The sequence below is a fragment of the Microtus oregoni genome, unplaced genomic scaffold, assembly GCF_018167655.1.
Source record: "Microtus oregoni isolate MIOR12 unplaced genomic scaffold, Mior012 000001F_ref0000356, whole genome shotgun sequence".
In the NCBI taxonomy this organism is placed as follows: Eukaryota; Metazoa; Chordata; class Mammalia; order Rodentia; family Cricetidae; genus Microtus; species Microtus oregoni.
Window position 1 is genome coordinate 55,735,073 of NW_024543060.1, and position 1,064,384 is coordinate 56,799,456.

Here is a 1,064,384-nt window from a genome sequence, read left to right on the forward strand (position 1 = left end):
TTTATATAAGCCATTGACACTTGGAAACTTTCAGTATATACTCCAAATAATTCTATCTCAAAGATCTCATTTGTCAAATGGTCATAAATCTAAAGCAATCACAGAAAACCACCACTGGATACAATGCAGAGATCACTAAATCCTGGTGAGGCCAGTCCTGAAGAATATATCCACAGTTCCTACATCTATGGCTCAGGAAACATCACAGAAGATGGATGGAATGATGTTGGGAAGCAGCCCAAACAAAAAACACTTCTCTTCAGGGTAGATGTGTGAAAAAAAACCACAAAAACATATGCACCACCAGACAGTATTGGGAGGGAGTTTCAGGGATTATTTAGATATCGAAATCACCCGTGTTTATTTTTCAAACAGCTTCTATAGAAACATAAACTGGGGGAGAAGGTAACAAAAGGCCTCATTAACATTCTGTTGCCTAGGTAGTGGAAGTGATTCAAGTCACGTCTTATTTATGTCCACTTGGTCAGGTAGGCTGAAAACACCTCTTCCTCAGGTGACCTCATAGGTGCAATGGAAGGAGCAGAATTACATTAGCACATGCTGGCACCTCAGGATGGTGCAGAGTTTGCTTTTCTTCAAAAGATCCTGGCGACCACCTCCTGTGTGGAAGTTGTAAATTGCACCTGTAAGCCTCTCTGATCCTCTGACTGGCAGACAATGTAGGATATGGGCCTGCATTTCTTGCCTCAGACAGAGCCCAGGAAACCTGCTGTGAAACACCCCTCCCCCCTTAGAAATGGCTTCCTAAACAAGGCAAGAGCAATGGTGATATCAATTGGTGATGTGTTAATATGGAATGGGGAAAAAACTTGGGATCTCACCTCTACACAAACAACTACAGGCAACCAATGATTGCTGAGAGAGGGGGAATTAGCCTCTTCCTTATTGGTTGTAAAACAAAGTGATCAGCCTTGAGACCATGTAGACACACAGACAACAAAAATGAAGTTAGAAAGTTGTATTTACATGTATACTTGTATGCACACTCATCCTTACACACATATGTACATATGTATCTAAGTAAGTATGTATATATGTAGTAAGCAGAGTCAAAGAAAAGCTATTGACTATAGAGTGCTGGGGAGCATGGGAAAATGAAGGGAGGGCAACTGGGTGGGACTGGAGGGAGGAAAGAGAGGAGCAAATATGATAAAATTCTATTTCAATTAAAAACAGGCCAAACTATTTCTTGAGGGGAGAAACTTGCTTGTGGTGATTAAGACTTAGCCATTGGATGCCTTTTCCTAGCCTGCTGTCTCGGACACTCTGACTTTTCACACTTTCTGGAAAGGAGCTATCAGAAGCTACTTTCCAAAAAGGACTCAATCTCATGAACAAGAGTCATTTTCATGTTAGCAAGGATTAGTACTTTCACCTAAAAGAATAAAATTAAATAATGTTTTCGGCAAGCAGAGAGACTATTAATATTATAATAATTGATTAAGGTCCTCTTGAAATTCCGACTGTATAGAGTCTGGCGTTTGTTAATTGAATATTTTTTTAATGTGTGATTTTGACAGGCAAGATGCAAATAGATGGCCCATCAACCTGTCTTCATCTTGAGTTCAGGACCAGAAAGAAATGTCTAGGGAACTCTCATTACTTACTTCTGGCTTTCCATTAAGCTTTTCTCTAAAATCTTTGTATGTAATTTTGGCATATATCATGCCCAAGTTTTCCATTTTTAATCCTTTACTTCCACAGAAGCTTCATTGCTTACAGTATTTCACTTTGATGAAAGCAAATTTACCTAATAAAAACTACTCTTTGGGCTTTAAATAAGAACTTTTTTCAGCTTAACACTGTGTAGGAAGATAGTCTCTAGGGACACTTTGAATTGGTCAGGTGTATCTCCCAATTTCCCATGTTTCATGGCTTTCAAACAGAAATTCTACATCTGTGTTGGCAAGCCATGATACTTCATAGGTTAGATATATGAAATGCATTTGACATGATGTGTGCAATTTATGATGGGTGTATCAGACATAATTCTATGATACATTGAGGAACACTGGGAATCCGTCTTAGGAAGCTGGTATGTTTCAGTGGGCAGACTTAGTAGACCAGACAGCCATGTTAAAGCAATTTATTTCCATGTAACTGGTCACACAGAGAGACATGGGTGTTGTCTAGTTTCTATATCCCCTTCAAGTCCTTCAATTATTTGTTCAACTTCTTAGCATTGCCTCAATATTTTAGCATGCATATGTTTTTCTAAGTAGAAGAGAAAAGCAAGTATCTGTGGAATGAAAATGTCACTTTTTTTCCATTTTCTTCTCTAGAATTTGAAGCCACTGCAGCAAGGGCTTACTGTTGGATTGCAGCACAATTAATAAAAACCCGAAGACAGAAATTGGGGTTCAACCTGAAGGTCAGAAAAGCAAAACAGCCAGCCACTGCCTCTTACCTCTACTTTAGTCAAAAATGGCGATCCTGTCTCCAGGAATTTCAGAATGAGATTGTGTCTGAGAGCTGTCTCCTCCTGTTGTATACTCCTCTCTAGTGCTGAGATTAAAGGCATGCACCACTACAGCCTGTTTTCTTTGCGAACTAGAGTGGCTACTGGGATTAAAGATGTATGTCACCACTGCCTGTTCTGAAAGGCTGATCAGTGTGGCTGTTTTACTTTCTAAACTTCGGACAAACTTATTTATTAAAATACAAATGAAATATTGCTACATTGAATAGTAGAGAAAAGTACAGGGATGATAAAAATAACTCCTTCTCCCATTTGGGGGAATTTCACACAAGAAGCAGTTGTGTGGCAGAGACTCCACTAGAATTTCTCAGCCCTAAGGACATGTGTAAATTTTGGACCTATTAAGCGAACTCATTCATAACTCATGTGTATATAATTTGATAGATCTGTCAAACAATGCTTGCCCGGTCATGGATTTATGTGCACAGATGACAGATACATAATTACTTAAAAGAGGGAACTGTGCTGGGAATTTTATAATCTCACATGCTTGGCAAACGAAATTAAAGTCTGAATGGGCAATGTCAAGAAAAGTTGTGCAGATCACAAAAGACTGAAATATTGCTAATCAATTGTACTGTAAATTCATTTACCTATACGACAGAGTTGTTCTTGGACCTAGAAAACTCTTCTTCAACGTTTCCCTAGAACTAATTTTGTCCTCTTCCTTCGCTTGTTTCTAAATCTCTCCCATGGCATCCAAATTCAAGTGGCCGCCAGCTACTCTCTTATTCTCACCAATTTGTTTCCATTTAGGGTCAGTCTTCTTGGCAACAATGAAATTTTATGTGATTGGGGAATTAAAAGGGAATCTTACCTTGAAACTAGAGCCTCGCAGAGTCTGTAGGTGAAAGGGTCTTAGTAGGTAGATCCTGGTGACAGAGTCACAGGGCGAGCTGCTCCTGCCAGCAATCATCAAGCAGCTAACTATTCCCAATTTGCTCAAGGTCCTGTAGCTCAGACGGTCTAAGAAACAGAAAGTAAAGCTGCCGTGGTCGACACCACCCATAACCCCAGCTCGACAGAGGCAGAAGCCGGAGAACAACGGATCCACAGGTAGCCTGGATCATGCAGCATGATTTCATCGCAAAAGCTAGGCGCCATGCAGTTGGTTTACAGAGGTGTAGTTTGAGAGCATCTGGAGAAACCGCCGGTCTCAGGGATTCTCCACCCCTCCCGCTGCTCTTTTCAGCCCTACAGTCCCTTGGGATACCCTGCCCTGTGCCTTATAGGCCCAAGAAGCACACGGTAGGAACCATGGCCTCTGAACATCTCACCACCCCACCGCTTGGTAACTTAAAAAACCGCCTTCACCGACCTAACTTGATCCGTGTAATAGGGATGTGGAGTAAGTTTAAATTTATCTTTCTGATTATATACCCAGAATAGAAACTTTAAAAATTCTAAAACAAAAGAAAATCCATAAGCCTATCTGCCTCTCTGTCAGAGTTGTCATATTTTCATATATTGGTGTGTTTCTTTCAGCCTGTTTTGCTCTACATTTTCCCCTTTCCTTAAAATAGATAATATTTATGCATTTGCTGTTATGATTTTATTCTATAATATTCTATATTATAGAAAACATTTACGTAAATTATTTTAAAGAGTAGATAATAGTCTCTAATATGAATAAGCCACTATCAATAGTTATAGCAGAAGTTCAGGTGTGCTATTTCTTTAGTTTGTATTAATTTATTCTACCACCCGTGGTCTATAAAAATTTAAATTTTTTTTTACTTATTTATTTGCCAGAGACAAACTCTCATTACATATCCCTGGCTCATCTTGAACTCACAGAAACCCTCCTGCCTCTGACAGTCAAGATAGGCAACTTCTTCCTGACTCTCACACACCTGTCAGATGTAAGAGGCCCTGAGACCTGAGCACAATAGACACCGTGATGGGAGGAGCATTCAGGCCTCGCTCCCAGCATGCAGGCAGCACCACGATCTAGCCCATCAAAGCCCGTGGTTGTGGGGAAAGCCTGAACAGTACTAACTAACCTTGCTTTTTGGCTCCTGTGCTCCTCTTCTGGCTAGCTGTTCTTGCGAATTGAGGTGTGGCATGCCAAGATGTGGTTTTTGTGCTTAAACGTTCACCCTGAGAAAGGCTTGGACTGTACTCGGGTTCTGAACACGCAGTGTAGTTGCTGGCAGGGACATAAAGACTTTCTATTGGCTAAAGCCCACATCCAAGTGGTCTTCTCCAGTGGATACCTCACAACACACACAACTCTGTAAATTGACACACAAATAGGAGCGATATAATCTTTTTTATTATTTCTTTTATTTTTGGGATTACAATATAATTACAGCATTCCTCCTTCCCTTCCGTTACTCCAAACCCTCTCGTATATCCCTCTTTACTCTCATCCAGATTCCTTCCCACTGATTGTCCTTATATGCATATATATATTTGCATGTGTATTCTAAAGTATAACCTGCCCAGTCCATAGAATGTTACTTGAATACATGTTCTCAGGGCTGACCATTTGTTATTGAGTGAAGAATTGCTGCGCTATTTCCTGTGCCACAATGCTCAGCAAAATTTTCATTTTAGTGCAACTTTGATGTTGTGATTATACTAGTTGCAGTGTTTGTTCTAATTTAACGGACAAAATGCTTTGCTTTGGCTCATGTTTGATTTTGCTAAGGAAATCAACCTTTTTAGAACACATTTGTTTGCTCTGCATGCTAATATGTTTGCTCACTTATGCAGGGCATCTTTGGGCTTCATCTATTTCCAAGAAGGGTTCACAGTTGAAATTCTCTGTGTTACTATTAACCACATAGAACGGATACTGTATACTCTTTTTCAAGTTAATTCTATTGCATGCACTTGATTTATGGCATTTCTGAAATACAGATTTCAGTTTTAAGATGAAAATGCTGCCACCTTCTCATTTATGACTTCTTCCATCAATTTCAAGCTTAAAAGTCCCCTGCGTTTAGAAGAAAAGATTAGAGAAATATTGATTAACACTTTCTATTCTTTGAAAAAGTTGTGTTAAGACAGCCGGTCAATAAGGGTAACTGGAAGGGACTAGAGGGAGGAAAGTGGGGGGAAGGGGCAGTGATGTAATGGTATTTCATTTAAAAACATATACAACAAATCAAAATTGATGCCATATTCAGAAACTCAGGTTATGCTATGGTTCAAGGGATAGGAGCACATGCTGTGCCATCTGATGGCCTGAGCTCGGTTCCTGAAAGTCACTGACTTCTGAAAGCTGTTCTTTGTCCCTCAGAGTGAGTCACGATACATGCAGCCTCACATATAAGCATCACACACACACACACACACACACACACACCATTAAAATTTTAAAAATAACTAAATATGTACATTTCATTTTGCTTTTCTGAAAATTTATTTTGGTATGCGGCATTGTCTAGGCTGAACTTACTTTGATATTCTTTTAAATTGTCAAGCAATTGTATATTTGTTTAATCATCTTTTCCTGCTAATTGATTTTGCCTACTTTTATAATAAGTTTATACATATGCTTTTAGCTTAATATTAAAACACAACCACTACAAACCAGGATGTGGTGGCACATGCCTTTAATCCCAGTACTCAAAGAGACAGGTGGATCTCTGTAAAACTTTGAAGCCAGCCTGGTCTACAGAGCAAGTTCCAGGCCAACCCAGGCTGTACAGAGAGACCCTGTCTTAAAAACAATCAAACAGACAGACCCCAAAAAAACCTACTACAATGATGAAAGACTCAATGAAGTGTTGAGTATATGTTCTATTTTTAATTAACTTTACTATGATATAATTTGCATATGATTATAATATACCCTTTTAAATTTTAAAATTTACAGTGAGGCCAAAGCCAGGCTTATTTACATAGTGAGTTCCAGGATAGTCAGGGCCATACAAAGAAACCCTGTCTCAAAAACAAACAAACAAAAATTGACATATGCATAAATCTAGCTAATAAAAACAGAGCCATCCAAATAGATCCAACCAAGACAAACATCTCACACTCTGAAATTCTTTCTTGAGCCCCATCTCGGACAATCCCATGCGTATCCTTTATTTCTTCTTCTTCCTCCTCTGCTTCCTCTCTCTTCCTTCATTCTTTCCTCTTTCTTTCTTCTTTACTTCCTCTTCTTCCTCCTCTACTTCCTCTTTCTTTTTTATTCTCTACTTCCTCTACTTCCTCTTTTATTTCCTCCTCTACATCCTCTTCTATTTCCTCTTTATTTCCTCATCTTCCTCCTTTACTTCCTCCTCTACTTCCTCTTTCTTTCTTTTTTCTTTCTTTACTTCCTCTTCTTCCTCTTCTACTTCCTCTTCTTTACTTCCTCTTCTTCCTTTACATCCTCCTCTATTTCCTCTTCTTCCTGCTCTACTTCCTCTTCTTCCTCCTTTCCTTCTTCCTCAATTTCCTCTTCTTCCTTCTCTTCCTCTTTTACTTCCTCTTCTACTTCCTCCTCTCCTTCTTCCTCCTCTCCTTCCTCTTTTACTTCCTCCTCCTCTTCCTCTTCCACTTCCTCTTCTACCTCCTCCTCTATTTCCTCTTCTTCCTCCTTTACTTCCTCCTCTCCTACTTTCTCTTTTACCTCCTCTTCTTCTCCTCTTTTACTTCCTCCTCTTCCTCCTTTTTATTATGTATAAAATATCCTGTCTGCATGTATGCCTGCAGGCCATAAGAGGGCACCAGACCCCCATTACAGATGGTTGTGAGCAATCATGTAGGTAGCTGGGAATTGAACTCAGGACCTTTGGAAGAGCAGGCAATGCTCTTAACCTCTGAGCCATCTCTCCAGCCCTTTGCTTTGCAATCAAGTCAGGGTTTCTCTGTGTAGCTTTGGAGCCTGTCCTTGAACTTTCTCTTCCTCTGTAGATCAGGCTGGCCTCGAACTCACAGATATCCACCGTCCTCTGCTTTCTGCATGCTGAGATTAAGGGCCTGTGCCACCACCACCCAGCTGAGACTTTTGAAAATTGAGATTCCCCCCTCTTTAGTTTGTTAACATAAAACACGGAGCACGGTTGCCCGAGCATGGTTGCCTTAAGCTGACCTTCTCCAGAATCTTTCTGTCTAGACTTCCCAAGTGCTAGGATTAGCAGCACAGGGCACCATATTCAGTGAGCTGGGAATAATTCTAAGACTTTAAGAACAGGGACTGAGGTGAACAAATGGGGCTGCTCTTCCTCTGCTTCTGATATTCTTTAAGACAAGGGTTACTGTGTAGCAGAGACTAGCCTGGAGCTCACTATATACCCCAGGCTGGCCTGGAACTCTTGATCCTTCTGCCTCAGGCTCCTGAGTTCTGGGATTACACACACTTTGCCCTGGCTTTCTTATATTTTCCACTCCTTTCCCAGAATGCTTTTCCTCCTATGACCAGTAGATGCACCCCTAATTCATAAAACAAGAAAACAAAACATGCTAGATTTGTCAGGGGACAGGGACCATCTCTGATTTACTGGCCTCATTCAGACACATTGCTCTCCTTAACGAGTATTTATTTATTTATAATGCATTTGACACAAACAATATTCCAAATGCCTAAAATGACCAAGAAAAGTAAGGTGCCTGACCAGGCCTAGTGGCTCCAGCCTGTGTGTGATCGCAGCGGCTCAGAAAGCTTAGGATAGAAAGTTCAGAACCAACCTGAGATGTGAACAATAGTGGTACACACCTTTTCTCCCAGCATTCAGGAAGCAGAGGCAGGCAGATCTCTGTGAGTTTAAGAACAGCCTGATCTATTGAGTGAGTTCCAGGACAGTCAGGGCTATAGAGAGACACTGTCTCAAATAAATCAATAAGCCAGGCCTACATATAGAGACCCTGTCTCAAAGAGACCCTGTCTCAAAGAAGCAAATAAATAAAAGGAATCAACCTGCTCAGTTTAGACCTTGTCTCAAAATAAAATTGGAAAGGGGGAAAACGTGGGATTTGAAGATGCTACAGCTCAAGGCTAAGTGCTTCCCTGGCACACGCAAAGTCGCGGGTTCAGTCTTCAGAAGACACAGAGGGAGAAGGCACCTGTCTTCATCTAAGCTCGCATTCCAGTGGGGAAGACAGAGGATGCTCCCAGGGCAGCTCCAGCTGTGCTACACACACACACACACACACACACACACACACACACGCACGCACGCACGCACGCGCACACACACACACACATGCACACATGCATACACATACACACTCACATGCACACACAGAGTACTGGGGATTGAACTGGAGTCTTGCACAAGCTAGAAAGACGCTCTACCACTGAGCTAAACTCCTAAACCTTTCGATACGTTTTTTTTTTTTAATTTTAAAATATTTTGAATGTTTTTTTCACAGAACAAGGTTTGATTTTTATTATCTTAAAAAGTTTAATATTAGTTGGGCAGTAGTGGCACACGCCTTAAATACCAGCACTCAGGAGGCAGAAGTAGAATCTCAGGAAGATCTCTGTGAGATCGCGGCTAGCCTGGTCTACAGAGTGAGTTCCAGGACAGCCAAAACTTCAGAGAGAAACCCTGTCTTGAAAAAAACAAACAAAAAAGCATAATATTTACTTAGTTTTCTGACCTGTATTTGTGCCTTCAACAATGGTTTTCTGCTCCTCAATAAGGAACACTCACTAGATCCTGTCATGAACACATTTACCACAAGCAGAATCACCCTATACCCTGCTAGCGTTGTTGTTTTAGGAAATGTCATGAGGACTTTAGGTCTCAGAGCACAAACTCCTCAAAGTCTGCTTGGACACACACCACATATGGATTTTGGTGCCTTCCCAAGCTTCTTGGAATAAAGATCAACAATTCTGTTACCAGGAGTTCCAGATAGCCATTTTCATTAGCCTGTATTTTAGAGAGACCTATAATGGCATGTCAAATGCTGGGCTGTTGTGAGCATCTCCAAACATTGCTATTGGCGTAGGAATGGCCCTTTTCACACTTTAAAATTTTTTAAGACAGAGTGTGGATAAGTTATGCAGGCTGGCCTTTGCCCCAGAGGTCAGAGCCTAGAGTGAAAAACCTAATGAAGATCTGGGGGATTTGGCATGTAACCTGTTACCTTTACATGTGGGACTAACCTGTAATAAGAGGAAGCCTCTCATGGGTCCTACTTTAACCCTGGGCACGAATTCATTAGAACCTGAGGATAATGGGTCTTTGTAAATCTCATGTGGGGACTGTGAGTGGAAAAGTTGATCCCAATTGCCCAATAACTCTTGCTGGGGGGGGGGGAGTGATAGCAGCGCTCTTCTTTTACATTCTTATGATTTAATTTTTTTTGAGACACTCCTACTTCAGCCTCCCAAATACCTAAGGTTACACGAAGGCCTGGGCCACCATGGCCAGCCGTGAAAACACTTATATATTCTGGGGAATCTAGTATAGGGCCTGCCATGGTAGTAGAGAGTAAAGATTGTTTTAGTGAAGGAAAAGTTAATGTGGAGCTTAAAAATTAAATCATGCCAGGAGGTGGTGGCGCACGCCTTTAGACCCAGCACTCGGGAGGCAGAGGCAGGTGGATCTCCGTGAGTTCAAGACCAGCCTGGTCTACAAAGTGAGCTCCAGGACAGGCTCCTATGCTACACAGAGAAACCCTGTCTCAAAAAAATAAATAAATAAATAAATAAATAAATAAATAAATAAATCCCAGCTGGGTGACGTGTGCCAGCAAAGGTCATGGGGTTCTCACTGACATCCCCAGCCCTGGGACGCTGGTTCTGCCATGCAATTCCTTTTGCTATCCTCACTCTGTTATTTCTTTACACCTGTGTGCGACTCTTTCTTGAGTGGCCTCTTGTGTTACCGGCTCAGAGAAGTCAGCAGTCCAGCCTGTGGGAACTGGAGCCCCCTTCTCCTTCTCCAGCCCTTACTGCCTTGCTTCAGATCACCTCTGGTATCCCGACAGGCTGCAGGCTGGGGTTGCAGTCCTGCAACCCAAAGGACCGCTACCTTCCCAGGTACATTTGAGTTACAGCCAGAGTCTGAGGGCTCTGAACAAGAAAACAGGGGTCCCAGACTGAGAAGCTAAGGAAAGGAGGCTCCTCTCTGGTCCCCTCTCCTTTCAGATGATAAGAAGAACCAGGAGGAAACCCGACTAAACTGGAGGGACAATTTTTTCAGAACCCAATAGTAGGCCGAGCAGGTTAGGAACTTTCCACCTATCTCTCCTATGTCTACCTCCCAGATCGGTCCAGAGTTGACAGCCCTGGTGGTCCTGGGGAAGGAAGAGCCTCCTGTCTGGGGCCTCAAGGGGTGCTGGGTCACACAATGATCCCCTTATTGGCCTTTTTGAGCCCCAAAGGGGAAGTGGAGTTGTCTCAGTATCTGGCAGGATGGAGGGAACTACTCAGGTGAGTGGTCTCCCTCCCAAAAGCCGTCTTCCAAATGATTGTTTGCTTTTTGTCAAGTCATCTCCACCTTTCTACCACCAAACAGGTTCCTAACCCCACTTGGCTCTGTTTTCGCCTTTGTAACCAGTGAGGCCTTCGTCAATGTGAACACCCTCGAGGCTTGCGTGCCCGGCCCAGATGCTTTGCACTAAGCGTGGCTGGCTACTATGGCGACGTGGGAACGGCAAGCCGGACTACTGGAGCTACCAGGGCCTCGGGTTCTCGGGTTCTTGAATGCTGCTTTCGCTACACTGTGCGCACTGTGCTGGTCCCAGCTCTGCCTCCACAGAGTGGCGACAGGGACGCTCAGAGGTCCCTCCGGTCGCGGGCGTGCAATGCAGGGACGCCTAAAGCACCCCGCTGGCCGAGCACCTCCCATGGATCATCCTCCTGGCCACCCTCCTGGCCATCATCGCCCTCTGGAGTCGCGGGCGCTTGCTCCAGCTGGCATGTCCCGGAACCGCGGAACCAGAGAGGCGGACGTGCAGGTGGCCCTGGCTGGGGCGCCTGAGTACTGGAGGACGTCTACAACCGAACCCAGAGCCTGCTGACCTGCCAAGGCCTGCTCCAGCTGGCTTGATGACCGTGGTGTAAGCGGGCTGACCAGAAAGGTGGTGTTGTGGGTAGGGATCTACCCACCAAGGACTGGGTGGCAGCAGGGTAGAGGATGTGGTGTGATCTGAGACCCTCACATCCTCAGCCTCAGGAAGCTGCAAGGAGCAAAGAGGAATAAAGAATTCTTTAGTAGCTGTTGACATAGGGCGTTATGTATGATGAACTGACCTGATGGAGGAGGGAAATGATGTCTATGTGTTACTTTCATTGGTTAATAAAGAAACTGCCTTGGCCCTTTGATAGGACAGAAAATTAGGTAGGCGGAGTAAACAGAACAGAATGCTGGGAGAAAGAAGCAGAGTCAGGCAGCCGCTATGGAGCCAACCGCCAGGTCAGACATGCTGAATCTTTCCCGGTAATCCACCACCTCGTGGAGCTACACAGATTATTAGAAATGGGTTAATCAAGATGTGAGAGTTAGCCAATAAGAGGCTGAAACTAATGGGTCAGGCAGTGTTTAAATGAATACAATTTGTATGCTGTTATTTCTGGTGTAAAGTTAACCATGCGGGAGCCGGGTGGAACGAAAAGCAGGCCTGCTCGCCTCCTCACCTCACTGACCGTAGCTTAAGTGGGGAAGCTGCGCCACCCCTGTTCTCTGCATCTGAACGACTCATTCCCCAGAGCCCATTTCAGCGACTCCCATGGCTTCAGTTGCCAGCCACACGCCAAGTCTCCAGTCCAGACCTGTCCTCTGAGCTCCACACAATAAAGGCAAACACAACACATCACACCTGAGTTCCACTCTGCCTCTGCTGGAAGTCCATCTCCCTTTGTGTTCTGTCTCCAACCTACAGCCTGTGCATCACGCCTCTCACCAAACAGGCACTCGGCTCCACACAGTGTTTATCAAAGGTCTCCTTGGTCCACACTCCCATACTAGTGAACAAGAAAGGGTTAACCATTTCATATACTAACTCCGGAATTGTACCTCAGATCTGCTTTTTTTTTTTTTTTTTATTGTCTTTGAGACAGGGTTTCTCTGTAGCTTTGGAGTCTGTCCTGGAACTAGCTCTTGTAGACCAGGCTAGCCTCAAACTCACAAGTTCACAAGCAACTCGAATCTCACGAGGCATCAACTATCTCATTTGGATAGTTGTGTTATAAATACACCATTCAGTGTCAATGTCATGATAGTCATGAATTGTCACCAAAGAGGGTCTGAGCTTACATATTGTTCTATGGTCTTTCACCAAATGAAATCTTTAGGCCACAGACTACAATAAAGTGTGGTCACATAATCAGGATTTTGGTGTGGGAGAATTGTCTGTATTCTGTCAATCATGTTATAAATAAATGCTGATTGGCTGGGCAGGAAATATAGGCAGGAAAACCAGACAGGAAGTAGAAATGATGTAATAAGAACAGGAGAATTCTGGGAAAGAGGAAGTTGATTCCTCCCATTCCTGCCCAGACCACTGAAGCAGCAGGATGTGATCTGCCTCACTGAAAAAGGTACTGAGCCACATGGCTAACATAGATCAGAAAAATGGGTTAATCAAGATGTGAGAGTTAGCAAGTGAGAGGCTAGAGCTAATGGGCCAATCAGCTTACAATTTATGGAGACCTATGTGTGATTTTCTTTGGGGCTAAACAGTTGTGGGGTACTGGGTGGGACAAAAACCCCAACAACAAGCAGGCCCCTGTTCGTGTTACAGTTTTTTTGCCTAGAATTTTAGATATACCATGTAATCAAGCATAAACATAATTTTGTTTTTGTTTAAAAACGACATCCATTTTTATTTTCCATACAGTTTCCTGGTTCCTTGCTCATTGTTAAATGTGCCTCCTTACTTCTATGTTATAAATATACTTATTTCCACCTCACTCAGGATAGTGTTTTCTATTTCCATCCATTTGTATGCAAAATTCAAGAAGTCCTTGTTTTTTACTGCTGAGTAATACTCTAATATGTATATATTCCATACTTTCTTCATCCATTCTTCCGTTGAAGGGCATCTAGGTTGTTTCCAGGTTCTGGCTATTACAAACAATGCTGCCATGAACATAGTTGAGCATATACTTTTGTTGTATGATAGGGCCTCTCTTGGGTATATTCCCAAGAGTGGTATTGCTGGATCCAGGGGTAGGTTGATCCCGATTTTCCTGAGAAACCGAAACACTGCTTTCCAGAGTGGTTGCACAAGTTTGCATTCCCACCAGCAATGGGTGAGTGTACCCCTTTCTCCACAACCTCTCCAGCAAAGGCTATCATTGGTGTTTTTTTATTTTAGCCATTCTGACAGGTGTAAGGTGGTATCTTAAAGTTGTCTTGATTTGCATTTCCCTGATCGCTAAGGAAGTTGAGCATGACCTTAAGTATCTTTTGGCCATTTGAACTTCTTCTGTTGAGAATTCTCTGTTCAGCTCAGTGCCCCATTTTATAATTGGGTTGATTAGCCTGGAAACAACCTAGATGCCCTTCAACGGAAGAATGGATGAAGAAAGTATGGAATATATACATATTAGAGTATTACTCAGCAGTAAAAAACAAGGACTTCTTGAATTTTGCATACAAATGGATGGAAATAGAAAACACTATCCTGAGTGAGGTAAGCCAGACCCAAAAAGAGGAACATGGGATGTACTCACTCATATTTGGTTTCTAGCCATAAATAAAGGACATTGAGCTTATAATTCATGTTCCTAGAGAAGCTAAATAAGGTGAATCCAAAGACAAACACATAGGCATCCTCAGGAATATTAACCTTCATCAGGCGATGAAAGGAGACAGAGACAGAGACCCACACGGGAGCACCGGACAGAAATCTCAAGGTCCAAATCAGGAGCAGAAGGAGACGGAGCACGAGCAAGGAACTCAGGACCACAAGGGGTGCACCCACACACTAAGACAATGGGGATGTTCTATTGGGATCTCACCAAGGCCAGCTGGCCTAGGTCTGAAAAAGCATGGGATAAATCCGGACTAGCTGAACATAGCAAACAATGAGGAATACTGAGAATTGCAGTGGGTTTTTGATCCTACTGCACGTACTGGCTTTGTGGGAGCCTAGGCAGTTTGGATGCTCACCTTATGAGACCTGGATAGAGGTGGGCAGTCCTTGGGCTTCCCACAGGTCAGGGAACCCTGATTGCTCTTCGAGCAGATGAGGGAGGGGGACTTGATCGGGGGAGGGGGAGGGAAATGGGAAGCGGTTGTGGGGACGAGGCAGAAATCCTTAATAAATAAATAAATTTAAAAAAATAAATATACTTATTTCCTAAGTTCATCTAATGTTCTTTAGCTCTGTTTATTTTTGCTGTGCTGAAGGCTGAAGCCAGGGTTTGGCACACGCTAGGTAAATGCCCCACCACTGACCTGTACTCCCAGACTGTGACCTTCCTTTACGTGTGTCTGTGTGACTCCCAATGGCCTCACCATCGCAGCATCCCTGACTCTGGGATATGAGCACACTTGTCTTCTCTTCAGAACTTTGCAGCTGTGAATCCATTTCTCTTAGGAAATTTGTTTATTGCTGATAGAAATCTATAAATTTACTTTTGTTTTTGTTAGGAGGTGTTTCTCTTTATCATGATACTTTGCCATTTTACTGCAATGCAACCGACGTGTATTTTAATGTGTATTTATTAGTACAATTAATTTAGTCTGAGAACTTCTTTCTTTGTTAAACTTTCATGATTTCATCTGTTTATTGAATTTGTATTAACTCTATTATTAAATAAGATTTCAAGTATTTAAAATGTTACACACCAAAGTTAAACAGTCCCAAAGTCTGTACAAATCAAACAACTTCTACGTCATTAGAATAAGCATTGAGAATCAAAGCTGAGAGACCCTATCTCCCCTGAATTTCATAATCTATTTTAAATGTAATAAGGTAGAAAAAGTGCAATGTCCTGCATTGTCAAGCAATGGAACTATGTAGCTCTGAGGATGGGAAATACAGAGTGGGTGACCTTCAGTGAAGGAGAAGGCAGCTTTCAAAAGAAACATTTGCCATTTCAAAAGTCATGGCCAGGTGAAAGACTTTTAAATTATTCTCTTACTTTTGGATCCTCTCAGGTAGACTGGTAATGGTGATAGCTGTTGCCATAGAAACCTGTAAGTCGATGTAGAGTTTTCCAAATCATGAGGTATTTACATTGTCAATAACAAAGCTCAGAGGAACAAGCTTTCAGTATTAGTTATTTTGAAAAATTTGACATTTTCTGATATCCTTTCTTGGGCATTGTTCCCCAAATGATTTTTATTTGCATTTGCTTCAATTTACCGAGAGAATCTTAAATAGCTGAATAATTCCCAGATGCACATTCGTTTAAAAAAATCACATAGGAATATGTTAAAAAAAAAAAAACAATCCTTGAGATTGATCAGACCCTGTAAGCAACAAGTCCCACTCTGTCCCCAAACCCACCCACTTCCCCATGACATCAGAGGGACTCTGAAGCACAGACTATGACTGAACAGAGTGGACCAAGAGGTTAGTGATCAGCCACCCAGCTGGGTACCCCACTCTCTAGGCCCTTGGTGGGGGAGTGGAAAACTATGGTCCCCTCCTGCACCTGCCTCAGCTTCACTAGCCAGTCAGCAGGCAAGCTTCCTGCAGGTAGGTTGCCCCAACTACCCTCATTTATTGGGCCTTGTAAAGCTACAAGTCCCACTCCACCCCCAAACCCATCCATCCTCTGCCACCTCAGAGGAACTCTGAAGCACAGACTGTGACTGAACAGAGTGGACCAAGGGAAAAATAAATTCATTGGTCAAAGAAAATGTTAAATCCAACAAATTTTGAACACAAAGCATTCAGAAAATCTGGGACATCATGAAAAGACCAAACCTAAGAATGATAGGGATAGAAGGAGAAGAACTCCAGATAAAAGGCACAGAAAGTATATTCAATAAAATCATAGAAAATAACTTTCCCAACCTAAAGAAGGATGTGCCTATGGAGGCACAAGAAGCTTCCAGAACAGCAAATAGACTGGACCAAAAAAAGTCTCTTCACCATATAATGATCAAAACACAAACATATAGAATAAAGAAAGAATATGAAGAGCTGCAAAGGGAAAAGTCCAAGTTAACATATAAAAACAGACCTATCAGAATTATACTCGACATCTCAATGGAAATCCAGAAGCCAGAAGGTTCTGGTCAGATGTGCTTCAGATACTAAGAGACTATGGATACAATTCCAGACTACTATACCCAACAAAGCTTTCAATCACTATCGATGGAGAATATATTCTTTGACAAAACCAGATTTAAACAATATCTATTCACAAACCCAGCCTTACAGAAAGTATAGAAGGAAAACTCCAACCCATGGAAGCTAGCTGAATCTACAAAAACAAGGGCAACAGATAACATCACAACAGCAAACCCCAAAGAAGGGAAACACATAAGCACTACCTGCAAAAAAATAACAGGAATTAACAATCATTGTTCATTAAAATCTCTTAATATCAATGGATTCAATTCACCTATAAAAAGCCACAGGCTAAGAGAAAGGATATGAAAGCACGATCCATCCTTCTACTGTATACAAAAAAACACACCTCAATCTCAAAGACAAACATTACCTCAGAGTGAACGGGTGGGAAAAGATTTTCCAATCAAATGAACTTAAGAAACAAGTGGGTGTAGCTATCATAATATCTATCAAAATAGACTTCAAAGTAAAATCAATCAGAAGAGATGGAGAAGGACACTTCATATTCATTATAGGAACAATCCATCAAGATGAAGTCTCAATCCTGAACATCTATGCCCCAAATACAAGAACACCCACATATGTAACAGAAACATTACTAAAGCTTAAATCCTACATTAAACCCCACACGGTAATAATAGGAGACTTTAATACCCCACTCTCCCCAATGGACAGATCAACCAGATAGAAACTTAACAGAGAAATAAGAGAACTAACAGATATCATGGCACAAATGGACTTAACAGACACCTATAGAACATTTCACCCAAACACAAAAGAACATACCTTCTTCTTAGACTTCATGGAACCTTCTCTAAAACGGAGCACATACTCAGTAGCAAAGCAAACCTCAACAGATAGAAAAAAAATTGACATAACCTCCTGTATCTTATTGGATTACCATGGTTTAAAGTTAGAATTCAACAACAGCACTAATAGCAGAAAACCTACAAACTCATAGAAATTGAACAGTGCTCAATTACATCACCCCTGGGTCAAGGAAGAAATAAAGAAAGAAATTAAAAACTTCCCAAAATTTAACAAAAATGAAGACACACAGTACTCAAACCTATGGGACATTATGAGAGCAGTCCTAAGAGGAAAGCTCATAGCACTAAGTGCCCACATAAAAAAAGGTGTAGAAATCTCACTCTAGTGACTTTACAGCACACCTGAAAGCTCTATAACAAAAAGAAGCAGACTCACCAAGAGGAGTAGATGACAGGAAGTAATCAAATTGAGGGCTGAAATCAATAAAATAGAAACAAAGAATACAAAGAATCAATGAAACAAAGAGAAGGTTCTTTGAGAAAATCAACTAGATAGACAAACCCTTATCCAAACTAATCAAAAGGCAGAGAGAGAACATCCAAATTAACAAAATCAGAAATGAAAAGGGGACAACATGACAACAAACACTGAGGATAGCCAGAGAATCATTAGTCATACTAAGAAAACCTGTACTCCACAAAATTGGAAAATGTAAAAGAAGTGGAGAATTATATGGATAGGTTCCACATACCAAAATTAAATCAAGACCAAATAAACAATTTGAATAGACCTATAACCTGCAAGGAAATAGAAGCTGTCATCAAAAGCCTCCTAAACAAAAAAAGTCAAGGTTTCAGTACAGAATTCTACCAGAACGTCAAAGAAGAGCTAATACCTATACTTATCAAATTGTTCCACATAATAGAAACAGAAGTAATGTTTCCAAACTCTTTATGAAGCTATAGTTACCCTGATACCGAAACCACTCAAAGACTCAACCAAGACAGAGACCACTATCACCCATGAACATAGATGCAAAAATACTCAATAAAATACTGGCAAACCAAATCTAAGAACACATCAAAAAAAATTCATCCACCATGATCAAGTCAGCTTCATCCCAGAGATGCAGGGATAGTTCAACATATGAAAACTATCAATGTAATCCGCTATGTAAATAAACAGAAAGAAAAAAATCTTATGATCATCTCATTAGATGCTGAAAAAGCATTTGACAAAATCTAACACCCCTTCAGGATATAGGTCTTAGAGATATCACGGATACAAGGAACATATCTAAACATAATAAAAGTAATATGCAGCAAGCTGAAGACAACATCAAATTAAATGGAGAGAAACTCAAAGCAATTTCACTAAAATCAGGAACAAGACAAGGCTGTCCACTCTCTCCATATCTATTCAACATAGTTCTTGAAGTTCTGGCCAGAGCAATAAAACAACAAAAGGAGATCAACGGGATACAAATTGGAAAGGAAGAAGTCAAACTTTTGCTATTTGCAGATGATATGATAGTATACATAAGGGACCCTCAAAAAATTCTACCAGGGAACTTTTACAGATGATAAATACTTTCAATAATGTGGCATGATACAAGATCAACTAAAAAAATTAGCAACCCTCCTATATACAAATGATAAAGAAGTTGAGAAAGAAATCAGGGAAATATCACCCCTCACAGTAGCCACAAATAACATAACATATCTTGGGCTAACACTAACCAAAGAAGTGAAAGACCTGTTCAGCAAGAACTTTAAGTCTTTGAAGAAAGAAATTGAAGAAGATATCAGAAAATGGAAAGATATCCCATGCTCTTGGATAGGTTGGATCAATATAATAAAAATGGCAATCCTACCAAAAGCAATCTACAGATTCAATGCAATCCCCATCAAAATCCAAACACAAGTCTTCACAGACATGGAAAGAAGAATACTCAAATTCATAGGGAAAAAGAAAAAACCCAGGATAGCCAAAATAATCCTATACAATAAAGGAACTTCTGGAGGCACCACGATCCCTGACATCAAGCTCTATTACAGAGCTACAGTAATGAAAATACTTGATATTGGCCATAAAACAGACAGATGGACCAAAGGAATTGAATTGAAGACCTGGATATTAATCCATACACATATTAACATCTGATTTTTGATAAGATAAAGTTATACAATGGGGGAAAAGTATCTTGAACAAATGGTGCTGACATAACTGGGTGTCAGCATTAAGAAGAATGCAAATAGATCCATATCTATCACTATGCACAAAACTCAAGCCCCAGTGGATTAAAGATGTTAATATAAATCCAGCCACACTGAACCTGATAGAAGAAAAAGTGGGAAGTAACCTTCAATGCATGGGCACAGCAGACCACTTCCTAAATATAACCCCAGTATCACAGACACTGAGAGAAACAATAAATAAATGGGACCTCCTGAAACTGAGAAGCTTCTATAAATCAAAGGACACAGTTAATAAGACAAAGGGCAGTCTATTGAACGGGAAAAGATCTTCACCAACCCCGCATCAGATAGAGGACTGATATCCAAAATATATAAAGAACTCAAGAAACTAGACATCAAAATACCACAAGATCCAACTTAAAAATGGGGTACAGATCTAAACAGAGAATTCTCAACAGAAGAGTTTCAAGTGACTGAAAGACACTTAAGGAAATGTTCAACATCCTTAGCCATCAGGGAAATGCAAAGTAAAACAAATCTGAGATACTATCTTAGACCAGTCAGAATGTCTAAGACCAAAACCACTTTTGATAGCTTATGCTGGAGAGTATGTGGAGTAAGGGGAGCACTTCTTCATTGTTGGTGGGAGTGCAAACTTATACAACCACTTTGGAAATCAGTATGGCAGTTCCTCAGAAAATTGGGAACCAACCTACCCCAAGACCCAGCAATACCACTCTTGGGCATGTGCCCAAAGGATCCTCAATCACACTTTAAAGACATTTGCTCAACTATGTTCATAGCAGCATTATTCATGAAAGCCAGAACCTAGAAACAACCTAAATGTCCGTCATCTGAAAAATGGATAAAGAAAATGTGTACATTTACACTGTGGAATAGTACTCAGTCGTTAAAACAATGACATCTTGAATTTTGCTCACAGATGGATGGAACTAGAAAAAAAAACATCCTAAGTGAGGTAACCCAGACCCAGAAAGATGAGCAAGGTATGTACTCATTCATAAGTAGATACTAACTGTAAAGCAAATGATAATGATCCTATATAGTCCATGGCCCCAAAGAAGCTAGGTAACAAGGAGAACACTAAGAGAACCTTGAGAAGGGGAAATAGACAAGATCTCCTGAGAAAATTTGGAGCATGGGGGTGGGAGGAAAGAAGGGAGGGCAGAATGGAAAGAAGAGAGGGGAGGGGAGGAGCGAAGAGAACTTGAGGGAATAGAATGGTTGAGATAGGGAAGGACAAAGAAGGAGAGCAAGGAAAGAGATATCTGGATTGAGGGAACCATTATGGAGCTAGCAAGAAACCTGACACTAGAGAAATCCCCAGGAATCCATAAGGAACCCAGCTAAGAGAGGGTGTCTGAATTGGCCTTGTGTTGGTGGGGGGGGGGGGGGCGGGGGGGAGAGGTCGCTTGTTGGTTCCCTGCCTGCTAGGGTTCCTCCCTCCAACACAGAGGTCCTGAGTTCAATTCCCAACAACCACAAGGTGGCTCACAACCATCTGTAGTGAGATATGGCGCCCTCTTCTGGCCTGCAGGTGTACATGCAGACAGAACACTGTATACATAATAAATAAATCTTTAAAATAGAAGGAAAGAAAAAAGAAATCATATATATAATCATGAAATCACTGTCCAAAAGACCACGTAGGCATATACAGCTGTAGTGCTAATTGAAGTTCACTTTTGTATGAGTGTACATATGTGTTTATGTGTGTGAACATACATGTAGTGCCTGTCAATATCTGTGAGGATGCTTGTGGGTGTCAGAGGTTGAGTCAGGGCATCTTCCTCAATCATTCTCCACTTCAGCTTTTTTGTTTGGTTTGTTGGTTTTTGTTTGTGTTTTGAGACTAAGTCTCACTGAATCTGGAACTCTCTGGTTCTGCTAGAATAACTGATCAGCAAGTCCCAGAGATTCCCCCATCTCTGCCTCTCATGCAATGAAAATGACACGTGTGTCTGGTTATTTACATGGGTGTTAGAGAATAACCCCAAGTCCTGTGTTTCTGCAGCAAACACTCTGCCTGTGTCACATCCCCTCCCCTAAAGTTATTTGTTACTGTGCTGCTTTCCACATGATGACTTTCTGTTCTATGCGGGAGCTCAACAGGAAGAAAACTACAACCATAGCGATTGCTTGCCTCCTCCCACCTGACAACCCACCAAGCTTGTCCATTGTGTTAGGACAGGAAATGATCACATTCTCTAGGATACTTCAGAAGTTGCCTTGCTCTGGAAGCTAAGAAAGGCTTGCCACCAATTGTGTGACCTTGGGAAGGACATAGAAAAGGATCTTGGGTTTATACTTTACTGCATGGCCTTTGTCATTCTATCAGGATTATCTTTCCGGGACACATTGCTAGAACTTTGAATGGGTTGCTCAATGGAGTCTAATATAGTGATTTAATTCAGATATCACTTGAAAACTAACTGGAATAAAAACCAAGTAGTAAGTCATCCTTTTATCTGCTAAGAATGATTCTATTTTTAGGGGGTTTGATTTGTTGCCTACAGGGATAAATACATTTAGCTAGGGCTGAAGGTGTTACTCAGTGGTAGAAAACTTGGCTAACGTGTGTGGAAGCATGGCTTTGGGCTCCAATTCAGCACTGTTTTAAAAATTAACTAAAATAACACACCAGTCTAAAACATCAGTTCTCAACTTGTGGGTTGCAGCCCCCAAAGGGGCTGGCTGCATATCAGATACTTACATCATGAATAATAACAGTAGCAAAATTACTGTTATGAAATAGCAGCAAAAGTAATTTTATGGTTGGGGTCACCACAACATGAGGAACTGCGTTAAAGGATTGCAGTGTTAGAAGGTTGAGACCCACTGCATAAATGACTTTTTTATACTTATGCACATGTGTCTGTTTGTGGTTCTGTACACTGCCACTTGTGTGGGTGCCTGCAGAGGCCAGAAAATGTTTTGAATCCTCTGGGACTGTCACCTAACATAAGTTCTGGGAAGTGAGAAGCCAGCACTCTTAACTTCTGAGCCATCTCTCCATTATCACTCACCAATTCCCTCATCAATCTTATGTCTGAAGCTATTACTCATTTTAGAACCAAAGATAGAGAAGGTCTAAGTGTTAAAAGCCTTGTTTCTGTTTACTATTGACTTCCTTCAGGTGTTAAGTCAGTCACCTAAAGCCTCCTAGGGATGAAAGAAGGAAGGAAGGAAGGAAGGAAGGAAGGAAGGAAGGAAGGAAGGAAGGAAGATGGAGGGAGGAAGAGTAAGAAGAAGCAAGAGAATATTGACTTCTGGCATGTATTTTACACTCTTGGTACCCCCTGCCTTCCCCTAACCCACTCATTCTCCTTCTCAGAAGTCTCCCTACTTTTTCTTTCATGTTACATGTATTCTATTGAAATTTATAATCCCCCATCCCCTCTGTAAGATCTTTTTGCCCTTTCAAGGATGGATTTTTATTTCTTTGTTTGTTTTTAAAAGCTATTTTTTCTCGTTTTACATACCAATCTCAGTTCCTACTCTCTCCCCTCCTCCTGCTTCCTGCAGCTTCCCTCCCATCCCACCCCTGATCCACTCCTCAGAGAGTGCAAGACTTCCCACAGGAAGTCAACAAAGTCTAGCACATTGCTCTGAGAAAGGACCAAGGCGCTTCCCACTAAATATAGGCTGAGCAAGGTATCCCTGCAAAGAGAATTTTGCTACTGATATTACTCATAATGTAAATATCTGATATGCAGCCAGCCCCTTTGGGGGCTGCAATCCACAAGTTGAGAACTGATGTTTTAGACTGGTGTGTTATTTTAGTTAATTTTTAAAACAGTGCTGAATTGGAGCCCAAAGCCATGCTTCCACACACGTTAGCCAAGTTTTCTACCACTGAGTAACACCTTCAGCCCTAGCTAAATGTATTTATCCCTGTAGGCAACAAATCAAACCCCCTAAAAATAGAATCATTCTTAGCAGATAAAAGGATGACTTACTACTTGGTTTTTATTCCAGTTAGTTTTCAAGTGATATCTGAATTAAATCACTATATTAGACTCCATTGAGCAACCCATTCAAAGTTCTAGCAATGTGTCCCGGAAAGATAATCCTGATAGAATGACAAAGGCCATGCAGTAAAGTATAAACCCAAGATCCTTTTCTATGTCCTTCCCAAGGTCACACAATTGGTGGCAAGCCTTTCTTAGCTTCCAGAGCAAGGCAACTTCTGAAGTATCCTAGAGAATGTGATCATTTCCTGTCCTAATACAATGGACAAGCTTGGTGGGTTGTCAGGTGGGAGGAGGCAAGCAATCGCTATGGTTGTAGTTTTCTTCCTGTTGAGCTCCCGCATAGAACAGGAAGTCCAAGTTTCATCATGTGGAAAGCAGCACAGTAACAAATAACTTTAGGGGAGGGGATGTGACACAGGCAGAGTGTTTGCTGCAGAAACACAGGACTTGGGGTTAATCTCTAACACCCATGTAAATAACCAGACACACGTGTCATTTCATTGCATGAGAGGCAGAGATGGGGGAATCTCTGGGACTTGCTGATCAGTTATTCTAGCAGAACCAGAGAGTTCCAGATTCAGTGAGACTTAGTCTCAAAACACAAACAAACAAATGGAAACCCACAAACCAAACAAAAAAGCTGAAGTGGAGAATGATTGAGGAAGATGCCCTGACTCAACCTCTGACACCCACAAGCATCCTCGCAGATATTGACAGGCACTACATGCATGTTCACACACATAAACACATATGTACACTCATACAAAAGTGAACTTTAGTTAACTCTACAGCTGTATATGCCTACGTATTTTTTGGACAGTGATCTCATGATCATATATATGTGTTCTTTCTTCTTTTTTTTTATTTTAAAGATTTATTTATTATGTATACAGTGTTCTGTCTGCATGTACACCTGCAGGCCAGAAGAGGGTGCCAGATCTCACTACAGATGGTTGTGAGCCACCTTGTGGTTGTTGGGAATTAACTCAGGACCTCTGGAAGAGCAGTCTCTTAACCGCTGAGCCATCTCTCCAGCCCCTAATCATATATGATTTCTATAGTTAGCGAAACAGGAAACAAAGGTTGGGAATTATTTTGAACATTATTTCTGACAAGGTTAGGTAAAAAAAAAAAATCTATGATCACAGTCAAAATTACTATTTCCACAGGATCTTTTGTGGTAGCAATGCAACCCATCCAATATGGGTGATACAGAAGGCCAGGCTTGCTGTAGGTAAAGGCTGTGGTCCTATGGTCCCCTGCGGATGTTCTCTTGTGGCTAAGATTTCATTGCTTAAAAGGTATCAACATGGTTTTAAAACATTTCACATTACACCAGAAAGATTTTATTTTATCGCCGTGGTCACCTGATGTGTCAGGGGCACAGTAAGAAAGCAAAGACGTCCAGAATATTTCATGAGTGATGATTTAGAGAAGGGACACATTTGAGGGAATTAACAAAATCAGCACGCTGGTTGCTCCAGGCTGAATTTTCTTGCTGGTGGGACTAAATGAAAATCAGAAACCAAAGCTTTCAGGTCCAATTCACGCTGACAACGTAAAAAGCCTGCCAGGATGAAGGGCTGAGTCACTCCTGATGCCAGCTACAGCTGTGTTTTTCATATTTATGATACATTTCTTGATTCCAGTGCTAAAAAATCACTCCTCTGCTGGAGCTGTATTCTTAGCTCTTCTCCATCTCTCTTCCTTTCTCTGCTTCATTCCAAGGAACTGATTGCTAGGTGGTTAGAGCATCTTCATGTCACAAGAGGTTCAGAAATGTCCTAATCTAGCCTGATGTCAATGTTCTGAGGTAAAATATTCTGAGGAGGACTCAATCGATGAGTAGCTATTCTTCTACCTCATGAAGACATCAAGCACAAATGACCTGAGAAGAGAACTTAGAACAATTATGAATGTGGGAAAATCTATAACATTAAAGGATAGGTTTAGTGGCTGTCAGTGGGAGAGTTGATTCAACCACTATGTATGGCGTGGGAGGTACAGGAGTTTACAGATTAAATGTTTAGTGTGTCCCAAAGGCATAGTGCTGCAAGTGCCAGCTAAATCACGAGAGTCATGGCGTCCATGACTGGGGGAAAAGATTCAGCTCTTCTGCACAGCACTCTTATGCTGTCTTCATCAACATCTGTAGTTCTAAGAAGCAGACATTCACATAGTAACTGTTCCTGGCTAGGGTCTTGGTCATCTGTATGACACATGTAATTTTTATGAAGTGTTCTGTCCCTCAGCATCTCTCTCAATAATTTTTATTATTAAGTATTCATGGAAAAAAAATGAACATTGACTTATGAAAAGGTCTAGTAATGAGTAATGAAAAGATAAGCCCATGAAAATCCAACCACAGATTGGAACTGCTTCATGACCTAAGGTTTACTGGGACGCAATTCTGGTGAAAGCCAAGGGAATATCTTACTTAGACTTCCCAGTATGACTCCAGGTCTCATGGAGGCAACGTGTGTTATTCACGTGTTAACAGTCTGAAAATCAAATGGGAAGTCCAAAAAGAGATATTATAAGCACAGAGTTTGAGTAGCAAAACTTCCACTTTTCCCATGCGTGGGAGACACTGACTTGATCTGTATCTTGCTGGACAATTTGTACATGAAATATTTGCCAACACCCCTGGGCTTCTGTTAGAAGACACTGTCCGTGGCTTGTGTTACCACAGAGGGTCATAGGAGCCATGCATGTTAAAACCAGAGGGCCATGTTGAGCCCACTCTATCCCTCACTGGCCTTGGGATACCTGTCCCTTGCTAGACACCACAGCAGGAGAGCTAACCCTGCCTCCCATGGGAGAGAAGCCTTTCACCCCCTGCACTCCAGAGAAATGGCTCCACCCCCACCACTGGTATGGGAAAGTTGGCCTCACGGCATGAGCCCAGGAAAGCTGGTTCTGTCCCTCACCTGAGGGGGCAGTCCCAGGGGTCCAAGCCAATCAGCTCAGCTACCACCTAGACCCACATCCTGGACCTTGGTTTGGCCCACCCTAGTCTCTACCGCATCTATGACCTGCTGGAGTGTGTGGAGGGACTAGTCCCATGGAACAATAACTGTAGGATCCCCATGACTCGAGGCAAGTGCAGGATATCAGAGAGGAGTTTCAGTGAGGACCCAGTGATGACTTTGGACCAGACTCACTGCAATGAACATTTTGCTGATGGGGATGACTGGACAAATGGGTGTACCGCATGGTACACCACAGCTCCCAGCACCACTAGGATGAACAAAGAGGTGTTGGAAAGATGGAGGAACAAGGTGGAATAGTTCTTTGTTTGTTTTGTTTTTTAATGTTTTGGGGAGGCATGCTGCAGGGGTGAGGGGGGAGAATATGGAGGGATTGGGATAATGTGAAATTACCAAAGAATAAAGAATTGTGTTTTAAAATATTCTCTAGATTACATCAAAAAAGAAAAAAGTAAAGAAAGGAAAAGAAAAGGAAAAAAAAAGAAGATGCCGAGTTTTGTGACATATTTCTACACATGGAGAATTTTTCTTGAGAGGAATTCACTTTAGTTTTTTTTTCAATTATCAATATTGAGTGAATTTTTATTATGTTTCCAAAGTTTCATTGAGAAATACTAGAAAGACCAAAAAATTATGGAATAATTCTATTCCAAAATGAAAACAGTATGTAATTCTGATAGTTCCCACGTAGAATTTTTTTGGTTTATTTTTTATTTTTTATTTTTTTATTTTTTTTAATTAAGAAAAAAAATTTCAGCCTCCTCCCAGCCTCCCACTCCTCCCCCTCCCCCGACTCTTTTCCCCCTCCCCCCACTCCTCTCTCCCTCCCTCTCAAGTCTGAAGAGCAGTCAGGGTTCCCTGCCCTGTGGAAAGTCCAAAGTTCTCCCCCCTCCATCCTGGTCTAGGAAGGTGAACATCCAAACTGGCTAGGCTCCCACAAAGCCAGAACATGAAGTAGGATCAAAACCCAGTGCCATTGTCCTTGGCTTCTCATCAGCCCTCATTGTCCGCCATATTCAGAGAGTCCGGTTTTATCCCCTGCTTTTTCAGTCACAGTCCAGCTGGCCTTGGTGAGCTCCCAATAGATCAGCCCCACTGTCTCCGTGGGTGGGTGCACCCCTTTTTAAAAATTTTCTTACTAGTTCATAAAGAATTGTTCCATTGCAGCATTTCAGACAAATGTTTGTCGTGTTTCTTTCTGCCTCTTCTGTGTTCCCCCACCCCAATGTCCTCCTGTCAGCTTTCACTCACATGTGACTGTTGCCTCCCTGCTTCTCCATACTTTTTTTCTTCCTCATGGAAGCCTATCAATATACATTCTCACGACCCATTATTTAAGTACATCAAACATTAGAAGTTAAAATTTGCATAGGAGAGAGAAATGTGATTTTTGTCTGAGCCTAGGTCACCTCACTGTGAGGCCAACAGAGAGGAGAATACAGGAAGAGGGTCAAGTTTGAAGAAAAGAAGGTAATGGATGTGTAAGTGGATATGTCAAGCAGGTCCTTTAAACTGAAGTCCTACTTCTACCATTTTATGGTTGGGGATCAGCACAACATGAGGAACTGTATTAAAGGGTCTCAGCATTAGAAGATTGAGAACCACTGCTCCATTGCTCAGAATTCAGCTTCTTAGTCCCATCAAACCTGTGTGTACTGGGTTTTACTGTTCCCATTCTGCAGACAGAGAAGTAGAGGCTTAATGAAACCCAACTTTTTAAAACCAAGTTACTAGAATGCCTCTTCCCTTTGTTATTATTCATACTTAAAAACAAAAAAAAATGTTGTTGAAGTGTTGCCAAGGTTCTCACCCAGCCTCCCTGACAGTTTTCTCATATCTCTTCATTTGAGCACTGTTCTGTGTGCTTAGGTGAGGTCTTTGCATGTCATGCTTCTCTGAAAGAAAGTGAACTTCAGAATTCTTTACCTGCAGATGCTCTAAGCAATTAGGATAATTATTATCATTGCCACTACCATTATCACCGGTAATATCACACTGTCAAGTTTACTCAGACACCTATAAAACATCAAGAAAAGTACTCACCAGACAACTTTAAGAAAAAATGATCTTACAAGCAAAAGTACGTCTATGTGTCACAATCTCCACGGTTCAGAAAGGCATATGTTTATTCCTCGAGCATTCCCCTGTCTCTTGTGTATACTGGCATTCCAGTTTCAGTGAGCAGCAGTGAGGTCTCCCATGCACCAAAAGAGCTGAAAGTTAAAGGATACACTCCCTTTTAAAGAGACAGTTTTGAGGAATAAAATGAACCCTAAGATATAAATTACTGTGATGATTCAATTAGGATAGAAAGGACAGAGAAAAGATGTCAATTTATGTCTGAAGAATTAGCAGGTGTCAGACCTCAGAAAGGGCGGATGAGAAAGAAGCACAGATGACCATCATGTGCCTCTTCACGCCTTAGAATGTTTCCTGCACTCAAATCCATCTCCCCACCCCTGTGAAAAGAGAAGGCAGCGTGTTCTTTAATTCTGAAATGATAGATACAGTTTTCTTTAGACGCTTGTCTCTCGCTTCCAGCTCTAGATCTATTATGCAGTTCCTCACTTGTTGACACATAGTTCATCATGTTTATCTTTATTAATGGTTTTAAATTATAAATGTCTGAGCCCGAGATCTAGCTGCCTTGCTTACTACAGCAGAACGCAATTGGTACATAGTCTTCTAAACAAATAACAAACACCATCTGAAGTGGCTTGTGAAAATTAGGAGTGTTTGCCCCTTGGTTGCCTCTCTAGGGTCTAGATGGAATGCTGTCATTAAAATCTCCTTGGAATAAGGATGCTGGCTACAAAAAAAAAACAAGGAAAGAGGAAGAAGAAAGAGGCTACGAAAGATCCCAGATGGTTTGACAAGTGCTGCCGTGACCCAGATTCATTCTGAGTAGGAGACACAGGATTTTTAAAATTATTTTAATCTTTGAGCTGACAAGAGATGGATGGACTTTGTCTACAGAAACTATCTTCTGTTCCTAGGATCTTGGATGCTGATATTTTGTATATTACTTATGAATAGTGAACAGTTTTGTTTATTCCTTTGACTTTCTTTTTCCTGGTGATCAATGCAATTTTTTTTTTCATCTGAATGTCCCTGAATGAAAGTCACTTGAATATGGCAAGAAATGAGTTTTTGAGTAGAATGTATTAAAATAGTGTTTCTACAGTCTTAAAAGCCTAGTGACACCTTAGTGGAAGAGCAGCCTTAGATTTCTGACAAACCCCTGGGTTTGTATCTGTCTGACATGGTCAGAGGAACTAAGGTACCAACACAGTCACTTCAAAGTGAACGGTTTGATAAGAGTGAGGAGGAAGAAGATGCCATGAGTTTGCTAAAACACAAAGTAATGGTCCTAAAATAACCTGTAAGGAAAAGCCACATAGTGGCCTTGATTTGAAATATCCTAGCAACCTGTTCTTCATTTCCTTTCTCCTTTCTCCTTCATTCATTCTGCTTTTTAGGCTGGTAACTTTTAGGTTAGTCTTGTATTAATTAGTATCAGAATTAACCTTTGTTGAAAGAGGTAAATGGTTTAAAGTCATTCAATGAAATGTCAGAGTGCAAACATTCATAAATTTAAAATTAATCCATTGCCATTTGGTACATTTTAGATGATAGGTGTATAAATGCTCTTGACTTAATAACCTTAATGTAAATAAAGCCTATTTCAAAGAATGAAGAGCAGGAGGTATGCATTTAGGGATTCATATCAAATATAATACCTGACCATTTCTCAAATTTCAGTTTTATTTTAAATTAGAAATTAAGTTATTGACTATTTCATAGACCAAGATTGTAGCTTAATTAATACACTCAGGAAAAGAACAGGAGCTTATATAATTGACTGAAACATCAATTAGTAGCACTTAATTTAGCACAGAATGTGGAGATCAAATTATATGGTGAATCTGAAATGCAGGCATGAGGATAAATGACATGTGACAAGGAACATAATTGGCTAAGGCTCACAGTATTTTTGATCACAAAACAGAAAAAAAATAAGAGATGAGAAAAGATAAAAATCCAGAAGGTCATTTGAATCATCTACAGAATACAATTACTTTGGAAAGGAATATTGTATTTAACACACTGGAAGAGAAATTCATGGCTTGAACATCTGCGGGTTATTCCTAGAAGATTCCAAGAATTTATTAGTATTCATGATATCTGAAAACCCAGAGATTAATTCCATGAAATTATTACAAAGAGAAAACTTGTGGTTTTACTCTGTCAGTGAATGAAAAATAAGTGTTCAGCTGGATCGCTTTAGGATGTCCCACAAACTGAACGAGACATAGCCTTCTCTCTCCATATCCTTAGACTGTTCCAGCCCCAGTCTCTACCTCTGTATAGAGAAAATACAAGTGTAGGGGTGATCTACAGTGGTGCTTCCCAGCCTATGGTGTCATAACCCCTCTGGGGGATCAAAGGACCCTTTCACAAGGGTTGCCTGAGACCATGCTGAATATCAGATATATACATTATAATTCAAAACAGTGGCAACATTACATGAAGCAGCAACAAAACTATTTTATGGTTGGAGGTGGCCACAGCATGAGGAACTGCATCAAACGGTCACAACATTAGGATGGTTGAGAACACTGGTCTACATTAGGATGTTGAGAACATTGGTCTATTAGGATGGTTGAGAACACTGGTCTACATTAGGAGGGTTGAGAACACTGGTCTATTAGGAGGCTTGAGAGCACTGGTCTACATTAGGAGGGTCAAGAACACTGGTCTACATTAGGATGTTGAGAACACTGGTCTACATTAGGATGGTTGAAAACACTGGTCTACATTAGGATGTTGAGAACACTGGTCTACATTAGGAGGGTTGAGAACACTGGTCTATTAGGAGGGTTGAGAACACTGGTCTACATTAGGATGTTGAGAACACTGGTCTACATTAGGATGTTGAGAACACTGGTCTACATTAGGATGTTGAGAACACTGGTCTATTCGGATGGTTGAGAACACTGGTCTACATTAGGATGTTGAGAACACTGGTCTACATTAGGATGTTGAGAACACTGGTCTATTCGGATGGTTGAGAACACTGGTCTACGTTAGGATGTTGAGAACACTGGTCTACATTAGGATGTTGAGAACACTGGTCTACATTAGGATGTTGAGAACACTGGTCTACATTAGGATGTTGAGAACACTGGTCTACATTAGGAGGGTTGAGAACACTGGTCTATTAGGATGTTGAGAACACTGGTCTACATTAGGATGTTGAGAACACTGGTCTACATTAGGATGTTGAGAACACTGGTCTACATTAGGAGGGTTGAGAACACTGGTCTATTAGGATGGTTGAGAACACTGGTCTATTAGGATGTTGAGAACACTGGTCTACATTAGGATGGTTGAGAACACTGGTCTACATTAGGATGGTTGAGAACACTGGTCTATTAGGAGGGTTGAGAACACTGGTCTATTAGGATGGTTGAGAACACTGGTCTACATTAGGATGTTGAGAACACTGGTCTACATTAGGATGTTGAGAACACTGGTCTACATTAGGATGTTGAGAACACTGGTCTACATTAGGATGGTTGAGAACACTGGTCTACATTAGAATATTGAGAACACTGGTCTATTAGGATGTTGAGAACACTGGTCTATTAGGATGTTGAGAACACTGGTCTACATTAGGATGTTGAGAACACTGGTCTACATTAGGATGTTGAGAACACTGGTCTATTAGGAGGGTTGAGAACACTGGTCTTCAGTCCCCACCCATTAGAGCAGACACACTATTTTCTTCATAGGATTGAAGCTGCAGTCAGATCAAATCCTTGACTTTTACCATGAGTCTTAAAGATGGAATTATTTCCATGCTACCTACTCTCCAATAAAGGAAAGAGCTTAAATTATCGAACCAATTCCATTTAAACTTCACAGCCCAATGAGAAGGAGAGTTCCTGAATGAAAGGTTCCACACTTCCCTCGGTCAGCAGTGAATAAACCAGGAAAGGCGGGGCACCTGACTGTTCGTGGTCCTGACTCCCTATGCTCCACAATCTCATCCTCTTGCTGTCTTCTCCATGTTTCCCTTCTAAATATCAACCATCTTCATTTTAGAGGCCTTCAGAATGCTGAGAACTCCTACCTGCTGTTTCAGAATACCCGAAGACCTTTGCATAGACAACCATGTTATAGGAAATCGGATAGGAGGGAACCTAGACCCCAACACTTGATTTAAGAGAATGTGATGTGTTGAGAACCTTGGAGAAATTTAGGATAATTCTTTTTTCTCATAAGGATATAGTAATTTACTTCCACTCTAAATTTATTTGTCAAATTCATCTTCTTGGTTATAAAAAACATCCATGACTTATTATTGCTGAACCCCAGACTTTAAGCATTATTAGTTATGAGGCAGGACAAGACGTGTGTGGAAACAACATCTATGTAAAACCTTTATAGCAATAGCATGGCCAGTACTTATCACAGTATGCTCGGAATCTATAATAAATCCTGACAAAAGGCAAGCTCAGTGAAACTTAGCATAATTTAAAGACTACCTAAATGGCTTGGTTTATTTTTAAAATAAAGCACAGAGGAAATGTAAGAACAATGTCCAGTTATATAAGAACATCCAATTATCCAAAGGAAATTAATATCTATCATTTATAAATTTTATATATTTATTCATTTATGAATTTTATACGTTTATTTGAGACAGGGTATCCTATAGCCCATGATGACCTTGAACTCAACTATGTAGCTGAGGCTAACTTAAAAATGATTAATTAATTAATTAATTGATTTTTTTTAAATTTAAAGAGTCAGGTTTAGTGATGACATTTATTCTTCAAACAAATCCGCTTTCTCTTATTTATCTCTCCCCTTTCCACAGTCCTTCCCATATCTGTGCTCTTCTAAGACTAGTAGCTTGGTCATCCTGCTTCCACCTCCCTAGTGCTGGGATTACAAACCCAAAGTGCCACACTTGCCTTTATAAGTCTTCTTTTGAAGTAATAAATCCTCAAAACCTCTGATAGTCATGTAATAAATATGATGATTCATGATCAGACCTTATTTTTTAATTCTGAAGATTTACATTATTATTAAAATATTATAAATCATGGAGCTGATTTTCCAAAACCATTTTTAAGAATGCAGTAAATTGAATCTTAAATAATGCACCTTCTGACCTGCTTAGTATTCAAAACCCAAAGCTGAAATTCTGCCACCCACTCTGCAGCCTATTGATTTGAGAACTACAGCTGCAGAAATTAAACTGTATTGTTAGCACAGAGCTTTCAGCTGAGGAAGCAATTTGAGATTGGTTTCTTCCCTAGCCCAGAGGAGTAGTAAGTAAATATGCGCCTGGAAGTGTCTTGGGCAGATTATTACCCAAAGTGGTGTGTGCAGCTTTGCAAGACGCAGCTCCAAGGAACCAAAAGTTCCTTAGGTGAGGCTCCTTCCTACCTAATGGGTAAAGGTTATCATGAAACCAAGTGCACAGTTATCCCCAGAGCCCCAGGAGTGCATCCAAGATAGACTACTTTTTGATGTCTAAGATACTTTCTTATTTGGTGCTCTAGACAAAGGCTGTATGGCAATGCAATGGCCACAGTCCCTGTCCCCAATGAGCACCTGATCCAAAAGGAAGACAGAAACAGGCATCAAAGTAACATGGGATGTATGTGAGATTTTCATGGTGTGTGATGAAAAGCCTCCCCCCATGTCTATGTGTGTAGCAGGGGTTGTTTTAGGAAGGGGGAAGGCATCCCAAAGGAAATCAAGTAGCGATTGATGAGAACAAGATTTTTGCTTTATTTTTTTAATAGTAGGTTCAATTTCCTGGTTCAAGAAATAGCTCCTATTCTCTAAAAATAATAAAATAATTTTCCTCCTGCTGGCATAAACACTATCTGAAGTGGCGGAAATAATAACCCATCATTTTATAGACATTCTGAAAGATGAGAGGAAAGATGATGAATAGAAGAATAACATATGGAGCTATGAAGTTTTAGTGAAAATATCAGTCAAGAAATCACCTATTTTGATTTCAGATCTATAGACAAATATTTTGGAATGTCTTGGAAATAAAAACAATGTATTTTCATGAATTCTTTATTTTCTCTAGAATATTATGCCTTTCAAAGTTATACTTTGAAATAGGAAGAAGAAAAACTATAGAAATTTGTCTCAGAAATCAATAAAACCTGACTTAGTTTGATAGTGTGCCTATTTAAGCTTACATCTGAATTCAATCGGACTTGGTTTCTTCATAGAGGAAACCATAGCAGCTATTCTAAACAAAGATAAATTTCTACCCCAAACTCCTCAAGCTAGGAAGCTACCCACTGTGATGCTTTTTTTTTTGCTATGAAGAGATGGTGCTGAGGGTTTTGAGTGGATCTATTTGTAAAAACATTTCTATCAATTGAGTGTGATAAATGAGAAAAGCCAGAGTGTGATGTGCACTGTATCTGTGTAACACTAAGTGACTATCTACAACTTTATCATGTACTCAAAAGAAAGGAAAAGCCAATGTGGATGATTCAAGTAGGTTTGAGAAGATGTGGAAGCAACTCTGAACATTGGGAATGGGAGAAAGGAAAGACACTGCTGTCACAAGCTGGAAACAACACTGTGAAGGGCAGTGACACTCAGGTGCATCTCCGTGGCCTAAACAACAAACCAAACCTCCAAAGATGAAGTTTTCAGAAACACTTGCCTGTAGTTCTGTGTACCCACCCTCCAGTCACCACGACAAAAGAATGGCTGCTCTGTAAATATCATTGGCTTCCAGTCATGTGACTTTAGTCATGATGATAGTCTTGCATCATTTCATGACATCTCCATGCCAACCTGATGCTAGGCTCTATCAGCTTCTCTCATGGAATAGAAATCATGGGGTGTGACATTATTTTACCTATTTGTAAACAAGCAAATATATGAATTGTGATTTGCTTTCCATTTTCTTATGCTTCACTGTGAAATAATATACTTTCCCAATAAACCTTATTTTACCAAGGAGCAAGCTGAAGACCAGGACTGAGAGTTCAAGTCATCATCCTGCATGAGACATTTAACTTATTTGAAGTCTTTTTATCCACAGTAAGAATATGTCTATTTCAAATGGCTATTATGAAAATGAATTATTAGAAGTGATATTACTCAAAATGATGTTTTCTAGCTCCATACATTTGCCTGCAAAATTCAAGATGTCGTTATTCTTTACTGCTGTGTAGTACTCCATTGTGTAAATGTACCACATTTTCCTTATCCATTTTTTGGTTGAGGGACATTTAGATTGTCTCCAGGTTCTGGCTATGACAAATGATGCTGCTATGAACATAATTGAGCACATGTCCTTGTTACCACAATGAGTGAGCATTCTTTGGATATATACTCAAAAGTGGTATTGTTGGGTCTTGAGGAAGATTGTTTCTTAATTTTCTGAGAAATCACCATACTGACATCCAAAGGGGCTGTACCAGCTTGCATTCCCACCAGCAAATCAGGATGTTCATTTTATCCCATAACCTATCCAGCATAAGTTGTCCTCAGTGTTTTTGAACCCAGACCCAGAAAAATAATATCACATATACTCACTCATAAGTGGTTTTTAAACATAAATCAAACCAGCCTACAAATCATAATCCCAGAGAACCTAGACAACAATGAGGACCCTAAAAGAGACATACATAGATCTAATCTACATGGGAAGTGGAAAACACAAGATCTCCTAAGTAAATTGGGAGCATGGGGACCTTGGGAGAGAGTTGAAGGAGAGGGAATGGGCAGGGAAAGGAGCAGAGAAAAACGTAGAGCTCAATAATAATCAATACAATTTAAAAAAAGAAGTGATAGCCGGGCGGTGGTGGCACACGCCTTTAATCCCAGCACTCGGGAGGCAGAGGCAGGCAGATCTCTGTGAGTTTGAGACCAGCCTGGTCTACAAGAGCTAGTTCCAGGACAGGCTCCAAAGCCACAGAGAAACCCTGTCTCGAAAAACCAAAAAAAAAAAAAAAAAAAAAAAAGAAGTGATATTAAATTCCTTGGCATGGAACAGATACTCTATGAAGGCTAACTATGCATAATCCTCCCTAAATCAGCCTACACTGAAGCTGTGGACTAAGATCTGTTGGGGGGATATTAGGTGTAAATATCTTGATAGTGGTGCTGGGATGCTGAAGATGGGGACAATGGTCACTATGATGATCATCTTGGAGGGTAAATTGTAATTGTATGTCCCACCCCTACCCACCAAGGATCCATTCATCTGGTGAGATGTCATGTCTTTGAGTGGCACCAGCTTAACAACAGCTCCACTGAGGAGTATTCATCACAGAATTGGAGTCAAGCATACTTTCAGACCTGTTGTCCAGCAGAGGAAGTTTGGCTGTGACTTTGAGATGAGCCATGTGCTCACTCTGGGCTTATACATCAAAACTTGAAGTTGCCAATGACCAGCTATGAGAGTATAAAAGTTAACAATACATGGTAGGAAAAGACTTCAGAGATAAAAAGAGCAGTATCCTGAAGACATACCTCTGGTCCATGTTGAAACCAATATGATCCTGCACCCCCAATCAACAGGAGTAGCCTCGAAAACTACCCCCACATTCCCAGAATTGGATTACGAATTTTGTCTTTGTTTAGAGTGTTGGTTATAGAAAATGGTCAGGGAAAAGAGCTAAACAAAGGAGATTAGATATAGGATTCTTGTTTTGAAAAGAAAAAAAAAGGGGGGGAATGTTGCTGAATAATGCTCTTGTACACTGTAAAGATTTGTCATTCGTATTGGTTTGATAAAACATTGATTGACCAGTAGTCAAGGAGGAATTATAGGCAAGGAGATCAGACTAGAAGAATTCTGGGAAGAAGAAAGGCAGAGACACAGTACCAAGCCAGAAGCAGAAAAAGCAAGATGAGAATGCAGTACTGAGAAAAAGTACCAAGTCACAGGGCTAAACATAGATAAAAAGTATGAGCTAATTTAAGTTGTAAGAGGTAGTTAATAATACACCTGAACAATAGGTCAAACCGTTTATAATTAATATAAGCCTCTGTGTGTTTATTCGGAACTGAATGGCTCTGGGATCAGGCAGGACAGAAACTTAAACCTATATAATTCTATGAGTTTGTTTCCTTGTTTTTTTGTGTGTGAGACCTAATAAGTTGTTTCTGGGTATGATCTATTCAGCTCCTTTCTTGTTTTGAGTCTGTTTGAGTTAGGCTACACGGCACTTGAAATCCCCAGATAACTGAGTGACTTTTCTTTAAAGACGACTTTTGAGAAAAGAATCTACTGCTCATCTCCTCACTTAATTGTCTTCACAGAACCAAGAGCTCCACAAAAATTTCAGGAAAACAGATACAGCTGAAAATGAACACAGAGCCCCCTTGATGCTGCATGTGTCTATGGTTCATACGTATAACATGTCTGGTCATCTCTGGCTTGTCTTTCTAGGTAAGTCATTCAGTAATCAAAAGCCATAATTTAGGGGTTTTATCCATATGTTTTCCCACTATACTTTTTGGTAGAATCAGTAAAAGTCAACTCATAAGTAGAATACTGTCAGATCCATTTTTTCTTTTATAAATGGTAGTGATAAATGAATCTATATATTTATATAAAAGGCTACAGAAAAAAGGGAAGACCCAGGGCCTGATCCATCTCAATGCATACAGAAGAAGAATCCAAGGTTAGGGAGAATGAGTTGTATTGGACATAGGTTAGACATTTGTGTTACATAACAAGCACAGGAAAACCTGACTGGTCCAGTATTCAAAAACTCCTGTGTGTCCCAAGGGCATAGGCAAGGCAACTCATTGCTCTGTCTGCTTGTATTTCTCTTGAGTATGCAGTTAGTGACTGGTGTGTCAGACCCAGAAAAGGAAGAAATATGGATGCTCAGAAAGCAGTGCAAGTGGATAAGTGGTAGATTGGAGAAGATAAGGGATGCTAGATCAGCAGGACTGCAATGAGATACATACAATGGCAGTCATGAACAGGGGTTCTCAGCCTTCCTAGTGCTGGGACTCTTTAATACAGTTCATCATATTGTGGTGATCCCCAACCTTAAAATTATTTCATTGCTTCTTCATAACTGTAATTTTGTTACTGTTATAAATCACAATGTAAATCTCATCTATGGAAATGGTCTTAGTGACCCTTGTGAAAGGGTCATTTGACTCCCCCCCCCCCAAGGAATCATGATCAACCAGGGGTTGAGAACCACTGGTGTCGAAGCTGTAACTCTCAAACCTACCCGGGCTTCACTCACAAAAACATCCATCTAGCAAGACTCATCCCAGTACAAGCACATAGGATTGTGTTCAGTCCTGATTCCCAGTACTCTTCACTGTAGGGTCTTAGGGAAGCGTCTTTCTGAGAAGAGACCTATAGTTGGACTTTGAAAAGAGGAAGCTCTTTCCAATTGTGATTTCTAAGCCATGATCTTGCCACCACCTCAAAGGAAGGATGAGAAATTTGTTTTTAGTTGAGCATTTTCTGGCCCTGACAATATAAGGATTCTGCTATTACAGAGATGGGTAAGAGTATATTGGCTAGTCAACTAGAAAGCAGATGTCAGGGACACAGAATCTGAGGCTCAAGCACTACCAGAATGGTGCTTAGGACTTAGTCATGTAACTTCAAGTACTTTACTCAGGGCTTCAGAGGGTCAGTTCCCTCAAATATAAGATGGCACTAAGATTAGACACTGATAGCTCACTAGCTCTTATATACTCTCATTCATTTTTGTAATAACACAAACCTTGTATTATCAATGCCAGAAAATGTTCAGCTAAAAATAAATTTCCTACCCTTCCTTTGAGATATGAGAGTGGAGTTCAGAAATCACAGATAGGAGCGGTGCCCTCTACATTTCAGCTTCTTCTTTCTCCTCTCACCTGAATTGTAAGTGTGATGGCTGGAGCTATTCTGCTCATTCTGCAACCATAAATGATCAAGAATCCAATGAACAGAGAAGTTTGGACATCTGCTACCATGGATTTGTTTGTTTGGTTTTGGTTTATTCGTTACAGGGTTTCTCTGTGTAGCCCTGGCTGTCCTGGAACTCATTCTCTAGAGCAGGCTAGCTTTGAACTCAGAGATTCACCTGCCTCTGCCTCCCTGCCAAGTGCTTGGATTAAAGGAGTCTATCACCACTGCCTGGCTGGGACTGACTGATTACCTTCCAGCTACTTTTAATATAAGAAGAACACTTGTACTGCTCAATTCATATTTTCCATTTCCTTTATCAGCAATCAATACGATTGTTACTTTTAAAAATTGGCATGTACATCAAATATTCATATGTATGTCTTATGATCCTTTTTATACTATTCATAAGATTTAATCATAAACACACACAAGTACAGATGAAAATACTCACATTTACCTATTCCCATATAGTTGACAAATGTTTTTATATCACATACTCCATATATAAATATTTAAATTGTTTTATCCTGGCTTTCTGCCTTGCTTCTCTATTGATATCAGACCTGGTCATCCTGTGTGTAGACTGCCTGCTCTGTGCTAACTCCTAATGACTTCATGCTTCTCACTGTCCTCAGCTTGTCTACCCACATCCATTCAACTTCCAATGTTCATCAAATTTCTTTAGTCTGTGGTAACTTCTCCCATCTTGGTGCTTTGTAATTCTTACTAACCGAAGCTGACAACTATCTACTTCCCTATCTGGCACTGAATAATTTCCTTCATAACCGGCATTCTGCTGTTCGATATGTGGAAATTTTATCATTTGTAAACTTAGTCATTGCTTTCTTGAGATACTTGGAACATAGTTAAGGAAGATCCAAATGGGATCGTAGTTTGCAAGACTGTCTTAGTTAGGGTTTCTATTGCTGTGAAGAGACACCATGACCACAGAAACTCTTATGAAGAAAAAATATTTAATTGGGGTGGCTTATAGTTCAGAGGTTTAGTCCATCATCATCATGGCAGTACATGGTGGTGTGCTGGATTGAAACACTTGGCATGGCTTAAGTATATATGAGATCTCAAAGCTCACCCCCAACAGTGACATACTTCCTCCAACAAGGTCCTGTGTACCCCCAAAAAGCCACACCTCCTAATAGTGCCACTCCCTGTGAGCTAATGGGAGCCAGTTACATCCACACTACCACAAAGATAAATGGGAGCATGCTCAGACTCAGCACAGCTCAGACTTTCATTTCCCATCTCCATGGCGTGTGACACAGAACAGGATGTAGAAAGAAAGCCTAACAAATGGATTTCTTTTTCTTATGGAATTGAGAACTGTTTTTGCTTTGATTAGGTCAGGACACTGGAATAGAAAGTCCAACAGATATTTAATCTAGAGTTTCATCACACTAAAAGTCCCTGCCTGGTGAACCTGATGTACTGGGACAAAAAAAAAAATCCAACTGGAAAGAACACATAGCTAGGCCAGGGATGCAATGGAAAAACACAAGGCTGGACAAGAACCATTTCCAAGTTCTCTGTCTCTTTCACTGACCATAGAATCTGTTCAATTTCATCTACGAAACTCTGTTTCGATGGCAGTGAGTTTCTTTCTATCTCTGAAAAGCAGAGGTTGAGCCGGCATCTCAGAAACTTACATGTGCATATTTCAATTTTTTTTTAGAATATCTGGCACACAATGACCATTTCTACAGATCACTTGTCTAGAAAGAGGTATTTCATGTTAAGTTGGAGATTAAGTGCAACGTTTGATTTACTCTTAGGTATTCTATTTCTTTTTATTCCTTAAAGTAGAACTTTTCATTTAAGTGTGAGTTGAGGTTATATATGTAGCTCAGGGATAAAATTCTTGCCTAAGTATGTGCAATGTACCAGGTCCAATCACCAGACTTACAGTAGCAAAACATGTGGGTTGAAAATCACAATAAAATGCAGTGATTGGCCTTGAAATTTGAATGCACAAAGATAAAATAAAGAGAGAATGTATTTATACCTTTGAATAGTGAAGGAAGTTGCTAATAAATTAAAATGCGATTGTTAAAATTCAATGAATATTTTAGGTTATATAAAGTTGGTTGTTAATAGAAGTGTAATGTCCAAAGTAATTTTATTACTATACAATGAATGTATATTTGTAATAGAAAAAATCTAGAAACTATACATGAAGAAAGGAAAAGAAAAAAGAGTTTAAAAATCTTGCAAGTCTACCCTCTTAAAGAGAAGAACAATTGTTGACATCTGGGGTTATAACCACTAAAGTGTACACATTGCTCACAGGATGAGTTGGATCCTTCCTGTTTACTTAGGATTCAGTTGAAGTAGAGGGTGCAAAATCCTTCACGTTTTCTACTCTTACACCAGAGCAGGCTTCATCCTTCAAGCTTGCTTGGAGTTACCATGTCAGCATCCTATGCCAGCACTGCCTTGTCCTCTACTGCTGCCCAGGAGATAAAAGGGAAAGACTAAAAAGAGCCTACATGTCAGGAAGATTCTATTTGGCTCCTTTCTCTACCATGTGGGTAAACAAAGGAGGTGACTTTCTCTATCATGAAGCCCATTAACTGTACTCCAAAACAAGTATTCCAACTACTAGAGATATCTATAAAGGTGGATGCCTGAATCCTATTCTCCAGTTGGTTCTAGTTCAGGGTCAAACTCCATATGTACAACCTGTATAGGAATATACCTTCTACTGGGTAAGAGGACTTCTCAGAAGACACATGTGAGTAGAAAGTATTTATGTGTTTTGTAGAGGTGGAAAACAGAGGCCAACCTACCCTTAGAACCTGTGATTCCCAAGAGTGATACATTTAAAAATTCCATCTGAATACAGCAGAGTAAAAGCAGAAGAAATCCACATGCAATAAGCAAATAAAAAGTGAGATTACCATCAGATACATTTACAAACAACTCAAGAATACATCAGGCCAGATGATGGGAAAATGAGTTGGAGGCACTGAAAGAGATAACACTCTGCACATAATAAAATGGTTTTTGGGAACAAAGGCAGAAAAGAGATGTGTTTTGTCATAAACAAAACAATAGTCACACTAAGTGTGCAAACTGGAGCTCCTCAAAGAAAACTCTGCAAGGTATTAGAGTAAAGGGGAAGACCCTCAGAGGGAAGGTCTGATGTAAGAGATAAGTGAAGATCAAGGAAGTGGTAAATGTGGTGCTCATTTACTTATTGAATGCTATAAACAAGAGCATAATGTTTAAGGGGATTGAATAAAAATATAGCAGTACAATGTATGGAAAAAGAGACAATGAGAATCACATGGGGGCCAAGAGAATTGATGTCTTGGTGTTTAACAGCAAAGGAAAAATTTTAAACTTGAAAGCATTTATGCTGGTCTAACTTGGCGTTAATAACTAAATTAATAGAAATAGTAAATAAGTGTATGATATTATAGGACAGAGATGAAGTAAAATTAAACAATGTAGAAAGAAAAGGCAGGCAGGATACATTCAGAAATATTAAGGTCAGCGCAATATGGTAGTGTATACCTTTAATCCTAGAACTTGAGAGACTGAAGCAGGAGGATTGCTATGAGTTCAAGGCCAGCCTGTGCTAAAGAGTGCAACCAATAAGAGAAAGAATAATGTTTAAATATAAATATAAAGATACCAATAAATATAAAAACGGGCAAAGGTGGCCTAGAATATTCTAAAGCTACTTGCAGTTTACTAGGGATATAGCCCAAACATAAGCTTGTTGAATGGTTAAAAATGAGTGGGTAAATGATATCCTGCCAAAGCTGGTATCATGAGATAATATGAGACAGACTGGAATTCAAACAAAGAAGCAATACTTAAAATTAAGATGATATTTTAGCAGAAGTACAGCTATTTCAAAGGTGTGTAAAATGATAATGGTGTATTAAAATTCATGAGTCAAACCTGATACATCTAAACAGAAAATATAGATAAGACTCATGGTAGAAATGTTGTATCATTCTTCTTTTGTTCTTTTATTTGATGAGGAAATGAGAGGTGAGCATAGAGATAAATCTGAACAATACGATGATTTTATTTGGCCTTAGGAATGGCCATATTTAGAACACAGCATCAACAGCTGCTGAATATATGCTAGGAAAGTTTATAAAATGGATTATTGAATTTCCAAGTTTAAAAGAATTCAGATAGCATAGTATGTATTTTCTGACCACTTTGCCAGCCAGATTGAAATGAACACTAAGAATCAGAAACTACCCATATGTGTTTAAAAGTTTCTGAATGGCTGTTGCTGTTGTGATTAGTGAGGAAAGCATAATGGAAATTAGAAAATATCCTGACCTGGGTAATAAAAATATTTTATATCAACAAATGTGAAAAGTAGCAAAGGCAGTACTGAAACAGAAATTTGTAACTTAAATTGACATAATAGATGAGCAAAGCATCTGAAAAATATTTCATTTTTTATTGTTTTTATTGAGATATATTGACATTTTTCTTCACTCCCCTCCCTTACTTCCCCGCCCCTTCTACCCTCTCCCATGACCCCATGCTCCCAATTTACTCAGGAGATCTTGTCTTTCTCTCCTTCCTATTTAGATGCATGTATGACTTTCTTAGGGTTCACTTTGTTGTCTAGGTTGTCTGGGGTTGTGGACTGTAGGTTGGTTTTTCTTTGCTTTATGTCTAGAAGTCACTTATGAGTGAGTAAACATTATATTTGTCTTTCTGTGTCTGGGTTACCTCATTCAATATCAATATGGTTTGCAAATTTCAAGATGTCATTTTTTTTAACCACTGTGTAGTACTCCATTGTGTCCAAATGGATCAAAGACCTCAACATAAAACCAACCATATTGAACCCCATAAAAGAGAAAGTGGGAAATACACTTGAAAGCACTAACATAGGAGATTGCTTCCTAAATATAACCACAGTAGCACAGACGCTGAGAGCAACAATTAATAACTGGGACCTCCTGAAACTAAGAAACTTCTCTAAAGCAAAAGATATGGTCAACAAGACAAAACAGCAACCTACAGAATGGGAAAAGATCCTTACCAACCCCACATCAGACAGAGGACTCATCTCCAAAATATACAAAGAATTCAAGAAACTTGACATCAAAAGAACAAATAATCCATTTTAAAAAATGGAGTATAGACCTAAAAAGAGAACTCTTAACAGATGAATTTCAGATGGCTGAAAGACACTTAAGGAAATGCTCAACATCCTTAACCATCAGAGAAATGCAAATCAAAACAACTCTGAGATTCCATTCCTGTCACAATGGCCACAATCAAAAACACTGATGGCAACTTATGCTGGAGAGGTTGTGGGAAAAAGGGAACACTTCTGCATTGCTGATGGGAGTGAAAACTCGTACAACCACTTTGAAAATAAGAATGGCAATTTCTCAGAAAATTAGGAAACAACCTACTTCAAGAACCAGCAATACCACTGTTGGGTATATACCCAAAGGAAGCTCATTCATACCACAAAGACATGTGCTCAACTATGTTCATAGCAGCATTATTCATAATAGCCAGAACCTGGAAACAACCTTGATGCCCATCAACTGAAGAATGGATAAAGAAAATGTGGTACAAGAAATTTCATTTTAAAAAGATTAAAATACTCTCCAAAGGAAAAAAAATGCAACAATAGGTTGAGCAGCAGAATGCAGCTAAAGAGGTGGCTCAGTGGTTAGGAGCTTGCATTGCTCCTGCAAAGGACTTGAGTTCGGCTTCCATCACCCATGTGGGATGGTTTATAACCATATGTAACTCCAGTTGCAGAGGTTCCAATGTCCCCATCTGGCCTCTATGAGCACCTGCACTCATGTGCACATAACCACAGACAGACACACATGCACGCATATTATTTTCAAAATAGTAGAGATGTATGAGATTATGAATAAGCACACAGTAGAGAGGCACAGCAAAGTCAACATTATTTTCTGGAAAGAATTGTTTAATTATAAAACCATCAAAAATAGTGAAGAATGTGCTATTAATTGGTATTACGAATAAAAAGCTGAGAGGCATAGAGAAGTCTGAGATGGCTAAACAATAAATTGGATTTAATATAGAACTCTATACCAAAGTTAATAAATTTTCAGTAAAAATAGAATTCACCAAAAACAGACTTCACAAGAGATGAGAAATGCTCTCTATTCTATTACTATCAAATAAATTCAACCTATAATCAAAATTTCCCCCAAAAGTAAAATCTGTCAGGACCAGATTATTTCATTAATAGGTTCTATCAAACACATAAGGGAAAAAGTTCAGTCTTATAAAAAGCCATAAGTGAGACTATTTCCCACATTGCTTATGAAGCCAGTAAAACCCCGATACTGGAATATAAAAAGCTAAGAAAAATTACAAACCAATTTAATTCATGAATATGTATGCAGAACTCCTAAATATTATCGAATGAAATCAAGAAATATCTAAAAATTCATTGTTTAACCTCTTCAAAGAACATAAAATGTTCTTAATAAGTTTAACATCTTTTCATAATAGAGATTCATAATAGCTTAAAAACAAAGGTAGTCTGTTAATCAAATGAGAGATTCATAAGCATCCACTTCATGAATTACACTGGATCAGATCTTTACAAGCCCAGCTTTGATATTAGCCACAAGGCAAAGAGACTTGCTACCACTCCACTTCATCGTGGTTGCTGTGAAGGTTTTCATCATAACAATATAAAAATAATTAGAACATGCTAATTTCCAAAGATATTATTTCTAGACACATAAACAATAATAAACAATCTATCCATAATTTTTTTTTGGATTTTTCGAGACAGGGTTTTTCCATAGCTTTTGGTTCCTGTCCTGGAACTAGCTCATGTAGACCAGGCTGGCCTCGAACTCACAGAGATCCGCCTGCCTCTGCCACCACCGCCCGGCTATCCATAAATTTTTAAGATCAGTGATACTGGTCACTAGATTTTCTATGTAGAACACAAAAACTGAATTATAGTTTACATATAAGCCATAAAAGGACCAGCATTAAGAATGAGAACTAAGTGCCAGGTTGTGGTGGTGGCGTATGCCTTTAATTCCAGCCCTCAGGCAGATCTCCCTGAGATTGAGGCCAGTTTGGTATACAGAGTAAGTTCCAGGACAGTCAGAGCTACACAGAGAAATGCTGTCTCAAAAGCAACAACAACAACAACAACAAAACAAACAAAAAGAATGAGGAATTAAGTCTTTAATTTTCAAGCATCTAGAATAAACACAACTAAAGAGACTTATAAATACACCCAAAGGGAAAAATTGTAATATTTTAAGAAGGGACATTGGGGAAGCCCTGAGTTGCATAACTACCCACGATCACACCCTGAATAGCATAACTACCCATGATCAGAACCCTGAATAGCATAAGTACCCTTGATCACACCCTGAATAGCATGACTACCCATGATCACACCCTTAGTAGCATAACTACCCACGATCACACCCTGAAAGAACTTGGTGTATACAGGAAATTTTATGAGCTGCTGTAAAATGTATATGACATACAAAGGTAAAAGTCCTCACACATAACAGATGATAACAAGGAAGAGGTGCTATCGGCGAGCAGAACACACAGAAGGCCCTGGGAAGGTAGGAGGGTCCACAGACCAGCGGACTAGAGCAGACGCAAGGCAGGTGCGAGTGAGCATCCATGCTTAACTTACAGTAAATGGTGCTGTGAATTGGTGGGCATAGGCGACATATTCAATACATGATGAGATGAGCCAATGAGCTACAAAGAATTGAGTTTCCACAGCACTCATAAAGTAGAAGGTCTATAGGTTAGAGTACATTTTAAAGAACAAACGTAAGAGAGGATCTTCGTGGTGTTTGGAAAGACAAAGATTTAAAGATTTATTTAACTGTATGTAAATACCAAAGCCATAAAGGCAAATAATTTTAATGTATGTTAAAATTATGAAATTATTTTTAAAGATTTAAAAAATTAAGTTTATTTATTAGAGTATTTATTTCTGTGTGTGTGCACATACATGATGTGTGTATGTGTGTGTGTGTGTGCTTATGTTCTTCAGTGTGAGTACAGAAGTATGTGTGACAGACAGTTTCTCTGGTTGTCTCCCACTATGTATGATAAGTTAGCCAACCCTTAAACTTCAGGGAAGTCATCTGTCTGTATCTATCATCTGCAATGAGGGGTGCTGGAATTGCACATGCACACTACTGAATTAATAAATGAAATCTGTTTTGGGGGGGATGGGATCTGCAAATCCATACTCACATCCTTACACTTGCACAGAAGCACATCACCCCCTATGTCTCCCTGGCCTCCTCGGGTCTGATTTTTAAGGGCAGGAATCTCCCCCATGAGGAGGCCAATCTAAATTCATGACCTAACCACCTCCTCAAAGCCAACTCTTCATCTCGTCACCTTGAGAATCAGAATTTCAGCATATAAATTATGGACAGACACAACCAGTCTGTCCATGACAGAAGACTACTCTTAATTCTTGCTGTGAATTCATAAAACCCATAACTACTTGGGACTGTCACTGCCTTAGTAATGTGGTATCTACAATTCAGAGTGAACTCAGATGGGCAGGGAAACCACGAGTTTTCGGTTTTGTCAGAATAAAACAGATTTCTATGCATACAGGTCCCTCCCATTCCCTAGCAAACCGGAGCATGTAACTTGCTAACCAAGAGAAGAATCTTCACAGAACAAAGATCGATAAACCCAAGACAGGAGCAGGGATTAGAAACCAGAATATATGCCAAAGAAAATTCCCTGACACTAAACTTTGCTTGTTCTGTGTGTTTCTTTGGTCCTGGCAAAGTTCTCCCTTTTTCTGGCTCAGTCATTCTTTCGCCTCCACAGCATTCTCCAAACAGCTCCAACTCATGGCTTTGAAATGAAGGTGAATATGAGAAAGAAAGCTAAATTAGAAACAATTAGGGGAGTGTGCTTCTTCCCAGGGCTCCCCCCAAAGCCTAGGCCATTCTACCTCAATCACAGGCAAGATCATTACCACTAAAATGGATGCTGCATCAACTGGCTGAACAGTATAGATTTAGATAATTACATTTTTTAAAGTAACCCCACGAATTGATTACAGCTTTGTTCAAAATATCCAAAAGCATTAAAACGTGTCCCACGCTATTCCACTAATGTAAATACACTGAAGTTATCAAAAGGCTGGCACTGCAAGTCCAAGTCTATTCCTTGCTACTGCCTAGCCAAGTCTGATTTGTTTTTGTGTACTTCTGCGATCATTACTGTCCTGCTGTATAATTGAACTGGCTCATATTAACACCAAGCCTCCTCAAAATGAATTCTCCATCAGGGAGCAGACACACAGTCATAACAATTAGCTGTGTCCACATCTCTTTGGTGACTTTTCCTGTAGGATATTTAACTTGTTTTTGACTAGAATGCCATCTCTATAGCTCTTATTAAATTCTCATTTTCAGTCCCTTCCCATCCTTTCATCTTAGGTATCAAGAATAAAAGTCCAGTTTTTGGAAGGGATGAGCTAGCATACGGTGGCCTTTCTCTTTATGATTGTCTCAAATCTTTGATCTCTGTCGTTCTTTCATTTGGGGCTTTTTTATATAAAACTGTCATTGACCTTGGAAGCGCCAGCTGTCCTCTTGAAATATGAGGCTGGTAATGATGACACACAGCATTGATAATAACAAATGGTGCTTCATATTTCAGCTGAGCTGGGTTTTTATGTTCTGCTTTTAGACTCAATGTATTCAATATGGATAGGAAATATTAAAATGTAATTCAACTGGCTGATCTCGCAATACTCCCCTTATATATTTTTTCCTTGCTACTAAGCAAGATATCTGAAATTGAAACCTTTATCAAGTCTGAGCATGACTCAAGTTAGTGCTGGCATTAGGGTTAGGTGACTCTTTCAAGAGATAGATTTCTATCTAGGACGGAGAGATTTTTTACTTTGACCCTCAGCCCTGCCACAAACAGGCTGTAAAGTAAACACACTAACTTAAATTCTTTCATAGTTTTGGATGAAAATCTAGCCAACTCGGAGATTCACAAATAAGAACTCAAAGAGTAAACAACATAAAAGGAATAAGGCTTTAGCAAAGTTATCTTCACACTTTAAAAGAAGATAATTTTCCATGGAGTTTTGAACCACTGGCCTTTGCTCGGCTTTCATCTTGTAAGTGCCCCTTTCCCTTTTCCTGCGGTCATGAGTAGATGCTGGTCAAAGACACGCAAACCTCAGCTTGACAGCAAGAATAGGGCTTTCTTTTGATTGCCAAGTGTGGCAGCTGCAGCTAATAACAGGGCGCTGTGCATTTCAGAGTTTGTAATGGTTAATTTTCAAATGTTCCCACCACAGAAATTAGATGAGCATTTGAGGCGTAGCTATGGAAAGTTGATCTAATTAGCTCACTTCATATTAAAGAATTTACAGCATCCCTTTGTGCTTCACAAATATATATATATATATATATATATATATATATATATATTTGTCAATATATAATAAAAGAAAACAGTTTTAAACAGGAATGTTTATCATACCTTGGCAAGAATCTGGCCAAGATTCTTTAAAGACTTTAAAGAGAAATTGCAAATGTTTCGTTTTTCCTTTCCGTCTTTTATATAGAAGCCTTTGAAATGCCATTGGCACTCTACTAATGTGTGAAAAACCTTTTGTTTTAAGGTATAATTTTAAAATTCATTTAAACTCATTGACTTAGAGCTTTGTAGAAGACTCCCAGCTAGGTCCATTTCATATCTCTGCTTCACAACCATCCACTGTGTCAATGATGTCATTTTTGGGGCCCTCTGGGTGGGATTCATGGAGCTAATTTTACCCTTCAGCAAGGTTCAGTTAGAAGCCAAAACAGAACCCGCGCAGCTTTGGTCATAATGAAGGGAGGGAGGGGTCAGAACCTTGCGCCCGCAGGATCACGTTCTGCATTAACAGCTTTGTGTGCATCTCACCTGCGGGGGCTGACTGCTGATGCTGGATTGTTACACAATTTTATGTTCCAGGAGTGAGTGGATCACACATTTTTCTCTAACAGACCACTTCCTGAGTCTCCTCTTGTGTCTCTAATTAGAAACAAGACCCAGATCCCAGCACAACAGTATGGCCAGAGACCATATGGTGTTGGGCTGTATATTGCTGCTTATAATCATATGGACCCCCCACTATTTACCGGCTAGTTATTCTGACTGCAGAGCTTGTGAGCGTGAAAAGAGAATCAATGAGAGGCCAAAATAAGGAGGGTATCAAATACTTATTGGGGAATTCTCCCGAAGAACAAAGTAGAGAGCCACTGTGGTCCTCTATGGATACTGGAAGCTGCGATCAGATCTCCGACCACCACCCAAGAGCATGAGAGTCCTCCTCTCTTTTAAAAGCAATCATGTCTGTAGGCAGAAAACCATGCCCCTAAGTCCAATACCCCCAGAAGCCTTGGCTGAACTAATTTCCACAATAAGAGCTCTGTCAGGAAATCTGGTTCCCAGTTAGATTGTACTTACTTTGAGGGGCGTATGCCTGAGTTTACAGAATATAGCTTGAACAAACTGGTTCTATATGGTCTGCAGAGCAAGACTGAAGTACAAAGATTGGTTCCACTAGAATTGTTCACAAAGATTTGGGGTTTAGGGTGGATGGTGGTGGTGATGATGATGGTGGTGGTGATGGTTATGATAGTGATGATGGTGGTGGTGATGGTTGTGATAGTGATGATGGTGGTGGTGGTGGTAGTGATGGTTGTGATTGTTTTGATAATTATGATAGTAATGGTGGTGGTGGTGGTGATGATGATGACGATGGTGGTGGTGATGGTTGTGATGGTGATGATGGTGGTGGTGATGTTTGTGATGGTGGTGGTGATGTTTGTGATGGTGATGACGGAGGTAGTGGTGATGGTGATTATGGTGGTAGTGATGATGGTGGTGGTGATGGTTGTGATTGCGATGGTGATGATGATAATGATGGTGGTGAGGATGGTGATGATGCTAGTGATGATGGTGATGATTTTAGTGGCAGAGGTGGTGATAATAATGGTGGTGGTGATGGTTGTGATGGTGATGATGATGATGATGATGATGATGATGATGATGGTGGTGGTGGTGGTGGTGGTGGTGGTGGTGGTGGTGAAGTGTTTCCACTCTGGAAATTCTTGAAGTCAGTTTGCAAATAAAAGAACAGACTTCTTAACATGCCTATGAACCTAAAGAAAAAGTTGATGAACCAATGGAACATGAAGTGATAAACAGATGTGTCTGCATAGCATCAAATATTGAGAATAAAGGAGTTTGTTCTGATGACAATAATCTTTAACTTAGTCTGAAGGTACAGTGTGGCAGAAATGTATATTTTAGGAATCAGTTCAGAAACACTTTTACCAAGCAACCTCGCTGAAACCATAAAAGATGGTGTGGCTTCTTCGAAAGAATTTGCACAATCTTTTATTAGAATGGAATGTGTCTGTTCAAAAACTTCTTATGAAGAGAGCAGTATCTTTGTGGCACTAAGAACAATGGCTCCAAATAGAAAAAATCAATAAGAAACTTTTATGAGAATTTCAAGTAATGAAAATGACTTTATTTCTAGAAATAAGAACAAAATTGAGGATCAAAGAAGTCACTGTAAAGAACAAGACTTGGGATTGAAGCCGGCCTTATGATATGGATGCAGGAGAACTCCATAGAGCCCTCCAAGGACAGATGGGAGCACTGTCCACAGAGTCATCAGTGTTTGTTTCCTCAGGAACAGCTAAGCTACACGTGACTACCTCATCTAAGGTCACCACCGATGTGGAACCCACATCTAGTGACTGACAAAAGGAGCTGTGGCACTTGGTCACATCATTCTTAGTTGGGCAAGCAAAGGCTGTGCTTAAGCTGTATCCCAGAGCAGAGCTCATCTTTTCTTGTTCAGATCTTCTCTTTCTTCGTTGCCACATATAGGGATTTAAGAGGGTGTCCTCATAGATATTCAGCACAGTAACTCACTTTCAGAATCTGAGCTACAACAATGGGGTGCTTGAGATCAGGCTCTGGAAACTTCAGCTTCTAATGATGATATCTTGGTTAAGGAAAATATGTTTTCCCCACCATTCTCTGTATGTGTGTAATGTGCAATTAAGACTATGCATCACTGTGACTGTGCTGTCTCTGGCTGTGTCTCTTGGGGGTAAAGGTTGTTTCTAGATGAGATTGATATATAATAGCTAGGCTGAATAAAATAGATAGTGGTCTTCTTAGCATGTGGAGGAGACATAGTAGTGGAAGGCCATGCAACCAGACAAAAGTCTATGTAGAAACAAAATGATGTTGATCATCCTGAAAGAAGGGTACAATTGTCTGCCAGCCTGAGAGTGAATTGGGACTTTGGCTTTCTTCCTGAACTTGGACTTGAAACATTTCTTCCCAGGTCTCAAACCTATTCAGGACCTTGAACAGGCATTATACTGTGAGTTCCTCTGGCTCTCAAGTCTTTAGACTGGACTTAAGCAGTTGGCTCTCCAGTGTCTCCAGCCTCCTAAGTAACCCTGCAGAACCTGGAACCAGAGACATTTAAATTTCCACTGCCATAGGAAATTATTCTTCATATTTTAAAAAGTCCATCAAATACTCACAGAGAGATACCCTACACTACTGACTCTACTTTTGTTTTGGAAATCCTACGCTACAGAGAATCCTACCTTAGAGAACCATGGAAGAGGGGCATTATAAAGCAAGTGGAAAAGAGAAGTCACCACCCAGAGATTCCTGAACAGGCCTGTAATCAGCAACAGAAAGCTCATAGTGCAGGACCAAGTCTGTGAATCACTTACCATGGCTCTGAACAGGCTTCTCTTTTCCATGTGTATATGAGCCTTGCTTGCTAAGTTTCCTGTGGAGGTTAAAGAGGTCCCTTCATCAACATGTCCAGCCTGTGCACTGTGTTCATTCACCTGTATGTCATGCCTTTTAGCTTGCTGAGTTGCTGATAAGTCTTCCCAATCAGGAAAGGCCCCTCCTCATCAGCACTGAGAGCAACTTGATAGTGAGCACTGTCCCCTCTATTCTACTACATCAGTTTCTCCCTTAAAAATGTCACCTCATTGCCACAGGATTAGTGCCTCAGTTGCTCCAAAGGCTAATTAGGATGCTTTCTCCAGAGATATTCCGGTTGAGACACTAAAGTTCCAAGCTTTGTCCTGTCGTCGGAAATAAAATTCATATACTGTTTAATGAAACTCCAAATAAGAAAAATCAGAATAAATAAAATGTGTGTTTGCTCCTCCTGGGTCTTTTTGAGTTAGCGCACACAAGCAATGACAAGGTGACCGTTCACAGAAATGGCTCCACAAATAGAGATGACGTCAACGAGCAACAGCCTGAAGAGGAAAAAAAGGACCTTTTCTCTCTGAAGACCCCATCACATCCCGTGTTCGCCTCACAGACACATCACACGATGTTACAGCATTCTCCAAGAAAACTGTGGCTGAAAGGGAAAACAGGAAGTGATGGAAGAGCTGAGAGGGAAATCCTTCTCCTTTTACCGAGTCAGTGAAACAGATGGAGAAAGGATTGCTGAAGAGAACTTCTCAATGTGAAATTTTTATTTAGCTCTTTGTTCCTGTGAATCCGAAATCCTCGTGTGACTGTTCTCGCCATTGATGGAGAAATGAATAATCAGCTCAGACCGTGAAGCCCTCGTTTATGTTTGTGGTGCTGATGATGACAGCAGATAGCAAATCATTTTTATGGGAGGATTTGTGTGTGTGTCAGGCATTTTTCTAACTGAATAAGAAAATGTGGCCTTCCTTACATTTGCTTACACAGTAGAGCTCCTGCCAATGCTTTTCCAGTGTTCAACTTAGGATGGTTAATAGAGTAAGCATCTGGGCTGATTTGTTTGTATGTCTGTGTTTATCTGACTTCTCTGTCAGGGTGTGAACTGTCTCTGCAGGCTCACGTGTAAACACTTGACCTTCAGCCGGTGGTGTTGTTTGGGGAGGTAGCAGAGCCAGGGGGAGGTGAAGCTCAGCTGGAGGAAGTTGTGGGAAAGTGTGGCTTATTATGGGTTATAGCCAGGCTGAGAGTTCTGCTTGTTTGTGTTTTTTAAGTTTTTAATTTTTTGAATTAAAGTACGAGTAGTGTTTTATATGACATTTCCCTGTGTAGTTTGTTCTTGTTTACCCTCTTGTCCCATTCCCTCCCTCATCTCTTTGTCCTCTGCCTGTTATTCTCTTTCATCCTCTTTAAATCTTTCTTCTCCTTTCATGCCACATGTATTGTATTCTATCTCCATAAAATTTCCTCCCCCAATAGTGCTTTTTCTAGCATCATGATCGATCCCCATTTACTCAGTATATGTATACACATATAATTATACACATAAATACACAACTATAATATACATACATACATACATACATTCCTGCCACATTGCTGAAGTTCATCAGTCATGGGTCCTCACTGCCAAACTGTCCATTACAATTATAATACAAATCTTTCTCCCCATTGGATGCTTTGGTTAGCTGATTTGACCCAATGATGAGAGAAGTAACTAATTAGGGGAAGTAACTAATTAGGGAGCCTTCAGATAAAACTGGTGGGTTGGGGGTAATAGGGTAAAGGGCCATACTATTATGCCTATCTTTTAGGGCATCTACTGGAGAATAAAACTATTATTGCTCAGGAAAGTCTAGGCAGTGGGTTACATATGCCTGTACCTCTGGGGGACCTTCTGACCTGCTGGTTGCCTCAGTTCAATTCAATGAACAATTATCTGTACTTGTAGATAGAGACATCATGAACAGAAAGAAGACACAGACAACAGAGTTTGCTTTGAAGAAACTTGTAGTCTGTTTTGAGACACCTCACAGATGTGTGAGACACTGTGCGGTCCCAGTTAGGATGTCCTTAAATATCCTCATCCTTTGGGCATTCTGGGAAAGGGGACAGCAGCTAGTACTGATGAAAGAAGGAGAGATCACAGTGACAACAAGGCTTGATGAAAACCAAGGATGGTGAGTGGTAGGATGGTATTTTTGTATGCCTGAGCAGGGGAAGCTCCTTGCAGGGGTCCTGTGTATTCCAACCTAGAATTTACCCTTTCTGTGAGGCCTCAAAACTATCCTAGAAAACTTCAAAGACATCACATCTTGTAATCCCAACACTTGGAAAGTCAAGGCAAGGAGACTGTGAATCTAAGACTAGCCTCAAAATTTCATAAATTCATAGCAAAGGCATAAAAGCTTTCTATTACATGGCAACAAGCTAAGGAAATTTTTTATAAAGATGGCCTACTTGCTCTTTCTATAACCAAACACCACTACCTGCAAGGAATAACCCAAAGGGTACTCAAAGGAATGAAATCTGGCAGATGGATGTTTTCCACTTTACAGAATTCGAAATATTAAAATATGTACACCATACCATTGACACTTATTCAGGTTTTCAATGGGCAAACGCCTTGAGCTCAGAATAGGTGGCTTTATAATAACACATTTATTAGAAGTTATGGCCATCATGGGTAATCCTGCACAAATAAAGACAGATAATGGTCCAGTGTGTGTCTCTAAGAAAATGGAACAGGTTTTTGCTTTTTATAATATAAAGCATATTACAGGTACACCACACAATCCTACAGGTAAGGCAGTTATAAAAAGATCAAATTGAACTATAAAAGATATGTTAAATGAACAGAAAGGGATGAAAAATACCCCTGAAAATAGATTATATAATGCTTTATTAGCCTTGAATTTTTATGATGCTAATGAGAAAGGGACAACAGCAGCAGAGAGACACTAGATAATAGAAAAGACTTCTAAATTAAATCACCCAGTGTATTTCAAGGATTGTTGACCTCAGAATGGAAGCCAGGAGATGTGCTATGTTGGGAAAGAGGTTTTTCTATTGTTTCTACACAAGATGAAAAGCTATGGATACCTTCAAAATGAGTAAAGATTTTTATTTGAAAAGGAGAAACTTCTAGAAGAGAAACAATACCTCATCCACAGAGCTAACAATTATACAGGTGGTAAGAAAACCTCATAAGGGTTGGGACAGGGTTCTGTTCTTGTCAGTGCAGGAAAATACTCATCTTCAAAATGTCAAGATACCCTGCATGTTTGGATGCCTAAAGAGAAAAAGATAACTATCCGGAAACTACCAAACAAAAAGGAATGTGAGGACAGGTCACCTGCAAGGTAAAATTTTACTCCCTCCCTCCCTCTCGTCCTCCCCCCCCCCTCTCTCTCTCTCTCTCTCTCTCTCTCTCTATATATATATATATATATATATATATATATATATATATATATATATAATTTTCCAGTAGAGTTATAAACTCACTTAAAAATCAAAGCTGGCTTTGGAGTTAGGCAATGGCTATCCATCTCTAAATCCAAACATGTTATTAAAAGAAAAATTCAGAGTTTCTTTTTTTTGTTTATTTTTATTTATACAATATTCTGTCTGTGTGTATGTCTGCAGGCCAGAAGAGGGCACCAGACCTCATTACAGATGGTTGTGAGCCACCATGTGGTTGCTGGGAATTGAACTCAGGACCTTTGGAAGAGTAGGCAATGCTCTTAACCACTGAGCCATCTCTCCAACCCCCAGAGTTTCTGTCTCATATCAGGAACCATCTGGTATGGGACAGAAAAAAGAAAGATTTTAGGAAAAATTTTGCCTTTCTCCATACCTATTTTGTCTATATTATATCTTTTGCTGAATATATGTCTATATAAATAATGTTTTAGTTTTCCACAGTGAACAATAGATTTTCCTGCAGTAATCTTTGAAGTTTCCAGGAAGAAGATCGGGCCCCACAACAATGACTCTGCCTGGTTGATATGACATCATGATGCTGATAGCACTGCTATCAGACTGGTTTTGGGTGCCAGCTGCTCAAGATGGTTTCAACTTGGTTAGCTGAAATGGTCCACCTTCTTACAATGTTCTGGCCAGAATTCCGTTGACAGAGGTTTTCTGTCCTGTCCAGTCCCGCAGCCATTTAGTCCCAAAGAAACACACAGAAGTCTACATAAATCATAACTGATTGGCTTATTCGCTGGGCTTCTTATTAACTCTTAAATTCTTCATTAACCCATAATTCTTGTCTGTGTCAGCCACATGGCTTGGTACCTTTTATCAGTGAGACATTCTCATCCTGCTTCCTCTGCATCTGGGTGATGACTACAGACTAAACCTTCCCTCTTTCCAGAATTCTCCTGTCCTGGTCACCCCACCTATACTTTCTGCCTGGCTACTGGCCAATCAGCATTTTATTAAACCAGTACAACTGACAAGCCTTACAAAGTATAAGACCATTATCTCACAGCAAAACTCCAAATAAGAAGTTCAGAAAACCCTATCAACTACTCAGAGACTATTTGCAATTATACCAGACAGTAATCTTAAAACTTAACCATCATTTTAGTTTTACAGGATCCCATAAAAAACAACATCACCCCATGACAGCTGGAGGAATTTTAGAAGTTGGCAGCCATTCTCCCAACAAAGTCTGTCCTGGGGGTTAGGGATACAATTTAGGGGTTGATTTTTATTGGGATAGGGTTGGGTTGGAAATCATGTAGGCTCAGAGATCTCTTTTAAAAAAGGGAAATTGAATGAGATAATAGGTAGATTAATGTAATCTTACACTAATAATAATAGTGAATAATAGAGTGAATATTTGTGAGCTATTATTTATAGATAATTTACATTGGTATAAATTCTTATACATTGATACAAATTCCAATTGTATTTGTTATATTAAATATGCTCCTATTTCTGTTTACAATATTTCTACACTTATGCAAAGTTATTTTGTCAGATTGTATGCATGCATGCTTCTACCTCTGTTTAAGACATTTTGTATATTGATACAATTTTAGGATATATTTATCATATTGCATTATACATTTCTGCCTCTGATCAAGATACTTATATATTGTTTACATTTTGAGATCATTGTCCTTATTTGCTGCACAGTTGTTTAAAGATTGTTTAATATTCTAATATAAAATCTAAGTCTTTAAGTTATACAGGTATTAAGTGTTATAGGTCAATAGTCATCCATGTTTGTCATACTTATAGTTAAACTAATCAGGTTCTTTAGATACATAGAGATTGTATTTTGCATAGATAGGTAATCTTCAACTACTTCAAATATCTGTAGAACATGACATTTAAATAACTTAGAGTTCTGTTGACATGAGACACGAATGCTCCTGGCAGAACCAATCTATTCCCGAGAGAATGTTGAGCAATGAAGACACTCTATTGGAGCTTACTATCTTCTTTGCAAAACTGGCCTTTGGGCAAAGAGCTGTTCCTGCCTTAACCACTGACAAAATTCACAGTGTCTGGACTGAACATGTAGGATAAAAGTATCTTCTGCTGAGAACTCTAACTCTTTAAAATATGGGGTCTCAAATCATGAAAAACAAGTACTGACACAGCAGGTACTGTCGTCAGCAAAGTCATTACAATGTTACAAGAGCATTATTAGTTATTTCTCAAATCTAAAGGAAAATTATAAATCCATATTAGCCTTCTGTGTTGAAATAGCCTGCTAATATTTTATTAGTAAATATTTTATCTATAATTTTGTAATATATATTTGAGGAGATCTATAATACACACAGTCACTGGTCTTTTTACAAAGATGTTTTTAATTTTGTGCACACACATGTGGCTGTATGTGGGCATGCACAAATGCATGTGTCAGATTCCCTGAAGCTGTTGGAGATGGTTGGCCACCTATGGTGGGTGCTGCAAATCGAGCTCTTTTACAAGACCAATATGCCTTCTTAACCACTGAGCCATCTTACCAGCCCCCACTGTCACTTCTTTTTTAAGGCTTTATGACATTTCTCATTGGTTTTGCAGTCATGATGTTGTGCAGTAGAAATTCATTTATTTATCTTCTTTTGTTTGTTTTTCAAAACAGGGTTTCGCTGGATAGCCCTGCCTGCCCTAGATCTCCCTTTGTAGACTAGGCTGGGCTCGAACTCACAGAGATCCACCTGCCTCTCTGCCTCCCGAGTGCTGGGATTAAAGGTGAGTGTCACTACTACCCAGGCATTTATTTATCTTTTAGCCAACATTCATTTAACCATGTTGCCGAAGAACAAACACACTATTTGTTCTGTAAAACATGCTGATAGTGGTTGATGACGCTTACTGCCCAAAGAGCCTTAGCTCTTCATTATGCCCTCAGATGCATCAGATCAGTGGAACTGTTTGCTTAGCAAGAACCAGGTAGGGTGTCTCCCAGACTCTCATACAAGAGTCCTTGTTAACACGGTTACACACTCCAAATATTATAAAACTAATAAAATATAGAAGAAAATGAGCCACTTTATGAAAAAGATGAAATGGTTTAGAAATTACTAATAAAACCAAGCTACTAGAAAATGCTGAGCTAGGTAGAGGTGACACTATTGCAGAGAAGGAGAAGGAGAAAGATTGAGCACAGACACTGTAGAAAGTGGACAGGAATCCGCATTTAGCTCAATGGCAAATGCCACGAGAACCTCCACTTGAAACAACTTGAAACTGAGTGTGATTTATACTCAAGCAGAGGGCTCATCCTTTAGCAACTCTACATGAAATTACAGGTAAATTAAAGTACATTTGTTTTTGTTGAATAGGGAGATTTAATTATAGCATTTGTGTACCCTGCTTTATCTCCCAGTTCTCCTTTGTTTTATTTCTATTACTGAACACCCAGTCCCAGTTATAAAAAGAAAGTCTAGTGTGTGATTACTAATTTACAAGTCTCTGTATGTTCTGAAACAAGCTAACGAAGCCAGAGGCCAGAGTTGGAGACTGAAGATCAGGATATCAGTGTGCTATAGTGTGATAATGGCCCCCATTGGTTCAACTGTTTGAACATTTGATTCCTAGCTGGCAAATTGTTTAGGAAGCCTTAGGAGACACAACCTTGTGGGAGGAGGCATGTCCCTGGGAGTGGCTTCATATTAGGCCCAATCTTACTCTCTGCCTCCATCTTGGGAATCAGATGTGAGCTCCCAGCTACTGCTTGTGCATCTGCCTGTTTCTGTGCTCCTTGTCACAATGGTCATGGGCTCACCCTCTGAAGTTGCCTTGGGCATGGTGTTCCTTCACAGCAACAGAACAGTGACTAAGATAAGAACCCTAGAGCTTGGGGTCGGGGAGTACAACTTTTTAACATCTTGAACTAGAAAAGGTTACTTTTTTCTCCTTTTGTGTGTTTGTGTGGGTGATATGCATGTAAGTGTGTGTGTGTGTGTGTGTGTGAGTGTGTGTGTGTGTGTGGTGTGTTGGTGTGCATGTGTGCAGTGTGCTTGTGGGAGCATGAAAGTTGATGCCCGGAGTCTTTCTCGATAGCTCTTCCTTGTTTTTCTTTTGAGGCAGGGTCTCTTAATCAAACAGAGCCTGCAGATACCACTGGCTGCAGTAGTCTGCTTGTTCCAGGGATGCTCATGTCTGCCATCCAAGGCTGAAACTACAGACGAACCTTCACACACCACTAGGCGTTTCTACGGGTTCTGGAAATTTTTACTCCTGTCTTCTTATATGGAAAGCTCTTGACCACTGAGGCATTTCCCTAACCCTAGAAAAGGTTCTCAATAATTTTTTTTTATCAAGTAAAGCCTCCTATGGCCATACATTGGATAATCTTAAATCATTGAGAAAACTGAGGAGATTTCTTTCAATTCAGAATCATGTAGTGTTATCACTAAGTATCCATGACGATGATGTCCTTATCCTCCTCATTTTGCTCATCAAGGTTTCACTCAAAATATTTCTTCTTTCAAAGACTGGGACTGTTGAACTCTTGAGAGTGATGCTCGCTCAAGGAGCTATTTTAACTTGAATAATGTGCATTCTTCCTCTAAAGGGAAGGACCATTTCACAATGGGCCCCCTTTCTGTGTGTTCTATTACCCCATTCTATTCTAATACAAGATGAATAAGCACATTTTTCCCGTAAATTAAAAAGAAATATGTGCTCGCAGTTCTTATCAAACTACAAAGCCAAAGCAATTTCCAAATTAAACACCAGCAGAAAGGCAAAACCATTAAAATTCAAATTAACAGCATTAATTAAATGTAATGCATGATATTGTTTTACAGGGACTCTCTTGCTGACGTCGGGTTTAATACATAAGGATACAGCCTCATGTCAGGGTCTATATATCATCCATTTGTGTAGCTTGACTTTTACAACAAAAGTTGTGTGTTTGTTTCAGCATTTCATTTCCTAGCTCAAGAAATAGTTTTGCAATAAAATCAAGACTAAATGAATAATGACCCTAAAATAATTCCATGAAGCTCTACCTATGAATTGTTTCAAGTTTAACATCGCATCATTTAAAAGGTCTGAATAGAGTTACTTAATATGACTATTAAAGCAACAAATGCTTCATATTGACTGCTAATCAGTTACTCATGCTTGGAGTCTAAGCAACACAGCAACTTGGAGAAGAAACATACTAGGTGTCATAGTAGGCCTCTTTCTGTGTTTTTACTTCTGCTTGCCAGAGTCAGTACAGTCCTCGTCATGACCGGTTCCTCCTCCACACTTCTCTCAAGATGCTGAAACTGCTACACCGCCATTTGGTACAAACAAGGTCATAGGTATAAACACATTCTTAGGTGTTAGCATCGCAAGGCATTGATTAATCTATTAGCAGGTCATAATCTTGATAAGCTAAAATGTTACATCTTTTTAAAGTTTATTAGTAATTTTTAAAAAAATATACCATAAAGTTAAAATCTTCGCCTAAATCAGAGTCTCTGCAGAACATTCCTAGGTCTGTCCAAAGCTCTGTTCATTCATTTCTAAAATTTAGTAAATTTAGTGAAGAGAAGGAGATGAATGAAATTTTTAAAAGATTTGGGGTATTTAAAAATTCTCTAGACTAAATGATCAATTTACAATAATTTTTAATTAAACAAACAAACCCCCAAGCAGCACCAAAAATCAGGGGCCTGGAGAGATGGCTCAGTAGTTAAGAACACTGGCTGCTCTTTCAGGGGACCTGGGGTTAATTTCTAGCAACCATGTAGTGGGTCTTGTTGGCAATTCCAGTTCCAGGGCATACAACACCCTCTTCTTGCCTCCAAGGACACACAACTGGTGCTGGGCAGAGCCCTGGATCCACATCTGCCTTCCCTTCAGACTGAAAACACCTCATCAGTGGGGCTTGCCTTATGCTCATTCTCTTCCGCCTTACACAGTTGAAGGCACACAGTAGCAATGAAAAAAAAATGCCATGAAAGTCTTGCTGAGTTGGAAAGAACTGTAAAAAGCCTGCAGGCTGGAATTTGGTGACTTTTAGACTAGAGATTAGGAGGTAAATATTTGCATCTCTAGCAAGAATTTCTACTGCCCTGAAGACAAGAACACAGCAATACCCTTTATTGAGCTTCACTGTCAAACTTGGGCCTTTCTGATTCTAGAGGCAAAACTGTGAAGTGGCTTGATAGGTTCTTTAATTCAGGCAAGTTATAAACTTGAATAGGCTTTTTAGGAAATAAGTCCACACAAGGGGCATTGCACTGGAGATGACCAACTGTCCTTAAAAATCTTAATCCCATTGCAGAAGAAAGTGTCTTGGGAAACAGCATCATGGTTGCTTAGCCATGGACTACATTTCTTACTCCACATTGCAGCTGAGTCATGAGGATAATGGGATTAGTCTGTGGGGCCTTTGGAGCTCAGTGCTCTGGTCCTCCTCCATTGTCTGTCTCTCTGTTCTCCTGTGCAGACTTATAGTTAATAGTTAGTGATCGTAAGGTTTTTCTATAAAAATCCAGACAAATAATTTAGGCTTTATAGATTATGATAGGTCTGTTACACTATTCCTGTTGAATTAGTTATTGCCATAGGACACATGTACCCATATACATGCATACCACACACAGACACACACACACACACACACACACACACACACACACACATTGCTGTGGAATAATCCTCTGGCACACTATAAAGATTTATCCCTCTGAATTGGTTCAATAAAAATCTGATTGGCTAGTATCCAGGCAGGAAGTATGGGGGGGGCCACCAAACTGAGAATTCTGGGAAGAGGAGGGGTGGAGTTAGAGAGCCACCTGCAAATGCAGAGAAGCAAGATGTGACTGCTGTACTGAGAAAAGACCCCAAACCACATGGTTAAACATGGATAAGAGTTATGGGTTAATTCAAGTGTCAGAGTTAGCTAGTAATAAGCTTGAGCCAAGCATTTATAAATAATATTAAGTTTCAGTGTGTTTATTTGGGAGTAGCTGGTGGGACAGAAACTTCCGTTTACACAAATGATGTCCAGAGTGTGTTGCATGAGTAAGTCCAAAGCCAGTTGAGTTGGCAATTAAGCATAACCATTTTTTAAATTCCTACTATTGGACAGAATTTTCAGATGAGCTGTGGAGCCAGGGAAAGGAGTCCCCACGAGATGGTTCTCCCTCTTTTGTTTGTGCAGCTCTGCACTGCCCAACGAGAGGTTCTGGTGTTGGCTCTCATAATGCTCCCTTCTTACCTTGCGACAGTAAGATGATTTAGTGAGCAGGCAATAATGGGAACAATGATGCCACCTTGGCAGATCTCAGGAAGGAACAAGTGACTTCTAGTTCAAACCAATTCTGAGCCAAGATATAGGGTAAGGAAAATGTATTTGTATCTGCTCATGAGAGGAGAGGAAAAACAATGTCGTGTAGAATGAACTAGGAAGACAAAGCACAAGGGCCCATCTCCTCAGCGATGCTCTACGTATGCCTCTGTGAGTGATTAGCCTCTGGGCTGCAACCTTCCCCCTGCTCTCTGAGCGTGTGCATCTGGATTCTCCTCACTGAGGTAGCAAAAACTGAAAAGAATTTCCACAACACTGCCATTTTATTGCAAACCCAGACCACACAGAAATAAATGGACATGACATTGTTTCAGTAAGATTTTATTTTCAGGAATAGTCACCAGGCCAAACTTGGCCTACAGACTATGTTAGCCAAACTTTATCCTGGAGGGTGATGGAGTCACTGATTGAAAGGCTCCAAGTCTCTGTGTTTCTCCAGGAAACAATAAGCCTACTTTAGCCAGGTACTCACATGAGAAATGAATTCCAATATCACTAAATTAATACTTAATTTTTAAAAAAGCATTATTTGTTGTAGTATGTAGTATCATTCTATCCAAACACACACACACACACACACACACACACACACACACACACACACAGTAAGTGAGAATGTGATACAAATCAGCAACAGAACAGAACTTACATATATGATATTAACAGGGGCAGATGGATAAATAGTAAGCATTGAGGAGAAATTTAAAGATGGGATAATGGATACAAAATATAGCAAAATCATAATTTGCCACAGCTCAGAAAGGTGAAGCGCTCAGTGAGTCTGTAGCTCTTTCTGTGGAAGGACAGGGGGAAGGGAGGCTGGAAAAAAACAAAATCCGTATTGCTTCCAATTGCTTGGTGACTTCATTTAGCAAGACATTGCAAGAAAGTGATGAGTTCAGGCAAAGACAGTCTGCTTAGGCAAAAAAAAAGGAGGGGGTAAGACACTGGAAATAGTCCAGAGAGGCGGGGCTTGCCAGTACTGAGGAATGCATCTGGATCCTAAATAAAAGAAAAGAAAACCAAAAACTGAAGCAGTCCTTGAGTGTCCACGAACAGCTTCCAGGCAAATAAAGTGACTCAGGCCTACAACAAAGACATGCACATGGACATGGCTCTCTCACCTCGGATGGTGGCCTTAGTGGATCTCAAACTGAGCAGGACATTGGAAAGAAAGTGATAAAACCTCTGGTCTGGAGAGCTGTGTCCAGGAAAGAAGTTGGGTTTGTTTTCATATGGACCAGTCTGCAAGCAAATAGATCAAATCCCACTAAGTTTCTGAGGTCTCCATGTTGCCAAGAAGAGATGTTATCTCACCCCCTGTAAAGAGCTTTATCTACATCTGCCCATGGGTTTATCACTACTATGTATGATGGAGACTTGGCACGGTGACGTTTGAGAAGGTATGCCATCCCATCTTCCGTACACTTCAGCAGCCACTCCATGGCTCTGCTAAGTCAGCTCAGGAGTGGGAGTTAATCTTTCGTGTGACCCCAGAACAGAGAAACCACCAAAAGAAACTACTGTCAACCCTCAACCGATATTTAGTAAGAACAGAAAATGAACTTCTCTTGTGGTAAACCATTGAGACTTGGGGGCTGCTTATTAGGTAGCAAAGTGAACAATAGCTGACTAAAGTGAAGAAACTGTATCTCTGATCCCAAACCCACGATTGAATATCTTTTATTTTTTAATGCCAGGCTTTATATGAATAAGAAGAGGGTTGTAGGGACTGGACAGAGCCCAAAGATTACAGTGCACAAAGAAGATCCCAAAAGACTTTCTGGAAGAAAGAACCCTATGTGAACATAGGACTTCCTCCTGAAGGCAAATGCAGGGTCTAAGTAAGGAACTCCGACGATCCCCCAAGAGCCAGTTTTGTAAGTGCTGCCCTAGTAGAATTTCACACTATTGTGGTCCTCTGCTGCGTGCTTCCTGCTGTCTCATCATCTCAATAAGGCTCTTGTCGAGTGCATCCTGTCTTGTTCAGTACTCCACTTTTTATCTTTCAGTGTGCTGTTGCTAGACCAAAAGAAGAGCCTACAGACGTGGCAAACAGGACAATACCTCCACCAGATACGGTGATGTTTGAGTTTGTTGCATAAAGTGATTATTACTTCTACTTGGTCCTCTCAAGCATCTGTCCTCAGTCTATGATTCTCGACCATTTTGGGGAGGGTCGAATGACACTTTCACAGGGGTCACCTAAGGCTGTTAAAAATGTCAGATATTTACATCATGATTCACAACAATAATAAAATCGCAGTTATGAAGTAGCAATGAAATTTTATGGTGGGGGTGACCACAGCGTGAGGAACTCTATTTAAGGGTTGCAGTGTCAGGGAGCTGAGAACAGCTGCTCAGGAGGAAGCTAAGTTTACCGTGGGTGGAAAAAGAGATGGAGCAGATACTTCGAGCCAGAGTGCAGACAAAGGACTTTGGGAGCTCAGTCCAGTGCTCCAGTGTGGGTCTCTGCCTCTGTTTCCATCTGTTGTTGGACGAAAGTTCTATGGTGATATTTAGTATATTCATCAATCTGACTACAGGGCAAGTCAAGATCAGGTCCCATATCCTCTATTGGTTAGCTGGCGTTATCCTTCTGGATTCCTGGGAATTTCTCTAGAGCCAGGTTTTTGCTAACTCTATAATGGCTCCCTCAATCAAGATATCTCTTTCCTTGCTCTCATCTCTGTCCTTCTTCCATCTTGACTATCCCATTCCCTCAAGTTCTCCTCACCCCTCCCCTTCTCCCCTCCTCTTCTCCTTCTACCCTTCTTTCTCTCCCAACCCCCTTGATCCCAATTTTGTCAGGTGATCTTGACAATTTCCAATTCCCAGGTGGGTCTGTATATGTTTTTCTTTGGGTTCATCTTATTACTTAGCTTCTCTAGGATAGTGAATAATAGGCTCGATGTCTTTTGTTTATAGCTAGTATCCACTTATGAGTGAGTATATACCATATTCATTTTTTTGGGTCTAGGTTACCTCACTCAGGATAGTGTTTCCTAATTCCATCCATTTGCATGCAAAATTCAGATGTCATTTTTTTTTTGACCACTGAGCAGTACTCTAATGTGTAAAAGTGCCACATTTTCTTTATCCATTCTTCTGTTGAGGGGCATCTAGGTTGTTTCCAGGTTCTGGCTATTACAAATAATGCTGCTATGAGCATAGTTGAACAAATGCCTTTGTAGTATGATTGAGCACCGTTTGGGTATATGCACAAGATTGGATCCTGAAGTAGGTTGATTGACAGTTTTCTGAGAAACGGCCATACTGATTTCCAAAGTGGTTGTACAAGTTTGCATTTCCACCAGCAATGGATGAGTTTTCCCCTTACTCCACATCCTCTCCAGCATAAGCTATCATTGGTGTTTTTTATCTTAGCCATTCTGACAGGTGTAAGATGGTGGTACAGACACTGAGAGCAACAATAAATAAATGGGACCTCCTGAAACTGAGAAGCTTATGTAAAGCCAAGAACACAATCAACAAGACAAAAAGGCAGCCTACTGAATGGGAAAAGATCTTCACCAACCCCACATCAAACAAAGGACTGATCTCCAAAATATATAAAGAACTCAAGAAACTATACATCAGAATAGAAAATAATCCAGTTCAAAAATGGGGTACACAGCTAAATAGAGAATTCTCAACAGAAGAATCTCAAGTGACCAAGAGACACTTAATGAAATGTTCAACATCCTTAGCCATCAGGGAAATGCAAATCAAAACAACTCTGCATGAAGGTTCTTAAGACATCAGAAATTTGTGTCTTCTGATGGTTATGACCCACAAGTTGAGAAATACTCATGTAGATGATTAATATAAAGGCTTAGAGAATGATGGGACAAATGGTAAGAAGTATAGTTGCTGGTCAAGAACCTTGGTTTGAATTTATACATGAGTGAGGAAAAAAATCTAACTTTTAGTGTATTTAAATCACTTTTCATTTTAGCATGTAGGGAGGCATGAGATGAGAAAAGGGTTTGCAGTGTAGCTCAGGTTGACCTTGAATTGACAGTCCCCCAAGTTTAGGCTCCTGAGTACAGCAATTGAAGTAAGCATTCACACACTCAATAATTTTCCATTTCTTAAAGTTTATTTTATCTTTTCTATTACTAGCCTAACTAATGCAAAAATATATAGTCACTACACACACACACACACACACACACACACACACACAGTCATCCTAAGCTTCTTTTTTTTTTGAGTTTTCCAGGAAGATAACTTCTTTCCTCCTTTCTTTATTAATTTTTAATGAGCTCTACATTTTTCTCTGCTCCCTTCCTTGCCAAACCCTTCCCCTTCAATCCTTCCCCAAGATCCCCATGCTCCCAATTTTCTCAGGAGATCTTGTCTTTTTCTACTTTCTACTTCCCATGTAGATTAGATCTATGTAAATCTCTCTTAGCGTCCTCATTGTTGTCTAAGTTCTCTGGGATTGTGGTTTGTAGGCTGGTTTTCTTTGATTTATGTTTAAGAACCACCTATAAGTGAGTACATATGATAATTGTCTTTCTGTGTCTGGGTTACCTCACTCAAAATAATGTTTTCTAGCTCCATTAATTTTCTTGAAAAATTCAAGATGTCATTATTTTTTCTGCTGTGTAGTACTCCATTGTGTAAATGTACCACATTTTCCTTATCCATTCTTCAGTACAGGGCATTTAGGTTGTTTCCAGGTTCTGGCTATGGCAATCAAAGCTGATATGAACATAGTTGAGCACATGTTCTTGTGGCACGATTGAGCATCCTTTGGATATATACCCAAAAGTGGTATTACTGGGTCTTAAGGAAGGTTGTCTCCTAATTTTCTGTGAAATCACCACACTGATATCCAAAGGGGTTGTACCAGCTTGCATTCCCACCAGCAATGCAGAAATGTTCCCTTTTCCCCACAACCTCTCCAGCATAAGTTGCCATCAGTGTTTTTGATCTTGGCCATTCTTACAGGTGTAAGATGGAATCTTAGAGTTGTTTTGATTTGCATTTCTCTGATGACTAATGATGTTGAACATTTTCTTAAGTGTCTTTCAGCCATTTTAGATTCCTCTGTTGAGAGTTCTCTGTTTAGGTCTGTACTCCACTATTTTTATTGGATTATTTGTTCTTTTGATGACCAATTTCCTGAGTTCTTTGTATATTTTGGAGATCAGACCTCTGCCTCATGTGGGGTTAGTGAAGATCTTTTCCCATTTTGTAGGCTGTCATTATGTCTTGTTGACCTTGTTCTTTGCTTTACAGAAGCTTTTCAGTTTCAGGAGGTCCCATTTATTAATTGTTTCTCTTAATGTCTGTGCTACTGGGGTTTTATTTAGGAAGTGGTTCCCTGTGCCAATGCGTTCAAGTGTACTTCCCACTTTCTCTTCTATAAGGTTCAGTGTGGCTGGCTTTATGTTGAGGTCTTTGATCCATTTGAACTTGGGTTTTGTGCATGGCAATAGATATGAATCTATTTCCATTCTTCTACATGTTGATATCCAGTTACGCCAGCACCACTTGTTAAATATGTTTTTTTCTCCATTTGATATTTTTTGCTTCTTTGTCAAAAATCACACTCTAAGCTTCTATGTGGCTGAGAGGATGAAATGAGCTAAGGCATTATGCAATCTAGGCACATAATTCTCAATGAATGTACAGCCACTCTGTTTCTCAGGGTAATAGCTAAACATCCTTTTCTTTTCTGTGACTTTACTTCTGCTTGCCTTTATGCCACGCATATGTTTAGGGAATTTTCTTCATTCTGTCCTCTTTACAGGGATCCTAGCTCCTCAAGCAAAAATGCACTAAAAGCTTATGAAATTGGCTGTGGCTCTTTCCTTTGGAATCCCTCCTAAACAGAGCCCGGCATTCTCCTTCTCATACACAAATCTTTACTGTCATCTCCCTTTGCAGCTTCCTTCGGGCACTCCCCAGACCCGTTCTTGAGTGTTACTTTCTTCTCTGACTTTTCGTGCTGGGTATGCGTTGCATGTCTTGAATGCAGTGGCCTTTGCCCTCCGTCACTGTGTTCCTCCTCTCTAGTCCTGACCAATGTTGTCGTCTCCCTCCCTAAGTCCACTTTGAGTCCCTTGGGGGAAAGGGGACTTTTGTGTTTCAGTTGATTCAATCTCAGCTCTTCCTACCACCAGGAAAAGAATGTTATTTTAATCAGCGACATTATGCAGCGTCATGAATCATGTCACTTTTCATGGAATTGGGAATGCACGCTAAACCCGGTGCCACTACTGCATACATGAGTAACCATTGTCCATTAAGATGCACACTGGGTGTCCTGTCAAGACATCAGGGACTAATAGAGGCCTCTAGTCCTTGTCGTCAGCCTTTTCTAACTTGAATCTCTACCTGCCAGGCAAGGATTTTGGTTGGGTTGTCCTTAGCTTCTGGAGCAAGAAGGGCTTGCACTGCTGGTAAGTCACTGATGACTCAAGTCCTCCACATCACCCTCCTTACCTGAAAATTTCTCCACAAGTCCCATGTAGGCCTTCTTTAAGACTCTGTTTCACCTAGTCTTCATTCATCCAAACCTCTCTAAGTTTGTAGCCTGGAGGCCGAGCACCTAGTCTTTGGTGGTGAGACCCAGTGATCAGCCGAACTCACCTGACTTGCAGCTGAGTGCCAGGAAGGTGGACATTCTCTCTCTTCGGGTAAAGCCGAGGTCATCTGCAAGTTCAACGGCATTCGTTGTGTCCATTCAAGCCCTCCACCGACTCTCAGAAGGACCTTGCACTCCGTCACAACTACTACGTTCTACCCTCACAGCCATTTAAACTGATGGGAGGCCCTTAGCAACCCCTCCCGTGAGCCAGTTCTGCGACACGCGGTACTTAACAAAGTCAGACTTAACAGAGATTCTGTAACTTGATGAGGCACAAAGGATGAAAAATGATGACAGCCATACAGAAACACTTCATCCAGTTTGGAGACTTACTCATGTCTCTCTGATCCAGTATCGCTGTTATATTTTAATGAGTCATAAATGGGCCGTCCCATGACTTTCTAAATGATAAGATCATCTTATACTTATGACCTCCAATGAATTTAGCTGATAAGGCTATTTGCCATAGTGCCACCTCCTGGCCAAATATGAAAGTGTGAGTTGAGAAGGTAAACGTTAGGGAAATAAGGATCCTCATGTTTTGCCTAAACTAGAGGATCCAATGGCAGCAAAGCAAGGGCTTACAGTTTCGCTAGGGAAGTATGTCACAAAATCAGGAGCTCTGAATTATCCTAGACATGTTCTGATTGCGTGTTGTTTCTCAGATTTTATAGCCAGTTACTTTCTCTTTGTCTAATCTAATGGTTCTTAAAAGTGCATTCCTCAGACCAACTGGATTATCCAGAAATTCATTAAAAATTAATAAAAATCTGCTGTTTCATATGCCGGAAATTATAAACTTTTAATAGTAATTTTATCAATTCTAATCAACAATTAATTGTATTTTCTAGATTTTATTTAACTCTATATAACCCGATAGCCCCTTAGAAACAAAGGGATTTTTTGGAACAAAGATTTTGATATTTCTCCCCACTTATTAATCATATCAATGATATCAGAATCACACTTACAGCTGCAGAGATGGCACAGCAGTCAAGAGCACTGGCTGCTCCCCCAGAAGACCTGGGTTCAATTCCCAGTACCCATGTACTGGTTCATAATCACGCACATGTAATTTCAGTTTCAGAGGATCCAATGCCCTTTTCTGACCTCTTTGGGCACAAAGCATGCACATGGTGCCAACACAGACATACATGTAGGCAAAACACTCACTCATAAATTAAAATAAATAAATTTAATACAGAATCACATTTCCAGACCTAATCACTGTGTTAATGATCATGTTAGTCAACCATAAACAACCTCCTTAAAAAGGAATGTGCTGATCTGATTGATGGACAATGTATAACGCTTGCCTCTGACAAAGAATTGGTTTTAATAGAAAACTCTATGAGTTCAACTTTTCTTGGATTCCTACTATGATATCATGCCAGAGAGTCAAGCTTCCACAAGACCAGTATGGAAACATTCGCCATTCCATCTCAGGAAAGCTCTGCCTTTCTATTAAAGGTTCTGTTAAGCTGTGTGTGTATTAATCCCTATGGTTGTATGTTAGTTTTAGTATAGCATTGAAATTGAAATGCATTTGGCCTTTGTCATGTCTCCACCTCCTCTCTCGTGTCTTCTCTAAACCTCTCTGACCTTTCAACTTTCCCGACCTGCGATCCAGAGGCTGAGGAGCAGGTCAGTCACTCTTGCTTACGTGCTCTGTCGTTCTGTCTAAACCTCTCCTTATGGAAGTCTCATGTTCAGAACAGAACACGGACTTCACGGACTTCAAAATGTGCCTTCCTTTTAAAGATGAATATAAAGCATCCCAGGCAAATGATACGCAGGGAGAGCATCACTAGGCTGAAATAACACACGTGTGTTTCTATAATCATCTGCATCGTCTGCCTGACACCCCCGAGAAGCAGTCTCTGAGGGATGCATGCAATGATAATTACTGTTTGACATTCTACTGTATTTTATGTTATCAAAGATGAGTCTTAACCTTTATGCTGCCCCTGCTTTCTCGAGGTGGGAACTGTCTTTGTTGTTCTGAGAAACCTTTATGAGGAGATTTGGTCTAAGAAATAGTTCTGCCTTGTTGTCCAGCTCTTCACTGGATGGCATTTATTATGTATTATGTTCAACTTCATTCTTACTATTACCTTTGAAGACACTTGAGAGCTGACCCCTGCCAAGTGGAGATTATTGGCCTCCATATTCTTATGTGATCCCTTCGTATAAATTTGAAGCTGTGCTTAAAATCTCCACAAGTACCTACTAGGCAGGTAACGAAATATGCTCATGTTGTGTCTTCCTTTCAGAATGTTTGAGTCCTGAGATCAATAATCACTTCCCAATACCTCAGGTGATGCTTACTCCTTTGGTATTCTGCGTTTCCCTCAAGAGAATTAAATTTCCCCCATATCTCTGTGATCCTGGAAATCTACTAATAGGTTAATGTCTGAGCTGTATCTGGCAGTTATAAATGTGAATATCCCCAAAGTGACTTCACACATAGCACAACGTCTGTGTCAAAGCTAGACAGAAAGAACTGAGTTTTCCCAGTATCATGGACTGTTGATTCTACAAAAATATCAGGTGCTTTAAAGGATTTGATCAATAAAATAAATATATAGGAAGGTCATATGAATCTCAATATTGTTGAGATTCAACACTATGGCTTCAAGGGTGTTCTGGGAGTATACTTTAGAAGCAAATGTTCTCAATTTTCTGATGCTTAAAATGGACCCATCAATGAAATAATGTTTGCTTTCTGTATTGTTGTACCAGAAATGAAACTGATTCCAAAAGATTTCTCCCCATAGATTAAAAAAAATAATTTTAGTATTCCTCCCCAATGGAGTCTATCTTCATTAGAGAGAAGCCAATGATAAATCACTTTTGGCAAGTTATACAAAAATGAAAGGAGATAGATATAAATTATACCCTTCAGAAAGATTATATCTGAACCTTCAGTATCAAATATCCTGGAAAATGTACAAATCTCTATAGACCTCCAAATGGAATACTAATCAAGTGAATTATATAGCTTCAGTTCTACTAATGAAATTGTGCCCTTTATTTGTCAAAAGGAGAAGCCTGTGAAATATAATAAAACATTCCTGGAAAAACCGATTAAATTACCAAGAACTCAAAACTCAAAGAAAGTTGTAGTTCAATCATCATTACTTTTCTAGATCTTATAAAAAATTTAAAATATAGAAAATAATTAATCAACTATTGTGAAAATCAACAAATGATGTTCACACTTTGATATTTTTGTTGTAATTTCAAATTTTCTCTTCCTTCCCAGAGACATCTCATACATTGGTGATTTGGAAATATGATATAAAACCATACACTTGTGTTTTTATATTCAATACATTTATGTGATTTTTTGTTTGACCATGATGGCTACTTTTTTCAGTTTTTTATTAATCCCTATCTTTTAATAGATTTTTATTGAGCTCTACGTTTTTCTCTGCTCGCCTCCCTGCCTCTCCCCTCCCCCTTTAAGCCTCCCCCAAAAGTTCATACATTCCCAATTTACTCAGGAGATCTTGTCTTTTTCTACTTCCCATGTAGATTAGATCTATGTAAATCTCTCTTAGCGTCCTCATTGTTGTCTAAATTCTCTGGGATTGTGGTTTGTAGGCTGGTTTTCTTTTCTATATGTTTAAAAATCACTTATGAGTGAGTACATATGATAATTGTCTTTCTGTGTCTGGGTTACCTCACTCAAAATAATGTTTTCTAGCTCAATTAATTTTTCTGAAAAATTCAAGGTGTCATTATTTTTTTCTGCTGTGTAGTACTCCATTGTGTAAATGTACCACATTTTCCTTATCCATTCTTCAGTACAGGGGCATTTAGGTTGTTTCCAGGTACTGGCTATGGCAATCACAGCTGCTATGAACATAGTTGAGCACATGTTCTTGTGGCATGATTGAGTATCCTTTGGCTTTATACCCAAAAGTGGTATTCCTGAGTCTTGAGGAAGGTTGTCTCCCACTTATCTGTGAAATCACCACAGTGACATACAAAGGGGCTGTACCAGCTTGCACTCCCACCAGCAATGCAGAAGTGTTGCCTTTACCCCACAACCTCTTCAGTGTAAGCTGTCATCAGTGTTTTTGATCTTGGCTATTCTTACAGGTGTAAGATGAAATCTCAGAGTTGTTTTGATTTGTATTCTCTGATGGCTAAGGATGTTGAGCATTTCCTTAAGTGTCTTTCAGCCATTTGAAATTCCTCTATTGAGAGTTCTCTGTTCAGGTCTATACCCCATTTTTTTATTGGATTATTTGTTCTTTTGATGACTAATTTCTTGAGTTCTTTGTATATTTTGGAGATCAGACCTCTGTCTGATGTGGGGTTAGTGAAGATCTTTTCCCATTCTGTAGGGTTATATTTTGTCTTGTTGACAGTGTTCTTTACTTTACAGAAGCTTTTCAGTTTCAGGAGGTCCCTTTATTAATTATTTCTCTTAGTGTCTGTGCTACTGGGGTTATATTTAGAAAGTCCTTCCCTGTGCCAATGCATTCAAGTGTACTTCCCACTTTCTCTTCTATAAGGTTCAGTGTGGCTGGCTTTATGTTGAGGTCTTTGATCTATTTGAACTTGAGTTTTATGCATGGTGATAGATATGAGTCTATTTCCATTCTTCTACATGTTGATATCCAATTATGCCAGCACCATTTGTTAAATATGCTTTCTTTTTTCCATTTGATATTTTTTGCTTCTTTGTCAAAAGTCAGGTGTTTGAAGGAGTGTGGATTAATATCCAGGTTTTCTATTTTGTTCCAATTGTCCTCCTGTCTGTTCTTATGACAATACCAGGCTGCCTTCCATGCTGTACCTCTGTAGTAGAGTTCGAAGTCAGGAATTGTGATGCCTCCAGAAGTTCTTTTACTGTACAGGATTGTTTTGACTATCCTGAGTTTTTTTTTTTTCTTTTCCATATGAAGTTGAGGTCTTTCAAGGTCTGGGAAGAATTATGCTGGGATTTTGCTGGGCATTGTATTGAATCTGTAGATCGCTTTTGGTAAAATTGCCATTTTTACTATGTTAATTCTAACCTATCCAAGAACATGGGAGATCTTTCCACTTTCTGGTGTCTTCTTCAATTTCTTTCTTCAAAGATTTAAAGTTTTTGTCATACAAGTCTTCTACTTGTTTTGTTAGAGTTACTCAAAGATATTTTCTGTTATTTGTTGCTATTGTGAAGGGTGTTGTTTCTCTGATTTCTTCCCCAGCCCTTTTATCATCTGTGTGCAGGAGGGCTATTGATTTCTTTTGAGTTAATCTTGTATCCTGCTACATTACTGAAAGTGTTTATGAGTTGTAGAAGTTCTTTGATAGAATTTTTGGAACCGCTTATGTAAACTATCATATCATCAGCAAACAGTGAGAGTATGACTTCTTCTTTTTTGATTTGTATCCTCTTGATCTCCTTTTGGTGTCTTATTGCTCTAGCTAGGACCTCAAGAACTATTTTAAATAGATATGGAGAGAGTGGACAACCTTGTCTTGGTCTTGATTTCAGTGGAATCACTGGGAGTTTCTCTCCATTTACTTTGATGTTGGCTGTTGGCTTGCTGTATGTTGCCTTTATTATGTTTAGGTATGTTTCTTGTATCCCTGCTCTCTTCAAGACTTTTATCATGAAGGGATATTGTATTGAGTCAAAAAGCTTTTTGATGATCATGTAGTGTTTATTTTTCTGTTTGTTTATATGGTGGAATTCACTGACAGATTTTCGTATGTTGAACCATCCCTGCAACTGTGGGATGAAGCTGACTTGACCATGGTGGATGACGGTTCTGATGTGTTCTTGGATTCAATTTGCCAGTATTTTATTTAATATTTTTGCATCAGTGTTCATAAGTAAGATTGGTCTGTAATTCTCTTTCTTAGTAATGTATTTGTGTGGTTTGGGTATCAGAGTAATTGCAGCCTCATAAAAAGAGTTTGGCAATGTTACTTCTGTTTCTATTGTGGGGAATAATTTGAGAAGTATTGATATTAGTTCTTCTTTGAATATCTTGTAGAATTCTGAGCTGAAACCATCTGGTTCTGGGCTTTTTTGGTTGGGAGACTTTTGGTTACTGTTTATGTTTCTTCATCAGTTATATGTCTGTTTAATTTGCTTATCTGGTCTTGATTTAATTTTGGTAAGTGAGATATATCTAGAAAGTGTTCCATTTCCTTTAAGTATTCCAATTTTGCGGAGTACAGGTTTTCAAAATATGACCTGATGATTCTCTGTATTTCCTCCATGTCTGTTGTTTTGTCCCTGTTTTCATTTCTGATTTTGTTAATTTGAATATTCTCTCGCTGCCTTTGGTTGATTTGGATAAAGGTTTGTCTATTTTGTTGATTTTCTCAAAGAACCAACTCTTTTTCTCATTGATTCTTTGTTTCTATTTTGTTGATTTCAGCTTTCAATTTGATTATTTCCTGCCATCTAGTTCTGTTAGGTGTTTGCTTCTTTTTGTTATAAAGTTTTCAAATGTTCTGTTAAGTCACTAGTGTAGGATTTTTCCAGCTTCTTTATGTAGGCATTAAGCACTATGAACTTTCCCTTAACACTGTTTTCATTGTGTCCCATAAATTTGGGTATGTTGTGTGGTCAATTTCATTGAATTTTATGAAGTCTTTAATTTCAGCCTTTATTTCTTCCTTGACCCATTGATGATTCAGGTGAGAATTGTTTAATTTCCATGTGTTTGTGGGCTTTCTGGAATTAGTATTGCTGTTGACATCTAGTCTTAAACCATAGTGATCTGCTAAGGTACATTGGATTATTCCAATTTTTTGTATTTGTTGAGATTTGTTTTGTTACCAAGTATGTGGTCAATTTTTGAGAAGGTTCCATGAGGTGTTGAGAAGACGGTATATTTTTTCTGTTTGGATAGAATATTCTATAGATGTCTGTTAAGTTCATTTGAGTCATAACATCTGTTAGTTCCCTTATTTCTCTGTTCATTTTTTTGTCTGATTGACCTATCCAGTGGTGAGAGGAGAGGGTTGAAGTTTCCTACTATTAATGTGTGGAGTTTAATGTATGATTTAAGCTTTAGAAGTGTTTTTTTTACACTTTTTATGAGGGTGCCCTTGTATTTGGGGCATAAATGTTAAGTATTGAGATTTCCTTTTGATGGATTTTTCCTATGACTCATATAAAATAACCTTCTTTGTCTCTTTTGATTTATTTTAGCTTGAAGTCTATTTTGTTAGATAGGATAGCTACACCTGGTTGTTTCTCAGGTCCATTTGACTGGAATATTTTTTCCCAACCCTTTACTCTGAGATGATGTCTGTCTTTGTGGTTGAGATGTGTTTCTTACATGCAGAAGAATGATGGATTGTTTTTGTATCCAATCTGTTAGCCTGTGCCTTTTTATAGGTAAGTTGAGTACATTTATATTAAGGGATATTAATGACCAGTGATTGCTATCTGCTGTTAATTTAGCTGTCATTGTTGGTGATGTTTAATTTGTGCCTTTTCCCCTTTTTTGGGACTTGCTGCTATGAGACCATTAATGGTTGGTGGTTTGTTTTGTTTTTGTTTTTGTGTTTTTGTTTTTTGCTTTTTTTTTTTTTGGTGTACCCAACTTCCTTAGGTTGAAGTTTTTCTATTAGTATTTTGTGTAGGGCTGGATTTGTGGCTAGGTATTTGTGAAATCTAGTTTTGTTATGGAATATCTTGTTTTATCCTTCTATAGTGATTGAAAGTTTTGCTGGGTATAGTCTGGGCTGGCATCCATGGTCTCTTAATGTCTGCATAACATTTGACCATGACCTTCTGGCTTTCATTATCTCCAATGAGAAATCAGGTATAATTTTTTTTTTAATTTATTTATTTATTAAAGATTTATGTCTCTTCCCCACCACTGCTTCCCATTTCCCTCCTCTTCCCCCAATCAATTCCCCCTCCCTTGTCAGCCCAAAGAGCAATCAGGGTTCCCTGACCTGTGGGAAGTCCAAGGACCACCCACCTCCGTCCAGGTCTAGTAAGGTGAGCATACAAACTGCCTAGGCTCCCACAAAGCCAGTATGTGCAGTAGGATCAAAAACCCATTGCCATTGATCTTGGGTTCTCAGTAGTCCTCATTGTCTGCTATGTTCAGCGAGTCCGGTTTTATCCCAGGCTTTTTCAGACCCAGGCCAGGAACAGAAGAAGGAGAAGAGTCACAGCTCAAAGGCCCAGAAAGTATAATTCTGATAGGTCTACCTTTATATGTTACTTGGCATTTTTCCTTTGCAGCTCTTAATATTCTTCCTTTACTCTGTATGTTGTGTTTTGATTATTATGTGGTGAGGGGACTATTTTTTGGATCCAGTCTATTTGGTGTTCTGTACACTTCTTGTATCTTCATAGGTATATCTCTTTTTAGGTTGGGAAAGTTTTCTTCTATGATTTTGTTAAATCTATTTTCTGTGCTTTTGAGTTGAACTTCTCCTTTTTCTATACCTATTATTCTTAGATTTGGCCTTTTCATGGTGTCCCATATTTCTTGGATATTTTGTGTTAAGCTTTTGTTAGATTTAATGTTTTCTTTAACTGATGAGTCTATTTCCTCTATTGTATCTTCAGCGCTTGAGACTCTCTCTTCAATCTCTTGTATTCTGCTGTTCATGCTTGCATTTGTGGTTCGTGATCATTTTCTCATGATTTCTGTTTCTGTAATTTCCTTGACTTGTGTTTTTTATTGACTCTATTTCAGTTTTCAAGTCTTGAATCATTACTTTCATATGTTTTGTTTCTTTTTCTTGGTTTTCTTTAATGGATTTGCTGATGTCTTCCAACTTTTTGTTTGTCTTTTCCTCCATTTCTTTGAGGGAATTTCTTATTTCCTCTTTAAGAGTTTCAAACATTGTCTGAAGTTATATTTTAGGTCAATTTCTTCTGCTTCATCTATATTTGGTTGTTCAGGTCTTGCTGTTGTAGGGTTTTTAGGTTTTACTGGTGTATTGCTCTTTGTGGTGTAGTATGTGATCTTACCTTTTCTATTCATCTTTTCCTCTAATATGTGTGGTTGGGGCTGTTTGAGATTTTGTTGAATCTAGGTGCCAGTGAATCCAAAGCTCAGGTGGTTGTTCCTCATGGTACAGTCAGTGTCAAGCTCTAGTTGGTCATTCCTGTTCCTGGAGGTAGCTCAGTGCTCCTGTGCTTTGCTCCACTCCCTTGGAGTTTGCTATCTCAGGCCTACTTTGGCCTAGGTTACTGGCTTTACCTGTTTCTGTAAATCCTGATCTGGATCCATTCCTACAGAGGTTCCTGGCTTGGGGTTGGTCCTGCAAAGGTCTCTGGCTCTGGTATCTGGCCTCAGAGTTCCCAGGCTCAGATGTGCCCAGAACTGCAGAGGACCTGGCTCAGGCTTACTCCCTCAGAGGTCCAAGATTCATGCCAATTCCCTTTGATGTCCCAGACCTGGACCCACAGAGGTCCTGGCTCAGCCCTATTCCCTCTGAGGTCCCAGACCCACCCCTGGCCCCACAAAGATCTCTGGATCTTGTCTATTCCCTTGGAGGTCCCAGATTCATACCCAGATTGGCAGAGGTCCTGGCTCAGGCCTAGTTCCTCAGAGGTCCTAGACTCAGGCCCCTGATGGTTAATTTTTGATGTCAACTCACCTGAGAACGCATCATTTGGGGTATGTCTATAAGGGCTTTTTCACAGATGATTAGCATGTAAGCCTGAATAGACTAGCTGAGGAAGACTCACCCTGAGTGTGGGCAAGAACCACTCAACTATTTGGATCCCTGTAGAGAACAAAGACAGAACCCCATTGGTTTTTCCACTTCCAGCCTCCATTCTTGGAAGCTGGGATGTTATTCTCTTTCCTTACATGTCCATCACTCACATTTTCCCATTTTTTAAAATTCTTTTTTATTATGTTTTATATAAGTATGGCAGTTGCATGCCAAGGTGAGAGAACAATTTGCAGAAGAGTTCTCATCTTCCACTCTGTGGGAATCAAGGATGAAGCTCAGGTTGTCGAGCTTGGTAGCAGCACCCACCAAGCTGTCTCACTAGCCTTCATTTATGGGTTCTTAATACACACAAATGAAGCCTTCTCTAAGCTCTCAAGTTTTTGTCTTTGGTTCAATAACTATGCCACCAGCTTCTTTAGTTCTGAGGACTTTGAACTTGGATACTACTCACACATCAGGGATCCCACCCTGCATGTGTCCTGTTGTTTGTTTTCACAGTTACTTCCCCAGGAAATTTCCTCTTCTATAATTGTATAGACTTGTGATTCTCTGAAGAATTCTCACATTTCTGAAGTCAACTTTTTTATCATAGTATTATTGAGGATAAACATAGAAATATGTATCTCTATCATTATTTTTCATTGGCATGTATTGTTTTGTTTAATGACATAATTTACTGGGTTAGTGATGGATAAGTAGGTCATTTTCTATGGCATGATGATGATATGGAGTTTTTAATGCTTCCACAGTTACTGTCCTTTCTGTTCATCTTGTGAGTGTTTGCTGGAGTTTCTTTAGAAACATACTGTATTGGCTATTATACCAGCTGCAAGAGATATTGTCTCTCTATGTCCCTTTTAGCATGTGGTATGGTATTGCCACTGTGGCTACCATTCACCATTCTTTTTAGCTATTTATCACTTTGCTACATATTGGAAAACTTTCCAATTGAGTCCTTATCTCTCCTTTCAACACCATATTCTCTCTGTACCTTAGGCTCTGCCAATGCAATCATGAATAAAAGGCAGTGGCCATAACAGAAGCAGGTGCTTCTTGGAACCCATTCTTGTTGGAAGTAGAGATTTCCATTTCACAAAATCTCAGAGACAAGAAGGTCTCAAACCAGGCCAGATTTTGGGCATTTGTGGTGTTTTGCTGGTGTTAAATGGTGTGACTTTGGGTATGGCATCTTGTCCTTCTATAGACTGCAAGGTTTTTGATGGCTGAGTGAGGCTCCAAGAAGGTGCACTTTACAAATAAGGCTGCTTGGTGATAGTCTAAATCATTGTCATTTCACAAACTAGCCATGCGACATGCAACCTTGGGCAAATTTACCATTCAGAGCCTCTTCTTCCTCTACTACATGTAAAAAATTAGCTGCATCTACCCTGTAGCTTTGAGAATGGTAAGTGGAACAAATACCCATGGTACATTTGGAACTGTACCTAACACAAGCAGAAAGCATTAGCTGTGATGATTGATTCCCTGCATACTCTTTCCTTACCTGTGGTTGGCATCTACAGACCCCAACTTCAGAACCTTGTCTAATCTTCTGGGTGTTTTCACTCCTTCTAATCTGAGGAATGTGGAATGAATCTTACAGTTTATAGAGCAAATTTCCTGCTACAATTGCATCTAAGCACTCACTCATGGGTGGTTCACGGTTTGTGTTCTCTGATTTTTTGATAGTAGCCTTTGGACATTTTCCATTGGGTTTCTTTTCTTTTGGTTGCCAAATGGTATGCGGTCTTCATGTTCTCTCGATATTCAACCTGTCTTTACTTTACATGTTGAAAATACCTTCTCTCAGTCTGTCGTTCTTCTTTATTTATGGTTTTTTATCACATTGAAGGCTCAGATTGGGATGTGATGCATTTTATTCAGCTATTCTTTTATCAGTTAGGCATTCTGTGCCCTGCTGAGATTTTCAACTCTTCCCACAATCATAAATACACTATCCTATTTTTTCCCCATAAGAGGCTTAATGTATTTTTTTCAGATTGCACTGTCTATATTATCCTGTCTGAGCCATGAGGTTTATGAGTAAATTAGGAAAACATTTACAGCAGTAGTGGTTTTCCATTATTTCCAACTACTATCTTATTAACAATGTGTGCAAAGGGTTTATCTCTTCAGAAACTGAAGATCCAATTTGCCAAGACACAGGAAGCACGAGGCAGGGCATCAGCAAAGACTGGTGACACAGTTGCTAATTCTGACCCAGAGGTCTGACCAGCATAGCTAGAAGATATGCTACCTTGCCTTTGTAAAGCCTTTTCCAACCTCATACAAACATGCCCCGCCTACATCTGGACCATAGCAATCTAAGCAAGGGTTAGTGACTGAGGAGGTCATACTTACTAAGATTAAGGAACAGCGTAAGAAAATCTTCTGGCGCTCAGAGATGCCAGCCGTCTTGGTCCAGCCTGACTCACAGCCAGAGCCATGATGGCTTTCCAGTCACCGCATCAATGCACCCGGCTGAAACTCAAAACGGATTGTGTCAGTTTAAATTAGCCACTTCCAAAGGGCCCTCCATATCTGTTGTGGCTCAGAGCAGATGTCTGGTCTTGCAGATTTTTTTTTCTATCTCTCAAATGAAAATGACCATCTTCATTTGCTTTTCTATCTCTCCCTGAGGAGCCTATAAAATGTCGGACTTCCTGCATATACTGTATAAATATTCATTTACTTAAAACTAGGTTGCTTTTCCTTGAAATTGAAATTGTTGGGGTACCAAGGTGCAGTTAGAAAGGCATGGCTGAGTCCCTTGGAGACCTCTGTAATTACTTGGTGTCAGTCTGGCTTGCACTTGAAGTCTTACCAGGAGATATTTGAGATTTATGAGCTAAGGCTTTGATTCTGTAACTCTACAGCTGTGAGAAGCTTCTGGGATGCTGAAGATTCTGAGCCTCATTTTCTTAGATTTTTATTCAGTAGCCCTGGAGGGACGCCCAGGACTGAGCATTTGTGTATAGGAGAAAGGCCTGTTAATCTTCCTTTGAGAAACTGTGAGCTATGGTACTGCATCTCCAGGAACATTCTACCTCAATGATCTACACACCCGGGAGCAGACTAGCGATTGATACACGAGTGGGAATCAATTGTCAGGTTTGCTAGTAATCTGACATCTTTGGAAGAGAGAAATTTGGGGGAAAGTCTTTTGTTGAAAGAAGGCAGGGGTAGAGACATCTTTAGATATGTTTACGTGTGCTTTGCCTGGAAAGGAGAAGCTTCTGTGGGTCAGCAAGTTTGTCTCCCAAGAACAGGTGGGGCCCATGACAGGATTCCTTGCTGGTCCACCATGCCAGTTGGCGTCCACCCTACCCACCTGTGCTTTGGAGCATAGCTTGCAAGGTCCTTAGACTCTGTTTGTCTGCTTTCTCTTCCCAGCTATTCCACAGACTTTAAATGGGTACATTAATATATGTAAGTTATAAGGTAAAGGTGAATTGATTTTTTAAGTATAGCATAGACATCAAAAGACAGTACACTTTCAAAAAAACTTTGATATCAAAAATAAAACAAAAAGAAACTGTATAATATAATAAATATATAATATAGGAGAGTCTAAGAGATATGGGAAGATGGACAAGGTGGTGCATGTCTCTAACCCCAGCAGCTAGGAGGTTGAGGCAAAAGAATTATAAGTCTGAGGCCAGCTAGGGCTTCCCAGAGAATTCCAAACTGTCCTGGACAATGTAACAAGACTGTCTTTTAAAATGCAAGAGTAAGGCAGAACACTTATGATTCATGCAATTCCACTCCTGTGCAGAGGAAAAAGAAGGGCTGTGGCAAAGCGGTGCTTAGAGAAATAATGCTGTGGAATCTCTGGAGTGGCTAAGAAACAAAAATCCAAGAGCAGAAGAAGCCTAGAGACAAACACATAATCTACACATATAGCATAGCCATAAAGTAAGGTTACCTAGTAGCCCATTCATAATCAAACTACAATAACAAAGGTTAAAATTAGTTAAAAGGGAATGCTGTATTGTGTCTTCATGTGTTCTTTTGTCCTTTGGATGGATTTGGGGCATTGTTTTAGAAGTTAAGGAAGGGAGAACCAAAAGCATTGAGAGAGGCAGGATATAGCGTTGGTATTCTACTGGTAGCTGATGGCAGACTGTTGGAATCGGGGCGAGACGCTGGAGCTGAATGTCAATGCAGTTCGAAGTGCCAGTTTGGGGATGTTGGGATGTCTCCTGCCAGCACAACTCTCAGCCTCATGAACCTCGAAGGCATATGCTTATCCTACTCTACTTTACTAACCCTATTGGAGTGTGGATTTGCGCATTGAACCAGTCATAGAGGTTTCTGGTAAAGGAGTAGGGGAACACAAGTCAGAGGGATGTTACATGAAACATACCAATAGAACGAGGAACTTCCTTGGCCACAGAACCGGGCTCGCCAAAGATCGACTTCCAAGTCTGTCATTGCCTGGTTGTGTTGCCTCTGGAACTTTCCAAGCCTTGTTCCTCTAGCATGTAATAATAGCTATTACATTCACAATACCACTGTCTTGTAGTATCCTTAAAGTACATATTAATTGTGTCTACTTATACACATGAACATATATATCACCCTTGCACATTGGATGGTCTGCGGTACTTGTTTGCCTCTGACTTGAAAGTGAGGGGATTCAAATTCCCGGTCCTCATTTCCTATTGATACATCCCAAAGACAGGATGCTTTCATGTCCTATGCCAGAGTTAGTAAAAGTCATCATTGTTTTACCAGGAGGGACTTACCACTGGTTGGTTATGGTTCATATCACTCTTCAGAGGTATGACCTTTATTTAAGTAATTCAAAACCGACAGCCTTCACTACAGAACATTGTTTCATAGGAAAATTTTAGAATTGGACATATATAATAGAAGAGCTGCTTCTTAAAATTCTTTCCAAGGATTCTTTTTCTTGTAAAATTAAAAAAAAGTAAAACACCAAAACATGCAATTAAATTAGATAAAATCACTGGCCAGGGTGGCACACGCCTTTAATCCCAGCACTCCGGAGGCAGAAACCGGTGGCTCTCTATGAGTTCAAGGCCGGCCTGGTCTACATAGTAAGTGCCAGGATAGTCAGGGCTACGTAGGAAAACCACAACAAACAAACAAACAAGACAAAACAACAAACAACAAAAAAAACCCAAACCAAAACAACAAAGCCAGTAGAAAGAAAGAAAAAGAAAATAGATTAACTTCTTGAATTTTAATAAACATAAGATACCTTGATCACCGCTCAGGACTCTTTCAGTGTGTTGCATAAATATTCAATTACCTGTGACTTTTACTTACAAAACCACATTTAAGGAATAATCATTTTTCCTGTTCAGCAGAAATTAAAATTCACTGCTCATGATAGTTGGATTTTATTCGCTATAAATAATTTTCAGGTGTTTCTTTCAGAGTTCTGAATATTTTGGCATACATTTCCCGCTTCCTTGTAAGGGAAGTCAAACCTGAAGGAGTTTCTCTTTAGTCTTATTATAAACACAGTTCAAAGACACACCAGGTGGAATTATCCCTGTGACATTTTCCGTGTTAAATGCAATCACTCTCCTATGAATATGTTGCTATATTTGGAAATTTATTTCCCGTCATGCAAATTTCTTTTCCTATATTTCTGTTAATAGGGTTGTCAGAAGATTAAAATATCATTCAAGGTAAAAAAAAATATAAGAGAATCTTTTGTATTTCCTGGGTTTAGGGAACCAGTGAATCCAGAAGCTCACCCAAAAAATTATTGTTTTCAAATTTCCTTGGTCTACATTAGTTCTTAAACTATACTGTGTGTGGCTGCCTGCAGTTTTGTTGTGCCGTCTGTGACAGTGTTTACTGTGGTGAATGACACATTGGGAAATGCAGTGTTTGTCTAGCTGGGTGACGTTTCCCGTTCCAGGCTGAAGGAATGATACCCATCACGTTTTCTTGTGATCAATATGGAAGATTCCACTGTAATCCACGATCCCACGGACACATTGGCCAGGTGACGTTTAATAGTGACTCTCTTCCTTGGGAAGGTTCCAAACACTCTATGCAGCTAGGAGAAGTGATGAACAAACCTGCAATCACAGCATGGGCTCCTGAAATGCTGTGTGTCCTGAAGTGAAATTGCCAAGGCTTAATAACACAAAGCGATGCTTCCTGCTGTTCAGAGGAAGAAAGGAAGAAAGAAAAGGCTGAGTCACACCTCCAGGCAGATGAACAAGAAACCCATGTATTTCAGCAATGTATCCAAAATTTCTGGACGACCTTAGACTATGATTCAAGTTTGTGCCTTTGTTGTTCAATTAAAATAACACACACTTGAGATGGCAGAATACAAAGCCTATATAAGTAGGAGGATTTACCTGGGACATGAAAGCTGAGATGTATATTTAGAGTCCACAGTTAGATGGGCAAAGCAAAATAGAAAAAAATTTATTCACATGCTGGAGAAAAAACAATAATCTGGGTATTTGAGAACAAACTTACTAGCTAAATGGGTTTATTCCTTCCATTAGTTCCAAAGAGAAAATAGTCATTCACTGTACCTAAAATTCCAGTCTGATCCAATTACTGTGAGGGACAAATTCTAACAGCAACCCACAGTGACCTCAGCCTCCTGGTGTCTTCACCTCTATAGAGACTCCTCTTTCTCATTTGTTCCTCACCGATAGAACATGGCAGGGATAATGGATGCTATTCCCATTAGGAGTGATGTTTCCTAGACTCTGCGTTTACTGGGAGATACAGATTGGTCCTCATGAAGTTGGCAGCACTTGTGGTCTGAGCATGCAGCAAGGAGAGAGAGGCAGAATCCCAGGATACAGCCAGCTTCAAGGACTTTACTCTGGCATCTGTCATCCATCAGGGAACACCCTGGGGCCGTCTGTCATCCAGCAATGCTAAAAATGAATGCAGTCAACAACCCGGATGACCCGAGGGACAGATTTGGGTCTAGGAAGGATGCCAGGTGAGGACGTTGCTGATACCATCTTCATCACGCCTTCTAAGACTCCGAGAGGAAATCCTAGAGAAAATGTACTCTAAGACACGTCGACTGTGAGATAAATGCGCATTGGTTTAAGCCTGTCAGTTTGTGTTAACTTATTATATAGCTATAGAAAGTCAAGACACCCGTAGAAAGGGCAAAAATAAAACACAAAACAAAAAAAGTGTTGTCAAGGATGAGGAGCAATTGTGGTGTCCATGCACTTCTAGATTGGAAACCGGAAATTCAGTTATTTCAGAAGACCATTTGGCAACATCACCAAAATTTGAGTCCTATATCTATCTTCTGTGATTCAAACATTTAGTTCCAAAATTATGATGAAAATAAATGAGTGAGAGTTGGAGAGATGGCTCGGTCGCTGGGAGTATTTCTACTCCACAGAACCCAAGTTCAGTTCTTGGCACTGATATTAGGAGATTCCGAACTATCTGACCTTCAGCTGCAGTGACACCGGCACCCTCTGGACTCCACCATCGCTCCTAAACCATACCAGACACTCATGCATGCAAACATGGCAGACACTCATACACACACACACAGACACTCAGACACACACGGCAAACACATAGATACACAGCAGACACTCATATAAACACACACACATACATACACACATGGCAGACATTCATACAAACATGCATGCATACACATGAACAGAAATTAGGGTTTGGAGACCTGCCTTCACCTCTTGCAGAGGACCTGATTTCGATTCCTAGCACCCATGTAGATGGTCCACAAGCACCTTCAACTCCACTTCTAGGGCATCCAACACTCTCTTCTGGCCTCTGCCGACATCTGCTCTCACATGCACAGACCTCCACAGAGACAAATGTGATGACCCATAATTAAAAACGAAACCAATCTTAGCATTATAAAACTCAAACAAATACAAATAAATATGATAGCTGAATAAATATACCAAAAAAATCAAGAATGTTGCTAGTCAAACTATTTGGAATAAACACAAACCTTAACAACTGTCAGTCAGTGACATGACATGATCTTAGACTTTCAAACCATAAGAATTGTGGGAAATTAATTTCCATTATTCATGTGTTGCCATTATATAGTACTTTTGTTTGAGCAATGCAAAGAAATTTGTGAAACACATACATGTACACACACACACACACACACACACTTATGCATATCTGGGAGGGAGAAGGTATCATTAACCGAATAGCTTCCTGGCACTGATGTTGCTTCACTGCCTCTCCCAAGTGGTGTGGATCCTTAACCCTGCCCTTTGCAGAGGCAGCCAGGTCTGCCTGCTCCGCACACATCTACTTAGAAAGTAGTTAATGGAGCACTTTCACCATCATTATCTCTTTGGATACTCAGAACAACCTTCTGGTAGAGCCAGGGGCTGTCATTATCCATTTATGGAGGAGGAAGCTAAAACCTTGAAGTTAAGTGAGCATTTCATGGTCTCTAAGAATGCCGAGAATCCCAAAGCTCATGTGGTTTTCCTTCTCCCTGTTCATTCAGGACACTGGCCTTTAGGTGCAGCTGGGCTCTGCTTTCGGGATGGGTAGTAGAGGGTGGTGGGACTATTCAGCTCTCAGCTTGCGCCACAACAGTGCATGTCATGTGTGAGTACTGAGCTGAGTCATCATTGGAAAATAGAAACACATGATTGCATCCAAAATAACATGGTAAGCAAATAACACTGGGAAATCCATCATTTTGAACATTTCGACTCTGAAACTTAGGAAAATATGGCATAAATGCAAATGCATGAAGACTGCACTTTTATAAAATCTCATCATAAATATTTCATGTTTAATTGTTTGTAAACTTAAGAGAGCACTGTGGGAGGTTGGAGAGATGGCTCAGAGGTTAAGAGCACTTGAACGTTTTTCCAGAGGTCCCAAGTTCAAATCCCATCAACCACATGGTGGCTCACAAACATCTAAAAAGAGATCTGAATCCTTCTTCTGATGCACATGAAGACAGAGCACTCGTATACATGAATAAATAAATGTGTGTGTGTTTGGGTGAGAGAGAGACAGAGAGAGAGAGACAGACACACAGAGAGGAAATACTAAGAGATGCTAGCAATGAGACTGTTGCCTTCATGAGATAGGCAGGCAGTAATATTAGTCACAGTGTCTTTACAGAGAGTGCACCCATCTATCACATCTCTACATAGTCATGTTTTATATTTGCGTTTAGCTGTAGCCTGGCCTGTATATGAAATTGTATACAGGAATAGGAACCCTCCCTGGAGAAATGTTGGCTACCTTGGAATATCTGGACAAAGGGTCAAACACCTGATGGCAGAACATCAGGCAAAGGAGCAAGCAGCATGCCTGAAGAAAGGGTTTTCCGAGCTGTCTCCATTTGTTTGAGGAAGACAGTGAGTGCCTGGGTCAGCACAAGTCAGTGCATGGAACCGCTACACATGAGGTCAAATTGCCGAGCCAGGCTATGAGGATCGCATTGGGACGCGAAATAGATATGGGCTGCCAAGACAATAATCTTCCTCTGTTGCAGTGGACCAAGTGCATCAGTATGCAGCCAAGTGATGCCAATTATTGATACAGGTCTCTTCCCCCAGCAATCTCTAATCCACTTGGAAATCATGTTTCAATCCAAGCCTCCCACTTTCTTTGCCCGTTGGAAAAGGCGATTACATTCTGCAGAGGGAACCTCACTTTTCCTGGAAGAATGGAGCGTGAGAGACAGTAATCAAGAGGGAGAGAGGGAACACCGGTGTGACAGATGATGGAGAATTAAATCATGCTGCCAACTTGCTGGGAGGCTGGGGAGAGCACTTTACCTGTTTTGATATCTGTTTTGACAACTGTAAAATGAAGGCTTAGACAAGATAATCTTGCCAGTCCCTTCCTGCTCTAAAGAGAAATTGTTTATCTGTAGCTCTAAAATTGATTTTTAAAATATTTCTTTTGCTATTTTAAACAATCTCTGCCATATTGTTATAAAGCATACTGGTTGCATATTAACTCTAGTCCTGGATGTGAATAACTCTTATTTTTTTTTAATGATTTCTTTCCATTAGTTCGTGTTCCCATTAACTTTGACTGTTAATTTGCAGCCCTTCATTTGCACATGATAAAGGGAGGACCAGGTCCAACTGACACCAGCATTTGGAGTGACCCATTTAATTAAGGGGGAATGCGTGTGTGTATTTTGTTCGCTAACACAGCATCACTCACGAAGATTCTACCCTTCTTTCCTTCCTTCCTTCCTTCCTTCCGTCCTTCCTTCCTTCCTTCTTTTTTTTGTATTTTTGGAAATTACAACATTTCTCCCTCTGCTTTCTTCCCTTCACTCTTTCCCACATGCCCTCTCTCTGCTCTCCTTCAAATCCATGACCTCATTTTCCACTAGTTGCATACGTGCTTATACAAATAGATTCTTAAATATGACCTGTTCCACCCGGATGGTGCTACTTGCATGTTTCCAGGACTTTTCGGCAGAGAACAATTGGTGTTATATTCTCTGGAGAAGACTAGGTCTCCATTCCCACTTTTCTCGGGTGTCTATTGTTCTTTGTGCAGCACCGAGGCCTCACAGGCTCTTCCCTCTCCACTTTGGTAGGTCTGCTGGTGTCATCCTCATTCAGCTCTTGTTTGTTTAGTAATGTTGATAAGGGTTTATGGGCATGGCTTCTGACTTGATGAGGAGACACAATCTCACAGCAAACTCCTTGACTCTCCAACTCTTAGAATCTTTCCACCCCCTCTTCTTCAATGTTCCCTGAGCCTTACATATTGGGTTCTTTTGTAGATGTATCCATTAGGACTGGGCTCCATGACGCTGAAGTTTGATTGGTTGTGGATTTCTGCAGTGGTCTTTTTATGCTGCAAAGAGAAATTTCCTTGGAAATTATTAAGTTATTAGAAGAGAATCTATAACTAGTGATTGACCAAACCACCATAATCCCTAACAACAATCTATAAGCATTTGTCCTTATGCCCACAGAAAAAGTGTACAGCCCGCCACCTTTCTTTAAATATCTAAGCAACATTACAAGGTATCTATTTTCATAATCTTCTCTTCTATAAAATTCTCTAAATCAGCATTACATTGACAATTTAGTGAGTCCCAGAGTGGGAAATTAACATGAAAAAAGGTTCTCTGGTAAGTCTTGATCTATTTGGAACTTCAATTTTTCTTTATCAATATCTAATCTGTATTTATGTACTGGCCATCAATCTCTATCACAAAAAATATACAGTAAAATACTTTAAGTTAGATCTAATAACATCCTTTATTCATTTCATAAGATCCAATTATTTCTGGCCATTTACCTTTTAATCACATGCTTTGGTCCAAGTAAGTTTTTAACGTGTTCCACTTTTTATTTTTGCTTCTTTACATTAGTTCTTTATTATTTTACTTAGGCAGAAGGCATCAGGTAGGTAATTCATGAATAAAAATACAAATTTGCACCAAATATGAGAATCCCTGGTTCATTTCAATGGCTATCAAGCCATCAGCTCCATTAGAGAAATGGATGCACATTTACCTTTAAGAGTGTAGTTGAGTGGCAGTTCTATGCCTGAAGACAGAAAGATCTTGCAATAGGAAACAATTTTGCCAGAAGGAAACACTTGACCTATACCTATGTCTCTGCCCTGTCACACAACTGATCTTAAGAAACTAATCAGTGAAAAAAAAAGAAATTAATCAGTGGCATATACAAGGCTCTATGTAAAATATACATACCATGAAATTGTTAATAATTAACATTAAAGCAATTATATATTATAAGGAATTATAAATTAGATTAAATTCCTATGGTATATTTATTTAACAGACTGTTATAAATCTATCAAGTTTAAAACAATATAGAAATGATGGAAGAAACATTCAGAACTTAATAAAACATGTATTTTTAACCATGTTTTTCTACTCTGATCCAGTTTTACAAATATATACATTACTAGTTTAATTATCTATGCATACATCATCTTGGACTAGACACTTGAGACGTGTGTTAGTCATAGCTTCGACAGCATGCAATGCTGTTTGCCTCTTTCACCTGTCTCTTTTTTCTCTCCCTCCTTTTAAAGGTAGATCTTAGTTAACACAGAGATCCACTGTTTTTCCAAGCCAATGCTGAAGTCAGTCATGACTGTTTTCGTAGAGGTCTCTTCCTTCACTCCCTCCTTCCTCCTGTCATTTCATTTTCTTGTCTGACATTTCTTTCCCCCTCCCCGCATGCTAGACATTGTGAATTCACCTTGTTGGAAGCTGGATATTTTTGTATACTTATAATAATTTTCTGAGCCTTATAGGATACAGCTAAGATGCTTGGGAAAATTTTGGCAATTTGGGTCTTGTCTTTTGAAATGTCTTAGGTAGCTGCAAAGCCACGGTTTGGGCCCAGCTATTCCTTGTGCAAACACACCCTCCTGAATGCTCTGTCCTTGATCTACATAAGGATTCCCATTCTGGCTGGTGAGATGCCACCATCCCAGCCAAGTGCACGTCAGTCTCTAGTCCTTTTGAATGTTTCTTCAGCGTCAGGGAAGTTGTGCATGAACGTGTGCTGGTCTATACTCTGCAGAATATTTGGAGGAGAAATCACTGCAGACATGCCCAGTTCAATCTCTGGACTGATCTCTCCTCCTCTGGAACTTGGCTTTTAGGAACACTGTAGGTTTTAATGAGGATTCTCCCAAATCCTCACCTATGATTCCCTATTCCATGTTTGATATGTTTTCCCTTGAACTACATTTTGGAAATTCTCTCCAGGCAGTAGCCAGTGGGTAACTGTAACTATAGCAGTCTCCATCTGTTTTTCATGGATCACCATCTTTAGCTCTCTGTGGTTCAATATTTAAAATGCTTTTTTTTCCATGTATTTGTCCACTTTTTGGGTTCTTTTACAGAAAAGAACAGTTCTGCATTTTTCACTCCATTCTTTCAGCTTTGTAGTATAATTTTTTTTATTTTCAATTATCTGTAGTGAGAGGGTTGCTTGTTCATTTCCCGGCTACTCAGCCCCAAAATAATCACACAGAAACTATATTATTTTAATCACTGCTTGGCCCTTTAGCTCTAGTTGCTTATTTGTTAACTCTTACATCTTAATTTAGCCCATCTCCATTAATCTGTGCATCACCATGAGGTCGTGGCCTACCAGCAAATTTTCAGCATGTCTGTCTCTGGCAGTGACCCCATGGCTTCTCAATTGACTCTGCCTTCTTTCTCCATGCATTCAGTTTAGTTTTCCCTGCCTACCTAAGTTCTGCCCTATCAATAGGCCATGACAGTTTCTTTATTCACCAATGGTATTCACAGCATACAGAGGGGAATCCCACATCACCTCCCCTTTTCTGTTTAAATAATAAGGAAGATTTTAACTTTAACACAGAAAAACTACATACAACAAAACAGGTATCAAGCAAGAAGTACAGTTATAATATTTATATCTATTTTATCTTTTATCATAACTAAGGAAAATTACATTATTACTATCTATTCTTCAACTCCATCGAAGACTCCAGAAGGATATGACATTACTTAAGAAAAGAGGAAGTGCATTGCAAGCAACTTCCAAAACTCTAGAATTGACAGAAACATCTCGCTGCCTGGACAATCACCCACATTCTTCTGTACCATTAGGACATCCATCTTCGCCTACAGGCCCATAGTATCCAGCAGACTTTTCCACAAAGCAGTAAACTTCAAAGACAGTTCCGCCTATATTGGCAGTTTGTCAGTCACCTTCTGTGTCCTGCAGAATGTCTTGCAGACTCTTTCAGGAAGCAGAAACCCTGAAGGATGGTCTCACCTTTAGGCAAGTTCAGCAGTCATTCTTCTGTGGGTCCTGCGTGTTCACACAGCATACCATCAAGCAGTCCAGGCAAGAGCAGTTTCTTGCCCAAATAGCTAACAAACTCCATGAGGAGCCTCTTTGATGCCTATCTTTCTCTTTAAGTGGATTGGTATTGCCAGGAGCAGATGTGTCTCACTGACATGAAAAGTTCTAACTTCTTAAGACATTTAAATACCATATTCTGTAGGTCTTGAAGAATACCTATCTAATTGAAATATATCTCTATACATAGAGATAGAAAATCTAACTAAGATGACCACAAGCTTGACTGTTATTGATGATTATCTATTAATCTATGTTTCTTAATTATATATTACAATTTAAATGAGTTGAACAAACACAATACCTTAATCATGATCAGAAATACAAAATTGAAAATTGACCTTAAATTTATATCAGTAAACCAATATCCATATCAATGCAAATTTCTATAGCATATCCCCATTTAAATGTAAACAAACATTTATAAACAATTATTTAGGGATATGGGCATAGTTCTCTCCAAACTGTTTTCTGCTGTTTATTGAGTAAAGTAATTTTGAGGGGTATTCAAGGCGACTTTTCAGGGGATCTTGGTCCATCAAACCACATTAGTCTGGGAGGATTCCACAGATTCTCATCCTTTGTGGAAACAAAAGAAGAACCTCTTTTCCACCCACGAAAATGCCACTATCAAACCATGCTTAGCTCTGTTCTTTAGTGTCTCAGATTCCTTTTTAAGCTTTCTCAGGTTTTACATGGATTTAGTGCCCCACATTGGTGCACCAATTTGTGGTAGAGAATTGTTTCAGTTCTACAAATAAATTTCTCCATATTCACATTGATTATTTTAGAAATTTCCTCACCTTTAACAAAGCTTTCTGTAAATGTTCAGCTAGTGTCTATCATAAGCTCATTATAGTATTAGGATTATACTCTAAACTAGTTCTAATATGGTTTCTAGTATTTTTTTCAGATCTTTACTATCCTGTGGTTTTCCTTTACTGGGTCACGCAGTCTTGTAGTTAGGCAGGGCCGTGCGACTGTCTCCAATGGATGGGTAATGAATGGAACCGACATGCTTTACTTTGGGTTCAGAGCTTCAAAGAAAGCGTGAATTCCTCATTCACTTTCTTGGTGTTACAGAGTAGTCCCAATGCAAGTTGAGACAGCAGTATCAAGCAAGTATGGACATTCCATTAACCAGAATCCTGGGGAGACTTTTCTCAAACTGCATTCAATACTTAGAGCAAGAATTAGTGTGTTATATAAAATCATCAAGATCTTGGCGCTAGTTTGTTAACATAGTTAACCCTGTCTATCATGACTAACACTCTGAAATAAGTACAGCTTTTCTTTCCTTTTCAAAAAGTATATTCTCTTGACACCTAAATTGTATTGGTAGAATTTAAAAGCATCATCACTGCTTGATAATAACTAATAACTTTAGAACCTCTCCAAAATAATTTTGGGAAAAGAAAATAATGTTATTATAGAAAATAATGAGAACACTCTATGTTAAAATACATGGGATGCTTCAAGATCTGTATGCAGAGGGTTATTACTATCTGATTGAATTCAGTACAAGAAAAAGCACCGAGACCAAATCAAGCTTATTGCAAATGTAATTTTATGTTAAGAAATCTACTAACACAAAATATCCACATTGAAAGGTTAAAGAATGATAACAACCTTCACGAATGCTAAAAGGCATTTTGATCTGATTTAAGATAAAAATAACATCCTAACAAATGTGACCAGGCAGGCACTTGCTCAAAGTTACAACGTGAACTAAGTACCAATTTCAGTAATGGCTGAACACAGCCTTCTCATTTCAAGCAGTGGAAAGACAAAGGCATTTGTGCTGGCTCCTTGTAATGCCAGCCCAACATTAGCTGCTGTCATCTGAAAAGAGGGAAACTCATTTAAGAAAATGCCCCCAGACTGACCTGTGGGCAAGAGTGTGGGTCATTTTTTTATATATGGGCTTAGCTACTGACCAATGAGGATGGGCACAGCTCACACCTGAGCAGGACCACTCCTGAACAGGTGGTCCTGAGCTGTATATGAATGAAGGCTGAGGAGGCCATGGGGGAATAACCAGTACGTAGTGTTTTTCCATGGCTTCTGCTTCAGTTCCTGCCTCCAGGTTCCTGCCTTGAATTATTGCCCTGACTTCTCTTCATGACTGACTATGATCAAACATGCAAACTGAAAGAAACACTTTTCTCCCCATGTTGCTTTGGGTCATGGTCTTTTATTACAGCAATAGAAACCCTAAAGACATCCTTCATTATCCCTCCTATTAATCACTATTCTCCAGGTTTTTTTGCTATATATGTTTGACATACATATGTGTATGTACTCATGTGTGTAAAGACATGTGTGTGTGAAGCCAACAGATTGACATCTGGTGTCATCTTCAGTTATTCACCATATTAATTTTTATTAATTTTGTTATTTGATAATCTCATACAGGCAAAGAATGCATTCTGAATATTTTCTCATTCTTAGATCCCTCCATCACCATTACTGATTCGCCTTAATCCCTACCAGTTTCTTTCTCAGATGCTTAGCTTTTGGGTTTGTTTTGTTAGACATTTAGCTGAAGTTGGGCCACCTGAGTATTAGAACTATCCATTAGAGCCTAAAGATGTCATCAGTGGGTTCGCAGTTGAAGGCAATAATTTTCTCATCCCTGAATCTATCCATAGCAATAGTTCAGCAATGGAGGGGCACTGAGTTACTGCTTCACCCATGCCTGGCTATTGATAGGCCCATTCTAGTGCAAGATCCAGTGTAGCCACCCTCAGCCTTTATGCTATTGTGAAATCATGACTTAAATGGCTGTGTCTTCCCCAGAATATTATGCAACCTTTCTCCCTATCACTGAGTTCTTATGTTCTTCATCCCTTCTTCAGCAGTGTTCACCGAGCAATAGTGGTGATGGTATAAATGTCTTATTTAAGGCTGAATATTCACGTGCCAGTTATTCTCAGCACTGTGCGTGCCCATGTGTCTCTGTATTGATCACCACTCACTGGAAAGAGACTTCTCTGATTGAGGATGAGTAGCATGTGACTATGGGTATAAACAGAAATGTTTATAGGCAGGTTGGTGCTATATCTATTTGGCTAAACCTATTCATGTAGTAATATGAGCGGCGGGGCTGCGTCCCCAGCACCCCGGCCGCCTGCTAGCTTATGCCCCGAAATAATTACACAGTCACTGTATTCTTTTAAATACTGCTTAGCCCATTAGCTCTAGCCCTTACTGGCTAATTCTGATATCCTGATCAACCCATCTCTAATAAACCATGTAGCACCGGTCTTACCAGGAAAGATTCAGCATGTCTGACCTGGCAGCTTGCTTCATCGCGTGCGTCTGCCCAGGAGAGGGGAGCATGGCGTCTCTGAGCTCACTTCCTCTTCCTCCCAGCATTCTGTTCTGCTTACTCCACCCACCTATGTTCTAACCTATCAGAGCCAAGCAGTTTCTTTATTTAACTAACCAATGACCTTCCTCCATCATATTCATTTGTTCTATCCCCTGCTCCTCCCTAATTACACCTTTTGATCCCCTGGATCCCGTCTCTCTACTTTCGTTCATATTACCTATGCTCTGCTATTCCCTTCCCTTGAAGCACCTCCCTCTTGTCTTAGTCAGGGTTTCTATTGCTGTGAAGAGGCACCATGAGCACAGCAACTCTCATAAAGAAAGCATTTAGGTAGGCTGGTTTTTAGTTTCAGAGGTTTATCCATTATCCTCATGGCAGAACATGGTGGCATGCAGGCAGACATGGTGCTGGAGAAGGAGCTGAGAGTCCACATCTTGGTCTGCAGATAACAGGAAGTGAACTGTGTCACCAGGCATAGCTTAAGTATAAGAGGCCTCAAAGCTCACCCCCACAGTGGCACACTTTTTTCAACAAAGCCAATAGTGCCTCTCCATATGGTGGCATTTCCTCTCAAATTTCCACACTCCCCCCAATGGGCTCTTTATACTTCTCTACAGGTACTCCAAGTTGAATACAAAATTAGAGATATAAGGCTAGTATTCATATGTAAAGGAAAACGTGTGGTGTTTGTTTTGTGACCCCCACTTAATATAGTTCTATTTAGTTACAAATTTCATAATTTCATTTTTAGTTCCACATAGATAAAACTTTATTGTATAAATGCACTATATTTCATTTCCAATAATCAGTTCTTGGCTATTTCCACTTATTCCAGTTCCTAGATTTTGTGACTGGAGCAGCAATGAGTATAGATGAACAAGCATCTTTAGAATAGAGCAGGATAGAGGACTCGTTCGTTATATGTCCAGGAGGAGAATAGTTGAGACGTTGAGTGACACCCACAGTAATGTCCTGAGTACCCGAGCCATCTTGCACTCTCACCTACAGGGGACGCAGTTCCTCGTTCCTCGCATTCTCACTTGCATCTGTTGTCATTTAATTTCTCTGTTCTGCTGAAAAAGTTATTTTTGGACAAGGTCTCACTGTAGCTCTGACTGTCCTGGAACTTGCTGTATAAACCTTGCTGTCCTCAGACGCACAGAGATCCACCTGCTGCTGTTTCGGGAGTACTGGGGTTAAAGACATACACCATCACGTCCCACACACCTAATTATTGATGGTAGCCGTTCTTACTGGAGTGAGATAGAGCCTCAGAGTAGGTTCCATTTACATCTATCTGGTGGCTAATGGGGTCAAACAATGCTTAAAATGTTTATTGGCAGGTTTTATTTCTCCTTTCGGGGATTCTCTGTTCAGATACACGGCAGTTATTGAGGAATCTTATGGAAACTGAAATGGTAATACAGTGTGTGATTTAATATTGCCCATCACGTTCTAGAACAGCACCTGAAATCTAGCGTGGTCATTTGTTCAGCACATGGGTAGTTACCCCGGCTCCAAGAATTTGCATCTTAGCAATTATTTAATCACTTAATTTAAATCAGTATTTCCTACCTCACTAAGTTTATAACTGTGATCATAATAAAAATAAAACTTATTCTTCCTCATTCTACCACCACCTCAGTCTTTTGTTTTGTTTTATTTTTTTATTGTTTTATACCTCATTCTTTATTATACCTCAACATATCTGCTTTCCCTCGGATATTATTTGGTGTTCAAGAAAATTCTGTTCCAAAAATAGTCACAGCATTTTTTTTTAAATCTTGTATGTTCATCAAGAACCTTCACACACCCTAATATATATATGTATATTATATTTTATATATTATTATATATAATATAATATTATATAATATATATATTTACAGCCTATTTAGTCTGTTCCCTTACTCTTTAAGAAGGGTACACTCTTGGACTCTTCAGTCACTAAAATACAGAAGAGGTGATCTTAAGTGACTTTCAAGGCTATTGAGCAACCTTTGAGGAAGCCTTAACCAACCAACACAGAGACTAGATGTAGAGGCAAACTATGAGCAGAGGATAGAGAAAAAAGGACTATCCAGTACGAAGAGAGGAGAATATGAAAAACTCACACACATACGAAGCCATACATCTGGGTCTCCTAGCAGAAAGCACTCCCTCTTCCTTTCTCCCAGGTCAGATCCCACTGAAACATAACTACGGTCTACTCTGGAGCAACCACTGTGATGGAGCCTCAGAATTCCACACTGCTGGGGAAAATCCTCAGCTCCTGAGAGCTGCAGCCCACTGTGCATAACACGAGCAAAGCATTGGAGACTCTTTTACAAGGTCTCTGCAGCATTCTCTACCCAACAATGGTAAAGGAGCTGGGCAGTGGGAGGCAGAGACAGGTGGACCTCTGAGTTTGAGGCCAATTTGGTCTACAGAGTGAGTTCTAGGACAGCCAGGTCTACACAGAGAAATTCTGTCTGGTGGAAGAATTAACAAAGTTAAAAGACACAACTCTTTTTTCTAAGCGCTTGATGAAGAGTGAATTTGGAGATGAGAAGCAATAAATTGATTGCTTTCACAGATGGTGATAAAACAGTATGACATGATATTAAAATATTTCAAAACTCTATTATTGAAAACAACTAGAAAGCAGCACAAGACTGACAGTGGAAAAGACTAATAGAAAAATGTGTGTGTGTGTGTGTGTGTGAGTGTGTGTGTGTGTGAGTGTGTGTGTGTGTGTGTGTGTGTGATGGACTCAAACATGGATGCATGTATAAGCACAAAATTTAGCAGATGAAAACATAGCATTTAAAATAATTGGTCCAATAGGTTGTTGCTTTGAAAGGACATTCACACAAAGTCAGAGACTTATTTCATACTATATATTAAAGTCAAGCATAGATGTACTGAAAAATGGGAAATTTTCCAAAGCTACAGAAAAACAAGAACAAAACAAAAAATATAAAAATTTCAATAGCTTAGGCTTCTTGTGAGTATCACAGCCCCCATGTCCTCACAGCGCCCAGTGCCAATCCACTTACCGGCGTCCATGGTAACAAGCAAGGCTCTGATGAGAAGAGTCCTTCTCTGATTTTCTCCAAGGACCGAAATCTGGAAATCAAGGCCTCTACCACTTGTGGGTTTCAACAAAACATTGTCAGGTGGATGGAAAACAAGAAAGGCATTGACCTTATTGTTTTAGAGAGTTATTCTGGGGAGGATGCAGGATAACGGGAAAGCAGGCTACAGAGCTGCATAGCACCGCAAGGCGCGGGGGGGGGGGGGGGGGGGCTGGAGGTTTGCCATAATGCTAAATGCATCATAAAAATGTGTAGTGAGAACTCAAAGAGTTCCAAGGAAATACACCAGGAGTGACTATGTCTTCTTCAAGCAATCATAATCGACTAAGATATCTGGAAGCAGCATGGGGAGAGTGATAGAATACATTTTGATAAATTCCTGCAATAAGAGAAAGCCTATGACTGACATAGTAGCTAAGAACACAGACTCTGATTACATTTAAATCTGTGTCTTCCATTTCTCCCCTTTCCAGGCTCGAGCAAATCCGAAGTGGTGGTTCTCAACCTATGGGTTGTGACCCCCTTGGGGGTCAAATGACTTTATCACAGGAATCTAAGACCATCACAAAGCATAGACATTTACATTATGATTCACAGCAGAAGCAAAATTACAGTTATGAAGTAGCAATGAAATTATTTTATGGTTGGGGGGTCTCAGAATTAGGAAGGGTGAGAGCCACCATCCTAAGAGAACATAGTAATTGCCTGAAGTGTTAGCATGATGTGGCGATGGCGCACTGAATAAGCAGTATCTGGCACACAGCGCTGATGAAAATTAACTATCAGTATTTTCTCTTAATAGAGTATCGTGTAAACCTTGACAGTTCATATAATAAAATGAGAACGTGCTTATGATGTATGGTCAATGGAAGAGGGGTATAAAATTTTATGAGATAAATAAAGAAGAGAATCATAACACACACATAAAAACCAGGACGAGGTTCACCAACATGGTATTAGTGTTATCTCTTGATTATTTTCTGAATGAACAGCTATTTTGAGATTTTTTTAAATATTATATATGAAAACACAATCATGGCTGAAAATGTGCTCTACTTTCTCCTTGAACATCTATTATGCTCAGCCTTGACATAAATAAAATATTATACATCAGTTTATTCTACTAAAGTTACATTCTCCATAGCTTCTCGAAGGGTCTTTTTCTCTTCACCCATTTCCTTGCCTCTTGTGAAGAATGTCCTTCTAGGTATGGCTGATTCAGAGCTAGTCTCACACGGTGTTTGATTAGTTCTGCAACCCTGATAGGACTGAAGGTTAAAGATCTAACAACTTAAATTGATTTATTAATATTCAGAAGGCATTTGTCTTTTATTAGAAATTATAATTTGACATTCATTGCATGTCTTAAGTATTCGCCGCTCTCATCACTAAAGAACAATATTAAATGATAATGATGGTCAAATGGTGGAATATGATGCCAAGAGCAAAGAAGATGATCAACAAATTCCCAATCAGATAGAGCTGAGAGAGATGTAAGCGTTGTCTTCACTCATTTTCCCCAGCAAGTTGGGCTTTAGTGGGAAACTTAATGCTGGTCTTTCCTTGGGTCCCTATTTAGGGTGAGTACACAATTGTTCATGTTTCTGGAGAAATAGCATTGCACGCACAACACTGGGAAATTTATTTTTAGTTGCACAATAATGTGCTTGGCTAAAACTCAGAATTCTGCTACTAAATGAGAACAGAGAGACGCTATCTGGACACGACTACCAAAAACATCTCTGCCTTTCATGGGCACGTTGACTCACTCTGCTGTCTCCCGTTCCTCCTTCTCCTCTTCCAATTCCAGTGGAGTTGAAATTTCACGGCCTTGTTTCGACAGAAATCCATGGTTATCATTGTTGGGTAAGGGTATTGGACTGAAGCAGCACCCATCTTGACTCAAACTTACAAAGACATCCAGGAATTGGAAGCTTCACCCATTTTATTCCTCAAACCTGTCTTCTGAATGTGATGTCAAAACAATATACTTACTTCTTACAAAACCTCTCGAAGCCATCATCTCATTCCTTCTGTTTACATGGTAACTACCTTCACAGGGACCTCAACACAAGTCACTTGGAGCTAATACTGTCCAGGCTCAACCTGGACACATCCTTAAAAATAATCCAGTGAAAAGAATCTTCCTAAAGAATCACACGAAGCTGTAATACGTGCATCCCTCGGCTAGACATCTGGGGAGCTGGGCTGTATTCTCACTCTGCTTTACTCAGATCATGTAGCCTTCTGAAGACCAAACGCTCCTCTGGTTTTAACATAATAAAGTTCCTCGTGCAGAGGAGATGAGAGGAGTATACCTGGTAGCTTTCTCTTATTCCTTTAAATCTCACAGTCAGTCACTTAAAAGCTAAGCACAGGTACCAGTGGCTTGGATCCAGGTAAGTCACCACACTACCCAGCACCTGGTACAGTTAAGGGAAAGACATGCTTGGATTCGGTTGTTAAGGTGTTCTATTCTTCTTGGCACTCAATGCTTCTAAATCAAGATCCTCAAATGAGAGACCACCAGTAGCCGCCCAATGTCCATCGAGTCGGTCATTTATTTAATAAATATATTGAATGCTCACAGTAGCCACAGCCTTTCTTATTATTTTTTTTGTGTATGTGTATCTGCATGAGCGCATGACATGTGTGTGTAGGTGTCTAAGAGACTAGAGGAAAGTGTTGGAGTCCCTGGAGCCAAAGTTGCGAGCAATTATGAGAACTCATATCCTTTACAAGAGTATTACTACTATTACAAGAGTATTACTATTCTTGTAACCATGAGCCACCACTCCAGCTCTTACACCAGAGCTTTTGAGGGGTGATTGGTGAGGAAAGTGTACATGACTGACCAAGTTCCTTCTCTTAGAAAATTTGAAAATAATGGGGAAATCATCAGATGTAAGAAGGACTATATAGACCATATAGACTATAAGAACTGGTGTAGAGTGTTTACTAAAAAGTGTTTAACCCAGTCTAAGAAGATCAAAGAAGCCCGATAGAAGAATTGGAGGGCAAACCTTTTCTCTCATATCTTCCAAATTCATCCTCCACCTATGGTGTTTTCTGAGTTTGGGATTTTGGTTTGTGCTTTCTACTCCTCCTGTTCAAATTACTCTTCAAACAGTGTGTCCTCACTTCTGTGTTGAATCCACTCTTTGATGTGACAAAATACCTATCTTCTTCAAATGACAAACAATATCTGGAACCCTCGTGTCCTTCCTATTGCTGGATCATGTATGCTTCAACTAATTTCAGTGACCAGGAAGCTTTGTTTTCTATTCTACCCACAAAATTTGGAGCCGTATTTATCCTGACTAATGTGACTCCTTCATATTGCTGTGGTACAACACTATGACTATGATGGCCTGTAAAAGAAAGCATTTAATTTGGCTTTAATTTTAATTTCAGAGGGTTGGAGTCTATGATGGTGGAGCAAAGGAACAGCTGGGAGTTCACATCTTGATCCACAACCATGAGGCAGAGAGACACTAGGAATGATATAAGTCTTTTGACACCTCAAAGCCCACCCCTAGTGACACATCTTCTCCAACAGGGCACACTGGGGGCCAAGTATGCAAACATGTGAGCCTGCGGGGACATTCTCATCAATCCACAGCCTTCTTCAAAGTGACTCATCTGCTGCCTCTAGATTTCAAGCAAGTACTCCATGGGAATCCATTTGGTGATGTTTGAAACCTATGGCGATAGAAATGGATGTTACAGGGTTTGAAACATATCCCAGGAATACCACAGAGGTCCTTTGCTGTAAAGTTAAGCATGGGTGCATAAGTAGATTGAGACCACCTGTGCCCATCACACACTTGTGCTACACACCATCATCATGAGTGACAAGTTGAACCAAGTGCTTCCAGCCCTACTTCAACAAGTCCTTCCACCTGGAAACTGGCTCCATCAGTCAGTCAGTGAGCCAGCCAGTCAGCCACTGTGAAGTCCTTCCCAGCATTTCCATCAGTCCTATTTTAGCTATTGCTTGATATTCTTCCAATGGTATGGTGTAATCCTTTCTGAAAATAGCTTGAGATACAAATTGACACTTGAAGGATTACATAGGACAGTTGTTGAATTTTTTTTTTTTGAGCTCAGATTCTGTCAGCCATTGTGACCTGTCACAAGTCACTTGTCCACCCACACTTGCCTTCCCATTATGAACCGGAAATTGATAGCTACAGGGAAGGATGGGGCTGAAAGTGTGACTGTGAGATCCTACATGTGTCTTGAAAAGCTTGTTCTGTGATTGAAATTCATTACTACTGATATCAATCAGCCTCTTTTCCTGATACATTATTCATTTCAGTTAATTAATATAATTAGTAGATCTCAACAATTTTTTCTTCCACAATGAATAGAGCACCTCTTTTGTCTGTTCTTTTTTTTTATTATTGGCATTTAGTCTGCTATTTACAAAAATCAACATACATACTTCACTCATGGGAGAAAAAGCAGTGCATTGATTATTATTAGTCACCAAATAGATTCCTTTACTTTTAGGTTCACCGCCTCCCACCCAGTAATTTCTATTGTCTGCCACATTTGAGTACAATGCTTGTTGAGAATTGTTCTTACCCATTTCTGCTGATGGAAAGCCGGAAGTCTAAAGTCAGCATTTGATCATCATTTTCACGCCACACACAATCATTTATTCACACAGGATCAACCTCCGTGATAAATTGAAAAAAAATCCATTCGGTACAAACCTTACATACAGACAATCTGAGGTGGTCTCATATTTCAACTTGGAATGAGTACCAGACTTTAGCTCAGAGAAAAGTGTGAGCCATCACACAACAAAACTCAGAGCCTTCTTTGAATGCTCTCTTGCCTTCTCTTTTTGTGTTTCCCTAGGAGTCTCATGTTGTCATGGATCCCCACTTTTTCTCAGCTCTGCCTTCCACTTGTTTTTTCTGTATTCCCATGAAGGATCACCTATCCCTATTAGACTCAGTGCCCTAGAATTGCAGAGCTGGAAAGCATGGTGAACTCATTGGGTTATAAACCATGCTTTGGTCTGACTGCAACATTTGTCAGAGCTGTTTTCCCATCTCTGCTTGAAATCTTCAAAAGTCAGAAATTCATAACCCTCAGAAATAATCAGTATCCTTAATCTTTTGATTGAATTGATTCAAGTTGTTCTATATTTAATAAAAACCTGTTAACTGTTCTTTCCCACCTTTATTCGCTCATTTATTGAGGATGAGAAATTAGAAAGACTATTTAAGAATCATGGTAAGGGTTTCCAAAGACAGGAGGATAAGTGTATGGAGAAGCATGAAAGCCGAGCTAGAGGTTTTCAGGGGCAGATAACTTTACCCCTCTGCTATGGTCGGAATGTTAACCCATAAGAAATCTTTACCTGTAGAGTGAGGGTCCCGGGAGGTGGGCTAGTGGGGAAAGTGAGCAGATCTTGAGACCTTGACTTCAGAGTTAGGATTAATGACCTTCTTAAGGAGGCCCTGCGGAGTCTTTTTAAATCCCTTTTACCATGGTAGGACTCAGCAAAAGGGAAGCATCTATGAATCAGGAAATGTGCCTTCAACAGACATCACATTTGCTGGCACCTTAATCTTGTGTCAGCTTCCAGAAATCTAAAAAACAAGTTGCTGCAGTTTATACTCCACATAGTCTGTGGGGTTTTGTTATAGTAACTCAAATGAACAAGGTCACTTGATTGTCTGTCTAGCTCTTTTCTTTCTTAGAGAATTATTCAGTGTTTGCTACCAATGCACTCGTCCATGCCGTATACTATAAACATGACCACTTATTATCACTTACTATCTGTAGCTGCCCATTCCTTTCGATCACGCTAGGTGATGCCACCCCAGTGTTGTCCTCCGTCTCTGCCTGGCTCCTGGTACCATCCCCTTTCCCCTCCTTTCATGAACAATGGAAAGGACTCCTAGTTCCTTCAGGTGCACAGTGCACACCAGTTACCTGTGGCTTTGTTTAGAATAGAGACCTTTGAAGTACTATATCCCTGTTTTTTGTTTTTTTCTTTCCCTGGAAATTTTATTTATCTTTATTTTATCTGTATTGATATATTGTCTGATAGCATCTGCATACAACCTGAAGAGGCCAGACAGGGCATCAGATCCCCTGGAACCAGAGACACAAGTGGTCGTGAGCTGCCATGTGGGTGCTGGGACCTGAACCTGGGTCCTCTGGAAGATCAGTCAGTGCTCTTCACCACATACCCACTTCTCTAACCTCTTCTTTTTCTTTTTTAACAAAGCGAGTGGCTTAAGGGTTGGGAAGCACAGAGCTAGCTAAAGCACCCACTCTGCCCAGTCCCCTGTAGACAAGTTCCCACTCTTGCCCTTCATTAAGACTCCGACACCAAAAAGCACTAGCGAAGTCCACACCTGACAAACAGCCCCTCCTTGGTGGCAATTCCTCCTTCCAATTCCCCCTCTTGTTTTCTGAAACCACCACCACCCTTTGTTGACTTCCCCCCTTGCCTCTGCCTGCTCTCTCGCTGTCCCTTCCTCTGGACTTTCATTTGTCCTCACCGTGTGTAAAACAGCTTTCCAGGCATCCGTCCTCATCCTTTTTCATATGCTCCCCAACTGCTCTCAACCATGGTCCAACTCTATCCCTCTGGCTGCAGTGTTCTGTCAGCTCCATTTCAAGCTTCCTGCTACTCACAGCAATAATCTATGTCAACATCTTTAAAATAAAACTCTCCTCACAGTGTCATCCACCCCTAAACTCTTTCTTTATTTTGGAAGCCAGCAAACTATCAGTGAGAAGTTTTTAATTCTAACATGAAAGTCAATCAGTTTGAACAGTAAGCAAAATTGCGTTATTTTATAGAATGAGCGTTTGGGAAATAGTCCAGCCCCTTGATTAGTCAGTTCAGAAGGCAAAGGGTATCAAGCAGGATCGCGGCTTCTTTCTCCTTATGCTTCTTGTTATTTTTAGTCAATGGCTTGAACCGCATGCTAGCGGCTAGGCATCTATGCAAGTACCAGGGACCACAGTGTCCTTCTAGAACAAGGTAGGGGCTGTTTCTTTCCCTGGGTCTCTTCTCATCCACAGAGTAAAGCTTCCCCTGAGCTTCCTCCTCTCAGCCATTGACTGGAATTGTATCACATGTACTTTCCAAAATCACATCCTAGAAAATGGAAGGCCCACTGTGCCAAGTCTGACTGCCTCGCAACACGGAGTTGCCTCAACAAAGGCGTGGGTCTGAGTAGAGTCAGGGTTCTGCTAAAAGAAGAGACAGTTGATTTGATGATAATTAGATTTGATTAGTATGTATAAAGCTCCGAATCAAATTCAAATGTGTAGAGAAATCCAGAGGCAGACAAGCCAGTGGAGCAGGTACGAGCTCCGGGAAGAAAAGAGGAAGCCATGTTCACGCCAAGCTCTCTGTCCCTCGCCTTCCCTACCACAGTCCCACCTGACCATTGCAGCTGAATTCTAGGCAGCAGCATTAGAAAGCAGGACCAAGGATGTAAACCCTGCCTCTCTTTACATCTTTAAAAATCTTTATTGCTTTCCATTTCGTTAGTTTATTAATTGGCATGCAAAGGAACACGGTTTGTTATGGAGTTTCTGTATATGCTTTTTGTTCTAGGTGTCTCCCCCAGGCCCCTTGCCCTGTCCCCCAGTCCCCTTGCCCTGTCCCCCTGCCTGCCATTTGCTGGTCTCCTTACTCTCTCAAGTATCCCCACTTCCTGCTTTCCTGTCACATATATTCTACAGTTACTTTCCCGCACACTAATCCACCATTCCCCTCCCATGCCCCTTTCTGGTTTTATTATCTGTTTGCACACTGACACGCAGCACCATGCTGTAGGGTCTGCACATAAGAGAAAACATTTGGCTTAGCTCCCGCATAATGACCTGAGTTCTTTCCATTTTCCTGCAAATGTCATGATTTCATTCCTCTTTATGGCTAAATAAAATTCTATTGTGCATACGAACCACATGTTTTTCTAGCTATCTGTGGGTGGCTGTCTAGGATATTTCTATTTCTTTTCTATTGTGGATAGTGAGGCAGTGAACATCACATGCAGATTTCACTGTAGAATTTTGGCTTAGTGTTGTTTGGGTCTGTAAGCAGAAGTGACCTAGCTGGGCCATGCGGAAGCCCCACTTTTAGTTCTGTGTGCTGGCTAGTTTCATGTCAGCTTGACACAAGCTAAAGTCATCTGAAAGAACGGAACCTCAGTTGAGAAAATGCCTTCATAAGATCAGGCTCTAGACAAGCCTTAATTAGCAATTGATGGGAGTGGGCCCAGCCCATTGTGGGTGGTGCCATTCCTGGGCTGGTTGTCCTGGATTCTACAAGAAGGTAGACTGAGCAAGCCATGAGGAGCAAGTCAGTAAAGACCACTCCTCCATGGCATCTGCATGAGCTCCTGCCTCCAAGTCCTGCCCTGTTTGAGTTCCTGTACTGACTTCCTTCAACAATGAACTATAATGCAGAAGTGAACTCCAACTAAGCCCTCTCCTCCTCAGTTTATTTTGGTCATGGTGTTTCACCACAGCAATAGTAACCAAACTAAGACATGCTGTGAGAAATCTTCACACTTCACACTGATTTCCACCAGTTCACACAGCACCAGCACTGAGTAGGGGCTCCTCCCTTCCCACATCCTTCCCAACGTTTAATACTTTCTTAATATCTCAGCAAGATTTCTGCTCATATTACAAAAAGGCTGGTCAGTGTCATTTCCAGTGTACTCGGAGCTTTGTTACCTGGGGAAAACACTGTTGGGTGGCAATAAGACAATGTGCTCTGTGGCAGTAAGGTCAGCTAATAGGGTCTTCACCATCACGATGACCATGCCCCCAAGCCTTCAAGTCAGCAACCAGTGATCTAAAGTTGTTTTCTCGTATCAGTTAGCATATTCAATAGGACATGGAACCTTTATTATCAGTCTGAGAAACACTTAGCCAACCTGCCAGCTACTCCTGCCATTGGCCAGCTCTAATGCTGCCTGGCTACCGTATGAGCTCTGCTTCTGCTCCCTCATCTCCGCACACATCACATTCAACCCCGTCTCCACATAACCCTTTCGAAAGCACGACTTTGATCTAGAGGTACAACAGCAGCAGCATACAATTAACCTGCTAGGCATGACAATCAAAAGGCTTGGTACGCTGACCTCCAGCAACCTCTCACCACCCCATACGAACTAGCCACTCGGACCAAATCCTTTCAGGCATACCCATGCAACTCTGAATTTCGTGATTTCTGCTTTGATAACATATTGCCAGATGCTGTTAACATTTCTCTTTGTTACAAAAGCTGCCCGATGCCTTCAGCCAACGATTATTTCATTGTATTTTCCTAAATTGGGTCTACTCTGAGATACACATGGCTTATCCCACTATGATTTCCTTTCTGTCATTTGGTTGTATGGTCCAACAAACAGGTTGAACTTGTGATAGTTAACTAAAGAGAGGTGGGTTACATTACTGGTCAGACCTTAAGGAAGGAAGGAGAAATAACTCATGGACTTAAGAATGCAGGTACTCAGTAAGCTCAAGGTTATCTCCAAAGTGATCATGGAAAACCCAAATAGTAGAAACAATTTAGTAACTAGGGATTGGTACATGAGATGCACCATGAACACTACTGCAGAGATGCTGACCCAATCACCTTCATTTAAGTTGGAAGATGTGTGAACTGTGCCCACAGCATGGCTCTTGGAGTTGAAAAAAAAGTAGTCAGAGCATATTGCTGTAAATATGCTGTTTATATAGCAAAAACACACAGGCTTAATTAGTGTTTTCACTGCTAAGACTGTGTACTATGCCTTTGTACTTCAGGCAGAAAGAGGTTCATTTATTTCTTTACTTTTTTTTTTTTTTTGAGTCAGAGCCACTTGTGGCCTGTTTTGGCTAGAACTCACTATGCAGCTGAGGCTGCCATTAAACTGATCCCAGTGCCTGCCCTGCCCACGTGCTGGGGTTGTTACAGGTGTGTGCTACACCTGACTTGATTTATCACAAAGATCGTCAGGCTTATGGGCCCCGCCCATGTAGGGCCCTCTTCGGGTTCATGCACCGTGACTGTGGATGTAGTTGAAAACCAATTTAAACATGAACTGTGCTGCTGGCAGGAAATCCCGAGAGCCGAGCAGAACACCAAGGAGCTTCCTGGGCGTGAACCTCCTGTAAGAGGTGTTTCCAGTTTGCGTTGTTTGTTTGTTTGTTTTGTTCATTCACACTGGAACTGTCTCTGTCTTTCCTGGATGTTCATTCATACTTCAGTCTTTTGAAAACCACAAAGTATTTTATAAAATGTCATTCAGTTTAAGTCCATCTGGTGTTTCCTCGTGGCTAACCTCAGCTACTCAGTTTTGAGTAGGATTCTAGAGGTAGTGTTGTGCTCATTCTATCTATGTGTGGCTCTAATTCCAGTTCAGCACTATCGAGCACTATACTGTTCCTTTCAGTTGTCTCCTTGCCCTACCATAATTCTGTGCTGAGACAACTGGGGCCTTGACTACCAAAACTTCAGTTTATCTACTCATTGGACCATTTTGCCCTTTATGTAACCAGTCTTCATTCTCTGCCACCACACCCGGCCCCTTGTCTATGTGTACTTGGTGTGGGAGGTCCTTCAGTCTATGTGTTGCTTTTATTGGTTAATGAATAAAGAACTGCTTTGAGCCTATGGCAGGGAAGAACAGAACTAGGTGGGAAAAACTAACTGGAATGCTGGGAGAAAGAAGGTGGAATCAGAGAGAAGCTATGGAACTGCCAGACTCAGACATGCCAAAACTTCAACTGGTAAGCTACAGCCACGTGGCCATACTCAGATTAATAGAAATGGGCTAAATTAAGATGTAAGAGTTAGCCAATACGAAATTAGAGCTAATGGGTCAAGCAGTGATTTAATTTGGGTCTAAGCTAGCTGGGCGGCTGGGAACCAACAAGTTCCCTTCTTCCAACATGTACTGAGCCATGTATTGACTTTTTTCTTGCCTTCCTTGCTCTTTGATACCAGATTCTGGGCAACCATTAACATGTTCCATCTTACCTCATACTCAGACTGCTTTTTTCTAGTCTATTCTCTCACTTCATGGCCAGTCTTGCCAGATTTCTTAGTCTTGACAATCCACACATAGTCATGTCTCCATGGTCCCTTCTACACCATGTCTACCCCAAGTCTACCCCATGATAGGAAGTTGCTTTTAACCTCCTAGATACTATTCTTGCTTGTCCTAACGACTTGACTAGGGACTAATTTGTACAGGAAATATGGAGAGAGGAAGGAAGATACAAAAGGAGGGACTTTTCAGTTTTATATAATAAGATCACCTGCATTCCCATAAATGTATAAAGATAAGATGACTGTAACCATGAGAACATTTAAGGATGCTGTGTCTTTACTGTAGCTCTCTGTCACAAGTCATCTTGTGCTGAGTGGCAATGTAGTGGTCATAACCACTTTAGGGATATAGCTAAGAAGTTGAGTTAGAGTTATATTTGCTTTAGATAGAGGGGGACATATTATATTATATTATATTATATTATATAAGACACCTAGCTATATTTTGCAAAAAGGGAGGCACTCGAGTGCCTGTCCTTGCCTATGTGAAACAGATCTTCTTTGTTACACCTGTTCCTACACATTTGCCGCCAAGGTTGTGACAACCAGCTGTTTAAAGGACAACGGCAAAGGTCTTATTATCACGATTATTAATTAGCTTGCAGAATGCACTGTGTGCTTATTCTATGATGCTGATGGGGGAAAAGTTAGCCCCACTGCTCTTGAGGCTGCTTTGATATTTTGTAAGTTATGTTTTCCTCTCCTATTTCGGATATTTAAATACACATAGCAACTTGGATTTTGTTTTGTCTTGATGTTGCGATCTTGCCTGTCTACTTACACAACATAGGTGCAAAGAAGATGTAGAGGGGTTATCCACACATTGAGCTAAAAAAAATCACACCTATGTGTATCCAATCACGTATAACCATTGTAGTAGAACAAATGAGAAATATAGATTTCTGATTTGAATACATAAAAGTTTTCTCCTTTTATTATATTTAAGTCTGATTATTAAAGAAAGATAAGGTATTCATATCAAATGAAACATGCTAACAAGATGGCTAAGTGGGTAAACATGCTTGCTACGAAGTCTGACAGGCTGGGTTTGTCATAGAAGAATAGAAACTGCATCAAAGGATAGAACCAACTCACCTTGGTTGTCCTGTGACCTCTATACATACACCATGGCACACACATAGAAACACACATACACGCACACTATATCTATATATGTGAGATATATTTATATATATAAATAAAATAGGAAACATAAGACAAAGTTAGTTGATTATAAAATATGTAAAAGTTATTCTAGCAATAAAAAGTAAAACTTCATTCATAAGAGAACATAAGTGTTTAATACAATTAATAGAAAACATTTGGGTATTGTTTGATGATACAATTGATAGAGAAGAGTGAAGTATGTGTGTTAAGGAAAAATTAGATTTCCTGCTGATTTGACAAAATAACCGACATTAAGGAGGATTAATTAAAACCTATGATATGCCACTGTAATGAAAACATTAATGACAGCAGGCTAATGATATAATTAATTCAGAGAGAATTGAAGGTAATCCTCCGCTTTAAAAAAAGCACTTGAACTACAATAAAATGTTACCACTCATCCATGAAAGGCGGCTGGTGAGACAGTTCCCAGATTTGTTGTATTCTCCTAAAATTTTGCACACCACTGCTAACGATGAACTGTGACATTAGAATATATTTTTCTAAATTGGCAGTAATAAAAGTAAAAATTTACCCAACCTAGCTATTGACGCATGAAGAGGCTATGAATTAATATCTCCTTCATAAATATTTGGGGACTGGGATTATAGAATTCTGTTAGGTAGCTAGTAAATGCAGTATCTAGTTATATACTGACATACAACTAATTGTGCTGGTTAATGGAGTGCCATTCCATTTCCCTGGAAGTGTGTGTGTGTGTGTGTGTGTGTGTGTGTGTGTCTTATTTGTAATAAGGTACAGAGGTGGTCACATTCCACGTTGTCCCCCATTGGACACAGGTCCATGAAGTCAGACAGTGTTGTGAGGGTGGGATTTGGTAAACCCAGGTGTCCTGGTGGATTTATGGAAGAGCTGTAATGTTACACAATGGTGTGGAGCTGCAGGACACACAGCTGTCAGTAACCAGAGACAGCATGGTGCTTTCTTTGTTCCCGCCTTGCTTAGATTTCCAGGTCTTTTCCTGACCCGCTTTGTCTCTGTAATTCAACACTTACAGCAGATGCCTGTTAGTGGGAAACACTTGGCATTTTCTAAAGCTGTTGCTAAGGTGTGGAGAGAAAGGAGGCTCCGCCGTGTGCTCAGGGGGAGTCTAACTTGTCTTTGTATTGTACATGAAGGAATGGAATCCTTTTGATGAGAATTTTCTTTCATTTCCTGTTCTTATAACCATCCATTAGTTCCCTTTCCCTCACACAGGTAATATGACGCGTTCTGATTCCTCTCTGATGTTCAGCATCCTTGCTCCATTTCTGTTTGAACTCTCTTGAACTATTTACCCACACGCACATGTGAGCGCCTGCCTGCTGTAATCTCCTCTTTTCTTGTCATTGGTTCACATCCAGGCCTAATGCACAAATCCATCCCTGTCTTAATGCTGGCCTTTGATTCACATTGTCTCCTAGGCTGGCACTGTCATCATGGCCACGACTCAGCCGCCCAGCCCCATCTGCAGAATTATCTGGGACCTCCCGCATGCCTGAGCAACAGGCTCATGACATTACGAATGTGATGTACCTTTGTTCACATGCAGTGACTTCGTTACTGCCTGCTGCGTACACTAAGTATTCATTCAGGCGCTGACATGTTCAGTAAGTCATAACCAAGTACTTCCTGCATATTAACTACTTTTAAGACATTGTGGAGACAAAACGCACTGTAACGCTCTTGGTCCATCGAAAGTTCTTTCTATCGTCTTAGAGTCATGGAAATAAAGGAGCATTGAATAGTATCCACTGTCTATTGTCCATCAAGAGTAGTGTCTGTAATTCTAGAGTAATGAAAACTTAGGGGCATTGGACAATTTCCCCCTTCCAATGCTACTCATGGATCAGATGGTATGGTCAAATGATCTCAAAGCATCATTAAAGGTTTGTGGGACAGAGGGTTGGATGATGCAAATTTCCTAGAATTTTCTCTAATTAGAAATACACATTTTTCCTTGGAAGAAATAAAAAGGCCAGAGTAACCAAGGAACCCCACCAGCAAGAAAAGTGGCACCTATGCCATAACCCTGAGTTCTGAGTTCCTGGAGAGGCCAGGCCAACAGAGGCAGCAGTACATCCCTGTTCTTTGCCATTTCTGACCAGCTCTAGGCACAGGTCCAGAGCTGGCAGAAATAGCTGCAAGTACTTGAAAGTGACCTTAACAGAGAAATGAGACAGAAAAGCAGGGACGACAGACCCCAGCTTTAGAGAATCGGCCTTGCTGACAAAACACACAAAGGAGGAGACCAAAGGTTGAGCGGCAGCCACTGCTCCCTGACTCCTGAGGATTTCCTTCAGCAAACAGACCTTTGAAATCAGCTCTGGGCTGCTTCAGGAAGAACCAAATATTTGTCCCTGGATTCAGAAGGAAACCAAAGGGTTTTAAGATCGAACACAAGAGGGTGACAGAAAGGATGCAGATGACTGTTCTGGGCACAATTAGGAACTACTGACCTCTCTGACTTCTTGTGTTTCCTAGAACCACAGACCACGTCTTTCCTGTTACCCTGTAGTAAGGGGGACAGCTGTTAGTATGTGGAAACGTAGGCACAACGCTATGAGTGCTTCCATATGCCTGGTCCCTTGCTGGACTTAACTTCGCCCATCCTTTTTATGGTTCTTTACAGTGAGTGTTGTGATTCCGATTATATAGTCGAGAATCCAAATTGAGAGAAGAGATCCGTGCTTTCTGCAGGACCCCATGAGTAAAACTCGTGTTTCAAGCTGACTCACTCAGTGAGGCTGCTTCAAGCTCTACCTCCTTGGAGCTCTGCTTGTACAAAACAGATTTTGAAGCAATCAGGTGCCTGTTTCCCTCTACACGGTGCCCAGGAGACACCAGCATGGGCACTTAAAGTTTTCATAGCTATTACTTACTTTGTCATCTCCGGGGGAAGCTATGGGATGTGAACTGGACTCCAGAGACTTGCTGGAAGTACCACTCAATGACCTTGCCCACTTGAGATAATTCTCTTTTTTATGTTGTGTGTGTTGGGGGTGGGGCCTGTCTGTGTACACATAGAGTTATATCTGGCCTGCAGCTAGAAGGGCTGCAGCAGAGGGGTTGGGGTTTTATTTTGTTACAGGTAGAAACAGAAATATATTTATATCCAATGCTTTTATTGTATCATGTCTTGCAAGACGCCTGCCCAGGTTGACGTGAGTATGTTGCTCATTATAACAACGAAGCTGTAAGGCGCTCTTATTGTGAGTTGTACTCCTTGACGGATGCTGTCCCTCCCTAGCTGGCTTAAGCAGCAGAAGAAAGGCGTCTTCCAGTGTTGCTGGCATCTGCTCTGACTCCTGTGGGGACCCCACAAGCATTATCACTTGTGCGAGAGGAATGGGAGGACAGTGGAGGAGAGCTGGGCTTTCTGAATTAAAGGTACATTCATCAGAACCTGTGTTTCCCAGGCCACAGCAGCCTTGGGAGACTTAGGGAGCTGGGATGTGGCAGAATCAAGAGATTCAACGAAAGGATCCCTGTCAGTCTCGCCCCATGAACTCTGGGAAGTTCCAGTCTCCCCAACTCCTCCCCACCCCAGGTTCCTAGAGTAGTGAAGGGAATCCCCAGAAGGGGTCTCTACTGGACCTGTCTTTCCACCTGCAGGGGGCAACTTCTCTCCCCCTTTCTGGAGATACTTACTATGGTGTCATAGTGCCATGACACCATAGAACCAGAAGACCATGGCCATAGCACTTTTGGGGATCCCAGGTGTCTGATCTTGGTTGCTGTTGTTTTGTGCAGTGCCAACTGCCTTTAGGCTGAGCTGAGGGATGTAGCCAATATTTCATCTCTGTTTCAGGCCACAGAGCAATGCTGTCTTCTCTGTGTCTCACCGCCTGGATTTAGCTTTTTATCAGATGCTCTCTCTGGGTAGTTGGCCCTGGGCTCTGGATGCAACTAAAGCCAGAGATGAGTAATATGACCTTGGAACTTCACTAACCTCAGGGCTGCCTTTGTCCTGGCTGTGACTCATTACTCTTGAACTGAGTGTGCACAGCTCCACCTACTTTGTCTAAATCCCTTCCCATGAAACCATTGGTCCCTCTTGTGTGGGGAGCAGGTGAATTCCTGAGTGAATGTGTATTGGTGACATGGGCACAGCCATGTCAAGGACCCCACCACACCTTCCTGTGGTTGAAGCACAAGTGTTAACAAATGATAGACCAGTGTGTGCAAATGCTAGTGACCACAGCTTCCTCCTCCTGAGTGTCTTCAGCTTGAGACTGCTTGCCTGCAGAGAGACCCCACCAAGACTAGCCAGAACTTTTTTCCTATGCTGTACATAAAAATTGGGTTGAGGTTCCTTCCAGGTTGTTTTTCAATGGGTGGGTCCCCATCAGGGTGCACACGGTTTACCTGATCCCAGCTTTTACATACCAATGTTTGTCTGTCTGTCCTTTCTTCATTTCATCTTCACCCCAGCCAGGTTCCCAGGACCAAACTGTGCCAGATGTGGTCCTCTGACATGGTGCGAACATGCATCAGAATTTACAGAGGCCTCCCAGATGTGTTTTTCTGATGTGGTGTGAACATGTATCAGGATTTGCAGAGGCCTCCCAGATGCTAGATGTCACCCTAGAGCCCTGCTACATGTCAGCTGCCATTGGTCATTTGAAACAGTGAGGTTTAATATGTGTCTGAGCATACCTGCTGTTTGCTCGGTAGTCACACCCTGCTCTCACCATCCACATCTGTGTCACAGGTAGCTTTGTAGTCTTCAGGTTTTTTCATAGATTGCTTTTGGAAAGCTATTTCATTCCTCAATATTTATTTTTAAAGTATTTATTTGTTTATTTTTTAATACATTTTACTATATAAAAACCCTTCAAATTAATTTAAAAAAAATCATCCGCCACAATTAACAAAACCCAAAGTATATGCAATTTAATGAACTTCTATACAGTTAGAATGGCCAATTTAATTTTAATTGCCAACTAAAATACTTTAAATTATTCAAGTAACTAACTCTTGCTATTAAGCTATTGGACAGGATTACCTAGTTTAAGCTAAGTGCCATTTCATTCTATTTATTAGAAGATAGCTAGAGAATTGTAGAGAGACCTGGCTACCAGCCAGGATGGAACAATACATTTCAAGACTCACTTCAACTTTGAAACAAACTCGATTACAGTTTCTAAGCTGAGGATTTCCCAAAGGTTTACCCAAAGGCACTGGTGTTATTCTCATCGTGGTCACAATGGAAATTTGAGGTGACATAAATACTTTCAAATGTGTTTGCAAGTCACATTAGGAACACTACAAGAGTGTCAACACGGATTTCAGTCGCTACGCGCTCTATCCTTTACAGTCCTCCAAAGAAGGGAAGAGAGAAGAAGACATGTTCAGAATTGTATTTCATTACTGTTTACTTGATTTTTAGTTTGGGGCACTTTAAGCAGTCCACTTCAATTTGTGAGACATTTAAATCAAATAGCTAGAATCTTGAATGCATAATCTTCATTGTTATAATGTGGCTAATCTTGGGTAAGCTTGTAATATGTTGCTTAGACAAAGAAAGCATAATCTTCTTATTTCTTATCCCAAGGAAAAGAGTCTGCATGCGTAATCAGAAAAATCCTGGCTAATAACTAACTCGAGGTCAATTTGCTTCGTGATGGCATGAACTTACCTCACACTCGCTCGCTGTCTCCAGCAGTTCTTTTTCCTCTTAATTTGGGATCTTGAAGTAAGTGTACAGAAATGAGCTGTCTTGCACAAGCTTTTTCTGTAGTTTAACTTAATTTGGACTGAAATGGACCTAGAGGAAATCATCCAGGCAGCTCCCTGTTGTTTAATGGACAGACCCATTTCAATAGCGAGAAAGCATCTTTACTCAGCACCTTAGCCTGCAGAAGCTTTCCCTGGCATCAGAACACAGGTCTCTACAAGGGAGATGACCATGGAGAGAAGCAGACACAACATGCTGAAGGCGCACTGACGGCGCACCCAGCAGGCACATGGGTGATTCAATGCTTCTTGCTGGAGAGTAGCCTTTCATCAAATAATCATTAAAATAATTTTAAAACTCAACAGTGTTTGCTTGGGGGAAGAAATAGATGTTAAAATAAAGCTTATTGCTACTGCTGTCGGTGACCACCTCCCAAGGTGTGGGACGAGAGAGGAATCTGTCATGACCTAAGTCTACCTCAGCTCCTCGGTGAGCCTCTTGTTGTCTCCCCGACAATGAAGTCAACTATTTTTTCTGCTGCCCATCCAAAGCATGCCAGGCCTGTGTCAAATGTAAACCTGTCTAGATGAATCTTCAGAGACAAGCCTTGCTGATACTCACCAGCACCTTCCAGAGGAGTTTTCAAGGCTCACTTTGACCCTCCGTCTTTTGTTCTCAGGCTGACTTTAGGGCACTAACCCCACTGAGACTTAAATAAATAAACTTAAATAAACCGGACGGGTTTATATTTTAAAACCTTGGTTGCTAGCTGGCAGTGCTATACTTGGAGATTCTAGAAACTTTAGGAGATTGGGCCTAGCTGGACAGCCCTACAGGGAGCTTATCCTTGCCCCTTCCTGCTAGTGTCTCTGCTTCCTGTCCACCGTGATATGAACAGCTTCTGCCACTCACCTTCTTCAACCAGGGCAATGAAGCACACGGAGTCAAACGATGAGCAGAGTCCTCTGAAACCACATGCCAAACGAACCCTTCCCCACTTAGGTTGTTCCTGACTAGCTCTTTGCAAGAGCAAAGAACATCCAACTCCATCTCTGAGAATTTACTACCCCAGTAAGCTGCCATTGCCAGTGACCTCCATGCTAAGCGTCTTCATTCCTAGCAACAAGAAAACAAAACAAAAGCAAACATGACTTCTCATCTCCTTTCCCTGTGTGCTTCTTGATTTAAAATATAAGATTAACTTGGAGGACAGGAGAAAGAATGGAATATGTTGTTGTCCAGAATCCCTCTTAGCTGAGCCTTGGCTGGATACCCCTGAGAACCTGAACCTGTGTGTGCGGGGTACACACAGTGTATCCTGCATGTTTCTGCTCAGTTTCATCTAACCAGAACCTGGCTTCAAAGCTCTGGTGCAAGGTTTTGTTGCTGCCTTCACTGGAAGGTTTGCTATAACCTTGGGATTCAAAAAGGAAGTGCAACTTGTTAACGCCGCCCTAGTTTTTACCTGGTTCTCCTTTTCTCTTTTCTTGTGGCGAAGTCTCTTTGTCACTCTCTCAATTATTCAAACAGATCTGATTATTTAACATATGCATTATTTGTTGCCTATTTCTGTCTGAGTATCCAGAGATGTGTCTGAAATATAAGAACCATGACTGGCTACCTAAGGGTTTAGCACACATGTGTTGAATGAGTCCTCAAGCTTTCTGCATGGAATCCCCTGAGCATAAATTATTTGAGGGGTTGGTACTTAAGCAAGTCTCACATCCATGCTGAAGTCTGTCTTCACTGTCATTAATGAAACTTCTAGAAGTTGTTCATCAGTTATTAGACCTACACAAAGAGAGGTACAATGTCTAAAACAATTGACCATTTGACAGTCGTCCAAATCCCATTACTGCAAATAAATTCAGAATAGAAATTTGTATGATGGAAGTGTCTAAATCTAGTCAGTGTCCCATTTATTTTAAATTAGGCTCTTATCTACAAAATCCTATTACAGCAAAGTGATTTAAACAGATTTTCATGTCTTCTCTTTAATGTGACTTAACCTGTATGTCAAGAAGATTTCTATTAAATATTTTGATGAGAAATCTGCATTTTTTTTCTTTTTTTAGATCATAAGAGTCATTTGAGTTGAGCGGTGGTGGCACACACCTTTAATCCCAGCATTCAGGAAGCAGAGGCAGACAGATCTCTGTGAGTTCGAGGCCAGCCTGGTTTACAGAGTGAGTTCCAGGACACCTAGGACTACATAGAAAAACCCTGTCTCAAAACAAGAATAAGAAAAAGAGTTGTGTTTAAAAAATAGCAAATTTCATAATCTCTTTATTATCAGTGTCTCAACTATGACTTTATCTTCTTAAAGTGGCTTCCACGGTGATGGAGACAAGGACTTAGGTTTTCCTACATTTACCCTCAGGTGCCCTCCAAGGGCAAAACTCCCACACTTGAATAGACTCGGAATGTTGTTTAAACACCAGCCTATGGTTTTCCTCACCATAGTTGAAGCCTCAGACACTTGCTTCCTTCAGAGATAATACAGTGAATTTGATGAGAATGAACATTAGAAAATCAAAGAAGTTTCTTTTCAGTGCTGTGGGTGGTGGGTTTTTTGTTTGTTGTTAAATTAAAATTCTAATGTCTTGTTTTTAAGGTTTTGAATGCTGTGAGGAGACACCATGACCAGAAGGAACTTGGGAAGGGAAGGGGCTATTTAGTTTACTTTTCCATAGCACACAGTTCATCACTGAACGAAGTCAGACAGGAACTCAAACAGGGCAGGAACCTTGGGGCAGGCGCTGATGCAGAGGCCATGAATGGGAGCTGCTTACTGACTTGCTCCATCTGCTTTCTTATAGGACCCCAACCACCAACCCAGGGATGGCACCACCCATGATGGGCTGGACACTTCCCTATCAATTGCTAAATAGGAAAACACTGCACGGGTTTGCTTTCCTAATCGTACAGATAGTTTTTGTGGGCTTGTTTTTGTTTTGTTTATTGAGAGTTTTGTTTTTGTTTTTTTCCCCCTCTTAAATGACTTTAGCTTGTGTCAAGTTGACATAAAACTGGCCAGGACATTTAGTTTGTCCTATTTTGTTTACAATGAGTCATTGTGATTTGTAAAAACTGACTTAAAACATAAAAGGGTGGAGATTGTATTTTCCAGTACATAGTCTAAGCAGGTTTTCAAATAGTTCTGGAATCTGTTGGAATCCTGGGCCTACCTCTCCCTACTTGAACTTCCTCTGGCATGTTTTATAACGATTCCAAGACTTTTCACTCACGCAACAAGGCTGTTGGTATTCAATGTACAGTATCACTAGGGGTGCAACCTGAGACAGTGGCTCGCTGTACAAGCAACAATTCCCACTCCCCATGGCCTATACATGCTGATGTAGACTCCACTGTAAGCCTTAACGATATCAGGGTGCTACTTTTCCTTATGTATCAAATGTATTTCTTTTGGAATTTTCAAAAAAAATTACAAAGCTCAAACTCTTTTAATCATGTTTGGTCCATTATTCTTATTGGAAAACATTAGTAGAAACAGTGTCATGCAGGATATATTCATATATAAAAATATCCAAGTTACTAAATCTTTGTTGTAAGGCCTGAGCTTTGTCTGGGAACCTAGAAATCATCCTGACATTCTGGGGACTTAAAGATCGCTCTTGATCGTTGTTAGGTGATGTGTGTAATAGTTTCGAGCTGCTATTGGTTAAATTGCAGCCCTCAGAAAATGTTAAATCCCAATGTCCAGGACTTGTGAATGTGACTTTATTGTGAATTAGTGTCTTTGTAGAGAGAGAATTAAGTTAGGATGCAGCCATCAGGGTAGACTGCACTTCAGTACCACTGGGTTCTTATGAAAAGGGATCAATTTAGACACAGATACACATATGCATATGCCATGTGCAGGAGAAGGCAGGAGGTACAGGACTGTTATATCTACCTGACAAGGAATGGCCAAGGTGGTCAAAATGATCAGAAGCTTGAAGACCAACATGGAATGGAGCTCGCTCCCAGCTTGAGAAGGGAACAAATTTCTGGCACCTTGATCTGGGCCTTTGAGCCTCCTGTGGCTTAAGCCCCTGGTTGAGCTTTGTTCTGCAGCTCTAGCAAACAAGGGCAGCTCACCCACCACGAGGGACGAGGGCGAGGTGCTCAGGGAGGAGCAGGCAGCCTGTAAGCGGTTCCTGGTGTTCTCCTTCCGTTCATCATGTTCTCAGGTGCCCGGTCTTGCGAGGGTCCCAGAGTTCAAACATGTTCATCTCACAGCATGAAGAAACAAAATGCCCAGGAGGAGAGAGACAGAGAAGGAGGGGGATGTGTAGGGGCCTGAGGAGAGGGAGGGAAAGAGGGACCAGCAAAGTGGCTGAAAAGGTGAGGAGAAGGGGGTGGCAGCAGCCGTGGGGTGACTGTCAAGAGGTTTCAAGTTCTTGCTCCTCCTCCACACAGCACCAGGAGTCTTCCCATCTCAGAAAAATAATCGTTTTCTCTTTACCGCAAGGAAGGAAGTTTTAAGCATCCATCCTCCCTGCTGAGTGGCATGGATCTGGTGGCAGTTAAGTGATTGCTACAGTTGGCCCCTCTGGCCACCTTTAGCCTGCAAAGCACCAGCTGGGGTTGAAGGAGAATTCATCATTTCCCACTTCCCCACCCTACAGCAAACCCTATTCAGGCCCTTTCCTGGCTAATGAGGCCCACAGAGCCACCAGCTGTCAGTGCTTAGCCTTGAATCAACGGAGCAGCAGCAGGTAGCACCCATCTGCCGCCTGCACGCACAGTGCACAGTGTGGGATCACTAGGAAGTGTAGTTACCAGTGGTGGCCATTAGTTGACTAAGCACAATGCTAAGCATTTTGTGTACACACGTCTAAACATTATGAGTGCTTGTGGTGTGTGTGTGTGTGTGTGTGTGTGTGTGTGTGTGTGTGAGCTGAGCACTGTGTATGAAGGTCAGAGGATAACTTTTCTGAGTTGGTTCTCCCTTCCCACATTGGATCTGAGGATTGAAATCAGGTCTTCAGGCTTGTGTGGCAAGTGCTTCACCCACTGGCTCATCTTGACAGCCTTGTGAACACTATTTAACAGGCATTGATTCAATATTAGGTAAGAGCCTACTGTGTACAAGTCACCCACTTGGGTACTAAGGACAGAGTGGACACAGCAGACACAAGCCCTCCTTATTGTAGACACTGTGGCTTACCAGCCATTCCACAAGTCTCCAGTTTGGAGTGCAGAAAATTTCACCTTCTCAGTAACTCATACAGATTAGAGTTGCAAGCAACACATTTATGGCCAAGAATATAAGTTTTCTTACTAGAATCTGACAGAAATGGCAATTTCAATCCCTTCTCTTTCTTCCAGCCATGACTTAGATGGAGTAACTAGAGTTGTCACAGTAATCTTAAAACCCTCAGTTAAAGACCGAGTGACATGAATGAGTTCCTAAGGCACTTTGAGCAATCAGCTCTTTAGAGATGACAGCGATTCTGTACTGGCACAATCACTGCAACTCAGGTTCTCCAGTACTTGTAAGTAAATTACAAGATGGAGACAGCTTTCTCCATATGATGATGGTGGTGGAGGTGATGATGATGGTGATGATGGTGATGATGGTGATGATGGTGGTGGTGGTGGTGGTGGTGATGATGATGATGGTGGTGGTGGTGGTGGTGATGATGGTGATGATGGTGATGATGATGATGGAGATGATGATGATGGTGGTGGTGGTGGAGATGTTGATGGTGACGATGATGGTGATGATGATGATGATGGTGATGATGATGATGATGATGGTGGTGGAGATGATGGTGATGAGGATGGTGATGATGGTGGTGGTGGTGGTGGAGATGATGATGGTGATGATGATTGTGGAGGTAATAATGACGATGATAGTGGTGGTGATGATGGTGATGATGATGATGGTGAAGAGGATGGTGATGGTGATGAGGATGGTGATGATGATGGTGATGATGATAACGACATCTAAAGACAGACACAGCCAGTTTATCTCACCTTACTCATTTAGTTGGGACTGTGACAAGTGATGTTGAAGTATAGGTGCTAACAGCTGGTGTAACCTGCATATCTCATGCTAAAGTTCATGCCATCTGCAGAAAGATGTGGGCATAATCCATACTCGATCACTTCCAAGTTGTATGCCTTTCTAAACCTTACCTCCATAAACTGTTAAACAGGCAATAAAATGTTATTTTTCACAGGTTTTCCACAAAGCTTCATTGATGAAATGCATGTTAATATGTTTCTAAATTCCTGGTTATAACAAATGTTTGGTGGTAACCATTATTAATTTGTAACTATATTATATATCACATACAGATATTTTAAAAAGGAAATTAATTCATGTATCTTGAAAATTCCATACACAGGTACTGTATTTACAACATTTCTATCCCTTCTTCACCCCCTCCAATTCCTTGCATGCTCCCCCTCTCAAATTAATGGCCTCGGGGGCTGAAGAGATGGCTCAGAGTATAAGACCACTGGCTGATCTTCCAGAGGTCCCAAGTTCAATTCCCAGCAACCACATGGTGGCTCACAGTCATCTGTAATGAGACCTGGTGCCTTCCTTGCCAGAAGTACATTGTATGCTAAAAAATAAATCTTTAAAAAAAATCATGGCCTCTTCTTTAATCCTTTTTACATATAAACACATAATGTGTTCAGTGAGCATTGCTTCTGTGTATATGTTCTTATGGATGACCTCAGGACTGAATAACCTTAACCTGCCAGCAGACTCACACATGGAGAAGCCCAATTCTTCTCCTATGAACAGCCATTAATTGCCTGTAATTCTTCATCTAGGGGTAGGGCCTGTGAGATGACCTCCATCCACCCTGGCGTGTCAACTACTGTTGTCACTGTGCAGGTCTTGTTTTAAGGACCATATCTTTGAGATTTCGTGCATGCAGCTTGGTTGTCAAAGCGGCACATCATATATAGAAGACACCATCACACCACAGACATCCTGGTCCTCTTGTTCCTGCAGTCGTTCTGCCCCTTCATCCATGATGTTCTCTGAGCCCTAGGCATGGATAGGGCTGAGCTGTAGATATATCAGCTGGGGTTAGGCAACCCATGGTTCTCTGCATTTTGACCTCTTGTGGATTTCTGTAACCGTTTCCCTCTGCTGTTAGAAGAAACTTCTTTAATGACGGTTGAGAGCTGCACTTCCCTGTGAGTATAACATTAAGTATTCAGGGTTCAGTTAGAGATTATGAAGGTTTGGAAACGTGGAAGTAATGCATTCTCCTCTAAGGTTCATGACCTCGCAAGCCACAAATAGTTGGCTAGATTTATAATACTATGCATGAGTTCTTGCCTATTAAGTAGGCCTTAAATCAAAATATACAACTCTTGGCTACTCCCAAGATGTAAGTGCCACTGTCTCATTAATTCTTTGTTTGTGAGTGGTTGTCTATTGAAGATAGCATCTGGGTTGGAGATGTGGACTTGTGTCCACTTCCACTCAGTTCTGGAACACCATCTGTTGTAGACCCGCGTGGACCCTGTGCATGCTGCCACAGTCTCTGTAAGTTTATACGTGTATTGATCTTGCTGTATTTAAAAGGCATTGTTTCCTTGGTGTCCTCCACGCCTCCCCCCCCCCCCATGGCTCTTACAATCTTTCTGCCTACTCTTCACAAAGTTCCCTGAGCCCTGAGGGGATGAACTTGATGGAGACATCCCATTAGAATCTAGTGTTCTAAGGTCTCTTCCTCTCAGCACATTGTCTGGCTATTAGTCTCTATATTTTGATGTGGAAGTATCATATATCAATCTGTTGATTTCATTGGTTAAGTAATAAAGAAACTGCTTGGCTGGCCCTCATAGGTTAAAACATAGGTAGGTAGAGTAAACAGAACAGAAGGCTGGGAGAAAGAAACTGAGTCGAGGAGTCGCCATGATTCTCCCACTCCAGACAGCCGCAGGTTAAGATCATTCCTGGTAAGCCAGCTCGTGGGCTACAGCAGATTATTAGAAATGGGCTAGTTCAGGTGCGAGAGCTAGCCTAGAAGACGCTAGATAGAAATGGGCCAAGCGGTGTTTAAAAGAATACAGTTTCTGTGTAATTATTTCGGGTAAAGCTAGCCGGGTAGCGGGACACAGTCCCACGTGGGCGGCCAGGTGCCGGGGACGCAGCCCCGCTGCCCTTATTTCAACAATATTTGTTCCCACCTTCTTCAGGAAGAAACATCTCTGATGATGGCTGGGCAAGGCGCTGATCTGCGAGTATTACAGAATGTCCTTAGGAGTCATTTTAGGGCTGTGTTCCTTTAGCAGAACAGTAGTATTTGGTTTTCATCTAGGTCCCTGTCTATCTAGTCTTAGGTTCTTGGCCACTCAAGAAGCATCAGTGAGAGGTTTTATATCTTGGAATGGGCCTTAAACCCAATCAGATATTGGTTGGTTACTTCCACAAGTTTGTGCCTCTATTGTCTTACATCTTACAGGCGGATCATCAGTGTAGATTGAAGAACTTGTAGCTGGTTTGGTGTTTAGCTTTCTCCTTGTGTAGCATGCAGAGTACCTTCCAGCACCATTAACTCTGGTCTGTAGGGATGAGGGCTCTAGAAGGGCACCAGCTCAACTTCTCTATGCTCAATCAACTGTGCAGATGTTATCTTCAGCTGATGAGCCTTACTCAGGCATGCTTCTTAAAGTCACACTACCTTGTTACAAGTCTTGGTGAATCCCCTCCCCAGAGTGTGTAAACTTGTAAATATGATAGCATATCTTCCCTACAGTTATACTACCAAAGAGAGAGTTTCCGTGGTAGGCCTTCTATAACTAAATGAGCCCTTTCAAAGCAGAGCGTTGTCTGCAGGGAAGAAAGCCAGAGATGTATCAAGAAGTAGCAGGCATGGTATCAAGTGCCTCCAAATCCACATGAACTAGAACTAAAAACAGCTACTGAAAACTGAATAGTCACTGGCTCACAGTAAACAGGAAAGTGGGGACTTCACCCTACTCTTCAGCAACACAGGAAACACTGTGTCTCAGACATGTAGGTTTGGGAAACCCTAACCTCACCTGAGCTAGCAGTCCCAGCTAACCCTCTCAGTGCCTGTGTGGAGACTTCTGAGGGGAGATCCTGTCTGAACTGGCTCTGCTAAATACATGATAATAAGCTTATAGTTTACCCCTCAGCATGTTGTAATTTGATGTATAGGTATAGAAAATAAAAATAATTTAAAAGACCATATTATACAAAATGATGTTTCTCATAATAGGCTACATATATGTTTTCTTTGGTTAATCCAAAAATGCAAAATTAGAGAAGTATCCAAGGCATGGGAATACATGCCCCTCTGTCATTACAGTCCTGAGGGAAGCAGGGCAGGCTCAAAAGTTCCAGGTGAGTTGAGTTTCCAAATGTTCTTAAACAATCAGGTGATCACTTTTGACTCATTTTGTTATCAAGGTCATCCCTAAGGGAACTCTTTTCATCTTACCTGAACTCACTCATGAGTGGTGTGTGTGTGTGTGTGTGTGTGTGTGAGAGAGAGAGAGAGAGAGAGAGACAGACAGACAGACAGACAGACAGACAGACAGAAGATAGAGACATAAAAAGACAGAGAGAGACAAAGACAGAGCAGGTCTGGCACATCTATTTCATGTTCAGAACGGACCGAGGAGCTGTGGTTGCCTCCTGCATGCACAACCTGATTGTGAAGTTTGGCCTCATGCTCATTTCTGATCCCCAGAGTCAGAGAGGGATTCTCCACCTCACTGTTGCTGTGCAACCCCGAGGAAGAGGAGAATTAATTTGGTCAACAATTAGTCATTTCTACCTCAAAGATGATAAACTAGTAATCACTGTGATGCACCGCCAAATTGCTCTCCAGCCTTACTTTCCTGCTGGTACTTCGTTTTGATGATTCCAGAGGAGGCAAAATGTCATTGCACAGGAGAGACCTCACAGTTCGGCAATGCCGATTCGCTCCTTCACGAGGCGATGCTCAGCTCTTCCTGGAGTGGAGGCACTAAGGACTATCATGCTTACTTTAATCACTGCAATTCATAATCAAATACACTCTCCCAACTGCTTTGTAAACAGGTACAAATGTATTCCTATCCACAGGTTTTCTCTACCCACTGTCCTCACCTGTGCCATGGTCCTGGGGGATGGCAGAGGATGGAAAGATAGAATGAAGTGCCCTCCCCAAAACAGCCAGGACTTTCCTCATCCCTCATCTTTTCTCCTTCAGAGGATTACCGGAGGAGGTGTGGTTCAGAATCTTTGCGAGTTTTGCTTGAGGATGTGACAAGGCCCAAACTTCAAATCCAGGAAAGGAGGAGAGCTCCAGGTGGTTGCAGAGGGGTCTGGGAATAGCAGGCAGGCCCAACACATTTTGTTTACCAGAACTCAGGCCACTGGGTAGGCAGATGCCTTCAGGCACCCAGGTACATGATAGTTCATAAGGGCTGCCCCAGCTGGACACAGAAACATGCTCCGTAGCACACAGGAAAGACACACAGGCCGATTGGCGAAAGTGAAGGCCTGTGATTTCAAGGTCATGTTTATACAGAAGCACACAACACAAAAGCGACTCTACTAGAAATAGCTGTATAACAGATGACATCACTGTTTACATTTGCCTTCTCTGGACTTCCAGTGATAGCCATTTGTGCTGAGTCAGAGCCCTGTCCCCCAACCCCAGAGTGACAGGGAATGACTGAACTAACTTTGACATGGGGGCCTGCAAGAGGCTCCCCAAAGCATTTCCTGGTGGCAAAGGGTTACTTTGTTGGTCCCTTGTTGATCTGCATTCACTGGTTCCAGCATTAAATACAGCATTAGCGGTGTTTGCCCATGCCAAATATTCAATCCAGCTCCATGTTGTCTAAACATAAACTGACCCTCTATTCCCAACAAATTCACACGGGAGCAAGAAAGGCCAGAGAGACCTCTTCAATCTCTTTGAAGAGTACGTTAACCCAAATGCCCCTTTGTAACCAGGCATGGTGGTGCATGCTCAGGCAGGTGGATCTCTGTGAGTTCAAGGTCAGCCGGGTATACAGAGTTACACAACAGCCAGAGCAACATAGAAACAAAACAAGACAAAAAAAAAAAAGCCCTATTAGTGAGGTTTCCCTGAAGAATTCAAAAAGGGTTTTTGTAGAGATGCAGACAGTGTAAATTAATGGTTGGTTGAATAGCCACTTCGTAAATGCTTACTTGCATCGGTGGCAATATTTTTGCAAGATTATTCCTTGTTAGGGAAAGGGAAGTTTATTCTCAAGTTTACAGAACCCCACCACTGAACAGTATTGATTGCTGTGTTCCTTTCCTCTAAAACCGGAGCTTGTCTCCAAAGGCATTTTCCAAAACATGTATTTTGCTAACTGTAGCAACTCTGTGTGTCATTTCCTTCAGAAAATTTATTTCTAAAGTGGTATTTTGGTCTGAGCTCTGTGATGGTGAGACCATCAGGACATGGGAGGAAAGTCTGCCTTCTAATAGGGTTTCTATTGAGTACCAAAGTCCTGGGCGTCTAAGAGCACAGGACTCGGAACATCTTTTCAAATGATAAGCTCCTTCTCTCGCTCTGTTCTATACCCCCATGGCAAGAAGCAATGTTTAGGACACCGTTTGTTTTTTTTTCCCCCAAGAAATATTTTTTCTTCCAAGAATCTCCCACAAGCAGCAGAATCCATTTTGTTTTCACCTAAGCCACCCCAGTTAAGGGTCCACTTTCCCTTTTGCCAAGGTCAATCTAGGCCAATGGAAAGGTTGGTTTTTGTAACTTCTAACTGGGGTGCTATGGTGCAAGCAGGGAATCTATGACCCTGTGTTACTTAGGGAGTGGTGAACCTATTGGTCAGGAACCCAGGAAGTTCGAAGGATCCAGCAGGATAAGAAAGAAAAGAGGGCCACAGACACCTCCTTTCTGCCCTCTTTGCACCTCTCATTTCCAAGGGCAAGAGATGGACCCGTGCTTCATTAGGAGAAGAAATTACCGCTAGTCCAGAACACCAACAAACCAGATGTGCCGCATACATGGGGAGACCAAATAAAATTCTGAAAACATCTAATCAGGAATCTCTAGAGGACTAGAACCAAGAAGAGAGACAGGGAGAGAGAGACAGGGAGAGAGAGAGAGAGAGAGAGAGAGAGAGAGAGAGAGAGAGAGCGCAGGCACATATGTATGTATATCAGACTTACCAACTTGACGTTTACAGAGACTGACTTAGTAGACTGGCTTACGTGAGCTGAAGCTGAGTGGTCCCCCACAATACCTGTCTGTAGGCCATATATCCAGGACGACCAGTAGTTTCACAATTCAAGAATCTAGGAGCTTCAGAACAAAGGAGAATAGTGATGTAGCCCCAGTCCTAGACTGAAGACTATCTCTCTTGGTTTGCTGCTGGGTATCAATTGTGGAAGGCTGGAGAGGTCGGAGCCCATGAGTGATGGCAGCAATGATAGTCACACACCTGTTCAGGAGGCAATCAAGTGTTCATGCTTTGACTATCTTCTCCTGTCTACATTTCTTTCACCCAGGCCCTCAGCCTATTGGATCTGGGACAGGTCTTTTCCCCTTGCTACCACCCCTCAGCTGCATGCTGCTCATCTCACAGACACACCCAGAAGTGGGTTTCACTTACCTGCTGGGAATCCTTAATGCCATCATGATGACCATTGAAATCAGCCATCACTAGTGGGTACTTACCAGGACTTCAAAAGAGTCTTCCTCTTTCCCAGTGGGGCTTGTGATTTCATCCAGACATCCGATATATTGAGAAGACAGGACTTACTAAAAACCAAACAACCCAGCTCTCTCTGAAGTCCATGGGGCTCTTTTTGCCATCAGAGCTTGCTTGCATCGTTATCTAGGGTCTTGTCCAATAGCTCATGGAAGCTCTACAGTTGGGCCTTGACTGTACCATGTGGGCCTTCACTCATTCCCTGGTTCCTCACAGCAGCTATAAGAGCCAAGTTCTACTTCATGCTCATTTTACGAATGGGGCTTAGAAGGGTTGCAGTGCTCAAGTTTATCCAGTGGCAAGTGATGGAAACCACCGCTCTGGTCCTAGACAATCTGCCTCCTTAGCCTGGGTGCTAAACCAACCATTATATTGGCTCCATGGCTTTTAGGGAATTTAAGTGACCAAGAAGCAGAAATGATGAAACTAAGACTATTTCTCCACTCTTTCTCAGCTCGGAGTCCTGCTGTTTGGGGGAGCCCTTGGGCTGCAGGCTCCAGGCAGACCTTTCTGCCTGCTCCTCTGTGCCTGTGGTTCCCCTACAGCAGTTCCTGAGAAATCAACCTTGCTCCAAGGTCACACTCAGGACTTAAAGCCTTTAATTTCCTGCAAGTTGACATTTTACTGTTTCATAGTTCCTAAGCCTCCTACGGCTTTTAAAAGAGCGATTTCAGATACCCACTCCCCACAGCTCCAAGAACAATTCATTTCAATCTTGGGACATTGCCCAGAATTCAGAAAAACTAGCACGAGGCTTTCAGCTTTGCTTTTCATTTTGTTGACAGGCATCAACTACTAGGTAAGAGGTGGAAAACTTAATATTCCAGGTGATATTTTTATCAGGTGTTTTGTCCAGATAACAGATAATTTTCTTTATTCATATGAATGTTTTGGGGTCATGTAAACAGTGGGAAAATATGATGCATGGATTTTATATTTAAATATTTAAATAATGCTGGAACAAACCCTGTCTAATCATAATAAAAACAGTTTATTAGGGCTGGAGAGATGGCTCAGTGGTTAAGAGCATTGCCTGCTATTCCAAAGGTCCTGAGTTCAATTCCCAGCAACCACATGGTGGCTCACAACCATCTATAATGAGGTCGGGTGCCCTCTTCTGGCCTGAAGGCATATATTGTATACTAAATAAATAAATATTTGAAAAAAAAAAAAAAAAAACAGTTTATTAAATCTAAAATAATTTTGATGAGCCTAGGAAAAAAATTAATTTTGTTTTTTACCAGAGAATGGCTTCAAAACATTAGTGTTAGAAAAGAATCTATAATAGTCTTTTGGTAACCCAAAGTATTTGTAAATTGATTTTCAAAGATAGAAGAAATAGCTTTAGCAACCTAGTTTGAAATGAGCAAAATTACAGCATTGACTGTTGACCAGACATGGTCATGGGGAAGGTATATAAGTGGTTGCTGAGCTGGATATATATTTTCCATAATTGCTTAAATTCCAATATCATTATTCATTACTAACATTTTTAGTTAGTTGAAATTCATCAAAAAAGGAGTTTGAAACTAAATTTAATCCTGAATAAGTAGTCTGACAAAAATTATTGAAGTGATGCTTTTTAAAACTAAGCACAGATGTGAGATGGCTCAGTGGTAAGAACCCTTGACACTCTTCAGAAGATAAGAATTCAGCTCCCGGTCCCCACATCAGGTGGGTCACAAGCACCCACGACTCAGGATCCAGAGGATCTGATAGCTTTTGAGGGACAGACCCACACAAATACAGCTGTATATGCATAATATTAAATACAAATAAATAGCATCTCATGGCTCAAAATCAGCAACACGCCTAGAGAGTCTTCTAGGAAAAAAAGTAAATCTGCTTGTATAGCAGCAACTTGAATACTTTATTTTCAAATTTAATTTCCTTTAAAATGATTGTACAAAAGTTCTGGCCATCTCAAACACACTGTTATTATGGGATGTGATGTCGGAATGGAGGAGATCACGTTTTGTGAGCAATGTTCTTATTTTCAGAAATAGTATTAAAAGGCAGAAAAACCTTTATAATAGATAAGCAAGCTCCCTTTGTGTGGTGGTTTGAATATTTAAATGTAGTCACCAGGGAGTGGAACTGTTTGGGATAATTAGGAGGTGTGTTCTTATTGGAGGAGGTGTGTCCCCAGGGGTGGGCTTTGAGGTTAAAAAGTTTATACCAGGCCCAGTCTCTCTCTCTCTCTCTCTCTCTCTCTCTCTCTCTCTCTCTCTCTCTTTCCCTTTCTCTGTCCCTCTCTCTGTCTCCCTTTCTATCTCCCTCTTCTCTCTCCCCCTCTCTCAATCTCTGTCTCTCTCTGTCTCTCTTCCCTCTCTCTCTCCCTTCAGATTAGGATGGAAAGCTCCCCGTTACTGCTCCAGAACTGTGCCTATCCACATCCCACAGTGATGATGACGGACTAATCCTCCCAGACTGTAAACAAGCTCCCAGTTAAATGCTTTCTTTTCCAAGAGTTGCCTTTGTCGCAGTGTCTCTGCACAGCACTGGAACACTAAGGTACTTTGCACTCTGTCCCATTCTCCCATAATGTACAGCTATCTGCACAAACTAAATCTCGCTTAGTCTGAGCCAGCCCTCAAACTGAGCTGCTTCTTCATGGACTGTATTGCTGAGCAAAACAAACCCCGGACACATTACACTGGTCCCTAATCCTCTGTAATTTTCCATTTCATTGGAAAAGTTCCCTGAGCTATTCCTGACACAATTCTCCAGATAATTGTTTTAGAATGATGTCCTTGCTCCAGCCCAGAAGAAAGAAGTTCTTTTGATATGTGTAGTCTAAGCTACTAGAATCTTGGGAGTGTGATGCCTAATCTGCTGGTAAAGAACAGAGAAACAAGTGTCTTTTGAACCGTATATTCTTATCAGAAAACTCAGAACAGCCCCACATTTCAGCCACGACTGGAAGGGTTTGCTACAAGGAAGAGCCTGGAATGGTTCTGTAAAAATTTGACTCATATAATTTTATAAAAACTGCTCTTCCTCACTCAAGTTCAGACAGGTGCATGACTCAACTTTCATTTGTGACATGCCATTAAAAACAAATATAAAACCTTCTATCCTGCAACTACCTGGCTTTAATGGACTTCAGAAGCTCAGTGGCCAAAATTAATTTTTGTTTTTGTTTTGAAGGAGCAGGTGCTTCAAGTTCCTCTAATATTATGTTGTCACAGTTCTTTTTCAGTTCCATTTTTGTAACAATAAGTGCAGGTAGATAATTCTTGTTTTGCAAATGACAAGACAAACACTCTAAAAGAATGGGTACTCTGCCCAGAGCCGGCAAACTGGGAAGAAATGGACCTAGGTGAATTGCCCCATGGTCCAGGCTTTCAATTGGCTCTGCTTTCTTCCTCCTTTTATATGTGGTTGGCTCTTCTCTCTCTTCTCTAAAGCTTCCCAAGCAAGGGATTAGCATTTGAGGTAGGCTTGGGAGGAGGAGAGCCATGACAAGAACATCTCTAAGCAGATAGATAGAAGTGTTTGGTAAAGTATCTCTTAACGCTCATCAACAGGAGACAGAGTGCACAGTGAAAAAGCTGAGTGAGAACTCAAACCAGCATTCAAATTCCATCTCCACATGAGAACTTGGAGTCCCCTGCCTATGCCCATGTGATTACATATGGGATGTGACTCCAACCAAGCCACATATCATCAGGTCCCAGACTTCACTAAATCCACTGTCGCTTTCTCCTCCCAAGTGTGGACCCTATACTGCAAAGCATGCTGGGTATCAGTGGCTGTTGCCAGATATTTGTTTACACTGTAAAGATGGTTTTCTGCCTAAGGTATCGTCTGATCGGTTTAATAAACAGTTAAATGACCAATAGCTAAGCAGGAGAGATAGGCGGGGCTTCTAGATAGAGGAAACTCTGGATGAATCTAGGCATGCAAGAGATGCCATCAAGATGGTGGGACTAGTTGGACACACAGAATGGGACAGAGGTGAGAGTCACAGGGTAGAATGTAGATTAATGAAAACATGGGTTAATTTAAGCTATAAGAACTAGCTAAAAACAAGCTAAAGGCCAACCTTTAATAATTAATAAGAAGTCTCCATGTCATTATTTGGGAGTTGGCTGGCAGGACAGAAAAAGACTCAATACCTCTCTTCTAGTCCTGTCAAACTCAGGGAGTTTTTGCAGTAGTTTCTCTCTTTGCAAGCTACTGGCCCCATCCTGTGACTTTGGTCAGGACTAGAACTGCACTTGCCTTGTCCTGATCTCCCAACATGCACTGCACATTGCTAGCCTCTTCTCAGGCCTATAGCCCTGCCCTGCAGCAGCAGATTGTGCCCCACCTGCCTGCAGTCCAAGGAGGGAGCCACCAGCACGTGGCGTGACTAGGAATTCCCAGCTCACGTCAGTGGTCTTGCTGGACTCCTGTGGGTGTCATTCAAATCCCTTAGTACGCCTAGATTGACACAGTGGGGCCTTCAGCCTGGATCACTGTATTCCTCACAAGACACCTTGGGACCCCCTAAAACTAGCAGTAGACGCATCCCTTCCCTTCTTTATTGACGAACTGTCTGCATTCTGACAGGCAGTATCCTGTTTTCTGAAGTATGAGGAGTATGAAGGCCTTGTTTGGGGGAATATGAGGGACTTACTTTGGGGAGTATGAAGGGACTTGTTTTGGGGAGAATGAGGCACTTGTTTTGGGGAGTATGAGGGACTTGTTTTGGGGAGTATGAGGGACCTGTTTTTGGGAGTATGAGGGACCTGTTTTTGGGAGTATGAGGGGACCTGTTTTTGGGAGTATGAGGGGACCTGTTTTTGGGAGTATGAGGGGACCTGTTTTGGGGAGTATGAGGGGACCTGTTTTTGGGAGTATGAGGGGACCTGTTTTTGGGAGTATGAGGGGACTTGTTTTGGGGAGTATGAAGGGACTTATTTTGGGGAGTATGAGCGACTTGTTTTGGGGAGAATGAGGGACTTGTTTTGGGGAGTATGAGCGACTTGTTTGGGGGAATATGAGGGACTTACTTTGGGGAGTATGAAGGGACTTATTTTGGGGAGTATGAGCGACTTGTTTTGGGGAGAATGAGGGACTTGTTTTGGGGAGTATGAGCGACTTGTTTTTGGGAGTATGGGGGGACCTATTTTTGCGAGTGTGAGGGGACTTGTTTTGGGGAGTATGAGGGGACTTGTTTTGGGGAGTATGAGAGGCTTGTTTTGGGGGAGTATGAGGGACTTATTTTGGGGAGTATGAGGGACTTGTTTTGGGGAGTATGAAGAGGATATGTTGACTGCATCACTTAGTCTTATAGAAAAAATTCTAATTTTGTTGAATTGAATACAGTTTTAGAACCAACTTTTCTTTTGACTTTAGTGTTTTTATCACATCTGGCAAGAAATGTATGAGTTACTGCATCCTCAAAAACATTTTATGTTGAAAATTTTTAAGCATATAAAATATATAAAGAGTCACATAGTGAATGACCATATATGGCTGGTATTATGGCTCAGGGGGTAAAGAAAAAGATTAAACCCCCAAAACCCATGTAAACGCTGGACATGGCCCAGTGCTTGTAACCCCAGTGCCACGGGTAGACAGGCAGATCCTGGAAGTTCATTGGCCAAACAACCTAACCAAAATCGCACACTTTAAGTTAAACTTCCCCATCTAAACAGAAAAATATGGAGACCAAGAAAACAGGACACCTGATATCCTCCTTTGGACTGCCATGGGGGCAGACACACATGGGCACACGCACCCCACACATGTGTAAGCATACCATAAAAATAAAAGCAATACATGAATAAAAACAAACTGCCAAGGTGCCTCCTTGATGTCACCCAATCAGTATCTCCCGTGGTCTGCACGCCACCCAATCAGTATCTCCCGTGGTCTGCACACCACCCAATCCGTATCTCCCGTGGTCTGCACGCCACCCAATCAGTATCTCCTGTGGTCTGCACACCACCCAATCCGTATCCTGTGGTCTGCACACCACCCAATCAGTAACTCTTGTGGTCTGCACACCACCCAATCCGTATCCTGTGGTCTGCACGCCACCCAATCCGTATCCTGTGGTCTGTACACCACCCAATCAGTATCTCCCTTGGTCTGCACACCACCCAATCCGTATCCTGTGGTCTGCACACCACCCAATCCGTATCTCCCGTGGTCTGCACACCACCCAATCCGTATCCTGTGGTCTGCACACCACCCAATCCGTATCCTGTGATCTGCATGCTCCTCACATCAGTCCTAGCTTTCTCACACCTTTTCATGGGTATTTTCAACGTGTGTTTAAGAGAAGGGTAACTTTAAAATAACTGTAATAAAATTGTTGTACCTAGAAAAGAATAGTTCAACATTCTCAAGTACTCAGCCTTCAGCGTCCTCTGATTGCTTCCTCTGTTCCACTAAGGAGCCAGAACACGCATGCTCCCCAAGTCGATCCTCATAGATGTGGCCCATTTTCTTCTTTTCCATTTAAAAATAATATTTAAATTTTGTTTAGGTGTTATGTGTGTTTTTTACATGGATTTCTGTTGCCTGCAGGGTTTGCAAAAAGAAGGTGTAAGATGCCCTGGAACTAGGGTTATAGGTGATTGTGAGCCGCTTGACAGGGGGCTAGGAGCCAAACTCGGGTCCTCTGGAAGAGCAGCAGGCCTTCATTACCACTGAGAACTCTTTCCATTCCTCTTTTTCCTTTGTTTTTCTTCAAATGAGGCCAGCGGTTCACTCTCTAGGATCCCCCCACATTCTGAGTTTTTCTGATTGTCTTTCTGTGATGATCTTTGTTTCTTCTACTTTCTTTAAAATTCATAGTTAAATCAAGAGGCTTTGACAAGGATCATTCAATTTTTATAAGAATATTTCACAGTATTTTATGTTTTCCTTTGCATTTATGAGACAGCATAGAACTTATGGTCATTTGCTCTTTTCTGGTGTTTGATTTCATCTGTGAGTTCTAGGTCATCTTCTACATCTACTCCTTAGAAAGTTCCCCATTAATTTTTACCCCTAACGGCTTATTAACAGTTATTACTCAGACTTTTTTTTTCCAATTTCATTAGTGATAGTTGAATTTTATTAAGCCTTCTGCATTTTTGACTACAACTCATTTCAACACACACACACACACACACACACACACTCACACGCACACACACTCCAGTAAATAAGTAAGTAAATAAACATTTGTTTTTGAACTCCTCGGTGATTCTGTGATATATGCCTATGGTCAAAAGCATGGTAAATGCTTGGTCTGTGACTTTTTGCCACCAGCTTCCTAAAATGACTAATGAGAATGTGAGAGTCTGTATGGGAATGTGTGTTGTTATTGTTGTTGTTGGTGGTGGTGGTGTGGGTTTTCTGATTATTTTATTTTTGTTGTTGCTGTTTTTTGGTGTTTTGAGGTAGAATGTTGTTTCAAACTCATGGAAATCTTTCTGAACTGTTCCTCTTAGTACTTGGATTCCAGGCATGTGCCATCATGTCTGGCTCAAGTATTTTAAATATCATTATAAACTCATGTATCTTAACACCTTTAATTCGTTTCTTCATGTTGAATGCTAATGCTTCTCTATAGATATCATCCTTCAGTTTTTAAGTTTCGATATGTAAACACAGACAGCAGAAAGACAAACTCCACATGCTAACTTAAATCAGGAATAATCTTAAAGGCGGTTGGTTGTTGTGGAATATTATTTTTAAGATGTATTACATTCATTTACGCTGTGGAACATCTGTGTTAATAAAGCAAAGATGTGCTGTATCCTTCTCTGTTGCATTTGTTTAACTCTTGAAGCTGTCACTGTGCCTGTCTAAAACCTGATTGGTCTAATAAAGAGCTGAATGGCCAATAATGAGGCAGGAGCGAGGGTAGACAGGGCTGGCAGGCAGAGAGAATAAATAGGAGGAGAAATCTGGGAAGATAAAAAGGAGTGAGATAACAAGGGGAGGAGAATGCTAGGCCCAGCCACCCAGCCACCCAGCCACCCAGCCACCCAGCCACCCAGCCACCCAGCCACCTAGTCACACACTCAGCCATGGAGCAAAAGTGAAAATAAGGTATACAGAAGTAAGAGAAAGGTAAAAGCCCAGAGGCAAAAGATAGGTGAGATAATTTACTAGAAACAAGCCAAGATAAGGCTGGGCATTTATAAGACTCTGTGTATGATTCATAAAAAGCCAAAGGAACAAAGAGTAAAATCGACAGCAACAGTTGGTAGAAATGTAATTAAGAAACAAAAACAGTCAAGAGGTGTCTGGATGTGACGGTTCAGCGTGTGCAGAGCTTGGGGAAGGCTTGGGGTCCATCTTCAACCTCAAACACAGTCATCAGCAGCAGCAAACACCGGCAAACCACAAATAGAGAGGAAGCACAGATGAGAGAGAAGCCAAGGAGAGCTAGTGAGTGAAGGACAGACCGCAGGGGCAGATGTGAGGCAGCCACAGCCAGGGCCCTTTAACTGGAAATAGGGGCAAGATGGGAGTCAGAGACGAAGGACTGAAAGAAAGACTATGAGGTAGGAAGCCCAACAGCGAGTCTGGAGGGGAAGCTTTGGAGTTAGGAGTTCCACCACAGTGAACTAACGTAAATGAAGACACTGGGCATGGCTACGAGGCCCAGGTCTTTACAGTATGTGTGGTAAGAGGCACTCATTCTTGCTGCTTTAAGCTTCTCGGCCATGGATCTCCTTCAGAGGTGTTCCCAGAACAAGAGGGGAGTAAGAATGGGGGGAAGGACAGTGCAGGGTCACAAGGAAAAAAATCCTATGAGGTTTCGTAGGGCCTGTATTATCCCTGCAGATGGCCGTTACTCATGTAAATATTCCTATAGTCTTAAGCGGCTATCACAGTAAGTATTGCTCAACTATTATTATAAAGGCATTTCCAACCATTCATTTTAAGGTAAGGCTTAATAAAAGTAGAGGTTATAGAGTAGAAAAGAGCTTAAAGGTCATAGAGTTATCATTTTAAATGAAAATATTAAGTCAAAATTCTCATTCTACTAAAAAAAAAAAGTGAGTTAAGATGAACAAATTCAACATAGGCCAGGAAGTTCCTCTGCCTTCTGGGCACATAAAAAGTATGAATGAGTTTTAGTAATAAAATGTAACAAGAAAAACAAACATAAGACATGGCCATTATAGACTTTCCTTGTAAGAGGCCTTCCTCATGTTTGGGGAAACTGGAGATTGTCTACCATCTTTCCTTGTGGAGCACAAGTACAGAATTCAATAATTACTTCCTGCCCAAAATTTGTTTCGTGTGTGTGTGTGTGTGTGTGTGTGTGTACAACTGCACACACTAATGCAGAGGCAAGGTGGAAAGCCTTGACTATTGCTTGTTGTTCAGGAATGATCCACATTTTGCTGTGCTTCCTGGCCAGCATTAGCCCAAGATTCAGCACTGTGGTTACAAGACCATGTTACCCTGCTTGGCTTTTTAATGTGGGTTTGGGGGTCACTAAACTTGGTCCTCAAGATTAGAAGGGAAATTCTTTAAAGACTGGGCCATTTCTCAACCCTATTTATTCTTAAGGGTTCCTTGCCCTTGTGGTAGGTTGATGATAAAACTAAAATCTTATGTAGTCAGTGGTGGGTTTACATGGATCAGATGATACGGCTTGCCTTGTGTGTTGAAAGTTTAAGTCAAAAACCTTAAACAGTACCAAGTTTCAAAATCTGAATGTCTAGTTTTGTTGTTTTTTTTTCTCCCCGAGACAGGGTTTCTTTGTAGCTTTGGAGCCTGTCCTAGCTGTTGTAGACCAGGCTGGCCTCAAACTCACAGAGATCCACCTGCCTCTGTCTCCCGAGTGCTGGGATTAAAGGCATACACCTGGCTTGTTGTTCTTATTTTAATGTAAACAATATTTTTAAATGGAATGACATGCCTCAATAGCTGATAATTCTGAAGTCATTTTCACACCAGCCTAGTGATATTGAGACAGAATCTCATGTAGCCCAGGCTGGACATTATGTAGCCTAGGATGCTGAACTTCTATTTCTGACCCTCCTGCCTCTACCTTCCACAAGCACGGTACCACCACACTCAGGTTTATCCAGCCCTTTGACTCAAACGCAGGGCTTTGGGCCTGCTAGGCATCCCTCTGTCTAACTGAGCACATCCGTAGCTGTATAGTCACACAAGATATGAGTGCAAAAACAGTAACGGTGGGGGGCTGGGGAGATGGCTCAGAGGTTTAGAGCATTGCCTGCTCTTCCAGGGGTCCTGAGTTCAATTCCCAGCAACCACATGGTGGCTCACAACCATCTGTAATGGGGTAGGGTGCCCTCTTCTGGCCTGCGGGCATACATTGCCTGCGGACAGAATATTGTATACATAATAAATAAATAAATATTTAAAAAAAAAACAGTAACGGTGGGATACCTTCAGTCAAGTTTGCAAACATTTTACAACTACTAGCATGCCTCTGAAATCTTGAGTTACTCTGTAGCCACATGCCCCCTTTCTTTTGTAACCCTTTTTTTTGTCCTGGTAAAGGGGTCATGGAAACACTAACTGATCTGATTTAGACAAAGAGTTTCTAATTGTTTGAATGACCATCTCTCCTGCTTTTTGTGGCAGGAAGACAAATACACAAAAGAATAGAATAAGGTGCTAATGGTGGCGGATAGGATAAGGTACTAATGGTGATGGTAGTTGTGTGTGTGTGTGTTTGAGTGTGTATGTCCCCTGAAAGGCTGCTTTAACCAAAGATAAGGTTAACCATTCCAAAGAGAGAAACTGCTTCCTCACAGATCAGCGCTATGCCCATTTTTGTCCTCTTACAGCACACTTCCTGAAAGAATTAAAGTTGGACTTACTACTGTTCACGGCAAAAGTAAAACTGGCATTTAGATCATGATCGGTGAGAAAGCTCAATGTACAAACTTCTGAACCATGAAACAAATAGCTCCCAGGTGGCCCGTCCTAGAGGCGGCCAGTTCTAACTTTCCGGTTGAAAGAAAAGGAATTGTTCCCCCATGGAAGCAGACTATGTGAGCATATGCGTGTTGTTTCCTTCTGCCCTCTCACCTTAGGGTAGGCTAGTCAAGATGATTCCCAGGTAGCAGTCACCCCTAGGGGACTCCATCCCCTAAGTTTGGCTTTGTTGTTGGGTGTTTTTGGTGTAGCATTGTGTGGTTTGAGGGTTGCATAAGGAAGAGAGGTGGAGAAAATGTTTCCATTGTCCACTTTACAGGGGTGGAACAAGGCACTGGCGTAATCACTTTCTCCAATATGGCTGCGCTTGCTGGTCCCTGGCCAGCAATGAGTGTTTACTAATGCACACAGCATGCACGTATGTTCAGTCCTTGCAGGCTGGACTGCTGCACTGTGAGCGCAGGTCTTTAGGTGACCCACCAGAAAGAAGAAATCAGCTCAGTCAGTGAAGAGCTTGTCTTGCAAGACTGAGGAACCGAGTCTGTCCTCCAAATCCCCGCATGAATAAAGTCAAGCATGGGGTGTGTGCTTCCAGTCCCTGTGCTGTGGAAGGAGACAGATGGATCTCTGGGCCTCTCTAGCCAGCTGGGCTAGCCTAACTGGCAAACCCAAGGCCCGTGAGAGGCAATTTCCAAAAACAAGGTGGATAGAGTCCGAGGATTACACACAAAGTTGACCTCTGCCCTCTACACCCGTGTGTGTATGTGTGTGTGTGTGTGTGTGTGTGTGTGTGAGAGAGAGAGAGAGAGAGAGAGAGAGAGAGAGAGAGAGAAGAGAGACCAAGAGAACAAAAGGGCTTGGTAGCAGGCAGTGTAATGAGTATGGAAGATAAAAACAGCACAATGCCTTCTACTTCAGCTGCTGCTGACATCGTATTGCTGTCTCCGCATTGGTCACCCCGTACATATTTTGATGTTTTGGAAGCCTGAAGACCATGCTACATGACTGTGCTACATGTGACTTCCTAATAATCTGCTTCCAGACTTGTGCTTCTAAGTCAACACTGCGGTGTTGCCTGTACTGCCGAAGATTGCATATGCTTGTTAGCCTGGCCTCTCCAACCGTGGGAAATGTTACTTGAGGGGAAGTACTAGGACTTACATATTTCCTTTGTTCATAAAGTACACATGCCAGTACTAGATACCTCTAGACACACACACACACATATATGTTTATACATGTACATATATACATATATATTAATCAGAGTTTGTTGAGAACTTTGAATGGCAGCTGTCTGTATAATTATGATATAATAAATCTCTCATGTCACAGAAGTAGATTCTAATAAAACAATATTGTACTCTGACAAACTGATGTCACCTGACTTATGGAGTACTTATTATGTATTACTGCTATGAGCAGTTAGTGCTCCTCCCTTATCTTCCAGACAGGAAAACAGATTCAACAAGGAGGCCTGAGTTTGCAGAAAGACAGTGTGGCCTCAAATACAGTTCCATTTGGTTCCATGCTTCATTTGCTTCTCCATATTTAATGTGAGCCCTCGGTACCTACGTTTATTCTTGTGCGTGCTGCGGACGGTGGTGCTGTGGCAGGGATCCAGCACAGAGGGGCAGTGACGTGGCTGTCCTCTGTTCCTGGTCCCTTAGGCTCATTGGCTCCCCACGAGGGCTGTCCTCTCTTCCTGGTCCCTTAGGCTCACTGGCTCTCCACGAGGGCTGTCCTCTCTTCCTGGTCCTTTGGGTTCATTGGCTCTCCATGAGGGCTGTCCTCTCTTCCTGGTCCTTAGGCTCACTGGCTCTCCACGAGGGCTGAAGTAGCCTCTGCCTTTGTCACAGGCATCTAAACTGTCTTAGAGTGATGCCAGAGCAAATCCAGAAAGAGTGGTTGCTGATTTTCAGAGGGATCTGGCTATTAATAAATACCACTAATTCCTATGAAATGACATAGTTAGGCAGCCTACTGTTACCTCTGTCAGAATCAAATCAAGCTTCAACGTTGTACATTGAAGCCACAAAGCACAATGTGGCTAACATTTTCTTCCTTCCACAGCAGACTCTGAATGTCATCTAAAATGCATCTGAAGGCTGGAGAGAGAGCTCTGCGGACAGAGGGGACTGCTGCGAAGCCTGATGACCCAAGTTCAAGTTCCAGAACTCACACAGTAAATCCTCCACACATACCATGCCACATACATGCTTATACAATGCAATAATAAAAATACATATAATTTAATTTTATAAAAATATATGGTTAAATGTTAGTTGCATGAAGGACCTGCAGAAAACAGGTGAGTTTCTGGAGTTCCTTTTCATGATAGTTGTGTCTTTCTGTTTCCTGGCTCGGAGCCTTCCATTACGCCACTATGTATCTGTTTTCTTAATAACTCTCTCTTTTTCACACTGTCTCTCCAATCTCCTGGCCATTCTTATCTGAAAACTGGTTGCTGGTTGGTGAAGTGAAATTTCTGATTACATCCAGGCTGATGCTAAGAAGTGAATGAATTACATACCTCAGGGCATTAAGACATAATGCAGGCTTCCTGAAGACCAGGCCTTGAACCAAAATAAGTCTTGTGTGTGGGTGTGTGTCTGTCTGTCTTGTCTCTGTCTCCCCACCCCTCCCTTGGATGAAAAAATGTCATCTCTGAAATAGAACACAGAGCAGTACCACATTGGTCTTACATTCTGGAGGATTAACTGTTAAAATAAATAATAAAAGTATAAAAATAAAAATATTGCTCAGAAAGATGGCTGCTAGGTACTGATGTCAGGAATGAGCAGATAAAAGAAAACAAAACACGATGATAAATCTGATTCAGTCCTCTTCTTTAACTAAGTTTTACCCCTTTAAAGAATGTATGCTTTAGGCTGGGTGTGGTGGCACACGCCTTTAATCCCAGGACTCAAGAGGCAGAGGCAGGCGGATCTCTGTGAGTTCGAGGTCAACCTGGTCTACAGAATGAGTTCCAAGACAGCAGAGCTGCTACACAGAGAAATAAAATAAAATAAAATAAAGCCTTAGCACATCTTTTGAAAGGGGCTTTTAAATTCCCTTCTTTTGATGTCTTAATAAATCTGTAGCTGTAATACTTTTGCTTTAGTAGATATAGATTAATACATTATATTCTTATGAGCAACCACCAGAACAGTAAAAACTGCTAGTCTTCCATTTCAACTGAAACCTTTCCTCTGAACAAGATGTTAGAACATGTTCTGAGATGTCTATCAGGGGAACACATAATAGGATAAACTGACTGTGGGAGAAGGCGGGAATTAGTCATTCGGAGGTTGGTGGTGCAAAGCCAAGGGAAGGCCTCCATACCAGGCTGACAAGCATAAGATATACTGGCATCCTGCCTCCTTCTGGGTGTGCACTGATTTCATAATGAATTCGTGAATTTTCTCCTGACTTGGATAATAAAGCTACCAAAAATCAAAAATTAATTTTGAAATAAAATACAATTTATGAAGGAGATTTAAAACTTCTCTATTCAAAGTATAGTCTTTTGACATTCTTAATTTCCCAACAGAGAAAACAATGGTCAGCTTGATTAGATAAAAGATAAAAAAGTGTGTGAGGAATATTCTGAAGACGAGCCTCTCCACCGTGGCAAATAATTCTAATCAGACCAAATTAGACCGAATAAAAGATGGCCATGTTTACTGCAGCACTCTTGGGGGGCCAGGAGAGCATGGGGGGCGACTACCCAAAACCCAGAGACCACGTGATCCTTTTTTGGGCAGCAGCCTAAATAGCCTGTGGGAGTGGTCCTGGCCCTCCCTGGGGAGGGGTCAGCACCTGGCAGGCTTTCCCAGAGGTGGAGTCTGGATCAAGGCCACTCCCAGGGGGAGGGGGCTTCCAAAGATGGATGCCAGGTGTTACTCAAGGACTCCACATGGCAGATATCTAATGTTAACCTGTAGAGCCTTCCTTGCTCCCCAATGACTAGAAAAATACCCCCTCTACCGTCAACTTGTTTTAGACAAACGTCTAATTTGTAGATGTAATGATAACTGAGATAACCAATCTGCTACACGCAAGGATAGTTAATGTGCTCCTGAATGCAGAGGCTCGTCCTAGCCACCTTCAGTCCTGGGGCTGCATGGACCGTAAGGGCGGGGGCTATGTAAGAGGATGGTGTCCTGGAAGTGATCTTACCTACCCAATAGAGAAAAGGGTCAGTCTACAGCTGGGGGCTGGGGTTGGAAAAACTAAAATTCAACTTTTCCTTTGGGATAGACATGACAGAAATGAACAGCGGCAGAAGTGGCTACCCTTAAAATTCCCAGCCCATCTGTTATTTAGAAAATACTAGATAAGATCATGTTCTTGCAGGGTTACTAGTGGTTATTGTTAAGTATTTTTCCTTAGGAAACTTCTCTGCTGATGCAAATAATCCCAAGCAGACCAGATCAGACTGAACTCAAAGACACCCAGGTTTGATGGATAGCAACGCTCCTGGTGGACCCCAGGAAAACATGGAGAGGGAAAGACCATGGAAAACTGGGATACCACGTGTTCATTCTCTGGGGGACAGTTTTAAATAGTCTGTGGGAGTGGTCTTGACCCTTCCTGGGGAGGGGTCACTGTTTGGTGAGCTTTCTTGTAGGTGGAGTTTGGACTGAGGCAACTCGCAGAGGAGGGAGCTTTGAAATGGAACTTTCTGCCCAACATTCCAAAAATGAATGCCAGGGGGCTGGGGTGAAGCCTTTAAGCAAATATTTAAAATGAGGAAAAGACTCAATCAGAGAGAATATATGGAGAAGAGAAAATGAAAACAAAGTTACAAGATGATCTTCTCTGTGACCACAGTGTTACCTAGTCTAAGATTGGGATAAAGCTTGGAAGTCCTGGTAGCACTAGCTAGCCCCAACTCATTGCTTATTATTTGTATAAGGCTCCATGATTTTCTCCATAATATATGTATATATATATGTATAATATATATAAGCCCAATATAGAATATTTAAGTGTTTTTTGAGGGGGGACGACTGCCATGTGGCAATTTCAACCTTTTTGTTTCAAAATATTCAGCCCTACTGGATCATTTCTGGTCTTTTAGATTATGTCCTCATTTTTTTTTTTAATTCTCAATAAGGAATACATTCTAATGTGCAGCGGCTCATTTCTCAGGCCTCATTATTTTGTTCTCACAGCGAGCATCACAATGAAACAACTGACTAAGGACTTCTGAATCCAAGTAAATATAGAAGCTGTATGTAAAGATGCCCGTCAAAGCCGGAGAACAGAGGACGATGTCTGAGCTGTTGTGGAGGCTCTTCCATCTGAAGGGCCACTTTCTTTGTGCATCAGACAACACATTGATTCTAGCACACGTCAATTCTCAATTTTCCATAAACCATAAAAACTTTAATGACTTTCCCAAGTGAGAGACAATCAATTAATTTCCACAGCAGTTCAACTCTGTCAAAATCAGACTACTATTTTAATAAAATCTCAGACGCTTAGTTTCCACACACTAGCAGTTTAATGCCAAAATAAAAAAAGGTCTTTCTCTTACCACTACATGCAAAGCTAAAATATAGACCAATTAAAAAGGGAGTCCAAGTGTTTTAACCTTTACTATAGACACTAAATTGCAAGCCACTTGAAAGGACATTTTTTCCCCCTTAGGGTTCAACCTAATGCTGAGACCACAGCAGTTCTCAACATAATTTCTCAAATCTTCTCAAAGTTCAGAAACATCAGCTATTACCTCCCCAACACTAACTAAGAGCTGAGGTTTGAATAGCAAGAAAAAAGCCTTTCTATCCCCACACTTCAACATACACAGAGAAACACCCTACACACACACACACACACACACACACACACACACACACACACACGGAGAGAGGGAGAGAGAGAGAGATTTAACATCTTTACCTAAAATTCTCTCTGCCAATTCCATGTCTTTGAGATGTTTGTTCAAAGTAAAAATCCCCAGAAGGAAACAGAAGATAGAAAACCCAGCATCTGCTTCACTAGGGACCCACAGGCCTTAGCGTGCATTTTGTCATGCTAATTGATTTTCTTTAGAAAGTAGAGACATTTCCAGTGGAGCAAGTACAGGTCAGGGAAGGTGGGGTGGGGGGGAGGTGGAAAGGCCTGTGTCTTGAAAAGACCCTGTGGTAGCCTGGGTGCGGTGGAGGTGGAGGGGGCGGGGACGGTGGAGGTGGAGGGGGCGGGGAGAGGTGTAGAAAAGAGGCTGAGGAGACTTTGAATTTGAAAAGGCTACAGGCAGCTTCAAAGAGAGTTTTATTTCAGGCTGTTCTGAATATGACTAAGACCAAAACACTGGATAATTGGGATGTTGAGCTGAGGTAAAAATAGAAGTAAATTGCAGGTAGATGCGTAGGCTACTGTAAGACCCTTAAGTTGATGCGTAGGCTACTGTAAGACCCTTAAGTTGATGCGTAGGGGACTGTAAGTTCCCTTAAGTGAATGCGGACTGCACTTGTTGAAGCAGAAGTGTAGGTAGGACTCTTGCTTGATAAAATCTTGGTGAAAACTTGATGGGAAAAAACTTGGTGAAAACCCCACGTTTGGACCTCACACAGGACCTGTTTAAGGCTTTTGCTCTGTTTCTGATATAGTTTTGGATGTTCTGCTCTGGCTTTTCATGTGGTGATATTAGAAGAGCTGACTAATAGCTGGGAGGAAGGGATGGTGGAAACTCTTCTGTCTGTTGATGAGGTTTTTCTCCCGGGACTAGATCAGTCGCGATCCTCAGGAAGAGCACTTTCAATCTCAGGCACACTTGCCACTTGTCCTGCTTTTCTGTCCTGTTTCAAGGCAGCTGATGATAATTACATTGTTTTAGTGCCTATCTACTGTTTCTTACAATTTTGAATCACTGCATTGTCTGCCTGTTAATGAGTTACAGGCCTTTGTTTTGTGGCAAAGGTCTTTCCTTGGCCCCCACAGAGCTGCATGGGACAACACCCCATTAGCTTCTGCGGCGGGCTGAGGACAGCTTCCCTCCCCCAGAGCAGGTTTCCAGTTCCTCCAGGAAGCTGACCTACCTCCACCTCCTGGTGTCTAGACTCGCTTTTGCCATTCTGAAGTACATGCTGTCCTATTATACTGCCTTTATTCCCAGCGGTATCTAAAGATCAGGTGACTGTGTGGGTGGGCAGATGGAAAGACTGCTCATCATTCAGGACATAAATAAAAATCAGGAGGCAACCGAGTCACCAAGTGCAAGAAAGCTAATCATGTCATAAATCTTCTAAGTTATTTTCCATTTACATAACTGGTAGCAAGCATCACTTGTGGTGCTTAAATAATGTAAATACAAATTCGGAGTGACTCCCGCCATGGATCTTAATGAAACATCGTATATAATAACTGCGGAATAAAAAGGCTCATTGAACAGATTTGAAGAAGTCAAAGAGAATATAGATAAATGCTCACACATGCATAATACATATGTGTCAAGCACTTTGCATTCGTTGCTGAGTCTGAACTTCGTGGACTGTAATAATAAATAAGTTTACAAGTTCCTAAGGGATTAAAGAAAACTTCTTTTGCTACATTAGACATAAACTGGATCTGAGGTTTGTGTTCCTGGTGATTTCAATAGATTGGCTGGTCAGGACCCCACAACGTGTGGAAATGAATGGAGCCTAGCGATACGTTAAAGGAGAAGCGTGTTTGTCTTCACAAAGCTTTGTTGGTACTCTGCTGAGACGCCCTGCACTCACGATGTTCTCTGTCTCATTCCAGATGTTCAGTCACTGTTACTTTGAAGCTGGAAATTGGACATTATTGGGTCTTTTGACACAACCGGAGAGGAAAACCCTGGAAGAGCCCAGCTTTGTCAATGGCCATGCTGACAAAAACAAGAGTTTGACTGGCTACCCCACTTCTACTCCAAGCCTTCTTACTGCAAAGTCGCAGATAGACACATCCATTCCAGAGTGGCTTTCCAACATCTCAAGTCATTTGTTCTCGCTACTTAAAAAAAAAAACTCACTAAAATCCTCCTTTAAACAAGATAGAGTTATGAGTTCCACTGTCTGCCTAAAGGACTGGGCAGCCCTGTGTCACCTCGTCACACTGCAGCCGTCGGAAGAGGGGTGTGCACGTTCTGTTTGTGGTACTGCTGGGGTCAGCACACTTACTGTGTGGCCAGCCACAAAAACTGCACATTGTTAGGGATACAGTGTTGCTCTCGGCAACGACAGAGCAGTTAGTGTTTTGTGTCCTTATTCCTCTGTGTTTTATATTGTTTTTGTTCAGAACTGGAGACTGAACCTAGCATCTCTGGGGTGCCAGGTGAGTGCTCTGCCACTGAGCTACACCCTGTTCCTTACTGTTATGTCACAGTTTTCTCCATTTGCTTGTCTAATGAAGACAGTTCGGTGAGTTATGCAGGTCCTAGCCTCAGACATCTCTGATTTCCCGAGTCTCTTGAGAGCATCATTCTCTCTGATGTTAGATTTTAACTTCTTCTTCTTCCTAGCTCTAGGAGCAATAGGACATGGTACACACATGCCCACAAACACGTGCTCAAACACACACATACTTGTAGTTATCAGAGTACCCCACCTAGGTTTGTGCAAACACCCTCTGATACTTACACACACACAAAAAAAATCAGCTCATGATTCTTTTCTCAAAACAAATTTTCATCATTAAGCAAGTGCTTTTTAAGAAAAATTAAATTTTTTTAAAAAAATGTTTGAAAAGAGAATAATAAAACAGACAGACAATGCCAATAGCAAGGAAGAACATATTGAGGTGTTTCATGACCCCTTTAGAAGCATTTTCTTTCACATTTTGCTTCTGATTAAGCTAAGAAATTGTCTATATTGACAAACACTGTTGTTTTATGCTTCTTAGGAAGAATATGCTTGGTGATGCGCAGCTGTAATCCTACAACTGGGAGGCTGAAACAGGAGGGTTGTGTGTGGGAAGCCAGCCTAGACTATGGTGCAGAAGAATTGTCTGTATTCTGTCAATCATGTTTTAAATAAACGCTGGTTGGCCAGACAGGAAGTAGAGGCAGGTCAACCAGACAGGAAGTAGAGGTGGGCGATGAGAATGGGAGAATTCTGGAAAGGAGGAAGCCCATTCCTCCTCAGTCCTCCCCAGACACCAAAGAAGCAAGATGTGACCTACCCCGCTGAGAAAGGTACCAAGCCATGTGGCTAATATAGATAAGAATAATGGGTTGATATAAGTTATAAGAGTTAGCATTAGAAGCCTGAGCTAATGGGCCAATCAATTTATAATCTTATGGAGTGATTTTTCTTTGGGGCTTGCTGGCTGTGGGGGACTGGGCGGGACAGAAACCCCAATGATCCCGGCCCTCATGTTACAGACTACATAAAGAGTTTCAGGCTAGTCTCACTGTCCTTGCTACCTAGTAAAGCCTTGTCTCAAAAACCAGTGCTTGACAGGATGCCTCAGCCAGTAAAAGGCACTGGATACACAAAGATGGCAGCCAGAATTTATTCCGCTGAATCCATGGAAAGGGAGAAGAAGAGAACTGGCTCTTGCAAGTTGTCCCCTGTCATGCAGACAACTGTGCACAAACAAACAGTACCACGCACGCACACAATGCACACATTTAAGAATTCAAAAGAAAGACCACAAACCCCTCCTTTAAACACAGATTCTGTCCGATAACTTTCACTTACATAAGTACAATATAAATGAGACAAGCCAGCTAGGCATTCCTGAAACTTTTCCACATCCACGTTCATGACTCACTGAACAATTCAGACTTCTTGAAGGTTGTGGTTTTGCATTAACTATCTTCTCCCGGCTCTTGAAGCCGTGTCTTGCTCTTCCCTGTAGAACTTGTCCTCCGGCTGATGCCTCCCACCCACAAGTCTTCCTACGGAAACACCTACAATGATAATGTAGACTCATGACTCTCCCTGACTCCAGAGAAGTAAAGATGGTTAAAACTAAGCATCCTGAAATCTAGGAAGCCTATATGTAACCTCTTTGCTCAATTATGTATTATAAGAATTGATAGTTGTCCTTTAAATTGATGATATTTAAGGTTTATACAAGATTCAGTTAATGTATGCAAACAATTCCATGTTAAGGGACATTCTGAACCATCTGCAGCTTCTTGCCATGAAATAAAACTCTTGGCCTTATCTTTGACTGATTTTTGGGAACTACTTCCAACTATAGCCGAAGTGGGCAAAACATGGAGTCAGCAGACTGTATTTGCTGTCAGGTTGTTTCCCCAAGTGGTCACGTCAGTGTGGGCATGACTGTGCTCCAAGGGCTTCTGTGCAGTTGTCCTTCCTACTAAAGAAAATCGTTTACAGATTAGACCGTACCGCTCACTCAGTATTTCCCTCTTATTTCTCCCGCTCTTCTTGTTTGTCCCCTGCAAATGTTGTGTTTTTTCTGGCCTCGCTCTCTGAGTTTCCATCAAGCCTCTGTCAGTCTACACTGGCTGCAGCTGCTGCCGTGGGTCTCTCTGGAGTTAGTGCCCACAGTCACTTCTTCGTTCTACTTTTTCAGACACTCAAGGGACTAAACCTACATCCATTATTAGTAACCCTCTGCCCCATGCCAGGAAGGTAAGGATCACCTATTTAATATTCTGATGAAATGTTTATTTATGGCTAGTCTTCTAGTCCACTAGCAGCGTGTGCTCCTGCCAGTCACTGCTGCAATCACCACCCTTGTGACGCAGTTACTGCTCTCCATTTGGGCTAAAAGCATTCTCTTAGAAATATTGTTAGGCACAGGGTTGTGGTGGTGCTCACCTTTAATCCCAGTACTCAGTAGGCAGAGGCTGGCAGATCTCTGAGTTCAAGGACAATCTGGTCTGTTGAGTGAGTTCCAGGACAGCCAGGGCTACACAGAGAAACCTATTTTGAGAAAAAAAAAAAGAGGCTTTTAATTTTAGGAACAAATGAGATTTTTGTCACAAGTACATTTATGAGCTGTGTCATCCTGATCACATGGCAGGTTTATGTAGGAAAGAGACTATTCTTAAAATTTACCCTCTTAGCAAGCAGCCATTGAGCGCACACAACTCATAAGGTGCAATGACTGATATCAGGGACAATCCCATCAGCTCAAAGAACACTTCTGACACAGTATTAATAATAATGACAATGTATATATGTATCTATGTATCAGAGCCAGCTCTAAATGTTTGCATGTAATCATTTATTTAATTGGCTCAAGGAAGACATGACATGGGGCCAGCATTACTCCCGTTTACAGACAAGGAAACTAAGGTCGATGGGAACACAGGATCTCGGTGGGTTTGAATCTAGGCCACTTCAGAACTCAGCTTTACAGACACACACCTCTGTATAGTGGTCAGATCATATCGACATAAACCAGAAGATACAGTAGTGGAGGTCTTGGGGAAACGAGGAAAATCAGGACCTAAAGATAAGGTAGAATACGTTGGATAGAAATGAAAGTGGGTGCTTCAAGGTGGGCTGGAAGATAAGAGCCCAGCATTCCTGAGTTTAAATTCTGGATCTAGCACATATTTGTGGTAAAACAATTTCTCTTTGCCTCAGGCACTCAAACTATTTTAGTTCTAATGAGCGTGTGTACAGAAACACTTAGGTTTAAGGAATGGAAGCCATGTGGGATGGCTTAAAGGGGCTTCAGGGGCAGCTGAAGGAAGGAGGAAAAGAGGGAGGGGAGGAAGTACAGACACACACATACAAAGAGCAACTGTGGCTATGGGCACACGGAGCTGTCAGGACTCGGCGTTGATGAAGAGTAAGGGTGAGCAGGGAGACCGCCAGGTGTTTGACTTCAGGGAAAGCAAGGTTGGCAGTGGTGCCCACAAGGAGGAAGCGAGTCGAGAGCAGGCTGGCGGGGTTATCCAAGTAACAGGCAATGAAAGGCACGGATCAGGGCAATGTCAAGAGAAGGGAGAGAGATTCAAAAGTCACTCCAAAAGTAAATTTGGAAGAATTTGTTAACCAATGGGGGATTTGGGATTGAGTCAAAGTGTTCTTTCCTTTTCTGCCCCAGGGCCAGCAGCCATGTAACTGCAAGTTGGAGATGGCTTAGATGTGAATCAGAATCAAAACCTTGGCTGTCAGCAGGATAGGTGACTTTGTGAAAAGTTTTGAGTGGAAGAGGGGGACGGACGGAGTGTTTGGGTGTCAGTATTCCAAAGGCTCTATGAGGCAGGTAAAGTTCTTTGCCATGAACCACCTCTTTCAAGTCAAAGCCAGAGTTATACACAATGGAGTCTTCTTCCCACGCTTATCAGGGATGTTTATACTCTCTCTGAACTACATATTCTTCTGAGAACATGATGAAAGCTGTGAATTTTTTATTGTTATTATTATTTAGTATGGCTATGATCATTAACACACACTTTTGCATTCATTTGTAGGAACGTTTTGTATTTTTGGCAGCCCTCTAATGTACTCTGAATGGCTTCTTTTATTAATCAAATTATTAATATTTCCAAGCCACAATTAAATACCTCTCAGGGACTGAACTAAGCATCTGATCTGTATTAGTACATTTCATTCTTCCACAACATGGCCATGTTGACTTTCCATTACAGACACAGAAGAATACAGTGTTCAACTTGGGAAGGTTCACAGAGCTAGAATGTGGTAGAACCAGAACCTGAACATAGGTCTTTATGTTAGTATTCTCCTGAGACAAAGAGATTGATTTAGAGGAATTGGCTCTTCACTATACATGTTGATGAGCTTCAGGCAGGGCAGAATGCACCAATGAGCTGGAGACCCAGGAGACGTGATGACACATTTTCAGTATGAGAACCAGACAGTTAAGCATAGTTCCGCTCTGGGCAACAGGTTTGGTACCCAGGCAAAGGTGACTTCAGCTCCTGTTTACACACAGGAAGAAGCACCGGGGTTCTATTCCAGGATAGTCGGTGGGAAGCGAGCTGTTTTCACAGAGAGGTTAGCTTTTTGTGCCAGCTACACCTTCAACTGACTGGGTAGGGTCTACTCATGCTGGGGAAAACAGTCTGCCTTATCCTCTTCAGTACCTGAAAAGTTTGCTTCTCCCGAAAACCATCCTACCAGAGACATCCAAAGTACTGTTTTTATTTTTATTGATGTGTATTAATTGTACGAAATAATGGATTGCATCATTATAGCTTTAAACATACATATAGCAGGATCAAACTCACCCCCATTTCTCTCTCCTATGCTCTGCTTCTTCTTTCTTAGTCATTCTTCCACTGTCTGGCAGTTATCTCTTCCTCTAGACTCCACATTGAGAGAACACACAGGACACTTACCTGAGTCTGGATCATTTCACTCAACATGATATTCAGTTCTATCGCCAAAATGATGTGATGGGATTTCCATTTCCTCCCTTCTTTCCTATCTATCTATCATCTATCTATCTATCTATCTATCTATCTATCTATCTATCTATCTATCTATCTATCATCTATCTATCTACCTATCATCTATCTATCATGTATCCATCTATCTTTTATCTATCTATCTATCTATCTATCTATCTATCTATCTATCTATTATCTATCTATCTATCTATCTATCTATCTATCTATCTATCTATCTATTTATCTATCTATCTACCATCTACCGGTCTATCTATTTGTGGTCATTTGAATAGGAACAGCCCCCATAAACTCATGTGTTTTAATGCTTGGCCCATAGCTATTAGGAAACGAGGCCTTATTAGAGTAGATGTGACCTTGTTAAGGAATAGCATATCACTGATATGCTCAAGCTATGCCCAGTGTGGCACATGGTGTCCTTCTGCTGCCTGTGGATCAAGATGTAGAATTCTCAGCTCCTTCTCCAGCACCATGTCTGCCTGCATGCCACCATGTACCACCATAATGGACTAAACCTCCGAAAGCATTAGCCAGTCCCAATTAAACATTTTCCTTTATAAAAGTTGCACAGTGTTTCTTCACAGCAGTAAAACCCTGAGACAGAAGTTGGTACCAGGGACTGGGGTATTGCTGTGATAGGAGAGATCATGCTTTTGTTTAGAGGGTGTGGACTTTGGATTAGAAAAGCGCTGGATGCTTTAAGTGGGGCTTAATGAGTCATCCTAGCAGGAGCATGGAAGACAGAGCTGCTTAGGGCGTTTTGCACTGTGGGGGCCTGGCTCGAGGTTTCAGAGGAGAGAGATATATGTATATGGCCTAGGGAGTGTTCTTGCTGTATTTTGGCAAAGAATGTGGCTACTTTTTGCCCTTGTCTGAAAACTCTGTCTAAAGCTAAAATGAAGAAATTTGGATTAATTCTGCTGGCAGATGAAATCTCAAAACAGCCTAGTGTTGACTCTGTTACGAGGTTATTAGCGGTCACTCTCATGAAGATGTATAAATGAAAAGGAGAAAGATGAGCAAGGAAAAATGAAAAATGTACAGACTGAGGAGAAAGGGGGCACCACTGGGAAGTGAAATGAGGCTAAATCCTGTGTTCAAGGAAATAAAGAGATTAGTGTAAAGCCTGACATTAAAAGGAACAAAGAAAGTGGTGACCTCAGGGCAAGATCCCATCCAACCAAGCTTCCAGCTTGTGGAAAGGAATTAAAAAACAGACTAGGTCCCGACATGGGACTGCACACCTTTAATCCCCAACACTCAAAAAGCAGAGGCAGGCGGATCTCTGGGTTTGACACCAGCCTGGTCTATAGAGTGTCCAGGACAGCCAGGCTTAGGCAGCAAAGAAAACTATCAAAAGCATAAAGCTAATGAAGAGGTAACTGAACAAGAGGGGCTGTATTCCAGCCCTAGCAAGTGGCAGAACTTGGTAACTTTGGTGACATGGTTTTGACTTCAGAGTCATGGATTGAATAAAGGGGTTATGGAATCTTTTTCCATGACTAAGCAAAGCTGCTGAGGCCTGGCATATGTCAGGAGTGTCCCGATTTTTGTCTCTATGGTACCTTTCCTTGGATATTTGTCTATCAAAATCGAAATTTTCCATTTTGATATTAATAATGTTTAAGTTCTCTAAAGTGAACAATACATTTTCCTATAGTAATCTCTAAAGTCTCAAGAAAGAAGATGGGGCCCCACAACAATGGTTAAACCTGGTTCATACAATGCCATTGAGCCAATAAACACCACTCAAAGATGAGTTTTTACCTACAGACTGCTCAAGATATTCCAACTTAGCTTAGCTAGCTCCTTAAACACTTTGGCCAGAACTTCTAATAAGAACTTCAAAACAAAACAAAACAAGAACAACAACAAACTCCCAAACAAAAACCCTAACTCAGAGACTGTTTACCATCGTACCAGACAATAGTCTTGAGACTTAAACAATGTTTTGGTTTGTACAGGATCCCATATAAATACCATTGCTCCCATGACAGCTGGAAGTAATTCTAGATTACAACACTCCCTCTCCCATCAGAATTCTCCTCAGGGTTAGGGATAATAGTCATCTGTTAAGGGTTGATTATGAGTTGTATAGGATTGGAGGTGAAAAATGAAGTAGACTCAGAAATCTCTTTAGGAAAGCAAAAAAGAGGGATGGGATAATGGATAGATTAGTGTATCTACTTGTAAACTATTAGTTATAGATAATTTACATTGGTATAGATTCTTGTAGATACATACATAAAACTGTCCTTATATTTCTATCTAAGACAATTTTTATATTGATTTAAATTCAAATTATATTTGTTATATTGTGTATGTTCCTATTTCTGCTTACAATAATTGTGTACATATGCAAAGTTTTTTGTCATATTGTATGGATGCATGCTTCTACCTTTCTTTAAGATATTTTTTATATTGATACAATTATAGGATATATATTATATCATACTATACATATCAATCTCTGATCAAGATACACACACATATACATATATTTTTATGTTTCAAGATTATTGTCCTCATTTGCTGCACATCTGTTTAAGGATTGTTTATTTTTATAATGTGAAGCCTTGGTCTTTGAGCTATATAGGTATTAAGAATTATAGGTCAATAGTCAGCCATGTTTGTCATACTTATAGTTAGGCTAGTCAGGTTCTCTAGATGCACAGAGATGTATACCACATAGATTGGTAATCTTCAAAGAACTATAGAATATGGCATTTAAATAACTCAGGATTCTGTTGATGTGAGACATGATTTTTCCTGGCAGCAATGATTTACATCCAAGAGAATATTAGGCACCAAAGACATTCCACTTGGAGCTTGTTTTCTCCTTTGCAAAACTGATCTTTGGGCAAAGAACTGCTCTTACCTTGACTACTGACATCATACATGCTGTCCAAAATGAACAAGCATAATACAAGGAAAAATAACTGCTAAACCTTGCCAGGACAGGGTAGGATAGTCTTTCAAATGTTCCTGTTTCTGAAAGTGGTCTGTCAGATACTCTAGGCCTAGCCAAAGTTGTTTGCTCCGATGTTGAAAAGGGGACTTTGGGTAATTATTCAGGTAGTCAGCTGTCTCTGTCATTTCTTGCACCTTTTGGAAGTTGCTTCCTTGCATTTACTTCTTACTCAGGTAATAGTTTCCTTCTCAGGTCTTTGATGGGGTTGAAGACTAGATAGTCATAGCTACTTTCCTCTTATAACTTAGCTAAAACATTTTAATATAAGACTTAGACTATTCAGTATGGGACAACTATTGGAATAATCTCTGTAATTTGCTTATTATCCTAGACTGGGCATTTAGCATGTGTTTCTTGTTGATGTCGTTCATGCATGTTGGTTGTAATTCTATTTTTGTGTACGTTTTTGCCTTTTCTGTCTCCTGGACAATACCTGATCTTTGTTCTTATTGTATATGGTTTCATATTAAGTTTAGAACCCTTTTATTTAGACTACAGGGGGAAGTATTAAGGGAATTCATTCAGCCAATAGCCTTTTGGGTATAGGCCCATTAGGGTGTGGTCTGAGGTACTACCTGTGGACTGCAGAGGGAAGTATGTGCTCCCTTGGGTGGTGGTCGGAGCTCTGTTTGCAGCATCCAGTGCCCACAGAGCCGAGGACCATGGCTCTCTACTCTTATTGTGAGTTCTCCCCCAAATAAGTATTTGTTATCCATTCTTCTGGGCTCTCATGGGCTACAGCCATGAGTACTAATGAGGATTTGAGAAAGGAAAGGACACTTAGATGCTGATCGTGGGCATGTGAATTGGTCTGGGTTAATTTTTCTAAAGGTCTGGGTGCCTGGTGGTCCAGTCAGGTTGACACAATATTAACCTAATTTGACTGGAACTTCTGTGTTCCCTTCTGTCATTTTACAGCACACTCTGACTTTTAAAAAGTGAGTATTATTTTGGCTTTTGGAAGTTTTTTTTTCCTCTGTTACAGTCTCATAACTCAAGATTTTTAAATAGAAATCAACACGGGCTTATTCTGTTTGTTTTCTGCTGTCTTGTCTACTTTTTTTTCCCACAAGAAGACAAACTACCGAAGAAGTGTCTTTCATTTCAAATGTTCAAAGAGGACTTTCGGGTAGAAGTGAGTTAGCGACATCTAAAAGAATGCATGGTGCTCATGAGGAGGAGAGATGGGCATTGAAGGAGTTTTCAGAGCAAGCAAGGGCTGCCTTTCTGTAGGACACACGAGATTTCCAGGTTCGCTTAATATGCTGTAGGTATCTGTGAGAAGGGTCAGTGCACAGTTTAAAAAAATACATAGTGGATGATTCTAGGCTTTGGAGCAAATCCAAAATGACAGCTGGGATTTTACCTCTCTTAGGAAGAACTCCTTGAACCCCCGAAACCATATTCATACTGTCCTTAGAGTGAAGGCTGCATGAGCAAGAGACTGACTGGAAGGCTCTGGTGTCAGAATACGGGGAGATGAGAGAGACACAAATGTTCTCAGTTCTTTCAAACACCAAGAGCTCGTTATTTATTGCCACATGTTTGAAGACTGTGATCGAACAATACAATTAAAGCTTTCAGTTTACAGAATTCTTTTCTTTTCTTTCTTTTGAGACAGGGTTTCTCTGTGTAACCCTGGCTGTCCCAGAACTCACTCTGTAGACCAGGCTGGTCTTGTACTCAGAGATCTGCCTGCCTCTGCCTCCCATGTACTGGGATGGGCTACCATCACTCAGCCCAGAATATTTCTCTTGCCAGGTAAAGGAGTCACTAGAAATGAGAGAACATGCCTTTTGCCTTTTTCTTTTTTCTTTTTTTTTTGGTTTTTCGAGACAGGGTTTCTCTGTGGTTTTGGAGCCTGTCCTGGAACTAGCTCTTGTAGACCAGGCTGGTCTCGAACTCACAGAGATCCGCCTGCCTCTGCCTCCCGAGTGCTGGGATTAAAGGCGTGCACCACCACCGCCCGGCTGCCTTTTTCTTTTTATTTAGAAAACTAAAAAATGGAGAGCAAGGAAAGTCACCTTTAGGAATATGTACTATAGTCTGTGTAATTTGGTTAAGGTAAATCAAATTCACTTTGAATTCTGCAAACTCAGACACTATCACCAAACTAGGTACTCAGAAGAATTTATATTCAAAGAAATTCCACAGCTTTGAGGTCTTGTCTAGAAACAATGGCTATAGCTATAGCTACATTCTCTCATTTTTTTATTTTTGAAATTACAATTTAATTAAAACATTTCTCTCTTCCCTTTCCTTCCCCCTCCAAACTCATATATATATATATATATATATATATATATATATATATCCCTCCATCCCCACTTTTTCAAATTCATAGTCTTTTTTGACTAATTGTAACTGCCCATTCTTTTTTATTAATTAATTAATTCTCACTCTGATCACAGTTTCGCCCTCTTTCCCTCTTTCCCCCCAAGTTTCTTACTCCACCTCTCCTCTAACTCCTCAACTCTACAACCCCCCTTTCTCTTCAGAAAGGGGCAGGCCTCCCAGGAACATCAGCTAGCTGTGGTTCTCAAGCTGCAGTGAGACTAGCCACCTCCGCTCCTCTTAAGCCTGGACTAGGCAATCCAGTCTGAGGAAAGGGTCCCCAAAGCAGGTAACACAGTCATTGACTAATAGGAGTTCCTACAAAGATGACCAAGCTACACAACTGTCACATATGGGCGTAGGGCCTAGGTCAGACCCACGCAGGCTCCCTGGTTGTCATTTCAGTCTCCGTGAGCCCCTGTGAGCACAGGTTATATTGTTGAATATGTGAAGATGTGTTACATTTGTTTCACCTGGCCTGTCTAAGTTCTGATAAAAACTGAGTGGCCAATAGGTAGGCAGTAGAGGGATAGGTGGGGCTGCTGGGCAAAGAGAATAAGTAGGAGGAGAAATCTAGGCACAAGGGAAAGAGAAGGACATGCCCAAGGAGAAGCCAGGTGTTTGCTAGCCAGCTAGACATGAGAAGTAAGAAAGCAGAACATACAGAAAGAAAGAAAGGTTAAAAAAAAAAAGCCCCACGCCGGGCGATGGTGGCGCATGCCTTTAATCCCAGCACTCGGGAGGCAGAGACAGGTGGATCTCTGTGAGTTCGAGACCAGCCTGGTCTACAGAGCTAGTTCCAGGACAGGCTCCAAAGCCACAGAGAAACCCTGTCTCGAAAAAAAAAAAAAAGCCCCAGGCAAAACGTAGAAAAAGAGAAACATTAAAATAAGAGCTAAGACAAGACTGAGCATCCCTAACTCATAAGTCTCCCTGTCATGATTTTTGGTAGTTTGTTGGTGACCCAAAAGAAAAGGCATGCTACAAAGTTAGATTCTGGGTTTTCTTGTGGTGTCCTTTACTTTCCTGGCTCCTACAATCCTTCCTCCCCTTCTTCCACAGGATTCCCAGAGCTCCGCCTAGCATTTGGCTGTAGGTCTCTGCATCGGTTTCCATCACTGTGGGGTGAAGCTTCTCTGATGACAATTGGTACTGTCCAGTATTTAAAGGGCGTTAACCTGTTAAGCTTAGTAAGAAAAACAGTTTTATACCCACCCAGCTGTTTGTTTTCTAGTCATTTTTCTTTTCCTTTTACTAAAGAGCAAGGCAATGCTACAATTTTCTTGAATAGGCTTTGCGTTACATTCTTTTGACTGTGAGACCACTTGGAACAATGAAAAAGAAGACTCAATTTAAATGATCTAGTTCTGTTTTCTAACACTTTTTGTCAAGTGAATAATATAATGAGAAGGATTCATGAAGACACTCTTTCCCTACAAGAAACGCCAGGGGTAGACCAGAGAGGGCAAATACCACCACCATAACCACCACTGAACTTATTTCCTTTGCCACTAGAGGTACAAAGAGGAAAGAAAGTTGTACCTAATCCTGATAAAGCTGAGGGCTTAGTTGATGATGGCCTTATCTGTAAAGACAATGCAAGATGTTTGATATTAGTGAACAGATATTTAATTAATAAAAAGCCTGAGGTGGGGGAGCTATGACTGGATGGGTTTATCTCTTGCAGCTGTATAACTCACAAGATAATAACTGACCCTAATCCCAAAGATGTGCTAATTTGAATCACTACTAAAATAAATTTTTTTCTTGTATGCCTAGCTTTTCTCAAAGAGTCCAACACCTAGTGGGACTTTTGTCAGCATTAAAATATAGCCAATAGGTATGCGTTAGAACTCTGTCAACCCCAAGCTGTAACTTACATGGTGGGACAGTCATACTAGTAAGGTTGCGATAAAACCTATGCGTGGGGGTCAATTCATTTAGATGTTCATGGGTTAGTCCCCCAGAATCGCACTTGTTAGAATAATTACCCACAAGTAAATATTACATAAAATGTTGCAGTGGTTTTTATCTTGTTTGTGTGTGTGTGTGTGTGTGTGTGTGTGTGTGTGGTTGGAAGCTGAGTGCGTGCCTGTACCCACAGCCAGTCTGGCCATCACTGGATGGCTTTTGTTCTTTCTCGGAAACTAATGACACATTCTTTTCTTTACACTCAGTTGGAGAACTAAACTCCAAAACAAACTTAGATCAAGACCAAAGTTATCCTAAGACTCCTGATGATGGGCCATTTAAAAGTGACAAATGTACCATTCTGTTTTCTAGACTTTGCCAAGAGTCTGACAAAGAAGGCCTGAGCAAGCTCAGGATTTCTGAGGAGGAGCTCCCGCGATGTGGAGACTCTATTTCTACTTACCCCTTCGATCCTCGGTGCTGAAGCTCTGGCCCTGAATACTTCCTTTCCTTAGGAGAGAAAATCACTGTTTTTTTGGCCACTGGGCAGTTCTGCAATGACAGCCAACCACTCATGCAAGGAGCAACTGCAGGTGCAAGCATTGCCTGCCTGATAAGCCTGCTTAGGAGGCGGCAGGAGAGACCTTATCGCTTAGTGTTGTGTGATTGTTATTTCTCTGGCAGTGTTATTATGCTTCCAAAAGAGGAGAGAGGGGAAGTTGGCATGAGCCAATGCCCTCATTTAAGGAGGGGAACCACAGTTCCTTCAGAGGCCAAAATAAAACGTAGAGGAGACCCCCCAACCCCACCCCAAACCAAACGCCATAGGTGCAGTCGCTGGAGCTCCAGATTCTTTGGGACATATCAAATAGGAGGTGGGGGCATGGTCGTTTTCCAGTCAGAGACCCAGACTTGAGGAGGTGGATGCCATCCCTGTGCAAGATGTACCTCTCCTGGCACCACTGAAACCCAGAGGAAGAGCCCACATGCTTGGGCAGAATTCTCCAAGCTCCAATACAAAGCCATCTCCCTCTCTCCTTTATTCATTTCCACTGGTTTTACTGCGAGCCTATGACAAGAGGAAGAAACTAATCATAAAACCTGATCATAAAATCCGTGCTATACTTGAAGACAGCTATTAAATATTCACTCAGCAAAGGTCTGCTTGCATCCTTGAAAACAAAAGGGACTCCCCACTCCCACCGTCCCCACCCCTGGGACCAGCGCTGACCATCCCGAAAGTTGTCACTGCCCTATGTTGAAGACGAAGTTAGCGAATCCGGAGCTGCGAGTCTCAACTTGGGGGAGGGGGCGACAGGCAGGGCGGGGTGCGGTGGGGAGCGGCGAGAAGGAGGGACTTGAGGGAAGGACACTGCCCCCTGCTTCATCGAGGTCATCGCCGAAACCGCCTGAGCGGCCGGTCGGGCTTGGGGCGGGAGGCCCGGGAGGGGCGGGCAAGGGCTCCGCAGCCGCGGCGGGGTGCCAGGCTCCGTACCTGGCGGGCCGGGCGAGCCTCTCAGGCCGGCGGCCGGGGCGTGGAGGGTGTGAGCGCGCGCGCCCCTCCGTGCTCGCCCAGCCTCGCGCGCGTCTCGGGGGAGAGGCTCCGGCGACAGGCGCCCCGGGAGCCCGCAGCTCGGTCCCGCCCGCCCTGAGGAGCTTTGTGCGGCCGCGGCGGCTCCGAGTCCCACCTGCTGGCGGCGGAGGGACGAGGAAGGGGAAGAAGGAGGCGAGGAGGAGGAGCGGAGCGAGGCGGCGCCAGCCCTGAGCTCCCGCCGGCGCCCACCTCCGGGGGCTCGGAGGTCCTGCACCGGCCTGCTCGGGTCCCCCGGCCTCGCGGCCACACCGCGCCACCGCGGCTGCAGACACCCCCCCCTCCCGCCCCTCCCGCTCTGCCCGCGTATCGCGCGGCCGGGCCCGGCCGCCAGCCACCGCCACTGCCACCCCGGGGAGCTCCGGCGACTTGGAGGCGAGCAGCGGGGCGCTCGGCGTCGCCTCCATGTGTCGGGGAGTCGCCTCGGCGCCCCAGCCCCGCTGAGCAGCCCCGGGCGTGTTGCGACCGGCCGGAGGGCGTGAGCCAGGAGGCGCGGCGAGCCCCGCAGCCGGCGACCAGAGAGCGAGCGAGTGAGCGAGCGAACCCCGGAGCAAGCTCAGGGAGCAGACACCATGCCGGGCTGGAAGAAGAACATCCCCATCTGCTTGCAGGCGGAGGAGCAGGAGAGAGGTGAGCCTCGCGGCCGAGCCTGGCGGCCGAGTCGGGCGCCCCGGGTGCCTCCCGGTCCCCCAGCTTCTAGAGACCTGTCCCCGGGCCGGCAAGAGAGGGGCGCCGAGCCCTCGGCGGGGGGGGGGGGGGCGCTCCCGACCAGGTGGCACCTTGCGAATTCCGAGAAGGGATTTTGGGGTCTTGGGGGGAAGCCGAGGGGGGCAGGGAAACGGTGCTGCAGCAAGCAACTTTTTGCTTGGGGAAAGATTTTTTTTTTCTTTTCCTGGCGAGGACCTAGAGAAACTCCAGCAGCTCCCGGTCCCGCTCGCACGTGGAACCCGGGCTCCTGTCTGTGCGGTGGGCGCTTCAGGTGCGGGGGATGGGGGAGAATCTTGCAGTGTTTTAAGTGACTTTTCAAACTTTCCTACTCCTGCCGCGGCCGCCTTTGAGATGTCCCCGCCTCTGGCTGGGCTACGGTGGTGCTGCCAAGCCCTAAGTTGCTGGAGATTCTTAAAGGAGGAGGAAAACGAGGAAAAGGGGGAAGAGTGTGGGGGTGGAAAGGGGGCGCTGCCATAGGTCACTGGAGGGGGAAGGGAGACGGAGAGGGCTGTCCGCAGGCCAAGGGGTCTGGGACTGGTAGTGACTGCCTAGGAAATGAGTTATGCCCCAGCGCAGTCCCGGCTTTCTTGTTAATACCGCAGGACTGCGGGCTTTTCATAATTACCGTCTATTTTTTTTTTGTAAGAAATGGCACTCGGTGCCAGGTGCTTTGCAGACCTTTTATGCTTCGGCCTGACAAGTGTACCGGGCACGTTGCTTTGAAGTGACTCGCGGAGAGGAAAGTTGAAGGCCTTTTGCACCTAAATGCTTGGCTCTGTTGTCATTTTGTGGTGTTTGGTTTGTGCAGTGTTTGGCCAGGAGTTCAGCTCTGTAACCTGGATATGATGTTCTCTGTGTGCACCAAAATTTCCTACAAGGCCCCATGGGGCTGTGGGGTGTGCAGATCCAGAGGGCTTCCTGGCTGTCAAGGTCCACCAGGGTTTATAGTCTCCTGTTTCTTCTGCTCCAGCCTGCCCTGGCTTGTTCAAGGAAGATGCTTTAGAAGCGAGTGGCTTTTGGGATGCAGGGTCTTCCTGAGTGTGCCCACCAGCTGGTGCTGGAGGTTAAATGGTGCTGCGTGGGTGGGTGGCAAGGAAGCAGGAAGCCAGTCTGCTGTGCAGAAAAGGCAGGGTTTGTTTGTTTGTTTTTTCAAAAGATCTTGATTCTGCAGCGTGGGGAGCTGGTATGGACTGTGGCTGGGTTACTGGTCATGCCGAGAAAGTTTCAGACTCTTGAAATAATGCTTGCAGTGGAAGAACCAATGTACAATTTCCAGTTTTTCTCTAGGTGGCACAGCGTGTCTTCGGTTGATAGCCTGTTTAATGACTCAGGGAATTTGTCCCTTTGAAAAGCACTTCCTTAGATTTGGGACCATGTATTTACCCCTCCCCAATGGTACCCTTGCTTCAGAAATACATCTGTCTTTGCTTAACCAAATTTATCACCAGGTAAAAGCACTGAAAGAAAGCATTGTGTCAGGCACACACTGTCTGTCCTATCAGCTGCACGCCGCAACGCACCTGATGTTAAGAGCATCCGTTTGATTAAAAAAGAAAAATCACAGCGCTGCCCTCAGGTTTTATCAGAATGCTGAAGTGGGTATTTTTTTTTTGATTGTAACAAAATGTGCTTGTATGTCTTTTAGAAATATATGGTAACTTTGAAAGCTGATCACCTAATCTGTTTGGCTGAGATAAGACCGGAATTCCTCCAGTACAAAAAAATCTGGATCAGAGAAATTGGACTGTCTTAGCTCCTCCAACAGGAGAAAACAGGGAATGTGTGTAACTTTGGTGCTGCCCCCCTTTAATGATTCTTATTCCTTGCATATAAAATATTTTTCTAATGTGTGTGTGTGTATATATGGTTGTATCCTTTGAGATCCTTCCTGCCTTATTGAGAATGTACAAATGTGTTTGTTCTTTAAATACTGCATACAACCTAGAATTTGTGTATAGGAATGTGTTGTGTATATGTAAATGAGTCAAGATGCTTACATGACTTTCTGTCAGAGGACATTGCTTGAGCTTGGCTTACACCTTTTGCAAAATTTTATTATAAAGTATCGAGTAGTTGATGTTTTCTGTTTGTATTTGAATAACATTGCCTAGAGTTCCCCCTACCCCTGAGATTTTAAGTAATTCAAATAGTACTGAATTAGGTACCTTTGAAATATACACAGAAGGATTAAACTGACAGAAAAGTATGAACATGGCAGGCGTACATTTTTAACATTGTCTGACGGTACAATCAACCGAAAGGCCAGTTTCTAGTATCTTATATTAAATCCTAAGGGGGGGAGCTGTGCTTGCTGCCTTTTCCAGACTGCGCTAGTAAAACTTTGTTCAGTGTATGTTTTATTTAGTTAAATCTTTTTTGCATTTGATTGTAGCCCAACTTTATATGAGATGCTACCTTCCTCAAGTTCTAGATCTCAGCATTTAAGATGCTAATCTCAGTTCACGGATGGATGGGAGGAACTGGGGAGATGGCTTAGTCAGCATCCTTGCAAGCATGAGGATCCAAGTTCCAATCCCCAAAACCCGTGTTACAAAAGCCAGGTGTACCAGTGCCTTCGGTGCTAGTGTGGAGGAGGTGGATTACTAGGGCTTGCAAGGTAGCCAGGCCAGCTGAGCTGGTGAACTCTGGGTTCAGTTAGAAACACTGTCTCAGAAATAAGGCAGAGGAGCAATTGAGGAATGACGATGCATCAACACACAAAAATTTAGGGGGTATACGTTTATGGCATTATCACATGCTAGAACGATTTGGTTAATCTATGTAATTTTTGTGTCGTACCGACATTCATAGCTGGGGTTTGCCTTGAAGGCCCCTGTCAAGACAATATTGAATGAGCTATTGCAATCGCATGCAGGGTTGAGCAGAGAAACTGCACCGTATCGGTTGCTGCGGTTCGTGCAGTCACCTAGATGACATGTGAAGACTCACCCATGTGGGGTGACATACTATTAAAATTCAGAACACATTTCTCTGTCCTCCCTCCCCTCCCCCATTTTCTGCTTGAGCTGCTAAACCCAATCCATTTAGAAGCCATCAGATAGACTTTCGGGTAAATGTTTTAGGTGAGGAAGAAAGAGTATGATGTTCTCTTTAATATCCCTTCCAATCAAATTTAATTAAGCAGTTTATTGGTTGTTTCACATCTGCTTCTGAGCTGTTCCTTTGCAATAGGGATGTCGTTGCTGAGAGGAACCCCAGCACACTGGGATAGGTGCCTCTGTAATTAACAGTGCCGTTCTTGTGCCTTGTGGCTTTCCTCTGATTGGGAGGCTTTGGGTAGTGGCTGCTTATCATAGTTGAGCAATGCGTAGTGAGCACTCAAGACCAAATGTGCTGCTCAGGAAGACGGACATCTTTCTATTGTAAATGTGCCACTTCCTAGTTTACTTTGCAGCAATGAAACAATACTAATTGGCATTTTCTTTAGATTTGAAATTTAGTCTTAATGGAATGTTTAAGTGTCATCCTCTTCTAAAGATGCTCTAACTGCATTTACATGGCCGTCTATGCTTGCCAGTTTTCATACCCCTTCATTCCTTTGCCATTTTAATTTTTTTTTATTGTAGGTTTTGGAGGTCTATACATGAACTTGAGAATGTCCCTTAGCATTTCAGTTACAGAAGTTACTGCTTAGAGTTTTTGTGTGAATTTTAGCAAATGAGAGATGTGGATGCTTTTATGTGTTATATGCTTTTATAAAGCATTGATGAGAAAGGTGGGGGAGGGTTAAAGAGTGTGCCCTTACCACACCCTTGGTCTATTTTATTTTTATGTCACACGGAGACCTGGTGACATCACACTATGCTCTGTGTAATAAAATGCCAGCTTGACATTTGAGTTTTGACTGGTGAGCTTTGTGTGGGAGAGGGAAGAAAGTAAAGAGATCTAGAGTCCACGATGTGTTAGACACCGCATGCTGCACAGGGGTGGCTTTGTGGAAGTCTGTGGTTCCAGGAAGGTAGGTACAATTGTCATATGAAGACGTTGTGGCCCAGAATCAACACAGTTGCTTCCAGTTACAAAGTCAATCCCCTGAATACTAATTTTCTAAAAGAGATAATTAAAAAAGAAGTTAAGTTACAATTCCTTAGAGAAACTTTGTAGCATTTTATTAGCACAGTATAACATCTTGCACCATTCCTCTCAAAAAACACTGCCCGCAAATCTCTCGCTGTGAACTCATGAGGTAGTTTTTATAAGTTACATACATGGGAAAGCACTTGTCAGGGTTAATGGTGTGCTTTCTGTACACTGACTTTGGAAGGTAGACATAGTACCTTCAGTAGTAAAGATGGCAGTATGAATGCATGTGTTTATTTCTTCTTGTTACCTTTATTTATTTTGTATACGGGGTGGATATCTTGCCATAGCCTGGGTATGGCAATCAGAGGACAACCAGTGGGAGCCAGTTCTTTCTTAGCATAGGAACATCAAGCATCAAACTCAGATGGCCAGGATTGGTGTGCTGAGACACCTCCCAAGCCCTATTTATTTAATTTTTGATACAGTTTCTCCATGTGATCCAGGTCGCCCTGGAGCTCTCTACCATGCTTCAGCCCCCAAGTGCTAGGATTTACATGTGTGCACCACCACACTTGGCTCAACATGTTTCTCAGAATTATTTGACAAGCTTAAAGTAGCTCATTTAGGTGAATAGTTTTTTCACTAAGGTTTTGACACTATTACAGTTTTCCTTGTCTTCGGAGTGTATTAGCCATGAAGGCAAGAATTAAGGAAAACAAGGTGTTGTTTTTCTGTTGTGAGCTGGTAAATGACTGCATTGTAGTGGCCATTGTGCCCTTGCTTTGTTGCCAAATGCAATATGTAATTAAAGCCATATATCTGAACTCTTAGCCTGGCTACCAGTGGCCAAACAAAAGGATCTCCTGGGGTCATGCTTTCTTCTGCAGCAACCTGATTGGCTTCTTATACAGAGAAAAGGTAGTATCAATTCATACCAGTGAAGGAAATTGAGAACTGAATCCCATGGAATTTAATATTGTTGTGCTAAGTGCTCTACAGTGGCAGACAGTTTAGGGCATTTGAAAATTATTTGTTTTCCTCTAACTTGCGAGAGTAGTTAGTAATACCAAATATAAGAGCAGCAGCAATCGAAATCCGCCTGTCCAGCTGCCATTAACTCTGAAAGGCCGAGCCGATTCTGGGCCCCAGTCTCACCAAACTTACACTTTCTGAAATGCTGGCATTTCTTAAGTGTGAACATGGGAAACCTGTTGATGCAGGGTCCTCTGTGAAGACGCCCTGAGTGATGGAAGTGCTGTTAGCTTTACAGGAAGGTGAATGCTGTCTTAATATATCTAGCAATTAAAATGGATCAGATTTAATGTCCCACCATCCTTCATTTCAGCAATGTTTAACCTGAAGGCATCCAGTGAGGACTGAGGAGAAGGTGTGACTCATGTCCTTGGTCGAGTCCCTGACTTCAGCACCCTGGTAGACAGCAAGGAATTTGAAAAGAAGTGGCATCAAAGTGCAAACCCACTGTGACAAGTGGTGTCTCTCTTATGTAATAATGAAATGACACTAGCAAAAGTAATAGTTCCACGTTGTATGTCACTTCCATCCAGGTTCACTAATGGTGACTTTCACTATTTGTATGTGTCTTGAAGTAGAAGGTCCATAAACTTAGCCCCTTAGGTTGCCTAGATGGTGAGATGATATGATTTTTTTTTTTTAAATTCTTTACAAACATCATAAGCTGGCAGAGGGGAGTAGATGCAGTGTTTTGTTGGAAGCTCCAATGAAGCAGCGCTTTCCCAGGTTAGGTTCTTTGATGTTGCCTAATCTGATTCTTTCATGAAAAACTCAGTGGAGAAACAAGCTCAGGATCATGCTCCATTCACCTGCAGAAGTAGACCATGCTCCATTCCCTGCAGAAGTAGACCATATATCATTCCCCTGCAGAAGTAGACCATGCATCATTACCCTGCAGAAGTAGACCATGCTCCATCCCCTGCAGAAGTAGACCACACTCCATCCCCTGTAGAAGTAGACCATGCTCCATCCCCTGTAGAAGTAGACCACGCTCCATCCCCTGCAGAAGTAGACCATATCTCATTCCCCTGCAGAAATAGACCATGCATTATTGCCCTGCAGAAGTAGACCATGCTCCATCCCCTGCAGAAGTAGACCATGCTCCATCCCCTGCAGAAGTAGACCACGCTCCATCAGCCTGCAGAAGTAGACCACGCTCTATCCCCTGCAGAAGCTTCTTGGGCACTAGCTGCCATGATGGATGTGGAAATGAGAAAATCATGTTTTTTATTTTGTTTTGTTTTGTTTGAGATTATTAAGTACAGTTGTGGATCCCGGGGCGTGACGTCCGGGGTATGACCTATGGCCACAGCCATCTCTTTTTGCCCCTGTGCATGCTGGTGCCAAGGAAGATTAAGGGAGAGAGACTGTGCTGGACCAGAGAAGGAAGATGCTATGAGGACAGAAGCCAGTGGAGGTGGCAGGAAGGGAGGGTAGGACAACTTGAAAGGAGGAAGAGGCTTCAGAAGATTGGGAGGGGATGGGAGGTTCGGTGTGTTTCTGAGCATCCTTGAACAGGAGATCCCGGGGACTGCTAGGGAATTCTCAAGGGACTGAAGTGTAGCTAGGGGCCATGTGTGTGGAGAAGAGAGTAGGAGTTTCCTCCCACAGTGGCAGAGGGGAGCAGGAGACTGGAAAAGGCAAGATGTAGGATTTCCTGTGCCAGGAGAAAGTTCAGACTGTTCATCTGATATGTGGAGTTGTCCAAGAATGAATGATTAGATTCTATTCATCTCTTAGAAAGGTTACCCGGAGAACACAGAGGGAAACTGTGAAGGGGAAGGGTCTTAGAAGAGTCAGAGGAATGAGCAGGCTGCTGCCTTGATTTGGTGATCTTTCTCTCTGTCTCTCCACTCCCTCTCTCCCTCCTCTCTCTTTCTCTCCATCCCCCCTTTCTCTGTCCCTCTCCATATCACTCCTCTCTTTCTCTCCAACCTCCTTTCCTCCTTCTCTCTAACCCCCTCCGTCTGTCTCTCTGTCCCCCCCCCCCCCCGCCCTCCCTGTCTGAGACAAGGTCTCTCTATGAAGCTCTAACTGCCTTCAACCCTGTCTCTATCAGGGACCCAGTGTTCTTTCCTGGTAGACTTAATGAAGCCTGGTCCAAGACAATGAAGGACCACCAATGTAGCTGTTTACCAGTCTGCGTATAGTATACCAGGGATTGCCATTTTCGCTCCTTTTATTATATAAAATTCACATACTATCTGATCATCAATGAAAAATAGCTACCGTTCTGTATGCGTGTCTTAAAACTAACTTGAGATTTAGGTGACTTTGTGCCACTGAGAGAAAAGGCCGATAGCAGAATATTTTACCGAAGTCCCATCCTTCCCGGTAGCACTAGCTGCTATGACTGTTACACTCGGAAAATACCTGATGGATCTAGGAGTAGCTCTAGCTTACTGCTTACTCTGGACTCAGGGTCAATAGCCAGGAGTGGTTATTTTTCAGCATTGTCCTGGGCAGACAGCCCCTGGTACCTCTGATTTTTCTTGTCTGTAAAGTAAGGGCACTTGGCATGTTTACGGCTGGGGTACCGTCCAGAGGTGAATGACTGGATATCATGTGGTGGGAAGTTGGCAAAGACTCAGGCTCTTGATGGACATTTGCATATTAGTAGACCATCTTGAAATAGGGGTATTATTTGAGTTACCTTTGTCTCATAAAACATAATAAAAAGAAAAATTTCATTAAAAAAGTTAACTATTAGCCTTCCAGTGAGGCCAAGTAGTGGTGGCACTTGCCTTTAATCTCAGTACTCAGGACTCACAGGGAGGTGAAACTCTGTGAGCTCAAGAGCTCAAGGTCAGTCTGGTCTACAAAGTGATTTCCAGGGTAGCTAGAGCTACACAGAGAAACCCTAGCTGGAAAAACAAATAAAAAACAAGCAAAAATTTCCCTCTTGAGCCTTATAACCGTGGTGGCAGCATCAGAGAACGGTGCGTGTCTGACAACTTATGCAGCCCGTGCATCTAAGATGCAGTACATGTGTTGGTGTTTAATTCTCCGACTGTGGCATCCGTGGCTGCAGGGGAGAGTCCAGCTCAAATGCCGAGAGCACGCTGCTTCCTTCCACTGATTCCAGTTCTGTCTAATATGGTCCCTGGCCTCAGTCCCCTCTCCTATCACCATCGAATTGAAACCATGCTCGTAATGTTTCTAAGCAAGGAAAAAGTTTTTGCAGATCTCTGCTGCTACTGCCTTCTTTTTTTTATGATGCTGTTTAAACATATACAATATAAAACAAGGCCCAGACTCCTGGTGCTTACGGCATTGTGACTACAGAGTCAAGAAGATAGCACAAATACTACACTTTGAAATTGGTCACATCAAAAGGAGCAACATCCGCTACACGCACTTCGATATTTGGCTGAGACTAAATTCCCTCTGCAATGCAAATGCCACCCTTGTTATTGCAGAAAGTAATGTCACTGCTTTTTATTTTATCTGCCTGAGTCTGTGACACACTGCCTTTTTTGGTCGTAAACACATCATTTATGTAGAATGTCCTCGGTGGCGATCCTAAATATAACACCCAAATTTAACTTCGAGATTGGTGTCACATTGGGACTGCACGCTCCTGTTGTCCTTTTTGATCTACCTTTGTCCTTCTTAAACGGTCTGTGGTGAGGGACTATTTTAGTCAGCCAAGGCTGGTTGAACTGTTGTCAAACAGCGCAGTGAATTGTGGGGCAAGTCACCCGCTGGGCTGGCCTGTCCCTGTCTCTTCCCCATTTGGTGAGATGTGTCCACCAATCACAGATCAGCATGAGATCATTTCACATGGCAGCAGGAATCTCTTCAGCAGTCCCCACTTCCACCTACTTATCTAAGCAGGAGCAGGTAACACGTACCCTGCCCACAGACCACACTTAAAATAAGACTCTGTTACAGCACCTGTGCACAGTGGAGATCCTGAGATCAGTGGCATTAGGAGGAGCCTGCATAAAATGTACACACTATTCTGAAGGTAAAAAAATGAAACAGTTTCGGCAACTGTTTTTGCCTCATCTGTAAGCCCTGTTGCTGTTGAAAACGGGATCCGAACCCGTCAATCAAGAGCACACCAGTCCTGCTTACAAACTCTCCTCTAGTTTCCCTCATTCCTCAGTGCTGTCTCTCTCTCTCTGTCCCAAGATGGTACCCGTGTGAAGGGGACAGCTCAGTGTCCTGTGATACTGGGAGAAGGGCACTTCATCCCTCCGCTGTGTGACCCTCACTGTGTCCGACGCTCTGATGTTGGCATGCTGGGAACCTGGGCATTGTGCCCTGGTATCTACTGAGTTGAGTCTCTTCCCTCTTATTCTTTGGATGTCACCCTGCAGCTGATTTGCTCTTCCTGGACCTCATCATTGTGTCTGCTTGGGAGATCTGCTAGTCTGTGACCTTCCACAGGCCTTCCTGCATACCTTTCCTGTCAGCATTTCTGTCTCCCTCTGGGGAGCCAGGAATCACTGTTTAGAGGTGACTAGAGCCCATCTATGCCTGAGCTGCTTTCTATAAATGTCACCGCTCTTTCAGCCCATTGCCACATTGGATAGTGCACGTGTCCAATAGGAGGCCTGCATGCTAGATGGTGGTGTCTTTGGCCAGCACTCTCTAATGTGCTCAGATTCATGCAGGAAGCTTTTAGGAATTATAACATCTGATCTACCAGGTCCCACCTTTTCTTTCTTTCCTGCCGGAAGTCTGGAGTGAGCTAAGTGACTTGAAAACTTCAACTGGAGGAGACAGGGAGCAAAATGAAGGAATGGTGGAAGGAAAGAAATTCCTGTTTCTGTGAAGAGCCAACAGAAATAGAGAAAATAGACCAGCAGCCCAGAGATGACGTAGCCTGGAGCTGGCAAATGGTCCCATCAGTACATGTTGCTGGCCAACCTTGCACACCGCCCTTTCCTGGTTGTTCAGCTAGAAATCTGCCCTCTGTATTTCTCCAGCAGACATAGGCATAGAAGTACAGGACATGATTCACCCCAGAGTTAGCACTGTGGGACTCCTAATAAAGACCGATATTTTGTTCTGAGGTAAGAGTCTCACTCTGTAGTCTAGACTATCCAGAAACTTGCAGTAATCCTCCTGCCTTAGCCTCCCAAGTGTTGGTCTTACAGATAAAAACCACCATACTTGATTTGATAGCAATGCTGTTTATAAAAGGCTCCCCTTAAATTGCAAATGAAGACTTAAAGAATAAGTCACCAGATATCCTCCAGATTTCTTCTGTATGGGTTTAAAGAATCAACCAACCAACCAATTAATCAATCAATCAATCAACCAATCATCATCATCATCATCATCATCATCATCATCATCATCTTTTTCTTCTTCCTCTTTTTCCTCTTCCTCTTCTTCTTCCTCTTCCCCTTCCTTTTCTTCCCCCTCTACTTCCTCCTCCTTTCCTTCTCTCCCTCCCTCCTTTTTGCCTTCCTTCCCTCCTTCACCTTGCTCCCTTTCTCCTTCCTTCTCCTACTTCTTAGACTATTCAAGGGCTATTGTCTTTGATTTCCCTAGTTTTTGAATACAGAATATTAGCAGGCCATATGAAAACCTTGTACACAGTTTGACAGGATAATTTCGGTGTTTTTTTGGTTCAGTTCATCATTTAAACAAAATATAAAGAATGTGGTTTTTACCTATTGGTTCACTTTAAAATGGCAACAAACTATAAAAAAAATAATGTAGGTAAAAACTTTACACAGTGACATGGCAGATGCTTATTCTGTGTTGAACCTGTGAATTCTTTCCCTCTTGCTATCTCATGATGTCTAGTGTTTATATCTTACTGATGTTCACAAATTCCACCTGGAAAGATTGAGAGGAATGCATGGCTTGCCTCAAGAAGACAAAATTAGTTACAGGAATTTCTACCTTGTCCTTTTCAGAAGCTTCAGGATTATTAACTAAAAGAGTGGCATTCGGAATTGGGTTTTTCAGCAGATTTAAGTGTTTTGTTTTCAATGTATAATTTTCCAGTATGGGAGCCCATTTTCATCAAATGGAACTCTCGAACAAGGCAATATAAATTTAGCTTCTTTGTCAGTGTTTCACTTTCCTTCTGTCAATTGAGCTATGAGAGGGAATGCACGAAGCTAGAATCAGACACCCGTAGGGCTGCTGCTGCCGGGAACGAATCGCTGGCTTTGCCAGCGAGCTTGTATGTGGCTGTACAGAGGAGAGCCCTGCCATAAAAGTGTAACATGTTCTCCCCCACCCACAGCCATGTGGAGTCAGTGGCTGCACTGACTCAAACTCTGTCCTAGTAATAATCCTACTGAAAAAAGAAGAAGAGGGGGCAGTGGATTAGTTTGATCAGGGTGCTCTAACAACATGCCATGGCTGGTAGACTGGGTAAGTAGAAATGGATTACTCTACAGATCGTGAGGCTGAGTTTATTATAAATGGAAGCAATGGAGAGGGGAGGGGTGGAGGGGAAGGGAGGGACTGACTCTGATTTAAGACTCAGTCTCTTGTGTGTCTTCTTAGGAGGACATTGATCCTATCAGATCAGCATCCCACTCTTAAAACTCCGATTAGCCTTAATTCCCTTCTTAGAGACTGCATCCCGAATAAAGCCACACTAAAGGGTTAAGCATGTGTGTGGATTTTGAGTGAATACAGATACTCAGAGAGCAATGAGCAGGAACAGAAGATTAGTCAGTGGTTTTTATTATGTTTCTGTAAATTTTATCTCTCAATGTCTGCAAGCTACTACTAATTTTGAACAAAAGTATCTGGTTTTAAAAATGTGACCTCTGTTCTCTTTTTTTTTCATGCTTGTGTGATGTGTGTGTGTGGGGGGGAGGGTGTGTGTGAATGTGTGCATGTGTGTGTTCATATGTGTGTGGATATACTTGTGTGTGTGGGGGGAGAGTGTGTGTGAATGTGTGCATGTGTGTGTTCGTATGTGTGTGGATATACTTGTGTGTGTGTGGGGAGAGTGTGTGTGAATGTGTGCATGTGTGTGTTCGTATGTGTGTGGATATACTTGTGTGTGTGGATATACTTGTGTGTGTGGATATACTTGTGTGGGGGCACACACGCATGTGTGTGGAGTCCAAGGCTATGTGTTAGTCTTCCTCCGTCTCTGCTGTATTTGCTGAAGGAAGGCCTTTCAGTTGAACTTGGTTAGTCTCGCTAGCTAGGGATCCCTTCTCTGCCTGCCTCGCTGGGATTAGGGCTCTGGCTTTCACACGTGCTTTGTGGTTACAAGTATTTTAGTCCCCAAGTCATCTCCCTAACTCTGGCTTCTCATATTTTTTTTATTGATTTTTTTTTCTCATTGTGCACCTATCCCCCTCCATTTAGATATGTTAGACTTATGTCTGCTTTAATCAATAGTGTTCAAGGATTGATGATCTGTGACCCCCGTGGTCAGGATGCAGAAGTTGGTGGGGCTTCCCCTTGTTATCTGGACCTCATGGAGCCGCCATGCTGGGAGGAATCCCTTTTGCATGGGCAGGTTGCATTCTCTCCAGGTGGCAGTTCTGGATTCTGGTCTTCTGAGGCCAGGTATTAGGCCAGGTGTCAGTGAGTCTTTAGAGGGATTAGGATCCCTGGTTGTTGAGTCACCTCAGGTATTGATCTTCATATGGAGGTTCTGTGATGTGGGATTCACCTTCATATGCTATGAATATATTTTACTACCATTGGTTAATAAAGAAGCTACATTGGTTTATGGCAGGGTAGAATATAGGTAGGCAGGAAAATTAAATTGAATGCAGGGAGAAAGAGTGCAGAGTCAGGGAGATGCTATGTAGCCAAAGGAGATGCCAGAACCTTACCGGTAAGTCATAGCCTCGTGGCAATACAAAGATTAATAGAAATGGTTTAATTTAAGATATACAAGAGCTAGCTAGAAATATACCTGAGCCATTGGCCAAACAGTGTTGTGATTAATATAGTTTCTGTGTGATTATTCAGGTCTGAGAGGCTGGGAAACAAAAATACAGTCTCTGACTAGAGTTCTGGACATTGGGGACTAGCCATTTTTGCAGCCATCTCTCTTTAGCCCTGACCTATATAACCTCTGAGCTCTGGAAGATGGCAGTTCCATTTTGGTGAGATTTGTTGTGTAGAAGGGATATTAGAGCTGATATTGGGGAGCCCCTATCTGGGAACTCTATTTCTAGCAGTAAGCTCATGCAAATATAATTTAAGTGTCGCTTAGGTTGAGTAGTATGTAGATGGTAGAAATGCAGCCTTCTCTCTTATGCTTCCTTGCAGGCTGAGAAGTTTAAGATCAAAGTCAGATTTGGTGAGGATTGTTTCATGCTTCCGAGGTGGCAATTATTGCTGTGTCCACATACGACTGCACATAGGAAGGCAGAAAGCACTGGGGTGATCACTCCAAACCCCTTCATAATAGGACTAATCCACTCATGACAGCAGAGTCCTTGTGATTTAATTATTTGCCAGGGGTCCATATCTTAATAATGTCATACTGGGTGAGTGTTGGAGAGATGTTCCTATCCCTGTCCACATGCAGTTCCGACATATGAGTGTTGGAGAGATGTTCCTATCCCTGTCCACATGCAGTTCCGACATATGAGTGTTGGAGAGATGTTCCTATCCCTGTCCACATGCAGTTCCGACATATGAATGTTGGGGAGATGTTCACATCTCTGCCCACAGGCAGCGGCTGCTCAGCTCCTTCACTGTCCTGAACAGAATCCTCTGAACCCCAGCCTCCTTGGTGTCTTGCTCTAATGGAAACAGTGCTCTCCACTCAGGCTCCGTCTTTCTCCTCCATGGTTTCTCAGTCATGTCTCATTGCCCTTCTTCTTACAGCCACCCTGTAGGTAAGTTACTCATGTCTGTAGCCACATCCTGGGTTGTTAGTTCTCAGAGGCAGCCCTGTAGTCTCAGAATGTCTTTCTAGATGCCTTTTAGAAGGTGTGAGGCCAAAGCACTTCCAGATGAGCATCGACACTGTTGCCTTTGCTTGTGTGTTGTGCATGAGTGTATACTATGGATTATAGGGACGTATGGCATATAGGGACACTTTTATTCTGGCAGCAAGAAGAGTTGTACATATAGATGCTTGCATGTCAGATGTTTCTATTTTAATAATTTCCATCATGCCAAATATTTACAATTGAGATTATCAAAAATTTGTCTGCGTGGGTTCTTAGTGCTTTAGAGTCGTCTGTGTAGAGTGTGAAAACTGATATCCTAGAGCTGGTCATTGTCCAGAGCTCTACTCTCTCATCTTGTTTTCAGCTATCCTGTTCTCAGTAAGTACCAGTCTTTCTTATCTCGACTCCTGTCCTCTTCCAATCCTGTAGAACCTCAAATCCACAGCCCTCCCCCCACCACGTACTTCACTGCAATCACTGCTTCTGTGTGCAGCTCTGATGTGTTTCCACAGGAGCAGGACGATGAGCTAGCCTGCTAATGTTTCTCATGCGTTTGTGGGCTGCACACACTCACGTTTATCAGTAATGGAAACTGAGGGCAGGGTTGTGTTGTTTTCTTTTTTGTATTAGTTTTGTTACTGTGGAATTTTCATCATTCAGAACAGTTCTTAGTAAGTCCATAGAATATACTCAGCAAACATCTGTCCAATGAGATAAATTATAAAGTCCCAGAGATAAGAGGCAGGGTTCCAGCTCCTCATTCAAAAAAGGAAAGGTCTAAGGTAGTGACATGTTGAGGATATTTGGAGAGGTGAGAAGCAACTTGGATCTTCCTAAGGCCATTAGAGCAATAGAATGTGTCCAGTGGTATCACGAAGGGAAGAGAAGGATCTTCAGATGCCAGGGCGAGCACGCTCGCAGGGATGCTTCCATTATTCCACAATGTGCATTTGAACTCTTAAGCATCTTGATTCCAGTGGAAGATAACCAGGACCGATTTTGGTACTCTATCATTCTTACTTTCTGTGCTAGTTAGTTTGGATTGTCAATTTGACCTGACATAGAATCATCAGGAATTATCTAGATCAATTGGGCCCGTGGCTGTGCCTGTGGGGAGATTGTCTTGATTGTTAATTATTGTAAAGACCTCGGCTAAGTGCATGCGACATCACTTCATGGCTGGGAACTGTGTAAGAGCGAGGAAAGCTAGTGACTCGAGCAAGCAGGCAGCACGGAGCCATTGCTTGCTCTCTGCCCTTGACTGGGGATGGGATGGGGCTCGCTGCTTGAGTTCAGGCTTTGCCTTCCTCCCAATAACGGACTGTAACCTGGAGCAGTAAGCCAAATGAACCCTGTCTTCTAGAAGTTACCTTTTCCAGCATATTTTACCGCAGCAATAGAATGAATGAAACTGCAACCCACCTTCCACATTCGAGGAAGAATTGGGAAGCTAAATAAACCCTACACCAACATCTCCTTTGCCCAACTGGGAGGGGCAGATGAGCAGGGGGTATCTTATTCACCGTTGTTGAACCACACATTGGTCTTTAGAAAATGCCCCTTGATGATGAAAGCAGCAAAGACTTCCTGCTAAAATGTACCTCTGTTAGCGGTGCGGCTGATGGGAGAAGTGCTCAGCAGGTGAAGGCTTCCTCTTGACGTTTACTCTGAGACAGGATTACTGTGTCAGTGATGGTGTCGCAGTCTCCGGATTTACGTCTCTGCTGCGCACCTCTCACAGTGCAGGGCACAGCATGGATGCTTAGCCTTTGCTACGTGAATAGAAAATGAGATAAAATGAGCGGGCATTATGCAAAGTGGTGGCGGGAAAGGAACAGGCTTCATCTTCTTCCCATGCATGGAGAGAAAACAATGTAAAGTCAAGGGTACAGCATATATGGGGAACATTACCAATAAACTATATTATCTAATTGATTTAGGGGAAAATATTTGTTGTTATTACTCATAGGACTTGAAAACTAGGCCGAAAGCAAGAGGGTTTTAAAAGTGGAGCTAAAGTAGTTTACACATTTCTTCAACTCTACTGTTTGTGTTTCATTCTTGCATCTTAGAAGTAGCTACAGGCATTATCTCTCTAACAGCCTCCTCTGGCGCGGAGGTTGGTTTCACCAGTGTATAATAACATGCCAGGAAAATGAAGATTAGTGTAGTTTGTGCTGTTTTTTTCTAAGCCAATTCAACATGCTCTATTCACTCTGGAATGAAATAGAAATGGCCTTTAATTGAATAATTTATTGTGCTGTTTGTTTGTTTTTTGAACATCAAACACAAGAAATAAGTATTTAATCAACTTCTTTGCTTAAAGCATAGTTATAGAGAAACCTATTAGAGTATCTGTAAAATGATCTATATGTAATATATTTATACAGCATCTATGTAGTTTAGAATGTTTCATAGCATTGTCCTTCATTTGAAGGCTGTAGTTCATATGTTTATACATTCTTAGCCACACCATTTTTCTATTTAGATACAGTTGATTACATGGTGGATAATCTCAAATTTCTGTGTAATCATAAATCTTACTTAGATTAAGGTGTCAGCTTAATTGGATAGCTTTTTTCTCCAGCAGAGCATATCTCTAACAAGGTTTCCCAGGCTCCCAGCACACGTATGCTGTCGTTTGTTTTGGGTGCATATTAGTGTTCCTTTACTGTCTGAGGTCCTTCATCATGTTTTCTCAGTTCCCTGTCCCCTTTCTTTCCAAGTTCCATGGTATCTGCTTGTTTTTTCCTTCAGCTCCCTGCAATCGGTTCGCTGCCTATTCCAAGCCCAGCAGGTCACAGGCTTTCTTCCTACACTTGTTGACTTATTAATCTAATAACCTTCTACATCCCTTCCCTGCAGATCCTCACCGAGGCTGTCTCCTGGGGCAATCACATGCCTTTCATGGATTCTTCCTCATGCCACCGGTCAGTTAGGTTTAGATTGCACTGCAGCGGATGAGGACATATCCCCTGAGCAAATTTTTACTTTCCATTATGGGGAGGAAACTTGGCTCTACCGCAGGACAAAGACTCCGGCTTTTATCATGGACTTGGGTTTGAATACTAACTCCGTGGCCTTGGGCAACCCTTTGATCTTTCAAGTTCTTCTTGCACAGATGACTTGTAGGAGTGCACACCTCCATCTTTAGAGTAAAAACACCTGCCCGTGGTTGGCCCTCAGCAAAGGCAGGGAACTCTGGAAGAGTGGAAGTAGACGTAGGTTGCACTGCAGCGGATGAGGACATATCCCCTGAGCAAACTACATACAGTTGTGGACTAGGTAGCCCAGTATTGCGGATGGTGCAATGACCTGAAGACGACTGTTCGCTCACGCTAGTATCTCATCAGGAATGAGGGAGATGCTCCCCAAACTCTCTTGCTAAAGTAGACATTTGACAATGAAGGAACCATTCGTTAAGAGCAACTAATAGAATGATTATGAAGGTAACTCAGACACTTACCTAAGTTACTTTGCATGAAGCTTGAGGGCCCTCCACACTGTAGAGTAATGCACACGTGAACAAAAGGGCTGCTTTTACATGCTCTGCGTATCCTGCTGCTGCTAAATGGCTCAGCCTGACACCAAGGTCTCCATTCAGTTTTCCAGTTCTCTGTTACTCCTGTCACTGGGATGGAGCGAAAGCTGCAGGGGGCTTTCCATTGGTAGTAAAGCAAGACAATAAAGGTGCCGAATGAGCACTAGAGGGCCCGCAAAGATGCGAAGATTGGGATCTTATTTCAACATTTCAATTAATGTTTCCAGATAAAAACAACACGAGGCAAAAACCAATCTAGGAAACAGGAAGTCTGGCACAGCTGCTGTCTGAGCTGAGGTCTGGGAGAGCCCTTTTGCCTGTTCAGATTCCCTGGGCTACCGATATCATTCATTATTTATAGTCTTTAGCAACTTCATTGCTCCCTGAACCACTGATAGTAAAGTCTGTGTCTCCGACCTCACTGTGATCCATGGCTAGCTCGTCTGAGCTGAGTCTCTGAGCATGAAGAAATAGGGATGCTTGCCTGGGAGCCCTGGGTTTTCTCCTGAGGTCAGAGTTGACCACCTTGCCCAGGGATGCTTGCCTGGGAGCCCTGAATTTGCTCCCGAGGTCAGAGTTGACCACCTTGCCCAGAGGACACTCAGTCACAATCACAGCCAGGTTAAGGAGCCTGCTGCCGGTCCATGGGAGTTCTTCACGTCATTGAAATCGTTGGAATCATGGTACGAGTTAGTTCTTTTTACCACAGCATGCCGACGTTTAGTGGGATGTTTAAACATCCTGAGGCAGAGGGCTTTGCCAAGCACCTAGTCATAAACTAGTGTCCAATGAGCAAGGCTTCAAGACAGCAGGTGATCACCATCCGCAGGGTCCCAGGTGCTGTGTGCTGTCTCAGCTTTTGGTGTTTGGCGTTGGTGCCAAGTCATGACGTTGTACCAACAGGCTGTGCTCGCCCTTCCACTTACTGTTCCCGGCCCATCATTTTCCAACTTTTTGCCCCTACCACCCTCAGCCCAAGCCCTCTCAATATGCATGAATGTTTCCTACCTGCTTCTTGACCCCCTCCAGACGTTGGAATTTCTTCTGTACCTTAAATGCAAACCTTGTCCAGTCAGTATTTGTCCTGGAAGCCAGAATGCGGACTTATTTTTGTTTTATTTATTTATTTATCTTCCTATGATTGACACCTTTTCTAGTTCCCCACTATCTGTCTGAGCACCCCAGTCAAGCTCTGTCCCTAGCTTCCATTCTGTTGTCTGTGAAAACTGGCACCACCGAGCTCTGGCAAGCAGGTGTTTTGGGGAAAGATAAAGTCACTTTGGGCAGCTAATTTCATCACAAATCTTCTTCGCAGCTGAAACATCCTGCTCCAGCATGCAGCTCCGAAGATGCTTGGAGAAACACCGCCAAGTACAGCGGTAGATGGTGGGATCTGGGTGTCGAAAAGCAATAGTAAGAGCACGCGTCGATCCTCTTCACCCAGAGCGCCAGTTCTGCAGAAGGGTTGATTCTGAGCCTTCTCAGTGATTCCTCTGTGTTCCCGTGATGCCAATCCAATCAACATCTTGATTCTCTGCTCTGAAGCCCTGTGCCTGTCCTGACAGCGCCGTTTTCTCTAATTGAGCAAACTCAGCAGTTATTGAGGGCCAACTATGCACCCTCTGCTGTGGTATTTGCCAGAAAGAAATCAGCCAGCGCTGACCTTGAGAAGTCTACTACACTGTACAGTGAACATTTTATAACGTTGGGACTACATGAAGCCAATTATCATTTCTTCCCATCTTAGGCCTAAAACATATCTAACAGGGATTTATTCTCTTTCCACTCCAAATAGTAAAAGGACCCCTACAGGTAAAGAAGGAAGGCGTGAGTACATTCTGAAAAGGCATGTGTGTGACAGAAAATAGCATAAGTTACATGAAAATTTAATAGTCTTATATGTTGACACTTGCCATAAACAGAATTAAAAGGCAAATGGTTAACTAGAAGGAATATAAAAGACAAAAATTCAATATCTCGTATAAAACAAGCACATAGTAGCACTTATTAAGTCATTGGCCAATGAAGGAATGAATGAATGAAATAAAAGGAATAAGGAATTCAGTCTCACCAGTAGAATAAAATAAAAAGATGCGAACCTGTAACACATGGCACATCACACCCAGGTATACACACACACACACACGCACACACACACACACACACACACACCATAAAAATAATAAGCACAGTAACTTTTTACCTTAATGGAAAATACTTTTAAAGACTCTGTCGTCATCATTTTATTAATAATTGATATTAATTCATTTAATTTAAACAATCCTTCATCTGCAGTTGATATTGTTGCCTTCAGTTCGTCCATAAGCACAGGACTTCAAGAAGCAGAATCATCAAGGATGCTGGAGGTTAGATCTGGTCCCATCCTTGTCTGGCTACACCATCCATTCCCTTACCCACCATAGTATCCTTCTGTGTTCAAAGTGTCCTGGAGGAGATTTGATGATACGGGATGAAGCTGAAGAACACAGTAGTATCTTCATACATTACATTCCACTTGTGGTCTTCCAAACATAGCATGTACACAGAGCATTGATGTGTGCTGGGGGAGGGCAGTACATAAAGTCTGAGAATTTGGCTGGCCCTTTTCTCTTTTCCAGGTTCCCTACCACTGAACTGAACTATTCTCTTCCTCTCTCCTTAACCTGCACTTTCTCACGATCCTTCAGTGTGTATGTATGTGTACACATATATGCATGGACATGAATATACATGTGCACACATATAAATGCATGCATCATATAGTGCTGTAAGTAACATTTGAAATATTATCAAACTTGGGCCGAGGAAGTGGCTCAGTGAGTAAGGTGCTTGCGGAGGACATGAGTTTGGATCCCTAGAAATTGTAAAATCTGGGCCTGGTGACATGTATCTGTCACTCTAGTGTTGGGGTGGGAGCAAAGAAAGGGGATATCCAGATTTTGGTGGCTGTCCATTCAAAAGTTGGTGAGACCCTGTCTCACATCATGAATTAGAGACCATTGAGGAAGACAAATGATGTTGGTCTCTGGGCTCCACAGACAGCTGCAAACACGCAGCGGCATTCAGCCATGAATACACTTGACCATGCACACACACATATACACAGACACATACAGACATACACACCAGCCACACATAAATACACAGAGACACACAGACATACACACCACACACATATACATACACACAGACACAGACACATCCACACACAGACACACACACATGCAGAGACACACAAAGATACAGACACACACATATACACACAGAGAGAGACATACATAGACACATACACACAGAACACCCCCCAAAGAGATACAGACATACACACACATATACATAGAGAAAGACATACACAGACACATACACACAGACACACACCCACACATAGACACACACACTTAGAGACATACATATATACCTTAAACATACATGCTATGCACAGAAAATATTATTAGTGTTATCAGTTTTGTATATGTGAACATAGCACATGTTTTATAGAGAGAGTGCAGAGTAGTTGAGTGACAGGGCCAGAAAACAGGACATCTGAATACTTAGTGCATATTTAGAATTGTGCTCAACATTAGTATTTAAAGATTCAGATAACAATTTCTTGTTTATGTGTGATTAGAGAGATTTTTATTTATGCATCTGATTTTCCTTTCCCTTTTTTAAAATGTGTATTGGTGTTTCACCTACATGTATGTCTGTATGAGGGCATGGGATTGTCTGTAACAGGAGCAACAGACAGTTGTGAGCTGCCATGTGAGTGCTGGGAATTGAACCTGGGTTCTCTAGAAAAGCACCCAGCGATCTTAACTGCTCAGCCATGTCTCTAGTCCTTCATGTAGGTTTTTTTTTCTTTTTTCTTTTTAAAGACTTCCCAGTGTTGTGGAATGTGTGCTGAAATAGGCACTCCATAGGTCCTGCTTTGGTAGAAGTAGTTGGATGGTAGGTGTTAAGAGTCTTAGAGTCATGTATATTAATGTTGGTCAAATAATTCACCTTCTAGAATTTGATCCTCTATAAATAATTCTATATCCCGGTAAAGGTTTATCCTCCAAAATATATAGGATTGCCTGTGATTGTGGAGAGTTGAACATAATCTAAGCATCCAGTGTTCCTGTCATAATCAATGATGCAATAAATTGCCTGTTGATGAATTAGCCAACAAATAGACAGAGCGCCTGGGCCACCAGGTGTTGTTTCAGGTGCTATGGAGATGGCAATGAACAGTCTCTCCCACAAGGGTAATCTTTTAAAAGATGACTGCAAAATAAAATATTTTCAATAACAGAGTATTAAATCATATATATATATATATATATATATATATATATATATATATATATTGATTTCAATAGCCTGAAAATTAGAGGGGTTGGGGAGTGGCTAAGGTACAGTCCGGAAGACCTGATTTTGGATTCCTAGTGGCCATTGAAGGTGTAGCATGATGGCACTCGGTGGTCATCCTAGTGCTTGGGGAGTGGAGCTGGGCACCACCAGCCAGTGAGTCCAGCCTAATCCGTGAGTTCACACTTAAGGAGAGAGATGCTCTTTGACAGAGAGCAACTGAGGAAGACGTTATGCCACATGCATGTGCGCACACACACCTGCATGTACAGATGCAGTCACATGCATGTGCGCACACACACCTGCATGTACAGATGCAGTCACATGCATGTGCGCACACACACCTGCATGTACAGATGCAGTCACATGCATGTGCGCACACACACCTGCAGTCACACTCATGTCACACGGACACAGGGACATTGAGTGAAGTGAGTGAGACAGAAGAGCTGGCAGGAAGCGCCTGGAAATATCCTGGTGCAATTACATCGTGGGTTATCTTTTAAAAAATATCTTTGCTGTGTTTCCTAATTTTTGTTACCAAAAAATATGTGGCTCTTTTGGTTAGAAAAATAAACATAAAATGTAATTTCCATTGCTTATCGAGTGTTTACAGCATTCTCTTTATGTAGGGAAATCTTATGTCCGAGCCATACAGAAAGTTTAGCAGCTCAATTTAGAATACCAGGATTTGGGATTTTATCATGCTCCTAAAATGTCTTTGGTTTTACTGATATGTTTAAGGCTTTTAAGATGTTGCTTTCATTAAAAACTCCTGTAGTAAATGGTAATTGTATATCGAACAGATAAAAACTTACATCCAACAGATCAAAAAGTCCAACAATGCCAGTTTGGTTAGGCAAATGCACAATTAATAGCCTATTAATTCTTTAGGCTTTTTTTTTTCATTCCACGAAGAGTGCAGTAATATAATTAATTGTAAAAATGGCTGTTGAAGATAATGGGGTTCCCCCTTCCTCTTTTAAAGTAAGATGAGTGAATTTAAATTTCTACCAAAGCATGATTTCCCACAGCGAGAGATCCCACTACTGCCATTCTATGTAAGCTTTAATTATATTACACACTTACGTGCAAATTTATTTTGTGTAATTGAGTCATGTTTTGATGTGTGGATAGTACTTTCAAGTTTAGAAATTGTTTCTACATGCTGTGCTTGAAAATTGAATCAAAATGAAAAAAATTTTTTTTAGATAGTATAATATCATAAAAGATTTGGGTAACACTTTGAAATGTTCACCATAGGTCAGAAATCCTGTTTTGCTTGTATCAGGAGTGGTTATGGACTATGTGATTGTACTTAAAATCCAAGCTAAAAATGATTACAGTTAATATGAAATTGTCACTGAGAGTCAAGTCAGCCCGAGAAATTCTGGGATGCCAGGGAATCACAAGTGCCAGATTCTCCATTGGTTGTGAGGAGAGTCGCTCTTCATGTGAAATTCCTATAAGGGATCCTTGAGTTTTCCAGAGTCTGGTTACAGACAGGGAAATGCTGAGCAGGAGAATCCATTGGCTTTCCTCTGCCCCTGCCTTAGGGACTGGAGGAGAGCTCTTTGTGGGCAGTGCGCAGGTCACAGGAGAATCCATTGGCTTTCCTTTGCCCCTGCCCCAGAGACTGAAGTTGAGCTCTTTGTGGGCAGTGCGCATGTCACATGAAGGGGGCTCAGGATGCTCCATTTGTTGTTTTCTCCAGAAACAAAGGAAGATGTTTGCGCGCTCACCCAAGTGATGTAAAGATGTTTCAGAAAAGGCATTTTCATCTCTTCCCTGTACTTTTGATATCAGGAGTGCGCCCACAAATCAGGTTTGCTGTACGCATCTCAGGTTCTTGTTGCCTTTTGTGGAGTCTTCCACTTCCAAACCAGCCAGCGAAATGCACACCTCCCTCTCTATTGCTGTGAGCCTGATCGTTTTCAGGCCATTACTGACAACACTGTCTGTGGTCTCCAGCACAGCATCTGCCCTGCCCTTCTGCCGCCATAGAGAGGGAACACCTCTGTGCTTCATCTTCCTCTTCATGGAGCAGCCAGTTGTGAGCTGGTACTCGGGATTCTTTTCTGACTTCACAATTCCAGCAGGTCTCCCACTGGCTGATCTTTACTGCCCACGTTGTGACGGTGTGCAAAAACTTCCTCTTACCTCATGGTCTCATGGGAATTGCGTCCTGTGACACGCTGTCAAGATGGAAGACCACCTCAGCAGAAAACATCTTTCTCAAATAACACCGCGTTTCCCGCTAGCTTCTTTGGGTTCTGGAGAGCAGTTAGGATTTTCTTACTTCTTTAGAGTTCTGCTTGCTTCCATATAGGATTTTTGTTCTCCACCTGTTTCCTTATCTCTACCCCAGTCCCGCCTCATCCCGGCCCCGCCTCTATCCCTGTCTCTCTTCTTTGAACGGGAATCCACAGCATTCTGTTTGCTGTTAAATTAGTTACTTAAACAACAACAGAAAGATAAGATATCATGCCGATCCTTCCGGATGTGTTTACAAGATAATGGCAACTTTTCCTACGCCACATGACTATCTCTTCTCTGTGCTGAGCTGTGTGTTTTATTTTCTTGGGTGCCATTAAGGCAGGGTTGGGGGAGGACAGACTGAAGATGGCTCGTGCCGTTGAAACCATGGCTTTGCCATTAGCTGTGTGACCAAAGGGAAGCCTTGGAGGCTCCTGTTCCTCTGCTCACTAGTGTTAATCTGAGCTGGACCGGGGTGAGCATCTTTACATCTGTGCTGTCGTCCAGCTCAGTCTCCCCCTCAGGACTGAGGAATTCATTGGACGAGCTAAGGAAACCTACTCAGGCCATGCATTTTGATCTGTGATTCTTTGGGCTGCTCTTTTTATACCACCTTGAAGCAGAGTCGTTACATCACCTGACTTGGATTAAAATCTGATTAGTTTCTAAAGCAGAAACATTGTGACAGTCACTGCCGGAGAATCACAAGAAACTGGTGTCAGTCTGAGCACCGCATTTGCAGAATGCGATAAAGAGCAATTGTGATACGGAAAACACCCTGGGACGCAACAGGAACTTTACAGTGATTATGACTATGGCAACAGTTGTGAGATTTTCCCAGCAGACTTTTTCAGTCCAAAGATTTATCAAATGAACGTATAGCCACTTAGAAAATCTGTAAGAAGTTTGTTTTTAAAATCAATCCTATATTCTATCAAATGTAAAATTGGGCAAGAAAATGGTTGAATAACGCTTCCCCGGGGACTAATACAGGATCAATAAGTGGCAAATCCGAGCAGCTTAATTCCTGATTTGCTCTTTGTACATACAAATCCCAGTTCTCTCAGGATGGAGCAATTTGCATGTGAAATTTAGGGAAAGCTCTTTGGATTAGTCCCTTAGGTGAATGTAGCATGCCTTCCTTCTGCAAAGACATTTAGCTGGGAGAAGAGATGCCCTGAACACACACACCACTGTCTCCCAGGAAGGAAGTGACGGGGAGCTCCTGGGAGGAACTGGAAGCATCATTAGCTTTTTCCCCAGCACTGGTGCGTTTTCCTAGTTCCTTCTGAGTTGAACACTCAGAATTAATAGGCAGATCTCTCAGGATTAAAACACGCTGTGCTCTTATGAGGGGTTCCTTCAGGGTCAGCCTTGCCCGTGGGTGGAGTGGGCCCTAAGTGATTTATTTCCATTCAGAGGCTGAGAAATGCCTTCTAATTCATCCCCAATCACTTCTTTAACTACTCATTGAAATCTCGCATTAGAGAGTCTTTTTTTATTCTACTTTTTTAAAGTCAGTTTTATCTTCCACATATTTTCTCACGTATCTCAGGCAGTATTGTGTTTAGTGACATGTGGTCATGTGAAGGGACTTAACAGGAATGGGCCAGGGAGTGTAGAAGCCATGCTGAGCGAGCATTATGAGCTTTTGGTTTGGTTTGGTTTTTTGAGACAGGATTTCTTTGTGCAGCAGTCCTGGCTGTCCTGGAACTCTCTGTGTAGACTGGCTGGCCTTGAACTCACAGAGATGTGCCTGCCTCTGCCTCCCGAGTGCCTGGATGAAGGGCGTGCACCACCACACCTGGCACATTGTGAGGCTTTTGGGATGGCTTTAAAACCATTGATAAGGAAGAACGGCTTATGGTGCAGAAGGCAGTGGCTCATTGGTGAGAATGGGGCCTGTAAAGGGTGAGATGGGTGGCTGGAAACACAGTGTCACTGTGAGCTTGTGTTCTGGGCCAAGTTTGCTTTCAGGGTCTTGGAGCAACTGGAAGCAATGTTCTTGCTTCATACCCAGAGTCTGTTAGCTGTGAGAGCGTGGGCTCTGATTCTTGTTTTCTGAGAAGTTGTTGTGGAGCTGGACAGTTACAGCGTTAGTGAAACTGGGAGGATTTTCTGTTTTCCCCCAGGTACCCACAGGAGAGTACAGGGCTTTTCCTCTTCGCAGCAGACTCCAGAGCTGAATCCTATAGAATAGAGATGAGCACTTGATCTGCGGCGCTTACGAGGATGCCGGGCGGAGGGGAGACACACGCTCTACCATTTCAGGAATGGTTGTGGACCTGTTCCAGTGACTGGAGCCACTCACACCTGCAGAGCCAGCCTTGGCAGCTGCCCCGAAATGGCTCGCACCTGCCAGCAGGCATTTACCCACATGGCCAGGCCATTTAAAGGTGGGGCAGCAGGCAGATGGCATTGCCCTGGGATCCTCTGTCATTCCAAATTGTGCTGTCATGTGAACAAGTCTTTCTGTCGCCTGTGAGGACCTTCTCTGCCTCCTTCCATGTAGCTTTTATGAGAGGGGCCCTCAGTCCAGTCTTTGTTTTCTGCTGGACCCGGACTGTTACTCCTTTTGGCTCCTGCTAGAGTCTAAACTCTCACACTGCAGTCTCTCCCCATTCCTGTGGCACAGGTGCCCTCCTTTCTTCCTGAGTCGTGGTCACAACATACCCTTCCCCATGAGACCCGTCCCTTTGGTCTCCAGTCCTGGCCTTTAGCCACGTGGAACCATCTTTCTGGTGACTAAAGGACAGGTATTTAAGGCCAAGTGGCAGGTAAGAGACAGGACATTCAGGACACATACCTTTCAAGAGATGGCCAAGTAAAGAACATGCCTGGCAGAGAAATATGGATATTTATATCCTCGGAGTTGAAACAGAATAAAATCACCAGGTTTGCAGATCACCTTGACCTTCTGCTCAAGTGAAATATGAAAAGAGACTGTGGACAGCTTCATACTTCAGAGACATGCCTTTTCTTTATTACTGCACACAGAAAGATGGGTTTTGTTTTAGGATGGTAAGCACTTGAAAAATCCGGGAGGTACCGGGTGTGGTGTGGCATACTTACAATCCCAGTGTTTATGAGCTAGAGGCCAGGTTTGGCCACATAGGAAGTTCAAGGCAAGCATTGTCTATACGAGACTGTCTCAAAAATAAATAAATAAATAAATAGCAGCAAAATGTCCCTACAAGTACCTTAAACCTTCTCCTCCTTCAAAGTAAAAACAGCCAGACAGTAGGCAGTAATCCTGTGGCCATGGCTACTGTGGGTTTTGCTATAAATCTACAAGCATTGCGTACATCTCCCACAGTTTGCATTCTAATATATACACAAGATAATAATTCATCTGAAAGTTGTAAGTCTTCATTTTTTATGTTTTTTTTAGATGAAAAAATGGAAAAATTAAAATACTCAGTGGGAATGGCTTGAGGTGTTATTTTGATGTTTTCATGTACATGTTTGTGTGACATACAGACCACATTGGGGTCTGCAGAGGATCTCATTTCTTTTGATCTAAGAAGGGCAAGAAGAATGATGGTTTTCTTCCTATGTAAGAATGTAATATATACTTGAATAATGATGATTACCAAAATAAAATAATAACATACTGTATACAGTTCTCCTGAGTAACAAACTCAATAGGGTGTGTGTGAATGAAAGGGAGAGAGAGTTGTGAAATATTTAGCTAGGCAAAGATGTGCTCCATTTTTGTATGCCGTGGAATATTGCTTTAGCTGTGTAAAGATGTGTTGCTTTTGTTTATGCTGCATTTGTTTAGTGATGTAAGGATGTGTGTTTATGTTAAGATGGGTTCCATCTTGCCTGTCCAAGGTACTTGATTGGTCTAATAAAGAGCTGAGCAGTCAGTAACTAAGCAGGGAGAAAGGATGGGCAGGACTGACAGGCAGAGAGAATAAACAGGAAGAAAAATCTGGGCTCAAAAGAAGAAGAGAAAACGAGGGACACATTTAGAGCAGGAAGCCAGGCAGCCTCCAACCCAGCAGCCAGCAGCCAGCAGCCTCCAGCTAGTAGACACAAACACTGTACTTAAGACACACAGAAGGAAAAAAAGTAAAAAGCCCTGAAGCAAAAGGTAGATACAAAGAAACAGGTCAATTTCAGTTAAAAGAGCTATCCAGAAGCATACTTAAGCTAGGCTGTACATTCATAACTAATATTAACTCTCCATGTCATGATTTGGGAGCTTGTTGGTGGCACAAAAGCCTGGTACAAGGGGGTAGATGAGGATTGTGGATGCTTGGTGGCTTGTGGACCTGAAAATCTTGAGGTGTAGGGTAGCAAAGTGGATATTTGGAAAGAGCTTCAGCGTGGGAGTAGAAATCTTTCTTATTTGGGGTGCGTGTGTTTATCTATGTTTGATCGAAACCTTCAACTCTATGAGAACTTTACCCAAATCTGTCAGTCTCAGCCAAAATCCTACACTCACTGAAATACCCAGAGAAATGTTTGACCAAGCTTTTTGTGTACTGTCGCTTAGCACTGTTGCTACCCTGAGAATAACCTGAGAATATTCTGAGGGCCAGGCCCCTACCAAGCTCCCCTGAAGGAGCTTGTATGTGTCAAGTTGGTCTGTCTATTCCACTCAAGGAAGCTCTTGGGAGGAAGTGGATGACTTCAACAGGCCACTCAGGTAGCAAATACTAGAGCTGGGGCTCAGATGTCTTTTCCTTCCTTCCTTCCTTCCTTCCTTCCTTCCTTCCTTCCTTCCTTCCTTCCTTCCCCTCTCTCCCTCTCTCCCCTTTTCCACTCTCTGGTTTTGTTAGTTGCTGAAATTGTGACTGTTTCCATGAGAGCCACTGAAGGGGGTTCGTGGGGGAGAACTGTCCAGCAAGGCTCAGCAGCTTATTGGAAAGGTCACGGATGGACTAAGCCCTCGGTGGACTTTAGTCACCTCTCACCCACCTGTGAGTCAGTGGGTCACGCGGGAACAGGGGCAACGGCTGTGGATGCCATTAAAATGGGTGGATTGTAAGTCAGCCTGCATGCCAGCACCTGAGCCCCTGGCTCCGCTGTGAGGACAGTGTGGAAGGAAAGCTTTGGAGCTCTGTTAGAGAACGCCACTGTGCAGAACTCACCAATTCCTCTCGGTGCTTCAGATAAACTGACTGCCTTTCATCCTGCTGGACACAGATTTTTTTATTATTATTTTATATGCTGGGAATGGAAGAGTCACCTTTTAGAATCTGTTTTTGTAGCCATTCCTGGTATTATTTGACATGTTAAAAAAATCAAAAGGAATGGTTTCCTTTTGTCTAAATTTGTTTCTCAGATGTCTGAAGGTAAGCATGGTATTTAAAGTATAGCAAGTCCAATGGCATGTTCACCACATGTGATCCGAATTGCTTCAAACAGTAAAAAAAAGTATATATAAATACTCTGACCTAAATAAAATACAATATTCATGTGATTCTTGGTTTTCAATAAGATTATTTATAACTTTAAGTGTTCAGGATCTCTGTTTTTTTCCATCTTAATACTGTTTTGTGAATCAGTGTTGTGTGTGTGTTATAGTTTGTGGCTGTTTCTTGTGGCATATTTGTAGGGTGTGAGGATGAGGCCCAGTCATGTTGCACATAGTTAAGTTTTGCTGGGCTCTTCAGAGCATGTGTATTGATTGGCAGGGAATTCAGAGTCATGCTACATTAGAGTATCGATTGATCATAATTTTAAAGGTCAATGTTGGATCATCTAAGATAAAATGTGCATTTGTGGCAATTGAGCTAATTCCAAAAAGGAAGAGGCCTTTGTGATCATGTAGACTCTGCCTTTACAAGGTGGAATGACCAGAAGCCTGAGGCAAATTCCTGGGATTTTATCCTCTAGCTTTCCCCCTCCATCATATACTGAGGTCAAATGCTCTGGTTGAAAAAATGTGTTGAGTAAGCTTGTAATTATGTGTACATCATTTTGTTGTTGTTGTTGTTTTTTGAGACAGACTCTCTGGATCACGAACTCAAAGGCCCTTAGATTTTATACCCAAAGAAATCCTTCTGGTGTGCCATGTTTTTAACTGCTCTGGGATCTGATGTCTTATATTAATAATATCTCAAAATTTTAAATAGCAGGCAAGCAAATATTTCCTACTTAAAGAAAATACAACTGAAATTGATTTTGAGAGAGAGAGAATGAAAATTCATTATAAGGATTCTGGGTCATCTCATGAACTCTAAAGGAGAGAGTGGGTGGATCTGGGTGGAACCAGTCCTTTCTACACATCCTTGTTTCTGCTTCTCTTGTGTCTTTGATCAGTTTCTTCCCTGTTGTCTTTTAATGGCTTATTGAAAACCCTTCAGTGACAAGGGCGAAAGCTGCAACTCTCGCTAGCTAGTTCTTCATGGACAGAGCTCAGGACTGGATAGGCAGACAATCGGGAAGAAGAGGCCAGCGTACGCTCTATTCATGAGTTGGTGTTTGCTGTCAACCTATGCGTTTGCAGTTGAAGAGTAGCTTTTGACAGTTTCCCTGGACTCAGGTTAGTATATAGTTTATCATAGTTCTAATGGTGACAAATCCCTCCTCAGTACAAAGATTAAGTAGAAACCTGTTTTAAGCTGTTGATGACATAATGGTTAGCAATGCAGACCAATCGGCGGCAGTCAAAGCTAGTGCTTCATGGATTTCCTGAAACACAGCACGAAGTAAAGTTGAACCTGAGCGTTTGGTTGATCCAGCCTACAAAATCCAGTCATACTTTTAGTGCTTTACAACCTAGAATTACTTACTCTTAAATTTAAATAGATGGCAAATTCTCATTTAACTCTCCACGCTGGAAATACAATTCATTTTCTTTAAATCTGTTTTTGCTTCAATATGATGATCTTCCTAACTTCCTTTTGTCAAAATGGTATACATCCAAGAACCTATACAATCATTTTCTTTCTGTAGCAATGCGCATAGAGAATGCGTGTGTCAAATAATGTTACTCAGGCACTGAGAGGACTTGCTTCTGACCCAAAGGGAAGACATAGTAGCTTGGCATAAGTTCAGAATTTGTCTATTTCACTCCTAGACCATCAGGAGGCCTTTCAACATTGCTAGAGAGTTCTCAGACCCCACAGGCTGGCACACTTGTCAGAGATTCCACAGGGGTTTCCCAGCCTCCAGGAATAGATGCAGCGTCGACTCAAGGTGTTAATGTCTTTGGATTTGTATTTTTATAAATTGGAAGAAGTACACTGGAGCCAGAGATCCTCGGGGGCAGCTTGGGACTTTTGGGGAGCAGTCAAGTCTTGGGAACAGGAAGTGAAGTGGATCCCAGATGAGCTGATTTAGTGTTCTGTAGGATCTAGGGAGCCCCGGGAAGAGGGGTGGATCCCAGATGAGCTGATTTAGTGATCTGTAGGATCCATGGAGCTACAGGAAGAGGAGTGGATCCCAGATGAGCTGATTTAGTGATCTATAGGATCTAGGGAGCTACAGGAAGAGGAGTGGATCCCAGATGAGCTGATTTAGTGATCTGTAGGATCTAGGGAGCTACAGGAAGAGGGGTTTAGAGGGCAAAGTAGATGTAAGTGATTTAGTGGCGATGCCCCATGGGAGTGCTGTGAAATTACAAAAGGGGTGTATCTATATTTCCCATTATTGTGATCGTCTCAGCATAGTAGGCAGAGTAGGAAAACGTCCTAACCGCCTCAGGCTGGCTGCTCTCATGAAGTAAGCAGTATGGTAAAATGCAAAGCTGGCTGCTAAGTGTTTTATTTTATATTTACTTTGAGTCCAGGCTAATAAATCTTAAGCAGGTGACAAGCTTACTCCACTTTCTGGTCCCACTGGTGCAATGGGAGTGTTGACCTTTGTCTTGCACGGCTCTAAATGACTCATGAAAATTTCAGGTGGTCTGAAGTCATATTTGCACAAAATGCCTCCAGTGTGTATCACAATTCTTATCTTTCTATTTATTATCAGTTGGAGGAGAACTGGACGATGTTTTGATGCTGCAGACACAGCTCTTTTTCTGTACTCTCAAAACATGTAGTCTGATGGGAAGGAAGGACATCATACATACATTCCCAATGCATATGTGTAGGTAATTCACCGAAATGAAGATGAGGCACGGTGAGAAGGGAAGAGGACGCGCTGTCTGGATGATGCCGCAAGAGAAGTTAATATCCAGTTTCCAAGTCTGTCCGTTGTTTTTCCGATGTTTTTGATGCCCCGTTGGCAGCCTCACGCCACTGCTAACCTCTCCTCTCTGTGGGATCTCATATTCCAGAAAACACAGCACGAGCACTTATTTAAATGCCTAATCATTGGCAGAAATGCAGCTGTGTTCATTATTGTCAATTCTGATTTGTATGATGTTCCCATCCAAACATACCTCAGGGTACATTTGCACATCTAATTACAGCATTAAAACTAATAATAGCCTGATAAAGCTTTGCTCAGACAAATGTCTAAGCAAACAGCTGGCTGTTTCATTGTGTCCTGAAGGACAGGCAGTTTGAGACTGTTCTCTAACTGGAGGGCCTGAATTCCAAACTGCAAACCCACCCCCACAAGCTTCCCACTGAGGGGAGGCACAGGCAGGAAGTGTCTAATTCAAAGGGTTTTTGAATAAATGAAACTGCAAAACTCAAGATTTAGAGGACTGCATGGAGGGAAAAACTGTGTGTGTGTGTGTGTGTGTGTGTGTGTGTGTGTGTGTGTGTGTGTACCACATGTATGCGTGCACAGGAACCCCCCGGCAATTGTGCCTGCACTTCTTTCTCGCCCAGAGGTAAACTAACTCAATTCACATTGCAACAAAATGCAGCAGGATATTGCTACAAGGTATCATTAAATTGCCAGTCTTTCTACCAGGTTCAGAAAATTGATATACAAAATTTCCAAAGATAAAGAATACTGTTACCTTTTCATTGTTATCACATGGAAAATGGTGGCTCATTCTAATTGTTAGAAGGTTTCTATGATGCTTTTTATTAAGAAAGAACACTTTTTTTTTTTTTAAAGTTGGTGTCTCTGTTATCCATGGCAGGAAGGATGTGTTATTTAGGAGATAGATACCCTCTTCTTTACCACGTTCCCCTTCAGTTCAGGAAACAGGCTGTAATGCTAACCAAGCAGTTAAGGAATAACAATATTTAACATGTGGAAGTTCTTGTGGCATGAACCCTATGGAAGACTTTATCCAGCTTTAGGTGGACTGAAGCTAATGAGCTCTTTGATTCACATCATAATGAAAAATGTAGACTTGTAGAAAAACGTGTTAATTCTGAGAATTGTCTCTTATTGAAATGTGTGAGAGAATACACACACATACACTCACACATGGGCACGTGCACACGTACATGTACTAACAATATTTTCTTTAAAGACCTTCAGTAGCTACATAAATTTTCACCAATATTGAGAATTAAGTATCATACCCCTAAGGTGTAAGAATGGACTAAATAAATCTTCATTTCCTTCCCAGGCGCCACCCCTTTCAGACTGAATTCATGCAGCGCACAGTATTTTTACATAGATGAATTCATTTAAAGTAATTCTCGCAAAATGTGGCTATAATGTTAGATGTGAAAGCCATAGCTGAAAAGTGAGTATTGTACAGCAGAGGGAGGAGGACAAAGGATCGGGACTCATAGAACTTGAGTTCAGGCTTCGCTTGAAATGAGCGCAGAATCGTAGGGTAACTTCTAAGTGTGCCTAGATTTCAGTTTCTTCATTTGTAAAGTCCAAGTGGAGAATGTTACTCTCTTCCTCCATAATGCATGGCCCCAGGGAAATGTGAATGAAATCAATATTTAATGAAGAAGGCTTTGCTTCTCTGTACACCAAGGAAGCTCTTACTGAAGGATGGGTAGATGTGTATGGTCCTGCGGTGGAGATGTGGGCTGAAGGCAAAGCATGTCTGCAGGACATGGTGACTCAACGCCTGGGCTAGAATTCTCTGCTAACCTTTACTTGAAATTTCTTCTTTCCTAAGATCTCCTCTCTAATCCCAGTTCTCTTATAATCATCTGCTTTGAAGTTTTCTGAGTTCATCTGATGTTGAACTTTGCTATATTTGATTATAGGCACGAATAATTATGGAGCAAGAAGAAAGGATTTTTTTTTGTGCCTCTAAAAATGAGCTTTCAGACTAGTGAGAACTGTCTAGATCCTAAAGATTTGAACAAGGGGCTACTAGCACCTGCAGGAAAGACATTGAAATGTGATTAGTGCTGTCTGCCTAAAATACACTCTGGATTTCAAAGACTAATAAAAAAAGAGCCGAAAGTATTTCACTAGTAAATTTTCCTATTGATTACTTGTTGAGATGGTATTTTAAGTATGTGGAGTTAAATAAAAAATATGTTAAAATAGCTTAGTATTTTAACTTTTATGTTATTTTTTCTTTTGAAATGGTCTCGTGATCTTGCCTAGGCTGGCTTCAAGTTCTTGAGCTCAGCGTGAGAAATTGGGATTTGAGGTCTATACCTCCTTGCATGACTTGTTTCTTAATTCATCTAGAAGTATATGTGATGAGCAGCATGTATAACGGTTGAGAGCAGTCGCTGTGCCTGGTGGGTAGTGGCTGCAGACAAGGTTGTAAATTCTGAAATGCATAAGGCATCATTTCCCCAGTTTCCCAGTATAGATGATATAGAAAGGAGGCATAGAAAAATTAGGAAGTAGAGCGTTATCCCATAGCATTAGAATGCTTTCCTGAGACAAGGTACCAAGTCATGTGGCTAAATTTAGATAAGAATTATGGGTTAACTCAATATGTAAGAGCTAGTTAATAATAAGCCTGAGCTAGTAGGCCAAACAATTTATAATTAATATAAGCCTCTGTGTGTTTCTTTGGTACTAAATAACTGAGAGACGATGTGGGACAGAAACTTTAATCTACACAGTTGGAAACTTTTTACTTTTTGCTTTCTGGCCTTTCTTGCACAGGCTTCAGGCTTGCTGTTAAGGACCACAAGGCTCTGTGTGCTTCCCAGTAAGGACTGGATCAACAGGCATTTCCATCTCAACCTGAGGTCTACTTTTCTGTAGAGTGTTACAGAAAACAACTTACTTTCTTGTGGTGATAATCTTGTAATTGGTGACAATTTTTATTTCTCTACAAAAATCCTGTTTCTGATGTTTTAGGGGAACCTACGATAATAGGCAAGGAAAGAGTTTTATTCTTTCTATTACTTTTTATTGAGACTAGATTAAAGGTGGGAAGTTATTCACATTTGCAGGAGACACAGAGTAGAAGAGCACTGGTGCCCTTGCCAGAAGCAGCAATAGCATGGGCTTCGTTCAGTGCATCTGGTGCGGATCAGCGACTGCTCCTGAGGACCTTGTATTCTAGAGTAGGTGGAAACAGTCAAAGCAACGTCATGTGGGTGTCCAGGTGTTAGTTTGGTGATAGGAAATGCACTGCACTAACTTTAGATTCATTGCTTGGTCTTGATTAAATTTTAAGGAAACCCATTTAATATTTAAGCCGAAGATTCCATGTTTATAAAGTGAGGTTACTGCTGAATCTCATTGCTAACTTCACGGTGATTAAGTCTCCGGTGTTAACTTAGTGGTGGCAATAAGTAATAATTATTAAAATCCTATAACAAATGTTCTCCACAAATGCTGCTAATTAATTAATTTAAAAGCTGATTTTAAAGCGCTGGCATGGGAGAAGGTATAAAATACAGTTTTTAGGGACTATGGAAGCACGGCTCAGGGATTTCTCTGAGTGCTCCTTCCTGTTTGCTTTTGGGATATGTGACCCTCTTCAACCACTGACTTTCAAAACACTGTTTGGGCAAAATGGGAAGGGGCTCATAGCATTCAAGCTTATTAATAACATTTACTAATGAACCAGGAGAAATGAAATTATGAGAGTTCTTAAAAAGTTCATTATAGCTGGACGGTGGTGGCGCACACCTTTAATCCCAGCACTTGGGAGGCAGAGGCAGGTGGATCTCTGTGAGTTCAAGGGAAGCCTAGTCTACAAGAGTTAGTTCCAGGACAGGCTCCAAAGTACAGAGAAACCATCTTGAAAACCCAAACCAACCAACCAACCAACCAAACAAACAAACAAACAAACAAAAAAGTATATCTACAGGCAGTACTAACTGTATGTTCCTGCAAAGTAACAGGGCTGTAGATGGTATCTCCATTGCCAGAAATTATCTTGAATGTCCTATTTATATAAACACTGAAAAGTTATATAATTGCAAATAAAACATTCTGGTCTGGAGCCATGGCTCAATGGTTAAGGCTACTTATGTTCTTCCAGAGGAACCCAGTTTGGATTGCAGTGAGTACCTCACAACTTCCTACAACTCCAGCCACTGGAGAACCTGGTGCCCTCTTTTGACCTCCTGAGCCACTTTCAGACATGTGGTATATATCCACAGAGAGAGACACACAGACATAAAAAATACCAAGTAAACATGTAACCCAAAATACACCTATCAAGTGACAACACTAGACATTGCCTGTCTTTTCTATTTACATATGATTCTATTCATGTATAGTACTTTCATTTTAAATTTGAATGTTCAGATGGGGTTCTGTTGTTGCTTTGTTGTTGTTGTTGATGGTGGTGGTGGTGGTGGTGTGTGTGTGTGTGCGTGTGTGTGCACGCTCACACATGCCCACACCATACATGGTAGAACTCTGCCCTAGGGTTGTTGTTTTGGTGTGTGCCCACACCATACATGGTAGAAGTCTGCCCGATGGTTGTTGTTTTGGTGTGTGTCCCTGTCTGCTCGCCCACCCTGGACATGATAGAGCTCTGCCACTGAGGCCCTAGTGTTCAGTTTAACAAGTTAATACTTGAACTGTTTGGTCATGGTTCTCTGTCAGTTTTAGCAGAGTGGCTGATGGAAAGTAGAAACATCACCACCTCACAGCTGGAGTGAGGACACAGTCCCTGTGGTTGGAAGTGAAAATTTGTTCTGTGAATCACAACCCAAGGACTTCCTCAGGTGTCTTCCCTTCAGATTGTAGTGAGTTCAGGAAATAAGGGGTGACCAGAGAGATGGAGCATTTGGAGGCCAGATACACTCTTTACATCACTATAAATAGTAAAAGAGGCCACGCCCAAGTGGGCAGGTAACTTAAACGCTACTGACAGTAGGAATTCCTACAGCACCTCCCCCTTTTATTTAAATTAAAAGAGTGCTAAGCCTAATACAAAACATATACAATAAAAACAAATATATCAAGCAAGAAACGTGATAAATGTTTCAATAATTATCCTATCCTAATGAGTTTAAGTCTTGTATAATAAATAACTTGGCCAAGTCATGAAAGGAAAGTATCTAAAACTATTTAGTCTTCAACCCTATTGAAGATCCGAGAAGGGAAATCATATTACTTGAGGAAGCAGGGAGCGCAATCAAGCAGCTTCCAAAATGAGCAAAGTATAACAGAGACAACTGGCTACGTGAGCAATCACCCAGTCCCATTTGCAACATTGTAGCAAACAACTTTGGCTAAGCCCTAGAGCAACTGACAGACAATTCTCAGAGGCAAGAAAATTTTCAAAACTGTCTTACCCTGTCTAGGTAAGATTTGACAGTCTTTTTTCTTGTATCCTGCTTGTCCTGTCCAGACATTGTGCATTTTGTCAGTGGTTAATGCAGGGCAGTTCCTTGCCCAAAGACTAGTTTTGCCAAAAAAGAACACAAGCTCCAAGTGGAGTGTCTTCACTGCTCAACATTCTCTTGGGAATAGATCAGTGCTGCCAGGAGCATCCGTGTCTCATGTCAACAGAACCCTAAGTTATTTAAATGCCATGTTCTACAGCTCTTTGAAGTGGTTGAAGATTACCTATCTATGAAGAATACAATCTCTGTGTATCTAAAGAACCCGATTAGTCTAACTATAAGTATGACAAACATAGATGACTATTGATTTATAATTAGAATATTATACAATAAACAGCTGTGCAACAAATGAGGACAATGACCAAAAAATGTAAACAATGTATAAGTATCTTGATCAAAGGTCGAAATGTACATTGCAATATGATAAATCTATCCTAAAATTGTATCAATATACAAAAATGTTTTAAGCAAGGTAGAAACATTTATGCAAATAATAATCCAAAGTAACTTTGCCTAGTTATACAAATATTGTAGATGAAAATAGGAACATATTCAATTTACTTAAATTTGTATCAACATATAAGAATCTATACCAATGTAAATTGCCTATAAATAATAGCTTACAAGTATTCACTCTATTATTCACTATTATTATTAGTGTGAGTAAGCTCACACTCTATTATCCCATCCAATTTTCACCCTTTTTTTTCAAAGAGATCTCTGTGCCTAAAAAATTTCTCCTCAACCCCCAACCTTATACCAATTATAATCAACCCCTAAATGATGTCCCTAGATCTGAAGACAAACTTGGTTGGGAGAGGTGAGGTCATCTTCTAGAATTACTTCCAGCTGTCTTGGGGGCAATATTCTTTCTATGGGATCCTGTGAAAGTAAATGATGGTTAATTTTCAAGATTACTGTCTGGTATAATTGTAAATAGTTTTTGAGTATTGGTAGGATTTTTCAGAAGTCCTTATTTGGAGTTCTGGCTAGAATGTCATTAAAAAGTGCACCATTTTAGCTAACCAAGTTGGAACCATCTTGAGCAGGTGGTACCCCAAACAGATCTTATAGTAGCGCTATCAGCATCATGATGTCATATCAACCAGGTGGAGATGTTGTTGTGGGGCCCCATCTTCCTGGAAACTTTAAAGATTACTGCAGGAAAATTCATTGTTCATTGTGGAAAACTTAAACATTATTTATATAGACATATACAGACATATATATTCAATGAAAGGTCCAATAGAGACAAAAATAGGTATGAAGAACAGTAAATTTTTTTTCGAAACTTCTTTTTTCTTTCTGTCCCATATGACATGAGACAGAAATTCTGAATTTTTATTTTAACAACATGCTTGGATTTAGAGAAGAACAGAGCCAGTGTTCAACTTCAAAGCCAGCTTTGATTTTCAGGTGAATCATGATTAATATTTTAGTTTATGTTTTTGAGATTCTCAAATGACATGTCCTCATAAGTTATAATTCTCTTTGCTTGAAGATCCTATCTGGATTATTGTATTTTCCTCTTTAGGCATATAGATGTCCAGGGTCTCTTGACCTTTTGAAGATGAATATTTTTCTGCAAAGACAAGAACAGAAACCTGCTCCAACCCTAATGAGTTTTCTTACCACCTGTATGGTTGTTACCATTGTGGATGAGCTGTCATTTCTCCTTGTCAAGAGGTTTCTCCTTTTCAAACCAAATCTTTATTAATTTTGATGGTATCCACAGTTTTTCCTCTCCTGTGGAGACAAGAGCAAAACCCCTTCCCCAATGTAGCACATTTCCTGGTTTCCATTGTGAGGTTAACACATCCTTGAAATATACTGGTGATTTAATTCAGAAGACTTTTCTATTATCCAATGTCTCTCTTCTGCTGTTGTCCCTTTCTCATTATCATTAAGAGAATTCAACCTTAATAAAACATTATGTAATCTATTTCTGGGGGTATTTTATACCCCTTTTTGTTTGTTTAACATATCCTTTATAGCCTGATTTGATCTTTCTATAACTGCCTGATCTGTAGGATAGTGTGGTATACCTGTAATATGTTTAATATTATAATAAGCAAAAAAACTGTTTCATTTTTTTAGACACATATGCAGGATCATTATCTGTCTTTATTTGTTCAGGTATACCCATGATGGCCATGACTTCTAATAAATGTTTGATTACTGAATTAGCCTTTTCTGAACTTAAAGCAGTTGTTCACTGAAAACCTGAATAAGTGTTAATGGTGTGATGTATATTTTTTAATTTTCCAAATTCTGCAAAGTGGAATACATCCATCTGCTAGATTTCATTTCTTTGAGTACCCTTTGGGTTTTTCCCTGCAGGTTGTGGTGTTTGGTTATAGAAGGAGCAAGTAGAGCATCTCTTTATAATCTCCTTAGCTTGTTGCCTTGTAATAGAAACTCTTCCTTTAAACCTTTGCTATTGACATGATGTTTCTTATGAAATTCTGAGGCCTGCAACACACTTACAATCAACAGTCAATCAATTTCTTCATCACCTTGTGCTAGAGGACCTTGCAGACCTGTATGGGATTGGATGCATGTTATGTTATTGGAGCATCATGTACAATTTGGGGAAGATTCAAAGAAGTTCTCTTTATAAGGTTAAGACTTTTGCTTTTGGGCAGGGTTGGGAGACTTTCTGGGCTGTGGACTGGTTAGGCCCTCAGGCTTTCTACCCAGTAGGTGTGGAGTCCGAATCTATGTGGGGTGTCAGATGAAGAAGGATGCTTACTAGATATCCCACACTAGCTCAGAATTGAGAATAATAGAGGGTTATTTATTTAGGCATAGATTCACAAGTCACAATTCTCTGCTGGAACGGAGAACAGCAATCAAATCCTGCAGCCAGAAAAGAGGCTGGAAGCAAGTTTTACATTGCCATAAATAGTACAAGAGACCACGCCCAAGTGGGTGGGTAATTTACAGAATACTGTTGGTAGGAATTCCTTCAGCACACAGCAGATAGAAATCTTTGGTAAACATTGAAGGTATAGATGGATGACAGGAAGGATAGGTTGATGAATGGCAATACTTGGATTTCCACAGTTGTATAGGGAGCCGTTGAAGTCATGGAGGGCATTTACAGTGGTGGCCCAGCTTTGTAGGCTGCTCTTGGTGTGTCAGCCACACCAGAAGCTCTGGTTCTTTTTTGTCTCACAGTCCCCTGGGTGTTTTTTATGAGCAGTCTTTGCCTCTGTCCTCTGCCTGTCCCTCATCTGGCTATTTTCACCACCATGCAGAGTTGGCTGTGTCTCTGAGAATGCTTTGAATGGGAATCCACCAGAAACTCTGCCAGAGAGCATCTCAGGACCTGTTAGTATCATTTTATCAGGAAACAAAATATCAGCAGAACTCTGTAGTTGAAGGGAAAGAGCCCACCATTCTCCAAGGCGTCTCAGCAGTTGTTTTCCCTGTGTAATACTTTTCTGCATGGTGGTCATATAAAATCCTTTACTCTGCATTCAGCAACACCCGCGGGGCTCTGGCATGTGTGCTGCTGTGGCCAGGTAAGCTGAGGAAAGACAGCATGGTGACAAAAACTCATGGGGCAGCTTCGGTGGAGATAAGAACTGGCATCAATCATGTCAGATGTCTAGTATTGTTCTGAGGGTCCAGAACAAATTTTAAATCATTTATCCTTAATGATAGGGTAGTTCTCTGAAGGAAATATTTGAACTTCATTTAGAAAACCTTTGTAGAGAAGTGAACAGAAAATGTAATACTTTGACAGACCAAATGGTAAGAAGAAAACAAATGAGACAAAAAAAATATTCTCCAAACAAAAGAAATTGGGTGAAAACGTAAATCACGAGAATGGTAGGAAATTATAGTGGCCTCTATGGTCTGTGGGTGGTGGACTAGACATGGATCTTGTTTCTTTTTTTTATCTTTTCCAGCATTTTAAAATAGGACATTTGAAAACCATTGTTCTTTTAATAAAGAGTATACAGTTGACAGGAACACCTAACATTCTCAATGAGTAATCATTATTCTGGGAAAATTAAGTTGCATTAGAAACAGTGTCTAGGGAGTCATCAGGATTTGAGGCAAAAAGTAAACCTGGTCATTAGGAAAATAGAAGAGAGGGTGTGCACTGCTCTATTGTGAAGCGTTGTGACTGTACTTTGGGTTCTTCAGGTGGGACACAAGACAAAACTAAATAAACTCAGGCCAAACCAAACCAAATTCAAACAGCCAAACCACAGAATCTCTAAAGACAAAACAAAGTCAAACAACCCTCCCCCTGGTGTGGGAGAATTGTCTGTATTCTGTTAATCATGTTTTAAATAAACACTGATTGGCCAGGCAGGAAATATAGGCAGGAAAACCAGATAGGAAGTAGAAGTGATGCAATGAGAACAGGAGAATTCTGAAAAGGAGGAAGTTGATTACTCCCAGTCCTGTGCAGACCACCTAGGAAGCAAGATGTGAGCTGCCCTGCTGAAATAGGTACCGAACCATGTGGCTAGCATAGATAAGAACAATGGGTTAATATAAGTTATAAGAGCTAATATGTAGCCAGAGCTAACGGGCCAATCAGCTTTATAACTTATAGAGATCTCTGTGTGATTTTCTTTGGGGATAAACAGCTATGGGGAACCGGGAGGGACAGAAAACCCCAACAAACAAGCCAGCCCTCATGTTACAGCCCCCCTAAAAGAAACAACATGAGACTACACTAAAAGAAGGGGAAAATCATACCAGGGGAAAAACATGCACTGGTTAAGAATATTTTGGAAATTGGTTCTGGAGAGGTGGTTCAGTGGGTAAGAGCATTTGCTGCTGTTGCAGAGGCTTGGCTTTCACATCCTAGCATCCACGTGGTTACTCAATAACTGTCTGTAGTTCTAGGTGACCTGATGACTCTTGGCCTCTGGGGAAACATACATACCTATAAAAATATCTATAAAAGGATCTTTTGGAAATTTAGATGAAAGTACATTATTACATAAGGTCATTAAGGGATGGTTTATAAGCCAAGTGGTGCTGGTGGTGCACAGCTTTAATCCCAGAATTCAGGAGGCAAGGGCAGATGAATCTCTGAGTTTGAAGCCAGCCTGGTCTACAGAGCGAGTTCCAGCACAACCAGGGCTACACAGAGAAACCCTGTCTTGAAAAACCAACCAACCAAGTATAAATAATAGTTAATTATTTATGCATGTAATTTTAGCAAATGATATACTTCTCATTGAATGTGTGTAATTGCTTGGATCTATTCTGCTGATTTTTCCCCATCTGGGGGAAACCCACACCATGACCCTGGGTACCACCTGTTGGCAGGTGTGGAACCTGCAGGAGAAACTAAAGGTAAAGGTACTTGAGAGCCCCCAGCACTCACTGGCTTTAAACCCCTACTATTCCTTCTTTCTTGTTTTTATGGAACTACAACATGAAATCATAAATGTGGAAAATGTAAAATTTTTTATTTTCTTAGTTTTTTAAAATAATAGTTTCTGTTTTGTGAATTGTTGTTTTAGTTCCCTCAGGGTGTGAGATGTTAGAAGAGGGTATCTCATGTTTCATTAGAGCCAGTAGACATGGTCTTAAAGATGTTGGCATGGGTTCTCTATCACACAGGCTGATGTTCTGTGTCTTTTTCAATCACTCGCCACCTTAGTTTTTGGAATCATGGAGACCTCGCTGAGTTTAATAGATTCATTGCCCAGCAACCCCCAGGGATCTTCCTGTGTGTATTCTCCAGGGCTAGAACTACAGAGGTGCGCTAGTGATGCAGAATGCGTCAAATGGGGGGAATGTGAGTCAAGTAATTCCCAGCTAACTCTGAATAGGGTATTTTAAGGGTTTTCTTTATTAAAAGGGAACTCACAGATCCCAGTGAGGAAATAAGAATGGGGTCTGACATGCAGGTGTGGCTCTTGGAGACCAAGTAGGATGGGACGGTGGCTTTTTGGTAGCCAAAGTCACACCCAACCTGGTCCAGCCTCTTAAAGGCCATTGGCTAAGGGAGGTTCCCCATCACCGTAGATACTATTTTAATGTTAGCACTGGGGATGAAACTCGTCTTCATGTTTATTCGGTAAGCGCTTTACCAAGCCATTTCCCCAGCTCCATGAGTTCTTTAAATTGTAATAAATTTATGAACACATTCTGTGGTGGAACTACTGACATCAGGAGAAATTGTGAAAAATCTATTATTGCAGAAAAAAGTCTTTTGCTTCAAGTGCACGTGTATTAGTCATTTTCTGTCGGTGGATTCCTTCAGCACCGCTTCCTCCCCATCAGTATAGATGAGCCCCCAGTCCTTCACATGCCATCATGGTGATGCTCATTCTGTGCCGCCCCTCTCAGGAGTAATGGGAGAAAAATAAGGAGGAGAGGGAAGCATTATTAGCTTTCATCAATTCTGACTATTTGCCCAAAAACCGTCCCTGAGTGAGGACTGAAGCGGAGAGATAGCTATGGAACATTGGACTCTGGCTGGAAGGTGGCGGCTTTGATAGTGGAAAGGGCAAGGAAACTGGAGAGGGAATTATAATCCCTGTGGAGAAAAGAACAATAGCAGAGGAAAGCTAAGAAGGGACCTGGCCTTGAACGAAAGGTTACTGGTGCTTAGAATGACAAGCATCTACCATACCTCAGATGTCTATTACTCAGTCCCCAGTTAGTAGCTCTGTTTGGGAAGGTTTTGGAACCTGATGGAAGAAGTACGTCACAGAAGTGGGTTTGCTTTGAGGGTTTATGGCTTTCCGCCACTTCCTGTTCTTTCTCTTATCTTCCTGTGTGTGGATGCAAATGTGATCATCCCCACCATTTTCACTACCATACCTGTCTTGATGGATTCCCTTCCTCTTGAACCATACGCTAGAATAAAACAACAGGAAATTAGCATGGGGGTGTGGTGTGGGTGCTGGAACTGAACCTGCTGAGACGTCTCTCCAGCCCCATCAGTTCTGTGTTTTAAACTGTAGTTGTTCTTTATGTCAATAATGCTTCACAATATTAAAACAAGTTTAGTTCATAAGTACAGGATGACTGTCATTGGCGTAAAATGCTATTTTCTAGTGAATGTTTGTTGCTCAGTTAACATTTTCAGTTTAAGTTGATAATTTCCGGAAGTAAGTTTTTTGTTTTGTTTTGTTTCTTTTTCTTTTCACTTTAAATGTTACATGTGGTTCAAAACTCTGAGGCAAACATTGAAGACTCCAGTTTTGTGGGCAGTGTGAGGAAACACAGCGAGACTGATGGTTGAGTTGGGACTTGCTCTGTTCAAACACCACGGTGTGTCTAGTCCTCCCATGTGTGGACGTAGAAAACGGTTTCCTATCTTCATCTTCAAGTCTGTATTAAATACCGACTTTGGGTTTCATCATTGAAGTTTTCACCAAAGAGAGAATGGCATTCTGTAAGAATTCATATTTGGATGCTCAGATCTATGAGTTGTGAAACGGTGAGGAACCATTAGAGAGAGGACAGACAAGTCCCTTCTGCAGAAATAATAGTACTTTCTCACTTCAGCTCCCTGCAATAGTTTCCATATACCTGCGACATCATCATGAACAACCTGCCTTCATTGTAATAATTACATGCAAAGGATTCCAGGAGAAGTGGCTTCTGCATTCATTCTTCTCCTGAGCCTGTTGGCCTGAGACCAGATTTGAAAGTTAGTAAATGTCATTTCTGGCCTAGTCACCCTCGCTTGAAATTACAGCACAACCTCTGGGCATAGGGACATTAGCATTTTTTATATATTTATTTTTTTTACAAGTTACTTCTCTCCGCGTGAAGAGTTTCCTTCCATGATTCACGAGGAGCAGAGGAACTGAGGGTTCTTTCTGGAAAGCCTTTGCGTTCCACTGCTCTCGTTCCTGGCATCTCTCAGTGCCTGTTTTACAGGGCGTCTGTCTCTAACCTGTTTCCTTTCTTCTCTCTGTTTATCCTCCTGCCAGCTCTGTGTAACCAGAGCCAGCTAAGGGCAGGAGCAGCTGTCCGTGGGGCCCCCGGTCTGCCTGCTGGAGTGAGAAGGATGCGTCTGTGTTTATATATGGTCCTCACTCAGCCCTCCTTGGTTGCACTGTGTGGTTTCTAAGCAGATTCTCTCTCTCTCTCTCTCTCTCTCTCTCTCTCTCTCTCTCTCTCTCTGTGTGTGTGTGTGTGTGTGTGTGTCTGTGTGTGTGTGTGTGTGTGTGTGTGTGTGTGTACGTACACACATGCTGTGCCAGCTCAGGGTAAGATTATGAATTGCCTTTTATACCTAACCGACCATTTGTGAAGCCATTCCTCTGTCCCTATGCGTGCTTCCTCCGCCACCTTCTCTGATGGAGCCCAGGTTCTTGCCCATGTTAGGCCCTTACCCACTGAACGGCACTAAGCCCCACCCTCAGACGACTCCATTGTTGCACTTTCTTGTCTTCTGTTCTTTTTATCACACCTGCTCTGAGAGGGGGGAAATGTTACAAGCTCCAATAAATGTGAATTTAAGTTAAGTTCCCCATGAATTGTACATTTTATCCTCAGTCTCGTGAGCAGGGGTGGGGGAGTTTTTCTCTCTTTGGATAGGTTTCAGGTTCTGGAAAGAGTTTTTGGAGAAGGGATACACACTTGGTATTCTGAGACCATTGTGTGCAGTAATGGAGTTAGCCTGCCCCTGTGATTCCCACAGACCTTTTAGGAGGTCTCTGGGCCACAGTTTAAACCACCTGCTTCTAGTTGCCTCTGAAGTATAAATATCCTACCTGGATGTAGCAGCATTCACTTATAGAAGCCGTTCTCAACCTGTGGGTCGCGAACCCTTGGGGGAGGGCACGTATTAGATATTTACATGATGCTTCGGAGCAGTAGCAAAATTACAGTCATGAAGGAGCAGTGAAAGTAATTTTATGGCTGGAGGTCAGCACCACAGCGTGAGGAACTGTGTTAGAGGGTCACAGTTAGGAAGGCTGAGAACCACTGACTTAGTGAAAGGAGAGTCGGTGGCAACCAGCTTTGCCCATTATCTGCCTTGTTTAACTTGCTATGCTGGTGCCTCTCTGGCTGTTATAGCTCCCTCCATTCATAGTCTCTGCTTAGATCTCCACACATCAAAATGTGCCTCAGCCACCCAACCCTGTGTACCGCCATCATGACAAGGCCGATCATGGAATTCTTCATACACGTGGGGACCCTTGGACAGTTAAAGAGGCTGCGGAAGGAAAACGGGCGCAAACGGGTTGTCCCTGGCAAGTGAGGGTGCCCAGTAGCTAGCTGTTTCTAACGGTCCTCTGCCATCTCTGCTCACCAGTCTTCTTTCCCTTCTGATGAATTTGTTCAAATCTCTGTACATTTAAATGTTCCTGGTATTTTGAGTGAGAATAAGTTGTCAATGTCAACGTTGTCTTACATTCTGAAGTCCAACAAAGCAAACGCACTCGCTCGCCTATTTGTCCTTTCCAGAGCATTTGGCATAGTCAACCGTGACGGGAGTGGAAGAGAAAAAAACAGGGATACCAACTCTGATATGCCATTCTAAATACCTTTGAGAATTGATGGCTGCCACCCCACCTAACACCTAGTCGGCGTCTCTTTCTGTAAGAAGCCCCTATAGAGTCTTGGACATGCGTCTTTGCATCTAGGTATCTCAGTTTCTTCCTTTCAAACATGAGGAAAATTGAGCTGGCTGCTGGCTCCGCGAGTAACACACTTGCTACATGCACACGCGAGTCTGAGTGTGCCTTCCAGCACCCACATCAAAAAGCCAGGTGTGGCTGAGTGCCTCTCCCGGCACCACCGGAGAGAGGCAGACAGAAGGCTCCCAGGGACGTGCAGTCCTGATAATCCGGCTGATTTGTAAGGTGTAGTGTAGGTGAGAGACTCTTCAGGGAATCAGGTGGAAACCAGTTGAGGGAAAGGCCCGATGTTGGTTTCTGGCCCCACAGACACTCGCACACGCGCACATATACACCACATACATTTACTGCCTTTCTGTTTCTTGAGTAAAACACCCTGACCATGACAACTTAGGAAATTATTTATTTGGTCTGGCAGTTCCAGAGGTTTAGAGTTATTAATGGCAGGGCTGAGACAGCAGACATGAACCCTTAAACTTTCAAAGTTCACCCCCATGTTGTAATAGGATCGGCCGGCCGCTGGCACGGCTAGCTTTATACCCGAAATAATTACATGGAAACTGTATTCTTTTAAACACTGCCCAGCCCATTAGTTTCAGCCTCTTATTGGCTAGCTCTTACATATTGATCTAACCCATTTCTAATATTCTGTGTAGCACTACGAGCTGGCTTACCAGGAAAGATCTTAACCTGCGGCTGTGTCGGGTGGGAGAATCATGGCGACTGCCTGACTTGGCTTCTTTCTCCCAACATTCTGTTCTGTCTACTCCACCTACCTAATTTTCTGTCCTACCAGGCCAAGCAGTTTTCTTTATTAATTAACCAATGAAAGCAACAGATAGACAAATGACCCACCTCCATCACCCCCAGTGACATACTTCCTCCAGGAAGGGCACACTTCCCAAAACAACCTCACTAACTAGAGACTGAGTATTCAAATGACTGAGACCACGGGAACCCTCTCATTCAAACACTACTACCCCTCACCCCAGGATCTGACACAAGCTGATGGGGAACCTTTCACTTAGGGATATTTGTGAGGCCAAAGGAAACAATGTGTACAAAACCACTTTGGAATATTATATGTGGCAGTTCCTCTGTAGATACAGGCAACAGTATCTTTTCAATGTATTTGTTATTTAAAAAAGACAGCAATTGTGTGTTCAGGGGACTTTCTTCGGCTGTTTGGAGTTTAGATTTTAATTCTCTTTCCCTACCATTCTTAATTTGACTTAAGTTAAAGTGGTCAAGAGAGGGCTCAAGAGTAACCAGGACATATGCTCTGTGACCAAGTCACTTAGTATCTCTCTGAATTTGTTTCCTCATCTGCCAAGTGAGGCCACACCTGTAATCTGTCCTAAGGCATAGAGTAGGACTTAGGTTAAATGTCTATGAAAAACCCTTCTGGAGTAAGCAAAGAGGGTCATGAATCCAGGGTATGGCTTCAGAATACTTTCTTTTTCTTTGACCTTGTGGTCGGTATTTTATTATTCATTCCTTCATTCTTTTGAATATATATACACACATATAATATATACACATACATATATATGTATATGCATATTCTTGTGCTAGTATATAAGTACTATTATTTTTTTGGAGTTATTGTAACAGATATTCCAACTTGTTTTGTATATATCAATGCTTGAAATTCTGAAATGTTTGGTTTCTTTCTATCTTCACAAAAAGCTATTCCAACTCAATTTCTTATGTTTATACAAGTTATGAAGCCAGACAATGTTGTCCTTCGAGTCCCTGAGGATAGCATCATCCGAACAACTGCATCTGTTGGAGTATAAATGCTATGAAGGTCCTTAGACATGCAACCCTTTTAGTTCAGTAAAATGCTTTTGTGTCCTGAAATCCTTGCTCTAGGCATCCGATTGCTCAGTGGAAGCTGATGTAATTGGTGGTGCCTTGGGTGGGTATTCATAAAGGCGCCATTTCTACCTCAGGCTCTATTCTAATGCAACTTGGCTGGTACCTGTTGGTGAAAGTAACGCTGTCTCAGAATCTCCTCTTCCCCAGCTGTTGTGTTGTCAACAGCTGTGAGATGTGTCCTGTGCCTCCATCCTGGAGAAACTGAAGGGAAATTGCTTCCGGCCCAGGAGCCTTGATACAGGATTGTAGGCACTCAGGATTCTCCCCAAGGCTGTTTCCTTCTAGTGTAACTTTGGCCCTCTGATGTTGTAGACAATCCACACATTCTCTTCTGTCTTTTGATTTCACATGCCCAACATGGAATTTCTGTCAAAATTGCTTTTAGAGTACTTCAGCAGAGCTCTGAGGACTCCCCGAATCAGAACTCACCAGCTCGAGGAGGAGTGAAGAGGCCAGTCTTGTTTCTGTAAACAGGATTTATTACAGGGCAGCTCTACAGCTTTGTGTTTTATTCTGCTCAGAGTCAAGAGCACACCCCTTGGGGACAGTGAAATATGCCCCGGCCCATTTCTCCTGAGCACATGTTTGTATTTCAGCATGAAAGAGCCCCCTTAGCTCGCTAAGAATTTATATAGCGAAGGCTGCAATTTCTCAAGTCCCTTGTAAAGTCATTACGGTTGATACGACCTCTGGGTAATGAACATCCTGAAGTGTTCTGTGTAGGTCTAATTGCTGCCCTGCATGTATGCTGTTTTCCTAGCTTTTTATTGATGTCCTGTAGAATCAGATTTGCAGCCTTCAAAAATGCCGTTTTCCTTACACAATAGAGATGCTTTTAATTATCTGTGACTTTAAGCATTGGGAATGGGGAGCTTTTTCAATTTCAATTTAAATTTAAATGCATAGTGTGTGTGTATGCTCACGTGTGTATGCCCATGTGTGCATGCCTGTCTATGTAGAGGTCTGCGTTTGATGTCTGATGTCTTCCTCAGTTACTCTCCACCTCATCTTTTGTTGGTACAAAGGTTCTTTCACTGATTCTGGAGCTTTCCTGTCAGCTAGACCGACTGCTCAGCAAGGTTTGTGGATCTGCCATCTCCATTCCTTCATCCTGTGCTCCAGGTTAGGGTTACAGACATGTGCAACCATCCCAGCCTTTTGGTGTTGGTCCTTGGGATGCAGACTCCACTCCTCATGCCTGTGTTCCTGGCACTTTGTGATCATGTCATTTTCCAAGGTCCTGGTTTTTTGCTTGTCTTTAATTTTATTTTAACTTACGTACTTGATTACTTAACACCTAAAGATTTAAATATTCTAGAATACTTTTTAGAATAGATTCATTACTTTAACACATTTTATGTGAAAGACACTAAATTTCCTACTATTCTGTTGACTGAGTCCTTACCCTCACGAAGCTTTTCCCAAGCCGGTATCCACTGAATGGCTGTTGGCTTCTGTTACCAAAGTATGTGGTTGACTAAATTCTGCATGTGACAGTCGATACTGACTGTCAGCTTGACAGGATCTAGACTCACACAGGAGACAAACTAATCACGTCTATGAGAGGGTCTTTCGGATAGGTTACCTTTGGTGTGCATAAGAGGGCTTGTTTGATGATGACGCAGGCGGCGCCATTCCCTAGGCTTGGGCCCTGACTTATATACAAAGGAGGAAGTTAGCTGACCCCCAGGAGAGCGTTTGTCTGTCTCTTCTCCAGTTCCTGTCACTTTTACAGGCCTACCATGACGGAGCGAACCTTTATACTGTAAGCCAGACTACCCTTTCCTCCTTAAATGGTTTTTGTGAGGGCGATTGTCATGGCAACAGGAAAGGTACTGTAATAGTGAGTGAACAAAATTAAGCAATATTCTTTATTTTTTTGCTTCCAAGGAATACTGTATCATGTCAAAGATTTAATTCCACAAGGAATTATAGAATTTATTTTTCCCCGAACACAATTGACCGGAGAATTCCATATGTATTCGTGCCACTAGCGGTCATTCCTTGAGTCAGTTGTTCTCAACCTTCCCAGTGCTGTGACCCTTCATACAGTTCCTTATCTTGTGGTGACCCCCAATCACAAAATTATTTTCATTGCTACTTCATAATTTTGCTACAGTTGTGGATGTAATTTTGCTACAGTTGTGAATCATTTTATAAATATCTAGTACATGACTTCCCCCCAAGGGTTGCGACCCGCAGGTTGAGAATTGGCTGCTTCCCCATGGTGTCCTCTAGCCCCATCACTGTGTGTGGGCATGTGTTTGATGGGGCATCGTCCTTGAGATGATCTTTCAGGGCTGCTTCCCCATGGTGTCCTCTAGCCCCATCACTGTGTGTGGGTGTGTTTGGTGGGGCTTTGGCTTCTGTAGAAATTTAGGGACTGTCTTTGTGGGAAAAGGCTTCTGCTGGCATTATTCATGTGTTGAGGTTGGTACCCGGAACCCACAGATGGAAGAAGAAAGCCAATTCTCCCAACTTATCCCTTAACATCAACACATGCAGTGTCATGCCTTGTCCACATAGAGAAATAAACACGACCCCCATTTCTGTTCACACCTTATATGTGTCAAATATTAGTGTAAGTTAACATGTTTCACTTGACGTTGTGAATGTTTTCACTTCTAAGTGACGAGAACCCCCAACTTACCTTACATCAGTTATCATGGAACAACTGAGACCATTTTAGTTCTCAAACCAGAACACGCTTAGAAGGGAAAGGGAGTTTGATTAATAGGTGCACCTGTATATATATATGTGTGTGTGTGTGTGTGTGTGTGTGTGTATTAACTGTGTACTAGTGTGTGTATGTAGACTGTGTACCTGTGTGTGTGTGTGTATATATATATATATGTATATATAAACTGTGCTCCTGTATGCATATATATGTGTGTATCATGCGTATATGCACCTGTATATGTATATGCGTATATATACACGTATATAAGTAAACTGACTCTCCAAGGCAAACATAGGTTACATGGCTAGCATAAATCTACAAACAAGCTGTCTTAATCTGTTGAACATTTTATATGGTAACTGGAAAGCGCCGAGAAATCTGTGGCTTCTGATGAGGTCTAGTCAAGGCTCTGGCTTCGTTCTTGTGGATCCATGAATTGGTTTACCCTTCTGTAGTTCTGTGTGACAACATTAAGCTCGAGTAGCCTTTTTGTATTGCATCCTACTACCTGTGTTGTGTAGTTTCTCGTCTTTAGAAACCCAGAGAAGAGATGATTGGGCAGTTTCTGAACCAATCTCCAAGGCATAACTGGCTTGACTTCCAAGTCCTTACTGGCCTGGGCATGTTGCATAGTTAGTGTGCAAGAAAGGTTGGGTTGTCGTGTTATTACCATGGCTGCCCAAGACTATCCTTGTAAGTCGCAATTCCACCCAGACGGAATGGTTGTTCCATCTGGAGGATTAATGTGTCTGTCAACCTTATTGTGTAATAGATCGCCCATCTTCTTTGTTTCTAAGCTCTGGCGTGGCAAGCATCGATCCATGGTTATTAGAATTCCCTGTAAAATAATACGTGCTCAGGACTTCTTCTAACAAGTGTTCTTGAATACTTGGTTTGTCATATCTGCTAGAGTTGCTTAAGAGTAGTTTTGCTTTTTTTTTTTTTTTTTTTTTTCTAATTCTCAGTTGTGTTCTTGACCATGGGAGACAAATAATCGAGCAGTCCATGAATGGAGTAATGAAGAAGGATTAGGCCAATAAATTTGTTCTGGCTAGTTTTAGCTGTCAACTCTTCAGAGCTGAGAGACTTCAGAGAAGAGAATCTAATAAGGCTTTGTCTTCAAGTTGCTCCCTGGGGTTGTCTGAAGGGGATTGTGTTGATTGTTAACTGATGTAGGAAAATGGAGCCCACTGTGGGTAGTGCCATTTCATGGGGTGGACCCTGAACTCTAAAGGAGTGAAAAACGCTAGCTGAGAGCGAGGAAGCAAGGACACATTTATTCTCTTTTTGTTCTTGACTTTAGATGTGGTATTATCAAGCAAAATTATGCTCCCCAAAGTTGCCTTTGGTCAAGATATTATTTTATTTTTATTTAGGTATAAATGCGTGTGATTTTGTGCTTGTGAACATAAACGCAGGTACCCACAAAGGCCAGAAGAGGGCACATTTGGGACCCACTGGAGCTGGAGTTCAGGTGGTTGTGAACTATGTACTGTAGGTGCTGGGAATTGTACCCTCAGGCCCTTTGCAAGAGCAGAATGTGCTTTTAACCACAGTGCACCTTTCTCCTGCCCCCTAGTCACAGTATTTTACCATAGCAACAGAAATGAAGCTAGTATAAAGTTGCCGAGAAAATATTAAGTCATTCCTAATCCTATTGGTTTTGATTATTTTGTTAAACAAGTAAAGTATGTTCATTATTAAAATTTAGAAAAGCTGATAAGCAGCTTGAAGGTAGTAATGAGTCCTTGTAATCCACGGCTCTGATTGTATAACCAGATTAGTTTTGACCTTTTGAAAAAACAAACTGACCTGTTTATTGTATAAGCATTTATGTGTGGTAAAGGAACTGCCTTTGAAAACCAGACAGAGCAGGATTTTTTAAAAAAGACTTATTTATTTATTTCTGTTTATGAGTGCTGTATTTTCATAGATACCTAAGGTTAGAAGAGGACAGCAGATCCCATGTAGATGGTTGGGAGCCACCATGTGGCTGCTGGGAATTGAACTTGGGACCTCTGGAAGAGCAGCAGGGCCACCAAGCCATCTCACCAGCCCAACAGAGCAGTGTTTATTTTGTCTGGTACCTATTTCCTGTCTCCCAACAAAGGATGCCCAAATTACATGATTTAATACTTTATAATATTACCAGACCAATACTTCATCTGCTTGCTTTCCTTCTTTAAAAATACAGATCAAAAATAATAGTTATATTATATATATATTACATTTATTATATTTAGTGTGGGTGAAATGCAAATAGTTTTAAAAAATGATTATTTTGCAGGGTACACAGCTCAGTGCTTACTCAGCAAGGGTAAAGCCATGAGTTCAAGTCCTCCTAGTAATGAATACACCAGGCATAGTGGTGCACAGATGTAATCCCAGTATTTCAGAAGGATCAGAAGTTCAAAGTCATTCTTTATGACAGAGGAAACTTCAGGACAGCCTGGAGTACAAGACACTATTTCAAAACAAGCCAAAACGTACCTCCCCCCAATAATATCCCAAACACCCAAATAAAACAAAAGATTCTTCCCTGAAAGTTCCCGAAAACTGACTTTTTAAAGACAAGTATTTCTTCATCATTCTATTAGACTAATAAAGAATTTGATGCAAATTAGTTTTTGAGGGGTTTATCTTTTAATCCTAACCACAAGGATAAAGGAGAGGAAAACCTTTTCCTTCTCCTGAGGTTCAGTAGTTGAGTGTATGACATAAACTGACAGTAGGCAGATTAATAGGAGAAAGATTTATAAATTTATTTTGAACATGGAGACATCACATGAAAGAAAAGTGAATCCCCCAAATCCCAGTAAAGACCCAAAGTCTATTCACCTTGTTGCTGGGGGAGTGTAGCCAGTTTGGAGGAGAGCAAATGATTTGGGCAATAGATGAACGACCACCAGAATCGCTTGATGTCCACGTCAGTCTGCCTGTGGTGCTGTTCTCCAGACTGCAGGGCACTCGACAACCGAGTTCCTTTTAGAGACTGTTTCTACACAGGGAATGCAGCGGGGGGGGGGGGGGGGGGGCGCTCTTTGCATTCTGCTGGTGGCCACGTGCCTGCCCTCTGACTTGAGAGTGTCATATTTTGTGCTGTCATTTCTGGAAGTCTTTTGCAGGAACCTGCTAGGAATTTGATTTTGTGCTTGGATGCTGCACTTCACAGGGAGGGCGTGTTTAGGGGGAGCTGTGGCTTTGTGATAAGAGAACAATCGCAGTCCTATGTGGATCCTAATCTCTGAACTCAGCCTCTTTATCTGCAAAATGAACATAATGATGTCTAAGTGGGAGGAGCTTTCCAAAATTAAATGAATCATGTCATATAAAACTCTTATCTTAGGGGAGGACTTGGTGACTACACCACTGCCCTGAATGGGTGGGCACTAGGTGGACTTACACTGTGAAAAGGGGAGGCTCCCAGTGCAGCCCCAGCTCAGTCAGAAGCTGTTCGGGAGTCCTCCCGGAAGACGGCCCTTTCACATGTCAGTAAGTAGTCCAGTAGGGACTCTGGGATCAGCAGGTAGCCTGTGCATCATTTGGTCAGTTAAGTCTTAATAACAGCATGCAGTTTTATTTAGAATTTACAAAATGAATTCCCTTCTGTTAATTTATCTCAGATGTGAGGGCATGTTAAAGCTTTAGGAAGGTCGTTCTTATCATGAACACAAATGTTTTAAAATTTGTACTTACTACATGGAGAAATGCAGGCAAGGAATTTTATTCTGATGGACTTTCTTCAGACCACATCAACTCGATGGCTGTTTATGTAGAATACCCAGCATGTCCAAGCAACAGATACGGAGCTAAGGATAAATAAACCATGTCTGTGCCTGTCTGGAAATTCCTGTCTAGTGTGGAAATGTACAGAGTCCATGCCTTAACTCAAACCCTGCCCACCACCCGCTTTTGTAAATAAAGTTTTATTCGGGCCTAGCCAGACTCACTTGCTATTTGCTGTGTCAGCTAAACTGAGTAGTTGGAACAGAAACTGGATATTCTACAAAGGCTGACATATTTACTTTTCTGCTCCTGGACTGGCTAATTTCATGTGTCAACTTGACACAAGCTAGAGTCATCAAGAGGAAATGCCTCCATGACATCCCGCTGTAAGGCATTTTCTCAATTAGTGATCAGTGAGGAAGGGCCCAGCCCATGGGGGGTGGTGTCATCCCTGGGCTGGTGGTCCTGGGTTCTATAAGAAAGCAGGCTGAGTAACCAGGGGAAGCAAGTCAGTAAGCAGAACCTCTCCATGGCCTCTGCATCAGGTTCTGCCTCCAGATTCCAACCCTGTTTGGCTTCCAGTTCTGACTCCTTCAATGATGGACTATAATCTGGAAATGTAAGCTAAATAAACCCTTTCCTCCTCAACTTGCTGTTTGGTCATGGTGTTTCATCCCAGCAATAGTGATCCTAACTAAGATGGTCTTTTCACAGAAAACCTTTTCCGATCCCTGGTCTTGTGGATGCGGTCAGTATTAAATTCTTGAGTACATTAATAAAAACTTCAGTTCAATTTTTTTATTGCTCCATGAAAGAATAACACAGATAACGTAAGTTAGACTGGGCAGCAAGTAAGTAACATACAATGTGTCTCTTCAAGTACAAAGAAGTAACATACAATGTGTCTCTTCAACTACAAAGAAGGCACTAGAAGACTCCTCCGAGGATGCCGAGGATGCGAGAAGCAAGCAGACAGAGGGACAGTGTGCATCAAGTTGCCCAGAAGCCTAATCAGGAGGAAAATGCATAGTTTCAGACTCAGAGTAGAGGCCAGGCCAGTGAGCCCAACTATCAACAGCGTGAGTACTCAGGTGACTTGATTGACATGGCCACATAGAAGTGGAAGAAAGACATTGCTTTTGCTGTTTGTTGAGCCACGTGCTTCCAAGTGTGTGGGTGCCGAGAGGAAACCTTTCAGAGCAACTCCCAGGCAGCTACTGTAAGCCATGAGTTAAAAGCAGTTGCCTTTTGTGAAGTGGAGCATCCTGGGGGAGGAGCAGCATATGAGTATCAGTGATGCAAGATTTGGGATGTTGGTCTTGAAACACAAATAAGATATCAAAGTAAAAATAGCAAGAGGAGAGTTGACTGGGCCAGTCGGAGGAAGGGCTCATTTGAAGTCGTCAGCATTTACAGCTCTCTGAAGCTGGGTTGGTCAGTGAGATTGCTTATGGTCCTCAGATGAAAGTATTAGGTTGGAGGCTGTGGGCTCAGAAGTTGGTACTCTGTATGGAAGAGGAGGTGAGAATTCTATGGAGTCTGAGAAGGAGCAGCCAGAACAGGAAGAATCTAGAGAAACAGTGTTTCTGTGTTTAGGGGAGAATGTTCTGTTGAGGCCAGATTTCATATGGTCCATGATGCTGCACTCTGAAGCATAGACGTGTACACTAGTATAGAAATCCATGTACAGGGGTAACCTGAGCAAAACCAGATTCACCAAGTAGTCAGGGCAGATACTAGATTAATATACCATGGCAGGGCCATGTGTGTGTGTATGTGTATACTTATTTTAATAATATATATATTTAAAAAGTATATTTTTTTCCTAAGACACTTGCCTGTGAAGGATGGGAGAGAGGAGAGAACATGGAGGAAACTTCTTTTAGATGTTTGAATGGCATTTGGGAGACAAGAGCTGAAGGATAATGGAGCCTCTTGGAACACTTAGAGTGGAAGGGAAGGATCGTGAGCCACGTGGAAGTGCTGGTTTCTATAGGGCACAAATGTTGTGTTTGTTTGTTTGCTTTTGTAATAAGAAGGTGAATCATCAAGAGGATCATTGCTGCTGCAGGTAGGCTTGCCCCTAGGCTCTCAGGAGGAAAGCTGAAGGAATGTCCAACAGGGGGATGGGAGGAGGTTCTGTGTTCTCTGTGGAGTAAAAAACAAGGTAAATCTGTGATTTGATTTGATTTTTGTTTTTGTCTTGCTTTTAAGAGAACATGTACAGATTAGTCAAGGCAAATCCTCCACTCTCTCACCAATCTTTAGCTCTAGATAGTGCTTTTCTATTCTCTACAGCTAGAACCATTCCAAGAATTGATGTGTTCAGAAGGTCATCGGCTAGCTGGAATACACATGGGGACAGTGTCCTGCTTGAGAAGTTGTATGAAGTCACACCACAAGAAACCCTCTGGAGAGGGGCAGCCTTCAAGAGACTATATGGAAGTTGGGAGGTGAATTTGTATGAAGTCACACCACAAGAAACCCTCTGGAGAGGGGCAGCCTTCAAGAGACTATATGGAAACTGGGAGGTGAAGTTGTATGAAGTCACACCACAAGAAACCCTCTGGAGAGGGACAGCCTTCAAGAGACTATATGGAAACTGGGAGGTGGGAGAGAAGAGTGATTGGGCCATTGCGGCTGTGGTCAGAAGGTGGCCGGGGGACTGTGAGCATCAACAGATAAAGCTATGAGCCACACCGGTACATTTGATCTCAGTATTCTCCCAGAGGGGAGTGGTCACTAGGAGCTAACATGACTCAGCTGTTGTTGGGATGACAGGCTCCAGAACTGGAGTCTGAGGCTCTATTGTTCCTCGTGTGTTGTGGAAAATTATTTTAAGGTGTGTTACGTTTGTTTATACTGTGGAACGTTTGTTTAATGATGTAAAGAATGTGGTGTTTTGGTTTATGCTCCATTTGTTTAACTCGGCGAAGCTATGATTCTTTGCCTGTCTAAAATGCCCGATGTTCTAATAAAGAGCTGAACGGCCAATAGTGAGAGAGAAAGGATAGGTGGGTCTGGCAGGCAAAGAGTATAAATAGAAGGAGAAATGTGGAAGACAAGAAAGGAGTAAGAGAGAACAAGGAGAGGAGGATACCAGGGGCCCATGACCCATCTACACAGCAAGCCACAGAGAAAAAGGTAAAGAAAGGTATATAGAAATAGAGAAAGATAAAAGCCCAGAGGCAAAAGAGATGGGATAATTTCAGGAAAGCTGGCTGGCAACAAGATAAGCTAAGACTGGGCATTCGTAGTATAAGCTTCCTTGTGTATTTACTTGGAATCTGGGTGGTGGGCCCCCCAAAAGACTAAAGACAGAAAGCCAAAGGAGTAAAAGAAAAACAACTACACTCATGCCTGCACCTGGCTCTTACTTAGCCACCATGAAGTAAGCCCAAGACCCTGGCCCATTCTTACAACGGTTTTGCTCCTGCCTGATCACCTTGCTGTTTTTTTTCTCATATCTGATTTTGAAACTACTTGACATTCTTGTCACCGTCCCCATGTGTATTCCAGCTAGCCGATGACCTTCTGAACACATCAATTCTTGGAATAGTTCTAGCTGTAGAGAATAGAAAAGCACTATTATGTTTTCTTGTGTTTTATGTTTTTGCTTTAGGTATTATTCTTTGTAAATGCAACTTTAGATTGCTTTAGTTCTAGGGGAAAACTGTAATACTGTTGACTCATATTTAGCTTGAAGGCAGCTCAAACACCAAGGTCTTCCCCCCCCCCCTTTTTTTTTTTGAACACAATAGCTTTTAGGTCAAATATTACACTTGTGTGTTCAAGTTTTTTGAACATAGTTTGAAGAATTAAATTGAATCTGATACACTTTGAATTGTTTACCTAAATTTTGTTGTTGTAGCTTCCTATCATTGACAGGCATCATAACTGTATCTTTACCCTCACCGTCTATATCACTATTAAAGAAACAGATTGAGAAGGAGAGACTGAGGACAATCAGTGGCCTGGCAATTGAAACCCTGTTTAGATTGAAACACAACTTAAACCTCATCTTCAGTAGTAACTCCCGAGAATGTAGTATTGGCAGCCATGCCTCTCTGTTTTAGTAAAAGTTCAATGTAGAGATGTTATCTGACAGTAAAACAGAATGCATTGGGCATCCTAGGAACTGCTCAAGTGTTGTCCATATCGTGACCTCTGTGATGTTTAACTTAATAATCTCCCCCGTCAAAATCTTCAGCAACTAGATAAACAGTGTCAAATACATGTTTGTGGAAGAGCCTAGAAGACAAGCCTCCAGGCAGAGCTCGGAGGGATTACGTAGCTGAGCATAGTTTAAGTTGGAAGACCCACCTTAACTGAATGGCATGTTCTCCATCTGTCTGTCTCTGTCTCCTTCTCTGTCTCCGTCTCTCTGTCTGTCTCTGTTTCTCTCTTTGTCTCTATCGCTCTGTGTCTCCCTGTCTCTGTGTTTGCATATGTGTGTGTATTTACTAGATACACACACTCATGCTTGTGCACACGCATGGAGGCTGCAGTTCAATGTGTACTTATTAGGTGCACATGGACACACATGTGTGCACACACGTGGAGATAGGGGGTAATGCTAGCTTTCTTTCCTCAGAAACCCTCCATGTCTTAATTTTTTATGTATATGGCTGTTTTGTTTGTGTGTTTTGTCCACGCATGTCTGGAGACCCGGAAATTCTCCTGAATCTGAAGTTACAGATGGTTATGAGCTAGCTCATGGGTGACAAGAATTGAGCTAAAGCCCTCTGGAAGAACAGCTATGGCTCTAAACGCCTGGTCCATCTCTGCAGCCCTGCCTTTTATTTTTTCCTAAGTTCATCAGTTCATCATCCAAGAGCCTCAAAGACTCGCCTTTCCCCTCTCCAAGCCCCTCCCGCTGCTCAGCCTGGAGCTACACCTCGTCCAGATTTTCACGTGGGTTCTGGTGGCCCAACTCAAGTCCTCATGCTTTAGCGGTAGACGCGTTCTTTATTAGGCCCTCCTCGCTTATCCTTATATGCTGATTCAGAGAGAGGAAAGGGTTTTCCTGGTGGTGCTCTAATAAAATCACCATAAATATGGGGAGTTGAATAACAGAAACACACTCTTCTGGAGATTTAGTGTTTAGAATTCAGAAGTCACGCAGGCCACGGTACCCAGGAGGACCCCAATTAGGACTCTTCCTTGCTGCTTCTGATCCGAGTAGCTGTCTTGGCACACCGGGCTTAAGGCTGCATGCTTCTGGTCTTCACATCAACTTCTCTCCGCTCTGTGGAGTCTCTCTCTGAAGGTCTCTTAGAAGGACACTTGGAATGGCACATGGGGCTCACCAAATGATCCTGGGTAGTTGCCACCTCTCCTTATCCCTAACTTGAGCTGACATTGTAGCTCAGTGGTCCTTCACTTACCCAGAAAAGGCAAAGCCCTGGGATCCATCCCAGTACTGAAAAGTAGTAGTAATGACCGTCTAACTGACTTACACACGTGTGTGAAATCCCTTTTGTCCAAATACTATAACATTCTGAAATTACGGTCCTTAACACTTGGTCACTTTGGGTGGCCCTCCTTCAACCTACCACGATAATACCCATACTAAGTGAAGACACTTTAGTCCACCAAAAAGCACCTGCCAGTGGCTTGCTCTATTTTATTTGCATAATAAAGAAGCTACCGTCGTGGTGAACAGACCCCAGTCATGACAGATTTCCTTAGCACTTTGTAGCTCAAAGATTCAAAAGCCTTAATCTGGAAAAATCACCTAGACAGCAAGGCTAATGCAATGCAATTAGGAAATTATTCAGAGAGCAAACCATCCTTCTCAGAACTTAGAGGTCGTCTTAGAAGGTAATGAATGAGATGAAGGTTTATCATCACAAGACCAAACACATGGCCAGGGTGAGAAGGAGAGCACAATATGTTGCAATAAAAACCACTCTTTGCCTTGGTTAAAGACAAGGGTGGCAAATATTTCATGGGACAGCATGGGGAAAACATGAGTTGAACACTGAACATCACAGAGAGCAAAACAAACGATAAATATCTGGTTTTATTGATTAATTAATTGTATTTCACTATACTTGGTTACTTATGCAATTTTCATATAAGCATGCTTGACAATATTCCCCTCCCATAAGCCACTGCTCTCTCCTTTCCCACTCCTCAACCTCTCCATTGGTTCCTTCTATCCTAGACGGTTCCCTTCTGTCTTGACATCGTCTGGACAGATATGATCTTATGCAGCTATACATAATCTGAGACCCACAATGAGAAGAACTATGCATGTGTTCTTCTGACCATGGCTTAAAAATTCACATGATATGGTTATCTCCACTCATAGCCATTTTCCTGTAATGGCTATAACTTATGAGCTTAAAGGGGAAAAATAGAGGAGGAGCAGATTTGGGAAATGAGATTTGGTTTTGACAAGATTAAGTGACATGGAGTATATGACTAATCTGGTAAGGCTTTACCTAAAGTCCAGGACTGGTGAGTTGGCTCAGCAATTAAGAGCATTTGCTGATCTTGCAGAGGACCCAGGTTAGGGTCCCAGTACTTCATGGTGGTTCATAGCCATCTGTAACTCCAGAGGACCCAACACCCTCTTCTGGCCTCTGCAGGCACCAGGTATATGTACGGTGCACATACATGCATACAGGCGAAAACAGTCATACACATTCAATAAAGCTTTTTTTTTAATTACCTAAAAATCAAGCTCAAATGATAGGGAACAAGATAAAGATCTGAAATATGCATGTAATAGACAGGCATTGAATACATTATCAAAGGAACAAAGGCAGTGGAGAGAAACTGCTTGCCTACCAGACCTGGAGGTCTGCATTAAAGGCTGCACACTGACCCCTGCTCCACTAACATAAATAAACAAAATATGAGCTGGTGTCCTTGCTGTGGACAGGGGACATGGAAGCATCAGTTACGCGAAATAAGAGATGGGAGTTTTCTTCTCATCGTAAAGGAAGTTGCCAGGGCAACTTGCTGGCCTCTCCCTTCGAAAATGTCTCTATGGAAAACAAAGGAAAACGTTACAGAAACTGATTTTCTCCACCGTCAGCTGCATCTATATCTAATCTAAATTTGGATCATTCAAAAAGAATAATCATGTGGTAACACTTTTAGATACAGACAGAATGTTGATTCAAGGTAGGCAGCACTAAAGTGCAGAAATACAAAGACCAGAAGGCTACAAAGACCATCTTCTCTGTGCATCACGTTAAGCGCTTGTGTTAAGTTCTTCAATCTTCACAAATGTCTAATGAGAAAAATACTATTGTCATGAAAAATTTCAATATTAGGAAATGGAGTCAAGATTCCCAGATGAGAAGTAACAAAAGGAAGGTGATTGCGTTCCATGAACTCCCATGCATTGCTCCTGCTGAAGACAGCACCTACCATGCAGAGGATGCACATTTCCTGTTGGGCACTGCTAAAAGCGTCTCACTCAGAGGAAGATCCCCACAGTCTTCATGGGAGGGAGATATTGTGACTAAACCTATCTAAGGAGAGCATCGCAAATAAAGATTAAGTTGTCTGTAGTCACACATATTAGTTGAGTGTAGTTCAGCATTTTCCCACAGCAAGGCATACTCAAACAACCAAACCAAACATAAAGACAATAAATCCCAGATATAACGCTCTCTAATCAGATACAAAAAGGGAGGCATCGAATCTGCCCATTGGAAGATGGCTACTGGAAACTTTCATCTCCCATGACTTTCATGCATTCTTCATGCCTATTCTATAGCCTACAAATGGCAAGCATTAAGTAGTGCTATAATTAAGACTATGAAGTGTTCCTCCAAAAGTTCTCGGGACCAACTTTGAGGACGTTTTTGAAATTTTGTGAGGTACTCTTCTAACGAGGCTAGGTAGGTTATGGGGCACATTCATTTAAAGGTCAAGCCTGATCCCTAGTACCGTCCTTGTTCCTTCCTTCTATCCACAAAAGAAGCTTCTAGAACTCACGCTTCTAGAACCAGTATGGCCTTGTGCAAAAGCACATATGCCAAGCCACCACAGACTGAAACCTCTGAAACCATTAGACATAAAGTTTTTCTTTCTCATTTATTTCAGGAATGGTCACAATGTATTACCATCACTTTAAGTGTATTTAATAGAGAAAACAGCCAATTCTCTAAGGTAAATGGAGAAATTACTAGAAAAGGCCATTTTTAAAATATGCCTGGGGAACATTGCCGAAGAGGCGGTGCAAAGATTATAAGAGACAGAGGTTTGGAGAATTTCCTATGAAGATGTTGTCTTCTAGTAATGTCAGAAGCTACATGCATAAAAACACGAGAGAACAAGGACTATGATAATGGCATGTTAAAGTGGACAGGGGGACTCTCATGAGGACTCAGTCCTACACAAAGAACTAAAGGCAACTAAGGAAAGCTGAGATCGGGAGAGGTGGTTTCCCCAGGGAAGACCACGCCAACTTAGAATTCAAAACCAAATGGCCAGCCCTGAAAACATATGTACACCAGCATATGTACCACACAGACTGAGCAGGTTATCTTGAAGAATGCATATGTATATGCTTGTACATATATGCATATACGTATGTACATGTAACAACAATCAATGAAAAAGAGACCATGAATCTGAAAGAGAGCAAGGAGGAGCATACAGGACAGTCTGGAGGGGGAAAGGGGAGAAATGATATCATTATAATCTCAAAAATAAAAAAAAATAGAAAATAATAGAAAAGAGTAATAATAAAATTAAAATTAAAATTATAAAAAAGTAAAAATATATGAGCACCAAAAGCTAAGGCCAACTCAGTTCCCCAAAGCTGCCCCAGTCCAGTCAAACGGGCACTGACATAGAGCAGGACGGGCGTTTCGGCTGTTAGGACTTTCCGGTTTGTTTCTAAAAGCTGCTAACTGGATAAACACAAAGAGAAGCTAGAGTAGCTCACAGAGGAAGAAACACAATGTGTAATTTGGCCCAACTCAGAAATAAGCAATAAAAAATTTGTGTGTGTATTCTTTTTGTCTTTCCCACATGGAACTTCTTAAAGATGATCAGTTTTCTAGATTTAAAGAAAAAGTGAACACAGGCACTTCTTGTGAATTCATAGCTGGAATCAAGGTCAAACCAAGCACGGCACACCTCCAGCTTCCTCTGAAGTTGAAATGGGAAACCCAGGTCTTACAGAAGAGCGAGTGGTGAGTGAGTGAGCAAGAGGGTGCAAGATACCTTAGTCAGCCCAGTGTTGTACACAGACACAATCCCAGGCGCTTGGGAGGCAGAAGCAGATGGATCTCTGAGTTCCAGGACAACCAGGGATACACAAAAAAACAGAAAGAAAGAAAGAAAGAAAGAAAGAAAGAAAGAAAGAGGGAGGGGAGGGGAGAGGGAGGGAAGAGAGGGAGGAATGAAGGAAAGAAGGAAGGGAGTCAGGGAGGGAGGAAGAAAGGAAGGAAAGAAGGAAGGAAGGAAGAAAGGAAGGAAGAAAAAAGAAAGAAATGTCTTAAATTAGGATGATCTTCCTTACACACATATATGTGCACACACACATTACACATGCACATACATAATACACATACAAGCATACACACATATTCATTCTATACCAATGTTCAACACAATTTCTGCCAAAGTTCAGGACAACAAGATTAGAACAGGTGAACTGAAAGAATCCATCCAGATTTATTCACCAAAGTGGGATTCCCAAATGTGTTACCAGCATCCTAGCATAACTCTCAATAATCCACAATTGTAGACCTTTACAGTTTTGAACTTGAAATCTCTTCCTTAAATTTTGGTGTTCCATTGCATTTACTTTCTGACAGAAGGCAATGCAAACAGGCTCCACCTCCTGCCAAAAGCAGGGCAAAGAAAATCAGAAGGATGGGCTGAAGTGATGAGGTATTCAGAATGCAATCTGTAATTACTTTAATGACTACAGACTGCTTAGAAGTTCATTACAGAGATGCATTTACTACCAGTCCCTTGTTCCTCATCCCTATTGTCAGTCTTCCAGTGTCTTTCCCACCACCAGCCCTGCCACAACAAGAAAATTAGAGACATAACAGGATCACAGTTTGGCCATGTGTGTCAAAGACAGCATTTTCTCGCAGAGTCAGTGGGTGCTTTTGATATCTTTGCTACCAACTCATGGGAATTTAACTGCTGCCAACAGTCATTAAATTTTACAAACAGCTGTGTTCTGGGCCTACAGCATGCATCAACATCTCAGAAATAATATTGTCTATATAAGGATAAATTTAACAAAAAAATTGAAATCATAGCATATTCAGCTGAGGAAAATGAAATAGGAACCCACAGAGTTTTTGCAGAAATAACTCATGAATAAAACATCTGCATAGTATGCTGTTCTAAAGAATCAATCATAATAAAGGTTTCCATGACACAGGATAATATGCATGTATTTAAACTTTTCTTTCTGAGAAATGACTCAACACCATCAAACCCTTCCATATTCAGTGAAAAGTTACTGCCAGTCTCAAAGCTGACAGCTCCCCATGCCTTTGCCTATGTGTGGTAAAGGAACAAAAATAAAGGACATTGCCACTTTACATACAATCTTACACATCAAAAAGAAGAAAAAAACTGAGATCTGCAGAAGCAGCCATCACTTTTTGCCATAAACAAAAACGTGTGTGCAAACACTAGTCTGAAGTCCATTGGCCATATGTGTGTGTGTATATTAGTCTGAAGTCCGTTAGCCATATGTGTGTGTGTATATACTAGTCTGGAGTCCATTGGCCATATGTGTGTGTGTATACTAGTCTGGAGTCCGTTGGCCATATGTGTTTGTGTATACTAGTCTGGAGTCCGTTGGACATACGTGTGTGTGTATACTAGTCTAAAGTCCGTTGAATGTGTGTGTGTATACTAGTCTGAAGTCCATTGGCCATACTGTTCAGAGTCAACAATTTTGAAGACTACCAAGTCTGCGAGTTCATTTTCACATAAGCCTACTCAACACATCATTATTTACTTTCTGCTTAGGAAATTGACTTTGGCTTAATATGCAATAAAAACACATCAAATTAGAGTTGATAAGACAGCAATTGGGCAGTGCAGTTACAAACCCAGACTTCCATGTGAAATAACCCAACAAGTAAAACTGTTACCTTCATCATTATTTTCGTTTTAAAAGACTCCATACTCTTGTGTTCCCAGATTGAATTAGCTATGAATTGTTTCCTTAAGAATTGTGGAAAATGTAATTTATTTGGTATTGTTTATCTAATTGCTGAAGATCTTGACATAGGGGATTATTTCCCTTTCTCTTTGAGAGTAATTAGCTGCTGGCTTCACTTGATTGGCTAACTACCTGGAGGAAGATGTTTATCTTTCAATTAACTTTGACAGAGGGCACACATGCATCTCACCAAAAGCTGTGCTTCCTTCCTCAGTGATGTGAGAGGCAACGACGCTGGGAGCCAGTGCCTACTCCTGTTACTGCGGATTGGAATCTATGCCACAAAGAGCAGACTTCCTCCCACGGCCACTCAGAAAGTGGTCTTGTGTGAAGAAGTGACTCAGGCTGGGTTCTAGCTGGTCCTAAAATCTGTCCTGTTTATAGAGTCAAAGACTGACACAGGAATTAGTGCTGCGGACATCCTCCATGGATCCTGAACGTCAGTGCCACAACACACATGATCTGTTGATCCTCAGGGGAGAGAGACAGAGGTTCCAGGGAATGCTACTCATTGAAGACCGGACATTTCAAAAGAGCACCTAGCACAAAGCTATCTGTGTGACAGGGAAACGACCCTCTTTGAAAACGGGCCACACTTTCCATCCAGGCTAAGGGCCTCTAGCTCAGGAAGAGATCAAGAGTGACGTTACTTTTCCTGCTGCTGCGATAAAAATGCCCCAACAAAAGCAATTTAAGGAAGAAAGCATTCACTTTGGCTGACAAGGGTATGGTACTCTATGGTGGGACGTCATAATGGAAAGAGCTTCCTGTGTTGCAGGAAGTCAGGGAGCAAAGGATCTTAAATGCCTGTACTTGGCTGAATTTCTCCTGTTTATTCACTGGGACCAAGTGAAGACAGAGACAGACAGACAGAGAGATGGAGACAGAGACGAAGACAGAGACAGAGAGATGGAGACAGAGACGAAGACAAAGACAGACAGAGAGATGGAGACACAGAAGGAGACAGAGAGACAGACAGAGAGATGGAGACAGAGAAACTGAGACGGATATAGGGAGAGACGGAGACAGGGAAAGGCGGAGACAGAAAGGCAGAGACAGAGAAATGAGGTGAAGCTGAAATGATGATCGTTGTCATTGGTTTATAGAATTAACAACATAAGCTGCATACTTGAAAAGTTAGTTGCATAAGAATCAATATAAGCAATGCAATGCAGTGTTTGAACCTTAGCCTGCCTTTCTTTGGTCCTAAGTTGGTACTTGAGATGTGAAGCTGATTAAGCCAATGGATGCGGGGTGGGCCAGGGAGCAGAAGTTGCAGGTAGAACAAGGATGAGATGATGGGGAAGTGCCTGGAGAGAGGGGTTGACATGAGATTCTTGGGCTCTAAGTTGCATGTGGACCCTTGCAGATCCTTCCTTCATTGGTGTGCTATGCAGAGGCAACTGATACCTGCTGTTCTCAGTTCAGAGAGACCCCAGCACTGATGGGAACAGAAGGGCAAAGTGGTGACTCACTCATCTCTTCCTTGCATTTTCTTCCTTGAGGGAGAAAGCCAACTTTGCCCTCATTAATTCTCCTGGTGGTTGAGGGGATTTTCACTTAGAAAAAACAAACTCTAGCATTGAATATTAGAAGAGAGGAAAAAAACACTAGAGAAGCAAAGCCTCATAGAGGAGAGAATCCCAGCCCCAGGGAGCTCACCTGGGGTATGGTTGGTTGCCCTAAGCTCTAAGTCATGACCATCAGAACCGGGAATAGAACAGAGTCCATCCACATCCACATATCTCGAATCACAACCCATTAATTATGTGTGGCTTTTTGTAATAAAAGATCATGATTAGTTTTGTTCCTCTGAACATGCTAGAACTTTGTTTTACTGTGTGGAATGAATGCTTTCTAGCGCCTAGAATAGCAGCCTTTGTGAGGTATTGAGGCGATTGGATACGGATATGAGGCAAGCAGCGCTCCCCATTCCCGCGAGCTCAGAGGCTGAGGTGCAGCGCTCCCCTAGCGTTTTTCTCCCGTCAGCCAGTCGTTTGCAGCCGCGTCTCATCTGTATTCTTTAATATTTAGGTCAGTGAATTTCAACTTGAAGACTTGTTGATTTAAGTGGCTTTGCTTCGGGTAGACTCCATTTTTGACAGATTGTACAATTCACAAACGCTATGTTTTGAGCAGGAAAAAAGTCGTTGTGTTTCAATTCTTTTGAGTGAGGAGAATTGACTGCATCTATCATGGTTCTAATAATAGCGGAGGTGCTGCATGTGTTCCGTTGAGTCTGAATCCAATGCTGTTCATTTGCTATGCAGGACTTCCAGTGTTCTACGCCTCACACGACTCTCTTGATTTATCACCTAGGATGTGCTTTCCTCAGGATATTTTTTCTTTATCTGTATACATAAATACCGTGCTGTATTGGAGTCAGCTTTATTTTACAACGAGGCAAACATATTCATCTGTCCAGCGTTGGCAGTGTACAGTGGCTAGCACTGATAATGGAAGCTTGGGTCTGGTAGGTGCGATATGCTTTATCGTCTCCTGATACATCTACACATAAGAGCAGGGGACCAGAGTGGCTGATGGTGTGGATGTGTGCAAAGTTGGCATGGCAGAATCACAAGCTCCAAGGTTTCTGTGTGTACAGCAGGTGCAGATGAGACAGTAGCCAGTGTGTGGTGGTTGGGGACCTGGAGGGAACGCACACATGCTGAGTGTTGGTAGCAGCAGCAGCTGCTCAGCCTCAGGTTCTTGTTCCCACACAGGAATGTATGTAGGTGGCAGTCAGGTGGTCACGTGTTCCAGAGACTGACCGGAGAATGATTTCAGGTAATAATCTGATTATTTAGTGTGTGTAATTAATTGAAACACAAATTAAAAGGCTACAAAAGATTCCAGTGTTTAAGTCAAATAATAATAATAATGCAGGCTTGTGGGTCTCCCAGGAGACATCGCCTTGCTTTGGTCGCCTTCTTTTTGGTGACTGTTCACATATATTTATGTCCCAATTCAGTTTACTCCTGGAGCCTGTGGAAGACAGTTTGGAACGTTCACAAGCTCCCAGAATAATTTATGTGGGAAACCCTAGCCGAAGGTTCTTTGAAGGCAAAGAGCTAAGCAAAGTCTAGAGATAATCAGAAGTCATTTCAAAGAGCCCAGGAGAAAGAGAGCTGGTGTAAGGACGTGGAGAGAAGGGGAGGTGAGATTAGCCAGGAAGCATTTCACAAATGCAAAGGCTGAGGCAGCCTGGAATCAGTGACTATGTAGTGTAGTGACTGTGGTCCAGGAACATGAGAAGCCCGATGTCTGTTCCGGATGCCAGAGGAAATGCAGGGCACGGCTATGGATGTAGTTCATTTGGTAGAGTGACTACCCAGCATGGAGGAAGCCCTGCATTGGATCCTCCACACCATATAAACTACAACTCTTCTGTCTTCAATCCTAGGATCTGAGAGCCGGAAACAAGAGGATTAGAAGTTCAATATCACCCTCCTGGGCTAGAGAGATGGCTCAGCAGTTAAGAGTGTTTCCAGAGGACCCAAGTTCAGATTCTGGCATAGGTGTTGAGTGGCTCACAGCTGCCTGTAAGGATACTTCCAAGGGATCCATTGCCTTCTTCTGGGCCCTGTAGGTATCCCCACACATGTGACATACATATGTGCATGTATGTGTGTCCACACACCAATAAAAACAAATCTTAGTACAAAGATCACCCTTCCCTACATAGGGAGTTTTAGGCTAGCCTTGGATATAATCAAGGATAAAATCCTGAATGGGGCAACCTTATACTAAAACCTTACTCACTGTTTATATAAAATTCAAAGAAAAGCAAACATCCTATGTTTGAGTTTTCTAAATCTGACAACCACAGACCATGAGACTGGGCAAGATTCATTCCAAACCCAGAATATTCATAATTTGCAAGTCAGAGAGAAAAAAGATATAGTGAATTCTTCCAACTGCAGTTGGATTGTCAAAGGTTGACATCATCTCTTGACCTATCTTAAGTTACCCATGTTCTTCATGAGCAATGGTACAGGTGGGGAAGTGGTCCAGGCTAGATGGTGTGCAGAGCTAATATGAAATGTCACTGGAAAAATGTAGTTCAGATGTCTATAATTGGCTGAAGGCTCACTGAAGGACTAGATGGCATATTTAAGGTTGCTCTTGTGGCTGGCAGAAATGTCTTCACGAAACATTTTAAGCAGACATTTAGCAGACATGCATTAGTGGAAAATGGTTATGTGAATGATGGCTACAGTATGTCTATTTGTCTCGGAATCAAATAAAGATGGAGAAAACATGACTAACTCCTAATAGTGTGTGTCCATAGAATTGTGATATTTTAATTTTGTATGGTACTGCCCTGGTGTTTGGCACTTTATTATTTGTGGTATTGTTTGTGCTTTTTATAGTTACCTAATTTATTTATAACACACAGAACTGAAAGACAAAAAGCACCACAGGATAGAATTACCTTCCTCAGAAGGTTCCAGACTGGCTCAATGTGGCAGTAAACTTGGGAGAGATAAAAGAAATAAAGCCATGAACAAGTGCTGTCCTGTGGCTTGCCTTTTTGTTCGTTGGAACATAGATTTTGAAATGAACAAAAGAAAGATGTCTTTGAGCTTCCGAATCCACAAGGACTTTATGGGAAACGAGGGAAGAAGAAACTTTGGGGGCTTTACAATGAGAAAAAGCTATGGGTGGAAGAAGCCAGACTCACATGTGCAGAGGAGTGGGTTCTCAGTACAGCACTGTGAGCATCTGGTTCAGATGTGTCTCTCTGAGTGCACACCAGGGCACATCTTCCCTTCACTTTTTCCTATTCTTCTGTTTACTGTCTCTCATGTAAGGGATCGTTTACCTTTTACCTCTTAGCTTTCCCTCTTTTCCTTCATATCTGTGTTGATGAGACAGTTCTAGGCTGTATAATTTCAGTGTTCTCTGTCATTACCTGTATGATATTTAGTTGGTTTCAGTATTCACTTTCTTAATCTTAAAGTGGGTGTTCTTTTGAGAATTTTATGCCAAGGGTATAGTATGTTTTGATCAAATCTCACCTCCAGTCCCTACCCTCCAACTCTTTCAACTCCTTCCCCAACTCTATCCCTCTCACAATTTTATGTACTTCATCATTTCAAACCTCTGAGTTCGGTTGTTGCACGGGTAGAGAGCCATCCACCTGACCATAGGCAACCTACCTAGGGCTGCAGCCATGAAGAAAATGCTCCCTCCCTCAGTGACCATCAACTGCCAATAGCTCCTCACCATGGGGTTGGGTTTCTTGAGTCCTTCCCCAGCATAAATTGAAATTTGAACTGGCTTGATCAGTTCAAGGTCTGTGTATTTGACCTTAGCACTTGTGAGCTCTTGTGTATGCAATGGGGCTCTCGTTTTCAGAAAACACTTTTACAGCAGGTCTACCAATCTCTGTCTCTGATCATCTTCCTTCCGCCCCCTCTGTGGTGATCCCTCTGTTTGGGGGAGAGAGAGTGTGGTGTGGATGCCCCATTAAGGGCTGATCATTTCAAGCTATGTCTTTGTTTTGCTTCTTAGTAGCCTGGTCAAACCTTACTTGAATAAAGAAACAAAAAATGTCTGTGAATGCCTGTTATATGGAGAAACTGTATCAAGTAGTGGCTGAAAGCCGGCCTGGCTCCTTGGTTGGGTGTCCTTGGGAAAGAGGTAACTTTCTTTTGTCTTGTTTTTGAAACTTTAAAATAACATATTAAAATTGAATTCCTATGAAAATTGACCAAGACAATCCAAAATTCAAATTACTGTAGATAAATCATTACCATTACTACTGTTACTTATTACATTCAGGGTGTGTGTTTATACACCGTCTGTACCTTCTTGGGACTGTTTTCCTCTACAATTCTGCTATGAAGAAAAGCCCTCATGTGACAGATACTGATGACAGGAAACGTGGGCGCCTTTGTGTGAGTGTCCTCAAACAGTACCGAAGATCAGCAGCCTGAAGAAGAGCCGTGAAATTGGGGTCAGAGCTTAAGGATATGAAATATCCCCACCTTTTTGAAAAAAATGCATTGCAACATGTTTTGTTACTTTTGTGGACTTGACCCGGAAGAGGGGAGGTGCTGATGTTACTAGGACAGAAGAGCTAATGGCAGCAGCGGGCACTTGGGCATGAACAGAGGATCCCCTTCCACATGAGGGAGCTGGTCTTTGTCAGAATGTGGAACCTTTCCTTTGTAAAGGGAGGAGATATCCTGAGGCGGTGGGAGTGGTTCCTAGCGTGTTGTTTTATTTTCCCTTTGAAGAATAAGAGAGTGTCTTATTATAATAATAATGTCTTTAGGATTAGGAGAGAGGCGGGGATAGCTGGGGGCCGGGGATACTAGCTTGAAGGTTTGAGTAGAGAAATGGTTGTGTGAAATGAACTTGTCAGGGATCAGCAGTGGGATTCCAGGCAATTCGTAGCGCCTCTTTGGGATTTGTGGTCATGAATTTAAAATGAGACTAGTCATCTGAGTTGCATGCCCAAAGTAGCCCTTCCCCAAAAGGTACATTGGTGTATACTTCCTGTGATGTGTGCATAACTGAAATATATTCTCACTTTAAAATCAAAAATTCCAAGTTGCCTATGTAATTACCTAGTAATTCTTATTAAGCCGTATGTGCTGGTGTATACCTGTAAATACTTGTGATATTGAGGCAGGGGAAATGAAACCTTCCTCCCTACGGAAAGACAATGACCCCAACCCACAAACTACGTTGAAGACTTCATGCTTTAACCTTTTCTGCAGAATCCTGGAAGAATTAAAAGGTCTGTTTCTTTGTTCTGCACAGTGGCCAGTGGCTACCTGTGGGTTTTGAACTCTGGAAGCATAGCTAGCCCCTCCAAGAAGCTGAAAGTTTCATTTGATTTGCTTTCTTTGTTTAAAGCGCCACATATGGCTAGTAGCTATTGTTTTGTGTAACACTCTGTAGTCACTGCCCTGTTGCTTCATGACATTTGTTCCTGGAGAGAAGAATCCAAACCTCCTATTTTGTTGTTAGAAATTTGAAATTTTGCAAATTGTGGGAATGACTACGAGATTTGTTTTTAGAGAGAACTTGTTGATCACTTGGCAGTCTCTAGGGTTTGGGGAGGCTTCTGCCAGTATGGCTGTGTTTTGGAAGTTTCGTTATTAATAAAATCATTTAGAAGCTATGCCATGGGTTTGGAGCTCCATCCCAGAGACTGTCAATTATGTGGTCTTTGAAAAAATACCCTTCTGTCTTGAAGGATTATTTACTCCAAGATTGCAATACTCTGTCACTAGAGGACCCACTCTTTCCCTTAAGTGCTTGGTTCATTTGTCATTTCATCTTTACAGATGTCTGCTACTTGTCGGCCGTCGGAGCTTCACCGTGGCTGCCTCTCTTCAGTCTGTGTTTCTGTTTCTGGGCGTCTTTTTCACATTTGTTCTTCATCCCTGCTCTGTTTTCTGCACTGTGAAAGTATTCTGTGTTGCTCTGGCACAGAGTTCATTTTTCACCTTGGCTTTTTCTTTTCTTCTGCCTGTTCTCATTTGGTAGAGACAATATGTTCTGGAATCTTGGCAGCTTCGGCAAAGATCCCCATGCTGCATGGCTCATGCCCTGTTGTCAGACAAGTCTAGGAAAGGATTGGTTTAGAACTCCAGGGCAATGCCCCTTTGAGTTCCAGCTTTGTGTGGGAATTCGTCTTTGAAATTCTTCTCTATAGACAGATCACTACATCCAGTGTTGCACAGTAAGGGGTCACTGTTTTTTGTGACCATTGTTCTATCCCCGATTTGCCAAGTGTCTCATCTTAGGTTCAGTGGGAGGGTGTTTGATGAACCATTGCCACAATTCCTGAAACTTGACAGGTTAGTACCTTCTTCCTTTTATATGAGGTTGCAGCGGATCCTGCTGGTGAGGTAGAACACATTTGCTTAGGTTGGAATGAGGTGTGGGGGATGGTAGGCAGGTTGTTGGTAAAGTTTCACCCCTGTTCTTAAATACTGTCATGAAAATGGAAACTGTGTGGGTAGTGTAGTGTGTGTGTGTGTGTGTGTGTGTGTGTGTGTGCGCGTGTGTGTGTGCTGTTTGGTGTTCTACCATCCTTTTGTTGTCTTTTAGAATGTGTGTGTGTGTGTGTGTGTGTGTTGTTTGGTGTTCTACCATCCTTTTGTTGTCTTTTAGAATGTGTGTGTGTGTGTGTGTGTGTGTGTGCGCGTGTGTGCGTGTGTGTGCTGTTTGGTGTTCTACCATCCTTTTGTTGTCTTTTAGAATGAGTAAGTCTCTTTCTGCTGGGCACAAGTTCCTGTTTCCTCTATGCGCTGCTGTCCCCGTTGTCAGGGAGTAAGGGTGTTTGTCTGGCTTGATTGTTTTGTTTTCTTTCTGTGACAGGGGGAGTGGGGTGAAGACTGGTGATGTGGGTGTCTTAGGAGAGCGAGCTGACCTTCAGATTTCAAAGCCTCCTTCCCATACTCTGTTTTGGTTTTATTTCTTTCTTCTCAAAATGTGTGTTTCAGAGCTTTGATCTACATTTCTAACAATTTTACTGAAGTAAAATTCTCCTATCCCACACTTTGCTTCTTTTGGAACACATCACTTAAATGTACTCTTTTAAAAAGGTCCCATGCAGTGGCTTTTAGTACATTCAGAATTCTGTAGTGATTAATCCCAACTCATTTTTGTATGTGTTGGCGTATTTGGTCGGTATGATAAATAACCAGACCCGCTAAAGAACAACAGATATAATTTAATAATTGAAAAAGGGGGGAACTCACGTCGGAAATCCAAAATGGTCCGGCAAGCACTGTGTAGAGAGAGCACGCACCTATCTACCCTGATTTTTCTACCTGGGCTCCAGGCGGCCATACCCTAACCAGATGTGATTGGTTGAGCTTCCTCATAACATTTTTGAGGGACATTTTTATTGATACACCAACAGAAACCATATAGATAAAATTCCAAGCATATGATATCCTTGGGAACTGCTAATCAGCTCTATTTATGGATTTTCTTGCTGGAGCCATTTTACATACATGTATTTGATCAATAAATGGTCATTCATGACTTGGCTTCTTTTGCTTAGCATGTTTTTGAGGTTCATCTACACCGTTAATTGTATCAGCCCTTCATTTTTATTGGCAAAAAGGATTCCATGATGTGGATATGGTTTGTTGTGCTTATTCATTATTCAGTTGGTGGACATTTGGGTTTTCTTCTACTCTTTGGTAATGAATAATGCTGGAATGGTCCTTTCTGGTTTTTCTTAGACAGGCTTTCGTTTCTCTTGAGTGTAATTTAGGAATGAAATTGCTGGATCATATAGTAACTCTGTGGTTAAAGATTTGAACAAATGCCAGAATGTTTTACAAAGCCAGCACTGCTGTTTTCTGTCCTCCCTTGCATGTGTGCATCCTGGTATATCTAACACATAAGCACCTGTCTTTGCGATCTACCGTTCGTGTAGAGATCAGTTGGTATCTCATTGCAGCTTTGATATTAATTTTCTTGACAGTGGATGATGGTGAGCATCCCTTTGTGGACTTTCTATGAAGAACTCCTGCTCAAATCATTTGCCTATTTTCACTTTTAGTGGTCAGTCTATCATTGAATTAAAGTATTAGTTTTTTATTTGAATACTAGTCCCTAAGACATATAATTTTAATTTTTTATTGTATAGGTGGTTGATTTTCATTTACTGATACGTTAAGGTTCCTTTTCTAGAATATTTACTCCATCCCATTAAGCTGTGTGCCTACCTTTAAGTTAGAGTTGTATTGACTTGATTATTGTGATTTTGGAATAAAAGTTTTATTTCTCTAAGTTTGTTCAGTTAAAATGACCATTTTGAGTCCCTTTAATTTCAATGAAAAATTTAAGATCAGCTTAAAACATAGAGCTGAGGTTTTGACGGAGAGTGTACAAGCACTGTTAGCTGAAAAATTGTTGTAGTTATAATGGTTTTAAGTCATCTGATTTATGAATATGGTTTATCTTTCCATTTATGTAAGTTGTCTTTCATTTCAACAATGTTTTGTAGTATTCAATAGTCAGTTTTGTGTATTTTTTCTTAAAATTATTCCTATGTAATTTTTCCTTTTCAAAGCCATCATAAATTTAATTATAGAGGAACATGGGATGTACTCACTCATATTTGGTTTCTAGCCATAAATAAAGGACATTGAGCTTATAATTCATGTTCCTAGAGAAGCTAAATAAGAAGGTGAATCCAAAGACAAACACATAGGCATCCTCAGGAATATTAACCTTCATCAGGCGATGAAAGGAGACAGAGACAGAGACCCACACGGGAGCACCGGACAGAAATCTCAAGGTCCAAATCAGGAGCAGAAGGAGACGGAGCACGAGCAAGGAACTCAGGACCACGAGGGGTGCACCCACACACTAAGACAATGGGGATGTTCTATTGGGATCTCACCAAGGCCAGCTGGCCTAGGTCTGAAAAAACATGGGATAAATCCGGACTAGCTGAACATAGCGGACAATGAGGAATACTGAGAATTCAAGAACAATTGCAGTGGGTTTTTGATCCTACTGCACGTACTGGCTTTGTGGGAGCCTAGGCAGTTTGGATGCTCACCTTACGAGACCTGGATAGAGGTGGGCAGTCCTTGGGCTTCCCACAGGTCAGGGAATTATATTTAATAAAAATGTATACATGAGTTGATTTATGAGTATTTATATTACACCTTGTCACTTTGTTGAGCTCATTAATTTATTTGAATATTTCTTATTATTTATTTACTTACTTACTTATTTATTTATTAAAGATTTCTGCCTCCTCCCTGCCACCGCCTCCCATTTCCCTCCCCCTCCCCCAGTCAAGTCCTCCTCCCTCGTCAGCCTGAAGAGCAATCAGGGTTCCCTGCCCTGTGGGAAGTCCAAGGACCACCCACCTCCATCCAGGTCTAGTAAGGTGAGCATCCAAACTGCCTAGGCTCCCACAAAGCCAGTATGTGCAGTAGGATCAAAACCCAGTGTCCTTGTTCTTGAGTTCTCAGTAGTCCTCATTGTTTGCTATGTTCAGTGAGTCTGGTTTTATCCCATGCTTTTTCAGACCCAGGCCAGCTGGCCTTGGTGAGTTCCCGATAGAACATCCCCATTGTCTCAGTGTGTGGGTGCACCCTTCGCGGTCCTGAGTTCCTTGCTTGTGCTCTCTCTCCTTCTGCTCCTGATTTGGACCTTGGGATTTCAGTCCAGTGCTCCAATGTGAGTCTCTGTCTCTGTCTCCTTTCATCACCTGATGAAGGTTAATATTCAGGAGGATGCCTATATGTTTTTCTTTGGGTTCACCTTCTTATTTAGCTTCTCTAAGATCACGAATTATAGGCTCAATGTCCTTTATTTATGGCTAGAAACCGATTATGAGTGAGTACATCCCATGTTCCTCTTTTTGGGTCTGGCTTACCTCACTCAGGATAGTGTTTTCTATTTCCGTCCATTTGCATGCAAAATTCAAGAAGTTATTGTTTTTTTACTGCTGAGCAGTACTCTAATATGTATATATTCCATACTTTCTTCATCCATTCTTACATTGAAAGGTATCCAGGTTGTTTCCAGGTTCTGGCTATTACAAACAATGCTGCTATGAACATAGTTGAGCATATACTTTGTTGTATGATAGGGCATCTCTTGGGTATATTCCCAAGAGTGGTATTGCTGGGTCCAGGGGTAGGTTGATCCCGAATTCCTGAGAAACCGCCACACTGCTTTCCAAAGTGGTTGCACAAGTTTGCATTCCCACCAGCAATGGATGAGTGTACCCCTTTCTCCACACCCTCTCCAGGAAAGGCTATCATTGGTGTTTTTTATTTTAGCCATTCTGACAGGTGTAAGATGTTATCTTAAAGTTGTCTTGATTTGCATTTCCCTGATTGCTAAGGAAGTTGAGCATGACCTTACACAAACCTGGAGAAGACAATAATCAACTTTATATGGAAAAACAAAAAACCCAGGATAGCCAAAACAATCTTATACAATAAAGGATCATCTGGAGGCATTACCATCCCTGACTTCAAACTCTATTACAGAGCTACAGTATTGAAAACAGCTTGGTATTGGCATAAAAACAGAGAAGTCAACCAATGGAATCAAATAGAAGACCCGGACTTTAACCCACAAACCTACGAACACCTGATTTTCAATAAAGGAGCTAAATGTATACAATGGAAAAAAGCATCTTCAACAAATTGTGCTGGCGTAACTGGATGTCAATCTGTAGAAGAATGAAAATAGATCCATATCTATCACTGTGCACAAAACTCAAGTCCAAATGGATTAAAGACCTCAATATCAGTCTGAACACACTGAACCTGATAGAAGAGAAAGTGGGAAGTACTCTACAACACATGGGCACAGGAGACTACTTCCTACGTATAACCCCAGCATCACAGACATTAAGGGCATCGTTGAATAAATGGGACCTCCTGAGACTGAGAAGCTTCTGTAAAGCAAAGGACACTGTCACTAAGACAAAAAGGCAACCCACTGACTGGGAGAAGATCTTCACCAACCCCGCAACTGACAAAGGTCTGATCTCCAAAATATATAAAGAACTCAAGAAACTAGACTGTAACAGGCTAATCAACCCAATTATAAAATGGGACACTGAGCTGAACAGAGAATTCTCAACAGAAGAAGTTCAAATGGCCAAAAGACACTTAAGGTCATTTGAATATTTCTTTAAAACAGATCTCAGGATTTTTAATATATAAGATTATCCCATCTGCCAATATGGCACTTTTATTTATATACACACCTTTTACTTCTGGTCTATGTGCCTTTTATTTCTTTATGCTGCTTGTTCTGGTTGAACCCTATAGTACATAGAACTAGGGAGGGTGGGGACCCTATAGTACATAGAAGTAGGGAAATGGGGGACCCTATAGTACATAGAACTAGGGAGAGTGGGGACTCTATAGTATCTAGAACTGGAGAAATGGGGGACCCAATAGTACATAGAACTGGGGAGATTGGGGGAACCTATAGTACATAGAACTGGGGAGATTGGAGGAACCTATAGTACATAGAACTGGGGAGATTGGGGGAACCTATAGTACATAGAACTGGGGATATTGGATAACTATGTTACATAGTACTGGGGAGATTGGGGGAACCTGTAGTACACAGAACTGGGGAGAGTGGGGACCCTATAGTACGCAGAACTAGGGAGAGTGGGGAAACCTATAGTACGCAGAACTAGGGAGAGTGGGGGAACCTATAGTACATAAAACTAGGGAGATTGGGGAACCTATAGTACATAGAACTAGGGAGAGTGGGGGAACCTATAGTACATAGAACTGGGGAGATTGGATATCCTATGTTACATAGAACTGGGGAGAGTGGGGAACCCTATAGTACACAGAACTGGGGAGAGTGGGGGAATCTATAGTACACAGAACTGGAGAGAGTGGGGGACCCTATAGTACATAGGACTAGGGAGATTGGGGAAACCTATAGTACATAGAACTGGAGAGAGTGGGGGACGCCATTGTCATCTCCTCATCTCTTAGAGATAGAACACAAGTCTCACAATTATGGAGCTTCTTCATAGATGTGCTTTTTTTGATTGATAAATTTTGTATTCCAACTTTAATTAATTTGTTAACCATGAAAGGTGTTTCATATATATGTTTTTTGAAACAGTCTTGGCTGTCCTGGAACTCACTCTACAGACCAGGCTGGCCTTGAACTCACAGAGATCCACCTGCCTCTGTCTCCCAAGTGCTGGGTTTAAAGCTGTGTGCCCCCGCAGCCCCAGCTAGATGTTTCATATTGTTAAATGTCACTCTGTTTCTGTTAATATTATCACATGTGATTTAGTCCATTGTTCTATTGATATGGTAGATTAGATTCATTGACTTTCAGATATTGAATCAACCTTGCATTCCTGGGATAAATATCACTTGATTGTTACGTATACTTTTTTAAAATGTATATTTTTAGAACAACTTCAGTTTGAGATTTTTGCTCGTATTTCTTTAAGAAATAAGAGCCTATAGATTTTTGATAACAATTTCTGCTGTTTTTTTAAGTTGTCTGATTCTCATATTGTCTCCATACTGGCCTCAAAGAGAGAACTCCTAAATGCTCTGGCTTTGAATAATTTCTGTGCATTTACATTAGTTTCCCCCAAAAAATACTGATCCAATTTCTTGTTTGGGGAGTTCTATTCATATTTTATTCCTTATCGAACTGGCTTTGATAGTTTGTATTTGTGTCAGTTAAGTTTTGTCAACTTGACACCACCCAGACTCAGCTAGGAAGAAGGAGCCTCAACTGACAGCTCTGTCACGCTGACCTGTGGGTGTGTCTGCGGGTTCACTTTCTTGATTAATGATTGATGTGAGAGGGCCACATCCACTGTGGGCAGTGCCACTCCTGAGCAGGTAGTCCTGAGTTGTGAAAGGAAGTAGGATTCTCAAGCCATGGAATCAGGCAAGATTATAATCCTTTTAATTTCTATCCAGCTGATGGTAGCATCTCTTCATTCAGTGTTGAGCTTAGCAAACTTGAGTCCTCTCTTTTGTACCCACTTGGTCAGCCATTAAAAATTTATTTTGCAGACATTTTCAGAGATCTAGTTTTCTTGTTTTCTTGATTGTTTTATTTCTGTTCTAATCATTATCATTTTCCTTCTGCTTGCTAGAGATACTTTCTTTTTTCAGCATCTTACATGAGAGGGTAGCTCATTGCCTCAGTGTTTCCATGCGATGGATCTTTCTAGCTAGAAACTTTCCTGCAAGCACTACTTTTGCTGCATCTCATCAAATCCCCTGTGTTTGTTTTCCATTTGCATGCATGTTAGTGTTTATTGGTATTTTTGTGATGCCTTCTTTAATGCATTTTTATTTGGAAATACGTTTTAAAATGTCTGCATATCTGTCAAGTGTCTTGATTTCTTTTTGCTACTGATTTCAATTTTTATTTCATTCTTCTCATAAAACAGACTCTGTATACCATCAGTTCCTTGGTGTGTGTGTGTGTGTGTGTGTATGTGTGTGTAGCTTATTTGATGGCTTACCATTGGGTCTATTTAAGGAATGAGTCACGAGTGCTTGAGAAGGATGTACTTTGATTGCTATGTGTTGGAGTGCTCTGTGTGTTAGGCTTTGGTTTGTAACAAATGTCTAACCTTAAATTTTTGTTGACTAACAACAGATTTACCAAGATATTTAATCTGTACTTGTTGTTATTTTCAGTTATCTAAAAGAGCCGACTTCATTGTCCTGAGAACTGATATTCATCCAAAGGCAAAGGAATTAAATTATATTAATAACAAAGCAAGGGGGTGGGGAGATGGCTCAGTAGATAAAGTGTATCCCGTGTATGTGTAAGGAGTTTGCATTCCTAGCAGGGATGGTGGCTGCTTATATTTCCAGAATTTAGAGACTGGAGACGGGGGTCTCTGGGGCAAGCTGGCTAGGCAGACTACTAGCCAAGTTGGAGAGCTCAGGCTCAGCAAGAGACTCCATCTTAATAAATCAAGAGGAGAATGCTTGAGAAAGACATAGGATGTCAAATTGATGTATGCATATATATATATATATATACATACATACATACACACACATACCTATGTTATGAAATATACATGCATACCACATACACACACACATGCATGCACATGCAGAAGAGCAAAACAACATAAAAATTCTTAATAAGCTTTAATGTCATTTTCCTAGGATGTGGGTCTTGCATGTCTAGTGTAAGGTGTGGGTGTCAAACACAACCTGATTACTCATGTTCTTATACCGAGTTGTATTCAACTCAGTAGAACTACTGGCCCCCAGAGACCCATAGAGAACACAAAGAACAAGCTCACAGACTTAAAGAGCTCCACGGATCCCTGTGAATCTGAATCATCCTTTATATTCCTACATCCCTGGTTGTCCATGTTAGCTGTGGAATGCCCTTGAAGAGGACAGAATTCAAGACCCAGTGACTGCAGACTATGGCTGTATCTCCACACTTGTAAATTTGAAGACAGAAGTATTTCAACCGTTCTTTGAAATGTGTATTCTTTAAATTCAGTTTTGGGTGGTGTTTGGAGACATCCCATTTTGTCAAAGCATGATCTTATTCATGAAACTGCTGGAATCGAGGCCAACATCTCCCACTAGTGTTGTTAACTGGGATCCAAATTGAGATGGTCTCTGGCTGAATACACCCTGGAGAACTCAAGAATTGTTCTGTTTGAGAAATAGCATGGTTCTCATCCACACAGTTGCTATGGATTAAATTATGCTTATACCACTAAGTGTATTTTGGGGTGGGTTGAATTTTTTTCTGTGCTGCATTAGATCACCGTTAAATATCTAGCTGGCTTTATTCCAGTGCCATTATTATGAATCATTTAGCTTTTACAAAACTTGTGAGTGCCTTTTCCATTGTTGAAGAAGTTGTTTTGTCCAATATATTTTCCTGGTGCTCTTGGTGCTCTTTCACTTAGAAATGGTGATTATATGCTGACATGAATAAACTCCTTATGAGTAATTTTTTATTTTACTTTTGCTCTTCAAACTAATTTATATAACCACTTGATTTTTTTATTCATCTATTCATTTTACGTCCTGGCCACAGCCTCTACCCTGCATCCTCTCCTCCCAGTCCTTCTCTCACATCTCCCCTTCCAACCCTTACAATCCCCTCCTCGTCTGTCTCCATCCAGGAAAGGAGAGGTCTCCTATGAGTGTCAATAAAACACGACTTAGCAAGTTTCAGTAAGACTGAACACTTCCCAATGTCGTAAAGCTGGGCAAGGAACCCCAGTATGAGTAGTAGGAGCCTTACAGCCAGTAAAGGAGTCTGAGACAGCCCCTGTTCCCACTGTTGGGAGTCTGAGCAAGCTAAGTGGCTGTCACATATATGCAGAGTGCCTAGGTCAGTCTCACGCAGGCTCCCTGGTTGTGGGTTCAGTCTCTGTGAGCCCACTTTAGTTGATTGTGTGAGCCTTCCCAATAACCACTTGATTTGATAAGCACTCAGCTATATGAGCAAAATATTTCTTTCTTCCCCACTCTGTGTGACAGAATGTATTATTTTACCTAATTTGCAAAAGAAGTCACGTCCCTAATCATCACTAATTGATCATTTCCATTATAGACTTTCTGTAGAGTCTACATAACTTGAGTTGAAATCTGATTACTCATTAGGATAGTTTGTCTTTAAGAAACCCCATCTCGAGGACTGTTTTATGTTATATTTAGACATACTTGTGTAGTAGAACGGATAGATATAATGATTTTCACTCTCGGTTTAATTACATTAGTGAGCGATCTTGATTGAGCAAGCGTGCAGTTTCCCTGAGCTCTGGTGGGCACCATGTGAGGGAGGAACAGGGCAGCCATCTGTGGGCAGTCATGAGTGTTACGGATCCTCATGGCTGTGAAGCACCTAGTAGGTGCCTTATCCACAGACCAGTTCCCAGTAGCACCAGCTTTCACATTTCCTCCCGTTCTTTCCCAGTGGTAGATGAGCTCGGTGTTTTCCTTTATGAGGGCAGTAATCAAACATTCTGCCCAGCTCCATGCCCATCCTTGAGATGATCTCTTTAAATATTAGTTTTATATGAATTACATCTGTAATTACATTCTTCAAACCTGACTTAAGCCTAGAATGTAGTCGGAACTTTTTCTCCCCAACAACTTTGATTTTCTTTCCCAAGTACAACAACAACAAAAGTTTCCTACTTCCCTAAATTTACAACTTTTAAACACTGTAGGCAGTCATTAGTTTTACCCTTGTTATGACATTGCCTATTAAGGAGTTATATTTGATATGGTGCTAGTCAAGAATAGGAATACTACAGGGATTCTAAAACTAGCATTATTATTTACCTGAATTCTCTGAAATCATAAAAATAAATACAACCACGCAGTTGTAGATTGTTCTCCCTGGGACTTTACACTTGCTTTTTAATCACATATCCCTGCTTTGTCTCTGCAGCAGTCAATAGAACTGATCATATCCATTCCTTCAGTATAACTCAAGCTCCATTACAGGTCTGGGTGCTGCCAGCCTTGTCGTGTTTGAGCCGGAGATTTCCTTTCCCACCAACAACTAATATCATCCATTAGTTTCTTTCTTACGCAGCGGCAGTGTTTACTGGGCTTCCAAAGCCAGTTTGGAGCTTAGCTTTGGAATGTTGTAAATTAATCTGACCATATTTGGCTTTGCACATGGCATCTAAGAATGAGACAAAGGTTTTGTTTAATGATGATTAATAGCCTGTTTGGCTGTATTCATCTGAGGAACTGAAGGTAATTTTGTCATCAGGCCACTTTTGTAAGTGCACAAACAGATGGGTCTTGCTCCAGACCCTGGAGGCAAACAGACCAGATACCCTTTAATTGCTTGGGGAAGAAGATGTGCGCAGGCATGTCTCCCTCCAAAGGACACTCTGACTGTCACTGTGACAACTCCCAGGTTTGCTGCTTCCGATGAGACAGAAGTTCCTTGCATTTGTTCAGTCGCATCTTTCTGGACTGGACTGCGGCTCTTTACCTCGAGGAAGAACAGAAAAGGAATATCAGTGAATAGATGCAGGTACACTGAAGCTGTACAGATCTGTGTGCAGATTCACTCAGAGACAGAAATGTTAGAATATGTTTAGAAATTGCTAGGCCCTCTGGTAATGACAGCTTTGAAGCCAAAAGTTGGTGATTCACAGCATCTCCTATGGCCTCTTCTCTCTCTTGTAATCTGTTTATGGGACAAATAATGCCTTTCTTAGTGATTGGTTGTCAAGCTGGGACTTTGAGTTGGTCCATAGCAAGCACATACATGTGTTAGTTAAGGTACCGTTTAGTTTCTAGAGAGATGTGTGTAATATTAGCCACGATTACTCCTCCTCCTCCATCCTTCAAGGTCTTCAATTTAGCCATGCTAGCCAGTCTCATGAAGGCAGCACTTTCTACTGCAAGGCAAGGAAGTCAGAGTCTCCTGACCCAGAGTATATTAAGAAGCACTTACCTTCTTATCTCTCTTGAATAAAACAAACCATAAATTCTCTGGGTCTGGAACAATAATCTAAAGATTCCCGAAACACTGATCTAAACTCAAACAGATATTATTAAAAAATACAGATTTGGAAACATCAGCGAAGTGACGCAGCACCTTGCGTATAGTGAGAGATTTTAAATATTTACTTATTGATTAGTCTAAGAAGTAAGCAGCACCATTCAATTGCAAGAAAGAACTAACTTTCTACATTATTTTGCACCATTGAGAAAGATTACTGTTTGGAGTTTTTTCTTAATTACTTATTGATTTGGCGACTTTGTAATTGGAAGACGCTAGTTCATTTTTCTACTCCTGACCTCTGGTTTTATGAATGAGGAGACAGAAACTCTAGGACTTAAGTGACTGGACCATAGAAAGCAGGTTAATGAGTGAAGTGAGGCTAGAAGTCCAGGGCGATGCAGGGCATAAGGAGTTCATCCCTGGCTCTCCCGGGCTATTCCCATCAGCGTTATTGAGTGGGTATTGAAAACAAGGTGGTGGGCAGGACCCATAGAGAGAAGGGGTCTTTGCAAGAAATGTTTTCTTACAGGAAAAAAAGAATTCCCATGAAGGACAGACATGGTCTGTGTTAGTTTTTAGTGGGCCCGTGAGGCTGAGAGTGAAACGGTTATCTTCGGTGATGACTTTGGGACTTAGGATCCTCTTAGTGAGACATCAGTTCAACAAGCTGTGGAACAGTCCAGGCTGTAGGTCATGTCTGTTTCCAGAAGGGGAGGAACTGGACAATGAGCCATCAAGTTGGTATGGGCAGATATTTTTCGGGCGGCTGTGTTCCTTCACTTATGTGGTGGAGACCCAGGTCTGCACTTGAGTTCTCCTCTTGCCAAGAGCTGGCTGCAGGAGAGTGGATGCCTTGACAAGAAGGCTGAGTTCTAGAGAAGGGGCCTCTGAGAAGAGCGAGGCTGGACCCTTAATGCTTCACTGTTTTGTCTTGAAGATTTTTCACACTTTCCGGTATTGCTCATCTGCCTCTGCAATGACTCCTCGCAGACACAAACTCTTCTAAGTGGTAGAGCTATGGGAGAGAATAAGAACTCGTCTGCATGCTGCCTTCGTTCTCATGGGAAGGAATTAAATTATATCTCTTTTTTCTCACCTGCTGCTTTGATATACTGATTTGTTCATCCTTACGTCCCACTCATCTAGAAACATCCAGGAATTCAGCTCCATTATTTTGTGCTTCACCTTCTCCAACCTATGTTAAGCTTTTCTCTACGCCAAGATGGTCCCTGTAATCCCTTGAGTTATTTATTTGCCCAGTAGATCCTAAGTGGCTGGAACTCCTATGTAGTCTTTTTGTATTTCTGTAACTTTGAGTTTCATGGACTTCCCGTTTGTTATTTCGAATGCCTTCAGACAGTTTTCACCCACGATTATTCTTCGCAACACCACTATATCAATTTCTGGGGCTTTGGGGCTAAATCCAGAGGGAGTATAGGAGCCAAGATTTGCATTTGGGTGAAGTAACGTCTAAGATGTAGGTCAGCTAGGGAAAGGGCATTTCAGCTGGGAGCAGTGCCCCCAGGTGAGGAGGGCAATGGGGAGAAGAGCATACAGACATTTACAAAGATGGCCTGGATTTTCGACATGGGCGCTACTGAGTGCTTGTCATCAGAGGGAAATCAATGCTGTTGCTGGCTATTGAGCGGAGGCACAGGGGCTACTGTGATGAAGTTGTTTTCTAGGGCCCTCAGAGAACGATCCACAAATGACATGCCATCTTGGTGAAGTGAAACAAGATTTTGATTTACGGTGCTTTTTTTAGGGAGAGATGAAATGTCTCACAGGTAGTAGGTGTTACTGGAAATGACATTTTATCTTTGAAAGCCCGAATGGCAGTGCTCATCTTTCCCCTTTAACATGCTGATGGAAAACTCTAATCTTTAACAACACCAGCCCCTGTTTCCCTGACTATTCCCATTAGAAGGGTGATTTGGCCTCACATTTGATTCCTAGGAGGTTGAAATTGAATCAGATACAATGACATTATAAATCACTGAATTGAATTGAATCCTATAATAGAAGAAATTTATATAGTGTGTATTTTATTCTTAAAATAACTCACAAGATAGTTAATTATAGTAGGATATGGTTGACATTTAATTTTATTATTTGTTGTGTTAGGTCTATCTTTCTTAGATGTTGTAATGCCCTCATTGTCTTGTTGTGATGCCGTAGAGTCGCCTGCTTCAGTGGATTTCATATCCCAGCACATTCTCTCTAGAACACCTACATCCTTTCCTCTTCGAATCTGGGTTACCTGACAAGGACCTGAAGTGATGCATTTGAGTTCAGAAGCGAAGTCACAGAATTGTCATGTGCTTCCACCTTATTCTTTTGGGATGTTTGCTCTTGGAAACCATCCAGCTACCTGTGAGTAAACATGGAGGTATATTGGCTTGCTGCCCAAACAAGGTCCTACCTGACAGCGAACATTAACTCATGAGGTGCAGATGGCCTGCAGGCACAGGGTGAGTCCACCTTCAGCTTCTCAGCCACCCCAGCTGATAACATGTGTTCCAGAGAGCAGCCCTCTTCTGACTGAAGATTCATTACTGAACAAAAGAGTTATCCTTTCAAGTCTTTGAGTTTGGGATCATTCATTTCACAGCAGAAGGCAATGAGAGTAAGTTGCTAGCATATGTTAACATACATCTGCCTTATGATCATGTTTAAAGAGGAGCTACATAGTTAGTTTATCCACACCAAAGGATGAGATCTTGACTCGCACAGCTAAGTCAAAGCCATGAATGAGTCCCACTTGTTGGATATTAGCATCTATGTACATTTGGTGGTGTGGTTTTGAGTGAGACTGTATACAACTCTGTCATACATTAGCTGGTGGACAAGTTACTTATTCCTATCATCCATAGAATGGGGGTAGTATAGATACCCTTAATCTAGAATTTCGGAAGGTCAAATGACTTAGTACATGTAAAATTCATAGGACAATACTTGGTACAAAGCAAGCAGGGAATGGAGGATGGATATTGTTAGTAGTAGCAATATCAATGATTGGTCATGAGTAAAAGAACTCAAATCTGATTATGATTATTCTGTAGTTTTCTGTATATTCTTGCAAACAATGAACCGTGGTGTGGCCAAGCCATGCAGTGTATTCTCATCCTGATCTCAGGTGTCAACAAAGTGACGTGTTCTGATGACAGTCATTAACCTGCAGGGACATGGAGATAATTTTGCTCTAGACTTGATCCTCCTAACATTTTTGCAGCTGTGAGGATGTCTGCGTTTTGTTGAAGGCTCTTTATAAATACGACTTCCTCTTTGCTTCTGAATTCCAATTTTTGAGTAGAGAGCAGAGGCTTAATTTATCTGTGCACTTCTAAGTATGGCTTCCTTTCTTGAGTTTTTGCAAATGGCTTTTTGTGGTCACATAATGTATCTCTAGCCGGAACATCTTCATCTGTGTTGTCTTTGCTGTAAGTGCTATCTTCTGTGTCTTGTGAAGATAGAAGAAGGCTTTAAATCTCCTTGGTGGGAAGAGGTACTTCCTGCCTGGAGTCTGGTTTGAAAGTAGATACACAGTTGTGCAGAATAGATACCCTAATACTTCCTGTGCGAAGTGCTAAGTGCATGCTCAGTAACAGCACCCCAGAGCCTGTGCAGTCCCTCATAGTTTACAGATGCTACCAGCTGATGCAGTGCGGGCATTGCATTCATCTTGCTATTAATGGGCTTATATTTAGATTTCCAGAATTGTCTTGAAAACACACAATTCCTTCAAATTGACATTGCATAGGGAAATCTTTCAAACATTTATTATATTGCTGAGTCATAAGTTAATTCTTACAAAAAATGTACCTTTCTTTTGTCTGTGTGCACGTGTATGCCTGTTCTTTTGTCTACAAGTGCACCTGCGCTTGTATGTATGTATGTATGTGTGTATGAGTGAGGAAGCCAGAGGACAACCTCATTTCTCAAGTGTTGTCTCCCTTGTTTTTTTGAGACAGGGTCTTGTGCTGGCCTTAAGCTTGCCAATTAATCTAGGCTAGCTGGCCAGTAACTACGAGGGACCGGCATGTCTCTGCCTCTCAAGTGTGAACCACCATGCCCAGCTTTTTTTTTTGTGTGTGTGTGTGTGTGGGTACTGGGTTTAAACTGAAGTCATCATGATTGTGTGACAAGCACCTTACCAACTAAGGACCTCTCTAATCCTCACAAACCTTATTCTTTCAGTATTTCAGTTTAGTATACAAAGTGATGGGTTCTTCATGACACTTCCATACATATGTGCCATTGCCCTTTGTCCTCATGTGTTCTTCTTCAAAGCCCTCTCCTATTCTCTACATGGTTCCTTTCCTTCTTCCAGAGAATCCTCTTCTGCTTCTATAAACGGAGACTGTTCATTTCCCAGCCACCCAGACCCAAATAATAACAAAGCAACTATATTAATTACAACACTCTTTGGCCAATAGCTTAGTCATGTTTTTTTAAAAGTAACTCTTACATCTTAAGTTAACCCATAATTCTCATCTGTGTTAGCCACATGTCTTGGTACCTTTTATCTTCAAGGCATTCTCATCTTGCTTCCTCCTCATCTGGGTGACGACTGCAGACTGAGCCTTTCCTCCTCCCAGAATGAATGTGATAAAGTATTCCCACGCTTGCTTCCACGCCACGTGTATTCCCTTTGCCCTCCTTACTGCTTCTCTTAGTCTTACTCTTCTCAAAATATTCTTTCTACTTCTAGTTTCATGACTCTCTAATATATATGTATATTCATATGAGAGAACACATAAGGAGTTTGTTTCTCTTAATTAGAGATTTGTTTATGAAAAATATTGCTGAAGTTCCATTCATAGTCAGTGATATCACTTTATCTTGCCATTTCAACTCAGTGCTTTGGGTTCTTGAGGAAAAACTAACAATGAAGCTTTATGTTTACATTGCGCATTTTGGATATCGATTTCAGAAGAACATAAGCTTCACATCTTTGTTTGAGGAGGAAGCTGATGCACGCCTTTCACTTTGTAGAGAAACCTGAAGCTCCATACAAAGCTGGAAAGGGACTGACTTAAGTTGCAATTGGCTATAATTACAGGATCAATGATGTTTTGTGGAAAGAATAGCATTAAAGTATCATGAAAGTGATTGGTGTTCCAGTGGGAGCTCCATGGCCACATGGGGGCTCAGGTTTGGGCCAGCTATACCTTTAGGCACGACTTCTATGTTCCAGGAGAGAAGAAGGAGAAGGGAGAAGGAGCAACAGCTCACAACAGATGTATTTTATCCTTTAAAATCAAGAAAACAGTGTCTTTCGGCCGCCCTGTTTATTGGACTTCTCACTGTTAATAAGTCACATGACATCTAACAATAAAGCTTATCTTAGCTATCTACTGCTGTGTAACAAATTACCCTACGATGACACCTAACTCCCAACATGCCTGTGTGTCAGTAACCCAGTGACAGCTTTGCTGGTCCCTTTGTTCCCAGGTTCTCATAAAGGGTGACCAAAGTGCAGACAGGCATGGGATTGCAGTTCCACCTGCAAAGTGGAGAGGAATACACCCTCACTCACAGGATGGCTGCATTCAGTGCCGGTTGGGTTGGTAATGTGTCTTTAGTTAACTCGCAGACTCCTGATTAGAGTTTTTCTGTTCCTTCTCATGAAGCCTCCTGTGGGGGCATGTCACGACATCATACTCAGCTTGTCTTAGAACAAATAAGAGTAAAAGAAGCAGAGGAAACACAGTGGCCACAATCTTTTAATTTTGTTGTTGTTACTGTGATAAAGGAGTTGTATGGGACAGGGTCTTACTCTCTGGCCTAGGCTGACCTCAGACTTATGATTCTCCTACTGCAGCCTCTCAAGTACAGGTATTTTAGGTGTGAGCCACTATGCAATGTTTCACAGTTTGTTTTTGTTTTATTTTGAAAGTGACACCATTACACTCTTCCTTGATTCTGCTTTTATGCATAACAGGAGGTCTAGCCTGTGCTCCGTGGGAGTGGCTGTATAGGCCATGGGCACGCAGAAGGTAGGATCTTTAAGGGCCATCTTACAAGTTTTCTACCACATGAAGGAAGACAAATCCTCTAAGCACATGTTACTGACACACAAAGCCCTGAAAGAGAGGACAGTGGATGATGTGACGTGTGCAGTCAGCTATTGCTCGTACAGAATGAAGAAAAGCACCGAGTGTGAAGATGATAGGAAGCAGGGTTGGAGGCTAGATGCACCACCTCCTCAATGACTTGACTGACATCTTTGACCCTCTGTTCTTTCAACAAAGTCACAAAGTTATTGTCTGAACCGCAGGAGAAGAGGGAGCATAAAGGCCTGTATTGTGAGCTCTCTGTCTATTACTATATAGTGGAGCTGAAACTCGAGTCCGGTTCCAGAACAAAATGGCAGATTTTCCTTAACACAGCATAATACAGCCCTAACGTAGAAATTCTGAGACCCATTTTAGAAGCCCAACATCTAGATAACTGGCTTTCTTTATAAGTGACCACCATTTTGAAAGGCATCTCCACAACCACCTCGGCAAAGGTCAAGCAGCCGGGCACAGCACAGAGCTATGCAGCTAGGGTATTAGAACACCTGTGCCGACACAGCCATCCGATGCTAGGCTGTTAGAACACCTGTGCCGACACAGCCATCCGATGCTAGGCTGTTAGAACACCTGTGCCGACACAGCCATCCGATGCTAGGCTGTTAGAACACCTGTGCCAACACAGCCATCCGATGCTAGGCTGTTAGAACACCTGTGCCGACACAGCCATCCGATGCTAGGCTGTTAGAACACCTGTGCCGACACAGCCATCCGATGCTAGGCTGTTAGAACACCTGTGCCAACACAGCCATCTGATTCCTTTGGCTTTGAAAACCTGTTGCTCTTTAAGTGGAGGCCTTATATTTTAGGTCTGTCTTTGGGTTACATAAAGATATGTTAGGATCGTGCTACAAAGGAACAATTAGATTTTTTCCCTTCATTTTTACATTTTTACTTTAAGTATAAATTACAATTTTGTATTAGACATGAGCTGAAGTTTCTTAGATGAAATTCCTTTACATATCTTTGAGTAGATTGGATATTGTTTCTAGAGTCCCACCTATATTACGATCATCATTCATGTATCTGTCCTATCTTCATTCAACATATTTGATTTGAACACCTGCTTGGCCAAGGCGCCAAGGAAGTTGCTATCCAGAGATGCAGAGTGGACGTGAAAGAGGTAATTCTGGGAACAGCAGTAACTCAACCTGGGGAGGGGGTCGTTTCCTGTAAGTGTTACTGGAAACACTGGTTGCTAAGGGGGATTAGAGAGGAGGGGACCACTTCAAGCTCGTAAATTAGGAAAAAAGTCACTCTAGAGCAGCTTCTGAATACCGATTAGGCAATTAAGCATTTGAAGGGAAAGTTTGCTGACTTTGTCGCCCTCCCTGCTCAAGTGTGAGTTTGACACTGTTGTATGTGATCATTCAATAGAAGGCCTTTTAAATCAGAATGCTTAATCCACCTGCCCTAGGAAATAGGAAACACCACCCTGGAACATAGGACTCAGCCCTGCTGAATGTGGGTCTTTTATAGCCACACACAATAATCGGACCAGTGTCTAAAATGGAAGATCCATCAGGTGAAGGCAGAAGGCACTGAGTAGGAACAGGACAAACAGCAGCGTCAAGGTGCGAGGGTGTCTCTGTCACAGCTCTTGCGTGGTTCGGAAGAAACTGGTCTGAGACTGTCTGCTGTTGTTTTCGGGTGAGCAGGCATCCTCTTGTTTTGTTTCTGTGTTTACAAGGATGCTGATTTCACAGCTGTAAGAAAGAAATGAGGTAATATGTAGGGCTCCTTGGAGAGGAGCCTGGTGCATAGTAAACACTCCGTGTGTTTTAGCTCTTACAGTTGTTTGAAGTGTGATGCATTCTCAAGATGCCAGTCTCTTACATTTAGATAGGAGTGAAGAACAAAAAGCTTTTGGAAAGGCAGATTGATGAATTGCTTATTGTCTTTTCCCGAATAATGGAGAACTTAAGAAATTCAGCAAACTGTACTAGATTAGCCTCTTCTGATCCTGCAATGTGAATGAAGTCTTATGAACGAAAGTGTATCAAGGAAGCCATTCTAGTTCTCTATTCTCTGTACAGTTATCACAGTGTGCCCCTGTTCCCCTGGGCTGCCACAGCGAACCAGGAAAGACCTGGATGTTGCAAGACAATGGGAAGTTCTTGGTTCTCAGTGCCAGAGGCAGAGGTTCCAAGTCAAGGAGGTAGTAATCTGTCCTCCCCGTTTCTCCCTAGCTTTTGGTGTTGCTCATACTCTGTATCCTTGGCTGACAGCATCCCCACTTCTTCTTCAGTTATCATCATTCTTTTATGTCTAAAATTTCCAATAGTGTCTGTATCTCACAAAGGATAGCAGCCATATTGGATTAGGGCATGCACTCTTGCCGCCATCTGAATTGGTTACCATAATAATGCCTTCATCTTAATTTGACTACCGTAAAGACCTTATTTCCTGATAAGGCCATATTCCCATTGTATGTGTGTGTGTGTAAGTGTGTGTGTGTGTGTGTGTGTGTGTGTGCGCGCGCGGCGCGTGCATGTTTTTGAGTATGTGCATGTGTATGTATATATATATGAGAAATAATTCACCATTAAATGCTGTCTCTTAACACTGAGGAGGCTTAAGACTCCAGGAGAGACTAGCCGATGCTTTGATGAGTATGTGGGGACGGGGGCAGAAGTGCTCTGAGTAACTTTTGAGTAGTTTCTAGTGTGGCTGACCTGGCTGCTGAGTCATTTTTATCCCTGGTTCTATTAATGAATTTCAGGTCAAAGGCAGTTTAGAATTTATTATTGTCCTGGGGCCGAGCCATGTATTTTCTTTTTGATTCCTTGGGAGAACTCAGTGGGCTCAGTAAATCACATAACCTGGGGAGAAGTCCAGATGATGAAAAGCTGCTGATGCAGCTTAGCCAGAATGCTGCTGAGGGCAGACAGCCTGGTCCTCACTAGCTTCTAGAGCTGACGCTGTGTCATGGTCCACAACTCTGCCATTTGTCTCTGTGGATCCTGAAAGCAGCAGATAAGACTTCCAAAGGCTTAGCTGCCTGTAATTTAAGAATGAACTTGGTTAGAAGTCAGATCAAGCAAAGAAAATGGAAATGTCATTGCACAAAAGAAAAATGAACAAACTGGTGGAAATGTAGTATTTTAAAATAATGCTTTGTATCCCCTCACTCTCTGGTTATTTTAGTTTGGTTTTTGTCTTAGTTTCTGAAGCCAATGCTTCTTTTTGGCTGTAATCTAGTAATGGCTAGTTTTTGAGAGGGAGTAAAGAAGAAGCCAACTTTCCTAAGTCTGAAAGAAATGCCAAAGCTCTTGCATGAAACACTGTCTGTCTCCTATATGGAGGTACTCCTTCTTGGGAAACAGGGCCATTTGAGGCATTGCTAAGAGTTTCAGGATAGAGAGTTGGGGCCCGAGAGAGTGGTCCTGTCCAATAAAACTAGATGGCATGGGCTAGGGAGGTGGCTCAGTGGATGAAGTACTCTTTGCACATGTGTGAGTGCCTGAGTTTGGATCCCACGCAATCATGTTGATCTTAGACATGCATGGTGGCCTACCTGCAGTCTCACTGCCTGGGAGCAGAGAGGGGTGTTTCAGGATAAGCTGGCTAGCTATAAGCTGAGCTGGATGCTCTGATATTACGCAAGAGAACCTGTCTCAATATATAAGGTGGAGGGTGGTCAAGAACCTCAGATGACTTCATCTGTGCCAACCTGTGGTCTTCTTGTGCATGTGTAATCACACATGTGTGCCACATATATATATGCAAAGAAAAAACCTAGATAAAGCGACTGTATACTTATATTTTGATAGATATGCATTATAATTTATATACTTTATATATTACAGTTTGTAATTCTAGTTGTTCCCGGCTTAAATGGTGTTTTAAATTTAAATGTTGAAGAGTTACAACATGGAGTTCATCATCACTATTATTTTATTAGTGTAATGGATGGTAGTTACGTTTTTATTAAAAAGTCGTCCTACCAGTGGTGCTGTCTGAATCAGTGTGTTAACTCACATTGATCCGGTTTCTTGATTTGGACTGAAAGTTTAAACTTCGGGGCTTTATGGAAAGAAGAGCCCAGTTCTGGAACTAATCAGAGCAATGGAGGGAAGGTCTACTTTACTAATCTGTTGTAGGTGCTATTATTCTCATAGACAGCAACCAAAATATAAAACAAGGAAGCCAGATACAGTGAGAATATATACTGTGATTCCTATTCATGTATGGTTAAAAATGGGCAAAGCTCAGGGGCTGGAGAGATGGTTCAGCAGTTAGGAGCACTGGTTGCTCTTCCAGAGGACTACGGTTCGATTTCCAGAACGCAGATGGTAACTTATTCACAACCACCTGTAATTCCAGTTTCAGGGGATCTGATGCTCTCTTCTGGCCTCCTCCGGCACCAAAGACATATGTGATGTACAGGACATACATCCAACCAGGACGCCCATACATATTATACACACACACACACACACACACACACACACACGCATACATACACATATGTATATAACATCCATACACACACATATATACACACAAGCATACATACACACATATGTATATAACACCCCCCCCCCCCCCACACACACACACAGAGCAAAGCTAGCCTACAGTGTTAAAAGGTGGATGTGATTGATATACTGTGTGCAGAGATCCTGATTTGGGAGAAGACATGCTGGGACTCTGATAAGTTCACAATCTGGGAACTGATGATTTCAATATGTTTGTTCATCTTAATGAAATTTTTCAAGCTATAGACATATAATCTGTATCCTTTTTGCAACTTTTATATTAAAAAAATTAAAAGCCACTGTTAGTAGAGTTTAATAGGGACTTACATATTTTCTTAGGATAATCTTATCCTGAAAAATTTGGTTTTTTTACAGTTATTGATGTATGTTATTAAATTTATCTTGATGTTATATAAGGCAGATTTGGGAATATATCCACACACATAAAATTAAGAAAATTATTTATGCGAAATTGCTAAATGTTTCCCTGGGACCTTGCATTGATGTTCCCTATAATGAATAACTACTTTTGTTTCTAAAATTATATTTTCAGCTATATAAATGTATTCCAAAGCCCTCTTGGGGGCAGGATTAGCTGTAATTTATATTCATTTAGAATAAAGAGCTTGTTTATCAGATTTCCTCATTCCTTGGCAGTTAATATTATGTTTATAAGTTTTAGGAATCTGAGACCTGGACAAAAGAAAAATAAGAAAGGAGGGTGTTGTGTAGAGTCTTAGGTGGGGTATGTGGCAATGGGTACTGATACAACATCAAAAGCAGGGTGAAGGAATGCTGTTCGGGCCACACACCTCACTCTTACATTGGCCACCTGTGTTGAATTCCAGTTGATGGAATGGATTTAGACTGTTGAATAATTATTAGAGGATATAAAGAATTTAGATTTTGTTCCAGATTTCACCTATTTAAATTGCCTTTGCCTGAGTGCTTCCTGAGGAATGTAATGAGATAGATTTAATATGTTATGTTTTCTCCCAGCAAGAACTTACTCTCTGGTTGAATAACCAAGTCATTTGTAGGTAAAATATTTAAATGAAAATATATGTGTAAGATCATTGGAGATGTGTGCAAAAGTCATACTCATTGAATGAGAATGTCCTAGCATAAATTTTGCTCTAGTGTCTCTCAAGGGTCATTGGAGTAGTCTGTTACTGGTCTCTGATTTGCTTTTAAACAGAATGTGTGTGTTTGGTTTATTAGCACTTTTGGTATTAACTGATGTTGGTCTGCCGAACTTGACCTATGTACATTTGTTTGCTTGTCAGTCCTGAAGCTCCACCTTTCTGTGGGAAACAGTGAATGAACTGGGATAAACTATCTACAAAGAAAGTTATTAGCAGGGTGGTGGTGGCACACACCTTTAATCCCAGCACTTGGGAGGCAGAGGCAAGTGCATCTCTGTGAGTTCCAGGACAGCCAGAGCCATTACAAAGACAAACTATCTCTTGAAAAAAATAAAAAGAAAGAAAATAAATTTAATTTGCCATATATATATATATATATATATATATATATATATATACATACATACACACACGTGTGGTACTAGTAGTAATCACAGATTACTGTCAGACTGACCCAATCAAGAATCACTGCTGATAATCACTGTTGCTAAAGCTTTATGGGTACCAGCTGATTGATATAATCTTGCCAGTGGCAACTTAAGCAGCTGGGTTGTGATTTAAAGCATCCTACTCCATAGCCAGAGACCACTATAGAATCAGTGAGTCCTAAGTTCTTTAAAGGAAGGAGTGGAATGCCAAAGTTAAGACTTAAGTTTGAACGTGATGAATTTGAATGAGAAAAACATCACATTTCTTTGCAAGTTGGTAACTAGAACAAAGATCAGAAACTCATCAAGTGCAAGCACAAGACAGCCGGACTCCAGGGCCAGGCCAGGCACAGCTGCGCTCTGATGGCCCCACAGACTATTCATGTCTGTCTGTCCTTTCATCACAAAAGACCAAAGCCTGTTTGTAGTTTGACTCTGCTACAAATGCCCTGATCTAAATCTCGATGGTTGCTCATGGGTTACTGGGGTAGTCTCTGCCTTGCTCTTGTTTATGAACAGGTAGTGGGAGTCCTGTGAAGTAATTTATTTCTTCTGTTAACCTGGTTACCACTGAATTGCCTTTCCATTTCACAGTGATTTTATATTGTTTACTACAAAGAGAGAGGAAAGACAACTAAGTCCTCTGGCAGGGCCGATGGATGGATCTTTATTCTCCTTTTGTCCCTCTGAGTTCTTTGCCTTCATGTTTGTCTGCGCACCATGTACATGACTGGTGCCCACAAAAGTCAGAAGAGAGCATCAATCCCCCAGGAACTGGAGTTACAGATGGTTGCAAGACTTCATGTGGGTGCTGGGAACCAAACCGTTGTCCTCTGCATGAACAAGTGCTCTTCATCTCTGAGCCATCTCTTCACCCCCATTTCCCACTGTATTTCGAGTCTTCTGTGCCCAAGATGGCCCCCATCTCTGTGGAGAAGAGGATAACCGTGACTTCGGGTCCTCTTACCTCCATGCCCTAAGTGCTAAGATTACGGGTATGTGTCCCTGCATGCAGTTTATGCAGTGTTGGATTGAGTCCAAGGCTTCTCGGACACTAGGCAAGCACTCTAGTTGAATTAGATTCCTTCCTCTTTCTAATGTTAATGGTTAGGTGTATAAGACTTGAAAATTCATGAGCAGTCATGTGGTGCTCGCCGCTCTGCTGCAGATTGGTTGCCTTCCTCTTTGTGTGTTGATAGCATCAGACATGTGTTCAACATGGGTGAGCCTTCTTTCAGCTTCACTCTTGATGGTATCTGGATCTCTGTATATAACTTTACGCATCTGTTGATTGGAAGACTCTTTCTTTTGCAGGCTAACTCTTGTTACTCTGTACATTTTAAATATCCTTTCTCCTCCATTACCCACACACTACTGGTGCCAGTTTGGCAAGAGGCATTTTCACTGTGACATAACCCTTGACCCAGCAGGGTAAGCTGGAATCATGGGCAGCAGAAACATCCCTGAAAATGTCTGCTCTGGAATAAGTATCAATAATTATTGTTGAAAATGATCTCAAAGTCAACAGATAAAAGGCACTAAACCAAAATAAAATGTCAGCCTCAGGTCAGTTTGTGCTATCAGATTTCACAGATGCCTGTGCCTGCTTTATTGCTGCTCAGTGTAAGGGCAGCTGGGCTAAGGGAGAGTTGAGGAAGATAGAAACTGCAGTCACAAAGGATGCAGTTCAAGATCTTATTTCCATAAATTTAGCACAGACATATGGTCACTGAATACATGTTGAAAATCTGTGTCACATCTTTGGAGAGACTTTGGGCAAACTGTGGTCTCTGAAGCTGAATTGTTATCAGGCCTTTAACCCATGTGTGTGGCCAGCAACTGTGTCTGAAGAGTTCGTCCTAGGAAAAGTGTGTCATAATGGCAGTGTCAGAAACACCCAAGTACTCCTGTCTGCAGACCCCTGCTAAGACTCCATGTTGACATTTTTAATGAGTGTATTGGTTGCTTTGATAAGTGGTTATCTTTCTGCTTTTAAAATGCTGTTGAAAGTGGCCTTGGGTACATGCCTGAAACCCCAGCTCTTAGTGATGACCGGAAGGAGTCACCATTAGCTCAAGGCCACCCTCGGCTACATTGTAATAAAAAAAATCCAAAATGCTAGTGAATAATGTTAGTCTTAAAATAATAATTATAATTTAGACAAGTAAAAACCATGGCCATTTTTACCTTTTCAGTTCTCTTTTATGAATATGTTTATTAAATTTCTGCACCAACTTACTGAATGCTATGTAGATCTTCAAATCTTCTCTTCATGAATTTTGCATTCTTGGTGCAGGACACATGAAACAAGTCAACAAATAAAATATAGTCATGAGGTCTATAGCATTTTAGATATGAATGTTCAGGGACATGGGGTGAAAAGGTGAGAAAGTCTGAGCTTGGAAGCGGGATTGAGCCTTTAGATGGGTCTCCTAGGGAGAAGGTAGCATTGACCTGAAGGAATTTGCGACAGCACTGTTGCAGTGTAGAGACGTGAGCTTTCCTTTTTATGAGTTTGGAAGCACCTGGGCTATGTCATGGATGTTGAGAGTCGTGCTAACATGACCTGACTTATAGTTTAAAAGTCTCCCTCTGGCTATTGGGTTGAAAAAGGAAGAACATGACTTGGAATAAGGAGATGGGACAATGGTGGTTTCGTCCTTTAGAACTGGGAAAATCAAAATAAATGTTTTGAAATTTATCCAGAAAGAACTGTTGTAAGAAACTAGGTTGAAAAGTTGCATCCTCCATTCCTTTGTCTTTTTGTTGTTACATAAAGTAACTTTGTAGGTTTGAGTAACTATGTCAAGATGAAATGTTCTTTCTTGAGTGTGTGTGTGTGTGTGTGTGTGTGTGTGTGTGTGTGAGAGAGAGAGAGAGAGAGAGAGAGAGAGAGAGAGAGAGAGAGAGAGAGAGAGAGATTTGATGTGAATGTTTAATGTTGAAAAGGAGAAAGAAATGGATGGAATAGGAACAGATTAAAGTGTTATAAAACTCTGGAATTTAGAAGACTCAAGCATTCAATATTCAATATGCCTAAGGGTCTTCTCTTGCAATTTTAATGCTTGAATCACATTAAGATGTATTAGGAGAAGCCACAACTATCAAACAGCTTTTTACCCGATGTGTGTACTCTTGGAAAAGGCAATATCATACCTGCAAATTCGTTTTCATGTAGGGTTATACCTGGTCCTTTGTTGAATGACATTGGGATGAATTGCCAGTTCAGGTAACAGAATTATCCTTCCTGGAGTTCTTTAAAGATTGGATAAAATGGTGCTGGCCATGCTGAGATGTTTTGATTTAGGCCAGTGGAGGTCAGATTACTTGACCCTACCATGCATTCTCTGATTTAGTAAGGCGAATTCATTCAGTGTTCTTTAAAGTCTATTCTTCTCTATGGAGCAGCAGGGTCTGAACCAGGGGAGTAGACATGGCAAGAACAAAAGGAAGTGTCCCCAAGTGCACTTCCCTTCTCCTCCTCCTTTTTCTTTTCTTTTTAGTTGTCATGTCAAAAGAGAAAATAATTTAAGGGGAGCAAAAAAATATCTACCTTGAGCCCTTAAATAATCTACACAGCATATTTTTATTTACTTTCGCTGTACAGCTGTTGTGCAGGCATATAGACATACACATAGATAGAAAAAATTTCAAGCGTGGTTACCCTGGAAGGAATTTAACTACGTGATATACAGGATATGCAAAATTAAGTTATTATGTCTGTAGAAAAAGAATGGCTATGTTTTAGAAGAAAACTGAGGCAACGTGTGTGTGTGTTTGAGAGAGAGAGAGAGAGAGAGAGAGAGAGAGAGAGAATACATAAGCAGTATTGAGGAAGCCTGAGCCGGCTGTGTGTGTGTGTGTGCGTGTGTGTGTGTGTGTGTGTGTGTGTTTGTGTGTGTGTATGTTTGTGTGTTTGAAAATGTATAGGCAGTATTGAGGAAGCCTGAGCTGGCTATGGGGTTGTCAGGTCTGCTTTCATCTCAGCGTTTCGTTTGCCCTGGGACATTTCAGAGCTCACTTTAATGCTGGCATTGTGCCTCATTTCCTTTTATCTTCCTTTCTCACCCCAGCCTCCATTTAGGGGGTCAGGAATTCTTTTGAGGATCTGAATGAAGCCCTGAAAGCTTTTCCCTCAAAGCTATGTGTGCACGCACAGAATATTTGCATAAAAGTTCAGGGGGGGGGGTCCTCATGTTTTCAGTAATCCATCTGGGGAGCCTCATCTGAGTGTGAGTGAATGAGGGTATGTTAGTGACAATATGTGACTCCAAAAGAAGCCATGGGAGCAATAATTAGAGTATGTGTGTGTCGGGGGGGGGGGGGGTGTTTGTGTGTGTGGGGCTGTGATCAGCAGGTAAAAAGCACAGCTTGATGGACAGACAGACCAGAGGAGTTTCTGTATGGAAAGAGTTAGTTGCTTTGGATTGTTTCAGAGGTGATAGTCCTACACTATAGCCACTGGCCACATGCTGTTCCGTAGTTAATGAATTCAGTTCCCTATTCACGGGAAGAGGTCTTCAAGCACTGAGTGACAGAGTGTGCTAATGACTTGTGAATTAGACAGCAAAAATATATGTCATCCTTGTTAGACAGGTTTTTTTGAGCAGAGTTACTCTAAAATTGGGCCTTTAAGTGGAGTGAATTATGTAAAGTCAGACTTTGTCTCACTGTGGCCAGAAGCACTGACTGTATCACGTTTAGCCACCTCATGCCTGTTCTGTTGAACTGGCTGCCTCACAGCATAGAGAGCCTCCTGTCATTTGGAGGACTCACGCAGAGATGATTCCTACCTATTCTAAATGATGTAGAAATTCTGCAAAGAGCAGTAGGGCATTTATGTGGGAGGACCACTCTGCAGTCAATGTTTCTTTTGATAACAAAGAGGACACAGACCCACAGCTACACACTTTTATCCTAGTACCCTCAAGTCGTTAGTAGAAAAGGCGAGATGTCCTTACAAAGCCCACTTCAGTGGTGTTGCCTTGAATGTTTTCACAATAATGAGTTTTTTGAGGTTCTTGTTGTACAGCATTTCTGATTGTGCTTTAACCCCCCACCCCGCCCCGCTCCCATTGTTTGTGAAGAGACACCATGACCAAGGTAACTCTTACGAAAGAAAACATTTAACTGGGGGCTGGCATTCAGTTTTAGAGGGTTAGCCCATTATCTTCATGACAGGAAGCATGGTGGCATCTAGGCAGGCACTGGACTTGTAGCTGAGAGATGCATCCTGATCCACAGGCAGAGAGAGAAAGGGTGTGTGCGTGCGCGCGCGTCTGGACCTGGTACAAGTGTTTGAAACCTCAAAGCCCACCCTCAGTGACACACTTCCTTCAACAAAGCCACACCTCCTCCAATAAGGCCACACGTCCTGCTCCCCTGGTGACTAAGCATTCAAAAGTTTGCACCTATGCATGGGCAGGTGCTGTAATTCAAACCGCCACACCCACATTCTCCATTGTTCTACAGTAGAAGCTAAGCTGCAGCTCAGCTGGCATTCTCGTCTCTAAGTCTTCACTGTTTCTGAACTCTATCAAAGCGGAATTTCTTTACTACCTTCTTTCTGACTTCTACCCAAGTCCCAGGATATTCAGGATATTCCGGTTGCTCAAGTCCCTTACCATGAAGTGCTCAAATATATACGCCCTTTAACATCAGTACATTTTTGCCTTGTCTCTTAGGAGTGTCTTGAATGCCAAGATTCCTGTTTTTGTGCATATATTCCTTTTCTGGCTTCCTCATCAGAACATAAAAGTTGTGTGAGGCAGAGCCCACCACCGCCTCCTCTGTCACCGTATTCCTACTGTGCAGATTATGTTCTCCAACCATAGTAGATACCTAGTAAAGTAATTATTGCCTGAGTGCATGGAACCGTTTTCTTCAGTGTGCCCAGTATTATGCTGAGCTGGCAAAGGGTTCTTAGCATTGCTGTAGGCAAACATGTACATGTCTATAAAAGTAAGCATTAAAAAATGAATAGGAAGAAACAACGATGGTTTAATGGGAAAGAATGCTTGCTCGCTACCAAGCCCGAACCTGAGTTGGATCTTTTGGTCTCACATACTTGAAGAAGAGAACTGATACCTGTAGGTTGTCCTCTGACCCCCCCATGCATGGCATGAACCCATCCTTGCAAAATTAATGAATATGAAATTAATGCAATTAATTATTAATGTATAATAAGTGTGTAAGTTTCCCCACCATATAAAGAATTTAGAAGTGACCACTTCTGTCCTAGTAATAGGAGAAGTTTAACAAACAGAAATAGGCGACTTTCTTAGACTCTTTAGTGATCCCTGAGCAGTACCTCGCCGTATAAATCTTGGGAGAAAGGTAAATTCAGGCAGAGCTAAGTTTCCTTCTGTGCAGCAGGAAGAGTGAGAGCCTGGAGGGACTGTGCGCTAAGGTTAGACTGAGAAGTTGTTGGGCACGGAAGACTGGGCGGTGTGGGTGGTGGTGACTCACTCTCACCTGAACCAACCTCCAAGACCATGAGACTGTCACAGAGAAAACCCAGAGAAGATCATGCTGGCTCAGGAAGGGGAAAGGAAAAATAACCACTGTGGCATCCTCGCCATAAGGCTTTCAACAAGGGCCTCCAAGAGAAATAGCTCGCCCAGAATCCCATCCCTCTTGAAGACACATTTCTCTACCCAAGGCCTCTAGATTTTCTTTACTACTAACAAGGAGATACTCCATTCTTTCTAGCCCTGTGACGTGGCTCCTGTGCCACTGGGAGGATTACAGCTGCAAGCGTTGTCGGGTGCAGAAAATGTACCAAGAGGGGGAGAAGGGATACTAGAGGAGCTTGAAAGCTCTGACATCTCCATCTACAGCAGACATTAAACAGCTTGACGCTAGCCAGATTACCACAACCCCTCCCACTGAAGAACGTTTACTTAGGTTCCCATTATCCAAGACATCTTCTATAACTCTCGTTTTTAAAAAAGTAACAAGTCATGCTACAAGGCAAGGGAAAGCAATCTAGAAAAGGCAAAAGGATGAAGCTTTGGAGCAGACTGGGGTCTGATAGAGAACGTGGAATCTCCAAATGATGCCTTCCGGCCACTGTGGTTCACTGTGAAGGGCTCTATCAGCAAAACTAGACAATATGCATGAACAGATGGGCAAAGTAAGAAAAGAGGGAAGCATCCAAGAAGAAATTTAAAAGAGAAATGGGTAGAAATCCTGTGTCTACAGCCAGGAATGAAAACATGGTGGAGGGGTCACCCTGGGGGACTGCACTGGCTGAGCAAGGGCTCACTGAGCTTTCTGATGGAAACTGGAAACCCTGACCTGAAGTTCAAGGATTCAGGGTTATAGGGGAAAACACACTGCTCAAGGTTTGTGATGCAGTATCAATAGGCAAAGCATACATAGAATTAAAGATCAGAAGGAAAAAACAGTGAAAGAATGAGTGGTATAGAAGAAATATTTGTAGTAATGATGATTTATTTTTCCCAAACATCAGGAAATCCAGAGAACACCAAGAGAGATAAAAATAACAAGCTGTTCCCATAGATAAGCAATGTCCATGTCCTAGGGAGCAGAGAGGACGTTCAGAAAGAAGTTATGAGTTGGGCTAACCTATACAAGAAAAGGAATGGGAGCTACAGTGGGCATCCTGTGCGAAACCGTGCACGTGCTGTGCATGATTTAAAGTGTGAGAAGAGAAACGCAGAGCAAACTTCCTGTTCATATCCAGGGAAATCAACTTTCAAAAGTGAAGGGGAAACCGACACTTTCTCTGGCAAACAAAGCCGAAGGGTTCATGCCCAGCACATTTGCCGTGCACAAAACGCTGGACTAAGTTTTTTTGTAGCAAAGGAAAATGATTTAGTAAACTCGGAATCTTGGGTCTGTGTGAACAAATAAAGTGTGGGTGAGAAAAAGAGAAAGAAATTCAAGTAAAGTGAAATCCTTTGTTTTTTCCCCATTACTTGTGTAAATAAACTGACTTAAAGGAAAAATTGTAAGACTGTATCATATAATCACAACATATGAGTAATAAAATAAATGACAACAATGTCATAGGAAGAGCAGAGAAATAAATCATACTCAGCTGTGTAATTCTTGAACTGCACATGAACTGGAATTCTGTTCTTTGGAGCTGAACTTGAATTAGTTTAAATTGCACATTGCAAATCCTTATAGAACTACTAAAAATTATGAGTATAATTGATATGTGTACAGAGTCTGTGAAATGGCTGTGTAATGCAAAATGCGCAACGTAAAATGAGACAAAATGGCAGGGGGCACACAAATAATGCAATAAATAGAAAATTTGCCAGCATGATAGGTATTAATCCAACTATGTAAATGATTACTTTAAACATAATTGATTTAAATATACAAGTCAACTAACTAAAATATAGCATTGGACTAATTTAAAAAAATTATTTGATTCTAAATCTTCATGTCTTAAAGAATAGGGAAGGACGCATATGCATTAACAACAGTGCTTTAAAAAGCAAAATTCACCGTCTTGATGTCAATTTCAGCCAAAGTAGATTTCACCCCCAGGGAAAAAGAGGGACATTTGATTATGATAAAGAAGTTAGCTGTCCAAGAAAGAATAGCAATATGCATACCCCAGAACATGTGAGGTGAAGACTGAAGGCCAGGAGAAATACATCAGAAATCAACATCTGTTGTCTAGGAAGGAGTAGATCAATTGAGCGGAAAATCAGAAGCACACAGTTGAGAAGATAGCGCTATCAGTTCGCTTGATCTAATCAACAATTGTAGAACACTCCAGCAACAGCAGAATCATTCTTCTCAAGCTTTGTGTGGACATTAGCCAGCAGTAAACAAACTGATCCATAGAATTTCCTTTATCAAATTTAAAAGACTAATATCATATAAAAACATACTCAGGTGATAATGGCCTAAAACTAGAAGTTGCAGTAGAAAGAGATTTGGAAAGCTCTCAAATATGTGGGTATTAAATGGTACTCTTCTAAGTAAAAATAAAGAATTAGAAGTTATAAGATCAATCAAAGTATTTGAATGAAAGAAAATTCCATAAAATGGTGGGATATAGGTATAGCAGGGATGAGAAGAACCTACATTATTCAATGTATGCATTCAAAGAGGAAAGAATGAAGCAAGCAGATGCCTTTCAATGTGCAGCTGGATTGGTGCACTGTGTGAAGCATCCATATAGTCCCACGACCTTGGAGGAGAGGCACCAGCCCTTGCATCTAAATAACTGATGTATCTTCTTCGCCCTCAGGCCCGAGGATTGCGATTTTTCCATTCCCTAGTCTAGATTGCATATAATGGCTTTGTTCCAAACAGTATAGGATAATAACGGAGAAGGAAATAACTTTACCGTAGTTACTCAAAGGAGTCAGTAGTTACAGACATACCTCAGAGGATAAAGGTTGACATCAGTGACAGTGTGATATCATGCATAATGTGATAAGCATCAGTCATTGCGTCCATGGTCTTGCTGCCTCAAACATACAGTCCCTGTTTCATCATGCAAAGCAATGCCAATCTTTCCTCCCCCTTCCATGATGATCCTGGGCCTTGCCAAGGACAAGGGCTTGTCCCTTGTCTGGCAACAGGTTCTTGCCAGATGCCGCTTTTAGTATGAGTGTCTTCTTGTGGGTGAGACGTAGTCAATGTAAAACTATCCCATTTAGAACTGAACTCCAAAGTTTTTTTTTCTTTGAACCCTGACCAGTTTTGAGGCTCTGTGTTATTTGCTCTCTATTACAAAACAAAGCTTCTCTGATGAATTTGGAGATGCAATAATCAGTGATAAAGAGAAGTCATTGAGAGTCCGTTTATTACTAAGTCTATTTAGCAGAGGAACATTAGTAGGTTCTCCTCTAGGGCTTTTCCCTTGTCTAGCAACAAGTTCTTGCAGGATGCCGCTTTCAGGTATGAGTGTCTTCTTGTGAGTGAGACCGTAGTCAAGCCGCGAGTGGAGTGGTTGTTATTCCATGGCACTGGCGCACACATGCGAACTCACGCCTGACAGAAGTCCTGCATGAGAACCACCACTCCTCTACTGGTAATTCCTAGCTGCTGTGGCAGGGAGACTTTGTTTGCTTTAAGGGGGTGACCACATCCCCACATTCCGGGTAACGGCTCCATACCTCTCAGTATATAGACATCGTGGGTGAACTCCATGGGTTTATAAAACTAATGAAAATAAAACTTGGTGGGAACACAACAGGGAGGTGGATCTAAGAGAGGCTTGTGTGAGTATGATCAAAATACAATGTAGGAAATGCTCATAGATAAAAGTAATTTTTAAAATTAAAACCAAAACCAACCAGCTAACCAAACATACATAAAACCCAAACAGAGCTCAGGTGAGGGGCATTCTGCAAGTCTGAGTTTTCTGTAGAATTCTCAGTATCATCAAATCGGGGAATTTTAAGAAATAGGTACAGATAAGCATGAGAAGCAGAACAATAACCACGTAGCTGGGAACTAGAGCAGGAAACAGAAGTGAAAATTCAGACAGTCTGAATAAAGGTCCCGCTGTGGATATAGGTCAGCTGGTAGAATGCTTGCATAGTATCCCTAAGCCCTAGACTTGATATCGAGTACTGCAGAAAACTGTAGCTTGTATTCTTGTACTCACAACGCGATAAAGGCAGGAGGATCAGGAGTTCAAAGCCAGCATCAGCTATTAATGAGTTTGGGGCTGATGCGGGCTACATGAGACCCTAGCCCAAAATAGAACACAACACCCAAAACACAACAGAAACATCTGACTAAGATACAGATGTTGTTCAATAAAAATGTATCAGCATTAGTCCACTGATTTGGGATGATAACAAGAGGGAATCTGAATGGATTCTTGAAACTCACTGTATTTGTAATTTTTCTTCACATCTGTAACTCTTTTAAAATATATTTTGTTTAAAAATTAATGCAGGTATACTTCTACATTTTTTCACTTGTAGAAATATTTCCATGCCAACTGTCCCAGTTTCAAATTTTCTGCTAAATAAAGCTTTTGGTATGTGTGACATCTAGTTTGTTTCTGGAATATAGCAATTCTTTTTAATTTTTTTCCTTCTAGAAACATTTGTCACAACAAAATGTCAAAATTCTATGTCTCCCATATATTTTCAATGCCTATATTATCCATTATCATTTTACAATGCTCTTTAAAGATTAAATATGTAGAGCCATAAATGGGCAATAAAGCAGGGCCACGCCTTCCACTCTCTCTTCATTTTATCATCATGTATGAGCAACCATTATGGCGTAAGTGTCATCTTGAAACCAGACTGGCAGAAGCTGCAGAGCTGCCAACCAAACTCTGGGGAGATCTGTTATTCAGAAGTCTTCCTGGTTCATTCATGCATTAAGAGAACAAGCCTTGCCCATTTCTCCTCTTGACAGAGGAGCGTGTTGCCATGGAGCTGTTAGGGGATGTGAAGACACTATTGAAGGGCAACAAGAATGAGAAAGGAAGAGTATTTAGGTCTCACATGGAATTAGGGCATGGATTCTCGAAATGATCCTTCAAAATCAGCTAGCCTCATTGCACACCTAATATTTATACATTACCATGATTTGAATATGGTTTGTGTCACGTACAGGTCCATTGTGATTGCCATCTTGGGCTGTACTGTGGCATTATTGGGGGCAAGGTGTATGAATGCAGGACATCTGAGAGGTGGAGAGGCTTTTCTGTGTGACCCTGTGGTAGTTTTTTCAGATCGTTGTTGTGACCAAGAATGGCCTGGCCATTTCCTTTCTCTGCTGTTGGGACGCGCTCTCTTGCTTCTTCCACCCACATTTTCTGCATGTGTGTGTTCATGAACAGTGGAGCACTAGAGTGACATTCTTGATACAGTCTACATGGAAACAAACAACAACCACAGAAACTTTATTTAGCTAATGTTATTGAAGGTTCAGTCCCATTGGCTTGGCCTTAAGCAACAGTGGTCTTTGGCAGTTCATCTGGTGAGAACAAGTCTCTCCACCTCTCGGGTGTCCCGCATTCCTACCTCTCCCAAAAGTAAGTGCTCTGGTTTTGAGAAAGTCCAGCATTAGTACGGTATAGTTGCCATAACAAAATACCACGTGCTTCTCAGTTTTTAACAGAAATGTCTTATTACTGTTTCAGAGGCTGCAAAATCTAAGACCAATGTATTAGCAGATATGGTTTCACTCCTTCCCTTGGAAAGACTCCCTGCCCTTTCCAATACTTTGTCCTGCCACAATACTTTCTCTGATGTGCATCTCTGGTGGGTCTCTGTACATACGTACACAGCTCCTCCTCAGGGAAGGGTATCAGACAGTTTGATTAAGGAATGATTGAAATACTGCGACTTAGCGTTAGCACCCTTTCGAAGGCTTCCCTTTTACAAATATAGACACATTGTTGCATTCTATATGGTATATGCTAACATTTATATTAATGAATGATATGTTTATAATAAATAATATATACACACACACACACACACACATATATATATATATATATATATATGTATAAATAGTTGGTTTTTGGTTTGGGACTGTAGAGGCATTTTTATTTTTTCAACATCATAGATTCACTCTGGAAAAGTACCTGCGAGAAATTCCCAGGAATCCACAAGGATGACCCCAGCTACGGCTCTAAGCAACAGTGGAGAGGTGGCCTAAACTGGCCTTCCCCTGTAATCAGATTGATGACTACCTTAATTATCATCATAGAACCTTCATCCAGCAACTGATGGAAGCAGACACAGAGATCCACAGCGAAGCACTGGGCTGAGCCACCAGAGACCCGTCTAAGAGCAGGAGGAGCGATAATATGAGCAAAGGGGTCAAGACCATGATGGGGATACCCACAGAGACAGCTGAGCTGAGCTAGTGAGAGCTCACTGACTCTGGGCTGATAGCAGGGAAACCTGCATAGGACCAAACTAGGTCCACTGAATGTGGGGGACAGCTGTGAGGCTTGGGCAGCCTGTGGGGCCTCTGGCAGTGGGACCACGGTCTATTCCTAGTCCTGCCATAAAGTGAAGTGTCAGACTTTGTTGACTCCCCATGGGAAGTCATGCCCTTTCTGAGGAATGGATGGGGGGGTGGGGCGGGAAAAGGGAAAAGCATGGGAATGGGATAGTTATAAAACGAGAAAAGATTCTATTAAAAATTTCTTAATAAAATAGAAAAGTGTATGCTCAGTTATAGCATACTTCTTTATCATCAGTTTGTGCTGGAGGCTGGATAAAATGGACATGAAGACCTCAGTAGATAATGAACAGTAAATAACTTTTGTCTATTACTATACTTACGAAAAATTTATTTACTATAGATCCTGGCTGCAGTTCCCCCTCCCTCTTTTCCTCCAAGCCCCTCCCCTACCCCCAGTCTATTTTTGCTGTTTTTAACTGTGTGCAGGTGTGTGTATGTTTCTGTGTGGGTAAGTACCTGTGAGTGCAGGCGCTCATGGGGGCCAGAGGCATTCGATCCCCTGGAGCTGGGGTAGTTCATGGCTGTGAGCCGCCCGGTACCTTCTGCAAAAGCTGTATGTTCTCTTAGTCACTGAGACATCTCTCCAGCCCCTATTATATTGCTCAGTTATTGTCTTTAACCTTTAGTACTTAAGCCTGATTATAAATTTTGCTTGTGAAGTTCCCAGCTGAGCACATTAGTGTATGTGGTTCCCAAGATCCACCGCGGGTTTCTGTGGGTGGGGCCTGTTCAGTGAGACAGAGCGCTCCTTTAGGGTATGTTTGTGATAATTGTGGATGATGATTAAAATACACAGTAAAATTTAATTAATGTTAAATTATCAGTCTACCTGCTGATTATAAGTTGTAAACCGCATGATGGGAACTTTAAAACAGCCATCTAATAAAAATAGAAACTGCCGGGTAAACCACTTGTGATTGGCTGGCTCTTCATTATGTTCATATTTTCCTGCTTTCTCCTTCCTAAGGTGGAGGTCTGTGTCAGTGCCCGAGTGCCTAGAAGTCCTGGACACAGAGACACTTACATGTGTTTGCACTTTTATCTATCGCTTTCTTTAATCTAGTGGTTCTCAGCCCTCCTAATGCCAGGGCCTTTAATACAGTTCCCCATGTTGTGGTGACCTCACAGTCGTAAAATTATTTCCTTGGTACTTCATAACTGTAATTTTGCTTCTGTTATGAGTTGTAAATATATGATATGTGAGAGATCTAATATGCAACTCCCAAAAGGGTTACAACCCATAGGTTGAGAACCACTGCGTTAGTCCATATCTTGCTGGGGCAGATTTTTATGGGAGCTCCCTGTCTGTTCTCTGCAAAGAGACTGCTTTCTGTCTTTAATATACTCCTCAGCATAAATGGCCGTGTTTCACCGTAAGCAAGGCTTGCTCCAAAGGCCTCATGCTTGGACGCTCTGTACTGCTCCCCAGAGACTCTTTCCCATCAGAGAAGTCCTCTCCATTTGACCCACTTTTCCTCTTAATTCTTTCCCTCTTTGAAGTCCAGTGTGGAAGTTCTTTTGCATAAAGTTGTTGGCGATAATACATTAATCCTGTTACTAGGCTTCTGTACGTTTCAAAAACTTGCCTCTCCTGAGCACTTCCTTTTATAATGGAAGGGAATAGATTGTTGCCTTTCTAAGTTTAAAGCTGCCAGCTTGGGCTGTTTCCAACCAGCACTGTTATAGCTGTCGCAGAAATATAGATGTTTTAATATTCTAGATGAAAAAATACCATGTAATTATAAATATGTAACTGGAACATATGTGTTTGTATATGTGCGTATGTATATGTGTATATATTATCACGTGGGTGAGCCTAGCCTCAGGGTAAGCTCCCAGGCAGGACTATCCTATTTATGGGTGACCTTTATGATTCAAAATTTGATTCTCCACACTACCAGGCTATGTTACTGTAAGGAAATAAATAAATTTATAGGGTAATCCCACATATAAATGCATCTTCTGAAATACATTAGAGTAATTTGAAAAATGGAGCTACAGCCATTCATTTCTTCTTTCCTCATGAATTGTTAATCAGTTACTGGTTTTCTGATGCCAGGCAGTAGTGGTAGTTTCTTAGCTTTTTGCCGTGAATAGAGTAGAATGTGGTGTCTGTTTCCTTGTAGCTTGGTATTCATTGAGGGAGCAGACGTTAGACAAATGCCCGTGCAAATATCCATCAATACTGGGTAAGCAAATGAGGTTTGCAAAAGTGGGACATGAAGATGCTCCTAAGAAAAAGGAAGCCATATCCGTCAGCGAATAAGTCACCTGGGAGGCTGAGGCAACAGGACTGCAAGTTCAAGGCCAGCCTGGGCTACATAGCGAGACCTTGTCCACAACAAAACAAAAAAGCGTAAATGATGGAAAAGCTAAACCAAAGAGGAAAGGAAGATGGAAGAGGAATGTGTAGTTCGCACTTCTCAAATTCCCGAGTCTTCTGAACCAAAGGACTTCTCCAGTTTGGGCTGAGCTTTCTTTGCTGTCCTCACTGGTAAAGGATTTCCAAGTCACCCCAGCTTTTATAGTTTACTCTTCACCGCTTCCTGGGGCATTGTCTCTGGAATTTCACACACAGTGTTCCAAGTGCACTCTAAATGATCATTTGGCGTGCTTTACATTCACAAGCAGGGCTTGCTCTTTTCACAGAAACTCGTCTATTCTTTTCCCTACACGCAATTCCTGATTTAGGAACCCCTACTCCCTCAGTCAGTCTCCAGCTCCCTCTCAGGGGTCAACCGCTGAGAAACTAGGAAGGTGACTGTGTCAGGAGTTAGTAAGGGATGATACAGTTCCCTCCTGGAGTCTGTAAATGGTTGCTTATTCTGTGTCCTGTTTTAAAACAGCAGAGGTTACCAAACACGTGAGGGGGCATTTTGAAAAGCCGATTTTGGTTGGTTGGAATTAGCTCTTGGGCACATTGAATGCCAGACATGGGCAGTATCAGCACCAGTGTACTGCTGTACAAACTGCCTTTGGTATTGAGATGGTCTGTAATTCTGTGACTGGTATTTCTCACCATCCATTCCTGACCCAACCGTGATTTTCAGGTGGTTTACCAGTTGTCTCATTTCATCACTTCCTGTACCCAGCTTCTGTACATTGCAGGACTCATGATTGGGACATAAGTACCTTTTGGTACGGGGCTCTGAGTTGTGTGTTGTGGGCTGTTTGGGGGTATCTCTTGCCACTGTTTGCTACATGACCTTATTTGTGGCAACCAAAAATGTCTCCAGACATTGTCAGATGTCCCCCACGAGGCCACATAACTCCCTCAACTCTGAGAATCACTGTTTTATACTCTGACCCTAAGCAATGCTGTCCTCTCTCAAGAATCCAGCTGTGACCTACTTGCTAATCATGCTCATCCCAGAGCCTCTGGTCAGCCCTGGTTTTTGAGCTGTGGTGGGGTGGTTTTTGGATGTTTCAAAGAGTCTTAAAACCCAAAGTGCAAATGTTAGGGTTCTTACCCGGCAACAGCTCCAGAGTCTCGGCCACACTATGAGCCCCAGACACTCTCTCATCTCCTTCGCTCTCAGTTTCTGGTGTTTTTTTGGAGTGCTAATGATCTTGTATTCCAGCTCCACCCCAGGGCCGTTCTCTTCTCTTTGTGTTTGAAGATGCTGCTCTCATGGTCCGCATCACCAGTGCGCCTGCGCACTGGACAACAGGAAGTTTGACTTCCCTTCGATTCATTCTCTGCCCAACTCAGAGGGTCTTGTGATACAATACGTTTCAAAAGTTACTAACATGCACACGCAGCTGCTTTCCGGCTAGGGACTCAGTCAGAGAGAAGACTATGTGGCCCGTGTGGCTGAGCTTGGATTGCTGCCCCACTTCTTTCCTGACCGTGCCATGTATCTTGTAACCCCCAGGTGTCTGAGCTACCGCTCCACCTACCCGCCTCGCTGTTCCCTGCTGCTGGGGATGGATGGATGGATGTGTTTGCTTCTTGGAGTCAGGAAATTAAACACGACAACACTAATATCCACACACATCTTTTTCTCATGTTTCCCAGTTTCGTAGAAATACAAAAGTGGAAAAAGAAATAAGTTAGAGACTGAATTATCTGTATATATATATGTTTGTATATATGAAATTGCTTTGAAAAATATTTTCTATTTATCAATCTTTAATTTTTTTTACAATATAGCAATATGCTTGAAAAACTGCTCTGGTAAGGAAATACACTGCATGATAAAGATTCAGAGGCAGATAATTTGTGGCTACTAAGCTAGAGACGTGTGTGAGTCATAAATTAAATCTGACAAATCTGTCATAAGACATAACTTTTAATAGAAGCATAATATATGCTTTCATGACTATGTCAGAATCAATAATACATCATCAGTTCTTTTTTAGATTGGCTCATACAATGTAAGGAATGTGAAAATAAATGTATTTTAGCACAAGAACAGAGTAGTAAAATATAAATATGGTATAAGTTTAGGTAAAAATAAATAATTTAAGTTTTAGAGTATGGAATTTGGAAATTTATTATTTAAAAAGAAACAGACCAAATAAGTCAAATTAGAGAAAATAATAGAATATAATCTCTATTAAGAATTCATATCAAGCCGGGCGGTGGTGGCGCACGCCTTTAATCCCAGCACTCGGGAGGAAGAGGCAGGCGGATCTCTTTGAGTTCGAGGCCAGCTTGGACTACAAGAGCTAGTTCCAGGACAGGAACCAAAAGCTACAGAGAAACCCTGTCTCGAAAAATAAAAAAAAAAGAATTCATATCATATATTTCATATGTATATTTCATATACATTCTCCTAATTTTTTTAAAAGTGTACTGTGGAGTTTCCTGGTGAGGCAATATATTTTAAGATGAGAATTCATCGGGTGAACACATTTCAGACACAATTCAAAACGCCATGTGAACCAATACCAACTGCAAAGACCAGTTTATGCAGTACATAGGAGGTCATGCTTATAAATAGATATAGTAGGACAGACCCGATGATAGAGAGCTTGTGAGGCGGTGGGCATGTGTCCTCTGTGAGCAGGTTCTGGAAACTTCTTTCATAACATGTATGAAAAGCCTTGAACTCATGATTCCTATTCTAAGGATTAACCCAGGGTGGTCACCTTGAGTGGGGTGATTCTGCATCAGAAGATTTATCCCAGTGTTCTGTATCCTGTCAAAGCTTGGAGACAGGGTTGGTGTCTGCCAGTGAGTGGGTTTTCCACGGTCCATGCAAAGGATATGCACAGTGAAGTAGACAGTTATAAAGGTGATCATTTAGGCTACTTATTCGCACAGAGAAAATGTTTTATCAAGTCAAATGCCTAGGACAGACCGAGGTTCCAAATCCTGGTCCTCACTATCCTTTAGTCAAATGCCTAGGACAGAATGGGGTTCCAGATTCTGGGACCTCATATTATCCATCAACAAAAGGGACAAGCTTGGAGGAATAACTAACTGATTCTCAGGCTAGTTAACAAAGATACAACATGCCTCAAAGTAAGAAGTATTAAAAAACACCCACATTCTAAACTCACAATAATGTCTCTTTCTATTCAAAGCAACCTAGGTCCCAATGCCCAAACTGGGACACCCTGAATATCAAAATAACATTAGATTTTTTTTAGGTAGCAAATAGTATGATTCTTACAGCCTTTTCAGATAACCTTACTGTTATTTATCCTTCTTGTCCTTACGTATTTATCACCCTTCACTTCCCTATTTAAAACCCCTACTACTCTTAACCTATTACTCTCCTCTCAATTGCTCCCCAACCCTCCTTCCTTAGCTGAAGTCCCTTTGACCTTGAGTGGTTTCAGGAGTTACTCTAGAACATGTACTCATATCTGAAGATTTGAAGTCAAGACTTTCTGATGACAGAATTCGTAACGTTTGTATTTCTGAGTCTGGGTTATCCATCTCACTTATTTTAAATGAAATTTTCTCATTTAGGTTGACAGTGCACTCTCCAAGAGCCAAAAGTACACACAAAACTTTGAATACCACACATGAGAATCCTTTTATTTTGTTGTTGTTGTTTAGAGTTGTGCAAGAGATTATTAAAACATTACAGATTATTGCTATTGTTTGAATACACACATATATCAATAGTCCTTATCCATCATCAAGGAAATAGATCTTTGCAACAGATGGAGACTCTCACAGAAAACGACAACCGGTTAAAATGCAGGTATATTTAAGCCAGTCTCTATAGATACATCCACAAAATAACTCTCATACCTAAGGCTCAGGAAATAATATAATTGTGGGGATGGAAAGATTGAAAAGCCGTAGGATCCGGAATTGTGATGAGACTGTATCTCCTAATAAAGAAAAAAACTAAATGCAAAATAAAATCTCACTAATATGACTTCCTAAACATAAACTGAACAAGAACAACAATACATATGCTTAAATGGATAGATAAAAACCTACAAGGCCTCAGTCCTATGTAAAGAACTACAGGAATTCTAGAAGCAGAAGAAATGGTCTTTCCCTAGGGAAAAGCACATCAATTGATTATCAAACACCAAATGATTAGCCCTGAAAAAAAAATACATCCACTAACCAGACTGAGAAGACTATATTTATGAATATATGTAAATGCACATATGTATGTAACAATCATTAATGAAAAAAGCTATGAATTTGTAAAAGAGCAAGGAGGTATATATGGGAAGTTTGGTGAAAGTAAAGGACAACATAAATATTGTAATTATATTAAATGCTTTGGGGATTTTACACAGTTCATCATATCATACTGATGGCAAATTCTCCACTTCTCCACATAGGACATCTGAGTCATCTTTATGTAAAATGCTGTCTGATGTGAAAAGCCATAAATTCATTTAAAAATGTAGTTCTGTCTTTAAGAGGGATTTCAAGTTCCCTATACTTTTACTGAAACAAATAAATACCCACCACAAATAGGAATTACTTTTACATGAACATTTGCTGATTTTTTTAATAGTTTTAAGTTATTGAATTTATTTGTATTTGTTTAGTTATTGGAACTGTACTTGCATTCTTGCATTTCAATTACTGCTTTCAAATTGTGCAAAAAAATGGTGCATGTAAGAATATGTGCTCATGTGTGTGCTATGTTGATAAACAACATAAATGCAAAGAAAACTCAGAAAACAAATAACATTATATTATAATACAATCCACAAAACAAACACTGCTTACTATATGTTAATATTAAAACGTACCAAATGATTGAACAAAAGACTATAGTTGAATTTTCTATGCATAAAAATTCCAAATAAATTTTTCTTGTCTTTAGATTTTCAAAGACTACCTTTGATTTATTTCCTGAGTGTACAAATGTGTATGTGCATGCTACAGTGTGCGTGTGGAAACCGGAGATTGTCTGGTTGGAGGAGGTTCTCTCCTGTGTCTGTTCCAAGGATTGAATTCAGGTCTTCAGGCTCATCAGCAAGTGCTGTTGAGCCATCCCACCAACCTCCAAATGATTTATACAGCTGCTCTACCTCAGAGGGATAGATTTTCGCTTACAATCCACTTGTAATGGTAACTTTTGAAAGTGTAAGGTATGGAAAGACATAATTCTGTAAACTCTAGTGGCTGTGGGAAGAGAACACTGGGTTAAAACTAAGAAATGTGAATAAAATATAGATTTTAATTAACAATAATGTATCATAAGTCATTTAGTTTTACTTGTTACAAGTCTTAGATTTAGGTATTACCGTTTTTGCTTTCTCTGGGGTCCATGAAGAGAGAGCATCCATCCATCCTAGGCCTTCTCCTTGGGCCATTATCTTGATGTCATTTCCCTTTCAATGTATTTGTGACCAAATTTACTGTTTTTTTTTTAACATAAAAAAACGGTGGTTGTATTGGATCAAGTAACACCAATAACCTCATTTGAACTTCCTTAGTAATCCTATAATAAATATGGTAACAATCTGATGTACTAGGGATTCCACTTCAGCATGGGAATTTTCCAAGACAAAGTTTATCCCAGACCATCGGGTTTCATTATTAGAGAAAGAAACTGTAAATAAGTAACAGAGAAAAACCAGAAAGACACCCTGTGAACTTGGACTTAGTTTATTAAGTGCAAAGAGACATAAAGCATATATGCATATCAACATGTATGCCAAAGTTACATAGGTCTGCTCACTGAGAGAGCCCAAAACAGTGACATCTGTAGTTATAAAATAGTTTCTAAGTACCATTCTTTAACAGGAGAAATAGTGTGCTTTTTAGATTGAGGGGAAAGTACAAAGAGTTTAAGAAATTAACCATCAAAAGAACAAATAATTTTTATTAAAAATGGGGTACAGACTTAAAAAAAGAACTCTCAACAGATGAATTTAAAATGATTGAAAGACACTTAAGGAAATGCTCAACATCCTTAGACATCAGAGAAATGCAAATCAAAACAACTCTGAGATTCCATTTTATACCTGTAAAAATGGCCAAGATCAAAAACTCTGATGACAACTTATGCTGGAATGGATGTGTGGTAAAGGGAACACTTCTGCATTGCTGGTGGGAGTGCAAGCTGGTACAGCCCCTTTGGATGTCAGTGTGGTCATTTTTCAGGAAATTAGGAAACAACCTTCCTCAAGACCCATACCACTTTGGAGTATATATCCAAAGGATGCTCAATCGTACCACAAAGACATGTGCTCAACTATGTTCATAGTAGCATTGCTTGTCATAACCAGAAGCTGAAAAAAAACAAATGTCCCTCAACTGAAGAATGGATAAGGAAACTGTGGTATATTTGCATAATAGAGTACTATACAAAAGAAAAAAAGACATTTTGAAATTTGCAGGCAAATGGATGGATCTAGAAAACACTGAGTGAGGTAACTCAGACCCAGAAAGCCAAATATCACATGTGCTCACTCATTAGTGGCTTTTAGACATAAAGCAAAGAAAACCAGCCTACAGTTCACAATCCCAGAGAACCTAGACAACAAAGAGGACCCTAAGAGAGACATACATGGATCTAATCTACATGGGAAGTAGAAAAAGACAAGATCTCCTGAGTAAATTGGGAGCATGGGGACCATGGGAGAGGGTAGGCAGGGAGGGGAGAAAAAGAGAGGGGAGTGGAAAAAATATATTGTTCAATAAAACAATTAAAAAATAAACAAAAAAGAGTAAAAGGGGTATTATAAGGAAGTAAATATATTCTGTATGGTTTCAAAATGGCTAATATGTGCAATACACAATGAGCCAAACATAGATTTTAAAACCCCAGTAGTGAGCCCTTGTTTATTTTATTTTATTTTTTGTTGTTGTTGTTGTTTTTTTTTATTGAGAAAAGGAGAAAAGAAAAAAAAAACAAGTTTCCACCTGCTCCCAGCCTCCCATTTCCCTCCCCCTCCTCCCACCCTACGCCCCCTTCTCCCACCCTTCTCCCCCTCCCCCCACTCCTTTCCCCCTCCCTCTCCAGTCCAAAGAGCAGTCAGGGTTTTCTGCCCTATGGTAAGACCTAGGACCTCCCACCTCCGTCCATATCTAGGAAGGTGAACATCCAAACTGGCTAGGCTCCCACATAGCCAGCACATTACGTAGGATCAAACCCCCGTGCCATTGTCCTTTGCGTCTCATCAGCCCTCATTGTTCGCCATGTTCAGAGAGTCCAGTTTTATCCCATGCTTTTTCAGTCACAGTCCAGCTGGCCTTGATGAGCTCCCAGTAGATCAGCTCCACTGTCTCAGTGGGTGGGTGCATCCCTCGTGGTCCCGACTTCTTTGCTCATGTTCTCCCTCCTTCTGCTCCTCATTGGGACCTTGGGAGCTCAGTCCAGTGCTCCAGTGTGGGTCTCTGTCTCTATCTCCATCCATCATCAGATGAAGGTTCTATGATGATATGCAAGATATTCGTCAGTATTGCTCTAGGATAGGGTCATTTCAGGTTCCCTCTCCTCAACTGCCCGAGGAACTAACTGGGGACCTCAACTTGGGCACCTGGGAGCCCCTCTAGGGTCAGGTCTCTTGCCAACCCTAAAGTGAGCCCTTGTTTAAAAAAAATAAAAGAGTGAGTTGGGAGAAAGGTAGGATCAGCCAGGGAGCGAGCTTGTAGAGGCAGTCTATGTACATAGCTAGAAAGCATCTCCCTACTTCTGATCTCTCCTTCTGATCTATTCAGCAATGAATCAGTGGGGTGACTCTAACATGCCCAGGAATGCTGCTTGTACGCCGGCAGGTGGAACCCATTTCTCTTTGTCTTCAGTGTGGGTTCCGAGGGAAAGAAAGATTGGGAACTTTACAGTCGAGAAATCTAATGGTTACCACTTCACCTTCTGCTCAAGCTTGAGGCCACAGCCACTGACAGCAAGTACCTCATGTAATAATGTGAAAGATTGTTTCTCCTCATTATTTATTAACCCTGTCCACTGATGAAAATGAACTCCAAACCCAAGAATACCCTCTGAAAACATCCAGCTAGTTCCTTCAAAAGTGTTTTAAAGTCAGTACATAACCTTCATATAGGGTCATGTTTCTATTGTTTAATTGAAGGATACGTGAAAATATATAGATGATGTTGTTAATTCTCAAAAGGCGAAGTACTTGGTTCAGACTGGCACATGGGTTTGGAGACAGCTCCCTAAACCAGTAGGTCTCTGGATAACAAAGTGGGCAGGACAGCCACTGCATGGCCCCCTAAGCCCTTAGCTTTCTGGGTATCAATGTGGGAGGGACAGCCACTGCATGGCCTGGGATCTTCGTAGAGATACAAATTCCTGAAGTTGCACCTCAGTTTTATCAATGAGAGACTTTGGTGACAGAGTGTAGCCATGTCTCCCAAAGCTCTCCAGCCCCCTTTCCTCCAAATCATGGGCTTCGTGTGTGTGTGTGTGTGTGTGGTGTGTGTGTGTGTGTGTGTGTGTGTGTGTGAGAGAGAGAGAGAGAGAGAGAGAGAGAGAGAGAGAGAGAGAGAGAGCAGGTGGGTGGGGTGTGTCCATGTGCAAACGTGAGGCTCAGCAGCTGTACTATGGCGAACCACTGAGCTCCAGATATTCACCTGTCTCTCTACTTCTCTCCCTGCCTAGCTTAGGAGTTACAGATGACTACCGCTACTACAGATTTGTGCGTGGGTGCTGGAGGTCCCAACTCATGTCTTTATGCTAGCATGCAAGGCACTTTAGCAACTCAGTCATCCCCCCAGCCCTCAAACCCTAGCATTTGTATTTCTAAAATGCAAAGAATAGCAATATGACCCTTAGATGGTGTTATATGTCAGCAACCCAAACCAATGTGTCAGCAAATGGTACCAGTCAAAACCAGATAGTTCCACCAGCTGCCTGAGATACTTTCTCCACCAATCACCTTACTTTCAGTAATAATGTATCAGCCAGACCTTCTTGGACCTCCTCTTACACTTTAAATGGCTTGCCACCGGGAACTCCATTTCTCTGCCTCCAGCTGTATTCATCTCCTAATAAGCTTGGTTTTATATATTTACTGTGTGCACTTTAAATGCCAGTTTCCCCTGTTCAGTTGCAATTACTCAAGGAAAGGGGATTTTATTATTTACTGCTGAGTCCAAATTCAAAAATCCATGCTTGGCACAGACAGTTGTGTGAAACATGTTTGTTTGTTTTTTTTTTTTTAAACAAAGAACTGTTGATAGTACTGCCTAATAAGAGTGGGCTACAAGGTCTATGCTATGGGCAGTTTAGGAGTTGGGCATATCTAATAAGAGGGAGCTACAAGGTCTATGCTATGGGCAGTTTAGGAGTTGGGCATATCTAATTTGACGTAGGAGCTTCCATAATTGGGCTGCACAGTCTAATTATGTCCACAGCCACCCAGCCCTGCCTTGGCTGAAGCAAGAAAGGGCCACATCCTAGCTGCCTCCTGTGCTCAGCATTTTCCTCGGAGCTTCGTTCTAAAAGGGAGATTCCTGGAGACATTTCATCCCCAGAAGTCTTTGTAGCATCAAAGAACTTGAAATGTGTTTTTTCTGTGCCTTTGTACCACACTGAGTTTGTTTCCTCAAATATCGCTGAACTCTGCAGCCACCTTTCAGTGCTGAGCATAGCAGTTACAGGCTGCAAAATTGTTCTTAGCAGAAGGACACCCGAGGAGGTGTCATAAAGAAAAAAAATCTGAGGGCAAGGATGAGGCAGAAAGAACTTAGCTGAGCAAGTGGGTTCACAGACAGCAGCTAACCAAGTGGAGAAGTGTGACAGGCCAAGCCTGCGTGAGTTTCAGGGTCCTGAGCGTCAGTGGCATAAATGGGAACTTAGTATGGGGGACTTCGGCGGATTCCACAGTGGCAAGGGAGGTAGGCCGGGGCCATGTTTTTAAACAGTTGGGGGGTTGTGAAGAGCTCTTGTGGTCTGCTGAGCTGGGGCTCTGAGTGTGGACTTTTACTGCAGAAGTGAAGTGTAGTCAGGCCAAACCCTCATCTAAACTACATGTGGTGCGACATGGAGTGAGTGTGCGTGTGTGTGTATGTACGCATGGTGTGTGTGTGTGCATGTGTGAATGTGCGTGTGTGCGTGTGGTGTGTGTGTGCATGTGTGAATGTGCGTGTGTGCGTGTGGTGTGTGTGTGCATGTGTGAATGTGCGTGTGTGCGTGTGGTGTGTGTGTGCATGTGTGAATGTGCGTGTGTGCGTGTGGTGTGTGTGTGTTTGAGTGTGTGAGTGTGCATGTGTGAGTGTGCGTGCATGAGTGTGCATGCATGTGTGTGTATGTGTACGTGGTGTGCGTATGCATGTGTGTATGTGTGTGAGTATGTGTGCATTGTGTGTGTGGGCGTGTATTTTGTGCAGCTTTTAGCATCTGATCAGGGTTATCCAGTCTGCTTGGCCTTGTCTATTCTTATTCTTGCTTATTCTTTTTTCCCATAATTATATGGCTGCCTCCTTAGTCTGTTATCTTTGGTGACGCTGGAATTTTTTTTTTTTTTGAGACAAGGTTGTTCTGTAGCTTTGGTGCCTGTCCTGGAACTAGCTCTTGTAGACCAGGCTAACCTCGAACTCACAGAGATCCACCTGCCTCTGCCTCCCGAGTGCTGGGATTAAAGGCGTGAGCCACTACTGCGGGCTGGAATATCTTCTTAAGCAACCACTGGCAGTTGAGAGTATTGCTACGGTTCAGATATAGTGCCCACAGTTTGGTCACATTTTTTAAAAAATATTATGTATATGTATGCTCTATCAACTTTATGCCAGAAGAGTGTATCAGATCCCATTATAGATGGTTGTGAGTCACATGTTGTTGCTGGGAACTGAACTCAGGACCTCTGAAAGAGCAGGCAGTGTTCTTAACCACGGAGCCATCTCTCTAAAATTTCTTAAGGCCTCGCCTCTTTATTATTTTACTGAGCAACATTAAAATTTCAAAAATTTCTTGGTTTCTCAGGATAAACACTGAACAATGTGATCAATGCTAAAATCCAGCAATGCCAAACACCTCTATACTATTATCTTAAAATCAAGATATGGACATTGCTAGATAGGACATTCAGAAGGTTACTGAGGGGGCAGGCATCATAGTCCTTATGGGGGTGTGTTCTGAGCATGGTACAGGACACAGTGCTGCAATGATGTCAGTGGCTGGTGTTGTCTTCACCAGCTTCATCCTCCTGCCTCCCCAGATTATCCATACCCCTATTACTCAATGGTCTTTCCACCATAGCTGCACTTGAGTCTAGTTTTCCTCTCAAGAGGATTATATATCATGATCACACCTGTGGCTTCTCCCCAACAGAAAGCATACAATAATAACAATGACAAAACAAGTCATTGACTGCTTGACTATTTCGCATTTTTTTATTTTTAGATGAAAAGGCATTATTAAGAGTATAAAAAGCCATTCTTCACTTGTTGCTGGCAGACTAGTTTCTTTGGAGAGGTGGCATCATTTCTGTGCTCTGAAAATCAGCTCCTGTGTAGTAGTGCCTTCTGATTTGTGCTGTGGCTCTGCTCAACCAGCTTTGAAATCTGAATCTCTGTGGTGCAGTCAAGCGATACGGAGTATTTATAAAAGTCCTCCTGCCCCTGCAATCAGAAACGTGAAGAACTTCGCAAGTGGGCACAACACAGATGAGCTGGAAGTGGCATCTGTTTCCTCATCAGAATCACGCTCCTTTCAGAACGCTGAGGCCCGGATCACGTATACCATTTAGTAACTCCTTCATCCAGCCACAGATGGAGAAGGTTTTTAATAAGATGTCAAATCAGATGGAATTGTGCCATGAAAAATATTGAGTGTCTTGTCACAGAAATTTCAGCACTATTGAGATAAAGCTTTTGCTTTTTATTAAAAAGGAAGGTAAATGTTCAACTGCTGTTCATATTTTTAATTTCAGTCCCATTTTACTATAGCCAAGAGCAGATCATATAACCAGTCACGGAACAACATGAACCAATTGTGGTGTTTGCTCCTTCCTTGTGAAAATGGATTGCAGTTCACCCTCTTTCTGGATTTCCTTAATAGGACATCTGTAGATAATTTTACATTATAATTTCTTTTCATATTCTTGAGTTTTGAAATATAGCACACTAGACAAACTTTGTGCTTTGATGATATAACAGTTCTCTTTAGATTTTGCTCTTATTAGCGTACACTATACATAGTGGTTGGTTTCTTAAAGACATTTCCATTCACGTGTGTCGAGCACCGGACAGATTCACCTCCCTTCGTCTTCTTTCCCCTTTCTCCCCCACTCTTCCCAAAAGAGTCCTCATATTTGCTGGAATCACTTTCTTGATCCTCAGGGTCAGGGTTGCTCCCTGCCTCCTTCCTGCATGATGATGCTCCCTGCTGACTGCTGTCTCAGGACGTCTGTACCACAACCCACCACCTTGCCTGGGATTCTTCTCGTCACACCATTTAGCTGCTAGGTCTCACCCTTAATATTTCAGTTTAAAATGTCAGTTTCTCAGGGAGCTTAACACTAATGATATACTGTTAAGATGAACAAAATACTGTACATATATGATCTATAGTATATATTGTATATTGGCTATAGATATATATTCCATACCAATTAAATCCACAGATACAGAATCCACAAATATACAAACCTGACTATATAAAATACCTTATAATTCAAAACCCTTTGTTTTATGCAAAATAGTTAAAATATGGCTTTAAAATTATTATATATATTATGTATATATATATATATCCTGAGAAAAATGATTTTTCAAAGATATATGTCCTGCTCTCAAAGTATCTTATGCAAATACCCCCACTTACCCCCAAAATCAAATTCATTCTGACACAGCTGTTGATATGCCTCACACGAGTACTTATTCTTGTTAGTGTTTCCTAGACAGTGAGCTCCATGATGGTAAGGATCATGATGTCACTGTCTGACACAGTAACTGTCTAAAGTAGAGCTGGACACAGAAGTCACCACAGTAGCTATGCTGAGTATTTTTATGTTGACTCTTGTGGCCCTTTCTTTGTTTCTTTATTTCTTTTTTTCTATCTAAAACAAGTTACAATAAGTACTGGAAGTTTTGGATTGAAGAAGACAAACGGGAATCAGAAAAACTCTGAGGAAGGAGCAGGTGTGTAACTGTGATCAGTGTACAGGGTTAACTTTGTAGAAATACCGTAACAAGCAAACATTATCAGTATGCCTGAGCAGGCATGCGTGTGCCCATGGGGCAGCCAGGGTGTCAGGGGTCTGGTTCTAGTGCTCTCTGCCTATTCCACTGAAACAACATTTCTCACTGAAACTGAATTGACTCTTTGGCTAGGCTGGATGGCAAGCAAGTTCCTATGTCTCTGCTAACCCAAGAGTGGGGGTTCCAGGTCCTGGTGGCTGCGGATGCTAAGGAATCCAAGTGCCATGCTGTTACCAGTGAGCCCCTCACCGCCCCAGAGCTGACTTTCTGAGGGTGTATGAAACACTAGTCAGGGGCATGTCATTGTTACAGAAATGGGTGATGAACATGGATGCATTTTTCTGCCCACCCCTTGGAATGAGAGAGAGAAGTTGTCAGTAAGATAAATAGTAAGAAAAATCATTATTTTTGAAAACGTCTTAAAAGTACAAAACACCCATCTTGCAATTTTTTTTTTAGCTTCTTGTGTCTATTAGTTTGGGGGCTGAGATGCTCTATCATAGCTGTAGACTTCATTCACATCAGGTCAGATAGCTAGCAGTGGTAATTGTACACACTCCTCATTTGGCTCCTCAGCCTAACCCCTCCGGGAAACATTGTAGACTTTGCACATCTCCCCATCAGAAGAACACATTATCCTTGTTCTTTCCCTTTCCCCCTTTGTAGAAAACTCTTCAGACTCTTCCCTAGGAACCCGATACACATACATTAATGCACATTATGTTTTTCTAATAGTTTTTTTGCAATTATTTAGAAAATAGCCATCCACAGTTCTGTCTTTACATTATTTTCATAACTAGCCCAAGATCCTTTTAACAAATATTTTCAAACAAAATTAAGTAATTGCTTTTTAATCAAAGTAGTTAAATTAGATTTAATTTTGTGAGTAAAGTTGGAAATAACAGCATTGGTATCATGGGTCCTGTGCTCTTCTCCCTGTGGCTCAACTATGTGCTTTTAGCTGCAAGCGTCTTCAGTAATCTATAATTGAAATTCTTTACTATTAGTTTAGATGGAAGTGAAAGTGGATCGCAAACAAAATTCTCCAGTTCCAGGTGTCTGTGGTTGAAAGTTTGCATTTGTCCTGGATGCAAAGGGAAGCAGAGAGATCTGTAGAAGGCCTGCCTCATCTGTGTCCTCTGATTTTATCCACCCAGGAACCCTGGGAGACCAAACTTAGAGCCCCCTTTGGAGTTCTCCATTTTCCAGGCCGAGGCTGTGCACCCCATGCTCCTCGATCACTGGACTTGCCCTTTGCTCTCTGTACCCTGCCTCACAGCCTTCCGTCTGCTCTTATGTCTGTCCCTGTCCTTTGTGACACATTTGCATCGTCATTAATTCATTTCAGAGCCCCTCTTGTACATCACTATCCTTTGGACTCAGATCGAACAGTAAATGTCCAGGCCAACAGTTCTAAAGTGTGGTCACGTTGCCACTCATTTAGTTAAATGCAGAGAACAAATAGTTATCTGACAGCTTCATGCTTGAGAAGCAGAATAAAAAAAAATTGAGGATGCATCTTAAAGTCCCTGCTCCAGAAGGATATTGAATAGCAAAGTGTTGGAACAGTTCTAATACATAAAAACATAGATACTTTAATAATTCTTTTGATGTTTAATCCCAGCAGTCAACAGGCAGAGGCAAGTGGAACTCTGAGTTCGAGACTAGCCTGGTCTCCAGAGCAAGTTCCAATACAACCAGGGCTACACAGAGAAGCCCTGCATCGAACTCCCCTCAATTAATAATAATAAAAACAACAACAGTAACAATTCTTTTGATATAAACATTAATTATACCCCAGATTTGGGAATAAACATCTAACTTTGGGTTTAAACATTTATGATATTGTATCCTGTATTTCCGATGCAAATGTATCCTGCCACCCTGAGTGAGCAGGTGAGCCCATAAAGTTGTCTGACCTACCGAGAGTTCTACGTGTTCAGAGATGGCTGCGTAAGGACTAAAGGCTTGAGAGGAGGTGGGGTACACTGAAAAGTATATTAATCCCTACAATTACTTCGGGATTTCAGTTTACAGAGCCCGCCCCTGTGAGTTTGCTTTGTGCCTTAGGCCCTATTATTGATGAGTTTGTTATGTTACCACAGAGAAATCTTGCCCAGGGGAAGATGCAAATAGGGACTGCATCTTTGACAATAGTGGGGTGGAAGCAGCCACGTAATCAGAGCATCAGTCATTTTTATGCCCCGAGCCACCCATCTGTCACCTGCTCAGGGGAGTTAAAGAATTGTCACATCTCAAAGCTGTGCGAACACTGTCTCGTCCGTTTTCATCTCGTGCAAACTTCTCCCTCTCTGCGTATTCTTTCCCACTCGCATTCAGGAGCAATCAGCAACAATGGCAATGATTAGGGGGAGACCGCGGGCTGGGAAATGAGCACCATCTTTTAAATGTTCCCCATCTCTGTCCTCACAGCTACTGTAATGACAGGGTCTGGGAGGAATGATTAATATGCAGACCACAGCAGCTCTCACTCCGATCTTACAGGAAAGAGAAGTAGAATCTGTGGGAACAGCATGATTCATCACCGTGTGTGGGCCGGAGGGGACAGGTGAGAATATCTGCTCCCTACACCCTCAGCTCCAGTCACTGTTTGAGCAACAGCACTGAGATGCGCTTCCTACCCTTTTTAGACTTCTGTTAAAGCATTACATCTTAAAGGGACGCAGTACTTGGGGATGCTGGGCATACAGGGCCCACGCTTGTAGTACAGATGCTGAAATCTATTGTCAACGGAAGTCTTGGATGTACGGTCCACCGGCCTGTGTCTGTCTCAGCTTTCCAACTCTTTCTGACGCTGACCAACATGTGAGAGCAACTGCATCAGAGCATATAAGAGTAATACATGCATGGTGTCCAGCCTGGGAAGTCATGGTGATACATTTAGGTTAATTGTTCTTTAGAATTGATGTTCATCAATTTAGAGAAAGTAGTTTTAGTAGGATAATAGTATTAATTGCTACAATTACTTCCAGAGTTTTTCCTGTCGTGTGTGTGTGTGTGTGTGTGTGTGTGTATGTGTGTGTGTGTGTGTGTGTGTGTGTATGTGTGTGGAGGTCACAGGGCTACCTCGGGTAACTTTCCTTATGGTTCCTTGGGACAACCTTGAGTATAAGAAAAACTGAGGCAATGTTTCTCAATGGTCTGGAGCTCACCAATTATCCTAGACTGGCCAGCCACTGAGCCCCAGGAACTTCCTGTCTCTGCCTCCCTAGTGCCGGGATGCACCACCACACCTTGTATTCTTGCTTTCTGGGAATGGAATGAATACGTTACTGTCTGAGCTGTCATCCCAGCCTTTGTCCATGTTTTTCAGGAAAGTCTATCACCTCATGCTTCCTATTGGAATTGAGTTACAAACGTTGGCCAGAAACTATTTTATAAGGTAGGCGTGCAGAATACTCAGTTCTGTAGGTAAGAGTAATTACTCTAAATGTACTTGGTTATTGTGGGAGCTGGGGAGCCAATGGAGAGGAACAAGCAAACAATGAAGCCTAGGAAAAGAGGCCTGATATTTGAGACCGAAAGAAACATCTTTTAAGGAAAGATTAAGCTGACTGTGTAGTAATCTTGTAGTCTTCTTTTAAAGTCCGCTGAGGGTAAAGCTGTAATGGCCTTAGCAGGAAGAATGGGGCGCATAGTGAGGGGTGGAAGTTGCTTCACTCTGGGGTTTAGCAGACTGGAGGCTTGGGGTGTCAAGTGGTTGGTGCTGGCATTTGTCTTCCCTGTTAATGATCACAGCTAGATGAATGTGTTTTTAGTGAAAGTTGTTGTCTTGTGAAAACCGACTGTGTTTAATCTTAGAAGCCCACATGCATTGCCTTTCAAAGTTCTGTTGACAGAAGGGTAGAAGGGTCCTGGAAGAAGCTCCTGTGAGATTCCTGGGCCCAGTAGTACTGTGGAAACGTGGTATCCTTTCTCTTTCAGGCCTTTGAGTTACTTCCTCCCTGTCTTGTAAGCTGGTCTGACCGAGGACTTGCTCTCACACAGCAGAGTTCTCTGTTCCTGCTCTGGGAGTCCCACTTCCCTCGTGCCTGGGAGTGACAGCATGGGCACTCTGTTATCCAAGTGCCTGTCAAAACCAGAACTGCTCCAACTCAAGCCCATCAGGAACCCCTTCATCAGCTTGAAGTTCTAGCTGCACATCACATTTACATAACAGGAAATTACACCGAAGATAGATTTTATAGTTGCCTCAGGGTTAGGTCATGCTGTACAAATGGAGATAAACCAAGTCGTCATGATTCATGGACTTGAAGAATGGAAGAGCAGAGAGGACCTCGGGTTTTTGAGTCCCATTTCTAACAGACCAAGAGCTGGGCAGGTAAATGTGTTGACCCTGCTGGAGTGAGTGCCCTTCTCTGGTGCCCTGGGCCTCTTGCTTTTCTTGCTGTTAAAAATACTAAGAAAGGTAAGGGAGAAATCAGAGCCGTTCGTCTCTACAGCTTTCCAGGGACCTCCATGGCAGCGCAGTCCGTTCTGTCTACCCTGTAACACCTGCAAGCTGCAGTTAGTCATTATTTGAGTATTAAAGAGATCAGAAGTTATAATCTTCAACTTGGGTCAAAAGTGACTTCTGAATGTACCTAAGAGAATACTAAGTTGAAATCTGCTGTTTTCTTCTATTGGATACAGCAGAAACCATAAAATAATAGTGAGTCAAAGATACTGAATCAAACTCCCAGTAATGCAGTCAATGTTTAATAATACAAGTTGTGTATAATCACAAACCTTGTCTTATTATTTAATAAAAACCAACAAAGCAGCCAAAGTGCTTCTAAATGTTCTGCAAGGTTAAAAATAAAGAGTAGTCTGGTGCCATGTGCTCCCAAGTAGGATGATCTGCCGTGGACTTGCTGTGACATTACTTCCACTGAAGTAGGATGATCTGCCGTGGACTTGCTGTGACCTTACTTCCACTGAAGTAGGATGATCTGCCGTGGACTTGCTGTGACTTTACTTCCACTGAAGTAGGATGATCTGCCGTGGACTTGCTGTGACCTTACTTCTACTGAAGTAGGATGATCTGCCGTGGACTTGCTGTGACCTTACTTCTACTGAAGTAGGATGATCTGCCGTGGACTTGCTGTGACCTTACTTCTACTGAAGTAGGATGATCTGCCGTGGACTTGCTGTGACCTTACTTCTACTGAAGTAGAATGATCTGCCGTGGACTTGCTGTGTCTTAACTTCCACTGAAGTAGGATGATCTATCATGGACTTGCTGTGTGTGACCTTACTTCCACTGAAGTAGAATGATCTGCCGTGGACTTGCTGTGTCTTAACTTCCACTGAAGTAGGATGATCTTCCGTGGACTTGCTGTGATCTTACTTCCACTGAGGAGTTTTTAACAGATGCGCCCTGCCTTTCTTTCCTTTGTTTTTATTTTAAATTGAAGCAACTTCACAGGAAAGAACAAGCTCTCCAGCCAGTCTTCCAAGAGTAGGTAGGGCCTGCCTCGGGTCCTCCAAGTGACATAGTACATTGGTGGTCAGTAAAGATGTGATGTCTGATTGGATGAATACTGGTTTTGAGTATAAAAGGTGAAGAGATCTGATAACTTCTTTGGCCCTTACATCCATGGATTATAAGTAATCTACTGATTGTGTTAGATACCTCAGAATGATTAATAATTCAGAATGCTCATGTCTTTGTGACTGGTTGCCATTTCGTTTTATGTCTTTTAAGTTACCTATATATTTATGATTTTGTTTTAGATACCACTGGGATGGTATGAAATGAAAATCAAAAAGTAATACTAGGTAACGAGAAGGAAGAAATGGGGAAGGATTTCCAGACATATTCCCTTGCTGCTGTCCCAAACAGCACTTACTTCATGGAAAAACCACATTGGAGCTGAAGCAGACAGAGAGCAGCTTTTAAGGGACCAGCTCTTTTGTAGGAGAGGTTGAGTTTGAAGGAAGATTTGAAGGAAGATTTAGATTCCTGTAAAGAAGACGTTTTAGTAATGGCAGCAGTGACCTTATAAAAGGGGTGAATCATTGGGCCATTAAGTGGAGACCAAATAGCCACATCATGCATGCTACTGAAAAGACTCCGGAGTGTGCTCCAGGCGAGCTCCAAAGAACTGCCTGAGGTGCTTCAGCAGCAGGAGCTCATGTTTTCTTTGAATACGTCCATTTAGCTGTTAACCAACATACAAAATATAAAAAATACACAAACTGCTGGAGAAACATGTGATGTTCACAGGTGTTCTGTAACGTATGACTTAAGCGATTTCTTTACGGTAAGAACTTTCAAAGTGTAACCTTCTAGTTGTTAAAGACACTAGTTCTGCTGTTTCCGTTTATGTAGAAGTGCATCAGAACTTTCCACTCTGGTGTGACTGCCACCTCTGTATCCTTGGTCAGTGTTTCCTCCTGTCATCCTCCTGCTTGCTCCAGCCGCTCTTCCTATGCTTGGTTTATTTCACTTAGCATAGTGATTTCCAGTTTTATCCTTTTCACAAATGACAGAATTTTAGAGAGTGTGTGTGTATGATCCCGTGTGTGTGCTATCCCTAACCCTAACCCCTAACCCTAACTAGAATTCAGTTTCAGTGTGTGTGTATACTAACTATAATCATAACCCTAACTCTAACCCTAACAGGATCTCTCTGTGTGTGTGTGTGTCTGTGTGTCTGTCTGTGTGTGTGTGTACACCACATTCTCTTTATTCCTTCATTATGCAATCCATCCCAGAATTCTTCAGTGTGTTTCCATTTCCTGGCTGCTATGAGGAGTGGCCCAATGATGGAATGATGGTGGGACTGCGTGTGTCTCTCTAAACTGTGTTCGTTTACTTTGGCTCTGTGTGTAAGAGGAGGATTGCTGGATCATATGGTAGTTTTATTATAACTTTGTAGAAGCCTCCATCCTGCTTTTGTCGTAGCTTTATTTATAGCCCTTTCGCCAATATTAAGGGTTGGTTCTCCCTTCTTCACACCCTCCCTGGTACATGCCATCTTCCGTCTTCTGATGGAGACCTTGTTGCATGTGAGGAAGCCAATTGGTTGGAGTTTCAGGGCAAGCTTGGTCAAATAGAGGGAAAGAGCCTATACAATCATTCTCCTAAGAACATCTTGGACCATAAATTCACATAAAATACTAAGTTGTCCTGAATAGATTCTTTGAAATCCAATGAACTATATTGTGTGGTCTTGTTAACATATGCTTCTCGGCCCTTTTCCCCAATACATTCTTTATTTTAATAAAATACACTCCATTTAGGAACTTTTTGGTAAATATTTATATCTTCTTAAATAAAACAGACCAATAACAACGTTGGAAAATTTGAAAAAATAAAAATTTTAATCGATATCTCACTTTGTTCCATAGAAGATATTTTTTTTTCTGATAAAGACAAAATATCATGTAAAGATCTTAGAACATACTAGTCTACTAGAATTTAGCTTGTTGGGACTTAGTGGGTGACACCTTTTCTCATGCCAATAGTCACAGCGGCATCAGTAAAACTTTCTATCACTTGTTTCTTAGCGCTATAGAAATGATTAAGTATGAGATGAGATCATGGAGGGTCTGTAGGCTGGCGTAATCTAGTCACTGTTAGAGGAGGGAGGAGGCAGGCAGCCAAAGTCATGTGGTGTAGCAGAGGGGTTTAGGATAAAGAGGAGGGTCCGAGGGTGTCTGTTACCGAGCAATATTTACCTAGCCCTGGAATTCTCACTCACTTTTGATAATACTAAACACGTGCAGCCTGTTGCCTACATTTTCTTGCTGATTAAATTGAAGATCTAAGAATCTGATTCACAATGCCATAATTAGCGATGAAAGTTAGATTTGGATTTAGATGCCTTCAATTCTAATGCCTTATGTTTCTTTCTGTCCAGGGCCTTTCTGACTAGGAGGAACACAAGACAGTTCATTCTCAGCTCAAACCTTTATGTGTGTGTGTCCACTTTACACAGATGCAAGTCATCATCATTATCTTCACTTTTGCTAGGTGCCTTCAAAAGAAAGAACCTCAAAGTCATATGCTAATAATTTTCTTTTAAATATAAACTAATCATCTTTATATTATTAAAAAGAAGACAAAAATCTAAAATGAATAAAAGTCAAATAAAACTCAGAAAATATGTGAAATATTAGTCTCTTCTTTAGGTCTCCCCCAAATAATTTTAAAAGAATCAAGAGAATGAATGATATATTATTCTCCTTTGTAATCATGTGGAATCTTAAATATAGTGAAAACAGGTACTGTGTGCCGCTTGCTTTATATAAATACATCTAAAATAATAAGAGATTATTATTTTATTATTATTAGTGTTATTAGTGTTATTAGTGTTATTATTTTTCTTATGGTGCTAGGCATGAATCCGCAGAACTTTGTACACACTCATGTGACACTGCCCCCACTGACCTGCATCCCCATAACCTGATATTTGTTAAGTTTTGGATGGCCCATTTTTGTAGTTGAAATGGGTGGGGGACAGCTAGCTAGTTGCCTAGATTTGCAAGCTTTTATTTTACTTGATTCTTACAAACATTTTCCCTCGAAAACATTTCTTAGTTAGGGTTTCTATTGATGTAATAAAACACAATGTTCAAAATCAATTATGGAGAAAGGAGTTTATTTGGTTTATAGTTCCAATCATAGTGCACCTTCAAAGCATGCCAGGGCAGGAACTCAAGGCGGGAACTGAAGCAGAAGCCACAAAGGAATGCTGCTTCCTGGTTCTCTCCCTGTGGCTTTCTCAGCTGGCGTTCTTATACCATCTAAGACCACCTGCCTATTGGTGGTAATACCTACAGTGTGCTGGGCCTGCCTATGTAAACCATTAATCAAGAAAATTCACTACAAAGCCTGGCATGGTGGTGCACACCTCTAATTCCAACACTCCAGAGGCAGAGGCAGGCAGATTTTTGAGTTCAAGGCTAGCCTTGTCTACTTACTAAGTTTCATGACAGCCAAAGATATGTAGAGAGACCCACGGGCAAGTCAGGTCTCATGGAGACAGTGAGAGGTCCTCTTCCCGAATGACTCTAGCTTATTACCCAACATAATGTGTTTTCTTAGACTAAAAGCTCTTCGGTGAGAGAATGACCCTTTTTGTAAGAAGAACCAAAAGTGTACTGTATAGACTATTTTCTTAGCACAAGCCCCAGCTGGAATGTAGCATACCACGCTGTCAAGTGTGTAGGCTTCACCTGAAGCTGTGACCTCCAAACTTAGTATATTTGAAGATATGTATTGGACTGTATCTACGTTTACAGAATCACCTCTCTCACTGAGACTAATGAGGGCAGCCATTGTAGATCTCCAGTGCCTAGGAAACATGACGTTTCCCATAGATGCTTGGGGATCACTGTATCGTCATTGGACAGTTCTTTCATTCGCCCTCCTCCTACGAAAATGTAGTCAGTTTTAACTGATTTAATGGCTCTTAGCTTTTAAGCTGGCGTGGAGTAGAGAAACTGCAGAGTGGTTACTTTTCCTGCTAATGGATCCTATCAACTGTTTTTCAGTGTGTTTTTACCTCTTTCCTGATGTCAAAACCATTTTTTTCTTAGCTATTATTTCTCTGAGGGGAACACCTTTTTTCGTTGTCCTTCTCCTGAGGGCTGGAATCAAATGGGCAGAAATCTTTATACATTCACAGTTTTTCTGTATGAATACAACTCACAGAGATGCTATGATAGCATCCATGTGTCATTTAAATAGTCTGCTGACCACATGGACAAGTAAATAGAAACACATGAGATAAAATTTAATTATACGATCTGTTTAGCGTAACGCATCCAAAATTAAATGGCCATTTCAAAGTGTAATTAATATAAAACTATTAACGAGCTGGGAAATGCTATTTGTCCGCCATCTTTGATATCCAGGATGCTTCTTAGACATTCATAGCACAGCTGATCTCAAAATGGCCAGTTTTCAGGGACTTAATTTTCTTTATGTTCTGGGGTTTCTGTACAGGTCAGGGTCAGTTCTTTCAAACCATTGTTTCTCTGCAATTTCCCAACATTTCTGAGATTTGTTTTGTAGGACTTATTTCCTGTAATCTTTGCTATGACAGCCAGGGTAACTTTTCCCTTTTCTGAATGAGTGTAACACTTGCTACTAGACATTGCCATCTCCTGTCTTGTCGTTGAGAATTCTAGCATCAATGGTCTTTCTCTTGTATCTTTTCACTTCTTACTAACACCTTCATCCTTCCATCTTTGCCATCCTCAACACTCTACCGGTTCTTCATCTGGCTACAATCCCTGGCATTCTGTTACCTGTCTCTTTAACCTTTCTTCGGCTTCTCTTTTGAATTTTGGGGTAATCATTTTTTTTTAGAGTTGTTACAGAAAATGTCATGTAGATTTCTTTTTTTTTTTGTTTTGTTTTGTTTTGTTTTTCGAGACAGGGTTTCTCTGTGGTTTTGGAGCCTGTCCTGGAACTAGCTCCTGTAGACCAGGCTGGCCTCGAACTCACAGAGATCCGCCTGCCTCTGCCTCCCGAGTGCTGGGATTAAAGGCGTGCGCCACCACCGCCCGGCAATGTAGATTTCTTTTTTATGTATGTATGTATGTATGTATGTATGTATGTATTTATTAAAGATTTCTGCCTCCTCCCCACCACCGCCTCCCATTTCCCTCCCCCTCCCCTGATCAAATCCCCCTCCCTTGTCAGCCCAAAGAGCAATCAGGTTCCCTGCCCTGTGGGAAGTCCAAGGACCACCCACCTCCATCCAGGTCTAGTAAGGTGAGCATCCAAACTGCCTAGGCTCCCACAAAGCCAGTATGTGCAGTAGGATCAAAACCCAGTGCCCTTGTTCTTGAGTTCTCAGTAGTCCTCATTGTCAGCTGTGTTCAGTGAGTCTGGTTTTATCCCATGCTTTTTCAGACCCAGGCCAGCTGGCCTTGGTGAGTTCCCGATAGAACATCCCCATTGTCTCAGTGTGTGGGTGCACCCCTCATGGCCCTTAGTTCCTTGCTCGTGCTCTCTCTCCTTCTGCTCCTGATTTAGACCTTGGGATTTCAGTCCGGTGCTCCAATGTGGGTCTCCGTCTCTATCTCCTTTCATTGCCTGATGAAGGTTAATATTCAGGAGGATGCCTATATGTTTTTCTTTGGGTTCACCTTCTTATTTAGCTTCTCTAGAATCATGAATTATAGGCTCAATGTCCTTAATTTATGGCTCTTAACAAAGCTTCAAAGCCTACCAGATTTCAGGAAAACAAATCACCGATCCATATACCTAGTTTAGTAAAAACTTCTCATTTATTTATCATGTGCCTCTCTAAATGCTGAAGGTAAGCCGTTGGCTAAGAGCCATCACTTTCTGTCTTCAGGATGTTAGCGTCCTATTGGAGAATTCAAAGAAGATGGCCACATGTAAGGGATGGGGGTTGATATTAAATCAGAAAGCAAGTCTAGGCCAATGGAGATCAACAAAAAATGAGTTTTTCCTCTTACAAAACTTAGAGGAAATTAGTAGGTCCACTGAGGGAAGGGTGTCTTAGGTAGAACAACAACAGTGGCCGGGCTTTTATAGTTGTCTTCTTGCCATTGCTAATAAAGGAAGCCAGAAAAGCTTATGTCTAGATCAGTGCCTCTCACCCTTCCTAATGCTGGGACTCTTTAATACAGCCCCTCACGTCATGGTAAACCCCAACCATAAAATTATTTTGTTGCTACTTCATAACTGTAATTTTGCTACTTTATGAATCATAATGTAAATATCTGATATGCAGGATATCTGATGTGAAAGTGTCATTTGACCCCCCCCCCCCCCAGAGGGGTCAGGACCCAGAGGGTGGGAAGCATACTGCGAACTATGGTAGCCGTATGAAGACAGGACATAGCAGGAGCTACAGGGCAATGGTAAGAGAACGGACACTCTGTTGTGTTGCTTGTTTTAGATTGTATGTATAAAACGACAGGTTTGGCTCCAGTTACAATTTGAATGTGAAGTGGCCTTCACAGGCTCACATGTTTGAATACGGTCCTCAGCTGATTCGAGAACATCATGGAAGTTTTAAGAGGTGGAGACTTGATAAAGGAAGTGGGTGGCTAGGAACAGGCCTTGAGGCGTCGTTATATAATTCAGCCACCATTCCTGTTTGCTCTTGGCTTTCTGAAGACAGATATAATGTGGCCTGGTAGCCTTCTGTTTCAGCTGCCACGTCCTCTCTGACTGATGCCCTGTCTTCCTCATCATGATTGCCTGCATTCCTCTGTACATGAAAGCTACAGTAAACATTTTCTGCCTTCAGCTGCTTTTGTCAGGTAGAGCAGAGGGAAAGTAACTGACGGTAGTGCTAGACACATATTTCGCGGCTCCAGACCTGCCGTGTTTTATTCATGCCGAACGGACACGTGCTCTGCCGTCGGGGCATTGTAATGATCCACTACAGCCCTGCTGAGGGCCGCCCCTCCTCTCAGGGTTAGCACAGATTCCAGAAGTGAACTGAAGAGTTCCCAACAACCCCATCTCATGTCCTCAGGTCAGCGGTGTTCTCAACTGATTATGAGTTTGAAAGTTCTCCCACCTTACAGGTCTGGTTTCATGAGAATGTCTCACAAATCTTGGGAAAGCACCATGTCTGTTACATTCTTACCACATGGCTGTAAACAAGAGCCAATCAACGAAGATCTACATAGAGCCAAGTCTAGAAGTGCTTGAGTATCTAGAACTTCCAAGTGCTCCACTGGAATCGTGACATGTTACCCTCTAGACACACCAGCGTGTTCACTTCCATGGCAAGGACCTCCCAGGACCTCAGTGGCCAATGTTCAGAAGAACTATGGGGTCTCTATTATTCAAACGTGTTTGAGTTAGCTGTATCCTTGATCTCAGTCCATATCCCTTCTTCTGTCCCCAGAAGTCAGTGGATATCTCTTGGTTCAAAGTCCCTTCTAATTGCATAGTTTGTCTTCCTGGCTCAGTTAGATATGAAAACAAAGTAGTACCCACTGGGAATTCTTCCATAAGCAAAAAATTATGTGTGGTCTGAGATCTTAACACAAATAAAAAAATACTTTTATCTCTTGGGAAACACCAAAGATTTAACTTTTGGAACCTGGGACAAAGACAAGACCCATTATTTATGCAACAGAGAAATTTCCAAACTGTCTGCCTTATGATTTTTATTATGAGACAGCTGGTTCAGAACAGGAAAGTAACAACTAATTGAGGCCAAACCTCCTGACTATTTAGAGAGTTCCCACATTCAGAGTTCAAGTTCACGCCTTTTCTAAAGGGGCAGCTGTTTAGGATATAAATGAGTGATAAATTAAATGAATAATTAACTCATCTTTTTACTGAACCCTTTTCTGGAGGGCATGGCACTGTAGATAGACTTAAATTGCTCAGGATAATGTTGATGTCACCCACTCCCTTGCTTGAGGGCTTTGCCAATTCCCCTTTCATTACCTCATAGATGAAGGAAGGTCTTAGCTAATGAAGTTCTTTCTGGTGTCTCCTGGGCAGAGGGTAAATCTCACAACACATATTTGCTCAGTTGCTTACTGTGTCTTCTCCGTCTTCTTCCATGATCCCTGTAGGATTTTTCAAGTTTAAACAAGCACTTACTTGTGTTTGATAACTTGTTACAACAAGGAGATAAATAAATAGCATTAAAAATTGTTGAAAAATGAAGTATTGTGCTAAGCAATATTTTTATGGTTTGAAGAGCTTGGTAATTTCTTAAGTTTCTGTCACTTGCCGTTTTTTGTTATGATTTATTGAGTTGTGTCGTGAAATTCTTTCAAGTGTTTGTTCTTCAGATATTTCTGAGTGTTTTTCACATTAAGGGAACTGTATAAGACCATCTTAACAAAATTGGCCAGGATTTCATCTCTCCTTTCAGATGGAGAAATAGATCTGGGAAGTTTAATCAATGTGGTTCTTTGTTAGGCAATGTGGGAACACCGAGAAAGGGAAAGGTTAATGACTGCTTAGGCATACAGATCCAAGGGTGAGGGCAAGTTCTGGGGAGGCAGCATCATCCGAAGTCAGTGTCAAAGGTAACGTGTCTGAACAGAATATGGACAAAGACAGTTCTGGGCTGTGTGTGAAACAGGAGCAGGGACTGTGGGGAAGAGTGGGAACTCTGCAGCATGCCTTGGCCACATGGTGAAAGCAATTCTATGCAATTGTGATCTGTGAAATGTGACCCTCCCCTCCAAAAGTAAGGAGTGAGCCTCATAGTGAATGCTACATTAGTAGACCTTGGAGATCTCTTACAACAGGTCAAGGGCAAGAAAAAGATGACATTTGAAACAAGGTGCATAAAAACATGAATTCTGAGAGGGTATTTTTCTCTCTACCTGCAAGATAACAGTGTATCATTCAAAGAAAAACCTGTTATAGATAAAACCATCAATGGCTCACAGATTACTAAATGATTCAGTTTTGTGTTGCATTTTTACATCATCAAAGTTAGTGACTGTGGATGGCAGACGCTGTTAGAATAGTTAAGGAGGAAAGCAGGTATCGCTTGCCTTGTGTGTGCACGTGGTAGATATATGTGCCTGTGTGCACGTGGCTGATATATGTGCCTGTGTGCATGTGGTAGATATATGTGCCTGTGTGCATGTGGTAGATATATGTGCCTTGTGTTCACGTGGTAGATATATGTGCCTGTGTGCACGTGGTAGATATATGTGCCTGTGTGCACGTGGCTGATATATGTGCCTGTGTGCACGTGGTAGATATATGTGCCTGTGTGCTCGTGGCTGATATATGTGCCTGTGTGCACGTGGTAGATATATGTGCCTTGTGTGCACGTGGCTGATATATGTGCCTGTGTGCACGTGGTAGATATATGTGCCTGTGTGCACGTGGCTGATATATGTGCCTTGTGTGCACGTGGTAGATATATGTGCCTGTGTGCACGTGGTAGATATATGTGCCTGTGTGCATGTGGCTGATATATGTGCCTGTGTGCATGTGGCTGATATATGTGCCTGTGTTCACGTGGTAGATATATGTGCCTTGTGTGCACGTGGTAGATACATGGGTGAGAGGGCAAAGGTTTATGTGCATCATAAGAGGGGTGGAGAGCCCCCTTTCTTCTTGTAATTCATTGTTGTGCCCCCAGACCCAAGATCAGTGGCTGGTATAGGGTTCTTCCTCAATTATTTTTTGCTGAGTGATATAGCTAAGGTGTTCGTTCTTGTTAAAGTGTTTTGAGGATGAAGTTCAATGTCAGATAAGATGCATTCAGTAGGGAAGACACATTTGAAAATCAACAAAATCCTCATTTCATTTTACTTCCCTGAGACCAGAGTTATGTTTACAAAAAAGTGTCCACAGTGGTTTCCATACAAGATGGAATTTATTTTTAGTTTAATTATGCAGAGGTGACCTCATCGTTTATTTTGATTTCTCTAGAGAATCAATGTGTTGATGATCCTGAACTCCCGTGTGGGTCCTCTGGGAAGAGGGGCAATACTTAGCCATGTGTGTGGATTGCCAGAAAACATGAAAAAGTGTTATCAGCCTCATTTCCACTGCCAACAGTATTTCAGAGAAGGATTAGATCCCTTTACCAGAAGTTAGTTTGCTCTAGAATCTTATGCTCAGCCACTCAGTTCAGTATCCAGGAGAAAATCTGATCCTACACTAAAAGATACCACCTTTAGGAAAGATGGCCACTGAAAGTGGAAGTGCCTGGCTGTTGGGATTCTTTCATCCCAAGTTCATTATCAGAAAGCCTCACTGGTAACCAGTGGCAAATGCACTCATGTTGTTTCCTATGCAAAATCTCTATCCTGCTGTTCCAGTTATTGTCTGAGAGCATAAGCCAAGTATCAGTGCCCAGTGCCTCGGCGCTCTGCCTGGCTTCGTCCCTCTTAAGAATTAGTTGAGGCTATTGGTGAATGCTTTTGCTGATTTCTTTTCAGTACAGGAATGGGTTCTTTGAGTAGTAGAGTTTCCAGTTTACCACCTTTCCCAGACAATTGGAAAATAAAACAATAAAACCCTTAGGGAATGATGGATGGTGGGATAGTGGGTAATGTCTGTTGTGATGCCTGCATAGGTGGAATGTTCGTGGACTTTTAAAATGACCAACTGTGTGTTCTTGGTCCCATTTCCTTTAGCAAATTTTGGCTAGTAGCCTTATCTGTATAGTTGCTATACTGTGGTTAGCAAAGTAGGCCTTTTCTGCCTTTGGCTTATAGAATAAAGAAGGAATATTTAATCACATCTCATTACCTATAAATACATCTATATGTTTACCACTCCTGATAATTTTACTTCCTTTCTGAATCCTTCATGTTCAGTGAGTGTTAAGTTAGTCAAATATCTGTCTTTGGCAAAATATTCATAATTAACAATTCAGAGGAAAAATGGACTGTTTCAGCTCATGATTTTAGAGATTTGGGACACTGGTAAGTCCCAAATGACCTAACTGCGCCTACTGAGGTGCCATCCACTTTCCACAGGGGCTACTGACTTTATATATAATCCTCTAGGCGACATTTATAATTTTTAAATAACAAGAAGGGCATTGTTTTAGCCACCAAACCATACAAACAGACTGTTTTATTTTGAGAGAAGAAGCCTTTAGAATATGGCATAGACAATATATGGTATTATATAACAATTTAATAAATGTTTGAGAGATCCAAAGCTTCTTGGTAGTCATTTATCCATGTTAAGGAAGAAATATTTGGATACAGTGTTGGAAAATGCCAATGCAATAAATTTCTTCTTTGTTACTTTTTATTTCCAGGATTCATATATTGAGGTTTGAACTCAAGGAGTCACATCCCTCTGTTTAAAAGAGGATTCACACAGTCGCCATCCTTCCTAAACATGCAATCACGTTCCCAGACTTAACAGGAATAATTATACTTGTGGTTTTGCTTAGGAATTTAAATAGTGCTTGTAGATTTTCATGGGTCTTCTGTTTAATGGGTGCCTGCTCTCAATTTCTCACCATATTTCTCTGTCAGTCTAGGGCCATTTTGTCTTTGTTCTACTCATACTCAATCACCTGCCAGAAGGATTCTTCGTTATCCTCCTTTGACAATTCTAAGAGTCTTGGCGGCCTCCTGATCTTGCAGATTTAATTTATTAATTTTTTTTCTGATGAAATCATGGACATTGAATAACACCACCTCTGTGTTCAGCCCACCTTCTGCCTCGGGTCACCTTATGAGGCAGTGTCTTTCTAGCTCTGGTGCTCCCTCTGTTCTCTCTTCCTCTGGTTCTCATGGTTGTCAGTGTTTAATGTTTGGTTCTTGGTCTCTTGCTTTTCCCTTTTCCCTTTGCTTCCTGTGAAGATGCTTTGCCTCTGTTCTTTGACTTTTCACGTCCATATGAACCAACAAATCCAGACAAGAACTCGCAGAGTGCAGTGAGGGACCTGAGGAGGAATGCACTGTCGTGCCTGTACAACAATCAGGGTCTAGATGCATTGTTTGGTAGGGAACATTTCATTTGTGAAATGAAAGGTCTAGATGTGGGAGAATGACTCTGAGGATGGGATAAAGTTGAGGACAAGATCGCACCATCTTACATTAGACCAGAATCTAGGGGTTAAAGTAAAGTTGCTATACCAACTTTTCCTTGCTTTAAGTTTAGAATTCAACCTGTTGTTCTAGTAGCTCTCTGAATCCTCTTTTTGGTCAACACATGAGATCAGGTAGGGCTTCAGTGCCTTTGATTGGAACTGAGTGGAGAAAAAAATAACCCTCTAAATCTAGGGTTCATAAAAAGGTCAGGGAAGGAAGCATGAAGGTTAAAGACCATTGGGGGAGGGGAGAGTATTTCACAAGTCTGTCCTCATAGAGTGTGCTTTCAAATACCTTATGCATTCTAAGTGAGCAAAATGAGCACAAAAGGAAGCAAAGTCCCAATGAATGAGCAAACGACTAAAGGAAAAGATTCATGAAGTAGAGCAAGGACCTGGGTGACAAGGAAAGCTCAGGAAATGGTGAAATAATGACAAGCATTGCCTTGGAATGGGATGGACATAATAGAAACACAGTGAGTGGAATTTTAAAGAAAATGTTTTCTCCATCACCAGGGGAAAGGGCACTGGGATGAGAAGGCAGGAGAGGAGCGGGATGGGATGGCTGCTCACCTGTGTCTGGATCTGGAGTACAGGCACAGGTGAGTCAAGTTTGTGCTTCTGACATCCTCACAAGCTAGTCAGCGGCCAGCTCAGGATGCTGAGTTCACTTTCTAGCACCGTGGTGGATATTTTACACAGTGAACTTAAGGGGAAAGATTCAGTTTGTCTCACACAAAGATTTCCATCACTAGTGGCTTGGCTCTGTTGCTTTGGGCTCTGGTGGCATAAAACAGGTTGAAGTAGAGGTGACTCACCTCAGAGTGTCCAGGAAGTGAAAGAGGGAAGGGCTGGGGCAGTGCTGCAGTATCAAAGCTTCCAAAGACATGTCTTCCGGTCAAGCTCTACTTTTCCTCATGCCCTTGAACACATATATGCATCTGTCTGTCTTTCTGTCTGTCTGTCATCTTTGTGTGTGTGTCTGTCTGTGTGTCTGTGTATAGAGGTAAAAGGATAAACTCTTGTGTTACTCCTTGACTACTTTCTGCTTGTTTCTTTGAGACAGGTTCTCTCAGTAGCTTGGAACTTGCCAAGTAATCTAGGAAAATCCCTGGGGTCCACCTGTCTCGACTTTCTCCATCAAACTCCGGTGATCGTTTATAACGGGAAGCACCAAACTGAGCTGTCTCCTTAGCCCTTTCTTAAGACAAGGACCCCAGTTGCCATTGGTAGCCGTTTCCTTGTGACAAAGAGAAGTATATCTATCTTGAGGAAAACTGAGACACAGAAGAATGGAATGCTAAGGAGATGTGCTGAACACTAATCTCCCCTCTCCTCTCTCTCTCCTCTCCCTCCCCCCCCCCAAAAACTGCCGTTTAGTATTTTTCAGAAATTTTACAAGTACTTTTTTTTTAAAGTTAATTCTTTGAATTGAAAAAGTTATGTTGAATTGAAAGCAACATGGGACATCTACTTTCGATAATTCATTCACAGAGAGAGGTAGAACTAAGCACCAAGTGACGCAGGAATGAAGAGCCATTAGAAGAATCATGGGCCCCAGACACGTGGCTCCGGGTGGAGTTTGCCCAGTTAGTTCTTTGAAAACTTTTCCTCGGAAATTCACATGGGAAGTGCTCTCATGAATGTGGCAATACTGCCTGAAGTAGCTTATCAAAAGCATGAAATATCTAGGCATTTGACTTTTTAATCTTAAAAAATGCAAAAGAATTTTACATTCTAAGGCAAAATATTTAAACATAAATTTTCCAAACTATTTTCCTAAGTTCACTTGTCTATTTATCCTGTGTCTCTGGGTTGACCTCCCTGGCATATTTCTGTGTATCCCCAGGGACAGATGGTATGTTTACTCGAGTGTAAGCATACAGCATAAACCATTAGCCTCATGTCACAGATCAGAGAACTGAAGCCCGGTGGGGTAAATAAGTCAGCCAATATTCTGAAGATAGTACTGGGAATTCTGAGAACAGGCAAAGTATATTCTAACCCCAACGATTAGTACTCCCTCCAAATGATTCTTGTCATCTTTGTATAGGAATCAGAAGAGCCAGGAGTAGAAATTCAGCTATAACTGTAATCAAATATCTGAGAGTATGATCATTGATTGAACAGTATCAGCTGCAGGGCCGTGGTGTCTCACATTCCTCTCCCTTCTAGAAAGTTCCTTTCTTCCTAGACATAAGATCCAAAATTGGGAATTCAAACACAGAAAGTATTTAAATACATTTCTCAGGCAATAAATGAATATCTTCCATTACTCCCTCTGTCTTTCCCCAAGCTCCTCCTGTCTTTTGTCCTCCACATTTGCCTCATCGAATCATCCCCACTTGCTGCTATGTGGTTCTCATATCCTGTAGGTGCCAGCTTTGAAGCTGTTCCCCAGCATGCAGTCCTATTGGGATGGAATGAAAAGCTCTATAAAACTGGGGACCCTCCCCCAAACTCCTTTGTTCACTCTATACCTCAATTGACTAATCAGACTAACTCATTGCCTGGCACAATACTTAATACACCAAAATATTTATTAAAATACCGTTTCTGAGAGGTAAAGTCATCAGTGACTTTTAATGAAATGAGCCATGCATGAGAGTAGTTTTGAATACTTGGACAGTTTTATAAGGTAAGAAGGCTGAGCAAGTAAATTAATATCTTCGCACCTAAAAGCAGCAAGCAGCTAATAAAAAGCTGATGTCAGAAGAACTGTATGAGATTTTGATAGACTATGACAGGTTGAAGTGGTGTCTACGTCTTAGAAGCCTTTTTTTATCCTATGAGAATATTTAGCACAGCGCCTAACGTGTAGCACACATTCAATAAACAACTGATGAATGAATGAATAGCGAGCTCCCTAATTAGATTTGGAGGATAGTATGATTAGATTAAATAGTTTATGTCCCACTGTGCATACGTTCATTACTTTTTTCTTTGCGTTTAGTGGTGTGATTTGTGATAATATTAGTGCTTTGTTATTTTAATGGAAAGCGATATTTCTTATGGGGAAATGTACCCCGGTGAAATGTGCCTTGATTCAGCATTGCATGCCAAACAAAAGCCAGCATCTTTGGAGGACGCAGACATCGAGATTGTACTTAGCACGGTTGCTCCTGGCCTCTGAAAGGAAATAGCTTCAAGGCTTACTCACCAAATACACAAATCGACAATTAAAGTCAAATGGAATTGTCTAGCGAACTGCTGAAGGACCTGAAAGCCATCTAACCTGACAGTCTTCTTTTGTAGATGGGAGAACACAAACCTAGAGAAGCAGGGCCATGCTCAGTGGGTTCAGTGTGGGAACTGGTAGAGGTAGAACTGGAAGCCTGGTTCTTCTCCTTAATTTCATTTTTCAGTTCTTCAACCATGTGCAGGAATCAAGAGTAGGTAAGAGCAACAGACTTAATTTGAAAGTTGAATTTTAGATCAACAACTGGCTTCCTGCTATGGCGGTCACATAAACCTTAAATAGACCTTTGTGTCACTAGTGCACAATGTAGAAAAAGAAAAACAATAAATTAACAATCTTCTTAAAAGGTAGGAACATTATTACGTGTGAAAAACTAAAACCACGGGGCTGTAGTAATGACTCAGTGGTTAAGAGCATTTGCGGATCTTACAGAGGACCTGTGCTCAGTTTCTAGCACCCAACATGGCAGCTCACAGTCTCATGTAACTCCAGTTCCAGGGGATCTGACACCTTCTTCTAGCCTCCACAAGTACCACAAATGCATTTGGTGTGCATGGAAACATTTAGCTAACTCCTAGACATAAAAGTCAACAATGTAAAAAATAACAGCAGCTATTTTCCCAGGAACTGACAGCATTATCTGCACAACACCGAGCATATTTTTTTAAATATTTATTTATTATGTATACAATATTCTGTCTGTGTGTATGTCTGCAAGCCAGAAGAGGGCACCAGACCTCATTAGAGATGGTTGTGAGCCACCATGTGGTTGCTGGGAATTGAACTCAAGACCTTTGGAAGAGCAGGCAATGCTCTTAACCACTGAGCCATCTCTCCAGCCCCAGGGATAACTTCTGAAGTCCTCTGATGGATAATAACTTAGCCAACTCCTCTACCAATGCTGCCTAGCTCTACCTTCCTGTGCTGAGAAATATCTATCAACTCACCTCTTTAAACTGCTATGTCTGTTAATCCTGTGTCACTATGGCTAGTGGACTTTGCCTATATATTAATTTTCAGTTTCACACTATTGATATTGTTTATAAGTTTTTGGTAATGTTTTAATTATCATATATGTCATTTGAATTGTTGTCATATGATTTCAACAAAAGAAACTGAATATAGTTTTGTGTGTGTGTGACCAATGTAATCTAAGTTCTTGCTATAGCATACTTCTCATAGGCCATACATTCTGGAGCATTGTTTTTTTTTCAATATACTTACTGCTTTCAAAGTGTGCAGAGTTTACACACTTCTTGGCAACTTGCCCAGCTACACTTCATTGATAGTTCCACATTCAATTGCACTGGTAGGCATGAGTGTGAATGTGTGGATCTTTGGTTAATCATTTAAAATAAAACATCCGCCTTTGTTATAGATGGCAATTAACAAATTCATTTGCCATTGCTTTTTAAGTGCTTTTCCAGCTCTCATGTATTTGTTTATTTATTACCATTTAAAACTCGTTCCTGGGAACGGTATTTCCCCAAGTGCTCAAAATTGTTAGAAGAGCTACATTATTGCTTTTAAAATGAAGTGTCACATGTAACATTTATATTTTGAGAGAGAGGGTGTTGTGATATGAGCAGCGGGCTGTGTCCCTGGCACCCTGCTGCCCGCACGGCTAGCTTTATACCCGAAATAATTATACAGAAACTGTATTTTTTTAAACACTGTCTGGCCCATTAGTTCCAGCCTCTTATTGGCTAGCTCTTACATATTGATCTAACCCATTTTTAATAATCTGTGTAGCCCACGAGGTAGCTTACCAGGGAAGATCTTAACCTGTGGCTGTGTTGGGTGGGAGTATCATGGTGACTCCTGACTTGGATTTTTTTCCTCAGCATTCTGTTTTGTTTACTCTACCCATCTAAGAGTTGGCCTATCAAATGGGCCTAGGCAGTTTCTTTATTAATTAACCAATGAAAGCAACAGATTAGAAAGAAATCACTCCCACATCATTTCCCCCTTTTCTGTTTAAACAAAAAAGAAAGGCTTTAACTTTAACATAGTAAGATTACATATAACAAAACAGTTATCAAGTAAGAATTACAGTTACAATATTTATATCTATTTTATCTTTTATCATAACTAAGGAAAACTATAATTATCTATCCATTCTTCAACTCCATCAAAGACTCCAGAAGGATATCATATTACTTAAGTAAACAAGAAATAAGAAACTTCAAACTCTAGAAATGACAGAGACATCTCGCTGCCTGGACAGTCACCCAAAGTTCCTCTGTACCGTTGGGGCATCCATTATCAGCCTACAGGCCCATAGTATCCAGTAGACATTTCCAATAAGCAGGAAATTCCAAAGACAGTTTAGTCATTTTCTGCTGTGTCCTGCAGAATGTCTCATAGACTCTTTCATAGGTCAGGAACCCCTAAAGACCATCTCACCTTTAGGCAAGTTCAGTAGTCCTCTCTCTGCGGGTTTTCTGTGTCCAGTTTATGCATCAGTCCTGCAAGAGCAGTTTCTTGCCCAAATGGCTATCAAACTCCATAAGGAGCCTCTTCGATGCCCATCTTCCTCTTGAAGTAGCTGGTGCTGCCAGGAGCAGACGTGTCTCATTGCCATGAAAAACCCTAAGTTATTAAAATATTAAATGCCATATTCTGCAGTCTTTGAAAGATATGAAGAATGCCTATCTAATTAAAATATACCTAAAAAATCTAACATGACTACAAGCCTATTATCTATGATTATCCATTAACAATCTATATTTCCTAATTATACATTACATTTTTAAATGAACTACATAATCACAATACCTTAATCAAGATCAGAAATACATATACATATAACAAAATTGACCTTAAAATCCATACCAATGCAAATTATTCATATCTATATCAAGAGGGTCTTCTTTTTATCTGGCTTCGCTTATGATCTAAATGCCATTTGTTCTGTGCGCCCCTTACTGAGCCAGTCCAGTACAAGATACTGTTAAAATCACCACATCTTGTGTGCCACACGTTCTGGAATTCTGCTATTCTGTGTTGTTGCTCATGGATAAGACAAAGTGAGTTCAGGGGATGTGATTGCCTCTTTGAGCTGAGAGTGTGACTCTTGAGAAGTTCCACAAGAGTATCTTGTCCTCCTTACCTATGAATAGGTATACATACACACACACACACACACACACACACACACACACACACACACACTTCCCTAGTGATGTTTCAGATTTTTAAGTAGAATTGGTTAAACTTAATTCATTCAGCAAATGTTTGCTATGTGTCTGTTCTGTGGCAGGTGCTCTACACTGTGACTATTGTGACAGATACATTGCAGGCTTCATCCTTTCTATGTCTCAAGCATCCCGCTAACATATGACAAAAAAATTTTCTTAATTAGTCCTTTCAAAATCCCACGAAGCCTGTAGTTAAGAAGACACCTAAGGCAGGATGGGGTAGAAAGAATGGCCAATCTTGAAGATAGACAGACTCAATTAACACTAGACTGACTGAGCAGGGTATGTGTGTGTGCGTGTGCGTGTGCGTGTGTGTGTGTGTGTGTGTGTGCAACAAAGGAAAAGAAGCATTGTGTGAGAGAGGAAACCAGGTGGGAAATACATGGAGGGACTGGAAGGAGAAAGGGGAGGTGGGAATGATGTAATTGTATTTTAAAGGAATCTTCTGCTCAAAGTTGGGTCAGTGGAAGTTGGTGCACAGTCCAGATGGAACTCTTGATGAAGGCACTTAACTTGGGAGCTGAGAGACCCTGCCAGGCATCTGCAGTGAATCAGCTGGTGTGTGGACTGTAAAATAGTGAATATCAAATGGTTGAATATACAACATTGCAGGAGGAGAAAAGTTTTCAAAGAAGTCAAAAAGAATAACTATTTGTGTAACATGTAATTAGGACCACATGCTAGGGAACTGATACTAGTAGCTCAAAATAGAGGTTCCTGTTTGTCTCGTGCTAAAGGAATCATGAAGTAAGTGGGAAGGGATTGCATGCAATATATCCAGTCATCCTTGGCCCAATCTGTTTCTGCCTTCTTGGTCAACTCCTTTTAGGCCACCTTTTCCATCCTTAATGCTACTTCAAAATCAAAAGATAGCCATTGCAGTTCTGGCCAGCATGCCTGCCATCCACACAGCTCAAGAGAGAAAAGAAGAAAAGCCCAAGGGCTGCCCAAAGCTGAGTCAGCTCACGTTGAGTCGGCTCAGGTCAAAGCTCTTACCATGTGTGCCCAAGTCGTTTTGGATACTGCTCAATACAGGGGAATTTGGAAATCCTGTCGCAATGATTAGTTGACATGTCTATTTATAGCTCAATCATATTGCCACCTCGCACACTAGAGGCCAACTTCAAAAGAAAACTGGACAGGGAATAAGCAGTCGTAATGGCAGTTACTTTTTTTGTGAAATGTTTTTCTTCACACACCTTCTGTGGAGCATCCAACATTTGGAAATGGGTGAAAATCCAACAAAAAAGAATTTGTTTCCTGTCTTTATCCCTCAGTGTACAATGGGAACAGCTGCTGGCGTTGCCCCCTCAGAGATGACCTGAGAGTTTGGGATGTGACTTTAGGGGAAGTCACATGACTCAGCTTTTTTGTGTTTCTGGGGAAAGTTTTACCCCAGGAAAGATGATTCGGCATTATGGATGTGTTCTACAAGCAGAAAAACCATAAACATCAATGAGAGTGTCCACGGCTGATTGCTTGGTATATTTGTTAATTGATTTTCTTCATTCTTTCCCAATGTGAACTTTACAGCTGCTGGTTCTTCTTATAGGAACTTGCTTTCTAAGCGAAATATAAACCATAAACAATGAAGTACGATAAATAGTAATAATTCTCGTGGAAACAGTGGTCTTGTCTTCTTACTATTTTTTCCTGGGGAACAGAAGGGCAGTGAAGAGATTAGCCGGGCCCCTGAGGTGCTTTGTCATTATAAAAAAAGCTAAAGGTGTCTCAGTCCTCAAGGTCATGAGAAAGAGGTACATTTGGGATAAAGGTCAGCACCCTTCACTCTATAGACAAGACTCTCCAGTCGCTTCTGTGCTTCCTGATGGACATTCTGACTTCTCTCGTAGCTTTGAGAAGCACCAGATAGAAACAACCTCCCTGTTGTGACGGGTCCTAGCTGTTTACTTGTTGGTATTGATGTCCTATCCAAGGTACCAGTGGGCGAACTGGTTCAGTGAGTGGTGGGCACCCCATGATGGGCCTTTGCCCTAGCCTGGCTTCCCAAGGACACAGAGTGGGCACTGGGGAGAAGGTTGGTTCCCCTGAGAACTAGAAGTGGAGACCAAACTCATGTTATCTGTGTTTCAATACCCAGGCAGCCTCAGAAGAGCCAGTGGGTTTTTTTTTTTTCTCTGTTTTGGTTTGATAGTATAGAGGAGTCAGGAAACAGGAAGCTAAAGAGATTCCCCAGATGTAACATTTTATGTGGACACAGGTAGGATTTATGGGAAATGAGTTTCTTTGCTGTTTTTTATTTTCTTTTTCTGTTTCCCAGAATGACACAGCTGGTTGGAGGTTACCCTAGTGTTTTCTTTTCTCGTATTAACAGTTCTCTGAGCTGAAAGGATTTGAGGTTGTCCATTATTCCCTCTGGGTAGGAAATAATGTGTCATGACAGCTAACTGAGACTCACAGATCACATGCCTTTAGTGGTAACATCAGGGCTCCTCATTTTCCATTAGTGTGACGTTAGCTTCTTGTCATCGGGATGGCCATATCCGCAGTGCCATCCCAACTGAGAAGGAGTGGCAGGGTGGCCTGTTATAATTTTGTGGGAGTAGTCACATGAATCCTTTCTTTTCTGTGATCTTATGACCGAGTCACATTTTTGGCATCCCTTTCATGTGTGTAGGATAGGACATGGTGAGGAGGTAGAGTGTCTTCTCCCTAACATCCGGGGAGTCCTTACAGCACAGTAGTGGTCCTCACTGATCCCGATAGAGGCATTTATGTTGTCAGAAGCCCTAAGATTAAAGCTCAGGTAACTAAAGGATGGAGAAGATGCTGCTGATTAGAGAGACCGCCTTCCTCAAGAGTCTACCGTTCTCTAGGAAAACTTTCACAAGTGAAGACTTGATCAAGGCCATTTATGTCTAGTAATACTTACGTATACTTCTATAAACTTTGAGCCTAGGTTCATAAAAATATTGATCAATGGTATCCAAAATATTTGGAAACAATTTCTTTTTAAAAGTTTTCTTCAGAGGGCACAAAGTTAGGTGGGTGAGGAATGGGAGAGCTGGGGAAGGAGTGAGTGTGGGAGGTGTTTCATCCAGACCACAAAGCTCTCTTGAATCCTTAGTTTCCTTCTGTTGCTCCCCTGGTTATGTTTGTCACATGGGCAGCTCTTCTGAAAACCCCACTGTGCAGTGGGACTGTTCTTTGGAAGTTGCCATGCATCCTGTCCTCGTGTTTGTGTGTGTGTGTGTGTGTGTGTATGCCGTGCATCCTGTCCTCGTGACATTAGCTTCATGTCAGAGAGAGAGAGAGAGAGAGAGAGAGAGAGAGAGAGAGAGACAGACAAACGGAAGACAGTGTATTCCCAAGAAAACAAGTATGGGTGTAATCAAATGATTGTCATTTTAGTCAAGGTGATGGGATCAGCAGAGGAGAATGATATAATAACTTAGTGCTTGTTTCAGGATAGCTAGATGGGAAAATTTCAAATGATCTCACCACTAAAAGGATAGCTTTTGAGGTGAGGGATATGACAGTCACCCCGATTTCATCACTGTACATTGTATAATTCCTCTCCAGGGAAGAAGTTGAGTGCACACATGTGGGAAGTTAGTGAGCCCCTGACACTCTGTGTCAACTTACATGGAAGAGATCACTGCTCAGCAATGTCGGAGAGCTGAGGATTTTATAGTTAATACAGATTAATCGACATCTGGAAGTTTTTATATTTTTACTTTCCTTGCCTCATTCTAAAACTGAAACTTTTATCAATTACATAATAATTATACATATGTATGGGATATGTGTGATTTCCATGTATGCACACCAATATATAATGAACAAGTTAGAATAAATGTTATGTCCTTCACCTCAAAATCTGTTTCTGAGTTAGGGTTATTCAAGTTTTTCTCCTGTCTATTTTGAAATATTCAATAAATTGTCGCCTGTAGTCACTCTTCTGCGCTATAGAAGGCCAGGCCTTACTTGTAACTGTAACTTCATGCATTAGCCAACATGTTCTTATTTCCCTTCCTCCTCCCTAGCTATGAGAACATCTTTTGTAGCAGCTTCATATTGCAAAATTGTAATCTTCATAATCTTGATATTTTATGATTCACGTACTTGACTTATAGTTGCTAAAAATGAATTTATTGACAATCTATTCTTTACATCAATGTTCTTGATGTAATTGAAAAATTTCATCTCCATTAGATTTATATTTTGGATAATTGTTTTTTAAAAATATTTCTTGTTAATTTGTATTATAAAACATACATTATATTCAATATATATATTGGGGTTCCTCTCTAGAAATGCTAGAAACTTAAGGTTAAAAAATTATTAAATGATTTATATATGGATTCAAAAACTTTAATTATTTTGTATCTACAATTCATTTTTTCAGTGTTTACTTTTATCCCATGTAAGTGTCTAGGATCAGTAAACAGTACAATGCATTTTTTTGACATACCTGGCAAAAGAGAAATCTCATCTTAAGAATTTTTTCCGTCATTTTAACCATTGGGCATGTTTTTAGGACATTTTGTTAATTGCTTTATCCCTTTGCAGATAGGCCTGAGCTGTATACGGAGCTAGTTGACCTTGGACCTGGCATCACGCTAATAGGCATCATTCCTCCATGGCCCCTTCTTCAGTTCCTGATGCTAGGTTCCTGCTTTGCCTTCCTGTCCCGATGTCCCACCAAGAGTAAGAGAAGGTGAACCTTTTCCTCCCCAGGTACTTGCTCATGGTGTTTATCACAGCTGCCCAGAACAATGGCTGGCGTTCTGGTTTCTCTTGTTGAGTGGATAAACAAGGTGACGATCTGGAGGTAACAGTCGGTACCCGGCCACATTCTTGTTTCATCCCTTCACGGTGTCCTTGGGATGCCTCCCCTTACATCATTAGGAAGGAGACAGCAGTCTTACATAAGCTAAAGGAAGGGAGGATGATGTCATGACAGGTGTAAGCAAGCCTCCGGGTAGTCTAGGGGGGAAAATGGGGGAGGGCGGTTACATGAAAGAGGGCAGATGTTCTGATTATTAGTAACTCATCATTCTCTGTACACAAAATATCCCCAAGGAAGAGAAGGGCAGTTCTGAGGCTAGGAGCATTCGGATTCCCCAAAGGAAGGCAATAAGATCTTTGCTCTGTTCTGAACTCACATGGCAGCTGCCAGCTGCTCCCCGACTTGCAGGTGCACCCTTTCCCACCTCTGCCTCCAGGAAGGAATGTCCGTGCAGGTGCAGTCTAAAATTCTGGCTCTTCCTGCCCTGGTTGCCTGCTGGTTTGGGGCTGTGGTGGCACAACCTGGTCTCCTGGTTCTCATATCCATGGATTTAAGTGCTGGTACTCAAGGGTCTGTTTTCCTGGCTCTCCAGATACCAAGTCCCCTTGAAGGTCTTTGAACCTGTTAGCTTCCACATATGTAAGCAAATTTCCTGCAAGTCACTTTCACCCCATGCTGTGTGTGTTTGTGTACACTCAAATCCTGTTATTTCTCTGGAGAACCCCAATTAATATTGTTGGATTAAATAGTTTTGGTTTGGAGAAATAGAGAGAAGCATGATGGAGCGTCACTGTTTTGGAAATTGCGAGCACAAGAGGGAACGTACAAATGAGTTCACTTGTCAGCTTTAGTGCTTTTTAGGAGATCTGATTTAGGAAGAATGATTCTTTCAACAGAGGAGGCAGATAATATTTTTCAAGCGTTTCAGGGCATTCTTTAAAATGTCTTGTGATTAAAATTAATGTGGTAATTTCCTCCTCTGGCACATTTTAGGTGTTAGAGGAACAATGATTAAAGTGAAGAGGTACACATAGTATACAACAAAACCGTTCTTACCTTCTTATCAGTTAATGCCATATTAGTTTTAATATGGAAATACACTTAAACACAAACTCACTGTGACTGTGCATTGTGACATCCTTTACCTTAGACAGTTCAGGTTGGACCCCCTGTAGTTCTTGGCTCGCATGTCTTCTTGGGTGCAGGAAAATGCCTTGGCAGTGTTTGAAACCTACTCCTTTCTCCTGCCATGTTGGATGGGCTGCATTTGGAGTAAATGTATTAAGAAGGCCTAGGGAATCCTGACGATTGGTTGTGTTGTTTTGGTTATTGACAGGATGTGAACACATCCTACATCATGGCTGTTTTGGTACAATCAGAGAAGGGAAAGCAGAGGCAAAATATGAGATAAGGGACTTTTAACACACTTTCGATATGTGGCGTGAAGTTTCAGACCACACAGTAGGGCATTAGTCATAAGTTAGTCTTTGTGACAAAGCACTTCAGCCAAACAACTGAATAAAAGAGAGAGGGACAGAGGTGTCTGTGCTCATGGCTTCAGAGGTTTCTGTCCCTCAGGGTGGGGACAAACCATCCGGAGGACAGCAGTTCACATCTCCAGCCAGGAAGGAGTCGGGGACCAGGTATTACCCTCAAAGTTCACCCCTGCGTGATCTGCTTTCTCCAGTTAGGCTGCACATCCCAGAAACTTGAGTGAGACCAGCTCTCCAAACTTGCAACACCATAAGAAATTAAATTCTTCACATGTGTTGTACGAAAACATTTAGATTAAAAGAAAAAGCATACCAAGCAGACCTACTAGGAGAGAGCCTTTCATTCCTTGGCACTGGGACACTAGGGGGCTTTTGGTTTTCTTTTCTACTAGGAATTTTAGCTCCTGAATCTTTCTGTTTTTCCTATGTTTCTCTTAACATGAAGCAAAAGCCAATATTCTTTTTGAATTCTTTGAGAATCCTGTTGGGATGCGAGAATTCATGAGCTAATAGTAAGAACATTTTACTTTTTCAAAGCACATGTTTTAAGTTTTTAAATTTTTTTTATAACTTATCATTCTTTCTTTTTTTCTTGAGAAGATAGTGTATCAGTCTCCCCTTCCCTTTCCTCTCTCTAACCCCCATAAACCCCTTCTGGCTCTCTTTCCAGTCCATGACCCCTTTTCATCAGGCATTGTTAACTGCATGTATATGTCCATACGTGTATGTCCTCACTAGAGCCTGCCTGACACACTGTCCAACACCACCAGAGTGAGTCAGAAAGGGAAGGGAGACAGCAGATAAAGAAACTGTTGTCTGCACCGGATCACCACTTCCCAGGGGGCCTCAGTCGAACATGCTGAAACCCAATTCAGTGTAAACTGTGTGTGGGTGGAGAGAGAACACAGGGTCTCTCTCAGGGTTCCTAGTAGCAGTCTAGCCTGGGAGGAAGGATATACAGGTACCTCTTGCTCTCTGTAGGGACTACAACCTGTAGAATCAAGGGGGACAAGACATAGTCGAATTTTGAATTAAAAACATTCATAATCTTTGCTTTCAACGTGGTTTCGTATAAACTCCTCTCATGTTCACGCAGATGTGGGCATTCCCAGGACTCACAAACTGTACAACATGTCCTTTGGTGTGTGTAAGATGCTGTAGTCGCCAGCCAACTCCTCAGAGGTCTGTAACTTGTCTGTGCTGGTTTCCACAGGAAGTGTGTGTGTGTGTGTTTTCCATTCACTGTGGCTAACTGAATATCTGGCCCATACTCAGAGCCCATCAGACTCGTTCAGAGAGTAGCAGCAAGCATTCCTGAAGAACCAGGCTTGAGTTCTTGGCAACTTATTTTTCAGCATAGATGGATGGGCCCCACCCTAGTTCCTCCTACTTAGTGCCTTCCCCTGTGAACCCAGTGCGTGCAGAAGCCCCACGGTTGGAGCTCTGTCCCATCTTCTGCCTGGCGGAAGTTCTCAGTGACTAATGACGGATGGCTGTATCCATTCTGTCGTGCTGTCTGGATCCCACCCACACCGAGTGACTGCTGCGAAAGCCTAATGCCAAAGTGTCCTTTGTCAAATCCACTAGTCTCCAACACTAGCTGCCTGCCTGTGACGACAACTCCAGCTTCATCTCCAGATGGGTTTGTCTGCGAAGCCGTTCGATTTCCCAACCACCACCCCAGGGTGTATGGACATGATGCCTCTCTGACTCATGGACTTTCTTGCTAATAGGCATTTGCTAGATAAGTAGACATTTGCCAAAAAGAACATGATGGCATTTCCCTCACTTAGTGACTTTACTGATTTCACTAATAAAAACTTTTCACAGATCAGATTCTGGTCTGCTGGGGTTCCTATTGGACTCTACATCCAATATGGATTTTATTTACTTTCAAGAGTCCTTTCAGGTTCCTTTAGAGTCAGGTAAGTAGGAAGCAAAATGGGTCTGCCCAGTGGATGATTTCTGACTCATGAAGTACCTGCCCTGGTGCCCATCCGCGGCGTTAGCCTAGTCTTCATTCGCTTTCCCATTAGGTTCCCACTGTGTCTCCATTTTTGTTCCTCTGCTGCAACGGTGTGCACAGACTCTTCACTCAGGTCTCAGGTTCGTGTATTAAAAACCTCCCATGCTCTTTGAAATGCAAGCTTTTTACCAAAGGAAGTCCTGGACCAAAAACTCGTCTAGTTAAGGACAATTTTCTTGTCTCCTGCAACCTGTTGTCATACAGTTCTGTGGTATGCTTAATATCCTAAAAAAGTCCAAGAATTCCTAGTAATTTAATTTTTCTTCTAATCCAGAGTAGACTGAAGCCTATACCCATTTGCTTATGGTAGGTGTCATTTTATAGAAGAAAGGAGGGAGTATTGACTCTAATACACGAAGAATGGCCAGACCACTCTGGTTATTACTGATTATTTATTACACAAATACAAGCTTTAGTGATCGACAAGCCTGTTAATATTTATATTGAAGTCATGATTAGCGCAACAAAGCAGAAAAAATAATACATGTCAAATTTGCAATGTGGATTACAAGCCTCTAAATTCTATGAACTACAGTTCATAGAAATAATAGAATATCATATTTTTATATTCTTCAGTAGTGTATAGCTTTAGTCATTTAACTTCACCCATGGAATAGCGTCTAGAAAAGGGACTAACATAAAAACTGTTTGGAATTATAGTAACCAAGTACACAGACACATATGTCTCAAGTAAATTGCAAAACTGAAGGTCTTTGTATTTATCACCTCATAGCCCTACCTGGACAAAGCACTAGCATACATGCCCATAGAAACATTTCTGTGATATACTAATTTTGTCACAATTGGACTTTATAAAAAAATAGCCTAGAGTTTTGGAACTATGAGAGTCTCATCTGTGGAAGATGCCACACAGAAAATGCATCATGGGTATGGACACCTTGAGCCAATGGAACAAATGCCTGACCAAGAGGCTTTGAAGGCCTCACCCTAGCTGTTAACAAACAGCATCTTCAAGGGCTTGTCTTATTCCTGAGGCCAGTATTACAATGTTAGTGATTGTTTTTTTTCTGACAGTGCCTTGATGTAAATCTCTAAGATTGAATCAAAAGCAATGGGCCTCTCAGAATGCACTATTTCTGCAGTTAGAAAAGTGACTGAATCTAGAGAAAAAAAACATTCCTCCAAATAAATCATTGATCCTTGGGTAAACAGGAACAACAATTAGACTATTTCATCGGATGATGATTAGAATTCAAGGATGTAACATGGGTGTACCATGACGTATAGTGTGATAAGCTGCCCTCTTAGCATTGTTGAATTCCTCTGTCCAGCAACGAAAAGGAACTGTCTACTAGCAGACTAGTTTTCAATATCAAATGCTATAAATAAAAATAAACATTTGCATACCCTTTCATTCGACTTTATCTTTATTAAACTCTTGTATTTATAGCTTGAATGACCTCCTGATATATCTGAATAGGAAACATTCCTCTTTTGGATGAACACAGTGAATTTTCCTGATGCTGTTGCTCTTATTATTTTATCTCAATGAGCAGCTTAATATGAAGCCAGAGACACAGAGACATTGTTGCTTTCTTACTAACACACACATTGCTCACCACTGATGGGCAACAGCCTCCTGCTTCATCCGGGTGCTGGAAACATATTGTAGATGAATTTTCTCTGGAAGTTCTTTGAACAGTGAACATTGCTGAAAACAGCTTTTCAGGGATGTCAAACTTGTCTGTTGTTCGAGGAGGTGATACCTGTTCCAAAAGAAGCTGAGGTTGTGTCCGTTTTAGCAATCTTTCCAAATCTGTTGCCTAGGATGCTCCATGGATTGGGGGCATTGTGGTTAGGCAAGCTTATTGCACATTCCCTCCCAAAAACTAACATACAAAGTCATGTTGTGTTAGCTATCCTAAAGCTCTGAGAAGTTTTAGAGTAAAGCAATATGTGGGGAGTCAGTTTCCTCAGAAAAGTGTTCTGGAGCTTTGGATGAGAAGCTCCTTCAGCTGTGGAGTGGGTCAGAAGCTGATTGTGGAGCCAGTGTGGAGCTCTGCTGCTGCTGTAATTGACATACACGGTCATCTTCTACCTCAGTTTTCAGCACACACACAATGGAGTGCTAATCCTGTATTGCTGTGTTTGGTGTGGGCATTTCTTTCTTCAGACATGAACAGAAGGTCCCTGTATTAGCCAGCTTGCTTGTAAGTGTGAGAGGAACTTCCTACAGAGACAGCTGAGGTGAGGATAAAGACAATAGTAGACCCGTGTTTCCTGCTCTTTTAAACTGTGCTCAGAAACTAGTGGCCGTGGAACTTCGGTGTGTTCTGTCATCTTTAGGGTATCCCCCACTGAGGCACTCACACTGCACGGCATTTGTGGCATTTTCTAGTATCTTATTGGATGTCTCAGCAATTTCCAACCTTGTTAGGATTGTTGTTCAGTTTTCTGCTGCAGGCTTTATTAAAGACCTGATATTGTTAAGTGCCCACTGTTTACATTTCTTTGATTAATAACATGTGATAAACTTGGTTCAGAACTTAGTAGCGAAATGTTTGCTTTTTCTGAAAGAACACAGGTATTTTATCTTATCAGATAAATAAAATAAAATTAAGTGTTCCTCCATTTTTTTTCATTCCTATCTTGGCTGCCAGTAAAACCAAAGTCAAATTTAATATACATTATAGTATATTAAATATACTTTTGCAAATGTTTAAAGAAACAGACTTGTATATTATTTCAAATCTCTTTAAAGCAGGTGGTACTTAAATTTTAATGTTAAAACTGAAGCACACTCCTTATGAAAAGCCTGTGTTCAGAATATTCACCTTCAAACACTTTAACTGATATATTTTCCTTGAAATAAAATTATATGCATGTTAAATTTCATACTGGGCTTTAGAGCTTTTTCAATCTATTCTATTGGTGAATTCTCTTGTATAGAAATCACAATGAAAAATACTCAAATATTTTATAAAAATTTGATGTGCAAAGAATTCTGGAACATTACTGAGGAAAGACAGTTTTCTAAAAATTGTAGTAATTTAAAAACAAAGCAGGTAGTAGATATGAAATGTAGAAATGCAGATGACATTAGTTTTTAACAAATACATTAATTTCTTTCTAAAGTACAGAAAGAAGAGCACAGTTACCTGCTGCCTGCCTCTGACCGTGTGCGGGAACTGGTAGCATGTAGTGTATAGTGTTCACTTCCGTCTTGCTCAGTGCACTGAATTTGTATGTTGTTAATGAGGACGAACACACAGAGCCTGCCATGTATTAGGATTCAACATCAGTAAGCCATTTTATGGATGGCTGTTTATGTTTTTACCTCTTGCGCTGACTTCTACAATTTTCAAATACCACTTATGAGGAAAAATAAGCCTCAATGGTCTGTGGTCACCTTTCTTGTGTCTCTCTTCAGATATATACTTTTGATTCCTTGAGAGCTGTAGGACTGTTGTTATAATTATAGCCAGTAACGTTTTCATGTAGAAGGACCATTTCTTCAGGCCTCCTTTCTTCATAAATTGTTGTTCATCATGCACCTGCTATAAAGGGAGGCAGTGTTTCTGGGGACGAGAACATTTAAAGAAGAAAATGATGACTGAATTAAATTAAAGTCTTAACTAATTTAGTAGAAAAGGTTAATGGATTCACTCTCCACACTCTCAGGAGCAAAGCTCAAGCTGATGGACAGGAAGCACAATGACATGGATTTTAACCCTAAAACATTTGATAATTAGATATGTTAAAAATAGAAGCTACTTTTAATTCCAGCGCTTGGGAGACAGAGGCAGGTGGATCTCTGAGTTTGAAGCCAGCTACCTACATAGCCAGTTCCAGGGCAGAGAGGGCTGCATAGGGAGCCAACAACCTTGTAGACTGTCCAGATCTGTCAATCTTGGGTCTGGAATCCAACTGGGACTGGGAGGGAATGAAGAAAGAACAGGGACCCTGGAAAAAGGACAGAAATATGCGCAGAAAAGCTGGAATCAGGTGAGCTGTACTCACTCTGATGGAGCCACCCCCGTCACTGGTGGAACTGCACCCACCCAGAACCCCAGTGTGTTTATTACAAACACCAGAAGGGGAGGGGCTAGCTAGTCTCTTAGGCAAGGGGTTTCAGGCTGTAACTATCTGGGAGGAGGAAGCTGCATTGCTAGTTTTTCTGCATACTGCTTGACCAGAGGGAAGGCCTGCTTGGCAGTACCCATGCCAAGCAATACACATGCACTCAGAACTATATTCAGGATTTCAGTCATCCCTACAATTCATGTCCCACCTGTAGCCCATGGGTTACATTGCTCTAGGGTGTCTATAAATGCCATCCAACGTATTTGCAGACAAGGTCATGTCACAGTGGGAAAAGGTTGGACACCTTGCTGGATGCTAGGTGAGGAGTTCTTTACTAAGAAACTGTGGCTTCTAGATGTGCAAACCTGTAAGACTTTCCTCCCGGATGCAGCCACTGGCACTATGGCTTCTACTTTTTGTCTGTTTCCCCATCTCAGGAAGAGCTCGAGAATCTTGTCTCTCCCATTGCGCTGTGTGATGCTTATTAAATGTTCATGAGACAGTGACTCCACCAGTGACTGCACTTTAAATAGGGTTTGATGTCCAGGGGAAGAAAAACTAACAAAAGAAACTCTAGTTACCTGGTATCTTAGGGCCTGAGACCTGCACCTGTCCTTCACACATCTCTAGGGACTTAGAGAGACATTTGTAGAATCACTCGGTTCCAAAGCTGAGTCTGGAAGACTTCTTTAGGTGGCCATTTTTTTAAAAACTATTGTGCTGTTTTTTTGAGAGAGAGTCTTGCTATGCCATTGGGATGAGTGGGTTGAAATCAAAATGTCCTTGGCTGACCTTCCTTAGTGTTGGGATTCAAAGGTGCACACACCTGTGACTCTCACTTTGTGATTTCTAGTGTTTTGTCACCCACCCATATCTAGTTTGTTGTCCTTCTTCCTCTCCCTTCTCTTTTCCCCACTTTCCCTTAAGATCTTTTCTGAGGCTCAGAGCCAGAGGGTACATACACTTGAACTTGTATGACCCTCAGATCCTCAGTTTCACTGGATCCTACAGCTGGAAATCAAGATGTCAGACACCTTCCTTGGTCTCGACTAAACAGTTTTAGTACAGTGGTAATATTATCATTTCAGAGCTCTGGCGTCTTCCCCTCACTGTGGACAACAGGAGAACTTTGTAGGCCTGTGACGTATTTCCTGATTCCTAAATACGAAAATGCATTTCCTAGACCCCAGGAGCACAAGCAAAGAGAAAACTTAACCATGACGATGTAAATAAATGTGCACGTGTCCCTCAATTCTTAATATTCATCTTCTGTCATTCGGCAGGAGAGCATAAGGCTTGGGGGTGATGCTGGTGAGGGTTTTCTGTCAACAAACAGACCAGAAGAGGGAATAAAATGGGGGAAAGGAAAGGAGAGATTTGGGAGAGTTATACTTCATGCTATGCCTGGAATTGTGTGTGCTACTCCTGTGTGTTCCTAGTTGATAGCCATCACAAATTCATTTGCTAAAAGACTTCATTAAACGTATTGACCAGATATGTTTTTCTCTGATGTGAGTTGGGATATTTTTGAATATTGTTCGTTTATGAAAGATTTTTAAATTGTGTTTCCTGTGGACTTTATAGTTTGTTGAAATAGTAGGCAATGTTTTGTTACCCTCAGTCAGTAGCTAGTGATAACATTTTAGATATGTTATAAGAGAAACCTTTTGGTTAAAGGAAATGGTGTTTTAGATCCATGAGAAGAGAATAGTCTGAGGAGAGGGAGGGAAGGAACAAACAAAGTGATGGGTCTATCATTTTAATCCTGTCCCTGCACACCATCTACACCTCTGAGTAGCGTCCGTGTGTGTGCATGGGAGAATGAACGAAGTCGTTTATTACCCACGCTAAGTCTTAACTCGATAAAGGCAGCCAAGAACTAGAAAAGTAAGTGTGAACCTGACTTTGACCCTAGCAATAAGGTTAGGAAAGAAAATCAGCTTCACGGTGACCTTGTAAGCTGATAAAACATCCTGGTAGAAACAGGATTTATATTGGAATATTTTTTTTTTTCAGAATCAAAATGCTTATGGGTCTGGTACAGGTAAGTAAACTGTTTGAAGCATCCTCAGTTTAGGATGCAATCCGAGGTGCCCATTGTCTCCTCTTTGTAGTTGTCTGTGATGAACACCATGGCTTATCTACTATCTCAGGAAGCCCGTAGGAGCACAGGCCATTTCTGCACTTATTTAAGACTGCATTCCTAATACCTAACATTCTTCAAACCACTACGAAAGGATGTTGGATTAGTGAGCTATAAATAGGGGAAATAGGCTACTCCCACCCCAGTCAAATTCAGTTGTCATCTTTCTGTTGAGCGCTCCTATCCATCAAAATATGCTGTATTCTTAGGGCATGCTTCTATGCTGACTGCTTAGTATCTGACTAACAGGAATGACAAGGTCATGATAGACAAGGATGGATGAAAATAAAGAGAGTGATAACTAAGTGTGGTGTAGATTCTGAGTCAGTCCAGACCAGAGAGTAAGTAAGTACGTGAGCACCACTAAGAGCCCGGTGTCCAGGTCGGCTTCTTAGCTTGGATGATGTTGTATGTGATATTGAAATGCTTAGTGGAGCCATTGTGTACAATTTCCTGAAACTTTCCTCAGCACTGGACAGTTTTTCAAAACAAAAGAACAAAAGGAAAAGTCGATACTGAGAATATGTCTGAAGGTTTAGATTCTGAGCCCCTAATAACGTCAGCCTAGTAGGTGTTCAGTAAGCACCAGGTTCTTTTGCCCCTGCTTGCTCCCAGTTTGACTCTTTGCAGGCTGTGTTGTCCCCTTTCTCTTCCTGCTACACCTAGCAACAGCCTTTTTCCTCATGGGGACACCTGCTCCCAGAGCGGGTGTGCTGTGGAGGCCAGCGCTTTCCTGCAGGCAGAGTGGGTGCTGTGCTCGTGTTGTGTGCTGGGAATTTGCTTTCTTCTGGATTGAGAGTAGAGTTTAAAAAAAAAAATAAAACTGAGAAAAGTCATCTAAAATGGAGATGTCATCTGCCTGCCTTGGTTACGCATGGTATATATGTCGAGTTTGAATTTATTTTTTTTTTATTGAAGTGTAACTCCCAGGATATTCTAGTTATATTTCCAATTGAACATCTTTGTCAGTTTTTTAATATACATGAGTACAGCCTACATTTTGTATACTAAGCACTGGCCACATTTTCGTTAATGGTATCTTATCTCAGTTTTGTGTACAGAAAATGTCCCGCTAAAAAATTTTAAACATAAATGGATGTCATTGTCCTAGTGCACAGTGATAGAAATCTAAAATACCCTAACTTTTATTAGGGAAACATATAAAAAATAAAATTTAAGAAACCTTTGTAAATGTCCATCAGCATTTCCAAGATGATTTTCAACTTAATCTTTTTAAATGACTATATCATGATTCGTATAATTAATAATTAATAAGAAGTAAGACCTTCTTAACAGTCAGACATTCGAGGAAGACTTTCTGAAGTCAAATCTTTCAGAGAAATTGAGGGTCTGTCTCGTTATTCTTCTGTCTGTCATGAATAGAATCATTGCTGGTACTTTCTATCAAAACAGGAAGTTTTTATCCCATCTCAGTTACAATTGAACTGTCATTTGGTCTACTGTTGTGGTTCCCAACCCTCCTAAAGATGCAATCTTTTATCCAATTCCTCATGTGTGGAACCACAGAATTATTTTCTTTCTACTTTATAGTTGTAATTTTGCTACTGTTACAAATAATAATGTAAATATCTGATATGCATGATTTCTAATATTCGACCCCTCCAAGGGGTCGCGACCCACAGGTTAAGAACCACTGGTCTAGTGGAACAGCAGAGGAAAGGGAGTCTCAGCAAATAAAAGCCCCTTTTGCCTGCTTTGTCTGGGTCTCTGAATACTTCCCTACAGCATTTCTGTTCCACAGAGCTTCCTCGCTGTGCACTTCTGTGGCATCTACTCACACCTCCAGAACACGAACGTGCACACATGGAAATGCAGACCTTATTGTAGAGATATCGGAGCCTGGGTTTTACAGTGGAAGAGGAGGAAGGAAGCATCTTGCTAAGCTTTGTCTTCTTAGTATAAAATTCAGATGACTGCATAAAGGAATTTAAACTGCACTCAAGAAAGAAAAGGAAACCAAGAGGACCCACTTCTTTTATTGGGAATGTCTGTTGAGTACCCGAAAGGAGCACTTATACAAGGCCAGTGAGGGTATCAGCTCAGAAACACTGGTGTAGCTAAGATCTCTCTTCTTCTTCTTCTTCTTCTTCTTCTTCTTCTTCTTCTTCTTCTTCTTCTTCTTCTTCTTCTTCTTCTTCTTCTCCTCCTCCTCCTCCTTCTCCTCCTTCTCCTCCTTCTCCTCCTTCTCCTCCTTCTTCTTTCTTCTTCTTCCTTTTTTAAAGGCAGAGTCTTACTATGTAGCTCTGGTTAGCCTAGAACTTAATATGTAGATCAAGCTAGTCTTGAATTCTTTGAGTTCTTTGTCTCTTGAGTCCCGGGATTTTAGGCATGCGCCATGCCCAGCCATGGACTCTTTTCTTGAGCACACCTCAGAACTGGTCTATATTCTAAGCTGTCTTTTGCTTTATTTTTCAAATAGTGAACAAAAGCAAGTGAACATTTTTCAAGGTCTCTACATTTGAAGGGAGATGGAAACATGCACAGAGAACTGTATATGTCAGAATTCCTAAGAAACTAATCTTTAAACATAATCTTAGACTATAAACTCTGAACATTTCATATATGCTCCTTCCTTTTATTATTTTAATTCATAATTGAACAAGTCATCACCCAGCTATCAGACCAAGGAATTTCTGTCAGTGATGCTTGCTCCTCATCTTGACGCATCAATATTTTCATGACTTCCATCTTGACATGAAATTTTATGAAACAGCAACAAAAATGAGGTGAAAGGCAATAAGTAAGCATTCCTTCTTCAATACAGTCTCTCTCTCTCTCTCTCTCTCTCTCTCTCTCTCTCTCTAAATTTAAATGTTGGTCAGAGAACGGGACATCTCTGTACCAGGTAGTGTCATAAAATATGCATTCAGTAATTAATGTGCAAAAGTCTGGTTATTCTAGGTTGCAGATGTTTCCACTAAGATTATGTTACAGTGCCCTCTAGCCTATACAGCAGAAAGAAGCGTTTCCCTCCCTCCCTCTGCTGATTATCCGTTATATAGTATTTGTTATGTTACCCATCTAAAGGGTGATAATATCGCCTGAGTATTTCCTCCGTGTTCTTTTTTTTTTTAGATGTGCTGCTTCCTTAGTCAGTGTGGTTTGGCAGGAGAAAAAATACCCAGTCTTCCTATGTTCAGCAGATGTTGAAACGTTGCACTGCTAAGTCTGAGGCCCTGGCAAACAGGAGCTCGGTTTTCCATTTTTCTCCCCATAGCCCCTTTAAAAGCTGAAGTTCATAAACCCGCCCTGGACTGTGGCAAGAAGGTAGGTACCCTTACTGCTAGGTAGTTATCAGTCCCTGACTATTACCTACCTCACTGTCATCACCGTCACCGTCTCTCTCCCCTCTTCTGTGTGTGTGTGTGTGTGTGTGTGTAAATGTATGTATGTGTGACGGGGTGTGTGCAGGAGAGCATTGCCACCGTGTGAGTGTGGAGGCCAAGGGCAACTGTTGGGGGTCAGGTCTTTCCTTCTGCCTGTAAGTGGGTTCGAGGGTCAGAGTTGCACCGCAGGTGCCTTTCTTTATCCACTGCTCTACCTTGCCTGCCTTCATTTCAGAGCATTTTGAGAAAGAAAGAAAAAACCTGTAGATATAAGCCTTTTGCCCATGTTAATTTAAACTGAACAAAGATGTTTAAAAAGTAAAATCAAACACTCGGTAGGCAGAGGCAGGTGGATCTCTCTGAGTTCAAGGCCAGCGTGGTCTACATGAGCTAGTTCCAGGATGGCCGGGACTGTTAAACAGAGAAACCCTGTATCAAAAAACAAACAAACAAAAAACCCATAAAATCAATAATTCCTGGATTCCTTCTCCTGCTACTTGATATCAGTGATTTCCTTCATCTTGTCTTCTTTTTATAGAGAAATCTTTAAAAATGAAAAAACCTAGCACCACAGATTTCATTAAACAAGACCTATATTGTATTTCATCAGAGTTAAAAAATAAATTTATTTGTTTGTTTATTTGGTGGGGGTGGGTGGGCGTACATGCATGTGTAGAGGTTAGAAGACAACTTGCAGGAGTTCCGTCTCTCCTTCATCATGTGGGTCCTGGAGATGGAATTTTGGTCACCAGGCTTGGCAGCAAGCTCCTTTCCCCTCTGGTCTTTCTAGTCATCCCCCGAATGTTGATATGTTTATTGTGTGTTTTTAAAACAATACTAAAGCATATTTTATCCTGTTGTGTTACTAAATAACCTGAGACTTTGTCACAAAGATCGTTCCCCTTGAATACTGAGAGCGTTTAATGTGGGGGGAAAGAGTCCCAGAGACACCGAAGCACATAGCTTACCGTAGAAGAATGTAGCGTGACGCACGTGTGCTTAGCCATAAAGTGCCGCAATGAATAATTAAAGCAGAACTCGGGCGTCACAATAAATGATAACTGTGGATTGTGGTGCTGCACTCTGAAGTTTTTCACGGTTTCTTGCTTGTTGATTTGTATAACATAATAATCAGCGAAGAATCCCCCAGCTATTAAATGCAAATTAAAAATTAGTATTTAAGAGAATATCTCGTGCTTATTTTGGAATCTGCCCGATTATTTCATTCCATATCATTCTCTTATTCTTACTGTAAGAAACGACTGTCTTGTGTTTGAAGATGCACAGCCAAGAACTCCATGGTCTGAAAAGTAAAATTTAGTTTTTGTACCTGACTCCAGACGGTTCAGGAACTGCGGGCTGGCACGCCAGACCTGGCCAAGTCCACGAACCAAGCCACACATAACTAGTCCTGCAAATGGCACTTGAAAGACATTAGGAAACCTTGATATAATGAATAATAATGAATACCTTAAGGGGATTGACCCCAAGTTCCTGAGGAACATGTGCTTTACCAAGAATTACAAGAAAAGTCTAAAGAAGATGCAAGCAAATATGAAGGTGATTTGTGGACATGCAGGGGCCAGCAAGGCCTTGGGGAGGCTAAGGCAGTTAAGTCCAAGATGCCACAGGGCCCCAGCCAGAACTTTCATTGCTCACCCCGAGCTTGGGAAGGAGTTTCAAAGATCCATTACCAACAGTTGCAAGCTCTGCCAACGAAAGCCGATTCGGATGATGGCTGTGGCCACAGTTCCAGCTCAAGGCCCCCTTAAAAGGCTTCTGTCTGCCAATGTGAGGACAGATGGACTGGCGTGACATACCTACATATCATTTGCAGGTGGTCAGAGTCCCATGCTCTTTTCACAAATAAGTGAGTTAAAATATATCAAAAAGAAAAATTAATATTTCCTACTACTTTTTCACATCGATGTGAACCTTCCCCTATCCTGAGCCATTGAAGGAAGGGGTATTTCAAATAGAACCTGTGTGCTTATAGCTAAATAATTTAACAGGATTAACAAGAATGTACGTTTAAGGGGATATGATTTCTAAATTAGTTTGCTGGAAGACTGTCCACATCAATGAAGAAGATTCAAGGTCACATGATTTCTCCCTGGATCTCTCTTGCAGTGTTTCAAAATGGCCTTATACATTATACATGTATATGCATGTGTGTGTGAGTGAGTGTGTATGCACTATACATGTATATGCATATATGTGTGTGAGGGTTATAGTCCAGACAACTTGACATTGGGTTTCTGACTTGCTTTCTCTTTCTCTTTTTTCAGGACAGGGTCTCTTAGAGACCTGGAGCTTCTCAGTCTGGCTAGGCTAGCTTCCTGTGCTAGTGCCAGTGGTCCCCAGGTTTCTACCACCTACTCCCTCCCCAGTGGCCTGGTGTTTTACATGGCTCTGGGCATTGTGACCAATCTATGTAAAACACTGGAACTTATATTTAAAAGCATGACTTTATGAGATAGAAGTATCAGGAAAGAGGGGAGAGTCTGACATTTGTACCCGGGAAGTGCCGGGAGCTCCATGTGTTGTGGCAGCTTTGTTCTTAGGAAGCACTTCCCAGTTTTGTAGTTCTTTCTCCCGGTACCCTTGCTCAGTGACTCTTACATCCTAGATTCCCTACTACAAATTTCTGCCTTAAAGATCACCTTTTTGTGTACACACACACACACACACACACACTCACATACATACACACAGGATCATCATTTGTTGCTGTTGAATACATCTCTGGAAAGGTAGTGGTCTCAAAAAACTGCGGTATGTTTGAACTTTGACAGACCATCAGTTCATGTTGGAAGATGAATCAGGGAGGAAACAGGACCAGGTCTGTCTTCATCCTATGGCCCTATCTCTTGCCAGAAGCTACACCCAGTATAATCTCACCAACACTGGCTGCATAAACATGAGCTGAAGTAGACACACTGACATGTAAGGGGAAAACCCATAAGGCCTCAGCCCTATTCAAAGAGCTACAGGCAACTAAAGAGCCTTGAGAGCAGGAGAAATCATCTCCCACGGGGAAGAGCACGTAAACTGAGTGTCTGATACCAAATAGCAGCACTGAAAACGTACACACAAGTAACACTATGCAGACTAAGTAGGCTGTTATTCATGTATTTAGGAATATATATGTTTATACATAAATGTGTGACACAGTGAATGAAAAACAAGTCCGTGTATTTCAAAAAAGAGCAAGAAAAGGAGAAGATAGAAATGATGTAATTTTATTAATATCTCAAATATATATATATATATATATATATATATATATATATATATACCGTATCTCAAATGCCTGCTAGTATGGCTTTGCAGGAAGAAGACATTTAGATTCTGTCTCCTGTCGTGTTAGGGTCTCAGGCAGCACGCATGACTCACATGTGTATACTGAGGGTCTCCCTGCTGACCAGTGTGTCACACACATAGTTTTGTGATGCTGTCCCTTCTGCCAGTGAGTGACAAGTCTGGGGCCAGATTCTGCTTTCACTTTTCCTCTGTGTGTTTCTTAATAGAATTGTTTTGAGCCTCACCCCCAACCATCAGAAATTCCAGACATTTGCTAGTGGCATTCTTCCTTCCGTGGAACTGACTAACCCTCTAATGGATGGTTTTTGTTTTGAAGACGAAGCACTGCATCTCAGCTCAGAGAGCTCGAATAGCCTCCTCTGATGTGAGAAAGTCATTTCGCTCCTATAATTGAGATTCCTTTCATCTTAAACTTGGAAAGAATCTAGAAGATTTGTGCAGCTGATTTACATATCCTGGCCCATTTTCATCCTTGCCCCTACTCGGAGAGTGGAGGATTAGGGATTAGTGAGGTGCTCCATTCTTGCTTTCAAGCACACAGCATTTCCCAGCCAAGCTCAAGAATATTTTCTCCTAGATTTAGCATGGAGACTGCTACTTACCTACCCAATAGTCATTCTCCTCTACACAGAGTAACTTGAGTTTTGGCCAACTGGCTGCATGCCTACATGAACACTTGTATTTCCTGGCTCCCTTGGGTAGTCAATGAGATCAAGCCCAAGCCCTTGGGTGCTGACTCAGCAGTGAGGCAGACTTTCTGACCGTTTCCCCTCTCCTCTAAATTTTGCTGAAAATAAAGTATTCAGTCTTGCACCTTTGGCCCTCAGGATGGAAGCCAGTACAGAGATAGTGTCTGAGATGCCTGATGGCTTTGTGGCTGCTGGTGCAATGCCTAATTTTGTTTTCATTTCGGTAAGGACTAAGTGTTCGTCCCAGATATGGGAGGAGGAAGACCATCGACCCAAATCATCATGGCCAAATTAATTCAAGTAAATGATTAATTAAAACAAGCTTTTTTTAAATGGCTACCTCTCCCTAAGGCTGAGTTTGAGAGGTCAGCATTGGATGTGAGGAAGACAGGACTTGATAGCTTAGGGGTTTCGCAATGAGGGATGTGGTGGGCAGAGTAGACGGGGTTACAGGAGCAGAGCATAGGCATAATAAGTTAGTCCTCCTGAAAGACGAGATAGCAAGGTGGGCATAACCAGGCAGTCACACAGCAGGTACTCCTAGCAAGGCAACCATAGGTGGTCATAGAACTTTTTGAAAACAAAGGTAGGGTTGCAAGATGATTTTAAACAACCTTTTTGAAATAAAAACATTCCTGCCATTCCTGGAATAGGCAGAACGAAACCATTTGTAGTTAAAATGCAGCCCGATCCTTGGAAGACAGAGGTTTAATCAGAAACAGAAGAGAGCCTACTTTGTCTTCACTAGAAGATGGCTAAAATGGAGGCAGGCTGCTTCTTCTCTGAGGCATACAAATAACATCAAGTTTCCCACAGTTCTCGTAGTTGGGAAGTCAAAGATAAAGAGGGCGGCATATTTGCTGTCTGTTTCATGATTGTGGTTTTCTTCCTCTTTCTTCATATAACAGAGAAAGCCAGCCAGCTTTTTCAGGCTTTCTTAGAAGGGCACTAATCCCATACATAAGGGCCACACCCATGACCCAATCCTTTCCCGAAGACCCCATGTATCAGGAATTGGGAGGTAGCAATGCCTACACCTGCACCTCCTTTTTCTTTATGCCACGTTACCTTGTGAGAAAGTCACACGCATGCTAAATCGCATTGTTCTGTCTTTCCCAAGTACGATGAGGATTCTGGGTATCGAAACTTTACATAAACTTTCCTGCCCAGCCACCAAGTCCCTCTGAGCACATCCCGTCACCCCTCCAGGCGATCGTGCGGCGGATATGCTCATGGAGAGTAATTTCAGGAGGAGGCTAGAAGTGTTGTCATTAAACACAGTACATTGGGCACAAGCTGGGCTAGGAAAGAGTGTCATAAAGGAGAAATTTGTAACGATAATGTGTTGTAAGTCGATAATGGATATTCTAACAAGATAAAGCTAATTATCATATTTTTAAAACTGCTGCCTTTCTCTGTTGTGTGTGTGATGTGATGTGTGTGTGTGAATGATGTATGATGTGTGTGTCGTGTGATATATGTGTGGTGTGTGTGTGTTTATTCTCTTTGTGTGTGTACATTTGAACCTGTAGGGGATTATCTCAGCTTTACTTGACAGCTTTTCTATAGTAAAAGGAGTTGTCTGTGATATTCTGAGAGTAACATCTCGAGTTTGGAAGTGGGCCAGAGAAGAGCAAATGCAGTTTTCAGTAGCTCAGAAAAGCAGGCCTTCAACAAAAGGTTACAGCTGTTGATGGCTTTCGCCTGGAGTGGGAGTGATTTAGTAACTCTAAAGAGCTGTGTTAAGGAGAACACTGATAAGCGTTCCTTTCCCACACAGTGGACATAAAGGAATTGTTTAAGTTGGAAGCAGGAGGTACTTAGATGCCATGTTGCAAAGCATTTCTTGAAAATAAATCGTGTTAAGGAGAATTGTCACCAGCCTTGCCCAGTTCCTGGGGCGTGTTGGAAGCCCAAGTCTCATGCACACAACAGGCTGTGAACTAACAGGGAAACAAGACTGTCAGGTCTCACCTCAGCGTGAACACAAGGGCTCCAAACATTCAGCTACCCCTGAAGACTCTTGGAGGCTGAGAGTGTTTGGATAAGGACTGAGGTGATCCAGCTGGTAGGTGACACTTTCACCTTAGCTTCTGGACAATGGTTTGGTTGACATCTTATACAGTCCACAGGCTCCACAGTGTATCATGCCCAGAATTGATCCTTGCTTGTTTAACAGGGATTTGGCTTTTTTTCTTTTTCGCTTTGTTCGTCCAATGTTGAACCATTGGCTAAATGCATTAGCATTCCTAACATTTTCAAATTAAATTTCTTTTATTTTTCTCACACATAGTTATTAATATATTAAAACCACAACTTTACATGCATGTATAGGTGTTGGTATTGAGAGATATATCTGTCCTGACTTACTGTGCCACAGAGGAAGGTGTCATGTAATTGAAGCAATCACCAGAGGAACAACTCAGTGACCCGGGAGCATTTTCCAGGGGAGCTGATGCCATAAGAGGCCCTGATAACCTCGTCAGTGTTTAGCTTTTTTTTTATTGTTTTTATTGAGCTTACATTTTTCTCTGCTCCCCTCCCTGCCTCTCCCCTCCCCTTCTACCTTTTCCTATGGTCCACATGCTCCCAAATTACTCAGGAGATCTTGTCTTTTTCTACTTCCTATGTAGATTAGATCCATGTCCTCTTTGTTGTCTAGGTTTTCTGGAATTGTGATTTGTAGGCTGTTTTTTTTTTTTGCCTTATGTCTAAAAGTCACTTATGAGTGAGTACATGTTATATTTGTCTTTCTGAATCTGAGTTACCTCACTCAATATGATGTTTTCTAGATCCATGCATTTGCCTGCAAATTCAAGATGTCATTATTTTTTCCACTGTGTAATATTCCATTGTGTAAATGTACCACATTTTCTTTAGCCTTTTATTTTATTTGTTATTACAAATAATGCTTCTAAAAATACAGTTGATCACATGTCCTTGTTACCGCAAGCATCCTTTGCATATATACCCAGGGATTTGACTTTTGCAGTAAAATGGAGCCTACTATTTTGTGGCAGGTAATTATTATTCCTTTGTTTTACAGAGCTAAACAGTGTGTGTATGTTCATTCTTGCAAAGTGATATATAAAAGGTCTTTTGACATCAAGATCAAGACAAATAAAATATTTTCAATTACAAAAAAAAGAGGACCCTCTAGTTGAAGCTCTGTACTTCTGGAACATGGATTTTTTTTTTCCTGTTTTGCTATGTTTCTGTTCATATTACCAGGTTTGTTGGTGAAAACCCTTACGGTTGCAAACCTTCATCTGATCACTTTGATCTGCCCGTCACCGGCCTTGGCCATGTACCCATGTGTTTAAATACAGGTTATGAATTATCTGTGTACCAGCCCTGTCTCTAAACTCTGTATCATCATTTCCGGGCCATTTTACTTACCTGTGCGGTGGACAAGCTAGAACAGCTGTTAAATTAGTGTCTGTTTCCTGCATTGCCAGAGGCCAATGAGGAGGGGTCAGAAACCCGAGGAACTGTGGCCTTCACCCTCATCGCTATGGCCGACTCCAAGAGTCGCCAACTGGGATCATTCCCTTACTGGTCTGTGGCTGTCATGGCAGGACTTCTGAAGCTGTTTGAGTTCTCATGCAGCTTTGCAGCTGACAGAGCATGGCCACATGCCAACACGCCTTGAATACCAGGGCCAGTCCCAGTGCCCCGTGTATAGTGATTCCTGTCATCTTCCCACTAGGCCCGTGTAGGAGATACAGGGACCACGGCTAGGACCGCACAGTAGGCAGGTGGCTGAGCTGGCTTTGGAGCAGGTCAGTCAGCGGCAGAGTCTGCTTGTGCTACGATGTGCAGCGCTGCCTCTCTCTGCATTGCTGCAGGACTGGAGGAAGAGCGTCTCCAGCGCCTCTTTCTGCATTGCTGCAGGACTGGAGGAAGAGCTTCTCCAGCGCCTCTCTCTGCATTGCTGCAGGACTGGAGGAAGAGCATCTCCAGTGCCTCTCTCTGCATTGCTGCAGGACTGGAGGAAGAGCATCTCCAGCACCTCTCTCTGCATTGCTGCAGGACTGGAGGAAGAGCATCTAGAATATACCATGACAGATTCTAATTGCTTGTTCTTTTGTTGTGGGAATGATTTTGAAATCCTGGAACCATAAAACTGTCACACTATTTTCTTAATCCTTATTTGGTGACATTTAACTTCAAATAGAGAATTTATTACGGTGGTTACCTTGGAACTCTCCTGAGTTGCAAAACAGCTTCTTGACTTCTTATTCTGTCAGTGGGAGCTTTTTTTTTTTTTTTTCAGCCGCGTTGTAACCTCCCATTCGTGTCCTGCTAATGTTAACTCCCAACTCTCCTTCCCTATGAGAGGGGGTTTCTGCTCACATGGAATGTACCCCAACAGTGGCAGCTCAGAGAGCCACAAAGCACTGATGTATGCCCTCCGCTCTATACCACTGTGCTAGGGAAGGCAGGGCCACCAAAGATGCTATTTATTTCTTCCTAGCTATCTCAGAGGTAGTTCCCATATGGGCAGTTCTGTCTCGAGTTCTTTGGCCCCATATTGTCCTTTTCCTGTCTCCATCCCAACTTCCCAGCAGGTTACCTGTCAAGAAGTTTTTAATTATAATTACTTAATTATAGACGTAATTTAAATTATAAATAGTTTTATTGCACGAGTGACATAGCGGGACAGTTAGCAAGCACAGCCTTAAACCAAGTGACGATTTCTCTTTCTGTGTGTCCCCCAATCATTCATCTACAAGGATGTGTTCTCAGGACATCTCTTGTGGGATGCTCCAGTTCTTGTTATATTTTAAATTCGGGCATTCTTATCTTTTATCCAGATTTGTCTAGATGGCAATTCACCACATTTATGACTTTGTCATAATTTGTCTGACTTTGTCAATGGATTCAGGAAAGTCTTCTTGAATGAAACGATCTTTTATGCTTTCATATAATAGTAGAATTGTCAGTGACCTGAGGTCTCAACCTCCTCTCAACCCGTGTCTCCTCTCTTCACCTTTGTTTAAATCCTGAAATTAAAAGAGAGAGAGAGTGAATGAGCAAGAGAGAGAGAGAGAGATTCATCCTCAATGCTGAAGTATTTGACTCATCCTTTTGAAGTAGCCCTATTCGGTTTGAGTTTTAAGTACATTTATTTGCTAGACTGGGCTAGCAACACATGCCTGTTAATATTATAATTAAAACACATGATAAAGGGACTCAGAGGACTATAAAGTGGGTATGACTTCCTGATTCCTGGTTTATACACACTGATGGGAAGGAAAGGCAGTCACATGCTCGTTAACTGCAGATTTGAGACTTCCCTTCCCTTTGGGGACAAATCCTGAATGAAGCAATGATTGGTAATCAGACCCCATTTTTACTTTCTACTTCAGCTCACAATGAGCGTGAGACATGCAGAGCTCAGGCAGAGACAGGAGAGGGAAGGCTGAGGCCACAGGAGCCCATGATGACTGACTACAGCGAGAGGACGGACAAGTGCAGCCCTGCCACCCGCTGCTTGAACAGTCCTCAGCAAAGTTCACCACACACACACTCACCATTCGATCCAACAACCACACTCCTGGGTGTGTTACCTACAGGTGTGAACCTTATATTTTCACAAAACCTCATATATTATTGCTTATAGCCGCTGCTTCTGTAATAATTAAACATTGGATACAATGCAGATTGTCCCTCAATGCTCCGTGAGTGCATGAGAAGACAGTTTGTTGAAACAGTTGGATTCTAGCAAATGAATTGGTACTGGGGTCTTCTGAGAAAACACAGAAGGGAAAGTCAGGGCCATCAGAACCTCATCAGAGGAACCTGTCCCTTTATAGCGGAATACAGAGGATGGCAGTAAAAGCTAAGCCCATGGCCAACATATCTGTCTTAGAAGGGTTCTAGCTACTTACTCAGGATATCTGGGAAGGAAATAAAAATTTATTTCAGCATAGTAACTAGGAAAAGGTAAAGCTATTCTAACACCTACAGGATGCCTACTGCTTGGCTCTTACAGGCTCTCACTGAATATTTATTAAGTTCCCGGGTCTGTGCCTGAGAGGCAGCCGAGTCTTCTGATATAACTCTTGATGTCTTGACTGTCTCAGAACTCTATCAGGCTTCAACCCATGAGGCACAGAGAAGGCGAAGATGGGAGGACCAGTGAGCAGGACCAGCGAGCACAAGACACTCTCCTGTACACACTGTGAGTTATGGAAGAGTAAGGTTCCCTCCTGTGTGTAGACGACAGAACGAGTGCTGTGTCCACCCTTGCAATGTGAAAGTAACAGGTGGCTCACATTTCAAACCCATGGATTTTCTTGAACTCACTGATACATTGGTTTATACATTATTACTTATAGCAGCTGTATTTGTGACAACCAAACCCTGGAAACTATTGAGATCTCCATCTGTACTCTGTGGCTGAATGAGAGGACAATATTTGATGTGTTAACACAGATGGATATTGCTCAAGAATAAAAGTGGATTTTGTTATTTGTAAAACAGTTGTATCCTGACTGTCGTCGTGATAGCTACCCATATCTCCTTGTGTGATGTATGTATGGCTATACACTAAAATTATACCTTAAATGGGTATCTGGATAAAAAATAAAGTCCCAATTCTAATAATAATCTTACATTACTGCTGATTGGCCTGCGCCAGAGTCATTTCTCTTGTTTGTCCATGAAATAGGATTATGAAGAGTGCTTCATTGTTGGGAATTGTGAGGGCATGTAGAATTCCTCTGCACTGTTTTTTATAACTTTCTTGTGAGTCTAAAATTAATCTTCAATGTCACATTCCTTTAAGAAGGAAACCCTCTTTAGCAGGTATATAGACTTCACAGTAAAGGGTCCAGGGGGAACAGAGCCTTCCTAATGCTTTAACAGTGGGGACCCCAACCATAAAATTACTTTCGTTGCTACTTCAGAACTAATTTTACCACTGTTGTGAATCATAATGTGAGTATCTGTGTTTTGCAATGTTCTTTAATGACCCTGTGAAGGGGTCGCCACCCACAGGCTGAGACCCACTGAGTTAGGAGCTGCTGCTTCTGGCCCTTCTAGGCTCTCATGAACCAGTTGCAGAGTAGCCGAACTCTCCTGACCACTACCGCCCTGTCACCATCCCTGCGTCCAGCCTTGTACCTGGTGTCCACCTTGGTATCTCTTTCAACCACCATGACTCAAGCAAGTTGGCACCATTCACTGGTAAGGCCAAGGCTTTCCCTGTGGCTTCAGGGTCTGTGACTCCACTCTCTGGGCCCACGAGGAAGGAGGCGGTCACTCACTCAGTGTAGTTTGAGCTGGAATTTCTCATGGTTTCGTAGTGAAGCATTCCATGCCTTCTCTTTCTACTCCTGGTTTCTTCTCGGGAAACACTACTGACTGCTCTCAGGAAGCTGCTTCTTCCTTGGCCATCGTCATCACGTGGAATATCTGCAGGAGTGTCCCTCATCAGTCCGCTGGATCTGGCCCGTTTTCGTGTGGAGGAGGGGGAAACCTGAGTGTGAAAGCATTTTCCCTTCAGTGGGTTCCATCTATGGCACTCACGCTCCCCTTCTTTCAGGAATATGCGTGCTCAATGACGTGCAACAGAGCGTCAGGCAGAGGCTCACTCTCCCGGCTTCTGTCCTCAGTGATGTGGAATCATCTCTCTGCTCAACTCCACACCTCGGCAGCCATATCTTCAGTCTCCTTCCTAACATCAGCACCTCAGTCCATCCTCCACATCCTCCTGGCTCGAAGCAGATCCCTTCTGGGGACTTTTGGCTGCAGGCAGGCTGCAGACTGTCTGCTGTCTTCCTGCTGGAAGCATTTGTTGATGATTCTGTGGCTACTCAGATGTAAAGGCTTTTCCATCTCTGCTGGGTCCCTGATACAGAAATTTACATTAAGCTCTTGAGTGGTTCTGGCCCACTGAGTCACAGCTGCAGCCTGCTTCTTAGTAAGGCTATGCAAAGCCTTGTATGAATTCTGAATCACCATTGGCATTATCTCAGGAAAATGGTAGGGACTTTGCTAGTCACTTTCCAGAGATAGACTAAGACCTTCATGAAACAAGAAGAAAAGCTTTCACTCACTCTAAGAGTTTTTATTTTCATTTCAACAAATTCTTTATCAGCAGGCATATGCATTCTAAGCACTTTAGAGCAATCAGAAAATTGCTATTAGCAAACCAATTACAGAATTTTAGAGCAACATTACAATATAGCAGCACTTTGTCTGTTTCTCTTTTCCTTGAAAATTCATGCTTTCCTGTGCTCTTCTTCAAGTCTGGGAAACACATCACAGAGCGTCCACTGGTGATCCTGACCAAGAAGGGCATCCAGTGGCATCCATTAGAAAAGATTCAGTTGTTTCTGTTTCCCTGTCACATCCCCCCCCCCCCCATAGCATTTATCTTTAGTCATATAATTCCCTTGTCACATCGAAAGGTGGTCAATCCATTAATATGTGTAATAAACTCATTTGTATTCTAGCTACTGTCATCTTAAAAATTTGCATTTATTAAACGCTTCTCTGTCTTTTTTCCCGTTCTAATTTTACATTCCCAAGTGCTCACGCTCACAGACAGAGCCGAGCACAGCATTGAGTTGTAGGTGCATTACCTCTGAAGGCTGTGTCTTCTTTGTTTCTCACTCAGGCTAACAAGAAGGTTCTACTGCAGAGTGACAGTCACTTAAATATAGTTATTTATTTTATACTCTTTTTATGATATGTAAGTGCACTAGTATGTGCCTAGTGCCCATAGAGATCCCAGGCACTGGGTTTAATGATGGTCGTTAGCCTTCATATGGGTGTTGGGAGGAACAGAACCAACTCTGCAAGAGCATTAAGTGCTCTTTTTTTTTATTGAGAAAAAAAAATTTCCGCCTCCTCCCAGCCTCTCACTCCTCCCCCCCTTCCCCCACTCCTCTCCCTGTCCCCCCCACTCCTCTCCCCCTCCCCCACTCCTCTCCCCCTCCCTCTCAAGTCTGAAGAGCAGTCAGGGTTCCCTGCCCTGTGGAAAGTCCAAAGTCCTCCCCCCTCCGTCCTGGTCTAGGAAGGTGAACATCCAAACTGGCTAGGCTCCCACAAAGCCAGAACATGTAGTAGGATCAAAACCCAGTGCCATTGTCCTTGGCTTCTCAGCAGCCCTCATTGTCCGCCATATTCAGAGAGTCCGGTTTTATCCCCTGCTTTTTCAGTCACAGTCCAGCTGGCCTTGGTGAGCTCCCAATAGATCAGCCCCACTGTCTCCGTCGGTGGGTGCACCCCTCTTGGTCCTGACTTCCTTGCTCATCTTCTCCCTCCTTCTGTTCCTCAATGGGACTTTGGGAGCTCAGTCCAGTGCTCCAGTGTGGGTCTCTTTCTCTATCTCCATCCATCGCCAGATGAAGGTTCTATGGTGATATGCAAAATATTCATCAGTCTGGCTATAGGATAGGATCATTTCAGGTTCCCTATCTTCAGCTGCCCCAGGAACTAACTGGGGACCTCGCCTTGGGCACCTGGAAGCCCCTCTAGGTCCAAGTCTCTTCCCAACCCTAAGATGGCTCCCTTAATTAAGATATGTGCTTCCCTGCTCCCCTATCCAACCTTCCTTTATCCCAATCATCCCGTTGCCCCAAGTTCTCCCCATCCTACCCTTCTCACTTTTCTCTCCCCATCTCCCCTTACCCCCCTCCCACCCACCCTTAAGATCCCGATTTTTTGCCTGGCAATCTTGTCTACTTCCCCTACCCAGGATAGAACCTGGAAACAACCTAGATGTCCTTCAATGGAAGAATGGATAAAGAAAGTGTGGAATATATACACATTAGAGTACTACTCAGCGGTAAAAAGCAATGACTTCTCAAATTTTGCATGCAAATGGATGGAAATAGAAAATACTATCTTAAGTGAGGTAACCCAGACCCAAAAAGATGAACATGGGATGTACTCACTCATAATTGGTTTCTAGCCATAAATAAAGGTCAGTAAGTCTATAATTTGATATCCCAAAGAAGCTAAATAAGAAGGTGAACCCAAAGAAAAACATATAGCATTAAGTGCTCTTAACTGCTGAGCCATTCCTCCAGCCCCTGTATTCACGTTTACTGTGTTCATCTTCGCCTATATTCATAGCCTGATTGTTGACATAGACAGCTGCCTAAGTTCTATAAAACTTTAAGGTGTCAAAGTTTAATTTTATATTCAACAAAATCAAGACTTAGTTCTCAAATTTATCACTGTAAGATCAAATACATTTGTGCTTTGGAAGCTGGGTGCAATGGCACATGCCTATATCCCCAGCACTTGGGAGGTTGAGGCAGGGAGATCATGAGTTTAAAGACAGCCTGGGTTACACAGTGCAACACTGTCTTACAAACAAAAAGTAGAAAAAAATGGTTACCAGAAGTTGAATTTTTATTTTATTACATTATTCATGAGCACTATAAGATCTCTGAGATGGAGCTTACTTATCTATAAAATTTACTTTAATAAATCTACAGTTTATATATGTCAAAATGTTATATGTTGTGTATAATTGCTGTTCAGCAAGTAACAATTATTTTATTGATATTAATGAAATCCCAAATTCAATGACATGAAATATGAGGAATTATATAACACAGGATGAGGTTTGAATTATACATTTAAGCCTTAACAATTAAGAAAGTAGAATAAATTCTAAAATTAAGAAAATAATTATTTATCTTCCTTTAAAATTAGATTGGCATTTAGTTCTGTTTGCTTTGATCAGAAGCAAAGGATGTATTTTAGGTTATTTTGGTTGTTTAGAGTTTATAGACTTCCTATAGCATTATATATTACACAGACACACATATGCACACACATATATACAGCATGTAGTAGTATGTAATGTTGGATCAAATTCTGTAAGTCAGTGAATCCATGAGAAAAGAACATTTGTGCTCCACTCAACCATACACAAGCAGCTAGACAGAGAAAAGTATAACAAGATGGGGCAGAGTCTAAAACTGGACTGGTTCTCAATCTTACTAATGTTTCAACCTTTTATACAATTCCACATGTGTGGTGTCCCTGCCTCCTATAAAACTATTTTCATTGCTCCTTCATAACTATAATACTTTTACTGTTATGATCATAATGTAAACATCTGTGCTTTCTGATGGTCTTAGGTGGCCCTGTGAAAGGGATGCTCTGCCCCGTCAAAGGGCTCGTGATCCAGAAGCTGAGAACCAATACTTTAGACAACTCACATAGCTTCTTACAGCTTTGATTCCTTTTCTAATTGTCAGTATTTTCTAGAGTTACTTCTTTGATATTATGATTACAGAAGACTCTAGTCTTTCTTTATTCAAATGTGAAGTTCGAGTGTTGCTAGGGTACTCATCCTCAAATCACAACGTATTTACTTTGTTTTATTTGATTGAGATTGTTGATTTGTTTAAGTGTGGTTTGTGAAACTTGATGAAAGCCACTAGGCTTTTCTGGAAAACACATCACGAGCTCTTAGCAAAATAACCTGACACTTTTCGCGTCGCTAGTTCTTTAGCCCGAGTCCACAATTCTTATCAGACATAGGGTTTTAAAACCATCAGTTCTCAGCTCCCACCTTGTCCAGTTGAATTAACCACCAGGGTGAGAACTTGGCCTCTGTGTTTGTTGAAAAGCTCTTGGACCCTCGATGGTTTTTATGTACACAGCAGACTATGGACTGTTAATTTGGGTCTCTGCTTATCTAAATTAAATTAACTTTTAATTACAGTAGCATTTTTTTTTCTTCTCTAGTGGAGTGGGACATCTGGGAATAAATACCTTTCTTTGGTGAAGCAAAATAATTTTACATGCAACTACCTTTGTTTCCTCTACTCACGCGAGTTGAAAGTTTACGAAGAAAAATGTAAACATGACAATGTCTTTTGTTTCTGAAGAATTTTTATCTTCCAGTTGTCATTCATGAAATAAAACAAGGCAACCACACTAACAAAGCATAGCCATACTTTTCAGATTACTTAGAAAACAAATAAATTGGGGTCTGGAAAGATGGCTCAGCAGGGTTGAGTGCATGTTTTCATTGCAGAAGACCTGAGCTTGGTTCCTATTGTCCACAGTGGGCAACTCACAACCAACTGGAACTCCAGCTCTAGGGGAATTCATTACCCTCTTCTGGCCTCCTTGGGCACATGCACACATAAGCTCACACCTCCTCCTCCTCCTCCTCCATATAATACCTAATTAAAAATAAACGCTTAAGATATTTGATGAAGGTAATCTGTAGAAAAAACAGAGCTGAAAAATATTTATGGGTTTCCACTCTGTCATTAAAAATGATGCTGGCACTTGGCGTGAATAGACTCCATTGTGCTTATTCATGTTTAAGGGGGCAGGAGAGGTATCAAAGCTCCTGGTGCTGGAGTCACAGGTGACTCATCCAAAGTGGAATCTGGGAATCAAAACCCTTGAGCCAGCGCTGTGGTTCCATCTGAGGGTTCTAAATGCCATGGGGGCATGAAGCTCATTCAGTCTTGAAAGTGGCCCGTATCTTCATTTTGCCCATTAACACATTAAAGAATGGTGAGAAATTTTACTTTATAAATGCTTTATAGGTATTAAAATTAGTCGTAATGATTTCAATTGTGAGCTTTTTTTTTCCCTCAAAATTGTATGCTTCAGCAGACTCGGCTATTTCTAAACAGTGCTAAAGTTTGAAACACAGACTTTCATTAAACCATGTCTCACTCCTAAGGCAGAGCCAGAAGGCAGCTCTTCAAACAATTGAATCTACTATGCTGACTTAGTTAATAAAGCCAGAAAAGCAAAGGATAAGATCAAGTAGTTCATGCACCACAATTTTAATTGCTTTGCTTTCTCAATTCCCCAAGTTTCAAGATTTGAAATTCATTTAATATCTGGAGAGTGATCCTGGGAGATAGTGATGCCCTGTGCCAAGAACACAGAAATACTTCAAGTTTAGTTCTTGCTTGGGTGGGATATCGTGTAAAAAGCCCCGGACTTTTTGAGACTGAACATGCTATGAACAGGCATGGGTGGTGGTAGTGATGATAACAGTAATTACGTTATATAATTATAAGAAAAGCAGCTTCTTCATAGTATCTTTACCATGAACAAAGAGAGCATCTGTCAATGTGCTTTCTGCTCAAAGATGATGTGTCGTTGGCTGCTTTGGTTCTTATTCTTACTTGATTATTACTGCCGCTACTATTATTTTCCTTCTTATTGTTGCCCATAAGTGAAAGTGGTTTCATGTGTGCAGAGCAGATGGGAAACAGATGAAGGAAGGATGCAGATAGCAGCCAAGCTCAGGGACCTGCCTGGGGTTTTAAACAAGGTGGTTTATATCTGAGAACCTGGGTGTATTTTCTCCAGGGAAACCTCTTAGTTAGATTTGTTCTCAAGAAAGGAAGTGTGACTGCAAAAGGAGAAAAAATGAAGAAAGTGAAGGATTATTTTATTAGTTTCATTATTAGCGTTAGGAATTAGCACACATTGAAAACCCAAAACCATCCCAGGACTTAGCTCCTTTTTCATCTACTATTTCAAACACACACAATTTCATTTATAAAATCAGCTATTTGGGGCTAAGGGAGATGGCTCGAAGAGTGAAATGTTTTCCACAGAAGTTCAATGTTAGGAAATGATCTTTTTGTACACCACGAAGATGAGTCTTTGCCAAGCTCCTTCTGATTGGATTACTAAAGAGTTAATGGCCAATAGTTAGGCAGGAAGAAGTTAGGTGGCATTTACAGACAGGGAAAAAGAAAGTGAGGGCAGAGTCAAGGGGAGTTTCCCTCCAGAAGCAGAAGCAGGAGATGACCACGCCATACTGAGCAGAGGTACTGCCATGTGGTGTAGAGAATAGATAAGAAATATGGGGTTAATTTAAGATGTAAGAGCTAGTTAGTAACAAGCCCAAGATATTGACTGAACATTTATTTATAATATTATTTATAATATTATTTATAATAATTATACATCTATGTTTGGTTGTTTTGGAGCCACCTGGCAGGACAGAGCCCTGACCCATGGTTCCCATGAAAAACTCCATGCACACCACAAGGATCTAAACTTGATCCTCAGAATACATATTAAAGAAGAAAAGAAAAAAAGTCCTGTTGTGATCAAGCGCTCCTATAATTCCAGCACTAGGGAGTCATCGAAGGGCAAATTCTTGGGGCTTGCTACTTAGCCAGTATAGATCATGAGTGAGCTCCAGGTTCAATGAGAGACCTTACCTTAAAAAATAATGTGGAAAACAACTGAAGAAGTCACCCAGTACTAACCTCTGGCACACACACACAGACACAGACACACACACACACAGACACACACACACACAGACATACACACACACAGAGACACACAGACACACACACAGACACACACACAGACACATACACACACAGACACACAGACACACACACAGACACACACACAGACACACAGACACACACACAGACACACACAGACACACACACACAGACACACACACACAGACACACACACAGACACACACACAGACACACACACACACAGACACACACAGACACACACACACAGACACACACACACAGACACACACACAGACACACAGACAGACACACACAGACACACACACAGACACACACACACAGACACACACACACACAAAGGTGCAATGCACAACAGAAAAGGTTCCGTTCATTTTGTATAATTTACAGTGAACATTTTTACCTTTAAGGCCTCTAGTATATAAGATTTGATGGTAATCTTTCCAACATAATTCCATATCAAAGTTTGTATTCAATCGTGAGAACCCCAGCTTGCTTTACCTTTGTGTGCCTTCGCTTCGTTTGAAAGAATTCATGCTCAAATCATAATAACATTGCCTTATGCTTGTACAAGCTAAATATTTGCCTACAGGAGGTAACAAATTCTAAACCTCATAAGCAAAAATTACTATTCCCAATATGTGCCTCATTATGTTTCAGAACTCCCAGTCTTCAGGAATCATGCTCTGAGTCGATGGCCATGTGCTCCCGTTCCCATGGGAAGACCTGTGCGTTGCTTCTGTCCCTAAGTCTTCAGAATCTAGTTGTCAGATGATGAGTCCTGGGGAATCATGGCAAAAGGGTTTAAACTTGGGTTTTGTTCCATCTCAGCTGTATGACCCTCTGTGAGTGCCTCTATTCTGATGAGCCTCCGTCTTCTTCACAGGTCAGGACTGCAGCGTTCATGTTGTGTGGACTGAATAGAGTGAAGTGTGATATCAGGGGTATAAATAGTTCTCTGTGCATTTTATGTTCCTTCCTCCAGCATTCCCCAGTGTCCTGTCTGCATCTTCCACAAATTCTTAGAGGTGAAGATGGCCTGGTCTTAAGGACGGAGGGATAACTGTTTGGTCTGCATCAAATCTCAATCCTAATAGCCTTGATGATGTTAAAAAAAAAAAAAAAGATGGGGCCAGTTTTATCTGTAGATTGGGCATTAACTACTGTCTTAGGGTTTTTGTTGCTGTGGAGAGACACCGTGACCTTGGCAACTCTTATAACAGAAAACATTTAGTTGGGGTGGCAGCTCACAGTTTCAGAGGTTAGTCAATTATCGTCATGACAAGCAGAGCAGTGTGCAGGCAGACGTGGTGCTGAAGATGGAGCTGAGAGTTCTGTTTTGAACAGCAGGCAGCAGAAGGAGTCTGTGTACCACATACTGAGCTTACCTTGAGCATAGAGCCCTCAAAGCCTGCGCCCCTAGTGACACACTTCCTCCAACAAAGCCACACCTCCTAATAGTGCCCCTCCCTATGGGAGCCATTTTCTTTCACACCACCACATCTACACTGTAGAATTTTTTTCTGAGTCACATATAATAACTTTATTTTTATTATATGGACATTATATAGTTCTTGAATATGGGTCTCTCTTCTCCTCATAATTTTGCCCATTCAAGGTAAAAAAAAAAGTTCTTGCTCAATCACCCCTTTTGTTTGTGGACAACCTCTAAGAGCCCCTCCTTTCTCAGTGGCAGGGCTGTTTGGGAAGGCCCGGGAGAGTAGTATGTGAGGTATACTGACTGTCTTCCACCTTTTCCTGCTCCCTCTGAGGCCTCGCCTCTGCCAGGCCTGTGAGGGCCAGTTTCTGCCATTGCTGTATCTACTACTTAAATGATCATGATTTGATTTTGGTCAAGTTCCTTCTCTGGGGACCTTGTCTTGCTGCTCTTCTGAATATGTCTCTGAATCTCTCTGAAGAGTCCAACATGCCTCCAAGCCATTCCTGACATGGTTCAATTCAGAACACTGGTTACAGATTCTTTATCTCTGAGAGCACTCTGAATGGTATCTCCCTCAGAGAGGCCACAAATAGTGCTTCCCTCCTTCCTGCTCTGATTATATACAAGGGAACACTGTGGGTGTGCAGAGAAGGAGGAGGAGCAAGCCCTTTGGGGTCAAAAATCTGTATCTGTCATTTCCACTGTTCCCCTACCTTCCTGAAGGAGTGGCCTAGAATATGACTAAGTTCTCTTGAAGAAATGAACATAAGCCCCACTTTGGGAGACTTTAGTCCCTTAAAGGGCCCATGACCCTCCATGGAGTTTTGATCTCAGTGGCCAGGCCAACGGTGGAATTTTATATTCATTGTTAAGGCTAATGTTGACACTTGAAACATATTTTTGGAGTGCTCACCTCTTCTGAAGTGCCCAGTGGTTCTCAAACTGTGAGTTGTGGCCTCTTTGGCAAACCTATATCTCCAAAAATATTTACATTCTGATTCATAACAGTATTAAAATTATAGCTATGAAGTTGCAACAAAAATAATTTTATTGTTGGGGGTCACCACAACTTGAGGAACTATATTAAAGGGTTGCAGCATTAGAAAGATTAATGGTGATTGGGCCCAAGATACACACACATTGTCTTTCTTTTCCTTGCTTGGACTCCTTCAGGTAATGATACCTCAGTTTCAAACAGCAGAGGCCGTTGAGAGACAACAGGATTAGGATGAGGGTGGGGGCACTCAGAACGCATTGTACACAGGTGTGAAATAGCCAAAGAACAAAATTCATAGAAATTTACGAATAAAAAAGGCTTGCCAAAAACGGCATGTATGTCGATACATTTCGAAATATTTTATGCCTGCGCAATTATTTATTTATTGCTGTTTTACCGTCTACATTTGTTTGTGTGCTTTCCTTTTTGTCCACTAGTTCCTGGGTTATTCACAAGGAAGGTCTGATAGTCTAGACCAGGCTTTAGCTATGTGAAACTGGCAACTTCTGGCACATAATAGTCTTTTAGGCAGCATAGGCATGCAAAGAATCTTGTTACTGTTTAGCTTTCGTTCCTTTCTGCTTCCAGGCTTACTCCTCTAACAAATACTGTCTTTATCCTAAGAAGGTTCTGTGGAGCAGTTGTCTCATTTTCTAGTCTTCTGTGCCAGTTATTAGATATCCATGACATACTACTTCCTACCTGATATAGATGCTCATGGTACACTTCCCGAGATTCCTAGCAGCCGGAAGAAGCCAACTTCTCACAAGCTCCCTGTCCTTGTGGCTGACTGGAGTCTTGATGCTGCAGTGAGGTATGTGGCTCTGTTAGCAAGAAGTTCTAGATGCTGTTGCTTAAATTATTGACGGGCGGCACAGGTGAAGCCTGCCGACCCTTGTCCTGCCTCCTCATTTCCTTGCTTGCGTGAAACAAAAGCATCCACTCATACTTGGTTTGAGTTGAAAACTTGATCATTTGTTCCTGGACTGTGTCAGGGAATTAGTGCTCAGTAGTTGTACATTTTCTGTTCATATATATATATATATATATATATATATATATATATATATATATACGCTCGTACGTGTATATATACACGTCAACAGTAGTATAGAAAATGTCTCTGGACACTGTGCCAGCAATCATGCCAGCCAGTTTGTAGAGTCTGTCTCATTTAGCTGTCCCAGTCCTGTGAACTACACACCCATTTTGCAGATGGAATAGTAGGAAATTATAAAAGCTGAGCAAATTAAAAAAAAAAAAACAAGAGTGCCAAGTAATTGTTTGACCTCTTCTCTACCATGGATATTTTATCTAAACTGGGATGTCCCTGGGAGTAGATGAGATGTTGATGTCCTTTTTCACTGGATCATAGCTGTAAGCTGGGCTTTTCCTGTGAAAATAGTACTGTGTGTTCACCCTCATTGTAAACCCTCTCAGTGGAAACTTTCAATGGCAGTAATACCACTGAGACCCTGGTCCTTCCCAAGACCCAGACCCGAAGGCTGGAAAGCCCTCATCTCTAAGCCAGAGCCAGTGTTCACAAGAAGAAATGATAGGCATAGATACTGACACCACATTCTGTACCTGGATGTCTGGGCCCCAAATGCCCTCTTCTTAAATGGTGGTGTCGGTTGATCTGGTCATGCACTTACTGAATTTGTCTTAAGTTGGATGTTTTTGTGGCTACTGCAACATGAAGACTAGAAAAGAAACCAGAATTCCTTTGTAGTGTGAGGACCAAAGGCAGCCATTAAAGAAGCGGATGGACAGAGCTATAAAGAGACCGGAGTTTGTAGATGTGACAGACTGTGACTCTTGGGACCTGCAACATGATGGGTGTTTGTGAGGAGAACCGCCGTGAAGGGCAGGCAGCAGGAGGGCCGGATAAACGTTAGTCAGCAATCCCAAGTGTCCAGGCGAGAGCTGACCATGGCGGTGGTGCTGAGCACGAGGAGGAATAAATAGTGAGGGAGAATGGGCTTGACCCCATGGGTGATGGAATGTAAGGGATAAGAGAGAATGGCCGTGTCTCTCAGGTTCTGTTCCTCTCTCTGATTCTCTTCCTCTTTCTATACTGTAGGAAAAGTGTTTCTTTAGGGACAAACCTCACAGAGAATTCTAGACCACGGGTCTGATGCTTTGTCCATGAAAATTAAGTAACCCTCCTGACCCACTGGACTTGAGAAAGGGGCTCTTGGAATTGAAAAGCAAACTATGAAACAAGTTGGAATTATCAGGTTCAGTGTAGACTATCTTCCAACGAAGGGTGATGGTGGCGATGATACAGCAGCTAGGGCTTTATTTGTAACATCATGGGATACTGGCAGCTTTCAACACGACAGATTTATTGGCCAATTTAATTCTCATAGTAATCTCATTTTGTCCCTAAGAAAATTGAGACATACAGAAGTAGTTAGGCAGAGATCCAAGGTCACAGCTATGCAATCAAATAGAATGGGCTTTTGTCCAGGTCTCTTGGTTTCCCTTACCTCTTTTTTCCCCCATCCTATGACACTCTTGTCAGATTCCATAGATGATATAGCCAGTAGCCGGTGGGCAGGTTTTCCTGAGGTTAACTTGCAAGCTTGTTGCTTGCGTCTGCATTCCTGTCTGCTAAGCCAAATTTCCTTCTAATTTATGACTCCCACTGTATTGGTTCAGATGTTCTAATGCCTGTGCCAATAGAAGAATGATCTTCTAAATGAGGGCAGACTCTGTTTACACGCGGGGAGGGGGAGGCAGATACAAGGACAAGAATGGTTTGGGACCTCTGTTGGAGGTTTAGTGCCAAGTATACCCTGTTCTTTCTGCTATGGATGTTTGTTGGCCACCTATGCAGGAGAGAAGAAGGTGTGTCCAGCCGGTCCTCCCTACAGTAAAGACCAGAGAATGCTGAGTTAACAGAACAAAGGCTGGCTTTCAATTCCATTGGAAAGTCCTAGTCTGTGTTTAGGTGGACCCATTGTTTGGAGGCAGAGCACCCAGGCAAGCATGTGGCACAGCAAGGCCACTCATCTCATGTTAGGCATGTAAAACAGAGGAAGAAATCCAGGTTCAACTCCCCACTTCAGAGAGTGCAGCCTCAATGGCATGAAGAACCATTATAAGCCTCCACCTCTTAAAGCGTCTGTGGCCTCTTCCCAGAACACCTGTCTTGGGAAAGAAACTGGCACCTGTCTGACTAACAGAGTGAGGGAAAGAGCTTGCTTTCCTTTTTGGCTGGGATCCGGGCATCTTCTTGGGTCTCTTATGATGAGATATCTCAGTTAATATCACTACTGCACTCATTAAGAAAATACGGTGTGACCGTGTTATTAAAGCTGTGTTCTTATGTGTCTTTGTACCTGTCAGACCACCCGTTGAGGGTTCAGGTGTTTCTACTCGCTGAATCCAAGGGCTCCTAGGTAGATAATGTTGTTCAGAGTTTTCAAGCTGCTTGGCCACTCACAGCCCTGTGATTTACTGCCCTCTTCCATGTGGTGATGCTTGCACGGTTCATTCCTGCCACCCTCAGATGCCTCCACAGAGACCTCCCTCTGCAGACTGTAAAGCTCAAGGGTGCATACGATGAATGAGACGAGGAAGGGGTTTCAGAAAAGCAGAAAGGGTTCTGTTCCCACCAGCTCTCGGGAAGGACACAGCACAACGGGTTAAGCAGAGCTCTTAACGTTATGAAAGTCACAATTATATATGCATGTAATTTTTAGCACAGAGATTTATTAATTTGCATTCAGATCATTAGAGCCAATTAGCAGCTGCAGCTTCTGCAATTGGGCTCACAGCCCTTTTCCCTTCCTTGTCAAATCTTCAGGGCCCTGCTGAAAGATGACCTCTGCTTTGTGACAAGAGGAAGCGCTGCTCTCACTGTCCCCCTCCCCACTGCCATACACAGCCTTGTGTGCTTTCTTCTTTCTCTCCCCTGCTGTAGTGCCTCTCCCTGTAAATTAACTTTTCCATTCATTAAATAGTCTGTCCACATCCATTTCTGCAGGAATGGACACACAAAAAGATAATAAAAAAAAGTAACCCCTTTAGTTCTCTTTTCCTCCCTTACCTGAGTGAGATACCCACGCTCCAAAGTAAAACAAAAGAAATTCTGTCCCCGGTGAGCACCCATGGGGAAAACTAGCGTTCCCTTGCATATTTCAATTCTTCCCTGGAAGGGTCATTCATAGAGATTGCATGCTGGATTAAAATGAGAAACATTTGCAAGGGTCAGGTTGATAAAGGTTTACCTGTGCCACAGTACAGGGTTCTCATCGGTGTCCTGTCTTTGTGAGTTCACTTGGCGAGCTTGTGGTTCCTCCTCATTTTCCGTACATGTTGTCATGTGCCCACTGATTGTTTTCTGTAGCCGGGGTTTCCTTCTTTTGTTTTTACTTTGTTCCAGTTCCAGGATAAATGCTCTGAGTTGAAAGCAACATAATCTGGGAAATGTAATACCAGGTGTTGAATCCTTATATTTCATTTTAAAAATAGACAAAAGATCCATATCTCCTGTGGTTCCCTTCATCCCCTGGCTGAGCTTTCAATGTCTCTGATTCCATACTCAAGTGGAGACAGGATGGGGGGACCCAACTGTGATGCTGCCCCATGAGAGTGTTGAAGAATGCAAGGCACCTAACCTTCCTCATCAGTTTTGTCAAGATATTTCTTCCTTGTTCCCTAATAATCTCATGGTTACTGAATTAACCAGAGCTATTTCTTACTGTCTGTATCCTATAGCTTTGCCCATCTTTGTCTCCTTTTCTTCAGCAGGCTTTATCATATACAATCCTCAGCAACAGGAGTTCTCAGATTCATTTTCTCTCTTCCACGAGCAGTCAAGTCTCTCCTGATTATAGTTGTCCCTAAATCCCTACTTTCTTTGCAGACCAGAGCACCTCTATTACTGTTCTTTCTGAGTTTGTTTTTTTATCATAAACTGCTTTGTTTTAAACTGTGTGTTCTTTCTACTCTAGTATCTAGCTGGTCTCATTTCTTCTTTTCTTCTCCATATCTTAAAAACTTGCATTTATTCCAGTGGCTCCTGGTATAAAGATCATGACCAATGTCTTTCCTGAGTGCTCCAATCTTTGCTTAGTTGGCTTTCTTTTCCCTACTCTACAGTTGGTTCTGAAGTGTGGGGCTTACATGTGGCTCATGTAGCCTCTAGGTATCCCTAACGAGTAGCATTAATCAGTTTTTCTTTCCCAGGCCTGTAAACCCACTTCTATTCTCTTATACTGATGGTAAAGTAATGCCCGACAATAAGCTTCAGGAAATGTATACTTAAGAGTTGAACCATTAAAATAAAAGTGTGTGAGTGAGCAGATCTCAGAACTGGTCCAGTTCACTCCATTCCCCTGACCTTGAATTTGTTACTTTTGTTTTTTCTTTCACAGTTCTAGTTTTTCAGCTCAGATGTTTGCTTCTTACTCCTAGAGATGCACTGGTGGTTTGAAATAATGGAACTCGTTTTGAGCACAGTATTTTGAGTCTTGCTGCCTAGGTGGGGAGCCTCTTTGGCATGGATTAATAGCTGTGTAGTGTTCACAGATTAGTAACAAAAGTGCTGCACCTTCTTCATAGAAATATTTAGCAATGCTGCCTTTAATGGTTTGTAGTAAATTTGACTAACAATATAATAAACATATATGGATTTTAAAAATCCATTTAACACCTTGACTAAAATACAAAGTAACAATAAGGCAGCCCATACTGAAGCCTTTACATATAGTTATATGTGGTATACAAAATTATATATATTACATAAGTAATATATAAAGATGTGTGTATGTACACATGTATATATCTTTTTATCTCTGTCTCTGTCAATCCATCCATCCATCTTCATATGTCATTATTAGTATATAGAAGGCTCAGCATGATTCTCCCTGAAGATACAAGGGAAGAATTAAGGTACTTGCCTGTGTACAATGAAATTACCATGGATGGGACAACCATGAATGATGTTGGAAGCAAATGTATTATTTTTCCAACTCGTACATTACACATGATGTCCCATAAATACATATGAACTTTCATTCATAGGCAAGACTGAAAATTAAAATAGCAGGAAGCATTTTTTTTTTGATACTACATATTAGAAAGTAGTTACTATCTAGGCTGAATGCTGGTGGAGTGCTTGGGAACTCACGCTGAGCACGGGCCACAGGAGACCCACCATACTGAGCTGCTGTCATTGTGATCCCACCCCTCTTGAATGTCTATGCTCCTTCCTGTGCGTGGAGGCCCAGTGTGGACCTCGGTTCCAGTCATACCACCTCTTTGACGGATTTGAAGATCAGAAAAGTTGCACTTCCTTGAGATTAGTTCATGTTCATTAGGCTCGTGAGTGCTTGACGACTTTTCTGTCTGGCGCCACACTGGGCATCAGACCCACTGTCAAAAAACGCTACATATGAGGACCCCGAGACAGTGTGTAATTGGACTACCTGGGGTTGACCTGCCGCTTCCTAGGCGTTGGCAAACAGTTTGTGCTAGTTGATATTTTTTAGCCTCAGTTTCTTCACCAGTAAACCACAGATCATAATAAAATCTAATTTATACTTTTGGATTAAAGATTAAATTAAAGCAGTATAATATAAAGCAAGCTTTGATTACAAGCCAGCAGTGATAGAATAAAGGAAGCTTTGAACACGTGTTAGCAATGATGATGATGTTGGCAATGATAGTCCTGGCAGCAACAGAGAATTATATGGCTTGTAAAAACTTTCTTTTCTAATATAATGCAACTAGAAATGTTTCCTTAAGCTGCTAGTTTGCCTACTCCCTCCTCCGCTCCTTCCCTTTTGCACCCGGGTTAATCCTTATTATCGTTCTTACAGATTTAACTGCTCATTCTCCACATGTTAGTTAATAGTAAAATTTACGTCTTCTCACAGTTGAAATCTTTTCCCCATTGATTCACTGAAGATTTGTATATGTGACTTTAAATGAAGTTATACTAATAAAGTCATTTTACATTGGTAGAGAATAAATATCTAAGTTTTATTGCACTACTATTTTTGAATGAAATACTTCCTCTCCCTTTTGCAGAGGCTGTATTCCAAGAACTTAGCTGCTGTAATGGTTTCTTTACTAGCACACAAATTCTATATTAATCTCTCAGCAGTTTTCTGAGTTAAGTGCATTTTTATGCTTGGCAGGATTAGGATAGTCTAGGAAAATTAGTTTTCTTTTCTTATTGCTTTTCCTGTTTAATTTGTAACCAGCTGAAGCTCCAGCACCACAATATGACGGATGATTGATCCTAGTAAAATGGCAAAGGGAAGAGATAATTGGCAGGCTTTGGTTAAGCAGTGAAGGCTTCCAGTACCTTTCAAAAGCTTCAGAGAAAGCCTTGTAATTAAACATACATACAAGCAAACTTCTGTATGCGTGTGGAATTTAATTACTGACTAAGTGGCAGCAATGCCAAGGTTTCATTTTGATGGTGGGTGTGCAGTGTTAGTGAGGGAGCTTGGGGAACAGTTGAGCCCTTGCCACCCCATCAGCACTTGAGCCAAGAAGAAATTCTTATAGTTCTAAAACCACACCTGGGTCGCTCGAAACAGACATCAATGCTGCTTGGTACTGCAGGCATTCCTGAAAACTTAACCCACATTGATGTATTTTGGTAGTAAGAAGTATGTTTGTTTTTTTTTTTTTTATGATGACAGCATAGCGTGAGAATTATTTCCTAAAGATGCTAAAATCAGTTTTTATGACCATTTGGATACTACCCATGTTATTTATAGGAAAAGACTGGCCAAGTCTCTGAAATAATGAATTAGGCAGATAGAAAGAATTCTACTTCATCATTCAATCACTCACTGGAGTCCTCTGCGAGAGCATATTGAGTATCGTCAAATGCACCATCTGACTGACCTTGCCGGGGTTAACATTTGTGACATCCAGACAAGGTATTTCTGCCAGAGATATAACATGAAGGTCATGCCATTCTAATGGAACATAAACCACCAGTAACTTAAAACTCTAAAAACTTAGCTGGTCTAAAAGGATCAGCATTGACACGAGCCAGACATCCATGAATACTATGTATTATTGTATACATGTATATAATGTATATGCATAGATTATTTAAATTAGACATTTGTTGAATAGCATTTATATAAACAATCTGAGCTAGGGATTAATGGGTAAGAACCGCCTTTGGCCTGAAGGGAAAATGCACATTTCATTAAGAAAGGTGTCTCTGTTATCTTCTGTAAGGACTGGTGCTTTCAGAGGAAAACATTTCAGGTGTTAAATCAACGAGCAAAATGTTTAAACTTACCAATGAATGACTGATTCCTGTCTCAAAATGGGTTAATTGCTACCAGATCACATATTGAAGAGGAGAAATGTCCTTCAAGAATCTTATAGCTTGTTTTTGCTTCAAAAGGAATCGGGGATGATTTCAGGGCGTCTTTCGGGAGAGGTGTTATAATGCGAAGTAATGTCATCGGATTTTTCACAGGAACCAGCCGCAGTGTGCAGTGATGTGCTCAGGAAGGATGGTATAAATTACCGTGCCATTATCAACATCATCTTCCATCCATAAAACTAGAGGAAATACAGGAGCATCATAAAAATCCTGCTCTCAAGGGGGTTTTATAATCATGACAGTGCTCTGAAGGCAAACACAGGCTTTGTAAAGAGCCTGTGAACTATTTTGCAGAGAAATCATAGAACTCAGAGACAAGCTGGCAAAATCATTGATAGGGCAAATGATATTATAATGATGAGGCATTATTATCGACTACACAATAATGCCGGAGTAGAGCCATTCTCTGCGGGAGCAATATTTATTGAAGAAAAACATTGCAAATTTAGAATAGACAACTGCCATAAATAGGCATCCCCACTCTCCTCTCCCCCACACCCCCTCTCTTACACACACACACACACACACACACATACACACACACACACACACACACACACACACACACACACACACCTCACATATATGTGCCTGGCTCCCTTATGTTATTAGATACAGTGCTGTGACTTCCTGGAATGTTATCAGTTTAAACGTATGTGGAAGAAAGACAAATCAATGCTGGCTAGTTAAGCAGAAAAGGATTTCATTAAGAAAGGATTCTGGGCTGACCACAGAATTTTTAGGAGCCCTGGAACCTGTGCCTTTCAGGATGGTTGAGTCTAAGCTTGCAGTTACCATCATGCACCAGAACTAGCCTGATAAGGAAGCTGCACCAGACTGGAAACCCTTATGCTACCTGCTCCTGGTTCTTGGATGCCTCTGCTGACACCATTGCCAGCAAGATGGGCTCCTCCCAAATCTTGCCTTGGCAGGATGCTGATTTCCAAACTAGAGAATCAGTAACCTGTGGCTGATTGGGAACACCTTGCCCAGGTGCCCTTTTTCCAATTGCAAAGGACTCTGGAAGGTAGAGTTTTCTGGATTCTGCCCTTATTGAGCTTGCTTTATAAGGCTGAAGTTTTTCCAAATATGAAAGGTTCTGGGTAGCTTAAAAACATAACATAACAAGGTGGGATTCATTAAGAGAAAGCCAATGTCTTGGCATAGGATGATCTTGACCAAAAATGATAATGGTGGTAGTAGATATGGTAGCGATGGTTCCAGCATTAACTAAGTGCTTATTATGTGCTAACATATGTCATAGTTTTTTTATTTTTTTAAGTATTTTTAATAGTCAAGTGTTCTGAGATTTCGATCCAACCGTCAATTTTATTGGGGCAGCTTGGCTCAATGGGTGTGGTCTTCTCTGGGAGTACGTGACCAGAATGCCCCGAATAAAAGGCCAGGGTGGGGCAAAGGACCCTCTCTTGGACTACAGAGGGCTCACTGTCAGTGGCAGTGGTGACCTTCCCCAGACCTCCCTGATCACTCTTGGGAATGAGAGGATCAGCAGCTGAAGCAGCAGCAGGGTTGCAGCCCCGTTCTGTACTGTGAGTGTTCTTTATCTTCTGCACCTGTTTAATTAACCTGACTTAATCACAGAGATCCATCCCTCTTTAGTCCTGTGAACAATGTCGTTATCTTTTTCATGAAAAAAACTGAAGCCCCAATTGTCCACACAGCTATGGAGTGGCTGTGCTGGAATTTACGTGAAGGTCTCCTGACACCGGGTCTCCTTTATCATTGTTGGAGAATCTTCTACATTTCTTGGTGATGCTTTTCCCCAGTCTCTCAGGGTGTCAGACGTGCATGATTCTCGTGTGTTAATGAAGAAAAAGGAAAGATAAACGTGGAGAAAATGATCACAGTGCAGGAAAACTGCAACAGTGTCCTACCCTTCAGAAGGTCAAGCTGTAGGTCCGGTGCTGATGCAAAGTCAGGAGCAACTTCCCAACCTGTTGTCTTGTTTAATCTTATCTCAGTGCTGAGACAATGGCCATGAATACCTTCATTTTGCACATAAAAATAGCCGCAAAAGGGTTATGTTTTATAGTCAAGGCCACACGGACCATAAACAGTAAAAGCTTTGAGAGCAAATCCCATATTCTCAAGCACTCCTGCCAAGATTTCCAGCAAAAGGCAATAGTTCAGCCTAGTAGGACAGAACTCCAAAGCCAAGTCTGCCAGAATGAATGCTATGCAGTCTTTGGAAAAGGGCTGCTTCCTTCTGAAGTGTGGCCTGGATCCCACCCTGCCTGCTGCTTGTTCTGCACCCTAGAGCCCATGTTACCTAAGCGTTCATGTTCTCCATGGTCTTTCCAAACCAGTCTCCATGTCCTTAATTTTCATGTCCACGGCTACATTTAGCCAACTTCACGGGAGCTGCACTTTCTACACCGAGATGAGGTGCATTTGGTAAAACTCAGACTTTAGGGGGGGGGGACAATTAAAAATTAGAGCTAAATGCAGTAACTTATACTCTTTCCAACATTTTAGAACTCTTACACTGTATCAAACTACATAACCTATAGTGAGGGCACCTAGCTGTCAAAGAGATTCAAATATTTTTTTAAAGAGACTTGTGTCTGTGCATGACTTTGTCAGATATTCTTAGACCTTTTGTCCCTTAATTCACAGCCCGAGATGGAATCAAATGAATGTCTTTGCCTCTGTCCAGCAATCCCCATAATTTCTTTAAAAATGCTCGTCTCTACCCTCAGTTTTAGAATTTGGCATATTCGTGCTTATTCGTACTAATTCTCTCATGGAATGTTTACTTTGGTTTTAGGCTTATCAGCTTTGATCTCCAACTGCAGGAATTTAGAATTTCTTTAAAGCGGTGGGTCTCAAATCAGATGATCTTACCCCAAGCAGGGAACATTTGGCAGTGTCTGGAGAGACAAACAGAAGGGTTCTGCTGGCATCTAGTGGGAGGAAGCCACAATGAGGCCGTGCACTCTGCAATGCAGCAGGCAGTCTTCACCTGCAATGGGATTGTAGCTGGCACACAGCGGCAGGTCGAGACCGACACTTCAGGTGTGTCTCTGGATGCTTCCTTGTGCCGTGTGCCTGTCATCAGACACATTTGCAGAATCTGAATTTGGTGCAACTGAAAAATAATGCCTTTTGCCTTTCTGAGCTCTGCCTGCCAAAGCTCAAAAGTCTTAAGCCCGTAGATCCAGGAAATACTGCACTTACCCTCCTTCTTTACAAACACTAAGAGCTGCTGGACAGGGTATCGCACGCCTTTAATCCCAGCACTCCGGCGGCAGGGCCAGCAGATCTCTGAGTTTGAGGCCAGCCTGGTCTATAGAGTGAATTCCAGGACCTCTATTGCTACACAGAGAAACCCTGTCCCATAAAACAAAACAAAACAAATACTCCGAGCCCCTGGTTCTGGATGGTTCTTTTGTATTTTATGGGTGTGTAAGTATCTTCAACAACGTACACCTATCTCTTGATTCCACTTCCCCTCATCGTCCTTATCATTTATATTCATCGATGGATATTTTCTTAGCCATGATCTGGAATAGTTTATGACCAGCCACAGGGTTTATATTCTCAAAGATGGTAAATTAAGGGCAACTGCAGTGAAGACCTTGTTACCGCCTTCATTTGGAGAAACGAAATACTCGTCTTCGCTTTTTGTTGATAGCTTTGAACATGCTTTCTTCCCTTGTGGAAATATTTTCCCAATCACTAGGTAATTAATCCTGCAAGGTGTTTTCACAAGTTCCCTTGGCCACAAACTGATTCCAGTCTCTTGAAGAACTGCAGTCCATCACCGAAGTGGTATTGTCCCCAACAGAGACTACAACTGTCTTTCTGCCCAGCTGTGGTGCTTGCTTGTATGGTCAGGGGTTGGTAAAAGCCAAGCGCTGTTGGATTGCTACTAAGTATGGCTCATTATGCCAGGCTGCCAGCGAATACATGTGCAAAACAAATTCCCCTTGCTAAGCAGCCAAGATCTGCTCAGAGGCGGTGTGAGATGCACATAAAGAACCTCAGTGGGCAGTTAGGAGAGGCTTCCACCAGAGCCAGGGTTTTGATGCGGCTGGAGCATCACATTTGCAGAGCCCCCCCCCCCCCCCAAACTGTCCATGGAAGCTCACATTACTAAACCAGACCTATCAGGCCCATGCTCATTGTTAGACAAGCCGGTTACCTTCCAGGTGCCATGCCTGTGGAGAACTTGATAAACCAGTTAGTTGTCCCTGCTGGCCCATGTTTCACCGTCTTCATCTGAAGTTCTTGTGTGTATGATTTCAGTCAGACACAGACGTTAGTTTTTCTTGACATTGATTTCATCTCTCTATTTTAAATGTGATCTTAGATTTCAGATTTCCCTCCTAATTGCTACCGTAAGAATGCAAATAAAACCTTATATTTAGTTTCTCTCGATTTTGCAACTTCTTAGGGTTAGATGACCACTTTCTCTTCCTTCCTCCCTGAGTGATTCTGCTACCTTTGCTATTGGTGGGGTTGTAGGATAGAAATATTCTAGACTTTAGGGTCAAAAATACATGAATTTGAATGAAATTTATGACTTTTTTTCTCCTTTGATAGTCTTTTTAACTTTATGGAATTTTTATTTTCTTGTTCGTATAAACAGAATAGTAATATCCACATTTGGGAAAGTGGGGTAGTGTCTTTGTTAGGATCCCTATTGCATGACCTAAAGAAGACTGGAAAGGTGTGGAGGTTTGAATGTCATTGGCCCCCATAATCTCAGAGGGAGTCTCACTATTAGGAGGTGTGGCCTTGTCGGAGGAGGTGTGGCTTTGTTGGAGGAAGTGTGTCACTATGGAGGTGGGCTTTGAGGTCTCATATGCTCAAGCCACACCCAGTGTCTCAGATCACTTTCTGTTGCCTGTGGGTCAAGATGTAGGTCTCTCAGACCCTTCGCCAGCACCATGTCTTCCCTCACACCATGTCCCACCATAATGACTAAACCTCTGAAAATGTAACCCCAATTAAATGTTTTTTCTTTAAAAGAGTTGCCATGGGCACAGTGTCTCTTCACAACAATAGAAACACTACGACAGGGGGTGGGGGGTTTGCATTTCCATGTAATAAACAGTCTATCACTGAGGAGCAGGGCAGGAACCTAAGGTTGAGGGAAGGGTGCTGCCTACTGACTTGATTTATTTTTATAAATATATAGCACCCAGGACCATCAGCCCAAGAGTATCACCAGCAACAATGGACTGCGCCCTCTTGCATCATGGCCAAAGGCTTGCATACAGCCTTGTCTTATGGAGGCTCTTTCTCACTCCATGTGTCTTCCCCTCAGATGAGTGTAGTTTCTGTCAAGCTGACATAAATTCTAGCCAGCATGGATGGTCCCAGTGTTTCTTCTCCCTCCTAATTTATCTCCGTGGCTCAGGAACCTGCCTGGCTCTTCCATTTCAGCGGGCGGCTTCACAGTTACCATTGGCCCCTCTCCTTTCCTTCATTTCCTGGTTTTCTGACCTGTAACAGCATACATTTCTGCTCATCTCTGTTAAGGTATGCTTCATGTAAACATTTAACCAGCCCCATAGTTTATCATTTATCTTTGCCTAAATTCAAATAAATCCCAGGTTGGATTTTTATCCGTCTTTTTTGCATTCTGTTCAACAGAGATGATGCAGATCGCATTGTCATTCCTTCCCCTCCTCAACTCCTGTGCTTATGTTTACATATAGGGATACAGGAAAAAGGACCATCTTCTTCCTTATGTATGAAGATGGAAATTCAGTATGGCTTGATGCCAAACTATTTTCTGCATGTGTACTTACAGAAGGTTGTCTGATTAGGTCTGACTTATCTTCATGAGCATTCATTGAGAACCTGTTACACGTGAAGCCATATATTAAGTGCCTTAGCAGTCACTAACTTATGGTGGGTGCTACAAGAAGTTATGTAATAATAATCAAGCGTTTCCTTGAAACAATATGTGGATTTATGGTGGGTTTCATTTTAATCAAAATATCCTGTCTAAAAGGAATATGCCTTTTTTTTAAATAGATAGCACTATTGACCATAATTTTTCTAAGTACGTGGTTTAGTAATTTAATTGGTATATAAAATGTAGACATATATGCATAAGATATAAATGATAAAGTGACACTGTGTGTGCAGCAGCCAGTTTGAGAAGCAGACCCCAGACATTTGAAAGCCCCCATGTGTCCCTTCCCTGTGCAGTGTCCTTCCTTGCATAGAGACGACAGCTAATGGGTCAAATTTCATGTATTTAGAACATCTACAATGAGTGTAATGACACTAAGTCAGAATTCCCTGCTTTCCTGGCATGGCGTCACTTCAGTCAAGAGTTGACCGTTTGGGCCAAGGGAGGACAGATTTTAGCCATCTGTTTTTTCCCCACAATGAAATGATTGCCATTTTATTTAAAAATCATTTTGGGGTGATGGTTTCTCTTATTTCTTATCGATTTCAGATCAGTTGTTTACAGTCCCTTCTGTCCGTTTCATTCTGATCCGCGTGCCGGCACGAGAGCAGTCAGGTTGAAAAGACTCGTGGAAGCCCCAGGTCCAGAAGTGGCTCAGAAAAACCTGGCAAAGGGATCTTTACTTCCCTGTTCTCTTGTTGCTTTATACAAACGTCTCAGAACAAGTCATGCAATTTATTTAAGTTTCCTTTCTTGAAAAAGGGAGACCAGTATTTTTTAAAAAGATTAAAATTAGAGAGAATTTTAATTAGGAAGGTTAGGTTTGAGGAAAAAACAAACAGGCAAATTGCTGAAGGAAGATGAACATCTTGGCACTCAGAAAGGTGAGCATCTGGGGACTCAGGAAGATGAATAATCAGGAACCCAGGAAGATGAACAGCAGACTCAGGAAGATGAACTCCCAGGAACCAAGGAAGACAAACACCTAAAAACTCAGGAAGATGAACATCCGGGACCTCAGGAAGATGAGCACCCAGGAACTCAGGAAGATGAACACCTAGGAACCAAGGAAGACAAACACCTAGGAACTAAGAAAGATGAGCGCCCAGGGAACTCAGAAAGATGAGCATGGTGATGTGTAGAACTTTGCTTTAAGACTTAAGGGCCTGGACAGTTGGCTTGGCAGTTAAGAGAGATGCATACAGCAGGCAAGAGTGAGTTGCTCTTACAGAGGACTTGAACTTGGCTCCTATGTTCGGGCAGCTTACAAACACTGTGACTCCAGCTCCAGGGCATTCAATAGCTCTGGCTTCTTGGGCTTCTGCATTCATGTGCACATAGCGCACACACAGACTCACACAATGCACATCATTAAAAATAAATCACTTTAAAAAACTTTCCCTGTTAGAGAAAAAGATTATTGTCTCACATTCAGAGTACAGCAAGGAGAAGGGGAGCCACATTATGATGGATGGATGGATGGATGGATGGATGGATGGATGGATGAATGGATGGATGGGCTGATGAATGGATGGAAGAATGAATGCATGGATGAATGGGTAGGTTGATGGATGGATAGATGCATACATGGATGCATGCATGGATGGATGCATGGGTGGATGGATGCATAAGTGGATGTATGTATGCATTTATGGATGGGTAGGTTGATGGATGGATGGATGGATGGATGGATATAATTAAATAGTGTGCTATTGGCTTGCAAAAACTGTGTGTGAGATTAAGGCTTTCCTTTTGCAGAAAAAAAAACGCCTTTATGTCTATAAAAAATTAGAGCAAGATTTACAGAGTCCATCTTATTATCTTCCTACTTTAATGATATTTTGTTTTTCCTTATAAAGGAGAAAGTTAAAATTTGAGAAAAAATAGCATTTTATTTTTGGAAACTGTTTCTTCTCTTATTAGAATTTTGTTTAGATAAATCTCAATTCAGTGTGAAGCTATACACATTCCAGAACGTATCTTCAACACTGTCTGTCGGTGAGGTGAAAACAGAGTTAGGAACAATGTAAGCTTTTCATACTGGGCTAGGAGCACCCGACTTCCAACATGTGTTTTGGAGGTAAGACAGTGAAGGCCAAATTTGCAACTGGCTGCTGGGTCTGTAACATTTAGTTTCCTAATCCAGATGTTTAATTATTCTCTTACTCATTGAACACAGCAGATCATTACTTTTAATTGGAAAATTAACTGTAGGTCTGGGATAGCTACACTCAATACGGTTTCTTGGCCACTAACTCTTTAAGGGAGCGTTTAAATTTTTTGCACTCTAGGTCAAATTGCATTGCAGTCAATTTTGTTAGGAAAGAGCTCTCCATTGCTATATGACGGTAACAGTTCCAGCAAACAAACTGAGAAGGTGAAGGGTTATACCACTGATCAAAGATTAAAACTACCAAAGTTTTTGAAGCAGAAATAGTTTTATGAATTTTATACAGAGTAACAAGGAACTTGATAAAGACTGGCACTTTCCAAAACACTGAAGATGGGCCTTGAGAAATCACTGTATGAAGTCAGTTCTTGTGACTGAAAACTGTTGTCAGTGGCGCTCAAAAGCATTTATGATCAGGTGAACATAGTAAGCGTAATGATTTGGAGAGCAGTATCTGGTGTGTAGGAGTTTATAGACTGCAGAGATAGTTTGTGCACGCACGTGTGCGTGAACACACCTCTCTCTCTTGCTCTCTCTCTCTCTCTCTCTCTCTCTCTCTCTCTCCCATATGCTATTCTGTGATTGGGTTGGTGATACAAGGGAACCGGGCTGGTATTGCAGGAGGTGTCTGCTGTCTCTAACAACTGCGGGGTGATTCTGGTAAATGGATGAGAATTTATCCAGTGTCAGAGGTTGTGTCTCTACAGAGGAGAGCAGAGAACACAGACATTTACCACCCTCCCTGTCCATCTTCAGGCTTCCGTAGTTAGCACTTGCATCCTCTTCCTGCTGCTGCTGCTGCACGTGGCCCCTTAGCGGTCCCTCATGCTCCCATGCACTTATCCTCTCCTCCTATGCAGCTGCCTTTTCATCTGCATCCCTGCCAGGAACGCGGTCCTCGGGGTCACTGCTTCCTCCACGCCGCTGTCAGGTGTCATCTCATCAACAGTGGTTGCCCTGGCGACTTAGATACACACCAACTTCTCCCCCTTATCCTTACTTTTTTTTTCCTTCTTATAAATTATTAATTTGTGATATTTACTGATTGGTTGTCTCACCTTTCTAGAAATCAGCTTGCCAGAACAGGGACTTGATTATCTTCAACTCTGATATTAGCACCCAGAATGGTGCATGATTTATAATCAATTTTCATGAATGTTTGCTTAGTGAATGCACATGGGAACGGGTGATAGGCATGGAGGCTCAAACACGAGAAGGAGATTAAAGAACGCCAGCTTGATTTTGTTAGAAAATTAATGAGAAGAATAAAGTCAGCTTCAGTTTGTTTGGCTCAAGTGGGTAGGACCATAGTTTAGTTTGGGGTTTGAGTAAATAGAATAAAATCATCCTCCTCTTCCCAGACCTGCTCAGGTAGACTCTCGGACCCAGCACCCTTGTCCAGCCACACTCCCCCCCCCCTTGTTCCCATGAGGCTTTTCTGTCTTGCCACTCATTCTGCATTTTAATCTTCAGCATTAATGTGTTGTAAGAATTAGCTCAGAAACTTCTGCTTGAGCTCTTGTGAACTGCAGCGCCTGGGTCTTCTTAGGGCGGTGCTTCTCCCCCTGTGGGTCGTGACCCCTGGGACCAAAAGACCCTTTCACAGGGGTCACCCAAGACCTTCAGAGAACATGCATACTTACTTACATTATGATTCATAACAGTAGCAAAATTATCGTCATGAAGTAGCAACACAAATAATTTTATGGTTGGGGGTCACTACAACATGGGGGGCTCTATTAAAGGCATTAGGAAGGTTGAGAACCACTGTCTGCAGGATGCGGAATGTCGGCAGGATGCGGAATGTCGGCAGGATGCAGAATGTCGGCAGGATGCGCAACGGCAAGGCCACACTGCCCTATCCAGTCCTATCTATGCAGCCTGGATTGTAGAATCTCCTTCACCACAGATAAAGCTTCAGCCTCCCTCAGCTCTTGGAATTTTTAAAAAGAGAAACCTTTCTTTCCCGGGAGGGCAAGGCCTAGAGAAGGAGGGGACTTGACACTCTGAGAGAAAGGTCATTTTTCCCAGACCACTGAGAGATCCCACAAGCCCTGGGGCCTCCCCTTCCTTCTTCCCCTCCCCCTTGTTCAGCTGCCATTTCCTTCCACATGGCTTTCCTGTCACTTTGTTGGCCCATACGTATTCCCACTCATGAAAGTGTGGGAGCCAGTTGCTCCTTTTGGAGTAAGCCACTATAGCTTACATAATTAATACACCCCAGAAAGCTGTTTAAATTAATTATGAACTTGGCCCCCAAGATGGAATCCCTACAAGGAAGTGCTTAAGGTGTTTTCAGACTCTGGAAGTCCCAGGGTCTTTTTCCCCCTCACCATTAGGATGTTGCAGTCCATGGCAATGCACTTAATACCCCTCTAAAGTACCTGTAAGATACATTATTGATCCATGTGTTCTTCCTGCCTTCCACTCCTGGATCTCAGGATGTCTCTGCACAGCCCCTCTGCGGCCATAGCTGGGAATGCTGGCAAGGCCCTGAGCTCTTCCATGGCAAGCGGCTGGGAAGGCCTTGGTGACTTATCTTCCCCTCACTTTCTAGTCCCAGTCATTGCTAAGGACCACATCTGCTTAACTTCCCTAGAAATTGAAGGCTGTTTAAGACCTGAAGGAATCACGCTTGGAACTGGATGGAGTGCTGTTTAGGGAAACCAATGAATCATTTCAGAATCTTGCCGTGGCCAGGGTACCCCAGTGGCTTTGTCCCGCGACACCAGCGAGGAGGACGTACATACACCTGTTTCTCTCCCATTTACTGTTCTTGTTACCTGGGATGAAAAATTTTGACCAGTTTTGTGATTCAGAGAGAATTTATGTTTACAAATGAACAGGATGAGGTATTTACACGTTCTGTTTGTTTATTGTTCAATCGTTTGTGTAGGTTTTGTATAAAATAGAATGCCCTGATATTTTATTAATGAAGACACGTGAAAGCTCACTTCATCCACAGAATATTTTCTTTTTTGAAGCAGAAACAGCTCTTTGTTCTTTCTTGTCTTGTGGGACCTCAGCCTCGAGTCCTGAGCCAAAGTGCTTATCTGTGTAAAATGATTCTACTTTCTTAGGCAAGAGAGAATGCAAGCCATAAAAAGTTTCCTTTTTCCAAACAGCCCATTAAACGACCCTCAAGCCTTAGTGTGTGAAAAATCTGAAAAGCTGCAGAAATTTTCCTATTTTATTTCCCAGAGGGCATCTAGTGGTTTCCTCTGCACAGCAGCAGCTGGCCAGCAGGTGGCGGTGCCGGGTCACCAGATGGCAGATTTCTTTTGGATCTGTAGCTGGCTGCATTTCTTGCATGCACATTCTATAAAATTAATTTTTAAAGTTAGCCTATAAGTGAATGGGTTTCGTTATGGCATTTTTGTATCGCTGTGTCATTATTTTGTTCTGATTTACTAATTCTGCCATGCGTGTTAACGAACTGCTAATATCACAGTGGAGGAACTGAGGCTTCTTTTGGAGACATGAAGCATTTCTCTTGGTGGTTTGTCCATCTGCATGATATGCCAGAATGTCATTATGTATTATTACCATCCTAGAAGTATAGCGGGGTAATGATGGCTCCTTAAGGACCCTTTTATTTTTGTGCCTATTAGTCCTATTAGTGGTAGAGCTCGCTTAATAGCCCGTCGTAATAACACAAAACATATTAGCAAAACATCTCCACACGAGCTTTCTCATGAGCACCCCTGCCCTGTATGTTTATGCTGAGGAAAGAACATGGGTAGGCACTGTACGAAGTTACCCAAAACCAGCCAAACCACTCACCAATGCCGCTTTATGTAAGATTGCAATGACACTAGGTTACTCAGTGTCTTGGGACCCACTCCAGACTCTACTTATCAGGACATGCACTGTAATAACTGTCAGCAGCCACCTTTTTGGGGTGACTTCTGCCGTGGTCCTTCCATGGTGGGTTCGTACATTCCAGCATAGGGGTGTGAGGATCAGAAATGTTAGGTAGGAAACACAGAGATTTAAAAAAAAACAAAAACAAGAACAAGGCAGTACTGGGGGAGGGGGCAACTCAGTGAATATTAAATGCCAAATTTCTGAGTTCTGAGTTTGCTTCTGTTTAATTTCCCATACACTCTTCTATCCCGATACAAAAGGGGGGAAGAAGGCACAAGGCTGCTTCAACATGATACGGAGGACAGCCAGAACAGTTACTTGCTCCCATACATGAGACATCAAGCCATTAATTCCTGAGAAAAGCATTTGGTGTCTGGGGCAGTGAAAACATCCTAGATCAAGTATCCTACTGGCAGCCACTCCCTAAGTCAAACCTCCCATTTCAAAAGAAGATGCAGAAATATGCATGAATCCCCTGACCTTTGGTCGGGGGGGGGGGGGGAGGGAGCTACCTCTGTGGGCTGTCTTAATGTCCAAAATACCAGGCTTTTTTCAAAGTTGTCAACAACTTTGAAAGAACAAAACATGCACTCAAACTCTCTGATCTTCAGACAAGGTGGAATACGCTCAGGCTGTTGTTCCCACAAGTAAGATTCTCATGTGATTAATGCACATATGGACCTAAGGATCAGTGGTCAGAAATCAGCTTTCCTTCTTCAATTTCAGGCAGATTTTGAGAGCCTAGGATAGGTCAAGCAGTGTGCCCACCTATGTCTTGGGTTACAAAGATATAAAAATGAGAACACCACCTGTCAGGGTGCTTAGAGGCAGGGGGGAGGGGAGGGCAGCATAGATTTGGCAAGGCAGGTGCAGACAGAGGGGTCACACCCAAGGGCATATGTGTGCTCTGATGCATTGTGCAAAACCACCCGGAAGACAAAGCCCTACACACTCATTTACATTACCACAAGGGATGATGTCATACTTCAACACACCTGTGTCAGCCTTCTGGGCCTAAGCTTGTCATATGTGGTCTCCAAGAAACTGGGGCTCTCCCATGATCTGTCCTCAGAAATGCTGGTGCAGCCCTTTATTTCTCCAAGGAAAGTTTTCTGAGGTTTTGTTTCTATTGTATTGTTGTTTATAGTTCACAGAGTGTGTGTGTCTGGAAGCAGGACAGACCTAGCATTGAAGTTTGGATAAGTGACTCAGAATCAGAGATGTGCATAGTGGCCAGAAACGAGCATGCTTCTGGTGCGAATAAAGGGTCCTGCGCCAGTGCTATAATAATTAAATTACCTGTGCGTCAGTCACGGCATAGAATAGTGCTGGGAATATTCAGTCCTTTAAACTTTGTTTTGCTATTTCCAGGCAATTTGATGTGTTTAGTATTCTAGAATATTTTAAAAATGGCTTTCCTTCCAGTGAAAGTTCCAGCATAGATGGAAGAGGAGCTCATAAAACCCCCCTTCTGGCGATCAGTGTTGGCTCCTGAAAGCTGCTGGCTAGAGTTAGTTTTCTTCAGGGAAGTGGGCGCTAGTGGATAGTCCTGTACCCATGGAAAACAGACATGGGCATAACTCATTAACATAGGGTCATCTCAGTTTTAAATAGTTGAACCCTTACAACAAAACTTCCCTATTGTCAGAAACAAAGGAGACATGCAAATTTCAAAACCAATGGATCTTTTTTTTCTACAGTTTCCTCCATTCCAGTACAAACATCCCTCATACCTAACCCCTAAGACCACAGACTCATCTTTTATTCTTAATCCTTTGGATTAATAATACTCCTTTGTAGAGTACAGAATTTTCTTTATATAAAAAGAAGCAGAGGTGGAAATAGAGGTTCCATGGCTTGTGTTTAGCCTTGAAGCACTTTCAGGAATGAACCTGTGACCATTTCATTTTATACTCATATTTCCCCACTGGAGAACGAAATGCTTTCCAGAATAACAGTAAACAGAAAGCCAGTATCTCCATTAGTGGGCAGCTTTAGTAGCTACAGTCTTCATGAGATCCTCCATACCCTCACCACCAACAAATAAAGCCAGGAAAACCCAAGTCAGTCTGAGGAGCTGGTATTTTAAAGAACAGTTTTGGAGTACTTCATATAGTAGATTCATTTCCATCTTGGTGTGTCTTAGAGTTAGGAAACACACGGGGATGAAGAGGAGCGATGAGAATGCAGGGCACCATGGAGTCGGCCTGGCTTGTTTAGATAAGAAGAACACAGGGACCATTTTGAAAACTAGAGCGACAGTGCTCTCCTCTGTACAGCAGCCCCCTACTAACTGCATCATTTAACTTCACGGAACATCCATCCCTTCAACATACTGAATCTCTTCATAATGCTAGGAGCAAAGAAAAAAAATGCATGGCCCACCCCTCTCCCGAGAGTTTCCAAAGAGACCTGGTGCTCCAGCACGACTGAGATCCGCGGAGCCTCATGAAGGAATCCTCCTGTCTTCCTTCCACACTGATGTCCCTTCTCCCCGGGGGAACTACTGACCCTAGCACGCTTTGCGTACCCCAAAACTTTAGGGCCAGCTCAAGACTCAGGTCTTCACCAGCTGACCTCTGCTCTTCTGCTCTCTGTGATGGGCGCCTCTTCTCGTATTGCTCTGTGTTGAATTTATATGACGGTATGTTCCATGGCCACCTCAGGGCCAAATGAACTCCTTTAAGTCAGGAGCCATGTTGTGTTTACTAGTAAACCTTTATTGTCTAGTTCTTGGATGGAAAGCCAAGGCATACAGCACTTCACTGTTCATTTCTGTATCTGAGTCAGATATTCACATCAGTCCTGCGCTATTTCTGTCCAAAACTAACCATGACCCCCACGGTGCTTCTGAACACGATATTTCAGACAACTTGGGACAAATGCATCATGATTTAAACATTCCTTTCAAATCCTGGCTGCCGCTGCTCAGGAAAACACCTGTGGCCTTTATGGTTTTTAACCTGAGAATGATTTTCATTTATACCATTGAGTGAAAATCACATTAAAATCCATATTTTAGACTAACTTTGGTTTTTTTCTATTGGAATTGATTTTTAAAACTGTAAAGTTTCCTAACACTTTAACACTGAATTTCTATCTTGTTTGCTGTATGGCCTTTTATTATTTTGGGAAAAAGTGATTTTTAAATAACTCACAAGATGTTAAATCTTTTGTCTGCTTGAGGGTATCAGGGGCCTACATGAAGAGAATAAAATATTTAGCGATTCACACACTCACTGGGACAATGGGTAGCTCATGAAACTAGTTTGCCCCCAAACCCACTCTGAGGAATGAGGCTATAGCAAGTTTCAGGTAATTTCGTTCATGCCTCCAGCATACTGTTCTTCATATATTTCTGGTTGGTTATTAACACTGGAGAGCAATGAGGAAAACGGTCTTTTCTTTTTGCTCTTAGAATGATGAGATAATCTACATGACATCTCCCAATTAGCGACATGTAGAAATGACAGCTTTCTCTAATTTCTTGTAAATGCATTGACCTATGAATGCTAATATAGTATTAATTATGTTTTACACTTCTGAAGCAAAGAAGACATGAATCAAATGGCTTGGATTCATGAGCCTCAAGTCCGACATTCACAAACTCCATAAAAGTTTGTGCATTCTCTTCATGAGTTGCAGTTTTCTCACCTGTGGGCTGGGAATATGGTGTGCACCCCTGCAGCAGGGTTACAGACACAGAACAAATGCTCAATAAATTATCCATACATGGATTCTCTCTTGCTTAGTTTTCTGCCTTTTGCCTGTCAACACACAGAGAGTAAAATGATTTATCATTGTTTTTTCATCCTAAGAGAGACAGGCTTTTAAATAATTTTGTGACTGAGAAAATGACCTACATTTTAGTGTCTATTTTTTAAGGTCATTGTGTGTAAGCTTAAACATATTCATTGACAAGAAGCAATTCTATTCATGGTTGTTAAATTCTATCCTATACAATTGAACAACAGATAAGTAAATTGGCTGCAACCCGCTCCTGGTGACAAGGTCTTTACACATTAATTTGTTGATTTTTTGTTATGACCAGACATGTTAGTGTTGTTGGTTTAAGAGTTAATGGGAGGTGTATGGTTCACTTGAGGGTTTACCTTGGGTTGATGATTTGCAGACGTGAGAGAAAGATCGTTAAATATTTCATCTTTCCGTGGATGCGTTGTTAGAGCTGTTGAGGGAAGCACGGATTCTTTGAAATGGAGTTGACATTTGCAAAGACATTAAAACTTGTGTGTAGCAGCTTTAATTATTACTTAAAAGCAGAGTTATTAAATTCATCCTGTCAGCCACTTGAGCTTTTGATTATGTAAGGAGGAGAAAACTGATAAATTTCAAAAATGAAGTTCAGTCAAACAGTTTGCACTGTCAGGCACTCTGTAATTCATTTGGGGGACGACTTCTACATTTGTTCCAGGAACAAAGCCAAATATTGGATGTGTCACTTGCAGCTGACAGGTAGGAACAAAGGGGGAAAATCGTGCCCAACGTGAGAAAGACTCAAAGATGTTTACAGAACTTGGAGCATCTTCAAAGTCCCCAAGCTCCTCAGCAACCAAGAGATCCTGAACCTCCTTTTCCTGTCCTTCCTATGAAGAATCCTCTTGTGCTGGCTTGGGAACTCTCCTAGTCAAAACACCCCCACCCCGCCACCACACACACACACACACACACACAGTGCAGGAGATGTGAACTCTAAGCTGAGGGTATCCTGGTGTCCTTCACGGTCCCTGCTATCTAGGGAAGCTGTGATGAGAAGTGGTGTCTGAGAGGGTTAAGGTGTGTTAGTCTGGCGTGGCCTGTTTTCTCACGTTTACACTGGCAGTAGATGGAGATCGGCCTGTGTTAGGTTTGCAAGTCTATTCTCCCAAGGCAAATATACTGATAGTACTAATGATTTGCAATATTTAACAGTAAAACTGTTTTACTTGCAGTGACTCCAGGCTTTGAATTATAAATGGAATCTTTTTATAACTTTGGGCATTAGGAGAAATTCATGGGAATTGGCCCAGATTGCTCATTAATAATGCAACAAGTAAACATTTCTAAATAATTAGAGTTGATATCTCTATTTAATTGGCATTTGAAAAATAAGTTCCATTTATCAAAATATACATCTATCAAACTTATATTAATTTATACTGCTGCAAAGTAATTCAGTATCTTTTGAGGATGTAATATCATATATGTCACACATATATTGTGTGTATGATCATTTTTGTTCTTGTTTGGAGTAATTTATAAGGTCACCTAAACATTAGCATATTAAGAGATTATTCTTTAATATAGTTTGTTGTAAATGGCATTTTATTTCATTGACATCAGATTTAAAAATTTTAACTTTGTGTGTGTGTATGTGTCTGTGTGTGTGTGTCTGTGTGTGTGTGTGTGTGTGTCTGTGTGTAATGTGTATGAGTCCATGCCACACTGTACATGTGGAGGCAGAAGGACAACTTCATAGAGTTTACTCTCCCCTTCCATTTTGGGATTAGAATTGAACTGAGGTCCCTGGGCTTCCACAAGTGCTTTTATCATGGAACCAGCTCACTAATCCAGGTTTAACATTTTGAGAAGGCTAACTAGGTACCCCAGGCAAACCTTGGCCTCTTTCCTGATTTAAGCCAACCATACATACTTTTGTAAAGGTGATGAATTTCCCTTGGGGGTAATATCTTGGGTACAGCTAATGCGAAATATGATTCCCATGACCTAGTATTTCTGAGTAGTTTCTAGCTGGTTTTATTGAAACTTCAAATAAGCAAAATACGATTGAAATTTTCATTTGAAAAAAGTTGTTCCATCTATTTATATATTGTCAATGTAATGAACAACAGAGAAAGTTTACAGTAAGGAAGAAAATCCATAGAAAGGAACAGCATTTCAGAGATAGAGAAGCCAGAACCCAAGACCCCGGGAGCCATAAGCTATCAGAGATAAGGGTGTTTTATGAAGCTTTTGTCTTGAGAAATATGGACTCCAGAGTAGAAAGGGAAACTTCTTACATCAGCCTGTTTCACACATGAAGACGTCTGAGTGAAGCCGGCTAATCCCAGGTCAATAAATGGCTCCTGTCCTGGTTCACGCATCATCTTGTAATTTCTATAACATTGTCTTCACTTTCCTGAAAGTCCTCAGTGTTAAAGTGTCACAAATCAGGCATGAGGCTTGCACAGTGATGACTTGGTTAGTTGTCTACAGTATTCAAACTCCCCAAAATTCCAAGTGTAATTATAACAATCGTCCATTTGGCTTGGGACTGCTGAGATGGGGATGTCAGCTGCTTTCATGAAAACACCCGCTTCCCTGCACTGGCCTTTTGTTAAGCACTTAATGAAGTTCCTGCTTTTAGAGGACAGCATCCTGTTTCTCCTTCCAGATGTCTGAGTAGGCACTGAAGAACTTATGAGGGAGTTGTTCTTTCAACACTGAAGCCCTTTAAAGGGAAAAGCTAATGCTTGTGACTAATTTATCTCATGGACTCTTTTCCTGAATTTCCCTGGGTTTCAGCTTGCCCTTCATTCTTAAAAGAAAGAGAAGCCATTGAGATGGAGAGGAGAGGGAGGGGAGGGGAGGGGAGAGGACACTGATACAGAGCTTATTGTCTGAGGGACTCACCTCACAATGCAGTGAGGCAGGAACAAATAAGCAAATCCACGGCTCCTCTCAGGCATCAGGCTGGCCATCTTCCCTATGTTAGTAAATGCTAAGTAAATCAAGACCCAAAACTGTTAAATATGCAAGGGAGAAGAATTGCAAATTAAATAAGCCCAAAGGGGAAGATATCATTATCAGAAGAGAAGTTACATTTATTTCTTATTAATAAGAAGAGCATATCATCTATGTATAATAGGAATATTTATGTTAGGCAAGTATATTATATAGGTATATTTAGATATTCTATATATTGACATGTGTCAGATACTTATTTGGAAATGAATGTATTTTAAAGGTGTATTTTGAATTTCTCGGTATGTGGTCTGGGTCTTAAGAGTTTGGTTCTGGAGGCAGCATTGTTCAGTGTCAGGTTCTTGTTGGCTCCTGTAAACTAGTATAGCGCATGAATCCCAGTTGGTAGAACTATTTGGGAAGGATTGGGGCTGTGGCATTGTTGAAGGAGATGTGTCACTGATTCTTGGTTTCAAAAGCCTATCCTATTTCCCATTAGCTCTCTCTGCCTTGTGCTTGTGGATCAGATATGAGCTCTCCACTCCTGCTCCAGTGATAGGCTTGCCTGGTCATGAACTCTAACCCTCTACAACCTTCTACAACTGTGAGCCCCCATATCAAATCCTTTCTTGTGTAAGGTGACTTGCTTATGTGTTTCATCAAAGCAATAGAATAGTAACTAAGCCAAGACGAATTGTGCCTTCTTCACAGAATGGATTGGATTCGAGAGAAACGAGGCATGAAAGCCATGGATAGGATGGATTAGGAAGATCCAGAAGCTGAAAATGTAAAGCTGTTTGTGGAGATGGTTTGTCCAGCGAAATCCCCTGGTGTAGACTTGAAACCGAGAAAGCCAATGCAGCTTCCTCAGCACGAACTGTGGGAATTGATGGAGTCGGCAATGGGGCTGGAATTCTGGGAGCTGGACTCTGTCCTCTATGGTTACTTTAAAACTTCAGAGGTAGTTGATAGTGAAGATGGAGTACCAGTTGGATGTATCCAACATGCCAATGGAAAATTGTTGATAACAAAGGGCAATGGTTCAATTGTTTATTTAGACTTCAAAGGTTTGGTTAGATACACTGAAATGATGGGAAGTTGTTTGGTTAATTCTTTGCTCTGACCAGATGATATTTCATCCAGAAAGTCTCCTGTGACCCTTCGCTTCTGATTAATTTTTCCTCGTGTGCCATCACGGTACCTCCTACACTTCTGTGGACACTGCCACGCTGCGGGGAAATCACTGGAGGCTTGTTTATCCCCTGTACTGCGAATGCCTACAGACTACGCCACTTTCCGCCCTTGCTGCTCACTGTTACACCCTGTGGCCAGGGCCCAGTCTGCCAGTGCCCAGTGCCTACCCAGCCGCTGACTCTCTGGCTGGCTGCAATGGTGGATTCGTGGTTTATAAAAGAACTTTGTTTTCAACGTGGCTTCATGTGTCTTTGCACAAGGCCTCATTAATATTGACTTAATATGACGCTGGCGTACTGGCTTTTGAAAGTCATATGTGGTGCGATTCATATCACTTATGACTGTTTTTCCTTCTAGCGACATAAATCAAAGTTTCCAGGTTAATGAGTAAAAATTGTGGTAAATCTGAGTTCAGGTAAACTCCCTTTGCTGCCCGTTAAACAGATGCCTCTAAAACAATGATAATTCATCAAAGAAGGAATTAAAATGTTTTAATAGTCTACTTCTGGAATTTAAATGTCATAGGATAAATTCTTCTCGATGCTGATCTTTAGCATGCCGTCAGTGAGAGTTTGGAGGGGTGAATGGGTCTGCTGTGTGTGCTGGCATACTCTAAAGTAAAACAGGGCTGAGTGGCTTTAGCTCTGGGAACACAGTTTATTAATAAAACATTTTCATTATAAGACTCAATAATCAAATTAAGTTGTCAATAAATTGAAATAAATTCAACTACTTTATGTCAGCCTTCACAATGATGCAGATAAGTATTATAATGGATAGCAACATTAAGTAAAGCAAGTAGTATTCTATACTTTGCCACATAAATTAAATCATGTGACAAACTGCTACCAGATGCTCATGAGGGTTCTTGCAACTGCTGTTTTCTCCATAGCAAGCACCTCTTCCTGAAAGGAGAAAACAAAAAGGAATCCCAACAGTGGTGGTGTGTGCCTTCAATTCCAGCACTCAGGAAGCAGAGACAGAGGTGGATCTGTGAGACTTTATCTCAAAAAGAAAAAAATCTATCCATCTACTATCTCTCTATCATCTATGTTATTAATATGTATGTTGCATTGTGTGTGTGTGTGTGTGTGTGTGTGTGAGAGAGAGAGAGAGAGAGAGAGAGAGAGAGAGAGAACTAAGGCATGTGGAATGAGGAAGTAAGGAACAGTGCAGGTTGAGTAGTAAGGAGCTAGGTTATTCAGGGTTTTCTAGAGCAGGTTTGGAGACTTTATTATCTCTCTGTTAAGGAAACAGGAACTCCCCAATGGGTTTCAGATGTGGGTCAAGGCATTAGACTCAACCTGTGGGTCTCAACCCCTCTGAGGATGAAATACCAGATATCCTGCATATCAGATATTTACATTATGACTTACAGCAGTAGCAAAATTACAGTTATAAATCAGCAATGAAGCCATTGTATGCTTGGGGTCACTGAAGAACGAGGAACTATATAGTAAAGGGTCCCAGCGGTAGGAAGGTTGAGAACCACTGTGTTGGAGGCAGAAGGGAGTAGCTGCTGGTGAACCTTTGGGAGGCAGCTGATATCACCAGCCAAACTGGAGTAGGGACCATAGTTTTTAAAATATTATCTTGACTCAAGTTTGCATACTTGGATAGAGCTGCCCCAGCCCTTTGGAGCGTGGCTGATGACAGTCACACTGCCATCCTTCTCCCTCTTGTTCTTACAGTGTGGACCACTATCCACCAACCCAGTCCTACCCAGTAATGATAAGAAAATAGCACAAACGGCCCCAAATTCATGGGGTCATTCAAAGTAGCCAATCCTAAGCCTCCTTCATTCCTTCCTGTGGAAAGCATAGTCATGACTCTTGGCCCGTGGTTCTTGGATCTTGCCTACTGGGTTCTTTCCTCTACTACCTCTGAAGGAGTCTAATGATTCTTCACGTGGTCCTATCTCGTGAAACAGAGCCCTTCTCTTGGTTTCCATGGGAATAAACCCTGATCTACGAAAAGTGCCTGTTTATTCACACAAGGGAGTGAATTTGGATGTGTACACATACTTGTGATATCAGCACCATGGCCAAGGTAATAAACATGCCCATCACCAGTAAGACAAATTGTTTTTCCAATGATGGTCACCCGCTGATCTGTTGGCAATATCATGTCTAAATAATTTAATCACCAGAGAGAAGATGCTTCTGAAGGCCCTTCATAGGAAATACTTCTCACAGGGGGGCAGGCGAAGCTTTTCCTTCATGTGAGATAAGTAGTGAACAGACTTGAAAGAAAATGACACACATGGGGAGTGGCACTATTAGGAGGTGTGGCTTTGTTGGGGTGGGCGTGGCCTTGATGCAGGAAATGTGTTACTGTGGGGCGGGCACTGAGGTCTTACCTGCTCAAGCCAGGCCTCCTGTGGCGGTCTCCCTTGCTGCCTGTAGATCCAGATGTAGAACCTTAGCTGCCTCCTCAGCACCATGTTTGCCTGCGTGCTGCCATGCTTCCCGCCATGACAATAGTGGACTAACCCTCTGAACTGTAAGCTAGCCACAAATAAATGTTTTCCTTTACAAGACTTGCTGTAGTCATGGTGTCTCTTCAAAGCAATAGAAACCCTAAATAAGGCAACATCCATTGGCCGTGGGTGCTGCGTATTTTCTTGATGAAGAGTCAAGTTTTAAGAGAAGCTTACCAGCTAACAAGGTAGAGGGTGAGAGTAAGCAGGAGCAGGCTCCATTCAGCTGGCTTCCCACGCCACTGGTTCTAGCAGGACTGCGAGGGCCCAATCAGGTGTCAGTAGTCCTCTGGGCACCTCATTAACAGAGCTTAAGAGAGTCCCTCTTGTTCAGACTTTCCTGTCATCTAAAGTAGATTCTCCTGCAGAACAAAGAGTCTTTCCAGCCTAGTGATTAGACTCAGTGAGAACAGAGGGTTTTAATGTTTGAGGCCTCCAAGAAGATTAACCAAATAGTATTATGTTAATTTTAATTCAGCCAGCTACTGAAGATTTTTCGTAAGTATATCATGAGCTCAAATCACACAACCTAGTCCCCTGTCCTATGGAATCAGAATTTTGTTGGAATGGCTAAACCTATAGAATGATTTAAAACGAGAAAATCAGAGCCCAGACATTAAGGTCAGGAAGTATATATGGTGGGGTGACCCTGGATTTATCCTTTGACACTTTTGCTTGTGTTACGTCTTTCTTCCTTTTTAATTGGAAAAAAAAAACATGCCATCTTAACCATCTTAAAATGTTCTTCTATTCAGCACCTAATCTGTTCAGCTCTCTTTATATAATGGAAGCTCATTCCTCATTAAACAAGCCCCACATCCCTGCCTCCCTTCCCAGTTCCTCTGATTTCTGTCTATGAGTTTCCTTGATCTGAACCTCCTGTGTGAATGGCCTCATGTAGAAATTCATCTTCTGAACTATGACATGTCTTGTTTCAGAAACATATATATCTATCAGCCGTGTGCTCACTGACACTAGAACACACACTCCCAGCATGGGCAAGCAGAGAGACAAGAAAAGAAGGGAGGAGCGGAGAAGCAGCATCAGTCTGTCTTAGGGAGCAATTGCCACTAGAGTTCTACACCACACAGAGAGCATCCATGGTGAGCTCGCTCTTTAACTGACAGTTTTCATTCCTTTTGGCTTCCCACCCCTCCTGGAAGATTTCTTTCATATTCCTAAGAACTCTTCTCTACCACAGTTTACAGTTAGAAATACAGATACACAGTAAAATTTTGAGTTTCAAAAAAGCTAACCATTTTTAAAGGAAGTAAATCTCAGACAGTGTTTGGGAGCCGCTTATATTAAACCAATAACTCTTGTATGAAATTCTAATTGTAATTAGTGTCCTGGACTCACATGGAAGCTTTTTTTTTAATTTTGAAAAGTATGTCTTCTATATTTCATCCATGCCTTTTCTTTTGTTTAAAGAAAACTGTGATTAGATTGGCTGTGTTCAGTGGTTTCTTGCTGTGCTTACTCACAAGGTGGAGGACAGCCTGAGATACATAGAGACCCTGTCTCAAAACAAAACAACAACAAAAAAGACATTGTAAAACTTACAGGGAAATGGAGAGAAGTCAAACAGATTATACTGAGGTGGCCCAGGCTCAGAAATACAAACGCTGAATGACTTTTCTCTGAGGTGGAACATAGCCTCTAAATGTTACTTATATTTATTAATTCTGGGACGATTGCATATGGGGCCACGGAACCAGAAGGGAGCCCAAGAGAGGGAAGCAAAGGCTTTGGGGTGTGATAGAGATTTGGGATTTGAAAGTGGAAAAGGTGATACCAGGGATGAAAGGGTTTAATGGGAGCAGCTCATCAGGGAGGGGGCTGGGCGTGAGGGGAGAGGCAACTAAAGCTAAATATATTTTTTTAATATCATAAAAAAAGAAAACCACGACTGAATGGGTTTTTGTTTTGTTTTTTCAGAAATGCATGTGTAGGTGTTTGTGTTTGTGGTCTCATGTTCTCAGGTGTTGTTGGGGTTTCTGTCCTGCCCGGTTACCACAATCCTTAAGTCCCAAAGAAATCACACAGAGGTCTATATTCCTTATAAACTGATTGACCCATTAGTTCAGGCTTCTTAGTAACTCTTATAACTTATATTAGCCTATTATTCTTGTCTGTGTTAGCCACGTACCTCTGTACCTTATTCAGCAAGGCAGTCACATCTTGCTTCTTCTGTGGCTGGGTCAGGACTGTAGACTAGGACTTCCTTCTTCCGAGAATTACCTGTTCTCTCTTGACCCGCCTCTACTTCCTGTCTGGTTGTCCCGCCTATACTTCCTTCCTGGCTACTGGCCAATCAGCATTTATTTAAAATATAATTGGCAGACTACAGACCATTGTCCCACACTCGGGAGTGAAGGACAAGAGGGTGCCGAGATCCTGAACCTCTTCTGCCGGTCACCCCCACCCCTGGGTCTAATTCAAGGCTCAAGGATCTTGTTCCAGCCAGGCTGCTCTTTGGTACCAGCTCAGTAGCTTTCATTCTAAACCAACTTTAGCAGTCCAAGAAATCTTAGGCATCTCCGAGTTAATGCTGTGCCCTGGTATGAGTTGAATTCATTTTACAAGGTGAATAATAACATTACTGGCAAGAAAAATGTCAACCAATCAGATAGGAAAAATTTTACATATGGCTCATTAACAGTACAGCCCTTCCTGCCATTGCTGAGGGCGGCGTGCCTTCCCTGATCCTGTCTAGGTCATTAACCCCACCTCTCACATCAGGCCTTGGTTATGCCTCCAGATTAACCTTCGATGCTGCACTTGCACACTCTTGCTAGGAATAAATGCCACCACCCCAAATTTGAAGCTAATTATTGCTCCTAAATAAGAACACCCTTCATCCCTTTCTATTGGAAATGATGACTTTAGAGATTGAGAGTCCTTCATGTTTGCTTCAGTGGGCAATCAATATCAACAGCCTTTTATTATCATTGCTGCTGTTATTATTTTAAATGCCCTGATAGTAAAAATTTTCATTTCACTAGAGACTGAGGGGCCTTTAGCCTCTGTGCTGGGGTAACTACAACCTGAGCTATTTATGGGCTTGAATGGGAAAGAGCGTGCAAGATCAAAACCTGCAAATAAAAAAAATGTCTAAATTAATTTGTCATTTCGGTCATAGACTAAGTTGTGTGAGTTTTTCAGTCCTCCGAATTACATTTCTCACCTGCTGATGGACGTTCTTGGCCACACAGAAATGGTTTGTAATGTAGAAAGGAGAGAGTGGATTGGGACAGAGGGACAATGGGTGGGACTCCGCTTGGCTCTCTGTTAATCTGAAGCACTTGGTGTGGAGAGTTCCTTACATTGACTAAACGCAGGTCAGACACTGAACTTGTCCCCTCCTGCTGTCTAGCCAGAGGAGATGCGCTCTCTCATGAATAAGCCCCTCTGCAGGCCTTTGTCGCTATCCTCTCAAGATGCCATCATTCTATGACTTCCTTTTTCCTCTGAAGCCCGTGTGTTCCCTCTGGGGCTACCTCCCTTCATTTCTCCTCCGCTGCTGAATCTAGCGGTTAATTAAGTTGAGCACTTCAGGTGGTTTCTTGCTTGTTCATCTCCTTTTCATACATATATTCATAGACTGAGGCATTACTGTGTAGATGCTGTTGTATATTTAAAATAAATTCACAGATGAGTATTACGTGCAATTAAGTTGAAGAATTATTTCTTTGAAAACCTTCATCTCACGGAACTGAATCTATGACAGGTTTTGACCTCATACCCAGACAAAACCCAGGGTCTATGTGCAACTCGCAGCCTTGCTCCTGACAGCCCCATTAGGGCCACTGATTTGACAGTTTTGCCTGGCCAACAATCCCCAGTGTCCGTTACCCAGGAACAGCAAATGGGCTGATTCCTGTATTTCAGCAAATGGAAGTTCTACTTTTTTCTAAGTTTCTTTCTGTAATGTTCCCCTAGATACGAGTCAGTTGAGGATTAAATCCAAATGAGTGTCATTTCCTTTCTCGGCAATAGTCATATTACAGTAATTCTCATTATGGCAACAGGCTCTGAGTGCCTCTTCGCTGTGCACTGTAAACCATTCCGATCTGCAGTAGAGCTCTCTCCGTGTTTTTGACTGAGGCATTGATTGCTTCTGCCTCCACTGGCACGCCCTTTAAAATGCTCGCTCTCTGCTAAGTTTAAAATTGGCTTTATGCATTTGGGATGGCCCTTCTCTCTGACCCCAGTATTGTACCCTGGCAGTTCTGTGATCCTTAAGCTTCGTTTGGTCAACCTGTTTTCTTCAGCAGCTTCTCTGTGGCTAACCTTGTGTTTTCTCATTAGCCCAGTCCTCACTGTTACCAGACCAGAATCACCTGTCTTGTTCACCTGTTTTTATCAATCCAAATCAAAGAAACCCCACTTCCTTATCTGGGGAGGCTCTACCCATGTCCTGCCCTCAGCTGTCACTTCACCCCATTCCTTTACCCCAAGCATTCCCAATCAAATTCCTTGGCTCTATTGTGTCTGTGTTGATTTGTTTCTGTGCTTGAGTGGATGCCGGTCTCTGCCTCAGGCAGGATGCTTGTCTAATCAGACTTGTGTGTCTTCTGTGACCTCTCAAGGCAGTCAGAGTCCTGTCTCATTAGTGCAACGCTGATGTCTCAGCCTCGTCCATCTGCTAACTCTTTTACCCATTACCCATAAGTCTTTGTACTCAGAATCATCTGAAGCATTTCAAACGTTTTTAGAATGGGTGCTATGTGCTCGCCTAGCAAGCATGAAGCCCTGACTTCGAGCTCTAGTACTGCATAAAACCAGGCATGGTAGCCAATGCCATATCCCAGCTTGCACCACTGAGAGGGACACAGGGAGATCAAAAAGCTCACAGCCATCCTAAGTTACTTAGGTAGTTTGAGGGTGGGATACATAAAAACCTGTCTGAAAGAAAAGGGAGGGGCATGCTCTAACCAGCATAGAAGTGTAACACATATTCCATCCAAGTCTGGGGCCAGATGTTTCCAGGTTCTAGGCCTTTTAGTCAAAGAAATAAAAATAAGGGAGAATTCTTTTGAATTCAAAAGCAGTAAGGTAGTTTTATGTGGCTAGGTATGGTACACAGTCAAGAGGGCTACACTGTCAGTACTGACTGTGGGCACACATGCAAGAGGGCTACACTGTCAGTACTGACTGTGGGCACACATTCAAGAGGGATACACTGTCAGTACTGACTGTGGGCACACATTCAAGAGGGATACACTGTCAGTACTGACTGTGGGTCAGGGGAGCGAAGATTCTCAAGGACCATGGTCATTGTTGGGGCTTCTTCTTGTGGAGTCTGAGAAAAGGGGATCTGGTTTCCAAGGGGCATAGTTTGGGTGTTCCTCCACTTTGATTGTTAGATTAGGTCATTCGTACCTACCATGCATGCCCAATTATTCATAGAGGTAAAATAGAAAATCGGGAATTTGGTCAAGAGTGGAGATGATTCCAAACTCAGCCTATGACAGCAGTCATGATTTAGACAGAAGCATTTGTTTTCTCCTCTCCTTCCATTTGACAGAAAAACTTTGAGGAGAAATAAGCAAAGTGGATGCAACCTGGTGTTTTTTTTGTTTGTTTGTTTGGTTTTTTTTTTGTTGTTTTGTTTTGTTTTTTTTTTGTTCTTTTTGGGGGGGAGATCAGCCTGATTCTTTGACGGCCCAGCTAGCTTGCTGCGAACACTACGTTTTCTCCCCTTCAAATAAAGGAATCATCAGTCATGCTCTGGGTGGGACAACCTGCTGCCAGCTTGCAAATGAGGCCGATTACCAACATTCCTCATCTCAAGCCTGTGAACTTGAGCAGCACGGAAGGAGGCCCAGAGCACCCTGCTGCTGGCCATCAATCTGCCTTATTAATGGAGGTCGTCATGTCAATGCCAGTCTCTCATCTTCCTAATGCATGGCCTCTCCCTATCCCATTGTTTACAGGTTAAAAGGTGTGTGCGCTTAAAACAGAGATTCATGAGCAGGAAAAAAATGCCCTTGTATTTTCTTTCTAAATTTAGTGATATCGATTTGAGGGGAAGCAGTGCTGGTGTCTGTGCGTGGGGGCAGCTAGGGGTTCTCCTAATGGCATTTCTGTTCCCAGAGCCGCAGCCTGGTTAAAAGATGTGTAGAAGTGCATGCTAATGTAATTGCCACTATGTCACTGCTTGAAAGGTCCCATTAACTAGTAGCAGACTCATATAAAAGGGCTGTAGATAAAGGCACAGGAAGTGTGGGAGCCGGAGGAGGCCTGTGGAGACAGGTACCTTCTGTGCTAGGAGAAGGTTGTGGATTTTCTCCACCTTGATTCCTGCTAAGCGCAGAAATGATGAGCTATGGGTGGCATTGCTAACTGCAGGGATGCACTACTGTTGCTTTTGAGACGTCACGTCGGTCTTGAGACATACCAGGACAGTGGAAGGATCTTGTCATATTTGGTCTTCTATTAGGTCCTTAGCTCCCATTTATCAATATAAAACAGAAGACCCTGTACTCATGACTGTGGGTCTATCCAAGACCGTCATTCAATCAATTATTACAGGAAATCATGTGGTCTCTTCTTCTGGAGGCACCTGAATCTGAGGACGATAGTTTCAGGATGGACCTGGACTCAGCGTGATGATTAAAATGACCTGATATGTTCTAAGTCTCAAATGATTCGGTGTCAGTAAGTGACTGAGAGGCCCCACTATGAACTGAGAAGTCCCTGGTCTCCATTCACAACTTACCTTACCCACTATGAGCTCAGAAGTCCCTGGTCTCCATTCACAACTTACCTTCCCCACTGTGATCTCAGAAGTCCCTGGTCTCCATTCACAACTTACCTTCCCCACTATGAGCTCAGAAGTCCCTGGTCTTCATTCACAACTTATCTTCCCCTCTGTGATCTCAGAAGTCCCTGGTCTCATTCACAACTTACCTTACCCACTATGAGCTCAGAAGTCCCTGGTCTCCATTCACAACTTACCTTCCCCACTGTGATCTCAGAAGTCCCTGGTCTCCATTCACAACTTACCTTCCCCACTATGAGCTCAGAAGTCCCTGGTCTTCATTCACAACTTATCTTCCCCTCTGTGATCTCAGAAGTCCCTGGTCTCAGGCTGGGCAGTGGTGGCGCACACCTTTAATCCCAGCACTTGGGAGGCAGAGGCAGGCGGATCTCTGTGAGTTCGAGACCAGCCTGGTCTACAAGAGCTAGTTCCAGGACAGGCTCCAAAACCACAGAGAAACCCTGTCTCGAAAAACCAAAAAAAAAAAAAAAAAAAAAAGAAAAAGAAGTCTCTGGTCTCATTCACAACTTACCTTCCCTACTGTGATCTCAGAAGTCCCTGGTCTCCATTCACAACTTACCTTCCCCAGAGTGATCTCAGAAGTCCCTGGTCTTTATTCACAACTTATCTTCCCCACTGTGATCTCAGAAGTCCCTGGTCTCCATTCACAATTTACCTTCCCTACTATGAGCTCAGAAGTCCCTGGTCTCCATTCACAACTTACCTCTGTAACGTTCTAAACTTTCTCTGAATATGAGTCTGCCTAGACCAAGGGTTCATGAAGGCTGAGGAAAGTCTCCCAGTTCTAGTTTCTCCGAGCAATCACGGCTGGAAGCACACATGGGTTTTCCTTGTTTTAGCAGCCTGGTATGAGCAACCTGCTCGTGATCACTGCAGCCCGCCGATAGGGACTGTTATCCTGTTTATAGTACACGAGGAACCACAGCTTCAAGTGCTTCTCTAACTTGGCAAGTGAGGAAACTTTAAATTTTAAAACATGCTCCTCCTAATGGCCTTGTGTACCTCCTTGTGTCCAACCTTAAAAGCGCACGTGCATCTTAGAGGCAATTGGTTAGATCTTAGCAATGTGACCACATCAAAGTCCTTTCCTCCCTGTCTCTCTCTGTGTCTATGTCTCTGTCTCTCTCTGGTTTTAAATCTGCAAATGGAAGGCAGAAATGTAGCTGGCGGGGTCACACAAAAACAGATACTCATTAGCTGTCCTAATTTTGAAACGTACCCGGGAAACTTGATAGGGTCAACTTGTGGCATTTTGAGACTTGGAGTGACGGTATCAGCTCATCCTCCCTCTTGACATTCTGGAGAGAAATTGCCAATGTAAGGTGTTTTGGGGTCCTTGAAAACATCAATATCATTAACATAATGCTAGCATGAAGAAACCAGTTGATCCGATCAACCCTGTTGGAAAAGCAGGGAAATTTGACCTTGCAGAGATAACACAGCAGCTTACTGTGCATGTCTGGACTTGTCTATGTGGCTGACTCCCGGCTAGTTTGGTAGCAAAGAGACTCAGAAGTACTTCTTGTGGAGGGAAAGTTTTGCATGTTTCTGAGGTTCCTGACTAGGGTCCTTGGGTTGGGAGTGGAGAGCAGGTAGGGAAGCGAGCAGGCTAGACTGTTCTCTTAAACACCCTGGGTGAGAATATGACCACTGTTACAATTTCCAGTCAAACTTGAAGCAAGGTTTAATTAAATATTGGCGAGGATGATGGACTCTGGCCAGGGCCATGCCTCAAGCACAGCTGGAGGATCACGAGTTCGAGGCCAGCTTGGGCTACACAGTCAGTTGTGATGGCGCACCTCAGTAGGACTTGCTGAAGGAGGCAGGAGCTGGAGAGATGGCTCAGTGGTTAAGAGCACTGACTGCTCTTCCAGAGGTCCAGTTGGGCCAAGCAACCACTGCAGGGAAGTGCAGACATGGCTTCCATCTTATATCAACAACAGCCTCCAGCACCTCAGGAAGTGCCTGTCCTTAGACAAGGCCTTATGGGTTGGAGGCATTTTCTTTTATGGATCTCTTAGTCACAGTAATGAAAACTTAGAACTTTGGCTTTCATAATTCACTCCCATACCACCCTCTTTATACAAACAAAACTGCTTTGATTTCTTATATGAGAGACTGAAATAGAGAATTCGGTTTTGAAGACAAGTTTAGAAATGACAATGGAGAAAATATGCTTTGGTTTATTTATATAGACCATGAACAACGTAATTTAAATAGTCCCTTAACATGAGTACCAGTAACCGGGGACTGAAATACAAGATGAGGAGGAGGAAGGACCCCCAGATGGAACAGGTAGAAAGGGGCCTAGCTCTGGACTCTGGAGAGCGGCACCTGGCTTTGAATCCTAGAGTTGTCAACGAGTGACTGTGTTGTGTTTTTTAGAACACTATTTTAGCTCTCCATGTGCTTCATTCATAAAACAGCGTGATAGTTTCAGTTTCCCACTCCTGCCGCAACTGTACTAAAAGCATAGTGGAGAAACAACATGACTTGCCTGCCCTTCAGGTCTAGTGGTCCAAAGTCTGAAATAGATTTTATCCATTTCAACAACCAAAGGCAAGACCTTGCTCCCTCTATAGCTCCTGGAGAGACCTTGCCCTGCTCAGCCCCCATCTACATTCCTTGTTGTGAGGCACCTCCTCTATCACTGGTCCAGGAAGAGTGTTCTCATGTTTTCTTGCCTCTGATAGTTCCTTAATGACATCTTCTCGCTTTGACCCTCCTGCTCTCTTCATATAATAGACCTTTGAAGGGGTCCATCTGGATCATCCACGGTAATCTTCCTGATTTCTAGGTCCTGGCTCAAGCACAGTTCTTTCTGTCATGTGAAGCAGCATATCTTCACAGACATCCTATATTCATAGGTTTCACCTCAGGGTATCTATGTAGGTTGCTACAGAGGCTAAAATGTTATATAACACAATTAAAATGAAATCTGGCATAATATTCACTAAATATCTGTAATTATAATTGTAGCTGAGTTTGACATTGGCAATAGGATATCCCAATTCCAGCCTGTGGTACGTGTGCAGAATGGGTCAGATACATGGGAAATGGGCCCGTGTGCCTCTGGACCAAAAACTGCCTCTCTGGGGTCCATTTTCTGCATCTTTTAGGTAAATACATTGTGTCCCTTGTTGTAGCAATGATGATTGGGAGGTTTGGCAAGTGTCTTCCTCTGGAAATCTGACATGTTAAGCATGACAGAATCCTAAGGACTTCAGGAACATTTTGCTTTCAAATGCCTTAAGCTGATGTCAATTGTGGTGTTATCTGTTTGCTTCTCGTTAAGGTTGTAGGGTCAAACGGCTTGGAAATAAGGATGCTGGATGAACTCCTTAGCCCTAATAAGTTAGGAATATCACTAGAAAGGTAAGGACCAGACTTGTATGTATCAGTTTCCTGGGACCGTAACACATCACTACAAACTGGGTGACTTGGACATTATATTTAATCTCTTTTGTCCCCAAGTAATACAAATATAAAAATACAAATCAGTTCGAGTTGAAATCAAAGTGTCAGCTGGACCATGTCTTCCTGAGGCCCATTAGGGAGATTCTGGTCCTGGATCCCCCTCAGAGCTTTTGGTAGTGGTTGGCATCCCTCGACTTGTGGCCTGTCTGCCTCCAGATACATTTCCTCCTTGTCGTCTGTCTCAGAACCCTGTCTCTCTCATGAGTAGCCCTTAGGACCCAGCTGCATAACCCGGGGTGTGTGCCTCCTCCCAGACCCTTTGCTTCAGCAGACTGAATCGTAGGAGATGATCTTCATCCTCATGCTATATATAGTAACACCCCTAGTTCTGAAGATTAAAAACAGGTGAATGTACCTTGACGCGGGGTGGGGTGGGGACGTTTTCAGCTCGTCAGGAAGATGGGGAAGTGGGTGGTGCCTTTAAGAGACAACCAAGACCTTCTGTTAGCAGCTGGTTTATCAGAGCATCTCTGGTTTTCTTTGAATGCTTCTCTGAATACAAGTATTTATGAGGCATTGTTGGAGCAACCCCAAACAAAAATAACAATGATTGACATACCTTCCCTTTATGAGGGAATTTCAACATCCCACAAAGACCTGTGTACTGAAGGCTTGGATACCACTCTGGTGTGCTAGATTGGTGTGTGTGTGTGGGGGGGGGGGTGACAGCTTGATGAGGTGTGACTCATTGGAAGGAAGTCAGGTTTTTGGGGTGTGCCTTCATAGAAGGTATAAAGACCCAGCACCCTCCTCTCTGTCTTTGCTTCCCACCTGCCTAAGAGAGGCAACTTCATTTTATCCCTCATTTGCCTCCGTGCCGTTCGCTCCTTCACAGGCCCAAAGCCATGTGGCCAAGTGGTGTCAGATTGAAATCTGAAGCTAAAATAAATCCTGTCCATTTAAGTTGATTCTCTCAAGTCTTTGATCATTGTAATGAAAGCTGACTAATACAGGTTTCCATTACTAGCAAATTAAACGGAAAACACATCTGAAAACAACTGAAACCTCTAAGTAAAAGACAAGATAGCAGGGAGATCTTCAAAGGGGTGCTAGGCAGAGCTATGGTGGTGGCAGAGTGCCTCTCGGGGGTGCTAGTCAGAGCAGTGGTCAAGGCAGTGTGCCTCTCAGGGCCTCTGCAGCTGGGCACAGGGCTGTGCACCAAACTCGAAATCCACACCATACCTGGTACGTGCTAGGGCAGCCTCTACCACCAAGAAACACTTGAACCATTTTGTATTTTTATTTTTGAGACAGGGTCTCAGTAAGTTCCCAATTTGGCCTTGAACCGACTCTGTAGCCCGGGCTGCCCCATGTTCCTTCTGCTTTATCTCCCGAGAAGCTGAGACTCCAGACTTGAGTCACCAGGTTTAGGTAGATGTTGGGGAATATTATTTTAACTGGGCAATGATGTGTTACATTTGTTCATGCTGCAGAATATTACTTTAGCTGCATAAAGGTGTGCTACTTTTGTTTACACTGAGTTTCTTTAATGTTTCAAGGTTGTGTGTTTAATTATGTAAAGATATGTTACATCTATTTCATCTTGCCTGTCTAAAGTACCTGATTGGTCTAATAAAGAGCTAAATGGCCAATAGCTAGGCAGGAAAAAAGATAGGTGGGGCTGGCAGGGAGAGAGAATAAATAGAAGGAGAAATGTGGGCTTGAGAAGGAGAAGAACAAGAGAAGAGAGGAACGAGAGAAGGAAGAGAAGGGAATGAGGGAGAAGCCCAGGGCCAGAAGTCAACCAGGCTTTGAAACAATAAGGAAGTAAGAAAAGGTAAAAAGCCACAAGGCCAAAGGTAGATAAAGAGAAACAGGTTAATTTAAGTTAAAAGTACTAGCCAGAAACGCTATTAGCCAGGTCAAGCATTCATAACTAATAATAAGTCTCTATGTCATGAATTGAGAGCTGCTTGGTGGCCTAAAAGAAAAAGCCTGGCATAGGTTGACTCTTTTATTTCTACTTATGTAAAATGAGATAATAGCTCTGGATGTGCTCTGAAAATGTAAAAGCCACAGAGACCTGAGTGGTATGTATTAATCATGCAATTTAACTCCTGCTTATTAGTTGGGCAGGAAATAAGTAAGTGGTTTGCTCTGAAATTTTGCAGGGGAAGTCCATGTCAAGAATGCAGGCCTCACGTCTACCTGCTGGGTCTTCTATGCACAGCCTTGCGTGAGCCGTGCTCTGTCATTGGGCAACCCCTGTGAGCCATGCACTGTCATTGGGCAGCCCCTGTGAGCCATGCACTGTCATTGGGCAGCCCTGTGAGCCATGCAATGTCATTGGGCCGCCCCTGTGAGCCATGCACTGTCATTGGGCAGCCCTGTGAGCCATGCACTGTCATTGGGCAGCCCCTGTAAGTCATGCACTGTCAGTCACGTCAGCATTGCTCTGCCATTCTTTCCTGTCTCCTTCCACCCTCACAACTACTTACAGAATATACTGAAGCACACAGAAAAAAGTAATGTTTATGAATTTTAAACTAAAATGAGCCAATTGCCTCAACACAAAGCCGGAAGAGTATGTTACCTTGGGGACTATCAGGAACACGGGTCCCAGTTTGAGTCAAGCACAAGATGTGGCAGCAATGTCTTGTGATGGTGCCTGGAGTGTTTCTCAGTGAAATCCCTGGGGTGCAACAATGCCATGCTTTCTTCTCAGCAGCTTCCAACTGCTCACCAAGCCTTGCGGACACCCAGATTCTGTGCTGGCTGAATAATGAGGGCATGTTATATGAGAAGGAAAATACCTGCACTTGGCATGCCTGACTTCCACGATAATTTTAAAAGGATACATCAAAAGGGCCCATGTTTGTTATTGAGGATGAAACAAGGAGAATTTAGAGTGTCGATTTTTTTTCAGGCCTTTCAACTAAATAAGATCATTCTTTTCACTAATAATAGATCTGCTGGAAGTTAAGTGTTGCAGGCAGTTAGTAAGGTGGTCTGTATTCATCCTGCCTTCTTGTAATGTTGCCTTGCTGAGGGCTTCTTCCCTCTGTGTGGACAGGACTTGTACCTGCCTTCCAGCCAACAGGTCAGGATCCCTGCAACTACATGCATGCAGCTGTGTAGCAACCGTGTTCCTGAGGCCTCATCTCCATCTCTTTCTCCTTTGCTGGTGTTGAGGCATGCATACAAACCAAGGTAGCCTCCAGCTGACAGCCAACACAAACTGAAGCTTCCAGTACTTCTTCCACAAACTGGATTCTGCTTGCATCCTCAGCCTAGAAGCAGACCTCAGCTGGGCTACTGAGAAGAACTCAGCTTCTTTGCTTGCATCCTCAGCCTAGAAGCAGACCTCAGCTGGGCTACTGAGAAGAACTCAGCTTCTTAGCTTGCATTCATGTGAGCGTCTGAGCAGAAAACCCCACAAGCGTCACCAAAATCCCGACCCACAGGGACTGGAAGATAAGAACTGTGTGTTCTTGTGCTTCTAAGTTTGGATAATGTTGTTAAGTAACAGCAGAGTCTAATACAAGGTCTTTTAATTTTCCTCTACCCGTAAGGACTTGTCTTAATGGAGAAAGGTAAATCATCGACGCCATAGGTATTCAAAAAACTGCTCGTCATTTTGTGCTGCCTTATATGTATTTAGGGTAGATATTGTTTCTATATTAATTTCCTTTACACTCTCTTTCATGCATTTTCCAGAAACAGAGGGCTATTGAGATGACAAAGCCGGTAAAAGAATTTTCCTGACTTCAATCTCAGGAACCTTCATGAAGGGATAAGGAGAAGACCCCTCCACAAAGTTTCCTCTGACCTCCGCACACTTGTAAAAGCATATGTGTTCTGCATGCATACATAATACACACACATGTGTATATATGCACACACAGAGACTTAAATAAACAAAGATAAAATTTAACAGCAAGCGCAAAATATACCCCATGAATATTTTGAAAGAGTAGAGTAATGGTCATGTCACAAGAGTTCTCTGATAAATTAGTGACAAACAAAAACTTGTTATACTAAGAGAACAGTTCCCTGATGAAATTGGGTGTTCTTCTTACATGTAAACCTTATTTTACTGGTTGTTTGTGTGTTGATATGTGTGTGTCTCCAAGCATGTGATAGTCAGAGAATGACTTTGTGGGATCAGTTCTCTCCTTCCACCTTTATGAGTCTTCCAGGAGTTGAACTTGGACCTTGAGGCCTACGGGGTAAGCACCCTTTCACACTGGCTGTCTTGCTGGCATGAACTGTGTATTTTAAAAATGAATCCCATAAACATGATACCTGGGTTTTAGCTCTACTCATCTCTGTCAGCCTTGTTTGACTGGTCTCCTCTATAGGGAAAAGAAGTGAAAATATTCTCATTTCACTCCTGGGCAAGGCAGGATAGTTTGAAATGGAAATGTTGTGAGATTTGCTGAGTTTTATGAGACTGATGAAGAGATGTGGACAAACCGCTCAACTCTAAAGATAGATTCAGGCTAGTTAGACATTGCAGATGAAAATCAAGCAAGGATAGTGATATAGACACATAAAAAGAATCAGACTTCAGCATCGAGTGATTAAAGCAGGCCTTGAGGACATCAAAAAGCTCTTGGAAACTGTCACAGAAATGTTTTAGACTGGGCCACTCAAGACAAATATGAACAAAGGAGGTTAAAATGTACACTTTTGGTATCAGAGTAACTGTAGCTTCATAAAAGGAATTTGGCAATGCCTCTTCTGTTTCTATATTGTGAAATACATTAAGGAGTATATAGGTATTAGGTCTTCTTGGAAGTTCTGGTAGAATTCCGCATTGAAACCATCTGGTCCTGGGCTTTTTTTGGTAGGGAGGTTTTTGATAACCGCTTCTAATTCTTTGTGACTTACAGGTCTATTTAGATTGTTCACCTGGTCCTGGTTTAACTTTGGTATATGGTATTTATCTAAAAAAGTGTCCATTTCCTTTACATTTTCCAGTTTTGTGGCATATAGGCTTTTGTAGTAAGATCTAATGATTCTCTGAATTTTCTCTGTGTCTGTGGTTATGTCCCCCTTTTCATTTCTGATCTTATTAATTTGCAAATTCTCTCTCTGCCATTTGATAAGTTTGGATAGGGGTTTGTCAATCTTGTTGATTCTCTCCAGGAACCAGCTTTTTGTTTCATTGATTCTTTGGATTGTTTTCTGTGTTTCTATTTTGTTGATTTCAGCCCTCAGTTTGATTATTTCCAGTCTTCTACTCCTCCTAGGTGAGTCTGCTTCTTTTTTTTCTAGAGCTTTCAGATGGGCTGTTAAGTCTCCAATGTGAGCTTTCTCTGTTTTCTTTAAGTGGGCACTTCGTGCTATGAACTTTCCTCTTAGGACTGCTTTCATAGTGTCCCATAAGTTTGAGTATGTTGTTTCTTTATTTTCATTGAATTCCAGGAAGACTTTAATTTCTTTCTTTATTTCTTCCTTAATCCAGGTATGGTTCAGTAGTTGACTGTTCAGTTTCCATGAATTTGTAGGCTTTCTGGGGGTAGCATTGTTGTTGAATTCTAACTTTAATCCATGATGATCTGATAAGACACAGGTGGTTACTAATATTTTTTTGTAACTGTGGAAGTTTGCTTTGTTGCTGACTATGTGGTCGATTTTCGAGAAGGTTCCATGAGCTGCAGAGAAGAAGGTATATTCTTTCCTATTTGGGTGGAATGTTCTATAGATGTCTGTTAAGTCCATTTGCTTCATTACCTCCATTAATTCTCTTATTTCTCTGTTAGGTTTCTGTCTGATTGACCTGTCCATTGGTGAGAGAGGAGTGTTGAAGTCTCCTACTATTAGTGTGTGCGGTTTGATGGCTGCCTTGAGTTGAGACTTCATCCTGATGAACTGTTCCTGTTATGAGTATAAAATGCCCCTCTCCATCTCTTCTGATTGATTTAAGTTTGAAGTCAACTTTGTTAGAAATTAGTATGGCCACACCTGCTTGTTTCTTAGGTCTATTTGCTTGATAAGCCTTTTCCCAGCCCTTTACTCTGAGTAGGTGCCTGTCTTTGTGGTTGAGGTGTGTTTCTTGTAAACAGCAGAATGTTGGATCCTGTTTTCTTATCCAATCTCTTAGCCTGTGCCTTTTTATAGGTGAGTTGAGTCCATTGACGTTAAGTGATATTAATGACCAGTGGTTGTTAACTCCAGTCACTTTTTTAGTCGTAGAGTTTGTGTGTTTCCCTTCTTTGAGTTGTGTGACGAATATCTTGCATATCACCATAGAACCTTCATCTGATGATGGATGGAGATAGAGACAGAGACCCACATTGGAGCACTGGACTGAGCACCCAAGGTCCCAATGAGGAGCAGAAGGAGGGAGAACATGAGCAAAGAAGTCAGGACCACGAGGGGTGCACCCACCCACTGAGACAGTGGAGCTGATCTATTGGGAGCTCACCAAGGCCAGCTGGACTGTGACTGAAAAAGCATGGGATAAAACCGGACTCTCTGAACATGGCGAACAATGAGGGCTGATGAGAAGCCAAGGACAATGTCACGGGGTTTTGATCCTACTTAATGTGCTGGCTTTGTGAGAGCCTAGCCAGTTTGGATGTTCACCTTCCTAGATATGGACGGAGCGGGGAGGACCTAGGACTTCCCACAGGGCAGGGAACCCTGACTGCTCTTTGGACTGGAGAGGGAGGGGGAGAGGAGTGGGGAGAGGGGAAGAAGGGTGGGAGGAGGGGGAGGGAAATGGGAGGCTGGGAGGAGGCGGAAACTTGTTTTTTTTTCCTTTTCTCAATAAAAAAAAATGTACAATTTTTGTATGCAGCTCCAAAAATTAAAAATAATGCCCTTTCTTCTAAAGAATAAAATCAGTGCTTCTATCTTCTCGTTCATTTTTCTTCAGACCTCTTGTCTGCTTCTATACTACAGTATGGCTTGCAACTTCTGTTATAAGGGGGTTTTTCTGTGCTTCCCAAAGAGACTAAACATCGTGATTTAAGCCTAAACATGTGTTGCTCATCGCTGGCTATACTGAAGGAGAAAGGTGGCAACCACTCCTGCCTCTTAGGCAGAAGGCCATCAACTCGGTAGAGAGGGAGCTGTGTGGGCCCCGTGACCTGTGTGGCAACTTGCGATGCTGAATTCCCATGAAATCCTCTGGCCTGTGTCTATTCACAGACAGCCCTGAAAAGCCCAGTGGTATTCAGTATCTGTGAAACATCTTTCAAAGAATGGCTGACCAAATGCTGCAGCCATGGCAGAGCTGTCTTACCTAAATCTAAGCTGTAACAACACCTGTTTGCCCCTCAAGCACTGTGCCGTATTCATGTTGGGGTATACGGTGGTGGTGGATTGTTGCTATTGTGTCTGAATTTCTTGGTTGGATTAAAACGCCTTATTCTAAATCTCTTGGGTTTAAGGACCTTTCTTTACCTATTTTTTTTCAAATCCCAGCCTACTCGAGGAACCTTTGTAATGGTTACATTTTATCATTCCTAATTCTACTAACATTTGAAACTGAACAAGCTTGTTCAGAGAATGGAATGTTATGTCCTTATGACAGTTGATGCGTGTTTCTGTGTGCAGTCCTGAGAAGGACAGAGCCATTAGCAGAGTGAGCACTGGTGGCACCGGGGATCATCAAACTCGATGTGTGACAGCATGAAGGTGGCATTAGATGCTCTGTCTTGCATATGGTCTAGTAGATAAGAATTTCAGTTCAAGTATGGCAGAAAGAGCGTGCATTGTATGTGTGGGTGTCTGGGATGAGAATGGGAGGGAGGATCGAAAATATTGCAGGTAATGTGTGTGTAAATACTACATTCCCCAAACTGCTTTTTTTAAATTTCTCTAATTTAAAAAATTAATAAAGGTAGCAAATCATTTACATTGTACGTATATGGGACATCTTAGGCACTGGAGTATAAGTACACTAAAAACTGATGAGAAAACAACATTAATAGAGGTATCATTTTCTTAAAACTAATACTTTGGCAAGAGAAGATTTAAATAACCATTGATCGATCCGTTTTGTCGTGAAAATGTTAATGTACAAATCACTTGGCTTGATATTTTGGGGATAATTTAGCCACATAGCAATCAAAAGATTTCCAAATTCAAGGAATTTTAATTTCCCAAAACAAATACAAGGGCAGCAACTTGAGAACCATTATCAACTTGTACCAATGAACACATAATTATATAAAAAAAAAAACAAAAGAAAGGAAAACCCTTTCCAGTACTCTTAATACCCTAGGAAATGTTGATATGGTTTTAGTAGATATAAGAACATATAGTGAAATACATATAGCATTGTAGCCCTTCCAAACACACAAGGCAATGTACTGTTCAATCCCTTCATTTATGAACAGAGAAGTCTTCAGGTTGGATGAGGTGAGCAAGGCTCTGCAGCTTGCAGGCTCTGCTGGCAGGAATCTCAGACCTTCTTCAGCAAGAGACCAAGTTCTGCATGACTGGCTTTGGCTTTCTAGACGGAATGATAAGTTTGTCTTTGCACCCTTGACAGATGTGCTGAGAAAGTGTAGTTTTATTGGCCTTGAAATACAAGGTGAAAAATAAGAACTCACAAGAACATGGCTACGTTCCATTAGCTAGTCCACTTCTGTGCGAGTCATGGTATGGCCTCCAGGCTTTGTAGACCACATTTGGCTCTTTTGTGTCTCTCTAATCTATCTACAAAAATCCCATTGTGTGGCACTTTCTGAATTTCACGTAAAATAAACCAAAATGAGACACATAAATTGGATTACTATATTCAGACACACTTGTCACTTGCCTCTCTCCCTCCCGTCTATTTTGCTCCGAAGTAAGAGATGATTATCATCAGGTGTGTGGATTGAAGTGATTGGCCAAGGGTCTGGTGTTCAAGGCTCCTAAATCACGACCTGATTACATCAGCTCCACTGTTCTATCGGTGGATTAAAGCAACCCAGGGTGTGCTCGTCCTGGTGATGGAGTTCTAAATCTCACAGTCAGCCCTGCAGCTTCCCAGTGAGCCATTTCCTTCTACCAGACAAGGGAGAAAGAGAGTTACTGATGGTCACAGCGGTTCATTCATTTTCCGAAGCCAGAGGAATGAGAATGTGTGTGCCAGAGAGTGTGTTCTAATTACCGTTGCCTCAGTATCTCTAGGGAAACTAGTGTTGCAAAAAACTAAAGTATCATTTTGACAAAATTGTGTTGTTGGTTTTGTTTGTTTTGTCTTTGCAGGTTGGAAGTTGTTTGACTTTTACTCAGCCTAACCCACGAAATTCCAAATAGAATGTAAAGGAATTACTTTCAGATTTTATGTTAGAATACCATATGCTAGGGAAAACTGCCACATCTGCATATGCCCTCCCTGGTGGATCTGCATTGAGTGCTCATGGCATCTGTAAAATTATAGCAGATATTGTGAACTTAATCATCTAAAGCGTTCTGTGTATCTGCTGAGATGTAATCTTTTCTCTCATTTCACTGTCCTAATGATATTACACAGACAAGGTTTCCCTAGCTCTCCTGGAACTGGCTTTTGTAAACCATGCTGGCCTCAAACTCACAGAGGTCCACCAGCCTCTACCCCCTGAATGCTGGAATTAAAGATATATGCCACTATACCTGGCTCCCAAAACAAAATTTCTCAGTCAATTTTATTTCCTTTTATAAGATCTATAAAAGATCTTCTGTCCCTGCTAGAGAAAGATCAGGCTGAATCTGTTTTCTTTAATGTGGTTTATAGTTCAGGTCAGATGTAGAATAACAGCAGACTTCCACAAAGTTTGCATATTCCTTTGCATCTGTAAATGCACATCCTCCTTCACTGACAGCATCCTTCAGAGAATCGAGGCACCTGCTAGGACTGATGGGGCTACAGTGACATGCCATCTCACCTGAAGTTCAGTTGGTTTACTTGAGAGGGAGCTCACTCTTACTGTTTTCTCTAAACTTTGGTAAATACGTTATGTCAAGTGCCTGTTATTATGGTATTATTCAAAATACTACCACCTCCCTAAAAAATAACAAAAATCCCAGTGCCACCACCCTTTTAGCTCCCTTCTTGCCAACCTCTGGCAATGCCTAATCCTCTTACTGTCTGTGGAATAAATGGTATGCAGTGGGAATCAGGCAGCATGTAGCCTTTCCAGAGTGGTTTCCGTGACTTGCACAGGCATTTTGGTTTTACGTCTCACAATGATTGATTTCTTCAAACGTGCACTGTAATTCATTCCATCCATGTAGATGTACCACAAGTTATCCTCCTCTCTACCAATGGGCATCTTGGTTGCTTACAAGTTTTTCTGATTATGCATGAAGCTGATATAAGCGGCCAGCTGTGCAGGTTCTTGTGGCGGATGTAAGTTTTCAACTTCTTTGAGCATGTCCAAGGAGAATGATTGTGAGATCAAATAGTAAAGATATGTTTAGTTCTATAAGAAATTTGAAGCATCGTTCTAAGTAGCTGTACCCTTTTCTATTTAACCAGCCACAAGCGAGACCCCCCCTCACTGTGCCTTCTCATTGGTGCTTGACATTGTCGGTTGTTTGGAAGGCACTCATGGTATCTTGTTACGTTGTCCTGAATTCCTGTCATGCCGAGCATCTTTGCATGTGTGTGTTCGCTGTCTCTAGATTCTTCCTTGCTGATTTATATATTCAGGGGTTTTACATCTATCTCAAACATCAAGTTGCACATTTTCTGACTCTTGACTTTTTCAAGCTCTTTTGCATGTTTTATATAATAGCCTGTGATTGTGTGTTTTGCATGTCTTCATCCTGTGCGTGGATTATCTTTTCACAGCATATAGCATATTTTCAGTGAAGTTCAGATTATCAGTTTTGTTTTCATGGGCTGCTCCTCACATGTTATATATAAATGTCATCATCATGAAGTCATCTAGATTTTCTTATGCCATCTTTGCTTCGTAGCTTTGCACTTTTCCTTTGCATTCTGCATTTATGTATATGATCTATTTCAAGTCAATGTTTATCAAAGGTATAAAGTCTATATCTGGCTTTAGATTCCTTTTGGGCAGTGTTGTCTGTGTGTATCATGTATATCATGGGCTTCTATTTTATGCCCATATGTATGTTCGGACATGAATAATTGCACATTCACACATGAGCCAGAGAAATAGATGGGTGTCCTGGTTTATCACTCACCACCTTATTTCCTTGAGAACAGGGTGTCTCGTGGAACCGCAAGCCAATTAGCCGCAGGGATCCTTCTGTCTCCCTCCTCCACAAGGCTGGGGTTACAGACATATGTAAACACACTCAACTTTTTACATGGATTCTGGGGCTTCCAACTCAGGGTTTGGTCTAACTTGTTTCTCAAACTCTCACATAAAATTCTGTTTTTCTGAGAAAAGAAATCTTTATGGAATTATCTTTTCCATTATTGCTTTAACTGGACATGATTTTGAAGGTTTTTCAGATTTCACTGGTTAGTATATCACAAACCTTTCAGTTTTCTACTATGAAACAGAAAGATTGACAGCCCTAATTGTGAAATTAAACAGTAAAAATAATGTTTAATAAGCAAAACTGGTTGACCAAGTCTTTTTGTTTGTTTTTGCTTTGTTTTGAGACAGGATTTCTCTGTGAATAGCTCTGGCTGTCCTGGAACTTACTCTGTAGACCAGACTGGCCTTGAACTCACAGAGATCCTCCAGTATCTCCCTCTCAAGAGCTGGGATTAAAGGCATGTGTCACCACTGCCCAACTAAGGTTGCTTTTTTTTTTCCTAAATATTTCTAGGATCCTTTAAGATATTCAAGTCTTTATTGACAAAGTTCTTGTGTGTTATCTTTCAGAAATATTTATGGATATAGGATTAAAACAAGGCAATTATCTACAATATGTAACAAACTTGTCTATTATAGATGATTCTCTATTAATCTATGTTTCTTAATTATACATTTCTTTTAAAATGAGTTACACAAACACAGTATCTTAATCAAGAACAGAAATATATATATATAATTGATCTTTAGTTTATATCAACAAACAAAGATCTATACCAATGCAAATCTCTAGCATATCTCTCTTTAAATGTAAACAATCATTTAGGGAATTTGGGCATAGTTCTCTCCAAACTGCTTCCTGGTTTTTGTTGGGTGTAGTAATTTTTTGACGGGTGTTCAAGGCGACATTTTAGGGGGTCTTAGTCCATCAAACCACATTAGTCTGGAAGAAATCCACTGATTCTCATCTCCTGTGGAAACAGAAGAACTGCTTTTCCAAAGCAACATATCCTTAGACTCAAATTTTGAATCCTTAGACTCCTTTAATCTATGGCTGTCTGTACTCCGCCTCTTTAAAGTCTTTGTTTTATTTTTTAACAATTTATTTCTTCTTATATCTCTCTATATTATTTTTCTTTTCTTTCCCAAGCCTACATACATTTATCCGACACTGTGACCCATTTAGAGATCTTTTATGTCTGAATTTGTCTTTATTACATATCTGTGATTATCTTTTGACTAGGAACACATTTTTTAATGCTAAGTGGGCATGGCTAAGACCAACTCCACAATCTTGCCTGTTGCTCCATGCAGTCCAACCAACATGCAGAGACATTTTTGCTGCTTCTGAGAGCCATGCACATTGCCCCATTTTCAGGCACACAGAGGGTCTGTGTTGTCAAGTTGTAGCTCTCTACTCACAAAAACCCATTTAAATGCTCCATAGCTGGACCTTGTCATGGCTCATACTGGTAGTATAGCCCAGGAAGCTGCCATTTCAAAATGGTGCAGCTTTTTTACTGAATCAGGAAAACCACTCTTAAAGGAGCTACAGCTTGCTGCCAGCAAACAAAGCCCATTAGGGAAAAAAATGCAGCTAGGCTTTGTTTTTTAGTATCTTTCCAAGTACTCTCAGGTTTTACGTGGATTTAGTCAACCATGTTGGAGCACCAGTTTGTTGTGTGGGGGGCACTTGGCCACTTGTTCATTTCCTGGTTGCCCAGAATCCCAAAATAACAGCACAGAAGTATTAATTAAATTACTGCTTGGCCCATTAGCTCTAGCTTCTTATTAGCTAACCCTTACATCTTAATTTAACCCATTTCTAGTAATTTGTGTGTCACCACGAGGCTGTGGCTTACCAGGTAAAGTTCCAGCCTCTGTCTCTGGTGGAGCAACATGGCTTCTCTCTGACTCTGCCTACTTTCTCCCAGCATTCAGTTTAGTTTTCCCTGCCTAGCTCTGTTCTTCCATATTACAGGCCCCAAATAGCTTCATTATTAACCAATGTTATAAACAGCATACAGAAGGGAAATCCCATATTAATTATCCCTCCAATTATTCAAGCCCAAAACCAATAGGCAACTCTTTTTTCCTTTCTGACTCAGAGCCCTTTTTCTAATCTTGCCCATTTCCCCACCATTATTAAGAATGACTTATTGTATTAAATGCAAAGTATTGGTGCTTCCCTCCTTAAAACGCCAGAGAGTGTTCTATGGGCCTCTTGCTAATGTAGAACATTGTCCCCAGTCTGTAGAGTTCAGGTTGAGGCACTCCTGACTGTCACTGTAGCTTCTTACATTACACTGTAGTGACTTTCTTCCTGTCCCTGGCCCAGTGCCAGGCTCTTGGTCTTTCTTGTGCGTTCCTGTTGGGTGTGCTGCTTAGTCTTCTGTGTGGCTGAATGTTTTTGTCTTGTTTACCTTCAGCTGAAATTCTTTTTCCTCTTGGAAAGCCTTCCCAGATGTCCCACTGTCAGATTCTGTCATCATCATCTTGTGGACCACTTCCAGAACCATGGGTTGTGCTTCCCAATATGTATGTACCCCTTAATCAGGTATGTGACACCCAAGGGCAGGGAGGTCTGTCCTCTGCACACAACTCTGTCTTCTTTGCTGGAACAGTGCCTGGCATCCCTGACAAATGGTGTACACTTGTCCAGTGAATGAATCTGGTTGAACACACATTGTTCATGGCTCATGGAAGCATACTATTTAATTCTACAGGGGTCTTCTTAAAACGTGTGTCAAACACCAAAATGAGCTAGCAGGGCTCTAAAATAGGACACATTGTAACGGTCAGTGAGAGCATGCGTGGATCAAGGATCTAACACATCAGAGGTACTAAACATACTTTATAGAGTGAATAGTGAACCCTGAAAGCCATAGACATTACAAAAGCCCCATTTCAGTTAATGGATTTAAACCCCTAACTTGTAAATACAGCCACCATCAAGAAGGATGGTTTAGTGTTTCTCACCGTCTCCAGTTGCACACCCACTGTGTAATAAATATTGATTTGCAATACGTGTGAGGAGCAATTAAGCAGGTGAACAAGGAAGCAGCCAAATAGACGAGGCAGCTGAAGTTCAATAGAAAGTGAGAGGAGAAGCAGGAACCCTGTTCATTTCAGATAGAGAACTTCTAACAAGAAGTTCTGAAAATGTCGATGTCACGGGAGAGATCTGATAACAAACAAAGCAAGTGTTGCTGTTAACAGGACTAGGTTAGGGGTTTAAGAACTGGTTACAAGAGAATAAGTCCAAAAAGATGAAGAAACACCTAGAAGAAACTAAAAAATATAATTATGCTAGTCTTTACAACCCCTAAAACACATCAGACTACAGGAAAATATTTTAAGTTATGAAATGTTTCTGTAGTCAAATAAATCAATTACAAAATATTTTTTGAAATTTCATACTTTGGTAAAAACAGCCACCCCCAAAACAAATAATAAATAAATTGTGCTATTTCAAGGTAGATTTTTTTTTTTCCTGCTCTCTAAGTGATTTAGAAAGACAAGTTGTGGAGAGGAAGGGGGCGTGGAGAAGTGGGGACAGAGAGCATGTATGGACATTAGACAATTTTTAGATCTACTATATGGGTCTTAAATGCCCCTTGTGAAGTTTCACAAGTACCTTAAAAGACTCCATAGCCAACAGTACGTTTTCATCACTTGAAAGCATCTTGTATGAACACAATACCATCTTGTAGCTGCAAGAGATGTTCTAGTCTAAATCTTTCTCCTAATACATTTTATACCTTCAGTGGGGAAAAATCTGTGAATTTCCACACATAGAATCTTTTTAAAGCTCTTACCATGTTAAGATAGTACGTTAAACAAGGCAAATTTGAAAATTATTTTTAAACATTCATTTTCTCTCTCTCTTGTGCTTATTTCATATCTAGGCAGTAAATAAAAATATTAGCTAATTCTATAAAGTGGGGGATACAAAAGAAAAGTGATGCTTAAAAACTGAAAGAATAGCCTCAAAGTCATGTGAGACCTTTGAAGCCTAAAATAGTCAGAACCTCAGAATGACTGCCTGACATTTCATTTTGCAAGAAGTCTAAACAGCCATAATAAATCTACAAATACAGACATACCACAGTTAAATTTCATTTCACGCTCAGTAAGCAAACAGTTTCAGACGCTAAGCACTGTCCTGCACTGTCTTTTTCACTAAAATCTTGTTGGCAGTGGAGGGTTGACCTTGAAATACCTCACAGATGGATGAATTAGCTTAGTTCGTCCACTTTGATTTACCGACCAGAAAACTTGCTTCACATTACTGTTTAGGTTCCGAGTCCTCATTATTTAATAAACAACCCCAACAGTAAGTGATTGGATGGGATCCGATTAGCTATTCATTTAGGAATGACTCGGAAAAGCCTTTTGAAAATAAGGGTTCTTTTCTTTTTGTTTGCTTGTTCATCTTTCCCCCATGTACTGGCTTGTCATAGTGCTGAACAGGGTATAGTATGTATAGGGTTTGCCAGTACGTTAGAGACAGTAGCCCACGATGCAAACAGTACTGGTTAGGTTTAAAAACAATGTTTACAAACCAGAAATGAGGTTTGTGTTCAGCTCAGCTCTCACATCTCCATATGATAAATGTGTTTGTTAGACAAAATTTGTTCCTAATTATTTTAGTTCAAGAGTCTAACATGGTTATAGAGGCACATTGTCATACTGTTTGCAGCTTTGATACACAAAGACCATACAGACATTTATTCTGGTGTTCATTTTGTCACCATCTTATTTACTATTTGATGCAGGGAGTGGTTTTTGATCGCATCTTAAGTTAAAAATAATACTATAAGTGATTGCAAAGATAGAACTTCGTCTTCTATTGTCATCAGACCCTTAAATGCATTTATTCAATATTGCTAAAGATATTTAAATAGAACATTATTAAGGTGTTTTATGTTAAAATTATGTATGCATGAGACACATAATCTATGGATTTCATTTAGCAAAGAGCATGAGATAAATCTCTTCCACTATAAAGCTTGTTACAGTGCTGAGAACGCCATGTCATCACTCCTGAAGATGGCGTACTTCCTCCCTCCTGCACTGCCCTCTCCAGGGTGGCGCGGTGTCTGTCCTGGGGTCCCGGAACTGTGGTACTTCCTCCCTCCTGCGCTGCCCTCTCCAGGGTGGCGCGGTGTCTGTCCTGGGGTCCCAGGACTGTGGTACTTCCTCCCTCCCACTCGGCCCTCTCCAGGGTGGCACAGTGTCTGTCCTGGGGGTCTGTAGTTCTTGACCTTTCACGCAGATACCTCAGCATCTCAAAGGACTAGATTTTTTAGCATGTTAAATATTTGTCAGATAGACTGTGTGTTCCGTAATACCTCTCAGAAGATACCATAACCATCATTTAACGTAAATGTGCAAGGAAGAGTATCATTTAATAAGCAATCTAGGAGATTTTGTAGGTTAAAGACTAAATCTTAATAGTTGGCCTACTCTTTTAATAAAAGCAGATGGGGAACCTAATTCAGAAGAATATAGAAACCATACAAGCGCTTTATAGTCAATTGCCTACTTCCCAGGAGGAAAATAACGAGCGCTTCTCTCTCTCTCTCTCTCTCTCTCTCTCTCTGTGTGTGTGTGTGTGTGTGTGTGTGTGTGTGGTGTGTGTCTGTGTGCCTGTGTATGTTAATATGTATTAGCTATCCTTGGTTGAAGTACATTTTGTTGAATAATTCAAGCTATCTTGTTTTCTCATGAGAACACCTTTTCTTTTTTTGTCTTAGGAATTTAATACTATGCTTTAGTGACCCTTAGCTCCACTAAAGCTCACTTGTGCAATAATTAGCTTTCTCTACAGGAGAGAAGGGTGTTGTCAGTGCTTTCCAAGTAGTTAGTGTTTGGGAACTAGCTACTCAAATAGATCCCCACCGTGTCCCATGGGCACAAATGCCTGCAGGGCCCAGAGGTGACTGAGAGGTTTGAGTCCAGGAGAGGGGGCTATAGCTAAGTGAAAAGCGGAGAGTTATTGGTGGGTCACAGTCTTTCTCAGCTCTTCTCTATCGTTACTATATGGAACTAGGTCCAGAGCTACTAGGTCTTCCCATACTTCAAGGAAAACACTGAATACCTGGTTAATTTGTGTAATCGTCTGACTTTCATATGTTGACCCAGTTTTAGGTAAAACAAACGCCAAACACTCAGCCAAGCCAAATCAAGCATGGCTGTGGGAGATGATTGTCCCACAGCTGCTGTTAGCAGCCTCTGCGCTCTACCTGTGGAGGCAGGCATCAGGGAGGACCACTGGCTGGAGTGACCAGACCTGTGCTGCCTTCTTGGAGCTGCAGGGTGGGGCTGTTTCTGCGGAGGTGTAACGCCTTGCTGAGACAAACACAGCCACGTTTCACTAACTTGACAGTTGTCCAGGACTATTATAAACTGAGCGGTTGGTCTTCGAGTGCTAGACAGGAAAACTTTGAGGTGGAGCCTGCAATGCATCCAGAACTCTAAAGCCATGAAAGCGCTGACAGGACTCTGCTCTCCCTCAGCAGTCACTGGTTAAGAAAGCGCCTGCTCACTTGCCTACAGCCTGATCCCATGGAGGCCTTTTCTCATTTGAGCTTCCCTCAGATGACTAGTTTGTGTCAAGTTGACACGAAACTCTCCAACACACTCTGTTTCAAGAACAATCACATAGGAAAGACTTGGTTTTTTATGCAAGTAGCTTTTGAGTAGGCAAGATAATCTCTAAATTAGTGCCAAATTGTGTTCTGTTCGCTGGCCCTACAGTGTTGATTGAGTTGATAACCTGGGGCCATGGAAATGGTTTGAACCTTCTTTTCTTTTCCATGGAGGACTGTACGCCCTTGTGTGCATGCTCTTTGGCTGACTGAAGAGGCCATGTGCTGTTATTGCCACTCATTTGCTGTTTGTTATTCAAAGTCTAGACTCCAGATCTTCAAGATTCTGCTTAATTATTTTAATTGTTCTGGTTTGTTTTGGTTGAGGAAGGCAGAGTAATGACGAAAGGACTCAGGACCTAAGGACAGTGAATTTTGTTGGTGTTTAAAGATGCTCATGACACATTTTTTTTTTTTTTTTTTTGGTTTTTTGAGACAGGGTTTCTCTGTGGTTTTGGAGCCTGTCCTGGAACTAGCTCTTGTAGACCAGGCTGGTCTCGAACTCACAGAGATCCACCTGCCTCTGCCTCCCAAGTGCTGGGATTAAAGGCGTGCACTCATGACACATTTTATAGCATCTTTTTGTCAGCATCGTTAAGTTTGTATTTCTTCCACAAGCCTTCTCCTCCAGCACAGAAAACGAGAAACCTCCGAGCACGGGGGATTTCATGGAACTGTTGAATGTAACTCCACACACTTCAGAGCTGAAATGCTCTTGGTTAGTAAATATTTGACTTCCTCAATAAAATTGTCCCTGCTTCATCATGAGCAGTCTATAGCTGAAAACAGAGATTTGCCTCAGTGTAGAAAAGAGAAGGGTTGCCTGGGCGCCAAACAACAGGTATTGTGAGCACAGCCAATCCCCCTGGGACGCCTGTGCAAACTTGTTATGATATTGTTATTGAACAACCATCATTCAGTCAGACACATTTCTCTAAATTACATTTCTGGAAACAAGGGGCTGTGGAATATCATTACTTTGCTAGGTAATATGCTGACATGCATGATGGATTAGGCTGGGAGTTGAGGGCTTGTTCCTGGTGTTAGAAATCCCCATCTGTGTAGAGACCCATGAAAAAGAGCCCGGAGTGGAGATGGTTACATAGGATTCCTGCTTACTCAGTTCACCTCTAGCGGACTCCTGCCCCTTCACCTCAAGTATTTTTGATAGCCAGGGGTTTTGGGTTTTGTCGTTGTTGTTTTTTAAGTTGTTTGTGATTCTTAAAGATTAACATAAACAAGGTATGGACACATTTAAAAACGTTCTTCTTTTAAGAATTCGGTGTCGCCTGTCCTTTAAGTAGCTTCTTTTATTGTTCAACAGCGTGACCGCTCAGCCTGAGTCCTACTGGAATTTCATGCACTCCAAGTTGGATTATTTGTGCTCCCCTCCTCTGAAAACCAGGCAGTTTCCTTTCTTTGCAGATTGTGGAGCGCTGTTACTAAGCCTGTGAGAAGCTTCTCTGAGAAGCACATTTTAATATTTAGATCAAACAGCGATTGGAATACATTAATGCCCAGTGGGGTAAATGTGTCCTTTGAAAGCAGCTGCTGAGCCTTCCCCCTGCTGCTCCAATTAACACATACAGCACACTCAGTCAGCAAGAGGGCTGTGCATATGGATGAAACCACTTCCCGGATCCCTAGAGTGGCTTGCCAAGAGCGCAAAGAGTTAAACAGCTTCTCTTTTCCCAAACTGCAGCTTTCTAGGAAGTTTTCACGTGCCTGCTGAGCTTTGAGCATAGGAATGTTAATACGAGTGGGAAGAATTGGCTAGTGGGGAAAGCCAAGCCGTCCCTAGCTTTGGTTCAGTCCAGTGACTAAAGAGCTTCCCCACCCGCCCTGGTGATGGAGGTGTTGGGTAGTGACATTTTAGTGCTGGGATGCCTCTTGCTTCAGCTGAAAATCCTCAACTTTTGTTTGGTGTGAAAACAAGTTGAAGCCCACAGCTTCCCTGTTTGTTTTCCCTTTAATTATTATCTTACTTTTATTATCATCTTATTTTCTTTCTTTGCCCCACCCCTCCTTTAAAAAAAAAAAGCAGATCTGACAGTTTCTTGGGCTAAATGAGAAGGTCTCATCAAGGTACTCCCAGATCGCGGTTATGTTTTCCCCTTCCGCAGCTGAACTCTCAGCCCTGATGGGCAGGAGGAGCAAGGCTGGAGGGTAATGTGTCCAGGTCCCCGGGCTTCCTGAGGGTCATTCATGCTCCACCGACTCGCAGAACAGCTGAGCTGTCCGCTCTGCTGCTGGCTGCGCAGCGCCTCCCCGGGAGCCAGGCATGGACCGCTTCCTGGGATTCGTCAAACAGATTCGGAGATCTAGGAGAAGAAAGGGGAAAAAGTACCGTCCGGAAGAGGATTACCAAGAGGGCTACGAGGATGTCTATTACTACGCTTCCGAGCATTTTCGAAGTAAGCGCTTCCCTCCACCCTCATCTCCTGGTCCTCACATGCCAGGGCTAACAATAAACCTTGCATGTTTCTTTACTCTTGGATGTAAAAGATTTACCAGGTGGTGTTGTGTGATGTGCTTGATTTGTTGTGAGCAGGTCTGCACACAGGTTAATATCGTAGATGTAATTGATTCTCTTATTTTAAGCAGCTGTTTAAAAATCTGTCTTGTAGGTGGCTAGAATATGTTCTGTTGTAGTTGTTATTTTTCCAATATGTGTGTGTATTTTTCTTCCTTTCAAAACAGAGAAGGTTGGCTTGTTTGAAAGTAGTTGTCTATATTGGAGTTGGTGTTCATGATTAACGCTCACAGTCCCGACTTCTGGACAGTTATCTGTGATGAAACGTGCTGTTTGTACAAGGAAGTTGAAATGCTTTTCTCTGATGCATGTTCATAATTTTGTTATTAGGTTAGGGGAACTTGTTTGCTGTCAGCTAGCAGCAGCAATACCTGTAGAATAAAAAAATACCCACATGGAGACATTTGTAAATTGACTTTAAAATAGAGAACTAGAATTTTTCTTGTACCTGCCAGTGCTTTGAGTTCCTGGTGAGGCTTAGACAGGTCCCAATAGATTTAAAATCCAGAAATGCCTCAGGGTGTGGAGAGAAAGCATCTCCTTGCCAAAATCACTGAGTTTGTGTGCCCAAATGAAGGGGAGGGAGATGACAGCTATGTGTGATCTACATTTTAAAAATTTAAAATTATTTCTTATCTTTTTGAGCAAGAATCTTTATGAACTTGTATCTGAAGCCTATTTTTTTCTTCTGCCCTGTGAAGTATAACCATGAATGTATTCCATTTCTACCCTTTGAGCATTAACTAATAAATAATTTAGATCCCAATTTCTGTGGCAGTGAAAGCCATGGGAATTATTTCCACATGACCAAACCCACTGTGATTGATGAGGGCTGAGGGCTGAAAACTTAGGTAGTGGCAAGAACACAATAATGCCACTTGTAATTCTTTGATATTTGCTTGAACGGTATTGCTATTAATGTTTTTACAGAGTGTTCTCTGAGTTTCAGAGCTATTTCCATGTTATTGTGCTTTTTCATGAATAATCTATTCTAATGTAGTGACAGTCTATGTTTCCTAAATTTAGCTTCCTTGATATATTCTCAAATTTAACTAGGATTTGTGGCACACATAAAAAAATATACTGCCAGCTTGCATGCGAAGTAATTCTGAAATATAAAAAGTGGGGTAGGGGAGCTGAAGAACACCGCTTGGCCTGCCATTCCTTGAAGACGTTTCTTGCAGTCGATACACAGCGAGTCTAGAGCCTAATTCACACCCTCTGTGATTTCTGCTGTGATGAATGTGTCTACAAATTGACTCAAACAAAGTGTCTCAGATGTCTGCATTCTACGTGTTTTGCTGGGATTTTTTTTTTTTATTTTTAAAATAAATTTGTTGAAAGAAAAAACACATCAGCAGGGTAAAGTGCTTTTCAAGAATAGACTAAAAAGAGAGTATGATGAGGGTAATAATCGTTATCATCAAGTTCAGAGAAAAACTCGGGGAAAATCATGCTTTATCAGATTCTTCATGGTTGCTCTAAGGATGAGATGCTAACCAGCCTGAGTGTTTGCCTTTCCACGGGAAAATAAGATCCAGTGGTGTTTTTGTTTGCTTGCTCGCTTGCTTTTCGGGAAGTACCCTTTCTTTATGTGATGCAGTTGAAAACTTGTAGACTTAGCTGGCTCTTGGGCCCCCAACTTCAAAATTCTACAACTTGAATGGAATGTGTTAGAGTGAACTGATGTCTGGCGTTTGGCGTTCCATGAAATATTAAATAGTCTGAGATTTTGCAGAAGACCTGTCACATAGTGCAGTGACCTCATGGGACATCTGTGGACTGAGCAGAGGAGATTCCACTTGTATTTAACTGCTATAGTAAAGTGTGCATAGCAAGCCTGACTCTTAAAACTAATCTTCTCAGAGGGGTAATGCAGCCAAATTTAATTACATCCACTGTGTATCTATTTTAATTAGTCTTTGGTATAATTTGGAAGTTTATACCCCTTGTATCTCATCACATGTGGAGAAATTCCATTTATATTAAGGCTGAGAGTGTGGTAGAATTTATTGATGATATTTATGTCTTTTTTAATGATACCATTGATTTAAAAAAATCATTATTCTTTGTCTCCAGTGTTTTTCTTTCCTTTTGTGAAACTTAACTCTGCCATGTAAGTTTTCTATCAGTTCATCATAAGAAATTGATCATCTGATAATGGAAAATTGAGTTAATAAGGGATTCCCAGAAAATATACCCCAGATTCTTCTTTCTCTTTCAAGGGCTTTCTAATACTTTATTTTATTCTAAGTAACGTTTATTCTTTTCTGGGATCTAAATGAGACGTTTATCATCTTTTCCTTTATCTTAGATGCCCCTCAGCTATCATATTAAATGCCAAAGACAAAATTAAGATGCTCCCAGGACCAGATGCTGTGGTATAAAGATTGTCCTAGAAATGAATGGTTTCTCTACAACCCTGTCATAACTGGGTTTTAACAGTAATAGACTGATTGCTTTGTTTTGTTTTATGTTTTTAAGAAAAATCTTTGCACATTATTTAGAATCAACATATGCAACTATGTACAAGAGGCAGAATGAAATAATTTATAAAAAAAAAAACTGCCTTTGTCACTTATCCATTCTCTCCACATTCTAGAGTTGGAATTTAAGCAAGCAAGACAGAACCTTTAGGCAAATCACCACATACTCCTAGGGTTTAGTGCATAAAATGTGACACAGGGTGTCTTAAAACCTAAGGATTTTTCTAAGTACAAAATCATAATTTTATATTTCAATTTTTATATCAATTCAGCTAAAACAAAAATCAAAACAGTGGTAGTCGGGGAGGGAGGCAGGAGCTCCAGCATCTTGTTCTATTGCCCAGTCCTGTCTCCAGTACTGGGCTCTCTGCTCCAGCCTCTTGAGGAACTGGTACTAAAGGTAATGCTATCACCATAGTGACTCAGTTAAGAATTAGACAAAGGATTCTATCTGCTGTTTAAACCAAATAATCTCCTTGACTATCTTAAAGGAACTATCTAATTCGCTGGACCCTAAAATGCAGTTTTATTATGCTCACTACCTTTCCCCCTGCTAAATATTGGATTATTGTGAGTTTTTAAAGTTCTTACTAGCCAGGCTTATTTTATCTGTCATACAGATTTAAATATCTGATTCTACTGTTACATGTTTTCTTAATTCACACTGGATAATATTCAAGGTATAAAGCAGAAAGGGTGTGTCACCTCCTCGTTCTTTTTGGATTGTTCTTAGCTGTGACAAAAGTCCTGACTGGCCACAATCTATTCTGCTGAATTATTGAAAGGAAGGGACCTGTTTGTCTCTTCCCAACTACAGCCCTGGCACCTTTTGCCGGTGCATTATGGTATTGAACTAGGCATGAGCTCCTCCATGGTAACGACTCTCCTGGGTTCTCTTCTTACCTCTGCGGAAGCAGAGCTGTGTGTGAAAACAGTACCTGGCAGCATGCAGTGACCCTTAGCCTTTCCCCCTGAGGTCACTTCAAGTGAACCCGGAGGAGGAGGAGAAACACAGCTGTCTTTCAAAGAAAGACCATTTGTATCAACAAATTATTTTCATTTGTTGCTGTTTGCTTATGCTGAGCTGTAGTTCTCGGGTGGGGTGTACATGTGTGCATATTAAAACATTTTAGCTGAGTTATTTTAAAGTGGTATATGCATTTGAAAGTCCTGCTAAGGCGACTTAGGCTTCATCTTAAGAATATTTAATATATTACTTTTATTTAATTGAAACAATGCTGTGTATTATTCTTCTGAAGACATAAAGCAAGCTTGGTGGGGGGTGCTTACAGCGAGGGCATTTTTAGGCAGTGATGTGGGTGATTAATTTTCTTTTATCTATTATTTGTTTATTTTGTAAATCCATGTAACAATTCCCTGTCTCCACTGAACCACTGTCCTCTATTCTCTCTCCTGATAAATATGCCAGAAAGATAGATTGAGAATTGTGACATATACTTTGAAAAGATGCTTAGCCCCTACTATAATACGCGCAGAAGCTGAGTAAGTAGTGTGCTTGGGTTTCTTGGGCTGTAAGGGAGGAATGAGGAGAAGCGGGGGGGGGGAGGGGGGGGCAAGGAAGCTTAGCCATCTTTCTGTCCTCAGTGCTGACACACAGTAGCCATTTGTTTCTGTAGAAGAGACAGTGATCATCAAACTGACAGGCCTTGGGTGTAAGATCCTGGATGATTCAAGCCTTCACTGTACTTGATTTGACTCAAGAAGTCCCTGGAGGATTTAAAGAAAGAACAATTATAAAGAAACAGGCTTGGTTAGGTGGTGGAGGCATTTTGCCTGTTTTATTACCGTCCCCTTCATTTTTCTTTTGAAAGAATTGGTTTCCATCTGCAGTGCATTTGTTTGGCTGAAAATTGATTGGCTGGCATATTCCATTTGTTGGGTATTTTATATCACCAGCTTTATTATCCCGAGCTGTATTTCTTTCTGCATGAAATAATTTAAAGGAATATTAAACTTGAAGGTACTTTAGAATCTGTGTTGTTTGACCTGTATATTTCTTTGATGATAAATAACTCAAACACACAGCAAGTTAAGTGATTTGTGAAGACCCAACTGACTATGTGATCATCACGAAACTAGGATGAGAAAGTATTCTGTTCCTGGGTCTCATTCTCCTGTCTGATGCTCTGTATGTACAGTTTGGCTTTTGCTAATACTTATGATCTAAGCTTTATATACATATGAATGGGATACTTTCCCTGATAATTTATTTTTAATTCTGAGTCATCTAACTACTAATTTAAAATTATAAGTTAATTCAATATGTTTTATTTATAGGTGATATTGATGATTGATTATCAGTGACTCAAAGACCTACATTCTGCGTCACTTCCCATCTGTCCCGGGCTTTGCAAATCCAGCTGCTTTGTCACTGACTACATCTGTGGGGCATGCGCAGTTACTCTGAGAATAATAGAATTAGCCCGAGTTTGGTTAGTAAGGTCTGTTGTCTGGTGTAGCAAACCCTTCCCTCCCCGGCATCCTACCATAAGGAGGACAGGCAACTTTAGTTAAAACTTTCCGATGTGAACATCCTCGATTCCGGGCAAGGAAGAAACACTACTGAAAGCAATGCTTCTTCTACACATGTGCTAAGTTACATGGTCGGTTGTTGTCATAGTCTGATAAAGCATTACAAGTAAAGTCTTTATTTCCACCCAAAGAACTCTAGATTGTAGTGAACGTAGTGCGCTCAGATTCCGTGTCCTCTCTCTGCCTGCATTCTCCAGTCACTGATGGAACATATGGAGGTGAGTAGTTCCTTCGGTGCTATTTTGGTCTTAACTATACAAACTCAAAAGATTGCCCATATTGGGCCCACATCCCATGTGGCATTTTTTTTTTAAAAAAAATTTCATTCCCTTTTTTTATTCCTTTTTATGTTTACTACTGAATGATGACCAAGCTTTTCATGTGTTTAATGAAAAATGAAAAGCTTTCTTTAATGTTCTCTGTGTGGTGTGGTGGGCATCTGATTGTTTTCCTTGAAACTGCTTTTTTGCTTTGGAAAGGAGCAGTCTTCATATTTAAAATACTGCTGTTTCTACTCTAATTCTGTCATTATTGATTGATCCAATCTGTCTTGATTGTAGTATGCACTGTTCATCCTTTGGGGATTGGTTTAGGATTCGACACATCATGCAGGCCGGGTCCAGTATAATGAATGGTTCAGTACTTGGGAATCTGTAATCCGTCCAGAGGTCATGATGTAGGGAGAAGCCACTGGTCAGAGTCCGGGAGAGTGAAGCAGCAGACACAGTAGGTGGAGGGGAAATTGAAGGGGATGTCTATACTCTAAGGTCTCCAGGACCACCCAAGCTGCCCAAAGTTCCTGGAGTGAGAAAGGATTAGACCTAGAAACAAAGCTTATACTGGTTAATTCTGATCTGGTAGTGGAGGTTTCTTTTTTAGTATGAAAATATGATTGTTTATTTTCATTTAATAGCAAGAAGTGCCAGAGGTGAAAACTACTGAATGGTTTCCATGAAAACCCCTTCCTTCTAAAGATGGAAATCTTAATGGGGCTGAGCAACGGTGACTTTAGATGAATCCACAGGGTCTTTATGCAGGTCAGTGTCTCATTTGTCCAGCGGGGTACAAGCTCTTGGTGCAGGGTCCTGGTGCAGTACCCTGAAGGCCCAGGACAGCAGGTTTACTAATGAGTCTAGCCATCAGCCCACGTTTCACAGAACTGTGCACAGCCCACACAGCTACACAGAGAGGATACCGAGGGGACATGTTTAGGCAGGTGGTATTTTCATTTAGCCTCTTGTCTATTTACCATTCCCTGTCCCCACTTTCCCTTAAGAGTTGAATCCTGCTTAGAAGGAATCACACAAATACTCCACACAGCCTCCGCCACCTAACTCACTTTGAAGTTGGAGTGTGGGCGGGGACCCAATCGCATTGGCAATTTTGAATCTGTAATAGAAGTGATAGAATTCTATTCTGCTCTCCCAACTATTACATAATCTCAAAGTCAAAAAGACTCCTTGAAGAACTCATCCATAGAATCCAGCTATTTGAATCTGTTGATTAAAACTAAATATCAGTTATTGGGCCTACAGATGCATAAAAATAAATTTTAGGTTCATTTTAAATACTAAATCTGTGCAGATGTATGTTATAGAAATTCTTTGATTCTATAGTGTTATGAAGTTAAGAATGTATTCTTTAATCATATTTTAAATAGCATAAATAAGAAATGCTTATTTCTTTTTCTTCTCCTCTTCTTCTGAAATGGGTTGTTTTCTGAATGATTATTTGGAAAGCCAGTGGTTTGAAATTGAGAATGCATCTCTTCCTAGACATAGTAGATTAGGAAGGGAGGAAATATAAACTCAAAGTCAGGCCTGATCATACAAGCCTCTAAACCCACTCACGAGCAGGAATAATGAAGTGGCCTAAGGGGACACAAGTTACAGGCAAAGCTTTTGTTTCGCAGAAAGGGGAGTTCTGTAATTGTCGCTCATGATCTGTTTGTCCAGCTTTGCAAAGTTTGGAGTCACAGCAGAGATGTGCTTTTCAGAAAGGAGGGAATGGTTGGCTCTGCCTTGATAATGACATCATAGAATTAAACTTGAATTCTCAATATCACTAAGCACAAGGCTTAGCCAAAAAACTGCCCATGCCACAGAATTAGAGGATACTGTTTGATTGTTTTTTATATTAAACATGCATATCAGCTCCTCCTAGTCTTTGAAATTCATCACACTATAGAAAATTTTAAGGTTTATGTGTGTAATGGGCATGCTTGTTTCCAGACACAAAGTCAGCTATCTCCATTCTCTGTGCCTAATGGGAAATTGGACCTGATGGATGGCCATTGTTTATCTCGAGTAATAGGTATCAGTAGAGAAATCTGTTGCTTACTGGGATATTAATTATTTTCCCAAATCAGTGGCTACTCATTTGTTAAATATGATTCAGCTTTCCTATTTTAAAATGTATCCAAGGCCGGGCGGTGGTGGCGCACGCCTTTAATCCCAGCACTCGGGAGGCAGAGGCAGGCGGATCTCTGTGAGTTCGAGACCAGCCTGGTCTACAAGAGCTAGTTCCAGGACAGGCTCCAAAACCACAGAGAAACCCTGACTCGAAAAACCAAAAATAAATAAATAAATAAATAAATAAAAATAAAAAAATAAAATGTATCCAATATAAGATGAAAACATATTTTTGTTTTCTGTTGATCATCTAAACTGTTTTCCTGAAATGTGTGTCTAAGCAACGAACTTAAAATTTATGCCTGACTTCGGTGCCATGGCCAATGTTTTGTATAACAGGTGCTGCTGGTTATCACTAGGACAGCGCTGTGCTTTTGTGTTGTGTTCCTCTCGGCCGTGCTCTGTGGCTCATAAATTTTCAGCTGTAAAAAGTGGCGGTTGATTTTTGAAGCCCCGCTGTGGAGATAAAAGCAGACCTAAGTCTCAGATAAGGCCTGTGTGTAGCATCAAGATTGGCTCATGCCCCACACTGCCAGAATATAATGTGAGGCCAACATTGACATGATGTTGGATGCAGCTGGACAAACAGCTTCAGTGAAAGTTTTTATAAATGATTCCACTTTTGGATAAACTGATCTGCATGCAAATAAGTTAACTCAGCAAGTGTCCTTTAAAAACGTGAGGCTCTGAAAGTCGTTGCCCCTTATTTCCCCTGCCTATAGCTGTGATCATTTTAAGGGAAGAGCAGCCAAAAGTTGGGGTGACATGTCTGGGTCCTTAGCAGTTGGTGGTAATTTCCTGTTTGGATTTGTATGCCTTCAACTATGATGTAGAATGGGGGAAATCATAGCACCAGGGAACTATTGTTTATGGCTGGTCTTATCTATCCATGCCCAACTTTTATAACTTACAAAACTAAATACCACACTTATACTGAAAAGTCCCAGAGCTTTGGAGGTAATGGTCTTCCTAGGACCATTTTCAGATACAGGCATGAAAGAAATCTTAGAAGGAAGAAGTATTGGACCTAGAAGCCCAGCCCTCTGATTTTACAGTTAATCCCAATGACACAGTGTTTGCTCAGCAATTGTGTTTTTAAGACTTCAAGGAAAAACAGAACTCAGGATTACATAGTGAACTAGGAATAGACTTGAAGTAAGCAGTTAAGTCTATAAACATGGAGGATTTGTAACCTCATCATCTGCCATGCCAACCTCATGGCTTCAGAGACTGCTTGTAGGTGAAGCTCTCTACATACAGCTCCCTCTTCCAAAGGGGTGGATTTGGGACTTCAGTGTCTGTTTGGATAAGTGCATTGAACATACTACATTGCTGCATGCACACACCACACACACACACACACACACACACACACACACACACACATACACACACACACACACACACTTCTACAACTACCTTTCTTGTGACCTTTCATACTTTAGCACCAAGGACAGTGACTCGCCATCAGTAGATGTTTCTTGCCAGTGGAGTTGTAGAGTTGAACACAGTGCCCTGACCATACAGAAACTGTGTTACTACTGCATACAGTCACTGTTCCCATACCCACAATGACTAGAAAGGCTTAGACAACGGTTCTCTGACTGGAAGAGGGAGATATGCCACCGGCATTATACTGATCGCAGTGTCCTCCTATTTCCCCATAGCTCCTAATGGCAGTGCCCATGCCTTTCTGCCCCATGGCACTGTTCAAGGGCTTCTTTATGCTTGCAACCTCAAACCACCAGGTATGGGGTGCTAAGTCAGCTCTGAAATAATTCCATGTGTCTGGAAGTGGAAGAGGCAGCACATGCAGCTGCTGTCCGTCCTCATCATTTTGTGACAAGATCATCCTTTCTGTTCAGCCTTGCTCCTGCAGTTATTTCAAGTTAAGTTATGCCATGTACAGGACTGTATTCATCCCATTTTTACATGACATCAGTTGTTTAATCCTGAGTTAGAAATTAAAAACTGATGTCTCTAATCCACAACATATTTGGTAGAGATTGGGACTTTTCATCAGTATGATCTTGATAGGCTTTTGTATAAAACTCTGGAAACACCTGAGCATATAACCTTGTCTAACTGTGGACGTCTAATTTTTGATGTCTAGCCTTGTGTCAGTGGCACCCAACACTCAATTATTAAAGGTTAAATATGGTAAGACTCGTGCATCTGTATGAACGAAAATGAGACTGTGACATAAATCTGTCTCAGGAAGAGTTCTCTTGGGGGTCACAAATCCTAGAGTTCACGAGAATAGGAAAGCAACATAGAAGCTAATTTTCTTCATTCATATTCCCTGTTACTAAGTTATATGAATCATGTTCTTCCTACCCTCAAGCAGAATAAACACCCACATATCAAATGTACTGATAGGACATATTTCTCAAATGGAATGAAATTATCCAGAGGAGGCATAAGCATTTTGAGTGAGTACAATTGTGAATCGTAACAATTTTGATCAAGGGACTGTTTGTGTCAGTGCGCGTCATTTGCACTATGCCTGCTGACCTTGCCTTTGCCCAAATGCCCTACTTGGAGTGTTACGTTTGTCTCAGCCAGTTAGCTGCACACTTTTCTACATCTGGAGGGCTTCTGGTTTTTATTCGTTTCATTTTCCTTCTTAAGGTTGAATATTTCCCAAGTTATCAAAACTAGCCATACTTTATTGATGTGGTAGTGATCTCTTACTTTCAGATATGACAGCTAACTTTAGAAATTATTTGGTGTGACTTGGAATATTTAACATTGTGTCTCTCTTCTTGTCTCTTTGGAGAATCAGTCTGTTAAGACACTAAATGGCTCTGAATTTTGTTTGGTTCTTTCCTTCACATATCCTATTTTCTCACATTTTTCTAACCATTGACCATGAATTAATATTAACAAATTCTTCCAACCTCACCCACCCTCTCTGTATGTCAGAATGTCTTTGATTGTTTTCTTTGGGCATCTGTTTCCCTGATATCGCCAGGTCCCCCAACTATCTGTCTCCCCTGAAACTTTAGCCTCACAGATTGTCACCCTTCACTCTTAGCTCCAGCTGACATTCTGTGGTCTTCACACCTCCATTCATGCGGCTGACATTGTGGGAAGGAAAAGGCTGTGTAACTGTGGTTAGCTGTGTGACAAACTTACATGTTCGAGCCTTATCTGGCCTCTCAACCCTAGCCACCAATCTGCCTTTATCTCTACTCACAGTCTTTTCTTTTCCCAAAATGCAGCTTTCTTCTCCTCCTCTTGTTCCACAAATTCTCAGCTGAAGATATATTCCTGGGTTCTCATTATTCAAATTTCCTACTTTCTCTCTTCTCATTTTCTTAATGTTTCTAATGCACGGCTCTTACTTTCTAATCTCCAGCACTCCGTTGGTGTTCCCAGGTAATATTCAAATGATTGAATCTTGGCTATGACTCTTTGTCTCCCCTAGCTGCCATTCCATCAAAAGTCTTCCAGCAAAGACCATCAGCGTGCCCTGATTCTGAGTTTAGTGATATTGAAGACTTCCTTGATGTCTTCACGTTGCTCTATCAATTGAAGGTGATGCATCACTTTGGTCTTTAGTCTTTCCCGTCTTACATGTGTGCCTCTCCTGCTCCATCGTTTTTCTCTGATCACTGCCCGAATCTCCCCCCATGTTGACTCTTGCACTGCTCTGAAATTAGGGCCAATCTCCTTTTCTTCATTTCAGCCTGGACACCACGACTGAGCTCACAGTCTGTATTTCTGGCCATCTCTGAGTGTTCCGTCATCTCAGATATCAGTGTGTCCCAAACTAAACTAAACACTTTGTCTATAGACTACACATGTTCTCTCCACGTCTTTTGTAGTGGAAGGCATCGCCTGATTAAATTTTGACAAACTGGGACTTACAAATTCATTCCTCAACCTATATCCTCTAAATTCTTCTATTTCAGTTTGTTCTTCTTTCTCTGCTTTATACTTGTATTCCCTCTGCACCGAGGCTAGCCCAGAGTTAGAGCTTAATAAATGTTTAAATTATATTTTATGTCACACCAAAGTGTAGACAACTAGAATAGGAGTTGATTCCAAGGGATGGATATATCTATCTTTGATGTGTCTATTAATATTTAGGCCCACTGGGAAGACAGTTAGCAGTTCGCAGTGCCTCGAGGCATTTTTTTTTTCGTGAGGTGTAAAGTGTGCTCTCAGAGTCTCAGTATTTTAGTTCGTGATTTTGACCTTGTTCGTTAAAAGCAAAATGGGCAGCTTGAGTCTCAAGGACCCGCGTAGCTGGAAATATTAGCCTGGTGCCTGGAATTCAGTAATAGCTGATTGTTTGGTCCCCAGCTGCGTATTGTTGATGTCTTTGCCCTAAGGGGAGTTAATTACTCTTACTTGTGTGTTTTATTAAGAGATCTGCTATTTGGACTGGAATATTGAGTTGAAGTACAGTGACATATTGAAAATGTGAAAAATAAAGTATTTTCAGTGATCACAAATTGTTAACTTAATGATTCACCAAGAATATCAGAGGAAGCAGTAAAGGAGGCAGTAGATGTCCGTAAGAACATTTAATTGATTCGAAATAGTAGCTTTAAACTCTGTTTAAGCTTAATTGCCAAAGAAAATCCTCTTTTCACAGAGCATGGTCTTTGCTGTTACAAAAGTTGTTAATTGGCCGAAACACTTAGGGTTGTCATGTCCTTACAATCTTAACGCAATTTTTCTACAAATGCCGCAACTCTCTGGCAAGGAGTAAATTCAGATGGATGAGTCAAAGGTTCATTTCCGTTTAGAGAACCCATTCTGCTTGCAGGTCTTAAAAGGTGTAACAGAAACAGTTACCTTGGGTTACAGAGTTCAAATTTCAGGGCATGTTTAAGTCAATAGAGGAAATCTTTCTCCTTCAGCCAGTAAACAGCAAATGAACCATCACCTACCTCTTCTCTCTTTTGGTACCAAAGCCTTCTTAGTGTAGGTTTGGGGATGAGCATGACGGTAATCCTAGTTTTGATTTTAGAATGTCACACCACTTTAGTACACATTTTCCTTTAGTAGCCGTCCTAGAAGCCAGCCAGCTGCTGTCATGGCATCCCCCCCCCCCCTCTTCATCTCCCTCTCTGTTTCCTGTTCAGCCATTTCCTACAGGGGGAAGACACTGAAAACTCCTCCCTCTTCAGATGACAGCGTCTTTCGTCTAGTCCATAAGCGTAATGTCATTGATGGGGATAACAAAGCTTGGGGAATTAAATGGTGCCACTAGTGCCACAAACCTAATGAGAACGAGGATCTTATTTTGATTCACCAGCTTCCAGATGCTTATGGGTTTTCTTGTCTCTCAAATGGATTTCAAGCCAATTGCAACAACACGCTGATTCTTCTCTTTAGTCACCTGTGCCTAAAGCACAGTGAGGACTCAGTACACGCATGTTCATGAAATAGCGTGGTGGAAATGGAGTGGAATTTGAACCCTCAATCTCTCTTAAAGAATCTCTTTTCATTCATTCAACATGAATCTTCATTTTGCATCCTGACTCCAGTCCCTCCTCCCCTCCCCACTTCTCTATTCCTCTTCATTCACCCCTGCATTTCTATTCAGAAAAGGTCAGGCCTCCCATAGTGTCTTAGGGTTTGCTGTTGATTTGAGGAGACACCATGACCAGCAACTCTTATGAAGGAAACATTTAATTGAGGGTGGCTTGCTTAGTTTCTTTAAGAAAGAAGTCACAGGATAATCTTGTCACTAGGTTCCACATAATTCTGTTCTGGTACCCAACTCTTGTTTCTATCTAGTGTTAGAATGGATTTTTTTCCCACTGAGCTTCATGGTGATCCCTGTGGAATGTAGCAATGACCCAACTTCATGACTTCCATGCCACTTATCCCTGAGTCTGGGAGAGACTGACTAGAGCAGATAACAAAATCATATGAACTACTTGCACATGTCTGTCTGCTTTTTGGCCCTACTGAGTCTAATTCATACAGGCCACCATGCCTTTTTGGCCGTTTTAATCCACGTAAGCTGTAATAACAAAATCCCATTGATCGCACCTTGTAAAGAGCGGGAAGTTCTCACTGTTGTGGAGGCTAAAAGTCTAAAATCAAAGTCCCAGCCAACTTGGAATCTGCCAAGGACCTGTTTCTCCCAGGTGACATCTACGACTTCATGTGAACAGCTTGCTGGAAGAAAGTTGCAGGCAGCCCTCAGGGAGTTCCTTTTAGGAAGAAACTAATCCAGTTCATGGGGTTTGCTTGTACTCTGATCAACACCAAAGCCTCACTTGTTAATACTGTTGACTTAAAACAGGTTTCACCTTGAGTTTGGGCAGTGACATGCGTATCTAGACCTAGTGATGGACCTAAAGATGAACATGTATTATTTTGTTGTGAAGGCAACCGTACTCCTTAACAAAAGATGTCATATAAAATTATTTTTTTGAATCAATAGCAAAGAGTAAACTATGGTTTTGCAATTCATGTGCATCCTATGGACAAAAAAAAAAATGTCTTACAAGCGTTCTAGTGTGACCAGTTTTAGCAGAACACATCCCTAGGAGTACAGTCAGTCATCTGTGTGAACTGACTTTCAGCATGAAAACGAAGCCTTATTAATGTGTTGGCTTGTAGAAAATACAGGTGTGTGTGTGTGTGTGTGTGTGTGTGCATTGCGCATGCGCGCACACACACATACAGAGATAGTAATTGGGATCAGCTGGGGCCATTTAGGGGTCAAATACTAGGTGTCCAAGATCACTCATGCGTAAAATTAAACCTAATAAGCTGTAGCCACAGCTTTATTGCAGCTTGCTTGTTGATGGCTTATTATGCCCCCACCCCATTTTAAGTATCTAAAAGATTAGACCTGGGGGTCAGTTCTAGCTTTCTCAGAGAGAAAATAGAATTGTTGGATTGCTTCGCGATGAAATTAAATTGTGTGTGGTCAATTCCAAAACCACAAATCATTTGTCAGATCTTGGTGCAGTTTCTTCTCTATGGTTCAGCGTGAACTGGTTCTAGTGCCGCTCACTAAACCAAATGGGTTTCTTCTTTCGAGGCCCTTAAGATGGAGCAGGATAGGTGACTCAGAGGGTGACATCACATGCTTTTGCCCGCAGCAGACCAGGTTTCCAGCACTCACACCAGAAGACTCACGGCTGCCTATATTTTCAGTTCTAGGAGATCCAACATGGCACTCTGGTCCCCTTTTGGTCTTGTGAGACACTGACATTGTGCATACTGACTCACACAGGCACACACAGATATATAAAATAATGAATAAATGGATGGATGGATGGATTTTAAAAAATGTTTTTAAACACTCATGCATGATATATGATTATCTAGTATCCTGAGTCACTGAGACTCAATGATATGTCTGATATTGCTTACTAACCCTAACAGATCTCTGAACGAGGGGTTTTGAGGATGTCTGATATTGCTTACTAACCCTAACAGATCTCTGAACGAGGGGTTTTGAGGATGTCTGATATTGCTTACTAACCCTAACAGATCTCTGAACGAGGGGTTTTGAGGATGTCTGGTGTTGCTTACTAACCCTAACAGATCTCTGAACGAGGGGTTTTGAGGATGTCTGGTGTTGCTTACTAACCCTAACAGATCTCTGAACGAGGGGTTTTGAGGATGTCTGGTGTTGCTCACTAACCCTAACGGATCTCTGAACAAAGGGTTTTGAGGATGTCTGATGTTGCTCACTAACCCTAACAGATCTCTGAACGAGGGGTTTTGAGGATGTCTGGTGTTGCTTACTAACCCTAACGGATCTCTGAATGAGGGGTTTTGAGGATGTCTGGTGTTGCTTACTAACCCTAACGGATCTCTGAACGAGGGGTTTTGAGGATGTCTGATGTTGCTCACTAACCCTAACGGATCTCTGAACAAAGGGTTTTGGGGATGAACATGAAAGAGTTTTGGACTGGTTCAGCCTTTCTCAATTTTGTTAATTTTATAGATACAAAACTACTTTATCCCGGGTTACATGCAGCCTTGTTTGGTAGAAGTATTCCTGCCACTCTGTCCTCCTTCCTTTTTCCTCTGCTGTGTCTTTCACACCATGCCTCTCTATCCCACACATTCCTCCTTCCTTAGCATCTGTCCCCTGCTCGTGCAACCTTCTCCACAAATAAATAAATTAGAGGAGAAAAAGGGAGAGAAAGAAAAAAAGAAAAATCAGTGTCATCATGGAAGCTGTAGCGTAACACAGCGAGTCACGTGGTAAACCCTTTTATTCATGCATCTTTACGTGCAAGTGTTCATTGCAAGGAGTCATTGGTCTGGTTTGAGACCTCTGGTTTCTGCTACACTGTTGATGCTGGGCCCCCACTGGGACTCCTCTGGGTTATCCTGTTGTTACCCTATGTGTGTAGATCCTGCAGCTTTAAGTCTGCAGGATGGGTCTCTTCATGTGCTCCAGCAGATCACAGGTGGGCTGGCTGTTGGGTTTGTTCAGTCCATAGCCCTGGTTCTGGGCCTGGGCAGCTGCAGGGTTGGTCAACCTGCCAGTGCTCGCTTGTCTTTACCAGCAGGGTGCGCTCTCCTGCATTGCCCTGACTAGTTCGCCCCTTGTAATGATGAGCAAGGGGTGGGGCCAGTTATGCTTTCTTGTCCTCTGGGTTTGTTCTCCCACATCTATACCTTCGGGACCAGCTCTACTGTGTTCCCCAGGTGAGGTGTAGGAGTCAGTTTCCTGCCTGCTGCAGCTGGTGAGGGACAGTGACAGCTCTCCCACCTGCCTCAGGTGTTGATGAGGGACAGTGACAGCTCTCCTACTCACCTGCCTCAGGTGCTGATAAGGGACAGTAACAGCTCTCCTACTCACCTGCCTCAGGTGCTGATGAGGGACAGGGACAGCTCTCCTACTCACCTGCCTCAGGTGCTGATGAGGGACAGTAACAGCTCTCCTACTCAACTGCCTCAGGTGCTGATGAGGGACAGGGCCAGCTCTCCCACCTGCCTCAGGTGCTGATGAGGGACAGGGCCAGCTCTCCTACTCACCTGCCTCAGGTGCTGATGAGGGACAGTGACAGCTCTCCTACTCACCTGCCTCAGGTGCTGATGAGGGACAGGGCCAGCTCTCCCACCTGCCTCAGGTGCTGATGAGGGACAGGGCCAGCTCTCCCACCTGCCTCAGGTGCTGATGAGGGACAGGGACAGCTCTCCTACTCACCTGCCTCAGGTGCTGATGAGGGACAGTGACAGCTCTCCTACTCACCTGCCTCAGGTGCTGATGAGGGACAGGACCAGCTCTCCTACTCACCTGCCTCAGGTGTTGATGAGGGACAGTAACAGCTCTCCTACTCACCTGCCTCAGGTGCTGATGAGGGACAGTAACAGCTCTCCTACTCAACTGCCTCAGGTGCTGATGAGGGACAGGGCCAGCTCTCCTACTCACCTGCCTCAGGTGTTGATGAGGGACAGGGCCAGCTCTCCTACTCACCTGCCTCAGGTGCTGATGAGGGACAGGGACAGCTCTCCCACTCACCTGCATCAGGTGCTGATGAGGGACAGGGCCAGCTCTCCTACTCACCTGCCTCAGGTGCTGATGAGGGACAGGGACAGCTCTCCCACTCACCTGCCTCAGGTGCTGATGAGGGACAGTGACAGCTCTCCCACCTGCCTCAGGTGCTGATGAGGGACAGGGACAGCTCTCCCACTCACCTGCCTCAGGTGTTGATGAGGGACAGGGACAGCTCTCCCACCTGCCTCAGGTGCTGATGAGGGACAGGGCCAGCTCTCCCACCTGCCTCAGGTGCTGATGAGGGACAGGGCCAGCTCTCCCACTCACCTGCCTCAGGTGTTGATGAGGGTAGGGCCAGCTCTCCCACTCTGATGACTTCAGGGCCAGCTCTCCCACCTGTAGTAAGGAGGAGCAGGGCACATCCCACTACCAGGCTAGCTTAATCCCCGAAATAACCACACAGAAATCTGTATTAATTAAATTACTGTTTGAGCCATAATCTCTAGCCTCTTTTTGCTAACTCTCACATCTTGATTCAACCCATTTCTAATAATTCTAATAATCTTCATGGCGGCTTGGCTCAATCTGCTATTTCTTCCTCCCAGAATTCAGTTCTGTCTTCTCCACCTATCTAAGTTGTGCCCTATCAGGCCAAGCAATTTCTTTATTGATTAACCAATGAAAGCAACACAAATACTAAAAGACCTCCTACACCACCCACCTGCCTCAGGTGTTGATGAGCGATGGGGAGGATCATCTCTCCTGAGTCCATGCTACCACATGACAGATGAGTAGTGGGGACATCTCTTCCCTACTCACAGCTTCGGGGCTGACTCAGCCACACCTCCACCAACAAGGCATGACAGCATGCGTTTGGGAGAGATGCCTCCCTGTTAACCTTCTTGCTTTAAGTACATCTCTAGCTGCCTCTGCTTTCTCTTCCTCGTGCTAGGTCTAGCTCATTATTTGGAGATTGATTGACACTTCTGCTTGTTTAGAGTATTGAATGGCCAGTGTACATTACTAGAGTTAGAAAATTAGTATGAAAGTCAGTCTTCAGGACTGGTGAGGTAGGTCAGTTTCAGAACATTTGCCTTGTTTTGTGCAAAAACTCAGGTTTTAATTCCTAGTTCATAATCAAGTAATAATAAATAAATAATCAAAGAAAAGCCAAGCCTCAGGTGTGACAGCAAAGAGATCCAGAATTAGGAAGGTAGGGACAATCCTACTGTGCCCTAGGTCTTCTCTTCTACTCTACCCTTTGCTTCAGGGTGATTCTAGCACTACCATGCATGGGAAAGGTACCTATAATGTGAATGAAAGAACAGAAGGTACTAACAGAGAGCTTGGGGGTGGGGTGCTACTATAGGCAGCCTAAAGTAGTTTTATGTGGGTTTTAAAAGCAAAGTTGAGACCCAAGTAGGAAACTTCCTGAAAGCAGTAATGCATCTTTCTTGTCTCCACTGTTGCTGATGCCAGAGAAGGAAAATAGCCAGATGGACCAAAGTGTTAAGTACCTCTGGTATTTATTATGTGCTGATTGCAATAGAAAGGGCTAAGATCTGGTCTCGGTGCAGTGTGCTGTCATTATGAGCATGGACAGTGGAGGGGAATGAATTTGACTTTGTTGTTATCTCAGCCACTTCTAGTTGCCTGACTGTATCTCTGACTCATGGTGGCATCATCTCTGAAAGGAGAAGCATAATCATGTCCATCCCAGGACTTGGTGACACTGAGGCATGAGATGGTGCACATCTAATACTTTGTACAGTTTACGTGATCAGTGTTATTTGACGAAAGTATAAACTCATGGGCATGTGTCTTTTGTAGGTCAGTGGGTTTTTATAAATTTGTGATGATTGCAATAAGAATGGAAATAAGTCATATAGTTAACTTCTTTGGAGTACAGTTACACAAAATGATTATTTATGCTCAACTCACTTTTAATATTAACCATTGTCTATTTACTTAAAAGCTAAATTAGACAAGACTGGGAAGATAGTTGTTTGGTCAGTAAAGCACTTACCACTCGAGAAATTTTAATCTTAGTTTTATCTCTAGCAATGACATGGAAAGCTAAGTGGTCTGTATTTGAAATCACAGCATTGGGGACTGAGGAAGTAGAGACAGGGGGATTGCCTGGCAAGTCTAGTCTAATCTTTGAGACCCAACTCCCAGTGAGAAATCTTGTCTCAAAAGACAAGGTGGATAGGTCGTGAAAAATCATGCCTAAAGTTGACCACTGGCCTACAGACACACACACACACTCTCTCTCTCTCTCTCTCTCTCTCTCTCTCTCTCTCTCTCTCTAAAGAAAATAAACTAGAGGAAATATTGATTTAAATTGGGGCTTCACCTTACAATTTTCCTTTTATTACACTGTTCCTGTTCATATATTAGAACTTCAGAATTGTAAGAACTTTATGGAAAATAAATATCATTGTTGTCCAACTGTTCTGTTGACTTTGGTATTCATATATTATGAATTAAATTAAAAAAATCCTACTCTGTGATGCCTTACCAATGTGTAAGACATCCTGAATGTCTCAGTTCGTAGAATTAGATATTCAGAAAGAATATGAGCAAAATCAAGCCCTAAAATGGGCTGCACTTTGCCAAATAGAATATTCCTTATTTGAGTGTATTTTTATTATGCTTGTATTGAAGAGAAAAAAACAGGTTTTTTTTTTTTCAGTACTTCAGGGCACAAGTAGTTATTTAGACTCCATTTGCAAAACCTGCTCTTAAATATTCATGGATACTTAGGAGGAAAAATGTGAAATTGATGTGTTGGCCATGAATCTTTAACCCTGTTATTATAGGTTGCCAAGGAGATAGAAGTCCATCACTAAAAGGGGAACCATCTGCAAGGATGTCTCTCTGAGCACTGTGTCTCTTCGGGACTCGTATACACAGACACTCACTGACTCATTGCTACCGAAAGGAGGAAGAGGGCTGCCACCCGCACAGGAGAGCCTTGGCCTAATGTATGACTTTTCCTCTGATATAAATGAGACCAACCAGATTATAACTTAGAAATAGATGACTCAATTTTTTCTTTCCATGATATTTTAATAATCGAACTCTCTAGCTTTGAAACAGCAACACAGTACTGAATGAAAGGAGGAGAAGGGTACTGCCTCTTGGATACAAATATTAGACTCTAGAGTAAGCACTTAATTGGAAGGCTGGCACCTCTACTTCATTTATTTTTAACCTTGTCAAAGTATGTTAACTTTTCTGAGCATCTCTAGTTTCCAGCTCTGTACAGTATGCATGACCTGTGATCCCTTGTGGACATCAGATAAGATCAATAAGGATGCCTTGATTGAGGAGAGTGCTTCTTGGTGAGCAGGAAGAGAAACCGCCATTGTGAACAGGAGAGATATCCTGTGAGTCGAGATGCCTGCTTTCTGATTCCAGCTTAAATACTAATTAGCTATGCACTTTATGGCTAATAATATCACTTTCCATACCTTAATTCCTTGACTGGGATGAAAGGAATTCATCAGATGACCTAGAATTATTCCTGAAATGGACTCCAGGTCAGCAGAAGCATTTACCCATACACACTACAACAAAAGTCTTTACTGATTGTAACTGACAGGTGATTATTTCAGTCTTTACTTAGACACTCCTCTGCGTGGGAGCGTGATCTTTTTTTCTTCCCCAACTCTGTCTCTCTAGGAATTCTCCTCAGCTGATTCCAGGGATAGGCGCTAAAAAGGAATTAACACTTACCTGTTACCTTGTGAACACTAAGTGCTCTTAATTATTTCCCCTGTTCATGGGTTTGCAAACCCTGCTTGATGCAGACTCTTCATCTCCTTCTATCAAGTGCAAATTTTACCCAGTGCTCAGATAGAAAAGCACATGACTTCAAATGTACCACTTGATCAATCTATTAGACACGAATCTGCCTGTACATTCGGCATCCACACCAAGGATCAGGACCTCAGCAACACCTCAGAATTCCCAAAATGCTCATTTTAGTCCCTGACTCCTACTAGAGGTAAATGACCATTTGATGTGACATGAGATTACTTTTGCATGTTTCTGAAATCTGTATGAATAAGATTAGCTAGCAGATGGTTGTCTATTGGCTGTGAATGTGGGAATGGCACTGTTTTCCACATAGGATATCTGTATCTGACTCTAATGGAGAAGACCAGTTTACACATCCCTCCTTTAACCCTGGGAGGCTTCAGTGAGCATACTGCTTCTGATTACCTGTTTTAAAACCAGTTTTTCAAGTAGAAACCTATGCTGGATTATGTTATACAGGTATCCTATGAGTAACTTGTACCTCAAGTGATGGTTCACTGTGATTTGCTCAGGGTCGGGCAGACTTATGCCTATTGTCCTGTGTGGCTCTTACTAGTGCCCTTTAATTTTCAAATTGTTCTGGGCTTAGATGGAACTGAAAAGTTCTGATGTTAGATTACATTGGTTTCTGATTCCTTTCGATTGTGCTAGGAGAATGTACTCCCCACAGGCAAACCTCATGGTCTGTAAACTCTCTCGACGAAGCTGTTTTTAAAACTTATCCTAGTTGGTGTGATAAATTATGTTCTTCCTTCTTTTCCACTTCCTACCATTTGCAAATGAAGTTTTAGATTGACTAAGAGGAGAGAGATAAACAAACCTGACAGCTTCCTCTGTGTGATGCGGCAGAGGAGCCACATGCCCCCTGATAGAGCATTTAAAGGGTTTGATAGCAGGGGGTGCTATCCAAAGCAAGAGCTACTTGATTACACCACACAAGTAGTTAAACTACTCTTTTGAAGGGGGCACCTGCCCACTGGCATTGATTTTTCTTTATAATTTGCCAAAATAATAGATGATTTTAAAATTACATATACTTTATAAATCTTGCTAGAGATCAAATATTCAAGACCATATTATCTCTGCTTTTATTGCTGGGTAGTAAACCCTCATAGATACCACTGGTGAATAGCTACTTTATCGTGGCCTTGAGTTTTGTGAGCCAAAGGTTCAGCTAGAGCTCCCCAGAGGTAGCAGGTCAGCTCTCACTGAGGTCTGGGACCTAGGGTTACTATCTTAGACATCCCTCAACTACCACATAGCATCTCTACTGTGCCTTCTTTCCATTTGGGATCCCTCAAAAAATTGTAGCTGTTCTTGAAGAGAAGTCTAAGGAGGCCAGGTAGAAATGGGGGACACTTTGATGTGACCTGGAAACTCACTTGTATTGTGTTCTGATCATCAAATCACAAAAGTTTAGAAGATTATGGGCTGAGGACACTAACCCTCATCACTCGATGGCAAGAGTGAAGAGAACGTAGGATGGAAAGGGTGCGGGGCATGGCCTTATGATGGAGAAGGATGCGGGGCATGGCCTTATGATGGAGAAGGATGCGGGGCATGGCCTTATGATGGAGAAGGATGCGGAGCATGGCCTTACATGAGAACCCTCTATTACTGGGTCCCGTATGTCCTTCTTCACACTTCTTCCTTTTCTGTTCAGTTTGATTCCACACCTGGAAGTTTCTCCTTGATGTTAAATATTGTCTTGAAAGGGACCCCTTGCTGGTAAAGATTCAAGAGTTCCTGGGGTTAGAGCATTGCCGGGTCCTGCCCAGGACTGAGCACCGTGTGGGCTCACTTATCTGCATCTAACCTCCATGCGGTGTTCTGTGAAATGCTGCCGACTCCTGAGAGCCCTCGCCCTCCTCAGACCCCTCAGCCTCATCTCTGCTTCTCTTGGCTTTCTACTAAATCAAATTTTTGTTTGTTTGTCTGTTGTTAGTGCTTTGAGCTCATGTGCTTGTAGTGTGAAGTTTCTGAGACACATTGTCTCCTAAACTGGTCAAATCTGGGCCTTGGCCATCTTCCCTATCAGTTCCTAGGTAGGGAGCTGGGAGGATGCAAAGCCAAGCTGCCATCATATCTCCTAGGAGCTCCTCTTCGCAGTGGAGAGCCCTGCTGTTGTGCCTAAAGCACAGCCCATTGCCTTCTGTGCCTTAGTGTTCTGCATGTCCGGACTCCATGGATGCCTCTGTCTGCCTCCCTACCAGCTCTCTGCCCCAGTGAGCCCTCCCACACTAACCTTCCTTGACAGCCCTGAACAGGTCGGGTCTACCATTTTTACTTAAGTGTGTATTTTAAATGCCATGTTCTCAAATAGAGGACTTCTCTGTGTAGAATGTATTCTCAGCCGCTCACTATTACACAATTCTGTACTTATCATTACAGGATATTATTTGTTTGTTTATTAGTCCCTCCCCCAAGACAAACAGTGTCACTTAAGGGACCTAATGTCTGGCACTCAGGAGAAGCTGAATGAAGGGATGAGTGACGGAGAGCCGAGGGCCAGTACAGGTTCCCTGACTGAGTGGCGGTCGTGAGGATCCCTAGGCTACTTTCTCCTGTGGACCTCAGTTTACTAAAAGCCATTCTTCTGCTAACGTTCTTTGCCGTAGTAAATCCATGTGTGCGTGAAGAATATGCCCGCGGGCCTTCTTATAGCCACAGCGTCGCAAATGCTGCAACATAGGTTCCTTCGTAAAGTGCATCAAAGTATAGCTGAAAAATTTAAGTGACCTCTTAATGTTTCCTTGACTATCGAACTCAAATCATTTCTAAAGCCATTGAAATAAATCCAGCCACTAAAATAAATGCTACACTACATTACACAAGGCTTTTATTTTCACCATGTTCTCCATATCCCCCAATGCCTGGGTGGATTGGTGCATAGCAGAGTCCAGTTTAATTTGAAAACCTGCACGGTGACCTGGACTAGGAAAGGCAGACTGCCCTTGGTGACTTAAATCTGGTTTTCACTGTTAACCTTGAGATTATATGTTAACTAAGACATTGTCTTCAGGGGAGCACAACACCTTGAGGGATGAAACGAGTTTCTCTTTGCCTGCTTCTCTGAGGAGTCACCTGTCTGGCAAGGATGCTTCCTAAGCAGTGTAGGCAAGTGACTTTCTCTGCTCTTGATCTCAACCTCACTTCCTCGCCGTCTCACTGGTTGGAAGTTATTAGATTCTGCTCCATCCTCCTGGCTTCTGTACCTGTCCAGTCTATACAGTACTGGGACAAGCTCCTCAGTTCCCGGTTAAATGGTTTCCTCCCTGTTTCTATGAGAGTCTTCACTGCTGAGCAACTTCACCCAGGCTTTATAAACTGCTATCTATGACTAGAGAGATGGCGCTTGCTGCTCTTCCAGAGGACCCAGGTTTCGTTCCCAGCACACACCCAATGGCAGTGCACAATCTTCTGTCCTCCAGTTCCAGCAGACCCAATGTCCTCCTTGGGCTTCCTAAGGTACTCGGCATTCATATGGTACACAGACAACCCAGACACATAAAATAAAATCTTTTGGAAATCAATTTACATATAGAATATAACGCCACAGATTAGGCTGCCCCAAATTCTGACTTGAAAATCAACCCTTTTTCTAGGTTTCGCACAATTACGTTCTAGAGAGGTGAAGCAAATTCGTGTTTCATCCTGAGTGTATGAGCAATGCTTTCCCTGTGCTCTGAAGCAGCCTATGAGTACTATTTTGTTCCTGTAAGAGAAAGGGTTCTCCATTTGCACCAGGTTTGAGCAACCCCTCTCTGCTCTCAGTCCTATAGCAATGTGGACTCTGCCTAGTCTTCCCGCGAATGTTGCATGTGCTCTGATGTCTCACAGTATTGCAAGGTTCTCAGAGCCTGACTAAGTTCCTGTTGAAGCATCCTCCCCTGGTGACTAGAACTCCCTTCAGCACACAACAAGAAATTATAATACCCTCTGCCAGCTAACAAGAAAATGGTTCAACTATGTTTGAATTATCTATGTAATCTTATACTTGTGTTATTAGTTTAATAATTAAAGCAACAGCCATAACCATCATGGAAACTCTGATTTATGGGATTAAACAGTTTTACTGCCAGCTGGGAGCAATCAGCATTCCATCTAAAACATATAGGATGGGAAATCCCATTGTTCAACTTACTTCTCATCTTCAAAGGAATTGTTTCTTCAAATATACAAACCCCTCGTAGTTCTGAACTGGAATCCTACGTAGGCAGCAGTACACACTTAAACTAGGCTCCTGTGTGTGACTCTATCTGCTGTTTCTATCGGGTTTATTATCTTGCAACAGAACAGCGGTCTGTAGTCTGCAGCCTTGGGCATCTGGCTTCTGAGGTCGTTAGGCCAACATTACACCATCACTTAGATTTGAGAACATTGAAAATGTGATTTGAGACTGGATTTGGACAGATGAATGTGGGCTGGGTCAGGAGGATGTAGCATTTCCCAGCACTGTGGGGTCCCTGGAGAGGATGACAAACAACCCATTTTGGAAACACTATCCCGATCTCTCCTGCATGCATAAGCCTATGGAGGGGTTCAAAAAAGCCCCAAAGCCAAGGAAACACCTGACGCTAGTTTTTCTCAAATTGATTCAGCCATGGAGAATTTTTTTCCTAGTAACACCTATCAAATACTTATTATCAGTTTTGTGAAGAACAGAACTGGAGAAAAACAAGGTGTGGTTTTGTTTACCATTTTGTACCAGAAGTGGTGAATTATATAAGTTTATAAACAGTTATCATCCATTTTAAATTTGTATCAAGGGAGAGGGAGATGTTCTGTTACAGACTTGACTATGGGTGGCCGGACAAAGACATATGGCACCAATGAATAAAATCGTTTATTTAGTGACTGATCATTTTAAAAACAAACTGCGCCCTCAGACCCATCAGACAGCGTATCATGAGAATTTAGAAATTTGCTTAAGCCCAGGAACTGGTATTGGACAACCTGGTGCTTCAAAAAGAAATAAATCCAGCTGGTGTCCCAAGTTAAACTACTTGAGATGTGTAGCTCTGTGATATGTTTCCGGAGCGACATATGTAAAACTTCTGCCTCTCGCAGTGCCCACTGCTGGCTGTACCTGGATGTATCGCGAAACACCACGATTTGCTTCTGGACATGAGTTCCTTCGGCAACTCTCGTTCATTTGTCTGCCTAGCTCATGAACCCTCCTTGCTCCCCCTTTCCTCATCCTCTCTCCCTCTGCTCCTTAAAGTCACTTACTAGGCTGGCAATTAGGGGCTGAGCGCAGATGCATCCCTTAATTTAATTTCACATTCCGTCATCTGAAACATGACCGTGTGTGTGTGCTGCTTTTGGCCTCGAGAGTGCTGGGAAATCAATATGCTAATTTCTTCCCATCTTTCCATATCATCTTTTGAGAGAGCAAGCAATTCTTGTGAAATAAGAAACACAGGCTGGAGTGGGGTGACTGCAAGAGACGTGGGCCCAAATACCAAGATTATCATGTCCTGCCCCCACTGTGTTAATGATCTGTTTTTTAAAAGTGTTTGGAACTTTGATAACTTGTCTTTGCTGTCTTTGCTCTGGCTGAACGTGTTGTTTCTGGTTACAAAAACTGCAAGCTGCCCTTCAAGCCCCATCATCGCTGAGTGTAGCTAAGCGTGCCACGTTTGGGGCATGGAGGCTTCATCACGGATGCAAACAGACTTCCGGTTCTCCTGGCCGGTGACTCCTTTGCTGCATCTGCCGGATGGACTCCTCGTTGTCATCTTCATCATATTGTTGGTTTAGTTTGTAGGAAAATGAAAGCCCAAGGGATTTTCCTGTCTCAAATATTCCAAGGTTCAGGCCGCACTGATCTACATACTCTTGTTCTTCTCAATAGAAGAGCATCCCCATTCCACACCACTCTCTTGGCTTTTGTGCCTTTTTCATGCACCTGTGTTCACTGATGATCAAGATACCATTCCTATGTTTTATGTTTTCTGATGTGACCAGTTGTGGTGGAATACCTGAGCATCTTTAAACCAAAGCACTACAAGGTTTCATGCGTACATTTCTCCCTTTAGTTGTTCCCAGTAGCAAAAAAAGAATAAAAAGAGGGGTTCAGGGTTTTGGGTTTGTGTCAGCTATACACACACATCGCATTAGAGCATTTGAAATCCCCAAAGCAAAACCAGTGATTTGATCTCTTTCTTGGTTGGTGCTAGACTAGACCTAGTATAAATGACCTCAGCTTGAGACATCTCCCTGACCCGCGGTGAACCCAGTGTCATCTCTGGGTGCTTCCTCTCATTGCCCTTTACTTCTGCTCTGAAATCTTGGCACACCAGTACTCTGACTTCCTTTGGAAGTGCCCTGCCTCCCCGGTATAGGAAATCTTGCTTCGCAGCACTGTGTTCAAGGAGGGCCTCAACTCTAATGGGCTTGGCTATGACAACTCACTTGTGCATACACCTAACTCGAATCCCCAGCGGTTTCAAGAGGCAGGAATGGAAACAGGTCTTTCTCTCCCACTCGTCCTGTACTTTGTCACAAGGGCCTTACAACTGAGCTGCTCCGTGCTTTCCCAGGGGGCTTAAGGAGAGAGTGTTTTTCTCTCCCCAGTTCCCAGTGCTCTGTAAGACCAGAAGGTGATAAACACTAGTGAACACAACATCAGGCATCCCTCTGACAGGATGCCCTGATCCTTTTAGACCAAGCCTTCATGGGGATAGAAGGCTTTCCGCTTGGCACATATTAGTCCTTGGTGGTTTCTCATCGCTCCGTTACATATTTCCATTAGCTCTGCTGAGGCTGGAGCTTGACGCCTCCATGACTGACATAGCTTTCACTCCGTCAGCCTAATATCCTTCATGATGTTTTCAGCAGTATTCAAAGAATCTGACTTATTGGAAGTTTTAGCCCTTCTTGTTATTCTCCATTATGGCTGTAGTTTAGTGTTCTTTCTTAATTATGTGTGGACTTTTTGTTTGTTTCTGTTTTCATAAATTTTGATTTTTTTAAATCTAAATCCACCAAGGAGGTCGTTGCCTGGTTGTGCTTTTTGGAAAGTCTGACCAGGTTCGGATGCCAGGCTCCAGTTCTGGTCATCACTGATTTAGGTTGACATTTGGATCTGTCACCGATGACCCTCGGCAAGCTTCAGCTCTCTTAGCTATCAAAGGGGTGGGACACGTCTCTAATGGGGCTGTCAGAGAAGTGTGACAACCAAGCACAATGTCCTCACTGCTTCTGAAAGACAAGTTCTCAACAAGTCTCAGCTTGTTGGTTCTCGCCACTGTTTTTACCGTATTGTTAGAGCACAAACAAAATATCATGACAGCTTTCAGCCAATTTTATGAGTGCTTTATACATGCAGGTCCTAGTAAATTGGAGGCTCTTCCGTAAATTATGGCATGTATTACAAGTCTCTGTGGATCTAGCCTCCGAATTAACCCTTTAAATCATTTAACTATTTAAAATCTAGGTCAGTTCTAGAACTCAGCAGATTTGAATGAGCCTAGGAAATTATTGATTTTTTTGACACTTTTGTTCACTGAGATTATCCCCCAAATATTATTTGCGTTTAAATCTCCTTGGACCAAAATCAACCCCGAATTTAGCTTACCTTTTATATATATTCCATAGATCCATTGTAATAAGCAATGAATGGGTCTTACAATATATGCAAGGCCTTGATATTAGTTAGTTTTTTTGTCTAGCAGGTGCTTTCTCTATAAGTATGTGCAAGATCATAGATACTTATACTCAATATATACACTTAAGTATAGCTAAAACTTAATGATGCATTTTATTATTATATTAATGTTGAGTAGTAGGTAGGAAAAATCCAATAATGGGAAGAAAAGGAGCATCATTCAAAGCGGATTATCCTTATAGAAGCATTCTTTATATTTTACCCGGGACATTAGGACTCCAAATGATAACATGGGCTATTATAGATATGTGTCTTTGGGTGTCTCTGAAAAATATGCACTGACAATTAGGCTGACTGCTAAATTTTTACTTTGGATTTGACTAAAAATAAATGAATGCAATCTCAAGGATGCAACATACAGTTATGTGTATATGTGTCATAAGCTATACTTTGGGACAACATCTGTCAGGGTCCAGCCTCAATGAATTCATACATTCAGGGTAGGAGTCTGAGGCTTAGAAATGTTAGGCAGAATAGACAGAGATAGAAAAGAAATACAGAGACATAGGATAGTGCCGGGAGGGCAACTCAGTGAATACCAAATACAGAATCAACTCGTGTTTGTTTTCCACACCCTTCTATGCTTCACTCCACAAGGGAAGCAGGAAGGCAACAGACGTCATTAATGTGATATAAAGAATAGACCAAGTGTCCTGCAGGCGCCAGGCCCTGCAACCTCCTGCCAATCTCCTTTGAAGAAGTAGGAATAGCAAGGTGGAGTGGATCCACTCTATACGTAAAATACTAATTAACCACACCCTAGGTCAGGGTCTCTTGCTTGTAGCTATACCTGTTGTCAACAACTTTGAAGGAGCAAAAATAAGTTAAAACTCTCTGAACTTTATTTAGTTAAGGTGAAACAGAACTCATATCTGTGCCCCCCCTCCCACATATGGTACAAGGATGTACATGAAGAACACATGTGCACACACTCACACACACACACTCACACACACAATGTGCAACAACTTTAAATTGAGAATGGTGGCACATACCTTTAAAAAATGAAAGAAAGGAAAGAGAGGAAGGAAAGAAGGAAGGGAGGGAGGGAAGAGGAAGGAAGGAAAGAAGGGAAGGAGGGAGGGAAAAGGAAGGAAGGAAGGAAGGAAGGAAGGAAGGAAGGAAGGCGGGCGGGAGGGAGGGAAGGAAGAAGGAAGGGAGGGAAGGAGGGAAGGAAGGATGGAAAGGAAGGAAGGAGGGAGGAAGGGAAGGAAGGAGGGAAGGAGGGAAGGAAGGATGGAAAGGAAGGAAGGAAGGAGGGAGGAAGGGAAGGAAGGAAGGAAGGAAGGAAGGAAGGAAGGAAGAAACCCAGGACAATTGAACAGAGCTAAAGCAGTAACAGCCCAATAATTCTAGCTCACACTTACAGTGAACCCCACTCTGTAACCACAAAATTTAACTTTTAGACACTGGATAACAACTTCAGACTTTGAAGAATGGTAGACGGGTTTCCTTTCTTAATGACTCCTTGTTTCATTGTTTATTCATTTATTATATTCTTTAGCATTGACTAAATGTCCACTAACAGTGAGACAGAAGCTCCCCTTTATAGAAAACTTGTTATGTCATTGGCACTGAGCTGAGTGTTTGCCTGTGTGAGTTTATTCCCATGAGCTGGGGATCATCATTATCCATACTTTACACGAGAGGAAATGGAGGCACCAGTGACTATATAATTTCTCCTAAAGCCAATAGCTAGTATGCAACATAATTGGGGTGCAATTTCATATTTGAATAGCTGTAAGCCATCCTTCAAGGCAATTACCAAAATAATTTAAAAATTATAAGCAAATTAAATATTTTAGCATTAACTTTCCATTTGTTAAACCCAAGTACAAGCAAAAATATGAAACGAGCATTCTCTTTTATTTCTTTTGGTGGATCCAGCAATGGGAGTTAGAACAGCCCTAAATACATAAAAGCATGTTTTATTTAAAAGACACCTACTGGGTGCTACAGTGAACTTTCTAGAAAGGGAGATATATTTGCACAGTACTGCAGATACTAAGGGCTGTGTGATCAGTACGCTGGAGACCTTTCACAACTGAATTGACTGATCACTCTGTTATCTGAAAATGCCACCTGTGTCCCTGGCCCCTGGCCACAGGATAATGTTTTTAAAGCCATCTCTGCGGGGAATTTAGTCCCCACTTCTCAGGGAGAGGCACAGTGGTCTTTGTCTTCCTTCTGCCTGAATCATTTTGGTTAGTAGAGCTGAGAACTGTGGAAAACTCATATGAAGAGAAGGCAAAGTTGTGGTTCTCTTACTTCTGAGAGCAGAATCCTGGGGTGGAGGGGCTAGCAACAGGATCCCCTCATCTGTTGTGACCCTGACCTGGTACATCTGAAGGTGAGACCAGGGGACCTTGGTGACAGTGATTCGAGGAAGACGTCTTCAGAATAGCAAAAATAAAAAATGCTTTCCAGTTTGAGTCCTTCCTTCCACTGAACACAACCGAGGCAAGCCGTGCTCCTGTGTGCTTCCTATTGGCTCCTCTGCTTTCTCAGCATCACTCAGGAGCCTGTTAGGAATGGCAGTCCAAACAGACTGAGTCAGAAACTGGAGCTGTGGTCCAGGAAACCGCCCTTCAAGGATGGCTCTGGGGGAGCCTCATGCCTTCAGGCAGTTGTAGAATTCCACACCATTGGCTTTTCAAAAGTGACAACATACTGCGGTTACCCAGGGGTTTGAAATCTAGGTCACCTGCTCAGAGAGTCTGAGTTGGTAGACTTGAAGTAATTTTTAAGAAGATTTCCAAGTTTCTTAAATGTGCATCAAAAATCTGTGAACCACTCTTTTCCGTTAGTGAGGTTAGCGATTTTTTTTTTTTTTCGAGACAGGGTTTCTCCGTAGCTTTTGGTTCCTGTCCTGGAACTAGCTCTTGTAGACCAGGCTGGCCTCGAACTCACAGAGATCCGCCTGCCTCTGCCTCCCGAGTGCTGGGATTAAAGGCGTGCGCCACCATCGCCCGGCGCGATTTTTTTAAATAAAAAAAATATAGTGTTGTGTGTGTGTGCGTGTATGCATGTGTGTGCACATGCGCTGGTGTGTGAAGATGAGCATGCGTGCAAGTGTGCATGGACGTGGAAACCAGAGCACGGAGTTGGATGCAAACATTCTTCCCCATGCTCTAACAGTGAATGGTCTTGTATCACTAAGCCAGAACAGACTGTTAATTATAATATAAACATTGTAGCCTACAGGCTGATTTTCCAGTGTGCTCTTCTATACTAACAAGAGCATAGAAGGGAACTCCCTTAACTCCCTTCTAGTCCCTTGGGGATGTCAGGGAAGGCTGAAAAGAAACCACACTCTTAAGGCTTTCCTCTCTAGGCCTATTGGCCAGTCCACTGGGTCACACAAATTCTTCCCTCGTTGGCTTCCTCCGTTCCCTTAGATGTATCATCCTCTGTGTGGCCATTTCTAGTCCTTATTGCCATGGCACCCGCTGGTGAGGGAATGAGTTCCAGCCTCTCTGGCTGTACGTGGCTGTACGTGGCTGTACACGTGAGCATGCGTTAGTAGGTGGAGAGCCCACTAGTCGACAGGACTGATTGTAAAGAGGTGATCTGGGGCAGAGGGTGTCTGCTAAACTAGATTACATAAAATACCGACTGCAGTGGAGCTCACAGGAAGTGTGAAGTTTGAGGAGTGTTTCCTAAGGGAAGATGCCCTGCCCTGCCTCTCCATGCTGCCCCCACCCCCCAGCAATATTAACCAGCTGCCTCACCTCCACCTCCAATAAAATATATGGCAAATAGAGCATTTAATCAGTGTCATTGGTTGTATAGTTCCAAGACTCTGGCATTTCTCAAAGTGCTTCTTCAAGGACAAAGAGGTTATTACTCATTGCTGAAGCGAATTGATCCTACCTTCTATAGACATGCAGGGTATCGGGATGACGGGATGTCTTTGAGTCTTAACCCTCCCCTTTTCCTCTGAGCCAGGCTGCAGTTGTTTAACAAGGCACCTCAGTATTGTTCAAACAGAAGAAAAACGGGGCTATTCTCTCAGGATTAAGCATTGCCTCATTCTGGGACCGAAACATGTATGTTACATGTCCAGGGACAAAGCTAGAGGGAGACAAGCTGACAGGCAGGGCCACTCCATCTCAATCGGCTCGTGTCTAACTGATTTGCCTGTCTTTCGCTCCAATGATTATGTAATTTTCACTGGAGTTAGTTGCAGTTTTTTCAGCCTACAGTGAGAAATCACGCCTGGTAGCCTATTAATTCTGTCAAAGGTCAGTTACAATGATTAAAGCTGTTTTTCCACATGGAGCCGACTGCTTGCTGGGAACGGTGATGGAAGGCAGGCTGCTACTTTCGCTGTCTAATTAGATGTATCAGAACACTCCAGTGTCTTTAATCCTGCCCCGACCTTCCTGTTGAAATAACTGGAAACATAGAGGGTGTAAATAATGAAAACATTGTGTCTCTTTTCTCCCTTTAGTCCCTGGATCTTAGGTACTTAGAAAAACAACCCCTCCCCTTTCTTCTTATCTCTCTGAGGAGATTGGCATCTTGAAACTTGAAGTGTTTCTCCAAATACTTTTATAGAAAGAAAAGTGAAATTTAAAGTTAATTTTAGTGAACAAAAAGTATTTAAATGGCTGTGGAGAAGACTAAGTCAGTACCCAGATTGAAAAAAAAATAAAGAGTCCAGGTCTGGTAATACATATCTGTAATCCAAGCACTGGGGACATGGAGATGGGAGGATCCTTGGGGCTCACTGGACAACAACTAATTATAGGGATAAGTCCCGTCCCTTAGGGGGTGTGTTCACCTCGGGCTAACGTTTACCTATAAATCTGGCTAGTGTGCTCGCGGAACTCACTATTGCTTTCCTGGTCTCCGCAGGAATGGTGGTTCTGTAAGTCTATTTCTCCATTAAAGAGAAATAGACTTACAGAAATACACACACACACACACACACACACACACACACACAATCTGTCTGCATTCGTTTATGCCGTTACAACTAATCTAGTCTAATTGTTGAGCTCCAGGCCAAGGATAGATCATGTATTCCTAAGATTAAGACCTAAGGCTGTGCTCTGGCATCCACATGCATACATGCATGTGTATACATCCTCCACACATGTGTACACACAGGAACACCTGCCCATATTTGGATTTTCAGAGTAAACCTAATCAAACCATTTGTATTCAAGAGGGTCAATCAAACTTCTAAGATGTAACACTGGTTAGGTGGAGACAGCTGGAGTCAAGGCACAGAAAGCAACCTGGTTAACCTTCAAACCTCTGTCTTGCTTTTGTTGCCTAGAAGCACAGGAAAGTTTTAGTGAAGGGTGTGTACGTAGTCATTTTCTAGATGTGCATTGCCCCGTAATTGATTTTGTTCAAGGGTTGCCCAGTTCACAGAAAAGCTGACTCACATATGTTCAGGGGCCTGTTTCTGGGCTCAGTGTTGCTAGGTGATTTTGTTTGGGCCCATTTCATTCCTTAAGAAATAGAAGTGGTTTTTGTTTGTTTGTTTGTTTTATTGAAAATAGATTCTTCTCTTATGCAACATATCCCAAGCAATTTTTCCTCTCTTCACTCCTCCCATTCCCCCCAGCTTCTCCTACCCCAGGATCACCCCCTCTTCTCTGTCTTATCTTCAGAAAAGAGACAACAGCCAATCAGGATAAAGCAAGATACAGTAGGTAGGACAAGGCAAAAGCCTCATATCAAGGCTGGACAGGCAAGACAATAGGAAGAAAAGAGTTCCAAGAGCAGACAAAGGAGTCAGAAATATACCTGGTCCCACAGTTAGGAGTCCCACAAAATACCAAGCTACCAATCATAACATATGCAGAGGACCTGGGACAGCTACCTGCAGGCCCTGTTCGTGCCACTTCAGTCCGTGAGCCTATATGGGCCCTGAGGTTGTTAGGTCATGTTCTTCTGATGACCTTCACCCCTCTCACTCCTACAATCTTTCCTCCCAGAAGCTTTAAGACTCATGGCATAATCTTGATTTACACAACTTTCCCTAATGCTATTTGATTTAAAAACCAACATTTTTATGTAATGGGAGTATGTTTGCTATCATAGTTGTATCTTCCCTGTAACGAAGGATAAAACTGTATTTTTTACCCTCTACTCATTATTAAATAGATTTAGGCTATTGTTAATCTTAAAATAGTAATTTTATTTTTGCCTATGTTAAAAAAACCTTATTTTGTTGGCCCACTCCTTAGCAGTAGAGAGTCTTTAATAGGTAATCTGCAATCCTTATTAACTGAGAATGTGAGTGGATGGACATTTGAAAAACAAATTGGGCAAACCTTAAATGGCAGTCACAAATAAACCTTTAACATATTCATAATGTAATGAAAACTTTAGCTATTCTTAGCCCCACATTGATGATTTGTAAGTCTGGAGCTTGCTAATACCCAGAAAACCCTTCTGGGGTACTCTAAATGCATCTCCCTAACAGTAAGACCTCTGAAGCAGAGACATTCCAAGGGCCCATTAGCTCCACCTGCTTAATAGTAGTGCTGAGTCCAGATAAATGAATACACGTCTGTAATCCTAGCTGTTGGTAGTTAGAGGCCAGATTGGGCTATATACTGTGACTTTGTCTTAAAGCATAAGCCAACTAATCAACAAAACAAAAGGTCCTTAGCTGAACAGGACCTGATGTCTGCTTCCAATAGAAACCCTAAATAAGATAATTTAAGTGTATAAATATAAAAATATAAATAAACTTCATGTTTGCATTTTGGTCTTATCTCTAAGACAGCTCATTATGTATATGCAACTATTCCCAAATCCAAAAAGTTCAGGCTTTAAAATGGTCCTGGTCACCCAGATCTTAGATAAGAAGTTTTCAGCCTGTAGCAGAACAGTGGTCCATGAATTTTCAAAATCAAGTCTTCTATGAACTATCCATCTAAGCTGTATGCTCATTTCCCCCTCCGCCCTTTCCTTCCATTTCCTGCTGTCTTAATTTTTCTCCTCCTGTCTCTTCCAAACCAGTGTCTGTTTCTTCCAATGAAATAGAATGAGGAAAGTGAATTTTTCCACCAAGTCTAGAGGGAACTCCACAAACATCCCACTTTCTTGTGTGTTCTCACTTGCACAACACAATAGCAGAGAATCCAGAGGGAGATACTGGGGAGGCTGAAGCAGAGAGAGGCTGGTTAAGGGAATGAGGATTAGATGACTCAGTTTACCATGAGGACAGCCTCCTTCACTGTTTTACAGGGAAGTCTGTGATACCAGAGCAAACCCCATTCCACTGCTCTTGACATTTTCATTTAAATAGCATTGCTAAAGATCTTGGATGATAAAGGAGGAACCATTCTTAGTTGATTGGCATCAAGAAATCTCCATAAAACTTTGCAGGTGTTCAACTAGAGCAGCGGTATTCAACCGGTGGCTTGCAACCATCAGAAAACATATTTCTGGTGGTCTTAGGAACCCCAAACATAATTTACTTTGTTGCTGCTTCATAACTGTAACTTTGCTACTAAGCAGTGTCTCAGATCCTAAGACTATGGGAAGTATGTGTTCTCTGATTATCGAGACCTGAGATTAGAGCTGCTGATCTAGAAATAAATCCATCCAAGAATTGTGCATTCTCCTAAATGACTTTGAAATTTCTTTTTAATTTTACATGTTTTTGAGAAATATTGCTATCAAACAGATGAACAGGCTATGACCAAGGGCCTGTCTGATCAGTAAGGAAGACCAAATCAAGGTTTTTTCACTGAAGGTGATGTATTAGTGAGATGAAGGAGTAGTGTCTTTTCTAGGTCTGCAGTGACTGAAATTTCAAAGAAATAGCATTTATGAGAAAAGGTTCAATTTCCTCCATTCCTTTATCTACCAAATAAATGTAATAAAGACTACTTTATAATGTGTTGTAAGGATTATGGGCATGAGTTCACATAAAATCCTTAGGACAAGTCTGGAGTACAGGAAATACAGAATAAGCCATGGCTGATATCAGGAGTATTGCTCTTGGTATAGGTTTCTATACTACACAAGCTAGTCTTCCTTCCCTTGGGGAAAAATGTTTTCAGCAGCTGAGGCAGGAGGGTGCAGGCTTTGAGTGATCGTGATGATATCATCTGTGCCTTCATTCTACTTTATTGCAACAGAAGAAAAGATCAAGAAAAGAAAGAAAATTTGACTCCTTTCTTCACCTTTCACTCTTTTAAATGCTCTAAAATTTAATAATCGTCTTCTAGAATTTATTCATAGCTAGGACATTACAGGTGGGGAATTCATAATTGTGACCTGTCCTTGTTCTCTCAACTATAGGGAAACTTCTGGCTATAGACTAGACCATCACTGAAAAGTGGCGGTTAAATTTTGGTCGATGCATTCACACAAAGAAAGTGGTAACCCTTAGGAACATGTGTCTGTCATTTGTTAAGTTTCCCTGAGTTACCATGAGATCACAGTTGGCTGATTCGAGTGTGCCAGTGTTATAGCCAAGCGGCATTGAGAGCGCAGTTGATCATGTGATGGTCGCAGCCTAGAGCCAAATGATGGAATTCCAAATTCTTCTATCTTCTATATTTAAACTGGAGTATAGCTTCCTTACTGGCCAGTGACTGGGCTCTGGTGTCTACTGGTTTATATTTCTCACTCTTCCCACTTTCCAGTCGCCAAAACCACAAATGGAACCTGATTTCCCGAATGCTGCTTCTAGCCAGCGTGGATTTGGAAAGCCGTGTGACCTCTCTGTGTGGTCCATACCATCTTGACTTCTTTCCTCAGCTGCAGTCCTCTTGGCACACTGGGCAGTAGTGGAGGGAGCCTGGTATTCCGTGCCTGTCCTTGGCAGGCCTTCCTTGCCTCGTTAGGCAATGCAGGAGGCTCACCACACGGCGTTGTCGTTTGTGTCACTTGAATCCAAGTGGGAAGATGCTAAGACAAATTTCAGAGAAAAATATCAAACAAACCCTTTGAAAATGCGAGAACATAATACATGCTTAGCAGCCAGCACTGTCATCGGTGATTCGTATATAATTATTACTCAGTTTTAGGGGGTACTTAAGTTCTTTGTCCAGGATGGGAAAACTCATTCGTATACATCATTATTATCCCGCCTGGCATGTGCTTTGGTGACATTAATCAGCGCTTTATTTCCTGCACCAGTAATGATAGGGTTGTCTTCTGTGGTTTTACTATGCTGTCATGTGTGTGCACGCACGCGTGTGTGTTTTGCCTCTCAGTGGTCGTCCTCCAGTACAAAAGAAATATCTCATGTGGGGATAAACTCCCAAATAGCTGGCATTTAACAGTCATGCTGGCAAGCATCTAGTTTTCTTCCACTTCATCCTCTCTGCTTGTCAAGCTGAGTCCTGGGGGATTGTCGACTGTGGTCAGAGTGATGGCTGCTTGTCATTTGACAACAGAAAACATTTCTGAGACGGAGCTTGTTTCTAAAGACCAGATAGCTTGCACAGGGCTAGGCGAGATGGAGCATCAATTCAAGCTGCAAATGGCTAGCTGATTTGAAGGAAGCCTGGGAGAAAAGAGTGGATTGCAGGGTTCCTCTGGAGCAGCGCCAGTATTTGAGGCTGTAGTCGGAGGCAGTCACTGTGAAAAGGTCATGGTTTGAACCTGATGGGAGGAAGACAAGAGTCCTAGGTTCAGCTCTGCCCACAGCAGGGATTGACTTGGGATCCAATTGTGCTGTTTAAAACTACAACAGAAGAGAAAACAGAATCCCACACCACATTTGTTTGCATTTTGTTATAGCATAGCAAACTGTATGGGCGTGGCTTTAACAAACAGATCAAGTGTGTGATGTTCAGGGTCTCTTTAGCATTAGTTCCACAGGCTCTGGCAACACCTCTTGTACAAAACACATTAAAGACAGGAAGTGGCAAACTGAAATAGACCGGTATTGTTTATTAATTCGTGAGATGTTTTTATAAATCCAGTCCCCAGGGCAGAATCAGTCAATGTAACCACTGCATACTGTTTATGTTCCTGCTACGGCATCTGGCCCATCGCGTTGCAGCTGCGTGTTTTCATGCCTGAGTCCGCCAAATGAATTAGTTTCTGGAGGGAGAAGAGAGATCGCCTCCTTTCTTTTCCGTATCCCAGGATGATGAGCATGGTGCTACAGGTGTTTGGAGAATCAGACTCAACCAAAGGTCACATCTGGTTTTTTAAAGGATTTAAGTCGACTTTCGTACCAGTTGCAAGTTGTGCTGCCCGCCTTGAGAAACTAATGGCTTGGGGAAAGTAGGAGGAGATACAGAGCAGGGATTAGGGAAATGAGGACAGCAGTAGACTTCAGCCCTGCAGGCCTTTCTCATTCACTTAGTCTCTTCTGATTGAGAGCTGAGGCCCCTGCTCTGAGCCTCCTCTGCTCAGAGAGAAATAAAACACTAACATAGTCAAAACAGGAAGCTGCTCCCAGTCCTTGCCACTGCCTGGATCCTACAATCTCCTTGTTAGTCATTAGGCTGAAACATTTAAATAGTGTGCATGCTTCACTATTACATATCAGCAGGGGGAAAAAAAAAACCTGCATCTGCGGTGTCCTTAACATGGAGCCAGAACTTGGAGACAGAGTTTTGCTATTTTTGTTCTTCGTGTGCCAGCAATGAGTTAGGCACTAGACACATACATACATACCCTTCATGTTTCATAACAACCCTGCAGGGGAGGCAGTGTTATCCCCATTTTATAGGTGAAGAACAGCAGAGAGATATAAAGTAAGTTGCAGATAAGGCTGTTTTATAACTGGACTGCTTGAGAGCCAGGATCTGATCCAGACAGTCCGTCCGTCCTTCTAGATGAGACTACATTTGTAGCCAGAAGATTTCTTGAAGATATAGCTTGTACATACCACAAGACCTGGAGATAGCTTTCTTGAAGCCTCTATATATGTTCAGTGCACAATTAATGAAAACAACTGTTTGTAATAGCCCAGACAAGAGGAAGAGATAACTATGTCACACCTTTTGGGAGAAGCTTTTCCTAATGTATGAGGTACTGTGTGTGGCAGGTCTAATCTAATCTGTAGAAGAAACCCAGTCCAATGAGGGAAGGAATCAAAGAAGATCAAAGACCACTGTGGAACTTTGGAATGGGGTTCTGAAGAATTGGTAAGCCTTTGGGGGGTGAGCCTGTGGGAGCTTCATTTTAGCCACAAGAAAAGATTAACACAGATGGAGAAAGAAGACAGCAAAGAGCTTATGGAAGAGCCCCTGGCAGCCATGGGTTTGGCCCAAGATGAGGGCACACGTGGATATTGAGAAGACAGGGAATCCATGGAAATCTCTGAGTAGGCAAATGGCTTCTACTTAGGAAACCGTTCTGTCTTCTTGCTTAGGCTGAGGAAAGACAGTGTAAGGGTGGCTCTGTCACAGAGCTGTCAAGTAGAAGGACATGAGGTGGAGACAACGGGGAAGGAAGCGGCTGCTGAGCACAAGGGACCGATTGTGCTTACAAAGCACAAACACAAGCAAGCTAAGACATCTTAACATGTCAGTTGAGGGGGCATCACTGAAGGAGTCTGAAGAGACTGGATAGCATGCCATGACGTTCTATGCTGAGTGCTGATTCAGTTCTCGGGAGCTCGGGGCGCCCTGTACATTACACCCTGTCCATCCTTTGTGAGCCCAAAAGATACACAGGCTACTTAGAGTGGGAACAAAGACGTTCCCTGAGAGAGCTCAACACAGACACTGAAACAGTTGCAGGGCAAACTCAGATGTGGGGGTAATTCAGACTGAGCCAGGCAGTGTGACCCACCTGCCCCAAGCAGCATTAGATGCAGGAGGGAGACCTTATCTGGTACCAAAGAAGAGGCCCAATTCCAAGAGGGAGAAGATCAAAGAAAAGCAGACGGCACATTTAGTGCAGGAGGGTGATAATTCTGGCACCTGGCACCTTGGAGAAGTGTTAAAAATTGATATTGTATATTATTTTAACCCCAAATAAATGTCACAATGCCCCTCAGATATTAGGAGTGTTTCTTACTTTATATTCCCAAACCAAATTCATTTTGCAAATATGGATTATGCTTTCATAAATTTTTAACTTTATTCATTTAATAAAATATATGGGTAATTTTTGTCTTCTTGCTATACTTACAGAAAATCATAGGGACTTTAATGCATGGGTCCTTTTCATTTTATAGAACTGTTTTATGGGGTTAGCAATAACTTGAAGATGCACATAAAGCAACGGCAGAAAGTTCCTGGCCCACAGGAAGGCTCATTTTATCTGTCTCTCTGTGATAGAAGCAGATTATAACACAATTGGCTAACTAGCAGGCTGAGGGCAAAGGCACAGGTTTAAGCCGAGGCAGATTCAGCCAAGTCCTTCACTAGCCTTGAAAAGTGCTAGTTACTTGGTGATGTGGATATCTTGTATGTAGGTGTAGATGTGTATGTGGACAGATAAATGGATAGCAATAGAGACTTAACTAGCTGCAGTCCGGATTAAGAGAAAGAATGCCTGGAGTCTGGCTAAGAAAGTACAATGAGAGTTAGTTCACCACCTGTGCTAACATCACAAGGCTGCTGGTGACATCAGTGTCACCACCAGCACCATTACTGACTGCCGTTATTGAGGCTCTTATTGCTGGTTTACTGTGTTGTCCCCAAGAGCTGTGATATAGAAAAGACACATCGCTGAAAAGGGAGCCTTCTGGTAGGAAGCTGTTAACTAGCTATAATCCACAAGTTCTACAGGATACTGGGTTCCCGCCAGAGTCCTCTAGAGATTAGTTAAAGGAAGAACTGACGTGCCAATCATTTATTTGGTATTTTCAAACCCAGGTTAATGAAGTCAGGAAAATAGGCAGCCACAAAAGATAGGAAATGCATTACTCTACTTCTATAGACCCATGACCTACATATGAGAGTCAAGATCTCTCACACAGTAAGAGGCCCAGTGTTGGCCGAGGATTTGGGTGGAGGAAGTTGTGTTTGGTGGGCATGCAGTTTCAGCTGTGCAAGAGGACAATGCTCGCGAGATCTGATGCGCGGCAGTGGGGATCCATGTAACACCGCTGGGCTGGGAATTATACTTGTTCTGCGTGTATTTTACCACAGTTTGAGAACATGGGGAAGAGGAGGTATAAAGAGATGGTTCTGGATGGCATAGCTTCCGCAACACCGCCAGGGGCACAGCCAGCTATTAGCAGCTGCAGTCACTGGAGTGTGGAGCTCCTTCTCCAGGCAGGGTGGAGGAAAGTGCCACACTTCATGGCAGTTTAAGGAGCCTGAGCTGGCACTCGCCCCACCCCTATTTCGCAGATCAGAATTTGCCCATCTGGATTGAATTCCGCTTTATTTCTAAGCTGCACTGGGCTCTCCAGCTGCCACATAGCATGCCAGTTCATGCAATCTATGTGTAGAAGGAGAGCCCAGGGACGCCAGGGAAACCACCAGCAGCTGCATGGGAAGAGACAGCATTCCAGTGGGGGTGATGTTCCTGCGGGGAACTTAGTGCCCCTGGAATCAATGTGACCTCGGGAATAGAATGGCATATAAGGTTAATATTCATTAAGTTCCACTATTGCTCCCAGTGCTGATGAAGCCGTTGCTGCCATGTTCGACCTTTCATTAGGGAGTCTCCCACAACTACTGCATAATTGATGGGGTGGGAACAGACTGTGATTTTTAAGTGTGTGCGCGCGCGCAGGTGCGTGTGTGTCTGTGTGTGCAGGTGTGTGTGTGTGTGTGTGTGTGTGTGTGTGTGTGTGTGTGTGTGCAGGTGTGTGTGTATAGGTCAAGGGACAACTTGCAGAAGTTGCTTTCTCCTTCCACCCTGAGGCTCCCTGAGATGGGGCTTAGGTTATCAGGCCAGGCAGCAGGTGCCTTTTGTTTGCTGAGCCGTCTCACTCTCCTGAGATTTCATATTTTCAACAAAATATTAAAGGCTCATTTTTTCATAGACTTTCAAATTTTCAAATATTACAAGGATCACTGTAACAATGTGCTGTCAATCTCTCTCTCTCTCTCTCTCTCTCTCTCTCTCTCCCTCCCTCCCTCTCTTCCTTTCCCCAAAGTCCTAGTAAAGATGGTAATTTCATTTAGTCTTTTGTCCAACCGTTTTGTTTCTTTGAGTAGAGTCATTAAACTATTTGGAAGATCAGATCACTGTTTCCTAGGGAGAAAAAATGGAATGGTATTTTAGAAAACATAAAATTTAGACTTGTTTGCCTCTTCAAAATAGTTGCCTGGTTTTCCATGTAGAGCAATGAAGTTTTGGTCATGCCTTCCCACCAAACGCATATGATGGCCCTAGTACATGAAAGGTCATCAGAATGAGGCCTGCTGCTCCGGGAAAAGCCAGCGCCAGCAAGCCCAGGATTGTAGAGTTATTCCTGGAGATGTCTGAACTTCCTCTCCTCTGCTGCCTCCTGTGGTGTACTTCCCATTTCTCCACAGGAAGAGGAAGCATTCTTGAGTCTGATTTCAGTTTAAGAATCAAGAGAATCCCATGTTAGTTTTACTTCCTCTGAAATAGAAATTTAGGGGAAAATTATGCTCAGATCCTCCCAGCCCCAACCTCGAATAGAGAGTGTAGGGACGCCTGTCTCACCTTGCTAACAGGCCTTATATAGACACTTTACAGAGATATAATATCCTGTCTGCTTTTTTTTTTTTACAAGGGCTAAGTTCATTCTTTCTCTGTGTATAGATGTATGAGCGTGTGCACAGGAGGTTACTCCCTTCCAGTTAAAAAGCCCAGGAAACCCAGCAGTGGAGAATATTGGGGTTTTTTTTGTGTTTGTTGTTGTTGTTTGCCACTATGGACATGGTAGACATTTGGATGGTGGTTCATTTTCAGTTTTGTATTCACAATGGTCTTGCAAATTCTCATGCTGGAGTTGGCCTTCTGTGGCTGAGATAAAACATTCTGACCCAGATCAACTTAGGGAGGAAAGGATTTAGTTCATTTTGCAGGTTATAGTTCACCATTGTGTAAAGTTGGAGCAGGAACTCAAGGCAGACCTTGTGAACAGAAAATGGAAAACAATGGGGGACACTGTGGCTAAGTAGCTCAGGCCTTGCTTGGGTAGCCAGTGTCTTCATAAAGCCCAGAGTGACCTGCTGAGAAAATAATACTACCCACCATGGTGGGGAGGGATCCTCCTGCATCCATCAGCCAACAAGAGAATCCCCTATAGGTGTGCCCACATTCCAATCTGAGCGATCCCTCCTTTAGAGCCTCCTTTCCAGGGGATGACTCTAGGCTGTGCCAGGCTGGCAGTTAGAGCTAACTGGGACACCCCCATTTTTAAGACATTATTTGTGGCTACCAGATGCATGCTTCCATTGGTTCATTTTCTTTTGTTCAAAGGAAAAAATAAGAACTATTTTGAAAAATCACAGTGGATCATAATTATTTGCCAGCAGGTTTGCTACTTAAGTACCGACGGGCTATTAAGAGTCAGAGAGGAGATACATTCATGGTTGTTATGTTGACGGTGCACATTGCTAAACACTAGAGAAAAATTTAAAATAAACTGTGTTTATCTAAGGAAATACTGCTTAATTGTTGCATTCAAGCGAAGATTGAATGTGTTATTTTATCAAGTACTAACCATTAAAATGAAAAATTCATGCCTAAGCTTTCTGTGCAATCAATACAACTTTTCAAATTCTGTCAATCACTCAAAACTTTTTAGTGTACATTTTTTGGGTCCTGCGGGCTGGGCGCTTAAGATAACAGATGAAATTCATGTAATCTCAGAGAGCTCACAAATGATTCAAACACCAATTATAATTGCTCTGAGAACACAATGAAGAGGGTGATGAATTCTGCCTGAAGGGGTAGGAGGGACTTGACAGAGGAGGAAACTTTGATCTACGAGTAAGGGATAAGTGGACTTATTCGTTGTGGTAAATATGGCTAGCTGCTATAACCACCTGTCTTATTTTTGGGTTTGGGTTTTTATTACTGTGAAGAGATACCATGACCATGGAAACTCTTTCATTGAAACCATGGAAACATTTAGTTGGAGGTGGCGGCTTACGGTTTCAGAGGTTCTGTCTGCTATCACCAGGACACACGGCATGGCAGCATGAGCGCAGATGTGGTGTTGGCTACACCTTGACCAGAAGGCAGCAGGAAGTCAACTGGCTGTCACACTCAGGGAAACTTGAGAAAAAGACCTCAAAACATGCCCCCACGGTGACATTCTTCCTCCAATACCACACCTATTCTAACAAGGCCACACCTCCCAATAGTGTCAGTCTCTCATTTTCTTCCAAAATGTCACATCAGCAAACTCCAAAATCCGTCATGTCACAAACCCAATGAGGTTAGCAATGGTGGAAAGTAACTGTCACAGAGAGAGTTGGGGACCCTGGCTTGTCCACTGAGGTGGGTTGAATGGGAAATGTCCTCCAGAGACTTACATGTCTGAACCCTTGATTCCTGGTTATTGGCATGTATATTTGGATATTCATATATACATGTATATATGCATATATATGTATATATGTGTATGTAGACATATAGTACATGTATACATATGCACAAGGTTTTGAGCTGGACATTATAGTGAAGATGATCCTTTTTAAAATTTATTCTTATTTATGGGATTGGGAAGGCATATGTGGGCATACCATGTGTATGTGGGTGGCCATAAGGACCAAACCTGGATATCGGTTCCCCTGAGCTAGAGTTATGGTCTATTGTGAGCTGCCAAGCATAGATCCTGGGAACCAAACATGGGTCCTGTGGAAGAGCAGTAAGTGTTCTTCATTGCTGAGCTGTCTCTCCACTCCCTATAGCATGGTTTTTTTTGTATTTTAATTCTCAAACAAAATATATGCCTGTCCTTGAAAAATGTGACATTTCAGGGCACATTCTGTTTGTGTCTATATCAAATATATTTGCTTTAATTTGTTAGAAAACTAAATGCCATTTTATGAGTCAAGCTACGAAACATTTTAAATATGCATGGGCATTAAGTCCCCCTGAAAACTAAACTAGTTGAATTCTCCGATTGGGCAGTCTGTAGGTCTTTAATCAGAATGCTTGCTACCCAGTCAATACATTTCATTCATTCTGCTCTCTGGCACTTAGCCTCAATTGTAGCTTAAATGGTCACTTGTAGCCATAACCAACTGCTATGTTGGGTTAGATGGGGCAAACAATCCTTTCTCTTTTCATTTGCATTAGTGATTTGTTAGGGCTAAACTGAGGGTCTGCAGGAAAGAGGGCAGCTGGTACTCCCTCCCTTGTCTGCCACAGGCTCCGTGACTCGGTTTCCCTGAGCGAATTACTTAGTGTGGCTCTGCCTCTGCCTTAGTTTGAAATTGGAAACAGGATTATAGGAGCCATTTTAGATCTCGGTGCCTATCACCCGATCATAATGTCACATTAAGCCTGTGACACGTGTGTCTGCCCTTTCGCATTACATGTGGAACTTAAAAGGCAAATTTGTCAAGTTTATACATGAGGTGAATTGATACAAAATGTGAATCTATTTATTTTAGTTAAACTACATAGTGTTTCTTCACTGGGGACAATGAAGACACCAGTGTAAATCTATAAAAATATTTAATTCAGCGCTCACCCATGGAGTATCTGCCCTGTTACCTGGTCCTGAATACTAAGGAGATGACCTAATTCCACCCCTGAGGTGGGGAAAGGAGGCCTCCAGGGAGGAGTCTCTGGCTTGGAGTCAGGTTAGCACTGAAACACAATGAACCAGGAATTCGGAGTAACTCCCTGGGCTCCACTTTGTTTCATGAAAGAATAATTCTGAACACCTTTTTATCTTTACTGCCCGGAGGGTGGGCCCTGGGTTAGAAGCTTGAAGGTCGGAAGAAAAGTTTTCTGGTTCCGCTGGCTGCTTCCCTCACACCAGTCCTCCGTGTATGTTGGCGTATCTCTTAGCTCTGCGCATGCCTCCCTCTTGGTTTGCCTCAGTTTCCCTAATCTTCTATTATTCTGCTCTCTTCCCTATTACATTCAGAGCTGTTACGGCAGACTTGTTCACTGATTGGATCTCACGAATGGGAGTCACTTCTCCAATGTCCTTAACTTGGAGTCTGATTAGTTAGAATTCTATGGGGTTCCATAAACTATATAATTTTCTCTTAGTTTCTCTACTGGACTATATTTTTTTTACTTTAACTTAAAACATTTTTTAAAATCCACGCTGTCTTCCCAGAAGCAGATGGCCATAATAAATCTACAAAGATGAAAGAGAATAACAATCTTAGAAGATTTCCGTCTGTATTGGTTTAAATCCTTCTTCCTGTTACTTTAGGAGATGATTACAGCTCATTGCCTATTCTGTCTTAATCACATGTCAAGGATTGATTTTAAATTCTCTTTGGTAACCTTAGTTTGGGTACTTAACCCCTAGCGCACCAGGAAGCTCATGTGAGAAGCTCACTGGTGTTAGAAGTCATCACTTAGACTAGATTTCGCTCTGTATTTTCTTTGAGGTCCTTATTCGGACATCCGGCTCTGATTTAATGGGTGCATTTAAAGTTGTTAATTAAGAGCACTGTATGTCCTATTAACTGCTCAGAGTATCAGACTGGCTCTGTTGTCTTGAAGTTGATTGAACTAATCCATGTAGCAATGGAACGGACTGGGTCACCTCCCCTTGTAGGGGTTCCACTATAGTTCAGTTTTCTTCAGGACCAGTAGCTTCCTCCATGTAGACAAAGCTCTTCAGTTCTTGACTGTCTCCTACAGTTGCCATAAACAGCAGCCACACCTTGAAGTAGCCTGGTAATGAACACTCAAAGTTGCTTCCCATATTGCCAGTAGTAGGAAGCCTCACAGGAGTCTGGGATCATCAGTCTATCTCCTCCAGATTCACAGCAGCTGCACCGGCCCCAGAACTCTCCAGAGCTTCTCTGGAAAGTGATGGGAAGATTGAGGGGAGTGTTAACTTATATAACATATCCTAATAAGGCCAATTCTCGAGCTGTCAAGGGATGCTGTAGAACTCCTCCCAAAACAAGGTGTTTGGTCAGAGGGATTCACTAAGTATGCAGCACTGGCCAAGGAAGGAAGTCAGTTTAATCACTTCCTGTTGGGAGATTATAAAAGGTGAGGAAGCAGGCTATGGCAAATGCCAGATTTGTCTCTGCCAGCATGCGTTTTCTCTAGTTGAGAATGTTAACATTATGGCAGTATTGGGATGCTTCTGTGTTGTCTCTAGTTGAGGGGTTGATGTTACAGTGGTATTAGGATCCTTCTGTGTTGTGTCTAGGGGGTTGACTTTATGGCAGGATCAGGATGCTTCTCTGTTGTCTCCAGTTAAGGAGGTTGACGTTACAGCAGCATTGGGATGCTTCTGCATTGTCTCTAGTTAAGGAGGTTGACGTTACAGCAGTATTGGGATGCTTCTGTGTTGTCTCTAGTTAAGGAGGTTGACGTTACAGCAGTATTGGGATGCTTCTGTGTTGTCTCTAGTTAAGGAGGTTGATGTTACAGCAGTGTTGGGATGCTCTGATTGTCTCTAGTTAAGGAGGTTGACGTTACAGCAGTATTGGGATGCTTCTGTGTTGTCTCTAGTTAAGGAGGTTGACGTTACAGCAGTATTGGGATGCTCTGATTGTCTCTAGTTAAGGAGGTTGACGTACAGAAGTATTGGGATGCTTCTGTGGTGTCTCTAGTTAAGGAGGTTGACGTTACAGCAGTATTGGGATGCTTCTGCATTGTCTCTAGTTAAGGAGGTTGACGTTACAGCAGTATTGGGATGCTTCTGTGTTGTCTCTAGTTAAGGAGGTTGACATTACAGCAGTATTGGGATGCTTCTGTGTTGTCTCTAGTTAAGGAGGTTGGCGTTAAAGCAGTGTTGGCTTTCAGGCCCCAAACGAAGAGAAGCATGAGGAGGATGACAGGGTAAAACAATCTGCCTCCAAATTTGTTTAGGCATTAATGAGGCACAGATGTATTTCTTGTGTAACAATACAGACATGAGCGGTTCGTCATGACAGGATCCTGGGCTCCTTTTGTCCTGTTGCTTTGCCGTCTCCCAGGTGTTTTTTTTATCCAAAATGCCCCATCATCATCACTTCAGCCAGCAGGAAGCAGGTGCTTCCAAATTTGTGTACATCGATTCTGTTCACATTCAGTTATTGCAGGGGTGACTGGGAAATGAAGTCATGCCCACTTTATCCCCAGGCAGTAAAACTGCCAAATTACCTCCACAGGAAGTCTGGCAGCTAGATACTGGTTACTAAAAAATTTACAGTTTTACTAAATCGGCATTTAGCAAGAATCAGTAATGTGCACCAGAAAAAGATATAAACTACCTGCAAAAGCCGTATTTACAGAACAGAAATAACTTCATCAGTTTGCTCTTGATGAGTCTTTGCCTTAGATGCTGCTGGAGAGATTAAGTGGTCTGGGGTAATAGAATGGCAGGAGCTACTAAAAACTGAAATTTGTTTTCTCTTTCATAAATTATACTATCTAAACAAGGTGAAAAACAGGTAGATCAATAAATGATTTTATCTTTTTAACATTTACTTTCTTTTGCCTTCTCAGTGACAGATAGTGTGTCCAAAATATTAAAAATGGTATTGGATAAGACTTTTTGGTTTTTTAGAAACTCACATTTTTTTTGTTTTTAATTTCACAGTTCTTTTTTATACATTTTATTGAGCTCTACATTTTTCTTTGCTCCACCCCCTTCCTCTTCCCTTCCCTTGAACCTTTCCCCAAGGTTCCCATGCTCCCCATTTACTCAGGAGATCTTGGCTTTTTCTACTTACCCCGTAGATTACATCTATGTATGTTCTCTTAGTGTCCTCATTGTTGTCTAGGTTCTCTGGGATTATGATTTGTAGGCTGGTTTTCTTTGCTTTATGTCTAAAAGCCACTTTTGAGTGAGTACTTATGATATTTCTCCTTTTGGGTCCCAATTATCTCACTCAATATGATGTTTTCTAGCTCCATCCATTTGCCTGAAAATTTCAAAATGTCGTTATTTTTTTCTCCTGTGTAGTACTTCATTGTGTAAATGTACCACATTTTCCTTATCCATTCTTCAGTCAAGGGGCATTTAGGTTGTTTCCAGGTTCTGGTTATAACAAACAATGTTGCTATGAACGTAGTTGAGCATATGTCCTTGTGGCATGACTGAACATCCTTTGAATATATACCCAAAAGTTGTATTGCTGGGTCTTGAGGAAGGTTGTTTTCTAATTATCTGAGAAATAGCCATACTGATATCCAAAGGGGCTGTACCAGCTTGCATTCCCACCAGCAATGCAAGAGTGTTCCCTTTTCCCCACATACTCTCCACTATAAGTTGTCATCAGTGTTTTTGATCTTGGCCATTTTTAAAGGTGTAAGATGGAATCTCAGGAGTTGTTTTGATTTGCATTTTTCTGATGGCTAAGGATGTTGAGAATTTCCTTAAGTGTCTTTCAGCCATTTTAGATTACTCTGTGGAGAGTTCTCTGTTTAGGTCTGTACCCCATTTTTTTTATTGGATTATTTGTTCTTTTGATGACCAATTTCTTGAGTTCTTTGTATATTTTGGAGATCAGTCCTCTGTCTGATATGGGGTTGGTAAAAATCTTTTCCCATCCTGTAGGCTGCCCTTTTGTCTTTTTGACCATGTCCTTTGCTTTACAGAAGCTATTCTGTTTTAGGAGGTCCCATTTATTAATTGTTTCTCTCAGTTTTTGTGCTACTGGGGTTATATTTATGAAGAAGAACGCTTAAAAAAATCCCACACTAGCTAAGAATTGAGAATAATAGACGGTTATTTATTTAGGGGTAGACTCACAAATTACAGTCCTCTGCTAGAACAGAGAACAGAAACCGAATCCTGCATCTGGAAAAGAGCCTGATGCGCACTTTACATCAGCATAAATAGTATAAGAGACCACACCCAAGTGGGCAAGTAACTTAAAAACTACTGGTGGTAGGATTTCCTACAGCAATATTTACGAAGTGGTCTCCTGTGCCGATGCATTCATGTGTACTTCCCACTTTCTCTTCTATGGGGTTCAGTGTGGCTGGTTTTATTTTGAGGTCTTTGATCCATTTGGACCTGAGTTTTGTGCATGGTGATAGATATGGGTCTATTTTCATTCTTCTACATGTTGATATCCAGTTATGCAAGCACCATTTGTTAAATATGCTTTCTTTTTTCCATTTGATATTTTTTGCTTCTTTGTCAAAAATCAGGTGTTCATAGGATTGTGTATATTAATAGATTCAGTTGCATTGGTCCTCCTGTCTGTTTTTATGGCAATAGCAAGATGTTTTCAGTACCATAGCTTTGTAGTAGAGTTTGAAGTAATGGATTGTGATGCCTCCTGAAGTTTCTTTATTGTACAGGATTGTTTTGGCTATCCTGGACTTTTTGCTTTTCCTATTAATTTGAGTACCATTATTTCAAGGCCTGTGAAGAATTTTGCTGGGATTTTGATGGGCATTGCATTGAATCTGTAGATTGCTTTTGGTAAGATTGACATTTTTACTATGTTAATTCTACCTACCCAAAAGCATAGCAGACCTTTCCACTTTCTGGTGTCTTCTTCAATTTCTTTCTTCAAAAATTTAAAGTTCTTGTCATACAGGTTTTTCACTTATTTAATTACAGTTACTTAGAGATATGTTATGCTATTTGTGGCTATTGTGAAGGGTGATGTTTCTCTGATTTCTTTCTCAGTCCATTTATCATCTGTTTAAAGGAGGGCTACTGATTTTGTGAGTTAATCTTGTATCTTGCTGAAAGTGTTTATGAGTTGTAGAAGTTCCTTTTTGGGGTTGCTTATATCAACTATCATATCATCAGCAAATAGTGGGAGTTTGATTTCTTCTTTTCCGATTTGTATCCCCTTTATCTGCTTTTGTTGTCTTATTGTTCTAGCTAAGACCTCAAGAACTATATTGAATAGATATGGAGAGAGTGGACAACCTTGTCTTGTTCCTGATTTCAGTGGAATCGCTGTGAGTTTCTCTTTATTTAGCTTGATGTTGGCTGTTGGCTTCCTGTATATTGCCTTAAGCATGTTTAGGTATGTTCCTTATATCCCTGTTCTCTCCAACACCTTTATCATGAAGGGATGTTGTATTTTGTCGAAAGCTTTTTCAGCATCTAATGAGATGATCATGTGGCTTTTTATTTTTTTAGTTTGTTTAAAATGGAAGGACTCAGGAATGGTTGAACTTGTCACAGAGGGGAAAGCCAGGACAAGAGTGTGGGGTACACCCTCTGCCTTGTCCCTCTTCTCTGGTGTTTTGGCACCTCTTGTAGATTGAATTCCTGTGGGAAAGGCACAAGGTAAAAGGTCCATAAGATGCCAGCAGCATGTTAATACCAGCATCCTCTCCTGTCTTCTCCTATCTTCTATGGGCTGGCAGCTCCACTCATTTACAGCCATGGGATGATCTTTCTTCCCCTGGCACAACCAAGGCCATCTGCTGACACCCATTCCTTTTGCATATTCTTGCAGAAGTCCGCATCTCCACTGAGTTTATTCTTTTCAACCAACAAGACTTCTCAACTGTTTCTCCTTCATCTACCCTGTTTTTGTTTGATGTCATTGTTGGCAAATAATACCAAGGCAGATTTTTTTTCTCTTGTAGGTGGCTTGGTCCTTCATAGGATATCTATTTTTAGAAATATTATAAATTTACTTATTTGAGAACTAAGTCCAAGATAATGTTCTCTTCCCCCTCATACTGCCAGTGGGTGGAGCATGCTGCTCATTGAACATCTCTGCTTTGCTGGTATGCCCAGGTCTCGCTCTTTAGTGGCCCTTTCCAGGGTATAGTACTTGATTGTTTGTCTCCTACTCTCTGCTTCCCTCCCTCACCCCTCCCTCCCTTTCCCCGTCATCCCTCTCTTCCCTCTCCTTCATATTGTACTCTGATTCCCTTTCACATTACTTAAAGGCTACTTCCACTTGTTCCTGATGGCCCTGTCCCCTTCCTCTGTCAAGTGATTCAGATCACTTAACTTGGCACCCAACCCTGTAATGAAATCTTTTATTTACGTATTTTTCTTATCCACTGAATTTTAAGCTGCTAAAGGACAAAAATATTTTTGTACATTCTTATGTCTAGAACTATTAGTTTAATATTTGGAGTGTATTTCAAAAAAATATATGTTGAACGAATGACTACATTTATTGATCAGCTTGGGTTTCCTTTTTATTTGTTCTCTATAAATTATTTTATTTTTGTTGTTGACAGTTTTATATACATATATAAATATATGACATGATGTGATTATATTCATGCCCTGTTACCATCTGTCATTTCTTTCCCTTTGACCCCTTCTTCCTCACTCGTCCCCATGGGTCTGTGACTCAAGAATATAACACCCACTTTTAGAGCTCCCATTAAACCAACAGCTCTTCAAGAAGGGGTGGAGCCCCGTGGACACCTTCTCCATCAGTTATGGAGCATTGAAGGTTCCCAGTCTTGTACAGGTATCCATTTCTGCTGTGTGCTCATGATGGCCATAGCCCTGTCATAGCTGGATCACAGCGCTCTGTGCCACTCCTGGCTCTAACTTTTTCATTCTTTCTTCCCCTTCTTCCGTGATATTCATTAAGGCTGGGAGGGTGACATGAATAGCCTGTTTAGGAGAAGAACTCCAGAACCACTTATCATCAGCACTTAGACCAGATGTAAGTGTCTTTATCATTGTCACCCTTTAAAGGGGAACTTCTCTGCCCCAGGATGGGAAGAAGCACTAGTCTATAGGTATAAAAATAGATATTTAGAAGGAATTTTGACAACATGTCCATTTAGGGTTCAGCAGCATATCTCCATATTCAGCCCATGGCCTGCTCAACCATATAGCACTCCAGTCCAATCAAAGATCAGTAGCTGCCGCAAAGGCATTTATTCCCTGGTACAATACTCTATATGATTTCTGATTTAGTTTTATGCATGTCAATTGTCTTTAATTTATCAGCAGTCTTGACAAAACCAATGAGCTCTTTGGCCATATCTATATGAATTATTGTGATCTCCTTCTGCGTTTTACACAGGTTTGCTCATTGTTCCTGAATGCTTGACTGTGTGTCACAGAAGTCTTTTTATTGACCACTGTGTGAATGGTACAGTCATGGTGGAGAAGTATTTGACACATTTGCCACCTGGGAACCCTAGCAGCTTTGTCCATGGCTTGCTGTATTTCAGCCTCATGTGGTGTAGGGATCTTTTCTGTCACACCTGTTGTGTGATGCATGAAATGCTTTGCACCTGACATTCAAGTAAGCCCTGCAATATAGTTCTCCCCTTTGTCCCTTTGGCCTTTCACCGGATGCTTAACCTGACACATTAATCCCCTGCTGACTATCTATTAACAGTCACATAATAATCTGTATTTAGTAACTGTTGGCAGTACTAACAAAACCATTTATAATGTAATTGGGTAAGATTTTTATGTTTGAAACTAAATTATGTCAGATGAGCTGTACCAGAAGAAAAGGGAAGTTGACTGACATCAGAGGCCATGACGTGCTGGATTTCATTGTAGGTATTGAGACTGAAATAGCCATGGGTTGACTGGGAGCATGGATGGTGATGGTCCACACCTCCAGGGGCCCTGCTTAGCAAGGGGTTCAAGGGCTTTGCAACTTGGGGCTCTCTTTCAGAATCTTGGGGTTCAGAATGTATGGTGGGATCTAGATTCAGACACATCGGACAGTAGTAATCTAGCCCAGGGGCTCAGAGCATAGGAACCTGGATGAGACTCCTGGCTTTTTTATTTTTGTTTTTTCAATTTTACAGGTATCTGTTCCAAAATGTTATAGAGAAAAAATGGACAAATATTTGGTGATTTCTAAAGAAACTCCCCCAAATACATTCAGTTTTTAGGAATACAGAGTTGTAGGAGAAATGGGCATAAATGATGGTAGATTTGGACAGTGCTGCTGTATTTTACAATTTTTTTCTTAATTTATTCTGTTTCCTCCTGTTAAGTTTCTATTGCCAACACCTGGGAGAACAGGTGCTAGGTACATCTGAGATGGCATGCATATGAAGTGAAGGTTGTGTTTTAACTGTGCTGCAGGAAGTATAATGGAAAGGCAATGAAGGAACCTAGTAAAGAAATTCCTGCATGGACTCATTTGCCACTGTGAATGGCACATAGATACTGTAAAGGAGAATTGGCCACTGTCCACCTAAATACACACTAAAAGAGAGTCGTGTGTGCAGGTGTTCAGATTTCTGTGTGCATGGCCCTGTGGCAGCCCCCTGAGGCCAGAGATTTCAGGAGAAGAGTGATTCGCCGATTGGTACCCTACTCTTGCTGCCATTAGCTTTTTCTGCTTGCACTGCATACAGCTAAATTTCTTTCTGCTTCTTATTCCTTACTTTGGACTCACACATCATCATAGATACTCCAGGGGAGAGGAGTCTAGAAAAGGTCCCGTTACAGACCCAAAAAGCCTATGTAACTTGTATGTATGTTACTCTGATATGGGATGTTCTTTTGTATATGTTACTTTTGTTGGTTGATGAATAAAGCTGTTTCAGCCAGTGACTTAGCAGAGTAAAGCCACGTGGTAAATCTGAGCAGAGATAGAGATAGAGAGTAGGTGGAGTCAAGCAGATGCCAGCCAGCTGCAAAGGAATCAAGACATGCAGAAAACGAGGTAATGCCACAGCCACATGGCAATCCATGGACTAATAGAAATGACTTAATTTAAGATGTAAGAGCTAGATAGAAATACTCCTGAGCCTTTGGCCAAACAGTGTTGTAATTAATATTGTTTCTGTGTGAATATTCTGGGTCTGGGTAACCAGGAAACGAAAGCACGGTCTCCGTCTACATTACTTCCCTGTGGAAAATCTGGCCACCTAAAACAAACATATAGAAGAAATCTTCTTTCAAATGCCTGGCTTCTGATCTGTGGTTTGATCTTGTTGACCCTTCCATTTCACAGCTTCTGGCAGTTTCTTTTCATGATTCTGACTAGGATTCATAATAAAGAACCCTTGGTCACTCCAACAGTCCAGACAAGAGCAGGTGTCCCTGCCACCACCCACTGTGACCCATCTATTATGGAAGAGGTTGTCTTGAACCAACTGGGTCTCAGTATTCTTTTTCTGTCCCAGCATTTCAGGATAGAATTATATGTCCAACAACCTAAAGCTGCAGCTAGTCCCTAGAAGACTTTCTAGCATGTTTCAGCACGTTCTCCTTGCCAGGCCCTCTACCAAGACTTAGGATGGATGGAAGGGGTCAAAGCCAGGGCACGAGCTTTGGCTTTAGAGCAGCTCTTGCCCATCCAGCGTGCTATCCTGACAGCTGGCTTTGGACGGGCATCCTTACTCGGCTTCCAGAAATACGTGTTATTGGATTGTGCATTAACAACACCCAATTAGAAAAGGCCTTGTGATGAATTGGAAAGTTCTTTATCCTAAAGATGTTATGAGATTATCAGCTATTCTGTCAAGAGAGTTTTGCTCTGTCTTTTGTGCAGTATGAATTTCACTGTCACGTGTTTGCACCTCTTTTGCTGGTCATTAACTGCCTTGAGTTAACTACTACTTTTACTTGTTAAAATATAGACAGTAAACTTGAATGACATTTTCCTTTTATTTTTTATTGCCTCGTCGTGTTTCATTTGCCCTTTTCTTCTCTCGGTTGACTATTTCATATTACCATCTGGGGAAATAACAGCCCTTTCTTCAGATGTAATTGTTCACTGCCTCCCATTCAGTCTCAATTGGAGCAACATTCCAATGCAATCTTGGAGGTTTTCTGAGTAAAACGTGTGCAGTGTGACAACGGACCCAGCTCATCCAAATAATGAGAATCCATACATCAGCTAATTTCCAATTAACCTTTCTTCAAGATGAACCTGGAAATGCTATCACTGTTCTTTCGTGGCATCCTAACCACCTTCCTGATTATATATTGTGCCTTTAGAGGTGTCAGTGGGGTTCTGGTACATCCACTGGATAGCAGAACTGCTTCTGGCAATGTTGTACCAATTCCTAGATGATTCCAAGGTCCAAGGTCAGTTTCTTACTAGCTCTTGTTTCTTGGGTTTTCTTCTGTCCCTCCCACCATCTTCTATCTTGTGTTTCTCTCTGTGTTTGTCTCAGCCCCTCCTTTTTCCCTTCCCTCCTCCTCCTATAAGGAAACTTATTCAGCTGTATGACATAGCATTGTGGGCAAACAGAACCACCCTAGCAGTAGAATAGGATTCAGTTTTTTGCATGGCATGGATAAGGATGCAGAGACCTAGGGCTAGAACCAGAAGCAAGTATAGCCTTGTGGCCTACTGCAGTCACCCACCCCAGGTAACCATGCCCCACCTGAGGACCAAGAATCCAAACATGAGCCTGTGCAAGACATTGTGGATCCAAACTATGACACCAAATAGCCCAAATTAGTGTGGGAATATGACTCAGAGGTAGAGCACGTGTGGATTATATTTGACGCCAGAAACTCAATCCCTACCACTGCTAAAAGGAACAACCAACTTCTTTGCAGGGAAAGCTGAAATAAAGCAGCTTCCAGTAAAAGTGCAAATAGACAGACTGTTAACTTCACAGGGATCAGGCTTCTCATGGAAGGGACTTTATGAGGCTTCAGTAGGAAAGCTTAGGAACTCGCAGTCCCTTATGGATCAGCGCTGCAGTAGGACACCAAATAGTGAGGAGAGAACACAAGCCACAGACCGTACAGGGCAGTGCTGGGAAAGTATCATGATGCGTAATTTTACACTTCAATTTTCTGATTTATCAATAAAAAATATTTTCTCTAATATGAATCAAGTAGAGATGGGTAGAGAAGATGGTTGCCCAGAGCAGAAATGACCCAGGCAAAGACTAGGACAAGGTATGAGTTAACTATTTTTTGAATCTATGAAGCCAAGATGTTCTATAACCGTGAAGAATATTCACATACCTCTAAGGGGTAACACAGCTGCAGCAGCTGAAAGTGTGGCTGTGGAGTAGTTAAAGGTGGGTTGTTCAAAGTGAGATGTGTTAAGGGCAGATACGTACCAGAGTCCAAGTCTTAGCATGTCCCGAAACAGAATATTTTACTAGCTTCTAGGTTAATTTCATGGTATAATGGAAGCTTCTGTGTGTTAGGTTTTATTAATTATGTTATGGAATTTGATTCACTTAATTTATTTTTAAGTTTTTAAATTTAATTTTAGAAAATTTGTTTTAAAAAGAAAATTTGTTTTTTTAAAACTATTATTTTTGTCTGTGTGTGTGCACGTGCATGTGTTCCAGTGTCTGCCAGTGTCCAGGGAACTCAGAAGACTGTATCAGATTGCTTGGATCTGGAGTTAAAGGTGGTTGTGAACCTCCCAAATGAGATCTCAGAATTCTGAATGAACAGGAAGCATTTACATGACCCGTGAGCTGCTCTCCAGACCCCAGAGACTTTAACAAGTGTGCTCCCCTCTCTTTCTGTTAGGCGCTGCTGGCCTTTCCTTGCACCCTCTCACAAGTTAGTGCAGCTGTATGTGACTTTACTTTGTCCTCACACTTTCCGTGAGTGATTTTAGTTAAATACTCCCTTTATCTGTTTTGAAAGTTGGATTTTTAAAATGGGAAGTGGAAATAAATAAATAAAATTCACAGCATAATTAAGGAATTATTATTTGTCTATGGACAGGGCTAAGAGACATTAATTGGAAATAAAGGATTTTCCACATTATTTATTTATTATCAGTCTATCATTTCTCCCCTCTGTGTGTATGTGTGTTTATGTGTGTGTGTGTGTGTATGTGTGTGTAAGAGAGAGTCTGTGTTCATGTGTTTGTTGCCCACAAGGCCAGAAGAGAGTCCTGTTTGCTCATGAAGTTGCTCTTACAGGCAGTTGTGAGTTCTCCAACTTGGGTGGTTGCTGAGACCAAAGCTCATGTCTTCTAGGAAAGCAGGAAGTTCTTGTAACCACTGAAATGTCTCTCCAACCCCTTATGTAATTTTAAAGAGAGAACCACCAATGTTCCCTTATTGATAAACACATGCCATAAAGAAGCACCTGGAAGAATTTATTGACTGAATACTGCTTTTGCTCCTATCAGTAGAACTGATGTGTTATCTTTTTGAAAAAGAAAACTTTGAATAATTCTTAAAACTTTGAACACCCTCATCACCTAAGAATAGCTGATTGGAGTTTTTTTTCTTTACCTTTCTAACTTCACTTACATTCAACACATATGTACACATATCATGTATGTATCTGATTATTCTGAGAGAAGGTGAGAACCCATCTATCCAAGACCAAGAAAGTTATGGGTGGCTCCTCCTTACAGTGGGCCCTAGCTCTGTGACCTTGCTAAATCATTTAATCCCCTCCAGTCTGATTTTTTCAAATCTAACATTTCAGTTATGAGGCAAGTGTTCCTTGCATTGTTGTGGAGATAAAGTAAGGCTCTTGAGCTGAGTTGGCACAGCTCCTGGCACCTTTGGTTTCAGTACATATGAACTGGTTTATAGACACAGCATTGATTCTGAAAACAGCTTTCATTTACCTTCCCATAGTTCAAGCCCTTATTGTTCTAATGGGGTAAACTGACAGAAGCCAAAGTGATTTTTCTAACATTTTTAATGGATTAAAAGTGGTCTTGGCATTGGAGCTCAAATATCAACTAATCTAGGCCATGGACCAGGAGCCAGACAGGACTGCTGGCTTCTGGGAAAGAAGCTCGAGGGAGCCGAGTCATAGCATCTGAGCACTGAAGTGCCCAGCCTCACGTCAGTGCTGAACCTGACAGCTGTGTCAACCGTGTCTCAGTCACAGCAGACTGAGTACCCCCATCAGTCTCACAGCGCGGAATCAGCAGACGAGACGTGATCTCACATCCCACGCTGAGTCATGACAGAATCCAGGTGGGGCTGGGAACTCTGGATGAACAGAGAATTGGATTTTGACAACATGATTACCTATATTCATCATTAGAGAGCTGACATAAATGTCATAGTGACGGAGATTTCTGAACGTCAGAAGACTCCTGGCTTCTGGGCCTTTCAGCCTGGAGAATCTGTGGGTCCACATCAGGTGCATCTGTCAAAGAGCTCAGATAGAAATGACAGGATGTAGGGCTGCAGCCGGCACTGGCAGAAGTCACATCACTTGTGTGGGTGTACTGGGGAGGATCTCGGCTTCCTGACTCGTTGATGGAATTATGGGTGAGGGAGACAGGGCCAGCGGTGGTTCCAGGCTTGTTTTGGTAACTGAGCCTTGATATTCATTCAGCAAAATTAGTTGTTTTGTTTTGAGACAGGGTTTCTCTGTATAGCTTTGGAGCGTGTCCTGAAACTCGCTTTGTAAATGAGGCTGGCCTCTAACTCTCTGAGATCCACTTACCTCTGCCTCCCGAGTGCTGGGATTAAAAGCCATCACCCCTGGCCCAGCAAAATTAGTTCTGTGCTTTCCCTTGCAGGACTGTTGACACATCACTGCTCCTTCACCTTCTCTTGCCTGCGTTGAACACACAAAGTGAGACTAGATTTGCAGATTGAGAAGTGGGGTTTGGGCAGAGACTAATCCATGTTTCCCTTGCTAGAGGAAGAGAATGAAGACAGAAATCGACACTTTATGGCAGCGCCAATGGGCAGTTGAGCAGGTGTATCTGCCACTGAGACTGTAGGAAAGCTGGGAACAGTACCAGCCCACTTGCCTGGGGCTCGGAGCCAGCGGTTCCTCTGTGGGAGGCAAAGGATCTTCCTGTGGGGTGTGTCTTACCTTAGCCTATAAACAAGTCAACTGCCAAGTCCTACTGCAGCCTGAAGCATGCCACTGTGTACTCCTGGGTAACTCTGCAGTCCTAAGCTTTAGTTCCTACAAATGCAAGACAGGCATAAATAATAGGACCCACTTCTTGGGAGTGCTGTGCAATTGAAATTAGATCATCAGTCTAGACAAGCTGGCACACCTGTGCACATCAGTAACTATTATAAAGACTACTTCCAGTCTCTAGCCTCAGTGGACAGTGTACTTGTTTGCTGACCTTAGTAACATAATCCTTTTCACTCAGAACTTTATTATGACCAAAGAAAACTGTAGACCCAACGTCTTTAGACATTATTGAAAAAATGGGCAAATTTTTGAATCATGAAATACTTTTATCAAATATTTAAGGCATGCCTGGTCAAGGAGAGTTCCTAAGGAAGCTCTTAGTGAAGGGCAGGGTGCATCTCACAGTACCACAAAGGGGAGTGGGGTCAGGCAGAGAAGTTCCCGGCACACTAGCAGAGACAGAGTGGCAAAGTAACTGTCCATGTGGGTGGGTGGGTGGCATATTCATACCGTTAGGGTATTGCACAAGGAGAAAACAAGGCCATGCTTGTTAGCCCCCTTTCCTCTTCGCACCTGCTGCCCCATAGTTCCACCTGTGTCTGTCCATCCTTACTGCTGGAACACGCAGGGAACCTCCCACCCTCTATCTTTCGCTGATTCACTCTGGCTTCCTAGCCAGTCTCTTGGTGCTCCAGCCTCATCAGGTCACAAAAATGATCTTCGTTGAAGCACAGGGTGGCCTTCAGCTCCCTTTCCTGATGAGCCAGTCGTTCAGTGGTTTCACACTGCTCTCATGGGAAGGGCAGAAGTGCTTCCCAGATTTCCCAGGCTTCTTCACTGTGACCCCATGGAACCTGAGCTCTCTGCACTGCTCCCTTTCAGCCACTCTCTCTTCTTCCCAGTCCTCAGTCTCTTCTGTGTGCTCATCCTTGACGCCTTCCAGCAATGAATTAGACATCAGCAATGAATCTTTGCCACCCCCTCCCTTGCTTTCGTGCTACTTTAAGTCTGCCTTGACTTCTTTTACCTGATTAGTGCCCATTGGTATGGCCATCTCTGCACTTTGCCAGTCTTCTCTAGTGCCCTTTCTCTGAGTTAGTCACCAGTCTGGTAATTGACTTCTCTCCACCTAGACCATAAAATTGTTCACATTGTTTCTTGCGGGCTCTGGAAGAGCCATCATGGCATGTTACATGGTGAGTGGTCTAATATTTATGGAAAGAGAAGCTGGGGAGATGGCTCCGTTTGAAGTGGTCGCTCTATATGCATTAGGACCCGAGTCAAGATCTCCACCACTCAGGTTTCAAAAAGAAATACCTTAGTGTGGCGGTACGAGCCTGGAGCTCGGGGGCTGGGGTGGTGTAAGGTGGGTGGCGAGGGGCAGAGACACGCTGACCCCTGAATCCCAGAGCTCACAAGCCACCCAGTCCAGCCAAAGCAGCAAACTCTAGTTTAGGGAGAGACCCTGTCTCCAAAAGGTGAGTTGTGAGTTTATGGAGAGCAATAGAAGATAACTAATATTGATCTCTGCCCGCCACACATACATGCGTCAGGAACACGAACACATGCTCGTTCTCTCTCTCTCTCTCTCTTTCTCTCTCTCTCCCTTCTCTCCATAAACCCTCCCTCCCTCTTAAATACATCTGTGGAAAGAATGGACATAAAAAAGAAGAAGGGAGTAAGTCTAAGATGAACAAAGATATGTGATAAAATTGCTAACTTTATTTTTAAAAATTGCTCAAATATTGGATTGAGGAAAGAGGAAGAAGAAGATAATGGTTATGCAGAGAAGCTAGAGAGGTAAGGAGGTGGTTTTATGAGGCGAGGGATACAGGAAACAGAAAGTACCTTGGGACTCACTGGAGGTGAAACAGTGGTCATTGGTAGAAGCTAGAAGGAAAAAAGCCACCATGAAATACGAACAGCACCTCGTGCAGTATACGGTTCCGACACAGGAACATTCTTGTGCCAGAGGGAACTCCTTGTCTAGACCCATGCTGCATTTAAGACACCCGAATACACGCGTGTCTCTGCCAGCTCTTCCAACATGAATCTTCTCGCTGCTTTGCAGCTGAACCTGAGAGTCCCCTATGAGTAGTCGTCAGCCTCCGTAGCCCAGCCACTGCAAGCCATTTGTGTTTACACACACATACACACACGCACACCACACATGCACGTGCCATGAAGTAGCTGCATGCCAAATCAAGAGCTTGTAGACTTCCTCTTCCGGGAAGTGCCATAATGGATCTTATCGGATGCCGATGTATCTTATGACACAAATTCGTCTACTTAGCAAATCCCTTTCCTGCTATACTAAACTTTTCATGCCAGTGCTTTCAAGGGCTTTCAGCATCACAGCAGCACTGACTGGGAGCGCAGAGAACATTTCCCTCCTGAATGCTCTTTCTGGGAGCCCTAGCCTCTCACACCTTCACCCCCGCGTCTCTCCCTTCTGCATCCCCCCCCCACCTCTCCCCTTCTAAATGATGAGAGACTTCCAGGGCCATCTCTGCTCACCTGTGAGGACAGATCCTGTGGTCTGATGGCAGTGCCACCTTCCCTGTAGGACAGAGTCTTGCTAGAAAGGAAGGGAGGCCAGATAATGGGGAGCTTTGCCTTAGTATCTGGAAGTCCGGCCACCAGTGATCCATTGCTCTCCTTATTTGGCCTATTTTCTCAAGACAGCTCTTGATGGCGTCTCTCCTGGCACCCCCTGCACCCTCCCCTCTTGCTGCCTTTACTGTCAGCTTTTCTGCTTTCTTCTCTTTCCTTCCTCTTTTCCTCTCCTGCTGCCACTTAAACTTTTCATCTTCCTACCAAGTTGGATCAGATTTTCTCTTTTGTCTTGAAAGCGTCTTAGGATGACTGTAGGCAGTAAGGAGCAAGGTGGGATTTTATGTCTGGAGAGTGGGCTTGTTATCTTTGCAGAGTCTCCTGCCATCACTGCCACTGGGCTTCTGAGAGTGTTCATTATTGACTTACACTCCTTTTTAGTGACTTTGTACCTATAACTGCTTTTCCCCAAAATGCCTTTCTCCTTCTTAGTATTTTCCCCATGCTGCAGAAAACCCTTTTTAGCCTTTGTTTCTTTGTAGTAGATGTTATTTTTACTTTCTGTTTGTGTATTTTAAAAGTTGTGTATCTTTTTTTTGTAAGCTCATGTCTTTTCACTGTAAGCATCACTGTTCACTGAGTTCACACACAGATTGCTCATCCGTGCTCCTTTAAATAGTACAGGCATGAAGAAAGGAGACTTCATTCCTTACTAGCCGTCATTGTCCTGCAGACATTTGAATACTTCTTTACCGTAGTCTTCACTCTTAGAAATGAAGTAGCCAAATCGCCGTCCATGTAAAAATAAAATTGCTGGCCACAACTGTAGCTCAGTAATTATTTTTATTATTATTATTATTACTGAAATGATATAATCAATAAACTTCAGCATGTGATCAGTCTCTGATACACAGTAGCTCATTTTTAAACCTCAGTTTTTCTGGTACTTATTCATAGTTATGTCTTCTTTTTACCACTCTTTACTGATGCGTGTGTGTGTGTGTGTGTGTGTGTGTGTGTGTGTGTGTGTGATGTGTGGGCTGGAGGTCAGTAGAGTTGTCTGTTGATGTGTGTGTGATGTGTGGGCTGGAGGTCAGTAGAGTTGTCTGTTGATGTGTGTGTGATGTGTGGGCTGGAGGTCAGTAGAGTTGTCTGTTGATGTGTGTGTGATGTGTGGGCTGGAGGTCAGTAGAGTTGTCTGTTGATGTGTGTGATGTGTGGGCTGGAGGTCAGTAGAGTTGTCTGTTGATGTGTATGTATGGGCGCTGGAGGTCAGTAGAGTTGTCTGTTGATGTGTGTGTGATGTGTGGACTGGAGGTCAGTAGAGTTGTCTGTTGATGTGTGTGTATGGGCGCTGGAGGTCAGTAGAGTTGTCTGTTAATGTGTGTGTATGGGCGCTGGAGGTCAGTAGAGTTGTCTGTTGATGTGTGTGTGGGCTGGAGGTCAGTAGAATTGTCTGTTGATGTGTGTGTGTGTGGACTGGAGGTCAGTAGAGTTGTCTGTTGATGTGTGTGTGTGTGGACTGGAGGTCAGTAGAGTTGTCTGTTGATGTGTGTGTGTGTGTGTGTGGACTGGAGGTCAGTATGAAGTGTCTTCCTCTATAACATGCTATTGCATTTTTGAGACAGGGTCTCACTCAATCTGGAGCTCATGGACTCAGCAAGACTACCTGGTTCACAGGTCCCAGGGATCTTCTGTCTCCACCCCCACAGCTCCGGGGTCACGAGCGCATTCCACCATGCTGGATTTTTACATGGGTGCAGTGGCTGGAACCCAGGTCCACATGATTGTGCAGTGAATACTTAGCCAGCTAAGTTAGCTTCTTAGCCGCAGGTGTCTACCATTGGTAAAACTTAGGTGTTTATTCCATTCATCCAGCAAGAATCCCTCTTCTAGAATCACCTTCCTGGAAGTCTGAATGAAGTCCATCCTATCTTTAAACCTCTTCTTTGCTTTGCTCCTCACACACGAATGATTTACCTGAGTCCTCCCTTTTCTAGTACAGTTCAGGGAGGTGATTGTAATTTTTAAGCACTAATCATGGTCACTGTTGTTACCATGGAAACCTAGTTTCTCATCTGAAACATGACAGCCGTAATCACTCCCGACAGTTCACAGACCTGAATCTCAGACAATGGGAGGCAATGCATTTCGGAGGCCTGTTCCTTTAGAATTTTCTCTCTCCGTGATTTTCAAGGAAGCACAGTTCAGACTCTCCCAATTTGCCGGAAGCAAAGAGAAGCCTGTGGATTGAGAGCCGCTTGCCAACTTTTCAGCCCAAGGTATCAGTCCCAAACACGTTTTTATTATTCTCTAGAAAATAAGGTTGTAAAAAAGTAATTGCTGACACAACATTAATGATAGCGTTTTAAGTGTGCTGCTGTAATTAAAGCAGGGATTTTATTATGCTAGACCTCCGAGAGCCCAGCCTGCGCACCATTTGCATGGCAAGATTTACAAAGCAAGCAGCTTTGACGCCTGCTGCTTTTGCTGTGTGGGCCGCACACTTCCTTTGTGCCTCTCCTAGTTGTAGCTTGTGTACAAAACCACCTCTCTCCTGGCAAAAAGCAATAAGCATCTGTGCTTCGAATGACGCCCCGCAGCGATGACGCTTCGGCTTTCCGCAGGCTTCCTTCAGAAATGTCAGGAAGGAGCGCCTCTCTCTCCTTTGATTCCCCCCCCCACACACCCCCCAGTAAAACTTTCATGTGTTGCACAATGAGGTTAAAATCTACAAGACTTTCTGATTAAAGTTTGAAGAAGAATCTCTCATTTCAGGAATGGCATATCCATCCCACTGCCCCTTCTTTACCTGATGGATAGGTTAGACACCAAATCAGCCAGGTTTAAAAAGGCCAGAGATGGCAGCTTTGACGTGATCGTTTCTCTTTCTCTTTTATGATAAGGCTTAAGTTTGTTGCCCACATATGGAGTTGCTGATCTCTAGTGGGGCCCAGAAACCTCATGCTTTTGCTATCTGACATTGTTAACATGTTGTTGCTTGGGGGAGCAGCAGGCAGCCAGGTCCTTGAGAGGAAGAAGAGCAAGGAGAAGACTCACATCCCAGACATATCACCCCTGTGTTTGAAGAACCTATCCCTACATATTTTACCACAAAATGTGCATAGATAAGTCCTTGACTTGAACTTTGAAATATGGGCAACGATGTGTAAACCAAGCACACTGTCATGTCTCTGAAACATCTATCTCAAGGAAGGAGAAAAGGGATGTTGGTTTAGCACTTAGCTGTCTCTGCTCTACCTGATGGCATATGCTATTGTGAGAATAAGAAGCAAATTCAGGCTTTCTTAGAATTATACTATTTTTCCACCATAAATGAAGTTGTCCCTTCTTATTGGTTGAGTTCTTTGCCATTGAAGTCAGCCAAACATGAACTATAGCTGAACATAGCGGACAATGAGGAATACTGAGAATTCAAGAACAATTGCAGTGGGTTTTTGATCCTACTGCACGTACTGGCTTTGTGGGAGCCTAGGCAGTTTGAATGCTCACCTTACGAGACCTGGATAGAGGTGGGCAGTCCTTGGGCTTCCCACAGGTCAGGGAACCCTGATTGCTCTTCGAGCAGATGGGGGGGGGGGGACTTGATCGGGGGAGGAGGAGGGAAATGGGAAGCGGTTGTGGGGACGAGGCAGAAATCCTTAATAAATAAATAAATTAAAAAAAAATATTCAGGAACACAACCCCTGCACTGTACTGATGTATACAGACTTAGTCGTCTTATGGTTATTCTTTAGACAATATATATGACAAGTGTTTCCACTATGTTTATAATTCATTACTTATTGCAGGCAAGGCCATGCAGGGCCAATGGCACTGTTTCATTTGTGACTCTCTCTTGTCTGAAAAGTGCATGCAATCTGAGAAATGCATTGGTGTAAAGGTATCTAAATAGGAATACAAATCAAACACAGCAATACATTCTAAAGATTTTTCAAAAATCGCTTTGTAAAGTATGGTTTCACTACTCATGAAAGAAAAAGGATATGTACATATTAATGAGGTAGATGTCCTTTGTTTTTATACAAAGTATTAAAAAATGTCTGAATATTATATGGTATGATCTAGAGCATTGTAAATATTTTGGGGGTTGACTGATATTTTGATTTTTGTAAATATTGATGTTATGGTTGTCACTTTACTTATTTATGTGGAGCCAAATGTCAGAAGTATATTTAGGGTCATTTTGAAGATTGCTGAAGATCCCATTTTAATCCCAACTCAATCCACATAATGATTTTTGAGACTTAAGGAAGCAACTCAAACTTCAACTTCCCAAATCAAGAATTCTAGTTCAATACCACCCAAATATATAGCAATTTGATGCAGTCATGTGAAGGAGTGATGCTAGGGAGATATTGAAAGTCTTTGTGTTGTATAATTAAACTGTTAGCTTTCTGGATGCAGTAAAAACACTACAATTCTTAATCTATAGTCACGAATTTGCACTGGCTGACTAGTGTTCTGTGGTGGGATGCCAGGCACAAAGTGAGCCTGTCATCAGAACCTAAAGCCTCCATGAAGTCACGCAGTACAACATGGGTGAGCTCTGCCAGAAAACTGCTGAATTCATTCTGCATTTGGAATTTTATTCATTTTTGCTAGGGCAATATCAGAAAACCTTTGATTGCTAAATTTTGTGCTATCCTGTCCTGGGATATTCAGTTATGTAATCCCATACGGTTTGTGACCCACGGTGTAAAAAGTTGTGAGCTAGCGATGTCTTTAAATATATGTAAGTATATGCATTGGTTATATGCAACTATTGCCACTTTATATAGGAGGTGTGAGGCACCCAAAGATTTTAATTTTTTTCAGGACATTCAGAGAGATGACTCCTCTGCATATAATCACCAGAAAGTTCCAAGTTTTTCTTATTTATAACAGAATTGCTCCAAATCATGGTAAGAAATAGACCTAGTATCTATCTTATGGCTCACTGAGTATCCCATTTTTAAGTATTATTTTCATGTGACTTTAATGCTTTAAATTATTTGATATAGGCACATTTGGATAGAATACTTGGATATCGCCAGGCAGTGGTGGTGCACACCTTTAATCCCAGCAATCGGGAGGCAGAGGCAAGCGGATTTCTGTGAGTTCGAGGCCAGCCTGGTCTACAAGAGCTAGTTCCAGGACAGGCTCCAAAGCTACAGAGAAACCCTGTCTCGAAACAGAACAAAACAAAACAAATATCAGCCGCAAAAGAATATTTCTCATCAGATACTATATTTTTCAATTTCTTAATGTAAGCCAATATAAATCTTAAATATAATGGATACATGATTTTAAAATTAATGTTAGATCCTCAATATATTACATTTTCGAATACAAATTGATTCACTTAGTGGGTCTATTTTGCATGAAAAACTCTTTCAAGATTTTTAGAAATTGTGGTAGAACATATGTACTATGAAATTTACTATGTTAAGAACTTTAATATGCCATTATAAATTACCTAAGTAGCCTCAGAATTGTGTAACTCTCTCACCACCTTTATATTTCACTATTATGACCTAATTTTCTCTTGTCTACCATAGAGTTTGACCCTAAATTTTTGCCTTAATTATTGTTCTATGAGGAGACATTATGACCAAGGCTAATTATAAAATAAAACACTTAATTAGGAGCTTGCTTACAGTTGCAGAAAGTTAGTCCATAGACATCATGACTGGGAGTGTGGCAACAGGAAGGCATTGTCCTCTATTGTCACACAACTCCATTTAATATCTTCTTATGTGTGTGTGTTTGCGTTTGCAGAGGCTTCCACCCCAGTAGGTTTTTATAGAGCATCTTCAGGGGTCTCTCCATTGCCTACCCCACTTCTCTTTACATCTTTATGATGTCCCTTCTCCCCTTCACAGGTCATAACCTGTGTTCTTTCTCACCATCGTGAAACCCTCTTCCCTGTGGTGTCCGAATAGTCTCCTGACCTTCTGTCTTCATCACTGTCTGTTGATGTAAAGAGACTCTACAACCAAGGCACTCTTATGAATGTAAACATTTAACTGGGGGCTTGCTTAGAGGGTTAGTCCATGATCATCATGGCAGGAAGCAGGTATGTGCTAGAGCAGTAGTTGGGAGATTTACATATTGTTCCGCAGGCAGAGACATGGGGCCTGGCATGGGCTTTTGAAATCTCAGAGCACACCATTAGTGGCACATCTCTTCCAACAACACCACAAATCCCAATCCTTCCTAAACAGTTCCACCAACCAACCGACTAAGCATTCGAATATTTGAGCTGATGGGCTGCTCTCATTCAAACTACCACAGTATTGGTCAGTCATGCACGAGCTCCTGTCCAAGGATTGTCATATTCTGTATGACAGAATGGATCAGGCAGTCATATTCTCAACATTTTAAATATGATTCAGATGATTAAATGTGTGGCAAATACTTTATCAATGACTGTACTGGACAACATTCTATTTGAATTATCTATTCCACACACAGTACATGAGTGAGCTTACACAGAATATTTTTACCACGTGTTCCTTAACACTAAATTTACTACATATAAACTTCCAAAGGGCGAAAATAAGTTTTATAATATGAACTATCCTTTGGGGGGCCAATGTTGCATAATAGTAGTCCTTCACTGTTTCTCAGTTTTAATCTTTTCAAGGTAATTTTATCTTTCATTTTTATACCCTGTTTCATTTCCTGAGACCTAATCGTTTCTAATTTGACAATTAAGTGGTTTTCTTTAAAATAATGAAATCCATCAGTAGAGAAAATATCTGTGAGATCTTAGAATAAATATGAGACTCGGAGACCTACTGGACTCGTCACGGACTTGAAGGTGGAGCAGGAGGCTCAACCCCCTTTGTCACTTAGCCAGTGTCTTAGCTGGGGTCTCTATTGCTGTGAAGCAACAGCGTGAACACAGGAACTCTTATAAAGGAAAATAGTTAATGGAGGCTGACTTCTAGTTTCAGATGTTTAGTCCACGTTGTCATGGCCAGAAGCATGGCAGATGCAGGTAGATATGGTGCTGGAGAAGGAGCTGGGAGTTCTACATCTTGCTCAACAAGCAACAGAAGGAGAGACTGTGTGCTACGCTGGGTGTAGCTTGGGCATATGAGAACTCAAAAGCCCACGCCCACAGTGACACACTTCCACCAACAAGGCTACACCTACTAATATTGCCGCTCTCTGTGGACAAAGCATTCAAACACCTGAGTCTGTGAGAACCATTCCCATCAAACCACCACAGCCAACAGGGGTAAAAATTCCTTTAATTTTCATGTTCATAAGCATGCTCTCCATATTGGCTCAGGGACTTTGCTTCCCAATAGGACCAAGTATCCCACGCAGAAATGATCAGGTTAAATTTTTAGTGACAGATAGTGTGACTAGAGGCAGAAGGTAAAAAGATTATTTAATGTACTCAGTGCTTTCCGTGGCTGTGGTAAACACCATGACCAAAGTAATTCAGGAAGAAAGGGTTTATTTGGTTCATAGGTTGCAGCTAGTTGAGGGAAACTAAGATAGGAACCAAGAAGGAATACTATTTACATTTTTGCGTGTTTCTCTTGGCTTGCTCAGCTGCTTTTCTTATACATCCCAGACTCGTTTCTTCCTGTATGGTGCCACCCACAGTGAGCTTGGCCTTCTTACATCAGTTAGCAGTCAACAGGTGACCCACAGACATGCACACATGCCAATCTGGTAGAGGCATTTCCTCAGCCGAGGTTCCCTCTTACTAGGTAGGTCAGTTTGACTACCAAGATTAGCTATCATGTGCATATACAAGCAAACTGGAAATTAGTCCATTTCTTGCATTCCAACTCAGTGCTATGTTCTGGTGCCTTGCTCCATACAATTGATATAGAAAGTACCACATCGGAGATAAATGTCTTTGTAGATGACTATTGGCAACCTGTTTTTGGACTAGCATTCAGTCAAACCCTAGGTTAAGAATAAGATTTTCCTAGATTAGCCACTTGTATCTTGTTTGACTGGCCTAGTTTTAAAAGGATGTATGATCCCTATATAATTTTGAAATTTGAACCTTTGGGTGCAGATACTTCTAACTTTTATAAACTCAGGAGATTGCTATTGATCTTTATATTAGCATCAAATTGTAAATTTGATCTTAAACAATAAATAATGTGTTTCCCGATCATTGTCTCTGCTCTTGGAATATTCCAGTAAGTTGCATTACACAGTTCTCTTATTTGCAATCAAAGCTATTTGTGAAATAATTTTCAGTATTATACAAACCACTATCAGCCATTAGGAGTAGATAAGATCTTGTAACAAAAATTTAGACTGGTGAAATTGTATAGGGTGCTGAGAAATAGTAAAAGTGTGTGTAATAATAAAAGAAAAATCATTTTTGTGGTACAAGTGTGTTAAAAAGTGAATTAAAATACAATTACTATTAAATGTACTAGTTTTATATTTTATTCTATAGTCATTACATATATATGATTACATGTTATATATAATAATTATATATTAGTTATATATAATATATATGAGTCTGTGTGCCTATGTTATGGTTAATTAGAGGCAGAGTTTTTGAAATATTTTAGATAGAAATGGCAAAGTGGAAATGTATGTGTATAAAGAAAGTGTCTATCTCCAAAATGTATGTGGTTTTCTGTAATATAACTGCTGCAATCCAGCCAAACATGGTCAGTTTTGAGGCATAACATCAGAAACTTGAGTTTCTGGTCTCTGTGCCCATCCTGTACTCAAATTAATTACCTACTTTAGCCTCCATTATGTAAATTGGAAAATACCCCTGTCCTTTGTAGCCCAGTGGTTTTCAACCTTCCGAATGCCGTGACCCTTTAACACGGTTCCTCTTGTAGTGCTGACTCCAACCATAAAATTATTTCCATTGCTACTTCATAACTGTAATTTTGCTACTGTTATGAATCATAACGTAAATATTTGTGTTTTCCCAAGGTCATATGTGTTGGCCCCTGTGAAACAGTCATTCAACTGTTGAGAACCACTGTTCTAGATGTTAAGGCTCCTGATGTCAAGTCCATAGCATGGTTCCAGTTTGCGAGTATCAATTATTTTTGCTCACCTGTTTTTTTCCTGTCTTGAGTAACCCAACCAAGCTCTCCATGTTTAACGTGGCTGCATAACCTCAAAATTACATATGAGTCTATATATGAGTCTCTGTTCTGACTGTAATGATGCAGACTGAAATGTCATGTGGACTGTCCAGAAAGTACCCTTGCTAATTGTATCATTCCCTTTGTCTTTTTCTCTCTACTGCTTTCATAATATGAGATTCATAACTTGGTATCAGACAAACAGTCTAGAACTTAAGGAAGACCAAGAACTGTCTGCTCAGAATTGTGGACCAACTAGAATGGAAGGTCCTCATCTGTTTCTGTGAGACCTCATCCTAGCCTTGCATTGATCGCCTATAAACTCTCCTAAGAGAGAATGCACATGGCGTAGTAGGCACCTAATCTAAAAATTAAAAGTAGGTTGAGAACTTTTTAAAATCTTTCTTTTTCTTTGTTCACGTCTGTATGGTGTGCATGTGTGTGAGTCCACTAATGTGTGTGTGTGCTTCCATTTGTGTGAACACGCATGTGGAGGCCCCAGGTTAATGCTGACTGACTCATAGACTGCTATCTGCCTTATATATTACCGCTATCCACCTTATATATTGAGACAAGGTCACTCACCTGAACCCAGGATTCATAAATTTGCCTAGTCTTACTGGCCAGCTCACACTGAGACTCCCTTGTCTCAACTCCCGGCCACTGAGAAAACAAATAGGGTACCATGCATGGCACCCACCTGGCCTTTATGTAATCCTGGCACACTGAGCTTTGTTTTCTAGCAAGTGCTGTACCCTCTAAGCCATCTTTCCATCCCTGTTTCTTTGAGAGAGTAGAACATAGACTACATCAGAAGTCTAATCCATTTTTCCTTAGAATCACAAAAGACTTCAACATGGATCTTTTATCTTTGCAGTGGGCTGTAACATTGTTTTTTTTTCTGAGAATCTGAGGTCTCATCTATAAAATCATATTAACACCTACAAATATTAATTAACCTTCCTGAATTCGGGACTTTTCTGAGGTGCAGATTTAGCATCATCAAGAACAGCACAGGAAAAACAAAAACCAAAATGCCTTTCTTCCTATCCATGTTGTTAGGGAAGCTCACCTCTTTCCTTTATAGACTTTCCCAACCTTCTCTGAGAATATCACGAGCCCCCAGAATTTGTGTACAGATGGACGAATTCGTTTTATCCATTTCATCTCATCTGCAGGTGTTTGTCTCTCACAACCTCATTTGGGTAGTGTTTCTGTTCCCTTCCCATGGTTTTGCCTGGAGGCCATTCGTGTATTTAAAACAAGAAGAGTGGGCAGTGGTTGGGGACATAACATGCAAGCATCCTGTTTCTTCATTGTCCATTTTGCTCTACTAACACAACATAACTGATGACTCCAACATCTCAGTTCAGTTCCATTTATTCTGCATACCTGGGGCCTGTAGCTGTTCTGGGCCAGCTTAGTTTCAGGTGCTAGTTGACTGCAGGTCTACTCCATGTGTCTCCCACTCTGCAGCGACAGCTGATCAGCTGATCAACCAATGTTCCCTCATTAGCACATGGCAGAAGAGGGCTGAGCAGAAGAATGTGCTGCTTCTTATGTTCCCATGTCCCTGTCACTGGCCAGAGTCCCCCCAGAGAATGTCAGAGAGATGGGTGTGTGACGGCTATTCTTGGTTGTCAACTTGGCTGTATCTGGAATGAACTATAATTCAGAAATGAAGGGTACACTTGTGACTGGGATCTGGAGGCAGGAATACAACATGCCTTTGATGCAGATCTTGAAGCTGGATGACACATGCCTTTAATCCATACCTTGAAGCTGGAAGGCACACCTTTAATCTGGGCCACACCTTCTACTGGATGTCTCCATAAAGGCAATGGAAGAAGGAAGGGCTCGTTCTTCACCTGTATGCCCTTGCCTTGTCAACATATCCAGTCCCTCTTTGGGATCCTAGCAGACAAGTGAGACACCCAGCCTCATGGGACTGAGCAGCTACTAGATTCCTGGACTTTCCATTTAGAACTAGTCATTGTTGACTGCAGCCTTAAGTCATTCCAATAAGTTCATTCATATATAAATATACATGTATATATGTGTATGTGTATAAGTGTGTGGAGAGAGAGATTCATTCTGTGACTCTAGAGAACCCTGACTATATAGGATGTCTCCTCTACCAATTCTACCCAGAGACAATGCAAAAATCACAAGGCAAAGAATGCACACCCTATTCCAGACCCCAGAAAGCTTCGTGGCATTGCTTCCTTCTGCCTTTGGTTAGGAGTGGACATGTGTCCTTTTGATATCCATCACACCCATGTGCTTGCAATCTGGCAGGCATACACAGAATCATTTAGATCTTGGCTTTCAAATCCAGGAGTATACTGCATTAAGAGGTTTGAGCAATGTGTTAGAAGAATTTCTTGATGGTTGCAGTGTAGAAAGAGATTTTTCTGCTTTATATTGCCCTTGTACAAAGGGTTTGGTGACTTCACTAAGCTGTGTGTTGTATGTGTGTAACTAGTTTCTAATGCCCAGGCAGTATTGATTACTACCCTGAAGGGCCAAAGAGGTCACTTCAGGATATAAAAGTTGTCTCTCATAACTGTGTTACTCTTAGGCTGATCCAACTTGATGGACAAAATGAAGACAGTGGTTTGCTTTCCCACCTCAGATTCTTCCAGCTCAGTGTTGCTTTGAGACCTGAGCTAAAAATAGTCTGAACAATTGAGTGTCTTTTCTCTATATGATTGCAATATAGTTTAAGGCCTCTGGAAACATAAAATATTATAGCCTTATGACAGCTTACTTTGGTGGCCCTTAGAGGTCAGATCAATTATAAATGGATAATAACATTTTCATAATATTCTTGGTTTTACCCTCAGACAATTTTGTAAAAACAAGCACTACGTATGATGCAGTTTTATACTAAAGCAGATGAATCTGAATTAATGTGAGTCATGCCAGTTAACCAGTTTCTAATAATCCTGGCATCCTCTGTGGGAGAGACATGTGGTGATCATGGTCTGCCTGTCAGTTCTATGCCCTTTCCGGCTCCCTTGCAGCTAAAGACCACAAGTTACTGAATCTAGAGCAAATGCCAACCATTTCCGATGGGGGAAATAATACAATAGCTTGCTTATGATCCATCTCAATTCCCTCAGTTTTACGGTTTTTGTAAGCAGAGTTTCTATCAGTTCCCTCAAGTACACAAAGCTCAAATTACTCTAAGCACTTGTTAGGAAGGCTTAAAGGCTCAGAGCTGTCATTATGTGAAGTTATCTCTCTATGGGGTAGATAGATATCATGACTTTATGACGTTCCATATTTCCCTTATCTGCTGCACACACTGGAAAGAATGTGGGCATAATGCCAGAACAGCTTCATTTTTCCTTTTGCCAGGGCAGGTTTTTTATGAATCCAATGTGGCTACTTGAGGCTCACCATGACACAGATAGCTTCCCCCTTGTCATATAACCCTCTCTACCATGTGTGGCTTCTAGATCATTACAGCAGGAGAAAAAGGCAACTACAGGGTAACACTCCCCAAATTTACTAGCCAGGTAGTTTCACCTCTGAACCCTGTCTTGACTTTGACCCTAAAATGTCTTATGCTAGGTTTCTGGAAGGGATCAGTGGCATGCCTGTTTGTTCCCCTTCCATGAAAATGTTACTTTACTAAAACCTCTGTTGCTATGTCTCATGAAATGGCTGTCACCACATTTTGGAGACATCAGAATTTTCTTTGGTGGTGGGAAAGAACCGACTTTCCAGAAGTGACTTCAAACTTAGCAGAACCACATGGAAACCTATGCACACTATTTCACTTGTGAATCTCCAGTTTCTTGAGTGGAGCAGGGGATCAGTTTAGCTCCCAGACCACTACCGTGGATGGAGAAATGTTGAGGCGGGGGGGGGGGGGGGCGGGGGGGGGTTATGCCTCCACCTATCGATGAAAAACACCATTTGTGTAGTTTGTTATGTGTTTGCTTCCTAACCTGTTGTTTCTCCTGCTGTTTTGCAGCTTGGTCTGTTATTTGCCAGCCTGATGAGAGAAATATCCACCTCATCTAGTCATTGTGTTTTGTTCATCCCCTGTGTGCCTGTGAAATGACTCTCAAACTGACGGCTGCTAATTAGATGAAATTGTCCCCCTGAGGTTTTGGTACTAAATCTATCTTCGTCTTGATCTTGTATTTAATCCCTTACTTGCCCTTGTATCTGAGGTTGTTTTGACAGAGAAAACTTGTTATTGTGTTGTTTTATAGTATTTATAGTGGCTGCCTTGTATGTGTACGTGTGTGTGTGTGTGTGTGTGTGTGTGTGTGCGCGCGCGCGTGCACAAAACTCCTTGTTTATACCCTCACATGTGTTGACCCAGTAGTTTAGTGAAGAGTGAGAAAAAGACCCGCAGGGTTTTCTGGGGGATTTTTTTCCCACTTTGTTATCATTCTTATTTTCTTCTCAGAAAGTGTTTCAATGTCCTGAAATACCTGTGGCGAAAGAGAACTTTTTATAGGAGCCAGGCAAGCACAAGGAAAGTACATTGTCCTGTTTTCAAGTATCATGGTGGGGATTAGAATTGCTGGTGTCCCTCCTGTTGCTGTTCGGGCTTGATTGGTTCATCTCCCATCTCACCTCACCCATGCAGTGACATGTTTTGTTGCTGGATTACTATGTAACATCCTTGTTTTTTTTAAAAAAACACTCACTTTAGTGTTTATCGTCAAGATTATCACATTGTGATAGTAAATCTCATTGTCAAAGTAAAAGAAGACTTTGAATTTATTCCAGGGCCTACATGAACATGTGTACACGCATGCACACGCATACACACATACACACACATACATACACAGAGCTGTATGTCTGTATATACATACATAATTAACATTAAATAACCCAGCATTTCCAATCAATTCAAATTGTTTTCCTATGTGAGAATTAATGAAATAGTTCTGCTTTCTCTGCTTTTACACTTAGACTCATACCGAAGCTCTGATTTCAACTTTGTGCCTAACTTATAGAGGGCTGTTAAGGAAGAGACTTTGAATCCAGAGGTCTGCGGCCTTTTGGGAAGTGAGCTGACTGAACAGGAATGACCTCCAACAGCCCTCTCTGCTTTATCCTTCTGTTGCTCTTCCAATCTACCTAGGTCTTCTGTTCTATTTCCACATCACTGCTTCTGAACACTAATTTTTTTTAAAAAAAAATATATCAAAGCATCTTCAGAGGCTTAAGGCTATGGCAATGTGTTTTCCAATGGGGTTTAATGCATATGAAACTCAGTCCTTCAAGTTTGGTCTTGTATTGTGTGGTGGTAGTTCCTATGATAAATAGAAAGCATTTGATGTCTGCCTGGGAAGAGTTATGTCCCCCTGGCCTCCACTGCATCAGTGTCTTCGTGCTTCTAAGTTCCGATTAGTTACGTGGAGCCAGATAGTGCTAGCTGCTTCCAAGAAGTCACTTGCTTCTACTTCATGTTGCATTTGTCACTGGTTAGCATCGGTCTGTGAGCACAGAGGAGAAAGCCCAAATCTTACAAATAAAACAATAGTGATTTTGAATTTATCCAATTGCCACAAGGTACATTTTCATAGTGGAAAAAATATCTTTAATGCAATTCCCTCTTGTTATCATTATAACCTTCTAGAGAAACACAAGATAATATCCACCGTTCTTATGTGTTACAATCTTCAAGTGTGGAAATCAGTGTTATGTCGATCTTTCTATTATCTTTAACTCTCGAAGTGTTTTATATTGTTTTATGTGTCTATACTGCGACAATAACAGCACCAGAGAGTCCCAGCATGCCTCTTTCCCAGCCATCGCTGTTAGCGGCAACTCCTTTCATTGTGAAATTTTTCCTAATTGGACAATAAATTATGTCGCCATCCTTTGTCTCTATTATAGGATGTGGAAAGTTTTTCCCGAGATTATAGATCTTCAGGGTGCTCTATTAGAAAGATCAAAAATTTATACACACATCTTCCTTCCTGCGTAGCTGCAAAAAATGTAGTGAGAATTTACATGGGGGGGGGGGGGATCCTGCCTCGGTGTGTTTAACTACACCCTTTCTGAGCTTATCCAGACACCAGTTGTTGAGGAACACAGTAAGGAATTTAATTTCAGAAAAATAGCTTGAGAGACTTGAGTCTTAATTATCACCATCCTCTCTTTAGAAAGAAAAGCTTGAGCATTAACTACTTTGGTGTTCTGTCTATAAATGGTGGAGTTTGAGTGGATTCTTAAGCTAAATAAATTGAAAAAATATAGAAATAAATCTTTTTATATTTTATTAATGGAAGCCTCCTCACCCTGTGTCTTAATTCTCCTGCGATGGTTCAGAAGCAGTGGCCGTCTGAGGTGGGAAGAATCCTTCAGTGTTAGTGGATTGTGTGGCTGTAGGAGGCCAGTTAGCCCCTTCCTGAACACTGGAAAGAATTCGCATCTGGAAACCAGTTACAGGTTTAAAGAAAATTGCAGGGCAGTTGCTGAAGTCTAGTGTCAGAGAGATGTCTCCATGGAAACTGTACTGTGATGACCCTGGGAAACACTGATTCGATCAGGGCTCCTGTGCCTGTAAACATAGTGTTGCAGGAAACGGTGCACCATTCAGCAATTACCTCCTACACAGAAACTACTAACTGATTGTCTTCTAAAGCAAGATGCTCAAATGGGTAGCATGCTTCTTCCCAAAAACCCAGAGATATTTAAAGTCAGTATCTAAGCTCCACTAAATTAATTTCGTTTATCCATGTTTGTATGTTGTATTTCTGTGCAATACCACGAACATTTAAAGAACAGACTAACATGCAGATCACTGTTTTGACACATGGGTAATTTTTAGAATGATCTGCTGAAGATTTTATTTTCAATCTCTCGCAATGCACTAATATAAATCACTTTGGCAATAGATTTCTTGCATTTGCATCACGACCGAGCCTGACAAGCTTGGTTACATTTTTGACGACTGAGCTTTCTGGCACTCTTCTCCTCCTCACATCTGTGTGCTCACCGCTTCCAAGTCCACGATGACATCAGATGCATGCATCTCCGAAATCAGGCAATAAACACTTCCCTGAGACACATAGTGATTTTTTCCTTACAATGACCGAAAATACCAGGCTTCTATAATTGTCCACATGAAGTTTTGATGCTTCAGAGTCACGTTGCACACAGATGTCTCACATAAAGTCTTCCCTGTAAAATTGGCGCACACACTGTTGCTTGCACAGTTGGCTTGTGCACACTGCCCTCTGTCTGCAAAATTCAAGACATATCATTTGCTGCCCTGAATTTCGAGGAATGAAAACAGGTTGTTGTGGATATTTATAATCTGTAACTTGCTGGATCTTTCTTTCTGGGGGTAATAAAGACTGTTTTAAACCCCAAATAAGTTAAGACATCGAAAGATCACTCAGGACTAGGGTTTTGAGAATTTAGACCTTATTTCATCACAAAACAGAATTATATAACTGTGAATTACAGTTTTATAATCTGTTCTTATCACATTTTCATAATCAGATCCAATTCCCACCAGGGTGTGTGTGTTAGCTTGTGGGAAGGCTGAAGAAGGGAGACCAGCAGGGCACCCAACCGAGGATCTCCTTTCTGTCATGAGAGTCTGTGGCAGGAGATACATGATGCTATCAAAAGTGTGTCAAGAGGTAAAGTCTACACCTTTCCTATAAATCTCCTCCTGCTGTGTGGTGCTCCTGAACATGGTCCCATTTGCAGAATTCTGGGCAGACAGGGGCCTTTGGCATTTAATTCAGTTCTTCTAAGACCTAAATGCATGTGCTTCGAACCCACACACTCATTTGGAAGACTGTTTTTTTACAGGCTGGTAAGTCTGAAATGGTAATGTTCAGCTTGCTTGATATCCAGCTTCCTTCATGAATGTTCCCCATACAGATTCCCAGCGCTGCCTCCGGGACCTCCATATATCCACCTACAGTGGGCCAGGGTGCTGTCCCATTCCCACGAGACTATAAAAAGTAATCAGATGGGAAACCATTCACCAAAATATTAGAGCATCTTCTTTCCTGATTACAAGCTGCATCTTCAAACTGTTTATACTTGACAAAGAAAAATGCAAATTAAGTGTATTCATGTGGGCTTGGGATAAATATGAAAAAAAGCACTTGGCTTTTATGCTTTTGTTTTTACCTGTCAAAGTAGTTTTCATTGATCTCTTTAATACAGAAAGGTGAGGGAGCTTTAATTGTGTTAGATAAAGGAACTGACACCAGAAAAATAAGGGTTTTTCATTTCTCACAGGAAATTACTGTAAGCTTACATATATCAACCAGAGTAAATCCTACTTCACAGGAGTGGGTATAAATAACTCTAGGAAACACCATCTGTGCAATGACATAGATGGCCAGGTGAAATATTTACACTGGGTAAATGCTGTTCCTTTCAGCCCAAGGACTACCCAGAGACTGGCTAACCTGAGTGTATGTCCCTCTTAGGGAACATGCTTTTAAATTATTCCAAGTAGTGCAACCTCCTAAACTTGTAGATCCAAAGTAACTTCACCTAAGTTCCCCCTGCAGAGCTGGTGAAGACAGATTAAGGAGAGCAGAGGACGAGGGAGGGAGGCAGCAGCAGCCCTGTTCTTAATCTAGGTGTGGTTCTCAACCTCCCTATGCTGTGACCTTTTAATACAGTTCCTCATCTTTCTGTGAGCCCAACCATAAAATTACTTTTGTTGCTACTTCATAACTGTAAGTTTGCTGCTGTTATGAATCATAATGTAAATATCTGATATGTTCTGATGGTCTTAGGGGGATCCCTGTGAAAGGGTTGTTCAACTCCTAAAGAGTTCACAACTCACATGTTGAGAACCATTGATCGAGATGTTTGTCACTGTGCCTGTCTGCCCACTTGTTATACGTCTGCACAGCTTCCTGTCATTATTCTTCTAAACATCAGTCTTAGGGAAAGGTAACCAAACGTTCATTTATTAAACTTCTAAGGAGTGGTTGTCTGGCTTAGTCCAGGCAGACCTTTGACACAAGGTAACAAAGAGGAATAGAACTCTTCCTACTAACAGTGTTTATCTAGAAGGGAGACAGATGGACTGACAGCCATTCTAAAGTTGTTGAATGTTGGGGGTCAGATCTGATGGAGGAAATAGGGATGCAGCAGTCCATTGTGTAAGGAGAGGTCCTGGGGGCCATGGTGGGATGAAGGCCTGTTTGAGGAAGAGCAATCCATACAATGAGTTCTAGAAAGTACAAGTGATGTAGCAAGGACTGTCTGATGGGTCAGAGCCAAATAGAAAGTCAGCCTTTGCAGACAATCGTGAAAACCCCTGAACCTTGCTGAAGGCTGTTTTTATAACCTTAGGAATAGAAACGGGTAGAGAGTGCGGCAGTTTGAGTGTAACTGGCCCCATCATCTCATGGGGAGTGGCACTATTGGGAGGTGCCAATACTGGGCTCTCATGGGGACTCCTCTAGGATGTCCTGTTGTCCTGTGTCCTGGAGATGCTGCAGCTTCGGATCTGTAGGTTCGTCCCCTTCACTTGCTCCAACAGTTCATAGATGTTGGCGTGGACCAACTCTTAGTCCTAGTTCTGGGCCTGGTGATGGCTGTGTTGGTCAGCTTTCCCTCATAACCTCTACGAGGGGGTGCTCTCAAGCACAGCCTAGTGTAGTTCAGCCAAGGCATCTGCAGCAAGGAGTGGGGCCAATTCTCCCCTCAGGTCCTCAGGTCTGGCTTACCATCACTAATGCTCCCAGAGGCATCTCTACTGTTTTGCTAAGGTGAGATGAGGGCCCTCTCTCCCGATTGCTGTGGAGGTATACAACAGAGGGGTAGGGTCAGCTCTCCTGCTCTCACATTCTCAAGGCTGGCTTAGCTGCATCCCTAACAACAGTGCCAGGTCTAGTGTGTTGCCCAGGAAGGGTTCCGGGCCTGCTCTTCTGTGTGCTGTAGCAGGTGAGGGACAGCGCAGGTTCTCAGTCTCTTGTGATTTGGGTCCAGCTCTCTTGCCTATCGCAGGTACCAAGAGGCAGGAGCGGAGAGAGTATCTTCCCTTCGCCCATGCCACTGCATGGCAAGCAAGGATAGGCAGGGTCAGGCTGCTGCTCTTACACCCTCAGGTGTCAGGTGGTCAGGCACCATTATTGTGAGTCCATACAGGGTGGGGAAATGGAAGAGAGAGGTAGAAAGGTTTATGTGCTGGGGAGAGGCCAATCTGAAGAGGTGAGAGTGGTTAGGAACAGGCTGACGTGCATGGATGGCCTACTTGTCCAATCCAAAAAGATGTCTGGGCCTAGCCTACTGCTAAGAAGCAAGTCTTGGTCAAAGGCCCCAGATCATCTATGGGGGCCTGTGTTGATGTCTGTGACTCCTCCTGTCATGCAGAGGCCTGTAGTCTGGCCACCACCTGGGGCCATGCTGAACTGAGTGGCCTGCCCTGCGACCTGGGACCATGGCACATCTTGGCCCAGGCTGCTGCCAAGGACCATGTCTGGGTCCATGCCTATCACAGCTGGAGTCTGTGTTGACATCCAGTGGCCCATGTTGCAACCAAAGGCCACATAGATGCCGAGGCTGCAACCTGAGATCATGCTGTTGTCCGAGGACTGTGCCCTTGCTGGAACTCTGCCAATTTAAGTGGCCAGTAGTATCACCTGGGGCCACAGTGTCATATCCGTGCCAGGACTGATGCCAAGGGCCATATCTGGTTCCATAGCCCTACTGCAGTCAAGGGCTGTGTTGCTGTCTGTAGCTCCTGATACCATCAAAGGCCATGCCAAGGTCAGGAGTCTGGCCACGCCCTGGGGCCACATTAGTGTCTGATGGCCCTGCTGCCTTGGGGGCCATGCTGATCCGAGTGGCCAGGCTGACATCAGAACCCAGGCTGCTGCCTGGAACTATGTCTGGGTCTGTGATCCTACTACAGCTGGCGTCTATTGATGTCTGTGGACAGTGTTGCCTCCAAAGGCCACATAGATGCCCAGGGCCTAGGCTGCAACCCGTGGCTATGTGGGTGTCCAACGGCTGTGCCACCACCGTGGCTGTGCTGATCCAAATAACCAAGCTGTCACCATGGGTCGTGAAGCCATCCAGGCAAGGGCGTCTGTCGAAGGCCATGCATATGTCGAGGGTCTGGTCAGACACCTGAGATCATGCTGGTGTGCAAAGCCATGCTGCTGCCAGGACCATACTGATCTGGGTAACCTGTTACCACTGGGACCATGGTGACATCCGGACTGCAACGCTGCCATGGGCCATGTCCATGGTCCTGCTGCAGCTGGAGTGTGTGTTGATGCCCATGACCTATGTTACCACAGGGGTCATAGAAACCATTCCTGTTGGTGTTTAGGGGCTGAGCTGAGCCGGCCACACCCTTCACAGGCCTGGGAGAACTTGATCTGTTCCTCAGGGTACAGCTGCCTGTCCACCTTCTACCTCCTCCCTAACCCTCCACCCCTCACCACAGTCACGTACCTCACCTGGGAAGCACACTGGAGCTGACCCTGCTGGAGGGAGGACCAGTGATGGTGTGAGAGCTATAGAGTTAAATGATAGTTTTAAGTAGATCATCTTTTTTCTAAGGAAACTCCCAGCCATTTCTGTCAATTTTAACTTTGATAATTTAATGAATGATTCCTGACCATACAGGCAGCAGATGCAGAGCTCTGCAGAGGTTTATGAGCCCTTTGACTGGTGTTATGGTGTGAAGATAAATTGTACCACAGGGGTGCATGTCCTGGGACCGTAGTTGTCAAATAGTGACTTTGGGGAAAGTGATTGGATTCTGAGGACTGTGGTCTATTTAATGGATTAATCCCTTAATGGGTGTATAATAAGTGAGTGGTTCTAGGCGGCAGGAAATTTAGGAGGTGGCACCTGGTTAGAAGAAGTAAATCACTAGGAACATGTCATGGGAACAGTTCCTCTCCCTAGACCCTTCGTGTGCTCTCTTGGTCTATATCACATGCTTATGCCACAGTGAGCTTCTGCCTCACACAAGCCCAGAATCCATAGACCAAGGACTATAGACTGAAACTTCTGAATTAAAACAAATATTTAACCTCCCCTCCACTGTTATAGTTTTTAAAATGATGGCAAGGATGAATCACACCATACAACAAACTCTCATGTTGGAGGTTTATTGGGAAAAAAGGAGAAAGTGCAAGAGAACGAATTGGAAGGGAGAGGTGGAAAGGCCTACGTGCGTCTTCGGAGAAGCAGTGGAAAAGAGAGGGGGAACGGGTGGAGCACGCTTTTAAAGGGGTCTTAGCCCATGCGCACAGAGCACTAGAGCGTACGCACAGACTACATAGTGACTTGTGACTTGCTAACACCCATACATCATTTATGTCAATGAGATGAAGTCTAATACAACTGGTAAGAGAAACAGACATGTAAATCAACAGATTACATGATAATATGGGGCATTTGTCCCTGATAGAGGTGTGCCCATGGTAAATTAGCTTTGAGAGAGGGAAGAAACATCCAGGGAAGTTACCAGAGAGAAAGCTCTGAAAGCCTGTGAAGGATGAACAAGGAATGTGGTAGCCTATGCGTGGTAGCCTGTGCAGGGTGGGGGTGGGGGCAGCTCTTCCCCGAGGGAGGGGGCCAGCTGTCCTGCTGCAGTGTCCAGCGTGGAGCAGGGCCAGCTATCCCAGGCCGGTGAAGGGCAGGGCTAGCTCAACAGAGCCTGCAGACTTCAACATGCTTAGTCCCGATGACCCATTGTGGTAAAATGGGCCATGGACAAAGTAGGTAGTGCTACTAAAAGTGTGACTCTCAGGAACAAACTTGTCTGCTTCTGCCCCTTTTTGGGTATTCTCTCTGATGGGAAAGCCAAGATTCCCAGGGCGCCCAGACGTCAATGTACCACAGTGGCTCCCGCATTTTAAATGCCGTGACTGGAGACTGATTTCATTATCACTGTTTTCCATAACATGCATACTGCTGGACTCAAATGACCAATGAATACAGACTGGGTAATGAGGCCGCCGGCTGATAACCCTGTGTAGTAGGCAGTCGCTATCCTATTTCATAGGTAGGTTCTGATTTGGATTTCCATAGATATACTTATTGCTACCCTGTCCTAATTTGAAAAAAATGCTGCTGTAAGGCAAGTTAGTGAAGGAAAATTCGAGGGATGTATTTTTATTTTAGAAGATGAGAAAGAAGTCTGTTGGACTATTCATTTCTTTTCTCGTTCAAAGGCTTATATAGATGAGAAGTGGTCTATGAAAATATTTTTAACTTTCTGCATATCCACTGTTCATTCGTGACTCTTTAGATATCATTGGTTCTGAACTCAGTCTGGCGATATTGTCCTATGGTCCATAGATTTCAAAGGCTGCCCACTGTCCTCGGTGAGCTCACACTAACATTACAGGTGAGCAAGCAAAGTTTGTTACTGTGCATGGTGATCACACCAAGCCAGGCTCTACATGGTGATCACACCAAGCCAGGCTCTACATGGTGATCACACCAAGCCAGGCTCTACATGGCTAGCAATCACACCAAGCCAGGCTCTACATGACGATCACACCAAGCCAGGCTCTGCATGGCGATCACACCAAGCCGGGTTCTACATGGCTAGCGATCACACCAAGCCAAGCTCTTCCCTACTGTTGCACCACTAGCTCCTAACAGTTTAGGAGGCAAAAATTTCATGGGTTTGCTACAGCTTACATAATAGGAAGAGGGAAACTGGAGTTTGACTACAAGTATGTAAAATTACAGTTTCAACGGCTTTGTCTCTTACCACACTGCATTTCCTTTGACTGAAATATAATTATTTTTAATGATTGCTAAGATAAAATACCTTTCTACTTCTATAGTACCAAGTATCAATGTATGTAATCACCAAAGTGACTTTTGTTTTATGACAAGGTTTAAGAAAATTTAATTTTCTTGATATAAAACCTTTTGTTGATCTAAGGTCAGATAAGATTTCTATGCTCAGAAAAACTTTCTTGATGACTTAATTATGTTCATAAATCCTTAGGTATTTCTAATTTGGGCATGGGAATGTGAAGGTATATTTACGAGATGCATTTGCTAATGGCTGCTGAGATGCATCAATTCAGAATCCATTTTAGCCAGTTTGACTTCTCCCGTTCAAACTCTTAAAAATACCCTTCATTAAAATCCCTTGGTCTCATTGCTTTCTTGTTCATTTCAATTTTAATCAAATGGTTTTCATAATTCTTTTTCTTAAAAGCGGGGATTTGCGCAAGCAGGTTCTAAATCAAGTTACCTGAGTTCTAGATCAATACTGGAAGCCACTTTACTGCACTAGTAAATTATCTCACTATAGTTGAAGAATGAAGGAGGAGTTATCTTCCATAAAATCACAACAGACTGCGCAAATACCAATCCACCCCGTGTGAGCCAAGCCCAGTAGCTTAGCTCGTATCTGCAGAAGCATCACGTTTTGTTCTACTACAACAAACGGTGCTGTGGTAATCCAGAAAGGCCAGGGAAGCCTGTGGAAGTTTCCTGTATAAATTCATTTCAGAGAGGGGAGTGAAGTAGTCAGGCTCATTCATATATTGTCCCCCTTACCTTCAGAAGCCACAGTCTGGATGACAATTTGTAGTTTTCTTTATAAAGAAGAACCAACATTAATATTTTAAATGCAATTTGGTTTGCTACATTATTGATTGTGCATTATTTATGCTAAGATTGTCCTTAATCATAAAGGTCTTGCAGAGTACATGACAGAGTGGGGGGCTGGATTTCTCCTTTGTATTTAACGTCATTAACTCAGGGGCCAAGGCAGCGTTAATTCCCAGGGAAGGCACGCAGGACTTTCTCCATATTTCCTATAGGTATGAGGTTAATATTTAGAAAGGAAATAAATTCTTTGGGCTTATAAATGTCACACCCAATGATATAAGCAAATAAATATGAACTTACCTCGAAAGCAAGACATATTTCTAAGAAATGACTGGCACACTTGTCTTTACTGAAAAGCAAAACTACAGGATATGTAGCTGATGAAAACCTGCTGAACAGTGATGCTTCTCCTCTTCCTCCTCCTCCTCGTTCTTCTTTCCGTCCATCCTCTTTCTTCTTTCTTCAGATCTCCTGGAGCCAGTTTTCAGGGAAGAGTGCATTTTCTCATCAAACTCTTTTCTCACTTATGGCATAATTGGGTCCTCTGCTTTTCTGGAAAGCATTATAGAGAGATATAGCATACGCCTCTACTCCGCCAGGGAGTTACAGATACGGACCTCCTTCCAAAATCACAGAAAACCAAAGCTGGGAGGAGACTGCAACAGAGAAACCTGGCAAATGCCTCTGTATCCAGCTGTTCAGAAACTGAGGCTGCATCTGCATGCTGGATATAGTACGGAGGAAATGACATTTCTCTTTGTTCCTCCCTTCCAGTAACTTATAATCTTCATTTATTCATGGCTGAACATCAGGTAAATTCTACTTGAGGAAGATAGTCCAAGACTCTCAAGATCAAGGCATGCTGGAGCGATCGCGATAGAGGAGGACCTGGAGACATGGTGATGGTGTGCAGTGAGTCTCCTGGAAGAAACCCTGGGACCAAAGAGATTCAATGTGAATGCTAAGGAACTGTTAGGAGCATGGAGCTTAGTTAATAATGCATCAGCATCCATTCATTATTCTGACAAAGCTGTCATTTGCTCAGAAGGTAGTAAGTAGTAGAAGGGCAGACTGTATACAGAGTGTTTTGGAACTCCTAGTCTTGTATTCATCATGTTTTATAAAAACTATTCTAGAATAAAGATTGTATTCAGTTTTTAAGCTGTGCACTTGAAACACATTTATAAGCACTGTGTCCTTAGAAATATCCTATTTGTGTTAGATTTATTGGGATTCACCTCAACATTAGACACATATCTAGCTGTTCAGAATTAGTACACTACATAATGCAATCACCATCATTCTTGCATGGTGATGTTCTGTCTGAGCCCTAGATGTCTCAGTTTCTATCTCTAGACCAAGAAGTAAATCTATAGAGAGTTTGAAGAACCCTTAAGATTTATTTCCATAGTCATTCCCTGCCATTCACAAACATCTGTTCTGCGCTAATGGTGAAAGTGGTGCTGGGGATAAAAGGATGCTGTGGTCCTGGTTTAGAGAGCTCCACTAGCATAGAGGAGAACATACAGGGCTGCACACGGCATCCAAGAAGCAGCCAAGGTCATGGGGCTCACTGCCTTTCTTTCCCCATCAGCTCATTCGTTAATTCAATATTTGTTTTGATAATGACTTGACAGTATAATGTTGGTGGGTTGTATTGGTGAAGAGTGCAAACCAGTATCCCCCCTTGTGGAACTTGAAGTCTCTGAAAATTGAGCAAGGCCTCCTTACCTTGCACTGAATCTGAATTCATACAGATGTCACTATCATAAGTTAGCTGTAAGACATAAAGTCACCTGTGTGTGCATCTGGTGCTTACCCTCATATCAGCAAAACCTGTTGCCTAGCAACACCGTTCTGTTGTTCTGATGTCATTAAGGTGACTCAGCTTCTGTCCCACTGGATTTGGGACTTCTGCAAGATCAGGGCTCAAGTTGAAGTCCTGGTTGTCCTCACAACAGCCGTAAGTCACACTGAGTCTCAGTTTTCTCATGTATAAAATGACAGTAGTGTTTTATTTTATACATTGCTGTCAAGATCTAACACAGCTTGTATCAAGTGACCAGGTAAGGACTGGGAAGACAGCTCATTCTAATCTAATATAAATATTTCACTAAACCCAATCTCGTACTCTAGTGAGCTGTCCAGTCTTTGCACATAGCCACACACTGACATTTGCTTTCCTTTAAAATGGTGGTGTTGCTTGTTCACCGTCACTTATGCAGAATGGAATCCTGGATTCTAAGCCTTGACCAAATAGCACACCCCTTTATTCATATTTCCTGTGCATTCATAAAAGGCAACCATAACCCCCGGAAGCATTCAAGAACAGCTCCACGGAATTTCACAGCTAATCACTGTGCCTACAATCACACAAGTAATTAATCACTTCCGTGGAGTTTATGAATATTCATACCCTGTAAGATAATCACTGCTGTGGAGTTTATGAATATTCACACCCTGTAAGATAGAAAGAGGTTGGCAGGTCCCATCTTCAGCTCTGGTCAGGTTTGACCATTAAAATGGTTTCAAGGAACTATGGGTAAGATGTCCCTTAGCTGGTCCATTGCCACTGTGCCATCGTAATAAGGCCATTTGGAGTCCTAAGCCATTTATTTCCAGCATAGGAACATTTTTATTTTTATAAATATACTTCAGAAATCTTTCAAGTCACTGACCTCTTAGACTTCGAACTGCATTCTGCATTGTTTTGTTTTTCATTCATTTAAAAATCATGTGTATTCTGGAAGTTGACAACTGCCGAACACTTATATAAGTATTAAAATTAGTTTCAAAATGCCTTGTTTTGAATATTATCTTTTTTTAGTGTTGGATGATACTCAGAATTGCATTCCCTATTTTCACCCATTATGATTCTTAGTGGCATGTCTTTTTTTTCACTTGTTTCCCCTCTGGTTTTGATGAAATTAATGTGTCAGAAATTTTAAAAATTATCTTTATTTCATGTATCAAAATCTGAAGAAAAAATGTAGGCTTTTCATTTTTAAAAATACCATTTTTATCCAGTAGAGGGAGTCAAGTACAACCAAATGTAGTCAGGAGAGATATTTATTTCGTGGATTCAAGATGCATAAGTGTACAATTTGTAAATATGTGTACGTAATGTAAACCTCAGTACAACCTAAGTCTCTCTTTGTGGAGAGACTACAAAGATTTTTAGTTGCATATGGATGAAGAAAGTATGGAATATATACATACTAGAGTACTACTCAGCAGTAAAAAACAAGGACTTTGTGAATTTTGCATGCAAATGGATGGAAATAGAAAACACTATCCTGAGTGAGGTAAGCCAGACCCAAAAAGAGGAACATGGGATGTACTCACTCATATTTGGTTTCTAGCCATAAACCAAGGACATTGAGCCTTTAATTAGAGATCCTAGAGAAGCTAAGTAAGGCGAACCCAAAGAAAACCATATAGGCATCCTCCTGAATATTAACCTTCATCAGGTGATGAAAGGAGACTGAGACAGAGACCCACATGGGAGCACCGGACAGAAATCTCAAGGTCCAAATCAGGAGCAGAAGGAGACGGAGCACGAGCAAGGAACTCAGGACCGCGAGGGGTGCACCCACACACTGAGACAATGGGGATGTTCTATCGGGAACCCACCAAGGCCAGCTGGCCTGGGTCTGGAAAAGCCTGGGATAAAACCGGACTTGCTGAACATAGCGGACAATGAGGACTACTGAGAACTCAAGATCAATGGCAATGGGTTTTTGATCCCACTGCACGTACTGGCTTTGTGGGAGCCTAGGCAGTTTGGATGCTCACCTTACTAGACCTGGATGGAGGTGGGTGGTCCTTGGACTTCCCACAGGGCAGGGAACCCTGATTGCTCTTTGGGCTGATGAGGGAGGGGGACTTGATTGGGGGAGGGGGAGGGAAATGGGAGGCGGTGGCAGGGAAGAGACAGAAATCTTTAATAAATAAATAAATAAAAACATGGGAAAGAAAAAATTAAAAAAATAAAAAAGAACTGCTTGTTATTGCTTAAAAAATATAATAATAATCTGTATTCTTGTGTTTACCTACCTAACTAGCTGTTTTAATTTCCATTAAAAGGATATGGGTATAAATGAACTTGAAACTTGTTTATTATTTGATTTTATTTTTATTCTTTGCATATGTTACTTCCTGAGCACAGTTTCCCTTACCTCCACTTCTCCCAGTTTCCACTCCCACACCTCCCCTCTCCCTGAGATCCACTCCTCCTCTGTTCCTTCAAAAACTTTAAGTAAATAAAAGAGCAGGCTCCCAGGGATATCAACCCAACAGAAACATGCTTATTTTTAAGACGTATTAAGGAAAACAAGCAACCTTTAATTTTCTAAAGAAGTAAAAATATTGAAACCCTAAACTATAGACATATCAAGTTTTAATTTTAAACTTATGACATCAATGTCCAAGAAATTACTATGAAATCTTAAGATGAAAAAAATCTTCGTGGCCCTTAAGTGGCCTAGTGACTGCAGGAGGAAGACTCTGCACTTAGGAATCAGCAGCAGCTCTTCTGGCTTTGCCTTACGGCCCCTGGTCCTCCTCGAGGTTCGTCTGCTTGATTTTGCTGCACTGATACATACGAGCGGTTTCGTTAGCAAACCTGGTGGTCAGGGAAGTCCAAGGCACATGCTTGGCTCCAGGTCAGAAGTTCATCCACCTCAGTAGGCAGATGGACTGTAAAATTCTACTCTGCACCACCTGCTTGACGGACTGTTTTAATTTCTCTTGCCGCATGCCCAGGCTCTTCACCTCTGCCCTTTTCTGCACCAGTGCCCACTCCAGCCGTAGGCTGCTCCTCTGCCCAGTGAACTGTAGTGATAGTGGATGCTTTTGTCTGGTAAGGTCTGAGAGGATTAAACGAGACAGAAGTTTGCATATTTGAGGAGTTGGCTTTATTTTCTAAGTAATGTATTTGACCAGCAGTGGGATATACTGGATTAGCCTTGATGTAGCAAGGTCTGACCCAGAAGGAAGGCATGGCAGATTAGACATTCCCTTACCAATAAGCCGATAGCACCCAACCAGCATAAACCCTTAGCACTACCTCAAATTAATAGCTGGGAAATTGCACCCCTTCCCTTAGATGCCAGAGACGTAAGCAGTAACATTTTAGGTAGGAACCGGAGTTATTACCTTTAACTTGCAGCCTAGGTAGTCTTTGGGGTGCAGCATGCTGTTCTGCTTATCCAGTATCAATGCCTTTTGCCTGTGTCCTACTGTGTGAGCACTGTGTGTGCTCTCTGTCCTCAGACATGCCTCTACTGGGAGCTGCAGAGCTCATATGATGCAGCTCACCTTTAAAGGACATTAGAGGGTCCTCGGGGGCGTGCCCTTTAGACAGGGAGCTCCACTGTTACTGTGCTGTGCGCTCCTTTCTTCTCTTCCATTTGAAACATTGCCAGTAACCTCTCCCAGGCAAGCTTGCTCCTCATGTAATACTCAGGAGTGTGAGTAATTCCATCAGGCCAGCCGTCTTCATTTGTTTTAATCTGATGCAGTTCACTATTTCTGATGGACTTGTGATATCAGTAGAAATTCATTTTTTACCCTGAAGTCTAACTGTAAAGTGTAACATCATAATATTAATAGATGATTGATCTTGGGGAAAAGCATTTAGATTGTCAATGCACTGCTTTAGAGGACGTGAAAAAGAATTTCAAGAATGATTGAATTATAAGGACTTTTACTAGGTTTGAATTTTGTGAGAATAAGGCAGGAAGGAGGCAGAAGAAAGTAGGCTGTCCTCATTCCCGCCCTCATTTGCCCAACTGAGAGATTTCCTGGTGGTCTCTAAAAGGACCAGAGCAAATTTTCAGATCCTTTTACTTTTCAGGCAGTGATGGACTCAGGCAGAGAATTTGCAAGTTTGTGCTTCTGTTTTCAAAAACAAATACTGCTTATTATTTTTAATGAAGACTGAGAACAAGCGAGGTTTTCTTCTCAAGAGAGACTGAGGGACAACTTAAACAATTTAAGTGGATAATCTGAGTTGGGAGACAAATTTCACCCAGGCTAAAATGGGGGCTGTGAGGAGCCAGAATTTAGAGCCAAACCACAAGGTGGGATTACATCCACTGTGACTCAGGAATTTAGACAGGGACCGGCAGGTAGCAAAGCTGGCTTATAAATACGGCACACTTCATTCCTTGATAGAATACACAGAAGGCATCTTTGGAAAGGAAGATGGGGAAGGAGATAGAGGGAAAATGTTCTTGGCAGAGGAAAGTGTGGCAGCAGAAGACCCTATGGCTTTTGTAGCTTAGACTACTGCAGTGAAGAGGATCACTCAGCAAGAAAACCACTGGCTGTAGAAGTAGGGAGACAGAAGTTTGCCTGGTGGTGGCAGATGTGCAAATCACTGGAATCTTAATGTCCTCTGACCTATTTCTCAGGGACAGCACAGCCTACCTTTGCCTGTTAGATTTTAGTTTTTCTATGGTTTTTCTTCTTTTCATTTTGAGGCAGGATCTCACACTGTAGCCAAGACCGGCTTAGAACTCATTATGTAACCTACACTAGCCTTAAACTGGCAATGATCCTCTTCCCTCAGTCTCCAGGTTCTGGGCTTCCAGGCATGAGCACCATCTCTAGCTCCCATGCTTTACCTGGCATTTTTAACTTATAAATCAATGTGCAAATCGGCAGTAATATAATAGTAGTAATTATTATTAATTATATGCTCTTTGTTTATACTATCTATAATTATTGCTTATTACTATTTATTCACCATTTAAGGGAGAATTAGAAAACTCTGATAGCAACAGCTGTAGTTTAGAAGTCATGGCTTTGGGTCTCGAAAGCCCTGCTTTTGGAAATCTCCCAGAACATACTGACTTTGGGGCAGAGTGGAGCACACTTGGGCCACTTACACACAGAGAGCCAGCTCACTGCTGCTGCTTGCTTCAGTTTAGTTTCCTGTAATAAATAATTGAAAACAAGTCTTAAAAGACTGTGGTTTATTAGTTTTAAATCCTACAGAGTAAGCATTTCACAGTTTGAAGCATTGATTTTTAACTCAGTAGATGAACTGCAGAAAATGAAACTACTTTTTAATTGCATTTATTATAGTCCTCCTGTATGAAAATGTCCAGGAAAATCATTTTGGAATTTTAGAATATAAAGGAAAAAAAGGAACAGAAAGTTGCAGTATTTTTCTCAACAGTCGTTCATTTGTTGACTCATCTGTGCATTTATCCAATGAGTACTTCGGGTTAAAGACTCTGAGTGATCAGTGTGTGCCAGAGACCTTCAGGGTGATGATGAGCTAGACAAGATACCTGGGCAGTGCAGAGGGTATCAGCATCATGAACCTTATCTGAGAGGAAGTAAGATGATGTGGCAGTGTGTACCAGGGACGGCAGTGTGGCTGGAGTTCAGAGAAAGGCTGAGCACTGAAGGAGAAGGAGGAGTGCATGGAGCCATCGTGGGAGACATAGGTCGTGCGATCGCCACATCTTTAAATAGCCTATCATGACGCGCCTGTCTGAAAATGTCTTTAGGATAGATTCCCTCCCTTGCAATCACTGTATCACAGGACAGAACTGTGTGCAAGGCTCTTGATGCAAATCCTCATGGAGTTCTGTGGGGAGGTGGTGCTCAGAGTGCTGGGGTGGGAACACTGAACACCAAGTAGATGAAACCATTTTTCATTGTTATGGTTTGCATCTCTCTGATGGGTTTGATGCTGAATATTTCATGCATTTATTTATTATTTGCCCTGGTTCTTGATATGGATGTATACACATTCATGTGTTTGCACAGGTGTGTGTGTATGTGTAAGCCAGATATTGATTTTTCTGTCTTCCTCAAACATACTCATCACTTTATTTCTTAAGACAGGGTCTCTCGTTGATTCTGCTAGACTGAGTGGCTGAAAAGTGCCTGCAATTTTGCTGTCCTTGCCCCCTGCCAGCTCTGGAATACAGGCATAGGCCACCATACCTGCCATTTTGTTTAGGTGTTAGGGAATTGAACTCAGGTCCTTGTGAGGCAAGCTTCTTGCCGAGTAAGTCAACTTTCTAGCCTCATGCTGGTCCTTGGTGCTCATGTCTTTCTCCATGTATCAATTCCTAGACTTACATCTTATTGGCCTCATTATTGATCCCCAAACACTCTCTAGAGAATAATACTGGTCTTTTCCATATTTGTTTAATTTTTTTTACATTTCTGATTATATCCTATCTCTTTAAGCATTAAGATTTTTTTAAGCATAAAAAGCCCTGTATTTCTATCATTGTTTTCACTTTGAAGATTTTCCATCAGAAATGGTATGTTCACCTAAATGGTTTCCTAGTTCTTTTAAATTTTGTGTTCTATTTGTTTACATATAATCTGATCCAACTGGAGTTTCTTGGGGTGTCTGTGTGACATATCTAGATTGTCTGGATTATTTGGGGGAGAATTTAGCTGATTTTCCTCTCTGCACATTCAGTATTTGTATATATTTCCTTTGTCACTTACTACACCTTTCTGCATACTGGTACCTTCCTCCATTCTGTCTCCTCTTTGCTCATACATCTTTATATCCTTACGTCTTTGGCACGTAGCTTGTTTCTTTTTCTTTCTTTCCTTTTGTAACTTTGCCTTTACAACTATCTAACCATGGTTCAGTAACACCATGTATGTTTACCATGTTGTTATAGAACCATCAACACTATGCATGACCAAATGTTTCATCAGTTTCAACTGAAACCTCTTACGTATCAAGAAATAACCCCAAGCCTCACAGTGATTGAAATCACAATGCACTTGTGAACACCTGATGTAATTACTGCCACCCAACCTACAGCTCTCTCACAAAGTCTATTCCTGTAATTGTTTGTATGTGAGTACAGTATTCTTTTATTTTAGTTTAAATATGGTTTTTACTTTTTAATTGGCACATACTAAGATTGCATATCTTTGGGGCACAACATGACACTTTTGATACATGTAGAAAATGAGTAATGATTGCAGTTTTGACCAGAGTAATTGGTATGTCCGTTCACCTCAGATATTTCTTTTTATAGAGAACTGTGGCATTGTTTTAAATGCTTCTCCTAGTTTTTCTGAGATCCTGGGAGTCATGGCTCTATCACTGCCCACTCACCCAAGCCTGGCATTAGTATTGTTTCTTCTCTCATTGAAAAATATCTCACAAAAGAAATCTAAGGAAGGTAGAGTTTGTTTTGTTTGGGTTCATAGTTTGAGGCTATAGTCTGTTGTGGAGGGAAAGTGCGGTGGAGAGGTCTTGGCTATGGTTTTAGGCACATACGGCAACTCTAGTAGAGAAGCAGATGAATCTGGTGTCTCAGTACTCTTTTCTCCTCCATGAGCAGTCGAGGAAACAGTCCAGAGTTATACTGCCTGCTTTCTGGGTGGGTCTTACTTTCCTCCTACACTGAGACCAGTCTGTTCCTGTGCTCACAGACATGGTCAGAGGCGTCTCTCCTAGGTGGATCTCCATCCAATCAAGTTAGCCGTCCAGAGTAACCATGACACTATCATCCCAGATTCTCCTACTTTTCTCTCTCTTGTCTGCCATTCCCTTGTCCTGCTGGTCCTCTGCCGCTCCGAGTCCTCTAGTCTCTACTCGCTTTCCACTTACCACTGGCCCCACCCTGTTCAGGTCCTCACCACTGGTCACAGGAATTATTGCTTGGCCGATCTCCTCCCTCTTCTTTACCCATTCTTCCTCAATTCTGGCCTCACAAGTATTCCCATACCACTTCTCTACTTTGAAGTCTTCCTGACGCTTGTGACCTTTGGGGTAAAGTCCAGATTCTGGAGAAGGCCTTCCGAGCCCACAGCTCTTCCTTTACATCAGTTGTCCTCTCTCCTCTTAGCGTGCATGCACACACACACACACACACACACACACACACACGGTTACACAGGTCTGTGCATATACACTCATGGACATACACCCCCCAGCAAGTTTATGGTCCATTTACACTGGCTTACATTCACACTGACAGTTTCTCAATCCTGGTCACGGTGCTCTGTCTTTGTTTATGCCTAGAAATGTCTCCTGACCCACTTCCCCACTACCTCGAGCTAGTAGTCCTCTGATTTCTCCCTGCACTGTTACCTCCTGCATCTTAGAAGTCATACTGCTGCAACTAAATAATCCACTCTCTAAGATGCCTATGATGAGGCAGTTTATTTCACAGCCCACACTACACGGTACAGCCGATATTCTCGAACGCACTTCTTTCGTATGATGGTATTTCTTTAAGAATGATGGAAGTGGACAGAAATGATTTTTCACAATGTTCCTCATTGTGACCTCAGCTGAGACCCCTTGCCTCTTCTCATCCTCTTGTTAAACCGAATGATTCAGTGGCTTGTTTAGGGAAGAGGTGGCTCTTCCCCAGCACCCTTCACGTTGGAATGGACCATTATTGTGCATGGCACTGCCTCCTTTTGGCTTCGTTATGGTGACTGTTAATTGAGCTTGTCTTTATTGCACTGCCACTTCGTTGTAACCCATTTCCGAGTAACTGGCTATGTACCTTCTCTGAAATGCGAGTTTTCTTTGAGCTTGGAAAATGCGTGAGGCACACATGAACTCTTTCATAGAACTTTTGCTGCCATTACAAATAAAGATCAAAAGCTACTGCCCTGAAAGCCGAACTCCAGGCATTTAAATCATGACCGGAAACCCTCAGAAGAACAAAAGAAATGAACTCAGCGTAAGAGATGCCAAATCAGAAGAAGGATATGTAACTCCATGTCATTATTAAACGAAGACATCATTGTGTTGTGGTGTGAAAAAGCATTTGTTTCTTCCCTAGGAGATGACTTGAGATTCGTTCCCCGGAAAGTTAGAAGTGTCTAGGTGGTTACATTTTAATGAAATATTACAAATGGAATAAAGCCAATATTTAAGATTTGGCTCAAATGTGTATATAACCTCACATAAATAGGTGGAAATGGCAGAAATAATAGGGCCATGCAGGAAAAATGTGCACTGTCTGTTCCCATCATTTATGCCCAGACTCCTCAAATTTGCATTGCATGACCCGCGCAAAGAGACTTGAATATCTTGAGCATCTGAATTTTCAGTGACTGTTACTAGAGTGTCAGCATCTATTGCAGTATCCTTTTCAGCTGCTTTACTGAGTTCTAGAAAGACACTGATGAGCAACTAAGTACATGCTATTGCAAAACTAACCATGTAAAAGTGGTACTCGAAGGCTCTATTCAAGGTTTGCATGAATTGTGCCAGTTAACCTAGTATGGATTAATTCAAGCCTTAATTAATCAGCAGGTACTATGAATACTATGTGCCTAGAACATTGTTGGACATGGGCAATCCATTGCACCCAGTAATACAAGCCACCACTTATGAAATAATTTGAATGAATCTTGTGACCAATTCTGAACCACTGCTTTATGCTAAAACTCTAGAGGAGTGAAGGTGAGAATTCTTCCTGTTGGTCACCTGAATAGTATGCAACTCCTTGGACTTGTATATCTTTTGCCCATCATCTCGTAACAGTCATTGCCTTTGGAGAAACGGTCCCAGAAAGGTCTACACAATACTGTCTTTATGTTTAGATTATTTAGATTTTTGTCTCATCCATGTGTTTCTTGTTTACAAAATTAAAACAAAATAAAAATGTGTTATTAAGGTGTGCGTATGACTCGGGATCTATGTGATAGAAAAGCCGTTGAGTCAGCAATTGGGGAGAGGTAGTGATGGAGGAAGAAAGAGGGGAGACTACAGAAAGACAGAAGTGCTCAGAGCACCAGTATTAAGGATGGGATGTACCGGGAAGCAATAGCACAGGACCACATGGAGGCCTGCAGAAAGGAGAGGCCATCTTGCTAGGGTTTTGGAGTCAGGTTGTCTAGACATGAATTCTAACTCTAGTCACCTGCTCACTGGACCTTCTTAGACACACAGTCTCTGAACCGTAGTTTAGCTACCTGCCTTGTGGGGAGACTCTTCAAATGGGCATGTAGATCAAGCACACTGCGTGATGCCTAGCACATGGTAAGACTTTAGGTAGAACAAGGGGGTTCAGTGTGGCTCATAAAGAGGGAGGAAGCCCCAGGCAACAGCACAGCACTTCCTGACTTTGGCTATCAGACTTCCAAAATCCTTCTCAACTCTATCCACTACTGTTAGCCTCTGAGATGAGACTCAACCTGCTGTTGGCTTTATCTGAAGCACCAGAATACCTTCCTCAATTATCTCCTTCTCAGCCACATGAACAATTGAAAACACAGATTAAAAGCTCCTAATGTTTCCCATTGCCAAAGGTAAAGGCCCAGGAACCCTGGGTGCCCACTCCTTTCCTGCCTAGCTCCCAGAACGGGGCCTGAGAACTTCCACGTTGAATTCATAGAACTAAAAACCCTGACTGCGTCAAAGCACCATTGGTCCCAGATTACGCTGTTGACCTTGGTCAGTGCTCTTCTTTCTGCCAACAACATCCTTTATTTTCTCTCTTCCTATCTTTCTCTTGTCTGTCCCGGAAAGCCCCTTGGGAGTCCTCCTCTGGCTCCTGTATTCTGCCCCTGCATGGACTATGCATTTGCTGGCCCTGCTCAACAGTTCTCTGTGCTGATGTCCTTGAGCAAGAAGAGAGATATGCTCCGACCCTCCCTGCTGACTTGCCTTTCTTAGGAGGTGGATGGTTAGGTCTTCTTTATCTCACAAGGTTCAGCTCTCTCCCCTCCTCTTTTGACTCCTTCACACCCTGTGTCTACAGGAGGCCCCCGGAGGACAAAGTAGAAAGTTTCTCTGGAGCCAACTAAGGGAGGGATGGAGAAACAAGACTCAGAAGTTAAAGGGACAACCCCCAAATGAAGCTCAGTGTCTCCTGTGATGGTGAAGTTTGATTGTCAACTTGTGTATCTAAGGTGATAATGAGGCACACCTTAGGGTGTGTGGGGGGTGCTTTTCCAACGAGGATTGAGTGAGATGGAAAGATCAGCCCTGAATCTGAGTGAAACCATCCCATGGGCCCCAGGCTGAATCAAAAGGGAAACAGGAAAAAGCCAGCCAAGAGCCATCCCTCTAGGTTGTTTCCTGGTCCATTCCCGCCACCGTGGAGCCACCTACCTGAATGCCTTCTTTCTCATGGACTGTATCCCTTCCAGCCTCCAGCCATAGTAACTTCACCTTTTGAAAGCTGCTTTTTGTAAGTAAATAATATATTTTCTGTCCCCAATTCTAATGATGACCTGGTCTGGTCTAGAGGATGAAAGCAAGAGGAGGAAGAAATGCCTCCTTGATTTCAGCTTAGGAGACTAACAGTTTGCTGTCTGCGTTGACAAAGTGAAAGCAGGTGAAGAAGAACTATCCTGGGAAGAAGTAATTAAGTCATTCAGAATCAGAGATAATGGGACTTCCACGTGTTGGTGTCCTGCATGCAAATAAGAATATGACTTGTGCTCACTTTGGTAGCATGTGCGCGCCTTGAGAGCACGTGTACTAAAATTGGAATGGTACAGAGAAGATTAGTGTGGCCCCTGCACAAGACTATGGCTCAGCACAAATTCAGCTTCTCCTAAAAGAGAAATAGTATTTTAAAAGCATGTGATATCCTCATATAATAAAAATGCTATTGTCCCTAGGCACAGCCTGGCATCTAATCTATGTGAGTTATGGTTTTAGTTTCTTTGCTCATGCCAGTCATATCTCTCATGTGCTCTTTCCAGCGTATGCTCAGGTCTAGGTGTACATTGGCAGTGTAATAATTAATAAAATAATGACAGCTATCATGAGGCTGCATCATCCCATTTAGTAATGTGTGTCTGTTTTCAGTGCCTACTCCCTAGTTATTTTGCGTATTGCAGTAAACGTTTTAGATATTACTTTCTATATTTAACGGTGTGTACAGAAAACGTTTTTATGTCTAGACTCTAGGCAAATCTAGATAGATTGTCTGGATCAATGATAAGAGAATCAATCAATAGCTTCTATTCTTATTCCGCTTCCCTTTATTGAGGTGGGGGGTCTTAATTTGCATTTTCTAATTAGAGCAGTATGTTTGCAATGGTGGCATGAAAAGTTTGGTGTTAAAAATGTCAGAACTTCCTGCAAAAAAACATAACAAACTTGAAAAAGCTTCATATCCACTGTCTTCCGTCTTCCTTCCTCCTTCTATCCTGGAGTCTAATACAAGTCACGGGGCTTTGAACGGACAGAGAAAGATGATGTCAGTCCCATCCGGCCCCTCTTCAGTTCCCTGCAGGAAGACACCCCTCCAGTTCACACCACACAACCTAAATAAACTCGATTCTGTATTTGCCCACACTAAGCCCCAGAGGTCACCAGGCTAAGGGCCAGATGAATTGACAGAAGCTTGCCGATGGGCACATGACCTGCCCCTTCCTCTGTCTGAAGATACTGAAGATGCCATCACAAGAGGTTTTTAGGAGGTGTGACCGCTTTATAGGTAGCTTATGATCATAAAATTAAAACCTGCACTTCCTCCCCACGGAACTCCAGAAGCTTGGCACACCCAAACATTGTTATCCTTTTCCATATCCCTTGGAAGTCAGCCAAAAGGTCACTGACATTTTTATGCTCCTCTTGGTGCAAGGAAAATAAGATATAGGAAGGTCAAGAGAAAAGTTAGCTTTTTGCTGTTTTCCCCTTTAAAGTTCATTTCTGGAGCTCAAGAGTTGAGAACACTTGCTACTCTTGTAGTGGACCAAATTTGGTTTCTAGAACCCACGTGAAAGATCAGTTCTGTAACCCCAGTTCCTAGGGCTCTGCCTTCCTTTTCTGGGCTCTGCCGGTGCTAGACGAGCATGCTGCACATATATGCCTGCAGGCTAAATGTTTGGGCACATAAAATGAAGATAAATATGTCTTTAAACTTTATCAAAGTTCAAGTCATTCATTATTCTCTTCATTGATTCCTTGCTTGTTCCTGCATTCCTCCACGAACAACTGTTCGCAGGGCGTCACGCATGCTGGGTGAACTAGAACCACGTTTGTGCTCCACAGGTTGACTCTTCGCTTCAGAGCCGAAATCACCGTACAAAATCAAGAGCCACCTCCAGGAAGTGTACTTTACGACCCATTGAAATTAGAACATTCATTAATACCTTCATTCAGGGAGCGGTTTTTGAGCACACACCAAGTTCTCTTGGTTGTAAGCTTCCTAACATTCCCCCCTTGGCTCTAACATTCTTGAATTATTTTCTAAACATCTTTACCATGTTTGACTGTATTCTCTCTACTTTTAACTTATGTCCATGCTGGCCTTTAACTTTTATAAGGAACAGAAAACTCGTGGAATTTCCTTTGTATGACTGTTGTAAATTGTGTTTAGGTTGGTTTAGGCTGACAGCTTACTGGTCAGGAAGCATATTAACACGACAGCATTCTGGGTGAGAGTTTCCTATTATTAGAAAGCTAAAGGGACTTGCCCTTGTGTGTGCATCTGTCAGGTTGAGGGACCGTGGTTGAGACACCCCAAAGAATTTTAAAACCATGAGAGCTTCGATGCATTGTCCCATTGGGGTTTTTCCATGGTAAACCTGCATCTCATTAGGTCCGCCCACATTGATGAGTTACATGGTGACTTGATTCTCCCTTCCCTTCTTCACCGAGTTCTGCCCTTTTCCTTCAGACTTCATCTTCAGTGACCCATGATGCACGCTGTTTATCCTCAGTGGGGCTTCTGCCTCCCCTCTGCTGCACAGACTCCTGTTCAGCCACCAAGATCCTCCTGCAGATTTCCCTCCTCCAGGATGCCCCACCACAGGTCCCTCATGGCCCACTCTTAGCCATTTGCTCCCCTAAGATTCTCCTGGATTTTTGCCTTTATTCATCCAAGGAACACACGCCAACTCGCTTATTGTTACCTTCTTCAAGCAACCCCACATATATCAATTGCATTGTGAAACATGCATTCGCTGACTGGTACTTGCAGTGACCCACTTTTTCCTGGAGGCTGCTTGAGGGTGAAGAGCATCATACCCATGCCTATGTATCCAGTACCCTATTTCATTTGGAAGTATTTGCTCTTAGACAGTAGCAGTACCCTGCAGTGGCCTTGAGTAAGATAACCTCTCACTTGCCAGCCAGAGCTTTGAGATTTATGCCCTTGGATCAATCCCATTAGCCATGGATGTGGACTAGAGCCAAGATCAGGAGCAGAGCCGATGGCTGACAAGGTGGCAGGATCATCTCCTCAAGTGTGGCCCTGAGCCCATGCTATCTATACCTGCCAACTTGCAGCTAATCGGTGCATTTTTGGAGCAGGTGTTCCCTGTCCTATGTCCAGTTGCTCCAGAGCAGAGGGGAAGGGGACACCTGGTCACAATTTGTATAAACAGATGCTGGCTAGAAAAGGCTTAGGTTGCTGGCTGTGTCAGCCCCGTGTGCAGTGCATAGAGAAGCCTTCTCCAGGGTGCACAGCTCCTCTGCCATATGCCCATGCCCTTCTCCATTCAGACAACCCAGCCAATTCCACGAGCTGACTCTCTTAGCTGCCCATTTCTCCTGTTGAAATCACGGAGATGTCAACAGGACAGCAATCTGAACGGAGGAGTAAGAAACCATTGTATTTATTATTCTAAGATGTTTCCATTCCTTTATGGCATTAATACAGTAGCATTGATGGCCATCTATTAGCCTTCCAGAGTGACATCAGGCTGGGTTTGGTTGTAAAAGTAGAATGTCGTGACCAGTTTAAACCATACCTCAGCCTAGAACCGGCTCTGGCTCACCCACAGAGTACCTGTTCACTGGGGTGCCTGTGTGATCCAGCATCTGCTTTACCTCGGTGACATAGAAATATCTCAAAAGTAGCGATTATAAGACTTACACACAGAAAATTAGAATAGCAGTCTTTCCGTGGATTGGGAAGAATATGAGATCACAGAAACAACATCAATAATTGATATTACCTCCGGAGTCAACAGCAGTTAATATCGCTGTTGACTGTGCGGCACCAAACACTCACCCTGTAATTAATACAAGACTTGCCGCTAGGTATCGCCTGTTATCTTCTTTTTCAGTGGAAGAAACTGGTTCTAACAGATACTCATGACAATAAAATCATAGCCATATCAACATTTACTACTAGTAGCTCTGTGGTCCATCTCACACACCATGTCAGAACAGAATTCAAACCTTGGTTTTCACAGTCGCAGAACGAAGCCTCCTTGGGGAAGAAATAATTAATTTGCAGAAACTCCATTCTGTTTTGAGTCTAAAAGTAATTCTTAAATTATTTTTTACTTTCTTTCTTCAAAACAAGAGCGCTTGTAGAAATTCCTTTCTGTGACTACCCTGGGCAGCGCTCAGAGCTCACGGGCTATTGGGTGTAGTCTACTCAGAGCAGAGAGCCTAAGGGTGCCATTCAAATCAGTCATAGCGAGCATGGCACTTTTCTTCCAGCAGATGGCAGTGAAGTGACAGGGGACATTCTCTAATGCTCACAGTGCGCCACCGGGGGAGCCAGAAATGTGGAGGAAATGTGACAGAGTTGAGGACCTGCAGTAGATAGCAGGGGCTTGTGTTCTCTGAAGAAGTGGGCCACCAACCCTCACATCTGTCACCACTTCTCCTAATCATTTCGTTTTCTGCAGCGCAGTAGTTATGAACCATGGAGCCTCCGTTGCAATGAGAGATGCATTTGGAGGAAGAGGACTTTCGCTGTCCATGATTACACCCATAAAGCAAGAAGTGTTTTGTGTAAGATTGTTAGCGAATCTGTGGTTCCTCTGGTATTTGGTACACAGCGAGGCCATGAAGTTGTATGCATTTTACCAGAAAGAGCTCTTCTATCACTTGCCAGCTCCTCGGGTTAGTCTGAAGTTTCTAAAAACTGCGTTTGACTCTTTCCATTCTTTCTGGCTCTTCATCCATGATGATCCCTGAGCCATGGGAGGAGGGCTTCTCACACAGGTACCTCCTTCAGGGCCAAGAACTCCCCAGCCGCCTGGCCTCTGTACCTTGGGCAGCTGTGGGTTTCTGTGATGGTTATGTCTAGTACAAAAGGGAGCATCTCTGGCGAGGTTGGCAGATGCACTAGAGGGGGAAGGGAAGATTGTAAGCGGGTCAGAAGCAACCATTTTCTGGACACAGTGGGGGCAGTTTCATGTATGGATTCGCACAAGGTCTACCCAAGCTCAAGCCAGACGAAATTCCAGAATGGGGAGAAGAGGGCATGAACTTCCACCCCTGTCTAAGGAGCTATCGGCAATTGGTAACTGCTGGAAGAGGGCAAACCAGTTTTCTTTAAGTATGTAGCCCCCCAAAAAAACTTTAAAGAAAAAAAGCCAAGCAGTGGTGGTACTCACCTTTAATCCCAGCTCTTGGAAGGAAGAGTCAGGTGGATCTCCGTGAGTTCGAGGTCAGCCTGATCTACAAGAGTTAGTTCCAGGCTAAGTTCCAAAGCTACAATGAAACCCTGTCTCAAAAAACCAAAACCAAAATCAAACAAACAAATAAACCAAAAGTATAGCCCCAGGGGGGTTGGGCAGTGAAGGCCACATGTCCATGAGTGTGGGCAGCACAAGTTACACTTGATGGATTTTTAAAAAGGCACCATTAGATGGCTTAGGGGTGGTTCTGGGAGGGGGTGGGGAGGGTGTTGTGTGTTGGGGGAGTGGGGATCACCTGAAAAAGCCTAAAAGTAATTTGTAGAAAGAGGACAAGAAGTTTGAACCCCTTGAGTCCAGGCAGGTTACAAGTGTAAGAAACTTGCTAAGGACTGGAGGATCTGGGACATATATATTTCCACATCTGGAAAACGGGGTCCTGCTCAGTCCTCCTGAGAATTACAAAACTGTAGGACCTAGGTGAGTTGACCCTGTGATTCTCTAAGATAATGTCACAAAGAGGGTCTTTAAAAAGAGGTACAGGGTATTTTTGAACTATGTAGCTAAGTTGTCATTTCTAACATCCTCTTGGGTGAAACTGGAGCATTTATAGGTCACGGGTGTCCCTTAAGCCACCAGTTTGATGACCAGTTAAGACATCAGGCTCACATGTCATGTTCAAGACCTCGCTCTCTGTAACAGCTACTAAAGAGATGTTATTGTTGCCAAGACAACAGATGTGGTGAGTCACACTCTAGCATCCCCCCTGTATTGAGGACTATTGTGAATATTCTTAGTAACTTCTTTAGCCTTCTTACCAGTTGAATGAGGGTAGATCATTTGTGAATTTTGAGGCACTAACTTTGCATTTACTGAACATTAGTTACCTTCTAATCAGGGGTTTCTAGGTTTATATCTTGACTTAAGATCCTAAAAACTCCTATGAAATACTCAGGAAACTGAGGCACAAGGCCGCTATACTGTCCAGGTTTTATCCTAGATTGTTGCTTCTAAGAATCTGGTTCTGCAGCCCTAACATTCTTGTCCCCCTCTCCTGTCTAAATCAGATGCACAGGAGGTGGGGTGCTCTTCAAGTGACCCCCGGTGTGGCACTTAGCACTGGTGTGGTCGTGGCACTTCTGACCAGACGTCATCTGCCTGGGGTCTGCTGTGAACTCCGGACTCATCTTTATACACCAGCAGGCATGCTTTATTCAATCTCTATTTTATTTTTTTAATCTCCTCTGAACCCAGCAGATCATAAATCCTTTGCTAAATGAGATTTCCAAATAATGGTGATAGATGGCCTTGTCTTTTGTCCCCTGACAAGCTTGACCCTGGCTGTCTTCACAGCAGTCAAAAGGGGCTGTATCCCAGGAAGCACCTAAAAGAAAAAAAAAGGCCACAGTTTAATTCTCCACTCAGAGTCTGAACTTCCCTTAGGCATCCTAAAAGTTTAGACAAGAGAAACACACAGAGAAGGTGATAGATTGCAGCAGTAATGACAGAGAATTAACTTTAATCTGCGCCAGTCCTGAGAAATCCAAGTCTGGTGTGGGAGAAGGGGGTGATGACGGAGGAACATGCAGGGATTTGCAGAGTGCCATCATTTCAAATTCTGTTCGAGAAAGCCAGTGCTGAGATCCAAACCCTGCTGAGAGATTGATAATGGAACACCCAAGGAGAGAAGGTGGGGTAGGACAGGGTGTAAATTTACTCCGAAGATGTCCTGTGCTGTGAGTTATTTCAAGAAGTTCTCTAATATTCCACTTAAAAGATATTTTATTGTATTTCAGGGGAAAATTGGGCCATTACTTTGCAGCTTTTCGCTGTTCACAAGTTTGTGTGTGTGTGTGTGTGTGTGTGTTTCCTCCTGTGAGTAGTGTTTTACAGGCTGGTTTTCTTCATTAGCCTGTGTTTGGGCACAATGTTTCATCATTCTGGGACGCCCTTTGGATAAAACAAGCTCCTGAATGTCTTTCAATAAAACTAGTTCAGGTAAAGAGAGGAATATGGAGGAAGAGAGAAATACTTGATGCTGTGCGTGGAAATAGAAAATGGTATGATTATTCAAAATAGCGTAGAAGTTCCCAGACTACCATACAGTCTGGTACTTCCACATCTAATTACACGGACAAAGGAAAGCAGTGTGAGAGACAAGCCATGTTCACTGCAGTGTGATTGACAAGAGCCGGGATGTAGAATCAGCCTATGTGTCCATTGATAAGTGAGCCAATGTGGAAGATGCAGTCTATACACCGGAATCGAAGGAAAAGGGAGCCCTGCCACTTACTATAATGTGGATGAAGCTGAAGGCCATTGTGGCAAACTTTCTGTGTCTGTAATGACATACGTGATATAGTCAATTTACAGCACAAAGAGTCTGCTGTAGTAGCGGTGGATATTCTTACACGTGATCTTGTGTCCCCTGCTCTGAGCTGCAGTTAGTAGCACACCGCAGGGGTGGAGGAGCTAAAGAGATACAGCTTAAGCCGAGCACTCGCCTAGCATGGGAAGACCTAGGTTTGTTCTCAAATAAGCCAAATAAATAAGAAAGGAAAAGAGGGATGGAGGGAGGACAGCAAGTGTGTGGAAAAGAGAGGAGACCAGTGTCCCTGGTTCCACTGAGGACACACGTTCAGAAGTTTCACCACTTCTAATATTGCCATCTTGGGGCTTGGGCCTTTGATATTTGGACCTTTGTGGTACAGCCAATGTTCAAATTTTTACGGGAAGTGTAATGAGGAAAATTTATAAAGATGAGTAATGCATGCTCCTGCTCATCTGTGGAGTCTAAAAAGTCTAACTCGAGGAAGCAGAAAGCAGACAGTGGGCTCCAGGGCCTGGGAGACAAATGGGATGTTGGTAAAGAGTAAAAACCCAAGAGGACTAAGACCCAAGGATAACGCTGTATTGTGGGGAGTGTGGATGCTGAATGTCATCAGCCTACCAGGTAACCGGGGCAGCCGAGGATATGTCAATTCATCCTACCAATCATCTCAAAAGACGTGTGCGGGGCTGGAGAGATGGCTCAGAGGTTAAGAGCATTGCCTGCTCTTCCAAAGGTCCTGAGTTCAATTCCCAGCAACCACATGGTGGCTCACAACCATCTGTAATGAGGTCTGGTGCCCTCTTCTGGCCTGCAGACATACATGCAGACAGATTATTGTATATATAATAAATAAATATTTAAAAAAAAAGACGTGTGCATTTGCAAATCAACTCATGGTGCTGGTCTTTTGAACACATGCATTTATCTTGCTTACCATTTTTACCTTAGTAAACCTAGAAGGAGGGTCCTTTTGACTGAAGTTTTATTGTGAGAATCCAATGAGAAAATGTGAATTTCCCCAGTCTGTGCTCAGCACTCAGGACCTCCGTGGAACTGTAAACCACGTGATGATGACAGTGTTAACAATAAACACAGGGTGGGGGAACAGACACCATGACAATGTGTCTGTTCATTTTTTTTTTTTTACTTTTATTATTATTTTTTTTTCTCACTTTGGCCTCTCTTCACTTCCTCATTCACCTGTAAATTTGCCTATTGCCTGCCTCTGGTCCCATCACTTGGATTCTCTGTTGAATTCTTGGGTGGACACAGGCTTTGTCATAGCTAATTACCCTTTGGGGGAGGGCTCCTGCAGGTTAATCCTCCCTGCTTTATAATGAGAAGGTGGCTTAGTCCATCTCTAGGGGTCTGGCTGCGTCTGGTCATCAGGTGTTCTCAGCCAGGGTGCCTTGGTCCTGGACCCCTTCTGATCCTCAGCTGCCCTCTGATACTTGCCCAACCTGACGAGGTCCCAGTACACAAGATGGCCTGCCCTTGCTGGCTTCAGTGGCTCACACAGTTGCTAAGACATCTAAGAATGGGGTAATCTCATTTTAGGATATGTCTACAATTTGACTGCTTTTCTCTTTTCCCTAATTTCTCCAGCTCTTCTGTTTTTATGAACGTCTCAGCTTTGCCCCTTTCCTAAAGGCACGGTTAAAGAGGGCTGCCGTCCGTCTATGCCTCGTTTCCTCAGGCAGAGATCAGTGACTGGATGCGTTTGCAGAGCATCTCCCAGGAGCAGTTTGTGTGATTTTCATGGAAAGCAAAGTGAAATATGTAGGCACTAGTGTTTAAGTGAGGAAGAGGTGACCTTCAAGTTGTGATAATGAACTCAGAAACAGAAGAAATGGTTCACAAAATCCTTTACAGCGTGATGAAATGTGGATCTCTTCAGAGAGGCCCAGGAGTGAAATGGGCCCAGACAGGCCCATTTCCTGTCCTTGTTTATGTTTCTATGCATCCTACATACCAGCACCGAAGCCTCTTCACACACGTACACACACACACACGCACGCACATGCACGCTAGCACAATCCTCTGCTGGTCATTGGTTCGTTGCTGTGACAGAGTAAACCAAAGCTCTGTTTTCTTCAAAGAAGAGGAGAGGAGACTCGATGATACTCAACTGCCCCAATGCATATGCCAGAAATGACAGCTTGGCCAGAGCCGGGCTTTCATTTATTAAGTAGAATTCAGGTCTGCACTTTGTGTTCTGAGTTAGAATGTCACCCCCGTCAATGCACTCTCTGCTTGTTTCTGGAGGCTCATTGTCATGGCCACACAAAGATGGCGTTAGGAGCCTGACACTGAGAATTCTGCATCCTTCGATCCCTTTCACATTGTCCTCTTAGTCCCACATTCGACCTCCCCGACTCCTGACCCCTCCCCTCATGGCCATCTGTGTGACTTAACGTTTGCCTCTGAATTGCGTGTGTCGTATTGACCCCGTGGTTTGCCCTGCTCCGAGGAGCAGTAGGGTGTGCACACTTCCCTGGATCAGAAGCGGTAGCTCTAAGACTTACCCTTCTCTCCTTTACTTAAGTTTTAGATTCTGGCCTGTCTATAGGCTATATTAACGTATTCTGAAATGAGCTGGCTCCCTGTACTTTGTTCTCGGGGTGCACGTGTTCTGTCTGGGGAGGGGGGCGGCTTAGCTCCTGGCCTACAGGATGCAGAGCATCACAGTCGCTAGGAGGTCAGTTCGGAGCTGGTGCAGATGGGATGACTAAGTGGTGCATTCACATGCTTCCACAAACAGACGGTCTTAAAGCAGACAGACCGTTCCTGTGCTGTTGCATTAATGCCGTGGCAGCCCGTGAGTGCACATGCTAGGCCAGAGCCCGCGCTGAGCGTGAACGTGGGTTTGTGTCTTGGTCACCTTTCTCTTGGTTGCTCTTGCTGCCTCTGAGCAGGGGAAAACAAGCTGGCTGTGGGTTTCCTCACAGTGGGCAGCAGCAGAGTCCTGATGAATCATCTTGTCAGGAGCACCAGAGATAAATCTGAGGGGTGCGAAGGGTGCATTATCCCCCTTCCCTCCACAAACAGGCAACACACAGACTCCTCTCGATGTGTGCTGTGCTTTCTGCTCACAGTGGAGAGGTTCTGGTTTCACATTGAAAGTCATTTTTTCACTCTATCTCTTATATGCAAGCTTTAGAAGTAGTGTCTATAAAATCGGGCCATTCTAAGGGAAGCCTCCGCTAACTTGTTTAAAGTAAATTTCTTGAGTATGGGCTATATGTTAGGTGCGAGTCTATGCAATGAATAAAACAGACCCTTTTCCCCAACAGTCTTTCCCTCATTAAAACATAAAACCTTGTTGGGAGTGGGGAGAAGCTGTAAGCAAATCAATTATTGAAGTAGTGTGGTGGATGGTGTCTACTGATGTGGAGGGAATAAGCAGGGAATGGCGGTCTGACGGCCGAGAGCACAGGCAGAACTTGAAGGATCTGCCTCACTGGATTCTTTTCCGGAGATCCCACCTGACCTGGCCTGGTTTCCCTGCCGCAGTGGCTCCCCATCAGCTAGGTGCTGTAAACAGGCATGTTTCCAGCCTTCTTCCTGGGACACAAGGCCACCATCACACTCTGGGTCCAGAAAATGCATGGGCCAGCTTTTGTCTCTGCCTCTACCATTGTTTCCTTTTGTCTGTAAGAATTTTGTTTTAAGAGCTATGGATATTTTTCTTATCAGATCTTCTACTTTTTAAAAAGAGGTTTCCAGTTTTATTTTAGTTTTCAAACAATCTTTTTATTTTACATACCAATCCCATTTGCCTCTCTTTCCACTCCTCCCACTCCCCCCACCTTCTCTTCCATTCCACCCCCATCCATTGCTCAGAGAGGAGTGGGGAATCAATAAAGTCATATCTATTGAGGGAGGACCTAGGCCCTCCTCCTGTATCTAGACTGAGTAAGGTATCCCTCCACAGGGAGCAGGCTCCAAAAACTCAGTTCATTCACTAGGGATAAATACTGATTCCAGGCAAGTGGCCTCCAAAACTGCCCCAAACACACTACTGTCACCCACGTTCAGAGGGCCTAGTTTGGTCCTGTGCAGGTTCCCCAGCTGTTGGCCTGAAGTCAGTGAGCTCCCACTAGCTTGGGTCAGCTGTTTCTGTGGGTGTCCCCATCATGGTCTTGACCCCTTACTCATGTTATCGCTCCTCCCTCTCTACAACTGGACTCCAGGATCTCAGCCCAGTGCTTCCCTGTGGATCTCTGCATCTGCTTCCCTCAGTTAGTGGATGAAGGTTCTATGATGACAATTAAGGTAGTCATCAGTCTGATTACAGGGGAAAGGCAGTGAAGGTGTCCTCTCCACTATTGCTTAGATTCTTAACCGGGGTCATCCTGCGGTTTCCTGGGAGTTTCCCTGTTGTCGGGTTTCTTGCTAGCCCTCCTTTTCTTTATTCCTCCATCGTGTGCTTATTCACCAAGTAAGCATCACAAGGTCACAGTACAGAGCACAGCTCAGGCTGTGGTCTTGTCCGGAAACAAGTGGAGGTTACCTCTAGGGAAGCATCTTCTAACTTAGCCCATATGGAGCAAAAAGAATGAATTTTGAATATTATTACAAGACCTAAATTGTTATGCTCTGCTCGGGTAGTGGCTTGGACACTCACATAAATTGCTATGAGTGTTGGTCCCCGATTGTACCCTGAGACAGGAGGATTCTCCCCCGCTCAGTGCACATACGTTGGGGGCTAGAATAAGGCAACTGCTGAACCAAGCGCACAGGTCTTTCTTTCTAAGAAATACAAACCTCAGCTATACAGTGAATGTGCAGGTCTGGCCTAGGATTTTGGCAGTCATAAATGGAATATGTTCAGAGGACTTTGCTGGCTAGTTTTTTGTCAACTTGACACTGGAGAGGAGGGAGCCTCAGTTGAGAAAATGCCTCCACGATAGAGCTGTATGCAAGCCTGTAGGGCATTTATTACTTAGTGGTTGATGTGGAGGGCTCAGTCCGTGGTGGCTAGTGTCTTCCCTGGGCAGGTGGTCCTGGGTTCTACAAGAAATAAGACTGAGCAAGCCATGGGAGCAAGCCAGTAAGCAGCACCCCTCCGTGGCCTCTGCATCAGCTTCTGCCTCTAGATTCCTGCCCTGCTTTCCCTCAGTGATGGACTGTAACCTGGAAGTGTAAACTGGAATAAACCCTTTCTTCCCCAAGTTCCTTTGGTCCTGGTGTTTCATCCCAGCCATAGAAACCCTAACTAGGCAGGGGTCGGGCGGGGGTGGGGAGTTCATACACTAGTGTCAGCCTTCGGAGGAAGTCGGTGATGGTGTCATATAGGAAAGCAGCTTTCCTGCTCAGGAACAAACAGGAAGCTTGAGGTGACTCAAGTCTAATTTGAGATGTCTGCAATGGGTGCCCACAGATGCTAGTATCAAGAATTAAAGAAGACAGTTTCAGAATAAGAAATCAAATTTGGGTTGATAAGCAAAAAGGAAGAGTCTTTTCCAGAGCCGGGGAATGGATTAATTGCTGAAGAATTAAAACAATGTTAATTCCCTACAAGGTTAGGACACAGCTTGAGAGAATTCTACCGTGGAAGGGTAGTCTTATGAACCCTAGCCCCCACTTCCCTGTGGTTTGGCCGAGGAGACCATCCATCTTGTCACACAGAGCCACAGGGAAGAAGGCGTATTCTGTGGCCAAATGCTGGCCGCATCATTTCCTTTCTAGAGAAACGCGTGGTGGTTCTAGAGCCTGGCGCTGCTCTCTGGACCTGAGGACACAGGTGAAGTCACGCATTGTTAGCATTTCACATGATCACACAGCAGAGGAGTGACTCCCCAGGGCACACAGCCAGCCGGCACCTTCCAGCTACTCCCCATCCCTTCTTGACACGGTGCCTCCAGGAATAGTGACATTGACCCTGGACGATATGCTTCCAGCGTATCTCCTCTTCTATTGCCCTCCCTAATTCGCACATTGAACATGTCCCACCGTGCACTTTTAGCAGAAGATGCTGCTGTTCTAACTCTGGGATTCCCATCCTCTTCATGTTCAGTGTACTAATATTCTTCCTTTGGCACAGTGAAGGGCACGGGGTTCTGGACTAGGTTAGCAAGTGGCACAAGGGCTGGCTCTTGGGGCTACCATCTTAAAATATAACTTGTCTGAATAACGCTTCCGAAAGGGCATCGTTGGGGCCAACCATTATTATCTGTGAGGGGAAGAAATCAGGGTACTCATTGCGAGCCAGCTGAGTATGCCCTACGCTGTTTAGAAGATAACCTAAATGTTTTGGGCATGTTGAGGCAACTGCCTTTGAGGAATACAAAAGTCAGTTGTTAAAATAAGTAAACAAGTGAGATCTTTCAATTGTGCTTCCTATCAAATTTATGAAATCACTTGAAAGGATGGAGAGAATATTGTAATTTAATTATAACTTCATTCTCATGATATCAAAGAGTGGATTATTTATCTATAGTTGATCTCATTTTGATTTAATTTTTAACAGTATTCTAGCTGTATGTATATGGAAAGGAACTTGAGACCCTTCCTTGTCAGTTATCCAAAGAATCCATAAACACAAAAATTATTTTGACATAGAAAAATAAAGGGATGTGAAAATTTAATCAACAAAACATATACAGTCTCTGTGTCCATATCCTGATGTGTTATGGTCACTTTAATTTTAATAACGCTGGCGTCCATGAGCAAGCTGAAGATCTTGTTTTGTTTTGATTTTTGTCTATCACTCGCCACCTCATCTTATGAAGTCCGTGCTATTAAGATCATTTAAAATATCGTGACAAAAGATACAAGCCAGACTGAAGGGACAACTGCGGTAACACGTGGCCTACAACGATCTCCCACTGAAATGTGTCTACCTCAGCAGCCACCTGGTCATCATTCTGTGTCCATACACACATTAGCCTTGCTGCAGCTGACTTGGGCATGGGCAGGGGTGAGCACCCGAAGGCCTAAGAGACACAGTCTCTTGGCGCCCCCTGCCGGATGTAATGTGTAGCAGTCCTTAAAGGGTCTTCTCATTTTCTGTCAAAGGAGCAATAGTAAGAAAACTAAAAATAGAAAGACTACCCGGGGCCGGATGTAGCTTGAGAAAAGATGACTATGCACACTCTAGGTTCCGTCTGTGGAGAGCAACGACGGCAGGGGTGAGCAATTTTGGTTCTTCTTGCTCTTCAATATACACCAGCTGAGTCATCTGCCTGAGAACCCAGTCCGTACCTGAAATAAAAACCTGAACGCAGCCACCCCGGTGATGCTTTAAATTCTCTGTAAATGTAATACCCTTGCATTATGCCTGAAGAAAGCTGACGTTTATAGAAACCCTGAAAGAAGTTATCATTCCAAGGGATTAATCTGCTCCAAATCTGGCAAGCCCGTGTCTTTATATATTGGGGCTTGGGGTTCATTTGTTCATTTGCTTGGTTTGCTATTGTTTTAAAGGCAGCAATACTCCTGAGCTGACAAAGTCGTCTCCAGATTATCCTACAGCATCACCAGATACACACTGGATACCATTTAGATGCTTTATAATATTTTAGCCACTACTCGGTGCCCTTCGGGGAGCATGTTGTGAAATCCAAGCGACCTGTAAGGGTGAGCCGCTCCAGGTGACCGAATGCTTATTAGGTTCAAAGATGCATAGCTATATTTAAACTTGCATGCACGAAATGTGGGCCACTCTGTCTTGCGGGCTCCTGGGAGGAGGCTGTGGACGAGTCTACCAAAATGCCTTGGTCCCTGAGACAGACAGCTGTGAGCCAGAACAAGTTTGTCTTGGGGAGGTTCTGCTGATGCAGGAGTTCACTACTCTAGGCTCAGTTGGACCAGTCGGAAAGGACAGAATGCCTAACTGGTGTAGATGTACCGATCTGGGAATTGTTCCAGGGAAATCTCTGGCTACTGGAGGGCCTGGAGTAGGAAGGTAGGAGATTCCCTTATGTCCAGGAGAGGGCTTTCTCAAGGGGCTCATATCTGGTGTAGAACCTGAGCCTGCTGCTAGGATTAGTGTAACAAGAAGATAGCCCCTAAGGTGGAGAGCCTAAGGCTCCCAGACTGCTCCAGGATGAGCTGTTTCTCCTCCAAGAAAACTGGATAGTTTATTTTTTTTATATTTAACTTTATTTTATGTGCATATGGTATAATGGTGCCAGATCCCCTGGAACTGGAGTTACAGACAGTTGTGAGCTTCCATGTGGGTGCTGGGAACTGAACCTGGGTCCTCTGGAAGAGCAGCCAGTGCTCTTAACAACTGAGTGATTCCTCCAGCCCCCAATAGCTTAATAATTTTGAAGGTCTTTCTTGGGACCAGAGGACAGGGAAAACAAACAAACAAATAAACAACCTGGCAGTGCCAGTAAACATGGGAACTGTTTGACCATGTTAGCCTTAAAGAAGAAGCAAACTTGATTCAAAGCTATGTGGTAGCAGGAGGGGCAAGAGAGTCTGTAAGATCTTGAGATTTATCTGAATAGACATTAATAAAAGAGACCAAAGTAGTAACGTTCCCCAAGCAAGACTGTGTTAATACCACTTGACAGCTGTGTATTCTGAGGGCCTGGATTTGGGGAAGATGTTAGATTCGGGAGAGGATCGGGAGAAGAGTTAGCTAGAAATATTCACCTCACATTAACTAATAATCCAAGCCTCAGGCAACTAGGTTTATTTCTGAAGAAAAAATAAAAGGGAAGTTAAAATATTTCTAGAGATGGCGTTAAAGGAACAAAAGTGCGAAAGGGATCATTCTTTTGAAAATTGTGGTATTGAGCTATTTAAAATGTAGGAGGCCCACAGTCCATTTAACTTTGCCATTCCCGTTGGTTATTGGTAGCTGATGGCTTTAGGGGGACCATCTGTGGTAAGGAATCCTGTTCCTTTCAGCTGTTTTTCTGTTGACCTCCAAAGGGCAGGTGTTTGTATTCCCTATTGATGAATGGATAGTGCTTTAGATGAATGACATGGGTTTTATGAATGAAGATGAGATATGATCGCTGAGTAGAAGTTATTTTGGAATCCAGCTCTACAGACTTAAACATTCTTTCAATGTGTGTGCGTGTGTGTGTGTGTGTGTGTGTGTGTGTGTGCATGCGAGAGAGAGAGAGAGAGAGAGAGAGAGAGAGAGAGAGAGAGAGAGAACCTAGCCCTCAGGAGTAAGTTTTCTTCTTGCCGCCATGTTGGCCCTGAAGATGCCGCCCAGGTTGCCAGGCCGGGGAACAAGCACCTTCACTCACCCAGCCATCTCCCTGGCCCTTAAATGATCTATTTGAGTGGGGCGGGGGGGGGGGACTTCAGTAGAGAATAAGATTAGATGAACAATTCTGGAAATATTAGTGAAGCGGCTTAAACAAACATCGATGTCTTTTCTTCAGAGTGGTTGACTAACTTCTGTTGTTGAAGTTTCTGACGGACAGTCTGGGTCTCCCTCGGGTCTGTGTGAACTCTTGGGAGAGATGTCTGAATTCTGATGGAAACTCCACAGCAGATTTCAGTTTGTGGTGACCGTCGGGAGTGGGCTGGTGCTGGCGATGAGGAAATGGGCTCCTCTTGTCACTTTGTGGGTGGGCTGTGAAGGGCTTATTGCTTTCCTCTTCGATGGAGCAGAGCCTCTCCCGCATCTGCTGGGTAGCAAGGCAGTTTGCTTGGCATATTGAGAAGAATGACCGGGGGCGGGGGGCAGTTTGAGAAACAGGATAATAAGATGCATTGAAAATAGCAGTGCTTGGCTGTGTTTGCCTTTAATCCTGGTATCTTTAGAAACAGCCTTGACTCGGCTGCCCTCCACCAGAACATTGTTTTGGGAAGAATGATGGAAGGGCTTGGGACTCCCTCGGCTTGAACTCCACTCACTCGAATCCTTCCCTCAGCCTCTCCTGCGTTCCATATCCACAAACCAGCACCGCCTTGTTCCTCCGAGATCTGAGAAGTGCCCAGTAGACCTTCCCAGGCACATCCTCTCAGCTGTAGGCAAAACCAGGATGCTCTCCTGAATTCTCGCTGAGGTTGCCCTGCTCCTATGCCTCCCTTGTATGCCACTGCTGGGAGAATATAGTGTATGATACACACGTTTCTTCGTAAAGTCAGAGCACAGCATCTCTCGACTTGCCTTTCACATTGCATGAGGCTCCTAAAGGATATTGACTAGCTGCTGAGAAGCAAGGGGGTGGAGGGACCTGCCCTGGCTGGAATGCACAGTCTTAGCCCTGAAACAAAATGCATCGCACCGTGCTTAGTATTAGATTTATGGAACGGCTCCTCTCCCAGCCTTGTCCCCCACTCTGCTCCTATCTGGTGCTGTGTTGCTATCAAAACAGCCTTACTTTCTAAGCCATTGTGATGGAGCAGGGGGAGGAGGCTGTGGCGGGCAGTGGTGGCGGCGGTAGTAGTAGTGAATGACACAGCTCTGCCAGATGACATGGAGCGGACCTCTGCATCAGCCTAGAGGAATTAAGCTGTGTCACTCCCCACTGGGACTACCTTTCTCCTGGTATGTGCGCAAGGAATTCACATGCTGCTGCTTGCCGCCGCCGCAGCCGCCAGAGCAGAGCCCCGAGTACACTTTGCCGGAGAGCAGGGAGGGAGAATGATAGCTGTCTCTTTTAAATGCCGCTGTCAGATCCTAAGGCGACTTACCAAAGGTACTGTGCTTTCCTTCTTATTCGCTTGGGGTGTCTGTGTCTGCATCCCAGAACCACAGCCGAATGGTTTTACTTTCAAATATGACTGCCTTTTACAGTTTATTGTCGGGCAACAAAGAACTCGGGCAAATCTGTGCAGATCTCTCTGTGAGGTAGACTCCCAGGTCTGTGCTTTCTGCATGTCTTTCCTGCCTGGGTTCCTGCTGAAATTGGGGAAAAAAAAAAAAAACTACTGTGTTTTTTTTTTGTTTTTGTTTGTTTGTTTTTAATGACTTCATTCCTTGCTGAAAAGCGAATGTGTCTGGGTCTGGGTCTGAAGTTATTATGGGAAACCGTCATTTTGCATGCGGATTAACTGGTCAAGAGGAGTCGAGTGTGCATGGCTGTCCTTTCTGTGGTACACATGCTAAATGCACCTGGCAGCTTTGCGACCTGCACAGCTGCTCAGTCCACAGGATAATTGTTTATTAATTTCTCAAATCTCAGGAGCTTTTTCCCAAAATAGTTTTAATTGTATCTCTCTCTCTCTCTCTCTCTCTCTCTCTCCCCTCCCTTCCTCTCTCTCCATTCTCTCTCTCTCTCTCTCTCTCTCTCTCTCTCTGTGTGTGTGTGTGTGTGTGTGTGTGTGTGTGTATGTGTGTGTTAGAAGTACATGTTCAAGTATGTAGATGATTCAAAATTATTTGGTCCTATGTAACATTTGAAGAAGTTTACTCGAAAATAAAAATACAATCATGGCTTCATACCTTAACATTGAAATATATCAGCTTGAAATTGTCTCTCTTAGAACTCTGATGTACGGATAACATCTGTGCAACACTTCAAACGCACGTTTCTTTGACATCAGCCTTGTGTGCCCTCTGGTTTGCCTTGCACACATTCTACTTCAAAGTTAACGAATGGTTCCTTTTAATGATCTGGCCTTCTAAACGTGGAGAAGGACAAGTTTCTCTTGTCTTGTTTCCCTTGGATACATCTTAGAGAAAACATTACTGGAGAAGAAACTTTGGTCTGTGTAGAAAGACGTGGCTGGAAATGCCTTTCGTTTCCAGCCTGTAATCGAGTACTGCCAAGTAATTAATGGAGGTAATTATGTTGGAGAAGCCCTGAACCTATAAATATGGTAATGGATGCTATTTCTATCAGTTTAGCTTGACATATCAGAGTTCTTTGATCACCAGCAGTGCAGCTAAAAATGCAATTAATATTTTATTTGGCAGAAGAATGAGCATAAAGCAAATAGTGACAAATAGACCAGGCATCAATAACAGGAAAGAGAATAAATACTGCATACTAGCTTACTGGGTGCCTTTGAAAATTGTGTGGCTAGCAGAATGGTCCTTAGGAAGGGGAAAGCCATCCCTTTCAAATGAGGCTGTTAGCATAAGATTGTAAATTATCTTTGACTTTATCCTTTCCAGTTGGTTCAAACTTACAATTCTTGTTTGTAAATCATAATTAAAAGGCTGTTCTTTGTGTTAGAAGCTTGGCTAAGATTCTTAAAGACAAGCATCTTATTCTTAAAAGTTCTTTTCCTAATTGGGACTTGTTTATCTTGGTATTGAGAGGTTAATGGTCTTAAAATGATGAAGCAATATTTTTATTCCTATGTATCAGAAATTTTCTTAAAGATTCTACATTCAAGGAAGGAAGTGAATTCAAATCATTTTTAACTCTTAATTTTTTTTACACGTTTTTTCCCAGTCTTACAGAAGCATTAGTCTGCTGCATTGAAAAAAGATTTAACTTGTTTTCCAAAATAGTTGATAAATACCTAGACAATTGGGGAACAACATATAGATCCCCCCTTTTTTCTAGGTACTACTTAATACTTCCTCAAAATATCTTCATATATACTCTATTTGACATTTAGTGGGCAACATCCAATACATCATGAAAATCTCTCCTGGGTGTCACCTTGCCATAATGAGGCTGTTCTCTGCATTTAGCTGGGTATCCATTCAAATGCTTGCAAAAATAAAAGACTCCTGAGTAATATAATTCTTTGCCTTGCCAGTCATGTGTGGCCTTGTCAAAGTTCAAGTCTCAACAATGCTACCTGTTGTTCCAAAATGACTCAGTGAGTTCCTGAACCCAACTGTCTCTTGGGTTATCATAATAAAATGAAGAAACACAGAGCTATATCCTTAAATTCCCCTTTTTGTATATTTGGGGGTCCAGGTGGGGTTGCTTTCCTGCCCGCTCTCTCTGTCCACATGACTCTCACTCAGTACCCAGATGCATGCCTTGCTCCCACTGAGGACTGGACACAATCCTTTCTTTCCCATGTGCTTAGCCCTGTATAGGAGATACTTAAAAACTGTTCTAAAGAGTTAGATGTGTCTGTTAGAAAGAGGTAGAGCATTGAATTTTCTCGGTATTCTTAGGAAATGCATAAAGAGCTTTATTAGACCAAGTATAGCTGCAGCCTACCTAGATCTCTGGGGCAGCAGGTTTGCCTTATGTCTCTAAGGCTACCTTGGGATGTATGGGTGACCACTCAGACAAAAAGAAATTATGGCGCCTGTATGTTTTCTTAATTCTCTTAAGGAGAACGGTGTATAATTCAATGAAAAGTTTCCATATGGATATACCACATTCTTAGTGCTTGGTTTCATCTTTACAATTTTTTCTGTCTGTTGATCAGTTAGGAAGTATCTATTCAGAAACTTAGGTTTTTGTCTAGAACTGATGTTTTTATAGTAGAACCTGGACTGTAGTGTGTTATAAGTGTATCAAGCAATTGTAGCCAACATATTATTAAATAACAACTAGTTTTCCTTCCTTTGTGTTATAATATGTACTTATTAATATTTATCTTCCAGATAGATCACCCACATAGACACAATCTATGAGGACCCCACAATCTTTAGTGGGGTACATATCTCAAGTGATCTTCTTGGATCTGGACATTGAATCATTTTTTTTAATTAAGGCTTCCAACAACCAATACGAATGGATGTAATTGCCTTTTCATGCCCCATCAGCAAATAAAATAACCTTTGACCCTCAAACCTGCCACTGCATTGTGACAGGAACATTGACTTGCTACAGGACCAGCCACTGTTGTGTAGTCTGGACCTAATATTGAAATCTAGACGAGGCATGCCATCTTTTCCATCTCCCTCCCTCTGCAGTGAGCCTACTCAATCCCTAGCCTCGGAGCCAAATCCCAAAATAACATTTTCTCAGCTTTCCAGAGACCTGTGGCGAAGGAATTTCCTTAATTGAGACAACAGGGTTTGCAGGCGTCTACCTGCTCAGCTGCTTCCCTGGGAGTGTGGCTCTTAGGTGAGGGGCACAAGGTGCCTCCAAAGGGGGTGTGTTCTGAGAAGAGGGTGCTCTTAGGCAAGGGGCACAGGGTGCCTCCAAAGGGGCTGTACTCTGAGAAGAGGGTGCTCGTGTCTTCTTGTCGTGAATATGTTTTCATTCTCCCTTGACATCCTCTGGCCTGGTATGTATGCAATTCTGTGTGTGGCTAGTCTGATGCTACTTCCTTCCTGGGTGCCACTGCTTGTAACTCAGAGTTCTGAACTTCTGTGCCCTGCTGACCATGGCACGTCCTAGTCCCATGTTTCACTCAATCAAGATAAACATCAGGAGAATAATATCTATTGACCCTTCCCAGGACACATGGCTCTGGACACCTTTCAGTTGTCCCTCTGCTTCCATGGCCATCCATTGCCTATCTCTATAGTCTTCTTAGCCCAAAACTCATGTCCAGAACCTCTGCCTTCACGCACAGATTCCAATGTTGTTGTTTTTTTCATTTCATCTGACCTAAGTGTTATTTTATTTTCAGTTTGATTTCACTTCCTCTCACTTCACAAATACACCTGTGATTTGCATAGAATGAATGGTGTCAGTCTCTGTCCCATTAACAGATCACAGGCATCTCTGTGGACTAGCAGAGCATCTGAGTCCAGCTCTCCCCTGCTATGTATTCTGATTTCTCTCTTCCTGTCTTCTCAAAATCCTTCCTTCCTGTTGCCTAGACCACTGGCTCTGAACAAAACCTATAGTGTTGTGACCACACTCGGCTTCTCTTCGTCCCCACCTCTGCTCTGCACGCCTGCCCCTGGCATGGAATGGCTGTGCTTGAAAGGTAAGGTCAGACATTAATCTAGGCCCTGTCTCCAGGGAGACCTGAAACTCCACTGCCTCAGATAGCCAGCAATCTTCTTCTTAATTCTCTCCTGCAAGGACAGGCTCTCAGAGGCGTCCCTGCTTATCTTTTGAAGTATTATCCAGGCGACCTCTGAGTCTCTTTAGACTCGGAGATGCTTTGACCCTCGTCCAGTGTTTAAAAGCCCTTATTGAGAAATTAATTTTCTGTGTCTCACCTCAATCAAAGATAATAATTCATTTAAATTTTTTTCTTGATGAAAGAAAATATTTTCAGTGGCTTCTTAACTGTGGAGCCTCTTGTTCCAGACAAGGCTGTACCAAATCAGTCATTGAACGTGGTGGCATTGTTCTCCATGGGATTGCTTCTTTTATGATGGGCTCAAATTTTCCATGCAGGTCCCTTCGCACTTCTCCATCTGTCTGCGCCTGGTCTCATGACTCCTTCCGCATTCTCCTTTAATGGTCTCTCTCCTACTCTGTGATAAGATTCAGAGTTGATTATCATCAGGGCAGAGAATGCTGCCTCTCTGCTGGATCTCATTTCTCTTGTCTGCCCATGCCCGTCCCTCTGCTAAGCCTTCCTGGCCTGTCTGTCAGACCCTGCCATTTGGAACAGCTTGACTGGATCTCTCCACCTCATTAATTTCCCAGCCCTTCTCAAACCTCACCTGATAAGGCAGCCTTTCTCCCTTACCTCGCCCCTTGGCTGTCAAAAGTGGTTTACAGGATGGGAGATGGGTCCATTGGGAAAGTGTTTGCCAAGTAGGCTCGAGGACCTGAGTTCGAATCCCCAGTATCCATATAGAAGCTAGGTCTGTTTTAATAGCCCCAGTACTAAGGAGAGATGGGAGAATACCTAGAGTTTACTGGCCAGCTAGTCTAAGCTAGTCTAATCTAGTGAGCTCCAGATTCAAGGAGCTGTCCAAAAATTAAGGTGGAGAATAATGAAGTCAGACACCTGTCATCTACCTCAGACCTAAAGCCGTGCACACGCGTGTGCATTCTTGCCCACAAGCAGGAACGCTGTGCACACCTACCTAAACACAAAATTTTAAAGGGAGTTTATTAACTTGTTTTTCATTCTGTCTTAGAAACTTTAAAAGACATATGCTCACTTTAAAATGTTTCAGAAATGAGATGCATTACTTAATTGGTGTTTGAGCTCTCGCTAGGGCACAAAGCGCACAAGTAGAGACCTCGCCTGGACAGGAGAATCTGAAATAGAGTCCTGGTCAGGGGTTGCTGTTCTCACACATCTGTCCCTCTGAGACAGATTTCTTGCTGAGCTTCTGACTGGTCGCTGGGATGCTTAGATTGAACAGGGCTTGGCTGACTGTATTCCCTAGTGCTCGGGGATTTTTCTTCTATAAAGCAGGTTAAGGCTTCGCATAGTAGTGTGCCTATTTTGCCTCCATCTTCTGAATTGGAACCTCACACTGGAAATGCTTTCCTCTCTCCACTCAGCACCCATCTATCATGTGCAGTGTTCAGTTATGCATTGTAGGAAATTCTCTGCGAATGAGCAAAAGGATTTCAGTTCCTTCTAAGAGGATTGTAGCTGGTGGGGATGACAAACTCGGTTCATTACTGCAACAAGGCAGGCCACCTTAACACGGGTGTAATGTTATAACACAGTATTCTAGCTACTTATATCTTTTAGAGAAATGATTAAGAGGAAGAGTAAAAGTCATATTAGCTCATACTTGCTGAGTACCTGCTGCCTGCCAGTTACTACTCTAGTCACCTGCTGCAAAGGAACACAGCTATCACTCATAGCAATGCTATTGTTTCTCCATCAGACACTAGAGAAATCAGCAGTCAGAGGACAAGAAGGATGTCTCCAAGACTGCAAGGCATGGAGGAGATGTGGAGTTAAGAACCTACACCCCAGTATCTATTATCTTTTCTACTGAAGGGAAGGGGAACAATGGACTTACTAAGGAGAACCACAAAGGAAACCAGCCAAAGCATTGCTTCAGGACCCATCTCCAGTTCTACACGGAATAGGGAGATGGAATATGTATGAAAATAAGACATATGAGCCCATCTGACTCTCCTGTGCCAAGACATGATAGAACCTGCCAATCATCCGCACAAATCTGTTTCTTATCTGGACATAAAAATGATGTGTAGATATTGTTGGTTGTTGTATGTGAAGAAGCAGGTCTGTAAGTTCAGCATGTGGGAGGCCAAGTCAGGAGAAGTCAAGGGTACAGGTCAGTCCACAAATACATACTAAGACTTTGTCCTAAAGCAAGCGTGTGTGCGCGCACACACACACACACAAACTATTCTATTTGACCACAGGCTCATTAACTGTATCAATATTGTAGTTAATTCACTTTTAACATTTATCTTAGTAAAATTCACTTCCTTCTTGGAGAAATACATGTTTTGGTAAATTTGAGAAGAAAAACACTTGCATTCTGAATTTTTTTAGAATTAAAAGAAGAGTGGTCATATTTGGATTCCATCATCTCCTTTAATCTCTAAGCAATATTGTTTCCATATACATGAGATTTAGAAGTTAATTGTGAAATTAATATTCTATGCTTTATTCTATAGACAGGAGGAACCAGTTCGTCAAGTTTCTTTTGTAGCTAAGCTAAAGGTTCAGTATTATATTTAACCCAGAGAACAGACACCCCTCAGATGTGAGTTCCACACAGCATCCTAGAGAATGCTAGCTCGCCTCTCTAATGCTTTACAATAAGTGGCAATAATCCGGTCTGAGCTCTCTGGATCAATAGGTCCTTCAGCAAAGTTTCCTGGGCTATTAGAAACTGGGAGAATTCTGATTAATTAATTAACTAATATTAATTCTGACTCAAGTCAGATTAATAACTGAATGTGTTGAGAGTACAATAAATACTCTTAGTAAACCTTGATCTCATTTTCCAAATAAGTGTGACTTAAGAGGAAAAGGAAGATATCTAATTTCACTGAAGTTGGGGTTAAATGGTAAAATGGTCAAAAGGGAAGTGGAACAGACAGATTTACAGTTTATTCTGTGTGCTGCGTGTGTGGGAATGTGAAAAATCCATGTGATTTTTATTAAGAGTTAAAACTAAGTTAACTGTTTAGGTATGGTTTTGCCTCACTATTTCCATATTCTCCCACGTTCCGTCCTGTGCATGTCAGCATGCGCCCTGATCATCTCTGTGGTGCGCCATTTCGTTAGGCTACATCACATTGGGATGCACGTCTCTGGGGCATTTCCACTCTCCCACACTAATAAAAGATGTGATGTGGATGTCCCCAAAGCGCCTACTCGTGCTGCAGAAAGGAACATCGGTGTGGTCTCACTTTCATCGTCCTGATACCTAACTCCTAAGGGACGATGGGAAGCGCAACCTACACCTTTGTTCACTGTTTCTCTAAACAACAAAGGTTGTACATAGTGAGAGGAATAGTGTTTGGAAGCCAGACTTTCCAAAGACCAAGGAGGGAGGCACACAAGGAGGGGGAGTTTCATAAGCAGGCCACTACTGACCTGAGAGAGAACAGCTTCGGCAGGCAAACCCTGCCCAGAACAAGCGGTGAGAATTTTAGGTACAGCCTACGAGGCTCAGCCATGGCATCATCCTAGCAAGGCTGAGAGTGAAAGCCTGGACAGGTGACAGCGAGGCAGTAGGTGATGGGGCCACGGAGACTAGGGAACCTTGTCCTGGGACAGGAAGGGTTTGACCGTGTTCTGTTTGTTTGTTGCTCCATTCAGGGGAAAGAGGTAGAATAAGGACAAATTGGAAGGTACAAACTGAGACGTGATGGTTCCTAGAACAATGCAAGCCAGGTGAGGGTGACACGCAGGACCAGGATGCAGGCAGAGGCAAGATAGGCCAGGGCAGCTCGGGACTACTTCAGGTAAACATGAAGGGTATTAACTAATTTTATTGGTAAATTCTGAGTCCCCAAACTTGTATGTCTATAAAACCGTAATACAAGAGTTCCTAAATATTCCTCTATATTGAAATCACCTAAGACCTTAAAATATAACGATGTCTGGAGATTATGATTTGATTGACTGGGTAGTAGACTATATTTTAGATCGCTAGCAGAATTCCTCAGCTGATGTTAGTTGTGTGACATTTGGAAGCCCTGGCCTAACTTTTTTTTATGGTGAAAAAGTGTATATTTAGAATTAGCCGGCTGGGCTCAGTTTAGATGATTCCAATCTTGTTGGCAACATCCAGAGCATCATAATCAGGAGCCAACTGAACATACGCCTTCTTCTCTCCGTCGGGCCTTATGTGAGGGTGTTGCCTTTGGCCACATCGATATCATAGAGTTTCTTCACAGCCTGTTTGATCTGGTGCTTGTTGGCCTTGACGTCCACAATGAACACAAGTGTGTTGTTGTCTTCTATCTTCTTCAGGGCTGACTCAGTGGTCAGGGGGAATTTGAAGATGGCATAGTGATCAAGCTCGTTCCTCCTGGGCGCGCTCTTCCGGGGGTATTTAGGTCGCCTTCGTAGCCGCAGGGTCTTGGGCTGCCGAAAGGTGGGCGATGTGCGGATCTTCTTTTTGTGGCGGTGGACGCCTTTCATTCAGCACTGCCTTCTTGGCTTTCAAGGCCTTCGCTTTAGCTTCGGCTTTGGGAGGGGCAGGAGCTTCCTTCTTCGCTTTAGGCGCCATCTTGACGAAAAGCCTGAGCTAACTTTTGAGGCGTCTTAGTGTAGACATAGTCTCTGGAACTGGTTGACTTCAGCCAGAAGCCCAGGACCCTAACTGTTAGGAGGAGGAAGTAGGATGCATATGACCACTGGAGCTGCCTGGAGCCCAGATTTAAATGGAGCCAAAATGGAGCAGCAGAAGAGATGAGTGAAGTTGCTGAAGTCTCAGTGTGAAGCCGTAATGATGGCGGATGGGAGAGCAATGAGAGGACTGAGCATGGGGTGGGACAACTAACATTAGAGGCCTTTGAAAAAGCCATATGGAAACTACTGTTGTAGAAGCTTCCTAAAATATATATTATATGTGTGCTTATACAAAATGGTGTGTGTGTGTTGCTATTTTGAGACAGGGTTTCACTATGAGCTTCTGGTGTCCCTGACCTCACTCTGTAGATCAGCTTGATCTCACACTTAGAAATTCACCTGCTTCTGCCTCCCACATGTTGGGATTAAAAGCATGTGCCTGTTCGCCCAGTTCAAATGGTTGTAAATGGAGTTATCCTAGACGGGTGGTGGGAGAAGAGAGGGCAATGCTTCTGCCAGATACCATAGGCTACCAATAAAATCCCCAGTGCCAGGTACGGGTTACCTCTTTGTGACCTGTTTACCAGACTGTTCCCTTAGACCCCTCCACCAGACCTCTCAAGCTATCGCTATTGCTCTTGATTGTGCTTCAGAACTTAATGGTAAGAACCTGCTGCTGAGCAAAGTACATTCTTGAGTCTCAGCAGATGGAGAAAACAAGCTGCTGCCAACCTGGACGCTCTGTTCCCATTGACCACTGTCCACAGAGCTGGAAGGCACTACACACACTAGCAGCAGAAAAGTAACTACCTACATTACCCAGGTATGAATGCTGAGATCTATAAAAATGACTGGCGTGGCAATATATGACCCCTGATGTATGATTGGCGTGGCAGTATATCCCACTGATGTAAAAGTGGCACAAATGTTATGGGAAGAACCAACCGGTTTGATTTAAGGCCTACTATACACGACGGAGTTCTGGACTGGCACCGTTACCTGTACCGAGAGTACTCCATAGGCCACGGGCACTAGGGAAGTCCTGTCTACTACTATTCTGCTAAACCCCTCCCTACGTACTTTTCATCATAAGCACGGATTGGTACACCCTTCAGCCCTCGTCAGAGAAACTTCTTTTTGCACTAGATGGCAGATGGAGAATAAGAGACTGTGGAATATAGGCTTTAAATGGGGCGTCTATGTCATAGCCCCATTTAAATATATGTCATCTCTATGGAGCCAAGGCTGAAGGATCATCTCTGTAGAGGGGTGGGCCAAAGTGTTTTCCAGACACGCCAGGGCTTTTGTCCGCATGTCCGCAGGGCCTGCAACTGCGTGCATCAGACCTGCTGCCCACAATCAAGTCAGGCAAAATTCCAGCATGGATGGGCTGAAGGATTGATGAGTCTACCTCTAGCCGCGGGGCTATTGTAACCCATGGTTTCTGAGGGAGAGGAAGTCCGTTTGCTTCAAGGATAGCCCCCCGAGAGATTACCATGTATCTGTAGATGGTCCTGCATGCATACACATACTTGGCAACACAGTGGGCTTTTGTTTTTTTGTTTTTCGGAATGAACCCATGGGATAGGGTGGGAAAAACTGTTAGAGGGAAGACTTGGAAGGGAGGGAGTGAGAGGACTCTTTAATCAATGCACACATATGTCTAATACATGTGTACAAAAACGTATGTAATGTATTATCACACCTGCATGTAGACATGGCAGAGAAGTGTGCTGTGTGTTATCACTTTTACCTATAGACACTGTAGTATATGTTTGCAAGATCTAGTTGTAAAATGGTGATTGACACACTCTCATGTCTACTCCTGAGTCATGTTTCTGGGAACACAGCTGAAGCCATAGCTGAGCATCAGCCAAGTGATCCCTGGGTTCTGTGTGGTAAGGGCAGGGCTGCTTTAGTGATTCCCGTGCTCCCCTTGGTCCACTGGCAAAGTCCTCAACGCCTGGCAGTCATAAACCAGAACAACTGTCCAGAAAGCTCTGGGAAGGAATGTTTTATTGTCATTTGATATTTCTGTTTTTACTAATTAGAGCACACTGATGCTTCCTGTTTCCTTACCCAGGAAGTTCTTGAAAGAGATAGTAGCTAAAGACAAGTGTAGTAATACAGGACTCTTCTGGTAGAGACAGGAAGTTTGAGGAGTTCAAAGCTCGCCTTGGCAACATAGTGAGTTCAAGGAAAGACTGGGCCACAGGAGGCCTTTCTCAAGAAGTAAGGGGGGAATGAAAAAGGGAGAAGGAGAAGGAGAGAGAGGGCAGGGGCTAGAGAGAATGAGAGTGACCAGCTGAAAGGCAAGGTTGCAAAGCCTCTGGTAGGCTGTGCGGAGAACACTGACTTTCTCATCCTCCCATCTCCTTCCTATTACATGTCTCTTTCCATTTTGATGTTCTACTTAAGGGGAAAAAATGCAACTTCCCCAAAATTTGCCTCTCAGCTGGCTCGCATTATAGGTCTGTGCCACCCACTGAACTTCACGTGATTTTTTTTTTAATGGCATTTCAGGTCTTGTTATCACTGGAGGAATAAACTCCCAAGGATCACTTGATGGTGCACATCTCCCTACCCCTGCCAATTTCCCTTTAACTAGCAGGGTGTTTCTTCTCCTCCTCCTTCCTCTCCTCCTCTCGATGTCTGCTCAAGCTGTCTGGAGGAAGGGTCTGGCAGAAGGCCAGGAACACCAGGGAGCTGGAGGCTGAAGGACAAACTATTGTTAGATTCTGCATGACAAAATTCCCGACTGGATTCAATCTGAGGAATATTTAGGGCCCCACAGAGTTTCTGATTGAATTGAGTTTTCTCTCTTCTGCCGAGCAAGGTGACTTATACAGACCAGGAGTCAGCTTCATTTGGTGCCTTTGTTTTCGAAGTAGTCGGTGGATAAATTTGCTTCATAAACTGTGAAGATTCCATTATAATTCACAGAATCAAGGCAGTTTCTGAGAGTGATTAATTCCTGATATCCTAATATGTATTTTATAGGGTGCTGCTTAATTGTTTGATTTAATCGCCCGCCTCTCCAATGTTAAAATCTGTACATAAGTTAACCACCAGAGGTACTCTGACCACAATTGCTTGGTTTACCTCCTCGACAATGTGGAAGGAAAAATGTTGGTTCTGAAACCACAAGACACAGAGTATCCAGAGACTTTCAGAAGGTTCTAGAAGATATAAAGCAGGTGCCCAGAATGAACATAAGAAAAATGTCCTAGGGAGAAAGGATTAGCAGTGGAGCAATAGACAAGCGCAAAGCTTGTCTGAATAGTTAGAGGCGCACAGACAGGAGACAAAGATGGAGGCTCGGGTTGTTTTTAAGGAAGGAGCAGGTTGGAAGTTAAATGCCACCCTTCCTCACTCTCCGTGATATTCCATAATCAGATTTAGAAGAACAGTCTCAGAAGTTTGATGACCCCCACAGCATAATCCCTCAGGAAAACATCTGTCCAGGCAGTCTGCAATGGGCAGACAAATGTGTAACTGCTTACATTGAGATCTGTGGGCTGCCCGAGACCCTCCAATAAGACTTGCCCCTACGTGCCATTTCTAGGAAAGATTGATCAAGAAACTCTGGCAGTGTAACCTGTGCTCACTGGTCTACGATCTAACTCTTTTGTCTTGCTGTTGTTTTTATGTGTAAATTTATCCAGTTTTCTCCTCTTATTTGTAGGAAGGAACAAGCACAACTTGATATTTAACGGCATGCTCTGTAGAATTAAAAAAAAACCCTCACTGCTATATACAGCAAAAGGGATGACTCTGAAAAATATTGAGTCAAGGGAGCTACACACAAAAATGTTTATGATTTAGTTTCTTTAAAGTTTCAAAGACATCAAACCTAATTTCTAAGAATGCAAGTTGGGATAGTTACTGACCTTAGAGAGGTGAGAAGAGGGAGCGTTGAGGCACACAGATCCCAATCTATATCATAATCTGATCTGTGATTCCCACGCTGGGTGTATTTGGTTTCTGAAAGTCCCTCGGGTGCTCACTCTTGGTCTGTGTGCCTTTGCATATGTGTACTATGTTTAAATCAAAGAATATTTTTAAGTCAAAAGTTTAGATAAAAATGACTTCCTTAGGAAGGCACACATGACTTGAAGTGCTCACCTGTTATTTGGGAAAAGAGGCAGAAAGAACAGAAGTTCAAAACCAGCCTGAGCTACAGAGGGATTTTACAGTCAGCCTGAGCAACAATAACAAAAAATATATTAAATAAATAAGTAAGACTTTGGGTTATTATTTCCATTTTATCAGCACAGCCATTAGAAGATTTTATACCTACCAGAATTGACAGATTACATAAATAAAAGATTTTCTTCCATTGGAAAAACACAATTTAAAATGGATAAATTATAGCATTCATTTTAAAATCTTTCTAAAGTTTGAAACCGGAACAGTAAAGAATTTTCATAATGAGGGGTAGAAATGGGGGAGAAGGAAGCAACAGGGAATGTTATTTCTGCCACCAACAATAGCCACCTCTTCTTCCAGCCTGCCACCACCGAGGTGCCAAATTGAATATTCTGTCTTACTTATCTCAATTAAATCTTCACACCTCGTATTATTCTCCACATTTATTAAGAAGGAGCTTATTAACCCAGCTCTAATGATAAGGGAGATAAACACCAAGACTCCCAGTTATAATAAGGAGGATAAAATATTATTCAGGAAAAAGTTTTCAGTGAGCCAGAATGTGTTTCTTGTGGTTTTAAGCAATTTTGCATTTGAGTTCACCAGTAGCCAGAGTGCATTGGGAAGGGCTGTTTTCATGGTGTTTGTTTAAAAACCTTACTACACTTTTGTAATTGTGTGAGTGGGTGTGCGCGTGTACGTGCACCAAACGTGTGGAGGTCAGAGAACAACTCGCCGGGGTCATGTAGGTCCCAGGGACAGCACCCAGGCTGTCAAGCTTGGAGGCAAGCACCTTTATGTGTTGAGCTGTCGCTCTGACCATCTCATCCTGATTTCGGTCTCATTCCACATTTAGAAGCCAGGAGAGTTCATCATCCTTGCTCAGCAGTGAAGTCTAAAAGGCATGCTGACTATTAATACTGCTGCAGTGTGTGCAAGACACTATCACTATGGCATCACAGAGCCATGTGCAAGACACTATCACTACGACATCCCAGAACCATGTGCAAGGCACTATCACTACGACATCCCAGAACCATGTGCAAGGCACTATCACTACGACATCACAGAACCATGTGCAAGGCACTATCATTACGACATCACAGACCATGTGCAAAACACTATCACTACGACATCACAGAGCCATGTGCAAAACACTATCACTACGACATCACAGACCATGTGCAAAGCACTATCATTTCAACACCATAGAACCATGTGTAAGACACTATCACTACGACATCCCAGATCCGTAAGAAAGTTCACTTGCAAGTGTTTCCTCTTGTCGACTCACTGTGAAAGCTAAGGTCCTGAGGATATCACACAATGCAAGGAAGTGATCTCTGCAGGAAATGCAGATGGCAGAGTCTGGGGTATTGATTTCGGGAGCTCTGCCTCAGCCTCTCCTAGCCTCTGCCCTTTCTGAAACTACTTCGGCTAGACATTATTAGTTCCTCCTTTAAAAATGAGCTTGACAGCTCATTTTTGGAATGTATAGCAAAATGTATACTTTGTACAGATCCAAAGTTTTATGAGCATTTTACACATTAAAGATATGTGAAAGTTAAATGGAAAATGAAGCAAATTAATTTCATTTGATGCAGCATGCTCCTATTGTATTTGGGGGTTGGTCTGTTTTCCAAGTAACTCCAACTAGCACAACAGAAGCCAGATTTTAGGCATCATTAGTTTATTTCCATACATGTCAGAACTTCCGGAAAAATCATTGTATCAGTCATTAGTAGATCTTGCCCCAGTAGATCATGTACACCAGACTTTTCATATGTACAAGACCTGAACGATGGAAAAATCACAATTAAAATTTGTCAATAACCTCTAGTGCCAACATTCTCTGGTATTGGGCTCATGTGATTTAGAGTCAAGATGTGTGAAAGGCAAGGTGTGCATGGTTACAATAGGTGTGAAAGTCTGGCAAAATCGTCCCTAGGCAGAGCGTCCCCCATGCATCCCCAAGGGGATAAACTGCAGAAATGCCCACACTTGGCCATACCCCCTCCGCACAGCATGGCCCTGAAGTGTAGGGCTCTCTGCATTGTGAGCCCGCCCAATCATTTCAACTTCAGCAATGCCAACACTTGGCCACACCCCCTCCGCACAGCATGGCCTCCTAAGTGCAGCACTCTCTGTTTTGTGAGCCAGCCCAATTATTTCAAGTTCCTTCCCCCTCGGTTCTTTTCCATAAATCACAATAGAGGTGATTTGACTTCGTAGCATTTAAAGGGCGGCTCTCATACCTAACCCCTGAAATTATGAAAGATGTAGATGACCCTCAGCTGGCGCACACCTCCAAGATCAACGGCTCCCCGAAGAACCTGGCTAATAGAATTCTTTGCATGGTACCCACACCCAGATGAGAGAGAAGACTTCAGGGAAAGGTCAGCGTTTCATTTCTATATCACAGAACGCTTGTCAAATGGAAATATTTGGATAATTAATCTTCTGCTGAGTTCTTTAGGAGAATAAATAATCAATACACTCTGATAGTGAAACCATGGCATCGGTTTTAGTCATCTTTCAGTTTGGTGGAGCCTGGGGGCCTTATCCTAATTGATTTCAAATGACTGGTCTGTTGCCCTGATGAAGGTGAACAAGAGGGGTTACCATCCTTTAGAATTAGAACTTGGTCTGCCAGACAAGCATTCTTCTCCGGTTCTGACAGGAATATGATGACACACCTTTTGAAAAAGCATGAATAGGGCTGGAGAGATGGCTGAGTGGTTAAGAGCACTGACTACTCTTCCAGAGGACCCAGGTTCAATTCCCAGCACCCACATGGCAGTTCACAGCTGTCTGCAATTCTATTTCCAGGGGACCTGACATCTATTGCAAAACACTGATGAGAGAGAGAGAGAGAGAGAGAGAGAGAGAGAGAGAGAGAGAGAGAGAGCGCATTAATAGCCTGGGCTTCAGTCCAAGATCACACAGTTTGACTCACAGATAATTCCTGTTTGTAGCATCAAAGGCAAAATGATCAATGAACATGACGGTGTGTCTAACATTCACTTGCTGTGATGGGGGAGCAGTGCTCAACAGAGATTTGTTAACGCACGCCATTAGATTGAGCCACTCTGGTTGACCATTCTGTTTTGATGAAGAAAGGGGGCTTAGAATCACAATTATTCTTGCAGAACAATGAGTTTTATGAGCTCTTTCTTCAGTACCTTAGAGAGTTTTAAAAATATTTACATGTTTGTGTGGGTGTCAATGTGTGTGAGAATGTGTGTGTGTTTGATAAATGTGTGGGGTTTACCTGCCACAGCATGTATGTGGTGCTCAGAGGACAGCAGTGTGGAGTTGGTTCGCTCCTACTTTTGAAGGTTCTGATGTGTATGGCTAATACCTGTCCTTTCAAACCAAGCCTCTCCCCAGTAAGAGAATTCTTGTTCTTGTTGTTTTTATTGCAATATTTTTATGCAATATATTCTAATAATGGCATCCCCTCCTGCAGCTCCTCCCGGACTCTCCACCCCCTAACCCAACCAACTCCATGCCTTCTTTCTCTCTTCTCCATATAAAACATCAGGCATACAAAAAGCAAATAAATTAGATTAAAATTAACAATAACAAAGGACCACTTTGTTTAGGAAGGATGCTTCCTGCTGCTTCTACATTACCACTTAAGAGTAACTTACTCAAGCATCATTCAGTTTCTACATTTATTAGCTGCAGAGTTGGATGCATTTTTAACATCTCTAGGAATGCCAAAGACTATCACTATATTAAGTATTCATTTTCCTAAAAATTGATGATATAATTGCCTATGCCAATTTGAGTATTTACCAATGCTTATCATATAACATGTGACTTATGTGATAGAAAATTCATGTGTTTATAATAATGTACCAAATAATTTGTAGTTACATAAGGTATGTGTATGTGTGTGTGTCTGTGTGTGAAAATTTACATGCCGAATGTTCTCTATGTGTACATATATGAACATTTACACATATGCACACACATTTACTAAATTCCCTGCAGAAATATTTATTTTTTCCACACTTACATCACCACTACTCTGATGTTCATGGCTCATATTTTCAACACCTATTTTATAGTAGACCATTACTAAATTATAGCAACCTAAATGGAACTGAATGAATAATCAAACCAGTGACTTAGATTTGCTATCACTTGAGAAACCAGAAACATGTCGGCTGGTGTCACATGTGAGGCAGTGAGCGATGACAGCTGATGAAATTGCTTTGTAAACAAACATTGCAGTTGAAAGAGCAAAATGATGAAATCTATTGTTTTAATAATAGACCCAAGACTAATAATAACTAATGATAGGAACTCATTAGCTGAGGGCTACGTTCTTAGTTTAGCATAAATTGTAGGAAGAAATCATTTTTCCTTTTATTAGACTGCAGTGAATGAGTGGATGGAACACAATGTGAACAAGTTGATAAATTTCTTTTTTAGTATTGGAATATTATCATTCATTTGAGTATTGAGATGTATCCTTATAATGGGAAGTATGTTATACTGTATTATTGATTGTAATATTTAATACTTAGCTATCGTTGTGGGATAGATTTGCTATCTGAATAGCCAAATAAAGACTTATAGATTATGAAAATTCTAACACTAATACTGAATTGATTCTCTAACTTCAAACATGGCTAACAGCTTCCTAGAGAATATTTATGCTGTGATGCATCTCATGTAGCTTTGACATCGCCAGGAGAATCCCAGGGAAGCAAAAGTAGTTCTATTTTTCTCTCTAGAGAAGTATCAGCAGTGATTTGTTTTGATTGCTGCCTTGGTAGAGCAAACAGAATCATTTTAATAGTAAAACAATCTTTTGCTTATATTGTATGTACAAACCTGTATGTTAGCCTGAGATATATCTATGGAATTTACAATGTATATGATCATTTTTTTTCTGGTCTAAAAGCAAGGTAGGACTTCTTTTTCTTTTCTGCTAGAAAAGGTTTACAGGAGAAATTCAAGACACAATTCACCAGGAGTTTACAGTTATTGAGCCTCTGGTGGGTATGTGGTACAAAACTGAGGGTTTCAAAGAATATATCTTTTAAATATCCATGTTGCAAAAACACACTAGATGCATTGTCAGGATAAAACTCTTTGAAAGGGAAAATGCTGTTCTGTAACACTGTGGTACTTGTATTTGTACTTGATGTTAAATTTAAATTTGTATGGAGACTGGTACATGTATTCTCCTTACATAACTTCCAAGAGCAAGTACGATTCATCCGTAAGATCCGTCACAGTGTGCCACGTTCAGGTGGAGATGTAGCTGTTAAATGCTCTGTCTTGTAGGAAGTAGTACCAAGTCACACAATGACAGCTTCAGTTATTCATTTTCACATATTTATTGGGCTCCTGATACTGTGAGTGACATAAAGCTCTGGACTGAGGAGGGTTATACAGAAGCAGACAAACCAGACACTGTCTGCATCTATGCAAGTTCATTTCTAAAGGACAAGCGAGGCCAGCAATATTATAGGAAACACACTCTGTGTTATGCATACAAAAGGAGTCATGGGGCCGCAGTGTGGAGTGGAAGCATGAACTGAGCTGGAGTGGTCAGAGACAGCCTGGGATGTGACCATGGGTGGAAGGCACCCAAGTATCTACTGGAAGACAGTGCTGTGAAGAGCATGTGCAAAAGCATGGAAACAAGCATGGTGTGGAAATAATGTCCCGGGGCACTGTTGATCGAGCAGTGTAAGCAATGCTAGCTCCAGGAGCTGTTGCTCCCTGGGAGACGTTTATGGACTGTTCCTATGCACAGGTGCAGTCATTCCTGCGAGTCCCAAAAGGTGGATCCTAAGACTACACATTTACTTAATATCTTTATTTCCTTATGAGACACTCACTCACACATGCACAGATCTTCCCTAGCCGTAGAGAGCCCTCATCCCAGGCCACAGTAGGGGCAATCGTATGGAGCATCTCGTGCATGTTTACCTTGATCTCGTTGGTTTCTTTGTACTTGTCTTTACATGAACACGTGGCTGGATAAACATTCTTCATTACTTGTATTGTTTACCAATTACAAATAATTGTTAACTGAAGCAACTGTGTACATTTATGTTAAGCTTGAGTCTATCAGGAAGGAGATGCCCCTGCAGAGTTAGAGAATGTAAGCTGTTTATTGTCTCTCTTGTTTCTGGAATAGATAATATTTACATTAAGTCTTTAGATGTTTCAGAGTAGAGTTTGCACTTTCTCTCTCGTTACAGTTAGGACCCAGGCATTTTGCCTTGAATACATCATCATATTCTCATGAGAGTCTGGATGTAGAGGGAAATATGTAAATTATAGTGAGACAGAGCTTTTTGTAGGTCAAAATCCACTGCCCAAATGCATAGGATCCTATTTCCAGTAACAGTCCTTTCCCCACTTCTATGTCTAATAAACATGCCCTATTCACCATTTTCCTCAGTAATGATAACCTACTAAGATAAAAGATCAGAGGGTCTGTGTTGTTTGAGCAGGATATTGGAGCAAAGCTTGACTAGACGTCATGTTTTGGACACACCTGCCACATTTCTTAATTGTCATTGCATCTGGTTGAGAGGGTCAAGAACATTGCATCTGTGTAAATGGATGTTTCTGTCCCACCTGATCCCCCAGCTATTCAGTTCCAAAGAAACAGAGGCTTATGTTAATTATAAACTGTTTGTCCTATTAGCTCAGACTTATTATTAACTAGTTTTTACAACTTAAATTAACCCATAGTTCTTATCTATGTTTAGTCATGTGACTTGGTACCTTTTCTCTGTGAGGCATTCTCATCTTACTTTCTCTGCATCTGGCTGGTGACTGCAGACTGAGTCTTTCCTCTTCCCAGAATTCTCCTGGTCTGTTCCCCACCTATATTTCCTACCTATCTACTGGCCAATCGGCATTTTATTAAACCAATACAAGTGACAAATCTTTACAGGGTCTGAGAGCATTATCCCAGACAGAGCGCATCTGCCAGTGATGATGGACAACATTGCAGATGAGTGTGAGGATCAAGAGCATAGCATCTGGCTGTGAGGGTCAAGAACATTGCAGCTGCCCATGAGGGCCGAGAACATTCTATCTGGCTGTGAACCAAAGCTTCAATCTTCTTTCCCAAAGATGGAAGCTAGTAAGCATTTGGGTGTCTTCCTAAAGCCTACGGGTGACTTTGAAGGGTCACAGCCTAGAATAACAGGTGCATCTTGGTGTCTTCCTCCTTGTAGAACTCTTGCTGATAAAGAATCTTTGATTGGGAAATAATCATTCAGAGGTCTGACTTGGATCATTAACAGGAACAGTTTAGGGAAGCAAATCTGCCCTTAATTCTCTATAGATGTGCTAGTGTTAGCATCAGGATGAACCCTACCTATTCTTTCTTATTTAAATCAAAAGAAGACTAATGTCAACTTTTAGGAACATTGTGTGTGTGTGTGTGTGTGTAATAAGTTGTGCCAGAGTTGGCACTGGTCCTGTTGAGCTGCCTAACAAGATGGCGATTCAGAAGCCCTCAGGTGTCTAGAGAGGTTTTTCCACAGGGATTAAAAACTAGGCAGCTGGGTGGTAAAACGCTGAGGAGAGTGAGTTCCCATCTTGAAAGCCAGGTAAATATTGCATTTCTAAAAGTATTTTAGAAGAAGAGATTTTCTTGCAAACAAAAATGGCTGACAGGGGCAGGCTTCCGTTACTTATTCAATAAACACATAGACACTGTCTCTACATCCTCGAGAGTCTTACACATGAAAACTGCATATTAAGCCCTTGCGTAGGCAGCCATCAAGTTTTCAAATCAATATTCTCCACAGTTTTGCATGGAACACTCACTGATCCCACCAGTCAGTCTTCATATTGGTCCCCTCCATCTTAGAGACTGGATACAGTGCAGCATGTCCTACGCTGTGTAAAACAGCTGTGTCACAAGAGTTCACCATGGCATTTGGGCCTGACTGTTGCAGTGGGAAGAGAGGTGACAAGCTGCTCGTGCATGGTCTCTCTGGAGCAGGCTACATCTGCTTTAGCTCTTCCCAGGCTGAAATACAAGCCAGGTGTCATCAGGTACCTGCATCCCTCAATAAGACTCTTTGTTGAAAAGGAATTATCTGAATTTTGAAATAAAAATAAAAGAATAAACCTCTATCATTTAACAAAATGTGCCTGTAGTTCAAACGTCTCCTGTTGCTTCCAGTTTTCCATCTATGTAGAATGTTTGTAGAAGCCTTTGTTTAAAGGTTTTAAATCGATACCCACAGTTCCAGACTCTCATCTGTCTCTGTGGTGTGGACATGTGTCACTGCAGGTTATCAGTTATAAGAAATGTGTCTCTCTAGAGAAGGATGCTGGTCATGGAGGAGGCTGTGCTTGTTTAGGGGCAAGGAGCAGAAAGGACATCACTCTACTTTGTTCTTCATTTATCGTGAACTTAAACTGTTGTTCATGAAAATTTATAGTGAGAGAGAGATGGCTGCGTGGTTAAGGCTCTGACTGCTCTTCCAGATGACCTGGACTGGATTCCCAGCATCCACTTGGCATCTCACAGCCATCTGTTACTCCATTCTCAGGGGATCCAACACCTTCGGCTGGCCTCCTTGGGTATCAGGCACACCCATGGTTCATATATGTACATGCACATCAAACATTCACAAATATATATATATATATATATATATATATATATATATATATATCCTTTATAAAACATGTGTTACATATCATTTTAAATTATATATATTGTGTGTTATAAATATTAAAAACAAAAAATTAAACATATATGCAAAATGAGTTACATGATTTCAAAGCACACAAATATGCTATGAATACAGCAAAATTGAGGAAAACACAAAAAACACTACTAAATAACATTAGCACAATTAGGTGATAATCCTGCTTAAACCCAGGTAGAGGATGGAGGGGTATGAGATGAAAGTTAATGCAAATCTGAAATACTTTTTCTTTGGAAAAACTCTGATATAATCTTGACAGCATAAGTCCTTTGACATCTCAGTGATGCATACTTAGACTTCTCATGTTTTCTCCATGTTCCCGCTCACAAAAGTTCAAACAGTGAACAGCAAACACTAGGCATAGCCAAGGAAGGGCGCCCAGCAGAAGAGGGGAGAGAGGACTGGAGGAGCCAGAAGAGTCAAGAACACCAGGAGAACAAGGCCCACCGAATCAACTAATCAGGGCTCATAGGAGCTCACAAAGACTGAAGCAACAATCGCAGACCCTCTGAGTCTGAGCTAGGTCCTCTGATATACTTTATGGTTATGTAGCTTGGTGTCCTTCTGAGACTCCTAACAGTGGGAGTTGGGGTATCTCTGACTCTTTTACCTACTCTTGAGACCCTTTTGTTTCTGCTGGGTTGCCTTGTTCAGCCTTGATATGAGGGTTTGTGCCTAGTCTTTTTGTAAGTTGTTATGCTATGTTCAGTTGGTATTCCTGGAAGACCTGCTCTTTTCTTTTTTAAAGAAACAGAGGAGGAATGGATCTGGAGGAGAGGGAAAGTCGAGGGAGGACTGGGAGGAGTGGAGGGAAGAGAGGCTGTACTCGAGATATAATGTATGAGAAAAAAATAAAAAAAAATAGTTATCACAAATTAGAAAAAAGGCAAAAATGTGACTTCAGTAGATTATTTTTGTTTTTCCTCCAGACTAATCCCCACACTGTCCTTAATCCAGCTGTGTCTGCACGAGAAGGGCTTTTACAGTTGGCTCCTTCTGGGCCTGCACATGCTCAGTAGCCTCAAGATCGCTTGTGTGTTGAGTACAATGGTTGTATCAGCCCTGTCTCTGTCCAGTGCCTACACTTCACCTCAGAACTTTGTTGCCAAACATGTCTGTCCTGTAGCTAAGTGTCTCTCTGTCTCCATGATGTCCCTACCAGTTTTTGTTATTCTGTGCTTAGCATGACCAGCTGGAGTATGGTGTACACAGGGTAGACTCAAGCCACCACCTTCAAAAGCAGGATAGCTGGAATTCTATTGTATCCACCATCAGCTGGGGTAAGTCGTTCTCTTGGGTGGGGTTCATGGCAGATTCCACAGCTTCCCACAGTGAGTACTTTCTCTCTGAGCTAGCAGACATCACTGGTCCTTTGGCTTCTATATCTCGTCATAGTGACAGAAATCTTGTCTTGGCACATGCAGGTATTGTGAGAACCTGAAACGAGCAATTTTAGGGCAAAACATTTATTCTACTAAATCAGTTGAGTGGAGATTTTTCTAATCAAATTATTTTAGATATATTGTTTATATTTCCCAAATTATTACCACTCCATGTGAAGTTTTCGTGGGGGGAGGGTGGTAGTACGACACCACCCGATATTCCGCTAATACATGAGCAGCTGAGCTTCAAAGGGCACCCAGAGTTTACAAAGAGCCAATTCTTAGTTTTGTTACTTTCCTCAAATGGGAATATATATAATGTTCTAATGAAGTAGCCATTGTTTCAGTTGCATATTAACAACTGTGGAAATAGCTTGATGAAAATTATATGTAGAAGAGAGAGTGAGATCCCGAAGACCGGAGAAGCAAGGAATCCAGGGGCTTAGCAGTTATGAAGAATGGCAAAGCCATTTGATGAACCTTGATTTCTTAGTTCAATCTGGTCATCAGTAGAAGAGTTCGTCCTAGAATAACCAGTGTCTTCTGTACTTCTGTTACCTTTCAAGTAAGATGACATCTGTCCTCACATCAGACGGTCCAGAGGTGGATACCTACAGCCTGTCCCTAATTCTGCTCCGCGTCTTTCCATCATATTCCTGGTATGCAGTAGCCCCAATGAAAGCCTCAGACAGAAGCCTTTGGGGCTGGGAAACTATTCAGTCTAGAAGAAAATGCTAGATGTCTTGGTTTTCGAATCAGCCTTGTTCATCTAGGAGGGAGGGTACATGGAGTAGTGGGAGAGGTGCCTGGTTCACGCAAAGCCACGCAAAGCCACGCAAAGCCACGCAAAGCCTCGGCGACTCCTGCTGTCTCTGTCTAATAGCCCAGGCTACAGACCTTTCACTCGTGTTTTCCCGTTCCTCCGTGCATTGGAATCTCCCTAGAAGCAGAGTGCTTGCTCTACATTTCTGTGTTTGTCCCTAAAGCTTTCATTGTGGGACTTCACATAAAGAAGGGACTGATTTCATATCATATGGTATTTCTTTAAGAAAACCTTTTGCCTTTCTTAGAAGATGGCTACTTTCCATTGTTGAATTTACCATATTCAGCAGGGCCTGGTGGTGCATGCCTGCTCCCCAATGAGAGCAGGAGGAGCACAATTTTGAGGCAAACCTTAGTGTTCTGTCTTGAGCGCCAATGAATGGGGAGCCCATGAACGTAAGATTGTTTGCGCAGTCTGCACAAAACCCCAGGTTGTCAGCACTGTAGAGAATGAAGACAGGTGGTGCAGGGCATTTGGCGTTTCGTTGTGTTTAAACTGTCCTCACATTAATTTCTAGGTGCTACCACCTTTGCTAAGAGCGCTCTTAAAATATGCATGTCTTATGGTAGGAAATGGGTTTGGGAAACCTATGCATTCCTTCCTGACACTATTCATTTTTCTTAATGAGAAAGTAGATTCAGAAATGACTGATATCATGCCAGTTAGAAATAGTGGATAAATCTCCCCCATTCGTCCCTTAAACTATGTCCATAGAAATTTCATCAAGCAAAGGAACTTTCTCCCCCTCAGTACCTAAAATTCTACCTAACGTGTGCTGCCACAATGCCAGCGAGTGGTTAGAGTCTCACACACAATCCGAACGTGCTGTTTGCTGTTTGCCCCAATTAGTCACAGCGTATTAAAGTGAATGAAATCGCTTAACATCTTCCAGCAGCTATTTCTGCTGAAATGCTTGTTTCCGCATTAGAAGAGCAATGATTGTGGGCATTCTGACTTGGAAATAAAGAGAAATTGAGAATGTTGAGGAAAATGCTAAATGACACGGGGAGAAATGCATCCCTGCCAGAGAACACAATGACTCCTGAAACTTAAGACTTACAAATAATTTACATTTTGCTGATGCTTCTTCTGCAGCCTCGGGCTTTCCTGGGCGCTAAAGGAACTTCTGGGATGGGAACTGTACCAAGTATTGATCCTGCTTCAGAATAATTCTTTATCTCTGGAATGTGAATTTAAGGAGATTAGCAAGACAATGAATAAAATTCTAGATTTTTTTTTTTTTTTGGTGCTAATATTGCCAAGGTGAAATGTTGCCTTTTAACTCGGCAGCACAGAATTCCCTAGAACTGAGGCAGTACAAATGTCCTAGCAGGTGCTGGGAAGGGAAGGCATTCACACATAACTACTAACTGCCGGGCGCTTTCCTTACGTGTTAGGCATTGCTCTAAGCATGTTACACATATTAACCCATTTAATCCTGCAATTACGCCCATATGCTGGGTGTTACTAGCAAGACTGCTTTAGGGATGGGGAAGTTTAGAGAGAGAGATGTCAGTAGCTTTCCCACGGTTGTCCAGCCAGATCTAAACCTGGTTAGCAGGGCGAGAGAGCTAGGCTCCCTCCTCACTGCAACGAGTACTGCAGAAAAGATCCATTGAATAAATGAGTATTCTAAAGGGAGAGTTCCATTCTCAAGTGTACAGGTTTCCAGTTTGGTCTAAAATAGAGTATTGTACAAACTGTAACAATTAATAATCTGAAACATAACCTACTCAAACTACGATCTATGGGCTAACTCCCATGTTTATCCCATGCCGTACCATTCATAGAAATCTCAAGAGTAGCTTGGATCTGTAATGTCCTATGGGCTTCAAATACTACTTTCTATTTTAGTATTCTTTTAAAAATTATTTATTAATGTTGTGTGTGTGTAACTGTGTCTGTCTGTGTGTGTGTAACTGTGTGTGTGTGTGTGTGTGTGTGTGTGTGTGTGTGTGTGTGTGTGAATGTGGGTATGTGTGATGGAGGACAACTTTCCATCCAGTGTGAGTTTCTAGGGGTCAAACTCAAATTGCTAAACTTGTACAGCAAGCACCCATACCCAATGAGCCTTTGAGCCTTCTTGCCGATCCTCTTGCTATTTGTAAGGATTTGTTAACTTATTTTAGGGGGCCTTTTGTGTCTGAAGCCACAAACTCTGAAACTTCCTGTACAGATTACTGTGGAGGCAGTGCTCAATTATAAGTGTCTACCACCTTGTCAAGGACTGCTCTGTATTCCTGATAATTTTGATTAGCCTAGAAGCTTAACTTGGATGCTAATAATAATTGTGACCAGTCGCTGTAAGAAGTCTTTCATAGAAGGTCACAGTATCTAGTTATAGAGATAATGTGTGACGTATGTCCATTAGGCCCTTGCTACTGGGATTATTTAAATTGCCACTCACTGATAATATTCTAAAATTCACGCTCCTTAGCACAGCATGTTTATAGCTTAATTTCTGAGAGCTCGTAACTGTCCCATAGTCTGACACAGTCAAGATAACATCTCCTCGGTAATAAGCTTTATGTGATTAGTAAGTTCCTTAGACAACCCTTCAGGATGAACATGTTTACTCTGGCATTTCTTTTTTCCCTGAAGCATGCTCCAACATAGCTGGTTGCAACAGTATGGGTAGTGAATATCATATTGAAGACTTGAACCCCAGCTCCTGGTGCTATTGAGAGCTGATGGGACCTTTAGAGATACAACCTAATGGAAGGAAGTTGTCATTGGAGCATCTCCTTAAAGGAAGTATTAGGACATTAGACCTCTTTTCTCTCATTTCCTGGCATCAGTGAGCTGAATTACTTGGCTCTGTCTGCTGTTCCCCATCATGACTTCCTGCTTACTTCAGAGTCTGGAAACAATGTGTTGAAACATCCAACACTCTGAGATAAATCTTTCCTCTCTAATTGATTTTCCCAGATCTGAGTCAATAGTACCTGAGATCTGGCTAAAACTGGTAAAGATGGATCTGGGCCTGTAAGAAATCCCATTCGCCAGATGTCTCCAGGAGGTCTTTAAGATGATCAATTTATCAATGGTTTAAAATGAGTTGCAGAGTTTTGAGAGCTGCACAAGTGTGCTAGATAACCCTGACATTGGTCCGGAGTTTCCCACCGTGGAGTTAAGGAAGGAGGAAGCAGGGATACTTGCTTCATCAGAGAATGACAAGCAGAGCTGAGATGCAGAGGGGTGGTGGGGTCTGTTCTATTACTCACTGCACACATCCTCGTAGATCTCCTTGTCTCTCTACAGCCCACATCTCCTCTTCTGTAGGACAGAACAAACATACAGCTCTAACAGCACCACTGTTTCACAGTGAAGCCCCTCTGTCAGCATCTCTCAGCACATGGTGACTCGGGAAATCTGATGTCTCCACAGAGCTAACGTGTGTGCTTTTGTTCTTTAATGCCTTGTGTTCCTTCTTCCTGACACAACCATTTCCCCCATTTCTGTGTGACTGGAACCTCTCTGTCAAGATCTAGTTTAAATGCCTAAAATGAAACCTCCCCGACCACCATGATACTCCTCTTTGTGTTCCAGACACTCTGGGAAGCTCTCGAGACCGCTGACCGTGGCCTCCCTGGGTTGTGTCGTGTGTGTGTGTGTGTGTTACTTTGATCCTTCCTGCTGTGCTCCAAGCTCCTGGTGAGCAGAACGATGATTGTCTGTCTGGTTTCCCAGGATGGCACTTACTGAGGCTTCTCACACACTGGGAGCTAACAGTTCTGTGCTTAGTTGAACTGAATCAGAGAGAGATTGAACTTTGCGCAAATTTCTGGAATTTTCTCTCCAGCCAGGCCTGAGGGATTCTACTGGCTGAGTCTGGCACAGACTAACATGCTAAGAGTAGACGAGAACCAATGGCTTTTCCTGTTCCTCCTATTGCTGAACTGTGTATCCTTCATGAATCAGATTGCCTCTACTAGATGGTGCACCCTGAGGACTCTAGAAATTGAATACATTTTTAAAAACACTATCAAAGAGAATCAAGCCAGACCAACTTCAAAGATGAAATTGCAAGGGGAAATGTCCAAACAGTCCATGGTTTGATTTACACTTAGTACATGTATTGACTTTCTTCCTAGTCATTAAATATGATTCTCTTGCTCTGTAAACCAGAGGAGAGTTGGTTCTCTTTGCTTAGCCTCCTGTGAGTCTACATCATGAAAAACCATTTGCATATTGCTGTGAGTATAATAAAATAAAATTTGCATTTTCTGTGAGTATAATACAATAAAATCACAAAATTCACTTATATATATAGTGTTTAATTTTTAGAACCACTGGTGTACTTCCCATACTGATTTCCTAGATTGTTTTATAAATCTTTAATTACTAACTTTCCTTTATGCTATTTTTCAAATGCAACTAGGTAGTTGCAGAAGCATGTTCAAATATACGGACTGCAGCTACACATTGGATGGTCTGGTGCCAAAGGTTTGCTGTAAATGGACCATCAAAATATTACAAGTATGGGTGAGGGTCTTGCTGACTTTCATCAACTTTTGTTAGGCGTGCTTAGTCATTCTCTGAATCCTTGACTTGAATGTATTACTGTATTCAGTTCTTTTGATCCTTCTCAAGAGCTACTAAGAAACCCAAAAGATTGAACCTTCAGGATGCTTCCATGGCTGTCATAATCACATTGGGATACTTTGTAATGTAAGTGAAACATTTTAGCAGAATTCAGCTTGACAACTTATAGAGCAACTGCCACAGGCTGGACAGTGAAGAAACTCATTCATCTATTCTTGGTTTTACTTTTTATTTTTGTTTTGTTTTGAGTTTAAAGAGGGAAGGGGACATGTAGCCAGCAATCATGTTAGGTTAACTCATGACAGATTCTCAGAGTGGCTCAGAGCATGGAAAGCCAAGGAAAAGGAGGACTCAGCACTTACTGCACACCGTGTGTTATCAGGGACAATATTCAAGATATTTACCAGGCTGAAGGGCCTGGCACTGGACAAAACTGGCCTTGTCTGTTGTCTGGGAAGGCTCCTGCAGACAGCAGCTGGATCATGAGCAGATCTGAGGGCTTTGGGGGGAAAGACAAGCCTTGACTTGGGCAACAAAATGGCATTGGTGGAAGAGTGGGGAGCAGGTGAAGGGAAACAGCTTTTTGCAAGCAGTTTGGAAAGTACTTTTAGTATCGCTTCCCCTGGTAGATCCTTCCTTCTGCAAGGAAGCCAGGGATCAAGCCTGGCATCTCCCGAGCTGTGCATCATTAAACAGCATTTAAAATGAAGATGTCATATAGTAGAGGGGACTGAGGTACTGAGCTCCAAAACACTGAACCCTATTAATTCTTGTCTCCCTCCATCCAAACCCATTGTCTCTCTTGGGTAACAACGACTAATTCTTATTAACCATTCAAAGGAAGATGGATGGGAAGTTGGGTTTTTAACATAATAAAATAAGTTGGTGTGTGACTTGCCTAGTATTTATAGGGAACTGGGTTTGACCCCCCCCCCCCACACACACACACATCAAAAGCTCTTTAATATTTCCATACATATGTGAATTTAGTTTAATTCCGGATAAAGACTCTACTGTTCTTTTTCTGCTTACTGTATTGTCCCTACCTCTCTTTACACACCTTCAAAATATATTTGTTCCAGAAGAAGTTCCTGATCTAAGATTTAGAAGCCCAGGGACCACACGTGCATTTCAGGAATCAGAACCCACTGCATGCCTATCCAGGTCCATGTGCATAGGAAAGTAAATCAAGGGTTTCCCCTAATTTTCCAAGACTTTTATACAGTTCTATTATATTAAAGGGACTAAAGGTATTCTAGAGAAGTATATTCAGGTATATTATGATGTCATAAAATGCAACATTCTGAAAACATCACACCCACTTGAGTCTCAAAAGACGTAAACAGTGAGTATTTGCTTTTCAGCACTTAGATATGTGTCATTATCCAATGGGTGGTGTTCTCCCTTCCCTGTCTCCGTGAACACTCTAAGCAGTTTATGCAAACTAGAGTCCCACGGAAGCTAGGCAGCCAGCTTTAGCTAGTGTGGTTGGCATGTCAGCCGTGGCAAACGTTTAGAAGTCACAGGTCATGGATCAGCACCCGGGTACCCATGACAGGTGTAGTGGTTAAGGTCAAGTTCATGACTGAGGTCCAAGGTTCAGGCTCAGCCATTGCTTGCTTATCCTGTTGCTTTGGCTAGGTCCATCTCCATGTCCCACAGTTTTCTCGGCTAGGGACATAGATGTGTGAAGAGCAACTCATGAAGGTGAAGAGGAGGCCCCTAGCTGCTCATTTCTCACACCCATGAGTCAGAAGGCCTATGCGTTTCCACTGAACGTTTCCAGTGTTTCCTTCCTGCTCTCCGGCCTCTGCCATCACTGCTACCACAGGGACCTTGCTCTTCTTCTGAATTCCTGTTGTATATATTATTTTCCCATCCCACCAAGGGAGTGAGAGCAGGTATAGGAAGGGGGTGGCGATTCAGGAGACTTTCCTTGTTTTAACATAGCAAGCAAAAACTTCTCAGGCCTCCAGAACTACCCAGGGCAACCCTGTAAAGCCAAAAGCAAAGGCAAGAAACATCTCCATGACTTACTTACGAGGCTCATATTTGGAATCCCATAATGATATTCTAATCCATAGCTATGCCAATGAAACTATTCAGTCGACAAACACCACTTGGAAGCTCAGTATACACAGCACCTCAAAAGGGAGAAAGAGTAGTTTCACTTTACAAACTATTATGCCTGATGAGAAATGAGCAAGAGTCCCTGAGGATCGCCACCTGCCCCTGTTTAACTGAAGCCTTGTATACCTGTCTTTGTCTTTAGAGCTTTTGGAAAGATGAATGGACATTGCCGCTCATTTTAAGAAAGCCGTGGCAAGGTCTGTTGGGAAGCATCAGTTTACCCCTCCTGCGCCTTCTGCTCCAGCAACTTGGATCATGAGTAGCATCATTTTTAATGCCGACGGGTCCATCCAATATAAAGGACAGTCCTATTTCTCTGCATCTGAAGCCCTAGATGCTTACATTGATGACTCTTACTTAAGCTGTGAGTCTCCTGACCTTAATGACACAAAGGTTAATGCGGATCAGAGCCCTCTTGAATTACGGGCTAAGCCCAACAGTGGTAAGCTTTCATTATTCTCAAAGTTCGGTTTTAAGTTCCTTTAGCAAGCCTATGCTTCACGCGGGTATAGTCTCTGAAGGGTCCTCCCCGGTTCACAATTTGTCATTCTTTTTGTGAAGCTGTCGGGAAAATCTTAACGGTTTCCAAGCTTCTCCAGCGCTGGGTTCTTTTGGTTTGAGAGTTACTCCAGTAAACCAATCAATGCTTTTATTATATGAACTTTTCCTGGGGAAGTAAACACACATCTCACTGCAGGTAGTGAACCGAGGACAGGCCAAAGACGCGATGCCCCGCAAGTCTGACTTGGGAACGTTTAGTTCAATGAGGGCAACTGACGGGAGCTTGGGTCCAAAATTAGTCGGAGCATGGGCTACTTGGAGCAGCTATAACAATGGAAAGGAAAATCTCTCTCCCCCCCCCAGAAACTGTGACTTCCCAGTAGGGGAGTAGTCTAGCGACTTCCTCTCCCCAGCAGGTTTAACTTCCTGTGACTCTTGAGGTCACTCTTCAGTGACCCTTGAGTCCTCCACCCCTGTATGACAGAAAAGTAATGGACCCAATCTTGTGCAGCACTCCTTTGGGTAATCATAGCAGCTGGTGGTCCATGCCGTGCACAGAGGACAGGGCTCCACAGCAGTGTTAGCTGCAGACAGGTGAAGCTCTTCCTCTGGAGCCTGAATCCCTGTGCCCTCTGACTGAAATGTTAGCTGTGTAAATTGTCTCCTTTGTCATAACTTGTACTTCCCTGATTGCAGAGGGAACTAAGAGAAGGGTGAAATACTAGACATTGACGTATTTTCTGGCAGATGCTAAAAAGAGGAAGCTGTCACAGAGATCGGGTGACCTCAAGGGTTGGTTTCCTCCCTGCTGATGACAGCTAGGTCAAGAAGAGCGGCTTTCACGCCCTGCTTTTCGTTTTCTTGTCAATAAGATTGAGTACGTTGGACTTTATGAACACCATAATTTTGAAGCTATATTATGTAGATGGCAGGAAAATCACATGGGTCCACTCCAGTATATCAACCTTTCTCATTTAAAAGTGTCATTTGAAGACGATGACGAAACTCTGTCATGACATTAAACCCAAGTGTGACTCTAAATGTGCCTTTGGCTTTGAAGGAACTAGGGAAATAAAGTTCTCAGGTTTTGGCTTCTCTTATCTTTTTTTTAAATATTTATTTATTTATTGTGTATACAATATATCCCTGCAGACCAGAAGAGGGCACCAGATCTCATTACAGGTGGTTGTGAGCCATCATGTGGTTGCCAGGAATTGAACTCAGGACCTTTGAAAGAGCAGGCATCTTTCCAGCCCCGGCTTCTCTTATCTTTATGAATAGAAATAGCAGTAATGCCACTGATAGGGAAAAATGTCTGTTCTTCCTCCAATCCAGTATTTTATAGACCGTGAGTCAGTATGCACAAAAGAATGACAGAATGTTATGCAAAAGGTTTTGGTTACCAAAATAAGGTGGTATTTATTATCACTTCTTAACGGTCTTAGACCATTAAGAAAAGATTTGCCATTTATTGCACCCTGAGCTTTGCAAAGTTAGAACAGATGAACCAGTTTCCTAGTGTTTTTCAGTGAGGATGCACACGGGGAGACATGGTCCCACACAACAAGGAACTACATTTCTTTATGCTAACTCACTGATTATAGTATTTGACATGGTCTGATAAGCGGGAAGAAATGACATGGAGATCGAGTGTGAAAGCATGGTTAAGTGTCTATATTATCTATGCCATTGAATTGCAAAATATATTGTAATTTATTCAGCAATCCTGCTGCTTTTCTTGCCAAGGATTTTCATGTTCTTTTCTTGAAGTTTCTGGTAGAGAGAGTTTTCGGTGTCAGTTCTTCTCCTTGAATGGTAACTGGCACTTGCTTGGGGCTTCTCCCAGGCAGTTCGTCTTCTCTTGGTCCTCCTGAGCTATTAGCTCCACGGGCTTCATTGCCTTCACACTGCATTGTGAAGGAAAATGCAATTCCTGCTTCCTGCTTTGCTGAAAACGTGGAAAGTAGATTCATTATAAGAAAATCTCTCAAGACAGAAATGAGTATAATTCCCATGCTAGTGAGAACTACTGTTGATAGCTCTCTGCAGTTTGCTCCCTTTGGCATTCAAATGTGTAATAGAATCTCCTTATTATTACTTTCCCTACCAATCTGTTTTTATGCTTATGATTCATATTATTAAGGTAGTATTACATTATACCTGACAGGACGGTCTCTGAGATTTGATTTATTTCCATTTTTACATGTGCGGTGTTTTGCCTGCTTGTGTATGTGTGCGCCATGTGTATGCCGTACCTGTGGAGGCCAGAGACCATGTTGGGTCCTCTGGGCCTCAAGTTATTAAACACTGGTAGCCATGTAGGTGCTGGGAGTTGAGCCCTGGCCTTCTGGAATAGCAGCAGTGTTCCTAACCACTGAACTGTCTCTTCTTTCCCTGAGAATGTGGTTATTTTAACACATGCTATTGTTTTACATGTTCATAAAGCTGTCAAGGTATTTTCGTAAGGTAAACTTCTAAGAATTAAGTTTCTGAACCAAAAAGACTGTACATTTCAATAATTAGATTTATCTTGTCAAATTGTTTCCCAGAAAGGACAAACAAACCTATTGTTATTTGTTCTGATCAAGAATGAAAGGGACTTTAATTCTCCATACCCACCTCCATAGATAATTCCCCGTACCCACCTCCATAGATAATTCTCCATACCTCCATAGATAATTCTCCATACCTCCATAGATAATTCTCCATACCGCCATAGATAATTCTCCATACCTCCATAGATAATTCTCCATACCTCCATAGATAATTCTCCATACCGCCATAGATAATTCTCCATACCTCCATAGATAATTCTCCATACCTCCATAGATAATTCTCCATACCCACCTCCATCGATGAGTCCCCAGACCCACCTCCATAGATAATTTCCCATACCCACCTCCATCGATGAGTCCCCAGACCCACCTCCATAGATAATTCCCCATGCCCACCTCCATCAATGAGTCCCCAGACCCACCTCCATCAATGAGTCGCCAGACCCACCTCCATAGATAATTACCCATACCCACCTCCATCGATGCACAAACCCCTCTACTTCCCGACAGCTCACCGAGTAAATTTTGTCACCATGTTTGCTTAACATCTTGTTTTTAGTCTTTTGTCCATGCCTAATATTAGTCTTACTTGATGCTTATGCCCTGAAACCCTTAATTCATCCAGAATTATGTTGTCAGTAGATGTGGCGGCTCCTTAACTGCTTTGCAGAATAATTGCAGTGACCACTGTTATCAAATTCCAAAGCCCCATTACCCTCAGTCTAGAGCCTGAATTTTTATCCCATGATCTATATGTATCATTTCTGCGCTATCCTCATTATTTTAATTACAGTAACTGGTGAATATCTTAGTTGTTTACTGGACTGCAAGGTTTGGGAGTCTCACATATTCTCTAATTCTTGCAAATGGACGTTAAAGCCATTCTTTGCAACTTTCAAAGACTGGTTTCTGAGTTCCTTCTGTTAGATCCCATGGGCCCTGTCTTGATCCCCTCCAACATTGCTCCAACATTGCTTCAGCTGGGGAGAACTCGCTAAGCCTAAATCCGCAGCATTTCTGTGAGTAATAATCCACTGGCTTCCATGTAAGACTTGGCTTTAGCTCCTGCTTAACAGTCCACTTCATATTCTCTCGGTTACAAAAATACATACACACACACGCACACATATACATGCATACATACACACATATGCATGCACACACATATACATGCATACACACATATACATGCATACACACATACACATGCATACACACATATACATGCATACACACATATACATGCATGCATACATACATGTGCATGCACACACATATACATGCATACACACATATACATGCACACACATGCATGCACACGCACATATACATGCATACACACATATACATGCACACACATGCATGCACACGCACATATACATGCATACACACATATACATGCATACACATATATACATGCATACACACATATATATGCATGCATAGACACATATGCATGCATACACACATATACATGCATACACACACACACCCGAGACACTCTTTTCCATCCTAAGCTGCATCTAGCCAATGGGATGCACCAGATACAAGGTGCCCATATGTCTGTCTGTCTGTCTATCTGTCTGTCTCACGTTTTTGTTGGCTGGAGTGCTCTTCTCCCATCCCCCCTGATCTCTGGCAGTCTTCTTTCCCACCTCAATTTAGATGTCACTTTCCCTGACAGCTCTCTCCTCCCTGCAATGTCTAGTTTATTGCTCCTGCTATGCCCATGCCTCCTCTTAGTGCCTGGAACACCTCATAGAATGGCATTTAACACTGAATTATAAGAGCCTAGTCACTGGCTTGTCTCCCTCAGCGGAGTGATGGGGCCATCTAAGCTCCCAGTTTTGTTGGAACTGCTTGTTCATTTTGCTGCTTCGTAGGCCTGGCCCTGCGGTAGCACAGTCAGTTCTGGGTGAAGAATGGAGTGATGTTCCCATGCCGTGTTGCTGTGTCTACAGCCACACAAATTTGTTGGTTTCTCTTTCCCTTCAATTGGGGAAATACCCATTTCTACCAGAGTATTTCTGTAAGAACTATTGCTCTCCACTTGGAAGCCATAAACAATAATAATAGTAATAAAAGGGGACATGAAGTCATGACTGTGATGGGTTAATGAGACCCAGTGGGGAATTGGAAGGATGTAGTGGGGGTACACATATGACAATTTCAAAGACTAAATAAAAATACTATATTTAAAAAAGAAGTTCGCTTTCCTCTGCATTGTTTAAATTGCTGGTATATTTTGATTTACTTATTCTGTACTTGTACTTCTCCTCTGAGCCAACATGGTCTGCTTGGTGCCAGGTGCTGATGCTGAGGACATTCTCAGGCATGTCCAAAGTGAGACTGATGAGGGAGAATGGGAACACCCTCAGTTCTTCCTGAAACACTTCTCTTAGGGTTTCCTTGAATCAGCTTCTCATAAGTCTATGCCCAACTCTTCTTCCCTTGATCTGATGTCTATGGTGTTTTAATGAGGCTGGCTCCCATGGTCTCCTATGTTCAAATACTTGATCTCCATTTGGTGGAAATGTTTGGGAAGGATTAGGAGGTGTGTCCATTCACTGAGGATGGACTTTAAGGTTTCAAAAGGCAAGGCTATTCCCAGTTATCTTTCTGACTTGTGCCTGTGGATCAGAATATAAACTCTCAGCTACTTCTCCAATGCCATGCCTATTGCCATGCTCCCATCCATGATGCTTCCATGTTGACCATGGACTGTAATCCTCTGGATCTGTGAGTACCAATAAATGTTGTCTTTTTTTTCTTTTTTTCCTTTCAATACAGTGTTTTACTGTGTTGTGTAGTCCTGGCTGTCCCAGAACTCGCCCTGTAGACCAGGCTGGTCTTGAATTCACAGATCTACCTGCCTCTGCTTCCCAAGTGCTGGGATTTAAGGCATGCACCACCACCACCTGGCTACATGTAGATAGATAGATAGATAGATAGATAGATAGATAGATAGATAGAGATAGAGATAGATATGTTGCCATGGTCATGGGGTCTTGCTGAGGTATCTTATTAAGTTACAAGAAAAGTAACCCTTTCAGCCATCTCTAAAGTCCAACCCCACTAGTTCTGACCTCCCTACTGGTACTTTATGAACATCTTCACAGATATATTCGCGTGTCGCACATTTGATCGCTATGTTTTTTTTACTTTGTCTTTTCATGAGTCACCCCCAGTGTCTCAGTTAGTAACACTCCCACAGGCTGGTGGAACTAAGTAGTAGAACTAAACTGGCAGATGACCCTGAAGGATTAATCTCTTGATGCAACAGATAAGGCTGTGTTTGTCTAAAACATGGACTTCAATTACTGTGTCTACTGTGAACACCTAGTGATCGGCTTCTCATGGCATACTGCAAGTATTGCACAGAAACTTGGGGCTTCTGCTGGCAAGAAGTCAGACACACTTACCTTGAGGTTTCATCATCTTCGTTCCTTGTCATGTCCTTGTCTTGTCTGAGGAACTTTCTTCCGACACCATCAAGGGTTTTGCATACTTTTTCTGGGAACTTTTTGTCTGCTTTTCTTAGAAGTAAAATGATTTTCCTTTGCTGGAAAATTGTGCCTTGCAATATCTAGAGCGAGGAGTCTCTCAGAAGATCATGGTAAAATGTGAGCGCCTTTTACTTGGAACATTAATCCCTTCGATCCTCTCCTTCCTCAACGTTTTTGCTCCTACCCGGAGAAAATGATCCAACAGTGCTTTAGCCAGCTGTTGTGCGGGTGAGAAAATTGTTCTTGTTCCACAATAATAAAAAATATAACTATTGAAGGTATACTGATGTGCAAGCCAAAATAGGGTGTCAATGGATGTATAGAAGAAAACAGCTTAGCATTTCTTAAAACCAGCTGTGAGTCTGTTTGAGCCTTTCATGCTACTTTTCATACCTCTGGGGCAATCTGTCCTGTAACCTCTTTGCAGTTTTGAGGTTTAGAAAGAGAGTCTGTTCAAAATTCATCTTATTATTCTAAAGATGATACATTAACTTCCAACCTACGCTCCTTTGAGGCTGAACTGACAAGCCCCCTGGATGTAACAGTTAAGGAATAGTAACAGGTGTAAACTTGCGGGCAATCATGGTTTTTGTTCTGAACAGCCATGATTCCTGGCTTCCAAAACCTCATGGTTTGAGGAAAATTTAAGTAAGCATGACAGCCACAGTCATACCACAGTGTAGTAAATACCAGCAGGGAAACATGAGGGGTTCCTGGAGCCAGAGACCAGCACCAGGATGCAGAGTGGGAAGCTCCATATATACATAGTCCTGCTAAAATGTGAAGGCCAAGTAGAAGATGGCAAGCTAAAAGATAATGGATGCAAGCACTCCAAGGAGAGACGCATGACAGGGGAGGCCAGCAACGCACACACGCATATGCTCACATACACACACACACACACACGAGTGTGACAGGGAGAAGCCAGCACACTCACACACACACACACACACACACACACACACACACAGAAACACAAAGAAGAGTCTGACATCGGGAAGCCCACACACATACACAAACACACAGAAGAGTGTGACACAGAGAAGCCAGGAAACACACACACAAGAGCTTGACATGTAGAAGCCAGCATACGCGCGCACACACAAGAGAATGGTAATGACAGAAGATGGGCAGAAAGTAGGAGGTGCTTGTTCCTGTCTCCTGAAAGGCTGTTTCAACTTCTATTTTAATTCTGCTAATATTAGTCTGCTTCTATATTCACCTAGTTTCTTGCACAGTTTTGCTTGTTTTCATGTGTTTTTAGTAGAAAAGGTAGCCACAAGAACATTGGCTGCAGATGTTTCTTATACACTTGATCTCTGAGACCTTAGGTTCTCATATTAGAAGATGAAAGCGTTAAAGAAAATTAGGTAAGAATTTGAGGATTCTTCAAGTGGGCAGTTTGTTGTAATTAGGAGCGTTGGATGTCGTTCTGTTGTATTAGGAGCGGCAGGGCTGCGTCCCCAGCATCCGGCTGCCTGGCTAGCTTATGCCCTGAAATAACAACACACAAACTGTATTCTTTTAATCACTGCTTGGCCCTTTAGCTCTAGCCCTTACTGGCTAATTCTGATATCCCGATCAACCCATCTCTAATAATCTGTGAGCACCCGTCTTAGTGAGCACCGGTCTTACCGGGAAGATTCTAGCCTACGTCCATCCTGGGTCGGAGCTTCATCGCGTGTGTCTGCCCAGGAGCGGAGCATGGCGTCTCTTCTCCAGAGGGCAGAGCTGTCCTTCTCTGTCTGAGGCGTCTTACCTCACTTCCTCTTCCTCCCAGCATTCTGTTCTGTTTACTCCACCCACCTATGTTCTAAGATATGAGCCCAAGCAGTTTATTACTTAACCAATGAAATCAACAGATTGATATGACACTCCCACATCAGCAGTTTGGGCTGGGTTACTTATAACCCTTTTTCTATGGCTTCTTCTAACTTCCACAGTCCTCGCTGAAGCTTTCCATGGCTTAGCTAATGGCAAAAGTCACTTTGACCTGCCACCAGGCCTTCTTGGCCCTTTCAGCTGAGTCTCCACCTCTGTGCAGGAGCTCCTGTGGGCTCCTGCCATTTTTCTCCTGTCCTCCATCTGTGCTGCAGGTCCTGCTCTCACATGCTGTGCCCTCACTAACTCCATGCCCACTTCCTGGAATTCTCCCTTGTAGTATGTATACCCGTTTGCCCAGATTGCATATCACCCTTCAAAATGCAAAGCTCAGCCTCTTGAGAGACCTTCCAACTTTTTTTTCCTCCATGCTTAACACCCTGCCATGCTACCCAAGTATTCTTATGGCTGTCCTCTACGAGTAGTGATGGCCTTAGTACTGCCTTAGGTAAGGTTCCTCAAGGTTGCTTAGAAAGAAAAGGGTATTTTGGCTCATCGTGTCAGGACAGGAACTGAGGTAAGGCAGGGACCTGGAGGCAGGAGCTGATGCAGAGGCCATGGTGGGGTGCTGCTTGCTGGCTTGCTCCTTATTGCTTGCTCAGCCTGATTTCTAATAGAACCCAGAACCACCATCTGAGGGATGGCACCACCTATCATGGACTGGGCTATCCCCTATCAATCACTAATTAAGAAAATGTAATTTATGTTAATTAATAAGTCTACAGTCTTGCCTGCTTATGGCCCTGTCTTCTGGAGACATTTTCTGAGTTGAGGTTTCCTCCTCGATAGATGGTGTCAAATTGACCCAAATCTAGCCAATACAATTGCCTACTGCCAATTCTCTGCATATCATAAAATATCATGTATATTACATGCCTAGTCATATAACGCTAATAGCTCTGTCTCACTCCTATTGTGTGTCAGGGAACTACTGTGCATTAAGTCCACATTGTGCCATTTTGTTCTCACAACCAAACTGTGAGGTGTTATCTCTAAGTTTACAGAGAAACTCCAAGGAGAGGCAATATATAAAATGCCAAGAAGCACTCAACTACAGATAATCCCCTTGGTTTTACTCCAACTTCTCTGTGCCTACTTTGGCCAACACTAGACAGAGAGAAAATACCCCGAGACTCATTGTAGACATGATTATCTGAGTTTCAAAGATGGTCACAAATGGACAAACTCAAAGCCATGTCTTAATCCTTGGTTTATCTTAATAAAACACAATTAAGGAGCAGGAGCTGAGCCAAAAAAAAAAAAAGAAGAAGAAGAAGAAGAAAAGCCTTTAAACTGTAGGGAACAGCGAGGGCCTGGCTGAGTAGCTCTGGCATTGGCAACTATTGAGAACATTATTATTGTTATTATTGAAATCACCTTAAAGGCAGTGAAGGAGGAACACAGACACAGGGCAGCTCTCAAGGCACTGGACTCTGAGAACTAAGCTGGGTTTGTTCCCACACTCTGCCTGCCTGGTAATTCCAGCCAGCTGGCTTAGTGTCTCGCTCTCTCTTCTCATATAAAGCAGAGAAAGTACTAACAGTCAGGATGATGTATTGCAAGTTAAATGACCTATGTGAACACACTCAGAATGGATACATGTGATGTCATCACCTTCCCCAGAATTATCTATTTACCTGTGGAATAAAATGTAATATACAGCATTTCTTAGTGACTTTGGATTTTTTTAAACTATTTCCTCTCCCTCAATTCTATAAAAATTACGACTATGTTTTCATAGGGACAATTCCTCGTCCCAAGTATTGGGAAAACCATCTATATTGAGTGCAGCATGGGCCTACGTGCCCCTAAGACCCAACCTATGCAATGAAGACCATTGGTTGCACTACACAGCACAACATTGTTACTGTTCACAGTGCGTTTATACTGGCATGGGATGGGTCGTACTTCTAGTGAAGTTATGGTTTATATATCCACTCTCTTAGGCAGTACAAGTTATGTATTGTGTCTGAATTTGGCTTAATTACCTATCCCAGTTACATCTGAAACTTGAAACTTTACACTCTATGTTCTCCCTTTCCTCTCCGTTCTGCATTGGCATATGATAGACATTTGTTTACATTGGGAGATTGCATGAAGAAGCTAATAGGACCAGGAGAGCTCAGGAGATCCACAGAGACTTCCAAGGCCCTGCTAGAGAGCTGGTTCCCAGGGGCCTTGACTTTTAATGGAAAAATAAAAGTGGGGTATCATTAAACTAAAAGAAATTACTCAACTCTCCTACCTTTTGTAAATTTGTTCAAAAATGCCTAAGATCATAGGAAGAAAAGTTTGAAACTGTTAGCAGAAAGTGCTGAACTGTGGTGAACAAAACAAGGGAAATATAAACTTCAGATATTGCCGTCAATTTAACTTTTGATTGTTGACATATTATTATATACAGGTGCTTATACGTCCTTTAAAGACTAATAGGATGTTAGTGAACCTGCACCCAACTCTAAATCTATGCTGTTGATAAGCAGGTGAAGCCCTCCTACAATTCTCAAGGATTTCACCCACTTTTAGCTCTCCAACTGTTTTCATTCTTCTCTTAAATTCATTGTTTATCTGTTGTACCGTAGAGTTTTTCTCCAGGGCACACACTGCACGGTGGCCTTGCTGTGTGGGTGTGATCTCTGTGGCTTTGCTTGTGCTCCCCACGGCAGACAGCTTCTGTGCACGCTCATCAACAGTCCGTGGTTGCTGTCTCTTCGCTCTTTATGTATGCACGTGCGCATGTCTGATGGGTTCAGAGACGTGTGCATGCACGTGTATGAGCAGATGTGTGGAGTCTGTTTCTGTCTCTCTCCACCCTGTTTCTTGAGACTGAGTCTCTCACTGAAGTTGGAGCTCAACTTGCCTAGACTGGCTAATCAGTGAACTCCAGAGAACTGTCCATGTCTTCCACCCCAGGTGAGATCACAGGCGTGAGCCTCCCCATAGGTGCTGGGACAACTAACGCAGCTCCTCCTACTTGCACAGCGATTTCTCAGCGTCAGCATTCTGCCACTCTTAGCTTTTACTCTGCTCAGGCTGCCATGGGAAAAGTCCATCAAATTGGCAGCTAAACAACAGATTTATTTTTCACAGTTCTGGATGCTGGAAAGTCCAAGATCAAGTTCTAGCAAGACCGTTTCTATTCCTGACTCATGAGAAGATCACCTTCTCTCCGTGTGCTCAAGAGGCAGAAGTCCCTGGTGCCTGTCTTACTTTTATAAGCATGAAGATTCTCTTTGGTCAGACACCATCCATGTTGGTGGGCTCATTTAATCTTAGTCAGCTTCTCAAAGGTTCTAACTCCAGTGTAACCACATGGTAGGGTGGGGCTGGTAGACTGCCAATATATGAATTTAGGGCTTGGGGGACACAGTTCAGTCCACATCAATTGCAAATACTTGCAACTGCTGGAGGTTTGCTTTGATTTCCTTTGTCTTTCATTATAATACTATAAAAAGTTTCTCATTGAACTAATTATGTTTCCAATACAATAGCATTTAGACACATGTACATTGTTGTGTGGCTCTCACGATAGTCTGTGTTCAAACTGTTTAATCTTCTCAGACTGAAGCACATAGATTATAGACTATTCCTTCCCTGCTTTTTGTCTCCATGGATTTAGCTATTTTTTATGACAAAATAAATAATCATGTGATATTTGTTGTTTAGTGCCAGGGAAATTTCACTTAGCCTATGGTCTACAAGGGTCATCCATTTTAATCTGAATAATATTCCACAATCATTCCATTTCAATCTCTACATCTATTAAGCCAGCCCTGAAACATTTCCTCCATGATTGGCTGCAAGAAGTAATTCATCTATGAACAGCATTGTACAGATATTTTCTTAAAACCCTCCTTTAAATCATATGGAACCTCCATTTTTGTGATTGGCTTCTGTCACTTTCCTAGATGTCTCAACTGCTGTCCTTTGAAAGAGCAGCCAGTGTTCTTCAGCACTGAGCCTCCTCTCCTTCCCAGAGATATATTTGTAATCCCCAGTTAAAGCAGACATGGCCATTTAATAAGATTCAAAGAACACGAGAGTGTTTAATGTTCAACTTGGAACTTCATTTAACACTGATTTCTTGGGTTATGCTATGTGATGTGCCCAATACTGTTCGATTCCTCACTGCTTGTCTTCGTGGAACATACAGTCTATGGTGGAGAAAGATGAATGACCAAGTGAATGAATGTTATCATATTTGCTTGAATAAAGGCCCTGACTGGAGAGGAAAAAGAAAGTCCTGTTTTGGAGAATTGAGAAGTCTCGCCCCTGCATGGATTATGTCAGAAGTAATGATGATACACACTTGTCAGCAAAGTGTGACTCGGAGACAAGAGGCCCCACAGATGGAGTTCCCAGCCTAAATCTGTCAGAAGTTCTGAAAACTGGGTGAGGATCATTGCAGCTGTCAGCTGAGAATGTGGAGTAAATACGATAACTTGCATGCACCCTTCGTCTTAAAAACGTCCCATGATTCTGAGCATCTGAAAGGTTTTGCTATATTAAATCTCTCAAGAAAGACTGCTCAAAATCAAAGAAGATGATACATTCAAATTTTCTTAAAGACAAAGGAGCATAATTCACTTCTATGTCCCAGAAAGAGTCATTTTTCATCATTTCAAATAAAACCAACTTCAGATTCCAAGCGAAGCACTTGTAAATGGAGAGCCATTTGTGAAGGCTCTCGCTCTAACTCGGGTGACTCTGTGGAGAAGGCTGTGAAGCCAGCCTTCCATGGCTGGCTACAGAGAGCAAAGCACTCAAATTGCTAAGTAATACTATAGATTTCAGAATTTATATGTATCTTTAACGCTAGTCTCATAAAAAGAATGATTATTTAACAGTCTAAATTCCTGGAGACGGTTTTCCTAGTGGGGAAAATGTAACGTGAACTGCCATAGCCCTTTATCTATGGATATTAAAATGTAAATTTCTACCTTGGAGCATGTGGAAGAAATCTTTTCATGGGATGAATCCTAAATTAAGGGTGGCAGGTGATTGTGATTCATCACTCCCTGTTAGCAGCAGAGGAAATGGAGAAGCCTTTCCTACTTAATGGAATGTAGCAGAACGTGGAGGGGAAATGCAAAGCCGGCCCATTTTTAAAGTCAAATTTAAACCACTTCACATCTTCCTGAACTCCTGAATGAACGCCTATGAATCCTGTGTCTTTCTTTCCTCTGAGGGGGGCCCTGGACTTCGACATTCTTGAACGTAAGTTCAAGCTCTTCAAACAAAGTGCTTAGAGCATCTTTTGGGGATCGTTTGGGATGGAGGAAGCCTGAGATTGTGTAAATTGTGGTCAAAGGCCACACTGAAGAGAAGGTAAGGACATCACCCATGGAACCCGGAGTCTCAGATTCCTAGTTCAAATTTCATTCTGTCAAGGCAGCTTCAGAAATGGCAGCGATGTCTTTAGCATCAAGAACTTTTTATTCTTCTAGGTCATGAACTTGAGTGAGGGACTTAGGGGTGTGAGTTGAAGGGTAGAGAATTGGGGGAAGCATAATCAAAATAAATGTAATATGTATATGAAATTGCCAAATAATAAATAAAAATATGTGTTTTTTTTTTTAAAAAAAATTGCTCTTTATTATGTACTATGCTAGAATTTTCAATCTTTTCTTTTTTATTGATTTTATTGAGCTCTACATTTTTCTCTGCTCCCCTCCCTACCTTTTCCCTCCCCTTCAGCCCTCTTCCAAGGTCTCCATGCTCCCAATTTACTCAGGAGATCTTGTCTTTTTCTACTTCCCATGTAGAATAGATCCATGTATTGTCTCTCTTAGGGTCCTCATTGTTGTCTAGGTTCTCTGGGATTGTGATTTGTAGGCTTGTTTTCTTTGCTTTATGTTTAAAAGCCACTTATGAATGAGCACATATGATAATTGTCTTTCTGGGTCTGGGTTACATCACTTAATATGATGTTTTCTAGATCCATCCATTTGCCTGCAAATTTCAAGATGTCATTTTTTTCTGCTGTGTAGTACTTCATTGTGTAAATGTACCACATTTTCCCTATCCATTCTCCGGTTGAGGGGCATTTAGGTTGTTTCCAGGTTCTGGCTATGACAAACAATGCTACTATGAACATAGTTGATCACATGTCTTTGTAGTACAATTGAACATCCTTTGGATATATACCCAAAGGGGGTATTATTGGGTCTTGAGGAAGGTTGTTTCCTAACTTTCTGATAAATGGCCACACTAACATCCAAAGGGGCTGTACCATCTTGCATTCCCACCAGCAATGCAGGAGTGTTCCCTTTACCCCACAACCTCTCCAGCATAAGTTGTCATCAGTGTTATTGATCTTGGCCATTCTTACAAGTGTAAAGTGGAATCTCAGGAGTTGTTTTGATTTGCATTTCTCTGATGGCTAAGGATGTTGAGCATTTCCTTAAGTGTCTTTCAGCCATTTTATATTCCTCTGTTGAGAGTTTGCTATTTAGGTCTGTATTCCCTTTTTTAATTGGATTATTTGTTCTTTTGATGAGCAATTTCTTGAGTTCTTTGTATATTTTGGAGACCAGACCTCTGTCTGATGTGGGATTGGTGAAGATCCTTTCCCATTCTGTAGACTGCAGTTTTGTCTTGTTGACTGTAATCCTCTGCTTTATAGAGCTTTTCAGTTTCAGGAGGTCCCGTTTATTAATTGTTTCTCTCAGTGTCTGTGCTATTGGGGTTATATTTAGGAAGTAGTCTCCTGTGCCAATGTGTTCAAGTATACTTCCCACTTTCTCTTCTATGAGGTTCAGTGTGGCTGGCTTTATGTTGAGGTCTTTGATCCCTTTGGATTTGAGTTTTGTGCATTGTGAATGATTTGGATCTATTTTCATTCTTCTACATGTTGATATCCATTTGCCAATGGATATCAATGCCAGCACCATTTGTTGAATATGCTTTCTTTTTTCCATTTGATATTTTTTTGCATCTTTGTCAAATATCAGGTGTTCGAAGATGTGTGGATTGCTATCTAGGTCTTCTATTCAGTTCCATTGGTCCTCCTGTCTGTACTTATGACAATACCAGGCGGTTTTCAGTAATGTAGCTCTGTAGTAGAGTCTGAAATCAGGGATTGTGAGGCCTCCAGAAGTTCTTTTATTGTACAGGATTGTTTGGCTATCCTGGGTTTTTTGCTTTTCCATATGAAGTTGTGTACTATTCTTTCGAGGTCTGTGAAGAATTTTGCTGGGACATAGAATTTTTCAGTCTTAAGAGTGATCTTAAATATTAAGATAGCTTTGTTTCCATTATAGAAACTCACAGATTTTACTTTGCCTTTTAGGGGATATTTGGGTTTTTTTGTTTTTATAAATCAAAATATTAGGAATAATTTCAATTTTTTAAAAATTTTTTAAAAACTTTATTAATTTGCATTTATGTCATGCTTTAAAGTAAAACTGATTTAATAATGTCACTTATTTTCATTAAGTCAATAACTGAATTCCTCACACATTTATAATAAAAATCCCAAAGCTACAAATGGAAAAAATATTATACTGACCAGATTCACTAGGCACCTTTATGCCAGAGTAAGCTATAAAAGACAAGATACCTCCTCAGGAACAGAATAGCCAAGCTGCAAAGAAGATCCTTAGACCAGATTAACTGCCTGGAAGAAGCAGCAGGAACTGGCGAAAAAGATTTAGAGCAACAGAGGTGTACTCATATGCTTCTCTCTACCTGCCAGTTTTCAAATAACCACTCAGAGGCTTAACATTAATTACAAATGCTTGACCAATAGCTCAGGCTTATTATTAGCTAACTCTTACACTTAAATTAACTTTAGGGGATATTTGAACTTGTTCCTTAAACTTCCTGAACTTCAGTTTCCTTATATATAAAATGAATCGGTGTCAGTTCATAAGGAACATATGTCCCCTCATAGACCATGTGTGTTAAACTTTATCCATGCGTTAACTGCTAAGAGCAGGGATATATGCAGTTATGTCAAAGTTTGGGACCTTGGATTTGACTGTGTATTTCCAGGAATTATAAAATCACTTCAGACTGCACATAACTGTTTGTGTGTGTGCTTTCCTCCATAAATCCTCATCTTCCAGAACTCTCTCACAGTGGTTTGTGGCTTGACTAACATCTGACCCAGTGATTTAATGTGGATAGTGTTTATCAGCATAGGGTTTGTTCTCTCTAGAAGCAGTCAAGGATGGAGGGACAGATGTGGCTCTAGGCACCTCCCAGGGGAGAGGACATGTTAGCATCTAACCCCAGTGGCATCACCACCCCTAAGGTTCCCATTCTATTCATCTGCCCATTACCCATGAAGCTAAGAGCATGTCTTGTCTCTCGATGCAATTATTTTTGGACCTGTAACAACAAGGCTGTTCCTGCCTCAGCATCCTTGGGCACAGGCTCTCTCAGCTCCCTGATACATTTCTCGCCTCTTATAAATGGGAGCACTCTTGGTGTGCTGACAATCCAAGTTCCTACACCAGCCAAGCAGAAGACCAGAATGAGAGCCATGGCTAAAAGTCACTGTGGTACTGAGAGTCACTTTGGAAGTCCTGGCAGGAGAGAGACTCCTGAGAGACCCACAGAACTGCCCTTCTATTTTCATTTCAAGCCTACCTCCTGAGATTGCATAGGATGAAATAAAACAAGACATGGGACATACTCTGCAGCCCAGTGCATATTATCAGGGTTGATGTGCTTGGCTTTCATGCTATCACTTCAGTCACCCTTTGCATTGTCATAGGAAGTTCAGAATCAGCTGGTTCACACAGTGGGTCCATTCTTCTGTAGTAGTGATATTATTGCATGCCCCTTTCCCTTTGTGACATTGAAGATCAAATGCCCATTATAGTGGAGCATTGTATTAACAATAGAGAGAAGTGTCTTCTCCTCTAGGGCTTAGTCAATGGGGGAAGCAATTGTAACAACAAAAGCAATTATACTCTATCGATGCCTTTGATCTGACTATTAGAGTCACTACAAAGGCTGGAGAGAGAGGTGAAATTTCTCCCTTGTCAATGAGCTTCTGGGTCCTATCTGAAAACCACCCCTAATATCTCTTTTATAGGGACAGTAGGCAGCATCAATGAGAAAATACTTGTTAATCACCTCTGAGATGTCAGATGCTTGATGAGAGAAAGATGAACGAGAAGTAACCCAGATCTAGTGATTTCCCAGTCAATTCAGTGCCCACAAAAATTTCCACTACTCCATTACAGCAATATAAGGTCTTCCGTCCCCCCCCCCCATTGTTCCTAGAATTGTCCCAGCAAACATCTCCCACATGTATGGGGCTTTTATTTTGGAGAAGCATTTTAGGCACTTTCTTCTCTAGAGTAATTCCTGCAAAATCTTTAGAGTAGGCATTTATTTCTCCTATCTGAGAGCATCCAGTAGCCACATTAACGGAGTGATGAGATTCTAAGCAGTTTTGGTGTATGCTTTGAAAGTTACCAGACCATTCCACGGCTCTCTTCCACATAGTCTCATGGCTTGTGCGGTGCCAAAGCTATGCCCAACTATATTTAAGGTGCTTACTCTCAGGGAGCTCAGGAAGGTGTCTGTCATTCTGCTTCCAACTGACTTCTTGGGGCCTCACCTTTCATCCATCACATGGAATTCATTCACTTGCTCACACATATTTTACTTGGCCTAAGATCCAAAGTCTCTGTTTTCCTGTATCACAAGGGTTTCCGTTCTTTGAATCAAGAGACTAGAAGGAAAAATCCCAGAGAAGCTGGGTTGGACAAGATGGATTCTGAAGTGTTTGTATCCCCCTCAGTACCTAGCCAATAGGTATAGTTGCCAAATTAATGGAGAGAGAGAGAGAGAGAGAGAGAGAGAGAGAGAGAGAAGGAGGGAGGGAGGGAGGGAGGGAGGGAGAGAGAGAGAGAGAGAGAGAGAGAGAGAGAGAGAGAGAGAGAAAGGATGTGTCCAAAGCTCTACAAACACTGCCTATGTTTTGACCAAGTGAGAGGCGGAAAATGGAGGACTTTGGAGGGACAAGCACTCTAAATTAAACCTAAGCTGTGCTGTATGCAGTGATAATCTTGGAGCATTGTCCACATGGAATTTCAATGGAGGAAAATAAAAGATGAATGAATTTGCAAGCTTTCGAGTGGAGGCTCCATGTGTATTCAAAGCATTCGCTGCCTCGTGCAAGAAGGTCAGCATTTCTAGATGAAAACAGGCCCGGCGTGGCTTAGTAACTAGCTCTTCAGGATTTGCTTTCAGCCTATAAGTAAGTGACTTTTCATTGTTTGTAAGAAATATATTTTAGTGCATTGTTTTAGATTTGAATTAATAATCAACTGTGGCAGTTTCCCAACGTGCTTTTTTTTTCCCCCTCTTAACATTGCAGCTCTTTTCCGGAAAGTGTCTCCCATATAAAAAGATTCTAGCTGGATCTTCACTTGAATTAAAGCTTCAAAGCAAATATTATGACTGAAGATTATAATTAAGAAGTACTAGTCACTAAAGACACAGCCTAGAGGAATTCAAACGCGTGTGAGTAGGGAAGGCAGCCTGCTGTGGTGGAACCTCTGCCCTCTGTGGTCCTGGGCAGAACTCAGCAGGGACACTCACAGTAACTCCACGAGAGAAGGCAGCTCCTCAGTGGCTTCAGCTTTCCCCAGTTGTGTCATCCAGGCCTGCCAGCACTGCCTGCTCAGAATGGGAGGGACTTCAGTGGGCCATCTAAGAATTTGTGTGGGCATTTTGATGATATCCTAAGGCCAATATTTCCGTATGGAGTAAGCTGCCTCATGTAGGCCAAAATACTACCATGCAACCCAGAATGTTTGCATGTAGAATATGGAAAATGGACATGGAGTTAAATTTTGTTTGCTGGTGCATATGCGTGGAATAAAGGAGGAGCAGAGACTCGGATGCTATCTTCTGTCAGAGTTGCTGTAGCATTTTCTAAATGATGACATTCGGCAAGTAGCTACTGGGTCCCTACTAGGTGTTCCTGGGCATCTAACAGTGGAAAGCTGCCTCGGTTTAGTGGTAGGAAAGATGTTTTTTAAAAAATGGGTGTTGATGAGATGGCTGAGCAAGTAAAGGTATCTGCTGCCAACCTGTGGGTCTGAGTTGGATGCTTGGAACTCACATGGGAGAAGGAGAAAACCAACACATCTATGTAGCATGATTTCTAATTGGTCTTAATAATAAAAACCCGGAGTCAGATATTAGGGGGTGAAAGGTCAGAGAAGCAGAGCAGCCAGCCACTAGAGTTCCTATCTCTGAGAAATCCTCAGACCAAATGGGGTATCCTTTCCTCGGACTGAATGCCATCTCTATGAAACCTCAGACTGAATCCTGAGCTCCTGTCGCCTCCCACGTTATATTCCTCTCTCCGCCCAGCCATATCACTTCCTGTCTCCACCTCCCTAGTGCTAGGATTAAAAGTGTGAACTACCACTACTTGATTCTGTTTCTCTTTTAGATGGATTCAATCTCATGTAGACGAGGCTCGCCTCGAACTCACAGAGATCCATCTGCCTATGCCTCCAGAGTGCTGGGATTAAAGGTGTGTAGTACCACTGTCTGGCCCCTAGTGGCTTAGTGGCTTAGCTCTGCACTCTGAACTTCAGGCAAGCTTTATTTGTTAGATCACAAACAAAATATCACCGCACATCTGTGCACGTGCACACACTTAATAAATAAAGGTATTGAAAATATTTTTAAATGACCAAAATAGATGGCTAGTTCTAAATTATTATAGTCCGTATACCTTTTGACTAGGCCCCATTGACATTTAAACTGGATGAGTCTTCAATGGATGGAGCTTTCTGTACATTATAGAATATTAAACAACATTTCTGACCTCTACCCACAAGATGCAGACTGCAACCTCCCACCCAGTTGTGACAGTCAAAAATATCGGATGCCCCCCCCCCCAAAAAAATACTGCAGGCAGTTTCAGAGCACAGAACAAGGGAATCAAACCTAAGCTGAGAAAGCTGTTCCATAGAAAGCATGATGGCACTGGGTTGAGAAGCTGTTACATAGGAATCGTGGTGGCACTAGGTTACAGTATGTAGAGTGGGGACGGGGGAGGGAGACTAAGAAAAGGAATGAGCTGTCTCAGGTTTCTTTCTGTGGGCTCTCTGTTTGTATTATGTGTGGGATCCCCTTTAGGGCAGAGAAGCCCGGCCACCCTGTGAACAATCTCATACCTCCTGTGCAGACGGTACATGGACGCACTCTGGCTGTTTTGTTGAAGTGATACTACATACTCAGGCACAGAGGCATGGTCCTTTGTAACGGCGTAAATGAATGCAGACAGAGTGTAAAAATATATATATAGCTTTAATGTAGAAATAGACTTACAGAACCACCGTTCCCGCGGAGACCAGGAAAGCAGAAGCGAGAGCTCGGAGCTTGCTCGCCAAATTTATAGGCAGACATTAGCCCGAGGCGAACACGCCCCTTAAGGGGCGGGACTTATCCCTACATCTCCCCTTTTTGTCTAAATAAGACAGAACTAAACCAAATACAACTACATACAATAACAACAAATAATAAATACAATAAACAATATTGAGAACAAAAGCTTTGCTAAACATTCTATCTCAAGAAGTCCAAATAATGAAAAGAGTAACTACAATTATATAATCTTCAACTCAGTCAAAGATCTGAGAAGGGAATAAACACTACTCAACAAACAAGATATATCCAAAATGTGCAACAATTGACAGAGACAACTGACTACCTGGGCAATCACCCAAAGTCTCGTTTGCAACGTTGAGTCAACCAATTTTGGCTAAGGCCTAACATAACTGACATACCATTATTAAAGGCAAGGAACTTTTCAAAACTATCTTACCCTGTCTTGGCAGGATATGACAGTCCTGTTTTATCCATTGATGCATGCTCTGTATCTGTGTCAGTGGTTGAGGTATGGGCATTTCTTTGCCCAAAGGCCAGTTCTGCCAAATAGAAAGGCTCCAGATGGAGTGTTTTTGGTGCTCAACATTCTCTCGGGAATAGAGCGGTGTTGCCAGGAGCAATTGTGTCTCACTATCACGAAACTCTGAGTTAGATTAAAGGCCATTTTCTACAGCTCTTTGAAGAGGTTGAAGATTATCTATCTATACTGAGTATAATCTCTATATATCTAAAGAACCTGATTAGTCTAATTATAAATGACAAACTTAGATGACAATTAGTCTATATAATTCTCAATATCTATCTAACTTAAAGACTAAGACAATAAACGACTGTGAAACAAATGAGGACAATGACCTCCAAATATAAACAATGTACAAATATACATTGCAGTAGGTAAATATATATCAATACACAGATATTATATAAGTATCTTAATCAGAGGTAGAAATGTACACTGCAATATGGTAAATATATACAATATATATATATATCAATACAATACATGTCAATACATAAAAATGTTTTAAACAGAGGTAGAAACATGCATGCGTACAATAGTCAATATAATTTAACTTTGTATCAATATACAAGAATCTATACCAATATATTTGTCTATTATCCCATCATCCCTCTTGGGTAATGATACTTACATCAGCACCTGTGTCCAGCAGGCCAGTAATAAAAATGCCATTTACACACACTCTCAGTTTAGGTCTTTGATCATTTATAGAAGTTTGACAAAACACACGTAACTTATCTTTCTGATCATTATTGCTTATAACAGTAGGCATGGGGCTTCCTAATTGTCCTGATAAGGCACGTTCTCTGCAGAAACTGGATATGACTGAACCATGTTTGCCATGGGGGCCTGTGAGGCCCCCCCTCTCACGTTTCCCGGCTGTATCAGGTTGCCTTGTCTATCTCTTGTAGACCTGCATTCATTCGTCCAATGTCTGCCCTTTCCACATCTTCTACATAAACCTGAAGGCTGAGTCCTCCTATTTCTGTTATTTCTAGAAGATGCATTATTATTATTATTTCTGAAAGATGCATTATTATTATTATTATTTCTGAAAATCCGTTGTCTACAATTCCTTTTAATATGACCCATTTTTCCACAATTAAAACATTTGGTATTCTGGTGTCTCCTTTTACCATTGGAAATTGCTTCTTCTACCCATGCTTCAGTGCCATAATCAAATGTATCAACATTGAGTGTATGCAAGACCCATTCTTCCAACGGCGCTGATCTGAGCTTTAAAGGACCCAAAATCCTTTTGCATTCCACATTTGCATTTTCATAAGCCAAAGACTCAATCATTATACGTCTTGCTTCTGGATCAGATATTCCTATTTGTACAGCCTTAGTTAATCTTTGTAAAAAGTCACTAAAGGGTTCTCTCTGACCCTGTTTAACTCTGACAAATGATTCCATTCTCTGTCCTGGGTCTTGTACCCTGTCCCAAGCCCTTAAGGCTGCTGTAGTACACATGGAGAGTGTGTTTTCATCCAAATTAGCTTGTTCCTGAGGATCGGAAAAGAGCCCTTCACCTAGAATTTGATCTAGGGAAATGTCAATTCCCTTCGCTTTTTCCTGCTGTTCTAAGAGTCTAGCCTCTTGCCTGAATAAGCATTTCCATTTCAATTGCGGTCCACTCTCGAGTACCGCAGAGCTCAGCTGGAGCCAGTCTGAGGGGGTTGCTCTGCTTGTCATGGCCCAAGATCTTAGCATCTCTTTAACAAAAGAGGCTTGCATCCCAAAAGTCATGACAGCCTGTTTTATTTCCTTGAGATCATTCATATGCACAGGCTCCCATGTATCCTCCTTGATGACCCTAGGGTTTTTGGAACCAATCACCTTCTCTGTTGTTATTACTGGAAAGGCAGGTAGAGCTGTAGGTAGAGCTTTGTGGAAATTGTCCCGGAGAGACTTACCCACAGATGTAGTTAAAATTTTCCTTTCTACCCTTTGCTCTTCCTCATCAGAATTTAGAAATTCCTCAATCTTTTCAATTCTATTCACCATTGCTTTCTGCAATGTCTGAATCTCCTGTCCAGAATTATGTTCCAAAGCCTTCATTGAGGATTCTAAAATATGAAGTTTGTCCGTTAGAGATAACATCTCATCTTTGGACATAATTTTTATGGCATAAACCGTGCCTTCTTGTATTGACAATCTTTCCGTCAATCTGTCATAAGCTTTAGACAAAATCCGATTGTCACATTCAGCAGTTTTGATTCTCTCAGTTAATGTTTCATTTCCTACAGAAAGGGACTGAATCTTATGGTCCAGATCAGCTGTTCCCTCTTCCATAGTAATGAATTTCTCCTTAACATCAGCCTGAAGAACTTCAACCTGATTCTTGAGAAGATTGTTATCAGCCTGGAGAACTTCAAACTGATTCTTGAGAAGATTGTTATCAGCCTGGAGAACTTCAAACTGATTCTTGAGAAGATTGTTGTCATTCTCAATTGTTTTTAAGCGTTCAATCTCTACCTTAAGAATCCTGGATTCGTCTCGTAAAGACTTTATCATATTTCTATTATCAAACCATTTGGTGCCAATGAAAACTACGAATCCCAGAAGGATCCATATATGTGGGGTGATAGACACCTCTTGTAAAATCTCCCACATGGTACAATTAAAAAAATCATTAAATTCTTGAACAGTAATGTGTTCAGACATTTTATTTATAAAAGAAAATTTTTTTTTACCTGCAAAGATCGGTTCCTGCCAGTGGTGGTCTCTGTGTTTTTGGAGCCTGTCCTAGAACTAGCTCTTGTAGACCAGGCTGGCCTTGAACTCACAGATATCCACCTGTCTCTGCCTCCCAAGTGCTGGGATTGAAGGCGTGCACTACCAAGGCCTGGCAGGCCTCAAACTCACAGAGATCTGCCTGCCTCTGCTTCCCAAGTGCTGGGATTAAAGGCGTGCTCTACCACTGCCTGGCCGGCCTCAAACTTGTGATCCTCCTGCCTCTGCCTCCTTCAGCAAATCCTACCGGCGTGGGCCACCACAACCGGCCAAGTCACTTTGTAACAGACCAAATCTGACGCTGTGGCAGCTTTTGTTGCAAAACTGCAAGTACTTGAGCTTCTGCTAATTCAGGCAGTGGGGTTCCGCTGCAAAACTTAGCCAAGGCAGGCAGAATGGGCCTGTGTGGCCGAGTGTGTCTCGGACTCGGCACTGGGGCCGGAGTCACGAACTGAAAAACAGCACCGGGGAGGGTGCTGTGTTAGCTAGCGGGCTACCCGCTTGAGTCGGGGGCAAAATAGCCCCACGTTGGGCGCCAAAATGTAACGGCGTAAATGAATGCAGACAGAGTGTAAAAATATATATATAGCTTTAATGTCGAAATAGACTTACAGAACCACCGTTCCCGCGGAGACCAGGAAAGCAGAAGCGAGAGCTCGGAGCTTGCTCGCCAAATTTATAGGCAGACATTAGCCCGAGGCGAACACGCCCCTTAAGGGGCGGGACTTATCCCTACAGTCCTTTGTTGTCATGGCTATATTCTCTGAATCTCTAGGTTCAGTGTTTTTAAAGAGGGTAAATTTAATGGGGCGTTCTCCCAAGGGGAGGCAGCCTCAGCAAGTCTAGTGCCAGTTGGTAGGTCGCTTTCCCCAGTGTCTCTGACAGAGTCCATTACCTCCCCATGCCGCTCATTTTGTGACTTCTCTGGACTTCTTCCGCCACCTTCGACTCTGGCCTACAGTGAATGCTAACCATCTCAATACTGAAATTGGCACCTGTGTTTTCCTCTTCCTCTCCCTGCCCCTCCCTTCCTGTAGTCTGTCTTCTGCCTCTCCCTGCATTGTTTCCCTCCCGGCTTTATCCTTAAGCCGGCATCCTTATATTCCTTTAACACCACATCTAACAGGAAGGGTGTGTGTGTGTGTGTGTGTGTGTGTGTGTGTGTGTGTGTACATGTGCCAAGGGGAACATGTAGGGATGAGAAGAAAGTATGTAGAGCCAGTTCACTTCTTCCCTCCATCCTGAGGATTGAACTCAGGTCAGTAGACTTGAGCAACAGGCACCTTCACCAATCGAGTCATCTTGCAGATACAGGAGAAGAACTTCATCCTTCCTTCCATTCCCAACAAAAGACCCTTTGTGGACTGGTACTGTACCTACAAGACACACTGGAATCTCATTGGCTAGAATTAGACCTCAGCAAGGCCTTCTCCAAATACACCTAATTAACCCCACTCAGATGGTGCAGATTCAGGATGAAGCAGAGGTATTTCCCAGTAATCCAGAAATAAAAAATAAATAAATAAATAAAAGAACAAGACAAAAATAAGAACGACTTCTAGCTAGACAGGGACATGGCTGCCTCCCACATCTCTGACCTGCTGCAGCCGACTTCCCAGTTGCCCGGTATGTGCTTGACTCATAAAAAATGTCCAGTAAATACTATGGGCAGCTGCTAAACTCATGCATGAAGGAAGAAATGTACAGTTAGCTTCCTTTTGTTTTATAGCTCGAGCTCTGATGAAATGAAGGAGGGTTAGGAAGATTAGTTAGGAATCTTTTGGTAAAAGCCAGAGGACTGGTTAATTTGGTTGTTGTGGCAAAGTTCAGGATTGGAGTCTCTTTTGCGTTACCAAAGCATGACGTCATGGAGCAAAACAGCCCTGTCTGCTGCAAGGAAATCCCCTCCCAAAGACTCAGTAGTCTTCCTAAGATGAGCCACATTGTGACTGATGAGAATGGATGCTGGGATTTTCCATCAGAGGGAACTACATCCCTCCTGATGCTCTGTGGGGCTGCGATGAAGCGACCGCCAGTGCCAGGTTCAGCCTGATCGTAAGCACCTGTGGTTAGGAACGGAGAAAACACCGAGTATGGTACCATTTGTAGCTTAATGCTCGTGCAGATGAGCTAATCCAACCAGGCAGAGAGTCCAGGAGCACAAAGGCCTGAATCCTGACCGAATTACCTCAACGCCATGTTCATGCATGTACCAGCTCAATGCCCTTTCTTGCCAACACCTGCAGAGTCTTTCTCCTCGGCATCTTGTGCTCACTTCCAGATGTAGAGTGTGGGGTTGTAACATGTTCTGCGCCTCTTTGTAAGCTCCTCTTGCCTCCTCCAACTCCCCTGGGACAGACAGAAAATGTAACACATGGCCAGGAAAAAAGGAAGAACAGGCAGATTTATCAAGAGGAGTTGGAAGGGGTCTTTAGGGTCTCAGTTGTATGTACAGGCATTCCTGACTTTTACTAGTTTATATTCAAAACTTAAGAAAGTGCGGGTTTCTCTAAAGAAATTCTGTTTATCCATGTCCTTATTTAGTTTTCATATTCAGAACACACAGATATAGTAATAATAATGCATTAATACATAGTTGAACTTTTGTTTGAGTCTTCGAGCTTCTGATTTTACAACAGATCTACTTTTATTGTGCGTCTCTTGCCTCTGCCTAGACCACATCTCCCAAAGGTCAATCTGAGTCCTTCCTGCTTGGGTTTGGGTCCCAGTCCTTGTCACATCTGCAGAGACACCTTTCCTACTTCATGGAACTTCTTCCCTCCTAATTAGAAATTCCAGTATCTGAAAATAACAAGTAGCAGGATTGACCCTGGGTGAAAGATATTTGCAAATATCTCTGTGTATTTTATGCTGCTATTGCTGGAGATTTTCATATCTGATTTCCTATCCATGGGTTAGATGTACTTCATCCTTCCTAGAGGCCCCATTTAAAACTACCTCAGTGTTACTTTCATAATTTTGATTTATTTTAATATGTTGCAGATTCTTAGGGGTACTAGTACTAAAAACAACACTAAGTATGATTTTCTGTGTAATACCATACATGGCTGTGTCTTAGTCTAACCCTGTCGATATTTTATTGGGACTTCCTTCACAGTTTGGTGTAATCATGTACGTTTCCACAGAAGCGTGCTTGGAGAGCCACTGGTCACCAGGTCATATGAGAGAACATGTGTGTATGTGTGTCCATGTGTCTGCGCAACTGTATATCTGTATCTGTGTATCTGTGTGTGTGACTGGAACTCCCCACCTCTCAGTGGGTCAGAAAGCACAGAGACTGGGCTGGAACCACAGCCCAGCAATACACTTCGAGGCTAATCCCCAAGTGACCCTCTTCCTCCCACTATGCTCCACAACTCCAAGAACAGTGCCAATATTTGGGTACCAACTGTTTACAACCAGAAACCTGTAGGGGCGTTTTTCATACAAATCATCCCTAACTGGGCAACAGGAAATGAAGGTGCCATGGTACAGAGTGTGTAGCGGAGACCACAGCAAGCCACCCAGGCATCTGAAGACCCGTCTCCACCTGCACACTGGTGCGTGAAGGATCGTGACAGAGATCAAGACATGCACCTTTCTTCTTCAGACTTTTGTGCTTTTTATTTGTTTGTTTTGTGGGGTTTTTTTGTTTGTTTTTTTTTTTTTTGAGACAGGGCTTTTCTGTGAGACAGTCCTGACTGTCCTGGAACTCATTTTGTAGACCAGGCTGGCCTCAGACTCACTGAGATCCGCCTGCTTCTGCCTCCCAAGTGCCGGTATTAAAGGTGTGCGCCTCCCGTGCCTGGCCATGCGCTTTTGTTTTAAACAGACAATGGCACTACAGGCCCCCCACCTACACTGAGCTCACATTTCCGGAAAGGATAAAGTGTATGATCTACAAGTAAAATGCAGTTTTGCCTCGGCTTCTTCCCTTTGCATTTGGCTCATAAAGACAGCGAAAACCGATAATAGGTTTTCACTTTGAGCTATTTCTAAATGTTATGTCAGAAATTAGCTGTAAATGTTAGGTTCTCTGGAACGAGTCGACTTGCGGATGTTGTCTGTACTAAATGAAATATACCCACGAGCATGCTTCGCTACAAATGAGAATCTCAAAAGAAAAATGTACTTTCCACGTAACTTTTAAACGTTTGCTCTATTGTATGAGAAATTTCGTGTGCGGAAAACCGAATGATGTCTTTCCTCAGGGATATATGAAAAAGAGCAAGAGTATGGAAATGAATGTGTATGCTATTCGCTGTCAGCCCAGCGTGTGCTACAGAGAGCGGTTTGGATTCTGTGCTGTATATCCTTAGCATAAATGATTATTTTAAATGCATTATTTCTCTAATATATTCAGAGAGAATCAATAAATTATGTTTATTATGCAGAGGCAAGAGACATTTTATCATCTCTGCGATGGTGAATTTCTCATATATCCATTTTGCTTTAGAATATTACTTGGCTGCAATTTTGCCCTGTCTTTGGGGATTAGCACGTAACTATAGCAACCTATTACAGAGTTTTGACTTAAAATTGTAAGTCACGTACCACACATCTGAAATGAGGCGGTTTTGCTTAATTATTCAAGTCAAAGTAATGCCACTGACCCATATGCAGTGTAATCTAGATCTCTGAGAGGCTGAATATAAGGATAGGGAAAGAGGAACTAGTGAAATATTTTTCTCTTATGAAATTTCTTGCCTATCCAAAATCCAAATAGTGTTGCGTTTCCATGACAACAGAGGAGAGTTTAGATGGATGACATTGAGTGCTGGGGCGTCAAACCGTACTGTTACTGACTGTCCCATCACTGTGCACCTTGACCTTATTGAATATGTATTTGAATTCATTGATTAATTAGGAAGAAGCAAGAAAGGAAGGCCTACAAGCAGGGAGCAGGAAGGATGAAGGTGTGTTGAAGCAAATGTTTGCTTCTGCAATTGGACGGATATGGCAAAGATTGACTTTGACTGAAGATGACCAAAAAAGTAACACATTTTTAAAGGAAAATTTCAAATATGCTTCAGAGTGATATGCTGGGCTGCTACCAACTAAGACTGAGACAAGACCTAAGGGTCATTTTAGGTGATCTTCTGACTATAAATGTGAAGGCAAATAGCTATCAGAGAGTTAGATGGAAACACTCTGTGTTCACAAGAAGACACGGGTCACCTTATAGTGGGGCTTTCAGAAGTACTGGGGGGGGGGGCTGAGATAAGGTTCTGAGCTAGGAAACTACTCAGGAGATAAAGGTATGTCAGCAGCAGTTAGTAAACCTGGGCTGCAGCGAGGAAGGAGACTAAATCTGTGGTGATGTGTGCCAAGTTTAGAAACTAAACAAAGCTCTGTGGTAGAGAGCTTGCCAGACAGCCCCAAGGACTTGGGTTCAATCCCTGCTGTCACCGAAAAGTCACAAATACCATGGACTTCGCTGTTCCTGTAATTCAGAAACGTTTGGGTGCGTGCTTCACATTTAGTGTGAACACTGTGCAAGGAAAACAGGTAGGTCCAGGCCCAGCTCCTGTGCCAGCTGTGTGGGCATCCGCAGTCTCTGCACATCGCTGCTTCCGTCTCCTTGACGCTGAAGATTAACGTTCCGCCAGCCCATTGCTTGTGAAGTGCTTAGGATACCACTTTAATCAAAGACTTGTTAAGGAAGCTTCACAGACCAGGTACGAGGAAGCAGGGAAATCTGGGTCAGATTTCCAAATGTAATGCCTCTCCCAGAACACATTGCCTTTAACTGCTTTACCGTAGAAAACTCAGACCTCTGTACCAGAATGTTTCCAAGCCCACTCATCCATTCCCCCAGTGGTGTTTCCTGAGCAGCTACTGTTTCCTCAGGAATCATTCCAGACACCTGGGATACAGTGATTAGAGTCTTATTCGATGTCCTCAGAGAATTCAAGATCCAGAGGGGGAGCCAACTAGATTAGAATACGGAACAGTTCTGTGTGGCCTATCATGGCGGGGTACCACACATGGATACCTCTAGGCCCAGAGCTAGCCAACAACCTCGTAGGGCTGGATGTCGGGTATGAAGGGACAGAACATGGAGACTTCTTGGGAGAGGGGAATACGGATCTAAGAGTCAAAGGATACACATGAGGAAGGCAGAGAGCTGGGTCTGTGTAGGGGGCCTTAGAGAACAAGACTCAAGGAGCTGGATGGTAAGGGAGAACAAGGCCAACAAAGTTGGGTGGTCCCAGTGGGAAAGGAAAATCCATGCTGCAGGTTTTCTCTGAAGGGGCTGGAAGCATGATTAATAAAAAAATCAGAGACAGAAATTGGGGTTCAACCTGAAGGTCAGAAAAGCAAAACAGCTAGCCACTGGCTCTTACCTCTACCTCAGTCTGAAATGGCGAGATCCTGCCTCCAGGAATCTCAGAATGAAACTGTGTCTGAGAGCTGTCTCCTCCCATTTTATACTCCCTTTTAGTTCGGGGATTAAGGGCGTGCACCACTACCACCTGGTTTCTATGGCAACTAGTGTGGTGACTGGGTTTAAAGGTGTGTGTCATTGCTGCCCTGTCTGTAAGGCTGGTCGGTTAGGCTGTTTTACTCTCTAATCTTCAGGCATGCTTTATTTATTAAAATACAAGTAAAATAGCACTAGAAGGACTCAGCATTAAGACACCATTTTAGGCTGTCACTTCAGAGGAGCGAGTTTGGTTTGTTTGGAGTTTATTTGAAGTCAGGGTGATTTGTAGAGGGACACATCGATTCTGTGTAGAAGGGGTACCCAAGTTATTCAGAAGGGATTGCTGTAATGATTTCCCAACCATGACACTCAAACCAGAGGCACTGAAAGTAAGAAACAGAACTGGATATCATCAGTTTAAAAGTTTCTAGAAATTTCGTTATTTTCCATGGTAACTCTAGACCTCATGCATGCTGGACCCCAGGCAAGCACTCTACCCCTGAGCTATACCCCTAGCCTTGATGACAAACTCACAGGCAATCTGTCAGGGTGCTTGGATAATGGCGATTATGTTTTTCTGAGGCAATTGGGGTATTGTTTCCTGTACATATTCATATTCTTTAAGTTCTGTGGAACCAGGAGAATAGAATTTGCAGTGTCATGAACTGGGCTTGAGTCTCTGCATCAGTGCCCTTGATCTGTGTGATTTGAACAGGTGTATAGTGTTATATATCGGCTCCAGACACTGTGTGTATTTTAGGGATGATCTGCAAGTGAAATTATAGATGTGCATTTCTCCCAACACTGTAAAGAGCTTCTAAATAAGAGTTTCTCTTAGAGATGTGTAAAAGACAGACATTCAACCCCAATTGATTACTCTACTCCCCCCCCCCCATCCAGCAGTCAAAGCCAACTAACAGGAAGGTCACTTTTCAATGTCGTTTCTGAATATACATGCACAGTTCTCTATACACACATAGCTCTCTTTGGAAGTTGCTGGGTCACTGAAGGATCAAAACGGATGAACAGTTTGTAGTCACCTTCTCTTACAACCATTTTTAGATGACGTCACTCCATACTTGCCCTTGTACTTCTTTCCTTTTCCCCACTGGCTTTCTTGCAGAAGTAATAAGCTGAGAGTGTCCAGTAAATCCGTCATTATGTAGTCTCTGTTGAGCCGTTCGGTGTTCATGATGACACGGGCCATCTTTTCTCCTGACTCATGATGAACACAGGAAGCCTGCTGCCACAGTCTTTATAGCGTAAACTTATATCATAAGTATTGTGATAATAATTTTGCAAAGATGTCACCAAAAAGAAAATAAGAATTCCCTGCCGCATAGTCAGGCGGTTGAAGGAAAACAACCTAGAGCAGCTCTTTCTCTGTTTGTTCCCATTTTGATTCTAAGATGGCCCAAGTCTTACAATGTAGTATCTAGAATTCAGTGTACACTTTCTAAATTTTTAACTGTGAGCATTAGGTACCCATCTCCAAATGCTTTGGACACAAGTTCTGCTCCCTCTTTGAAAGACCAATAAACCTCTTTGTTCAAGTACTACTTACTTGTCTACATGTGGCTCCTCAAATGTTTCCCTATTCAGTGTGTGCACATCTATTCTATTTTGTTTTGTATTTTGATCTTAGCCCCTTGGGCTTTTTTCTTTGCATTGTTATTACCTAAGGAAGAGCCTAATAATGGGGTCTACAATAATAATAACAAAATATCTATAGCAAATCTTACACTGTGTATGTTCATGCTATGTGTCCTTCTCAAATGCTTCTCCACAATATTATGCATCTGTCTGTCTAACTATCCATCCATCCGTCTTTCTGTCTGTCTCTCATCTTCCATCTATCATCTATCAGTCTGTCTGTCTCTCATCTGCCATCTATCATTTATCAGTCTATCTGTCTGTCTGTCTGTAGGTCTGTCTGTCTGTCTGTCTCTCATCTGCCATCTATCATCTATCAGTCTGTCTATCTATCTGTCTGTCTGTCTGTCTGTCTCTCATCTGCCACCTATCATCTGTCAGTCTGTCTATCTATCTTTGAGGCACAAGGGTATATCACTGGACCTAAAACTCACCCATTTGGCCGGACTTCCTAGATAGTGAACACAAAGGATCCTCTTGTCTCTGCCTCCCCAAAACTAGGATTGCAGGCTTGCACCCACTTTCTTTAAACTGGTTCTACAAATGCTAGCTCAGGTGTTCCATGGTAGTGTATGAAATTTTTCTGACTGAATGATCCCCTGGCCCATATCATCTATTTATATCATGGATATCCTGGCTCTCTTCTGTCTGAATATCATTTTAGATGGCAATGGGTGCATGGTGATTTGAATTTCTGGGTAATACAGATATATCAATTTTTTTCTTATTTTTTCTCCTGGGATAATCTACACTGGGTCCTGAACACCCCAGATTTTTTCTGTCACTCTAGATGGTAATAGAGACTGTCTCTTCTCAGCGAGTTGATTGACTCCATCCAATGAGATTGAGTTCCTAGTTTTGTAGTATGACAGTTAATCCATGTTAATTTGGGGGAGCCTACTTCTCTGCGTGTGCTAGTGGGTCTCTGTCAGGGTCTCATTGCGCATATGCTTTTGTGAAATGCCTTTAGTGTTTGCCTTACACAGCTGTGAGCCTTCTTTAGCCAGAAAAGTTACTGAGGGAAAAGAATGCCTATTCAGTAATAAGTATACGGCATGTTCAGGACAATTCAGAAATGGGGGCGCCCTAATCAGTCATGCTGTCTGTTTTACATTTTTTTAATAGGCAGCTTCAGGAGAGGCAGAGTCTAAGATCCCCTTCCTTCCCCAGACTCCACCCATCCTCCCTCCACTCCATACGTGAGATGAATACCAAGTCCACTAGTTCCCGAGAATTCCTCCAGATGTTCCTAAGTAAATGTAAACAAGTAAAAATTCATGCTCATAAGCCTTTCTTACAAAGTACATCATCATGTGACTGTTCTACTCAGGGCTTTTTTGCTGGAAAGGCCTTACAGAGATTTCGAGATTGACCAAACTAACAGTTCAACATAATTTGTGTCTGCATTATGTGCTTTGTTTACTCATGCTTATTAAACAATCTCGCATTTTGTGAATATCTGAGTCATCACCAATCATTATTCATAAACTCAGGTTATTTTCAATATTTTCCTATTAGGAAACTACATGTATTATCATAGACATGCTGATTAGTTTTTTTATTTCTATGAAAGAAATATTTATCAAAAGTTACTTAAAGAAGGAAGGATTTATTTTAGGTCACAGTTCAGAGTATAATCATTTATGGCAGAGACATCATAATAACAGGAGACAGTTGGTCATGTGAGTGAAGGAAGCAGAAATGAATGCTCCTGCTCAGCCTGCCTTCTCCTTTTCATTCCATCTTTACCCAGCCCACAGAGAGCTGCTGCCCACAGTTAGGGTGGGGCTCTTTACCTGGGTTAACCTAATCTAAAAATCCCTCAGGGATGTGCCCTGATGTTTATCTCCTAGTCTGTGTTGATAATCAGCATTAACCATCACAACACTCAAAAGCATATCTCTAAGAGATAAAGTCACACAACTCTGGGCCAAAGGGCGTGTACACTGATGACGTTGATAACTGGTGACAAATTGCCCCCTTTAAAGGTTATTCTGGTTCAAATTCTGCCTGCTTTGTGTCAGAGCCTGTCTCACCCCACCTTTGAAAACCTCTGTCAGCCAGTTTGAAGACTTTTGTTAACCTGGGAGGGGGAGGACTTCATCACACCTTAGTTTGCATTCTTCATACACAGAGATAAGCGCTTTAATTTTAACGGTAATTTGTAACTGGTCCTGAGGCTGAATGCCTATAAATCTAATTTGAACTTCAAGGTCAACTTGGACTTTGTCTTAGAAAAAGCATTTTATTTCCAATTCTGTGATTTTTATAATCATACCACAAGCCTATTTATTGGACTTTGGCTTACAGTAAGTTATAATTAAGTTATAATATGCAAATATCCCTGATTAAATGAATCCCTAATAACTAATCTTTAACCAAAGTCAGTGTCTCTGTGGTTGACTGGGCTGTGGGTAGAAGAGTTGATGTCTTGATCATCCCTGGGAATTCTAATTTCTTGGGGAAATGATTCTATTTAATATTGGAAAAAGTGAAGAAAGAATGTGACGGAGCATCTCTATTGCTGAATTAATTCATGTAGAGACTCAAGTGCCTTGATATCATTATCTTTGATTAAACATCATTCTTGTAAAAATAATTAAGAACTAAAACTTGTTAGATAGGCAGTGTCTTGGAAAAGATGCATACGGCCAGAATTGCAGCAATTAACGCGCAGCTCTGTGTCTCTGGCTGTGTGGCGGAAGCGGCCAGACCTGCAATGGCGTCTCTTCGGATAATTAAAGCTGCTATTTCACAGTCCAACTGTGGGGATGATTTACTGAAGTCGAAAGAAACCATAAGCTGCCCATACCTTCACCACTGCTGCCTCTCTGCGTGCTCCACACAGGGCTTATCAAGCTGTTCCCTAAAGTGAGGAAAGAGATGCGTGTGTGTGTGTGTGTGTGTGTGTGTGTGTGTGTGTGTGTGTTTTCTCCTTTTATGACTCCTGGAGACAGATCTTTCAGAACAAACACCTGCAAACTTTGGAAACCCGTCAGATTTGCTCTATCACACAGATAATTCCATTTGGCTTCCGGCCATACCTGAGATAGGCGCATGTTGGGACTTGACCATAACAGGGTACCCTGTTCTCCTTTTGGTTTCTGTGACTCCCAAACACTACTCCAAAGAAGTAGAGAGGAGATGGATGAAGGGCAGGATGATCTCATTGTTGGGTTTGCTATTGTTTTATGATTGGTTGGATGGATGATTGGTTTTCAGTCCCTAAACTATCTCAACCTCAGTGTTGACTTTCAGTACCCAAGATCTCCCCCTCCTCATCACTGCGTCCCACCCTGCTTACCTGAAGAAGGACTGAGGCAGAAAGCAAAGGAAGCCGAATATGCAGAACTGTGGGTGACAAAATAAGGGCCACTGGGTCAGGAAAAGACATCTTAATAACTAATCTCACATTTCTTGGTGACTTCAGATGAGCTCAAAGGAGTTTGAGCAAGTCTACTCATTTTCTCATTTCAATCCTAAACAGTCTCTCTCCCGAACTGGCTGTAGCTCTTTCCATGTTACTGACTTCTGTGGTCTCCATGGTAGCTTAGGCTTCAACCCAATCTTTTTAAAATTGCTTTCTCGGGGACTCATTTGAAGGGACTCTTCCCCTGTCATAAATGCCTGGGTCTGTGTGGCGATTATTTGGGCATTTTGCATGCCTTTGAAGCTAGTTCAAGGTCGTTGCCATTACGATCTCTTGTCAACTCAAGAATGTGTATATGTGTGTGCATCTTCATTCAATATGTGTGTAAGTTTGTGGGGTGGGTGTGCACATATAGCTGTGTAAGCATGTGTATAGAGACCAGAGGAAAGCTTGGGTTGTTGTTTCTCTGACCTCAGGCTTCATCACCATCACCATCCTCCTCTTTTTTTTTTTTTTTTTTTTTTTTGAGACAGTGTCTCTCCCTGTCTAGAACTCATCAAATCAGATAGGCTGGATATCCAAGCAAACCCAAGGGATCCATCCCTCTCTGCCTCCCCAGTCTTGGAATTGCAAGCCTTTGCTGCTTTAGTATTGCAAAGCAGCACTTTACCAATGAGCTATTCCCCAGTGCATTTGAAATTTGAAATAAGTTTATAATAGACAACTTAGACAATAGGACAAACTAGAATATAATTGTTCAATAGTATAATTGGACAATAGCCCATCAAAAATCAAGAAAAAGTCAAAGCATTTCTTGTGTATTGTAAGAAAGTACCAGCAGAATTACACATGGGTTATCAAATATATAGCTTAATGGTTCAAAGATAACTCGAGAATTTTAACCTAAGCTTAATGAAGATGCTTTGGGTATGAGTAGTGGTGTTAGGGAAATCCATAACTGTTTTGGACATACTGAGACTGTAGATATGCCTTGTAGATGTCCATAACATTGTGTGAATATTGAAGCAGGTAGACCACATGGACAGGATATATATATATATTTCCCATAAAGCTTATGGGAAAAGTCCTAATTGCAGACATTTAGCGTGGAAATGAATGAGGAGAATAGGCGAGAGAAGAGGGCCAAATCCTGATGTCACTATTTGCAAGTCTGCAAACAAGGAGATGGCCAAGGAGGCACAGACAATTTGGCTGAAGTATTGTCAGTGGGCTAGAGGCATATGGAGAACCCCAAGTCAAGCAGAAGAGAATCAGCTCTGCCATTCTGCTGAAATGTTGAGTGTGAAGATCAGTGTAGGTTTTCAAACGACATTAAAGACAATGTATACCTGGGCATGCTTCCTGGAGAAGCTTGTGGCTAGACGTGAGTGCTGCCTCCGCTGGGGTTCGGGGGCCTGCTACTTTTATGGTTTTACACTCCAGGGTGCAGTGGCATTTTATATTTTATACTTGTCCAGAATAAACATAATTCAATAAAAAAAGAAATTGCTCCTTATCATTGATTTGAAGGAAAAGAGAACAAATCGGTGTGCCCTGGGCAGCCTTCCCAGAGATTCTCAAGCTCACTGGCAGATGATTGATGGCACCCAGGAGGACTTACTTGCCTTTTGCCATATTTCACCTTTTAAAATAAAAATTTATAGAAACGAATTAGGAATTTCGTTTAAACAAATAAATAAAAAGCAGTGGTTTCCAAACTGGGTAATGATAGCAGTGTGTCGTTTGTCCTCGCTCGTCTTTGAAAGCGGGGAGAATGGCATACCACCAAACGTGTAAAGGTTGCAGGTTCTCGTGATTCAGTTGCCTCTTGTTCTGCCCAGTTAGAATGCTGAACCACGTTGGAGCGCGCAGGGAATCTGAGCAGCCACTGTGCATTTTAGAGCCCGCCTTACACAGAAAACATCTTTGGACGTATTTAATGAAACAGACAAATCAGATTTGTGTAATTAGTGATAATTATGCATAAAAGACCAGGTGAACAAATTTTTCCCTCATTCTAACTTAAATTTTTGCAAGGGACATTAGCTCTAGGATCACCAGAGTCCAATTAAAGCGGTAATTTAATAAATGGTCTCCTCGTACCATGAAAGAATTGGCATTGCCCGTCTGAAGTGCCTGCTTTTGGGGAATAAGTTATACCCATGGGAGGATTTACCATATCATATGCTAGAGATACATTTTATGCTTAATAGTTTTCTTATGGATTGGGTGGGGTTATTTAAATGTCTTTGGAAGGAGTAATTTTTAGTCTCTTCAAAACTCTAATTCATTCTAGTTATTATGTGTAAGAAATGGTTTTCTTCTGCCATCAAGGTTCTGTATTTCTCCTATCAGAAGATAAAAACTTAAGCAAAAGAAAATTCTAGGCTTAAAAAAAAACACCTCCATTTAAATGGTTTAGGTTTCTACCAAATATGATTAATTCACCTGCCAACTGATGAAGGCATCCTGGAGCCGTTAGCATTCAGTAACCAATATATGTCAAAAACTTGGCACATATTGCCCTGGTTAGCTCCCGCTAGCATAAAACTACACATTATTATCCCATTTGAAAGTTGAGAAAATTGAGGCTTAGAAAATTGTTAGCATTGTAAAAGGAGAGAACAGTTTAGAAAAAGTTATGAACTTGAGCACACGTGCCTTATCCTGTTTGGGTTTTGGCTCTCTCCGAAAGAGATTATATTTTTACTTCAAACTGTCTGCAGGCAGTCTAGTCTGAGATAGCTGAGGAAGGTTAGACAGTGCTTACACATGGTGTATAACACACACTTGCACCTTGTTGGTGCCATGAAATCAGACATGTGTGAGATAAAGAGCTACCTCTCTCGCCTATTTCCGATTAGCTCACCGTCACTGGTGGCGGGAAAAAGTACATGTGGTGAGCACGCAGCCTTGTTGTGTGGCATCTGTGACAGCTGTATATACCTGGCAATCTAAATTAGAAGAGATCGCACTGTGAGTGCGCATGTGATCCCAGGTCCTTCCTTGAACAGCGAGCGCTGCTCTGGACACCTCTAGGATGCGCAGGCAGCTTTTGCCTTAGCCCATTTCTGCTGCGCAGGCCTGTGGTACAAGGAGGAAGCTCTAGGGTCAAAATTAGGAGCTGAAGGAAATGGGAAAGGATGGTTTAATTCTGCAAGTTCCTCCAGGCTTTCTCATATTTCTCTGTCATGTTTAACATCCTTTATTTTTACTCTGTTTGTAAATATTTAACAAAGATGTCAGAGCGTTCTACTCCTTTCTACAAGATTTTTTTTTTAGCCTAACTGATTTTATCTAAAATTTCTGCTAGTTACAGTAAAAAAAAGAAACAGAAATAAAGGGATATGCCTGGGAATCACCTCCTCCAGGACAGCACTGGCAGAACAGCACCAGTGCTCCTTACCTATGTCAGCTTTATGACGTCCATTTACATCAATGTGGCAGCTTTCAGATAATGGGCAAACACTGCTTATTTCGAGCAACACATCTCTAATTGTCAAAGAAGCTGATATCTGAGCTTTACTGTGCCCACATTAGCCATTATATGGTGTTTACTCTTTCTACCGCAATAAATACTGAACGTTTTCTTAAACTTGTCTTAAGCAAAATAGAAGTCAATAAAGGCTGCAGTTTTCCAATGGAGAGAAATGGAGGCAGGGCAATGTTTAAACGCAGTACCCAAACTGTCCAGCAGGGCAGTACCCTTCCTAGATACTCCTGTGTAGTGGGGGGACTTTGCATGGGAGAGTCATGCCCCCTCTCTACAGCACCTGCTGTTTTGTACTGCAGTTGTCCATCTGGTCACCGAGATGCTGATTCCTCGCATAACCTTCCCTGCTGCACAACTGCAGTGCTTGTCTTTCACCTCTGAGGGCTCGCGCCCTATGCTAAGCTGAATTTTTTTAGTGGAGCATCTCGGGATATCATGTGGAAATATTACATGCAGAATGCAAATGCCTTTGCTTTATGTAAGTTACAGTGTAAATTTCTCATGTTTTCTGCAACTTGGGAGCTCCTAGAATACCAAGGGAGGCCACAGCCTCTGCTGCTTGCTTTAAACTCCCTACTGCAGGACTCCAAGAAGCCATCAGGATGAAGATGGTGGTTTTCAGTTTCTGCTCATTGTGCCTTGTCCTGTTAAAAGGGACAATAGGAATATATCGGAATTCAGAGCCCTTCCTGGATCCTCTACTCCACTCTACTTTTCTTAGTACTGCCTGAAACTAGAGAGATATGTAGATGACGATGCTAAACATGCATATGTATGGAGCAGTTTAGGCGTGATTTGTATCTGTTTTATGTGCACATGTGCACACATCTATAATGTATTCTTCCTTTCCTGCAGTTCTCACACGACACTGATGCATGACTTATTGCCAAGGGTAAACAATGTTTGCACCAAAGGCACCGGATGATTTGCCTGTCAATATTGTTTGCTATTTAAAAAGAACAACTTCTTGATTTCGTACTATAATGTGACTGAAAATTACATGCACAGGAGTACTCTTGTAAAGTTTGACTTTGTAATTTTGAAACGCCTCAAGGCAGGTGACAGGGCGTATGAGATTGAGTCAGGGAAGTCTCAGTTCTCACAAATGGACCTCCTCTGAGGTATTCCTGCTAATAGAATTCAATAGAGTTGTACATGATTGCTTTCATAATTGAAGTGTCCCAAAGCAGACTCAGAGCCCAGTAGTGAAACTGACAAGGAATGATGGGCACAAAGGGTCTTTATCCTGCATGTCTGCTTTTGTTGGTAGTCTGGTAATCGGAAACCTGGAAGGGTACTACTGGAAATAATGCTGCAGAATCAGTTCCGAACTAAACACTCACATTCAGTGGCATTGGAATGCATTTTTCCCGGTCATCCTAATTAAGTATAAAAGCTAAATCTTTGTTCAGGCAAGATTTATGGAAAGAAACAGTGAAATTGATGAGGTAGACATAACCCAAGGAAAATCAGACAAGCATTTAATTTGTGAGGGAAATTGTCTATCTGAATAATTTATCTCAGAAGCAAATGAAGATAATTTGAAATTTTTTGGGCTATTAAATCCAGGTACCTGGATTTTAATTTTTTACTTTGCTACTGACAAATTGAGTTACAATAGACCATTTAATATTGAATGAATTTTCCAGCTAAAAATTCAGCAAGCAGTTTGCCCATAACATTAAAAATATATATCATATATCTTCATTTTCATGATGGAATGTAGAGGTACCGAACTGGGCAGCATGAAAACTAGTCTACAGTTGTAAGATTCCACATTTTTTTCTTTTCTGCAAGCATTGTTTGTCGTGAGAATTCTTCATAATGATTCACCATGGCAGCTTTGAGAAAAGAATAGTCTTTGTAGTTGGGCAGAGCTGAGTTCAAATCTAGCCTCGGATTCATAGTTGTTTGACCTCTGGTAGGTTTTTAATTTCCCAGAGGTTAAATTTTTCTCATGTTCAATAACTGGGGCTTGTTATAATACTTATGACTACACAATAATTGTTATGACTATAAAGTTAAATCCACACTCTCAAAGAGTTCATATTACAAGGTAGTGTTCAGAAAAGATATTTGTGGCTATCACAGAATGCCACTGGGCCCTGCTGGTCACTCTGGTTCCTTTTCCACTAGAAAGGGTCTTTTACCCTTCGGGCAGTGGTGATTGACATCTGGGTAGATTATTGAGACTATTCTAATCCATTCTCTGTGATGTCAGCGTTTACTAAGTGGTAGTTAACATCTGGGTAGATTATTGAGACTATTCTAATCCATTCTTTGTGACGTCAGCATTTACTAAGTGGTAGTTAACATCTGGGTAGATTATTGAGACTATTCTAATCCATTCTCTGTGACGTCAGCATTTACTAAGTGGAGCAACTGAAGCTCCTGAAAGACTAGAGACTCACGCAAGACCACACATGAAGCAACCCACACTATTGCACTACAGGGAAATTCTATTAAATTATGAATGGCTTTTGAGTCTCCCACAAAAAAACTTATTTCACACCCTTGTGAAGTTTTATCTGTACAATCACTGTCTCTTACTGTAATACCAGAGGGTATCCAAAGTCTAGTTTTAGATAACAGAAAGCAGACCGCCTTGATTCTGACAGACGAGTAAATCCTGCTTTAAGCGTGCATCAAAGACACATGTCATCTGTTGGATAAGCCATCGTCTACTCTGGCTTGACCTAGAGATGAATTAGCAGAGAAAACGACATGACAGCTCCAGGCTGTGTGGAACGCGCTCTTCTTCAGGCATTTGCTGCGATCTCTGCCTCGTTCGCTGGTCCTGGGCAAGCAGACGCAGCAGCACACACACACTAAGAAACTAGCCTTCAGTTTTAGAATTTCCTTCTTATTTTAAAGCTTGACTTACTTTATATGTAGGAGCGTTTTGCCTACATGTACGTAAGTGCATGTCATGTGTGTCTGGTGCCTGAGGAAGGCAGGAGAGGGCATCAGATCCCCTGGAGCTAGAGTTACAGACAGTTGTGCTCTGCCACGTGGATACCGAGAACTGAACTCTGGTCCTCCATAAGAGCAGCAGAGCCATCTCTAGCTCCAAATCATATTTTTTTAAAAAAAATATTTCGAACTAAAAATAAATCTAGAAACAAGTTCTGCAATTGTCCAACACCAAAAGACACAACAATTTGAGGGTAAAATGACCACCTCAGGTGTTAACGATCTGTGCAGATGCTGCCTGCTGGAGTCCAGGGTGATCTGCTCAGTGATTCAGCTGCATGCATGGCTCCTGAGTCTCGGGCTAGGCGACAGTCCTCCTGCTCCGGTCCCGGCCCTTCAGATTGGCCTGGAGATCTAAAGGACAGGACGGGCAGACCACATCTTCCTGTCATCATACTATCCATGCCATTCGTAGATAGCACCTGGCCTAAGATTTATTTACACTTCTGACTTCAGGAACTCTTGTGAAAGGTTTGAAATATTGTAGTTAATAGGCTATGGGCAGCGTCTAGAATAATAAAGAAGAAAAGAGAGTGCCATCGTATTTATTCACTTGTGGGAAACAATTCATCAATGCTCCATCAGCAGAGAATAGCAGACACAGAGCAGGAGGAGTAAATCTAGACAGATTTCATCTCCTAGAACTCCTTGAGCCTTTCTGCTAACAGGGATTCTTTCAGGAGGTTTGCTTATGTCCTGATAGATCCTTGACTCTTGTATCATAAATTAAACCAAGACTTTGTGACAAGATGTAAGATCCCAAAGCTTAGTGAGATTGGCTTTTTTTTCTTCCTAAATTAAAATTTCAAGAGATCGTCAAACACTGTTCCAGGTGCCTGTATCTGCGACACTTAGTGACACACAATACTCACAGTGGTTGCTACCATGTGAATGTATGCATCTCTTTATTCACACAGAAAGAATTCCCCCCAAAAAAGCATGTGTAAAATCCATAAGCCATGTATGTAAAAAGCCTTGTTTCTGTTCTTCGCTTCATAGTAGATTTGGGCACAGCATTTCATCCGTGTAACTTCCGTGTCCTCAGATGCCAAACAGTGCAGTCGTACCCATGCCAAACAGTGTTTGGGGTATTGATAAAATGCTAAGTGCTGAGAGGATAGGGCATTTCATATACCCACACTGCCCTAGCATTTGATGTAAGAGTAGCTTCCTGTCAAAGTCACCAAGTCATACACAATTTAGGATAAATGATGGCAAGTTATTCCTTAAGCCAAGCATTCCTTTGGTGAAATTAATTTATATATTTTACAGTTTGAAATTGAATTGAGTTCTCATGACCAAAAATAAAAACTCAATATCATACAAAGGTTTTAGATTTGTGCCGGTATATAGTGAGTGCCTAATGTTTTTTATCTTTTTTTTTTATTAAATTTATTTACTTATTTGTTGGGGAAGGGGACCTGCTGTATGTGCATGTGGGTTTCCAGACATCAAACTTAGGGTGTCAGACCTGGCAGCCAGGCCTCACCCACTGAGTCATCTCACCAGCTGGGTCAAACCTGTTTGTATCAATATAAATGAATACCTCTTTTCCTAAACAGTGGTGTACTTCTTAAACATAAATTTAAAATGCAGTTTTAACTAGTCCACACTGGCTACCCTGAGGCAATTCATATTTTCCATCCACTTATCATTCTAATGTGACTCCGTTTACTCAATGTGTACTCAATGACTGTGGGAAATCCTGAGCATGTCACCTGGGATCCTGTAACAGATAAGTCAAGGTTTGACATGTATATATAGGCCTTCCTACATGCAAAGGACAGGGACTAAGTACTGACTTCAAGATATTAAAGAAAGAACTGATATATTAAAGAAAATGGGTCTTATGGGAAAGAATGCAACCCTCTGTAGATACTGAGTCTGTGCTGAGACAGGCCTGCAAGGCACAACTATGGCTCTCTCCTTATTGGGGAGTTAAGCAGCAGGGAGTTCTCATTTGTGGTTCAGACACATTAGCAGTGGGAATGCCAGTGGCAGAAAATATGCAATTTCATGCTCATTAATTTTAGAGAGGATTTACAAATTAATCTGGCCCCTCTTCCAGAAGGCCTGCAAAGACTAAGGAGCAGAGTTACCACAGTTCACTTCCATGAGGTCTACCAGATGTCCAGGGTGACAGCAGTCTTCTCTGCCCATGTATGCCATTCTGAGATTGGGATGTATGTTGGATAATAGTGATCTGACTGTGCACGGGAGAGCAAGAGGTGAAGGAGACAGTGTGATGGAAGCTTCTACCCTATGTCCCTAATCGTGTTAGTAGAAGTAGTGTTAGCTTTGGTATAACTAATACTTGGGAGAAACCATTTTAGTGGACTAAATGCTTGTCTGGATTCATGGTTTTAGTGCATTGTATGTGGTCCTGTGTGCTTGAGCAGAACACCACGGTACCCGGAGCCCATGGTGGAGCAAAGCAGCTCAGTTTATGGCTGGGAGAAAGCATGACATGGAGCAAGAAGATTTACCATCTCCCTGAGACCTTGCTCTAGTAAAGCCATACTTCCTGTTTTTATCTCCTTCCAGTCATGCGACCATCACATGAACTTAGCAAAGGATTATCCAGTGATCGGTCAGAGTTGTCAGGATCCAGTGACTTCCCTATGGCCAGGAAAGTAATAGTCATTTCCCCAGTGTGTGAGCCCGTGGGGCACATGTCACATTAAATCATACAAGTGACTATGTGGTTAAGAGTAACACAGCTTAGAAGACACTCTAGCATTATGAAGAATTTTTCACACCATTTTTGTTTTTTCCATTTTTTAATTTTTGAGATTATTTAATTGCAACATATCTCCCTTCCATGTCTTCCCTCCAAATTCTTTCACACACTTCTCTCTGTTCTCTTCAACTTTATGGCCTCTTTTTTCATTGTTTCAACATGCGTGTGTGTGTGTGTGTGTGTGTGTGTGTGTGTGTTTGATGTATATGTATATACATATGTTCCTAACATAGCCTATTAAGTCTCTATAATGCTACCTGAATGTTCTGGGGCAGCATTTGTCACAGGACACCCAGTCGCTGTGCTCTTCCCTGGGGAGGATCCCCATGTCCTGCTCCAAGCTTTACTTGTTTGCCCGTAGCTTTTTTGTGTAGCATAGAGGCCTCATTTGGGCTTTTCCCTGTCTAGTGGTACCTTTGTTTTTAAGATGAAGCTGTGCTGTTTGAAGACTTTTTTAATGTCTAAAACTATAAACCCTGGTCCCATAAGACTATAAAGCACATCTGTCTCTGAATTATGAAACTATAATGAAACCTGCCAACTCAGGATGGACATTAATGTCATGCAGATGTGAAATAAACAGCGAGAGAGAAGAGGTGGATGGAACGAGAAAATCTTTTCTTGATAGGAAAGAGACTGAAATGGAGCAGATTCCTACCTCACCCCTACCATCAAATTCATCTCATCACCGTCCCCTTCTGCTGTCAAACTAGCTGTGTGGACTGCTTCATTGGGTTAGTGAAGGAGATGCAATTAGCTCACTTCTTAATGGTGCATTGCCTGTAGGTATCCTTGGCTGTAGGCTCCACATGTGTAAGCGGTATTGCTCAAACCTGTGCAAACTCAGAAAACTGCAGACCATTCTGTCCAGAGGAAGATGCGCCGTGTAGCTTTGACGTGTCCCAAGCCAAACAGGATTAGTTTAGCTGGGAATGAAGCATGGGTGAGACCTGGAGAGAGGGATGAGAGTGTCTCTTTGAGCTTGAACTTCACCATATGGTGGCTTCAGCACACTCAGCACCTTAATGAGAAGAGAAAGATGCAAGTCCCTTCTGTCACCAAGACTTTTTCAAAGTTATCTTCAAGGAATCTTTCTTAGAATTTTGGGTATCTCATCAAGCCACCGTGGCACTACCCTGAATTGGCAGGTGGAGGCCCGAGAGAAGGAAGCGACCACTGCAGGTTCAAGTGGAACAGGAGTAACATTGACAGAACCGAAGCTTAGAAAGCATTGCACGTAGGCAAAAGATGAATTTGGTTTTTTTCCAGATCACAATATTCTCTTTCCAGTCATGATGATGGCTCTCCCTCTCCTACCAGACCCCATCTCTAACCAGCTCCCTCGGGCACAGGCTTAGTTTCCCCCTGAGGAGAATCAAGCGCCATATTCCACTCTGCGAGTGGAGCCTATGAGGTAAAAGGAACTCTGCCAATGCCAATTTTCCTATACTTCCATTATCTTTTATTCTTTTCCATTCTCAGTGTGCACATAGTAGGCGCTAACATTCATGAGTGCTAATTGGATCCAAGGGACAGGTTACTCTCTTTGCTGTGGGTTTCATTGTGTTCCTGGTGGAAAGCAGTGTTTTCTTCTGCGTCTGTAATGGCACACGGGAGCCTTGTCGCATGAGACGCCTGTCTCCTACTGCTGGGAAATGGTCATAACGTTTAAGTGCACCAAATATCTTTTTTCTTTTTCCCTAATCAAGGAGTTTAGAGATCTGCTGGCTTAGCAGGTAAATCCACTGTGCATAATGAGTTGCTAAGAATTGTTTAGCCTGGGCTGATTAGTCTCAGCCAAAGGAAATTAAATTTTATTTTCTTCAACAAAACCCTGAAGACAGTAAGAGTAGTCCTGAACCATGGTCACATCCAGTGCTGAGAATCTCAGATCCTGGGAATGGCTTTGTCTGAAAGGCAATCAGGCAACCCCTGAAGGGTATGATAATAGCCTTCTCCTCACCTTGTGATCCTCCCAGGTCCGGTGAAGGCTTGTGGCTACGATGCACAGTCAGATGACTCCTGTCTTTGAATTGATAGATTCTTCACCTGGAATAAGCGATCAAACCAGAAAAATAGGTTCTTGCTTCCTGTGCTTTGCAAGTGGATGCTCTGGACAAATAGGGGCAGGTGAGGTGTGCAGGCTAGTGTGATGTCAGCTTGACACAGGTCTCGGAGTCCATCAGCGAGAGGGGGGACATCAATTAAGAAAAGACAGTGATTGTCTAGCTGCAGAGATGCCTGGCTGTTTTGACAGCCTAGACAACATTTTCTGTCACTTTAGCATGTGAGGCAGAGAGCAGTGGCTCACCAGCTGAACGTCTATTTGGCCTCCATGGTGACTTTTGAGAGGACCCCTTTGTGAATGGAACGGACTATCAGTAACCAAGTTGCGTGTGACTTGAAAGTCAGACTCTATTCAGAGGAATGCTTTGAAAGATTTGTTTTCTGGCTGGTGGTGCACATCTATAATCCCAGTCCTTAGGTGGTGAGGCAGAAACATCGAGAGTTCAACACCATCTTAATTACCTAGCATATTCAAAAGCAATGTGGGTATGTGAGACCTTGTTTCAGGAAGCAAATAAATTGACAATTGTTTAACAAATTGTTTTAAAAATCTGAATAAATGTAAAAGACAATGTATATTTATACCAATTTTATAAATAGTTACATATTTCTAGCTTGCCATGGTACTAACCACAAAATCATATAAAGTGGTTTAGTCTGTCAGTTCTTAACAATTGGGTTATGATGTGATGTTAACAGGGATAGTCTATAAACCTGAATCCTCCCACACCCAAAAATAAAAGAAAAAAACAGAGGTGGGTGGAAATATGCTCATGTACTTTTTTATAATACCATAGTCTATCAACAAAATATTCCTGAACGCCTATTGCATATGCAGTGCAGTTCTAGAATTGCTATGACTCAGATATGTCATTATTTGATGTATGTTTCTTTTCTGTGTATGAAAGTGGTTGCCTCCCTATGAAACGAAATAAAAGTATTAATATGTATCTTAAAAGAAATCCAAAGGCTCTTTTAAGACCATTTGGGACACAATGAATTATATTGGCGTTTCACTTAAAACGAAGAGCCAGTGTTTCGCGACATCTCCTAGTAACTCCATTAGGTTGTACCAGGCATCTCTTCTACTTATGCCCGCCTCACTCCCATCAGGCATTGCAGCCATCACCCTTGCATCTTTAGCAAGCTATTCTTAGCTGATATTGAGCTTTTCCCATGTGATTATTTGGCCGACACAGCTTCCGGCTGCTGGCTAAGCTTTTTCTTTCCCATGTGCCTGGGAAGGATGCACTTGCTTCTGGGAGGGAGGATGTGGCACAGGAATGGTGATAAGGTGTTGGTCAGATGGCCATCTATAATTCAATTTCAACCTTTTTACCAGAGGATCTCAGGCCTAAACTGAGGAAGTCACTTTCAAATATAAATGAGAAAACGATTTAACTGGGATGACTGCTTCTAAAATGCAAACTAGGTGAATTTTGTTTTTTAAAAAATGGTCTCCTTGAAATAGAACATGAAGAGAAGATAACCCAAGAGTCCCCCGGGAAAATCTCTGGTGCTCTTTAAGAAACCCCAGCATTCCACTCAACCCAGGGCCTAACTGATAAATTGAAAACTGAAGAAGCCTTAAGTTGCAGTTCCTGGACCTGGGTGTGGAATTGACATCCCTTGGCTCAGTGTCTTTCTAGGTGGATTGTTGCCAAGTCGTGGCTAAGGAAAGGAAACACAGTATTGGAGCAGCCTTGTGAGTCTCAGATTTTTGCACAGAAGCAGCCTGTTTGTATGACAGTCATATGAAGTGAATGTCTGGTTATTACACTAACACTGTGGCAAACTCACTCGCCTCTTCAGTAGGGGGAAGATGGGTGGTGGGACAAATGGCCACTTTCATAATCAAATGCTTAGATTTGTTTTGTGAAATGTATTTGTCAACACCGTGTTTGCAATGAGAAGTCCAAGACTTACGTTGCTACTTCAGAAGCAGCATGAATGATGCTGATTGTTTCGGTACCCTAAAGCCAATAGCTTTGTTATGGTTGGAAAAATGAACAGAATTGTGTGATAAATGGCATATGAACGTGAAGCGACGGTGCCTGCCGTTTTTCAAATTAATTGCCATTACAGCAGTGTTAATTTTTCCTTTTGTTGTTGCTTATAGAGACATTGCTCGTTTCATAAAGAAATCCTGAACCGTTTACAGGAAAAACACATCGTTGAGAAGAAATGAGCACTTTGCTGCAGAAACACACACAACAGAGCTGCGAGAATTAATGGGCATAGCCCTCAGATGATAAACCTTGCCACTGAATTAAATGCTTGTTGTCTTTAATAGTTTGCCGTGTACAGTATGATTCCTTTTCATCCTTTAACGATTTGCAGTTAAAACAATGACAGCAGAGTGAACGGCTTCAGCGTGGGAGGGTGTGTCATTGTCTTACCCAGATGACTAACGTGCTGGGGGATGGTCGGACAAGATTTCCTCAAGCCGTATCGATCCCATTCCTGAGATGCTTAAGGGTTTTGTTCCTGCCATCATCTTTCCCATTCATGCAGATGCTTCCATCCTAACCTGGAAGCATTGCTCCTTACTCTTCTAACCCTTACCATGAGCCTCCCTGTGCCGCTACTCACATTCCCTCCTCACAGAAAACCCTTGGCCAATCACTTTACTTACAGTCCGGTGGGCCCACCTCCTCCATGATCTTGACACCTAGTGTGGCCATCACCCAGATTCTTCCCTGCCGCTTACACATCTGATGCTTTGGGCCCTCTGTCTTCTCAGTTGCTCTCTGTATTGCTCTGCTGGTGGTGGGTTTTGTTTTTTTTTTTAACTCATTATTAAAGAGAACTTACGGCCCTTTGCAATGCACATCTTTTTTTGCCAAGCCATCCTTCTTCCCCATTTCTCAGCCTCTGCAATCTTACCTCTGGAATGACCCCACCCTTCTGCTTTACCCTGAATGCTGGTTCGTGTTCCCAAGAAGAACCTACTAACTGTTGTCTTGATTCTCTTGCGGTACTAACGCTCTTTCATCTGCTTCTCTGAAATACTGCATCTCCTCTCCTTTCCTTTTTTCTTCTGCTGAGCCATTTTGTTCAGTCTTTATCTTCCTGTCACACCTATTCACTGTTTATGGGTAGGTGTAGACAACCAGCAGAGGATTGCTGTGCCTACTAGCACCCTTCTTAACATTTTTAAAATGTCTCCATGTACATTTTAGTTTTCAATCCTTACCCTATGAGGGTACATGAGAACTATGTCCCTCTTTCTCAAGAAGAAAGTGATGTTCAGGACATCCACTCATCCTAAAACTTACCCAAATGTAGGGCTCAGGTCATCAACTCTTCCTCCTGCCCCTGACTACTCTCTCTCTCTCTCTCTCTCTCTCTCTCTCTCTCTCTCTCTCTCTCTCTCTCTGAGAAGGATTGTGATCCACTACAGATCTTCACTACACTGGAAAATGGATGGAAATTAACCAAACCCTTCATTGTACCGTTGCAGATGAGAGTCCCTACACTAAATCTGCCAGCCAGACAAAGCCGCCTGATGGAGCATTGGCTGTGAGGAGACTGAGCATCCCAGGTTAGACCAGACTGCTGGCTATTTCAGCTGTTTTCCTTATTTGCGAAGCCCTGTTATTTGGTGGTCCTAAATAGTTCCAACTTGGTACCCATGTTTCTCCTAGAGCATGGACTGCATTCTACACGACTTGGACAAACAATGAACAGAAACGAGGTCAGGAAACCTCACTGGCCTATGAGGATTCCTCTTGCAGCCTGCCACAGCAAAACTCTTTGTAAAATGTCTTGAATTGATATCAACTCTGTCTTTTGCTAGTCTTGACCTCTGGTTTCAGCAGGATAGCTTTGACGGCAGCATCCATGTTTTTACTGAAGTGCCGGGCACGCCAGAACCATATGCCGGTGGTGTGGGTAGACCAGAGACTCCTTTCTTCTCATCTCTTCCAACTTAGTTTGGCTTCTGTTGGATGACTCTTGTAAAACTCTGGCACTTCGTGTTCCTGGGAAGATGGTTCGGTTTCTTGTGATACAATGAATGACATTTTTCACATAAAATATTTGTGAGCGATATATTAAAATGTCTCTACCTCAAATCCAGTATTTTGAAGTTTTGGATTTGAGACTGGCAGAAAAGAATGTACACTGTCAAATTAAAAAGGGAAGGAAATGCAAAATACTATCTCAACTTGATAATTAGAAAAGCATTGATGAGAGCACCTGTGTGTAAGAGCTGGGTTAAAAGCATTATTAGGATTTAAAAGCCATTTAAAATGTGTATATATTTCATGAAGCACAGCTAAAGATAAACTACAGGACTTTGGATGAGAGTAATTTTGGCAGTTAGGGAGTTACAGAGCAGCGTTTCCTACATTAAGTTGAATAGGTTGGCCAATCAGTTGATGAAAGGGAGGTATTGCATTTGAATAAGAACAAGATGAGTCTAGTTTGTGGGAAACTTGGCTCATGGTTCCTATCTGGTATTTTAAGAGCTGCCTATGATTGTGTTTACTTCCTGTTTGAAGCTTTAGGGTTATTAGGAAATTCATGGCTTATAAAGAGACATGCATCTGTCTCTTTATTTTGCTGCTTTGAAGATTCTGAAGTAATTTAAGTTCCGGAATTGGTTGGCATCACCCAGTGCCAAGATTTCTATTCCATTCTGTGAAATATCATTCTTAGTGCTGGTTGCATTTAGAAGAACTATCAGCTCCATCTCTAAGCTGTGTTTTGGGCTGGGAGTGGTGCCCAGTACCTCAAGGTCAATAATGTCAGCTCTATACCATTGGCCTCCTTTACTTCTGTACCTTTGCTGGTACCTGGCATTTCTCTCTTAGGAAGAGATGAGAGACTTCCCATTGCCCCTGCCCACTGGAGAAGGACACTGTAGTTCCCATATTTGATAAGAATGTCAGATATTTGATTTTCTGCACTTGGATTCCTTACCATGAGCTTAGAACAAATGAACCCAACTCACCACAGACTAAGACCTCTGAAGCTAGAAGTCAAAACATAGTCCTCTTTCCCCCTGGTGTTATCTCTGGTATGTAGATACAATGACAAATATCATAAGCTATTATCCATGATTTCTTTCCAAGGATTTGCTAATGTCACATACTATTATAACTCACTTGAATGGACAAACGTTTTCTTAAAGTCCCTGAGCCATGTTTTCACCTGACACATTGTGTTAGATTGGTAAATCATAACTGTACTTCACATCACACAAGCGATTAGCGATTCTCCATTACAGAATTGTTCTCCCAGGTGTGTGTAAAGTCACTAAAATTATTTTCTTGTAGGCTTCATGGGTTATTCTCATGGAAGTAGACCACAAAGAAACTTCTCTCTGTTCATCCCTCATAGAGCAGGGGCCAGAGAGAACAGGTCTTCACAATCTTCTCTATTTTTAAAACAATTCAAGAGAAAAAAAGATACACTAGTCAGAGGGCTGAGAACCTAGATGGTTGGTGCGGTTCCTTGCTGCCACTTACACAGAAAATGAGCTCTGCCCAAACTCCATCCCAACTAAACACTCTTGAGATTCTGCAGCTGCTCTGGTCTCTCACTTCACAGCCACTGTAAATTGCTGTTTGGGAAAAGAAAAGGCACACAGCCCTGGAACCTTATCAAGTAGTCACTTAGCGGATAAACCAGCAGAGCCCCAGACAGAGCCTTAGCAAGTAGTCATTTAGCGGATAAACTAGTAGAGCCCCAGAGTTTTAGCAAGTAATCACTTAGCAGGATAAACCAGCATCAAGGAATCTTCACAATTCTCCTGCCTTTTCTCCCACCAGCTCTCCTGCCGAATATGCTCTTGCATGGTCCAGGACAGAAAACAGACAGGACAAGAAGACTGTAAACACATGTTCATGGTTTTCTGTGGACTAAACTGGGTCCAGTCTTGCAGCTTTTCCCGCTCTCTCCTGTGCTCACCTTCCAATCTCACCTCCCTCGAGGCATTGTTTCCACCTTCTGAGCAGAGCAAGTTTTCAGCCAACAGTGAGGCAGTGAGAAGGCAGTCTTCGCTCCTCAGACAGCTTCTGATCTTTGCAGAGAGACCTCCCAAGGCAGGCGCTGTCCTGGAGCCATTTAACCTGGCTAGCTCCTGCAGAGTGAGGCAGCACGAGGAGGCAGAAACCTTCAAAGAGCAGGCATGTTCATTTGTGCCTGCAAAGTTGTGCACCTGATCATCCAAAAATAATGATCGAATTTAACTATTCCTGTTAGCCTTTTCTTTGATGGGGTAGAAGGAGAGGATGAGATAGGTAAGGGTATCTTAAGATTGTCTGTGAAAGTTTTATGACAATTGAAACTTTGAACATTATTTTATAAATACAGACCTAGTACATAGGTTTCCATAACATGGCTGCACAATTTTCATGGCCTAGCAGACAGTATCTTCCAGCAGCTCTGTAACAAAGGGGTTACTTTAGATGTTTGAACAGAAATAGAATTTGCTTTCCATTTACTTCAAACCCCAATATCTCCATGTAAACTCAAAATTAGTATAGCAATTACTTTATGATCACAAGTCAAATATGTATCTTCCATTAAACAGTTTTCATCCCCCTCCTTTCACTTCCAAAAAAGCAATGTATTAAAAATCTCTTAGGAACAAAATGCATTTGCTTTGGATAAGAGAGAATGCATTATTAATATTATTTGGATACTCCTAATTTTAATCATGTCTATTGTAGCATAAAAAATAAAATAAAAAGATTCTTTAAGATTTTCACAAGCTTTTGTGAATTTCAGTGAAGGTAGTAAAAGATGTTGTGACTGGCCCTATGACAATGAAGGACAAAATTTAAAGATAACCTTAAATAAGAAAATAATACTAAATAAGGAAGCAAAGTTTTAATCTTATTTCAAAGATAAGATGAGTTCCAAGTTCAAAGATATTCAGAGCTAAATGATACACATCTAGTTTTTTAAAAAAGCTTTTGATCAGAGGCCCCTTAGGTTGGCAGATTACTGGGGAAGTGGATTTAGGTTGATTAAAGGACCATACAACTCAGTTAAAATCTGCTCACATTTTGGATTCGGCAGATTTTCAAATATCTTGTGGTTTTCCAGCTTAAGGAAAGTATTTTAATCATATCTGTCTATTGTGTGCAAAGGGAAGAGATGGGACCTGGATCAGCCTCCACGTCCTGGAGTTTGCGCTGTACTGGGCTTGCCTCCCTGTCCAAAGAGGGTCTTTCCTTGGCTCTAGTGGTCATCATAAAGAACCAGTACTACTTACTGACAAATGTGGTGAGCTAAGAGGTGTCATCTCTATTATCTTTCCAAAACCTTCAGTGCACCCAGAAAAATCGTCTTGATCTACATCCAAACTTAGGCCACAGAAAGTTGTGGAGGGTGGCGTTTTTCTTTGTGGAATACTAGAAAAGATACTGATTGGCTCATTGGCCAGTTTTCAGTCCTTCAGCCCAAGTTTCAGATATTATCATGTCCTTGACATCGTGGAGAACTGGCAGCCTTGAATTATGGAGAGAGGACAGTTCTAAACGTTGAAGGTCTCTATGTCTCTGTTTATCATTTTCTTGTTGCTGTTCACACAATTCGATGCTTCATCCATCCACATTTTCATTACTGCAGCAAGTATCTAGTGTGACTTTGACGCCAGGATTGCGGAGCTGCCCCAGTGTTCGGGCCTGCAAAGGCCGTTTGCTCAGAGTCTGGCGTTGGGTCACTTCCACTCCTTAGTTCTATCAGTGAAACTCCCCAAACAATGAGTGAATCTTACCAGAGTGGAGATGGAAGTCTGCTCAGCCTGCAAGCATGCAGTGCCATGCAGGGACTCCCTGGTGCCGCAGGTGCACTTCACCACTGATTATTCACAAAGTTAGCTGAAATGTCTCGTTTACTTTAAATCAATTTCAAGATGATAGCCAAGAGTGTTGACAGCAATGCCATTCCCAAGTCTACCCTTACCGATTTTCATTTTCCCGCCATAGTACTCAGCACTGTCTGAAACCAATTGTTAAATGTATTACTGTTTTCTTTCTCAGGCCCTCGATGAAGTGCAAGTGACATAAGATAGGCATTCCATCTGTTTCGTTTGGGATCTCTAGTGAACCAAATGGAACTTTACAGGCAGCAGGTAGTCAGTCAGTGTTTAGAGAATGTTGAAATGGGCAAAGACTCTGCAAAGACTGAGTCCATGGCATTTACCCTACTAAAGTGTGCAGCAGCCTCTGTTGTCACACTTGCCGATGCCTTTAGTCTGCAGCAAATATTCACACTGGTCTTGAGTGTGCACCAAATATGGTGTCTCTCCTGAAATCACCTCCCAAAACTAATGAATGAAATATCGATCAACTAGAAACCAAAGGTCTCTCCCTTGGCCCATTTGTTCCTGTGGGGCAGAATAGATCCGTACAGTCCTCCTCCACCTGAGGAAACCATTTAAATTCGTCTCACAATAAAATTGACTAGATGACAATGATTCTTTTCACTGTTACAGTATAGAAAAAGGCTAACATGCGTGTAAAAAAATTCTAGAGTTTATGAAGAGAATCATGCAGAAGAGAATCATTACTTATCATGGCCGGCAAATATTAGAGATTTCTCCCAGAGAGCTGATCCACTTTGCTGTGTGTGACTGGGATGCAGACTGAATTCTCAAGTAGCACCTAGTGAAAGGAGCAGTGTGATTTGTGTGCTCAGCGCTGGAGCCTTCCTTAGCAATTTAGAAATGTCAGCCTCTTGTGTTTGAACGTCTCCCAGGCCTACCAGTAAATAAATATGACTGAACTGCGGCAAAATGGTGCATATGCAGCGAGTGATTCCCCACTAATGCTTCCCCCGCATGCAATTTAAGAGGAGATTATTTATAGGGACTTCCTGTTTTACCATGGTGTTTCCTGAATCTCCTGTGCTATCGGGGTGATGGTGTTTAGGCAATGCCGTATTCTAGGTATGCTCAGGGGTCAGAAGGACTGGTTTTGACCACCACAGCTAGTGCAGCCTTGCAGTGTCTGAGAAACACTGTCTAAGGGATGTGCATCTAAGAACTAAAGGGAAATCTTTTCTCTCCAAAGCTCTTGCATCGAAGGAAAAATCAATACTCCCATTCATCAAGTCAAAGGGACCTCCAATTCAGGGTTTAAAATGAAGTGATTTTAGAAAATCAGGGAGGTGAAACTGTGTTTCTTGACCAGCATGTGAGAAGAATGGAGAAGAACTTTCTGTAATTTCCTATAGCTCTGAGCCCTGGGGCCATGGATACTCCATGTTTATCCATCAGCCTTAAATGACAGACCGCTTCCTGTTCAGGCTCTCATGTGGCACGTTTTTTATATCAGTCAGCTCTGCTTGTAGTATAATTACTGTAATTTTCAAGTACTTTTGAACTGATTCTTCTCTTGGTTTTCTCTTATGCTTCGATATCTCGGTTTGATATACCAATTTTATTATTATAATATAAATAAATTTCCAGCTACAAATTTAAAGAAAGGTTTATGTATCCCTCCTTAAAATACCTGGCATCCGCCAGTGTTTTTATACCACATACTCTGGGAGACAATGACTTGGAATGAGAGTCTTCCAAGAAGTGACCTTGAGACTCCTAATACTTGGCACTTCGTTGGTACAGAAGTGGGCAGCTGATTTATGTCACTGAAAAGGGCACTACGTGGATATGGAGTGCCTGTAGGGCTTCCACTTAAAGAGGAAAAGAAACACAGAATGAGAAAGAGGACCCTGCATAAAGTGAACCCCAAGCATAGGGACTTAAAAGAATGAAGTGACCTCAGTCCAGCCTGGTCCCGAGACAGAGAACAGGTGGACAAGCGGTGGGCAGTACAGGAGGACTTGCCACTCACCACGTGCTGTGTTCTAAATGCTGACGCAGCCCCACCACTCTTCATTTCTTCTGGGCATCTCAGAGTAAGTTTAGGTATCCTCCGGAGAGATGACCAAACTCATGTTCTGGAAGGTTACAGGGCTACAAGTTGGAAGCTTGAATAAATTCTAGATTACTGTGAGTTTTGAGCAGAGTCTCGACGAGCAGTTGATGGTGGTAGAGAGAATTCTTACTGATAATGAGATGTAAGACTTCATCTTCTGGAGACCAACTGAACCTCTTCTCTGAGGCTTTGAGAGGGTATGAAGGTTTGTCCTGTCTGTCCAGGCCATGTATCCTTCTCAGTCCTCGGTGATGGGTGCTGTGATTAGACATGGGCTAATGAGCAATAGCTTGAGACCCTGGGGCTCATATAATACTTTCTCCATGTATTAGGGCCTAGAAGAACGGAGGAGGTAAATGTATTGTTATATTCATTATTATATTTAATATTATAATATTAATATTTATTATTGAGATAGATAGATAGATAGATAAATAGATAGATAATACATCCCTAGATATATAGGGATTTATAACAATATATCTCTAAATGTACAGGAATACATAACTATATATCCCTAAATATAAATAAATAAATTTAAGTAGGGATGTATAGTATATATGACATATAAATTATATATTATATAGTATATAAACTATATGCTATATATAAAGGTATATACTACATATATGCTATATAAATGATAGGTTTTATAGCATATATAAATTACATACTATATGTAGTATACCATGTATCATACAATACTATAATACATTTAATAGTATACTATATAGTATCATATACTATTTATATAGAATATAGTGTGCTATTATAAAGTATTGTTTCATGTATTTGTGATTTTCAGAGCTTCCAGCTCAAGGAAAATAATTAAAATTGGCTACATAGATATTTTTCCTTAAATTTTTTTTCACGCAATATATTTTGATCATGTGTCTCCTCCACCAACTCCTTGCAGGTCCTCCCCACATCCCTGCACACCCATCTTTCTGATTTCATGATATGGGATGTCCTTCTGTATATGTGTTTCTTTTATTGATTAACGAATAAAGCTGCTTTGGCCAATGGCAGAGCAGAATATAGCCAGGCTGGATGGGATAGAGAGAGAGTAGGTGGAGTTAGAGAGATGCCATATAGCTGTCAAAGGAGGCAAATGCCATGTAGCTGCCCAAGAAGTAAGAGGTAACAAACCACAAACCTATAAAATAATAGAAATGGATTAATTAAATATATAAGAGCTAGCTGGAAATATGCCTAAGATATTGGCTAAACAGTGTTGTAATTAATATAGTTTTGTGTGATTATTCAGGTCTGGGTGACTGAGAATGAAAGAGCAGTCTCTTACAATTTCACCTTCCCCGTTTCACTCAATAAAACAAACAAACAAAAAAACCCAATAGGACAAAAAAAAAATAACAAACTAAGACAGAAGAAAACAAAAGTGTCCCTCTTGGCCTAAAATGATAGTATTGTATGATACATGGTATACTACTCTTGGACATGGGGGTCTGCTGACAGAAGCTATTGCAGGCCTGTAGCAATTAAAGCAACTGACGAAATTTTCTCTTTCTTTTAACCTAACAGCTCATGGTAGGCAAGAGCAGAAGCAGAGAGGCCTATGAGAAGTTGTATTTCATGCATGCAATGGTAACATCCTAGACCAGTCAAGAAGTTGTGAAAATGATGATATTTTTAATGTGGGAGTAGAAAGAAATGGATATGAGGTTGAGGTAGTGTAGTATGAGGCCTTTTGTTCATTTCCAAGCTACCCAGATTCCCAAAATAACCACACAGAAACTATATTATTTGCAATACTGTTTGGCCAATAGCTTAAGTGTATTTCTCATATCTTAAATTAACCCATCTCCATTAATCTGTGTATCCTCATGAGACAGTGGCTTACCAGGTAAGGTTCCATCCAGAATTTGTCTTGGGGTTATATGGCTTCTCTCTGACTCTGCCTTCTTTCTTCCAGCATTCAGTTTAGTTTTCCCTGCCTAGCTCTACTCTACCCTATCACAAGCCCCAAAGAGCTTCTTTATTAACCAATGGTATTTACAGTATACAGAGGAGAATCCCACATCACCTCCCCTTTTCTGTTTAAATAAAAAGGAAGGTTTTAACTTTAACATAGTAAAATCACATATAACAAAACAGGTATCAAGTAAGAATTATAATGACAATATTTATATATACTTTATCTTTTTATCATAACTAAGGAAAACTGTAACTATGTATTCTTCAACTCCATCAAACTCCAGAAGGATATATTACCTAAGTAAACAGGAAGTGCATTGTAAGCAACTTCCAAAACTCTAGAATTGACAGAGACATCTTGGTGCCTGAACAGTCACAAAGTTCTTTTGTACTGTTGGAGCATCCATCTTCAGCCTATAGACCCATAGTGTCTGGCACACTTAGCTATGAAGCAGGAAATTTTAAAGACAGTTCCACCAATATTGGCCACTTATCAGTCACTTTTCTTCTGTGTCCTGCAGAATTTCTGGCAGACTCTTTCAGGAAGCAGGAACCCCGAAGGACTATCTCACATTTAGGCAAGTTCAGCAGTCATTTCTCTGTGGGCTCTGCATGTCCAGTTCACACAGCATACCATCAAGCAGTCCAGGCAAGAGCACTTTCTTCTCCAAATGGCTAACATAAAGAGCCTCTTCGATCCCCATCATCCTCTTGAAGTAATTGGTGCTGCCAGGAGCAGATGTGTCTCACTGTCATGAAAAGTCTTAAATTCTTAAACAATTTAAATGCCATATTCTGAAGGTCTCTGAAAGATTTGAAAAACATCTATATAACTGAAATATATTTCTATATATCTAGAAAACCTAACTAACATGACTACAAGCTTGACTATTATAGATGACTATCTATTAACCTATATTTCTTAATTATACATTGCATTTCTAAATGAGCTACACAAACACAATACCTCAATCATGAACAGAAATATATATATTTGACTTTATATTTATATCAATAAAGCAAGATCCATAAAAATGGAAATCTCTATAGCATATCCCCCTTTAAATGTAAACAAACATTTATAAACAATCATTTAGCAAATTTAGGCATAGTTCTCTCCAAACTGCTTCCTGATTTTTGTTGGGTGAAGTAATTTTAGGGGGTGTTCATAGAGACCTTTAGGGTGGTCTTGACCCATCAAACCACATTAGTATGGAATTAATCCACAGATTATCATCTTCTGCAGAAACAAAAGTAGAACCTCTTTTCCAAAGCAGCAAATCATTAGTCCCAAAGTTTAGAATCAAGATACCTTTAAAATATATAGGTTGGTTTACATTAGCAGCCCATACAATGAAATGTCTCTCTGTACTTAGCTCCTTCACAGTCAAAAAATTCAAAGAAAACACAATAATATACATAATCCAGACTTTCTGTGTATAGTCCATCTTTATGTGGCTTATTTTTATTTATTCCTATTACTTTTCTACAAGTTTACTCGGTTTATTTAAAGACTTTGTTTTATTTTTTAAAAACCATTTACTTCTTTTTATAACTCTCTGTACTCTTTTTCTTCTCTCTCCCAAGCCTATGTACATTTATCCCCAACACTGTGACCCAGTTAGAGGTCCTTTTTATCTGAATCTGTCTTTATTGTGTATCTGTAATTATTTTCTGACCAGAAACATCTTTTTTTTTCTTTCTTTCATTGCTAAGTGGGCGTGGCTAGAGCCAGCAAAGCCCTGTCTGTTGGCTCTGCCCAGTCTAACATAGAGGAAGCATATATCACTGCCTCTGAGACTGCCTGGTAAGAGCCATCCTCACCACCTCAACTCTGGGAAGCATCGTGCAGCATGTAAACCCTTGTTATCTGAGTAAAAACTAAATCTGCAGTGCAGCTCACTGCATGACCTGGACATATCTCTGTGTATTGTGGCAGGAATCTGCCATACTCTCCTGCTTGTGAGAGCCTGGTAGACCTGATCCCTGAGCCACAGGCATGGTCTCAGCTACTTTCTTCCCAACTCCAAGTGGGCACACAATCACCCAGGCCCACAAACGTCATTCAAGTGCTTTGGCCTCCTGAAAGACTTCTCTTAAAGGTGCTGCAGCATGCTGCCAGAAAACAGAGCCCATCCAGGAAAAAAAAATGCAGCTATACTTTGTTTTTTTAGTGTCTAGAATTCCTCTCAGGTTTTATGTGGATTTAGCTAGCACATGTTGGAGCACCAATTTGTAGTAAGAGGCCTCTTGTTTGTTTCCAGGCTGCCCAGACTCACAAAATAACCACCTAGAAACAATATTATTTGCCATACTGTTTGGCCAATAGCTTAAGCATATTTCTGGCTGACTTATATCTTAAATTAACCCATCTCAATTAATCTGTATATTGCCATGTGGCTTTGGCTTACTGGGTAAAGTTCCGGCATCTGTCTTAGGCAGGGCTACATGGCTTCTGACTCTGTCTTCTTTCTCCCAGCATTCAGTTTAGTTTTCCCCACCTAGCTCTGCTCTACTCTACCACAGGCCCAAAACATCTTTATTAACCAATGGTATTCACAGCATGCAGAGGGGAATCCCACATCAAGGTGGCAGTAGTACAGCAGCTCTCCAATTGATGAAGCTCCCCATACTTTGCTCACAAATTAGACATGGGCTGACAGAGGTAAGGAGAACTCTGAGGTATTCCTTAGGCTTTTCACGTACCCTCTGGGTAAATACTGAGGCTATTTGCACAGATGGAGGCCCATGCAGGAAGCACAGGATACATGGGAGATGAACCCTAAAATCTTAGAGGAGGAGATCAAGGCTAGAAATTCACACTCTGGGTTTGTCATTGTGGAGGTGGAATCTGTGCTTTGGGGAGTAACTGAAATCATCTAGGTAATTCAGGCAGATGGAGACAACATCCTGAGTTGAACCTGGGATGTAGCAGGGCTCAGGGCTGAGCAATGAGACAGAACTCAACAGAAGGCATGTTAAAAACAGAAGCAGTGAGACATTAGAAAGTTAAGACAGTGTGGTATGCTACATCCCAGGAAGGGCCATAGGCCTCTGGGGCAGGTGTCAAATACTGCGTCAAAGAGCAATACAGATATGTAGTGGTGTAAATAGGAAAGAAGACAGAAATCTGTGTGCTAGTCAGGATTGACTGTTCAGTGGGAGGTTGCTGCAGGAGCAAGTGGGGATTAAAGCAACTCACAGCCTGTGAAGAGACCAGAGTTCCCTGAGAAGAAAGACAATGTGGAGACTGCAGGATAGCAGAGCTCCTTACTAGAAAATGTGTGTGAAAGGAGAGGTGAAGCCCTTTGTGCAGTGTGAAGGGAAGGCGTGCTAAGCTTCCAAGAAGAAGGGATGTCATTTCAAAGACTGAATGAGTGGATTTCCTGGGCCATGTTAGGTAATCAGCACAGAGTATAGAATGTGTAACCCTTCTTTCACAAAACCTGCCTCCCCCAATCCAAAGAGGAAATAGCCTTACTTTTCTGACCTTGGCACCCATGTCCTCCCCACATATTGTGCACTGGTTCAGCTAGCAACTCCCACTGTGTCTCTTTGCCACAATTATTTCTTCATATGAACTCCCAGGATGCTTTATAAGAAATCTTTGGGACTTTCTGGTGGTTGTATTAGTCACTTTTCTTTTGTTGTGCTAAAGCATCATGACCAAGGCAACTTATAGAAGAGTTTATCAGAGCTTAGGGTTTCAGAGGGTGAGTCCATGACCATTATGGCAGAGAGCATGGCCACAAGCAGGCCAGACTGTTGTTGGAATAGTTACTGGGACCTTACATCTGATCCACAAGTGGAAGACAGAGTTAACTGGGAATGGTGTGCACTTTTAAAGTCCCAAAGCCCTCCCCCCAGTGACACACCTCCTCCAACATGGCCACACCTCCTAATCCTTTTCAAACAGAGACACCAACTGAAGACCAAGCATTCATATACAAGTCTATAGAAACCATTGTCATTTAAACATTCTGTTTCAAGATCTTCTGCAACTGTTTCTGCTGTTAGACTCATCTCTAGTTTAAGGTTATTCTTCTTTTCATTCAAATAAATGGTCTATTGAAAGTTCTCCCCAAACCAGTCATTTAAATAGTTTGAGTTCCCCCCACCCCCACAGGATTCTCAACTGAATGTGGTCCAGGTTTGTTTTGTCTGCATTAGGATCCCATTACTTTTATGAATCATCCCTTATAAAGGGTGAGGTAGAAGTAGGACTCAGACTACTGTAAGTAGATTTATAGCAAGTCTTTATCTGTCCCTCCAGTCAGCTCTCAAATAACCACATGGAGATCTCTTATTATGAAAGCTTGCCTGATAGCTTAGACTTGTTTCTAACTGGCTCTTATAACTTAAATTAACCCATATTTTTATTAATCTACATTCTATCATGTGACTTTTAACTCTGTCTCATTTTGTGTGTCCAACTCATTACCTGTCTGGCTTCTCTGCCCTTCTTCCCATCTTTCTCTCTGCAGCAAAAATCCTGCCTATCTATTGGCCATTAAGCTTTTCATTAAACCAATCATAGTGACATATTGTCATGCAATGTAAAGGAATATTCTACAACTTTAATACCTATATCTTAAACAAGCACACACACACACAACTTTTTCTTCCTCTACATTCAGCTTTCAATATTAAAAATTCTATATTCAATTTGTCTGACTTAAATATGATTAAATACACAGATCTGCCTGTATTGCACAGTAGCCCCCACTTTTTTCATAGCTCTGCCTGTTGAACATTTATATTGTGCCACTGCACTGAATTTTCCACCTCAAGCCATTGCTTGTTGACTGTTCTAATTATTCCACTCTCTCTTCCAACCAGTCATGTGCTTACTTGAATGCATTTATCATCTCTTCCTGCTGTTGTTGCTTTCAAATCAAACAAGACACATTCCTCCCTAAGTCCTTTGTTATGCGTGATGTGATTTCCACTCTCTGCTAGTCTTTCTCAGTTTGTCAATGCTCTTTAGCATTCGAGGTGACCAAACTGAATACCTTCCCTTGACGGCTTTGTGAAAGAGAACAAGGTACGAGCATCTCATTGCTTTCCCTGGCCTGGTGATGTAGGTTAAGGCTGCACTTTTAGGTGAAGTGATATTTGCATTGATTGTGCTGTCAGCTAAAACTTATAGGTCTTGATCTCATGTCTTCTGGAGGCTAGGTTTTCTCCCGTCAGCCATCCTCCTTATAATACGAGGCCATTTACAGCTTTTGTCCAGTTGTCCTGAATATTTATTTCCATTCTATTTATCTAGGTTTCAGAAGAGAAAGAAGAGTTTCAAAACTTTCTAGGAATCCATCTGATATCAAAAAAAATTATCTAGCCTTTCTTTTTTTTAATCAGAAAAGAAAAGAATTAACTCAGTCTTATGGATAAAGAAATTAAGGCTTACAGAGACTGAAGTAGCTTTCTCAAATTATATTCAATAACATTGTGTGTGTGTGTGTGTGTGTGTGTGTGTGTGTGTGTGTGTGTTCCTGTGGTCTCAAGTGTCTTCTCTCATCTTTTAGCAGAAGACTGACTCAGAAATCACTTTACTCAGGCTGTAGCTTGGAAGTAGACTGTCCTCCTGATTATTGCACAATATACTGCTCTATTTAGCAGAGAATTTGCCACAAATTTGACAAGCACTTAACAGATGTTAAAAATGACAAGCTTCACTCTGCTGAAAGCCGAGCACCACGTCCCATCCCGAGTCCTCGATTCTCTCCTGGGAAGGCTTTGGGTGTCAGTCTCAATGCGCCTCAGAGCTCGAACCTTTCAGCTCCCAGGTTGTTAAGAGAGATCTTTACAAAGGGTAAATCTCTACAGACTAACAGGAGTAATAGCAATAAATTGGCACTGCCTGAAAGTACCATATACCGATGGACAGATCACACTCAGTTTTTCAGAGGAGAAACAAGAGAGGAGTGGAGGCATTTATGCAGTTGATGCCACACTAAGCCAATTAACAGCACACCATTTGAACCAAAAGTTATCGATATTTTTAAATACTTCCTGTCATAAGAACATAGGGGTGGTGTGTTTTCTAAAGGCAGAAATCGAGCTCATACACAAGCAGTTAGCGGCCACTGTTACTCCCCTGATACAGGGCAGCAATGGATGTGTTTAGTTTTGCCAGAAATACTTAAAGGCAATACTTGTTGCTCTTCCTGCATTTCGTGCTCTCTGCTGACTGATCAGGTTACACACAGTTCCTTCATTCCGTTTGTATGTCTAGCGTGTTATTTGGATGTTTGACTCATGCTAGTGGGATACAGTATGGGAAATGCGATTTGGAGGTAACTTAAGGCCATGCTCCTTAGGTTAGAAGCAGGCTCTGGAGCCACCCTGCTTTGCTCCAGTGTCAACAGCCTGCCTACCTGCTGCTCTGTGGAAGTAAGCCGGTTGCTTAGGTTTCATGCATCAGCATTCCCGCTGTGCAAAATGAGACTACAATGAGGATTATACATGTTAATACACACGAAGCATCTATGTTAATTGTCTACTTCTGCTTAACAATATTACCACAAATCCAGCAGCTTAAAACCATACACATGTATTATCTCTCTGCTTCTGTGTATTAGGATAGTGAATGTGGCTTATCTACCCTCCCTAGGGTCTTACAAAGCCAGAGTGTTATCTGAGGTTTGATGAAAGAGGAATCTATTCCCAAGCTCATTCACTCCGTCTGTTGGCAGACTTAAGTACAGAACCTTAATTGTGTTTTCTTGAGGTCACCTTCAGCCCCCATAACTGTCTACTACCGCATTGGCCACAAAGGAGGGAAGTCTCCAGGAGGCTGGGCACTGAATTCAGCACATAAATTCGCTAACATACATCTGGAACCTCCTGGTTAGATACAAGTCACAGGCCACACCCATCTCCTCAAGATGGGGTTTTAGCATCACTGTAACCAAAATACCCATCAGGCACCTCATAAGGGAGGGAAATAGTTGTATGGGCTTATAGTTTAAAAGTGTTTTCATTGTTAATGCTGACCTTTCTCAAGCCCACTCCTGGTAAGCTAACAATGCTAACGCAGCCCCACGTCATTTCAAGCGGCACCACTACCTGGGAATTGAGCATCCTAAATCAGACCCATTGAGAGACATTTCAGATTTAAACCGCAAGTGTGGGGACAGCTTCAGAAAGTTGGGCATAAGGAGTCCTGGACCCTGGACGATCAGAAGATTGTGTCGACTACTGCTTATGAAATCAGTTGTATTTCCTGATCGTTATTCATCTGAGCTGATGTCTGAATGAGTTTCTCACATGGGAGTGTGCGAGCTGTTCAGACTGGATGCGGGTGGTGATGGTAGGCACACAGGAAGACACGCACGTGTAGGTGGTCATGAGTCAGCAGGCCCTGGAGGTCACCTGAGACGTTTGTTCTGCTGCGGAGCAAAGTGGATGAACACCAGACTCTCGAAGAGTCTTCCCAGAAGCGCCGGTGCTTTTCTTTGTGTGCTCCATAGTTCTATCTTTACCTGGCCAGCCTCTGCCGAAGAGGAAATCAGAGCATGGTGCGAGCGTGCGTGCGTGCGTGCGTGCGTGCGTGCGTGTGTCTGAGGATGCCAAGAGTTATCTTTATACCTCAAGAAATAGAAGTACTTTTTTCCCTCTCCTGTGACATGCAGGTTTATCTCCTAAGGAAAAGATCTGTCAAGGCTTTGTATTTCTGTGTCTCAAAATTTCTAACCAGATTTCCGTGTCTGTGTGGCATACAAAAGGACCACATGCCATCTTTTGGGAAAGAAACGTTGAAAGATTGAGCCTCTGTGCTATCTGGATCAGCGGCTGTTACGGGGCATTCACACCCATCTAATTCTTGGGCTCATTCGTGCACCCCTACTCCGTGCACATAAGCCCTGATACCTGTAAACTTTCTGTATGGCACCGCAGCCCCCGAGGAAGCCCGGTAAGGCTCGTCTGTGGACGGCAGCACAGAATCCAGATGTGCGCTTCTTGTTCACGGGACGTTGTTTGTTGGAAACTTATATGGACCTGCATGTTAAGTTTATCAGTGCATAGTCTAATCCCAGGTCTGCATTAAGTTTTTGAAAAATGTAACCCAAGAATCGCAGGTGACACAAATGTAAACAAGTATGCTCTGTGTCCTGTTCATATTTAGCCAGGCTCTGGTGGCCTGGGGAGGGCACATGGGGGTGTCTGAGGACCCCTACATCTATGCTAATTATGAAATATTAAGCATGTAATAACTGTGATACCACCCTGTTATTTCTTTAATTTAGGCAATTTCCCAGCAGAATATAGAGGTGTTAATTGCTTTTGCACTTCTTTGGTTGACAGATATGTCTTTTTCCACCTGGGTAAGAGAAGCAATTATTGTAATGCTCTGGCGGGCTTGCCGAGATAGCCTTTAATGGATTTTAAAGGCATCATGGTTTTGAAGGGAAGCTGCCCTCCATCCACTTCCTGTTTGGGAACAAAAGCGGGCAGCATATTCAGACCTCACAGTGAAACTGTCAGAGGGAAAGTGCAGATGAAAACACATGAAGGCAGAAATAATTCACTTGCAGGAAATATACCCAGACTTCAGATAAGAGAAAATACACGCCAGCGTATACATCAATCACTGAACTGAACAGAGATTAAAACAGTAAAGAGGTAACCGCCTTTCTTTAAATGTATGTTTCTAGAATCTTTAAACAAAATGTTATCCTCCGGAACTGGTGTGAACTTCCAAACAAGAGTCTGACAAGTTGCTAACTCATTCCAAATCCCCAAATATTCTTTTATCCATTGTGTGAAAGTCACTTTCGCCAAACATGCTGGAAGGGCAATTTGTTTTAATGTTTCATGTCTACATTTGAGAAGCAGAAGAAAAATAGGCTTAGAACTGTTTTTGCTGGAGCCCAGAGCTTTCTTTTGATAAGACATCCCATCAACAGTGGGATCAGTCCTTGTTAGACAATGTCACCGTGGAAAGAAGGTGGAATTTTAAATCACAGCCAATGTTTGTAAGTTCTAACAGATTTTCCTGATGTGGGTCCTTAGGCAATTTTTCTGTCCTTGGAAATCTTCATGCATTTCATCTCTTCCTGGATGTTGATCGGAATCAGATGCATGTCTGAGCAGGTCATGCTGAGTGCTATTCAGATGTGAAATGACTGAAGCAGTGGTCCTCAACCTGTGGGTCATGACCCCTTGAGACTGAATGACCCTTTCACTGGGGTCACATACCAGATATCCTGTATATCAAACATTTACACTACAATTCATACCAGTAGCAAAATTATAGTTATGAATTAGCAATGAAACTGATTTTCATGAGGAACTATATTAAAGGGTCGCATTAGGAAGGTTGAGAATCAGACTAATGGAAGGTGTAGGCTTTGCGGCATCTGAACTAAAAATACACACTTTTCAAAATTCAACAAGAAAGATATGTATGTGTCCCAGGACTTTGGAAGGTGCCTGTGCCAGGGAAATTCTCAGAGTGTGTCAGTGGTTTCCTTTGTAGGTTGTTATCATAGACTACAGAATGCCAGAGCTGGGGATGACTGCACCTGCCAGTGGACAAGGATACACACATGGGTTATAGCACTGGAAACAATCACAGCATCTTACAGCAGGGAACATGGGCAAGAACAGATGAAGTTGGGACCAGAAACTCAGAGCTATGTCTATTTGGTCTCCTTTCCCCTGGGTGCTTTGAAAATTCCACTTGAAAATACAATTTGGGAAAACATACTGTATTCAAGCTATCCCATGACCCACCCAGTTGCTGTGCTATGCTTTTCAGCATCTGTGAAAGCATGAAGCGTTTCTATGGTTGTTCTTAAGCCTCTAGCATTTGTAATTTCATCAGTGTTGACTGTAGATGGCTTGGTTCAGACTCTTGGTAATGGAATTCTTGATGGTATAATTACTCTTGGGACATGATGCCTCTGGTAACTACCTTTTACCCATTCAATGGGTAATCTCAGCAGCTCCTAGAGCAGTGGTTCTTAGCCTTCCTAGTGCTGTGACCCTTTAGTATACTATAGTATAGTTCCTCATGTTGTGCTGACCCCCCAGCCATAAAAATTATTTTTATTGCTACCTTCTTTTCTGTAATTTTGCTACTGTTATGAATTGTAATGTAAATATCTGATATACAGGATGTCTGATATGCAACCCCCATGAAAGGGTCATTTGACCCCCCAAAAAATTTCTTGGGAGCTAGGACTTTGCCTTTTTGGATTGATAGTGAAGTATTTGGCATGCAGAAAATGACCAATAGATACTAAAGGAGAGGTGGAAGGAGAGTGGATGGATGAATGGATGGATAGATGGAATCGTGTAAGATGGGTTGAGATAGCTTGAAGCATGCAGGCTGAGGCTAGGAGATCATTCTAGTTGGCTGAGGTCGAGATTAAAGAATGGAGCCAAAGCGATGCCGATATGTTAGTTACTATGCTGCTTACCCTAATAATGAGCAATAATACAGACTTTTGCTTTGTTTTTCAATTTGTGGATTAGATGAAAAGAACTGGACCATGCTGGGGGTCAGAAGACAGTGGTGTCTTCCTTGATAGTGTGGGTGAAGTCCAAAGTAGGACATGAGAGTTGTCCTTGCTATGGCCAGTTCAGACTCCTCCAGCCCAGAGTTCCAGTGGGTCTTAGGCAGAGTTATAATCAAATTCAGACTGTCTGCAGCAGCCTCGGGGTTTCTCCATGAAGAGCTCACAGAGCTCCCTGGGTGCCCCGCCTCTTGTTTATCTGCTGTGACTGCTCTATTAGTTTCCATCTGTCCCTTTATTTGAAATGGATCAGGTCTCATAAACAAAGGAAAGTCAAATCCACAGCCCTGACATATGGCATCTGTAGCAAGATTAAGTGACTGATTTACTGTCCGCCTGGTGTGTCGAAGCCAGCCAGAGCCTGCCTTGGTTTTCAGTTCTTTTCCAGTCGCATTTTGGTTACACATTCTAGTATCTGCTTTTTGATGACTCTGAAAATGTCTGGCATTCCATTTTGTCAAGATTCAACTCTCTATATTTGTAGAATGGATACAAATTCTGCTAAACAAAAGAACCTGATTTTTAAGGGTTTTTTTGGGGAGGGATTCAGAAATGGATTGTGATCTTCTTCCTGGGATTGTTGTGAGAATTAAATTAGGTAGTAGGTGTGGGAACATCTTAAAAAGCATAAACTACTTGAAAATACTGCATAGTCTTTCAAAGTATCAGGAGTGTTTTTAAATGTACCATTTCAATCAAAGGATCTGAATGTATGAGTTCTTAGGTGCCCGTGGAAGCAGAAGGCCAACCCTGTGTGTTATTAAGTTCTTGCAAAAGATTGTGGAAAGAGTCTCTCGCTTTGACATCAGGGATCTCAAAGCCCTTTCTTTTCCATTGTTCTGGAAGAAGTGAGAGCCCCAGTGTGCAGGCAGCCTCCTTCTCAGGTTGAGGTTCATCTGCCCCAGCCCCCAAGGGTGGCTTTCAGGAGTGTACAGCAGATCTGATCATGTCCGTAGCTTGGGTTCATCCTTCTGAGAGTTCCTTCTTCTCACTTATCCTGCTAAATGAGACAAATCTGCCATCTCTTATTGCTCACTGGACTTTCAGCCTGGAGAATTTGTTCGTTTGATACAAGATATCACAACAGATGGGTATTGAAACAGATGGGTGGAACAAATTATTTCCTCTAATGACAAGTCATGAATTTGCTGAACAAGTTCTGGTCACTTTGTTTCTCTCTTACATGAAAATGAGAGGGAGAATGCAAGTAGATTGCTGTTTCCGTGTAAGAGCCTCGAGCTCTAATGCCAGCTCTTCCCGAGCACCGCGTGTCGGACCCTTGCTCCCTGGTAGGCTCCCAGGCCATCCTGACTGTTCACTGAGGTCCTAGGTAGTGACATTTGTCTCAGACACTTAGAATGTGAACTGCAGAAAAAGTAAAGGTGGCGACTATTAGTCTTCATTGTGTTAGCTGCTGGCACAGAGGCTGGCAATTACAGATGTTCCAAAAATATTTTCTGGGCTGAAACAGTCCACCAGTAGCTGTAAGAATGTAGTTACCTTCCTTAGGGGAACATTGAGGAGCCAGAGTAATTTTGAAGCTAGCCTGGCCGATTGCTGGAGTTTAACTCCCGATACCCACTCCTCCATCATGTCCACAACTCTCACCGAGAGGATTAACCACTTTGACCTGAAAGTAATGGACGCTGGGTTTTCTCAAAGGGAAATTACTTGGAGCTTTTTCAACCAGTACAACTACTGGGTTTCTTTCTTGATTTTTTTTTCCATTGTTCCGTATGAACTTTTATGGCTAAATGTCTAGTCAGTATCCATAAAGCTGGGTAAGGGGAGAAGTTGGAGGTCAATGGACCTCATCCTGTCTCTGACATATTTCCATTTAGATGGTTATGTAGTTGATAGATTTGGCTACTCCATACTGGCCTATAACTTGTAGTTCACGTGCATACATGTTATCAATTGACATGCTCTTTGATTAACACATTGCTCAAACCCCTACAGCAGTGGTTCTCAACCTTCCTAATGCTGCAACCCTTTAATTTAGTCCCTCATGTTGAGGTGACCCCCAACCATAAAATTATTTCACTGCTGCTTCATAACTCTAACTTTGCTACTTTTATGAATGGTAATTCTGGTATCCAGGATCTCTGATATGCAACCCCCAAAGGGGTGGCGACCCACAGGTTGCTGCTCTAGAGATCCTAATTTCTTAAGTAGGTTTTGAAAAGTGACAGGAGAGTCCCTGTTTAAGAGTGAATTCCTCTGAAACGACTCTAAAGCTGTTTTGGATTGAAGGCCCACAGTTTTCACTGTATTCTGCACACGAGATTAAACGCTACAAGACAGGTGCTGTAAACTGCTTATGTTCCCACTGAATATTCCAAACACCCTATAGGACACATAGTGTTGTTATCTCTGTTTTTGAAATGAGGGAAGTGCTTACACACCCATGCTCACACTCATCAACACACACACACAGACACACACACACACACATTTTTTTAAGTACTCCAAGGATAAAAACATGCAGGTATAAATCTGGCTGTCCGCATCACTGCTGAAATCAACCCTGAGCATAATTGTAGTTCACCCGGACGCTCACACTGGCTGTTCGTATGCTGCTCATCCACAAATCTACTTCATACCCTGACTCCCAGAGGGTGCGAGAGTCTCTGGCATGATTCTTCACGTCACTACCCAGCCGTGGAAAGTGCCAACAGACTTTCTGCTGCGAGACTGGGGCAAGAACCAAAACTGAAGATGCAGCTGTTTGTCGCAGCCGCTCAGCTTTGACCCCTGCACTTTTGCTGAGCTCAGGGACGCTGGGGAGAGCCTGTAATGAATACTGGAAGAAGCGCCTGCATGGTGCCCGAGAGGGATAGGCGTCCTAGAGACGTCGCTATGAGTAATATCCAGGTAAAATCATAGCATGAATGATAACATCCTTTCCAAAAGCCACACAGATATGCCTGCGGTGCTGGGATGTGAACCTCAATTCCCATTACCAAGGCATTTGTAATAATAATAATAATATCCAGCCATATAAGCCTAAGGAAATAACTGCCTGTTCTTCCTTTATCATGTAAGCCACAAGCCAGGGCTTACTATTGACTCGTTCATTCACTCAGCAGGTACCAGGACACATCTGCTACTGTATAAGCCACTGTTACCCACACTAAGGACACAGAAAGAACCAAAGACAATCTCTGACCCCAGCATTTCCAAATGTGTGACTTACTATAGGGAGTTCCCATCAATAGTGTTTCTCTTTCTCTGTTCAAGGTTTCGTTTTGTTGCTTTGTGTTTAATCTAAGCCGTTCATGAAACCTGAAGAAGCTAGGCAACCTCAGCAGCATCTCTGTTGCCAAACACCCTTCCTGGGGCTCTTATTAATATGCCTTCTCTTTTATTGCTAGAATGGGGGTCTTATAGAGCAGGTTGGGATGTAACAGAACAACCCGAGTCGGGGTTAGAGAGATGGTGAGTAAGAACACTGGCTGACTTTCTAGCAGATCCAGGTTCAACTCCCAGAACCCACATGGCAGCTCACACTGTCTAACTCCAGTCCCAGGGCCATGGATGCCATCTTCAGACTTCCTCCTCAGACATCAGGCATGCATTGCTGCACAGACATGCATGCAGACCAATCACCCATATACATAAGATAAAATTTTAAAGAGTTAAAACTTTCTCCATAACTTCAGTCTCTTAAGTTTCTCTTATATGCAATTCTTTGTACTTGTGTCTACTTCAGTCACCCAGCACCAAAATTTCCTGCTTTCTAGATTTCCTTTCTTAGGTACAGATACCAATTTCTACCAGGTTAAAAAAAAAATCGAAAATGCTGGTCTTCTTTGGCCTCCTCTTCCTCACAATCTGAATTCATCTCTAACTCAGGAATTCCTCTCCATTGGTGTATTGAAAGCCTGTGCCTTCTGCACAAACGTTGAAATACCTCAGGTTCTCACATTGCCTGTGTGGAGCATAGTTAGCCGCCGGGAACCAGAATCTTCTGACTGAGCTGTCTGGGTATTTGTCTATACTCCACACTCTAATGCTCAGCCTCCTTTGAAGTTAGGTATGAACTGAAAATGAGCTGCTGTCCTTGAAATATGACGGCTTTCAGGAAATCCCTTCTTCTTATTCTATTTGCTGGATGCAGTTAGGATAAGTAATGCCACGGCAGAAGTTTGCAAACTTTCTCTCTTTATGAACTCTTTAGAGTCTTGGTAATGTAGCATGGTCCAAATGAAGCTCCAAAACTGATTCTATAGTTAAGTTCAAATAATATAATGCATATTTTCTCCCAACAACTTAGTAACTACCTGAAAAACATAAAATAACAAAGTTTATTTCAGTGTGCTTGCTACACATTGTATTTCTTCCCAGACCCTCAAACCAAATCAACATCTGCAAAGGTATTTCCTGTTCCACACTGATTTTCACATGATCTTGCTTGGATCATAGCATCCACCAAATAAATAAATAAATGAAAATCTCAGCTTCAGAATAATAAACTGTCAACAAAAGCAAAACTCTATCTCAGAAAAAAAAAGGAAAGAAAGCTAAGGCCATTTTGATGTTAACAAAAGACAACACAAAAAAAGAAATTAAGAGGACACATATATTACTCCTTAATATGAATAGAGGAATTATTAATACAAATATTAGCAGTAGAATTCAACAACTTGTTTTTAATATTATAACATATGACTAAGTGGTGTTCATTTTAGAAATATAAGGTTTACTTAATACTAGAAAAATCTCTTACTGTAGTTCAATATATTATCAAGCTAAAAATTACAAGATCATATTGGTCAGTGCAAAAACATTGAAAAAATATAACATACTTATGGCTTTAAAATTCTCTTTGAAAGTTAGAAACAATTATTAGCTTCATCAATTTAACAGAGTGTCTATACAAAAAGCTATAGCTAGTGTAATGTTTATAACATACTTATGGCTTTAAAATTCTCTTTGAAAGTTAGAAACAATTATTAACTTCATCAATAATAGAGTGTCTATACAAAAAGCTATAGCTAGTGTAATGATAAAACCCCAGATGCCTTTCTCCCAAAGACTCTTCTCAATACTTTAATTCAGTATTTAGTTAGAAGCTCACCATAACGTAAGGCAAGAAAGGAAAATAAGGACATGTATGTGGAAAACAAGAAAACATAGAAAATTTTTTCTATGTTTGTACATGAAATAGTTTTGTGCATAAGACACACATCATAATATCCTAAGGAAACTCACCCAAAACTCACAAACGACTCCCTCGAATCATAGGAAATAATATATGTGTGTGTATTATGTTATATATATATGTATTATATATTATATTTTGTATGAATATATATCAGTTATATGCTTGTTGCCTATCAAGGAACAATGTATATTGAAATCAGTAATAGAATATTATTTATGATAACTGGAGAGATGGCTCAGATGTAAAACTAGCAAAACAATATAGAACTTAGATGTTCAAAACTGGGACAATGTTTGTGAATGAAAGTAAAGAAACAAATCTAAGTAAAAACTCGATAAATTTGTTATCTTTTACCAAACAGAAATGTCTGGGCAACAAAGAGTTTAATTATTTCCACAATGTTGAATAAGGTTGTCACAACTCCCATTAAAGTCTCAGGATCATTTTTATAACTATAGAAATGATTATTTTCAAAATTATATAGAAAAACAAAGGAGCCATTTAAGAAACTATGAAAAATTGAGAGGAATCAGTCTGTCTACCCATTTTCAATACAGTATAAAGTTGCAATAAGACCAGAGGACAGTAATGGGGACATGGCCACATCTGCAACAGGGGCAAGCAGGAGCGCAAGAAATGGACCATGTCACTAAGGTTGACATGTATTTGACAGGATGCAAAGGCAGCTTAATAAATATGCACATCTAGAAAATGTCACTGAGTAGTCGACATCTTTAGGCAAAAAAAAAAAGATGAAAAATCCTTGTATGAAAATTAACTACAATTAGGTCAAAGACTTCAATGTAAATCATAGCTTAGGCCATGACAAATGCAGATGCCTTTAAATGTGGACCAGTCGGACTCTATTTACATCAGGAGTGTTTACCTCCTCAGAAAACCGTATCAAGAAGCTGGACTGTTTCCATCCTGTGAGGGAGTGTCTGTAAGCAGCTGTTCAGCAGAGCAAACTGTTCCTGTCTGTAACAGCCAAGTGATCCCCAGCTCGACAGTGAGGAGTTATAAATACACACACGCTTATCCAAGGGCTAAAATAAGTATCAGTGACAATCTCAATTACGTGGTGAGACACAGAGAAATTGAATGATTTATATACTACAAAAAGAGACGTAACAGTGAGAACTCTGGGAAGCAGTTGAACGGTTTGTAAGAAAACTAAATATTAGCAACTCTATGGCCTAGAGATTATACTCCTGGGAAATTATTCCAGAAAAATGAATATTTATGTTCACGTGAACCCTTCACATGGATATTTAGAGTGACCTCCTTAATAATAACCGAAATCTGAAACAAGATGACTTTCAACAGGTAATAGTCTCACAACCTGTAGTATAGCTTCAACTGTGACTAGTTCTCACAGACTACTGAGGCAGAGAGAGAGAGAGAGAGAGAGAGAGAGAGAGAGAGAGAGCCCCAGCTTGGATGAAACGGTAGAGAATGATGCTGAATGTCAGACAGGAAAAGGAAGAGGAAGCTGAGGATGAGGCGGTCAACCCTAAAGGGTTTCTTCCCATTCACAGTGCACGATTCCACTTATTTAACATTCTTGAAACATCACAGCTACAAAAACAGAAATCATAGGTGGCCAGAGGTTAAGGAAGGGGGTGTGTCTATGGAAAAGCAATGTGCTTATTCCTTATGCTAATGGAAGATTTGTGTGTCTTGATTTCACTGATGCTGCTGTTTTGGGTTTGATGTCTGACATTACAAAATGCTAGGCACAGTGTCCCCACTATTATTCCCTATGCATGTGACTCAACAATGATCTCAAAGCATCATTAAAAGCTTGATACAAGCCAGGCGGTGGTGGCGCATGCCTTTAATCCCAGCACTTGGGAGGCAGAGGCAGGCGGATCTCTGTGAGTTCGAGACCAGCCTGGTCTACAAGAGCTAGTTCCAGGACAGGGACCAAAGCTACAGAGAAACCCTGTCTCGAAAAACCAAAAAAAAAAAAAAAAAAAAAAAAAAAAAAAGCTTGATTCAGATACACCATAGACCCCTGAGTAACTGTCCAGTCACAATGTGGGTGTCAGGATTTTCTACATAGAATTTTTTGAATTAATGTTTTTATTAATCATGAAAAGACATATAATATCAAACAATCCTATCAGCAGAAGTTCCGGTTCAGTTGTTCGTGACAAGGCCCGGGAATTGGTACCTTCAAAGTTTCCCGGATGCTGTAGCTGAGGTGGAACTAAGAAGCTGCAAGACTGGCACACGCTCTAGCCCCTCCCCCGCCTCCAGCCGAGGGCCTGGGCTGCCTCCACGACTGAGGTTCTCAGAACCATCCAGAATACCGCTTTCCCACACCCAACAGGGCCCTCGTAGGCTTCAGCACTATCATCTCTCACTAGGCATAGCAGTTACCACCCTAGCCCTGAGCCAAGCATCACTTACACCCCTTCCCCAGTGTCTGCCATGCTCATAACATTGGTAATTCCCTTCATTTAGTCAAATTCAGCAACCTTCCAGAAAGCCAAAACCAACTCCCTTCTCCTGGCCTAAGCTTAATAATTAATTTTGAATAAACAATGAGGTAGGCGTGTCTAGAAAGCTAGGCTTTTACAGAACAAAACATTATCATGCGTGCCTTCCTGCAAAGCAGTTTGAGAACACTATATGGTAGTAGATAATCCACTGTGGGTTCAGAATGCACTATTCCATTATTCGTTTCTGTTGTATTGTTTTGTTATATTTTTATTAATTTGTGTTTTGTTTTATTTGTTCTTTGTATACTAACACATGTAGAGTCTTGGCAATTTGGGTAGGCAGGCACTGAGGGCTTCGCCAGCATCTCTACCCCAGGTCCCTCTTTCTGAGAGCTGCCTTTGGACATGTGACATCTAGGCAGAGTTCCATGACCTCTGTCAAGGAGGCATGATGGGCGAGTTTCTTCTACTCTCCCCTAGAAATCCTGAAGAACAAGCTAGATCCTTCGGGAAATTCCCACAGAACTGCCACGAGGACACATATTCCGTTTCTATAGCTATATAAACTCTGCCACATTCTCCAAACATCACATTGGTGCCTTCTGAGTTTTTGAAACAGAGTTTCTTTATATAGCTTTGAAGCATATTCTGGAACTCACTCTGTAGACCAGGCTGGCCTCAAACTCACAGAGATCCACCTGCCTCTGCCTCCTGAGTGCTGGGATCAAACACATATGCTACCACCACCTGGCTCACATTGGTGCTTTTATTGATACTGTCAATTTCATAGATTAAATTAGGGAAAATGAACACATTTTTGTGGTGGCTTGTGCTCTCTATTGGAGTGTTAGCTGATGCATCGTAGGTCTGTTTTTTGTTTTTGATTTCAATGCAAAATAAAACATAAGGTAGAGAGCAACTGAAGAAAATAACCAGTGTCAACCTCTGGCTATCACATGCACAAATACGCATGTGCACATTCACTCAGAGACACAGACACAAATACACACACACACACACAAAAGCTATAAGTACATTATCATTTATGTTACTTTTGTAAACACCTATGTTACTAAATTTTCATATCATTCATAAAAACTTTTTCATGATCATTTTGCTTTCCTCCACCATGGCTTGTCAGGATCTGGCCCAGACACAAACCATTTCTCATTCCAGAGTGGAGGTGTGGGAATGAAAGCCCAGACACAAACCATTTCTCATTCCAGAGTGAAGGTGTGGGAATGAAAGCACAACTCACGTGACTCTATCAGGAGGGAGTTCTCAGTGATCGTTCATCAAATCTTGAATTCACATCCTAAAAAATCACCCATGTTTATTCTCCAAAAAGCTTTTATGTCAAAACATAAACTTAGGGGGAAGTTCATTAGCATTCTGTTTCCTAGGTAGCGGGGAGAATGTCTTAGGTCACATCCACACCTATCTGTGCCCATTTTGTCACGTCTTCCTATCTATGCCTGCTCTGTCACATAGATTGAAAAACACGTCTTCCCCCAGGAAACCTCCTAAATTACAGTAGAAGGAGCAGAACCCCATCAGCATATCCTGACCACTTTCTTTGGTGGCATCAGGTTTTCTCAAAAGGCTAGGTGACCACCTTCTGTGTGGCAGGTGCAAACTGTGCCTTGTCAGGTTGCTCAGAATTCTGACTGCCACACAGTGTAGACTGTATAATCTGGCCCCTACAATAGCTATTCCTTTTCTACAAATCTTCTATATCTTAAAAGATTGAATTATAAACCTAAAGAAAAATAGCAAACAGCTAGATATCAGACTATTAGCAAGACTTATTTTGAGTATGTTGAGCAGTGGCCCAGATGTAAAGCTGCCATTTCTTTTCTTTCTCTTCCTGAATGATAACAATTGTGCTGATGAGGGCAACCTCAAGTCTTGAGCCATCTCTTCCTTGCCAGCTCAGCATCGTCTGGTCCCTGGGCTGCTGGTAATCTGAATGTGCTGGATTCTCTTGTGGGCAGACATTTGCAGTTGAAATCACAAAGGGAAGAAACTGCTGGTACGGAATGACTTGCCCAAGTCCCCGCCCCCCCCGCCCCCCCCCCCCCCCGTTTCACTGCTGTGTTTGTTCAGTAAGCCTTGATATATAAGCGAACTCATGCAAATGAAGGCATCTGTCTTCATTCCTCTTTGGCATAGCATCATTATGCAAACATTAAACACCAGAAAAGACATGAAATGATTGATGGTTTGAGTAGAGCCTCTAGGTTAGCAAGAAGCAAATTCCAGAAGCAGGCAGGTCCCGCCCTCTCCTTTCCTCTTCTTTCCCGCTTCTTTTGGCAACACCCCGAACAGACTGAATCAGTCCCTTTGAGACTAAGGGTTCTTATTGGCAGTCAGCATCCTTGTGATTCAGCACATCTTCTTCCAAGAATATTCCACCTTTACTTCTGGGCCTTGTTTAATTTATATTCCTTCTTTGGTCTGGGCTGCTGCTCAGCTAATCCTAATCAATAAATCAAGCAGATTGTTCAGGAGGCAGCACTGTGAAATGGTTCTTGCATTTGGAAACACACACCTCTTGTTTACCTTGTTTCCCAAATGATTTCTTCTGTCTGCCTTTGCTCACCCCACCCTGTGGCTTTGCCTCTGTGCCTAGTCTGAGCTTCTTGGGATAATGGCCGGAACATTTTCTATCTTTGAGTTCTGTTGTTCAGCTCACTGTCAGCATTCAACGACACACAGAATTAATGACTGTACAAATGACTTAATTAACTGAGACATGAATGTTTTCTTTCTTGGTATTAAAACTAGTTCTTAGGAAAAGACTTAAAATATTTTTAAATGAGAGGGTAATTGACTATTACCAGCTTTTAAAGTACCCAGATAAATGGATTTATATTCCAAAGAAAAAATTAAATTGAAGGAATTGGCTTTTTCATGATTTCTGATATTCATCCAGAAATCTGGGAAGGACCTGGCACCTAGTTTCCTCGCAGAGACAAACCTACATGGCCCCATCCCATAGGACTGAACACCGTGTGGTCAGAAACCCTTCTCACGTGGTGCGCACATCCTTGGAGACGCAGGAGGAATAAGCTTCAGTGAATTGGAACTTCCCACGTGGCAGGCATGACATGACCATTTAAAAATTCCGTGCGTCCTTTTGTCACAGAGCATGCAGAAATTAAGTTCTTATCGACCAGGAAGGCTCGTCTCTTTGACTCACTTTCACAGTCCTGGTAGGCACCGTGCAGACCTGTGGGAGAAAGAATTGGCCAAACATCTTACCCAGTTGTGAACCCAGTGAACTTCAATAATGATCAGCATGGCAATATGTGCCCCTGGGCGTAGTAACGTCAGGAATTTTATGGAGTAACCCACCACTTTCTGATTAGAGTTAAGGCCTGCTCCACAGGAGGAAATACATGCTTCATACTGGAAATCTGGCCAAGAACCCCACAGCTGGGGAGTTCACAGATCCCAGGGATAAACGTGCTACCCTTATTCTGTCAAGTGTGCACAGTATCTAACCACCCTCTGCGCCCCTAGATTGGTGCAGCTCCAAGGCCTCATCAGAGAAGTCTCCGTGCTGGGGATAGGTATTAGCAGTGGACAGCAGAAGCTGACAGCAGGTCAAACCGACCATGAAGTAATTGGGTCTCTCTCTCTCTCTCTCTCTCTCTCTCTCTCTCTCATTGAAAATAGATTCTTCACTCATACAATACATCCCGACCAAAAAGAAGTACATTTCTAAAGTTATCCTACCTTCTACCTTGACTAAAATCAAAAGATTTGAGTTACTGATTAGTATATAGATATTATTCCTGTAAAATCTGTGAGATTTAAAAATTGTGTTCCCTCAATAGTAAAGTTTTATAGCTACTATCCCAAAATCCGGTAGACCAACCAATGTTTCCTTTCTGTATGGTCACATATTCTTCATGAAATGATAGAAACTGACCTGAGCCATGGTGGTCCTTGGGTTTATATTTATTTCTTCTTCTTCTTCTTCCTCTTCTTCTTCTTCTTCTTCTTCTTCTTCTTCTTCTTCCTCTTATTATTATTATTATTATTATTACATTAAAAAATACCAATCCAAATTCCCACACTCCTTCCCTTCTCCCACTCCCTCCACACACCCTCCTACCCCTTCCCCCTCCAATCCTAAGAGAGGACAAGGAACCCTGTGGCAAGTCCAAGGCCCTCCCTACTACATCTAGGTTGAGCAAGGTATACATTCAAAGAGAATAGGATCCCAAAAAGCCAGTACATGCAGTAAAGACAAATCCCAGTGTTGCTGTCAGTGGCCCCTCAGTCTGCCCCAGCCATACAACTGTCAACCACATTCAGAGGGACTAGCTTGATGCCATTCTCGTTCACTCCCAATCCAGTTGCAGTTGGTGGGCTTCCATTGTCTCAGTGGGTGAACCCCTCATGGTCTTGACCTTGCTCATATTCTCACTCCTTCCACTCTTTACTGGACCTTGGGAGTTCAGTCCACTGCTTCGATATGGTTCTCTGCCTCTGTTTCCATCTGTTGTTGGATGAAGGTTCTATGGTGATATTTAAGATAATCATCAGTCTGACTACAGGGCAAGGCCAGTTCAGGCACCCTCTCCTCTTTTGCTTAGGGTCTTAGCTGAGGTCGTCCTTGTGGATTTCTAGGGATTTTTCTAGGGCCAGATTTCTTGCTAATCCCATAATGGCTCCCTCAATCAAGATATCTCTATTCTTGCTCTCATATTTGTCCTTCCTCCATCCCTACTATCCCAAGGCCTTGGGTTTTTAAAGACGAAATAGTGTTGTTAATATTTCTTGAGCCTGTATTGAACACTCTTCAGGCAGTTGGCTTTCTCACCTGAGAAGTCTGGGGAACAGTGAGCTGGTCGCCATGTCCTATGCATTTGTGTGATTATTTAAAATTCTGTTCCTTCTAGCAGACAACACTGTGCTGTACTTTGAATTATAAGAATAGAAAACAAGTCTCTAGTGAATGGTAGAAACCACAGGAGAATACAGTCTTTGGTACTAGAGGATTGAGACTATGTATGTGAAACCAGAGTGGACTAGCCCACTGGTGCTGGGCTAATCACCTCTCCTGGAAGGCATTTCGCGGTGCCATCTGCACACCCAACATCATGAGCCACTGCAATGACCAGGTCTTTTCTCATAAATGAAAATGTAGGGGAAATGCAGGGAGTGGAGTCGTGTAACCATGCAGCTGGCGTCCCTGGTTCTTCTCTCACTTAACGGGCTGAATGTGTGTCTTTTACAGAGGAATTCAAGGGCTCCACCGTGGTGGAGCTGATGAAGAAGGAAGGCACCACCCTTGGCTTGACGGTATCAGGAGGAATCGACAAAGATGGCAAACCGAGAGTGTCCAACTTGCGGCAAGGAGGAATTGCTGCCAGGTAACTGCTTTGTAGGGAAACAGAGAAAACCATACAAGGGTATAATTAACTCAAAACATTAGAGTCCATCAGTAAAGGTCCCTGATAGAGAAAGGACGGCTGCTGTCTGCCAGGCAGCGCCTCCACACAGAAGCACAGCAGGCATGCTTCGGAAAAGGCTCCCCAGCTCTGCCAGTGGCTGTGCTGAAGCCACTGGGGACTTACGTGTCCCCTCAGGAGCAGCCCAGATCTCGCAGGTTTAATTTCGACAGGATTGCTTAAGGTCTGACTGTGCCTCTGGAGAGCAAATGGGCCGCAGAGGAAAAGTGACATTCAGATCTTCTAAGTGTGGAGCAGATGACCCGTAAGATGTAAATTGGTGATGGAGCGAGGGAGGGAGGCACAACTCCAGTTTCTAGGCAGAGTATTTCCTTTTTCCAGGCAGGAGACTGTGCTTTCTCACCAAGACATAAGACGTTTCCTAAAGGAAACACTGAGCAGGAAGCTCGTCTTGTCTTTGTGTCCAGCGATAGATTCTTTGACTCCCGGCCAGTGGTCTCAATGCCTGCTCTTGGTTTGGAAGTCTATCTAGTAGGTAAAGCCCAGAGCATTGGGGGTTCTGGGGCCACAAGGGATGATGGGAATGATTCGGAGAGTCACATCTTGCTCTGGAATTTCTTCCTCTTCTGTTGTAGGAGCTGCTTGTTTGTTCCCGGCTGCCCAGAACCAAAATAATCACACAGAAACCACATTACTTGCACTACTGTTTGGCCAATAGTTTACACATATTTCTGGCTTACTCTTATATCCTAAACTAACCCATCTCCATTAATCTGTGTATCGCCACGAGGCTGTGGCTTACCAAGTTCTGGCATCTGTCTCCTGTAGGGCTACATGTCTTCTCCTTGACTCTGCCTTCTCTCTCCCAGCATTCAGTTTAGTTTTCCCACCTAGCTCTACTCTACCCTATCAGGCCAAGCCAGTTTCTTTATTAAGCAATGGTATTCACAGCATACAGAGGGGAATCACACATCACTCCTCGATATTCTTTTTATCAGTCATGATCACGGAGACAACTTTTATTTTTTTGAAGATCAAACACTAAGAAACAAAATATGCTATTTCCTTGACTCTGAGTCTGGTCCCACCCCCAACAAAGACATTAAAAGCTCTGAAATGTCCAAAGGCCAGGTGACAAAAATGAGAGGGGAGAAGAAGAAAAGGTTTGAAGTTTCTAGGATCATGGTGGATCCCTAAAGAAGCAATGCTGGGAGCCAAACAACTAATGTTTTCAAATTTTGTTTTGTTTTATGATGTTTTAAAAATAAAAGAGGTAAAACGTTTGAGGAACAATCGGAGACAGGGCAAAGACAATATGGTAGGCACCACTGTGTAGCAGGTGTAACAGGCAGGGTGAGTAGGCTAGCTCAACCACATCTCACCCATGCTCAGTCACACTCCTTTGAGGTTCCGGTCAGAGGAAGCTGGGTGTTTGTTATGTTGCCCTGTTAAGCTAGATGAGGGAAAGTAAAAAGATAGAAGACTGTCCTGTGGGGAAAATGTGTCCACCATAGTGACTGCATTGTTTTGCAGAAGTGACCAGCTGGATGTGGGTGACTACATCAAAGCAGTGAACGGGATCAACCTGGCCAAATTCCGCCACGACGAGATCATCAGCTTGCTGAAAAATGTGGGGGAGAGAGTGGTCCTGGAGGTCGAGTATGAGCTGCCACCAGTCTGTAAGTGAAGACCACCCTGGAGGGAGGACTGCCGGCCACAGCTTCCTACCTCTGCTGCCTTCTCTTTGTCTTCTTTCCCGTCAATGTCACTACAGCGGACAGAGAGCAGTTGTGTCCTATTTCAGAGTAACTTGAAATGGGAGACTACGTGTCTCCTTAGAAAGCACTAAGAACGCACAGTTGGCAATGAAATCATCTAGGAGCCACGTTCTAGAAAAGTGATCTGTGGATATTGTTGCCATTTAAGTTACTTTACTTAATAAACAGTTAACATAATTTAAATCCTTACCTTACATATTATCCAAATACTGTGCTTAGATCTAGGAAAAGCATGTTTACATGCTTTATATCAACTCTTCGGTGCAAAAGTTCATGAGAAAACATGAAAGAGAATATCATATCTAATTATTATTAAGTGATAAAAATAATAGTAAGTGCAGCAGACAGACTTTGAGAACTTATTAAATCCAGCTTCACCTGCTACCTGTCCTTGAGAAGGCTGCTTAAGCGTTATGCCTCAGTTTCCCCATCTGCGAAATGGAGATCATTGCTTGCCACACGAAGTGGCTGTTAGCATCAGTAAAGCACTTAGAACATGGCCTGACACTCTACGAGTTTTTAATAAGTAATAGATAGACTAATCAAAACTACAAGACAGACGCATGTTCTTTTCCATCTTTGAAGGTGCAAGACAAGACTTTCTCAGGTTAGAAGGCTGAAAAGTATCTGAACCCAGCCTGTCTGTCTCACTCTCTTGAAGTATGGCTTCTGCTGGTTATGCCCTTGCGTTGAAGCTATGCTGTTCTGCTTTCCCATCTCCTTTGATGAGCTGTCACTGGGGATATGGCCCTAGCCAGCTCTTTGCTCTTCCCTACCAGCGAGAACTTAGATTATTATGAGTAGTTGGTGATAATCCATGTTTAGCAATGAGTTGACAAGTATTTGCTGTGCCTCGGCCATGAGTGCACACTCTAAGAACATGACGACATCAGTGGAGATTACTCTCTACAAGGATGAGACAGTATTTAGCAAAAGCCCTAATAACCATTCTGTATCCTAAGGGACAGGGAAAATACGAAAAAAATAAATCAGAAGTAATTGGGGGTGTGGAAGGATTGGGAACAGACTACCGTGTTACATAGGGAAGTTGGGAACAATAATTGAAAAGGTGACAAGGTCCAGAACGTGAAGGCGGTGAGGGGAACAGCCATATGAATTTCTGAAAGGAAGGCTCCAGGGAGAAGAAATGGTCAGCGATAAGAGCAAAAGGCACGACAATGCCAGTGGTTGTTCTAGAAACATGGAGGAGGCCAGTGTGGCAAGAGTGGAATGAACAGGAAGAGAATTAAGAGACAAGGTCAGAAATGCAAGGTGGAGTGACCTCATGGGTCACTGGGAGGATTTAGGAGCTCACAGTTGCAGCGGCTTCCCGGTGGCTGGGCTTAGACAGAAGCAATGGCCACCGGAGACAAAGGGAGAGAGAAGTGTTGGGAGAAGACTGCCAAGATCCATGAGAAGAGGTGGTGAGGAAGATGGGAAATGGAGTCTGTGTGCTTTGAATAAGGGGCCTACAGGGCTTCCTAATGAACGTGAGGTAGGCTGTGCAAAAATAGATTTAGATTTGGGGTCATCCCGAGGTTGTGAGCCTGGGCAACTAAAATGATATAGTTGCCATTAACAGAGCTGGGCAGGATTGCAGGGAGAACTGGTGTTGGAAAGACGGAATACGACATTTGAGATGCATTTGTCAAGTACACAGAAATAGCAAGGAAGTGGCCAGCAATGTGGGCAAGTGATTTCATTTTAAATTGAGATTGAGGGTAATACAAACGGTATTTGAGACTCAGGGACCAGGTGAAACCAGCCAGGCTACGTTAAGTTCTCTGAGCCATGAGATGCCCACCTGTAACTGGCTACAGCCACTGCTGGGTGTACGCTGTAGAAATTCAGCAGCGAGATCACGTGCTTAGACCGTTGCTACACACTTGGCAAATATTAGCCGTTATCGTCATCATATGGGCACAGTGGTTTCTTTAACTTGATGAAAGTCAGTTTGCCTTTAAATCGTTATCTCAAAGCATCGCCTTAGGTTAAGAAAACCAACTCTACAGAGATGTGTCTCTCGTTTATACATTTGCCTTCCACTGAGTGTGCGTATCAGTAAAACACCTTCTCTTCCTAAAGGAATTCCATCTGGTTTATAGGGTCAGGCCCAGAGTGGGGCTTTGTCCAGTGTCATGAATGATTCAGAGCTAAGGCTCAGGGAGAATGGGAAGGGATGGTGCAAACCGACTAGGAGGAGGAGCACCCTGAGCAGAGGCCCAGCGAGGGAGAAGAGCTTACAGTGGCCTCAGGCTGGACAGGATGGGGTTTTCAGAGCAGAAATGAAAGGCAAAGATGTCCCGGATAGAAAGCAGCCAGTGAGGCAACAGGAATCAAATGATGAGGCCCCATGGAATATGTGGGTATTGAACAGTCTTTAAGGGCTTCATCAGACCAGCATGTTTCAAGTTATTATTCTAGAAACGAAATGGAAAATAGGTCCAAACAGATGCTCTAACCTATGGGCCAGACGCTGTTACTGTTTCCCAAGACAGGAGATATCCTTGGTTTATACAGCATATACAGAGTTACAGAGAAGGTTGGTACCCAACATGTTTAGGAGATAAATCTGCTGAGGCTTGCTACTGAAATAGATTTGTCTTCCCCGTGCAATAAAACTGACAGAAAAAAAAAAAAGAAAATACGCTTTTAAACACCAAAGTATTTTTCATGATAGAATTCAGTTGGAAGAGGCCTATCCTCCAAGGATAATCTCGATCTATTTTTCTTGCATTTGGAAAATTAATAAGACCTGGGAGTTCAGAAAGGTTGAAGGCATTAACAAGCCTCTCCTGCACTTAGCTCGGAGCACTGAGACTAACCAGGCCATCGCAGCTAGCTAAGGCCCAGCCACGCTAGTTTCTCTCTGTCCCTCCAACACCAAGAACCACGCACCAGAGCCCAGCTGTCTGAGTCTCAGCCTACTCAAGGGCTCAGAGAAAGCTGGGTGTGTATGTCTGTGATGTGAGAGATTAAAACAAACTTAAATTCTGACCATGAACAATCCACTTATCTTTCCTAAGATTCGGTTTCTGTATGGAAATGAAGTACGGGTTGACCTGTGCTTCATACTTCATTTTAACTGAGAATTTTCTACTGCTTGCAGACCTACTTGGGGAGATTATGAGCAAAGTGTATCCTCTGTATTTATGCATTAAACATTGACCCAGAAATATGTCCACACTCTGTTCACATAGCCCCAGTGGAATTTTGAAATGCTAAGTAATTCTTGGCCATTTTCGGTTGACAGTTAGCATTTTATCATCAGCTTAAATAATGAGAAAGAATGTGATTTGGGGACAATCTATTTACTTAAATGGTGTTTCTGTTTAAACCTTGAAGCTACAGACTCTCCCTGTTTAATAATTAAAAAGAGAAATCTGTCAGGCTCTTTTGGTTCCTGTTAAATCACCAGCTGAGTGAGCCCAGCTGTCCGACAGAAGGAATCCTTTCTTCACTCAAATAGACGGGTGAAGGCAGGTCACGGTGTGGCCTCTGTCCTGACCCTGTGCTCCTCCTGGTGGGCGTGGTGAAGTCGGAGGGGCATTTAAAGATTTCCTCCATGCAGTGCATTCTGGGGTGGCATCTGTAAATAGGAGCACTGCTCTAGAAAGTTCTCCCAATGGCAGAGGGTGAGAAGGCGGCCCCACCCACTTGAACGCATTCCCAGCCTCTGCTTGCATCCCCTTGATTCAGAGGCAAACGAGGCACAAGGACAAGTGGAAGGCAGCTCAACTCCTGGTCTTCTGCAGAGGCAATGAGGATGGAAGAGAGATGGAGCGTTTGACTTGGTGCAATCTTATCTGCCATAATAAAACAGCTTTCCGGAAACACACACACATTCACAAACAGAAACACAGAGCCACAGTCCAAATAAAATACTAAGGAGATCTCACCTAGCCCTCTAACCCTTTGGCCAAGCCTCTTCATTACATCTCTGCGGAATAATGAGTAACATTTACATGGTCAACATCAGGGTTCTGACACTGGGTGGGAAAACAAAATCAGCTAGGGCTAATAGTGTGAATAAAAGCTATAAAGATCCAATGTGTTTTGTTAATTGTATTAAGATGTTGCCAACAATAGCAGCTGTCATTGTATTTGATGTAAGGTAGCATGTGGATGTTCTGAAGCTGCGGGTAATCCCAGAGTCTTCATACAGACGAGATTTGACTATAAGAATTTTGTGGTCAGCTGTAGAAAGCTAAAACAAAATTAAAATTCCAGTACTTAACATTCCCAGGACAGGCATCCAGCCGACACGCACAGGTGGCCCAGAGCTGGAATTTGGTTGTGTGTAATTGAAAGATGATGTAACGATTAAATAAGATAATATTTGCAAACTGCTTTTCTGAGTTCTGGGCACACAGTAGATGCTCGTCAGGTATTTCTCAGCGTGTCTTTGCCTTCCTCACACCAATAAAATGAAAATATTATATTCAAAACTAGTTTCTTCAAGTGGCTTTTTGGGTCATGGAGATAAGAAATCATTTAGTTCAAAGTCAGTTTTGTTCTTCATTTAATTAAAACTATCCCTCAATTCTTTCATTTGTTTGTATGTTCTGTCCCTAGTTGATTAAACTGAAATTCCCTGAAAAGCCAGGCAATGGCATTCAATTAATCAGCCATGTAGCAAAACATTTGCTCAACTGTGCATGTATGTATGCTGTTTGTCAGCATATCCATGTTTTTCCTGTACTCTCTACCCTGGCCTGGTAGTTGGCAGATCAACTTTGGGTACCAGTCTAATTCTGTGAGTTTAAATGTTTAACTTTTGCCATTGTTCCTACAGCACCCCTTTAGATGCTAAACCTTTAGGGTTTAGCATTTCTGACCATTAAAAATAAATACAATTAGTGTTTAATTTAAACCACTAGCTTGTTGTACAGATGGTGAGAAGAGAGTAATTTCTAATGGTTCTTTACTATTGTCTATATGAAGATGCTTCTTGAGTTTGGATGGAGCTAAGTCTTGCAAAACCCATCCGTCTAGAGGTGAAACTGTTGTGAAGTTGCAATCCTTTGAATAATCCTAACCAACCAAACGTCTCAGCCTGATCCACTGGAAATGGCCTCTTGACACTTAAATTAGCCTCGTTTTTGGTAAAGCATTAGCACAGGCTTATTCTATAAACTAAATGCCAAGTAGCTCGTATCCTCTGCTGAATATCTAACAGAGAGGGAAAGTGAAGCATATCTGAGTATATTCCACACCATAGTAGAGCCAGCCCATTGTAACTCAAGCATCCTTAGCCAAGCTTTTTGTATTGATAGCTTTATGTAAGAAACATGTTAAGATCTCGTAATAGCATAAAATGTGTTGTTGATAATAACTATGGCTGTAGACATTATATGTTTTTTGATATCAGATCTCACACCCAGACTATCCTTTAAATTGCTCTAGCCCAGGCTAGGCTTGAACTTGTAATTCTCCTGCCTCAGCCTCCCAAGAGCTGTGGTTACGAGCTTGCTCCACCACTCCCAGCTTCCCCTGTACAGTTTTTTAAAGGATTGGAAACCATCTACTTCTGTACAGCACACAAGTTTTTCTTTGTCCACCAACAAAATCATTCCAGCACTCATCACGTTAAAATACTAATTTGTGATTTTTTTTTATGTAGCAATGGTTTATTATACAATCAGAATCACTCACTATTCCCCAAAAGCAGTTTCTCAGAATATTTTATTGACTCTACCTTACATGCTGGATCCTCGCATGTGTGGTATAATGTAGTTAGAGACTGCATCTTGGCAGTACAATTTCATTTTGTGAAATGAGAGCAATACAAGGCAAACCACAGAACACGGCGATAATAGGCAGATTGAAGCCTATCTTTGTTTTCTTGCCCGTCACGTTTTGAATGTTTGAGGGTTTCTTTGGCTCTCCATGTTTCATCTGGGCCGCTGGCATGTTTGCTGAACAGCTGTCTATGTGTCAGAAGATCTATTTGCATCGGCAATCTGATTGTAAGCTGAGAAGAATGAGTTTTCTCCATCTTCCAGCTTCAAAACTAGAAATGAATGCAGAAATTATTTCATAAGCTTTGCAATAATCATATTACTTTTGTATTTCACAAAGGAAAATGTTTCTATTTGTTGGAGATTACCTTGCGTGCTCTGTAGAGTTTATGCAACATAATTATCACCCCCTATCTAGGATAGGAAAGAATCTAGCTATGACTTTGTTTCTATTTGGAAAAATATGGGTCATTTATATAGGTAACTACTCATAGTCTCTGTATGTCATTACGATTATTTTTTTCTCAGACTTTATTGGTACTATTTATTACTTGTTTTCAATATAAATTATTTGCAGCAGAACTTGCAATCCTATTGTATCACACTGAAAAGTTATAATAGAAATGTTATTACAACCTTTAACTTACGCTTTCCCATCTCATTCCTGTATGCAGCTGTGCAAGGATCGAGTGTTATGTTCCGGACGGTGGAGGTCACTTTGCACAAAGAAGGCAACACTTTTGGTTTTGTAATACGAGGTAGGTGATGGTTAGCAACTGTGGGCCTTCAGATGTTCCTGGAGAATTTCTCGGTGAGAGACCAGAAGGCATCCTTAAAATCTGATCTTTCCATAGGGTAAAATGATCATCAAGCAAAGAAGACTATGAAAAAGAATCAAACCGATTCCAAATTCAATTTTGTTCTTAGCTCAGTAATACAGTGCAAGTAGCTACTCTTAGTGGACCTGGTCAGTTCCCCGGGACCATACTGACTTTGCACTTTCTAATGTTTCTTTGTCCTTGGATCTGGTCTTTATTACCAAATAAAAAATATTGATAGGAATAGATTGATTTGATACTTAGGAATTAAGCAACTTTGTTTATATTACTTTCTTTTGAACTGCACTTTATTCTCGCAGCTTTCTAAAAATGGACCAATAATAATCTAACCCTTGGGGCACCCTTCTGTGTTGGCTCACTTGGTCTCATTATGAAATGGCATTGATACTGAAGCGTTCAAGTGACTCTATTAATTCTGAACTATGACTCTAAGTTTTTATGGCTCTGTTTTTCTTATTAGTGACTTTACCCCTGAAAGACTATTGCAATATTATCAGCTCTTAAACTATAGTGTGATAATGAGAGTCAATAATTATGTGTGCATCAGGAAATTTTAACACTACAAATTTGGAGGGAATTTTTCTGTTGCTATTATGATCTATAACAATGCACTTTACAAGAGTAAGACTTCTGCCCACATGATTGATAAAAGACTAACCAATATTAGCATGCATCTTAGTAATTATATGTGCACCAAACACTAAAACAGTTCTGTTCACTTGGACAAGCTTTTCTTTATAGCTGAGCTCTGAATGGATAATTCTAATAAGGTCTAGTCATTCAGAAAACTAATTACTCAATGAAATATTTAGTAAGCATACATCCACATGCCAGTAAGACAATAAGTTCTGTATGCCACTTAAGACAAAGAACTTAAGACAAAGACCCTACCTCAAGGAATTAAGATCAATGAACTTGAAACACAAGTTGATAGTTTCCATTAAGTGAGAGCAAAACTAGGTTTGGCTTGGTGGTTTCGACAGTGTTCTGGTAATAAAACTTTTCTGGCCAATCTTTAAGAGTCTCAATAGGTTCCAAGGCCAGGTTATTAACCACAACCATTTTTTAATTTCTTATAAAATAATTAGACAAATATTGTAAAAACTCTCCCTACAAAGTATTTAGGCTAAAGGGTGGTGTATGGAAATCTTCTTTTCCTTAAAACCATAAGGGAAATGCATTTGAAACACATTCCAAAATTTCTAATTATCAAACAACTGCAGCCAAGATTGCTGCTGCCATTCATATCCATCACAGTTGCTATAAGATTCATCGATAGCGAAATCTAATTACTAATGAAAGACCTGAGCCAATAACAATTCATCATCACAAAAGAAAGTGAACAGAAGCAACTGAATTCCAAATGTAATATTACCAAAATAGCCTTCAAACAGATTTCAGGAATTTCAAAAGTTTATGTGTGTGCACACACAAGGAGATCTCTAGAGGCTGAAACACTTGCTGATACTCGGGTAACACTTCATTCGGGCAGGAATGAGTGAACCATGAACTGAGTGTTCTTTCATTGAATTTGTATGATTATAGCAACTATTCTGAAAAAATAAAGTCTTCATAGTAGTGAACCAGGCTGAGCCAATGGCTGCCACATTTGTACAGACTTGAGGAATTTCCTTGATACACTGGTTAAACATAAAAGTTTGCAGTTTTACATAATTTTGCATTTCTAAAATCATTTTGAGGTCCATCTCTAGAAAGTTTCTCTGTTCAATGAGCAGTCACAACCCAGCCACTAAGGGTCACTGGCTGATCAGAGTAAGGCACTATAGTGGGCAAATGTTAGCCCATCTGACGGTTTTGACATAGCTGCAATTTCAGCTAAATTTGGTTCAGTGGGAATACCGATAAATCAGGATGAACATGCAGACAGAATATGTCCATTCGGTGCTGGAGAGTTTATTCTTCCCCTCTTCTGGTGGAACTTTGAACTATGTTAGCAGATGAGTGTACGACTTTCTAATGAAAAAAAAAATCTTGGTTTCCAAGAATAGATATTCGTCCTATAGAGCAAAATGTGTGAACTTTAGAGAGTTCCTTCCTGGAACCAAAGAACATTCTCTGTGTCAGCAAGATGGCTCAGCCAGTAATGGTGCTTGCCAACAAGCCCGATGACCTGAGTTGGATCCCAGGAACCCACATTTTAGAAAGAAGAACTGACTCCTGCAAGTTATCCTCCCATCTCCACATACATGTACAAACTAAAACAATTTAAAACGTTAAAAACAGTTTAAAGAACAAAATTTATTTCTAGAGAGTGTCATTGTCACCAAACCTGCTTATTACCCTGAACAAGGAAGCTTAGCCCTTCCGTGTTGACAGTTGTAAAGGGTTCTGCTCATTCTAACACATGCATGATATTCACATGTGGTCTCTACTGTGATAGTGGCATTGGCTTTGTTTTCTAGGGCTAACTATTGAACCTGGAGTCTCATACATGCTAAGCTCCTGTACCTTGAGCTCCAACTCCAGCCCAGATTCTAATGTTTTTTACAAGCGTCGCCACTGATGCTAATCATTATAACCAGTGAACGTGGCTGGTCTGAGCGACCGCTTTTCCTTTGCAAGCGCAAACTCCTAGCACCTAAGTGCCGTATTTAGTGCATTATTTCAGTGATGATAAGATGTCACCCACCAAGAAGTTCACAAATTAATTAACATGCATTCAGTGGTTTTGTTTTTAAATCTGGAACAGAGAAAATCACGGGAAGGTTTCTCTCTGGCTTCAGCCTACCCTCTTTTCTAATCAGTTCTGTCATAGAAGAGCAAATGAACCTTTGCGGAATACCCTGCAAAAGCAAATGGTACTTTTCTCTTGGGCTGGGTTCATTTCATTTACCTCCCCTATGCCAAGATTGGGAAATAACAGTCTGTTATACCACACACTCATTAAAGAGGAGGTGTGTTGTGTGTGTGTGTGTGTGTGTGTGTGTGTGTGTGTGTATTCCAGGCTATATAACAAGGACCAATGTATGACTTGAAAGGTGTCAGCTGACTACTAGGAAAAAGATTGTGAACTCTGTCCTGTCCAGATGTGGAGTGGCTGCCTCAGACCTAGTGTTGGTTCATCACTGGGGGCACAGGCACATCCTGGGGAGCACAGATAAAGGAAGTTGTGCAAACTGGTCTTGGATCAAAAGAAAAATTTCCTATGGGTTATGGGAATTTCCACCTAAAGCTCTATGTGATAGTTCTACAACTCCTAGAGAAATTTATCTTATGCAAAATATTTGAATTCCCATTTGCATTCAGTGCAACAAGCTCTGCGAAGTCTTCCCCCGATATTTTGAACGCTATACTTTTGATAGTGGCCATTTGAGCCACTTTGTTTTGATCTAGACAGGATCATATTCTATTACCCAGGCAAGCTTAGAATGCACTACATGGCCCATTGACCAGGCTGACTTCATACTTATGGGGATTCCTCCTGCCTCAGCTTCCCAAGTGCTGGAATCATAAATGTGTATCACCACACTCTCCTTTCTTTCTTTCTTTCTTTCTTTCTGTTAACCACTTGGCACTTTTTTGAGTTTCTTTTATATATGCTTGGAGACTTGTTCTTCATCTGTACTTTATCCCATGATGCTAAGCATAAGGTGTGCATACCTGAGCATTGTTTATGACTGGGGGATGTTCTCATTGGACCAGTAGTTTCAATTAGTAAGCCCCATACCATTTCCAGCTGTCAAATGTCTTCTATCATTCTGATTATTTGTTTATGCGTACTGAGAGATGGAGAGGTAGTGTCTTCAAAACCATTCTGCCTGAACTGAATAAGCCCTTTAAGGGTTTCCCATGCCAGAGGGCATGTTGCACATCCTCCTTTCATCCACATATCCGCAAGTACACTGCTACATCTCCGCTGGCGCTTTGTAAGTAATTCTTTATAAAGGCAACAATGAGAGTATTTAAACATGCCCTCCTCTTTTCTTTTCTTCTTTTCCTTTGCCCTAGGGGGAGCTCATGATGACAGAAATAAGTCTCGTCCGGTTGTGATAACCTGTGTCCGTCCTGGCGGGCCTGCTGACAGGTAAATTCCATCTTCCTTCATCCTTGTCCAGAACAGACTGCATACAGTTGGGGACTCGGAAAGAGAAAACGACCAGTTGTAACAGCTGGATGTCGAGTGTATATGTGAGAATGTGGAAGCTGCGAGGCTTGAGCTGGGGGAGCAGAGAAAGGAAGGTGTTGCCTCCTCCTCCTTCCTTTACTATGCTTTCTCTCGGGCAAGTCCGCAGTTCTGAGCTCAATTCCTCCATCATAGGCACAGACAACACCGGCAACCTTTCAGGGTTGCTTGCTTTTAGCAAAGGGTGTGTTGGGTGGCCAGACTCACCAGAAGCACTTATGGAAAGAAATGGGCTCTTTCGAGACAGAGAGTTGGCCTATGTCCTTCTGCACTGCCACGTTCCATGGGAAGCCGGGCGGGTGCTGTGGTGTCACCTCATGGTGGTGACCGGATCCATCACTGAGGAGTGATATTTACTCAGATGAAAGTTTTATCAACCTCTAGAGATTTCCCTTCCTTGAGAACTTGAGTATATGAAGACAAAGTGCTTGTGGATGTTTTCTCATGAGCCTTGCTGGGTCCCAAGTAAACTCACAATCTGGGTGTCCGGAGATGCTTGTGTCTGTGTTGTTTCCTGATGGCAAAAGTGAACTCAGGAGTAACGGGGGAACACAACTTCTTCCATAGATACTGCTGAAGGGTGGGAAGTAGATCACTAACTGCTTCTGTCTATCTATTTAGAATCAAGACAGGTTTTTAAATGTTTGGGAAATAAGTTACCACAATAAATACTATTTATGTATGAAGCACTTTCGACATTCCAGAAAGTACACTACATGCGTGGTGAATATCACATTACTTTAGCCTTACAATCGCCCTATAAATGAAGCGTTCTTATTTTCTCCCTGTTGATCAAACCACGGCCCAGGATGGCTAAGACAGGCTTTAGAAAGAACTAGGGCACATATTCAGGGGTGATGGTCCTCCAGAGCTCATGCCGTGAGCTCACATCTAAGGCAGATAATCTTCCTGTAAAATAAGAACATGAAGAGCTATTGGATTCTCGGCTGTGCCAGCAACTAGCATCTCTTTGCCTTTGCTGAGGACAGAACAAAATACAAACATCAGAGAGTTTCACCTTTTTCCTTTCCCACGCTTCTCTTGGGGACTGCTCTGTCTAAAGAAAATAATCGTATACACATTTCTTATTAATCTTCACTCTTAGGGTTGGCAGGGACGTCAGGAGCAAACTGCAGATTACTGTCAAATGAAATTAGGATCCAAAGAAACCTGAGCACGGAATGTGAAGCTTTAGAATTATCTAGATGGACGATGTTTGTTTTGGAGACAATCCTCCCAGGGTCCCACATTTGTCAGGCTGCTTTTTTGGCATTCTCATCTTCTGCCCTTCTCCCCAGCAGAGGCGTCTTTGACCCCGCCCCGTAGTGTCACTAATGTCTTATTGTCATCTCCTGGTGCCTTGAGTCTCTGTGTCCACAGCAGGGAGACTATTATTGGCCGGCCTCATCTAAGGCAGGTGAGGCCAGATTGGCATAATAATCGCTAAATGGCTTCATAACTCAGTAGGGAAATGTATAGACTAGAAATTCTCACCCACACTCCCTATTCCACTTGGGTTCACAGTTAATAAATGGGCTGAAATTAGAAGGCTTCTCTGTTCAACCTGACTTTGGGGGGGAAATAGGTGAATGTTATTTCCCGGGCTCCAATAAATTAATTTTAGACTTCAGGTGAAAGCCTACAAGCAGGAAAAAGTACCTCTGGCACTTCTGTCCTCCACGAGTTAACTGTGGGTGACCAGGTTATTTGCTACTGTGTGGTTATTTTCTCATTACTGGTTTTTGTATTACAGCAATTTTCTGTTGCGGGTTGCCTCTTTACACTCTCGCTGTCATTCTTGATGCTGAAAAGAATGCAAATGGGATGGATGGCGGCAAGCATGCGCGTGGAAGCATGGTGCTGGCTAAGAGGCTATTAAAGCTGGGCCCCATTATGCAGAATTACTCAAGACCGCTCCTTTATTTTCTCTCTAGAGAGGGCACCATCAAGCCTGGAGACAGGTTGCTCAGTGTGGATGGAATTCGGCTTCTTGGAAGCACCCATGCTGAGGCCATGAGTATTCTTAAACAGTGTGGACAAGAAGCAACACTGCTGATAGAATACGATGTCTCCGTCATGGGTATGTTGGAATACAATGTCTCTGTCATGGGTATGTTGGAATACAATGTCTCTGTCATGGGTATGTTGGAATACAATGTCTCCGTCATGGGTATGTTGGAAGCCCCCAGGGTATGACCTCTTAAGCTCTAGTTCATGTCAGCTGTCATCTGCAAAGTCACCTGGGGTAGCTGTGACTGGCTGCCCCCCCTCATAGCAGCTGGGGTGTCACGGTGCGCATTTTACTCTGCATTCAGGAAGAGGTAGCTGCTGCTTTTCAGTGGTGCAGAGTTCTCGTGTCCACAGCTGTAGTTATGAAGCCACGTACCCTCAGGGCTTGACCTAGCAATCGTGTCTCTCAAATAAATTAATTTTTTTATATTTTTTAAATTTAAAAATAGCAGTAAACTACTTTTTACCTCCAATATCGTAAAACTTGAGTTCTGGCTTTCTGATTTTTATGTCGTTGCAAGATAGCCCTAGCAGCCAGAAGTCTTGAGAGTGAAATGACAAAAAAAGAAGTCAGACCAGGTTTCTCCTCAAAGATTCTTTTTTTAAAAAAAGATTTATTTATTAATTATGTATACAGCATTCTACTTGCATGTGTCCCTGTAGGCCAGAAGAGGGCACCAGATCCCATTACAGATGGCTGTGAGCCATCATGTGGTTGCTGGGAATTGAACTCAGAACCTCTGGAAGAAGAGTCAGTGCTCTTAACCACTGAGCCATATCTCCAGCCCTCCTCAAAGATTCTTAATGACTTTAATAACCCAGAGTAAATGCTGGTGACTGCATGAATCACTGTGTGTAGGAATATGGCTCACTCTCTATGCTTGTAGGGGAGACAAGAATGCCTAAATAAGACAGAGAAATAATATTTCTCTAGTACAGCTCTTGTTCTCACAATGCACACATCCATCCATTTTCTTACAAACAACATAATTTCATTCTTCTTTATGACTGAATAAAACTCGGTGCACATGTGTGTATATACATCTATTTTCTTTATCCACTTGACTGTTGACACTCAATGAATCTTTATTTTGCTATTGTAAATAATGTTACAAAAATATAGATGGGCAATTACCTTTGTGATAAGCAAAATAGACTCAGAAAAGTATCATATACTTCCTCTCATGTATAGAGTCTCTCTCTGTTTCTCTCTCTCTGTCTCTCTGTCTCTGTCTCTGTCTCTGTCTCTCTCTCTCTCTGTGTGTGTGTGTGTGTGTGTGTGTGTGTGTGTGTGTACTAAAGTGGAAGAAGTTCTACTTAGGGAAAGGGAGAGAAAAAGGACTAGCAAGATAGCCAAGGCGAGGATTGAGAGAGAATATGGGTTGATTATAACCAAAGTGCATGATACTTGAATGGCAATGTCCTCATCGGCTATATGCATAGTGGACATAAGCCAGCAAGGATTTTGTTTCTCCAAGTAGATTATATTTAGTAGACAAAGAAAATAATAGGTGTTCATTTGTGATGTAATTAGGTGTAAACCATTTTATTTCCAATGAGACCATGTGAGAATTCCCTCTGCTTCCCTTCCTCACCCAGCCGTTGGTATTCTTGTCTTTTCCATCCCATTCATTCCAGAGTGTGTGATTCAGGGTCTCACTGTACACCATCTAATACATACTCCCTGGATGGAGAGCATGAAACACCTTTCCATTTGCCAGTGGGAGACCATGTCTTAGGAGATGTGTATGTTTGTGTACAATTTTGGTATCAGTATCTCATCTTAGAATCAGACATATTTTTAATAAATTTTAGATTAAAAGGTTTGGACAGTTTCAGTGACCTACTTGAAAAATGCTTTGAAGATAAAAAAGTTAGTTAACCAGAGTGGTATTTAGACTGTGTTAACATTTTAATGAAACAAACAAGAGTGTAGAGAGATTGACTCTCAGGAAAAGCAAGGATTCAGTTTTGAATGTTAAATTGGGGGCATGTATTATTATCTGAGAAGAGCTATGAGTGAATTACTGGGTATTTTACCCCATAATCAGAGCAAGAGAGAGAACTGTCGCAACTTCCTCACAGAGAGGACCCTTATACCCACGAGTCTGGGTGAAAGCGAGGGAAACGATCTTGGACAAAACTACAGGCATTCCAAGGGCGGTTCTCAGGGCAACCAGGAGTTGAATATCAGCAAAGTAAAGAAACTGCACAGGGAGCGGAGAGGAGCCACCAGTGACGGGCACCGTGTACCTAGGCAGTTTAGAACCATAGAGGCCACACTTCTCCAGTGTCGGAGTTAGGGTTTCTGTTACTGTGAAGAGACACCATGACCACACACATTGGTGTGGCTTACAGTTCAGAGGTTTAGTCCGTTATCTCCATGACTGGAAGGATGGTGGTGTACAGGCAGGCATCGTGCTGGAAAAGAGCTGAGAGCTCTGCATCCAGATTGGCAGGCAGCAGGAACAATAAGTGAGCCACACTAGGGCTGGCTTGAGCATCTGAGACCTCAAAGCTCATCCCCCTAGTGACACACTTCCTCCAACAAAGCCACACCTGCCCAATAAGGCCAGGACTCCTAATAGTGGCATTTCCTGTGGACCTTTGGGGGACATTTTCTTTCAGAGCAGCACATCCTGTATAAAATAATGAGACTCCCACTATTGCCTTTGCAAGCTGGTATGATGGTCCATGCATATGTGGTGCTTGACACATCAAGGTACTTAATAAATGCATTTTATTTCAAATATACAAGGAAAAAAATCCCTCTGTTTTGATGTTGTTGAAATATATTATCAAATGATTAGGAGAAACCTAAGGGTCCTACACTTAGACAATAATTATATAATACCTATAATATAATAACAAGGGAAGCGTGAGACTGAAGGAAAAATTTTTCTTTAACAAAAGGCCCTAACACTGACAGAATACAAAGTCTTGGGATGAACTTGTTTTGAGTTCTGGCCTCTGTTGACCTAGGACAAATTATTTCACCTTTCCAGGCCAGCTGGTCTAAAAAGTCCTGTCTAAAATAGGGAAGGCAAGGAAACAACAGTTCTTCTAAGTGTTGGTGAATGTATTAAGTCAACAAACGCATGCAAAGTGCTCACCATAACTGAACTATTATTAGCTATGAGGAAATGAAAGTTGAGTTTTCCATGTTCCATGTCTCCCATTGCCCTGGATTAAAATCCACCTTTTGCTTTAGTTTATGAAAATATGTCATCCTTTCTCAAAAGACTACCTGGGAAATTATACAGCCTGGATTGTTTTATTTTCTAAAAGTTTATACAAGTGTTTACTGTCATATGCTTTTGCTCACAGTGCTTTCAAAATGTATTTCTGAGAACACAAATTAACTTTGGTATTAGACTCTTTAGTAAAGTAAGACACAGTCATCTCATAGCTACTGTGCTGGGGCTGGAGAGGAGACTCAAACGTTCAGAGAAACATTAAGGTTCTCAAACATGAGAGCCTCAGTTCTTTTCCCAAGCCACAGGTTATAGCCCCCAAATGTCTGTAATTCCAGTTCCATGAATACAGTTACCTATTCTGACCTCTGAGGGCACTGTAGACTTGTGTTGCACTTACATGCATGGCAACAAAACAATCATATACATAAAATAAAAATAAATATTTTTAAAATAACACCAATCTTTAGGTAAGTTATACAGAGTCAAAGGGCATAAAGATTTCACCAAATCTGTTCTGAGTTAGAACTCACCTTAGCTATTTTTAAACACTTCATGATTCTCTAATAGTTGCTTTCTTTACAATTTGGGGATAGTCATCAATGAACATGGAGCTCTGGTTAGCTGGCAAAAAAAAAAACAAAAAAAAACCCTCATGTTGTATTATGTAAATGTTTTCTTCCCATACTGTAGATAATGACTATAATGATCTGGTGAATTTCAAATACAGCCAACAAATTATTGTAGTTGATAATAAAGACGGAAAAAGTCAACCACAGTCTTCCTCCCAGTTTCCCTGACCCTTCCCATGACTGTGCCCAGTGTTTATCACCAAGGACTCAGGTCAAGCCAACCTTCTCATTGGTGCAATGCATTTGGATGACTCAATCTTCTTCTCATTTTATTCCCCCTTTGAATGAGAATGGAAGACACTCGACACTCTCTTCCCTTCCGGACACGTTGCAGGGGTATTTACATTTACATTTGTCTGAGCTGTGTGTGTGTGTGTGTGTGTGTGTGTGTGTGTGTGTGTGTGTGTGTGTGTTGTGACACAGGGTTCCATAGATGGTGGAAACACTAAGCATGTCTTTGTTTATTCCCATTACACCTCACAGGGAGCCATCAGGTATGCAAAGAAGAAAGGCTCTTGATGACAACTGTAGATCCCACAATATTTTGCTCATAGATTAGCTGTCCTTATGACCAATCATTATTAAGTGGGTGTTTGTACAATGTACCAAAACATCAATATTTATGCTTCATTTTCAAAATGAAGTTATTTTGTGATTTATGATTTTTCTTACAATTCAGTGTGATATCCACAAACTTTCAATCTCAATACTTCTTTTTTTATTTTTAAGTTTATTTATTTATTAAAGATTTCTGTCTCTTCCCTGCCACCGCCTCCCATTTCCCTCCCCCTCCCCCAATTAAGTCCCCCCCTCCTCAGCCCAAAGAGCAATCAGGGTTCCCTGCCCTGTGGGAAGTCCAAGGAACCCCCACCTCCATCCAGGTCTAGTAAGTTGAGCATCCAAACTGCCTAGGCTCCCACAAAGCCAGTACGTGCAGTAGGATCAGAAACCCATTGCCATTGTTCTTGAGTTCTCAGTATTCCTCATTGTCCGCTATGTTCAGAGAGTCCGGTTTTATCCCAGGCTTTTTCAGACCCAGGCCAGCTGGCCTTGGTGAGTTCCCAATAGAACAACCCCATTGTCTCAGTGTGTGGGTGCACCCCTTGCGGTCCTGAGTTCCTTGCTCGTGCTCTCTCTCCTTCTGCTCCTGATTTGGACCTTGAGATTTCAGTCTGTGATCCAATGTGGGTCTCTGTCTCTGTCTCCTTCATCGCCTGATGAAGGTTAATATTCAGGAGGATGCCTATATGTTTTTCTTTGGGTTCTCCTTATTTAGCTTCTCTAGGATCACGAATTATAGGCTCAATGTCCTTTATTTATGGCTAGAAACCAAATATGAGTGAATACATCCCATGCTCCTCTTTTTGGGTCTGGCTTACCTCACACAGGATAGTGCTTTCTATTTCCGTCCATTTGCATGCAAAATTCAAGAAGCCCTTGTTTTTTACTGCTGAGTAGTACTCTAGTATGTATATATTCCATACTTTCTTCATCCATTCTTCCATTGGAGGGCATCTAGGTTGTTTCCAGGTTCTGGCTATCACAAACAATGCTGCTATGAACATCGTAGAGCATATACTTTTGTTGTATGATAAGGCCTCTCTTGGGTATATTCCCAAGAGTGGTATTGCTGGGTCCAGGGATAAGTTGATCCCGAATTTCCTGAGAAACCGCCACACTGCTTTCCAAAGTGGTTGCACAAGTTTGCATTCCCACCAGCAATGGATGAGTGTACCCCTTTCTCCACAACCTCTCCAGCAAAGGCTATCATTGGTGTTTTTAATTTTAGCCATTCTGACAGGTGTAAGATGGCATCTTAAAGTTGTCTTGATTTGCATTTCCCTGATCGCTAAGGAAGTTGAGCGTGACCTTAAGTGTCTTTTGGCCATTTGAAGTTCTTCTGTTGAGAATTCTCTGTTCAGCTCAGTGCCCCATTTTATAATTGGGTTGATTAGCCTTTTACGGTCTAGTTTCTTGAGATCTTTATATATTTTGGAGATCAGACCTTTGTCAGTTGCAAGGTTGGTGAAGATCTTCCAGTCAGTGGGTTGCCTTTGTGTCTTAGCGACAGTGTCCTTTGCTTTACAGAAGCTTCTCAGTCTCAGGAGGTCCCATTTATTCAATGAGGTCCTTAATGTCTGTGCTCCTGGGGTTATACATAGGAAGTGGTCTCCTGTGCCCATGTGTTGTTGAGTACTTCCCACTTTCTCTTCTATCAGGTTCAGTGTGTTCGGACTGATATTGAGGTCTTTAATCCATTTGGACTTGAGTTTTGTGCATGGTGATAGATATGGATCTAATTTCATTCTTCTACAGGTTGACATCCAGTTTTGCCAGCACAATTTGTTGAAGATGCTCTCTTTTTTCCATTGTATACTTTTAGCTCCTTTATCGAAAATCAGGTGTTCATAGGTTTGTGGGTTAATGTCAGGGTCTTCTATTCGATTCCATTGGTCGACTTCTCTGGTTTTTTTTTTTTTGCCAATACCAAGCTGTTTTCAATACTGTAGGTCTGTAGTAGAGTTTGAAGTCAGGGATGGTAATGCCTCCAGCCGATCCTTTGTTGTATAAGATTGTTTTGGCTATCCTGGGTTTTTTGTTTTTCCATATAAAGTTGATTATTGTCTTTTCCAGATCTGTGAAGAATTTTGATGGGATTTTGATGGGGATTGCATTGAATCTATAGATTGCTTTTGGTAGAATTGCCATTTTTACTATGTTGATCCTCCCAGTCCAAGAGCAAGGGAGATCCTTCCATTTTCTGGTGTCCTCTTCAATTTCTTTCTTCAAAGACTTAAAGTTCTTGTCAAATAGATCTTTCACAACCTTGGTCAGAGTTACCCCAAGATATTTTATGCTATTTGTGGCTATCGTGAAAGGTGATGCTTCTCTGATTTCCCTCTCTGCTTCCTTATCCTTAGTGTTTAGGAAGGCCACTGATTTTTTGGAGTTGATCTTGTATCCTGCCACATTACTAAAGGTGTTTATCAGCTGTAGGAGTTCTTTGGTAGAGTTTTTGGGGTCGCTTATGTATACTATCATATCATCTGCAAATAACGAGAGCTTAACTTCTTCTTTCCCGATACGAATCCCCTTGATCCCCTTATGTTGTCTTATTGCTATTGCTAGACTTCAAGAACTATATTGAAGAGTGATGGAGAGAGTGGACATCCTTGTCGTGTTCCTGATTTTAGTGGGATGGCTTTGAGTTTTTCTCTGTTTAATTTAATGTTAGCTGTCGGCTTGCTGTAAATAGCTTTCATTATATTTAGGTATGACCCTTGTATCCCTAATCTCTCCAAGACTTTTATCATAAAGGGGTTTTGAATTTTGTCAAATGCTTTTTCAGCATCTCATGAAATGATCATATATTTTTTTTCTTTCAGTTTATTTATATGGTGGATTACATTGATAGATTTGCGTATGTTGAACCAGCCCTGCATCTCTGGGATGAAGCCTACTTGATCATGATGGATAATTTTTCTAATGTGTTCTTGGATTCGGTTTGCCAGTATTTTATTGAGAATTTTTGCGTCGATATTCATGAGTGAGATAGGCCTGTAATTCTCTTTCTTGGTTGGGTCTTTGTGTGGTTTTGGTATCAGGGTAACTGTAGCTTCATAAAAGGAATTTGGCAATGACTTTTCTGTTTCTATATTGTGAAATACATTAAGGAGTATAGGTATTAGCTCTTCTTGGAAGTTCTGGTAGAATTCTGCATTGAAACCATCTGGTCCTGGGCTTTTTTTGGAAGGGAGCTTTTTGATAATGGTTTCTAGTTCTTCGCGACTAACAGGTCTATTTAGATCTTTCACCTGGTCTTGGTTTAGCTTTGGTATATGGTACTTACCTAAAAAAAATGTCCATTTCTTTTGCATTTTCTAGTTTTGTGGCATACAGGCTTTTGTAGTAAGATCTAATGAGTCTCTGAATTTCCTCTGTGTCTGTGGTTATGTCCCCCTTTTCATTTCTGATCTTATTAATTTGCATGTTCTCTCTCTGTCATTTAATTAGTTTGGATAGGGGTTTGTCGATCTTGTTGATTTTCTCCAAGAACCAACTTTTTGTTTCATTGATTCTTTGGACTGTTTTCTGTGTTTCTATTTTGTTGATTTCCGCCCTCAGTTTGATTATTTCCAGTCTTCTACTCCTCCTGGATGCGTCTGCTTCTTTTTTTTTCTAAAGCTTTCAGGTGTGCTGTTAAGTCTCTGATGTATGCTTTCTCTGTTTTCTTTAAGTGGGCACTTAGTGCTATGAACTTTCCTCTTAGCACTGCTTTCATAGTGTCCCATAGGTTTGAGTATGTTGTCCCTTTATTTTCATTAAATTCAAGGAAGACTTTAATTTCTTTCTTGATTTCTTCCTTTACCCGGGTGTGGTTCAGTAGTTGACTGTTCAGTTTCCATGAGTTTGTCGGCTTTCTGGAGGTAGGATTGCTGTTGAATTCTAACTTTAATCCGTGGTGATCTGATAAGACACAGGTGGACACTGATATTTTTTTGTATCTGTGGAGGTTTCCTTTGTTTCCGAGTATGTGGTCAATTTTTGAGAAGGTTCCATGAGCTACAGAGAAGAAGGTATATTCTTTCCTATTTGGGTGTAATGTTCTATAGATGTCTGTTAAGTCCATTTGCTTCATTACCTCCAGTAGTTCTCTTACTTCTCTATTAGGTTTCTGTCTGATTGACCTGTCCATTGCTGAGAGAGGTGTATTGAAGTCTCCTACTACTAGTGTGTGTGGTTTGATGTCTGCCTTGAGTTTTAGTAATATTTCTTTTACATAAGTGGGTGCTTTTATATTAGGGACGTAAATATTCAGGATTGAGACATCATCCTGACGAATTGTTCCTGTTATGAGTATAAAGTGTCCATCTCAATCTCTTCTGATTGATTTTAGTTTGAAGTCAGTTTTGTTAGAAATTAATATGGCCACACCTGCTTTTTTCTTAGGACCATTTGCTTGAAAGACCTTTTCCCAACCCTTTACTCTGAGTATATGCCTGTCTTTGTGGTTGAGATGTGTTTCTTGCAAACAGCAGAATGTTGGATCCTGCTTTCGTATCCAATTTCTTAGCCTGTGCCTTTTTATAGGTGAATTGAGACCATTAATATTAAGTGATATTAATGACCAGTGGTTGTTTACTCCGGATATTCTTACTGTTTTTGGAAGTAGAATTTGTGTGTCTCCCTTCTTTGAGTTGTGCTAGTGAAGGGTCGCTAGATGCCTCAGTTATTGTAGGCAGTGTTGGCAATGTTGGATTCCTTGGGTTGCGATTTTCCTTCTATTACTTTCTGTAGGGCTGGATTCATGGCTATGTATTGTTTAAATTTGTTCTTATCCTGGAATGTCTTGTTTTCTCCATTTATAGTGAATGAAAGCTTGTCTGGGTATAGTAGTCTGGGCTTGCATCCATGGTCTCTTAGCTTCTGCAGTACTTCTATCCAGGACCTTCTGGCTTTCATTGTTTCCATAGAGAAATCAGGTGTAAGTCTGATAGGTTTACCTTTATAAGTTACTTGGCCTTTTTCCTTTGCAGCTCTTAGTATTCTTTCTTTAACCTGTATATTTTGTGTTTTGATTATTATATGGCGAGGGGATGTTTTTCTTTGATCCCGTCTGTTTGGTGTTCTGTATGCTTCTTGAATATTCAAAGGAATATCTTTCTTTATGTTGGGAAAGTTTTCTTCCATAATTTTGTTAAAAATATTTTCTGGGCCTTTGAGCTGTGACTCTTCACCTTCTTCTATTCCTATTATTCTTATATTTGGTCTTTTTATTGTGTCCCATAATTCCTGAATGTTTTGTGATGAGAATTTGTTGGCTTTGCAGTTTTCTTTGATCAGTGTGTTTATTTTCTCTATGGTGTCCTCAGAATCTGAGATTCTTTCTTCTATTTCTTGTATTCTATTGATTATGCTTGTTTCTGTAGGCTCTGCTCGTTGACCTAGATTTTCCATATCCAGCTGGTCCTCAGTTTGTGTTTTCTTCCTTGCTTCCATTTCAGTTTTCAGTTCTTGAACTGTTTCCATTACCTGTTTGATCGTTCTTTCTTGGTTTCCCAGGGTATTATGTACGTATTTACTCATTTCTTCAAATTTTTGGTTGTACTTCTCATCCATTTCTATAAGGGCATTTTTCACATGCTGTTTAAGGGACTCTATTGCTTTCATAAAGTCAATTTTTTCCACTTATTCTGTGTTAGGGTGTTGAAGACCTTCTGTTGTAAGATCATTGGGTTCTGTTGTTTTCATGCTGTTTTTCAGATTATTGGGTGAATTCTTGCCTTGGCGCCTGCCCATCTCCTCCTATTGATGCTATCTAAGGGGTCTGTTAAAAATGGTTCAGGTTTCCCTGCTGGCCAGGGGCTCCTCTTACAAAATGCCCTCGCTCTGTTTCCTGATTCCTGCCAGGGGCCAAGATCCCTCTCACCTCTCAGAAGGGTATTCAGGAATAGGACCCGGTTCCTCCTTTGCCAGGGACCTCCCCAGCCGAAGGCCTACCTCTTTGATTTAATTGTAGTGGGGCGATCTGCTCTCGGTGTTGCACGTGGTCCCTGCAGCCTGCTTCTGCTGCCACGATGGTTCCTGCCGCCTGCGGCCTGTGTCCTCTGCTGCCGCTCCAGTCCCCAATCTCAATACTTCTTAAACCACCCATTGTGTTTCTCTGAATCCTGTAGGGCTTTAACTCTCTCATTAGATACCAACATTTTGTTTTGTTTTGTTTTGAGAGACAGGGTTTCTCTGTGTAATGGTTCTGTCTATCCTAGAACTCACTTGGTAGACCCAGCAGGCCTTGAACTCACTGAGATCTGCCTACCTCTGCCTCCCAAATGCTGGGATTAAAGACAAAATAGATATCATTTTATATGCTCATATTCAAACCTATATCATGTTCTGTTATATGATAGTAGCATGAAGAACTAAAGATTAATAAGAAGAGAAATTAATGTTTTACTTCAAGTACCACAGGACATTACATCTCTGTGCAATCGTGTGGAGAGTACTTACCTACATGCATTCAATCCTGAGCAAATTAAAATAGCAATTTGTGAGCAACTGTTTAAATAGAAATAGATTTGGGTGTTGTAAACCTTTAAAAATGGTGGATTTGTCTTCACAAATCATAGGTTTATTGACATTGCATTTGCTTTTCTGAAATATCAGAATCAGGATATACAACCTGCACCTATGAATCCTCGGCTACAAGTCCTAAGTGGTAATTATGATGGCAGTATTCATATTCAAAGACAACATTCATGTCTCCACTGCTGCCTCATGTGTCCTCAGCTGACCAAAAACGGAGATTTGCAAGGATTCCTTCAGTAGTCGCAGTGTACCACGTGGTGAGCCTGTCACTGACAGACTTTTCTATTTTCTTAGAAAATACCAAAACAGGAGCAAAGAGTATCCTTCATAAAACACACACATAATTTTTAAATGCTAACAGTCTTTTCTTTAGAATGTTATTTTTATGAAATGATAGTTATATTGTCTTTTACAATTTTTATTTAAAAATGAATTCTTTTATGGGGATGTTGACACAGGGTTTCTTTGTTGTAACAGCCCTGATGTCCTGGAACCCACTTTGTAGATGAGGCTAGCCTCAAAATCACAGAGATCTACCTGTCTCTGCCTCACCAGTGCTGGGATTTAAGTCATGCCACTATGACCATCTTAAAATGAGCTCTTATAAAATACTATCATTCTCACTATTGCATTCCCGATTATGTGTTCAAACAAGAGGGGAATGCTATGTGCGGTCCTTACCAATGAGTTCTTCCACTGACTTCTTCTTCTACTAATGTGAGAAGCTTTTCTACTTCTAAGGACTCACTTGATTGCATTAGACCTCCAAGATCATCCCACCCCATTTTTAAGGTCATCTGTGATGTGACAGAATGAAATCATGGAAGAAACAGAACGTTCACTAGATCTGGGAAATCCTTGGCATGTGAGTTCATAGACTTTGGCTGCAAAGACTGTCCATCACAGCTAACATGGATACAAACAAACTAGAAAAAAAATACAGCAGGAAAACAGCCAATTAGAGATGAGCAATAGAAACCAGAGTAACTCCAGTGCCTAGCAAAGCACTGGGCACAAAGTGAGTTCTCCACCACATTTATTGAGCAAATATGCGAGTATGTGACTCTCAGAGTTTCCATTCATCTCCATAGCTTGCTATACTGCATATTATATCATATTTCTGTACATATTTTAAGCAAATGGGTAAAGTATCTTGAAACTATATACATAATATATGAGATTTGTCTAGAATAGGGAACATCAATTTTTTTTTATTTCTGTGTTCTATCTTGCTGATGGAAGGTGACCCTCTGAAGCAGTGTACAGAGACAAACTTTGAGATTTTAACCAAGATCATTGGACAAGAGCATGTTGAAATCTTGCACGGTCTACATGACTGTTCCAGGTACATGGATAACAATGGTGTCAGTCACCTTGCTACACCCACTGTATTGGTTATTTTGCTTGTTTCTGTGACCAGATACCCAGCAAAAAGCAATGTAAGACAGGAAGTGTTTATTCTGGCTCACAGTTAGGGGCTGAGTGCTATAAGTCCGTCATGGCTAGGAAAGCAAGGTGACAGGAATAGCTCCGCACTGCGGCAGATGTTTTCTAGATCCATCTTTTTGCCTGCAAATCTCAAGATGTCATATTTTTTATGTTGTGAAGTACTCCACTGTGTAAATGTGCCATATTTTCCTTATCCATTCTTCAGTTAAAGGGCATTTAGATTGTTTCCAGGTTTTTGCTATGACAAACAATGCTGCTATGAACATAGTTGAGCACATGTCTTTGCGGTAAGATTGAGCATCCATTGGGTATATACCCAAAAGTGATATTGCTTGGTCTTGAGGAAGGTTTTTTCCTAATTTTCTGAGAAATCACCACACTGACATTCAAAAGGAGCTGTACCAGCTTGCATTCCCACCAGCAATGCAGGAGTGTTCCCTTTAACCCACAACCTCTCCAGCATAAGTTGTCTTCAGTGTTTTTGATCTTGGCTATTCTTACAGGTGTAAGGTAGAATCTCAGAGTTGTTTTGATTTGCATTTCCCTGATGGCTAAGGATGTTGAGCATTTCCTTAAGTGTCTTTCAGCTGTGTTAGATTCCTTTGTTGAGAGTTCTCTGTTTACATCTGTACTCCATTTTTTAACTGGATTATTTGTTCTTTTGATGACCAATTTCTTGAGTTCTTTGTATATTTTGGAGATCAGACCTCTGTGTGATGTGGGGTTGGATCTTTTCTCATTCTGTAGGCTGTCATTTTGTCTTATTGACTGTGTCTTTTGTTTTATAGCTCCTTTTCAGTTTCAGGAGGTCCCATTTAGTAATTGTTTCTCTCAGTGTCTACGCTACTGGGGTTATATTTAGGAAGTGGTATCCAGTGCCAATGCCTTCAAGTGTACTTCCCACTTTCTCTTCTATGAGGTTCAGTGTGGTTGGCTTTATGTTGAGGTCTTTGATCCATTTGGACTTGAAGTTTGTGCATGATGATAGATATGGGTCTATTTTCATTCTTCTACATGTTGATATTCAGTTATGCTAGCACCACTTGTTGAATATGCTTTCTCTTTTTTCCATTTTATATTCTCTACTTTTTTGTCAAAACTCAGGAGTTCAAAGATGTGTGGATTAATAGCTGGGTCTTCAATTCAGTTCCATTGGTCCTCCTGTCTGTTTTTATGCCAATACCAGGCTGTTTTCAGTACTGTAGCTCTGTAGTAGAGTTTAAAGTCAGAGATTGTGATGCCTCCAGAAGTTCCTTTAGTGAACAGGATTGTTTTGGCTATCCTAGGATTTTTGCCTTTCCATATGAAATTGAGTACTGTTCTTCCAAGATCTGTGAAGAATTTTGCTGTAATTTGATGGGTATTGCATTGAATCTGTATATTGCTTTTGGTAAGATTGCCATTTTTACTATGTTAATTCTGCCTATCCAGGAGCATGGAAGAGCTCTCCATTTTCTGGTGTCTTCTTCAATTTCTTTCTTAAAAGATTTAAAGTTCTTGTCATACAGGTCTTCCACTTGTTTGGTTAGAGTTACTCTGAGATATTTTATGCCATTTGTGGCTATTGCAAAGGGTAATGTTTCTCTGATTTCTTTCTCAGCCCATTTATCATCTGTGTAAAGGAAGGCTACTGATTTTTTTGAGTTAATCTTGTATCCTGCTACATTACTGAAAGTGCTAATGAGTTATAGAAGTTCCTTGGTAGAATTTTTGGGGTCATTTATGTAAACTATCATACTATCAGCAAATATTGAGAGTTTGACTTCTTTTTTTCCTATTTGTATCCCCTGATCTCCTTTGGTTGTTTTATTGCTCTAGCTAGACCTCAAGAACTATATTGAATAGATATGGAGAGAGTGGACAACCTTGTCTTGTTCCTGATTTCAATGGGATAGCTGTGAGTTTCTCTCAGTTTAGTTCGATGTTGGCTGTTGGCTTGCTGTCTATTGCCTTTATTATGTTTAGGTATGCTCCTTGTATCCCTGCTCTCTCCAAGACCTTTATCATGAAGGGATGTTGTATTTTGTCAAAGGCTTTTTCAGCACCTAATGAGATGATCATGTAGTGTAGTAATAAGAACGGCGGGCTGCGTCCCACCACCCGGCTAGCTTTATACCCGAAATAATTACACAGAAACTGTATTCTTTTGAACACTGCCTGGCCCATTAGTTCCAGCCTCTTATTGGCTAGCTCTTACATATTGATCTAACCCATTTCTAATAATCTGTGTAGCCCACGAGGTGTTTTACCAGGGAAGATCTTAACCTGCATCTGTCTGGAGTGGGAGAATCATGGCAACTCCTGATTCGACTTCTTTCTCCCAGCATTCTGTTCTGTTTTCTCCACCTACCTAAGGGTTGGCCTATCAAATGGGCCTAGGCAGTTTCTTTATTAATACGAAATCACTCCCACATCAATGTGGTTTTTATTTTTCAGTTTGTTTATACGATGGATTACATTGACAGATTTTCATATGTTAAACCATCCCTGCATCTCTAGGATGAAGCTAATTTGTTCATGGTAGATGATTTTTCTGATGTGCTCTTGGATTCTATTTGCCAGTATTTTGTTGAATATTTTTACATCAATGTTCATGAGTGAGAATGGTTTGTAATTCTCTTTCTTAGTAATATCTTTATGTGGTTTGGGTATCAGGGTAATTGTAGCTCATAAAAAGAGTTTGGCAATGTTTATTCTGTTTCTATTGTGTGGAACAATTTGAGAAATATTGGTATTAGTTCTTCTTTGAAAATCTTGTAAAATTCTATGCTGAAACCATCTGGTCCTAGGCTTTTTCTGATTGAAAGACATTTGATGACTTTTCCTATTTCATTAGCAGTTATAGGTCTATTTAATTTACTTATCTGGTCTTGATTTAATTTTGGTAAGTGATATTTATTCAGAAAGTTGTCCATTTCCTTTAAGTTTTCCAATTTTGTGGAGTACAGGTTTTCAAAATATGACCTAATGATTTTCTGGATTTCCTCTGTGTCTGTTGTTATATCGTCCTTTTCATTTCTAATTTTGTTAATTTGCATATTCCTTTGCCACTTTTGTTAGTTTGGATAAATGTTTGTCTATTTTGTTGATTTTCGTGAAGAACCAACTCTTTGTCCAGACTTTTCTTTGGTGCAGGACAATTCTGTATTCTGTCAATTACATTTTAAATAAACGCTGATTGGCCAGTAGCCAGGAAGGAAGTATAGGCGAGACAACCAGACAGGAAGTAGAGGCGAGGCAATGAGAACAGGAGTATTCTGGGAAGAAGGAAGCTTCCTCCGCAGTCCTGTCCAGACACTGAAGAAGCAGGATGTGACCTGCCCTACTGAAAAAGGTACTGAGCCATGTGGCTAGCATATACTAGAATAATGGGCTATATAAATTATAATAGTTAATAAGAAGCCTGAGCTAATGGGCCAATCAGTTTATAACTTATGGAGACCTTTTGTGTGATTCTTTGGGACCTAAGAACTTTGGGAACCAGGCAGGACAGAAACCCCAACAAGCAGTCCCACATGTTACATTTCTTACTCCAATCAAAATAACAACTAAAATCCCCCATCATAGTCATTTAAAGATCAAGCAATGCTCCAGCCAGTGGTCCAAAGACTGGTCCATGGTCCATACGTGATTCCCTTTAGAGTCATTCTACTGGTAAATGCTGCATATTGAAACACTTTATTGTCTTGCTGCTGTAACTTGGTGGATCTCACCCTTTCTAATGCTGTGACCCTTTAACACAGTTCCTCATGTAGTGGTGATCCCCAACTTTAAATTTATTTTTGTGGCTACTTCACATCTGTAATTTCGTTACAGTTATGAATTGCATTAAGTATTTTTCGAGACAGAGTTTTGTCAAAGGAGTCGTGACTCACAGGTTGAGAACCCCTGAGGTACCTGCATATTTCACTATTCTCTATTCACTGCATACAACAGGATGATCTATACTTTTTTTATTCCTCTTAAAGAGAAAGTACACTATTATATATTCAACATGGATGCATACTGTGGTCTTCATGGTGCTCTTGAAGAGTTGGGATCATCTTATGACACTAGGAAGCAAAGGCTTTTGCTTTAAAATAAACTTAAATATCTGGCTGCTCTTAACATTTAATTATTGGGCTAACCACCTTCTGCGTAAAGACCAGCTTGGTTTGCATCTCACACTGCTTTTTTCATGGCACATGTTCTCTTTGGCATTCTCAAATCAAGTCCTACACCAGAGACCTGCAGTGAGTCCCAGCAGCTCCCCGTCTGTGGACTCTTTTGGAAACAAGACCACCACTGCAAGTAGCTTCAAGGGAATGTGAAGATTTGGGGTGGAGTGGCCGAAATAAGAACTAAAATGCTCAATGTGGTCCATTCTCCCAGTCCTGTGGGTGAGCCACCCCAGCTCTCCATTCTGTTCCCAGTCAGGTGAGACTGCGGTCTCATGCTGGTCTCTCAAAGCCTCATCTATAATGCATTAGTCGCTGCCTCCTAGAACATAAGGTAATTTGGTTAGTCTAACTCTACTGTGAAAGGTATACATAAACTGTCTTAAATATGTAAGTAATACTAACATAGGGGTACGAAACACTATAGAGTCACTCACTAGTTCCTTCTAGAAGCTGGGTATAGTAAGTGTTAGGGAGATAAACAAGTATCAGAATAAGTGTATCACATTAATAGTTCAGCCTCTAAATTTCTAAATATAAAAAGAGTTTATATTTAAGGGGATATTTTTCGTGATAGAATCACAAAGGTCTCTGCATGTTTTAAACACTACTCCATAGTTACACTTAGGAGACTATTCCATGTCATCTCAGAGATTCTTCCAACTCCTCGACTGAGCGACATCTTTGAATTTAAATATTCGAAAGCCTGTCACCACTCCTTCCTTTATTGTTGAAACCACAAACCCCGACTAAAACTGCTACACTTGAAAATAACTTTTCATATTAGTTTAAGCTGATTGAAAGTGGTTACAGCTCACCTCAGTGTCTGTAAAAAAGTTGGCCATTGATTGGTCATTACCTCAAATCCAGCAGTGCTGCCAACAGTTACAAATTCCCCAGACTGCCTCTCAGCATCCCTTGCCCCTGTGGTCAGCATACTGTCCCTGCCTATAAGAATTTGATCTTGGTGTTCTGAGACATCTATTAAATTAACTAAAACTTGGTCAAAATTCTTTCATTTTCAGATTGTACATGATGTTTTAACATTAAGTACACCCTCTTAGGGCAAAGTAGCCCTTCAATTTTAGCACAGTTTGGGATGATGAGCAGTAGCTCAGTCAGGGGTACTCTCCCTTTAAGTGGTAAGTTTCTCTGAGGTTATGTGTGTGTATTATCTACTCTAAACTGGCTTTTCCCTTTCACAAATGAGATGCAGACAAGCTTGGTTATTAATCATAATGTCAGTCTGGGCCTATATTTTGTTGTCTGCCTTCAAAGTACCAATCAAGATTATTCCCTTCATGGAGATAAATTAATTGTATCTCCTTTGCTCACGAAACCAGTTCCAAACTGTCTTTCACCAGGGAAAAGTATTGGTCTCTATACTTCCCTGAAACACTATTGCACGTATGGTAAGCTGTAACCTTCAAGGAAGCCAAAGACAGAAAGAGTCCTGTCAGGCATGCTCCTCTTCTGTGCCTTTTCCAAATGCTTTGGCTCTCTTTGACACACAAATATTTACTTCAGTGTCTGCCATAAGTAAAAAGGATCCTATTTTTATTAATTCTCCCATGCCAGTGGCTGTTCAAATACCACATTAACATATCCCATTAACACTGGCAGCCTTACCACCATGGCGCCGAGCCCCTGGACTGCCCTCTGAAGTACCCAGTGGCATTCCGGTCTTACACATGACCAGTCTTTGTCACCACAGGGATAGTGACAGAATCAGAAACACATGATTCTACTTCTTGCACGTCTTGGGTCCTGGTACCTTTACTAGTGGTGGTGAGGGGGGAGTGAAGAAATGCTAGACACATGGTCGCATAAAAAGTAGGGTCGGGTTATCTGGACTGTGAGTGGGGAAGCTGCAGCATCCTAGAATTATATACAGCATGCTAATTATATACAGGCAGGTGGGTTACTGCATCCAGCTGAACAAGGAGTCAGGTTATTATATACAAATAAAAAAGGAGGTGGGGTTTATGGTATACAGTTGAATTAGAGACGGGTCTAGCTAATCTTGCTAGAATAAGTCTCAGTGTGGGAACAGTTGTCAGACCATAGACATCCAGGGGAAGAAAGCTGCAGTGGAGATCTTCTGAACACACTGTCAACACTCACACTTGAACTGGGAGGGAAAGCTTTGCCAGCCCTCTGACCCTCACCCGGGGATGACTTGGCCGCGCCTGTGGGTCCTTAGCATGACCATGCTGATGTCCGCAACACACATCTCTCAGAACTTTGTCCACTCCCTACTATGCTCTGAAACTTCCTTGAGGTTGGGAGGTTGGAACATCTTTTTGAGGACTTTCTCAGTTACTAGTCAGCTACATAAGGGCTTTTCTCAGCTGTGAATTCAGTTCTCAGAAGCAGGTGGAAGTCCCCGTGGAAGAAACACCAATGTGAATTATCCTCTTTCTGTGGAAGCACCTGTTCTTTCTACCTAAAAATGTGGGTGACCATAAAGTAGGAGAATGTACAAGGTAGAAGGCTTTTGTCTAATCTTTATGGAGATCTATGGTTCAGAGAGGTCCCCATTTTTAACTGCTGTGACCTGAGAGAAGTCGCCTACAAGGATCATTTAAAGACCAAGTGCGCATAGGCCACCTCCTCTACAGAACTGCTTTATTTTCAAACAAGGACAACACAATAAGAACACTTGAAAACCTGCCACCCACCTCATCACCTTGACAGCAATTCCCACAATTCCCACAATCGTCTCATTCTAAACATTTGCTGGAAAATGAAATAAAACGCAGACACTGACCCAGCCTAGCTCCTCTCCAGGATTCTCTCTGTCCAGCTTCTGCTACCTGGGACACTGACTGATTCCTGGCCCAGGTTTCAGCGTGTGTGCTTCCTCTGACCTGGGGACACTAGGATATAATGATCCAATGGATTCACACTTGATTCTTAACTCTGCAACATACTAGACGTGTGACCTCCCTAAGTCTCATGTTCTCTCAACTGTACAAGGAACTCTGCCACAGTTGCTGTGATAACTAAATTTGTTTAATACATTAAAAATACCCAGCACACAGAGAACTAAAAAAAATATCCCTTTTTTATTGTTTTTGTTATTGTTGATGTTAGGTGAATTTCCTCACTTTGCTAGTATTATATTTCCAGTGTGTTCTAATTTTGGAGACTTTATAAACCTAACTAGAAATGGTCCTTCTTTCCCTTTAATTCTATAATGTGTTATAAATATATGCTTCCTATACTCTTCATTCCTTTGGGCATAGTAGTCTTGCAACTGTGCTTAGTGCTCTCCTTCTGTAGGACGGGGAGGCTCCATACCCATATTGTCCTCTGTGGGGCCCTCCAAACAGAGATGGTAGAGTTTGGGGTTGATTAAATAAACAAATGAGAATAATTCATATTGAGCCTATGTTTTCCCCACACTCAATAATATTCAAAATAGTTTCTCATATGTTTCTAGTTTTCCCCGCAGTTTTACAAGCTTCATTCTGCTTTCCCCTTGTGGTGGCATGGTAAAATATCAGCTCCTCCTTGGTTATGGAATGGCTAAGAGGACCGTATTGGCCACCAGAGTCTGGCACACTCTGACTATTGGGAGGATCCATGTGTTTTCTACAATGACAGGGAGGTTCACACATGCCTGGTGAGTCCATTTGCAAAAGTGAACAAATACTAATTTCTTTTTTTTTTTGGTTGCCCATTTTGGCAGCTTTATTTCAAGTGCATTTAGTAATCAACATTGTATCTATTTCTTGTGGCAGTGTACAAATATTATATGCATGCTATTTTAAATTTTTTATTGCATTACAAACACTACTTTCTACGCAAACATACAAGACCTTATAGGCTTTATGGTCACAGATATTCAGTGTCCAGTGCTAAAAGGTGCACATCTAGAAGGCACTGTAAGAGCCTTGAAGTACACGATCTTTGGGAAATTTCTGTTCTTTCTCAGCGAATATCTCATGAATATTCCCTTTAAGCATTACATAATGCTGTATTTCTTTTATAATACCATTATTTTTAAGATTGCCTGTGCATCCACTTGTGGGTATGTTCCCTTAGTGCAGAAGATGCCCTCGGGGCCAGACGTGGGCTTCAGATCTCCCAGAGCTGGAGCCACAAGCAGTAGTAAGCTACCTGACATAGGAGCTGGGAACAAAACTCAGGCCATCTGTGCTCTCCTGTCAAGGGATACCAATATTTTAAAATAAATCCACATGTAAAATTACATATGTTTACACACCTGTTTTTCACAGAGCTCTGAAACTAGACTAGAAACACTCCAAATGGTCTGTTCTCGTCAGGCAGAACCTTTCCTCCGCAGCTTCTCGTCCTTATCAGTCGGAGCTGTAAGCTGAGATATATCAAAGATGTTGTGGCCTCAGTCACTGCCCTTCGGAGTTTCGAGAAATAAGAAAGGCACAAATTAAGCTAGTTTTCAAAAGAGAAACACTAGGTGACACAGTTAAGTGCTAGTTGGTACGCCGCCCCTTCTCCAATACGATGTTGCTGCTAGCAGATTGGATTTCTACTTAAAGGATAAGTCAGCATTTGAGAGGAAGTACAGTGACTTGCCCAAGAAGAAGGTAAGAAAGCCAGAATTCAAACTTTTCTGCCTCTGTCCAGAACTTTCTCTTAAAAAGCAATTTAATCCACTGGAGCAGTTTCCCTGCCGCACCTGCCAGATCATCCTGATGGTCTGTGTAGAACAGCTCTTCTTATTCCTTCCCTGGAGCCAATTCTTTCATTTCCCTCTTCTTCAGAAGTTCTCCATGGAGCAGTTTCCACTGAAAAGCCTGGGCACACTGAGCCTTCCCTTTCTCGCTCACACAGGGTCCTCACTCCTTTCTGATCACGGTTGCTGCCTTACACAACCCGCTTGCACGCGCACTCCTAGACTCCATCTCTCCATGAGGTGCCATCCTTTCACCCCTCAAGCCACTCCCACTCAAATTCTCCTTCCTGAGTGGGAGCATAAGTCCTACCTCATCACTAGCGCCAAGCCTTGCCTACAACTCCCAGAAGGCACTGTCCCTGGAGTGGCCTTCCCATCATGCTCCTCCAGTCACCAAGCGCTTCTCTTCCTTGGCCTTGTCAGGACTTTCTTCATAACACCAAGTACTCTCCTCCAAAGAAATTCCTCTCTACCTCCTATGTGTATCAAAATACACATTCTTTCCCCGCTCATACCCTTGAAGGCCTCATCACTTGAGAAACTTCTTCCCCATGAACATCAAACTGGCTGTCCCATCTCCTCCTCAGGGGACCTTCACTTTCCCTTCATGGTTATTGTCACAATTATAATATTAATTTGTTGGTGGGAGAATCCACTGCTCTCCTTCACTAAACTGAAAAACCCAGGAACTCAGAGACAATGAAAATACATATATTATATCTACATGTATGCATAGCCAGACATATGTACTACTGTATGTACAGCATGTAGCCTGCCACACACAAAGACTGCACGCATTAAATATTTGTCACATGAATTATATGCAGACACCTTAAAAGCAGTGTGCCCCCCATGTTTCTTCTAAATTGAGAGTAAACATTTACTCTTTCTTGGAGTGCTCCGGAGGTAAAAACCCAGGAACGGCTTACACAGCAGTTTGCACCCTACTGAATGTCACTTTTCTGTCCTCTTGGCTCTCTCCTGCCCTCTCTCTGCCCCACCCACATTTGTCTCCTTTCCCTCTCCATCTCCCTTCTCCTCTTAAAGAAACATTTTTTTCGGCTATAGATGAAATCATCAGGCCAAGACCAAAATCTTTATTCAGCAAGGCAGCAAGTATGAGCCTCTCAGGTAGAAGCCCCTAGCGATGTAGCTTCAGGAAGTCACCTGATGTCTGTGTTGACTGGTGGGATGTATGTGTGCCAGGTCTTTTTGTATCCTGGTTTCTTTGTTACAGCTTGGGCTGTGTTAGGGAATGCATTCCAACTCAGTTTTCACCCTCTTCCATAAGACACAGCTCCTTTCCCCAGAGCCTCCACCCTGTGTGTGCCTAGAAACGCTCCCTTAGACACATGCAGCCATAACTTCGGGGCTGTGCCAGAACTTCGAACAAGCGCAATGTGTGACGATATTTTTGGCTCCCTGGAAACATTTGTTGTGGCAAACTGAAGTCTGTGTCTCAAGAGAATAGGAAAGGAAAATGACTTTACCGCTCTGAGTCAGACAAGGGAAGGGGAAGTACTCTTTCATTCTTTTTTGTTGTTGTTTGTTTATTTTATTTTTTTATTTTTTTGTACTCTTTCATTCTTAAAAGTGAATTTCAGTGCTAAGGCCGTGCTGTGGCTTGGCCTCCCAGAGAGCCCCACGGGCGTTGTCACACACATAGTTCCTTACTGCTGCTTGCCTGTTTCAGACTCTGGAACGTCCCTACCAAGCCCTTGAGATATGTCACCCACTGTGGAGACCTCTCTGGCTCTCTCACTGTTGTGCCCAGATTACGACCCTCAGAGAGAGACCCCCAGAGAGGCCCGGACTGTAATAAGCAAGGTTTAATCATCATAATACAAACATGTTTGGAACTCATCTCCATCCCCCTTACAAGGAGGTAGAGAGGAGTTGTATCTCCTCGGTGAGGTAAGCTTTTAAAGGCATAACTACAAAGAGAATCTTTGAAGATGCTTTGGCATGGGTACAAGGACTTTTGCTCCCTCCCATTCTATTAAGTCAGCTTTTTCCTTCTTCTTAGAGCAAGGCCACTGTTCCTGAGTTAGGCCATCTTTATCAGCCTGTACCAGGTGGCTGGTTGGGCTGAGCTAAGTGACCTTGTGCTCAGAATCTCCTGGGTGGGAGAGGGGAAAACAATCTGCTTGGAAATTTCTTCTCACCCCTTTGAGAATAAGGGATGAGGGTCCCACACTGACCTCTTGTTTCCCAGAGGTGATGATTACCTAACATTACCCTTCTGATAAGATCCTTAAAAGTTGGTTCAGTTTGGTTTGGGTTTTGTTTGTGTGGTTTTTGCTTTGGTTTCCTTCGGGGGCCAGGGGTTGTTTTTGAAAGACAGTCTCTTGATGTAGCCCTGGTATTCATAGAGCCTTGAACTCACAGAGATCCTCCTGCCTCTGCATCTCAGTGCTGGAATTAAAGGCATGCTCTACCACACCCAGCAAAAGACTCTTTTGTACATCATGGAATTGCTCCAAAGGTCAGACTGTCCAAATAAAATCTCAGGAATTATAGGTAGCCTTTCCTACAGGATTCTTAGACTGAGGAAGGAACATAAGGGCCTAAGAAATGCTTCAGTCTTTTCAGCCAAGATAAGGATATTATTTGGAAATGTTAAATATTCTACGTATGGAAAACACTAAAAATTAGTTTAATTTTCATAATTTGCATGGTTCCGATATTCCATGTGTGGATGCATTTAGAGTCCTTACAAGAAGCCTAGATACAGAGCACTGTGGATAATCTAGAAGTGCAGGAAATCAGTCACAAACTCAGTGTGTGGAACTATGCCTGGAAGTGTAACCATCTGGGGTAACCATATCAGGGGAGCTGTGCATCCCGTTTGCCCCTCCCTTCTCTCCTCGTTGCTGTAATTTTCCCAGGGGACAACCTCACCCCATGCTACATAGATACACGTGTTAGCTAGAAGTTCCAAAGCGTGTAAATAAGACCTTTATGTTTTGGGCTTTATAGCCTGTGCTCCCTTTCTCTTGGCCAAGTAAAGACAGTGCGTTTGCTTCACATTAACCAGTAAGTGGCATAGCTGTCAGTGGGTGATCCCGTGTAATAACCCCAGGAGAAGGAGAGAATGGGTGTGGATTTGTGCAAGGGACTTTGTTGTGCGGCAGTTGTGATTACTTTGTTGTGCAGCAGTTGTGATTACTTTGTTGTGCGGCAGTTGTGATTACTTTGTTGTGCAGCAGTTGTGATTACTTTGTTGTGTGGCAGTTGTGATTACTTTGTTGTGTGGCAGTTGTGATTACTTTGTTGTGTGGCAGTTGTGATTACTTTGTTGTGTATCAGTTGTGATTACTTTGTTGTGCGGCAGTTGTGATTACTTTGTTGTGCGGCAGTTGTGATTACTTTGTTGTGTGGCAGTTGTGATTACTTTGTTGTGCAGCAGTTGTGATTACTTTTCTGTGCAGCAGTTGTGATTACTTTGTTGTGCGGCAGTTGAGATTACTTTGTTGTGCGGCAGTTGTGATTACTTTGTTGTGTGGCAGTTGTGATTACTTTGTTGTGTATCAGTTGTGATTACTTTGTTGTGTGGCAGTTGTGATTACTGCAATAGCCCATGACACACACGTCCTTCCTTTCCACAGACGAAGTTGCTCTGCCAAGGTTTCACAAATCATTTAGTGTTGAATTTAGTTTTTGTTTTTTTTTTAATTTAGGAATAGACCCAGGTAGACTTCACAATTATGATACAGTAGCCACAGCATATTAAAAGGAATTATAGCGGATGCATAAATTATTATGATTTCAGATGAAAGTCGTGAAATCAACAGAGCAAGTATTACGACATGTGTTTACATTTTCTAAACTTACGTTTTCAATTTTTAATGAAGTTCCTTTATTGTTTTTCAAAACTAAAAAAATCTTACAGAGATATTTACAAATAAAAGTGAATTTTCAAACTTAGTTTAAGACTAAGTACATTTTTTGAATGCCCATAATCTCCCACTGTTTAAAAAAAATAAAACATCAAATACTTAATGTTGAATGCCTCAGAAAGTTCTGAGTTAGAGGGAAGAAACTGAGACAATAAATTCATTATCATCTACTGGTACTTAATCATTGTGGCATTTTTATTGATTTAAATTATGGTAAATCCACTCAGTTCAAGGGAGTGAAGAATGACTTTCCTGGAATCCTCCTACCTCTTTTATTCTTTAGACTCTCTGTATCATAAATAGACCTAGAGACATCTTTGCAGATTTCCAGGCAGTGCTGAGCAGCTCAGGTCACCATTATAACCCAGAAATATGGACTGCAGCTTGCCTAGGAAGGGAGGAAGGAGCCAGGAGAGGAGCCTGTGCTTATGTAAGAGTTGATATGGTGTAATTCACTTGCAGTTCCAGTGAAGGGTTTGAAATGAAGCAGCAGGTTAACTCTTGCATTTTGGTAAAAACCTGTTGCCCTCCATGAACAAAATATACATTGTAGTTATATTAGACCATTTGTGACTATAAAGAGATACCTGAGCTGGGCGGTGGTGGCGCATGCCTTTAATCCCAGCACTTGGGAGGCAGAGGCAGGTGGATCTCTGTGAGTTCGAGACCAGCCTGGTCTAGAGAGCTAGTTCCAGGACAGACAGAGAAACCCTGTCTCGAAAAACCAAAAAAAAAAAAAAAATGAAATGCCTGGGCTGGGATGCTTTAAAAAGAAATCAAAGGGTTTATATGTAAGTCCTGCCAGCCATATTAGCATGACGTGTGGTGGGTGTCTACTGAATAACATCACGGCAGACTTAGAGGTGAGAGCAGCTAATCACTTAACTAGACAGGACACCCAAAGACAGGACCCGTACCAGGCTTGCTCACTGTCTCTATCTGTCTTTCAACCATTGGAAAGATACACACCCCAAACCATAGCATATATAGCTGGAGTCCATAGCCTTCATTTCCCAAACCATTGGGCTTTTTTTTCTGCTATGTAGACCAATTTTGGGCAATTTCCCTCTCTAGTCCTTAGAATTACCTCATAATTATAGTTTGTGGTAGTATACCTCATAATATCCTATATTTTATATACAATAAAATATTTCATACTTTTGAAATACCCTTCATACCTAAGCCCGCTTGGGAAACAGATGCCCGGAGAAGATCTGTCTTGCCAAGTGAGTGGAGACACGTTCAGAACCAGCTTCTAGAATCTTGAAGGCTCTATAGAGAAATTAATACTAACCACATAGCCATATTTCATCACTCTCCAGGGGCAGGAGTCCTCGTAGCCATGTCTTCTCGGACATGTCTTCCTTCAAACCAAGCCCATAGTTGTAGTAGTAAGGGCGGCAGGGCTGCGTCCCCAACACCCCAGCCGCCTGCTCGGCTAGCTTATGCCCGAAATAATTACACGGAAACTGTATTCATTTAATCACTGCTTTGCCCATTCTCTTCTAGGCTAATTCTCACATATTAATTTAGTCCATTTCTAATCATCTGTGTGTAGCACCCCAAGGTGCGCTTACCAGGGAGATTCTAGCCTATGTCCATCCTGGGTCGGAGCTTCATCCCGGGAGCAGGGCATGGCATCTCTCTCAGGCGTCTGCTCCCGAGAGGAGAGCTCTGGAGTCTGACCTCACTTCCTCTTCCTCCCAGCTTTCTGTTCTGTTTATTCCTCCCACCTATCCTCTAACCAATAAAATGGGCCAAGGTAGTTCCTTTATTAGCCAATGACCTTCCTCCATCACATAGTGTAAGGTGACATGTCCTTCTTACCCCTCACCACACACCAGATCTTTCTACAGACGAGTTCTTCAGTGTGCCCATGAAGGGTCGGGAGGCAGCTCTCTGGTAGAACACTAGTCTTACGTGTATGAAGCCTAAGGCTTCTCCCCTAGCACTTCACAAAAAGAAGTATAAGCGAGTAGATGGGTAGGAAGTTTGGTGGTTAGTGCTAATTGCCGACTTGATACAATCTAGAATCATCCAGGAGATGGACCCTTGCGCACCCCTGTGTGGGCTGACCTTGACCCATGTCCCAGGTCTATCTCAGAGGGGTTTATTGAGCAAGAGAATGAAATTAGACACGTGAAAGCATTTTGTAATCTATAGCTGATCATTAAAGTATAAGGCATAGTAAACAATAATTTTTAATATTAATCAATCATCCCAACCTATCTTGATTTACTTGATTCTGACATCACACTTATTTCCTATTCCTGCCCAGAATAGGGCAATTTTCATATAATTAGAAGTTCCGCTTACTTTACAGTTAGTAAACAAGTGTGTACTGAGGCTCCAGAATGTGACGATTCGGGGCACTGGACTGTGGCCTTCTGCTTCTATCCAGGTGTCCCACTGCCTCAAGCTAGGGACTCCTCTGTGCCTTTGCTCGAATCAGGTTATCTTTATCTTCTCATTGACAGATGAATAGTTACTTTACTACACAATAGCCATGTTGTTCTTTCATTAGATCTAGCCATGCATTTAAACCTCTATATTTGTCCAAAGTTTGCTTGCTGTTTGATTTTATGTTTCCCTCTTAGACACACACAAAGATGTGATTTTTTTAAAAAGTAAATAAGTTGTAAATATTTTAAAGTGTATTTTGGAGAGTTGGAGAAGAGCTCAGTCAGCAACATTTGCCAGACAAACATTAGGACATGAGATAAAGGCCCAAAGCTCACACCCTATGTGCACATAATTCGTGTCTAAAGGAACAGAGACCAGTCTATCCCCTGGATTCACTGGCAAGCCCGTCTAACTTAATTAGCCCCGGGTCCCAGTGAGAGACCGTATCTTAAGAGAGGAAGTGGAGCTAGTAACTGGCTCAGCAGATAAAAGCTGGAGAACCGAATTCAATCACTGGAACCCACATGACAGAAGGAAAGAACCAACTCCCTCAAGTTGTCCTCTGACATGTATACATATGATAACACACACACACACACACACACACACACTCAAGCAAATATATTTTTTAAAAAAGACAGAGTGGGCTGTGCCCCAAAAACACAAGACCTGAGGCCAACATCTGTGATGTGCATATTTATGCATGCCATCTGCATGTACACCTATGGGTGCACACACACACACACACACACACAGATACACACACACAAGTAAATATGCTGTCTTTTTTTGCTTATCTGAAGAGTCTTTACTGATTTGAAAACTCACCTTTTTTTTGCTTCTTTAAATTTCCGCCTCCTCCCATCCTCCCATTTCCCTCCCCTTCCTCCCACTCTACTCCCCCTCCCCCCACTCCTTTCCCCCTCCCTCTCCAGACCAAAGAGCAGTCAGGTGGAAAGTCCAAGGTCCTCCCCCCTCCATGGTCTAGGAAGGCGTCCTTCAATGGAAGAATGGTTGAAGAAAGTGTGGAATATATACACATTAGAGTACTACTCAGGGTTAAAAAACAATGACTTCTCGAATTTTGCATGCAAATGGATGGAAATAGAAAACACTATCCTGAGTGAGGTGTCCCAGACCCAAAAAAATGAACATGGGATGTACTCACTCATAATTGGTTTCTAGCCATAAATAAACGACATTGAGTCTATAATTTGTGATCCTAAAGAAGCTAAATAAGAAGGTGAACCCAAAGAAAAACATATAGTTATCCTCCTGGATATGGGAAGTAGACAAGATTGCTGAGCAAAAATTGGGATCTTGGGGGTGGGGTGGGATAGGGGTAAGGGGAGATGGAGAGAAATGTAAATATGCTTTTTAAAAAGACAAAGTGGACAGTGCATTAAAAAAAGAAGACCCAAGGTTGACCTCTATGACGTGTATATTCATGCAAGATATCTGCATGTATACCTATGGACACACACACACGACAGTTCCCAAGGAAGATCTCTTTGGGGATAGGTAAGTGGTTGCTCCCCATTTGTCTTATTTCAGATCTGACTCTCAGAACTGCCGCATGCTGATTTCTGACCATAAACATACAGCCAAGTGTGGCTTAGGATGCCAGAGAGTGTTCCCCATGCCACTGAGCCATGAACTTCCTGATCTTCCTTCGCAGGAAAGGGATTGGGCTTCCTAAAATGTGAGAACTGTTTCTAGGCCAGCAGACACTTCCTCTTCCATAATCGGCTTCTCGCGTCTGCAGAGCCTGGTGGAGACTGATGGGTTTTCTGTATGGATCTCTTCCCTAGTGCTGGAAACCCGGCAGTGCCTGGTTAAGCCTGAGAATGAACCAGACTTTCTAGAGAATGGTGATAGAATGTGATGATTGACCATAGCTATGAGTAATATGCCAAATCTTTTTAGCATGAGGCAAGGATTTCTCACCGTGGAGGTAAATATTTGTTTTCCCAGTGCTTGTCCCTTTAAATAGCAGTTTGGCTGTTCACAGTCACTGAAACAAGTGAAGGCATAACCTTGACTTCTCTGGAAAGTTTCTTCTGGAGTCCTGACACCAGCAGTGACAATGGAAATGAACCTTCTAGAACTCCTGCAAGAGGGGCACCGTGAGACCTAACACCGGGACAAGGCCTGAACTCGGAGGGCTCTTTAGAAAATGCTCTGGGCTGCTTTCTCTTATCTTTCCTTTTAAAGCTAAAATTGTCCTTGTCATCTAGCTGTATGGATGCCCTCCAAGCTTATGTTAGGAGCCCTACTGTTACTTTCCCAAAAGGCATGTGTAAATGTCTATAAAAACTATGTCAGCCTGTCAAATTAATTCTGAAACCTGCCATAGAAGCCCCAATATAGTTATTTCCTGCATCCTATTCCTTGGCAGGGGCTTCAGCTCCCCCTCTCAGTTTCTGAGCTCTGATTTCCCCTGAACTAAAGTCATGATAAAGCATGAGTCTACAGAAGGTCAGGAGAAGTGGGAGCCTTCACAGCCGCAAAACTACAGAATTCATAATGTCGGCAATTGAGATCTATTAAAAAGCTGAATTAATTACGGCAATATGGTGTCATGTTCTTCCATGGCTCTAGGGATTTACATAAGTAGGACGGGGTGGAATGAAGACATGGCAGACACACAGACACAAAGAAGTGGGATGCAGTGGTCTGGGCTCTCTGATAGAGAAGCCACAGCACCCAGGAAGCTCAGCATCCTCTTCACATACAGTTAAGCAAACAAGTGGGGTTATTCAACCAGCAGAACAAGGAGGTTGATATAATGGTATACAGGTGGTGTAGATCATCATCTCAGGAATGTTGGTAGGGGCACAGTCTTCAGGCCATTACACATGGAGGGTGGGCAGAAGGCTTTGGTGGACGGTTTATGAACATATTGACAGCATCCACACTTGGTTCAGAAAGGGGCATCACCATCTCTCTGAGGCAAAAGCTTTGCCATCCCCATGGGTGTGAGGCATTTGATACCCTTAACATGGCTGCATTCACGTCAAATAATACACACCCACTTAAGACTTTACCCAGTCCCGACAGTGTTGACCTGAAGTGATAAAGGATCAGTAAATAAAGGACCAGTACCCAGAATCACTAATATGCAAATCTTCATATGTGGTCACTAGTCATCAGATGTGAAACTTGAGTGGTATTAAAATGCAACAAGAGAAAAAATACCTTTCTATTAAATTGAAATATGAAATAAACTCCAGATGGGTTATCCGAACATGAAATTAAATCAAAGACTGCAGGAAAAATATGAGAGAATATCACCATGATGTTATAGAAACAAAGACCTCTTGTTTTTAAGTTATGTAACTCCGGGTGGTGATGGTGCACACCTTTAATTCCAGCACTCGGGAGGCAGAGGCAGGCAGATCTCTGTGAGTTTGAGACCAGCCTGGTCTACAGAGTGAGTTCCAGTATAGGTTCCAAAGCTACACAAAGAAACCTTGTCTCAAAAAAAAGTCATGTAGCATAAAAATTAAAAATTGAGTAATTAAAAACTCCTAAGCCCATACTTAGAGTTTAGAATGCCAGAGTTTAACATTTAGGAGGTGGAGGAAGGTAGATGGGAGTTTTAGGATTATCCTCAGTTACGTACGTTCAAAGCCAGCTTGGGCTATATGAGAACCTATCTCCTAACAGCACCAACAGGCCAATGAGCTGGATCAATAGGTAGAAGCATTTGTTATATTACCCAATCACCTGAATTTAGCTCCCAAATAGTTAAAAACCCACATGCAGTGTGTCTGTAATCCCAGTAGTCCTATGGCAAGATGGGAGGCGGAGACTGGAAAATACTCTCAGGCCAACTTTCCTAAACTACTTAGCATAGCAGAAACAAGCAAGACCCCACCTCTGCAAGGTGGGAAGGTAATCAACCCTTGCAAGCTTTCCTCTGACCTCTATATGCATAAACACACATTCACACATGCATGTGGGCTTGCACACACACACACAGGTAGATAGCTAGATAGGCAGATATATAGATAGATGACAGATAGATAGATAGATAGATAGATAGATAGATAGATGTAAGCTCTCTTCATCTAAACACACCAGCAAACAGTAAGAAATAATGAACCACAGGAAGACTAAGGTCATTTGCAAACCATGTATCTGGAGGTGATTCAATCTATATTACGTTTAAAATTTTTGGATTTATTTATCTTTTATGTGCAAGTGTTTTTCTTGCTTTGTGCATATGTCTGTCTATGCACCATGCATGTTCCTGGTGTCCATGGAATCCAGAAGTGGGTGCTGGAGCTCCTGGAACTGGGGATAAAGATGGTTTAAAGCTGCCATATAGGTACCGGGGACGGAACTCAGGCCCCTGGAAAAGGATTAAGTGCTCATAACATCTGAGCCAACTCTCCCAACCTGTGATAGGTATTTTATAAGACTTCCACACCAGTGAGTCAGGTATCGTGAGAGAAAATCAAAAGACAGCAGAGGGCACTTGAGCAGTTGACATGGGAGTCCAATGGCCAACAAAGAAATGCAAATCAGTACATAATATAATATCATCACGTACTAACCGAGCAACTTTTGTGTTGGCGTTGAGGCTCCAAATCCAGGTTCTCAGGCTTGCACGGAGAACACTTTAGTCACTGGGCCACCCCGCCCCCCAGCTCCCATTTTTAGGGCTTTTTAATTGCTGTTTTTTATGCTTGTCTATTAGAAATAGAGCACTTGAAAACTAGATCAGAGTGCCCTTTCCATTTTCAAATAAACATCTTAAATCCTAATTTTTCTGGAAAGTTAAACCATACAATCGCAAACTTTCTTGTTCTGGAAGAAGAATCCAAATATAGTAAAATTCACAACATGCCAAAGGCTAACTTGAGTTTGGATAAAGTGTTCTTGGTGACTGACCTTAGCCCCTGTGACAGGCTTGTCGTGATAGTGTCATTGACTGTGCCATAACTGTACTTCCTATTTTAATGTGGCAGAATTTTTAATATCATGCTTCTGGTATTTTTAACCTTTTAACTGAAGCCAGCAATGTAGAGAATGTACAAGCCCTGGGTTTTCACTTGATAAATTGTCATAAAATGAACACATCAAAGTAATCACACCCCGATTTGGGACTTTATCAGCATCAGAAAATGCACTAGTATACAGTAGTATACAGGAGTATACACTAGATATGCACTAGTCTACACTAGTCTACACCCTCCCATCACAAGGGCAGCTGTCCGTCTGCCTTCTAACAGAATAGGCTAACTTGCTTAGTTTTGCATTTCAAAATAAACCTGAGTTTAGCTTCTTATGCTCGATATTCTATATGTGAGATTCATATGGCTGTGGTTAGGTTTGCTAATTTATTCTCTTGGTTATATAGTGTTTCACAAGGCAAATATGCACGCAGTTTGTTTATTTTACCACTTAGGTATTTTCCATTTTTTCTTGCTTGTATGTAAGTTTCTATGGGAACCATAAATGGGGTTGCCATAGGGTAGGCCTGTGCTTACCTTTCACAGATAATGTCAAAGGGCATCTGTGATGATTTAAGAGAGAATTATCCCTCCTTCTCCTTAGGCTCATGTATTTAAATGCTTGGTCCCCAGTAGGTGAAACTGTTTGGAAAGAATTAGGAAGTGTGTCCTTATTGGAGGAGGGGTGATACTGGGGATGGGCTTTGAGATTTGAAAAGACATGGTCATTCCGCCTCTCCTCTCCTCTCCCCTACCTTCCCTCTTTCTCCCTCTATCCCTTCTCCCCTTTCCCCTCTCTCTCTGCCTCCTACCTATGGTGCAAAATGTGAGTTTGCAGCTGTTCCTGCTGCCATGCCTTTGCTCTGTCATCATGAACCCTAACCCACTGAAACCGTACACCTAAATTAAACACTCTCTCGTATCCTTCTTGGCCATGGTGTCTTATTGCTGCAATAGAAAAGTAATTAAGACAGTCTTCAAAGAGAGCTGTATGAATTCTCTTTCCACCCAGGCAAGGAGAATTCTAGTTGCTTCACACGGTTGTAGTGGTCGGTGATTCACAGAAGCCATTTGGTTCAGTGGGTGGCAATAACATAAATCTGTAGCCTGGACATGTAGTGACAGGAGCGGTAGGGCTGCGTTCCTGGCATCCGGCCGCCCGCATGGCTAGCTTTGTACCCGAAATAATCACACAGAAACTGTATTCATTTAGACATTGCTTGGCCCATTAGCTCTAGCCTCTTATTGGCTAGTTCTTACATATTGATCTAACCCATTTCTAATAATCTGTGTAGCCCACGAGCTGGCTTACCAGGAAAGATCTTAACCTGCTTCTGCCTGGAGTGGGAGAATCATGGCGACTCCTGACTCAGCTTCTTTCTCCCAGCATTCTGTTCTGTTTACTCCGCCTACCTAATTTTATGTCCTATTAAAGGGCCAAGGTAGTCTCTTTATTTAACCAATGAAATTAACACAAAACAGAAGTCTCTCCCCCATCATGGACACAGGGCTAGAGAGGAAGGACAAATGAGTTGGGCAGATCCTGGGGGCTTGCTGGCTGGCCATTGTAGTCAAATCAGCAAGCTCCGGGGTCAATAAGAGACTCTCCAAAAATATGGTGGAGAAAAATAGAGTACATCTGACCCTGACCACCACACCATGCCTGCTGCCACGCCAGCAAGACACATGAGCGAGCACACACTCAACCTTACATGCACACAGACTAACAGCTTAAGAATATTTCGTTAGAGTTCCACCATGCTGAAACCGGAATTATTAGAGGTATTACTTTCATAACATAGCATCAATAAAAAATACTTTTAACCAATAAGTAAACTGAAGGTATTTCTACCTGGAAGCTAACTTGGCATGCAGAGGCTTTCTGCTCTGCTTGGGAGGTTGTAATCAGGACTTGCACTCATTGAAAAGCAGGACTAGGAAGCGGGAAAACTGACTAACAAAATACAGACAAACCCAGAGTGTCTCCCATATAAACAGTCCTTGGTGTAGCATGTAATTATGCAGCCAGTAAATCAACACTGCGCCAAAGGCTTCAATCCTGATGCAGACGTCTTACTGAGATGCCTTTAACCATGAATAATCTATGTCCACACAATCCATTTTTCCCCCAACTCTGCTTCACTGCAATGGGAAAAACTAATGATTTGTCTATGGCTGGGTTCTTGATTTTTTTTCTTCCTGAGTTCCCTCTGTTTCTTTTTCTCCTGTTACACACTCATTTCTCCTCTTGTACTTTCTTGCACAGTATAACCTCTCTCTTCCACCCTGTTCGCTTGTTCCTGCTTCTCCCATGCATCTTGTTAGATATCTTGGCATGGAGCCAGTACTCTGAACCCCTACTTTTCAGAAGGGCCTGTGAGAATGGAATTGGGTGGCACAGGGGGAAATAGATTACTGCCACAAAGTAGTATGACCATCTTGATGATATGGTGGGGAAATGCTTACTGTGGAAAGTGATTGCAATGATTGATCAAAACATTAATACCTGTAAGTCTCCTTCTATGATGTAAAAAACAACTTCCACTTGTGTGGTTCTGGAAAGGGGTACTTGCTGAAATAGTTCCCTTGTTTTCCTATTGCTTATTCCAAGAAAATCAACTGGGAAACACTGAGATTAGATTCTAGTTCATTCGTTTGACTCAACCCAACCATACCCATTCTTGTTCAGGTGTCACTGCCATTCCCTTGACACAATGGTTAATTAGTTTAAAAAGTAGTTGGAGATGGGCTGGTTTGGGTAATTCTCCAAGGTTCAATGCCCTTCTCACCATGCATTTATATCTCTTCATTCTTTTCTGGACCTCTATGTGAGTCTTTGTGTGATGCTAGTATCTGTTACGAGTTCATGTTCCTGCAGGTGGCATGTTTATGGAACTTTTTCCACGTGTATACAAATACATGCAAGTTCCATCTAGAAGAAAATAAAACTGGCTTTCCTCCAAGGTATAATGCATTAATTCTTCAGCTATTTGGGTAAATTTAAGTATTTCACAGTTTTATATTATAAGATGTTTATTGAAATTTTTTTTTTTAGTTTTTCAAGACAGGGTTTCTCTGTATAACAGCCCTAGCTGTCCCTAGCCGTCCTGGAACTAGCTCTTGTAGACCAGGCTGGCCTCGAACTCACAGAGATCTGCCTACTCCTGACTCCCAAGTGCTGAGATTAAAGGCATGCACCGCCACCACCCGGCCACAGTTTTATATTATGAGGTGTTGCTTGTAATATTTTGTGCAGGCTTTGAAGTTAAATTGAAAAAAAAAAGGCCTCTTTATCATTAGTGTCATCCTTGAATGGGTACTCATTCTGGTACAAGAACAGCCATCATGATCTCAAAATACAACTTCTGTATAATCAGGATCATTGGCCTCCTGCCTAGAGTAAGTAATAGACAGTCATTCTTTAGCTCATTTCATTGATAAATTAGTGGACACCTATCATGTATGAGCTTGCTTTGTAGGCACTGGCTGATCACTATCAAGAACTCCCAGATGCATAGACTTTATGGAGTGGTTAATTAGCAGCTACCTGCAGAACAATTGTTGAATATCGTATATTAAAAACAATGCCAAAGAAAAACATATGGCTCTATTTAAGTGTGTAGCAGGCACATTGGAATGGTTTGTAGGTTCAGGCAGGAATCCCTGCAGATGTGACATTGGAGCAGAGCAAGGGAAATAACTGGGGGAAAGATGGACCAGGTGAGAGTGGGAATATCCCAGGTACAGAGAAGAATGGATATGACAGAGTACAGAGCAGAAGGTGCATAATATTTTTGAAGGGCTGAAAGAGCAGACAGGACCTGGGGACTAGAGAACAAGAATGGTTGGTGGAAATAAAGCCGGGACAACAAGCAGCATCCCAATCACACAGGTCCTCCTGTGCATTGCGATCTTTTCCTTCCATGTGGAAAGCTTTTAACCACTGGCACTAAAATAAGAGCTCTTCTTTCAAAGATCACTTTGAATTGGGAAGGTATAACACATGCAAGGATCTGGAATATAAGACTGTGGCAAGTCGAACTAAACGGGTGGATATGCACACAGCAAGTAAAAGCAAAGCTGAGCATTGTTTCAAAAGTAGACTCAAGATAAATCAGGGAGAGCAGTCAAGAATACAAGGCTGGGGGGGGTGGTGACTCCTGGGTTCAGTTTCTGTGGTGTAGAACAATGTGAGCCCTTATGTGGAGAAGCAAGTCTGGAGAAGTGATGGAGTGGATGAACTCACCCTTCGGGTTGGAACATGTGTCTGGCCTGATTAGGGCATGGGGAAGAACCATTCTACATGGCAGGAGAGCTGGACAGAGATGTATGTTGAAAAATTCAATTTAGTAATGACGGCAGCATGTGAAAGTATAGGCCACCATGGAGAGCAGGAGAATGAATTTTTGCCCAGCTTGCTGTCGTCTCTAATTCACAGTAATCTTTATGTCGGATCTCTATCCCCTTTTCCTTGCAGTTCTTTGACTACATGGGTAAAAGTTTCATCATGATATCATCTCTTAGAAAGTTACAGTTCTGATCTGAAAACCGCTTGATGTGAAAATGCTATGTTATGGTGTGTATGCCTGAACACTGGACGCCATCCCTCCAACTGTTGGTTCATGTTTCTAAGTCCATAAGAGAACGTTAATCCTGAGCTATTTTTTTCCATCTTCGGAATCATCGGTTGTCTAGAATCCCACTTACGGTCTGCAGTTCATCTCTTCTCATTAGTAGAAGCTGAAGAGGTTTATTCTAGCTATTGTGTGTTTTATGAAATTCGTTCCCAGCCTTCCTTGAATTTTTTTCTCTCTGGATGACCAGTGGTCTCTGGTATATGTGGCGTCACTGCTGCTCTGTAAACTGGTTGCTTTAATAGATAGCTCCTAAAGTTAAGAATAAAAAACATGGGTCTTCTGCAGTCAATGGCCACAGCCACGTGATGAGTTCAGCATGGACCACTCTCTTGGCCACTAGCCCTGAACTACAATGCCTCTTCCCTCTACAATAACTTTCCTTTCCTTGTCTTAGGATTTTGAAGCGTTTTACTTTAAAAGAGACCCATTACTTCTACATTTATGTCCCTCAAGTGAAAATACTGTGTATGCTATTCTCCTAAATCCTCAACAACAATACTCCTTGAAGGGAGGCCTTTATTCTGGGTTCCAATCACCTAGGTATAGCTATATACCTATATAGAGTGGGAATAGCTGTGATATGGGGTTTTTTGCTTTTAAATTCATGGTGGCAAAGGATCTGGTATCTTTTGCCTCAATCATGTGTGGTACCATGTTCCTATTGTTTCTTTCTCTAAGAAAAAAATTAATATTTAGTCTTTATTATAATTAAAACATTATAAACATTCATATACAAGGATATATTTTGACACATCTGTATTCTAGGAAAAATATTAACTAAAGTGACCATAAAGAACTTTTTATTTATTGATAGGCTCTTTTAAATCTGATTCTTAATCTTGATAGAGGCTCTGAGTTTCCATTACCCAAAATAGTTGGAGTAAGATGAAGAATGTGTTCAGTCTGAATATTTTTCTGATTTTTAAAGCATTTGTATATATGTTGTAAAGTTGATGAGAGATCAGACCCAAGAGTAAGCATAAAATTCCTTATGATTCATCTCTGTGTTATGCACAGTTTAATTTTCTTCAATATTTTAAATGAACTTGTTCATAAAACATTTCATGTTGTGAAATTTTCCACTATAGTACCAAGTAGAAAAATTAATACATTAAGTAATAAATAACATAAAAGCCTCATTGCTTTCATTTTTAAAGCAAAATAAGTTTATAATCAGGTTCAGCAGGGCTGTGAAGAAGAGTATGAGTGATCACTGTCCCACAGACCCATTTTTCAAACCCAGAGTTAAGGAAGTGGTTTGATACATAATAATTGGTGACTCAAAAATTCTACAAAGGTAGTTATTTAAAAAAAAATCTAGCTCACCCAACATGATGTCAGGAGACCGGGAAATTAGCCCGCTGTAGCAGTCACCACAGAGCGGGGCTCACGAGCATAGTAACAATAGGCTTTAGGTAGACATTATGCCTCAGGACCACAAAGCTGCCTCGGTAGACTAAGGTCACTGGCTCTTTCCGGCTGGTATTGATGAGAAAGAATTCTGAAATGGAAGGAATAGAAACCGGCCCTAAAGAAGAGAAATCTTTGCTGAGTTCTTTTCAATATTGCTAGTTTTTCGTTCTGAGTTGTTTCAACATTGCTAGGCGTTTGGGAAAGTGGTACATACAAGAATCCTTATGCATTATTCAGAGTTGTCTAGTGGAATGGAGCCAATAGAGGGTATATATATTTATGAGGAATTTATTAGATTCACTCACATGATACTGTCTGGGTAGTCCAACCGTGACTGTTCCCACACTGGAGAGGCTGAGAACCCAATAGCTCTCAGTTCACATGGCTGAATACTTTAGCAGTCCCAGGCAGGCACTATGGAGTCCCAGGAGGAGTATGGCTCCATGGTTTAAGAGCATAACCAAGGCCATATTGTGTGTAGCAATGTTTGTGTATGGAGTTTGAAAGGCCACTGTGTGAAGCTGTGAAGGTTAAGCCAACGCTGCACGAAAGAAAACTAAAACAACTTAAACCTGGAGTCTGCATGCCATCGACATGTATGTTTACCTCATTTAAGAGAGACCTCATTTATCTCACACTGGAGACAGCTGTCACACACCAACTTTCCAGCTTCATGAATCAGTGCCTTGTGCCCATGCTTCCACCGCAGAAGCACAGACTTCCCAGTTAACAGTCGCAGAGTCGTGCCTCAGTGATGAAGACCACAGCAGCAACCTGATGAAATCTCAAACACCAGAGCAGCAGGAACACAGACAAAACCTTCACCAGCATGCAACCCTGCAAATATGATGAGATGTTCTCAAATGTTTGAGGTCATAAAATGTCATCAGTAATAACAGTCTATATGCACTGATTTGATTTTAATAAACACTGTAGTCAAGTTCCAATTTATAGGAAAGCCGTCAGACTTAGGAAGTTTTAGCAACTTGTATAAGGCACCATGATTCAAATAAAAATTATGGTTAAATGCAAGCCTTTTAAATTCTATTTCCAGACTCTTTCCAATATAGCACCTCTCTCTCCTTTGCTTTAAAGAGCATCAAAGACTTTGGTGGGGGAAGGGGATTCACTATTTATCCCTGGCTGCCCTGGAACTCACTTTGTAGAACAGGTTGTCCTTGAACTCGAAGATCCACCTGCCTAGTACTCCTCTGGAGCGCTAGAATTAAATGATGATATCAAATACACTTTACTTGCTCATTAAGGTAACGGCTTCTAACCACAGACATCCTGGTCCTGATCACTACACTGGGCACTGAGATGATGGGGACCGACAAGACAGTGTCTGCCTTCAGAGTAAGCTCACCATCAGGCAGGGGCCAAAGGCATGCAATCACATGTAGACATGCCTATTGACAGGGAAGTGTGTGCTACAACAGCAGGAATAATGCTGGTTGTCGGGACACGTATGAGAAGTACCATACCAGGCCATGAATGGGAAAGAGACACCCAGAGGTTTAGATATTTCAAAAGATGGGTTGAAGTAGCGCAGAATAAAAAAATTTAAAAAAGCAAAGTCACTCCTAGATGAGATGAAGAAAACCCTAATGCAGGTCCCATGTGTTTATAAATTATACCCTGTTTGCCTGCTATTTGACAATTTAGAGATATCATCTATCTCTCTATCTCTATCATCTATCTCTCTCTCTCTCTCTTTCTGTCTCTCTCGTTCTCCTATCTTCCTCTCTCTCTCATTCTTTCCTTCTTTACCCTTTCCCATCCATTCTTTTCCATCTACCCCTTCTTTCTATTCACCCTCCATGAATCAATACACATAAATGTGTGCATACATAGCAAGTTCTGCTCATGTATTGAATTAATTTATTTTAAAGAAAATCTAGGGTGTTCCAGGTACCGTTCCAAGCAGGGTAGAGCACAAACTGATCAGTGAGATGTTATCCTAGCTGTCACAAAGACTAAAATCTAGTTCCAGGGACTGGCGTGTACACACACTGACTACGGAGAAGGTGCCCTCAAGCTGTGTGGACATAATAGAAACATACCTGAATTTAGTGGTTAAAATCATCAAACCAACACCAGATTAAACATTCTTTATCTTTTTGTTTGTTTACTTGCTTTATCTTGTTTTATTTTTTGAAATGTATTCTTTGACAGATTCTGTGACAACAGCATCCGGGCCACTACTGGTTGAAGTTGCCAAAACTCCTGGTGCCAGCCTTGGGGTTGCCCTAACTACCTCAGTGTGCTGTAACAAACAGGTCATCGTCATAGACAAAATCAAATCTGCAAGTATTGCAGACAGGTGAGTGTCGCAGCAAATGTCTGCTGATCAGCACTGTGTATGTGCTTAATAATGTCATGATATGCACACTCATATAATATGCACACTTACATACTTTTACACACAGAGAGAAAAAAAGAGCCCTGTTGCCAATTTCTACAAATTTCACATAAGAAAACAACTTTCTGTTGTTATCCTTAAAATCATAACTACCTCATCAGCCACTTCATTATGAGATGTCACTTCATCCAGACTTCTGGTGTGCCCTTTTTCAATAGAAAAACAAACAAACACATTTATTTACTGTGCCCTCAGAAAAATAAGTTCTGGTTTTGTTACATGCTTAAAAGCACTGATCTTTATCCAGTCCTGTTCGGAAAGGTCATGGGTTTTTCTGCATCATTAACAATTAAATCCTGCGGTCAGAAGATATGAGTCCTTTTCGGAAAAGTGGGTAATACAGTATTCTTAGAATAATATGCTTTTTAAAGACAAGCCTGATACTGACATAGTTTGTTAATCTTCATGGCTTCACAACCTCCAGTCAAGGGTTCCTTAGACACCATTACAGTGTTATGATAAAAATGAAATTCATTTTTCTGATTCACATTTTATCTTTGTAAGATAAAGATAGAAGAGGCAAAAAGACTGCTTTTTCATGTAATAAAATTATTTTACAGCTCCAGGTAAGAAAACCCCACTTCCCATGCTCGAGTACCTGAAGTGAGTCACCATAGACCACTATTTCCAGACGGAAGGTTGGTCTAGAAATGTTTTTGCCCTAACCAGGAGATTCTCACCATGGAAACCCTTGGCTGGACTCAGCTAGTCCACCATTTTCAGGCTCCTTCTCCCTTGGCCCTGCTGTTGCACAGCAACCCAAGGAGTGGGTGCCCTACAGCACCACTGTTAGTTACCCACTCTGTGCAGTTAGTCACAGTGGCAGCCACTGATGCAGGCACCTTCTCAAGGTCGCTAGTGCAGGGTGTTTCAGCTGCCTGCCTCTGTTTTGTTTGGGTTTCATTCCACAATGGGTAAAAAGTGTGGGGAGCTGTCCACTTGCCCGGGTGCTGACTGCTGTGTCTACTGCTTTCAGTTCATCCAATAGCCAACCGGTATCTTCTCCAGCAAGGTGTAGCAGCTAGACCCCTCCCCCTAGCTTTCCCCCAACTCCCCATGTAAGTCTGGTTTCATTACTCTTAAGTCCTGCGTAATTTCTATTTTGTGCTAATTAATGTTTGACTCCAGATTTAAAAAACAAACAAAAAACAACAACAGAGGGCCATAATAAAGAACTGGTAAATTGAAGCCTCTTTTAAAAGATTTGAAGGAAGCAGTAACTGAAACTCCTCATCATCCTCATACATGAGACTCTAGGCCAGTTCACTGCAGCACATCTTAAGATGCTAACTGTGAATAGAAGAGCCTAAGAGAAAAAAGAGAACAAACTCGGGAGGAAAAACTTCTTGTCTCCTCTCCTCACCCCTCTTGCCTTCTTCCCCATCCCACCCCAAAATGTTTAAGGACAAAATATTTTCAAAGATAAGAAAATAAGAAAAATCATTCCTTCAGATTTTTCTGCCTTTTCCACAAAAATTTTCCATTCCAATTCAGACCCGACATGGCTAAAATATAACAGGTAATATTTTCTACTAACATTCAATTTTTGAAAGTAATGATAATTCCTTAAGGCTCTAACTCTGTAGAACATCAAAGTCTCATTCTGAAGAGAAGGCTTTTCCATGCTGCTGTGTTTCCTCTCCACAGATGTGGGGCGCTGCATGTAGGAGACCACATTCTCTCCATCGATGGCACGAGCATGGAGTACTGTACACTTGCCGAAGCCACCCAGTTCCTGGCCAACACCACCGACCAGGTGAAGCTGGAGATTCTCCCGCACCATCAGACCCGCCTGGCCCTGAAGGGACCTGACCATGGTGAGACGAGCCTTCTGCACCCTTCTCTCTTTCTTGCTCTTGCAGCTTTCTTCTTGCAGAGAGTCGGGAAGACACATGCTCCTCCCTTTATCATACCATTAGGTTGGCTTCGTTCACCCTGCTGTATCTGCAGGGTACCCTTTACAAGCATTTGTAGTCAGTGGAAAGCCCGAAACAGAAGAAAGAAATTCTGAGATTGAAATATGAGGCTCAAACTACTTGATTTTTTTTGTGTTTGCTTAAACTTTGATGCAAACTGAGTATTAGGAGAAGGAAAATGATTTGACTTCCTGGTGGTCACAGGGAATTTTGACTGTCAAGGACAATGAAAGCAAGCATTAAGACTCATAAAACAAACAAACAAACAAATAAAAAAGTAAAACCCAAAGCACGCTTTGCAGCCAAGAGGCCAGGAAGAGCTGCCTTCAGATAGTGTTGGCCTTTATAGCCTGTTCCCAGCATCATTAAGTCTCTCAATGAAATGTTTTTACTATTCTAAAGTAAAATAAAACAAATTCATATTAATAATATTAACAGCCAATATATTAAATAGTCATCAGAAAAAGACAGTTGCATGAAGGGTTGATGTCTAGTTTTTTGTCTATTTTCTGGAATATTTATACCCCAAGATAAAGAACACATTCGCCCGACTTCATGCCAGGGGAATGAGAATGGTAGACCCCTTGCGGTAAATAGAGTCAGCAGAGGGAATCTGCATCCTCACTGTTTGGCCGTAGGGTCCAGATAAGTTTTCTCAATGCATAAAACCATCCACTCGGGCATCTTTAACAAACACAAGACTTGGAGTCACGAATCCAGGAAGTCAGTGTTTCTGGTGGAGTCTTCCTTCATACTCCTGTTCCCACTTATTTACTAAAGCACAGGCCACCGCCCCTTTTCAGTCCTGGGAACAGGAAGGCTTCCCCACTTTGGGACGGTTATACTGAAAGAGGAGGCTGTGCTTTTCTACAGTTAGCGACAGCTGGGTTTTCTAACACTGGAAGTTGCTTGTGGGAAGGTCATTTGCATTGCGTTTCTCACCTTCTAAAAGGCGCTGCACTTCTCTACAGGGGGATAAAAAAAAAGAGGATGAAATAATTTTCCTACTGGTTGAGTCAGCTGGATGCAACCTTTTTTAATTAAATGGAGCTTAGACAGCCCTGGAGCTAATGATAATCTCTAGTAGAGCACACTGCCCTTATCAGATTTTAATTTGACACATTGGAGTGGGGAAATGGTGCAACATTCGCAGGTTAGGATTGGAAATCAGCAGAGTCGAATGGAGACTCCAAGGATGCTGAGGCTAGGGATGTGGAAACGCACGCAGGTCTCACCCCAAGCCCTCAAGGCAGGGATGTCTTAAACTGTGTGTCTTCTTGGTGTATATGAAGTCACCACTGGATTTGGGGCACAGAAGGCTTAAGATTGCATGCTGTACTTTTTTAGGAAGATGCACCTCATGTCTGGAATCAGTAAATCAGAAATGTGAGCAAACCCTTTCAAAACTTTACTGTTTTTTATTTTTTAGCTACCTCATTATTTTACTTTTCTACCCTGATACAAATCCTAATAGTTCAAATAGTTTCCAACTCATGAAATATTAAAATAATTTGAAAAGATGAAGAATTTATAATCTGAGCTGTATGGAGCAAGAACACATTGTTTTTCTTTTCCTGGAAGTGCTGATGTCGTATGTGTATGGTAGGAAGCTATCAGGCTAGAGCTGACTGTCTACCTTATTTAGCTTATGAGTGTCTCCCCTAAGTTTTATGTTAAAAGCAGACACTAAAAGAAATAAAGAATGGCACCTAAACATAATTATATCTTATATTAGTTCAGTCTGACATATTTTCACCATTCTTCCAAAAATATAAGTTCTGATTGCTTTTTCCAGCCTGTGATGCCTGGGCCCTGTGTCTCTTATCTCATGAAAATATGAAGATCCAACATTTTCCAAATTCGGTTAGCAACAAAGCATTCATCTCAGTAATTCCAGAACAGTGTGGGAGAGGCCGAGCCTGTTGGGGATAAGAGATCCACTATCCCCTTCCCTGGCAGACAGCAGTCTCCAGAACACTGGAGAAGGCTGTGCGGCTCGGAGAAACATGCTTGTCTAAGCATGTGTATGGTCTTGAGTTACATCCCCAACATACAATTTTAAAAAAAACAGTTTTCATTGAGGTTGGAATTTTTCCCACTTCAGGTCTTTAGGAGACATAAACTTGACTAAAGGAAAGGGGGCTGTAGGGAAGCAAGTGTGGCCAGGGTCCCTAGACTTAATCTGTTTAAAGCAGAATATTCCATTCTGTGATCTCCAGGGACAACCACCAGACTAGTTGTGACCCATTCTCTCAGACATCCTGGCAGGGCAAGAGAACATAATTAGGAAAACAAAGAGAGTGCCCTGTATGGCGTATGCATCTGAAACTATAGCAGCCCTGGATGGCGTATGCATCTGAGACTGTAGCATCTCTGTATGGCGTATGCTTCTGAGACTGTAGCAGCCCTGGATGGCGTATGCTTCTGAGACTGTAGCAGCCCTGGATGGCGTATGCTTCTGAGACAGTAGCAGCAATGCCACAGTGCACTGGCACAGGAAGCATTGTGCGTTCAGCCTGCTGTCTCAGCTGAAGAAGGGCTTTAGGAGCCTCTACAGGAAGAAGCAGTGCAGTTCAGTGGGCCAGGCTCTAGAGCAGACTTCCAGAGATCTCATTCTGACGCCACCTCGCGTGGAACCTTAAGAAAGCTACCCAACTTTTTTCTGTATCTCAGGTTCTTCATCTATAAAGTGTGGGTTATGGTAATGTTCACTTCATCCGAATACTAGAAGCAGCATTGCCTGAGACTCTCCATGAAAAGGCAGCTAACACAGCATCTGGGATGCAGAGAGGACTCAATGAACATGTACAGCTATGATTGCATAGCTAAGTAAATGAGTGCCTGCCTACTGCAACTGGCATGGGGATAAACACACAATAGGTGATTGGCAGTACCTGCCTTACGGGCTCACTAAGTTGGCTTGACGTTTTGAATAGATGTTCGAATAGACGTTTTGAAGTCCTCAGTAAAGAGCTAAGGTGGGTGTGGAATTCTGAAGTCCATTCACTCCTGCCTGGCTTCATTAAAAACACAGACAACCCTTTGTAAAGAGGACAATAGCCTGTGATTGTAAATTAGCAGTGCTGCATGTCGCTACAAGGTGTCCTGTGCCACAAACTAAAACAAAGATGGTGGGGAGCAAAAACCACTAATGTCTTGCCTAAGATGCTCCTTTATCTCAAGGAAAAAGCTGCTGCCACGCAAATGTCAATCATTATGTCCTGGGTACCATTCTAGTCTCTCAGAAGCGAGATGAACAGAGCTGTATTCTTCCAGGGTGCGCATATAAAGAGACCGTTAACATGCATTGTGTGTTAGAGCCATTTCAGACAATAATAAGGGATGTGCAGGATATAGTTAGTGGAAGCCAACATGACAGTGGCAACTGCTTCAGCCAGCAAGGTCAGCATCAGCTCCTAGGTAGAAAGAGAACCAGAGCTAAGGCCTCAATAATGAGCTAGCCATACAGGCAGCTGGAGGGAACCAAGTAGGCACAGAAGCCACAATGAAACAAGGAAGGTGGCCGGCTTGTTCAAAGAGGCATTAGTCCAGTGTGGCTGGAAGATACAAATGGTGAATAATCCAAGAAAAAAAATTAGAGAGCTGGCTCAGTGGTTAAGAACACTGACTGCTCTTCCAGAGGTCCTGAGTTCAATTCTCAACAACCACATGGCAGCTCACACCATCTGTAATGAGATCTGGTGCCCTCTTCTGACCTGCAGCATGTATACGTATTAAATAAATAAATGTATACATATTAAATAAATAAAGCTTTTTTAAAAAAATTAGAAAGTATAGACTGATTCTCCTTGCACCATAAGCCATGGACACAGGAATGACATGACTGAACACATACATTTAAAAGTTTCCCCGACATGTGTTGTAGATCCTGGGAAGCAGGTGCAGGATGTGGGTCTGAGGGCCAAGTGTGGAGGTACTGCACTGGTCTCGAAGGAGATGGCAGGTGAGACCCAGGGAATTCATAGACACGGGGATCCCAAACCAGCTATTCCTGCAGAAGGATAGGTCCAGTTCCAGACCATGAGATTATAGCAGCTGTGAAAATGGCTGCTTTTACAGACTTTTGACAAGTCTTCTAAAATCTAAGTGTCAAGCGAGTAAAATCTGTTGACAAAGATCGCGTATTTCCTTTAACGGCGTTTTGTTGTCCGCAAGTAGATGGCACCGTAGGGAGAAACGGTGCTGTCTCTCCTAGCTCCTTGGCTGTGTTCTGTGGATCAGCACCATGCTGAACATGTATGTGCATAATTCCCACCGCAGGAATAGATGTTTTCATGATCGGTGACTCTGAAAACATGGGAGCTGAGAGGTTAAGTAGCTGGCAAGATCTAAGAGAAGGTGTAGGACAAAGGCGAGTCAGTGAAGCCCAGGGCAGGCTCACTCCAGAAGATCTGTCCATACTAGAGCATTTGCTGTGACTCCCCCCTCCAGAGAGAATGAGAATGGTGGTGCCCTCCCAAGCCCTTACGTTAGAACATTCATTTGCATGCATGCAAAGCCTTCAAACACTTTCTGGGAGGAACTACTGCAACCCATGCAGATTCTTAGCTGTAGAATCCTAAATGCCAATCAGAGTTCACGGCTCTTTTCGGCCCTTCGAGATCATTCAGTGAAAATGTTCCTATCAGACATAATGACAAAGAGATACTACTACTCCTTTTCCAGAATGCCAGAGAGAATTTTAATTTTTCCTGCTTTTGAAGGCAAAGTCTGGTTAACTTCAGGGTATGAACATTTTTGCAACATTTTAATAATAAAGTTTAAAATTAAAAAATAGAGCCCAGGCTGACCTCATATTTGCTATGTAGCTTGTGAAGGCCTTAAACTTTTGATTCTCCTGCCTCCACCTCTTGAGTGCTGGGATTATAGGCACGTGCCACCATGCCTGGGCCATGCACACTGAGTACCAAATCCAGGGCTCCTGTAAGCTGAAGGAGCAATCTGCCAATCGCACCACATCCCCACCATAAAACTCAACTCTTAACAACAGCAAATTCAAAATGGAAACTTGCTAACTTTGAAGTTAAACTCATTACAATCTTGATGCTCTATGAATAAAATATAATAACATGAAACCAAATGTTTCTCATGCAAATAAACTTTTAAAAAAATTACAAAAATACATTGAAACTTTTCTCCTTATTAATCAGGAAAGAAAAAAGATTCTGATAGGCACAGATGATGTCTGCGGTTTATTGTTGAGGAAAATCAAGTGCCCGTGATGGATAGTAGTGTAATTAAAACATCGGGGTGGTAAATTGTGCCTGTGACTCTTACAGCCCACACATCCCAAGTCAGCATGATAAACTGTTCCTTCTCTTTCTCTTCAAAGAAGTGCTCCGAACTGACCGAGATTTGCAAAGCTTTAATTACTTATCGTGTGCCATATATCTTTATGGGGATGACTTTTAAGTTTAAAAAAAAATGTTTTTTAATCTCTGCAGTGAAGCGCAGGGGGAGATTAGAAATTGATTCAGTAGTCATCTTAAAGAGATAAAAGATGGACTGGGAGAAAGACACGCATTATTCTCAGGAAGATGAAAAGTCTCCGTGGCTGGTGTTAATCATCTCTTTTGCTGACCGCTGAGAAAACGGCAAAGCCAAATAGATCCCCCACCCCACCCCGGGCAGCTTTCATTTTTGTTAACAATTTTTCTTTGTCTTTTTTTTAATTTGTGCAATTCAGTTACTTTTTCCTCTTTTTTTTCTTTTGTTTTTCATTTTGTTCTGTTTTTTGGTTCTTTGTTTTCTTATTCCTCATCATCACTTCATATGGGCAGTGAAAATTCAAAGGAGCAACAGACAACTTCCTTGGGAATCCTGGGCCAGCAACCCGTGCAGCCTTCACACCAACCATCACCATAACTCGTACCACCCAGACCATTGCAGAGTGCCGGCCCTGACTTTCCCGAAAGCGCCTCCTCCAAACAGTCCTCGTAATGTTCCATGCTTTCTCGCCCTGGTCTATATTAGAGTCTTCTCTTCTTATGCCTCCTTCCCTAACTCACTACATCTCTGGTTCATGTGTGTTGCCTGCTTTCCCTTGTCCTGTTAGTTCTTTGTACTAACAACATGTCTCGTTTCTGGCTTCAGGCCTCTCCTTTTCCATTGTCATTTAAAAAAATGCAAGAGACAGTAATGTCTCTTGATGATAGGTGACCTACCTTGCATGTGTGAGGCCCCGGGTTCAGTCCCCTGCACCACAAAAACAGTACAGGAAGAAAATGTATAAATGTTCCGAAGGCTTTATATGCAGTTCAGAAGACAACGCAGAACATGGAAGTATGGTGGTCTCAGATCTCCATGTATGTGGATCACTTAAGACATCCATGTCAGAAAATACCCACAAAATGGCACTGTGTACACTGGTGTCTTAAGTTATCAGTGGAGGACTTTGTTCCAATCTCTGTCTTTGTCTAAAGTAAAATTCATAGTCTGTGTGCACCCATACGCTATGGAGGACCCTGTCCCTCAAAAGTTACAAACTCGTGTGACTGAGATCCTAACGTGCTGGCTCCAGGGCCTGGTCTCCGTCCAGATGTGGGTACTGACTCACTGTGGCTCTGTGTCCTATGTCTCTTTGGGTTGTTGCTGGTTGGCAAGGGTGGCAGGCTCAGGCCCCACCTAGGAATGCTCTGTGCCAAGTCTTCACTTTCTTCCAGCCGCAATGGTGTCCTCGTCCTCTCCGACCTCCATGAGTGCATACAGCCTGAGTTCCCTGAACATGGGGACTTTACCTCGAAGCCTCTACTCCACCAGCCCACGAGGAACCATGATGAGGAGGAGACTGAAAAAGAAGGACTTCAAAAGCTCACGTAAGTGAGATGCTAACCAGACGATCCATTGGTCTCCAGGAAATGTGTGCTTGCTCTAAGGGGTGGGGTAAGTAGGGAGACTGTGTAGCTGGTAGCTCTGGCTAAAGACCATGACTGAAACCCATGATCTGTGTGGTAACGTGGACCCTGAATATAACTTCAGACTGATCTAGCTTGCACTACCTTTTCCTACAACAGCTTTGCCTATAACAATTTTGTTTCTTTTCTCTTTTAATGAAATTTGAGGTGCCTTTCGACTCTGGGTAGCTCCAGGCATAAACATTTATTGCTTATATCTTATTCCTTCTAAAGCAGCTTTGTACAAACTCTGTCCCTCGTGTGATGAGTATGAGTCTTGTAAATTTGGTTAACCAATAAATTTCATATTTTATTTCTTGACCTTCTTTCAAAACAGTAAGTTTGAGCATTTCTTTTCAAATTCTCATTCCAAAAGCTTCCTTTAGTTTTGTTATTATTCTCTCCTACCAAGAATCACCTCTATTGCATGTATATCTTGGTTTTAATATACTATTTTCATTTACTCGTTTAAAAGTTCATACATACATATAATATATTTTAGCCATATAAATGCCTGCAACCCCTCTCCAACTACTTTGGAATTCTTCCAAGTTCTTCTCCTTACTTCCTATAATGCTGCCCATACATGCATGGGGCATCCACAGGAACTTTGAACCTACCCAGGGCCTGCAACCTTGAAGAACAGTGACTGTCAATAGCTCCTTGGTGGCAAATGGAGGCTTTTGTGCCCCTCCCAATTCTTCCTGGAATGTTGACTGACTTGATCTTGTATAGGTCTAGTACGGGAAGTCACAGCTGCTATGAGTGTGTGTTCAGTGGCCTGTCATGTTGGGAAAATACTGTTTCACTGCAGGTACCCACTACCTCTAGCTCCTATAATCAATCTTCACCATCTTCCTTGATGTTCCCTGAACCTTGGGGTGTGTGTGGGGGGGGGTGATATAAATGTATAGACACTTATTCTCTTCACTTTAAGCAGTTACTCATTTCTGTATTAACTTCCACCTAGCACACTCCTGAAGAATAAGAGCTACACTAGACTACGGTGTAGTGATGCATATTTAGAAGGCACTTTGGTACTGTGTCCGGTTAAGAATTATAGAATTAAGAAAACTACAAGGAGGCAAAAATTCACAAAAGCATTCTAAAGTCTAAGAACTTCAATTCTCATTCTTGAAATATTTCCTAGAATAGATAGCCAAGCATAGATAGACCAAAAAAAAAAAAAAGCTAGGGAAGTGTGGCCATTTCCATTTGTATAGATAGGAGTGGCTGGATGTTTCTATATGGAGGAAACGTAGACTACCCCTATTCTTTTATGTTAAAGAATCTGGGTATCTTTCATCTTAATCATGTTTAAAGAAAGAAAATGCCCCTATTTCCAGACAGATCCAAAATCACAATTTAGTGTATGTCGTGCCCTGTATCTTTTTGGCGTCTGTGAAACCTAAAGATGATGGGGTCTACTTCTGTGTCTGCCATGGGAATAAAGTAGAGGGGCATCTATAAGTTACTTCAATGATGTCAAACCCAGCCATCCCAAGGGTGGCGCCAACAAAAGATGGGGTGGTTGGTGGGCCTTTTGACTCTTTAGTTTGTGTGCCTAAGAGTTTGTATCCCAAGAAGAACTCTCTAGTCCATCGGTACCTCTAGTACTGGGGAGAGCAGCTATTACCCATTCTAGGACACGTTTCTTCTAAGGTTGGGAAACTGAAGCCTTCAGTATAAAGAAAACCACAATAAAAGACACGGTCAGCATCTTTGATGTCCTGGTGATGCACACATAAATTTTGACTTGTTGGTCCTTTCAAATGTAAAACTTGGGGGATGTAGAGATAGGTCAGTGGCTAAGGATGTGTTCTGTTCTTGCAAGAGGACCCAGGTTCCATGCCCAGTGTCTCAAAGACATCAGGTGTCTCAAAGCCATTGGTAACTACAGTTCCAGGGGATCTTATGCCATCTTCAGGCCTCTGTGGGCACCTGCATTGACACAGAAAACAGATACAGACAGAAAAATGGACACACACACACATTAAAAATAAAATATGTGGGGGCTGGAGAGATGGCTCAGTGGTTAAGAGCACTGACTGCTCTTCCAGAGGTCCTGAGTTCAATTCCCAGCAACCACATGGTGGCTCACAACCATCTATAATGAGACCTGGGGCCCCCCTTCTGGCTTGTGGGCACACATGGAAGGAATGCTTTACACATAATAAATAAATAAATAAATAAATAAATAAATAAATATTTTAAAAAAATAAAATAAAATATGTGTTCAAATATAAGGTTTGTCATGTTTAAGAAATGAAATTAACAATGGTTTGAAGTAAAGAAGGTGAAAGAATGAACTTAGTCAAAGAGAACAAAAAGCACCCAGATTTCCACTTGCTTCCTAACTAAGGAAATTATTTAGTCTTGGCAGAGATCAGCTGCAGCTACAGAGCGAACGGATCATGAGCCTGAGTCTACACACTGGACGCCTGTCAGCCCAACAGTATATTCTCACTGTAGGACTCTGAGCAAGTGTCTTAGACTTTCTATGTCCCTGCTGAAATGGGAACAACTGTAGTACTAAATTTTTGGCAGTGGACAACCAATTGGAGAGCTACAGGGAGGCCTTATTTGTTAGGGCTGTGAGTTTGGCCTCCTGTAGCGATCACTGTCTTTAAAGGGACAGGCTCATGATTTAATACTTATACTTTGCCCTAATATACAAGTCTTAAGTTTTACATATAATGACTCCAGGACTTGATGTAGTTCTGTATATGTACATATCTATATATTATAATATCTTCATGTGCAGTGCTCATCACTGACAGAAACAGGCTACATCCCTCAGCAGGACAGAGTCATCAAAATCAATTCATTAATGCCAGATTTTTCTGCTTTGAAGACTAGCCATTTGTTAGGTGAGGGTTGCTGTGTTGAATAAGGTCATTAGCGGATACAAATGAATGCTAATACATCTGTCTGTCTCACATCATTTGCACATCTTGATATTTGTAACAAGAAACAAAGCGAGGCCTGCCTTTCCCTTCACCCACTCATCAACATGCAATCATTCAACTGTAGCCAAAAAGATAAACAGAAACCTGGGTTGAAAAATTCCCAGGTCATGTTTCCTGCAGGTGGGAGCCACTCAGGCCCCAATGACAATGTATATAGCAGGATGTTTATAGAAGTGTCTCAGGAAATCAGATACTTTATCTCTCAACGAAGCAGTAGAGCCCAAATAGTGTGAACTTTTGTTCCCACTTAAAATGCATGAAAAATGAGAGTATTCCAATTTGGGGGGGGGGCGGGAATTAAGAATTTCTCTTCTCTGTTTTATTGCTTAATATGGCTATTTTAGATGTAAAGACCCCAAGTAAATGAAAATAAAAATTTTATTAACATTCTCACTATATACTTTGGTTTCTCCCCCTATTTTATTTATGTATTCATTCCAGGCTGCCATTTGCTGTCTAGTTTCTAATAGTTATATTTCTATAGCAACCAGGCCATCCATGGTTGGTGACTCACAGTGAAAGCCACAAAGATAATAAAGTCTCTTTGCTCTATTGTTGATGAGGCCATGGTTTACAAAATAGAACAAATATTCTTGCATGTATTTGCAGGATAAAGTAAGGACGTTGCCAGGAAACATATTCTCACGTAAATATTGAAACCTTCATCATCTGTGGAGGAAGGTACAGAAAAATCTATAGTAATGTGTTAGTGACAGCCACAAGGTGTAATGCTTGTTTCTGAGGGGGAGTGATGAGTTCTGTGAGCCCTGAGCTTTGGGTGGAGTCACAGAGGCCAGGAACAACTCCAGGCTATGTCACAGAGGAAACCCAGTCCTGCTTCTGGAACCTCCCAGGCCCCTCCCCACTGCCAGGGCTGTTCCCTGTCCAGCCACCAAGGTCAAGGCTTCTTCTAGACCCCATTACCTACAGTGCCAGCGGCTTGACCACAGCACATCTAGCAAGGCCTTCCTGCCCCTGCAGAGAGACAGTGGTGCCTATTCCCAGTTGGCCTGGATAATAGCAAACAGCAGAATGTACTTTGTCTTTGTGGTCGCTGTCACTTGCTGTTAGAGAGGGTGGCACTAAAAATAGCAGAAAGAAGGAGATGAAGAAGCCTTACAATCTCCACCATCCTTCCCATCGACCCCTAGGGAAAGGACACAAGAAAAATGCGGCCCATGGTAAGCTTGCACAAATGGCCATGCAAGGAGTCAGAAATGAAATGGCTTAGACCCTTTCAGCTCTCTGTGGAGAAGGAACTAACCATCCTCCTCCCCACTCCCAAACTGGGTCATAAGATTCACAGCCTGTTGGGTCCACAGCAGGCCACTCTCAACCCTGGGGCTTTAGTGGGCAGAAGTCTCAAATCACGGGATCAAACAACAAAACACATTATCCTAACAAACCCCTGGGCTTTTTTTCCTCTCTAAACTTTTCAAATGTTTTTTTTTCTAGCTGATAATAAAGTTCACGGTCTCTATAATTAACACTTTAAAAATAAACGCTCAAGAGCCAAAAGTTTAAAAACCATGGATTACCTTTGGCTTCCCTTGCCCTCCTCCCTTACATTGAGAGGAGCTGACGTAGCTGAAGAATGTGTTCCCTGCAAGCCTACAGAATTGTGAGCAGATCTAGCTGTGGGCCTGGCGATGGGGAAGAGCGAGGGAATCTGGAGAGCACACTAGAGAATCCGCCATGCAAATCTCAAACTATAGAAAGCGCTTTTCTTCCTTTTGCTGGCCAAGCACTTGATGAAGCAGGCTAACCTCCGCCACCTTATCCAGGTCGTTGTGTGTGTTCCTTTGACTTTTGAACTTAAAGTCTGTAATTTATCTTTCTTCAAATGTAGAGCTTCCTAAGGATTTAATACATGTGAGTATCCTAACTGCCGATGAAATTTTCCTGTTGAGGGGTAGTTCCCAGTGTGTCAGAGAGACTTTGAGAATTAATTGAAAAATCCCAAATTATTTAATCTAATTATGTATTTGGGGTTATGAATTATAAATTCCTATAGTTATAAAATCAATGTACAGTATATAATTTATTTTCAACCCTAGATCTAGTCCACCTAGATCACTTCAATTGTCTCTAAATAGAGCTTACAGGTGAAAGAAACCCTCATGGAAGGATTCTTCATTTGTATTACTGAACATTAAATAAAAATTGTCCGACCATCTTCCCCAAGCCAAAACGTATAGCCCACCCTTCCTTTGTGGAAGGCATCCCTTAGTCTAATGTCGGCTTGGCTCGGCTTGTTTTTTTCTTGTTTTTTTTTTTTAATGGTGATGAGAAACAGCCAACCTAAACACAGGGGTTTAAAAGATGTGATTGTTTATTACTTTATGTGTATGTACCTGTGACGGCGTGAATATATGTGAGAAGAGAAGGTTGCCAGGTTCCCTAGAACTGGACTTTGCAGGTGGTTGTGAACTGTCCTATGTGGGTGCTGGGAAGTGAACCAAGGTCCTTCAACTGCTGAGCCATCGTTCCAGCCTTCAAACATACTTCATAACTCTGGGTAAATAATCCCTGATATCTGCATCGAATTGAGAACTCAAATGAGGGAGAGTATTATGCGAATCTGTCCAAAGGTTCAGAGACTTTATGTAACCTAATCCAGGTCCTTATGTAACTTTGGGATCCGTACCAGGCTACTTCTCAGACCACAGTGCCTGCCGCAGCCCTACTGCTCCTCCAGACACTGATCTGGGCCCCTTATAGAGCACGGTCTTTAAACCTCTAGCCAGCATACAATCAGGTACCTGCATTTCTACCATGGGGAGGTGAATTATGTGCAGGGCGTACAAGTGACCACATATCTTGATCCCTACCCTCTTCCCTGCCTGCTGCTGGAAAATCAGAGAACCTGGCTGTAGGGTCCCACAGTCTTCCCTCTTTCTTAAGGAGCTGTAAAAAGGGAACTGAGTCTTCAAAGCCCCAGCCATGCTGTCTGTCTGTGGCATTGGCATCTGAAATCTCAGAGCCCTGGTCTGTCTGTTCACGGTGTTAACAAAATAACTCTTCTTGTGAACTTCTTACCCCCAACAATCTCTCAGTGTCACGCTGAACCCAATTAGGGACCTTTCACTTACCAATAGGATATGGTGTCTTCCATTATTGTGTCACTGATAACAAAAACTATCCTCTAGAAAACAAATTCACACATGTAAAACATCAGACTAGATAACATATCAGAATTAAATATGTTGGCGCCAAGTCACATGTTAGACTTTCAGGTCATCCACTGCCTGTGCAAAGTGTAGATTTGTGGTCTACTGCCTTCCCACATAGTGAAGGCTGTGTTACCTGTGGTCCAGGTGGGAAAAAAATCATTGAGCATTAAAGAACCCAGATACATGCTTATTGGAATGGCTGAAATAAAATCCCAAACTGGGGTGTCGAAAGGAAAAGTGGAGAAAGCTGGACAACTCTTGCTACTGAGCAACTGATTGGATTGAAAGCACGGGAAGTCATGAGTCAGAGGCTGCTTTGAGATTTCAAGACCAGGAGACTAGAACATAAGAGAATGAGTAGAAAGTCAAGATTACTTCCCCACTTTAGAAAATAATTTGAAGTCCTTTGAGTTGTGTCTGTAGATGAAAAAGTATCTGTGGTGAAGAGTTCCTCACTGAAGCCAGAGGGAGAGAGATAAGAGAAGATGCCACCGAGGACGTAAGGGCTGGTGAGGGCAAGGACGAGAGAACTGAGCACAGGACCAAGGCTGGGATCTGTTTCATGGGCCAGAGGGTGGAAGAGGTACAGCAGGGGCAGATACAGAAGAGGCTAATACCAAATCTTCATCGACACCTTAAGAGCAATTTACAAGGAAGGGACTGTCCCCGGAGCCAGCGGCTGCACAGCAGTTAGAGTGAGTGGGACCACTGAATTTTTAGCAGTCGGAGTCATCAGTGAGAGCAGTGTTAGCAAAGACGAAGGAGACAAGTGTGCATCTGTGTCAGAATCAGAGCAATTTTGCAGGGCAAGGTCGGAAAAGCGAAGAGAGTGAGTGGGCAAGCTTGCAAAGGTGGCAAGAGACACATCCATGGCGTAGGATCACAGAAGGACTAAGCAGTGGAGAAAATCAAAAAGTCGCTAAGAAGGGCTGTGATAGTCCATGTCTGCAATCCTACCGCGTGGGTGGTCAGAACTCTTAGGAAGGTCAGAAGTTCAAGGCTATCTTCAGCTTCACAGACAGCAAGCCTGCGGCCAGTCTGGACTGCATGAGACCGTGACTCAAGAGGGAAAAAAAAGCAAGATAAGAAAGAATTAACCTCTGTTGTAATAGGAGCGTTTGGGCTGCATCCCCAGCACCCCGGCCGCCTGGCTAGCTTATGCCCCGAAATAACACACAAATTGTATTCATTTAAACACTGCTTGGCCCTTTAGCTCTAGCCCTTACTGGCTAATTCTGATATCCCGATCAACCCATCTCTAATAATCTGTGTAGCCCTGGTCTTACCAGGAAAGATTCAGCATGTCTGACCTGGCGGCTTGCTTCATCGCATGCGTCTGCCTGAGAGAAAGGAGCATGGCGTCTCTGAGCTCACTTCCTCTTCCTCCCAGCATTCTGTTCTGTTTACTCCTCCCACCTATGTTTTAACCTATCAGGGCAAGCAGTTTCTTTATTTAATTAACCAATGACCTTCCTCCATCAAACCTCGAAATGGGGAGAGGAGGAAAGAGGAAAAGAGAGCGGTGGGAGCACAGAGACAGAAGAGGTGTGGCTGAAATGTTACCTAAGAAATGCTCATTACCAGGACAAATCTTCTCATTCTCTTAGGAAGTGACATTTGACCATTTGTAAGGATGGAGGCATTCAAAATAGATACGTAAGGAATTAACTTGGGGCATGCATGTTTCCAACAAAGACTCTAGAGCCCAGTAGACCATAATAAGAATTTAGAGCTGCTGTTCCTTTCTGCCAGGTTTCAACAATTCAGTAATAGACGGAGTGTTGACTGGGTATTACCAAAGAATGCAGAGTATATTCGCAAATCATGCAGCCTTTAAGAATCTCTGCTGGTTACAGACAATTCTATGAAGTGGTCCCCAGGCTTCCAAGTGCTGTGTGGAGAGAAATGAGAGAAAGGAAAGGCAGCAGGGAGAGGAAGGGGGCTTTCCAACTACCGGCCCTGGGGTCTCATGTGAGGCTGTGGGAAGAGCTTTGGAGTCCTCCCTCCCTGCTTCAGCTAGAGTTTTCTGTTTATATTTAAAATATAAAGCCATGTCTGTGGATGCTTTCACTTCAAGAGGAAAATTCTGTCCCATGTAACACGGTTTGAACAGCAGCCAGCATGAAGGTAAGCAACAGGAAGTATTACTATAAACAAGATAGAGAAGAAACTGAGACTGTGGGAGCTGGGAAAGTCACTAACACAGGATCTGGTGTAAAAGGAGGTTTCAAATATTAAGGCCTTGGGGATCTTTTAAGGGAAGTTGGAGCACAGCCCTGGGCTGTGTTGACATAAAGCTGAAGAAGGATGGATTTGCGGGTGAAGGACATTGAGGGAGCGGAAGAGCCACGGGGTCACTGTACTAGACGGCTGTCAGCTCAGTCAGGACAGAGAATCATTAAAGTTACGATATGGGAGAGTGAAGACATGAAGTCAGCAAGAAAATGGAGACATTAGGAAAAGTAGAAAAGTAGCCGATTAGGGAGTAGAAATATATAGAGAATACAGAATTTTAAATAGCAGTTTGAGAAGGGAAAACACTGTGAATGAGCAAAGAGTGTCAACAAAACAAAAACCACCTCTATTTGTCCCATGTAAAAGAGTAGGAAGAAATCGGTTTGGGTTGGAGCAGGGTTGGAAGTGACTTTAAGTTAGAACAGTGAGCTAAAGACCCACATGGAGAAGGTGACATTGGGCAAAGGACCCTTGCAGACTGATGGCGTGTTCAAGCACAAGGACCAGAGCTAAGAGAGGCATCTAGATGTGGAATGGCGCTTTCATTGCCAAAGCTGGGGATGCAAGTAAGACAGAGATGTCCGGCTAGAGACATGCGTGAGTACAGGAGAAGTGATTGAAATGGGAGACAAGTGGTGGCTGGAGGCTGGGCAGAAAAGGAACAAAACACAGAGGGAGCAAATGTGGGGACAAGTGGAATGTATGAAGTTTGGTTGGCTCACCATGCCCACCCAGTGCTGGAGAAAGACTGGGAACCAAGAGAGCCTCGCTATTCTAGGGGCCACATAGAAATTGTTTCCTCAAAACAAAAGGTTGCCATGTTCATGTCACATAGGGTTGAAGTGGGAAGTCTTAGAGACACCATCCCAGATCCAGAGAAAGGTATTCAGACCTCCCGGAATGGAAGGACCTGGCCCCATTTCCTCCTCAGTTGAGGCTTGCACAACCCAGGACTAGACAGCATGCTTTGATCCCAGGGTTTTCCTGTTCTCACAGTCTCTTCCCAGTTCCTGGGACAAGGACTTGGAGTGGCTACACTGGTCATGACTCCAGTCTGACAAATTGGGAGATGCATTTACCCTGTTAAGCTGGAAGTCAACTTTCTGCTGTAAGGCCAGTATTTAAGCTCTCTCCATTGCCTGTGAGCCTCTCCAGACATACCACTCTATTTTGGAAATGCTGATACCTGCCTGAACCTCCAGTCACCCTCTTCATGTTTGTTCCTCTAGTGTCTTTAGCCTCTAGCACTGTGGGATTGGCTGGACAGGTTGTTCACACGGAAACCACAGAGGTGGTCCTGACAGCTGATCCTGTCACGGGCTTTGGACTCCAACTGCAGGGCAGCGTGTTTGCCACGGAGACGCTCTCCTCCCCGCCTCTGATTTCCTATATTGAAGCTGACAGCCCAGCAGAGAGGTGAGGCACTCTGCCTTCCCAGCAGCCTTTCTGCCCTGCATTTCTAACCCCAGCAATCTGTGAATAATTAATAAATAATGGAACAGCACTTCAATGCAGCAAAAGCAAAATGTAGTTAACTCTCCATTCTGATGATAAAATTTTATGGTTTTTATCAGGTTTGAGAAGCATTATGAGGAACAATGATTTTATTTAGCAGATTTTGTCCACTGGAAAACTAGAGGCTGTATTAACTATAAAGGAGAAAAATCTATGCAAAAAGTGGCTAGCATCCAACTGAAGTTATTTCTCTGCATTGCAGGAATGAACATTCATCCCTACTATCTGTTTGTTCCGGTCAGATTATAGTGCTATCATAGTTATAAATTATTAATTCCCTGGGATCTTTAAGAACCCACTTGACCACAGTTGTAACCGTGGGATTCAAGAGTGAAGGGCATTGCAGTTGACCTAACATGTTTGCCAGTAGAATTGACTCTAGAAAATCAAATGGTGATGTTATTTTGCAAAGATTAAATGAGGTAGGCTGGCAAGTGCAGTTCCATGATTGTTGACTCTAACTCCAGCCTCTCTCATGTGGTCCTGAACTAGATGTGGGGTGCTACAGATTGGAGACAGAGTAATGGCCATTAATGGAATCCCAACCGAAGACAGCACCTTCGAGGAAGCCAATCAGCTCCTGCGAGACTCTTCCATCACAAGCAAAGTCACACTGGAGATTGAATTTGATGTTGCAGGTAAAATCTGACCCTCAAGTCCGTGATAGTGTCAGGAGAGGGCTGCACATGACTTATGTCAGCTACATGGCAGAAAGGGGGGTGTAGATATAGATATATATTTATATATGTATACCCAACATGTTTTTGTTTAAGAGGTTTATTCTGTCATTTTGCATTGTTTATTTCATTCATTAAATTTCCACTGAAGACCTGAAGATTGATATGGCAAATAAGACAATTGATGTCCACTGTGGATGTGATTTTGAGAATTTATGTCACCTTTATTCTTTCTAACTTTGCACATTTGAGCTAGAGAAACCAGATTCCTTAGGCTCAGCAACAAGAACACCTTGTCTCACTGGTCCTGCTGCGGAGAACACGTGACAGTTAGGTGGGGAGCCGTGAAAATTCATGGGCTGAATAGATGCAAGGCCAGTAGGCAAGTACTTGGTCTTTAGTCTAAGGAGAAATCGCACTGGACACTTATGGGAATGACAAGGAGGATTCCACTCAAGATTGTTTCACCAGGGTCAAGAGGATTGATTCTAATAGATGATAGAAACCATCTCTAAATACAGACAGGGAGGGTAGAGATGGACGTATAATCAATGGACAAGATAAATGTGATAAAAACCAGCAGGTAAAAAAAAAATACTAGGAGAAACCTTGGGTATCAGAGGCAGAGGAGGGGTACAAATGATTACCAACCTGACTCTGAGGTATTCTTTTTTACTTTTGCTTTTTTTAGTCAAGATACAAAATAATTTTGTGTGTTTGCATTTTTATACATGTACTGTGGTTGTGTTCACACCCTACTATCCTTCCTATTTCATGTTATCCCATCTCACTCCCTCCCGAATAATTCCCCACCATTCATAGATGTTTGTCTGCTGGGAAGGTAGCTCAGTGGTATAAAGCTTATCTAGCATGAACTATGGCCCTGGGTTTGATACCCAGCATCACTGAAGAAGGGCAAAAGGAAGAAAGGAGGGAGAAAGGGAGAATAGGAGGAATGGAGGGAGAGAAATGAAGGGAAGATTGGTTGTCTTCACACAGCAAAATATGGGCCCTACATATCCAGTGATTTTTACCAAAAGGTAAAGGCGTACCTTTAGACACAAGGATCGTATGCCAACAAATATTTGTCATGAGCCAGTGATTCTCCTGCACGATGTATACGTAATGGCAGTTAGGAGAGTAAAAGGCCCCCATCGTCATATATCTTTTAAAAGAAATGGAAATTTAATTTAAAAGGCTGTCAGTGTGAAGTTTTAACTATAAGTTCTCTGAGAAAAATGGTGCTTAGAATATAGACAGGCCTCAGTCGGTCCACGGTAAATGCGGGAAGGAAGGAATTAATGAAACACATTTGGCTCCATGAGAAGACTTTGGTTATGAACGTCTGTTTGTGTCAGAACTGGGTTTAAATCTGCTTTCTCTGGGGGTCCTGGTCTCTTGGGACTGCTTTCTTCTACAATCTGCTTTTTTCTTGTTATACGATGACCCATTTTTTTTTCTGAAGTGTGTGCCTTCTAATTCCTATGATCCAGCAGGACTTGGATAGAAAGACCTTGTAAGAATTAGTCAAGTGGCAGAGAGGTTTAGTTATCAAACAAGAAAGCCGTCCAGTGGCCCCACAGAGTATACTTAACAACTGTGACAGAAAATTAGGGTTAAAAGAATTATTGCAATCCCGTACCTTTGCTTTATGCATGAAAAGGGAATTGGGGTTCTGATGGGGAAACTCTAGGTCTTATAGAGAATGGCAGACACTAAATCTATTGACTTGCAGCCCATTTTCCCTCTATTGCTTTACCACCTTTTTGATTTAAAAAATTGCTAAATAAAATTATTACAGGAGATATTAGAGATTCACCACCATGAAACCGTTAGAACAGGCTTCTCGAACCTGGAATTCGGGGAGAAGACTGTAATGACACCACGGGAGTGCAATGACCAGTGCAATTTGGCCGTCTTTGTAAAAATTATCACAGTATCCAAGTGTTTGCTTGTGTTATAAATGTATTTATTTTGTATATCCTGGAATTTTATTTGGTGTCTCATGCATCCTTAATGTGCCTACATATATATTTTTAATATTTGTTGATTTAATACTTTAATAACTTTCAGCTCCTGAAAAATAGGAACTGTATCTATTCAGCCTACTTTATTCAGTACCCAGCTTGTTTAATAAAGGTCATGAAATAGATATTTCAGGTCGTCTACAATAGGCCGGGGTGGGGAATGTATTTCCATCTGTTATCCTCCTGCCATTGCTCATGGTGCATCACTAATTGATAACACTAATTCTCCTGATGGGTGCAGATGCAACCTTAAAACCCTCAGGAAGACACGCCAGGTCCTTCCTTGTCTACTGGAATCATCACTAGAAACTTTTAGAAACAAGCAAATCCTTTTCAGTCATTTCAGAACTTGGGACCTAGATGGGGAATATGTGGATGAGGGCTCTGCCAAGTCCGGCCTCTCCTTCTGGATTCATGCCTAATTGCCTGGATGTAAGCCGTAAAGTTCCAGAGTTCTGCCTCAGGATGTTTTACACATCAAGATGAATGTTCCAGCCCTTGGCTTTCAGTGCTCAGCGATCTCTATTTAATAAATATTTTAAATGCCATAGGGGTGGTTAAAAGCTAACACACTCTTGCCTGTGTCTGTCTTTTTAAACCAGCAGTGCAATGCTATGCAAGCACCTTAGTGAGTTTATCAGGGAGAGGCATTCAAAGCTGAAGACACTCAACACCATCACTATTTGAGTTCTTTTACTGGAATCCTTTACCTAGGTAGGATTTTACAAAGTTAGAACCTCATCTTCTCCCATTTTGCCCATTCAATTTTTTAAAATGATAATCTATATAGTGAATACCACAAGATCTTCAAGTTCCCACTTCCACTCTGACAGTATCTGTTGTGAGAAGTCTCGGCACAAACATATGAAGTGCTGTTGGCCGTGGACCAGAGCCCTGGTGCTTTCATCTGAGTGGGGGAGAGTCTAACATTTACACTCCTCACGGGGTGCCTCGACTGATAAATGATGCGGTAGCTGTTATCTTACTGTGCCGACAATGAGTGCTGCAGGCAGGAAATCAGACCAATGGGAAAGGAGGAAACCTTTTTACCCAAATGTGTTTTTAATTATAGTTTTAACAAAGATGAAGCAAAACCAGGGAAGTGCAAAATAATCACAGGGGTCTTAGAAAATAAACATCATTTATTTTCAGAATTACATCCACTGACGCTAAACCTGCTGTTTGTCCAAATAATGGAGCCTTCTCCTCATTAATCGTATTTGTTTATGAACCCCGAATTAAATATTCCTTTGCTTTTGCAACCAAATAATTATATAGGGAAAATACCAACTATAAAGTAAATCGCACTGGTATATAAAGATTAGAATGAAGCCACAGTTTGATCAAAGAGATTCATTAGTTGATACTGATTCCCCTTTGTGAATTTTTCAAATCACACACAGTCAACAGTGATACATTACTCTGTTCCAGGAAGTCATAATATGTCCTCTGATGTCATTAATAGTGTTAATCATTGTCAGATTTCCCTGCATTAAAATTGTACAAAAGCAAGGAGGGCAGATGATTCAGTGGATGAAGGTGCTTGCTACCAAGCTTGAGTTCAGTATCTACAAGGTAGAAGGGAACCAACTCCCAAAAGTTGTTCTCTGACTTCCACATGTGTATCATTTCCCCCCACCAACACAGGGAGAGAGAGAGAGAGAGAGAGAGAGAGAGAGAGAGAGAGAGAGAGAGAGAGAGAAAGAGAGGTAAAGAAGAAGAGAGAAGACAAAAAGAGGGAGGGAAAAGAGAGGACTGCCACACAAAGAAAAAAATGTAAAATGTTAAAAATGTTATGAATGCAGCAGTTGCTGTTGCAGTACCAAGTATTCTCAGTCAGTGTTTCCTGGGCTCTGTGACTCTAAGTCCCAATTTGTGGGAGTTATATTCATCCACAGAGGCAGAAATATAAACATGCATTATGTGCCTCTTCATTTCATGAGAACTTTTTTTCTTAAGATAGAGAAATGAAAATAACCTAATAAATATGAGATGGATACTAAATAATGGAGCTCCATGTACTCTTATTTTTATTGGTATTGCTGGATCCTGAGGTAGGTTGATTCCCAACATTCTGAGAAACCGCAATACTGATTTCCAAAGTGGTTGTACAAGTTTACATTCCCACCAGCAATGGATGAGTGTTCCCCTTACTCCACATCCTCTCCAGCATAAGCTTTCATTGGTGCTTTTAATCTTAGCTACTCTGACTGGTGTAAGATAGTATCTCAGAGTTGTTTCAATTTGCATTTCCCTGATGGCTAACAATGTTGAACGTTTTCTTAAGTGTCTTTTGGCCATTTGAGATTCTTCTGTTGAGAATTCTATGTTTAGTTCTGTATCCTATTTTTTAATTTGGTTATTTAGAATTTTAATGTCTAATTTCTTGAGTTCTTTTTATATTTTGAAGATCAGACCTCTGTCTGATGTGGGGTTAGTTAAGATCTTTTCCTATTCAGTAGGGTGCATTTTTGTCTTATTGACCATGTCCTTTGCTTTGAAGAAGCTTCTCAGTATTATGAGGTTCCATTTATTTATTGTTGCTCTCAGTGTCTGTGCTACTGGGGTTATATTTAGGAAGTGGTCTCCTGTGCTCATGCATTGAAGACTACTTCCCACTTTTATCAGGTTCAGTGTGGTCAGATTTATATTGAAGTCTTTAATCCATTTGGACTTGAGTTTTGTGCATGGAGACAGATATGAATCTATTTAAATTCTACATGTTGACATCCAGTTATGCCAATACCATTTGATGAAGATACTTTCTTTTTTCCATTGTATAATTTTAGCTTATTTGTCAAATATCAGGTGTTCATGGGTGTGTGGATTAATATCCTGGTCTTCAATTCGATTCCATTGGTCGACTTCTCTGTTTTTATGCCAATACCAAGCTGTTTTTATTACTGCAGCTCTGTAATAGAGCTTGATGTCAGGGATGGTGATGCCTATGGAAGTTCCTTTATTGTACAGGATTGTTTTGGCTATCCTGAATTTTTTGTTTTTCATATGAAGTTGGTTATTGTTCTTTCAAGGTCTGTGAAGAATTTTGATGGGGATTGTATTGAATCTATAGATTGCTTGTGGTAGGATTGCCATTTTACTACCTATTCAAGAACATGGGAGATCTTTCCATTTCCTGGTATCTTCTTCAATTTTTTTCTTCAAAGACTTAAAGTTCTTGCCAAATAGGTCTTTCACTTCTTTGGTTAATGTTACCCCAAAATATTTTATATTATTTGTGGCTATTGTGAAAGGTGTTGCCTCTCTGATTTCCCTCTCAGCTTCTTTATCATTTGTGTATAGGAGGGCTACTGATTTTTTGGAGTTGATCTTGTATCCTGCCACACCACTGAAGGTATTTATAACCTGTAGGAGTTCTCTGGTAGAGGTTTTGGGGTCACTTATATATACTCATATCACCATGATCAAGTTAACTTCATCCCAGAGATGCAGGACTTGTTCAACATACAAAAATCTATAATGTAATCCATCATATAAGCAAACTTTTTCGGTGAGGTAGTCACATCTTGCTTGCTGTGTCTGGGTCACTCCATGCACTCTTAAGGACTACTGACCAGGCCAGCTTTATCGAAGCAATCAGACGGAGACTGCTGGCTAAGCCTGGGAGCAGTTGGGTGGCAGATTTCCACGTGCTTCCATCCCATCTTTTCTATTGCCTCAGTCTTTGCATCTTTCAGTAGTTGCATCAGAAATGCTTCCCAGCTGATTTATGAAGAAAGGGGGGGTATGGAAGTATGAGCTTCCACAGTCCTGAGGGGCTCCAATCAGATGTGCCTAACGTTGGCACTCTCCAAGATCCTGTTTGCACCATGTGCACACGTTTTTATTTCTTGCTTCTTTCTGCAGACCAGCTTTTGGTGCAAGTGAGCACAACACAGACCCTTCAAAACCCAGCACTCCCAGTTTCCTTGTTACCTCCGAGGTCTTAAATGCTCTCTTAGGAGATGGAAAGGGGTTCCCTTCTGTTTTTAGAATGTTAAACAATCAAGACTTAGGAAAGGAATAGAAGGAAGGCAGGGAAAGAAGGAATAGTTAGAAAATAGTTACAATGTGCACAGACGTATGTGATATCAGAAAGTAAAATGTCATAATTATCAGTTATTTCATATCTATTTCTGCCCCAGTATATCAAAATTAGTTTGTCTTTGTGAAATTCATTGCCTGACTGGATAATTGCGTCTGCCTCATTTTCACGGTGCTGTCTAGGAGAGCAGCAATGGTTCATATTCTTGAGTGATTACAAAGGTAGGAAAAAATGTTGCCAGAAATCTCAGGGAGTCTTAGGAGAGTTAGCTTTTGATACTGGGAAATTAAGGGTCCTCTCTTAGTGTTCATAACCTCATTAATGAAACACAATGGGATAAAATAGAAAGTGGATACAGTTTTTTTAGAGTTTAAAATAAAACTCTAGAGCAAGCAAATTCTAGATCTTGCAGCTCCTATAATGGAAGGAGGGAGAAGTTAAGTTGACATGGACAGTAGCTTCTTGGTGTCAGGTGGTCCCATGGTAAGAGAAACTTTTAGAAAAGAGGCAATGAAGCCTGAGCATTAGGGAGTTTTAAGGCAAACTTAAGCTCTGGCTCACATCTAAGGAAAAAAAAATAGAAGAAAAGAAAAAGCAATTGTCAGGCCTTTCTATTAACACAGAAATACAGGCAGACCCATCTGAACTCCAGGACAGCTCACAAAGACTGCAATAGGGGGCAGGAATTCTGGGTAGGGAAGGTACATTATCTTTATCTTAAAGTGAACTCACCTTCCTAGGGGTGGCCCCCTGTCCAGGCCCTTGACCTCCCAACCTGCCAGACTAAATTAACTCAGAAGGAGAGGGGTCCAAGGCATGTCTCTACCTAGAGGCAGATTCCATGCTTACTGTATCATTAGGAAATGGGAAACATGCAAATTCTTAATGGATAAATAAGTAAATATGCAGGTTCGCATCCTGGAACATAGGAGTGTTCATTGAGAACAGAAGGCAAAGATACTGAGTCGGTCTTTGACACCAGACTGGTCCCGGGAATATTTTAGAAGCCTGAGAGGAACTATGAACGTCAGCAGGTTAGCTCATCCCTCTGAAGGAAGAGAAGAGTGGAGGAAGGATGCTGGGGTACAAGACCATGCTGCAGCCTGAATCGGATGGGCAGTTTGGGGTCTTTGTCACAGGTGACTTTCTAGCATCCTGGAGGGGCTGAGGGAAATCAAATTTTTATTGTGTTCTCTCCTTTAACACTCTATGGTGAACCTTCTAAATTGGAAGATCAGATTCTGGGCTTGTAAAAAGTTTACTGCTTAGACTTCTCAAGGGAAAGGACAAAAGGCCAAGAGCAGTTTAAGACAGACTCTTAACTTCTCCATGAGGACAGTCCTAATTTTTGCCTAGGTGTGCAAAATGTTACACATGCAGTGAATAAATTGGACTAGGTACCGGGGAGCTCAATAGTTCTACCTGCTTATCAGCTTTTGTAGTTGGATCTTTGTCTATTGGGGGGTTAGCAAGGCTTTAGTGGGGGTGATGAACCAGTAAGAGTAGGCTAGATTAGTAATCCATGATCCTCCTCTTCTGCTGTTTCCTTTGCTTTTGGTACTGTTACAAAAGTCTTAGATGAAGGGCGCTTTCTTAGGGTATCACTGAATTTATTCCATGGTATTCTGCAAAGAAGACCTACTCAGACAGGAGAGGGAAATGATGGGTGGAGAGGGAGCCATTGACCAACTGCCAGCAAAGGTCTGAGGTGGGGATTAGAAAGTTGCAGCTACTTATGAATAAAGTCGGAGAGATGCCTGGGGTCTTGGGAAGAAAGGTACTGCTGCAGATGTGAGGCGGGATGCCTACATCCGAGTCACCAGAGACTTAAAGCAGAGATGCGGATGAGCTCAGAAAGTAACCGTTACAGATCCCAGGTAGAGCACCAATGACAACTCAAACACTGATCTACCCAAGTCCTACTTGGAAAACTAACAAACTTATTGGGTTATGTGCAGGATAGAGGTGAGTGGTTACTCATCGGAGCATGGACAACTCTGAAACAGCTAATCGCTGAAGAAGGCCTACCCCAGCGTGATCACAGTTCATGAAAGAAGTAACGCAGGACCTCACTATACAACGGTCACACAGATCAATGGATCTGATCAGTCCCCGCTCTCCCCAGAAGTTCTTAATGTTTTTATAACTTTAGTAGTCAAGTGACCTGGATCATCTTATAAGTTTCAGGGACTTCTTGAGGTTTGTGAGTTGTTTACCTCTGAATCTAAAGGAGCTTACCCCTGTAATGGAATGTTTCATGTTAGAACTTCCCTAGTCTTAATGAACAGCTTTTCAGGATGGAAATGTTTTAATTCAGAAGACTATTCCTACCCAATATCCAGTCTCCTCTGAGATCTATAAACACTCTCTTCTGTTTTGAAATTACAGAGTCTGTCATCCCAAGTAGTGGAACATTTCACGTAAAACTGCCTAAGAAGCACAGCGTGGAACTGGGAATAACCATCAGCTGTAAGTAGAATGGGCCTTTCTTAAAATACTATATAATTAAAGATTCTATATAAATCTGTTGCCAAGGGGTTTGCCGGTGTAGCGTTTTCTTCCCCATTTCAGTGCCAGCACAGGAGACTTTGGAGCCAGCTGCTCTGCCATCACCTGATAGCCTTGGAGGAAGATGAGCAGCTGCACGTTCTCTCTGCTGTTTCAGTCTTTCTCTAAAGATGGACATAAAGGCTCAGAAGAGAGCTTACTTGGTGAAGTGCTTGTCCTGGCAGAAAATCTGAAATAGCCCAAGCATCCATGTAAAAGGCTGGACACAGCAGCATGCATCTGTAGTCCCAGCACTGAAAAGCAGCAGAAGGCAGGCTCGCTTAGACCTTCTAGCCAGAAAGTCTCACCAATCAGTGAGAGATCCTGTCTCAACAAAATAAAGCAGGAAGTGACTGAGGAGGACCTTAGATGCCAACCTCTGGCTTTCACAAGCTGGTACACACATGCATGCACACTCAGACAAAAGAAAACAATATAAATGGAAGCAAGATTTCCATGAAGTATGGGGCTAAGTCTTTCAAGACAACAGCTATGTACTTTGTATGCTGTCCAGCAAGTCGTAGTGCTCAATATCTCTCACACGCCAATACACAAATAGATGACTAAGTAACTGGATGAGCAGAAATACACATATAATTGTCTACATTTTTATGCCCTGTGCTTTTCTCTAATTCAACGAATACAAGAAAGAATAATAGAGCTCAAAAAATGCTTTTATATATTCTCAAGGCTTTCTATGATTATACTATGTATCTGTAATTTACAAGACTCAATCAATGTCTTTTAGTAAATTCCTGAATTACTCATGGTACCTGGTCTGAATAACCAAACCAAAATGAAAAAGTATATATACATATATATATATATATATATATATATATATATATATATATGAATGACCTTAATTCTCTTCCTCCCTAGGGATCTAGTTTTATAACTGCTTTGATAAACCAACTTTGAAAATTCCAGCCCCAGTGGACCTCTATATCCTTTCTATAGAACAGGACAGAAATCGAGTTTGTTCTGTACTCCTAATATCTGCAGACTGAGTTTATCAATAAATTCCCCCAAGCAAATGAAACATATGGTCAATGCATAAGGACCAAGGAGACACAGAGGCAGGGACTCTGACCACAAGGTTGTCCGTTCAAGAAAGAATGATGAGAAAACATAAAAATGCTTCAACACATACTGAACAGAGTTTATGGCAGTAGTTATGGCAAAAATAAATAAAAAAGCATCCTCAATTGGGTAGTATGAAATAGGGCTGTCCAATTCTACTTTAATGATATAAATTTAACACTAGAACTGCAGTTTTATTTCTAATGGTAAACCACACACGCCTGCCATCATACTAAAACGAGTACTACCGCGTGGCACAGCCTCTGCAAGAATGAGATGGCAGCTGTCTGACACTGCCCACCCGCCCTGAGTGGCCATCTGAGAGGGGAGTCAACAGCAAATGAAGGGACACTCAGAGCACTGAGACACCACCCTGCAGTACAACTGAAAATGATTCAACATCTGAAGAATGCAAAGATGTTATAGTGTGAGTGACATCTCAAGTCCTATGAGTGTGCGTGTGTGTGCGCGTGTGTGTGTGCGTGTGTGTGTGTGTGTGTGTGAAGTGTGGAGTGCAGAAAGCAGAAGTCAACTTTGGGTATCATTCCTCAGGAGCTATCCAGTATTGTTTCTGAAACAGGGTCTCTTAGTGGTTTGGAAGTTGCCAATGAGGCTGCGTAGGCTGACAGGGGAACCCACAAACTGCTACAGGAATCTATTGAGTCCCAGCTCACTATGTGCAACGGTTACTGTGAAGCTTTGAGTGTTGCAGTTCCAGATGGAGAAGGGATGCACAAGTCTCTCTCTCTCTTTCATACACACACACACACACACACACTTGTCAGCTCCTCAGATCTCCGACTGCACTTACACAAGTAGTCATCATTATACTGCGTGTGTTTCTTCCTGGAAAATACTTGTGATTGACAGGTCGAAGAAACATAAGGTACTGCAAAACAAAAATAAAAGGCCATCCAGCAGTATTGCAGTGAGAAAGGAAACTCCCAAAGGCCTCTCTCAGTTCCCTGTACACACGAGGTCTTCACTCAATGCCTGTATCTGTTGCATGCATGGATAAGACGTCTTTATCAGCAATGTTCTACTAAGCGCTGTGCCCTCCAGGAAAGAAGCCTTTGGGTAAGATGGTGAATACGAAGTGCTGAGCAGACCATTGCATGGATTAAAGATGTGGGAAACAGTCAGGAGCAAGGACCTAAAGGCCAAACTGCCCCTCTCTGTAAAAGGATGCACTATTAAATGCATGTGAACATGTATGCAAAATACATACACAAATACATATAAATATGTCTACATCTGTGTGTGTATATACACAAATTACACATATGTATACACACATATATAAAACACATTGTGAACCTCAGCACACGTTAGCAAGATGGTGATCATTCATGACTTTACACAAAGCCTTCTAAAATATTTTAAGCAAATCTCTAGAGAACAAAAATGGAATGATCACACCAAAATACATAGTATGAAATTCTCAAACAATAAATTTAAAAATATATTTTTTTAAGTCTAGTATGCGCTACAGTTGTGTTATTAGACTGGAAATCCAGGCCCCTTGCCATCAACCATACACGGGCTCTGAGTGAAGCTGAAGGCCTGCTATGATTGATTGATATTTTTTTCACCATCTTTGTACAAATTTCCTTTTCTGCCTTTTTCTCCTCGTGAAACCTCTGTGTTCAGAAGGGGACCTTCACCATGAGAGGCACTAATGTCCACAGTGTGTCCAGTTACCCTCCATAGCAGGGGTTCCCCACCTGTGGCTCATGACCCCTTCAAGACTATCAGAAGTATCAGCTACTTACATCACATTCATAACAGCAGCAAAGTTACAGTTCTAAAGTAGCAACAAAAATAATTTTGTGGTTGGGGATCACTACAGCATGAAGTATTAAAGGATCCCAGCTTTAGGAAGGTTGAGAACCACTGCTCTGTGGTGAGAGGCTCGCATCCCTTCGTGTGTCCAGCCACACGGCAGTCCTCACTGAGAGAAAAATGGCATCCTCGGAATTTGGATGTGGTGAACAGTTTTATCCCAATTTTCTTAGGCTCTTGATGAGACATTCATGGTATTTTAGAACCAGGCATTACTTTCATTGATGTTGCAGTAATATGGAATGGTTTATTAGGGGAGGTGAAGTGGGGTAAATGAATAGACAGGACTGTGTTTTAAAACATAGCCACACCCTAGTACCCTCTTACCCCAACAAGTCCATAATTATGGTTCCTACCTTCCAACAAATCCACCCACCCATCAACTCAGAGAACTTTGGTTGTCTCCGTCCTGTGTTTGCCCTTGTCACTAGAGCCTTTTGACATTGGCATTTCCTTTTGAGCTTTTGCAGCTGGGATTTGTCCTGACAGTAGACACAGCACTGTGTGACTGTGTGTGTTTTCCTCCTTAGTCCTCATGCCAGCCCTGGGATGGCCACGTTCTATAGAGAGGAATAAATGGTACAGTTCAGTTGCATAATTGCCCAAAGTCAATAAAAGGCAAAGCAAGAACCGCAGCATATTCTTTCAGCCTGCATGCTGGCTTTCCTGTGCCCGTGCCATTCAGCCCTGGCATCATCTGATTGATGAACTTCCCAGCGCCTAGATCGGAAAAGCAAAAGGCAGCGTCCTCTGCATGTAGTTAATTTCTTGGCCTTCTTTCTGGCACGTGACTAGATACTCTGCAGGAACAAAGGCTTAGTTTGCTGTTCTTTATAAAAATCACAAAGCGAACTGTATGACAGGCGCAACAAATTTTCATCTTTTCTGTAAAAATAAATTTCTCCCAGAGAGGGTGATCAATGATCGTAACACCTCTAAAATTAAATGGCGTTGGATGAGCACAGGCTATCTTGACAGGAGAAACGTGAGGTTTTCCAATGGCAAAATCCTATGTGAAGATCAAGAAAAGGAAAACAGAGGGCAGCAGCAGACTCTGACAGGGATTCAGTGCATTTTACATTCCCCAGAAGCCCAGGAATTGGGGGCTCCAGAACTGGGGATATGTAAGAATAATGGCATAGCTCAGACAGTCGGAGCAGGAGTAGGAGTGGTTGATTCCACTTGTGAAATAACATACAATGTCACCATTTGGTTTTTCAGCCTTAGCCATTCTCTGCTTGTGTTATGAACCATACGAGTTTGTTCCCTTCCTTCCTAGATCACCACATACATGTGTCTTTCTTGCCTCTGCATTCTTTCAACATGGCATATTACAAATAATCTTGGCATGATCAGGATTTGCTACTCATTTTAGCACGGCCGTGTTATCAGTGTTCAGAAACAAGTCATAGAGAATCCTGTTTCTTTCCTTTTCTGTAGAATTTTGTTGCATTCTAGGGAGTTCTCTAGTTCATGCTTTTAAATATATGAATCCCAAAGCTTCTGAGCGTTTCTGGGAGATAAACTTGGTTACAGTGAGTGAGAGGAGCTAACCCAGGGACAGACGCTTGGTTACACCAAGTGGGAGGAGCTACCCCAGGGACAGACACTTGGTTACACTGAGTGGGAGGAGCTATCCCAAGGACAGACACTTGGTTACACTGAGTGGGAGGAGCTATCCCAGGGACAGACACTTGGTTATACTGAGTGGGAGGAGCTATCCCAGGGATAGACACTTGGTTACACCGAGTGGGAGGAGCTATCCCAGGGCTAGATTGTTTACATCTGGAGAAGCAGGAAGTTGAAGACTTGCTTGTACACAATCTCTGAGTAAATTATATGGAGTTGGATTTTTAACACAAATAGTTGGAGCTATCAAGACGGCTCAGTTGATAAATGCTTTAATAATTCAATTAATTCCAAGCATGAGGACCCAAGTTCTGTACTCAGAATCTGTGTAGAAACCCTGGGTGTGGTAGCATTGCACTTATAATCCCAGCCTGGGGAGACAGAGACAGGGAGATCCCTGGGGTTTGCTGGCTAGCCAGCCTGTGTTAATTGGTTAGCACCATGTCAGAAAGAAAGCCTGTCTCAATGCAGGTGCATGGCGTGACTGAGGGTGACACCTGAATTTGTTCTCTGACCTTCACATAGACACAAGCACATACAAGTACACACACACACACACACACACACAGAAAACTGTGTGTGTGTATATATATATATATATGTATCTGAAAAGCATTACAATATTTTCTGAGGTTCAAGAATGTGCACCTATAGGCCACATGAAGAAGACCAGCTCTGTGCTGCTACATAAATAGATGGCTGTGGTGAGTCCTGAGTCATCTAGAAGACTCATGTGTCACTGCTCAGGTACATTAGCAGTGACGTTAGAGACACAGTGGCATTGGAGTCCAAATTATCTCATTAAATGTAAGTTGAGAAAGACACTGGTAAGTCTAACCTCCATCATGGAGCACACAGTTTCACAGTGCTGGCCTCTTGTCCCCTTCTCACTTCTGCTTCTCTGGCCAAGTGCACTGAGTTTTCAAGGAATTGTTTGTCTTTGGCTTTCACACCGTAATCTTTGCTTGTGCTTCCTTTGTAAGTCAGTCTCTTAGCCCATTCACTGTAGACCACCACCTCCACCCAGCACTGGTTTGGCTACTCCAGTAGAAGTGATATAGAGAAACATTATTTTATTTTATAATAAATATAAATACTTATATTTATATATAAATAAATAAAATAATAATATTAAAAGTATTTCAGAATAGAGAAAACCTTTTTATTTCTCATGATCTTATAATATCTGACAAGCCCTGCCTCTCTTTTTTTAAACTGATTTTAAACCAATTTCTCTGAGATTCCACAACCAGAGCCCAGTGCAGATATGCCTAGCTCATAGTTGGTGTTCTGGAAATATAAGCTAAGTAAGTGCCTGGTTCTGTGGAAATTTTCAATCAAATCCAAAGCGTTAAGTGACTATGAGGCATTTCTTGAAGGATGACAAGTCTGGGCAAGATCCTATGGATAAAGACTGGAGGATCCATTTCTCTACTGGGTAGAGAAATGAGTCCGATGTGACTGGATTGCAGGAACGACAAACACTTAATACAGACGGAGCAATCTTGTATGCATTGTCTAATCACTCTGCCTTTGAGGACTCATAATCCTCTCAGCAGAAACTCTCAAGTAAAGATTGTGAATATTCATCATATCCTGCACCTGAGTCATCTAAAGACTTTGTCCTCAAGCAATCAACCTAGAAGTGCCAGAGCTATGACTTCAGCCCCAACCGTTATGACCATCAAGTGACATTTCTCAATCCCTGCACTACAATTTCCTACTGGTTTTCTATTACCAAAGCTACACATCTATGTAAAATCTATTAACATTTAGTAATAGTGACCTTCTTGGTAGGTTTAGAGCTTATGAGCTTGCTCTCTATATGTAGGCTTGGCTTGCTATTTTCTAGGCAGAGAAGAACTTAGCATTGTGGTAGGGAGGTATCGACAACTACTAATCACTCGAGGATTCACCACCACATCTGTGTGCCTGGAAGTGACAGAGAGACAAATAGGTCTGTGCATGCTTCTCTGTTCAGTATCTTCACCCCCATAGACTTCACCACCAAGAACTTTTGCGTTTCAGTTGTGGGTGTAGTTAGAGGAGAAAGGGGAATATAGAGAGATGATGATAGCCACCCTATGTATGTAGATGTGTAGAGCATTTCGAGAAAAAAATTTATGTAGCATTGTCCTCTGCATCATGATACCATTTTGCTGTTTTGCAAAGAAGGGTGAGTTTGATGGATCTTCTCGTTTTTACAGTTGCTGGTTTTCCTTTTCAGTGAAATGTAAGCCTTTTTCATTCAAAGGAAACTCTTGCATGTTATTTCATTGTTACTATAGGTTGGCAAGATCCTACGCAAATTCATTGGCAGATACTAAAAGAATAATAATAATGCTTGCATGTAATAAAAGTTCAGTGTGTGTATGTGTGTGCATGCATGCCCAATGCCCAGAACTACTTCTGTTTTAGCATATGAGTAAAATTGGTAGATGTTCGTGTCTGTGGGTAAGTCATATCCAATCACTGAGTGAAGGTTTAAATAATGAGTTAATTATAGTGAATATGTTCTGCACACTTTACTAGAAGCTAAGGTTAGCAATTAAGTGAAATCTCATTATCATTTACTCAGGATTAATTGCAATAATGGATAAGGTATTGGGGTCTTGGTTTTCTTTTAAATATGATGTTGAGTTGTTAAACCATCTGTCCTTATGCATAAACATTTTTCTGGGATTCAGGTGGGCTTATGGGATATGATATGGTTCTGTGATTATTATGGGTTGATCAGCCTGTTTATAATAAAATCTTACTTCGGGGCCTTTTAATGTTCTCTAAAAGGAAACCGTCACAGGCTTCAGTTGGCAAAGCGTCTTCTCTTAGAGGCCACTTGGTTTTTCACAAATGTTGATATCTTAAATGAAATTTAAACTTTACACACAAAGATGGTTTCTTTGAGCTTCTCTGGGGTATAATGCATATTCATAGTTAATTTCAAGGAAGTTCCTTTCCAAATCTTTCATTTTTTATTCTTATCAAATGGAAGTCCTACTTCCCAAAAGATTAAAGGTTCCAAATATTTGACCACTCTGACTGATAATAATTTTATGTGTGGTTTAATAAGGTCTATATTATATGCTTATAATATATACACATATATGTATTTAGTTAGGTAATAAAATATTTACTATCATAACAAAATAAGCAGTCCCATCCCATAACACTGTAGAGTTTTCTAGGTAAGAATTTGTAGACAGAGCATAAGGGTTCGTATAGTCCACCCCAAAAAATTTCCATGTAGACGACACGAATAATAAAGCAGTGGTTCCTGCCTTATATCCCTCCCAGGGCACTTGAGGAATGTGGTGAGTGCCCATCAATGAAGTGGTGCCTCTTTGCTAGAGAGGCATGGGGGAAAGGGTAGGAGACCGGCTAACACCCAGTATCACCAAAGTGACTGATTTTATGATTCTCCTGTTGAGGAGCCAACCTTCCAGGTCACTGCCAGAAGCCTGAAGGTCAGCTCTTCACCTGCTTTCTCCAATTGCAAATTTAAATGACCATCTTGCTTTCTAACATGCAAATACTTTTACGTGAATGTGTTTTGGGATTTAGTATGCATATTTTCCAACCATCTGTTGGTTGCCTTTGATTTACATATACACTCTCCCTGGTATGGAAAGCGACTATCAGTCAGGAAGGAACGTACAGACTTTCATGAGTCCTGGATATAAAGATGTGATGTCTCGCTCTGTCTTCATTATTACAGCACCATCCAGTAGAAAACCTGGGGACCCTCTTGTCATTTCAGATATCAAGAAAGGCAGCGTGGCACACAGGTAAGGATGTGCCTTCCTCATTTACCTGTTTCCTCCTGTCGGTGTGTTTCCGTACTCCAGAGCGGAAAGTGATCTTTATGGGCTTTCATGGGGTCACCATGAGCATTTCTTCATGCTCATCGTCCATCTTTCATTTTCTAGTTATTTCAGTTCTGAGAAGTGCCTCACCTAGACTAATAGCTTATGCGACAGCTGAGTTAAGTGCTATTGTGTCCCCTTTGAACAAGACTTTTGAACCCCCAGTAATGTTTATGTTTCTGTTCTAATTCCCTTTCTGTTGATGTCATTTAAAAAAAAAAATCTGACCAAGAGCAACACAAGAGAGAAAGAACTTGATTGGCTTATAGTTCAAGATCATAGTCCCTTACAGACAGACATCAGGGCAGAATCTCAAGTGGGAACATGAATGTGAACCTGCTAGCTGACACACATCATTCCTACTGCCCAGAGAACTCACAGGCAAGGAGGTCCAGCAGAAGCTGGGAAGGAGTGCTGCTTGCTGGCTCACTCATGGGCTCATGAGTAGCTAGGTTTTTTTTTTATTCAGTCCAAAACCACCTGTCTAGGGAATGGTGTTACTCATAGTGGGCTGGATCCCCCAAACCACTGAATAATCAATAGAATCCATCACAGACATATCCACAGGCCAATGCAATCTGGACAATCTCTTGACTATCACGTCTTTCTTAAATGCCTCTAGGCTGTATCAAGTTGGCAATTGAAGCTATATTAGAACTGTCTCCTCCCTGGTCTCTGTACATCTTGTACTTTCTATGACACAGATAAAAGTACATTTTATGTAACAGAGCATGCCAACGTAATATTAATTTTCCTCTTACTGTTTTTTAAATGAAGACTTTAAAAACCCAGCCTGTCATTATAATTGTGTCATTAAAGAAACAGAAACCACAAAAAAGTATGGAGGATAGGACATAGGAAGAGTTCAGATTTATAGTACAGGCACAGCTGTGGTGAAAAGTAAATTATTAATATCATATGTCAAACAAGGACAAAAAAAATGTTTCTTGTGTAACAGGTGGAAAGTGGACAGGGAATCCAGAGCTGGGAAACCATCACACCTACCTGCCATTCCTGTTTCCTGTCCATGAGTGGGAAGGGATTGGGGGTTGCTGAGATAGCCTATGTATCAATCATAGATGACCCAGCAGAAGAAAAGAGAGGATAAATATTGGGAAATAATTATCTCTAGGTTGGGAGGAACACAGTGATATGTGGGGTCTCTTGTACTTAGTACCCCCTAAGGAGGTCTAGACTTCCTGAGGAAATGCCTGGGTTAAGTTGAAGAAAGCATAAGGAAAATGTTTGGGCGTTATGCAGTGTGACACCGTAGCCCTCATCCCAAACAAGACCAGGAAGAAATGGAAGCTTGTCAATATGGTACAGTTTACAAACAGTTGAAACCTTGGACTGTGAAGGCCACTAGAACACTGCGTTGTGCTCAGTGCCTCTTGAAATGGCCCACGTGAGTGTTCATCATAACTCACGCAGTGCTGTGCTCATCAACAGAACCGGAACTCTGGAACTCGGGGATAAACTGCTCGCGATAGATAACGTCCGGCTGGACAACTGTTCCATGGAGGATGCAGTCCAGATCCTCCAGCAGTGTGAAGACCTGGTGAAGCTCAAAATCCGCAAAGATGAAGATAACTCAGGTACTGACAGCATCCTTACTTAAGACTGGCTTTTCTAACCGCCCATCTGTCAAAAAGGTAATAAATCTGGGTGTTTTCCAGGTGGCAGCTGGCTAGTGACGTGATAGCAGTGTTCTATTGCTTTTTGGAATCTTAGAATTTTACATTGAGTGTTGAGTGAATTTTTAATGGTGTTTTCAATTTTTATAACTAAGATAGTTTTATAAAAATTACAATTATAAGAAGATGATTTTAAGTATGAAGACTACTCTAAGGTAATGGAACTGGTCGTTCCCGAGAATTTGTTGATATTCGTAACATATAACTATGTCTTATGCTGCTTTTTTAACTGTATAAATGTTTAACTAGTTTTCAAACTCAAAGTCTTTCTTTGTTATTTCAGTGATTTCAGTATCATAGAGTAGCCTCATGCTTCATGCAGAGAGGGTTTTCTTCAGATTTCTGTCTTCCTTTGAATTATTTCCTTCGCAAACCTCTCTAAAACCAGGATTGGGGAGTGAGAGTAAAAGGGAAACACTGGGGTTCTTCACACAGTCTGTCCTGTTTCTAAGGGTCCTGTCCAGTCTAGGGGCCTCAGTGATGTGTGAGCAGTGACCTGTAAGCAGCGCTTCTCAGACCCCATCAGTGCTCATGGTCTCCTGCAGTGCTTTGGAAGCGCACATCCTGGACATCAGCTCCAGGAGGAGTCCAGGATTCCTCTTACTTAACAAGCTTCCAGGCGATGCTCTTAGCAGTAATGCAAGGGGCATGTCATTACCAGCTCTGCAGTAAAAGTCCTTTTATCCCAATAGTAGCCTGGAACTATTGAAAAGTCCATTTATTAAAATAAGTCACTAATATGGAAGGTCTAGGAAAGGATTTAAATCTGTATCACAAAGATTTAATTTAAAATGCTGCCAGTCTTACTAATAAGCTTAAGGCCCATCCTATGAATGTGGTTCTATGGAATATAGTTTCAAGTCTTTGTTTCCCTAAACTATACCTATAATATATAGTTTGTTACTTCTGTGCTTTTCATTTCTGAGACAAAATACCTAATAAAAAAAATTAAGGGAGGATATATTTGAATTCATGGTTTCAGAGGTCTTGATACATGTTTGGCTGGTAGAGCATCATGGCAAAGAGGTGTGGGGGAATTAAGTTGACAGGAATGAAAACAAAAAGGGGCTGGGGACAATTGATGCCCTCCAAAGTGATGCCCAATTCCATTTTCTATGCCCAGCTCCACTTCCTACTAGATTTGCCCATTACTCAGTTAGCCTATGACTCAGTACTCCTGCTAGCTGAGGTCCACGCCTTCAACACATAAACCTGGAGATAGCAGAACAGGGTGCATCTCATATTCCAACCAAACATTCCACTTTGGATTTCCAGCGGACTCATGTCCAACTCAAGATGCAACACTAGTTAGTCTGTCTCCAAGAATTCCCAAGACCTCTAGCTAGCATCACATAAAAGTCCAAGTTCATTCTCTTCTGAGACTCAAGCGGCATAGTTGTTGTCACGGAATGGCAGTAAGGTCTGCGGCCAGCTTGCGCAGTAACTAGACCCAACTGGACCACAGCGGCAGCAGTTTCTGAGTTTTTGTTAGCTGAGCTCGGAGAAGCGCTTTCCTTGGCAGCCTGTGTGTGAAAGGCTCCCTGGAGTGTTCTCCAATCAAAGGCTTTCACGGGCTTTCTATCTTTACACCCTTGAGCCACTGAAGGATGGGAACTGGCTAATGTCCGAGATGTTAGGACAGCATCTTTCTTGTGTTCCCAATGCAAAGTGCTTGTCTGGTTTTGATGGTGCTGGTCTACTCAGCGAACTCACTTTATTTTCAGCCTTAAAGAGCCCCTTGTTTTAAAAAACTAAACTCCAAGCTGGTCAGTCCCTTCTGCTCTGCCTTTCCCTCCTGATTCTCAATATAAATACAGATGAAAACATTAAGTGATATCCACGCCAGTCAACACACCTGCTATCTCAAACTGTCTTCCAGCAGATTAGCCTACGAGCTTTAAATGTGGCATCTCACAAAGTATCAGGTCATAGGGGGACCTATAGACGTGTTCCTTGGTGAATGTGATATACGGTCTCTCATCCAAGAGTGTCCTTGCATCCATCTGACCCTCATGAGCAGTCGCTGAGGATCCGATCAGCTTTCTGGTCTTGGGGGTTCTCCATAGAACCATCTTGCATGCTCTTCTTGCAGAACTGGAAGCATTTTTTGAGCTTTTTTCCCCCCAATTTTCCCCCAAGTTCCTCCCACAAGTCATTTCCAAAGACTTAGACATTGCCAAGTGAGGAAGCCACAGCAATTGCCTTCCGTCTAAGCCTCCATTTCTTGTGTCGATCCATCTTTCTGCCACTGTGACAAAATATCTAGTCAGACCAACAAGAAGGAGGACGGATTCGTTGCTTTTGCTGTTTGTTTGTGTTTCACGCATGGTTTCAGCCATGGTCAGCTGGCCCAGAAACAACAAAGTCAGCTGACCAACATCCTCTTCAAGGACGTGCCTCTAATGACTAGCTTTCTTCCTTTGGGCCCCGCCTCCTAAAGGTCCCACTATGTCCTCGTGGTGGCACATATTAGGAACCAGTTATGATTAATAGCCTGTAACATGGATGCCTTCAGGGACACTTAAGATTGGAATCATGACACCACCCAGTAAAACATTGTCAATGTTGTAGAATCTTCTCATAACTAAATCATAACAGATCTAGAGGTCACAGGCATGTCACGCCATATGTTTCTATTCACAGTGAAAGAAAAAAAAACAGTAGTTGCATCCACTGGTTGTTGAAATAGGACCCTCCTCCATCGTTTCCCCTTTTTCTGTTTAAACAAAAAAGAAAGGCTTTAACTTTAACATAGTAAAATTACACATAGCAAAACAGTTATTAAGCAAGAATCACAGTTACAATATTTATATCTATTTTATCTTTATCATAACAGTGGAAAACTATAACTATCTATTCATTCTTCAACTCCATCAAAGACTCCAGAAGGATATAATACTACCTAAGTAAACAAGAAATAAGAAAACTCTAGAAATGACAGAGACATCTCGCTGCCTGGACAGTCACCCAAAGTTCTTTTGTACCGTTGGGGCATCCATCTTCAGCCTTCAGGCCTATAGTATCCAGCAGACATTTTCATCAAGCAGGAAATTCCAAAGACAGTTCAGTCACTTTCTGCTGTGTCCTGCAGAATGTCTCGCAGACTCTTTCATGAGTCAGGAACCCTGAAAGACCATCTCACCTTTAGGCAAGTTCAGCAGTCCTCTCTCTGCGGGTTCTCTTTGTCCAGTTTATGCAACAGTCCAGGCAAGAGCAGTTTCTTGCCCAAATGGCTATCAAACTCCATAAGGATACTCTTCGATGCCCATCTTCTTCTTGAAGTAGATTGGTGCTGCCAGGAGCAGAGTGTCTCATTGTCATGAAAAGTCCTAAGTTATTAAAACATTAAATACCATATTCTGCAGTCTTTGAAAGATATGAAGAATATCTATCTAACTGAAATGTATCTCTATATATCTAGAAAATCTAACTGACATGACTACAAGCTTGACTATTACTGATGATTATCCATAACCTATATTTCTTAATTATACATTGTTTTTTAATGAACTACACAATCACAATACCTTAATCAAGATCAGAAATACATATACATATAACAAAATTGACTGTAAAATCCATACCAATGCAAATTATTCATACCTATATCATTTCCCCCTTTAAATGTAAAAGAACATTTATAAACAATATTTTGGGAACATGGGCGCAGTTTTTTCTCCCCAAACTGCTTCCTGCTGAATGGGGGCGTCGTTAATTAGGTCTTTCATGGTATAACCTGTGTGTTAGTTTCATCTCAGTTGGCAGTTGAGCGAAGCAATTTTCTGAAGATGTTCACAGCAACCTTTCAGGAGGGCGTGGTCCATCATACCATATCGGAATAGAAGAAATGAACAGGGTCTGGTCCTCTGTGAAAACAAAAGGAGACCCTCTCCAAAGCATCATATCCTTAGACCCAAATTTTGAAGTCGTAATACCCTTATATCCATTCTGGTTTATCTTGGCAGCCCATGTAATGAAATGTCTGTCTGTACTTAGCTCCTTTACAGTCAAAAATTTTAAAGAAAACACAATGTACATAATCCAGACTCTCTGTGAATTTTCCATTTTGATGTGGCTTATTTTTACTTTATTTCTCTTAATCTATAACTATCTGTACTCTGTCTCTTTAAAGACTACTTTTTTAAATTTTTTTTATTGAGAAAAGGAGAAAAAAAACATAAACAAAAAACAAGTTTCCACCTCCTCCCAGCCTCCCATTTCCCTCCCCCTCCTCTCACCCTTCTCCCCCTCCTCCCACCCTTCTTCCCCTCCCCCCACTCCTCTCCCCCTCCCTCTCCAGACCACAGAGCAGTCCGGGTTCCCTGCCCTGTGGCAAGTCCTAGGTCCTCCCCCCTCCGTCCATATCTAGGAAGGTGAACATCCAAACTGGCTAGGCTCCCACAAAGCCAGCACATTAAGTAGGATAAAAACCCCATGCCATTGTCCTTGGCATCTCATCAGCCCTCATTGTTCGCCATGTTCAGAGAGTCCGGTTTTTATCCCATGCCTTTTCAGTCACAGTCCAGCTGGCCTTGGTGAGCTCCCAGTAGATCAGCTCCACTGTCTCAGTGGGTGGGTGCACCCCTCGTGGTCCCAACTTCTTTGCTCATGTTCTCCCTCCTTCTGCTCCTCATTGGGACCTTGGGAGCTCAGTCCAGTGCTCCAGTGTGGGTCTATGTCTCTATCTCTATCCATCACCAGATGAAGGTTCTATGATGATATGCAAGATATTCGTCAGAATTGCTATAGGATAGGGTCATTTCAGGTTCCCTATCCTCAGCTGCCCAAGGAACTAACTGGGAACCTCATCTTGGGCACTTGGGAGCCCCTCTAGGGTCAAGTCTCTTGCCCACCCTAAAGTGGCTCCCTTAACTAAGAATTGTGGTTCCGTGCTCCCCTATCCACCCTTCCTTTATCCCAATCCTCCTGTTTCCCCAAGTCCCCCCTCCTTCCCTTCTACCTTTTCTCTCCCCATCACCCCTTACCCCCATCCCACCCACCCCCAAGATCCCAATTTTCTCCCCGGCAATTTGGTCTACTTCCCTTAGCCAAGAGGATAACTATATGTTTTTCCTTGGGTTCACCTTCTTACTTAGCTTCTTTAGGTTCACCTATTGTAGACTCCGTGACCCTTATTTATGGCTAGAAACCAATTATGAGCGAGTACATCTCATGTTCATCTTTTTGGGTCTGGGACACCTCACTCAGGATAGTGTTTTCTATTTCCATCCATTTGCATGCAAAATTCGAGAAGTCATTGTTTTTTACCGCAGCATAGTACTCTAGTGTGTATATATTCCATACTTTCTTCATCCATTCTTCCATTGAAGGGCATCTTGGAGTAAATCTAACCAAGGAAGTGAAAGATCTATTTGACAAGAACTTTAAGGCATTGAAGAAAGAAATTGAAGAGGATACCAAAAAATGGATGGACCTCCCTTGCTCTTGGATTGGGAGGATCAACATAGTAAAAATGGCAATTCTACCAAAGGCAATTTATAGATTCAATGCAATCCCCATCAAGATCCCATCAAAAGCCGGGCGGTGGTGGCGCACACCTTTAATCCCAGCACTTGGGAGGCAGAGGCAGGCGGATCTCTGTGAGTTTGAGACCAGCCTGGTCTACAGAGCTAGTTCCAGGACAGGCTCCAAAGCCACAGAGAAACCCTGTCTCGAAAAACCAAAAAAAAAAAAAAATCCCATCAAAATTCTTCACAGATCTGGACAGGACAATAATCAACTTTATATGGAAAAACAAAAAACCCAGGATAGCCAAAACAATCCTATACAATAAAGGATCTTCTGGAGGCATTACCATCCCTGACTTCAAACTCTATTACAGAGCTACAGTAATGAAAACAGTGTGGTACTGGCATAAAAACAGAGAAGTCGACCAATGGAATCGTATAGAAGACCCGGATTTTATCCCACAAACCTATGAACACCTCATTTTCGATAAAGGAGCTAAAAGTATACAATGGAAGAAAGACTTTACTTTTTTTTTAAAACCATTAACTTTATTCTCTATATTCTTTTTCTTCTCTCTCTCAAGCCTACGTACATTCATCCAACAGTGTGACTCATTTAGTGGTCTGAATCTGTCCTATTGTGAATCTGCAATTTTTTACTATCCAGGAGCACTTTTGATTTGCACCTTTAAATCACTAGGTGCTTAAGAATCTAAGCTGTGACATTCCTGGGTCAAAAACAGGGACTGCCTGCTGGCCCCGCCCAGTCCAACATGGCGGAGCCGCTGGTGCCTCTGATCCTTGCATATTGCACCACTAGCTTGGCGGAGCTGCTTGTGCCTCTGAGCTGCGGCATGCAATGTCCCCCTTTTAGGCACACAGCAGTCTAGTTGCCATCAAACAAATCCTAGCACTTTACTTCAAATGCTCCATTCAAAAGCTCTGTCTCCCGCAGGAGACAGATTGCAATGGCGGCACAGCCCAGAAAGCCGATATTTTAAAACAGCCAGTTTTTTCCTGCTGCTGAGTCAGGAAAATTTCAACATGGAGGACGTACCATTTTGTGCTAGCTCTTGGGCCGCCAGGTAGGATCGGCACTCAGCACTTTAATTCTGAGACTGAGCGTGCAGCACAGAAATTCTTTTCATCCAAGTTACATCCAAATCTGACACACAGAGCACTGTGCAGTCCTAATCCGCCATGCTCTCCTGCCTGCCTGAGCCTGATTCGGCTGTCTGCCCAGGTGCAGGCAGGGAGTGCTGAGCTTTGGCACGGTCTCAGAGCACTCTTCTTCTGATCCCAAGCGGGAACACAAACATCCAGTCCCATAAAATCTATTGAAATGCTTTAAAGCCAGAGTTCACGCTGGAAGCACAGCCCCAAGAAGCTGTGCTTTAAAATGACGCAGCGTTTTTTCTGTTGCTGATGCCAAATCAGTAAATCTCTCTACGGCACGCCACTAACAAACAGCAGAAATCTGTGTTAAACTCTCTCTCCCTTATTTTTAAGCCTTCTCAGGTTTTTAAGTGGATTTAGTCCATCACATAGGGCGCCACTCTGTTGTGTTAGGAGCAGCGGGGCTGCGTCCCTGGCACCCGGCCACCCACATGGCTAGCTCTAACTCATGCCCCGAAATAATTACACGGAAACTGTATTCTTTTAAACACCACTTGGCCCATTACATCTAGCCTTTTCTCGGCTAACTCTCACATCTGGACTAGCCCATTTCTAATATTCGTGTAGCTCACGAGCTGGTTTACCAGGAAAGATCTTAACCTGCGTCTGCCTGGAGTGGGAGAATCATGGCAACTCCTGACTCAGCTTCTTTCTCCCAGCATTCTGTTCTGTTTACTCCACCCACCTATGTTTTAACCTATGAGGGCCAAGCAGTTTCTTTATTGCTTAACCAATGAAATCAACAGATAGAAAGATGACCCTCCTCCATCAACTGGTAGATTGGGAATCATGGTTATAGCTAAATATATTTTGTAACCAGCAGTTAAAAGTGTGTACAAGCTTGTGCTCGTTCTTCCTCAAGCACTGATTTTCTATGCCTCGTTTGCATCCCGTCCTTTTTGAGTCTGCTCCCACTGCACTCTCTTTGGGGAATTACTTCCATGAAAGGCTGAAGCTTCTAGCATCAACTGGGTTCTGTCCTAAGGAAGAGGCGAAGCCCTGTGGAAAAACCTGCTTTGCCTGATTTGCCCAACTCAGCAGATCTCAGCTACCTCCCTTGCAGAGGAGAAAGCCAGCCCAGGGAGGAATGTGTGTGGTACTGGCAGCTGGCAGTGTGTCCGATTTCAGAGCCAGCCAGGCAGATATGTTGGCAGGGCTTACTGAAGCAGCCGCCCAGAGCTGGAGAGCTCCACTGTGTTCTCAGCTGATTTCCTTTGGCTTACCCCCAACTCCTTTTACATCTTTTCACCTATATTCCCTATCCTAATATCATAGTAATCATCATGTTTATTATTTTTACTTCTTTTAGATCCTAAATTTCACTGGAAAACATCACATATATACCCAAAATATGGCTATACATGTTACTGTGGGGGGATACACTCACTCAAACCATATTTCTCAAATTTGCATATCAAAACATATGCTCATTAAGATGTGATCAAACAGCAGGTAACCGTTTCAGAATTATTATCTGATTTTGCCTTGGAAGAACAGGCATTGTCCTTCTCTTCTCTTCCCTCCCAGGATTGCAAGTGTGGCTTAAGGACTAGGGAGCTGGCTCATGATCTCTAGAAACACACATAAATGTCAGATGGGTGTAAGTGGCCCACTCGAAATCCCAGACTCAGAAGTTGGAGACAGGGCATCCCCAGACCAAGCTGGTGATCAGGACTAATCACATCAGGGGGCTCTCTCGGTTCACCTGCAAGAGTCTGCCTCATTGAAAAACATGGAAGACCAATTGAAAGTGTTTCCTGGTGTCCTCCTTGGACCTCCCCATGCATGTGAACAGGCATCAACATATACGCCCACACACATATCGAATTCTTCTGTATGAAGAGCAAAACAAGATAGGAAGGCCCTGCTCATTTCAAATGTAATACTTGGTCAAAAATTAGTTCTTAAGATCCTATGTGATCATAAAGAGCACATATTTTAGTTTATTCATTTCCCCTTTTATTAAAAATAGATTGTTTTCTCATACAATATATCTTGATTACATTTTTTCCTCCCTCTACTCCTCCAAGTTCCTCCCCTTGATCCAGATCTACTCCCTTTCTGTCTCTCGTTAGAAAAGAAACAGGCTTCTACCAACAAAACATAAAATACATAACAAGATAAAACAAAATCCATCACACTGAAGTTGGAAAAGGCGATTCAACAGAAGGAAAAGAGCCCCAAAGGAGGCACACAAACCAGACACACTTGTTCACACACTCAGGAGTCCCATAAAAATACTGAACTGAAAGCTACACTATATATGCAGGGGCCCTGGTACACACCCGTGAGGCTCTGTGCTCGTTGCTTCAGTCTGCGTGAGTTCATATTTGCTCAGTCCATTCAGGAGACCTTGTTCTCTGGTGGCCCCCTTCCCCTTGAGCTCTTACACTATTTATGCCTCCTCTTCCTCAGCATTCCCTGAGCTGTGAGGGAAGAGATTTGATGGAGACATTTCATTTAGACATGACACACACATTTTAAAATCAGGCCTGAGTTTGAAGTTCAAGTCTGCTACTTTTTAGCTGTGTGGGTCTGGACAAGTTTTTGAGCACTGTGTGCAATTTGACTTCATTTGCATGCACACACAGGCTCCATACCTACCTGACTTAATTTGCATGCACACGCAGGCTCCATACCTACCTGACTTCATTTGCATGTACATGTAGGCTACCTGCCTACCTGACTTCATTTGCATGCACACGTAGGGTACATACCTACTTTACAAAGATAGTGTTGCTTGGTGGTTTCCTAACTGGCAGAGCCAATGTTCCATAAACTAGGGTCCATTTTTATTATTATAATTATCACCTAAAACCCCTTTCCCTCCATTCTGCTCCTCAATCAGGATATAACTTAGCAGAAGGGGAGCACTGATCATTAGACCAGCCACTGATTTTTAACATTTGAAGTTCTGTTTAATCCAAAGTCATACAGATGAATTGAGCTATCGCTGACTAGTGGCCATTTACCCCCGAAGTTTGTGAATCCTAATATTCAGGACGAAATCTTACTCATACCAACCAATCCTGGGCGTCCCATACTCTAGATGTTTTTCATTTCTTCCTTTAACTTCCTGTTCCTGTTTGCCCTTCATTCATGCTTCCCCCCATGGATCCCCATGACGTAACTTGACGTAACAATGCTGCATTGGGATAAACAGGTGCCACTTCCGAGTATCCACCTTTCTTCCTGTTGCCGGCTCATTGCTCTATGGTGTACATAGGGAAATGCTGGAGTCATTCTCAAATGTTGCAGTCTTTGATTTTCAATCCTGCTGTCAGCACTTTAGGGTCCGTGAGGTACCAGGTATGTGTTTGGAGGACTGCCAATTCTTAAATAATGAGGATACAATCTCTATGCTCAAGTCAGCCAATACCAAATAGGAGAAACAATTTAAAAAATTAGTAATTTAAAAATAGGATGAGGGAGCTAAGGAGATAGCTTAGTGGGTGAAGTGCTGGGTGTGCGAGCATAAGGACCTGAATTCAATTCTCAACACCCATGTAAAAAGCTGGGTACAGAATGTGAGCCAGTAATACCAACTGGGGAGGCAGAGACAGGAGGAGTCCTAGATCTTGTTGGCTAGCCAGTGCTAGCCAGATTGCCAAGCCCTGGGTTCCTTGAGAAATCATATCTCAAAAGAGAAGGTGGAGGATGATTGAGGAAGACACAGAGTATCCATCTGTGGCTTCCACATTCATTCACACACATGAACACAGACACATATATACACATACCAATGGGATAAATGGCTGTGTACATGTCCGTGGCAGCATTCTTTGTAAAGATCCTTCCAAGTTTAGGATCTTAGTTGGAGGAAGTAGGTCACTCAGGGAATTCCTTTAAAGATTCTATTATGAGGTACACACACTGCCCAACCATGTACCATGATTGCAATGATATTCCCTGCCTGAGTGCATGGAGCTGAACCCTCTGAAACAGCGAGCCAAAATAAATTCTCCCTTGATCTGGTTCTCATGAGCATTTTCTCACGGTGACCAATACGGCACAAGATGGCAAGAGAACATGGAAGCATCGATTTTCACCAGGAGACTCAACTACCTTGAACTGGCTTGTGTGTGTGTGTGTGTGTGTGTGTGTGTGAGAGAGAGAGAGAGAGAGAGAGAGAGAGAGAGAGAGAGAGAGAAAGAACGTGGCACATCCAGTGGTCTAATATACTGAAGTATTAAGTATGTGAAGGATATGGTAGGAGATGAGGTGAAAAGGATTTCTAGAACATCACCGTGGGCCTTGTAGACTATATGGTGGTGAGGACTTTAAAGTTGCCCCCAGAGCCCATGGGAGGAGCTACCACAGAACCTCACACAGGGAACGAATCCAGAGAATTGGTTAGAGATCACTGGTTTCACTCATGTTGAATGAGTCTGAAATAAACATTGTGGCTATTTTCATAGAATGAAAAGACCATGAACACCAAACAGACTGGCTTCGCAGCTGGCAAGCTGGGAATTACACAAATAGCTTCCCTGATTATCGGGTTCCTCATCTACAAAGATCTCTATCTTTAAATATCTCCAGTTCTGGCTGCTTTGAGCATGAAAGGAAGTAATTACTATATCTTAGAAAAACATTTATACCTAGTAGAAAGAACCCAGTGAGCACTATTAGCAGCCACAATTAGAGAAAATTAATTTTAGCTTTATTTTGTGATGGCTTAACAACACTTAGAGTTTTGAATATTTTTCTCCCTCTAGGTACAGTTACTGTTTTGCCTTCAGAAGCTCTTGTGCGGTGTCAGAGGGGTGTAACTGAGCAGGGCAAAGGAAAGGCTCTTGTCCCAGGCTCCAGGACGGGGACTGCTGCTCTATCCCCAGGTCCACGAGATGCACAGAACTCTCTTGAAATAACTCTGTCATTTTGCCTTGGCTGTGCCTGGTAGGAAGCCATGCAATAAAGAGACTGTAGATACGGCTAGGTCCCAAGGAGAAGGCTGGCAGAGACTTGGGGGGAGTTGTGCCAAATAATGCAAGAATACCCAGGAACCCGGGTTTTCAAGGCTTTGCATCATGTTTCTGCCTCTCTGTCCATCAAGCGGGCAGCTGCTGTGTTTTCTCTTGGTTTAAATGACCTTCCTTCGGCTAGAGAGCATGTTTGTAGAGTCTGTGAATTCAGCACTTTGCCTTCTTCACAGGCCCTCAAATGTGTGGAAAACACTATGTCCAGGCCTTTGCTTGTCATACCCATAACACATGGTCTTTGTTGAGTGTGCAGTACAATCTTCTGCAAATTTAGCCTTTACTTCTAGTTGAATCTATTCTATCTGGGCTTTCATTGAGGTTTTCTTTTCAGTTTCTCAGTATTAGGCCAAGCTAAGTTATTTGAAGTAGACTTTCCCTAAAGCCTAGATTGGAGAAGAGATTCCTTTCTGACTCCTAGCTGGGCTTTGAACACTGAAAGGATCTAGCTGTCTCGTGTTTGCTCTCTTGTGGTAATGGCACCCAAACCTGAGGGTACCTGATAATCGCCAGGGCTGCTCACATGGCCATCAGAGTCCCTCCTCTGGAGTCTATGGTTGTTTCAGTTGCGGGAACTCACAGAGAATTTAGATTTCTAACCAGTTACCAGATGATGCCAAAGTTGATGGTCCTTCAATCACAGCTTGAGACTCAGAAACCATCACTTTCATAAAGACATTTAATTCCACTCATAAACTTTCCATATCTCCTGCAAATACCCCGAGTGCCCAGCTTAGCTGTAAACTAGCCTTAGCATAGCGAGGGGCTCTCTGAGTGGCTTGTTTTCTCCGGATAGTCCAACTCCAAGACTACTTCCATCAGTTTTTTTAGTCGAAGTGAACTTTGATTGACCTGCACGTGTATCCCTTCCAAAACCCCTCTTTGAATCCGAACCTCCTCTTTGGCCATGGCAGCAGCTGCCGTTATGGATTCAAGCCAGACAGTGTTCATTTTGTTAAACAGGCAGCACTCAAGAAGGCAGAAAATAACATTACAGACAAGTAATGCAGCCATTTCGCATCTGCTCTGTGGTCCCATTAATTTCCTTAACTAGAGCTACGCTGAACGTACAAGCAGGCTGGCCCCTTTCCTGCCTCCCGCTATTAGCTGTAAACCTGCTGCTGGAATATAAAGGCTGCTTATAATATCATTAGCGTCTGTTTAGGCTCGCTTTGAAACTTTCTGGTGATGTGGCACCCTGTCTTCACAGACGCTCCTTTCTCTCCGGGTTGAAGATTCTAGCTGCTCCTTCCTGAGCTTTGGAAGTTAGAGCAGCCTAAAGGACCGAGGCTTGGAGAGCTTCCACCTCCAAATGCTCTGAACATAGCTTTCCAAATAGCGGTTAGTGCTGTCCTCATAGGCAACGCGGCCTTTCAGATGCCTGCTGGGCTGAAACCCAGAAGGGCAGATGGATTCCGAAGTTCAGCCTGAGGCTGAACGGACACTCCAGAACCTTGAAGGGAGGAAGTTCAGGGTCGGCGGGGCCCCCTAGTGGTCACCGAGGTCTTGGCTTCACACTCTAGATGGAGGTACGCTGGCTCCATCTGCCTAGAAGGGTCATAGACTTGGCCCAGGTGTGGGCTGTCACTTGAACTGTTTTAGAGAGCTCTTCCTGGGAATCCTCCTATGCTAATAATCCTCCATCCTGCTGCTCTTCTTGAGAATTTTCTGAATTCCCCCTCCTGCCAGACAGAGTTTTAGGGTATAAAGATACGAAGAAAAACCATGTTTTCTGATTTCCTCCTGATGCCAGACAGAGTTCTAGGGCATGAGGATATGAGGATAAAACCATGTGTGGGGAATTCTATTCTAATGAGAGAAATCAGTAAAAACATGGGATAGGGATGGAGAGATGACTCTTTAGTTAAAGCACTTACTGCTCTTCCAGAGGACCCATGTTTAATTCCCAGCACCTACATGGAGCTCACAGTCGTCTGTAATTCCAGTTCCAAGGTATACTACAACCCTCTTCTGGCCTCCTTAGGCATGCATGTGGCGCATAGACATTTGTGCAAGCAAAACATCCATATACATTAAATCACATATATATGTAAGTTAATATATAATATATATTATTTAATATGTAATATATTATTTGATATATAATATATAATCAGAATTAAAAATATACGCCATAAGATGAATCTTGTCAAAACTGGTCCTTGAGATGAAGGACTCCTAGGTACTGTGTTGCAATTACATATGGGCTTCAAAGCTTCTGTCTACCAGGCTGAATTCTATTCCTTAGCCTCTAATTCTTTCATTCAAGAAAACTTAAACTTTTTTCTTCTTTCAGTTAAAGGAGAAGCTTAAATGAGGAGTTGGAAGGGTGAAGACACTAATGTGATGGACAGAAGCTATGCGATGTCCTAGGAAAGCACACCAAACCCAACTAAGAGACTAGAGCATCCTTAGAAAATAAGGCACATGGGTCAAGTCTTGAGGCAGAAGGAGAAATTCCCCAGGAGCACAAAAGGGAAGAGCTGGGTGCACAGGCAGTAAAGCTGCAGATGGGACATCATCCGACGGCTACGCAAGGACTTGTGACTCTACCGGGAGAGGCTCTGGGGCTTGGGTTGAGATAGGAGAGGAAAGTGTGGCCGTCTGGAGCTCAGCTCCCGCCAAGGCTGAGTTGTAATCTGCTAAGGAGCTGGAGAACTGATAAGAAGGCTTCACCTAAGATTGCAATGTAGTCAGGGTTGTGTTTTGAAAATGTTCCAAGAAGGAAAGACCAAGTCTCATGAGCTGACAACACTAGTGGGAATGGACTTGGAAGGACAGCAAAGGCCAGGTCCCAAGCAGGAAAGCCATTTAGAAGAAAACCTTACTGTAAAAAACTAGGGAGAGCCAAGCCGGGCCTCCTCAAGGGCAAGTATCTTATAGCTGCATGGGCCATGTGGATTAGGTAGGACCACGTAGGGCAGCTGCTGCCACCAATGGAAAGAAGGAGGCAGGCTATTCAAACACCTATTTACCTGCAGCATATATGGGGATTTCTAGGAGGGTTATTTTCTATTTAACCTTGTTAGTAAAATCAGGTGCAAAGACAGTGTTTAAACTATGAAATCGCAAGTCCATACAGAAAACTGAGAACACAGTGTAGTGACTCCCGGGACAGCCATGGCTAGCTGGTTCCCTGTCCAGTTTCTTCGCCCACTGAACTATTGGGAAGCAGCCCCAGGTATCCCATCCTGTAAACAACAATGGTATCCCTAAAGGAAGGTCCCTGGAAATAAAACCCAGTCAAAATAACTAGCAGTGATCTTAATATCATGGTGTATCTCAGCAGTGTTCATGATTCCCAGGAATATGGTTTGTCAGTATGTACATGTATATAAACACATGTATATGTATATAATATATGTGTATATATACATATGTACAGAGAGAGAGAAAGCAGGAAAGTGGGAAAAGAGCAAGAGAGAAACGGGGGTGGAATTGAGTTGTAACTTTTAGACAACTAGTTTGCTTAAATTAGTATCCCCAAAGGTCTACTGTTTTGCCTCACCACTACCCTTTGAAGGATGTGTTTCTAGTAATGCTGCCATTTTCTTGTTTTGCTTCTATGTCCCGTACTGAGTGCCCAGCAGTTGTCTTTAGTGCCTACCTGGGTGCTAATATAAAATGTCATGTGTAATCTGGCGCGCGCCACGGCTATTTTTTACCAATCCACTCCATCCCCAGTGGGAAACAAGGAGGCAGTAACTGGAGAAGGTCTCCCGACTCCTCTCAACAAGCCGGTCTGCCCCTAAGTTCACCTTCTTCTCAGCCAATGTTTGTTTTCATCTAGAATGAAGCTTCACCTATACCTTTCCACAAATCCCTGGTTCTCCAGTGGCTTTTAACTGCATTTCCCCAAATCTTATAGAAAGACAATACCTAAATCTGGATGCCCGGTGCTTGTTCTCACGTGCAGATTACATGGAGCACACAGAAGGGTCAAGGTTTGCCCAGCAGCAAACCTCCTAACAGAGGGACCAACAACAGAAAAACCAGAGATAAATAATATTAGCTATCATTTAATTATGTCAGGGTTACTAATCAAATGAATCGTTCCAGATTCTATCCAGAATATAATTATTGACACGGCTTGCAACATAAATGTAATCTACTCACTATATCCCTAATTCATTTAGATCAAAGACAGAACTGGCAGGTAACAAAATATTATACTATTAGAAAGTGTATGTTTCTGGGCTTGAGTTAGCTAAACCGGCTCCCCATGCTTCTCCCTGGAGCCCTCAGTAGCTTATGATAACCAGACTGCTCACCACAACATAAGCTGCAGCCTAGAAGAAACTTGGGGACCATCATCTCCCAGAGTTCTTAGACCTGATGTGGAGGATCCGGCTTGAACCAGACACCGAGTACTTTTCTGACCTGAGATGTTGATTCTAGCATTGCATCTTATGATTCCCAGCACGCGGAGCTGGGGAGGAGCAGCGTCCGTGAGAAACGGTGTGGCTGCATTCCAGAACTCTCAGGCTATGACCACGAATAAAGTAAATGCTGACAAGATAGGACGCGTCCCTGCACACATTACTCTGCTGACCTTGCCTTTTATGTTCCCACTAATACTTCACCGCACACACAGATAATTGAATTGTTAACTCAAGCTTTTCCTTCCCTCCTTGTTTTAGCATTTCATATCGTAAATGAACAGCTGCTTACTGCAGAGGGTGGCTCTGTGAATACCTTACTCTTCTCCCTCTGACTGTAAAGAAATGACGATTTGGTTCAAGCAGTTACTGGGCCATTTCATTGTATCCTGAGGTGCAGAAATGAAACAGCTCCTTAGTCATTCACGGCTCTTGGGCCAATGGATACAACAAATGTCAGGGACTACAGACATGAGCAAATAGAAATGCTTTGAATCCTGAGACTTCATAATGCAACCCAATTAGGGTCATAGGAGCCACCATGTTGGAAGTGGCCTGTGCCAGCTTTCTGACCAATGTCCAGGGAAGAACAGAAATGTCTTCTTTCCTACCACTCTGAAATGGCCCTGGGAACACATGACCATATGGCAGCCTGGCAGATTCCTGCAGTGTATGAATAGTTTGCATAAGTTCTGACTCTCTATAGCAGAGAGAGCATTAGTCGATCCTCTGGACAATGCCCCTGGGTGGGTCAACGGGACTAAGACACTGTCGATGGAATTATACCAAAGATTTTCTAAAATTCTTGCTATTGTCTTCAGGATAACTTCTCTGGGTCCCACCTAAGTAAGAATTATCATACGATCCAACCCTGAGCAAAACTGACTTTCTTATTTTGAGCAGTGGTGTGTTTGTAAAGCCTGGAAGCAGCCATTTTTCTGAGTTATTGAGTGGCATTTTCTTCTGTGTTATCTACTCCGCTGTGTGTTATCACAAACGGAGCAAAAGGCTGGCCAAGCACTGTGCACAGCAGAAACATAGCATGGAGTTTCTGTGGCCATCGTTAAGTAGGCCACCCACTGGTTAAATAGTGTTCCCCATCCCTGACACTCAGGACAACTTCATCCCTGAGTTAGAATGTGAAATCCTATTAAGGAAATGCTACCTCCCAAAATAGTTATTTTCTGAGTCATACTGTTGCAGCATGGGAGTTTTGCATTTCCTGCATTATGGAGGAATATAGATGTGTTATTTTCTGTTTCCAATGAAACCAATTATGATTCCTTGGCATTTATTGCAGATGAGCAAGAAAGTTCCGGAGCAATTATTTATACGGTGGAACTGAAGCGCTATGGGGGGCCCCTGGGCATCACAATATCAGGAACTGAAGAACCGTTTGATCCTATAATCATCTCAAGCCTCACTAAAGGGGGATTAGCTGAAAGGTAAAATTTGAAGGAACTTCCATAATTACCTGTGGCTGAGAGGAGCTTGCTGCCTTACGAAACACTCTCCCTTCTCCTAGCTATTTATCTGTTGACTTTTAAATCTGCAAGGAGGATTGATTTTCAAGCTTGGGAACTCTCAGGCAGAGCTCTGACTTGACATTGAAGGGTATCTTACAGGCGGTGAAGGATGCCATAGGCTTAGCATGGGTATTACTCTCTGAAAAAAGTGTGTTGGGAGACCGCAGTCAGCTGCAGGTAGATTTATACTGTGCCCATTTGGGGAAGAGGAGACTGAAGCTGAGGGAGGTTAAAAGGCTTGTCCAAATCAATTCTGCAAGCATTTGCTGAGCTTTCTGTTGCCTGGCAGGTATCGAGCTAAGCTTCTATGTATTGGTGGGAGGATAATAAAGACTACAGCTAACAGAGTGTAGTCACCCTTGCAATAGCGTCTGCTTGAAAGGTGTCCATTTGTCCTTTGACGGTGATGCACAGGCCCACCTGCTCTCCGCCCTCCACTGACCATTCTGTCTGAGCCATGCTACTGGACACACAATAGGCTGTAACTAAATCTGGTTTTTCAGTCACTTAGTTCAACAACGCTCAAGCGCATCATTCAGGCTGGTATTTGATGGCAGGAGTTTGCAAGATGCAGATGTAGCACTGTGGAGTCTCAGAACTTCAACATCCCTTACGTAGAAATCGGCCCACGTGATAGATCTGTCTGTCAGATATCTGGGAGAGCCAGCCTGGGAGAGGGTACCTGAATGTTTGTCAGATGAGGGGTTGGGAGAGCCAGCCTGGGAGAGGGTGCCTGAATGTCTGTCAGATGAGGGGTTGGGAGAGCCAGCCCGGAAGAGGGTACCTGAATGTCTGTCAGATAAGGGGTTGGGAGAGCCAGCCTGGGACAGCGTCCCCCTAGCTCTGTCTGTCAGATGAGGGGTTGGGAGAGCCAGCCTGGGAGAGGGTGCTCTTCAGGCGTCCCGCTAGCTCTGTCTGTCAGGTGAGGGGTTGGGAGAGCCAGCCTGGGAGAGGGTACCTGAATGTCTGTCAGATGAGGGGTTGGAGGAGCCAGCCTGGGAGAGGGTACCTGAACGTCTGTCAGATGAGGGCTTGGGAGAGCCAGCCTCGGAGAGGGTGCTCTTCAGGTGTCCCGCTAGCTCTGTCTGTCAGATGAGGGGTTGGGAGAGCCAGCCTGGATGCTCTTCAGGTGTCCCACCATCCTAGTTATTTCTGTCAGACAACAAAGGAGTGGGGAAAATGTTTCTTTACCCCAGCTCTCACAACTTACATCTTTCTTGAACTAATACTCTTTATTAGAGAAGAGTTTTCCCCCTCCAGAGGAAAATTCCATAATTCAAACCACACTAGGAGACAGGTTAAGCAACCCCTACTGACCAGCAGACACTGTGTCACCTGTATCACCCAGACTATGGTCCTAGAACAAAACCCCCCATCCCCTGCAACTCTCTAAACAGGGTTAATTCCTTCATTATCTGAATTTAAAGTGACCCAGTGCAGCCAAGGCCTGACATTCGTACATTAGGCTTGGCTCCTTATCTAAGGGTAAAGATCTTACTGTTACACTGTCCACCATCTACCATCTTCTCCTGTTCTTTCCGATGCTTCCAGCTCCCAACAATGACAGATAAAGTAAACATCATAACTGCACATTCCAGTGTACTCTTTCAGATTGGATAAGGGTGTAAAGGGAAAGGTTAAATATATGGCTATTTGGTGTGTTCGTTAGTAAATTAATGTCTTTTCTGGGGCTAAGATGGATGCCTTGGCAGAGCACCTGACTGAGCCAGCATGGAGGCTGAGTTTGCACCCAAAGCATCAGGGGTAGAAGTGGGTACCTATCACCACAGCTCAGTGTCAGCCAGTTTAGCCAAATTGATAAGCTGCAGTTTCAGTGAGAGGCTGTGCCTTAAAAAATAAAAAATCAATATAGATGATTGATAGATAGATAGATGATAGATAGATAGGTAGATAGATAGATAGATAGATAGATAGATAGATAGATGATAGATAAATAGATAGAAGATAGATAGATAGATGATAGATAGATAGATAGATAGATAGATGAGAGGGAGATAGATAGATAGATAGATGAGAGAGAGAGATAGATAGATGATAGAGAGATAGATAATAGACAGACAGACAGACAGAGATTCGTCTACACACAGCAGTCTTGTCCTTGTCTTATGGCGAGGTGAGCTCCTCTCTGGAGTAAACACTTTAGGGACCAGGGTGTCGCCTGCCGCACACTGCTGCATCTGTTGTTCTGCAGAGCTCATTCCTGGGAACCTGTAAGGCGCCTACCAGATGACTGAGCTTTCTCAGAATTAAAGAAACATCCAAGTCCCATTCTCGAAACTTATTAAGACATGTTTTCTAATTTTATTCAAAATGAAAAAATCATTCCCAACAGATTCCATTACAGCCTTTCCCAGGAGGAAGCTAAGTTTGAAGTTTAGAGACCTCCCCAAGGCTTTATTATAATTAATGTGCAGGCTTATTGGGAAATTAACCCAGGAAGCAGACAGGGATCGCATCTACCTTCCCTGCCCCTGTCTGATGTGTCTACCTTCCCTGCCCCTGTCTGGTGTGTCTACCTTCCCTGCCCCTATCTGGTGTGTCTACCTTCCCTGCCCCTGTCTGATGTGTCTACCTTCCCTGCCCCTTTCTGGTGTGTCTACCTTCCCTGCCCCTATCTGGTGTGTCTACCTTCCCTGCCCCTGTCTGGTGTGTCTACCTTCCCTGCCCCTATCTGGTGTGTCTACCTTCCCTGCCCCTGTCTGATGTGTCTACCTTCCCTGCCCCTATCTGGTGTGTCTACCTTCCCTGCCCCTGTCTGGTGTGTCTACCTTCCCTGCCCCTATCTGGTGTGTCTACCTTCCCTGCCCCTGTCTGGTGTGTCTACCTTCCCTGCCCCTGTCTGGTGTTACAGGACTGGAGCAATCCATATTGGAGATCGAATCCTAGCCATCAACAGCAGCAGCTTGAAGGGGAAGCCTCTGAGTGAAGCCATCCACTTGCTCCAGATGGCAGGAGAGACTGTCACCCTGAAAATCAAGAAACAGACAGATGGTGAGTGAGACAAGAAGTTCCAATTAAGGATTTCCAGTGTGTTTCCTTTTCTAAAAGAATGTGCTTACTGTCTGTATGTGTTTCTAGGGAAATAACTCGCTAGCTAGAGTATTCGAGGAGCTTTTCATTTGAATTTACACTGAGACATACCCCCCTTTCCCTGTCTGTAAAGCCCAACCAGCATCAAGTCCCAAGAAGTTCCCCATCCCCAGCCACTCGAGTGACCTGGGAGATGGTGAAGAGGACTCCTCCACGATACAGAAGCCTGGCAAGCTCTCTGACGTGTACCCTTCCACGGTGCCCAGCGTGGACAGTGCTGTGGATTCCTGGGATGGGTCTGGAATCGACACCAGCTATGGGAGTCAAGGTATGGAAGAGTCATCTCCGTTGCGTGTGCAGAATGCCTTTTGGTGACCCGTATCTGCTTCATTTGTGCCCACTCTGAACAACCTGAGCACTTCCACCTGCTAACCTGGAATTCTCTGCTTGGAAGACATGGCATTGATCATCCATGGATAGGCTCCTGAGGGTTAAGTGGTCCACGCAAAAAGCTTAGGTGGATATGAAGCAGACCAATGGTAGGGCTAATGGAGACAGGTCCAGACCCCTCCCCCCCCCCGCTGTGTTGTAGATTTAGCAAGCATTTCACAAAGATGGGCAGGAGGATCTGTTAACAAGAAGGTTAGCAAGTGACCCCATTGATTCTTAGGCGTGCTTGGCTTGAACAAAAGTCCAGTTTTCCTTACTCCTCATTGTTAGGGTGATGTGTTTGTGATATGGGAAGGTGTGTCACAGATGTGTCGCCACAGATATCCTACTGACACCCTAACACAAACAGCTTGGAGATCAGGTTTGAGTGTGTATCCAGCTACCTCTCTTCTCGGGTCTCCTATTTCCTTTTGCTCAGCCTGCCTTGGTTGTGTTGTTCTCTGTCAAGTCATAAAGAGGTGGGAAAAATTGAAATGGCATATTTTTTGCTATACATAGTCACAATATTGGAATTTGGTGGAGAAAATATGTCTAACATCTCAAGTAAAGTTAAAATCATTTAGTGTGTGTGTGTGTGTGTGTGTGTGTGTGTGTGTGTGTGTAATGAGTAGGAGAACAGAGGTGTCCCATCTCTCTGGAGAGTGGCAAGCAGCCATGAACCTCCTGATGTAAGTGCTAGGAACCAAACTCTGGTCTTCTGGCCATTTCTCCAGCCCCATCACAAATAAATTTAACCCTTCTTTTATCTGGCAATTCTTCCGAGTCATACTACATTGTGACTAGTTAGCCTTGTCACCCAATGGCACATTTGCAATGCCTGAAAATTCCTGGGACATAAGAAGATACCAGATAAAAGACCCTAGTCAAGTTTTAGCACAGTAAATGGAGTTTATTTATTAGTGGGCATGTTGATTTACTCTTTACTATTGTGGAAACATTTTTACATACATTTTGTGAGAAGAATTGATATTGATAGCAATGAGTTGTGCCCTATAAGGCGATACATACAAACTCAGCTATTTCAGCCTTTTGCACCCGAGCACCAGGACTATGACTGGCATATGAAATACGTGGTCTCTCCTTCCTTAGTAAAAAGGTGAAAAACTACTACTTTATGAAACGTTTCAAAAATTTGAGTGGTAGTCATAATATCACATTTAACATTGATACATTAGAATCTTTATAAAGTTAAGAGGGAAGTGGGGATCGTGATGATGGGCGGAGTTAAGATCATTTGAGACTGTAGCAATGCCTTGTATCAGTCGAATGCCTGCGTTCGCTAACCATGTTCACATGATGGTTAGCAGGCAGTCCCCATAAGGAAATGGTAAGTTGAAGGTCACTGTCAGTCATGAGTTCCAGTGTGAGGGGAAGATGCAGAAGCCATCTAGTTCAGCTAGTCTGACATCCGGCGTGGTCCAACACTGCTGACGGGACATGCCGTGTGTCCTGGAGCACCGAGCTGACAAGCTCTCTCTGCTCTCCCTCTCTCCAGCAGCTCTGACAGCTCAGAAGTCCTGACTGTGCAGAGCGGAAATCTGCTCTGCCCTTGGTTTCTGTCAATTCTTCCTAGTCACACCCTCAAGGTGATTCAGAACCGAATCCAGCCACTTCCCCTTGGCAGGTCTTTCGGTTGCTGGATGATGTTATCACTTCTTCCAAGTCTTTCCTTCTTCAAAGAAAATAGCCCAGTGCCTTTAATGGCCCCCTACATAACCTATTTTTGAGCCTCTTTTTTTGGCTCGTGGCCTCTCTTCTCACTATTCTCAACTTTAACTCTGTGCTTACGCCAGCACAGCGCTCGGAAACCAGTCCCTGTACAAGTGGCAGCTCAGAGCACAGCAAGCCTACCCTGTCCTCATGAGCAGCAGAGCCTGCCAGGCCCACCCACCGCAGCTTGGAGGTTAGGACTGCTCATTATAGCCATTCAGTTTGAACTTGCTGTCCATCAAGACCTCAGAATCTGGGTTTCTTAAGGCATCATGTGAAAACCAGGTGGATTTAGCTTTTGACTGGTTTTTTTGTTTTGTTTGTTTGGTTGACTGGTTTTGGTTTTTTTGAGACAGGGTTTCTCTGTAACAGCCCTGGCTGTCTAAGAACTTGTTTTTGTAGAACAGGCTGGTTGTGAGCTCACAGAGATCCACCTGCCTCTGCCTCCCAAGTACAGTGACTATTAAAGGCGTGCACCACCACTGTCCAGCTAGCTTTTGATTGTTTATAATTGACTTTTTATAAGCAAAGCATACTATGCACTTATTTTTCTCTTACTCATTAGCGTGCTCTAAGCTTGTCTTTCCTGCTTGTCTCTCTAGCCCTGCGGTTCTCAACCTGTGGGTCCTGACCCCTTTGTGGGGAGGTCTCATATCAGATATCCTGCATAACATGTATGTTACGATTCATAACAGTAGCAAAATTACAGTTATGAAGTAGCAACAAGATAATGTTATGAAGAACTAGGTTAAAGGGTCGCAGCATTGGGAGGTTGAGAGCCACTGCACTCAGCAGATTCCATTCTGATCCAGAAAGACCTCACACATTCTCTGGAGCTGTCCCAGATTTGCCGAACCCCATGATGCAAAGCAATGGGTGGCTTGAGTCAACTCGTTCTTCACTGTGCCCCGCCACTCCACAAAAGTGTCCCACTTCCTCATTCAACAGAGAGTTAAGGCTCAACTTAAATGATCCAACACTAGAAGCCCCAGGAGTTCACAAGTAAACAGATGACTACCAACAACGACAGGACGGAGTGACGAAACGATGGGGGAGACGCAAGGGCTGTAGAGTAAAGGGGCTGCAGTGGGACCCTCTTGATGTTGCTGAGTGCTTCCAGGATACGAGTTTCTCCCAGCCATCTGTGGGGTGACTTCTCGTCTCCCCTTCTCTGATGCCCCAAGCCAGTCTCCTTCATCTGGGTCTTTGGGCCCTTAGGGTCTCAATTATTCCTTCTCCTAACGGAGGAAACCCTAATGGTTGTTCTGGGATGTGGCTAAAGTCACTCTAAAAGGAGACAGTAAATGGTCACCTCCTGAACTCTCGTCCTCAGGACAGTTGATGTGCTCGTGGTCTCTGTAGTCTCGGCTCTCAACTCATACTCTGTCTGGTTGCTTGAAGTCACTTTTACCATTTTCCCTAGAAAAAGAGTCTTTTTAAATACAAGTTTAAGTACATTTGCATATAATTAAGTAATCTCTTGATTAATTCTTTTGTTTTCTCAGTTTCTAAACACATCCCTAAAATACATTCCTTAATATATTTGTGTTACTAATGTTTCCATGATTAGATTATTAGTGTCTTGCTTAATTTTTCCCCCAGAAATTGTCCGCTGTGTTTATTATTCCCACTCTGGGTCTTTTCTGAAGATGTAGTTCAGGGACGCAGACTCGTGTGCCGAGAGCGCAGGCTCGCCCAGCCTCCTGTGTTGCCATCTCTTCCCTTTTCCTCAGGCCTCGGCATGCTCACATATGGCTTCCACCAACTCGCACAGTTTCCACCGAGTTCTGGTGTTTCTACTTCACTCTCTAGTTTTATAGAAGATGGCTTTGATGTATATTTAAAAAAAATTTTTTTGATATTCTATTTAGTCACCTTCAGCATTTGCTCCATGACAGGCTTTTTCTGTTACAATTTGTTTTTCTTCCTCTCTCCCTCCCTCCCTCCTTTCCTCCCTCTTCTCCTCCCTCTTTTCTTCCTTCCCCTCCTCCCGCTCTGTTTTTTGGAGACAGGGCTTTTCTGTACAAGAGTCTAGTGGTCCTAGACCTAGCTTTATAGACCAGGCTAACCTCAAACTCATTGTGATCCACTTGCCTCTGCCTCCCAGTTACTGGGAATTAAAGGCATGTTCTGCCACCACCCAGCGCCCCCCCCCATTTTTTTGCTAATAAACTTTGCATACAGCTTGTGCCCGCCCCTTTATCACCCACCACCGCACTGAGTGGATCTACCCTGAGCTGGACGTTTGCTAGAGACGCTGAGCAAGCCGCATGCCCCCACTGTGTTCTAGGCTAGCCACCTCCAAGGGCTTCACGGTGGTGACAGGGTGAGAGCTTCATGGCCAGAGACAAGCAGAAGCTGTAGCACTCACACAAGAACTGCTGCTCACCTGTCTCAGCCCTCTCTCAGTCCACCTGGTGATAGACAGGGCCCAGGGTCTGTGCTGCTACCAGCCGGTTCAGTGCATCCTAAGGCTCTAAGCAAGCCATTGCTGCCTCTTCTGTCATGGCCTCTGTTTTGGCTGAGTAGACCTCTGCAAGTCTCTAGCCAGAGACTTCTCTCAGCCCCATACCACCGCACATACCACCATTGCCACACACACCACTGCACACACACACACCACTGCACACACACACACACCGCATACACCAACACACACACACACACACCACAACACACACCACATATACCACACATACACCACACACACATACACACACACCACACACACATTACCATCACACACACACACCACCACACACACATACATACCATACACACACCACAACACACACCTACACACACCATACATACCACACACATTACACACACCACACACACTACACACACACATATGTACCACACACATCACACATACACGCCACACCCACCACCACACACATACACACAACACACAAACTACCACACACATACACACATAACACACACACCATACACACACCACAGACACCACATACACATCACACACACGCATACCACCACACATACCCACCACACACGTACACCACACACACACACACACCTACACATCAGATGTCAGACATCTAAGAGTCAAAAGAGCTTTCCTTCATCTGCCATTTTTCAAGCAGTGTTCATCCAGACTCGTGAAATATTCATTGGCAAGAACAATTACAAATAGCCGCTCAAGCACATGATTTGATTTTCTTGTTCTTAACAAAACTGGGTCTTTGAAAACGAAATCTGGCCAAGATTGTCTGGCTTGCCTTCTTCTGCTAAAATTGGTTTCCAAAACTACAAGGAACAACAAGACTTACAGCCCCCAAATTATAGACGCAGGGAGTAAATTCCCCAAGAGCATTTCAAACTTTGTGTGCAGGAGCCCGCGTCGTTCAGTTTCCTTTCCCCCATGAAGAGCTGCTGGGAACTGAAGGGCATGGATGGGAAACACTCAGAAAAGCCACTGTGACTGAGTTGGCGTGTCGGGACTTTACAAATATCTCAGATTTATTATCCCTAAAAATGAAAACCACCACGCCAATGCGATTTAGAAGCACCTACATTTGTGAAGCTTTCTCTTCCATTCTGCAAATAAATAAAATGAAACTTGGTGCTCAGCAGAAAGAACCAAAACTGCATTTTAAGCCCTCATTTACAACACAAAGTATAAACCTCGCTGTTAAAACCAGGATGCAGACGAAATAAAGAGAGAGGGATAAAGGTTTCCAGTTCTGAAGGCAGTGATTACTTACAGCATAGATTTTTACAATTTATTTGATCAAAGTTTCACTTAAAATGCCATTTACAGAAGCTGGGCGATGCTTTGGCGGCTGAAGTGTCTTCCGCATAGGGAACTGAGTTGGGCTCTCCAGACCTACATTAAAACAAACAGAGCAGTCAGGGGCATCCCCGCACTGGAGAGGAAGGGAAGGCAGGGGTTCTAAGGCTTCCGATCCAGCCAGATGCCAGCCAGCAAGCTCCAGGTTTGGTGAGAAATCATGCCTTAAAAGACAGAGGAGGAGAGCCTTTGGGGAAGATATCAAACATAACTTTCTGGCATGCACAAAAGTGTACATGCATGTGTATTCTCACACACACACTCACCAATACACAAACACACACTCATGCAAATGTAGTTTCCCACATCCTAAATGCATTTTAATTTCATTTACTGGCACTGCCATTCAATAAAAACAATATTTAATTATCTTTTACAGTTTACTTTTCGTTTGCAACAGTTTCAGTTTGTTCCTGGGGTAGAGGATCATTCCTCGGGATTTGTTACCTTCCCACATCTTAGAAGCAGCTGGCTGTCACTCACCTAATTCCCCCACTTTAAGTCGTAGTATTGACATCCTCCTAAGGCAGTTAGGGTTGCATTCAGTGACTTATACGTGAGAACCAACATGTTTTTTTTTAATATGTATTTATTTATTTATTATGTATACAATATTCTGTCTGCATATATGCCTCAAGGCCAGAAGAGGGCACCAGACCTCATTACAGATGGCTGTGAGCCACCGTGTGGTTGCTGGGAATTGAACTCAAGACCTTCGGAAGAGCAGGCAATGCTCTTAACCACTGAGCCATCTCTCCAGCCCCAGAACCAACATGTTTGCATCTCACCAAGGTGCAGATTTATTGTCTCACAGTGTAACCCAGAGCCGGGCGAAGGCACACAGTGCCTTAGCGGCATCAGGGCCCACGCATCTTACTGCTTCTACCGATTAGCATCTCTGGTGTCACCCATCACTGCTGGCATTGTTACAGAGCCTCCATCAAGTCTGGAGCACCACGCCTACGTTCTCACCTAACCCTTTCTTTGAGTGTCTAATCTCATAGTCCTGTCAGTGCTGTTCAGAAAAGCCAAATATAGTCATAGTCGTAGACTCTCTCTCTCAAAAAAGTAAGGCTCAAATACCCCCAAATACCCTCTAACTGGTTCTCTGATGTCACAAACTAAAGCCAAAGGCCTTGAAATTCCAATATAGAATACTTTGCAACTGGGCCTTTCTAGGGTGCGCTTTACTCTGTTACATCCCAAATTCTTCATTATTCTCTAAGTAAAATTTGGTCCCTAGTATAATAAATATCCTGAAACCTATTAGTATTTGCATATGTTAATCCATCCTGTTCTTTATCAACCCAAAAAGTGTTGTGAAGTAAGTGTTGGAGTTAACTCTAAAGTGTGTGTGTGTGTGTGTGTGTGTGTGTGTGTGTGTGTGTATGGGCATGCTCCTGCAAAGGTGAGCAGCCAGAACCAGGGTACTTTTTCCAAGTCCTAACAGTGACATTATTTCAGTTTTAAAGACATAGGCATATCAAAACTGGCATATATAAAACTGTGGTGCTTTGGGATCTATGCTCCTAAATACTTAGCACTTTTATCCTCGGGGTCATTTCCTGGTTCAAATGCTCCAGCTGTTTGGCTTGCATTTCCAACATCTGGAACAAGAGCTGTAAGGATTCTTCTGAGAAGTCTCCTGGCCATGGGAATGGTCAGGGCATCTCACAGACTATATCCAGCTTACCACACAGCCCCATGGCAGTGGGGGAGAATGAACAGAGACAGCAGTGGGCCAAGAGATTGTCCCAACCGGGCTAATCAGGTGACTTACCTCCCCCCTGAAGGGAGGAGCACATGTCGTTAGTAAGAGAGACCAGAGTATCTTCTTAGGTGCAGAGAACGCACTGATGGCTTTCGGGGTAAGAGCAGCCCTTACTATGACTGTGTCTTCACGGTTACTCTTTCCAGCTTCCCCGCCTAACCAGTACTGGCATGCTAACTTCGTGCTCTCATTTGGCCATCTTTTGACCCCTTTTGTGACCCAAGTTCTAACCCCTAAGTAGTGAAAATAGGGGTCGAGTGCTGTTTGTTACATTGAATTCCTTAAATACAGTAAGACATACATCTGCTAAGCCATATGTGTGTTTACACAACCTGAGAAAATGGACTAAGAAATGTGTGATAATTACCATACAGGCTGTGGAGTCAGCCCTATGCATACGCCCTTCCTTTCTCAGGTGAACCCCAACAAGTATACCGAAAAGCTACAGACTCCACCACGTATGTGAAGATGCCCTCTAAATGCTTTCCTCAACAGGATTGCAAAGGATGTCATTTCTCTTGTTATAAATACCCTTTAAGTCTATTACTCTCAAAATCTCGGTGTTATAGACTTAGCTGAAATTCAAGGGGGATGTCTATTGCATAACCTAATTTTTCCCTAATCCCCCATCAGGCTCATCAGACTTAACCCCTCCCCCAACCAGGAAGCACAATCTTTGTTTTGCTATTCAGATAAACACGCTAACATTCAAGCTTCCTCTCCCTAATATCATCCTTACTTCTGACTTTCAGAGAGAGGCAGATGGCAGGGCAATATGGAGTGATAAATGCCTTCCCCTGAGTGTGCCTGGTTCAACTATGACCCAACCTCTGGGTGCCCTTTCCTCAGGAGCATGGCTTTTCCACCCTGGCCCTGGATTTGGCAGCATACGCTATGCTCCTGAGACTCCAGGCCAAGCTCCCGCAAGGGTTTAACTTGAGTGAGAAATGAGTCTTGTCACTGACACATGGTGGGACGGCTGTGAATGGAGAAGTGAGAAACGAGAATCTGTTGGTCCAGAGCTCTGAGCTGTGTCAGCCAAGGCAGTGTGGGAAGATGGAGGTGTGCGTATGGCCCTGGAGGACCTGAAAACTGGTTCCCCTGAAGCTGTGACTTGAAGCCCCTGAAGGCGTAGATACTACAAAGCCTTTAACTTCATCTTTTAATTGCAGATATTCATAGTACCGTAGCTGTGTGAAGAAAGCTCTCAGAGCACTGAGGCAGGATGAGTACGACCACAGGCTTGATGCAATTCCAGCTGGCACTTACTATCCCACCCTCTTCTGGCCAATGATGTCATAGCTCAACAGATGCAACAGTCCTCACGCCGGCTCTTATGCCTTGCTTCTGTTTCAGGTACCACTTTTCAGACTTCAGGATACAATTTCAACACCTATGATTGGAGGAGTCCAAAACAAAGAGGCAGCCTGTCCCCGGTCCCCAAGCCTCGAAGCCAGACTTATCCAGATGTGGGGCTGAGTAACGAAGACTGGGATCGGTCCACGGCCAGCGGGTAAGGTTGCCCCCTCCACTTACACTGCGGGGCTGTCCGAGGTGACTTCCAGGTCTCAGTGGGAGGAGCTGTGCCTCTCTGCACCCAGTGGACCTTGTGAAGCCACCACTTTAACCATCCACATCAGCCACGTAGGTCTCTAGAACGTGTGCCCGCTGAGGGATAGCCGAGTAGCGCCAGGCCACAGTGCAGTTTCCCGGAGTAGCCGTGGGGTTCGCCAGCTTCTAGGAGCCGTGTACTTATCTTGGCAAGCAGCTCCTTTCCCTTCTCCCACAGTCAGTTTCACAGCCACGTGTAAGAAACACTTGCTATGAGACTCTCATGGAGCCCCAGGCTCACCTGAAACTCCCCTTTGCCACAGACTCCCATCGGTGTCTGCCACCAGTCCCAGACAAAAGAACCATAGAGGTGTGTGTGTGTGTGTGTGTGTGTGTGTGTGTGTGTGTGTGTATACACTCACACATGTGCCTGTTGCAACCACAGGAACCTATCTACTCAGATCTCACTACTTAGACTAGATTGACTGCTGGCATCCCCCGGGATCCACCGGTCTCTGCCTCCTCAGGGCTGGGATTGCTAGCATGTGCTTCCACATAGGTTCTAGGTAGTAGCCTCGGGTGCTTATACTTACAGGGCCAGCCCTTAACTGATTAAGCCATTCCCTCAGCCCAGGTTCTGTCCTTCCTTAATGAAAAAGTATATCTGGGCTGGAGAGATGGCTCAGAGGTTAAGAGCACTGGCTGCTCTTCCAGAGGTCCTGAGTTCAATTCCCAGCAGCCATTTGGTGTCTCACAGCCATCTATAATGAGATCTGATGCCTTCTTCTGGCCTGCAGGCTTATGTGCAGATAGAACACTATATACATAATTAATAAATATTTTTTAAAAAGAAGTATATCTTAGGGTGGTTCCTTATTAAAATAGTTTTAAGAAAGCATAAAAAGTGAAGGCATGTATTTTTTATAATGATTTTATAAATCCTTAGGCGAGATTAGTTCTCCCCTATAGATGGAAACATATTCCCATGGTGCCATCTGCCACAGCCCAGCCACACTGATGCATCCATGAGTATTCTGAAAGCCAGCAGTAGTGATAAAGGCCATTTAATTCTGCATGCCACTTAAGGCTCTAACATATCAGCTATGCCTTTAGTTGGAGGCCACAATCCAAAGAAAGTCTGGTCAAAGTGGATCCTTTCTTCCCTATTTTTGTGGAAAATGAGAAGAAATATTTGACGTACAGAAGTGTATGTTCATGTGTGTGTGCAAGTTTGTATGCATGTGTGCACTCTGTGTGTGTGCGCGCACGCATGCGCGTGTGTATGCATGCACCCGCACGCGCACACAAGCGCATGCATTTTCCTTAACCCAGAATGTGTTTCTTACTGGCAGCTTCGCAGGGGCCTCAGACAGTGCGGAGGCTGAACAAGAGGAAAACTTCTGGTCTCAAGCACTGGAGGACCTGGAGACCTGTGGCCAGTCAGGGATCCTGAGAGAACTTGAGGTAGCCTTGGTCCCGCTGCTTAATCTTATTTCTACATTCATTTTTGGTTTTTTGTTTTGTTTTGTTTTTTGGTCCTTTTATGTTTGCATTGATCACAGCAGTTCATTTAAAAGCTTTAACCCTTTCCACAGGAGAAAGCTGACAGGCGTGTGTCATTGAGAAACATGACTCTCTTGGTAGCTACCCTTTCTGTTTATACTTTTGCTTGTGAAGCTGCCTCCCCTGCCCTTGCCTTCCAGACAGCAGTTTGATTTTATACAATGCAATTCTTACTGACTTGTGGCTTCCGCCATTGCTCCCCTGCTAATCCTGACTGTCCCTATTTCCCCCCAAATCGCTAAGGAGCCAGCCCAGACTCCCAACAGTCTCTAGCTGCTTCCGAAAGGTTTCTTTGGCATGTTTTCATCTGTACCTGGTAAAGAAATTAATTTGACTGTCAAGAGGAACATAAGAGGAAACACAATTATATTTGGTTTTCCCCTTAAGTTGATAGCCATGTGGCTGTTTAAAAAGACCAGTCTATGTGATAAGCAGGGGAAAGATTACTCCCTGCTTTGCTGACCATTGGAAATCTTAATTCTGTATTAGCTCCGCCCCAATCCGCCCCAATACAACAGGTTGGATTGTAACAGCTGAACTCCGGGCAATTTCTTAAAGCCGTGAATCTGCTGACAGTATTCAGACTTAGTCTGGGAAGGCCTGGAATGTTTCCTTTTATGTTCTTTTAAAGTTTCTAAGCTGTAAAGTGTAAAGTGGTGGAAGTCTCATTTTTGTTTGATGTCATATGAGGTCCCCAAGTCACTCTAAGGAATGCGAATGGCACAACCGGGCGGAACTCTTGCAATTCTAAACTGGTTATTCATCTTTATATTATTTTGCTTCTCAACTGCATGTGTGGATACTTTATGTGATTCTAATGTTTGTGAATCTGCAAAGCAAACTCTAAAGGAGAGCGGTAGTTTGGATTTATAGACACCATAGATGACGTGGCATGAATTTTGGCTTCAGAGCACAGTTAAAGGACCTGGGCATGGATAGACTTATAAAATTTAAAGTAATTTGTGAGACATTGATTCCAGTTTGCTAAAAGAGCACAATTCTTAAATGCCAGCTGGTTTATTTAAGCTCTTACCACCCCGTGTACGTAGAATGGGCTCGTGGCACAGGCTGAATAAGGAACACAATTGGTAGTTCTTGAGCCAGTGCCCTCACCTGACTGACTTTGGCTCCCCTTCCTTTCCCGTTTTCATACCTTTCTCCTGTGGAACTCACTCTTCTTGCAGCTTCTTTTACATTGTGCACATTGAAGGTCCTATAAAAGGTAACTCGATGAGCCTGGGCTATTACCTGGAAACTGAGTTAGCTCATGAAAACCACGGGCCATGAAAGTGTGTTACAACAGCCTGTAGGTTCCTCCTTCACAGCTTTGCATCATGGTGTGGGCCTGGAGATTACAGGTGCAGAGAGAAAAGGGGCTGAGCTTTAAGCCAAAGAGAAGCTACATTTTCAGCTAGGAAGAATGCACACCAGGTTCATATATTAGAGTCATATTTATACTAGTATCACAAAAACTTTAAACGTCGTTTAAATAAATTATGTTCTCTTGATTGAGATAGCTATTAAATTTTTTTATTGAAGCTAGAGACCTGTCAATGAAATTTACCTTCAACAGCAAAAGCAAACTACGGAGTTTATAAATATAGATTAGCTAAACTGATTGTGATTAAAATGAGAATTTATTAATTATTTTCATTATTACTAGCAATAATTTAGGTTTAACTTTAGCACTGAAAAATATACAGCCTTCCCTGAAGCTTAAAAACTCAAATTAAGACTTTGAGCAATTTTAAACCTCCCTTACCAGCTTTTGCTTGTATAAAACAAAGGAATTGCCAGGCAGTGGTGTTGCACACCTCTGATTGCAACTTGGGAGGCAGAGGCAAGTGGATCTCTGTGATTTCAAAACCAGCCTGGTCTACAGAGTGAGTTCCAGGACAGCCAGGGCTACACAGAGAAACCCAGTCTTAAAAAAATCAATCAAAATAAAATAGAAATTATAGTGATCTAATATTTGACATAATGTTAATAATGTTTAATGAGTGCAATAAAACTCAAGCACTGAGTTTGCTATTTCTTAATGAATACTATTTTAACTATTTTAACAGACAAAAGTCTAATCAGATGTCTGAACCTAAATTGTATTTGTACTTTAACTTTTATATTCATTTTAGATGCTGTTAATTCCCTTGGAGTTTAGTGTAAGTGGGCTCATGGTTTGAAAACTTGAACAAGGAGCTATTCTTACCTCTCCTCTTGGCCAAGGGACCCTAGTAAAACCCACTGGCAATGTCTCCTCTGGCAGCTTAGACTCATCAAAGCCAGAATGTCAGCCCTCAGACTCAGTCATGGATTTATTTTCCACATGTTTCCTGTGGATCTCACAAAAGAAAATGAGAAGGAAAAATAGATATAAATAAAGCAGATAAAGGTTAGAACCTTAGAAGTAGGAAAGAACAATGAGAGACGGTCATCACTGCAGAAAAAAAAAAATCATCGGGTTCTGTCAGTTGCCACAGACTAAAGACAGAAGTGATGTATGAAAGCGTCATCAAATGAAAGGCTCCCATGACACCAACATAGCTGGCCATAGAGAGGTTTCAATCAACCTCAAAAAGCTATTTATCAGAAATATGCAATACTATAGAGGCCTACATTTGCTTAAATATTAGAGACTTTTTTTACCTACAGAGGGGCAGTTTATGTGGCCGAGAAAGGCAGAGAGCCAGTTAGGCAAGGAGCAAGATTGCAACCGACAGCTGGGGTTCCCATTACCAGACTCACGACAAGATCCAGAACCCATATGTCCAGCTTCTTCCTCCCACTGTGAAGGATTGAGACGTGCAGCCTATAAACCCTCCCTGTGCTGGTACTGAATATTAAGTGATACTGTAGGGGGCGCTGTCATCGGCAAGGATTTCCCTGCAGCTAGAACGTCCATTCTCCAAAGCATCTATGGCATGTGTGGTCTAGGCAGCACGTGTTTGTTGGGTTTGTTTCTTTTCTGTGCAGTTTAGATCTGTGTATATTTGCACCAGTACTTAACGGTGGTGTGCTTCCTTAGTGGCACACATATAAACATGGACAACATGGACGGAGAGGTACAAATTCTTACTCTCAAGGACAAATAAAGATGCCACTCCCTCTGCAGTGTTCCCTCTAGGGCATAGCTACAGATTCATCCTTGGTTCAGTCCCAGCTTAGGTGACCTTGGGCAAGTAAACTTCTTTGTGCTTCAGTCTCCTATAAACTGGGATGAGTCAAGTGCCTCCCGGACAGACTTTCGAGGCTTAAATTAATGAATCCATCCCACAGAGTTCAACAGATCAGGCTTTGTTGCTTCTGGCTTTTTCATTAATGTAAACAAGTCACATATTATATATTCACACGGGCATGGACATAATTTCTGTTTCTATAATTTCAGGCACATTTACCAGTACATACATTTGTATACAAGCCTCATATAAAGTATAGAGAGATGGCCACAGTCCTGGTTTTAGAGTGTTGGCACCATCTGGCATGCGAAAGGCCCATTCCCATCATGATACTGCTTGCAAACCCTCTTTTGTTCCAGTTCTGAGATTCAGGGATGCAATCTTGCCATTGCTTATGTATTATTCAGGGAATATATTTGAAGCGGAGCAAACTTTGCTTTCATTGGTAAAATCCAATCCAAGTCTCAGAGTTGAGCAATGATTGAATTGAGCAAATGGTTGAATCCTATATAAAAGGGTAATTTTTTAAAGCCTCTCTGAGAATATTACCCAAAGATCATTTCTAAGAAACACTATCTGTGCCTTGAGATGTAGAAGCCAAATGCTGATGGATATGAAAAGATGCATCTGTAAGTTTCTGAGGCAGGTCACTGGGCCAGAGGAAGGACGGTCTTAACAGTATCAGGCTGGAAGTGCTAGGAGACCCTTTGCCTCTGCATCAGTCATTCATCCCGTTCCAGCCTGCGGTTTGCTTCTGTTGGAGCCAGAGGCAGCATTACAGACAGCAGCAGCCTGGTCTTCACTGTGAAGCTCTCCAGCCAGCTCTCTAAGACACACTGAAGATGGCTTCATGAATCCCAGCTCTTACAGTCAGCTTGGTGCGAAGTTGGTGCTTAAAATGAAAGTGCAGTGTGCAGTAAGCTGGAGTTGGAGCTTTTCAGTTTACCTCAGCATTGCTAGGGGTGGTATTTGATTAAATAAACTCAAGGGCTTAAGTACTTCCATTGGATTCAAGATGTGCGTTCTAAATGTCATTGCAAAGCATGTTCCAGATTTTCATAGTTCAGCTAGTGCGTCCATTCTCCAGCCTTTGGTTATGCCCTGAAGACACCATATTTTGACTGGGCAGAGGGAGAATTGTGCTAAATGTTGAGCAAGCAAACCCTTTCCTTTTCTGTGGTTTAATTGTCTCTGAAAATTGTCAATGCCACAGGCAACAATCATGTCGGGGAGCACCATGAGTTTGAATCATGAGGCTCCAACAGCCCGCACTCAGCTGGGGCGGCAGGCCAGCTTCCAGGAACGGAGCAGCTCACGGCCACACTACAGCCAAACGACTCGCAGCAACACTCTGCCTTCAGATGTGGGCAGGAAGTCAGTAACCCTGAGGAAAATGAAGCAAGAAATTAAGGAGATCATGTCCCCAACTCCCGTGGAGCTTCACAAGGTCAGTAGATTCTCTCCTCCTTCTTCCCTGATGTCGCCAGCCATTCTGCAGGGCACTGTTGCTTTGATGCAAGCTCAGCCGTGAACTTCTTCTGTGGGCTCAGCCAAAGAGAGACCACAGAGTTGAAAGGCAAAGCCCTGGAGACTGACTTCCTCAAACATGTCCCCTGAGAGGATTAACCTGGAAAGTGGGGAAGATTGATTTTTCAGGTGATGTGCTTATCAAAAAATTGATCAAAATCTTACAAAATGTGAGATTCTAATGTTACGTAGAGCTTTGAAGAATTAGTCTGTGCTCACTGAAAGGTGGGTGGGTTTTTACATATCCTGTGTTCATCTCTTCACTGAAAAGAGGTCTAAAGTTCACTGTAAGCTGATGCAGGAGTCCCCTCTGTATGCTGTGATATGTTTTATTACCATTACCATTGGTTATTGAAGAATCTGCTTTGGCCAATGGCTCAGGCATATTTCTAGCTATCTCTTACATCTCAAATTAATACATTTCTATTCATCTATGTATCGTCATGAGGCTGTGGATTACCTGTAATGCTCTGGTTATCTTTCTCCTTCAGCAGCTACAAGGTGTCTCCTTGACTCCGCCTACTCTGTCTATCTCTGTTTTGATTTTCCACCTGACTTTACTCTGCTAAGCCATTGGCTAAACAGCTTTATTCTTCAACCAATAAGAGCAACATATATGCAGAAGGACATCCCACATCAGTAAGCAGGCTTACTCCTCAATTACATGCCTACATTAGATGGGAAATTTTCAACAAAACGTTAGAAATCTGGGTCAGGACAGCATGAACCCTGGTAATGTTCCATGGTGAATTACAATATTGTCCACTTCATGGAGAAAATTATCACGTTTAGCCACACTCCAGAGCTGCCTGCAGAGTTCAAGTGATGCAATTATGCAGGCAATTCCCTGGCCTGCATGAGCAGTGGTGGTCGGGAGGTGTTTCTGGCTTACTCAGCTAGCGGTGGTACCTGATGCTTTTTCAGTAGATGAGGATGTATAAAAAGTAACAACTGCAACCCCACTTTTCACGAGAACCAAGATGCTCCCTATCATTAATAATCTCCTAACATAATTCATCTTACTCAAAATGATATTGATAAAGTGATACTCACGTATCAGGTCAAAAGGACCCTACTTCCTTTTCCATTGAAGATTTCGGTTTCCCTAACTACCCTACAAAGCAGAGCTGCCTGTTTTGTAGCTGACAGTTTGTGATGGGGGAAGATGATGCAATGAGAGCTCTGATTCTGCTTCCTTACTACACATTGTCCGTTCACTTGACATACAGACTGTGTAGACTGTATATACATTCCATCAAAGGATGTACTGTCTATCCGTGGGAAGCACAGAATCTAGTGGGAAAACATCTTGGAAACAATGGGATGACAGTGGGATCAGCACAATGACAGTAGCAAGCCTGGGTAGCCTCGGTGTGCAGAAGGTGAAGGAAATGGGAAATGCCTCCTAGACATATTGACGGTGCAGAGGGGATGGAGGTGGAGAGACATTCCAAGCCCAGAAAGAAGCATATGCAAAGGGCTATCAAACAGCATAGTGTATTTTGGGCATGAAAATATTCTCACGTGACCCCCTGCATTAGGAGAATTTCAGAAAAGCAAAGATGCTCTGGCATTTTATTATTAGGATCCAGAGTGAGCCCACTGCGCAGTTTAGCTTGTGTGTCTGGTTGTCTGCTTGGTAACTCACATGTTGTAACTCGCAGATGGACATATACCGTCATGCTGTAGGAAATCGCAAAGGCTACACGCTCAGTGCTAACTCTGCTATGCCAAGAAGAAACCCAACCCTCCTCATTCGCTTGGTTGTGTGTGAACACTGCCTTTCCCTCTTGTCTCAGCTTCCACCCAAGCAGAGAAAACCATGTTTGTTTACCTCCTCTTCTTTAGCCTCAAAGAAATACCAACATGCAAGTACCTTGAATTCTGTCCATCTGCTGTGTATTTCTAACCCTCACAATAGACACATACTATTTTGAGTTGGCACATTAGTCTCATTTATACAATAAGTTGCAGCTATAAAATTGACTTTTTTTTTCCAGAGTGAAGCTATCTCTTCAAAGACAGCTTCCTATGGCCCAGGAACATAAATGTCCCATCATCCCCATGCTGAAAGCATTCATAAAAATCATGACCATAAACTGGATGTGGATGTCGTTATAACTGAGAGTTCTTAGTGGGGCTCTACTGAAACAGAAATCTTATTTAAAAAGAAAATTGTATCACACACTTATTAATGTAACAGAAGGCAGTGGGTCGGTTGGCACACTTGTGTACCAGGGTGTGAAATGGAGGGGGGTCATGAAATGATGGGCACAAATGGGTCAGTGTGGCCTCATAAATGTAACGTTGCTTTTTCCCCTTTGTGTCAATCATCTCTCCTCAATAGTTGTTAGAAGTCCATTTCTCCTGTTGATTTTCTTTCTTCTAAACTTGTCGCCAATAAAACAGGGCTCTCTAAAGCTAAGTGATGCTCTAAGATTAGAGCCTCGCAGAGTATCTAGTTAAGATGCAGCCTCCCAGAGTATCTAGTTAAGATGTGGCCTCCCAGAGTATCTAGTTAAGATGAGGCCTCCCAGAGTATCTAGTTAAGATGCAGCCTCCCAGAGTATTAGTTAAGATGTGGCCTCCCAGAGTATCTAGTTAAGATGTGGCCTCCCAGAGTATGTAGTTAAGATGAGGCCTCCCAGAGTATCTAGTTAAGATGCGGCCTCCCAGAGTATCTAGTTAAGATGAGGCCTCCCAGACTATCTAGTTAAGATGAGACCTCCCAGAGTATCTAGTTAGATGCGGCCTCCCAGAATATCTAGTTAAGATGCGGCCTCCCAGAGGATCTAGTAGAGATGAGGCCTGTGGGCTGATGCTGTGGAGTTCTTGGGGCACCTTATGATAACATCTCAGGTACCTTCAGGTGAATGTGGTTACCCCAAAAGGCCATCCAACATGTTTGCTGCTCAGCACACTCCAGTAATTGAGAAGGAAGTGGATCTTAACAAACAGACTGGCCTCAGAGTCAAGAGCTTTGACTGTGCCTCTGTCTTATATGCGTGTGTCTTTGAGTACCTGGCGTCATGGGAAAGCATGCTATCGTGGTGATGGTTTTAGTCGATTTTCATTGCTGTGATGGAATGTCTGATGGAAACTGGTTGTGGAAAGAAAGGTTTAGTTTTGTTCATGTTTCAGAGAATGCAGTCAATGGTTTCAGAGGATGAAGCCAATCCCCGTAGGTGGGGCGTGTCTGAAATACTCTCTTTTCATCATGGACCAGAAAGCATCAATCAGTTCAGGAGGCGGGTGGTGGTGGCGCACGCCTTTAATCCCAGCACTCGGGAGGCAGAGGCAGGCGGACCTCTGTGAGTTTGAGACCAGCCTGGTCTACAAGAGCTAGTTCCAGGACAGGCTCCAAAGCTACAGAGAAACCCTGTCTCGAAAAACCAAAAAAAAAGTCAGTAATAAAATGTTCCTACAGACCAGCAATCTACTTCTCCCAGCCAGGCACCACTTCCTATGGTTTCCGAAACCACCCAAAATATTGCCAGCATCTGGGATCAATCCAATAGTGATGTCATGGGGAACATTGTGGATTCAAACCATAATACTGATAGAATAAAGTTGTCTTCCTTCGGCTCCTGCCTGCTTGTCAGAACTTAGTGGCAGCTGGAGAAGACGCCACAGAACTGGGCAACTCCCCTCCCTCCTTAGGTTGAAGATAACCCAGCTAGCTAGAGTCTGCACAAATGCTCATTTTCAATCCCTGGAAAGTTATAGAAGAGGAATTTCCCAGCGGCTGCCGAGGTCAGAGTGAGCAGGGTTGGTGACACAAATGGCTCTGAACGAGCTTGGTGTTATTTTTCTGTTTCAGTCTTTCTGGTGGTTGTCACTTGGCTAAAGTTTGGGCCCATTTGTGTCCAGATTGGATCAAGATAGGATGAATGAATACGTTGTAAGAAAGACATGGGATGTAGAAGCTCAAGGAGTGGGTCATTCACATCTCCTTCATACTTGTTCACTTGTCTGCTAGCTTCTTGACTGTGATGGGTGACTGTTGTGGAATATTAGTTATAGGTGTGTTACACTCTTATATGCTGTTGAATATTTGTTTAATGATACAAAGATGTGTCACATCCTTTATATTTTGTTTAACTCTGTGAAACTGTGTTACTTTGCCTGCCTAAAACATCTGATTGGTCTATAAAGAACTGAATGGCCAATAGAAAGGCAGGAGAAAGGCTAGGCAGGGCTGGCAGGCAGAGAGAATAAATGGGAGGAGAAATCTTGGAAGAGGAGATCAAGGAGTGACAAAAGGAGGAGAAGATGATGCAAGAGGCCAACCACCCAGCTACATAGCCTCTGGCCAACCAGTCACCCAGCTACACAGCCACCCAGACACCAGGACACCCAGCCCCCAGTCACCCAGCTACCCAGCTACACAACCACCCAGTCACCCAGCCATCCAGCCACCCAGTCACCCAGCCACCCAACCATCCAGCCACCCAGCCACCCAGCCACCCAGTCACCCAGCCACCCAGCCACCCAGTCACCCAGCCACCCAGCCACCCAGCCACCCAGTCACCCAGCCACCCAGCCATCCAGCCACCCAGCTACACAGCCTCTGGCCAACCAGTCATGCAGCTACACAGCCACCCAGCCACCCAGTCTCCCGGCCACCCAGCCACCCAGCTACACAGCAAGCCACAGAGTAAGAAGTAAAGAAAGGTATATAGAATGGAGAAAGACAAAAGCCTAGGGGGAAAAGGTAGACAGATAATTTAAGAAAAGCAAGCCATGCTAATGTCAGACATTAATAAGAAAGAATAAGTTTCTGTGTAATTTATTTGGGAGCTGGGTGGCAAGCCTTAAAAAGAGCCAAAGCTGTAAAAAGAGTAAAACTATGAACTACAGCTTACGACTGGATGGGTTAGCAACTGGATGGAGCTGAGAGACACCTGGGATCTTTGTAAGCACACCTTTGAGTGTTTCAGGGCATTTCTATAAACCAATAGATAACGAGTACTCTGACTTAATGGATGGGCATAATCTATTCATAGATTCAAAATCTGAATAATTTTTTGAGAAGTGGTAGGACCATGGAAGAGGAAGCCTAGTTAGAGAAAACAGATGAGGCTTTGAAGGACACATATGGTCCTCATGTTTCTTTCTCTTTCAAGACATGTTCTTGTACAGCCCAGGATGGCCTCAAATTCATGTAGCCTGAAATATCTGGTCCTCCTGTTCTACCCAACCACTGCTGGGATTACAGGTGTGTGTCACGTGATTCCTGATTTTATGTGGTGCTAGGGGTGGGACTGGGGGCTTCATGTATGCTAGGCAAGCACACTGCAAAAGCTGAGCTCCATCCCTGGCCTTTGGTCCCCTGTGTACGTCCTGCCTCACTGCAGATCCGGAATCAGCGCAGTCCCAAAGACTGACACAGGAAGCTGAAGTGCATCCTCCCTTACAGTGGCCACAATGGTGTGAAACCCAGGCAGAAATGTCTCAATTTTCTCTCATTCTGTTGTTCCCTCCTCGTTTTCTACCCATGCCTTCGCTACATTCTTCCCGACCCCGTCCTTCAGTCACTGAATTGATTCCGAGAGTTACTAATCCCAGACAACAGTCTGAGGAGTGAAGGACAGTTGAGCTACAGAGGAGAGATGACTGTCTCCGTGGGGTGCTTGTCAAAGTACACTCTGTCTGTGTTCTCAGGGACTAGGGCAAGGAGCACTTACATGTTAGCCACATTGTCAGTGAATTCTCTTGAGGACTAAAGATTGGGAATCACCCACAAAAGTTTCACTAGCTCTACATAGGTGATGGCTCTGTTTTAGTAAAATCACAGACCACAGGCGGTACACAGAGGAGAGGGAGGCTCTGTTTCAGGCCTGGAGCATCTGTGTTTTATCTTTCAGATGAGTTCTGTTTCGTGCTGCAGCTTATCACACACCCTCTCTTTGCAGATAAGGAACGTGTGGTCCTAGCTACAGCTCACTGATAACCCTCCTCCTTTCTCTCTGGAATCTTTAACATCCTTTGGTGGCCACTTGATCTATTTCTGAGATGAATCACAGCCTCTGAACACCTTCAGGCAAAAACTGCTCTTTCACAAGATGACAAGGTCCCCACATTCAGCTCAGCTGAACTTTACAAATAATTCATATTGACACTCATTATCTCCCCACCATGCATGATTTTCAGCAGAAGTATACCACTGAATTATATGCAGCTATTCATATTTATCTTTTTATAGCAGGATTCTAAAATACTTGTCCTGGGTCTTTTATTCAAGACTGCTGATGGTGCAGCATCGGGCCATTGGAGTCAGTCCTAGGAAGCGCGGGCTTTCCCTCAGCCAGGTTCATCATGCATTTGCAGGCTGAGTTTTCTTGGAGCAGAACTGGTGTGGTGGCACTGTCTTATTCCATGGACAGAGTGCTGTGGCTAACAGCAGCTTCTTCTGTAACCTTCTCCCAAGACAGGAACAGGCTCCAGACTTGGCACTAGGAGAAAAATAAAAGGGAAATACATATCTCATTTTTGCACATGAAATGCATAGCTCATTCTTGCACGTGAAATATAAAACTCTTTCTTGCACATGGCTCTTTCTTCTCTAAGTATCTGAAGGCCCCACAAAAGATTACAGGAGTCTCTGCCAGGCACAGAGCTCCCCACGGCTGGTGTAGGACTGCCTGCGGCAGAAATCAATGGGAGCCAAAAGCAACTCAGTGGCTTATGAACTTGTTATCTGTAGCTCTGCCTTGCTGGGCTCCTTTCTGCAGAAGTGGAGAGTGTAGATTTGAGTTTTCACACTTCACAAGCAGGGAGCAGAGCCACCTGTGAGCAGGGCCAGCTGGTACGGGGGACAGAGACCTTACAGAGCATGTGTTCCCAGGTTCAGTCAGCTGCCCGAACTTGAGTAAGTGCTGTAAAACCTAGAGCCACTGAGGATGGACAGCAGACCCAGAGAATGGAGGCGGTGGCTCCTTGACTGTCACTGTATCAGCCTGGCACACAGACACTTCCCTGTCATGACAAGGGCAGACAATAGGGGGAACACTGTTGAAGAAACAACCAGGACTGGAGTTTGGGTCTCATGTTTCAGTTACATAGCGTGCCTGGCAAACTGCTTCCCCACGGTTGTGGGTTTGTTCTTTTAAACCTTAAAACAAAATGCTTGTTTATTATGACAGTAATAATGACAGCAGATGGCAAAGCTTGTTTAAAAAGCACACAGGAGGTGTCTGTATCAGTTCCTGGAGCAAGAGTTCTCCGGCAGCGTCACTCTGCTTGAGGACTGTCTTTGGCACACTGTCTTTCACAAAGAGTGATGCCCAAGGCATGCGCACGCCACCAGGCAGAGCTCACGTGATGTCTTATGTTTTGTGAGTTGTCAACCTCCACAGTCCAAGGAAGGCAAGTAAAAAGCTGACATCCCCACGTCTCAGATGACCTTGAGCAGTCCTGAGAGACGGGCTTGCTAGACAGTGCACCTTGCTGCTATTTCTGATTCCTTGTGACTTCTGTCATGGAGCCATCTCTCTGATGTCCCTGCATGTCTCTGTTATGATTGATTTATAGGTTGAAGAATTTTATGTCATCTATGGCATGCTCATTTAAATAGTCAGTTGCCTGAAGGTCTTTCTGCTACCCTGGCTTTTACATTCTGGAGGATGAGCCTTCTGTCTCTACTCCTCCATATTGCATTAGCATGGCTCTCATCCAGGAGTGTTACGGTCCTTGAAGGCATAACAGTGTAGCCAAGGCTTGGGTTTTTCTCCCTTTAAGATGGGATTTATGTACCTTGTCTGTGGCCCTTTGCAATGTCAGTCTGCAAGAATCCATCTCCAGTGAGGAAATAAAATCAAGACAGTTGGTACATTGTTCAGTAGAAGCCTAGTGAGTTCCAACTTGTCTCTCACACACACATACACACACGCACACACACTCACGCACGCACACACTCACACACACACACACACACGACAGTAATCTTAGCCTCTAATCCCCACCAGCACAGTATCAGTGGATGGTGTGTCTCTGACAAGAGCTGACAGTTGGTCCCTGAATCAAGGGGACCCTGTGGGTCTACGGGAATTAGAGATCTGTGACTTGGAGAGGAATAAGAAAGGACTTACAGCCCAGGAAACCAAGCTAGAGTGACCGGGAACCTAGGAAGCAGAGGCTGAGTGTAGACTGCTGGCACCATGAGCAAACATCAGACAGTTCTGAGAAGAGACACAAGGAACAGGTGCCCACACCCACAGCCGCCCAGCTCAGGAGCAGATAAGGCAAGTCAAAAGTCCAGAGAAATGGCAAGCCATTACTTGGGGACCATTAGCTCCCATGGCTGGGTTGAACTCTCAGTTTTTCTGTAAAGTAAATGCATTGTGAACGTGCTCTATGGCGACCAAGAAAAGCAGTTGTTAATACACCACAGTTCTTCCGAAGGGTCGCCCTCACTCAGCCTCATTGCCAATGCACGGAGCACAGCATCCTGGATCCTGATCTCACAGCCCAGCGCTCGATGCTACAGGATGCCAAAAAGCAGCAGGAGGCCATATCAGAAGCAGCTGGCCTTTCTTCTCCTCTGCCAAGGGTACTCCCCTGATGGAAGTAGCAGATGCCTTTCTGGCCCAATTTGTTTGGAAATCCAAGGAGTTTTTAGTGACATAAGGAGAGACACTTCCTTCCTCTTGGACTAGAGAGTTGTTTGAGAAGATGAAGTCTTATTATATTTTATTTTATTCTTCTCTAAGATCTGCAGGCAAGGTAGGACCATCCTCAGATCTAGCATTACTTGTACCGTCTTTGCTTAAAGGAAGCGTGGCTGCCCCAGTAGTGTCTGCCAGGGGCAATCCCAAGTGCTTGCTGACTTCCACAGAGATCAGCATTGTCTCTGAGAACTATGTGAACTTTTATTGTCACAAAAGACTGAGCTTTAAGAACGCTGTCGGGGCTCAGGAACTGATTCCAGGGTGGCTGTCACTTACTATGACTTGCTCAAGATGCTGCACTCGGTTGCCCTTGAAAGGGGATGAATTGGCTCTGATTAAAGCATCAAGCATTGATTTCTGATCTCTACCTGAGGACATGGCTCAGACAAGCAGGGAAACTTGATGAAAATGTAAAACAAGGCTGAACTTGAATCTCAGTAGCCTCCCCTCCCCACCCCCAGCCACTCACCCACCCCCCTCACCTCACTGCCCCGCCTACCACAGGCATAGCTCCTGCTCGGGCCTTAGACTTTGAAGCAGCTGCATCAAGAGCGGGGGCACAGACTGGGCAAAAGTCCACTGACCTGTACCCATGCTCACAGTTTTATTCTTAAGATGCTGATTGGCTCTTTTAGAACAGAAAAAGAAAACCTATCAACTGTGTTAATGCCTCAGTTTACCCAGAGGCCTCTCCTGATAGAGATCCTACAAGATAAACTATGCTCACATGAGCTAGAGTAGATGGCAAACCCAGCTGGCTTCTAGATGTCCATCTTCAGAGAACAGGGTTTTGTGTGATGTTCCTGGGGAACCACAAGAGGGCACGGAGGGAAAAATGGCAGAGAATGGGATACATAATTCATCTTCTGTTTGTTGAGCAATTGAAAATGAATAAAGGCTGCCTAGCCAGCGAGAAGATTATTTATGCGAACAGAAATCATGATTTGGTCAAAGACACCCAGCAAATGAGGTCAGATATTCCAGTATTGGATCCTAGCGCGTTTGAGTAAGATCAGAGAAATCCCTCCATCAGTTGCTTCCAGGCTCAGTGACCTTATTAGAAGAAAGGATGATTTTTCCTGTACAGAGTTACAGAAAGTGCCCGGATAAGACTTTGTCTGTAGGTAAAACCTCAGAATCCTTAGAAATTTGGGGAGCCCAGAAACAAATAAAAAATTCCCCATTAGTGATCTCCAAGCAAGCAAAACTACATGGTGAGAATTACTGTGGCTATTTTGAGAGCAGCCAGCCTGTGTTTCCTGTCAGTAGATTATTAATTTCTGGGGTCTTTTATGTGATTCTAAAATAATTAATTTCATTTGTATTCATTTATTATTCCTTAGCAATCTCTAAGAAAGGATAGAGCTGGCCATCAATATTCAATATCTTCTATCCTTGGGGCATCTTTCCACAGAAACCTTGATTTCTATTTTAGAACTGTTAGAAGCCCCTCGTTGTGAGCAGTTTGCCATCGAGATGCATCCTGTGTGAGGCTTAGCCAGAAACCGGAACTCAGAACCACACAAGCTAATCTGCTAGCCCGCTATGTTGGCGTTCATCATCCGTGCTCCAGTCAATGTGTGGATGTTGGCAATGCAAGTGCCGTCCGTTGTTTGGCTCCATCTTGGTCAGTGTTCTGTTGCTGTGAAGAGACACCGTGGCCACACAACTCTTATCCATATTTGATTGGGGCTTGCTTCAGTTTCAGAGGTTTGGTCCGTGGTCATCAAGGTGGGGAGCAGGGTAACACACAGGCAGATGTGCTGGAGAAGTAGCTGAGAGTTCTACATCTGGATCAAAAAGCAGTAGGAAGACAGAGACTCTTGGCTTGAAATGGGCTTTTCTTTGTTTTTGTTTTTGTTGGTTTTTTGGGGGCGAGGGCGGGTTGGTTTTGTTGTTGTTGTTTATTCTTGTTTTGCTTTTCTTTGCTTTTTGAGACAGGATTTCTGTGCACCCCTAGCTGTCCTAGAACTTTCTCTGTAAACCAAGTCGGCCTTTAACTCAGAGATCACCTGCCTCTGCCTCCTCAGTGCTGGGATGGGCTTTTTGAAACCTCAAAACCCACCCCAGTGACACACTTACTCCAGCAAGACCTCAGCTCCTAATTCTTTCAAATAGTGCCTGCCACTCCCAGGTGGCGGAGTACTCAAATGTGTGAACCTATGGGGACCATTCTCACTCAAAGCACCACAAGCTGCTCCCGGGTTCTGGCCTGTTGAGCAGATACCTGGGAGTCACAGGCCAGCTGAGCAATGAAGAATCTCATGACTCCAGGTCTATTCTCCTATGCAAGGGCTCTGGTTTATGGTGTTGGAAAACAGGCCTCAGCTGTAAGACTAAAGTGGACTTCTGATTTCCACCATGAGCTTCAGCGTACCTCGGGGCAGACGCCTAACTCAGCCAATCATAGGGCGCCCACCAGGATGCACAGTGAAGCAAATTCAAGTTACAACTAAGAAAAACACACTGCCACTTAGGAGTAGAGGCAATGGTCCCGCCACAGAAATGCTGTTTATCATGTGAATAACATGGCTAGAATAAAGAAGAAAAGGAGTTAAGAAATAAAATACCCACCGAGCCAAGAAACAGTGCACAGGCAAGGACCTCAAGAATAGAGATTGCACCTACCCGTAAACAGGTCAGTCTAGCGACATTCCATTGACTCTTTGCCTTCTCCCCTTTTCCACCTCCTTCTTTTCCTCCCTTTGAGGATAAAACCAAGAAGCTTCCCATCTAATCAAGGATTGGCTGTGATAGCTGATTCCAGAAGAGGGACAAGAAATAGTCAAGATGTGTCCGTGATAACGTGTGCTAGAAAACAGAGATCCTATCAGAACAAATGGGGGATCAGAATGAAGGACACCCCATCTTTTCCAATCCCAAATGCATTTGAGCATCCAAACAAATACTAATACAGTTGAACACAACACATATGGAAAGCACCATAGGTTCAGCCCATTATTTACAACAAAATAAAGTCTCATTAAGACGTTACTGTAAGTACCAAGCACACGACTTTTCTGTTCTGAAATTAAATTCAAAGTCTTTCAGCCTTTCCTGTACTAACTGCATATCAAAGTAATCAAACAATACTAGTTAAAGGGAGAATTCGATTTTGACAAATTCAAGCTAGTAAGTAGATGTGGTGGTTTGAAAGAAAATGGCCCCAAAGGGAGCGGCACTATTAAGAAGTATGGCCTTGTTGGAGTAGGTCTGGTCTGATTGGAAAAAGTGTGTCACTGTGGAGGCGGGTTTTGAGGTCTCAGACGTGGATTGGTGAGGCTGTGTGCTCTTTCTGATACCCGTTAACTGTCTCTTTATTTGAGAACTGTCACTATAGAAGAAAATGATCAGCTCTTTAGAGACAAGCTGCCATATGACATCTGCAAACATTCTCCCAATGAAGTCAAGAGCAACCCAGGTCAATGCAATTTGTGACAGTTGCTGCCACTGAGTGTTGGACGCAGGGAGTCCTGGCGCTGTGGCATCTTTATTTTAAAAGATACTTGAAGTTTGTTTGTTTGTTTATTTCAATTAGAACAACGTTTCTCCCCTATCTTTCCTCCCTCCAAACTCTCCCATATTCCCCTTCCCCTCCCCTTCAAATTCATGGCCTCTTCTTTCATTAATTGTTACTTCACGCATGTATGAATACATACGTATACTCAGTCCACATAATGTTTACTTGTGTGTATGTTTTCAGGGCTGACCATTGGCACAGAACACCAGCTGCTGCACTCTTCCCAGGGGAAGGCACTTCTCATAGTCTTAGCTGTTCTCAGTTGCCTGTGGTTCTTCGTGTACTGAGGCCTCGTGGGCTTTTCCAAATCCACTCTGTTATGATGTCATGTATATAGACTCTCGCCAACATGACCGCCTAAACATGAGCTGGTGTGTGTGTGTGTGTGTGTGTGTGTGTGTGTGTGTGTGTCTGATCTTCTTCCAGGGCGTCAGAGATGGCTAAGTGGTTGAGAGCACTCTTGGCTCTTGCACAGGACCCAAGTTCAAGTCCCAGCACCCACAAAGCAGCTCATAACCATCTGTAACTCTGTCTCCTAGGAATCTTAACACTCTTTCTATGCTTCTGCGGGAAACAGGCACCCACATGGTGTGCATACTTACATACAGACATGCAAAATATTCCTATACATAAAATAAAATGAAACTTAATAACTTCCTCCAATGAATAATGCAGATATCACCCATCTTATGGCTTGAAACTAAAACATAATTACAGAAGGTCTTAAATATTTTTTCTGTACTATTTTTTTTTTATTTGGGGAGGGAGGTTATTGGGTTTGACAGTGTTAGAATGGACCCTAGGGCCTTGGACATCCTAAGTAACTAGTCTACCACTGAGCTATACCATCCAATTGGAAAAAAAAAGCATTTTGAAGAAACCATATATTAAATAAGGCAGTATGTAGTCAAAAGATCAGATCTTTGCAATCAGATATCTTGTTTTAAAGCAATTCTCTGTTATTTGGTTTCTGTTTGACCTTGGATACGTTTCCATCCCTCTCTGAGTTCCTCTCTCAATGTCCTGCTGCGCGCACACACACACACACACACTCACACATGCACACACATACCACTCACACTCACACACACGCACACTCACACACTCACACACACTCACACACACACACTCACACACTCACACACACTCACATACACACACACGCACACACACATACACACACATGCACACACATACACACCACTCACACATGCACACACACTCACACACACACCACTCACACATACACACATACACTCACACATGCACACACACATACACTCACATACATACACGTTCACGTGCACACACACATATATACACGCACACAGACACACACACTCACATACACACGCATACACTTAGTTGAAACAATAGCATCCTTTTTCCTGTTGAAACATCAGGTCTCACAGACGTTATAAGTATGTAGTTCAGCTTCCATTGACAATGGCCCTCCAGTTAGTCTCCCTCACAGTCCCCAAATCCAAGGTTCCTCAGTCACAAGGTGGACCAGGCTGGCTCCAGTAGCAGAAGTGTGCTCTCTTGTCATGGCTGTACAGTGTCACCAGCAAGCATCTTCCTGTCCAGCCGTGATGGCACTGGGCAGTGTCTAACTGCAGAGAACCTTGGCGGAGGGGGCTTTGAGCCTAGAATAAATCCCACTTCGTGTTCACACACCTCCTCTGCACTGGCTTGTAAGCGTGTGGCTCGGTATGACCAGTTAGCCAGAGCACGGAATGCCAGAAAGCCATTTCCTTCTATTCAGCCCGATATATTGCCACATGACAGGCACCTGGTTAGAGCTTTGAAATAGAGCAGTGAACAAGAAGACACTACCTTTCTCCAGAAGCTGCAGCACATAGCTGAGCCCAGGGCACTAACAAAACTTACACTTTCTCATGCCCCACCATCCCTTACCTCTGTGGTCCCGGGCAGATTGCTTACCCTCCATAAAATTGAATTCCATCACCTCTGAAACGACTATAACCACAGACCACAGAGCGGGCTGGTAAGTAGTATTGACCCAGGAAGCTTGATTGCTTTTTGTTCTGTTTTGTTTTGCTTTTAGCTTTCTATTCAGTGAAATAAAATCCCCACTCTGACCCCTTTTGTGTTTCCTTCAGTGGTCCATACCTCTCCTCAGTCAAATAACTGGATATAAAAATCTAAGCCTGCTATAAAAGGTCTAGCTGTCGTGTTTGCCTTGTATAGCTCTGAGGGGTTTGCTTTTTTTCTACTATTTGACAGGAATGTGTGTGTGTGTGTGCATGTGTGTGTATGTGTGTTTGTGTGTGTGTGTTTGTGCGTGTGTAATGATTCGTTTGTGAAGTAAACCTTAATAAAGCAGCACCCACCTCATAGTGCACGTGCATGGAAAGTGCCGGATGAGGGGGCTCAGTGTGGGTTTGACTCTCCTTTCTGTTGTTTCCTCCTGTTCCAGCATTCAGCCCAATCTTTACAACACGGTCAGGGGTTCAGGAAGCATTTTGTGGGTGTGCACATGGTTTTCTCTTTCACCTCAGGCTGCCTCTTGAAGAAGTGAAGCTGGGGGAGGGGTGGAGCTGTAGGGAGCTGCCCTCAGGTGTAGTGCAGGGTATCAGGTATACCGTGGGAGGCTAGACACTTTGAGCTGCTAAAAACGCTGGGCAAGTGAACAGAACTAGCCCATCCCCACATGACGTTTTATTAGGTTGCCTGGGGGTGTTTTAGAAAGAGCTCTGTTGATGAGCTGCATGGGCATCTCAGCAAATACAACAGCGTTTCATCGTGCACATGTTCAAATGGAGAGATGGTGTAGAATACAGTATGTAGGAGAGCACCAGGCTCGTGGGAGGCAGAAAAAGGTTATCCTTCAACATCACTCATCCCTGGCTTCCCTCCCAGCCTGAGGGCTGCTCCAGAGAGACATTAGACATTAGACAAGCTGCCCGCTATGTCCTATGCCTAAGAACTGAAATTTGCCAGGAGGAGGTGGAGTCTGGAGAGGTGGATTAGTGGGTAAGAGTAGTTCTTGCTACACAAGCCTGAGGACCTGAGTTCAGATTCCTAGCCCCCAAGAAAATGCCAGGTATGGCAGTACATGCTTGTAACCCCAGTACCACATGGGGAACAGTAAGGGATAGAATTGATGGGACTTAACAACCAGTCAGCCTTGCTGGAAAACGGCAAGCTCCAGGTTCAGTAAGAGAACCTGTCTCAGGAGAATATGGCTGAGGATGATAGATCAGGGTACCAAGATACCTGACTTTGTCCTCCTCTGACCTACACACACACACACACACACACACACACACACACACAGAGAGAGAGAGAGAGAGAGAGAGAGAGAGAGAGAGAGAGAGAGAGAGAGAAAGAGAGAATACACATGATGTGTTACAAGAAAGGGCCTCTTGTTCATTCCGGCCATCCGGCTAGCTTAGCCATGAAATAACCACACAGAAACTGTATTAATTAAATCACTGCTTGGCCCATTAGCGTCTTATTGGCTAATTCTTGCATCTTAATTTAACCCATTTCTATTAATCTGTGTATCACCACGTGGCAGTGGCTTACCCGGTAATATTCAGCACATCTATCTCCAGCAGATCCATGGCGTCTCTCTGACTCTGCTTTCTTCTTCCCAGCATTCTGCTTAATTTTCCCCACCTACCTAAGTTCTGCTCTATCAACAGGGCCAACAAAGTTTCTTTATTAACCAATGAAAGCAACCCAAAGACAAAAGAGCCTCCTACAGCAATGATGCACGCACTATTTTAGTGAAGAGGAACAATAACAATAAGAGAAAAATGTGACTTATTTGCCCTCCTTTGGCAGCTCAGGTTGAGACTTTAGATTCCAAGGATGCTCTTGGGGTAGGAGCAAAGTAGCAAGGGTGGGTGTCTGACCCAAGAGACTTCAGCAGCAAACGGCTCCTGCTCGGCTAACCTCCACATTTTTGCACTTTCCAGGTGACCTTATACAAGGACTCTGGCGTGGAAGACTTTGGGTTCAGCGTGGCAGATGGCCTGCTGGAGAAAGGAGTGTATGTCAAGAATATCCGCCCAGCTGGGCCAGGTGATCTTGGTGGCCTGAAGCCCTATGACAGGCTCTTACAGGTAAGACCTCAGAGGGAGTCCTGAATCCTTGCCTCTGACCTACAAGCAGCAATGCCCTCCAAATTCTCCTTCACACTCTGGACCCTTCCACTCTCCTCTTGTCATTGCACTATGGCGCCAACAGCAGCGAACAGCTGGATAAAGGATTCTATCTCAACTTCCTGAGTTTTCTGACACTGAGCTGTCCTTTCCGTTTGAATGTTTATTCCTCAAACCTCAGCCTAGATGTTGCCCTGGAGCTCGTTGACCAGCCAGTCTAGCCAAACCACTAAGCTACAGTGTCAGTAAGAGGCCCCGTCTCAAAGAAAGGAGGAGAGCAAACCAGGACGATCCCTGATATCTGTCGCTGACCTCCACACAAAAACACATTCACATGTACCTACAACACACACACACACCACACACACACACACACACACACACACAGAGAGAGAGAGAGAGAGAGAGAGAGAGAGAGAGAGACAATACAGTATTAGCGTGAATGAACAGGAACATGGTGGAGAAAGAAGCAGGTGTTCACGAGGAGACCAGGGAAGTGTAGCTAAATCTACCTACCTGTTTTGGACAAAGTCCTTCGTAACTTCAGCCCATCCCGATGCGACACAGTTCATAAGTTTGATCTGTTGTTTAAAGACAGTGTTCCAGCCAGGGCTAAAGATTTCTGGAAGGAGGGGTTAGACAAAAGTACCCATAGTGAGCGCCTAGCTAGAAGGGGAAGAGAAGCATGGAGGGAGCATAGAACTAAAAACAGTAGAGGATCAAAGCCGAGGGAAGCCGATTGCACCATGAGAAACGAGGGCCCAGGTTTAACAGGGAATCAGGTACGAGAGTAGCCAGCAAGCCTGGTTTAATGAACAACAGCAACAGGGATTTGGATCTTTGACTTGGGTGATGGTTTAAAGACAAATTCTCCCAGTTGTCTCAGCAACTGCAGGCCGTTATGTGGGACATACATTTATAGAGGAGGCCCTGGTGGCTCTTGTCCATCCCATGTCCAGTGTATGCTGTGTATGGTCTCCCACTACTTTGGGAGAAAGCCAGGCCTGGGGGGTGGGCAGCCCTTGGATATGCTTCTGTAATAGTTCAGTGTTGCTCAATAATGGATCCCGGACGGGAGAGCACCGTGAGCCAGTAGGGGAATCCTCTGTCCCCAAGTCACACAGACAAGAATGAAGAGTGAAGACGAGAGAGGAGGTGGCACCTAGTTGTCGGTACTGGGAGCCTTCAAGTTTGGGGGCAAATGTCTGAGTGGTTCATTGAGGAAGTAGTGGAAGCAGGAAGCAGCCAGAGACGAGGCAAAGATGCCCCAAGTGTTCATCTCTAGCCAACAGCTGGAGACATGGATGTGGTGTTCTTCTCAGGCCCGGGCAGAAACCTTTGCCATCATTTGTTACATCAGAGGCAAGCTAGGGGACAGGCGGATGTCTGGAGCAGTAAGCTGCCAGCAGCCAAGGAGCCGAGGATGCTTCGGTTCCCAGAGTTTAAACTGGGTCCTTCAAAGTACCCCACACTTGTCCTAAAAAGCAGGGAAGAGAATGGGAAGCCAGGACTGGGAATTGAACGCAGGTGATTTTAACAAGTGCTGCTGTGGGGTGGGGACTACAACTCCATCGTAGAGTGTTGGTCTAATTGTGTGACCCCCGAGGTTCAATTCCCAAGTTCACAGTGTTGAAAGAGAATTGGAGTGCCTACAGCACGTGTCAGTTGAGGAGGGGGTGGGTTTGTTCTTAATTGAGGTAGCTCTATGCATCATGACAGCCAGACTGCCTGCGGCTACCTTGCTGGAGCCCTTGCCCACCGCTAGTCTACAGCAAAGCAGCTCTCCACTCTAAGCTGCTTTCTTCTGCTGTAAACTGGGGTAGCACTGAGCAACAGAAGACTGACCGGGGTGATCTTAGTGTGGGGACAGAAGGATGTTGCCTTGCTTTTCATCTCCCAACAGGCAGTGGCAGAGGATAAACAGTGAGCCAAGTAGCCAAACGGCGTGGTCCCCCTTGGGATTCAGCCGCTGGCCTCTGGGTTTGGGAGCAGTGGCTGCACTGGTCATTGAAAGTGGCTCTTCTTGGCCTGGCAGGTTAACCACGTCCGGACGAGAGACTTTGACTGCTGCCTGGTCGTGCCGCTCATAGCCGAATCTGGCAACAAGCTGGACCTGGTCATTAGCAGAAACCCACTGGCCTCCCAGAAGTCAGTAGAACAGCAGGCTCTGCCGGGAGACTGGAGCGGACAGAACAGCGCTTTCTTCCCACAGCCCAGCCACGGTGGTAATCTAGAGACCCGAGAACCCACTAACACTTTATAGCAACACCTTCACAAAGCAGGACAAAGACAATATCTACATGGTGCTAAAAATCCCTTTAAGATTTCTGTGACAGCTGAGGCACAGAGAGTCGCGTGGCATTAAGTGCAAGCACAGGGGTCTTTTAAATGTCCCTCATGGCTCATGTTCACACCCCTTCCCAACCTGAAGAGGTCTCTTTTACCATGGCCACTCCAGTAACTGGCAGGCCTTTCTCTGACAGGCCCAATGGTAGAGAATCAAAAGGAAGCAGCCCGCCCCCTTCCCACGACTTAAGATCAGAGAAAACATTTTTACAGTTCATCTTCCTGTCACTTTTTACAGAAACATCGTTTGACAATATTCTCTATGATAATTTCCCTAAGGATGCGTTTCTTACTCTACAGCCATTAACGTAAGAACAGAAGCAACGTGGATTCACGTAGAGCTAGCTCTGCTAGGGGAGCAGATGGGTCAACCGCTAGGCCTGCCACAGTGGGAGGGGTGCGGGTATAGCATTAGGTTTTCTTAAAACGTTTCCACAACGATGCACGCAGGAGATCATAATAGGTGGTGGTAAATGTAGGAATGATTTTAACTAAGATGTATGCTACTCCCCATGCAACGGATGATCAAACAGGATATGTCTTGTGACCTGTTTTTTTCCCCCCTTTAAGACACATTTTTTTAAATAGTTGAAACTCTCTGATAATGAATTAGAATGTGTAGTAACAAGGAGAATTAGTGATATGATCCTATTTTTAAAATCCCAAGACTAAAGAATTTAAGAATGAATGAAGAGTTTAATGAAATGAGGTTCACTTTATGGGTAGGCCACTAGAACTCATCTAGCTCATGTTTGCAGATCGGCACACCGAGGGTGCACAGCACACGTACTTAATGACACGGGGCTACCTTTTGTTCTGAGCCATGCCACTTGCTGAACTTGTAAATACATCTTCACAAAATCTCATTGCCAATCACCTTCCCCAAAGCAATAAAATAACTGTGACAGTTGCTTTAATGTTTGTTGGCAACTGTTGTCATTTGTTCAGATATTTTGAATAGCTATACTAATAACTGTTATTTGGTAAATATTAAAAAATATAGAGATCTGTATATTGATGGTAGAATATCAAAGCAATTATTTTCCAAACATGTTCATTTTGGTCACTAATACACCCACACAGACAAAGCATCCAAACACTGTGTCCTTTGTTTAAGGAAAATGATTCATCTTTTTCTGTGCAAAGAAACATATGATTTCAAACACATTTCAGAACTGCCAGGGCAAGAAAGTATAGAACAGAATCCTGTTAAGGAAAAATAAAAAATAAAAAAAGATCATGAGTCACTTAAATATGTATTTTTGTTTGTAACAAACAAGTATTAAACTGTAAAGTATTTTTGTACAAATTTAATACTTTAATAGCATGGTATTTATCGTCTATGTATGGTTTTGGGGAATTCAAAATTGTTGCAAATATTTGTATGAAAAAAAATCCTCTACCAAATGGAATAAACAGTGATTTTAAAAAGCCAAAATAAAAAAAAAATGACCTGCATTTTTGGTGCATTGACTGTAATTCAGTGTCCCAGCCTGAACGCTGCAATGTTCATTTCCAGTTTCCCAAAGGAGGGAAGAGTCTCTGTCAACTCGGAGATCCCTCAGGATGAATGAGAGAATGAGCTATGAAGTCAGATCTGGGTTTGGATGCCAACGCTAGTGCTCAAAATGTGGTGTGAATTTACCTCCTGGCAGCGGCTTCCCCACGTGGGACACCAGAGAGCCAACAGCCCATGCTCTTAAATATACAAGAAAGGGCGGAGAACACCTGCACACAGCAACGCCTTTGAAACCAGTGTGGCATTCACTTTAGGGGACCATGATCATTCCTGACTCACAGGTGCGACATCTGCCCTTAGGAAACACGGCGTGCATTCTTGAAGGCACATTTACATAAGTTATTAAAATGCATCCTTTAACTATGATATCTTTTAAAAACTACATCAGGAGTCTCAACACGGCTCTGTTACTTCACTTTCATTTTTATAAAATTACATCCAGTATGCACAGGTCACATTATAAACACATGGCAGTCACATGACCCCAAGTGAAGCTCCATTTTTTAATTTGTATTTTTTATTATTATTATTATTAATAATTATTATTATTGTAGAGCCCAAACCCAAACAACTGTAGCATAAGGTCTGTACAGCAACTTGAGGTGAAAATCAAGGCAAGGAAGTGTGTCCAGAGCCAATCCTGTCAACTAGAATGAGGGATGAGCTCATGTGAAAGGCTGAGATGAAGTCGAACAACGAATCAATGGCCAATGACTGCTAGAAACGATGAAAATAGAGTCCAGAGATCTCAGGTGGTCATTTCCAAACGCAGTGACCAGCTTCAGTGTCACACAGTGCGTATGGCCATCCAGGGAGGCCAGCATGGGAAACTTGTGCGACCCTGGCCACTGGTGGGTGCTCAGCCATGGTAGTGAACCCTTGAGTCTTCATGGGCTGCGAAGAACCAGCATTTGCTTCGCATCCCAACTTTAGACTCCCAGACAGTACTCTCTTCCAGTGACAGCTGCCAGAATACTGAGTTAGTTTAACTAGGTGTATTTTGACCGTATAAAGACAGACATCGTATAAAAGCTAGTTCCTGCCAGGTGTAGAGGAGCATGCTCTTAGGCCCAGACTCTGGAGCAGGGACAGGCAGATTTCTGTGATCTAGAGTGACTTCCAGACGAGCCAGGGGCTATGTTGAGACCCAGTTACATATAATTTGTTTCACTGTGTTTTAAGGAAAGCAGGCTAATTTAAATATCCCCTTGATGGCATTGAAGTTGTGAGTTCTATATTTAGAGTACAGCTATAGTTGAAGTTTTCTATCTACTAGTTTGATAGTTCCTATTCCCTCCTCTATACCCACCAACCTCTGTGCTCCAGAAAATGGGCATCGGCAGGAACCATCCTTTCCACATCACTATAGTAAGCCACAGACTGCCACCCACTCCTGTGCCAATTATTTATTCCTCAGTTGTTCCGAAATGATGAGCTGAACAGTCAGCATCCACAGGGCAATCTGATAGAATAACAAACTCTTTCCCAAGACCCTGACTAACTCTCATGTCAGCCAGAATACAGCCCTCCCTAGGGTAAATGAGAGTTAACACATTCTCCATGATAAAAACAACAGGGAACAGTCCATGGAACTTTCAAAATATAATTACGGGGCTGGAGAGATGGTTCCGCAGTTAAGAGCACATACCGCACTTGCAAAGGTTCCCAGGACCCAGGTCAGGCAGCTCACGACTTCCATGGGGATCCAACACCTCTGGCCTCCTCAGGCATCTGCACTCACATGCATGTTCCTACATGCACGTGCACACACACATGCACACATACACACACAAATATAGTAAAAGTAGATCTTTAAATTTTCTACATATTTTGTAAACTATTAGCTGGACTCACCAGCGGGAGAAGGGGCTCTCCAGTTATCAGGAGTGCAAGGCGAGCCCTGCTACCTGCCTTCCAGAAACAGCAGATTATGGAGGACTATTCTGATCACCAGTCAAGTGGCAAATGACTTAGACAAACTCCTCAAGATTCGAACCCTCAAAACTGAGTCTCTGAAACACAAATGGACTTGGATTTGAAACAGAAAGTCTAGACGAGGAAGTCTTGACTTACAGTTCCAAGGAGATGTAACTACTGAAACTTGCTGCAAAGAAAAGCCCAAATCCAGATGGTTTCACTTAGGAATCCCCAAGCATTTCAAGAAGATCAAGCACCACTTCTTCACAAACTAGAGAGTGTGGAATGTTTCTCCATTCGTTCTTATGGCCAACATACCCTGATGTCAACACCAGACTAAGAAAATTACCCACTCACGTCACCTAAGATTGTTGGGGACAAAATCCCCAGCAGGGCCCTGCAAACTGAATCAGCAGTGGTTTTTGTCTTTTGTTGTATCCTAGAGAAAGTCTGTTTGGGTTAACATCCAAAAAACAAAATCAGCACATTATACCATAGCCATATAATGAAGGCTAAAACTATATCGTCACACTAGAAACAGAAAAAAACAATCGATAAAAATTCCCTCCATAAAAACATACAACAAACTAGCAACAGAGAGAAATCCTGGTCTTAAAGAGCATGAAAAAAAAAAAGTTCACTGCTAACAAGAGATGTTAAAAGATTGAATTCTTCCTCCAGTGCTATTTGGAGGCCATGCCGAATCCTCTCTCCCTCACCCAAGGCCTGTGTGTTTAAGGTTTGGTCTCCAGAGTAGTCCTACTGGGAAGTGCCGTGGACCCTTAGGATGTGAGGCCTTGGGGGGTATCCTCCAGTGACTAACTTTGATTTCAAAAAGGATTGTGGGGCTCAGTCCTGCCTAGTTTCTCGTCTTGATTCCTGGTTCACAAGGCGAGGAGTTTGCACTATGACACAACCTCCACCATGATGAACGATGGTCCCCGTCACTGGAGATACGTAGAGACTTTGGAACTGGGAACCAAATGAGCTTTGTCTTCATGATTCACTACAGTGACAGCTGACAAATACGCCTTAATGTCAGGAACACAGCAAGGGTCCACATTTGTGCCCTCTCTACAACGGTGCACGCAGAGCATCTGGCGAGGGTGCTAGGCAAGACAACAACATAAAATGCACCCAGATTGGAAAGAGAGAATTCAAGTGACACCTGCCTGTAGATGAAATGTCTTATCAGAAAACTCAGAGGAATCCACCAAAACCTACCAGAATCAACCAGTTCACCAAGGCCAGTATACAAAAACCGTTTGCTTCTGTGGAGTAACAAGGAACCAACCAAAAATCATGACAAGGGCTGAGGAGACAACGTAGTGAATGCTTGTCACGCAAGCATGGTGCGCTCTGAGGTTTTCTTTCAAAGCCCAGCTAGAAACCTGTGCTTGTCATCCCACTGCTGGGGAGGAGGAGACAAGCCAACCCTGGGGCTCACTGGACACCCGACAAGCCAGGGATCTGCAGGTAACAAACGGATCCTTTCTCAAAAACAAACAAAAACAAGGCGGATGGCCCCTGAGGAACACCTGAGGCTGCTCTCCGCCTCCTCCGTGTGTGCGCGTACACCTGCACAAAGACAAAAACACGCACGGAAACAACTTCAATTTAATCGTATCGAAAAGAAGAGAAATTTAAAAGTAAACCTCACCTAAAGTCACTACATTAATTTAGAATTATTAGATGGGACGCTCTAAACTCCAAAGAGGGCCCTGACAGTGAAAGAAGAGAGTCCCTGTAGTTCCTAAGAGACGAAGTTAAAATGAGGTTGATCCAGTCCTAAAACTTGTCTCTAAAGTTCAATCCCCACCAGATTTCTAGCTGCCTTCTTCACAAAACCTGGAAGCATACATTCATACAGAAATGCGGAGAATCCAGGTCACAATGGCTAACGCCTTTAATCTCAGCACTCTTGAGGCAGAGGCAAGAGGATCTGTCTGACTTGGAGGCCAGCCTGGTCTACATAGCAAGTTCCAGGCCAACCAGGGCTCGTGTGAGGCCATGTCTTAAAAAGAAAACAACAACAAAACCCCAAGGGACCCAGAACAACTAAAACAATCTTGTAAAAGAACAGCCAAGTTAGAAGGCTTGTGCTTGACTCCAAATCTTACAGTACTACAGTCTACAGTACTGAAGTCAGCATGCTGTGGTATTTACACACAAGCCAACATACAGATCTGTGGGGTACAACTAGAAAGCCATAAACACACTGTCATACGGGCAACTGACTTTTGACAAGGATATGGAGACAACCAACAGGGGAAAAGACAATCTCTTTAATAGAGATCAAACACTTGGATAGCCACCTGCAAAAGAATGAACCAAGACCCCTTTGTCACACCTTATGCAAAGGCTCACTAAAAGTGAATCTGACATCTAAACAAGTCCAAAAACTGTTAGATGCTTAGAAGAAAAACACAGAACTAAATCTTCATGGCTCTGCACAGGCCATGGTGTGCAGGCTATAACACCAAAAATACCGCAAGCAATAGCATCCCACAGTGGGCATTGCTAGAATCAAAAACATGTCCTTCAACATAAAACTTCACAGAACGAGAGGGGGAAATGCAGGTCATTTGTTTTGTTTTTTATAAAGGACTCATATGTAGACTGTATCAGGAACTCTCCGATTTTGATATTAACCTAATAGTCAAAACATAGAAATAGATTTTTTTTCTCCAAAGACCACAAATCAAAATCAGAATGAAATACCTTGTCCTACTCCCACAATGGTTATTCAGTTAAAAAAAGGGGGGGGGGGGCAGTGGTGGCACATGCCTTTAATCCCAGCACTAGGGAGGCAGAGGCAGGCGGATCTCTGGGAGTTCGAGGCCAGCCTGGTCTACAAGAGCTAGTTCCAGGACAGGCACCAAAGCTACAGAGAAACCCTGTCTCGAAAAACCAAAAAAAAAAAAAAAAAAAGAGGGGGGCGTTGGTGGAAATACACTCAGAGGCAGGCGGATCTCTGTGAATTTGAGACCAGTCTGTTCTTCAAGAGCTAATTCCAGGACAGCTAAGGCTGTGACATAGAGAAGCCCTGTCTAGAAAAACAAACAAAAAAGGTGCATGGCTTAGAGAAAGATCACCTGCTACACAAGCTGAAGGACCTGAGTTCAAATCTCAGAACCCATGTAAAATGCAGGCTGTCGTCATGCATAGCTGTAACCCTAATGCTGAGGAGACAGAACAGAAGAAGAGTTCCTGACCACTGACAGACCCCATCATAAGGGCCTAAGGCAGTAATGGAGCAGAACATTCTACATCCTCCTTCATATTCAATTAGGTGCATGCACCCTCCCCCAAACACACACAGGTCCACAAACTCCATACATACATGCACGCACGCACACACACATACACACGCACTGGAGAAATTGGAATTTTCATAACTACCAGCGACAATATAAAATGCTAACTGCTGAAGAGTCTAAAGACAGACTTATTATATAACCCAGCAATTCTACCTAGTGACATAATCCAAAAACACGAAAACATTTATCTATACACAAAAGTGTTTACACAAAGTGATCAGAGTAGTATTAATTATAACAGCCAGAGTAGAAATCACCCTGTCAACCCAACATGCAATATATCCATACAAAAGAATTATTTAGTAATGAGTTGAATTACCAATATAGTACTGATACGATGTTGGTAAAATCTGAATAGCATTGTCATGTTCAAAAGGACCTCATATTGTCTTCACTTACAGGAACTGTGCAGTATAGGCAAATCCACAGACAAATCAGTTAGCTAGAGTAAATGAGTAGATTATGCTTAGTGGGGTGTAGGTTTGGGAGGTCACGAAAGTACCCTAAGATGGATTGTAGTGAGTTTCACAATTCATTCACTACACTAAAAGCTACTAAACTGTATTCATTAAGTGAGTAAATTTTATAGAATTTGTTCACAACCCTATTGAAAACATTAAGTTAATGAGTACTTAACTTTTTATTTTACCATTCGTCTTAGTTCCTTGTGTTATTATAAACAAAAAACAGACTAGGCAACTTAGTAAAGCAAAGAGTGAATTTATTGCTCACAAAGGCGTATCCCGGAGATACCGATGACTAGAACCACAGAACAGCAACAAGAGAATGTTACAATCAGAAGAGGGACACAATTGTTATTGTTTGTTTGTTTCCCAGTACATAGACAAGTTAGTTTAGGGTTAGAGCTGCAATTTAGTAGTAAAGTACTTATTTAAAGCCCAAAATGAAAGGAAAAGAGAGAAAAATGTCCCCGCGCTATACCAGCAATCCAACAGGAAAACAGCCGAGCATGTGAAAATAAAGTGATGTGCACACATTAACTAAATATTCTGTTGCCAGGAGTGTCTGCATGATCTGAGCTCTGGAGAGTGGCAATTTATAACACGATGAGAACTGCAATAAAGCAGCCAGACAAGGTGTGTGTGTAGCCAGTATGCACCTCTAATGGGGACCTGTCATCCCCGGGCAAAACACAGCAAAAATAAAAACAAAAATAAGAGATCTCAGGACAGCAAAAAAGTGACTTTCACCAGGCATCCACTACCGCCGCAAAACCCATCTTTGGGGAGACACATTCAAACCACAGCACCACTTGGCAATAAATATTTTTTAAAAACATACTGCTTGGCAATAAATACTTTTAAAAAAACCAATCTACTTTAAGAGGAAGGTTCCCTACAATGGGATATAATCAAAACATACTCCCAACTAGAAAAGGCAAATCCAAAAAAAAGTCCCAAGGATGCTAAGTCCCAGGAGCAGGGATGGAGCGAGTGATGGCCTTGTATCGACACCTCTGTGGCAAACACGGCACCCCCGGATGTGTGAGCATCAACAGGTACAATTAGCCCACCTTTGCTACTACTTTGGGGTACTGGCAATGATGATCCACAGTGGTCACACAGCTTATCACAGAACATACGACATCCCTAAAACGGGAGAGTTCTAAACACACAGCATCTTTTTCCATAATCTCCATCCAGTGTTAACTGTTCTCATGGGGACAGAGGAGAAAATCATCGTGTCTATCAGGTGAATTTAAAATATCTGCTTTTAAATTCAGATTTAAAAATACAAATAAAAATTTCTTTTGGAGCAAATACCCAAAATACAAATGCCAAAAAATAAAATCCCAGTTATAGCTATCTTCTTATGGCTTGAAACACTGAGGCTAAAATAGTCACTGTGCCTTGAAAGGAAAAATAATTATTCTTTCTCTTTGGAGGCTTTCATTGTGGTGTTGCCTGAACATCGCGGTCTGGTGATGTTGCCCAGGCTGGCCTGGAACTCAAGATTGTCCTGTGTCCGCTTCCTGACTGCTGGGATTCTCGATGTGAGCCACCACATCTGACTCAACCATTTCTTGGTCGTCAGTGGGTTTGAAAAGTTGTCTGCGAATTGGGTTATTCAACCTCAAATTCTGAAATACAGAAGACACCTGTGGAGACGGTTTTTCAACCTGTTTGGAAATAAAAATAAAGTTAATTTTATAAATACACACCTTGCCTACCATAGGCACTCCCATTCCCCCCCCCCCCCCCGACTGCTTCTAAAGAAGAGAGAATGCACTCCTCACAATCGTTGAAGGCTTGAGCTACCTACCAATGCTCTATCTGCTACTTGGAGGATCACATCTGCTCCTGCCCCCTGTGGCATCCCCTGTACCCAGCTAAGGGTCTGACATGGAGAAGGAACTGTATATTGCCTAAACATAGGCATCTAAGTTCTAAAAGCAAGGGATGGGGCTTACTATCTAATATGGGAGCAAGGCACAGAATTACAATGAAGGTTCCCTGTGCAAACATTAAGAATCTGAAGATGAAAACGAGTCCCTAGGCACACAGTCCTGATGGCTGCCAGGCTGCACACCCTTCATGTCCCTAGTGATGCCCAAGTAGCATCCACGAGGCCACCATGGTCCTCAGTTTTTACCATCATAGGAAAATGGAAAAGAAACACAACGCATTTCCACAATGCTATCCCTGTCCATTTGAGTTTGGGCGTGGTTATTCAACCACTCGTGCCAACTTGCCTGAACTTCTGGAACCTGGATTTTGTCATACATTATTCTAGGCATTCCCACAGAGGCATGGCTGAATGAAATATTCAAGTCGGTGAATCTCTGATATGTGGATTACCTCTGCAAGGTGGGTGGACCTCATCCAGTCGCTTGAAAACCATAACATGAAAAAGATCAAGACCCTTGTTCCTCGGAAAGCCTGTGGCTGCCTGCCTTAACACTCAAGCTGCAGCGCTGTCTACATGTGGTTCTATAAACTCTCCCTTACAGGTCTCTGCAATTACTTGAACAGGTTTCTTCCGATGCCGTCTACTGGGACAGACACTCGGAGAGACAGATGGACCATGCAAATGGCTCTGTTTCCTGAAAAACAGACTAATACAGGGGCTGACCTTCCCTCAGCCATGATGATTGTCTTATCTAGCTTGCTTTTTATATTACAATGCGAATTTTACAGAAACATATTTTCTGGAAATAACTGTTTTATCTGATAAATTTGGCAGTGTTGGCTCAGATCAGATATTTGTATCAAAAAGAACAACTGTATTTTTATTTTTCTACTTTTGAAGCAGGCAAGATAACAGGTCAACATTTCCCCTCAGGATTTTTTTTTTTCAAAACCCAACACTGTTAATGTACTAGGAAGCATGGAAGCAAAGTGGGGTCCAGTCATTAGTAGTGCCATGCAGACCATGATGACATTTGGGCCGATGGTGAACTATATATAATATAATAGCAGTCCCCTACAGTCAAAATGGAGCTAAAAGTTTCCTATTGTCTCATGCAGGGCTCTAACCACGGATTTGGGCAGTCAGTGACACAGACCTGCCGATGTGGAAATGCAGCTATGCTTCTAGCCAATGCTTTTATGGTCAACTTTGACTTTTATCACTAATTCAGAGTTCTCAACTTGTGGGCGGTGACCCCTCTGAGGGTGGACTGACCCTTTCACAGGGTCACCTAAGACCATCGGAAAGTACAGATTGCAATTCATAACAGTGGCAAAGTTACAATTAATAAAGTAGCAACAAAAATAATTTCATGGTTGGGGGGGTCACGACAACAGCGTTAGGAGGGTCGCAAACCACTGATTTAGAGTGTGATCCATGCACACTTTCTTACCCCGGGAAAGAGCATATGACACGGTCTTACTGTGTCCCCTATTGCACCTACGTGGGTGTGAGCACACACTGACAGTATTTGCACGGCAATGGCTCGACCGCCTAAGGAGGTATTTCTCAAAATATATCCTTGTAGTACAGCCGTATATGTCTCCATGTGTTGAATTTAAAGCTGGTGTGGCTCGTGGGTAAAAATGTGAATTTGAAGAAAGGACATATGGACAGCCCTTCTCACTTTTTTTCTTTCAAAAATGATATATTCTTCTAGAGTTATGGAAAGACAGAAGTGTCTAATTTACCAGTCCTAATGTTCTGAATTCTGTTTCCCCATTTGCAGGGATTCCTGTAGACGCCGTATACTTTTGGCAAAGCCTGTGAGAAAGAAGAACATCATCTCCTCCCACGAGCACACTTTGGGCCGATGTCATCGTGCAAGGACGTGAGCCAGCACACAACAGTCCCCAATCACTCTTATGTTCGCAGATCTGCAATACTGGCCTTGGTCAAAGTCAGAGGCTCCAGGAGACTCAGGACTGGGGCTGAACAACACTGCCAATTTCTCTTTGTTCCACCCCCACCCACTGTTGGTGAGAAGAAATATAACTCAAGAAACTTTTTTTGAAGGCTCTTTCTTTACAATTGTCCTCTACTGGTCTGGTCAGAAGCCTAACTTCAGGGCCTTTGCAAGCTTACTTTGGGGTGGGGCGGGGGGGAGGGGGTTGGGCATCACACTAAGATGAAAATGGCGCATCAAAGGTCACCTCTGCACCGGGGTATAGATGAGGCTTAGAGTCACCATGGAAGAAAAAGGACTGTCCCTTTCCCTACAAAACTGTTGCTTATCCTTTTTACTAATTCCGACTACTGATACCTGGAGCCTATGCCCAGGCCAAACACATGCGTGCCACTCCTGACCCAACGCCAGCTACACCTGACTCATTTTTAGGACTCAGCTCAGCCCCCTTAGCATCTCTCCTGCCCTGTGGTAAGTACCTGACAGCTAGACAAATCACTGTGCCCAGGGTTTCTGGATGCCAAGAACTTAAGAGTTTTTCCCTGATCACCATCCATTACACCAAGGCCAAGGTCACCTCCTTGAATTTCAATTCACAAGCACTTACAAGGATCCCAGGAATCTCCACTCCAATAGGAAGAATGGACAGTCTCTTTAAGAGTCTGTCCATCCGTCCCGACTGCCCTGGGTCTGTAGTCCACAGTCCGTCCATCCGTCCCGACTGCCCTGGGTCCGCAGTCCGTCCATCCGTCCCGATTGCCCTGGGTCTGCAGCACTACCTCTCAACTGTGTACCCTGTTCTCCCAATCTGCTATCTCCTCTCAGTTGAACTCTTTGTCAGGCAGACTCTTAGAGAATCTGTTAAATGCCCTGTGCCTTCTTCAGGCAGGGGACATGAGTATCACCTGCAGAACCTGGGCAGGTTCATCAGCACTCACTCTGAACTCGGCTTTGCTGACCCCCACCCAGCAAATCTGTGGCAAGTTCATAAATCAATCGGTAAGCTTCTCTTGAACCCATATTTAGAAGTCATTTAAGATCCCTCATTTCTAAGCGGAGCAACTATTACTGCCTGCCGGAGGAGACATGCTATTTCCTCAGACGAGGTCTTGTATCTTTTTGAGCTCAGTAAATGGATTTGCGGCCATTTCCCAAACTGCTTCAGCCAGAAGGCAGGGACTTTTGGGAGTATTCTTATTTGCCTTCTCCCATCCAGTCAGCCGGTTGCCGGCTACATCTCCAAAATATAAAAGCCAAAAGGAAGAGATAAGAAACAACTTTGATTCCTTTAATGTGAATTGGTGAACAAAAGCAGTAGATTGACTGAAGCCGAGAGGTAACAGTAAGAAATCCCACGGTGCTAGGAGCTAGTCGAGACTGAGAGAGGCACATTGAGCCTTCACCCCAAAAAACACAGCTGAGCACCCAAGGGAGTGGAGTGTGGGGGATGTGGTGAGAAGGCAATGGGGGGGGGGGCAGACAACCAATCACCTCCAGTGAGGGAAACACCCACACCTAGGCAGAGCAGGGATGTTTCTCAAAAAGCTACCTCATGGGGTGTCAGTCACACTAGGAGAAAGGGGGTTGAAATGAGAACCAAGACAAAGGCATTAGGCTGTATGGTTCCACAACGCCTATTTCTAGGAATGAAGATACAAAGGAAGTGGTTCCTGGACTCTCTTCAGTGAGTGAATCATGAAGTTACTTCCTAACTTGCCTGCAGCCCACACATGTGTGAATAAGAATCTCTACTTGCTTACCCAGAGTTCCCAGCGCCTACATCATGGCAGCCACTTAAACACCCAGGCAAAGGGGATGATTGAAACTGTGAGAATACAGTATGTCCTCAAGGCCTTCAGAGATGGCCCAGCTAAGGAGTGTGTGGGAGGAAAGCAGGGGAAATGGAGTGGAGTAGTGAGGGCACTTCTCACGTCAGCACAGACTAAGGTCACGTGAACAGAGAGAAAGAGACCGTGAACCAGTAGCCATACTCAAACTACAAACAGCCAAGGAAGAGCCAAGAGCAAGACCTAAGGAAAGGCTCCAGAAGTGTGTGAGAAGACTGGAAGCAGGCAGTGGAAGAGAGCTGTGGCAACAGCGTGATTGCAGCCTGCAAAGCCAGAGATAACTGAGAGGGAGGACAGGAAGGCAGGTACAGAGTGGGAAGCTTTCTCACAGAATATGACAGTCAGCCATCAATCCATCCGTCAGTGGGAGCACCTCAGGAAGGGTGAGAAAAGGGCCAGCACCAAGAGGACACAGTAGGGAGACTTTGGAAGAGGTGAGACACAGCAGCCTAAGGGTTCTGCAGCACAGTGATGCCCTACCGGAAGTACACAGTCCTGTGCAGACACAGTGATACCCTACCGGAAGTACACAGTCCTGTGCAGACACAGTCACACCCTACCAGAAGTACACAGTCCTGTGCAGACACAGTCACACCCTAACAGAAGTACACAGTCCTGTGCAGACACAGTCACACCCTAACAGAAGTACACAGTCCTGTGCAGACACAGTGATACCCTACCGGAAGTACACAGTCCTGTGCAGACACAGTCACACCCTACCAGAAGTACACAGTCCTGTGCAGACACAGTCACACCCTAACAGAAGTACACAGTCCTGTGCAGACACAGTCACACCCTAACAGAAGTACACAGTCCTGTCCAGACACAGTGATACCCTTTAACAGAAGCACACAGTCCTGTGCAGACACAGTCACACCCTAACAGAAATACACAGTCCTGTGCAGACACAGTCACACCCTAACAGAAATACACAGTCCTGTGCAGACACAGTGATACTCTGTAACAGAAGCACACAGTCCTGTGCAGACACAGTCACACCCTAACAGAAATACACAGTCCTGACCAGGCACACTGCAGATGGCAAGACTTAAAGGGAACATGAACATAAAGACACATCGCTCCTACCACAGATAATTTACTGGGGCTTTCCTCATCAAATGGAAAGCCATCGCCAGTTCTTTTGGACCCCCTAGGCTGTTCGGACTCCTCATCCGTATCCATGTCGTTAAAGGAACTTGACAGCCATCTTTTATCAAAGGCGAACTTCTCCTTGGCGGCAGATGCTTCACCCCTGGCGTGATTTGTAGTAGCTCTCTTGTCTGGGGTTCTCCGGAGGGGTGTTGCTGGAGACTGTGAGCTGGGGGTCCCTCCAACTTCAGGGCTTGAGGGCTGGGATGGGAAATCAGCTGCGGATGCACAGGCGCTAGAGAGCTGCTTCTGCAAGAAGTGCTTCAGACGCGTCTTCCTGGGGAAGCTGCCCTTCCTGATGGCGCTCCTAAGCTCAGACTCTTGGGCGATGACATACACTCTGGAGCGGCCCCTCGTCACTGCAGTGTAGACATGTTGCCAGTGCTGGCGGCCTGCCTTCCCCAGTACATAGGCGACTGTGTTCTCCTCGGACCCCTGAGAGGTAAAAACAGTGGGAAGACTTAGCACAGCAACTCAGTGGGGTGGGCTCAGGGACGAGGCTGGGAAGATGGCTCACGAGTGAAAATGTATGAATAACCAGACGCCTCACCTAGCTAGCCTGGTGGACACAGCAGGAAAAGCAAGGAGATCCCATCTCAACAGTGATGACCAAGGACAAGAGACTGCTCTGACCTCCACACATGCACAGCGGCACCAGAATACCTGCGTTCATACACACAAATATGCTCGTGCACACAAACACACATACACAATACTATGGTACTCTCTCGTCCTTCTACCCGGCCAGTGGGTCTACACGCCATCCACTCTTCCTGCAGAATCCATTTTATTCATTATCTCAAAACTCTTGACTGCTAAATACGTTACCAACATTGGGTTCCACAGGGCCACAACTGGCTTCTGGTGACCAAAACAAACTGTAAAGACTACACGGAGTGCTACAATTTCCCTGACCAAAGATTTTGAAATGACTTTACAAACCTACGTATAAACATGTTACACAGGGGCCACTCCAGAGTATATGTCATGGCCCAAGAGTCTGAGCTCAGGAGTGACATCAGGAATGTGTTTGCCAATAATGGCAAAGAAAAAGGATATATAAAATAGCCAATAACAGGAGAATATATAAATATGTATAGACACCATGTATGCCCGCATAAAGGTAAACACACACACACACACACACACACACAGATTGGCTAGAGAATGGCTCTATCAGTAGAGTGCCAGTCACACAAACATAAGAATCTGGTCCAGATCCCCAGTACCCATGCAGAAAAATAAATTAGCTCACGCCTGTAACCCCAGTACTAGTGAAGCAGAGACAAGAGACTCTTGCAGGGCTTGTGGGCTAGCCAGTCTGTCCACGTTAGCAAGTTTCAGGTTTAATTAGGGTCTCAAAGGGCAGGTGAGGAGCTAGTGAGGCCACCTGATATTAACCTCTGCCCACCACACGCATGTGCTCACACATGCATGAGCGCATCTGACACAGACACGAGCACAGGAGACATATAGTCACACATACGTATGTGCACACACAAATCTAACTATATATGAAATGAATTATAGTCAAGCAAGAACTCTGATTGCCAAACATAAAGACAATGTGAGTATTAACAGACTATAAAGGCTTGGGAGATGGCTCTCAGCTAAAGTGCCTTCCTCACACACGTGGAGACTCGAGTTCAGTTTCAAAACGCAGGGCGCGCAGAAGAGAACAAAGCGCGTCGAGCGTTCCTGTGCTGGAAGGCAGCTCAGCGACCTGTTGTGTGCACGTCCTACGTGGGAAAGCAGCACTCAGACGCCGAAGCAAAACGGCAAAATGGAAACCAGGACAGTGGGGAAAAGTTCAAATTAATAACAGCAAAATAAATGCAAAAGAAAACAAGGCAAGGGGCTTCATGTTGCGTTGAGCTATAGTTAACCCTGACTGTCAGCCTGGGGGGCTTCGTGTTGTGGTGAAGCTACAGTTAACCCTGATGAGACCAACAGACACAGAGAAGACGCATCTCCGGACATCTATGAGGGAGCTTCTGACTGTGTTCACTGAAGTGGAACGACCCACTCTAAACTTGGCGGAAATCATTCAATGGGCTGGGATCCCAGACTGGATGAGAAGGAGACAGAGAGCTGAGCAGCAGTTTCATCTTGTGCTTCCTCACTATGGATGAAACGTCACCAACCACCGCATACCCCTGCTCTGTCTTCCCCGCCACCAGGGCCCATACCCTCAAACTATAAGTCGCAAGAAACTCCTCCTTCAACGTCTCTCGCCAGGCACTTTGTCACGCTGATGATAAAAACGTACTAACACAAGCAGGTGTACGGGGGTGGCTGTGTGAGCATCTGCTCTCACCTGGAAAGTGTGGACAGTCCGAGCCCAGGCGTGTCTTATCTGACAGTGTCTCACCAGTTTGTCAAAGTCCACAGTCACTTCCAGACCAGCCTCATTGCTGATGGTCAAAAGTCTTTTTGCTTGGAAAGTTATATCAGTTATATCCTGAAAGAAAACTTTGCATACATTCATGCACGTATGTGATAAAGACAGTCTTAGGGCGCAACACAAATACAAGCATTCTACATCAAATTAAGAATTTCCAGGTGCTTGGGGCTGACAGTACTTGTAAGGCTTTGGGTTCGATACCCAGAATGGAGCAACAACAACAGACTTGAAAAGGCTTCAAATCCATCCTTAATTGAATGCCTTCACATTTGAGTATTTCAATGAGCAGAAATAGAAACTTCTGGCCCTTGAAACCTCCCACACTCTTTCCCTCCCAGCCCTTTCAGGGTATTTTAAGCATGGGAGAGGGCTACACAAGAAGCACAGACCGTTACTAAAGTTTCTACACTGAAGCTACAACTAGTTAACCTGTTAGTCAAACCTTACCACAAAGAAGTTTTCCTTCCATACCTTTCATTAAAAAAAAAGTTAAAGTAATGCTTTCTAGCTCAACTATTCCCAATGCTTCCAATTATTCCATTGCATTCTGATCAAGACACTGCTTTAAAAAAAAAAAAAAACCCTACAGACCAATATACATCTTGAAGGAGGATGTATAAAAATTTCTAAGAAACATTGAACAAGAATATCATCTCCGATGTGATTAAATCCTGAATGAAATCGAAGGCTTTAGAAAAAAACTCTAATTGGCAAACATTGTTACCTGAGACTTACCTTCGTGATGAAAAATATTTCCCCATTGCATAGTCGAATGCCATTTTCAAAATCCTGCATGATTTCAAAATCAGAAGGGGGATCACCAGAGGGGGCAGCATCGGAGGGGACAGCGTCGGAGGGGGCAGCATCGGAACCTTTCCCACTGGCTTTCTGGACCTTGCCAGGGATTAAATCTGCGAGGTATGCATTCCGGGTACAGCAGATTTTATCATTAACTGCAAAGATGAGCCTTCTCTTGTGGTCTCTGTATTAGGAAGCAATCACACACCATCAGAAACTACAGATGTCCCTCTTCACCTCACCTAGATACGCACTCCGCCCAGAGTTGATAAAGTCACGTGCACACATCTTTGCGTCATTCTCCAAAGGGCAAGAGGTCAGTCTGTCCTAGCTGTCACCTGCTTATTTTATGCTCAACCTCTTGTCACCTTAAACCCTTTGGCCCAGTTAAACTCTCTCCAGTTAGAGACACGGGTATGGCTGCGCTGGTCCGTCCATTTTCTAAACCGAAAGCCTTATTTTTTCATGCAAATTACCCTCTCTCTACATTCTACAAGAGAACTTCCTCATATTTCCATTTTTAATAATTGCGCACCACTCTTGGGAAGAGCAGCAATGGGCCTGTCACTGCAAACGCACTGGGCTCATTCTTCATGCTGCTCCTCATCCATCCTCTAGGGTCTCCTGTGCAGTCAGTTTTGCTTACACAAATGGAAAGATAAAATTACCTGATGAGGGCAAGGTTGCTAGGACCATGACTGACCACCAAGCACATTCTGAATCCTCTGTTGGGCCACCCAACTGCTTTTTGTGACAGGGGTTTCTATATTTTACACAACCCCAGTGATGAACATGTGCTGGCAAACACAAGCAACATGAATTCACTTGTTAATGTGTAAGCACGGTGACTCAGCTACACTCCCGTTCCTCTGGTCACTCAAACAGGGTTCTCCACACACAGCCTGTGGCGCAGGCCCTGGGAAATGACCCCTAGGTGTCAGTCAGAGGGTGCTCACTTGATGAGATGGTCCGTGTAGTGCTTAGCACAACAGTCATTGATGAGGTCACAGTCTTGCCTGGAACACATGAAAACCAGAGTCACTTCAGTGACACAGTCACACACTGGCTGATGTCCACCAGCAATTATACCCTGGGCCGCTGTGTTTTTAATTGCTGTTGTTGTGAACCGGGAATGGAGCTAAGGGCTCTGCGCCAGCTAGGCAGGCATGCTAGCACACGCCCCTGCTGCTAGAGTACATCCCTTAAGATGCTTCCACAACTTTCTCGAGGAAAAAGTATTTTGGTTTTTTGTTTGTTTCTCTTTTGTTTTATTGAGAGAGAGTTTCTCTGTGTAGTCCTGGCCATCCTGAAAAACTCACTCTGTATATCAGGCTGACCTCGAACTCAGAGATCTGCCTGTTTCAGCCTCCCAAGTGCTGAGATTAAAGGCATGCACCACCATGCCCAGCTGGAAAAAAAAAAGTGTTTTATAATTTTTATTTTTTTTAAGTATTTCTTTCTTATGGTTTATTTAACTTTATTTTATGTCCATTGGTGTGAAGGTATCAGATCCCCTGCAACTGGATCTTTAGACAGTTGTGAGCTGCTATGTGGGTGCTGGGAATTGAACCTGGGTCCTCTAGAAGAGCAGTCAGTGTTCTTAACCACTGAGCCATCTCTCCAGCCCCTGTTTTATAATTTTTATCTCCACATAAAGTTTTGTTCCACTCACATTTCCTGTAAGAGTACACTTGATAAAAAACAGCCCTGTTGTGGATACCTTCTGACATGGCTAATGAAAAGATACTTCAGGGTAAGAATGCACACTGAGACAATGGGGATGTTCTATCGGGAACTCACTAAGGCCAGCTGGCCCGGGTCTGAAAAAGCATGGGATAAAACCAGACTTGCTGAACATAGCGGACAATGAGGACTACTGAGAACTCAAGAACAATGGCAATGGGTTTTTGATCCTACTGCACGTACTGGCTTTGTGGGAGCCTAGGCAGTTTAGATGCTCACCTTACTAGACCTGGATGGAGGAGGGTGGTCCCTGGACTTCCCACAGGGCAGGGAACCCTGACTGCTCTTTGGGCTGACAGGGAGGAGGACTTCACCAGGGGAGGGGGAGGGAAATGGGAGGTGGTGGCGGGGAGGAGGCAGAAATCTTTAATAAATAATTAATAAATTAATAAATAAAAAACTGAAAAATTACAAGTTTCTCCCCCTAAGCACGATGTACATTAAAACATGATGACGTTTAAAAGTTGGAGAGAGAATATTAACACAGCATAAGAGCTTTACCTTCTAAATGCAATGAACTGTGATGTTTTTGCGTTTTCAAAGTCTTTTCCTTGGAGCAAAGCTTTAATCGCAGAATATAAATCTGGCAAAGAGAAAAAGATCGCCAAATTGTAATGCTACTTCCACACAAAACATCTCACCACATGAAATACAAGGCCACCGTGGGAACATCTACGTCATTGTCGGCATGCGTCAGGGCAGTGGGAAGAACGTGAGAAAGGCTTAAGCCCTGGAGTTACTGCTACATGGTAAGTCAGTTGGAGTTGAAATCTATAAGTTAAATAGTACATCATATAAACCGAATATTACCATACTCGGTTCTGAGTCTTAGCAGGTGTATGCCAACTTAAAATATTCAGGTATCTCTACATCGGCTCAAAGTGGCCACGAGCCTAACAGGACATTTGCCCCACCTTCCCCTCAACTTCCGCCTTCCTGTCCTGTCCAGCCCTCCCATCATCCAGCCACTAAATCCTCGGCCTGGAGCAGGGAGAGCTCTAGTGGTGTTCATACCCTGCCAGCGGCTATGTGGTGCGGTCACTAACCGCACTCATCCGAGAGGGCGAAAATAAGGCTTGGGAAAGTCATTTTCCAAAGGGGCAGAGGTCAGAGGGTTGACCGTGGTGTTCTGCACGTATACTCTTCCACACTGTCCACTGGCAGGCAGCTCTCCTCTCGTCTCTCAGCAACGGTACAAAAAAAGTCACCGTGCCTCACAGGAAAGTAAAACTCAGAGTAGTGGGCAAGGGATATAGTTTAGAGGGTTTGTCTAGCAGTTCTAAGGCACTGTGTTCAAGCCTTATTACCACATGAACTGGGCATGGTGGCTGACCTACTCCTGATCCCCAACACAAGAGCAGAGGTTCAAAGATATATATGGATTTGGGAACTGGCCTGGTCTACATGATGTAGTAATATGAGCGGCGGGGCTGCATCCCCAGCACCCCGGCAGCCTGGCTAGCTTATGCTCCGAAATAACAACACACAAACTGTATTCATTTAAACACTGCTTGGCCCTTTAGCTCTAGCCCTTACAGGCTAATTCTCACATCCCGATCAACCCATCTCTAATAATCTGTGAGCACCGGTCTTACCGGGAAAGGTTCAGCATGTCTAACCTGGCCGTCCCTCTTAATCATGGACATGAGACCCTAGTCTATAAAACAACAACTACAAAAAGAAAAACCACACCTGGATCAGAGAGCTGGGCATAGGGCACATGCCCGTTATGCTAGTGCAGGGGGGGCAGGCAGGGGGATAGAGAGTTCAAAGCCAGCCTCAGCTATATAGTAAATTCAACAGCAGCCTAGGCTACATGAGACCCTGCCTCAAGAAAAAAAAAAAAGGATGGGTAGGGGGACAGGCACATTGCAGGATTTTGTCTCATCTAGTAGCAGTTGAGTCATGGAGTACCGTGGTACTCAGCTCTAGAAAGACAAAGCCAACTGCTCACAGAGACCTTCATTTCTCCAGTGAAGAAACGATACTCTCCAGAAAATAGCTGACCTCACACTGCCCCAAGTCATGCCTGGCTTGCTAGAGCAGAAACTTCCAAGTCTCCTAATCTGCACCTCGTTCTCCTCCCTGTCTCACAGATCCGCATACACTGTGCATTTTACTGATTTTTTTAAAAATATTTATTTATTTATTATGTATATAATATTCTGTCTACATGTATGTCTTCAGGCCAGAAGAGGGCACCAGACCTCATTACAGATGGTTGTGAGCCACCATGTAGTTGCTGGGAATTGAACTCAGGACCTTTGGAAGAGCAGGCAATGCTCTTAACCACTGAGCCATCTCTCCAGCCCCCATTTTACTGATTTTTAAAACACATTTTAGCCTCTCTGAAATTCCGGCCCAGTTATGGATCCCGTCTTGGGTCTCTGTATTTTGTTTTTTTGTTTTTTTTTAATTTTTTAATTTATTTATTTATTAAAGATTTCTGTCTCTTCCCCGCCACCGCCTCCCATTTCCCTCCCCCTCCCCCAATAAGTCCCCCCCCCCCTCAGCCCGAAAAGCAATCAGGGTTCCCTGTCCTGTGGGAAGTCCAAGGAACCCCCACCTCCATCCAGGTCTAGTAAGTTGAGCATCCAAACTGCCTAGGCTCCCACAAAGTCAGTGTGTGCAGTAGGATCAGAAACCCATTGCCATTGTTCTTGAGTTCTCAGTAGTCCTCATTGACTGCTATGTTCAGAGAGTCCGGTTTTATCCCAGGCTAACAGTGGGTACGATTTACTCAATAACTTATTAATGAGAAAATGCTGTTTGCCTCTCCAAGGAATATTTAACCAATTTTCGGAAAGAAGAGGCTAATTTTCCACCAAAAGTTTTTAATTAAAAGGGGCAATCAGCTAAGCTGCCAGCATTTGGAAATGGACAACTTGTTTTTCTTTTAAGAGAACTGTCTCCTGAGTGGGGCATGACACCATAGGCCTGTAATGCCAGGAGTAGGAGGGTGAACACAGGAGGCCTGAACTCACTCAAACTAAGGTACATTCTCTTTAATATACAGAACCAAGGTAAGCAGTGCTTGAGATATGCTATACAGAGCTGCGAAGAGAGCAAGTTAGGAAAAGCCAGCAGCTGCTTTCCTCATTTGTACTAGTACCTATGTTAGCTAAGCTTTTGGAGAAGACACGTTCACTATCATATTTAATTAAAACCAGCTCACAAAATACACATCTTATTATCCAATTTAGATAAAACTAACATGAATGATGGGATTGGTTATGCACACAACGGCGGACAGACTTGGATGTTCTGAAGCTGTGTGTCAAGTCGGTTGCTAGGGGAGGTGACTGAGTGTAAAGGGTGTGTCTGTGAGAACTGTGCCCGCTATAGTCAGTTCTTAGAAGAATCAATTAAATCATTCCTCATCCAGCCCTGAGGATACGCTAGCCCTAAAGTTTGCTAAATTGGTTTTGAATCTAAATCAAGACCAGAAGAACCTCGCTACTGTTCTGCCTTCATCTCTGTTGCTGTGAGCAACTTAGGGAAGAAGGAATGAGCCTCATTCACAGGGCATATCCCATCACGGAAGGAATCCAGAGCTGGAAGCCAAACAGGATCTTCAAGCAGACACCATGGAGGATCCTGCTTGCTGCCTCACTCGGCTCTTGCTTAGCTAGATTTCTTCTACAGTCCAGGACTACCTACGTAGGGACTGTGCCACCCACAGTGGCCTGAGCTCTCCCACATGGATGAGCATCAAGACAAACCCCCACAGACATGCCCACGGACCAACTGATGATCTAGGCGATTCCTCAGCTGAAATTCCCTTCTCAGAGCTTCTAGGCTGTGTCAAGTTAACAAAATCAACCAAGACAACTATATTCAAATAAAATTATTTACCATATGCAAGTTAATGATATTAATAGTATTTATGTAAGTATTCTTTTTTTTTTGTAAGTATTCTTAATATGGATGTCCCTGCAGTATCACAGGCACCAAATCTTGATTGTTATTTCACGCATGTTGAAGTGACTTGGGTCATGTGCTCAAGGGAGAAGATGCCACATCCCATGCTCTTTCTCAGCCCTGACAGCTGACATTAAATACCCAAAATTACACATGGTATTTACCTGTTTAATGGTAACCACAGTTTCACAAATATACTCCCAGAAAGTAATAGGAAAATTTCATTAAATAAGACTTACTTTCTCCTAAAGAGATTTGGATTGCCAAGACTCAGTAAAGAAGGCCATCTCCAGCCACTTGACAGACTTCTCAAGTATTTTATGAGAGTCCTTACACAGTGTCGAGAGTTCCCTCTCAAAGGGCCAGAGCAGTGGTCTTCAACCCGTGAGTCACAGCCCCTCTGGGGTTCGTCTGACCCTTTCAAGGCTCACTTAAAACCATCGGAGAACACAGATATGTACACCACAATTCATAGCAGCAGCAAAATTACAGTTATGAAGTAGCAGCAAAAATGATTTTATGGCTGGGGGTCCCCACAGCATGAGGAACTGTATCACAGCATTAGGGAGGCTGAGACTGCTGCTTTAGAGTCACCTGCTTTAGACAATCCTTAAGCTGCTCTATTTCCAGTGCTCCATCTTTCACTAGCAATACCTACCTTTAGCATTTGATAATACATAACTAGTCATTTAATGACAATATCACAAAACTAAAATACATGTAAGTCTATATCAACACTTACTAGATCGGTGTTCTCCGTTCGATGACTGAGAACTGCCATCCTCTTCAGGAAGTCTGACAAAAATAAATGTCTTATCTTGAATGGAGATGGGTAACGTGGGATTATCAGAGGTATTTAGTTCTGCATCAAATCTGGGAAACTGGCGCCTGGAGATTCTTAAATTAAAGATAAACATATATGTATATCATATAGGTGATATATATACACACACACACATATATATATGTATATATATAAGCATTATCACTTACAAATGTCTTTGTGTATGAAGCAACCAAATGCCCTTACATTAATTCATACCAGTTAGTGGAAGACGGGAAGAGAGAGCCTGGCAGGTGCAGACAGCAGCCAATTCATTTTATAATATACTACGAATACTGTAAGATTTCAGTACTGTATTTAGCAATCACTTCCCCCACTAAAAGCCAACTAAAAGTATCAGAAAAGAAATGATCACACCATGAGCCATGCCCCATGCTGAGAACCAGACCACTAAATACATAAGAAGCAGGTCTTTGCCTCGAGTCCCAGGGGAGAGATGAGACCGAGTCAAGTTCATGAAATGCAGTGAAGATGGAGTCAAGGTTCCTGGGTCCCCAAGGCCACATATGCAGAACGCAGGGTCCTGGAATGCATGTCTGCAGGCAGTCGTCTCACACTAAACGTAGCCCTTTCATGCTATGCTATATGCCTGTCCTTTGTTTGGTGTTCTGTGGATCGTACGTATGCTCCCATTCGCCCGGTTGAGTCAGGCACCCCACTGATTCTGCCTACTGGTTCTGCCTCTTCATCTTTCTTTCTGTCATGTGTTTTCCAGCTATCATAGGACATGGCAAGGTCTGGGTGCCTCACAGTAACAGAGCCTCTGACTGAGTCTAGCAACAGACTTAACAGAGGTATGGAGGTGAGAAGCCCTTCTGTGCCTTTAGCCACACCCAGGAAGACAGAGGTGTGGAAGTGAGATGATGTCCTTCTGTGCCACCCTCAGCCACGCCCAGGAAGACAGAGGTGTGGAGGTGACAGTTTCCTTCTGTGCCTTCAGCCATGGCCCAGGAAAACAGGTGTGGAGGTGAGATGCCTTCAGCCATGGCCAAGGAAGACAGAGGTGTGGAGGTGAGATGCCCTTCTGTGCCACCTCAGCCACGCCCCAGGAAGTGTTGAAACAACCTGGAAGGAGTTGGCTGCTCTTGCTGGCCATGTTTCCAGCAATCAACATGGACTTCCTGCTTGGCTTGTGGCCCAGGACCTGTAACACATGTTCCCTGGTATGTCATAGAGACCCATAGGTCAGAGATACTGGAGGATGTAATGAAATTAAAAGCGGTGGCATAGCCACGGCTTGAAGAAAAGAACACGGAACGGGATGCTAAGAAGAGCACCCAAGTCCAGAGAAAGTCAAATTCTAACTGATTCGTTTCCTGAACGTTTGACAGACTTTAAAAGGATTTAACAAGACTGAGGTAGCCTTTAGGTATAAGCAAAAAAAAAAAAAAAGCTATAGAAAAAGAATACTAAATATCCAATTATTCTTAGTGTTTTGACAGAAGTCTGCAATAACTACCCTATCCCTACCAATCCTACTGTTCCCACTATTCTACTCAGAATGTTTTGATATGTTCAAGGTCCTGGTGACATACAACCAAGCAAATGTACACATAGCAAAAACAGAATTTATAAAACAAAGTTAAAGATAAAATTTGACCCAGTGAACAAAACCATCTCTTAGTATTCCATGGTCCCATTACACCTAGAGATTTTAACATCTTCTTAAAAGTCACAGAACAGTAATAATCCTGATTCTCTACCATACTGAATATGGAGAAAGCAAACACCCGAGCCCTGAAAGAAACCTGAAAAGCTTCTATAGAAACACTGGGGAAGAGAACGTCCTTCCACTGAGGGGTACATGCCTTGTGGGCCTCCAGGGCTCAACTCAGAGTCAAATCCTACATTTGCCTTTTCTGCTTTGGGCTTTTTCTCCCACAGAAATTATCAGAAATTTCTTTTCCAATTCTCCTTTGAATTTAAGACTCATTTCCAAGTCTCTGTTGCCTTGGGCATAGGTCCAGATTCTAGGCTTAACACAACTTTAATTCCCATACAGCCATCCCTGTGTATTGCCTTTCAGAATCTTCTGATGACACGTGGATGCTAAGCCCATATATAAAATGGCATGGTAGGGGGCTGGAGAGATGGCTCAGTGGTTAAGAGCACTGACTGCTCTTCCAGACAGTCTGGGTTCAATTCCCAGCACCCACATGGCAGCTAACAACTACCTGTAACTCCAAGATCTGACACCCTCACACATAGAGACATACATGCAGGCAAAACACCAATGCACATAAAATAAAACTAAATAAATTATTGAAGGAAAAATGGCATGGTAGTCTCATATAATGTACATACTACCGGTTTATTTTAGATCATCTGTAGATGATTTATGATACCTACGGCCATGTAAATGATCACGACAGGGAGATCACACAGCGAAGAATCTGTACATGGTCGATGCACGTGCAATTTTTTCAAATATTTTAATCTCTGTTGAGTTGCACACATAGATATAGAACCCATAGATACAAAGAACCAGACATATGTACTTCTAAAGTCAAGAAATATATCCATTCCTAAATGTTAACCATAGTTTATGCTGGGCCAGTAATGAAAGACACTGACTTTGGTTTTCTTTTTTTTTTTTAATATTTATTTATTTATTTGTTATATATACAATATTCTGCCTGTGTGTATGTCTGCAGGCCAGAAGAGGGCACCAGACCTCATTACAGATGGTTGTGAGCCACCATGTGGTTGCCGGGAATTGAACTCAGAACCTTTGGAAGAGCAGGCAATGCTCTTAACCACTGAGCCATCTCTCCAGCCCTGACTTTGGTTTTCTAACTGTGCCAACAGGCTATGGTAAAAGAACAGAACAGGTTTACTAAAAGGACACGATAAAGCATTGTACTAAATCATTCTGATTCAAGGGCTTTAAACAAACAAACACTTTATTGCTAATACAGCAGAGACAAAATTCCGGAACTTCATTAGCTCATACCTGGTGGCATTGTCCACAATCAGCTGGGACTCTGTCCTGTGGTTTGTCTTTAACTCAATGGCACACCCTCTTGACCTAAGAGTCTCAAAAACATCCTGCAGCATGTTGCCAGGCTCAATGCTGGGTAACTGTCTAATGTCACCTACAGAGAGGAAGGGGCATGAAGATGATCAGATTTAACTAGGATTCTACAATGTGGAGATTATTTTTATCCTACCAATTGAGAGTATGATTGTAGACTTTTTGTGACGTAGAAAAAAAGTCTCTGAAGTCGTTATCTAAAATTATTTAAGAATATTAAATATCCTGAGAGGATTAGGAGAAAGAATGGAGGATTGATTGATAAAAATGCAATATACGTTCTCAATACAAGTATTTCAAGTTCTCAATACAAGTATTTCATTCAAATACAACTGAATTGTATACGACATAAAATTCTGTGTGAATATACAATAAGGTGACAAATTTTTAACCGATCTTCTTTCTAACTGTGACTCAGGAAAACCACTAAGAAAATATACATTAGAATATGTTTAAAAATCCGACCCCAGACATCTTGTAGGTGCTCAGTGATTCAGTCTGACTCATCGTGACACAGAACCTGGGGAAGCCATGGCTCACTGCATAAGACAAGCCCACTAAACAGAAAATGCATAAGCCGAATTGATGTGAAAACAGACAAACCCTAGCCGCCAAATGACAATGCTTTAAACTACTGAAGATCAGAGTGTGCTACAAAAAGGCAAACTCTAGAGAAAAGAAAGAATAGACTGATAACTGGGAGAATGCTAAAGATTTAACAGAATCGTCTGCTTATCAAACATCCCCAAATACCGAAAATAAATAGTATTTCTATACAAGCTCCTTACAATTAAGCCAGAGAATCGACTGATCACTAAACCTCTACAGAATCTAACTAAATCTCATCCGATTAGGAGGCTGGCAAAGCCTAATTTGAATTATTAGCTTAGAAACATAAAATTACTGTAAAGTGGTCTATAACTCAGACTTTTTATTATTTCCAAATGATCTATATCCTGATTTAGTCTGACTCTGACATTTTTACTGTTTTAACAGCAATTACTCAAACAATGAGTAATAACTTACCGCAGCCATACTCATTCGTCCTCGCTGGCTGGGACACTGGGTAGAAGACCTGCCCAGGCTGGGAAGGACAGCAGGCAGCCTTACTAACCCATAGCTGTGCAATGGGCTGTGAAAAACACTTGCCACCACCAACAGGCTGAAGCCTGGAATAGCATCCACGACACAGCACACTCTGAATGTGGAGACTCTCGCAGTGTTTTAACTTACCAAGGATTATCAGTTTAGAAAGTTTGGCGTGCTCACATAATAACTTCAAAACTGATTTGAAGATTCCGACAGACACCAAACTTCCTTCATCCACAACCAGAACGCGAACTGTAGAGAATTTCCATGGCTTGTCCGCCTTAAGTTTCTTCCAATAATAGAAGCTATAATTGACCTGTAAGTAAAGTATATATATAAAAAAATCAGGTAAGAAATTAGCAAGCATGTGGTTTCAAAAACAAAGCTTCTGTGACAGACAGGTGAGGGGGGATAAAACATAAGGAGAAGGCAAATGGGCAGAACATACCATATAAAGAGATGAATGAACAAAAAGGGGAATTTAAAAAAAATTCAAACTGTATAAGGCTCAAACAGTTTTAAAAAAAATAGTTTCCCAGTGAGCCTAGGGTTTAACTTAATAAATAAGTTTCTATCACAGTTTCTCTTGCAAAAAAAAAAAAAAAAAAAAAAACAGAAAAGAAAAAAGAAAGAAACACACAAACAAAAAACAACAGAAAAAAAAAAGACATCTCCCATTGTTCTACATGGAGAAATTTCTCTATTTCTTTTCACTTTTTGAAATATTCCAATCCTTTTTCTCTTTACTAAATCCCTTTCAAGTATTCCAAACTTCTAACCACCACACTGTAAAAGCACCAATAAGAACAATTCAGCTAACAGTATTTATCATATGATTATTTTTAAAATGTAAATGATTTAATAAGATAATGGAAAATACCTGTTACAGCTCAAACTCCCTGTCCTTAGAGTTATTTCAATCATTCTACAATACATAGATTACATTCCAATCAGTAAGTCATGCCAAACCCCCTACATACTATGGGCACCCTCCCTAGTGCATCCGGAGAGCTTTGCCCTAAATAAAACACCCTTCTCACCTGAGCCTCCAAAGCGCTTTAGAGTTCTTCATAACACACATAACATGACAGTTAGGAACTCTCACCAAGTAAAGTATTCATTCTTGCAACCATATGAAATCATTTCAAATCTCTGGAAGGTGACTATCGGCTAGCCGGAAGAGATAAAGAAATATAGTGGAGAACAGGGTGCTCAGCTCCATGGAACTCTCATTCTATAAGAGGGGACTTTTCCTTCCATCTCCAGCACTCCAGGAAGCAAGGACATGCGCGTAACCAGTCCTCATGAGAAATCCAGGCGCGGGGAGTTAAACTACATCACTAGGTATACACTATGATTCCACTGGCATTTGTTCATGACAAGGATTTTCCAATGAAGCACACAGTCTCCCGCTTTTCCTTCAGAGCTTCTGTCCATTCTCACTGCTCTAAATGGTCAGCTACTCTACAATAAGGACCCAGGAGACATTTAACAGAAACAGTCAACCCTATTAGCCATGGGAGAATCGTTCTGAGGCGAGTATCGAACCCTGTAGATGAGCAGTGGGGGACTTTGAAAGATGGTCTGATGACAGAAATGGCCATCAAGTGACCATCGGGCAGGTAGCCTATTCAACATGGATACCTTGCAGGAAGGTGACCGTCTCCAGCAGGACTGGCTGAAATAAAGTCAGATGGCATGGCGTCGTTCACAATAGTGTGCGGTTTAACTTGACAACTGTCTATCTAGGTGGTAAGAGAGAGGGCAGACAGCCAGAAAAAGAGCCTGAAACCACCAAGCACCTCCTTCTCAATAGAATTTCACCCTGATCATGGCTGAGCTGATCCAAACGAAGTCACGGAGAGAAGAGGAGTGTGTCGGCAACAGTCACAGAAGGGCAGAGTCCATTCAAGTCCAGGAAGCAGCAGCTTGAGACACAGCTTAGAGGAAATATAGCGAAGGAGAAACTGGCCTGGCTGGACGTACCTAACATGGTGTTTAAATATCTAAGGCATGTACTCACCAAACAGGAGCTGGGGGAGGCTCAGCGGACAGCAGGGAAGAGGTTGCCTATAGCCCAGCTGAAATCAGTGATGTAAACCTCAGCTTTGGGACCTTGAGGACAGTCCAAGCAGTGGGGGAAACTCTTTGCTTAGCTAAGTCTAAAGGATCCAGGCAGCAAAGGCAAGGCTCCTGGGGCCTGATATGGTAGAAGGAGAGGATGCGAGAGGGTGGATGAGGCAGCGGGATACTGTACTAACAAATAAAATGTAAAAACCCCCGTGGGAGAGGGGCTTACAAACTCTTGAGTCTGGGAATGGGAGTCAGTAGTAAAGAGCTTGCCTGGCTGGTACAAGACCCTAAATTTCGTCTCCAGTACAAGTTACAGCAGTCTAACACAGTGGAAGGAAAAAGAAAAAAAAAAAACCTTACAAGCTGATTACCTCTGAATAAGAAGCAAAGATGCTTTCAGGGAAACGTTTTATCTACACACAAAGACGTCAAAGGTTTTACCTGATACAGCGTGTAAGCCGGAAGATCAGTTCTCTGCCTCAATAAACCAGCCGCTTTCCCAGTAGGCGCCGTGAGCAAAACTTCTACAGCCTTGTCCTCCGCTGCTGGACTCTGCTTAGGAAAGGCAAGCCATTCTTCTGAGGCATCCCTGTCTTCCTCAAAATCTTTGCAAGCTTGCCACACTTCTCTCTCTTCCAACTGCTCCACGTGCTTGAAAAGATGGCTAACAATGGTGGTCTTCCCGCAGCCGCCCTTCCCGCTGAGGACGGTCACAGCGTTGGCACAAATCATTTCCAGGGCGGCCACCTGATCTTGATCCAGTGGCACATCATTTATTTCTGCGTTCATTTCAGGTCCGCCATCATTCCTAACACAGTCACCACTGTCCTGAGGGGCAGAAAGACTCTCGCTCTGCTCTAATCCCGCCTCTTCCGGTTCACCTTCTTCCACGGCCTCCACGCTTTCTGAATCTTTGGCCTTGCTGTTGCAAATTGACGCCAGGACGTGCTTCACATCCACTTGCAAACGCCACGGGGGTCTGTTCATCAGCTCGCAGATGGAGGAGGCAATGCCTTGCTCGGCCTGGTACAGTTCGGAAAGAAAGACACAGTCTTTCTCATAGGTCACCACGTCCAGGTTCTTCATGAACTCCAGAGAATCGCATGCTTCCTGGAAAGGCATGTGGTCTGACACAGCCAAAGTCAAGTCTTTTACTTCAACACACGTGTGCCCGTCCTCTCTACATATCTGCTTCAGCTTAGAATATATGACCAATGCATTCTTGTGCAGCATAGTCATGAGCTGCAGCAGGGAGGGACACTGACTGAACGCGGTCCAGCTGGCCTCGCAGCTCAAGAGATTCATCTCCCGGTAGGTTACCTTTAGGGAAACAGCTCACGATGCCTCATACAAGGTATACATAGCGATAGCTATAACTACAGCTGAAACTGTGTTGGCTTAAGCCTTTTCAAGCTCTAGAAATAAGTATTTCCACAAAGTTTGGAGAAAAGGTTACATACATACATCCGTGTCTTTTTAACTTTTTCAGTTAAGCAGTTATAATTTTCAAATCATCATTTTCAATGTCAGGCAATGCTACACACACATATACACACACAGGAATCCCCTGATTTATTCTTTCCCAAGTCTCCTAAAGACAACATCACTAACACTTTCTTCTTCCAGAATTGACTTCCACGTTGTACGTATCACTGACCTTTTTTTTTTTTTTTTTTGACTTTTAAAAAACACCTTAAGAAGCCGGGCGGTGGTGGCACTCACCTTAAATCCCAGCACTAGGGAGGCAAAGGCAGGCGGATCTCTGTGAGTCTGAGGCCAGCCTGGTCTACAAGAGCTAGTTCCAGGACAGGCTCCAAAGCTACAAAGAAACCCTGTCTCAAAAAAACCACAAAAAAATTAAATTTCTACAATGGAAAGGCTTTATAAGAGCTTGTGCCATCACCTTGATACAGGCTTCTTATCTGTGAAAAAAGTTGTAGCACACATCTAGTTAATCAGCCCAATGAAGTCAGTGTTTATCATGTAAGTATGATTCCCAGAGGAGAGGCTTTCTGTATTGACAGCACTTTTGTAGGGGCCTCTGCACATATCGGGACATGAACAGTTGCCTCATTTTCTTGGCTTGCTCGGTTTTCCATGTGTCTACCAATAATTCTTGTCTACCAGTAATTCTTCCCAAATATGGCAAAAGGGGCACTTCACCATGGGATCTCTCAGCTCCGCCCTTCTGAGGCCTCCATTCCCAGCATTCCCTCACAAGGCAAACACTGCCCCACTATCCCAGAAAGCGACACAGCTGGAGATGGTGCCTTTCAAATAATGCCAACGAGACTCTCAGAATGGGCCTGCAGCTCCAAAGATTGGTGTTTTTCGAGGAAGAAAAGATTAGCACACTGGAGTAAGTAAGTTATGCTTAAATTCCCCAGATAGGACTCTTCCCACCAAAAAGAGACTGGATACACTTAAGACTTCTAGATACTAACATGAAGGGGAGGAGAGACCTGAGCCCCGATGAATGCCGCTAAGTCTAAGGGCTTTCTGGAGAAGGCCGTCCAAGAACAGCTCTACTTTCATGCTGGCTTGGGAGGCAGTGATCTATCTCTTAATTCTCCTAATCGTTAAACTTATTCAGCTGTGTTTTCATTTGGAAAACCATGTCATAGCTACCAAGATTTAAGAATCACATTTAATTCTAACACCATCCAGGCCTTCAAGCGCCATTTTCAACTCTTCTTCTCTAACAATAAGAATAAATATGGACTTGTTAAGGGTGTTATTGGGCCAATTAACAAGCAGCTAACAGTGGGATGTGCCCTGGGGATATATAAGTCTTCAATAGTCACACTAGGAAATGGGAGATTGAACTGCAGAGCAAATGGACTCAATAAAGCCCAAAGGACATTTGTCTTCAATGAGACTGACACAATGACAACTGAATGACAGAAAAGTATGTTATATCATAACACATTGCATGATTAAATCAATAGTGATGATCTGAATGCCATACATTTCGCTATGTTGGTTTCTGTTTATTAATCAATTGACTTCGTTATTTATTAACTTCACAGTTGTGTCAGAATCATAGAACTAAGACATTTATTAGACAAAAGTCGACTTATGACACCCAAGGAGAAAAACCCAACACTAAATCCACATATATTCTCAGCAGAAAGAAATTCAAACATGGCCACAGTGGAAGAACTCTACCTTACACAAGATTACTAAATGCTGAACGAATGTCTTACTTACTCTACGGAACCCAAGCTTCCATGGCTCAGTACCCAAGATGTCATCAATCTTTTGTAACACTTCTGCAGAACTTGAGCTGATAAGCTTTTTGAAGTGTCGAGGAAAAAGCGTTGGAAGGAACTCCATGACTTTTGGGAACTGCAAAGCTGTCATTACACTTACAAACGGGACTGCAGGGGATCAAGAAAGAACAAGGCAAAACATAGCAGTGAGACCAGAAAGACAAACCGGGGGAGAGCTTTCTCTTTCCACAACCAGCTGAAGACACCTAAATCAGAAAGACTACTCAATTTAGCTGAATCACTATGAAGGTTAATAGAACTCTTCTTAACAAGATGATTTCTTTGTTATCAACACCAAACTTTCTGTTTTTTATTATATACTTAATGCTTCTTAGTCTTTTGTTTGCAATATAATCATTTTTAAAATCCTCTGATGCATCCTATTAGGTTAACATTAAAACTAAGCACAAAAATAAGCCATTTCTTCATTAACCTTTACCGCTACTTTCCCAATCGTAACCAGGGTTCTTCTGTCCTCCGAGCCATTTTGGTGTGATGCAAATCTCATCTGCTTTCACCAAAAAAGGAAAAGCCTTCTGTCTATGGATGTCCAGAGAAAACCACGGTGTAAAGCTACTTTAAGTCATTTAGAATTGAAATATTTTTAAAACAGATTATTCCAAAGCTTTCCTTTCTCTTTAGTCGTCTTAGAAAGAGTAACAGCTGAGTTTTATCTTATTGACTCAGTACTCTCCATAAACTCAAAAGTCAAGAAACAGAACCACAATCTCGAGGTGGGATCTCCAGAAACCTGTAGATCACCGAATAGAATCCTGGCAGTCCACCAAATGTAATATAATGTTTTCATCAAACTGACTTCAAAGAGGACACAGGCATGGCCAAACTTTAGACACTGCAACACACTGTCACCTAAGAAAGTCACAACTGAAAACCAATAACTGAGCTACAGATATAAACAAATAAATAAACCTCCCGTCTTAAGAAAGGTCACTAAGTCACCATGGGCCACGTTCACAGCCTCCCTGCCCACATACAGCCTGCAGGCTGGAGGTAGACTTTCTGAATTTTGTATCTGAAGTGCTTCGAAGAAATATTTGGAGTTTTTTTTTCCATAATCTAGAATATTTACCTATACGAAAGCTTGGGGATGGAATCCAAGCCTAAATATACAACCCACTTATTTTTCATATGCATCTTAAACACATAGGCTAGAAATAACACTGTAAAAATACTTTAATAATATTGTGGATGATCAGAGTTCGTGTAAATGGATGAGAAACGTCACCTATCGTATCATGCCCATGCGCAGAAAGCTTTGTATTATAGAGCATTTCATATTATGGAGATTTTCTGCTCCAAGAGCCTCGGTTTGTGCCATGCAAGATACACCAGGAACCAGCAGCTGCAGCACTTCCAGTCAGTCAATGTCTGGAAGGCAAAAATTCACTAATAAAAGTCATACTTACATGATTCCTCCACAGGCAATCTCACCGCATCCTGCTCATTCTGTGTAGATTGTTTTTTGTTTTTCTGTCCCGTTTGTCTGTCAAAATTTCTTAATGTTTCCCGTAGATTTTCAAAGTTTAGATTTTTAAAGCTTGACACTTTCTCTACCCATTTTATAAAATCATCTCTGCGTTCATAGTCACATTCTTTAAGAAAAAGTGAACAGATGTGTTTTTGGCCTGGAGGTGACATATCAGACTGCAGATAGTAGGATGGAAACCCTTGAGCTTGGTAGATCTTGGATCGCGGAGGTTTTATAACCCGAACCTTCACTTGCCACCATGAACCTGTGAGTGGGAAGCGTCCAGACACGGTACATTTCTCTCCAGTATTTTCATCAGGAATAGAAACTAAAGGAAGAGAGAAGATAACACGAAATTGGCAATGGTTCCCCTACTATTTCCCTCTCTCTAATCCCCTCACACATCCACACAGGCAGCACCCCATACAGACATCTTCCTGCTGCCTCCAACACTGCATTTTAGCAGTCTGTTTCTCTGACTCCCTGTCTACAACAGGACACAGCTCCAACTATGCATTCTGGAAGCAAGCGCAGGGCAAGCCATAAATTTGTTCTTCTAAATCCCATCTACCTACCACCACCGCCTCAGCCGCTACTGGCCTTTATGTGGGTCTCTAAGAACTAGCCATGGCACCTCCCTCTGAGGAGTGGCTCAGATCCCTCAGCTGTGCTTGCCTCTCCTGGGCAGTCCCTACCTTCACCAGAGAGCTCAGTTCAGCTCACTTCTTTAGCAAACCTGCTCTGAACCCCAAGCCTACCACTTCTCCAAGTGCTGTCTGGTATTCCTTCTACATACTAAGTGTGGGTACTTCTGTGACTAGAGAATGCTGCCTCATTCATGAGTGGTGTTTCCGCTGAGACGGCAACATCATCATTTGCTCTCCCTGGGGTGTCCCCAGGACCAAACGCTTGACCAGGATAGCAAGTGGCACTTCTATCAACACGCAACCCTTTTCATTTAAATTCAGATCCAGTAATACTTAAAATCCGACTCCTCGATCACACTAGCTATGTTTCAGCAGCCACACATGATCAGCAGCTATTATTGCACTAGTTCATGCAAATATAGTGTGCGTATGTATATGTGTGTATGTATGGTGTATGTATGTGTATGAATGTATGTGTGTGAATGTATGGACATGCGTGTATATGAATGTGGGTGTGTATGAATGTGTGTATACAATGTGTTTATGTGTGTGTATATGGGTACATATGTATGCATATATATGCGTGTGTAAATATATGGACATGTGTGTCTGTATGTATATTGTGTATTATGTATATGTGTAAGTGTGTATATATACATGTGTGCATGTATGTGTATGAGTGTTTATGTGAATGTATGTATGTGTGTATGTATGTATGCATATGTGCATTGTGTTGTATGTATATGTGTATTTGTAAATGTGAGTAGATGTATATGTATGAGTGTATGTATATATATGAATGTATATGTATGTGTATGTGTGAATGTGTGTGGTGTAAGTGTGTATTGTGTATATGTATGTGTAAATGTATGTACAGATATGTGTGTGTACATGTGCTGGAAAGTGTATGTATAGAAATGTAAGTGTATGTTTGTGTGTGTGTCTGTGTGTTTGTGTGCATGCACAGCTGTGAGTTTTCGTTCGCGCAGTTACTAAAGAACAGCTCCGTCTTTAGGTCAAGCAGACCAGTATAATAATTAAAAGATTCTGAGTCGGGTGGTGGTAGCTCCCACCTTTAATCCCAGCACTTGGGAGACAGAGGCAGGTGAATCTCAGTGAGTTCGAGGCCAGCGTGTTCTACAGAGTGAGTTCTGGGACAGGCAGGGCTGTAACACAGAGAAACCAAGTCTTGAAAAACAGAGGAAACAAAAAAGGCCGGGTAGTGGTGGTGCACGCCTTTAATCCCAGCCCTAGGGGACAGAGGTAGGCGGATCTCTGTGAGCTCAAGGCCAGCCTGGTCTACCAAGCGAGTTCCGAGTTCCGGGACAGGCTCCAAAGCTACAGATAAACCCTGTCTCGGAAAAATAAAAATTCTGTTTCTGGGTGGAGATACGGGCACCACATCTATTTCCTCGACTGTAGAACTACCTCCAACAACTGTTAACATTAACTGATAGCATATACATAAAAGGCAAGCTTAACATAGTATGTGCTCCGAGTCACTGCCATTATCACTGTTACTACTTCATGTTAAGCCATGCCACAGGTCTACCTGACAACCGCGATTGGCGCCGGGCATGGAGCAGTGAAAAACGAAAGAACCCTGTAAACCCGGCCCAGCTGACGGTCGCTCACCGCGGAGGCGCCCAGGGAGGCTGCCCGCCTTGATGCCGCCACTGCAGAGCTCCTCGGCGTCCACAAACTCCGAATCCTGATCCTCCTCATCCTCCTGCGCACAGTCCTCCTCTTCCTCATCTTTACAGGGGTTCAGGGGGCCCTGCAGTTCGCGCAGGAGAAGACACGGCCCAGCCATGCTCTTTTATGCAAATTAAGCCCAAAACAATTCCAGAAATCCCCGCGCAAAGCCCAAGACTGCAACCAGCCAATCAGCTCCACCAGGGTAAGACGTCAGCTTCCGGGAACACTCCAGGCAGGAGTCCTGGAGGCGTGACCTGAGGGATGCTCCTCCCCTGGTTTCCTGGGGGTGGCTAGTGGGAGAGGAGGGACTAGCGGACTGGTGGGTGTGCACTCCTAGAGATGCCTCTGCGGAGGAGCCGCTGACACTTTAGATCTGCTCTTTGAAGAGGGGCCGGGCGTTTCCTGTGGGGAGGGAACCGCGAAGAAAGGTCACATCTCCTGGACACAGAAAACCCCGGGAAAGCAGAGCATCTGCCACTCACCCTCCTAAAAATAATATAGCAGAGGCCTCTAAAGACCTTGGGGCTCCACCGAAAACACCAGAATGAATCCCCAATCCAGAGAGCCCTGTGGTGACGACTTGGGGCCTTGTCTTCTTACCCATAAAAGGGCTGCAGAGGAGTTGAATTTACATCACCTAGGAGAATTATCCAAGTAGGTGTTTAGGTCCCATTCCACAGCTTCTACTTTGGAAGTTAAAGGGTTTTTGTTTCTCTCTCTCTCTCCCTCTCCTTCTCCCTCTCTCCCTTCCTCCCTCTCTCCCTCCCTCTCTCCCTCTTTCTTTCTTGGTTTTCCAAGACAGGTTTCTCTGTGTAACAGCACTAGCTGTAGCTGTCCTGGAACTAGCTCTTGCAGACCAGGCTGGCCTCGAACTCACAGCAATCGGCAGGTTCTTATTTTAATGCATGGTCTGGGTCGTCCATTTTTATGCTCTGCGGGATTTGGAAACCCTTGGTTTTGATGGTTTTTGAAGCACTTCCAAGCTGTCCCCGACTTTTTAAAGCTGAGCTAGTTCCTGCTTTCTTTTTTCTTTTTCCTTGGTTTTTCGAGACAGAGTTTCTCTGTAGCTTTGGAGCCTGTCCTGGAACTTGCTCTGTAAACCAGGCTGGCCTCAAACTCACAGAGATCTGCCTGTCAGGGGTGGAACAAGGGTGATTTAAAATCATACACTGCAGTCATGGTTCTCCTACGATGCAGGAATAGTATTTAAAAGTCATGGTGCTCTTTAAGGAGCGCTATCAAATACTGTTTTATTGTACAGGTATTGTTTACTATGTAATTACCCTTTGTTAATCCAAAATCCTACAATATTTACTAAATCTAAAAACTGTTATGTTGGTTTCTAATAAAGGTGTCTGTCATACTCAAACGCCACGTGCATAGGGTCAACCATATGCAGGTCAAACACACTTTTAATCGAAATTCCATTTATAATGAATACGTATGTACAGGCATCCTAATTTCCTTTAGATTTCATTTATTATTTTCTTTGAATGTGTGTGACCATTCTGTCACATGTCTGTGCCCTATGTGCATGCCCAATGCAGAAGTTTCCCGGAATTGGAGTTACAGACCATAGTTAGCTACCATGTGGGTACTCACACTCGAACCTGGGTCTTCTGGGAAAGCATCCAATGTTCTTAATTGCTGAGCCATCTCTCCATCCCTCAGACATTTTCCTCGCCATTCTCTCAGCAATGCAGAAAACTATATAGCATTTACCTTGTATTAAGCATGATCATCTCAAGATATTTTAATTGGAGGATGCAGTAAACTGTCAATGGAGAATGCTGTTTTATAGAGAGGCTGTGCATGTCCTCGTATCTGAGGGGGTCAAACACCAATCCCCCATAAATGCAGAGCCACTCTGGTATAGGGAACCCAGAGTCACTGGAGAAAAACTACACTTGATCTTCCTCTTGGGTAGAAATTGGTGAATGTTCCCAGAAGGGAAACTTCATTGCCAGGCACAGAAGCCCAGTGTTTCAAGGTTCTGCTACACAGTTTGAAATTCTTCCTGTTAGGTCTTAAACCTGGTACAAAAGACTTAGGTTCCTAGTTAGTTTATCAAAGCAGATCTCACTACCTGGTTCTCCCAGCATCCCTCAGTCCCTACCTGTTACAGGGTATGGCTGGTGTACCCTGCTCCCTACACTAAACTTCTCCAGTCCAGAGGCTAGCTTCCCCTTCCATATATAATCCTGTCATTTTGGTTACCTGGTCTTTTCATCTACCCTTTCCTCCCTTTGCCATTTGGCCTTATTTGGCAGCTCCTCTCTCGCTCCCCCTTTCTCTCCTCTCAAGTCTGGTTTAGTCTGATATTCGTGGTCAGTCTGGACTCTTCCCTCTGCCTGCTTTCGCCTTGATATCTACAATAAATATCTTCTCCACACTTCAGGAGTAGTCATATTCTCCTTTTATTTCATTTCCTTCATACGTGGTTACTGTTTCCACCCTTATGTAGAATCAGGCTTCCACAGGATGCGTTTTAGCCTGTGTTTAACTGAACCCTTGGCAGTATTTGGCATTGATGACTGCCCTATCTTGTAATGCTTGACGGCCTGAGTTCTGCTGCTTGGCATCTTGAGTTTCCTTCCCGCCTGTTTACGTTTTCTTCCGCCCTAGCCTTCTAGGCCAGTCTCCTCCATCGGTGTTCCCCCATATTTCACTCTGAGACTCACCCTCAGGTATCCATCTCCTACGCTTAGGACTTCTAACGTGTTAGCACCTCAGCGAGAGATGGGGGCTTGGGGTGTGCCTCCCCATCTGTGCCTAGATTTGGTTGGGTTCAAGTTGTGTGGGTAAACATGGATGCAGTGAGTTCACGAGTTCCATGACCTTGTCAATATTTGGTAGCAGTTTCCTCCAAGACTATGATATTTCACCTTGCAGGGAAGCCTTTTAAGACATAAGGTAGACAATTCAAAATAGCTTCAGGAAGTTCCTGAAACTGAGCACACTCATTAGGCCCTTTCTTCATGAGAGTAAATACCCCAAGTAGCCTAGAGTCACCCTCTGGCACCCCACTCTGCAAAGACTCTGAGACCAGACCAGCTGCCGGGAAGAGCCGAGCTTCGCAGAAAAAGTTGAGATCAACTGAGTCACTTGGAAGGGGAACTCTCCAACCTGTGGAGCTGCCTATGGGCTATGCAATGTGCTCCAGGTTCCCAGATTTTGTGAGCTGTCACCCATGTTAGTGATGCAGCTGGCTTTGAGTCATTTCTGCCCCTGTAAGTAACCCCTCACTCATACTTCTGTAAATAACACCCCCCCACACACACACACACACAAATCTCATTGGTTCGCCAAGTTGTACTTGGGTGTATCCGTACTCTGGTCTGTCAAGGGCTCCCTCCCTGTCTGGAGTGAGGAGACTTGTGTGTTGTGTCTCCCCGGGAAAGGTCTTGTCACACTGCGGTCAATCCCAGAAGTCAGCATCTCACAGCACTCCTCTGGATCTTACATTCTTCCCCTGCTCTTCAGACAAGTTTCCTGAGGTAGGAGGAAATGCCCTAATGTAGGAAAAAAAGCCTTGGCATACTGCCCTTCTAGAGAAGAAACATGCCATGCCATGCTTGGGAACTCAGAACACTGAATTCTGAAGTAGCTAGAGGAGCCAGTAGCTCTGTCTCCTTTACTGTGCTCTCCCACATAGAGACAGTGGTGGTGTGAGCTCCCACTATCCAGTCCAAGGGAATGTGCTGGCCAGTCACAGTTCATTGGCATCCACTATGTAAGTGTGATGGAGGAAGGTCATTGGCTAATAAAGGAACTGCCTTGGCCCATTTTATTGGTTAGAGGATAGGTGGGAGGAGTAAACAGAACAGAACGCTGGGAGGAAGAGGAAGTGAGCTCAGTCTCGACAGCTCTCCTCTCTGGAGCAGACGCCTGAGAGAGACGCCATGCCCCACTCCCGGGATGAAGCTCCGACCCAGGATGGGCATAGGCTAGAATCTTCCTGGTAAGCGCACCTTGGGGGCCATACACAGATGATTAGAAATGGGCTAAATTAATATGTGAGAATTAGCCTAGAAGAGAATGGGCCAAGCAGTGTTTAAATGAATACAGTTTGTGTGTTGTTATTTCGGGTAAAGCTAGCCGTGCAGGCGGCTGGGGTGCTGGGGACGCAGCCCTGCCGCTCTTATTACTACATAAGTGGTTGTTTATGAGCAATAAAGCAGGTACTATTCCCGGGAATGGTTTATCTCCATGAGCCTTACCGACCTTCGCACAGGCATAGCTGTCTTGGCCACAGGTGCCCAGGGAACCCTGACACCCTAAGCTTTATGGTAGCCGAAGAGGAGATTGAGAAAGAAAAAGTTCTAAAGGTAGAAACAAAATTGCAATTCCTGGTGTAACAATTGTTTCAAGCAAGGCTTACCAAGGGATGCAAGACCATTACTTGAAAAGTCTTTAAAGAACCAATAATCTCACACAGTAAAATATTACCCCACACAAAATGTGTACCTGTATCTGGTATAAACTAGTAAGCTGTTACAAGTGCCTTCAGTCATCAGATACAAATGATAGTGTATTTCATGCCGTGATGAGTTATGATGAGTGTAAAATCAGCTGTGAATCATTGCTACCTCAATATTTTGCCTAGTTTTAGTCAAGGCTGAATATTAATAATATATAATGTAAATCACACAGATAGTTTAAGACTTTCTATTGATCACATCAAAAAAAAAAAACCAAATAGACGCTGCTTGTTTAACCTCATATATCTGAAGTATTATTTCAAAATAGTAATCAACTCTGGTGGTTGAAATGAGAACGGCACCCACGGGCATATATGTTTGAATGCTTGGTCCCCGGTTGGTGGAACTGTTTGGCAAAGATTAGACGGTGTGGCTTTGGTGGACTGGATTTCAAAGCCATCTCCATTCCCAGTCAGTTCTCTCTGCCTTGCACTTGGGAATCAAGATGTGAGCACTCATCACCTCCTCCGGTGCCCTGCCTACTGCCACGTTCCCCACAGTGATGGTCATGGACTCTAACCCTCTGGAATCATGAGCCCCCAGTTAAGTGTTTTCTTTTATAAGTTGCCCTGGTTACAGTGTTTTCTCATGACAGCAGAAAAGTAACTAAGATTTCATCATAAAAAGTGGCAATGGCCTTTCCTTCTTCCTCAGACATTGAAATCATTGTGTGTAACACCTCAGTTTGAGCTACTCGCGTTTCAAGTGCTAGTAAGCTCTGTGTGGGGCAGTACACTGTAAACATAATGTTCAGTTGGCCCCAGACCCAATGAGCATAGATACTAACCAAAAGATCCCCAAAGAGTCCAGGAGGTCAGGAACAGAGCTCTGAAAATGTGCTTTGCGGCGGTCCAGAGAATGCGTGTGATAGGTAACACAGACCACTTATGGACAGACCACATATGGGCTGCGTTTGCTAATTCTCCTTCTCTTCTGCCCCCTCCTTCATTTCCCTCATTCACTTCAGTTTTGAACACCCCCCCTTAAAACATAAAAACGATTCTTCGCTCAGAGGCTGTATGAAATCAGGCTATGTTTTGCCAATACCTAATGTAGAAGATAAAACACTCTCTTCTAAAAAATTGACTCAGACCAGGCAGGGATAGCACATGCCTTTAATCCCAGCACTCGGGAGACAGAGGCAGGCAGATCTCTGTGAGTTTGAGGCCAGCCTGGTCTACAAGAGCTAGTTCCAGGACAGTCTCCAAAGCCACGGAGAAACTCTGTCTCAAAAAAAAAGCCTCAGATTTTCCAAGAAGTCGACATCATGCATAGGCAGGTAATGAGAAAGCAAGAGTGGTTCCCAGAACACCTGTGGGCAGTCCATGACGATGAGACTCAAGAGAAGTGAGCTGAATCCAGAGTTTGCTGGTCTGAGGCCATGAGGCCAGGTAGGAGCTACTAAATGATTCCTTTTTTAAAAGCTTAGCCATTCTCTTCTGAAAACATGGCAACTCATCTCCTATAAACCATTCCCTGATGTCATTGTCCCCTTAAAGTCTACCTCATAGAGGCAGGAGGATCTCAGTGAGTTGAAGGACAGCTTGGTCTACAGAGCTTATTCCAAGATAGTCAGGGCTGTTACACAGAGAAACCCTGTCTCAACAAAACCAAACCCTCCCCCACAACCCACACCAAATATCTATCCCAGGAAATGCCCATCAAACAAACCAATTCTTAGTCAGGAACCATAATCTCTAATTGTTTAATACACTCCAATTTTTATTTAGATTTTAGTGTTAGATAATGTCTTTTGTGGTGGCGTTTTAAATATGCTTCCTGCAGTGTATTTAAATGGTATCAACTTAGATAACACTGTCAAGGTATCATTAGTAAAACTTAAACATTGTAACGGTGCGTGGGGAGGGAATAAGTTTAGTGACCCCCGTTTAATGGATGTGATACAGTAAGGGTGCAATTAGGATGAAGCTGAGATAATGGCAGCTTCATGGCTGTCCTGAAAGCAATTCATATTCATTTGTTTTGACAAATGTTTAAAATAGTGTTCCGTCTGTTTTGTTTGTGAAACTGGGGTCCAAAGGGGAATGACAAAGTTATGGCAGGAAATGAGTCAATAATAGCATTACCATACAGACTTGACAGTTATGCCCAGGGTAGAAGCCAAAATAGAAACATGTTAGATTTCAGCCAGTCAACAAATACATACTCCTGACTTGTAGCTTTACAGCCACCGATATTGGGCTCCCCACTATTTCTAGGCACATGGGGAACCTGTACTTCATCTGCACCCTTCTGTCCAGTGGACTTCCTTTGGCCAATGGAAGGAGTCCTTTCAGAATAGAAGCCTCACTATGGAAGGAGTCCTTTCAGAATAGAAGCCTCACTGCAGAAGCTCCACTCTCCACTCCTGACTGTCCTCTGCCCGGTGATTTCAGCACTGTGAGGTGAGATACGGTGGCATCGTATGGTAGACAGTGCAAGAGTCACCGTGAAATATTAATCCGCTCAGACAGAAGAGCTGTTTCTCGTCTCATCTGAACCCAGCCTGTCTTTCCTGGTACAATAGCTGGTCTTATAGTAAAGATTTATTTTGGCGTAAATACAGTGAGAGATGAAAACAGAAAGGTGGGGGAAGCTCTTGCTAAAAATTTCCTGTAACTTAATTAAGATGTGTATACTGGCAGTTAATAGAACAAAGGTGTGGAAAATTGTGCCAGTGACCTGAGGAGCTGAGAGGGCCAGCCAGACTCCCGAGACATTACCAGAGTAGCAGGAGCTGGCCCCACCCCTCAAAGAGCTGATGTCTATGGCACCAATTCACTCCTTAGGATCAAGACTTGCCTGTAACTAGAGATATACCAGAAAGGGAAAAGACACAAAATAAAAGGCAGCTAATTCACTGATAGTAATGTTAAGCCTTTCCCCTAAATGTTACAACCACAGAAATGGCCTCGTTCCCCTCAGTCACAATCCCATTAGCTTACTTTAAGTATATAAGTATTTCTTCGTGCTAAAGTATCTGCCAGGCTTGGTCCATGTCATTACAATCCTGTTTTGTTGAAAGTTTCTAGAAAAGCGTGGTGACTGCAAACCACCTTCTCCTTGGACACCCCGTCTAGAATCTCCTTTATTCCCAAATGTGCTGTTATTGAAATCGCAGTAAAGCATAGACCATTGGCCCAGCTTCCAGAAGGAGATGGTGGTGCTGCGCATCAATCTTTAGGCCATGCAGGATTTTGGAGGAGTCAGGTGAAAATTCTTTCTCTCATCTTGCGTAACTCATAAAAAGCAGCAGACTACAGAAAGAATTAGCGAAGGTGGAGCCTATGGCCTCCACATGAGCCCACATTGACAAGTGCAGTCCCGCCTAACCTGCGCGCGTATGCATCTGCCACAGACACTCTTCACAAGTCTTTGTCGGATTGCTGAGGAATCTGCTAACAAGGAAATAATGAGTGTAGAGTTGGAGCAGCAGGCCAACAGTCAAACCCAGGAGGTTGGCTGCGAGCACTGGCTCTCTGCTCCGTGTTTACCTGCTGGTCCACACCCCACGGGCACACTAGGGGTTGCAAGGAGGTACGAACTACAGTACGATATAAATTATTCTCAATACATGGCTTCATTGTTGCTCATTTGAGATTTATCAAACAAACGCATCTCTCTGGGACCTTCAGGTAGATTTAAATCAATTACGAAGACGCCACAATATCATGTTATCAATAAGTGATAACTCCCGTTGTGATATGGGTACTTACTTTCTACAGTTATTGGATCGAGTTGTAAGTAGTCTACGCTCGGGGTTTGTAGATCAATATCAGTAGAAGAAATGATTATTTTTCAACTCTTTTCCAGCCTGGCTGTGGTTTAGACAGATTATTGTTGACTAGCCCCTCTCCTGAAATGTCTGACCATGGCTTCCTACTTCAGGCAGGACTAATTCTTTATGCTTCTCGGTTGCTCTTCAGAAACCTAGCCCCACCATCTCTTCAGCAGGTGGCAACCTTGTCAAGTGGGCTGCTGTGCTAGGGATGCTTCTGTCAACAGGGAATTCGCCTAGGAAGATGATGTGCCGGGCTTAATGCATCTAACTAATCCCTAAGTTACAGCTACTCTGCTTCCGCTGAAATTTCCCTGTCAGCTGACTTTTTGTCCTTGTTATTAGTCAGGGGTCTCTAGAGCAGTGGTTCTCAACCTGTGGGTCATGACCTCCCAACAGACTTCTATCTCCAAAAATATTTACATTATGATTCATGGTAGTATCAAAATCACAGTTAGGCCCTCATGGTTGGGTGGGGCACCACAACATGAGGAACTGCATTTAAGGATCATAGCATTAGGAAGTTTCTGTTCCTCTGCTCTAGAGGAACAGAAGTGACGGAATAGATCTATATGGGGTTTACTGGAATGTTATACAGGCTGTGGCCCAGCTAGTCCAACAATGGCTTTCCATCCATGGAAAGTCAAAGAATCCAGTAGTTGTTCAGTCCACAAGGCTGGGTGTCTCAGCTGGTCTTCAGTGCACACTGGAATCACAGAGAAGTAGACTCGATGTCAGAGAAGGACTGGACTTGCCAGAGAGAGGGAGTACGAGCTGGCAAAGGATAAAAGTCCTTTATATGGGCTGCCCCAGGAAGGTGTGACCCAGACTTAAGGTGGCTCTTTCCAATCTCAAATGATCTGGACTTGAGGTGGATCTTCCCACTTCAAATAATAATTAAGAAAAATCTCTCACAGGTGCGCCCTATCACTTGGGTTTTACTTCATTGAAAATGTTGTCAAGTTGACAACCAAGGACCGCCATCACAGTTATGACGTCACTCCCCTGGTGGTTCTCAGATGTGTAAGGCCCACATGTATACCCCAGTTATTATAGGATCTCTGTGTTTAACAATGCAAGCTTTCCAAGGCGATATGTTGAGTGCCACCCAGTACAACCCAACTCATATGACCGTAAATTTAAAACATAATACATTTTCCAGTGGGAGGCAAGTTTGAAAGGTTCCTCCTCTCAGATCTGGAACCTGCCCAGAAGAGGTGTGACTGACTCATAGAACTTCTCCAAGCAGCTGGTCTACCCGGGCATGGAAGCACACCAGAGGGTGGAGACCGAGACCCACGGGAGTCTGTATTTGAGCCACCCCATCCAGATGGCACTGCCAGTCTCAGACGGCCCCATATCTAGAGGGGGACTTGGGAGACTTGAGGAAAGCGCTTCAAAGAGTCATGATAAGAACTGGGCATAGAGCTTCCTGGATTTCTCTGTGGGAAGAAGGCTAAAGCTTCACAAAGACTTTCAAAGCGCTGGATGGAACATGGGAGGACAAAGGGAAAGAATACGGTGAGAAAGGTCCCAAAGCATGAGCCTGAGAGCGGGACTCTGGGCGTTTCACCCGCTGCCCTAACATGTACAGTGATGATGACCGTGCCTCACGGGGCTCTGGGACAGTTAAATGGGGATGTTCGTCTAGCTGGCATTTAGCCAGTGGCCCAAGTCAGAATGACGGTAGACATCATCATGACACTATACATGCTGGTGACCACCCTGACAGAGGAGTAACGTGATGAAGAATTCGGGAAACATCCGCTGTATTCCCTGCAGGAGATTAGTAGCGTTCCTGCAGAAACTGTAAACTGGAAGCACAGGAACAGGGAGCCTGGGCGTCAGCATGTGTGCTCTGCAGCGGGCATGGGGCTGCAAGCAAGGCCTGCTTGTTCCCATTCCACGTTGGCTGTTGCTTTTTTTTTTTTTTTTTTTTTGATTTTTCGAGACAGGGTTTCTCCGTAGCTTTTGGTTCCTGTCCTGGAACTAGCTCTTGTAGACCAGGCTGGCCTCGAACTCACAGAGATCCGCCTGCCTCTGCCTCCCGAGTGCTGGGATTAAAGGCGAGCGCCACCACCGCCTGGCTGGCTGTTGCTTTTTAAGTGTACTTACATGTCAAGCTTAAAAATCAGAAGATGACACATTTAAAATACAGGCCTCTCTTACATACAGAACACCTGGCGAAGTGGGGCTAGTACTCCCTCATGGCAAGAGGTTGCTTGGTCTAAGTATTCTGTGCCTCCGCGAAATGAAGTCTCTGGCTCTAGTTGGCCACCACCTTACCATTCTGTCCTTACATGCTCTGGTTTCACTTCAGATCGTATAAAATCTTTTGCCTTTTACCATCTGTCCTTACTCCTTTGTTTACCTCCTGTTGGCATTCAGATCTCGGAGTTTTAACTTTAACCCAGATAGAGTATGTAGAGAGGAGGTGATGGCTTCAGAAAAGGTTAGGGAGAAAGACTTGAGGAGGATCGTTGACCCCCTAAATACAGAAGGAATACAATGTGTGGCATACAGGGAGAGAAAACAGTTTGTGAGAAATATGCCACCTTAGTTTGGACAGCTGGATGGGTCTGTGGAGCACTGGAAAGAGATACGTGTGTCACAGATGAGTCCATGGCTCCTATGGAAAGCAAGCGAAGACAGTGATTCTGCAGACAGGTGGCGTTATGGTTGCAGGTGAGGCTGCAGAGGCTTTTCTCATTTTACTGACCAATCCCAGTCCCCACTCCCTCCCCTCCTCCCACTCCCTCCACCTTCCCCCCCTCCCCACACCATCCACTCCTCAGAGAGGGAAAGGGGAGTCAACCAATTTAACACGGTGCAAGGTCCTCCACACTATCTCTACACTAAGCAAAGTATTCCTCCAAAGAGAATGGAGAACATTTCTTTTTAAGGACAGAGAAAGAAATGAGCAAGGGAACAGGGAAGGACAGGAGGAAGACAACCCAGAGAGGAAGCAGACATCAGGTCAAGTGGCAAAATGGTTCCACAGGAGAAAATGATGACTAGCAGATCCAGGCTGGTGTTCAGCCCATCGGGAATTCATCTTAGTCGTGTGTAGCCCTGTGCTCACATCCCAGTCCAACCACAGGCTCCTTGAGGATGTTTGTGCTGTTACAGTCAGTCTTCAGGTACCAAACTCACAACTAAAGATCACCAAACCCTGTGGCATTATTTTTTGTCATCCCTTGCCTTATTACAGCTACACAAAGGTGTGTGTGTGTGTGTGTGTGTGTGTGTGTGTATGTTGCCTCTGTAGCATCTTTATACAGAACAGTGACAAAGCCAGGCACTGCCAGGTCTGTGTTCTTTTCCATAGGTATCACACAACTTTCTCTCAGAAAGAAAAGATTTATCAAAGAGGTTCTGGTAAGACTTTCCCTACTTCTGTTTTGTTTCTTCTCTTTGATCCCACTAGCCTGAAACTCCCTATGTAGGTCAGGCTATCCTCAGACTCACAGAAATTGACTTGCCTCTGCCTGTTGGGCACTAGAATCGAAGGCAAACACCACTACCCCTGGGTAAATTTTCCTGTTTCATAGACGAATGTTACACACTCGTGACATTGTTCAATCTGAAGTGGCTTCCCACGAGAAGTCTTAGGAATAGAACAATTATTCCTGGGAGGATGGTAACTTGGATTAATGTGTCTCTTAGACCAGAGAGCCCCGCTCGGCTTCCATTCTCTCTCTCTCTCTCTCTCTCTCTCTCTCTCTCTCTCTCCCTTTAAGGCAGGGTTCCATTATGCACCTTTGGCTGTCCTAGAACTCACTGTGCAGATCTGGCTGACCTCGAACTCACAGAGATCCACCGCATCTGCCTCACAAGTGCTGGGATTAAGGGTGTGCGCCACCGCTCCCAGCCCTACCCAGTCCTTGATCTGGTTTCTAATGTCTCATTTTATTAACAACAGTATCTGTTTCTCATGGTAAAGCCTTTTTTCTATGCAATAACTATTCAGTGCACCTAAATGAATGTCTCAAGTCATTTCCTATCTGTGCTTTTCAGCTGGAAAAATAGTGAGCATGTCCACATAATGAGATGAAGGTGTATCGTAAAAAGCGAGATTGCAGGATGTCTCTGAGAAAGTGAGGGAAGCAGCAATAGCATAGGAAAAAAATTATGTGAAAAAATGGGAAATTCTGGAATAAAGGAAATGAAATATTCTGTAGGACCCCAAGATCAAGGAAGAGGAGCCAATACCATTATGACCGCCAGCGTGTGGATGAACAATGTCCCGATCATCATCACAAACATGTCTTCCTCCTCAGGTTACATTCATTGTGTTACATGAATGGGGACTTGTCTCACATACGAGGTCACAAGGAAGATGTCACCCTGGAAACTCAAAGTTCAGTGTGGTCTTTCCTTGGAAGCATTCTTTGTAATCAGTTGACTTTGAGTTAGCCAGGCTTTTATGAAGTAGGTATTCAGATTTGCTTTTTGGAAGCTTATTTAAGAAAAAAAAAATAGCTCACCCACTTCAAGGTCCTAGGGTATTCCTGACAAGGGTCCATGTCACTGCGTGGTGTTTCCGTGCAGACAGTAGTGTGAATTCAGAAAGAGGTGCTTTAAATTGAACACAACAATGTTTATTTGTCTGTTTGTCTTCAGCAAGCTACGTCCTGGTTTCCCTGACTTTTTATTCCGTGGTGGTTTGGTTTTGATTTGACCCATTTAAACTAGACCCAGTAAGGAGTGCTTTTGGGCCTTTGCTGCCCTCTCCTGGTCATAGTTGGTCACTGGCGCTCCAGGGAAAAGGCCTCATTTCTTGTTCCTAAAATAATTCTGAAAGATATGTGTGAAGAACACACGTTCTGCAAACAACGGTGGGGCATCATCTCAACAGTGCTGGCAGCACGGACCTCAGGTATATTGGACTGGACATCTCATGAGGGAATTGTTCTATAATCTGTCACCAACAAGCGGTCCAACTTTGTGGTACCTGGACACAGAGGGCTTTGTGTTTTCTCATCAGACAGGAGCGTTGGTAGCAAGAAGAAAGATGCTGTCTGAACTCTTGACTGTGCAAAGGCCAGACCCAGAAAGTGAGAGGCTTTAAAACTCACAGAAGAAAGATGTAAACCTTGATTGTGCGCGCACACACACACACTCAGAGAGTAATAAAGGAAGAGAAAAATAGAACTTCATTGTCATTTAAACATGAACATCAATAGGTATCAAACAGGTGAGAAAACAACTTTCACAGTCATCAATAAGGAATTAGTATTCCAAATAACCTAAAGATTTTTATGACTCAAAAATAGAAAAATCATAACCTGACTGAGAACAGACAGATGACTCAAATAGGCTTTCTCTAAAGATGTGCAATTAGCCAGCAAGCACTTCAAATGTTCACATCATTGGCCAGGAAAGTATCAATCAAAACTACAATCAAATGCCATTTCATACCTAATAAAATCTGAAGTTTGAAAAGACAGCATAACTACCCCAAAAATCCAGAGCCCTCACACACAGGTGGTTGGTTTGCAAATGATACAATCAGCATGAAAACAGCTTAACAGCTTGACCGATCCTCAAAATGCTAAACACAGAGATACGATAACTCAGCAACTGTATCCCTAAGTGTATGCCCGAGAGAATGGAAAACATATCCTCACAAACACCTGTACATAGATTGTTCAACTCAACCTTGCCTATAATACTCAAAGGCTAAAGCAACGCAAGCGTCCATCAGCTGATGACTAGAGAGTGTCCATCTATGCTCGGCAATAAGAAGAAATACAGCGTCCATTCATGCTACAACATAGACCAAGAACTATGCGCAGCGGAAGACGGCATCCCAGAAGACCACCCACTGCATGATTCCACCAAGTGAAATACTCAGAATAAACAAAATTTATAGGCATAGAGTAGGGAATTTGCTCCCCAGCCCTGCGCGTGGTTTAGAGGCACTGGAGAGTGATTGTTAGTATGTGCAGGGCTTCTTGTAGGAGCGTGGTCGTTTGGGTAGGAATGGCCCATGTAGGCTCACATTTTTGAATGCTTGGTCATTGGGAGTGGCACTAAAAGAAGGTGTGGCCTGTGGCCTTGTTGCTGAGGTGTGTCAAATGCTCAAGCCAAGCCCAAAGTCGCTCTGTCTTCCCGCTGCCTGCCAGTCTGGATGTAGAACTCTCAGCTATCTTCCCAGCATGCCTGCCTGTGTGCCCCATGCTTCCCACCATGACGATAATGGACTAAGCCTCGGAACTGTAAACCAACCCCAATAAAATCTTTTTCTTTGTAAGAGTTGCCATGGTTATGTTTTCTCTTCACAGCAATAGGACACAGACTAAGAAAAGGGGCAAAGAAATAGTCTACAGTGGCCATGGTGATGGATGCACAGATCTACACAAGAAACCCTCAACTGAACTGTCAGTGGATGAACTGTCTGGTGTCTGAACTGTATCTCAATAAAGCTGCTGAAATTAACCATCAGTTACTACAGAGTAGTCCTTTCCTTTGGGGTCAGCATGGAAAGGGACTCTCGGGGACTCTTGGGTTGTTAACTGTCTAGTATTTTTAGGTGTAATAGTGTCTTCTGGATGCCACTTTGTTGCAGTGATTTATGGAGCTTTCTATACATTCTGTTTCACAACAAAAGCACTTTTAAAGTGTCCTTGGGGCTGGGGAGCAGCTCAGTGGGTAAAGCCTGTGTTGGATAAGAATGAGGACCTGAGTTGGGGTCCCCCACACCCCTGTAAATGACAGACAACGACAACTCAAGCTTGTAACCTCTGTGCTGGAGTGGAGGTCGGCTGACCCTGAAATCTCACTGCTCAGTGGAAGTGGTGGGCTCCAGGCTCAGTTAGTGACCCTACCTCAGAAAAGAAGAGGTCCCCAGGAGAGGGCATCCTGACCTCAGTCATCAGGCTACACACATGCACACATCACACACACACACACACACACACACACAGACAAATATAAAGAAGAACCTTAAACTCAGTCTGGGGCTAGACTCAGTTGATAGAGTCCCTACCTAGCATGCACACATCCTTGCTTTGATCCTGGTGATGTGTGCCTACAATCCTAGCACTTGGGAGGTGAAGATAGGAATATGAGAGGGTCATAATCAATTTCAGATCCATAGTAGGTTTAAACCAACCCAGCCTATGTGAGAGCCTGTCTCATAAAGAAGTTTAGAAGAGGGCTGGAGAGATGGCTCAGAGGTTAAGAGCATTGCCTGTTCTTCCAAAGATCCTGAGTTCAATTCCCAGCAACCACATGGTGGCTCACAACCATCTGTAATGGGGTCTGGTGCCCTCTTCTGGCCTGCAGGAATACACACAGACAGAATATTGTATATATAATAAATAAATTTTTTTTTAAAAAAAAAGAAGTTTAGAAGAGAGAAGAGGGCGAAAGAACAATTATCGTCTTGAGTAGGAAGCACTGTTCCAAAAGAATGGGGAGAAGTTTTGAGGAGTGAGTTTCTCTAAGCAGAGTCCATAGTCAGAGCCCCCAGTCCACACCCCTCACTGCACCCTGCTGTGAAAAGCCAACATTTATTATTTCCTTCTGCATAACAGCTTATGACTGTTGAAACATAAACTATCTTATTATCTTATTCTTTGGGACATTCATATATGCATTTACATTATTCAACAATATTCGTTAAATGCCTGCCTCATGTCAGATGCTCCACAGGGTGAGCAAAGATGCCCAGAGCTCTCTTGGAAATTACAGTAGGAATTGTCTCGGGGGTTTCACTTGGGTCTGAAGAACCATCATCAGCCCACGAGTTTCCAGGAAGTCTCACTAAGCAATGAATGATAAAGGTGTTCAGATCTGCCCCACGGAAGAGAAGGAGGAAGGGCTGTAGGAGCCAGAGGCGTCTAGGACACCACAGGGACGTGGCCCACAGAATCAACTAACCAGGGCTCTGTATGGGTCTGAGCTAGGTCCTCTGCATACCTTATGGCTGTGTAGCTTGGTGTTCTGTGGGACTCCCAACATGGAGCTGGGGTATCTCTGACTCTTGTGTCTGTTCTTGGGACCCTTTTCCTCCTACTAGGTTGTCATGTCCAGCCTTGATATGAGAGTTTGTACCCAACTTATTGTGCCCAGTCTTACTATACCTTGTTAGGCCATGTTCAATGGATAGCCCTAGGACCTGTTTTGTTTTGTTTTGTTTTTTTTTAAAAAAAAAAAGGTAAACAAAGATCGAGTGTGTTGATCTGAGGGAGAAGGGAGGTGGTGGAAGGGACCGGGAGGAGTGGAGTGAGGGGAAACTTCAGTCAAAAGAAGAATAAATGTTAAAGGAAAAAGTGTTCAGATCTGAAGGAATATTTGCCTTAAATTCACCCTAATCCAAGAGGCACAGGAAGGCTCACCTCAAAGAAAGATGGAACCAAAACACACAAGTTCCCTTGTATTTATGTCCGAAGGAAGAGGAAGTTGGTCCTATCACGTGCAGCTGGAGTAGTCCAGACACAGAACACACAAATGGTTTCCCTGTTATGTGAGAAAATCCATGTCTTAGAAACTCACAGTGGCGTTCACGCTGTCCACAGAGGCTCCAACAATTCATAGTGGTGTTCACACTGTCCACAGTGACTCCAACAATTCACAGTGGCGTTCACGCTGTCCACAGAGGCTCCAACTCCGCAGAATTGGTGACTCTGAGGCAGGCAGGACAATCTAATAGGCAGAGGTTTTCCAAAAGCAACAAGAGCATCCCTACTCTGGAAGTCTCTGCACAAAAAACGTCTCCCACAGAGAAAACCTTTATTTAATGATATCGTTTCTATGACACACTCTGGAGAGTCAGACAGACAGCAGGTAGTTCATCGTGAGGGAGGCCTCTGAGGAGGGCAGACAGCTGTCCTGAGAGTCCCCATGCCCTGGGAAACACTCTTCCTCAGTCATTCTGTTAAGCATCCCTTACGTAGTTGCTCCTCTTGTTCTTATGTTTAACCACGGGCTGGTGTTTCTGGTATTAAAGAGCAGGTCATGAGAAGCTCAATGTTCTGCCTTTTCAAAAATGATGTCAAACAGAATGGCCGTCTCCCTTAAAAGCAGAATCTCAGTGCCATGGCTGCTCTGGAAACCAGGCAAGAATCTTGCATCTGCAGTGACAACTAAAATAGTTAAGGATTACACCTCTGCTCAGTATATTTGTACTGTATTAAAATGGCTACTAATTGCTATTAAAATCAACTCCTCACTGTTCCACTCCCCTTGATAAGATCTCCGTGGTACTAGACACAGCTACATGAGTGGTCCCATTAATTTTGCTGCTGGCTTTCAATGAGAGGCAGTGCTAAAAATAAAGGTTTGAAATAACAGATCTTTAAGACAAGCTACAAATATGTTTGCGATCATCTAATTTAATTAAATATTAACTTATCTAGGGCAGCCACCTAAAAATAAGATGGAATATTTCCAATGTGGGCAGTGATCTGAATTCTTAGTGTTCAAAACTAAATGCCACATTCATTTTTATCTTGTCTTCTCCTCAAGCATGAGTATTGACATTATCCATAAAATCAGACAGCGCTGACAATCATACAGCGCTTCCAGGCTTGTACGACATGGCAGAACTTCAGTTTCCATTAAATAAACAACGAATGAGTTTAAAATTTAAACACGAGGCTGAATTTTTCATGCAGTTGATCCACCAAATGCCTGCGCCCAAGTGTCTTCTTAAACCGTATACAAGGCGCCCCCTGGTGGAATTTTGACGAAACGTTTCTCCAGTCAGCCTGTCCGCAGCACGCTAGGTGCTGCCCGGGCTCTGAGGACAATCCTGGTGTTTGCTAGGTGAGCCTGGGTAGAAAGTCTCCTCAGAAATGCAGCGGAGACTGACCAAATGGAAGGAACTGATTTGACAATGGGCTAAGGAGGAGGGAGTGCCAGTGGCTGAAGAGAGGTGCAGAAAGCAGGTGCTTTCCGGCGTGGCCAGCAGTTTCACTCGGTGAGGCGGAGCCCTTAACGGTAGTGGGGAAGGCCCAAGAAATAAACAAGAACGGGCTGGCACCCATCTGCGGGCCCTTCAATTTGGTTTAGCACGTCCAACAATGTCCTTCAAAATGTGACCTTTGGCTACTTGTGAGTCTACAGGCACTGCACAGAATCCCATCCAGATTGCCCTTACATGACTCCTTACATACGGGGAACTTTTCAAAGCAGACTGTTTGAACTCAGCAGATTGTAAGCATAAATTTATATACACATATGTGTAACAATAATAATTAAATAATAAGAGGCCATACATTTGAGAAGTGGGGTGGGGGCGCACAGGAGAAGTTGGAGGTAGGAGGGGTCAGGGAGAAATGATGTACATACGTTACTTAGATGAAATTCTCAAAAAAAACGAATAAAACATGTTTTTGAAAAAACAGACTTTTTTTTTTTTTTTTTTTTTTTTTTTTTTTTTTTTTTTTTGCTATTTGGAAGGCTATGATGACAGAGAAGCTGGATAAACCAAAGCCAACCCGTATGTATCTTTAGTCTCATAGTACAAGTGAAGGGACAGAGATTAAATTTCCCAAGTCCATCTAATGGGAGTTTTGTGAGCGGCTGAAGTCACATTGCTTCCTGACTCCATGGGCCAGATGCGCAACACTGCAGGAGTCATCAGAAAACAGGTGGTTAGAATCACAAAACAGAATGAAATCATAAAAGACAGACGTGGAGGAGCGTTTAGGGAGGGGACAGAGCCCCACGTGACCACCTGGAGTGTGTGAACCTCTGCGCAGCACAGTAGAGGAAGAGGTAAAGGAGCAGAGGGAGACAGCAGTGTCAGGAGGAGCTTTCTTTGCACGCATGAAGACTGAGTAGGTCCCCAGAATCCTCTGAAGAAAAGGTTGCGGTTGGGGAGACAACTTAATGGGAACAGGGTTTGTTTTGACAGCGTGGGGGCCCAGGTTCAGTTCTCCGGCACCCACGTAAGAGCTAGTTGTGGTGATGTGGAGCTGTACCCTAGCTCCTGGGTGGGAGATCAGTGGTACAGGAGCAGAGGTCAGTAGACAGAACAGTGCAACTTTAGCCTGGATGGACGTTGAAGAGTCTCTGTTTTAATCAGTGAGGCGTATGTGGCTGGCGGCCGGTGTGTGTGGCCGGTTGACTGTGCGAGGTGCATCCAATAGCACAAAAGCACAGCCTACTCTCCCACGCCGAACCAGGCATAATGGTTATCCTGTCGCAGAAAGTGCGGTGACAAATTAAGCCTAATTCTTCGAATACTTGCTTGGGGGTCATTATCTTCAATATCTTATAATAATCTCTCCCAGAGAACAACAACAAAAAAGCTTATCTGCTGTTCTAGCTAGAGGTACCAGCAATTAATAAATGTAAGGAGTTATAGCCACGGACCATCATTATGGGAATTAATAATATGTTAAGTAGGGAGACCAAACCAGCTTTCTTACACGGAAAGCTACAAAGTGAGAAATGCTTCATGCTTTTGAATATGGGTTCTTACTGCCTCCTCAAATGCCTTCAAATAATATCACCAGAATTAATTTTACATTCTTCTAATAACGACAGTCATTTTAAGAAGAAGCGATGCATGTCAATTATATAGAATGTACAAAGTATAGATAAGCAAAAAAGAGGGTATCACTAAACCCACTTTCTTCTTCTTCTTCTTCTTTTTTTTTTTGTTTGTTTTGTTTTTCAAGACAAGGTTTCTCTGTGCTGCAGTTTTAGCTGTCCTGGAACTAAATCATGTAGACTCAAGGCCACTCTGGGCTACCCGAGATTGATCCAGTATAAAAGAGAAACAGAGACAGGAGGTGGTGGCTCGCCTTTTAATCCCAGCGTTTGGGATCCCACACCCTTAATCCCAGCACTAGGGAGATGGAGACAGGCAGGAATATGACTGGGCGGAGAGAAGCATATAACGTGGGAGGAGACGGGAGATCAGGGCGTTCAAACTGAGAACTTGTAGAGACAGGATTGCCTACTCAATCTGAGGATTCAGTAGATGTTAGTACTAGTGGCTGGCTGCTCTGTTTATCTGATATTTCAGCACTTACCCTGTATCTGACTCCAGATTTTTATTACCAGGACCAATTAGAATTCGTGCTACAACCAACCATCAACAAGCCAGACCTCCTTGGCTTCTGTATTGTCCAACTCTGCGAAGTCCGCTAGGGACTGGCCCTGCCTTTCCTTAAACCTCTAGGTCAGCATGGAAGGTTTAGTGAAGGCCCCATGTTCACAGCACCAGGGAATACAAAGGCATACAAAAGCAATGCCTCTTGAATCAATTCATGATCCAGCGCCAGGCTGAGCCATTCTGGCATCCATGGTACATGGTAGTCATGGCAATAGGCTTGAAGTGATGTGTGGGATTCTCCACATCGAAGCTGATGTGATTCCCCTATGGCTTAGTGGCTAAGCTGCCCAGAGTACAAGTCAGTTCTGAGCTCATTACTTGGCACCATTGTAAGGAGAGCCCTCCAACTGGCTACTGGTGAGAGAGTGGTTGCTTTGGACCATCTGGGTTCAAACTAGAGCAGGCACAATGATTTGTCCTCACCAAAATCAATGTCCAAGACCCTGTATGGTGGGTTTATAGCATCTTTGATAGAGAACTCATTTTACCGTAACATAAATGAGGCAACTGGGGGAATGATTACCCCGAGAATTCAGTACTCTTACTGATGCAGGTGTTCCGTTATCCCAATGAGTTGTCTCTGTGCATCTTCGAAATGTCCTGCAGAGAGTTCACTTACGCTATAGCTAAGAGTCAACACAGGCATTAGAGGGAACAGGCTTTAAACCAAAGATCAGTTCACAAAATTATTTCTCTCATGGTCAAAACACAGGTGTGACAGTCAAAAGGCCACTTGGGAATGGTGTCCCCTTACTCTTAAGTACACTTCCTTGATAAGATATTTTTTCTCATTTCTTTCTCAGCTCTTCAACTATGATGTCTGCTAATTTAAAGGTCCTGGGTCTCAAGGGAGAGGTGATCCGAACATATATAAATGAATTCTGGGCTGGAGAGATGGCTCAGTGGTTAAGAGCACTGCCTGCTCTTCCAAAGGTCCTGAGTTTAATTCCCAGCAACCACATGGTGGTTCACAACCACCTGTAGTGAGATCTGGTGCCCTCTTCTGGCCTGCAGACATGCAGGCAGGCAGACCATTGTATACTTAATAAATAAATAAATCTTTAAAAAAAATAAATGAATTCTTTCATGAACCTGAAGCTGGGAGACTGTCATTGTGGGCTGAGCTGAGAAGAGAAGTTACTATGTGGGTCTGTGTACCGAACCCAGTTACCAAGCAGATGTCAGATTCATGGACACAGTGAAGCCAAGGATGCTGAAGTTTATAGTCTACAAGGGATGTGGGTGCTAACGATAGCTCCCTATACAGTCTTGCGTATTGTGGGGGTGGTTCATATAGTTATAGCCGCATATATTTGGATACTTAGTCCCCAGTTGGTTGAAACTCTTTGGGAAGGGATAGAAGCTGTGGCTTCTTAGAGAAAGTATGGCATGGGGTGGGGGGAGGGGGGCAGGCTTAGAGGTTTCAAAGACATGAGCCATTTCCAATAAGCTCTCCTCCTCCTGGTTGCTGTTTGAGATGTGAGCTCTCAGCTGTTCCTGCTGCAAAGCCTCACTCTGCTAGCAGGGACTCTAAGCCTCTGAAACTGTAAACCCAATCAAATTCTCACGAATTACCTTTGATCTTTCGTGTTTGATCACTGCAATGGAACAGTAACTAGGACATAAGCCGTACCAGCTAGTTTTGCTTTGTTGTTGTTGTTGTTGTTGTTGTGTGTGTGTGTGTGTGTGAACTTGACACAAACTAGAGTTATCAGAGGAAGGAGCCTCAGTGGAGGAAATGCCTCCCAGAGATTCAGCTGTAAGGCATTTTCTCAATTAGTGATCACAGGCGGGAATGGGTGCATCCCCGGGCGCCTGGCTCTGGGTTCTACAGAAAGTAGGCTGAGCAAGTCAAGGGAAGCCAGTAGGCGCCACCCCTCCATGGCCTCAGCATCAATTTCCATCTCCAGGATCCTGCCCTGTTTGGTTCCCGTCCTGACTTCCTTCAGTGATGAACAGCAATGCGGAAGTGTAAGCCACATAAACCCTTTCCTCCCCAACTTGCTTTTTGGTCATGGTGTTTTGTCACGGCCATAGAAGCCCTGACTAAGACACAAATTAATTTTAAAAAACAAAGCACTCAGACCTTCCAGAAAAAAAAAAAAGTCGGTGCCCCTCAACAGGGGAAGAAGAGGAAACAAGTTCGAAGGCTGATGTTGTGTGGGCTGGGCCCCTGCTGGCTGGCAGGCTCCTCCAGCTGCGCCTGGGAGGGAATTTCCAGAAGGTCCTAGAACGGAATGAGGACACTGGGAAAAGGAGATCTCCCTCACCAATCCAGAGGACCACCAAGTTGAGTGCCGGATGGAACAGAAGGAAAGGAAGAGGAGGGGCAAGGTACCGCCTCGTCTCAGCGGGGCAGCCAGCAGTCATCTTTCCTGCCTTTGGACTGGGCATTTATTTCTACCTGGTGCGCCCTCAGACTCAGCAGCCGTCTCTCCTGCCTTTGGGCTGCACCTTCGGACTTCAGTGTCCCACCAACCCGCTGGCTTTCCTGCTTCTCACTTTGCCAGTGGCAAACAATGGGGCCTCTCCGCTTTCCTAATCATGGGGGCCAATTCCTAAAAATCTCCTCTTATTTACGTACCAGTATCCCATCGGTTCTGCTCCTCAGGAGAACGCCGGCTAATACAATATCGATTGGCCAGCTGAGGACAAGAAGGAGTATGGGAGGAGGATGAAGGGAGCAAGCTGGAAAGATGAATCTCAGCCGATGACGGCTTACTGATGCTCTATAGCAGCCAGCCACACATACTCCCTTCTGACTGCCCCAGTACTTATCTGCATAAATTAATCTGGAACTTCTTTTTCTTTCTCCTTTCCCTTTACATATATAAGAAATGTAGCAGATGATGATCTTTATTGTTAGGAAATTTAGGGCGGGTGTAACTAAAAATGAAAGAAAAATTAATGCCATCTAGAAGTCACTTTTTAAAATTTTATTTGTTATGTGTATCTGTGTGGTGTGTATGCATGTATGTGTGTTCCCATACATGAGTGTATGTACATGATTGCACATGCGTGCATATGGAGGTCATGTTGACATGGAATGTCTTCCTCGATGCTCTCCGATTTGTATACAAGGCTGAGCCCAGATGTCCCCAATTTGATTTTCTAATATAGCTTGCCAGCTTGCCCAGGATTCTCCTGTCTTTGCCTCCAGTACGATTACAGGGAAGCCAGTATGCCAGCCTGGGTTTCAAGTATTTTTAATGATTTTCGAATCAAGTCTTCAGGTTTGCAAGGTTTTTTATCTACTGAGCATCTCTCCAACCCCTTATCACCGATTGTAAGGTAATGGTAGTCTCTTCCTCATTCAAGGTATGTGGCTTCATGTTGTTACCATTTCCGGCAGTTTAAATAGATGGTAGACAGGCAAGAATGGATGCTGAGTAGTTAAAGAGGGGAGTTGTCTGTTGGCCCTGGTGGCGGCCTTGGTTGTCAGCTTTGCTACATCCATGATTAACTAAAACCCAAGCTACTGGCTGTACCTGTGAGGGAGTTTCTTGACTGGTTCATTCCAGACAGGAAGACCCACCCTAAATGTGGATAACTTGAGATGTGGGATACCCCTCCCCCCTTATATCTGGGCCCACCTTCTGGTGGTAGATAGTACAAAGGACAAGGAAGAATGAAGCGTTTGTTCCTTGCCCTCCCTCTCACGGTTCATTCCATCACTAGCAATAGAATCTACTTCTGGATTTCAGCGTGTGTGTGTGTGTGTGTGTGTGTGTGTGTGTGTGTGTGTGTGTGAAACAATGATTTGATTCATAGGATCTAAAGCTGGTGGAAAAATGCAATGGCTAAAGAAACTCCATTTTATGCTAGCCATCCATCTTGGCACCGCTAGCAATCTGTCTCTGACTTTCGGCCTGGAAGATATGTTCCCAGTATCTAGACTCAGTTACCCCCACCCAGCGCTAAACAGCTATGATCATCTACTTGTTACAATATGACAACTGCCTTTTTGGCTTCTGTAACTTGCTTATGCAGACACCCAAGTATGATTTTCGGTCACCTTGACCACTTCACTTGACAGAACAGACCAGTTTTTGCTTGCTTGTTTAGACATTGAAGGTCTTTTGTGGTTTTGCATTTTAAAAGCCCTTTCTTGTTTCCCTCCTTCATAACGTGCTGAGATCTGGCTTCAAGGCCATCACCCTGCTAGCAGCTAATCAATAAATCCTTTGATTATAATTGAATTAGTCTGTGACCTTTTTCCAGGGTCAGGACAGGACACCACAACTCCAATCACTCCTGGTACTGTTTTCTTTTGTAGTTTAAGAAAGAATTCCATTTCCTCCATGAAGCTGTCAGCCAATTTTACCAACATGGAGAGGAGGGAGATGCCTGCTCTTTCTCTGCTTTGAGATGAGCCCTCACAGTGACTGGAGCAACATAAAGAACGACTCGAGCCTTGCTTCCTCCTCAGAAGAAATATCTAGAAGCATCAGCATCACATTCTCAGCAACAGAACAGTCCCCAGATCTTAGTTCTGCAATTTGCCTTTCATCCCTAAAGGTGAAAATGACTCCAGGGGTCATTCATCCCCAGGGGAGTTGATATTTCCTGTTGGAATTACTGCAAAGGCGTTCTATTTCCTTAAAAGGCCAACCACTAATGCAGACAAATGCAAACTTCAACTCCAGCAAAGGAAGATTTAGAATAGGAGGGAGAAGAAAGGTGTCAGGGGTCCTCAGTGAAACAATGAATGGTGCCATTTAGTTCATTCCAATGATTATGGACACAGGTATGAGGCAGGGAGAAAGATAGGGTAGTACCAGCAAGACCTTCTAAAAGACAGTGCTTGCCTTTTATTAGGGAAATGCAATTTAATAGCCAATGTAGGCTATGAGTAAACACGGAAATTATTTTCCTGCCTTCAGAGTGCGAGACAAACGCATAATGAAAATGTCAGCGATTGCTCTGCCTCCTGTCTCAATCCGCAGCCTCAGCACCGCCAGCAGGGAATGATAGAAACAGGCACACTGCCTTCACACCCGTTCCCTGCCGCAATCTTACATCTTTTCTGAAGGGAATATAAAATAGAAATTGTAAAAGGTCAGAGATTAATATTTACTCTAGGCTGAAGTCTTAAGTCAAAATCATAAAAGAGAAATATGACCAGACCTGGTATCTGATAGCCTGGTATTCCCACTGAAATTAGCTGTGTCCACTCCCAGAACGGCATGAAATTATCATCATGGCAGGATAATCAGAGACTGTTTATTGATTCCCCGCTTCTATATGCTATTTGAAACGAGTTCCACTTGCATGGCCTTTATGAATTGTGTCCCCCTAACTCCTCTCTTGAGGACATCTTTAACTTGACATGCAGTGGGTGGGTGTCAGGGATAGTTCCCTTTCAACTTATGCTGTTACAAAGTTATAGTGTTATAAAGTAGCACTGGTACGTTAATTTGCTATTGAAATAGCATAATTTTAAAATAAATGAAAAATTAAAGAAAAAAAGCATAATTTGCAGCTGTGTTATACTCTTTAAAACTAGAAGGTACTATTCTTTTTTTTTTTTTTTTTGTTCGAGACAGGGTTTCTCCGTAGCTTTTGGTTCCTGTCCTGGAACTAACTCTTGTAGACCAGGCTGGCCTCGAACTCACAGAGATCCGCCTGGCTCTGCCTCCCGAGTGCTGGGACTAAAGGCATGCGCCACCACCGCCCAGCTGAAGGTACTATTCTTTTAGCTAGGAAGTGTTCAGGTCACAATCTCACAATGTGTAGCTTAGTTCACAAAATGGTCCCTCCAGACAGGACTCCTTAGAACTGGTTTGTTTCTTCCCTCTGGAGCTTAGCTCTCATTTCCCCCTATTGTTACTGCCCCACAGTGGCTCCATCAGCGTTATTCCAGGCCCCATCACTACCTGCAGCACAGAAGGTACGAGCTTGCAGCTCTTCTGGACTGTTGTAGGTTTGATTTCCAATTGGTAACTTCAGCCCAGAGTCTACTGAATCCAGCAAGCTAAACATTTCATGTCAACTGAGAAAGGATAGTGGAGAATACGTCTGAAGAATGGGCGCTCTATGCTGGAACATGTATCTTCCCCAAAGCTCTCTTCACTTAGCCATGAGTAACCCTTTGGAGCGTGGACCTGCAAGCACACTTTTGACGGCATCTACAAAGGCTCTGTCAGAACCAACTATCACTCAATCACAAAAGCCTCAGCCGTGCTGTTAGCTGCTGCCCACTCTCTTATATTTCAAGTTGCTCGGTTTTGCTTCTTAAACAACTTCACGCGTCCTTTCTGAACTTATTCAGGAGATAGCTGATGAACCTCTTCAGTAGCTCCATCGCTAGGTGAGGAGTCAAAAGCAGCTTAAATGTAGTTAATTTTTTCTTAAATAACATCTTATTCATTTTTGAAAATTTCAGACGCTGTATGAAATGTTTGTATTTTGACCATCTTTACCCCTTCCCCCAACTCCTCGCAGATCCACCCTCATTTTCCTACCCACCCGATTTGTGCTGCCCAAATCCTCCTCATAGGTGTGAGGATTGCCCTGGAGCTTGGTTGACCTGTTAGATCTGGGTCACATCCTTAAAGAAAACTGACCCTTCCTCTCCAGAAACCATCTATTACCAGTGTTTCTTCAGCTGGGGATGGAATTATGTCTGGCTTAGAGCTTTTTTGCGAGTCATGTGGATGCTGTCACATCTTCCATGAGTTCATATGTGCAACTGCCCTGCCACGGGCAGGGACCACTGTTTCCCTGTAGTCAGCCGTTCATTGCCTCCGGCAATCTCTCCATCGCCTCCTCCACAATGATCCCCGAGCCTCAGGAGGGAGGTTCTGATATGAGTGTCCCATTGCTGAGCACTCTGCAACCTCCTGCTCTCTGCAGGTCGACCAGTTGTCCATCTCTATGTCAATGGCCACTTACTGCAAGACAAAGCTTTCCTGAGGAGAATTGAGAGAACAAGAATCTATGGGCATAGTAATACATCAGTCGGCGTCATTTTTGTTGCAGAGTCGATTCTTAATGCTCTATCGTACGTTGTGTTGATTTCACACACTTGCAGGCTAATGGTGTCTGTTCAGCTTCTCTGCCTTCACATACCTCTCCGAGGGAAGCTAAATCAGGCTCAAAATGGTTTGTAATATACAAGCCAAATGCTGAAGGCTTCTGATGCTCTTTGTGGAGAAGTGGGTAGTAACGGGGATTGAGCAGAGGCTTATACATGCTGGGTGAGTGATCTACCACTGAGCCATGTCCCCAGCTACCCTTGAGCTTTGGAGTCCTTTGGCCTCCATCTCCTGAATGGCTCCAATTGCAGACTTGTAATACCAGGCTCAGTAGTGTGTGTGTGTGTATAATAAAAGCTTACACTGAGGATGTGCAAGACAGCTTGTCTAGCATGTGCAGGCTTAGGATTTCATTCTCAATACTTTGGGGTGCTAAACTAGCAGAAGACACAAGGGTTAAAGCTCATAGTCTTAACACACATACAGTTTAGAAGTCAGCGGGGAAGACAGCTCTGGGTACTCTGGGCAGCCAGGTCTGTTCGCACCAGTCCGTGTGCAAGAGCTCCTCCAGCTTCCTTGCTGATGTCTAGTTCAGGCTTGCCAATTAGACTGAAGTTTCTCGTGTGCTTTAACCACAACTCCTACCTTTTCAGAGAACGGTAGCTCCACGCTTTTTACCTTCTCTGTTTACCTGCCCTGTTTCTGATTTCTGATGACTTCTTTCTTCAAGTTGTTGCTCTTGAACCTTGACTCCAAAATGACTCTGATAAACCCAACAGTGCTGACTCTCACAAGATAGAAAAAAAAAAAAAAGCACCGCCCAATCCTCTGAAGGACTGATCCTGTAAATCTTCCGGAAATAGCTTCTTCTGTGTTTCTATTCATTGCCATAAAAACAGCCATTATACATACTTTGCTAACTTAGTGTGGCTGGATTTTTGATTATGTGGATCGGTAGATATAGCTTAATTAAACTTATAAGAAAACAGCAGCTGTGTGGAGGCTAGTGTGAGAAATCCTGAACAGAGAGCCCTTAACACTCAGGAAGTGTGCAGGAGAAAGAAATCCTGAACGGAGAGCCCCTAACACTCAGGAAGTATGTGGGAGAATGGCCCCCAGAGAAGTCAGAAACCCAAAGGCCAGAAACCTGCACCTATCTGGCATCCCATGAGAGCAGGAGGGTGGAGGAGGTGATAATTTAAGAGTCCTGAGAATAAGAAATTTTCATCAGCATTTAAATGGGTCCAGTGCAATGCCCGGGCTCTTTATAAGAAAGAAGCAGGGAGTCCTGAGTAAGAGAAAGGTAAAGAGCAAGGCCTTGGGAAAGAGGTAGGAGGTGACAGAGAGGGAAGCAGGGAGGAGCAGGGCAGGAGTGCAGGTGACTTCTAAAGTTAGAAGAGACAAGGCAAAGATTCTCTCCTGGAACCACACAAGCCTTCTAACCCGGAGAGGCGTGGGATGATGTCGCGCTAAGCCATCAGCTTTGGGCTCATTTGTAACAACAACTGGGACTGGGGATCTCATAATCCAGAAGAGCAGGGTGGCACAAGCCACTCTGCCATCATTCAGAGTGAGGAGCCCCTGCTGAGCAGCAGGTACTTAAGCAGTGAGTCCTTCCTGCTGGGGGGATTAGAGAGGCTGGGAGAAGGGTACAGGGAGATGAGGATGGGGGTCACGGGGAAGGGGCAAGGGGAGGTGGATGGGGGGCTGCTTTGTAGAGCCCACACTTGAGCCTGGTATTCCAAAGGGGCTTCTGGGAACAACAGGAAGAAAGGTTACGCTGGAAGGCACAGAACAGGAAGAAACCTTCCCTGGAAGGCACAGAGCAGGGTCAAAGGACAGATGGTCCAGACCCTTGTTATCGGTTCTTTTCCCAGGACCCAAAATGATGGATTAAAATTTCCCACATCCTAGTAGTTCTTGGAGTTAGTGAAACAACAACAAAATACTGTAATTTTTTATGTCATTTTTATAACAATTGAATTAACATGAGAAAGTCTTCTAAAAGTTTAAATACAGAGATGTAGACTTGACCAGAATTCGCTCTCTACACAGAACATGCCCCAGCAAGAGTAAATGTGACTCTCTTCCAGACAGGCAGGTTAACCAGTGAGGAACAAAAGAGCAGTAAGTGTCAATCACAGTGAAAAGACCTCCATTAATATTTGCAAATTAGACATTTACTACAATGTTTCCAGAATTTCCTATGACCAGGGGAAGCCGGTGGAATGCAATAGACTAACTCTAGTAGAAACAACAGCACTACATGTAAGTTTATTTTGTGAGCTTTTTGCTTGTTTGTTTTTTGTTTTGTTTTGTTTTTGCAGTGATTGGAGGACCAAGGAATGCCACAAGGACACATCATCAGACAGACCTCATGTAAGAGATTTATGGGGTCGGGGGGAGAAATACAAAAGCCTGCCTCTGAGTGAGGATGGAAAGTAAAGGGGGGCCACCAAGCCTAGCGCTTTATAAAGAGTATGGCGTCTGTGCATAGGGAGAACACACTAGTCGAGGTGACAGTGGAAATGTGTTGAATTTGAGGCTAGCTCTAATATGGCCACTGTCATTGAGTCACTGAAGGCAGGTTGTGGGGGGCACACACCTGATTCTGGAATGTGGGTGGTTCCCAATTTACCAACACCAAGGGCTCAATGGGATGATGACAGAGGGACTTCAAGATGCTGCCACTCTTTGTTTGGATCTGATTGTCAGTACCCAGGATCTTGAATAACTCTGAATGGCTCTAATTTAGCTTGGGTTTGACCAAGAGGCAGCCACCCTGTTGTGGAATGATCATTTTGGACACTGTGAAGATATGTCTTTGCCAAGGCAACTTCTGATTGGTTTAATGAAAGAGCCGACTGACTGGTAGCTAGGTAGGTGGTATAGGTGGGACAGCCAGACACAGAAGGAGAAGGGTGGTGTCTCCGAAGTTCCAAACAGACAGAGAGAAGCAAGATGAACATGTCATGTTGAAAAAAATTACCCCCACGTGGCAGAGGGTAGATAAAAATTGTGAGCTAATTTAAAATGTGAGAGTTAGCTAGTAATAAGCCTGAGCTATTGGTCAAGCATTTATAATATTAAGTCTCTGTGTGGTTATTTACAAATGACTGGTAGGACGGAAAAGTCTGCCTATATCATCCTGATAACAAATTTCTTTGAGTCTTCTATTTGGGGAAATGGAAGGGAACAGAATGGCCTGGCTGCTTATTCTCACTACTCAAATTCACCACCAGTAGTTCCCTGGGCCTCGCTCATGGAGTTCGTATCCTTTCATGGTGACATTCTTCATTCAGGTGCCTTCGGTGACATTTGTTTTTCTTTTATCTTCCAGTGAATTTACTGCTTTTCGGACTGTTCATACTCACTGCAGAAGAGTCCAGAGGAGTACCTCTTCTCCATTGGCTTGCTCCTAAAAGAATGGTCTGGCACTTCCCAAGAGGAACCCAACGTGATCTCAGTAGGCCTTAAGTCCTGGGATGCTGCTTCAAGCTCTGGGAGCCAACATCCCTCACAAGAAGAGCTGGGCATATGGCAAGCCGCTTCACTTCTCTCATTCCTCATGTTTCTGTCTAAGCCCAGAAAGGTCACCTCAGACTGACTGCACTCAAAAGGGGTTCTCTGAGTCACTTTATCTGTCCTCAGAGCTCTCTCATGAGGCCCTGGGTGAATATTCTGGCTTTCATCATCTTCTACTGGAATACTTGGGACGTTATCCAAGAACAGAGGGGAAGGACAGCGGAAGGACTTCAGAGATGTGGGAGGGTCTTCTGCAAAATACAAGCTGGGCTCTGCGCTCTCCAGAGCGTTCAGGACCTGATTAGCAAGGAAGCAAACATGGAGGGAAGCTTGAGCAACACTCCCTTTGACATTTTCCTCTCTACCTAGTGAAGAGTATTCTCTCGTTTTCATTTAGGAAACTAAATAAATAAAATAAAAAATAAAGTAAGTGCAAACACTAAATTTTGAGTTAGAAAGGATATTAGATATTGGAGAAGCCCCTTTATTTCAAGGGCCACATAAAGTGACTTGAGGGACAACATAAAAGAAAGTAGAGTCTATGAAGACAGCTGCCGCAGGCATGAACTGGCCGCCCCCTCATTCTGTGCTGCTTTGTGAGTTTTCCACCACAGAAAGTAGACGATGATCATGGGGCACAGCAAGTTCTCAAATGCCAGGATCAACAAGGGGAGCTTTCTAAAACTACAGATCTCTTGTCTGTAATCAAGAGACAGTCATAAAAATAATAAAGTATTGGGGACCCCAGGTATTTAAGCACCTTCACACAGGATTGGGACATGCAGTCAGATCTGAACTGATGACCTAATAACGGAGCATTTGCCAAGTGGTATGTTTGGAAGTATTTCATCTCCACAAACGACGTTATTCTGGTTGTATAGGTAAAGCTGAGGATCAAGAGAAAATCCATACAACTCTCTAGAAAGGTGAAGCTTTGCAGCTGTACCTTCAACCTCCTGGATCCCAACTTGGTCCTCCAACACCACCGATGGATCCTTGCTCAAATAGGATTCAATGCTGAGAGTCATGTCAGGCCTCCTCTATGTCTCCCTGAATCCCAGGCCAGTGGTCTTTCACTGTGATTAGACCAACTCCTGTTGTGATCTCCCCCAGCTCTACAGTAGACTAAACCCAACTCCAAGAACAGAGTGAGTGCCCCTCCATCTCCTGGAAGCGTCTGCGGTGTTAACCACACCAGCTCTCTTTACCTTGGCTCACTCCGTGATGCTGGACTGCCCGAAGTCTTATGGCTAAGGATGATGATGACTGCCTCTTTCAAGGATGTCCTCCCATTCATACTGCTGCCTACACCTAATCTGCAGCTAAGCTGTCCCCTTCAGCAAGGACCTCTTGATTGCCACAGACTGGTGACCTCACTCTATTCTGACCCCACCCTTCCCAGTCATCCTAGGATTGTGACTGTCATCATGCCTGTCTATAGGGTCAAAGTACCATATCTATTGATCTGACTTCTTTGCTTGGCAAGTTTGGAACAGGAACCATGTCTTGATCACTACGTATCCCCCAAATACACATCCCAAATGGGCACTGAATTAGTACTGACTTATAAATGAATGGATTACATCTATGACAAATGTATACATTTTTAAAACAATAAAAACAAATCTGCGCTTTCTAATGAATCAGATAGCTTAATAGGTGTTGAATAAAATATCCCCTTCAAACTATTTCCCATTAGATATCAATTTATTTTTGATTTATTGTTAGGGACGGTGGTTGGAGGGTGCTGACCAGAGCATATGAAGGTTGGGGGACAATGCTTTCTTTCCATGAGTTCCAGGAATCAAACTCAGGGCACCAAGCTTGCATGGCAAACATTGTTTTGACTACTAAGCTACTTTGCTGTCTCCATATTCAATATTTTTATAATAATCAGGATCTACCTAGCAATGACTTTTACAGGGGTAGCAATAGTGTGAGGTGTTCATTTTAAACTGGAAAGTTTAACTATTAGGCTAGAATTCTCTGTGCGGGGGGCTGAATTTGTCTCAGTAGTTAATAATTCACTTAGATGTACAATTTATCTAACTTAGATTTTCTATAGCTCATTTTTTAGCAAAACCTTGCATATCTTACCTCATCCATTGTAGGTCTTAACTTGGCCCGAGTTGCCGCACACTGGCCTGCCAGAAAGAAGAGCCTGGCTGAGAAGTTCCGAGGACAGGGCTGTATTTTCCTGTCTAGAAAGGAGAGGCACGAATCGAGGCCCCTCTTCTCCATCAGTTCCACGAGGAGATCCCGCTAGGAAGAGGAGAAGATGAACTTACTTCTTGGAAGGCAGCTCATTGGCAAGCGGGTGCTGGAGGGAGAGCGGTTCTTACCAGCTGGACATGCTTGGGGTCGTCCAGCACCACTTTACAGCCTGTCAGAACTTCCATGATCACCTGGGAGGAACACACACAAAGTCAGCCATGGAGGTGAGAACAGATACAACATGAGTTTAAACTGTTTAACACGGCAATGGATGTCATTCAAATTAATGCTCTTGTATCTTATTGCTTTATAAATTATGGAAAGTTAATGCATTGGTAATGAGTAACAGAAAACTCAATATGTATAAAAGTTAAAACTCCTAAAATGTTTGCTCTAAGCCAGAGGTTCTCAACCTTCCTAAGGTTGAGACCCTTTAATACAGTTCCTCATGTTGTGTTGACTTCCCCAACTGTAAAATTATTTTGTTGCTACTTCACAACTGTAATTTTGCTACTATTATGAATCATAATGTAAATATCTGATATGCAGGATGTCTGATATGAAATCCCTGTAAAAAGGTCGTTAATGTCCAGGGGGGTTGCAACCCACAGGTTAAAAACCACTCTAGGGATTTAGTATTGCCTTGGCAGCGAATTCTTTTCCATTGTGAACCAGTAGGTGACACTCACAATTCCAAAGCTGTAGACATCGGTTTTCACGGAAAGTCTTCCCTGCCTGATGTATTCTTCTGGCATGTACCACAGATGCTTCCTGCCACTGCCGGTCGTATTTATGGTAGAAGTGTGATGTTCAAGGTGGGGTCGGAAGTGCGCCATGGCAAAATCTGTTAGTCTGGGTTGGAACTGATCGTCCAAAAGTATGTTTGTACTAAAAGTGTGATCAAAGACAAACAGGAGAAGATGTCACCGAGGCATTTAGTGAAATACAGTGTGGCTGATTAATTCAGAACACTGATAACATGAAGCCAAACATAAATATTCATGAATGAGTGGGCATTCTAAAGGTTTTCTTAAAGTGTAAACATGGGCTGGAGACATGGCTCAGCAGTTAGGAGCCCTGACTGCTCTTCCAGAAGACCTGGGTTCAATTCCCAGCACCCACGTCGTGCCTCACAACTGTCTACTGTCTATAACTTCAATTCTAGGGGACCCAACATCCTCACACTGACATACATGTAGGCAAAACACAAATGCACATAAAATTAAGTTAAAAATTACAGTATAAACAAAAATTTATATGAAGCCTAAAATAAAAACCTGACCCATAAACAGTGTCTATTTCGGATTTTGAAACATGCATGGAATCTGTATCAACAGGACGAACCTACATCAAGCACCGCAGCTCGCTTGTGCTCTTCCCCATGAGACCATTGGTTTGGCTTTAAGTAGCTAGTAATGGAATTGTTATGTGCAGAGGGTTGTGTTGTGGAGGGCTAGACTCACTAGAGACCCTACTCTAGAGTCTTGGGGCATCTTTGGTAGCCCCTACTTTAATGGTAGTCCCACCTCACTGTTCCATCTCTCCGGGTCTCCTTCTGGTTTTGGGACATGAACAATTGCAGGAGCAAAGGCAGTGTGCAGAAAGTCAGCTCAGGGAGCCATCACATAAAAAACAATCATGTCACAGCTTGCATGGGAGTAAGTGTTGGTGTGTTTTATGCTTCAAAACCCTGCCATAGGAACCACAGGAAAAGAGAAGCCAAAAGGGACTTGCATTTCACACAGCAGGGTCCCTTTTCCTGGTTCTGAGACCTTCAGTTCTGTGCTCTTGCATTTGAGGCAAGGAGAACAGATAACACTGTAGTTCTGCTCTGGGAAGATGAACTCCATTGGCTGCCTGGAGTGGCCAGATACAGGGTAGCAAGGATGGGGGCTGAAGATGAACTCCATTGGCTGCCTGGAGTGGCCAGATACAGGGTAACAAGGATGGGGACTGAAGATGAACTCCATTGGCTCCCTGGAGTGGCCAGATACAGGGTAGCAAGGATGGGGGCTGAAGATGAACTCCATTGGCTGCCTGGAGTGGCCAGATACAGGGTAGCAAGGATGGGGGCTGAAGATGAACTCCATTGGCTCCCTGGAGTGGCCAGATACAGGGTAGCAAGGATGGGGACTGAAGATGAACTCCATTGGCTCCCTGGAGTGGCCAGATACAGGGTAACAAGGATGGGGACTGAAGATGAACTCCATTGGCTGCCTGGAGTGGCCAGATACAGGGTAGCAAGGATGGGGGCTGAAGATGAACTCCATTGGCTGCCTGGAGTGGCCAGATACAGGGTAGCAAGGATGGGGACTGAAGATGAACTCCATTGGCTGCCTGGAGTGGCTTGATACAGGGTAGCAAGGATGGGGGCTGAAGATGAACTCCATTGGCTGCCTGGAGTGGCCAGATACAGGGTAACAAGGATGGGGACTGGTAATCTGTCCTCAGAGAGCAGGACTATGAACAAGTGACCTTTTGCTTCAGTTTTCCTTTCAGTTGTCCTGAAGCTGCAACATTTTCTACTTATCTAACTCATCCAAATGTCAAGAGATAGAGATTGTGGTACTGTGCACTGTTATTAGATGTCTTCGCAGTCAGTGGGTAAGAGGCTCTTAAGCCTGGACAAACACCGACTCTTACAAATGTCCCAAAGGTCTCTGCTGTCCCAGAACCAATACATAAACAGGTGGGGCTAGTTCTGAATTGAGAGCCTCTAGAGAAAGAGACAAAGCCATGTTGGGATTCATTCCTATATCAAGTATCTGAGCACATTAGTTCAATGTCATAACTAAGGTCTGAATCCAGACTTTGTCAACAGATAAAATAAAGGGCCACCCAAGGTTCTTTTAATCTAAACAGCACATAGGAACCCAGGTTCCTTTAAGGATAAAAAGAGTTTTAAACTTGACTTTTACCACCACAGAGTAGAAAAAAAAACCTGTAAAGTACAAAGAGCCAAGCTTATGCCATGTCTGTTTGGTATGATCTTTTCATCTGTGGGGGAATAAGCCAAGGTCTGTGTCCCTAAGATTTGTCAATGAGCATAGTCCTTAAGTTTCTCCTTGCTTGTCTTTTCTCAGGTATCCAGCGGCTGCCAGAGTGAGCCTATGTGTTACATGACCCAAGTCTGTGCCATCCCTTGCCCATTCTTTCCTTTTCTCACTCAGAGGACAGCGTTGAGTGTCCTGCCATTCCTCTGAAACTGCACAGCAGACAAGCATCAGGTCCTACCTTCTCTCCAGCACTGCGTAGGAAAACGCAATTAAATCCCCCGAAGGTGCACACTTCACTTTCTCAAATCTGAGGCTCCTGGACCAGCCCTGATGCTTTTAGAATTTGGGGAAATATGAAAGCAGAAGTTTCCCAGCTGGGCAGGAGATGAAGAGGGGCAAAAACAGTCTCCATCTCTCACAGCAGGGCTCATGGGAGGCAGGGAAGGGCAGAGAGTGAAGTGTGGCTCCTCTTGGGCAAAAGCTGCTAAGTTTGAATATGATAGAGACCAACCAGCAAGAGGGAAGGGTAGAAACTCCCTGCCCTATGCCAAGTAAATCCCTGGCACAGGCCCATACACAGGGACCCTCCGGCGTGTCTGAAGGTGACCTGTGGCTCATTGCAATTCTAAAATGCAGACTGCTAGATAGAGATTTAAGATGCTGAAGCAACATGAGATACATGAACCTATACTACATGTAGCACACCGTGCCCGAGAAAGCTCACTGTATGCAAATAAGCTAAACAACCCATTCCACATGACATAAAAGCCCTACTCTGCATGGCAGTCATTAGAGCTACTGACCTTTCCCCTGTCCCAGCCTGCTTCCTCTCTTGAAATTAAGTCTTTTTCTCATACACTGTCTTTACTGTTACCCACATGTCTCTGTCCGGTTCCTTGTTCCCAGACATAAGGCAGTGAAACCCCTCCAGAAAAGCCCAACAAACCCTAATATCCACCATCATCAAGAGTTACTGCCCTTCCGGTTTCGTCTACTCTGGGAGCCGCTTCTGCATGCCCTCGTACAGAGGAAGTCCGAGTGTCGCATACAGTTCTCGAGAAGGCATGACATCCTGATCAATATGTTAGGGCCTTGAGACTGCCAAAGCTGAAACTGAATCTAAGCAGCACATAGGAACTCCTATGTATGAACGTGTGTGTGTGTGTGTGTGTGTGTGTGTGTGTGTGTGTGTGGTGGTAGGGGACTCGGGGGGTACAGTAAGAACAATAAACCCATAATCTAAGCCATTTACTTGCCCGGCTGCAAAGCAAGTAGAAGCTGACAGCAACTGGTGAGTCACATGGCCGCCAAAGGTAGGCAGAGGTGAGCTGGGCAACCACAAACCCTGTTACCGAATAAGCCCCTTGAGGACACGGGGTCAGCGGGAGGTCACCAGGCAGGCAGGATTATTGGAGGACGCCGCACTTACATACTGAATAATGACTTCTGGTGGAAAGGCACGTTCTTACCGGCAGACCTTAGTGTAGCGCATAAATTCTGAACCGAGTGATTTATTTGGTTCTAAAGAAAGGTTAACAGGAGCTGAGAGAGAGAAATGTTCGGTTTTAGCAAAGCAGGGATTGCAAAAAGCCCTTCGACAATCAATTTCTCCCCTGATTCTTTCTCATGCTTCAGCTTTAAATGGAAACTTCAAACATAAAGTGCCTTCAGCCATCACGCAGGTCAACAGAGGAAGTTTATTCTGCAGGGTGAGAATGGACTGGCAAAACCAGACTCATGAGAGCTAAAACGGCAGCAGCGCAATCGAAAGGGCAGTGTGCAGGTAAGGGTGGCCACTCAAGAGGCGGGCAGTGGAGCAGGTGTGGTCCACATACCCTGCCTCGTGTCTATGGCACCTTTTCCTGCTCTTCGCAGGTATTTGAGGCCAGCGTGACTTCAGAGAATTCTAATAGAAGAATCCCTGACTGAGGACATGGGACAATTCTTTACAGGTGGTGAATTTGTACCAATTAGAGGTGATGACTTAATATCTGTACTAAGAAAAGTTTCCATGACACTTTTTTTTTTTTTTTGAAAGACCGGCTCCCCCAAATAACACTACTTTAGAGCGAGAACCAGCTTTCTCGGTTCATCAGTAAGTAACCTCGTTTAGTTGAAACTGTTAGGCCTTAAAAACAAAGATGATATATAGATTAAAATGCAGGATTTGAATTTTCGTTAAAGACATTACATATATTTATTTATTTTTAAATATTTATTTATTTATTATGTATACAATATTCTGTCTGTGTGTATGCCTGTAGGCCAGAAGAGGGCATCAGATCTCATTACAGATGGTTGTGAGCCACCATGTGGTTGCTGGGAATTGAACTCAGGACCTTTGGAAGCGCAGGCAATGCTCTTAACCTCTGAGCCATCTCTCCAGCTCCCTCATTACATATATTTAAAGGGGCTTACTTTAGCCCCAGTCAAGTGTCTGGCAACCCTCAGGAAAGCCAGGGATTCTACCCATTTGGTCTCAGACAAAAAGACCCAACAGCTTCTTGAGGATATCTTAAGATCAAAGCGTTAGTCAACCAAGGACTGCCCACATTCCTGAAACAGGCTCTCCCTGCCTCCGCATCCAATGACTCAGTGCCTGCAGCCCCACAATGCCTTCACCATTTTGCTTATGTGCATGCACCATATTCTTTACAAAGCTCTCCACCGTGGTCTAGTCTCTCTTTTTTCCATGCCCACTCAAAGGCAGTCATTTTGTGCCCCTCCCCATCTCCACAATAAATCTCTTGTGTGAGGTCTGTGGTGTGGTGTGATTTCTGTAGGATTCCTTGGGCCCTGATTGCATAGAGACTCTTTCACCACAAAACCCTTCACAAAGGACGTGTACTGTCCATGTCATGGCAGTTACAACCCCAAGATCCCCTCCTCAGATGTGGCAGAACCCAGTTTTCCCAGACTCACTGTTTTCTGGGAGAGCTGTAGGCTCTCACAAGACTCTGCACACAAGAGCAAGTACGGCTTCCAACTTAAGAATGGTACAAGGGCCAAACTGTGTTTCCCTACCAGCGGCGCCCGTTAGTTAACAGGTTTCAGAACAGAGTCAAGGAGAAGACAGGAGTGCGCCTGGCCATGGTGGTAGCTCAGTCTCGTAATCTGCCTGACTAGCAGCCGGAAAGCTTCTTCATTTACACAGAACTCAGTGAGCATGTTGTTCCAAAATACAGATCATCTTTGTTTCCGGACACTGTTTAACTTCTTCTCTTGCACATCTGGGGCCATAAGTTTAATCACCACTGCTAAACTGCGTTAAAGAGTTATCTTTTACAATCGCTTTCCTTCAACTTTAGTCTTCATTAATAAACACTTATCTTTTACAGCCATTTTGACTCATCAACCCCATAACCCAATTTTTAAGACCCTAGAAGCACACGATAGCTGGTTCTCAGGTTGCCAGCTTCCGTGGCTTCGAGGACGCTAGACAGAAAGCAAATCTGTGAGCCAGCCGGGCAGACTGCCATGCCCCGAGCAGTGTATTAGTAACTCTTAGAGCTCAGAGTGCTGGCCGCCAAATAGGCCCAAGAAAATCTTTAGGCCAAAGTTGCCGCAATTATCATTCCATTTCTGGCACAACTGAATGTTTATATTTTATCTTCATAGAATTTGTTTATACGTCTAATCCTGGCAATCTTTTGCTCCTTGGTTACAGAACTGCACTGGTTCTTCATGAGCTAACCTTTCTAAAAGAGGGAGGTCCTAACACCTCATTTTAAAATCATCTTTCTACACCATTCTTTTCTCATCAGTAGAAGTTCCTGTGTAGGCCAGAGGTGACCAGCTAACCTAACTGTGTCGCTGTACACGTCACGTAATTGCTTGAGTGCACAGCAGAAAGAAGCTTGTACTCTCATCTGCGGCCAACTCCACTAGTCCACTGTCTCTTGATGACCTTTTCAAGTTTATTTTGTTTCAATTCTTGTTCCTGAGGAGCAGATGATTTAAGAATATCTCGGAGCCTCGGAAAGAGATCTCTGGCTTCTTTATGTGTGCCGCAACCTCCAAGAAATAAGGAAGACCTTCAGGCATAAGGCTATCTCCCTCAAAGTGGCAGGGGTAGGATGCTCAGGACTGTCCCGAGGAAGCTTCGAAGGCATGCTCCTTGGAGGGGCATAAATGATCCATAAGAAATTTCCCATCAATCCAATATCCCCAAATTGTACAAATATTAAAATTCCCCAAGTATGCAACACTTGGAGATCAAAACCAAAAGTGGCCCAGTGGCCACCATGTGACTTAGCTTTGCTGGATCTCTGTCAAGCAGCTGTGCCGGCTTTATGATGTTTGCCGTTCCGTCAGATATGGCTGCTCTATTTCCCCATGGCATTGTAGAGTCCTCTGTGTCTGCATTGCATTTGTGCAGGTCTTAGAAAGAGAATGGAAGTTTGTTCGTGTGTGAGTCTTGGCATCCTGCACCAAGACCCAGGGCTGGATCTCTAACTGTGCAACTTTAGGGCTTGAGCTGAACTACCCGGGGCCTCAGTTTCCATGTAGATAAAGAGATCTGATGATGCTTCTGAGTAAGATAATGCCAGCTGACTTACAGATAAAGAAGACCTCCAACTGCACCGTGAATGATGTGTGCTGTCCATTGTCCATTCCATTCGTCACCATTATCTCAAAATCCTAAGAAATGCAGTTGAAATTCCGGAGCGGTAAGAGGCTACCATTGGAGAGATGCTTGGAAGCAAGTAGCAGGCATAGAGGCAGGAGCAGGAAGTTGAGAGATGGCATCTCCATCCCAAACTCAAAGCAGAGAGAGCAAACGAGAAGGAGTGTAAAGTGATACTGTCTCAAAACCCATCCCCGGTGAAACACTTCCTCCAGCAGAAATATCCGCAAACAACATCACAAGCTGGGCACCTCAAAATGCATAACAGTGATAGAACACCCAAGACTGGGGAGTATTGCGCATTAAATGATTTGGTACGTGGTACCTAAAGACAATGTTGGCAACAAGAATTGTTAAGAGAAATTTTGATTTTCGTAAAGTGAAGTCTTCTAACGGATGGGTGGAAATATCAAGGTTGTCACTTTCAGACACTTTTACAAGATTTAAAAACAGCTTCATTTCCCAAAGGAAAATGTGAGTCCTTTGCCAAGGCTGCAGACCACACTCCGGATTCTTTCTTTAGATCCTTTCCGTCTCAACTCCCACCATCTGGTAGTGAGTTTTGTATTTATAACATCCTCTTAAAGAGTTCAAATTACTAAGATATTTTTGGGCTAAATGATGAACCACCAGACTTGCTGAAAATACCTTAGAAATGTGGGCTTTGCTTCCTCCTGTGGCTGTTCCTCAGCTATCCGCTAGACACTGTCCTTCTTAGAAAGACGCTGTCTCTGCCGGCACAGCCAGGTTGGCAGTGTAGATGTACGGACCTAAGCTCTCTCCCAAAACAGGCCACCTGCTGCTGTCCCTTCAAGAATCTAACATCAACATCTCTCAATTCCTGTGTCTGCTGATGAAGCCAACTGGTCCCTGGCCATCCCAGGTCTTTAAATTCCCTAACAAGAGCATGGTTATTGGGAATACACAGACGTGGAAGCACACCTCCCCTTTTGCATCTATAGCCACGTGACAGGCAAATTACAGACCTTTCTTAGCCCCAACTTTTCTTTTGTTGGCCAGAGGTGACAATGGTCACACCTGCCCTTAGGTGTGTGGAGGATTATCAAGTGTTTCTATGGGAGCTCATACGAGATCTAACGTCCTTGACGCTGACTGGACGCCATGATCCTCCTGCAGTCTATCCACCATCCTTCATGGATAACTAATTACCAATGCCATAGGACAAACTTGTTGTGCAATATTAGTTAAAGATGTGTTACATTCTTTGATGCTGTGGAATATTTGTGCAAAGATGTGTTGCATTTGTTTAACTCTGTGAAGCTGTGTTACTTTGCCTGCCTAAAACACCTGATTCGTCTAATAAAGAGCTGAACTGTCAATAGTTAACTAGGCAGGAGAGGGATAGGAGGGGCGGGCAGGCAGAGACAATAAATAGAAAAGAGAACAAGAAGAGTTAGGAGTGAGAAAAGGAGGAGAAAGGGATGCCAGGAACCAGCCACACAGCCAGCCATGGAGTAAGAAGGAAAGAAAGGGATATAGATAGAAAAAGATAAAATTCCAGAGGCAGAAGGTAAATGGGATAATTTAAGAAAAGCTGACTAGAAACGAGCCAAGCTACGGCCAAGCATTCCTAAGTAGGAATAAGTCTCTGTGTATTTATTTGGGAGCTGGGTAGTGGGCTCCCAAAGAGAAAAATAGCAAAGAATAAGAAACCAACTACACAAACTGTATATAACTGTCTCGGGATAAACTTTGTGCTGTGCCCTCCGAAGGCTCCTCCTCTTATTTTTATCCGGATCCTCTATGCGCCACCAGAATCACTTCTGCTATAAAGCTTCCGCTGGATCTCTCCGAAGCCCAATGCTTCTGAGTTCCTACTGGAGCCTACAATATATCATGTGGTACTTAATGGAGTCCACCTTGTGCTGTTTACACAATCATAGTGCTGAGCCCATGGAAGACACCAAACATTTGTTTATCTAATCATTTTCTGGAGAGGATTTGAAATCCTCAAGTAGTTTTAGATTACTGAGCATGGGAATGACAAATACATGGCCCAAATGCTGTCCTTCATATTGCTGACAGACATCATTAATTGAGTTCCAAAAGCATTCAGCCACGATGCTTTTTCCACCCTGTACTTGGAAAGTCATTGCTAATCAATCAAAGATAAAATGTGAGATAAAACTGACTTGCCATGGTTGCTATAGCACACTGCTTCTTTGACTTATTATTTGGAAAAGAGCTAAATAGTAAAGCCAGGACTAAAACTTAGCCCTCCCATTTCCCTGTTGGGTGCTGTTCTGGTTTACAACAACTGACTGGAAAAAAAAAAAAAAACCCTTTCATTTAACTTTATGATCAGAAATTTAAAATCTGTTGATTACAAGGAGAAAAAATATGAACCGTTCCCTCTGTCTTTTTGTTTTCTTTCTTTTACTATGTGTGTGTGTGTGCTCTGTGTGTGTGTGTTATGTGTGTGAGAGTGTACATGCACACTCACATACGTGTAAGAACCTAAAGGCTCAGTCACAAGATTTTAAGTTCAATGTAAAAAAGTTTCTGATGGGGCTGGAGAGATGGCTTAGCAGTTAAGAGCATTGCGTGCTCTTCCAAAGGACCTGAGTTCGATTCCCAGCCACCACATAGTGGCTCACAACCATTTGTAATGAGATCTGATGCCCTCTTCTGGCCTACAGGCGTACACACAGACAGAATATTGTATACATAATAAATAAATAAATATTTTTATAAAAAAGTAAAAAAAAAAGTTTCTGATCCTCAGAGGCCCTCTCGGGGAGTTCACGGCCCTCCTGGAAAGTCAGAGTCCACGGTGAGTCAGATGGAAGCACATAGGGCGCCGAAGCCTTGAGTCTCACATGGGTGGAGTATATGTTATATATAGAGTGAGACAGAGATGTACACACACACACACACACACACACACACACACACACACACAATGATAGCTTCTCCCAGGCTGTAGGCCCCTTCCCATTTAGTAACTCACTTTGTCCTTAGAACCTTTGTAGGCAGTGTACTGGTATCCTGGCCAGTTCCAGAGAGCAAGAAGACAAGGCATTAGGGGACTAAGGAACTGTCCTAAAGTCACAATACTAGAAAGGGGTGGAAGAGGTATGTGATCTAAAAGGACACGCTCTTAACCAGGGACAAGAGGCGGAAGCAATGAGATCAGTGAGTGGCTGTGAAAAGGGGAAGAGCATGGGAAAGCACAGGAGAGCTTGTAGAAACGGGCATTCAGAACTGTCCCTGAGGGTGGCTCTGTGGCGGGCAGTGGGACAGAGGTATCCTTCTTTTGTTATATGTGTGGCAGTTCTTTGCTTTGACCCCTGAGCAAATCTACTACCTCTACCAAGAATATTCTCACCGATACTTTCAATCAGTCTGTGTCAAAAACACACTTCCTCTAGGGTTTGGCCTGGCTTTCTCTAACTCAGCCAGCCACACACTGGGTATTAATATGACATACTTTTTGTATTTGAGCTATCTCTTTAATCAGCTGAACTTTATGGGAAAAGATGTCTCCCCACTATGGGCTCCATTATTTTTTACACACAACAAACATGTAACAAAAAAAGGACTGGACTCCCAAGGAGTTCAGTCAACGCATAGTAAGATGGAAGTTATTCTTTCCAAAGCAGAGCTTGTTTGCAGACAATGAACTGACGACAGAAGTATGTGGAAGGGGGATGAGCAAGAATTCTGACGGTCCTTTACATCACTCAACTCTGCCCCGGCCACGCCCAGCACTTCTGGACCAAGCCTCCAGGGAGTCCGCATTGGATGAGTGTACGCTCTCCTCAACACCAAGATACCTTATGTCATTTAACCCTAAGAAACAAAACTATTGCTCTAATATTAGCTGATGTAGGGGGTCTAATATCTATTTATTGGTTAATTAATAAAGAAACTGCTTGACCTGATAGGTCAGAACATAGGTAGGCGGAGTAAACAGAACAGAATGCTGGGAAGAAGGGAAGTTAGGCAATCGCCATGCTTCTCCTCTCTGAGACAGACGGGATGAAGCTCCAGCCCAAGATGGACGTACACTAGAATCTTCCTGGTAAGCCACCACCTCATAGTGCTACACAGATTATTAGATATGGGTTAAAGCAAGATGTGAGAGTTAGCCAGTAAGAGACTAGAGTTAATGGGCCAAGCAGTGTTTATATGAATACAGTTTGTGTGTTGTTATTTCAGGGCATAAGCTAGCCAAGCGGCCGGGAGCCAGGTGGCAGGAACGCAGCCTGTTGCTCCTTCTACAATTAGCCTTTTTCAGAAAGAAAAACTGAGGCTTAGAGAATTTATGAGTCCCCTTGGGTCACAGTTTAAGAGGGAGTTCTGGTTCCTAAGGTCTTCTGATTTAAACTCGGGAAGCTTGAGCTGGGAGGTGGCAGGACAGAGGAAGAATGAAAAGCATTCCTGGCTCTCCTTTTCAGAGCTCCCTCAGGCTGACACCACCTGGGTAGCTGAGCCCTGTGTGCCCATCCCTGCCGCCCAGCTCTCAGACATGCTCTTGTTCCCTATCGTGGAGGGTTAGCTGATGCTGCACAGCTCCCCATCTGGAACTGTGCAGGGTAGAAGGGAGATGCTGCACTCAAGTTACAGCCCAGCTCCAGGCCAGGCCACAGTGCAGCGCCTGCGTGCCCTGCCTGATTTTCAGATGTCTTGAAAAGTCATCACTGTGGGAGTCAGCCATGATAAGCTAAGCATGGGCAGGTCAACCAAAGGAAGTTCTTTACTTCCAACCATTACCACCTGCCAGAGTAGGACTCTGGCCATTGATAAATTTAAATGGAGGCCTGAGTCTCAGTAGCTTACCCTGTACAATATCTGGTTGCAGGAAGAACCACAAGCTGAGATTACCCAACCTCCACCCAAGAACAGACCATTCAGAGGAAATTCCTAATATTCCGCTGTAGATAGAACACACTCACCGGGACACCCCTAGACAAATGTCAGCCAATCAGGGGTCCTGAACCTCAGAAACACCTCACCCCCATCTTTACTACTATAAAACCGTATTCTAATTGAGCTCGGAACTCTCCGTTTATTCCAATAAGTTGGACATGCGGAGAGACCGAGTTTGCAAACTTGCTTAAAATAAAGGCTCTTTGCTTTTACATATGGGACTCGGCCTCCTTGTTGGTTTTGGGGGGACTTCGCAGATTTGGGCATAACAGTCACAGCTTCAGCAATTTTTCCATGACATCAGGACTGCAACAGCAACAGTAGACTGAGGACCTCTCCACCTGCTCACTTTGGCCTTCCTCCTTTTCTCTTCCTGCATACTTGATTCCTACTCTGGTATTTGGAGCCTACACATGCTGGGCAAGTACTCTATGCCTTAGCTCTATCTCTAGCCTTCTTTTTAGTTTTTCCAGACACAGGGTCTCATTAAGTTGCCCAGACTGTCCCACAGTGTGGGGAGGTGCTGGATAGTCACCTCCTAGCCACCTCAGGGTGGGCCAGCATCTGCTGCGCTCCCCACCCTGATACTACCTTTGCCACAGTTAATGGCTGCCCTTGTTCCTCTCGCCCATCAAGAACTTCTTCTTTCCTATCTGTTTTTCAAACTGGCTTTCAGGAAAGGGACAGAGGAGCTGAACCACAACAGGGAACCATCTGTTAATGTTGTACCACGTGAGGTTTAAAATAAGCTAGTGCTTACTTAAAACCAGAGGAAGAAAGTAGGTGAAGAAAGTATACAGCAAGAGTCTAAACACTGCTCTCGCTCAGTAAAAACACTATTTGAATATCATTGTATTCATTTGTGGTTATAATCTGGATAAAGAGATGGTTTCTCAGCCTTGTGGAATGTACCCTGCTGGTGATTCCGCTGACCCCTGTAGCCATCACTGGCCCCGTGTCTGGGTCCTGTGAGGGACTTTGATTTTGCTCAGGCTCTGAGAAGCTGCTGTTCCACACTACGGCAGGAACAGGCATCTCTTGGCCATTCTCCAGCTCCCCCAGGACTGAGGAGGAATTTAGAGTTGTTTCATGTTCATTTCTCCAGAAAAGGAAGCCGTCCACTCCACTTCTGTTCGTGTTAAAAGTACACTAAAACCCTTCAAGATACCAAGGAAAGGGTCCAGAAGAGGCAGCAGCCTTCAAACTCAGCTGACCCAGGCATTCAGCAAAAGTGTGGCCAGGGCTTTCAGGATGAGTTCAACATAGGGGCACGAGGAGAAAGGCTTCAAGGGATTTTGCTGCAGGTGACCACTCTGAACGTTTGTGTGTGTGTGTGTGTGTGTGTGTGTGTGTGTGCGCGCGCGTGCGCGCGCGTGTGTGTGTAACTAGAGACGGACGGAAGATAGAACATAAATACTGCCTCTAATTTTCTCATGTCTCAAATGTAGCACTCCACGTTGCTTGTCACTTGGCTCGTCACAGACTGACGGGGAAGCAGGACACTAGTGACTTAAAAACCAAAGCCTCGGTTTGCTCCACTACTGTTGTCTTCCTGGGAATCCCTGTATAAGTCATGGATCCTTTTGCTAGACTTCAGTTTAAGGGGGGAGATGGGAAGATTAAATATGCATTCAATTTCACATCTGGCTATCCAGTACAATAAAATACACAGTTATTCAACAGTAATTCACAAAGATAACATAAAGTCTCCCCTTGGCGAACACATGTTCATTGAGAAAAAACGTTAAGAATTTCAATACTGAGGTGAGACTTCTCATTACACTCACGTACATTCCAGGAAGAGTATTGACCGAAGAGGACAGGATTTTTGAGTCATTCACCTGTGGCGCTGAAAGGGGGCTCACAGGGAACCTCAGACTCCCACATCATTTACCTGGAAATATTGCCACAAATGACTGAGCACGGCTGAGTGTTGTGTAAGTATCGGATGGCTTTGGAGGTTCCTATTAGCACACTGATTCGAACGTGCCAGGAAAGTGGGGCCGTATTATCCTAGAGAGAGAGAGAGAGAGAGAGAGAGAGAGAGAGAGAGAGAGAGAGGAGAGAGAGAGAGAGGTTGGTTTGGTTGCATATTCTTACTGCAAATTACCTATATATCCACTATGTGGGTGCACGCTACATAGCGGGAGACGGCAAGGTGGAGTGGGAGGTGAATTATTTCAGTTTGCTACAACCAAGTTCTAATCCCAAATGGGTTTTCCTCTACGCATGTAGAGCAGTGTCTCTCAACCTCTGGGTCACAACCCCCACAGGGCTCACACATCAGATACCCCGCATATCAGACAGTGACATGATTCATAACAGTAGTGAAATTACAGTTGTGAAGTAGCAATGAAATAATTGTAAAGTTGGGGGTCACCACAGCATAAGGAACTTCATTAAAGGGCGGCAGCATTAGGAAGGTTGAGAACCACTGGTCTAGGGAAATACCTAACAATTTTTAACTTTAGTTAAACTGTAACCAGTAGGCTGAGAGCACAGCTCAGGGGTAAAATCCTTGCTTAGCATGCATAAGACCCTGTGCCCACCTAAATACCACATGCTAAGAGAAGTGGAGACACATTATAAACTCGCTTGTTTATGTGACAATATTACACAGAACCCAGTGACTCCTGTGTTCAGGCAACCTTTGAGAGGGTCTCTGCTTCATTCCTGAATATCCCCAATGTGTGAGCTCACCCCACCTCTCGGCTCCCTCCAGGGCCAACAGCTCCCCTTTACCCCAGGTAGCCCTGACTTACAGCACACTGCAGTCTGTCGAAAAGCGTCCCGTTGCTCATATATGGATGAACCAGGCAAAGCTTCTCCATCTCAGTGAAATATGCAGCCAGCTCTAGTATGTGAGGATGACGGAACCTTGAACCAGAAATTTTGAAGCTGTCAAATACATCACTCAAATAGAAGGTGAATGAGACTAACTAGGAACGATGGGAAACAGTTGTAAAGTGAGACTAAGTTAGGCCAAGAGACAAGAATTGCATTGGCAGTTCCAACAAGTGCTAGTTCTACCCCCCTTTGATTGACTGTCGGCATGCAAATAAAAATAATATACTAAAATAAAAATATTAAAATTTAAGGAAGCATTGATTTCTTAAGGTGTGAGATATGGAGAACTTCATACAGAAAGGAAAACACGATTACATATTCACTTTGAGGAGGCCTAACTTAACACTCATGCAGCCAAGGCAAGCTGCAGACTAACAGTACTAGGACTAGGCCTGTAAGCAGTAACCAGGAAAAACCACAGACTGTTCCCTGCGGGGGACCAATCAGAACTGAGACAAACAAGTACTAGGCGCTCCAGAACTGTAAGAAGAGCTCACCTAACTTGTATATGGTTGCCCATTTCTTGGCAGCAAGCCAGTACCAACCCCTGTTTGACAAGACTCCGGCTGCTCCATTCCTGCCCAGCAGGAGTTGAACCCCCTTCTGATGCTGGAATTCCCCCACTCACCCCCATTCTTTAGTCCTTAAAACCCTGCCAGAGCTGAGCTCAATGCTATCCCTAATCCAACCACTGTGTTGAAAGGACAGAGAGTCAACTTGAGCCTGCGATAAAGGCTCTTTGCTTTTGCATACAAACTTGGACTCTGGTGGTCACTGGGGGCCCAGTGACGCAGGCATAACAACGTATTTTAACTGATACAAAATTGTGTCTCCTCTTTATTTTGTTAAGTAAATAATTATGACGCGATTGAGACCTATCAGTTTCAGTAATCACAAAAACACAGGATTAGCGAAGTTTGTCTTATCCACCCACTAATGGAGCATTCCTACCTCAGGTGCCCTGTTAAACCCTGGTTACAAGCAGGAAAAGGATAGTCATGTCTTTCCAAAGCTTGTATTGTTATCTAAAATCCACACAATAGTAGCTGGAAGTATAAAATTACGACACTGACTTTAAATCACAGATTTCTACATTGGCATAATATATATATTTCTTAGCTCCTATCCTAATCAATTAACCAATTAACCAAAATAAGCTCTAATCCTTTGACGTCATTGGTTTATGAAGATCATAAACGCACTCCAGGTGTGACGGCTAATCCTCATTGTTGACTTGATTAATTAGAATCACATGACAAAACACCGCATGTGGGCGGCACCATCTCCTGGACGAGAGTCCAGAAACGAATAAAAAGGGCAAGGCAAGCCAACCACAAGAACCTCGTCTTCCTTCTTCTAGACTCTAGGCTCTGTAAGACCAGGTACCTCACAATCTTACCACGTGACTTCCTGCCGTGATGGACTGTGCTCTCAAACCATGAGCCAGAACAAACCTTGGCTTCCTTAAGTCTTTTTGGTCAGGTGTCTTGTCATAGCAGCAACTAAAGTATTAACACACCAGATAACTGCAAAATACACAGACTGTGAGCTCCACTTAATATGCTGAGTGCCTGCTATGTTTTGGACATATTTGGGAACATTAAAATAAATGAAGCTGTAAAAAAAATGCTCTACTTATAAAGATCTATAATTTGCTTCTTTTGTAGCAAATTTCCTACAAGCACAAATATACTCTCTTAAATACACATGCATAGATTTATATAGTATATATATTTATCTGGTATATCTCTCTTGCCTCAAACACACCAGAATGTCTGTGTGTGTATACATCTGTGGTTTGGGAGGTCCTTCTGTCTCTGTGTTGTTTTCATTGGTTAATGAATAAAGAACCTGCCTTAGACTGTTGATAGGGCAGAACTTAGGTAGGTAGGGAAACTAAATGGCATGCTGGGAGAAAGGAGGCAGAGTCGGAGGAGACACCATGGATCCACCAGAGACAGATGCTAGGAATTTTACCCCGTAAGCCACTGCCATGTGGCAATACACAGATTAATAGAAATGGGTTAAATTAAGATGTAAGAGTTAGCCAATAAGAAGTTAGAGCTAATGGGCCAAGCAGTGATTTAATTAATACAATATCTGTGGTTATTTTAGGGATAAACTAGCCGGGCAGCCAGGATGAACAAGTGGCCCCTCCTTGCAACAGTGTTCATCTGTACCTATAAACATATACACAAACACATGGAAAGACTTTATTTTAAAACATGTCAAAAATAAGATCCCTACACTTATTATTATGACTCAGATTGCACAATAGAAAACAGTGGTATAGTAATAAATTGAGGAGGTATGTTGAGCTGCTTAATCAGATAATCTGTGCCACTGCCTGGCTGCTTCTCCTCCAACCTAAAATAATGCAGAGATAAACGTCATTTGGAAAGCAGAGGACAGGAGATATCATAGAAGCAAGGCAGTCCCTGATTCTCCGTTCTCTTGTGAGCACAACAGAAATGACAACTTGCTTATTTTTAATATTTATTTTATTTTATGCATATGGTTTTGCCTGCAAGTATGTCTATCCACCACTTATGTGTCTGATGCCTGTCGAGGCCAGAAGAGGGAATCAGATCCCCTTGAACTGGAATAGAATCTGTCACCATAGATGATTGTGAATTGACATGTGGGTTCGGAGAATCAAACCTGGGTCCTCTGCAAGAGCACTCAGTGCTCTTAACTGCTGAGCCACCTCTCTAGACCCACAATTTGCCTATTTTTAAATGTTACTGATCAAGCAGAAAAAAAAAAAACTGGATAGATCAGATGTTAGTGAGGAAGGAATACGGAAAGGCACTAGGGGTGGAACTGCCTCTTCCGAGCCTACAAACTCATGCCACCAATAATTTCCCTAGCAGCTAACTTTTTTTTTAAAGTACTCTCTGTCTGTTTTATTTATTATGTATCCAATATTCTGTCTGTGTGTATGTCTGCAGGCCAGAAGAGGGCACCAGACCTCATTACAGATGGTTGTGAGCCACCGTGTGGTTGCTGGGAAGTGAACTCAGGACCTTTGGAAGAGCAGGCAATGCTCTTAACTGCTGAGCCATCTCTCCAGCCCCCACAACTAACTTTGAAGTTCATAGAATTTTAAGTTAGATAGATCAAGATCAGCATATCTGATACTAACTGAAATCAGTTCAGAAAATGTTTCTAAATGGTCACCGTTGGCAGAACATCACAAGTCTCCATGGTGAGACACAGCAGGCAGACTTGAAGGACACACAAACTTGGGCTTGCATTCCTGTCTTTATGACAACTGTGCAAATGTAGTCAGGTTGTTTCAACTCTCTGAGAAGGTGTCTACAACTATATTCAGGAATTAAGACATCTGCCTCTTGCCAGGTGTGGTTGCCTACACCTTTAATCCCAGGAGAAATTTAAACTCAGGAGGCAGAGGCAGGCAATCTCGGAGTTCCATCCCAGTCTGGTCTACAGAGTCAGCTCCAAGACAGCCAAGGGTACGGAAGAGAAACTCTGTTTCAAAAACCAAAACCAAAACCAAGCAAACACACAAACAAAAAGGGATCTAATGGGGAACTCTGAAACACAGCCTGCTACAATACAGAGAGGACCAAGGTGAGTGACCAGATACCCAAGGGGACACCCCTCTCTCTAGGCTCTCTGCCTCAGCTTCTCTAGCCAGCCAGCAGGGAGTTTCCAGCAGGTAGGTTGCCCCAATACCCACCCCATCCATCAGATCCTTTAAACTAGAAACCCCACCCTGCCCCAAACTCCCCTATCCTCCTGCAACCTCAGTGGAACTCTGAAACACAGCTTGCTACAATGCAGAGAGGATCAAGAGGTGAGTGACCAGCCACCAGGCAAGACACCTCACTCCCTAGGCCCTCCATAGTGGGGCAAAACCCTTGGCCCCTCCCCCACCTGCCTAGGCTTCTATAGCCAGACAGCAGGTGAGTTTCCTGCAGGTAGGCTGCTCCAACACCCCAATCTCACTCATTGGATCCTGAAAGCTACAAATCCTACTCCACCTCCAAGCCTTCCAACCCCACCCCTATCCCTCAACCTCAGAGGAATGCTGAGACACAGGCTGCATCCACACAGAGAGGACCAAGAGAGGAACTAACGCACAAGCTTTAGATTCGAATTAGAAAGGAAGAAGCCAACCTTTAGTTATTTGCAGTTGATATGATACTGTACATAAGTGACCTTCCAGGGAAGAGAGAAAACATCCAAATTAACAAGATCAGAAATGAAAAAGAGGATATAACAACAGACATAGAGGAAATCCAGAGAATCATTAGGTCATACTACAAAAACGTACTCCACAAAATTGGAAAATGTAAAAGAAATGGACAACTTTCTGGATAGATACCATATACCAAAATTAAATCAAGACCAAGTGAGCAATTTAAATAGACCTATAAACTGCAAGGAAATAGAAGCTGTCATCAAAAGCCTCCCAACCAAAAAAATAACCCAGGGCCAGATGGTTTCAATGCAGAATTCTACCAGAACATCCAAGAAGAGCTAATACCTATAGTCCTCAAAGTGTTCCACACAATAGAAACAGAAAGGACACTGTCAAACAGTTACCCTGAGACCAAAACCATACAAAAACTCAACCAGGAAAGAGAATTACAGAACAATCTCACTCATGAACATAGATGCAAAAATACTCTATAAAATACTGGCAAACTAAATTCAAGAAAACATCAAAAAAAAATTATCCACCAGCTTCACCCCAGAGATGCAGGGATGGTTCAACACACAAAAATCTATCAATGTAATCCACCATATAAATAAACTGAAAGAAAAACCTATATAATCATCTCATTAGATGCTGAAACACCCTTTTTGACCTTTCATGATAAAGGTCTTGGAGAGAGCAGAGATACAAGGAACATATCTAAATATAATAAAAGCAATATACAGCCAGCCTACAACCAACATTAATTTAAATGGAGAGAAACATAAAACAATTCCACTAAAATCAGGAACAAGACAAGGCTGTCCACTCTCATCATATCAATTCAACATAGTTCCTGAAGTTCTGGCTACAGCAATAAGAAAACAAAAGGAGATCAAGGGGATTCAAATTAGAAAGGAAGAAGAGTCAATCTTTGGTTACTTGCAGATGACATAATACTGTACATAAATGACCTCCAAAACTCTACCAGAGAACTCCTATAGCAGATAAATACCTTCAGTGATGTGGTAGGATACAGATCAACTCAAAAGAAAAAAAATCAGTAGCCCTCTCATATACAAATGATAAATAAGCTGAGAGAGAAATCAGAGAAGCATCACCTTTCACAATAGCCACAAATAACATAAAACATATTGGGGTAACACTAATCAAAGAAATGAATGACCTATTTGACAAGAACTTTAAGTCTTTGAAGAAAGAAACTGAAGAAAAAATCAGAAAATGGAAAGATCTCCCATGTTCTTGGATAGGCAGAATCAACATAATGAAAATGGCAATCCTAGCAAAAGCAATCTACAGATGCAATGCAATCCCCATCAAATTACTAACATAATTCTTCACAGACCTTGAAAGAATAATAATCAACTTCATATGAAAAAACAAAAACCCAAGATAAACAAAACGCTCCTGTACAATAAAGAAACTTCTGTAGGCATCACCATCCCTGACATCAAGCTCTATTACAGAGCTGCAGTAATAAAAACAGCTTGGTATTGGCATAAAAACAGAGAATTCGACCAATGGAATCGAATTGAAGACCAGGTATTAATCCACACATCCACGAACACCTGATTTTGACAAAGAAGATAAAATTATACAATGGAAAAAAAAAGAAAGCATCTTCAACAAATGGTGGTGGCATAACTGGAAGTCAGCATGTAGAAAAATAAAAATAGATCCATATCTGTCTCCGTGCACAAAACTCAAGTCCAAATGGATTAAAGACCTCAATATAATTCTGACTACACTTAACCTGATAGAAGAGAAAGTAGGTAGTAGCCTTCAATGTACTGGCACAGGAAACTACTTCTTAAATATAGTACCAGTAGCTCAGACACTGAGAGCAATAATAAATAAATGGGACCTCCTGAAACTGAGAAGCTTCTGTAAAGCAAAGAACACAGTCAATAAGATAAAAAGGAAGCCTACTGAATGGGAAAAGATCTTCACCAACCCCACATCAGACAAAGGACTGCTCTCCAAAATATATAAAGAACTCAAGAAATTGGACATCAAAATTTCAAACAACCCATTAAAAAAAAATGGGACACAGACCTAAACAGAGAATTCTCAACAGAAGAATCTCAAAATGGCTGAAAGACACTTAAGGAAATGTTCAACATCCTTAGCCATCAGGAAAATGCAAATCAAAATAACTCTGAGATAGCATTTTTCACTAGTCAGAATGGCTAAGATCTAAAACACCAATGATAGTTTATGCTGGAGAGGATGTGGAGTAAGGGAAACACTCATCCATTGTTGGTGGGAATGCAAACTTGTACAACCACTTTGGAAATCAGTATTGGCTGTTTCTCAGAAAATTGGGAGTCTACCTACCTCAGGATCCAGCAATATCACTCTTGGGCATATACACAAAAGGTGCTCAATCATACTACAAAGACATTTGTTCAGCTATGTTCATAGCAGCATTATTCACAATAGCCAGAACCTGGAAACAACCTAGATGCTCCTCAACCAAAGAATGGATAAAGAAAATGTGGTACATTTACACATTAGAGTACTACTCAGCAGTAAAAAACAATGACATTATGAAATTTGCATGCAAATGGATAGAACTAGAAAGCACCATCCTGAGTGAGGTAACCCAGATCCAAAAACATGAATATGGTATGTACTCACTCATAAGTGGATACTAGCTATAAACAAAGGATATTGAGATTATAGTTCATGGATCCTAGAGAAGCTAAGTAACAAGATGAACCCTAAGTAAAACACATATAGGTCCACCTGGAAAGTTGAAATAGACAAGATTGCCTGACAAAATTGGGAGCACAATTGTGGGGGGAGAATGGAGGGTGGAAGAGGAAGAAAATAAGAAAATGGGAGAAGGGGAGAGGGGAGGAGAACTTGAGGGAACAGGATAGTCGAGATGGAGGAAGGACAGAGATGAGAGCAAGAAAAGAAATATCTTGATTGAGGGAGCCATTATGGGGCTATAAAGAAACCTGGCTCAAGAGAAATTCCCAGAAATCCACAAGGATGACCCCAGATAAGATCCTAAGCAATAAAGGAGAGGATACCTGAACTAGCCTTGCCCTATATTAAAACTTCATCCAGCAACTGATGGAAACAGAGGCAGAGACCCACAGCAGAGCACTGAACTGATCTCCTAAAGTCCAGCTGAAGAGTGGGAGGAATGAGAATATGAACAAAGAGGTCAAGACCATGTGGGTTCACCCACTGAAACAGTTTACCTGAGCTAATGGGAGCTCACTAACTGCAGCCAGACAGGGAATGAACAAGCATAGGTCCAAACTAGTCCTTCTGAATGTGGTTGACAGTTGCATGGCTGGGGCAGACTGAGGGGCCACTGGCAGTGGCACCAGGATTTATCCTTACTGCTAGTACTGGCTGTTTGGGAACCTAATGTCTTTGGATGAATACCTTGTTCAGCCTAGATATAGTAGGGAGGGCCTTGGACCTTCCTCAAAGCAATGTGCCTTACCCTCTCTGTGGATGGGAGTGAGGTGGGAGAGTGTGTGGAGGGAATGGGATGAGGGGAGGGAGTTGGAACTTGGATTGGTATATATGATGAAAAAAGATAGTTTGTTTTCTTTTTTAAAAAATAAAATAAAATACAAAAAAAGAGTTCTAGTGGATTAAAAAAGAAGACAAAAAGAACCCTCAAAGTTAGAAGGATAGGAAGGTGAAGGTAGAGAGGTGGACCTGGTAGGAATGGGGAAATGGCAGGAAGTACAATCAAAGACAGTGTATGAACTTCAAAGGCTTCAAATATTATTATAAAACCACGTCCCCTGATAAAATAGAATTATATCTTTGGGATTCAAGAACAGCATAACATGTACAAAAAGACCAATAATGTATATACCACACTATTCTAGTGAAGGCCAATAATACATCACACTATCCTAGTGAAGGCCAATAATACATCACACTATCCTAGTAGAGGCCAATAATATATATACCACGCTATCCTAGTAAAGGCCAATAATATATCACTCTATCCTAGTGAAGGCCAATAATACACCACACTATCCTAGTGAAGGCCAATAATACATCACACTATCCTAGTAGAGGCCAATAATATATATACCACGCTATCCTAGTAAAGGCCAATAATATACCACTCTATCCTAGTGAAGGCCAATAATACACCACACTATCCTAGTGAAGGCCAATAATACATCACACTATCCTAGTGAAGACCAATAATATATATACCACACTATCCTAGTGAAGGCCAATAATACAACACACTATCCTAGTGAAGGCCAATAATACACCACACTATTTTTGAAGGCCAATAATATATATACCACACTATCCTAGTGAAGACCAATAATACATCACACTATCCTAGTGAAGGCCAATAATACACCACACTATCCTAGTGAAGGCAAAAAGGTCATGTGATCGTCTCAAGAGATGCAGGGAAAGCTTTTATCAAAATTCAAGGCACTTCAAGATAGAACGCTCAATGAATTATGGAGATAATGCGCCTCAGTACAATAAATGCCACATATGATAAACTCCTACCTAAGGACATAACTCATCATGACAAGTGTATTTTCCTTAGGGCGTGGGAGTGAGACTGGGGCCCATACTCCTATGCAGCACAGCACTGCTAACTAGAGCAAGGAGGCCAGGGACGAAAGAAAGGCTAGAAAGAAGACAGTTAAATTGTCCCAGTTTGGTTGTTACATGACCTCATACATAGAAAGCCTGAAAGACTTCATGCACACACAAAAGGCTGGAACCAATGAATACGCTAGATTCTTCCTATACAAAATCAACATATAAAATCGATGTTACTTCTCTATATTCACCATGAGCTACCAGAATAAAGAATGAGGAAAATTATCTGTTTCTAAGACAACAGAGAGAATATAATCCTAAGGCGTAAATTTAACCACAGTGATAAATGATCTGTACACTTAAAACTACATTGATAAGAAAATTAGAGAAAAAAAGCAAACAGGAAGATTCACCTGGCATCGTGCATTGCAAGAATTAATCCTGCCAAATTGCCCAAGCTGCCCAAAGAAAGCTGCAGATTTGATGTGATCCTTATCAAAATTGTGACATTTTCACTGCAGGGGCAATCCTAGAGCCCATATGAAACCATGAAAGACTTCAAACAATCAAAGTCACATGAGAAAGCAGAACCCTGATTTGAAGTAGCATCGGGATGCCTTAGTAATCAAATCAGCCAGCATTGGCAGAAAGTAGTCCCAGTGATCAGTGGCACAGAATAGAGGCTCCAAAGATAACCCAATCCGTATGTACATCATCGACTAAAACCCTGACTAGGAGGTGGAAAATACACAATGGGGAAAGAAATAGCTCCTTCTTACCAAGGAAAGAGGAATGGAAAGAACGAGTCTTAAAACACAAATAAAAGCACAGCACTGACTAGATCCATGCATCAGAAACTTAAATAAAAGATCTGCATACATACAGACCCTAAAACAAAATTTCTTTAACAATGGAAATGTTCTCTTTTTTTCCCCCTGAGATGGTGGGGCATTCTTGAGTTGAAAAAGATTAGACATTTAAACCTCTCAACAAAAAGAAGCTACAGTGGACCACAGAACAGAACAGGAGAAGGATAAGCAAAGTGAACCACGTGCTGTGTTACCTTTGTGTGAAAGGATGAAACTAAGACACCAAATGTGTTCGTGTGGCTGTAACAGACTTTCAAGAATATATACACCCAGCTAATCAACTCGGCAGTGGGCGAAGACACTGCTTCTCTAAATTTACCCTTTTGTGCTTCTCAGACTTTGAAATGTATGGATCTGACCTTAATAAACAAACAAGGGAAACTGTAAAAATCTATTACAACATCTGGACTGGATGATATTAGCTTCTGATTCTAGTCCCTGGCTCTGGCTCTAAAGGGACAGGATGCAGCACTTCCCTCTCCACCCCGTCTCACATATCTGTTCCCAGAACTTCAGGGAAAAGCATCTTCTCTTTGTGACAGGTGATGGGTTTCCCAGTGTCAGGGGCTTCCAGTGAGCAAGGCTGCACAGCTGTACTTATGAAGTCATATAAAAATGAAGCCATTTAACTTTACCATCCAGGCATCCCCAGATTCATGAATGAATTCCCTGGAAGATCATACGAACATCAAAAGCCCTTAATTTCTTTGTCTAAAACTCTCTCTCTCTGAAGAGGGCCAGCCTGATGAAAGAGTCTCTCAACTGAAACATCTCCAAGGCAGGGGAGGGGACAAGCATGGGATGCTAAGAATCACTGTTCAGCCGTGTTAGTCACACGCAATTTAACCCACTTCCTTGCGACACTTTCCTGTTCCAAGATGTCCAAATGAAGCATGGAAGGGAGGGCTCTATTTTAAAATCTCTTTTAGGGAATACACCAAAGCAGATGACAAAAGTGTACACAACGTTCTAACATCCAACCCGCCCTAATTCAGTGCCAGCAATGCCAAACACAGCTGGAAGATCCGAGGTAAACAAATGCACTCACAGGAGAAAAACTTCCAGTTCTGATAGAAATCTCTTCCAGTGCTTCTTAAACTGCAGTTTTTTCTCCTGAATGTCATACAAGAAAGAAAAAGAAAAGGGTTTCAGAGCTAGCTCTCTACTTCTGAGAATCTTTATCTAGGGAGTTTCCCTTTTTGATACAGATTGAGTCCCCCCCACCGCAAACCCCCAGGGAGAGAATCCTTAACATTCATCAGATTTTCAAAAGCATTTTAACTCCCAAGCAAGACTTACAAGACTCTTGAATTGAAAGTTTTTCCTGCAATATGCCATGTTGCAAATCTCATATTCAGACTCACCAGTTTCAGACACATAAATTATAAAATATAACGTATTCATGGAAAAATTCCACAATGATGGAAACGCCTCACTGATCTCACACACACAAAATTATGTTACCTGTGTTCTTTGCGAACTTCCACCATTTATGAGTTGGCTCATTTGCATATGTCAATTCAGATTTATTTTTGCATTAATTTTGAAAAGATGTGCCTACTATCCAAAGGAAGTTGTGGCTTCTTACTGAAATGCCTCAGATCTAGAGAAGTGGGGCCAAGCTTTAATCTCAGGATCAATCAGGAGGCAGACAGACACATCTCTGTGAGTGTGAGGTCACCCTGGGTCTGCACAGGAAGACCCTCCACAGCCATCATCACCACCATCACGCCAAGACCCAGGGATGCAGGTACTGAATAAATTAATAACTTCAATAACATTCTACTGAGCACTTAGATGTAGGTGACACATTCTTGGTGTCTTCAATTCTGTAACACTGTACATCCCCGTATCTCAAGTTCCTTGCTTCTAACATTAAAAACCTACATTAAGCCGCTCCTAGGTCCTAGCTATAAGATCCTCATTTGCAACTTGCTAGAAAATGAAGTGTTTAGAGTCCTATCATCATCAAAATCCAAGAGGAATTCTGGGTACCACTGTCCAAGTTGAATTAAAACCAATAAACCCGGCCCGCTAATCAATGGCAAGAACTGCTTCATTACAGCCTACATTCTGGGAGTCTATTCAGGGAGATGAGGTCTCTCCCTTGCACTTGCTGTTTCTCAGTCACAGGCTTTTTGTTTGTTTGTTGTTGCTTAATCTGGTAAACAAAGAGACTCATGGTTGTGTCTCTGTAAACCTGGGACTTGAATGCAATTTGTGAACAAAAGACTTCCTTGGCTGGGCACTGCTGAGGAACACTATCCCTCCTGCAGAGCTGCTGCCCAGACCTGCCAAATCCAAATCAGCCATTGTAAGATGATGTCCCGGTGACTGGAAGTACTGGGAGCTGAGAAGCACAGATCTGACCATCTGATAAAATTCTCCACTTCCGGGCCTTTGAGAAGTGTTATTAAAGGCATCAGCCCAGTGTTTGAATGCATTCCTTTAGAAAAGTATGTAGTTAACTCATTAAGGGGAGTTGGCATGGTTATGTTCTCCATTTGCTTGTGTGTGTTGTTGGGTAAAAAAGGGGTGGGGAAAAAAAGATGGGGGGGGGCAAAAGCCCTGCACTTCCACTTCCCTCCTTAAGAGGAAGCTATACTGTAGCGCCACCAGGTACAACAGGACTTCATACTGCTAACTTCTTGAAAATGGTCTGCATGGCCTTCCTTTAAACTACTCAACAAATACTCATTGAGCAAGTCTGAAAGAGAGCCTGTAACAGGCTCTGGAATGCACAAAGAAATGGAAGTTCTCAAGCGGAAGTCTGTTCCTCCTGTTGGAAATGCAGCTGAAGCCTTTCCGACAAGGAAATGATGCTGAGTCAGGTCACGGAAGACATGCGAGACGGTAGGATGCAATCAAGAAAGGAGGTAAAAGGGAACATAGAGGCAAGAGCATGCCATCCCAAAGTCAACCTAGTGAAAAGTCCAACAGTTGGTAACAACCGCAGGGAGAAGACGAGAGAGACCCTTCAGGGAGGTGGCCTTAGGGTTCATCCATGAGAGAGGATGCCAATGGGACCGGGACTCGTTAATAGTACAAACAAACCAAAGAAAACCTGGCTTCAACTGGGTCCCAAGGGCCAATATTCTGACGTTGGAATGGTTTTACAATCCAATTTTCTTTAGTAGATAGTCATCTCAACGTGGCTGTGTAAGATTACTGATACAAAATGCAATTTAAGGGCACTGAAGAACTCAGTTAATAATCACATAAAAGTGTTTGAAAGAAGCCGCAAGCAGGAATCACTTCAGACTCCTTCCGATCTGTACCTCCCAGTCCTCTCCACCAGTAACTGGGTTGGGTCCATTGCATTTTGCTCCTTCTTACTGTCCCCAGAGACTTTGCCTTAGCTTAAGTAACAGTTTTCAATGCCAGGTACATGTGGGAAACTTTTACAACAATGTTTGGTGTCTCAACCATGACCAGCACGACACAGCCGTGGCAGACACACCTTGGTGGGGACCAACCACTCTCTAACTGGACTTAAGACCTTCTCAACAAGAGGAGACTCACGCTTGGCACTAGAAAGCTAGCCCAGGCCTAGTGCAGTCACGGAGTTTAGAGGAGACCCTACAACCACCACTTCACCAAATCAGTACAGTCCTTGGCTACATTCTAAACACGTGTCCTTACAGACACAGTTAAGTATAGTTCTCACCCCTCACCAAGGAAACTTCTCTTTCCAACAGATGGGGACCTTTACAAAAAAACACAGTCAGTCAAAATGCAAAGCCCAGGTCCAATGGATACATCAACAAAACAGTTGTTGCACTCAAGACTCAGGAAGCATTTAGCAGTTAGGGGCACATACTGCTTTTCAGAGGACTGGAATTTGGTTCCTTGTGTCCATATCCACTGGGCAGCTCACAGCTGCAGAAAGCTTTAGCCCAGGAGGATACAAAGCCTCTGAGCGCCTCAGGCAGATGCACATGCACACAACATATGCGCGCGCACATACACACACACACACACACACACACACACACATATGCACACATGGCTGTGGAGCCTTGTTAAATCCCCGAGGCTGAGTTCTAGAAGACTATGCCCTGGCCCTGCTGTTCCCATGCCCCTTTCTTGGCCATCATGAGCTGAGGAGCTGTATTTGCCCAATTCTACTACAATGCTCTGTCTCACCACAGGTCAGAGCACAATGGCACCAATGGAACATGGACTAAAACCCCTCCGACTATAGCCAAAACAGTCTTTCCTGCTTCGAGTTAACTCTTGCAAGTCTCTGCCATGGTAACGGCAAACCGATGTAGTCCTACCGGAGCCTGTTCTTTGTCCTCACTTCCCGAGCTCTGACAGAAGATCATCTATAACAGTCCTCAGCATAGCTCCAGGGTTGTGAGGTGAAGACACAGCCGGAACTGAGCAAGTGTGCACAATCTGATCCACCCCCACAATCTGTTTTTTAGAAAAGGTCACACTGTGTAGCCTTAGCTTGCCTAGAAATCTCTTTGTAGACCAGGCTAGCTCTAAACTCACAGAGATCTGCCTGCCTCTGCCTCCCTAGAGGGGAGATTAAGGGAATAATGCCAATCTGATCTTCCTTCTAGTTCCTGGGGCCATGAGTGACTTTCAGAGAAGTCTGTCTCATGCAGCATGTCTGGGGTTGCAGGAGATTTGGCGTCCTCACCACATCCCTTAAAGACAGGCATTCGTGTCTTTATTCATTTCTCAGCCCCACCCTGACCCTAAGCTCACGTATCTCATTTCTATTTGTAAAATTTTATTTTCAAATATATGCCCTTTCAATGTTAATGAAAAATGACACATCTTCATATGAAATAGGAGCAAAGAAGTGGAATTGATGTCTGTGATAAAACTTCGTTCCTTACCTGTTTAAATAATTTAACAGCATATGTTTGGTTTTGAATCTCCACTCTGTACACTTCAAATATCTCCCCTTCTCCAATTAGGAAGTCTTTGTGGAAATGTTTGGTTCCTTCTATGATACTTTGGAAGCTGATGGAGGGTTTATGCAGAACTCCTTGGGAGGGAGAAAAAACAGAGACAAGGAGCCATCTCTCTGAAGAATCAGTATCACTGTTACAAGCAGGGCATACACACTGAAAGCAAATCATCAGAGCAGAAGGCCTGAGTGAGAGCAAGTCCCAGGAGGCAACGGTAAAGCCCATGTGTGTTCTCTGGCCATTTGCTTGGGTCTGGCTCTCATCCCTCGATACAGCGTGGGGCTTTTCACATATCTGAAAGGCGGCATGATTGCTATCTTCACAGAGGTTAACCGAAGAGCTTAGCCTAGGCCATGACTCTAGAAATCTGTTTGTCCTCAGGTCATGCCTTGCTTTGGACCTAGTGGACTCTTGGGATGCCTCACCAGTGTCCCCAAGTACTGCTAACAGAGAAGCTTCTCTTTAGCCACGGCCTCTCACCACCTAGCTGGTTTCCCCAGAGTAAATGAAGATACTTCATCCATTAAAAGACCAGCCGGAGTAGGTGCTAGGTAAACATATTTAAAGATAAAGCAAATGCAGATTTGAAAAGACAGAGAGCCTAGAGGTGTGGCTTACTCCAGAAGTTCAATCCCCAGAACTACAAATGAGAAAAATAGAAAATAAAAAGCAACAAACCCTATCTCCCTTAATAAATAAATAAATAGCATTGATGAAATAGAGTTTCATTTAACTGTGTTGCTACACTCTCTACAGACATAACAGTTTAATTTCAATATCAGCGCTAAAGACTCAAAACCTGGTCTGCCTTTCCCAACATAACCAGAGAATCTTCACACGTGGTGGAGATGATCAGCCAACTGGCCTTCAGTAACCTTTCAATTTTACCGGAAGTACTCTCAGGCGGAACTAAATCATTTTGTCTACGGATAAAGTACAGAAGCTAATATGAGATACAAATGGATTTCCATAGGGACCTTGGCATTACCTAAAAACCATCTCAAAAGGTCTGGGCATCTATGAAAACTTCTAAAGCTATGGAAAACTCAACACAAGTTTGTAAATGTTTTCTTATGGTAAATAGAAACAGAAAATTCTGCTAACCACGTCCCTCTACGGTCTTCCCTAGTCAACAGATGACGGCGATGACAATGATGACAAAGATGATGATTGTGGTAGTGATGGTGCTGGCTCCTCTTCTTCTTCTTCTTCTTCTTCTTCTTCTTCTTCTTCTTCTTCTTCTTGTTCTTGTTCTCCTCCTCCTCCTCCTCCTCCTCCTCCCCTCCTCCCCTCCTCCTCCTCCTCCTCTTCTTCTTCTTCTCCTCCTCCTCCTCCTCCTCCTCCTCTTCTTCTTCTTCTTGTTCTTGTTCTCCTCCTCCTCCTCCTCCTCCTCCTCCTCTTCTTCTTCTTCTTCTGTTTCAGAGGATCCCTGTGGTAAACTCTTATTTTTTTTTTAATTTTTCTTTAATTGATGCACTAGTGTTGTGTTTTATAAAGACAACGTCAGCCAATGGATCCTTATATAACAACAGGTCCTCTATGATGACTGTGTCTATCCAATTTAAAAATATTTAATATTTATGAAAATGTTATATTAAATTAAAATATAAACAGTGTGGTTACTTATTATTTTTCCCACAAACTCACTCATATTAGAGCATGATTTAATTAAATTGTGGTGTAATTGTTTGTGTTTTCTTTTTTTAGTTACCTTTTTCATTATGTTCAAAGGCAAGAACATGATCCTCTGTGACTTTGGCTGGTTCCTGAAAGAAGAAATGTATATTAAGCAATTCTACTTTATTAACCTAGAAAAAACAGAGTGCTGACCGACACCGATCGTTCCCCCTAAGGCTATACAATGCCACAGAGCAGAGTCTAATCTAGAAGAAAGCTAGAGTAAATCTAAGTCAGCTCGCTCTACTCAATAGCATTCATTGCCTTACAGACACAGCTTCCATGCCCACTGGGGACAGCAAAGAAACAGTGCCACAGGCAGCCAGAGCCACTTTTAGATGGATTGTAAGGCTTAAAAAAAAAGTCACTAATGATTTGTTGTGATATAAAACACATAGCAACTCCATAAAAACATCAACTAGAAAAAGGAAATTAAAAACTGAGTTAGGATGAGTTGAATCACTGCCAGCACCTTAGGAGTTCTCAGTCTCTGCTCGGGTAGATCCTAGGAGACAGTGATTACTCCCCAACTATTTACAGACCTCAACTAAATACAGACAAAGGGAGAGGCAAAGCATCACTAGTTTCAAACACTAGCTGTGCGTCCAGCATCTTTCCACCAGAGAATTCCAATCTCTAGAAAGTATTTGCACCAGAGGTCCAGGGTCGTTTCCTTTGTGCACGTGCTGTGCGTTGGGCAATGCGTTGGGCGATACGTTGGGGAATCGAAGCTCTTGATGACGAGGGGCTGAAGGATGAGCGCTCGCTCCTGGAAGAAAGGTAAGGGAGCAGGATGTAGAAATGTCTGTGTCTTGAATGTTCATTTGTCCCAAGACCATGAAAATAGATATTTCACTAGTGATGTCCATTTCTAAAGTTTACCCTTAGAACAACTGGAATGATTAGGATTCACTCCTGTGGAATGTCTTCTAAGAGGGAAGGATCCAAACATACCTGTTCCCACTTAAAAGGCAGCTAGCTACTTTCAGGTATTCTTAGTTGTCATTATAAATACCATAGCATCAAACAGAAAGCTTAAAGGCAAATGTAATGCTATTACTAGGTCTGCAGGTGCATGTAAAATGTTGAGGTTGTGAGATTTTACTTCCTTGGGCTGATTTATTATTTTCACGTTTTTTAAGGTAAAATCTCAGATATTCTGTGCATGCACATACACATATACACATATTATCAATCACCAATACTTACACCTCTTCCCAAATATAAGATATGATTTTACCTTTTGGAATGCTGTCACAACTGAAGTGTTCTATGTAACTCCCCATAAAAGACGAAAACACTTTCATTTTTCTTCTCCTTTCTAACACTATGATTCAGCTGTTGGAAATTTTTTATTTTGTTGTCTAGTTACTCTTTTTTTCTAGTGTTTATCCAATTATTTTTTTTTTACAAAACTAGCAACAAAACACCATCAATTTTTTTTGTTTGTTTGTTTCTTTGAGACAGGGTTTCTCTGTGGTTTTGGAGCCTGTCCTGGAACTATCTCTTGTAGACCAGGCTGGTCTCAAACTCACAGAGATCCATCTGCCTCTGCCTCCCGAGTTCTGGGATTAAAGGCGTGCACCACCACTGCCCGGCTGTCCATCAATTAATTTTTCAGATACTCAATATCTATAGAACTTTTTTCCAAACACAAACTCACACATCCTCCTTCAGAAGACACCAAATATTTTCCAAAACAGACCATATGTTGGGCAATAAAATGAGCCTCAATAGATCTAGAAGGTTTGAATCATACAAAGTATATTTTCTGACCTCTGGGAAATGAAAGTTGAAACCGGCTATAAAGGGAAACTCAGAAAACCTACAGAAACAGGAATGTCAAAGGCAACGGTAGAAAGTAAGTTAGAAAACACCTTGAATGTGCCTTTTTAGTGCAGCACGCAGCGCGTCAGTCTCGCAGGAAATACTTTGAGATGAATCAAAAAATTTTAAAGTAACCAAACCTAAGGTAGAGGTTAGAGGAAAACCTGTAACTGTAAGTTTCTACCTTACGGAGGAAAAATCCCTCAAACTGGTGGCGTATTTTCATTGTAAGTAACTATTAAAAATGGCAACGTAGACAAAAGCAAATGAAAAGAATTCAGGTCCGAGTGGAAGCAGAAGACTTTCCAAAAGAGAGATTCACAGAAAGCAAGGACAGCTCTTTGAAAAAAAATCATCAAAATTGACAGTAGTTTAGAAAGAATTAAAAAGGTAGTGAAGGCGGGAGGGAGGAACGGAGAGAGGGAAGAGATAGGGAGAAGGGAGGGATGGAAAGAGGGACAGAGAGAAGGATAAAAGGAATGGGGAAAGGAAGAAGGGAAAGAGGGAGGGAAACAGAAAGGGAGGGAAGAAAAGAAGGAAGAAGGGAGGAGGGAGGAGAAGGAATAAAGGAAGAAAGGAAGGAAGGAGGGAAGAGAGGAGAAAGACTCAAATTACTAAAATTAAGAACAAAAGAGGAGCAATCATTACTGATTTTATGATTTCACTGAATCATCACTGTTATAAAAGAATATTATATCAAGAAAATAAAATACACAAGAAATTAGATGATATGAATAGATCATATCTACTAAATCTACTAAATATCTACTAAAATTAATTCAAAAGATAATCTAAGTGGACCTATAATAACTTAAAAAGTAATTGAGTTAGTGTTTTCTAACTTCCAACAGAGAAAGGACTGGGCATTGATTAAGTCTTCCAGCCACACACGGTGTAACACAAACCCTGTACAGACTCCTCAAATGCAGAAGACGACAGAAGAACTCCCAGGTCATTCACTGGGCTCAACACTGATGCCAATGCCAGGCAAACACAGCAAAGTGCAGACCACCTACTCTTATGAATACAGATGCAAAAATCCTCAACAAGACACCAACAAACCAAGTCTACAAATATGTAATGTATCACATGTCACAACTGAGCTGGATTTATCCTAGAAATCCAAGATTTGCTTAAAACTGAAAATCAGCTAATACAACACAACTCAACAGAATCGAGGATGCAACAGTATATGTTCACCCCAAGACTGTGAAAAATAAATCGACAAATTCCAATGCCCTGTCATGATAATACAAAATTAAAAACCCTTGAAACAGAAGATAACTTCCTCGATCTGATATAAGGTATCTATGGGGAAAAACATAGTTAATGTCATAATTAATTAATGGTAAAAGACAGGATGTTTTCCCCTTAAGGTCAAGAAGAGGGTGGCTGCTTGATCTGGCCACATCTGCTCATTACTACATCAAGAATTCTAGACAGAGGAAGCAGACAAGGTAAAGAGCTAGCATACACCCCGAATCAGGTATTGCCACATGCAACATTTCAAGTCTGGGAGCTATAAACGTGTTAAAATTTGTCATTCTTTTGTTATTAAAGAAAGCAAAGATAAGATTTCCTTGTCAGGAAATGACAGCTTTAAAATAGTTCCTCTAGAGCCGGACGGTGGTGGCACACGCCTTTAATCCCAGCACTTGGGAGGCAGAGGCAGGCGGATCTCTGTGAGTTCCTGGTCTACAAGAGCTAGTTCCAGGGCAGGCTCCAAAGCTACAGAGAAACCCTGTCTCAATAAATAAATAAATAAATAAATAAATAGAATAGAATAGAATAGTTCCTCTAAGAAGCCAGTAGAAAGCTGTGTGTTGTGTATCAAAGCCCCTTAAAAATGAAAACAAGAAAGCACTGATTTGGGGAGCTAGCTCAGCTGGAAAAGTGCTTTCTATACAAGTGTAAGGATCTGAGTTCAATCCCCAGAAGCCATACAAAGACCTCAACATAAAACCAACCACACTGAACCTCACAGAAGAGAAAGTGGGAAGTACACTTGAATGCATTGGCACAGGAGACCACTTCTTAAATATAACCCCAGTAGCACAGACACTGAAAGAGACAATAAATACACAGGACTTCCTGAAACTGAAAGCTTCTGTAAAGCAAAAGACACGGTCAACAAGACACAAAGGGAGCCTACAGAAGGGGAAAAGATCTTCACCAACCCCACATCAGACAGAGGGCTGATTTCCAAAATACACAAAGAATTCAAGAAATTGATCATCAAAGGAAGAAATAATCCAATAAAAAAAAATGGAGTACAGACCTAAACAGAGAACTCTCAACACCATATTAAGTGAGACAAATATAATATGTACTCACTCATAAGTGGCTTTTAGACACAAAGCAAAGAAAAGCCAGCCTATAGTTTATAACCCCAGCGAACCTAGACAACAATGAGGACCCTAAGAGAAATATAAGTGGATCTAATCTACATGGGAAGTAGAAAAAGACAAGATCTGAGTAAATTGGGAGCCTGGGGATCATAGAAAGGATAGAAAGGGAGGGAGAAGAAGGAAGGGGAGCAGAAAAAAATATAGATCAATAAAAACACTTAAAAAAAAGAAAACCCCAAACAACCAAAAACAAACAAACAAACAAAAAACAAACAGTCAGGCACAGGCATGCGTATAAGCCCCAGCATTGCTGAGGCAGACAGACAGATCCCTGGAGCGTGCTAACCATCCAGTCTTGCCTGATCAGTGGGCTCCAGACGGATGAGAGATCTTGTCTTGAAAAACAAAAGAATGACTCCTGACAAACGACACCCTAGGTTGCCCACTGATCTCTGTACACACATGCACACACACACGCACACATACACACACACACACATATACACAAAGCAAAACTAGGGGGGGAAAACCAAACTGGTCCTTAAACTATAAATGCAAAAATCTGTGTGTTCATACCTGCATGCTGGAAATATGACAATAAACACTAGGTTCTTTGGACAGGTTGGTTATGTGGTAAGCTCTAATGAATTGTTTTATAATGGTAATGTTGCCACCTAGTGACAGAATTCTGACTTGCAGAATAGTCCCTGGGAAGGAACTGGCCTTTCTCACTGAGAGTCCTAAGACAATTCAAATCTAAGATGGGGGAGGGGGAGGGAAATGGGAAGTGGGTGCGGGGAGGAGGCAGAAATCCTTAATAAATAAATAAATAATAATAAAAAAAAACAAATCTAAGTGGTGCACCCTACAGAGTGACCAGCTCCTTACCAGAACTGTTTTGTCTTAGAAAACAAGTTCACACTGGCACGTACCAGGGTCACCACCCTAGAAAAGTACCAATTTACTGCATTCGAGTGGCAGACCGGAGCCCAGACATAGCAACAGTGGTCCGTCCAGCTCTTTCTGCTTCACCTAGGCCATGTACCCCTAGGCTCATCAACCTAGAGAACTGACCTGGTATTTTCATAAAAGGGAGGTTGCATAGTTCATCAACTAACTTAGGATAAGAAACTGAAATAAATATTTATACTATCAAAAAAAAAAACAACAAATCTAAGTGGTGCGTAGAGGTCTGAATAGGAAAGGTAAAACACACCGTAAAAATAAAAGTATCCCGCCCAGAAGAAAAGAAGGGTTAAAGGTTAGCAAAAAGCGATCATCCGTTTAGCTGCACAGCCTGGCCTTGAGAGCAATAGGCAGAGACTTCGGTAAGAACTCTGCCTCCTAAGTCAGTGAGCAGCCCTTCTAAAGCTTACATAATAGCTAGCCAGAAATACGCAGAAGAGACAACAGAAACAACCCCTCAAAGTTAGCCTCTGAGCGCCACACTGGTGCTGCCGTGTGCATGCAGCATGAATGAAAAGAAACGACAGGACAAACTAGAGTGAATGGCAGATAAGTACGGCATGATTAAAGCCCTGGCATATGGACTGTAATAGAGAATTACAACTTTATTCTGGAGTCACCATTTACATTCAGAGAGGACCGAATTATATAACTGTCTATAGCTGGGAAAGCCAATGTTGTTGCTGATTTTTAATAATAAAAAGAAATGAAAAATTACATTATATATTTTAATTTAAATATTTTGATTCTTCTGAGCTTTAGACAAGAAGCAATTAGTTGCTAAATGAAAAGTTAAAATCCTACAGTTGCTAGGAAAGCCGCTCAATCTTTAATGCCAGCCTTCAGGAGGGAGAAGCAGGCGGATCTCTGGGTTCAATGCCAGCCTGGTCTACATATCAAGTTCCAGGTCAGTCAAGGTTATATAGCGAGTTCCTGTCTCAAAAACAAAGGCAAAAACTGTAGCAAGGAATGTTTTGTACTGTTAAACAATGAGGAAACAAAGTGTCAAGTTCACAAGCCACAGCAAGACAGGCCTCTGTCTGAGTCAGAAATGACAAGTCCCATAGGACGAATAAAGAGCCACAGTCTGAGAACACACTCACCATAGTTCGTGATTAAATGGATAGCTCGTTGATGCCCCATCTCCTGGAGAATCTGTAAAAGGTCACCGATGGTCTTGTTTTTCTGTGCCCAGGACCACAGCAATTCTCTTGTTCCACTTTTACCTTGGTCTACGTATTTTTCAATGTGACGAACATCCAGCCAGCTGTTTGAAAGTCGCTCCGCTATGGAAAATGCAAGAGGAAAAAGAGAAGAATAGCTAGCTTGCCTTCATTCAGATACTTGGGACTGGTCTTGTCACCTTCCATATTTTACATCATTTGAATTGTAACCTCATTGTAAGCTCTTTTATTTTGAGCTAATTTCTTAGAAACCCTGCCCTTCCATCCATAGTCACATTACTAACCAGGACAAATGTCAGAAAGAGATGCAATAGAACCTTAGCCTTCCTCTAGTTCCCTCAGCTGTCTCCCTGGTGGATCCGTCTTCTCTCCTATCCAAGGCTTTCTGCATTGCATTTGCTCGTCTCTGAGTCTGCTCTATCCTCTGGCCCTTCATCTTTCCAGTCGGTGGACAACAGTGTGTCCTCAGTGTGCAGTGTCCAGCGATTTGGTGCAAATGTCTGATGGCCATGTGTGCTTATCTGCAGTGCAAATGTCTGATGGCCATGTGTGCTTATCTGCAGTGCAAATGTCTGATGGCCATGTGTGCTTATCTGCAGTGCAAATGTCTGATGGCCCTGTGTGCTTATCTGCAGTGCAAATGTCTGATGGCCATGTGTGCTTATCTGCAGTGCAAATGTCTGATGGCCATGTGTGCTTATCTGCAGTGCAAATGTCTGATGGCCATGTGTGCTTATCTGCAGTGCAAATGTCTGATGGCCATGTGTGCTTATCTGCAGTGCAAATGCCTGATGGCCATGTGTGCTTATCTGCAGTGCAAATGTCTGATGGCCATGTGTGCTTATCTGCAGGGCTTTGCAGCAGTGCTGTCTGCAAGCTCTCTCTACTACAAGTTATCCTTTTAACTACAATGGGGAAGACACTTGGAGATTCTGGAACCCTCCTTCTTCTGCTTGGATTTATTTTGCACCACTCAATGGATTTTGTTTATCACTATTACTACTATGATATATTTGCTTAATAATGATTTTTTCCTTGTGTATTTATTAACAGTATTTTTCTGTAGTAAGAATATGCACTCTTATTTATTTATTCATTCAACTTTTAGAGTCTATCATTATGGACTTAAGGTTATTTTATTCCAAAGGGTAAAATCTAATATTGTTATTTTGCTGTGTCCATCTAGGTGGGCTCTTGTCTTTTGAAAAAAAAATATATATATAGCACTTCTTAATTTCCTGGCTCTACACTGTGCTCCTGGTTCATTTGTCTTTTTTCCCTCTTCTACAAGGCTGCAATTAATCACTTGCTTGAAGAGCTGTAGTTTCTGTACCAGAAATGGTTTTCCAAAGCTAAGATCTAGTTGCCAGATAGAACGCAGGCTTCATCACTGACAGACTCCCAAAGCAAGCACAGCTGGGAATGCCTTCATGTGCGCTGATCTAGGGTCTGTATTTCTCAACCTGTATGGTGCACATCAAAAACCAAGAGTCTATTCTAGTGCCCCTGGATTGGATCTAGCGTTGCAGGTTGCATGTTGTTCCTCATTTGTAACTTTATTCTTCTTGAACAGTGAGAAGCTTTGCCCTTGTCACTGACAACATTTCTATTTGCTTCATCCTACTGTAAGCATCAAGTACGCTCAGAATTGCTGAGCCACCCTTGTGAGAAACACAAGAACTGAATTGAAGTACAATGGTTCTTACTGCCCCAGGCCTAGGAGCCTCCAGTTAAGGCATTGTTTAGCAAGCACTTAGGTTAATTCTTTTCTTCCTTGCCTCTTTTTTTGTGGCTATTACTCATTTGTAATACATTATACTTATTCTTATCCAATGGTTTTTTAAATATTTGTTCTGTAATGTCTTGGTGTTGAACATTTTTGAGTAACGAAAAGCTGATAGCTGGGTGGTGGTGTGGGAGGTCCTTCTGTCTATGTGTTGCTTTTATTGCTTAGTGAACAAAGACACTGCTTTGGACTTATAGCAGGGCAGAAAAGAGCTAGGCAGGGAAAACTAAAGTGAATGCTGGGAGGAAGAAGGCAGAGTCGGGAGCTGCCATGGAGCCACCAAAGGAGAAAGACACAAGCCACAAGCTGGAACCTTGCTGGTAGGCCACAAGCCCCATGATAAAATAAAATAATAGAAATGGGTTAATTCAATATGTAAGAGTTTGCTAGAAATACGCTAGAGTCATTGGCCAAGCAGTGTTTTAAATAATATAGTTTCTGTGTTATTATTTCAGGAGTTTGGGTGGCCAGGAAATGCACAAGCTGCCTCCTACAACAGGGAAGGACCAGGGAATAGTGTCAGTGGGGTGCTAGGCTTTCCACTGCACTAAACAGGACATTGTTTAGAGTCCTGTATAATCCCCTGAAAGCGGTACCAATGTTATATAAGATTTTTATGGTGCCTGAGTTAACAGGATTTATCAAATGAAAATTTGTATCATCTCACTACACAACTCCAAAATGTTAATGTGCACTATAAAGCAAAGGAAAGAAGAGAGAAGGCAATGACAGACTGAAAATGTACTTGGTCCTGTGGTAACACCCCAGAGTAGCGGTCCTACTGAGCTCTAATGTAAGCAGTGTATTTGGGGTCATGGATGGTCATGGTACCGTCCCACCACGCCTTTCCCTCCACGAAAGACTGTAAACGGTAGGGTCCTGTATATAAGTCAATTCGCGCCCGAGAATACTAGTGGAAATCCTGATACACTCCCATGCCTGGCTGTTAGAGCTCAGCACATCTTCCTTCTGCCACGCTCAAATAAATAAATGGACTAAACCCTCCAGCAGGAACCACGGGAATGCCACTGAAAGATTCTGCTGCCTGCTGCTGATATTCTTCAAAAGGATAACGGGGCTCAGGTTTGACAAGAACGGTAAACTGTATGAGTCTTTCTTCTGTTTAAAACTGGCTTCAGAATCTCAGATCTGTTAAATTCTTAGGGGGTTGTTTTTTCATTTATAGTGTTTGAAATCATATTAAAAAGACAGGTGTTTCTACTTTAATGCGTCATCCTCTGCCCCCACATTCCAGTTGTATAAGGCTAGGCCAGAACATAAAGTTGACTTCAGCTTTATAATCTTAATATTCTCAGTAAAACCATAAAGTTGAAAGAGGTAACGCAAAACCACAATGCCTCCCTGTTCTTCGAGTCAAAATTGACTTCGTAGGTATCAACACTACTCAACCAACATTCCCAATTCTCTACTCCATGGTTAAAGGGCAAATTCTACTGCCTTGGACATCCAGATGTCAATTTTACCAAGATGCTGGAGACCCAGCGTACAAGTCACAAGGATTGTATCCCAGTGATGGTATGATACAAGCACATGTCAACATGGGGTGACTCAGAGTCAACACGGCTTGGCACGCTGGATCACGCCATGGCCCCTCCGTGCTCTTTTCAGGAGGACGAAGCAGTTATGCTATGTCAAGCCATTGAGGTTTCGGTAGCAATTGCTACTGCAGAATAGCTTCGTCTATCCTGACGAACGCACACAGAATTGCACCTGGAATTTTCTGTCGTTTAAGTGACATTTTGTTTCTAAACAGAGTGAAAGGTGGGGGCAGCTTTGTCGTCACATAGTAAGTGAGCAGGTGATGGAGACGTTCAGTTTGGAGGCATATATAGTCTGCAAGGAGAAAACATACACAACCCGATAGCTGACGTCACTGAGCTGAAGTGTCTTCCCCTTTCTTCTCTCGGCTTTCACAGAAAATGTTTGTATTCCTCAAGTCTTTCAAGGGATAGTGTCTTACGAAAAGAATGAAACTACACAGATACCAAATACGTGTTTCAGGTGTATGACCACTACAAAAAACAAAGAGGCCTTAAAGGCTAAACTCTTGGCAAGAGGCTGCAATACTATTTTAATATGCAGTTGACTTCCTATCTGTGAGCCTCATCCCCAGGAATGCAACTAAGTAAACACAAAAATATTTTTTTCCTTTATTTTTAAAATTTATTTATTTATTAAAAATTTCTGTCTCTTCCCCACAAAAATATTTTTAAAAAACTATGTCAATAACTTCATTGGCAAGACTCTGTTGCTGATATATCCCATACTTGAGTCATAGAACATTAAAAAGACCTAAGCTGGTGCTTTTCTGGAAGCTTCATTTCTACAAACTAGCTTTCACAGTGCTAGAAGGTGCTAGGCATGCTACCAGACTAGCAGCCAGCAGTCTTGCCCAGCTGGGAGCTTCGTAACCTACAGTAGCAAGTGTGACAAGACATGTCTACTGCATCAAGAGTGACAAGAATGGTGGTGGGAGGGTAAAGAATCTGTCTCTGGTTGGATTTAACATTCACTCCACAAGACAGAGCTCATGTCTTGTACCACTAACAGGCCAAGAACCCCATGGCTGGGTAAGCCATAGACCATAGGGAAGAACCTAATGCTATTATTATTATTATTATTATTATTATTATTTGGTTTTTCGAGACAGGGTTTCTCTGTAGCTTTGGAGCCTGTCCTGGAGCTAATTCTTGTAGACCAGGCTGGTCTCGAACTCGCAGAGATCCACCTGCCTCTGCCTCCCGAGTGCTGGGATTAAAGGCGTGCGCCACCACCGCCCGGCTGCTATTATTATTCTGTTAAATGAACATAATGATAAATTCTTATCTATATAGTTCTTATCTTGTAAGTTCTTATCTGTATAGCCTTAGATTATTATGTCTCTCAGCCCCCACCAGAAAGGTTTCTTTGTGCACTAGATGCTGATTAACACAGAAACCACAACTGGTCAACCTGCAGAGAATAAGAGACTATGAAATTGTTCAGCCCCAAGTGTCTATTAATGTCTATTAATATCATGTGAACCCCCTTCTTTCAAGGCTTAGGGCTCTTCGCAGAAGAGGGGGTAGGAAGACGGTAAGAATCACACATAATGAATAACTATGGTGAAACAGTATTTTCCGGACACAGCGAGGCATTTGAACTTAAGAATTCAGAGCAGCTGTGGCTGCATGCTTAAGACTTATATAAGATCAAGCCAGACAAAACCCCAGCATGGACAAGTGCGGAGCTCACATAGCTGAAGAGTTATGGGAAACTGATGGATCCTGAGAAGGATGCGGCCCTAAGAAACCACCAGTAGGTGGCTCTTCACCCACTTATACAATGGCAGCAGTAAGGGAACTCACTGGGTTTAAAAATAAACCCACATGAAGTTGGGAGGGAATTGAGGAATAAGGGTGAAATTAGAAAGGAGGAAATTAGGAGGGATTTAATAAAAAGAAAACACATAATATGCATTATTAAATTCTCAAATAAAAAAAATAATTATATCAGGAGTTGGGAATATACGCCAGTAGAAGTGTTAACTTACTTTGCAAAAGCCCTGGGTTTGATCCCTAATCCTACAACAAAAATTCACTATTAAAACATGCACAGTGTGTTTTTATTACTTTCCCTAAATGATATAATGTGATTATCTACTTATTTGTGTTGAGTTACATATTATTCATACTCTAAAAACTATGTAAAGTATATGAGAAGACTATGTACTTTACACACAAATCCAAAGTTATCTTGCATAAAGAAGTTGATGGATGATTTATCTCTTTCTCAAACTAATTTGTCTTTTTGGTTAACGTATATTGTTTCCTAAATACTTTATTTGACTACTTTTACAAGCTCTTAAGAGCAAACTACTGTCCTTTAAATATTCCTTCACGTTTTCATTGTGCAACTTATTATAGTAACTTCAGGCAACAAGGAGGAACAGGGCATGGAGACAGGTTCCTGAATAAAAATGGGGTCACCAAGAATGAATCTCTACACGGAGTTTCTGGAGCCCTGATACAAGGTTAAAGCCGTTAATATTTCTAAATGGTGGTTAGGGCTTAAACAGGTCTTGGCTAGGGGTTTCTGTCCTGGGACGTTTCCATCTGAAAATATGACAACTCACTGTGAACTCTACAGACTATTCTGCCTTGCAGGGAGAAAAGTCTCCAATCAAAATAGAGCACGGCTGTGCGCACTTGGGTTCACACAGGACCAGGAGTGTTTAGTGGTGACTGTGCTATTAGCCTCTGGAGACGTGCGTGGAAGACTGCGAATAATTTCCCTTTCCCCCAATGTTGTAATTTATTTAAAAAGTGGCGCACGTGAAAAAAAGACACCTTGCGACAATGCTCACGTGGAGGGTTTTTTTTTTTCTTGTGAGAAAGAGAATGGGAAAAGGGGGGAGGGGATGAGGGAGACAGGTCTCTGGGGACAGGAATGGCAGAAAAGAGGGGTGTGTGTGTGTGTGTGAGAGAGAGAGAGAGAGAGAGAGAGAGAGGAGTAAGGGAGGGAGGGAGGGAGGGAGGGAGGGAGGGAGGGAGGGAGGGAGGGAGGCAGAAAGATAGAGAATGAGACCGGGTGGGCAAGAACCACCTTTTAAGAGAGAAGATAGCAAATGTGCACGGGAGGTGCTCTTAGTGGCTGTAGCTGAGAAAGCATCCTGTCAGGACCCCAAGGGCAGGCCAGTGCAGATGCCTAAATATTAACAATAATGAACACTGACTCAAATCCCCCTAGTCTTTTGAAGTTGAAGCTGTAGGTCAGTGGTAGAGCATTGGTATGACATACCCAAGACCCTGGGATAAGTCCCTAGCACTGAAAAAGAAAAAACAAAACCCCCAAAGCCCACAATTTCTAATCTTTCTTCACACTCCGAAGAAAGAACACTCGGTGTCACAGGGCTTTTTCTCCAGTAGAAAAGTTTAGCTCTCTTCTAGTAGAAAGTACATTTTCTAATTATTACTATTTTCAGGGTATTGGGCGAAATGCACCACACAGATTAATAATATTATCTCTATAACACATGACAGCTTTGGCATTTGTTAAATAAATAAGGCTGGTTCTTTTGAACTTCGGAACTTTGGGATAAGCCTTACACACATGATTTCCTGGGGGCTGAGAGGGAAGATGGGGAATGTCAGGCTTGAGCCAGCCTGGAAACAGGGCAGCTAGGGCAAGGTTTGCTGGGACTGACGGAGAAGGAAAGGTGTATGGGATGGGATGGAAACTCGTTTTACAAAGAAGGAGGGTATCGTAGAGTAAAGAAAAGGCAACCCTTAGAAGGAGAGTATCGTAAAGAAAAGGCAACCCTTAAAACGGAGGTTGCACCAGGCGTGGTGGCACACGCCTTTAATTCCAGCACTCAGAAGGCAGGCGGGTTTCCGTGGGTTCGAGGCCAGCCTGGTCTACAGAGAGAGTTCCAGGACAGCCAGAGCTACCCCTGTCTCAGAAAACAAAAACAAAAAACAAACAAATGCAGGTTCATGTTCAAGAGAAGCCGCCCAGGAAAATCCGTCTTGTCTTCATATGTCACACACCCAGCACCGATGATCGATTCGCATTTGCCACATGACACACAGAGACCCTGAGGACCAGCACAAGTTGTTACCATTCATGACACGGGCAACCCGAGGCTGGCCCCACGAGGGGCAGCAGCGGGTGATTCTAATACAAGAACTTGAGAGTTCATCCCACCAGCTAGGAGACGGACTCACACTTCTAAAGGGAGCACAAAGTTGGTAGCTTCAGCTTTACAGGCGGCCTCTCCGGTGGAGAGAGTTTACGTACAGAGACTACGCGTTGTTTTAATGCTCGTAGTTCTCACAAGTAGCAAAGGAACCACTCGCGATGATTAAGGAAATCAATCAACTTTCCAAAGCCCAGAGATGTCAGCTGTCCCACATTCCATTCCTCATTCTCCTTCCTCTTTTCTTTTTTCTTTTTTTCAACTGCTGGATTTCCCTTTTCAAAGAGCAGCAGGACATAACTGTGCTGTCCGCTACTGCCACGTGCCCCAGAGACTATGAAGAAGAGAAGCCCGGCGTTAACCCCACTTCTGAGATCCAGCTGGGGTGTGAGTGGACAGGCATCGAGTGCGCTGGCTGCGTTAGCTACCTAACACAGATCTGCACAAGAGAGTATAAGGAAAGCTAGATTAGGTGAGGGGGTTTTTCTGCAGAACTTGGAAAGAGACTCACCAATAGTCACTTAGAATTGGTACTGCCTGCGTGCGTGCGTGGCTTCCAGGACTGGAAATTGACTATGTTTTCTCTTTCTCCTACTGGTGATTCATTGTATATCCTTAGTGGATTTTCCCTAAGGATAAGGCATTTTGAATAGAAATACCACTAAAGAAAGACTAATTATCTGCAACCACAAAATTCTATAAAACAATAACTTCAATTTGGTGCAACAGGAATGTAAATTCTTGGCCAGTTAGCTACAGTTCATATTCTTAGTTTCCACTAGTACTTTCCTTACTTTTCTCTCTTCCAGAATATAGGGCTTTATTTCTTCATAAATCAAAGAGCAAAGTTCCCAATAATTAACTGTATTGTTAAAGAGCATTTTAAAATAGAAAGATAAAGTAAGAAAAGTGGGCTGTAGTTGTAGAAAAACATTGTTTTGGAAGGCAAATCTTACTAAAAGATACCTTGTCACAATAGAAATCGAAAAATAAGGAGACCTGAGAAGTTGAGAAATCTGTTGACCTGAAGGTAACAATCAGACAGTATCGCTAGATGCTCAGAAGTTTTTGCAGGCTGTTTTGAACAGGTCAAATGTCTAGATAGTGCTAACCACTGGGGAATTCAGTGACAGAAATCTTGTCTCCATATGCAAATATATCTCTGGAGGGGGATTTTCAGAATAACGCAACACTCCCCAGTTTGCAATCTCTGTATTTGCATGTGACCACGTGCCAAAGCCCTAGGAAGTTAAGGCAGTATTCGTACTGTTTGTTTCTGGGTGACATAATGGGAAAGCTAAGCTTATTCTCTGTTTTTCTACAAAACACACAAAGAAATAGGTTTGGTTTCAGCAAGCAAGAACAATAGCAAATCCTTTATGAGGAAGGATATTTTAAAATTCCAAAGCAATAAAACAAGATTAAAGTGTGTAAGTTGCCTGTGTATTCCTCATACCAGACAGCAGTAACACCATGAGTGAGCCAATTTTGCAAGAAATAATACTTATCTAAACTTAGGCACACGTGAACCCCTTATTCCATACTTGAGGAGGATTTCTATAACATAACGAGGGCAAGGGGGGGGGGGAAACTGTGACAGTCTCTCAAATGTCCCCCAGTGAACACGTTTTCCCGGACACAGAGAATGACTGGAAGTTTACAGCGTTTGGGCTTTGGCATGAGAACAGGTTGATCCCGACACCAGCACTTCAGCCCTAAACTTAGAGGCCAGGCAGCTTTCGGCCAGGTGAGGTGGCACATGCCTTTAATCTTAGCACTTGGAAGCAGAAGCAGGTGGATCCTTTTGAGTTTGAGGCTAGCCTGGTCTTTGTAGCAAGTTCCAGTGTAACTAGAACGACACAGTGAGATCTTGTCTTAAAAACAACAAAGCCTGTGTAATGTTATTCACTGAAAATGACCAATACTGTTTCCCCACGTCTCTCTCCCACGGGAGTCTTCCTTGGGGCATTTATATAAGTTTGCTCTTTATAAAATCAGAAAATCTTTACAGGCAGTTACTACAGCACCTTACTAGTGTAGTCTTCATTAAACATTATGCCTAGTTTTGGATGTCTAAAAAAAGTCTCAGTTGACTACTCATTAACTGATTCACGGTGTAAACGGTGGCTCTGTTCCATCTCTAGTTTTAGATGCTAAGGAATCAGTGTGAAACAGGCAGATCAGAAACAAGAACAACAAACAATAAAACCCGAATAGCTTCCTTCATGAGGTGGGTCGGTTAGACGTGGCAAGGTTCCTTTCGACAAAGGGCTGCATAAGGAGAGAAAACATTTTTGGCTCACAGGCTCAGAGGTTTCAGTCCACTATGGCAGGACAGTGGTTCTCAACCTGTGAGTCATGACCCCTTTGCGGCCTAAGACCACCGGAAAACACAGATATTTACAGTACATTCATAACTAGCAAAATCACAGTCATGAAGTAGCAACAAAAACAGTCTTATGGTTGGGGTCAGCACAGCATGAGGAACTGTGTTAAAGGGCTTCAGCACTAGGAGGGTTGAGAAGCACTGTGGTAGAATACGGAGAAGCCTAGCAGCTCAGTTTAGGGGTGCCAAGAAGCAGAGCAAGTGGGGATATCTGCACTAGGGCCACTCCACCTTTTTCATCCCACCCAGGCCCAGGCTGGGGATGGTGCTGCCTACTCTCAGTGCAACCTCCCTCTCGTGGTCAACCCTCTCTAGAAACACTCTCGGTGCTCCAGAAGATGCTCTTCCAATCTCCTAGGCACCTTCCCAGTCAATCAAGTTGACAGTCAAGAATAACCATCAGTAGGAAGCATATTTCTAGATGGACAATAAACAATATTAAATATGGAAGGTTAAAATGGGGAAGTGGTGTAGCTGAATGTGAAAGATGAGAGATAAGGAGCATAAGGAGGGTAACAATTTACAGGGTTTCTCTGTGTAGCCCTGGCTGTCCTGCAACTTGCTCTGTAGTCCAGGCTAGCCTCAGACTCAGAGATCTGACCACCTCTGCCTCAGGGCCATGACTGCCCCACCGAGTTATCAATTTTATAGGTACTTTCAAGGCATGCCAAAGCATAGAGTGGGTGAAGAGGGAGGCCACAAAGTTGTCTGCAGAACAACTGTCCTGTAAGCCCAAGAAACAGAAAGTCAACATAGAAAGAGAGGAGGGAGAAGAGTTATGTGGGTGCTCCATGCCTACTAGCGGCGAGATGGGACGCTATCTCAGGGTTATGAATGAAGCAGCGATATTTCATGTGTAAAAGGCCCACTGACTGCTCTTTTTCAAAGGCATTTTAAAAAGAAGGGTGAGAAAATCTCACCTAGAAGACGGCTACATAATCCACATAAAACTCTCATGTTGGTTTGGTTGACGATAGCTGTGGTCACCGTGTTACGTGGTTATATTATTACATAGATCTAAAAGGCAAAGTCCATAATAACAATTGCTTAGAGACAGGATGTCGTTTGTGGGGAGAAAAAGCTGAGAAGTCACAAAATATTAATCTTTTGGCCTGAATAAATAAAAGATAAGTTTGCTATTAATTAAAATGGGAAAACTTCGGGGAGTAGAGGAGAGACATTTGAGGAATGTGAATTTGAAGACATCAGTCAAGTAGGTAAACAGAAAGGTGATGCTCATGTTTAAGAGAGACCCAGCCTAGAAATTTGGCAATTAGTGACATCTGAACAGAATTCCTAGGTAGTGGGTATGGGCCATGGGTACAGCCCAGAGGCATCATAAGAGATAAAGAGCCACTTGTCACAAAAGGAAGAAATAAGACCCAAGTACAGTTCTATAAACACACAGTGCTCTGTGGAGAGAGGACAATCCAGTGTGTCAAGTAAGATGAAGTCTTGGGGCCAACCAGTGCATTGAGCCATACTGGGGAGGTTCAGCATCAGGACCAGGGAGGGATGAAAGCCTAAATGGAGAAGGTTCAAGAAAGGACAGAGCAATGGACTAATAGAATAAATAGCCCCTTTGAGGGAGAAGAGATAAACGGGCTGGTAGCTAAGAGGAGAAGTGAGATCTAATGTCAGTCTTGCATGATGGGAGGAAGGATGCAGTGGTCCATGTCAAGCCAGTCTGTCTTCAGGACGGGAAGCTCATTGGCTGTTCCTGAAGTAAGGGAAGGACACAGTGCCTCCTTCTGAAGAGGACAATGTGGAAGGAGGAGGACCAAGAGAAACGTCAGCATGTGGGTACCCAACAGATACGGCCTTAGCCCATGGTAAATGGGACAGGGGTGACTTACATTAGAAGTATGGACCCCGGCTAAACCATTGCCTCTGTGATCTCCCCCAGAATCAACCTCAGTCTAACAGTGAGAAAGATAAATCCCAGTTGAGGAGCAAAAAGCACTCCTCAATACTGTCAAGGTCATCAAAACCAAGCCTGAGATGTCGCAGTTCGGAGGAGACAGAGAGCACATGGAAGCAAAAGCGACATGGTAGTGTGGGAACTTGGGTGGAATCCTGAAGAGAGAAGGGAGGCTAGGTGAAAAGTGGAGGAAGCATGAATAAAATACAAACCTCAGGCAAGGAATCACGCGTCAATCTGGTACCACGCTAGCGTGGAAGGTTGATAATAGAAGATAGTGGGTCCAGACTTTGTGAGTAAAACTTACATGCAGAGTATACCTGGGAACACTTAATCATCTTCTATGCTCTTGCTGCAAACCTAAAACTGTTTTAAAACGTAAAACCATTCAATATTTTGAAAATAAAAGGAAAAGATGAGCTCTGGGACCTGATCATTTCATTAGAGTCTTAGTCTGCATGCATTAACTGAACTTGAGGCAAGTCACTTAGAGTCTCTAGCAATCCATTTTCCTGTCAATAAAATGGGAATGGGGACAGGGTCTACATTTTTATAGCAGTTCAGGAGACAGTCTATGTAAAGTACTTAACGCGGGGCCAGACACCAGCAGATACTCCCAAATGGTAGCTGTTAGTATCCCTGGTCTTACTGCATACATTAGCTATTCAAATGCATGATTAATGTGCTATCTGACTTATTTATTTTAAAAATGACTGTTCACTTGCATAATTTATTTACTTTTAAGAGATTTACTTTTTGTGATGTTCTAATTATGTGTGCATGTTGAGGGGGTATGTACCTGTGAATGTGGGTATTCAGCGAAAACAGAGACAATGGGCTTCATTGTCAAATCCTTACAAGTGGTTGTGAGCTCACAGACGTGGGTGCTAGGAAGAGAACTCAGGTCCTCTGGAAGGCAGCACACACTCTCAACCACTGAGACATCTCTCCAGTCCCTTATGAGAGAAAGAACACTGAATAGCATCTATTGCATAGAATCTATAAAACAACAACATGAGTTTTCCCAGTATATCTTACAATGTTGAGAGGTTTGACAGTGTGAATTGTCCCAAACTATTTACTTTAAATATTACTTATGGTAATGGAAAGAATGCTCATCAGAGGTTCTGTATGTCCATTATGCTGCCATTATATCTGCAAAGCAAGCAGTTACCACCAACAATCCGATATGACCTCGGAATTATACTAATTTTACTAACAATACTTAACAGAAGTGGTGTGAGGAATTTGGTGTATGTGGTAGCGCTGGAAGCAGACGGTGCCTCCAGATTTGCCCTTATGCTTCCCACCCACGCTTAACAAATCAGCTGCTCCAGGAGACAGACCTAAGCATTTGTATGTTCAAAGTCTTGCATGGTGATTCTAGCCTGCGAACAACCAGGCTCCTTGGTCCCCACACATCTACCCAACACAGGGACGGCTATGTGATCTGCTCGTGTCTCAACTGTCTTTGGTAGCTGTGAACACCGTCATCGGGGATCACCATCAGCCTAGCAGTTTCTCCTGTCACTGTTGTGATTCCTTTGTATCTGCAGTTGGGGTCCTTCGTGGCTTCAGATTCTTGCTCGCTTAGGGCACAGGTCATCTGAGAGAGTGTGTGTGTGCTGCAAGCACGTACATGTGTAATGCATATACGCTACAAATCAAGCTCAAGACTTCACATACTCAAGCACTTACTCAGCTACCCTTTCAGAGCTCAGCGCAGCTCCACGGTTCAGCTCCCCAACCCTCTCCCTGTTGCAAAGATCTAGTTTTCCCTTCCAGGACTTCCCCCACCTCCTTTTCTCCCCTCTCTTCACTGTACTAGTAGGGGACAAGGCACACTAGCTGGCCAGAGTACCATTCCCTGAACAGGCAGTTACCTCTACATCAAGGAGTACACATTTTTAGAATCGCATGCCAAGGCATACCATCCATGCTCCATACAGAGACGGATTTTGGCCCGCAGTATGCACCAGGTCAAACCCCATAAACCAAGCTGCTGTCTCCAGAGAGCATTCCAAACTGACCTGTGGAATGAGTCCAGGGAGCCTGTGGTCATCGGCCCTCCACTGTCAAAATCTGATTAGTAACTCACACCTTCCTAGAATTTGCTCCATCAACTGGAGAAAGACAAATATGAACAATCAAATCTTGTTACAATTCATGCTACCTTCTCCATTCCATCAGATTTTTAAAAAAAAACAAAAAACAAAAAAAACCTCCCTTTTAAATCTCTGATTTAAAATCTTCCCACCTAAAGTCTCAACCAAATGTACCTAGCGTCAGCGTCCTCCTTCGTCTGTCTAGATATCCCTGGTCTGTCCTTGCGTCGGCCATCTTTGTTAATTTCCACAAGGGCAAAACAGAGCCGTGTATGAGCAGCACACTGAACTGTGACACAGTTGTGTGTGTGTGAGCAGCACACTGAAGTGTGACACAGTTGTGTGTGTGAGCAGCACACTGAAGTGTAACACAGAGCCGTGTGTGTGAACAGCACACTGAAGTGTAATACAGAGCCGTGTGTGTGAGCACACTGAAGTGTAACACAGAGCCATGTGTGTGAACAGCACAGTGAACTGTGTGTGTGAACAGCACACTGAAGTGTAACACAGAGCCATGTGTATGAACAGCACAGTGAACTGTGTGTGTGAACAGCACACTGAAGTGTAACACAGAGCCGTGTGTGTGAACAGCACACTGAAGTGTAACACAGAGCCGTGTGTGTGAACAGCACACTGAAGTGTAATACAGAGCCGTGTGTGTGAACAGCACAGTGAAGTGTAATACAGAGCCGTGTGTGTGAACAGCACAGTGAAGGTTTTTTCCAAGTCAGATTTGCTCCCTTTTAGGAGTCTGTGAGATGCACGAGAGAAGAGTATAACAACAGCAGGTGGAGGTGGGCAGTGTGGCTTGTGGTTAACAGCGTGAACATAAACCTTGGATACAGACGCCCCTAGCTCGAGTCCTGCCTCTGCTACTTCCAAACTCATGGACATGGGCAAGTAACCTCACAATTTGTAGCCTGGTGTCCTTAGGGATAGAAATGCTTGCAGTGACTACAGTACCTGAGCCACAGTGGGTGGAGGGGGGTATGAGGCGTGACTATTTGAAGTTTAATGCTATAGAGAAAGTGGGGAGAAGGAGAGAGAAAAGAAGCCAGTTAATGGGGCTGGACTTCCCGAAAAGCAGTGGGAAGCAGGGCCTGAGTGCTGACTGTTCCCTTTAAATAGGACACACGTTCTTCCATTTTCATGGCCTCCACTGATTGCCTTCATTAGCTATGACATGATCTGGCCCCATGCATATCTACTCACTGGACCAAAAATATTTTGTTTTCAAAATGCAATAATCCTCAGAAATATATAGACACAAATACTGCCTATGCCATGTTCTAGCTCAAATAGGGAAACAAACTGATAGGGGAGAGATCTTCTCTCTCAATGGCAGGCTGGAGATTGCTCTGTTTTGCCACAGTCAGAGTCAAATATCCTCTGCTGAGATGTCTGCCGAAAAATCTTATTTTAAAATTCTAGTTTAGGACTGGAGAGATGGCTCTCTAGTTAAGAGCACTGGCAGCTCTTCCGGGAGTCCTGAGTTCAGTTCCCAGCACCCACATGATGGCTCACAGCCATCTATAATGGGGTCTGATGCTCAGTTCTGGCATGCAGGTGTACATGCAGATAGAGCATCATATATATAGGAGTATAGTTTTAAATCACTGAATAAATTGTGTAGACACTGGGGACAGAACTGAGCCCTTCCTCATGCTAGAAAAGCATATTCTACTTCTGAATTGCTATCCTTAGCCCACTCCCAAAGCAAGTTTACACAGATGCTAGAGTTTCAGCGGCTGCGAGCATGCTGCTCACCAACCGCAAAGAAATGTTCTGCTCACAGGGTTGCTGTTCTTGGGAAGAAAACTCACTGATTCAGATAAAGTGGTTTAAAAAAAATACTCACATTTATTTCCAATTAACATTAATTGTGACAGCCTGAGGTACTAAATCCAGCCCCAAAGAGATCGCTTGCCGTGGCAAAGCAGATTTTTGTCAATGACTCAATTTGCATAAAATGGATTTTTGAAGACAACTTTCTAGACAAAAATAAAGATGCTTTCTTTACAATTTCGTTGCACCAGATTTGGCAAATAAGCAAGATGTATTTAATTAAAAGAATGGGGAGTCACGTTAACTGTGAACTATAGTGTTTCCTTGTAAATTATTGAAGACTCATTGAAAACACCAAAGTGGGCTCTGCAAGCCTGCGTTCCATCCCAGGATCCCGGGGTGGAAGAGAAAACTGACTCCCAAAAGTTGTCCTCTGGCTGCCACAGGAGTATATGTGCCATGAGCTGGGGGGGGGGGGGGGGGGAGAGGGAGGGAAGGAGAGAGAGAGGGAGGGAGGGAAGGAGGGAGAGAGAGAGAGAATAAAACAAGGAGATTGGAGAGATAGCATGGTGGTTAGGAGCACTGACTGCTCTTCCAGACAGCCTGGGTTCAAATCCCAGCACCCACATGGCAGCTCACAACCACCTGGAACTTCAGTTTCAAGAGACACCCTCACCCAGACACACATGCAGGCAAAACACCAATGAACATAAAATGAAAATAAATTTTAAAAAAGAAAACACCAAAGAATAGATATCTTAAAGTTCAAAAAAAGTATAGTTTGCTTTTTGTTTTTGAGACAGAGTCTCACATTGCCCAAGCCAGTCAGGAACTCTCTACATAGGAGAGAATGGCCTTGAATATCTGACCGTCCTACTTCACCTGTCCACGGTTGGCATCACCACGGTCTGTTTTATTCCATGCCAGGGAATTGAACCTACAGCTTCATTCATGCGTAGATGATCACTCTAACAATTGAGTTACATCTCTAATTCTCTAAAAATGTTTGAATATTAAAATAATTTGGGCCATTTTTGTAGAGCCAGGTGACATCACTCACCTATGATAACATTTGCATATTTATCACATTGCAAAGCGAGCGCAACAGGAATAACTTACAAGCGCGAGATGCCTTCTCCATATCTGACTTTCCCAACTCCCAACTTAATACAGCAGCGCCCAACATATCAGAGGGAAGGGGAGAGAGGGGCAGGTCTCTGGGTTAGCTGAGTCCCTTGCGGGGAGGGAGGACGGGCAGGTCTGGGTCTCACTCACCCAGGCCGCGCCAGCCCAGCGGACCGTCACAGCTGTCCAGGATCGCGCACAGCTCGCCCAGCAGCGCGGGCGGCAGGTCGAACAGCAGCGTGTGCGCCGACAGTGCGCCACGGGTCCCGCACAGGCCGGCCATCGCCGAGTCCCGGACCCCACGCGGTGAAGCAGGGCTGTCGCCGCCGCTGCCACCTCCTTACACAACCGCGGAAATCCAGCTCCTCGACCGCTGCCCCGAGCTTGCAACGTGCCTCGCCCCGGCCCTCTCAGGGCGGGTCCCACATGACGCGGGGAGCCGCTCCCCAGGGATGCCCCTGCAGGACCTGGGCCGTCCCTGCTCCCCACCCCACCCCCGGCCCTGCGCCCCGCCTTCTGCCTCGTGTTTTGAATGGTTCCAGCAGCCCTCGGCTTGGGCTGTGACCGACCGACCGGTGAGACCAGCCAAGAAAGTGAAGGCGGGAGTCAGCGGCGGGAATCCGGGAAAGCCACCACCCTCTGCTGCCCTGGGATGGGCGGCCTCCTGGCCCGGATGGACGTGGGGGGTCTTCGTTACTTCTTTTAAAGTTTCTCTTTGTCCCGTCCGGAAAGAAATACACACTCACTGAGAAACTCGTTTTCCTTTCCTGTTTAAACCAAATAAATTTAGACGGAAGAAAACGTGTACACACTTGGGGCGGGGGTGGAGGGGGGGGGGTGTCGCGGGGAGAGAGATGGATGAACCACAACAAAACAGGCCAAACCAGGGCAAAAACGGCCTATCCTTGCTGCGGCAGAAGGCAGCCCTGCCACAGTGCCACTTGGTTTACTACCTTCTCCTTTTCCTTCCTCAAAGTGCTTCAACGAGCTTGCAACATGGAGTTTAAGTAACCGTGGCTGCTATTTTGAAATATTCAACCGTTTATACAGGAACGATACGGATGCTACTGAAAAAAAAAAAAAAAAAAAAGAGGTCTTCAAATGTCATCTCCGAAGCGGGAGACAGGACAGTGACGTCTCGACTGAAAAACTGTTGTTCCAAACTTCTCAGGTCTTACTCTTTGGGAACAGCTCCCCCTGGAGTTCAGAAGAGCTGTTGCAGGGGCATGAGATACCCCTGAGTGAATTCCCCAAAATAGTGTTCTGTAAAAACACACACGAAAATTGGTAGCTAGAACGGTTGGAGCGAAATTTCTGAGGTGTCTTCTTTCTAATGACTACGGTTTTATCAAACTACAAACTGAAAAGGGGTCTCTCTCTTACTATGTTGAGCCACAGAGGGAAGAAGGAGTTACTGTACCGGGCACCTTTTGGCTTCCTAGGACAAGGCATGTGCCTGGGCATGTGGACTTGTGTCAGACTTCTGACAAAATGCCCAACAGAGCGACTCAAAAGGAAAGTAGGCTTGTTTGACTCAGAGTTTCGGTCCATGGTTGCTTGACCTCAGTGTCTTTTGGGAGCCTGTGATAAGTCAAAGCATCATGGTGGGAGTATTGGTAAAGAAGGATGCTTACTTCACGACAGCTGGAAAGCAGGGAGGGGGAAGGGGGACTGGAGAGGGGAGGGAGAGAGATAAAGAGAGAGCGTATGTGTAAGCACTAGAGTGCCAAAATTCCCTTCAAGAGACCTGGTTTATTAGGCCAGCAACCAAGTTTTTAGTATATGAGCCTTCAGAGGACATTTAAACTCTTCTCCATAGCAATAATAGAAGCACTCAGAAATACCGGAATCATCAGATCTTCTAATTCACCACGAGGCAAGGAGAAAGAGATTGGGGACAAGATATACCTTTCAAAGTCACGCCTCCCATGACGCAATCCATCCATGTAGTCCCCTTATAAGATAGTTTGCCTCTCAACACTGCCACCAGCTGGGAACCACGAGTTCAACACGTGAGCTTTTAGTGCTTCCTGTCCAGGACTTAACAGACTCTTCTTCCATCCCTAGAGGGGAACCGTCTATACCCCTGCCTAAATCTCATCTTTGATGGCCGCCATGAATACCATTCATGTTGTCCCTTTCACTGTAACTGAAGGAATGAGGGTGGCTGTTGTCACTTATCTCTGTGACTTTAACTGCTTGTCACTCTACTGGCTCCTCCCCATCAAGTTATAAACACAACACACTCTCCAAATCTTGCGATTCGCTAGGATGATTCACAAGACTCAGGAGAGGTTCGTGTAGCCATTCCTCAATACTTTTGCCAGGGATCAGTTCCAAGGTTCGGATACTGAGCATGAGACAGGACTAAAGAGCAGGAGGGTGCGGTTGGTTGTTCCAGTGTGTTAGTAAGGGTCCTAGTCATCCAGGCACGACTGTCAGGTTTTCAGACTGCCTACTACACTACAGACCACCTCCTACACTACAGACCACCTCCTACACTACAGACCACCTACTACACTACAGACCACCTCCTACACTACAGACCACCTCTGGAGTTGGATTCAAATGTTATAGAAGAGCTCAATACAGACAACAAAAAAATCCAATCATTCCAAAAATTCCAGGAATGGGGGGTGCAGTGTTTATTATACCCTACATTCACAACTTCAGGAAGACTTCAGGACTTAAGCATCAGTGCTGACTGTTTTTTATAAACTGACCCACAAAACTATGGGGCTTTTCCTGCTCAGTTTTCTTCCAGTTCTTATCCCCAGACATATTCATGTTAAAATCACTGGGAGCTCTCCATTACAGAATGGAGTCCGACTGGTCAAAGTTCTGAGGAGTCTGTTTTATGGTGGTTATGTTCATTCTTTCCTCTGTTTCATAACTTTTCCCTCCCCCCACCCCCGACGATCTCCACAATTCCTCAAGAGCTACCGAATCCCACCTCTCCTGTGACATTCAGTGAAGAGGGACCTTTACTGAGCATATGTGAGCTTTATATGGTGTCACTGTGACTTCCCTAGCAACTCCAGTGTGTGGGCATTCTGATGGTTAGTAAACACTGGAGAAAATTCACGCCTAGAGAATTTACCTTGGACTAAAAGTTTGGGTGCTTTTACAGTAATCCACCAGTCTTACAAAGTTTTAGTTGTACCCATTAAAGCCAAACTGCCAACAAAATTCCATAAGTTTAAAAAGGATATGAGCTGGGCATGATGATATATGCCTTTAAACCAGCACTTGGAAGGCAGAGGCAGGCAGGTATCTGTGAGTTTGAAGTCAGCGTGGTTTTAAATAGTGAGTTCTAGGCTAGACAGAGACACAAACACAGTGAGACTCTGTGAAAGAAGAATAAGACTAGGGGGAAGGAAGAGAAAGAGAACAAAAAGTAAAAAAACTAAAAAATATGCAAACATAGTTGCATCTTAAATCTTTACTGTTTTTAGTATTGAGTGCAGACGTCAAGCTTGTGTTTTCTAGTTGCGTTGTTCTAGAATTAATATGCCTTTCCAATGAGAAATTACTCTGTAAAATTAGAGATTAATAAAAGAAAAAACTCTTTAATAGAGCACATATCCAACTCTGGCTAAAGCCCAAAGGGAGCTAGCTTGAGTAGAAAATCTTGCTAATTTATATATACCTTAGGCGTACGGGTTGCACATACGCTGCCATCTAGAAACCTCCTTCAGGTCCTGGCCCTAGGTTATGCCTAGAATGATTAAAACAGAAACTGAAGACTGCAAGCCTGGCCACCAAGGGCATAGGAGATGCACACAGCAATGATCTTGCATATTGTACAATTACTTTAAGTGCACCTGTGTTGTTCTTTCTCAAATACTGTTACCCAGAACGATGTATGTCTCTCTCCTTTCAGAGTGAGGTCTGTCTAGCAAGGAGAACTTGGCTTCTAGGCCGGCCACTGTCCTCCTTTCTTGTACTCAGTAACAGATGTCGTTTGAGTCTAGCTTAACTCCCACGTGTTATAGGCACAAACGAATTCTCTGCTTGTTGGGCATCCTGAGGTGTAAGTGTTGACACGGCGGACATCACTGCTGTGAGCACGCAAGTTTCTCATCTCCAGTGTCCTTTCAGGGTTCACTTTTAAGCACAAGCTTGGGGTAACACGAGTAAGAATTCTAGAATGGCAACAACTGGGAGTTAAATGAAGTGCAGGGTCCTTCTGAATGCATGGTCTCTGCAGTATCTGAAGTACCCTAGGCAACACCTTGAAGCTCATGCTGGTTGCAGCTCACATTACTCCTCAGTCTTGACACTGCCAGTCTCTTAGTTTTAACCACTTGATAAGTGCTTAGCGGTATTTTCCTATCAATATTTAGCTACACTTTTTCTGACCACTAGTGAGAGTAAGCATCCCCCACGTGTTTGCGACCTATTCGGCTCCATTCTATGGGCATATGCCACCTAATCCAGTCTCTTGCCCATTTTCTGTTGGCTGCTTGCTGTAGGGGCTGAGTCTGGATTTCTGATTATTGTTATTGTGGTATGAAATGGGAGCTTTATATAGATATGTATATTAAAATATTTCCTAGTCTGTTGTTTGGTCATGATAAATTTTAATTACTAGGTGTTCTCAATGTTCATATAGTTTGCCAGTCTTCTGAGATTAAATAATATTTTAACAGTTTTCAGACATCTTTGCTTTACTTCAATTATAAAGAGATTATTTTACATGATTTTAAGTTTTATTGTTTTGTCTTTCACATTTAGGGGACAATCCAGCCAGGATGAATTCTTTCTGAATGATAGGCTAGTGATGCTTCAGATGACACAAAGGTAGGTTCCCCGCTCATCTCCAGTGTCCTCTGCGACAAATACCATTCTTACAACATTATCGAAGTGAATAACATGTTTCTAAAATGTTTAAAAATAATAAAAGATAAGCATTTTTTTTATTCATGCGACTATGGAGTATTTTTGAGAAAAGATTCCTGAAGACATTAAGTATTTTGTTTTAGAAGAGGCTATTCTTCAATTATTTATTTAAAGATTTGTTTATTTATTATGTATTCAGCATTCTGCATGCCTGTATGCCAGAAGACGACACCAGATCTCACTATAGGTACCTGGGAGGCAACATGTGGTTGTTGGGAATTGAACTCACGACCTCTGGAAGAATAGCTAGTTCTCTTAACCTCTGAGCCATCTTTCCAGCCCGTACTCTTCAATTCTTTTTAACCCTACTTGCCTACTCTTGGGGTGAGGGAGTTTATTAAAACAAAAAATTGGAGGATATGGATGAATCAAAGTAAATCCATTTTTAAAAATGACAAGTTTGTCAGTTGTTGTAGCGCACGCCTTTAATCCCAGCACTCAGGAGGCAGAGCCAGGTGGAACTCTGTGAGTTCAGGACTCACCTAGTCTGCACAACAAGTTTCAGGCCAGCTAGCAACATATTGAGACTCTTTCTTTTAAAAAATAAAAATAAATAAAATTACAGGTGTCCTGGAATGTTTTTTCGCAATTGTACACCTCGGGTCTGTAGTGTAATGACGATAGTTTGTATCACTGCGCTCCTGCTGCCGCCTTTGCTGGAGATTAATTCATCATTTTTCCCCTGGCTTTTTCCTGAATTCTACCTTTGGCCTAAAGTGGTCTGGCCTTTTTTTATTTTATCTGTCCAGCCTCATTCTTTGGCACCAGTCCCTTTACAGTACCATGTGAACTTTGACCTCTCCGCTCTTTGAGAACCTGCATCACCTCCCGCTGCTGGTGCGTTCCTGCTTGTCTTTCAAGATAAACATAATTCACTCAAAAAGTCTATTTTATTTTTTATTTTTATTTATTTATTTTATTTTATTTTGGTTTTTCGAGACAGGATTTCTCAGTGTTGCTTTGGAGCACGTCCTGAAACTAGCTCTTGTAGACCAGGTTGGCCTCAAACTCACAGAGATTCGCCTGCCTCTGCCTCCTGAGTGCTGGGATTAAAGATGTGTGCCACCACCTCCCCGCCTATTTTATTTTTAAAAAATAATTTATTTATTTTTATTTTTTATGTGCATTGGTGTTTTACCTGCACGCATGTCTGTGTGAGGTGGTCAGATTCCCTGGAACTGTAGTTAGACAGTTGTGAGCTGCCACATGGGTGCTGGGAATTGAACCCAGGTCCTCTGGAAGAGCAGCCAGGGCTCTTAACTACAGAGCCATCTCTCCCAGTCCCTCAAAAAGTCTATTTTGAAAGAATGCTCAGTAAGTGTAAGTCTAATTATTGCTTTAAAATAATTGAATCAAAGTGATAACTGAAGAAGAGGATAAATGAGAGTGGTTGCTGAATTCTTACATGAATCCTTCCGTCACGCTTTCCAATTGTTCTGGGAAAGGCCTAGAGAAACATTTTGCGGAAAATCCTAGAAAAGTTTCCCTTCCATTGTCGTGGGAGGGAGCAGCCGGTCTCCTCCGTCCGGGAAGCAACCTCTTGTTATCTAATGGGGATTTTTCAGGGTGGGGTGGGGGGGAGGGGGAGATCGACTGCTTCGGCGCTCTCCCCGGCGAGGCAGTTCGGCTAGTTCTGTCTGGCGGTCATCCCGGAAGTGGTGAAGGCGGTTGTGGTCAGTGCGGGCTCCCTCGGCCGGGCTGTGCGGGTGCTGCTGGCGACATGGCCGACACGGACCCGCGCTATCCCTGCTCCTCCATCGAGGATGACTTCAACTACGGCAGCTGCGTGGCCTCGGCCAGCGTGCACATCCGCATGGGTACGAGTTGGGTGGCCAGGGGGACCTGGGTGAGAATGAGTTTGCCAAGTGACCGGAGCGCAGCACAGTTCCCACGGGCCCGCCGGGTCGCCTGTGCCAGCGCTTGCTTCTCAACTTTCTCCCGTGGAAGGGTCAACGACGACGGGTCGGGACCCACAGGTTGAGAACCGCTGGCTGATGGCAACCGAGACTTTATCACCTCAGTCATTAATTTCTCTCCGTAGGGTCTAGAAGCCAGAATCCCTTTGAATGATGGCTTAGAAGTTTCCCAGGTCAATGCGTATGTCCTGGCAGCCTTCCTCTACAAAGCTATGATTTTTCATTTAAACTGTTGGGTGTCGTGTAAGGAAGCGGAATTCCTTGTCCACTACAGGTCAGCTGTTTACAGAAGGTGTCCCGGATTTAACCTGCCTGGGCAGTTGAAACCGGTTCTGGAAAAAAAAAAAAAAAGTGGTTTTGGCTCATCAAGAATCTTGGCACCTAGCACGATATTCCTAAAATGAATTTTGAAACTATTTTGACAAGTGAGCTCAGCTCTTAAAATGTATTAATTATGACAAAGTGCTTGTGGGAGAAAAATATGCCACCCTAGCTACTTTTGAGGTGCAGCGACGTAGTGTTAAGTTGTGTGTTGTCTTAAGTGTTTCCTGCCCAGAACTTTCTTGTTTTTCAAAGCAAAAGTGAAACTGTATCCATTCAATAACTGGGCGTTGCTTACCTCCTCAGCCCTTGACAACCACAATTCTACTTCCAGTCTTTATGAAACTGTTAGACATGCCTCAGGAAAAAGAAATCACACAGTTGAGGCTTCGTAACTGGCATCTTTCTGTTAGAATAATGTCTTCCGGGCGCATGCGTGTCATAGCGTGTGTCTGTCCGGCTTTCATTCTTCCTTTCTCTTGTGCCTGCTCCAGAACGCCATGGAGTTGAGATCATAAGATACATTGGGGTTTTTTCACCCTTCTGCTTGACATTACCTGCTTGGTCCCACAGTGTGTATTTGATTCCCCTCCTCCTCCCTTCCATGGCCTGATAGCTCATTGGCTCTCGCTACAGAAGCATCTTCCACTTTCTGTAGTGCCAGTGTACTTTCTTTATCAGCCGAAGGTCGTCCTCTTGGCTGCCTGTAAGTTTGGGCCATTCCAGATAAAACTGTTTGGTTGACACCCATGTGCAGGTTTTTGTGTATACATAGTTTCAACTCATTTGGATAAGTACCAAGGTGCTTGATAGCTGGGCCATACACAAGAATGTCTTTTGTACTGTAGGAAACCCCGAGACTGTGACCCTGCCTTGCTATCAGCACACAATGAAAGTTCTTCCCGTTCCCAGCTAGAATTTGGTTTTGCCAGTATTTTGGATTTGGGTCATTTTAATAGATTTTTCATCACTTATTTTACTTCCTGGTATATCTTTTGTAAGTGTTTTCTCCCAGTCTGTAGCTTGCTCTTTCATTCTCTTGATGATACCCACTGGAAAAATACTCTATTGTATGTGCATTTCATGCCCGCATATAATGTGTTTTGATCAAATCTACCCCCAATTTCCAACCCCATTGGTTCCTTTTACCTCTCAACTTCATATGCGCCTTTTTAAAAGAACCCGCTGGATCCAGGAGTGCTGCCTGTATGTACGTGGGAGTAGGGCCTATACTAACGCATGGGTGGCCACATCCCTGAAGAAAACTGACTCTCGCTCCCTGTCTTAGTCCGTGTTCTAGTGCTGAGCAGAGACACCATGACTAAGGCAACTCTTATAAGAAAAGGCATTTGATTGGGGCTTGCTTACAGTTCCAGAGGCTTGGCCCATTATCATCGTGGCGGGGGCATGGCAGTGCGCAGGCAGGCACTGGAGCAGTAGAGATCCACAGGCAGAAAGACATTGGTCCCTGCATGGACTTTTGAAACCTTAAAGTTCTCCCCCAGTGATACACTTCCTCCAGCAAGGACACGCCTCCTAATCCTCTGGTCCTTTCAAGTAGTGCCATTTCCTGGTGACTAAGCATCAAATATGAGCCTGTGAGCCTCTCTTACACCACCACACTCCCCTAGTGGCCATCAATTGCCAGTAGCTACTATGGTACACCATTTGAACATTGCTTTTCAATTGCAATATTTCATTTTTAGTCATTTTTTTAGTTTATTCGTTGACAGTTTCATACATGTATATACTATATCATATCCAGTCCTACTCCCCTCGGCACCCCTTTCTCATCTTCTTGTCATTTTGTTTTTTAATCTACTGAATCTAGTTAGTGCTGCCACATTTGCATGAGAATGGGGCCATTTACTGGAGCCAGGCAGTAATGAGCCCCTCGCTCCCACATTCCATTTTGCCTGGCTTGATCTTGTTCGAGGCCCATGCAGGGAGCCATAGACACTATGAGTTCCCGAGTGCAGCAGCTGGGCTGGGATGTGGGATGTGCTTCTCTGTATGTGTTGCTTTCATTAGTTGATAAACAATGGCTTAGCAGAGCAAAGCCAGACCATAAATCTGAACAGAGATACATAAAGAAGAGTAGGCGGAGTCAAAGAGATGCTGCCGTGTAGCTGCCAGAGGAGAAAGACTCCGCCAGAATCTCACCGTGGTAGGCCCCAGCCTTGTGGTGATACAGAGATGAACAGAAATGGGTTAAGATTAAAGACCTAGTTAGAAATACTCCCGAGGCATTGGCCAAACAGCGTCGTAATCAAATATAGTTTCTGCATGATTATTCGAGCTTAGGCAGCAGGGAAACGAGTGAGCAGCCTCCCTTTACAGGGCTGTGTCCTGGAGAAAATGTTCCATTGCATTCATTCCTCCCATCTTGCTCGCTCTTACATACTTCTCATCTCTCCTTTAATGTTCCTGAGCCTTGGCCTGGGGTAGGGGAACTGATATAGATGTCCCTTTCAGGGGAGAAAGGGACAGGGATGGGGAGAGGGAGAGAATGCTTGCACTTAACATTCAGATGTTCTCAGTTCCTGAACTGTGACTTACACTGTGGCCTTTACATATATGGCCTTTATGTCTTTGGGTTCCTAGTTAACTTTTTTTTTTTTTTTTTTTTTTTTTGGTTTTTTTCGAGACAGGGTTTCTCTGTGGTTTTGGAGCCTGTCCTGGAACTAGCTCTTGTAGACCAGGCTGGTTCGAACTCACAGAGATCCGCCTGCTTCTGCCTCCCGAGTGCTGGGATTAAAGGCATGCGCCACCACCACCCGGCCCTAGTTAACTTTTAAAGTCACAAATCATTGTAGAATTTTGGCAAATGCATTTTCTGTATCCGTCAGTAACAACTGCATTTCCTCGATGTCGATCATTCCATAAATGTGGTATATAACATTTGATTGATGTTCATGTATTGAACCATCCTGCCATTCCAGGAGTAAATCCCACTTAGTCTCGTGGAGTGTGTTTAAAATGCCACTGAATCTTCTTTGCTAGTTGTTGTTGTTCAGGGATACTGTGTCTGCATTCACCAGGCAGGTTGTGTTGTATTTTGTTGGCTCTTTATAACTTTGCTGTCAGGACAATGTTGCCTTTTCAGAAGTGTTTGGAGTAAGAAGGGAGCGGGTCTGTGTTGCAGATACGGGAGTGGATAGGATTGAAAGCTTCCTGCTGGTCCCAGAAATGATGAAATGAGACAATGGATCACTTCAGGGAAGGCCAGGGACAGAAGATGGCGGATATTGCAGGAAGCGAAGTTCCTGGAGAGATGGTACTGATGTCAGTGCAGCGTCTGGAGAGATGGTACTGAGATGTCAGTGCAGCGTCTGTAGAGGTGGTACTGAGATGTCAGTGCAGCGTCTGGAGAGATGGTACTGAGATGTCAGTGCAGCATCTGGAGAGATGGTACTGAGATGTTAGTGCAGCTTCTGGAGAGATGGTACTGAGATGTCAGTGCAGCATCTGGAGAGGTGGTACTGAGATGTCAGTGCAGCATCTGTAGAGATGGTACTGAGATGTCAGTGCAGCATCTGGAGAGATGATACTGAGATGTCAGTGCAGCGTCTGTAGAAGTGGTACTGAGATGTCAGTGCAGCGTCTGTAGAGGTGGTACTGAGATGTCTATAGCAGCATCTGGAGAGGTGGTACTGAGATGTCAGTGCAGCATCTGTAGAAGTGGTACTGAGATGTCAGTGCAACGTCTGTAGAGATGGTACTGAGATGTCAGTGCAGCGTCTGTAGAGGTGGTACTGAGATGTTAGTGCAGCATCTGTAGAGATGGTACTGAGATGTTAGTGCAGCGTCTGTAGAGATGGTACTGAGATGTCAGTGCGGCATCTGTAGAGATGGTACTGAGATGTCAGTGCAGCGTCTATAGAGGTGGTACTGAGATGTCTATAGCAGCATCTGGAGAGGTGGTACTGAGATGTCAGTGCAGCATCTGTAGAAGTGGTACTGAGATGTCAGTGCAGCGTCTGTAGAGATGGTACTGAGATGTCAGTGCAGCGTCTGTAGAGGTGGTACTGAGATGTCAGTGCAGCGTCTGTAGAAGTGGTACTGAGATGTTAGTGCAGCGTCTGGAGAGGTGGTACTGAGATGTCAGTGCAGCATCTGGAGAGATGGTACTGAGATGTCAGTGCAGCGTCTATAGAGGTGGTACTGAGATGTCTATAGCAGCATCTGTAGAGATGGTACTGAGATGTCAGTGCGGCATCTGTAGAGATGGTACTGAGATGTCAGTGCAGCGTCTGTAGAGGTGGTACTGAGATGTCTATAGCAGCATCTGGAGAGGTGGTACTGAGATGTCAGTGCAGCATCTGGAGAGGTGGTACTGAGATGTCAGTGCAGCGTCTGTAGAGATGGTACTGAGATGTCAGTGCAGCGTCTGTAGAGGTGGTACTGAGATGTCAGTGCAGCGTCTGTAGAAGTGGTACTGAGATGTTAGTGCAGCGTCTGGAGAGGTGGTACTGAGATGTCAGTGCAGCATCTGGAGAGATGGTACTGAGATGTCAGTGCAGCGTCTGTAGAGGTGGTACTGAGATGTCTATAGCAGCATCTGGAGAGATGGTACTGAGATGTTAGTGCAGCATCTGGAGAGATGGTACTGAGATGTTAGTGCAGCATCTGGAGAGATGGTACTGAGATGTCACTGCAGCATCTGGAGAGAGACCTTCATGAGGAAAGACTTAAAGCATGGCGGTATGTTTAATAAATGTACCTGATTTTTCTCCAACAACTCTGCACCTGACACAAAGGTAGATAAATAGAAGTCTCGCAGGCCACATTGCTGTCCTAAAACATTGACTTGGCCAGGGCCTGAAAGAACTTTTTGTGGCAGCATAACTTAATTTTAATGTTCCAAATGCCAAACTTGGAGGGGCTTTTGAGAGGCCTCAACAGTCTGATAATGGGGATAACCTGGGGAGGCTTCAAGAGGAAGTGGGAATCCCGTGGTGCCCACACTTCAGATGGGGAAAGAGGAGATTTTTGATGAGCTGTTTAGGAACACACACCAAATGTCACAGTGGGAAGTGTGCCCATTTAAAGCTGTGCTAGGAAATAGTGTAGTGTCGTGGGAAGGGCCTTGGCTGAAGGGTCTGAAAATTATAACAGCACTGAGTGTTTGTTTGACTAGCTGAGTGTGCAGGAACATCTTAGTTAGGAGCCCTGGAGACTGGGCCGATAACAGAAGCTGATCGCGTCTGTGTTTATTAGATTCTCAGCTCTTCCTTTTGTAATTAAATGGCTAAGCAAAATGCTTCCTTTAAATATAAGCAAAGTAGCTATTTATAATGTACACATTTTCTGGAAGATACTTTTGGAATACTGTACTTCTAATCCAGAGTCACTGGTGGAAAGCAATGAACCCTAAAGTAACAATGGAAAAATTATATGAGAATCAATTTCTGAATGTAGTATTCACCTTAAGTACGGAGTAAGTCCGTATAACTAGTCACTGTGATGCACCCCTATATATTAGTGTGTTAAACTAGTCTGTCTTATCAGTATGCCATGCACAGCCTGGAAAAATTAAGATACTACTATCTTGTACACTCATGAATACAACCTTATTATTCACAGGTCACTTTGCAATTTTATATGCTCACTTACTGTATCTTACATCTTTACTACAACTTTACTACAATCTTGTAAAATGTGGTCGTCTTCAGTAGTGTATATTACCATAATTGATTTAGCCATCATCTCTTGAGAGTTACCATCCTTCCTTCAAATAGAGATATGAGCTAAATGCACTTTCAATTTGGTTGGCGATATCACCGTTGACTGCCCAGCAGGCAGTATAGGAGGCTTCCTTCTTTGCACCCTCACAGATCCTTTCACAAAGCCTTTTGAACTGTCAATCTGATAGATCAGGGAATGGCCAAGTAATGTTTTCACCTTTATGAAGCATAAAGATTAAGATCAAAGAAAAATGCCTGTGAAAACATAGTTTTTCAGACAGTACGATAGCTCATTGGGTAAAAGGGTTTGCCACCAAGCCTGCCTATTTGAGTGAGGCAGGTCCTTGGACTGGCATGGCAGAGGAGGGCTCTAACCCTGGCATGGTCTCCTCTCCTCTGCATGCGAGCCATGGCACATGCCCCTCTCATCCACCAAACAAACAACTAAACAAGCAAAAAAAGAAACATTTTTTTCTAAGAAATTTGGTCCTGACAGGGGGACAAATATTTTGGAAAATCGTCATATGTCCTACTTCCCTCTCTTCCAGCCTTTCTCAGAAAAGTCTATAGCATCCTTTCTCTGCAAGTTCTCCTAACTACGGTGACCTCTGCTGTGTTCCTGTACTTCGAGGCTGTGCGGACATTTGTTCATGAAAGGTAGGAGAAGGCGACTGTTCGGAGCCATTTCCAGATAGTTCATCTGATGAGTATGTTGTTGCCTGTTAACTTTTAAAAAGGCCATCATCTAACTCCTAGGAGCCGGATTCATTTTTTGACAAAGGAGAATATTTCACAACACACTATTTTCCCTCATTTTAGCTTATAGTTTTCTAGGGTCAAACCATCACCTCCCGGGTTAGGAGTTTTTACTGCTGGCTGCTGAAATGGCTCAGTCCAGAAAAGCAAACCAACCCTCGTGGGACCCACAGGTAGAAAGAGAAAACTGACTCCTGTAAGTTGTCCTCTGACCGCCACATGTGTGCACGGGCACTCAGACACTCCTACCTCTCCCCCATGACACACAAACACAATTTTAAAAAAGAAAAGGAAAGCAGAACTTTTGCTGCATATATCATAATCATTTTGTTTTATTGTATTTGTTACTGTATTGTCCCTCAAGCCTAAGACTATACCTGCAAAATAAAGTTATGTGAAGAATGTGTGGTTTTGTTAATCTTGTTTCATTGATAGAATAATTTTACTGAGAGGTCTCTAGACTTAGCTACCTAGCTAGAGGACTTCTTAAAGATCTTCCTCTCGGCATAAGTATTTAAGTAGCTAAAAATAATATGGTTGTTTTATTTGAAAGAAAAAAATTTAAAGAGTGACTGTTTTCTAAGAAGCAGATTGTCTCTCCTCTTCCTACCAAAGGAGAGTCTTAAACTATTAATTAGCTACTCTGGGATGTAATTATTTAAATTTAGGGGATTTACCAAAGGGCTATAATATTTTTCATTTATTGTATTTCAGTTAATAAAATACTATGCTAATTGTAAACATTACTCCACTGTGAAGGACATTAGTAAAGGAAAGATGATTAGACAGGTCCCTCCCACTCTCTTACAGCCCCTCCCACTATCACAACCCCTCCCACTCTCTTACACCACCTTCCACTCTCTTTTTTTCTTCTTTTTTCTTTTTTTTATTAATTTATGTATTTATTAAAGATTTCTGTCTCTTCCCCGCCACCACCTCCCATTTCCCTCCCCCTCCCCCGATCAAGTCCCCCTCCCTCGTCAGCCCAAAGAGCAATCAGGGTTCCCTGCCCTGTGGGAAGTCCAAGGACCACCCACCTCCATCCAGGTCTAGTGAGATGAGCATCTAAACTGCCTAGGCTCCCACAAAGCCAGTACATGCAGTAGGATCAAAAACCCATTGCCATTGTTCTTGAGTTCTCAGTAGTCCTCATTGTCCGCTATGTTCAGCGAGGCCGGTTTTATCCCATGCTTTTTCAGATCCAGGCCAGCTGGCATTGGTGAGTTCCGATAGAACATCCCCATTGTCTCAGTGTGTGGGTGCACCCCTCACGGTCCTGAGTTCCTTGCTCATGTTCTCTCTCCTTCTGCTCCTGATTTAGACCTTGAGATTTCAGTCCGGTGCTCCAATGTGGGTCTCTGTCTCTGTCTCCTTTCATCGCCTGATGAAGGTTAATATCCAGGAGGATGCCTATATGTTTTTCTTTGGGTTCTCCTTATTTAGCTTCTCTAGGATCACTAATTATAGGCTCAATGTCCTTTGTTTATGGCTAGAAACCAAATATGAGTGAGTACATCCCATGTTCCTCTTTTTGGGTCTGGCCCCATCTCACACCCATCTCAACTTTTCCAGACAGAAAGTAAGTTTTTTTTTTCTTTATTTCGTATGGATCCAGACTTTATTCTTGTACTTTTATGAACATAGAAAATCATAGATTTTACTAAATTGTATACTATTATCCCTATTATTTTTAGGCTTAAAATACTTTTAATGTTATGTCTTTCAGCCCCGCTTTAATTTTGGTGTTTGCCCTCGGCTCTCTGGGCTTGATTTTTGCATTAACTTTGCACAGACACAAGCATCCTCTGAACATCTACCTGCTTTTTGCATTTGTGAGTACTTTGATATTATCTCTGCCATTAGCATTTAGCCTGAGCTTCCAAAATACTTGTTAAAATGTGTGTGTGTACGTGTGTAACAATGGGAGAATAAAATCGAGCTGTGTCCACAGGTGTTTGCCTATGCATGAATATGTGGGGGTCAGAGCTTGGCACTAGGTGTCTTTTCCATTCCCCACCTTAGGTTTTTTCTCCTTCCTTTTTTTTTAAATATTTATTTATTTATTTATTATGTATACAATATTCTGTCTCTGTGTATGCCTGCAGGCCAGAAGAGGGCACCAGACCCCATTACAGATGGTTGTGAGCCACCATGTGGTTGCTGGGAATTGAACTCTGGACCTTTGGAAGAGCAGGCAATGCTCTTACCCTCTGAGCCATCTCTCCAGCCCTTAGGGTTTTTTTTTTTGTTGTTGTTGTTTGTTTTTTGTTTTTCGTGACACGGTTTCTCTGTGCCTTTGGAGCCTGTCCTGGAAATAGCTCTTGTAGACCAGGCTGGCCTCAAACTCAGAGATTCACCTGCCTCTGCCTCTCAAATACTGGGATTAAAGGTGTGCACCACCACCACCTAGACCCATCATAGTTCCTGAGACAGGGTTTCTGAGAATTTGAATGTGCCAATTCAACTCAACTTGCTAAGTGGTAAGCTGCAGAAATCCACCAGTCTCTGCTGTCTAGCCCTCGGGACACAAACATGTGTCACCACACTAGACATTGTATCTGGTGCTAGGGATCAGAACTTGGGTCCGCGTGCTGGCACAGCAAGCACTTAACCCCCTGAGCCATCTTCCCAGCCCTGAAGTTTTAATTAAAATATGTAGGGTTAAGCCAGCCCCTTAGGGGGCGGGCTTGCCTCGGGTGAATGTTTACTTATAAATCAGGCACGAGGGAACCCGCAGGCCCTTTTTGCTTCCTGTGCTATGCTGGAACCTTGGTTCTGTAAGTTTATTTCTTCATTAAAGCTGTACATATTCTTTACAATCTGCCTGCATTTATTTACGCCGCTACATATATATATTAGGAAATTACAAATATATGCTCTTTTAGAACCTTTAATGATTGTCTGCATTGGTGGTTCTTCTGTCATTAGGATTTTAGTGGCAAATACTGAAGTCATATGACCTGGCTTCGCAACCCTCTGCTTATGTGGCAGTTGGCAAAGCAGTTGGGCTTTTTGTAGCTGATCTTTCTCACAGATAAGGAAGGAATAGGACACTGGAAACAGCACACAGTCGAGGAGAGCACGATGGCGCTGAAACCAGCGCACACTCTGAAGTAGTGCTTTTTGAAAAAGATAAGTGCATGCCTGTACACACGCACACACGCACACACGCACGCACGCACGCACACACACACACCCTGACAGAGCTGGCAAAATTCCCTTCCTTTCTTACTTTGCTCTAGAAGGACAAAGGAAAAAACAAAGTCATCTCCAGTAAAACCAGCGTCAAAAGTGTGTTTTACGGACTTCCTTGTTTGTTAAACCATGTTAGCTAAGCATATGACGAACAGGTTCCTTAACAACAGTGACATCATGAAACCTTCGGCTGATGTTTTCTAGTGAGCGCTCTCACGGCTGAGCAGAAGGGGGGCCTATCCTTTTCTACAGAGACACCCGTCTTTCTGAAACGGGGTTGCAACAGATTTGAAGATTGACATGATTTTCTTTCAAGATTTATTTTTAATCTTACGGTGTAACTGTTTTCCTATATGTATTTATGTGTGCATGTGCCCCTGTGCATGTGGAGACCAGAAGAGGATGTTGGGCGCCTTAGAAATGAACTAGAGTTCAAACAGCTGTGACTACCCTGTGGGTGCTGGGAGCTGATGGCTGATCCCCTACAGGAGTACCCAGTGCTCTCAACCACGGAACCATCACCCCAGAGCTGTTTGTTTGTACATATTATTATGTGTGTACCTGATACGTGTATGTGGAGGTGTTCACAGCACAGGATGCCCGTGGAGGCCAGAGGATGACTGTGCAGTTGGGTCACTCCTACTTTACGTGGGTTGTCGGACTTGTACAGTGAACATCTTTAGGGAGTGAGTCATCTTGCTGGCTTTGTTCTATTTGTTTGTTCGTGTTTGCCTCCTCCCTGTCTCCTGCTGCAAATGTGGTGGAAATTGGAATCTGACCTAAGGGCTGGACATTGCACACGAGTGTGTCAGAATCTACACTGTGATGTGAGGACTGCACACGAGTGTGTCAGCATCTACAGTGTGATGTGAGGACTGCACACGAGTGTGTCAGCATCTACACTGTGATGTGAGGATTACACACTAGTGTGTCAGCATCTACACTGTGATATGAGGACTGCACACGAGTGTGTCAGCATCTACACTGTGATGTGCGGATTACACACTAGTGTGTCAGCATCTACACTGTGATATGAGGACTGCACACGAGTGTGTCAGCATCTACACTGTGATGTGAGGATTACACACTAGTGTGTCAGCATCTACACTGTGATGTGAGGACTGCACACGAGTGTGTCAGCATCTACACTGTGATATGAGGACTGCACACGAGTGTGTCAGCATCTACACTGTGATGTGAGGACTGCACACGAGTGTGTCAGCATCTACACTGTGATGTGAGGACTGCACACGAGTGTGTCAGCATCTACACTGTGGTGTGAGGACTGCACACGAGTGTGTCAGCATCTACACTGATATGAGGACTGCACACGAGTGTGTCAGCATCTACACTGATATGAGGACTGCACACGAGTGTGTCAGCATCTACACTAATATGAGGACTGCACACGAGTGTGTCAGCATCTACACTGTGGTGTGAGGACTGCACACGAATGTGTCAGCATCTACACTGATATGAGGACTGCACACGAGTGTGTCAGCATCTACACTGTGATGTGAGGACTGCACACGAGTGTGTCAGCATCTACACTGTGATGTGAGGACTGCACACGAGTGTGTCAGCATCTACACTGTGGTGTGAGGACTGCACACGAGTGTGTCAGCATCTACAGTGTGATATGAGGACTGCACACGAGTGTGTCAGCATCTACACTGTGATATGAGGACTAGACGCTGCACTCTAACCCTAAGCCCAACCCTAACCCTAACTCTAGACCCCAGCCCCTAACCTAACCACACATATCAACAGTGTATTCCATTTCTGGGATCCGTTACTGAGTTCCTGGAATTACCAACCACTGAGGCAGGGTGCTAGTTTCATTGCTTCCGCATCTTTGTATAAGTCCAATACTGTTCTTACTCTGGTTCCGAAGACTGTTGGCTCTAGGTAGGATGGAGTACAATGGCTGCTTCCTTACCATTATAATTACACAGTCATTGCTGTATCTTCTGCCTTTGCCTTCGTGGTACAATGTATCAGACAGTTGATCAAATCTAACTAGAGATGATATAATCAAGGAGAAAGAGAGCCTAGAATATAAGGCTTAATATCTCCAAATCTTTTGTTTTGGCAAGAATTCAGCTACTTATGACATGACTTAAACAATACAAAATAACTCATGAGAGTTATCCTGAGCTCAGCCAGCTGTGTAGTTCAGGCACTCCTGAAGTATTGTATAATATAAGCACGTTGCCCTATCCAAATAGCATTCAGTTTAAATTAAGTGAATAAAGCGGGGAGGGGGGAAGCCATGTACTCTTCGAGCACAGCCCAGTGGCTGTGCACCCCCTCAGTCAGCTTGTTAGAATACAGTCACGTGGTGAGACCTAGCTGCAAGGGAGGCTACAAATGTGCTGTTTCATCTGAACAGCCAGGTGTCCAGGTACAAAATCTGTTGCTGGAGAAGAAAGAGATTTTTATTGCAAGGCTGTTTTAAGGTACTTCATCAAAGTACATAACAAAATATTTTATGTTTCTTATGTTTATTTGTGTGAGGTGTTGAGGGTTTGCAGTATCATTTTCTTGATTTTTATCTAGCTTGAAAAAATTTAATTTTCTGTTAATTCTACTCTCTGACTTTCCTATTACAGATGAAAAATCTGTTTAAAGCTTAAAGAGCCATGATGAGAATGTAAATCTTCACGATGCATTGAGGGCCCATGTTTGTTACAGTAGGATTGTATTGTCCTGCCCTATGTCTGTCACGAGGCTTCTCTGAAGCTAACATGAACGGTTCTCATGGGACCACACTGGACTGCTAGAAGTGAGCGTGTGTGTGTGAGATAGTGTCCATTTTTCACACATTCACTAATTACAGTTTCTTCTCTTAGACACTGTTGGAAGCTCTGACTGTGGCAACTGTTGGTAAGTCTTTCATGTGTTACCATTTTACTGTCGACAAAATATTTTAGATAACAACGTATTTGGGGTTAAAGTTTAACATCATAGGATGTTATATTAAAAACGTGGCACAGAGTGAAGATTGCTGATAAGCAAAAGTCAAATATTTATACTTTACATAGTTTTCGCTGAGCCGAGAGGACATGGAAAAGTTGAAGGGAAACAGAAAGAATTCAGAATAGCTTTTCACTTATGATCTCCTGATGACAGAGACGAGAAGCTGGAGTTTATCTCCCAAGTCCCAAGGGCTCTTCTGTCACACTCCCTAAACTACCCACTGAACTGTGATGGCCTCACCCCCATGCTCCCCCAAATGCACCCCAGGATACGCAGTCTTTTCCATTTCTGATGCCGTGTGTGTGTGTGTGTGTGTGTGTGTGTGTGTGTTTCCTGGCTAAGAGCTACTGCAATCACCTTATGTACCCTAATAATGTCTCGAATTAAAAATTAAGCAAATCACAGTAAAACTCTTGAGTGGTTTACAGTGTGTGTCGCAAAGGTCAGCATTAACTGACGGCCAGCAAGTCATTCATCCTTATGAGAAGTACATTTATCCCTATCCATTCGATTCCAGTTTCATTGAATCTGTATCTTTTGTAATCTACCACTCTTTTTAGAAGAACCAAAATACAGATAAATACTAAGAAATAGCAAACTAAGTGGACTGGAAGCTTTTCAGCATAGAAAGGAAGTGCCATTGGCTTATCTGTAGTTTTAGCAACTGATATTCCTTATCGTTGTCATGACAGTGTTGTCATCTGTCCCTCCCCCAGGGCCACCGTACCATTAATGTAAGGAGTGTGAAAATAAATATGGTTACTAGGAGTGGAGTTAAAATACACAGATGAAGTAATCTGAGAAGATTATTTTTCTTATGGATTGCAGTATTCTATTCTATGTGATCAGAATGCCAAATTATTAACAAGAAGTAAAATGACTATGTATTTTTCTTGTCTTCACCTTCCAAATTCTGTAATGCCATAAGCAAATATTTTAATGATTTATTAATAGAAATAACAAGTACAATTCATCTTGGAAAAAACTTTGAATTACTTAAGTGGCTGGGGTTCAAAACACTTAATCTCCTTAAAAGAAGCTGAATTGAACTTTCTGTTAAAAGAGTAGCAGATATCCATTACAGTGGCCCTCACTGCTTGGGATGGTTACTCTGTTGTCTATTACAATGGAACTCACTGCTCAGGACCCTACTCTGTTGTCTATTACAGTGGCCCTCACTGCTCAGGACCCTACTCTGTTGTCTATTACAGTTGAACTCACTGCTCAGGACCCTTACTCTATTGTCTATTACAGTGGCCATCACTGCTCGGGACTGTTACTCTGTTGTCTATTACAGTTGAACTCACTGCTCTGGATGGTTACTCTGTTGTCTATTACAGTTGAACTCACTGCTCAGGACCCTTACTCTGTTGTCTATTACAGTTGAACTCACTGCTCAGGACCCTTACTCTGTTGTCTATTACAGTTGAACTCACTGCTCAGGACCCTTACTCTGTTGTTTATTACAGTTGAACTCACTGCTCAGGACCCTTACTCTGTTGTCTATTACAGTTGAACTCACTGCTCAGAACCCTTACTCTGTTGTCTATTACAGTTGAACTCACTGCTCAGGACCCTTACTCTGTTGTTTATTACAGTTGAACTCACTGCTCAGGACCCTTACTCTGTTGTCTATTACAGTTGAACTCACTGCTCAGGACCCTTACTCTGTTGTCTATTACAGTTGAACTCACTGCTCAGGACCCTTACTCTGTTGTCTATTACAGTTGAACTCACTGCTCAGGACCCTTACTCTGTTGTCTATTACAGTGGCCCTCACTGCTCGGGACTGTTACTCTGTTGCAGAAGGGAGTTTGGTGACCCCCACAGCAGTGTGCTCTAAGAGAGTCCAGATCAGTTGTAAAGCAGGCTGTGATTGGTTCCTGTGCCCTGTGGAGTGGGGAAATGGCAGACAGTCTTAGACAGCCTTAGTGTCCTTGCTTGCTCCTCTGCCTTGGTGTGGGCTGCTCAGCTGATTCAGCTGTCTAACTACTAGTTCAGGACCCAGACCACTGTCATTCGTAACCGAGGGACTGCTACAGAGATCCTGATAAAGTGCAAATGGAGTCACTCCTGTTTGTCTATAGAATGTCTTTAGAGCGTGGTTAACTGTAAGATAATGTGGCCTGCTTTATTTGTATGAGTAACTATTTGGGAGCTTTTAATTTTGTTATCAGTACGGTTTCACTGAATCAATATATTTAAGACTGGGTGAAGAAGTTTGCTTTTATTGGTGAATGGAATGGAAGAAAGGGAGAGTGGGTGGGGACAGGAGAACAGTGGAGTGACATGATTAAGTCCATCATGAACATGTATGAAAATGCTACCCTGAAGCCCATTACTATGTATATGTAATCAGTAAATGCAACAAAAACATTTTTAAAAGCTACAATGTAAGCAAACTGTTTGTTACTGTAGGCAAGGCTGTTTGGTATTGGCTGTCTGTGCATTTTAATCAACTTTACTTTTACAGTTACTTTCTATGATGTATACCTGGTTCTGCAAGCTTTTATACTGACTACTGCGGTCTTTCTTGGCTTGACTGCCTATACTCTACAGTCAAAGAGAGATTTCAGCAAATTTGGAGCAGGGTAAGTAGTAAGTCTTGTCTTATATGCTTCCTTTAAGTTAGATTTTATCAACTCTCTGATACACCATACCACAAAGTCTATCACAGTCTCAACAATGTTTAAAAGTCCAAAGCTCAAAGTCTTTTCTGAGGTTCATACAATCTCTTAACCATAATCCCCTCTAAAACAAAATAAAAAAGCAGATCACATACTTCTAACATGTAATAGCACAGGATATGCATTACCATTCCAAAATGTAGGGAAGGGAGCATGGTGAAGAAATCCTGGACCAAAGCAAGACTGAAAACCAGCTGGGCAAACTCCATGTCTGATGTCAAAACACTCTTCACATCTTCAACTCCGTTCAGCTTTGTTGACTGCAGCACATTTTTTTCACTTGGGCTGGTTCCACTCCCTGTTGGCAGCTCTCCTCAGCAGTTACCCCACAACTCTGGCATCAAATTTTGGGGGTCTCCAAGGCAGTCCAGGTTTCAACTTCACAGCTTCATACAACAGCCTCTCGAGGCCTCCATTCACAAGCATCCCTGACACATGCCTGACCTCGGTGACTTTCTTAGATGTGGACACAAATTCCATAACCCCTTTCATCTGTCTTTAACTCTAAAGCCAGAACCACGAATTGCAAAGCTCTGTGTTTGCTGGGACTGGAGCACAGCTTCCTCGTTCAGTTACCTCTTCAACAGCTTTCTGGTTTTGGTTGTTACTTTTACTCCCAAAGCTTGGCTGTCCTTGAACTTGCTCTGTAGACCAGGCTGCCCTCAAACTCAGAGATTCACCAGCCTCTGCTGGAATTAAAGGTGTATACCACCACACCAGGCTCTAAACTTTTCTTTAGTTCTTTTCAAAAGTTGAAAACTTAGATTGGTGAGATCCTGCCCTGCAGTCACCACTCCCTTTATTTTAATTCTTAATCCTTTATCTCCTTGAACACAGGATTTAGCTCTGTTACACTTCCTGGTGCTCCTTCTTACAATCTATACATTTTGTATTTTTATTTGCTCAGTTTGCTCCTTTTCATTATAAATCTTCATGAGAGTTAACACCAGTAACAACACAACAGAGTCTATACTAGGCTATTTTGAGTTTCCCATGCCAATAGAATTAATCTAAAACTCTCCATTTTAGCCCCTGGCAGACTCTTCAGACAAGGTCAAAAAGCAGCCACATTCTTCGCCAAAATATCACAAGAATGATCTCTAGGCTACTACTATATTAATCTTCCCTACTGTAACCTCTTGAGCAAGTCGTGCCTCCACCCCCTTCATCTAATCCCACTCAGCCACTGTTTTCCAGGCTCCTGCCTGGCCCATTAGGCGGCAATTAAAGCCTTCAACCGCTTTTCAAATCCATAGTCCCAACCAAAGTCCAGATTCCTTCAAACAAAAGCAAGGTCAGACCTGTCACAGTCATACTCCAGTCCCTGGTACCAACTTCTGTTTTAATTAGGGTGTCTATTGCTGTGAGGAGACCATGACCATGTAACTATTATAAAGGAAAACATTTAATTGGGGTGGTCCATTTACAGTCCATTATCATCATGGTGGGACATGGCCACATGCAGGCAGATGTGGTGCTGGAGAAGTATTGAGAATCATACATCTTGTAGGCAACAGGAAGTGGTTTGATACCCTAGATGTGGCTTGGGCATATCTGAGACCTCAAAGTCTGCCCACATAGTGACATACTTCCTCCAACAAGGTCATACTTACTCTAACAGTGCCACACTTTTTATGTCCCCATGAGCTTCTGGGGGCCAATGCCATTCAAACTGCCACAGTCCCTACTTCCAGTTCCAGAGGACATGATGCCCTCTTCTGACATCTTCAATGTCAGGCAGGTGCATGGTACACATACATGCATACATACATGCATACAGGCAGAACACTCATACACATAAAATAAAAAAGCAAACTTTACAAAAAAAGTGTTTTCATAATGAACAGGATTGTGAAGTGTTTACATTTTGTTTTCTCCAGGCTGTTTGCTGTTTTGTGGATTTTGTTCTTGGCAGGATTTTTGAAGGTAAGTGTGTTAGGACAGTTAACTCAAATGCAATTCTGCCTATGTCAACGTAAGCCAACCAAACTTTCTGCAGAGTTGTCTATAGAGGACAGTTAGAATTAGCTAAAGGATTTATATAGGATTTTTAGGATAATTTCAGTAAAAATCATGGTCTTATATTCATCATTATTGCTGATTGAGAAAAAGATGGTTGCACAAATAAATGAAGTTAACAAAAAGGCTCCTCCTTGTAGCTGCCAACCTCCAAGTGGCACATTTAATTCTGAAAAAGAGTGGGCTGATGAGAATAAAGACTATACACCTCACGGCCTGAATTCTGTCCCTGAAACCCACATAGTGGAAGGTGGGGACCAACTCTGGCAAGTTGTCTTCTGACCTCCACATTCTTTCTTGCTTGCTGTGCTATGCACAGTCTCCGATAAATAAGTAAATGTCATAAAAAATTCATTCTTAAAAAGAAACATTTTAGCAGGGCCATGGTGGTGCATGCCTTTAATCCCAGCACTCAGGACACAGAGGCAGGTGGATTTCTGTGAGTTCGAGACCAGGCTGGGCTACAGAGCAAGTTCCAGGACATCCAGGACTACATAGAGAAGCCCTGTCTCAAAAAACAAACAACAACAACAAAAGTAACATTTTAAAGCAGTGGATGTTTAGAATGCTACTGTTCATAGTCAAGTAGTTAACTTAATTGAAAGAAAGCTGTCTTTCCATACATACTTCTGTCAAGCAAACGCGACTTTAGGTCTGCCTGCCTTCTTTCTGCCTGTAAAAGTCATACATCAGTGCTGTATGCCATTGTTACATATGCAACTAGCCATAGATTCATACATCAGTGTTCTACATCAACATTGTATGCCATGGTTACACATACAGCTAGCCGTAGGTTGGTATGAAAAGTAATTGAAGTAGATCTAACATGACCCCTAAATATGAACATATTTCTTTCATCCCTTGCTTGTAGGTTTTTTTCCATAGTGAAGTGGTAGAATTGGTCTTGGCGTCTCTAGGCGCCCTTCTTTTCTGTGGCTTTATCATCTATGACACACACGCGCTGATGTACCAGCTGTCTCCTGAAGAGTATGTGCTAGCTGCCATCAGTCTCTACTTGGACATTATCAACCTGTTCCTGCACCTGCTGCGGTTTCTGGAAGCAGTTAGTAAAAAGTAACTGAACAGTAGACAAAGACTGCTTTATGTTGTAAAAAGTTTGAATTACACTTAAATATTAAAATCATTTGTCATCTTTCTCGGCATTCTATGTTCTTCTCCACTTTAGAATCTTACTATTCTCTGTGCTATTTCCAGATTCTTGACAAGATATTAAAATTGCTTTATACTTTTTTTGTAAATTAAGGCAGGGTCTCACTGTGTAGTCCAACTCATGATCTTACTATGTCAGCTTCCTACATTCTGGGAATACAGGCATATATCACCTTCTTTATTAAATTTTTAGACCTAAATTAGCCATAACTAGCAGTTCATCTATAATTCAAAATAATAAATAGATTTAGCTTTTCTTTTAATAAGTGTTTTGTGTGGACGTATGTATGTGCACTTTGTGCATGTCTGGTGTTAGCAGAGGCCAGCGGGAGGTGCTGTGTCACCCGGAACTGGAGTTACAGGTGGTTGTGATGTGAAAACTGCCCCGCTGTTCATCTCTTAAAAATGCCTCGTTTAGGGCTGGAGAGATGGCTCAGCGGTTAGGAGCACTGACTGCTCTTCCGGAGGACCCGGGTTCAATTCCCAACACCCACATGGTAGCTCACAACTGTCTGTAACTCCAGTTCCAGGAGATCTGACACCTTCACATCAATGCACATTAAATAAATAAATCATTAAAAAATGCCTCGTTTATAAATGGAAAATCAGTGGTGGAAAATCTACTTGAGAAGTGAATGGTGTTTGTGTTAATGGCAGCACATTTTGTCTGGTTAGGCCTTTTTGTTTTTATTTTTTACTGTTGGAGTGGTATTCACATCACTGTATGTGCCCTATGCCAAGCATGAGAGCTTCCAGAGGAAATATTCCCACAGGGAATGGGACGTGTCCAACTTAATTGTTTTTTTATATCACATACAGGTAAGCCTGTGTGCACAAGGACTAAGAACGTAGAACTAGTAGGTGTAGAGAAACCAGCAACTCATGGGACAGAGGCAGGAAGACGGGAAGACAGAGGGATCAGAGCGCATTTGATGGCTGAAATCTTGTGGACGAAGAGGTGCAGTGTGGCCGGGTGGTGCAGGGCTTTAGTCCCAGGACTGGGGGTGGGGCAGAGGGAAGTAGATCTCCGAGTTCGAGGCTAGTTTAGTCTACAAAGTGGGTTCCAGGACAGCCAGAACTGTTACACAAAGAAACCCCATCTCAGAAAAGCAAAGTTTTCTGCAGAACTGAGACCTGGCTTCAGTCCACTTGATGTGGTTTCTGTGGCTTGGTGTCAGCAGGAAGCTTCAGTCAGGCCTCAGCTTCCATCTCTGTAGAGCACAGTCCTGATAGCTCAGCTGTCCCGGGAACCGGAAGTCACCGTCTGAATTGCAGAACTCTTTCTGTTCTTGGGGACTCAGGAATCCCATGGGAAGACCTGGCTGTTGGAGCCCCTCTTTCTGCCAAGTTCAGTTGTGGCACACGCCTTTCGGATGACAAACCAGTTGTTTTCCTGTCAAGCACTCAGCATTACTGGTTGTGCATGTAGTTCCAAAAGCTTGTTCAGCTCTTCCGATTGTGTGTGTGTGCGCATGCCTGTATACAGGCGAATGTGTGTGTAGGTGCTGCTCCATGTCACTACTGTATACAGGCGAATGTGTGTGTAGGTACCTCTCTATGTCATTCCTGTATACAGGCGAATGTGTGTGTAGGTGACACTCCATGTCATTCCTGTACACAGGCGAATGTGTGTGTAGGTGACACTCCATGTCATTACTGTATACAGGCGAATGTGTGTGTAGGTGACACTCCATGTCATTACTGTACACAGGCGAATGTGTGTGTAGGTGCCTCTCCATGTCATTACTGTACACAGGCGAATGTGTGTGTAGGTGCCTCTCCATGTCATTCCTGTACACAGGCGAATGTCTGTGTAGGTGACACTCCATGTCATTCCTGTACACAGGCGAATGTGTGTGTAGGTGCCTCTCCATGTCATTCCTGTACACAGGCGAATGTGTGTGTAGGTGACACTCCATGTCATTACTGTATACAGGCGAATGTGTGTGTAGGTACCTCTCCATGTCATTACTGTACACAGGCGAATGTGTGTGTAGGTGACACTCCATGTCATTACTGTACACAGGCGAATGTGTGTGTAGGTGACACTCCATGTCATTACTGTACACAGCCGAATGTCATTCCATGTCATTCCTCAGGTGCCACCCACCACTTTTCTTTCTAGACAATGTCTTTTGCTGGCTGGAACTTGTCTAATAGGCTGGCTGTGAGGCCCAAGGATCCACAGTGTCTTGTCTGCCTAGTGCTGGACATTTCTTTAATGTGGGTTCTAAGGATTAAGATCAGATCCTCTTGGGTCTGACCTCTCTTGAGCCCCACTCTTCCATCTTTCTGAATGTACCCATTCTAGAGTTCATGCATGCATTTTGGAATCAAGGAAGGAATTAGCAATACTAAAACAGAACAAAAGTCAACAACAAAAAACTCCATGCCATTTCCCCTCTAGAACTTTCAATTATTTAGTTCCCAATTCAGTTTTTAAAAGGATGTTGTAATACTAAATTGTGGAATGTATTTTAATACCATTATAGGTTGTTTTTGAGAGTTCTAAACTTATTCCATTTTACAAGCTGGGTCATAGTTTCAGTGTCTTAAGCAAAGGCCTATTAATCAATAACACTCCTGATAACAAGGACTAGGGAGGGAGCACTATAAGGCCTGAGTCAGCCCCACAACATATCCAAGCAATGACCAAAAAAGGATAGTTCCTATAACCCCCTCCCCAAACAGGCCCAGATTTGCCCAAGTATGCCCAAATATGGAAAAACAAAAATTAGAAATGTATTAACGTAACTGCTGCTTGTTTGAGCAATCATGTTAGAAGTGCCATAGTTGGGATGGAAAGATGGCTCAGCGGTTAAGAGCACTGACTGCTCTTCCAGAGGTCCTGAGTTCAATTCCCAACAACCACGTGTTGGCTCACAACCACCTATAATGAGATCTGGACTACAGGCAGGATACTGTATAAATAAATAAATAAATCTTTAAAAAAAAAGAAAGCACAGAGGACACAAAGAGTGCCAGAAAGAAAGAAAGAAAGAAAGAAAAGAAAGAAAAAGAAAGAAAGGACATAGTTGTTCCTGAAATTTACCGAGCTGTGCTGAAAAGGACCTGCAGGCCTTTGTCCTGGGTCGCCATTTTGTACAGATAGTGACCCTACATGCTGGTAAATACTCTTTGCTTTTATAGCCTATTTGAGTCTGGGTCTTCAGCATTTTCTCAGACCCCTACATTTTCTTTTGCCAAGTTGCTGTTCAAAAGTTACAGCCTTTGGGTACATGAAGCAAGAAGCTGTCAACTAAGACTGTCTTGAAGGGGGCCTTTAAAGTCCAGTGTGCACTTGCTTCCTTTGGTTTTTAAGGTCACATGTGTTTTGCCTGTGGTAAAAAAAAAAAAAATTCAAAAATTGCTGTACTATGCATGGTTTCTACAAAAAGACACAATTCTACTAGCAACCAAACAGGAATTTCATGGGCTATCATTAAATAAAACTTTTGGGGCTGGAGACATGGTTCTATCGTTAAGAGTACCTGCTGCTCTTGCAGTGTTGAAATACGGAGCGGCGGGCTGTGTCCCGCCACCCGGCTAGCTTTACCCGAAATAATTACACGGAAACTGTATTCTTTTAAACACTGCCTGACCCATTAGTTTCAGTTTCTTATTGGCTAGCTTTTACATATTGATCTAACCCATTTCTATTAATCTGTGTAGCCCACGAGCTGGCTTACCAGGAATGATCTTAACCTGCGTCTGTCTGGAGTGGGAGAATCATGGCGACTCCCTGACTCAGCTTCTTTCTCCCAGCATTCCGTTCTGTTTACTCCGCCTACCTAAGGGTTGGCCTATCAAATGGGTCTAGGCAGTTTCTTTATTAATAAGAAATCACTCCCACATCATTGCAGAAGACCTAGGTTCGATTCCCAGCACCCACGTGGTGACTCATACGGTAACTGCAGTTGGAGGGGACGAGATACCCTCTTCCGGCCTCCCCTGACACCAGACACACATGTGGCACACACACATATTGTGGTGGTTTGAAAGAAAATGTCCCTCAAAAGAAGTGGCACTATTAGGAAGTATGATCTTGTTGGAGGAAGTGTGTCACTGTGGGGGCGGGCTCCGAGGTCTCTTTTCTCTAGCTTCAGTCAGTGTGTCTTCCTATTCTGCAAGATGTAGCACTCTCAGCTCCAGCACCACATCTGCCTGCATGCCACCATGTTCCGGGTCATGATGATAACGGACTGAACTTCTGAAACTGTAAGCAAGCCACCCCAATTACATGTTTTCTTTGTGAGAGTTGTGGTCATGGTGTTTCTTGACAGCAATAGTAAATCCTAAGACCATTTCTGTCAGACAAAACGCTCATACACCATCAAAATAAATCCTGAAAGATACATGCTATAATCTGCTTACAGATAGTATTGAGTACTTAACGTGTTGCCTAATCACCTACTGAAGATCAGTGAATGAGGTACTACCTAGGCCACTACTCACTCGTATCTGTCACAAATGGTAAGAGACCTGTGTATCCCCAATAGCCCGGGCAAAACTATCCTAACTTTAGCTTTGCCTCGGGTATGGACCGGTTCGGACAAATCAGCATTGGTTGAAACAGATTATGTTCCCCTTTACGTTCTTCGGGATGGGGAAGGATTATTTTCTGCTTTGGCTGACAGCTTTGAAATATAATTGGCATGCTGCAAACTTCATGTATTTAAATCGTACACTTTAATATATTCCCACATACGCGTACATACTGGGATCCTCAAAGAATGAGAAAATTTCTAGGCTGCAAATAAAAACCTCACTAAGGGTTCTAGGATGGTAAACGCTGAGCAATCCCGCGGGTACCCTGTATCCGCGAGGTTGTCACAGGCAGGGCCCCCTGCCGGGCCTAGCCTATCCGAGGCCTTCAGAATGGCTTGATTTATAATTTGTCACTCCCGACAGGAAATTCCTTCTGCTTTCTCCAAACACAGCGTCTTCTTCAACTGGTGACCCACAGACCCTCAAGGCGGGTCCACGCCGGGCTTCCAAACGCCACGCCTCTCAGGATTCCCGGCACGCCGCGCGCCGGCCTTGACCGGAAGGCGGAAGTGCGGGGACTTCCGGCTGGCGTCCTACGCGTGCAGTGCGGTCGTGTTTCTCAGGTGAGTCGCGTGGGCCCCGTGTTTAGTTCTGCGGTGTGGAGAGCAGGCCTCAGATCGTCCCTCCGCCGCGGCCCTGGCGTTGGCCTGGCGGTGCGGGGCTCGGGAGGGCGAGGCCCGGGATCGTGATGGCGGCGCCGCTCTCCCCCGGGCTGTGACTAGCGGAGCCCAGGCCGAGGTCGGCCGACTGCGTGGGTCACCGCGACCCTCCACTGGGAGTGTGGGTCCTTAGACGATTGTTGGCGTCCAGAGGATGCTCACCTCGCGTCCCCCAGTCCCACAACCTGCGCTCTCGAGGGCTCCAGCGGCGAATGAGAGCAGCTGAAGGAGCTTCGGGGCGAGACTGTGCTGAGCAGGGGCGGGGGACAGAAGAGTCTGAGGTGCGGAACAGAGAAGCCTCGGGGAGAGCAGTTTCCAGGCAGCGAACAGTGAATGATGGACCTGAACTGCGCGTAGTGTGGGCTTTTCCGCCGGCGCCACTGAAGCTTGCGGTTGGGGGTGGGAGAGAGTTAAAGGAGGCTCGGGAGTAGCGGGCTGCAACTTTGATACCTGAAGACACGAGGGCAAGTCAGTCAAGAAGTCTTTAAAAAGCCGGGAGGTGGTGGCGCAAGTCTTTAACCCCAGCACTCGGGAGGCAGAGGCAGGCGGATCTCTGTGAGTTGGAGGCCAGCCTGGTCTACAGAGTGAGTCCCAGGACAGCCAGGACTGCACAGAGAAACAGTCTCAAACAATAACTACAAAACAGAATTTTTTAAAAGACAGCTATGCTCTGAGTTTAAAAAAAGTTCACTTTGTGAAGGATTTAGGGCTGAGAGGTGGAGCAATTTGAAGGCGGTTTATTAACTTGGTGTCTACGAAGGAGCTGTGAGAATGGATTGGTTTATAATTTGTCACTGGCCTCTGGGGGCTTGACCTTATATTTAACCAGTGGCTGCTCTTCGTTGAGCCTCACATAAGCTAGGCATGAAGACGGCGTAGATTGCCTCCGTTCATCCCACTACTGAAGACGTCTGCCCAGACATTTCCTTGTTGGTAAACTTTCTTCTTGTGTTTTTGTTGCCCACCAGGTAAGGCATGGCTAAGAGCTTACGGAGTAAGTGGAAAAGGAAGATGCGTGCTGAGAAGAGAAAGAAGAATGCCCCAAGGGAGCTCAACAGACTGAAAAGTATTCTCAGAGTTGACGGGGATGCTTTAATGAAAGATGTTGAAGAAATAGCGACTGTGGTGGTACCCAAACTGTACCAGGAGAAAATGCAGTGTGCGGTGGAGGGTGAAAAGGGTGAGCTTGTGCGCTTTGTTTTCACCATTAGAAAGTGGACCAGCTTTTCCTTACGCCCCTTTATTATTATTATAGCCGCTGTCTTCTTTCCATCTCTACTTCTCTCTGGTGTCAGATCCAAAAGAAACTGGGGGCAAGTGGCTAACTGTGGTGCCTATTAGATAACAAAGCACTTGCTGACATCCTGGCTTCTCTCAGCTCTTCTCATCCCTTTCTCTTCCCTAAAGCTCTCTACCTCATGGGCTTCCCCTCCCCCAGCTTCTCATTCCTGTAGAGCCCTGCGTTTCAGCCATTTTCTCTCTGTCTCTCTCTGTTGTCTTGCTCCTTTCTCCATCTCCTTTGTTCCTCTCTCTCCTCTCATGGCCTGTTCCAGTCTTCTGGCCATGTCTAGTCTACTACTTTCTTTCCCTGCTCTGGATTCTTCCAGATGCCTCTGGCTTTTCTCCCCCTCATATCTACAATAAAAAATTTCTCTTCAACCACACTTTGGAGTGGTCATGTCCTCACTTTATATACCTAACATACCTGTTATGTTCACATCTTTATTCTTTGAAAGCTTTTATGTGTATTAGAGATTCTGTGCTAAGCTGTTTTTAAGTCAGTGTTTGGGAATAAGCATGTCTGGGTTATTTAATGGATCTTCAGCAATTGTGTAGCAGCCCGAATGCCCTGGGAACTGACAGAAATATAGGAACAAGCTTGGGAGAGGTTGGAAGGTTCAGTCAGGGTCTGGGCAGGTGAAAAGAGGTTTTCACTATTCCTCACGAGAGCCTGGACCCATTCTGTGGATTCTTCACACTTGTATTGTTACCCTGAAAATCACAGGCACCTGCTTTTTGTTGATATATTTTAGAGGCCTCTGTGTGTTTTTAATCATGGTTTAAATCTGGGGACTAAATATAATGATGGTTTCTACAGAGAAAAGGCTGGCTGATTTTCAGGTCTTAATGTCCCAGTGTGGCAGCAAGCGAAATGACGCACTCGCCATAGCCACTCTTAAAGACAGAGGTGTATCTTCGTCTTCAAGGCCAAGGAGAACAGTGTTCTCCTTACCCTACATATTCACATCTTGTTCTTCCAGATAAAAAACCCTTCTCTTTGTTCTCTTGCTTTGTCTCAGCTGCCCTTGAGAGAACCTGGTTTAGCGTGCTGTGTCCCTTCCATCATATGTGTACACCTCTGCTCCTCAGCTCTTTTCACGGTTTTAATTACATGACCGTGACCATTTAATTTGTGTGGTAGTGCATTGAAGTACAATCACGATGTTTACAACCAGCACCTCTGGCTCCAAAACGTTTTCATCCCTCTAAAAAGGAGTGCTGTACCCATTTAGTTGTTTCTCTTTCCCTCCAGCTCCAAGACTGACAGCCACTAATGATTTCCTGTCTGTATAGATTTCTTCTTGTTTGAGCTATGGCATGTAAGTGGAATCATAAAGTGTGGGATCTTGTGCCTCACTTTTCTAACTTAGTATCACATTTTGAATTTCACATTTTAGTATATGTTAGTGCTTGTAAAGATGAATACTCATGTGCTGTATATACCACTTTTTATATACCTGTTAGTTGGCATCTGGGTCACTTTTATGCTAGTAAACCTTCATGTCCAATTTTTTTTTAAATGCTGCTTTCAGTGCTTTGGAATATGAACTTAACAAATAGAATGCTGGGTCATGTTAATTCTTTGCTATTTTCTGCACCAGCCAAACGATCCTTCAACTCTGGGCATCAGGTGCCATGCGCTCTTGACTCCTGGGGATCCTTTTCTCTTTTGTCCTTTGTGTGCGTTCTCTATTCCCTGCATTTGATCTTGTGGGATCTTAGTATACTGTACACTTTTCTTCTTCCAAAAGTGTTCTATTTTTGATTTTGACTTATTTTTTATAGCTTTCTGCTCTTACTGGGGATATATTTTTATCTCATTGAGGGTATTGTTTGCTCCTGAATTTGAACGGCAGTTTGAGCATTGTTTATTTCTTTAGAGTCCCTTGCTTCCACCCTTGTTTCCCGTCATGCTTATCTAACACTCTTCACATGCTTGGGGGGTTGTTGATATTTAAGTGAGGCACTGACAAGATTAGGAGCCCAGGCAGTGTAGAGAAGAAGTCTCTCATTTTCTGTCTGGAGAATGTGTTGATGCACTCATTTTTGTAATACTTCAGAAGCTAAGTAGGAATAGAAGTGAAGGTGGGGAGTCTTTCTGTTTAGTTATAGACCTGTCAGTAAAGCTGGATGCATCTACCCTCATATACATGTTTCCCGTCATGTCCTCTTGCAGCTGCCTACCCAGTTTCTTAGACTCCTTTATCCCCTGTGTCTAAGCCAAAGCATTTCTTGTTATACCAGAACTGCATGGCCACAGTGCTTGCCCATCCTTGATACTAGCCTTTTTACTTTCCTCTCTCCTCTTCCTCCTCTCTTATTTCTGTATGTCAACATTTTGTATCTTTTAAAAATACAAATCAGATTCAGTCACTTGCTTACTTAAAATGTAACTTCCAGGACTGAAGAGATGGCTCAGCACTTAGAGTTCTTGCAGAGTTCATTCCCTAGCACCTACTTTAGGGGTTCACAATTGACTGTGACTTCTGCTCCAGGGGACCCGACAGCACAGTCTTCTTTCCTCCCTGGGCACCCGCGCATACGTGCACACTCAGGTGGACTCAGGAACGTGCAGCAGCAGTGTTGATCCTGTCTGACTTGCTGCGCGGAGCTGAGGAAGGCTGTAACAGAGTGTCTCCTGATTTCAAACTTCTTGTCATTCGGATGTTCATGCTGCATTCATGGGCTTTCATGGGGTTGTTTTGATGTATGAATGCTAATAGCTTTTCACTTTATTGTTGTTTTTAATTTAGATGACACGAAAATGGAGACTGAAATTAAGAGAAACAGAAAGACTCTTCTAGACGAACATGGACAGTACCCAATATGGATGAACCAGAGGCAGAGAAAAAGACTGAAGGCAAAGAGAGAGAAAAAACGGGGGAAAAGCAGAGCCAAGGCAGCCAAGGGCCTGGCCTGGTAGACCTTACAAACTGGAAAGAAGGCAGAGGCAGGTGGATCTCTGTGAGTTCAAGGCCAGCCTGGTCTAAAAAAGCAGATCCAGGACAGCCAGGACTGCTAAGGTGGAGAAACCCTGTCTCAAAATCCACAGCAAACAAACAAACAAACTGGGAAGTATTGATGGGACAGAAATTGAGTTGTTAGGACTGTCTTCACTGGTTTCAGCTCTCTCTGATGGAAGCTCGTTGTTTTCATACTTTAGTTTCATCTTAACACCTGTAATTCAAAACCAGAATAATTCATTTGTTTTGGGAATTTGAATAAACTATTTTCTGTTTTAAAAGAAAATTGGAAGCTGCCTGATGTTTGAGTATTATCAGACACCACAATCTTGTGAGCATTGCTGTGGTTAAAATTATTTGATCTTACAAAATGGCAATTATCATCAATGCCTCAGATTAAACATGCTCATACGAACAAAATTTGGACAAAAATATTTTAAAATAGCGTCTCAAGGGGCTCAGCAGTTAAGACCGCACACTGCTCTTGCAGAGGACTCCTGCTTCATGTCGAATGGCTCAAAACCACTCAGAACCAGTTCCACGGGGTTCCCCTCTTCTGGCCTCCACCTGCCCTCATGCACAAGCTCCCCACACAATCTAACTTAAAAAAGTCTTGAGAAAAAGGATGGCAGTGGATTGTTTATGTTTTTTCTATAATCCGTAATAAAAGATATTGTATGTGTAGATCTTAGAGTTTGACATTTTCTTTAAGGTTTCCAGCTACTGAGAAGACCATGTCTCTCATTTAGGGGGACTGTACCATGTACTACACATTGGTGTGCTTTCTAAGTTAGAGCAGCGTGGGGTTAGGGGACTGTACCATGTACTGAGTGGTCTGCTTTCTAGGTGATTAAAGCAGCACAGGTTTTTTCTGAAAACAAATGTTCTTCAGGTTTTGCTTTTTTCTTCTTTTGGTATTTTGAGATGGGGTAGCCTAGAACCAGCTCTGTAAACCAGGCTGGCCTTGAACTCAAACCTGCCTCTGCCTCCCTCTGCTTCCACAGTGCTGGGATAAAAGGTGTGTGCCACTGCTACCAGGCAGTGTAGTTTAGTGTTACATCATGTAGCTTAAGATAATAAAGTGTGTTATTCAGAATCAATTACTCGAGATGTTTCGAGCGTGTGAGTGAGTGTGTGTGTGTGTGTGTGTGTGTGCACGTCACCTACACGTCCATCCGCCTGGGAGATGGCTTATGTGTAAACACGGGTGTTAACTAGCTTAGTGTTAGTGTTGTAGAATGAAGAGACCTGGCATTAGCATGACTACTCTCTTTCTGTACCAGTGAGATGAGTTTTGGTTGAGTCTGTCTCAGCATACTATGTTAATTTCAGTCATTTAAGTTTGTTCTAAATTTAGCCCTCCACCTGAAATTTCACTCCTTAGATTCACCGCATTATGTGCTGAATAAAACCAGGAACTTTGCCAATATTAGGAATGCTGAGAGCCGTTCACCTGCTCAGGAAAAGGTTTAACTTCGCATGGAAAGAAAGAAAGGAATAGAATATGATTGCTTGGCTCTGAAACCATCAACTGCCAAGCACACTGCCGAGCATGAATGTGACCAAGTGCTACCAAGTAAGCCACAAAATAACGCTGGGTGCTTAAAATTAGTACAGTAGGTCCTCCGTTTACTCAATAGTTTATCAGAAGGTTAGTCGATAATTTCAAAATAAAATACATTTTTCTGAAGGTGGCAAGACAAGGCTAGGGCTGTAGCTCTGTGATAGAGCACTCACCTCCAGCATCCACAAAGCTCTGGGTTTGGGCCCAGTATTGACGGTGAAAAGAGGGTTGGAAGGTGGGCCGTGTTCAAGGTCTTCGTTCCTATTCGTAGCTGTTAGGAGCTGTGAGGGCAGAGTAGATACAGAAGTGAGGGATAAAACGCTGCAGACATTAAAGGCACTGGCACTAGAGCTGCCCTCTCATCGTGGACGCTGCCGTGTCCGTGCCGCACCCTTGGTTGTCATTTAGTCTCGCAGCATCGTGGGGTTGCTGGAGTTGAAGACGTCGCTGCCAGCTGTCTACACATTTTCCCTGCAGCTCACAACTCAAATTTGATTCTGCTGAAAAAAGCTTGGAGCTCCCGTCCAGAGCCTGTCCATGATGTGAGGCTGTTCACTACAGTTGGGCACGCCGGTTTTAACTTAAAAGGTAGGGACTGGGAAACGGCTCTGTTGGCAAATGCTTACCATAAAGGTATAGGTACCCACGTTTGTGTTCCCAGCACCCACATAAAAAGCCAGGCTCCAGAGCGTGTTCCCTCCTCCTGGGGAGACAGAAGAGGATTCCAAGGTGTAAGCAGCCCAAGGTCAGTTACCAGGCAGCTGATCAGAAAGACCGTGACCTGGAGCCCCCCAGTCTGCAAATGGTGGACTCAGGTTCAGTGAGAGACTTATCTTTAAAAGAAGTTACGTGAAAGAGCAGTCGCCGAAAAAAAATGCCAGTTGAGGCCCTATCCCCCAGCCTCAGTTTACCAAAATTGCTTGGAAGTCATTTCAAGTAGGTCATGACGTCATGGCTTTTGGATAGGGGACCGCTGTAGAGAAATTATTACCTTCCCCTGTTGTGAATGGGCCTGAGACCCCGAGTTCAGGACTGTGTTGTTTCCATTTCAGATTTTGGCGGGAAATCTAGACTGGAATTCCAAAATCAATTCAGGAATGTGATCAGTTCTTTGTCACTTTATTTCTAAAGGCAAATACAGGGAGAAGCACAGTGTAGTACTTTAATCTTTCATGTAAAAAACTTTGAACAAATTTGTCTTTGATGCTTTCAGGAGAATTGCTGGAATACCACCAGGGGGCGCTCAAGACAAGCGGCAAATCACTTGAATTAGCCTGAGGCTTGAGAAACAGAATGGAACCATTTTTGTGCTCTTAAAGAGATTAAATATACACAAGGCTAATAAAATATACATTTTATTATTAATTATTAATATTAAGTAATATTATTAGCTCATCTAATTCAGAACCTATGACTCTGCTGCTAATATCTGGACTTGAGGAAACTGAGACACAGAGGTCATGTAGCTAAAACCAGGACAGTTGTTTCAAAGAATGCATTCTCACAGTGATTCTTGCCCAAAAACTTTCTCCAAGAGAAACGGCGATCTTAGTATGGAAGGCTTGTAACTTGGTTTAATTCGTGGTGGGATTGGGTTGAAGCAGGCTTGGATTAGATAAAGATCATGCTTGAGTAGCCAAATGATTTATAGAGCCCTTCTCAAACCTCTGGGTGGAAGCTGGACTGGATTTCTTTAAGGAAATGTGCCTACTGGTCCAATGCAGTGTCAGCAAAGCTTGTAAGTGACCAGATAGCTAAGCAGACGCCGCGTGACTGGCCACTGAAGCTCTCGGAGAATCCAGTAGGGCTTTTGTTAATTTGTTTGTTGTTGAGAGAAGATCTTGTAGCCCTGGTTAGTCTGGTAATCATTGATCAAGCTGGCCTAGGCTTGCGGTAGTGCCTCAGCCTCCGGAGTACTGAAATCACAGGCATATACCACCATGGTGGAAAACTGGCCATTTCGTTAGACTGCTCTCACATGACGTGAATGCAGATATACGTTAGTCCCCATTAGTGCACAGAGTACTTCCAATACACAGAGACTGTAAGGAAACTGAGTGTCAGCCAGGCGGTGGTGGTGGCACAGGCCTGAGGCTGAGGCAGGCGAATCTCTGTAAGTTCAAGGCCAGCCTGGGCTACACAGAGAAACCCTGTCTTGAAAAACAAACAAAAGTAAAAACTGAGTGTCTTCAGAATTTATATCCATGTGAGATATGAATTTTAGGAGTTGGAGAGGAGAAATTTGTTATCTATAAGTGATTAGATTCAACTCCTTGAAAATCCTAGAGGAGAGAGCAGAGGATGATAGGCGGCTTAGAGTTGAGAAACAGTCGGACAGAAAGAACATCCAGGGATCTAAAGACCTCAAGAACTGCTAAATGGAGGCCGTCCCCAGCTATAATGCAGATATTACGCTGTTGACTAATCTTACTAGGGAAGGACAATTAGCAGAGTGATTCAAACTTGTGCTAGCCACACATATTTTTTCCTGTATTTTCCAGCACATAAAATCTTCATTGCGCAGACACGCACCACTCTTATAAGAATATGTTTGCAGATGACAGGGGACTTTCAGGTCATCAAAAACCACCCTGCATCCCCAGGACCCTGTAGGGCTCACAGAGGTCAGGTCAGGTTTGGTTCTGTTTATAAAAGGACCATATGATTTACATTGTTCGGAAAGGGAGATGGCTCCACAGGTAAGAACATTTGCTGTTAAACATGAAGATCTGAGTTCAAATCCTCGGCACCTGGATAAAAAGCCAGGGATGGTCTTGTGCTGTTGATCCCAGTAGGGTGGGAGACAGGCCCAGCTGGGGCTTGCTGGCTGCCAGCCTAGCTCCATGTTCGATGGCAGACCCATCCCAAGGAAGTGAGATAGAGGATGATAAAACCAGATACCCAGTGTCCTCTGCTGGCCTCTGCTCATGCACACCACACAGACACACACACACATGCATGTGCGTGTGCACACTTTGTACATAGCTGACTGTCAAAAGATTTAGTTTTGCACTTCTTTTAAAGCAGAGGAAACTATGGCGTGATAGCAAATACGGCTCAGCTGATAGGATCATAGTGAAAATGAAACTTTTAAAGAATGTGTGTCCTGCTCCATGCACCTCGCATTTACTGGATCTGCGAAACAATTCAGGAATGTTAATACTTTTGTCCCTCTTTAAATGAGCGGTTTGGAGAGGAAACGTCCAAAGTCACACAAGAACGGATTCAAGCACAATGCTGTCCTCAGTAGTAGAGAATCTAGAATGGAAAATTATAGAGACAGACTGGTCCCATCTCCAGAGTAGTCTGTATCTAGGATGCCTGGCATGGAATGGCCAGCTGAGGCTAGGTGGCTGTTTGACTGGAACGTAGCTGAAGGATTCAAACACTGGACTTTCAGGTTGAAAGCCGTTGTTTTCCAGCCTAGGAATACCATGGAAAAAGCTGCGCTTAGCACATTTTATACTGATTTTGCTCTCTCCCGTCTTTTGGCCTTCCATAATTATAGACTTCAATATCTCTATAGTAAAATAATAATAATAATAATAACAAATCTGAAATCTCCTTAATTTTGTTAATGTTAAATCTGGTACTCATTCAACTAAGCTCCCAATTAAAGTGTGGAAAACACTCTAAACATCTGCTTTAAACAATGGATGGGGTGCAGGCCTTTCAAGGTTAACCTAAAGAAGGGCACAGCTTGCTGATATATTAGGCTCGTACGTATTGGCTTTTCCTAAAGCAATGGATTGACTTGGCATCCTGCTATCTTATGAAACACTTTCTCAGTCTCATGGTGCGTCTTCAGAGTTTGCAATATCAGCAGAACCTCGAAGTGGTCTTAGTTGGGTGTTGTGTATCACTGTACAGTAACTGCAAGTACATATGGAATCTCTGATCCGCGTAATAAAGTACATTTGTCATGGGTCCTGTGATCTGCATACCTTTGAGCCGTTACTTCATAAATCTGCTCCATCGGAGGATTGCTTTGTACAGCAGTGCTTGAAGCTGCTTTTAATAAACTAATATTTTGTGTCTTTTATATGTAATCAACAGGGAGTATTATAGCCTGTGTCCCTATGGAGAAACTTTCCACTTAACTTCTTTTCTCCTGACAATAATGAGAAAAAAGAATAGCTCAGGAAGGCCCAGATGTTCAGGAACATACGCTGTTTTCTCTTAAAAGTCAGCTGAAGATTTTTTTTTTGTATTGTTCCAGATTTTAAAAAAATAAAATGCTTTCAAGAAGAAAGCGTTTGAGATGTGTGATGAGGAGAAGACAGGTAGAGATTTCATCGAGGGTCCGACACGGGGGTGCTATTTGTCAAGAATAAGATGGCTCCCTTTGCTCTGGCAAAGAGGTGCTGATCGCGAACAGAGCTGAAGGCAGTTGGCCAAAGACGGGCCATCCTCATAACTTCCTGTTCAGCCCCACGCTGTTACATGCTTTGTTCCACCCCAAACTTCAAATTAGCAGTGTCTTCGGACAAGGCAGATAGTACAAAGCACTCACCCTTGTGCCTCGTCCCTTGGGTCATTAAATAGGGACAGTTGTCTTTCCGGAATGCGATGTCTGCATCTTGTGTCCGATATCTGCGCACTGGGCAGTTGGTCATTGCCATGTGTAAAAGAGAACGTGATTGGGGGAAACCTAAAAAGGGAATGTGTGCCTTAGGTGAGGTTGGTGTGAATGTTCTTTATAAGGCTATGAATCTTTAAGAAGAGTTGTCACGAAGGGAATGGGAACCAGCTGTTCCGGATCTCCACTGAGGAAACAGGTTTCGACTAGAGCGGAGAGGATTTGGGTAAAATATAAAGAAGTTTCTGAACGTGAGTGCCACTAAAAGCCAGGTATGTCTTGAAAAGAGGCAGCTGGATTATCTCCGAAGGAATGCCAAAAGATGAGAGAAAGAAGCCGGGGGTAAGGTGAGAGCGGTTCTCATTTAATCAGGCGGCTCACCTGTAATCCTACCCGAGGCTTCCGAGGCTCCTGGCCTCCTTTCTCACACACCCACACCTCAGGTTATGAAGTTTAAAGAAATGAGAACGGAGGCCTTTACCTGTCCTGAGAAATTACGTGCTGGAACTGCGGGTCTGGATGTCCTGTCTGATGCTTCATTGAAAGGAAGCACTAAGATGCGACCAATAGATGAAGACCCGACCTTGTGCTTCGCTTTCTACCGCTGCCATTAAACACCAAAGCACCAACTGTGCCAGGCGGGCTTAGACCACTTGCTTGACTAGAGTGGGGGGCTTACTGTGGCCTGGCAACACTTCTGTCCCTGCAGGTTGTGGCTTAGTTTGTTTCAAAGTCCCCAGCAAGAGGGAAGGGTTCAAGGCTGGGCTCCAAGAACTTTTCATTTATCTCTTTGATTTATGTTATGTATTTGGTTGCGAGCCCATTTCTACCCTCATTGAATCCTGTATTTTCACCTTGCTTTAAATATCCCTTTAATCTCCCTTTTCCTCCTTCAGTCCGTTGCCCTTACATTGCTTTTTTTTTAATCTTTAAAAATATAGATGTAAAGCTGCAAGTCAAACATTTTTTTTAAGTCACCAAATTTAGTTATAAGTATCTTTATTTGTAAATTTCCCGTAGCCTGTTTCCCGTGGCCCAGTGACCCTGACGGAAATAGGTTTCTGTGTGGCCCCACCCCCTTGCTGTGTTGCCCTGCCTTCTCTTTGCCCGCTTCCCTTCTGGACTGGACTCTAAAGGCGGCCCTTGTTGCATGCCCCGCCCCAGCTTCCCCACTCCCACTTCACTTTCTACCGCCACCTCTCCACCAGTCACTGTTTATTTCTTACCTTTCCTTCATGCTCAGCTCCTAACACTAACTAGATGCAGTACGAATGGAAAATGCACACTCCGACAAGGGTAGGCAAACAGACTGGCTGTCTGCATTTGTAAATAAAGTTTTATTGGCCCGTGGTTGCTCCCCATTTCCTCATGTAAAGATCTATGGCTAATGTGGTGCTATGATCATAGTTGAAGAGCTGTAGGTTGCAAGGCTTACCTTACAATCTGGCCCTTAAAAAAAAGGGGGGGGGGTTGCTGATTCCCGCTTTAGAATAGTTACTGTGTTTATTAAATGGAGATTTTTATTCCTTATTGGGAAATTGGGGTGAGTGGGGCATGCGTTCTGTGTCCATTCTTGCATTTTCCTCATTTAGATTCCTGCCTTTCCCCAGATGCCCAGCTTTCCTATTTCAAGGCAGTGGCATCCCAAAGAGAAAAAGATAAAGAAGCTCATACAATGGGAGGTGCCCCTGAAGCTGCCCTTCGAGGCACGCTTGTGTTTAGACGTGCTCCCACCCACCATCTCCGACTGGACTTCATTTAGCCTTTGAATTAAGCAAGCAGACAACAACGAGGGTTTGCAGGTAAGCTTTTCACAAATCCCACAGCTAATTTTCCTGCAGGTTTACAAACTGTTTTTGAAAATGGGAAATGCCAGCTGAAGGGCTCTGCTTTAATTCAATATGGCACCTAGAGCGTTGTTGCGGGTAACAGCATTCTGACGCAGCGGATTCAGTGGGTGGTCTTGTGAAAATAGTTTACACAAATTCACTTACAGGCTGCTTTCATTAGCATGAAATTAATATGGACTAAAGTAGTCATAGCACTAAGGGCTTGAAACTCTTCTGAGATCACCTATTTTAACCCTGTGCTTTTTAACAGACGGGGAAATGGAAGCTGATTTTCCCAAGATATTAGTAGTTCATGGGAAAGTCCAGGGACCCCGGTCTCTGTAGTTTCCGGCTAATCATTTTCGAAACCATAAATCCGTGACAACTGGTCATACCAACAAGAACACTGTGACTAGTGTCAAAAGTTAATTGTGTTCGTTTCCATAGAACGAGCAGCCCTGGGTGAAACTGCACCGTGCACCTAGTGATCTTTTTTGCAGTTAACAGGGAGACCTTTTCCCGTAAGTGCCTGGCCTCTTTGCCTCACAGACAACACAACAGATTTTGATTTGAACGAAATTAAAATAAGCTAAGCAACAATAAGAAATGACCTCTCTCTCTCTCTCTCTCCTTATACCTCCAGATAAAAGGCTAAAATTTTTTTTTTCATTATCTATAACTTATCTTTTTTGCCTGTCAGTTTCTTTTATAACTTCTGGTATTTTTCTCACAAACATAGCACATCTATGTTGTCGAACGACATAAAAATGCAGAGAAGGCTAAAATGAAATAAAATCATTTGCAATCCAGCTATTTACAGGTGAGTAGCTGTGTCTAAGCTTCTGTGATTGTTTTAAGACTGCATACATTCATATCCTACTTTCTTAGTATAGTCTGAGGATCTCCCCCCACCCCCACCCCATGCCACAGGGAATTCTCCAGAAGTCTTGTCTGAGGGCTGAGGAAATAACCCCATCTGTACAGTGTTACCTTGAGAACATGAGGACATATGTTCGATCCCCGGAACCCAGGTTTAAGAATTGTTCGGCAGAATGGCGCAAGTTTGCAAGCCCAGTGCTGGGGGGAATGTGGAGAAGGCATGAGACTCAGGGGCCAGCCAGACTAGCCTGTCTGGCAGCTCCAGGCAAGGGAGAAACCCTGTCTCAAGGAGAGAGAAAAGAGAAGAAGAAAAGGTGGAGGGGGCCTATGGAAAAATACTTGAGGTTTTCCTCTGGCCTCCACATATGTGCGCCTGCACGTGCGCACACACACACACACACACACACACACACACACACTCATTTGAAAACTTACATCATGTTTCGTCTTGAGTGGGGACTGTACGTTTTATTTGCCTACTTTTGAATGCATACGTTTTCTCCTAAAGTTGTCTTTGAATTTTGCTATTAAAATCCTTCTCTGTAACATGGATAGCCCGCTGTAGAAGTCTAATCCTTATTTATGTTCTTGTGGAAGAGCTCTAGGGGAACACTTACTTCTCATCTGTTTCGCCAAACTGGTTTCCTGAAAGGCTGAAGCCAGATCCCTGCAGGAATGTAAGTGCCTATCAGGGCACTCTTGAAGGGCTGTCAGTCAGGACTTGGAAAACATTCCTTTCCTCACGGTGCTGTCTTGATAGTTAACTCCCAGGGCTGCAAAATCAGACCTAAGCTTCAGAATATATTTGCTTCCTATTCTTTTTTCTTTCTTTTCCTTTTTCCAATTGATATCCTAACCGCTGTAATCTGGCATCTGCCCCCATCTGCCTGCCTGGAGGCTTCAAAGAAATAGCCCTTGATGGGATCAAGTGTCAGGAAACAGGGGTTCAAATCCCAGCCCTGAAACTACTAGTATGTGACCTTGGGTGAGTAAGTCAATTTCTTTGAGCCTGCTTCCCCAGCTTTAAAGTGGAGCTAGTAAAACAGACCTTGATGTATGGGGCTCTCAGGAGAGACGTAAGAATTGCTTTTCATCTGTTGAGTACCACGCTGGGGGTGGTACCGTGATTGAGACTCCTCTGGAGGGTAGTGTGTGTGGGACTTATTAGTGCTGTCCACCAAATATTTCTGATTCCTTTTATGCCCTTGCTTGAATTTTACATCCCAACCCTGTTCCTTTGGCTGTGGCCCTGTCACTGACTTTGACAAGTGTAATATGAACAGATAGGGCCTGTGTCCTACAGGGCGGATTCTTTTCAGAACTGGGCCTTCCTCTTCAGCCTCATGCATAGCTTCCACCCGTGGAGAAGAAAGAAAATAGAGATGCCTGCTGCTCCTGAACCAAGACCTGGAGTCACGGTATCCTCAGGAAGAGAGGATGAATTAGACTTTCTTAACCCCCGAGATACGGGCCTTGGGTTGCACTAAACTCTAGCCTGATTGTTTTGTTGCAGTTGACATTAAACGTCCGTACACTCCAGAGTGTGTACAGATGGGATGACAAGGATGCCCCCCCCCCAGAAGTCACTTCAAGGACAGGTTAGGCCTCACTGTGCGTGGGCCCAGACTGACCTTACTTATTGCCAGGATGTTCCTAACCACATTAGCAACAGAAGGGATGGCTTCCTTCCCTACTGAGAAGGAACAGACTTTGGGAGGTTGTAGTGATGAGGTGAGCAGGCCTGCTTTTCGTCCCACCCAGCTCCCACATGGTTAGCCTTACACCCAAAATAATCACAGAAACTGTATTCTTTTAAACACTGCTTGGCCCATTAGCTTTAGCCTCTTACTGGCTAACTCTCACATCTTGATTAACCCATTTCTATTAATGTGTGTAGCACCATGAGGTGGTGGCTAACAGAGAAGATTCTAGCCTACGTCCATCTTGGGCCGGAGCTTCATCGCATCTGCCTCACTGCCTTCTACCCAGCATCCTGTTCTGTTTACTCCACCTACCTAATTTTCTGTCCTATCAGGCCAAGCAATTTCTTTATTAACCAATGAAAGTAACACATAGACAAATGACCCTCCTCCATCATTTCCCCTTTTTCTGTTTAAACAAAAAAGAAAGGCTTTAACTTTAACATAGCAAAATTAATCACTGGGTTGCTGGACTGTCCCTTTCACAAGGCATGCCTATGGCTTCGGTCATTGTTTCTATCCCACCTCATCTACTCCCTTTATTGTTTTTCTCATGACTTGTCTTCTGCTACAAGTAAATCTGCTCTATCTATACTAGGTCAACTCCAGAGTTAGCAATGTAGGGCAGTGGCTACTCAATCCTTTTCTCTGAGAAGGTATACACACACAGAGAGACACACATACACGTACACTCACATACATACACACACAAACATATATACATAAACACACATACACACACATATGTTGGGGACTGTGGACCCCCCCCCGACCCTGAATTTCTTGTAAACAACTGTTTTCCTCTGCTCTGAGCAGCCAGCAGCTGCTCTGAGCACGAGACCCTGATGGCAGGGGCGTGGGTTCTGATGAACCTGCAGCTGAAAGATCCCGAGAGCTGGGGCGTGGCCAGAGCCCTATATAAGCTGCCCCTGAGCACAATAAAGTGGGCATTCTTGGCATTCTTGTCTTGAAAATGACCCGTGGCCCCATCTGTCTGTCTATCTCTGTGTGTCTTTATGTTTTTAAATTTTCAGCCTAGTTCCCATAGTGCGTACTGAGTAGAGCATGGGATGGAACCTGTGTAGTTTTACACATATACACAAACATACATAAAACATATATACATACACACATATGCATGTACATATATACACACATATAGACATGCACATATATTGTACACAATACATATATACATACCAACATACATACAAACACATATATACATACATGTTCTATAATATTATTTTAACTAGGCAAAGATGTATTCCATTTGTGCTGTGGGATATTACTTTAGCTGTGTAAAGATGTGTTCCATTTGTTTGTGCTGCAGTTGTTTAATGATGTTATGATGTGTTGTCTAAGGCACCTGATTGACTTAATAAAGAGCTGAACAGCCAATAGCTAGGCAGGAGAAAAGAAAGGCAGGGCTGGCAGGGAGCAAGAATAAATAGGAGGAGAAATCTAGGCTGGAGAATAGAGAAGAAGGAGAGGGAATGGGGACGCATCTGCGATTGGAAGCCAGGCAGCTGTCAACCAGTCAGAATAGAGACAGCGAGAAAATAAGAAAAGGTGAAAAGTTTTGAGGCAATATGTAGGTAAAGAGAAACAGGTTAATTTCAGCTAAAAGAGCTAGCAGAAATGTACCTGAGCTAGGCCGAGCATTCAGAACTAACGGCAAGTCTCTGTGCCATGATTTGGGAGCTGGTTGATGGCCTGAAAAAGAAAGCCTGGTACACATAACATAAATACACACAGATATACATGAGCATTGTACATACACACACATATACACATATCCATATCCACGTATTTTACATATATATGCATATATACAAACACACATATTTGTATATATGTGTATATACACACATATATTTGTGCTAAAATGTTTCTAATAAATTTTCCCACTTACGGCTCCAGCTGGTGGCATTGGGTATGTACAGTGTTGTGTAGCCGTCATTGCTATGTAGTTCCAGAACTTTTTCTTTACCTGAAAGAGAAACTGCACCCAATGACACTAATTCCCCCTTTCCCCCGGTCCTTCACCCGCCAGTCCCCACTAATCTTACTGTGTCCAGATGTGCTTGTCCAGGTGTCGTGTAGTGCGCATCCTCTGTGCCTGCCTCCTTTCACTTAGCCATGTTTCTCACTGTCATCTCCTCGCTGACAGCTGATAGCACGCCAACACTTCATTGCTTTCTAACATCAAATCATACCCCGCTGCCCGAATACACCACATTTTGATTGTCCCTTCATCAGCTGACGGATGCTTGGACTGTCCTACTAAGCGTATCTTGAGAAGCCCAGTGCCAGCTCATCTAACGTACCCATTCTGAGAAAACTTTTCCAAAACTGTCCCGATGTCTACCGCAAATGGGGGGGGGTGACAAAGGGGGTTTCACAGACACTCTAGCTGTGGCTCAGATCTTTTTTGGTGCTTTAAAAATATTCTTGGTAAATGACTACAGTGCCATCGACTTCACGTTTGGTAGCTGCTTTCAGCTGCTGCACGCGTGCACGAGAGCGCTTCCTCTGAAGGTCAGTGCCGTTTTTATGCTGATCTCCTTTTGCAATCTGATGATTTGACTTCTGACACTGGAAAGGGTGGCATATTTCCTCTCCCTGGCACTTATTTTCACTTTCCTCTAGAAGGCTACCATTCTATGGTTTGGTATATCTTACATTAAAATCAGAGAAAGAATACACGTGTCTCAGAGAACTCAAGGCATACTTGGCAGTCCTTGAGAGGTTTCCCTTTACTTTCTGTTTCTTCCAGAATCATCTAACAGAATATGATCATAGCCATGCTTTCGTTCAGTGCCTAACAAATTGGTTAGTCTATCAATTCCAGCTTTGCAATCTGCCTGTTATTTTTAAAATACATTTGATAGCAGAATATTTGAAATCGTATCTCCCTTGTGACCACCTATACTACAATTATGTATACTCACTGCTGATATAAGTTATCACACACATATATCAATTCATTTTAACCGTTGATCTCCAGGGGTAGAGTGCGACGTTTTATTCTCTCTAAATGTTATCTCTCAGTATGTCTGTGCAGTTGGCACCTTTAGTTTAGGGTGCAAAATATTTTCATGTGTGCTTATTGTAGGACCTTAATTCCACGAGATTTACAACGCACGAATATAATCTTAATGTTGTCCTTCATCTCACAGGTTTGCTTTATAGCTTCAATAGTTATTTCTAGTTGCAATTCCGTTTCCTTTCTAAATGTGTTAATAAAATGCTCGCATTAGAATTGGCTAGGCTCCAGAATCTGATACGATCCCTCTTCAAGTAAGTGTTATAACCTGTGACAGCAGCCCTGGGAGACCTTGGGATGTGGTCCTGCCCATTCCAGTGAGGACACCCATGATTCCCTATAGAGTTAAATTAAGGTCAGGCCTGGTTTCCGACACGAGGCTCAGATGTATTGGCAGATCCCCATGCTTGCTTTATTATACTGTAATTTGGGGCTTAAAGAGTTATATCCAGTCCATCCCCAACATCTGGATAGTGTTTATAACGATCACATTTGATCCTAATGTAATTTTGTTGGGGAATTCACTAGAATTCCTCTGTTGGCTACATTACAACTAAACATGAGATCTGCTAAAATATTACCAAGAGTGAGCGAATACCCACAGAGAATACAAAGCATAGATAGATTTCAACCTTCCTATCTCTCCCCAGACTCCGGCCGCTTACCCATCGTCTCATCTCTCTGGACTTTCTTATCTTCATTGATAAAACGAGAGCAACCCTTCGACAGCAGGCAATGTTTGTCCAGGGTTTTGAACCTTGAGGAGGAGAGGAGCACAAAACCCTTTCAGACGTGGGTATGGTGCGTGTGCAGCCACAATGGCAGGGTCACAGACTTCACTGATGGAGGTGGTGTGAGATTGATGGAGATTTTACACACACACACACACACCCCTTGCATTTTCATTTTGATTCAGATGCTATTCCTTGGGGGTCAAGCAAAGCAGAGGCAAAGGATCGGTTTTAAACCGCCTGCCCCCATCAAGGAAGCCTCAGATGAAGCAAGCTGAACCTTTTAAGGGCTGCAAAGGGAGCCTTTAATTATGTGAGCTTGACAAGGGGGACATTTGGGAAGTTTGGTGATGGAGTTTCAGGACCTCCCAGCCTTGCCAGCAGGAAGATTATTAGCATATTCGATGCACCCTTCCCATGAAATAATTTTAACATTCAAAAAGAGACAGATGGGAAGGGAGAAAGGCAGATAGCAAAGGACAGGGACCAGAGCGGTCTTTAGAGAGGGGAATTATTTCATTAAATCTAAAGAGCATATGCTTTTCTGATGCATAGCATATGCAAGTCTATGCAAATTAGTTAATAGCAGTGCACTCTTAGTAATTTCCATTTCCTCCCGAGCCTGTGACGGGGAATATTCCTTTTAATCAGATTAGATGACATCCTCCTCAAACTCATGGGGGTTTCAACTTAATTTACCATGCTAAGTAGTTAGGATAATTCGAAATAAAGCAATCAGCGGGCTGCAAAGAAAGAAACCAAACCTCGTTTCTGTTTTTGTGATGAGGGGCTGCCCGGCTGCCTGAGCCCCACAGGATTTCTCTCTTGTCCTCCTCTCCTCTCCCTGAGCCCCAGCACCTCAGATCTCGGCTGAGTCTCCAGTTGTGGGGCTTTGATGGCACCTCCTCGGATCTGTTTCCCATTGCTGGAGCTAGTCTGAGACGCTGCATTCCACCGGACCTCCCCCACGACTGTCAGAATTTACGGCCCTGCCACCAGAAGTGATGGAAGGATGAATTCGCACCCTTTAAAAACCGTTTCCCCTAGGGAGGGCGTGCACTGGTCATGGTCTGCAGGGACTTCGGGATATTGCCAATCTATGGGTTCTGGGCCCAGGCAGCAGCGCGCCACCTCGGGCCACGGACGTAGCAAAAGTTACAGAAGGTTATGGAGGGAAAGACGCACACCTGAAAGGCACAGCCATTTATCAGTGATGTGCAGACAGCAGGAGCAGTGTCAACCCTTGTTCGGAGCCTTTGTCCGAAGCTCGTTCGGAGGCTTGGCTCACAATCCGAAGGCCATGGGTTCCCCGCCATTCTCTATTGTCTGCAGAGCCTGTGTGGTAATGCCGGTAAATGTCCTATAGGTGGCAGTAAAGGGTCTGGAGGAAGCAATTACTTCTAAAAACTGCATCAAGTTACATCCAGACTAGAAGAGACTAGTTGGCCTACTCCTTCACAGCCCCTCTGTTTTACGGGCGGTGGTGTGTGTGTGGGGGGGGGGGGGGGAGATTTTAATTGCTTAAACTAATTCCTACAAAGTGTTAGCAGATGAGATTTAAATATCATCCATATTAAGACTGCCAGGGATTTTCTAGCCACCAAGACATAAAAGAGTGAAATTTAATGGCAAACTTTCAAGTAGTAAGACAGAGTTAGCTTTCTTCTTCTTCTCCTCCTCCTCCTTTTCATTCCCTGTCCCGAGGCAATCCCCCCAGTTAGGACCTTGTTTGTGATCTTCTGCTAAAACCTGCTTGCCTGTGACATGGCTATCATGTACTGTGTATCCCAGGTTTGTCTGCAACCTGTGAGCGTGACAGAGACGAAGAGGCTGCCAGCCGTTCACTTTTTAGTGGTTCTTAAAGCCAGGTCAGCCTTATTAATACCCAGGGTGACCACTGCCTGCGTTAGTGATCCCCACTTTGCCGACTGATGGCTGGTCAGGGAGGTTCATGGACCTGAAGGACATTTCCACTAGCACAAGGATTAGAATCTTCAGCCGCTTGGATCAATTTCATGTTAGTGAAGGGCACTCACTTCTAAAAATGGGGCTAGAAGAGAGATCTCTCCCTCTTTCTTTTTGTCTTTAATTTTTTTCAGTGTATGCATGTCAATTGTGTGATATATGTTCTTGTTGGTGTTGTGCAGATGTGTGGGTGTGGACTTGTGTGCCGTGTGTGTGTTTGTGTATGGAGACCACAGGTGAGCCTCTAGTGTCTTTCCTGTATTGTTCTCCACATGCATCCAAACATCTCTATCTATATTTTATGTCTACATGTGCCACAGCGCATGTGTGGAGATCAGAAGAGTTCAAAAGCAACTTGTAGCAGTGGGTTGTCTACTTTTTACCGCATGGACTCCTGGGATTAAACCCAGACTGTCATGCTTGGTAGCGAGCACCTTTATCCATGAAGCCAACTCCCCTTTGTTTTCTGAGACAGGGTCTGCCAAGTGAACCTGACACCTCAAGTTGGCTGGATGATCAGTGAGCCTCAAGGTGTCCCTTCCCCATAGTGCGGGGGTTGCAGACACTACCCTGTAGGTTTACTCTGTGGGTTCTGGTTATCATATCTAGGTCCTCATGCTTCTGATCCTGCCACTTCACCCACTGAGGCATTTTCTTTCTATTTAATATGTAAACGGTATATGTAATAACCTCAGATACACAAGTAGGTTTCTTTCCTCCCATTCTGAAACCCTGGCCACTTTCTCACATTCAGAAATATTTTTGAACTTTTATAAACATGTACATACATGTTCTTTTCTTTCACACAGAAGTGGTTGATCATGTTTCTTTCTTTCTTTTTTTTTCTTTTAGAGTTGTTTATTTTATGTGTATGGGTATTTTACCTGCATGTAAGTCTTTGCATCAAGTGCCCGCAGAGGCCAGAGGGGGCGTCAGAACCTTGGATCTGGAGTTAGAGATAGTTATGAGCCACTATGTGGGTGCTGGGAATTGCATCTGGGTCTCTGTAAGAGCAGCCGGGGCACTTAATCTCTGAGTTGTCTCTCCAGCCCCTTCATATGTTTCTTAAACTAAATGAAATAACTGCAATAGAGACTTTCTATGGCGCACACCATGATCAAAATCAAGTGGCTTAACTTAAATTTAGGTGAAAGAAACCTTACAGAGATTATCTCAAAGTGTAGCCAGCTTTTAAAACTTCTTTATACACAAATGTCCCACACTTCAGTGGCCTCCCAGGGAGACTTATCAGATGCATTTTTAAAAGAATATTGTTTTGTTTGTTAAAAATAGTCACTGTCACTTCCAATATTCATCTTCCCACCCCCTTACACACACACACACACACACACACACACACACACAAACACACACTGCAATGAATTGTCATATTATATATTGGGGCAAGAAATGTGTTATCATTGATCTAAATCACAGGGAAGCTGTTCTTCTCTCAGGGGTTATGAAGGATCCCCGGGACTTTGGTGTTACTGTTGTTGCCATGGTGTTGTGTGGTAAGTCCATTCACTTGCAGCGACAGAGCAGCAAGCCCAGACTCCGTCTACACCAACAATGCACAGTGATGAGCAGCAGGCAGCTTCTCCTCATGCTCAACAGGAACTTAAACAGTCTCTGTTTAGGTGAGGCAGATATGGTGAGCTACCTGCTGCCTTCCTTTGTGTCCAGGAGCCTTTAACTCTTCCGACAACAGCAGCTACGAGACTTCCCAGGGAAAATGCCAGGAATGCAAAACTAAAGCTAGCTCTGCAAGGCCCCTTCAGGCTTCTGCATTTCAACTCTGCTAAGACAGGTGATATGTCCGTGCTCAGTGGATGGCGTCTCTGCCCACAGAGGGAGGGCCCTGCAGTTACCAGGCACATGGTATGGATGCCTGCAGGCTATAATTTTAGTGAGAATACACAAAATCATATAGAATTCCACGAACACATCTTTAGATCCTGGTGGTTGAAAGCCCTGCCTTGAAGAACGATTGTTGCCAGCCATCTTACAAAGCTACCCGAGTAAACTACCACAATGGAAGCTTCTGGAATGTTCCTAACACTGTTGCTTCTTCATCTTGAGAAACAAAACCCAAGTGGTAGATAATCAGGTTGAAAAGCAAAAGGAAATTCCTGTGTGCTGATTGCCTAATTAATGCCAGGTGTTTTAGCATCTCATTTATCACCCACAGAAAACTGTTGAAGTGGGTCCCTTTCAAAGAACTAAGCACAAACTCAGGGAAGTTCAGTTTCTTCTACCAAGGTCACAAGGGAAGTGATTGGATTTTTCAGAGTTATACTCCGCATTGACCAACTTCAAACTTAACAAGAGCTTGTAAGGGTGGGACAAAGGCGCCATGCACTCTACCCAGACATCCCATCCACACATTGCCAGCTCCCCAGCAGCACACCCAGTCCGGGCACATCTTGGGCTCCGCTGTCTCTCAGTTCCTTTGGAATAGGTCCCCAGTCTTTTCATTGACTTGACGTTTTGAACATTTTCCACATGCTGTTTTGTAGAGTGTTTCTCAGTTTTTCCTTTCCACCGGGTTCTCTAGTGTGTGTTTGGGGTGCAGTGTGCTAGTTCGGACGAAGTACCATGGGCGTTGCCGTCTTTACATCACGTCTTATTGCTGGCCTGTGGTGTCTGTCTGTCTATCTGTCCTGTTATTTGAGGGTTAGCTTTAGCCTCTTGAATTAAGGCTGGAGTGCCTGCCTGGTCTCTCCCCTATAAAATCCTTTCCCTTCTTGTTATTAATAAATATTTTGTAGGATGTTGAGTCTATAAAAGTCTTATTCCAATTCCTCCCATTGGTTTTGGCTTCCCTTGAGGTTACTTCTTAGAGCTAATTATTGCTCTAGAGATTGCCCAATGGTGGCTTTCTAGGAGTGTTATTCTTTCCATATTTATTGACCGGCTTTTCACTTTAAGGAGCAACTTTTTTCTTCTTATTCATCCACATCTGTGTGGACTCATGAATTCTTATTTATCCAATGGGTTATAACCTGGCACTCTTATTATTTCTTTGGGTAGCCACAATGGCTGTATTTGAACAGCTGGAAGCCCCTTTCAAATTGGTTTTTAATCAATGTCTTGTAGATTTGGGTTTTTTTTGTCATTATATTATTTATACTACCATTAAAAAGGCAGAAATTTAAAAAAAAAAGAATGAAAGTAGGTATAGTCTGATGTAGATGTGGTGCTCAGGCCACTGAGTTCTTGGATAAAACCTTGCCTGTCTTTTCTTATTGGAAAGACATTGGTTGGGTTGTCTGCCTTGCTGTGCCCTCATTTTTTTTTTACTTGTGGAGTGTACAGGATAATATTTAATCCACGAGGTTGTAATAATTACAAAGGACAATGTGTCAAAGTGGTAGCTATTGCAAACTGGTTATGGTTATGAACCATGTTCTTCTCACCTCTGAAACAAGGACAAACACCCACAACTAAACTGTTGCAAAGATCAAACGAAGTAGCATGTGTAAAACCACTAGCACGTGGGTACCCTGAATGTAATGATTATGACTGGCATTATTCCCTGACCTCCATTTTTATCATCTGAACAAAAGGCAACAGTATCCACATCACACACTTACTGTGGAAATTAAATGAAATTACATATGTAAAAGCGCCAGCCAAGTGCCTGGCATTCAGAAAGTTTACCACAATAGCATACTGCTGTTGCAAGTCAGACCCAAGGACATCTGGAGAAGTTTGTGAATGCAAAATGCCACATTTCCGGTGTGTGCGGGAGGGGAGGAGGTCATGCATACAATTTTATGTGTGTTTGTGTGTGTGTGTGTGTGTGTGTGCGTGTGTGCGTGGTAAGGGAGCAAGAGAGGGAGAGCCTGTGTGTATGCCTGTGTTTATGTGTGCCTATGAGTGTGTGTGTGAGAGAGAGAGAGCCTGTGTGTGCTTGTTTTTGTGTCTGTGTGAGAGTGAACCCGTGTGTGTGCGTGTGTATGTGTGTGCATGTGTGTGTGCGTGTACCTGTACACCTGTCTTGAAGAAGCTCACAGCTCTCAGCACAAGGACCTGTTTTTCTGGTTCTCTGCTCGCTGCTGTGAACTGGGAACGGAACTTGTGTGGAACTGGTTCAGTCAAGGGCAGTGATTTAAACTTGTGCTCACATTCCCTAACCTGATTTCTAGCCACTTGGCTCTAACAGGGATTCTAATCAGCCTTCCCACTGTTGTGCTTCACTTCCTGTCATAAGAGAGCACTCTGAAGTGACGTGACAGCCGCCAGAGTGGCCACAGAGGGAGCAGCACCTCACTCAGAAGGACAGAAAGCGCCGAGTCAATCTTCCAGGGGTCAGTTAAGAAGCTGGGCTTTCATTTAAATGTTCTATCTTCATTTAGAAACAGCACTTAGTGGGTCTGCAACCAACCCGGTTGCTCATAAATTGATCTTTCCTGAAACGTAACAAATATTTAGGTCTAAAAAAAAATATACAGTCAACAATGTTGGGAAAGCTCTCAGAGAGAAGGTTGAAGTTGCCAATGCCAGCCAGCCTCCTACTGTCCCTTCTTCTTCATTCATGCCAAGAGCATCTCACCATTGAACGGCTTACAAAGATGACGTAAACAGGCCATTGCTTTAAGCGGGCTTGGGTAGCACTGATGCTCCCATAATCCAGCAAGGATCATACAGACTGATGTTTGGGTGTGCTGGACTCAGCACACTACCCAGGTTACTCCACACTACTGGTTGTGAGATACTCATCATTTTGACTTACAGACCAGGAAACTGGACTGAAGAAATGCTCCTGCCAGGCCATACAGCCAGGGGTTCAGAGGTTCCCCCCACCGCAGGCGGCTTGACCCTAGAGTTCAGGCTCATATTCTCCTCTAAATACCAGAGGGCTTAGGTTTTGTTATTACTGCTCCTTTGTTTTTGATACTTGTATTTGATTATGAAGCTGTCAGTTGCACTGGGAATTCACTTCAAGCCAAGCAATGACATCAGAAGATGCCGAACAGCAACACTTCCGAATTCTTCCTAGACCCGGACCAGACCACTTCCTGACACCATGCGTCCACTTCAGGCACAAAGACCGATGTAGGACAGCAGTCTGTAACACAGTCTTGCTGGCCAAACACGTTTCACTTGAAAGGCACCCTTAAGTGTCTGTTTGTCTTATTTTTGTGTTCTTTCTTCCAGGGCACCCTTAAGTGTCTGTTTGTCTTATTTTTGTGTACCTTCTTCCCAGGCACCCTTAGGTGTCCATTTGTCTTATTTCTGTGTCCTTCTTCCCAGGGCCCTCTTAGGTGTCTGTTTGTCTTATTTCTGTTTCCTTTCTTCCCAGGGCTCCCTTAGGTGTCCGTTTGTCTTATTTCTGTGTCCTTTCTTCCCCGGCAGTGTGGAGCTCTGTTTATTTGCTACTTTTCCTGTGTTGAAATCTGCTCCAAACGCTTGGATGAGATGTCCTAGGCTTTTTCCTCCAGCTCTGATCCACTGAGTTTCTAAATAGCTAAATAATTATTTTTATTATTATTATTTTCCACCCTCAGCCTCTCCAGGCTTCTCCTCTCCCATAATTTCCCTTCTCCTGTATGCCATCCCAGCTCCTGTCCCTATACTTTCCCCCTTGCTTTTTTTCTTTTTCTCCCTCCTGCTCTGTTCTCTCCTCTCCCCCCTCCTCCCTTTAATTTCCTTTTTCTGTCCCTTTTGCTCTTTTTGCTCATGATCCCCTGCTTCTGTCCCCTTCTCTCCTCAAAATCTCTCACCTCCGGGTATTCTTTGCTCTTGTGTGTTTCCTGCCACTTTCTTTATGTCTTCAATGAGTTTAAAATGCCTCACTGTTTAGATTCAGAACCCTGGGTTCTAACAGGAGGGGGTAGTCAGGGGAAAGTCAGAGCCCTAGTGTGCTTCCTTCTTAGCTCACTTCTCTGCCAGTGGAACTATTTTATTATTAAAATAAAGCAATGCTTATAAAAATACTATTTTATGATTTGAATTAATTGCTACTCTTAAAAAGCTTCTGTCTTTTAAAAATATAACATTTTATTAATTCTTTGAGAGTTTCATACAATGGAGTATCTTGGATAGTTCTATGTCAACTTGCCACATGCTAAAGTCATCTGAGAGGTATCTATGGCCATTTTCTTAGTTATTGACTGGGGAGGGCCCAGCTCCTTGTTTGTGAGACCAGCCCTGGGCTGGTGGTCCTGGGTTCTTTAAGAAAGCAGCCTGAGCAAACCAGTCAGCAGCACCCTGCATCAGCTCTGCCCTGTTTGGAGTTCCTGTCCTGACTTCCCTTGATGATGAACAGTGATGTTTAAGCATAAGCTAAATGAACCCCTTTCCCCTCGAGTTTCTTTCATTCGTGGTGTTTTGTTACCCCCACTCACCCACACACACACGTGTACAAGAGTGGGGATAAGGGAGCGCATGTCATGCGTGTAGAAATCACAGGAAAGCTTTCGAGGAATCAGTTCTCTCCTTCCATTTTTATGTGGGTTCTGGGAATCTAAACTGGGCCATCAGGTTTGCACACCAATGCCTTTACCTCTCAAGCCATCTTGCAGGCCCTAGGACCCGCGCTGAGGATGTCTGTCATGGTCCAGGACTCTATGTCATGGGCTCTTGGAGACCACTGAGTTGGTCCCCGTGTGTGCCTTCTCACCACTAAGGAGCAACGTCCTATGGAAGCCATCCGTGTCTTACTGCATTCACAAGTCACAGGAGTATTTAAGGATATGCAAATCATCCTGGATTTGATGTCAAAAGTGTACGAATCACCTTTGATACCCAATTGCTCCCAATGTCTCTACACAACCATCTTTATTTTAGAGACCTCAGGTTATAATAGTACTTACAAGGGGCTAAGCTAGTATTGTTTCAAGAGAGACCCTCTCCTTCCTCAGAATTTTGAATTTTAACTTCAAAATATACACCAGGTTTGGAATTTAATATAATTCTGGGAAAATAGTTTCTCCATAGAGTTCTTTCTTTCCTTCCTTTCTTTCTTTTTTCCTTCCTTCCTTCCTTCCTTCCTTTCTCCCTCTCCTCCCTCCCTCCCTCCCTCTTTCTTTCTTTCTTTTTTCTCTTCTTCCTCTTCTTCTTTAAAAAAGAGATTTCAGAAGCACAATCAGGAGATCTCTGCTCAGAGCTCTCTGGTGCACTTCCTGATTTGTGGACAACCCCTGTGAGCAAAAAGACCACGGTTGCTCCCTCCTGACTTAAACGACGGCAGGGGTGGCTAGTTTGCTCTCTGCAGTCAAGGGGGTTTACATTCCTTTTAGTTTTGTTTTGTTTTTGTTTGTCCGACACAGGGTTTCTCTGTGTATTTCTGACTGTCCTGGGACTCGCTTTGTAGACCAGGCTGGCCTCGAACTCACAGAGATTTGCCTGCATCTGTCTCCCTGAGTGCTGGGATTAAAGGTGTGCACCACCACTGCCAGGCGGGGCTTACATTCTTAAGGTGTGAAGTGTCCTGCCCCCGCTTCCCCCCAGTGCTAAACTCAGAGGAGCTCCATAAGGGTTGGGACAGGATGACAAATAAACTTGGTAGAGGTGGCTGGGAAAACATCCACAGGGGCCTTTTGTGCCTGAGACATAGAAAACATTAATAAACGGAAGGGGCAAGTTTTGCTTGTGAGGAAGCAATGAAAAGAGCTTATGCTGAATGAGGAGAGGGAGACTTTGGACCTGATATTGCGAGTGGTCCTCAAGAAAGAACTTGCTAGACTCTGCGGTGCTCCACATCTCCTGCAGCTGCAGGGGCCCTGTGATCCTGGGGTCCTCCTTGCAGTCTCAAAGAGAGGTGTTAATTCAACATCAGCAACTCTTCTCACATTATACTCTGCTGAGAATACACTGCCATCTTCTTCCCTCCCTCCCTCCCTCCTTCCCTTCCTCCTTCTTTTCTTGCTTTCTTCCTGTTTTGTTTTCCAAGACAGGGTTTCTCTGTGTAACAGCCCAGGCTGTCCTGGAGCTCACTTTGTAGACCAGACTGGCCTCGAACTCACAGAGATCCGCCTGCCTCCGCTTCCTGAGTGCTGGGATTAAAGACGTGCACCACCTTCACCCAGCCACTCTGATGGTTAGATGAGATGTTTACGGAGATGCAGCTCTAGGTCCATTACAGCTTCCTCACTCTGCTATTCTGACAGCAGAAGGCATCCAACTGCAGGTAAATGCAGTTCCGCTCTTGCTAAGGCCCACCTGTGCCATGGGGACCGGCTCTGCTCGAAGACGGCGGGGGACCGGCTCTGCTCGGAGACGGCTGGTCAACTGAAACAGCAGTTTGGATGTGTCTTTGTAGAAAAGAAATCGGCTCATTACAAGGACGTTCTTTTCATACCTCTGAAGCTGCCCCAAACAAAATTTCTTCCCCCAGGTTTCTCCATCAAGAGTCATTCGACAAACGGCCAATAGATGGCGCCATGAGCATCTGTATAAAGTCCAAGGCGGAGAGCACTGCTCTTCACAAAGCGCTTCTCAAAATATTAAGCAAAACATTGACCAAAACGCAACCGTATTTGGACAAGCATGTTTATTTTACTTCAGCACTTTGTGATTAGAAACACGCAGATGTGTGTAGATGTATTTTTACTATCGGACCCTAGAGTTATGGAAAATAGCCTTGACAGTCAGGGCCGACTGGAAACTTTTACAGCATTATTTGCAGGCAGAATTTTCAATTTCTCCTTGAAGCTAACGTTCTCTTCATGTATGATTTAGTCATATTGTTGTTAAGTAAAACCCGGGAGAGCAGTTTCCTTAATCTATGCATTCTTCTGAGAGAAGCACATGCCTACAGAGTGGATTGTAAGCGCTGTGGGATATATTCTGTGTGCGCATTTTAAGAAGACAGTGCCAATTTTGTTTCGTTTTGTTTTCTTGAGAATACATACTCTTGGCTAGTCAGCAGCTCGCTGTGCAGAACAGGCACGTCTCAGATCTGTAGTGATCTTACTGCCTCTGTCTTACAAGTGCGGGAACTATAGGCATACGCCACCAAACCTGGTACGTTTTGAAATTGAAATTTCACATCTCTATGCAGAACTACATAAAAAAGTACAGCATTTATTTAAGCTTAGAAAACATATATATAAGAATACAGTCCGGCGGGCTCGGATTCCACTCCAATCTCAATGCTAAATGTTTTAGACTAGAAAATGACTGTTAGTTTTACTTTGTAGATAGAGCCTTTGGAGAAGCTTCCCTTTCATTGCAAAGTCCCTATCTGGGTGGGAAGTCTGAACGCAATCTTTCTCTGTCTTTGTGGATAGTCTCTTACCAGGCAAAAATATAGGCCACGGCAGAGAACAATCAAATGCTGATGGACAGACAAGAGAATCAGAGATCGGGGTCAAATGGCCAAACCATATTTGAGTTAGAGAGAAAACTCTGGTCTGGTGATTAGAAGGACGGTAATGAGTCACACCAGTGTTCCAGGGAGTACGAAGGGCGGGAAACAGGGAATGTTCAAGATTTGAGTCAGGCTGCACCTGTGGGTTGACTAAACCTGCGGGGGAGATGAGGGCTGGTTTTCTAGCGAGAATCCTGCTTGCTGATAATTCTGTGGAAGGTAGAAGGCCTGTTGTCAAGTCTTCAAAGATGCCTCTTTGCCAACCTAAAGGCTCCTGTTTGTTTTGGTATGAAGCATCGACAGGACTAGTGTTTTTCTTTTTAATCACAAGTATTGGCTTTAAATCGTTCATTCTCGGTACATTTAATGGTTGGCACTGACCTAGCAGAAAAGCAAATAAAATTGTTTGAGGCAAATTGATACTCAAGGGGCAGAAGAAGAATTCTGGGAATATCCAGAGTAGGTGAGCTGAGTTGGGAGTATGGAGAGATTTTAACCATTTGGATTGCAAGTCGGTTTGGTAAGACGTCTCCAGGAGTGGGCTGGGAGAGGGTGACACACAGGAGCCGCAGAGAGAGCGTGGCTTGTAGCCCACGTGGTCAAGGCTCTATGTGGGCAGCCATAGGAGTCTCTGGCTAGGCAGACTGGCCTATTCCAGGGAGATGTCTCTGAAATTGGCACCAGGAAACAGGATCAGATGTTGCCTGCTTGATTAGAATGTAAAGCAGTGAGATTCAGAAGACTGCGGGAAATGTAGTAGCAGGAAGACAGATAATGGGTCCCCAGATAGAAATAGAAAGACTAAATACTACCATTTCACACCACAGGAGTAGTTAAAGGTCATAACAACCCAAATGGTATTTTATAAAGAATTATAAGAAAGAACTCTGGGCTTCAAACACAGATAAACGATAAGATGGGAGTGTTAATTATGTTCATTTTAATCAGAAAATTAAATATATGTATTTATTTTAGGAATATATGCATATATCCCTAAATATATGAGTGTATACATGTGTATATATATATATATACACACACACACACATATATATTCCTAGAAGTATCACATCATGCCCCATGAGACACACATAATTCTTGTATGCTAGTCAATAGCAAAAGATAGGGACTGGGGAGAGATGATTCAGTCACCCAAGTGCTTGCCACGCTAGCGGGAGGACCCGAGTTCAGATCCCCAGTACCACATAAAAGCTAGATGCAGAGTTGTGTGCCTGTAATTCTAGCACTGAGATGGAGGGGAGGCAGAGTTAGCAGATTCCTAGAGTTCAGAGGCAGACTAGCCTAACCTGTGAGCTCCAGGTCTCAAAAAATAAACAGGGTGGGGAGTGACTAAAAGAGCTGCCTCATACCATTGTATGTATGTATATACATATATGTATATCCCTGTACCCCTGCACACACACACATGTATGCACACCCCTGCACACACACACATGTATGCACACCCCTGCACACACATACACACCACACAATCACATGTATGGTCACTCCTGCACACACACACACACATATATGCACACCCCTGCACACATACACACACCACACACAATCACATGTATGGTTACCCCCGCACACATACACACACACACACACACACACACACACACACACACACCACACCACACACAAACACACATACCCAGAATAAAATGTAGTCAGCTTTAGAGGCTCCAAGTATTTCCTATCCCTCTCTTCTAAGACTGGATTTATGGGGGACAGCCATGACCACCCAGCATTTACATGGGTTCTGGGGATCTCTTGCTTATGTGGCAATTGCTTTAACAGCTGAAACTTCTCTTCAGCCCCAACATGTTAGATCTTTGAGAGAATGGAATACTATTTATTTCGACTAGTGATTATTAGCTGTATGAAGCAAAGCACCCAAGACACTTACCAATGCTTTTCTCCATTCTAGCATTGATTTCCAGGGGATATAGTACTTCCCAGGCTGAACAACTCTGCCACAGGCTTCACAATTACCAGTAAGGCACTTTATCTTTCTCCAGTTTCTTAGGTCAGGAAAATCTTGAATTCCAACTGCCAAACTTACTGAGTTTGAGGGAGGTGATGTTCTTTCAGTGAAGACTAATATGATTTTAAACCCCATGGACAAAGTTCTGCTTTTTTGATAAAAAGTTGTTTTGAAGGTCAGTGTGTAGTGGAGGCAGTCAGAGATCAAAGAGCTGAAGGGTCAGGGAGGCTCAGACTTCTGCTCAGGACAGTGTCAACCAATCAGCGGGAAATCAATGACCCAGGCCTGTTGGCAGTGTAGCTGTTTTATGCAGAGGCCTTCTGGAGTTCTTTCATGGGAGACGGTTTCATATGAGACGGTTGGTAGTTGTGATTCATTTTAAACCTGCGTTGCATGAGAACGAAATAGTTGTACAAAGAGCCACTAATGTGATTCACTGAAGGCCATCCTCGCGAATTCCTGGAGGCAGCGGGACTTTGGGCAGAGGACACAAGAGTGGAGGCAGGCTTGTTGAATTCATTCCCATCCAAGAATGGCAGGGTGCGCATAGTGCAAGGCCGAGATGTAAGAGGACTCGTGGCAGGAGCTACACGTCCCTCTCTACACTGAAGAGTCCCTTTCTCATCCAAGGCAGTAATTCTGTTAGAGCATTCACTAGGGACATAAAACCTCTGCTATTTTATCCGTCTGTCCTATGAACTCGGGGCGGAGGAGGTGGGGAGGCTGGGCTGGATGACATCGTGCTCATTCTACTAACAGTAGAGGCAGTTAAATAACAGCTCGAATATTTTTGAAAAAATTTAAAGCCCTTAGCAATTTTCTTTGGGATACTGATTATCCCATGGGTTCCAGGTGTTTCATAATAGTTCCCTCCAAGATTAAAACATGCCATCCTGCTGGAAGCTGAGGAAGCAGGAAGATGAACAGCTCAAAATAGCTGCAGGAAGCCGGGCGGTGGTGGCGCATGCCTTTAATCCCAGTACTTGGGAGGCAGAGGCAGGCGGATCTCTGTGAGTTCGAGACCAGCCTGGTCTACAAGAGCTAGTTCCAGGACAGGCTCCAAAACCACAGAGAAACCCTGTCTCGAAAAACCAAAAAAAAAAAAAAAAAAAAAAAAAATAGCTGCAGGAAGTTCCTAAAACTGACCAGGTTCACTAGGTCCCTCCTTGCCAGAAACCAGCGGGGCAGCCTGGGAGAGGCTCAGATCAGAGTCACTTTAAAGGGACACTCTTCAACCTGTTGAGCTGCCTGCAGGCTGTGCAAGGTGTTCCATGTCCCCGGCTTTTGTGAGCTGTCACTCATGCTGGGGTGGGCTTTGGTGATGCAGCTGTCTTTGAGTCATTTCGGCTCCTGTAAGTAACCCATCACCATATTTTGTAAGTAACCCCAATAAAATTCATTGGTTCATCAACTTGGACTTTGATGGTATCTGTGGTCTATAATGGGCTCTATCGATGGGGTGAGTAGATGCGTGTGTGATGTCTCCCCAGGAAACGTCTTGTCACACAATAACAGGACCTTGTGCAGACATACTTCCAGCCCATTATACAACATTCTATTTAAGCATAATATTTATTGATATTTATCTCAACTGATAATAATATAGGATATTTACTCCTTCTTTTTGCTACAACTGCCTAAACTTATTTAATAGACACAATTTTTAAACTTTTAATTATGTATATGTGTGCTTTCCTCTGTCTTTGTCTCTGTCTCCATCTGTGTGTGTATGTGTGTGTGTATATGTGTGTGTAAAGATAGGGAATTGTTATCATTTGAACTTAAGGTGTTCCCTAAAGGCTCATGTGCAAACAAAAACTTTCCAACTGGTTGGGGAGGAGCCTGTGGCCAATGTTGTGTGAGCTGCGCCTGAGGAGGCACAGATGAATGTGTGCTCACCCCGAATAGGACACATTTCCCACCTTCCTCTAGTTTAGTGAACCAGCGAGTTTATTGGGCTTCTTTGTATAGCACGGGTGATGCACTGCTTTGGGGTGATCCCCAAATCAAAAGCCTCATCCCTCCATGAATGACAAGGTCTCCGTAACTACAGATAGAGTCCCTGCTTCAGTTAACCTCCCACACTCTATACTCCCATGCACTTAGGAGAGAACCACATACAGCTGGCTGCCTGGAGGCAGATGAAGGAGTGGCTGGGATGTCAAGTTTTGAGCATATTCCATACCCGTGTCTTCCACAAGGGAATATCAACAGTCTCGAGCGTGCAGGTCGTCACAGCTGCCCTGATTTAAATGGTGATGGCTTCTGTGCTCAGAGGGCCGTGTTCCACAACAGCGAGCAATTAAATCCTGAGGGCTTCAGTGCATTCATAATCTGATAGTATCGTTGAAAGGTGATGGAAATGGGAAGGCAGCTTGAAGAAAGTAGGTAACTGGGGGGTGTGCCTGTGCGTGCATGTGTGTGCGTGTGGGTGTGTGTGTGTGCCTGTGCATGTGTTATGAGCAAATGTGTTGTCTATGTACATTTGAGTGTGTGCTGATATGCACACCCATGCACACACGTGGAGGCCAGAGGAGGGCATCAGCTGTCTTGTTCTGCCACTATCCAGCTTATTCCCTTGAGACAGGGTCTCTCACTGAAACAAAAATATGGTCAAGTATACCATTTAGGGATAAATGATTGGATTTTCAATTTAACACACCAGAAACTGTCCCATCACTATATATTAGCTGGGCACAGAGAGGTCTTGAAGTAAATTTTTTCTTTTATGCCATTAATACCAGGTCTATGAGGGCAGACATCATGTTTGTGTTCTCATATTTATTTGTGGGGAAGCAAGGAAAATTTTGAGTGTTGTTTCTACTTCACATGAACTTTTTTTGTTTATTTGTTTGTTTTTCAAGACAGGGTTTCTTTGTGCAGCAGTCCTGGCTGTCCTGGAACTCGCTCTGTAGACCAGGCTGGCCTTGAACTCACAGAGGTCCATCTGCCTCTTCTTCCCAAGGGCTGAGATTAAAGGTGTGCCCCACCTCTGCCCAGCTCACGTGAACTTTTGAATTGTTCTCACCTGCAACTGACATCAATACACAGAGCTTCGTAGTAAACCTTACCACGCCCACCCCACACCTTTTATAGAAATTACCTGAATGATGGGATCATATTTCTGGTTAATGTGGTAAGCATTCCCAAACCTTTGTTAATTTCAGGTGTCAATTATGTGACTAAATTGCAAGTCTGGTAGTGTCTAATCCATCCTAGTCATGTCTTGGGGAGAACGGGTTCTGTTGATTGACAATGAACAGCTGTGTCTTCTCACTAGCTATATTTCCCACTGCCTTGAAGATTCCAGAAATGGGTCCTGCGTTTCTTGCTATCGGTCCCATGTGCCCAATTCAAAAGGAACTCCTAAGTCTCCGCAAAGCTTTTCTGCACTAAATTTCACTTTAAAAACTACCATAAGCTAGCTGATTTCAAAATGGGATAGTGCTGTTCCTCCATGCTAAGCTGGAAAACGTATTGCAGGTGTGGCCACAGAAGCGAAAGGGAACAAAAGCTTTGCCCTCGCAGGAGAACTCGGGCTTGAGTCACTTCCCTCTGTCCACCCTTCCCTTATCCCTGACATGATGTGTGGAGAATGGCTTAGTGATGCTGAGAGCAGAAGAGACGAGGAATGCTGCCAGTGATGACTAACTTATGGTAATCCGTGTAAAGATTGAACAGTTTGAGGAGTGAGCTCTTTCCCATGAAAACCATGCACCAAAAATATGTAAATTAAGATTTATATATTAAAATTAACATTCAACATGAAGCTTGGGGCTGAATAAATGAGTTGGAAACCACTTTCAGGGTTTCCAAAGGTGACTGTGGGGTGCTCAGAGACTGGACTAAGGCACACGACTGGTAATAGGGTCCAGCATCTGCCTCATTTCGAGTCAATGGACACTTCTGCTTGTTCAAGCACCCATGGAAGGAAGGAATTTCTGTGCGGTCGTCCCTCTTGCATTAGAATTTACTGCCAGCAAATGAACAAAACTCATGCACAGAGAACCAGTCTTCAAGATCACGGACTTGTAACTCTCATGTCCCAATGTACCAGTTCCTTTTGCATTCATGGCCTAAGTACGTGAAAGAAACAGGGGAGGGAACACCGAGATGCTGGGACAATGTGGGAGCACCTGTCATGACAGGAGACCAAGAGGAAGGCGACAGTGCTGGAACAGGGGGCGGGTTTGGTCTTAAACACTGGCTCCTAGTGACTCACATCACTGATTTGGGCACTACCTCCTAAAAGCTCCAAATCCTTCAAAAGAGCATGCTGAGCTCAAACCAAGTGTGCAGAGACAAGTCTGAAGGTAGCATCTCTGAATCAAACCACGAAACTCTGCTCCAGACCACTAAAAGCTCATGATCGTCTCCTAACGCAAAATGCATTGAATCCAACTTCAAGCGTTCCCCATGTTCTAGACAGTAGCAACAATGAGCTGAGGACCAAAGTCTCTGCTGAGACTCAAGGCGATTTCTTAACTGTGAGCCCCTATAAAGCATGAAACCAAGTTACTTGCTGCGAACATGCTAGGCACAGAGTAAACATTGTGTTCCCAAAGGAGCTGTAAGAGATAGCAAAAGATTAAACCAAAGCGAGCCTGAAACCCCAGAGCAACGTTGGATCCAGTGATTTGATGCTCAGCATGTGGGTGTGTGGTGTCCTCGTGGGAGAGCCAGTAGATCTGACAACCCTGACCCTACAGTCATGCCCTGCAGCTTACACCTCTCTTCTGAGCCAGCTCTACTCTGCCTGGAACTTCCTTTTACTGACAATCCCATCCACCATCCCATGGTCTCCACCGCAGCATGGACATTACCCTCAGTGCTTCATGGATGGCCCGCTCGGAAGTTTCGTCTTAGGGTTTTGTTTTGTTTTTTGTTTGAGGTGATAAAACACCACAATCAAAAGCAACATGGGGAGGAAAAGTTTCTTTTCGCTTACACTCCCAGATAACAGCCCATCACTGAGGGAAATCAGGATAGGAACCCAAGCAGGGCAGGGACCTGGAGGCAGGAGCTGCTGCAGAGCTGTTTACTAGCTTGTTTCCCTGGTCTGCTTCCTTATGGCACCCAGGTCCACCAGCTCAGAGATGGCGCTGCCGCCTGACATCACCCATCAATCAAGAAAATGCACCACAGCCTTGCCCACAATTCAGCCTGGGGTGAGCATTCTCTCAAGGCAGGTTCCTGCTTCCAAAATGGCATGGGTATGTGTCTATTTGACATAAAACTAGCCAGCACAAGCTCACTGCAAGGGACTTGATCTGGCTACACACTGTCTGACCTAGCTTTCCTGAAAAGAAAAAAAAAAAAGAAAAATCTTAGTGTAAGCCCTCATAATCCCATATCTCTTCAATTTTGACATTGGAAAATGAACTCTGTGTGGACAAGGCATTGGTCAGCCTGAAAAGTAGCCGTCTTTCTTGGCCATGGCTACAGTGGCCCCTGAGCCCAGTCGAATGTGAGAAAGCACTTCTCCAAGTTGCCTGCTAAACACAACACATTGATCAGTTTTTTTTCTTTTTAATGAAAGCCTTTTAAGAGACTGGGTGTTTAGACACTGGCACCGTTAGGGGAGGAGTTTCACTCTCGAAGGGACTTTCCTGTTGCTCCAATTTCACTCTAAAGGGCTCAGGTTCTTCAATGATGAGAACCGCTTCATCAGAGCTTTCTTTTTTCTTCTTTTTTTGGGTCTGCAACCTGAGGCTTGTTTCTTGTTGGAAGTAATTTTCTCATTAACCTCATGTTTCTCGTGTCTGTCTACTCTACCAGTCACGCTCAGTCCTCACTGAAAATCTGGTTAAAAGCAGCTATCAGGAACCACGCCACAGCCTGAATGCACATGCCCTCTACCAAAGAAACTGGTTCTTTACTTTTGAACTCAGCATCACCCAATTTTTTAAGGCAAGGATGGGATAGATACATAGTCTTTGGCAGGATGTAGCATAAAGGCCCTCCCAGTTCCCAATAGAGATGTCCCATTCATCTCATGAGCACAGTCATTGCGGTGGCCTGTTTATCGGCATTCTTGTCTTCCTCACTGTTAGCAAAGCTGACCAAGAAGTAAACTTACAGCATTTTAGGGTTCTCCTAGCTCATAACTTTTAATATTCTCCATATTTCTCCCACAAATCACTGTTAAAGGCTTTGGAGGCACAGGACCTGGTTTCTTGAGGCAACAATTCCTTATCTCTGCTACCAGTTTTCTGTATCAGTTACTTTTGTCTCACAGTGACCAAAATACCTAACAGAAGCAATTTAAGAGATGAGAGGTTTGTTTCAGTCTGTGGTTTCAGGAAGATCTTCTAGTCTACTATGGCCCTGAAGACATTGTGGCAGAGAGAAGTCCTTTCGTGGAGGATGGCTATGTCACTGTGGCATGATAGGTCAGCACAGGGTCAGAACCAGATAGAGCCTTTAAAAGACTGGTCCCCAGTGACCCACTTCCACCAGCTAGGCCCTACTTCTTTAAGGCTTCAAAATCTAGGGACCACATATTGAGACATAGGCCCAAGGGAGACACTTGATATTCAAATCATCATACCCTACATATTTGTTTCTCATAACCAAGCTCAGGAAGAAATACCTTTCCTCTTTCTCTGTTGTAAAGTAAAGGTGTTAGGATAAACAACCTCTAGTGCCTGCCAAGTCTCAATAAGAGGGCTTATTGGGGGCAGACTTGAATGTTGGGATACTATACACACTAACTATGGGCTATTTTTTTCCTGAAGACATCCCGTCTCTATGCCACCACACTTTCTTATCTTTTTTTTTTAAAGATTTTATTTATTTATTATGTATACAACAGTCTGCCTCCATGTATGCCTGCAGGCCAGATGAGGGCGCCAGATCTCATTACAGATGGTTTTGAGCCACCACGTGGTTGTTGGGAATTGAACTCAGGTCCTCTAGAAGAACAGTCAGTGCTCTTAACCGCTGAGCCATCTCTCCAGCCCTACACTTTCTTATCTTGATAAGGTATCTAGAGCAGGGGTTCTCAACCTGTGAGCCAAGACACCTTTGTGAATGGAGCAGCCCTTTCATAGGGGTCTCATATCAGTCATCCTGTGTAGTGGCTTTTTACACTGTGATTCCTAACAGTAGCAACACTATAGCTATGAAGTAGCAGCGGAAATAATTTTATGGTTGGGGTCAGCACAACACGAAAATCTACCAAAGGGAGTTGATAACCACTGGTCCAGAGTGTGTCTCTGGACTGTCTACAGCCTCACCAAGAGAGGTTGCTGCAGATTATATCCTGAGAACTTAGAGATGGCAATCTGCCAAACCGCAGGAACACCCTGGAGTTTATGATCTCTACCCCTAAAAGGTAGAGAAATATTGCTTGTTTCATTCATTTAGTTTGGAAAATGATTCTGTTCATTTTTTTCTCTCTTCTTGGGGATTGGGAGTGAAGTGTAAAAGCCACAAGACTTGTAAAAGGTTCATAGCTACAACAGCATCTCTCTAATTTCACTAAGGAGGAATTTGTTTTCTCCGGGAGGCATAGGTACTGTTGCATGAGAATGTTTCAAGGCCCCAGAGAAGCATTAAATAGATACTGGTATTTCTCACCATGCCGTAATCATTCTACTCTTGGCTTAAGGTAGTCTCTAAGAGCCTGTGAATTATAGTCCTTTCTTATCACTTCCCTCAGGAAATGGTTCTGGGGTCTCCCACAGGGAAGAAAGAACAGACAAACATTCCCACCACTTTGTAACTACCCTAATAAATGAACTAAAACCCAGCCCCTCCCCTCAGGAAACACCCCACGTCAACTTGGCCGTAGTCCCACGGTTATTAGTCTAAGTTTTCTGCTAAGGGCTATGGAGGCAAAGAGATAAAGGACTAGAGTTTTCAAGACTGGGTGGGGTTCATCATGGAATAAATCTTATTGGTAATAGATTTGAGCTGAGTCTTGGTAAATGGGTAGGGGCTGCATTGATACAGCACAGTATTCTAAGAAATGATACTGTAGGCCAAAGCTGAGAGGGAGGACTGTGCCTCTGTAGCTTATCCTTGAGCCCCCTCCCCCCAAGCTGTGCCTCACTGTTAGCTTGTGGTGCTAGTGGGGGCAGATGCAGAGAAAAGCAGTGAGAGGGGGCCATGCCACTCACAGAAAATCAATATGGTGGCACCATATTCCGTCAACTACACTGTCAGGATAGGGTCCCCCGTCTCTGCCTCACAGCATACACCTGTGTCAGCCTGACCTGGAGAACGCCAGCCTTCAGGGCCACACTCCATCCAGCACAGCCTGCTGGATCGGCAGCCTGAAGCTTCTGGAACAGCTATACTTGGAAACCATAAAACTGAATTGGTCAACGGTGAGGACTGTTTTCCTCAGGTTCGGTACCGAAGTCACAGAGCCCTCCAGTGGTTTTTCCAGTGCGGTTTTCCTTGGCCTCCTGGCTGCCTCCAAACCATATCCTGTATCTGAAGACCCATCCGTTCTTACGACTAGGAAACCCCTCCAGGTTTTCTAGTTCTCAGACCTTCATTCTTGGGATATGTTCCTTTCTTTGAAATCACCACCTTAGACACTGTGACCTATTAAAACTGAACTTACTGGTGTGTGTGTGTGTGTGTGTGTGTGTGTGTGTGTGTGTGTGTGTGTTTAGCCTGGTGGTAGGGCTCGTGTTCTTGTCATTGCATGCATGTGGGGTCAGAGGACAATGTGTGGGAGCCAGTGCTCTCCTTATGTGGGTCCTGACTATGGAACTGAATCCTTTGGGCTTAGTGGCAAGCACTTTTATCTACAGAATCCCCGAACTGCGTCCAGCTTCGTTAAAATCTCTCTCAAATCTTCTGATTTAGTGGATTACTTTCTTTTGTTCAAGCACAGGTTGAGTATCTATAATCAGAACATCTGAAATCAGAAATGCTCCAAAAGATGAAACTTTAAAAAAAAAAAAAAAAACCTCAACAATCATTCTAATTAGCAGTAGACAAATTCAAGCTGATGGAGCTGATGGACATCTTAATGAAAAGCAGCCCGAGAGAAAGCCGCTTAAAACCGTTGAGTGTGTGCGTGTGTGTGTGTATGTGTGTGTGTGTGTGTGTGTGTACGAAGTGTACTTTCTTTTGTACAAAGTGCTCATGTTTATGAACTTCTTTAAAAACAAGAAAAGAAATATTTGGCTTTTGTGATGTGCCAGATACCAAGTCCTTTCCATTATTCTGTGTTTTGATGTGGGGTTGAGATGGTGAGAACAGGCCACATAGCTAGATGCTCGGGTGTGCGCGTGATTAGGAAGAAGAGTTTTGAAACATCCCAGAGCTGTACAGCCAAGAAGCCAGGAAGAACCGTCTTCATGCTCTGCTAGGGTATTGACTTGTTAATAAAGCCATTTCCTTCACACCCATCTCTAGGATGCCCGGACTATTGCAGGTAATATCATATAGTCATAAGAATACCAACCATGAACTAAACTATGTTGATTCTTTGCACCTCTTTGCCGAGTTCTTACCTTCAGTTACTAATTGGTAAGCCAGCCACACACGAAGGCTTCCTCTTTGGCTCTCGTGATTGGCTGGGTCAGCTGCCGCTCCTTTTAAAGAGCTTTAAATTCCACTGGATCACTAAAGCTTGATTTGGCAGCCAGGAAATTTAATCACGGATGTGCAGTTCCTCTTTTACCCTTTCGAAACCCTGTGCCATGGTAAATGGGATACGCCTCATAGGGAAAGACGCTCGTCTCTTTAAATTGTTCAATACTGCTACCCTTCCCCCCAACACAACACACACATGGAACTGTTTTCTTCTCATTAGAAAGACCGAAAGATTGAAGTCTCGTGTTGTTTCTTAATCTGTGTTTTAAATGGGTTTCTTTCAAGCTGAAAGAAAGCTTTTGGTTGCTGAATTACCCTCCGTCTGATGGGTCAATGTACATAAACTTTGTTGTGCACAAAGATACTAGAATAGTTCATAATAATTCCTCTCAGGTTGTGCATAGAGGGGACACTTGCAACACAGGAATGTTGTATTTGGACTTGGGACTCATCCCCAACATATCTCAGATGCATACGCAAATGTTTCAAAGTCTGAAAAAAAATTATAAAAACCAAAGTACTTCTGGTCCCAAATATTTAAAATAAAAAACTATATTTTGGGCTGAAGGGATGGTTTAACAAGTTAAGAGCACTTGCTGCTCTTACAGAGGGTGGGTCTTCATGTCCCATCTGCCACACGGCAGCTCACAGTGGGTTTTCTGTAACTGCAGCTCCAGGGGAGCCAACGCCCTCTACTGGTCTCTAGGGCCATTACATGCACATGGTGTTCATAGATGTAGTCAGGTAAAATAAAAATAAATAAATCATCAAAAGAAACTGATTTACACTGTGTGGTGGATTGAATAGGAACGGCCCCCATAGATTCGCGTGTTTGAATGCTTGGCATGTAGGGAGGGGCATTAGGAAGCATGGCCTTGTTGAAGTAGGTGTGGCCTTGTTGAAGGAAGTGTGCTACTTGCCTGTGGTCAAGATGTAGCACCCTCAACTCCTTCTCCAGCTCCACATCTGCCTGAATGTTACCATGCTTTCCACTGTGACGATTATGGACTAAACCTCTGAACCGTAAGCCAGCCCCAATTCAATGTTTTCCTTTATAAGAGTTGTGGTATGTGGTCCTGGTGTCTCGTCACAACAATAGCAACCCTAACTAAGACACACTTTATGGAATGTATTTGGAGGTCATCTTTGATGGGTGGTTTGTCTCATTCTTTTGAGGCGCCCATTTTGAGATATAGTCTTACTGTGTAGATTTTTGGCTGGCCTGGAACTTGATATACAGACCAGGCCTAGCTTCTAACTCACAGAGATCCGCCTGCCTCTGCTTCCTTAGTGCTGGGGTTAAAGGTGTGCGCCACCACTGACCAATATCTGAGATTCTTAAAAGTAGTTGTTGAAAAGGATCTGTCTGAAAAATTGAATCAGCTTTGTTTAGCACTATCAAATACACTGAGAAATATCATGATTTCTGCTCTGGCTAATATTAGAGACACCCTGATGAGATATGACACTCAGAATCAGCAAGGTAGCGGGCCGCCAGTGACGTGGGTATAATTAGTGCCATAGATAGTAGGTCCTGAGTGAGCTCATGGTGGGATGAATTCATGTAGTGGGCTAAGAGCTGCACTGAGGTGGTGAGGAAGGACACTGCAGGCGGAAGTCGGGAGGGAAGGCGTCCTCTGCCTCCTCGCAGTTTCTCCCCCGCTGACCCTGTACATCAGCTTGTCTGCTTTCCCTCTTTCGCTTTTCTTCTCCTCCCTTTTCTTCTCTTTTTCAATCTCTAGCCACGCTTTCTCTCTCCTTCCGCGTCAGTTTCTTCTTTCTCTCCTTCCCCTTTGCTCCCCGCTCTTCTTCTCCCCTTCTTTCCTTCATCCCACTCTTTCCCCCACTTTTGTTTCTTTCTACATTTTTTTTATCTCTAGCCTACCTTCCTTCTTGCCTTTTTTCTTTCTTTGTTCCCTCTTCCCTCCCGTCCCTTTCTCTTTCTTCCTTTTTAGATAAACATCCCAAGCTGCTTTACCCACCCCCTCAGATGACATCACTTCCGGAACATTCTCTTCCTCTGGTCTCTGAGCTTTGCTCTACTTAGATTGGGTTCCCTTTCAATTCTCCTCCACGATGGGCCCTTCCCCAGCCGGGGTATTTCAGGTCAGAGGGCGGAAAGAGTCTACCTCGCTGTCCCAGGATTTATTCTTGTTTTAGATATAGCATCCAGCATATACAGAGGTGGTCCCTAGGGCAAAGGAAGCTGTGGTGGCCTTCCCTGTGGTTTTGATTGTGAGCACACCCAAAAGCGTGGTGTCCGTCCTTCCACCCCCAGGCTTTCACTAGCTAATTCCGACCTGCCCTTGCGCGGCGAGGACCGAGCACTCATTTCTTACAGGCTGCCTCTCTACGGAATGCTAACCACCAGCGTGCCCGCCAGGCTGCTGGATGGCGGGTCCAGACTATCGGATTCACGGAAACTACCGGAGGAGCATGACGGGAGCAGAATGTAATTACTTTAGTTGGACTGGGGCCAGGATTCTGGAGTTAACACAACTGCCCTTAGAAAGTCTGCCATAAGATCCCTGGTGACCACAAATGGTTAGGTCTGTGGTTTTGGGTTTCTTTGGAAAGGTAAACAGCGCAGGGCAGCGCAGTGCCCCTAACACCGTGCGGGCATCTATTCACAGGGACCCAGAGAGGAGAGGCCACCTACGGAATCAGAAATACCATTTCCTGAAGTACCTTCTTGTTCCTGGGAGGTCTCTCATCCCTAGTAAGAACTGGCAGGCTCGCAGGCTGAGAGCTATGGCTGCCAGACTAAATTATGTGCAAGTCATTTCTCCTTGTGTTGTCCAGCAACAAAACAGTAGGGAACTCCCGATTCACGTTTCTGTTCAAAACACATTCGTTTCTCCTCTCGGTAAAGCTCCCGGACCCCACAGTCCAAGTTAAACACAACTGGAATTTCCCTATAAGTCAAAAACAATATTAATTCTGAGACCACATATTTTTCTTCTCGTACATGTTTAAACACAGCGCATGCCGCGGACAATCTGCGAACGGTAAAAAGCTCAGAGGAGCAAACAGAAAAGGAGAAATGGGGAGAAATATATATATATAAATATGTATTTAACAAGAGAGCAGAGTTTGGTAGTGTGTCTGACCCAGCAATGGGAATTTTCCTCTGTGGTCCGTTGAAAGAGGAGTAAAAGCTGGCACCCTACCACGGGTGAGGGTTGGAAGTCTCCATACCACACAAATCTTCAATCAGGGTTACTCCTTGGTGGGAAGCAAGAAGATTTTTTTTTTGCTGACTGTTGGGGTAGCCTGTCTCTGGCCGCCCAGCCGCCAGTCCCGGCGCATCTGAAGTCTTTGGGTTGTCGCAACCATCTTTTATGAATTAAAATAGCAATCTAAAGTTTTGTAAATGTTAGCTCTTCCGATTGACGGCGTCTGTCTAATTAAAAGAAAGTCGCTAATATTTTCCCTCGTTTTCATTTTTTCTTTTTTTTTACATCTGCAGGTTCACTCTTCACTAACTCAGACAAGGCCTTCATTTTTATGAAGACCCACACTGACCCCTAAATATATGATTTTTTTTTTCGGTTAATGTTTGTGCCATCTGGTTTGAATTTAGCATTCTTATGAGTCATTTCACTGGGATAGGAACACTCTGCTATAGAAAACTGCTGTTAATATTTTAACATTTTAAATCAAACATCGCACACAGCATTACCTAAGTCTCCTTGCAATTACGGAAAACCATGTCCTCTCTTCCTCGTGGTTGTTGCCTTCACATGTAGCCTGAACATAGGTCATGGCAAATTGAACGCAGTACATGGTAAATAAGTGTGCCCTGCATGTGCATGCTCAGATGTGGAGCCATCCTGGCCCAGTGGAGCCCCTTACTGCTTAAAAGCCCTTTGCAGGCAGCCGCTGCCAGGGGAGGAGGGGGCTGGCTGACTCTATAGGAAGTCGTTGCTTCTCCTGGCTGACACTTAGCCCATTTAAAAAAGCCCCATTTATTTTGCCCTCAACGTCGACTTTATAACTTATGTTTTACTACCCAAATTTCCTGATTTTGAAGCTCGAACCCATTTTCCTTTTACTGCTGGGCAACGTTTCTCAGAGTAGTCTTTAAGGCGAAAGGGAGGAGGGGAAAAATGCTTGGAATCTCTTTAAGAAAATACATCAGTGTCTCCCTCACCTTCTCTGGCAAATGGATGGTTCCCCGAGAGGGGAGGCTGAGCTATGTACTTAGTGGGTAAATTGAATCTGCACATGGGGCGGACATAATTTAACTTAAAAAAATAAAAAGAGAATTTTGAAGGATTATTTGTCTATATTAAAAGTGAAGTAAGTTTGCCTCAGCAAGCTGAGCCATTTTCTCCTTTAGTTCACTGTATGTAAAATATTTCATCTTAATTTTGAAAGGGGAAAGAAGAGAAAAAAGAAACCGGTGTTTGAAATCAAGCGCTCAGGCCATTTGTAAGATAGGCATGAACCCTGGGCTTCCTCGACGACACAAATGCGCTCCTGTTCTGCGTGAATAATAGGGGTCTGGCTCCCTCACTCCCCATTAAAGTTCCTGCAGTTGATTTCCTAATCTGCAAAATCAAAGCTTAACAAAATAAAAAGCCTTACCTGGGCCCTGAGCACCAATTCCTGAAGACAAGTTTATTCTAACCCTCATTTACTTTGTACCTAACTCACAGTGTTTGGAGAGGTTTAAATCAAAATAAGAAAAATAATAACAGTTGACTCACAGAGGTAGGGCCCCGTTTCTTAGCCTTTGCTCAGACAAAACACGTGTTGGAGCTATGCAAACTTGCAGAGTCCGAATCTGGGGATTTTAGCAACCACATAGCACAGTGCAGATCCCAGGTTCTGGGCATGACGAACATGGCTGCTCTTCCCCTCGGCCATATTGTTGTTACTGAATACAAGGTGTAGCCCCTTTTCACAGAATTTAATTAGATGTACCAGCTGTCGTGCTGCGGGATTGACGTCAAAATATGACACTTTGTGTAAATGCTTTAACTTAATCAATCAAGTATATAATGTTCCCTCTCCTCAAGCATTTCAAACCTGTTTGCTATAAATGCATTAATTTTGTGATATGCTAAATAGATCATGGCCTGCTGCGGTGTCAGTAAGAGATTAGGGGACTAAAGCTAGTTTTTACTGTATTAGTTTTCAAGGGGCCAGCCTTTGCCATTTCCTTTTTTGGGAAAGATGAAAAAAAAAAAGACAAAATTTCAAAATCATTTAGTTCTGTGGTGCCAAAGAAAGTTATCTTTGAATAATAATAATAATAATAATAACAATAAAGTTCTTTCTGTATCTCCATGAAATGCCATTTTGAAATATACATCTGAGCTCACGTCCAGGGTAACTAGGTTTTCTCTTATTTCTTTTCTAGTGAACGTCCCTGTGGGGTAGTGACCCTGTTCCTGCAGACTAAGTGTCCTCAAAGCTCGACGCTCCCCAGTGTAAACCCTGGGAACAGAACTTTCAGAATGGAGCCATTTGTTTTCAGGCACTCCTAATGCTGCCTAGTTTGAAATCCTTGTCAGTTCAGACGGCCTTGTGTCATTAGACTCTATCAATAAAAGTCCCGCCCACATGCTCCCCCCAGAAGAGGCAGAGCTCAGTGCAGGTGAGGTGACAAAATGCTAAACAGAAGCAAGCAGTTCAAGGTCACCATTGCAAACCGAACTCTAGTTGTTCCTTGTGAAGGCTACGTGGAGCTCCGTCTACAGGGAGGCTGCTGAAAACGGCACACAGTAGAAAGGATCTCCCCTGAAGATGGAAGAAGGAGTGGATTTTAGCTTGCCTTGGAGCAATGGTGGTTCAGAGGGCGGCTGGATGTTTTTCTCATCAATGTCTTTCCCACCTGGCCCTTTCTTTGTCCTCCTTTGAGTAGAGAAGACTGAGTGTCTTCAGGGTGGTATGGCCATAAATGGCACAGGGACAGGGGAATGACTTTGAAGAGAGGGTAATTGGGAGAAGTACTGTGTAACTATCACGAAGCTGATATTCTAGACTATTCCACAACTCCTAATCTTGATACACCTTTGTGAAAATTCTGCACTGTAGCATGCGCAATAAAAAGTAGGCTGCTGTTGGGGCTGGAGAGATGGCTCAGAGGTGAAGAGCTCTTGCTGCTATTCCAGAGGTCCTGAGTTCAAATCCCAGCAACCACATGGTGGCTCACAACCATCTATGAGATCTGGTGCCCTCTTCTGGTGGGCAGGCATACATGCAGACAGAATATTGTATACATAATAAATAGATTTAAAAAAAAAAAGTAGGTTGCTGTTGGGTAGCACAGTGGTTCATGGGAGAAGAATAAAAAGACCAGATGAAAATAAGAACATCCCCCTTCAGATTGGACTCTTCCTTCTTTCTCTCTCTCTCTCTCTCTCTCTCTCTCTCTCTCTCTCTCTCTGTGTGTGTGTGTGTGTGTGTGTGTGTGTGTGTGTGTCTCACGCATTCATGTGTTTTCTTTCAACTAATATTTAGTTTGCTGAAGTGCAGACTTTGGGGGTATGGTTAGAACAAGGAGGTTGCTTCAAGAGTTACAAGGGAGGGATTAGCCCAAGCAGTTCAGTTTCTTCTGAGTTTACCCCTAAAGCGAAGCCTAAAAGGAGAGCCACTCTGTGTGGAGCAGCAGGTGAGATTCCATCTCCACCTGGTCCTGTGAGAATGCCTGCGACGTTGAAAGCCCATGTGTGTGGGAGGCGCTTCGCCCATTCCCATGTCCGGCTCTGACGACTGGTGCCTCAATCTTGTACCCAGGGACACCGTGTGACTTGTGATTCCATCTTATAATAATTTCTAAGCACAAAGTGAGTTCATGCGTGACTCCGCACGTGATCCACGCGCTGTAAGCCCGAGCCCTGGAGAGAGGCTTCCTACTCTCACCCTCTCTGCCTGCCCTCCTTCTGCTCTTTGTCAAGTCTGCTTCCTTTCCAGACCCTACTTAGGTTGCAGCTTTTACCTGGAGAAAACCGTGAGAGAGGGCACCGAGTGAACTTGGAAGATGTACGGGCTTTGTCCTCTAAGTGAATTGGTTTTGTGGACCACACACCTCGAGGCAATCAGTACCAGGGTGGGGGTGGGGAGTAGCTTTGTTGGGCTCCTTAAGCTGGGTGATGATGTTGTCTGAGACTTGAAAAGCTATAGGAGTGGGCTGGCATTCACAACCCCTGAGAATCTCAAAGTGCAGGAAAGTCCTGGAGGGGTTTATTTTTCTCTTCCTCCCTTCTTTTCTTCTCTCCCTCCCTCCCTTCCTCCCTCTCTTTCTATTTCTCTTTTTGTCTTCCCTTTGTTCTCCCCCTTCCTGGGTGGGTGGGAGGTAACTGTTTACTTCGGGGGCTATATAAGTCAAAGTAAAAGTTGTGTGTAGGCATTGAGGGAGGTGTTTGGGAAAAATTAGTCCAGGCTGCTGTTATAACATCATCATCCTGTGAAAGACCCCCAGTGTGGGGAGACTCTCACTCAAGTCTCGGGATAACACGACCCCCCCCCCCTAGTAACTCACGAGAGACCCCCCCCCCAGTAACTCACGAGAGACCGTCCTTGCTGCAATCACAGGAGGCTTTAATGGATGAGATGAGACTGGAACCAGTGCACTGGGGCCGAGACTCATAACCCACGCAAGGGAAGAGTTCGACCCCGAGTGACCTGGAGAAGGGGTTTTTATAGGAAGAAACCACAGCCCAATAATAGGGCTTGTGTCACGGAAAGTCACAAGGGGACAACTCCCTGCGTCAAGATCACTCAAGGTCATAATTAGCTAGTTCCTAAAATCACAAGGGGGAAACTCCCTATTTCTCAAGATTATTCTCAAGATTACAATCTAACTTTATTTTCAGCTAGTTCCTGAAACACAGTCACTGAACCAGCTAATCCTAGATTTTTGATTTTTCTCTTCCTGCTTGGATTTTTGGCTATTTTCTTCCTGCTGGGGAGATCTGGATTTATCCAGGGCTTTCACCTGGAAGAGGTTTACGGTGATGCAGGGGTCTGCAGGATTTTTTTCTCTTCTCAGCCCTTTCGCGTGTGCCATCTTGGGGTAGGCTCTATATGGTGACAAAGGAGAAGGGGGGCCCTGAGGCAGGCTGCAGGATCTGCGCGGATGCTAACGGACATTCAGAGTCACAACCAACAGGGTGATGATCCGAATTCCTCTGTCGGCCTCTTTCTTCACGTGCCGTCATGTGCACATGTCTGTGTGTTTGTGTGGGCACACATGGTGTACATATGGACATCAGACAATGTGCAAAAGTTAGTCTCTCTACCATGTGGGTCTCAGGGATGGAACTCAGGTAGTCAAGCTTGGCATCAAGCTCTCTGACTCTGAGCCCCCATGGTCTGGCCTCTTATTTTCTGGTGTTCAGTTTACTTAGGAGAGTCTTTGAAGGTGCCACACTGTAGTCAAATAAGGAGGAGTGGTGTATTTAATAAAATTAAAACGAATATCCTTCATGTATTAAGCTCCCTTCTACCCCAGGGTCTTTGCATATGCTCTTCTGAAACATTTCACTTGGCTAAAGTCCATCATCTTGGTTGAAACATCACATTAGTAAAAGCTTTCCTTGACTTGTCCAGGCTGGGCTGATGCCGTTCTCACGTTGAACATCCTGATGCCTTGGTTCTTGACAGCGTGTACCTCAGTTATAATGTATTAATGTGAGGAGCAACGTGAGATGTGAGTTCACTGCTGAACATTCTTGCTGCACTGTGAGAGCCTGAAGGCGGGGCCGACTCGTCCAGGCCCGCGTCTCCATGGATACTTGTTGAGTGGAAGAAAGAACAAAGGAGAGGGTTCCTGCTGGGGGCTGCTACCAGGTGAGGTAGTCACTTGGGTTGCTTTTGCTAAAAGCATTGACCCAGCCCTTGAGCATACAAGATAAGCAGGTGCAAAATCGAAGTCTCACTGACCAGCAGCATCGCAGGAACGAGTCAGGGGGGTAGAACCGGGACCACCCAGAAAGTAGCACTTTCCTTCTTGTCTGTGCCCAGAAGCTGAAGATGGCCTTGGTTCTGTCCTGGCCAGAGGCCAGGGATGCCAGATGGGCACTCTGGCTTCTTATCTCGCGTTTCTGAAATGAGCACCCTACCTGGAAGCAATCCATGACGATGGAGCGGAAACTCCAGCCCAGACACTCATCTGGTGGGCAGCTCTGAAGCCGGCTCTGTGTTTTCAGGGTGGAATGAGTGACAGCTTTTCTCCAATTTCAGCCCACTTTCTCGGTGATCTTAGGATCTCAGCTCTTAAGGAGGGAGTGCTATAATAGTCTCAGAGGCTGGTGAGATGAGCCCCCACCTTGTGCCAGTTTGGAGCCCCACCTCCTGCTTCCATGGTAACACTAGACCTTGAATGCTTTGCCAGTTCTTGGGCATCCTGGCCAAAAGACTGAAATACTTTTGGCCCTGGATGGAGACTTGACCTTCTGTTCTGCACCGAAGATTAGAATACTGACTACTATCGTCTCATCCTTCAGGAGTTAATCCAGTCTGGGACTGGAGAGATGGCGCTGGTGGTAAAGAAGGCAGGTTGCTCTTCTAGAGCACCTGGGTTCGAGTCCCAGCACCCAGTGGCAGCTCACAACTGTCTGGAACTATAGTCTTGGGGGACCCAGGGCCCTTTTCTGGCCTCCAATGCCCTCTTTTGGACATCCTAGGCACTGGGCATCCTGCGGTATATATAAACAATCAGACGAGAGGTGGCTCAGTGGTTAAGAGCACGCAACTCTCCCAAAGAGAACACCAGCTTGGCTCTCAGCATCCATGTCAGGTAGCCTACAACTGCCTATAACTCCAAATCTAGGGTATAGGATGCTTTCTTTTGACTTCTGGGTACTTACACACATAAGCAGAACACAGACACACACGTATGCATACTTTTTAATAACAATAAAAATGGTAGACATAAAATGAAGATGGACATCAGCTTTTCATCCTGGGTTTAGTTATCTCATGAACTCACCTGTGAAGTCTCAGGTCCTCGTGCAGGCCATTTCCAAAGGTCTGTTGCTCTAGGAAAAAATTGCTACTGTATTTTGGGAGCCAACAAGTTACAGCCTTTAAACCAAACAGCTATCATGAGGATAGATACTCAGGGCATTTAAAAGCCACCTGAAACTTGTTCATGGGATGTTCAACAACAGGAAGAAAACGGGAGAAGGAAGAGGTGTGGTGATTACTCTTGACTAAGGTCAGGCCATCCTAGTTGTTTTAAAATAGTTAGCCTTTTTATCCTTCCTGGTGAGTTCATTATCAGAAACCAATGCCTGGTGGGTTTGTGTAGTGGGAACCAGACTCCTAGTCTGAATGGCATTTGCTTACTCATAGAAGAGCATTCAATACTGTGATGTAATGCCACAGTTGCCAGGGGTGACATGGGTAAAGTCATTTGACCATTCCTACATGCCTTGATTTCCTTAAGTGTAACATAGTGTCCTTAGGATTAAATAAACCAACAGTTCTTTGAGACAGGGTTTCTCTGTTGCTTTGGAACTCGTTTTGTAGACCACGCTGGCCTTGAACTCACAAAGATCCACCTGCCTCTGCCTCCCGAGTGCTGGGAATAAAGGTGTGCACCACCAACGCCTGACTAGTAAGCTAACATTTGTAGCAAAGCTTTGAACACAGTGTCTGACACGTGGAAAGGTGAGTTGGTAAGGTGGGCGATCATCACGTGTCGTGTTTTGTCGGTGTTGAACCTTGGCTCGGCAATTAAGAATTCGCACTGCTCCTGCAGAAGACCCGAGTTTGGTTTCCAGCACGCAAGTTGGATGGCTCACAACTGCCCGTAACTCCTCCTCCAGGAATCCAGTATCTTCTGGCCTTCTCTGGCATCTGCACTCTTGTACCTGTTCCCACAAACATGCACACACAGACACATATTAAAACAAAGTAAATATCATTTCTCAAAAGATGGGGACCAGTCCTGGCCTGGCGTGAGTTTAGGGCTTATGCTGGTATGCTCGGCAGTGGCTGGGAGTGTGTTTTCCTGGCCACCGTCGGACAACCTGACAAACCACTCTTCACCAGGCCTTTGTCAGAGCACTTGCTACAGCTCCAACGTTTGATAGAACTGCCATGTGTCCAGAGTGCCCCAGTCTGAGCACCGTTTGCTTTTCTGCATCTTCTGGCCATAGCCAGAGTATTCTTCTCCTCTGAGGTATTGGAGTGATAGGCATCACGGTTCCTAGGCCATTTACCCTCGTGTCCAGGTTACGCTGAACTTTAATGCTGGACATACAGCTGAAAGTTTATAGAAAAATTGTTCACAATCTGCGGAGCATGTAAATTATATGCCTTGACATTTGAAAACTTCTTGGCAGAAGGAGAAGTGGCGAGTGAAAGGCAATAATCCGCGGTTACCTTCCCCGTCTTTTAACCGCGCTGATGGCAACGCAAAGCTCCCGAGAGATCTATGCAATTGGATTCTCATCACTGGACTTCACGCTATCATGAGACAGCGTCTTCACTCATCTCTGTCATTTCCCACTGGTGGTCTGCGATCGAAGGGAACTTGGATACAAGCATGCAACCAATGTTTCATTTCCAAGAGGTTCCCTTCTTAACACAGTGGGCTCTCAGTGCAAATGAACTGTTAGGGTCACCTGCTGTTACTTTAGTGGGTGAATATATTCTGGCTGTCTGCTGTATCTTTAAAAATCATGCTTCAGCCTGGTGGGAAGCTGACTTTGTTATCGTTGTTCTTGGAGGATTGGAAGCTACTCTGCGAGCCTCCATTCAGTTTGTTCTGAGATTTTTCTCACCTGGATGGAGGAGTAAAACATTTCAAATCACAGAGCACAGAGCCGTGCACACCCTGTTCTTTTTAACTGAGTTTTCTCTGTCCCGCTTGGCAGTCATTCCTTCTTCTGACTCGAGTCTCCTCGTTTGTATCTTTCCACTGACTGTATTTATGAATATAGGGCACAGAGAATTGGCTGGCTGTTAGCCTTTGCTTAAAGGTGGAGTAACTTACAATCTGTCTTCATCATGGGCATCTTCATCAACAAACAAGGTAATAGAGGCAGAAAGAACCAAAGTAAGTCACCCAAGCCCACAAGCCGGGAAATAGTGGGTTTGGTCCTAGAGTAGAGTCAGCGACTATCCATGCTGTCTTCTTCCCATTCCATCCCAGTTTATGTGACGTAAGCACTGGGAGGGTGGAACTCCCTTGGAAAGCCAGCGTGAGCCTGGCGGAGAACTCATCTTGCTGGGTCTCTTCTGGGTGCCTGTTTATTGCCTCCTGAGGACGAGGATAACAGGTCTGAGCCAACACATATGGCTCTTTAAGGACTGCTTCAACCTTTTTGGTGGGGTAAAATATTAAGAAGGCTTTCTTTGGGTCCTGTGGCTCAGGGGTTATGACTCTTATTATCCTTGCAAAGGACCCAGGTTTGGTTCCCAGTACTTACATGGAGATTCACAACTGCCTGTAACTCCAGTTCTAAGGGATCGAGCATAATCTTCCAGCCTCTGAGGGCTCCTGCACCTGTGTGGTGTGCACACAAGCACACAGCCACATCTACACTTAATAAAGAAGGGCTTTAAAAAGAGAAAGCTTTCTTCTTGAAGAAGACAATTGTTCTTTATTGTATATAAAATAGCCCAACACTACAAATGGATCCTGGAATTTAAAGAGTCTAATGTCTCCCTCACTAGGTATGGAATAGTATTTCATGTTGTACACTGTGTTTTCAATGAAACAGAAATTCTACTAGAGGCGAGTTGAGAATTACCCAATGCTGTCATTGCTTACTTTTTTTTTCTTTTCAGGTTTGTTTTAATGAGTTCAATGTCTTAAAGTCCTATTGTGTCCAGCAGGGTGACGTATGAGACACAGGCTGAGTTTACTGACTTCAACATCTGTTTTTAGAAATCTCAGCACTTCTCACCCCAACGTGGAAGCCGCTAGGTTCTGCCCCTAGAATGTGGGGTACCCTTTGGGCAATAAAGGTGAAGATTTTACCAGGCCCTCTTAAACATCCATGCCTTTTTATGCCTTCATGAACAGAGCTCGGGGGATAAAGCGGTGTGGTCTCAGCTATTAAAGACAGAGGCTGGGAACACCTGGTCACAATAAATACATGCTCCTTCTCTCAGCCTGTTCTGTGGTCTTAAAATGCATCTACAAATTTTAAAATTTGTCATTTCCAGGATTATGATAATCCCAGGTAATGAGACATTTGTGCTGGTCCTGCATTGTAAATCTCATGCTTGTTCACTCCGAAGCCAGATGCACCTGAGACTGAATTCTGGTCATTGTTTCTTGGATTCCATTTACCCCAGCACAAAATAGACGTAGAAATCGGGGATATTTGCCAGATTCTTAATTACAGAATCCTGCAAACAGCGGAATTCCACAAGTGCTACTTTAAGAAATTCTCCAACAGTGGAAACTCTTAACAAACTCCCAAAGACTAGACATAAATCAGGGCAAATATCTGTGGATTTTAGTGAGTCCCTCCTAAATAATAACATGCATGTTTCTAATTATAAAACATATTTAAGTTTATTTTAGAAATGGGGGGAGAGGTGGTCATGCCTGAGATTTTAACAGCCAGTTAAAAGGAAATGTGGACCCTCTGTTGAGGAATCTTTTTCAAAGTATCTACAGAATTACAATTAACATGCATTTGAGTTTACACATGAGCAAGAATATTTGGAAATAGCATCAATTACAGTGAATCTATACTGCATTTTTTTAGTGATAAGGCAACCTGTTTTAGATATGCTATTGTCCACTTTTTAATCACAAAAGTTACGTTTTTAATTACTGCACCTTTAGAGAGTGTAACGGCGTAAATGAATGCAGACAGAGTGTAAAAATATATATATAGCTTTAATGTAGAAATAGACTTACAGAACCACCGTTCCCGCGGAGACCAGGAAAGCAGAAGCAAGCGCTCGGAGCTTGCTCGCCAAATTTATAGGCAGACATTAGCCCGAGGCGAACACGCCCCCTAAGGGGCGGGACTTATCCCTACATCTCCCCTTTTTGTCTAAATAAGACAGAACTAAACCAAATACAACTACATACAATAACAACAAATAATAAATATAACAAACAATATTGAGAACAAAAGCTTTGCTAAACATTCTATCTCAAGGAGTCCAAATAATGTAAAGAGTAACTACAATTATATAATCTTCAACTCAGTCAAAGATCTGAGAAGGGAATAAACACTACTCAACAAACGAGATATATCCAAAATGTGCAACAATTGACAGAGACAACTGACTACCTGGGCAATCACCCAAAGTCTCGTTTGCAACGTTGAGTCAACCAATTTTGGCTAAGGCCTAACATAACTGACATACCATTATTAAAGGCAAGGAACTTTTCAAAACTATCTTACCCTGTCTTGGCAGGATATGACAGTCCTGTTTTATCCATTGATGCATGCTCTGTATCTGTGTCAGTGGTTGAGGTATGGGCATTTCTTTGCCCAAAGGCCAGTTCTGCCAAAATAGAAAGGCTCCAGGTGGAGTGTTTTTGGTGCTCAACATTCTCTCGGGAATAGAGCGGTGTTGCCAGGAGCAATTGTGTCTCACTATCACGAAACTCTGAGTTAGATTAAAGGCCATATTCTACAGCTCTTTGAAGAGGTTGAAGATTATCTATCTATACTGAGTATAATCTCTATATATCTAAAGAACCTGATTAGTCTAATTATAAATGACAAACTTAGATGACAATTAGTCTATATAATTCTCAATATCTATCTAACTTAAAGACTAAGACAATAAACGACTGTGAAACAAATGAGGACAATGACCTCCAAATATAAACAATGTACAAATATACATTGCAGTAGGTAAATATATATCAATACACAAATATTATATAAGTATCTTAATCAGAGGTAGAAATGTACACTGCAATATGGTAAATATATACAATATATATATCAATACAATATATGTCAATACATAAAAATGTTTTAAACAGAGGTAGAAACATGCATGTGTACAATAGTCCATATAATTTAACTTTGTTTCATTATACAAGAATTGATACCAATATATTTGTCTAAAAGCAGTAACTCACAATTATAAATCTATTATCCCATCATTCCTTCTTTTTTTTTTTTTTTCAAAATGATCCTTGAGCTTATAAAATTCCTCTCCCAACCCTCAATCATATACTAATTATAATCAACCCCTAAATGATGTCCCTAAACCCAAGGGCAAACTTTACTGGGAGAGGGGACGTCGTTCTCTAGAATTACTTCCAGCTGTCATAGGGGCGACGTTCTTTCTGGGGGATCCTGTGAAAGTAAAATGATGGTTAAATTTCAAGATAATGTCTTTTAAAATTGCAAATAGTCTCTGAGTATTTTCGTGCAGGTCTGGCCAAAATGTTGTATAAGATGTGCACCATTTCAGCTAACCAAGTTGGAACTGTCTTGTGCAGCTGGTACCAAAAGCAGGTCTTGTAGTAGCGCTATCAGTATCATGACGTCATATCAACCAGGTGGAGTTGTTGTTATGGGGCCCCATCTTCTTCCTGGAAACTTCAAATGTCACTTCAGGAAAAACTCATTGTTCATTATGAAAAACTTAAACATTAATCATATAGACATATATATATATTCAATGAAAGACATGATAGATATATTCAATGAAAAGTATGATAGATATGAAGAGAAGCAAAGATGTTTTCTAAACTCATATTTCTTTCTGTCCCATATCATGGCTCTTGACATGAGACAGAAACTCCAGAAACTCTGGGTTTTTCTCTTACTAACAGGCTTGGAATTGGAGAGGGACTGAGCCAGAGTCCAACTTCAAAACCAGCTTTATAAATTTAGAAATATGGTTTAATATTACTTACACAACCCATTCAGTTGTCTTGATATTTCCTATTGGGCAGGTATTTTTCCATCTGTCAGTATCCAAACATCCAGGGTCCCTTGAATTTCTCAAAGATGAGTGTTTTCCTGTGGAGATAAGAACAGAACCCTGCCCCCATTCTATATGTTTTTCTTACCACCTGTATGAATATCATCGTTGTGGATGAGTTGTCATTTCTCCTTTCCAAGAGGTTTCTCCTCTTCAAATCGAAACTTTATTAATTTTGATGGTATCCACAATTTTTCTTCTCCTGTGGAAACAAGAGCAAAACCCCTTCCCCAACGTAGCACATCTCCTGGCTTCCACTGAGAGGTCAGCACATCTTTGAAATAAATCGGTTGATTTAGTTCAGCAGACTTTTCCATTATCCAATGTCTTTCTGCTGCTGTCGTTCCTTTCTCATTAGCGTTAAGAAAATTCAAGGTTAGTAAAGCATTATGTAATCTATTTCTGGGGGTATTTTCAGTCCCTTTCTGTTTGTTCAGCATATCCTTTATAGTACGATTTGATCTTTCTATAACTGCCTGACCTGTAGGATTATTTGGTATACCTGTAATGTGTTTTATATTATAATAATCAAAAAAGCGTTTCATTTTCTTAGATACATATGCTGGACCATTATCTGTCTTTATTTGCGCAGGTATACCCATGATGGCCATAACTTCCAATAAATGTGTGATTACTGAATCAGCCTTTTCTGAGCTCAGGGCAGTAGCCCATTGAAAACCTGAATACGTGTCTATGGTGTGGTGTACATATTTTAATTTGCCAAATTCTGCAAAGTGGAACACATCCATCTGCCAGATTTCATTCCTTTGGGTGCCCTTTGGATTAGCCCCTGCAGGCAGTGGCGTTTGGTTATAGAAAGAGCAAGTAGGGCATTTCTTTACAATCTCCTTAGCTTGTTGCCATGTAATTGAAAACTCTTTCTTCAAACCTTTGCTATTAACATGATGTTTTTTATGAAATTCAGAGGCTTGTAGCACACTACCAATCAATAATTGATCAATTTCTGCATTACCTTGTGCTAGAGGACCTGGCAGACCCGTATGGGATCGGATGTGTGTTATGTACATAGGGCAAAGCCTGTTCCTGATCAAATCTTGAACCTGGAGGAACAATGAGGTTAGTTCAGTATCATCAGGTATAAATTCAGCAGTTTCAATATGTAAAATAACTCTTTCTGCATATTGTGAATCTGTAACTATATTAATAGGTTCTTTAAAATCCCTTAGCACCATAAGAATGGCATATAATTCCGCCTTCTGGACAGAAGTATACGGACTTTGTTCCACCTTATCCAAGTCTTCTGATTTGTAACCTGCCTTCCCTGATTTATTGGCATCAGTATAGAATGTACGGGCTCCAGTTACTGGAGCATCACGGACGATTCGAGGAAGAATCCAAGAAGTTCTCTTTATGAAGTTAAGCCGCTTGCTTTTTGGATAGTTGTTATTAATGTCTCCCAAGAAATTAGCACAAGCTCTTTGCCATGGTTCATTATCTTCCCATAATTTCTTTAGTTCATCAGCAGTGAAAGGCACTATAATTTCTGCTGGGTCTATGCCTGCTAGTTGACGAAGTCTCAGCTTGCCTTTTATAATTAACTCAGAGACTTTTTCCACATAAGTTTTCAGTTTCTTACTTGGTTTATGTGGTAAAAAGATCCATTCCAAAATAATATCATCTCTCTGCATTAAAATTCCTGTAGGAGAAATTTTTGATGGTAGTATGACGAGAATACAATCGAGCTCTGGATTCACTCTGTCCACATGTGCCTGTTGTAATTTTTCCTCAATCATTGTCAGTTCCTTTTCTGCTTCAGCTGTTAATTCTCTGGGACTGTTTAAATCTTTATCACCATCCAAGGTTTTGTTCAAATGAATTATTAAATCAGGTGTTATTCCAATAGCTGGTCGTAGACTGGAAATGTCTCCTAACAGTCTTTGAAAGTCATTAAGAGTCCGTAGGCGATCTCTCCTAATTTGTGCTTTTTGTGTCTTAATTTTTTGCAAACCTATTTTATAACCTAAATAATTAACAGAATCTCCCTTCTGAATCTTTTCAGGAGCTAATTGCAATCCCCATTTAGGTAAAAGTATCTTTATTTCTTCAAACAGTCTGTTCAAGGTATCCATGTTTGAATCGGATAACAAGATGTCGTCCATGTAATGGTATACTATAGATTTGGGAAATTTCTTGCGTATTATTTGTAATGGTTGGTTCACAAAATATTGGCACAGGGAGGGGCTATTTAACATACCCTGGGGGAGAACGGTCCAGTGGTACCTCCTTGAAGGTTGAGAATTGTTATAAGTAGGCACTGTGAAGGCAAATTTTTCTCTATCTTCTTTTTGCAAAGGTATAGTGAAAAAACAATCCTTTAAATCAATAACTATGAGAGGCCATCCTTTTGGTAATAAAGAGGGCAAAGGAATTCCAGATTGCAGAGGGCCCATAGGTTGAATAACCTTGTTGATGGCCCTGAGATCTGTCACCATTCTCCATTTACCTGATTTTTTCTTAACCACAAATACAGGAGAATTCCAAGGGCTGGTAGATTCTTCTATATGTCCAGCATCTAATTGTTCTTGTACCAGCTGTTCTAAAGCCTGTAACTTTTCCTCAGCTAAAGGCCATTGCTTTGTCCATATTGGTTTCTCAGTCAACCATTTTAGAGGCAAGGCTGTTGGTATCTCTGACGGGACATCAATTGCTTGTTCTTTTACAGCCCGAATGGCCGGTTTTCTCAGTTTGTAATATCTTTTAATATTATTCTCAGAAATATAGGCTCTAGATTTAGCAGGAATGTTAATTTCAGTATTCCATTGTTGTAATAGGTCACGACCCCATAAATTCATTGCAATATTGGCTACATATGGCTTTAATTTTCCTATTTGTCCCTCTGGCCCTATACATTCAACCCATCTCGTGCTCTGCCTTACTCGAGATAGGGTTCCAATTCCCAGGAGCTGAACATTTACATTCTGAAGAGGCCAATACGGATGCCAAGATTCTGGGGTAATGATACTTACATCAGCACCTGTGTCCAGCAGGCCAGTAATAAAAATGCCATTTACACACACTCTCAGTTTAGGTCTTTGATCATTTATAGAAGTTTGCCAAGACACACGTAACTTATCTTTCTGATCATTATTGCTTGTAACAGTAGGCATGGGGCTTCCTAATTGTCCTGATGAGGCACGTTCTCTGCAGAAACTGGATATGACTGAACCATGTTTGCCATGGGGGCCTGTGAGGCCCCCCGTCTCACGTTTCCCGGCTGTATCAGGTTGCCTTGTCTATCTCTTGTAGACCTGCATTCATTCGTCCAATGTCTGCCCTTTCCACATCTTCTACATAAACCTGAAGGCTGAGTCCTCCTATTTCTGTTATTTCTAGAAGATGCATTATTATTATTATTTCTGAAAGATGCATTATTATTATTATTATTATTTCTGAAAATCCGTTGTTTACAATTCCTTTTAATATGACCCATTTTTCCACAATTAAAACATTTGGTATTCTGGTGTCTCCTTTTACCATTGGAAATTGCTTCTTCTACCCATGCTTCAGTGCCATAATCAAATGTATCAACATTGAGTGTATGCAAGACCCATTCTTCCAACGGTGCTGATCTGAGCTTTAAAGGACCCAAAATCCTTTTGCATTCCACATTTGCATTTTCATAAGCCAAAGACTCAATCATTATACGTCTTGCTTCTGGGTCAGATATTCCTATTTGTACAGCCTTAGTTAATCTTTGTAAAAAGTCACTAAAGGGTTCTCTCTGACCCTGTTTAACTCTGACAAATGATTCCATTCTCTGTCCTGGGTCTTGTACCCTGTCCCAAGCCCTTAAGGCTGCTGTAGTACACATGGAGAGTGTGTTTTCATCCAAATTAGCTTGTTCCTGAGGATCAGAAAAGAGCCCTTCACCTAGAATTTGATCTAGGGAAATGTCAATTCCCTTCGCTTTTTCCTGCTGTTCTAAGAGTCTAGCCTCTTGCCTGAATAAGCATTTCCATTTCAATTGCGGTCCACTCTCCAGTACCGCAGAGCTCAGCTGGAGCCAGTCTGAGGGGGTTGCTCTGCTTGTCGTGGCCCAAGATCTTAGCATCTCCTTAACAAAAGAGGCTTGCATCCCAAAAGTCATGACAGCCTGTTTTATTTCCTTGAGATCATTCATACGCACAGGTTCCCATGTATCCTCCTTGATGACCCTAGGGTTTTTGGAACCAATCACCTTCTCTGTTGTTATTACTGGAAAGGCAGGTAGAGCTGTAGGTAGAGCTTTGTGGAAATTGTCCCGGAGAGACTTACCCACAGATGTAGTTAAAATTTTCCTTTCTACCCTTTGCTCTTCCTCATCAGAATTTAGAAATTCCTCAATCTTTTCAATTCTATTCACCATTGCTTTCTGCAATGTCTGAATCTCCTGTCCAGAATTATGTTCCAAAGCCTTCATTGAGGATTCTAAAATATGAAGTTTGTCCGTTAGAGATAACATCTCATCTTTGGACATAATTTTTATGGCATAAACCGTGCCTTCTTGTATTGACAATCTTTCCGTCAATCTGTCATAAGCTTTAGACAAAATCCGATTGTCACATTCAGCAGTTTTGATTCTCTCAGTTAATGTTTCATTTCCAACAGAAAGGGACTGAATCTTATGGTCCAGATCAGCTGTTCCCTCTTCCATAGTAATGAATTTCTCCTTAACATCAGCCTGAAGAACTTCAACCTGATTCTTGAGAAGATTGTTATCAGCCTGGAGAACTTCAAACCGATTCTCGAAAAGATTGTTATCAGTCTGGAGAACTTCAACCTGATTCTTGAGAAGATTGTTATCAGCCTGGAGAACTTCAAACTGATTCTTGAGAAGATTGTTATCATTCTCAATTGTTTTTAAGCGTTCAATCTCTACCTTAAGAATCCTGGATTCGTCTCGTAAAGACTTTATCATATTTCTATTATCAAACCATTTGGTGCCAATGAAAACTACGAATCCCAGAAGGATCCATATATGTGGGGTGATAGACACCTCTTGTAAAATCTCCCACATGGTACAATTAAAAAAATCATTAAATTCTTGAATAGTAATGTGTTCAGACATTTTATTTATAAAAGAAAATTTTTTTACCTGCAAAGATCGGTTCCTGCCAGTGGTGGTCTCTGTGTTTTTGGAGCCTGTCCTAGAACTAGCTCTTGTAGACCAGGCTGGCCTTGAACTCACAGAGATCCGCCTGTCTCTGCCTCCCAAGTGCTGGGATTGAAGGCGTGCACTACCAAGGCCTGGCAGGCCTCAAACTCACAGAGATCTGCCTGCCTCTGCTTCCCAAGTGCTGGGATTAAAGGCGTGCTCTACCACTGCCTGGCCGGCCTCAAACTTGTGATCCTCCTGCCTCTGCCTCCTTCAGCAAATCCTACCTGCGTGGGCCACCACAACCGGCCAAGTCACTTTGTAACAGACCAAATCTGACGCTGTGGCAGCTTTTGTTGCAAAACCGCAAGTACTTGAGCTTCTGCTAATTCAGGCAGTGGGGTTCCGCTGCAAAACTTAGCCAAGGCAGGCAGAATGGGCCTGTGTCGCGAGTGTGTCTCGGACTCGGCACTGGGGCCGGAGTCACGAACTGAAAAACAGCACCGGGGAGGGTGCTGTGTTAGCTAGCGGGCTACCCGCTTGAGTTGGGGGCAAAATAGCCCGACGTTGGACGCCAAAATGTAACGGCGTAAATGAATGCAGACAGAGTGTAAAAATATATATATAGCTTTAATGTAGAAATAGACTTACAGAACCACCGTTCCCGCGGAGACCAGGAAAGCAGAAGCAAGCGCTCGGAGCTTGCTCGCCAAATTTATAGGCAGACATTAGCCCGAGGCGAACACGCCCCCTAAGGGGCGGGACTTATCCCTACAAGAGAGAATTAAAATTACGTTTCATCACCATATTTGTCAAGCAAACTCTGATATCGGTCTGTTTCCAGCCAGCACTTTCAAAGTCTTTATTTTGGGAGGTGTCCTCTTAGAATGCATGGAATTAGGTCCTTTTAATGATGTTGGGCCATGGGTCGGGCTTTGGCATGCTACAGCTGAGTAAGAGGGAAGTCTCCCCAAATGTCCAGTGTGGTCTGGGCAAGAATTTATGGGAATGTCTTCTAGGAAGGACAAGTTTGTTCCATAGGGCAGCCTCAAGGGTTTTGGGGCCAGTGGTCTGTGTCTGCGTCTCCCATGCCCTGTGCGTGGTTTCTCATGGGAAGTCTTCACACCTGCTTTGGCTTTACCCACAATGCCATTGAACTTCCCTTATTAAATGTAAAAATAATTAGTTCAGCCTGATAGAATCATGGACTCAGCAGATCTTACATACATAATTATTCTGCTCAGTTGATTTATTTTGGAGACAGAGTTTGCTTTGTAGCCCAGGCTAGCTTCAGTCTCGTGATGTAGCCGAGTTTGGCGTGAAACTGACAATCTTCCTCCTTACCTGCACCACCCCCAGCCCTGCACCCCAAATGCTGGGGACACAGCTGTAGTCCACCATGCTCAGCAAAAACTCAAACCACAACCAAGCAAACACAATCCTCTAAATACAAACTCTTGACTGCAGATTTATTTAAAAATATTGAATTGTTTCCTGAAAAATAATTAAACTTAGCAAACATATTTTTAAGTAAATGTGAGTGTGATTAAGTGTGCACTAAAGGAGGGCAGGGTGATGATAACAATGGAAAAGGAGAAGGCAGGGAAATTTGAAGGCTAGGAAGTTACTCAGCAAAGGGTTGTGATTCTATCATCTATCTACCTATCATCTATCTATCTATCTATCTATCTATCTATCTATCTATCTATCTATCATCTATCTACCTACCTATCCTCTATCTATCTATCTATCTATCTATTTATTTATCTATCTATTATCTATCTACTTACCTATCATCCGTCTATCTGTCTGTCTATCTATCTATCTACCTATCATTATCTACCTACCTATCAATCTATCATCTATCTGCTCATGTGTGCAGATGTGTGAGTGTAAAAGTGTACCTATATATGCAAAAACCAATTTTTTTATAAAAGTATGTCTGGCTATTGTGCTGATTTTTAAAGAAAAATAAGAGGAAATAAAATACTAAAAATAGTATCAGTTGCTGAGAAATCTGACCTAGATAAGAAAGCATAATGATAAAAATATTACGTTCTTACGTTAGCAGCAATTGTATTTTGCTTTCATGAGTTTTGTCATAGCATCGATTGGACTTGCATATCAGTTATGCTCAGGCAGGTTGGCACCATGCTAATGATCTGAAATGAAGGCCAGCAATCCACATATTTGGAGTCTTTTTTCTTCTTCGTTTGGAAAGTATCACCTGTGAGAACCATCCACTTAGCGTAGCAGACTGAGTAGTTGTCCCCTGCTTCAGTGGACCCTCTTTCGGCCTCCTAGGTCCTGAGACACCGAGGGTCTATGTTTTGAAATGAATAGCTTCAAGATTACCTCTGCAGAAATCACCTAGCTGCTAATGACACTCAGGAATCCTGGGCCCTCCTCCAGCTATCTGCACAGAATGATCAGGTACAGGACACCAGCATGATACCTAGAGGTGTTTGCACACATCCTAGTTTGAAAGCCTCCTGCAGGACAAGAGAGGAAGGGTGTATTTTGAAGTCCTTAGATTGTGGGCCCCCGAGAGAAGGGATGCAATAGGAGACACTCACCCTCTCGTCTGGAATTGGATTGTGTCCGGCTAACAGGTAACCAAGGGCACAGGAGGAAGGGAAAGTGCTGTGCAGGAAGTGGGAGGTGGTGAGGGATGGGGTGGGAACCAGGAAGCCTCTTTCCGATGGATGTTTTTTTGGCCACTGTGAAAGCAATGATGAATACCAAATTTGATGGTGACTTTGTGTTCAGCAGTGCTTCCCCATTTTCCTCCTTTCTTGGGTTTTAACCGGAGCTGCTGGGCTTATATGTGCTGTGCCAACACCCTGCATCTCGGTTAAAATCCATGAGCAGAGAGAACTTAACACTGGCTGTCGTCATCCCAGCCAGTTTTGAGTTCCAGACAGGGGGCCTCCCCGTTCTTCTTCCACCTTATGCTACAGCACAAGACATTATGTCCACCATGAAACACATTGCTAAGTTAAAAGCTATTACATGTTCAGTTTTTTGGTCTAGGTATTTATGGATAGATACAAACACTCTATTTATTTTTTGTGTACTAGTGTTTTTCCCGTATGCACGTCTGTATGAGGGTGTCAGATCCCCTGGAACCGGAGTGACAGACAGTGGTGGGCTGCCATGAGGATGCTGGGAATTGAGCCCAGGTCCTCTGAAAGAGCAGCCAGTGCTCTTGACTACTGAGCCATTTCTGCAGTGCCCCTATCTTTCATTTTCATACCAATGCAGTTCTGGGCAGAAAATGGTCAGGTCAGAATCTCAGAGTGGAAGTTACCGTGCAGAGGGAAAGGGGATATTTCCCTGCTCAGCCCTTTTCATCTCTCAATGTCTGGTACTCTTACAAGGTGAGCCTGTTTTTCTACTGTGCTAATACTGCACACTAAGTGAGCGTATGTGAAGCTTCTCAAATATGCTTTAGAATGTTTCTGCTTAAGCACCATCGACTTCTCATGTTCCTCAGTCTTGCCTATATTGAGAATCGGCCGTTACTTTTAAAATCTTAACAACGTTCACGTGGTTTGTAGGAAGACTGCGTTTGGTTAATTCCAACCTTTGATTAGTGGCCTATAGATTGGTGTACAAACCAGACACAGGGATGTTAGTAGTGTGAACAGAAGCTAAGTGTGTAACTCCAGAACAGATCACAACAGATGTTGTACGCTCTGACGGTACCCGAACCCCACCGGGATCTGGCCAGGGTATGGTTTTCAGCTGTAAAAGAGAACTGTAATTCATGAGTACCTGCCAGATGCTGTACCCCAAAACCTCAGCTTCATCACATCTGCCGAGAGCAGTGAGTCACTGGGGGTGGGACAAAAGGACCTGGTTTAGATTTTTAATCGTTTAAAAATTAGATTAATTCAAAATATTTAAACTGGTCAGTTGGTGCATCTTGGGCTTTTTTGAGATTTTAATTAATTGGTTAATTAATGAAAATTTTACATTTATTCTCTGGGGGATGTGTGCCACATGGCTGATGGCAGCTGGAGGAAGCTGGCTTCTAGGGACCGAACTCAGTCCTCAGGTTTGACAGCGAGTACCCTCCCATGAGCCATTTTGGTGGCCCAGGGTTTTTAATTAAAAAATAAGCAAATAAACAAAAAATACAAAACAAAACAAACCCCCCAAACCATTGGAATGGAAAGTTTTAGAGGGCAGTGGAGTGGAGGAGGAGCCTCTGGGAGCCTCACAATCATGTACAGTAAGTCTGGATGCCGTCACATCAAGGAGAACAATTTCACCCACAAAAATACGTAAAGACATGATGACCAATACCCAGCATGGACAAACCTGAACACACAGACTTAGGAGTGGGTTTGTGTTTCAAGGGGCAAGAAAAAGAATCTGGTGTGTTTCTCTTCAGAAACATATTCTACCTGAAAAGGGGGGGGGGGGTGCTACCATGTGCAAAATTTAAAAAAAAAAAAAGAATTTTACAAGACTGACTAACAAGGGGGGAAAAAGAGTTAATGTGTTCTAGTTTCACTGGCAGTACCCTGGGGAGTGTTGAAAGGTATCAGAGCTCCCAAATGCCCATGGATGGAGCATGTTTGCAAGTGGTTATGCCAAGGCAGCAAGGAGATCATGCCCAGGTAGGTGTTTAACACAAGGCAGGGAGCTCCTGGACTTCAAGGCAGTTCACTAGAACACCCCTCATTCCGCCACACCACTTAGGTCCAATCGACATGTGTTCCTTGACATTTCTCACTTTCCTTCTTGAAGTATTCGCTCTGTGAATGTTTTCTCTGCTTAGACAATTTGCTTTATCCTAATGTTTCACACAGTTTCAGTATAATCTCACAGTCCAAAAATGTAGATGGTAGGGTTTAGTGGTAGCTTTCACCTTAAAGGAAAATCATATTTTATCTGGCTATAACTATAAAAGTTTATAAAAACCCCACCCGGCTGAGTTTTATTAAGGTGTATGTTAAATCCCAGAGTTTTAAAACGTAAATTATGATATTAATTTTCCCTATAAAGGAGTACAGAAAGTAATTCCTTGGTATTTTGGTTATATACATAGTTTGACACCAAGTTCCTTGTTGACTAACTTGAAAGATATCTTGTTTTTTTTTTTTTTTTAAGCCACTGGCTGCCTGTCATTGAAAGACCCACAACATTTGAACACGTGACTTGGGGCAGTTCCCCTACTGAAACCCAGCTTTCTTTTCTTACACCTTGAACTTGTGGGAAGACAAAGGCTCACATATCCGAGAAAAGGGGCGTTTTCGTTAGACTACACCAGCAGCAAAAATCAGAGTTTTTAAAAACTGTTTTTAGGCTCTCCGGTGCCAGTGTGTGTATGAACCGAGCGATAAAACCACATGGGCAAGCTTGAACAGGGCTCTAATGCTGAGGAATAAATTTGAACCTTCTTGGGAATTTTCCCTTTTGACTTGTTTTTCCCCTGCAGTTATAAACCACAGAAGAGGAATGTGTGACTCGCCCTGCTGTGTACGGACTGCTGGTACGGACTTTTTAAATAATGATAGTACCCTTTGAACATCCTTCAAAGCAGAGAGCTTTCCTCTTTCCATTTTATATATCAAAACGTCAGCTTCAGGAATTAACAAAACCCAAATGTCTCTTGGTTTATTTTCTTTTTCAAGTTGCTAGTAACAATTCATTTAAGAAAATCTCCCCCTTTTCAAGTGAAATTGAGAAGATGCTGCTGCCCCTCCACCCACGGTAAAAATGATTTAAAATCATTATATTTCTAAAAAGTTTTGAAGTTTTGAAAACTATTAAATAGCCAAAGTAAGAACAAAATATAACGTATATATCTACAATATCCTTTGAAAATGTATAAAGACGAGGATTCTCTGGACTGTCGTCACTTACAAGGTTTGCAATAGTTTTCATTGCTAATGCATTTTTGCTTAAGAAGTTAACGTTGCCACGCTATTAACTGGAGTTCTCATTTTGTAGATGCAGCAAAGAGAGGCAGCAATGCTTCTCTGTCTGCGGAGGATCTGTGCATGATGCATGGGCAGGGCAAACCAGTACCATTTCCTCCCTACCTCTTTGGGATAAGAAGAGCCGGGATCATCAGAGCCAAAGTTTTGGAGTTGGGAAACCTGATGTTCACTCTTCACTCAGCCAATACTAATTGTATTGACAGAGGGAAATTCTTTTATTTCATAAAGTTTCTATCTACTCAGCTCCAAAATGGGGTAAATCGATAACACTGTCAGGAAGCCTGAGTTCCAAAGCGTGTAAACATATTTAGACTGTGAAGTGATGTCGCAACTAGGGGACAAGCATGTCCAGTCTGTGGCTTTCCTTCCAGCAGATGTATGACCGAAGACAATGGATGGCTCACCTTGTCACAAACCTTAGTAATTGCTTAGTTCAGAACCTTGCCCTGTGTATTATTAGCTTTGATGAACGCTCATGAACTTCTTTTTCTCTTTCTTCATGAATTCCTCTCCTATAGCAACAGTGATGACAAATCTTCCTCACGAGATCCCCGAAGTATGAAGTAAAATAATATATACATAGAATAGTTTACACATGCCGGGCATTTCACAATGTCTCATTATTTGGTAGCATGATACTTTTCCACTTATGTTTGTCCAGCTGACACCAGTCTCACTTTCCTCTAGGAAATTATGACCATACATCAATTGGTACACACCCACTTCCCTTACTCAGGACATTGAGAACACAATTATTTCAGTAAAGTTGTAGGATACAAAATCGACATATGAAAATCAGCAGGTTTTTTATATACCAATCACAAACTTGCTGAGAAAGGCTTTAGGGAAAAATTTCCCATTTACCATAGCCTCAAAAATATCTCTCAATAAGCACAATAAAGGATGTAAAAGGCTTCCCTATGGAAAACCTGAAGACACTGATAAAAAAGAAATTAAAGGCACTAGACAATGGGACGAGATCCATGCTCCTGGGCTGATAGAATTCACATTGTGAAAATGGCTACCCTCTAGAAAACAATATATAGATTCAATGCAATACTCACAAATTTCAAAGAACTAAAAAAATTCTCAATTTTTGTGGAAACACAAAGTCTGTGATAAACTTGGATGAAAGAACATACAGTCATCATATTGTCTGACCCCAAACTATACTACAAAGCCTTAGTAACAAAGACAGCATGGCATTGCCACACAAAAATGTATATCTTAATGGAACATAATAGGGAACCCAGAAATAAAGTTAAATAGGTGTGGATACCTGTTTTTCTTCCTTCCTTCCTTCCTTTCTTTCTTTTTTTGGGGGGAGGGGGGTTTTGAGACAGGGTTTCTCTGTAGCTTTGGAGCCTGTCCTTGAACTACCTCTTGTAGACCAGGCTGGCCTCCAACTCACAGAGATCCGCCTGCCTCTGCCTCCCGAGTGCTGGGATTAAAGGCTTGCACCACCACTGCCAGGCAAAAGACAACCTCTTCAATAAATGATGCTGACAAACTGTCTCTCTACCCTCAGAAGAAAAAGCCAGCCCCTTTGCCTTTTGCCAATATACATTGTTTTTGCTTTTCAGAAATGTACCTCTTGTCACCTAACATGTTTGACTTTTAAAATCTTTTTCATACTCCCGGTGGCAGTGGTGCATGCCTTTAATTCTATCATTCATGAGGCAGAGGCAGGCAGGTCTCTGAGTTTAGGCCAGCCTGGTTTCAAATTCCATGACAGCCAAGGCTACACAGAGAAAATTTTGTCTAAAAAAAAAAATCAAATTGTTTTATAGGTAGCTACCAATCAAGGCTTACCTTCCAAACTCCTAGTGATTTTTTTTTAACTATGAAACTTCAGACATATTTTAAAGTGTTCTTGTTTAATGATTTTAACCTAAGACAGGCCCTGAGCCATAGCAAAACTATCTATATACACCACAGTCTCTTGTAAATACCAAAGTACCAGATTACTTAGTAATCAAGTAATCCACCGGGATACAGTCTTCTAGCAGTAGAGGAAGAATGGGTAGAAAAGGCTTTTCACCAATAAACATCATAAGGGATCTTTTGAGAATGTTGTTAATGTCTACAAAATAAAACTAGCCTCAATTTTCTGTGAAATGGATGGGTTGGCCTGTGAAAAGGAAGCCTATAGATTGTTCCAAAGCCTTTTTGTATTCTCTCTCTTGCAGCTTTTCCAAAAAGTCCCAGTGGTTGAAAGAGGAGAGTAAAGGAATCCACTGTTTGCGTCAATGCTGACAGTCAATAGCGGCACCATGAGCCGTGAGGAGGCGTGGGAGGTATAGCTAGGCCCTGGAATTCTAACTGAAATCTACTGTTTGGGGATGTTCTTTATAAGTCCCTCAATCACAGCACCAGGGTGGCGGAGGTACTTCAGTCTGCCTGCTTGTGGTGATGGACCGTGAGGTCTTTGTTGTGGGTTTGAGACAGGCACTGCCATTTTAGGACAAGGAAGATGGCGGAACAGAAGTCAGGTGTCTCAGTGACTATAGTCACTGGAGGAGACTCTGGGGCAGACAGTATGAGCTGCGGTTGTCTGGCATCCGTCTCGGCCTGCAGTAAGATGCCTACGGACACTACTCCACGTTTTATCCTTAGGAGTTTTCCTCTGGATGGGTAGACTCCCGGGAGACCCCCAAATCATACGCTCAGCCTTTGCACATGCTGCATTGTGTGCCTGGAAAAGTCCTCATCCTCCTGTCACCTTGGGGACCCACAGTTTCAGAAGCATTCAAATCTCACTTCCTCCATAAAGTTCTCCTGCACCCCCCCACCCCGGCCCCTGAGCCCCAGTGCACCCCACGTGGCTGTCTCTGGAGAAGGCCATATTTCGTGGGTTTGTCAGCCCACGTTTACCTCCCTGTACTGCAGGTTTGGGCTTACACGTCTCCCTTTTGTGGCACGGGCAGGGTTTGTGTTCGATTTCTTTTTACATGCTTAAAACCTCAAAGACGGAAATGAAATTTTGACACAAAAATAATGGAATATAAATGTAATCTAACCAGTCTTTATTTGCATCTTAATGATGTAGATCTTTAAAAATATCACTTGCTTTGTTTTGTTGGGGTTTTTTGCTTTTATAATAATAATTTTTAATATGTGTGGTTATAATATAATTACTACCATTCCCTTTCCTATCTCCAACCCCTCCCATCAACCCTCTTTGCTCTCTCTCAAATTCATAGCCTCTTTGGCTTTAATTGTTGTTACATATATTGTTTAATATGTATAATATATGTACATATACATATATATTCTTAAATAAACAAATACAGCCTGCTCAGTCCATACAATATTACCTGTACATATACAATCTCAGGGCTGACTAGCTGGCATTGGATAGCTAACACGGGGACACTACCTGCTGTCTGTAGTTCTTTGTCTAGGGTTGAAGTTGGAACGCCCCCTTTCAGGTTAGTGTGTGCATTGCTGTCATCCTTGTTCAGGTCTTGGTCAGGCAGCCATGTTGATGAGGCTTCATGGGGGGGAGCCTCCCTGCCATTTCTAGGAGACACAATTTCCCAGCAAACTCCATGTTCCTCAGTCTTTCTGCCCGCTCTCCTGCATTGATCCCTGAGCCTTGACTTTTTGTTGGTTTGTTGTTTTGTTGGTTTTGTTGGTTTGTCTCCTCTGACAGGGTCTCACTACGTCGTGGTGGCTGCCTGGCTTGAGCTCACTATATACGCAGCAGGCTGACCTCAGACTCACACAGATCTGCCAGTGTTTGCCTTCCAACTGCTGGGATGGAAGATGTGGGCCACCACACCCTGCAGATAACAATGATTTTGCAAGGAAACAAGGGCAATGTTCATTTAAAAAGTTCTAAATCTCAATATTGGCTGAAAGACTAAATAATTTTCATATGGAAAGAACTTTTTAATAATAATACTATTATCATTTAGTAGTGTGTTCGGTTGTATGCCACATGTGTGCCTAAAGAGGCCAGATGTGGGTGTGGACACTCGTCTTCCTGGAGCTGGACTTACAGGCAGTTATAAACCCTAGCATGGGTACTGAGAAGCAAGGAACAGCAAGTACTTTTAACTGCTGAGCTGCCTTTTCTGAACCAGAAAGAACATCTTTTAGTTGCATTAAAAAGTGATTAAAAAAAAAAAAAGGACTCAGCAAGTTAAAGGAACATATGGTTAAGAAAATTAAAATAGCACCTATTTGAACTCTAGGTTTCATTAGCGCTGGTAAGTCTATGTGTGTTGTTCATCTAAATCCTAAAGTCTTTTAGGGGAAAAGACCTCTGTTCTTTGCTTCTGCTTCCAGCAAGTGACAGAATGGTTTGTAAGCAGTTAGTGCCCAAAAATCGCCTAAGTGATGCCAATGTCACACACCACACACCTCGTGACACACATACTTCAGAATCAACTGGAAGCCAGGACCTATTTTTGGCTAAGGTACCCATGACAAAATGTCAGGTTTTAATAAATGTCAGGTTTTAATTGGGATGGCACTGGTATAGAGTTAATTCATAAATGGGGAAATAAATGATTGGGAGTCTTCTGAATTTTCTGGCAGCCCACTGCTATGATTCTAGAGCAACCTCGAGCGCATTTTCCATTCTGCATCTCTGCACTTTACGCTCACTGCAGCTACACATCCGGAATGGCTGTAGCTGTGACCGCATCCCAGATCTAATCTTGTCAGCCTGCATCTCTGCTTCTTATGCTCACCTCAGCTACACGTCCGGAATGGCTGTAGCTGTGACCGTACCCCAGAGCTAACATCATGCAGCCTGCTCTTTGTTGCAGAAATAACTTCAGATGCGAAAAGTTTGCCAGAAAAAAAGAAAACACAAAAAACCCCCTAAACTGCTTTCTCTATTTGTGTGAGGAAGAAGGAGCCCAAACCCAAGAATTTCTCCCACATGGTACTGACTTCCTCTGAGGCCCCAGAGAAGCCATTTGAATGATTTTCCTTGGTTCCCCCAGCTGTAAACTGGAGCTAATAACGACTGATAATGTATTTCACAAGGCAAATGCGAAGATTGAAGCAGTCATTGCTCCAAGGTGGTAGGCCGCAAACATGGGATAGTCACACAGAGTCAAGTCCGCTGGATCAGTGTCCTTCCCATCGGAGCGGGAACGTTTCCTATTACGTTGGGCTTTCAAATCCCCTCAGTTCATTTTTAATGTCCAGATCAAGCGACTTGCAAGCAAGACTCTGTTTCTACGCTAATAGCTCCATTTCTGACATAGATGTTTCCAGAAAGCAATAGCACTTTCCCGCCTCCGTGACAAATGTGAAATGATAACGTCTTTTTCTCCTGTTTGCTCTCTGCTCTGAAGTATGTATTCCCAACTCTTAGAGGATTCGGGAGTGAAGCGGTAACATATGGGGAAATGCTTTATACTCTGTGCTGAAGATGCCAAAAAATATTAATCTATGGATGGACACCTGAGTCCTGGGGAAGCTAAGGGGCTTAAATAAATCACGTGACAAGTGAACCGGAGGAAAGCCCTCGGCCTCGGCGCTCGCCCTGGTTTCCTTTGGTCCTAAGGAATTAAGTGCCGCTGCAGGTAGAATTCACCCTTCCCCCTCGGGCGCTTTAGGTGTCTTTCATCTGTGGTCGTGGTATCAATGGGAAATGACTCCCACAGGGTCATGTAGAAGAGCACTATGTTCCCAGCTGCTGACTGTCTTTGGGAGGTGGAGCCTCACTGGAGGAAGTGGGGCTCTAGGGCACGGGTTGGTGGTGAGGTTTGTAACCCAGCCCAAGTCTAGCCCTGTTGTGTCCTGGTCCACAGAGCCGAGCCTTCCTCACCAAGGTCCTCAGACCATGGTCCGAAGTGAACCCTTCCTCCTTGCCAGGCATTTGGTGACAGCAAAGAGAGTAGTGACCAATACACCCGCTGAGTCAGCTTTTGCCTCATCCTAAATGTGGATGCCAGTTTCTGCTGAGTGGGCTGCAGGATAGAAGAAAGTGTTGCCAAGGAAAAGAGCCCCGTGAGACTGTTCAGTTAAACTCACTGGCTGGCGAGAGTGCTGTAGTAAGTCTGGAATGGAGGCAGAAAGGCAGAGAAATGCTGCTAAACCTCCAGATTATTATATGCACGGTAAGTAAAGTATAGGATTAAATTAAGCCGTGTGCAGACACTCGAGAGCATCGAATATCAGGTATATAAAGATGGAAAGAGCCTGATGTTGCAGGTTCAACCTGACACTCAAACCACCCTGTGGTTAGACCAGGAGAGCCCAGTGTTCTTCAAGAGATGATGTCTCAGAGGCGATGCTCTGGCTCTTGGCCAAAGCAGCTTGCACCAGACTTGAGCAGGCTTGGGAAATACACAGGCTTTATAGGATGACAGGTTTTGTATGATATCCAACATATTCTTGTCACCCAGTGACGTCATCATTATTATTATGATAATATTATCATATTATTATGACCAGTAGTAGCGATGATAATAAAGCACAATAGTATATGACCACAAACCTTGGGTGGGAAAGAAAACACACATATATAATTTCTTCAAACCTTCCCAGACGGTTCCATCTTTTGGAGTAGAAGCTGAAAAGGAAAGCAAAGCAAAAAACAAACAAACAAAAAACAGAGAAACCCTAACAACAACAGCAACAAAGCAAAAACATAAACAGAAAACATTGGCTGGCTTTTTTATTGCCAGTGTCCCTGACCCTTCTTCGTCTGTTCAGTACACATGCATTAACTCATTTCGCCAGCACAATAATCCTATAAAGCTTATAAATTACACTTTAGAGATGACAAAACAAGGCCTTGGAGAGGCAGAAGAGAATGTAGTTGTTAAGAGCTTGTAGTTTGGAGTCAGACTGACGGGGATCTGATCACAGTCCTGTGCTTTTAAGCTGGGTGACACCAGCAGAGCGACTTAATTGCCCGCTGGTGTGTAAAATAATCATTTGTAATAGATATAAAACAGTACCTCTGATCATCATGACTAGTAGCTAAATTCATAGATGTGACACACTGGAAAGAGTGTCCACCCACAGTAAGTACCTGATAAACATCACCACCCAAGGTTCGCAGCATCACTATAAACAGGGATTACTATAAATAGTGGCGGAGCAGATAGAGCCCAGGTCTTCCCTAAGCCACTGATTTGTCTCTTGCCCATCTCATTGTACCGTCTGTATGAGAGTAGACTGGAGGATGCGGATACGAACAAGGCAGGGGTGATGCAATGGATTCATTCTTAGCACCCAGCAATCAGGCAGCACCAGAAAGAACATGGCTCCTGCCACTCTCACCACGTCGACAGTATTTTTTCTAGAAGCATGTACACTGAACTATGACATTTCCATGAAAAAAAAGTAGGGGACAACATGAGTCACTGGTCAGTAACCTTTTCCAGAGTCTTCAGTGCCAGTTTTCTCCCTTTAGAAAGGTTGGCAATGCCAACAGCACAATAAGAAAAATGAAACCCGTGTCTGTATTGCTATTTATGACTGAACCCAAGATCAGAGCACACACTTCTTTGTGTTTGTGCTGTCTCATTAACGCTGGCCTGTCTGTCCGTTTTCTCTGCTGCTTTGAAACAAAAGAAAGATGGGTTTCCTGGTGTGCTCCGTGTGAGTAAATAGTTCGGGGACATGTGGCAATCATCAGCTCTGTGAGTCTATAGACGTTGGGAAAACAGGTCGGATTTCCTGACACAGCTCATAGGCTTGGAGTCAGTTGTGAAGACACACAGGCAAGCTGGTTGACACGGACACATCCTAATCCTTGGCAGCCTCGTTGTGTTGTGTTTGCCTGGAAAAGGAGGATGAACAAAGCTAACCACAACCAGTCCTGTGACAGTGACATTTAGGCCTCTGTTCGGTGGAGTTCAAGAGGACTTGGTGGGTGGTCCTTTGTTCACAGAGTGAATTGTGACACAAACTATAGAGGACTAAGCAGTTAAGTGTGTGTGTGTGTGTGTGTGTGTCTGCACACTCTTATAAATGGGAGAGCATCTGCCTATCAGGACAAACTTGGGTGTCATTTCTCAGGCATAATCCTTCCTTTAGAACATTTTTTATTTTTGAGGGAAGATATCTTGTTTATCAACTTGACACAAACTAAACTCATCTGAGGAGACGGAACCTCAGCTGAGAAAATGCCCCCATCATACTAGTTGGCACGCAAGTCTGAACGGCATTTTCTTAACTGAAAATGGATGTGGAAGGGCCCACTGTGGGTGGTACCATTCCTGGGCTGGTGGTGCTAGGGTATAGAAGAGAGCAAACTGAGCAAGCCAGGAAGTAACATTGTTATCATTTCCATCACCCAAAGTTGCCAGCGCTCTGGCAAAAAGCCTAGCCACCCCGTTACTAGGTTCCGCAGCTGCGCATGCGCCATCAAGCATTCAGGCAACTTACATAGCCACCCAGGGCCCTCAAGCCCTGCATGGACTACACGTGACAGGGTCACGTGATCTACGCTTACCGCAGCTGCATAAGCCCTGTGTGCTCACAGTAAGCAGCCTTTAAAAGCTGAACTCTCCTGCCTTTAAAAGCTGAACTCTCCTGCTGCACGTTCTCATCTCCGTACCAGCTCTCCCCAGAGCTGCGCACATGTCTTAAAGTGGGTTCCGTTGAGTCATCTCCCACCCGGTAATTTCAAGCATCCTCCTGTTCCTGCCTCCACGTTCCTGCCCAGACTTCCCTTCATAATAGAATGTGACCTGAGTGTTTTAAGATGAAATAAGCCCTCCCTTCTCCAAGTTGCTAGTATTTTTTATCACAGCAAAAGAAAACCTAAGACAGAAGATGTCTACAGGCGGAGTTTTCCGTCTAGATTGCCAATCAGTTCTGTCCCACCAGCTGCTCCCAAATAACCACACGGAGACTTGATATCAATCAGAAATGCTGTGTGGACAGCCCAGGCTTGCTTTTAGCTAGCTCCTATAAGTTAAATTAACCCATTTCTCTTATTCTATGTTCTGTCCTGAGGTTTGTTCACCTCATCTATGAACTTCTCATGTTATTTCTTCCCTGTCTGGCTGGTGACTCCCGTGACTCCACTCTTCTTCCCAGCATGCTCCTGCCCCCCCCCCCAACTGGCTAGCCATTGGCCAATCAGCTTTTTATTAACAATGAGAGCGATACATTTTCACAGTTTACAGAAGGATTATTCCACAGCAGGTGTCTTACTAAAACTTGCTCATTAGCCTAGGCTGGCCATTAGGAAAATTTCCAAAAATGCCTCTCCAGTGCTTGGATTGCAAGTGAATTCCAAGCTTTTTCTTTTTTTTTCTTCTTCTTCTTTTTTTAATATGGGTTCTTGAACTCAGGTCCTCATACTTACAAAGGAAATGCTTCACCTATTACCTGGCTATTTCCCAGACTAGTTTAATAAGATGATTCTTCTTCTTCTTCTTCTTCTTCTTCTTCTTCTTCTTCTCCTTCTCCTTCTCCTTCTCCTTCTCCTTCTCCTTCCCCTTCCTCTTCCCCTTCCCCCCCCTCCTCCTCTTCTCTTTAGGGCACACACAAAAAGAATGTTTACATTATTGTATTTGGTGAGCTTTGAGTTTTTAAGTGGGAAACTGAGTCAATCCAGTTCTGTTGGCATGCTTTTTTGAGATCAGCTTCTCTCCAATGTTATGTGTAGGATGGGGAAAAAAATCCAGCTCTATGGGGGTCTGGCTGTTAAAATTATGCATGCATGCAGGGAGGCAGACACTGTGACATCTTCTCTGGGGCCAAGGCATCATGTTGCTTTGCAGCTGGTGGACATCCTTTCTTTTTATCTCCATAAACTAGACAGTTTATATATTTTCCACCTGTAGATTGCCAGCAAGATACTCTGAGATTCTCCTTGAATCGAATGCCAACCCCTACAGACCGTGGAGGCTGATGAGTGGGCTTAATTTAATTGGAGAGGGATGTGTTTAAGAGGTGAACCCCTCGTGGGCAGCATCAGTTATGCTGTCTTATTTGTGCCTTTTGCAACAGTGTAGATTAGCTGAACACACACAGCATCTATTTATCCCACAGCCAATTGAGCCCACATTATATAGATGAGTCCAAGAACTTGGCCTTGCTGGTGGGCCACAGTGAACGTCAAGAAATGGCAGTGCAGCATCCAAGAGGGTTTGGACCCCAGTCCCCAACAAAGCAAATGTTTGCTACAGCAGTGTGGTGAACAAGATTATATTTCAACTTGAGAACATTCATCAGCAGTGTTTCACTGGCCACAGTTGGGTGCAGGCTTTCTTTTGTCTTTGGATAGACTTTTCCATCTGCACATCCAACATGGCTCCACACCTAGAATCCTTTAATTCAAGTCTTCCCCAGGCAGGAGATTGCTTCCACGGTAATTCAGATTGGCCAGCACTGATCAGTTACTGGGGAATAGAATAAACAACGTTTTATAGGGTTAAGAGCATCTCGAAAGGAAAATTCTAAAAAAGAAAGTCTGAGCCACTGTAAATTCTGGGATAATATCCTATTTATTATTGTGTTGGAGCTGCCTCCTTTTTCCTCCTGTGTTCAACAGCTCCTCTGCGGCAAAGCTGTGGCCATGTGTGCAATAATATTTACGTTTATTTTCAGGGTTTGGAGTAAACTTAGATATACTTTTGTTTGAACAAAGTTCAAATTATTTATCAAAATGAGACAATGACTAGCTCATTCATTTTTCTTATTGTGCTGTTGGCATTGCCAACCTTTCTAAAGGGAGAAAACTGGCACTGAAGACTCTGGAAAAGGTTACTGACCAGTGACTCATGTTGTCCCCTACTTTTTTTTTTCATGGAAATGTCATAGTTCAGTGTACATGCTTCTAGAAAAACATCTGTCTGTCTCCTGGAGATGTTTACCACAATCTACCAGGTAGATTTTTGTCTAAATCTTGTCTAAAAGTAAAATTGTTTCCCATAAAGTACTTTGTATTATGGGGCTGGAGAGTTGGCTCAGTGGTTAAGAGCACTGACTGCTCTTCCAGAGGACCCAGGCTCAACTCCCAGCACCCACATGGCACCTCTCAACTGTCTGTGACTCCAGTTTCATGGAGCCCAAAACTTCTCATAGCAAAAACATTAATGCACATTAAAATTTTTTTGTCTTCTTTCAAAGACTTGTGTGCAAGTATATATTCATTTGTTTAGAGCTGTAAGGAAGAAACTCAAGGAATTCTGACAGGAAACATCCAGGATACCATCAAGGGCTTCTCACCTCCCTGGACCTTTGAAGTACTCCTCTTTGATTTGGATGTTAGTAAGTCCCACACAGAAGAAAATGATTTAAAAATGGTTTTTCTTATCAGTGAATGACACATAGTGCAACTCATTCAGCTGCTGGTCAATATTTCTTTTTATTTCAGGCTTTTCATGTTAATGTGGTCTGGCCTATGTTACTAGTGGAGGAAGACTCAGAACTGTGGTACAGCCCTCACAAGTGAGCATTACTGATACCACACACAGATAGATAACAGATAGACAGATAAAAAATAAATAGATAGAAAATAGATAAAGGTGTACATTGTTCTTGAGCAATGACCTGTTGCCCAAAATGATGTTTTACTTACAAATATCCAAAAGAATGTAAAAGTTTGTTGTGTCTTAAAAGAATTTCTATATTACCTTTTTAAAAGAATGATGCATTAACCCTTTTACTGTCACTGTTTCAATAATTACACCTACTAAAGAAAATACTATTTTTCCTCCCACTGGCCTCAACGGTCCAGTAAATGGTGGAGAGTTTGTAGCTGGGGAGGCAGAGTTGCTGATCTCACTTCTGAATTCTTGTGGTGTAATGGCAGGTCATGGCTATCTGCAAACAATAAAGGTACCTGCTTCCCGAGGTTGTCAGGGGGACTAACTGAGATAGATAATACAAGTGTAGGCACAGTATCTGGGCCTTACAACGGTCTCAACTGTGGGCTGTGATTACAAGAAAATCTTGTTGAACTCAAATCGATGCACCCTTCAAGTTGAACTGTACAAAAATGCATGCAGAAGGGGACAGGGAGGTCAATTTGCTCTGATATTAACCATTATTAATATAGTTTCAGGATACCTGTACTGTTGTGAAAGCACAAAAGATTAGACAGTGTAAGTAAGCACCAGGCCACCGAGCTGGTGTGGTCCACAAAGAGGACATTTATTTCCTGCATCCCCTTTCAGAGAAGTCAACATGGAAGCATTATTAGGACTGTTATTTGTTATTACTAGGGAAGTTACCCCAGACAAGCCTTTCTCCTTAGGTATACTTTAAAATCACACAGGTATCTTTCATTAGTTACTTGATTAATTTCAACAGAGTCTAATCTATGCCATCCAAGAGGCTCTATGGACACAGCAATGCCTGGAGTCAGGATTTTTAAAAAGTGACAAAATGTAGTTACCAGACCCAAGCTGTTTAGAGCCTGTCCCACTGGTTTTGCTGTTTGACTTGAGAAGCTGTTCACCTGTCTGTTCTCTGATCTTTGAGACAGGGGTTATCATAAGGATGAAACATCATACTTGTATGATACAAATTCTGTGCACAGCTCTTTATAGAGAGAGCAAGTAAGTGCTAAATACTTGGCATTAATAACTTATTTTCTCTGAAGACTCTGACTGGAAACATCCTCTATGTCCACTGAACTCAAATATGATTTTTTTTTTATGAGAACTGGTTGGAGGCTCTGATTGTCCAAATGAAAACAGTGTGCACAGGGTCCCGAACTGGCGACCTCAAGCCCAGTGTATCAGCTCTGGCCATATACCTTATTTCAGTAGCCTAACTCTTTTCACGCTTTATTCTTATGAAGCACTCACACTAACCTGTTCTTTCTCAATCCTCTGCTCTCCCTCACTGATGGAGGAAGGTCATTGGCCAATAAAGAAACTGCTTGGCCCTGTGGGTGGAGAAAACAGAACAGGATACTGGGAGGAAGAGGAAGTGAGGTCAGAGTCTCGACATCTCTCCTCTCCGGAGCAGACGCCTGAGAGAGACGCCATGCCCCGCTCCCGGGATGAGCCATGCCCCGCTCCCGGGCAGACACACGGCATGAAGCTCCAACCCAGGATGGACTAGGCTAGAATCTTCCCGGTAAGACCGGTTCTCACAGATTATTAGAGATGGGTTGATCGGGATGTGAGAATTAGCCTGTAAGTGCTAGAGCTAAAGGGCCAAGCAGTGCTTAAAAGAATACAGTGTCTGTGTAATTATTTTGGGGCATAAGCTAGCCGAGCAGGTGGCCAGGGTGCTGGGAATGCAGCCCCGCCGCCCTAATTACTACACCTCACTTACCTGCTTTGGCTTCTCCGGTTAGACAATCTCTCTAAGATATGCTTTTCGCCCCTCCTGTCCAGCATCTGCACTGTCCCTGCTTCTGCCTGTGAACGACCAACTGTGACAGCATTCACCCTCAAACTGTGGACAATGAGCATCCACACAAGTGCCGGACACTGGGGGATAACATTTCCATCCTGTGAATAAGAAACAAAATGAAGTGAGCCCCGTGGTTGCCACACTTACACTCAAAGGAAGGTTTTTAGGACCCTACCCAGGATGGACTAAGTAAAGGAGAGCCCAACAGTCTGAAGTGAATTCTGAGCAGATGGGAGAGGCTAGAACTTATAGGGCACGTTAGCAGAATGGGGAATTCTATCTAAGTGGAGCTCTGGGGATCTGGAAAGGGCATGTCCCATGTTTGTGGTGGAGTGTTATTGATTTGTTCATGATGAAAAGAAACAACCAAGACTCAAAAGAAGGCCATCAGAAATCACTAGTCTGAACAAGGCTCTTGGAACTCATAGCCACTCTGCTAACTTGAGTGGAGAACTTTAAACTATGAAAGACACTGAATGGAATTCTCCCAGGGACCACGACTCTATAACATGGTTAAATTGGTGCTGGAATAAAAGCTGCCAATATTATACAACCCTCAAAAGCAAGCCTGTCACAGACTCACCTGGCCATCGTGGATCAAGCAGATCTGTCATGAGGCCCAATATTTTTTTAGAAAGAAACCAACAAAAGCTAGCACCTAAAATAATACACCCACAGATACAATTTAGAAAGTAAATATTGGCCCTCTGAAAATTGATAGAAACAGGCTGAACAGTAAGATAATGGAATTGATTGAAGACAACCTTCCCAAACTTTATCAGTGTGCTTCGGGGTGTAGGTAAGAACGATGAATAAAACTTTTAAAGAGGTACAAGTAGGGTTTACAGAGATGGTGATGTGAGGGGAAGAACAGGCTGCATTGGCTTGCCCACACATTACATGGTGTACGACATCGCTACATCAGAAGATATAGCATCTAAAGTATCCAAGACAATGCACATACTTTTTAAAAAGCCTAAAAATCAAAACTCAGCCTGGCATACTCAACCCATTTCATGAACATGGAGGTGATTTTAAGCTGTGAAATGTACAAGCAATTAGAGACAAACCTGTAGCATGGAAGATACTCAAGATACTCTTTTGTTGAATAAGTGATATCTGAAGAATGTACACCCACAGGACCAAGAAGAAGAGCAAACTCCAGACAGAAGTAGTATGAAGAAAACCTCTCCAAAGTACACTGGCATTGGACTCTGGTATCTAATACCAAAAAGAAAAGGGTAAATAACAGCCAATAGAGAAAAGCTACATTCTGTATTGAAGAAGGAAAATGAGAATGACAACAGACTCTCACCACAAACGATGAAGACTCGTGGACAGTGGAAGGGCATCTTCAAAGTGCCATAACCACCTTAGCTTCTGAACTAGATCGGAAGACCCAGGGAAAAGATGTTTCAAGGATGAAGGTAAAGTTGGCCTTTCAGTTCAACAAGAACTAAGAAGATTTCATGGTGAGAAATGTTACAGAAAGTTCCTTCAAGGAGAGGTAGGAGTTCGGATCTGCAGAAAGACGTGACGAACACCCTGAATGCTGTGTATGTGGATGAAGCGGAGCCATTTGGTATAACCTCATTCTGTAGCATTTTTCCCGTTACCCATCTGTTTATTCATCACCTCTTAACCCAAGAGGAAAAACATACAGTTCCTTAAACAGAAGGTGGCCTTTGCATGCACATAGAAAAATTTGCAGTGGCAGTAAAATGGGAAAGATGAATCTTATTTTGATTATTTATTTATTTCTCTCTGTATGTAAATGTGTACCATAGGTGTGCAGGTGCCCTTGGGGGACTACAGAGAACATTAGCTCTCCCTTGAGCTGGAGTTACAGGCAGTTGTGAGCATGGGTGCTGGGAATCTAACTCTGGTCCTCTACAGTAATGTGTCCCTAACCACTTAGCCATCTCCCCAGACCCAGGCGTGTCTCTTTTCAAAGGAGCACCTCTCATTACTCAGTTTCAGTTGTTTGCTTCTGGGAGTGATTGAACACAACTCTTAATTGATGTTGGCATCTACTTCAAAGAAGCGAAATAATAGCAACAAAATTTCAACACATGCCACTTCTATGGGCTACATTGTGCCTTTCAGCCATGGGAAGCAAATGCTGTCTAAAGTATTCTCATAATACTTTATACTCTCCCATAATACCCTGTGGCCACTTCCACTGTATGTTAAAATGTATGCTAACATTTAAAATTATATATGTACATATAGGTGTGTGTGTGTGTGTGTGTGTGTGTGTGTGTGTGTGTGTGCACGTGCAGGTCAGAAGACAACTTTCAGGATGCTCATTTTCTTATGTAGGCCCTGGGTATCAAATTCACATGGTCAGGTGATAAGCACCTTTACCCACTGAGTCTTCCCTCTGATCCTCCAGTTTTTCCCCATACATGTATTCTTTACTAAATTCATACTGACAACAGACAAGAGTCCTATCTTACCCTTTGTATTCCAAATGACTGATACATTGCCTAGCACCCTGAAAACACACTACATGCTGATGAAAACCGGACAGATATATACATTTTTAATATATCAATTTGCAGGTGAGAGTCATTTTCTCTGCGGCTCCAAAAACTCAGAAAAGAATTAAGCACCAGATTTGAAGTTTTGCAGAATATTCTTAGTGTTAAATATTTTTACTTTACTTCCTTTCATTCAGTGGCGGGGTTCTGGGAGAATCAACAACGTTTTGGCTTAAAGCTGTGTGGCATTCTGGTAGCTGCAGACGGACTCCATTGCCTTTACTTTTAGAATTAAAAGGGAAACCACCAAGTGTGTCCCTCATCCCCTCCAGGAAATACCTCCCCTAATGTAATTTCACGGAGATGTGTCTGTCACTGGGCAAACTTCTCCCGGAGCCTGGATGAAAGGATTGATGGGAGCTCTCTTTTTCCTCTCCCCAGATCTGCGTTCCTTCTCCCTCTCCTCCACCTGTCTCTACCCCGACGTGCTCCACCCCACTCTTCACACCTTCATCTTACATTAAAAAAACAAGTTTGCAAAAAGCATCAATGTCTCGGATGTCCCAGTGCTCAAAACGGTAACCATAGAATAGTGATGGTAGCCTCGGTGTGGAGCCCGTACGAAGTGCCTGACAATAGGCACGATGACAAGGAGTTCACACACTGCTCCAGCCCTGCCGTGCTCACTCTTCACTCCGTGATAAGAACACGCAAGTCCGTGCTTCACAGCTCCAATGTTCTGACCTTGGACTTCGTGTTCCACCTTTGGTCTTCACTGTCTCACCGCCTGAAGTGTGTGTTATTTGACAGGCAGTCCCTCAGCTGGCCTGCTCCCTGTGCACATTTGATTTGATAAGCTCCTTCTACACTGTTCCATGTATACTTCCTGAAGGTGTCCATATTCTTTTGTTTGGGATCCCCAACACTTTCGCCCAGGGTGTCCAGAGCTCTCTTAGGAGTGATCTAATCAATGAAATTTTGCTTGTAGTGTTCTGTCGTGTTGGTGTGCGTAGTTATCCTGAGATCCCTCTCGTCCTTTGTACTCTTAGTTCACCGTGTCTCCTTTTCTACTTTGTGTGCGTGCATTTATACATGTTTATGTATGTGCATGTGTGTGTCCATGTCTATGAAAGTAGGAGGTTGAGGTCAAATGTCTTCCTCAATGGCATACCACCTTCTTTTTTGAGACAGGGTCTCTTCCATCCTAGTACTAACCAGGCCCGATCCTGCTTAGCTTTGGAGATCAGTCAAGGACTGGGCGTGCTCAGGGTGGTATGGTTGTGGATGGGGCAGGGGCTTTCACTGCACTTAAAATGCTTCCATTAGGCTAGTCTGTTTGGCTAACAGACCTTAGGAATCCTATTGCTGTTTCCCTGGCATTGCGATTAGAGGCTCATACAGCCACACATAACTTTTTTACCAGGGTGCTGGATCAGAACTTGGGTCTTAGTGCCTGCCCAGCAAGTGCTGTCTCCCTAGCCCCCCCAAGTTTTCTACTTTTAAATACAGCTTAAGGACATAACTAGAAAAGGCTTAATGTTCGCAGGGAAGCTAGTGAGCTGTGGGACTTGCTTCGTGACTCTGATGTCTCAAATGACATATGGTCCCAACTATAAATGACTCTGGGGAATCACCTAGCCACTAGAGATCTTGGCAGAACTATAGCCATAGGTATAATTATGGATGCAGAAGTACAGAGATAGAATTTCACTAAAGCTTTTAAAAATATTCATTTTTATTTTCTGGATATGAGTATTTGCTTGCATGTATGTATGTGTACCATATGCATGCTTGTGACTGGAGAGGCCAGAAAAGGCTGTTGGATGCTTTGGAAATGGAGCTATAGGTGAACTGCCCAATACAGATGCTGGGAACCAAACTTAGGTCCTTTGAAAAAGCAGCAAGTGCTCTTAACTGCTGAGTCATTTTCCCAATCCCTAATTATCTTTATATTGCTATCATCCACAAGCACAGTCTAACCACTTCAGAAATATCTTACTGAGACCAAACACTCTGGAACTGAATTGTAAATATGAATTGTCAAAAATATCACACTGTGTCAATGTTTGCCGATAACCCGTGAAAAACAATGTTTCTGATCGAAGTGTTTGATTCACAGTGGTTTTGGTACATGAGTGATCACAGTGTCCTTATGATGGTCCCTGGGCCATTATGATGCTAATAATTAATTTCAATATTTTCTTCTTTTCTGTTCATCCCTTCTCTTTGGAAGCCTTTGTGTTCATCAGCACCCTTCTGTGGGGGTCTGGGTTAAGCGAAATGGCCTGCTGTATAGAGATGGCAGGAATTCTCTCCAATTCATGGGAACACTTCCTAGAAATAGCCCTGTTTGGTAGAGGCAGTCTGGCATAACTGAGCAGAGCTGTAGCCTTGGACACTTGGTAACTTGTCTGTCGGTTTTCAGGGGCTCCGGGATTCACATTAGAAGCTATGGCAATGCCTCCATCCTGACATCACAGTGCTCAAAGGGGGCGCTGTAGGATCATTTTCTAGGTTTTCTTCTTCAAAGTTAGGCAGAGATCTAAATTTTTACAAAGAGGCCACGAGGTATGATAAAATGGGACTTCAGGCTAGGCAGATGCTGGATCTGACTTCTATTATTTATTGACATGATCTTGGGGGAAACTGTTACTGGCTTAAAAATAAGTAAATAGGCACTTTGGATCCTGAAAACACTCTGGTAAGTAGATTCTTAGCAAGTGAAATGATGGGTTTTAACGTACAAAGTTGGGAGGGACTGGAGAGCCTGTGGTAATTTAGATTTTGTTTAGTGGACATTTTATTTGAATGACTTAAGATTTAAATTCTCACATATAAGATTGTTTTCTTTTGCACTTGGGCAAGTGCCTATTTAGGTGGGGGCCTACAAGAAGCTGAGGAATTGATCACTTTTAACCTGACTAGTAATTTTTTTGTCCTCTTCTAAATTGTGTTAATCTCATGATACATTTACTGCTGGTATCAAGACCTCTATTTTTCTATTTCACAGAGCTGTTTGTTGGGGTAATTATTTGTTGCTGATTATTAACATTGTTGCAAGGAATGTCTAAACACCAAATGGTTGGGTTTAACTGTTTTGCTTATTTAGGGACCAATGGGGATGATTTTGTTTGGAATTTTCTTTTTATTGCATTTATTTATTCTGCATGCTTGTGTCTGTTTATGAGGGGGGAGGAGCTTGCAGCAGTGCTCACGTGGGAGTCAGAGGGCGACCTGTCTCTTTCTACCATCTGGGAGCTGGATATCAAACTCAGATTCTCCAAGGACCCCTGGGTCTCTTCTTTGGGATGGATTCAGGAGGGCCTGCCACTCTCTCTCAGGGACTTGGCAATCTTCTATGGCAGTGGTTCTCAACCTTCCTAATGCCATGACACCTTAATACAGTTGCTCATGTTGTGGTGACCCCCAACCATAAAATTATTTCATTGCTGCTTCATAACTGTAATTTTGCTACTGCTATGAATCATAATGCAAATATCAGATATGCAGGATGTCCACTATGCGAGCCTGCTGGTTGATAACCACTGCTCTGTCGCTTTCCTGCAGGCCTCTGCTGTGTCGATTCTCCTGATAGCTGTGGAGCAGAGAAGAGCCCAGGAAGGGTTGCATTGTTACTCTGAGGGCAGGGGGTGGATGTGTCTGCATCTGAGTGTGTCCACTGGCCATTAGTTGTCACAAGATGCCATATAGAAACAAGAAGATTGTTATGTGTAATTCTCTCATGTGCCCAGAGTAGAAACCGAGTGGTTTCTGTGAACTCCTAGAATTATCTCTCTAACGGCAATCCTACCAAAGTGTTAATGTTAGCAAGATGTCACCCGGTGACCCTCCAAATGTTTGTCCATTGGCTGATGTGCAAAATGGTGGTTTACTAGGTAAGCAACATAAACGCTCATAGCACAGTTACGCTCACATATGTGAAAGTCAAGCGGGCATCACAACCCGGCGCTCTCTATATAGTTCCCCGAGCCTTTCGGGGAGCAAAAACATACAAAAACACCCAGCACCGCCTTTGTGCTGACCATGGGTTCCCCGAATCTGAACTCCCTCAGCATGCGTACGGCCTTTCTTTTTTTCTGTCAAGGAAAGGGAATGGCCCCTTCATAGAGTAAGCTCTCCGTGGCCACCGTCAGGAAACACAAGGTGTGGTTCCAGCAAGGGCTACCATGCCTTGTGCTTCGCCCAGATCAAGCCTGCTGCAGTGCGGTCTACCCAGTTTGATGGTTCTCAGAGGAGGTGTGAGACATCCGGTCAGCGTCCTCCTGGTTTCTCTTTCAGAGTCAGGTCTCTGGACCGTCGGTAAGTCTTACTTCTTTGGCTCACTTAAAACCGGTCTGATGTGTCTACCAGTTTTCACACACGACTGCAAGTGGATGAACTGCTGCTCTCCTGTGGACCGTTGTAGTGATAATTGGAGCGCTTTAACAGTTTCCTGTCTTGGGAGCTTTCTGTTGACTTTTGTTTCTTCAAAAACGGATGTTCATTTTCCCAGGTTTTTTTTTTCTTCTTCTTCTGCAATGTTTTTTTTTTTTTTTTGGTTTTGTTTGGGAGACAGGGTTTTACCATGCAGACCAGACTGGCCTGGTAACCACCGACACCCTCTGCTTTACCTGTGGAAGGATAAAGGTGTGGACCATCATATCCCATTGACTTTAATTTTTTATTTATTTATTTATTTTTGAGCAATGTATCTTGTGGTTGTCTGTTAGTGACTTAGTGACTCATAGACAGGCTGCATTCTTTGCCATCGCTGCAAAACATACTGCAGCATGAGTGAGGGTTAGTCATTTAACATGTAATAATGGTTTGCATTTGCACTGTTTAAAGTCTTTAGTGAATACAAACAGCAGTGTGTGTGCGCGTGCACGAATGACTGTTTTGTGCAAAAATAATTCAGGCAAGTAAAAATTTTTTATAAAGTTATAGAATGTTTATTCTCCAATGGGATTCTGTCATGTGGACTCTATGATCCCTATTATCCCAACCAAGTATTTTTGAGGAAGTCATTTTCTAGCAATGAGAAATGACTGACAACTTGTCCTGGGCTTTAAGCCTGATCTGCAACCCAAAGGTGGAACTTTCCCAAAATAAGGCTTTCTGGACATGAGTCAGACTCTGCCTGCCTCTTCCTGCTCAGCTCCCATGATTCAGATCCTTGTGAGTCAGCAGCCACCTCGTAATGAGGACACTCGGGGTGAGAGCAGGGACAGTGCTCTGAGTCTGGTTTCAATGTGAAGGACCTAACTTGCTCAGTTCCAGGGGTGTCCTGGCCGAGAGGAACGGGGGCCATACTTCCCTGCTGCTCCCCCATGCCACTTACCAGCTTCCTGCACAGCCCCCCCTTCCTTTGAGGACTCGGTTTTTGGATATTCTCATGTATTAATGTTTTAAAAAAAAAAGTCTTTTCCCCATGAAGTACTCGTTTACACATCCGAATTAAGATTTTTCGTTCCCCAGTTTTATCACCACTGGCATAATTAACGATGTCAAGCTCTAAAGCTATATTGTCACAGCATTTAGTGTCTTGTGCTTTGCCTGCGGACGTAATTAAGGCAGCGCGTTTGGTATCGGTTTATTCTTTAAAAGCAAAGCAAAAGCAGATGAGCTGGGTTTATCGACTCATCAAGCAGCGAATGGGTGAAAGCAGCAAAGAAATGAATGAGAAAATGTCAGCCAGGATGGAGAAGGACCCACTGCGAGGGTCACGTCCAGGCCGGCTCTTTGGAATTGGTTCCAACAACGACAGCTGTCCCTTGATTTACAGTGGGGGGGGGGGGGGCGGCCACATTTGTGAGACTATCGTGCCCGGAGAAGCAGGCAAAGAGGAACATGCTTCAAATAAACTTCCAGGTGGGGCAGGGGCCAGGCTCAGCTCCTGTGGTCGGAACCCCACCTGGAGGAAGCCTGGGAAATCCGGGAAAAGAAGGAAAAGCCCTAGGAAACACAGGGGGGTTGGAACATGGGTGTGGGTCCCTTGGAAGCTGTTTTGATTTGGAGCCAAAGCCCATGAGGGTGGGGTGTGGGGGGGGGGTAGCAATGGTGCAGAGAGAGGAGTAGAGGACATTAGGGAAGACAAAGCCATGGTACAGAACCTCAACCGGGGAGCTAGGACTCAGACCAGACCCAGGAGAGAAATGCACTGCAGAGCTTGAGGGCTAGAGATTCATTTCTATGTTTGGTCGTGAGCTGGGACCACACATTTCCTCCATTAAGAAATGAAACACAAAAGTTGTCGAGAATTCCCTGGCATGTGTCTAACATTAGACACAGGTGAAGCAGAACAAATCCGCATTGTCTAGAGTCCATGTGGGGAGGGGTGTGGGGGGAGGAAATACAGTCAACTGGGGGGTCCTGTTTTTAACCTTCCATATTTCACAGTCTAGGGGAAAGTGACTTGGGGCTAACAAAAGTCCTGTGATCTCCCCCTGTTCATCTAGGGTGAGAAGAGATAGTAAGGAAATGGCCTTGCTGGGCCTCTTGCTGAAAGCGACTACAGGGGCGTCCGTGAATGACTTTTAGAAGACTTACCTTTGTATTTTCATGTCAATAACCAAGAAGAGGTACTCAAAAGTTCTGATTAAAAGAATCCTTTCCTAGATGATTCAAATATATTAGTTAGAGCTTTCATGAAGAAGAGACTTCAGGCAACTCACGAGGGAAGGTTTCTTTTGCTTGTCATGGGCACTGGTCCCCAGGTCCAAGTGTGTCGTGGTACGCCACCAGTCTCCTTTCTCCGGGTCTCTCTGACATCTCTTCTTCCTTTCTCCACCAGAGCTATATTTTATTGATAAGTAGGAATGCTGGCTCTTGGTTTAACTCTTTAAAGAGAGGGGGCAGGGGCTGTGGAGGAAGGCGGGAAGGGCACATGGGAAGGAAGGAAAAAGGCCATCAGTCAATACACCCATCTACTGCTATTCAATCAGACCACACTGATCTCCCAACTAGCTCCACGCTTGTGACACACGTGAGAGAGACCACACTGATCTCCCAACTAGCTCCACGCTTGTGACACGCGAGAGACAGAGGAAAGGAGCTCACTGAGCTTTGGGCTTTGTTTGTGTGGCGCTGTCTGTTGTGTTATATAGAAAAGCAGTGGTGTGTGTGTGTGCACGCGCACGCATGTGCCTGCACACACTAAAGCGTGCACAAGTCTGTATTCCCTTCATAACACGGTTGTCTGAGTCTCCTGGTCACTTCAGAACTGAGGCTATTGGTTTTCACACTATGCGGGCAAAGGACACTTTAAAAATTCCCAGTCGGTCATGTTTTTGTAAAATAAAACAAAAAACATGTTTTTAGAGAAAAATAAAAGAAAATCTTCTCTAAATCATACCAAGTCTCTTTCGTGTTTACTGTTTGATTTAACAGACAAAAATAAAGCATTTACTGAATGGTGATGAAAGTCTCTCAGAGCTGACTCCTGCTTTTTTGTGCTTGGCGTTCCCTGTGGCTTTCTGACAGACAGGAAAACATATAGTTTAGGTCATTGCAGTGCCGAGCCACTCAGTCAATACATCCATCTTTTCTGCTTATTTGAGACAGGGTCTTGCTATCTAGCCCCGGAGTGGCCTTGAACTTGTGACCCTCCTGCTTCAGCCTCCCAGATGCGGGGATCTCAGGCCTGGGTCAGCGTATCTATCTCTCAGCTATGGAAATGCAGACAACAATAAGATCAATTCTTGGGTTCCTTATATATCAATGTGATCTTATTGCTTCAAACAAATATTCGATTACCAGGACAGTGCTGATTCTTTAAAAACCGCTTAAGAGTTTGCTTAAGCAAAGTAGGTGCTATACAAGGAGTATCTCTGTTCTATGGCCCCTGTTTGTGCTTAAAAACTGGACGACGCCATTAATTTTACCACTGAAATAGTTTTAAGAATGAAACCATGTCTAAAATGTAAATAAAGATACACTCCTCTGGAACATACACAGACGACTGCCATGATAAACACATACATGCACACCATGTTAACCCTTCATTGGTTTTTACCAAATACAATGAATTAATGTTGCCCAAATCTAGTGTTGAATGAAACAGCATACATGAACACTCAACCAGGAAAAGTGCAGTGAATTGAGAGGTTTCTAATGTGATCTGCCTGTTTTTCTCTTAAACTGGAAGACATTTGCCAGTTTCATACTGGTTCCCAGCTGCCCCAGCAAACTTTCCACACATGGCCTAGCAGAATGCATGCCCCCTAAAAGACGTAACTTAAGGAAATGCAAGCTGGAGTCACAAAGAAATTCCCTCAACATAAATTTATTATTTGCCAGGAAACCTTCCTCTCTTCTCCCCCTCCCTCCCTCCCTCCCTCCCTCTCTCCCTCCCTTCCTCCCTCCCTCCCTCCTTTCCTTCCTCCCTCCCTTCCTTCCTCCCTCCCCCTCCATCTCTCTCTCTCTCCTTTTCTTTCCCTTGTTTCTTCTTCTTCTTCTTCTTCTTCTTCTTCTTCTTCTTCTTCTTCTTCTTCTTCTCTTCCTCGTCCTCCTCGTCCTCCTCCTCCTCTTCTTCTTCTCCTTCTCCAACAAAAAGTGCTGAGCAGGGCCATTGCCTGCCGTCTCCACACAGAGCTAGCGTTGAAAGCTCCATGGAAACCATATTTATTGTTATCATATGTTTCCCTTCGCTCTGGCTATCAGAGGGAAGCTTTTGGGGAGGGTATCATTTATAATAGCCCATTGTTTGTCATCCAGCTTTACAATTCTGTTCCAATGGTAGTTTATTACTGCCCCATTCCCCTCATGCCCCACTAGGCTTGACTGGAGATAAATGTGGCACTCTAGCAATGGGATTTTAAGACTTACTTGGTTATCAAAGCATGTGGATTCAAAAGTCCCTAAGCCTGGAATCTGAAGAAATCAACTGAGTAAGTAACTTCTGTCGAGTGAGCACGACAGTGGTGTGCTTAAATAAGTCATTAAGAAATGCATCTAAGATGGCAGCGGACAGACATGATTTGGCTTTATTGTGATGAAGAAGAGGAGCTGGCTAGATTAGAGGCAAGGACGGAGTGTCAGGTTTGGATAGGGGCCTCTGTAGGTGGCTTATATGGGCCAGGTACATAAACATTTGGTCTGTGACTTTGGAAACTTTAAGATAGCAAAGTCACTTAAAAATGGCTGAATTTAAATGGCTGTCTTCCCTAATGGAACTCTCCTACGGTTCCAGGATGGAAGAGACCTTTCTTTCTTCCTTCCTTCCTTCCTTCCTTCCTTCCTTCTTCCTTCCATTCTCTCTTTCTCTCTCTTCTTCTTTCTTGTCAATATTCATGTATAAATCTCAAAGGTGGAGATATGGTCGCTGAGAGGAGACTGCCAGATGACAATCATTCTTTGTCCCTTAACTGAATGTGGTGCTAGCCCAGAGACACCATCTTTTGGCTTGCTGAGTCTCTCTCTTCCATTTCCTCCCTGCTTCCCATACATCTCGCCCTGCCCGTGGTGGCTGCTTTCTACGTACTATTTCCGCAGTGGTGGCCCTGGCTGCTTCAGTGTTAGACACAGAAGTGCTCACTAATCAGAGAACGAGAGTAAGGGTTCATTCTGAGTAATTCCGTCAACGGCATTGGTTTTTAATTGCATTGTCATCATCTTCTTCATGATGTATGTTTTCTCTGTTGAAGAAATCGAGGTGTACAGGTGGAAGTCAAAGGGCTGTTTTCGGCGGCTGGTTTTTATCTTCTTTGGTTGAGGCAGGGTCTCTCTTATCCTTCCTTTCTTGCTAGCAAGCTTCCGTGTTCCTTTGTCTCTACCTCCCATCTCTCCCTAGGCATGCTGGGGTCGGATGCTCTCCTACTTTTGATGTGCATCTCGGGGATCAACCTCAGGCTCTCAAACTTGCCAACATGGTGCTTTTCACCCACTGACTCATTTCATCAGCACCATTGCTGGTTTGGTGGACTCTGCTGTTTACCTCCTGGACAGCACAGACAGACCAGAGAATCCTATGTACAGATTGAGCTGGTCTGGAAGGCCGAGTGTGGGCTTGCATTCTCTGCATGCATCAAGAGTCAACACGGGTTATGGTCTCTGACTCTAGTTCATCCTTTGCTTTATACGGGTAACGTTTTCTTTAGTGGAGGCATTGAAAATCTCTCTTTAGTGATGTATCGTATATTGGCTGCAGTTACCATCTTGTGCAACAGATCCGGGAAGCATATTCCTCCTGTGTAATGGAACGTTGCACACCCCTTTTGACTACCAATTTCCCATTGCAATCTCTATCTCCAGCCTCCGTAATCAGGATTCTACTCTTCTGCTGCTTTTTAAAATTCCACATGGAAGTGGGAGTATGTGCTATTTGGTCATCTCAGGCATGATGATTTCTTTTAGCATGTTGCCCGTACTGGTTCGTCCAGGTTACTGCAAGTCATAGAATTTTTTTTTAAGACTGAGTAGTGTTTCATTGCATGTTTGTAGATGTATATCATATTTGGCTTATCCGTTCACCTGCTGACAGAAACCTAGGTCACTGCTGCCTTAACTGTGACCAGTACAATGACACACATAGAAGGCAGAAGTCACTTTATCATACTGACTTCAACTCCTTGGTTCAGTACTCAGAACTCTAATTGCTGAACCATATAGTAATTTGATTTTTTTTTAGTGAATTTGTTTTTAATCCATGCTGTTTTCCACAATATCTGTATTAACCTACATTCCTGACAACAGTTATAAAAAGTATCTGTTCTTCACAATCTTCACCAACATTTGGTATATATTGCCTTTTGACAGTGCCCCTTCTGTAGGGATAAGGTGATACTTCATTGTAACTTCGTTTTGAATTTCCACGATAATTTATACCACTGAACATTATTTTGGCTCTTTCCATATTTTTCTATGAATTCTGATATGGCTTTCTGTCTATGTCACACACAAACAAGCACAGTATTTTAAATATTTATTGGGCTTGTAGTGAGAAAGGAAATAATAGAATTGTACCATTACTTGAGTAAATTTAAAATTATTATTTGTAAAACTTCCTCACTCCATGTCCACATAAGCAGGAATCTTTTGATCTGGACTTTATTGACACCATGTTCCAATGTGGGAGACGCTGGCTATTTATTTGAGAAGTGGGAATAAGGAACATATTGTGTTTTATTGAGAAGTGTGTCAGATGTGAGGCTCCAGCAATCCTAGGAGGAAGTATCTCTGTGTGAGAACTATCAGGTTATGAATCTGAAGAGTGCTAAGTGGGATCTGGGTCGAACCCCACCCGGGGAAGGCTCACACATAGCAGGTTACCGCTCAGAGGGGACCGGAGTGAAGAGCTTCAAGCTTTTCTAGACAAGGACAGAAATGTTTTCTCTTAGTGTGACATTCGAAGCATTCTGCAGACGGTTTCTCTCATGTCCCCACATCTGAAACAATTCAATACTGTCTTATTTGAAGTCTTGCCTTGTTAGGGAGCTGGCTGTTAGAGACATATCACATACACTGGCTTTCTGTGATGTGGGTTGCTGACCACAGCAAGATGAATGGGCCTCGCAATTGCATTAAGTCTCAAGACCATGGTCAGTCTTAACCATCAGCCTTGCGGCGCTTGGCTGCAAATTTATCAATGTTTTCGTTTTTAAGAATGAAAAGTTGTTGTATTCCCTATGTGCGTGTGTGTGTATGTGTGTGTGTGTGTGTGTGTTTGTGCCAAAGAAGGTGTGATCTCATTTTCTCCCCTAACTTTGTGAATAAGAGTGCATTGTTCTGAGGAAGGGAGTGGAACGACAAGCTTTATTGAGTATCTGTGTATTTAAAGACCACGGAGAGGATAATGGCTGTTGGCAGCAGGTCAGATTTCTTTGATACACACGGCTCACCAGCCCCCACTGGAATTTGCCTTCCCTGCAGCTCCCTGGCGGAGCAGTCTGTTTATAAGTGGATGGCGTGTTTATTACATCACTTCCAACCCATCTGAATACAAGCATGCTAGGATACTTTCCCTCCTGTGTGCAATTTACCGTTTGGTGGCATTTCTGCTTTCTAATAAATTCCAGAGGGTCAAAGTAGATACTCAAAGCCTGTTTTATGTATTTCAGGTTGCTGTGCTCAGCTACACTTTGTTTGGAAGTTTCTGACTGGGGAGTTACTCAGATTTATGAATATTTAGAGAGCTATTGGAAGAAATGGGGGTGGGAGAGTCATATAATCTCAGAACATATAGAATATCCTTTTTTTCTTTGGATTTCAATTTTGGGTAATTTCTTTATATTGTGTGATGTTTTAATCACATTATTTATTTGGTTTCAAATCTCTTCCTAACTTCCCATAAGAAGGATGTAAAACAAAACAAAACAAAAAACCTTGCATTAACTCTAGGGCAGACACAAAAGATGTCTTGTCTGTTCACATTGCTGTTTTGACTTCGAAAACATCAACTTCTTACCTCCCGCAACTTCCATGGGCTGGAATGTAAGGCTCTGGCTGCCCCAATGCATCAGCCATGCCGCTGGCAGCTTCCATCTGCACATTCTCATTGTCTTGCATTCTGCACACAGAAAGGCAGCCTTTTCTACTGCTTAAAATCAGTGTCAAAGTTGCATATATGCTGATCTGATATTTCTTCTGACATCCAATAGTTATACTCATACTAACAGCATTAAGTACATGTATTTTAGACAAAAACTATTCAAGTAATCATCAAGTTGATGAGAGTAGTTTTTTTATTTTACTAAAATAATAAATAAAACAGGAGCTGGGTGGTGTTGGTGTACACCTTTGATCCAAACAAGAGGGAGGTGGAGGCTGGTGGATCTCTGTGAGTTCAAGGCCACCTGGGTCTACAAAACAAGTTCCAGGACAGCTACGGTTACACAGAGAAACTCCATCTTGAAACAGCAACAAAACAACAAAACAAAAATTATCAGGAAAAACCATCCAGTCTCTCAAAGTGAAAAGAGTTTGTACTGACATAGTAATGTAAATGCTCTGGGTTTAAAAAGAAATCCCTCTGCTATCTCCAGAGAGCTGTGTGACGGTGTGGCTTAGCAGTCCAGCTCAATGGGCTCAGATCCTAAGGTTGTAGGAATCCAAAGGGGAATTTCAGAGCGTGGCATTTCCAGTTAAGGCATTTTATCACCAATCTACCTCATTTTTCCTTCCCTTGGCTGAAGTCACTGATGTATGCTGCTCCCTGGTGGAGCCGCATGATGAACATACCAAAGGCTGGCTGTGGGAGGCCTTAGAGGTAAGGGTGACAGAAAGTATAAGCCCCTTCAAGGAACAGCCAGCAGATGGGCAATTATCGGAAAAACCGACCGCCGTGTACACGGCACAGCTGATTCCAACTAAACTTTCTACTTTTAAGAAATCACACGTGTGTCCGCACGCCAATAAACACAGCTCCAAGGATGAATTGAGGTCATCATTGGCAGATGGGATTTCTGTTTCACACAAGGCTCAACCCTTTGGAACTCAAACTTCACCAGCGTGTTTAAAAAAAAAAAATAGCTCACTTAAAATAAAAACTTAAAGTTCCAGAAGAAAGTCTTAGTAGATGTGTTCTGCCCGCTTTATACAGCGTGTGAAATGCCGGCGTTACTACACACACAGGGCTAGTCCTGGATTTTGTGAAAACGTGCTCCCTCCATTCTACCATATCAGGGGTTCTGCGTTTCCTTACCCCCAAACAAAATGACGGTGCCTTTGGCGAGCGAGCCAGTTATGAACACTGGAGGCAGAGCCAGGCAAATGAGGACCAGACACTGTGATAACCAGACGAGAGTCATCAGGGGGCACTAGGTTGCATAAGTAACAGTTTTGGAATCAGGGGCTTGTCTGCCTCTCACAGTAATTGCTGAACTTGGGCCGGCCCTCAGTGCATTTGAAATTCTTCAAAACATGTTTTCCTTATGAGAATTTAATAACTTGGCATATCTAAGTAACTTGGTCAGACAACAGGATAGCATTGCCCCTGGCCAATGTTGGCCCGTCTTTCTCTCTCATCCATTCCTCACCCCCATGGTGAGGTCCCTGATATGATGGGGATACAAAGGCACTGGTGGTCCCTGCCTTTAAGGAGTTTGTAATAGTAGTAGAAGGACTTCAGACGTCACCCGCAATGATGTTAACCGCCCACCATGCTGGTTAGTAAGTGTATAAGCAGTCAGAACAGAAGAAAGGGGAAAAACAAAGCAGGGAAACGGAAGGAGATGTGGACGTTATTCTCATTCTAAGCAGAAGGTGGAGAAGGTCTCAGCACTCAGAAGCGCGGGAGGAGACCATGTGTATATGTTGTCCCTTCAGGGGTGCGACTTTTAGGGACAGGGAACAATAAGAACAGCAGTGTGGCTGGAACAGAGGGGAGGTGGAAGTGTGACTGGAGATGAGTTAGCAGAAAGGTCAGGTGGGCAACTGTGCAGTCAGCTGCTTAGACAGCGAGGGGAATACTGCAGGTCGGAGAGCTTCAATGTCGGCCTTTCTCAGAGTTCTGGGGACTGACAGACAGGACTGTCTCTGTGGTGGGCTTTTGGTGAGGCCACCTTCCCACCTGTCCCCACTAGGGACACACCCTATGCTTTGCTGTCTCCTCTTTATAGTTTGACATCAGTCTTGCTGAATTAGGCACTACCCTTAGTTTTTTATTTCTCTTTAACTCTCTCTTTAAATGACTTTATCTACAATAGGGTTATGTTGGGAGTTAGGGCTTTAATGGAGGCTTGGGGGCACAGTTCAGCTTGGAGCAGTTTCCTCCTGGCAGCTGCTATAGTTCAGAGAGAAACAGCACTGAAGTCTTTTTTCAACTTGTTTGTTTGTTTGTTTGTTTGGAGACAGGGTTTCTCGGTGTAGCCCTGGCTGTCCTAGAACTTGCTCTATAGACCAAGCTGGCCTCAGACTCAAAGATCTGCCTGCCTCTGCCTCCCGATTGATGGGATTAAAGGCGAGCGCCACCATTGGGCCCGAGTGTCTAATTCAAAGGACTGCCATGGTTCCTGGCCAGCTAGGAGAGAACGGGATGGTGGTAAGCCAGAGTGGACAAGATCTACTCTGTGCGTGAATTCAAACCTCTCTCTAGCCTTCGCACTTTGCTGGGTTCTCCCCATTCTTCCAATGCGAATCTCTCGGATCTGGTGTGACTGCTAGGTCTTCATTAACAAAAGTAGGGAATGGCGTGTTACCATCAAGACTAGCCAACTCTCAAGGCTCACTAACAGACAGCTCAGCCCAGAAGGTGTGAGCAGGGTCCATTCTGTGGCCTGGCGCTCTCACTTAGGAGTTCTCCAAGGTGGATAAAGCCAGGGTAAAGATAAAGGCAGTGTTATGGGAAGCCCAGGAGCTACTGTCTAGCTGCAACGTCTCTTTCCTTCTGACTCCACTGTCTGGCTCCAAAACCTCTGAGTCCATCCCTATGACTCGATTTAATGCTGCTGTTTTCCACCCTGTCACTGTTAAATGTGCTTTATCATGTTTTAATGTGTATATATACATGTATGTATATATGGGCATGCATGCATATGTATATATGCATAAATACAAAATTATTTTAATTAATCATAATTCTAAGCACATGTTAATTATATTTATTATATTAATTAATATGTATTAGTAATACATTGATTGCAATAATTATTATTATATGTTAATTACTTTGCTGGAAACAGAGCCCAGGACTTTGCACGTGCTAGTCGTGTGATCAACCCCAGACCTCCAGCTCTTACCTTCCTTGATTTTCTCCATAGCAAGATCTGTAGGTTTTTTGTCTGAATGCATTTTACAGCCCTCACTCCTGGAGACTGTGTGCTCCTTGCGTCTACACCAGGACCTGACACATATTAGACACTCAAGAAATATTTGTAGGATGAGTAGATGAAAGAACAGTCACGGGAAGCTGGTCTTGTGGTTCACCAAGACCCACGCTGTGTAAAGAGAAAAACTGCTATCTGTAGAGCAGTGTTGGAGGCTGACAGCGGACCACACAGTGGACAAAGGTCTAAGCAGATATCAGGCTAGAAGGGTGTGTGTGTATGCGCGCGAGTGCATGTGTGTGTGTGTGCGTGTGTGTGCATGTGTGTGCGTGTGTGTGCGTGTGTGTGTGCACGCGTGTGTGTGCACGCGTGTGTGTGTGCATGTGTGTGCGCGCGAGTGCGTGTGTGTGTGCATGTGTGTGCGTGTGTGTGCATGTGTGTGTGCGTGTGCGTGTGTGTGTGTGTGTGCGTGTGTAGCTTATGTGTCGATCTGAGAATCCAGAGGTTGTGGACTTCTGTCTGCTCGCTGTCCGGCTCCCTCAGTGATGAAGGAGCAGATCACCAGCTCCCATCAGTACTACGTTCCCGGCATGTGTGGTGTTATTGGTTTGGTTAAACATTTAGAGACCGCCATTGGCAAATACGGCTCTCTATGCTGTTTCTTTCATGACTGAGTGTTCTGTGGAAGCCAGCCTTCTCCTTTCCTTTGGTTTCTGCATGAAACCTGGTAGGCAGGCGAAGCGATCTATTGCTCTGGATTCCTACCCCATTCCCTTTCCCAGACATCACCCTTCCGTGCTGATGCTGTGTGACTCCCATGGCCCCCAAAGCCATGACACCCCGAACACCTGCCTTAGCGTCCTTCCCTGCTCTCATTCCTCTTGACCCACCTCCTTCTGTTAGGTGAAGCTGCCAGTTCACACAACCCAGACACTTAACCTGCTCAGTACCGGGGGGAAGGGGGTGGGGGGGGGCGAGGACCACACACCTCAGCTGTTGGGTGACTTCCGTCATGATGACATTCTGCCTTAGATTCAGGACTCTGCCCTCTGGCCTTGCCTAATTCTGTAGCAGGGCAGGTAGCCATCACAAATGGCAGGCAAGGGACTGTGCTTTAGACTCAGCCAGATGTGGCAGAAAACCCCACTGTCATGTGGATGGAAGAGTTGTGCGTTGAGATCACTGTGATCCAGAAGAACTTCCATCTCTCCAGCAGCAAGTGAGGATGGGCAGGAACCCATATGGGCGGTAGAGAAAGCACCGTTGGGGAAGTGTCTGCTAGGTGAGTGCAGATCCCCAGCACCCATGCAAAAGACTGTGTGATGGCTCAAGTCCAGGCTATCAGATCTGAAACCCCAACGCTTGGGGGAGGCACGAGTGTGACCCCCTGGAAACAAGGAAAATACTTGGCAGTCACTGGCATTGCTGAATTGCTCTGGGTTTTGTGGGAGACCCTGTCCCCAACATAGAAGGTAGAGAGTGATCAAAGATGTAACCTGATGGCCACCTCTGACCTCTGCACCCAGGCAAACACACACACACACACACACACACACACACACACACACAGTAATATGAAACAGGCTAAGAATTGAGTACAAAGTTTGAGGAGCAAGCCTGATATTTTCTGGTGTCGTTTCTATATGCCTGCCTGTGATGAGACTGCCCTGAGCTCCGTCTTCTTGCTTCCAAAGGTGTGTGTGTGTGTCATTACAGATGGTTGTGAGCCATCATGTGGTTGCTGGGAACTGAATTCAGGACCTCTGGAAGAACATCCAGCGCTCTTAACCTCTGAGCCATCTCTCCAGCCTACTTCCAAAGATTTGTTGCTGGGAGCTCATTTTTTTTTCCTTTTTAGTTTAGAAAAGCTAATCTTCACCTTCTTGAGATCTCTAATTTGGGCAGTGAGACAGTCAACCAAATTTTAATCCAGATGTTACCCACTCAGCAGCTTGTGTCTGATGGCTGATGTTGCCAATGGTCTTTTGCCTGGAGCCCTAAAATATCACTCTAAAAGAGGACACCACCCAACGTAATGTCTGCACAAGCAAGATCAAAGAGGACTTCCCTTGATTTCCCAGACCATGAAGATCATAGAAACAGCAAATGCCGACAGGTTCAATCAGTTTATAAATGTGAATATTTTATGGGCCATTTACCTTTTCTTCAAATGTCGATGTCAGTTGTATTTTTTAAGAAATAATTTCATTTTGGAAACTGACGTGATCTAATCTTTTCCATGCAAAGAATGCTGTGTATATCGGCTTCCTGGACGGCACAGATTGATGGGATATTTGCTTAGTGCCACGGGTGGAATTTGCTTCCCTTTCAAAAGAAAATCTCCCTGTAGGGTGTTTAACATATGTCTTCCAACTTATCAGGTGTGTAGAAGGCTTTCTTCAATGGCGTGTCATGCTGCTGCCTGCACCCAAGCCCTAAGGTATCCTATATGGAGAGCAATGAAGGCGAAGAACCTTCGGGTGCTAAGAACGGTCTGCCCAAGAGTGGGAGAAAGAGGGAAGAAAGGAGAGGAGGAAAGGACAATGAAACACTGTAAAAAAAATTATGAGTCAAAAAAACAGAGGGAAAAAAACCCAAACCAAAACCTATTTCCAAAAATGTTGGAGGAAATGGTGGATCTTTTTATGTGCTTAAGAAAACAGTTAAGAAGAACTTCCCAACACTGGGTCCCTTCAATTACACTTATTCCAGGGATTTCCCCAGATATGTCGAAGTTCCATTTAAAACAGAAGTCTCCTATCAAGCAATCCTTTGAAATTATTTACTCTTTTATGGTTGTAAAGTATGGAAACATAATACTTTTAATGGAAACCATAATAAACGGCACATGCTACAAAGTGTCCATTGACGGACTTTATAGGATGGGCTCGTGTGTCCCCAGAGCTCTCTAGTCTCTACTTCTGGTCCTGTAAATGACTCAGTGATATGGAGGAGGGCACACGGAGTTGTGTGGACCATTCGGATTCACCGGGAAGGCAGCAGCAGCTCATCAGTGGGAAGCAAACGTGCCAATAGCTGGAAGCAGTGTTGTGTTTGGATGAAGGACTTGGTTCTGCTTAGTGGATGACAACTTGCTGGGTACCACAGTTTAAAAAGTGGGGTGCTGTCATTTCACATTTAATCTAAAGTAATGTCCTGCAAAAACCTAGTTATGAATTCCCAGAATGAAGTAGGGTGTGACCACTCTTAGAACATGTTTAATTAGAAAAGATAAATTAAAGCCACCTGATTTATGATGTCGCTATGGAGCACAGAGGAAAATCAGCTCCTAAGCAGAAAAGTTTTAAAGCATTCCCCCTCGAAGTACATACTCCCAGATCAGTGTTCAAGTTATATATCCTTAATTTTATTCTGAAATAATACTTCCAGTTGACAGATGGATTTTCTCTCCCTGGCAAATTAACTTTTACTGAAATGCTTTCAAGTCATTTTGTTCTCGCCTGGGTACATGTTAGCAGTAAGGGCGTTGTGGACTAAACTAACTGATTTATTGACATTTGATAGATTCATACATTGTACAGTTTTAAAAATCTTGTTAAAGTGTTGTTACTAATCTGTAGGTATATATTTCAAATAACTGTCATTAAATGCAGAATAATTGTCATTAAGGAGAGAGAATTTAATTTAATAGAGTAGTTACTACATACTTAAATACAAATGGGTGATTGGAAACAGAGTCATTGGGGGCTTAATCACGGCTGCATAGATTCAAGCCTTTTTAGCAAAGATTAGCATTTTATCTTTCTTTCTTTCTATTTTAAACTAAATGGTGAATAGGTACTTAAGTTAGGAACAGTTAAGGCACCAATGGAGTGATATTTAAAATCTCAGAAGGCATTTTACCTTTCGAGTCAGTTCAAAAGAGTATCTGAGTCCCCTGGAGGTTGAAAAAATCCTCCCTGTGAGGACCCAGCTAGGAGGAGGAGAGGGGAGATGGGAAATCCGCCTATCCTGTTCATATTCCCCACTTGGCAAAGTGGTTACCTCACCTTTTAAAACGTCTGGGATGCTCTGGGTAGAATATCAAAGACCCACACGTCCAGCCACGGCCTTCAGAGATGTCAGTTTGATACGCTCCGACCATCATGATTTGCTCTTGTTTTATTTTGAAATAACAAGACATATCTCCCAAACTGTCTGGAGAGGTTGGTTTCTTTACATGCCCCTTCGGGCCAACCCGCTCTACGTTCCGAGTATTTTGTTGAATCTCTTTGATCTTCTATTTGACTTCTGCTTCATGGAAAAATGCTCATAAACCTTCCAAGAAAGGCTTTCTGACTTTCAACTCTATTTAAGAATTATAAGCAGTGGACAGGTCTATAGCAACATGAATTTTTAAGAGCACTTAGGACCCGCATGCTAATTTATCTCCTCACCACCAAAAAGGGACTTGTTTGCGAAAAAGAAGTCTCAGAAAGTTCAGCTTTCTCAGTGAAAAAGAATACCACTTTTAAGTGGCTAAACGTATTGCATTTCTTTGCTTTTCCTTTTTTTTTTTTAATATTAAGATCTCTAAAGCAGCAATCTCCTCAAAGACGTTATGCGCGAGGATTGGTATGACATTTGAAATGGCTTCAAGAGAGTCCTGCTACTCTTGACATGCTGGCAAACAGTTCACAGATGTGTTTCTAGCTGCCGCCATGCCGGGAGGGACCAGGAATCTGGGACTGAAAGCAAGTTTCCCCTTGTGCCAGTGTGAGGGAGAGGAGGCGCAAGATATCAGCTGCTGCCATCAGCATCCCAGCTGTGTGAGCACTCCCCACCATCAGCATCCCAGCCGTGTGAGCGCCTGCCACAGGTACTGGTACCCATCAGTTGATCGAGATGCTAGCTGCTGCCATCAGCATCCCAACTGAGTAAGCGGCCGCCACCATCAGCATCCCAGCCATGTGAGCGCCCAGCACAGGTACTGGCACCCATCAGTAGATCTCCACACTGATAGTCACTTGTTAGCACAATTTCCCAGAATAACAACATACAAGCCAACACGGAAGATTAGAGCACTTTGGCGTTTGACCCTTTGCAAGTTCTAAGAAAAAGGGTACAAGACTGTTTACATACATATAATACAGGTTTCTGAGGTACTCATGATCTAGCAAACATGCATCTCCAGGGCTCACTCAGCAATATTGAGGGATTTTGTTTGGAAGAAAAAAATCTCTTAATTTCATGTAGAAATTCAGATCTCAGCATCTTAGATCAGAGCACACTGTGCTTCCTCTAGAAATACCAATTAAGAGCAATAGTGTTCTTATAAAGATGGTTAAATTAAAAAGCTAAGTCTTTGGGCCTCTCAATATGGCTCAGCAGGCTACACCAGCCCCGTAACCTGGGTTTGTCCCCCACAACACATGTGGCAGTTGAAGGAGAAGAGACATGACTCCACAGGTGTCCTCTGGCTTCCATGACCTCCACATGCACACCGTGGCACACACGTGCCTCATGACATGTTTCTTTTAAATCTAAAAACAAAAGACACAAGGCAAGACTGATCCAGAGGACACCAAAGCATCTGATAAATTGCTGACATTTTTTTTATTATTTTACAAAAGTCATTTTTTTTTTCTGACTTGATTTGGGCATTGCAGGGAAGCAGGGTGAGTGAACAGGGCACAGAAAAGTTATCTGTGAGCCTGGATCAGAAAGAGTATCGGACACCCATGTTAAAGCACATCTTCAGCTTCAGCCTCCCTCTTTTCCCAGAGGGCCTCCCTGACCCCATCCCCTCTGAGCAGAAAGCCTGTAGGGCTGAATTTCCCCTGAGCTTCCCTTCTGCCTTTCTAGACTTGACAGCCTGCTTCAGACTTCCCAAGCTCTTGGCCATGGCCCCTGCTTCCTGTCCCTGTGTCTGCTTTATTTCAGGTCTTCATGGTTGTATGTCTAACCTGGTCATCTTGCTACAATTCTTGATTTCTCCCTTAGGCTGGAAGGTGTGGGTTATGGATCTTTGACTTTGAACAGTTGCTAGACCCAGTTGGTCCAATCACGGTACTGGAATGGCTATGACTGGAGGTCCTTGTCTCGCAGATGGACTGATGGGAAGGGTCGTTAACACAATGGAAAAGTTGCCCACTCTCTGTGCCTCGTGCTTGTATTTGGTTCTCTTTGTTACAGAGTCATGGATGGCTTAGTGCTGTTTTTAATGTCATTAATTGAGGAAAGCTCATGAATTTAGGGGACTATAAGAGTAAAATCAATGAATCTGTATCTAAAAATAGATAGTAAATGCATACACAAAAACTAAGCAATTATAATTCCCAAATGGAACAATGAGAACTGGCTGGGTGGTGGTGGCACACAGAAGGCAGAGGCAGGTGGATTTCTGAGTTCAGGGCCAGCCTGGTCTACAGAGTGAGTTTCAGGACATCTAGGGCTACAGAGACACCCTGTCTCAAAAAAAAAAAAAAAGAAAGAAAAGAAAGGAAAAAGAAAAAAGAAAAGAAAGAAAGAAAAAAGAACACTACAACTGAAGCAAAGATAAACTAGGACAACTGTCATGTGGGAACTGCTTTTGTCAAATGGTACATTTGTCTATTCTCCAGAATTCATTTTTTAAACTATGAAGGTCTAATTTAGATGCAGCAAAATTTACCTTCTGAAGTATAGTTTTTATACTTCAGCTGGCCTCGGGCCCTTTCCACGCTACACGCAGAACATGTTAGAGGGGGCTGGAGAGATGGCTCAGTGGTTAAGAGCATTGGTTGTTCTTCCAGAGGTCCTGAGTTCAATTCCCAGCAACCACATGGTGGCTCACAACCATCTATAAAGAGATTTGGTGTCTTCATCTGGCTACAGGCACACATGTAGGAAGAACACTGTATACATAATAAGTAAATGTTAGAAGAAGAGGAGGAGGAGGAGGAGGAGGAGGAGGAGAGAAGGAGAAGAAGAAGAAGATAAGAAGAAGGAGAAGAAGAAGAAGATAAGAAGAAGAAGAAGAAGAAGAAGAAGAAGAAGAAGAAGAAGGGGAAAGTGTTAGAGGAAACAACAGAAGGAAAGGCTGATGCTCTGGGAACTAGTATTGCTCTGAGAAATAAAACATTTTCTCTAATCAAAAGATTTTATTTCCTCTGCCAACCACCGATGAAAGAAGGGCAGTCAACTTACTATTTTGCAAGTAGAGTAAAATTGCAAACCCCTCCCATATTTCTTTACAATTTAGTTCTTCCTTTCCAACTACAGCATTTTACTGATTTTTCATGCTCTTCTGTATCGGTGAGAACTTTTGGTAAAGTGTTTACTAAAGCATTAAATGTGCGAGAGAGGACAGAGCGAGGCTCAGTTGCTAAAGTGCTGGCTGTGGAAACACGAGGGCCTGAATCTGGTCCCTAGCACTCACGTAATAAGTCAGTGTGGAAGCATGCACTTGTAAGGAGGGGGCAGATGAAGACAGATGGATCCCTGAGCCTTGCCTAATCATCAGTCTTAAGGTTTATTGAGAGATCCTGTGTCAAAAACTAAGGCAGAGGGTGACAGAAGAAGATGCCTGATGTTGACCTCTGATCTCTAGACACATATGCATACATGTTTACACATACATGTATACCCACATGACATACACACACACACACACACACACTGTATGCATATATATTTGCCATTTTCACAGTATTAGGGAGAAAACTATCCCCATCCCCATATGTCTCTCTTTTGTTTTTTCCAGACAGGGCTTCTCTGTGTAGGCCAGGCTGTCCTTGAATACATATATCAGCCTGCCTCTGCCTCTCAAGTGTTGGGATTGAAAGCATGCACCACCACCTCTCTGCTCTCTTTTTTAAAACAAAATGTTTTATCAAGACAGGCTTTCCTTGTGTGGTCTTGGCTGTTCCGCAACTTGCTTTGTAGCACAGGCTGGCCTTGAACTCAGAGAAATCCAACGTCTGCCTCTGTTTCCGTAGTGTTGGGCTTAAAAGCGTGCACAGCTACTATCTGGACAAATTTTTTTTTCTTAATAAAGAAAGCAGCTTGATTTGATTAAGGTTGATTGGTTGTCTCGTTTTAACTCCATCCTGTTCAACAACCTTACAAAACAAAGCCATACTCCAAGGTACAGATGAGGGTTTCATTGTAGACTTGTAGGGAGGCCACAGATTTTAGGCCGTCCATCACCTGCCATTAATTTCGGAGTATTACTATCTGTTGTCCTTCCGATGTCTCCAAAACGTCCCCCACAGGCTCAGGGACTGAATACTTGCTCACCAGCTGGTGGAGCTGTTCAGTGGGCTGTGGAGCCATAAAGTGAACTTCAGGTAGCAGCCTCTGCCATCCCTAATTGTCTTCTCAGAACTCTCCCTTGCTAAGCTTTCCTTTCCCACTGCTAACTTCCCCTATGTTGCCAATGTTCCTCTCCACATCCAGGCTTGGAGTCATCGGGTTACATGTAACACCCTTCTGGTAACTGATCATTTACGCCAGGAAACTTTTATGTCTCCTCTTGATTTATTTATTTCAGTACCTTAGGATACAGTAGCTGAGGACTTATGCTCTTTGGACGAAATCATGTTGTCTTCCTTTTCCACATCACTTGCCTTTCTGTGCTACAGTTTGTACATCTGTTGGTTTGGATGTCTCTTATAATTTAATGTGAGGATCTTTAAAAATGTTTAAGATCTCTTATTAATTTCGCATGTATGAGTGTTTTGCCTGCATATATGTATTGCACCACATGTATGCCTGGTCATACATGTCTGCAGAGGTCAGAAGAAAGGGTTGGATCTCCTAGAACCGCTGTTACAGATGTTTGTGAGCCACCATGTGGGTGCTAGGAACTGAATCTGAATCCACGACAAGAGAAGCCGGTGCTCTCCACCCCTGAGCTATCTGTCCAGCCCGCAGCCCACTGAGCAGCTTTAATAGCACAATTTTGCTAGCTTTCATGAAGTTTGTTACTTTCCAGAACTGTAAGCACTTACTATAATATAGACGTTGGTGGTTCTTTGTAACTTTGGTAAGCTCCCTGGGCTCTTTAAACCATATTGACAATGGTTTAAGATCTTTTGTTCTTCCTCTCCCCCCTCCCTCCCTCTCCCTCCTTCTTCCTGATTTGTAAGTGTTCTACCACCTGACTGCCAACACACTCCTTGCTCTTCCATGGGAACTGACGAAGTTGTCCAGGTTGCTCTGAAACATTTTATCCTCTTGCCTAGGCTTCCCGAATACCGGGGATTCTAGGTCTCACATCACCAGGCTGAGCTAATGGTTGAAATTTGGGAGGTCTATCCATCTTTTTGGAGCTTAGTATTTCTTCTTTAATAAACTTCGAGAATATATATTTGATTCAAGGTATTTAACATGAAAATAATAGACCATCCCATCACACATGGATTCCAATGGTCAGTGTGCCTAGTGTGTGCAGCATTAAAAAGAACAAAGAACCACAGGCAGCCGACAGATACATTCCGTTATATGAGTCCACCCAATCTAGGAAAGTGATCCTTACAAAAGATAAAGAAGTTGTTATATGGGCTATGAAATCAGGTTAATGAACCCGAGACTTGGAAAATGAACACTAACTTCTACATATATCTAAATGGCATGTTCTGTAATATCACACTAAATAATCAAAACCTTTCTTATCACTAACCAAATCCTAAGGAGAATATATTGCTGGTAGATTAAATACGTGAGGAGCACACTAATTTGTTGACTAGTACCAGACTGTGGGCCTTGAAAACATTCGTACCAGAAATGTTATATAGACTTAATAGGTTATATTTGGGAATATACACGCAATAACAATTGATGATAAAAGGGCTGTGAATTTGAAGGCAAGCAAGGGGCTGTGTATGGGAGGGTTTAGAAGGAGGGATTAATATAAAATGCAATCTCAAAGAAAAACTAAGATTGTTGTTTCAATGGGGAAAAAGTGGTAGTATTTTGTTGACTGAGTTTTCTGTCCTGTCCGGTTCCCACAGTTAAGTCCCAAAGAAATACACAGAAGTCTACATTAGTTATAAACTAATTGGCCCATTAGCTCAGGCTTCTTATTAACTATTTCATACATCTTAAATTAGCCCATTATTCTTGTCTATGTTAGCCACGTGGCTTGGTATCTTTTTTGGTGAGGCAGTCACAACTTGCTTCCTCTGTGTCTAGGTCACAACTGCACACTCCACTTCCTCTTTCCAGCATTCTCGTTGCCCCGCCTCTACCTCTACCTCTGCCTGCCAATCAGCATTTTATTAAAAATAATACAACGGACAGGATAAAAGACCATTTTATCCCACAGCAGTATTTGATGCTAAAAGCAAAAATGTTGCTTTTCAAGAAAACACGAAGTTTGATTGAGAAAATTTCTGAGTTTAGTATTCAACCAGTACTGAATATTCATCTAAAGACGTGTGTGACAATATGAAGGCTTTTGATTATTGAATATTGTATTATGTTAATTATATTTATTATATTATATTACACACTATTTAAATATATGTAAAAGTTCGTGTACATTTTCCAAACGTCCAATTCATTAACATGATTTCATATGACAACTGTCTTACCTTTTCTGAGTATCACTTCCAAGCTTAGGTATACTCTTAAAATGGAATGTCTTTACGATCTATTTGTCTTAAAAATGCTTAAAATCGTCTGTGGTGGTTTGAATGAGAATGCCCCCCGGAGGCTCCCATATTTGAATGTAGTTGGTAGAACTGCTTGGGAAAGATTAGGAGATGTGACCTTGTTGGCGGAGGTGGGTCACTGCTGGTGGGCTTTGAAGTTTCAAAGGCCATGCCAGACCTTAGCTCTCCATCTGCCTGCTGTCTGAGGATGAGGATGTGAAGGTCTCAGCTACTGCTCCAGAGCCATGTCTGTCGCTTCCTGCCCTGATGATCATGGACTAACCTTCTGACACCATAAGCAAGTCCCCCAATATCAAATGCTTCCTTTTATAACAGTTGCCTTGGTCATGGTGTCTTCGCAGAAAGAAAACAGAATTGAAGACCACCCGTCCCTTTTCCAACTTAATGAAAAAGTCCAGAGTGGGGCATTCTGTAGAGTTGGTTTGTAGCTTCAAAAATAGAATCAATGATTCAAGTTCTTCCTGCAATAGTTGTTCCAGGTTGTCAACTGGATTGAATTAAGGGTTAACCAGGACTGGTGTGTGTGTGTGTGTGTGTGTGTGTGTGTGGTATGGGGTGTTCAGATGATTGACAGGTAGAACAGTGCTGTGGTATGGGAGACCTAGATGCTAGGATGAGAAAAAACTGGGGAAGACAGGGTATACACGTATGAACCTTTTTGTCTTCTGAATGAGTGGCTGCCCTTGCTTCAGGCACAGTCATCTGATGTCAAACTCCAAGCTCTTTTACCTTTCAATGTGAACGGAATAGCTGCTACTTTCCTGGAGCTCCCAGAACTTCAGCCCTCTACTGCAGGGGTTGAGACATTCTACTTCATGGTTTGCATAGCCACATGGTTCTCTGTCTCTCCAGAACACAGGCAGGACATGGTAGAATTATCTAACTCCACATATAAAACAATCTAGTAAATCCATTTTTATAACATGTACATGCATTCCATGGGTTCTGTTCCTCTCCAGTGTTTGCCTGGTATGCAACTCCTCTATCATCCCTAGTGGATTGTCTTTCACTCATAGCAACAATCCGAGAATGAACAGATTGTCGGACCTTGTTCTGTCTTCTCAGGGCAGTGTAACAGCTTCATCATAACCGATTGACTAATAAGAGCTTATGTTCCCATTCTGAAATCAATCGCTGGCCAAGAGGCTCAGACCATGATTCATAATCCTCTTCTGTATAAACTCCAATAGTAAATATCTTGCTTTGGGAGCCATATGGTGAGTGAGGAAGCTATTCAATGCAGCTGTTGAAAGCCCAAGGCCTGGCATAGACAAAACAGGTGTGAGAGGGCGAGAAAATTATGTTTCCAAGCCAAGTGGTAGGCAGGATTTGGTGCAGGGGCCAGAGTTCACCGGCTCCTGCTTAAAACATTTTTTTTTTTTTTTATTTTTCGAGACAGGGTTTCTCTGTAGCTTTTTGGTTCCTGTCCTGGAACTAGCTCTTGTAGTCCAGGCTGGCCTCGAACTCACAGAGATCCGCCTTCCTTTTGCCTCCCGAGTGCTGGGATTAAAGGCGTGCACCACCACCGCCAGGCTTAAAACATTTTTGAATGAAGAGGCAGCGTCAACTATTACTCAAATGCATGAACATATACATGAGTTTAGCTAGGAACAAATCCACGCCTATTAAATATAAGAAGTAGCATTAGAATCCAGCTGCTGCTCAGGTCACACAGTCCCACAGCAGCAAATCCCCTGTCACAGATACCCACAGGTGCCCTACCAAGACACTGTCTATCAGTCCCTAGCTCACTGACTTCCAGGTACAATATGTCTCACTGGGAAAAGCACATTTCCCTGAAGCTGGTGACCACAAGTCCTGCTCCCCACCCCAAGCCCTGCCTCCTCCATAGGAATCAGGGAGCCAACTATGGGCTTGCTCTGTGAAACAACCCCCTCATCAGAACAGGCTCGCACTCCCGCCATGGGGGCCCTCATTTCCTCTCTTTAGAGCTCCCATTGTATTGTCTGTCTCTGGCAGCTGGGGCTTGACTTCTCCTGCCATGCTCTTGTCTGTCTGTTCATGGTGTTAAGTAAATCTTGTGGCCCCAAGGACTGTCACTGCCTCAGTGTCCTCTCTCGTGTGTGAGCTCTTTCATTCAAGCGCCGAGAATGTGCTGCAGGTGGTGTTCCAAGAAACGCTTGACCTGAGGCTTTATCTTTGGGGGATATGTGAGCCATACAAGAGAAAGGAAGTTTTCATAGGCAGTATGGGGCATCAGAGACCTGAATTTCTTCTTTTTTTCAGATACAAGAACTCTATGCATCCCCATCTTCCGCTTGGGTAATTGTGTCAGTTTCCCATTTAGGGACCCCTTAAGTTATCTTCCCTTTTCTAAGGGAACCCCAGATAACCCCAGTGCACCAGAGATGAGACACACAGAGGAGACCTACTCCTTGGCTTCTGTCTCCTCAGTACTGACTTGGTGACCTGAAGTTTACCTTGAACTAGCAGTAAAATCTTATTTCAAGGAATGCAAACCAGGTGACTCAAATGAAAAGGCAGTTTTCTACCTTTCTAGGGGACGCCTAGGCTGTCTCAGTGGTCTCTGAATGAACCTCATGCATAACTAAAGCCTAAGTTAATTGGTTTTAATCACCACCCGCTGTGTGCCAAGTGTCCCGGTTTGGGTGTGAAGTGACCCACCAAAGGCTCATTGTGGTGAAACCTTGGTTCCCAGCAGGTGGTGCTATTGAGCGTGATGGGCTTGTGAGCCGAACAACCTCACCAATCTGCCCTTGATTTCATGACTGGATTAAGATAGGGTTCATGTCTAGGGAGATGCCTTTCACAGGTATATCTTGTCCCTAGACACTCCTCTGTTTGCCCCGTGCTTCCTGACTGGTCTAACTAAACCGCTTGGTTTCTCCCATTGTGTCTTTCTGCTATGGTGCTCTACCTCATCACAGGCTTGAGAGCAACGGAGTCGAAGGACCATGAGCTGGAAACTCTGAAACTATGAGCCAAAACTAATCGTTCCTCCTTTAAATTGGTTTTCTGAGGTATTTTGCAACAGTGATGAAAACTGACTAACACACAAAAGGAGAGATGGGGAAGTGGGGGAGGGGAGGGAGAGAAGGAGACATCTTCAGGCAAGCTGTATTTGTTAAGGCATAAACATAATATCACCACAGGGAGGGGCGATGGAGAGAGGGAGGGGAGGGGAATGGGAGAGAGAAGGGAAAGGGATGTGGAGGGGGAAGGGGGAGAACTCTGTCTTCTACAGTTTGAAGATGTTGTGTTGGCTTCTTAGTGCCCCATGAAGACTGCTAATATAAGCGGCTAGCCAGAGATAACCAGAGCGTTGGTGGGTGTGCTGTCAAGGGCCAACAGAGCAGAGATACATTGAAGCTGGAGGAGAGCAGGGGCTTCTCAAAGTAGTTCTGCTCAGAGGCTGAAAAGTTCTGCAAATGGCTATCTGCTACCTGGGGTGCCAGGAAGCCAGTTGTAGAGTTGGAAGAAAAGAGAAACATCAAAACAGAAGAGGCCCAGTTCCTGTCAGAGAGAGTGCTCCTCTGTCTCTAGGACCACCAGAGAGGGGCAGACTTAGGATCTGATGTCCAAGAGCAAGCGGCAGCTGCAGAAAGTTCAGCTTCCCGGAAAGAAGAGAAGGAACAGAGAGAGAGAGAGAGAGAGAGAGAGAGAGAGAGAGAGAGAGAGAGGAGTCAGAGAAGCGGGGGAGGAATGAAGAACACATGCTTTCACTCTTTCCGTCTGTTTGGGCCCCAGCCTATGAATTCAGGATGGGTCTTCCTCATTCATTCTGCTGATTCCTTGATTCCCATTGCAAGTGTGGGACTAACCACGGCATCTCTGAGGTACTTGGGGACAAATTCTTCTAGTTTGTGGCTTGATTGTTCCTTACCGTTAAGATCTGAAGGTGTCCTGGATAGCACAGGCTCAAAACCTCATTTGGGGTTTTCTTTTTACAAGTCAAGGATTGCCAGTCTTGGGTGAGAAAAAGAAAGGAAACCTGAGTTTTCATTTGTGAGCCTCCCCGTCCCCCTTCCCCTTTATCTCCGGGTATCAGCTGCACAGAGAGTTCTCCAGCCACAGTATTGCTGCTGCTCCCAGAATTTAGGAGCCAGCAGGCATGAGCAGTCCCAGCCCACACCCAGGCCCCTGCATGCCACTGCTCTTATTCATAGCTCCTGTGGGCCCTCCCCGCTCCCCAGAAAAGATTCAAAACATACTCTCTGAGGCAACATGGCCCCAGGAGAAGATTGGTGCTAACAGATTCAGACATGTCGTATCGCTCATTCAGACTTCCCCCACATCAGAATGCAGATTTGGGAACTGCCAAGTATTTTTTTTTTTTTTAAGAAAGAAAAGTGCACAACTTCATTCTTGTGGTTTTTGTACCCCAATTTCAGGCAGGCTTGGGCAAATTCTCCTGTCTATTGCTAAGTGATGGATCTGAACCATTTTCAGAACTTAACAGGAGGAGGAAGCAGAGGAAGGAAGGCTGTGAAAGATGTCCCGGTGGGGCCCCCGAGACTGCTGCAGGAAGCTGTTGCCACTCACCTTTCAAACCTTGTGAAACTTTGTATCATTTTGAAGGAGGTTGGGAGCAGACTGTAGGAAGGTCTTGAGCTCACCTT

At 42.6% G+C, this 1,064,384-nt stretch overlaps 5 protein-coding genes, 1 non-coding gene and 2 pseudogenes across 13 annotated transcripts; 5 read left to right on the forward strand and 3 right to left on the reverse strand.

The window, feature by feature from the left end:
* The first annotated feature begins 10,152 nt into the window (after positions 1-10,152).
* Positions 10,153-11,445, forward strand: LOC121455994 (annotated as a pseudogene).
* A 153,335-nt stretch (positions 11,446-164,780) lies between these two features.
* On the forward strand, positions 164,781-804,839 carry Grip1 (glutamate receptor interacting protein 1). Of its 8 annotated transcripts, XM_041666698.1 has the most exons (26): positions 414,378-414,874; positions 613,358-613,438; positions 645,117-645,252; positions 646,825-646,970; positions 653,485-653,568; positions 657,619-657,694; positions 659,728-659,873; positions 700,473-700,620; positions 702,367-702,536; positions 708,437-708,592; positions 709,319-709,471; positions 719,156-719,342; positions 719,934-720,079; positions 728,579-728,659; positions 737,007-737,076; positions 738,604-738,749; positions 756,151-756,295; positions 759,249-759,388; positions 759,561-759,755; positions 768,532-768,688; positions 770,079-770,190; positions 770,322-770,366; positions 774,676-774,909; positions 791,126-791,272; positions 793,347-793,536; positions 804,573-804,839. In XM_041666698.1, the coding sequence occupies exons 1-26, from the start codon at positions 414,742-414,744 to the stop codon at positions 804,611-804,613; spliced, it is 3,465 nt and encodes a 1,154-aa protein (XP_041522632.1). In that variant the 5' UTR covers positions 414,378-414,741; the 3' UTR covers positions 804,614-804,839. The 8 variants fall into 8 exon arrangements, with proteins under 8 accessions (XP_041522659.1, XP_041522632.1, XP_041522650.1 ...); XM_041666725.1 differs by lacking the exons at positions 414,378-414,874; positions 613,358-613,438 and adding an exon at positions 164,781-164,942; XM_041666716.1 differs by lacking the exon at positions 770,322-770,366.
* On the reverse strand, positions 427,529-427,653 carry LOC121464782. Its single transcript, XR_005976563.1, has one exon. It is a non-coding gene; the product is annotated as a small nucleolar RNA SNORA29 (small nucleolar RNA).
* LOC121465025 lies at positions 514,706-514,776 on the forward strand (annotated as a pseudogene).
* A 2,702-nt stretch (positions 804,840-807,541) lies between the features above and the next one.
* On the reverse strand, positions 807,542-830,872 carry Helb (DNA helicase B). The gene is made up of 12 exons (XM_041675771.1): positions 830,695-830,872; positions 828,351-828,740; positions 826,862-827,031; positions 824,093-824,971; positions 821,723-821,894; positions 820,409-820,550; positions 817,354-817,508; positions 813,192-813,273; positions 811,904-811,963; positions 810,885-811,131; positions 810,063-810,206; positions 807,542-808,180 (listed from the first exon to the last, which is right to left on the reverse strand). The coding sequence occupies exons 1-12, from the start codon at positions 830,870-830,872 to the stop codon at positions 807,590-807,592; spliced, it is 3,210 nt and encodes a 1,069-aa protein (XP_041531705.1). The 3' UTR covers positions 807,542-807,589.
* Positions 830,873-860,028: 29,156 nt separating this feature from the next.
* On the reverse strand, positions 860,029-918,865 carry Irak3 (interleukin 1 receptor associated kinase 3). Its single transcript, XM_041673266.1, has 12 exons — positions 918,670-918,865; positions 901,633-901,815; positions 896,042-896,157; positions 895,423-895,477; positions 893,637-893,788; positions 889,832-889,896; positions 879,087-879,201; positions 878,219-878,337; positions 864,498-864,696; positions 863,937-863,999; positions 863,692-863,856; positions 860,029-861,891 (listed from the first exon to the last, which is right to left on the reverse strand). The coding sequence occupies exons 1-12, from the start codon at positions 918,800-918,802 to the stop codon at positions 861,415-861,417; spliced, it is 1,842 nt and encodes a 613-aa protein (XP_041529200.1). The 5' UTR covers positions 918,803-918,865; the 3' UTR covers positions 860,029-861,414.
* A 6,189-nt stretch (positions 918,866-925,054) lies between these two features.
* On the forward strand, positions 925,055-944,136 carry Tmbim4 (transmembrane BAX inhibitor motif containing 4). The gene is made up of 7 exons (XM_041671750.1): positions 925,055-925,238; positions 931,894-932,002; positions 933,828-933,933; positions 938,149-938,182; positions 940,749-940,866; positions 942,843-942,888; positions 943,853-944,136. Exons 1-7 carry the CDS (start codon positions 925,142-925,144, stop codon positions 944,057-944,059), a joined length of 717 nt encoding a protein of 238 aa, XP_041527684.1. The 5' UTR covers positions 925,055-925,141; the 3' UTR covers positions 944,060-944,136.
* Positions 944,137-949,162: 5,026 nt separating this feature from the next.
* On the forward strand, positions 949,163-953,883 carry Llph (LLP homolog, long-term synaptic facilitation factor). The gene is made up of 3 exons (XM_041669985.1): positions 949,163-949,262; positions 950,327-950,538; positions 953,393-953,883. The coding sequence occupies exons 2-3, from the start codon at positions 950,334-950,336 to the stop codon at positions 953,560-953,562; spliced, it is 375 nt and encodes a 124-aa protein (XP_041525919.1). The 5' UTR covers positions 949,163-949,262; positions 950,327-950,333; the 3' UTR covers positions 953,563-953,883.
* The last annotated feature ends 110,501 nt before the right edge of the window (positions 953,884-1,064,384 follow it).

Excerpts from the sequence above, each read along its gene's own strand:
- Llph (XM_041669985.1), top strand. The coding sequence starts at position 950,334 with ATGGCTAAGAGCTTACGGAGTAAGTGGAAAAGGAAGATGCGTGCTGAG. Across the intron at positions 950,539-953,392 it reads TGCGGTGGAGGGTGAAAAGG|ATGACACGAAAATGGAGACT; the intron begins GTGAGCTTGTGC and ends TTTTTAATTTAG.
- Tmbim4 (XM_041671750.1), top strand. The coding sequence starts at position 925,142 with ATGGCCGACACGGACCCGCGCTATCCCTGCTCCTCCATCGAGGATGAC. Across the intron at positions 925,239-931,893 it reads CAGCGTGCACATCCGCATGG|CCTTTCTCAGAAAAGTCTAT; the intron begins GTACGAGTTGGG and ends CCTCTCTTCCAG. Across the intron at positions 932,003-933,827 it reads CGGACATTTGTTCATGAAAG|CCCCGCTTTAATTTTGGTGT; the intron begins GTAGGAGAAGGC and ends TATGTCTTTCAG.
- Grip1 (XM_041666698.1), top strand. The coding sequence starts at position 414,742 with ATGGACCGCTTCCTGGGATTCGTCAAACAGATTCGGAGATCTAGGAGA. Across the intron at positions 700,621-702,366 it reads TCTGCAAGTATTGCAGACAG|ATGTGGGGCGCTGCATGTAG; the intron begins GTGAGTGTCGCA and ends TCCTCTCCACAG. Across the intron at positions 770,191-770,321 it reads GGATCCTGAGAGAACTTGAG|GAGAAAGCTGACAGGCGTGT; the intron begins GTAGCCTTGGTC and ends CCCTTTCCACAG.
- Irak3 (XM_041673266.1), bottom strand. The coding sequence starts at position 918,802 with ATGGCCGGCCTGTGCGGGACCCGTGGCGCACTGTCGGCGCACACGCTG. Across the intron at positions 893,789-895,422 it reads CTTTGAACATAATGAAAAAG|GAGTTCTGCATAAACCCTCC; the intron begins GTAACTAAAAAA and ends CTCCCTCCCAAG. Across the intron at positions 879,202-889,831 it reads GAACTGGAAGTTTTTCTCCT|GTTCCGTCATCCTCACATAC; the intron begins GTGAGTGCATTT and ends TTCTGGTTCAAG.
- Helb (XM_041675771.1), bottom strand. The coding sequence starts at position 830,872 with ATGGCTGGGCCGTGTCTTCTCCTGCGCGAACTGCAGGGCCCCCTGAAC. Across the intron at positions 821,895-824,092 it reads CGGCTTACACGCTGTATCAG|GTCAATTATAGCTTCTATTA; the intron begins GTAAAACCTTTG and ends CTTTACTTACAG. Across the intron at positions 811,132-811,903 it reads TACACGGACCATCTCATCAA|AGACCACAAGAGAAGGCTCA; the intron begins GTGAGCACCCTC and ends TTCCTAATACAG.